The 1,153,433-nt window shown below is 39.5% G+C and overlaps 6 protein-coding genes, 1 long non-coding RNA gene, 1 other non-coding gene and 1 pseudogene across 25 annotated transcripts; 2 read left to right on the forward strand and 7 right to left on the reverse strand.

Annotated features, from left to right (window-relative positions):
• Positions 1-14,972: 14,972 nt before the first annotated feature.
• On the forward strand, positions 14,973-15,745 carry LOC101122945 (small ribosomal subunit protein uS5-like; annotated as a pseudogene).
• Positions 15,746-121,389: 105,644 nt separating this feature from the next.
• On the reverse strand, positions 121,390-124,465 carry FEZF1 (FEZ family zinc finger 1). The gene is made up of 4 exons (XM_027969116.3): positions 123,587-124,465; positions 123,262-123,396; positions 122,872-123,004; positions 121,390-122,465 (listed from the first exon to the last, which is right to left on the reverse strand). Exons 1-4 carry the CDS (start codon positions 124,385-124,387, stop codon positions 122,104-122,106), a joined length of 1,431 nt encoding a protein of 476 aa, XP_027824917.1. The 5' UTR covers positions 124,388-124,465; the 3' UTR covers positions 121,390-122,103.
• A 16,358-nt stretch (positions 124,466-140,823) lies between these two features.
• Positions 140,824-715,557, reverse strand: CADPS2 (calcium dependent secretion activator 2). 12 transcript variants are annotated; one of them, XM_060414816.1, is made up of 30 exons: positions 715,098-715,557; positions 567,817-567,930; positions 509,646-509,978; positions 481,020-481,100; positions 474,902-475,138; positions 468,318-468,439; positions 422,238-422,349; positions 391,188-391,327; positions 343,726-343,792; positions 323,417-323,525; positions 321,947-322,147; positions 312,436-312,572; positions 310,008-310,195; positions 286,500-286,601; positions 277,828-277,891; positions 274,383-274,506; positions 272,328-272,348; positions 246,223-246,326; positions 232,448-232,604; positions 214,099-214,240; positions 213,853-213,972; positions 210,295-210,450; positions 208,593-208,740; positions 207,851-207,865; positions 201,030-201,104; positions 182,047-182,130; positions 181,912-181,944; positions 168,468-168,575; positions 147,352-147,456; positions 140,824-141,769 (listed from the first exon to the last, which is right to left on the reverse strand). In XM_060414816.1, exons 1-30 carry the CDS (start codon positions 715,431-715,433, stop codon positions 141,596-141,598), a joined length of 3,909 nt encoding a protein of 1,302 aa, XP_060270799.1. In that variant the 5' UTR covers positions 715,434-715,557; the 3' UTR covers positions 140,824-141,595. The 12 variants fall into 12 exon arrangements, with proteins under 12 accessions (XP_060270799.1, XP_060270802.1, XP_060270801.1 ...); XM_060414819.1 differs by lacking the exon at positions 213,853-213,972; XM_060414818.1 differs by lacking the exon at positions 207,851-207,865 and having other exon boundaries at positions 201,030-201,101.
• On the reverse strand, positions 371,747-371,818 carry TRNAC-ACA (transfer RNA cysteine (anticodon ACA)). Its single transcript has one exon. It is a non-coding gene; the product is annotated as a tRNA-Cys (tRNA).
• LOC105611038 (large ribosomal subunit protein uL11-like) lies at positions 414,691-418,745 on the reverse strand. Its single transcript, XM_060414824.1, has one exon. It carries the CDS (start codon positions 418,728-418,730, stop codon positions 418,044-418,046), a length of 687 nt encoding a protein of 228 aa, XP_060270807.1. The 5' UTR covers positions 418,731-418,745; the 3' UTR covers positions 414,691-418,043.
• On the reverse strand, positions 529,791-533,636 carry RNF133 (ring finger protein 133). Its single transcript, XM_042248754.2, has one exon. The coding sequence runs from the start codon at positions 532,070-532,072 to the stop codon at positions 530,939-530,941; it is 1,134 nt and encodes a 377-aa protein (XP_042104688.1). The 5' UTR covers positions 532,073-533,636; the 3' UTR covers positions 529,791-530,938.
• Positions 715,558-812,509: 96,952 nt separating the features above from the next.
• On the reverse strand, positions 812,510-813,812 carry TAS2R16 (taste 2 receptor member 16). Its single transcript, XM_004008021.6, has one exon. It carries the CDS (start codon positions 813,789-813,791, stop codon positions 812,856-812,858), a length of 936 nt encoding a protein of 311 aa, XP_004008070.5. The 5' UTR covers positions 813,792-813,812; the 3' UTR covers positions 812,510-812,855.
• A 51,963-nt stretch (positions 813,813-865,775) lies between these two features.
• SLC13A1 (solute carrier family 13 member 1) lies at positions 865,776-966,602 on the reverse strand. 7 transcript variants are annotated; one of them, XM_004008022.5, is made up of 16 exons: positions 966,474-966,602; positions 946,069-946,197; positions 943,885-944,021; positions 941,401-941,588; positions 940,762-940,819; positions 940,635-940,683; positions 923,334-923,491; positions 910,794-910,913; positions 905,863-905,961; positions 905,382-905,483; positions 902,165-902,271; positions 899,873-899,982; positions 895,927-896,088; positions 893,786-893,923; positions 891,982-892,138; positions 865,776-866,147 (listed from the first exon to the last, which is right to left on the reverse strand). In XM_004008022.5, the coding sequence occupies exons 1-15, from the start codon at positions 966,570-966,572 to the stop codon at positions 892,001-892,003; spliced, it is 1,794 nt and encodes a 597-aa protein (XP_004008071.1). In that variant the 5' UTR covers positions 966,573-966,602; the 3' UTR covers positions 865,776-866,147; positions 891,982-892,000. The 7 variants fall into 7 exon arrangements, with proteins under 7 accessions (XP_004008071.1, XP_042104691.1, XP_042104690.1 ...); XM_060415083.1 differs by lacking the exon at positions 865,776-866,147 and adding an exon at positions 874,335-876,227; XM_042248757.1 differs by lacking the exon at positions 910,794-910,913.
• Positions 966,603-1,035,198: 68,596 nt separating this feature from the next.
• LOC132659756 (uncharacterized) lies at positions 1,035,199-1,084,188 on the forward strand. The gene is made up of 3 exons (XR_009600521.1): positions 1,035,199-1,035,315; positions 1,035,441-1,035,569; positions 1,081,794-1,084,188. It is a non-coding gene; the product is annotated as an uncharacterized LOC132659756 (long non-coding RNA).
• Positions 1,084,189-1,153,433: the final 69,245 nt, after the last annotated feature.

Here is a 1,153,433-nt window from a genome sequence, read left to right on the forward strand (position 1 = left end):
TAAAAGGACAGAGTCAACACCACGGGTAAGGATGACAGGTTAGAGGAAGAACTGAAGCAAATTTGGTATTTCAAGCTTGGCTAAGTGGTGATTAGGAAGCAGGTGATACTGAGAACAGTGCAGAGAAACATAGCAAGAAGGAAAGTCTTTAGAGGAATGATTAGGAATACGATCTTGGCGATGTAAAGCTAAAGATACAGAGGGAAAATTCAAATTCCAGAGAGGGCTCTAATTTTCTTTGTAATTGGAGACATGAGTGGAGTTTATAAAAATGTTCTAGGTTCAATATTGTTGACAGGAGAGTTGAAACCCAGCTGTGGCAGGTATGAGAAAAGTACATGTTGGAGAAAATTTTCAAAACAGAAGGAAATATTACTCTCTGGCCACTGACACCCTAGGAAGACCACAGATGGACTTCGTTTTTCAGCTTCTAGAGCTGCGGCTAGTCTTCACAAAACGAATATTCTCCTGTCTTCCAGGGCCAATTATCCAGGACTTTCTTTTCTTTTTTTGTCTGTGCTGAGTCTTTGATGCCGCACAGGCTTCTCGGGGCCTACTCTGTCGTTGAGGTACATGGGCTTCTCAGTGCAGTAGTTTCTCTTGTTGCAAGCATGGGCCCTAGGGCTCTCAGATTTCAGTAGCTGAGGCACGAGGGCTCAGTAGTTGTGGATCCTGGACTCTGGAGCACAGGCTCAATAGCTGTGGCACACAGGCTTAATTACTCTGCGGCATGTGGGATCTTCCCAGACTAGGGATCAAACCCATGTCTCCTACACTGGCAGACAGATTCTTTACCATTGAGCCACCAGGGAAGTCCTAGTCAGGGCTTTTAACGAACACTAGACTTTGTCACATATGCATGAATTCTTAATACTCATTGGGTGTGGATATGCTGTACTTAATCTTTCAGTCTCAGTGTGCTGAACTCTATAACTGTTCTAAAAATTGTCATCTGGCTTCACAGGCTGGTTATGAGGCTGTGAAAATACTTCGGAAAGTGCGTATCACTAAACAAATGTGATAGTCATGAGTTCAAAACTTTTTTCCAGGAGATACACACATCTGTTTAGTGTGCCATGCCCAGACTCTTTTGCCCACGGTCCTTCATACAATGTTTGAGTTCCTTCAAGATATGGCCAAAATCAGCCATCTCAGCTTTATTTCGACAGCCTGAAAAGAATAGTGAACCACAATCTGTCCTTTGTTATCTCCTAAGATTAAGAGCCTGGATCAGAATCCTTGCTTTTCCTCCTCGAAGTATAAATCATGGACAGGGTACTTAGTTTTCAAATAAACCTAGGTTTCCTTATCTATTAATAGGAAAATAATAGGGACTACTTCAGGGGTTATTGCGGGCATATAAAATGAGAAGATGTCCAAAGTGCTCTGTCAAGCATCTAGCTAAGAAACAGACAATTATTATTTATTTTCCCAAAGTCTCTTGTTTATTTATCTGCAGTTCTCTGTCATTTCATTTGGGTAAATTAGGAGACATGAAAGGAGTGTATGCAGGGATAAAGGAAGGCAACAAATAAAAGATTGTGATGCCCACTTGCTCCCCAGGACTAGAAACAGTGAGATATCTGTAGGCCTTAATAGGTCTAGAGGAAGAGACAGTTACCAGAACACAGAAAGAGCTCTACCCGGGTTGTCATAGAAGCTATAGGGAAAGCCACCAGACAGTGGTGACTTTTGACAGGAATGGAGATGCCTAGGGAATCAATAACCCTGCCCAGAGAGGAACTTATCTAAAGCAGGGGTCAATAAACTTTTTTTTTCTGTAAAGGACCAGAAAATTAATATTTTAGGCTTTCAGTTCAGTTCAGTTCAGTCGCTCAGTCATGTCCGAATCTTTGCGACCCCATGAATTGCAGCACACCAGGCATCCCTGTCTATCACCAACTCCCAGAGTTCATGCAAACTCACGTCCATCGAGTCAGTGATGCCATCCAGCCATCTCATCCTCTGTCATCCCCTTCTCCTGCCCCCAATCCCTCCCTGCATCAGAGTTTTTTCCAATGAGTCAACTCTTCGCATGAGGTGGCCAAAGTACTGGAGTTTCAGCTTTAGCATCAGTCCTTCCAAAGAACACCCAGGGCTGATCTCCTTTAGAATGGACTGGTTGGATCTCCTTGCAGTCCAAGGGACTCTCAAGAGTCTTCTCCAACACCACAGTTCAAAAGCATTGATTCTTCAGCACTCAGCTTTCTTCACAGTCCAACTTTCGCATCCATACATGACCACTGGAAAAAAAATACCTTTGACTAGATGGACCTTTGTTGACAAAGTAATGTCTCTGCTTTTGAATATGCTATCTAGGTTGGTCATAACTTTTCTTCCAAGGAGTAAGCGTCTTTTAAATTTTTGCAGGCCATTAAATCTCTGTCACAATTCACCAGTTCTGACATCTGGAGACTAAAAGCAGCCACAGACAATACTTAAATGGATGAACATGGCTGTGTGCCAATAAAACATTATTTGTAAAAATTAACTGCAGGCTAGATTTGGACCCAGGGTCATAGTTTGCAGAACCCCAGCCCATAAAATGAATAACCCTACTTCCTTCTCCTGCCCTCCCACCTCCTGCTAGTGCTTTCTACAAATTTGGCACAAGGAAAACCAGAGGGCTATTATATAGTCCATAAAGGTCAACCCTTCAGGGACAGAGCAGGTACAGAGGAGACAGGAGTTCTAGAAGGTTCAAAGGAGCATATTCAACACAAAAGGTATTCAAGACATGCTTGTTGAAATGAATGATTGGTTACCGTGAATTACCCTGCAAATGGTGGAACACTTACCAGAAAACTATCAAAACTGCATCCCTAAATGGGCACAGCCAGGAAAGGCTCCTGGATTGTGGTGACTCTGGAGCCCACGATGCTCCATTAGCTCTCTCTTTGCTTTATTTTGAAATCCTATGCACTTCTGACCTGGTAATGAAATATTAACCTGGCCAAAAAAAAAAAAAAATCCTTCCTTTGTATTCCAAACCATCACTCAGATGTTTATGGTGCTCAAGGATTTTGCAAAATATGTACATGATAAATACTCTTCCTTAAAATGGGAGAATTCAAAGGTTTTTCATCATAGTGACTGTTGTAATAAGTGTGACAGGTATCAGAAATTTCTTCACAATTGAGAGACAATAGATGCATGAAAAACAAGGCTGGGATACACCTAAAATGCTTTCATAGGACTTCTGCAGTCAATCCTTCAGACTCCTTCAATAGGGGAGAACCCTTCCGCCCATGTGGGGTGCTAGGTCAATACTCTTGAAATTGGGAAGTTGGGTCTAGGCCACTCAAGTTGCCTCTCTTTCTCCACATTCTTTGACTTTCTTCCTTTGTTCCTTACTTTGGTTCTGTTCTTCCTGAGAGGCCGTAAGGGTAGTAGTTAGGCATGTGAGCATTACAGTGAGCCAGATCTAGACTCATCCCTCATTCACCAACTCTCTAGCAAGTCATTTTCCTATCAGGACATTGGAAAACATCACAACATTCTCAAGAAGATTAAGTGACGGACATACTCGATATGCATGAACTATTATTGGGGTTTACTGTTTTACTCTGTTTCATGCACTCCTTCCTTGTATTCAGAACTCATTCTCAATCTTATGTGAACTTTGCCATAGAAAGAAAAGAGGTGGACATTTGACCTATTGATCTCTCAATACTCTGTATTTCTCACATGAACAATAAATTTCACAGTATCACCTATATCACTCACCCTAATAAGATATTCAACTTATTATAAATAAATTTCTTACTGACAGGAAGTACCAAGTCTTATATTGTTTAAAATAAGAAGTAGTTTAGGAAAGAAAAATGTCTAAGTGACAACTACTATTGTTGCCTAAGTCCCGAATTATTTTGAGAAGGAAATATACCTCCTTTACAACCAAGAAATTAAAAAATCTGATTAGGTAAGATAAGAGCAGGAACCATCCACATAAAAATCACAATTTCTGCAAAGAGGTTCTGGGTGGAGATAGTGATGGCCTGGGGGATTATATTTGCCCCCACCTTAGATGAATAAAGCAGAGAAAACTACTTTTTATTTCATCTCCTCTGCCATTACCATTATCATTATTTAAGGAGCCTCCCTGAAAAAAAATTTGTAAGAAAATTGCAAGGCCTAGGATCAACATTTGTTGGTTTCACAAAATCCCCAAGAGTTCACAACATCCCTCAAAAGTTATGCAGCAAGGCTTAACTCACTGGACAGGTTTGCTGCTCATCTGTTGACTACCTGCTTAGTAATTGTTATTATAAGCCTACAAGGACCTCTAAATTTCCAGTTCCATATCTCTGCATTTTGTAAATTGGGTAACAATTATATGTTATGGCAATACAAGCAAATCGGGGAAATGCAAATTTTGGAATATATTTTGGAATATATCTCCCTGGCAAATAATGAATCTAATATATTCAAATGTAACTAAAACATATTCAAATCAAGGAAGAAAAACAGTGTTCCTCCTCTCAGCCTTGTTTGAATGAAAATCTCAAAAGAGAAGGTGTCTTAAAGGACTGAGAAAAGCTTGAAGCAAGGAGGAAGTATTTAAAGCAAAAATAAAATACAAGTGCAGTTTTTCTGGAATCATCATCAGTGTAATTGAGCTGGAGATAAACAGAAGACCAAGATGAGAAGGTAGGAAGGTCAAGGTTTTCTCATTCTACTCCTGGTTTGGGTTAGAGAAAGGATGAAACCAATGCTTTACTGTAGTCATCTCACTCTAGAGACAGGAAGAAGAAAAGAATATACATATTGTTTTCTGCAGTATAAGAAGCAGCAGCTAGGAAAAATAAACTCAGCATAGACAAGGTCACATCAGGAAGCAGGAAGTCAGGTGAAGAATGTGTCCCTGACATTGAACTGACTCTCATGATCTTTGCCATCTGTATAGCTCCCCAGAAACAAACATAATAAAATTTGAAAGGAAGAAAGGACATCAAAAGAAGGTGCTCTCATTGAAGGGTGTAATGTAGACATTGCCCATGACAGGCACAGGCTTGTCCATCATTCTCATTTATCATTGAACGACCTAAAACACAACCAAGGCAAAAGCGTGAAAGACAAGAATTTTCGATAAAGAGATTATTTCCTGGGCCCATATATGCGGGCTAACTCCAAATATTTCTTAGCTACTTTGTAAACATAGTTTAAATAAACACAATCCCTACCCTAAGAGGCTAAATGCCCAGTGTCAAAGTTGTGTCAAGACAAATACCACAGCAATGAATAAACTCTTAGGAGTCTAAGACCTGTGCTCTGTCTTTGGAAACTTCCAGTGTCCACTGCCCACACTACACCCTCTTGGGTCTGAGGGATCTGTGCAGTTTTGTGAAAGAAATAGATTTAGACCAAGGATGAAACAAGAACAAAATGAGGAAGAGTGGAGAAAACAAAGATAAAGAATGAAGTGGGTAGAAAGTGAGAGCCCAGGAGCAGAAGGCTTAAGGCAAAGTTTACTCATTGGGCACAAGTCCAATGTGAGGGAGACCGGAGAATGAGCTGCCACAGAGAAGAGGAAAGAAAGGGGTTTCAGGAACAACAAAGATAGCAAAGGCTGGGGGTTGATACCCACATCTTAGAATACCTCTGTTGAATTTTAAGAAGGAATTAAGTTCAAGAAAACTTTCACTGCCAGAAACCACTTCTGCTTCTTTCCTGCCTCTTTCTAGGGCACAGGCTACCTGGCCTGCTTACATACTTAGCTTCTTGGCTGCCATGAAAGCTCCGTGGCTGGTAGATGCCTGGCTGTGCCACCTGCTGAGCCCGCAACAGGGAAATACCATCTCTCTTGTCAGGGAGGGAACTGCATTCCCAGCACCTAATTGAATTGAAAGGATTTGTAGTGGATTGAAAGGATCTGAAAGGATTGAATGGCACTCTCCTGCCCCAAAATTTATGTTCACCCAGAACCTTGAAATGTGACCTTATCTGGAAATAGAGTCTTTACAGATAAAAAGAAGGAAAGAATCAAAACAAGATCATACCTGATTCAGATGGCTTAAATCCATCACAATATGTCTTTAAAAGAAAAGGGCACAGGGGACTTTTCTGGTGGTCCAGTGGCTAAGACTCTGGCCGCTATGCAAGGGGGCCCAGGTTTGATCCCTAGTCAGGAAACTAGATCCCACATCCCACATGCCACAACTTAAAAAAAAAAAAAAAAAACTCATGGGCCACAACTAAGACCTGGAACAGCCAAACAAATTAAAAAGAAAAAAAGGACACACTAAGGGAAGAAGCCATGACAGAAACAGAGGTGAAGTTCTAGTACTGCAAGCCAAGGAACCCCAGAAACTACTAGGAACTTGAAGAAGCAAGGATTCTCCCATAGTGCCTATGGAGGGACCACAGCCTGGTCAACACCTTGATAGCAGACTTCTGGTCTCTAGAGCTGTGAAGCAATAAATTTATGTTGCTCTAAGTCCCCTTGTCCCATCACTTCATGGCAAATAGTTGGGAAAAAGTGGAAAGAGTGGCAGATCTTATTTTCCTGGGCTCCAAAATCACTGTGGATAGGGACTGCAGCCATGAAATTAAAAGACGCTTGTTCCTTGGAAGGAAAGCTATAAGAAATCTAGACAACGTATTAAAAAGCAGAGACATTACTTTGCCAACAAAGATCTGTATAGGCAAAGCTATGATTTTTCCAGTAGTCATGTACAGATGTGAGAGTTGGACCATAAAGAAAGCTGCACACTGAAGAACTGATGCTTTTGAACTGTGGTGTTGGAGAAGATTCTTGACAGTCCCTTGGTCAGCAAGGAGATCAAACCAGTCAATCCTAAAGGAAATCAACTTTGAATATTCATTGGAAGGACTGATGCTGAAGCTGAAACTCCAATATTTTGGCCGCCTGATGCGAAGAACTGATTCATTGGAAAAGACCCTGATGCTGGCAAAGATTGAGGGCAAGAGGAGAAGGGGGCGACAGAGGATTAGACGGTTGGATGGCATCACTGACTCAACGGACGTGAGCAAACTCAGGGAGATAGTGAAGGACAGGGAAGCCTGGCACGCTGTAGTTCATGGGTCACAGAGTCGACTTAGTGACTGAACAGCAGCAACCCTAGTCATTGCCACTTTGTTAGAGAGGCCCTTGGGAACCTGGTACAGACTTAATTCATCAAACAGCCAGATTGTCCCCCAATATTATGGTGATTGCTCATGTATCAGTGAGGATACACACAAAAAGTAAAATCATGCAATGAATGAAGAAGGTAGAAACATACACTAACTGTATTGGCAGGAATTTAAATCAAGATCACTTCTTTAGATTGATCTTTCAAAGGTTGTTTGCTCTAAATGTCTAAAGAAAATGAAATTGAGCTATAGCTTCATCGTGAGCTCTAAAGTCAACCTGAAATACAGGTACACTGAGACTAGTTGATTCTACTTTTAAAAGACCTATGCCTACAGATTTTGAAGAAACGCCCTTATACCTGCATTTTCTGCAGACTCATTTAGCAAAACTATTTTGCTTACAAAAATGCCTATATGAAAAGAGAATGGTGGAAACAAACATTTTTAATCACTCATCTCTGACAAGTCTTCTGCAACCAATGCTGCTTCATGAGGTAATTGACAAAAAGCATATCAAAGTTTTCACTGGTGAGAAAATAGTACTGTTGCTATTATCACATATGGTATACTGGGCACACTAGCCTGACAACATGAGTAAAAAGAGAAGTATCACCCTCAAATGAAACAGATGACTAGCACCAAAACAGAGGTCTTCAATGCAGGACGTGGGTTTCTCGTTGTGGTGGCTGCTCTTGTGGAGCACACGCTCTAGGCTCTCTGGCTCAGTAGCTGTGGCGCCTGGGCCTAGTGGCTCCTGTGGAATATTCCTGGACCAGGATCGAACCCATGTCCCCTACATTGACAGGTAGCTTCTTAACCACAAGACCACCAGGTAAGATGTAGGAATTGTTTTTCGATGAATCACTAAAGGGATTTTCCAGGTCCCTTTCAGGAGATCCTGTTTTTCTCTCAAGATCTCTATGGGATACAATCATGTAAACAAGCTGTAACTTAATTGCTTGTTTTCTGCCTGAAGCAATGAAACGATAACCCCAGAACTGTGAGATGCATGGAATCAAAAAGCTGAACAGAATCTTGCCCATGAAAGACAATTATCTGGTCAGGCCAGCAGTGCCCAGATCCCCATGTTAGAGACACAGGGACAGATCCAGATTTGGGGGCAGCCTGAGATACCATCTGTTGGAACTTCTTCAATAAAAAAGACAAAATTATAAATTTAAAATTAAGTACAATAATAAATTCTTATTTATACTAAGAAAAGAATTCATGGTGAATTATTAAGGGCTTGAAAATTCAGGTCCCATTCTTCTGAGATTTCTTCAGACAATTTACCAAAAATGTTTACATAGAAATATTTCCTGGTTTCAACTCTGGCTTCCCTTCTCTACTGGGAATAATCTACAGTTCCCAGTTAAGCCCAGCACTCACAGGGCTCAAGTAAGGGAGGGGCCGAAGCTGAAACCTATTTTCTTTATGCTACATTCAATTCTGTAGAGAGGGTTGTGTCCAGCTATAATCAGACTTCCCTGCACAGGACAGAATACAGTGTCAGGCAATGACATGTGCATCTTATAAAAAAAATAATAAATAGACATTTTTGGCTTTTGAGTTCAATCTGCACAAGTCAGTCCCTAAGATCCCAGAGTGCTGATAACAATGATGACAGCTTGAATGTGGAGATTCTTACAAATAATATCATCCTGAGAATCTGTGGTTGAACAACTAATCACACACTATGTCTCTGACATCTCCAACAAGCACCATCAGCTCCATATATACAACTTAGCAAGAAATACTGGACTCTTCTCCTTCCTGGATATACACAAACACACATACACTGCCCCCACAAGATATAGCTGACTCCATTCTCTATGGACCAATTATGACCTCAGTTTAGGAAGAATTTATATCTAATACAGTAGTTTCTCGACCTTGGCTGCTTATCAGATGCATAAGTAAGGAAAATCCTCTAATAAGATTGTATACAAAACAGACTTTAGAAAAAAAAAGAATGACTGACTCCAATGGGCCAAGGGGTCAACTCTGAAACAAGGTCGTAGCCATGCTGCTGTTCATGAAATGGAGAGTGGAAGAGAGTTGTGCTTTTTAGAAAATAAGGAGTAAGGTTGCATGCATATCTAGTATGAGGTACCTACAGGATATACCCAGAAAAAGATGTTTAGTAACCAAGTACTAGTTACATTCATACATGTCTTCAGCTCCTGGTAAGTTGTGAATCCCATGAAATAAAATAATATATCTTACACACATTTATTTATAGCTTTGGTGTCCAGCTCAGGACCTGCAGTATAAAAGGAATTCAATACCTATTTGATGAATGGATGAAAACACAAGCTAGCGTATGAAGTAAATGAACAGTGTTTGGTAATTTGTTCAAAAACTGTCATCAAAGCCAAAGCTTTTCTATGCACTTGCCAAGTCCCAAACAGAGATGAGAATTCTGGTGCCTGAAGCCCTGACGCCTGAAAAATCCTGATTCATTTACTTTGTTTACTTGGCTAGCTAGCAGGTTCTTCCAGAGACTAACTTCACTTGGATTCTCACCTCCTTTACCCCACATGCCTATCAGTTAACACCACTACTTATTGCTATGATCTATAATGCTGATTGGTATTCATCTAGAATACCAGCTGTTGTCTGTGCCCATATTCTCTGCATTCTCTGCTCTGCTTTCCTAGCCTCATTTTCTCCACCACTTGTAGGTGCATCCCACTGCCAACGGCTATCCTTATCAAGTCCCTCTCATTTTTTTTTCTTCCTTCCATAGTATATTGTTGTACTAGCAGGAAAGAAATGGCAAACACAAAGGCTGCAACTGAAAGAGTTCCGTGAAAGAAGTATGGGCAAGGCTTAGTGAAACACTCAGGGATCATCAGCAAGAGTGGCAGATCATTGCTACTTCACAACCAAAGGGACGAGAATGGGAATAGTGTCTCCATAACCTAGAAAATGTTTGGGACCGTAGAGGAGGAACTGAAGGCTGTAGCTACAGAACACAGCCACAGCCACAACTCTGGCCAGGCAAAAGTAAAGGTGCAAAGGGAATAAGCAACCCAACATGCTTTTCTTTTCACCTCCCAATACCCTGTTATTGTCTCTCTTTGGCCAAACCCAGCTAGAGGCCAAAGGACAAGGGAAGCCTGATAATGGAATCCATAGAGGTCAGTGTCTGACACACAGAGGCTAAAGGGCCTGGTATGGATCAAAGTGTAAGGTGGGGGTATGCAAACAGAGAATAACGCATACAGTCCTTCATTTTGGTATTCAGATTTTACCCTTGACCTTTGCCTTTATGAAGTACTTGTGAACCCTGCACAGGAGAAACACAAAATCTCACCAGCCGTAGTGTCATGGTTGAGTGATGTCAGTTCTGTCATGCTTCCCACCCCTGGAATCTAGACTGTGATGTTAGCCGCTACTGACACTCTTCATAAAACGTAAGAAGGCAAAAGAAGAAAACAATTCATTTAAAACTGCTAGGAAAGCTTTTTGTAGTCGGCGACAAAACCAATAACAACAGCTTATGTGTTTTACCACGCATTTCTCTACTTTCTACCAGCATCTTGGCTGAACAGAATTCTTTATCTGGTGGAGTTACCCAAACATTTTTGCCGGCAAAATCTGAGTCCTTGGTGTTTCAGGTTTATTGAGCTATTGGAATTTTCCATTGGCTAGTGTTTTGAACTGGGAATTCTAGACTTTATCTTTTAATGTACACTCTCCAGAGTACCCAGAAGTGTCCAGTCCATTCCACAATCCACCCCATGGGTGCCATGTCAACTAAGTGGAAGACTGTTTGGTCCCTCACTACTTTGTTCGCTCCCTGTACACTATCACACTCGTGTGTGCTGAGTTACTTCAGTCATGTTCTACTCTTTGTGACCCCATTAACTGTAGCCGGCCAGACTCTCCTATCCATGGGATCCTCCAGGCAAGAATACTGGAGTGGGTTGCCATGCCCTCTTCCAGGGTATCTTCCCAACCCAGGGTTCAAACCAGAGTCTTCTGAGTCTCCTGCATTGCAGACTGATTCTTTACTGCTGAGTCACTGGTGAAGGCCCACATTCCATCCCATGCCACCTTTAATGATAATTTGAGTAATGTGATGTTATTATATGCCATTGCCTCCCAAAGAGGATGGTATTTATGCATTCAAGTATGTGAATATCACAACCTGAGGATTCCATTTTGAGGATCACTCTTGAGACCAACATAAGTCAGGGTCTCAGCCAGGGACTCTAACTCAAGAGTCCCTTGGCATATTTTTCCTGTACTCCAAACTTTGGCGAGAGTAGCTCATCAACCCAACACAACAGGAGATCTTAGGGCAAACCCTGGGGATGAAATCCATAGAGGTCAGCCTTCCGGGCCCAGATCAAGTTAGAAGCCTGGAGAATGGATGTGATGTAGCACTCAGACAATAATCAGCATCTTGGTCACATACACATTAAAAAAAAAAAAAAGACTTTTTTTTAAAAATTATAACTCTTGAATTATAAAATTTAAGGTTGAGAAGAGTTTTTAAAGCTTCTTTACAGAGCAAACATCAATATTTGTCCCTCTAAATCAATTAACATGAAAGACTAAATGAACGTGTATATGTAAGACTCTCTGTTATAGAGGCTTGTACCCCACTATCTAAACCCACTTCTAAATGGAAAGACTACTGAGAAAATCCCAACATGCCTTATAATTATTTTACTTTGATTATATTTTCCTTTTGAGGTTTAATGACTTTGAATAACATGCTGATACAATTTTGTTAGAATCTATCAATTTTAGAAATAATTTATTAAAATTATATTTGATGTAATTATAACTGGAAATATTCTTCAATAATACTCTACATGTTTGCTAATGTCATTTGGAGCAAACAAAATTACCAGAGCATATCTGGACATTTTTTTAATTTCCTGGCACTAATGAATAGTTAACTCTTATCCTTATGATAGTAATAGTCCTTGGAACTGCCATTCTCTTTGTTGAATTTTTGTGACCTGTTATGATGGCTTATAAAGTCGGGAATGATAGGTGTGAGTTATCCACGTAAATAAGATTAAAATACAGTGTAATGTAAACACTAAGGAATATTTACAGTTGCTAATGAGTTTCAGTTAGAGAATTTATAGAGCTCTGCTACTGATGGATGGAAATTCAGTTTAACAGTCCTGATTATACTTAGCCTTGAAACGGAGTGGAGAAGTGGGGAAGTAGAGATTGGAAAAAGTAATATTGGGAAAGGAGAAAGATATGTAATTGGAGGAGCTAAAGAATCACCAAAATAAAATCTTATTAAGACTCAGCATCAGGCTTCCCTGGTGGCTCAGTGGTAAAGGATCTGCCTGCCAATGCAGGATACACAGGTTCAATCCCTGGTTCAGGAAGATCCCACATTCTACAGAGCAAGGAAGCCCATGCTTGACTACTGAACCTGTGCTCTAGAGCCTGAGAGCCGTAATTACTGAGCCCACATGTTGCAGCTACTGAAGCCCACACACCATAAATCCTGTGCTCCACAACAAGGGAAGCCACAACAATAAAAAGCCCCCACACTACAAGACAGTAGCCCCCACTTGCAGCAACTAGAGGAAAAACTCTCACAGCAAAAAAGACCCAGCACAGCCAATAATAAATAAATAATGAAATCAGGAATTTAAAAAAAATGTCTCAGCATCCTGGCTGAAAAACCATCATTTCTATTTAAATGATTTTATCTGTATAATCTAACATGGACTTGGTTTAACCTTAATATCTCCAGACTCAGATATAATCGAAAGCATGTAGATTTGTAGAAATACCCCAATATAAACTTCCAAGGATCTGAGCTCTTTTGCTTTAATTCTTGTCATAGTATTCCTAAAAATATTTTGATGGTTGGCTTATGTTACTTTCATTCTGTGGAGAAGACTGATTCCTGTGCTGATGTATTTAAAGTGGGAATATAGGAAAACTATTTACATAAACACAGATAGCTAATTCTTACATGAGATCAATGAGTTCCTCAATATTTTCTATAGGATATCAGGTGAAAAAAATGCAGCAAATGATCCTAAAGTACATGAAAACCATAACCTGAAATGTTTCCATTAAAAAAAAACAAGTATGAACAACAGAGTAGTGAAAGCACAGGTCAGAATCTAAGAATATAATATACACTTTGTGTGACGTCGCTCAGTCATGTCCAGCTCTTTGCGACCCCATGGACTGTAGCCTACCAGGCTTCTCCGTCCATGAGATTCTCCAGGCAAGAGTACTGGAGTGGGTTACAATTGCCTTCTCCAGGGGATCTTCCCAACCCAGGGACTGAACCCAGGTCTCCTGCATTGGAGGCAGACGCTTTAGAAAGTCTTGAAAGAGAAATACAATTCATATTTTATGACAAGAAAAATTTGAACATAAAAATTTTTCTTGGTCCATTGGTCTCCTCTCCCTGCATCTACTGTGCACTGTGTATCTCCATTATGCATCAGCAAAACCTCCCCACAGGCAGAAATACCTGCTCAAGCATAAACAGCAACATTCTCCTAGCACCAATAAGATAATCCCTTAAAAGATAACATTACTTCTTCATCTTATAAGGGGTCACAATGACCCACCACTGTGTACTTACAGATCTAGGATTGTGTCAGCTGTCAAAAATATACCATTTAAAGTACAGCTCTCTTCTCAAAAAACTTATATCTCTGTGCTTTGACCTCTAATGGACAGGACAGTTCTCAGAGTGCTCTGAGATGCTGTTCCTGGGTGTGTGCTCTGTCCTGTCCGACTCCTTGCGACACTATGAACTCTAGCCCACCAGCCTCCTCTGTCCGTGGGGTTTCCCAAGGAAGAATGCTGGACTGGGTTGCCATTTCCTTCTCCAGGGATCTTCTGGACCCAGGGATCAAATCCACTTCTCTTGCACTGCAGGCAGATTCTTTACCTCTTGAATCACTGGGGCTTCCCACTGTACCTGGGTTATAATCTTCAATTTGGCTCTAATAAAATTTTCCTCTTCTTTCTTAGATCAACCAATTACATTTTTATTGACACAAGAAATACATTTAAAATACAAATGTATGCAGGGGTAAAATGCAAACAATGTGATAATTATATGGTAATCAGAAAAGTACCATCTTTGAACACCTACATGCCAGATATTGTGAAGTGTTAAATCTATGATAGCCCATGCAAGCCATACACTATCCTATGAGGTAGATATTAATAGTCACAATCAATTTGAAAAAACTGAGACTCAGAAAAGTTAAATGAAGACACACAGATCCTTGCTGAGGAACTAAGCTTAGGTCCATTTCCTGGCGGACTCCAAAGCTCAAGCTTTTAACCACGATGCTGTTATTCTCAGAAAGAATAATTTGTGAATTTGAACCTGGATTAGTGATTAATTTTAGTAAGATGACTGCCTTTCTATACAATTTTCTATCCCAGAACTTGCCTGCTATAAGGTCCTGAAGCATGAAAGCTTTTATCTTCTCTAGGTGGCAGCCTCTCTCACCTTCAAAATCAATGGAAAATATAATCTGACTATACAAGATGATCTATTTATTTCCAAGGCTGTAGACGTCATGGTGTCTGAAAGGAAAGAAATGGATAGATACAGGTTAGGGGTGAAGAAGAAGCTGTGTTTGCAATAGCCTCAAGGAATTACTTATAGATGGGCCAACAGAGAAATTCAGTGCTGTCAATAAGGATCTTTGGAGAAAAATGTAGGGAAAAAAGCAGAGGTGTTTGGCTTCTTCTGTGCAAAAACAGCGAATGGCAGACGATGCCTCTGCTGTCACAGCAGTACCTGGAAACCCCTGGAATACATTTCTGTGTTTTACACAGTGTGGTGTACACAATGTGTGTTTACACCCTCCTGTAGTGGTTTCTGGGAGGCTTGGGCACCTGTGTCCATGCCCGGGTCACAGCTGAGGCCAACGCTGCAAAGCTGGCAGAGGCAAGACCAAGGACATGGACCGTCCTCGGCGCCCCCCACACCCACCTACCTCCCTCCTGCCACTGTCACCAAGCTGGGCCACCTGGTCACGACATGAAGATCAAGTCCCTGGAGGAGATCTATCTCTTCGCTCTGCTGATCAAAGGATCTGAGATCACTGACTTTTTTCCCCAGGACCTCCCTCAAGAAGAAGGTTTTGAAGAATATGCCTGTGCAAAAGCAGCCTTTTGCTAGCCAGCAGACCAAGTTCAAGGCATTTGTTGCCATTGGGAATTACAAGGGACATGTCAGTTTTGGGGTCAAGTTCCCAAGGAGGCAACCACTGACATCTGTGGGGCCAGCACTCTGGGCAAGTTCTCCACTGTCAGTGTGCAACGAGATTACTGGGGGAACAAGATCTGTAAGCCCCATATTGTCCCTTGCAAGGTGACTGGTCACTGGGGCTGTGTGCTGGAGCACCCACTCCCTGCCTGCCTCCAGGGGCGCTGGCCTGGTCTCAGCCCCTGCGCCCAAGAAGCTTCTACTGATGGCCGGAACTGACAGAGTGCTACACCTCTGTCAGGGGCTGCTCCACCACTCTGGGCAACTTGGCCAAGGCCACTTTTGATGCCATTTCAAATCTATAGTTATCTCACTCCTGATCTCTGGAAGGAGACAGTGTTCACCCAGTCTTGGTATTAGGAATTCACTGACCATCTTGCAGAGACCTGCACCAGAGTTTCCATGTAGGCGACCCAGGCTCCAACTATAGCCACCACATACTTTTCTATGAGAAAAATAAAGTGAATGAAGCTGGTAAAAAAGAGAGAGATAAAGAAAGAGATTTGAAGATTGCCAGTAGTGCACAAATGAAAGTAAAATTAGAGTTTTAAGAGGCATAAGGGGTGGGGAGGTGGATGGGTAAAGCTCAGATCAAGTAACACTTTGGGTCATACTTTGGACATATCAAATATGAAATGGTGAAGAGATGAAATTCTTGAGAAGAAGGAGATTGGGGACCAGTAAAGTGGTTGGAAAAGTTGGGTAAAAGCAAACCAATACTTTCATTTTGCCTAAACAAACATAATCAAGATGAGATGTGTATAAAATAGAATAAAGATACTCACTGCTCATGGACTTCTCCCTACCCCTTTACCCCCATCAAATCTGACATCCCCATCAGAAGGAGTATCTGCAGCCCTTATCAAAATAGAAGAAGGGGGAAAGGGGGGAGGAGGAGAAGAAAAAGGAGAAGAAACATCACTAGATTCAAATTCAGAGGTTTGATTGAGATAGCTCAGAAATAAAGGATGGGACAAGCCATCCCAAGGTATGTTGTAGCTCTTGGCTGCCAGCTTCTCACACAGTTAACCTGAAAGCATTAAAAATCATTTTGAGGGATTTGCAGAGGAGTCCCTTCACTCAGCAAGGATGGCTTTCTTCCCAGCCGTTCATATCCATCTCACAGAGCCAGAGAAGAATTTGAAGGATAGTGGGCAAATGCCTCATCTCTTGCATCTCTACTGTTGCCCATTGCTGTTGTTCAGTCACTCAGTCTTGTCTGACTCTTTGCGACCCCATGGACTGCAGCATGCCAGGCTTCCCTGTCCTGCACATTCCCCAAGTTCGCTCAAACTTACATCCATTGAGTCTGTGTCGCCATCCAACCATCTCATCCTCTGTTGTCCCCTGCTCCTCCTGCCTTCAATCTTTCCCAGCATCAGGGTCTTTTCCAATGAGTCAGCTCTTCATATCAGGTGGCCAAAGTATTGGAGCTTCAGCTTCAGCATCAGTCCTTCCAAAGAATATTCAGAGTTGACTTCATTAAGATGGACTGGTTGGATCTCCTTGCCGTCCAAGGGACTCTCAAGAGTCGTCTCCAGCACCGCAGCTCCAAAGCATCAATTCTCCAGTTCCCCATAATTGTCCATTCTGAGTCAAGGAGAGGAAACAGGAAAGAGGTGGCCTGTGTTCCGGCTTCTGCTGCTGCTACAAAGATAGATAGATTCGTTTCAACATATGTATATTTAAAATGACATTAGTATGGCCTAACTATTACATGTATTATTAGCTCAAAAAATGAAGGAAAGAAGAGGTGAAAGGGAAGAAATGGAATTTCCTTTTTGCTCTACTTTATCATGATGATCCAATTTGTCCAGGGTCTGCTGTTTCACTTGAGGCCTGATCATTAGTATTTATACTGGTTTGTGTGTGCTGTGCTCTGCTTAGTCACTCAGTTATGTCCAACTCTGAGGTCCCATGGACTGTAGCCCACCAGGCACCTCTGTCCATGAGGATTTTCCAGGCAAGAATACTGGAGTGGGTTGCCATTTCCTCCTTCAGGGGATCTTCCCAACTCAGGGATCGAATCAGTGTTTCCTTCATTGCAGGCAGATTCTATACCAGCTGAGCTACCAAGGAAGCACTTATCCTAGTTTACAGCTTGCACAATGAATGCATTCCACCGCCTTGCTGGATGGTGTGCTAGTTTGCTAGGGCTTCCATAACAAAATACCACAAACTGGGTGTTTTAACCAGAAATTAATTTTCTCACAGTTCTAGAGGCTGAAAATCCAAGATCCAAATGTCAGCCCATTTGATTTCTCCTGAGGCTTCTTTCCTTGGTTTCCAGATGGCCAGCTTCTCACCACGTCCTCACAGAGACTTTTCTCTGCACACTCACTTCACTGCTATCTTTCTGAATCTCTAATCATATCTTTTTATACGGACACCAGTTAAACCAGATTAGGGTCCACTTCACAAGCTGGTTTTAACTTAATTATCATATTGAATAATCTTTAAAGTTAGTCACATCTGAAGTTTAAGGGTTAAGGGTTTCAGCATGAATTTTGAGGGGGGACCAAAGTAACCTCTCAGTTCAGTTCAGTCACTCAGTCCTTTCCAGCTCTTTGTGACCCCATGAATCACAGCACGCCAGGCCTCCCTGTCCATCACCAACTCCCGGAGTTTACTCAAATTCATGTCTGTCGAGACGGTGATGCTATCCAGCCATCTCATCCTCTGTCGTCCCCTTCTCCTCCTGCCCCTAGTCTCTCCCAGCATCAGAGTCTTTTCCAATGAGTCAACTCTTTGCGTGAGGTGGCCAAAGTATTGGAGTTTCAGCTTTAGCATCAGTCCTTCCAATGAACACCTAGGATTGATCGCCTTTAGAAAGGACTGATTGGATATCGTTGCAGCCCAAGGGACTCTTAATAGTCTTCTCCAACACCACAGTTCAAAAGCATCAACTCTTTGGTGCTCAACTTTCATCACAGTCCAACTCTCACATCCATACAGGACCACTAGCCTTGACTAGACGGACCTTTGCTGGCAAAGTAATGTCTCTGCTTTTCAATATGCTATCTTGGTTAGTCATAACTTTCCTGCCAAGAAGTAAGCATCTTTTAATTTCATGGCTGCAGTTACCATCTGTAGTGATTTTGGAGCCCCAAAAAATAAAGTCAGCCACTGTTTCCACTGTTTCCCCATCTATTTCCCATGAAATGATGGAACCAGATGCCATGATCTTCATTTTCTGAATGTTGAGCTTTAGGCCAACTTTTTCGCTCTCCTCTTTCACTTTCATCAAGAGGCTTTTAGCTCCTCTTCACTTTCTGCCATAAGGGTGGTGTCATCTGCATATTGGAGGTTATTGATATTTCTCCCGACAATCTTGATTCCAGCTTGTGTTTCTTCCAGTCCAGCGTTTCTCATGATGTGCTCTGTATATAAGTTAAATAAGTAGGGTGACAATATACAGCCTTGATGTACTCCTTTTCCTATTTGGAACCAGTCTGTTGCTCCATGTCCAGTTCTAACTATTGCTTCCTAACCTGAATATAGGTTTCTGAAGAGGCAGGTCAGGTGGTCTGGTATTCCCATCTCTTTCAGAATTTTCCACAGTTTACTGTGATCCACACAGGCAAAGGCTTTGGCATAGTCAATAAAGCAGAAATAGATGTTTTTCTGGAACTTTCTTGCTTTTTCAATGATCCAGCAGATGTTGGCAATTTGACCTCTGGTTCTTCTGCCTTTTCTAAATCCAGCTTGAACATCTGGAAGTTCGTGGCTCACATATAGCTGAAGCCTGGCTTGCAGAATTTTGAACATTACTTTGCTAGCATGTGAGATGAGTGCAATTGTGTGGTAGTTTGAGCATTCTTTGGCATTGCCTTTCTTTGGGATTGGAATGAGAACTGATCTTTTCCAGTCCTGTGGCCACTGCTGAGTTTTCCAAATTTGCTGGCGTATTGAGTGCAGCACTTTTGCAGCATCATCTTTCAGGATTTGAAATAGCTCCACTGGAATTCCATCACTTCCACTAGCTTTGTTCATAGTGATGCTTTCTAAGGCCCACTTGACTTCACATTCCAGGATGTCTGGCTCTAGGTGAGTGATCACACCATTGTGATTATCTGGGTCATGAAGATCTTTTTTGTACAGTTTTTCTGTGTATTCTTGCCACCTCTTCTTAATATCTTCTGCTTCTGTTAGGTCCATACCATTTCTGTCCTTTATTGAGCCCATCTTTGCATGAAATGTTCCCTTGGTATCTCTAGTTTTCTTGAAGAGCTCTCTAGTCTTTCCCATTCTGTTGTTTTCCTCTATTTCTTTGCATTGATCGCTGAAGAAGGCTTTCTTATCTCTCCTTGCTATTCTTTGGAACTCTGCATTCAGATGCTTATATCTTTCCTTTTCTCCTTTGTTTTTCGCCTCTCTTCTTTTCATAGCTATTTCTAAGGCCTCCCCAGACAGCCATTTTGTTTTTTTGCATTTCTCTTCCATGGGGATGGTCTTGATCCTTATCTCCTGTACAATGCAGTCCATAGTTCATCAGGCACTCTGTCTATCAGATCTAGGTCCTTAAATCTATTTCTCACTTTTACTGTATAATCATAAAGGATTTGATTTAGGTCATACCTGAATGGTCAACTGGTTTTCCCTCCTTTCTTCAATTTAAGTCTGAATTTGGCAATAAGGAGTTCATGGTCTGAGCCACAGTCAGCTCCCGGTTTTGTTTTTGCTGACTACATAGAGCTTTTCCATCTTTGGCTGCAAAGAATATAATCAATCCGATTTTGGTGTTGACCATCTGGTGATGTCCATGTGTTGAGTCTTCTCTTATGTTGTTGGAAAAGAGTGTTTGCTATGACCAGTGTATTCTCTTGGCAAAACTCCATTAACCTCTGCCCTGCTTCATTCTGTACTTCAAGGCCAAATTTTCCTGTTACTCCAGGTGTTTCTTGACTTCCTACTTTTGCATTCCAGTCCCCTATAATGAAAAGGACATCTCTATTGAGTGTTAGTTCTAAAAGGTCTTGTAGGTCTTCATAGAACCGTTCAACTTCAGCTTCTTCAGCATTACTGGTTGGGGCATAGGCTTGGATTACTGTGATATTGAATGGTTTGCCTTGGAAATGAACTGAGATCATTTTGTCGTTTTTGAGACTGCATCCAAGTACTGCATTTTGGACTCTTTTGTTGACCATGATGGCTACTCCATTTCTTCTAAGGGATTTCTGCCCACAGTAGTAGATATAATGGTCATCTGAGTTAAATTCACCCATTCCAGTCCATTTTAGTTCACTGATTCCTAGAATGTCGACCTTCAGTCTTGCTATCTCCTATTTGACCACTTCCAATTTGCCTTGATTCATGGACCTGACATTCCAGGTTCCTATGCAATATTGCTCTTTACAGCATTGGACCTTGCTTCTGTCACCAGGAATCTCTACCAGATGGTATATTTTTAATGTAACATCAGTTGTTATAGAATGCAATTTGGAGAGCCCAACACCATGAGGCCAAACAAAGCTAAATGTCCAAATTTGGAGCAGAGAAAGATTTACCTCAGGGCCAAGCAATGACAATGAGTAGCTTGTGCTCAAAACAAAACCCAAACTCTACACTGGTTTTCAAAGGAGTGTTTTTATAGACAAAATTTGGGGTGAGAGTTGTTTCCACACTATTATTCTTGACCGTTTGGTCTTCGTTTTTCCATTTCCTCCCTTCCCTAATTAGTAACTTTTGGAATCTGCCCTTTAGAACTCAAGGAAGATCTGGCAGGCTGAAGCTTTTTTCCTAGGAACTAACAATGGTGGACACGGAAGGCTTTTGTACCTGGGAGGGTCTCGCAGGGCCTGACTTAGTTTCAGTCCCTCTTTTTCTTTTATAATCCTCAGTCTTGAGAGAAACAGGTATTAGACAAGAAAGGAAATAATGTTTTGGAGAGAGAGTTTAATTATAAATTTGGCAGAGGAACTCAGTTTCAATGCCAGGCAATAGTTACATCTCCTTTCCTTCTCCTCTTTGGCAAATGTTCAGAGTTAACTGACAGAATTTTTTTTGTTGTTGTTGTTAAAGTTTGTGATGAAGTAACCTAGTGACAATATATACTTTTTTGAACTCTCTTGGGATATGTTGATACCTATCAGAAATCACCTAGTCAAAAAGTTATTAGCATGGAGCTATGACTGTGTAGATGGTAGAGAACACTCGGGGAGGCACATGGACTAGTAGAGAAGAAAAAAGGGGGAGCATGTGATCTGAAACCAATAGGAGCCAGTACAAGAGGAGACTTTCAGTAGGACAAAGAAGAGTGAGCCTGAAGAAGTTTCCAAATCAAAAGACAGACAGCTGAAAAGGTATTCTTTCAGTTCTCATGACCACCAGCATGGATGTACCTGGGGCATTTCAGAAACAGAAGAAAAGTACATAGACATGAAAAGGAAGGCTTATATTGACGAGAAAAATAGTCCAGAGTAGAATCAATAGAACATTGAAAATGCCTGGAAAACAGAGGAGCCAGAAATGGCCGAACTGGAAACAGTAGAATAGAAGGATAGTAACTAACACAGGAGTAGATGGAGTTGAATTGTCGGGTTAGATAAACTGAATGCAATATTCCAGCAAGGTATCTAAATGACAATGTATAGTAGGAACTTAGAAATTAAAAACTAGAGTTAGAGACTAGAGTGGTTGAAGACTAGGTTAAGGCTCTAGACAGGATTTCGTATTAGTAAGTATAGACAGTGGGGGAATTCAGACTTAAATTGAAGAAAGAAGGGAAAACCACTAAACCATTCAGGTATGACCTAAATCAAACCCCTTATGATTATACAGTGAAAGTGAGAAATAGATTTAAGGGACTAGATCTGATAGACAAAGTGCCTGATGAACTATGGACAGAGGTTTGTGACATTGTACAAGAGACAGGGATCAGGACCATCCTCAAGAAAAAGAAATGCAAAAAAGCAAAATGGCTGTCTGAGGAGGCCTTACAAATAGCTGTGAAAAGAAGAGAAGCGAAAAGCAAAGGAGAAAAGGAAAGATATATCCATTTGAATGCAGAGTTCCAAAGAATAGCAAGGAGAGATAAGAAAGCCTTCCTCGGCAATCAATGCAAAGAAATAGAAGAAAACAATAGAAATGACTAGATGGAAAAGACTAGAGATCTCTTCAAGAAAATTAGAGATACCAAGGGAACATCTCATGCAAAGATGGGCTCGATAAAGGACAGAAATGGTATGGACCTAACAGAAGCAGAAGATATTAAGAAGAGGTGGCAAGAATACACAGAAAAACTGTACAAAAAAGATCTTCATGACCCAGATAATCACAATGGTGTGATCACTCACCTAGAGCCAGACATCCTGGAATGTGAAGTCCAGTGGGCATTAGGGAGCATCACTATGAACAAAGCTAGTGGAAGTGATGGAATTCCAGTGGAGCGATTTCAAATCCTAAAAGATGATGCTGTGAAAGTACTGCACTCAATGTGCCAGCACATTTGGAAAACTTAGCAGTGGCCACAGGACTGGAAAAGGTCAGTTTTCATTCCAATCCCAAAGAAAGGCAATGCCAAAGAATGCTCAAACTACCACACAATTGCACTCATCTCACACACTAGTAAAGTAATGCTCAAGTATTCTCCAAGCCAGGCTTCAGCAATATGTGAACCATGAACTTCCAGATGTTCAAGCTAGTTTTAGAAAAGGCAGAGGAACCTGAAGTCAAATTGCCAACATCCACTGGATCATCGAAAAAGCAAGAGAGTTCCAGAAAAACATCTACTTCTCCTTTATTGACTATGCCAGAGCCTTTGACTGTGTGGATCACAGTAAACTGTGGAAAATTCTGAATGAGATGGGAATACCAGACCACCTGACCTGCCTCTTGAGAAACTTGCATGCAGGTCAGGAAGCAACAGTTAGAACTGGACATGGAACAACAGACTGGTTCCAAATAGGAAAAGGAGTACGTCAAGGCTGTATATTGTCACCCTGCTTATTTAACTTATATGCAGAGTACATTATGAGAAACACTGGGCTGGAAGAAGCACAAGCTGGAATCAAGATTGTCGGGAGAAATATCAATAACCTCAGATATGCAAATGACACCACCCTTATGGCAGAAGGTGAAGAACTAAAGAGCCTCTTGATAAAAGTGAAAGAGGAGAGTGAAAACGTTGGCTTAAAGCTCAACATTCAGAAAACTAAGATCATGGCATCCGGTCCCATCACTTCATGGGAAATAGATGAGGAAACAGTGGCTGACTTTATTTTTTGGGGCTCCAAAATCACTGCAGATGGTGATTGCAGCCATGAAATTAAAAGACACTTACTCCTTGGCAGGAAAGTTATGACCAACCTAGATAGCATATTAAAAAGCAGAGACATTACTTTGTCAACAAAGGTCCATCCAGTCAAAGCTATGGTTTTTCCAGCAGTCATGTATGGATGTGAGAGTTGGACTCTAAAGAAAGCTGAGTGCTGAAGAATTGATGCTTTTGAACTGTGGTGTTGGAGAAGACTCTTGAGAGTCCCTTGGACTGCAAGGAGATCCAACCAGTCCATCCTAAAGGAGATCAGTCCTGGGTGTTCATTGGAAGGACTGATGTTGAAGCTGAAACTCCAACACTTTGGTCACCTGATGTGAAGAGCTGACTCATTGGAAAAGCCCCTGATGCTGGGAAAGATTGAAGGCAGGAGGAGAAGGGGATGACAGAGGATGAGATGGTTGGATGGTATCACAGACTCAATGGACATGAGTTTGAGTAAACTGCTGGAATTGGTGATGGACAGGGAGGCCTGGTATGCTGCGGTTCATGGGCTCGCAAAGAGTCAGACATAACTGAGTGACTGAACTGAACTGAAGTATAGACAGCAAAATTTAGAGGATACGTCTTGTATAGATTCAGGCAACCACTACCACAATTAAGATAGAGAACAGTTATATCATCCTCAAAACTCCCTCCATATTCATAACATCCTTTGTAGTAACATTGTGCCCCTATGTCTAACCCCAGGCAATCACTGATTTGCTCTCTGTTCCTATTTTTTTATCTTTGCATGAATGACTTCCCCGATGGTCCAATAGTTAAGACTCTGCCCTTCTAATGCAGGGGGTGTGGGCTCCATCCCTGGTTGAGGAACTAAGACCCCACATGCTGTGCAATGTAGCAAAAAACAAAAAACAACATACAAATGGAATCATATTGAATGCAATTTTGGGATAACCTTTTTCTAGTCAGCATTATATATTCAGAAAACATCTAAGTTGTCGAGTGTATCAATAGTTCATTCCTTCTTATTGTTGCATAATATTCCATGGTATGTATATACTACAGTTTATCCATTCATTCACTAAAGAACACTTCAGTTTGTTTTGACTCCTGGCAATTTTGAATAGAGTTGTATATATCTGTAGAGGTTTTTATGTTTTCATTTTACTACCTAGGAGTAGGATTGCTAGGGTTTAGGGAAATTTAACTTTTTAAGAAACTACCAGGTCTTCCTTGGTGGTTTCGTGATTAAGAATCTGCCAGTTAATGCAGGGGCTATATGCTTGATTCCTGGTCCAGGAAGATTCCTCATTCCGTGGGGCAACTAAGTGCATGCACCGCACCTACGGAGCTCTAGTGCTACAGCTACTGAAGCCGGCATGCCCTAGAGCCCGTGCTCGAAACAAGAGAAGCCATCGCAAAGAGAAGATATCAACTGCAAATACAGAGTAGCCACTGTTTACTGCAACTAGAGAAAGCCTGCATGTAGCAACAAAGACCCAGCACAAAGAAAAATAAACAAAATTTTTTTAATTTAATAAGGAAAAAAAAAGAAACTGCTAATCTGTCTTCCAGAGTGGCTCTACTGTGTTTTATTATCACCAGGAGTCCAGAAGAGTTCCAGTTACTCTGTATCAGCATTAGGACTTGGTATATTTACTCATCTTAATTTTAGATATTCTGAATGAGATACTGTAGTGGTATTAAAATTATGGTATTAATTTGTGTTTTTCTAGTGGTAAATGGTGTTGGATATCTTTTTATGTGCTATTTATTTGCCTTCTACACAAGCTCTTTAGTGAAGTGTCTTTTCAAGCATTTCCACATTTTTAATTGGGTTGTTTTCTTTCTCTTCACTTTTAGATACTTTATGTATTCTGGCTATAAGCCCTCTATAGAATATCTGGAATGCAAATAATTTCTTTCAATCTATAACTTCTCTTTTTTTCCCTAAAAAATGTCTACCATAGAGAAAAAGGTTTTAATTTTTATGAAGTCTAATGTGTTAATATTTTTCTTTTGTGGATTGTGCTTTTGATACCTTGTCCAGAACTCTTTGTTTAACCCCAGTCCTGAATACTTTTCCTAGGTTTACTACTAAACACTTGTATGGATATAAGTTTTGCATTTTATGATTCTTTTAAGATTAATTTTTGCATTGGCATGAAGTTTTGCCAAGGATCTTTTTTTGTTTATTTATTTGTTTGCTTGTGGTTGTCTACTTACTCCAGCATGATTTGTTGAAAGGCTCCCCTTTTCAGCATTAAATTGCCTTTGTATCTTTACCAAAAATAAATCAGCCGTGTTTAAGTAGCTCTATTTCTGGATTATCTATTCTGTTCATTGATTTATGTGTCTATCACTTTGTCAGCATCACACAATTCTGATTGTTGTAGGTTCATTATAAGACTTAAAATCAAGTATTGTGATTCCTTTAATTTTACTCTTGCTTTTCAAAATTGTTTTGGCTATCCTAGTTCTTTGGCCTTCACATAGAAGTGTTTATATCTCAAAAAAATACTGTCGTGATTTTGATTGGAATTGCAGGGTGTAGAGGTGGGTGAAATCAGTGAATAGAGTCAAAAGATAGAAACATCCAATTAAAAAGTAAGTGTTGGAGATGTAGTATAGTACTGTGTCACATATTTGAAAGTTGCTAAGAGAGTAGATCTAAAAAGTTCTCATAACACACACAAAAAATTTTGTAACTGTGTAGGGTGACAGACTCTTGAGAATCTCTTCAACAGCAAGATCAAATGAGTCAATCTTAAAGGAAATCAACCCTGAATATTCATTGGAAGGACAGATACTGTAGCTCCAATACTTTGGGCACCTGATGCGAAGAACCAACTCATTGGAAAAGACCCTCATGCTGGGAAAGATTGAGTGCAGGAGGAGAAGAGGGTGACAGATGATGAGATGGTTGGATGGCATCACTGACTCAATGGACATGAGTTTGAGCAAACTCCGGGAGAAGAAGGACAGGGAAGCCTGGAGTGCTACAGTCCATGGGGTCGCAAAGAGCGGGACATGATTGAGTAACTGAACAACAATGGTGACAGATGTTAAGCATTGGACCTATTGGGGTGATCATTTCTCAATATATACAAATATCAAATCATTATGTTGTACACCTAAAACTAATATAAAGTTATGTCAATTATAAAAACTTATGTCAATAAATAAAAATACTTTAAAGCAGTAAGGTGGAATCAAAAAATTTTTAAATAATTTTTATATTTTAAAAATAATACAAATAAAAGTAAAATATTATTTAAATGGATAAAATACTTAGAATATACTTAACAAATGAGGCAAAAGACTTGTATACTGAAAACTACAAAGCACTGCTGAAAAGAAATTTTTAAGTCACAAATAAACAGAAAGACATTCTGTGTTCCTGGACCAATTTCACTGTTAAGCAGAATGTAGTTCACCTATATATCTTTGTCCCTCTTTTCTCCTAACTTAGAATATTATTCCACAATATCCACTTTTTACCCACCTGCTACATCCATGAATTCTCCTTGTTCCCCTGTGTGAAAATCATTAACAACTGGAATTGCTGCTTAAAGACTGAGGGTTTGCAAACTGCTGCTGGAGGTGTTCAGAGGGAATGATAATAGCAATGTAATACTCTTTTTTCCATATACCATGATGTACAGGTTAAAACGGCAACTCACCCCAGTATTCTTGCCTGGAGAATCCCATGGATGGGGGAGCCTGACAGGCTGCAGTGCATGGGGTTGCCAAAGAATCGGACATGACTGAAGTGACAAAATAACAGTAACAACGGGTTAAAATGGTCTCCACTTGGGGTATTGTAAAACATAACTGTGCTTTCATCAGACAAAAGTCAAGATTTTGCTGAGAAGGAAGGTAAAGGGTTGTCTGGAGTATTTCTGAGCTTGTTGACAACAGAATATCAGTTGAAAGGAAGAGAGGAGCTGTTGTCAGGGGGAGGTTCAAGGAGATACAGGCCTGAGAAGGAGGCACAAGAACAATTAAACTGAACTGGATAAGGATGACAAAGTGGTGAAAACTAAACTAGAGGGTTTTCAGCAGCATTTTAGCTCCTGTAACTTGCCCCTCCTTCCTTCTGGGGCTGCCTGGTGAGAGATGATATTATGAAAAATCAAATAGCTAAGCAAGAATTTATTTCCAGTGTTAGTAACACAAGGGCAAGTATTTTGTATCTCAATGGTAAAAGATGGATGAGAAGTCCAGTTTAGCTTTAAGTTGATTTGAGATCTACATGGGAAGACCTTAAGGGAAGAAAAGGCAGGTAGAAGGTGGGTGGTTGTGCAGAGCATACATCTGATCACTAACCCAACCAGCAGCATTGATGAGAAGAAGCGGCATCTTCTGCTTGTTGTGAAGACACTGTCCAATGTATCTAATTATTGTTTGAATCCAACAGCATATCAAGCTTAACTGGTAGCTCAGACAGTGAAGAATTAGCCTGCAATTTAGGACACCTAGGTTCCATCCCTGAGTCAAAAAGATCCCCTGGAGAAGTGAGTGGCTACCCACTCCAGTATTCTTGCCTGAAGAATTCCATTGATAGAGGAGCCTGGTGGGCTACAGTCCATGGGGTCACAAAGAGTTGGAGATGACTGACTTAACACTTTTACTTTCTTTCAACAGAGTGTCAGAAAGCTGAGTCTGTGCCACCAAAGGGCATTAATTTAGCACAGTGCCTCAGGCTCCACTAAATCAGCCTTCCAGCCCCACCCCCACCTGCCCCCACCCTAGCACCACTACCACCACTATGGAGAGGAATGTGTATGGGGTGGAAAAAAGGAAGGCCAGAAGGACTCACTTCAAACTTCCTGGGAAGTCTAAGTATGGAATAAAGATAAGACCTACGATTCAGTGAGTTTGGTACTGAGAGCCAAGGACCAAGAGTCATTGATGAGATAGCCTCTGGTTAGACAGAAGGCGAGAATAAGATGCTGTCTGAATTACTTAGGAGATAGTCCCTAAAGAGAGCCACCAGGCTTCCATTTATGATACATCTCATTTGTTGCTTTGATCCATTTAAAGAACCTAGAAAATGAGCAAAACTGGGGCTTAGACATCCACTTGAAGTCCTAAAGACAGTGGCTGAGCTCTAGTCATATCAACCATGCCAAGCCAAACACCCTAACTTTTCACCTGTTTTGTTTCTATGCCTCCCCACTCCCTAAGGTGAAACCCAATATTAGCATTAACTGGTAGTAAGGCCCTAGTTAACTCCCCCAGACTTTGCTTAATGGACTCCCTCAGTTGCCTCCCCATATTCTCACAGATCTCTTTAAAACCATCTACTGAGAAAGGTAAGGAAAAAGACTTGCTCTAGCTTCAGAGGAGGCGGTCACAAGTTCACATCCATTTATGCCTCCCATAATTCTATTTGTTTCCTTTGCATTAAGTGTTCCAAGATAATGAATGCCTCCATAGTAACAGAAATACGAAAATAAACCTTGATTTTCACATTTTCAAAGAAAAATCCCTCAATGGCAACCAAACCAGAAGTCTCAGCAATAAACATGCAATAATGGTTACAAGGTGAACAGTGTTTTTTATTCCATTTTCTAAACAATGCCACTGAGTGATTCTCTTGGAAAGGGATTTAGATTGGATTAGGTGATTTTTTTTTTTCCAGTTGTATAGCTTGTTCTTAGCAGTTAACTATGCAGTTACTTTTGAAAAATGTAGGTGATAAGTGACTTCAAAGGAGATTTATTATATTGTGATACAAATGCTTTATAAATGCAGTTTTACTCTAAAACTTCCATCCTTTCTGTTTCTCTGGTTACAACTGTCAAAGTATTCTGAAAGCAGAAAGAATGCGCATATCTGGAAAAAAAGTACAAAACATTTCAGACATAATAAATGTCTTACAGGCTTAATTCAAAGGACTACTGTTGCTGCACTTTTTTTTTTTTTTTAAACCAATCCCCTTTTCTCTATGCACAACATATTTCAGGGACAATCTCCCTTGTACTGTGTGAAACCAGAAAACACTTTACAATAAGCTGTTAAAATTTGGAAAGACTATACCTATCAACTATGAGAAAATTGAATAGGGCAGACAGCAAAGAGGAACCAAAGAGCCTCTTGATGAAGGTGAGAGAGGGAAGTGAAAAGGTTGGCTTAGAATTCAACATTCAGAAAATGAAGATCATGGCATCTGGTCCCATCATTTCATGGCAAATAGATGGGGGGAAATGGGAAGAGTGACAGATTTTATTTTCTTGGACTCCAAAATCACTTCTGACAGTGACAGCAGTGATGAAATCAACACATTTCTCCTTCTTTGGAAGAAAAACTATAACAAATATAGACAGTGTATTAAAAAGCAGAGACATCACTTTGCTGACAAAGGTGTATACAGTCAAAGCTACGGTTTTTCCAGTAGTCATGTACTGATGTGAGAGTTGGATCATAAAGAAGCTGGATCATCAAAGAATTGATGCTTTTGAAGTTTGGTGTTAAAGGAGACTCTTAAGAGTCCCCTGAACTGCAAGTAGATCAAACCAGTCAATCCTAAAGGAAATCAGCCTGAATATTTATTGGAAGGACTGATGCTGAAGCTGAAGCTCCAATATTTTGGCCACCTGATGCAAAGAGCTGACTCATTGGAAAAGACTCTAATGTTGGGAAAGATTGAAGGCTGGAGAAGGGGACGACAGAGGATGAGATGGTTGCATGGCATCATTGACTCAATGGACATGAATTTGAGCTAACTCCAGGAGATGGTGAAGGACAGGGAAGCCGGGCATGCTGCAGTCCATGGAGTCACAAAGAGTCAGACACAACTTAGCAACTGAACAACAATTGCAGTTTAAGTTCTGGCAGTTTTGAGGGTCTGAGATTCCCAGGGTTCAGCAGCGATATCTTTGTAAGAGTCCAGCTGAACACCTCATATTGAAAGGTTGTTGCTGAGCCTTGAACAACGCTGGGATTCTTGGCCTCTGGAGGAGAGGAATTCAATCCAGGGCCAGTGACGAGGCTTGATTGCGCAGAGCTTTTGTGTGATAAAGTTTTATTAAAGTGTATAAGAGATAGAGGAAGCTTCTGACATAGACATCAGAAGGGGGCAGAAAGGGTTCCCCCCCCCCCCCACCCCCGCTAGTCTTTAGCAGGAAGCTATATACCTACCAGCAGTCTTCTAATTAGAGAAAGGAAATGTCTCAAAACTCAAGAGTGGCACCAGGCCCCTCACCCACAAGACGCATTTTGAGATAACATTGGTACAAGGTGAGTCATCCCAGGCCATAAAACAATTGACATATCTTGAAGAAAGTCAGGTTTCTAAGCAAATACATTAACATAGCTTAAGAGACCATTTGCATGAGCAAAACATACTGGTTTGTTGAGTAAAACATACTGGTTTGTCAAGTCAGTTCTGAATCTTAGGTGAACCCACTTGAAGAAAGACAGAGTCTAAGGTAAATACACAGTTCATTAACATAGCTTAAGAAAAACATTTCCATAGAAAAACGCACTGGTTAGCTCAAGGTTTGAGAAAAGTTAAGTTCAGGTGGAACTAGAATTTTAAAAGAAACCTCCTTTTAACTTTGTATAGAGAAGGGGAAAAAAATCTGACACTGTAGTTTGTTCCCTCCTGCCACTTAAGAGAGAGATAAAAAAAAGTCTGACACTTGCAGTCTATTTCTTCCATTTGGAGACCCAAGGCCTTCCTGCCTGTTACCCTCTCAATATAAAACATGGGCATGAGCAAATCAAGTCCTATAAACCGAGAGCTTCAGTGAGCTCAGCATAAGTTCTGAAAGGACAGCTCCCTAAATGTCTACACTGGCTGGATTGGATATAATCTTAAAAATGAAATACTTACATTTATTTTAACGCTCTAGGCCTTGTGATTGTAGCTTAAGAGAGCCAAAAAATATCACTCCACTCTTCCCTATCCCAGGAGATGCAGTGATCTAACAGAGACCAAACCATGATCTTTATTATTAATAAAAGATAGAAGGAGGATGGGGCTTAAATGTTCGACCTCAATACATTTCCTCACACTTTGTCACTATGTTAAATTTAGACCCTCTGTGGTGATGGATGGAAACTTTCAATGGAAAAATTAATCAGTCAATCTAAGAAAGAAATGAGAAATGTTCAGTTCAGTTCAGTCGCTCAGTCCTTTCCAGCTCTTTGTGACCCCATGAATCACAGCACGCCAGGCCTCCCTGTCCATCACCGTCTCCCGGAGTTCACTCAGATTCATGTCCATCGAGTCAACGATGCCATCCAGCCATCTCATCCTCTGTCAGCCCCTTCTCCTACTGCCCCCAATCCCTCCAGCATCAGTCTTTTCCAATGAGTCAACTCTTTGCATGAGGTGGCCAAAGTACTGGAGTTTCAGCTTTAGCATCATCCCTTCCAAGGAAATCCCTGGACTGGTTGGATCTCCGTGCAGTCCAAGGGATTCTCAAGAGTCTTAAATGTTATTCAAGCCAAACTGAGGGTTATAACCTGAAAACAGCCTCCCAGAAAGTGCTGAGGACTGTCCCACCCATTAGCAGTCAAGGCACAGTTACATAAGTTTTTTAAGACAGAGAGCTATACTTTAAATGATGTGTTTTTGACAGTTTACATAATCCCAGATCTGTAAATATGAAGTGGTGGGTCACCGTGACTCCTTACAAGATCAAGAAGGAATGTTATCTTCTAAGGAGTTACCTTGTTGATGCTCAGAGAGTGTTGTTCTTTATGGTTGATCAGGTATTTCTGCTGATGGGGAGGTTTGGTTGATGTATAATGCAGATACACAGTGCATGGTAGAGGGGAGAGAAGAGGCCAAAGAGCAGGAAAAAAATGTTTTGCTTAAATTTTTCTTGTCTTGCCATAAAATGTGAATTTCATTACCCAAAACTAAATTTTTGGTGGTGAGACTGTTGTAGCCACATGTTCTGGGAAACAAACTCACTCAGAAGGACAATGCAAATAGTGGAGTGCAAACCACTATCTAGTTCCTGAAATTAGTCTGAAAGTCCCTGAAACTAGTCTGAACAAAGGAAAAGAAAGATACAGTCAAAGTTAACCCATGATTCATATGCCTTAAGCCTAGGTAGTTAACAGTGGACAATTATCAATAGGCCTGTGGTCATATTCCAATAAGCATAATAGAATTTATGATTCTATTTGGTTACACAGATAATTAGGGTATTCTTTTAGGCAACAGAGAGTCTAGGCATGAGCCCTGGGGCTCTTCCATCCAGAGGGCCTGGTTTTCCAGTTGGTATGTTGTTTCCATAGATACTGGGCATATAACTCAAAGTCCACAGTCCAGCCCAAGATGGAGACCTGCTTTTAAGATGGAGCCCTGCTTTCAAGATGGAGCCTTTTCTGTCTGTTTCCTCCTTCATTCCCTCCTCTTGATGCTCTTAACTCATTCAGTTCAGTTCAGTTCATTTCAGTTGCTCAGTTGTGTCCGAGTCTTTGCAACCCCATGAATTGCAGCACGCCAGGCCACCCTGTCCATCACCAACCCCTGGAGATCACTCAAACTCATGTCCATCGAGTCAGTGATGCCATCCAGCCATCTCATCCTCTGTCATCCTCTTCTCCTCCTGCCCCCAATCCCTCCCAGCATCAGAATCTTTTCCAATGAGTCAACTCTTTGCATGAGGTGGTCAAAGTACTGGAGTTTCAGCTTTAGCATCAGTCCTTCCAAAGAACACCCAGGACTTATCTCCTGAACCACAGTTCAAAAGCATCAATTCTTAGGTGCTCAGCTTTCTTCACAGTCCAACTCTCACATCCATACATGACTACTGGAAACACCATAGTTAACTCATAGTTAACTCATAGTATGAGCATCATTCATAGGGATATATTGCACCCTGACTCTCCAACCTCCAATTTGGGAGAACAACATCAACCTTTGGGTTACAAAGTTCATGCTGCTGCTGCTGCAAGGTCGCTTCAGTCGTGTCTGACTCTGTGCGATCCTGTAGATGGCAGCCCACCAGGCTCCTCCATCCCTGGGATTCTCCAGGCAAGAACACTGGAGTGGGTTGCCATTTCCTTCTCCAATGCATGAAAGTGAGAAGTGAAAGTGAAGTCACTCAGTCGTGTCCAACTCTTAGCGACCTCATGGACTGCAGCCCACCAGGCTCCTCCATCCATGGGATTTTCCAGGCAAGAGTACTGGAGTGGGGTGCCATTGCCTTCTCCAATACATTGTAAAATAAAGGGTCCACGAAGCAGAACTATCAAGGCAACTATAACAATGGTAAATATAGTTTTCCACCAATCACCCTTCACCCAAGATAGGACCAAAGTCCAAAGAGGAAGATTATCATCAGACATAACTTTTACCTGACCTTTCATGTCATCTAGGGCTCCAAAATCACTGCAGATGGTGATTGCAGCCATGAAATTAAAAGACACTTACTCCTTGGAAGAAAAGTTATGACCAACCTAGATAGCATATTCAAAAGCAGAGACATTACTTTGCCGACTAAGGTCCGTCTAGTCAAGGCTATGGTTTTTCCTGTGGTCATGTATGGATGTGAGAGTTGGACTGTGAAGAAGGCTGAGTGCCGAAGAATTGATGGTTTTGAACTGTCATGTTGGAGAAGATTCTTGAGAGTCCCTTGGATTGCAAGGAGATCCAACCAGTACATTCTGAAGGAGATCAACCCTGGGATTTCTTTGGAGGGAATGATGCTGAAGCTGAAACTCCAGTACTTTGGCCACCTCATGCGAAGAGTTGACTCACTGGAAAAGACTCTGATGCTGGGAGGGATTGGGGCAGTAGGAGAAAGGGACGACCGAGGATGAGATGGCTGGATGGCATCACTGACTCGATGGACATGAATCTGAGTGAACTCCGGGAGACGGTGATGGACAGGGAGGCCTGGCATGCTGTGTTTCATGGGGTTGCAAAGAGTCGGACACGACTGAGCTACTGAACTGAACTGAAGTGAGGGTGGCTGATATATAGCCAGACAAAATTGGAATATATACACAACATTCAACTTTAATTATAGCACAGGTCCTCTTTGTACTGAAACTATGGTTAGTCTCAAGATGATACCAGCAAGTCCTTGAAGCAGCAGTTGCTTGTAGAGCTTCATCTCTGTTTCTTCTCTAATATGATCTTGGTTTCACGGGGATCAGTGGGGTCCTTTTGTATAGTCCACTCGGCGTCCTATGGGTCTGTGTATGCCCTCTTCACCTTCATGTGGAGGATCTGGGGATGACACCTACAACTTTAACTGAAGTAGGGCTGTTTAGAACAACAGTATATGGACCCTTCCCATGTGGGGCCAAGGAGTCATGTTTCCAGTCCTTGACCACACCTGTTCCCCAGGCACAAATTCATGAATCTGTTACCCAAGGGGGAATGGCACCCTTTCTTGTACAAACTTAGTTACCTGATTTATTACCGTATCCCATTGTTCTATCTGCTGTGAAATCTCATCTCCCCTTACCTGAGGCAAATTTGTTGACACCTGTTTTATTATGGGAGGAGGCTTCCCATACACAATTTTGTATGGAGAAGAGCCCTGGGACTGTGGGGTCATCCTGAGTCTGAGCAGAGCCATTAGAAACAAGTCCACCCAGGAACAGTCAGTGTCTAAGATCTACTTGGAGAGTGTCTCTTTAAGTGTCCGGTTGGTTCCTTCCACCATCCCAGAACTCTGGGGCCTATATGCTGTATGTAATTTCCACTTGATGTTTAAAGTTTTGCTTACTCGTTGTACTAAATCAGCTACAAAAGCCGGGCCATTGTCCGATCCAATGCTGGTAGGAAATCCAAATCTGGGAAGTATCTCCCTAAGCAGGCACCAGGCTACTTCTGATGCTCTTTCAGTCTGGGTAGGAAAAGCTTCTACCCATCCCGAGAACATACATACCATGACCAGCAGGTAATGGTAGTGTTGGTGAGGTTTCATTTCAGTGAGGTCCACTTCTAGGTGTTCAAAGGTCAGTGTGCCTTTTACCTGAATCCCTGGAGGTTTCTGTCTGTGCCAAGAGGCAGCATTGACCTGTGAGCAGGCAATGCAGTTCTGAGATTTTGTCCTTTTGACAGCTGGAGGGCCTGGATTAAAGCATATAGTTTGGCCTGTTGAGTGCACCAGTGTGATGGCAGAGAGCTAGCCTCAACGGTGGTTTCTTCCATGACTACTGCATATCCCGACAGTCATTGTCCTTGTTTCACCAGGCTGGTGCCATTGGTATACAGGACCAAATCTGGGTCCAGGATTGGCTGGTCTCAAGTCAGTTCTGCTGGCATATTTCCTTGCAATCATGTGAGGGCCCACCTTCTCCCACAACAAAGAGAGTGGCTACATTCAGGGCCTGACAAGGCTCAGTAGTAACATGGGGGTTCTCACATAACAGTCCCTGGTATTGAGTAATCTGGGACATTGACAGCCATTTATGGGGGTCCCCTTGCAGGAGAGTGTTGACCTCATGCAGGACTTTCACGATCAAATCTTGGCCCAAAGTCAGCTTGGTTGCCTACTGGACCAGTAAGGCAACTGCAGCAACTGCCCGTAAGCATCCCAGCCACCCAGTGGCAACACTGTCCAGCTGATTAGCGATAAGACACTGGTCTGTTGCATGTCCCCAGAGTCTGGGACAACACTCCCGTAGCCACCTTGTCCTTTTCAGTCACGTAAAGAATAAACAGCTAAGCAAAGTCTGTCAGGCCCAAGGCGAGTGCTGACATAACTGTACCAGGTTTGAGTTCTAGTATCAGTGGGACTTGTTTTGCAAGCCTGGGGGTGGTTGTCTTCTGCCCAGACCTCAGGGAATTGTTGAGTTAACTCTCTCTCTTGACTGTTTAGCCCATCCGGTTTCCTTTCCGGGAGATTGTGCAACCTCCATTCATCTTGAGGGGTTACTGAGAGGGAGAGCAAATAGGTGGTTGAGCTCACCCGAACAGTGGGTCTTTCGTTGGGGGAAAGATCACTTGTGCCCCCAGTTTAGACAGCAAGTCTCTTTCTAACAAAGGTACTGTGCATTCAGTTCAGTTCAGTTCATTTCAGTTGCTCAGTCGTGTCCGACTCTTTGCAACCCCATGAAACACAGCACGCCAGGCCTCCCTGTCCATCACCAACTCCCAGAGTTCACTCAGATTCACATCCATCGAGTCAGTGATGCCATCCAGCCATCTCATCCTTGGTCATCCCCTTCTCCTTCTGCCCGCAATCCCTCCCAGCATCAGAGTCTTTTCCAGTGAGTCAACTCTTCGCATGAGGTGGCCAAAGTACTGGAGTTTCAGCTTTAGCATCATTCCTTCCAAAGTAATCCCAGGGCTGATCGATCTCCTTCAGAATGGACTGGTTAGATCTCCTTGCAATCCAAGGGACTCTCAAGAGTCTTCTCCAACACCACAGTTCAAAACCATCAATTCTTTGGCACTCAGCCTTCTTCACAGTCCAACTCTCACATCCATACATGACCACAGGAAAAACCATAGCCTTGACTAGATGGACCTTAGTTGACAAAGTAATGTCTCTGCTTTTGAATATGCTATCTAGGTTGGTCATAACTTTTCTTCCAAGGAGTAAGCGTCTTTTAATTTCATGGCTGCAGTCACCATCTGCAGTGATTTTGGAGCCCCCAAAAATAAAGTCTGACACTGTTTCTACTGTTTCCCCACCTATTTCCCATGAAGTGATGGGACCAGATGCCATGATCTTCGTTTTCTGAATGTTGAGCTTTAAGCCAACTTTTCACTCTCTTCTTTCACTTTCATCAAGAGGCTTTTTAGCTCCTCTTCACTTTCTGCCATAAGGGTGGTGTCATCTGCATATCTGAGGTGATTGATATTTTTCCTGGCAATCTTGATTCCAGCTTGTGTTTCTTCCAGTCCAGTGTTTCTCATGATGTACTCTGCATATAAGTTAAATAAGGAGGGTGACAATATACAGCCTTGATGTACTCCTTTTCCTATTTGGAACCAGTCTGTAGTTCCATGTCCAGTTCTAACTGCTGCATCCTGACCTGCATACAGATTTCTCAAGAGGCAGGTCAGGTGGTCTGTATTCCCATCTCTTTCAGAATTTTCCACAGTTTATTGTGATCCACACAGTCAAAGGCTTTGGCATAGTCAAGAAAGCAGAAATAGATGTTTTTCTGGAACTCTCTTGCTTTTTTGATGATCCAGCAGATGTTGGCAACTTGATCTCTGGTTCCTCTGCCTTTTCTAAAACCAGCTTGAACATCTGGAAGTTCACGGTTCATGTATTGCTGAAGCCTGGCTTGGAGAATTTTGAGCATTACTTTACTAGCATGTGAGATGAGTGCAATTGTGCGGTAGTTTGAGCATTCTTTGGCATTGCCTTTCTTTGGAATTGGAATGAAAACTAACCTTTTTCAGTCCTGTGGCCACTGCTGAGTTTTCCAAATTTGCTGGCATAATAAGTGCAACACTTTTGCAGCATCATCTTTCAGGATTTGAAACAGCTCAACTGGAATTCCATCACCTCCACTAGGTTTGTTCATAGCGATGCTTTCTAAGGCCCACTTGACTTCACATTCCAGGATGTCTGGCTCTAAATTATTGATCACACCATCATGATTATCTGGGTTGTGAAGATCTTTTTCGTACAGTTCTTCTTTCTATTCTTGCCACCTCTTCTCAGGGATGTATAAAAATTCATGTCACTTCGTGTCCCCCCATCTGACATTTCAGGGTAGGCTAGAGACACAAAGGCTGCATTTATCACCATCTGAGACCCAGCAGACTCTGGCTGGGTCTATTTGTGTATAAAGTCTATAGGCCTCACACAGTCTTTCACAGAACTCAAAGGGTGATTCGCTTTCCCTTTGAATCACTTTGGAGGGTCTTGTGATACTCATAGCTTTTCTGGCCCCCCTCTTGAGACCTTGTAAAATACTCACCCAATATATCTCCAGGTGGCCCCTCCCTTCTTCTGTGTTACAGTCCCCACTGGGTCTCTCACTGGGGATGGCTAGTTCTGCCCACCACTGCGGGTTTGCGGTACCCTCAGGTGCCATTTCTCTTAACCATTTTCTGGCCTCAGTTAGGATCCTGTGTCTTTCCTCAGTGCTGAAAAGGGATCAGGAAGATCCTCTGGAGAAGGGATAGACTAACCACACCAGTGTTTGGGGGCTTCCCTGGTGGCTCATGCAGTAAAGAATTTGCCTGCAATCCGGGAGACCTGGGTTTGATCCCTAGGTTGGGAAGATCCCCTGGAGTAGGAAATAGCAACCCACTCCAGCATTCTTGCCTGAGAAACCCCATGGACAGAGGAGCCTGGCGGGCTACAATCCCTGGGGTCACAAAGAGTCAGACACAACTGAGAGATTAGGCACAGCACGAAGATTTGGGAATGGGGGGATCATTTCTGACTTTGAGTGGAACAACTCTGAGTACAGTGATGGGAATGAAAATCTGTTATTGTTCAGTCACTCAGTCATGTCTGACTCTTTGTGACCCCATGGACTGTAGCACATCAGGCTTCCCTGTCCATCACTAACTCTTGGAGATTGCTCAGCCTCAGGTCTATTAAGTCTGTGATGCCATCCAACCATCTCATCCTCTGTCATCCCCTTCTCCTACCTTCAATCTTTCCTAGCATCAGAGTCTTTTCTAGTGAGTCGGCTCTCTGTATCAGGTGGCCAAAGTATTGGAGCTTCAGTTTCAGCATCAGTCCTTCCAATGAATATTCAGGATTGATTTCCTTTAAGATTGACTGGTTTGATCTCCTTACTGTCCAAGGGAATCTCAAGAGTTTTCTCCTTGAGCAGATACATGAGAGAATGGGAGGGGAAGTAAGTGTAAAGGCTATTAAGCACAGGTTCATATGCCTGATACACAGTGAAGCCAAACAAACCAAACATCAGAGTTTGGAGCAGAGAAAAGTTTATTGAAGGGCCAGGCAAAGAGAATGGGCAGCTCATGCTCAAGAAACACGAATTCTTAAATGTTTTTAGGGGAACTGTTTTTATAGGCAAATTTGAGGTGAAGCCTGCAAGATGTGTAATTTTTTTCTGATTGGTTGGTGGTGAGGTAACAGGGTGGCACTCCAGAAATCTTGTGCTCTGCCTGAAGTTACCATCCTCCACTTAGGTGAGGGCCTTAGTTTCTGCAAAGGAACTCAATGATATATTGTTAAGGTATATCTCTTGAGGAGGAACCAGGACCCTGCTTCGTCTCTGCCCTGTTGCTCTTTACTGTTCCTTCTTTGTTTCTGTTCAGGGAGGAACCCTTCCCTAATTAGTAACTGTTTGAATCTGTGCTTTGGAACTCAGGGAAGGTCTAGGAGGCTAAAATTTTTCCTGCAGACAAGAAATGGGGGATGCAGGAAGATTTTGGAACCCAGGAACCCACAGCATCCTGCTCAGTTTCACTACCTTTCCAAGAAATGTTGTTATCAACAGGAGCAGAGACATGGCAGAAGCCAGTGGAAGATGTGAGATCCAGAGAAATTTGTTTAGATGAGAAATATTACCATATGTTATGTATTGATGTGAATAATAATTATGAAAAAAGAAGGGGAGTCCAAGGGACTCTCAAGAGTCTTCTCCAACACCACAGTTCAAAAGCATCAATTCTTCAGCGCTCAGCTTTCTTTATAGGTCAACTCTCACATCCATACATGACTGCTTGAAAAACAATAGCTTTGACTAGACAGACCTGTGTTGGCAAAGTAATGTCTCTGCTTTTTAATATCTTGTCTAGGTGGATCATAGCTTTTCTTCCAAGGAGCAAGTGTCTTTTAGTTTCATGGCTGTAGTCACCATCTGCAGTGATTGGAAGCCCCCCAAAATAAAGTCTCTCACTGTTTCCATTGTTTCCCCATTTATTTGCCATGAAGTGATGGGACCAGATGCCATAATCTTAGTTTTCTGAATGTTGAGTTTTAAGCCAGGTTTTTTTTCACTCTCCTCTTTCACTTTCATCAAGAGACACTTTAGTTCTTCTTTGCTTTCTCCCATAAGGGTGGTGTCATCTGCATATTTGAGGTTATTGATATTTCTCCTGGCAATCTTGATTCCAGCTTGTGCTTCATCCAGCCCAGTGTTTCTCATGATGTACTCTGCATATAAGTTAGAAAAGCAGGGTGACAGTATATAGCCCTAATGCACTCCTTTCCCGATTTGGAGCCAGTCTGTCTTTCTATGTCCAGTTCCAACTGTTGCCTCTTTACCTACATACAGATTTCTTGGGAGGTAGGTCTCTTTAAGAATTTTCCAGTTTGTTGTGATCTACACAGTCAAAGGCTTTGGCATAGTCAATAAAGCAGAAGTAGATGTTTTTCTGGAACTCTCTTGCTTTTTCGATGATCCAACAGATGTTGGCAATTTGATCTCTGGTTCCTCTGCCTTTCTAAATCCAGCTTGAACATCTGGAAGTTCACGGTTCATGTATTGCTGAAGCTTGGCTCAGAGAATTTTGAGCATTACTTTACTAGTGTGTGAGATAAATGCAATTGTGCAGTAGTTTGAACATTACTTGGCATTGCCTTTATTTGAATTGGAATGAAAACTGACCGTTTCAGGCCAGTGGCCACTGCTGAGTTTTCCAAGTTTTCTGGCATATTGTGTACAGCACTTTCACAGCATCAACTTTTAGGATTTGAAATAGCTCAACTGAAATTCCATCACCTCCACTAGCTTTGTTCATAGTGATGCTTCCTAAGGCCCTCTTTACTTCGTATTCCAGGATGTCTGGCTCTAGGTGAGTGATCACACCATTGTGATTGTCTGGGTCATGAAGATATTTTTTGTATAGTTCTTCTGTGTATTGTTGCCACCTCTTCTTAATTAATATCTTCTGCTTCTGTTAGGTCCATACCATTTTTGTCCTTTATCGAGCCCATCTTTGAATGAAATGTTCCCTTGGTATCTCTAATTTTCTCGAAGAGATCTCTAGTCTTTCCCACTCTATTATTTTCCTCTATTTCTTTGTACTGATCACTGAGGAAGGCTTTCTTATCTCTCCTTGTTATTCTTTGGAACTCTGTATTCAAATGGGTATATCTTTCCTTTTCTCCTTTGCCTTTAGCATCTCTTCTTTTCTCAGCTATTTGTAAGGCCTCCTCAGACAACCATTTTCCTTTTTTGCATTTCTTTTTCTTGGGGATGGTCTTGATTGCTGTTTACTGTACAATGTCATGAGCCTCCATCAATAGTTCTTCAGGCACTCTGTCTATCAGATCTAATCCCTTGAATCTATTTGTCACTTGCACTGTAAAGTAAGTGATTTGATTTAGGTCACACCTGAATAATTTTGTAGTTGTCCCTACTTGCTTCAGTTGCAGCAGACCTGGGTATGCCATGAGCCCTCTTGGTGGAGGTCACCATTAACCCCACCATAGAGCCACCAGAACTTACATAGGACTGGGGAAACAGACTCTTGGAGGGCACAAACAAAAACCTTGTGCACACCAGGACCCAGGAGAAAGGAGAAGTGACCCCACAAGAGACTGACACAGACTTGCCCTTGAGTGTCCAGGAGTGTCCAGCAGAGGCGTGGGTCAGTGGTGGCCTGCTGCAGGGTCGGGGGCACTGAGTGCAGCAGTGCGTGCCCAGGACCTTTTGAAGGAGGTCGCCATTATCTTCATTACCTCCACCATAGTTTGGTCTCAGATCAACCAACAGGAAGGGAACAAAGCCTCGCCCATCAACAGAAAATTGGATTAAATATTTACTGAGCATGGCCCTGCCCATCAGAAGAAGACCCAGTTTCCCCCTCAGTCAGTCTCTCCTATCAGAAAGCTTCCATAAGCCTTTTATCCTTATCCATCAGAGAGCAGACAGAATGAAAACCACCATCACAGAAAACTAACCAAACTGATCACATGGACCACAGCCTTGTCTAACTCAGTCAAACTAAGAGGCATGCAGTGTAGGGCCACCCAAGACAGACACATCATGGTGGAAAGTTCTGACAAAATGTGGTCTGCTGGAGAAGGCAATGGCAAACCACTTCAATATTCTTGCCTTGAGAACCCAATGAAAAGTATGAAAAGGCAAAAATATATGACACTGAAAAATGAACTCCCCAGGTCAGTAGGTGCCCAATATGTTACTGGAGATCAGTGGAGAAATAATTCCAGAAAGAATGAAGAGACAGAGCCAAAGCAAAAGCAATGGCCAGTTGTGGATATAATGGGTGATGGAAGTAAAGTCCAATGCAGTAAAGAGCAATATTGTATAAGAAAATGGAATGTTAGGTCCATGAATCAAGGCAAATTGGAAGTGATCAAACAGGAGATGGCAAGAGTGAACATAGACACTTTAGGAATCAGTGAACTAAAATGAACTGGAATGGGTGAGTTTAACCCAGAGGACCATGATATCTACTACTGTGGGCAAGAATCCCTTAGGAAAAATGGAGTAGCCATCATGATCAACAATAGAGACCAAAATGCAGTACTTGGATGAAATCGTAAAAATGACAAAATGATCTCTCTTTATTTCCAAGGCAAGCCATTCAATATCACAGTAATCCAAGTCTATGCCCTGACCTGTAATGCTGAAGAAGCTAAAATTGAACTGTTCTATGAAGACCTACCAGACCTTCTAGAAAAAACACCCAAAAAAGATGTCCTTTTCATTATAGGGGACTGGCATGCAAAAGTAGGAAGTCAAGAGATACCTGGAATAACAGGCAAAGCTGACCTTGGAATTAAGCAGGTCAAAGGCTAACAGACTTACAGACTTTTGCCAAGAGAACACACTGGTCATAGCAAACACCCTCTTCCAACAACACAGGAGAAGACTCTATACATGGACATCACCAGAGGTCAATACTGAAATCAGATTGATTATATTCTTTGCAGCCAAAGATGGAAAAGCTTTATACAGTCAGCCAAAATAAGACCGGGAGCTGACTGTGGCTCAGATCATGAACTCCTTATTGCCAAATTCAGATTTAAATTGAAGAAAGTGGGGTAGTAACAGCAGTAGGGAAAACCATTAGACCACTCAAGTATGCCCTAAATCAAATCCCTTATGATTATACACTGGGAACCACTGGAGCTTAGCAGATCTAAGTGAAGGTCAGTGTTGATCTTAGTGTGCCGCCCTGTGGATAGAAGACCAAGACACAGCTTCTTTTTGCACAAGGAGATCTAAAAAAGAGAGAATGTGACAGGGCAGACATAAGCAGATTCAATCCCAAAATGGATTAAGAATTTGTTACTGTTTTGTTCAGTCGCTCAGTCATGTCCGACTATTTGCAACCCCATGGACTACAGCACACCAGGCTTCCCTGTCCTCCACTATCTCTTGCAGTTTGCCCAAATTCATGTCCATTGAGTCTGTGATGCCAACCAACCATCTCATCCTCCCTCGTCCCCTTCTCCTCCTGCTTTCAATCTTTCCCAGCATCAGGGTCTTTTCCAATGAGTCAGCTCTTCGCATCAGGTGGTCAAAGTATTGGAGCTTCAGCAACAGTCCTTCAAATGAATATTCAGGGTTGATTTCTTTTAAGATTGATGGTTTGATCTCCTTGCTGTCCAAGGGATTTTCAAGAGTGTTCTCCACCACCGCAGTTTGAAGGCATCAATTCTTTGGTGCTCTGCCTTCTTTGTGGTCCAACTCTCACATCCATACGTGACTCTTGGAAAAACCATTGCTTTGCCTATACGCAGCTCTGTCAGCAAAAGCTCTGTCTGTGCTTTTTTAATACACTGTCTGGGCTTGTTACAGCCTTTCTTCCAAGGAGCAAGCGTCTTTTCATTTCATGGCTGCAGTCACTGTCCACAGTGATTTTGGAGCCCAAGAAAATAAAATCTGTTTCTGCTGCCTCCAAATGTGAGTGGTGAAAAAAAATCCCTTTGGGAGGACATAGAACTTCCAGTCAGCCCAGAATATACTAGGTGTTGGCCACAGCAGAAAAAGTTGTGATTTCTTTCCAACAATAAAATGCTCTCTGCCTGAGACCTTCAAATGACAAAAGCAAAAGTTTGGGCATTTCAATGTAATCAAGTTATTGAAAGACAGCCAACAATGAAAAATGTTAGGGTATATGTAAAACCAAAGGTGTAAAATGGTAGTTCATTTTATTGTGTATGTCCCATTTATAGAAGAGTATATTGGCATTATTTTTGCACCAGATGTTTCATCAGGAACAGAACTTTCAGTAGATAAGAGAGTCAGAAGCAGAGTAAGACCCATTTATCTCGTTTGCTTCATTTGGCTTCAAAGGTCAAGTGTAGAGAAAGCTAGGGATGAGAAGAGGATAAGGGCAGCCATCAAAAATTATGAGATAGAAGCTGCATGTTTAAGGCCAGAGATAGATGGAGTCAGGATCCTGGATGATTGTAGAATGACTGCTCTAAATTGCCTACTCAGACTTTAACATGAGGGAGATCTGTATCTCTGTCTTGTTTAAGCCACTTATTACTGAATGTTTTTCAACAGCTGAATCTATAATACAAGTCCTAACCAGGTCATTGTGCTATAAATGAATGCCTCATTGAAAAAAAAAGGATTTTTAATACATATGGCTATAACTCAACCGGTCCTGGTACTTCAACAGAATGCATGTGTCAGCAGGCAGAGAGTCTCCTACACGGTGAGGACTTTCACTCTTATGTTTGGCACCTGGGGAGAGGGGTTTCATATTTTTCCTATGGATGACTGAAAATTTCAGATTTCTGCAAGGCTTGTGTAACTTGAACTAAACATTTTAGAAAGATTTTCAAATTCACAAATATAAAGATTTTATGTAACATGGTGCAATATAGAAACCTTACTTGTCTAATACAGTTGATGCCAAAGTATAATATGCAAGTTAGTTCTTTAAAAAAATGGGAGCTTTCCAGCTCTTAACCATAGTGTAGGAACATATTCCCATTTTATAATTGAAGCAACTCCAGAACATGTTTACCTTCTCTTAATTCAATATTTTTTCTATATTATATTATGCCATATTGCAGTTAAATGTAGTTCCAAACTTATGCCATGATTTTCTTTTATAGTTGCTGGTGTCTCTGTGGGTTACAGGATATACTAAGGAACCAATATAGCTTCAACGTGAAATTCTCTTCACAATTGCTCTTATGTGGCAATTCACAATTTTGCCACTGGATGGCACCAAATTTTATCTTTTAAAGTTGCTTTATTTCCCCCCCGTTGAAACTGATGCACAAGCAGTAAGTATTTAAGTTGCAGAACTTAAATATTCATCAAAAACTAAATACTTCAATCAAGTAAAACCACCCTAATCCTCTAGTCAACACTACAAACTAACATTTCTGCATCACATGTTTGTAACTGAAGAAACAAAATACATGTACAAATGAACATTGTAATTTAAAAGTGATGACTCAAAGCAAATTGTATGTAACAGCACCAGTGAGGGTTTAAATTTGATATTACATTAATCCAAAGAAAACTGTTCAAACAACCTAGGTCACAAAAAAACTTGAAGAAACTTGCAATACAAAGACACAGAAAGTAATGCAAATATGCTCCAGAAACAAGAATTCAGGTTGGGAAATATCCAAAGCTTATGATAACCACCTATTTTTCCCAACAGTCTGCTCTAGGAGCTCACTCCAGTGTTTTGTTCCTTTGGTGGATTTTCTCAATCTTGCTGTGGTCTATGAAGTCATCCTTTGATGCCCCCATCAAAGTGACCTTCTCTTAAAGGCAGTGAACCTTCAAGTCGCTCTTGGTTCATGTTTCCAATTTCCTCTGATGGTAATTTACACATCTAATCCACAATTGTACTTTAATCATTTTTCTATATATGCGCATGTGTGTGCGCGCATGCTCAGTGGTGTCTGCTCGTTGCAACTCCATGGACTGTAGCTGCCAGGCTCCTCTGTTCCTGAGATTTCCCAGACAAGAATACTGGAGTGGGTTGCCATTTCCTCTTCCAGGGGATCTTCCAGACCCAGGGATCAAACCCACATCTCTTGTGTCTTCTGCATTGGCAGGCAGATGCTTTCTCACTGAGCTACCTGGGAAGCCCCTTTGCAATATGTGTTAATATCAAACCACGCCTTAAAATTCCACAGTATTATATGTCAATTATATCTCAAGAAAGCCAGGGAGGAAAAGGTATTTTATCTAGTGACTGGTTTGGCATATCATAAGCAGATGCCCACATACCGCCAAGAAAATAATATGCACAGAAGAAAGAGGAAAACCAGAAAAGGATGGTGCTTGAGAGATAAGAAAAATGTCTTATGGGACAATCCCTTCCTTCCAGTTGCTCAAACCAGAAATACTTGGAATTATCCTTGACTTCTCTCTTTTTCTCATTGAATCTGCATTCAATTCAGTAGCAAACTCTATTTTCTCTACCTTCAAAACACATACAAGTCTGCTGTGGTCTGAATGTTTGTATCTCCCTAAAATCTGTATGTTGCAATGTCCATTGTGATGATATTAGGAGGTGGGGTCTTAGAGAAGTGCTGAAGTTATGAGGGCAGAGCCCTTATGAATGGGACCAGTGCTTTTATAAATCAAACAGACAAGGACTTCCCCGGTGGTCCAGTGGCTAAGATTCTCAGTGCAGGGGGCCTGCTCTCTATGCTTGGTCAGGAAACTAGATCCTACATACTGTTCAACTGAGACTCAGTGCAGTCAAATGAATAAATAAATATTTTAAAAATAAATACATAAAATAAAACAAACAAAACCCACAAAGCTCCCTAACTCATTCTGCCATGTGAAGATACAGTGAGAAGTGTACAACCCAGAGAGGACCTAGAAATGGAATTACTGAGTCATAGGGTATAAGAGGGGCTGCCCTGGTGGTTCAAATGGTAAAGACTGCAATGCAAGAGACCTGGGTTTGACCCCTGGGCTGGGAAGATCCCCTGGAGTAGGGAATGGCTACCCACTCCAGTGTTCTTCCTTGGAGCATTCCATGGACAGAAGAACCTGGTGGGCTACAGTCCATGGGGTCACAAAGAGTCAGACATGACTGAGCAACTAACACTTTCACACTTTCAGGGTATGAGAGACATAAATTGGTGTCAGAGCCTTGTTTTTCATAGTTGCTGCTTCCCTACTATACCTTTTCCTAGGAGGAAAAGCTCCTAGGGGCTTCTCCTAGGAGAACCCCAGTTCTCTTGGGGTTTACATGGAGGTCACAGTGCCTTGATATGACCCTCACTTCCCCTGGCCACAGCACAGATGATCATCTCCACCTTGCAAATGCGAGAAATGAGTCTCAAAGAGCTCTGATAAGATTCCACATGTTTAGTAAGTGCATAAAATGAAAGTCAAACCTAAGTCTGCATGACTCCAAAGCTGTGTTCATTTTCCTATACTGCACCCTGATACAGATACAAAGAATTCTGAATATGGAAGCTAAGTGGATTTTCTGGGACTCAGGATCTTGACCCTGGTTGGATCTGTGTTGTCTTCTGAGCATCAAGAGGTGGAAATCCCCACTTATCAAACATTGTGTGGCATCAAAATGTTCTGACACCACAGGACCACACATCCATGCTTCCAGCTCTCTGGACATGGGTTTTGGTAATACTACAACATGGACTGGATGTTTTATATTTTGTCTGGGTATTTAGGGCCTATAGAGACCAACAGAATCCAATTAAGCACATCCAGTGTTCACAGTGAGATGCTCTGATAATTTTAGCATTTCTGACTCAAGAAATGAGGAAAACTGCTATCAATAAAAGCACTCATTTATTAGGACCTGATAAAGCACTCAGATATTATTGATATTTATAATGCAGTATATGCTTGTAGTGATAAGGGGAAAAGAATGGGGCGGGTAATTTCCTTGAATTGTATGGAACATGTTTTAGAAGCAGATGTCTGCTTCCCTTTGGTGCAATTCTCTCGTCTTACTCTTCTCTAGACTTACTGAGGTCCAGAGCATACATAGCTTTTACATTCCTCGCCAGATCCCCATCAGGTTCTCCAGCGGACAGTGCAGCTCTAACAGAACATACCTGCCTGAAGCAAACCTGGGAATTAAGTCATGCTACCTTCCTGTTGTAATAAAACCAGTCAACAGCAATGGTGATGAAGATGACATGATAACAACAAACATACACTGAGCATCTATGCATACGCTCCGGCTCCATGGTCTATGGCCCATTTTTATCAAATGTTCTTAACGTCATTGGAGGTAGGTATTTTTATTACCCTCTCTTAAGGAAAAGGACACTGAGCTCCTAGGAACTGCCAAGGGAAGCAATAGGGCCACAACTCAAACGTTGATCAGACAGGTTCTTCACGCCCTTGTTCTCACGGGCCTCCTGTGTAGTCGCAGGAAGCCAGAGGCCACATAACTGATCCTCCTCTGGATTCCACATTCCATTACCCCTTCTACTTTACTCGGATTAGAACTTGCCAGTTCTGTGCCTTAGATCTTGTCTGGAAAATTTTATTAACTGATCTCAAGGGCAAAAATGCCCTTGGTTTATGTATTCTAGTATCTATTTTAAAAACTATTATAAGGACTTTCCTGGTGGTCCAGTGGATAAGACTCCACACTTCTACTGCAGGGGGCAGTTTTGATTCCTTGTCAGGGAGCTAAGCTTCTACATGCTGTGTGGTGCAGCAAAATAAAATAAAATAAAATGTCATGACCATAATATACAAAATGACATGACCAAAAATACAAAATAAACACAATAATATGTCTTAATGTAACTGTCTTGATTCAAAGATGTTATTTCTTAAAGCAAAAGTTGCTGAGCTCTCTGGAAGGAAATGTTGGGCAGGCAGAGATTTCTAGACTTGCCCAAAAGATATTCCCAGTGAAAGGGAGGGAGCATCAGGGGGCACCAGAAGGAAGCCCCCACTGTAGATCCATCCTACTCCAGAACACTTCCTGTCACACCTGTGCCTGCACGCTCAATTGTGTCCCAGTTTTTGCAACCCCATGGACAATAGCCTCCAGACTCTTCTGTCCATGGAATTTTCCAGGCAAGAACACTGGAGTGGGCTGCCATTTCCTACTCCAGGGCCTGACATGCCTAAACATTATCCAACTATGCCTCAATCCTTCCAATAAACAAATTCTCTCTCTCTCTATTTTTGTTAAGTCCTTTTCAGTACTTCTCCCAAAGGAAATATGCTGAAACTTCAGGATCCCCCATACAAGATTGTCATAAGAAGGAAAATTTCTTCACATTGAATCTTGGGCTCCATTATCAACAATGAAACTTAAATTTCTAAGGATACTTTAAAAACTTATCCCAATGCCTACCATTTCCTCCCCAAACTCCTCCCTAGTTTACATGAATCAAACCTGGAACAGTTAGGCCTAGAAAGAAGAATGGACTTTTAGATTTCCCAAGAAATTGATTAATAGTTTATTTTACTTGGTAAGCTTCCTTGCATGTTTTCCATGTCTGTATGATATTCCTATATGGTCACAAATCTTAGTTGAAATGAATAGAAAAAAATCTCAAACTAGCATAAGCCAAAAAGGTAACTAGGAAGTTCAAGTGACGAACACACCAACAAAGCTAAATTCAGAGGCTCCAATGATGGCATCAACCTTAGTCTCTTCCCTCCATCTCTCAGTTTCGCTATCTTCTACCCTGGCTTTCTTCTCAGGCACTTTTTGTTTGCTTTCTATGAGATGACCCATTGGCAGCTTCAGGTTTAAATTTTGCTAGTATAAAATTCATTCAAAGGTTTTCTTTTGCAATAGCTCTAGCAAAAGTCTCAGAATTCAGCCTTCCTTGGTGGCTCAGTGGTAAAGAATCCTCTTGCTAATGCAGGAGACACAGGTTTGATCCCTGGTCCAGGAAGATCTGCCCATGAGCCACAACTATTGAGCCCAGGAACATCAACTCCTGAAGCCTATGGGCACCAAGAGCCTGCAACAAGAGAAGACACTGCAATGAAAAGTCCACAGACTGCAACTAAAGAGTAGCCCTGTCTCGTCATAACTAGAGAAAAGCCTGTGCAGCAATGAAGACCCTGCACAGCCAAAAAGAAAAATTGAAATAACTTAATTAATAAATAAAATTACTTTTCAAAAGTCTCAAAATTCACCTAACTAATTTGGGTTCCAAGCCCAGGTTTGAAGCCATCATAGTAGTTGGGAAGTGAAACTCTCCAAAAGACCAAGCCTGGGACATATATTCCTACTTTTAGGTAAACCCCAAGCCAGCACATGAATCGAGAATCAGGTGGTCAAGTCCTCAAAGAGTAAGAAAAGACGTTGGATGGGAAAAAAAAGTTTCCTATACCTTCTGTGTCTGTGTCTTAATCAGACCATAAGCTTATCGAGCAATGACTGCATCCTATGATTATTTGCATTCCCCAGATAGAACTCAAAACAATGCTATACATGAGAGCTCATAAATAGAATTTTATTTACCAAGTTTCTAGCTGCCTGAATACAATGGATTAAAAGATGCCTTTATCAAAACATGGTGAGATTCTTCTGCTCCCAAAACAAACAAACAAACAAACCCATGAAATTAAAACAATGAAAAAGATGGCCAAGAGGCAGTTGAAAAAATGCTCAACAACACTAGTTATTCGTTTCAGTTCAGTTCAGCCACTTAGTCCTGTCCGACTCTTTGAGATCCCATGAATCACAGCATGCCAGGCTTCCCTGTAGTAATTATTAGAGAAATGCAAATCAAAACCACAATGAGGTATCAACTCTTACCGGTAAGAATAGCCATCATGAAAAAATCTACAAACAGTAAATGCTGGAGAGGGTGTGGAGAAAAGGGAACCCTGTTGCACCTTTGGTGGGCATGTAAATTGATACAGCCACTAAGGAGAACACTATGGAGGTTCCTTAAAAAACCACAAATAGAACCACCATATGACCCAGCAATCCCACTCATGGGCATATACCTGGAGAAAACCATAATTGAAAAAAAATACATGCAGCCCAACATTTATTCCAACATGTTTTTATGATAAATCAGAGACAGAGATACATATATAAATTTATACATAAACAGTTGACCCTTGAATATCACCGGTTTGAACTGCATATGTTCACTCATAAGCAAATTTTTAAAAAATAAATATAACTATAGCACTATATAATCTGGGTTTAACTGAATGCTCAGAAGCAGAAGCACAGATATGGAGGGCTGACTATAAAGTTATGTGTTGGTTGTTCAGTCATGTCCGACTCCTTGTGACCCCATGGACTGTAACCAGTCAGGCTGCTCTGTCCATGAGATTTTCCAGGCCAGAATACCAGAGTAGGTTGCCATTTCCTCCTCCAAGGGACCTCCCCAACCCAGAGAGCGAACCCAGATCTCCCACATTGCAGACGGATTCTTAACCATCTGAACCACCAGGGAAGGCCGTGTACAAAGTTATACATGGATATTTTTACAGTCCAGGGGCATTGGTGCCCCTAACCCCACATTGTTTGAGATCTATATATATATATCCTGGAGATATATATATATGCACATACATACAGGGCTTCCCAGATGGCTCAGTGCTAAAGAATCAGCCTGCCAGTGCAGGAGCCGCAGGAGCCATGGGTTCAATCCCTGGGTTAGGAAGATCCTTTGGAGGAGGAAATGGCAACCCACTCCAGTATTTTTGCTTGAAAAACTCCATGGACAGAAGAGCCTGGCAGGCTACAGTCCATGGAGTCACAAAGAGTCAGACACGACTGAGCACGCGCATGTGTACACACACACACACACACACACACGCACACACACACACACCTCAATTGCTTCTGTTTCTCTGGAGGACCCTAACACACTATCATTATTTCAAAATAATACATTAAAAATAAAAATAAATATATGCTTGCATACTAAGCAAGTTTGGGTAGGGTTTTCTTTTCTTTTCTTTTTTTTTTTGCTAAAGTGTTATTGTTCAGTCACCCAGTGGTATCTGACTCTTCATGACCCCATGGACTGCAGCACGCCAGGCATCCCTGTCTCATTCTTGGAGTTTGCCCAAGTTCATGTGCTTTGCATCAGTGATGCCATCCAACCGTCTCATCCTCTGTCACCCTCTTCTCCTTAAGTTTTCCATGGAACAGCAATGTCAGCACTGTCCAGGATCTGAAACTGACGAAACTGCCCTGAAGCCCCAGTTCCTGCTCTGCCAGCAAATTTCTTAACCCACAACCCTCAGTTTCTCATCTGTAAAATGGACTTTATAATAGCTACTGCTCTAGGGATACCGTGAAAATTAAATGAGCCAACTCCTGTAAGCACATACCCTGTGCCTGTAAAACTGTAAGTATAACATATTTAGTCACAGTTAAAATTATATTCATTCATAGTTAAGTATATTATATATCCATGCCCACATACTTTTTTTTATTTTTGTCATAGTTTTAAACCTGGTACAAGTATAAAAAAATGTTGTGGGGAGCTATTTTCAACCTCATTTTTGTGCTAGAAGATAATTTATGAAATCTTTCATGGGAAACCTTCAGAGCTTTAATTTTCCTCATTCTCTATTTCTCAGCATGCTGGAAAGTGTATTATGCCATTGGCTATTTAGTCTTGGAATTTCCTTCACACTGTTCTCAGGAAGTGTTGCCAAGGAGCAAAGATGAAAATCAGAATTGAGAGTCTTTCTTGTCCACGTCTCGCTGCTAGCTCCATCTCTGATGGCTGATCATATAAGAGACTAAAGTAAGTCTAAATGTGACTTTGGATTGCATGATCTTTTCATTAAAAAAAAAAGCATCATTTACTCAGATGGCAGCTGGGAGCCCAGAGCCCATGGCTACTTACAACATCTTCTAATACAGGCAATTTTCTGCCGTAGAGATAAGACATCAATGGACCGGCTACTGGGATGATCAACGGTGGTGAGGGGTCGGGGAGGTATGACAGAAAACTAGGTAAAGGATAAAGACACAATTAAATATCACTGACCAGTGTCACTATCATCAGAACATCAGATTTCCTGGAGGCGTTATTTACATAATCAAATACTGAAAGCTGATTGGATGAAGATCATCACCACTGGGTAAAATGACAGAGGAAAGAAAATTCAGGAGGTTTAAAATTCTTCATGTAAGTCAATCAGCTTCTCAGTCCAAACCATTTATGACTAAATTTTAAAAAACTAGAGTTAGAATTTATATTTTTGTTTAAAACTTCAGATAAGAAATGCAAAATATTGATGAGATTTAAAATTAAGTAACTGTCAAACAGTACATTCTAGGTAATTGACGAAGAATTTTAAAGCTTCTGTCTGGAACACCGGAGACTCTAACCAAAGTGATGAATTCTCTGATCAAAGAGGACAATTTGCCTTGAGACCAGTGGCCTGCAGCAAGAGCAGGGGTGCAGTGTCTTAGCTCTAGTATCCATTATTCTGTCATCCAGGTGTTTGAGATTTGCCACCTCTGATTTGTAAAAGTTGTTAGAGGTCCCCTAAAATCTGATTTACCCCAGCTGATCTGAGTGTTATGGTCTTCTTAAGGACCTAGATCTGGTCCTCCTGGTTAAGTTGCTCTGGGTGCTGCCCCCAGAGCCCACTGAACAATATCTCTGGACATGGATGACTCTTTTTCCTAATATTAGTCAGGACTCTTCTGATTATGCGTGACAGGGCTCTTGGGAAATACATGGGATCATCCAACCATTAGAAACTAATGTTTACTTACTACTTGACCCACTTTCTCCTTCTTTCCCCCTCTAATATATAAAATGTCGAAGTTGCTTCATTATTATTCACCAGAATTTTCTACAAATATATGGATTATTTACTTATCATTATGGCATACATTCAATAAACTTAATAGTGATAAAAACTATAGTAAAAGCCCTATAGTAAGCAACTGATTAAAGGGGATTGAAAAAAGATCTCAAGTAATTGACTCAATTCAGTCCCTTGCCCATCCTAGGCTAATCACGGTAACTGGAGTTGGTACCTGTCATTCTGATTGGCTGTGTTCAAATCACATGCTCCAATCATGTACTTCCCAGATGGAGAGGGAGCTGCTAAAACAGACCGAAAAATGTTCAGCTTTAAACATAGCCATCTTAAATGTGCTAGGCGTTATAATTAAGATGAAAATAACTACTATAATTATACTTACATATATTTATATAAATATAATAAATACATATAAATATATATCAATTATTAAACAATTATTATTTATAATTATTCTATCATACCTATCATATTTTATATTATAATATATAACAAATTATATATATACTTATATGAATACTATAATTATAATTAATAAGCATAGTGGCTATAAGATTGCTTCTATCCTTTACCTCACCTCTCAAGAAGTAGGTGTTATTCTTACTTTATAGAAAATAACACTGAGGATTCAAGAGTGTAAGTGGTTTCCCAGTCTCACTGCTGGTGAGTGGAGGTGTATGGGTTTGAACCCACACAGTGCAAGTCTCTGCTGGCAGCAAAGTCACAGCCTTTTTTTCCTGATACTTCTTTATCTGGTAAACCTCTGCAACCCTCTGATCTTCAAATATTTGATTTTCCCCTTTTCTTAATGAAAGACTGAATTCATTTTAGTAGTCAGATCTATCTTTATTCAGGATATCATGGCAAGGAGAGAGGGCCTTCAATTACAGGAATGAGGAAACCAAAACACTAAGATGTCGAGTAAAGACTGGATTCTTTTGTCCTCTCAGCAAGGAACAACACAGAGCTCAGAGCTCACAGAGGCATGAAGAGGGTGTGATACAAAGGGCCTCCCAACAGCAAGTCCAGGTTAGGGGTTTAACAGTCAATGGTAACATGGTGGAGTAGGTCTTGCTTTCTAATATAATTATTTGCCCAGCACATCCATTCTTGAATTAGGCTGTCCATACTTGTACCCTAGTTCACGCTGACATCAATAATATAGCTCAGATTCTGTAAGGCGAAACAGCTCTAGTCTTTTTGTTACCTAAGCTTCCCAAACTCATGACTACTGAAAATGGAGCCAACATACTGATAATTTGCGTCTTGTGAATCAAAGTATTGATGCCCAGGGCATCATAAATAGCACAAGGAGTAGATAATTTCAACCAGAGCTTCCTTGTTCTCAGTCTTTGATCATAACACTGATGCTCATAAGACATGTGAAGGGGTTATTCTCTTATCAAAATTTTCCTTCAATTGTTGCTTCTATTAGCCGATTCTGAATTGGCCTTCCAGAGATAGAAGTATATTTTACTAAATGCTTGTATAGAACTATAAATATTATTCAAGGTATATGCATAGTAAGGTGATAAATGACTTCCTCAGAAGTGCATCCAAATTAAATTAACATTGAGAGTGAAGTCTTCATTTTCAAGAGAATCCCACACAATCTACTGCTTTCCCCCTGCTGAGAGTGTTAATTTATTTTTTCTTAACTAGAAAACCATAAGAAGATTTCTCTTAGGACTGGGTTTTCTATTTATTAATTTCTTTCATTGATTCTAAGATACTTTAACAACAACTGGGCATCAATGGTTACAGTATTTTCAAGCTATTTAATGTAATGTCAGACAATATGTTTCATAGTAGAATCCCTTTTGGAGTGTTAGGCAGTCTGCCTCCCTGTATAAAGCATCAAAGGACAGAGGCAAGTATTTATCACAGCCTCAGAAATCCAGTGATTGGTTAGAATTCTTTGTTCCACAACAAATAGAGATAAATGTTAATTTTCCAAGCATTTTATTTAGAAATCAATTCAGGTGACCGTGTCCAAAGAAAGTACTTAGTATTTTTTGTGGTTGTTTATGACTTTTCCCTCTGTTCAGTTAGGAACTTAAAAACTCAAGAAAAACGATACTGGCACTGCTCTGCTTGTCAAAGGTAATTTCTATTACAACTATTAAGTAAAAACACCTAGGTTAAGTAACTTAGCTTTGTCTTCCATACCTAAGACTCCAATTTGAAAATTGTTTCGGCTCTAAAATTAACTTGCAGATTTAAACATTGTCAGGGTAGGAGAGTATAGCTATACTACTAGTTGTATGATCTTGGGCAAAAAACTTTGTTTCTCTGAATTTAGTTATTATGCATAAAGGACCTTTCTAGCTTATAGGATTATTATAAAGATTTAATAAGATAGCAAATGCAAAATATTTAGTATACTTCCTAGCAAACAGTTGATGTTATATGGAACATAGCCCATAAAGGGCAATTTGAACCATTTAAAAAATTGAAAAAAATTATATACATTACTATCAAATTCTGGAATAAAGAATATGCAGATGGTTTTTACAAGTAAATTTCTCACTGAAGATGAATGAACACATAGGTAAAGTCCACAAATAATAAGTATGTTGCTCAATAAATTTAAAAATATAAATACACCAAGTAACCAAATGAAGAAATAGAACATTACCAGTATTTCAGAAGCCTATGCCTGTGTTATTTCTCCCAGTCACTACTCCACTTTCAAGGTTAATCAGTATTTTGACTTCTGACATTCTAGATTGGTTTTGTCCATTTTTCAACTTTATACAAATGGAATACATGGTATGTGCTCTTGTGTCTGGCTTATTGCCTTTCAACATTATTGAGATTAATTCAGGTTGTTGTGTGTATCACAGTACTTCATTTTCATTGCTCTGTTATATGCATATACCACAATTTACTTTTCCATTCTAATGTTGATGGATTCTTGGAACTATTATATTATAAAATAATGCTATTATGAAGATTCCTAACATTAAGTTCAGTTCAGTTCGTCGCTCAGTCATGTCCAACTCTTTGTGACCCCATGAATCACAGCACGCCAGGCCTCCCTGTCCATCACCAACTCCCAGAGTTCACTCAGATTCACATCCATCGAGACAGTGATGCCATCCAGCCATCTCATCCTTGGTCATCCCCTTCTCCTTCTGCCCGCAATCCCTCCCAGCATCAGAGTCTTTTCCAATGAGTCAACTCTTCTCATGAGGTGGCCAAAGGACTGGAGCTTCAGCTTTAGCATCATTCCTTCCAAAGAAATCCCAGGGATGATCTTCAGAATGCACTGGTTGGCTCTCCTTGCAGTCCAAGGGACTCTCAGGAGTCTTCTCCAACACCACAGTTCAAAAGCATCAATTCTTCGGTGCTCAGCTTTCTTCACAGGCCAACTCTCACATCCATACATGACCAGAGGAAAAACCATAGCCTTGACTAGACAGACCTTTGTTGGCATAGTAATGTCCCTGCTTTTGAATATGCTATCTAGGTTGGTCATAACTTTTCTTCCAAGGAATAAGTGTCTTTTAATTTCATGGCTGCAGTCACCATCTGCAGTGATTTGGGGGCCCCAAAAAATAAAGTCAGCCACTGTTTCCCCATCTATTTCCCATGAAGTGACGGGACCAGATCTTCGTTTTCTGAATGTTGAGCTTTAAGCCAACTTTTTCACTCTCCTCTTTCACTTTCATCAAGAGGCTTTTAGTTCCTCTTCACTTTCTGCCATAAGGGTGGTGTCATCTGCATATCTGAGGTTATTGATATTTCTCCCAGCAATCTTGATTCCAGCTTGTGTTTCTTCCAGTCCAGCATTTTTCATGATGTACTCTGCGTAGAAGTTAAATAAGCAGGGCGACAATATACAGCCTTGACGTACTCCTTTTCCTATTTGGAACCAGTCATGTTGTTCCATGTCCAGTTCTAACTGCGGCTTCCTGACCTGCATATAGGTTTCTCAAAGGCAGGTCAGGTGGTCTGATATTCCCATCTCTTTCAGAATTTTCCACAGTTGATTGTGATCCACACAGTCAAAGGATTTGGCATATTAATAAAGCAGCAGTAGATATTTTTCTGGAATTCTCTTGCTTTTCCATGATCCAGCGGATGTTGGCAATTTGATCTCTGGTTCCTCTGCCTTTTCAAAACCATCTTGAACATCTGGAAGTTCACGGTTCACATTCACGTATTGCTGAAGCCTGGGTTGGAGAATTTTGAGCATTACTTTACTAGCGTGTGAGACGAGTGCAACTGTGTGGTAGTTTGAGCATTCTTTGGCATTGCCTTTCATAGTGATAGTTTAATGATAGTAAAGTTGCTTAGTCATGTCAGACTCTTTGTGACCCCATGGACTGTAGCCTACCAGCCTCCTTTGTCCCTGGGACTTTTCAGGCAAGAATACTGGAGTGGGTTGCTATTTCCTTCTCCAGGGGATCGTCTCGACCCAGGGGTCGAACCCAGTTCGCCCACATTGTAGGCAGATGCTTTACCATCTGAGCCACCAGGGAAGTCACTAGTGATAGTATAGAATAGTGTTAAAATGAAAAAATAGAAATTTTCAATTAGAAAAAGCTATTAAAGCTTCTGAGATTATTTGAAAATTTTTATTAGAAATTTGAAGCACAGAATTTATTTAATCATAACAAGATTGCCCTTTTTACTTTATTTTATCTCAAAAACACAATGAACATTTGGAATTTCACCACCTAATGCAAGAACTGGAATATTAATAGTAACTTACATTTACTACTACTAGTGATTAACAGCATGTAAAACATGATTGAAAACAAATTGAAGGACCAAAAAAAGAGAGCTTAAAAATTACCATAATGCCAAGGATCTACTGTACAGCTCAATACCCTGTAATAATCTATAAGGGAAAAGAATCTGAAGAAATATATATATATGTGAATCTCTTTTGCTGTACACCTGAAACTAATACAAACCATAGGCAAGACTCAAGAAACTTAAAGAATTGGCATTGTTCAGGCCACATATGAAACTACCAATAGTGACTGAAAATAAGAGTGTAACTAACAACATTTGGAAGATGAAAGATAAGGAAAGAGTTAAGGGAAAGTATAAAATGCAAATTTTCCTATTTCTTTCCAAAAGGAATAGTATACCTTAAATTTGCCAAATTAAAATTTTGGAATATTAGACGTAAAACATAAAGTTATAAGCGTAAGAAGTGTTAAACCAAAAATTGTCCAAATTATAAAAAAAAAAAACTTGCACACATCAAGAAATTCATGTAACAAAAGAAAAATTATGAAGTATTAACACTTAGCATGACAAAAGTAAATAAAGTTCAATATATTTGTTATCAGTTCAATTCAGTTGCTCAGTCGTGTCCGACTCTCCGCGACCCCATGAATCGCAGCACGCCAGGCCTCCCTGTCCATCACCAACTCCCGGAGTTCACCCAAACTCATGTCCATCAAGTTGGTGATGCCATCCAGCCATCTCATCCTCTGTCGTCCCCTTCTCCTCCTGCCCCTAATCTCTCCCAGCATCAGAGTCTTTTCCAGTGAGTCAACTCTTCACATGAGGTGGCCAAAGTACTGGAGTTTCAGCTTTAGCATCATTCCTTCCAAAGAAATCCCAGGACTAATCTCCTTTAGAATGGACTGGTTGGATCTCCTTGCAGTCCAAGGGACTCTCAAGAGTATTCTCCAACACCACAGTTCAAAAGCATCAATTCTTTGGTGCTCAGCTTTCTTCACAGTCCACAGTAAACTGTAGCAGATGAATTTACAGTTTATATTTATTATAACAAATACAGACTGTAAGTTCATCTGCTAAAAGAAAAAATTTATATTTGGTAAATTTTTAAAATTATATATTGTATGTAAGAGACACATCTAAAACAGTATGATTCAAAGGCAAGTGTTGAAGTATAACTTTTTTCAGTGAACTATCAGAAAGAGAAATTAAGAAAACAATACAATTTACAGTAGCATCAAAAAGAATAAAATAGTTGGGAATAAACCAAGGAGATGAAAGATTTGTATACTGAAAACTCTAAGGTATTGACAAAAGAAATTGAAGAAGGCACAAATAGGTGGAAAGATATTCCTTGCTTGTGATCCATATTCTACCGAAAGTTAGCTACAGAATTAATTCAGTCCCTATCAAAATTCTAATGGCATTTTTCACGGAAATAGTAAAAAAAAAAAAACAACCAACCTTAAATTTAAATAGAACCAGAAAGTAATTTTGAGAAAGAACAAAACTGGAGGCATCACACCTCTTGATTTCAAACTATATTACAAAGTTATGGGCTTCCCTGGTGGCTCAGATGGTAAAGAATCTGCCTGCAATGCGAGAGATATGGGCTTGCTTCCTGGGTGGGGAAGATCCCTGGAGAAGTGAGTGCAACCCACTCCAGTATTCTTGCCTGGAGAATTCCATGGGCAGAGGAACCTGATGGACTAGAGTCCATAGAGTCACAAAGAGTCAGATGTGACTGAGCAACTAACACTGCCCCTTTCCTCAGAGTAATTAAAACACTATGGTATTGGTGTGAAGATAGATATATAGATAAATGAAACAGAATAGAGAGCCCAGAGATAAACCCATGCATATATGGTCAGTTAATTTTCAACAAAGGAAAATTGTATATCCTTTGTATACAATGAGGAAGTTGGGAAACCTGGACAGCCACAAGCAGAAGAATGAAATTGGACCCCTTTCTTACACCATACACAAAAAATAACTCAAAATGGATTAAAGACTGTAAGACTTGAAACTACAAAATTCTTGGAAGAAAACATAAGGAGTAAACTTCTTGGCATTGGTCTTGGTGATAATTTTTTGGATTTGACACCAAAAGCAAAGCAACCAAAACAAAAATAAACAAGTGAGACTGTATCTACTAAAAAGCATCTGCTCAGCAAAGGAAAACATCAAGAAAGTGAAAAGGTAAATTTTGGATGGGAGAAAATATTTGCAAACCACATATCTGATAATGGTTAATATCCATTATCAGACAAAAAACACTCCTGCAGCTGAAAATAAAATAATGCAATTAAAAAATGAGCAAAGACCTGACTAGACATTTTTTCCAAAGAGGACATACAAATGGACAACAGATACATGAAAAGGTTTCAACATCACTAGTCATCAGGGAAATACAGATCAAAAGCATAATGATGATCACTTCTCATCTGTTAGGATGACTACTACACAATACACAGGAGATAACAAAAACGCTCTCGAGCACTGTGAAGAAAAGGACACCCTTGTACACTGGTGATAGGAAGACTAACTGCTATAGAGGTTCCCCAAGAAATTAAAAACAGAACCACCATTAAGTGTGAAATGAAAGTCGCTCAGTCATGTCTGACTCTTTGCGACCCCATGGACTATACAGTCCATGGAATTCTCCAGGCCAGAATACTGGAGTGGTTAGCCTTTCCCTTCTCCAGGGCATCTTCAACCCACCATATGAACCAGCAATCTTACTTCTGAGCACGTATTCACAGGGAGCACAACCACTTTCCCAAAGAGATCTCTGTGTGGCCATGTTCATTCGTAGCGTTATTCACAATAGTCAAGGAATGGAAACAATCTAAGTGTCTATTAATGAATGAATGATCAAGAAAATGCGGTGTGTATTTACAATGGAGTATATTCAGTCATAAAAAAGAACTTTTATTTGCGACGACAAGATATAACATGATTTATAAGAAATATATATTCGATCTTGGGACTTCCCTGGTGGTCCAGTGGCTAGGACTCCATGCTCCCAATCAGGGGGCCTAGGTTTGATACCTGGTCGGGAAACTAGATCTTACAGGCCTCAACAAAGAGTTTGCATGACCCAACTAAAAAAGATCCTTCATGCTACAACTAGGACCTGGTGCCGTCAAATAAATAAATAAAATAAACATATTTTAAAAGAAATAAATATTTGGTCTTTATCCCCATTCTGAGCATAGAGCTCCTAAAACCCTCAGAACTTGCAGTGATGTTGTTGCTCTTCAGTGGCTAAGTCGTGTCCAATTCTATTCAACCCCACGGACTACAGTACACCAGGCTCCTCTGTCCTCTACAGTCTCCCAGATTTAGCTCAAATTCATGTCCTTTGAATCAGTGATGCTGTATAAACATCTCATCCTCTGCTAATGGCTTCTCTAGTGGTGAGAGCAATTGAAGGGTCTTTTGTTATGTTAAAGAGACCACTTTTGGAAAGCTTGTTATCAGGGCACACAACCACGTGATTGGAGACTGAGAACTTTCAGCCCCACTCCCTTGACCTCTGGGAGGGGAGAGAACAGAGGTTGGTTAACCACTGAAGCCTCTGTAATGAGGTCTCCATAAAAACCCCAAAGAACAGGGTTTGGAGAGCCTTCCAGTTGGCGAATTTGTGTTATTTGGGAAGAGTGATATACTCAGAGAGGGCAAGGAAGCTACAAATCCTTTCCCCCTTCTTTGCCCTAAGCATCTCTTTCATACAACTGATCCTATGTTTTATCCTTTTTGTAATAGATAATCTAGTAAGTAAAATGTTTCTGAGTTGTGTTAGCCACTCCAGCAAATTAATGAAACCTAGTCAAGGCTATGGTTTTTCCAGTGGTCATGTATGGATGTGAGAGTTGGACTGTGAAGAAGGCTGAGCACCAAAGAATTGATGCTTTTGAACTGTGGTGTTGGAGAAGACTCTTGAGAGTCCCTTGGACTGCAAGGAGATCCAACCAGTCCATTCTGAAGGAGATCAGCCCTGAGATTTCTTTGGAAGGAATGATGCTAAAGCTGAAACTCCAGTCCTTTGGCCACCTCATATGAAGAGTTGACTCATTGGAAAAGACTCTGATGCTGGGAGGGATTAGGGGCAGGAGGAGAAGGGGACAACAGAGGATGAGATGGCTGGATGGCATCACTGACTCGATGGATGTGAATCTGTGTGAACTCATCTCACTTTTAATGATATCTACCTGGAGGTAGCATCAGATTCCATAGCTTTAGGTCTCACTTCTAGAAGGCGGCCCCCCAACCCCTGCCCCACAGCCTCCAACCCATTTGATGCTTGATTGGCAAGTCCAAGTTTGGCACCTGTGTTTCTGATTGATTGACTATAGATTAGAAGCTCCTCTAACCCACTGCTTCAGTTCAGTTCAGTTCAGTTCAGTCGCTCAGTTGTGTCCGACTCTTTGCGACCCCATGAATTGCAGCACACCAGGCCTCCCTGTCCATCACCAACTCCCAGAGTTCACACAGATTAACGTCCATCGAGTCAGTGATGCCATCCAGCCATCTCATCCTCTGTCGTCCCCTTCTCCTCCTGCCCCTAATCCCTCCCAGCATCAGAGTCTTTTCCAATGAGTCAGCTCTTCGCATGAGGTGGCCAAAGTACTGGAGTTTCAGCTTTAGCTGAAACTATTACAAAAAGGATAAAACAGGATCAGTTGTATGAAAGAGATATGTTAATTAACTCAGTGGGGAGAAACCTTTCACACTGTATACATATATCAGGTTATCATGTTGTATACTTTAAATGTATTACAATTTTGTCAATTCAGCCTCAATAAAGCTGAAAAATAAATATCTGTTTTACATAAATAAAATTATTGTTCACATTTACTGAATGTTATATCAGAAAAGTATGTAACATAGACAGTACATTTAATTCTAAAAACAACCTCTGAGGCTTATTGGGCCCATTTTTATGCAAAAGGAGTTCCCTGGTGGCTTAGATGGTAAAGAATCTGCAGGCAAGGAGGGTTTCCCAGGAGGCAATAGTGGTAAACACCCCGTCTGCCACTGCAGGAGACTTAAGAGACACGGGTCCGATCCCTGGGTCCGGAAGATCCCCTGGAGTAGGAAAAGACCACCCACTCCAGAACTCTTGCCTGGAGAATCCCATGGACCGGGAACCCTGGAGGGCTACAGTTCATGACATAACAGAGTCAGACGGGACTGAAGCACCTTTGCACACACAGATGAAGGAACTGAAGCATGAAGAGATTAAATAACTCAAAGTGACAGAACTGGTGATCAGAGGAGACAGGATTCCAATCCCAGTTTCTGGCCCTAGAGCTTCATTGCCTAGCAGCCCATACTGTCTTACTGCTGCTGCTACTGCCACTAAGTCGCTTCAGTCACGTCCAACTCTGTGCGACCCCATAGACGGCAGCCCACCAGGCTCCCCCATCCCTGGGATTCTCCAGGCAAGAACACTTAACTGGAGTGCAAAAAAAGAGCTTTAAAAATATGTATTTTTATATGCTTCAGTCATTTTCTAGGAAAAATGAACTAGAAATTATGAAAATAATAGTTCCGTTTAAGGCAAGTGTCTCATTATGGAAGAGATTTTTTCTTTGTTTCAATCTCCTTATTTTTGTTGTTGTTTATTTATTTGCTGCTGCTGCTAAGTCACTTCAGTCATGTCCGACTCTGTGCGACCCCATAGACGGCAGCCCACCAGGCTCCCTCGTCCCTGGGATTCTCCAGGCAAGAACACTGGAGTGGGTTGCCGTTTCCTTCTCCAATGCATGAAAATGAAAAGTCAAAGTGAAGTCGCTCAGTCGTGTTCGACTCTTCGCGACCCCATGGACTGCAGCCTCCCAGGCTCCTCCATCCATGGGATTTTCCAGGCAAGAGTACTGGAGTGGGGTGCCACTGGGAGGGCTAAAGACCATCATGCGTCCAAAAGAATATATGAAACCTCTATTATGAAGCATAACAGTAAAATGAACCCCTGTGAACCATGATATTAAAAGCAGTGTATTTAATCTCTCAGTTGTGTCTGACTCTTTGAGACCCCATGGACTGTAGCCCACCAGGTTCCTCTGTCCATGAGGATTCTCCAGGCAAGAACAGCAGCATGAGTTGCTGTGCCCCCCTCCAGGGGATCTTCCCAACCCAGTAATTGAATCCAGGTCTTCTGGATTGTAGGCAGACTCTTTACCAGCTGAGCCACCAGGGAAGTCCAAGAATACTGGATTGGGTAGCCAATCCTTCTCCGGGGGATCTTCCCGACCCATTGGTCTCCTGCATTGGAGGTGGATTCTTTAGCAGAATTATTTTATTTATTTATTTCTGGCTGCGCTACAAGGGAAGCCCTAACAAACATTATCAATACTGTTACATTTAGACCTCTATTATAACTTCCTCCTCATGTGAATGTAGTACTTTAACTTTTTAAGTAAAAAGTTCAACTAGAAGTATTTGGATGGTGCAACAGTATCATTTTTCTCACTGGCAAAGCCCGCTAACATTTCCCAAGAAATAAATAGAATCTGGATACTAAAATTAAGCCTAACCTCTTTTTTCTCTTTTCCTTTCTGGTTAGTCTAGTTTCACTTGCTCATCGGGTGCCTGCTTCATGCACAGGCCACGCAGCCCACACTTCTGAGCAGAGTTCCTAGCATGGCTTCACTGACACTTGAACTGGGCAGGCCATGCGATGAAGCATTGCACACAACACTGCAATTCAAGATGGTGGGAGGCAGGCCTTGTGCAGAGAGGCTGTGCCCAGGATCAACCTAGCATTGCAATCTTGAGCCAGGTGCATCACACATGTGCCTGTACAAAATCAGCAAGAACCTACTCTTTCCCCCTCCCTAAAAGCAGCCCCATTCACAGCCTGCCTGGGACTTCAGTAAGATCACACCTATCCATTCTTTTTTTTTTTTTTTAATTGAAGCATAATTGCTTTACAGACTTTTGCTGTTTTCTGTCAAAGCTTAGCATGAATGAGCCATAGATATACATATATCCCTGCCCTTTTGAGCCTCTCTCCCATCTCCCTCCCCATCTCACCTCTCTAGGTTGATACAGAATCAGTTTGATTTTCCTGAGCCGTACAGCAAATTCCTGTTGGCTATTTATTTTACATATGGTAATATAAGTTTCCATATTACTCTTTTCATACATCTCACCCTCTCTTCCCCTCTCCCGATGGCCATAAGTCTATTCTCTATGTCTGTTTCTCCACTGCTGTCCTGTAAATAAATTATTCGGTATCATTTTTCTAGATTCCATATATATGCATTAGAATATATTTATCTTTATCTTTCTAACTTACTTCACTCTGTTTAATAGGCCTTCATTTTCATCTGCCTCATTGGAACTGACTCAAATGCATTCCCTTTTATGGCTAAGTAATATTCCACTGTGTGTATGCACCACAACATCTTTATCCATTCATCTGTCAATGGGCTTCTAGTTTGCTTCCACGTTCTATTTATTGTAAATAGTGCTACAGTGAACAATGGGATACCTCTGTCTTTTTCAATTTTGCTGTCCTCAGAATATATGCCTAAGAGTTGGATTGCTAGGTCACATCAGCCGGATCATCAAAAAAGCAAGAGAGTTCCAGAAAACATCTATTTCTGCTTTATTGACTATGCCAGAGCCTTTGACTGTGTGGATCACAATAAACTGTGGAAAATTCTGAAAGAGATGGGTATAACAGACCACCTGATCTGTCTCCTGAGAAATCTGGATGCAGGTCGAGAAGCAACAGTTAGAACCTGACATGCAACAATATCCTGGTTCCAAATTGGAAAAGGAGTACATCAAGGCTGTATATTGTGACCCTGCTTTTTTAACTTACATGCAGAGTACATCATGAGAAACTCTGGGCTGGATGAAGCACAAGCAGGAATCAAGATTGCTGGGAGAAATATCAATAACTTCAAATGGCATGCAAATGACATCACCCTTATGGCAGAAAGTGAAGAAGAGCTAAAGAGCCTCTTGATGAAAGTGAAAAAGGTGAGTGAAAAAGTTGGCTTAAAGCTCAACATTTAGAAAACTAAGATCATGGCATCAGTCCCATCACTTCGCGGCAAATAGATGGAGAAACATTGGAAACAGTGAGAGACTTTATTTGGGGGGGCTCCAAAATCACTGGAGAAGGAAGTGGCAACCCACTCCAGTCTTCTTGCCTAGAGAATCCCAGGGACGGAGGAGCCTGTTGGGTGCTGTCTATGGGGTCGCACAGAGTCAGACACGACTAATGCGACTTAGCAGCAGCAGCAGCAGCAGCAGCAGCAGCAGCAGCAGCAGCAGCAAAATCACTGCAGATGGTGATTGCAGCCATGAAATAAAAAGACACTTACTCCTTGGAAGGAAAGTTATAACCAACCTAGACAGTATATTAAAAAGCAGAGACATTACTTTGCCAACAAAGGTCTGTCTAGTCAAAGCTATGGTTTTTCCAGTAGTCATGTATGGATGTGAGAGTTGACCTATAAAGAAAGCTGAGTGCCAAAGAATGGATGCTTTTGAACTGTGGTGTTGGAGAAGAAGACTCTTGATAGTCCCTTGGACTGCAAGGAGATGCAACCAGTCCATCCTAAAGGAGATCAGTCCTGGGTGGTAGTTGGAAGGACTGATACTGAAGCTGAAACTCCAATACTTTGGCCACCTGATGCAAAGAGCTAACTCATTTGAAAAGACCCTGATGCTGGGAAAGATTGCAGGCAGGAGGAGAAGGGGATGACAGAGGATGAGATGGTTGGATGGCATCACTGACTCGATGGACATGAGTTTTAGTAAACTCTGGGAGTTGGTGATGGACAGGGAGGCCTGGCGTGCTGCAGTCCATGAGGTGACAAACAGTCGGACAGGACTGAGTGACTGAAGTGAACCGAACTGATGGTGGTTTTATTCCTAGTTTTTTAAGGAATCTCCATACTGTCTTCCATAGCGGCTGTATCATTTTACATTCCCACCAGCAGCATTCCCTTTCTCCACACTCTCTCTAGCATTTATTTTTTATAGAATTTTTGAGGTGATATCTCATTGTAGTTTTGATTTACATTTCTCTAATAATGAGTGATGTTGAGCATCTTTTCATGTGCTTGTTAGCCATCTGTATGTCTTCTTTGGAGAAATTTCTGTTTAGGTCTTTTTACACTTTTTGATTGGGTTGTTTGTTTTTCTGGTATTGAGTTGTATGAACTGCTTGCATATTTTGGAAATTATTCCTTTGTTAGTTGCTTCATTTGCTATTATTTTCTCCCATTCTGAGGGTTGTCTTTTCACCTTGCTTATAGTTTCCTTTGCTGTGCAAAAGCTTTTACGTTTAATAAGGTTCCACTTTTTTACTTTTGTTTTTATTTCCATTACTCTAGGAGGTGGGTCATAGAGGATCTTGCTTTCATTTCAGTGTTCTGCCTATGTTTTCCTCTAAGAGCTTTATAGTTTATGGTTTTACATATAGGTCTTTAATCCATTTTGAGTTTATCTTTGCATATGGTGTTAGGAAGTGTTCTAATTTCATTCTTTTACATGTAGCTGTCCAGTTTTCCCAGCACCATTTATTGAAGAGGCTGTCTTTGCCCCATTGTATATTTTTGCCTCCTTTGTAAAAAATGAGGTATCCATATGTGCATAGGTTTATTTCTGGGCTTTCTATCTTGTTCCATTCATCTATATTTCTGTTTTTGTGCCAGAGCCATACTGCCTTGATGACTGCAGCTTTGTAGCATAATCTGAAGTCAGAAAGTTTCATTCCTGCAGATCCATACTTCTTCCTCAAGACTGCTTTGGCTATTCAGGGTCTTTTGCATTTCCATATGAATTATGAAATTTTTAGTTCTAGTTCTGTGAAAAATGCCATTGGTAATTTGATAGAGATCACATTGAATCTGGAGATTGCATTTGGTAGTACAGTCATTTTCACAACTCTGATTCTTCCTACCCAAGAACATGGACTCTCTCTCCATCTGTTTATATGCTCTTTGATTTCTTTCATCAGTTCAGTTCAGTCGCTCAGTCATGTCTGACTCTTTGTGACACCATGGACTGCAGCACGATAGGCCTCCCTGTCTATCTCCAACTCCTAGAGTTTACTCAAACTCATGTCCACTGAGTCAGTGATGCCATCCAACCATGTCATCCTCTGTTGTCCCCTTCTCTTCTCACCTTCAATCTTTCCCAGCATCAAGGTATTTTCAGTGAGTCAGTTCTTTGCATCAGTTGTCCAAAGGATTGGAATTTTAGCTTCAGCATCAGTTCTCCCAATGAACATCCAGGGTTGATTTCCTTTAGGATGGACTGGTTGGATATCCTTGCAGTCCAAGGGACTCTCAAGAGTCTTCTGAACATCACAGTTCAAAAGCATCAATTCTTCAGCACTCAGCTTTCTTTATAGGCCAACTCTCACATCCATACCTGACTACTGGAAAAACCATAGCTTTGACTAGATGGATCTTTGTTGGCAAAGTAATGTCTCTGCTTTTTAATATGTTACCTAGGGGTCATAGCTTTTCTTCCAAGGAGCAAGCAACTTTTAATTACCAGTCACCATCTGCAGTGATTTTGGAGTCCCGTCAAATAAAGTCTGCCACTGTTTCCATTTTTTCCACATCTATTTGCCATGAAGTAATGGGACCGGTGGAGAAGGCAGTGGCACCCCACTCCAGTACTCTTGCCTGGAAAATCCCATGGACAGAGGAGCCTGGTGGGCTGCAGTCCATGGGGTCGCTAAGAGTCGGACAGGACTGAGCGACTTCACTTTCACTTTTCACTTTCATGCATTGGAGAAGGAAATGGCAACCCACTCCAGTGTTCTTGCCTGGAGAATCCCAGGGACGGGGGAGCTTGGTGGACTGCCATCTATGGGGTCACACAGAGTCAGACACGACTGAAGCGACTTAGCAGCAGCAGCAGCAATGGGACCAGATGCCACGATCTTAGTTTTCTGAATGTTGAGTTTTAAGCTAGCTTTTTCATTCTCCTCTTTCACTTTCATCAGGAGGCTCTTTAGTTCTTCTTCACTTTCTGCCATAAGGGTGGTGTCATTTGCATGTCTGATATTTCTCCTGCCAATCTTGATTCCATCTTGTGCTTCATCCAGTCCAGGATTTCTTATGATGCACTCTGTATGTAAATTAAATAAGCAGGGTGACAATATACAGCCTTGACACACTCCTTTTCCTATTTGAAACCAGTCTGTTGTTCCTTGTCCAGTTCTAACTGTTGCTTCCTGACCTGCATATAGATTTCTCAGGCTGGAGGTCACATGGTCTGGTATTCCCATATCTTTAAGAATTTTCAGTGTCTTATAATTTTCTCTGTACAGTTCTTTTGTCTCCTTAGGTAAGTTTATTCTTATATATTTTATTCATTTCATTGCAATGGTGAATGGGATTGATTCCTTAATTTCTCTTTTTTATTTTTCCTTGTTAGTACATAGAAATCCAAGTGATTTCTGTATATTGGTTTTATATCCTGAAACCTGCTAGATTCACTGATTCAATTCAGTTTAGTCGCTCAGTCATGTCCGACTCTTTGAGACCCCATGAATCGCAGGACGCCAGGCCTCCCTGTCCATCACCAACTCCCGGAGTTCACTCAGACTCACGTCTATCGAGTCAGTGATGCCATCCAGCCATCTCATCCTCTGTCATCCTCTTCTCCTCCTGCCCCCAATCCCTCCCAGCATCAGAGTCTTTTCCACTGGGTTAACTCTTCGCATGAGGTGGCCAAAGGACTGGAGTTTCAGCTTTAGCATCATTCCTTCCAAAGAAATCCCAGGGCTGATCTCCTTCAGAATGGACTGGTTGGATCTCCTTGCAGTCCAAGGGACTCTCAAGAGTCTTCTCCAACAGCACAGTTCAAACGCTTCAATTCTTCGGTGCTCAGCTTTCTTCACAGGCCAATCTCACATCCATACATGACCACAGGAAAAACCATAGCCTTGACTAGACGGATCTTTGTTGGCAAAGTAATGTCTCTGCTTTTGAATATACTATCTAGGTTTGTCATAACTTTTCTTCCAAGGAATAAGCGTCTTTTAATTTCATGATTAGCTCTAGTAGTTTTCTGATACTGTCTTTAGGGTTTTCTATGCATAGTATCATGTCATCTGCAAACGGTGAGAGCTTTGTTTCTTTTCTGATCTGGATTCCTTTTATTTCTTTATCTTCTTTGATTGCTATAGCTATGACTTCTAGAACTATGTTAAATAATAGTGGTGAAAGTGGACACTCTTGTCTTGTTCCTGATCTTAGGGGAATGCTTTCAGTTTTTCACCATTGAGAATAATGTTTGCTGTAGGCTTATCATATATGGCCTTTACTATGGTGAGGTACATTCCTTCTATGTCCATTTTTGAAGAGTTTTAATCATAAATGGGTGTTGAATTTTGTCAAAGACTTTTTCTGCATCTATTGAGATTGTCATATGGCTTTTCTTTCAATTTGTTAACATGGTGTCACATTGATTGATTTGCATATATTGAAGAATCCTTGCATCCCTGGAAAAAAATCAAACGATCACGGTTATAAGTTTTTTGAGGTGTTGCTGAATTCTGTTTGTTAAAATTTTGTTGAGAATTTTTGCGTCTAAGTTCATTAGTGATATTGGCTTGCAGTTTTCTTTTTTTGTGTTGTTTTAGGCTGGCTTTGGCATCAGGGTGATGGTGGCCTCGTAGAATGAATTTGGAAGTGCTCCTTCCTCTGCAATTTGTTGAAAGAGTTTTAGAAGGATAGGCATTAGCTCTTCTCTAAATTTTTGATAGAATTCTCCTGTGAAGCCATCTGGCTGTGGACTTTTGTTTTTTGGAAACTTTTTGATCACAGCTTCAGTTTCAGTGCTTGTGATTGGGTAGTTCATAATTTCTGTTTCTTCCTGATTCAGTCTTGGAAGATTGAACTTTTTAAAGACTCTGTCCCTTTCTTCCAGGTTATGCATTTTATTGCTATATCGTTGTTCATAATAGTCTCTTGTAATCCTTTGTATTTCTGCATTGTTTGTTGTAACCGCTCCTTTTTCATTTCTAATTTTGTTGATCTGATTCTTCTCTCTTTTTTTCCTGATGAGTCTGGCTAAAGGTTTGTCAATTTTGTTTATCTTCTCAAAGAATCAGCTTTTAGTTTTATTAATCTTTACTGTTGTTTTTCTTTTTCATTTGTTTCTGCCTGGATCTTTATGATTTCTTTCCTTCTACTAATTTTTTTGGGTTTTTGCTGTTGTTGTTCTTCTTCTTTTTCCATTTGTTTTCAGTGTGAAGTTAAGTTGTCTATTCATGTTTTTCTTCTTGATGTAGGATTGTATTGCTATAAACTTCCCTCTTATAACTGCTTTGTTGTATCCCATAAGTTTTGAGTTGTCATGTTTTCATTGTTGTTTCAAGAAATTTTTTCATTTCCCTTTTGATTTTTTCAGTGACCTGTTGGTTATCTAGAAAAGTATTGTTTAGTCTCCATGTGTTTGTATTTTTTGCACTTTTTTTTTTCCTGTAATTAACATCTAGTCTCATAACATTGTGGTCAAGAAGATACTTGATGCAGTTTCAATTTTCTTAAATTTACTGAGGTTTGATTTGTGACCCAAGATGTGGTCTATCCTGGAGAATGTTCCATGTACACTTGAGAAGAAGGTGTATTCTTCTGCATTTGGATGGAATGTCCTGAAGATATCAATGAGATCCATCTCATCTAATGTATCTCTTAAGACTTGTGTATCCTTATTAAGTTTCTGTTTTGATGATCTGTCCATTGGTGTGAGTGGGGTGTTAAAGTCTCCTACTATTATTGTGTTTCAATTTCTCCTTTTATGTCTGTTAGCATCTGTCTTATGAATTGAGGTGCTCCTATGTTGGGTGCATAGATATTTATAATTATTATGTCTTCTTCTTGGATTGATCCCTTGATCATTATATATTGTCCTTCCTTATCTCTTGTAATCTTCTTTATTTTAAGGTCTATTTTGTCTGATATGAGGATTGCTATTCCAGCTTTCTTTTGCTTCCCATTTGCACGGAACATATTTTTCCATCCTCCCATTTTCAGTCTATATGTGTCTTTAGCTCTGAAGTGGGTTTCTTGTAGACAGCATATATATGGGTCTTGTTTTTGTACCCATTCAGCCAGTCTGTGTCTTTTGGTTGGAGCATTTAATCCTTTTACATTTAAAGTAATTATTGATATATGTGTTCTTATTGCCATTTTCTTAACTGTTTGTGGTTGATTTTGTACATCTTTTTCTTCTCTTGTACTTCTTGACTGTATAAGTCCCTTTAACATTTGTTGTAAAGCTGGTTCGGTGGTAATGAATTCTCTTACATTTTGCTTGTCTGAAATGTTTTTTATTTTTCCATCAATTTTTGAATGAGATCCTTGTGGGTACAGTAATCTTTGTTGTAGATTTTTTCCCTTTCAGTACTTTAAATATATCCTGCCATTCCCTTCTGGCCTACAGAGTTTCTGCCAAAAGATCAGCTGATAAACGTATGGGGTTTCCCTTGTATGTTACTTGTTGCTTTTCCCTTGCTGCTTTTAATATTCTTTCTTTGTGTTTAGTCTTTGGTAGCTTGATTAGTATGTGTTTGGTGTGTTTCTCCTTGGGCTTATCCTGTATGGGACTCTGCACCTCTTGGACTTGATTGACTATTTCCTTTTTCATGTTGGGGAAATTTTCAACTATAATCTCTTCAAAAATTTTCTCATCCCCATCTTCTTCTCATAAACTTCTTCATCTGGGACCCCTATAATTCAAATATTGGTGCATTTATTATTGTCCCAGAGGTCTCTGAGATTATCCTCAGTTCTTTTCATTCTTTTACTTTATTCTGCTCTTCAGAAGTTATTTCCACCATTTTATCTTCCAACTCTGATTCATTCTTCTGCTTCAGATATTCTGCTATTGATTTCTTCTAGAGTATTTTTAATTTCAGTAACTGTGTTGCTTGTCTCTGTGTGTTTATTCTTTAATTTTTCTAGGTCTTTGTTAATTGATTCTTGCATTTTTTCCATTCTGTTTTCAAGGTTGTTTTTTTTTTTAAAATCATCTTTACTATCATTGCTCTGAATTGTTTTTCAGGTAGTTTGCCTATTTCCTCTTCACTTATTTGGACTTCTGTGTTTCTAGTTTGTTCCTTCATTTGTGCAGTATTTCTCTGCCTTTTCATTATTATTATTTTTTTTAACTTATTGTAATTGAGGTGTCCTTTTCCCAGGCTTCCAGGTTGAATTCTTTCTTCCTTTTGGTTTCTGCCCTCCTAAGGTTGGTCCAGTGGTATGTGTAAGTTTTGTATAGACTGAGATTTGTGATGAGTATTTTTGTTTGTTTTTCCTCTGATGGGCAAGGCTGAGTGAGGTGGTTATCCTGTCTGCTGATAATTAGGTTTGTATTTTTGTTTCATTTGCTGTTTAGATGAGGTGTCCTGCACTGGGCGCTTCTGGTGGTGGGGTGATGCAAGGTCTTGTATTCAAGTGGTTTCTTTCGTGTGAGTTCTCACTATTTGATACTCCCTAGGATTAGTTCTCCAGTGGTCTAGGGTCTTGGAGTCAGTGCGCCCATTCCAAAGGCTCAGGGCTTGATCTCTGGTCAGGAATGAAGATTCCACCAGTGGTTTGTTACGGCATTAAGTGAGATTAAAACAAGTACCCAAAAATGAGAAACCCCAGACAAATGGCAGTTACAAAATCAGGCAAATAATAATTAAGATAATGGAATATATACATATACACCCATAAGCAAAATCAAAACAGTCCAACAAAAGTAAAGTGGGACAGATTGACCCAGGGAACAAAGGAAATAAAAAATCATATCTACCAGTTAAGAACAAAACTAACTAAAGCACAAACTGAAAAACAAAACTAAAGCAAGGAGCCAAGTGAGGAATAAAGCAATGAAAACAAAACTAACAAATATGTTGAAAGGAAAGGAAAGGAAAAAAAAAAGAAAGAATAGATATGCAAAGTTAAGGTAAAGAAGATTTATATATGTCAAAGTTTAACTGCAAAGGGAAAAGAACAGTAGGAAAAGCAAACAAAGGAATAAATGTAGAAAAAATAATAATAGGTTTAAAAAATTGAAAATTGAAATTAAAAAAAGAGAAAAGAAAAGAAGAAAAATAGGAAGAAGAAAGGGAAAAGAAAAGGAAAACTCTATAGAACTGCAAAAGCACAATGTAGAGGCAGAGGTTTATAACAACAATAAAAAAATGACGGAGAGAAAAAAAGCTCAAAACCTTAAATAGATTTCATTCAGTTCAGTTCAGTTCAGTTGCTCAGTTGTGTCCTACTCTTTGTGACTCCATGAATCGCAGCACGCCAGGCCTCCCTGTCCATCACCAACTCCTAGAGTTCACTCAGGCTCACGTCCATCGAGTCAGTGATGCCATCCAGCCATCTCATCCTCGGTCGTCCCCTTCTCCTCCTGCCCCCAATCTCTCCCAGCATCAGAGTCTTTTCCAATGAGTCAACTCTTCTCATGAGGTGGCCAAAGTACTGGAGCTTCAGCTTTAGCATCATCCCTTCCAAAGAAATCCCAGAATGGACTGGTTGGATCTCCTTGCAGTCCAAGGGACTCTCAAGAGTCTTCTCCAACACCACAGTTCAATCACATCAATTCTTCGGCACTCAGTCTTCTTCACAGTCCAACTCTCACATCCATCCATACATGACCATAGGAAAAACCATAGCCTTGACTATACGGACCTTACTCGGCAAAGTAATGTCTCTGCTTTTGAATATACTATCTAGGTTGGTCATAATTTTTCTTCCAAGGAGTAAGCATCTTTTAATTTCATGGCTGCAGTCACCATCTGCAGTGATTTTGGAGGCCAAAAGAATAAAGTCTGACACTGTTTCTACTGTTTCCCCATCTATTTCCCATGAAGCGATGGGACCAGATGCCATGATCTTCATTTTCTGAATGTTGAGCTTTAAGCCAACTTTTCGCTCTCCTCTTTCACTTTCATCAAGAGGCTTTTAGCTCCTCTTCACTTTCTGCCATAAGGGTGGTGTCATCTGCATATCTGAGGTTATTGATATTTCTCCCAACAATCTTGATTCCAGCTTGTGTTTCTTCCAATAGTGCCAATAAAATAAACAATTGTAATTTGGGGGTGGGGTGGCAAAGAAGAAAAAAATTAAAAAAAATACAAATGAATCTACAGAAGTCAAAACATAAGAATAATAAATGTTTTTCTTGAGTCACTGCTGTTAGAGTTCTTTCCCTCACTGGGAGTTACAGTCCATCTCACCTCCCTAGGAGGCCCTCCAACACTGCTGGTCTCTGGACCTGCTGTGGGGGCAGCTCAGCTTCTAATCTGGCCTACTCCTGTGTGTTCTTCTCTCCAATGTCCACAGCTATCAGAACTAGTGTGTTTTCTTTTGTGGGAGCCCCCAATGTGCTTTCATATATTCCATAGACACAGCGTCTGCCCAGTTGATCGTGTGGATTTAATCTGCAGCTTGTACAGCTGGTGGAAGTTTTTGGGTCTTCTTCCTTAGACACACTGCCCCTGGGTTTCAATTGTAGTTTTATTTCCAGCTCTGTGTGTGGGTCATCCACTGGGGTTTGTTCCTGAGGCTGCCCTGGGGGACTTGTGTCTGCCCCAGTGAGGGACAGGTGTGGAGATGGTGCAGCTGCTTGGGTTGTTGGGATTCTGGCAGCACCAGGTACTCAGGCGAGTTGGTGGCTAGGGCAACAGGAAATATAGTGCTCTAGAAGGGTATGGCAACCAGTATTGGCCAATATGCTCCAGTATTCTTGCCTGGAGAATTCCCCTGACAGAGAAGCCTGGCAGGCCACATTATGGCCTTATCAGAATCTTTTTAGAGCTTCTTGTAGCTGGTGATCAAAAGCCCTCTTTGACCAGTCTTTCTCTGTAGCTCCACCTGTTCAGGCACGTAGAGGTCTCCCTTGCCTGGGGTCCTTCTCTATTGTTCGGTGCCAAGCACATAGAGAGGGCCCCCTGACTGGGGTCCTACTCTGTAGATTGCCATGTCAGACACTTAAAGGGGCACCCTGGGTGGGATTCCACTCTCTAGTTCAGTGTGTCAGGCTTTTGATGGGCCAGCCTCTCTATTGTTCAGCTGCCAATGCTGGCACATGGGGAGAGAGAGCCTATGGTGATGGCTCCACCCACTACATGTGACTCAGCAATACTGCCTTGCTTCCATGGCTGCCTGGCTTTCCTCCACAGGAATTTCCCACCACAATCCCCTCCCTCCCATTCCCTCTATTCATCTCTCCACATTCAACAGCAGCCCTCGCCCTGGGATTGCTCCACAATCCCTAAACTTTGTGTCCCTCTCCAGAGTATGTATGGCTGTGGCAAAGACTGCCCGATTCTCATTCCATTTAGGCTGCCACAGATCAGCTCTTTCACTCTCAGCCTTAATGCTTCTCCTCTGACTCAGACAATTGCCCCAGTGGGGGGATCAGACCCCTGCTTCAGTTCCCCCACCTGCCAAGGGCAGGTGCAGTCCTACTAACACTCCTGTTTTCCCCCTTAGTTCCTTCATCCTACCAAATTTTGCGTGGTTCTATATATTCTTTTCTGCTGGTCAGGTACTCCTGTCCACTTTCAGCTGGTTTTCTGCATGCACTTCTGTGTCTGGAAGGTGTATTCCTGAGGTATCCTTGGAGAGAGATGTACTCCACATCCACCTACTCCTCCACCATCTTGTTCTCTCCTCTCTTTTTTTTAAAGTGATTTTATTTATGTATTTATTTTTGGCTGCACTGGGTCTCCTTTGCTGCCTGGGCTTTGCTCTAGTTGCAGCAGAGGAGGGCTACTCTCTAGCTGTGGAGCACAGCCTTCTCATTGTGGTGGCTGCTCTTGTGGAGCACAGGCTCTAGGGTGTGCAGGGTCATGAGCTGCGTCACAGAGGCCCCATTGTTCCGTGACATGTGGGATCCTCCCGGATCAAGGGTCAAACCTCCCAGATCAGGGATCAAACCTGTGTCTCCTTCATTGGCAGGCAGATTCTATACCATTGAGCCACCAGGGAAACCCCTCTCTCCAACCTTTCACCAAAGAATTAAGCTTTTCTTTGCTTCTGAACCAACTTGGGTCTCCTTCTAATGGAGAGAGCAGCACCAGGCAGAAGAACCCTTGGTGGGTACTGACTTGGGTGGGTCAGTAACACTTTTGTCTTATTTATACATTCTAAATATTTTAAGGAACCAGAGAGTAAAGTGGGGAGGTGAATCAGAATGTCACATTTTCAAAAATGTAGTGGCTTTGAGTTCCAGTCCCATCCAGAGATGCGACAGCACCTGAAGCCTCTCAATGCCCTTGATTAAACCCATGTATACCTCACTCGAGGCAATGTGAAACACTGTTGAAATATCCATTGTAAGTTTATGTAACAGGTTATTTTACAACCTCTGAAAGGGAAGTGAATTCCAAAGGGGGGGGGAAGCTATTTTATGCAAGTACTTTGCTTAAAAATAATAAGTGTATGAAAAAAGCTACCCATGGCTAGAGACTCTTATCACTATTAAGGATAGCATGAGAACTCATCTCCGCTGTTACAAGCAGCTTTTGTCACGGCACTCTTTGTCTCTGCCAGCATCACTTTTGGCTTAGAAAAAGAAAAGAAAAGAAAAAAGCACCTGAAAACCTTGAAACCCAACAATCATTCCCACATGATTCTGGGACAAACAAACAAGTATTGTTCAACTGCTCCATCAAAAGGTGAAGGACCTTTAATAACAATGTCAGCACACTGACGACTTTGTCAAAATCTTTATTCTAATTCTGAACACACAGCAGAGTCAGTTGTGTCATTGGTGCTTTTAGGTGTTCTTTCAGAAATGTTTAAAACCCGGCAGCATATGAAACCCTTAGCACTTAATGGACAAATTTCAATTCTTGAGAATGCTAGTTGCATGAAATAATGATTTTTTTTTCATTAGTAAATTGAGCACCAACAAAAATTTTGAAATAAATTCAAGTTTCTTAGATATACATTTTATATAATATATCCTTTTCAAGTGATAGTTTACTTCTTTCATTTGAACTGTTGAAGGGATAGCTCAGGAAACTGGATGTGAAGGTGCTATCTGAAACAGTACACACACACACACACACACACATACACACACGCACACACACACACACACACACCCTATTCTTTAACATAGTCTTAGCACTGCTGGCACAGGTATGACTTGAGCAGAAGGATCTGAAAAATACGAGCCAATGTAAGCAATGTTTCTAGAATAATCTATATGTTAGATAGCTAATCTAACACATCCCCTGTTGCCCTCCTCCTAGCATATATCCACTGCCTTCACCTCTCACCCCACATCTGCTTCTTGCTGCTTGGTAGCAGGGTAATATCGTGGCTAAGAGCTTGGACTTTGAAAGCAGACTTTTGGCTTCTAATCCTGACTCTGTAATATACCACCCTTAGCTCTATGGTGATGGATGAATTATATAACCTCTCTGTGCCTGTTTTGTCATATGGAAAACAGAGATGATCATATTATTACAGATATTAAAGGTTCTGTTCAGTTCAGTCACTTAGTCATGTCTGACTCTTTGTGACCCCATGGACTGCAGCATGCCTGGCATCACTGTCCCTCACCAACTCTTGGAGCTTACTCAAACGCATGTCCATCGAGTCGGTGATTAAAGGTTACTATATATAAAACACTTAGAACAGCACCTGCCAGATATTAATAATTGGAGCCAGGAGCAGCATGTCTGTGCCTGCACAAACCCAGCAAGAAACCAGCTCTTCCCCCTAGCTAAAAGCAGCTCCACCCATAGCTTGCCTGGAACTTCAGTAAGATCACATCTCTCCATTCTTTTTTTTTTTTTTTTTTTGCCTTTGACAATTATTACCTCACACACACTCTTCTCTATCCTAGGTATCGAATCTTTTCCATAACTCCTACCTGCTTTTTTACTTATCGATTCAGTTCAGTCCCTCAGTCATGTCTAACTCTTTTGTGACCTCATGAACTGAAGCACGATAGGCCTCCTTGTCTTTCTCCAACGACTGGAGCTTACTCAAACTCACATCCATTGAGTCAGTGATGCCATCCAACCATCTCATCCTCTGTCATCCCCTTTTCCTCCTGCTTTCAATCTTTCCCAGCATCAGGGTCTTTTCAAATGAGTCAGTTCTTCACATCAGGCAGCCAAAGGATTGGAGCTTCAGCTTCAACATCAATCCTGCCAATGAATATTCAGGGCTGGTTTTCTTTAGGATTGACTGGTTGATCTCCTTGAAGTCCAAGGGACTCTCAAGAGTCTTCTCCAACACCACAGTTTAAAAGCATCAGTTCTTCGGTTCTCAGCTTTCTTTATGGTCCAGCTCTCACATCCATACATGACTACTGAAAAATCCATAGCTTTGACTACATGGACCTTTGTTAGCAAAGTAATGTCTCTGCTTTTGAATATGCTGTCTAGGTTGGGGATAACTTTCTTTCCAAGGAGTAAACGTCTTTTAATTTCATGGCTGCAATCACCATCCACAGTGATTTTGGAGCCCCCAAAATTAAAATCTGCCACTGTTTCCAATGTTTCTCCATCTATTTGCCATGAAGTGATGGGACCTGATGCCATGATCTTAGTTTTTTGAATGTCGAGCTTTAAGCCAACTTTTTCACTCGCCTCTTTCACTTTCATCAAGAGGCTCTTTAGTTCTTCTTCGCTTTCTGCCGTAAGGGTGGTGTCGTCTGCGTATCTGAGCTTATTGATATTTCTCCCAGCAATCTTGGTCCCAGTTTGTGCTTCATCCAGCCGGGCATTTCACATGATGTACTCTGCATAAAAGTTAAATAAACAGGGTAACAATATACAGTCTTGATGTACTCCTTTCCCAAATTGGAACCAGTCTGTTGTTCCATGTCCAGTTCTAACTGTGGCTTCTTGACCTGCAGACAGGTCACTCCTGTCTCTCCCATAATAACATATCCACTTGTGACCTTAACCAAAAGTGCTGCTTCGAGTATGGAAAGATGACCCACAATATAATTATGATTGATGCCTATTATTCTTCCATCTGGACAGTTTACCCTGGTGCATCTTAAAAGCAATAAAGTTAAAAACAGTTTCCAATAACGAATGAGAACTGATTGTATAGCACAGGAAACTGTACTCAGTGCTCTGTGATGACCTAAATGGGAAGGAAATCCAAGGAAGAGGGGATAAATGTATACGTGTGGCTGATTCACTTTGCTGTGCAGCAGAAACTAACACAACACTGTAAAGCAACTGTACTTCAATTAAAAAAAATCTCCAAAGGCCTATTTCTTGAACTAAACCATACCATGACACGGGCAAAATAGATTCTGTAAATAGAATTAGTGATGAAAAATACAAGCTGCTGTCCAGCACAAGGAGTTCAGCTCGGTACTTTCTGATGACCTATAGAGATGGAATAGGAAGGTGGAAGGGAGTCTCAAGAGGGAGGGGATATATGCATACATATAGCTGATTCGCTTCATTGTACAGCAGAAACTCACACAACACTATAAAACAATTGTCATCCAATAATAAAATTTTTAAAAATAAATAAGAATCAACAGAAATGGAAAAAAAAAAATCATGCAGGGCTATCTGCCAAAGTCAACTTTTACTCATGCTCCCGGTGATGGCAATTTTCCCATGGCTTATAAGACCCAGAACCTATAACAACAACACAAATATGATCCACACGTCCCCAAAGTAATCAATTTTATGGGATAATTACTCTGCTAGCCTTTATAAGTCCTTTCCTATCTCCACCTTTACCCTGTGTGTGTGCTAAGTCACTTAAGTCGTGTCTGACTCTGTGATGCTGTGGACTGCAGCCCACCGGGCTCCTATTCCATGAGATTCTCCAGGCAAGAACACTGGAGTGGGTTGCTGTGCCCTTCTCCCACCTTTACCCTGCCACCCCAGAAAAATCTAAGATATGCAATAGGAAAATCTTGTCCAATTTTCCTGCTTATCGTCATGATCACAAGTTTATTAGGAAGAAAACAAATTTCTTTGGACTTCCCTGGTAGTTCAGTAGTTAAGAATCCACCTACCAATGCAGGGGACACAGATTCAAACCCTGGTCTGGGAAGATTCCACATGCTGTGAGCCACCACTCCTGAAGCCCGTGCACCCTAGAACCCTTGCTCCCCAACGAGAGGACCCACCACAATGAGAAGCCCATGCACCACAGCTAGAGAGTAGACTCTGCTCACAGCAACTAGAGAAAGCCCACACGCAGCCATGAAGACCCAGCACAGCCAAGAACAAATTTTTTTTTCTTTTAGAGAAAACACAAATAACAGCACTCAGTTATTGCATTCAGAAACAAAATCTACCCCTACTCCAGAATATCCCTCTCAGGGGTGTTCCTTTAGATCCATCCTGGCCCTGCCTCAGTTTCTCAGTCCTTCTCTGGGTCCACCTGCGTTTCCTCAGACAACTACAGCTCTCCTTCTCTTAAGCCTCAGCTAGGTGTTGGGTGCTTTGGATTACTTTAAACTCACCACTTATTCTCCACAGCCTTTAAAGTTTCCTTCATCACTGTAGTGCCATCCTGTCCTATGCCCCCAGTACCACCTATTCTAGGTGTCTGGATGAGGGAGAGAAGGGCCAGAGAGGGTTGCTAGGTAATCGCCAACCGTCTTTGGCAATAATTTTGTTTTCTTCCAATCGATCACAGATTGCACACCACCATATTCGACCATATTCAACAGGTTTGTTGTTGTTGTTGTTTTTTTCCGGTGCATACCATATTCTCTAACGGTGACCTGCCACAGATGAACTTGTTGGTTACAACTTGTTAATTACAACACAGCTTAGTTCTATTTCTAACCTGCCCTGGCTTAGTGACCAGGACATCTCCCCCAACTCCTTCAGTAGAGAGATTCAAGGGGAGACACTGAAAGAAATTTTTTTAAAAAATATTTATTTATTTATATTTAGTTATTTGACTGAGCCAGGTCTCAGTGGTAGCACATAGGATCTTCCATCCAGGGATCAGAGCCAGGCCTCCCTCATTGGAAGCAGGGAATCTTAGCCACTGGACCACCAGGGAAGTCCATGAAAGAAATTTCTATTCCAGTTCATCAGGTTCGTTAATCAACCTTAGGAGTGATGGCATTGAACTTTCCGCTTGCCTGTAAGTTCTAGGCCTGTACAGAATTAATGTAAACCAGGTCTTTGGATGGTACCTGATTCCATGAAGCATAGACAGTCCCTTTTTACAGGGAATTCTGATATGAATTCAATTAGAAGCTGCTTTTTCTGGGATCTGTTGTAGATCATCTTGAAACAATTTTAATGAAGTTTCCAATAAAAATCCAACAATACTGTTCCTAACTTTAATTGACACTTCTAAGTGTTTAGAAGACTTTCAAATATTGAGGAGTTAATTAATTCAAACTCCTAAAGGCAGACCCTTAATAACACTTCAATAACAAGAAAACCTAGTAGACCACAAATCTCCCAATTAAGAATGTGTACTATGGGAAAATAATAGAATAATAATATATCTATTATATATATCTATATATGTTTAGTAGCAGAGTTTATTTTATGTTAACACATTATTGACTGGGGGATTTTTGCAGAAACTAATGCCTGTGGTCAGTGATTTGTTATGTAAGTGAATACTGAAATGTCTCCAGTCAATAATGTTTGGGAAAATGAACACAAAGTCAGCGATGGAATGAAGCATGCTGCTGCTGCTGCTAAGTCGCTTCAGTCATGTCCGACTCTGTGCGACCCCATAGATGGCAGCCCATCAGGCTCCGCCATCCCTGGGATTCTCCAGACAAGAACACTGGAGTGAGTTGCCATTTCCCTCTTAGACTTTCTGAATTTTTCTACTTTTTATCAAAACTACTTTTTAACACCCTTTCTAGTTGCTTGTTTACTTTCCACACGATTGTCACAGCATAAGGAGGCAATATAATGCCAGTTTCCAGCCACTATTTTTTCATGCGGTGTAAAAACTGGCATTTAAAACAACTATTTTTTATCCTGAATATGACAGCTTCACTTCTGTAGTCCAATTAGATAAGTCATGGTGTCTGATATAAGTTTTCCTGCTAATCTAATTGGTAACAATTAAACTTCATCAGTAGGTCTATTCCATATTACTATAGAAGGTACCATCTAACTTAACCACAGGTAATAGTGCTGTTCTGGAAAGGATTCTCAAAGATAAGGCTACTCTGCAATTATAGGGCAGCTTGAAGCTTCCATCTGTCTGCCCTTCTGTATTCAATAACCACAGTCCTTGGGTTTCAGCCAGCTAACAAAAGACAATAGAGTGCCATCCTTCTTATTAGATTACGCTGTTGACAGTATGATAATCCATGTGCATGAGCGAGGCTGAAAGGACCATGAAGGAGCAGAATTTTCTTTATTCACAGCAAGCCTGTGAAGAAAGTCATTTGAATTTTGGCAAAAGACTCTGCCCTAAGAGCATCCTTAGTTGTCCTTCGGCGTCTGCACTGTTCAGATTGTATCCTCAGAACATCTGTTTTATTTGTTTGCGCCTTGGCCCCACCCCCAGCCCATGCTGTCAGCTTCTTGGAAGCAGAAAATCCAGTGTGCATTCCTCTGAGATCCCTAGGGAAGTGGTGATCTTCTCTGAACAGTAGGTAATCAATAAGGACTTGTTAGGCTAATTTGTTTGCCACTCCTGTTTGCCAACAGCTCACAGCTACTTCACATTGCTTGAAACAGTGCTTCAGTGAATCCCTTATGAGTCCTTGTAACAGTGTCACATAATGGAATAAAGCAGGGAACAGAGAATTCTCATACCTGGATTTTGGTCCCAATTTGCTGCTAACTTAGGTGTTGTGGGAGATGCTCGGAAAAAATGCCCGTTCATGGGCTTTCAGATTTTTGGTATCCTTCCACAAGCACCTTTAATGTAATCATTTAAAAAGAGGCCTTTCCTAACTGCCTTATTTAAAATTAACACCAGGGCCATCTCTGGTGGTCCCATGGTTAAGAGTCTGCCTTGCAATGCAGCGGACATGGGCTCAGTCCCTGGGTGGGGAACTAAGATCGCACATACTACTAGGGAGTCTGGCACCACAGTGAAGACCCAGCATGTGGGGACTAGGACCCAGTGCAATCAAATAAATTAATTAATTAAAAAAAATTAAAACCACTACCAACTCCAATCCAGAAGCATTCCCCTTGGTACTTCCTTTATTTTTCTCGGTAACATTTAACTGCATTTCACATATTAATTTATTTTTTATTACCTCCCCTCATTAGAATGGAATCTCCATGAAATCAGGGGTTTCATCTTCTTTAACCAACATATTTCCAATATTTGGGACAATGCATGAGTGATTGTAGGCATTCAATGAATACCTGTCAGTAAGCAATAAATAACTACATTTTGCTCAAGAGGAGGAGACGAAATTAACAGATTGGGACTGGAACTAGGATCCACTGCTCTTTGTGGGCTCTTTTCCCAGAAGATGGGCTTCCCTAGCGGCTCAGATGGTAAAGAATCTGCCTGCAATGCAGGAGACCTGGGTTCAATTCCTGGGTCAGGAAGATCTCCTGAAGAAGGAAATGGCTGCCCTCTTCAGTATTCTTGCCTGGAGAATTCCGTGGACAGAAGAGCCTAGTCCACAGGGTCGCAAAGAGTCTGACACGACTAAGTGACTAACACTTTCACTTCCCGGAAGATAGGCTGTATATTGCAGCAAAGGAAAAGAACATATAATATTTGCAAATTTTCCGTCACAAGTCCCTGCTTGTTTAGAAATTATGCAAACCTAGTCTTGATGTTTCTTCTGGACAATGGGGAGAAACTTTCCCTTTAGCATTTAGTTTAATAGAAAGTATCAAAAATAATGAGTGATGATTAGATTCCGGGTTACATAAGACATTTGCTGGACATTTGACATCACAGAGAAAGTTAACAAAAACAGATCATAATCACTCCTTTGGGAGACAATACTTCAACACATCAGAGACTCAATTGGAAGTTTCAAGAACCTCTGCTTGTAGTTCATCTACAATTCTGAGGAGATAATGTCATCTCATGGCTCAGAATCCTTCGATAATTGCAGAATCCCACCTTTAAGCAAAAGACTGGAAGCAGCAGTTAAACATCTCAGCATTGCTTAGTATCCTATTTGACAGGAAAGAAATGGATTGAAAAACTCTTTAGAATGTTGCGTCTCTTGGTGCCCTGCAACTTTCCATTTTATCGTCATTTGAAAGAGTGAGAAAATAATGTAGTCCAGAGACAGACAGAGAGAAGTGCTGTGAGAAAAAGCCTTGCAAAATTCTGGCAAGTATACATGATAATAATTCCTCCAATCCTTCCCCAAAGGATCCTACAGCCAGTTATTTGGGTAATTGTTTACTGAGAAGGGAGAATGCAAAGTTTGTTTGTTATTTTGTTTTTTTTTCTAGGACTCTCGGACAAATGGTCTGGGTTGAAGCTGATCTTCGGAGACCTGAAGTGCCATTAGACCCCAGCTGCTAGAGTGGCGGGGTGGTAAAGAAGCTGCCTGCCAATGCAGGACGCTCAAGAGACATGGGTTTGATCCCTTGGCCAGGAAGATCTCCTGGAGGAGGGAAAGGCTACCCACTCCAGTGTTCTTGCCTGGACAAAGTCCATGGATAGAGGAGCCTGGTGGGCTACAGTCCACGGGGGCACAAAGAGTCAGACACAACTGAAGCGACTTAGCACAGCACACACAGAACTAATACAGTAATTCTCTGACATGTAGGATAAAAATGATTGCAGAGAAGAACACCATGTAGAAGCTTCTGAATCTTCCCTTTTTCTTGCTGACATGGTGGACAAAAAGCAAGAGACTTCTACTTGCAGTGAGAATACAGGAAGTAACAAGAGACCACTGTTCCAACACTATTGTCAACCAGCTGAAAAAGCTAACCTTCTGCAAAAAAACAGCAATGATAAAAAGCCATGACACTAAATCAGGTTTTATTTATCATGACACTAAATCATGGCTTAATTTAACAACCAGAGAGCTGATGACACAAAGAAACCAAAGTAAACTAAAAAACATAGTAATGAGTTTCTTCCATCTCTTGCAGAGCAGAGGGAAGAGGTGGAAGGCACCCTTGGCAGTGGTAAAGAGTGACCAACTGAACCCTCAACAAGCTTCTGGTAGCAGCACGTGTGGATTGGAACCCTGAGGATCTCAAGCCAAGAGTGAGTCTGTGCCTACCCCAATTTTCCTACAGGTTTCCACCCAGTACAGAGGGATGATGCACAAAAAGATTGGTTACATGCAGGGGAGCCAAGAGAAATACCCCCTGAACAACCCGTCAACAACCCGAAAGGCAGGCAACTAGGCTTTAGAGCACAAAGATCTCCAGATATTTGGTAAAAGGGGCTACCTTGGTGACTCAGACGTAAAGAATCTGCCTGCAAAGCAGGAGACCCACATTTGATCCCTGGGTTGGGACGATCCCCTGGAGAAGGGAATGGTTACCGACTCCAGTAATTCTTACCTGGAGAATCCCCATGGACAGAGGAGCCTGGTGGGCTACAGCCCGTGGAGCCACAAAGAGTTGGACACGACTGAGTGATTAACACTTTCACTTTTCTTTCAGGAACGAAGCACTGCTGAAGAAAAGTTCTGATGTTGCCCCCCAAAATATTTAAACCAGAGGTGAATTGAACGTAAAGTTGCAACAAAGTTGAGATTCAGTTCAGTTACAGATGAGATTACCTTAGTGTTTTATACCAGTAGCCTGCCAGAAAAGATGGGATCATTCTATCATTTACTTTAATGTCTACTATTCTCTTAACATGTATGTAATATCTGACCATACAATCAAACTATGTAAGACACAAGAAGAAACAAAAAAATACCATCCATGGCCAAGAGAGGAAAACAGTGAATAGAAGCAGATTAAGAGATATCTCAGGTCATAAAATATCCCGTAATTATAACATAATGATTTTAAAGTAACTATGATAAATGTTCAAAAGACGTAGTATAAAAGACATTATGTATGCATATATAGATAATTTTAGAAGAGAGATGGAACTGTAAACAAAGTGAAATAAAATCACTAAAAATGAAAAAATATGAATCAAAATTAAGAATTCAAGCAATATTGGTCAACTAAGCTTCAATAAAAGTAAATTAATTTAATTTAATTTTTTAAAAAAGAATTCAAGAAATAGTCTTAACAGCACACTGGGTACTACAGAAGAAAAATTAGTAAACTTGAATATGGTGGTGGTGGTGGTTTAGTGGCTAAATCAAGTCTAACTCTTGTGACTCCGTGGACTGTAGCCTGCCATGCTCCTCTGTCCATGGGGTTTTCCAGGCAAGAATACCGGGGTAAGTTGCCATTTTCTTCTCCAGGGGATCTTCTCGACCCTACACTGCAGGTAGATTCTTCACCACTGAGCCACTAGGGAAGCCCCAAACTTGGAGATAAATCAATAAAAATTATTCATATTAAAATGCAAAGAGAAAAAAGGTAAAAAATAAAACAGAACATCTTAAACGTCTGGGACAATAAATATCTAAATGGAGTCAAATATACACATAAATGGAGCACCGAAAATAAAAGAGTAAGAAGAGGAACAGAAGAAATATTCAAAGAAATAATGGTAATTTTTCGCTCAAATTATAAAATACATCAAATCATGGGTCCAAGCAGTTTAGTGACCACAAGTCAAGTACAAAACACACACACACACACACATACACGTATAAGTTAAACTGCTGAAAAAAATAGAGATGAAGAGAAGATCTGAAAAATCAGCCAAAAGGAAACAAACAAACAACTGGTGTGGGTTATGACTTACTTATCAGAAACAATAAAAAAGCTAGTGAAAAAGACCAAAAGAGAATGAAAAAAAATTTTTTTTAATGCTGCAAGAAAAAATTTCCTAGCCTAAAATTCCATTTCCAGCAGAATTATCCTTCAAAAATGAAGACGAAATAAAGTCATTCTCATTAGTGACCACCTGAGGAATTTTGTCTCCAGGAGACCTTTACAAGAAACACTGAGAGAAGTTTCTCAGGCCAAAGCAAAATACTGTCAAATGGAACCCTGAATATGAGGATGGGAAAGACAAAATAATGTATATATGTATATATATAATTTACTTAAAAGGCTTAATTATGGAAAACAATAACTGATAACACTGATACAAAAATAAAGCATAAAAGAATAACAGAACACGTGTCAGGAGAAAGGATAAAAGCACTTGTATTATTATACTTTTTCACAAGGTAATACAATGCCATTTGAAGGCATATTATGAGATGATAAAACATATTGTCATATTAACAGATGGTGAGAAAGTATTTGATATCTTAACAGATGGAAAAAAATGTGTTAATGATAAAAACTCTTAACCATGCTAGAAAGAGAAGGAAATTTCCTAGAGACACAGAAGTAGAGAACAAATGTATGGACACCAAGGAGGGAAAGGAGGAGTAGGGTGAAATGGGAGATCCCGGGATTGACATATATACGCTACTATGCACAAAACAGATAAGTAATGAGAACCTACTGTTTAGCACAGGGAACTCTGCTCAGTGCTCTGTAGTAACCTAAATAGGAAAAAAGAGGGCATATATGTATATGTATAACTGATTCACTTTGCTGTACAGCAAAAACTAACACAACGTCGTAAAGAAACTATGACTGCAGTAATAATTAAAATTTTTTTAAAATAAGGGAATTTCCTTTTGATAAACTGCTAACTGCTAAGTTGCTTCAGTCATGTCCGACTCTGTGCGACTCCATAGATGGCAGCCCACCAGGCTCCCCCGTCCCTGGGATTCTCCAGGCAAGAACACTGGAGTGGGTTGCCATTTCTTTCTCCAATGCATGAAAGTGAAAAGGGAAAGTGAAGTCGCTCAGTCGTGTCTGACTCCTAGCAACCCCATGGACTGCAGCCTACCAGGCTCCTCCGTCCATGGGATTTTCCAGGCAAGAGTACTGGAGTGGGTTGCCATTGCCTTCTCCCCCTTTTGATAAAGGACGTCCATAAAATACGATCGCTAATGCTAATGATATACGTAATATGAAACACTAACCTCTTTTTCACTAATACTGGGAATGTTGCAGGATGTCTGGTCTCACTTCTTCCAGTCAATATTGTAATGCAAGTTCTAGCCAATGTTTCAAAGCAAAAAAAGAGAAACATGAAGGGCATAAATACTAGAAAGGAGGACGCATAATCATCACTACTCTCAGTAAGTGAAAGTTGCTCAGTCCTGTTCGACTCTGTGACCCCATAGACTGTCCATGGAGTTCTCTAGGCCAGAATACTGGAGTGGGTAGCCTTTCCCTTCTCCAGGGGATCTTTCCAACCCAGGGAACAAATCCAGGCCACTCGCATTGCAGGCGAATTCTTCACCAACTGAGCTATCAGAGAAGCCTACCACTCTCAAATGATGTGCAAATACACATAGAAAACCCAGCTGTATCTTCCCAAAGTACTGATAAAACCACGAATAAAATAAATTTGGTTGAATAAAAGGTCAGGATGCAAAAATAGATTGTAATCCAAAACATTTTAAAATTACTTCTTAAAAATATAATTTGCAAGTCCATCAAACACACCACATAACTAGGAATAAATTCAGCAAACAATACAAAATATACCAACATTGGAAACTATTGACAGAAAGCATTGCTGAAAGAAATTAAAGAAGACATATACAAATGAAAAGACATAACCCATTTATGGATTGAAGGATTCAATATCATAATATTTCCTCTCTCTCCAAATGCCATGCAATCCCAATCAAAATTCCAGGAAGGAATTTTACAGAAATATACATACTGATTCTAAAATATATATGAAAATGCAAAGGATCTGCAATATCCAAAGCCATATTTTAAAAGGAGGACAAAGTAAAGAACTTATTCTGCCTGACTCACTGGCTTTATAGCTACAAAAATAAGACATTTATTAAACATTTAATTGGCCTAAGCATCAGTGAATACACCAATGAAACAGAATAGAGTCCAGAAACAGATAAACACATGTATGGTCAATTCAATGGGAAAAGGAAGTCTTTTTAACAAATGATTCTGGAAGGGGATAAACATATGTAAAAAAATGGACCTCTACCCCTGAGCAACCACACACAAAAATTAACTCTAGATAGATCATAGACCTAAATGTAAAAGCTAGATCCATAAAGCTTTTAGCAGAAAATATAGGCATATATCTTCATGAATTTGTAGGAAAAGTTTTCTCAAACCACAAAAAACATTAATCATAAAAGAAAAAATAATAGTTTAGATTTTGTTAAAAGAAAAAAGTTCTGCTCATCAAAGTCACCTTTAAAAATGAATAGTCAGGCCATGGTATTCTGGGGATATGCTTTTAAAAATAAATCATGGCCTTGCTATATTTTTAGCAAGTACTACAAACCAACAAAAAAAAGAAAAAAATCTCCCCCTTTTTTAAAAAGGGCAAAAGACTTGGACAGACACTTGATAATAGAAAATATAGGTATAGCCTATATTACAAGAAAAGGTGTTTAAAATCATTAATTATTAGGGGAATTCCCTGGTGGTCCAGTGGTCAGAACTCAGGGCTTTCACTGAGCGCCCAGGTTCAATCCCTGGTGGGGAAATGAGATCCCCACAAGCTGTGTGGCATGGCCAGAAAAAAAAAAAATCACTAATCATTGAAAGTGAAGTCATTCAGTCGTGTCCGACTCTTTGCGACCCCATGGACTGTAGCCCACCAGGCTCCTTCCATCCATGGAATTTTCTAGGCAAGAGTGCTGGAGTGGGTTGCCATTTCCTTCTCCAGGGGAATCTTCCCGACCCAGGGATCAAACCCGGGGATCCCGCATTGCAGGTAGATGCTTTACCATCTGAGCCACCAGGGAATCCCACTAATCATTAGAAAAGTCCAAATTAAAACCACAAGGAGGTACCATATCCCACCTGTTAGAATGGCTAGTCAAAAAGTATGCCCTTATCAAATTCTAATGAGAATGTGGACCAATTAATCCTCCCACATAGCACCAAGTGGGAGTGAAAAATTAGTAAAACCTATTTGGGGAATTGTTTGCAAAGTTTTCTAAAAGAGGTCTGGACATCCCTTGTGACATGCCATTGGCCACTCCACCAATGTTATCATGATAATTGAAACAGAGGAGCAAAAGTAGCTAGTATGTTGAAAGTTTGGGTAAAGCACCTGTATTCCAGAAGATTTAAAATAGACGTTATGGGACTTCCCTGGTGGCTCAGTGGTAACAAATCTGCCTGTCAATGCAGGAAGTTCAGTTCAGTTCAGTTACTCAGTCATGTCCAACTCTTTGCGACCCCAAGAACCTCAGCATGCCAAGCCTCCCTGTCCATCATCAACTCCCGGAATTTACCCAAGCTCATGTCCATTGAGTCAGTGATGCCATCCAACAATCTCATCCTCTGTCGTCCCCTTCTCCTCTTGCCTTCAATCTTTCCCAACATCAGGGTCTTTTCAATTGAGTCAACTCTTTGCATCAGGTGGCCAAAATATTGGAGTTTCAGCTTCAAAATCAGTCCTTCCAATGAACACCCAGGACTGATCTCCTTTAGGGTGGACTGGCTGGATCTCCTTGCAGTCCAAGGGACTCTCAAGAGTCTTCTCCAACACCACAGTTCAAAAGCATCAATTCTTCTGTGCTCAGCTTTCCTTATAGTCCAACTTTCACATCCATACATGACTACTGGAAAAACCATAGCTTTGACTAGACAGATCTTTATTGACAAAGTAATGTCTCTGCTTCTGAATATGCTGTCTAGGTTGGTCATAACTTTCCCTCCAAGGAATAAGCATCTTTTAATTTCACGGCTGCAGTCACCATCTGCAGTGATTTGGGAACCCCAAAAAAACAAAGTCAGCCACTGTTTCCACTGTTTCCCCATCTACTTCCCATGAAGTGATGGGACTGATGTCATGATTTTAGTTTCCTGAATGTTGAGCTTTAAGCCAACTTTTTCGCTCTCTTCTTTCACTTTCATCAAGAGGCTCTTTAGTTCTTCTTCACTTTCTGCCATAAGAGTGATGTCATCTGCATATCTGAGGTTATTGATATTTCTTTTGGCAATCTTGATTCCAGTTTGTGCTTCTTCCAGGCCAGCGTTTCTCATGATGTACTCTGCATGTAAGTTAAATAAGCAGGGTGACAATATACAGACTTGACATACTCCTTTTCCTATTTGGAATCAATCTGTTGTAACACAAGTTCAATCCCTGATCTGGGAGGACCCCACATGCCTTGGGGCAACTAAGCCCAAGTGACACAGCAATGGAGCCTGAGCTCTACAGCCCAGGAGCCACAGGTACTGAGGCCTGTTCACCCTGGAGCCTGTGTGCTCGCCAGCAAGAGAAGCCACCGCAATGCGCAGCCCGTGCACCGCAACTAGAGAGTAGCTCCCTCTCGCTTCAGCTAGAGAATTTCTCTCACAGCAACGAAGATCCAGCATAGCCAAAATTCAATAAATTTCAATAAATAAATAAACCTTAAGAAGCCTCAGAAGTCAACCACATCAGTAAAAGTTGTTTAAGATTTTAGTGGTCTGAGGTACGCCAGGATTATCACATGTTAGGTTCTGGAGACAGCACATTTCACAGTTGTAAATGCTGCTCCAAACCATGTACTGAGTGACATGGAAGGTTGGCAGCTTTTAATGAGATCCAGAGAAGTAAGGGGCCCTGGGGCAGGATTAGGCTGTGGGACAAGCAACCCTGTCACTGGGCTGTATAACCCAGCAGACCCTATGGTCCTAGAGGAATCTGTGATGGAAAAGATGTGTGGATTTATGGCAAGCTGCTGTGGAAGAATCGAAATGTGAGACATGTACAGTTCTGGAGTAAGGCCAGAGGCACAGTTAGCAGTACCAGCCAACGGCCCAGACTCCTGTGACATCCGTTACTAGTGCAATGATGCTTCCTGCTCAGCTCACAGGTGTAGCCGAGTGCTAGCTTAGGCCCTGAGGACAGAGGTGACAAAAGGGCAAGCTGCAGTCATAGATGAGTTGGCTCAGTATATACACGCAGGACAGAAAGTGGCCGCAGTGTCACTCTCTCCTCACTTGGAGGGAGAGGAGGTGCCCAAAAGAAAGTGGCAACAGGAAAATCCTCCCGAAAAGCAGTTTCGGATGTCGGCTGCTCCTGGGGAAGGGGCGTTGGAAGGCTCAGCCCCCTCACCTCCATTCAGGACATCTCTGAAGACTGATCCCAGCTTCACAGCACACAGTGGGGTCGGGTGAGGCTTCTCTTAGACTGCAGTCCAAGCTTTCCCTCTGCCCGGTCCCACGTCCCTCACATGTTTACAGAGGTTATGCCCAAGAATACATCTCAATTATCTCCAAGTCAGCCTGTTTCCCAGGAAACCCAACTTGCAAACAGTAGATTTAGAAAAATCAGTGAAATAAGTCAGGATTAAAAGTTCTACATTTAGAAAGTTTGTGGGAGGCAAGGAAGGTTGTTTGTTCTGTTTGGAAACTTAAGTTATCAATTTTGAAACTTTTTTTAAAAAGTATTTATCTATTTATGACTGTGCCAGGTCTTTGTTGCTATGCAGGCTTTCTCTAGTTGAGGCAAGTGGGGACTACTCTCTAGCTGTGGTTCGCAGGCTTCTCATTGTGGTGGCTTCTTTTGTGGAGTACTGGCTCTGGGACACTCAGCATCAGTGGTTGCAGCTCATGGGCTCTACAGCACTATCTCAGTGGTTGTGGCGCACAGGCTTAGTTGCCCCACGACATGTGGAATCTTCCTAGATCAGGAGCCAACCCTGTATCCCCTGCACTGGCACATGGACTCTTTACCACTGAACCACCAGGGAAGACTTTCAACTTGTTTTTTTAATTTTCTTATTTCTGATGGTGGAGACATACACCTCAACTAGAGCTCTCCTGGAATATAGGCTTGGTGAGGGTCCTAGCAGGACTGTCACTCCACTACCTGAAAGGAGAGGGCGCTTTTGCCTGGAACATGTGAGAACAAATTTTTTTCTCACTACTTTTCTGCTGCAAGAGGAGGGTAGTTTCCCAAAGGTTGCTGATGGAATTGAGAGTTCTCTCAGTTCAGTTCAGTCACTCAGTCGTGTCCGACTCTTTGAGACCCCATGAATCGCAGCACGCCAGGCCTCCCTGTCCATCACCAACCCCCGGAGTTCACTCAGACTCATGTCCATCGAGTTGGTGATGCCATCCAGCCATCTCATCCTCTGTCATCCCCTTCTCCTCCTGCCCCCAATCCCTCCCAGCATCAGAGTCTTTTCCAATGAGTCAACTCTTCGCATGAGGTGTCCAAAGTACTGGAGCTTCAGCTTTAGCATCATTCCTTCCAAAGAAATCCTAGGGCTGATCTCCTTCAGAATGGACTGGTTGGATCTCCTTGCAGTCCAAGGGACTCTCAAGAGTCTTCTCCAACACCACAGTTCAAAAGCATCAGTTCTTTGGCGCTCAGCCTTCTTCACAGTCCAACTCTCACATCCATACATGACCACAGGAAAAACCATAGCCTTGACTAGGCGGACCTTTGTTGGCAAAGTAATGTCTCTGCTTTTGAATATGCTGTCTAGGTTGGTCATAACTTTTCTTCCAAGGAGTAAGTGTCTTTTAATTTCATGGCTGTGATCACCATCTGCAGTGATTTTGGAGCCCCCCAAAATAAAGTCTGACACTGTTTCCACTGTTTCCCATCTATTTCCCATGAAGTAATGGTTCTCTAGTTATCTAACTATCTAAAGGCAAGGTGAATAGTTAATGTCCAATACTGGGGGGAAAGACACACAGTGCAGTATGGGAGCAGCCATGCTTGGAGTATATCACTCAAAGGGCAAATATATTTTTCTTTCCTCTTTTCCTTTGTCAGAATTATTTTTTGGACATCAAGTGCAGATAACTGCACTAACCATAATCCTAAATTCATAACAGGCTTCTATCAGTGATATGTAAAAAGCTCTTATTTGTTTATTGTTCATTTGTCAGTTTATTGGTTTCAATAATATAATAAACAATTGTGAAATCACCATCTAAGAGAAAATTTAAATGATGACAACTCACAGCCACATGGGATCCTCACCCATCCTGTGTCCTTGCCTTTCACCTTCAAACGAGTTCATTGTTGTCTTTTTTTTAATATAATTATATTAAACTCAACTGTATTTATTAATAGCATATAGTTTTGTTTGGTTGTCTTAAAACTTATAAAAGGATCTCTTTATTCATTTTTTAGTGTATTATATGTTACAATGAAAAGGATTATTTAAAGGTGTCATGAAAGATGTAATCTCTGGGTACTTTTCACTCAAAATTATACTCCAAATATTCACCTATGGGTGAATTGTCATATGTGGCTATTGTCATATGTGGCTATGTTCATTTATTTTGTTTACTGATTTTTTCTTCTATCTTAAAGATAATGTGAGAACTTCCCCGACAGTCCAGTAGTTAAGACTTTGCCTTCCAATGGAGGGGGGTGCATGTTCCATCCCTGATCAGGGTGCTAAGATCTCACATGCCTTGAGGCCAAAAAAAAGCAAAGCATAACATAGAAACAATATTCCATACAGACTTTAAAAATGGTCCATATAAAAATAAATCTTAAAATAGATAATGTGTTAATTCTGAACAACACAAAAATCTCATCCATTTCTAGAAATGCATCTACAGACATCATCTTTGTCTCCCCCAGCATCCTCATTCCCTTTACCGTGTATCTCATATGTGCCCTGCTTCTTCCTTTTCCAACATAAGTTTCAAGGAACCCTGGCATGGCTTGTTGAGTTTCAGGAGGAGGAGTGCCTGTTTTCCTAGAAAACCAGAACAAGAAATTCAAAAATGCCATTAATATAAAGCCATATTTGAATGCCCCCTGGGCCTTACACATCAACCTTGTTCATGTAGGTCCCTTAAGCCCACCTGAGACCTTACACCAGTTGAGCTGTTTGTAAAGATTCATTTGATTGGGTATAAAGAAATCTCCTGTGGTATTGAAAACACATCCCTCAGAGAATAAAGGACCAAGCTGTTGGGCATAATGAAAATCAAGTATTAAACATAAGCCCTACAGGCACTTCACACACCTGGAACAACAGCCTCATGGTTGGGAGAGACAATGACAGAAAACGAATCTCATGTGTATTCCAGATGGTTCCTAAGGCTCACAGACAAAAAACATTCGTTCCACCCCCTTTTCAGAGCAGCTCCAATGAAAATTTCCTCCCACTCTCAGCGAAATAAAAAACATTTAAGTGGTTAAATAAACCCCTGAGTTGTGACAGGTTATCTTTATCCTCCCAACTTGAATATGAACACGAAGTCATCTTGCAGGAAGAAATGACAAACACCCAAACTACCGTGATCACACTGACGTTCCCCAGTGGACACGATGACCAAGAGAACACACAGATCACTACGCTGAGATGAATACAGATAGGAGTTTAACGTATGCTGAGCCCCACGGTGCTGGACAGGCAAGGGGTAGGGAGAGAAATCCCTGGCTCTGAGGAGTAATAGCAGTGAATGGTGCAGCCACATTTCAGCAGACAGAAAGAACACAGTCCCACCATTCACAACAGCTTTTAAAAGAGCAAATATTTTCCATTCATTCTGAAGAAAATTATGTTTGTGAGACCAGCAAATTGTGTGGATGCAGATTCTCCAACCTGGTAATTAGCTCTGCTCCGTTTCAATAAGCAAAGGTTTGGGGAGGATTATTCACATCCAAATCATTTTCACTGCTTTATATTTGCAGAATAGATTGGAACTGTATGAATAAGAGACCTTCAACTCCTATTAACATTTTTGCATGCAGTTGAGGCTCTCCAGAAATTAAAAAGACAAACATTGGTAAATCAATAAAAGAAAACATTATTTTATTTCACCTTGGGCTCAGCCACCCACTGCCTAGCTTCTCTCCATCCTTGAAAGTTTTTCTTTTGCATTGACCCAGCTAGAATGTAGACAGGTGGTGAGGAGGCGAGGGTGAGGGAAGTGGGGGGAGCATGGAGGCTGAACGGAGCTGTTTGAACAAAGGTGAAACTTCATGGGGGCGGGGGCAGGAAGTGACTTCTTTGGCGGGATTGAAGGGTTCATGTGCGGAAGCAGTTATAGTGGAGGCATTTTGTGGAGGAATTTGAATGTCACAATAACTCCAAGCCACAGAGGCCATGGAGGTGAGTGAGTGAGTGTGTTAGGGAGGGGAAATGGGTACTCTCCAAGGACTTGGGCTGATAAGGGATAACCATAAGTGGCAATAGACTATTAGAGCACTGTAGCAAAATCTGAAGGCTTTGTGTCAGATATACTGCAACTAAAATATTGGCTTAGCCTCTTCCTAACTCTGCCACCTTGGGCAAATTATTTATCTAAAGCAAAATTACCCCCTCTCCAAAATGGGGATGATAATAACAATTCCTAATTCATGGGGGTGGTTGAGAGGATTCAATAAAATCATCTCCACAAAGTACTGGATGCATTGTAAAGTTAAGTATAAATATTAGACACGATTGTTTTTATCATCTTCAGTATTATCAATTGCTATTTCAGGAAAATTAATTCTCTATGTGAGATGGGATGAGATGAGAAATATCATCAAGGTGATATTTATCAAAAATACCAAGATGAGAAATATCCATCTACTACTGCACACAGCTCTGATAGGGAGAACCCCATTTTCGACAATGCTGTAAAGCAAGTAAGATACAGGCTGTTTTCATTTTGAACAGCCTTTAAACATATATTTCTCAGAATAAGAAATTCCTTATTAAAAATGTCCTTAAGGCAAAGTGAACTTCACCTCTTTAAATTGCAAACATTAAACACAGGTGAACTTCAACTTAAGTTTCTCTGTAAATTTTTTGTGGGGAAAAAGTTGGCCCAAGTCTAGAAAAAAAGAACTAACTTACATGTTAAAGGCAAGTCTGTGCAAAGAACACACAGTAATGGCTGCGTCAACCAGGGCATCACCTCCTTCCCTCGGGGAGGAACAGGGGAGCTACAGATTGTAGCAGAAGGGGATTATGTTTTCTTTGTTTGGTTTCATAGATCTGAAGCCCGAGAACACAACTGAGTTACTCAATTGCAGAATTAGGCAGTTCCATACCTACCTAATGCCTCCAGTTTTCTTTTTATTAAAGGAATGAGGAAATTCAAAGGAACAGCCATGCTTATTTTCTAAATAGGCCACTTAAAAGTCAAGATTTATGTTACCTATTTAAGCGGGTGGCTGTGTGAGGCATAGGAAAACTTACTGACATAGAGATGGGATAAGTGAGATCAGATTCCATCTCTTTATTTAGGGAGTGAGAGAGAGACAATGTACAACTTCATTTGTAAGAAAAGGAAAGGGTTTGAATTAGATGATCCAAAAGTTTCTCCCAGGTCTCAATTTCTGATTCTACATTAGCCATATTTTACACAGCAGGGTCTCTGAACTCCTTCAAACCAGATGCGATCTTTCCCTCCATTGAAAACCTGGAGAATTTCCTCTTCTTTTAGAATACTTGATATGCTCCAGTTTGCATTATATTTAAGAGTATATCTGCTTATTTATCCCTAATTGACTATAAGATCCCTTACTGGAAGAGATATTTTAATCCACATTTGCATAAACCCAATAATGTATAGAAAGAATCACACACCACAGCCAAGCGGGACTTAGTCCAAGTATCTAAGGCTGATCCAACATTAAAAAATCAATTAATGTAATCCACCATGCATGCGTGTGTGTTCAGTTGGGTCTGACTCTTTGCGACCCCATGGAATGTAGTCCACAAGGCTCTGCTGTCCATGGGATTACCCAGGCAAGAATACTGGAGTGGGTTGCCATTTCCTCTTCCAGTGGATCTTCCTGACCCAGGGATCAAACCCATGTCTCTTGCACCTCCTGTATTGGTAGGTGGATTCTTTACCACTGAGCCACCTGAGAAGCCCCTGCAATCCACCATGTCAATAGCCTAAAAGAGAAAAATTATGTGATCGTATTGGTTAATGCAGAAGGAGCATTTGGCAGTATCCAACACCAGTTAGTAATAACTCTCAGCACACTAGGAACAGAGAAGAACTTACTCAACCTGATAAGTACTATCTTTAATAAATCTACAGCTAACATCAAATCTACTGATGAGCAACTGAATGCTTTACCCCTAAAACTGGGAACAAGGCAAGGATGTTCTGTTTTACCATTCTTCTTCAATAATGTTCTAGAAGTCCTAGAACATTAGTTCCAGCTAATGCCTGGAACATCTTGCAGTGCCACTGTAAGAAAGTACTCAAACACACACATACACACACTGATAATAATGGGATTATGTGTCAAAAGGACCCAGAAGCCAAATGAAAGAACTTCCAATGGCCAAAGCTGAGACAATCTGAGCAAAAAATAAAGTGGTGTTTTATTACAACCCAAAGTATAAAATAAACATCCATCGGCCTATACTGATACATATACATATGTATGTGTATATATATATATATATGATTAAATAAATAAACAAATGAGGAAAAATGAATCTCTCATGCAGAAAATTTCCAAATAATTTATGTAGCTACTTCGCCTTCTGCGAGGTATAACTCCCCAGCTGAAATTGAAACCAGGTGTGTATCGTGGCATTAATCCACTCAGTTTTGTGGTTTTCTTCAGCAACACTTTAGCAAACTGTGTAGTAAGAGAGAAAACAGGAATATGAATTGATTCAAGGTTGAGGCTTGAAGTGGGGATACAATGAAATAGGAGACTAAGATGCTCTTAAAAGATGCTTACTCCTTGGAAGGAAAGTTATGACCAACCTAGACATATTCAAAAGCAGAGACATTACTTTGCCAACAAAGGTCCATCTAGTCGAGGCTATGGTTTTTGCAGCGGTCATGTATGGATGTGAGGAAGTGCCGAAGAATTGATGCTTTTGAACTGTGGTGTTGGAGAAGACTCTTGAGAGTCCCTGGGACTGCAAGGAGATCCAACCAGTCCATTCTGAAGGAGATCAGCCCTGGGATTTCCTTGGAAGGAATGATGCTAAAGCTGAAACTCCAGTGCTCTGGCCACTTCATGAGAAGAGTTGACTCATTGGAAATACTCTGATGCGTGGACGGATGGGGGCAGGAGGAGAAGGGGATGACAGAGGATAAGATGGCTGGATGGCATCACCGACTTGATGGACGTGAGTTTGAGTGAACTCCGGGAGTTGGTGATGGACAAGGAGGCCTGGCATGCTGCAATTCATGCGGTCACAAAGAGTCAGACACGACTGAGCAACTGAACTGAACTGAAGATGCTGAAAATGCTGACAAGCACATGGCTGAAGCCATGCTAGCTGTGAAAATGCTGAGGATCTGGCTGAAGATCACTGGAACTGATGACTGGCTTGAAGGATGAGGATGACTTTGTGTAAGAGCAAGTTGACCAGGTAGACTTCTATTTTGACTATGGCAGGGGATGAGGGGTGAGAGAACAGCAGGATTGAATGGTCTTAAGGCTAAGATTTTAAGCAGGCTGGATGCAAGCTTGAGGGGTGTCAGCCACTGAGCTCTCCCTATCCTGGATCCCCCACGAAGGAAGTTATCAATATGTCTGTAGTTTAGTGTCACCAATAGAAGGATAGTGAGAAACTCCTTGGCTGCTTTTGAAAAATTGCAATTGGGAACTTCCTGTTTTCATCCACTTCTGAGAAACTGGATAATTCTTGAAAGCATTGGCCATGTTCATCATTGACTATGAATCTGAGGCGTTTTTCCTTCCACTTTATAGAGGTATGATTAACAAATAAGATCATACACATTTAGGTTATACAACATCATGTTTTGATAGACATATACATTGTGACATGAGCCCTGCAATCAAGCTAACTCACATGTCCATCACCTGATAGAGTAATTCTTTCTGTGTGTGGTGAGAACAAGTGAGATCAATTCACTTAGTAAGTTTCAAGGATGTAATACACTAACTAAAATCATCAGGTTGTATGTTATGTCTCCAGAGCTTATTGTGTCTTATAACTGAAAGTTTGTATCCTTTGACCAGCATTTCCATTTTGCACTCACCTTATAGCCTTGGTTATCACCATTCTCCTCTCTATGAGTTTTTAGCTTCCACAGATAAATGATATCATACAACATTCATCTTTCCTTGACTGGATTATTTCATTTATATTGTCCTCTGGCTTCATTCATGCCATTGCAAACGACCGAGTTTCCTTCTTTTAGGGTTGAGTACTTTGACCACCTCATGAGAAGAGTTGACTCATTGGAAAAGACTCTGATGCTGGGAGGGATTGGGGGCAGAAGGAGAAGGGGATAACCGAGGATGAGATGGCTGGATGGCATCACGGACTCGATGGATGTGAGTCTGAGTGAACTCCAGGAGTTGGTGATGGACAGGGAGGCCTGGCATGCTGCGATTCATGGGGTCGCAAAGAGTCAGACACGACTGAGTGACTGAACTGAATATTCATATATATACATATATATATAGTATCTTCTTTATTCATTCATCTATTGATGGACACTTAGGTTGTTTCTATATCTTGGCTGTTGTGAATAATGTTGCAATGGACATAGGAGTGCAAATTTTTTTGTGATAGTAGTTTCCATTCGCTTTAGACATATATCCAGAAGTGGGATTGCTGGATCATACGGTAGTTCTGTTTTTAATTTTCTGAGGACCCTCTCATACTGGAGAGTTATCATGTTTGTCTTTGTATTGAAGAGGCTAAGAGAACACCAGTGTGGGGGATATGGAGCAAATGAGAGAGGATGTGGCAGATGATTTAGGCATAATTATTTCACCTTTGACATACTGGAGAAATATCTTAAGAAAGACCAAAAAAAAAAGCTGTTTAGAACTTTCAGAATGTGGGAATAAAGAGATCAGAAGTCCTGTTCTCCAGTTTTACCTAACTGGTAAAAACCATATATTTTATATATGCTTATGTAACATATTATTAAATTATTGTACTGTATATATTAAATTGGGTTTCCCATGTGACTCGGTAAAGAATCCGCCTGCCAAAGCAGGAGATGTGGGTTTGATCCCTGAGTCGGGAAGATCCTCTGGAGAAGGAAATGGCAACCCACTTCAGTGTTTTTGTCTGGAGAATCCATGGACAGAAGGAGCCTGATGGGCCACAGCCCATAGGGTTACAGAGTATGACACAACTAAGCAACAACAAACACATTACATTATACATGTATCACATATACATATATAGATATAGATACAAAACAATCACTTAAAATCTCTGGAAATCATTCTTAAGGGTGCATGACAAGTGCAGAAACATTCATTTAAGAAAATGAACCAAATCCTGTAATAATAGTGATAGTCAGGGGCAGTTGAACCATGGCCCAGTTCTTTATCACCCCACCCTTAGCTCCACGATACAGAAGCTCAGTCCTGGGTCTCTGGGTGCTCTATTGCAGGCAGATACAGTGAAGAAGGTAAGTGTTACCCTCTCTCCCACTCCCACCCCAGCTCCCAGTCTAAAGTACTGGTTTCCCCCTGGAAGGTGCAAGTTGCCTGTGCTTCTCATCCCCTTCTCCCAGTCCCAGGCTGCAGAAACTGGAGATTCCAGGCCCCAGAGTATGCACCCTCCCCCACGCAGCCCCCATCCATAGGGTAGAAGAGGTTCCTCAGGTGCAGCAGGGCAGAGAATGCCAGCGATTGGGAGGTGGGGGAGAAAGTGACTGGCCACCTGTAGGGGTGAGGTTTATTTTTGTGGGGACAAAATTGTTCTCAGCAGTTTTACTAACGATTACATAACCCTATGGATTCACTTTTTAAAATTAGAGTGTATGCTTTAGATGAGTATTTGATATAATATATAAATTATACTTCAATACAGCTGTTTAAGAAGTCAAACTGCTAGGCCCCTCAGCTGTGCTTTGACATTTTGCCAATGGCCCAGGCTGAGCAAAACTAGACAAAACAATTTTTAAGAGTTGGGCGTTTACTCAGACATTTTTGAGGATGAAATTCGCTGCATCCTCTCAGTGTCTTCTCTCTAGGAAGACCTACCTGTGGAAATTCCTACCGTGTCTCACTACCAGCGTAGTATATTTCTTCCTGACAAATCTTCCTATAGATACAGTCAATCACCACACTGATGAGTTCTCTCTTTTCACGTTTGCTTTTTGAATGAATTAAACAAAATTAGTGTCTCTGTGCCAGGAAACCAGTAAGATCTGGCTATAAATTTCAGGTACTAAACCTAATCCAGGCTTGATTTTATGTTTCCTGCCTTCATTTTCTCATCTGTTAGCTTTAAACTTTATTTTCTTATCATATGTGTGTATTTTAATAACCTATTTTTAATTGCTCCTGGAACAAAACAAAACAAAAAAATAGTTCCCAATACTCCTAAGGAAACTTTCTTGAAGTGTGTTTCCAGCTAAATCAAATGAAAATTATGAGGGTAATTCAGGCGGCATGTAGGAGGAAAATATGTTTCATCACCAGGGTTCTCTTTTAAATGCTACTCTTCAACCTACTCTACCAGTCGGCATAGACTGTTCTGTGGGGAAAGAAAGAAAGATCTTTTGTAACTCGTTTTGAAGGCTTTTTGATGAGCCTTGAATCTCTAATCTGGGGAAGCTTAGGCGGATGAGTGGAATAAACACCCAAACACCATTCTCTGAGAGGCCAAGATGGGATTTCTGACTGGGATTCATTGTTCTGAGATATTAGCACAAGGACACATGACTGTGATGGAGTTAAGTGTCGAGCACAACGGTGCCACTGGCAGCATCCTAGACGGAACCCGGCTATGCCTTGCCTCCCTTTGTTTCTGCCTGAGTTCCGTTCAAAACTCTGTAACCCGAACTGTGAGCAATAGGATCTGTAAGCCAAATGATTCCTACCCAATAAATTCCTTTTCTTTTCAGATCTACAGATCCAGGTTTGTGGGCTCTTCTCAGAAATCTTGATTAGTACACAGGGCCACTCTCATTTTCTTTCTTTTTAAATTAATTTTTATTGGAGTACTTGACTTAAACATCCGTTGGATCATCAAAAAAAGCAAGAGAGTTCCAGAAAAACATCTACTTCTGCTTAATTGACTATGCCAAAGCCTTTGACTGTGTGGATCACAGTAAACTGTGGAGAATTCTGAAAGAGATGGGAATATCAGACCACCTGACTTGCCTCTTGAGAAACCTATATGCAGGTCAGGAAGCAACAGTTAGAACTGGACATGGAACAGCAGGCTGGTTGCAAATCAGGACAAGAGTATGTCAAGGCTGTATATTGTTACCCTGCTTATTTAACTTATATGCAGAGTACATCATGAGAAATGCTGGGCTGGATGAAGCACAAGCTGGAATCAAGATTGCTGGGAGAAATATCAATCACCTCAGATATGCAGATGACACCACCCTTATGGCAGAAAGTGAAGAAGAATTAAAGAGCCTCTTGATGAAAGTGAAAGAGGAGAGTGAGAAAGTTGGCTTAAAGCTCAACATTCAGAAAACGAAGATCATGGCATCCGGTCCCATCACTTCATGGCAAACAGATGGGGAAACAATGGAAGCAGTGAGAGACTTCATTTTGGGGGGCTCCAAAATCACTGCAGATGGTGACTGCAGCCATGAAATTAAAAGACGTTTGCTCCTTGGAAGAAAAGTTATGACCAACCTAGACAGAATACTAAAAAGCAGAGACATTTTGGATCCCCCCCAAAAATGAAGTCTGTCACTGTTTCCTGTTTCCCCATCTGTTTGCCATGAAGTGACGGAACCAGATGGCATTATCTTAGTTTTCTCAATGTTGAGTTTTAAGCCAACTCTTTCACTCTCCTCTGGAGTGTGAAATTCTTCAAGAGATGGGAATACCAGACCATCTGACCTGCCTCCTGAGAAATCTGAATGCAGGTTAGGAAGAAACAGTTAGAACTAGAAATGGAAGTTCCAAATAGGAAAAGGAGTACGTCAAGGCTGTATACTGTCACCCTGCTTATTTAACTTATATACAGAGTACATCATGAGAAATGCTGGACTGGATGAAGCACAAGCTTGAATCAAGATTGCTGGGAGAAATATCAATAACCTCAGATATGCAAATGACACCACCCTTATGGCAGAAAATGAAGAGAAACTAAAGAGCCTCTTGATGAAAGTAAAACAGGAGAGTGAAAAAGTTGGCTTAAGGCTCAACATTCAGGAAACTAAGATCATGGCATCCGGTCCCATCATTTCATGGCAAATAGATGGGGAAACAGTGGCTGACTTTATTTTTTTGAGCTCCAAAATCATTGCAGATGGTGACTGTAGCCATGACATTAAAAGATGCTTACTCCTTGGAAGGAAAGTTATGACCAACCTAGACAGCATATTAAAAAGCAGAGACATTACTTTGCCAGCAAAGGTCTGTCTAGTCTAGGTTATGGTTTCTCCAGGAGTCATGTACGGATGTGAGAAATGGACTATAAAGAAAGCTGAGCACTGAAGAATTGATGCTTTTGAACTGTAGTGTTGGAGAAGACTCTTGAGAGTCCCTTGGACTGCAAGGAGATCCAACCAGTCCATCCTAAAGGAGATCAGTCCTGAATGTTCATTGGAAGGACTAATGTTGAAGCTGAAATTCCAATTCTTTGGCCACCTGATGTGAAGAAATGACTCTTTGGAAAAGCCCCTGATGCTGGGAAAGATTGAAGGCAGGAGGAGAAGGGGACGACAGAAGATGAGATGGTTGGATGGCATCACCAACTCAATGGATATGAGTTTGAGTAAACTCCGGGAGTTGGTGATGGACAGGGAGACCTGGTGTGCTGCAATTCATGGGATCACAAAGAGTTGGACACAACTGATCAACTGAACTGAGCTGATATATAGGTATATATGTACCCCTCCCTCTTGAGCCTTTCTCCCTCCTCCTGTCCCACCCCTCAAGGTCATAACAGAGCACCAGGTTGGACTCCCTGTTTTATATGGCAGCTTCCCACTAGCTAGCTATTTCTCACATGATAGTGTATATCTGGCAATGCTACTGTCTCAATTTGCTCTGCCCTCTTCTTCTGCCACTGTGTCCACAACTCTGTTCTCTAGGTCTGCAGCATCTCCACTCCATCCCTGCAAACAGGTTCATCAGTGCTATTTTTCTAGATTCCATATATATACCTCAATATATGATATATGTAAAACCTTGTTTTTTTTAAACTTAACTTTGTAAAATTTCAACCACATTCTAAAGTCCTTTCTCATTTTTTGATGATTTCAATGTTTTTATTGTATGAATAAAATACAATAAATTTAACCTAGTTCTAGGCGTAGATATACAAGTTGTTTTCAGTCTTTCCTCTGATAAATTATGCTGAAATAAATTATATAAAAAGAATTTTCCAAATATGAGATAAAGTCATAGAAGTAGCATTGCGGTGTCAAAGGGGATGTGCAACCCATAATTGGAATGGTATTGTCAAATTGCCCTCCACCCATATTGTATCAGTAGTAACTACCACCAGTATTGCCTGAGTGCCTGTTTCCACAAACCTCACCAACAAAGTGAGCTAAATCTTTGCTAATCAGATAGGTGAAAATTGCTTAATTGAAGTTTTAATCTAAAATTCTCTTAATACAGAGAGGTTGAACATCTTCTGATGTTTACTAAACATTTGTATGTTCTTTTTAAAGAACTATTTCTATAAACGCCTGTTAGATACATCCTTTTCATAAAAAATGTGTCAGGAACTGTCCTTCATACAGCAAGGATATTTGCTCTATGTTTGGTTTTTAAGTTGCAAACATTCTCCTAGTTTATGATTTTCTTTTGACTTTATTTCATTTTTTAGATGTGCATTTTCTTTTCATATTTATGAGGTTAGTTTATACACATCTCTTTAATGCATTTTGAATTTGTTGCCATACTTAGAAAGTTACTCTCACTATGTGAGTATTAAAAAATATATCATAATTTCTTCTATTTCTCTTATGGTTACATATTTTTCATATAAATATTTGTCCTTTTGCAATTTCCATTGGTTAAGGCAGGAGGTATGAACCATATGTATTTTTTCCCATGACTACTCAGCTGCCTGTGTAAGTCACAAGAAAACTGTGGAAAATTCTTCAGTTCAGTTCAGTTGCTTGGTCATGTCTGACTCTGCAACCCCACGGACTGTAGCACTTCAGGCCTCCCTGTCCATCACCAATTCCCAGAGTTTACTCAAACTCATGTCCATTGAGTTAGTGATGCCATCCAGCCATTTCATGCTCTGTTGTCCCCTTCTCCTCCTGCCCTCAATCTTTCCCAGCATCAGGGTCTTTTCCAATGAGTCATTTCTTTGCATCAGGTGGCCAAAGGATTGCAGTTTCAGCTTCACCATCAATCTCTCCAAGGGATATTTAGAACTGATTTCCTTTAGAATGGACTGGTTGGATCTCCTTGCAGTCCAAGGGACTCTCAAGAGTCTTCTCCAACACCACAGTTCAAAAGCATCAGTTCTTCAGCACTCAGCTTTCTTTATACTCCAACTCGCACATTCACATGTGACTACTTTAACTAGATGGACAAAGTAATGTCTCTACTTTTTAATATGCTGTCTAGGTTAAGTTAAGTTCAGTCGCTCAGTCCTGTCCAACTCTTTGTGACCCCATGAATCCGAGCACGCCAGGCCTCCCTGTCCATCACCATCTCCCGGAGTTCACTCAGACTCACGTCCATTGAGTCAGTGATACCATCCCGCCATCTCATCCTCTGTTGTCCCCTTCTCCTCCTGCCCTTAATCCCTCCCAGCATCAGAGTCTTTTCCAATGAGTCAACTCTTCGTATGAGGTGGCCAAAGTATTGGAGCTTCAGCTTTAGCATCATTCCTTCCAAAGAAATCCCAGGGCTGATTTCCTTCAGAATGGACTGGTTGGATCTCCTTGCAGTCCAAGGGACTCTCAAGAGTCTTCTCCAACACCACAGTTCAAAAGCATCAATTCTTCAGTGCTCAGCCTTCTTCTCAGTCCAACTCTCACATCCACACATGACCACAGGAAAAACCATAGCCTTGACTAGACGGACTTTAGTCGGCAAAGTAATGTCTCTGCTTTTGAATATGCTATCTAGGTTGGTCATAACTTTTCTTCCAAGGAGTAAGTGTCTTTTGATTTCATGGTTGCAGTCACCATCTGCAGTGATTTTGGAGCCCCAAAAAGTAAAGTCTGACGCTGTTTCCACTGTTTCTCCATCTCTTTCCCATGAAGTGATGGGACCGGATGCCATGATCTTTGTTTTCTGAATGTTGAGCTTTAAGCCAACATTTCCACTCTCCTCTTTCGCTTTCATCAAGAGGCTTTTTAGTTCCTCTTCACTTTCTGCCATAAGGATGGTGTCATTTGCATATCTGAGGTTATTGATATTTCTCCCAGCAATCTTGATTCCAGCTTGTGTTTCTTCCAGTCCAGCGTTTCTCATGATGTACTCTGCATATATGTTAAGTAAGCAGGGTGACAACATACAGCCTTGACGTACTCCTTTTCCTATTTGGAACCAGTCTGTTGTTCCATGTCCACTTCTAACTGTTGCTTCCTGACCTGCATACAAATTTCTCAAGAGGCAGGTCAGGTGGTCTGGTATTCCTATCTCTCCCAGAATTTTACACAGTTTATTGTGATCCACACAGTCAAAGGCTTTGGCATAGTCAATAAAGCAGAAATAGATGTTTTTTTGGAACTTTCTTGCTTTTTCCATGATCCAGTGGATGTTGGCAATTTGATCTCTGGTTCCTCTGCCTTTTCTGAAACCAGCTTGAACATCAGGAAATTCACGGTTCACATATTGCTGAACCCTGGCTTGGAGAATTTTGAGCATTACTTTACTAGTGTGTGAGATGAGTGCAATTGTGTAGTAGTTTGAGTATTCTTTGGCATTGCCTTTCTTTGGGATTGGAATGAAAACTGACTTTTTCTAGTCCTGTGGCCACTGCTGAGTTTTTCAAATTTGCTGGCATATTGAGTGTAGCACTTTCACAGCGTCATCTTTCAGGATTTGAAACAGCTCAACTGAAATTCCATCACCTCCACTAGCTTTGCTCGTAGTGATGCTTTCTAAGGCCCAATTGACTTCACATTCCAGGATGTCTGGCTCTAGATGAGTGATCACACCATCGTCATTATCCAGGTCATGAAGATCTTTTTTGTACAGTTCTTCTGTGAATTCTTGCCACCTCTTCTTAATATCTTCTGCTTCTGTTAGGTCCATACCATTTCTGTCCTTTATCGAGCCCATCTTTGCATGAAATGTTCCCTTGGTATCTCTAATTTTCTGGAAGAGATCTCTAGTCTTTCCCATTTTGTTGTTTTCCTCTATTTCTTTGCATTGATTGCTGAGGAAGGCTTTCTTATCTCTTCTTGCTATTCTTTGGAACTCTGCGTTCAGATGCTTATATCTTTCCTTTTCTCCTTTGCTTTTCGCCTCTCTTCTTTTCACAGCTATTTGTAAGGCCTCCCCAGACAGCCATTTTGCTTTTTCACGTTTCTTTTCCATGGGGACTGTCTTGATCCCTGTCTCCTGTACAATGTCACGAACCTCATTCCATAGTTCATCAGGCACTCTCTCTATCAGAGCTAGGCCCTTAAATCTATTTCTCACTTCCACTGTATAATCATAAGGGATTTGATTTAGGTCATACCTGAATGGTCTAGCGGTTTTCCCTACTTTCTTCAATTTAAGTCTGAATTTGGTAATCAGGAGTTCATGATCTGAGCCACAGTCAGCTCCTGGTCTCGTTTTTGTTGACTGTATAGAGCTTCTCCATCTTTGGCTGCAAAGAATATAATCAATCTGATTTCAGTGTTGACCATCTGGTGATGTCCATGTGTAGAGTCTTCTCTTGTGTTGTTGGAAGAGGGTGTTTGCTATGACCAGTGCATTTTCTTGGCAAAACCCTTTAGTCTTTGCCCTGCTTCATTCCACATTCCAAGGCCAAATTTTCCTGTTACTCCAGGTGTTTCTTGACTTCCTACTTTTGCATTCCAGTCCCCTATAATGAAAAGGACATCTTTTTTGGGTGTTAGTTCTAAAAGGTCTTGTAGGTCTTCATAGAACCATTCAACCTCAGCTTCTTCAGCATTACTGGTTGGGGCATAGACTTGGATTACTGTGATATTGAATGGTTTTCCTTGGAAACGAACAGAGATCATTCTGTCTTTTTTGAGATTGCATCCAAGTACTGCATTTCAGACTCTCTTTTTAACCATGATGGCTATTGCATTTCTTCTGAGGGGTTCCTGCCCGCAGTAGTAGATATAATGGTCTGCCAAGTCACTTCTGTCGTGTCCGACTCTGCGTGACCCCACAGATGGCAGCCCACCAGACTCCCCCGTTCCTGGGATTATCCAATCAAGAATACTGGGGTGGGTTGCCATTTCCTTCTCCAATGCATGAAAGTGAAAAGTGAAAGTGAAGTCGCTCAGTCGTGAAGAAGGGCAGAACACCATACAAAGAGTGTCATTTACATAGATCAGAGGAATAATATCGGAGTATAACATACTGGTTTATCAAGTAGATTCTGAGCCCAAAAGGCGGAACCAACTTGAAGACAGAGTTTGGGGTAAATGCATAGTACATTAGCATAGCTTAAGATAAATATTTCCTTAAGAAAAAGGCAATGGTTAACTTCAGGTGAAACCAGATGTCCTGGCAACACAGAATTTTAAAAGAAACCTCCTTTCAAATTTGTATAGAGAAGGAAAAAAATATCGCTAGTTTGTTTCCTCCTGCCGCTTAAGAGAGATAAAATGTCTGACCCTTGCAGGCTATTTCCTCCATTTGGAGACCCCTGGCCTTCCTGCCTGTTACCCTCTCATTAACCAGTTGTAATCATCTGAGTTCAATTCACCCGTTCCAGTCCATTTCAGTTTGCTGATTCCTAGAATGTCAAGGTTCACTCTTGCCATCTCTTGTTTGAACACTTCCAATTTGCCTTGATTCATGGACCTGACTTTCCAGGTTCCTATGCAATATTGCTCTTTACAGCATCAGACCTTGCTTCTATCACCAGTCACATCCACAGCTGGGTATTGTTTTTGCTTTGGCTCCATCCCTTCCTTCTTTCTGGAGTTATTTCTCCACTGATCTCCAGTAGCATATTGGGCACCTACTGACCTGGGGAGTTCCTCTCTTGGTATCCTATCATTTTGCCTTTTCATACTGTTCATGGGGTTCTCAAGGCAAGAATACTGAAGTGGTTTGCCATTCCCTTCTCCAGTGGACCACCTTCTGTCAGACCTCTCCACCATGACCCGCCCACCCTGGGTTGCCCTGCAGTCATGGCTTAGTTTCATTGAGTTAGACAAGGCTGTGGTCCTAGTGTGATTAGATTGACTAGTTTTCTGTGAGTAGGGTTTCAGTGTGTCTGCCCTCTGATGCCCTCTTGCAACACCTACCATCTTACTTGGGTTTCTCTTACCTTGGGCGTGGGTTCTCTCTTCACGGCTGCTCCAGCAAAGTGCATCCGCTGCTCCTTACCTTGGATGAGGGGTATCTCCACACCGCCGCCCTTCTTGACCTTCAATGTGGGATAGCTCCTCTAGGCCCTCTTGCACCCTCGCAGCCAACACTCCTTGGACGTGGGGTGTCTCCTCCCGGCCGCCACCCCTGGCCTCAGACTCGGGGTGTCTCCTCTCGGTCAGTCCTGCGCCGTCGCAGCCTAGCACTCTTGTCCGCTGCCCCTGACCTCGGGCGTGGGGTAATTCCTCTTGGCTGCCACCCTTCGGGCATGGGGTCCTCCTGGCTTCTGCCCCTGACCTCGGACGTGGGGTAGCTCCTCTTGGCCACACTTAGGCCTGAGCTTAGTGCGCTGGTCGCAGTCGCCTGCGCTTCCACTGAGTGTGTGCTATCTAGGGTGGTCATAGCTTTTCTTCTGAGGAGCAAGCGTTTTTTAATTTCATGGCTGCTATCACATCTGCAGTGATTTTGGAGCCCCCCAAATGAAGTCAGCCATTGTTTCCCCATCTATTTGCCACAGAGTGATAGGACCAGATGCCATGATCTTAGTTTTCTGAATGTTGAGTTTTAGGCCAAAATTTTCACTCTCCTCTGTAACTTTCATGAAGAGGCTCTTGAGTTCTTTACTTTCTGCCATAAGGGGGGTGTCATCTGCATATCTGAGGTTATTGATATTTCTCCTGGAAATCTTGATTCCAGCTTGTGCTTCATCCAGTCCAGCATTTCTTATGATGTACTCTGCATATAAGTTAAATAAGCAGGGTGGCAATATACAGCCTTGACGTACTCCTTTCCTGATTTGGAGCCAGTTGTTGTTCCATGTCCAGTTCTAACTGTTGCTTCTTGACCTAACTATAGGTTTCTCAGGAGGCTGGTATTTTCATCTCTTTAAGAATATTCCCTGGAGAAGGAAATGGCAACACACTCCAGTATTCTTGCCTACAGAATCCCGTGGTCAGAAAAGCCTGGTGGGCTGCTGTCCGTAGGGTCACACAGAGTTGGACAGGGCTTAAGCGACTTAGCGTGCACACATGCCTTGGAGAAGGAAATGGCAACCCACTCCAGTATTCTTGCCTGGACAATCCTGTGGACAGAGGAGCCTGTTGGGCTGCGCTCTGTGGGGTAGCACAGAGTCAGACACGACTGAAGCGACTTAGCAGCAGCAGCAGCAAGAATATTCCAGTCAGTCAAAGGCTTTGGTGTAATTAATAAAGCAGAAGTAGGTGTTTTTCTGGTATTCTCTTACTTTTTCAATGATCCAAGGGATGTTGGCAATTTGATCTCTGGTTGCTCTGCCTTTTCTAAATCCAGCTTAAACGTCTGGAAGTTCACAGTTCATGTACTGTTGAAGCCTGGCTTGGAGAATTTTGAGCATTACTTTACTAGTGTGTGAGATGAGTGCCATTGTGTGGTAGTTTGAGCATTCTCTGGAATTGCCTTTCTTGGGGACTGGAGTGAAAACTGACTTTTTCTAGTCCTGTGGCCACTGCTGAGTTTTTCAAATGTACTGGCATATTGAGTGCAGCACTGTCACAGCATCATCTTTCAGGATTTGAAATAGCTCCATTGGAATTCCATCACCTCCACTAGCTTTGTTCGTAGTGATGCTCCCTAAGGCCCACTTGACTTCACATTCCAGGATGTCTGGCTCTAGGTGAGTGATCTTACCATTGTGGTTATCTGGGTCATGAAGATCTTTTCTGTATAGTTTTTCACTGTATTGTTGCCACCTCTTCTTAATATCTTCTACTTCTGTTAGGTCCATGCCATTTCTGTCCTTTATTGTGCCCATCTTTGCATGAAATGTTCCCTTGGTATCTCTAATTTTCTTGAAGAGATCTCTAGTCTTTCCCATTCTGTTGTTTTCCTCTATTTCTTTGCATGGATCACTTAGGAAGATTTCTTTATCTCTCCTTGCTATTCTTTGGAACTCTGCATTCAAATGCATATATCTTTCCTGTTCTCCTTTGCCTTCAGCATCTTTTCTTTTCTCAGCTATTTGTAAGATATATATGATGGATAACACCAATTATATGCTTTGGATTTCTTAGGCATTTTCAGTTCAGTTCAGTTCAGTTCAGTCGCTCAGTCGTGTCCGACTCTTTGTGACCCCATGAATCACAGCACACCAGGCCTCCCTGTCCATCAGCATCTCCCGGAGTTCACTCAGACTCACGTCCATCGAGTCCGTGATGCCATCCAGACATCTCATCCTGGGTCGTCCCTTCTCCTCCTGCCCCCAATCTCTCCCAGCATCAGAGTCTTTTCCAATGAGTCAACTCTTCTCATGAGATGTCCAAAGTACTGGAGCTTCGGCTTTAGCATCATTCCTTCCAAAGAAATCCCAGGGTTGATCTCCTTCAGAATGGACTGGTTGGATCTCCTTGCAGTCCAAGGGACTCTCAAGAGTCTTCTCCAGCACCACAGTTCAAACACATCGGCATTGCAAATTTCTCTGTATTCACTGGGTAGTAGCCCCATTTTCTTGCTGTAAAATTTCTTAGCCTGAAAATTTCATGCGATACAAAAGTAAAGGAGGAATTTAGCGAATCCATAAATAAAAGTGCTGGCAAAGGCACTATGCACAAAAAAGACAAAGACTCTTGAGGGTCCCTTGGACTGCAAGGAGATCCAACCAGTACATTCTGAAGGAGATCAGTCCTGCGATTTCCTTGGAAGGAATGATGCTAAAGCTGAAACTCCAATACTTTGGCCACCTCATGAGAAGAGTTGACTCATTGGAAAAGACTCTGATGCTGGGAGGGGCTGGGGGCAGGAGGAGAAGGGGGCCACCCAGGATGAGATGGCTGGATGGCATCACTGACTTGATGGACGTGAGTCTGAGTGAACTCCGGGAGTTGCTGATGGACAGAGAGGCCTGGCGTGCTGCGATTCATGGGGTCAAAATGAGTCAGACACGACTGAGCGACTGAACTGAACTGACTGATGTACAGAATATGTATCTCTTCCAGCAAAAAACAACATGCTGTCCTTCAAGAGGAAGGAGTCCAGTGTAATCAATGTACCAGCAGCTAGTCATCTGGTCCCATGGTACCATACCAGAGGCTCTACATTAGGTCCTATATTAGCAAGGAGGTCTTTCATCCATGAAGATCACATCAGTCTTAGTGAAAGGGAAGTCTGTTGAGCCTATACATAATTTTCTGTTTTCCAAGCTAAAATGTGAATTCCAGGAAGATAAAATAATATGAGTGTTAATTCTTATTGGATACCCAGACCCAAGCACTTTGAATGAATCAATGAAATAATGAATGAACACTGAACTTTAGTTCTGGTTTTCTTGGAACTGAGTGACTACACAATGCTGAGGTTTCCCTTTTCTGTACTGCTTTTCACTTAACACTAGCATATATATATTTCTTCTGACTGTCTCAAATATCTTAACCAATAAAATCTTTCAATTGTCATCTACTCCCACACTTTGCTTCTCAAGAGAGTAGGAAATTCAGTGGTTCTCTTCTTCTACATTCTCTTCCATAAACTGACAGTTATTTAATTGCTTTATTGTAGTATTATTTAATTCTACAAAATGTTTAAGGTTTTATATTGTAATGGAATTAATGTTAGAATCAGACTAAAAAGAACAGCATACACAATTAATGCTTTATTCAGTATACACAATTAATGCTTTCAGGTGATAGGAAAATGAGTGTTTAGGGAGAAAATGTTTTATGATACAACTAACTGTAAAATATTTTTAAGTGAAAATTTAAATTGAATCAAAGTATTTAAGTTGTATAATATAGTATTGTTTACCATTACCTAGCTTCAACAAGGATTAATTCATGGCCAATGTTATTCATCTGTACTCATACCCCTTCCCTTCCTCTGCATTATTTTAAAGCAAATTCCAGATATCACTTCACTCTTAAATCACTGAATACAGTTCTAAAAGAACTGTTGTTGTTTTTTTTTAACAAAACCACTATTCTTTTTTCATATCTCAAAAAGTAAACATGATTTGTTAATTTATTAAACAGTGTTTAAATTTCTAATTGTCTCAGATGTTACAAATAACTTTCATTTTTACAGTTTATTTCATTAATTTTGGGTTGAAATAAGATTTATATGTAGCAATTGATTATTAATAGCACTATTTTAGCAACTGTTGAATTGCTATGTTAAAAACATGGCAACCATCTTTAAAATCTCTTTGAGACTTACCTGGTGGTCCAGTGGTTAAGCCTTCCCCTTCTTGCAACCCACAGGTTCAATCCCTGGTCGGGGAGCTAAGATCCTTCATGCCTTTGGGCCAAAAAGCTAAAACGTAAAACAGAAGTAATATTGTAACAAATTCAATAAAGACTTTTAAAAAAATGGTCCACATTAAAAAAAAAGTTTTTTAAATCTCTTTTAAGTGATAGTTGTTTTCCTCCTTGCCCTCATCATTTTCCTCCTTGCCCTCAGCCTTTCTACAGGTCTCCATACCACTTGCTTCTCTTTTTCCAGCTCTCCCTCCTACACTCTCACTACTGTTTGTTGAAGAAACTAGGCTGTTTGTTCTGTAGAGGTTTCTTCCAAACTTTAGTTCTGGCCGAAATTTTAAAAAATGCAAATCTTATTCAGAAATTTGTGCAAACAATTTACATGTGTGGAATGTTTCACCAGTTCCAGGTTTTGTTCACATTGAAGTGACACATTTCTATGTATGCGTGAGTGCTCAGTCACGTCCAAGTCTTCTGTCCGTGGGATTTCCCAGGCGAGAGTACTGGAGCTGTTCCTCCTCCAGTTACATTTCTATGTGGGCTATCAAGAGACATCTCAATATTGCTACTATGCTTCAAGGGTTCCGTATTGGTCTGAACTTTTATATTTCTCACACAAAAAAGTGTATATTATTGCTATCAAGGAGAAGAACATTCAATCAGACTGGAAATCTGTTCTTCACTGGGGAATAGATTTGTAGCTTGAGTGAGGAACTGGTACATGATGCTGTTTCTCCCTACTCCCAGAGCTTTGTACCCATGAGCAACATTTGTTTGTTTGTCAGTAAAATATTAGCCCTGCAGACTTGTATTGACAGAATTTTATTTCATCTTTATTTAGTAACTTGATCTCCATAAGACCAATAACAATATGATTTCATTTGACACCAAAATCACCTTGAACTTGAACAGAAAATGTACATGGTTATTTGTGATATTTGAATGGTGAAATGCACGATGGATTTTGACTTTTCTTCAAAGTTCATTATGGGCAACATGTCACAATACAAGCAGAAAACATATAATAGCGGAGGTAGATTTTCCTATCAAGGTCATTTAAAAAACAAGCTTCCTCTTTATTGCCTGGAGTAAGTAACCTATACTGCCTTGAACTGGCAATTGCTTCAACACCAATAGAATATTAAAGATCAGTGTGTTGATGAATGTATCTGTTTTTAGTCTGCCTAGAGCTGGAATGGACATATGAACAGATTTCTAGAAACAATGAAATCTATAATAAGGTATCTTATAATTGCAAATACGATTTATTTTTGGTCTTTAATTAACCTAATGGAAACAAATTTCTAGAGTGAAAGTAACATGTTTTTGGCAAAAATATAGAAAAAGGCAATGTTTCCAGACAACAACTGCATATTGTTACCCACTGAGATTTAGGTTTGTGTTTAATTTTCATGCTTTTGAAAATATACTGTTTGTAACAGAGCAAGTCATGATCCCTTAAAATCAAAATTTTTATGCATCATAAAGGTTTTATCTATTAAAATGGTTTATAAAGTGACAAACCAAAATGTTAAACCCTAATTTTGAATTTGAGATCATTTGTATTTTATACTATATATTTGGGGATAAATATTTTGCAGAGACAAAATGTTCCATTGCAGTTATAATTTAGTCAATGCTTTGAGTTGTCACCACATCTAACAAAATCATGATTTCTGACTTACCTGCCAAACTAAGGGGCAATTATTAAACAGTGTTCACATTTCTGGAAATTAGATTCCATTGCACCTTGTGGATTCCTTCCTTTCACATTTAGAAAGGAGCAAAGTTCTACAAGAAACTCACTAAGCTGCAAACTTCATGAACAAATAACTGCTCTGATGAGCCCCTAAAATATCCTTTCATTTACTATTGAAAAATTGACACTTCAGTCCTAATCTTGCACAATAACAACTTGTTCTCAAACTAAATTTTTAAAAGTTGGAACATTTTATACCCTTTGAGAAGAGATTATTAGAAATCAGAATTTGGGATCTGGATTAAAATAAAATGTGTAGGCAGTAACTACTTATGTTATTAATTCCATTCTACATTGTGATTTCGCAAAGTGAACAAAACATAAAGGCCCCAGATCAGCAACATTCTAAAACTGGTTCCTGCAGTCTGATGGGCCACCTTCCCCTGTACCCAAAGTTATGAATAACTCCAGCTGAGAGTTGAAGATAAACCGTTTCCCTCTGCAGATAATGGGAACACTGGCCATTCTTCCTTCCTAAAGAAGAGAATTTGCTGGCTAAAGACAGTGGATTGAGATATGAGTCAATTTGTGATGCATACCATTGGGGTGCCTATCTCATGAATGAACACAAACATTTACAGAAGCACACACAAACACAAATATTCAGGTTAGAGAGTGAAAGGGCACCTTTTAATATCTGTTGGAAGTGGGAGAACTGTAAGGTCTTCTATTGACTATTAGCTAAGTAGCCCTTTTCATCAATTTTCAACACCCCCTTCCCCAGCAGCCACCACTCCAACTAATCTCTAAGCTCATCCTGTCTTTAAAGAGATTCTCCTTGATGTTCAGTGAGTTCTAACAGCTTTGTCATAAATCAAAGTTCATCGATGATTCACCTCCTGACAAGTAGTTCTCCTGAGTGCTTAGTTTTGAGAATTTCCTTTTGGCTTCTCCTACTTAATCATCACTACTTCAGGCTATTGAAACCTGTGATCAGACAGACAACGATTCCATTGCCTGTCTTCTCTGGAATGGCTGCCCCATCCCAAATCAGACCTGCAAAAGGTCATTCCAGATTACAATAGCAGATCCTGTATACCTCGGCCCCCCTCAACAGACCAATTCTATCCTTCCCTAGAAAACTTTTTCAACACAAGTCAAGGTACACTGGCAGGGGCTAAAAGATGGGAGGACCACTTATAAGTACTTCCTAACTATAAGTGTTTTATGGCTTAGTATTTTTCCTCAAATACGCTCATTTTCTTTTCTACTGGTAAAACTGTGTAACTTGAAAGTCTGGGAGAATTACCTCCTGGTTTTGAGAATAAGTTCAAATACTTATTGAGAATAAATTCAAGAGGCAAAGGCCATTTTCTGCCCTTTGTAATGAACTCTGACTTCATTCTGTGTACCTAAAGAGAACAAACGCTTTCAAGATCCGACTAAGCCACCTCGGAAAAAGTGGATGTCTGTAAGCTAGGAGACATTTCCCCCAAGCTCCCTGGGGTTCAGGCAGCTCTGAGGGAATGTGGCCAGCACCTCGGACAAGATTTTTCACTTGGCTGCGATATTCAACAGGATTGGCAGTTCTGCCAGCCTTGTAGATTCAGAATTTATCCACCTATGGAATTTCAAAACTCTCCATCTCTTTCTGAAGTTAAATCTAACAGGGATCTAGTCTCAGCAAAGGATAAGGGGAGGGGTCTATTGTTCATATCCCTTGACCTCCTCCAGAAGAAAAGAGAAAGGTCAAGAAAAGAGAGGTCAAGAAAAGAGAAAGTTTGGGGTTCGATTTCCAGATTGCCAGATTGGGACTTCAGAGTCCCAGTGCCCCGGGGGCAATGGGTTGACTGATGAAGGGCGTGCGTCCCAGCTCAAGGGCTGAGAAGTCTAGACGCGACCTCTGCACGCGGAACCAGGAATTCCCTACTCTCCGAAGCTCTGCTGTCCACTCCGTGCCCGGGGCCTTGGGCTCCCCAACCCGAGAGGGGTTCCAGTGGAACTTGGCGAGGGTGTCCTGTGGGACCCGCTCACCCACTCGTTGGTGGTCGCCTCACCCAGGGTGTCTACCACCTCTCTGACTCTTGGACCCCCGAGGAACCCCTTGTGTCGTCAGCTCTCGGATCCTGGTAGCCGTCAATCCTTCCACTACCTGGAAATGTGGGGCTCTGGTTCACAAGGAAATCGCCGCCTCGCCGGGAGGTGCCCCCTGCCTATCTTCCTTTCCTCCAGCCTGTCGTCTCTCGCCGCATTTCCTTCAGCGCCCCTCAAGACTCTCTTTGAGGCCAGATCAAAAATTTAAACTCCTTCCCCCGCACCTCTCTTGCGACCATCGAGGCACTAGGAGGGCGGGGAAGACCGCCCTGCCCCGGTGCGGGAGGGGATCCTAAGCTCTTGGTGAGGATCCGCGGTGGGTCCTGCATCATAGCCTGGCCTAGCCGGAGCGCCAGGCCGAGGGAGGGGCCGAGAAGCACCCCGAGGCTCCCGGGGCTACGGGAACCCCTGCTGCCCACTCCCCCCACCCCCAGCCTCTTTCCCTGGATGCGCCCCGCTGCAGCGGGATGGCTGGGCTGGGCTGGGAGCTTGTCTGGCAGCTTCTACTGAGCAGCTAATAGTATAACAACCCGGCTTTGATAAATCTGAACTAATTACCCCTCTTAATTAAAGTCTTTAGCAGTTGTTTCACTGTTTTGGCAAGAAAACAGGAGAGACTTGCAGTTAGAAAACACCAGAGCCCGAGCTCACAGCAGAGCTGCTGATTAACACTTGAAGCATTTCAAGGACCTGGCACCCGCCACAGTTTGGTTTTCATCCATGTTTCCTCCTTGAATGGAGGTATATTCGTCTACAAACATACATAGACACATAAAAACATGCAGGCTCCCTTTGCCAGCTGTGTACAAGTCAGTATGTGCCTCCAGGATATGAACAATAGATCCCTCATTTACAGGGCATCCTTGTAATCCTGTGTGAAGAAGCGTATTACATGTACCTTCCAGATAGGTTGTTCCCACTTAACTTTGCACCACAAACACATCCGATGGTCCAGGACAAAGATATGCTCCTGTTAGAAAGCGCCACATCTTCTGTCTTTGAACTGAAATCAAATTTTGTTACTTAACCAAAGTTGTAACAATTTGCTGTTATTTGGACAGACTATTATTTGCTCTTGGTGAATGTTTTCACCAAGATTGTCGGTACCAATCCATGGTTGAATATTTTAAAATAGAAGAGGGCTGAGGGGGTCAGAATCAGTGATCTCTAGCTGAAAAACAGGAACAGAGCCCTGAAGGTTGTTGATTAAATAAGCATGTTCCAAGGATTTATTTCCAACAGTCAATGAATCAGTTTTCACGTGCAAGAATCAAAACCAAAATTTCAACTTCAAATTCATCCATAATGAACCACCCTTATCTAACGTGTACGTGTGCATATGTGCATGTGCGCTCATGAATGTGGCGTGTGTCTTAACAGACACACACATCTATGCGTGTATATATAACATACACACAGAGTTTGTTTTTGACCTCAGGGAAAGAGAAAATGGTAATAAACAATCGGCAGGCATCTCAAGATTGCAGAATCAACACCATGGGAATATATACAATAATAAAATTAAAACGGTTGCAGCATCCCCACGTAGGATAATACAGATCTCAATAAATACAGCAGAAAGTTTGTTTTAAAAAACAAAAGAAACACCATCTCTCCACCCGAGATGAAAGTCTTTCCAAATTAAAAAAAAAAATCAGAACACAAACAAACCCCCAAGTTTTCTCATAATTGTTAGTGCCTATATAGCATATAATACACGAGACCATGTAGTAGGTGCATGCAAGAGGCGAAAACACCGGGGGATTCAGAGGCTTCTGGTTGGCGCTAACGCGTAGGGCCCAACATGCCCTGGGTTCTACAGACGAGTTTGGGTAGAGAGGTCCAGCTCTATTCCACCAGCTGCTTCGGGAGTGGGGACCCCGGCTGGGGCGGGGAAGAGACTTTGGCCTTGATCACTGGTGGCCCGGATGGAGCCCAGGCTGCAAGGGCCCCGGGGGCGGCAGCGGCGGCGGCAGAGGCGGCAGCGTCGCGGGCGGCGGCGGCGGCTGGAGAGGGGGCGACGGGTCCGCACCTGGCTCCCCAGCCGACGGGCGCGGCAGACCCAGGCCGCTGTCGTGTAGCTTCCGGACGTGCTTCTTGAGGTCAAAGTTCCGGCAGAAGCCCTTGCCGCACGTGGGGCAGGTGAAGGGCTTCTTGTCATTGTGGGTGTGCATGTGGAACGTGAGGTTGTAAACCTGGTGGAAAGCCTTGTTGCAAATATTGCACTTGAACTGCTTCTCCCCGCTGTGGGTCAGCTTGTGGTTTTTGTAATTCCCTGCAACAGACAAACGACAGGGACGTGGACCTGAAAAGAGAGCTTGACCAAGAGGCGGGAGAAGAGGGGCCACAGATCCGACAGCCCCGGGCGGGACTTAGATGCCCACCTGCACTCGGCTCCCAGAAGTTATTTTTAAATATCGACAATGAGGTCGTTCCCGCCACATTTCAATACAATAGTTATTAATCCAACTCTATAAAACGAGAACAAGAGGTTAAAAAGAAATATCCCCTCTGTGTAAGAGCCATGCCTTTGTCTAATCCCACTTACGGGTAGGAGGTTGGAAAGGCAACGCACGCGCTGGTAGCTAGATGCACTTAAAACGCATCTTCTAAAACAGCCTCCAGAACTGAGGGCTTTCGGTAAGACTCCCGCGAAAGACAACGCCTTCTGGGTTCCATACCTTTTTGATGAAATCCTTTGCCACAGAATTCACACACAAACGGTTTGTAGCCTGCGTGTATTCGGGTATGCGTGTTTAAAGTAGAACTTCTATTAAACGCTTTGCCACACTGGTTACATTTATGGGGTTTTTCCTAAGCGGAAAGAAGAAACAAGCAGAGAAATGAAGGTACGTTGTTACTGAGTGGAGTCTGAAAAACTGAAAACACTGTCATGCTCTCCCTCATGCTTTTAAGCAGAACAAAGGCAAACAATACCGGCATTTCCCCTTCGTCCAGCCCGCACATTTCACACAAACCTTAACTGTAGGGAGTAAGAGTTTATCCGCCATTAAGACAAAAACAAAACCGTTCGGAAACAAACCAGGTGAAACTGATACAGTCGAACACACCTGGGTGTGGATGATCTTGTGTCTGCACAGGGTGCTGGCTTGCCGGAAGCCCTTTCCACACACTTTGCAAACGAAGGGCCTGGCTCCTGTGTGCACCGGCATGTGACGGGTTAAGTTATAGTGCGCGTTAAAGACCTTAAAATTAAACACAAGTACAACAGGTTAGCCCAAACAGCCCTTGGAGATCACCCCCGGGTAGAGGAAAAGGAAGGAGGTGATAACACTCTGATAAATGTATACAAATAATTACAAAATAAATTTAGAAGGAAGGAAGGAAAGAAGACTCACCGCCCCCGCCTCCCCACCCCCTACCCCCAGTACTTGCCTTTCCACACACTTCGCAAGTGAAAACTTTGGGCTTGGTGTTAGGAGAGCCTCGGCTGAAGTCAGAGGTTTTGAATGCTATTTTTTCCGACAGAAGCTGGGCGCTTTCTTTCATGTAGTGCTGCAGCTGAGCCTGAGACAAGTCTTTGAAAGCTACTCCCGAGGGGTACTTCTCCACCGCCGGGACCACCAGTTTATTCCTTTCGGCTAAATACGTTTTTGGCTGCGGGTGCAAAGGGGAACTGAGGAAGTAGGAGGCCACCGGGTGGATGTTGACGCCGGCCGCCGGGTGGCACGGGCCGTCACCTCGGTTCAGGTAGCACAGGGCGCCCATGGCGTGGAAGGAGGAATGGTTGACCACCCGCGGCCTTACCAGCTTGTACTGCTGCAGCGGCAGCGCGTCGCGGGCCAGGTCACTCTTGAGACTCAGCGCGCAGTTGAGCAGGTCGCTGCAGCTGAACGCGGGCGCCGCGGGTGCTGAGGCCGGGGCCCCCGGAGCCTCGAGACTCGCCTTCCGGGGCTCCGAGCCCGTCATCCCCGCCTTCGGGTTCGTGTCGTACGCCACAGGCACGAAGGGGATCATGCAGGGGATCGACGAGTTAAGATGCAGCGAGTGCTTGGGGTCCCCTTTGGGCACGGATCCCTGCAGGAAGTGGGGGACGGGCAGGGCTTTGGGCTCGGGGGTGCGTGCCATGATTCTTTCGATGGAGAAAGCCAAGGGTTTGGAGGTGTTCATCACGTTGCCCCGGGCCGGAGCAGTCGCTAACATTTTGGCAGTCGCGTTGTGGCAGCTACTGTCCATGTCGGAGTCGCCAGCGTCCGTCGTCAGCCGGGGCCGGGTTGCGCCGTCGTTGCCTTGTTCCCTGCTTGTCACAGACCTGCGGAGAGGGGGACGGGCACCATCACCACCAGCAGCCTCTTCCTCCTCCTCCCCAGCATCACCAGCCGAACCTGCCTGCCCAGCCCAATGGACTCCTGCCAGCCCATCGCAGAGTTCTTGGCGCACCAATGACTCGGGGACAATCACTACTTATTTCTATCAATAGAAAGTGTTGTGTCAATAACGCAGCCAAGATCTCGCCAATCGTTAACTTCCAAGAGGAGAAGGTAAACTAGATAATTGCTCAATTCGCTTCCAACAGTCAACAGGAAAACTTTTTCCCCCCCTCGGCAGTCAGTGACTACTTTTCATTGGCAAGTGAGGTTCCCCCGCCCAGAAGAGGCGGGGGCGCTCTCCTCCGCGCTGCGGGCCCTCCCCTCCGCGCACACACTCTTCGGGCGCACACTTCGGTCTCCTCCGCCCCACCCCCCTTTGCTTTTTCCTCTGTCTTTTTAATTCTCAATCTGCTTAACCAGGCTTTAGAGGCCAAGCAAATCTGAGATCAATTTTCTCGTTTAGCTCTAAATGACATCATCTAAAATCATTGTGCAAGGGCTAAATAAGGAAACAGACTCTAATTCAGGGGCAAACGCCAGGCTATATTTATCAAACGCCAGGCTCTAGAAAGCCACGGCCAGGAAGCCTCCGGCAGCGAAATCCTAGCCCTCCCCGCTTGGTTTCTCCGGGCCGGTGCTGGACCCGGGTGGGAGCCGCGCCTCCTCACCGCAGTCTCTCTCTTCCTTCGGGTCCCGGGACCGAGGGCTCCCGGAATCCCGAAGTCTCCGCGGCCCGAACCGACTCTGGACCATTTGGAAGACGCCAGCAGGTAACTAGCCTCCCTAAATGCCTCTGAGATTAAAGGCCTATCAGAGGCTTGTTTTGTGTTTGTGGTTTTGTAAGTGCGATGCCACGACAAAAGCTTGGGAAAGACACACTCCGTCCACAAAGTTAAGGAGGAGTTGCAGGGAATAAGCGGGAGTCACACCAAAAGAAACCTCGACTAGGACCGAGCCCACCCCCGCCCCCCTAACACACAAATATACGCGCGCGCTTTCCCGGAACGAGTCTTTAAGTACCTACGCTCAACTAGAGCTCTCTCGGAGCATTTTAAATAACTGTAGGGCAGAGAAGGGAAGCAATGTTATTGATTCCCTCCTCCAGTCTTCTGATTGCTGGTGTCCACATGCCTCCCCAGAGAAGCGCGGGCGATAGCCAGGGTGAGTGTGCAGGGGGGCAAATGGGGGCGATGAGCACAGCGACCTGCCCGCGCTCCGGGAGTGGCCTTAGCCGCGCTTCCGCCTCGGAGAGAGCGCTTGGAGACTGTGTCCTGCAACGCCCCTCTTCCAAGCGCCCTCTGGGTGTGGCGTCTGGGCCAAAACTCCCCGGGAGTTGTTGCGGAGCGTAAGGAGTGTTCCCGGAAGACTCCGGGGCCAGTGACTCCGGCAGCGCGGGTTCCCACCGCTCAGTAGGGCGCGGCCAGGAGCGTTCCGGGCGCAGCAGTGCGCACGGTCCTGGTCGCTCCCCTTGGCCAGCCTGCGATCGTGCAGAGCTTAGCCTTGCGGCCAGATGTGCTGGTGCCGGGCATGCACTAGCCGCTGCACCGGGAGGGCGTGGGAGCCGGGAGCCCGCGCCGGAAGCCGGGAGCCTGCGCCGAGAGGCAGAGGAACAACGCAGAGATGCCAGCTCCCGGGTCTCGCGGCCTGCAAGCTCTTGTGAGTGGCCACCCGCAGCAGCCCAGGGTGCCATCTACCTGGTGAGTTACCCTGAATGGGTGCGTGTAGAGCGGGTGGTGGCGGGTGCCAGACATCGGGCCAAGCGGGTGTGGACGTCCTCTTCCAGCAGGAGCGATGGAAAGGGTCGGCGGTGGGAAGCTGGATGCTAGCAGGCTAGAAACCCTGGAACTGTTGAGCCGCTGATCACTTACACACCGAATGCAAAGTTGGACCCCAAGCGGAGGAAATTGACCTCCATATACTCCAAAGTAGTCCCTTTTTCCTACCCCATTGCCCAGAAGAAGCTAGGGGCCACTCCCTCTGTCTTTCTGGGGGGAACTATCCCGCCTCTGCTCGGCGGGCCAAGGAGAATGGAAACCGAGAGAGTCTGGGCTGGGAGAGCCGGAGAGATGCCCAGCCGCGAAACAGAGCAGCTGGATGGATGGGGGTGGGGGGTGGGGGGTGGGGTGGGGGAAACCCGATTGCTAAGGAAATGGGGGAGGAGGCGTGAGTCCTATTGGAAGTTGAAGGTAGCCAAAGGGCCAGGTGGGGGGAAGGTCCAGATGCGACTGGCCTTAGCCACTAGGCCTGCAAGTGCCAGGTCTCAGGTCTCGAGGTGGCGCCTGGCAGAGAGGACAGATGCAGCTGTAGAGAAGTGCAGAATGGGGCTAGTGCAGAACGCGGGCTGGGGTTCTGGAAGAGGCACCACGCCCCCGGGGGCACTTTGGAGCGGTCCTCGGCCCAAGCGCACCCTGGGTGTGTGCCCAGGCTGGAAACTGTCTTTCCGTTTGCTGTTGGGGCGGCCGAACCTGTGTCTTCTCCCCTGCTCAGACAAAGAGCACCGGACGGCTTTGCTAAGGGAAAGTGGGGGTGGGGGTCCCACGACAGATGGATCGCGGTTAAGACTTTAATTGCTGCCTTTTGGGGCCGGATCAGGTTTCCTTTCCTACCTGCCGCTTCTCAACATCGAAAAATCCCCCTCCTGCTGCACTCCTCCGATGCAGTGCCAGTTTAAAGGAAAAAGCAAAGAAGCACGAAACTGCCCGACTCTGGAAAGCTTTGGAGCGCTTAGCTGACATGTACAACTCACCCGCTTCCGGAACGTTACCTGTCTCCTTGCCTGAATGCCACCAGTTTGTTTTACGTTTGTCGCGCGTCCCTCCCTCTTTCTCCCCTCCCCCACTCCCTCCTCCTCAACGGCAAAGAGCCTTGATTTGACCCCGGTAAATTTCTCCTTCATCGGACACTGAACTATAAAGGAAAATTATTGGCTAAAGTATATGTGTTTGGTGGGGTTAATATTTCAATGGTTTGCTTTTTACTGGTCTCTTGCGGATTTGCCTTTTTGACAAGTGTTGTCTGAAAGTATAGTGTCATTTGAGTAACACAAATATCGCAAAGTAGCAATTATACCTGTCCTTTACTAGACTGGATCTTCCTTACCCTAAAGACTGAGGAGGTGCTTTATAAATCCAGGTCTTGTGATTCTAACATTCCTTGAATATTTTCCATTAAAAAAACTAACATATATTAATTAAAAAAAACTCTATTAAGTTAAGGCTCTCTCAAACAAAATGCACAATATTCAGCAAATTCTTCCATTTTATTAACAAATCTATCCAGTACTTTGGGTTTTTTTTCCAAGCACATTTGGAAAATAACAGCAACAAAAACACCACCAATGAAAGCAGAGCTTATTTGACAAATTTAGAGGCTTCTAAAACAGTTCAACACTTTAAAATTGTTTGTTAAAAGAATGCAAAGGAGACCTGTTTGTTTTGTTAATAGCAAAATAGAAACTTGGTTTCTTTGAATTTTCTTGGAGAATCCTATAATCCCCCTTTGCTCACAAGAACTAACGATTAAGTATCCCTCCCCTTCCCAGCCACAGAAAAGCAGTATTCATTTGCCCTACTACTTTAAATCCTCATGGAAGGTGAATTTCAAATGAGTGGTTTATCTTGCATGAGATGTGTAAGGGAAGCAGAAAAACCTTTGGTAGGAAGAAACCAAATAACTCTAATTTAAGACTTTCTGAGAAAAGAAGAAAGAAGTTCTGTTTTGCAAAAGTAATTTAAAAGTTCTCTTCTTTTTTCTAGGGAATCTGATTTTCATCTCAATGCTTCCTAACCTTTGTTCTTGATATTTTTCAAGAACTTGCATAATTTTCACAGACTTTTCATTTACATACCTGTCACAAGGAAATGCCATTACGGGTCATGATTAGTACAATCTGCAATAGAAGACAATATAATAGAACCATCAGTTACCAAATAACCCGCAGTCTTTAACCTCTCCTTCTTTGATGTCAAAATACTGCTGAATATTTAAAAACTAAGAAATAGACTGGGAAATATTATAATGTATCCATCCTCCTACCAAGTGCCCTATTTCATCCCCAGTCACATTTTTAAGGTTTTCAAGGCTTTCCATCACCTACCACCCCCACCTCTTCATCAAAAGCAACTATCCGGCTTTCTTTTTGCTTCTTATTAGTTACTTGAAAGCTAAAAAAGAGAGAAGAGATTAAGATGATGACCCCTTACACTTTCCCAGGCATTTAGATTCATCCCCACTTTTTTCCTATTTAATAAATAGTACCAAGGGTAATGTACTTCCTTCTACAGGAGGAAAAACATTCATAAATTCTCCTACAGTTTTGCTCAGTCTTTATCTCTGACTGGTCTTTTGTTATTTCTTGTGTGTGATGAAGGCGGGTGATGGAATAGGACACAAATAGGAAGGGTCTGCAGAGTTCAAGGAACGAGTCTGTTGTGTTCTTCTGATTAGTTCAGGAGTATACCGTGAGAATGAAATTTCCAGGACATTACCAAATACACGGGCCCAGAGTTCAGATTTAAGGCTTCTACTTTTGCTTTTGGTTAGTTTGGTAGCAAATAAGGAATTCTTGCTAATTTCATATGGCACTTGAAAGGAAGTAAGTATCACAAGTTAGGAGTAAAGGAGGTTAGTTAACTGGAAGACCCCCTCCTTTCTTTTGAGGGAGGAGGGGTGGGGATATGGCTTGTTTATCCCTAGGTCTTTGTTGTTACTCTTTTTTTCATATTAGGGTTTCCCTTAAACCAAATGAAATTACTCCTTTCAAAACAGCATTTGCATATTAGGTCAGTTTGTCAGAGTAAATTAAGAGCCCCAAAGGTGAGAGCTGGTAATGAGCTGGCAGGACACCTGCCCTGGGTTTGTTTCTGCCCTTCCACTAACGCTAGGCTTTTTCTCACCCGTTCCCACAGGCCGGTGAGGTGTTTTCCCTCCAGACTACCAGGCTGCAATTCAGGGTTGGACTTGATGGAAAATGAAGTTTATAAACAAGCAACCCAATTTCTCCAACATATTCGAGGAGCTGCCTAGAAGTTAAGCAACAAAAAAAACAGCAAAGTTTTGCTGGTAATTTACAGCGATGTTACTGAAACCCAGCAAGTGAACGATGAGAAGGATACCTCAAGTAGGCTCTCTTGTCCTACACTGATAGCGCGGTTATGCAATTGGCCGCTTGGCGTTTTGCCGCAGTCGGGATATATATTTGAAGGTGCTTTTTTGGTCAAAATAAAAACTGTATTTAACACACAACACGACCTTTCTTTGATATTACGCACGAGGTTTAAAGCAGTTTTATTTTCCAAGTTTCTTCCTTATCTCACGAAATAAAAGTCGACAGTTACCATTCAAATAACACAGTGAACGAGCTTAGAAAACCGGAGAAGCAATCGAGGTAAAGCAAAATCTTTGGGCGAGAAAGAAATCTCTGAGAGTCGTTTATAAATTGTTACCTCCCTGGACCCCGGCCGTCCGAGCGCCCCGCGCCGATCTTCAGCGCTCGGGTGCCTGGGCCTCCAACACCGCCTTGGCGGTGCCTTGGGGGTGCCTTGGCGGTGCCTTGGGGGTGCGTTGGCGCCCCCGGCCCCGGCCTCCGAAGGGGACTGCCTCCCGGTGGCGTGGGAGCTCGGGCGCCGGCCTCACTCCCGACATACAGGCCGGAACTGAGCCAGGTGATATAAGCCTGAAGTGAAACACAAAAGCTGACCCACTCTCCCCGGCCGGACTCTCTACTCATTGGCTCTTGCTCAGGAGTCCCAAACAGTTCAAATGACGTTAGCGAGACCGAAGGCGACCGGTGGCTCCGGCCTCCAGGCGGGGGCCGGGAGCCGGGGCGCCGCTCCGACAGCTCGACCCTCCCTCCACGCCCGCCGCGCGGGGCCGATGCCAGTCCAGCCGACTCCGCGGCCCCGGCTCGGCCTCCCGGGTGCGGGGTCAACCAGCGCCGCGCGCTCGCCGACCTGATCCCTCCGACCGCGGGCCCTGGGGACCACCACCAGCCCCGGGGCCCCGCGGCCCCTCCCGGGCGTGACCACTCTCCTCCCTCTCCCCGCGCACCCCAGCGGATCGGGCAGCGGCTGCCTTCCCTCCAGGCCCCAAGGCTTCGAGAAGAGGCGGGGGGTCTCCAAAACCTCCAAAGAGTTTCCTGAGCGGGAGGGGGTGCTGGATCGGGTTTAAAGACCACGTTAACAGATGGCAGATAAATCGTGTTTGTAAAGTTTTTGAACAGAACATTTGCTAATAGACTTGCTTTGACGACTTAGAGTGTAACGGAAGGGTCATTGAATCTAGTTGTCAGGTGAAAGAAAACAGGCCTGGCGCGGTAACACGCCCAAGAAGGAACTAGAACATCTTTTTATTAGTTTTGCCCATCATTTTGAGTTTCCCGGAGAACACCTCCTTAAGCCAATTTTATATGCAGACGGTGGGGCGGGAGTACCTCTGAGTTCTCTCCCCAAAACCTTTCAGTCCATTGTCCTGCACTGTGTTTTTGTAGCCCCCACTGCCTGCCCCCACGAAGAGTCCCTTCGGGCCCTTTTGCTTGAGCTTAGAATGAGTTCTTGTCTTCTGACGGTCCTGGGGAATGCGAGGGAATTTTCCAACTAGATTCTCCTGTTTTAAGACAATTTCCTTCTACTTTCCCCTCTTGCCCTCACCCTCCAATTTGTCCTTTTATTCCGGGTCCTGAACTCTCCCCGTCAAGTGCCTTCTTTTTTCTCCTCCCTTCCAAGGAGATGGGACGGCTGGCCACTGAGCACAATGCCCCCAGGGCCGCCTGCGGGTGGCTTCCCCAGTCCTGAAGCTGAGGAATCGTTCAGCTACTGGCCGGCCCCCTTTTCTCAGTAGGGGCGGACGCTCTTCTGCGATCCCCGCCACCTCCCTCCCTAAGGCCTCTCTCAGACCAGATCCCACAGCTGTTGACCCCTTTCCAAGAGTTGAGCTGTAGCACCCACGCCGGGAAGATCCCAAGATGAGGCTTGATCCATCCGTCATTAAGGAATCTGACAAGTTTTACCATGTTAGGTTAAATCATTGCCTTCTAAGTGAAGTCATTTGGAAGTCATTTTTCCTTTTCTCTTCTCACCGTCTCTTCTTTAAGTTCTGTTGAGCCTTTGAATTTCACAAATAGTGGGGCTGCTGACCTCAGAGTTTCCCCTCCGTCTTACAGAGGGAGAGGGTGCCGGAAACCCCGCGAAACTAAGCCTTCCGCGTACATGCAGAACTTGGGCGCAGAGAAACGGCATTCCTCCAACCGCGGTGACCTCGACGGCCGGCTGACGTCGGGAACGCGGCCCGCCGCGGCTCCTGGGCCGGGTGGGCGGCTCTGATTCTCTGCAGATCCGCGAGATCGAGGGCGGGGAGGCAAGCTGGGTCCGGGTAAAAAGCGGGAGGAAGAAACAAGGCTGTGAGCCGTTCAAAGGCTGAATGGGATCGGGTTCCTGCTGCAAGTGGAGGCGAGGGTGGAGGGGGGACCCTCTACTGTCTAACCCTGTGATTCACAGCTTCTCAGAAATTTACATAATACAAGGGCGTCGATGTAAACCTAAAGGACAAAAGTAATAATTCGACAGCACATATTCCGTTTTTCGCACCATGGGCCTGGATATGTTCCCGGTGTTGGCACAGTCGCTGATTCCCTGAGCTTTTTGCTCACGCGGGAGAGTAACTGAAGTTTCACAACAGTGTTGAAAGGAAAGGCAGAGAGGGAGGAAAAAAAAAAAAGGAGAGAAATAGTGATTGGCTTTAGTGATGCTGATTTAGATTTCTCATTGATAGCAAAAGAGTTCTAAAAATTGAGAGCATATGCTGTGTTCAAAAGGCAGTGGACATGATGGTAATTGGGGTCCCTCATTTTCCAAAGGACCTGTTGCCCTCTTATTTGGCTAACGTGGACCTTTTATTTGTAAAGCAAATTCATTACCCTTTAATATTAATAGGAAATTCCAAATTATTATTATCCTAGATAAGTGAAGTCCCCGCTGTCAACCTGGCTCCAACTGACCAACATAAATAAGGGCCAAAGGCAAAATGCAGTAGCTACAGAACATGTGTAATTGCTGTCTTACCTTTTGGATTAGGTTATTTTCTTTCTGCATTTGAGCTCAGATGTGTGTGTTTAGTGGCTCAGTGGTATCCAGCTCTTTGGGAGCCCATGGGCTGCAGCCCGCCAAGGCCCCTGTGTCCATGGGATTCTCCAGGCAAGAATACTGGAGTGGGTAGTCATTCCTTTTTCCGGGGGATCTTCCTGACCCAGGGATCAAACCCCTGCCTCCAGCATCTCCTTCATTGGAAGGTGGATTCTTTACCCCTGGGGATTGCTGCAGCTGTTCAGTCTCTAAGTTGTATCTGACTCTTGGCGACCCCAAGGACTGCAGCATGCCAGGCCTCCCTGTCCCTCACCGTTTCCGGAGTTCACCCAAATTCAAATTCTGGAGCCTTGCTGGAGGCATTTTCTTAATGATTCCCTGTACAACACGAGGCAAAGGAAAACCTAAGGATAGTTTTGTGGGATCCCTTATTTTAGCAGGTGCTCTTTGGACTGGTCTATGCCTCCGCCCAGTGCTTCCCGCCTGGTAAGTCTAGTCCGTCTGCGGGAGAGCAGTGGCATGCTCCCCTCTTGCCCAGTTGCCGAGGTGGTTGTCATTGGAAATTGGAAAGAGGAAAGGCCTTTTTTCCCTCCCATCTCTGCCTTTCTACATCTGTTATTCCAGCCTCCCCTTTCTCTGCAAAACCTGTGTGCAAAGTTTGCCACATTCTCTAACATTCAGTCCAACCCATTAGCAGTTTACAGTCATTTTAATTTCTAGAGCTTTTAGTTAAACCTGTATAGGCAGGAACTTAAGAGGAGAAAACATCTACTTTTTCAAGTATGCAGTGAATTCTGCCTCCACTAAGTGCCCCCACCCCATTGCTGCCCCATAAAGGGTAAATAATAATCCTCTTTCCTTCTCTTTGTTTCTTTCTATCCTTTTATAACTAGTTTCTTCAATTAGCCATTGCAATTGAGAAACTTTCCTCCCCTCTAAGAAACTTCTTCTTTGTAAGTACTCCTACCGATGTGTCCCAGACATTTTAAGGGCTGAAATAAATGATGCCAGTTTGGCGTCCTGCTTTGGCCTCCTAGCCGGGGAGTGCCAGCTTGGGGAGGGCCACACAGCTAGTGGACTCCTTGTTAACCAGAATGGACGGTGGCAGTTCCTCTTTGCCTTGAATTGTTTTTCTGTAAAATGGGACTAAATCAAAGCCCACTTTATTGTTGGGAGGCTTTGAGATTGAAAAGAGATTTCAAAATAAAACTACTTTGCATATGAAAAGCTATCCATCACCTTGTTAAAAAGTTAAGCTATAAACTTTTCCCAAATGTTTTTCAGACAACTATATTTTAAAACAACTGTCCTGTTCAATGATTTGCTTTCTGGTTATAGACATGGAAATGCTAAAATGCACTTGAAGAATCCTATTTGCTAAATTATTTTTTCACAACCTTGAGGACTTTCCTTATCCTTGGGGGCCTGCTCTCCCACATCCAGCCTTGAGTTCCCCAGAGGACAATTTCTTCTGTAGATGTGAGAATTAACCTTTCACAAAAGCTTTTCAAAAATCCCAATTTGATTAAGGCAGATTTCATCTCTTTAGAAGCTGCTATGCATTTCTAAAATTAATCAAATTTCTGATAGATTGTCCTAATTATATGAAAGAACACATCTAGCAATCACCCAATGTAACAAAACTGCGCAGTTTGAATAAATGACTATAAGTAAGCTTCTTCAATATAGCAACTTGGATGTATGTTTAAAAAATTATTACCCAGTTCTGGGTTTGTATGTGGGGGCTGGGGAGGGATGCTTAACAAAAGCCCTCCCCTGATACAATTTGCTGCTACCCTGGCATTTCTCTGTTTCACTTTTTGACTTTTTGAAATCGAGTTCTGTTGAGTTCTGACCTTTTACTAATATAACCCCTTTGAATGAATTTTTTTTCTACCTCCCTACCAAAATCTCCTTCCGAAGTTACAATTAGCTTTGCTTCCTTGGCATTTTAAGAAAATACCCTTAACAACAAACTCCAGCATTTAAAGTTTTCTTTTTGGCAATCACACCCAAGAGAGGTGTTACCAGTTGGATGTCAGAAAGGAGGTGGTGTTAAAAGGCAAACCAGGGACTTCCCTAGTGGTCCAATGGTTAGGAAATCTGCCTTGCAACAATGCAGGGGTTCCATTCCCTGGTGGGAGAAATAAGATCCTACAGGCCAGGGAGCAACTAAGCCCACATGCCTCAACTACTGAGCCCAGGTGCTATAACTGGAGAATCTGTGGGTGACAACTATGACCCGGTGCAGCTGAATAGATAAATAAATAATTATTTTAACAAAAGAGTAAAATAGGCAAACTGGAATTGACAAAGTAGAAAAAGAACTTGACACACCACTTTCAGTTTTTGTAAAGGTGCATACAGTGTGGAGGCTCCATAAAAGAGCCTGTGCCGGTGCCCAGGAAGGAGTGTCTACTCTGCGAAATCAACTCCACTTCCTCCCGGACCAGAGAACCGCTGATCCAAGGGATGGACAACACAAAAGGAGATTTCAGACAAATCTAGAATATGATTATTGGCTGATTTAGTTTTTAATCGCACTGCAAATAAGTACACAAATAAAGCTAACTTTAATATAAAATGCAAAGTAGGGGAGATAAAAGTCACCGTAGCATTCCGGAGTGGGAAGCTGTGGGTGGGGCCATAAAATCGTGTCCCCTGTGTCTGTAACTCAGAAAGCTGCAAGCAGGATGTCTTAAAGGACTGAGGGGGCCCAGAACATCCCTCCAGTATATATATATACATACATATATATATGTGTGTGTGTCTATATATATATATATATATATATAAGCAGCTCTAGTCCCGGCACAAAACTGGGCTTGGAATCTTTCTCTTTGGGGAGTGATCGGTTTCTACCTCCTCAAGGCCACCGCGTGCCTGGCCCCGGCATTACCGCGGGCTCGCGGCTCCCCCACCACAGACAGACATCCTGGTCTGTGATCCTGGGCGCGCTCTCGCCCCACACAGGGTCTCCACGCTATTGGCGTTTTTCCAACAGCCTACAAGAGCTGTCAGTTCAACGCTCGGGGCAAGACTCCGTGCTGGCGGTTATCCTCAACGCTGCCTTTTATACTTGGCTGCCAAGGCTGAGGTCACGAAGACCGAGGTTGGGGCGGCCTTTGACCTCCTCTGCCTTTCGGTGCCGCTTCGCATTTTCCAAGCGCTTTCCGTGCAAGCATTTCTGGGCTGACTCAGGACGTCATTCTAGCTTCCTTAAACTTTGGAAAACACTAATGAACAGCAATTTGTCCTTGAAAGTCTCTTGAACTCAACCTACTGGGCACAGGCCGAGGCCTGGGATTCTTCGCTTGTGGTTTGACACCCCCAGATCAGAACCGTACAGTTTCGGAGGCCTTGGCTAACAATATACCCATGTGGACCCCAAGACACGTCTCCAGCGGCCTCCCCTCCCAACAGCAAGGCCGAGGAATGCTGGCGCTCTTTGGAGACAATCGAGTTGACCCACCCTGTCTCCTCCCCTTCCACCAGGCTGGCCGTATAAATAACCCTGGAACTGGACAGTTCTAGCCAGTCCATGGACATGCCAGGGACAGGGCTAAAGGTCCGCCGAGATGACTGTGATCTAGAAGGACCCTGAGCCAACCCGGAGGAACTGGATTGTGGGAGAGTGGTCGTGTATATTGGCAGAGGCTGACCTCCTACAATTTCTTCTGAATCCACCCCTACATTCAGAAATAGTTAACAGGGGACTTTCCTGGCAGTCCGTCTGTTGAGACTCTGCACTTTCACTGCAGTGGGCCCGGGGTTCAATCCGCCGTCAGGGAAATAAGATTCCATATGCCCCGTGGTATGGCCCAAAAAGAAATAAATAAAAAAAAAATAACAATGGCCACAACTGCTTACATGTCTCTAACTCTCACAATCACCTTCTTTACAGAAAGTTTAAGTAACTTGCCTAAGGACAAGATCTTGGACGAGGAGACAACATGTAGCTGTTGGGATTCAAACCCAGGTTTTTCTAGCTTTACGACTAAGGTCTGTCTAGTCAAGGCTATGGTTTTTCCTGTGGTCATGTATGGATGTGAGAGGTCGACTGTGAAGAAGGCTGAGTGCCGAAGAATTGATGCTTTTGAACTGTGGTGTTGGAGAAGACTCTTGAGAGTCCCTTGGACTGCAAGGAGATCCAACCAGTCCATTCTGAAGGAGATCAACCCTGGGATTTCTTTGGAAGGAATGATGCTAAAGCTGAAACTCCAGTACTTTGGCTACCTCATGAGAAGAGTTGACTCATTGGAAAAGACTCTGATGCCGGGAGGGATTGGGGGCAGGAGGAGAAGGGGAGGACAGAGGATGAGATGGCTGGATGGCATCACTGACTCAATGGACGCGAGTCTGAGTGAACTCCGTGAGATGGTGATGAACAGGGAGGCCTGGCTGCTGTGATTCGTGGGGTTGCAAAGAGTCGGACACGACTGAGCGACTGAACTGAACTGAAAGCTGTGTCATGTGCATTCGCTTCTGGGTAGTTCTTTACACCGGGATCTTTTTCACCTGGGGAAACACGTGGCATTGTTGCCTAGCTTCCTTTCTCTAGGTACATACTCACACTCTGCACTCCGACAGAGGCTGTGGTTGACCGTCCTTGTGACTTCTGGACAACCCAGTTCTCAGAGCTTTGCGCCTCTGTTCCCTGAAAGTGTCTTACTTCAGCCTTACAGAGATGAAGGCAGGTGCGCCCCGCAGCATCTTCCAGCCCAAACCCGGGCGCGGGTGGGGGTGGGGGTGGGGTCCCAGTTTGGGATTGGGGCACTTCGGAGCTGTCCCTGCTGCTGGGGTCTACCCCGCTCCTCTTTGCGTCTGCCAGGCCCCTAGGCTTGACTCCATCTGCAGCGAAATACCGGGGCCAAGTGAGCCGTCGGCCTTTCCGAAAGCTTCTTGCCGGTCCAGAGAGTCGTACTTGAAGGGAAAAGGCGACCCCCGCCCACGGCGTCTCCCTGCACAGCACCGGGGAAGGGGCGACGTGAGGACTCAGCCCCACCCTTCCGAACCCCCACACACTAGACCTCGGAGCTCCGGGCTGAGCCCGCGGCGGTGGGATGGGTGGAGGGTTGTCGGCCGGGCGGGGGATGCGGGGAAGGGCGAGCGCAGAGGCTCCGGGGCCGACTGACTACGCGATCTCCGGGAGAGCCGCCGCTCTGCTAGCGGCACGTGAACAGCTCTCGGGAACATCGATCTATCACCTCCCTTTAGGGATCCGGACCGGGAAATTTCCATCTTCTGTGTCGGGAGGAAGAAATAAAAGCGATCGAGCTCTTGCTCTAATTTCTTCCATCGGGCCTTTTACCAAAGGCGTGGCGGAAGGGTCTCCGGGAGGCCGGGTGTGCCCGGAGTCCCGGGCCTGGGGTCTCCGCGGGCCTTCGCGGGGTGGCTGCGGGCGTGCCCGTTTCGCGGCAGAGGGAAGGGGTTTCAGGGTCCAGGAGTGGCGATGGCTGAGTGGCCGCTTTCCCACTAAGGGCACCTTCCTGGAGCTCAGGGACCCCCTCACCCTCAGTCGCCGCGGGGCCAGACCGGCTGTGCCCCTGGGGGCGCGGCGGGAGCCCCGAGTCGCTTTGCCCCCGCGCTTATTGCAAAAGTAGCAGGAAATCCTTTCTCCAGAGCGAGGGACAATGAACAAGAACTAAAGGGAATTCAAGTGGAAAAATCCGTGAATACAAGGACGACCCACAGCTGGAGCTGCGAGGTTTCCATTAAGCTCTGTGTGGTTCTTTCCCTTTCCGGGAAAAAGGCATTATTATTATTTTTCTCCAACAAGTGCTTGGAGAAACTTTCCCTGTAGATGTGTTATTTAACAAACCCATTCCGGCTTGATATTAGACTGTATTATTTATTTTCTCCGGTAACAGTCACCAAACTGTCCAAAGAAGGTCACCCCCCCTCCGCCCCCCGCCCTTTCTCAAGACGTTTAGGAAGGTAGAGAGATTCCTTTAAAGTTAAAAATTATTTTCATTTCAAAAATTGTGCTACATTTGTTAGATTTTCAATTAAGTTCTTAATTTAAAAAAAACAACACTTGGCTTCCTTTTAATAGACAGATGCTTTGGCATTCACCTTCACAGTTACACACACCAATGAACAATAATATATTATTTCAAGCAATTTGCAGTTATATTGAAGAGCATTTCTGGGCAAAAACCCAAAAATAACTTTTCATTCTTTTTCAGGGAAACTTTATAAATTTCTTTCCAAACACCTTCCTGTGGCTCAAATGTGAGTCCACACAGTCCTCATAAAACCATAAAACCGTGAGCATCTCCACTACCTGCCTTTGACTGTTGTCTTCTCTGTGCAAGCCAGTGGAGACTGGAGTTGGGGAGGAAACTTTCAGAAATCTCCTGGGTGTACAAGGGAAGAATATCTAAATTGGAGAGAAGCTACAAGAGGCTGACCAGCAAAGAAGGCTAGTGACCAGCAAAGAAGGTGACATAGGTCAGGTCAGCAGTGAGACCCTCCTGGTCCCAACTAATTTCTTTCCCCTACAACACATGCTTTCCCCTTTATTTCTGAATTCTATCAGCTAGATAGTCCCTTGAATATATATATGGCTAAGAGAGTGGGGTCATCAATTATTCATTTTAGGACAAAATGTACCAATTACTCTTAGATATGCTATGTCAAGGATTTGCCTGGTAGCTCAGTGGTAAAGAAACTGTCTGCCAATTCCAGAGACTTGGGTTTTATCCCTGGGTGGGGAAGATCCCCTGGGGAAGGAAATGGCAACCCACTCCAGTATTCTTGCCTGGGAAATACCCTGGACAGAGGAACCTGGTGGGCTGCAGTCCACGGGGTCACAAGGAGTTGGACAAGGCTTAGCAACTGTGTGTGCTCAGTCACGTTCAACTCCTTGCAACCCTTAGGACTGTAACCCATCAGGGGATGTTCCCCACCCAGGGATCGAATCCCTGTCTCTTGCTTCGCAGGTAGATTGTTTACCAGACTTGGCGACTAAACATCAAACAAGCTGTGTCAAAGAAACAGGCATTTGACATGAAGGAAAAGAAGTGTGAGTAATTTCCAAGTAGAGAGCAATCTGAGCTGTGCAGAGCTACCCCGGGGAGGGTACCACTGGGAATTTGAGGATAGCATGACTGGACAGTCGAGGACTTGAAAAAAGGATAGTACTGGTGTGATGGCAGACAAGAAAGGAAAGGACAGTATTCCAAGACAGACTGCCTGTCAACACAGAGTGGGTCTCTAATCCAGGAAAGGGGAAGAAATTTCCTGTCCTGTTATTCTTGTAGTATAGGGTCTCCTACCCCTAGGACCCAGCACTGAACAACTACAATATTTTACAGTATTTTAACTGTGGCCTAGTCTAGGTCAGGCACGAGAATAAATGTGGAGAGCCAAGAAGTTGTTTCACTTCCAATGCTTCAGAAATTATATTTACACAAATTCAGGGGTACCTTCACTTATTCTGCATTAACTTACTTCATTTAAAAATTATTTATGGGGACTTCCCTGGTGGTACAGTGGTTAAGACATTGTGCTTTCCCCTGCAAGGGATGTAGGTTTGATCCCTGGTTGGGGAACTAAGATCCCACGTGGATACCATGCAGCCCAAATAAATAAATAACAATTAAGAAAAATTTAGAAATTACTTATGAATGAATGCTGACATATTTTTGAAAAAAAAAAAAAATTCAAAGATAAATAGTAATTCAAAATTATAGCCAGAAAATCTTTTGGAGGAAGAAAAAAATGTTAATTAAATGTGAATTGCTAGTTAACATTATTTGCATTTCTAGTATTACTCATTATTAACACTAATTGATAATGTTAACTAGTAGTACATAATATATGAGTATGCAGTCAACATTATCTTTGCTATGGAAATGTGCTGTCATAGTAGCTAGTTCTTTGGCGCCCCACTCCAGTACTCTTGCCTGGAAAATCCCATGGATGGAGGAGCCTTGTAGGCTGCAGTCCGTGGGGTTGCTAAGAGTCTGATACAACTGAGCGACTTCACTTTCACTTTTCACTTTCATGCATTGGAGAAGGAGATGGCAACCCACTCCAGTGTTCTTGCCTGGAGAATCCCAGGGACGGGGGAGCCTGGTGGGCTGCCGTCTGTGGGGTCGCACAGAGTCAGACACGACTGAAGTGACTTAGCAGCAGTGCCTACTAGGTGGAAAGGAGTGTTAATATCTCATACTCATTTGATTATAAATAAACAAAATAAAAACACAGAGCCAAATTCTTGAGATGTTTGTAATACTGCTAACATTTTTTTACTGCATTTAATCTATATAATCCTAATAAATACAGAGGTGGTTAGGACCAAGCAGACGTCTATTGCCTGCAAGCTGTTATGCTGAGAAGTAGAACATAGTATGTTGAAGGCAGCACATTTATTACGCACACTCTGAGATTTTTTTTATACTTGAAAGAAGACATATTCAGAATGGAACAAGACACAAGCCCATTGGATAATCTAGTCTATATTTAGGTTTGGCGATCCTTTAAGCCCAGACCAATTTGGAGTGCTAAGAACCAAGGTTACACATCACAATGGTAAATTAACTAGGACACAAACCTTGCACATAAATGATAAACTGTCAAGTACACACCGTTTTAACAAGGGTACGTACGATGGGACTGGCACAGTGATTAGAAGTGGCTTATTCTCACAATGTTGTATCATGAGAAATACGTATCTCACTTCACAACACAGGACATGACTTTGATGTTATTACAGAAAACAAAAGTCAAATCATCTTAAAAAAAAAAATTCGTGTTCCAATCACAGAGCCAGCCAAAGGTCATCATTTTAGATCAAGCTACACACAAAAAAAGGCTGTTTTTTTAAAAAAATACTTGCATTTTCTCCTTTTAACTCTCATTCTACATTAACTTTTTAAATGTGGCGTGAAATACAAGCATTTATATTTGGTCCAAACAATCAATGTAATTACAAGAACAGGTACAAAATAAAGTCAAGGTCCTCCTTCCTTCTGCAGAGCTGCGTGTCATCAGCCTTCTTCTTCTTCATCACTGTCTTTCATTGTGATGCCCTGAAGTCCTCCTCCTTCTGAAACAGAAGCTGTAGCCTCCTCTACCGTTAAACGTCTGTGTAGAGTGTCATAGGTCTTACTGTTCAGGGTGCCTTCCAGCACACCCTGCAGTCGGAAATCCCTGTAGGTTTTCTGGATGAAGAAGAGAGAAACTGCTTAGATCCCTTACAGATTATATGTATAGATGTATATGCGTGCACGTGTGCTAAGTTGCTTGAGTTGTGTCTGACTCTTTGTGACCCAATGGACTGTAGCCTGTCAGGCTCCCCTATCCATGGGATTCTCCAGGCAAGAATACTGGAGTGGGTTGCCATGTCCTCCTCCAGGGCTTTTCCCGACTCAGGGATTGAACCTGCATCTCTTATGTCTCTTGCATCAGCAGATGGGTTCTTTACCACTAGTGCCACCTGGGAAGCTCCTATGGATGTATATGTGTATGTCTAAATGTATACATACTCAGTTGGCATTTCAAAAATGACCTGGTGCAATGCACTAATGGATTCGGATTGTAGCTGCCCGTGCCAGTCATCCCGTAGGTGTCGTTCCAGGGAGGAAATGAAACGAGAGACTTCTGATAGTGCTGTTCAAACTAGAATCACTGAGTAGATCAAAATGTTGTGACTGTCAGATGACAAACGAGATTTTTTTTAACCAAAATATTACTAACTGCACAGCATTTACTATTTGAATAACCTGTAACAAAAGTAAAATGATAAATACTTATGTACATTTTCAATGTGAAGGAATTCTTAGTTTTTCAACTGAGGATTCAAAAATATATTTTATAAACTGCATTAGGTTTTGGGGTGTGTGTGGAGGGAGGAGGATTAATCCTAAATACTAAAATAAGTCTGCATTTTTAGCATTTGTGAATTATAAAGTTTATTTGTATGTATACTGGGTAAAAATCTGTGAGCACCTAAATGTCCCTAAGAATTTTGCCCTTCTGAAATTGCCTTGGAATGTGAAGTGCTAAATTCCAGCATTAAGCTTCCATTGGTGAGCTAATGAAAGACATATTTACAGTTTTGTGAAACAGTATACAGTGCTTCTTAACAACAGAAATAACTACACAACTCTGATTTCTGTGGCTCTTAAGATATGTAAACTATAGAATTTTCCTCATTTTACTTTTCCCCTTAAGTGAGACTTTCTTCACACGTGACTTTTTTATGACTAAACAAGCTGGCATTTTATTATTGATTTTTAAAGTTGTAGTTAGTTGAATGGGGGATCAAAATATAAAGAGAGCTTATTCTATAGAAACATTTCCAAGGCCATTAAAATGCTAAATATCTTTAAAGTTTGTTTGTTTTTTTTTTCTGTCCTATGTTAGATTGAGAATAATAAACAGCCAGGTTTCAATGGATTGTCCCAGAGTATCCGTACATATCCATGTGCCAGTTTTTTGTTCTAAATGGTTGCTGAAAGTCACTTGTTTGGAGGTTGCACTTAGTAGAAGAAAAAAGTCAAAGAAGAAGGAATGTTGTACCTTCTGGCCCCATGTAACAACTCCCAACAGCTGAAACATTATGGGATGCCTGATTTCACTCAACACAATTAAAAGGAAAATATAATATTCAGACAGTTGAGCTGAAGGTGCTTATTCACTTGAGGGCGGAAGTGCTGATGGATGGCATCTTAAGCCCCTGGATACACATCTGGTCTATGAACAGACTTCTGGGAAGGAGAAGAACCATTACAAGGTAGTGGGGTCATTGGTATTTTCACATTTCATCTTCTTGTCATCTAGGATTTGATTTATGCCCTATGGTATCATTCACATTTCAGAAGTGATATTCTCTTGTCATAAATAAAATGCATATTTGAAAAGTCTATCACGTGTCCAAAAAATAAACTGAACTGTGAGGGACACGGACTGTATCTGAGGTCAGCATCTCAACAGCAAGAAGAGTTTGGTGCCTTTGTTTTCCTTAGATGACCAAAATGATTCTAATTTGATTTTAATATTTTATATTAAGACACATAAAACCTACCCTCCTCACTGTCTTTTTCTAAACCATTCTATGCCACTAGGGAAGCCCTCTAAACCATTAAACCTTATTATTACTATGGTGATATTTCACACCAAAACTTATGTAATTTACTCCAGAACCCACAAAGTAACTGTTAGACCAATTTTGTCTAGAAAATCTGGTAACTAGTTTGCATGGTATTGCTACATAAGAGATTTGTGTTCAAGCCTTTAACAGTCTAACAGGTTAAAAATAAGCATACAAAATATTCATCTACAGATAAAACATCTGAAATAAAGTATTATTGTTCCACTGGCAATTATATACTGAGTTTGTAAGTCCTACTTTCTTATTTTATTGGAATAGCTTTCTTTACATTTACTCTAATTATCAGTAAGTTGGCTGGGAGAGAGCTGTAGTGTGGATTTGCCATATTAAAGGCTTTGTAGTTTGTAAAAAATTGGACTCTGCTTCCTTATTTTATTAGGAAGTGATAAGCCATTAGGGGAACTGCAGGGCAGGAACCCTTGCAATCTCTTTCTCTTTTTTTAGAATTCATAAAATGTTATTGACGCGTAGAGATCCTCTGTGGCTGCCAAGAAGGTCTGCTTGGCTCTTACTTAAGACAAGTGCCTGCCGCGGGGTGCTGCTCACTTGTCTTTTCTCCTGGTAAAAGAGGCAGCTCATTTATGTTAACTGCTTCAGAATGTCAAATGGCCTCTAGGGAGAACAGCAATCCATCAGCCATTTTGTTTGAGGATTCTATTTTACCCTTCCCCAAATAAATCATTCTGATGTTACAACTTTGTTAATTTCTTAGTCCTACATCTTCTGTGAAAATTTTATTGCAATTTGTATCTTCTTAGTGAGCAACACGAATGAACCAATGGACTGTCTAGGTGTCTTTGTGGGGCAGAGTTGGTTATCACATACATTTTGATGGCATCCGGGTCTCCATGGGCACAGAAGAATGACAATGCTTGCAAGGACCAGGATTCTAGAGTCCAGGAGCTGGGCTCCTGAGTAGAATGCACTACTCTGCTGTAACAGGCAGGTCCAGTCTATGTGATGTGGATGGAAGGACAGCCTACTCAGAGCCTGCACAACTCTATACATGTGCTGTTTAACAGCTGTGTAAATTCACTGGAAAATGAACATTATAAATATATAGGCTCCAAAGAGTGATGAATCTATGTATGAAATTGGCTAGTGTCTGCTTATATTCAAAGTAGAAAAAAATAATTAGAACACTAAATTAATTCATCCTAATTTTCATTGTAAAAATAACCACTTTTAATTATTAAATAAAATACTAGGACTTGATTAAATGCATCAGCCCAAGAAAGTATTGACTGAGTTTAGGGGCCTGCTTGTGAAAAATAAAACCTGAAAAGTCAAACATATATACATGAAATTTAATTTCATATTTATCAGTCTTGATTGCTGGTAGCCATAATGAACACTACATTAAAATAAGATTAAAAACAAGATGGATTGACTTAGAATAAAATGGAAATGTCACCCTGTAATTAACAAAATTATTAATCATTTTTCCTGCTAACTATGTGAATGACTAGTGAACATTAGAAAAGGAACGACTTTGAAAGAAAAAATGATGGGTTAATAAAACATGCAGATTCTTATTCTAAAAACAAGAGCTTACCAACCTATCAACTAATATCAGTCACCTGAGTTCGTAATTTCTGACATCCTGAATACAGCAGATATTCGCTTGAAAATATGGCTGATCTTAAGGGATATTAGCTGATCCTAAGCTAATCCTAATATTAGTCACATTACTGACTGCAGTCTTAACATGTACATATATTTAGAACATAAACAAAGATTATTCTGATTATCTTTTATGAAAAACAAACTTCATTTGAAAGCTCTCCAAGTCACGTTAATAGAAGCAAGGAAGAAATCATAGAGGAGCTAAAGCAAATATGAACATATCGTGGTGTGTTTTCAGTTTTTTTGTAAAATAAATAACACCTGGTAAAAAGTGTTCTAAATCAAAGGTAGTTTGTTGATTGAAACGGAATGTGTTTAGTGTATAAAAGTTACTGGATGGCTATAATTTTACTTGCTGTTTATGACTAATCATGATTGCTATCACTGTGACATCATAGGTCTGGTTCTGTTCGAGCAGATTTGCCAATTTCTGACTTTAGAACTTTCCTCTTGGTGGGTACTTTAATCTATGATAACTTCTGTGTCTATGGTACAAAAGAGTCTGCAATCTAATGAGACTGCAGGAACCAAGAGAATGGTGGAAAATATTTTAATATGAATAAAACTTTTAACGATGTGATACAATGGTTCTTCTCAAACTTTATCATCTATCAGAATCCTCTGGAGGGCTTGTTCATGTGCAGATGGCCAGGCGCCGCTCACAGACACTCTGATTGAGTTGGTCTGGGGTGGAGCCAAAGAATTTGCATGTCTAAGTTCTCAGGTGATGCTGGTAATGTTATATCAGGAATGACATTGTCAGAACCACTGCATAGACGACGTGTGTGTGTACACATACACGTACGAATATATATACATAGGTATATATGTGCATAAAGATACATGCAAATATATAGGCACACACACATACAGATAAATACATGAAAGTGAAGCGAAAGTGTTAGCCATTCAGCTGTGCCTGACTCTGCGACCCTAAGGACTGTAGCCCAGAACCGCTGATTTGCAATAGCTTAGAGTTCTGTTTCGGAGAAGGCAATGGCAACCCACTCCAGTATTCTTGCCTGGAAAATCCCAGGGACAGGGGAGCCTGGTAGGCTGCAGTCCATGGGGTCGCTAGGAGTCAGACATGACTGAGCGACTTCACTTTCACTTTTCACTTTCATGCATTGGAGAAGGAAATGGCACCCCACTCCAGTGTTCTTGCCTGGAGAATCCCAGGGACAGGGGAGCCTGGTGGGCTGCTGTCTATGGGGTTGCACAGAGTTGGACACAACTGAAGTGACTTAGCAGTAGCAGCAACAGAGTTCTGTTTTTGGCCAAAATGTAGAATCTGTCTCAATTTTAAGAAAAAGGTATACCTGTGGTACATTCTGCATTTCTACTAGAATTTATAAGGTGTGAAAAATCATGTGAGTTTTAAAGGTGTGAATAAGATATTATCTTAAAGTCTCTCCTAAGTATACTCTTGAAAGGCACAAGTCAAGACAGCCTTGGTGAACTGAGATTACATCTGTTGGTGGTTATGGATGGTCCCCAATACTCACACTGATTGTCTTTCACATACTGGGGTATGCTTCCAAAAGAATTCAGGCAGTTACAACGTTTTACTTTCATATCAGGATATAATGGTGATTCTCCTTGTCTTAGGGGCAAATATAATTCAAAATCCTTCTAATGATATATTAATAAATATGAAGGAAATGTATGAGGAAAAAACATTGCTGTAACTAAGATAATTAATACAAAATTATTATGGACCTACTACATTTAGGTAAATATGGTAGGGGCTTTATGTATATTATCTTAAAATGTGATTCCTTGGTAACAAAATACTTTTTATTAGTGGAAACACGATAAATCTGTGTTTATTTCATAGTCTCACTGAAAATGGAATAAACAGCAGTGCATCACTGCCAACAGTGATGTTTTTACAGTACTTACGTCCACTTGGTTCTATTAACTATGATTTTCTTATATGTCAATATCTTGCCATTATTCTTTATAGCTTGGTGGGCAATTCACTTCTTAACACATTTTGTTTACCTTCACAATCTTGATGAGTGTCTTCAGTTGGTAAATATGAAGCTGAAGGTCTAATCTATCAGCCAGCCACACACAGATGACTTTCATGGAGCTGCTGTACCATTGCTGCAAAGAAGGATGGGGGCAGAAGGCAGGAGAACAAAACAAGGAAACAACCTCTGCAGTATCCATTTAACAGATTTGGTAATGAGGGGGTAATGAAACACTCCAAAATGACCACGATCAGCACTTGAAGTCAATAATGCTATAATTTCCTGTTAACAGAATTGTATGTTTTGCTAGAAAACCTGCTAAGTTGACCCGGGCTGTTCTTTATATGAATTAACATTACAGTCTTTCAGCTGCAACATATTCATGGGAAACAGTATTTTTGCATTTGCAGCCTAGCAGCCTGCTTTGTAATTTATAGGTAACAATGGGTACTAAATACATAATATGGGAGTGAATGGACTGCCAAGCAGCCCGAAAAAAAATGGGTAAATTATTTTCAAAGGGAAATTTCCCATTAATCTGTAGGTTATGTAAAAATCAGTAGATGCCATAATGCATGTAGGCAACACCTAGAAGCAGCATTTTAAAGGAGGGATGGCAAAAAACATCCACAGTTTACTAACCTCTAATCCCCCAAAACACCTTTATCTATTACTGGTTGTTAAGTATTTGCCAAGATGGCATAAAGCCACCTAAAATAAAGATTTTAGATCTTAGAAAGGAATGTTATCAGGATGGAATTCTTGTGTCTTAAAATAATTACGAAAACACATGTCAGTTGACCAAATTATAAAAGAAAACAATCATCTGTTTCATTTTGCAAGTGTTTTCGGAGGGTTCATGTTTTCTGTTTATGAAAACTCTCTTGAGGGGAAAACTGAAATTCTCCTCTAATGTACTTTCTTGCTCCTATATAATGTCTGTGAGTATTGTAAAAAGAAATTTTGTTCCCATTTTCAAGAAAAGGCAATCTGCCATTAGTGACGACATTTTAAGGGAATTGGTACTCATATGCCAGAGCCAGGTTTAGGTAATACTGTAAGAAAATAATGCTATTCATTCAGATAATGTGAGAAATATCAACGTCCATGCAGCATTTAGGAAGTGACAAAAGAGTTTCTGAGAGAGAAGGGATATTATGCCTTGCTGGAATATACAAAAACAGTGACACCACAGATCACAAATGCATGTGCTTATGTTGTTAGGTATTCAAACAGAAAAGAGTCTTTATATTTCTTCCACAATAAAGCGGTAAATTCAAATTTCTAAGAGAAATCTCAAGTGATGTAAGTCTGAAATTCACCTGGACTTGCATTTTATAACACGTTCTAACAAAATTTAGTGTAAGGAATGGTAGTTTAAGCCTAATGTAAAAATGAATTGGTTTAAGATTTCATCAGACTTATTTCTATTAATTGGTAGGTATACTGGACACACATGCATAAAATGAGATAGGCTATTTGAAAATGAATAATTGATCTATTGAATACTGTGATATTAAATGGATGAATAACCATTCCAGTTTTTAAACTGTGAGATGGGCTAAGGTTTTTTTAAAAAATGTTTTTCATGTACCCAATTTTGCTTTTTCCTAATGATTACTTTCCTAACTTTCAGAATGTGTAAAGGTATCAGATACAAGTTTTATAAAACAAGATAATCCTAAATTCTTTAAAAATAAACTAATAAATTCAGTACTTCAGCTGACATATTAAATCTTAATAGATTAGTATCTGATATTTAAATCTTCTGTTTTCTTATTTTAAATGATAGCCTCAACTTCTTAAGTTCTATTTTAATGCAAGCAAACACTCACAGGTATTGATGATATTGAATATGAGTATACTGAAGTAACATAAAACCCTTACCTCGACTCCTCTCTCCAAGTACCTTGAAAGCTAAAATGTAGCCGAAATGGTTATGACTCTTAAATTATAGCGCTTCTTCAAGAGGTAATTTAGTTGGGGGACAAAATATGACATGTTGTACTAAGTTTATAACATACGCAATAATCTGGCTGTCAGACTATAAAGTTACTATATATGTGGTAGGTTGTATGAATTTGAGATAAATGAAAATACTTTCTTAAAATTACTCCTTATGCATCTTATGTTCTTAAAAAATCCACAGATAATTTAAAATTAATGTAACTTCATTTTTCTATTACATGTAAATGATACTTATGATTAAGTGATAATTGAAAGGACATCTAATATAACACAGAAACTTATTATTAATATAACTTCTGTAACACAATGCCAAAATTGTAATTTTAAAGAATAATTTGGAAATCAAATATCTAAAGTTAACTATAAAATCAGAGAAAAAGAATTAATGTTAATAAAATGCTTAAGCCACTTTATCATCATCTTGTTTTAAAGGCAAACAAATTATTCTACAAGGAACATTCTATAAGGGAAATTATTTCATCCACTAATCATGTATAATTTTAATTCCCAAGTCAAAGCATTTTGAAGAACTTCAGCGAAAGCAAGCAAGTGAAGAAAAATAAGCAGCTTAACTTAAGAGTTTATGGTGTTATGAAGAATAAGCTAACAAACCAAAAAAAAACCTCACTAGGACTGCTTCTTTCTTGTATCTGCTGAAACATACACACACACACCAAAAAAATAAAACCACCCAACAAAACAGGTGTCAGTAGCATTTCCCTATTTCTGGAGCTGGAATAGAAATGTTCTTCTTTTGGATGGAGGATGGTAGGTCCCATTTTTTTTTTATTTTGAGAAAAAATTCATAAAATTCAAAATAAGTTAGCTTCATTCCCCTCAGCCACCCACCCGCTCTACCGAAGCAAACCAATCCCCCAAAACAAAGAAAAAAAAATTGAAAGGGGTGAATGTGCAGTGAAGTGTGACTGTTAGAAAATGTGCTTTCAGTTTGGAAAAGTTAATTTTATAAAGCAAGTTGGTTGACTATTCACTTTTCCCTTCAGGGGATGACAACGAAGGGGCGCTGGAGCTTGCACTCAAGTCATGGGTATGGCATTACTGCTTATTCTCTGCTTGGTCTACTTAGGAATAAAGCAGTAAGTGTATACTCTGCACTCTTTTTTTTTTTTCCTCCATCAATCCATGCCAGCAGCCTACCACTTTAACAAAAAATATGTGGTTTTTTTTTTTTTCTTTTTGTGGTTCATTCAACTCCTGTAAGGGCATGCATTACTCACTTCATTTTCTTGAGATATCTCTTTTAAAGCAAAAATAAAAGAAAAGGAAAGGCTAGGGTTGACTCTGTGAGACCCCTGTATTTATTCACACTTATTGTGCATGACTGTAGACTGGTAAATCATATTAGCGGCCCGTCTCCCCATCAAGCTGCTACTTGCTTTCCAGCCCTGGGAAGGTTCAACAAATCAACAGGAGCACGGAAAACAGAACATCAGTCTAATCTAGTGTTTAAGGTGAAGTTTTCAAACCCAATCTAAGAAGATCTTTAGAGCAAGCAACAAGCTGAAGGGCTCAGAAGGTGGTATTGACAATGAAAGAGTGTTGAAATATTGAGAAGCGCAGCACTTGTGCATTTTTAATAACAAGAGGGTCAACAAGGACACAGCTCCCTTAGTGCCAGGAGTTGCCACTGACTATGGAAATTGCCACACCAGGGCTATAAACGCTTGCAGTTCATCAGCTTTCTTAAACAGTTCATCAGCTTTCTTAAACACCCTGAACCCCCTCAGTGGACCTTTAGTCTTGAATTAACAAACCAAAGCAATGAAAGAGGGTGCATTCTGAATGGCTGGCATTGATCCCCAACTGTGTCAGCACTGCTACAGGCCCTGAAAAACTCTCTCCATTGTCAATAGAAATTGACAAACCTCGTCTCCTAAATAGTGCAGCTGAGCCGGGCGGGATCCACGCAGCTGTAAAGGGCGCTGCTCTTGGGGCCGGGGAGCACTAACAATGGAACAAGCATGAGCTCTTTGTCAGTCCCAGACTCGGCAATTTTCTAACAAGGATTAAAGTTGTTTCTCGGCAGTGCTGGTTGAAAAGAGATTTAGCAACACACCGTGCTTTCTTCATGCAAGTTAAAGAGAAGTAGTTAAGGAATTTCATTATTCCCTTGACTAGTGGAAATACAAAACAAATATATTAAATATGCACGGCTCCCTTTTCTGCCTAATTTATAACATTTGGAGGCAAGGGGATTCAATGCAATATAACACTTCTTGCCTAGAAACAAGCACTCTATCTTTATTTTGGAAGTTTTATATATTTTTCTTTTTAAGAAAGTCCAGCCGCTTGCCACCTGGAATGAGGTCTCAATACATACTAATGCACAATGTCTTCAGACCCTCTGGGGCTGATATTCCTAAATCTGAATCACAGGACCCCATAGGGTCTATGTATTACCGCGGCTTCGAGCAAATCATTTGTCATAATGCAGCTTCTGATGATGATGGCTGGGTAAAAATAACTGCTTTCTGGGGAACAAATCTGTGATCTATTTTCTGCTTAAGTGTTTAGCTTTTTTATTGATTATGAATTGGTACAACTAGTTGATATATTTTCATTCTTCTCCAGCTAGTCTCATCTCAATAGGTGAACAACAGAAAAAAAAAAAACAAACAAACCCACAACCAATACTTTTAGTGCCCCCAGATATGGAATGGCTAAATTTCCACAGTATGTATGTATTTCTTCATTTATTTCAAGAGAAGCTGTCTGTTTTTATTACAGTCAAGTCACTGTGTTGAAATGAAATACCATCTAGAAAATCTCATCTGAGGAAGTACGTACCTCTTAAATGTTAAGATGAATTGAATAAAAGAACAAATAACAGTTTTGAAAAGGTGAAGGTTTTGAAAAATCTGATAAATATAAAGCATCCTTTAAGATCATGTTGTGGCTTCAGAGGACTACAAAATATTTAGAAAAGTGAATACTTTACAGTTTCACCAGTACATTAAAAAGTAAATATAAATGCTTCTTTATACATGGAGTGTTCCTTTGGTCCACAGTACATCTGTTTGACATAATTAAATTTGTGGCCACTCACTTCTCATTTCTTAACACTAAAATGTACTTTTGATGTAATAATTCCATCCTTCCCCCCTCTACTCAAGGCATCCCCCAGAAACAATTATATTTGGTTCTACAAAACAGATCCTCAAAACACAGCATTTTGAAAGTTCTAAAGTGTGGATTTTTTGTTGGTTTGGAATAGGATTAGGGCTATATTTAAGGAAAACTGAAACCAGTCTATTACGTTTAGAATACAGGAAGTGTTCAACCCAATCTACATCTGTCAACCAGCTGGACCCAGAGGCATGCAGGAGGACTTAGCAGCTGAGGGCTGGTCGTGAATACACCAGAGAAGGACATCATCAACCCAGAAGCTCCGGGGGCTGAGTACCCAGGAGCCCTGTGAGGCTACCATTCACTGGACTGAGCCTCTTGCTTTCTGTATGCCTCACTTTTCTCATCTGGCATGTGAAGGGCAGCTGAGATGAATCTAGCTTTACAATAAGATTTGTATACTCTCCAGAAATACTTTGAGATTAGATTTGACTATCAAAGGAAAGGGCGTGATTAGAAACAATATAGCTTGTGATTCTTCTAAAAATGAACTGAAGAGAAAAGCCAAATTGTCTTTTTTAAAAAGTGCTGCTTAAATATAGCTTTGTTCATCCAAATATGCAAGTCTAGAATTATAGATGTTTCTATTAGATGTTATTTTAAATTTATTCATTTTGGCCTTTTAATGAAGAATAGATATTCTATAAAAATGAAACAATAAAGTATAAAGAAGAATAAATGGAATTTATTAAGAACTGTGAGGCATTATTACTATGATTTTATATTAATAATGCTACCTATATTATATATTATATAATAATAATCTGACTATAAAAGTATCTGGTTTTTTTTTTTTAAATACCTCCATGGGAAGTTCAAGTGCATCAGTTCAATTTTCATTTGATTCTTATACCAACCGTGATGAGATGGTTCTTATTTTCATTTTGCATGGAAACTGAGCTCACAGAGGTAGAAAACTGAGTTTAGATTAAATAATTTACTTATTTAAGTTTATATAAGTGGCAGGGTTAAGATTCATCTTATATCTATGCTCCAAAGTCTGTGCTCGTGACTACTAGGTTATTCCATTTTCTTCTACGAAACAGTCTGTTTCATCGAGGAAGTCTCTGATTTTTTCAGAACAGTTTGGTATTTGTAGCAGACAACTAAGAAAATAGCTCTATCATTCCTGGTGCTCCCTCATGGTTATAATGCAGGATTACGAAATAATATAGGAGAAGCTTATTGTTCCAAAGAAGTCCATCACATTTTCTTACAAGTTAATGTAATCTACATTTGCAAAGGTATTTGTACACCTGACAATGTAATTACACAATATAATAAATTTTTTGAAGAACCAGACTGTCTTAGGATAACTAACCAACTGGTTCTTGTGCTATGCATTTCCCACATGTTTTCTCCTTAAGTGCCATATACTCTAATGCTTATAAAGCGCCATATACTCTAAAACTTAGGGATACTGAGAAAATCTTTTTTCACTGCAACTAAACAAAGCAATGTGGAAAGAAGATCCTAGTTCATTCATGAAGGGATTCGATCTATATGTACAGTTTTCTTATTTTTTTATTTTTAAAATACAGAACATAGAAGAACTTGATTCATGCTTTTTCCCCTTCCGTGTTCAATAAACTCACTTTTAGGGCGATTTTCATTTTTTTAGTTCTATGAGGAAGACTGCAAAGCAGAGTTCATGAGCACTATGGAGTCTGTTAAGCAGGAGAAAGTGTAAGAAGTGCTAATGTGGGAGGTTTGGCATATAGTCGGTACCTAATAAATGCTTGTTGAATGATGAAACATTTTTCCTACTCTTGAAGTTCAGTACTTTTTCCCATTCTTTTTTAAAATGCATGAATGTAATAACTAAGATGCTTCCAGATGCATTCAATCCTCTTCAATCATAAAACAGGGTAAGTTATATAATAGGGTAAGTTCCAGAAACTAGGGGTTGCACAAGCTTTTTTCCACTCATCTCTATTTTATTAACTCCAAATTTCCTTTCTCCCAAAATATCCTGAAAGTAATATTACTAAACTAGCCTATCTATCCTCACACTTCACAAAGAGCATTAAAATCAATACTATTCTTCATTATTCGTTGTCATCAAGCAGGCAAGTGCCTTTGTAAATTTATTCTGCGGGTCTCTTCCTGGTGCTAAAATGACCAGGGATTACAAAGTGAAAATTTCAGATCTTCAGTTGTTTCCCCCTCCCCTACTTAATGACAAATTATGGAATGTATACTGGTTGGGCTAATCTTTTGACTAATCAGTGGTTTGGCTGAACACAGTGGTCAACCCAGTTACAACAGTATGTGTACTAGTTTGGGATGCAGACATAGACTGTGAATGATTTATTTGGGCATAAGACCTGTTCACTTGGTTCAGTGACTCATTTTGAGTACTATATATAAAAGTTTGGTCAATATTGCATTTAAATCAATAATGTAGGATCTGGATAAAAATAAATTAGACTCCTGCAATTTCTATTGAATGGTACAAGTTTGAGATAAAACCTCAGTCTGAGAATGAATGGTTAGCCAGTCTTTTTGCTTCAGTTTCCTTATAAAAAATAGGGAAAAATTATTCCAAAGGTCCTTTTCCAGAGTGTTGTAGGGACAGAAGTAAACAGTTATCCCTCTGTTTCTGACTCATGGTGCACTCTCACAGGAAATGAGTGATCTGGGTTTCTCTATATCTACAAGTTTTGGGTAAGTCAATCCCTCTCTTGGGACTTTTATCCCCACGTACATTTCACTGGCCAGATTCATGACATTGAAGACTCTGGTCAACCATCATTTCTCCTATGAAGCCAACACTATCTCTTACCCAGGTAGAAGTAGAAGCTCCCGTATTTTCTGCCTCTAAATCTCTGTACATGTGTCTGTAGAAATACTGCACACTGTGCTCGATATTTGCCTCAATAGGATGTGAGTATCCATAAGGCAGAAACCGAGTCTTTTGCTTAATATCTCTAGCCCTTAGCAGAATGTCCAGCATATAACATGTGTTACACATTTTTTGAGGGACTGAATGCTTTTAAAATATTTGGAGATATAAACTGTTGCACATACAATAGTGGCAGGGCAGCTTTTCAATAGACAAAGGATAATATCAGAGCCAGAGGAACTGCTGACTTGAATGAAACATTTCATTAATAGCAGAATAATTTAATGAATGCTAAAGTTGCAGGCATCACCAAAAAGTAAACAACTGCAATTGGCTAATGAAATTTAACACACGACTAAAACAGAACTGAAAATGTGACAGTCTAATCTCATTGTAGGTGATGAACTAAGTAAAGGAGAAAGTACTGTAAACTAATGAACCCCCCATACCTAGGTACATATAAGAGTATCCACATATAGGAAATCAACACTTCACTGGAAGGACTGATGCTGAAGCTCCAATAATTTGGCCACCTGATATGAACAGCCAACTCATTGGAAAAGACCCTGATGCTGGGAAAGATTGAAGGCAGGAGGAGAGGGAGACAAAAGAGGATGAGACGGTTGCATGGCATCACTGACTCAATGGACATGAGTTTGAGAAAACTCCAGGAGGTAGCGAAGGACAGGGAAGTCTGGAGTGCTGCAATTCATTGGATCGCAAAGAGTCAGACACAACTTAGCAACTGAAAGACAACAACACAACACATACATTCTTACACACAAAGATATGATGACATTGTATGTGCTCAGAGGTTGATGTGCTCAGCTCCAGACTGGTTTTTTCAGAGTCTGTCATGCATGCAGCGAACAACCTTTCTGGCATATGCTCAGGGGTATTAGTAGCTGTTCATGGAGGGTATCAAAGGCTGTGGGGCTACCTAGTGTGGCGCGTCAATGCTGCCTTGTGAGTTTTCACCAATGAAGGACATGTCCCGGGTGCCTTCAGTGCTTGCTGGTCTTGTGAGAGGTGTATAAAAAAGGCAGAGAACCACCATGCTGTGGCACTGTGACTCAGACTTGAGTCTGAGTGAACATGAAGAGCCCTCCTGGGAGGTGGCAGAAGCCTGGTTTTTCAGCAGAGAACCTCTGCATGGTAGAGAGGGAGAGCGTGCCCTTGTTGCACCGTCATGGCATTTGATATTGCAAGCTCTAGAGCTAAGTATAACTGTTGAGTCAGCTCTACATCCTGGCAGGTTTCCAATCATCCACTTGCAACAGAAAGAAATAAAAACAAGTCAAAGATACTCACTATTTATTTGAAAGCTTTCTCAATTTTAATTCTCCACAGTATACTATTTGAAAAAAAAAAAAAAACCAACAATGTCTATTCAGTAGCTGAAAATGTGAAACATTTTAATGTAGAAGTTAACTTTTTCAAAAGACCCATTTGACCATAAGAATGTAAGTTCCCTTATTAGAGCAGAAACTTGGTCTATCTTACCTAACACTGTATTCTCAGCCTCTAGCAGTGTGTGGCTTCGAGAAAGTAAATACTAGTTGTATGACGAAATAATAAAAGGGATTTTGATTTCCTACTTTAATTAGAATCCTACCGAGTCATTGTGACAGAGATACTCAACGATGTGGGACAAAACCAATGCCTAACCTTTTAAATGTTTTTGCCTGTGGAGCATGTGGGATGTTATTAATAGCTCCCTAACCAAGGATTGAACCTGTGCCATTTGCATTGCAAGTGTGGAGTCTTAACCACTGGACCACCAGGGAAATCTCTATGCTTAACCTTTCAGTCTCAATATTTACCACCATTTCCTACACATCCCAATTGAAAGGTCAATTGGATTTGTTTTCTAGATCTTATATACTCAAAACATCAAATGGATGAACATTTGACATTAATAAACATACATTTTATGTGTATAATATAGGCAGTAACTAAGAAGAAAGGAAAGGAAAATGAAGTCGCTCAGTTGTGTTCGACTCTTTGCGACCCCATGGACTGTAACCTACCAGGCTTCTCAGTTCATGGGATTTTCCAGGCAAGAGTACTGGAGTGGGTTGCCATTTCCTTCTCCAGGGGATCTTCCTGATCCAAGGATTGAACCCAGGTCTCCCACGTTGCAGGCAGACACTTTACCATCTGAGCCACCAGGAAAGCCAGAACTAAGGGGAAAGTCAACAAGAAATGTGGCGACTATATGGAGCTAATTTATGAGGATCAGTAGAGCAAGTATGGGAAAAATTTCCATGAGAATGTATAAATAGGAATGTGTACAGCCACATTCAAATACTATATCCTATTTCTGGCAAATAGAAGGGGAAACAATGGAAAGTAACAGACTTTATTTTGTTGGGCTCCAAAATCACTGCAGATCGTGACTATAGACGTGAAATTAAAAGACACTTGCTCCTTGGGAGAAAAGCTATGACAAACATAGACAATATATTAAAAAGCAGAGCTATCACTTGACTGACAAAGGCCTGTCTAGTCAAAGCTATGGTTTTTCCAGCAGTCATGTATGGATGCGAGTTGGACCATAAAGAAGGCTGAGTGCCAAAGAACTGATGCTTTTGAACTGTGTGTTGAAGAAGACTCTGGAGAGCCCCCTGGACTGCAAGGAGATCAAACCAGTCACTTCTAAAGGAAATCAGTTCTGAATATTCATTGGAAGGACTGATGCTGAAGCTGAAGCTCCAATACTTAGGCCACCTGATGCAAAGAACTGACTCACTGGAAAAGACCCTGCTGCTGGGAAAGGTTGAAGGCAGGAGGAGAAGGGGGTGGCAGAAGACGCAATGGTTGGAGGGCATCACCGACTTGATGGACATGAGTTTGAGTAAGCTTCTGGGAGATGGTGAAGGACAGGGAAGCCTGGTGTGCTGCAGTCCATGGGGTCGCAAAGAGTCAGACACGACTTAGTGACTGAACAACAACAATGAATTCCTAACTCTCAAAGCCTAAGCATGACACAGAGCATTTTGAGAAGCTTCAAAGGACAGCCCCCAAAAGATTAAAGGGCTAGAAAAGGGGCCTATGATGAGAAGTAGAGCAAACAGGGTTTATTTATCCTGGAGTAGACAAAGATGACAGGTGTCTTACTAACATTCTTCATATATAGGAAGGATTATTCCCTAGAGATGCTGGCTACCTGCTTTTTGTTCTCCACTGAAAAGAAAAGGGGAAATGGGCTTAAAAACAGCATGAAAAATTTAGGTGAGGTAAGGATTAGAACTTGCTTTATTTCAAATAAAACATTTTGCTCATTTGAAGAGAGTGAAATTTAGATGGTGTCTTATGTAGGGCTGGGCTGAGATCAAGAAATTGAGGGCTCTTGAGTTTAGGTAAGTACCTGTGAAAATTGTTTATATAGTTTCCTTTCAAGAAGTTTAACTAACACCCCGTTTTGCCACAATGATGTTGGTTTACTACAACAGCTGCTTCCTGACACAGAATGTGTTTCTAGTTGGACTTAGTCAATGGTGGCATTCTGGCCGCCACTCCTGTGCTCACTTGTGAATGGCACCAACCGTGTAGGTAAGGCTGCAGGGGAGGCTTGCAGAGGGCATGTTTGATGGAGGAGATCAAAAAGCAACCACAGAAAATGGCTTTAAAGCCACGTGTCATTTGCTTATGAAGTTGGGTTTGAAGATAAGGAGAATGGTAGCCATCGTTTTTATGAAAACATCACACTGGCCAACTGATGGCGATGGCTAGTCTCAGGGGAGCCCTGGGTAGTTTCATTAATAAGTCACTGGTAGCCAGCTGCAGTGCAAGCATGCAAAGCCACCGAGGGAAAGCCAGGCTCTGTGTGGAGAAGCAAGAGTTTCTAGACCATCATCCATGTGAAAGCAGCAAGCAATCAATACTAAATAACTTTTGAACTGCTCAACATGTTGCTTGTAATTATTTCAACTATCTTTGATAAAATCAGGAGTGGGAATATTCTGATTTCTTCCATGACTATTAAGTTACTGTCACTGGCTTGGGTGAATGAAAGCAAATACACATTTATGCATTTGATGTTTAGAAAAATTTCTTGAGTAAAATGCAAGTTTTGACATCTTCCATTCATCAGAGAGAGTTTTACCATAGTGAAGTGATTTTAAGTGATCAACCCCAATTTTTTTTTCTCCTGTTCAAGCAAAAACCTCAGATCAGTTCACAAGTGAGATTTTTTTTTTTTTTTTAATTCTGAGCACAATTAAAGGTGAGTTAAGGCTCTGGTGGAAATCTAAAGAGCATCAGCAAATCTGAGCACTGCTCAGCTTTTGAATTGCTTTCCTACTTCTTAGTTCTTTTAAATGGTTTTCTATGGCAGGAACATTTTTCTTAATTAGTCACAGCTAATTAGTGTTCTGGCATAGACAAGTAATCAGAAATGTCAGAGCTGCAAGGCTACATCTCCCTAATCCTTTGATAATAATTTAGCCTCCTGGGAGGGCCCCAAGCTGCGGTAAGTAGTGACTGACAATAAGGCAAAATTAGGTGGGCAGCAGACCATTAGGATAGAAAAATAAAAAGCACTACCCGATCCCGCTGAGCACCATCAGGCAACTAACTGCACTGCCAGATGAGGTGCCTGTTTAAGCCTGTGTTGTTAATTAGCCTGATTCTACCAGACCTGCCACATATGTCCAGGTGCCTCATGCAAAGATGTGTATTTCTGGGCATGTGCCAAATGACAATTGTGTCCCGTGATCACATTTCAAGAATCTAAGGGAGAAGTCCACATATTTCTTGAAGATTCTTTTGAATTATCAAAGAAATAAGATCAACCGGCTATAATACATTTTTTTTTTCTCATGGAGTTTCTTTTAGGCAATTAGGCACGCTGAGCTCAGGTTTCTTAGGTCTTCATTCACCAACAGCTTAGATTCAAATAAGGGCCTTTGGCCGTGAGGAGCCGCGTCTGGACTTGCCAAAGTCATTCTGGCATACACTGTACATCTAAAGTAGATTCTTTCATAAATTCTTACACTTACAAATGATAACTCAACATTAAAATAAAGATAATTAACTAAAATGAATGAGCTGCAATTCGAGAGCAGAGGTTTTGAAGAGAAATAAACTTTGGGTGGGGGGAGGAGAAGCAGGTAAGGAGCAAGGTTTGTAAGTCATTTGCTGAAACAGACGTGACCATATACAGAACAAGTGTTGACTACAACTGTCTTAAAAGAGGTCAAACAACTTCTATGTGAGTACAAATACTGTGGATAAAATAAAGTGGGAACAAATACATATAATTACATTAAAAAACACCCCCTGGAAAACAGTATATTAAAGCTGCTAAATAAGAAATTGTTAAAATGTAGGAGAGGCGACATGAACATGGATAAGAAACAGTCAAGCTTCTGATCTACCTTTAGTGCATAAGGTGACCCCAGGGTACATGACATAACAGTGGGTAGAAATAAATGATCTTGGTCTCAAGTACATCACTGAGCTTACATCATTCATCTTTTCTAGTGATGGAAAAGCAAAATAATGGTTAGGACATGAGAGTGATAGTAACGTTTGATTTTGATTGTTGATAGGAAAATCATGGATGGGTCCAAGTTAATGTTTTATATTTGACTTCTTTTTACATAGAGACAACACTGAAGAGAAAATACTCTGTAATCAGAATCTATACTGATTTAGTGGTTCCCCGCCTTTTTGGCACCAGGGACTGGTTTCGTGGAAGACAATTTTTCTATGGACTGGGTTGGGGGGTACGGTTTTGGAATGATTCAAGAAGATTACATTTATTGTAACCTGTATTTCCATTATTATCACATCAGCTCCACCTCAGATCAGCAGGCATTAGATCCCTGAGGTTGGGGACCCTTGGATATAACAACTTGTTTGTCACTTGAAAGTGAAATAACGTTGAAAACAGGAAAACTGTTATTTTAAAATCGACAGTCATATATAAGCGAATGTATCTATAATATTATGGAATTATAAGAAATGCAAGAAGGCAAAGAAGCTCTCTGAATGGGTCTTACTGGGTTCCAGCCTTTGTTTGTAATGTGGCTGATTACACACATAAAGAAAGTCATCCAAGGAATATGACTGAAAGAGTAGACATCAGTTCTAAATATATTCTACTATCTATTAAAATAGCAGCCATTCTTATTCATGTTCTGCGGATTTCAAGTATTTCTGGAAAACCAATGAAATTAATTTAATTTTTAAATAAATTAAGAATAATAGCATCAATCTTACTGAGGATGAATAAATTCTTGAATCAGAAAGTTTGGGCATGGGTGTGAAACACTGAACTCGAAAACTCTGAGCATATCCTCCCTTTTTTATTTGGGAGTCCAGAGATAAACAAGAGGTAAAAGTGCAAAATTAGTTTTATTTTGAAAAGCATATTCACTTGCAAGAGTTTCATTTTTTTCCCCCTTACCATATCTTAAAATGGCCATGAACTTACTGACATTGTTGAAGTCAGTTTTACTTAAAATGCTTAGAGTTTCTTTACCAAAAAGAATCCTTTTCAAGGAAAGTCCTGAAAATTAATCCTTTACAAAGCACTATGTGGATATCACTGATTAACTATCATTTAAAGGATTACTTTTAACTTTAGAAGACATCACAATACAATTAAAAAAAAATCTCGTTGAGATGAAACTCCTCAACAATTAAATATGTAATCAGTTTATAACACAAGAGAATGTTTAATCTACATGATTTACCAATTAAAGACTGCACCCTGATGTGTCTTCAGCAACATGAGAGCTAAAACAAAATTGTCTCAGAGGGTCTCAAGATGGGCAATGCCTTGTAAAGGCACAAACGTTTAGAGAGGTAGGTAGGTTTAGTGTCTCTCCCAGACAATGGGATGCACTTCTGTTGACCCCTACTAGCCTCAGCATTTGGGATATTCTTGGACATTATAAGTGACCATTATAAGAGGGTGCTCTCGTGCTCAATTACTGTGAGCGTCAGTTTTGATTTCTGAAACATCACGACTTTTCAACCCAGAGACTCAAAGCTCTCTGGGAAAGTGTCCAGCCTCTCTGCTGACCCATGGGTACCTGGGGCAAGCTCTGTGTTTCCTGAATCCTGACAGTGTGAGAAGAAACCTCATAGTAGGCATTAAAAATGGGACTTGTGCTGCGTGCTCAGTGGCATCTGACTCTGCAACCCTATGGACTATAGCCTGCCAGGCTCCTCCGTCCATGGGATTTTAAAGGCAAGAATTCTGGAGTGCATTGCCATTCCCTTCTCCAAAGAAAGAATTAGAAAAGCATTGCCATGGTTTTACATTAGGATCAGACAAGTTGTAAATGGTTTTGATTTGCCAGCATTTTTTAAACAGCTACTGACAATGATGTTTTATAAGTTGGGATAAGAGAGATTACCTATAAAGCAGAACTTCTGGTAAATCCATATTCTCTTTTGCTAGAGAACTTCCTTTAAATTTCTCTGACCCAGATAAGACACAGTTTTTTAATGTGTCTTAAGGTAAGAGTTGGACATGACTGAGTGACTTCACTTTCACTTTTCATTTTTATGCATTGGAGAAGGAAATGGTAACTCACTCCAGTGTTCTTGCCTTGAGAATCCCAGGGACAGGGGAGCCTGGTGGGCTGCCATCTAGGGGGTCGCAAAGAGTTGGACACGACTGAAGCAACTTAGCAGCAGCAGCAGCAAGGTAAATTTAACGTGAGATTTTTTTTCCCATTGGCTAAATTCAAAATACAATGATAATCACTAAGTTTAATTCTTTTCTTTTTTAAAAGTATAGTCAAAGCTATGGTTTCTTTCCAGTAGTCATGTATGGATGTCATTGGGAAAGATCCTGATTCAGGGAAAGATTGAAGGCAAAAGGAGAAAGGGGTGGCAGAGGACGAGATGGTTAGACAGTATCTTGACTCACTGGACATGAATATGAGCAAACTCTAGGAATTAGCAAAGGACAGGGAAGCCTGGCATGCTGCAGTACATGGGGTCACAAAGAGTTGGACATGACTTAGTGACTGAACAACAACAAAATAGTTGCTATATATTATATTAAGGCTTCCCAGGTGGCGCTAGTGGCAAAGAGCACTCCTGCCAATGGAGGAGACATAAGAGATGAGGGTTCAGTGCTTGGGTTGGGAAGACCCCTTGGAGGAAAACATGGCAATCCACTCTAGTATCATTGCCTAGAGAGTCCCACTGATAGAGTAGCCTGGCAGGTCACACACCACAGGGTCGCAAAGAGTCAGATGTGACTGAAGCAACTTAACACACACACACAATATTGTATGTTACAGGTGTACATGTAGTAACTTACAAATTTTAAAGGTTATACTACATTCAGACATAACGACTGAACAACAGTTGCTATAAAATATTGGCTTTATTTCCCATGTTGTACAATATAAGCTACAAGAATATATCGTGCAATTCCGGGAATATTATATTCACATATAGATTTCAGTATGTGTACCACTTGACAAGCAAAGACAGCCTCCGTTTAAGATATTCTGGTCATTCTGAAAGACTTAACATGAATATAGAATATACAGGTTCCAACTATTTTTCTACCTGTAGGATTCAGAACCATGGTGGTAGCTGTATAGAATATCAAATGACATTCCTTATGTAAAATCTCTTTTCTACTTATCTACTGTAACTGCTACTGCTTCTTGCTTTCACCTGGCCATCACAAAAACACTTTAGAACTGTCTGATACTCTGAGGTGCAAGACTTGGCATGCAAACAACCTAGTCCCTTTTGTCGGCTAAAATTAGAACTATTTAAAATCTGGAAGGGATTTCAGAAACCATCTGGAGTTCTAGGCCAACTTCTTTGGTTTACATGTGCTATCTGTACTGAGTTTCAGACAGGTGACAGAACTTCTTGAAGTGCACTTATCCAGTCAATGGCAGAACTGTGGCTAGAACTCAGGTTTGTGGATTCCTGGTCCAGTCCTCTTCCTCCAAACACTGTTTTATCATTTCAAATTCTGTAAATCTGAAGCTATTGTTCAGTCACTCAGTCATGTCTGACTCTTCACGCCCCATGGACTGCAGCACTCCAGGCTTCCCTGTCCTTCACCATCTCCCAGCGCTTGCTCAAACTCATGTCCATTGAGTTGGAAGTATGGTAGGCATAAGATGGACTTTGAAACTAGAGTGACACAATTTCAAAGTCTGATTTAGTATGTAACAAGTCTTCTATCATCTCTGGATGGGACATTTCTTAACCTGAAAATAAGGCTAAAATGGGGGTGACAGCATCTACCCACAGGGCTTCCCAGGTGGCGCTGGTGGTAAAGAGCTCACTTGCAATGCAGGAGACGAAAGAGACCCAGGTTCAGTCCCTGGGTCGGGAAGATCCCCTGGAGAAGGAAATGGCAGCCCACTCCAGTGTTCTTGCCTGGAGAATCCCATGGACAGAGGAGCCTGGTGGGCTACAGTGCATGGGGTCGCAAAGAGTCGGACATGACTGAAGTGACTTGGCACGCATGCAAGCATCTACCCAGGTTAGAGATGACACAGGTCAAGAACCTAGCACATTTCCTGGTACATGGAGGTGCCCTAGGGAGAGCAGTGATGACAGGTAAGGCCACAATTATAATTTGACACTTTGAAAAAATTAGGAATGTATTGGGTAGGCCAAAAAGTTTGTTCGGTTTTAAGTAACAATAAAAGTCATATTTTTTTCATTTTCATGATGAATTTTACTGAACAACGTATTCACTAACTGAACAACTTTTTGGCCAACCCAATACCTTAGTCAAACCCAGTACCTTCTATTAAATACGGTATCTGCCATCATTTACTGAACATTTCTCGGAAGTTATTTCTGTTTAAAATAGAAAGTGTTTTATAAGTTTAACTTATGGAGTGAAGCAGAATGTCTTGATATCTGTTCTGATATTAACCATGATCTTCAAATGATACTTTAGTTTTAATGCTTCAAGATTTGACCTAAAAGTCTAAGATTATGCTATTTATGGCCTTTTAGATGATGTATATTTTAGTCACCTCCCTCTTTCACACATTTAAGAAACCAAAAAACTTCCATAGAAGCTTAAACAATAATGACAGCAATGCAGGATGCTCAGAAAGAAGGGTGATGGTGTATGGCTGTGTGGGCTGCTCATGGACAATGACAGAAGGTACCATTCTCCTTCATGGTACAGCCCCAAAACAATGGACACAAATCTAGGGCAGTGCCCATCTTTTTGGACCTTAGTCACTGGTACAATTATTTAAACAGAACCCTAAGGTATTTAGTCAGAAATATTAGGAACTATTATCAGGCTTCCTAGGTGGCGCTAGTGGTAAAGAACCTGTGGACCAATGCAGGAAACACAAGAGGTTTGAGCCCCTGAGTCAGAAGATTCCCCTGGAGAAGTGAATGGCCACCCACTCCAGTATTTTTGCCTGGGAAATCCCATGGACCGAGGAGCCTGGCGGGCTACAGTCCATAGGGCTGCAAAGAGTCAGACACGACTGGGCACATATCTCCCTTCAAATTAGAAACTATTAAGATGCTTCATTAATCAAAAGGATTTTAAGACCAGGAACACCATGAGAAATTTATTATTACTCTTAGGACAAGTTTCACAGAATTTTCAGCAGTCTTTTCCATGCATGGGGCATTACGCAGAAAAAGATTCTTTAGTAAAACACCTGATTTCTTTTTTAAAGTGTTGGTATTGGAGGCAGGATCAGTGTTTTGTAGAATAATTGATTTATGGAGAAATATTAGTATATATTCTAAAATCAAGCAAATTTCCTCTGGATAAAAAGCATACCCTTTATAAGGAATTAAGCTCTCATACTGTAGCCCCTGTACTCTTATCTAGGTTGGTTAAAACCACTACGTAATGACTCACTGCTGGGTGCTTGTGTGTGTACACATTTCCCTTTGCATCTGAAGGTGGGAGGCTCCATTCCCTTACTTACTCAGGAAACACTTTAATTGGAAGAGCAAAAGTTTGTCACTGATGCCTGAATAAAATTGTTCCTTTCAATCTTTTATCTGTAATAGACTCAGGTTGCTAACAGTATTTATAGGGTCATTATTTTCAACTGCTTCTTGACACCTAACAATATTATTTTAAGCTACAGCCAAGTGGATTTCCAATAATTATATAATGTCTCTTGGTAATGATTTGTTGCTTAAGATACACATTCTACTTTACCTTTCAACACATACTTGATAACCTCTCATTTACTAACTGTAATTGAGGCAAATTCAGTCTTGGCTAATTAGGGGCTCTTAGTACCCCCTCATCTATGTTATTCTTGATGACATATCAATAGAATTAGAGTCTACTTTTTTGTTTTTAATTACAGTAATACAAGTGTGCAACTTAAAAATATTAGAATGTTTAAGGACACTGTAACTATTTTACAAATAACAAGTCCAATGTCCTCCTGGGGATATTCAAAATGACAAAACCTTCACAACCAAAACAGAATGGTTTTTTGTTATGGGTTCCTTTTAGAAGCAAACCTACAGCCATGCCTGATGCTTAGGCATTGGAAGGAAAGTGCAATATACCCCTATAGCCATGACGATAGAATGAGAACATCATAACGAGAACATCATTTTAACGTTGGCCTCCTGGCATCTACTTTAGTTAGCTCCCTTTGTCAATTGCTGCCATACAAAAGTCTCAAAAGAAGTTTGGTGAATGGAGGGGAGTGGAAGCGGGAAATATTTTTACGAAGAAAGAAATTCTACCTCTGTTACAAATTGAGGATGAGTTCTGTAGTAAAAAGGTCACCAAGACAAAAAATTGAAGATGATAAGAAGTGTGTAACACGCAGAAACACACACACAGACATGCGTAGTGGTCTATTTGTAGAATGACTCTACCATTTTTTCAACATAGAAAATGTGCTTCCACTATACCAAGAAGAAACATAACGGGAATAACATAAACTCTTCCTTTCTGTTCACCATGTTTGAAAATTACCACATAAGCAAAAAAAAGTAAAAGAGAACTTGGAAGTGAAACATATGCTCGTAAATTCAGAGCAACACCAAATGGAAGCAGAAGTTGCTAATACGGTTTCAGTATTTTGTAAAAGAGCCAGCTGGATGGATGATAATTTTTCTACCCCTGCAGGGCATCAAAGCTTTTCAGAAATCATTCTCTTCACACATATTAACACTTAGCTTATTAAAACAGATGATACTTTTATTGTAAAGCAGCCTGGGTAGAGGCTAGAAACATAAACTACGAAAGAGAAGGCTCATTTTGACCACCCAACCCAACAAACAGCAAACACTGACACAACAGACCATGGTGGAGAGGATGACGTAGCAAGACCTTCTGTAACTGCCACAGCTGAAGTGTCACCATGAAGCCCGTGAATTGCTGTTGTGAAAACATTTGCAGTAACTTGCATAATTAAATGAAACTGCCAGAAAAGCATTTCTAAAATGCAGAGAAGATATACATAAATAAATACAGTTCAGAGCAAATATCACACATCAGAATCAGCAATGGAATGGATTATGCAAAGTTATGTCATCAGCAAAGTACCATTTCCTTTAAACTGACTGCTGCCTAATTACAAATAAGTGACAACATTGTTATTGAAATGGACTGCTCTCTTAGTCTCTTTTACAGATACTCAGTGGATGAAACTTGTGGATCAAGGCATCTAAAACTACAACCTCCCCTTTCTAGGAGCTACCATGCCTCTGTGAAGACCTCCACGAGACCGGAGCAGCATTCTATCTGTTAGCAAACCTTAGTACTGGAAAACAAGATGAAAAGACACACTAACGGTACAGTGGCAGATATCTGGCTTTACTGCGACTTTTTTCTTTGTTTGCATGAAGAATATCATATTGACTTAAGAAAAACTTTTATACTATGGGCCAAATACATTACAGTATGATTCTCTTTACAGATTGCTGCAAAGGCAAGTGATGTAAGCTGTATGCAATGGTGAACTGGATATCCTCTTGCTTGCTAAAATGAACCTTTGAATGATTTTGAGATTCTCATTCTAATAGTGACAGTTTTCAAGTACAGGAAAAAAAAATCTATGAAGACTTCTGTCAGCAGTCAAAGAAACAAAACAATAAACTATTAGCTGTGTAGAAGAAATAAAAGGAAAAAAGAGTGATTTGCAGACACACCCTCAAAATGCAACTTTTCCCTTCACAGTACATCTACAATGCCAGCTGGCTCTGGAAGAGTAGCTACTTACATCGAACAACTTTTCTATGTACATTTCCTCATTGACCTTTTCTCGAAGAATGTCTTGATTTTGCCGAACAAACATAATATAGGTATCTGCCAGATCCATTCCTGGTTTCTGTTGTAAGGAAAAAGCACGGGGAATAGAACAATATTAGGTTTTGATTGTGAAAATTTACTTAATCACCACCCTAGAATTTCATTCATTACATCATTTCAAAAGTTATACTAGAAAAATACGCTTAAGATCAACAACTGTCATTGTTCAGTTGCCTAGTCGTATCCGACTCTTTGTGACCCTATGGACTGCAGCACTCTAGGCTTCTCTGTCCCACACCGTCTCCTGAAGCTGGCCCAAGTTCATGCCCATTGCATCAGTAATTAAAAAAAAAAAAGATCAACAATGGACACCTTCAAATTCCATAATTAAAGTAAATAAAAGTTTATTATTGAGGTCTATAACCTGAGGTCATAGTTATTGTTCATCATTTAGATGATTAGAAATATGTGCTTGTAAGATAGTAGATACTTTTTTAAAAAAATGGCTACCTTGCTAAGCCAATACGCTCAGTATAAATAAATTTTTCCAAAAATTCCCATAATCAATAATCATTTCTTAATTGCAACTACAACTTCTTTTTCAGCATTTCTGGCTAGTTTATCCATATATATTTAAAAAATGTTAGCTTTCCTTGGGTTGCCTTCCTCAACTACTATGTGTGTTCAAGGAACACAAAATAAGTTTTCTTATTAGGGAGATATTGAACAAAAAACATTTAATGCATTACAAAATAAAAAGGAAATGAAAATTTGGTGGGTTATCCATTGCTTCGGCTCATCCATATTTATCAATACTACCTCAAGGACTTATATTATTTTAGAAATGTGATAAGACTATGAATGAACTAGTCTCCTATGAAGAGCCAAAGGTGTGGACTAGCTAACTTTCCAAAGTTATCCAACATTTCACATCTTCTAATGTTAGATGAGACAGGGCAGTTAATAAAAGTCCTCCTTGCTATGGAATCTACAAAATCTGCACAAGGAGGGGACGAAACTCTGAATGGTTCCTCAGGAGTATTCCTTCTAAACTTATCTTTAGTTCTTTATAGAGTTTCACATAGCTTGACTAGATGATTTGTATACTCTATACCTGGAGTTGATTCATAGTCTGTACTGAGTTATTCATTTAATTAGAATAGGGCAATGATATGATGAAATGGTAAAACTGATGCCCAAATAAGTCAGTGAGTTGTGCATCATTTCATATCTGTAGGATGCACTTATATAAGCCATCAATGGACTCTTCACAAAAGTAAATAACATAAGGAAATCAGGTGAAAGAGGATGTGAATCATTTAACTATTCAGGAAGATCCCCTGGAGAAGGAAATGGCAAACTATTCCAGTATCCTTGCCTGGAAAATCCCATGGATAGAGGAACCTGGTGGGCTGCAGTTCATGGGGTTGCAAAGAGCTGGGCATGACTGAGTGACTAAAACACTGCAGGAAAGACAAGATATACCTCTGAGTGATGTTAGGACAGTGGTCATGCCTTTTCCTTAAATGAAAGACAGAAAGTTCTTATCACTTCTTTTTTTGGGGGGAGGGATAATAGTTTATATATGGTGATAAAACTGCCCATCTCTTAACCAGTGCACAGTGCAGACATTGGCATATCTCATTAATAAAAATTAATTTGACTTTTTGCTAACAAAGTTATTTCTGGGCAATGAAAATCCCAGGAAGTACTTACTGTTCTTATACATAGTTTAAAGGGAAATATATATCACATACACTGAAGGATACTTTCAAACATAACCTTGATATAACAAAATTCATGACTAGTTATAACCAGAAACAACTATTTATATAAACGTCTTTATTAATCTTTCCTTCAAGAGCATTCCTACACAATGCAGAAAATATATTCCAAACTTACCAAACTCATTTTGCTGTTTTTCTACATAATTCTCATCAGCAATGTTTGAAAGTTTAAATAATTGCAAGGATACTCAAGAGAAACCTAGGTGATTTTCTTCTTTGGGGGCAAGTGGTGTTATACTGAGATTTCCAGTGAAAAGGCGGGGTAATTTGTACAGGATTATTAGCTACTATTAACAGTTGAAGCCTGTAAGATAAGGATCTCTCTCCGTGTCTCTCAAACTTTGTCAAAACACTAAAAATTAGTACATTCAGAAAACATACTGCTGCAGAATGAAAATGACAGAATAATTTTCCACATATGATAACAAGTCAGTTCCACCTGTGAGTTTGTCAAGTGCTTGGAAAGGAAACGCTATGATATGTATAATACCAAGGCAACAGGGTTTTGCCCAGCTGGACTGAGAGTTAAAGAATAAACACATGTGAGGCTTGCCTCCTCCACTGTTTTGCCTCACCCCATTTTTATTTCTGCCTTTCAAAAGAGGAGTATGCTTATAAGTTTACAATAGTTAAACACTGGACCCATCAGACTCACTGGAAACTGAGTTACAGCCAGGTGAAATGGAGAATGATGCCTTTATACACCTGCCACAGACTCGGAAGGTAATTTTCTGTTTCTTTGATCACTTTTAAGATAACATTAGACATCATGAAACATTGTCCAGGAAAAACGTGTCTTTTGCCACCTGAAACTAACAAACACTTTACAATTTAAGCCTTAAAGAAAACTCTGTGCTGTTCCCTTTGGCAGACCGAAGGGCTGTAATACTGAAATGTGTAAGCTGAGACAGTTCTACAACTAAGAAAATTAGAATCCCTGGTTGGGGGTGTTCAGTAAGGCTCATTTAAGTTTATTTCAACAAATTAAGTGTCGTCTTTTCCTTCTTGAAATTACATTTTCTCCCCTTTGGCAAATTAAGCTCTGCTTGCCTAGTAAACAAAACCTACAATTTTTACATTCCTCATTAGCATTATTTCTTCCTTTATCTTTGAGCTGTTTACCTATTCTTGAAACTGTGACATACGGGAATTTCACACCTAGTGAATATATTTTCATGTAGCTTGTGGCATGAAACTATAATCATTAAAAGAATATACACAAGTAAGAATAACTGCAACAGCTGGTGACATTTACCAATTAGAATTATAGTTCTTTAAAACACTTCATCATTCCTTTGGTGTATGAAGGGTAATTATCTCTGATAAATTGCTGAAAAAGATATAATTTTCCTTTTAAACAGTTTCTACTTACAGTACAAATGTGTTTGGATAGAAGACATTATCGCTGGTTCAGTGCTCCTTCGTGCTAAGACTCTTGCTTTATGGCAGGAAAATTTACATACTTTGGAAGTCACTGTGTCTCATTCCATTAATACACATTATCTTATTAGGAAATAAAGTTTAGTCAGAAAACAAAAACTGAACACACTTGGTTCAGTTTTCATTTTCTGGTGCGTAAATGAAAGGCATGCATGTGACTGCATCAGCCAGACAGAATATTGCTACGCATTTTGGTGCAGGTGGGTGTCCTCAGTCTTATCAAAGGAATAGCCAGTTCAACTCAACAACTGCAGATTTGGATGAGTTTTTATCAAGGATATTACGTTCTAGAGAGGTACACTTAGAAATGTTTTCTATATTGGTAATTATCAGTTCAGTCACTCAGTCATGTCTGACTCTTTGTGACCCCATCGACTGCAGCACACCAGGCTTCCCTGTCCATCACCAACTCCCGGACCTTGCTCAAACTCTTGTCCATCGAGTCAGTGATGCCATCCAACCATCTCATCCTCTGTCATCCCCTTCTCCTCCTGCTTTCAATCTTTACAAGCAACAGGGTCTTTTCCAATGGGTCAGTTCCTTGCATCAGGTGGCCAATGTATTGGAGTTTCAGCTTCAGCATCAGTCCTTCCAATGAATATTCAGGACTGATTTCTGATTTCCTTTAGGATGCACTCGTTTGATCTTGCAGTCCAAGGGACTCTCAAGAGTCTTCTCCAACACCACATTTCAAAAGGATCAACTCTTTGGCGCTCAGCTTTCTTTATAGTTCAACTCTCACATCCATACAGGACTATTCGAAAAATCATAGCTTAGACTAGATGGACCTTTGTTGGCAAAGTAATTTGTAATTATAGTTTTCTTAACAAAGGAGAAAATAACGATTAAAGACCATATAGTAAGCACATGCGTGTTAAGTTGCTTCAGTTGGTTCCAACTCTTCGTGACCCTATGGACTAGAGCCCACCAGGCTCTTCTGCCCATGGAGTTCTTCAGGCAAGAATACAGGGTGGGTTGCCATGCCCTCCTCCAGGGGATCTTCCTGACTCAGGGATCTAACCCGTGTCTCTTATGTCTCTCGCATTTGCAGGATGGTGCTTTGCCACCAGTGCCATCTGGGAAGCCCTACAGCAAGCACATTTTGTATAAAATGCTGGGTCTCCTGCATTGCAGGCAGATTCTTTACCATCTGAGGCACCAGGAAAGCCCTGCTGCTGCTAAGTCACTTCAGTCGTGTCTGACTCTGTGCAACCCCATAGACAGCAGCCCACTAGGCTCCCCGTCCCTGGGATTCTCCAGGCAAGAACACTGGAGTGGGTTGCCATTTCCTTCTCCAATGCATGAAAGTAAAAAGTGAAAGTGAAGTCGCTCAGTCGTGTCCGACTCTTAGCGACCCTATGGACTGCAGCCTACCAGGCTCCTCCGTCCATGGGATTTTCCAGGCAAGAGTACTGGAGTGGGGTGCCATTGCCTTTATCCCTAAAAGAGAGTCAATGTTGTTTTTCATTCTCCATTTAAACCTTTGAGATCTTCAGTTCACTAAGCACTAACTTCTCCATCTTGCTTTTTAGGGTAGTAATCTCTAAATCAAAATAAGACTTCCTGGATTACTTTTAAGTTGATTCAGAAAAGAACAGAATGTGGCTAATGAAATGACAGTACAAGGTAAAACATCTAAAAAATTCCCCCAGGGGCATAAAGAAATCGATACATATGGAAGGGAATAGAGTATGGAAAGGTGAGTTCCCCTGACTTGGGCCACATAAGAAACAGAATACACCGGCGAGTGAATGTGTTTAAGTAAGGGTGCAGACTCCAGCACATTTTCTCCCAGCGTTAATCACTAGTTAACTTAGTGAGATGAACATGCCATTCAAAAAAAGAAAGAAAAAATTCCTCGTTAATTATATGCTACAAATGCTCTTACTTCCTGCTGCTGCACCTAATTCCACAGGTGCAAGTCTTCACTTTCCTCATTCATGGGTAGGTGGGTGCAGTGCTGCAGACATTTTTCACAGCTACAGATTTAGATACAGAAGAAGCTGCTTAACCTTCCACGGAAGGTTAACAATACACTATGCAAACACTGTCATGGTGTCTATTTAACAAGAAGACAAATTTTTAAATATACTATTCCCGTCTCAAAGATTAATAGAAGCTACAGTCTAATTGACTTAATTTGAAAGTGCACGTCTCATAACCTAGAAAAGCCTGCCTTGAAGAAACAATCAGGAGTGGAACTCTGATATCTTGATTTATGATAATCTGCGTGCTTCATAAATGAAATACCTGCACCTGGTCATTATTTTAATTTGCAAGAAAAATGGATCTTCTGAGATTTAAAACAATAGCATGTCTCTTCAATCTGCAGTTGTGGTAGGAAAAATTTACATCTCCATTCTGGCATTTCAGATTCAGGAAAAGTCTATGACTGATGATCAGAGAACACAAGACCTAATTGTACAAACACACAACTTATCTGAGGTACCTTTAACAACAACATATTTTTTTAAATTGTTTAATATGTTCCTTATTAGTTTGGAATTTATGCAGCAATTTCTATGTTTCATATTTGAGTGAAAATGCTCTTAACATTAAGCTTCTCAAAAGAATTTGGAGTAGTTTAACAAGTTATATACACTCAAATACTTAAAAAAAATTTGAGTATAGCTGTGATTATATGTAAAACATACATACACTTTTTTAAGCCAAATTTTCTAAAAACTAGAATAATTATATTGTATTCATATAGAAAATCAAAAGGAAAGAAACCGAACTAAGGTCTTCGAATTAGATTTATTCCAACTTAAATATAAGCCCAGGATGAGGACTAGTTCATAAAAAGGGGCAGAAGAAATGTAAATAATGGAAAAGTCATATGGATATACAGTTTTCAAGATTTCCTAATAACAGTTTATCCAGTTTTTTAAAACAAATTATTTCCAGCAGCAGCCACAGACACCTTTCCCTTTGTTAAATGTAGAGCTATTCAAAATTCTATTAATTCACAGTATAATGCATTTTGAACCCAAATTAGGAAGTAGGAAATTCTGAATTAGATAATGGCATGCACATCCATTTGAAAACATCTCTTGGACTTGGAGCAAGTAACATGTATGTTTTAAGTATGTAATTTCATTCAGTCCCACATTCTAAGGGAGAGGGTTTCATTAGTCCAGGATCTTGCTCTGGATAAGGGTCTTCTGCTTGCTCCCTGTAAGCACAGTCAGTAAAAAAGTAGATTCCTATCACAATGCTGTGAGAATATCTTACATCAGAATCTGCTATAATTAACACTCCTATAGTTTATGCAGTCATATTGTTCAAATTCTTAAAATTCACCTGAAAGCTTCACACTATTACTTCTAAATAGTGACATATTTTATGTATTCATTGATTTAAGCGCTAGCACGATCAAACATTTTTGTTGTATTGTGGCAGAAAACCTTCCAAAGAGGAGGTTATTTTAAATATTAAAAGGAATATTGAATAGTAATTTAAAATAATAGCCTAAAGTACTCAAGGAAAAGAGGCAGGTTGGTTTTCAACTGAGACTCATGGGCTTAATTTTCATCTTACTATGACTTTCCCACTTGAGGTCACGAGCGTATAGTATCTCTCTTGCTATTTTTGATTGATAAGATCACTAATGTCTCAAGAGTTTTGACAATTAGCCGCTGATACAGAGAGGAAAGTGCTAACATGTATGTCACATATTAGCTTTATACTATTATTTTCATTATTATATACACTCAATATTATATTTCATTATTATGAGTAATAATTAGGGTGATTATGAAGATATTAAATCTCCCATTTATAATACAGTTGTAACCTTTCCCCTATCTATAGTTGCTATGATGGCAACTATAGAAACTAGACTGAGGACTTGAAGAAGTAAAACTTAAATGCTGTGGGTATTATTTAATTTCACCTTTAAAATTCAGATTGCCTGGGGTTGTCTTATTTGGCACTAATTTGGAACCTTTCAGATTTTGGCCTAAAGGACACATGAGGATGCTAGAATGTTAGGGTCCGGAGGCTGTTCATGGATTTACCTCCTGTAAGAAGAATGAGACAGACAAGAAAACCAAAGAAATAAAGATGAAAGAAGTAAAGCACTCTTCTAGGAAGCACAGAAGGCTACCTCCCCTGCTCCTCTAATGGCGAGACTCTCAGCCTGGTCCTGGTGCGACCTGCCTCTGCAGGTGAACACGTCCCAGTGGGCACGCGCACCATTCCCCATGTTCTGCCTGGCTCTCACTCTGACGTAAAGCACTGAGTGTTCCAGCGGCCTCATCTAAGTAACAAGCAGTGTCTGAACAAAGGAAGGAGGAAAGACGCCTCTTGTCACTGAACTGACTGGCTGTACGTTTAAAAGTCATCACTGGCACATGCAAGGCGCTTGAGAGTCTAAAATAAAAGGAAAGTAAATGAAAAGCAATCTAATGTTTTTCACCCTGTGGAAAACAAATGGTTTTTCTTTTGGAAAATGGTCATGTTCTGAAGCAGAGGGTGCAGGGCAATGTATGGTGCAGGGAGCATCATTCCAGGGAGAAGCGAAGACAATCCTGTTTATATCAATAGTGTGTGACAGTTATAAAGCACATAATATATACTTTTATTATTTTTATAATATATATTGATATTTACTTCATTATTTTTATAAACAAATATGTACTTTTATTATTATTTAATATTATGCACATTAATATGTGCATCAAATCCTCAAGAGAACCTACGGAAGGAGACAGCACAGGGATGGCAGCAGTATTGTCACTGCCCAGGTGGGAAGCCCAGGGGTCAGACTGCCAGGAAGGGGCAAAGGCGGGACTTGAACTGAGATCCTGGACTCCACACCAAGCCTGTTCAATATAGTATGCTGTGTGCTTAGTCGCTCACATTGCCACTCTTTGCAACCCCTTGGACTGTAGCCCACCAGGCTCCTCTGTCCATGGGACTTCCCAGGCAAGAGTGGTTGACTCCAGTGTGAATTGGAGTGGGTTGCCATTTCCTTCTCCAGGGAATCGTCCCAACCCGGGATTGAACCCATGTCTCTTCTGCTTCCTGCATTGACAGGCAGGTTCTTTACCACCAGAACCACCGGAGGAGCCCACAGAATATAGAGCTGAATTCAAGTCACACTGTGGAGAACTGGAAGGTTAGAAATCTTTGGCAAGTGTTAGAGAACGTTTGAGAGAACTGTTAATGAAGACAGGAAAAGGATAAGCCACCTCCACCTTCTCAGGCAGGACCACCAGGATCAGGCAGCAGCGCTAAGCAGCCCATCCAGGGGGAATTTCCTTGTCCTCGGTCACCGTCAACCTCATCTGGTCCTCCAGGTCTCTTTAGCTGTCACCTCCCTGACCAGCACAGAGATCATATGTGATGTGTGTAATAATGTCAGCAGGATAACCTGCAATAGGCACTGTTCACATACACACCCACACCAAAATGCCCGATAACTTAACGACCTGTAAAGCAAAATTTCAGAATTGGAGTTGGAAAGGGCTTTTACAAAAAATTTATTTGGTTCCATCCGGTCTATGCTGTGGCAGGTGGGGTCTTCATTGCGGTGCGCAGACTCTCTAGTTGTGATGCGTGGGCTCACTTGCTGTGAGGCATGTAGGATCTTAGTTTCCTAACCTGGAATCGAACCTGTGTCCTTTGCATTGCCAGGCAGATTCTCAGCCTCTGGACCATGAAAGAAGCCCCAGAAAGGGCTTTTAAATGTCCCTTTAAATGTTAAATGTCATCTGGTTGTTTTCCCCACATAGTTCAGCAATCTGCAGTGCCACACCTGGCAAAGAGTGGAGTAATTACTACTATACTATATCACCTTTGTAAAAAATTTTAGTTTCTTTTTTTTTGTTCTTAGTATACTGATGTAACCCAGCTCCCACTGGGTTTTTGTTACTGATCCTTGTTCTGTCCTCTTGACTGATAAATATTGAGGCTTCCTCTTCTGCAAAATGGGAACTCCATACATTAAACAGGACTCTCTTGTCTCTTAGGTTTTTCCTCCCTCAAGAGTAATATCCTGATTTCCCTTTTTCTTTTTCTCTATAAGCCATTATTTTTAGATTCCTTTAACTGTGCTGGCTGCTCTCTACAATAGGAGGTAAACTGAAAAGTATTCATTGGTTTTTAAGGGCTCCTGATAGATTTGCCACATTAATAGATGTGAATAAGATAGTATAGAACAGAATGATTAATTTTTTAGAATCTGGACACTAGATTTACTATAATCAATAATAATGTTGTATAATGACAGCTAACATTTATCAATCACTAACTTCATTCTAGGAGTCTTGAAAAGTGCTTAACATATTTGCAACAAGCCTAGAAGTGGTATAATTCTATTTCCATTTGATAAAGTAATTGGTGTTGACACAGGTATATGTGTGCTACGTGTTTAGTTGCTCGGTCAGGTTTGATTCTTTTGCAACCCCATGGACTGTAATTCGCCAGCCTCCCCAGTCTATGGAATTTTTCAGGCAAGAATACTGGAGCGGGTTGCCATTTCCTCCTCCAGAGGATCTTCCTGACACAGGGATCGAACTGGGTCTCTTGTGTATCCTGCCTTGGCAAGTGTTCTTAACCACTGCACCATCTGGGAAGCCCATACACAGGTATATGCCTATTTCCAAGCTCATCTAATTATAAACACTAAATATGTGCAGTTTTTAATATATCAGTTATGCCTCAATAAAGCTGTAAAGATACATAAGACTATGTTCATAACATGCTATATTTAAATGACTATATTCGAATCATTTTCTGTTATTTACATTTATACATCTTTAGCCTGTGCTATAAGGTATACCTGATAATCAAGTATGTTCCAGGAACATGAATTCCTCCTTCTCTTCTGCATTAGGAATACCACTTAATTGTATGGATATACCACTTCTTGTTTATCCATATGCTAGACTGAAAGACATTTTGGTTGCTTTCAATTTTCAATGATTATGAATAAAGTTGCAATGAACACTTTTGCAGGTTTCATTGTGGACATATGTTTTCAGATCAGTTGAATAAATACCTAGGAGTGTAATCAGTGGGTTGCTAAAGCCTATATTTAGCTTTGTAAGAAACTGCCAAATAGTCTCCCAAAGTGGCTGTACAATTTTGTATTTCCACCAGCAATGAATGAGAATCCCTCTTGCACTGGATCTTTGTCAACATTTTGCTATTAACAGTGTTAAATTTTAGCCATACCAATAGGTATGTAATAGTATCTCATTGTTTTAATTTTCATTTCTCCAATGACAAATGATATTGAGCATCTTTTCATTTGCCTATTTGATACCTATATGTCTTCACTGTAGTATCTGTTCTGATCTTTTGCCCATTTTTTAATTGTGCTGTTTGCTTGAGTGTTAAGAGTTGTTTGTACATTTTACATAAAGTCTTTGACAAATATATGTCTGTAGCTTGTTGTTTTACTTCCTTTAAAGTGCGGTGTATTGTGTGTGCTTAGTGGCTTAGTTGCATCTGATTCTTTGTGACCCCCATGGATTGTACCCTGCCAGGCTCCTCTGTCGATGGGGATTCTCCAGGCAAGAATACTGGAGTGTGCCGGCATGCCCTCCTCCAGGGGATCTTCCCAACCCACGTCTCTTGCATTGCAGGCAGATTCTTTACCATCTGAGCCACCTATTAAGTCCAGCTTACAATGTTTTTCTTTCATGGATGTTTTGGGGTTTGTATCTAAACTTAAGGTAGTATTTTCTCTTATGTTTTCTTCTAGAAGTTTTATTGTTTGCATTTCACAAGTAGGTTTTTAAATCAGCTGTGAGTTAATTTTTGTGAAAGGTAAGCCACTGTTCTTTTTTTCTCATAAGGTTCTCTGTTAAAGACTGCTTCAGAAAGGTATCTTGCGAGTTTTAGCATAAAAAATAGTAAGAGCTAACAGATCTCATAATTTTTGAAATTAAAGTTTATTTCCAGATCTAAGGGAGAAACTCTAGCAATCTACCATCGCCACACCACATCTGTGGTTTAGTATGCTTTGCTGTGTGTGGCAACGTGATATAATAGTGACATTAGTAAGCTGGAATTCATTAGAGAGTGACTGGTATGATAAAGAGTCTGAGTACAATTGCTATGGCTGTTTCCATGATATGTCTATTTCCCCGATGTGAGAACTGACTCATTGGAAAAGACCCTGATGCTGATTGAAGGCAGGAGGAGACAGGGATGACAGAAGATGATATGGTTGGATGGCATCACTGACTCAATGGACATGAGTTTGAGTAAGCTCTGGGAGTTGGTAATGGACAGGGAAGCCTGGTATGGTGCAGATCGTGGGGTCACAAAGAGTCAGACACGACTGAGCAACTGAACTAAACTATTTCTCTATCTCTTTTATTCCTAGACATGGAACAGCTTGCAGGCAGGACATATATATTTTCATTATAGCCCAGAGTCTAGCATTTAGTGAGTGTTAAATAAGATTTAGCCAACAAATTTAGTGAAGAAGTTGAGGAGGTTTAATGTAGAAAATAAGAATTCCTTAGACAACAAATCCTTTTGAATAGCCATCATATCTCTTGGGAAGAGAATGCATGATAATTATCACCAAATATCTGAAGGGCTATCATGCAGAAAAGGGATTAGAAACAAAATAGAATTCACAGAGGTACAGAATTTCAACTCATTACACATAAGAGGAAGCTTCCTTATGGTGAGCCTACAATCACTGAAAAAATTAAAAGAGCTTGACTGAATCTTTTTGAGGGCTATTAGGAGAAGGGGATTCTGCATTGAGAAGGAGCATGAATGAACCACTTCCTGTATCTTTCAATGATGAAGCTCTATGGGCTCTAACAGATCTAGTACAGAGTCAAATTAAGAATCACAAAAACCCTAAGAACAGAAATAATTATGATGTTCCATTCCATTTGTATTTAATAATTCAAAATTATAAAAAAACCTATATTATAAAGTACTCATTAAGAACAATAAAGTTCATATGTTCCCATGATGACTGGTCCTTTTCTTCTTCAGATGGCAATAAACTATTCCCCCTCACTGCTTTCTTTCTCTCTTTTGAGCTGCTCCTTTGCAGGACCACACACATGTGATTATTTTGCTTATTGCCCAGTACTGATTTTCTGATTCTAATACAAGACAAAGAGTATGCCAAAATTTCTTTGGGAATTATTTGTAAAACTAAAAACAAACAAAACCTACTCCCAAGAAACCCTAGGCAAAGATAGGAAAGTCCATGGCCTTTTCATTTCAAATGTTCATTTTTAATAACTATAGCATCAATAAATCTGGGGACTGTCTATCCATAGTATAAAATGAAGTCATGCAATTTAAAAATAAGAGCCACCTACAACAGATATACAAAGCTTGCCAGCACTAAAAGTGCTAACATTTATAATAATGACCTAGAGATGGTAATGCTATTCAAGCACAGCCTAAATTAAAGATGAGATGACTTATATTCCACTTAGTTTTAAATTTTATGTTTTTTTTTCCATTATGTTCTACCTCTTTGATATACATGCCAAGACACATGATTCAACAGAATGTCAGAGGCCTTGATCATATATATGTGATAACAGAATTTAAGGCAAAAACTTTGTTAATGATTGTCAACTTACAAATGCTGTACTAACTTGTTGATTATAATTATCATGTAAATTTTTTTCATTGTAGCTAAGCAAGTTTCATAGTTTACTCTCTTAATTTTTTTTTTTTTTTTTTACTCTCTTAATTTTTGAACAAGTTTACAGGTTATGCGTTATTTCCCAAGAATTCTGTAAAAAACCAAATGATAAGTAAGTCAACATTGATTTATTTATAACACTTCTGTATTCAGAAAACTACTCCTCTGATTTAACTGATTCCTCTTGTTTGTTACTTAACCTCCTACAAGACACCTGTTAGAGCCTTCATGAAAAGGGAAGGAGAGTGAACTTTTTTTCTTTAAATAATGTGAGGCATTCTCTCCCTGATCCTGGAGCTACCAATGAGCTGGTATGTTCTCAAGATGAACTGACCTCCATAAGCGTACCCAAGTTACAACACAAAAAGTACACTGAAATAACCTTGCCAGGCTTTGCTATGAGGGCTAGTCCTCGCTTAAGGAAAATAAACTGCTCCCTGAGGGAATTACGTGGTTTAAAGATTTGAAATAAACCCATGGTGAACCATAAATACTTTTTTAGAGGAATTATATATAGTTTTTAAAAGCAAATAAAAAATACTTACTGGAACATCAACATATTTTGCAGCTGCTTTCACCTTAAGTGGAAAAGAGATAATTATGAGAATTATTTTCTTAACTTATCAGCACTATGATAGCAGTCAAAAGACAGCAGAGGAGAACTCATTCAAAATACTCACAGTGAATGACAGGATGGATGAAAAGAAAGTGCCTTCATCATATCTTGAGAGCTTAGACAACACCCCTTCCAGCACTGAAACAAACTAGAATCCAGTTTATGGTTGAGTATTTAGGATAGGACTGTACATACAAACACATAACAGGGCAAACAATTCTTGAACCAACTTCTCCCATGGCACAAAAACCCACAACGTACAAACTGACACCTAAGAGGTTGACTTGTGATGTTTATTATCTTATTTTGAAGATGAACTCTAAGGTCCTTTCACTTTTTAGGAAATAATACATACATTTTTAAAGATAAAAGAACAATGTATAATAGGAGTCTGGTTACTTATGTGTGAGATAATTTAAACCACTTAGTAAATAACTTTAAATCCCTGAGACTATTCCTTAGAATAACTTTCAACTCCAGTATAGATGAGTTCTCATCACAAGGAAAAATATTATAACTATGAATGGGGATGGATGATGTTAAGTAGGCTTATTGTGGTGACCATTTTGAAACTCAGACAGGTATCAAATCATTATGTTGTACACCTGCAACTGATATAATGTCAATAACATGTCAATAACACCTCAAGAAAAAAATAAGGTGTTTAGAAACAACAATGGTCAAGCGTTCAAAGCCCATTCTATCATATATCACTTGACCATTCGCCAACTTTTTCTAACCACAGAAGAGGTTAAATGAAAAAGAGAACAGATAATGAAAAGGAGGTGTAACATCTGAGACTCTTGTAACACTAAAATAAAGTCTGATACATTAGCTTGCGAGTATTCACCAAGCAGCTCCAACTGGGACACGTAAGGATCACCCCGGCTTTCAGAAGCTTACAAAGGAGTCAGGAGCTCAAACAGAGACAAACATGTCAGGGTACAATGGAAAGAGCACCAGACTGAGAAAATAAATCCTGATTCTGTTGCTGATTGCAACGTGGAGTCCAGACAACCAGTGCACCGGTTCTCCCATCAGTCAAACAGTGTGTTTGTGTTGGGGCAGCGATATGGAATTTAAATGGTCTTAAGAATTTTACCTTCCTAAAACTTTCAGTTTCTACGAAATGAAAATTAAGATATATATATATATATACACATATATACTGTAATGTAATTAAAAATGTGAAGCATTTTATTTCATTGAGTGGGAACATTAAGATATGGCATGAAGATAAAGAAGAGATGTTAACAAGGATCTCCTACAAGCCAGGCTTCAGCAATATGTGAACCGTGAACTTCCAAATGTTCAAGCTGGTTTTACAAAAGGCAGAGGAACCAGAGATCAAATTGCCAACATCCGCTGGATCATGGAAAAAGCAAGAGAGTTCCAGAAAAACATCTATTTCTGCTTTCTTGACTATGCCAAAGCCTTTGACCGTGTGGATCACAATAAACTGTGGAAAATTCTGAAAGAGATGGGAATATCAAACCACCTGACCTGCCTCTTGAGAAACCTATATGCAGGTCAGAAAGCAACAGTTAGAACTGGACATGGAACAACAGACTGGTTCCAACTAGGAAAAGGAGTACATCAAGTCTGTATATTGTCACCCTGCTTATTTAACTTATATGCAGAGTACATCATGAGAAACGCTGGACTGGAAGAAACACAAGCTGGAATCAAGATTGCTGGGAGAAATAGCAATAACCTCAGATATGCAGATGACACCACCTTTATGGCAGAAAGTGAAGAGGAACTAAAAATCCTCTTGATGAAAGTGAAAGAGGAGAGTGAAAAAGTTGGCTTAAAGCTCAACAGTCAGAAAACGAAGATCATGGCATCTGGTCCCATCACTTTATGGGTAATGGGGAAACAGTGGAAACAGTGTCAGATTTTATTTTTGGGGGCTCCAAAATCACTGTAGATGGTGACTGCAGCCATGAAATTAAAAGACACTTACTCCTTGGAAGAAAAGTTATGACCAACCTAGATAGCATATTCAAAAGCAGAAACAATACTTTGCCAACAAAGGTCTGTCTAGTCAAGGCTATGGTTTTTCCAGCGGTCATGTATGGATGTGAAAGTTGGACTATGAAGAAAGCTGAGTGCCTAAGAATTGATGCTTTTGAACTGTGGTGTTAGAGAAGATTCTTGAGAGTCCCTTGGACTGCAAGGAGATCCAAGCAGTCCATTCTAAAGGAGATCAGTCCTGGGTGTTTATTGAAAGGACTGATGCTAAAGCTGAAACTCCAATACTCTGGCCACCTCATGAGTTGACTCAATGGAAAAGACTCTGATGCTGGGAGGGATTGGGGGCAGGAGGAGAAGGGGACGACAGAGGATGAGATGGCTGGATCGGGATCACTGACTCGATGGACATGAGTTTGGGTGAACTCCAGGAGTTGGTGATGGACAGGGAGGCCTGGCATGCTGTGATTCATGGGGTCGCAAAGAGTCGGACACTACTGAGCCACTGAACTGACTGACCCTACATCTTTCCTTTTCAGAACCAAAATGATATGCACTATTGAAAAATTATATTTCCCAAAGGGAAAATACTGACAAGGTTTTTTAAATATGAAAAGGGAAATTAATGAAGGCTGGTTTTTGTTCACATAGCAGCTTCTTCAACAAAGTGATAATAGTTCCAGGGACACAGCTTATTGGTCTCTGGTGACCAGGGAACTCGCTGAGAGTGCACAGGAGATAATCTTTTCTCTATGGCTGGTCAATTACTGCAAAATAGTTTATGCAAAAGAAACAAAGACTTCCCTATAGGTTTCTCCATCACATCATTTGCGACATGATGTAAGAACACAGAAACTAATTCATGCAAACTGCTGACTAAAATTTTGTTTTTAAAGAACGAGAATTATGTATGGTTGGTTAGTTATCCTAGGGGACACAAACAGCAAATAACACAAAATTACAAATTGCTCACAACTAAAAGTCAATTGAGCACTTTCCTCCTGCTTGTTCAGATTTTTTGCCAATCATAGCTGGCTAACTCAACTTGCTGTGGTTGGCAAAGACCCAGAAGGCCAATACTCCAGGGCTATGGCAGATGAGGGGAAGGGAATTCCAAAGTTAATGGCCCTCTGTGGAAAATGTCTCATCTCTAGTAACTCAAATCCTGAGCGCTAGTGTGAACTGGATGATCTCATTTGCCACGAGGAGAGCGACCATTGCTATGGTTACCAGACAACCTGAACCACTGAAGGCTTTAGCACAGCACCTGGTTCCTGGTGCCTGCAAGCAAGTATCTGCTTACACAGGTGAGTGATGCTGAGGGGCTAGGCAAGGTAGCAGTGGACCTTGGATGGATTTAGAAGGTCTGAGGTTGAATTGTAGCTCTGCCTACTCTCTGGCTGTGAGTTAAGAGGCTGGACATTCAGCTTCTCTAGCCTCAGTGTACTCATCAATAAAACGAGGAGGCTGACACTGCTCTGCCCACAACAAGGATGGAGTGAAGATCAACAGAGATGATTCAGATGAAGCGGCTGTGAAAATGGCAACACACTAAGAGATGTAAAGAATGAATATTATTGGTATGATTAGCTAAATCACTAGGGAGTATATGTCTAAAAACCTACACATATTAAGTTACAAGTTAGTGGGGGTAACCTTGGGGTTGTTCAGTGGTAAGGAGAAATAATAAATTTGGTTATGAGAGAATTGGTCTTATTCGATGAAATGATATCTGTGGAGGCAGGACAGAGTTGACACCATAAATCAGAAGACCCAGGTCGGAATACTATCTGTTTCAAGGTCTTGGGGCTGACGGTAGAGGAGGGAGGCTTTGGATACAGAGGTGGTCTGGCTCCAAAGCTCTGTTTTTTTTTTATCATCACATTACAAACTTGTAATAATTAAATGATATGACAGTAATGTGCTTGGTATATAATAAGTGTTCAATAAACACTATTTGGTTATTATTATTGAGCACCTAATATGGGAAATACAAAAAGGATGAATCTTAGAACCTTCCCTCTAGGAACATACAAACTAGCAGGAGAGAAAGAGATGTATACAGTTGGTCACGAGGCAAGGCAGGAAGTGATGAAGGACAAACAGTGTAACTGAAACTGACTTCCATCGCAGGATAGTGGGTAAGCTTCATTCACATGGTAGCCTGGGACCTGAGCAGGATAGCTGAAATGGAGTGGCTAAGACAACACTGGGGGAAGTCCATTAGCAGATGACCCGCAGGCAGAAGTTTCCCCACTGTGGCAGATGGCAGCCTGTCTAGCTTGTCCTTTCTTTAGAGTATGAAGCAGCACCAGGTTATACCCCACTAAGTCCATCGTGTGGATGGGTGGTCCTGCTGCACGCATGTCACAGAATTCTTGGCCTCCATTTTAACAACAGGACAGAGTCTCTCCCTGGGATCCTTCCTACTCCAAATGGTCCCGGGGGAGGCCCCATACAGCAGGGACTCTAAGTGCTTACATGGCAGTGAGCCGTGACTGGCCCCCTGGGACCAACCAGGTGAGCCATATGGTTCCAACAGGAAGGTGTTCTTTGTCAAGGCACATGTGGTGGAAGAGCTACTGTAAAACCCCACATCTATTAACATCAACGCTGACTAACAGTGATATAGTTTCCACCTGGCTTTTAACTGTGTAGAGCTGCAAGAATCCAAAAAAACCCAGTTAAATGCTGGATTTAGTTGCTGTGTTTTTAACTGCTTCCTGTGAACTTTCTCTGTACAGCTCAGGGAGTACATAAATACTCACAGATTGCCTTGAGCTCGGTTCTCCTGAGAACGTCGGGTGGGAATGAAACCCTGTTATCTCTTTGTTTCCCTGCTCTTTATTGTGGATGTCATTTACTGGGTTTGTTGGAATAATACTGAGCACCTAAACTCTGTCTGGGTGATTACCAACTCTGCCTCATCACGTACACCCTCAGGGAAATTAAAGATGAAGGCACACTGAAGTGACTGGTACAACGAAACTTGCAGTGTGCCACACGGCATATGGGTTTAAATTTCCTGCTGGGTTTTAACAGGGTCTAAATGCTATGGACCTAACAGAAGCAGAAGATATTAAGAAGAGGTGGCAAAAATACATAGAAAGTGAAGTCGCTCAGTCATGTCCGACTCTTTGCGACTCCATGGACTGAAGCCTACCAGGCTCCTCCGTCCATGGGATTCTCCAGGCAAGAATATTGGAGTGGATTGCCTTTTCCTTCTCCAGTACACAGAAGATCTGTATAAAAAAGATCTTCATGACTCAGATAATCATGATGGTGCGACCATTAATCAAGAGCCAGACATCCTGGAATGTGAAGTCAAGTGGGCTTAGAAAGTATCACTACGAACAAAGCTAGTGGAGGTGATGGAATTCCAATTGAGCTGTTTCAAATCCTGAAAGATGATGCTGTGAAAGTGCTGCACTCAATATGCCAGCAAATTTGGAAAACTCAGCAGTGGCCACAGGACTGGAAAATGTCCGTTTTCATTCCAATCCCAAAGAAAGGCAATGCCAAAGAATGCTTTAATTACCTCACAATTGTACTCATCTCACATGCTAGTAAAGTAATGTTCAAAATTCTCCAAGCCAGGCTTCAGCAGTACATGAACCGTGAACTTCCAGATGTTCAAGCTGGTTTTAGAAAAGGCAGAGGAACCAGAGATCAAATTGCCAACATCCGCTGGATCATGGAAAAAGCAAGAGAGTTCCAGAAAAACATCTATTTCTGCTTTATTGACTATGCCAAAGCCTTTGACTGTGTGGATCACAATAAACTGTGGAGAATTCTGAAAGAGATGGGAATACAGACCACCTGACCTGCCTCTTGAGAAATCTGTATGCAGGTCAGGAAGCAACAGTTAGAACTGGACATGGAACTACAGACTGGTTCCAAATAGGAAAAGGAGTACATCAAGGCTGTATATTGTCACCCTGCTTACTTAACATATATGCAGAGTACATCATGAGAAACGCTGGACTGGAAGAAACACAAGCTGGAATCAAGATTGATGGGAGAAATATCAATAACCTCAGATATGCAGATGATACCACCCTTACGGCAGAAAGTGAAGAGGAGCTAAAAAACCTCTTGATGAAAGTGAAAGAGGAGAGTGAAAAAGTTGGCTTAAAGCTCAACAGTCAGAAAACGAAGATCATGGCATCTGGTCCCATCACTTCATGGGAAATAGATGGGAAACAGTGTCACACTTTATTTTTTTGTGCTCTAAAATCACTGTAGATGGTGACTGCAGCCATGATATTAAAAGACGCTTACTCCTTGGAAGAAAAGTTATGACCAACCTAGACAGCATATTCAAAAGCAGAGATATCACTTTGCCGACTAAGGTCCATCTAGTCAAGGATATGGTTTTTCCTGTGGTCATGTATGGATGTGAGAGTTGGACTGTGACGAAGTCAGAGCACCAAAGAATTGATGGTTTTGAACTGTGGTGTTGGAGAAGACTCTTGAGAGTCCCTTGGACTGCAAGGAGATCCAACCAGTCCATTCTGAAGGAGATCAGCCCTGGGATTTCTTTTGGAAGGAATGATGCTAAAGCTGAAACTCCAGTACTTTGGCCACCTCATGAGAAGAGTTGACTCATTGGAAAAGACTCTGATTCTGGGAGGGATTGGGGGCAGGAGGAGAAGGGGACAACAGAGGATGAGATGTCTGGATGGCATCACTGACTCGATGGACAATGAGTCTGAGTGAACTCCGGGAGTTGGTGATGGACAGGGAGGGCTGGCATGCTGCGATTCATGGGGTCGCAAAGAGTCAGACATGACTGAGCGACTTAACTGAACAGTCATTAGGAGAAGGCAATTGCAACCCACTCCAGTACTCTTGCCAGGCAAATCCCATGGATGGAGGAGCCTGGTAGGCTGCAGTTCATGGGGTCGCTAGGAGTTGGACACTACTGAGCGACTTCACTTTGACTTTTCACTTTCATGCACTGGAGAAGGAAATGGCAACCCACTCCAGTGTTCTTGCCTGGAGAATCCCAGGGATGGGGGAGCCTGGTGAGCTGCCGTCTATGGGGTCGCATAGAGTCGGACATGACTGAAGTGACTTAGCAGCAGCTGCAGCAGCAAGAGTCATTTTCCTATGTGTATGTAAAGCTATGAAGACACACCACAGCCAAAAATACATATGTAAACAAATAAAAATAATAGTTGACTTAATCAGGTTGAGTTAGGGTTGGGGGAGAAGATATTTTAATTATATCATCCAGACAGTTCAGATCTGTCTTCTGTCCCTCTTAAAGGAAATACAGGCGGAAATACTCTAGGTTATCAAGAAGAATAGGTCTTCATGCGTATGTGTATGTATATGTATTTGTGGGCTTCCCAGGTGGCACCAGTGGTAAAGAATCCGCCTGCCAATGCGAGAGACCAGGGTTTGATTCCTGGGTCGAGAAGATCCCCTGGAGAAGGAAATGGCACCCCACTCCAGCGTTCTTGCCTGGGAAATCCCACAGACAGAGGAGCCTGGCAGGTTGCAGTCCATGGGGTCACAAAGAGTTGGACACAACTTAGTGACTGAGCAACCACCATCTAAGACATATTTGAAGACATTAAATATTGATATATCTCACACACATCATAAAGTATATATAAATATGTCACAGACATTATAAAAATGCTTGAAAAGCCCCTGCTAAGTGATCTCAGGGCTGTCTTCTAAGTCTAGCACATTGTGTGCTATGGAACTTGAGAGCCTGGGCAGAAAAGATGCAGGCCCCTGAGGCCTCCAAACACAAACATATATAAGGATCTTTGCTTTAGACTGAGAAAGGCTGTAGATATTTTTCTCATCCAATGATCTTGCTTTTTTGATGAGGAAACAGTCATGCAAGGAGACCCAGTTGGTAGCATGAAGCAGGAATGAAGTCTCTCGCTCCTGAACTCCCAGTTTGTTTCAGTTAATTCTAATATAAGCTATGACAAATCTAGATAGTGTATTAAAAAGCAGAGACATCACTTTGCCAACAAAGGTCTGTCTACTCAAAGCTACAGTTTTTCCAGTAGTCACGTATGGATGTAAGAGTTGGACTATAAAGAAGGCTGAGTGCTGAAGAATTGATGCTTTCGAACTGTGGTGTTGGAGAAGGCTCTTGAGAGTCCCTTGGACTTAACCAATCTTAAAGGAAATCAACACTGATCATTCACGTTCAGCAACAGTTGCTGAAGCTGAAGCTTCATTACTTTGGCCACCTGATGTGAAGAACTGACTCACTGAAAAGGACCCTGATGCTGAGAAAGACTGAGGGCAGGAGGAGAAGGGGACGACAAAGGATGAGATGGACTCAACGGACACGAGTTTGAGCAAACTCCAGGAGATGGTGAAGGACAGGGAAGCCTGGCGTGCTGCAGTCCACAGGGCGCTAACGAGTTGGACACATGACTTAGTGACTGAACAACAACAATATGAGGTAGCAGTAAATGCGGCATTTCTTGTATGCTTCCCTTGGCAAGATTTAATGTTCCTGCCTGCATTTTTTCTCTTGGTAAAAATTATCTAAGTCCTTTTCTGGCTAGAAACTTTTTCTTTGGTCACATCACATAGCATTTGGGATCTTAGTTTCTCAACCAGGAACTGAACCCAAGTCCCCTGCATTGGAAGCACGCAGTCTTAAACACTGGACTGACAGGGAAGTCCCTAGAAGCTTTTGCTTTTGTTTTAAGGTGGTTTTCATCTCTCTACATCTTCCACAGGGGTCCCTGCAGATCACAGTTATAACACATATGCCTGAGAATAGCAGTTACTGATAGAATCATTTCCAATAGCTGACATCTTATGATTACATCAATATTTCAATCCCATATCCTTCCTCTGAATTTCAGCCCCAGACACCTAAATACCTGAATGTTCCCTTGTATCTCCCCCTTCCAGTATTTCAGAGGCAGCTCAGCTCCCAAATGGCTGATACTGATATCACTGTCTCTTCCTCTAAATCTGTTCCTCTCCCAGGGCATCCTGCATCACTGAAAGACATCAACATTCATCTCCTGTTTCAGGCTATAAACCTGGATGAATCCTCAATGTTTTTCTTTCTCTCCCCAATACTAACCCCTTGTCATAGTCTGCTCAGACTGCTGTAACGGAATGCCGTAGACAGGATGGCTTACAAACAACAATAATTTCTCATTGTCTGGAGGCTATAAGACCTTCTAGAACTAACACCAAAAAGAAAAAACACAACTGTCCTTTTCATCATAGGGGACTGGAATGTGAAAGTAGGCAGACAAGAGCTATCTGGAGCAACAGGTAAGTTTGGCCTTGGAGTACAAAATGAAGCATGGAGAAGCCTATTAGAGTTTTGTCAAGAGAGCACACTGGTCATAGCAAATACTCTGTTCCAAAAAAAACAAACAAACAAAAACAAGAGATGACTCTACATATGCACATCACCAGATGGTCAATACCAAAATCAGATTGATTATGTTCTTTGCAGATGAATATAGAGAAACTCTAGACGCCAGCAAAAACAAGACTGAGAGCTGACTGTGGCTCAGATCATAATTCCTTATTGTCAAATTCAGACTTAAATTGAAGAAAGTAGGGAAAACAACTAGACCATTAGGTATAACCTAAATTAAATCCCTTACAGTCATACACTGGAAGTGACAAACAGCATCAAGGGATTAGATCTGCTAGACAGAGTGCCTGACATTGTACAGTGGGCAGTGATCAAGGCCATCCCCAAGAAAAAGAAATGCAAAACAGAAAAATGGTTGTCTGAGGAGGCCTTACAAATAGCTGAGAAAGGAAGAGAAGCTAAAGATAAAGGAGAAAAGGAAAGATATATCCATCTGAATGCAGGGTTCCAAAGAATAGCAAGGAGAGATAAGAAAGCCTTCCTCAGTGGTCAATGCAAAGAAATAGAGGAAAACAATAGAATGGGAAAGACTAGAGATCTCTTCAAAAAATTAGAGATACCAAGTGAACATTTCATGCAAACATAGGCACAATAAGACAGAAATGGTATGGAACTAACAGAAGCAGAAGATATTAAGAGGTGGCAAGAATACACAGAATTAAACAAAAAAGATCTTCATGACCCAGATAACCACAACGAGTGATCATTCACCTAGAGCCAGAGATCCTGGAGTGTGAAGTCAAGTGGGCCTTAGGAAGCATCACTACCAACAAAGCTAGTGGAAATGATGGAATACCAGTTGAGTTATTTCAAATCCTAAAACATGATGCTGTGAAAGTGTTGCACTCAATATGCCAGCAAATTTGGAAAACTCAGCAGTGGCCACAGGACTGGAAAAGATCACTCTTCATTCCAATCCCCAAGAAAGGCAATGCCAAAGATTGTTTGAACTACCACACAATTTCACTCATCTCACACACTAGCAGAGTAATGCTCAAAACTCTCCAAGTGAGGCTTCAATAGTACATGAACTGAGATTGTTCAGATGCTCCAGCTGGATTTAGAAAAGGCACAGGAACCAGAGATCAAATTTCTAACATCTGCTGGATCATAGAAAAAGTACCTACTTCTGCTTCATTGACTATGCTAAAGTCTTTCACTGTGTAGATGACAAGAAACTATGGAAAATTCTTAAGAGAGATGGGAATACCAGACCACCTTACCTGCCTCCAGAGAAGTCTGTATGCAGGTCAAGAAGCAACAGTTAGAACTGGACATGGAATGATGGACTGGTTCAAAATTGGGAAAGAAGTATGTCAAGGCTGTATACTGTCACCCTGCTTATTTAACTTACATGCAGAGTACATCATACGAAATGATGGGCTGTATAAAGCACAAGCTGGAATCAAGATTGCTGGGAGAAATATCAATAACCTTAGATATGCAGATGACATCACTCTTATGGCAGAAAGTGAAGAAGAACTAAGGAGCGTCTTGACAAAAGTGAGAGGAGGGTAAAAAAGTTGGCTTAAAACTCAACATTCAGAAAACTAAGATCATGGCATTCGGTCCCATCAATCCATAGCAAATAGATGGGGAAACAATGGAAACAGTGGCAGACTTTATCTTGTTGGGCTCTAAAATCACTGCAGATAGTGACTGCAGCCATGAAATTAAAAGATGCTTGTTCCTTGGAAGAAAAGCTATGACCAACCTGCTGCTGCTGCTGCTAAGTCATTTCAGTCGTGTCCGACTCTGTGTGATCCCATGGACGGCAGCCCACCAGGCTCCTCTGTCCCTGGGATTCTCCAGGCAAGAATACTGGAGTGGGTTGCCATTTCCTTCTCCAAAGCATGCAAGTAAAAGGGAAAGTGAAGTCGCTCAGTCATGTCCGACTCTTTGTGACCCCATGGACTGTAGCCTACCAGGCTCCTCCGTCCATGGGATTTTCTAGGCAAGAGTACTGGAGTGGGATGACCAACCTAGATAGCATATTGAAAAGCAGAGACATTATTTTGCTGACAAAGATCTGTATAGTCAAGTTCTTCAGTTCAGTTCGGTCACTCAGTCGTGCCCGACTCTTTGCAACCCAATGGACCACAGCACACTAGGCCTCCCTGTCCATCAGCAACTCCCAGAGTTTACTCAAACTCATGTCCATTGATTTGGTGATGCCATCCTACCATCCCGTCTTCTGTTGTCCCCTTCTCCTCCCACTTTCAATCTTTCCCAGCATCAGGGTCTTTTCAAATGAGTGAATTCTTTGCATCACATGGCTAAAATATTGGAGTTTCAGCTTCAACATCAGTCCTTCCAATGAATATTCAGGGCTGATTTCCTTCAGGATGGACTGGTTGGATTTCCTTGCAGTCCAAGGGACTCTCAAGAGTCTTCTCCAACACCACAGTTCAAAAGCATCAGTTCTTCAGTGCTCAGCTTTCTTTATAGGCCAACTCTCACATCCATACATGACTCCTGGAAAAAACCATAGCTTTGACTAGGTGGACTTTTGTTGGCAAAGTAATGTTTCTGCTTTTTAATATGCTGTCTAGATTGATCATAGATTTTTTCCAAGGAGCAAGAATCTTTTAATGTCATGGCTGCAGTCACCATCTGCAGTGATTTTGGAGTCCCCTAAAATAAAGTTTGTCACTGTTTCCCCATCTATTTGCCATATAGTGATGGGACCAGATGTCATGTTCTTAGTTTTCTGAATGTTGAGTTTCAAGCCAACCTTTTCACTCTCCTCTTTCACTTTCATCAAGAGGCTCTTTAATTCTTTTTCACTTTCTTCCATAAGTGTAGTGCCATCTGCATATCTGATGTTATTGATATTTCTCCCAGCAATCTTGATTTCAGCTTGTGCTTCTTCCAGCTCAGTGTTTCTCATGATGTACCCTGCATATAAGTTAAATAAGCAGGGTGACAATATACAGCCTTGATGTACTCCTTTCCTGATTTGGAACCAGTCTGTTCCATGTCTAGTTCTAACTGTTGCTTCCTGACCTGCATACAGATTTCTCAGGAGGCAGGTCAGGTGGTCTGGTATTCCCATCTCTTTTAAGAATTTTCCTCAGTTTGTTGTGATCCACACAGTCAAAGTCCTTGGCATAGTCAGTGAAGCAGAAGTAGATGTTTTTCTGCAACTCTCTTTGCTTTCTCAATGATCCAATAGAGGTTGGCAATTTGATCTCTGGTTGTTCTGCCTTTTTTAAAACCAGCTTGAACATCTGGATGTTCATGGTTCATGTACTGTTGAAGCCTGGCTTGGAGAATTTTGAGCATCACTTTGCTAGAATATGAGATGAGTGCAATCATGTGGTAGTTTGACCATTCTTTGGCATTGACTTTCTTTGGGATTGGAATGAAGACTGAACTTTTCCAGTCCTGTGGCCACTGCTGAGTTTTCCAAATTTGCTGGCATATGGAGTGCAGCATTTTCACAGCATCATCTTTTAGTATTTAAATAGCTCAACTGGAATTCCATCACCTCCACTAGCTTTGTTTGCAGTGATGTTTCCTAAGGCCCACTTGACTTCACAATTCAGGATGTCTCGGACTAGGTGGGTGATCACACCATTGTGATTATCTGGGTTGTGAAGATTTGCTTTGTGAAGTTCTCTGTTTATTCTTTCCACCTCTTCTTACTATCTCTGCTTCTGTTAGGTACTGCTCTGTGGTTTTGTGGTGCCTCGTAATGACTGAAGGCAGCCCCTAAAAGGGGAGCCTTGTCAGGGCTTTATACCGACCTGCCAATGCCAAGAGATCCTCAAGGTCCCTGCTAGAGGAGTGACCAGAGGTGGGCAAAGTGTGTGGACTGATCTTTCCTTTCTTGGTCACCTCTTCCTGGGCTCTGATCATTCTGTAATTGCATGGGGGATAAGAACTACTAACACAATCTGTTGAATCATAGACTTTCAATGGACTTGTGATTCATGCCATTACTATGTACTTTTACTTAGACCCCAAGCTTGGCAGTCATGGAAGTGCCTAGCCTTGCTAGGAGTTACAAGTTACAACAGCATGTTTGGGTGTGAGGTGGAGCTCTAGCTCCAGGAAAGTCTCTTAGTCAAAGCTATGGTTTTTCCAGTAGTCACATATGGATGTAAGTTGGACTGTAAAGAAAGCTAAACACTGAAGAATTGATGCTTTTGAACTGTGGTGTTGCAAAAGACTCTTGAGAGTCCTTTCGACTTCAAGGAGATCCGACCAGTAAGCCTAAAGGAAATCGGTCCTGAATATTCATTGGAAAGACTGATGCTGATCCTTAAACTCCATTCCTTTGGCCACCTGATGCAAAGAACTGACTCACTGGAAAAGACCCTGATGCTGGGAAAGACTGAAGGCAGAAAAAGGGGATCACAGAGGATGAGATGGCTGGATAGCATTACCAACTCAATGGACATGAATTTGAGCAAGCTCCAGGAGATGGTGAAGGACAGGAAAGCCTGACTGCTGCAGTCCATGGGGTTGCAAAGAGTCGGACATGACTGAGCAACTGAACTGGAGGCTGAGAAGGCAGCAATCAAGGTGCTGGCAGATTTAATGTCTGATGAGGACCCACTTCATGGTTCAAAGATGATATCTTCTGGCTGTGTTTTCACCTGGCAGAAAGGACTAGGGAGCTTTGTGGGGTGTTTTATATAAGGAAACTAATCCCATTTATGAGGGCTTTAACCTCATGACCTTATTACCTCCCAAGTATACCACGTTAAAATACCACCACACTGAGGACTAGGTTTTAATATATGAATTGTGGGAGGACACATTCAGTCTTTACCACCCTACCCACTGTATATCTTAAATGTCTTTGGATTAGTCCAACAGAGACCAATGTTACAATCTCCTTCCTACTCCCTCTCAATCAGTTTGCTGTGCACAATCAAATGAATCATCTTATAATGCAAATAAATGTGATTAATTCCCTACTGCTGCTCTTTACCACTCCAACCCTTCAACGACTTCTCATTGCTCTTAGGATGAACACATTAAACTCCTCAGGCCTGTAGCTGGGCTTTGCAGCAAGATTCCATACTACCTCTCAGGGAGAGGAGTTTCCCTATATGCTGAGGGAGCCATCAGCACATAGTTAAACCGGAAGTGGGAAAGTCACAGAAATGTACGGAATGAGTTCAAAAGAACAGCATAGACGGAAAGTCAAGAATACCACCATTAAGCAGCTAGGTGGAGAGAACCCAAGGATGGAAAGCTGAGATCTTTTCCAGGCATGAAAAATGGGTGTGTAGGTGGGACATATGCTGCTGCGTGTTACATGTGATTAACAGTCATGGACCATCTCGAACTATTTGTGAAGACATGTGGATAAGAAGAGGATGCAGAAGTAGAACTGAAGAGAGGAGATAAAAAGAAGGATGTGTTACTCCTTATTCATCCATATGTAATAAACATATTTATCCATATGCACAGACAACTTAAAGTATGGAAAGAAGCATTTGGGATACAAGGAATTCACTATTTTATTAATCTACTTTATATTGAATTAATATAATATTGAAATAATATGGTATAAAAAGTCTAGGACAGATCTCTTAGAATTTGCTGTTCATAAAGATCATCAGTGTAGAAGTTACATATTTTAATTTTCACAGTCTTTTGTTTTTTACTGATTTCCTGGAGATCTGGAATCAGCAAGTACATTGGATTGGGAATCTGAAACTCAGCTTTGAATCTTGACACTTGCACTTATTAGGTGTGTGACTCTGGTTAGTTTACTCTGCTGGTTTGAAGAATAGATTCTTATCTGTGAAATAGGGTAAGCCCACCTATTTCCTAGGTGCTATGTGTGCAGGTTGAATTAAATAATACATATATAGTCACTCTTTCTCAGTAGGTACATCAGAAATATCTCTCTTAAAAAATCATTTCTTCTTTGGTGAAAACAAATGGGAATACACTATCTTAGAAGCTGTCTTATTTTTAAATATACTTTAGTCTTAAGGTAGTTTATATAGCCATCTAGGTGCAGGGTCATCAGAGCAGTGTTTCTGACTCAGAAACCCCTACATCAAAATCACCATGATGAGTGGTTAAGCATGCACAATCCTGTCCTTCTTCCAAAACTTCTGGAAAGCAGGACTTGGGCATCTGCATTTTAAAAAGCTCTCAGGCAATTTTTTGGCATGCTAGCATTTAGGAATTGTATAACAGAATTATAGTAATTTATCTTTGCTTAATGAAACAAAATTTACTACTTATTGTCACCTTTGAGCAAATAGCATTTTTAAATAAGATGGTTGCCCAAACTACCAAATGAATTTATTTTTTTACTTTTAAACTAAAGATTATTTAAAAGTGCTATTTGACTATAGGAGAAAGGATCCATAGAGAATAACTACAATCTAGACCTGATTTCTAAATATAATATTAATAGCTAGTTTCAATAGGCTATTTAAAATGAATTAAAATGAAAATTTCAATTCCTCAGTTGCACTAGCCATGTCTCAAGTGCTCCACACCCACATGTTACCATACTGGATGGTGCAGGATAAACATCTGTATCATCACAGACAGTTCTAGAGGATAGTGCTGATCTCTGGAACACCATTTCCTGAGTCAAATACACTAGTTTTGTGATTATCCAAACGCATTTGATATAGAAAAATTTAGGTTTCTTCCTTTGCCAGAAACAAATGCAGAGATGATGTGCAGCTCTGCCTGACTTTTCTGCACCCCCTCCTCCCCAAACCAAAACTGATTACAGTCTTTTTGCCCTGTTACCTATTTAAACCTTTGTGAATTGCATGTGTGTGAGTGCGTGCTCAGTCAGGCCTGACTGTGACGCCGTGGGCTGCAGCCTGCCAAGCTCCTCTGTCCATGAGACTCTCCAGGCAAGAATACTGGAGTGGGTTGCCATTTCCTCCTCCAGGGGATCTTCCTGACCCAGGGATTGAACCCATGTCTCCTGCACTGGCAGGTAGATTCTTTACCACTGCGCCACCTGGTAAGCCCTATGAACTGCATGAAACAAAAGTAAGGTGAAAACGTTAGTCACTCAGTCATGTCTGATTCTTTGCAACCCTGTGGACTATAGCCTGCCGGGCTCCTTTGTCTATGGAATTCTCCAGTCAAGAATACTGGAGTGGGTAGACATTTCCTTCCCCGGGGGATCTGGCAGATTCTTTATTTTCTGAGCCACCAGGGAAGCCCTTGCACTTTCAGTAGCTCCCTTTATGTATCGTTCTCACGAAAGACAACTTCCACAGAAGAACTGTGCTGACAGTGAGGCTCCATCTGGATAGAATTTCCCCGGATGGCTCACAGACAATGAAGGTGCTCTGCTAACTATGTCCCTGTGGCGGGCTGGTAGCACACTGCTGCTAAAAGCGGCTGGCTAGACTCCTGGGAGGGCAGGAACCTCCTGGTTCTTCCTCTAGGAGCTTCATTCTCCTGCGGTTCACCACCTCCCCGACCTGCCAGAAGGTTTTCCTGTTAACTCTTCTCCTTTGCCCTTGCTGGTGAGCGAGTGTTGCCAGTGCAGGTATTTCTGGGGTGGAAGCCACCAGAGCAAGAACAAATGGAAGGTGATGTTACTCCAAAATAATTTTTCTTTGTGACTTTTTTTTACACCTGAAGACCTGCTACCAGAGAATTTGGAAAACACACAAAATAAATTCTAAGAAATCCTCCATACCCTCCAATTAACTATAATCCCACCACCCAGATAAAAGCTCTGTTGACATTTTCAGGTTTATCTGTCTTTTCTGTACGTGATAACAATTCAGATCATAGTTTCCACTTCTAAATATTCAGCTTTTTTCCCATTTAACACTATATTATGAAACTTTTATAGTCTTTGAAAGCAAACTTTCTTAATATAGACGTCCTAAAATTTACCACTGATCTCATGTTAGAGATTAAAGTTGATGCCAGTTTATAATTAGAAATAATGTGACAACTATTAATGTATATAAATTTTGTGCCTCTCTCTGGGTAGTAAGAAAAAAATACAAAAAAGGATTTTAGGTGAATGGGCATCAGTGTACTTGATAGAGTTCTAAACTATCTTCTAGAAAGTTTGTAGCCATTTATACCTCCATATACAGAAAATTTGAGTGTCCCATTTGACCTTTCTAAAATCGAGTGATAGCTTAAAAACATCTGTGCTAATTTCTAGAAGAATATATTATGTAAATTGTAGTTTTTTGGTATTGCTTAAATTAATGAGGCTTAACATTTTTCATGCTTACTGGGCATCTCTATCTTTTCTTTTCTAAGCAACATGTACTTGAGGACTTCCCTGGTGGTCCAGTGGTAAAGAGTTTGCCTTCCAATGCAGGAAGTGTGAATTTGATCCCTGGTTGGGGAACTAAGAACCCACATACTTTGTGGCTAAAAAACAAAAACAGAACAGAAGCAACCTTGTAGCAAATTCAATAGAGACCTTGAAAAAATAAACAACATGTCCTATGTCTGTTTACTGAATTGAAGGTGGCTTTTCCTTTGTATTTTTTTATTCTTTCACATTCTGTATATACTTCTAATTGTTTTATGAAGTCTGATCTGGGGTTCTTCAATCAAGTATCTGTTCTTATGAAAGTGCCCCTCAGGGACCCATCCATCCTCTTTGCTCACTCTTTCAGCTTCCCAGGCTCTCAGGCTGTCCATCTCTTTTGCTATCAGACCCTGACCTCAAATGTCACCTATGGCAGTCTGTTCCACCTTGGTGCTAGTGCTAGTCGCTCAGTCGTGTCCGACTCTTTGCGACCCTATAGATTGTAGCCCACCAGGTTCCTCTGTCCATGAGGATTCTCCAGGTAAGAAAGCTGGAGTGGGTTGCCATTCACTTCTCCCCGGGATCTTCCTGACCCAGGGTTTGAACCCAGGTCTCCTGCACTGCAGGCAGATTTTTACCATCTGACCACCAGGGAAGCCCTTACTGCTACTGCTGAGTCACTTCAGTCGTGTCCGACTCTGTGCGACCCCAGAGATGGCAGCCCACCAGGCTCCCCCGTCCCTGGGATTCTCCAGGCAAGAACACTGGAGTGGGCTGCCATTTCCTTCTCCAATGCAGGAAAGTGAAAAGTGAAAGGGAAGTCGCTCAGTCGTGTCTGACCCTCAGCGACTACATGGACTGCAGCCTACCAGGCTACTCTGTCCATGGGATTTTCCAGGCAAGAGTACTGGAGTGGGGTGCCATTGCCTTCTCCGAGGGAAGCCCTTAGTGGAATTTTAAATGGAACACTCACTGATGCTTCATCACTACTTATACAACTCAAGGGCATAGCTTTTGTCAAAGATATCTGAAGGAAGTTGTGGGAGGCCTCTGAGAGTGGAGAACCTCAGACATCACCCTGTCAGCCTTTGTCCACCTGTGAGACTGGTTCTAGAGTCCCAGTGCTGCCACCACAACCAACAAGCTAATTCCAAGAACTGATGGCCACTCAACTCATCCCTAGAGACAAACAGTAAGAGAACGTGAGTGTGAAAGAGTAAGGGGTTACTGGACAAGAGAGTTATTTTTAGAAACTTTAGAAAGCCAAATTAATCATAAACAAAAACCCAAAAGTTATTGACAAAGAGTGTTCATAATTTGATCCTAATTTTTCTTAAAATACGAACTTTTTCACATCTACCTTAAAGTTATTATTTCTCAGTCAGGTATTTCGAAACCTAAGACACACATTTCTAAAAATTCACAGTTGAAAATTATATAAAGAATACCTTACCTTTGAAACTAGGAGTGAAATGATTTCTTTTACAGTGTTGTCAATCAAATCATCTATTTTGGAATGGTACTGCTGCTAGATATTAAAAGACAAAGATGCATTAGTTGAAGTGGACACAAAACTTACTTGTCATTAGGCATAAATGCTTTAAAGTTACTAGTTATGACATATCAGATTTACACAAAATGACCATTTTGCACCTTAGAAGAACAAAACCTTGAAAATGATCCACCAATCAACACTTTTTACATTGTGGGGTTTGAAAATTTTCCCATGTGCTCTGCTGAGTTAAGCAGCTAATGGGGTTATTATACAGATGAATTGAGTTCTTATTCTTATTCAGACAGAGGAATGTGAAGGATACTTTTTGTCTTCTCCTCTATAATTAAGGTGGCCGAGTATTTTTCTAAAGGGTTGGTTTAGCTGGAGAAGCAAAAAGACTGGAAAAAGATTTAATTAATACAGCATTTCATGTCTGACAACTCTCATTCATAAGTTATTTTAAATGTGTTCTAGAAATAAAATGAGCTCCCAATTGTTCTCGCTGAAAGGACCTTTTTATCAGCATGGGGAGCTACAGTTTATACAATTCTTACAATATGCTCAAGCAAGGGCAAAATTAAAATTTCATCAACAAAGGTGATAGATGGTAACAAATTAATAGGCCATAAAAGGTACAATGAAACAGCACTCACTCCCCATAGTTTTTTTTACTGCTTCCTCATGAAAATGATGCCTTTAAGTAAATGCAAAAAAAAGATGTATTTAAAATAAACCTGAAAGACTCTTTATTTTTTGCCTTCTTTAGAGACTACTAGAGAGTTCTCTTCTTAAATTAGCAGGAGCTTTGGCTTCGGCGGTGTGTGAAGGCACATTCATTGAAACAGTAATTCTTCCTTTAGAAGCATTTATCTGACGGCTGATTGTCCGCAATAGCCACTTCACAGAAAATGTGACTTGTAAAGACTAACCCTATCTTGATGGTTCAAGGCTTCTTGGAACAGCTAACATAATGCATGGAGTAAAAGTACTCAGGTCAGTATAAACATTAGACCAACTTAACAGCTGCTGGTTGAATGGTTTCCAAAGATGGGAGTTTTTGAAAGCTATTTTTCCTTCTGAAAACATGTCTCAAAGTTTCCACACACAACAAAACATCAACTTAGGTCTGTTCTGGAACACGCAGGAATGAGGTCCCCCCACAGGCTTTCAAAGCAACAAGCCATCATCTACCTGCATAAATAATGAAGAAAGGAGGCAGAATTTTGGAGCACAGGGATTATTTTCTTTTCCTGCTTGAGTGTGTGTGTATGCCTGCGTGTATCTGTGTGTGTTGAGAAGAGATCTTAAATTAAGCACACATATATGAACAGGGAACTTTCTAGGCAAGTATTTTTCACTCAGGGAAAGAACATACTAAGTGTCTGTCTCACCTAAAGCCTTACTGATCCCCAAATTTATACTCCCCGAAGGACAAACAGAATGGAAGCCTAGAGGGTGGATTCCTACTGCTGTATTTTTTTGTTTTTTTGTTTTTTTTTTCGCTTTCAGAACAGCTTGAAGAGAAGGAAAGGAAAAACAAAACAACAAAACAAAGAAAAGCAAGGTAGAAGAGGAAGAGCTTGAAACACCTGGCCTAAAACCCTGGGTGGTAGTTGAGATGACCAAGAAGACCCCAGAGGCGCAGGTACAAAAACATCACTTCCCTGTCCCCATGAACCCCCTCCTTCTAACTGAAACTGTTCCGCTGACCAGGCAGTGGAGGAGCTTATGCAAATGAGCTCTGCTGGCTCCCCCTTCCAGGCACTCTCTTTTCATATCCTTCTCTCTCCAGATTTGCGCCTGTGTAGCAGGAGGAAATAAAAATAGCAGACTGAGGCTTCTCTTTGGGAAAAGGAAAGGGATACAGGAGACGGGTTTCAAGCTACTCTCCTTACTCTACATGGAAAGTGCTACAAAACATTCAGAGTCCCCTGAAGCTGCAAAGTTTCACCTTCTTGCGCATGCCTTATCCTCAGTGTTTATCTCTCTTTGCCATAACTTTCATTTTTAACTAATGAAATGGCATCAGAAAGCTATTGGATATAGAACAGCAGAGCTTCTACACATTTGACTTTTGGGTTGCACTGACTTTTGGCAATTTCTTAAAATCAAGAGATGAGCCACTACAGAGGTCATTTATTTCCTTTTTATTGAAAGGCAGGGAAAAGCAGGCTCTAGGAGCCATCCAATTCTCCTATAATGCACACCTTTAGACTGCTGTTTTCTTTCATGTTTAATCTAGCCAAAAGCAGAGGGAGGGAAAGAGAGCAAGTTAAAAAGGAAGAAGTGGGGTAGGAGGGAGGCTCAAGAGGAAGGGTACATGTGTATACTTATAGCGGATATGCACTGCTGTACAGCAAAAACTAACATAATATTGTAAGTTTTTGTAATCAATTATAATCAATTATACTCTGATTTTAAAAGTATATAATTTTAAAAGAGGGAAAAAAAGTATACATTTTAAATGTGTTACCCGGGGGGCAAACCTAAATAGTATAATCGTTGCTAGGTTGTTTTTTTTTTTTAATATGAGATTTTGGTGGTGCTAATGGTAAAGAACCTTCCTGTTGATGCAAGAGACACAAGAGAAGTGGGTTCAATCCCTGGGTTGGGAAAATCCCCTGGAGTAGGAAATGGGAACTCACTCCAATATTCTTGTCTGGAAAATTCCATGGACAGAAGAGCCTGGCGGGCTACAGTCAATGGGGCTGCAGAGAGCTGGCCACGACCAAGTGACTGAGCAGTAGTTTGCTGCTGTCAGTTTATCTGACCAGCTCTGACTTCACTAATACTAAATCTGAAAGCAGCTGGGAACTTCCAGAGTCTGCTCCAGCTGTACAGGTAGCAGATGTGGTCTAGGAGTACTCTGAGTGGAAATGTGGAGGTGGCTTCAGGATTCATATTTTACATACATACTCTGCAAACAGAATAACCCAGAAATGCCACATATAGGCAACAGAAAGTTAGCTAGAAAAAAGTCATTCATTAGGGGATCCAGATAGTTTCCAAAGACAATATAAACACACAAAGAGATCAAAACAGGTATGAACAGAATTTATCTGGAAACATGGACATTTCCTAAGCTAAAGTTGATAAGTTTTCATTTAGATTAGCAGACCAAATTTTTGTTCAAAACCTGCCAAATTTTTGTCTGCAACAATCAAAGCTTATAAAATTTCTATCAGAATATTTCAAGTTGGATCAATGATTCTACAAACTGGTACTTTCCAGATCATTCTTAGATGAATTCTTTCCAAACTGACCTCAAAAGTAAACTGTCGGTGCCCTCCTTCTCCATTAGGTGACTCTGCACTTGGATTAAGATGAACTTTGATGGTGACTGCAGCCATGAAATTAAAAGAAGCTTGCTCCTTGGAAGAAAAACTATGACCAACATAAACAGCATATTAAGAAGCAGAGACAATACTTTGCCGACAAAGGTCCATCTAGTCACAGCTATGGTTTTTCTAGTAGTCATGGATGGATGTGAGAGTTGGACTATAAAGAAAGCTGAGTGTCGAAGAACTGATGTTTTTGAACTGTGGTGTTGGAGAAGACTCTTGAGAGTCCTTTGGACTGCAAGAGCAAACCAGTCAATCCTAAATTAAATCAGTTCTGAATATTCATTGGAAGGACTGATGCTGAAGCTCCAATACTTTGGCCATCTGATGTGAAGAACTGACTCATTGGAAAAGACCCTGATGTTGGGAAAGATTGAAGGTGGGCAGAGAAGGGGATGGCAGAGGATGAGATGGTTGGATGGCATCACCAACTAAATGGGCATGAGTTTGAGTAAGCTCTGGGAGTTGGTGATAGACAGGGAAGCCTAGTGTGTTGCAGTCCATGGGATTCCAAAGAGTCGGACATGACTGAGCAACTGGACTAACTGACTGAGGAATTTTTACTTCATGGAGCCCAGGGAATTCAGGTCAGGCACAGGTAAATATCAGGCACATGGGTAAATATCCTCATCTCACCTGACTGTTCTCATGCAGACATGTAAGAAATGAAGACTAGCCAAATGCCAGTGCAATCCAGCATTCTTAAAAATTTTGGTCCTTCTACTGGGACGATTTTAAAGGTATTAGATTGTTAGATCTGGAAATGGAAGTATTTTACTGCAATTGAAAACAAATCCCACGTATGTAGGGGGTCCCTGAGTTGTTCTATTAATGTGTTTTCACTTTCAATGGATGAACCATGAGATACAGTGGGTCTGAGAGCATATGACTGCTGAAGGTCCATGCAGTCATCTGCTCTTTTGCAGGGATGGATAATGAGGATTTCTAAGCACTGGTGGTTTTCGGATCTCCACATCTGTCCCTGAGGGCCTGGCATGAGATTGCTGACTCATTACACACAGCTGTCACAAGAGCAGATCATTCGATCACTAATTACTCTATTAAATGCTGTTCCGGGCTGTGGCTGAGAGTGTCTGCATCATCGTAAGCCACGTAAGAAAGCAGAATGATAATTCAGGAGTCCAGAAGGGGCTTCACTGTGGGTAAGGAGTTGGTAAGCTTTTGTCCCAGCAATAATGATATGATAAATTCACTAGAGATTGTGCAGAGGCAATTCCCTTAAATCTAGAAAAAAATAAAATCTGCTAGGTTTACCTACATAGTATACTATATATCTTTATGAGTTTCCAAATTGTGTAATAATCCAGTTTTTTCAACAACTTTAATTTGTTGCTTGCTATACAATGGGGTCCTATGCATGGGCTCACCTATGCATGTAATGTATTCATCACTTTGCAATCATCCCCAAACTTGTCTTAAACACACTGAGAGAGGAAAAGCCTGTGCAATTACATGTATATATTTCCTGGAGATTAAAAGCAAAGTATAAAATACTTCTTGTGCACGGAAACTCTTGTTTACCACTTTTCAGGGTTGCTAATGGGTTTTACACCTGCACATTTTGAAGTATATTAATTGTGCGAAAGTTGTGGGGAACTAATTGTCTCTGGTGAGAAGGTACAGGTGCAGACATAATGAACAACAGCAGATTACTCTTCAAAATCATCCACCTATTAATGTAAAGAATCATTTGACAATGCAACAATGTTTTGTCATTTGTGTGGGCGCCTGCTTTTCTTTCATAGTCCTGGAGTGAGTTGTTTCTTACAGGGGAGGATTTTTCTTAAATGGGGATAACTGAACTGAAGATTTTTAATGCAGTGACAAAAATCAGTCTTCTCATTCAACAAACATTTAGTATGTATCTATTGTGTGTCAGGCACGGCAGCGTATGTGAAAATAAGAACAAATGGATAGATTCAGTATTAATGGAAGAGGCAAGATGATTCCATAAACCTGATGAGAAATGGATGTGTGTATAAAGAGACAATGTTCTCAAGCAGACAATAAAAGGTTTACATCTGGCCATAGAAAACCAAGAAGGTGGTTATGAGCCATTGATAGCCAAACCAGCTGCCTACTCACTCGGATAATTAGAGATAATAAATCACGTTTCAAGAGATCAGAGAATGATAAAACTGAACACGCGATAACACGTATCAGCTCCTTACTGTGTCTGAAAGGTTGTATGCTGTGGTATTAGAAATACACTTTTTCCCCCTGAATTGCCCAGAGAATGAAATACGTGGATACGTGAACAAATTATGGCCAAATAGCTTATGTCTGTCTCTTGGTTAAATAAGCACGACATTCAAAACAGTGGACCTTCTTATCCTCTTTGTGTAGTATTGTGTGCGTGTGCTCAGCTGTGTCCGAGTCACGGACTGTACCCAGTCTCCTCTGTCCATGGAATTTCTCAGGAAAGAATACTGGAGCAGGTTGCCATTTCCTCCTTCAGGGGATCATCTGGACCCAGAGACTGAACACATGCCTCTTGCATCTCCTGCACTGGCAGGCGGATTTTTTTCCCACTCGTCACCTGGGAAACCTCATCCTCTTAGTGGTTACCTATGTCCTTCTGCTTGGATTAGAGTTGTTAGCCCAGTGAAGAGTTGGTTCTGAGTTTGACTCCCATGCGTCAACTCTAAGACTTGTAAGATTTAACACATCCATAGAGCACAAGCATTTGACTTATTAAGAAAACATTTATTTAATCTAGTCAATTCTGTAAGGTACAAAGGGTTGTCAAACGATGTTCCTCCAAGGTTCTGGGTGGTGCCTTAAGAAAACCTGTGTATGGAAGGGGAAAGGCTCCTGACACAGGCCTGCCCTTCCCTGAATCTGATGATAGTGCTATCCCAGACCATCAGCAGGAGGAAAGGCTGTTATCACAGTGGGCATATCCCTCAATGAAATTTACAACTGGGTTCTTCTGTATGGAGTGACCTTAAGAGTGGCCTCCTGGTCCTCAAATTTACAGGCTACCCTGTATATATGCTATATATCATCTATAGCTCCTAATTCTAAATTCTTTTAATACTGTTAGTGAAAGTGTACACTATATATATATGCATCTTAAAAATATTAATAATCACTCTGCTTCTGAATTTATTTAGAATTTTAAAAGGGTGAATTCACTTGGTTTTAAATAATTTTATCTTAAAAAATTGTAAAGCAGTCTGTTGATTCTGCAGCTCAACAGGGAAGAAACATTCCCTATGACATTACTTAAAGTGAAAGTATTTATATCTGTTTTAATGCATCTTTGGTATTGCTATGTAGTATTATACACATACACAACAACCAAAAACCTGAAAATGGAATTATTTTATTTTGAAAGATGAACATAAAAAAGGTACACTTACAAGAATAATAATTCAAATGAAAATGTGTGTGTGTGTTTTAAATGAAACTTACCCACTGACTATCAAACTGGATCATGCCATGAGGGAAAATAAAACACGATGAAGGAGAACATAAGGGAAAAATAAAGAAATGATGAAAAAGTAATTACAATGGGCAAAGATGCAACAAAATATTAACTTAAAGAGATAATCTAAGAAAAAGAGATCCATTTCACCCAATCACCACTCTCAACAAAGATAAAATCATGGGGTAAAATAAACTCTATTTCTGAATACAGAACCAAACAAAATAGAAATCAAATTGAAACAATGGGATATTCATTGAAAAAAGAAAAGACCAATTTTCCAGTATATTTCTACTTGATCTTTTTCTTTTTTTAAAAGGAAACTTTTGTGTAAATAAAATATTTCATGGGCTATTTTCTGGGCCTGTTTTTTGGATGCAAACTCTGGATACTCTATATTTGTATAAACAAAGCAAGTAGCTTTCTAGATTTCTGATTTGTTTGTGAAAAGCAAGGTTTATGTAAATACACAACACCTAAGCCATTAAAAGGTATATCTGAAATTCAATGGCCACTTGTAAAATTTGGGGCAGTCTTTGTATTAAAAAGAAGAAACAGATAAGAGCAAAGAATAAAGGGGCATTCCATTATTATAATACAGAAAAGTTTAAACACTTGTATGGGGAACTAGGTCTTTTTCATCTAGTCAAGTAAGAAACTTCTGGAAACAGCATGTCCTTCTCTGCGAAGGCACCCTACATTACCACATGTGACATTCAATCCACTTACCTCCTGTCCTCCATCCAGGGCACAGAGCTTGGTGCTTTGCTTTTTGGCATCAACTAGCACATTAAACATCGTACACATAGAAGCTGGAATGCGCAGGTCAGTGGTTTTGCTTGCCTTTTGCAGCTTGAGTTCGAATGCGGTTCTTGTTCTATTCATTAAAACATGAATTCACAGTAAGAAATCTGACATGTTCCCCCTGATTTGTAAAAGTGAAATCAACACTACAAGATGCTAATTTAAAACATGCAAATACCGAGTGTGGCCTTGCCTGGGAGCTGGGAGGTAGGATGCTCTTCTTTTTAGGTGTCTTGCATGAAAGATCAGACTGTGATGCTACTTGGATACTCACTCAGACAGTTAAGTGAAACCGTGAAGTTTTTCCATTCAAAGTACACACTAGATGTCTGCATGAGTATCCAAGTAGTATACTAAAGCAGAACAAATCCTGTGTGTGAGGGTTTACCAAATTAAAAAAAGGACAAGTTTGGGAGAAACTAAAACACATAATTAATGTGCAACACAGAATATATAATTCTTTTATGTCACTTAGTTTCTCTTCAAACACTTGAAGTTGCATTTAGGTTTTTTTTTTTTTTAAAAAAAGAAACTGCATAATAGATGATTTGGAAATGGTTTTGCTAAAATGTCCAAAGAATATCCATAGATTTGATACATTAGCATCACAGATGCCAAACCTGATATTTTTTAAACATTAAATAATCTAATTCATGGCTTTGCTTTACAAAGCCATTAAACATTATTTTAAAGAGAGAATTTTTCTTGCTTTGAAGATTTCAGTATTATCCAGTTGCTCCAACCAGAATTTGTTATTCCAATACGCTGCCTGCATTGCTCTTGTATATCTCATGAACAAAGGCAATGGGGAAAATAATGCTAATTAGGATGAAATGCTGATTTTGTAAAAAGTATTAAATACAATAAAAGTGCATGTGGAAGAATTGAAAGCCTCATAACTTATTTCTGGTTAAGTTCTGAAGAATGTAAATGGACACTTGGAACTCATCTGATATGGATAGAGAATACCAGAAAACAGAACAATTGATGGCAATGATCATCACTGAAGTTTGCCACGTCGTTTCACAGCACATGAACACAGTACATAATGCATAAAGTACTTAACAGATCTCTTCCATGTCTCAGGAAGCACTGCCTTGGGGATTTAAAGCACAGCATCCCCAGAGATAACAATAAGCACAACAGAAAGGGTTGATATGGGTATGGGTACTATGGCTGAGAGCAATGGTTTATTGTTTGGTCGCTAAGTTGTGTCCAGCTCCTTGTGACTTCATGGACTGGAGCCCACCAGGTTCCTCTGTTCATGGGATTCTCCAGGCAAGAATACTGGAGTGAGTTGCATGCCCTCCTCCAGGGGATCTTCCCAACCCAGGGACTGAACCCGCTTCTCTGATGTCTCCTGCATCAGCAGGCGGGTTCTTTACCACCAGTGCCACCTGGGAAGCCCGAATGGCAATGGTCAGGAGACCTGAAAAAAAGGAGTGGGCCAATTGTATCAAGTACATTCATCCTCAGAGTTTAGGTCGAAGTACGTAATGGCCTTTAAATTTTGGAAAGCTATACATATTGAAACCTTTCTTGTGACAGTTATGTAAAAGGTACTTGGTGAAATGTGGTATTTCGGGTGCTTGGCAGAGTAAGAAGCAACTTGAAAATACACGTCTACCTTTTGACACAGGCTTCTATCATGTCACTGGCCATTAGTTTAAGTCTTTGCTCTAAGTGATGGGCAAATTCTTGTTCTGGCCAGTGAAGATCAAAGACAAACATTTGCAGTGCATCAAGTTTCCAAAAAAGGTCTTCTGATGTTGCTGAGCCATTGCTAGAAGAAAAAGGAAGAACGAACATTGTGAACTTCCACTATTAGCTACATGGATCACCCATACATTGTTTTCTTTTTTTTTTTTTTCTGTTATCAATTGTTGTCAGTGAAAAAATGCCACATAAAACCTCTAAGGATCAATACTTTCTTTGCTAAACCTCCTAATTTTCCCTTTTCACTTCTTCTTAATGAATGAGGCAAGGCAAGGAGAACAAAATAGAAATATAGCAGTAAAGTGTCATAAAAAGGGGTCAAATAATGGGTAATGATCTTTACTAAAGAAAAAAATAAAATTATATACATAGGAACAGACAAATGTTCTTTACCAACCTCTAGGATAAACATAAAATACATGTTTCCTCCTAGAAATTCAAAGAAGTATGTTTTATGCAAGAAAATCCATATGATGGCAACTATAAGCTTCACCCAACTCATGCGTATATGCTCCCGTCACCATGATGCCTTCTGTTTGTCTTCACGTATGTTGCCTTTGGGGCTTTCAATTTCTCAGTTACAGGTAAAGGTGAAACAGGTACCAGGAATGAAGTAATAGATTGGGTAGGGAAGCAAATCTTGCCTCTATTTTGAAATGCTTTGGGCCTTTTCTCGCTCATGATTAAACCTTACTTAGTACAGGTATGGTCTAACAGAGAAAGGTGTTCTCAAGCTGGAGCAACATCATCTATTTCAGGTCCTTCCATCTATATAACCAAGAAGCCAAGGTCTGCTATGCCTTCACTACTATGGTAAGGTTACTCTAGGGACCAGGGTTTCACACCATGCAAGGAGGTAATCTGTGTCAGAGTATATAATATTTGGGCCAATGATAGTATTATATACTTTCCATTAACCTAGTGTACAGCCTAAGAGGAAAAGAGATGATGTGAAAATAACAGTCCTATGTATACTGCAACTTAATTCTAAAAGAGAGCAAAAGAAAAAGAAACAAAAACTGCTGTATGATTCATTTCTGCTTAGCTTTCCAACATGTAACATACACTAATCTGAAATTTCTGTTTCAGGTTTGTAAAAGAAAAATTCTAAGATAAACTAATTTATCACAAGGGCATGGTGGAAAATTTTTATAAAGAAAAATTCTTTTAAATAACCACATTGTTTAGCTAAACATATCTTAATTAGTCAGCTTAAAAACAATCACCTCCTGCTCTGGCTAATTAAAGGCTTCTTTCTATGCTCTTGCTCCCCCACCGCCTCAGCATCTCAGCTCCATCACCAATCTACTCTGCTCTCCTCCTCCCATTCTGCCCGTAATTCCTCATGATCTCCTCAACTAGCCAAGATGTCCTCAGAGTTGAATTCTTAAGGGAGCAATCACAGCAAAGCAGTGAACATTACCCACAGCACTTTCTTCACTTACTGTCTCCAAACCATAATATTCAGTGCCCCCAAAGTATCATTAAACAAAAGAACCAGAGAACCTTACTGACACTGCTGCAAAAAAAAGTTTGAGAAAACACTATATTTAGTTCTTCATTTTGCTGCTTATATAATAAAAATAAGTGAAAAAAATCATGAAGCAAAATCCTCTGATACACTTACAGTGTGCAGTTTGGTAGATTAGAAGAACTATGTTTTAAGAGTAATTGAATGTAATTGGCAAAGAAGCAAATTTATTTCTTCTAATTTTTCAACAAAACAACAGCAACAAAACCCACCATTAAGACAAAACCCCAAATAGTAAAGGTAGAATTCTAATAAAAATGGACTTTCTCATAATATGTGACAAATAAACCTTTATAGGGAATATGGATATATGTTTTCTGTTCTGTGATCCTGTTACGGAATGATTCTAAATGATACATATGCTTAATTGGGAATGTAATTAAGGTAACAAGTGTTTGATGCAATTAAATAGATGAAAAATGTAAATAGGTGTTCTCTCAAGCTGGCATGTATAACCTGCAATTTATTCATAACTTTTTCATTTTGAAATTACTTCTGATTAGTGACCTATCCCTAAAAGTATTAATCACAGGTTAAAGAATCCAAATGTGAAAAATGGAGTGAGATAATTTCCTGAAAATGCCAGCAGTAAACTTACCTTACTGGCATTCACTCCTAGAGCTGAAAGAGCCAGAATTTTACAGACAGGGAGAGAATTGGAGGAGCATCTATTAAGACGATTTATACAAATGTGGGTTCAAAGCTTGTCATTTGCTGGCTCTGTGACACTGACAAGGTCTGCCTTTTAACTCTTTAATGACTTAGTTTCCTTAACTGGAAACAGGGGAAAGTGATATTTACCTCACAGGGTTGTCACAAGGCTTAACCAAGATAAAGGATTTGGCCCTCTATCTCAATTAATGGTAGCTAAGTTTCTTCTTTGAATTATTATTTTTTCTAGCTGACTTCATGTGAGATCTTGTGCAAAGCGTGGGCTATTACTGAGCTCATTTCATTTCTGTGAGGCTCAAACTTTTGGAAATGATTCATTATGGGTAATAATGATGATTGGTGATAATGTAATAATAATTATGGTAATAACAATCATAATCTGGATTGTAGTTATATAGTAGTTATCATTTATGGAGACCCTAGGCTGTGCCAGGCTCTTTTCACAGTTTTTTAAAAATCCTCCCCAAAACATCTTTAAATTAGATGTCATAACCATTTTAGAGCTGAGGAAACTGAGGTTAAGGAAGACTTAATGATGAATAAGCTAAGCTAATGATGAATAAGGATCTAAAAGTAGGGCTGATTGATTTCAAAGCCCACATCTTTTTCACTTTAATGACTCTCATTTACCAAATCTGCAATAGGGAGGCTTGTGACAATCTGGAGTTAATAAATATGGTTTGTAATAATATAAAGATTATTTAAAAATAACAAGATGCAACAAATGGTACATGAAAGGACAAAAGAAGACTTGCTGTTACTGAGAAACAAAGGACAAACCCTTCTCTGCAACCAGCATTATTGTTTCTTTAAAGGTGAGACTAAGATAAAAGCAGGAAAAGATTGTGTTCTTAAAACTATTCTTACAAAGGTTTTTCTACATAGACAAGATAAATCACACAACTGGAGTCAACAAAGGATCCTGGACATACACAGCACTAACCACACTGCTTGCCTGAGTACAGAAAACTCCGGTTATATCACTTAGACTAGAGTCACAACCTAGGGCACAAAATGACCCTGCCCCACAGATCACATATGAACATCAAAGCTGGGAGTACTTAAAAAAAAAAAATCTATATTATGTATCATTGATATGCTAAGCTTAGCTTAATAGCTTCAAAAACTCAAACAAATAAAACCAAAACATAGTATTCCTCCACCAATGATGGTAAATGCCATGCAATCTAAACACGTTTGCACAGAACACAGCCCAGGCCATGCACCAGCTAACACACCACCAGGAAAGAAGTGAGGGATACACACGTGGACTCATATAAAGAAGCCATCCACGAAGGAGTAGAAAAGCTAGGAATCTGTGGAAGATTAAGAGGCAGACTTGGAACTTTTGGAAGAGCTACATTGGGAAGACTGTTGGCGATATTCCTGTAAAGAAACAAACAACGTGGGAAGGGACCACCATAAGCAATAACTACAGATGGCCATGTGTAAAGTCATAAGGGCAGGATAGAAGAGACAGGGGCTCTGTGGATACTGTTGCAAGATACCTACTTGACAGGCTGCCATGTCTCTTGCTCAAAACCTCTGTGAATTGACTGAGCGATGGAGGACTCCATGAGATCCACGTAGCGGACAACCAAGGGCACAAAGATTTCTTGCAAGTGTTTATGAAATTTTCCGTTACATAAAAGTGCTGAAATAGTCAAGCAGAAACAGAGTTTGTCAGAGGGCTTATAGCAGGCATCTGGAAAATATGGATGAAAAACTTTTATGGAAAGAGTATCACATAGAATCAATAAAATACAGAGAACAACGGGCTTTGTTCCTCATACTGGATATCACACAATGAAAACTAACCAAGAAATATAGTCACCTTCTCCATATGGCTGTCAAAACCATAAATGTATCTCTATAAAATCTTCCTGGCACGTGGTATGGTTTTATTTTCTAAAAGGTTTAGCTCACGAGGCATTTGGCCACTTGTTGGAGATTCAAACGAACTGTGGAGTGCCCTAAAGATCTTGACACATGTAAATATGGCAATTAACCAGTTATAATCCTCGTGGGCTTCCCAGGTGGCGCTAGTGGTAAAGAATCCGCCTGCCAGTCCACGAGACATAAGCGATGTGGATTAGATCCCTGAGTCAGGAAGATCCAGGAGGGCATGGCAATCCACTTCAGTATTCTTGCCTGGGAATACTGGGTAAGTCCCAATTCTTGGGACTTCCCTGTAGCTTAGATGGTAAAGAATCTGCCTGAAATGCAGAAGGCTTAGGTTTGATCCCTCAGTCAGGAAGATCTCCTGGAGAAGGAAATGGCAACACACTCCAGTACTCTTGCCTGGGGAATTCCATGGACTGAGGAGCCTGGTGGGCTCCAGTCCATGAGGTGGCAAAGTCAGACGTGACTGTGCAGTTAGCACACATTCTTGCCTGGAGAGTCCCACGGACAGAAGAGTCTGGCGAATGAGAGTCTATGACGTGGCAGGAGTCAGACACAATTGAAAAGATTTGGCATGCATACATAATCCCTGTGGTATGCTGTGTAGCACAGAACTAAACCTATTCAATTCTAAAAGATAAGTCTGCTTGCTTCTAAGAGATATACTAGTTTAACTCACCAGGAGGGTGACTGTGGCCTTGGGAATGTCTATTCCACTTTATGAACTTTTTAATTATTTGTGAAATTTTTCTTAATCACTCACTTCTCCATGAGTGTATGTAAAAAAAGTCAGCGTATCACATGCATTTTTTAGTTGCCCATTAATCTTCAGTGAATTGTGATGTAGTAATAGAACAAACATCCTACCTAACGTCATTGCAGGAGTCTAAGAGTTGATACTACTAGGACAGGACTGCTGGACAAGATGCACTTTACCTCCACTAAGAGAAGAGATGGCTGCTTTCTATGCACAGGTCATAACTGTATTAGAATAGCCAGTGCTGTGGATGGAATGTCCATGTCCAAAATTCATATGTTGAAATCCTAACTCCCATTCCCCAGTGGCTCAGCATGTAAAAAATCCGCCCACAAAGCAGGAGACACAGGAGACGTGGGTTCAATCCCTGGGTCTGGAAAATCCCCTGGAGAAGGAGATGGCAACCCACTCCAGTAGTCTTGCCTGGAAAATCCCATGGACAGAGGAGCGCTGCTGCTAAGTTATTTCAGTTGTGTCCCACTCAAATGACGTAGCAGCAGCGCTCCTCTGTCCATGGGATTTTGTGGGCTACAATCCTTGGGGTTGCAAAGAGTTGGACAGAACTGAGTGACTGAGGACAGTAAGCACATTAATATGATGGTCTTAGGAGATGGAGTCTTTGGGAAGTGATTAGGTCTAGGGCAGAACCCTCAACAACAGGATCAGGACCCTTCTTAGAGACCCTAAAGACAATCCCTGGACCCTTGCACCATGTAAAGTTACAGTGAGAAGATGGTTGGCGGTGAACCAGGAAATCTAGCCCTCCCTAGACACTGAATCTGCTGGTGCTTTGATGTCAGACTTCCCAGCCTCCAGAACGGTAAGGAAGAAATTTCTGTGACTTATTAGCCACCCAGTGTGAGGTATTCTGTTGTGGTAGCTGGAACGAACACAGTGTGTGCCCAAGTTGCACCATGAAAGAAGAGAAATTCTGTAGGAAAATACTAAGTAATGCTAAGCAATTGTCAACAAAGAATTTGTCATTTTTCAGATGCTAGCACATATTTCTCAAGGGGACATCCTAAACTCAGTTATGATTTCTTTAAATAACCTTCAAAGTGAAAATGTATTCATTTAAAAAAGTACTCTGTGGTTACCAAAGGTATTTCTTAAGAGATGGCATTTGAGCTGAGCCTAAATGATAGGGGAGCCTTGCATGGAAGATTTAGAGGGAAAGTTTCTGGGAAGGAATGAGTTGGGGGTGCTTCTAGTAAAACAAAAAAGCTGATATGGCAGCAGCAGAGTGAGGGAGGGGGAAGAATACTCCCAGGTAATGTCTCAATGGTAGGACTCTGTGAAAAGGACGAATTTTACTGGGGAGCGGGATGCATTCTTATTTTTATTAAGAGAGGAGTGACATGATATCGTCTCTCTGGCTGCTGTGTGGAGCGGGAGTAGGTGCCAAAGGGTGGAAGCAGAGAAGAAAGTGAATACTCAGTCCTTTTCTACTACAGACCAGATGAAAAGCTGATGCTGTTGGTGGTGGCAGAGGTAGGAGGAGATGCGGAGAAGGCTTATCAGTCATCCCATTCCTTTTCTTTCCCAGCAGGATGAATGTGGTTTACAATACTGTGCTATATACTTAAAGTTGCCGAGAGAGTAGATCTCAAATGTTCTTACCAAGCCCCCTGCTCGAAAAACTGTAGCCATGTGAGGTGAAGGATGTGACGACTAACCTTGATGCATTAATCACATCAATACAAAAGTATATCAAATTACTGCATTGCACACCGTAAACTTACACAGTGTTAAATGCCGACTATCTCAATACTTTTGTTTATACGAATTTGAACAGCTGTATATGCTTATAGTTACTAATCCAATTACTAGAACATATTACTATTGGCTTGGCCAAAAAGGTTGTTTGTTTTTTTTCTGTAACATCTTATGGAAAAACCAGAATAAACATTTTAACCAATCCAACAGTATTATCTTGACAAAATATTCAGCTAAATACACCAAATTCCTCATAATCTCTCTCAGGGCAAAAATACTTCTTCAAAAACCTAAAGTGAAGTCGCTCAGTTGTGCCCAACTCTTTGCAACCCCATGGACTGTAGCCTACCATGCTCCTCCATCCATAGGATTTTCCAGGCAAGAGTACTGGAGTGGGGTGCCATTTCCTTCTTCAGGGGATCTTCCAGACCCAGGGATCGAACCTGGGTCTCCCGCATTGTAAGCAGATGCTTTACCATCTGTGCCACCATGGAGATCTATATAACAAGTATAGATCAAAACCTAAACAGTGTTTTAAAACTTGGGCAAAGTATGTGATGTTTACCATGGCAGCACTAATAAGAAAACGCTCACAATCTCTTTAATTTAGTGATTCTAAAATTGGTCAGAGGCTGAAAACTACAGACACACGAACAAGGACCAGGAAGTTATTCCCAAGTACAGAAGGAAACACAACACTGTGGTTTTTCTGAATCTCTAATTGACATAGTTTAGCATTTTTTTTTCAGGTGTAATAATCTTTACTGGCTTATCTATATGATAAAAGATTTCCCACTAAAGTGAGAATGATAATCATAAATATCTTATGGAGGAGACTCATGTTATCTTAATGATGTTTTTATTAACACACTGAAAGGAGCTTTATTTATTCCTAGAAAGGTAGAAGGTACTATAGATCATATAATTCAATTCCTTTTACCAAATGGCTTCCCTGGTGGTTCAGACAGTAAAGAATCGGCCTGCAATGTGGGAGATCTGGGTTCGATCCCTGGATTGGGAAGATCCACTGGAGGGGGGCATAGCAACCCAATCCAGTATTCTTACCTGGAGAATCCACATGGACAGAGGAGCCCGGTGGGCTACAGTGCATGGGGTCACAAAGAGTCAGACATGACCGAACGACTAGGAACACATAAGTAAGGATGCTTACTCAATAAATCACTGCAGTAAGAAAATTTAAAAGTATATACGCTAACCTGAATTTATTGGATCTCTACTTCAGAAATCTCCTTATGCTCCTCCTCCACCTTCTTCTCTTCGTTATCATTAGCATTTCTGAACTGTCAGTACTATGTTAAGTTCCTTTCTAGGTATTCTCTCATTTAATCATCACAAATGCTCTGTGAGGGAAGTGTTATTATTATTATTTTTTTCAATCAATATAGGAGACTGAGGCACAAATCATTTAGGACACTTGGCCAAGTCACTTAGTCATTAGACAGTACAACAAGGATTTGATATCAGAACCCCTTCTTAACTTTCAGATTATAATACTTGCTGTTTAGTCACCAAGTTGTGTCCAATTCTTTCGTGACCCCATGGACAGTAGCCTGCTAGGCTCCTCTGTCCATAGGATTTTTACCAGGCAAGAATACTGAAGTGGGTTGCCATTTCCTTCCCCAAAGAGTCTTCCCAACCCAGGGATCAAACCTGCATCTCCTGCATTGGCAGGTGGATTCTTTACCACTGAACCACCTGGGAAGCTAATACTATTTTTTCTCAATTTTAGTTACCATAAACTATTATCATGCTCTCTATTCATTTACATATCTGTTCAACTTACTATCATCATATTAGCATATTTTAAGATCTAGAAATGTCGTAAACTCTTCTGGGTTAAAAAAAGAAAAAAAAAAACCCTGCAAATGACAAACACACTACACCATATCTTAGATGACTTACATGTATTCGGAGTTAGAATTTTTGAAAACTGTTACAACATGAAAAAGTGAAAAGGTTAGCAAAACCATTATATTCAATGAATTGAAAAGTGAACTAAATTGGGAAACATGATTTATCCACCTCTGTTCTTCTTTCTCAAGATTGTTTTGGCTCTTTGTGGCCTTTCAGCAATTCTACTCCTGTGTATATGTCTGAAAAAAACAAGAACACTAATTTGCAAGGATATATGCACCCCAATGTTCATAGCAGCATTACTTACAATTGTTAAGATATGGAAGCAACCTAGGTGTCTATCGACAAATGAATGGAGAAAGAAGTGTCTATCAACAAGTGCCCATATATAGACAATGGAATACTACTCAGCCATTCAAAAAGAAATTTCGCCAACAGCAGCAACACTGATGGACTTGGAAGGCACTATGCTAAGTGAAATAAGTCAGAGAAAGACAAACAGTATATGATATCATTAAAAGTGTACTTATCTAGTAAATAAAAAAGACACAGACTCACAGATATAGAGGACAAAATAGTAGTTACCAGTAGGAAGGGGGAAGAGGACTAAGGGGTGTGTGCATGCTAAGTCGCTTCAGTCGTGTCTGACTCTTTGCGACCCTATGGACTGCAGTCCACCAGGCTCCTCTGTCCGTGGGATTCTCCAGGCAAGAATACTAGAGTGGGGTGCCATGTCCTTTTCCAGGGAAGAGGTATAAACTACCAGGTATAAAATAAGCTCCAGGGGAACAAAGACACTGATGCAGAGAACAGACTTGTGCACAGTGTGGGAAGAGGAGAGCGTGGCATTGAAACATACAATGTATAAAACAGATAGCTAGTAGGAGTTGTTGTTTAGCAAGGGGAGCTCAGCCTGATGCTCTGTGGTGACCTAGAGGGGTAGGATGGGGGGCTGGGAGGGAGGCTTAGGAGGGAAAGGACATGTGTACACTTATGGCTGTTTCCTGCTATTGCACGGTAGAAAACAATACAACATTGTAAAGCAATTACCCTCCAATAAAAAATAAAAGGGTACGCTCCAGAGATACCTTGCAAAACACAGGAAATATAGCCCACGTTTCACAGCAAAGATAAATGGAGTGTAACATTTAAAAATTCCCAATCACTACACGGTACACCTATGTATATGTGTACGTATTCAGTCACTCAGTTACGTCTGACTCTTTGTGACCCCATGGACCAGCCTGCCAGACTCCTCTGTCCATGGAATTTTTCCAAGCAAGAATACTGGAGTGGGTTGCCATTTTCTACTCCAGGGGATCTTCCTGACCCAGGGATCAAACCTGTGTGTCTTGCATCTCCTGCACTGGCAGGCGCATTCTTTACCGCTAGCACCACCTGGGAAGCCCTGTACATCTGTAATATATAATATTTTATACCAACTATATTTCAATAAATAAAAGTGAACTAACACTGTGAAAATATTCAATGAGCTTATAATACACATTGAAAGGACAATTTCATGGACAATTTTACATGGCTGTACAGCTAGACTGTGTGCCTAAGCCTTCAGAGCCATTTATATGGCCTCTGAATAAAAAGTATAAAGAACCTTAGGCTTTGCATCTTGATGAAAGTGAAAGTCGCTCAGTCGTGTCCGACTCTTTGCCACTCCATGGACTATACAGTCTATGGAATTCTCTAGGTCAGAATACTGGAGTGGGTAGCCATTCCCTTCTCCAGGGGATCTTCTCAAGCCAGGGATCTAACCTAGGTCTCCCACATTGCAGGTGGTTTCTTTACCAGCTGAGACACAAGGAAGGCCCAAGAATATTGGAGTGGGTAGCCGATTACTTCTTCAGCAGTTGCATCTTGATAGGTACTATTTAATATCATCATTATTTTGAACTATAGCAAAGCCAAAATACTGCCTAATGTTAACAAATCATTTCACCTGCAAATGAGCAGTCTACCTCGTCAGTTCAAATGCTACTTTACTACACATTTAGAGATTAGGTAAGTTGGCTATTCAGTCATACTTTGTTAAGATGAAAATGCACATAAGGAAAATCATAGCTCAGTTACTATTAAATGTTACAACGATTCCAAGATTAAGTAGCAGTTGACTCAAATGTATTTCTGGCAAGAGCTCTCTTTTATGAAACAAATTTTACATCTACAAATGAGCACTTTACCTCATTAATTCAAATGCTACTTTATTGCACATTTAGAGATTAGATATGTTGGCTATTAAGTCATGCTTAGTTTGTTAAAATGAAGCACATAAGGAGAATCACACACGATTATTATATTATTACATGTTATAATGATTCTAAGATTAAGTAGCAGTTGACTCAGATTATTTCTAGTAAGAGCTCTCTCTTTTTTTTTTGATATACTTGATAAGCACTGGATTCATTATCTTGTTAAACAAGCCTACTTCTCTTCTCTTATTCCAATCCCAGGAATAAAAACAGAGATCATCCCACCTGATCAATATACCAGCAACCTGGAAGTTGTACCAGAGGTCTTTCCTTCAGTTCCTACCTCCAATTAGGAGTGAGAACCTGCATAATTAATATCCTTACTATCTTTCTAGCCCATCTCATCCTTCTGTTCATCAACACTGCTGTTGTCCTAGGTCCAGTCCTCTCATCTCCCGTCTTGGCTAAAGCAATAATTTCCTAACTGGTCTTAGGCACCTAATTTTCCTTCTGCCCATTCATCTTCTTAAAATCTCAAGCAGAGGGGTGTGCTAAAATATGAAACAAAGAATGTATCTCTTAAAGATTATAATTTTTAAATGGATCCTCAACACAAACTTCAAAAGCCTTAGTATGAAATGAAAGCCATCTATGAGGTATCTTAATATGACCTCTTTGGCTAATTTTGGTTACCTGATTCCCTTACTTCCTGTGGTCCAGCCATAGTGATTCTGATGATTTAGTTCAAGTAGACACTTTCCCATCTAAGCCTCTCTTGAGATGCCTCATTCTGTTGTCCTTTTGCCAAATTACTGGTTTCCTCTGTTTCTTCTTCACCCTGCACAGGCTTCTACTGTGGTCCATGCTATACTTCTGTACTTGATGACTCATCTTTCTTCCTATAAGGGTGCAAGGTCCATGAAGAAGGGACCTTGTCTGTATTCTTAGTACTCAACAAAATCCCTGTCTCAGAGCAAGCGTTCAAATCTTTGTTGAATGAATGACTTGAATACTCTATGAAGATTACTATATAGTTACTACATTATTATTCTGTATAAGAATGTATCAAGGCCTGTGTATCTTTTCATATTTTGTGTAAAATATGCAGCACTAAATACTTTTATGAGAAATCCTATTTTTGGACCAGCATGCTCAATATTAGACCGCTAAGAATTCTACTGGATAGTCGTTGTTTAGTCACTAAGTTGTGTCCAGCTCTTTGTGACCCCATAGACTGGAGCCTGGGCTTCCCCTGGTGGCTCAGTAGCAGAGAATTCACGGGCAATACAGTAGCTAGAGGAGACACAGGTTCGACCCCTGGGTCGGGAAGATCCCCTGGAGGAGGCCATGGCAAGCCACTCCAGTATTCTTGCCTGGAGAATCTCATGAACAGAGGAGCTTGGCGGGTGACAGTCCATACAGTCACAAAGAGTAGGGCACGACTGAAGTGACTTCATGGACTGTAGCTCATCAGGCTCCTCTGTCTATAGGATTCTCCAGGCAAGAATACTGGAGTGGGTTGCCATTTCCGTCGCCAGGGGATATTCTCGACTCAGGGATCGAACATGTTATCTCCTGCTTGGCAGGTAGATTCTTTACCACTAAACCTCCTGGGCAAGCTCCTCTACTGGATATAAGTGCCAATTTTGTGTCTCTCCTTTCATTATTATTACTCCTTTGGGCACGCTTGTGGGATCTTAATTGCCTGACCAGTGACCAAACCCAGGGTCCCAGCAATGGAAGCCTGGAATCCTAACCACTGGATCTCCAGGGAATTCTATGTCTCTTATTTTAGTGAATGTACCAAAGGGAGTATTCCTTCTGTTCAGTTATGATTTGACAGCAGACTATTACATCCTGCAGAATTAGGAGAAAATGGAGATTTCCCTTATTTCCTAAGTACAGTCACAAGTGTTGAATTCTGGCCCAAAGTTTGCTCATGTTTTAGCAGAGCTTTCTTATTTTATTAAAAATATCAAATTATAAACCTAAGTTCCAAAGTTTTAGAAAATTGGCAACTGGTAATACTACTTCTTTAGTAAAAGGCAAGGAAGGATGAAGGGAGGGATGAGATGGAGGAGAGAAAGGAAGAGGAAAAATGAGAAGAAATGAAGAGAAAATACACGTAGAAAGGTAAAGATAGAGAGAGGACTCGGTTTCAAAAAGCAGGACTCCTTGGATACAGACGACACTATACTTGTGTATGTAAATGTATGCTCCTTTTCTCAGTTGCCCATATGCCAGTTTGCATCCCACTCCTATCAGACACTGTCAAAAGCCCTCTTAATACATAGCCCCAGGCATTAGAATGAGTGCTTCTATCTTCCCCATATGGTGTAATAAGGATGGGTTAGGATTTGGGACTGCCACCTGTCCAAATCAAGCGTTTACAAGGCATCCACTGCCACAGCTCATTGGAAGAGGCAGGTTCTCAACATGGCATCATTCAAGAATGTTGTGACCTTATACCAGAGGTGTGGAAGTAGAAAGAACTGCTCAGAAGGATTCTCACATAGTGGTTATGAGAACGTAAGTGGAGGACCAGCATCTACTTTGTTGATAAAAGTATTTTTTTTCCAAAAGATTCCATGTTTTCCAAATACCACCTTGTCAAAAATAGGGAAGCATCAATGACATCAAGCCCAATGGTACAATTAGAAATGGCAAAAAAAGTAAAAGGCTTAAATAAAAGGTAAACTGGGGTGCAGATGTGCCCAATTATTTTGATCATTAATGAATTAATCCCAATAATAAATTATTGTTGATTATTTACATACCCCAAAGAGTCTTACATTTATAAAAGTACTTGTCAGAGGCTTTTAACAGTCAGATTTCAACAGAGAATTTAAACTTGATCCATTTAGTAACAATTACTAAGACAATAATCACTGGAAAAATTAAGAATAAGCAGATAAAAGAGTTTGTGTATTGTGTTTAGGGTTCATGTATCTTCTTTAGGGAGAGGAGAAAGGCTACCGACTCCAGTATGCTGGCCTGGAGAATTCCATGGAGTCCATGGAATTCCAAGGGGTCGCAAAGAGTCGGACTCGACTAAGCAACTTTCACTTTCACTTTCTCCCTGTTGACAGATGCATATAATGGGATCCCCATCACAGAAGTATGAATATGAAGTTCAGGAGGACTGTAGCCTAAAACAGCATTATGTAAAAAGAAAACACACACACAAAAGCAAATCAAACATACTCCCCACTCAGATATAGGAACAGTACCCACCAAGAGTCTGGGACATTAAGTAGCCACTCAGTAAATATGTGTTTACTGAATAAGTATCAAAAAAAATCCAACCCCTAAAGGAAACTCTGAGAGCATCCCACTGAAGTTTAAGTAAAATAGAAAACTCTTCAGGTTTTATTCTCCATTAACTAAAAACATGATCAGCAATTTTATATGGTTTGGTAATATTTAATTTATACTATATTGGAATGAGAACCTCCTAAAACCACACCCAACCCTCCCTTTCCTCTCAGTGCACTTTAAAAAAATATTATTTGTCTATTTGGCTGCACCAGGTCTTAGTCGCGGCAGGCAGTATCTTTTAGTTACAGCACATGGGCTCTAGTTCCCTGACCAGGGATGAAACCTGGGTCCTCTGTATTAGGAGTGCAGAGTCTTAGCCACTAGCCCACCAGAGTAGGCCAGAGCACTTGTTAAAAAGTTTCTATTCCCTCAAGATAGGAGGTTAGAAGGAGTGAGAGCATTTATGTTATAAAGTTTATAATTTGGGGAGCAACAAATCCAAGTTTAAAACTATAATTAAAAATGTCACAGCACGTAGTACATATAATTGAATTGCAGCTTTATAATCTGTTGCATTATAGTTAGCAGTGCCCATAGTAGTGCCCATGGATGGGCATAGTAGTATATGCCCATCTCCACTAGATTATATCCTTTTCAAGGGTAGGGATTGTTTTTATGTATCAGTAATGGCATCCAGTCCCATTACTTCATGGGAAATAGATGGGGAAACAGTGGAAACAGTGTCAGACTTTATCTTTTTGGGCTCCAAAATCACTGCAGATGGTGATTGCAGCCATGAAATTAAAAGACGCTTACTCCTTGGAAGAAAAGTTATGACCAATCTAGATAGTATATTCAAAAGCAGAGACATTACTTTGCCGACTAAGGTCCGTCTAGTCAAGGCTATGGTTTTTCCTGTGGTCAAGTATGGATGTGAGAGTTGGACTGTGAAGAAGGCTGAGCACCGAAGAATTGATGCTTTTGAACTGTGGTGTTGGAGAAGACTCTTGAGAGTCCCTTGGACTGCAAGGAGATCCAACCAGTCCATTCTGAAGGAGATCAGCCCTGGGATTTCTTTGGAAGGAATGATGCTAAAGCTGAAGCTCCAGTCCTTTGGCCACCTCATGTGAAGAGCTGACTCATTGGAAAAGACTCTGATGCTGGGAGGGATTGGGGGCAGGAGGAGAAGGGGACGACAGATGGCTGGATGGCATCATGGACTCGATGGACGTGAGTCTGAGTGAACTCTGGGAGATGGTGATGGACAGGGAGGCCTGGCGTGCTGCAATTCATGGGGTCGCGAAGAGTCGGACACGACTGAGCGACTGAACTAAACTGAACTGAACTGAAGGTGACTAAGAGTTGGTAAATCATGGGCATCCAGACCCTGTTTCTTGAAGAATTAACTTAGGGAAAAACAAACTAATATAATCATTCAGCAACTTCTATTTTAGTCCTTAGTCATGTCCAGCTCTTTTGGGACCCCATGGACTGTAGCCTGCCAGGCTCCTCCATCCGAGGGATTTTCCAGAAAAGAATACTGGAGTGGGTTGCCATCTCCTTCTTCAGGGGATCTTCCTGACGCAGGGATTGAACTGGTGCCTCTTGATTGGCAGGCAGATTCTTTACCACAGAGCCACCTGGGAGCATTCAGCAAGGCTTAAGGCAAAAATAAACAGAAAGTCTTGTGGTCTAGCAATTCTCATGCTGCCTTTCATGAGATCAGTATTAAAGCCAGATGGGAAAGTCTGGAATTTTACTCCAGTTACACGCAACCTTCTGATCTTTTGGGTTATGTCCCTCAATAGAATCCTGATAATGGAAACAGTTGAGTATGGCAGTTACTTCTAAGAAAATATACAAATAGAGTAAAATTTAATGTCTACATGGAGTAAAGATTCTAGAGAAGAATTCAATACAAACAAAGCTAGTGAGTCACTGAATTTATCTTCCTTTTACTACACTGGTGGGTAAAACAAGTTGTGACACACAATTTTGAATTTAATCAACTTTGGGATCGGAGTCATTTATGCATTTTAGTGGTCATTTCATAGTCTGTAAGAGCGTTATAAATCTAAGTGGGCACTCAGCCCTGCTATAATCTAGAAGTTACATTCAACTGTTCCTAGTAGATGCATGTACAGATCTATCTGTAAACACTAACTTGTGAATTTCAGACATACAGCTCATTTAAGCACTGAAGGAAGAATGACATGCAGGTGCCAGCCCTCCATATTTCAAAGCTTGAAGATTAACCTAATATACAATATGGTGACCTAACAGTTCTTCATTTGAAAGAAATCTGAAAAATAATCTCTGATACAGCCGAAGTGTGAGAATAACCCAGCGGGATTTCCACCTCTTCATTTCTTAATGAGTTTTTTGATAATGAGAGGTGACTTTGCCAGTCACTCTGGGCTCTATTATGGCTAATTTGACTCCACTTCACTCTCCTTGTTAATTATTAACACTAGCCTTTTTATCCTCATGAGACCACATTCCAATTTTTCTTTTTTCGATTTTTATGAGCCCATCTTTATGAAGGTGAAAGTCTTGGAGAATAGGTTTTCACTTAGTGTAGAACCTGAACATTTATTATTCGTTTAGGCAGAGATGCTGTGACACTGATTACACAAGCACGGGTGTTCTTTGGGATGGCTTTAATGTGCTAGCAATGCGAAAAAGGCTGTTAATTAAAGAAGAAGCGCCATGGTATTTTTCACCCGGGAACCAGTTCCCAGTAGAATGGTCATTTGCCACTTGCTAGCATATCCACAGATTAAAAGGTGACTAGCTCCAAGGGTTTGCCTTTCGGTAGTCCTGAGAGGAATGATCTGTGCTATTTGCAGATGGCTTTCATTTGTCAGAGGCAGTCACTAGCCCTACCTATTATCCACAGGACAATTGTGGAAAATAGCACACAAGGGTAGAGTCTATTTGTACCAGCTTCACAGTCATTCAAGATCATTCAACTATCATGCTAATTGCTTCATTATGAAAACATTTATTTTCACTAATTTTAATACATCTCTTTTTCAAAACTGTTTCCTTAGATACCATTTAAAGTGATTATCCATCTAATTAAGGCTTTAGTTGGGGAGAGTGCATCAGGATGGATGGAGGCAGGGTGGAGAGGCAAGCAGGAGTTCAGTCGTTTTTGGACAGAAATGAAGGAGCCCAAGTTTGTTTTCTTCATCAGTTCTGCTCTGGGAGCCAGTGGATGAGCCTGTGAGGGGCAGGAGATTGGGGACAGTAGCTAAAATTGTGGTGCAGCTGGTACTCTTCCCTTGAGGAAAATCACGTTGCATCTCTAAGGATTCTCGAGTCTAAGACTTCCCCTAATCATGCACAACTGGAAGGAAACACACCTAGCCCAGACACAATTCTTTGCTTCCCCTCCTTAAAACAGCAACTGAATTTGCTATCTTGAATCTCTTTCCCCTCTAATTTGTTCAGTCCCTGGAATTCTTGTCATGGATGTTTTACAGTGTACATGCTAAGTCAACACTTTATCTGGTCCTTTCTGCATGCTTTAACCAACCTACTTCTACTTCTATAACTTAAGGTGCTGATAAACATTTTATTAGGCAGGACTATAAGTTTAAATGGGCTTCCCTGGTGGCACAGATGGTAAAGAATGTGCCTGTGATGCAGGACACCCTGGTTCAATCCCTGGGTCAGGAAGATACCCTGGAGAAGGAAATGGCAACCTACTCTGGTATTCTTGCCTGGAGAATTCCATGGACAGAGGAACCTGGTGGGCTATAGTCCATGGGGTCATGAAGAGTCAGCCATGACTGAGCGACTAACACTTTCACTTTCAAAAGCTTCAAGAATCTACTATCTTTAAAAGTATTATCTTATTTTCTAATGTCCCCAGAATTGCATTTGTTATTGTAGATGAAGTGGTCAGGCTCCAACTCACTGCTGTACTGGTTTCCTGTCAGCAAGCCCTAGCTGAGGTACCTTACCTCCCAGGTACCTCATCTCCTAGATAGAAAATGAAGATGTTTGCCTAAGATCCTCTCCACTCCCCTAAAGATAAACACTTATTTTTAAATATCAAAGCATAAATGTTTTCACAAAATAAAGATGGTAAATATCCAGTGTGAATAGCTAAATTATTCATTAAAAAACAAAGACAACTCAGCTAGAAAGCTTCCAAGCACAAATAAAGCACAAATTCTAACTAATATCTCTGTTAGAGGCATGTTGGTAATTTTTATTTTGGAAAAGCAGACATAAGTATGTGAGATCATTAATAATAAATCACAACCATTTAAAATTTCTGTATAATTAGTGGTATGCTACGTGTGGGGTAACAGCTGCTGCTGCTGCTGCTGCTAATTTGCTTCAGTCATGTCCAACTCTGTGCAACCCCATAGACGGCAGCCTACCAGGCTCCCCCATCCCTAGGATTCTCCAGGCAAGAACGCTGGAGTGGGTTGCCATTTCTTTCTCCAATGCATGAAAGTGAAAAGGGAAAGTGAAGTCACTCAGTCGTGTCTGACTCTTAGCGACCCCATGCACCACAGCCTACCAGCCTCCTCCGTCCATGGGATTTTCCAGGCAAGAGTACTGGAGTGGGGTGCCATTGCCTTCTCTGGGGTAACAGCAAGCACTGCTCTTCAACAGATTATCTCACCTAACAAGACTGGACAGTTCAGAGCAATCTGTTCCTATTTTACCCCTGACTAGTTAAGGTTGAAATTAATTAGAATTTGGACTATAACTCTAATTGGGTCAATATGGTAAAAACTGTCATACCATGGCAGTGATATAAGAATTTTTCTTTGGGGATGCGGTGGTAAAAGGGTAGAAATTTTATGTTTTCCCATAAGCTTTCCAAAAGGACAATTTGGGGGCAGCTTTAGGTTGACATTTAACATTTGAACTGAATTCACTGAACGACCATCTGAACATTTCAGGAATTTAATAAAACAAACACATAATTATTGATAATAATCTTCATTATTATAATATTCTTCATTACTATATTACAAGCAAAAAATTTGTCTTAGCAGTTGCTGCTGCTGCTAAGTCGCTTCAGTCATGTGAGATATTAATACTAAGCAGTCTTGGCTTTGGATGATAACTTGTGAGTTTGAGTTGAAAGTTCCTGTGTTCTATTTCAATTCTCCAGACCACATCGTTTTCCCAATACCAAAAGGAAATTACGGCACAGGGGAACTTTTCTATCTACCTGACTACACAAAGGAGCTGTTTTTCTCTGAAATAATTGATGCTTTCTAAAATATGTTAATCACTGCAAAATCAAACCTAGATCTAGACTTGCCCCCCAAACGGACAGCACTCAAAAGAAATCATTAATAAGTGCTTCTGTGTGATTAAGTAACATGTACAAAAATGACAAAACACACTATGTTATGCATTTGATAGTAGCCAATATTACATAAATGGTTTAAACAGGAGAGGGATATGACATTCTTTTGAATTAAACATTTGGTTAAAAATTACATTTCTCTTTTAAAAATCAATTTTTCTCTTGTTTAGTGTTTTGTTTTTGGACATGTTAAGAGATCTCAAAAATAAATTTTAAAAGATGTTAATTTACTGGTATTATAGTAGAGGTTCCCCAAGAAAATTTCTAAGAAATCTACAACATATTTTGTTTTCTCTATAAATAAATTGCAATATATTGAATAAGTTAAATCATCTTTACTGTGAGCATTAATAAGTACTTTCATCTTAAAACAACCCTCTAATAAATTTTAATATGGTTGATTCTTGAATTTTCACACAAGCGGAAAAAAGCAATGTTAGAACTAATCCTATACTTATTTATTTTCATTTAGGGACTTAATGTATAATACATTCATTTTTGGCAGCAGGTTTTTTGCTATATATTTATCATAAGACAATATTAAGCCTGACTTGTCATTTCTTAGCAGAAAAAAATGATGATAAGAGGCTGGGAAAGAAGAAGGTCACTTGAAGTCTGCTAGCTGGCAGGAGGGAACTAAATTAGAACTTAAAAACTGGCTGAAGACAATTTGCAGAATAAATGATTCACATTTGGATAACTGTGGGGGTAGCAACTTCTAAGGGCAGACATTGCTGCTGAAACTGAAGTAGGAATTGTAGCTTAGTTCTTTGACTTATTAATAAGACGTTTTTGGAAATTAAATTGGATAAGAGAATGAATAAGATGGCTAAAGGAATCATGATTGAAATTTTAACTGATTAATATCTAAAATATTTATTTAGCATTCATTATACATGAGCTATTGCCTTCTTTAATCCTCACCACCAATGACACTGTACATAATATTATTTCTTTATTTTATAGATAAAGAACTTACAGTTTACCAAGATTAAGCAATTGTCAAAGGTCAGGTAGCAACTAGCAGAGACAGATGTGAATCTGTTGGGCACTAAAGCCCATGTTATTAATTACTACCACATGATGCCCCAGTTACTAAAACAAAGGTTCTTACCCTGATATCCAAAATACAGATGTCCATGGGGAGTCCAATATTACACACAATTTCATATCTATGTAGATGTTTTTTCCCAATAAAAGAGCTGTAGTTTTAGCATAGACTCAAAGGGATGAATAATCAAAGGAAGGTAAGAAATGATGGACTAGAGTGATGAACAAAATCAATAGAGTAATTAAAAAAAAAGATAAAAGTCCAAAAAAAGATTTAAGTTTAAACCTAGAAATAGAGAGTAGTGATATCCTGGAAAGAGAGAAGGAAAAAGATCTGGAGTTTTCAAAGACAGCAACTGTATCACCAGTGTGACTAAGTTCCTGGGAAAGAGAGGGCAGTCATGAGCTGCAGAAAGACAAGGCAGAAGACGGGCAGCTCTTCTTGAGGCCTGGGCTACTCAAGTCATGTTGTGGGCACTGCGTTCTACTAGGCACCACACTCCAGAGCAATACTGAAAAATGGAGTGAGGTCTTTTGAGAGGAAGCTGATAAGAATGGTAATGGGCATGAAAACGCTAAGAGTTAAATGACTGGGAATAATGGCTAGAGAAAGAACATATGTAACAAAAGAAGGACATTCCACTGACCTAACAGAATAAGCCAGAACCAGAGGTTAGGAGGACACAGAGTTCAACCTGCCTTATAGTGAGAGGAATGTTCTAGAATAGGGAATTAGTGACCCCAAGACCACTACAAATGTTGAAGCAAAGGCTGTCAGTAGAAACCAAACTTAAGTTGAAGGGAAATAAAAAAAAAATTAAAATTTCTAATTGGAGTATAATTGCTTTGTAACATCCTATTAGTTTCTGCTGTACAGAAAAGTGAATCAGATAATATGTATACATATACAACCTGTCTGTTGAGCCTCCCTCCTACCCCTGTAGGTCATCACAGAGCACCAAGCTGAGCTCCTTGTGCTACAGAGCAGCTTCCCACTAGCTATCTATTTTACACTTAGTGTGTAGGTATATCAATGCTACTCTCTCAATTCTTCCCACCCTCTCCTTGCCCTCCTGTGTCCACAAGTCTGTTCTCTGTGTCTGCATCTAAGAAAATCATCATAGGAAAGGCCCACAGGAAACTATATGCTAAGAAACACCTCCAAAAATTCGGATGAAAACCTGTGTCTATACAATCTGCTGGAAGACCACGGACAAGAATCATGATACAAGTTATTACTGCATGTCTCAGTGGAGAACCTTCATATTCTCTTTAATTTCTAAATGAGAGAGAGCAAGCCATACCACAGGGTAACATTACTATCATCTGTAGAACCAAATCTGTTCTGTAAACATTAGCACACTGTGGATAAGCAGAAGCCTTGATATGGCAGGACATCTAGAATAATAAGTTTCTAGGATGTATTTCAGGGATGTTAGCATTCTCAGGTACTTTAGAAATATTGATCTTTGAAGATTTCTGATTCACAAGGTACAATGAGAAGGTCCCTGTGTTATCAGTACTCCTGAAGGCAGGAGGGTAGGCATAAGAGCAACTCTGGGGGCCAGTGGAACAATATAAGAGTGTTGCTGGTCTCCCGTGGACCCCAGCCAGATATTCCTGGGGAATGAGCAAATATGTTACCTGGGTCGATCGCTGTTGAGCGAGTGCTAGAACTCTGTATATACGCACTCACACACACAACATTCTCTCCTCTTCCTCATTTAACACACTAAAAGAAACGCAAATGCTTACCGTCATTTCTGAGGAAATTATTAAGCAGTTGGAAAAGAGGAAAACTGTCCCAGGAGTCTTGTGGTTGTGCTTCAAGCGCTGTATCCATATCTACTGTGAATAAAGCCCAAAATTTCTCTGCATGCTCTGCCAATAAATCAGGCCACCAGGCAAATGCCTGTAAACAAATAAAGAAATAATGTAAACTTGATTACTTGTTAGAAACATATACTGTAAAAATGTGATTAAAGTGAAATTGTAGAATATTATTGTAGAATATGATACCAAATATTTTAATATTTCTAGTCATAGAGAAAAAGAATTGAAATAAATACACCAAAATATTCATAGTAGTTATGAATAAAGTAAGACATACAAGGAATTTTTGTTTTACATATTTTTCAAATGTTTTAAATTAATGTATTTTTAGAAATAAAATGTCATTTTATATTTTAACTATATTAGATTTCATATTTATCAATACAAAATTTGCTTACTATTTAAATATATAACCATAAAATTATTTCACATTAAAAAAATTACATTTTACTTGTAGTACTTTTTTATGAATCAAGAGTCTAAAACCAAAACACACATTCAGAGAGAGCGATTTCCTGTTCCTCCAGTGTAAATTAGGTCCCACTAGATAGGACCTAAAAACTCTCTGCTGTTTAGATGGGTGAAAAGAATATTTACTTTTTAGGAAGTTCTCAAAAATAATGTGACCTGTCCATGGAAACTGGAAGCAGGACCACCAACCAGCCCACCTATGGATCTGACCAACCAGACTACCTAAAATATCTGGCTGGGCGGACTGGTGAGGGACTTCCCTTGCTAAAGTCAGTCTGGAGAGAAAGAAGGAAGTGACAGTTTCTTCAAATGCACAACAATAATGCAAGACTACAAGAAATATGAGGAATCTAGAAACAGGACACCAAACAAAAGAACAAAATAAAGCTCCCATAGCCAATTTCAAAGAAATGGAGACCTATAAAATTCCTAAAAAAGTTCAAAAACTGTTTTAAAGCACTTCAGTGAGCTACAAGAGAGAGAGGAAAAAACCAAACAGATAACTAAATGAAATCAGGAAAATAATTTAAGAAAAAATGAGAAGTTCAACAAAGAGAACAATAAAAAGGAACCAATTATTAATCTGGAGCTGAAGAATACAATAACCAAAAAGTTTAAAGGGTAGCTTCAACAGCAGACTTAATCAAGCAGAAGAGTGAAGCAATGAACTTGAAAACAAATAATTTGAAATTATCTAGTCAGAGGAATGAAAAAAGAAAAGAACAAAAAAGACTGAAGAAAGCCTATGATATTTGTGGTACATCTTCAAGTGAACCAATCTGATATGTATTATTAGAGTCCCAGAGACAAAAACAGACAGAAAACTTGTTTAAGGAAATAATGACTGAAAACTTTCCAAATTTGGGGAAGTGGACATACAAACTGATGAAGCCCAAAAGATCCAAGCTGGGCTGACTTATAGGGAGACATATTATAATTACAAAATGTTAAAAATTAAAGATAGAGGATTTTGAAAGCAGCAAGAGAAAAATGACTCATCATATAAAAAAATAAGGCTAATATTATCAGATTTCTCAGCAGAAACCCTGGAGGTTTGGAGGGAGTAGTAAGATATATCCAAAATGCTAAAGAAAAACTGCTAACCAAGAATACCATACACAGCAAAACAGTCCTTTAACAATGAAGGCGAGATAAAGACTTTCCCAGACTTAGCGAGTTCATCACCACTAAACCTGCCTTGTAGGAAAGTGTGAAAGAAAATTCTCCAAGTTGAAACAAAGGATGCTAAATCTAACATAAATATGTATGAAAGTATAAATATCACTTGTAAGGGTAAATATATAGACAAATAATACTGTAATGCTGGTGCATAAATAACTTTAAACTGTACTATAAAATCCAAAAGAGGCAAGTATTAAGGAAATGGCAATCCACTCCAGTACTATTGCCTGGCAAATCCCATGGACAGAGGAGCCTGGTAGGCTACAGTCCATGGGGTCGCAAAGAGCGGCTTCTCTTTCACTTTCATAACCACAAAAATTTATTAAGGGATATATATTAGTACAGAAGAGGTAAAATTTGACACCAATAACATAAAACGTATTCAGGAAGTAAAACTGCAGGGTTTTGTATGTGACTGTGAGTTAAAAGTTTAAAACAGATGGTGAAAAGATCTGAAGTTCAGCTGAAAGGTAAGTCTTATCTATCAATAATTTTAAATGTAAATGTTTGGGAACTCATGTACACCCATGGTGGATTCATGTCAATGTACGGCAAAACCAATACAGTATTGTAAAGTAAAATAAAGTAAAAATAAAAATTAAAAAAAATGTAAATGTGTTAAACTCTTCAATCAAAAGACACAGAGTGGCTGAATGGATAAAACCACAAGATACAACAATAAGATTGCTGCCTGTGAGAAACTCACTTGAAATTTAAAGACACACACAGGCTGAAATTGAAGGGGTAGAAAAAAATTATTCCATGCAAATGATAGTCAAAAGTGACCAGGAGTGGCTATACTTACATATGTTAACAATTACCACAAGGAACAAAAAAGGTCATTACCTAATGGGAAAGGGTCAATTCGCCAGAAAACTAGGATAATTATGAATATATAAGCATGCAAATGGTTGGAAAGACACCCTGGAGGACGGCATGGCAACCCACTCTAATATTCTTGCCTGAAATATCCCATGGACTGAGAAGCCTGGTGCGCTATAGTCCATAGGGTTGCAAAGACTCAAACATGACTGAGCAAATGAGCATGCATGCACACATGTGGGATATAAAAATCAACATACAAAAATCATGTGCATTCCTGTACACACTAATAACAATCTGAAAAACAAATTAGAAATTAAGAAACAACAGAGTAAGAATTCCTAGAAATAAACCTAACCAAACAGGTAAAAGATTTGTAAACTACAAATCATAAAACACTAATGAAAGAAACTAAAGCAGTTGCAAATAAATGAAAACTATCCAGTGTCATGGATTGGAAGAGTTTATATTGTTAAAATGCCCATATTTCCCCAAACAATCTACTGTTTCAACACAAAACCTATCAAAATTCCATTGAACTTTTTTTCACAGGAATAGGAAAATAAAACTCATATGGAATCACAAATGACCTCAGATAGCTAAAATAATCTTAAGAACAAAGCTGAAGACACCACAATTTCTGATATCAAAATAGGTATATTACTAAGCTGTGGTAATTAAATCAATCTTGCACCGACATCAATACAGACACCCAGACCAATGACACATAATACTGATCCCAGAAACGAACCCACACATATATGATCAACTAACCTTCTAAAAGGTTATATTCTTGAGGAATATAAAATGAGGAAAGTCCCTTCAATAAACAGTGCCAGGAAAACTGGATATTCACAAGCAAAATAATCAAGCTGGACTATTGTTTTGGACCATATACAAAAATCAACTCAAAAAGCATTAAATACTTAAACGTAAGACATGAAACTATGAAACTCCTGGGAGAAAACACAGAGAAAAAGCTTCTTAGCCTTGCCTTGGCAATGGTTTCTCAGATATGACCCCAAAAGCACAGGCAACATAAGCAAAAACAAGCAAATCATCAAACTAAAAACTTAATGAACAGCAAAGAAAACAATCAACAAGGGAATGAGAGGAAATATTTGTAGGCCATATACAGGATAAAGGGCTAAAATATATAATACACTCCTATAACTCAAAGCAAAAACAAAACAAAACAAAAAATAAATAACATGACTAAAACATGGACATAGGACCAAATGGACATTTTTCCAAAGAAGACCAACACATGGTCAACAGGTATATGAAAAGGTTCTCAACATCACTAATCATCATTTGATTTTCAAATGCAAATCAAAACCAGAATGAGATATTACTTCACACCTGTTAGAGTGGCTATTATTCACAAAAGCAAAAGATAAGTTTTTTTGAGGTTGTAGAGGAAAGAGAACCCTTGTACACTGTTGATAGAAGTATAAATTGGTGCAGCCACTATGGAAAACAGTATGAAAGTTCCTTCAAAAATTAAAACTAGAACTCTCATAGGACCCATCAATCCCATCTCTGGGTATATTTCTAAAGGAATTGAAATAAGAATCTCAAAGAGGTATTTATACTGCCACAGTCAATGAAATATTATTCACAGTAGCTAAGACACAGAGGGCATGGCAACTCACTCTGGTATTCTTGCCTGGAGAATCCCCATGGACAGAGCAGCCTGGTGGGCTACAGTCCTTAGGGTTGAAAAGAGTTGGACACAACTGAAGTGACTGAACACGCATGCAAGACACAGAAGCGAGCCATCACTTTGCTGACAAAGGTCTGTATAGTCAAAGCTATGTTTTTTCCAGTAGTTGTGCATGGATGTGAGAGTTGGACCATAAAGAAAGCTGAGCACTGAATAAATTTTACATTCAAATTGTGGTGCTGGAGAAGACTCTTTGAGAGTCCACTGGACTGCAGGGAGATGAAACCAGTCAATCCTAAAAGAAATCAATCCTGAGTATCCATTGGAAGGACTGACACTGAAGTTGAAGCTCCAATACTTTGGCCACCTGATATGAAGAGCGGACTCATCAGAAAAGCCCCTGATGCTGGGAAAGATGGAAGTCAGGAGCAGAAGAGGGTGACAGAGGATGAGATGGTTGGATGGCATCACTGACTCAATGGACATGAGTTTGAACAAACTCCAGGAGATGGTGAAGGACAGGGAAGCCTGGGGTGCTGAGGTCCATGGGGTCACAGAGAGTTGGACACGACTTAGTGACTGAACAACAATAACAAAAGCCCACAACTGAGTGACTGGAAAACAAAATATCATATGCACACACAATAAAATAATTTTCACCTTTAAAAGGCAATCGTGCCATTTGTAGCAACATGATTGAACCTGGAGAACAAGTAAAATAAGCCAGACAAAGAAGGACAAATACTTTACATAATCATACTTTATGATTTATATGAGGAATCTAAAATAGTCAATTTCATAGAAGCAGAGAGTGGAATGGTCATTTCAGAGAGCGGACTAACAGGAAAAGGTGTAAAAGGAAAGTGTGGTGGTGGTGGTGCAGAGATTCCATTTTATAAGGTGAACACATCCTAGAGGTCCACTCCCAGCACAGTACCTACAACACTGTATTGTAGACTTGACATTTTGCTTAGAAGGTATATCTTATTTTTAGTATTCTCATTATGTGCATGTGTTAGTCACTCGATTGTGTCTGACTCTTTGTGACCCCTGGCCTGTAGCCCACCAGGCTCCTCTGTCCATGGAATTCTCCAGGGAAGAATACTGGAGCGGGCTGCCATTCCCCTCTCCAGGGGATCTTCCTGATCCAGGGATCAACCCAGGTCTCCTGCATTGCAGGTAGATTCTTTACTGTTTGAGCCACCAGAGAATAATCACACAAAAAATAACGCGAGCTTTTCTGACTTTTTCTCAGTTTTGTTTTAATCTGAATTTTTCTAATTTTAGATGAATTTAACATTTCTCATATGTTTTAGGGCTCTCTTTATACTGTTTTTAGTGAAATGTCTCTCAGGTCTTCTCCCCTCCCCTTTTTAAATGTAGCTTTTGATAGCACTATAAGTTTTTAACCAAGTAACTATAAAACTATCACATGCATTTGTGTGATACAGATATTTTTGTTATTCAATTAAAAATAACCTTAGAAAAAGTTTCATCGTACTATACTCAGAGAAGTCCATATTTATTTTGAAGAACTTTCTAAGAACATGTGAGATTTGTGGTTGCAAAACTCCATTAATTTCTTCCAATATAAATTCAAATTATAATAAATTTGAATTTATTATATTAAATGCAAATATTTATTATATAATAAATATAAAATATATTATATATTTATTATATTAAATAAATTATAAAAAGAGCCAAACCATAAACCAAAAAAAGTGGATTATAAGATGTTGACATATTGAGTATTTTCTTATAAACTTTTGCCACAATAATAATGTCCAATATATTTATAAAAATATTATTGTGTAACATATTAGTAGGTGGAAACTGAAGAAAACAGTAGGTAAAGAAAAAGGGTGGTGCAGTACAAATAACGGACTCTAGTGTTAGGGACATTTTAATGGTTGACTCCATGCATATAAATTTGACTTTGCTGTTACAAATATATGAATGTAAAAATCTGTTGGAAGCCATATATTCTATGTACATCAAGCTATTGCTCTTTGAAAATATTATATTTGAATTTTTAAAATTTAAATTTCTCTTAGAATGAGTTTATGACAATAATATACATGCAAAAAAAAGTAGCAGACACAATTTCATTGTTTATATATTTTGCTTCTATCTTTTAGAGCTGTGTTAGTGACACAGATAAGAAGAATTGGATTCTTTCCTCTGACTACATCATGATAGAAATGCTAGGAAAAACGCAGTACTGCAAAGAGAAACATTTTCAAAGTCTCACTTCCAGTTCACAACCAATAGCTTTGCGAAAGGTTCAAATTAAGAAAATAACAGTCATGTTTGGTCACGATTGTCTCAAGACTCAGAAAAATTTCCAAAGCTCTTTAAAAAGTTAACTTGGAAGACAGAGCCATGATAGAGAATGGAACACAATGGAATATCATTTTCTTAAAAACAAAACACACACACACACAAAACAGCTTCAGGTTGGCAAGACTTTGCTATCAACTTGAAATTTTCTTTATGTTTTACAGATGAATATATCTTATGTTTCAAACTGTATTTCTGATAATGTTATTCCTGTTGAACATAAGACCATCTGTGATGGATACTGATTGTTCTAATGATTAGCTGAGAAAGCTTTAAGTAGCTACTGTCTTTGAAAATGAAAAACAAGGGTTGCAGGGAGGCTGTTACCTTGAGAACACAGGGTCAGTTCTACCACCTGTCTGTCCCCTTCTGCTTTTTGCCACCCCTCTGGGTGGCAGTCCTCCCACTCTGGGTTGGTAGTAAGAAGAGAGGCTGTATAATTTCCTACCTACACATTTCTTGGGGGTGGCCGAGGCTCCTCAGCATGAGGGGCACCACCAGGGAGGGGAAAACCCTTCTCAGAAACGCATTCATCTGTAGGGCACCAATCAGAAGTCTTGGCCCTAAAGCTAAGCCACTAATTAGTGTAAATGAGATAGCAGGGGCAGAAAGTAACGTTTAACTTAATTAAGAGGGAAGTGCTTTTGAACTGTGGTGTTGGAGAAGACTCTTGAGAGTCCCTTGGACTGCAAAGAGATCCAACTAGTCCATTCTGAAGGAGATCAGCCCTGGGATTTCTTTGGAGGGAATGATGCTAAAGCTGAAACTCCAGTACTTTGGCCACCTCATGCGAAGAGTTGATTCATTGGAGAAGACTCTGATGCTGGGAGGGATTGAGGGCAGGAGGAAAAGGGGATGACAGAGAATGAGATGTCTGGATGGCATCACTGACTCGACGGACGTGAGTCTGAGTGAACTCCGGGAGTTGTGATGGACAGGGAGGCCTGGTGTGCTGCGATTCATGGGGTTGCAAAGAGTCAGACACGACTAAGTGACTGAACTGAACTGAACTGAACTGAAAATAAAACTTGATTGCAGTTCTTCAGCCATACTATGTCTATCAAAATCTAACAATAAATAAATCTTGTATGGTGAGAACGATATTTGTGGCTGACAATACTCTGAAAGCCATGTTTGTTTACTTAGCGAAGTTGGAAACAGCGGCAAGCAAGACTATCTCTAAAACTGGAAGAGTACTGAGCTTTTGAACTTGGTGAGACTTGAGTGCTCATGGGCAAATCAGTTCCTGGATGGATTTCCATTTCCTCATCTGCATATTGGCAGTAATGATACTTGCCCTAGCCTCCTCCAGGGTTGTGTGGAAAAGTCAAGGGATATGAAAATCTCTTGCTGTACAAAAGTAAAAAATGAATCATTATCAGCAACACAAAAATGAGTCAAAATTCACACAAATCCTACAATGTTAGTTTTAGATGTTTTAAGAATAGTAATGTCCAACATGAGTGGAATAGTTTCTATGTGCTGTTCTAAAGACTTTTTGCACATTATTTTACTTAATCCTTTCAGGTAGATGGTACAATTATCCTTATTTTACAGGTTGCATGCTAGGTCACTTCAGTTGTGTCTGACTCTTTACACCCTATGGACTGTAGCCCACCAGGCTCCTCTGTCCATGGGTTTCTCCAGGCAAGAATACTGGACTGGGTTGCCATGCCCTTCTCCAGGGGATCTTCCCAACCCAGGGGTTTTACAGGTTAGCAAAGTCAGAGAGATTAAGGAACTTGCCCAACGTCATACAATTGGTAACAGAGGAATGATTTGAATTCAGGTCAGCTGGAGGGTAGAGACCAGGCTCTTACATATATGGCCTCTTCTTAATAAACTCTCTATATAGCACACTGCCTTTCTGTCTGTCTTTCTAGTTTCTTAATCAACTACACATTTAGAAACTGTCTATCTAGTTTCTTAATCAACTATATATATATATAGTTGATTAAGAAACTAGATAGATATATCTATCTAGATAAACTAGATAGATATATATATATCTCACACTGCCTTTCTGCTCTTCTGTTTGTCTATCTAGTTCTGCAGATCAGACCAATGTTTTTGTCCTCTGAGGATGTTCTTGCCAGAACATCTATTATAGTCTTATTTAAAAAAATTCTTTTCATATTTCTTTGGGGTCTTAGTCTTGTTATTACTTTTACCCTCAAAATGCACTAAACATTTCATATTTTACAACAATAAAAAAATGATGACTGCATAAATGAGCAAAAACAGCGCATCTGATTTTGGAACATATTATATGCTTCCTCCACACCCCAAAAAGATCGGCTTGCAATCTTGTATTTTGTGGATGATCCTAAAAGCTCTGGACACAGTTCAGTGTCTAGGGTATCATTACACGCCCCCAACATACACATACAGTAACATGATGCTGAGAGGCCATATTCTAGAAATACTGAAGCTCTCTTGAGGAGCCAGTAGAATGGATTTGAACCTTCAGGGTGACACCTAAACTTATGTCAAAGGAATCATAGTTTTCTGCAACTCAATTCATGAAAATATCTCTCTAATTGGGTTCCTAGATGAATATAAATATTGAAATAATCAAGTGAAATGAGAAGCTGAAAATACTTCAAAAGGTATGTCAAGGTAAATTGCTACTATTATTCTGTTTGTAAGTTAGTGACTAAGAAACATTTTCGGTAGGGTATTTGTGACCGTGCAGTTTCGTCTGAGAGTCCTGCTGCAGGTGGAATTCTTCCCCTAAAGCTCAGCCATATGAAAGTCACTTGCTGGTCATCTTCTTCCAAAGAGAGGAACATCTGTTGTACCACGGGCTAATCTAACGCTAAACCTAAACCCATCCTAAAAATGAAAGGTCGATTTATCTCACTGGCTATCCAGATATAAATGCTGTGTAATTAAGATGAACTCAAGTGTTGAGATGACTGCAATTACTTAGTAGTGGGTAGTAAACAGATCTTGTTTATGAATAAGTCACTGAAAAGACCAATTCTAAAGCTGAAGCTTGAATACTTTGGCTACCTGATGTGAATAGCCAACTCATTGGAAAAGACCCTGATGCTGGGAAAGACTGAGGGTGAGAGGAGAAGGGGGCCACAGAGGATGAGATGGTTGGATGGCATCACCAACTCAATGGACATGAGTTTAAGCAAACTCTAGGAGATAGTGAATGACAGGGAATCCTCGTGTACTGCAGTTCATGGAGTCACAGAGTTGGACAGGATTTAGTGACTGAACAACAATAAAGATAAGGAATAAACAAAAATAATGGGAAACATTTAAAAAAATCAAACAACCTTTCTCTTTTTGTTAGAATCTATCCAGATGCATGGGCTTCCCTAGTGGCTCAGACAATAAAGAACCCGCCTGCAATGCAGGAGACCGAGGTTCGAGCCCTAGGTTGGGACGATCCCCTTGAGAAGGGAATGGCTACCCACTCCAGCATTCTTGCTTGGAGAATGCCATGGACAGAAGAGCCTGGCAGGCTATAGTTCATGGTGTTGCAAAGAGTCAGACATGCCTGAGCGATTTTCACTCACTCACTCACATCCAGACACATAATCTGGTTCAGACACTGATGTTTACGTGAATGACCATAATCACAAGTAAGCGTGTCCGCACTGAACTCCTCTCCCTGCATTCCTCTGCTGCTGGGACAGCCTGGGATCCAGTCAGCTGGAGAGCAGGACACATCCACCATTCACAGTGAGCCAAGTGGCAAACACCAAATTACTGCCTGACATTCGCCTGGCCTACAGTGTCACCAATATGGTGGATGATATCATATTTAAAATATTTTCGGGACTTTCAATTAAGATTCTGGCGCAACAATAAGTCACAGAGTAATAACCTGAGCTGTGCTCATATCCATCACGCTGTCTCTCTCTCTGCCTCTTCCCTGGGGGATATTCCTGACCCTCTATCCCCACAGCCAAGTCCCAGGATCCACCAGGAGAGGAAGAGTCTGACAGGATTAAAGGGACAGCTCAGGCTTGCAGCATCATCTTTCTCTCTGCACTTACATCCCTGCTGTGATGCTGAGAGTCAAACCTGTCAGCAGAACTAAGACAAGATGCCCATGCCAGCCACTCTACTGAAATTAAGAAATAACAACGTGGCTCCCTGGAAAGTGTAGAGTCTGGAGTTGGCCTGACTGTGTACCTCTGGCAAGTTTTCTCACCAGGAACGTGGTGCACGTGTGTGGAGGCGTGTGCCGGGGTGAGAGCCCAAGGCTTTCCAGAAGGCATCTGAAACTTGCCGCCTTTGTCAGAGTGAGAGGCCTTAGATGGACACAGTTTGTCCAAATTTCTGGTCAGACACAGTCTCGTCCCAGGAATGTGAAAGATGGCTTTTAAAGATTTTCTGGAAAGGAGCTCAAACTATCTTTCTCAAGAGAAAACACAGAAATTCGGAAGAAAAGCCTGAGGGGAGAGGTTGAGAGGCCCTCAGAGAGAAGGGAGGACTGTCTTAGAAGCAAGCTATTGTGAAAGATCTGAAGGACGTGAAACCTGCTCAACTGGGAAACTGCTGAAGGACAGAAACAACCTCTTGGCCCTGTGAAGTGAACCAGCCCTGAGGACGGAAGGAGGAGGGAAAAAGAGAGGCGCTGACACACGGCCACTTGAAGGTGTCTCAGACAGATGTGTTAACCTCCACCTAGGGAGCTGGGCTGGGTTCTCTTTCGTGCAGTGAAGACAGTCTAGCCTGGACATCCAGCAAAATCAACATTACTGTACAGTGCCATCCATCCATCCACTCTGGAAACGAATTTGGAATCAGACTAATTCACCCCTCCCCCCAACAGAGAAAAGCCTGGATCTCTTGGTTGAAAATGGTGGGGGCAGGGTGGGGGGAAAACAGTAAATGATACAATCAAACCCCAAATGACAAAATCCTTTAGGTAAAGCTGGCCTTTTCTTTGATGACCAGCAGTAATTATGCAGGCAGTTGGTAATAAGACACATTCATGGAAACAGTACAACCAAGATTGGTCCATTTAAATACATACAGTCTTTAATTTCAGCTTCCCTGGTCGCTCAGCTGGTAAAGAATCTGCCTGCAAGGCACAAGACCCAGGTTCAATTCCTGGGTCAGAAAGATCTGCTGGAAAAGGGACAGGGTACCCACTCCAGTATTCTTGGGCTTCCCTAGTGGCTCAGCTGGTAAAGAACCTACCTGCAATTTAGGAGATCTGGGTTCAATTGATCCCCTGGAGAAGGGAATGGCTAATTCTAAGGAGAGGGATTTAGGTGGTTTTAAAACTATAACCAGAGTGGGTTCTATCTTATCTTCACATAAAAGAGTTATTCCATGCTAGAAAAATGATGAAAATTATTCTACTCACCTCTCTTCCCTGAGGAATCCCAAGAATTTGGAAGCATTGTGGAATGAAGACATGCCATAGTGTCACAAAGCATTTTAAAAAGAGGTCATTATAATACTTCTGTATTTTGACATCTAGCTCAGTGATATTTACAAGTTTTGATTATATCTGTTCAATAAAATCAACTATCTTTATAGCTTAGAAAATAAGTAATACTTACATTTTAATTGTGTTTGGATATATTGTACTTTAACAAGCATGTAGTGGTTGCAGGAAGTATTTAACATTATTTACACTTAAAAGACAGAAGAGTTATTATTTTCCTTATTAGTGTAAGAAGATTGAATGTAATTTTTGTGAAATGTAAATTACATGTACCTGTTTAGGTGAAATTGGATAGCCAATCAGAATTTTTTTTTTAATTCAAAAAGGTCTAATACTCGGATGATAATGCCTTTTAACAAAAGACAAAGATAACACATATATACATTTTTATCATATAATCATTTTCATTGTAACACAGCGGTAGTACTAGTCTAGAAAAGCTCCTCCTGGGAATTCATTTCAAATTATTGAAGCAGCTGTTTCTTCAGTTTAAAATAAAATATCCATAACAAGTTCACACATGACAGATGCAAGGTAAAAACTAGATTCCATGGTGTGAGCTAAAAGCAGATGTTTTGAATGATCATATTTATAAGCAGATACAATACATCTTAGTTATCTACAGCATGGCTTCATGAATATTCTTTTCTGAGAATTTGCCTAAAATGTACTTCCTATAGTTTCTTATATTTTGAGGACTGGGTTTCATTAAATATAAATATTCTATAAATTCTTCTGCATCTGTTCTTTTCCCTTCTTGCTCATTTCACATACTTTCTCAAGAATAAAAGGATTGCTGCTGCTGCTGCTAAGTTGCTTCAGTCGTGTCCGACTCTGTGCGACCCCACAGACGGCAGCCCACCAGGCTCCCCCGTCCGTGGGATTCTCCAGGCAAGAACACTGGAGTATTCCTTCTCCAATGCATGAAAGTAAAAAGTGAAAGCGAAGGCGCTCAGTCGTGTCCGACTCTTAGTGGCCCCATGGACTACAGCCTACCAGACTCCTCCGTCCATGGGATTTTCCAGGCAAGAGTACTGGAGTGGGGTGCCATTGCCTTCTCCAAAAGGATTGCTAGGGCACTGAAATTTATTATATTTACTTAATTTTATACATTTTCTCTACCTAATTCAAAGTCGGAAAACTCCCATTTTTACAAAAAAATAAACTCATGGCTATTAGAAAGAATGACACTTTTAAATCTCATAATAAGCAGCTTGCCTGATGAAATACTATTTTATATCTCTACTGAATGTCAATACACAATTAGAACCAGCACTTTCAAAATCTATTAAAAATGCAGGGTTAGTGAAAATTGAAAGAAAAGCTTGATGGTAAAAGTGAAACACTAGAGTTACCAATGAGGCAGTTATGAATGTCTTCTGTGTGATTTTGTTATTGTTTACGACTGCTTCTCCTTGTGCGCATCGACTCACTCACATTTCTAAACTAAAGTCATCAGGATACAGGGAGGAAAGCTGGTGAGTGATCTCGCATCATTAGATGGGGGTCATGTCCCAGCTTTGCTTCTTGCTAGTTGTACACCTTTGGCAGATCTCATAAGCTCTTCTGTGTTCCGCACAGAAAGACAGTTGTCAGGTACAGATACTAAATTATAGACATACACAATTCCTTTGTAACATATAGGAGTTATATTTCCAGGAAAAGCGCACATACTCAGATAAATGGCCAGGTGTGTATCAGAGGCTGTGGACGGGCCACATCTTCAGTGCCCTTCCCACTATCGCAAAGCATTATGCGTGGCTTTATGTGAGAGTTAAAACAAGTCATCACCTCTGCATGATGCTCTTCATTCTGCTGTAAGACTTCAATGCAGAGCTCTGCTAGATGAAGAACCTCTTCCAGCTTCCTCGCGGGAGTCGCCTGGTTCATGGTCTCTATATTAAAAACAAATCATAATCATGTTACCTTGAAAACAAAAAGCCAAGCAGATTCTAAAAGAGGTAATGATGAGACCAGGGTGTTGAAACAGAATGAGAAAGCATGTATTTGAGAAATAAGAGAGACAAGAAATACAAATGAATAATTCTTTAAAACAAAACAAACAAACAAAAAATCAGTTCACCAGATTGCAGAAAATACTTCACCCACAAAGCAATCACAGGAAATGGCAAGTGCTTTGCCATTTAACATATTAGAACTAACAGCTGCACCGGCATATTAGATGCTCAACTTCTGCAACAAACAAGTTATAATTCTCTTCAAGGCCAGAGATACAAAGAAAAGCAGATACCACAGTCTTTTCCTTCTCTCGGTATTGTATTATCAATACAATACCATTCTCACCAGATGAGTCATTCCCGGCATTAGCGAAACCCAGGCTTTTTTGCTGCTATTTAAATTTCCAGCCTGAAATGTCTAAGGTTCATGTTGATCTTAAACTGAAGAAGTACAAAGTCACCTAAAACAACTCTGACAGGCTGCAATTAACTGATTTCCTCCCTTCCAGTGGGGAAGGGTGGGGAGCCGCTCTTTAAAGCTGAAGGTTCTTTTCCTATTACAGCAAACTAGTATGAAAAGGCTAGGCCACAAAGAGATTAAGTGCAGCTACCTGGAATTCAGCAACACAGAAGGCAAAGCAGTTGATTTCAGAGAGAAAATGAACTGGCAAAAATTAGAGGCGCCCTGTGTAATGAGATTGTTTCAAAATAGAGCTTTCAATAAGGATATTAAAGATAAACATTGTCTTAGATTTCTGGACTCTCTTTGCCCATATATAGAGATTGTAGGGAAGAAAAGGAAAATATTCAGATAAAGAGCTTTTTCTGAGGAACCTAAGGAGTCTTTTTTTGGGGGGGGGGAATAATCTAGTCCCTCAGCATCTCCCTATAACCTCAGCCTTAAATGTGGAGATTTTCATTTGCTCTTAATGTGTCCCCAAGTGACATACAATGATGCAGTGAAACACAGCTTGTGGTTGGTGCTTGTTCATTAAACATTTATTATACACTCACTATAGGTTACAGTGTGATGCATGTGGGGGTTCCCATCCTCCAACCCTGGTACACATCCTCCTAAATTCCCCTGCAGGATGAAAGCCACTGGCCCTCTTGACAGGGATCAAAGAGTAGGTTGATTCTTCAGGAAAATAGTGAGCCAAACACCGCAGAGCAGAGTGTGCCTACAAGGATCTCAGCTGTGGGAAGTGGGAGGAAATATGACATGTCCTTGCTTTTAAACAGCTCAGACTCCAAAAATCACTCCTGCTAGGATCCTCAGGCATCCATTATCCAATCTTCCCTCTGTTTCATGATCACTTCAATGTCCTCACATAAAGGTGAAGTCAAGGAGGCTCATGACTTTGCACAGCAGTCTACTCTACTTGGGAACAGTTCTAGCTGTGATGATGAGGAAACGTAAGAATTTTGGAAACAGTGTCAAGCCAACAGAGGTGATGAAGGGGATGTGAGAGACAGCTGAGCGCAGGTGCATGTGGGGCAATCAGTGGGAAGATAATCAGAAACTGAGGCAAGTCCTAAAGGAGAAACCAATGACCTTGGTAAGCAAAAGAAGCGTTTCTAGAAATGACAGAGATGTGGTGCATTTCAGAGGAAGGCCAGGATGCAGCTGGCTACAAATGTTACCATTTATTGAGAACCAAGGATGTGTCAGGGGCAGCACCAGGCACTTCTCATGTGTCATCACACTAGTTTTCCTAACAACTTTAAGCCATTTGGCTATTTATTCATATAAGTCATAGATGAAGAAACAAGCGTGGAGAGATGAGAGGAAACAGCGAATACATGGTAAAGGTGAGACATAACTTAGCATGAGCTCTTACCATCTCTGCCCTGCACATGCCTGGATAGAGCAGAAGTGAGCTGGGTTATGATGGCTGAGAAGCCTGGGATTGGATCATCCAGGCTTTAAGTAAGAAAATAAACAGACTTAGTAACTATATCCTATGGGGCTTCCCAGGTGGTGCAGTGATAAAGAATCTACCTGCAATGCAGGAGACATGGGTTCAATCCCTGGGTCAGGAAGATCCCCTGGAGGAGCAATGGCAATGCACTCTAATATTCATGCCTGGGAAATCGCACAGACAGAGGAGCCTGGTGGGCTACAGTCCATGGGGTCACAAAAGAGTCAGACATGACTGACCACACACGCACACACACACATACACACACACACATCACACAACTCTATGCTATAGGTAACTTGGAACGAATGTTTCTTCTCTGGGCTTTAGAATAAGTTAATTTGGGGAAAATGAATTTGTGACTGTGCAGAACAAGGAAGGACTGGTAGGGGCCTGTCTAGTGTATGGAGAATGATTGGAAGATGGCAATGGGAACAGAAAAGAAAGAGGAAGGCGCAGGGACACTTTGAGGAGAGGATTTGCAAGCATTTGTGACTGGAAATTTCAAGCCAGAGAGGACAATGACCCTGAGGTCTGCAAACCGCGTGGTTGATAAACTGCCAAACAGGGCTTTGTAAGTCACCCCACATATATTGGGAGTAGTTACCATGTACATACAAAGTAAGCAAATTATTCTAAACTGAAAGGAAAGTTGTGCATTGCATTAAAATTTGCATCCACAAGGAGTTAGGTCATTTGGATGCTTCGAGCAGAAAGCTACTCATCATTCAAGTCATAACTTGAATGTTACCTTAAGTGTGGGACATCCTCAAAGTTTTAAGGCCGAGTAACTTACTCCTCTCTCTGAGCTCTCCTGTTAGAGGCTCATGAGCCTGTTATTAGACTGCGCTCAGATCAGTGAGAAAATGGGTCTCAAGATCTTGGGCTCTCATTCTCTTGAATTGACTTTAGACCATGATGGGTACTTAATGCATGTTCACGAGAATGCATTAGTATAATTTTGGGGAATGTGCATGTTAAAAACAGAATCAATACCCAAATTATTTCATTTCACTTTGTGTGCGATTGCAAATAGCTTTTAGTCACTCACACACTAAAGGCTGATAAGACAGGAAGTCCACCGATAAAATGCAGCTGTGGTCTGAGGACACTGCTCAAGAATCAACGAAAGCTGTGTTCTTAAATTAGAGATTTTGGGGGGAAGAGTTTTCAAAATAATTTTTAATTTTCAAGAGTATATCACTTATATTCCTTAATTTTTCCATCTTTAGACTGAGGGTGTCACATGAAATTGAGGATTCCTAACCCTTTGACTGTGGGGATCACAATAAACTGTGGACAATTCTGAGAGAGATGGGAATACAGACCACCTGACCTGCCTCTTGAGAAATCTGTATGCAGGTCAGGAAGCAACAGTTAGAACTGGACATGGAACAACAGACTGGTTCCGAATAGGAAAAGGAGTATGTCAAGGCTGTATATTGTCACCCTGCTTATTTAACTTGTATGCAGAGTACATCATGAGAAACGCTGGACTGGAAGAAACACAAGCTGGAATCAAGATTGCCGAGAGAAATATCCATAACCTCAGATATGTAGATGACACCACCCTTATGGCAGAAAGTGAAGAGGAACTAAAAGCCTCTTGATGAAAGTGAAAGAGGAGAGTGAAAAAGTTGGCTTAAAGCTCAACATTCAGAAAACGAAGATCATGGCATCTGGTCCCATCACTTCATGGGAAATAGATGGGGAAACAGTGTCAGATTTTATTTTTGGGGGGCTCCAAAATCACTGAAGATGGTGGCTGCAGCCATGAAATTAAAAGACGCTTACTCCTTGGAAGAAAAGTTATGACCAACCTAGATAGTATATTCAAAAGCAGAGACATCACTTTGCCGACTAAGGTCCGTCTAGTCAAGGCTATGGTTTTTCCAATGGTCATGTATGGATGCAACAGTTGGACTGTGAAGAAGGCTGAGTGCCGAAGAATTGATGCTTTTGAACTGTGGTGTTGGAGAAGACTCTTGAGAGTCCCTTGGACTGCAAGGAGATCCAACCAGTCCATCCTAAAGGAGATCAGCCCTGGGATTTCTTTGGAAGGAATGATGCTAAAGCTGAAACTCCAGTACTTTGGCTACCTCATGCGAAGGGTTGACTCATCGGAAAAGACTTCGATGCTGGGAGGGATTGGGGGCAGGAGGAGAAGGGGACGACGGAGGATGCGATGGCTGGATGGCATCACGGACTTGATGGACGTGAGTCTGAGTGAACTCTGGGACTTGGTGATGGACAGGGAGGCCTGGCGTGCTGTGATTCATGGGGTCGCAAAGAGTTGGACATGACTGAGCAACTGAACTGAACTGAACCTTAGGTTTGAGGGAATCCTTGAACCCCTTAAAGTTATATGCTAATTTTTGTGTAGAGAGGCATTTTTTTGGTAGTGAAGAGTCATGACTCTCAGATTCTCAAAGTAGTCCATGAGCCACACAAATGACAAGAAGCACTGAACTTTCTAAGATTGCTTCCATCTAAGAGAGTCTACACTTCCTATCGATTTGGGGCTTTACCTATATTGGGTTATATTATTTCAACTTCATGAGGAAAGGGAAAGGCAACAAAATGTAATTTTTTTGATCACAGAAGGGGAATTTATTTCTCCTACATACTTTAGAACATTATTTACTGAACCCCTAAAACCACTCTGCCAGTCAGGGAATCAGGACCCCCATTTCCAGATTAGGGAAAAGAGTCTTAGAGAGGTTAAAACAGTAGTAATACAATAACTTGAATTCTTTTCCACTCAGTTCTCTGAATAGGATTAACATATACATATACATACTGAAAATATATATATATATAAATAAATGCAATTTATTCAATATAAATAAACTATATTTATTCAATATAAACTTCTAAATAAACTCAGAAGTTTATTTACTATAAACTTATCCACCTTTAATATAAACTTCTGAAATAGCTGAAAGTTTGAGCTTATAAAGTCACCATATCCTTAGCCACAAGTAGGCAATAATGGAAAAGAACCAAGGAAGCTACCTGAAAACTTATTACATGTGAATATGTCAAAACTAGCTTTTACATTTGACATTCTCTTCAGGAAAAACTCAGAGTACCTTGTGTTCTACTGAAACTTAAAAACAGTCTGAAACATTTTCTTCTAGATTAAATTTACTGAGAGTCTCAAAACTTCATACTTGAACATAATGGGCACTCTAACACTTTATAAATAAATAGCATTTTTATCAAGCACACTATGTATACCATCTCTGGCTGCCACTCATTTGACTACTGCCAAGAAGTTTAATGCATTTTGTAGTCAGAAGTCTATTAGATAACAAGGTTATCAATAGCACCATTAAAATTCTGAATGCTGTGAATATTTGAGAAATCACCCTTAAAATGTCCACTTCCCTCTTTTTGCAACATTTCTATAGCATTATAGATGCCTCAATATTCTTCAAGCTTCAACATCAAGTTGCTGATAGTTGTAATACATTTCAAACAGTGATATTAAAAAAATAGGCTAAAGTAGCAAGATTTCTTGATGAATTTCAAAGCATTGCTCTTGGCTAAGATGGTTTTTCATTCTGGAACACGTTTACTTTTCTATGATAACACTTCTTGGCTCCTCAAAGCAATTCCTTTTAATTATATGTTGTTGTTTAGTCACTGAGTCGTGTCTAATTCTATTGCGACCCCATGGACTATAGTCCACCAGGCTCTTCTGTCCACAGGATTTCCCAGGCAAGAAAACTGGAATAGATTGCCATTACCTTCTCCAGGGGATCTTCCTGAGCCAGGGATTGAACCCATGTCTCCTGCATCAGCAGTCAGATTCTTTACTCCTGAGTCACCAAGGAAGCCCTTTAATTATGTAATCCCATGGAAGGAGGAGCCTGGTAGGCTACAGTCCATGGGGTCTCAAAGAGTCGGATACGACTGAGCAACTTCACTTCTGTACATTTAAGAGGGGCTTCTCAGGTAGCCCACTGGAAAAGCAGCTGCTGCCAATGCAGGAGACACAGGTTCTATCCCTGGCTCAAGAAGATCCCCTAGAGGAGGAAACAGCAACCCACGCCAATATTTTTGCCTGGAAAATCCAATGCACAAGGAGCGTGGTGGACTACAGTCCAAAGGGTTGCAAGAGTCAGACACAATTGAGCATGCCCTTTAAAAAGACAGCTTGACCACTGTGCATTAATTAGTATGCTTTAACTCTGCTCCCCTGCTTCAAATAGGGTGCACATTCTCAGCATCCTTTCCTTGTCTGCCTCCCTCCCTGCCACTGCCTGTAAAAGTTCCTTGTGTATACACACTGATGCTCACGGTGAAGTTTGTAAGGGGACATGGGGAGAAGACTAGTCTAAAGATCATTTGGTCCATTTTTCTCCATATAAGATATGCAGAGATTTGAAATGTATTTGACCTTAACTTTTAACAGACTGACTTGCAGCTAAAGAAGAAATAGAACTCAAGATGGTGTTGGATTGAGGGCTACGGTGATAATCTCATCACAGTACTGCCTTGTCTTTCTCCTTTCCCTCTAGATCATGACAACTAGCTGGAGTGCACCAACAATAGTTCCTATATATGTGCTAAGATTTCTTGCTGGTTCTTCACCATCCCCAGATTTTGTGGCCCTGAATTTGATTCAACAAGCAAACACTGTATGTAAGATATTGTATTAATAACTGAGGGGATAGAATGACGAACAGAACTTCTGCCTTTAATGAATTTATGTATCTCTTTCCCTAATCAGCTTATAAGGTAGAGGACAGAGCTGCATCCCATTCCTTTTTGGTCAATAAGAGGAAGTTCTACAAAAAAAACTCTGACAGAGAGTGAATTAAATGTACTCACTACGTAGAAAGAAATAGGAAATAGGATCAAAGATGTAACAAAAAGGTGGCTTTTACCTGCTTGTGTATAATACATGGAGTTCTACAGAATCAAATTATCCTCTTGGTGGGTGTGTGTTTGAGTTCAGAAACTTCAGATCAGAGAAAGTTAGCTGCAGGCTGAAACTGAAGTCGCCCATCTTTTCCCTCCTCCCATCTAAAGAAAAAGAAGTTGTTTCTCCCTCCCTCTAAAGGACAGAAATCAGATGAATGAGGAGAAAGCGCTGACATTCAGGAGGTAACTGAGGAGAGGAATCTGTACACCTGAAGAAGAGATGCTGGGGAGAACTGCAGGTCCTGGGGAGAAAAGGAAAAATAAAGAAAGAAAGAGAGAGCAAAGAAGGGGAGGAAATGGAGAAATGATGGTCATCTAGAGAAAGGCGTTAAAGGAAGGGGTACAGCTTGTTCCAAGTAAGGAGATGGGCAACATGGAAGCCTACATGGGACATTGTGGAGTCCCAGACAGGGAGCCTGTGCTTTGTGAGGTTCAGCTAAACAAGGAGGCTCGTCCAAGGGTACAACAACTGAGCTCTTCTACCTGAAACCCCACAGGTCATTCAGTAGCAAGAACTGTTGGCACCTTCCCTGAGGACTGCTGATCAGAAAAACTTATCTACCCACAGACCCCACTGAGAAAAGGCAGAATGGATCCCTCTATTTCCCTGTGCCCCTCCTCCACCAAAGTATCGGGTTGGCCAAAAAGTTCATGATGGTGACTCTTCCTGTCATCCTCCTCATCTTCTTATAAAAATACAGGGCAGTATCATATTACGGACATATGCTGCACACTGCTATGTACACATACATGCTTTATATCAATTAGAGAGATCAGAAATTGCTCCATCCGAGCTACCACCTCTATGTTAAATGCCTTTTTCCATTCAGACACCCTTTAGGCCAACCCACCTGGCTCAGGGAATTTCTCCTGGCTCCCCTGCCTGTCTTAATTTGAATCTTACTTCTTGTCTGGGGTCAATGTTCTGCCTGTTCGTGTGATTCAGATGGAGAACACAATTGGAAAATGTAAATTTTATTGAGATTTTCTGACCTACCCTCTAGCTCCAGGCATGGCAACCTGGTAAGAAATACAGTGCCAGAGTGTAGTACAACTAGGTCCTTGGTGGGGTCCTACCCCTGGTCAGACCTCAGTACTCATGGGCCTTTATATCTCAAGAGGGAAGGCGGGCAGGAGAGCAAGTACTCTCCCATTAAACAAAATAACCACTCCTCCTCCCACCTGTCTGCCACTTTAGAGCTTATGACTAGATGAGATGATTTTGGGGGAAATGCTCTCAACTTAGTCCCTTAGATGGAAGAGAATACAACCTGCTGGCTAAAAAGACCATCCTAGAATCTAGGGGAGAGGTGTTGCCCAGATCTGAACCCCACACCCCCAACCTGATCTATATCTGCTTAGGATATGGCTCCCCAAAACTTGGCACTGTTAACTGCCGCAAAAGGATGGCTTATTACCGACTCTCTCTTGAACTCTCTCACTGCAACCTATTATGGTTCTATGAGTTCCGGACAGGCTTCCCTGGTGGCTCAGGAGTAAAGGACCTGCCTGCCAATATAGGAGATATGAGTTCAGTCCCTGGAAGATCCCCTGGAGGAGCAAATGACTACACTCCAGTATTCTTGCCTGGAGAATTCCATGGACAGAGGGGCCTGGTGGGCTACCATCCATGGGGGTCACAACAAGTCAGACAAGACCTAGCTACTGAGCACGTATGCACACACCCTGAGTGCTAGACATAAAACATAGCTCTAATCAATGAATTGTATGTCTTCAGTATAGGTCTATGATTCACAACTTCATCATGCACCAGAATCACCTGGAGGGCTTGTTGAAACACAGATTGATGACACCACCCCCAGAGTTTTAGATTCAGTAGCCCTCATGTGGGGGTCAAACAATTCGCAGGTCCCAGTAGGTGCTGGTCTGGGGAATGCACTTTGACAACTATTAGCGTTTATGAAAAACAAAGATGACCTGTTGAAACTTCCAATTATTTCTTCCTTTACCTGCAGTTAAGCTACATGGTTACATAAATTTCATTTTAGAAAAAAAGTGACTTTATTCTGTAGAATCAGAACACACTATCCCTTTCTGTAATGTTATTCCAGATAGGATGAGGTATATTTTGGGGCAATCCTTAGGTGAACAAAAATAGTCTGGAAGCCTCCCTATAGCCATTTACAATCCCTGAGAATACCAATGCCACAGATGTTTGGAAACAATAGGTCTGTGGCTTCCTAATTCCAAGACTCCCTTTGGGACCAACTTGTTTAATGACCCTGTCATTTAAAGCAACAGTTGCAGTTAATACCTCCTTGGAATTAACCATGCTAATGATATAGTGCTTTCAAACAATTGTCCTGTGGCCACAGATATATTAAATACTTTACCTGGATTGTCTTTCGCATCAGTTAAATCCATTTTTAAGGAAATGGTTGGCTATAGAGCACAGGAAAATTGACACTGGACCATAGACAATGGCAGCCAAATTGGATCCCATTGAGCAATCTCCATAAGCCACAGCCAGTGATTTATGAGTGACAGGTCAGAAAAAGTCAGCTATATTTGGACGTAAATGTCAGTGACATTCGGTGAAACTTTCTTGAGGAGGAATATGGAGGTACTGTCTCCTCTGAAGATCTTTTTTAAAAAAGTTTTTATCTTATTTATTATTTATTTACTTGGCTGCTCTGGGTCTTACTAGGTCTGTCTGTGGTCTGGTCTGTGGCATACTAGGTCTTTGATCTTGGTTGCAGCATGCAGGATCTTTAGCTGGGACATGTGAACTCTGAGTTGCTGCCTGTGGGATGTAGTTCCCAGACCAGGGATGGAACCCTGGTTCCCTGCACTGGAAGAGTGGAGTCTTAGCCACTGCCAGGGAAGTCCCTTCTCTTAAGATCGTAAAGTGAGGAATGATTGTGATGGAATTACAGATACAGGACTATTAAGATCCATACACAACCAGTTGAGTATTATTTAACATTTATCCCAGGCTTCTAATATGTGACTTTTAAGAGTGGAGAAACAGGGGAGTTGCCTGGTGGCCTACTGGTTTTGGGGTTTCAGTTTGGCTGCCATTGTCTATGGTCCGGTGTCAATTCTCCTGTGCTCTATAGCCAACCATTTCCTTAAAAATGGATTTGCTGTGGCCCCGATTCCATCCCTGGGCCAGGAACTGAGATCCCACAAGCTGCAAAGTGGCCAAAAAAAGGGGGGGGCATGGAGAAACAGATAACCTGATTTGAGTTTTATTCAAGTTTAATTTAGTCCTTTTAGTTATTGAGACTCTTGCTTTCTTCAAATCTGTGAAACCAGAAGATCTCAACCGAAATGAAAATCTGCAGTGTGCTGACTGCAGAGCCTATGATGGCTGGAAAGAGAAGAAAATTTTCTTGGGTGCATATTTACTTTTGCCTGGTTAGCTCTCACTAGAACTATGTGGCAGGATTCTAATGACAGGAGAATTTTTTTCCATTGGCAGTTCTGACAGCTAACAACTGTACAACAGGTGCTTTTCTAAAGACAAGTCTTCAGGCATGAAATCTATCTGTATCTTATACGCACACACGTATCAATACATTCAGCAGCTGAAACTGAGAAATGGTCCCTTCCCTGGTTTTATTGCTCTTCACGCACGCACGCACGCACACACACACACACACGTATGTATACACATATGTATATGTACACACACACACATACCCACACACCATGGACTTCCCTTCCCTGATGGCTCACCAGGTAAAGAATCCACCTGCAATGCAGGAGACAAGGAGATGTGGATTTGATCCCTGGGTTGGGAAGATCCCCTGGAGGAGGAAAATAGCCCACTCCAGTATTCTTGCCTGGAAAAATCCCATGGACAGAGAAGCCATGTGGGCTACAGTCTAAAGGGTCACAAAGAGTTGTATATGACTGAGCAAGTAAGCACACACACATATATACCATATTCATTTCTCCTCAATATAACTCAGATTCAGAAACTGAAAACCATCTGAATAATCTCAGTTATAGTAACTGTCACACCAATACTAAATTATCATATAATTAAGGCCTATAGCATCTTAAATTTCATGCCTAGTCCTTTCAGTCTTCTGATTGAAAGTGAAAGTGAAAGTGTTAAGTCACTCAGTTATGTCAAACTCTGAGACCCCATGGACTGTATCCCACCAGGCTCCTCTGTCCATGGAATCCTCCAGGCCAGAATATTGGAGTGGGTAGCCTTTCCTTCTCCAGGGGCTCTTCCCGACCCAGGGATTGAACCTGGGTCTCCTGCATTGAAGGCAGATTCTTTACCATCTGCGCTACCAGGGAAGTTCCAAGAATAAAGGCAATCAGAGGATATTTACCTAAAACAAATAGCCTTCCCATGGTCATTCATTACATTTCTACATAAAGGGAGTAACTTCACACCTCCATACTCATCCTTCTCCTGGCCCTATACTCTTCTCTCCATTTTTTAGGAGAAAGTCTGCCTGTGAACAATGTAGGTGAGGTAAGCAGGATCCAGTGAGGCAATGGGGGTGAAGATGGTTTGCTCAGCAATGAGCAATGGTCGAGGAGAAAGGCATCGCAGAGGCTTGCCAGCTGGAAGATAAGCTGAAGGAGAAGAAATGAGAAGTTTTCTAGACACAGCAACCACAAATGAAGATTTATAGCCTTGGATGCTAAGAAAGTAGTCAAAAGATCTTTAAGATATTTTTTGTTTTGATGTTCACCATTTAAAAAAAAGTCTTTATTGAATGTGTTACAATATTGCTGTGCTTTATGTTTTGGGTTTCCGGCCACAAGCCATGTGAAATCTTAGCTCCTTATTTAGGGACTGAACCTGCACACCCAACCCTACTTTGGAAGGTGGTCTTAACCATTGGACCACCAAGGAAGTCCCTAGTCAAAAGATTTTGATGTCTGTCTGTATGTATACATGTCTTTGTTTCCTTTGACACATAATCAAGATCTGTTAGGGCAGCTAGTCCATGCATTAGTGGTGATAATGTATTTGTCTAGTTGGGCAAGTATACAGACCAACTGAAGACAGTAGGGCTGGGCTTGGTGACCTCCTGAGTACGTCTACAGTTGCTTATAACCTCCTGGGTCTGCCTGCCACCATGAACGTGTGTGTATACACTGATGTCTTAGGGATATTTTACAGGTTTCCCTTTTGAAAAAAAAAAAAAATCCAGCAATACAAATTCTTTGACTAGGTCTTTTACATTGAGTGCTTGAAGCCATATGGCCACTTTGCTATGGGCGACACGATATCTCCCTTATTTCCCAAACTAGTTATCTGGTCTAAGGCTTTGAGCACTTACACACTCTGTTGAGAAATAAAGAGGTGAAATCTGTCAGTTTGCATTACTCTGGTTTTGTCCAAGTGAAAAGACTTTTTAATACATCTAAACTACTCGGATTAACAAGGTGCTACAGGAGCCACACTGCTGCCTGTCACTTGGTTTGCCTGTTGACATGTGTTAGTAAATAAATAAGAGGGTCGTCAATCAGTTGGTTTCAAAACCTGGATTTAGAGAATGATAAAATCCACAGAATTGCTCGGGAAAGCTAGTTATTTCAAGACTACATTTATCTGTGAGCCATATTCTACACAAAAATAAAAAAACACAAAAATATACATGGCACACTGTCAAGGGAGCTGAATAAATGACATCCTTTCTGAGACCTTTTAGGTAACAGGTGTTGAACACTTGTAATGAGATTTCCATGCATCTTCAGAGGAAGGAGAGGAGATTCTAGCAAGAGCTGTTCAGAGTGTTACGGAGCACGGCCAAGGGAATGGTTCTCAGGGAGGAACGCTCTGAAGGAGACATTACATACACGGTCTGTTTCCTCAGCAGGCGCTTACGTTCTCACGAAGAATGTTTACAGAAGGCAAATATTCACCCAAGAGAAGCTTTTGGAAGGCTGTAACTTTTCCAGATTCTGAGGTATCTGGGGTATATTTAACTAAGTACTCTCGATGCCTTATCTTGGGCATTTACCTCATATTATTTTACAAATCTTCCTTTGGAATGTTGAGAGTCAATATGGTTCATGGAGCGCTCAAAGTAGCTTTCCAGAGTGTGTGAAGAGTTTTTTCAATTATGTTGGTTAACAATTGTGCCGAGAAAAATGAAGTTACTAAATCGGAAATTTGGAAAATTGAGGAAGTGAAAAGATAAAAATGTTGTTTGATGATAGCTAGCAATAAAAAGAAGCATTTACAGTAGTAGATGTTTTCTGTAATACTCTGAGGTCTTAAATCTGTCTGGAGACCATGTGTTTTCTGAGAGGCAGATTCAGTTTCTCTTAATCCATTTAGCTGCTGCTGTTGTCTTTTTAACATCCCTGGAACAGCCTATCCTTCCAAAGTGATTTGTGATCCCACTGTATTCTGGAAGAAGCACATCAATCTCCCATTTGTCCACGCCTCTGTCTCTACATTCCTGTTCTGAGTATCTGGTTGATCCTGGGTTTTGGGGATTGTTTTATAAATTGTCTCAGTATGTGGCAAGGCAAGTGTCTACACTGTTTTGCTTTTACGTTGTTAATACAGTTTTCCTGTACCCTTTATTCTTTTATTTAAAATTTTGAAGTAATTTTTATCAGTTTTCCCTAAAATCCTGGAATTCTGATGGACATTACCGTGAAATTATAGATTAACTTGGGGGGAGAGTTTATATATTATTAGGTGATCTCAATGGCACTCCACTCCAGTACTCTTGCCTGGCAAATCCCATGGATGGAGGAGCCTGGAAGGCTGCAGTCCATAGGGTCGCTAGGAGTTGGACACGACTGAGCGACTTCACTTTCACTTTTCACTTTCATGCACTGGAGAAGGAAATGGCAACCCACCCCAGTGTTCTTGCCTGGAGAATCCCAGGGATGGGGGGGAGCCTGGTAGGCTACCGTCTATGGGGTTGCACAGAGTCGGACACGACTGAAGCGACTTAGCAGTAGCAGCATCTCTCTTAAGGACACGAACTGTCTCTATATCTATTTAGATTACTCGCTGTGACCTTTATTTAAATTTCAAAGTTTTCTTTATAGAAGTCTAAAAGTTCTGTATAGTCGGGCTGGATACCTTAGAGTTTGGTGGTTACTGTGAAAGGTACCTTATCTATCCATCTATCTACGTAGTAGAATGACGGTGCAAAGTAGTATTTCTGAGTGTGGTCCATGAACCACTGTGGATCCCCAACACCTTTTGGGGAGCCTGCATAGTCAAAATTACTTTCATAATAAGATGTTTTGCCTTTAAATTCTGTTGACATTTACACTAATGGTGCAAAAACTGTTGTCACCTCACCATGAATCAAGGCTTAAGGTGCTAAATTATACTTCTCATGTATCCTTTATCACCATGTACTCAAAAAAAAAAAATGCTGGTTTTACATAGGAATGTCTGATGGAAGAGTAAAAATAATTAATTTTATTGAATTTCTATCCTTGAGTATACATTTAAAAAAATATCATCTGTGACAAAATGAATTTGTGTCAAGTGCTTTTGTATACTGGAGTACAGTGACTATCTCAGGGAAAAGTGTTTGGACTGTTTCAGTCCAAGGCTGAGCTAACTGCATTTTAGTCTTTCACAGAGAACCATTTTTAGTTGAGAACTACTGACAAAGTATGGTTATTCAGACTTGGAAATCTGGCAGATGTTTTCTTAAAAATGAAGTAAACCTGTCACTTTCAGGAAATAACAGATAGTATTTGTTGCCAGTGATAAAAGGGAAGCTTTCAAGTAAGGGCAGAATTTCAGAAAACATATCTGTCATGAGCTTGATAGCTTCCCAACACTTTGAGGCTTTTTTGATGAGTCGGGGGTGATAGTGACAAGGGTGATTTTTTTCAGTATTACATAATATTTGTTAATAATAAAAAGATCACAAGTCACTGCATATTTTTCAAATGACCAATACTTGGTGTTAAAAGATGTATTCAAAATATATGATAAATCAATGGAACTTAATGAAACATCATGAAGAGTTTACTGATTTGCCTTCAGATTCCACATTTCAATTAACCTATAATAAACTTCCACTTGCTGAGAAGAAAACTCATATGAAAAGTTTACTAACACTTTTTGACTACAGTAAGTTTGAACACAGATTTTTTTTCCTGTCTTAACCAAAAATAACACTTTGCAATAGACTGAATGCAGAAGTATGTATGAGAATCTAGATGTTTTCAATCAGGGAAGCAATTAAAAGAGCTGTACAAAGAGGTAAAACACTGTTACACTTCTCACGACATAGTTTTTTGTTCATTTTGGACATTTTTTCTTTTCGTAAGAATATTTTATGTTAACAAGTAATGGGATTATGTTTATTTTTAAACAACACTTTATACATTTGTTTGTCTTATATGTTTGCTTTACATTAATTTTAAGAGTACAATAGGTCCCAAATTATAAAGTTTGAGGATCACTGGTATAGAGAAAGGCAATTGATTTTAACAGGCTGACTTTACAACCTGATGAACTCTAGTATATAATAGGTTCTATTTAGATGCTGTAGAATATTCTAGGGAAGATGATCATTGCAAACAATGGTAGTTTTATCTCCTCTCCTTCTATTCTTCTGATTCACCTTTTTTTCATCCCTCTTAGGTAGAGAGTCTGAGACTCAGTATTATGAAAAATGATAATGTATGTATTCATCTTATTCATAATCCTAGAGAATGACTTTAAATTTTCCTCATTAAATATCCACTGTAGGTATTTTTCTATATGAATTTTACAAAGCTATGGAACTCTTTCTAAGCTAATGGTCTAATCTTTTTAATGCCTAAGTGTTGAACTGTTTCACTGTTTTAAAAATATCTATTGAGGTTATATGATCTTTAAGTTTTTTAGTTTTTGATATTGAATCACTTTTACATATTTGAAACAAATCTCACTGATCATGATATGTTATTTTCCAAATATACTGTTGGATTTGTGAGCTAATATATCTAGGCATTTTATATATATGCTTATAACAAAAAGGACCTATAATAATTCTCTCTTGTTCTACTGTCATTATCAGGCTTGGGAATCAAGATTATGCTTGTTATATGAAGTGAACTTCCCTCATTTCCCATTTTATTGAACTTATTTTGGATAGGAATTATTTGTTCCTTAGAAGTTTGGTAGAATTTACCTCCCCAAACAACTGTTCTTAGGGATTTGGGGATGGGAGATATGACAACTGCTTCATTTTCTTTAAAACTTATGGCCATTTAAACTTTGTTTCTTGGGCTGATTTTACCAATATACAGCTTTTTGAGAAATGTATCAATTTCTGATTTTCAATTTTTATATTTGTTCACAATACTTTGAGTGTTTTCTCTGTCATGTGTCTCTAGCTCATTTTTGTTTTCATACTGTATTTAGCTGCATTTTTTCCTAAGTAGTCAGATAGAAGACTATCTTACTCTATTTCTATTCTTTATAACACATATTTTTCTTTTGTATTGTCTACTTATTTCTCCTTCCTTGCTGCCCTCCTTCTAATCGCCTGGGTCACTGCAAGTTTTTCAGCTGTATTCATCCTATATCCTGTTTTTCTTACAACCATATTATTTCATACCCAGTATTTCCACTCAGTTTTTAACTACTGCTAGTCACTGCATCATATTGCTAAGCATCTTCCTGTATTGCTTTGAGAATATTATGCTGTTTAAATTCTTCCTCACCAGTTCCAGATAATACATATTACTTATTGTCTTTACTAAGAGCTGCGCTCCTTAGGGGTCTAGTAATTTTGGGTTGAGAGCTCAAGATCATTTGGAAGTACAGAGAATGGGGTGATAGGTGGGCCTGTGCCCTTTGCAGGGACTTTGAAAGGGGAGAATCTTAGTCTTTGAAGTAGAGAGTCTCAGGCAACACAGAACCAATATTGATAGATTCCCTTTTCATACTAATCCATCAGGCAACTCCTATGGATAGGGATTCACCATTGATTTGTTAGAGTTAAAGCAACAGCACTTGGTTAAAAGTCTCCTTAGCTTTAGTTCACCAGGCTAGAGGGTTGGGATGCAGAAGAGTGAAGGGATGAGTGGGGGTGGCTCAGCTCTTTCCTGTTTTCATCAAGCTCTCACTGAAGTACAGCTAAGCCCCTGTCCTGATAATACTGCAGATCTTGGCCACCTGAACTACTGCTACCAATCCCAATGACGAGAGGGAAGGCACTGGACATCTCAAGGCAATTTGGGGGGAGGCAGGAGCAGAATTTAAAAGTTTCCCTCCCTCCCTCTCCCCTTCTGACCAGCCATACACCAGACTAGGGTAACTAACTCCCCACCAGACAGAGTGGTGAGACTGCAAAGCAATCTTCTTTGGGCCAAGTAGAGTGAAACTTCTTTGGGCAAAGTGGAACGAAAGTGAGTGAAACGAAAGTGAGATTATACGCTGCTCTTTGGATGGCAGCTGAAAGGAGGCAGAACTCAAGATAAGGTGTTTTTTAGGGAGATACCAATGTTATAAAAGGAAGGTAATGTAAAAGAAAACAGAGGTACAAGCCACAGGAGAAAGAAGGGATATATGATGGAACAAAATACCTCCAGAAAGGGGTAGGTAGAATTGGGGTCAACATCACAGGTGGATGAGTTGGCCTTGAAGAGAAGATAACTCACCCCCTGAAGATGCAGAAAAGAAGAGACAGGTGGATGTGAGTAACAGAAAGTTTGCAGCTACAGAGCTAGAAAGCTGAGGCTTACTGCGCTCTTTATAAGACTAAAAGGTACTGACTGCCCTTAAAAAATCTTAAATTTAGGTGTCATTGAAACTTAGGGTCATGTTCCTATGATAGCCTAATCTGGAAGGAGAACATTGTTCATGATTGAATCAGGTTTTCATTCTTTTATATATGGAATACACTATGACTGTCTCTGAAACTGTCCTTATCTATTGCAATTCACACTCAAAACAGAATAAAATGATAACTGAAAAAAAGATGGATGACTCATTGACCAAGAGACTGATGATCAAGGAACAGTTCTGCTCACTTAGGTCACAAAAGACTTGACGGCATGACAAGTCATTCAGCACTGGCAATATTAACCCCAATATAAAGGGCAGAAGCCAAAAGCAGAGGGTAGAATGACACGGCAGCCAACAGTTGCTTTAGAAGGAGCAGCACACAGATGCTTTCCCAGAATTAAGTGAAGGTCAATCAGAAAGGACATTAGAGGAATGCAGACCCAGAACTACTTTTAGAGGAGACAGGGCTAAGTGTCCTGAAATGTCTCCATGATGGACCTAGAGACTGTCATGCTGAGTGAAGGAAGTCAGAGAAAGAGAAATATCATATGACATCCCTTATATTTAGAATCTAAAAAGAAATGATACAATGAACTTATTTACAAAACAAAAACAGACTCACAGACTTAGGGAACAAACTTATGGTTGCCAGGGGGGAAGAATGGGGAAAAGAGATAGTTGGGGAGTTTGGGATGGAAATGTACACACTGCTATATTCAAAACGGATAAGCAACAAGGACCTACTGTATAGCACAGAGAACTCTGCTCAATGTTACGTGGCAGCCTTAATGGGAGGGGAGTTTGGAGGAGAATGGACATATGTATATGTATGGCTGAGACCCTTTGCTGTCCTCCTGAAACTAATACAACATTGCTAACTACCTGTTCAGTTCAGTCGCTCAGTTGTGTCCGACTCTTTGCAACCCCATGGACTGCAGCACACCAGTCTCCTCCGTCCATCACCAAATCCCGGAGTTTACTCAAACTCACGTCCATTGAGTCGGTGATGCCATCCAACCATCTCATCCTCTGTTGTCCCCTTCTCCTCCTGCCTTCAATCATTCCCAGCATCAGGGTCTTTTCAAATGAGTCAGTTCTTTGCTTCAGGTGGCCAAAATATTGGAGGTTCAGCTTCAGTACTCCAATATAAAATAAAAAGTTGAAAAGAAATGTCTCCATGCTTTGTCAGAACCCTTGTCCTTTGGTAACTAAAGCTGTGGATAAACAGTGGGTGCAGAGGTCCTAGGAGGGTTGAAAGCACTGCCACCATGCTGCCACCGGCATACAGGGGTGCACCTCATGTCTTCATTTGACTTTTCACTTAGTTGGTTAGTGACCTGAGTGCACAGAGAGCTAGTGAGCAACTGTACCACACACTTGTACTCTGTCCTAAGCTGACGGAAGACACACACAGAACATGAAAGCTCTGTCAGACTTAAGCAAATCATGCCTTCACTTGCGTCTTCTAGTCAAGAATCCCTGCAACTGCTGCCTGTTATGTTCCCAAACTGGCTTTGGATATATGGAACGAATCTGCCAACATTGTCATCAGTTGGCTAACTGACATGAACACAAATTTTATAGTGCAGGTGCTTATCTTGAGTGCCTAGTGAGTTGGTGTGAGAGAAAAGCTGGGGCAAATAAACATACTAGAAATCCTCATTTATTCCAAATCAGATGTGGAAATAGTCAAACTGAATTTATATTATTTGCATAATACTTTAAAAAAAGAATATGGTCTTAATACCTTCTGTACATACATCATATAGAATAAGGCTAATGGTGTGGCAAGGAGCTGTGAAAGATATCAATATATTGACAAGAACATGCTGGTAAAAATAGTTTAAAATTAACATTTCAATTGTATCATCCTAGCTGATAGAATCAAAGTAATTTGTAGCTATCAGGAAACAATTATCTTCTTCAGTTAGTTCAGTTCAGTTGCTCAGTCATGTCCGACTCTTTGTGACCCCATGAATCACAGCACGCCAGGCCTCCCTGTCCATCACCATCTCCTGGAGTTCACTCAAACTCACGTCCATCGAGTCAGTGATGCCATCCAGCCATCTCATCCTCTGTCGTCCCCTTCTCCTCCTGCCCTCAATCCCTCCCAGCATCAGAGTCTTTTCCAATGAGTCAACTCTTCTCATGAGGTGGCCAAAGTACTGGAGTTTCAGCTTTAGCATCATTCCTTCCAAAGAACACACAGGACTGATCTCCTTTGCAGTCCAAGGGACTCTCAAGAGTCTTCTCCAACACCACAGTTCAAAAGCATCAATTCTTCAGCACTCACTTTCTCCACAGTCCAACTCTTGCATCCGTACATGACCACTGGAAAAACCATGGCCTTGTCTAGACAGACCTTTGTTGGCAAAGTAATGTCTCTGCTTTTCAATATGCTATCTAGGTTGGTCATAACTTTTTTTTCAAGGAGTAAGTCTTTTAATTTCATGGCTGCAGTCACCATCTGCAGTGATTTTGGAGCCCCCCAAAATAAAGTCTGACACTGTTTCCACTGTTTCCCCATCTATTTCCCATGACATGATGGGACCAGATGCCATGATCTTCGTTTTTTGAACGTTGAGCTTTAAGTCAACTTTTTCACTCTCCTGTTTCACTTTTATCAAGAGGCTTTTTAGTTCCTCTTCACTTTCTGCCATAAAGGGTGGTATCATCTGCATATGTGAGGTTATTGATATTTCTCCCAGCAATCTTGATTCCAGCTTATGCTTCTTCCAGCCCAGCGTTTCTCATGATGTACTCTGCATATAAGTTAAATAAGTAGGGTGACAATATATAGCCTTGACGTAGTCCTTTTCCTATTTGGAACCAGTCTGTTGTTCCATGTCTGGTTCTAACTGTTGCTTCCTGACCTGCATATAGGTTTCTCAAGAGGCAGGTCAGGTGGTCTGGTATTCCCATCTCTTGAAGAATTTTCCATTATCTTCTTAGGTAATTTAAATATTTTATTGACCACCTGAAAAATTCTCACAGCTTTTCCTTATATATAGTACAAAAATGAATTTTAATTTGATCCCTATCTAGATAATCAATGATACTAAATCAGGGTAGCTCAAAAAAATTTACAGATTTATATGATTTTCTCAAATATTTTAAAGAAAGCGACAACAGGTCATTCTGTTTTAGAGTCAGACATTGTATCTATCAATTTGTCCTTAAACCATCAGGTGAAATCATCAGAAGCAGAAATGGTCACTGAGGTTTTTACTTTCAGGCCAAGATGCCAGAGTCCAAGTCTCACTGTCCTTAAAGGCTGGACAGATATTCTTCAATTCTTTAATTTTATTATTTTCAGGGCAAGGACTTTGGGCTTCCCTGGTGGCTTAGATGGTAAAGAAATCTGCCTGCATGCAGGAAACTAAGATTCAGTTCCTGTGTCAGGAAGATCCCCTGGAGAAGGGAATAGCAACACACTCCAGTATTCTTGCCTGTAGAATTTCATGGGCAGAGAAGACTGGTAGGCTACAGTCCATGGGATTGCAAAGAGTCAGACATGGCTGAGCAACTAACAATTGCATTTCCACTTGTTTCTTTTGGTACACAAATTACCTCTTGAAAAGTGTTGTCAGGGTTTATGGGAATGCAAGATTTCAGGTCTATTACTTAGGCATTCTAGCCTGAATTCACGGTGACACACAATCCTTCAAAAATTAAAAAATTAAATTTGTAAGGAAACTCAAAAAACTCTGATGACAGTAAACTGTTATGTTATCCTGGAAATGGTAGAAAGAAATTATTCATTAACAAAAAATTTCTGATGAACTCTGCAGTTTATAAACTTACTTCTGTACACAAACGTCCTTAAGTAGAATGTGCGTGTGTCCTAAGTTGCTTCAATTGTGTCTGACTCTTTGTGACACCATGGACTCCTCTGTCCAGGAGATTCTCTGTCCATGGGATTCTCCAGGCAAGAATACTGGAGTGGGATGCCATGCCCTCCTCTAGGGAATCTTCCACAACCAGTGATCAAACCTGCATCTCCTGAGGCTCCTGCACTGGAGGCAGATTCTTTACTGATTTCATATATTTATTATTTACCACTCCACTTTGACAATGAAGTGCTAAATTAAAATGCCACCCAGATGGCAAACACATCCTAATGACGTAAGGAGGGCTGCAGCGCAACTTCTCCACTCAAAGAAAGCAAGCAGTGCGGCCCTCTGGGAAAGCATGTCTCTCCTGTTCAACTGAGACCTTGAAAATGAGAGCACTAGGGGGTTAGAGCCGGGAACCTGGCAACAAGGGCCCAGACAGATCCTCACTGCACAAAGCCTCTGCGTGTTCATTCCATGCTACCTTCTGTTCAGGGCACCTCCACATATTGAGATTTACAAGGAGCTTAGGTACCAAACTGATGTAAAACATCTCAGGTCAAGGCAAGCTCTAAGGAGAGGTCTCTGTCCTCTTTCATCGTAAGTCACAAAATTTTATGTAGTTTTTAGGAGAAAGCAGAGATGGTTATTAGACATTTTATATTAGACATTTTGTTTCTGTCCATTAAAAAATTCCTTGAATTAAAGAACAAATGGATTCAAAAATAATTTGCATCAATAAGGCATGTGATTAAAAACACACACACACAATTAGAAACCTAGTTTCAGTATCATTTTGAACCTTAGATTATCAATAAAAATGATCCTCCTATTATACAAAAAGTTAGGGGTAAAATTAAACCAAAGAGGAAACTGGCTGATTTTGCAACAGTGTAAATCTCCAACAACAACAAAAAATTGCTTTCTAGAAATTGCAGGTTCTTCAAATGAATTCTTCAAATGAACTACAAATGTGTTCTCATAAAACTCATATAAATAATTTCCAAGAAGGAAAGACGGCATTTAGAGAAGGCTCATCTGTTTTATTTCATCTAATACAAAGTTGTAAAATCCCTTTATCTCCTCAAATCTGTGCTGCCAATGGAAAATTTGAAGAATTCCCAAGGATAAGAACTATGAGTCAAATGCTGAACATGATTCTAAATGACAGAAACAACTACTGAAACAGGTTAGATTACTAGCTGTAATTAATACAATTGCTGTCTATAACTTCTGGCTTGTATGATCCAAAGCCTCTTTACCACGCCTCCCCCAACCCCCACCCCAATAAAGGGCATGAAATTCTGGTTTAATTTTTCCAATCTTGTTATTTTAAATCAGTGGTTCATTTTTGCTCTATGCTGTTAACTATTCAGGGGTTGGTTTGAAGGACCTTTTGTAAGCCAGCTTGCTAGTTTACAGATATTCTCTCTACAGTAGAGTCTGATCACTGTGCCATAAACTGAATCCTTTATTCAATAAAGTTTATATCGAGTAACAACGCACCAGGCACTTTTTTCAGCACTAGAGATATAGCAGTTTTGAAATACACAAGCCTTGCCCTTGGAGGGGAGGGGCTAACATTCTAGGACAATAGCTGGATGAAATAACTCTCTTGCGTGTTAGATCATACGGGTTATAAAGAAAAATAAGGTAGAATCACTCGGGGCTGTAGAGAGGTGGCACATTTTAATTACATTCAACATTTGACACTTAAGAAGTGTCAGGGAAAATAAAGATTTAGTTTCTGGAGTCCTCTTAGCCTTCCACCAGAGACCTGTGCTGTCTAGTTTAGCAGCCACTGGTCACTGTGATATGGATGAGTAGCTACTTGTCATGGAGGTGTGCTGGCAGAGGAAAATACCCACTAGATTTCAAAAACATCGCAGGAAAAAAAGAATGTAAAATATTGTAATAACTGTGTATACTGAATACATTTTTATATGGTAATATTTGGATACATTGGGTTAATAACCTATAATCTTAAAATTAATTTCACTGCTTTTTAAAATACCTCTTAAATACAACTACCAAAGAATTTTAAGTTAAAATTTGGCTTTCATTGTATCTCTATGAGCCGCACTGTTTCATTTCAAATGTCCTTTTTAACTGAGTGCAGAATGGAGAAGAAGGAAGACGCAGGGAAAATATGAAGACAGCTTAATAGGTAGACAATGGGTTCTAATCTTCCACTTACTAGCTATGTGACCAGAGATGAGCTCGTAGATAATTACCCCTCTACTTCTGTTTTCTAAAAGGTAATAAGAGTAATATTTAAAATAAAAGTAATATTTACTGTAAAGAGAGGCTGTAAAGGATAAATGTAAAGTGCTTAGAATAGGGCCTAGCATGTAACTGCTTCCTCTTACTAAATATTATTTTTGGAAAAAGTGATTGTACAAATCACCCTTGGCTTTTGCGATGCATGTGAGTGGTTTATCAGAAAATGTCATGACTTTGGATCAGACAGCCCTGGAGGCAGGGAAGCCAGAGGAAGAGCATGGAGAGGGCTATGGTGACTGAGGAAAATGGGTGCAAATCTCAGGTCTGCTGAATTTTAATCGCAGCGTGACCTCATGCAAGTTGCTGACTTTTTCTAAAGTCTCAGTTGCCTCATCTGTAAAATATTTATTTTGAAGAGCAGTTTAAGAAACTACTGAAGCAGTATAAATGAAAAACCCCTGGGGCAACAGGCAGGTCAATAGACAACAAAATAATGACAAACCCTGGATGAATTTTATTCTTTGCGTCGTACAAACTAACTGAGGATAATGATTATAATGCTCAAGAGAGTACTATTTCAAAGTTTTATTAAACCTTTAAACTCCTCCACACGCAACTGATACTCTCATTTTTACTCACTGTTAAAAGTACCTCCAAGAACATTTATTAAGCAACCCTGTTAACTTGCAACCCAGTGCAACTAGAAGAATATAACATTTCTTGAAAACCTCTCTTCTGTTACTTCAGAACAGTCTTCCACGGAGGGTATCTTTCTCCTCCATTCACTTAAACTACTGAGACTATACTGATTTTTTTTTCTCTTTTCTATGCAAGCATTTAATTTTTAAAAAGTCTTTTCCCCAGAGTCTGCAGCCTAGACAGCTGAGAAATGGCAGGGATGTTAAACGCAAGTGAAGGGAAGGCTGACTTTCATCTGGTGGAAGTGAGTACACAGGGGACAGCAAGTTTCACAAGCAGGGCAACTGCCTCTGCTCCATCCTTACCAAGGCGAACTGTGACCCCGTCTCATTTCACGGGGGCAGAAGCGTAGCCACTGTAGGTTGGGGATCAGGACACCTGACTCTAGTCCCAGCTGGCTGACTTGTTTACTCTATGGCAAATGGGAAAACCACTGACAACCCTGGACTTCTTGTCTGCAAATTACGTAAAAACTATTTTCAACAGAAATGTTTGGGATAAAATGCTCTAAAAGGTTTTGAAAAAGTTTGTTAAAGAGCATGGGACTGTGGCTCTCACAATGGGCTGTCATGAGAAGGGAGAGTCCCATATTCTTTTCTGAATTCCATTTTTTCTAAAGTGCACTTCAGCGATCATTGTAGGTGTGTTCTTTCCCCTTTGCTTCGCTCTGAGTGTTTTGTTCCTGACACTTTCTGAGGTCAAATGCTGGAAGAGAATTGACGGTAGGAAGAAACAAAAATGAAATAGTGTCCTTAATGGAAAACTTCAGTTAAAAACAACCCAAGCAAACTTGTCTATAAGACTCCATGCAAAATTTGACTAATATGAGAAAACTAGCATTAGAAAGGTCCATCACTTGTCTCGAGCACCTTTGTTTTCAGGTGGAACTAACTAATGGCCCTTTCGTCTCTCTCCACAGTGAGTATCTACTTTGTGTTATGGGCACAGTGCTGGGTGTAGGCGACAAAACAGTGAACAATTTCAGTAGAGACCTTGCCTGCAAGAATCTGAAGCAGAGATGGATGGGATGAACACACAATGGCCCCTGTAATTAAATTAATTACAATGGGAAAAAGTGGTATGCACACACACAAAAGTAACAAAACCTTTAAAAAACCTTAGAGACCTGGAGAAGAACTCTTTCCCAGCAATTTCTTGAGAATGGAGTTTTATAACCTCTGCTATGATGAACAACTTGCACAGGTAAGAGCAGCTTACTTTTTATTTAACAGCATTATATGTTTTTACTCTCAGGTTATCTTTCGGGAACGATGAAAGGAAGATGGTCCTCTTTTCTAGTTGTAAGAGTCCTTCAAATATTGACGACAGCTCCAAATAAGATTAGTGTACACGCTTAAAACCTGATGCATAACATTAATACAGCCTAACATGTATTGCTTTGAATTCATATCAAAAAATAGTACTGAACTTTTGCAGAGATAAATGGCCTGTATTTTCCCTACAAAGCATTAGCAATAGCTCCAACAAAAGTAAACATCTTTTCAGTATCTTAGTCAAAGTGATCAAACAAGACCCCTGAAAGGGAAAGAGCTATTCATCCATATCAAAACACAACACCACCACGTTAGAAATAACGGCACATGCAGGCACAAACATTTATTACCTGTGTCCTTTTCTGCTGGGCCTAAAACATAAGAGAAGAAAATTAAGGAGAAAAGCAAAGTCTATCCATGTCGCTCACTTGCATAACGTAAAAGCAAAGAAATCAGCCCACATCCTATTTCTAACTTAAAGTTGAGTTTGTTCTTGGTCTGACCCTAAGTATGAAACAAAACTCTTTATTTTTGAATATACAAAAATAGAGGGGAAAGGGAGAAAATGAAAAGCATAAAAGTTTTCCTTATCTAATAAGCATGCTTTTTTTTTTTTTTTTTTTTTGGAAAAGAGACTGCTCAGCAGTCTCTGACAAGATTTCTAAGATCCCTTTTCTAGAATGTTCTGAGAGGGATGACTCCAGAAAGGAACAGGTGGGAGGATTCCCTGTTCCCACCCCACTGGATCCTATTTTAGGCTTTTCTCTAAAACAGACTTGTTTTTGTGTGTGATTCAGAAGAATAACCATTTCTTTCTGATCACATTGTTAATGTGTTTATTTAGCTGATTAATGAAAGAAGCCTATGGTTTTGTATAAATAAAAGAAAGTTTTTCATTTGTCCGTATTAAAATGGACTCTACAACTAGAAAATAGATACAGAAATAAAATTAAAAATATATGGCATATTTTTTCAATATTGTTGGATAAGGTAATGGTCAAAAATATTAACTAAAATAGTAAAGACCAAAAGGATTCTCACAGTTTTTTTGTACAGGGTTCATAATATTTGGATAAAACAATCTTGTGTTTGCTTAGGTTATCCACAAGTTTTTTCTCTTTGCCAAAGTTGAAAGTTTTAGTATCTCTATTTTTATATAAATTCTTTCAATCCATGTTCACAAAACCCAGTATTCCCAAAACATGAAAATTGTTTGGATGAGTATTTAAAATGTGAAAACCAATCTGTTTCTACTTTCCCCAAATGATCTAATATTCATTGCTTTTGCTTTAACACAACATGATATCATAATTAATGATGTTAAACTGGTAACTAAGGAGGTCTCATGTTGTTACTCTTGTGATATAATATTGGTTGCTATAGTGATGGGATGGCTTTTTTGTTAATCACTCAGGAGGTTGGTTATCATGTGCTCGTTAGAAAGCCTGATCAGGTTTGGAGAGAAAAAAGGATATAACACAGCCAATTATAATCACCTATTTTACCGTCCCAGTTTTGATGAATCTATCATAATATCAACTAATTAATAAATGTATAATTCATTACGTATACTTTTATATTAGAAATTATTAAATTTTTTTCTAATGGACAATTATTTTTTATTTTTAGAGATAACTATTTAACATCATAAACTTTTTCTTCCCTAAGTTAAAGCTACATGTATTACACAAGCTAGTTTTATGATAATTAGAGAATCTGAGGTCATTTCTATTGCTTTTAATTATACCAGTCAAAAGACAGTTAGATAAGAGCTGATTGTGTGACTTTGCCACAAATTTCAATCTATGTATTTCTAAGCATCTTAAACCTTAATGAAGAAAATGAATAATTATCCTTAATGAATAAAACCTGAAGAAAGAGAAAAAATGCACAATCCTCTCAAGAGATCTAATCTTTGAAATGCATCAATATATTGTAAGCAATTAAAAGTTGCAAGGACATTCTATCAGTTTGTTTCAGCCCTCACCATAATCAACAAGTTTCCTCTTTTCTCTGAGAGACACTGCAGAAGTGAAAATGAAATTATGTAACACTACACCAAGAATGAATACACTGCCCATCCTTTAAATGTTAGACATACTCACTGTAATGCCAAAAAATACAACCCATGAAAACACGTTTTGGTTTCTTCAAAACTCAAAATAAGAACAAAGGACAACTTAAGCACGAATCCCAGGTCTTTCATTCAAGCAGAGTCCCAGGAGGCATATTAAAGCAATGAATAGGAAAAAGCTCTTCAGTTCACCAGCTGAGATTTTAATGAGACATTTCCCTTTGCCACGGCACAGGTTTGTTCAGGGAAGGAAAGGACTTCTCACAGAAAATGCAGTTAATAGGCATTGTTGGCTCTCACGGCCACTTCAGCAATTGCTCACTGCACTGACCTTCTATTTTGGCATATTCTGTGAGTCTTGTGTAATTGATCAAGGCAGCTTTCTCAAGACATTTTCTGACCACTTTTTTCACCTCTTCTGCTGGTATGGGAGTGGCAATATCTTTCATTAAAACCTAGAGAGAGAAAGAGAAAGACAGAGACTGTATAGAATATGAAAAGCAAGTACACAAATTGTCCTAAACGTTATTAGTAGGAAGGGGTCCTACGTAACCTCAGGGGAGGCAATGAGTAGGCACTTCACAACTGGGAAGGAATCTCTGAGTCTTGGCTCCTCCTGTCTAAGCCTCACGTAAGGACATCGAAAACTCCCATAGGCCAAGCTACCATTCAGGGTGACTGTCACCTTTCCTCCAGGGAAACAGAAAGCCACTAGAGCAGCTGTTTCAGATGAGGGTTACGGTCCTTGGGATGAAACTTTTGTCCTTGTACAAAGTTTACCTTGTACATCCTTGATTTAAAAGCCTTAAATATTTGGAGCAATATACATGAAAATACAAATTCCATTAAAATAAGCATTATTTACAGACTACAATAATTAAGATCTCTACTCTTAACTCGGAGAAGGCAATGGCACCCCACTCCAGTATTCTTGCCTGGAAAATTCCGTGGATGGAGGAGCCTGGTAGGCTGCAGTCCACGGGGTTGCTAAGAGTCGGATACGACTGAGCGACTTCACTTTCACTTTTCACTTTCATGCATTGGAGAAGGAAATGGCAACCCACTCCAGTGTTCTTGTCTGGAGAATCCCAGGGACGGGGAGCCTGGTGGGCTGCCGTCTATGGGGTCACACAGAGTCGGACATGACTGAAGTGACTTAGCAGCAGTAGCAGCTACTCTTACTAATTGTACTTTATTTTGATCTGCTGGGGGCCGAGCGGGGGGAGGTGGGCTTCTTTGTTTTAGTGAAATGAAAGGACTATTAAATGTCAAAACAAAAGGAAGCTTTCTGAAATTAAAAACAAAAGCAAAACAAAAACTGACTACTTTCCTAAATTATTATTATGGGTTCCTAAATTATACTTTTGGATTTTCCATTTACAAGTATTACTGTTGGCAAATGGAAAATGCAATTATATCCAGAATTCAAAATATAACTCAGTTAAGTACTTTTATAATGACTCCTTGACAGTTTTCCTTAAAACTTTCCAAGTGATAAAAAAAAAAACTGCTTACAATAAGTTTTAATTATACAATTAGTCAAACTCTATCTTCCCTATAAGTAATGTGATTTTTCTTGCTTTGCTTCCATTCAAACTACAAAAAACAGGTAGAGCAAAATCTTAACATAAAGAAGACAATACTTCTATAAGTGTTCTTACTACTCTGTCTTTCACTTTGAAAAAAATATTAAAAGAACATGAAGACGTCCATTTAATGCTTCATTATTTCATTCTATTTTGACCAGCCTCGGCACTAAGGATTTTATAATCTCAAATTCATTCAATTATTCTAGCACTGGTCATCCTTGACAACATGTTTTCATCTTGTCCGGCAAGGTTTCCTTCTGAAAACAGCAAACTTTATCACTTAAAACTTTCCTTTCCTATCAAATTAAAATTTCTTCATATTCTCATATTAAAAATCTTTAACACACTGACATATATTCGGCACTTTAACTAGAACTGCACATTAGACTCTTTGTTGCCACACACACAAAAATCCTTCTGCCTACAGTTAAAGCATTAACAGGCACTATTCTTTTCAATGTGACTACTACTAAAATTTAAGATTAATTTGACTATTAGACTTTCCCCATGGTGCCAAGCTTTCAAATAACAGTAACAGCTTTAAAATTAGAACACCTGTATCTAGGGTTAAAATCAGGCAGTATTTCATAGTATCTAGAAGTTGGACACTGTCTGAAGTGTGTGTTCAGTTCAGTTCAGTGGGGAAACTGAATCCCCTTTCCTGGAGAAGTACAGATAAAGGACTGGCAAGTGCAGAAGGGAGGCACAACATATGTTTCATGCTTCCTCCCCATGTTTATTCAGGGCATCGTAAGTATCAACAATTCACATGCAGATTTTATTTTTCTAAGATGTCAGTAAGTATAGACATGAAAATGAAGAAATAGCCCTTATCATTTCCTCAGTTCAGTAAGAGACATGATCAGTTACTATAATTGAAATAAAGGTCACTGTTCATTCTGCCACCTGTCAGTGTAGGGCATGAGGGCATCTCTGCTATTACTAACTCTTCCCTGCTGGGGGAAGGAAAGTAGCTCTGCCATGGAAACCAGCACATAGCCAGGCTGCGCTGGGTACCCAGGATGGGATGCTGTTCTAAAAACCAAAGCTGCCTTTGAAGACTTTTGTCTCATCAACAATACCTTAATGCATAGGATGAAATGAAAACTATGAAAAGTCTGAGTTACATGCAGCTTTTAATATTATAAAAATTCTAGTAAAATAATTATGACAATAATATTCACAGTGATCAAGGATAAGACAGAGATAGATAGATAACACTAATCTGTATTCCAAAGATCTCACTACAGTCATCAGTTCTACATCTCCTCTCCTAAACTCTTAAATCACTGAACACTGTCTCCCCTTTTTGCTTTTCAGAGAGGTGCGAATAAATAATGCATTCCCTGGAATTCCTTGAGCAGAAAAACCAGTAAGAACAAGTGCTCTGAAGTCAACAAATTAAGACCAGAATAATCAAATCATGAGACAGAGATGATCGGTAGATACAGTTTTTAATATGCATAAGGAATAAAACTTGTCCACATTACTCAACTGCTTGTTTCCAACTAGCATGTGAATAGTTTTATAGATAGATGAAATGATACTTCCCTTTTTCACCTAATCTACCACAAAAAAAAAAAGCAGTGGAGAATATACTTTCATTAAAAAATGATTTTTAACATGGACATAAAGCCTTATTTGCTGTTTACTTTTCATATACTTATATAATTTCATGACTTCTATCATCACCAATTTCTGTCATTTGTGAATTCAAAGTAACACATAAATTGAACTGAAATAAATTTTGAGACAAATTAAGAAATGACATGTGTGTGAATATTAAACGCCGAGAATGCTTACAGATATGAGGAATATGACAGGTAGAAGTACATTAAGGGGGGATAATACAAGACAACTGTACAGTCTGAGAAACAGATGATTATATTAAACTGAAATAAAAAATGACTATTTCCTGAAGAGGGAAAAAAGAGGTGGGAAAAACGGATATTACCAAAAGGATGCTATAAACTCAGGATGGCAGTGGTGTAGGCTTCAGAAAGGTTTTGGAGAGGAAAAGAAGGCTACAGAAGAATTTGAATGTAGTAAGAAAAAGTGAGAAACTGATGAAATGCAACAAGCCTGTAAGATATCACACTCCTAAGGAATGGGGCCGGTGGCCTTGTTCAATAACTACACAGGCATTGAGAATGCAAACAGTACTTACAAAGTAACGTTCAAACATACCCTTTCAAGTAATGAAAGTGTAGCTTTCAGCGCACCCTCAGGTCGTCCAAAGGGAAAACAGTATCTTTTAAAAAAGGAGGAACAAAAGAGTGAAACATGTAATATCCAAGAATGCTAAATAATTCCCTTTTCCATTACCTGACATTATTGGACAACAGTAAAACGTGGTTAAAAGGGCACTGAGCCATGTAGGAGATTTTTAACTGCTGAAATTTATATAGTCCCATGATTTAAATGTCTTAAAACAGTTAGGGTATAAGCTGTGATGAAAAAGATTCTCAGGTTTCGGTGATACAGGAACATCGAAAAATATGGTAATCAAAGCAGAATCCCTCAGGTCCTATAGAGGAAACTTAAAATGCATTTCCTTCTAATTTCTTGTTTAAGTTTTGCCATTCAAACTCTGTGATAAAATAAAATGATTTCCCCCACTTCCTCGTGTATTTATGTGTGATTTTAAGATGGAAACCCACACCACATATCTGACTTCTGTGGGAAGCAAGGTCCCAGCTCCCCGCCTTTCCTCATATTTGCCAGTCTCCGCTGGGGTCACTGCATCGCCCCTCCACCCCAGCCCTCCTGCCTTCTGCAGCTCTTCTGCCAGAAGTCATTTATCCAAAGTACTTCTAGTCCCATGAAATCCTCACACACACCGATAACTGGAGGGCAGGCCACGTGGATATTCTGAAATGAGGGTCGGAGCTGGGATGGTGCGTGGGCTCCTCATAAGTCAGCTGCCACATGGTAGGGGCAGGTTTACTGCTTTTTACAAGGGGTCCCTCTTGGGGTCACTTTCCACTTAGAGAGCACAGAATGTCAGCCATTTCATCCCGCAGGAGCGCCTCCCTTGTTCAGTTAGGTTCAGCAAAGCCTCCTTCCCTGATCTCTTCCACTCATCCCACCCCCACCTCAAGGTCAAGTGCTTGAGGCAGCTGGGCTATCCTGGGGCCATTTTGCTCTGACTTAGACACCTTCACACTAATAACTTGGAAAGTTTACCCATTTCCATGTCTTTTGTCATTACCCAAGGACTTAGCAGACGTATTTTCTAAGGTATAATTATCATGGGAATGATTATTTTTCACACTGTAATTTGAAGAGAGTTCCCTCCAAAGCACACATAGTTTAAGCTCAAGTTCTTTTACTGGACCCAAATTTTACACGGAAAGACTGATTCCTCACAAAGCAGTAGTTGAATTTATATTCAGATTAGGTTTTAGTTTTGTGAAACTTTCATTGGTGTCAGGTAAGTGCAAATAAGTGTCACTTAAATCTAGCCACTCACATTTCTCTTTAGAACACTGTGCATCATTTCATTTACTGTTAAAATTTTCCTTCATTTAATCTTGCCTCTCTGCACCCTCTTAACCCTCTGCCCCACCCATACATAAAAAAGAAATCACCAATTTATTTTGATAGAGTTCCCTGCCCCCTACTCCCACCCCACTGGTACTTTTCTTTAGAGTATTAGCAAATTAGGAAAGTAGCTTTAGTCATTTTGTATACCATAAACCTTAATCCATGTTTAAATAAAACACAAATTGGGTTCTTGTAGTCCCCTCCTCCTGCTTAAATCTTTTCAGCATATTTGCATAATCCACCCATTGTCTTTCCTATTGTTTATTTCCATTAACCTGTGGGTGACACATTTTATGAATGGAATGTTACTGATCCGCAGATTACATTTAGCATTTCAGGGCTCTGAGGTCCCACTGGGTATGTTCTGAATTAGCATTAGCTGCCCGTGATGTGTAAATAATTTAACACATTTACAGAGTACAAGTAATCCTGAATCAATAAAATACAGAAAATAACTATACAGAAGCTTAATTAATCCTCACAAAACAAGTTTGAAAAGAAGGGAATCATTTTGTTCTGCTTTTCAGGATAAATATTTTGGGTTTTTACCACTTTGATAGCTCTCTAATAGCTAAGCAAAGTGAAAAACACTGAATTATCAAATAAAATTCAACCGAGTTTAATACTTAGTCTGAATAAATTAAAGTCACCCTGATTTTCACTTTAGTCAATTAATTACACAGAAATATGAGCCTGCATAGATCTGCCCAATGATTAAACTATTTCTTTTCTTTGAATTTTAAATTAAAAATTTAAATACAGTATCAATTTTTATCAAAGTTACATATGCACATAGCCTAAAAGGAAACTTCTAAGGGGATTTTTATGAAAAACCTAAGTCCATTTTTGTCAGTTCCATCCCACTTTTCAAGTAATTTCTCTAGGAAAACATGTTCTAAACTTTTAGCTGATTCTTTTGGTATTTAAATGTCATATCCCTGACCTACATGATAACATTTTAAATTTTTAATTTTCCAGTTTTAGATATTATCCTACTAAGTTCCCACAATGAAAGAGAAGTACTTAACTTAAAAAAATAGACTTAGAGGTATAAGTGGCATAGAATGAACTACACGTATTTAAAAGGATTCACTTTGATAAATTTTGGCAATACGTATGCATGGCATACATGCGTGAACCCATCACGGCAACAAATGCAATATTCATATTCACGACCCCCAACGTTTCCTTCCAACACCTGGGGCCCAGGCAACTGCTCATTTACTGTCATTTAGTTTATATTTTCTGTGATTCCAAGTTAAGAGAAATCATACAGTATGAACTTTTTTAGGTCTGACTTCTCTCAGCTGTTTTGATATCCTTTCATGCTATTGCAATGCATTAACATTTCATTCCTTTTCATTTCTCAGAAGTAATCTAGTACTTTTTTTTTATCCATTCTTTGTTGATGGTCACCTGACTTGTTTCCATATTTTGGCTATAATGAAAATGCTGGTATAAATATTCATATCAAAGTCTTTCTGTGGGTATATGCCATCATTTCTCTTGGGGAAATACCTGAAAGTGGAATAGCTAGGTCATACCTTAGGTGTCTCATTTTTTAAAAATCACAAACTATTTTACAAAGTGAGTTGTATCATTTTACATCTCTGTCAGTCAGTGTGGCTTTAGGTTATAGTTCCCTAAAGAGTAATGATGTTGAACACATTTTCACCATCATGTTACATCTTCAATGAAGTATCTGTCAAAACAACTTTCTATTGGGTTGTTTTATTTCTTATTGTTTTAAGAGTTATTTATAGGGAGTTCCCTGGTGACCGAGGAGTCTAGGCCTTTACTACTGTGGCCCAGGTTCAATCCCTGGTCAGAGAACTGAAATTCTGCAAGTCATGTGGTACAGCTAAAAAAAAAGTGTTATATTGTTGATAGAAGTCTTTTGAGGAATATGTATTGTATAAATATTTTCTCCCATTCTGAGATTCCCTTACAGAGTCTTTGGAAGATCAAAAGTTCTTAATGTTGAAAAATTCAAGATAACATCTTTCCATTTATGAATCATAATTTTGGTGTTTCATTTCAGCATCTGTGCTTAGTCCAATGACACAGATTTTGTTTCCTATGTCTATCCATCTTGAATTAAATTTTGGACCAAGTATGAGGTATAGATCTAGGTTATTATTTTACATTTAATAAAAGTGTTGAATAAAGTATACTTTGCAAATTATTTATACATTTGTTGAAAATCAACTGACCATATGTATGTGAGTCTATTACTGGACTCTACACAATACTAATTATTGATTTTTGAGTACATAGTCTTGCCTTGCTTTTGATCAAAGGTGGAAAACATTCACTCTTTCTTCCTTTTCTACCATTAAATATGATGTTAGTTGTAGGTTTCCCACGATGCATTTAACAGCTTAAACATATGGCATGCGGTAACAATAATTATTTTAATACTGTTGTTCACTAATTCTATCTTCAGTGTCATTTTCACTTTTGCTTGTATTTATTCTCTTTATTGGTTGTATTTTACTATTTCTTTGTATGCTGAGAATGTTAGACTGGATGTTAGACACTGTTGCTTTACAATACTGGTGGCTGAAAACTTTTGTCTTCCTTTAAATATTCTTGAATTTTGTTCTGGAAGGCAGTTAAATTACCTGAAAATAGTTTTTTATATGAATCTTGGTTTTAAACGTCCTTAGGAAAGACCATGACTGTTTACTCTAGGGCTAATTTTTTCTCCACTACTGAGGCAAAATTGTCTGTATTCTCCCTGATGCTCATGATTTAGGCTTCTATTTTAGATACTGAAAACTGATACCAGTCCTAGCTCTGTGTAAAGAAATCCCTTATAATCATTTCACGTAATTCTTTGCCCAACTTCGAACAGTCTCTTCACAGTGATGCACAGATTACTCTCCTTAGCTGAAGACTCCAGGGGGACCCTCAGCAAACAGCTGCAGGTCTGTCTACTCTCTCCTTCAGAACTTTGAGTTGAAAACTCTGGCTGCCTTACATTTCCTGGACTCTCATCTCTGTCTTCTCAAGTCAGGGTGTCACAGGGATCTGCCCAGACTCCTCCTTCCTGGATCATAATCTAGAAACACTGACTTGGTAGTGAAAGTCTCTCAGTCGTGTTCTACTCAGTCCATGGAATTCTCCAGGCCAGAATACTAGAGTAGGTTCAGTTCAGTTGCTCAGTGGTGTCCGACTCTTTGCAACCCCATGAACCACAGCATGCCAGGCCTCCCTGTCCATCACCAACTCCTAGAGTCCACCCAAACCCATGTCCATGGAGTCAGTGATGCCATCCAGCCATCTCAAATTCTGTCATCCCCTTTTCCTCCTGCCCTCAATCTTTCCCTGCATCAGGGTCTTTTCCAATGAGTCAGCTCTTTGCATCAGGTGGCCAAAATATTGGAGTTTCAGCTTCAACATCAGTCCTTCCAATGAACACCCAGGACTGATCTCCTTTGGGATGGACTGGTTGGATCTCCTTGCAGTCCAAGGGACTCTCAAGAGTCTTCTCCAACACCACAGTTCAAAAGCATCAATTCTTCTGCGCTCAGCTTTCTTTATAGTCCAACTCTTAGGACAGGAAGGGCCAACTGTATTCCTATTTTCCTATCCTTCTCATTCTCCTACTTTTTGGAAGGTTTCATTAACTTAATTTTTCAGTAGTGTGTACGTATTGTTTGTGTCATCTGCATCAATTTATAAGAGCTCTTATTTTTCCATAAGATTCTTTTTTTAAATCTTGTTTTTGTTTTATAAATACTCTATATTCTCAAATCTCTCTGAATATATTAATAATAGATTCCCACCACCTCCTCCGCCATTTTTTCCCCCATATAGTCTGTTTTTTTTTTTCCCCAAGTTGCTGTTTTGTATTACTTGTTTGGGCTTTGAGTCCTACAGAAAATACTTTCCTCAAATATCTGAAGCTTTACCTTGGCTGTCTGATCATTTTCAAAACTTTATTATTAAATAACTGAACAGAAGCTATACACACCTAGGTGGGTATGTGTATACTGTGGTCTTTGCTGACAGGGACTAGAGCTGAGCTGTTTTGTGGGAGTCTTTATTTTTCACAGCTTTAGGTCTTTTCTCTTGGGCTAGTCAGAGTCCCAGGGGAAGACACTTATAATATGTATGGAAGGCGTAAGCCTGTTTGCCTGCCAGCGTTTTGGGTGCCAAGTGCGTGAGGTGGAAGGAGAAGGTTGTGATTCTCAGATTTCAGAATAAACATTTATTTAATCCCCACGTTTCTATATAATCCCAAACTCCAGCTGCGCCTGTTTCCTCCCCTCCTCCACCTCAGCCCAGGTACCCTCTAATTTTACCCTCTCTAGAGAAAAAACCTGCAGTGCTCTGCTAGGGAAGGGGAGGGGCAGCAGCCTAGCTGATGAGTTAGAAAAGAGATCTGGGGATCTAAGTGTGTCTTAAGCAGATTTACAGCAAATCGTCCTAGTCTTAATTTCCAGGAGGGTTTACAACTGGCAGTTCCAAATGTTTTGGCGATTGTATGACATAAATCAGATTGCTTCTTTCTTTTTCCCTGCTTCCAGTTTATGACCCAGTTTTTCCTGGGCGGCTAAATGAGATACCATTCATCTGACTTCCACATTTTAAACTTTTTTTACATTTTTCCCTCTTTCATTCTTGTCTTTGTAGGTTTCTATCTTCTGAAAAATACTGTTCTGTTGTTTTGGTTAGGTTCTGTCAGGAAGCTGAGCCAGACATGCATTTAACCTGCTGTCTTTAACCAGAAGTCCCTCATGTATGTTTAATTTAATTTGCCTTACTTTATCTGTGTCTTTGAAATTCCATTTCTGAAACACAATTGGGCCTGAATAAATTTTTTATGCAAGAGCTATTAATAGTATTCTGGTTACTTCTTTAGTGTGAGTTGATAAGTAATTTATGTTCTCTCTAAATTTTAATGTATTGATAAATGGCTAAGGAAGATCATTTGATAGAATCCTTAGGAAAATCTTCATGGATAATTTAAATATGCTTCCAAACTTGTCTATATGGAAACCTAAAATTTCCTCTGTTTTATTTTAACCTCATTCCCTCTCATCCAGTTTTCTATGGACTCAGGAAAAACAAAACTCATAAAATTTATACAAATTGTACATATATCAAAAGGGAATATAAAAGTCAGCCCAAAATATCTAGAGTAGTTTGGTTTAGCTCTTATCTTTAGTACATCAAAGAAATAAAAATGAAAAAGAATTCCAGTACATCTTTACAGACTTTACAGAAAAGTAGAGAAATAAACCATAAGAGAGAGGAAATGAATACAATAAATGATGTGGGCATTAGTCATTCTGCTGGCTCAGATGGTAAAGAATCTGCCTGCAATGCAGGAGACTTGGGTTCGATCCCTGGGTCAGGAAGATCCCCTGGAGGAGGAAATGGCAACCCACTCCGGTATGCTTGTCTTGAAAAAATCCCATGGACAGAGGAGCCTGGCAGGCTATAGTCCATGGGGTCATAAAGAGTCGGACACAACTGAGCAACTAACACTTTCACACTTCACAACTTCTACTGTGGTGGAAGGCCCCTGGTGGGCTGGTTCTGGCCAGGCTGACTCAATCATGGTGGTCCCATGGCTTGTCAGTGAGTAAGCACCTAGTGCATGGGCTTCCTCTGGCCTGAGTTGGGTTAAGGACCAGGCCTATGACCTATCTGGGGCAAATGAGATATGAGAGGTAGTTTACCAGGATCTTCTAAGGCAACTTTCCATCTTAGGAGAGAATCACAGAAAAAGAGAGCCTCTACTAGCTTCCCCTTAAACCTCCATGTATGAATGTGAGGCCAAGGAATTCCTGGTCTTGCTATCCATCTAGGGCTAAAGCTACCCCCTGAAAAAAGAGAGCCATGTGAGAAACACAAAGAAATGGAGCTCTGGCTACTAAATTCAGCCTGTGTCGAAGTTCACCTTATCTGAGAGCTGCGTGTAAGTGAACACATGCATCTATTTGTTTAGACCAATATGAGGTGATCTGTTACTTGGACATGAGAGCACTACTACAAATAACCATGGAGACTTATGTAGTTCCTGATACAGATATTTAACTGAATGATGAGCTGCATCTCAAAAATGTCAACAACAGAAAAACTATATATTTTCATTAAATGACATACACAATGAATATAATGGTGTCTATACAGCCTGAAAGATACTAATTTTGGCAGCAAATGCATAAATACCCTCTGCAAATGTGTTTGCTAATGTGAATTTATTGCCCTTTTGGACAGAATAATTCTCATAATTCTCCAAGAATTCTGTCTCATGCACAGCATTTCTAAGGACAGCACTGAATGACTGGCCCAGGCCCAATTACCATGACAAAGTAAATCCTCCCTTATTCACTTACCTTAAGTTGGAGGCACCAGCTCCAGCTGAAATCACTAATGCAGGGAAACAGATGAATAGCATATCCTATGATAATTTTTTCCTTCAGGATCATTTTAAAAAAATCACAGAGTCTAAGCGTTTCATATTACAAATAAGGAAACGGAGACTCAGAGCAGCCATACACTGTTCACATGGTTAAATCACAGTGTTTTCAAACTGTTGAGGGCAATATTAACTAAATTTATTTTTTAATAAGTTCATACAAAATGATTCCAAATTACATACCCACAACACGACAGATGTGCTATAAGATACAATACATTGACATGGCAGCATTTTATAGGATCTAATGATGAGAGTAATAGAAAAAGGCATCATTCTGCTTTTGACCGTTAAGTTCTATTAAGCCCTCTATAATCATGGAAGAAAAGGAATATTATCAAGATATTTATCTTTCATCCTGCCAATGTTTCTTAGTGTCAGTACTTCATTTTTTTGGACTGAGGAACTGTGCCAAGTGCACTGTGGTCCTTATTCTCACAGAATGTAAATAAAAGGATAACTAAGGACTTAAGAAATGTATGTCCTTACTAGGTGATGGGTGACTAGGGCATAGTACAGATGATGAACAATAAAAGACTTCAGGTTTTCCACTCTCTGTTGGAATAAATGAGAAAATCTCCTTGCGTGGTAAACATGCCCAGAGCTGACGGAACAGCTTATGCAAAGCTGAGAAGACAGTGTGAGTGGAATGGATATTGCAGGAGGTGGGTGCTACCTAATAAGTTGTGGAAATTGAAAAGGCAGGCTGAGAAGGAGACCACAGATGGAGAATGTGTATATCATACCTTGCAAACAATGGAGGGGAAGCTAACTGATAGTTCTTGAGCGGTAGTAGAACAACATAATCCACATTTGTAGGAGATTAGAAGATTGAGTGAATTAAGCAAGCAAACACTTGTACTAATGGAGTATATACCTGAAATGGCTTATCTGATTCTCTAAAAGGGAAGAGAGTCTTTCCTTTATCTCCTCAAATCTCTCTTTTTCTTCCACTGAAACGGTTCCAATTCCATCAGGCCTGAAACAAAAGTAGAATCAGTAATTTTAGTGATAGAAAATGAATATATTTTATATTTTTCTATTTCCCTGGAAAGTCAAAATCATAAAGGAAAATGCACACTGGTTCACAGTATACATAAAGCTTATGTCTACAGTGAAATTTTATTGGAGGTGTTTGCAGTCGTGTGCTGCATATTTTGACCTGGAATGAATGGAAGGCATTTATTTTCTTTTAGAGAGCCTTCAAGGCAAAGGATAACAATAAATAGTTTGCAGATCCAGAAAACAATAACTAGTCCTTGAGAATGGCAATGAAAAGTGTTTTATAGTGATACCAAACAGTTGACCAATTAAATATAATGGATGGAATTATTATAAAGAATACACTGAACATAAGATAAAATGTCTTAACTGCTTCTCTTTCAAATAAAATTTGAGCTAATGTGAAATTAGAGATTTAATTTTAATTGCTATAAGGAAAAGACATTTTGGATGTGTGTAGTGATTTATTGCTCCTTTTCTTGTTTAAATATAAATTAAATATAAACATTTGAATGAAAACACACAAAGGAAGTCTACCTATGTTTCAAGATTTTTGTGCTTAACCAAATATGCTTATGAAATAAAGGTAATGACCGAACAGAAGTATTCTTTTACTAAGAGATTAGAATTGAAAATATAAAATACACCTAATAGCATGGATTCAGACTTTATTCTGTAACAACTTAAATATCTGGTAGTATAGCACTCATCTAAAATTTTCAATATGTGAATTTAACTGTCTTTGTTAAAAAGAGAAAAAGATACAGGAGTTTTTCCATTAACTTTACATATTTATACAGTTCAACAAAATGAATCTTTCGCATTTCTTAGCACCAATCATTCTTTGTCTGATTAACATATTTTTTTAAGATTATATTTTAATTCCTGAAGACTTACCATTTGAACTTACTAATTTTTAATGTTTATGCATAGAATAGGTAGAAGTGAGGATATGAAAAAAATAGATTTTAAAAATAACTTTCCCAACAAGATTTGGATTTGCTGTTCCAACTGTTTTCTACAAAAGGATCTCTGTATATGTGTGTGTGCATTTTTGATATTTATAAACTAGTCAAGTAGGATAAAAGCAATTAATTCTAAGATTATGCCTGAATCAGACTGGCTTAAAGACCTTCTATTCATATCAGAAAAAACAGCTATCAGTAAAGTCTAAGAATTTTTTTCTAAAACAGAGTAAATAATTTATTATTTCAGAAAGTTGTATCCTGCTTGAATTTATGCTTTGAAAATATTGCATACAATTATATTTCATTCTGATCCACTGAAATGCAGTTTGAAAGTTAACTGGAAAAAAAAAAACAACTAATGGCAAAATATTGGTCTTTCAAAATTTTTAAGAAGAAAAAAGAAAGTCTGATTTTAAATTCTGGAGCAGTGAACTATGAGCTAACCCCAGTGGTTTATAATAATTTAACAATGGATTTTTTCACATGTTTACTTTGGAGTTATTACCTATCGAGCAAATAATAGCACAAAACCCAGACTATAACCCAAGAATGACTATTACCAACGATCACAGAAGTTGAACTGGAGAGTTTTATCTACGTAATTCATTAATTTGGGAATCTGGGTAGACGAAAACTGTTAACTACACGTTATTATTAATGCATAGCATAAAAACTCTTACCACCAAGTTGTAGGTGATCATTTCACTAAATACACCTATGCAAACTTGAAAAAGAGCAGAGGCCTTATCTTTTTGGTTCTAACTGACACAGCCCTTGATCTGGCTCTCTGACGGATGCCACATGATTCTATTTGAGTGAATTTTACTGTTTGTTTCAACTATCCAAGGAGACTAATCCACAGTGATAGACTGTCGCCAGGTGATATGAAGGTTCACGGGGGCACATCGCCTGCCTGACTGAATGGAGCCAGGGGTTCAGTCAGTAAGGAGTGAGAAAGTCAGGGGGGTGTCACTTGTGTCACCTCCACTGAGATACAGACGGTTATTCATACGGAAGGGCTGTCGTTCTACTGAGCTTATTACTAAATTAGGTACACATCTGACAGGTTAAATACATTTTATATTTTGGACCTGCTCTTATTCACATGTCCTTATTTTAGTGTGCATGTCAGTGAGTGAAAGTCAGTCAGTGGTGTCCAACTCTTTGCAATCCCATGAATTGTAGCCTGCCAGAATCCTCTGTCCTTGGAATTCTCCAGGCAAGAATACTGGAGTGGGTAGCCATTCTCTTCTCCAGGGGAATCTTCCCAACCCAGGGATCAAACCCAGGTCTCCCACATTGCAAGTGGATTCTTTACCATCTGAGCTACAAGTGAAGACCCAATATATCAGACTATGTATACACCAATATACCAGACTATGTACTAAATATCAGGTGTATGAAGTGGCCTTCTAAAATATTGAGGCTAAATGGCAACTTTGCTGTACTCAAGTCTCAAAGTAACAACTCCTTCTAAAATTATTCTTCCCAGGAAATGCAAATACTTCTGTGTCATTAATATCTTCTTGTCATGATCGTTATTAAAACAAACACAGTAATGATCAACGCACTGGGTACTGTGCTGTTTTATATGTATAGTAATGTTGGCTGAACACAGTAATCTTCTCTCTAGTCCCCAAGAGAGGAGGCTACTGAGGCTCAGGGAGGTTAGGTGACTTCCTTAAGGTCACAGCTTGTAAGGACAAGATCCTGGACCTGAATCTAGGTCTCTTACATTCCAAATCCAGGGCTTTTAGTGCTCATGCATTACTGTCTTTCTTCTTCTTCTTTTTTTTTTTTTTTTTGCTGCATCATGAGGCATGTGGGATCTTAGTTCCCCACCCAGGGATCAAACTTGTGCCTCCCGCAGTGGAAGCATGGAGGCTTAACCACTGGACTTCCAGGGAAGTCCTTCCTCTATGTTTAAAAAGAAAATACAGAGCAATAAAAGAAACCGCTAATAAAATATGGAAGCTATATTTGAGAAGCAACAATGGTGGAACTTCTTTTCAGTTTCAGTTCAGTTGCTCAGTCATGTCCGACTCTTTGCAACCCCGTGAACTGCAGCACGCCAGGCCTCCCTGTCCATTACTAACTCCTGGAGTTCACCCAAACCCATGTCAATTGAGTCAGTGATGCCATTTAGCCATCTCATCCTCTGTCGTCCCCTTCTCCTCCTGCCCTCAATCTTTCCCTGCATCAGGGTCTTTTCCAGTGAGTCAGCTCTTTGCATCAGGTGGCCAAAGTATTGGAGTTTCAGTCTCAGCATCAGTCCTTCCAATGAATATTCAGGACTGATTTCCTTTAGGATGGACTGGTTGGATCTCCTTGCAGTCCAAGGGACTCTCAAGAGTCTTCTCCAACACTACAGTTCAAAAGCATCGATTCTTGGGCACTCAGCTTTCTTTATAGTCCAACTCTCAAATCCATACACGACCACTGGAAAAACCATAGCCTTGTCTAGACGGACCTTTGTTGAGAAAGTAATGTCTCTGTTTTTTAATATGCTATCTAGGTTGGTCATAAATCTCCTTCCAAGGAGTAAGTGTCTTTTAATTTCATGGTTGCAGTCACCATCTGCAGTGATTTTGGAGCCCAGAAAAATAAAGTCAGCCACTGTTTCCACTGTTTCCCCATCTATTTCCCATGAAGTGATGGGACTGGATGCCATGATCTTCATTTTCTGAATGTTGAGCTTTAAGCCAACTTTTTCACTCTCCTCTTTCACCTTCTTCAAGAGGCTTTTTAGTTCTTCACTTTCTGCCATAAGGGTGGAGTCATCTGCATATGTGAGGTTATTGATATTTCTCCCAGCAATCTTGATTCCAGCCTGTGCTTCCTCCAGCCCAGAGTTTCTCATGATGTACAATGCATATAAGTTAAATAAGCAGGGTGACAATATACAGCCTTGACGTACTCCTTTTCCTATTTGGAACCAGTCTGTTGTTCCATGTCCAGTTCTAACTGTTGCTTCCTGACCTGCATATAGGTTTCTCAAGAGGCAGGTCAGGTGGTCTGTATTCCCATCTCTTTCAGAATTTTCCACAGTTTATTGTGATCCCCACAGTCAAAGGCTTTGGCACAGTCAATAAAGGAGAAATAGATGTTTTCCTGCAATTCTCTTGCTTTTTCAATGATCCATCAGACGTCACGTTTATTCACATTACACATTTTCTGTTACTTGTATAAGGCAGAGAGCTGAAATATCACTACAATTTAAAACACTTACTATCACATCAGTAATTCAGTTAAAACAGATGTTAACAAAGGAAATCCTAAAATTTGCTCTTTCATATAGCATAGGTACTCCCAGAAGCCTTGAGAGAGATTCAAACCAGTCATATTTATGAACATTTACCTAGTAGACTCAGGGTAAGGGGAGATTTAAAATACAATAGTTTTACAAGCTCAGTTTATAAATTGTCAGCTACATGTTCAAAACCTATTCAGAACTGACTACTCCGACCACTTCTGCTCCCCTTGTTGCTGTCATTCATCACAGTCTCCCCCGGGTATGACTACAGCAAACATGGTCTTTCTCTCTCAGTCTTTTCTTTATCAGAGTATTGGCTGCACACTACTGTGAGCCATTTTCAAGCAGGAGTCATACCCCTGCAGAGGTAACGCTCACTGTAAAAGCCAAAAGCCCACTCTGTTCTCTGCCTGCTCAAAGCAAGTCCCTTCACTGCAGCCATGCTGGCCTCCCTACCCCAGGTGTCAAACACAGGAAGTGCGCTGTGCCTCATGGCCTTTCATGCGAAGCTTCCACCGCCTAGGAGCCTTTCCCTAGGCACACATGTGGCTTTCTCACTTCCTTCATTCTCATCTCTAGTGACACGACTCAGGATTAACGAGGTCATCTCTAACTACCCGATGTAAGAGTGTCACCTCCCATTTCCACAGGCCTCTTTATTGTCTGCCATTATATATTAGATGACTGACGTCGTCTAACATGATATACATTTGTCTCCTCTGTGCTGTACTAACGCCCTGAACACTAGCTGGCATATGGTTAACATTCAATATATAAAGGTTAAAAATATGAATGAGTGCAATGTAGAATAGAAAATGTCAGCTATATAGGACTATAAGAATTCATGAATTAATAATATCATATATGTTATTACTTATTAGTATTAATATGGCATGCACTATTTGGAATTGTCTTCATTATATAATATAACAGTAGGTAAAGTAGGAAATTTTTGAAAAGCAAACAGTAGCAGGAATTATAGTCAAGAATTCTGGGTAAAAAGATCTCTAACAAAAGTTACTGTGCATTTATACTAAGCAGAAAATCTTTAGTGTTTACCTAAACACTATTATTAGTAAAATGAAGTGCTTTAAATCTCAAGAAGAGATTATTTTTCCTGAGATAATAAAAGTAAAAATAACATTGCCTCTTTGACATTGACAATAATGATGCTAAAATGTGGTTATTTAAAATTCTAACAAAGACCAGTTTTCTAATTCGAATGTTAACTGGGGTTTAACTTTCTGCCTAATATATTAAAGTGGTTCCAATGAGAAGGAAGGGCGTGCTCATGTACCAAGAGTGAATATATATTTTCATTTTTTCCTGAGGTCTGTAGTTATCGAAGTTACATGATTTTAATAAAAAGAGAGTGTTAGGAGAAATAAGTTTAAGATATGAATAAATTATAAAGCATAGTTCAATAGTAGCTATACTTTTTAAAATAAAAGATACTGTCAAATGACATAGAACTTCCTTCTGGTATTACATAAAAAGTGACTGAATGCCACAAGCAGTTGTGTCTATGTTAATTATTACCTGAAAGACTCTTAAAAAACAATCATATAACAGCACTTTCTGCCATTCATTCATGCTTAGTAGACTGATCTTACATCTGTCTATGGGTTACATTCTGTTTTCACAGAAGCCACTACGTGTGCACATGTGCATGCCTGTGTGTACACACGTACACACAGAATACCTTTTTTGAAGGGCAGATTCATCCAAAAAAATAGATCCTATACACATATTAAGGCCTGTAAAATTAATTTCACTCAATTCCTTCATGAACTAAGCAATGTTATATTTGTACTATCTATCAATCTGGCACATTAAGCACTTTAAAGCAAACAGAACCCTTTCTATATATGTGACATCATGTCATGATTACCAATTCCTTCCATAATGAGCACAACATAAACTCTAGGTGAGGTGGTGGTTTAGTCACTAAGTCCTGTCTGACTCTTGCGACCCCATGGACTATAGCCTGCCAGGCTCCTCTGTCCATGGGATTTCCCAGGCAAGAATACTGGAGTGAACTGCCATTTTGTTCACCAGGGGATCTTCCCAATCCAGGGATTGAACCCAGGTCTCCTGAATTTGTAAGGCCTCCTCAGACAGCCATTTTGCTTACTCCTTGGAAGAAAAGTTATGACCAACCTAGATAGCATATTGAAAAGCAGAGACATTACTTTGCCAATAAAGGTCTGTCTAGTCAAGGCTATGGTTTTTCCAGTGGTCATGTATGGATATGAGAGTTGGTCTGTGAAGAAAGCTGAGTGCCGAAGAATGGATGCTTTTGAACTGTGGTGTTGGAGAAGACTCTTGAGAGTCCCTTGGACTGCAAGGAGATCCAACCAGTCCATTCTGAAGGAGATCAGCCCTGGGATTTCTTTGGAAGGAATGATGCTAAAGCTGAAACTCCAGGACTTTGGCCACCTCATGTGAAGAGTTGACTCATTGGAAAAGACTCTGATGCTGGGAGGGGTTGGGGGCAGGAGGAGAAGGGGATGACTGAGGATGAGATGGCTGGATGGCATCACTGACTCGATGGACATGAGCCTGAGTGAACTCCGGGAGTTGGTGACGGACAGGGAGGCCTGGCGTGCTGCGATTCATGGGGTCGCAAAGAGTCGGACACGACTGAGCGACTGACCTGAACTGAACTCCTGAATTACTGCAGTCTCCTGCATCACAGGCCGATTCTTAACTGACTGAGCCAAGGTCTAAAGTGAGGCAGATGCTCTGAAAAGACGCCTGCAGAACAAGAGGGATGCACAGTATTACCCATCCATTTTCTATAATCTCTGATGGCCTTTGGGGTAGTTCAGGTAATAAGTTAGTTTCCATGAAGGGAAAGGATGATTCCACTGTATTTCAAGAAAGAGCTGAGAGGAAAAGAGTGTAGAACTGGGTTGCAGAGTTAGGTATTTGAGCAGAAGACAAAATATCACAGGGGGGACCTGCCTAAATGTTCAGACATGGACTAATCAGGTAGCTTCCCTTCCCTTGACAGGACAGCAGAGAGTTTATGTGTTTTGTAGCCCATTTCTCAGCATCATACAACATTTCAGAGGCCTGTAAGACCAATGCAAATTCTGGCATTTTAATATCCATTTTATCTGCACAAATTTAAGTAAAGATGATTTACCAGCTACCACTGTATTTTAAGGAGCAACGATTCGGTGACAAACCCCAACAAAAAGGGTGAAACAGCCCATGTATTTTATTTTTGAATACTACAAATCATGAGAACTTCCTGGAGGTTCTGAGTGCAACCGTGAGGTCTGAGAAGATTGACAGTAAAGGAATGGGTTTAATTTGCTTTAATGGTGCATCCCGGAATTATTCAATCATGGGATCTTCCCACAATTACCACTGAAAAAACACCATTTGGGGATGAGGAGCATTTGTGCTATCACTCAATGAAAACCATAACATTTCTATGATCATTTTCTTTATATAATTTTTTTAGAATTTATTTTTGGCTGTGCTGGCTCTTTGTTGCTGCACTCGGGCTTTCTCTAGTTGCAATGAGGGGGGCCACTCTCTAGTTGTGGTGCTCGGGCCTTGCATTGCAGCGGCTTCTCTTGTTGCAGAGTAAGGGCTCTAAGGCACATGAGCTTCAGTAGCTGTGGCATGTGGCCTCAATAGTTGCAGCTCCCCGGCTCTACAGCACAGACTCGGCTGCTGAGGCACATGGGCTTAGCTGCTCCAAGGCATGTGGGATCTTCCCAGACCAGGGACTGAACGCGCGTCTCCTGCATTGGCAGATGGATTCTTTATTACTGAGCTACAAGGTCAGGCCTATGGTTATTTCCTTAACCACTTCCATCATCAGGACAGCGTCTAGATACTTAAAGGAATAAATGTGCCCTTTGCTTTATAATCTCTAGCAGTGGGCATACCACCTGCAACAGAGTGCCTGGGAAATCTGTGGGTTGAATAAATACCCCAGGAATTAATACTGCATAAAAATGTCTGGTAAATTGATGCGATTTCCTTTCCCCTCCTCACACACCTTTTCCTTCCTCAACTCCTCAGGGAAGTTTGCTTATCTTGGGCAGTTTGGTGGTTTGTGGTAAAAGATATTTTACAAGAAAAGAGTAGGCAAATGATAAAAGTTCATGGTGCCTCTGAGTTTCTTACTGGCTGCTTTTCACCTGGCCTCTCTGATGAGGGATATATGACATCTTGGCTTCCACCAGAGAGAGTGAGAAGGGGAGAGACACCTGGAGGGTGGTCTTTCTGAATTGTCAATTCTGCCTGCAGCACAGCAGGCAAAAGTCACTTTGTACTTCGTGTATTTCCCACCAATATCCATTTGTGAACAGAATGAAAAAAAAGAGAGAGACACAGTGCGAGAATGAGAAACGGTAGAAGCTGAGGGAGAAAACAGTAACCTCTCATTTTCCTTCTCTAACCTATTGTTTCAAACAAAAGGATATATCCCTTAGATGGTCATACAATACATAATCAGTGTTCTTTCACTTCCCCTGAAATTTTAAATATCTAGAAGCAGATATTAATTCTACACCTATACATTCACTGAAATAGAAGAAACCAATTCTCTAGGTGCAAATATCTTGGAGATGAAATTTAAAAATCATATTCTCTTTTTCCAAACCCTCTTCCATCCTAATTCTTTCCATATTTGAATTTCCAACTGTATGCTATTTTCTTTGGAGGTTTTAGATACTTCTACAAAAAGAGCAGGAATTTGACACGATGAAGATATGCAATTTTGTGACTTAGTTTTTATGGTAAAGTAGGAGAAGGCAATGGCACCCCACTCAGGTGCTCTTGCCTGGAAAATCCCATGGATGGAGGAGCCTGGTAGGCTGCAGTCCATGGGGTCGCTGGGAGTCGGGCACGACTGAGCGCCTTCACTTTCACTTTTCACTTTCATGCATTAGAGAAGGAAATGGCAACCCACTCCAGTGTTCTTGTCTGGAGAATCCCAGGGACGGGGGAGCCTGGTGGGCTGCCGTCTATGGCGTCACAGAGTCGGACACGACTGAAGCAACTTAAAGGTTAGCTATCAAGTATTTCATAACTGGCCTTTCCTAGAACCAAACTAAAATCATTATCGCACACAATTCTTGAGTTAAAAATAAAATATTGAGAGGATTTTAAAATGAAAATAAACAGAATTAAGGTTAACAGTGTTCTCTGATATAAGTATTACATCTAATCAATACCTAATATTATTTTCAAAAGTAACTTTTTCAAATGAAAGAACTATATATACACTACAATTTGGGAGAATTCAAAAAATCACCAAGACGAAAATTTTTGTAAATGCCCCAATCAGAAACAACTGGTAATGCCATTCTGTAAATATAACCCAGCCTTCTTTCTATAAATCTATACATATACTGCACATTCTGATGTGTAATTTGATTCTTTTAATGAAGTATAAACATTTTCTCACGTCATTTAAATATCCTAAGATATGCTTTTTAATGGAAGTATGGTATTTCATCATATGGATATACCACAATCTATTTATCCAGTATTCCATTAGTAGAAATTTAGACTTTTTCCATTTTTTATGACCATAAATACTGCTGCAATAACCAATCTTATACTACATATTTTTAACCTCTGATTGTTTCCTTGGGATAAATTCCTGAAAGTATATTGTTGGGTTAAATGGTACTATGGATCAAAATGCATTTCCCTAAAAATTTGTAAGCTGTAGTCCCAACCCTCAATATTACTGTATTTGGAGACAGGTCTTTTAAGTAGTACTTAAGGTGGAATGAGGTCTTAGGGATGGAACACAAATCTGATTGGACTGGTTGCTTTGTTAAAGAGGAAGAGTGAGTTTCTCTCTCTCTTCTGTAAGAACACAGAGAGAAGGCAATAACCTGCAAATTAGGAAGAGGGTCCTCCTCAGAACCCAAGCACACTGGCATCCTGAACTCAGATTTCTAGTCTCTGGAACTGTTAGAAAATACATTTCTGTTCTTTAAGCCATGTAGTCTATGATATTTTGCCATGGTAGCCTGAGTTAGGACAAATAAGATGACATTTGCAGGCATTTGATACATATCGCAAAACTGCTTCTTAAGAAAGCACTTATCAGCTTACATTCTGACCCAGAGCACATGGAATTATTAATTTCCCTCTAACCTTATCAACTGGGGTCTTTGATCATTTGTTATAATCACTTTTAATTATATATATAAAAGGGGATTTCATTGTTTTAAGTCACTGATTTCTATATAGTAAAATGACACAATCTTGATGGTTATATGGGGTCTTTACAAGGGCCATAAAATTCACTGTAATTGATTCATTTAGAACTCTTAATTGTGAGCTGTATTTATGAAGTGTTCCAACATGTCACCTATAAAATCTGTAAATAGATGGTCCAATGTCATTCATTTAACTTACTCAATGAATATTTACTAAGTACTGGCCAGGTACTGGGGACAAAATATAAACCTAACAGAAATGTCTCCTGCCTTAGCAGAGTTTATAATAGGGAAAGGCATAAAACAAAAATCAGACAGTAAGTGTACCTTACATTAAGAAGGACATAAACACAAAGCTCTGTTGTAATTTGAATTTTAGGTAAGGATGTAGTTTGGGAACAATATTTCAGCAGAGATGCAGTGGATGAGCGGCAGTTAATCAGGTGCTGCTTGAAACAGAAGGATTAGGGAGAGGGTCTCAGGAGGTTCTCCTTAGAGATATCCAAGTATTTTTCTCAAAATGCAAGTTTTATCACATAATTTTTGCTCCTAGTAGGTTGACACAATACTCCAAAAATCGCTCTTCATTGCAAAGCACCTAAACACCAAATAAAAAAATAGGTACACTGTTAAGTGTTATGTTATACTTTAAAAAAAAGTAAAAAATTCTCCTAAGGGCAAGAAAATAAAAAATGAACTAGGAGCTGAAACTGAAGGGGAATGTGAACACCAGAGCTGCCTTAGAGGCAAATGTCAATTTCAAGGAAGTCTATGGCTATGTTCAGGGCTTCCCTGATAGCTCAGATGGTAAAGAATCTGCCTGAAATGCAGGAGATTCCCGTTTGATTCCTGGGTTGGGAATATCTGCTGGAGAAGGGATAAGCTACCCACTCCAGTATTCCTGGGCTTCCCTTGTGGCTCAGCTGGTAAAAAATCTGCCTGCAATGTGGGAGACCTGGGTTTGATCCCTGGGTTGGGAAGATCCCCTGGAGAAGGGAAAGGCTACTAACTCCAGTATCCTGGCTTGGAATTCCATGGACTATATAGTCCAAGGGGTTGCAAAGAGTCGGATTCAACTGAGTGACTTTCACTTTCATGGCTATATTCAAGGGGATGGATGCACCATGAGTCAGAGACCATCTCTAGGGGCTGCTGAACCTGAGATGCTTGCAAAAAGTGGGTGCTTGAATGGGCTATACCATCAGCGAAAGGATGGGCTAGAAAATAAATATCCTTGCAAAGGAGAGCAAGCAAGGAAATCAGTCTGTTTCTATCACATCTATAGACTGAATAAAAAGAGTCATTCCTGAGAATATGCACCACATGCCTGACTTCATAAACTGGGTACCACCCACGCAATTGAGGAATTTCTAAGATGGAAAATAAGAGAGCTCCTGTAGCACCTCCTATCACTAAGTGAAAACAAGAGCAAGTCCTTTTCGGAAGAAAGCATTCTCAGCCTGGGCCTTGAATTAGAATTTCCTCAGATTAATCCAAGAATATGTGCTTGCTACAAAAAGTGTTAGCAGAATAAGCAAACAGTGACCCTGGCAAAAACATCAGCAGAAACAATAGATAAATACACCTAGAAAATGGAAGTTAACAATTAATGAGTAGATCAAAAGGCAGATGTCATAGCTGATTGAGAAACGTGGAAGTAGCGCCCCCCACCTATCTTTGTGAATAAAATTTGTACAGAACACAAGCCTCACTCACTCATTTACATACTGTCCATTGACTCCTTTTGCTCTACAGGAAGAGTACAGTAACTGTGATAGACACCATATTGCCCATAAAGTCCAAAATATTTCCTATGCTTACTATCTGGCCCTTTATAGAAAAAATTTGCTGAGTTCTGAACTAGAAGATAGAACTAAAAATATTACACAGAATGAAGCTAGAGAAATAAGCAGACAGAATATATATTAGACATATTTAGAGATATAGAAGATAAAATGCCTAATATATGGTTAATTGGCATTTAAGAGAGAGCACGTTTAGAGAGGAGACAAAATTTAAAGAGATTACAATATTCCAGAACTGATGACAAGCATGGATCCTCATATCCCAATCAAGGTAAAATTCCACAAGAAATTTATACCTACCCAATATCAGGACATGTGGATCAGAAATCCACAAAAATCCCAAACAGAATTCTTTAAAAAGAAATCCACATGTAGTCATGTAACAGTTAATCCACAAAACATAAAAAATCAAAATAATCTTAAAAGTCTTAAGTTAAATCCCCCTTCAAAGAATGGTAATGTGTATGCCCAGCAGTGGGATTGCTGGGTCATAAGGCAGTTCTATTTGCAATCGCAGCACTGTTTATAATAGCCAGGACATGGAGACAACCTAGATGTCCATCAGCAGATGAATGGATAAGAAAGCTGTGGCATATATACACAATGGAGTATTACTCAGCTATTAAAAAGAATACATTTGAATCAGTTCTAATGAGATGGATGAAACTGGAGCCGATTATACAGAGTGAAGTAAACCAGAAAGAAAAACACCAATGCAGTATACTAACACATATATATGGAATTTAGAAAGATGGTAACGATAACCCTGTATGGGAGACAGCAAAAGAGACACAGATGTGTAGAGTGGACTTTTGGACTCTGAGGGAGAGCGAGAGGGAGAGGGAGAGGGTGGGATGATTTGGGAGAATGGCACTGAAACATGTATACTATCATGTAAGAAATGAATCTCCAGTCTATGTTCGATGCAGGATGCAGGATGCTTGGGGCTGGTGCACGGGGATGATCCGGAGGAATGTGTGGGGTGGGAGGGGGGAGGGGGGTTCATGTTTGGGAGCTCATGTACACCCGTGGTGGATTCATGTCAATGTATGCCAAAACCAATACAGTATTGTAAAGTAAAATAAAGTAAAAATAAAAATTTAAATAAATAAAAATAAATAAAAATAGAAAAAAAAAAGAATGGTAATGAAGCCTTCTTAACAAAGGAAGCCAGAAGACAATGGAGTGCTACCTTCAAAGTTTGGAGAAAAAACAACAAAGTAGAATGTATAACAAGCAAAATTTTCTTTCAAAAATGTCAATGAAACAAAGATAACTTCAAATAAAAATTGGTGATCTATAGGTATTCTATTTTAATAATATACTTTGGGAAAAATGTAATTTCTAAATTGAAGCAAGTATTGAGTATAAAATAATAAAAACAATAAAAATAATGTCTAATGCTTAAGATTAGAAAACAAGTAAGGATTAAATTAAACTACTAGACAGCAAAAGTGTGTTAAGTCACACACAAATATTCTAAGGCCTCTGCACTCTCCACTCTCCAGAATGAGAGGAAATTTGCTGATTAGTGTAAGATTTAAAATTTTAGCAATATACAAGGTAAAATCTCAAATGGTGAAAACTGTAAATGAGGAGGAAACAAAAAAAAAGAAAATAACCTGTATGAAACAAAAAGGAGGCAATAAAGAAACAGAAAACTTAGAAACATGAGCCAAAAAGAGTCTCAAATAAAATGGTAGAAATGCATTTACTTATATCAATACATCTGATAATTGTAAATGAACTAAAATGATTAAAAATAGAAATTATTATACTGGATAATTAAATCAGAATCTAGTTTGCTATTTATAAGAGTACAGCAGTGTCAATATGACACTAAAAAATTAAACATATATCAGACAAATGCCAAAAGAAGGCTACACTAATAACCATCTAAAGAAACTTTAACGTAAAATGCATTATTAATTAGGTAAAGGGTCACTAAATCATGAGAATAACTGCCATTTGCCAAGAAGATTTAATAATTTTTAAACCTGAAAGTACCTAATAAACAGCCTCAAATTACAAAGCAAAAATTGGTAGAAGCAGAGGAAGAAACCACGACGGTAGTGGCAGCTTTCCATCCACCTTGGTTACAACCTTACAGGTCAAGTCCGCAAAAGATCAGTCAGAGTTTGGAAGATCTGAACCACACAACTCCTGCTTGCCCCACCAAACTACACAATATACATATTCTTCAAGCAAGATGAAACATTTATCATATTTAACATATCAGTTCAGTTCAGTCGCTCAGTTGTGTCCGACTCTTTGCGACCCCATGAATCGCAGCATGCCAGGCCCCCCTGTCCATCACCAACTCCCGGAGTTCACTCAGACTCATGTCCATCGAGTCCGTGATGCCATCCAGCCATCTCATCCTCTGTCGTCCCCTTCTCCTCCTGCCCCCAATCCCTCCCAGCATCAGAGTCTTTTCCAATGAGTCAACTCTTTGCATGAGGTGGCCAAAGTACTGGAGTTTCAGCTTTAGCATCATTCCTTCCAAAGAAATCCCAGGGCTGATCTTCAGAATGGATTGGTTGGATCTCCTTGCAGTCCAAGGGACTCTCAAGAGTCTTCTCCAACACCACAGTTCAAAAGCATCTATTCTTTGGCGCTCGGCCTTCTTCACAGTCCAAGTCTCACATCCATACATGACCACTGGAAAAACCATAGCCTTGACTAGATGGACTTAAGTCGGCAATTGGCCATAAAGGAGTCTCTAGTTATGAAGAATCAATATCACATGGATTACATTCTCTGAACACAGAGAAATTAAGTTAGAAATCAATTTTCAAGAATCTAACCCAAAGAGATTCACTTTTATAGGAATTCTAAAATATAAATAATTCTGTGTCTAAGAAGAAATTATAATGGAAAGTTAGAACTGCTTACAAACAATTTTAATCAGATACACTATCAAAATGCATATATGTAATAAAAGCAGTACTTAGTGGAAACTGAAGCTTAAATACTTATTTTAGAAAAAGAAGAAAAGAGGACTATTAATGAGTTAAATTCAGGAATTTAATGATTTAATTTAGGAAGGTAGAAAAAATAATCCAAGAAAGTAGAAGGAAGGAATAATAAAGAAAAAATTTAATGAAATGGTTGACAATAGCAGGGAGCACACAGGGGAACTTTTAGGACGACAGAACTGGCACGAGGGTAGTGAATAGATGACTCAATGTATCTGTCAAAACTGACACAACTGTAAGAGCCATAAAGCAAAAGAGTGAACTTTACTGTATATAAGCGTAAAGGAAAAAAACATTCTATATCAACTAGGATGCTGAGGGACCCTAGGATGGAATGCATATTGTGCACGTGACTCTAACTGTGTTGTATGACAGAACCTCACTAGAGAGAGGGAGGGAGGAAAGGAAGTGTCATATTGAACCTTGGAAGACAGTTTTGATTGGAAACTCTAAGTTCAATGAGTGAAGGACCTGTACACAAAGTACTCTAGTTGGTGAATTTTGAAACTGCTTTTCACATATACTGTTGCTGCTAAGTCACTTCAGTCACGTCCAACTCTGTGCGACCCCATAGACAGCAGCCCACCGGGCTCCCCCGTCCCTGGGATTCTCCAGGCAAGAACACTGGAGCGGGACTGAACAAATAAGTAAATGGATGGGATAGTGGAAGCCACGTTTCTCACTGCTGAAGAGATAAGTTACAAATAGGCAAAAAAGGATAGTGAATATGAACTCTGGGGTACTGGATTGGAGGCAGAGACATCAGTATGAACTCATGGGTTAGTATACATACAGGGTTAAAGCACCAAACTGACGTGCAATAGTGATAGCAAATGGTTTGGATGTATACATATATATATATATATATATTTTGTTTCATTGGATTGTTTTTAATGCAATAGCATCACACACTATATTCTTTACAAACCTTAGTATGTTAGAAAACCACACCGAGATCCAACTTGAGACCTCAAACTCTCTTCCACATTTTAGATGCTAAAAGGCTTGAAAAGTCCTAAACTTTTGGCTACACCAGAAAAGCAGCTCTTGCTTCTCTTCATTGTTAACTTGATCTATATTCTAACACGGGGGTCCCCAACCCATGATACTGGTCCATAGCCTGCTAGGAATTGGGCTGCACAGCAGGAGGTGATCAGTGGGTGAGTGAGAGAAGTTTCATCTGTATTCATAGCCACTCCCCATGGCTTATATCCCCTCAGTCTGTGGAAAAAAAAAATCTTTCACGAAACCAGTCCCTGGTGCCAAAAAATTTGGGGACTGCTATTCTAAGGCATACTGAAAAATCCCTTTGCCTTATTTCTTCTGCAATTATTTACGTTCAGTAGGCTATTTAATGCATTGCTTTAGGGGAAAAAAAAAAGGAGCTGTTTGCTGTGCATGAATGGTGTGGAGTGAAAGAAAGTTGATTAGGTGACCTTGGTAATTACTGCCGCAAGGTGAAGTATGGTAACTTACTTACCCTGGGTAATGGGGTACCTGGTTCCTGCTTTGCCTGTGTCTATGAGGCTGCCCTGTTAGACCCCACTGCTTTCCAGCAACAAGAGGGGCTGGGACGGAATGTAGGGGAGGAGATCCCAGAACCTTCCTGTGGCTCCTTCTAATGATCATGGACAGTAGATGAAGTGAGGCACCTATTTAAGGCTTTCCCAGTCTCATCTTCCTGCTGGAGACTTGTGTAGAGTGAGCTACTTGATAGCACTATCAAGTCCAGCTCTGCACTGTCAGTCTTTTACAGAGAAATTCCCCAAAGTTTATTAACTACTCTGTGTGTGTGCGCGCGCACTCAATCACTCAGTTTTGTGCAACTCTTTGTGATGGACTGTAGCCCTCCAGGTCTTCTGTCTATGGAATTTTCCAGGCAAGAGTACTAGAGTGGGTTGCCATTTCCTCCTCCAGGGGATCTTCCCGACTCAAGGATCAAACTTGCATCTCCTGCATCGGCAGACAGATTCTTTACTGCTGCACCACCTGGGAAGCCCTTTAACTCCCATACCCTATGCAAAATATCACTGCTTGATATTTAAGTGATATATTATCACTTACAAAGTGTTTACATAATCATATTTGACTGATTTAGCAACTGTATGGAGTAGGCAAAATTGATGATATTAGTCACAAGGAACAGATGGGGAAACTGAGGCTCAGACAGGACCAACTGCTCCAAGAAAAATAGCTCTAAAGTGGGGGAACCTGGGCAAGAAGACAGATGTGCTGACTGGTAGCTCAGCGCTCTTTCCAACATAGTAAATCTCTCCCCAACTTACTCAGTTTCTGACTCTGTCTTATTTTAAAAAGCATAATTATTAGTAGTACTGAACTTCAGGTTGGGTGGGTATAGGTATTTCTGTTGGAAAGTCTGATTGAGGCAGATTTAGGTTGTAATATAGTTTCTGACAGAATCAATAATAGTTCCTCAGTGTGTATTTAAAAGGCCCTCATTGCTAACTGTCCTTTCTGCTTCTACACATGTAGCACCTGGGATAAAATCTGTCAGGTCAGCCACATGGTATAAGTTTCACCTTGCTATGGTATTTTATCTGCTTGCTCCCCTGTCCCAGAAGTGAGTCTCTAGATTCATAATGCGTGTGATACTTACACTTAATTTCTCTAAGTCATGTATCAAAAGAGCAGAATTAAGACGTGGTAATGAAAATTCTTAATGACACTATTTGAGGCAATTGTCTATGATTTGACTCAAAATGTGCACCCCTGTCTCTAAAATGAGAGGCAGGAAGTTGAGGCATGATTTCCAAAGTAAGAGGAAATGTCGTCTCTGAAGACGGAGGTATCATGATACGATGATTTGACTGATACCTGTGAAGGTTGCGTACTACTCTGTGGTATGATCTGGAATCCACAGAAAGCAGGGATTGCTTTACACATAAACTGCAGTCACACTGTCCTCCCTGGACTTGAAAAACTTGCACAGCTGAGCTGGCCTTTGTCGGGCACAGCAGCTCAAAGATGGCCCTACTAGATCACACAAGACTCAGCGTCTCCGCTGCGTCTCTCACATCAAACAGGGGCATGAAAGCCCTTCTGTGTTCTTGCTTTAGTCTCTCCACCCTCAGCCTGACTCACAAAACCAGGATGTCTAAGCCCATACATCAGCCTAGAACTCGCCCAACAGGCATTGTCTCTGAAAGTCTCTTTTTTCCTCGCTGACAGCCCTGAGTGGAGCCGAGGTTGCGTGTGGGGCCGTGTGAGGCAAGCACGCTGCATCCTGCAGGGGTGGCTCAGTTTTCTGTCCTTGACTCACTTTTCTGTCTTCCTTTCCTTTTCTTTCTCTTCCTTGGGTCTTTGTACCAGCCAGATCTCTTCTGTTGAACTCTATTCTCTTACTCCTGAAACACTCAGAGTGCTATTCAGAGATGCTGGATCTGATGGGAATGCACCCGCCTATGGCGCTGAGTGCCTTGTGGCAGGATGGGCTCCTGGAAATGGTTCAGAGCCAGACAGCACCACTGTCATTTGCGCCCATCCTTAACAAAAGAGAGTCTTCCTTTTTTTTGCATTTTTGACAGAGGCAGTTCAGGTGAGCAAAGTGACTCTTTGAGGCTGTGTCTTGACAGAAGGAAAAACGATCACAAGAGAATATGGCCAACGCTGTAGAAAAGTCAGACTTGACATTGATGGTATTTTTAATGGAAGTCTGGATAAATATCAGACACCACAGACGGGGATGAGAGAAGTTTATTTTCACAAGAGGAGGTTGCTAAAATCCAGAACCTTCTATCAGTGAAGAAATTAAGAGTGTAATTACATACACATTGAAATATTTTGACTGAGCCTGCAGTGAAAGTGAAATTCACTTAGTTGTGTCCAACTTTTTGCAACCCCATCTCCCGGCCAGAATATGGAGTGGGTAGACTTTCCCTTCTCCAGGGGAATCTTTCCAACCCAGGGATTGCACCAGGGTCTCCTGTATTGCAGGCGGATTCTTTACCAGCTGAGCCACAAGGGAAGCCCAAGGATACTGGAGTGGGTAGCCTATCCCTTCTCCAGGGGATCTTCCTGACCCAGGAATTGAACCAGGGTCTCCTGCATTGCAGGCAGATTCTTTACCAGCTGAGCCACCAGGGAAGCCCTGCATAACTACTTATTTTTCACATTTTTCATCCTCTCACAATTCACATGCTTCTGGCTGGCTGACAAAGGGAAACATATTAGAATAATGTCCAATCCATATTGATATCGTGCTTTATAATTACCCAGGATGGTCCCCTTAGTGCTTCGCTTTTTCCATATGGTAACGCCCATTTTCAGAAAGGTTAGATAATTTGTGCAACATAGCTCAGCTTGCAAGCTGCAGAACCAAGGTTCAAGTAGAGGTCTTCTGCCTCTTTTAATTCTTTTACTGTGACAGCATGACATTTCTGAGTGACATTTGTTAGACTCTAAACATTATAGAAAGTATTATGTCTTTAAGGTTATCTTGGAACATTTTACCCTAAACTGAGGTTCAAATTCCCCCCAAATCTATACTCTTTCCTTTCTTTTTTCTTAAGATATGTCTAACCTAAATGCTGAATCAGAAACTATTGACTATTGAAACTGACTATTCTAAAACCCCACCCAGGGATACCTGCATATGTACACATTTTAATCTGGAAAATGGATTTAACGTGTAATGAAAAGTGAAACTGTTAGTTATTCAGTCATGTCTCTCTGCGACCCCATGGACTACAGCCTGCCAGACTCTTCTGTCCATGGAATTCTCCAGGCAAGAATACTGGAGTGGGTACCCATGCCCTTCTCCAGGGGATCTTCCTGACCCGAGGCTTGAACCTGGGTCTTTGGCATTGCAGGCAGATTCTTTACAGTCTGGGCCACCAGGGAAGCCCTTACTGTGTAATAGTAAGTATAATATACGCGTGAACAGATAAACATACCTTACATTGCACTTTACAGTGTACCATCATAAGAAAAACAATAGTTTACAGAATAGAAGTAACTATGGCAACCTACAGATTCAAATCACGCTGCCTCCCATGTGGTGGCAAGAGCTCCCAGTTACCTCAGTAACCTTCCATTAACATGTGTCTCAAACACATGCATTTTGGGGGGCACATTAACTAAATTTTCCACTTAATGTCCTCACTTTAATTTCACCTTTCTGTGTTAATGACTAAAACATGCTGATCCTATTGTGCTCTCTGGGTTTGTCTATTTCACGGCAACCTTCTTGTCCTCCTACATTTCAGAGTGCTGCCTAAACTTGGAGGCCGCGCTTTTGATACCCACTGGTCAGGGGGAATTAAGATAGAGCCTGGAGAGAGAAGAGACTGTTTTTACTACAACAGCCCCTTACTTTGCCTATCAAACAGTCATCCGGTTATCCTGACTGTCTCATGCTTGCCCTGGCATCTCACGCAATCCCTCAAAGTTTGCTGAGTGCAGAGGGTTTAATTTGGGGTAACAGGAAAAGTGATTAAAGTCTGAGTCGCTCAGTAGTGTCTGACTCCTTGCAACCCCATGAACTGTAGCCTGCCAGGCTCCTCTATCCATGGAATATCCCAGGAAAGAATACTGGAGTGGGGTAGCCATTCTCTTCTTGAGGGGATCTTCCCCACGCAGGGATCAAACTGAGGTCTCTCGCATTGCAGGCAGAGCCAACAGGGAAGTAAAAGGAAAAGACAGATGGAAGATGGATAGGCCGTTACTGGAAAAGACATTAACACAAATAATAAAGTCATTCGTTCATTCATCAAATGTATACTGAACACTTAGATTTTGTGTTCGGGTGTTACTTTTTGTCAGGCACTCTGCTAGGAGCTCAGAGAGCTTTAGGAGGTGGCTTCATGAGATGATGGATTTAACTTTAAACATGGAGACTTTAAAGCATCAGCAGAATAGTCAAGCTGCCAGTTGTAGATAGAGACCTATAGCTTAGGAGAATAATTTAGCTGGAATTATCTGTATAAAGAGAGGTCAACATTAAAGCTGTGGAAAGTGGCAAGATCACCAAGGTAGAATTTTCACTGAAGTAGAAAAAAATTCTCAGGACGAGAGAGCGAGTTCAAGAACAGATATAAAAACAAAGCACCATACAACACTTGGGGTCTAGAGAAACAGAAATTATTAAAAAAGAAGTGGCAGAAAAAAAAAATAAAAAAAAAGAGCTGAAATAGCTACATTGGGGAAAATGAGCAGCCTTTACCAGAAGCACAGGGACTTATGAATTCCATAGCACTGACTTTCCCATGAGAGTAAAGAGGGTGAAGCTGGAGGAGGAGATCTATTTCAAGTAAGCTCACCAGCAAAGTGAGGAGGTGGGAGCCAAATGGGGGAAAAGGTGAGAGGAGTTTTGTGGGGAAGATGAAGAGAACAATGGAAAGGTAGCTTGACAGGATAATCATACTTAGACAATGTAAACTATCCCTTAACATGCTTTTCTTTGTGTGTGTGTGTGTGTGGGGGGGGTGCTTCAAAATCACTGCAGATGGTGCCTGCAGCCATGAAATTAAAAGATGCTTGCTCCTTGGAAGAAAAGTTATGACCAACCTACACAGCATATTAAAAAGCAGAGAGATTACTTTGCCAACAAAGGTCTGTCTAGTCAAGGCTATGGTTTTTCCAGTTATATATGGATGTGAGAGTTGGACTATACAGAAAGCTGAGCTCCGCAGAATTGATGCTTTTGAACTGTGGTGTTGGAGAAGACTCTTGAGAGTCCCTTGGACTGCAAGGGGATCCAACTAATCTATCCTAAAGGAAATCAGTACTGAATATTCATTGGAAGGACTGATGCTGAAGCTGAAACTCCAATACTTTGGCCACTTGATGCAAAGAACTGACTCACTGGAAAAGACCCTGATGCTGGGAAGGATTGGGGGCGGGAGAAGAAGGGGACTACAGAGGATGAGATGGTTGGATGGCATCACTGACTCAATGGACATGAGTTTGAGTAAACTCTGGGAGTTGGTGATGGACAGGGAGGCCTGGCATGCTGTAGTCCATGAGGTCACAAAGAACTGGACACAACTGAGTGATTGAACTGAACTGAACATTCTTTTCACCACTCCCAAACCAGGCACTGTTCTAAGTGCTTGATGAATCTCTATCACAACTGATGATTTCAGAGAGAGATACTATTCTCTTTCTCAGAGACAGGTAAGTGGAGACACAACGAGATGAAGCAGCTTGCCCTCCCTCACATAGTTAGTGTTATTGTTCTGTTATGTTGTGAGGCTTAGGCTTGTGGGAAGAATGGAAATAAAACAGAGGGAGATAGGAACTTTCCTCATGGTCTAGTTGGTTAAGAATCTGCCTTCCAATGCAGGGGATGTGGATTTGATCTCTGGTTGAAGAACTAAGATCCCACATGTCTGGGGGCAACCAAGCCCAAGTGTGTCAAAACTACTGAGCTTGCAACTAAGACCCGACACAGCCAAAATACACACACACACACATATATATACGTATATAAAGAAAATAAAGAGGTGATGATGAAAGAATGGCTGAGGCAAGGTACAATGATAAGAGCTACCTCCTTTATGAGAGGAGCCCCCACTAGCAAAGTTTCCCTGGAAAGAGACTGGGAGAAGAGAGTAAACAATATAAAAGAAAGACTAAGTCCAGAGATACATACTTGTGGGGGCCTGCATTACATGTATTTTGCTATTTTGGTAAAACAAGAGGTGAGGTCACTGCCTCAGAGTGCTAAAAGGGGATACCTGTTCTTCAAGTGTGGATCAGGGAAGGGGCTGGGAGGAGACCTACATCAACCCATCATTTATCTCACTTTATCAATGAGCACATTCCACCATGGAAAAGCAAGAATCATTAGGTATTCACAAACCTGCTCACAAACCCTACCCAGACATATATATGCATTACAAGAGAAATCCAGAAGACACTCAAGCTAGGCAGATCCCAGTACTAGGTGGTGCATAACAACTAAAACGCAACTTCTAATCTCACAGATACTCCGTGTTTCAAGTGGTTTTAATGGCAAAAAGAAACATAAAGTGCAGCCCACCTAAATCAACTGCATATTGATGTACATTTTTCCTTTGTGGGTTGTTTCTTTTCCCTCTTGCAAGAAGTGATTGCTATTTAAAATCTGTTACTAGGTGATGATGGCAAAGCACGTTTTTCTCTCTTCCCAAATTCAACCCTCCACATTTCACTGTGTGTTTGCAAGTAAAAATACCTGTTGCCATGCACATGAGAGGCACAGAATGCAAAGCTGTAATGGAGCAGGGTTGGATCAATGACAGCACCGTTTTCCGAATGTTCCATCAGTTCTGTAAGGTAGCAGAGATGTCTGTGACAGCCCCTCACGCCGTAACGGGCACAGTACTCATCTAACACAAAGACCTGGCCAGGGCTAAACCACCCCTGCAAAAGGAAGAACAACAACAGAAAAAAATTATTATTTTTTCTGTACCAGAATTCACTTTTCTGCAGACACTATTAGGTATTGTAAGCAGAAAATGCATTACAGTGTCTTTTGACAATTTTTTTTCTATTAGCAGTATATTTCCTATTGTTTTTAAAACAGCAAATGCCATCAATTTTGGAACTGGTCTGGGACACTGACAGCTTAACACCATCCTCTCTTTACTGCCACAGCAAGGAAGGGGCAACCTGCTCTTCTCTGCTGTCACTCACAACTAGTCAAATTTATTCACGGCATCTAAAATGTGGGTTGCAAAGAATAACCTTCCAACAGACTTCAATCTCTATATGAATCAATTAAAAATAAAATGGCAAAGCAAACCAGATAACTGAAATCACCTAGTTTCCAAAAGCACTGTATAAAGTGAACTGAGAGAATTTCAGTAAGTTTTAGCTGTGGTATTTAAATTATTATTTGGGTATTTAAATATTTTGGATATTGTTCTCACTCTACTGTCTTTCCATGACAAATATAACAAAGTTAATGTCTTACAGTTTCTGGTTCTCTTGAAAAGAGATGTTAGGGTGGGTATATGAGCTTGGCTAATAAGAGAGGGCCAGGTTAGGGAGAGCCAGTTTACAAAATATTTCAGTGGATTATATGGATTAATTCAAGATAAAAAAAAAAGAGAAAGAAGAGGAGGATAAAGGAAAAGAAGAGTGTGAAATGCAGAAAGATGAGATAAAAATAAAATGCACTAAAATTCAATAAAAAATTTTAAAAGAAGGAAGAGGAGGAAAAAATACTAGAATACTATTGTGGTGATGGTGAAGGCGCTGTACTAGACATACTGTATATATCTTTAATATTTAGAACTATCATGCATACTAGTTATTATGATTCCATGTTATAGATACAGCAGCTAAAGTTGAGAGGTGTTCAGTGAATTGCTTAAGACGACAGTGCAAATCAGCTGCTGAGCCATGTTAACATCCAGGGTCATCTCGAGCTCAAATGCTCTTTCTAATCACACCTGCCCTTGAGGTCCAGCTGAATACACTGTAGTGTTCTCCTCACACTCCATACGGCCTCCGAGGTCATCCACGTGGTCAAAACGACTTTCTGACATTTCAAGAACTAACCCCATGGAGTGGAATCCAAGAGGAAAGCGTTCCTGTTGATGATCAATCTATGTGTGCTTGTCCCCGGAAAGACAGATGAGGGCTTTGTGATGACTTGTTTTACTCTCTAATTATAAAGTTTGGGCTCGATTGGGTTTAAGCTACATAAATGCATGTTGAATAACAGGTACTTAATAGTGAGTCTATAAATGAATTAATGAACATCAGCATGATCATGGCAGTAAGTTGTTCCATTTCTTCCTGTCTGTTGAAACATCTCTGGTGAGCTTAGAGTATGTCCTGTCTAAAATCTTAAAGACAGTGTAACTCTATTGCTTGCAGCCATCATGTTCAGTAGCCAAGAGACGAAGTGGTGATAGAAACATGAAGATTCTGGCCAGCGGAATTTCAGACGAATTGCCACTAACAAAATAAATCCTTGGATTTAAAGGCACAAGAGATTTTTAGGCTATAGTTCAATGCACACATTCTAAGGAGTCAAGGATTCCTTCCCTTCTACTTGTAAATTATAGCTTGCATTCCAAATTTTGGCTGGTTTAAACACAAAGTAGCAGTTTAGCTACTCTTAATGCATTTTTAAAATAAAGTAATTCCAATTATTTTTGGAGCGTTAGATGAAACTAAAGCTTTCCTCTGTTACACACAGCCATCATAATATTGTTTATTACACGGTTTCTCTCCCCTGTCACTTAGGTAGTCTTTGTAGGAATGAGAGAGAGACATGAATGGTATCACCATTTAGTGAGCAGAATTTAAACTTTAAAATGTCTGTATAGGTGTTAGTAAATCCTATCACAGAGGTTATTTTTTTAGTCTTTAGCAAAGCCTTCTATTTTCATTCCACCTCTCCAGAGAGACCAAGAAACCACAGTTCAGCGTCTGTTCGAGTCCTTTCTCCTGGCTATTGAGTGGCACAGCAGTGATCTTCAAGTGTATAATTTTCAAATTGGGAAGCAATCGATTGGAATCTTTTATCCCTAACTCCAACTATAGTTATTAAATGAGTCAGGGATAAAAGGCTGCTTCATAACAAGTATTTCTCACTTAAAAAAATCTCTCACTTTAACCTATAGGGGATGAGATAAGTTTGTACTAACCAAGCAAGAATAGGAATCATTCAGTCTATGATCCAAAGTCTGCCTCTGGAGTATTCTGAACAGGAAGGCGTGGTCCAGCTTGCAGGGGTTTGCAGAAATAAACTCATCCATACCATGTTTCTGAAAACGGTCTGCATCTGTGAATTCAGAAAAGCATGTACCTTTATTTTTCTGGTTTAATAATAATAGCAAATGAGGTTTTTGAACAACACAAAATGAATGTCTCATGATAACAGATAAATACTTTGCACTATATAAAGTATGAGGCCATGAATTCAGCAAAAACCATAAAATACAATATTTTTATAGCCTAAATAAAAATGACAGGGAAAAACCTGCCAATCAGTTGGAAGGAGGAAATTCTATTTTCATTCAAAGCTACTTCAAATATCTACCACAGAAATAATCTCACCCCACCCTAATATTAAGAAAAGTTGATACATTTTAAGTATATATTTACTGAGCTGGAAAACAGCCCAGGTCTATTCATAAAAAAAAATGACAATGATGGCTAGAAGCCTGCTTTCCAAATGGCAAACTAGGGCAGAAATGAACACACTTGCTTCAGCTGGATCACTTCCAGCCTTTTTTTGTAGGGAGCTTTTAATGGGACCAACTTTAATGTAGAAATGGCAATGAATGCTTCCAGGCTTCAAGTTTAAGAGACATGAAAAAGGGAACATCATGCTTGTGCAAATATGCAGACAAAGCACAACGTCCCAAATGGCACTTCAATCAAAGGCCCAAATTTATTGTTCTTCACAGATTGCATCTTTCAACGTCTGTAGACCCTGCGGGTTTATCAAAAGGCAAGCTTTTATGATTGCCTTCATTAATGGTATGTTTTGTCAAAGTCTTCAATGTGAGTTCTTTACTAACGATAGAGACAGCGAGCCACACACCACCCTAAAGGAGTGCCAGGGTGTTACTACATTAGCTCCGTAAGAGATGTTGCGCATATTGGGCAAGCAACCAGCTATCAAGATAAAAGTGGGCTCTTCTCACAATGGTTGAGCTAAGGCCCCATTGTTCCTTAAAATTCACAGAGAGATCTCATTTCTGGTCATCACAAGCAGCACAGTCCTAAATGCAAGCTAAATGTAGTTTTTAAAAACCTAGATGGTCCAACCCTAAAACTGCAATAGGAAAGGAAACAAAAGTTTATTGATTACACCCAATTATAGAGTCCGGCTCATAATAAAACTCAATATTGATCTGTGGACATGATGCTAACATAATCAGTCACATTTAGATATTTAGCTCAGATCATATTGATCCATGTCAAGTTCAACTTTCAGCCATATTTGTGGATGGAAGAAGTATATAATTCAAGCTGAAGGGTCTTCAGAATCACATGTTTAAAAAAAAGATACACAAACTAATTTATATCTCACATCAATGAAGGATATTAAAAGGTGAATGCAGCAAGGAAGCAATGAATGGCACTCATCAATGATGTGAGGTATGAGGTTCTGTCCATGGAGGAAGTGGCATATATACTCTTGCATTTAATAATTGCTTATCTGAATGATTAAATACATTACATGTGGTAAATTAGTATTTGTTGCATTTAACACTGAACTAAACTGCTTTTCCTGAACTGAGAAATGAGACAATCCAACTTCTCCTGTATTTATTCTTATGTCTGATTGCCTTTTAATATAGTTAAATATATGATAATGTGAAATTATATCGAATGTGGAGGCAGAATATTGAAAACTGCAAGGCACCCATTATGAAATCAGATTTTATATTTTAAAGAATTTATCTTAGAATCTTCATCTCTCCATTTATCTGAGTAAAAAAAAGTTTTTAGCATCACCTTTAGGAAATTATAGTTTTAAAAAACATCTGCTGAATTTTATTCATTATTTCCTTCACCAGAGAAGGTCATAACAAGATGTTAAAAATAACACCCATTAATGATTTATCTGTTGAGAACATGATATACAGAGATTTCAGAGAAAAAAAAATCCATAATTCCCCTTTTACTATAAAGTTTGTAGAAGGAAATTCTTATTTTAAAATAATAGGTGTACAGTCTTTAAAATAAAATATACAAGTTCATGACAAAATTGAGTCAATAGTTCTTTTCTGTAATTAAGTCATATATTCAAAAATGAATTTATAAAGTATCTTTCTCATGAAATATAACTCATTATTTAATGTGATAAGTTTTTTCAAATTACACACATAAATGGATACTTTTCTAGCAAATACTGTTACTGATAAAAATAATATTTACAATAATAATCAAAGCCACAAACAGACTATACACTGACAGTGAAAAAACATACAGGCAAACCACTAAAATTTTTATTAAAAAAAAAAACAAAAAAAACCCTACACTCCCTCCAGGGCTATAAATTCAATGAAAAGGAAATGTTCTCTTAGGGATTATCCCATTTTCAAACACAGGTTGTAAAGACCCTGAGTATTTACTTCTTTTCTATGTCTGATCAGCACAATTTAAAATATTTTATGCAAACATACTTCACCATGTACTACTTTACTATATTTCATGAATTTATGAATAAAAATAAATTATAAAGGAGACAATTTTGATCTCTCTGTAGGAAAACATTTCATTTTAAAATTCTTTCATGAACCAAAGTAAAAAAGGAAAATAGCTAGTATTAAATATCTAGTTTCTTATTTTTATAAAACTATATTTTCCATATAGTTTTCTCTTGGTATAACATATCTTCAATCAGCTGTGGGGGTAACACAGAGTTATCAATTGGATTAAATGGAAATCATGCTTTCAATCAATTATGTAACCAAATCCAAGGCTTGGGAGGCTTGCTTTAAAACTGAGTTTATACTTGATTATCTTCAATTAATGTTCATCATAACACAAAATTATGGTAACTAGTCTTAAACAGAAAGTTATTCATGGCACTAATCAAATCTTCAAAGGTAGTTTAGTTTGTCTTTTGAAATAATATAAGGAAATTATCAAAAGAAACCAACGAGATATGAGATGAAACAATGTATTGTAAAACTGTCATAAATTGTGATGATTAACCTATGGACTAAGTACAGATGTTAGACATGGTAAATGAGCATACTGATGGAGAGTTTCTATGGTAACAGTTGGATACATGCTCTAGCATCTTTAGGTAGTACTGTCACCAGGCGTGGTAAAAGTGGATGGAATAAAACTCAAATTGAGAAAGATTACTATTTGCAATAGATTTAAGAAATGTTAGAGGCTTTATTCAAATGGGATCTGAAAATGTAAGTTTTTCATTAGTAGCTGTCGGAAGTCAAGAGAAAAGATTAATAAGCAGGCTCACAGTATCAACCTGAACAGTTAACACTGACTTGAAAATAGCTAGCATAGAAAACCCTGTGAGGTCTATTAGCAAGCTGGCAGATCCCACTATGCTGGGAGGGCTATCTGGTGGGAGCTGACCACAGTGAACCTAAACCCTAGGAAGGGCACCTAAGTCAGAGTTCAGCATGTGAGAAAGGAAAAAACAAATTGAAATGTTTCTCTTTCCTTTGCAACTAATTTTAAGGATGCCGAATGTTTTTCCTTTCTTTGTTTCTTTTCTTTTTTTTTTTTTGGCTGTTTCTGGTGTGAGAGAGATTAGAGATTAACAGAGCAAAGGGAAGGTAAAAGAGAGTTGGGGGAAAGGGCAAGAAGAAGAAAAGGAGGCCATTCATTCGCCTTCTAAGACCATTCACGTGCCCAGGGGTCCAGGCCTGGGACTCAGGTACCAAAAGGACTAATAAGAGGGTGCTGCTAGCTGAGAGCTTGTCTCTTCTGCAAAATCTTGAGCTAAACCAAGTAGCAAATGAACCTTTGGAAATACAACAACTTGTTTTAGAATTACCCTGTGTTTAGGGGTTTGCCTATAGCTCCATTTACCATCTCCCACTCCGATTAAACTTTCCTTTTAGCTTCCAATCTTCATTAGCTTGAAGATTCACAGCAAGTTAAAAGTGACACAAAGAACTACCACCTCCCTTTTGATGGCACACATATAGCCTTTAATAGGAGGAACTAATGTTTTAAAATTTTATGTAGATTATCTGGCTGGTATGTTCCTGTACATTTTATGCTGAAGACCTAAAAGAAAAAGTTGGTAGATACTGTTTCTTGAGGAGTCTGTTCATACCTCTATTATTAACTCAAATAATTTTTTGGCCTATTTTGGTAAATATATTAAAAATGAATGTACGGATTTATACGTCTTACTTTCTGCAGCAAATAACAAATCATACTTTTACACGATGACAATTTTAATCAACACATACAGACCTGTAATCATAGTAATATTTATTTTAAATAATCTATTTATCATATTTTACCAATGAAGGGTGAAATTTAACTTACTAGGGTCAGTGAGGAGAATTAGCTTAAAACATTAAATATAAGTTTACAATCTGACAGAAGAATTTTTAAAAAATTTGGCTTAACATTGAAAAGAAGTACTCAGGTTCATTTTTGACACTGATTTATTATTGAAAGTTAGCTATTACTGTATTGTATTAGGCAACAAACACAATATATTATGTTTGTGCCTAAGTGAAAGGAAAATTTTTTTAAAAGGTGCTTGCATAATCTTTTGTTTGGGGATTAAAATAAAGGATAGTTTAACCAAACACTGTCTGGCAGTTTGGCAAAAGACAGTGCACAGTTTGAAGCAGAAAAACTGGATAGCATTCTTCAGCCTTGCTTTAATTCACTCTTTTTCCTTAGAATTTCCATGTATCTTAAAAGTCAGTGCAACAGGGAAGTAGAATACATCCTCTTATCAGATAAATCTATGAATATACACCATTATTTATATTTTAAAAAAGATAATGTTGTTCCTAATAAGTTAGATTTGATAATTATTATTTTGTTCTGACTATTCCTAACCATTCAGTATGGCTGGATTCAAAACTGAGCTTTTCTTTTTAAAGTTATAACCCAGATACTTCAAAGAAAATTCAGGAAACAGAGACAATGAATTAGCAATCAATCCCTCTAATTAACTTATCCACTGTAAATATTTTATGTATAATTCTACCTATATTAAAAAAATTTTAACAGTGGCAATAATATCACATATATAATTTAGGATTTTCTCACTTAACGTTACAGAGCATTTTTGTAAGCTATAGTAACAATTTCATAGCAATTTCCTTTACGCTCACATGAATGAGAGATACTAGGTTGTTTTTACTTCCCTGTTGTGGCAAAAATAAGCTTTTCTGCTTCCTAAATGACAAGGTTAATGTAAATATTCCAGTTCTGCCTAGAAAGCAGTATCATGATATTCTAAATAAGATCATGATATTACTTGAAAAAATTTTATCATTATAAAAATTTTAGTATGGTAAAGCAAAAAAAAGTCATAAAAATACTTACCCTTACCAGCTATAGGCCAGCAAAGAAATGAAAAACATATTTAAATGGGTTAGAAACATTTATTTCTAGTCATTTTAATTTTATGTCATTTTCTCAGTTCACTAATGACTCTAGAAGTTGTCTTTCCAAGAGATGATCAAGAAAGAGAGAAAGGAATAATACGGAAGTCAAGGAAGAGAGGAAAATTAAGGCAAAACTACTCTCTGGATCAGTTCAGTGGCATCTCTGATAAAGGTCATGGTCAGTATCTCATTTAGATGAGACAGAAATACATTTTTCTTTATTCTTTCCTTTCCTTTTTAAAGATAAAACATCACGGTCTGCGAGTAAACACAAAAAAGCCCTCTTAACACGACTGCAACAGTTTGGATTTTTAGAACACATTTAGCTTTTTTAAAGCAAGTTAATCAAGGGGCTAAAAAATTCAGTTCCACTTAGCCTGATCAACACTGCCTTGACAACACATTGCTGTCTAATAGAAAGATTTTGCTGGGAAGACATTATATGGCTCTCTTACTAAACTGATTATCAGATCTTTTATTAAATCTGTATCAGGAAGTGATGATTTTAATGACCCAGTGCTTCCCAACCACCTCTCTTCCCACTTTGTGTAGGATGGATGATATCCTTTATAATACGGGCTTCCCTGGTAGCTCAGTGGTAAAGAATTCACCTGCCAATGCAGGAGACAGATTTGATCCTGGGTTGGGAAGATCCCCTGGAGAAGGAAAGGGCAAACCACTCCAGTATTCTTGCCTGGGAAATCCCATGAAGAGGGGAGCCTGGTGGGCGACAGTCCATGGGGTTGCAAAATAGTTAGACACGACTTCACCACTGAACAACAACATCCTTTATAACACCAGTACATGTCTTGGGTATTCCTTATACTCAAGATGTGAAAAAAAATATACTGGAATACAAGCAAATGAGGGAAACATTTTCATAAAAATAATTTCCAAGTCATTGCAACTTGGCAGTTCTTAAATGGCAGTAACCTTCCCCACCTTTGTCTCTGTGCCCTGGAACATTTGACAACATCTAGAGAAAATTTTGGTTGTTAGACCTCGGACAGTGGAGTCGGTTATTACAGGGATCCCAGTATTCTTGCCTGGAAATTCCCATGGATGGAGGAGCCTGGTAGGCTGCAGTCCATAGGGTCGCTAGGAGTCGGACACGACTGAGTGACTTCACTTTCACTTTTCATGTTAATGCATTGGAGAAGGAAATGGCAACCCACTCCAGTGTTCTTGCTTGGAGAATCCCAGGGACGGGGGAGCCTGGTGGGCTGCCGTCTCTGGGGTCGCACAGAGTCGGACATGACTGAACTGACTTAGCAGCAGCAGCAGCGGGTAGGAGACAGGGAGGATACTGCTGCTGCTGTTAAGTCACTTCAGTCGTGTCCGACTCTGTGCGACCCCATAGACGGCAGCCCACCAGGCTCCCCCGTCCCTGGGATTCTCCAAGCAAGAATACTGGAGTGGGCTGCCATTTCCTCCTCCAATGTATGAAAGTGAAAAGTGAAAGTGAAGTCGCTCAGTCGTGTCCGACTCTTGGTGACCCCATGGACTACAGCCTACCAGGCTCCTCCGTCCATGGGATTTTCCAGGCAAGAGTACTGGAGGTGCCATTGCCTTCTCCAAGGGAGGATACTAAACCATCCCATAATACATAGGACAGCCTTCCCCGCCCCCCGCCACCGACCCCTGAAACAAAGAATCATCTAGCCCAAAATGACAGTCTTGCTGAGAAATACTGCTCTAACAAAGAAAACAATCACTGTGCTTCTGGTCAAAACAGTATAATTTAAAGCAGATTAACCCTCCTACCTGAAACAACTAAAAAAAAAATCATTAAAAAATACTTTTAAGAAAGTTCTCAAAATTTTGGACATCTGGCAACATAGCAGAGTGATTCCTGAGAGGCAGGGAAACCAGTGAGATGAGTCTTTTAGCTGCCTCAGGTTAATACCCGGAGAAACTTTCAAAGCAGTGGCTCTGGGAAGAACTCAGGGAGAGCTAAGGGTCTCTCTGGGCTGAGAAGATGGGAGCTGACAGCTCAGGAAGGTCAAGACTGCTGAAATCCGCAGGAAAGATTATTGTTTCCTCCCCCTACCTCACTCCATATTCAAGTGAATACTGACCACATCACTCAATGGAGGCAACAATATGAGGATGGGGAAGAATCCTCAAAGGATTAGAGGGGACAGTGCCCACATGCACACAGAGACTAGAACAGTGCTTGCTTCCAACAGCCAGGAGGTAAAACTTCAATTTTCACTGCTTATTAGTTGGCATCCAGGTGGTCTTGGTTTAGTCAGTAAGTTGTGTCCAACACTTGCGACCCCATGGACTGCAGCCCGCCAGGCTCCTCTGTCCATAGGATTTCCCAGGCAAGAATACTGGAGTGGGGTGCCATTTCCTTCTCCAGGGGATCTTCCCAACCCAGGGATCAGACTTGGGTCCCCTGCATTGCAGGCAGATTTCTTTACCCATTGAGCCACCAGGGGAGCCCAGACTAGATGTTATTTGGCTCCACCTAAAAGCTAAACCTGAAGGGATTAAATTTCTCTTGAGTAATTTAACTATGTCTTTGAATAAAACTCAAGAATATTTTTGTGAAGAAAACTACACCAAAGCACATCATAATTGAATTGCTCAAAACCAGTGTTTAAGCGAAAGGTTTTAAAGCAGCTTGAGATGGGGGAGAAACAAACCACAACACACACTATGTACAGAGGAAGAAACAAAAATAATACCAAAATTTTTCATCAGGGAAGAAATAAAACAAGTTAGCAGAAAGCAGAGCAAAATCTTTAAACAACTGAAAGAAAAGCATCTTTCAAAATGAAGGTAAAATGAAGACATTCTCTTACATAAAAAAACTAAAAGCTGCGCATAAGAAAAGTCAAAGGACATCATTTGGGAGGTGAAATATCTCAGTAAGTGAATAAAGAGTGGTAGGAATGGTAACTACATGTTTGAGTATATAATATTTTCTCTTTTTATTTACATTTCTTTAACAGGTAATTGACTATTCCAGGCATAATAATAATATCAATGTTTTGTGGGATTTATAACGTTTGTAGAAGTAAGATGCATGACCAGAATTGTACAGGAGCCAGGAAGGGAGACACAGAAGCCTACAATTGTGAGGAGCATGTACTAGGTATGAAGTACCAGAATCACTTGAAGACGGATCAGGTAAGTTTAAAGGTGTATACTAGGAAGTCTAAAGCATGCAGGGGACGGGTTGAGCTTATATCCCATCTTTATTTGGCCTAAAGTGCTTTTATTTAAGACGTCTAAATGTAATAGTAATGGGTACCTAAACAGAACAGGAAATAGTTATTTGATGTATGAAAAGTAAGAGAAGTCAGAATGTTGCTCCCCTGAAGATGAAGCTTGAGAGTGAAGGGTGTTGAATGAAAAGTCACGATTTAAGCTTATAGTTAAAGACAAACTGATTTATTACATTACAGGAGAAAACAGAGAAGTTTTGGAAAGGAGTACAACAAGTTAAAACATTTGGTTTAATGATTACTAAAGCTATGTTTAAAAATGTTTCTATCATTATTACATAATTTGCAATTAATTACTTACAAATTAAAACAAATAATTTAGTTCTTAATGATTTGAATTAGCATACAGAAAGTGACATGAATATAAAAGTATTTAGAAAAAGAAAGTTGCCTTGATGACTTCTGTTTTCCTGACTTACATCAGAAAATAGGCCTAGTATTCTCTTGGTTTGTTAAGAACAACTCTAAAAAGCGACAGTTCATCGTTTTGGTGTTCTGGAATCTTATCAATGCCAATTTGATTTTGCAATATGTTTCCCATTTCAAAAGAACATATATAAGTTAAAAATTACATTAAGTTTAAATAAACTTTCTCTTATGCTTTTGAGATTCCCAGAGACACCCCAAGGCCTGGCAAATTCATGACTGAAAACCACAAGCACCATTTACTCCAGGTTTGTGCGAAAAGCTAGATAACTTATTCTATGACTACTAAAATGAACTATTTTTATTCAATTAGGAATCAGGTAATGATGCAAACCATAATACTGAGCAGATTTGACTCAGACAATTTTATATCTTACTAAGGTTACTAATTGATAATCAAATTATTTTTCAACAAAACTTACAAAGTTGAGCATCTGCATGGAGACTTCCTCCTTTAGGATTCGGCTTCTGGGCTTGAATTGCAGGAATAGGTTTATATGACTGTCCAGTGGCCCTGTACATGGCTTGTACCCACAGTATTCTATCCTGTTCATCATCACTGGCAAATATTACAGTGTCTCCTTCTTTAACAGCATTGAAGAACATATGCCCACCCTGAAGGCCTGTGGAGGAAAAAAAAACTGTTAAAAATTCACACAGTTGGCAGATTTTAGCCTCATTCATTAAATGGTCTCATGGAAAAGAACTGATCTGCTATTTGCAGCTCAATGCCTTTGAATCATATCCACAATTGAAGAATTGAAGGGAAATGATATGAGAAAGATTTATACTTCCATATCACTTTGGAAATTAAAAATAGGCTAGGAAACAGTTCATAATATAGCAGAGTTCTGCAACACACACAATAATTCATAGCAAAGTCTGGTATTTCATGCCAGAGAAGACACTCCTTATCTGTTAGCACATTTCTCATTCTATATGTAGGAAACAGATATAACCAGTTTAGTCGAAAACAATACAGGTAAGACTAAAATGATATTTACATTGTACAGTATTTTACTTTTGCAAAACTCTTTCACAGGGAAGATATTTTGGATTTTAAGTGATTTACTAGTGGATATAATCACTGACTCTTTTTTCATCTCTCTATATTAATTTCTTATTCTATTTATTAGCAGATACATATATTTCTTTTTTATTTTTTAGTCGTGAAGTCATGTCTGACTCTTGCGACCCCACGACTGTAGCCTGCTCCTCTGTTCATGGGGTTTTCCAGGCAAAAATACTGGAGTGGGTTTCCTTTTCCTTCTCCAGGTGATCTTCCTGACCCAGAGATCAAAATTTGCATTTTCTTCATTGGCAGGTGGATTCTTTAGCACTAAGACACCAGGGAAATACATATATTTCTTTACCTTGCTTATTAATTTTATTAATCTCCACATAATCATTCATTTACTCACTCACTCACTAATCTCAGACACTGAGTATCCAGTACTATACTCAGCATTAATACATTAGGAAGGAGGAGAGAAATATAAGTATCCATTGTTGGGGAGAAAATTAATAGAATATAATATACGGTAGTAATTCATTAGCCTTTTCTTTCCCTATTTCTGTCTCTTGTACCTTTCTGCTTTTCAGTAAAGAAGTTTCTGCAAGCATTGCTGATACCTATCCTACAATTTCCGCATTATAGTATCTTTCAGATATTTCATCCTTTCACTAAGTTAACAGAGATGGTGAGTTATGGTTAAAACTAAGTAGCCTCATAAAGATATAATTTAAATCCCATCAAGCCTTATCTAGCTAGGTATATGAATGAAATATGTTCCATTTACTGAATGGAGTTTGAATGGAAAATAGACACAGGATATTTAGGAGAATTTCATGAATACAGAAGAGGCATGGCAAGTGATTCAACTAGGAATTACCTGGGTGGGGATCTGTGTAATCCACAGTGTATCCTTCAAGCTGCATTAATTCTTGAGGCTCAGACTTTTTTTCTCTATAACTGCACATAGCAAAGGTGTATTGGCTAACCTGCATGACAAAAAAGTTTACATATTGGTTGCATTAAATTTATCTTTTAGTTTTTTTTATCAGAAGACTGCCCAAGTTTAAAACCATAACATAAAATTTGCATATATTATTAAATGTTAGCATTTTTTAAAACCTTGCTCAGAGATTAAAGCACTTTTTGTTTATCCGTTTATAGTTAGGTCTTTTATGTCTATGATCCAGCATTTCCCAACTTGATGACCTTCTGGCCAAAATTTTATGAACTATTAACAGAAGAGCCATTAAAAAATAGTCATATTAAATATAAATTTGGGGCCATAAAACTTTTAGAGGAAAATACAGGCAGAACACCCTTTGATATAAACCATAGCAATGTATTTTTCGGATCTATCTCCTAAAGCAAAAGAAATGAAAGCAAAAATAAGCAAATGGGACCTAATTAAACTTACAAGGTTTCAGACAGCAAAGGAAACCATCTATCAACATGAAATGAAGACAACCTAGTGAACAGAAGAAGATATTTGCAAATGACCAATAAGGGATTTATATCCAACATATATAAATAGCTCATACAACTGAATACCAAAAATCCAAGTCACCCTACTAAAAACATGGGCAGAAGACTTGAATAGACGTTTTTCCAGAGAAGACATACAGATGGCCAATGGGCACATGAAAAGATGCTCAATACCTCTAGTCAATAGGGAACTGCAAAGCAAAACCACAATGAGGTATCGCTTCACACCTGTCAAAATGGCTAGTATCAAAAAGATCACAAACAACAAATGTTAGAGAAGAGGAACTCTTCTACACTGTTGCTGGGAATATAAATTGGTGTAGTCACCATGGAAAACAGCACGGAGGGTTCACAAAAAACTAAAGATAGAACTACCATGTGACCCGAAATTCCACACTTGGGTAATATCTGAAAAATAAAAAACCTCACTAATTCAAAAGGATACATGTACCCTATGTCCCTAGCAGCATAATTCTTTATTATTTCTAAGATGTATTACAACATAAAGAGAAGATTTAAGAAAATGTAGAGTGTACCTTTTTGGGTAAACACTATTCATACCTACGAACAGTAGTTATTATTGCAGAATACAATTATAGGTCATTTAAAGTTTTTTTTTTTTTTCCCAGTATTTATGAGTGAAGTCACTTAGTCGTGTCCAACTCTTTGTGACCTCAAGGACTGTAGCCAACTAGGCTCCTCCTTCCATGGGATTCTCCAGGCAAGAATACTGGAGTGGGTTGCCATTTCCTTCTCCATCACTGTTAATAGTTTTTCTCAAAGAGTATGAATTCCTTTATAAGAAGACTTCTTCTAATTTGGAAAAACACCCAAAGCTAGGTCTGGGAACAGTGAATCTAATAACTTGAGACACTTATGGTTCTTGCTACTCTTGGACTGTGGACAATTCTGAAAGAGATGGGAATACCAGACCACCTGACCTGCCTCCTGAGAAATCTGTATGCAAGTCAGGAAGCAACAGTTAGAACTGGACATGGAACAAGAGACTGGTTCCAAATAGGAAAAGGAGTACGTCAAGGCTGTATATTGTCACCCTGCTTATTTAACTTACATGCAGAGTACATCATGAGAAACGCTGTGCTGGAAGAAGCACAAGCTGGAATCAAGATTGCTGGGAGAAATATCCATAACCTCAGATATGCAGATGACACCACCCTTATGGCAGAAAGTGAAGAGGAACTAAAAGCCTCTTGATGAAAGTGAAAGAGGAGAGTGAAAAAGTTGGCTTAAAGCTCAACATTCAGAAAACGAAGATCATGGCATCCAGTCCCATCACTTCATGGGAAATAGATAGGGAAACAGTGGAAAGAGAGTCAGACTTTATTTTCTGGGGCTCCAAAATCACTGCAGATGGTGATTGTACCCATGAAATTAAAAGATGCTTAATCCTTGGAAAGAAAGTTATGACCAACCTAGACAGCATATTAAAAAGCAGAGACATTACTCTGTCAACAAAGATTTATCTAGTCAAGGCTATGGTTTTTCCAGTGGTCATGTATGGATGTGAGAGTTGGACTATAAAGAAAGCTGAGTGCCGAAGAATTGATGCTTTTGAACTGTGGTGTTGGAGAAGATTCTTGAAAGTCCCTTGGACTGCAAGGAGATCCAACCAGTCTACCCTAAGGGAGATCAGTCCTGGGTGTTCATTGGAAGGACTGATGTTGGAGCTGAAACTCCAATACTTTGGCCACCTGATGCGAAGAGCTGGCTCATTGGAAAAGACCCTGGTGCTGGGAAAGATTGAGGGCAGGAGGAGAAGGGGACGACAGAAGATGAGATGGTTGGATGGCATCACTGACCCAATGGACATGGGTTTGGGTGGACTCTGAGAGTTGGTGATGGACAGGGAGGTCTGATGTGCTGCGGTTCATGGGGTCGCAAAAAGTTGAACACAACTGAGAGACTGAACTGAACTGAACTTATAGATCACTGAATTTACTTTCTCACCATAAGGTCATCAAAATGCTAAGAAAATTCAGGAAAAATAAAATGAAACAACAAATAATAAAGCAAAAAATAATTTTGGAAACAACTATTTAGGGAGTGATTATTCACATTTTAAAAGAAATTCTTAACCTTCTCAAAAATATCTGGTTCATATAAGTAATGTTATCTTTCTATCTTTCATGCGTTTCTACTTAGAGAAAAGAGACCAATATAATAAAATGTACTGCAAACTGAAAGCTGATTGGACAAAAAATAGTAAGCAGCTTTGAAACTGGACATAATAAAATGTATAATTTCATTCCAAATTCCACATGTATATCAGATACATATTACATAATAATACATAGGATTGTTGTATTTTTCAACATTACAGGTTTACTTTTTGAGAGTACTGTCATAACATTCTGCAAGGTATTTATTTAATTAGTAAAAATTGACCAATGGAACAAAATATTGTCACATTTACTAGAATTACAGATTTCAATTATGTGGTGAGGATTTTAAAATAATACATTAGAAACTAGAGACTATGATTTCTCACTAAATCAAGTATCTACTCCCAGAGCTAAGCTTCACTGAAAAGAAAACATAAGATTATTCTCTGAAACATACTGCTATTGAGGGATGAGGGTTATGTATGAACCCTTGAGATTGCAATTTTAACTACAAAGTTCACAGATGCGGAAACTGATTTTCCTAAGGTCACCCAGAAAGAGAATGCTATCTGGAATGGAGAACACAAGTCTCCAGAATCTAGCAAGTAGTCCTTCCAATGTATCACACTAAAACTCACATTCTGGAACTTGCAAACAACTGTATTCCCAAATAACAAGCTGTGCTCTGTGTGCTTAGGTGCTCAGTCGTGTCTGACTCATTGCGATCCCACAGACTATAGCCCGCCGGGCTCCTCTGTCCATGGGATTCTCCAGGCAAGAATACTGGAGTGGGTTGCCATGCCCTCCTCCAGGGGATTTTCCCACCCAGGGACTGAACCCAGGTCTCCTGCATCACAGGCAGATTCTTTACCATGTGAGCCACCATGGAAGCCCAAATAACAAGCTAATTGCCTCAAATTCTGGCAAAGCTACTATTTAAGATAGGTGTAAGACAGTCACTTAGATATGTCTAAGGATCTACAATCAAAGACTACTAATGGTATGGGAGAGAGAGGAAAGCGAGTTGAGCAGCAAACCAGTTGAGGCATTAGCTGTTTATTTATCTTCTCTCAGGTATATATTTGATAAATCACCCTCATTTGTTTTATAGTAATGTTTATATCTGTAATTGATATAAAAGTATAATCCTCTCATATATTTAATCATTCTCTTGAATTTAACTTGGTCTGAATTTAACACTGTCATCCTACTTTCTCTCTGTGTTTTAGCCTTTTGTCTGTGGTACGTCTCACATGTGGATTTTGGTTTTTATTCCATTCCAAGAATCTGTCACTAGGTCCATTTAACTAATTTAAACTAAAAATGCGTATATACATATGAATTTTATATATTTCTGTCTTCTGCTATATGGTTACTAAAAGTTCCTTGGCATCCTATTTTTAATCTCTACCAGTTACTTTACAAGTTTTCAAAGGCATCATTGACCCTATATTTTCTTTACCTACTGTAAGACAAATCATTTTTTACTGTATATAACTTACATACAGTATATAACTTCCTTATATAACTTTCACAAAATCTGGTGTTTACATTTTACATACTGTTATAATTACTTAATTACTTCATAAGCCTGTAACCTACTATAGGAATAATTTTTCAAGTTTTTCTTTGAGTCAAAATATTTTGTAACAGTAATTCAGATGTAGCTACCTTTGTTTCTTAACATTACGCTCTTTAATTCTTCTATATTTTAAGTTTGCTATTTCTGAGATACTACAACTTATTTACTTGATTCCTGGTCAGGAAGATTCCCTGGTAGCTTAGATGGTAAAGAATATGGGATACCTGGGTTCGATCCCTGGGTTGGGAAGATCCCCTGGAGGAGGGCATGGCAACCCTTCCAGTATTTTTGCCTGGAGAATCCCAAGAGAATAGAAGCATGGACGGGCTACAGTCCATGGGGTTGCAAAGAGTCGGACACAACTGAGCAACTAAGCACAGCACTGCACACTCATTTACATTTCAAATATCAGAAATTCCCTTTAAATATTTTTAGGAAAGTGAAATGTATATTTTCTGAATCTCCGCCCATATCATAATACTGGGTTTGGCCAAAAGGTTGGTTTAACTTTTTCTGGTAAGATGTTGTTATAGAAAAACCTGAATGGTTTGGCCAACCCAGTATTTTTTTCCAGTGCTTTTATTCATGAACAACTTCTTGGAGGTATATTGAATTCTCAAGTCGTAAAATTTCCCATCAATTCTCTGTAGCTGTAACTCTCCTGACTTCTACAGTTCAGTGTTAAGGAGATATCTGAAGCAACATACACAACCTTAATTGAAAAAATATTTTGAAAGAAATGTTTAGATGAAAATCTGTTTTCACTAAAGTTCCTGAAATGTGGGAAGTCTGTGTATCTGCAGACTAATATCTTTCAAATTTCACAAAATGTTTCTTTGTATTTTTTACTTTTATTCTTATTTCTGCTCTGTTCCTCTGTTTTGTCCTCTTCTCTTTACACTTAGAAAAGCATACGTTTATTTTATCAGATGTTTATTTTATTGGATACTTGCTTTCTTTCCTTAGTATCTGCCATTGTGAGCAGCTTTCAGTTCACACTTGACTCAAAGAAAAACATGAAAAATGATTCCTAAAATGTTACAGGCATATGAAATAATTAAGTAATTATAACAATATGTAAACTTCAGATTTTGTGAAAGTTATATAAGGGCGTTATATACTGTATGCAAGTTATATTCAATTAAAAAAAATGATTTGTCTTTCGGTAACTTTTCTTCTCCTATAGAACTGACTTTGAAGCAGTGGTCATTCTGCACGTGTGTGTATGCTCAGTTGCTGAGCTGTATCTGACTCATGCCGGGCTCCTCTGGCCATGGGATTTCCAGGCTGGAATACTGGAGTAGGTTGCCACTTCCTTCTCCAGGGCATCTTCCTGAACCAGGGATCAAATCCAAGTCTCTTACGTCTCCTGCATTGGCAGGTGGGTTGTTTATCACTGAGCTACCTGGGAAGCTCCTTCTTCGGTACATCACTACCTAAAATGTGGCATCAATTAGCTGCTGTTTTTATTTTAATCCTTCTGATTTCTCCCAGAACTCTTTTATTAATCTCAGACAACGCCTCAGTTTTGCAAGCTTTTCAATAGAGACCATGTTTTTCATAAATTTAAAAAATAAAATCAATATATTTGATTTCAATATTATAGAATCTCTTCATAGGTCTCCCTTTGTCCCTCCGACACCGTTTTTTAAATCTATCCTTGAACAAACAGATTTTCAAAGTCTGCTATTTGCCAAATGATAGGAGAGCCTCATTGATTCCTTGTAGTTTCCCACTGAAGTAGTGATAGAATTCACCTCTTCAGCCTCAAGCTTGAGAGCAAGTAGAAACTAACAGCTCTCTCTAACCCAATTTTCATTCTTTAGCAGGCATTTATGCAGTGATTTTTTAAATTGGGGTACAGTTGCTCTACAATGTTGCATTGGTTTCTTCCATACAATGAAGTGTATCAGCTATAAGTATACGTATATTGCCTCTCTTTAGGACTTTCTTCCCCAGTCCTACCCATCCAGTGACCTAGCTGAGCTCCGTGTGCTATACAGCGGATTTCCACCAGCTAGCTGTTTTACACATGATAGTGAGGTTTTGACACACATTCTTCCTGTTGCAACTGTATGGTTCTTTACAATCAGAGGCAAAACAACATATTTTGAAAGTAACATGGTTTCCATAATTTTTTGTTTTCAGTATAACCATAGAAGGCTCTAATTCTAAAGCCTTCTTGAATTAACCTTCTAGTTATAAAATGACCAAATATTTAAAATAATAAGATATATAACTTTATGGGTCATCTAACTCAGGAATTAGAAAAAATTTTTCAGACAGTGAGAGATATCACTGTGACAAAGGTTCTGTTCCCATGTGCTTATTTAGATAAGCCAGGCTTCCCCATGTTCGCATTTTGGAAAGTTATAAGAAAATATCTTGGAAATGCTCATATCTGGGAAAACAAAAAAGGAATTACTGTGAAACCCTTTCTCATTATAGAATAAATAAGTCATTCACAGGTAAACTGGGAAGGGAAGCTATAGCCAGCTCATTAACATAGGCATTTCCAGTCAAATTTAACCTTAATAATTATTCTTCAATTACTTATATGTTTTCATAAACTGTGTGCTACTTATAATTGCAGTTATACTTCAATACAAAATAGATTTTTAATACTTAAAGCCTTCTGGTCATAGGAATTTTTATTTACTCTTCTTGTTTTAAAAACAATTGTGTTTGGCCGTGCTGAGTCTCTGTTGCTGCTCAAGATTTTTTCGAGTTGCAGCAAGCAGAGGCTACTCTCTAGCTGGGGTGTGCAGGCTTCTCGTTGTGGTCGATTCTCTTGTGGACTATGGGCCCTAGGACGTGTGAGCTTCAGTAACTGCAGCACGCAGGCTTCCGAAGCTGTGGCTCCTGGGCTCTAGAACACAGACTCGGTAGTTGTGGCACAGGGGCCTAGCCACCCCACAGCATGTGGGATTTTCCAGGACCAGGGATTGAACCTGTGTCTCCTGCATTGGCAGGCGGATTCTTCACCACTGCGCCACCAGCGAAGCCCTTGACTTTTATTTTTCTTCAGGTGAGGCAGTTTGACTGACTTGGTTTTTTCAAACAGAGGGACAAGGGGAAATAAATCTGGGAGTTTAGGAGAAAAAGATTTAATAACAAAGATTTTTTAGGGAAAGGGGATTTGGGGCCTTCCTGTGTTATTCGTTATATTGGCTCTCTCTGCTCTCTGGATCTTTATTTTATTTGGCTTAAACAACAGAAATTTATTGTCTTGAAGTGCTAGAGGCTAGAAGCTGAAATATTAAGGGGTCAGCAGGTTGGTCCCTGCTAAGGGCTGTGACGCTAATTTGCTCCTTGTCTTTCTCACGTGTAGTGGGTTGCTGGCAAGTTTTGGCACTCCTTGGCTTGTGGAGACATCATATCCATCTCTGCCTTCATCTTCACTTGCATTCTCCTGTGTGCGTATCTGCTTCCAAGCGTCCTCTTTTTTAAATATGAGCACTAGTCACACTTGATTATGGGCACACCCTTCTCTGGTATAACCTCATCTTGATTACACGCACAAGGCTATTTTCAAATAAGGTCATATTCTAAGGAACTGGGGTTTAAGACTCCAACATAGAGTTTTTTATTCCAATTTTGTAGACATTTTTAATTGCAGAAAAGCGTGATAGAGGGATCAAAGAGATTCTGACGCATAATGTGTGCTTAGTTGCTCATTCGTGTCCCTTTGTGACTGTCCCATGGACTGTAGACTGCCAGGCTCCGCTGTCCATGGAGCTTCTCAGGCAAGAATACTGCAGTGCATTGCCATTTTCTCCTCCAGGTGATCTTCCTAACCCAGGGATTGAACCTGTGTCTCCTGTATTACACAGATAAGCTAAGCCATCAGGGAAATCCATTGATGCATAATAATTATTCCCTAAAAATAAAATTCTGTTGGGGATTAGTCATGGAAATAAGAATTCAAGGAGAAAAAACTAATAGTATACAATTTGCAATGGTTAGAGATGTACATAAAAATCACAACAATATTCAAATTCAATTATTTGTGATTGATTTAATGGTTTTATTTTAGAAACTACTTCCATTGTAACTATTTAAACTTATGATGAAAAGTTTACAGTGACCTATAATTGTAAAATCTAGCAAATTAGCAAAACAGTTTGAAGACTGATGGGAGTGCTCCTATTTCTCTCTGGTCTTTTTTAGGAAGATGCATCTGGTTCTTCCTTGATACCTTTTAGAGATGTGATAACTAGCATTTCATTTCTTACTAGTCAGAATGGCAAATAACTAACTGTAGTTTTATGTCCATTTTCAATTTTTATTATCTTCTTCCATGGGTAGTTTTCCCTGTTATTCATTCATTCAACAAATATTTATTGAATATCTACAGTGTATTTTTTCTAAGCCTTGAGTATACAATAACATCCTTGGCATCAGAATAAGAAAAAAATACAAAAATAATATCAATTCTCACACAGTGATATGGAGAAGACTGGATCACAGATAAACAATATCTACAACAATTTTGGGTTGTTTTGAATGAGTTGTTTTGAAGAAAAATAAAACAGAGTAAAGAGTATGGCAGGGAAGGGAGTCTATTTTTGATAAAGCATCCAGAAAAGGGCTCTCTGAAGACAATCATATTTCAATATTGGAAGTATTTTGATTGAAAGTGAAGGGGGATAAACCATGTTTAACAAATGAGTCTGCCATTTCAAATCTAGGTCCCACTTTCATTTCTCCCTCAATTACTTCTCCTTATTCTTTTCAGCTTCTGTTTGACAAGACCTGGGACATCTCACTCTACCCTTGTATTGCTCAGCTTGATTTTCTATAAAACAGAGACAACAATAACACGTGTTCTACAGGTCTTTGAGAGCACTGTGTGCTAAGTTGGTTCCGTCGTGTCCAACTCTTTGCTTCCCAGTGGACTGTAGCCCACCAGGCTCCTCTGTCCATGGGATTCTCCAGGCAAGAATACTGGAGTGGGCTGCTACTCCTTCCTCCGGGAGATCTTCCTGTCCCAGAGATCAAACCCACGTCTCTCATGTCTCCTGCATTGGCAGATGGGTTCCTTACCACTAGCACCACCTGGGAAGCCCTTGTGAGCACTGGAGATCCTACTGCAGAAAAGCTAGCACCATGCCTGCCTGATAGGCAGTCGTCTCCCAATAAGTCAAACCCAGCTGTCAGGGATCCATCATCCCTCTCTCTCTTCTTATGTGTCTTTCTAGAGTCATTTCATCATGGGTTAGAGATACATTTTGTTCTGTAATAGGTGGGAAAGTGTGATGTCAGGATTGACCCCATTTTGAGGCTGTATGTTTCCAGGCTGGGAATGTCTAAGGACTGTTGGCCTTCATGCCTCAGGCTTCTGCTTTCCAGCCTCACTGGGTTCTCCCCAACTTATATGTCTACTTCACCCCAGGCTGATGGGTTGCTTCTTTCCATTAAAAAGACAGTGGTCATGGTATTGAAAATACCTGTTGAATATTTGAATACATAAAGGGACAAGAAATTGAGGATGAGAAGAAAAATCAGAGATGCCTCTAAATGTAGTTTAGATATTATTCCCTCTATTTCTAATGGATATTATCATGAATATATATTTCAATGTATATATTTTAAAAATGATTCTCTTAAAACAACAAAAAAGATTCATCTCTAAAGGTCTTTATACAAGTCATGTTCACGCTGTCATGCATTAAAGAATCCAGGCTTGATATGCATAGTGTACCTAAAGTGCTAAAAATTTGCTTGCTATTTAAGATCTAGCTTTAAAACTACCTGTCAAAAGGCTACTTGTTTTTCCTATGTGGTGTAAAATGCTTACATCTATGTTGCTTTTTTCTTTATATAACTTGAAGTACAGGTTTGGTTGCTGTTTTATGCTTTAAGTACTGTATTTCTAGCTACCTTTAAATAACACGATTATTTCTTAACATGATGGACATGTTTAAGCACCAATTTAAAAATCTTTGGAGATACCAAGAGAAAAAACATCCAAGCAAAAAAGCCACCAGCTTCAGAAAAATCACCTACTTTTGACAACCATGGTGATTTAAATGACAAGTATTGAACATGTGTTTTATTTTTTACTTCTTTCAGTATTGTTTAATATTTCAAAAGTCACCTAACAGTCCTGCAGTTTACCACAGATGATTGGGCCCTGAGGTTTAACGAAGAGCACAGATGGAAGAGAAACAAAATACCAACGACCAACAAAGCTGTCACTGACAATTAGGGAATTTGACCCAAGAGGCAACTGAAAAAAGTGCAGTTTGGCTTTTCAATACTTTGGTTCAAGAAGCAAAAAGTATGAACACCGTCCTTTGACTCACTAGTTCCTGGTTCTGTTTCCATAAAATGACATTGCATTTTATTCTTTCGATCCCTCTAATAACCCCAAGAGCCTTCCACTTTTGCCCATTTCTTTTGTAAGGTCATACTAAATCACCTTACTGAGGCAAACCCTATAATGAACCTGTAGTATAAGATCAAGTGAACCCTTCTGAACAGTGTCAACACCTTGTAGCTGCTGGTTTGGCAGTCAGCATCCAGGGTGAGGGTACACTGGAGAAATCCCACTTGGAGATAATTCATTATCAGTTGGCACTAATCTTTAATATATGCTGTGCATGGGTGTTAAGTCGCTTCAGTTGTGTCTGACTCTTTGTGACTCTATAGACTGCAGCCTGCCAGGCTCCTCTGTCCATGGGATTTTCCAGGCAAAAATTCTGGAGTGGGTTACCATTTCCTTCTCCAGGGGATCTTTCTGACCCAAGGATCAAAGCTGCGTCTCTTATGTCTCCTGCATTTGCAGGCGGGTTCTTTACCACTAGTGAGTGGCACCTGGGAAGCCCTAATATATGTTGCTGAAAGCTAAATGGTAGGGGTCAGGGGGTCCCCATGCTCCCTGTGCTTCCGGCTGAAGGCAGTCTGGCCCATCTCCACATGCCAGGGAATTAGATAGAAACAGGTGGTCGGACCTATTCTGATCTGGTATTTGTTTTCAGGGATAAGCTGACTTATAAGCTTATATAATATACTATATTGCAGCTGAAAATTCATTCAGCAGAAAGATAGAGCCATGATAAACATTCAATATCCTTAACCCAATCTATTCTTAATAACTCCAAAAGGAATGGATTTGTTGAGAACTGGGGGATATAAACGTACTTTAATCTGAGGACAGAGTTAAATCAGGCTGTTTTGGCATCACAGGGCACCTTAATTTGCTGGGGTCCCATGAGGTACCAGCATCTGATCTAGGAAACCTCCCATTTTATTTTCAATTGCCAACCTGTTCAACACCTGTCCGTATCCACACGTGTAAGTGCTAACGATGAGTTCTTAGAGACCACCACATTCTGGTTTGTACGTTGGGTTCCTACTGCAGGGATCATGTTAACAGCTGGCAGCTTAGCAACTGCCACCGTCTAATTTCAGTAAAGATTAAGGCTTAAAAATCCTTAGCTGGAAATGTTCTTGGCAGAGGCCAAAGGTGCTGCTAGAGTTATTAAAAAAAAAAAAAATCCCAGAGCTTAATTTAATCAAGGAAAATGAATATATTCTTCAAGATCATGATGGATTTGAAGGGAATATATATTTACTCTCTTGACCAAATGGCATAAAAAAGATTTAGCAATCAGTGTATAAAACAGAAAGAGGAAAGGCAGTCTTTTTAAAACCAGTGCTCAGACTGACTCACATATATTCATCTATCGAACAAATATTTAGTCAGTTTCTACTCACAGTAGATTATAAGACAGACAAGGTCTTTATTTTCATGGAGCATATATTCTAGAAGGGATAAAGAGATAATTAACAAATAAATATATAAGGATGGATAACTCTGATCAGAGAAAAATGTTCTGAGATATATAAAAGCGGGTAATGTGACAGGGAGTCACTTCAGATTGGGTGGGCAAAAAAGACCCATTTCAGGTAACATTTGACCTGATACCTAAGTGGGGAGGTAGAACAAGCTACATGGGGGAAAAGGTAGAATAAATGTAAAAGGTAGAATAAATGTTTTGAATTTCTTTAGATGCTTAAGAAGCTAAGCAACAACCAAGTGGAAGAAAGGTGTGTGGTGGATGTTTAGTCACTAAGTCATGTCTGACCTCATGAACTGCAGCACAACCAGGCTTCCCAGTCCTAGGAAGAAAGGTAGGGAGATTTAATTCAAAGGCATATTTGCGTAGAAATCACACTTTAAAAATAAACTCATATTATTATATACGTGAGAGAGAGGGCTGGTGACCTGGAGGTGCTAAACCCCAGTTCTCGGCACTGCAATTAACCTGGACGCAGAACATTACAAGTCAAGCTGCTGCTCAGTGATTGGTGAGGACTCATCTGAGAGGAAGCTAGAGGCCACAACAGGGACAATATATAGGACTTTCCCTTGGTTATGGTCAGAGGTTTTCTAACTGTAATAGGCAGTCATGGAAGAATTTAGACAGAAAATTGGCACAATCTGAGTTATGCTTCAAACAGATTATTCTGGCAATGTGAAGAATGGATTGTCAGGAGAATGGTGGAAAGTAGACCCAGAGAGAACAGCTGGGGTTCTATTGTGAAAATTCATGTGAAGATAATAATGGTTTCTACTAGAATGATAGCAGAGAAGATGGAAAGAACTGAATGTAAGCAGGATACTATTCTGGCTGTAGATAAAACAAGATTTTCTGATTGACATGGGGGTAATGAAAGAAATAAGGGAACAAAAATGACACCATGGTTTTGGTTCAAGGATGCTCAAATATGGGCTTCCCCAATGGCTCAATGGTAAAGAATCTGCCTTCAGTGCAGGAGATGCAGGTTTGACCCCTGGGTCAGGAAGATCCCCTGGACGAGGACAGTCCACAGGGATGTAAAGTCGGATACACCTGAGCACACATGCACAGATGCTCAAATATGAATCAATTTTATGTTTTATACAGGTTTGAGAAGGAACCCAAATTAAAGGTGAGATAATACTTATCTCACATTTACCAAGTCTTTATTATGCAGCAGGAACACTACACATGTACGTGTAAAGATATATATGCATATGAATGCGTGCATACATATAAATGCATATGAATGCATGCATACATATAAACATATACACATACAGCATTTTAAAGTTGAATCTTATAAAACAGTCAAGTCCATTAACATTTAATTCAGATTATTAATACGGTTACAATATTGCACATTCCTCACTCATAGGTCTTTACTCTTTCATGCAGATGTGAGCTAGAAAAGAAGAGAAACAGATATTTTTCTACTTGAAAATACCAACACAAATTTTAAAGGAACACAAGGTACATGTAAAAGAGTAATTTTGGCATTGGGATCATTTCCTGATCCTTATGAGATATTCCTTATCAAATTCAGCTCTACTATCATTCCACTTTCTTTTATAATTTTAACTCTTGAGACATAGGTAAATGATCATTTCAATATATTTTACAACTATTTTGAAGAGTAAATGCATTATTTCATTTACAGAAAACTTGATTATTACAAAGGCTATCATAAAAAAGGAAACTTAAAAAATCCTTTTCCTCTGAGATTTTTTTTCCCACAGCCAAAAGAATTTTCAATTTTCTTTCCTATGTGCATTTTGAAAGATAAAATAATACGTGCAACTTGACTCATAATGACCATTAACTATTAAAAAAAAGACAAATTAAAAAAAAAGTTTCAGTGAATATTTAAATATTCATGAGTCATCAAGTTTATAAATCTTACTTCATATTATAGGTATCTATGTCTTGCCCAAGCAATTTCATTTCTATAGGAATACTCTAACACATGCATGAGCCCAAAGATCAAGCATATATATTCCAGCATTATTTGGTGATTAAAGAAAGGAAATTAAATTTTAAAAAACAGGCAACTGTTATGTAAATTATTTTAAACTAAATTATGGAATCCAATCATCCATTAAAAGGAATAAAGTGAATTTTTAGATACTGACATGGTAATGTTTTATTTTTTATTTATCTTAAGTATTTATTTTAATTAATTAATTTATTTAGCTGTGTCAGTCTTGGTGGCATGTGGGATTTTCAATCTTCATTGCAGCATGCAGGACCTAGTACCAGGGATTAAACCCAGGCCCCTTGCACTGGAAACAGAGGCTTAGTCAACTGGACCACCAGGGAAATCCCATAACGCATTTTAAAAGCAGGTCAAAACAATTCAGAAAACAAACATATATGCAGATGATTCCATTAGGATTGGATTATACTGAAACAAGTTTAAAAGTTCAAACTACTAGTGGTGGCTACTTGGCCACTGGGGGAAAAGACTGAAATCAGGGGGCCATGCTGGTAGGGGTTCTGATGAGCGCCACAAAGACTTGTGTATGGTTTGAGTTTATCCTATACCAAATGCGTCTTGGGTTTGTACATCTTAAATCAGTTTAAAATGTAAAGCCAGAGAGATGCTACTCCATGAGTTTCTTGATTTGACAGCAGTGTATCTATTCACTTTGCATTACTATTAGCAAACATCAGCGTATGTCCTAAGACTAAACCCAGATCATCTAATTTCCCGCAGTGGTGGCATTCTCAGATAACGTGACAGCAGTCTGCTGCAGGGTGTGCAGGATATTTCAGCTATCAATAGGCTGGTGAGCCACTTCTTTAAGCTGAGAGCAGATTTTGATGGCATCTCATTAAGAGAGTGGCTCTCGTATGTTTCCAGCAGGTACAGATCACTTAGTGGCATGGCTGACTGTTTACATCCTGCGCCAGCTCAGCTGATATGTAATTAACATTATGCCTCGATAGCCTGCTGTTGTTTGTAGCAACTTCAAGTCATGATTCTGACACATCGGCAATAAGCAGTGAACACTTTGATATGAGGCCAAAACAACATAGATGTTTATCTACTTCAGTTTCCAGTAATGTCCCGCGGCAAGTGGGCTTCATGAGTGCGGGTCTCTTTATGCCATCACTCACTGGCCATTTCTTTAACGTAGTAACACTGTTGTGTACCTCATGAAACGATTTGTCTTCAGATCAACTGTAGTTGTGTGCCTTTATTTGATCATGGCACAGTGACAAAGGATATGGGAACTTAGCCTCCAGAGATGGACAGAACTGGATCTGATCACCAGATGCTACCTATCGCATACCAACTGTATAATTCTGGCCAAATTATTAGTATATAACTTCTTTGTACATCAGGTTAGCCTGTACAATGGGGATAATAATACCTATCCTCAAATCTTATTCTGAAGACTAAAAGAGATAGTGTGGTGGTAAAAAAGTGCTTTGCATAAATGCCTGCCATATTTGCATAATAAATATTAAAGATAGCAATAGTTGTATTAATAGGTGAGTGCTTCAGGAATTTTTATATCACCACAAAATATGCAGCATCTGAGGGCATACAGTTATTTGCAGAGGTATTAGCTAAACACAGATTTATGAAATAATTCAGTTTGCTTAAATTGTACATACAAACATGGAATTTTAAAGCCATTAAATGGTTTATTACAATGAACTAAAACATACTTAGTGTCATAAGTACTTTACATCAATGATATCCTCCAAATGTAACACTAAACACTGAATATGCTTAAGAAAAATTAATAAGAAAAACATATAAGTTTAATAAAAACACATGTAAGTTTTGGGAAGATTTCAACATATTCCTCAAAATCACTGTTATTTCAGTTTGGCTTGGACCCAAATTTACCTTCATCAGAAACAAATGCAGCCTCTTAAAAAAAGCATGAAAAATCTTTTTAACACTGTAACCATACTGGCTTTAGAATGTAAATGGGGTCCAAAACTAATCTTACTTAGCTCAGTTAACACCCCACAATGATAAGTAATTCACTTTCCCATTTTCAACTCTGATTTAAATGTTGATACAAGAGTCTCTGAAAAGTCTCTTCACCTCAGCAGCTCCGCAAGTGTTCACTTTGAACAACGACTTTGCAGCTGAGCAAACGAGACTCTCAATCAATTTTTATGAGCACAAATTCTTGGGCTGATGGCTAGACCTCCAGCTCCATCACTCAGATAATACACACTCACAAGTGGTGATGAGATTCACATTATCACCAGAGCACCATTCTGCCGATGGCAGCAGCAGACACAGCAGGGGTACACTGTCCTCCTGGAAACAACTCCCTCACCTTTCAATAGTGCAGCCTGCAGGTATGGATCCACAAGCCATGTGCCAATAGAATGAGAGCTATCTTTAAAGATACTAATAAAATGACCCACTTCTTCCCAACGAGTCCTTCTTGCTGAATCTCCATACATACCCATCTTGATTTTGAAGTGTGTACATCCGTCTTCCCATTACATTTGGAATTGAAAGGATGATTCAATTATATTTAACACTTTAAAAAGTTGTCAGAGTACTGGCATCTAAATCTCAATACACTTGGGCATGGGATTCTCTGTGTGAATACGTGTATATACATATATTTGTATAAAGATACAATGCTTCCCTGGTGGCTTAGACAGTAAAGAATCTGCCTGCAATGTAGGAGACTGGGTTCAATTCCTGGGTCGGGAAGATGCCCTGGAGAAGGGAATGGCAACCCACTGAAGTATTCTTCCCTGGAGAATCCCAAGGACAGAAAAGTCTGATGAGGAACATCTATGGGGTTGCAAAGAGTCGGACCCAACTGAGTGACTAACACTTTCACAATACTTAAATATGACTTCAAATGTTAAGATAAGATGTCAGGTAGAATACATCTGAATTCATGAAAGTTTGGTGGTGTTTATCCTAAATTTTAATGATAGAGTATAGAGGTTTACCTCCTTTGGTTTAAACTGAATGTTGCCGTTAAAATGTTAAACATATTTTTGTTATATGGAGAATTTTCCAGCTGTCCAAAGACATGGTTCAGTCAGTTCAGTCGCTCAGTCGTGTCTGACTCTTTGCAACCCCATGAATTGCAGCACGCCAGGCCTCCCTGTCCATCACCAACTCCCAGAGTTCACTCAGACTCATGTCCATCGAGTCCGTGTTGCCATCCAGCCATCTCATCCTCTGTCGTCCCCTTCTCCTCCTGCCCTCAATCCCTCCCAGCATCAGAGTCTTTTCCAATGAGTCAACTCTTCGCATGAGGTGGCCAAAGTACTGGAGTTTCAGCATTAGCATCATTCCCTCCAAAGAAATCCCAGGGCTGATTTCCTTCAGAATGGACTAGTTGGATCTCCTTGCAGTCCAAGGGACTCTCAAGACTCTTCTCCAACACAAAGTATATTAAAACAATGTATATTAGAAACTCTTTTAGCCTACTGTCACTTTACTGGATCTCTACAGGATTCCTTAAACATAATGAATTCTTTAAACATAATGAATATGATCCAGCAATTATGCTCCTTGGCATTTACCCAAAGAAGCTGGAAAGTTATGTCTACACAAAAACCCACACACAGATGTGTATAACAGCTCGATTCATAATTGCCAAAATTTGGAAGCAACCAAGATCTCATTCAGAAGGTGAATAGATAAACTCTGCTTCATTTGGACAATGGAATATTATTCAGTGCTAAAAAGAAATGAGCTTTTAAGCCATGGAAAAAACATGGAAAAACCTTAAACGCAAATTCTTAAGTGAAAGCAGTTAATGAGTAAAGGCTACATGCTACAAGATTCCAACTATGACCTTCTGGAAAAGGCAAACCGGTGGTTAAGAGATCAGGGGTTGCCAAAGGTGGCAGGGTGAAGATGAATAGGCAGAACAGAGAGGATTTTCAAGGAAGTGAAATGCTTTGTATGATATTATAGTGATAAATAGCATGTTTGTTCAAATACACAGATGTACAACACCAAAAGTGAAATCTAAGAAAAAGCATGGACTTTTGATGAAGATGATGTATCAAGTGTAGTTCACCCTTGGTATCAAATGTACCATTCTGATGAGCGATGTGGATAGTGGAGGAAGTTATGTGGGGACAGAGGATAGATAGGACATCTCTGTACCTTCCCTTAAATTTTGTTGTGAACCTAAAATTGCTCTTAAAAAACCATATTGACTAATAGGTATGACATGTTGAAATCTGTGGTTACTGGGTGACATTCTCATGTGTTCTTATACTTATTTCCACCAGTTCAACTCTATGTTTACTAAGAATCAGTAGCATTTGATTAGGCCAATAACATCAGCTACTGAACTTATGGGATGAGAACTTATGATATTCTGTGTAAATGTATGATATATGACCATGAAAAAGAAGCTGCAGTTTTCATGAAAAATCATTTGAATGCTTTGGAAAGATTTGACAAAAACAAGTCACTAACACAAACTTGCTAAATTAGATGTAGATGAAAAAAATCTATAAGTGGAAATAAGATTAAAATGTACAGAAAGGTATGTGCTCAAACTGCCTAGTAAATCCATTTAAATTTTTGTGACAATGTAAAGAAATTGAGCCTAGAAACCAAAGAAGATGCCTTATAGGTGTGACTTTTGGATGACAGACCATTGAGAACTCCCAACAGGGAGCCCTTACTAAAAGCAAATGTGTGGTTTTATATAAAAAATATTGTCTGTGTGTGTGCAAATGTATATGCATATTTCATTAATCTGGTTGACCAAATATTGGTTCTATTTTTGACTGCATTGCATGGCATGTGGTATCCTGGTTCTCTAATCAGGGATTGAACCAAGGGCCCTTGCAATGGAAGCCTGGAGTCTTAACCTCTGGACCACCACAGGATTCTCAATTCTATTTTCATAAGAAAAAGTTACACTTTACTCAGGTGGGGAAAATACCCACTTTTGATTAAAAATTTATACTTTCATGAAGTTACCATGCTATTATGGCACATCAATAAAATAATTTTATCCAGCAGTAGATAGATTACTTTATTTCTGGAAGACAGCAAATGATTTTCCTTCCTTGGGATATCACCATGTTAACCTGATCTAGTCAATACTTGCTTAATGCATGAGCAGGGCTTCCCTGGGGCTCAAGTGGTAAAGAAGTCACCTGCCAATGCTGGAGATGCAAGTTTGGGAAGATCCCTTGGAGGAGAAATGGCAACCCACTCCAGCATTATTGTCTGGGGAAATCCCATGGACAGACGGAGCCTGGGGTGATGCTACTGTACATGGGCTTGCAAAATAGTTCAGATACGACTTAGCAGCTGAATAACAACAATAATGTGTGGATAGGAATCAATAAGATTTTACAGACTGTTTTGTATTAATGATACCAAGAGAGCTTCTCTTTTCATATATATTCATTGAAAATAAGACAGCTTGAATTTATCATGAACTGGATGACTATTACTCAAAATTACTCTTTAAAGTAACTTTAACTAAATGAGTATATTCTATGAGCAAAGGTCATTCATAATTCAAACACCAAAACAAAACAAGAGTCTACAGAACTGTACACTATAGCACTCTGCCTATATTCAGAATCCTATCACAAACAAATCCACCAGTCAAGGCAATTAAAAAACCTGTACCTCTGAATAAGTGATATATATGATACATTTTTTTAAAAAAGGCATGTTTTAATGAATTAAGTTTTATTTATAAAATATCAGAATAATGCAGTGGTTCTCAAGGTATGGTCTTGGGATCCCGAGGATCTTCAAAATCCTTTCAGGGGACTTTTGAGGTCAAAACCATTTTTAAAACTATGTTTAAACATCTTCGCCCGTTTCACACTTACTCTCTCAAGAGCATATAGTGGAGTTTTCCAGAGGCTAAATTTCACCTGAGACTGCAACAGATTGCAGGCAGAAGCTGATTTGAAAATACAGCTGCATTCTATTTTTATTAAGCCAGACATTGAAGAGGTGCACAAAAGCATAAAATAATGCCATTTAGCTCACTAAAATGTTTGGCTTGAAAAAATACTTATTTTAAATAAAAAGGTTAGTTGCATTGGAACGGCCTTACTACTTTCATTTTTAAATGAATTAAATATTTTCTTAATTTTTCAGTTTTAATTTCCAATACAGTAGATACTGACAGATACAACCCAAATAAAAGTTTGATTGGCTTACAGTGATTATATGACAGGAAAAAAGTGTACTTACCTGAACAAGAACAAAGTAACGTTTTTTCCATCTTTTCCAAACCTTCTGCCCAAGGGCATACAGATATCTGGTAAGAAAAACAAAAATATCTTATGAATAATGGTGTGGTGCCACATAATCATATTTATTCCATAGGCATTTATTCTCAAGAGCAGCCTGCAAAGCTTAGTTCAGTTGGAACCTGTGACAGCACACAACTTCTGTGTTACACAATGACTGAGTCTGTTCTAAGGCTCTTGAAAGGGAATTGATATATGTGGCTTATCAATTTGTCAGTTCTCTCCACAAACTGAGTGAAGTTGGAGTTAGAAAGGATAATCAACGAAGCAGTAGGAATTGTATTCTTACACATATTTCTCAGGAGAGACGTATGCTATGAATTGAGGCTAGGGTACCAGATGTTTCAGCTCGCAGGTGACAGAGGCTGAGGAGTGTGTCCTGGCAGGGAGCCGGCTGCAGAGTCCAGAACCCAGGATGAAGAGTCTCTTTCCAGCTGAGTGTCCCCAAGATGTGCCTGTACCGATCTCAGTTTCCAGTTCCTCAACTATCAAATCAAAGAACTATATGTGATGATTGCTAAGATCCAAGCCCTGTTACTAGGATATTTATCTGACATGCGAGCTTCTTCGTGCAAATTTTCCTAACTATGAAACTCAGATACTAATGAAAGTGACATTGTATAATTCAACAATGGTTTCAACCAAGACTTGTTTAACTGTGCATTGCTGTTAGTAACCTGAATTGAAATGATTCAAGTAGTTAATCACTGGAGAACAGAACTTTTGTTCTTACTGAATACACAGATGTAGGTTTAAGGATTGAGGAGGAAAGGGAAGAAATTAAATATTAATCAAGTATGAGCACGTCATGGAGAGATATTTAAAATTATATCACATGCGTCCCACAAAAGTGGAAAACATTTTAGAAGTTAAAAAATGTGACAGAGACCTAATTTTTAAATTGAATCGCCAGTCTATGTCTGATGCAGGATGCAGCATGCTTGGGGCTGGTGCATGGGGATGACCCAGAGAGATGTTATGGGGAGGGAGGTGGGAGGGGGGTTCATGTTTGGGAACGCATGTAAGAATTAAAGATATTAAAATTTAAAAAATAAAAAAATATAAATAAATAAAAAAATAAAATAAATAAAATAAAATAAAAATAAATTAAAGTATGATTTTTCAATATTTTATCACAATTCCTTTTTCTGTAGTCAAGATTTAACATTATAGAGGGTATTTAAACTAATCTAAAGTATATACAATTCTGAATGATTAAAAAAAGCCCTTTAGCCAACAGTTTGTTGACGGTCTTAAAGTCTTTAGACTTTCTCTTGACTTTTAAAATTGAAATCTTAGCTTGAAATTTTAGCTTCTGTTTTATGAAAATAATTATCCTTTGCAAAAATAGCAAACATACTTTTTGCCCCCTTTTAAAAAAGATATGAGATATTGGCTAAGGGGTGCTGAAATGATGGGCTTTCCTATTCACTGCTCATGGAGTGTAAAATAAGACCACCTTATTGTAGAAAAACATGACATGCAAAGAAGGGCTCAATAAAGGATAAAAATGGTCTGGACCTAACAGAAGCAGAAGATATCAAGAAGAAGTGGCAAGAATACACAGAAGAACTGTACAAAAGACATCACCATATCATAACCCAGATAATCACGATGGTGTGATCACTTCACCTAGAGCCAGACATCCTGGAATGTGAAGTCAAGTGGGCCTTAGGAAGCATCACTACCAACAAAGCTAGTGGAGATGATGGAACTCCAGTTAAGCTATCTCAAATCCTAAAAGGTGATGCTCTGTAAGTGCTGCACTCAATATGCAGCAAATATGAAAACTCAGCAGTGCCCATGGGACTGGAAAAGGTCAGTTTTCATTCCAATCCCAAAGAAAGGCAGTGCCAAAGAATGCTCAAACTACCGCACAATTGCACTCATCTCACACGCTAGTAAAGCAATGCTCAAAATTCTCCAAGCCAGGCTTGAACAATATGTGAACAGTGAACTTCCAGATGTTCAAGCTGGATTTAGAAAAGGCAGAGGAACCAGAGATCAAACTGCTAACACCCAATGGATCATTGAAAAAGTAAGAGAGTTCCAGAAAAACATCTATTTCTGCTTTATTGACTATGCCAAAGCCTTTGACTGTGTGGCTCACAAAAAACTGTGGGAAATCTTAAAAGAGATGGGAATACCAGACCACCTGACCTGCCTCTTGAGAAATCTGCGTGCAGGTCAGGAAACAACAATTAGAATGGACATGGAACAACAGACTGGTTCCAAATAGGAAAAAGAGTATGTCAAGACTGTTATATTCTCACCCTGCTTATTTAACTTATATGCAGAGTACATCATGAGAAATGCTGGGCTGGATGAAGCACAAGCTAGAATCAAGATTGCTGGGAGAAATATCAATAATCTCAGATATGCAGATGACACCACCCTTATAGCAGAAATGGAAGAAGAACTAAAGAGCCTCTTGATGAAAGTTAAAGAGGAGAGTAAAAAGGCTTAAAACTCAACATTCAGAAAACGAAGATCATGGCATCTGGTCCCATCATTTCATGGGAAAATAGATGGGGAAACAGAGGAAACAGTGACAGACCTTATTTTTTGGGGCTCCAAAATCACTGCAGATGGTGATTGCAGCCATGAAATTAAAAGATGCTTGCTCCTTGGAAGAAAAGTTATGACCAACCTAGACAGCATATTAAAAAGCAGAGACATTACTTTGCCAACAAAGGTCCATCTAGGCAAAGCTATGGTTTTTCCAGTAGTCATGTATGGATGTGAGAGCTGGACCATAAAGAAAGCTGAGCATTCAAAAATTGATGCTTTTGAACTGTGGTGTTGGAGAAGACTCTTGAGAGTCCCTTGGACTGCAAGGAGATTTATCCAGTCCATCCTAAAGGAAATCAGTCCTGAATATTCATTGGAAGGACTGGTGATGAAGCTGAAGCTCTAATACTTTGGCCACCTGATGCGAAAAGCTGACTCATTGGAAAAGACCTTGATGCTGGGAAAGATTGAAGGTGGGAGGAGAAGGGGATGACAGAGGATGAGATGGTTGGCTGGCATCACCAACTTAATGGGCATGAGTTTGAGTAAACTCCAGGGCCTGGTGAGGGACAGGGAGGCCTGGCGTGCTGCAGTCCATGGGGTCGCAAACAGTCAGACACAACTGAGTGACTGAACTTAACTGATACAAAAATAGCCCCCCACATGGTGGAATTAGGGAAACAGACACACACATGTATACATATGTTACATGGATATATAGAACAGTATTATTCATATTATGAAAAAAGGTAACAGTGTCCAACAGTAGGTGAATTGTTTAATAAATGCTGGAAAACACATAGAAATACTATGCTGCCTCTGAAAAAATATTTTTGATAAAATTAATAACATAAAGAATATCTCATGATATAATGTTTTCTGAAAAAAAAAACCAGTTTCAAAACCATATAAATACTTAAGAGACTTGAAATTTGTAAAAGAAATATATGAAATAGATATTTCAAAATTTTTAGTAATAGTGCCTTTGAATCGTGGGATTATGGAAAATTTAATTTTCTGTTTTATTCCCTGTATTTCTAAATTTTCAGAAAAACACACACACACACACACACACACACAAACAGAAATGGAATGACTAAAAGTTGACATAAATCCTAGGCTCCTGCCTAGAAAACATCGCCAGTCCTGCCCAAATCAATGACGCAGTTTCTTTCTCTCAGACACATTAGTTAATGGGAGTATTTTGCAAACTTGTATTCAGTTTTGTAATACTCTGGATACCCTGTCATCTGTGCGTCTGCATGTAGTACTGATGCAGTTAGAGACTCTCAGAGACATCCGTCAGTACTGTTCTCACCTGCTCACTCTCCGCCTCCTGAGGGCCCCTGAAAACCCTCTGCCCCACCTTTGCTCCAGCCTCTAATTTCTCTTCTATGGTTCCAGCGATAGGTGTTTAGTTGCTCTCTTCCTGTCTTTCCTATGCAATTTTCCTCTTCTGAAAGGCACACACCCCAGTGCTTATTACAGGGTTAACAGCAATGACCCCAAGAGCTATATATACTGTGGACATGACAGATGCTCTCTGTACAAATTTACCAGCAAGATGCGCAGCAAACAGCTGCCAAGGAGTCAAGAGGGCATCTGGAGTAACTTCTGCCTGTGACCGCAGGCTGCTTCTTCAACCTGTCTCACTTAGCATGCTGGTCAGACAGAAGCGAAAGTGAAGAGTGATACACAAACCATCAACACCACAAACAAGTGTAAGTCTGGCTGATGGCGAAGGTTCTGCATAAGGGGTAATACTGTCAGCAGCAACTTCATTCAAAATGATGCCTCGACACATTTGAAATGAAAAGGTATGATCTCTGTGAAAAGAGAAAGCAAAGGGGTGGGTGGATGCACGTGGGTATATTGGAGGATGTGGTGAAGAATAGAATAAAAGACAATTCAAGATTGGAACCAAGGTAAGCATGTGAATGTTGGGCCTTGAGGCATTATGGGCTACTGTACTGTAAGAATTCAATAGAACATGCACGGAAGAAGTCATCTCTGATCAAACATTTCTAGAAAGGAATTCCTCATTAGAGTTTTTGTCTCAATATAAAAAAAATTATATTCAACAGAAGTAAACATTTCTGTATAATGTAAATGTTACCAATGCTATGAGGGAAAATATGACAGTTTCTTCCTTTAGCTTTCCTATTAGACAAAAATTTTACATAAGAAATGAACAGAAATAAAAGATATTGGAAGCAATAACTAATACTAAATAAGAAATCATTAAACTTAATTTCAAATCTAACCTTTTTCACTATAATCATGCCTTCTTAGAATTAGGTATCAATAATCATCATCTAGCTGCTTTTTTACTGGTATAAAATTAGATTCTTAGTATAAGAGACACATGTAAAATTCAGGGGAGAATGAAGAAAAAAGATGTTCACCAATGTCAGTCAAGAGTAAATTGTCACAACCCAACTAAGAACCGAGGAGTCTTAGTTGATTAGGTTGTCATTAAGAGTGATGCCAAAAAGAATGACATGGAAATTATAATGACGCTAAGGTTTTAAAAAGCTGTCATGTGGACTCATAAGGTATGTACGGCAAAAAAAATCCAGAAAGATATATCAAAATGTTACACCTGAAAATTAATACCTGGGTGATGAGATTAAGGATGAATTTCATTTTCTTAATGTCTTTCTGCATTTTCACAATTTCTACATTAATCATGTCATTTTTTTGGTTACCATTTAAGTAAGGTTTATTGTTAGTGTACTTAAAGTAAAATTCACCCATTTTAGATATATAATTTGATGAAAGTTGACATAGAAGGAATGTAACCACCACAATGAATTCATAGAACATCTCCACTCCTCATCCAAAGGTTTCTTTATGCCTTTTTACAATTAGTCTTTTCCCCACACCCCCAGCTCTGCAACCACAGATCTGACCTTAGAGTTCAGTTTTCCAGAAGGTCATGTAAGTGGAATTGTACACTATGTAGCCTTTTGTGTCTAGCATCTTTCACTTAGTATAAAGTTTTTGAGATTCAGCTTTTGTCTCTATCAGGTGTTTATTCCTTCTTATTTCAATGTATGACTTCAATGTATTTATCTTTCACCAGTTGGTAGACATTTGTTTCCACAGGTATGGCTATCATAAATAAAGGCTGCTATAATCAGTCACATTTGGACTTTCCCAGTGGCTCGGCAGTAAAGAATCCACCTGTAATGCGGGAGCCGAAAGGAGATGAAGGTTTGATCCCTGGGTTGGGAAGACCTCCTGGAGGAGAGCATGGCAACCCATTCCAGTATACTTGCCTGGAGAATTCTATGGACAGAGGAGCCTGGCAGGCTATAGTCCATGGAGTCACAAAGAGCTGGACATGATTGAAGTGATTTCATATGCTCGCATAACCATTCACATTTAAGTCCTTGTGTGGGCACATATTTTCATTTCTCCAGAGTAAATATCTAGGATTGGGATTACTGAGTTATAGTGAAAGTGTGTTTAACTATAGAAACTGCCAAATTGTTTTCCAAAGTGCTGTACAATTTGCATTACCATTAACAATGTATGAGAACTCATCCTACTAACCTGCCCCCGGCATGCAGCATGTGGGATCTTAGTTCCTAGACCAGGGATCAAACCTGTGCTCCTTGCATTGGAAGCATGGAGTCTTAACCACTGCACCACCGGGCAAGTCTCCTCATCTTAATTTTATAATTAGAAAAAAAGATGACATTTATTAAGGATTTGAAGGATGTGGATATTACAGCTCCATAAATAATATTTCTGGCATGATTAAGCTGAATTCCTGTAGAGCAAAGATGAGGATGTCTTGTCACTTTATCGTGAGTACTATGGCGGATTTCTATAAGCTTAATGGTTAAATGGGTTTTCTAGTTTTCAAAGCTATTCTCAAGTCTGGTATTTAGAGCAGTCTAAATTCTTTGAAGGGGGGTGGTCTTATCTGGGGATGACTGAGGTGTAGAGAGAGTAAGGAAAAAGGAGCACAAATCATTTGAATGATTGGTTATAATCAGGTAGTCCATTTATTAGAAAGCATCTATAAAAGTGAAAATGCATTCTCTTTGGACTCATCTTTATGCTGAGTACTACTGCTGAATTCAGAGTATGGCGTTTTGTTTTTAATGTTGAGTGTTAGGCTATAAATTATCTCTTTTATGGATAAAAATGCAGTAATTTTTTTAATTTCAGAAAAATATACTAAAGTTACATTTAATGTATATTAGGCAAAAAATTCATTTCATTACACATATAGAAATGCTTAATTACTGAAAAATGAGTTATTCTAGGGAGACTATATATAAATCTATAATGAATTTTTAAAGAATTTATATACAGTAGGTTGACTTGACTTCAAATAGTCATAAAATATAATTTGATCATTCCTTAATGATTTAAAATAGGACCCTATAAGTATCTCAGGGTCATTACCATGAACATTAATTATAACTGCATAGTTCTGTAAAAGGAGATGGTATGCCTGATAGGACTAAATCTATTCGACATACAGTGGCAATAGTGTTAATTAAATCCTTGAGAGTTATTTACTTGTCACTTACTTCTAAGTAAGTGTCACTTACTTCTTGTGGGCTTTATCCCAGGGATGCAAGGATTCTTCAATATCCGCAAATCAATCAATGTAATTCACCACATTAACAAATTGAAAAATAAAAACCATATGATTATCTCAATAGATGCAGAGAAGGCCTTTGACAAAATTCAACATCCATTTATGATAAAAACTCTCCAGAAAGCAGGAATAGAAGGAACATACCTCAACATAATAAAAGCTATCTATGACAAACCCACAGCAAACATTATCCTCAATGGTGAAAAATTGAAAGCATTTCCCCTAAAGTCAGGAACAAGACAAGGGTGTCCACTTTCACCGCTACTATTCAACATAGTTCTGGAAGTTTTGGCCACAGCAATCAGAGCAGAAAAAGAAATAAAAGGAATCCAAATTGGAAAAGAAGAAGTAAAACTCTCACTGTTTGCAGATGACATGATCCTCTACATGGAAAACCCTAAAGACTCCGCCAGAAAATTACTAGAGCTAATCAATGAATATAGTAAAGTTGCAGGATATAAAATCAACACACAGAAATCCCTTGCATTCCTATACACGAATAATGAGAAAGTAGAAAAAGAAATTAAGGAAACAATTCCATTCACCATTGCAACGAAAAGAATAAAATACTTAGGAACATATCTACCTAAAGAAACTAAAGACCTATATATAGAAAACTATAAAACACTGATGAAAGAAATCAAAGAGGACACTAATAGATGGAGAAATATACCATGTTCATGGATTGGAAGAATCAATATAGTGAAAATGAGTATACTACCCAAAGCAATTTACAAATTCAATGCAATCCCTATCAAGCTACCAGCCACATTTTTCACAGAACTAGAACAAATAATTTCAAGATTTGTATGGAAATACAAAAAACCTCGAATAGCCAAAGCAATCTTGAGAAAGAAGAATGGAACTGGAGGAATCAACTTGCCTGACTTCAGGCTCTACTACAAAGCCACAGTCATCAAGACAGTATGGTACTGGCACAAAGACAGACATATAGATCAATGGAACAAAATAGAAAGCCCAGAGATAAATCCACACACATATGGACACCTTATCTTTGACAAAGGAGGCAAGAATATACAATGGAGTAAAGACAATCTCTTTAACAAGTGGTGCTGGGAAAACTGGTCAACCACTTGTAAAAGAATGAAACTAGATCACTTTCTAACACCGCACACAAAAATAAACTCAAAATCGATTAAAGATCTAAATGTAAGATCAGAAACTATAAAACTCCTAGAGGAGAACATAGGCAAAACACTCTCAGACATAAATCACAGCAGGATCCTCTATGATCCACCTCCCAGAATTCTGGAAATAAAAGCAAAAATAAACAAATGGGATCTAATTAAAATTAAAAGCTTCTGCACAACAAAGGAAAATATAAGCAAGGTGAAAAGACAGCCTTCTGAATGGGAGAAAATCATAGCAAATGAAGCAACTGACAAACAACTAATCTCAAAAATATACAAGCAACTTATGCAGCTCAATTCCAGAAAAATAAACGACCCAATCAAAAAATGGGCCAAAGAACTAAATAGACATTTCTCCAAAGAAGACATACGGATGGCTAACAAACCCATGAAAAGATGCTCAACATCACTCATTATTAGAGAAATGCAAATCAAAACCACAATAAGGTACCACTTCACACCAGTCAGAATGGCTGCGATCCAAAAATCTGCAAGCAATAAATGCTGGAGAGGGTGTGGAGAAAAGGGAACCCTCCTACACTGTTGGTGGGAATGCAAACTAGTACAGCCACTATGGAGAACAGTGTGGAGATTCCTTAAAAAATTGCAAATAGAACTACCTTATGACCCAGCAATCCCACTTCTGGGCATACACACCGAGGAAACCAGAATTGAAAGAGACACATGTACCCCAATGTTCATCGCAGCACTGTTTATAATAGCCAGGACATGGAAACAACCTAGATGTCCATCAGCAGATGAATGGATAAGAAAGCTGTGGTACATATACACAATGGAGTATTACTCAGCAGTTAAAAAGAATTCATTTGAATCAGTTCTGATGAGATGGATGAAACTGGAGCCGATTATACAGAGTGAAGTAAGCCAGAAAGAAAAACACCAATACAGTATACTAACACATATATATGGAATTTAGGAAGATAGCAATGACGACCCTGTATGCAAGACAGGGAAAGAGACACAGATGTGTATAACGGACTTTTTGGACTCAGAGGGAGAGGGAGAGGGTGGGATGATTTGGGAGAATGACATTCTAACATGTATACTATCATGTGAATTGAATCGCCAGTCTATGTCTGACGCAGGATGCAGCATGCTTGGGGCTGGTGCATGGGGATGACCCAGAAAGATGTTATGGGGAGGGAGGTGGGAGGGGGGTTCATGTTTGGGAATGCATGTAAGAATTAAAGATTTTAAAATTTAAAAAATAAAAAAAATAAAAAAAATAAAAAAATAAAGAACAAATACCATAGAACTTTCAAAAGTCTATTATTAATATTCTATTGCTATGTGAATCTGAACTCTGGAAAAATTTTTTTAATGCTTTATGAAATCTGATTCTACCCTATAAAGGTATAGAGAATATTATCCAAGAGATGTATTTGTCATCCAGGAGAGAGACAGTACCTTGGCTGGTATACTATAGAGGGGCTGGGGTGCGGGGAGTGGATCTGCTCTGCAGTTGTATTCTCCCCAAATATTCTGTAGCCTGTTGAGTCAATATTAGCTCCTCTAAATACATGATTATCTCAAAAAAAAAAAAAAGTTAAGAGTATGTATATCAGACCTGCCAAACAACAGGCAAAATGGGAACAGACATTTAACTGGGTTCCATGTGACAATTTATATAATGTTACCCAATAAAGTAAGTATCACACAGCAGGAGAGCAACATTCTTTAATGAATGATTTTTTTTTTCCATCTTATTTAGAGAGGCTTTAAGAGCAAAGCAAAAGCAAGTCTTTTGTTTTAGTTTTGGTGGGGCTTTAAACATTATTCATTTTCGTCTACCTACAGAATTTAGTTTTAAACAAAATCATGCTTTCTCATCCTTATGGAGGGACTTCCTTGGTGGTCCAGTAGTTAGGGCTCTGAGAATCTACTGCAGGGGATTCAGGTTGGACCTCTGGTTGGGGAACTAAGAGCCCGCAAATTTCATGGTGTGCCCCCCAAGAAACCAAAATGGATAGAAAAGGCATACATATCAGCAGTTTTCACAATCAGATTCATAATGCGTTCTCTTCAGTTCAGTTGCTCAGTCGTGTCCAACTCTTTGAGACCCCATGAATTGCAGCACACCAGGCCTCCCTGTCCATCACCATCTCCCGGAGTTCACTCAGACTCACATCCATCGAGTCCGTGATGCCATCCAGCCATCTCATCCTCTGTCGTTCCCTTCTCCTCCTGCCCCCAATCCCTCCCAGCATCAGAGTCTTTTCCAATGAGTCAACTCTTCGCTTGAGGTGGCCAAAGTACTGGAGTTTCAGCTTTAGCATCAGTCCTTCCAAAGAACACCCAGGACTGACCTCCTTTAGAATGGACCAGTTGGATCTCCTTGCAGTCCAAGGGACTCTCAAGAGTCTTCTCCAACACCACAGTTCAAAAGCATCAATTTTTGGCACTCAGCTTTCTTCAGAGTCCAACTCTCACATCCATACATGACTACTGGAAAAACCATAGTCTTGACTAGATGGATCTTTGTTGGCAAAGTAATGTCTCTGCTTTTGAATATGCTATCTAGGTTGATCATAACTTTTCTTCCAAGGAGCAAGCGTCTTTTAATTTCATGGCTGCAGTCACCATCTGCAGTGATTTTGGAGCCCCCCAAAATAAAATCTGACACTGTTTCCTCATCTATTTGCCATGAAGTGATGGGACCAGATGCCATGATCTTCGTTTTCTGAATGTTGAGCTTTAAGCCAACTTTTTCACTCTCCTCTTTCACTTTCATCAAGAGGCTTTTCAGTTCCTCTTCACTTTCTGCCATAAGGGTGGCGTCATCTGCATATCTGAGGTTATTGATATTTCTCCCGGCAATCTTGATTCCACCTTGTGCTTCTTCCAGCCCAGCGTTTCTCATGATGTACTCTGCATATAAGTTAAATAAGCAGGGTGACAATATACAGCCTTGACATACTCCTTTTCCTATTTGGAACCAGTATGTTGTTCCATGTCCAGTTCTAATTGTTGCTTCTTGACCTGCATACAGGTTTCTTAAGAGGCAAGTCAGGTGGTCTGGTATTCCCATCTCTTTCAGAATTTCCCACAGTTTATTGTGATCCACACAGTCAAAAACTTTGGCATAGTCAATAAAGCAGAAATAGATGTTTTTCTGGAACTCTCTTGCTTTTTCCATGATCCAGTGGATGTTGGCTATTTGATCTCTGGTTCCTCTGCTTTTTCTAAATCCAGCTTGAACATCTGGAAGTTCATGGTTCATGTATTGCTGAAGCCTGGCTTGGAGAATTTTGAGCATTACTTTATTAGCATGTGAGATGAGTGCAATTGTGCGGTAGTTTGAGCATTCTTTGGCACTGCCTTTCTTTGGGATTGGAATGAAAACCAACCTTTTCCAGTCCTGTGGCCACTGCTGAGTTTTCAAATTTGCTGGCATATTGAGTGCAGCACTTCCACAGCATCATCTTTCAGGATTTGAAATAGCTCAACTGGAATTCCCATCACCTCCACTAGCTTTGTTCATAGTGATGCTTTCTAAGGCCCACTTGACTTCACATTCCAGGATGTCTGGCTCTAGGTGAGTGATCACACCATCATGATCATCTGGGTCGTGAAGATCTTTTTTGTATAGTTTTTCTGTATATTCTTGCCACCTCTTCTTAATATCTTCTGCTTCTCTTAGGTCCATACCATTTCTGTCCTTTATCAAGACCATCTTTGCATGAAATGTTCCCTTGGTATCTCTAATTTCTTGAAGAGATCTCTAGTCTTTCCCATTCTGTTGTTTCCCTCTATTTCTTTGCATTGATCGCTGAGGAAGGCTTTCTTATCTCTCCTTACTATTCTTTGGAACTCTGCATTCAGATGCTTATATCTTTCCTATTCTCCTTTGCTTTTCACTTCTCTTCTTTTCACAGCTATTTGTAAGGGCTTCCCAGACAGCCATTTTGTTTTTTTGCATTTCTTTTCCATGGGGATGGTCTTGATCCCTGTCTCCTATACAATGTCACGAACCTCTGTCCATAGTTCATCAGGCACTCTGTCTATCAGATCTAGTTGCTCCTCTTGGCCCACTGCATTCTCTAGTATTTTGCATTAGAGTATGATGCTAGGGAAAAAATTCCCTAATCAACGTTAAATTTGATTCCAGATTATTATTTAAATGAGGATAAGAGAGATATTCTATTGTGTGTAATATATTTGAAAAACATGTATTTCCAATGTTACTTTACACTGAAAATAGCACTTTTTTCATTGAAATATGTCCAATGTGTCACAATACTTATGTAAACTATTTTTGGATACTGCTTAGATACTATTATAAAGTGTTTGCTTTCATCAATAACCCAACTTAAGAAAGGTATTAAGAAACTGCTCCCTTTGAACAAAAAAATTGCCTGCTTAACTTTAAAATCTCTGCTTACAAACAAATTAGCAGCACTGACACAAAGCTTGGATTTAACATATAAGAATAAAGCCCTGAAGCATTTGGTTTTATAAATCAGTATACATAGAGCAATAATCTTAAAGTATTAATCCCTCTTCTAGGACTATTTCTAATGAAGAGTACTATTTGCTTCCAAGAAACATAGGAATCAGCTAGGAAACAAGGCACAAAATGAACTAAATGTGTATCAGTGCTTCGTTCACCTATGATTTTTTTGTGTGTGTATTTCTAACTATTCTTAGGTCATGCTCTATCCTCAAATATCAAAGCTAAGAGACAATGAACTTCATGTCTGTTACTTGTATATTTAAAATATGTACCATGATAACCATGTTGTTAGGGGAAAATGTCAAAAAAAAGAAAATAAAAAGAGTTTTGGTATAGTCAAACCTTTAAGTCAATATAGTTATTATCAACAAGGCAAACTGGTCATCATTTTTCTTCCATTACAGCACAGTTATATATGAGAATCTCAATATTTAACATTAAAAATCATACAACCTCTATGGTCTCAATGTGATCCTTAAAAGCGTTATCTGTTAACTAAGAAGCCAGCTGGGACACATACCACAGTTGCTCCTTAAAGTATTTATTTGTGAATAAAGAAAAGCAGAGTCTTAATGAGATCCATCATAATACTCTCTGACAACAGAAATAAAAACTTTTCTGTAGAGATATGTTGATCTTAATAGCATGTATTACCAATAAAATGATCTCAGCATATTTGTTGAGTAAAATGAAGTTTGGTAAAAATCATCTTCAAGCAAAACAAAAATCCATATAATTAAGAAGTTTATTTCTGCTGAATTTTCAAATAGATATTCATATTTCATCACATGTTCACATTGCAATGCCTATAAAAATAAAATTATTTTAAATGCTTATTTTTTTTACATAGTACCCCTGTGAGTATTTAATAAAACAGATTCCCATATAACATTCTATGACTTGTCTTCCTTTAAGCCAAAAAACCTCTGAAATTAGTTTTACTAATAAATTAAGCCACTTTCTACAAATGCTATATATCATTGCTAATATATATATAATCAGAAAAGTTAATGAAATGTCAAAAGCTCAATTTCTGATTAGTTTTAAAAATTTAGATTTAACTTGTCTTCATAACACAATATGTCTAAACTATAATATACCCTGTATTATTCTAGTAAAGAAATAGCCAATATTCTCTAACCATGCCATATTTGAAAAAGAAAATGGTAACATGAAATCAAGAATTCATTTACCCAAACATTTTAAAATCACTTTATAAAATCTTTCTAACTAGAAAGTTGTTCAAAGAATACTTTAACACAAATTCTCCAGATGTATTACTAAATACTGTAGTTTAGTCTCAATTAGAGCAGTGGCAGACAGTTCTAATAGAAAGGTGAATATGATGATTTATTTGCATTGAGTCCATGCTGTAGGAGTTCATGATTTTATGATGAAAAATCATCACTACTGAATATTTGAAAAACATAATTGTGTACGGAATCTTGGAATTATTTGGCACTTAAAAAAAAAGACTGTTACTTTGGGCAGATCACTTATGAGTCTAGCTTTTTATTCAAAGAAATGGAACATACAATCTACATGTGGAATGATAAAGCCTATTCTTCTATGAGCCTTCATTTTTCAAGGAAAAATACAGAAAGAAAAAAAAATCAATATATAGAGTAGTTTAGTCCTGGAAAGGCCTTTCTTAAAAAGAAACCTCAGTCAAGGTTGAAAGAGCAATTAATGCAGGCTCAAAAATCTGGGCCATTCTGCTAGAGTTCGGTTAACATGTGGCAGAAGTAATCATCCACTTGTGAAAATGATTTTCGGTTCATTCTCAAACACCTTTCAGACACTCATGATCCCATTTAACTGACAACAATACAGGCTATCCATGGGCACCACTGCATTTGATGTGAAAACCAATAGGGACCAAATGCCCTCAGGCACTTTCAGTCATTCCCCACACGGGCGTTGCTTGCCGCTCCCACTCTGCTCCAGAATAAAAGGAATCTTCCTTCTTTCACTACATTCTTTCCTTTATTTAACCCCACAAGATTAAGTCCATTTTTTTTTTTTTTTTCGGTTTTGTTTTCAGCTAAGCGTGAGAAAAAGAAACTGATTCAAAACAACAGCGTGACCTGGGCATTAAGACACCTAGAAGTAAATACTTGCCAGTTGGCTTTTATAAAACTTCTTGAATTCTTCTGGGAAGGAGAAAAAGAGGTGAGGAGGCCAGGGAAGGATCATCATCAAACAAAATCATAGAACATTTTGAAAGAAATGATAAATGATAAATAAAAAAAAAAAACCCTCCTATTGTTAAGTAAGAAGTTAAAATGTGTGCGCTATGTCAACAGGAAACTTGTAATAGCAGAGGAGTAAAATGTACTCCATTTTCTGTATCACGTTTTATAGAATCAGTAACATAAAAACTGCCTCTCTTTCTCCCTGAGGAGTCTCATCTCCTGTTAAATCTGAGCTCATATCAGCATTATCAGATTAAGTCTAACAGTCTAATGATATAAAAGCTATCCTTTAAAAACTGGCTTATGGTTAGTCACTCATTTGTGTCTGACTCTTTGCGACTCCATGGACTGTAGGACAACCAGGCTCCTCTGTCCAGGGAATTCTCCAGGCAAGAATACTGGAGTGGGCAGCCATTCCCTTCTCCAGGGATCTTCCCAACTCAGGGATCGAAGCTGGGTATCCTAGATGGAACCTGGGTATCCTGCATAGCAGGAGGATTCTTTACCATCTACACCACCATTGTACAAACTGGAAAATGAATACAGGCAAATTTCCAAGATGAGAAGACCTTATAATCACATCCCACCCTTAGACAAGACATCAAGATCTACAAGTGACCACTCTGAAAGGAGGTGCTCTAAAATAAATGATAACGCAGTGTCACCTAGAAACAAAAATGATCTGGGGACATTTACCCAAGCAGTTCTACAAAAAGTAGTTTTAAATAGCTAAGCACAAGCCAAACCATTCTAGCTGTGCAGAGAAATCTTTTCTTATAAAGACAGTGTTTCCTGTTTTTTTGATAACTGACCATCAATACTCTTTTATATCTCAATTAGCAGAAAAAGTGCCCCAATACATATGCTTTAATGGCTCATTATCTCACCAATTCTGATATTTAAAAAGTTATACAAATATATTAGGCTCTTATTCTAATATACTCTATCATAGAGGGCATATTTTATAGGCATAGTTTCATGCTTTTCCTCCACTTAAATGTATTTCAAATTACAACGCTTTTCTGCTTGCGTGGAAACTTGACTGCCTTGTTAAAAGCTGAAGAAAATTAGTAAACTTACCAAGCTGATTATAAAATGTCTCAGAAGAGAGTAAGAGGAAAACGAATGTTACAAGAATGTACTGAGTAATCTATTCCTATCAGGCAAACTTGCTTAGAGTCAAGCCTATGCCTCCATCCCCTTGGAGGAGGGATACAGGCTTTGAGGATGTGACTCTCTAGGGGTCATGCTATGACACATTCCAAAGGGAACGATACTCTGCACCACAGAGCAAAAAACTTCTGGTGCACTTAATGATGAAAATGAAATAAATTACTTAGGCACTCTTAGATATTTTTGTGACACAATCCATTCAACTTTCCTCTCCCCGAAAATGGAAATGGTTTGGTAATAATGAAACAAAAAGTTTTAGCAAAGGCTTTTATGCATATATCATACTACATCTTATTTACTAGGGGAAATGCTTTTCTGTTGGGGGCAAAATACTCCTAAAGCAATGCAAAATGCTTTAACACTTTTAAACATTATATGCAATATGGGTAATCTTGAGTTAACATGGATAGTGTAGCTCTCAGTATCCTCTCTTGTAAGTGGATATGTCTGTTCTACCTACTTCGTATTCAGCATAAATTCAGTGAGATACAAACATAAAAATGATAATTTTTATAAACCATACACACTCTGGAAAGAAAATCATTGAGCAGATAATATGGGATTCAGTATTTTCCACTGTGTCTTGGGCCATCTGGATAGAAAGAAGTAGTACACGGAGACAAGAATGGAGTTGGCGAGCAAATAAATGTGAGAAATACTGAGTTAAGCAAAGCTAACTGCTCTGTGTGTGAGGACTAGTAAAAGGCTGTTACACACCTGGGAGATGGGACGCTGAAGAGTGGGGACAGGCTAGGGAGAACAGTGTAACTAGGGTCTCCAAAATGACTCTCTTACAGAAGACCATGGAGGAGTCATGTTCTCCAGTGCACATTTTGGGAAATTAGATTAGATGACTAGTGTCTTCAAACACTACAATCTTATAACTCAGTTTTTACACTCTGTTTGGAATTAATTAATATCCTAATCAGGGCTCAGTGGTGTCCAACTCTTTGCGACCCCATGGACCATAGCCTACAAGGCTCCTCTGTCCATGGAATTTCCCAGGCAAGAGTACTGGAGTGGGTTACCATTTCCTTCTCCAGGGGATCTTCCTGACCCAGGGATCGAACCTGGGTCTCCCGCATTGCAGGCAGACGCTTTACCATCTGAGCCACCAGGGAAGTCCAATATCCTAATCATGATTAAAAATATCCTCTTCACTTCTAATATTATCTTACTTAGAATCTATAAACATTTGTATTTGGAAACAAAAAGTTTTCTGTAAAATTTGGGTCATAATCACCATGTTCTGTTTGATTCCTGAAAGGTCTCTGCTTCTATAACATTATTCCCTGGTCTTAGTTAATGAGGACATTTTTGGAGGGCTCTAAAAATTTAGAAGACATACTGTGTATATCCATTTTTAAAGTAACTTTTCTTCACGTCAGTTACTTGCAAAGGTATTTGAATGCCTCCTGACACATACCCCAACAGCCTTGTTCTACCTAAACTGTATCACTTTGAGCTTCACTTCTGTGTTTTGTGACCAGTCTCACCCACCATCAGGGTGAGTTCTGGGTCAAGACTTGGACTGAGCAGTGAGATCCCTTCGCTGTCCTGACAGCTCAACCTTGTACTTTGGCCTCAGCATCGCTGTCCCTGCCCTGTTCCCTGGAGCTTACATGGGCATGCTGATGTCACCCAGTACTCTCGGCTGAGGATCCAGCTTTGCTCTTGGTCTAGCTCATCTTTCTCTGATACTCTGCTCTTGAATTCTGGACTGATTAGCTGAGTGCAGATTTTTCCATGATCGCTCACATCTGGAACATTCCTGTGCTGAGATCCTTTCATACTTTTCTTGGCTCTTCTGGGGACACCATCCACTCCTTTGTCCCAATACTCTGACTTCTCACTGCTCCTCTACTTGTCTGTGTGTTGGCTGTCTTACTCCATCAGTCCCACACATCTTACAATCTCATCCATTTCTAGCAATTTAAATTCATTTCATCCTTGCTTCTCAGGTTTCCAATGTCTTCTCATTCCTCAGAGCTCAACTATCACTTTCTCAGAGAAGCTGTCCCTGACGTCCCTAATGAGGTCAGATGCCTTCTTACATGGATTAGGTGAGATGGAGACATTCCTTCCACGGCTCTGCCATAGCATACGGCACCGTGGATGAAAGTCTGTTTCCTGCACAACAGAGTGAGCTCCGTGAGGGTAAGGACCACATCCATTACCCCTCCACCCTGTCAGAGCACCATGACTTTATACCGCAGACATTTCATTAACGGTTTTGAAATGACTAAACAGCTACTTTTAGTCTTGCCATTAGGAGTGATGATAACAACCTAATAAAGAAAGTAAATCGCCAGCGAAAATTTATATAATATATAGAGGTAAAAGAAAAAGTCTTAGGTAGACTTTGGATCTTCCAGAAAGTGGGTGGTTCTATATTTCTTTAATCAAGAGTATTCAGTGTTTGAGCAGCAGGATTTCATCCTGATATGTAACTTAACATAGGAGCTCAGAACATAAAGGAAGGTGGAATGGCTGCTGCAGAAGCAGGCACAAAGGTGCAAGAGTCCCAGCTCGTCCAAAAAGCCCATCATTCCTGAAAGGGATTCCTAGGACTTCCAGCTGAAAACGGCTTCTAGGTCACAGTATCACAGGAAATCTTTTAGTTAAAACCCAATACATTCTGTCCAAAGATCTCAAAATATCACCTGATTTCTAACTACCACTAATATACACAGATTTTAACTTTGTGATATATAAACATGGGTGGGGTCTTTGAGAAGGCTCAGTAATTCAGTAGCTCTTTCCTCTGCCTGAGTTTTGAACAAACTGGCTAAAGACAAACGAGCTGTTAAGAAAAGGCTAAAAGACCACCTTCTCACTGATAAATACTGAAGAATCTGGCTTATTTCTGTAAAAGTGGGCTCCCGTATGAGGTTCGGTATTATATCAGACATACTTTCCCCACTCTGTGGCAGGCAGTGGTGGCCAGGCCAAATCTGTCCACGTGGAGATCCTGTCCCCGACAGATCCAAATGGAAAGAGCTGAACTATGCATGCCCAGGCTCTGCTCTCAAACTAATTAATTAGATACATCAAAAAAAAAAAAGGTGGGTAGAGAGAAGCCAGGAGTTTTACTGTCATGGATATTCCTTGCATGGAAGGAAATAGGGGTACAGAATAAGAGCTTTTATAATATAGAGATGAAACAGTTAAAATAATGAGAGACGGAAGGACACCAGAGAAAGACAGCGTGAGAGGGAAAATGAATGAGTCTCTTAAGTCTCCTTAACTTTTAACTGTTATGTGTCTGGTGTGCCCTTCACTATTTTTTCACCTGTAAAACAGAAATTCAGTATTTCCCCTGATTAAAACAGGTGGTGTCATTACAAATACCTAGTTAAATGATGTATGCAAAGGGGCTTTTGAAATTACAAAGCATAGTGAAAATCAAGGCATCATCATTATTATAGGAATAGTAGTATAGACTGGAAAATACTTCAGTTTAACCTTTTAAAGGACTCTTTGGAAAGCTTTGGGAAAGTGGCTATGAATTTTTCAGTTTTTCCCACTTTAAGGAAAAAACTTAAAGGGTGGCACAAAAATTTAAGTATACATTTTCTTACAATGAAGGATAACCATGATAGCAGACAAGTTACGACAAAACACCTAGCTCTTATTTGCGAGATAAAAGCGATATTTCTATAGAGTACATGTATTATGTTTGCCAGCTACTTAATTCCTTAGGTTATTAAGAAATTGCCACTTATCCACCTACTAAAATACCCTGGACTACTATGAAAAAAGAACACTTTGATGATCAGTTTCTCACTTGCATCTATTTGGAGGAGCATGAATAACAAAAGGCAACAGTAATAAGAGGGCCATGTACAATCAGGTTGGGATTCACTGGGCTACTCCTGTAAAATGTTTTTCCCTCTCCTTTAACTTAAAGCCTAATAATTCCATTTATTTCTTTACTTGCTTATTCATAGGCAATGTTTTTGCCTGTGAATGCAGGATACAAAGATAAACGAAATCGAGATAGTCAGTAGGAGGAAAAAAAACACCTCTGACATTTACAAAACATATTCAGAATTGAAAGTCTCAGATATTTTTGGTTCAAACTGACCTTAGTGACATCTTTGATATTCATATAGTGTTAAACATTAAAGTTTTTCTATGTTAATTTGATAAAATGTCTTGACGAGTTTGGTATGTCCAAAATGAACTACCACTTCACTTTCTAAAATTTTCCTACAATTAAAAAAAGTCTTGAAGATTACTTAATATTACTTAAATAACGCTACCTTTATTATCAAGTTTTCTATTCAACAGATAAAAATAGTTCTTTTCTGTGGTGGGGGGATGCTTGCGCCATCTACTGGAGAAATATATTACTATTTTTGTCAAATGACAACTTGAACACCATTTCCAAAGGTACTTTGTGAAGTACTTCCCTCTAAAATGGAACATTGGAACAAAATCTGGTCCTTTTCTTTCTTGCACGTGTCAGTACAAGAAATCAGTACTTTCCCCCGCAAAATAACACAAATACACATTAGTTCAATTAATTCAATATTCCCATCTTATTCTGACAGCTATTCATCCACAAGCAAAAGTAGATGTGGGGGAGAGAAACACAGATGGAGGAAAGATATTATATAACCCTTTTACTATTTATTTAAAAAGTATACAAATATCTAATTTTAAATGAATATAAGCAGAGGTTCTCCCACATTTAGCCATATAGCTACGGAATACAGACTAGAATTGACAAATGAATTTGTAGAATGTCAAGATTATTTTAAAGAATTGAAACCATTCTAAAGGTATCTCTGGGTTTTTCTTAACACATAATCACAATCATCATAAAATGGAGTGTAAAAGAAATCACTACACAGAAGACCATGATCTCTAAATAGCTTTTCCCCCCATTCTCTGTATGATGGCACCACCTAAAGCAGAAGAATTTAAGAGCTGTTCATTTTCAATTAAGAAGACAGGCTATTTTTTTTTTTTTCCTAGTAAAAGAAATGAGAATCTTGTTTGAAGGTCTGTATCATAATTACATCTCTGGATGTGGGATATGATTCACTTGCAGGCACATATATATCTGCTTTTTAGTGGGATGCTAACATAAATTACTCTGTACTGTAATTGATTAGAATCCAAATAATTTTTGATTTATAAGAAGTCCTTCTCTCTCCTTCTCTCTCTGTAATTAGAGGAAATAGACAAAAAATAGCCCCTCACTGCAGAAACTGAAGACATATGCTGGAGCTGGTACTCCTTGCTGCTGCTGCTAAGTCACTTCAGTTGTGTCCGATTCTGTGCGACCCCATAGACGGCAGCCTGCCAGGCTGTCCCGTCCCTGGGATTCTCCAGGCAAGAACACTGGAGTGGGTTGCCATTTGCTTCTCCAATGCATGAAAGTGAAAAGTGAAAGTGAAGTCGCTCAGTCGTGTCCGACTCTTAGTGACCCCATGGACTGCAGCCCACCAGGCTCCTCCATCCATGGGATTTTCCAGGCAAGGGGAATAACTAATTTAATATTTTTGTGCATTTTAGGACAGAAGATACATTCACCATAAACATTAACAAAAGGTAGAAAATACGATGAAAAGTGAACATGAACTACCATGGGAGTTCCTATAACTCAGAAAGTCTCAGATAGATGACCACGGTAAATACACGATCCTTGATCGTCAAATAAAATTTAAATGTATTTATGAAACTCTAAAGAGAAATACAGAATTCTAGTAAACATTAAGGTGATTTCATAAAGTCTGAAATTTTTAAAGGCTTAAGTAAGTTAATTTGCTAGCATTCAGGTTAACCTTTTCAATCAACCTGAAATTTAAAAAAAAAAAAAAATCAAAACCCAAAACCAGAAAAAAGTAAATAAAATAACAGATTGTAATAGTACATCAGAACATATCCTGTCATAGCCCATATCCTCCACTGAGATCCTCTGAATCAAGTAACTACTCCCATTGCATTTCATGATTGTTTTGTTTATAATAGGTTATATTTTATTTTAGGGGATTTACTGAATTCCAGTTACCATGCTTTGCATTTTACATATATTACTTTAATACTCATTAATGATCCTATTAGGTAGGTAGAGTTATTGCTACGAACTACAGAAAACACACAGTTTATAACCAACTTCTGATTCTTTCAGTACTATAGAAACTATATATTAAGCACCACCTCTAAGTTTCAATTAGCAACACGAACTGAATATACTTTCTGACTTTGTTACAAGATTCACTGCACAGTTGTAGTGAATTGTGAGAAAACAGGCCCCAGCTTCTATACACATGAAACGCTTCTCTTCACTTACGGTCTAATCTCTCATGGAGAAGGTGGTCTTGAGCCCCAAAGAGTAATCTCAAGGCCAGTCCTTGTACACGGGGTGAAGTCCATTCTGTCCAAGTTGCTGAACTGGGTATGAACAGCAGGCTTTGTATTTTACATATATTACTTTGATCTGGAGAAACGACTAAGGGCAGATGAGCTGGAGACCACAATGAGACACCAAGTAACTCAAGCCAGCTTTCTGGAGAGACCCCGTGGTATCCCAGGACAGCAGATAAACTGGTCAGAATCCACAGAATTATAGCAAGCTTTACAGGTACTTTCTTGTATTTTCTGTGATTACTTTCTTATTTGTTCTCCCTTAGCATCAAGTAGGGCAGAAGCTCTGCCCTACGCTAGCTGAACAAAGAGAAATTAGGAAGAAAAGCCTATTACAGAAGAGAAAGAGAATGAGATGCAGGCAGGGCATGTCTGAGGTCTAGTGCAGCATGGAAGGAGGATATAAGGGAATCCCTCCAGGAGGGGTAAACTTGGTCCTGACCTCACAGTCCAGTCACCGTATCTCCAGAAGGTTCTCGTTCCTTCCTAAACCACTGGAAGTTTGGAGTTGTTCTTTTAAGGGCAGAGGCGTTCTCTCCAGGCAGTTTCCACTAACTCTCCGAGACAGAGGAACAAAATTAGCTTTTTACAAACAGAATTAGCATAGTGTCCCTACACTAATATAACACTTGGATAAGAATTCTGAAACTGGTCTCGGGCCTCAGTTCTCCCTAACTATAAATAGAGCTAATGACTGGCTTCTTGATTGCCTGAAATGGTTGAGGATCAAATGACCTAACCAAACCCAAGAGATATAATAGCTCTTATAAAAAAGACAAAGATGCTATAAAGATGTAAAGAAATACTATTAGCAGTTTTATGTTAAAATCTAGGTCATGTTAAGTGAGCTAGGAGTTAAATTTGAGAAATTCCATTAATTGCCCTATTTCTCTACATAATATAAAATGATTGATTAAAATTGGTTTCTTTTGTCAGGATGGATGAAAGTGGCTAATCTACTAACTGTTCTGATTCATATGGATCCAGCTGTATAATCACAAATGAAAAATAAATTTGATTCTTTAGAATTATTTATTGTTATAGGAGAGAAGACTTTCCTAAGAAACACATTTTCACAACATTTCAAACATATCTGATAAGTTAATTTTCAACATAACAATTTTTAACAGAAAATTTTAAAGTATACAAAAAAATCACTTACTGTAATTCAGTGCTTCTTGAATGTTATTAGCAAGCAACAAAATCAGCATAGAGAGCTTGTAAAAACACACAGGGCTGGGTCCCACGCTCCAAGTTTCTGATTTACTGCAGTTGGCCTGAAAATCTGTTTCTACAAGTTCTCAGGTGAGGCTGACGGTTCTCATACAGACAACATACATTAACCGCCGGTTAATCCACACCTATTCTGAAACTTGAAGAAAAGCTGCAGCCACCTCCAGTTGTAGATTTAAAACCGTACTTTACCTAAAAGTATATAATGAGTTACAGTTTCCTTATAGTAGCACCAGGAGCACATTTTCTAACTGAAATAAACCTAACAAAATAACGTTTTTCCCTTTTCCTCTTAAATTGGATCACAGTGCCCCCAAGTGGATAAAAATGTTACTAATAGGAAAGGAAAACGACAGTTCTTCACTGGGAGGGAGTTGTGCTGTGTGCTTAGTTGCTCAGTCGTGTCCGACTCTTTGAGACCCCATGGACTGTAGCCCACCAGGCTCCTCGGTCCACAGGGATTCTCCAGGCAAGAATACTGGAATAGGTTGCCATGCCCTCCTCCAGGGCATCTTCCCAACCCACGGATCAAACCCAGGTCTCCTGCACTGCAGGCAGACTCTTTACTGTCCAAGTCACCAGGGAGGGCATTACCTAAATTTATCTGTTTTCCAGAAGGCCCAACCTAATGCTTTTCCTAGGACACACTCAGTACAGGTTAATGGAATGAATACCCACATGCACTTTAAAAAGTCTTACCACTCAGGCTTTCAGTGTTTCGTTTATAAAATGCTAATATTGGTCAAGTAATCCCCAAATCTCTTAGTTCTTAAATTCTATGCTGGCAGGAAGTAACCACAAAAACCTATTTAGAATCAAGTAGAAAGTAGAGAAATAACAGAAATACCAGCATTATTCTCTGCTCTCCATTCTCATTATCATATAGCTCCTCAAACTTGTGACAGAAGGCAATAAGCATTCACTTAAGGTTTAAAAAGAAAATACATGTATTTAAATGATTGAATATAACGCTAGGTGGTTAAAGGGGCTCTGGCTAACCACCTGCCTCCCCAACACGGCTATGCATAGCACATCCTGGAGAAATTCTTTGGAAGAAAATGCAGCTTTCTTCCTGCGTGTAATTGATAGTATCTTTACAGACACTCCATAGAAATTTGTAGCACTATAATTCATTTAAAAATCAACAGGATTGTATTTTTTTACTTCAGTGGGCACATAGGAAACCAATAAATAAAGAGGCCTTAGTCAGTGCCATGAAAAGGATACTGCTGATGGGTTAAAGTTATTTGTGGCTTAAAGCATCTAATGGCTGATAATCTGAGGTGGAGCTGATACAGTAATAATAAAATGCACAATAAAAGGAATGCGCTTGTATCATCCTGAAACCACTCTCCTGACCTTGGTCTGAGGAAAAACTGTCTTCCATGAACACTGGTCCCCGGTGCCAAAAAGGCTGGGGTGTGCTGGCTTAAAAGAGTGATACTAAATCTTAATAATTTTCTTACATGCATGTATCTTTCTGCCTATCTTCCTCTCAGTTATTAGCATTTATTTAGATACATGTGTAACTCTCTCCTCACTTTTCATCATTCTCTTGATTTCAGAAAAGCGCCATTTCAAATGTATATCCACAGTCTCATATTTTTATAAACTGCTCATGTAAATTCATTCTGCCTAATAGAAGGACGGAAACCCAAAGAAGGATGAATGCAGGTTTGGTGGCATGATGGTGACATTGGTACCTGCTCCAAGGGGGTTAACGCACACATTTACCTCTTCACATTTCCCTGGCTTCCTTAAGTACATGTATTTCTCATGTGAAACACCCCTAAAGTCTCATGTTATTTCATGCCAATTAACAAATTGCTAACATGTCACGTTAATAAAAAAAGCAATTGACCTAAGTAGAAGGGCTAATTAAATGGAGTAAGATAATTAAATGATTCTCAATATGTAATCAAAAATTATGGCTGGAAGTGTTTCACAACGTTGTCTTTTTGTTTTCAAGTATCTGACTATCTGCAAAATTCTAATCAGTGTATCCATATGCATAAAAGACAGATCCAGTGCAGATGTTAATTTGTTGCATGATAGAAATCAGGTGTTCAATTACAAATAATGGGGTGTATGAGAGAACACCCAAGACTTCCATTTAGCTGAACACATGCATCTCAACCAGCAAATGATTGCCGACCATTCATACTGGAATTAGCTACTAACATGCACCCAGGGCACATCACATTCAACTCCTTTATTATCTTCATTATATAATATTCACATCTCCAGCCCTGTGTGTTATCTAATTTGCCACTGATTTAGGAGTGTGAATATTTGGTGATCTAAATTCTATTTATCGTACTTGAATTCTTTAAAAAGGATGCTTTTGATTTTTATCTAAACTCTAGAGCACTTTAACATGAGCAATTTTGTTTCCTCATATCACATTTTAAACAGTCAAAACAATTTGCTTTTATACTAAGGTAAATTCCTTGAACTAAGAATATTCAAAGCCTTTAATATGTAAAGCCTATTTCAACAAAGCCCTCTCAACATGCTATCTAAACTTATTTTAGCAAAGTAACCACACAGAGGGTCCAAATAGATTCACTTGGCTAAATGATTTGCTTTTTTAATATAATTTATAACAAAGACACAGGCTTAAAATTTACTTATTAAGATATTCACCATGCCAAGCTCATAGACTGACACAATCCTGAAAGGATGTATAAATACCAGGCTGATGCTGAATTATGTCCTAAATCAAGACCCCTGATATTGAGAATTTGCAAATTCGTTATTCAAGAACTAGCAAGGCCATATACCTCTAAAACTTTAATGTCAGATAATCAGAGGAGACAAAGAAAAAGATATCTGATTAGATGGCAGAATAATAGCAGTGTACTTCATTGGAGACTTCATTATTTTAAAAGACTATATGGAGGAGGCTTAAAAAAAGAAAAGTGCATTAATTTTTAATTCCCTTCATTCTCTTAAAATCAGTTTCAAAATATGTGACTGCGTAAGGTCCCTAACTCATTAAGAAAATAAACAAATGCGATTTCTGAGTACCCGATTTTGCGGCACCCAGCAAAGCCTCAACAGTTAAGAATGGTGAGGGATCATTTCTGTAACCAAGAGATGCAACAATTGTGGCCTGATGAGCCAAATCAGGTTTGTAGATACGCTCTGAGAGCTCAGCATCACAAAAAAAAAAAAAAAAAAAAAACGATTCTGAATTTCTTTCTGTAGGGCATGCTGCCTTGATTCCACTAATCCTGACTTTCACTCTTCATGACCTTATGCTTAATCATTTCACACTTCTGTTTGGCTTAAATCATTTCCTGTTTTGTTTCATGTTTCACACTTTGGGCCATGGGGTGCCTAGATATTTGGTCAAACATTATTTTAAGTGTTTCTGTGAGGATATTTTTGCATAAGAGTAACATTTAAATCAGCAGACTGACTAGACTGCCCTCCCTAATGTGGGTGGGCTTCATCCAATTAGTTGAAGACCTGGTTAGAACAAAATGCTAACCCTCCTCTGAGTAAGAGGGAATTCTCCTCTCTGACAGTCTTCAGACTGGAACACTTTTAGACTGGGACACTGGCTCTTTCTGGCTGTACAGCAACTTCTAGCCGTTGGGACATGGATTCTGCAGACTTTGGAATTTCTAGTTTCCATAATCACACGAGCCAACTTCTTATGACAAATCTCCTGTTGGTTCTTTTTCTCTGGAGAATGCTAATACAGACTTAGTTTTTCTAAAACTGAGAAAACGCAAGCCTGTCATTAAATAACAGCATTCAAGGCCTAGGCCCACAGTATAAGACAAGAAAAGGAGAAAGCAAAGATAGCAAATTAAGAGGAAAAACTGCCATTATTTGCAGATGACACAATCACCTACAGAAAAAAAAAAATGACACAATAAACTATTAGAAAAAGAACTGATCAAGTCAGCTAGTTATAATCAGTAGTCTGCTTCTATACCACAAAAGCGAAGGTAAAATGATAGACTGCTTTCCACACAATACTGTGAAAAAACTTACTTGTTGAAAAAACAAAGTTGGAGGCTTTCCTTATTACAACCTGTCTAAATAGGAGCTCTATGTGGGTTAAAGACCTAAAGTGAAAGTGAAAGTGAAGTTGCTCAGTCGTGTCCCACTCTTAGGGACCCCATGGACTGTAGCCTATCAGGCTCCCCCGTCCATGGGATTTTCCAGGCAAGAGTGCTGGAGTGGATTGCCATTTCTTTCTCCAGGGCATCTTCCCAACCCAGGAATCGAACCCGGGTCTCCTGCATTGTAGGCAGATGCTTTACCGTCTGAGCCAGCAGGGAAGCCCTAAAGGTATAAGATAAATCTGTAAGTCTAAAAGAAGAAAATAAAGCAGATTATTTCTGTGACTTAGGGATAAAGGATACCTTTTAAATGACTCTAAAGCACAGATATAGACTTCCCTGGTGGCTCAGATGGTAAAGAAACTACCTGCCATGCCAGAGACCCAGGTTTGATCCCTGAGTTGGGAAGATCCCCTGGAGAAGGGAATGGCAACCCACTCCAGTATTCTTGCTTGGAGAATTCCATGGACAGATGAGCCTGGTGGGCTACAGTCCATGGTGTTGCAAAGAGTCGGACATGACTGAGTGACTAACACACATGTACACACACAAAGCACAAATATAGGAAGAAAATGGATGGATTTAAATATCAGGCATTTCTGTTCAACAAGGTTATTCAGCAGGTAAAAGAGATGGAGATGATATCTGGAATAGCAAAAACCACCAGAAGATTATCTACCAGTTATCTCCAGAAGATAAATGTGGCTGGTTAAGTTGATAAAAATTATATGGCATAAAAATGTTTGTTCTTCAGTTCCACTGGCTGCATTTTTTAAGTGCTCAAAAGTTACCTGTGGTCCCCAAATTGTGAAAAATGCTGAAACAAAAAGAAAGAAAACACATGAATATTCCAGAAATCTTGAAAGCAAGTTAGAAATTCAACTTGGCAAAGGAGATGAACATATGAATCACAAAAGCAGGAGCCTAACTAGCAAAAATGTGTGGGAAAAGGTACTCAGACTTATTAATCAAATGAAACACCCCCACCACTAATCAGAAAAAGCAAAAATCTGAAAGGTAAGTTTAGTGGATAAGCATAAGGACAAGTAGAATTGTAAACAGAGACAAATAATCTAGAAAGCAATCCTAGACTACTTAACGAAATTAAGTATGTGTATGCCTGATTCTTCATTATATATGGTGGAGAAATTCTGACACAGGCCTACCAGTGGACATGAACAAGGACAATCAGTGGGGCACTGCGTATGGAGATGGACTGGAGAGAGTTTTGGGTGGTCGTCATAAGAGAACTGCATAAGTAAAACATAGTAAATACTATGGAGTGTACATAATATCAAGAAGCAGTGAGCTAGGAGAATATAAACATAATCATGTGTCTAGGTCTTAAAATACTTAATGTTTAATGAAAACATAAGAAGCTGAATATCTTTAGCCCAAAATATATAAATTTTAAACACATACATACACAAATGTATTTTATAAAATTACCTAACATCAAAGGTACACTATCCAATATAGAATGGATACCTATGCAGATAGGCACAGAAGAAGACACCAGGGAAAAAAGGGCTAAAGAGTAAAACAGCTGCTGATGGTGTGCAATGAAATGAGGAATATGAGTATGGAAATTCCTGCACCTTAAATTCTAGAGAGATAAATAATTGTCTCAACACTTCTCAAGTACATGTCCTTTTAGGTGATTTTATTTTAACCAGAAAATTTTTAGAGGTAATCTATAATTTTAAGAGTCCACTGAACATGACATTTATAAGTTGATACTCTGGCCACCTGATGCGAAGAACTGACTCATTGGAAAAGACCCTGATGCTGGGAAAGGTTGAAGGCAGGAGAAGGGGATGACAGAGGATGAGATGGTTGGATGGCATCACCGATTCAATGGAAATGATTTTGAGTACACTCCTGGAGCTGGTGATGGAACAGGGAGGCCTGGTGTGTTGTAGTCCATGGGGTCGCAAAGAGTCAGATATGACTGAGCAACTGAACTGAACTGATTGGAGTGTTAACAGATCATATAATTCATATAATACTGACATCACTATTTACTGAAGATTTTCCCCAAAAGGCGATAAATGCCCCCCCCCCCAAAAAAAATCAAGAAATCTGAAAGTAATTTAGGAGCTCAACTTAGCATTATACCAATTTATAAAAAATGCTAAGCTTTAAAATATTATAAACTGTGTTAAAGTTCAATAATCAATCCAATAAAAAACGAACTTGTGCCAAGTTAAAGAAACATTTCAAATTTTATGATTGTTAACCTTTCCTAATCACAGATCACTCTAACAAAGTCTGCTGTGGGTATGCTCTTGAATTTGGAACTAAATTTATATCTCAGCTCTTATAAATACTCAAAGTAATTATTTCAGAATGAATGTAGAATGACACTTTAATTAGTAATCCATCTCCTGGCAATTAAGATTCTCTTGCTTCTCTTGGCAATTAAAATGGCAGGGTATATTATTAAGGTCCCATGATTCTTCATACCTCTTCCTAACAATTATCATAAGAAAGATTAAAGGCAAGATCTCAGCTATAATCCATTCACTGAATATTTGGTAGCAGGGTAAACACTTTCTCCTCCTTGCCTAATAATTTTTCATTTCACTCATTACCCATCAATCATTAATGCAATTTGTGCTCTGTCTTGCAAAGTTCAATTTTTTATTTTACATAACTTATTACAACCAATTGATTTTGTTGGAATCCAAGTATAGGGATTCTTTTAATTAAGAAATAATTTTTAACCCATTTATTTATGATATGACTCTAACAATAAGAACATTAAATACATAGAGTGATTGATGCTGGCAGAAAATATTAGTGGTGGAATATGAGACATCTGAAATGACTGTAAATTGTATATATTAATATAACAAAGATACATGCACAAAATTATTGATATGGCTGGTGGAGTCAGAGAATAAACACTTTTATTTTTAACTTTTAATACCTAAGATTTTTTTCTCTACCCAGTTCCTTTACTGTTTTAAAAAAAAGTTATTGAAGTATAGTTTGATTTATAATGTTGTGTTGATACCTAAGATTTTTTCAAAAGTGGTTTTATGCGGTAACTTTTATGTCCTTGATTCTCTAATTCCAGTTTTCATATTAAATATGTACTATTACAGTAATTCAAATTATGAATTTGAATTACCACAGGCTTCCCTGGTGGCTCAGAGGTTAAAGTGTCTGCCTGCAATGTGGGAGACCTGGGTTCAATCCCTGGATCAGGAAGATCCCCTGGAGAAGGAAATGGCAACCCACTCCAGTATTCTTGCCCGGAGAATCCCATGGACGGAGGAGCCTGGTGGGCTACAGTCCACGGAGTCGCAAAGAGTTGGACACGACTGAGTGGCTTAACTTCACTTATTACGGTAATAGGAAAATAGTTACATAAATTAAATTTTTATATTATGTAATACTAGTTCACAAAATTAAAACATGGTATTCACATGTGTGTGAAACTTTTGAAAACGGTAAAGCACTATAAAATTTAAAGAACCTTTCATTCAGTAAGAAAAAACCATGGCATTTATTTGCAAATTAGTGTGAATTAACTATTTATGATAACAGCTAAGATGTACTGAATGTCAATTGTGTGCCTGGCACTTTACTGATATTAACTCATTTAACCCTTGCAGCAACCCTGTGAAATAGGTGATTGCTATTCCACTTTACAAGTGAAGAACTGAGGCACAAGGAGGTTAAGAAATTTACACCAAGAGTACACTGTGATGGGGCTAGAGCCAGGCTGCACACTCCAGCCACTCCAACAAAGCAGTACTGCTACGGCATTACATTGTCCTTTAGAAGTTTTCATTCTGCCTTAAAACGTTTCATCAATTATTCATACATTTCACTATAAACACATCTAACACTGTCACTCTCTCAGATATGCTTAGTAAATCTAACGGTTACACCTCTGAGTGAACAACATACGGTTATCTATAACTAAGTACAAGTGTTGTTACGTGTAAGCAGGTCCTGTCAAATGTCCATAACTGTGTCTTGCTTAAGGTCAAGGCAAAAGACTAAACACAAGCAAGCATGTTTTCCTTTGAATAAAAAAGGTATATTTGTGTCCAATGCAAAAAGAGGCAAGGTAGGGCCTGATAAACTATCCATGTTCTCTGCCCTAGTATTTGCAATTGTAACATGACTTTCCAATTTTTCAAAATAGCAGTTTTACTCATTTCCAATCCTTATTCATTTCAGTGATTTCTTTTGCCTTGGTCATCACAGGCTACATCAGTCTAGAAATCTGATCACTCAAGTTTGATCAACTCTCCTGCTATAGATTTTCACATTTCATAAGAGGGGTTGAGCCAATCTCATTCTTCTTAAATACGCCGTGTTAGTTTAGTTTACTAAATACTCATAAACACACAGTCCTCACAATTACTACCTACATGGACAATATTGTTCAGTCAACACACTGTCCTCAAGTAATCATTATATCCCCATTCTTTCACTGACAGGACTGACTACTGAAAACCACACTTGCCCAATTTGGGCAATACCTTTGAAAAAGAGTAATATAAGAACTTATTTTTAAAACTGTTTTGAAGTATGATATAAGGGTTTTGGAAACAGTTGCAAACCACCAGTTAAAGAGATTCTGCAAGCCACTTATTTATGATATACTTTTAATTAGGTTGTAAAGTCATGGAAGAAGCAATTGATACCTGGTAGTCCATTATATTCTGTATATATGACTGTATTTTTCAGTAGTTTTCCATTTTACAGTTTTATTTTCTAGCCTATGCAATTAGGTTAATAGTTACTCTGTTTCAGTGGGAGAAGTAATTACTTCTACTATATCTAATGTATCTTTTGGTGCTGGTTAATACCTCTTTTTAAGCATCAATAATTTTATAGCAAATTTAACCTTTTTCTTCATTCTTTCATTCAGAGAGTTTGGCACATGAAAATCAATAAATCTGTACTGAATGACTGATTTGATGAAACCAAGCATGTATTCACTGGTTGGTCAAACAATAGTAAATAATAAACTCCATTCTACAAGGAGTTAATTTCAGCTGGAGGGACAAACAAAACTGTGGATGACTATAATTCTGTAACAGGGAATGTTCAATGTACCTGGAACACAAATTTGGGAGACTGAAGTGAAAAGATCAGGAATATGAAGGAATTTTGCATTCGATCTTCATTTGAAAGTACATAAAACAAACCAGTTATCAGCATTTAAATCCTGTGGGCAGAGTAATGAACTAATTGTTCTAAGGATCCCTGCCTCAGGAACAACAAAAAAGCTACAAATTTAAGACAAAAACGTAAGTATAAGTAATAAAATCCAGAAAAAAGGAAAGGACCTCACATATAGCTGGAGAAGATATATGCTAGTACAACTATTGGTAAAACTTGTAGTATTGTCTTGTAAAGATAACCTGTATATTCTCATCAATTCAGCAATTTCACTCTGAGGTACACACTCGAGAGAAATTACATATGTGCAACAGGAGATATAATAAGCACTGTCTGAAATAGGAGAAATCTGGCAATCACTCAAAGGTCTAGTTTGATAAAATGAATAAACTATGTTTATAGATCAGCATATTCAGGAAATAGCATACATATAATTAAATATAAGGGCTTCTCAGTTGGCACAGGGGTAAAGAATCCACCTGCTAATGCAGGAGACACAGGAGATAGGGCTTTGATCCCTGAGTCAGGAAGATCTCCTGAAGGATGAAATGGCAACCCACTCTAGTACCCTTGCCTGGGAAATCCCATGGACAGAAGAGTCTGGCGGGCTACAGTCCATGGGGCTGCAAAGAGTGAGACACAACTGGGCTTGCATGCTACAGATAATAATTAATGTGGTATATGGGACAGGCCAAGAATTAAGACTAACCCAAATTTGTGTATCTAATATATAACAGCTGGAATCAAGATTGCCGGGAGAAATATCAATAACCTCAGATATGCAGATGACACCACCCTTATGGCAGAAAGTGAAGAACTAAAAAGCCTCTTGGTGAAAGTGAAAGTGGAGAGTGAAAAAGTTGGCTTAAAGCTCAACATTCAGAAAACAAAGATTATGGCATCCTGTCCTATCACTTCATGGGAAAGAGATGGGGAAACAGTGGAAAGAGTGTCAGAATTTATTTTGGGGGGCTCCAAAATCACTGCAGATGGTGATTGCAGCCATGAAATTAAAAGACGCTTACTCCTTGGAAGAAAAGTTATGACCAACCTAGATAGCATATTCAAAAGCAGAGACATTACGTTGCCGACTGAGATCCGTCTAGTCAAGGCTATGGTTTTTTCAGTAGTCATGTGTGGATGCAAGAGTGGGACTGTGAAGAAGGCTAAGCACTGAAGAATTGATGCTTTTGAACTGTGGTGTTGGAGAAGACTCTTGAGAGTCCCTTGGACTGCAAGGAGATCCAACCAGTCCATTCTAAAGGAGATCAACCCTGGGATTTCTTTGGAAGGAATGATGCTAAAGCTGAAGCTCCAGTACTTCGGACATCTCATGCGAAGAGTTGACTCATTGGAAAAGACTCTGATGCTGGGAGGGATTGGGGGCAGGAAGAGAAGGGGACGACAGAGGATGAGATGGCTGGATGGCATCACTGACTCAATGGACGTGAGTCTGAGTGAACTCTGGCAGTTGGTGATGGACAGGGAGGCCTGGTGTTCTGCGATGCATGGGGTCGCAAAGAGTTGGGCACGACTGAGCGACTGAACTGAACTGAATATATAACAGAAGAGAGGAAAAAAAGTGGATAGGATTTTAGAGCAAGACAACAGTGCATAGTATCAGTTAGCCTTTGCTGTGCAATATACCACACTCAAACTTACCAACTTAAAACAAAAATCATTTATTTTTTTTCATGAACATATAGTTAACTGAGCAATTCTACTGATCTGATCTGGGCTCAGCATGACCTACCCATGTGTTTTTACAAGCTGGCTAGTTGGTCTTGGTTCACTCATATGTCTGAGACCTTAGAACAATTGGGTTGATTCAGTTTTGTTCCTCTAGTGGTCTAGCCCACATGCGTCCTCATGATGAAGACAGAGAGGAAGAGAGAAAGTGAAAATGCACAAATGCTTTTTTAAGCCTCTGCTTATGCCAAGTTTGCTACTGTCTCAAGGGCCAAAGTGAATCACATGACCAAGCCCAAAGCTGGAGGGGACAACGTAGATACAGGACAAAGGGTGAGAATTTAGGGAGCCCATTTGTTGGGTCCACTTATGTAGTCAACCCACCACATAGACAAGGAATGAATTTTCTAAATAAATATCTCCTCCTTCAATGTAGCAAAGCTCAGGCATGGCCAACTTAGAGAGTTTTACATAAGGTCATAAGGTCAGTTCTAGGCAGACAGAAGAGGGCTGCTCACTCTCCTGGGGCCTGGAGACTATGTTGAAAGGAAAATGGAGAGGAGGGCAGGCTAGAGGAACACCTTGTACTTAAGGAACATACTAGGGCAGACAAGGGCTTCTGCCCCACTTCCCACTTCAGATTTTGTGATATAACCTGGTGGGAGGGCTTCCCTGGCGGCTCAGCTGGTAAAGAATCCGCCTGCAATGCGGGAGTCCTGGGTTTGATCCCTGGGTTGGGAAGATCCCCTGGAGAAGGGAATGGTTACCCACCTCAGTATTCTGGCCTGGAGAATTTCACGGACTGTATAGTCTATGGGGTCACAAAGAGTCGGACATGGCTGAGGAACTTTCACTTTCAACTTGGTGGGAGGGGTCCCAATGAAGCTGACAGAGGGCTGGAGCTGAGCTGGGCTTATAATCTCGTGGTGTAAAGGATTCAGAAATTCCCTCAAAACCAGAGTCATGGAGATGAAGTGATGTGGACTACCCAACTTTCTGCTCAAGGGCAAGTTAGATTAAAAAGCTATCTTTCTTGGGATGCCTGTACTAGCGTGGGAAAATGTGTAATGCAGAATCAGACTAGTAGGTTCTGTTAAGTGAAAAAGTGGACAAAATAGGATTGCCTTAGTAAAAGCGTGTTCAGGGTACATGAATTGATTGATTTGGTTGAAGTTGAGGGGTGGTGTTGGGTACAGAGAGGAAAAGAAGTTGGAAAGGTGAGATGGGGCAGGTTTTTGGGAATTTGAATGCTAGGCTAAACGTGTGAATCTAATTCCACAGGCAATGGGGAGGCACTAGAAGTTTTTTAGTAGAGACCTTAAATTGTATTCCTAACTACTGCATGTGTTGGAAAACAGGTAAAACAAGAAAATCACTACAAAAGTCACTGAACAGGTTTCTATGTTGTTGCTGCTGTTAGGGCAGAGATTGCATTGGGTTAGCAGAAGGAATGGATTCATCAGTGGGAAACACTACAGGGAAGAAGGAGCAGTTAAAGATGAATATAAAGATCAATCTAACTGGCAGAAAGGATAAGGCTCTCAACTCTGCAAAGCTGGAAACAGCTGATATTAAAATTTTCTGACTGCTATGCCCTTCTACTCAGGAGTCTGGCCTGGAGAATTCCATGGACTGTATAGTCCATGGGGTCGCAAAGAGTTGGACATGACTGAGTGAATTTCACTTTTGTGCTCTTCTAATCTACTGTGGAAGAAAGTTAAAAACATTTTTTTCAAAAGTTCTGATACTTGAAATAAAGACACTAAAAGATATTCATACTCTTATAAAGGTAATAAACATGGGGGAGGAAATGATCGACTGAGTTATAATTTTCCACGGGTCCAACTCTGGGATTTCTTTGGAAGGAATGATGCTAAAGCTGAAGCTCCAGTACTTCGGACACCTCATGCGAAGAGTTGACTCATTGGAAAAGACTCTGATGCTGGGAGGGATTGGGGGCAGGAGGAGAAGGGGACGACCCAGGATGAGATGGCTGGATGGCATCACGGACTCGATGGACGTGAGTCTGAGTGAACTCCAGGAGATGGTGATGGACAGGGAGGCCTGGTGTGCTGCGATTCATGGGGTCGCAAAGAGTCGGACACGACTGAGCGACTGAACTGAACTGAACTGAAGGAACCATTCACATTTTCTCGCCCACTCTCCTTCAGTAATTGACGAAACCGAGGCCAAAAATGCTGACTTACCCAAAGTCAGTGACAGAACTGAGACCAAAATACAGGTGTCTTGACTCTTAAACTTAAAGTTTCATTCCACTCTTAAAGTTTCATTCTACTTAACTACTATCGTACATCCTCCATCTATGCCACAGTTCAGCTACATTTATCAGAGAAATGAACCAAAAATAAGTATCTTTAAATGTTCAAATTTTTCTTGACCTTCCACAATGCTCAGACCTTTAACAAGCCCAAGATTTTTGTTTTATTAATTCAGTGTTAATATTTCCAAACTTCTGGATATATTCAAATAATAAAACATAGCATAGTCTCAAGTATATAGTACAAAAATTTTATAGCAAGGCTTCAGTTAAGAGGAAACCATTCCATTATAATTATATACACTGTTTATAAAATTTTATAGTATTCCTAAATAATTTTTCACTACCTTTTTGAAAAGTGTTCCAAATTAATTAAGGTAACCAATGTATATGATCTATGATTTCTGAAAAAATGAAAAAAAGAGTTAATCTTCTACCCTTAGTTATTTGACCTAAAATACCATTGTTTAAGATGCCCAGATGTGAAACAAGCATGTCTAAAAGAAAAAAAAATGTTATTTGGTACGTGAACAGTAGAAAAATTAATGTATGTTAAGATGTTACCCTCCTACAGAAAAATATTGTGTTGAATAGAAAAACACAGTTTAAACTTAAAGTTACAGACTAATTTGTCACAGGAGAAATCAGACAAGTATGCAAAGGAGTGTAACAATTATACATGTAGTTTAATAATTATTAAAGCTATGTTTCAAAAAGTTTCTAACAATATAATTTATTAATCACTAGTTAATTAAAATGAAAGCCACAGCTCAATGATTTTTATTAGTATATATAAAGTGACATGAATTTTAAGGCAGTTGGCAAAACAAAGTTGGTAAGTTGGTAATGATACTTACCCTTATCATTCTACAATGACTAAATCAATGTACCACAGACAGACTTCTCTTACAAAAATCATATTTAGAAAAAGAATCCATCATTTATTAAGAATCTAGCAAATGCTTTGTCAGAAGTTTCGGCAAGGCTATAAGGAGTAAGACTTCGATAAAAATAGGTAAGCCAGAATGTGGTAGTAAATTGGGAACTGGGAATGCAAATAGACATATATATATATGTGTGTGTGTGTGTGCATATATATATATTCAGATGAATGAAGGTCAGATGTCAAAATTTTAGACAAGGGCATATAGAAGCATATAGAAAAGTCATGCTAAAAGGTCAATTTAAAATGAGGAATCAATTTTCCCTGGGGAAAAAAAAACAGACTTTCTTTTTTATAAGGTACCCTCCAAGTAAATGCCACTTTGACAAAGATAAGATTTTCCTCCTTTTGGTCTTTGACTGTCCCCTAAATTAATCGAAGATCATAAACCTTAAATAAAAAAATGAAACTTTATTAGAGCACAGTCATTCCACTTTAGGAGCAAATGCCACACTTGAACATTATGACTGAAAGGTTCCCTAAGCACCACACCACAGCCCCTGAATGCCTGGCTGGTCCTCTACACAGGGAAGTGCAGGAAAACAGCAACACAGCCAGCTTCGGGCTTATCCTGTTCTTCCTGTTGGAAGCTTACCCGCTGTCTTGCCTCTGAGGCAAGCGATGGGCACAGGGCCTTTTATACCTTTATGATGCAAATTCAGGAGTTTTACACTCAAAGTATTTCAAAATGTCTATTCATTTAATAAATGTTCAAACTGTCAAGCATGACCACACACAAAGGATGATGAGATCTATATGGCAGTGATTTGGCTGACAGTTTATCTTATCACTTTTGACTGTGAAATAATTATTCTACAGTTATATACTTATAAAGTTTTATTTTTTATTTTTATAGTAAAAAAAAAATCAGCATCAAGCGGACACTTGGTAGATTCTAGTCATAATGCTTCTACCTATTTGTGACCATTTAAGTTTCTTCGTGTTCCTTTTCAGTTGTAGATTTGTCATAATAATCATTGCTTTATTAGTTCCACTTTATTTTGCCTTTCTTGTGGCTGAAAAAATAACATTTTAATTAGGAAAACATGATTTAATAAAAATGAGGATAGCCGTTCTCAGATTTAAGTTAATACTGTCACTCAGCCACTAGGCTACGCTAAAGGACAATCCATTTGTTCAAGAGCACTTCTGTTTCCCGGCCACCCAAAAAAAGCAGGAAAGTAAATTCTAAAGCTGAATGTAAATTACTTACCACTCGAAACCTAGACTGAAATTCATTTAACAGATTTATATAAGGGTTTATGTAATTAGTTTATATGACATACCTCCAAAGAATAAATGTACCCAAATGTTATCACCTGTCATATAGTAATGCTTCATACGTTACCCAAATTAAATATCCATTTTCACTTGCATACAGTCAGTCCTGTATGGATGTGAGAGTTGGACTGTGAAGAAAGCTGAGCACCAAAGAATTGATGCTTTTGAACTGTGGTGTTGGAGAAGACTCTTGAGAGTCCCTTGGACTGCAAGGAGATCCAACCAGTCCACCCTAAAGGAGATCAGTCCTGGATGTTCGTTTGGAAGGACTGATGCTGAAGCTGAAATTCCAATACTTTGGCCACCTCATGTGAAGAGTTAACTCACTGGAAAAGACCCTGATTCTGGGAGGGATTGGGTGCAGGAGGAGAAGGGGAAGGGGAAGACAGAGGATGAGATGGCTGGATGGCATCACTGACGCGATGGACATGAGTTTGGGTAAACTCCGGGAGTTGGTGATGGACAGGGAGGCCTGGCGTGCTGCAATTCATGGGGTTGCAAAGAGTCAGACACGACTGAGTGACTGAACTGAACTGACTCCTGTTAAAAAAACTATAATGTATACACATGGGCTGATTAATTACCAGAAACATGAGCTTCAGATTGGTTTTATTTTTGTTTTTGCTTCAAAAAAGATCATTTTAAAACACAACAGTTGAGGTCCAGACACTATTTACTTCATTTATTTTAGATATTCTTTTACATTAAATTATACACTATCCTCTAAATCACTTCTAAACCTTTAAAGTTCTTTAACTTAGGAATGTATTCATTACTTTTTTCTTAAAACACTAAGGAGCACACTATTATCACTTGCATATCACTTTCGTCATCACTATTCCTATTAATATCTTTGCTGGTTTACACATGGTGCAAAGTACTAGGGGTTCAAATGGGTCTAAGAAACTTACATAGTCAGGAACACATAAAATATAGATAACATTAATAGAAATATTTACATAGTGATAACAAAGGGCCATATACATATATTAATAAAGGAGAATTCATGTTAAAACAGTTCATATAAGAGAGATAAATTGATAATTGTTGCCTATACCATTAAAACAGAGAAAAGGTTTTTATGATGAATGTCCCAAAGATGCCTAGCTCTGAAAAGCTCTCCAAGCACAAAAAGCCATAACCCTCCAATCTATTGTTTGACAACTGTAAAGATAAATTTTTAACTGTTTCTCTTTTAATTATTTTAAATGCATCTGTTAATCATTCATTATAGGATTAATTATTGATAGAATGTAATCCCGCCCAAAAGTAAAATGCTGTTAATCTACTACTCCCCTGTATGCCCACATTACCACTTTGGCATATGAAAGAGCACTGGAAAGAAAAAGGCTGGGTGACTTTTGCTTCTTCAATGTAATTAAGTTTAGTAAAACCCATCTATGAAGTACCAAAGAGAATATTGAATATGGTTGTGATAGCTATGATTATGTGTCAATTCATATTTTTCCACATATATTTCAACACAGGGTGATATTCAAACTGTTTAAAGCTGTTATCTCAGAGGCACGGAGAAACCTAGACAGGTGCTTGTGGTCTGCCTAGAGTGATAAATTACTATTACAGCAATGATAAAATTCTGGTTGATAGTTATTATTATGTTCAATAATGGTCTTATATAGCTTTTTTGAAAAACTATTAGGAAATACAATATTCTTAATTATGCTCCGTAACATACCAACTAGCAGAACAACATCACTGATATTTTCATTTCTAGAATGTCTGGAAATGCTTGCTGGTATCTTTTAGTGAAAGTGAAGTGAAAGTGTTAGCTGCTCAGTTGTGTCTGACTTTTTCCAATCTCATGGACTGTAGCCTGCCAGGCTCCTCTGTTCATGGAATTTTTAAGGCAAGAATACTGGAGTGGGTTGCCATTTCCTTCTTCAAGGGATCTTCCTGACCCAGTGATCAAACCTGGGTCTTCCACAGTGGGGTCAGATTCTTTACCATCTGAGTCACCAGGAAAGCCCTTAGTAAAGGTAAGTCACGACAGTTCTTAAACTTTGCAGATCACATTCAGAGACTATGATACATTCTCTTTAGTCGTCTCCTTCATCTATAGCCTTGGGCAGTAGTCAACTCCAGAACCATTCTGGGGGTCCTAATTTATCCAGAGGGCTCTAAGATGTGATATGAACCAATTCTCCTTCATTGCAAAGGAATGATAAAAAGGGAATATACATATAAAGTCTTCAAAGGCAAGTAGATTGTCTCACCTGACAGGAATATTCTGGAACAAGAAAATGCCAAGGATGAGAGAGCAGAACTTACTCTCCACAGGAGCTAAAGGCTCTAAGGGTATTCACCACTGTGCTGCCCATGTGTAAATCAGGGGCTATCTTGATGTAGCAGTGTACAGGTTCCCATTTCTTTAAAAAAAATATATATACACATACATACACATATATACATACATACATATATATACATATATGTGTATACATACATATATATATATATATACGTGTGTGTATATATATACACACACATACATATATATAAATTTATTTTGGCTGCACTGGGTCTTAGTGACAGCATGTGGGATCTAGGAGGGATTGAACCTGGGCCCCCTGCATTGAGAGCTCAGAGTCTTAGCCATTGGACCACCAGGGAAGTCTCCAGGTTCCCATTTCTTGTGCCATTATTCATCAAGAGACTGAATTCAGAAGAGTAGGGAATTAACTATAAGGCTTGGAACATGATCTGTTCCTTTATATCTCTGTCTAGTGCTTATTACTCTGTAAGTATTTTAGAGCAGTAGTACTCTCTCTAGTCTAAGCACACTCCAGTTAAACCAAAATTGTCATGGTTAGCTAACAGCACTTCCAGATCTCCTGCCCATGTACACCCTATGCCAGATGGCTGGTGGCTGGACTGCCTTTCTTCCCCACTGCCCACCTGCTGAATTCATGCCTCAAGCTTCATCTCAAAAGTCAGTTGTCTTCTGAGACTTCCTCTGACCAGCTCCAGCAAGAATCAGGTATTATTTCCACCAGTTCCCACTCCTCTCTTATGGTGCTTATCACTCAGTATCATCATTATTTGTCTACAAGCCTGAATCCCTGGCTAGTCAGTCCCTTCAGGCCTGGGATAGTATCTCATTGAGGTTTGTTCTGGTTGACTCAGAGGAAGGGCTCAATCCATGACTGCTTTGTAAATCAACAGTGAGCACATAGATGAATGGAGGAAGAAAGAGCCCTAGGTTTTAAATCCCAGGAACTCTATCTGCATAATGAGTCATAGTTACACTGGGCATCACTGCATTAAAGTTACAATACTATGGGATATGTAAAGTCTTGTTCTTTCTCAGAGCCTACCCACTGAGGTCTTTTTTGCCCAAATATGACTGGTTCTGACAAAGCATACGCTATTGATTGCTCAAACCAAGGAAGCCATATGGTCCTTAGAGGCTCATCTCAGCTGCAGAAGATACCTCTAGGTTGCCTCCTGCTCAGTCTAACTTTTCTCCCTAATGGTCATTAGAAGAATCCTTATCTTGTTGATTTACCAGTTAACTCTGCCACAGTGTTAGTGATTTAGCTCCAAAACCAGCAGAGATGCCTCTTTGTACAAGAAGAAACAGAGAGGCGGTCCTAAGAAGGTGGAGGAATAGGATGGGGAGATCACTTTCTCCCCAACAAATTCATCAAAAGAACATTTAAACGCTGAGTAAACTCCACAAAACAACTTCTGAATGCTGGCAGAGGACATCAGGCACCCAGAAAAGCAGCCCATTGTCTTCAAAAGGAGATATGAAAAAATATAAAAGAGAGACAAAAGAGGTAGGGACGGAGATCCGTCACGGGAAGGGAGTCTTAAAAAGAGAGGTTTCCAAACACCAGAAAACACTCTCGCTGCGGAGTCTGTGGCGAGCCTTGGAACCACAGAGGGCAACATAACTGGGAGGAAAAATAAATAAATAATTAAAACCCACAGATTACGTGCCCAAAGGTAACGCCCCCAGCGGAGAAGCAGCGCAGATGTCCTCATCCCCCATTAGCAAGCGGGGGCTGGGCAGGGAGGCACGGGCTGCATTGCTTAGAGTAAGGATGGGGCTTCAATGCCCCGAGGGCAATCTGAGGGAACTAACTTGGGCTAGCAAACCAGACTGTGGGAAAGCTACCACGTGAAAAGCCCTAAGCTAAGACACAATCAGGCCCGCTCACGGAACAAAAGACTGAACTGAGCTAGCCGGCCGCAGACCATCCCCCTCTGGTGACAGGTAGCCAGAGCCGGAAGGGGGCAATCGCAGCCCCAGAGAGGCATTATCTACCAAACTGCAAGCAGGCTTCTTTGCTAACTAAGACATCTTGGGGTTCTGGGTGGTCAACATCCGCCTGACAAGGTGTGCCGGTTGTATACCCAGAAAACCAAGTGGCAGGGAAGGGGGAGGCAATAAGTCGCAGCGACAGTGTTCGCCAAACACCTCACCACCTGAGCTGCTCGGACCTGGGAAGGGCGCGACCGAGTCTGCACCCCTGTGGACTACTCGAGTGCCTGAACCTGAGTGGCTTAGACCTGGGAGGCGCATGCAGCCCAGGGCTGGCCTCAGATGGTTCCCAGTGGAGCAACCTAGAGCCTGAGCAGTGTGGGCAGGGAGGGCACACACGCTGTGAGCGGGGCAGGCCCAGTGTGGCCGAGACACTGCGAGCACATGCCAGTGTTGTTTGCAGCATCCCTCTCTCCCCACAGCGCGACTGAACAAGTGAGCCTAAAAAAGTGTCCACCACTGCCCCCTTGTGTCAGGGCGGAAATCAGACACTGAAGAGACCAGCAAACAGAAGAAGCTAAAACAGGAAATCACCTTTGAAGTGACAGGTGCAATAGATTAAAATCCTGTAGTTAGTACCAACCACATAGGAAGGGGTCTATAGATCTTGAGAAATAAAAGCCAGACCAAGGAACTCTCTGAAAATGAACTGACCCCACACTCTCCACACCAGAGAAAGTCCTAGATATATTTTTACTATCATTCTTTTTTTTTAAGTCCTCTATTACGCCTTTAATTTTCATTTTTATAACCTGCTATTACTTTGCAAAAAAGAAAAAAGACTACTTTTAAAAGCAAACTTCATATATATATATTTATAATTTTTGTGACTTTGGTTTTTTAATTTTATTTAATATTGTATTTTTGAAAATCCAACCTCTACTCTAGATTTTTAATCTTTGCTTTTTGATATTTGTTATCAATTTTGTACCTTTAAGAACCCAGTCTTCAGTACCCATTTTTACTTGGGAGCGAGATTACTGGCTTGACTACTCTCTCCCCCTTTGGACTCCTTTTTCTCCATGAGGTTGCCTCTATCTCCTCCCTCCCCCTTCTCTTCTCTACCCAATTCTGTGAATCTCTTTGTGTGTTCCAGACAGTGGAGAACACTTAGGGAACTGAGTCCTGGCTGGATCTGTCTCTATCCTTTTGATTCCCCCCTTTATCCTTCTGGCCACCTCTGTCTCCTTCCTCCCTCTTCTCTTCTCTGTATAACTCCGTGAACATCTCTGAGTGGTCCAGACTGTGGAGCGCCCATAAGGAAGTGATTACTGGCTAGCTTGCTCTCTCCTCTTTTGATTCCACCTCATCTAATTCAGGTCACCTCTGACTCTCCCTCCTCCCTCTTCTGTTCTCCATGTAATTCTGTGAACCTCTCTGGGTGTCCCTCACTGTGGAGAAACTTTTCATCTTTAACCTAGATGTTTTATCAGCGGTGCTGTATAGATGGAGAAGTCTTGAGGCTACTATAAAAATAAGACTGAAAACCAGAAGCAGGAGGCTTAAGTCCAAATCCTGAGAATACCAAAGAACTCCTGACTCCAGGGAACATTAATTGATAGGAGCTCATCAAACGCCTCCATACCTACACTGAAACCAAGCACCACCCAAGGGCCAACAAGTTCCAGAGCAAGACATACCATGCAAATTCTCCAGCAACACAGGAAAACAGCCCTGAGATTCGATATACAGGCTGCCCAAAGTCACTCCAAACCCACTGACATCTCATAACTCATTACTGGACACTTCACTGCCCTCCAGAGAGAAGAAATCCAGCTCTAGCCACCAAAACACCGACACAAGCTTCCCTAACCAGGACACCTTGACAAGCGACCCATACAAAACCATCCACAGCGAGCAAACTCCGCAATAAAGAGAACTCCACAAACTGCCAGAATACAGAAAGGCCACCCCAAACACAGCAATATAAACAGGATGAAGAGACAGAGAAATACTCAGTAGGTAAAGGAACGGGATAAATGCCCACCAAACCAAAGAGGAAGAGATAGGGAATCTACCTGATTAAGAATTCCGATTAATGATAGCGAAAATGATCCAAAATCAAGAAGAAACAGAGACTGTTAGATTTGTGGCTAAACTTTCAGTTCAGTTCAGTTCAGTGGCTCAATCGTGTCTGACTCTTTGTGACCCCATGGACTGCAGCACGCCAGGCTTCCCTGTCCATCAGCAATACCCGAAGTTTGCTTAAACTCATGTCCATCAAGTCAGTGATGCCATTCAACCGTCTCATCCTCTATTGTCCCTTTCTCCTCCTGCCTTCAATCTTTCCCAGCATCAGGGTCTTTTCAAATGAATCAGTTTTTTGCATCAGCTGGCCAAAGTATTGGAGTTTCAGCTTCAGCATCAGTCCTTCCAATGAACATCCAAGACTGATTCCCTTTAGGATGGACTGGTTGGATCAGTTCAAGGGACTCTCAAGAATCTTTGCCAACACCACAGTTCAAAATCAATTCTTCAGCCCTCTGCTTTCTTTATAGTCCAACTCTTACATCCATACATGACTACTGGAAAAACCATAGCCTTGACTAGATGGACCTTTGTTGGCAAAGTAATGTCTCTGCTTTTTAATATGCTGTCTAGGTTGGTCATAACTTTCCTTCCAAGGACCAAGTGTCTTTTAATTTCATGGCTGCAGTCACCATCTGCAGTGGTTTTGGAGCCCAAGAAAATAAAGTCTCTCACTGTTTTCCCTGTTTCCCCATCTATTTGCCATGAAGTGATGGGACTAGATGCCATGATCTTAGTTTTTTGAATGTTGAGTTTTAAGTCAACTTTTCCACTTTCCGCTATCACTTTCATCAAGAGGCTCTTTAGTTCTTCTTTGCTTTCTGCCGTAAGTGTGGTGTCATCTGCATGAGGTTATTGATATTTCTCACAGCAATGTTGATTTCAATTTGTGCTTCAACCAGTCCAGGACTTCTCATGATGTGCTCTGCAGCTAAACTTTAGTAATGAAAATCATTCCATTCTTTTTTTTTTTAAATTTATTTATTATGGCTAGCACCCTAGGCTAGAATTTGGCTGTAGCGAGTCATAAAGCATTAATCTGGGAAAAATCTGGGTTAAAAAAAAAGCTCACTGAGTTGTATTCATGAGTTTAGGCCTATTTCCTCATCAGCTACAAGGTAAAAAGGAACCTCAGAGATAAAAGCTGACACTGACCCATGGCAATCCCCAGAGGCCAGTCCCTGCACTTCTGGTTATCCACAGCATCAGCTTCCTCCCATATTGATCTGGTTTCTCACTCACATATTGGATGAATACTCATACCCTTCTCATCAAATCTTATATAGAGTCTTGGATTATATCTGAACCAGCATTTAACTTTAAAGTAGTCTATGTAAGTTTATTTCTGGTGATTTGAAAGCTAGGCTTGTTTCAACTATTTCTGTATTTTGAAAAATATGTCTTCAATGTTACCTCCATACATCATTGTTGTTTATCCATGTAAATGATGTGTAATACCAGTGTAATCAAGTACCAGTAATGTGTTAGCATGCAAACAGTCACACTAATTAAATACTCATATATTTAGCTATAAAAATGTCTACACATTTTAAAAATTTGGTTAACCTAGAATGAAATTTGAGGCTTCCTTGATGGCTCAGATGGTAAAAAATTAGGTTCCAACGCAGGACACCAGGGTTTGATCCCTGGATCAGGAAGATCCCCTGGAGAAGGGAATGGCTACCCATTCTAGTATTCTTGTCTGGAGAATTCCATGGACAGAGGAGCCTGGTGGGTTATAATCCATGGGGGTGCAAAGAGTTGGACACTAGTGAGCAACTAATACTTTTACTTTCACCCTTTTCATGAATGTAATTTTGGTGGAGGGGGGAACTCCATGTGAATGCCCAATACTTTCTCTGAGGAAAATGACAAAAATGATACCATGAAATTCAGTAATTCGGAAGAAAAACATCTTCAAGTACACACTCACCCACTATGTTTCATATGTGGTGGTTTATCCATTCGCACTGCCAATTTGATTTTTAAGTCAGAGTCCTGGCTATTTTTTGGAACTATCATTCGGTGCAACTCAGCTGACTTGGAGCTATTGGAAGTTGGGTATAATATCACCTGTAAGGGACAAAAAAGAACACATTTAGGTGCATAATATAGAATTTCTAAGAAGCAGAATTCAATCTTTTCTCTACATTTTTCTGTCTAAAAAGTCAGTGTCACACCTAAATGTGTTTGATAAACCATTTCACTCCCACCACAGCAAATGGGTTTTCAGTACAGACGCGTTTATTTTTTTTTTTTTGACAAATATGTGTTTTCATATTATCACATAATGAGTTTTCTTCCTGTGTCACTTCATAATGAATTAATAGCACAGCAGCTACAGTTGACTTGACAGTTGAAAAATACTTAATAGACACCTATAATTTCAAGACCACTCTAAACTCCTCAGGGCAAAGGAGTTCAGAAAGAAATGTTCTTTGAAATTACAGATAGCATGCTCAAAAAGCAAAACCAATTATTGGAAGCAGCAAACATATACCTCATGTTTTAATATTTTCATTGCAAAGCAGTATTAAAGGAAATCAACTCAATTAGAGATGGGAAAGATGGATAACCGCACATCCATCAGTACACAGGAAGCTTTTTCCTGACTACTGTTTTCAAAACTATAAAGATGATATTATGAGGACTCTAACAAGATAATTATTTTTCATAAAACTGCCAAACTATCAAGTCACTATTTCACAATCCCACAGTTCCACAGAGTCAATATGGACAAGAAATACTCTTCAGATGCTAGGTATCAATTAGATAAAAGAAAAAGTATTGTCTCCTTTTTAGTCAGTCATGACACCATTTAGACACAGCCTATATCCAAGTCTTAATGATTATTTTTAAATGGAATAAACATACAGAACTCGGGACATTATATTTTCAGCTATTCTTATTTTAAACTAACATGAAAAAGTAAATAAACTTGAAGTTTCTAAGTAAATGGGAGAACTATAAACATGCTTAGGTATGATAAAATATTTTTAAAACACAACATGGCAACTGAATTTGGTATACTCTGCAGAAAATAAAAAAAACCTTCATTTCCACATGTAAGTGGGCTTTTTCTCTAAGAGAGACAACACAGTCATATCGTAAAAGCTTCTCAAACTTGTCTCAACTTCCAAATGCATTTACTTTGAGACTTTTCTCTAGCCCATCCTAGAAGCCATAACTAGGTTCAGTCCAGAATTTCTACACTAAAGCATATGAAGGCTCAGCAAGGGGAAGATTACAGGGCATTTGTGATGTTTTCAAAAATTATGATCAGATTCTAGAATGAATTATTTTTGACTGCTGGAATATCCAATGGGATATTTTACAGATACTTTAAACAAATGGTAAAGGAAAACGAGTTGAAAGTTTCCAGCTCAAACCAGCAAACAAAGAAATGTCATTTTTAACTCAGGAGATGATTCCAAAAGAGAGGCCAAGACTAAGACAGAGCTATACATCCTCTGTAGTTTTAACTGCTATTTCCCTAGCAAGTCTGGAAAGCTTTTTCTATTTCTTCCTATCTTGTCTTTAAAAAATAAAAATTTGGCATGAACCACCTACAGACTTTATTCCTTTTAAATTCTTCTATGTTGATATGAAAATTGGTATTGTTCCAAACTCCAAACGTCTTATACAGGAAGAGAATATTTAAAACTTCTGACAATTTCTTATTCTTTAAATGCCAATAACAGGTTACTAAAAAGGTCCAAAAATAGCTATTTGCAGCTGATTCCCAAATTAAGGCTCATCTCAGTACTGAGCACCATCATCTCTGCCACATTTTAATTTTCTCATGAATATCTCTAACTGAAGTCAGTGGAAAGATTTATTGCTTATCTCTGTTCAATTAAACATTTAAGGGCTTACTATGTGAGGACACAAAGATGAAAGAATAAGCAAGGAGCTGATGGCTTCCTCCTACTGGAGCTAAAAACTCGGATGATATATGGTAATATCACTTCTTTCTACCGCCTTTCTATCCCTTGGGGTGCAGCAGTTTACTGATTTTGTTAGCCTCTAAGTTTATTCAACATCATTTGCTTGGTGTCTCTGCTCTATTACACATGTAGTTAATTCCCAGTGTTAAATCTCCTCCATTGAAATAACCTGGGATTTTCTGTTTTTCTGGGCACACTGTACTAACGGTACAAACACTACTAAAGGTGCAAATCCTTGCATGTGTAACAAATGAAGGCACATAGATATGAAATCTACTGCTTCTAAAAAAGGTACTGGTGAAGAAACTCTGTGAAATGGTTACCAGGTTTCCAAGTAGAAAGCGATCATACTCCTTTACATGATTCAGCCATGGATGACAAAAAGACAAGTTTCTAAATGTTCAGAGATCAAAGGGCCATGGAGGAAAAAGGGGAAAAAATTCTTTTAAAATACAAAATAATGCAATAATTTCAAATGCATAATAATCAAGAACTCCTGAAGACTGCGAGGCATGGAGCCTTCACAGGGTTTGCCAAGGCAGCATCTCACTGTTCTCATTGGACAAGTATTGCTCTGGATTTCCCACTTCACATTTTTTTGAATGAGAAACTTAATTGTAGCTTTCCTGCCCCCTGATAAGCTGCTATATATTGGATTTGTGCTTGGGCAGAGTGGGGAGGGGAGGGGGAATAGTAGGCAGTTAACATAAACCCTAGTTTATTGGTCACCAGGCTCCAAAGAGCCACAGCTAGATCTGATTAAGATGCTGGACTTTGGACTGGAAGTAAGGACAGGATGAAATTCTGGGTTGCTTCCATTGAGTTGAACTGAAAGCTTTCTATGGGTGGGAGAAAGGGTAACGATTGTTGTCTTGGCTAGAGGGGTGAGCTATGACAGATCATCTAACTGTCCACCAGGATTCATGCTTTCACTAGTACAGAATTGGTGCCAGGAAGCAGATAGCCAGCCATGTCTTCTAGCTCCCCTTGCATCTAAGTAGAAACACATGAAAGTTCCAGCTAAAGGAATATGAAGACAAGTGGTAAGTCTTTTGGGGTAATGATGCTTAAGATATAAGTATGCCTTCTTCACTTATTTGCTAGCCAGAAGTAGAGGATTACAATGTTCTAGGAAATGAGACAGCTGTAAGAGGGTGGAAACCAGAGTCCTGAATCCCCACATGGAGGAAATCTACCTATCAGGAACACCCACAATAAATGGCTGAATAGTCACTGGAAGGACTGATGCTGAAGTTCCAATACTTTGGCCACCTGATGCGACTAGCCAACTCGCTGGAAAAGACCCTGATGCTGGGAAAGATTGAGGGCAGGAGGAGAAGGGGACGACAGAGGATGAGCTGGTTGGATGACATCACTGACTCAATGGACATGAATTTGAGCAAACTCTGGGAGACAGTGGAAGACAGAGGGGCCTGGTATGCAGCAGTCCATGAAGTCGCAAAGGGTCAGACACAACTTAGTGACTGAACAACAACAATGGTTTTAAAATTTTGAAATGTTGTCATTTGTTTGTTATAGCATATAGTAGTATACTAACATTACATTAACAGAGCTTTGCTGCAGGAGACTTGCACATCTAGCTGAGTGCTTCGAGATTTTTATCTCATAAGTGGATAAGCAGTTCTTCTTCAATAGGACTTAGTTCATGTTCAGAGAGGGATGTCTGATGTTGATGTACATAATTAAATAATTTTGTACAATAATTAAAATATTTAGTATACATAACATTTTACTAATGATTCTTCTCATATTTTAGTTAAATCCTGTGCACACTTGCTCAGTCATGTCCAACTCTTTGTGACTCCAGGGACTGTAGCCCATCAGGCTCCTCTGTCCATGGGATTTTCCAGGCAAGAAAACTGCAGTGGGTTGCCCCTTCCTTCTGCAGTGGATCGTCCCAACTCAGGGATCGAACCTGTGTCTCATGTCTCCTGCGCTGGCAGGCGGATTCTTTACCACTGAGCCACAAGGAAAGCCCAACAATTCTTCTCATATTTTAGTTAAATCATAGCTCTGCACAAAATAGTTGGCTTCTCATATTATTTAGCAAAATAGCTTGTTCTTTGCTATTCATTTCTCTTAGCTTTTCTACACACATTTCTGTTTCTAGTCTTCTAGTTTATTTTTATCACCAACACATGAAATGACTTATTTAGTATAACACAACACATTTTAACATTTATCTTAAATATAAAGCCAATGTATCTTCTCCATAATAAAATGGAAACATTACTTTCCATCTTTGCTAAAGTGTAATGCAAAACAAAAAATAAAGTTTTACTCAGGCTTTGTTTAAAATTGTCAAATTTAATACTAAGGAAGAAAAAGAAGTATAAAAGCATATATACATAATATTTAGAGTAATATGAGTTCAAAAGGATTTTCTTGTTAAAATATACTTGTACAGGCTGACACCTCTACATTTTTTCCTTCTATTAAGGTACATTAATTAAAGCCAAGCCACATGCATCTGTACATACACATTAGTTGAACTTTGTGATCTATGAATGCACAACTTAATATGTCCCTAAACTGTTTCAAACCACCCCCCCCCCAAAAAAAAAAAAACAAAAACAAAAACGAAAAACTTGGGAAGTGGGGAATCTTGAATAACTGAGAGGGAGCTAGGCAGGATCTGAGATGAAGAACTCACCACCTTTGCCCATAAATCTCTTGGTCCAGAGGAAGAAAAAAAGACCCCATGACCATAACAACTGCATTGCAGTCTTTGAGTAAAATAATAGTTACATATTTGATATGAATCTAGCTCAAAGGCAGGTGCAATCAACAAATTCTTGAAGGAAGAATCACCGCCTCATTTTGGAGTCTAAAAGAACAGATATGATTTGAAAGAGAAAAGCACAGAGGCGGGCCTGCTAAAGACAGGAGGGTGTTGGAACTGAACCACCCTTAGAGTGGCACCCTAAAACAGGTACATAGTCCCATCTTGATACTGACATTCATACCACCACCTTTGGTTATTAAGCCCTGCCCCAAGCTTGACTGGTCAGCTCTTTGTTCTCTGGGACCTATGCTTAATCAGTTTATACTGTTTGCCACCAACAAAATGTCAACCGATATAGATGTTCATTGTATTTTTTCTGCCATGTCAATACTCTACCTTATCAAAAGGGAAGGAGAGGACCCCATGGAACATTAACTTTTAAGGGTGAAGGAAACAGAGAATGCCATAAGTAAGACCAGAGGTCAAGGAGGCAGAAGAAAAACCAGAAGCGTGGGATTTACTACATTTAAGGCAACGAGTGTTTTGGGAAATAGGAAGTGGCCATCGATGCCAGCACAGTGAGGATGGAAAGGCCATTACTGTTTGGTTTAAAAATGGAGAAGTCACTAGAGATATCAACAAGAGAAATTTTAGGTGAGGCAGAGTATAACGGTTTGAGGGATGAAATCATTAGGGATGGGGGAAGATATCACTTAACTATTTCATGAACAGATGAGGCAAGATGAGCAAGATCACTTTGGATGGAAGGGATGTTGTGTGCAAAGGAAAGGGGGTGAGGATATGGCCATGTAGACTGAAGAGGGTAAGGAGATAGGAAGGTTGCACTGATAGGTGAGATTGGAAAGGAAGACTGGGGATAGACTGTAAAAGCGTAAGTTTTGCAAAGGAGTTTGTATATTATCCATAACACGTAGTCAAAAGACGCTTCTAAACCAGAGAATGACAATCAAAATGTCATACTCTTGTGTAAAGAAAATTTCCACCTATCCAGCTGTACACATTCTGGAGAGGAGTCATGTGCAGTCAAGTGTCTAACATCCAGTTAAGAAATGAAATGGCCTTTAAAAATACATCTTTAAAACAGTAAGAAGGGACTGCAAATGCTTTTAGCTAGAATGTTTCAATTTGTGATTAGATTTTTTTTTTTTTTCCTGACAATCATATGTCCTTGAGACACAGGGTGTTTTAAGGAAGTGTCCAAGGGGACGTCACTCCAGACAAGTAGAGCTATCTATGGGAAACCTTGACTTTGGGGGTTCAGTTGACATTTTTCTTTCTCCAACTGACAATACATTTTACTGTTTAGCAAAGACTCATAACGACTATTCCTGGTGAACCTTTCAAGTACCTTGTTGAGAGCTTAGAAACTTGAGAAATTATGTACTGTGAAAGGACTGACTGAATTTACTTCATTTCAATAAATTTTTATTTAGCACATGCTAGTAACTAGCATATTTTCTCCAATATTCAAGTCCTATATTTTCAGTGTGTGAAGAAGTTGAACTGAATGATATTTCCTAAGAGAAATCTACATCCTTCTTAAGTAACATTTTCCAGTGTTTTAATACACTTGAGGTTGCTTAGTCTAAATTATTTCTCTTTCGATTTAATATCATTGCTTCCTGTCCTACTTAGTTGAAACAAAGAGTAACCTGGTCACTTTCACAAGGGTTTTTTGTTTTGTTTTGTTTTTTGTATATTGAAATATTTGCATTAATCTGCAGTCAATTTATGGTCTATAGGCTAAAACCAGTTCCTTGTATTTTCAAAGCTGGAAAGAATCCTGGAATTTACAATATAGAATTGGTCAAGCCCGCAAGCTCTTAAAGAAATGTGCTATTGGCCTGACAGAAAATTACACAATTCCTTCCTTCTATATAGTACTTTTTTATAATAGGAAAAGCCATTTTGAAAAATGAGTTAAACAAGAAAAAAAGAAAGTACTATCTGAACTAGGGGCTTCCCTGGTGGCTCACACAGTAAAGAACCCACCTGCAATGCAGGAGACCAGGGTTTGATCCCTGGGTCGGGAAGATCCCCTGGAGGAAGGCATGGCTACCCACTCCAGTACTGTTGTCTGGAGAATCCTATGGGGTCTCAAAGAGGCAGACACAATTGAACAAATAAGCATGGATTATCTGAACTATGTATTTTTTTCTTGGCATTAGCTTTTTTTTTTAAAGAGAGGTATATAAGCTTTGATATTTGAATAATGGGGGTGGGGTAGACAGCATGGAAAACAAACATCAAGGTGTGTAAATTATTTTAAAATCTTTTCTGGCATCACTACTTAATGAACGATTATATGAAGGGGCTCAAGTAACGCATTTAGCAGAGTGTGCTCCTTGAGGGTAAGATCTCATAATGATAGAGTAGTTTCTAGGGTAATTTAAGCCACTATATTCAAGTAAGGCATTTTGTTTTTGACAAGTGTGGTTGATTTACAATATAGTGTTAACTTCAGATGTACAGCATAGTGATTTGGTATTTTTGCAGATTGTTTTCTATTGTAGGTTATTATAAGATAATGGCTATAAATTCCTTGTGTCCTACAGTATATCCTTGTTGCTTATTTATGTTATATATAATACCTGTATCTTAATCCCAATATCCCTAATTTGTCTCTCCCCCTCTCCCCTCTTCCCCTTGCTAACCACTGGTTTGTTTTCTACATCTGTGAGTCTGTTTCTGTTTTGTATATACACTAATTTGTACTTTTTTTTTTTTAGATTCCACATACAAGTGATATCATATAGCATTTGTCTTTTCTTGTCTGACTTATTTCACTAAGCATTATATTGTCTGAGTCTATCCTTACTGCTTCACATCCTAGATACTTACCAAGTATTTGTTGGAAAGATGGGTAGATGCTTAGAGAAATTAGAAATAAAGATGCAAAATGCAAACTGATACCTCTTTGTGGTGAAAAGAGAAAAAGGCTTGCCGACTAAATCACTGCCAAAACTTTATAACAGAAAATGACGGTAGCAAATGCCAGAACTTGTATGCTACTTACTTGGCAGTCTCTAAAATATTTTGAAACTCTCATCTTTCCACTTTTTGACTGCAACAGGTAGAATAATTTCTTGTTGTTGTTCAGTCGCTCAGTTGTGTCTGACTCTTTGCAGCTTTATGGACTGCGGCACGACAGCCTTCCCTGTCCTTCACTATTTCCCAGAGTTTGCTCAGACTCCTGTCCATTGAGTCAACGATGCCATTTAACCATCTCATCCTCCGTCACCTCTTCTCCTCCTGCCCTCAATGTTTCCCAGCATTGGGGTCTTTTCTAAGAAGTCTGCTCTTTGTATTAGGTGACCAAAGTACTAGAGCTTCAGCATCAGTCCTTCCAATGAATATTCAGGCTTGATTTCCTTTAGGGTTGACTGTTTTGATTTCCTTGCTGTCCAAGAAACTCTCAAGAGTCTTCTCCAACACCACAGTTCAAAAGCATGTTCTCTGGCACTCAGCCTTCTTTATGGTCCAACTCTACATCCATACATGACTACTGGAAAAACAGCTTTGACTATATAGACCTTTGTCAGCAAAGTGCTGTCTCTGCTTTTTAATATGCTGTCTAGGTTGGTCATAGCTTTTCTTCCAAGGAGCAAGTATCTTTTAATTTAGAATAATAGTCTCCCCAAAATGCCTAGTCCTAATCCCCAGAACCTGTGACTATGTTACTTCCCTGGCAAAGGGGAGTTGTGGTAATAGATGGAATTAAGGTCACTAATAATGGAAATAAGGCCTTAAGAAAAGGAGATTATACAAGTGGGCCCAATGCAATTACAAGGGTTCTCAGAGGTGGAAGAAGACGACATAGGAGTGATGTAGCAATGTGATGTGAGCAACAATCAGCCATTGCTGGTTTTGGAAATGGAAGAGGGCCATGTATGAGCCAAATACAGGCAGCCTCTAAAAGCTGGAAGAAGTAAAAAAACAAAACAAAAAAACCCTGCATTCTACCTTAGGTCTTCTGGATAGGAACACAACCCTGCCAACAGCTTAATTTGAGCCCACCAAGATTCGCTTTGGACCAACACAACTGTAAGATAATAATTCTGTGTTGTTTTAAGGCACGAAGCTTTCTGTAATTTGTTGAAGTGTCAACAGGAAACCAATACACAGGTAATAAAAGCTACAATTTGATCATAACAACATTAAATTTACCTACTAGACTTCTTTAGCTAATTGTGTGACTCAAAGATTTTTACATATAGTTTTCTACCATTATCTGTGATTACTTTAACAAGATGGTTTTATGTATGTGATTATGTCTCTTACTTTCCTGAAGTATTCTGCTTGTATGAAATCTTTTGAAAAAAATGTTTCTCCCTTTGTGTTAAAGCTTTCACTTATCATAAATCAAAAGAAAAAACTTAAAAAGAATTCACAATGAGACAGGTTTTGGTGGTTACCAGAATGAAGACCATCATGCATGTATTTCTAGCAAATGTCAAGTTCCACACACCCAAATGCTAAAGGATTACATCTTCCATTTCAAAGTCTTTCTTGAAGACTTTGAAAGACATAGTCAAATTTGTCATGGTATTTTCCATGGCTCAATTAAAGACACTGGCTTTAAATAATCTTCATATGTCACTGTTATTGCTTGTAGGGTCTCAAATTCAAACTTCTCCTTGAATGAAGCAATATATCCCATCACAGCTACGTCTGTCTTTAAGACTTAACTAGACAGCAAAGCATTATTATTCAGTTGAGTTGCTCAGTCGTGCCCGACTCTTTGCGACCCCATGAATCACAGCACGCCAGGCCTCTCTGTCCATCACCATCCCCCGCAGTTCACTCAAACTCATGTCCATCGAGTTGGTGATGCCATCCAGCCACCTCATCCTCTGTCGTCCCCTTTTCCTCCTGCCCCCCAACCAGTCCATTCTAAAGGAGATCAGCCCTGGGCGTTCTTCGGAAGGAATGATGCTAAAGCTGAAACTTGGTCATTATGGGAGGCCAAATGAAAGAAGGCAAAATAGTGTCCTTCTGGCTCTACACCGGCATTAGAAAACCAGTGACACCAAGCCCAAAAAGGACAAGGGCGTAAGGCTGTCCCAGGCACGTGTTCTGTTATATCGGCCTCTTAGAAACCACCATTCACAAGTTCACTTACTGTGGCAAGCTCTGTGGGTTGGCTTCCCCAGTTCAGTTCAGCTCAGTCGCTCAGTCGTGTCTGACTCTTTGCGAACCCCATGGATTGCAGCATTATTATTAGTCTTGATCTATTCCCCTCAGCCATAAATTATGAATAGCAGTAACCTTTACATTTCCTTACCAATACAGTTTCTATTAGAGGACCCTGCATGAGTAGCTTTATCTTGAGTGTTTCTTTTTACTAGTCTGGTTATAATAATGCCTGGCATTTATAAAGAACCTTTCAACTCAGTGCCTCAAAACGCTTTGTGGAATTTAAATTAATTCTCACATCACCCTTAAAAGATAGGCATTGCTCTTGTTATGTAAATAACTGGACACTGAAGCTAAATGGATAGCCAAGGAAAATTACTTCAAGATAAAGATAGGCACTTTCAATTTTACTTCCCCTCCCCAACACATTCCCTTCACAATTTCACAAACAGTATAATAACTAATTTAGCTTTGTTCTCACTCTTTGGTTATTAAGTACTATAAGAATTCTTAGAGTCAAACCAATTTTATTTCTGTCAATCCATACATACGATGGTGCGATAGGAAGGAGTAAGTTATGATAATGTCTATGCTTGAATTACTTCAGCTGCATCCTTAAACTGAAAACAATTATAGCTAAGGGTTTGGGAACTAATTTACAGATAAGTGTTGGTATTTATATTAAAAACCAACTGCCATCCTGAAGAATGAAGGTGAATTATTATTCTTCATCTGAATAAGAAGTCAAAGCAAGGGCTGATAATTACAAACTCACAATCTGCCAAGATGATAAGATTCATGAAAACCTTCCTAATTTGTCATTCTATATGTATGTAGACTAGAAAGAAGTCCTTTAAAGAATGGAAAAAAAGAAGATAGGACAATAGGAGATTAAGAACTCTTGGTGTTACATTTTCACTTGTTCCAAAGAACTTCATGAATTCAGAGAAATATAAGATGGAAGTGGCGAGGAATAAAGGTCAAGGGAGAGAGCTTCAGCAATTTGTTCATGCCCTACTGTGTATTAAGGCAGAGCTAAAACCACAATTTACATCTTCTGGGAGCAGGTTTCAAACTTTTATTTTGTGATATTCAACAACCAATCTGAATGCTGAATCTTTGACCTAAAGACTTTATTTTTGACTCAAAATACATGTAATAAAAACTAGCAGGAGATAAAAGTACTCAGTTTTTTGGTTTAGTGCTAAAGACAATAAAATAGGATGCTCCAAAGAAGCTTTGGGGGGTTCACTGGTGGCTCAGCGGGAAAGAATCCACCTGCCAATACAGGAGACATGGGTTCAGTCCCTGCGTTGGAACTGGAGAAGGCAACTAACTCCAGGATTCTTGCCTGGGAAATCTGAAGGACAGAGGAGCCTGGCAGGCTACAGTCCAATGGGTCGCAAAAGAGTCAGACGCGACTGAGCAACTGAACAACAGGCTTTGGATAGTTCTCAGATACAGTAACTAAAGGAATAGGTTAGGAACGAATGTAAGGATGTTTCAACCTGCTTCTTCAGTGTATTATAACTAGGAGATGGGCTGAACATCCTAGAACCTTGCTTTTACAATAGAATCCAAATCATGTATCATTCAGTTATTGCTGTTTAGGCTTATCACTTGGTTAGGGAACCCAGAGTGTTCAAGCAAAACTGATTCACCTTACTGTCTAACTATGCAAAGGAGAAATGAAACTGAAATTTCAGGAGATGGTTCATTTGTTCATTCATCCTTTCAGCAGCAACTGGACATGTACTGTGCATTAGAAACTGTTAGATGCCGCTGCCACTGCTAAGTTGCTTCAGTCATGTCCGACTCTGTGCGACCCCATAGACGGCGGCCCAACAGGCTCCTCTGTCCTTGGGATTCTCCAGGCAAGAATACTGGAGTAGGTTGCCAGTTCCTTCTCCAATGCATGAAAGTGAAAAGTGAAAGTGAAGTTGCTCAGTCGTGTCCGACTCTTAGCGACCCCATGGACTGTAGCCTACCAGGCTCCTCTGTCCATGGGATTCTCCAGGCAAGAGTACTGGAGTGGGTTTCCATTGCCTTCTCTGACACAGATGCTATTGCTGAAATAATATGTCCTAGGCCTTACCTTCAATGGGAAATGGAGATATAATATTGCACAGCTCATAAACTACACATGAAATGTTTGTTATATTATCATTTGAAGTTAGACTAAATTTAAAGCAACACTTAATAGTAATCAATAAGAAGCAAACAAAGAAGAAAAATGGAACAAAAAATATTAAATTAGTCTAAAAGAGAAAAAAAGGAGATATAAAGAACATGGAAGACAGAAAAAAAACCTAAGTGACATTTAAACTTAATCATATCCATAATCATATTAAAATACATTTTAAATACTGATTGAAAGGCAGAGATGGTCAGATTGTATAAAAAATAAAGATCCAATCATATGTGGCCTTTAAATACAAAGAAACAAACATATTAAAGGATGTAAAAATATATAATATACTAACATTAGTTAAGAAGAAAGCTTGGATAGCTAAAATAAAGAAGATTTTAACATGAAGTATATTACCAGGTATTACAAGGTATAAATGAAATACAATACAAAGTTATTTCAGAGTGACACAGTGATAATTAATGAAGAGGAAATAAAAATCCTAAGTATTTATGTACATAATATTTATCCTAAATATTTATGTATATAATGTCTTCAAAATATAAGCATCAAAAATAATAATAATAATAAGTCCATAATTATACTCAGGTTAATATCAATCTCTCAATAATTGCTTTTTAGAAAGTAGATCCCAAAATTAGTAAAGATATAGATATTTAAACAACAACTTGAACTATTGACATTTATAAAATTCTACTGAACAAAAGAATATGCAATTTTTTTTAAAATTCTGAATGTGGAATATTCACAGGACAGACCATATTATAAGCTATAAACTAAGACTCAATAAATTTAAAAAGGATCCAAGTCATATAAAGTATATTCTCTAAGGCCAGTAGACTTCAATTAGGTATCAATTAGAAATCCATAACATAGAGAACTCTAAAAAGCTCTCACATATGTGGAAACTAACACATTTCAAATAACCCATGGGTCAAAGGAATCAAAATAAAACAGAATATTTTGAAGAGAATGAACATGAGAAAAAATATATTAAAAAATGGTCTGGGCTGCTACTAAACTAGTATTTAGAGAATAGGGGCTTAGAGCACTAAATGTCTAGATTATTCGGTTGGCCAGGAAGTTCATTTGCATCTTAAGATATTACAGAAAAATCAAAAAGGACTTTCTGGTCAATCCAACAGAAAAAAGAATTTTCTTAAATCACTGGATTCAGATTTAATAAAATGTATCACGAATAAAACTCAAAGTATACAGAAGAAACAATAAAGATTAGAGCCAAAATAGATTAAATAAAAAATAGCAGGAGGAATTTTATCAACTTGAGGAAAGGGATCTACCAAAAACCTACAACGAATGTTATATTTAATGTTCAAAGATTCATTTTTTCCCCTAAGATCAAGAATTAGATTAGGATGTCCACTGTCACCATTTCTATTGTATTAGAGGTTGAAATAAGTACAATAAGACAACCAAAATACATAAATAAAAGCATCTAGATTGCAAAGAAGTAAAATTATCTCTATTAGCAGACAAGAAAATTGTTTATGGAAACACTGTATACCAAGATACCAGCAGAACTAGTTAGTGAGTTCATCAAGGTTACAGGATGCAAGATCAATATAGAAAAGTCAATTACATTTCAACATAATAACAATATCTAAATTGAAAAATTAAAACTAACAAAATAATGTCATTTAAGGTAGCAACAAAAATATGAAATACTCAGTGACAGATCTGGCAAAAGAAATGCAAGAAGATCTGTACACTGAAAACTATTTAAGACATTGTTATGGAGAACAAAATAAGACCTAAATAAATAGAGGGGTATACTGTGTTCCTGGGTCAGAAAACTCAGCTTTGTTAATCAATTACAAATTGATATATAGATTAAATATGATCACAGTAAAAATCACAGTGGATTTTTTTTTAGAAATCCCCCAAATGATTCTAAAATTCACAGGGCAAAACAAAGGACCTATAATAGCCAAAACTATGCAGGAGTTGGAAAGAAAAGAAAGAAACAGAGTTGGAGAACTATCACTACTTAATATAATAGACTTACGATTAAGTCAAGGTAATCATGGCAGTGTGCTACTGGCACTGAGATAGAAAACTAGATAAACGGAACTGAATACAGAATCCAGAAGTGGACCCAACAAACATGTGGACAACTGATTTTCGACAAGTACTAAGAGAAGAAAGTCTTTACAATAAATGGTACTAGAACAACTTGATACTCCTACACAAAAATGTGAACTCTGATTTATTAGTACTCTAGAAATAAAAACTAAAAAGATCAAAGAGTTAAATCTAAAACTATAAAACTTCTAGAAGAAAGTATAGGAAAATTTTGACCCGGGGTTAAGCAAGGATTTCTTACATATGGCAACCAAAGTACAAGCCATAAAAGGAAAAAAAAAAAAAAAGGACTTCATCAAAATTAAGACTATGGCTCTTTGAAACACACTGTTAACAAAATGAAAAGATGAGCTGAATTCTGGGAGAAAATATTTACAAACCATAATTCTGATAAAAGATGCACAAATAACAGATTATTATGGTCTTTCCAAACTTAAGAATAAGAAAACAGGCAATCCAACTAAAAATTGGAAAAATGTCTGAACAGATTCAAAGAATGACAAAGTACATCATTATTACTTAAGTCACTACAAATGACAAGTAAGCATGCAGAAAAGATAACATGATTAGTACTAGTTTTTACGGAAGTATAAATTAGAACCACAATATGATACTACATCTATTAGAAATAAGGGTTTGGTGTAGTGTATAGGTTGAATACTTATTCCTTCTGGGATCAAGGTTGCTGTTGTTAGCTGTTCAGTCATGTCCAACTCTGCAAGTCCATGGGCTATGGCTCACCAGACTCCTCTGTCCATGGAATTCTCCAGGCAAGAATATTAGAGTGGGTAGCCATTCCCTTCTCCAGAGGATCTTTCTGATTTAGGCAACAACACCAGATCTCCTGCATTGCAGGCAGATTCTTTACTGGTTGAGCCACTAGGGAAGTCTAACTCATTAGCTAAATGAGAAACTAGATAGGTTACTGGTCAGGGATGCAGAAGCCCTAACGCAGGTGATTGCTGAAGATATAGGAGTAGAAATTTTGATGCAGAAGAGGGTCTGGACCCTAATTAAATAAAGATATCAAAAGATAGGAGAATGAAAAAAAAATGAGATCCAGAGAGATGATATGGGGTGGGAGGTGGGAGGGGGGTTCATGTTTGGGAACTCATGTACACCCGTGGTGGATTCATGTCAATGTATGGCAAAACCAATACAGTATTGTAAAAGTAAAATAAAGTAAAAATAAAAATTAAAAAAATATAAAATAAATAGAACCCACATAGTAGAGAAGTGTGCTATTTCAAGGGGACAGAGAGTAGTCCAAAGGCACAGCAGAAAAAATATTAAAGATTGGATTGGACAATAAAATCCATAATCAATTTAAAGGGGTGATTTTAGTTTAATAGTAAGGATGGATGAGTTAGCAAAGGATTAAGGGAAGACTAAGTAGTTAAAAAAAAGAAGTTAGTGCATTTCACCCATAAAACGTTCACTGAGGAAAACTTATGGAAAGTGATATGAAAGCTAAGGGGAAACCTGAGTAGGTTTGAGGGAGCCTCTATTTTTCTGGGGAAACTGAAATGTCAACTACAATCACCCACATGGACCTACTGTGGAGCATGTCTATTTATAACTTGCTCTTTCAGCACTGAGAAGGAAAGAAAATGCTTTCCCCTCGCTTTACTGTGAAGATGATGGCCAGCTCCTCAGAGAGGGTCTGAGGGAGACTCCCTAAGGAACAAGTGATGCACATTACCAGTCTCCTTTCCAAGTCTGACTCAGGAGGATTAAATCTTCTTTAACACTTTACAGATTGTGATTAATGAGCCAGATGTAAGCTGCAAAGAAAAATATCTAGAAAGACTTTGCACCATATATGCCTGATCTCTGGCCCATCACCTGTCTGTGGTCCCTTTCCTGTCACCAGAATGGCTTCTGCGACATGACATCAAAGTCTTGAGACACATGGCTACAGAAAAGGTACATGACTTGTTGTTTGTGGGATTTCCCAGCAAGAATATTGGAGTGGGTTGCCATTTTATTCTTCAGGGGATCTTCCCAACCCAGGGATCAAACTCACATCTCCTGCACTGCAGGCAGATTCTTCACTGCTGAGCCAACAAGCAAGCCCTGTACCTCTTGTTAGAACTACAAAAATAACAGTTTACTTTGTAAGATGATGTTAGTTAGATATCTCGGAAATGCAAACAAATTTCCATTCCCCTTTGCAGCAGATGATACTAATTTGCTGGCTAAAATAGCTGTCATCTAGTATCAGCTATTTCAATAAAACTGGATATCAAATTTCGCTTTCAAATAGTAAAATATCTATGATTATGATTTCATGAGCAGTTTCTCTAAAGCTGTTTTGATGCATATGTAGATGAATCAAATTGGTATAATGCTGGAAAGTTTAATCCTCAAATATAAACTTTGAGTGAAGGGAAGACCTAAAATGATTTTTAAGATTTTATAATTATTTGTGAAAACTAGGATTGTTAATTAGTCAATAAAACATCTGTAGTCTATTCCTGATCTACTGCTTTGCATGTTGCAATAAGAAGTTCTATGCTGACTGCCTATAAACCCAGGCATGCAGAGGCATGATTTAAACTCTATAGGTCTTAACCAGTTCTATATATGGGGTATAGTTAAATATTCTGAATTTAGCTAAAAATATGTTGAGCTCTTGAACATTTTAACATAAATGAAGAACTCAGAGGGAACTCAGCTTGGAGAGAACTATATAAATGAGAAAAATTAAACAGGATATAATCCAGGAAAACAAGAGGGGCAAAAAAGAAAATTAGCCTGACCAACGAGTTAGAACTCCTGAAACAGTAATTATCCCCCAAGGAAACAGATGTTTGAACATACTGTATTGCTTCTCTCTTAAACAGAAATCACACATATTCTGATAATTCTTCAGATGGATCTCCTTCAATACATCAGAAAGCCACGTAAGAAACAAGCTGATGAAAAAAGCATATATATAAGCTAATTTGTACCTGCTACATTAAGATGTAACAAGATGTTTTAAAGATAATAGCTCATTTTAGTGGAATAATCAATTGAGCAAAGCTAATTTATCTTAATATTTTAAATGTACCTGAACTTTCCATATAGTATTTACATTTGTAAAACACGCATAATGACTGTCACTATGAATTGTGAGGTTATGACCATCTCTATATCAAGGAATGTTGAATAAAAGCACAAATACTGAAATATCATTTAATCAAATAAGAAAAATGGACATTATTCTAGCTCCACTGTATCAAAAAGAAAACAGATTCTGATTTATATGCTTCTCTATCCTTAGGGAGGCAGAAGAACCAGTGCTCTCCTGTGTATACCGATGATGGGGTACCGACACCATGAACTCACAGTGTTTGCACACATAATAGGTTCTTTTCCTAACAATTGTCGGAAAGAACGTGTTCATAGCAACACTTCTAAAACTAAAAAGTTGTCTGGGTAGAAACTTCAAAAATCCATTTTGGACTCAAGAACACCATTTGATAAGTTAAACAGTGCCAAAGAAAACAATAATTCATCCTGAAAGACGCTATGGAAATTGCACTGCTCACAAATAGATGCCTTGTGGGATTATTTAGATTTTTACATGGTTATGTTATCTAAGCCTTGTTTTTAAAGTTTGAGGGGACAATAGATTGTGATAAACCGTATATTTTGGGGTGCTTAACTGGTCCACTATTTGCCTGCTTGCACGTACCCATAATAAGAAAAATACCCTGTGCTGCCTCCAGGTAGCACCCGGTGGGAGGCTGGCCACCAATTCGGATGAAAAATCTCCTTACGCCACCTAGTTTCCATAAATAGGTATTCACATCTGTCATCTGCTAACAAAATCTACACGCCAAGCATTTGCCAAAGAACAGAACCTTCAACTGCCTAATCCCTATCTAAATTTCAGGTATCATTTCGCAAAACTATGTGGTACAATAATTTGTGGGGTTTTTTGTTTGTTTGTTTTTTTAATGAGTTACTAGTTCTTAACACTGGCTGCACATTAGTATCAGTGATACACTCTGTGCCAATGTTTGTCAACCACATATGCAGGTAACTAGCTCCTGAGAAGTGCTTAAATGCTCCTTTCTGGATTCATCCTAAACCAACTAAAACTGAGAGTCCAGAACTTGAATCTTTTCAAACACTCCCTGAACCATTCCCTGTGTGAACGTAAAGCTGAGATGCACCATCAAAAATGAAAGTAATAAAGGCCACCAGAGAGTATCCTAATATGTTTCAAATCACTGTATAAAATGATAGAAAATGACTAGGCATGAAACGGCTTTAGCTTAAATAATATTCAGTCCTGCTTTACGTCAGGAAATTAAATTGGCCCATACTGACACCATGATTTGTAAAATAGTCACATTTCCTCATCCTATCACAAATAGTATTTAACGATTATTTTAGGAAACAGACGTTGGAGTCAGAAAGCTCAAGTTCAAATCCAGATTCTTGCAATTGCTGAGTGGTCTTAACCTCTGATTATCATTCTTTAACTAAACATGGACCGTTACTCTCTTCTTCAAAGAGGATTAAATGGGATATACGATAGTAAGTAGTCACAGCAACCAGTAAAGCAATATAATGATAGAGAGGGAAAACTAGAAATGACAACAGTATTTGTATTTCACTGAGCTCAACTTACAGACAAGGGGTCAGAGATCCAGAGAGTAAATGCCTCCCAGATCATGCCTAATAAAAAGTCAACCTTACTTAGTATGGCAAAACTGATCTAATAGTGAGTTGTTTGGGTGAGAACTATTATCTGATAGATCTGTGGAAGGAAATCTCCATAATGACTGAATTTATAGATATTTTCAGTGATTTTTACCATTTAGAATGTAAATAAGACATTTAACCTTTCTATTGCACTGGCTACTTTTAAATCAGGGCCTCCCAGGTGGCGCTAGTAGGAAAGAGCCTACCTTCCAAGGCATAAGACTTAAGAGACAGAGGTTTGATCCCTGGTCACGAAGATCCCCTGGAAGAGGGCACAGCAACCCACCCCAGTATTCTTGCCTGGAGAATCCCACGGGTAGCGGAGCCTGGTGGGCTACTGTCCATAGGATCACAAAGAGTCAGACGTGATTGAAGTGACTTAGCACAATTTTAAATAAAGTAATCAGACATACATCTTTATTGAGATACATTCTAAGGACAAAAAGACCTGCCAAGAAATACTGACCACTACTTTGTATGTTTTTTGTTGGTTGTGGTACTGGTACAGTATTTCTGGAACAAATTTGTAATGTATTATAAAAGAGAAAATATTAAATTTATATTGATGCTGCAGAGAACCTATAAAGTCATGATTTAAAAAAAATATTTATCTCGTAACCTGTTCATTTGTTTCTTCCATTGTGGTTTGATGATTTTTCTTAATAGCATGGTTGTGTTTCTTTCTTCTTACTTTTTGTGTATCTACTGTGGGTTTTAAATTTGTGAACAACATGAGGTTCACATATTTGCTTGTTTTAAACTAGGAGTCATTTAAGTTTAAACACACTATAAAAGAGCCACATTTTTACGTCCCTCCTCCACATGGTGCTTTGATGTCATATTTTAATTTTCACACTTATCCCTTTACAATTTATTATAGCTATAGTTGCTTTATAATTTTTGCCTTTTAATCTCCATACTGGCTTAATGTAAGTGGTTGAACCTCAGTCCTTAGTATTTATTTGCCTTTCCTAGTGGGATTTTCCTTCTCCTATTGATAGCAGAAAGTGAAGAGGAACTAAAGAGCCTCTTGATGAAAGCAAATGAGGAGAGTGAAAAAGCTGGCTTAAAACTCAACATTCAAAAGACTAAGATCATAACATCCAGGCCCATCACTTCATGGCAAAGGATGGGAAGACAATGGAAACAGTGACAGACTTTACTTTCTTGAGTTTCAAAATCACTGCAGATGGTGACTGTAGCCATGAAATTAAAAGATGCTTGCTCCTTGGAAGAAAAGCTATGACCAACCTAGACAGCATATTACAAAGCAGAGATGCTACTCTGCCAACAAAGGTCTGTCTAGTCAAAGCTATGGCTTTTCCAGGAGTTGTGTATGGATGTGAGAGTTGGACCATAAAGAAAGCTGAGAGCCGAAGAATTGATGGTTTTGAACTGTGGTGTTGGAGAAGACTCTTGAGAATCCCTTGGACTGCAAGGAGATCCAACCAGTCCATTCTAAAGGAAATCAGTCCTGAATATCCGTTGGAAGAACTGATGCTGAAGCTGAAACTCCAACCTTTGGCCATGTGATGTGAAGAACCGACTTATTTGAAAAGACCTTGATGCTGGGAAAGACTGAAGGTGGGAGGAGAAGGGGATGACAGAGGATGAGATGCTTAGATGGCATCACTGACTTTTGGACATGAGTTTGAGCAAGCTCTGGGAGTTGGGTTGATGAATAGGGAAGCCTGGCGTGCTGCAGACCATGGGGTCACAGAGAGTCAGACACAACTGAGTGACTGACTGATAGATTCCTATCTTAAAGACCCTTTCTTTATTTACTTAATTTAAATTTATTTTAATTGGAGGTTAGTTACTTCACAATATTGTATTGGTTTTGCTATACATCAACATGAATCCGCCACGGCTGTACACGTGTTCCCAATCCTGAACCCCCTTCCCACCTCCCTCCCCATACCATCCCTCTGGGTCATCCCAGTGCACCAGCCCCAAGCATCCTGTATCCTGCATTGAACCTAGACTTGCAATTTGTTTCTTATATGATATTATACATGTTTCAATGCCATTCTCCCAAATCATCCCACCCTCTCCCTCACCCTCTCGCTCTCCCACAGAGTCCAAAAGACTGTTCTATACATCTGTGCCTCTTTTGCTATCTCGCATACAGGGTCATCATTACCATCTTTCTAAATTCCATATATATGTATTAGTATACTGTATTGGTGTTTTTCTTTCTGGCTTACTTCACTCTGTATAATCGGCTCCAGTTTCATCCATCTCATTAGAACTGATTCAAATGTATGCTTTTTAATGGCTGAGTAATACTCCATTGTGTATATGTACCATGGCTTTCTTATCCATTCATCTGCTGATGGACATCTAGGTTGCCTCCACGTCCTGGCTATTATAAACAGTGCTGCGATGAACATTGGGGTACACGTGTCTCTTTCAATTCTGGTTTCCTCGGGTGTATGCCCAGCACTGGGATTGCTGGGTCATAAGGCAGTTCTATTTCCAGTTTTTTTAAGGAATCTCTACACTGGTCTCTTCATAGTGGCCATACTAGCTTGCATTCCCACCAACAGTGTAAGAGGGTTCCCTTTTCTCCACACCCTCTCCAGCATTTATTGCTTGCAGACTTTTGGATCACAGCCATTCTGACTGGTGAGAAATGGTACCTCATTGTGGTTTTGATTTGCATTTCTCTGATAATGAGTGATGTTGAGTATCTTTTAAAGACCCTTTAATATTTATTAGAATAGGTTTAGTACTAATGAACTCTCAGTTTTTGCTTGCCTGAGAAGTTCTTTATCGTTTCTATTCTAAATGATAATCTTGCTGGGAAGATATCCTAGGTTACAGGTTTTTCCCTTTCAGCACTTTGAATATATCACGTCACTCCCTTTCGGCTTGCAAAGCTTCTGTAGAGAAGATAGCCTTGTGGTGCTGCTGCTGCTCCTAAGTCGCTTCAGTCGTGTCCGACCCTGATTCCTGTGTATTTGACTGTTTTGTCTTTCTGCATTTATAATTCTTTATCTTTGTCATTTTAACTATGGCTTAGTGTGGGTCTGTTTGAGGTCATCAAGTTTAAAATCTGCTCTGCTTTCAATATCTGGATATTTATTTCCTTCCTCAAGTTTGGAAAGTTTACAACTACAGTTTCCTCAAATAAATCTTCGAACTCCTTTCCTCCTTTCCTTTCTGGGACCTCTATACTGCAAGTATTGGCAGGCTTAATGTTATCCCAGAGATCTCAAACTGTTTTCATTAAAAAAGAAAAAAAAATTTTTTTTTTTTTTGCTGTTCTGACTGGGTGATATCCATTACTCTATCTTCCAGATGACTTATGTGTTTTTCTGTATCACTTAGTGCACTCTTCATACTTTCATGTGTGATATTTTAACTTCAGCTCTTGTATTCATTTCTGATTGTATCTTTTTTCCTATTTTCTAGTTCCCTGTTAACAGTTTCACTGAATGCATCTACCCTTTTCCCTAATTTAGTTAACACTTTTATTACCAGTGCTTTGAATTTTTATCTGCCAAGCTGTTTATTTCATTATTTGTTCAGAGGTTTTCTTTTGCTGTTTCAATGACAGCAATCCTTCCACCTCCTTTTGGTTAATTTTCTCTGCCACTATGAATTTAGGTGAAAGTTACTTATTGTCCTGAAGGAGTATTATTACGTGGGAGAGTCCCTATGCAGATGTGCCCAATGCCTTTGGTAGGAGAGCTGGATTTGATGTGAACACCAGTCATGTCTTTGCTCAGGGTGTGCCAGTAGCTATGGCCTTGGTAGGGGGTGGGACTGGAGATGGCAGGGTAGAGCCAGGTGTGCGGCCAGTCCTCCCCTCTGCTCAGTGACCCTCGACAGCCTATGGGAAGAGAGGTCTGATCTCAAGTTGCTACGGCAGAATCCCTGGGGGTGAGCCTGAGCTGGCTCTATTCCCTTTAAGGATGGCTTTTCCCCTTTCTCTGTACTGGAAACCCATGCCCTGCAGTGGGCAGTGCTGAAGCAAATGGGACACACAGGGGGGCTCTATGCTCCTGTCTGCTTCAGGCAGAGGCCCAAGCTTTCTCTGCTGTGCTGAGTGTGCATCCACAATTGTTTCCCTCACTCTGCTCAGACACCGCCTCGGGTGCAAATCCCTTTGTCGCTCACAGCTAATCACTCCTCCCAGCCTCCGCCACGCTTGCCCTGTAGTGGAACAACACTGCGCGGTGGGGGAACCCACGTGGACTTTCAGAACGTACAGGGTGGTGAGTGGTGGTGGACTGGCTGCCACAGAGATCTAGGCTGCTTAAGTAAATGCTCAACAATGGCCCAGGCCAGAACTTGGTAGCCTCTGCAGTCGTGGCTGCCTCAGGTCCAGTGTCCTGGGAAACCTGGCAGCCTCCAGGACAGACCTCCCTCCACTCTGACGTGGGGGAGAAGTCAGTGCACTCCTGCTGCTCACAAGCTGAGTGTAGGGTTCCTACACTTTTGTCCCAGCAGCTCTCCAGCAGCCAAGGGGCATCGTCTGCCCTGTTTAGGCCCCCAGGACTAAGGTGTGCAATCTGCGGCTCTCACTGCACATTCCCTAGGGCAGGGGTCCAACTGTATTCTCGCTTCTTCTCTAAGTTCCTGTGCAGGGTCACAAGGCTCAAGAGGATTGCTTTTCTTCTCTTCATGCTGGATATTTGTATCTTTTCTACAGCCTTGGCTGTGCAGGAGTCTTTCTGCCAGTTTCCAGTTAGTTTTCAGTGAGAACTGTTAGACATGGAGGTGTATTTTTGACGTGTTCAAACATCCACATTCTCTTACTCCTCCATCTTGACTCATCTCCTGTAATGAGCAGTTCTATGTGTTCAGGCAAATGCATACATCCATATACCCAATGTCCAGTGCCACACATAAATACTCCTTCACCTTGAAAGATCCCTGAACACCATTTACAGGCAACCACTTCCCCCTTGGGTCAATCCCTGGTCAGTTCATCTATTGCCCGTTTCTACAGTATTGCCTCTTTTAGAACATGTCATACAATACGTTGTAAGTTTAAGTTTGTTGATCTGCGTCCTTGTCAGCATTTCTTATTGTCAGTTTCTTATATTACAGCCACTTAATGGTATCACCTTGTGGTATCAATCTATTTTAAGGGCTGATTACTCATCTTTCAAATACCACACTAAATTTTAATTTGAAAACTTCACTCAGCCAAGATCCCCAGATACAGAATTATATCATTTTAGACTACAGACTTCAGATGATGTAAGGCCTTTTTCTTCAGATTAAAGTTTTTAAGCTGTTTCTAAGTGTGGTGGTAGTGATTCAGTTGTTAAGCTGTGTCCAACTCTTGGGACCCCACATGTAAAAGTAGATAAATATATAGAAAACATTACCAACAGCTCTACCATCCAGAGATGACCACCGTTTTCTTCTGATTGTGTGTGAGTGCACATGTTTTAAAAAATTAATTAATTAATAAATATACTTTTGGCTGTACTGGGTCTTCATTGCTGTATGCAGACTTATTGCAGCTGCTTCTCTTGCTGCAGAACACGGGCTCTAGAGCATTCAGGCTTCAACAGTTGTGGCGCATGGGCTTAGCTGGCCATGGCATGTGGATTCCTCCTGGATCAGGGATAAAACCCATGTCCCCTGGATTGGCAGGCAGACTCTTAAACCACTGGACCACCGGGGAAGGCCCAATTAATGCTACATTTAATACTCAAAGACTGAATGTTTCTTCCCTAAGATCAAGAATAAGACTAGAATGTCCACTTTCACTATATCTATTCACTGTAGTAGAGAATCTTATAGATGCAATTGTTGTTGTGAGTCACTCAGTCATGTCTGACTCTTTACGACCCCAGGTTCTGCAGCCTGCCAGACTCCTCTGTACATGGGATTCTCCAGGCAAGAACACTACAGTGGATTGCCATTCCCTTCTCCAGAGGATCTTCCCGACCCAGGGATCAAACCCAGGTCTCCTGCATCACAGGCAGATTCTTTACCATCTGAGTCATCAGGGAAGCCCAATAGATGAAACAGTCAAAATAAATACAAGCATCTAGATTGGCAGGTGGATTCTTAACCACTGAACCACCAGGCAAGTCCTGACCCAAAATTTAAGATCTGATCATGTTTGAGGAAAGAAAGCCAAGCGTGAAGGAAGAATCATAGCAAACAAGGTGGGCGTGATAGGAGATAAATTTAGAGAGACCTGTTGGAGTGGAGTTCTTCAATGTTGGTTGTCCAATGATGAGGCCTTGTTAAAAGAGACTGTGGCATCCTACCCACCAAATTTCTGATTCAGCAGAGAGAGATTTGGGCCTGAGAATCTGAATTTGCAACCATCTTCCAGGTGTTGCTGATGCTGCTGGTACAGGGTCCCACTTTGAGAACCCTTCCTGGGCATACCCATACTACGATGAAGAGTCTGAGTTTTTCCTTCCAAATAGATGAGAAGACAATGTAAGGTTTTAAAGACAGAATGATGTGCTTCTGTGTTGAATTTTACATAGATAATACTGGCTGATGTGTGAAATGAATCAGAGGGGACAGGATGACAAATGAGGAAGCAGTAAGCGCTACTACTAGTGAGAAACTGTCTTGAATCAGGGTAGAGAAAATGTTGAAGTGTGAACCAACTCAGTATAAATTTAGGAAAAAGCTGACAGAACTTGTAAATAGACTAGATATTAGAAAAAGAAGAAGAAAAGAAGGGCAAACTGAGGTCACTGCCTTGACAACAACCTCTATGGAAGACTGGATGGGGTTGCTCATCAAAAGTTCTTATTTCAAAAATATTTAGTGTGTGATATCCATTAATACACTAGAAATACCAAAGTATGCAAGCTAGATATACAAATCTAAAGCTCCAAGGAAGACAATTTAAAAATGGGATGTCATTAACCCATGAACACATTCATAATCATGGAACCTATTGAGGTCATTAGAATAGATCAATGGCTTGCAAGCAGGTCTGCTCCCAGGGGATACTTGGCAATGTCTGGAGACATTTCTTATCGACTTTACTTAAGAGGGGATGAGACTACTGGCATATATTGACTGGAGGTCAGGAATGCTACTGAAATATCATAAAATGCACAGGAGTGCTCCCAACAGCAAATAATTATCTTCCTCAGAACATCAATAGTGCTGAGGCTGAGAAACTCTTTTCTATCTGTATGATAGAAAAACTGTCTTTCGTGTATGATGCAAACACAGGAATACAAGGCCTTTCTCAGATATACAAACAACTGGAAAATATACCATTCGTGCACATTATTTAGAAGTTGCATCAATTCAGTTCAGTCGCTCGTTCAATCATGTCAGACTCTTTGTGACCCCATGGACTGCAGCACGCCAGGCCTCCCAGTCCATTACCATCTCCCAGAGCCTACTCAAACTCATATCCATTGAGTCAGTGATGCCGTCCAACCATCTCATCCTCTGTCATCCCCTTCTCCTCCTGACCTCAATCTTTCGCAGCAACAATGTCTTTTCAAATGAGTCAGTTCTTCACATCAGGTGGTCACATGATTGGAGTTTCAGCTTCAGCGTCTGTTCTTCCAAAGAAAATTCAGGACTGATTTCTTTAGGACTGACTGGTTGGATCTCCTGGCAGTCAAAGGGATTCTCGAGAGACTTCCTGAATACCACAGTTCAAAAGCATCAATTCTTCAGCGCTCAGCTTTCTTTGCAGTCCAACTCTCACATCCATAAATGACTACAGGAAAAACCATAGCTTTGGCTAGACAGACTTTTGTTGACAAAGTAATGTCTCTGCTTTTTAATATGCTGTCTAGGTTGGTCACAGGTTTTCTTCCAAGGAGCAAGTGTCTTTTAATTTCATGGCTGCAGTCACTATCTGCAGTGATTTTGGAGCCCCCCCAAAATAAAGTCTCTCACTGTTTCCATTGTTTCCCCATCTATTTGCCATGAAGTAATGGGCCCAGAAGCAATGATCTTAGTTTTCTTTTCTTTTTTTTTTTGGTTTTCAAATGATCCTTTATTTTTCTTTTTCCTTTGCAGTTCTTAACTAGCGGGGCACTCCACTGCGCCACTGTTGATATCATCTATGATGTCATGAGGGTGGCGGCCATCAACATTGCAGCCCACAGACTGGGCGGTCCCCAGGATCTCTTTAATGGTTCCAGAAGGCTCTCTAGCTAGAGACCGATGCCGCATCTGCCGGGCAATGCTGACGATCTCATCAAAAGTGATGTTTCCACTGTGCTTAATGTTTTTCTGCTTCTTTCTGTCCCTTGGTGGTTCCTTGAGGGCTTTGATGATCAGGGCAGAAGCAGAAGGTACCACCTCAATCTGGGCTTGTCTGTTCTGAATGGTCAGTTTCACTGTAATCCTCAGACCCTTCCAATCACCAGTTGCCTTGGCAATGTCATCACCGACCTTTTTTGGAGACAGACCCAGAGGGCCGATCTTGGGGGCCAGGGCAGACGTGGCACCGACTTCCCCACTGGTACACCTCAAGTACACGACTTTGATCTCGTTGGGGTCGAACTTAGGTGGCATGGTGGAGGCGGCTGGTGTCGGATGAACCCGGATTCGGGACGACCGAAGAAAGTTGCACCTTTGCCTCCTCCGAGCCGAAAGCCGAAAGCTGATCTTAGTTTTCTGAATGTTGAGTTTTAAGCCAGCATTTTCACCCTCCTCTTTCACTTTCATCAAGAGGCCCTTTAGTTCCCGTTCACTTTCTGCCATAAGGGTGGTGTCCCGTGCATATCTGAGGTTATTGATATTTCTCCAGGCAATCTTGATTCCAGCTTGTCCTTCATCCAGCTCAGCATTTCATATAATGTTCTCTGCATATAAGTTAAATAAGAAGGGTGACAATATACAGCCTTGGGGTACTCCTTTCCTGATTGGGAACCAGGCTGTTATTACACGTCTAGTTCTAACTGTTGCTTCTTGACCTGCATAGATTTCTCAGGAGGCAGGTCAGATGGTCTAGTATTCCCATCTCTTTAAAAATTTTCCAGTTTGTTGTGACCACACAGTCAAAGCCTTTGGCTTAGTCAATAAATCAGAAGCAGATGTTTTTCTCGAACTCTCTTGCTTTTTTGATGATCCAACAGATGTTGGCAATTTAATCTCCGGTTCCTTTGCCTTTTTAAAATCCAGGTTAACATCTGGAAGTTCACAGTTCACATACTATTGAAGGCTGGCTTGGAGAATTTTTTTTTACATACTTTTCAAAATTTAATTAATTAATTTATTTTACTTTACATTATTGTATTGGTTTTGCCATACATTGACTTGAATCCGCCACGAGTATACATGTGTTCCCCATCCTGAACCCCCCACTCACCTCCCTCCCCATCCCATCCCTCTGGGTTATCCCAGTGCACCAGCCCCGAGCATCCTGTATCATGCATCAAACTTGGACTGGCAATTCATTTCACATATGATATTTTATGTGTTTCAATGCCCTTCTCCCATATCATCCCACCCTCACCCTCTCCCACAGATTCTAAAAGACTGTTCTATACATCTGTGTCTCTTTTGCTGTCTCACATACAGGGTTATCATTACCTTCTTTCTAAATTCCATATATATGCGTTAGTATGCTCTATTGGTGTTTTTCTTTCTGGCTTACTTCACTCTGTATAATCAGCTCCAGTTTCATCCATCTCATTAGAACTGATTCAAATGTATGCTTTTTAATGGCTGAGTAATACTCCATTGTGTATATGTACCATGGCTTTCTTATCCATTCATCTGCTGATGGACATCTAGGTTGCTTCCATGTCCTGGCTATTATAAACAGTGCTGCGATGAACATTGGGGTACACGTGTCTCTTTCAATTCTGGTTTCCTCGGTGTATATGCCCAGCAGTGGGATTGCCGGGTCATAAGGCAGTTCTATTTCCAGTTTTTTAAGGCATTCAAAAGCAGAGACATTACTTTGCCGACTAAGGTCCATCTAGTCAAGGCTATGGTTTTTCCTGTGGTCATGTATGGATGTGAGAGTTGGACTGTGAAGAAGGCTGAGCACCGAAGAATTGATGAGTTTGAACTGTGGTGTTGGAGAAGACTCTTGAGGGTCCCTTGGACTGCAAGGAGATCCAACCAGTCCATTCTGAAGGAGATCAACCCTGGGATTTCTTTGGAAGGAATGATGCTAAAGCTGAAGCTCCAGTACTTTGGCCACCTCATGCCAAGAGTTGACTCATTGGAAAAGACTCTGATGCTGGGAGAGATTGGGGGCAGGAGGAGAAGGGGACAACCCAGGATGAGATGGTTGGATGGCATCACAGACTTGATGGATGTGAGTCTGAGTGAACTCCGGGAGATGGTGATGGACAGGGAGGCCTGGCGTGCTGCGATTCATGGGGTCTCAAAGGGTTGGACACGACTGAGCAACTGAACTGAACTGAAGGAATCTCCACACTGTTCTCCATAGTGGCTGTACTAGTTTGCATTCCCACCAAGAGTGTAAGAGGGTTCCCTTTTCTCCACACCCTCTCCAGCATTTATTGCTTGTAGACTTTTGGATCACAGCCATTCTGACTGGTGTGAAATGGTACCTCATTGTGGTTTTGATTTGCATTTCTCTGATTATGAGTGATGTTAAGCATCTTTTCATGCGTTTGTTTGGCTTGGAGAATTTTGAGCATTACTTTGCTAGTGTGTGAGATGAGTGCAATTGTGCGGTAGTTTGAACATTCTTTGGCATTGCCTTTCTTTGGGATACGTATATGCAATATATATATATATATATGGAGAGCTTAAGAATAAATTAACTATACCTCAAGTTACATTATAGCATTAGACTTAAATGGCTGCTGCTATTAGACAATGAAAAACACAGTAAGGGAATAAGGTAAAATGAATGCAACCATAATTTAAATGAAAAATTTGGACTCACAAATCCATCATACTGTATGGAAACTCCAGGGCTCTTCTCTCAGATTATGCCACCTGTACACCTTTGTTGCATGAATAAATGCACAAATATACAAGCACACGAATAAATGAACATTATGGTTTAGCTCTCTTAGGTAATTAAGAAATAGTAGCAACAGGTAAACAGAAGAGGAAATATAGAATGTAAGTGCAGACTCACAATTTCTGGACTGTGGGTAGAGATTCACAAAATCTCTAGAAATGAAAAGAAACTTCAAAGGTGCAGACAGACAAGCAGGAAGATTTGAAATCAATAGCAATCCTAACTTTCAGGGGAAAAAATCCACTAATCCTAGTGTCCTCTAACATGGAGCATCACAGCAGCAATCCACCATCATGAGAAATCCCTAAAAGAGATTTCTCGAGCTATTATCCTCTGGATAATATTTTCTCGAGGTATTATCATCTGGAAAATACCTATGAAAGCAGCTCTCAAGTCTGAGTGAAATAGAGCCACACTACAGAACATAACTTTATAGACAACTCATTGGAACACATCTACTTCAGAAACAAAAGTGCAGAAAATCTTTCCCACAGAGAGGCGCTGAGAGCACAACATGTTAACGTGAGTGCTTTTACAGTCAGAAGATGCTGAGTATAGGTGAAAGAGCCAGGAATCAGAGGCTGTGAAGATCCCCTGGAGCGGGAAATGACAATCTACTCCAGTACCTTTGCCTGGAAAATTGCATGGACAGAGAAGTCTGGCAGGCTACAATCCATAAGGTCGCAAAGAGTCAGACACGACTAAGGTGACTCAGCACTCATATTCTAGGTATGAGGAGGTGGCCATGGTGGTGGTGGGGGAATAATTCTGTGTTAAAAGGTGCATGACAAAAATCTTCGCACAGAGAAAAATAGGTATAAGAGAGAAATGCACTTGAGATAGAGACATTCTGTAATCAGTCTAATCACAATATAAGGAACAGATGACTTCAAAGATAAAGAGGATGCTTTTAGTCCATGGACAGAAACGTTTAAATCAGGGTCACCTTTCACCAAGAAGGATGAGTCGATCCACACCACTCCGTTGCTGGCCAGTGAAGTACGTGTGACGGGAATGGCTCAGTCAGTGACTATGACATTATGTGTTCCCCTTACACACCCAAGACCTATCACAACACAGTCTAATCACAGCAATTATGTTTAGTAAATCTGAGATATAAGCTGGGCTCATAGGAAATTACAAGTAAATTACTAATGTAGTTCACACACTGCATGCTAAATCTATACTATACTTCAAGTCTAAATCAAGAGAAGTTAGAATTGTGCTGCCTGGGGCACAGGGCGCTGACTGTAACTCACCCTTCCCAGTTCTTTATCTTCAAGAGCCAGGACACCAGTGCTTTCTGTGAAGAGTTTTACTTTGACCACAGGCCGCGGATGAGTAGTGGTAAAGTCTCCTTGTGTTCCCCACCTGCAATGAAGTAGCAAAGAGTCTCTTTAAAATGCAGCATTAAGTTTTGTCTGCCATATAGATGTGTCTCCTTAGAAGGCACATCAAGCAGTACAGAATCTTTCGTGGCTCAGTGAGATTTTTATCCTCCCTTTTGATTCTGACAGATGGCAGTCAAGAAAGAAAGTAACAATAAGCTTTACAGCTTGTAATAATTATTCAGCTGGTCAAAAAAATAGCACATTAGACTATAAAACATAAGAATCTAGGTGAAAGTAAGCATTAAAAATATATATGTAACTGAGTCACTGTTGTACACCTGAAACAGAACATTATAAATCCACTATACTTCCATAAAAAAGCAAAGCATTGTAGATATAGCTATTGGTACCTATTTTATTAACTTAAATATAAATTACAATACCATTTTTATGGATGGCTGGGGAACATTTCTAGGGGTCTGAGTGAGTATAAGAGGCAGTGTCTCAGAAACCATTTTTTCATGCTGAAAATTTCACCCCAGCTCCTTTTGTAAAGTCTTTACTAGGCATTTTATTTATATTTTTTAAAGTGGAGGCAATTATCTTGTCATTTACTTTATATGTTTTTTTTAAGCTCATGTCAAAAGGAAAGATATAAGCATTATAAAATATAGGAGTGTTTTGCCATTGATTTCCTAGCACACTCTCCAAAGAATAGAGTAAATTTGTCTATGACTTTTCAAATCATCATAACAAAATTAACATGTTTTCTTGGTTTATCTTTTAATTAACAGCATCTCATCATTACCACATACCAACTCATTCTAGTCTATTTACAAACTTAACTGGCATACATTTGATATTAAAAAAATCTTATAAATGTTTCTCGTAGTTCTGAGAGATGAGAGATGAGATTTAGCACAGCATGAAGAAAATGCCATTGGGTAAAGTAAGAGGAAGAAAGACATCAGAGACGAAAGAAAGAGAAATTCAATGAAATGAAGATTCCTATTAAAAATAAATCACTAAATAAAAACACCAATCTCTTATTTTTAAAAAAGCAAGTAGTGGCACTGTCTAAAGTACTTTATAAAGCTTCTTCAGAAAGCTGAAATAGAGAAACGAAAAAAAAAACTGAGAAACGTATACCAAAATTGAATACTCATGACGTCTTCTCCTATCATGCAATTTTAATTTTTAATACAGTGATATATGTTCAGTAAAAGCAGAGGCTGTTTCAATGACTAAAGAAACTAGCATCAAAATGGGAGGGAAAGAGGAGATCCATTTAGGAAGGAAAACAACTTAATTTCTATCTTAGATTTGTAGAAAGGGATTAGCAAAGAATCTTTTTGCCATTTCATAGAACTGAGAAGGTCTGAGATAAAGTAGAGTTAAAACAGGAGTAAAAATGAAAATAGATTCAGAATCAAAATAAGGAAGGACAGAATGATTTTCAGTTTAGAGTGAGGGGTCTTAGGCCTTAATACAGTCAGGCAATCTGAATAGTAACTCCAGAGTCAATTCCCATGACATACCCCTTTCTTTAACGAGTATCATGTGGTCAAACTTGGAAAAGTAAATTTCCAAACGAAGTTCACCTTTTTAAGTTCTATGTTTATGTATCATATTAGAGAATAAAATTTGTATGACAGTAATCTTTTAAAATAATTAAAACCAGCTTTATATTATAAAATATTTATCTGTGTGTCTAACTTTTCCATAAGTACTTGAAAATTATTCTGCATTGTGGGTAGTGTGTGATATATATAGATACAAGGTCAAGGTTGCTACTGTGCTATTTAAATTTATTTTATTCTTGATGAGCTTTGGTATCCCTTATACAGCAGCATATAGGTATTCAGATCTCCTACCAAGACTGAAATTTTGACACTTTTTATATTTTTGTCAACTTCTGATGTCCTATTTGGTGATGTAAAGTGTTCAGTGAGGCATCACCAACTCAATGGACATAAGTTTGAGCGAGCTTTGGGAGTTGGTGATGGACAGGGAAGCTTGGCATGCTGTAGTCCATGGGGTGGCAGAGTCGGACATGACTGAGCGACTGACCTGAACTGAAAGTGTTCAATAGTAACCATATTCTTTAAGTATGAATAGTTTATTATTTTTCACAATCCCATGGTCATGTTAATTCTCAACTACTAGACTTGTGTAAAAATAGAGAACTAACACTATGCTAGGAATGGTGATAAGGTAAAAAACCACCTTAGAGAAGTCAAATAAGGAATCTAATCAATATACTGCAAGTAGAGACAGTAATTAGAAAACAAAGAGCTAAAATTGAATGGGAAATCACTGATAATATACAACTTGGAAGGGAATCCAGGATATCCAGTCTCAAAATCAGTAACGCCAATAAACACAAGAAATAGATGAATACCATAGGCCTGGAGGCAATCCATAAGGGTTCATCTCCCTACAAACAAGGTATAGGAACTCTAGAGTACAGGGTATGGAATGCTAATGGTCAACTCCTGTGAAGTGAGGAAAGCTTAAATAATACACTTTCAGGAAGGGAGAATCCAAGGCACAGAGGTATCAACAGATCCTAACTGTACCAGCCAGATGTCTAAATTTTTAGAGGCATTCAGCAACAACAAAAATGCAATTTTAAAAGAGTGCATAAATAAAAACACTGCAATGATAGTTCTCATAAATTGCAACATTCCAGGATATAAGAAAACTGGTAATCTGATAATTTGTTATCAAACTTAATAAACTTGATAATTTCTCCACTGAAAAATAAAAGTTAAAAAGTTACATACAGTTTAAAAATGCTTATGAATTCTATAATGAGTTAATTAAAAAATACAAAGTCTCCCTCCCTTTCCACCCAAAAAAAGGCAGCACGGAAGAAAGAAAAAAGATAATAGGCCTACTTTCAATATTCACCATGATACTTCTTGCTTTCTACTTAATTGGCATGTTTAAACACTTTCAGGAATTAATACCAGTTATTATCGTCTTGCTATTTTCTCTGTATTATGCGATGAAAGAATACACTACCCTTGCTGTCAATTTGCTTTGACTCAAAATGCATTGCCTTTTCCTTCTTCTATGAATGTATTATTTATGAGGACTCAGACTTCCAATGTAAATCTTCAAATGAATAAAATATCTACAAAGTACCTTTATGAGGACTGCAGGGTTTTGCGGCCATGAAAACTGGGTAAGTCATATACAAACTGAAATAACTGACATTATTATGTACTTGCTAATAAATAAATATGCTGGAAATTTGTATCGGGAGCCAAAAAAATATGTTCAGTCTATTCACCCAGTAAGGCTATTACTAGGAATTTATCCTAACAATATAACCATGTATAATTAAAAAAAAAAAGTATAAGCAGGAATGTATTCTCCCGTGGCATTATACATAAATAACAAAAGCAAGCAACCTAAATAGCTAATATTAGGGGAAAGATTATATAAATTATGTGACATCAATGAAAATTTTTGTTGCTACCTATGGCAGTTATCAACGTGATATAAAACCATGCATGATGTATTAAAAAAGAGGGGACACAAAACTGAATCAGGTGTTGATGTATGGCAAAAACTATCACAATACTGCAAAGTAATTATCCTCTAGTTAAAATAAATCAATTTTAGAAACAGAATCAGGGCCTTTCCTTCATTCAAAAAACTTACTGAGTACTTCTTGTGTGCCAGACATATTCTAGTGTCAGTAATCAAAGTCTAACCTCTTAAAAAATACATTCCAATACAAGATGATAGACATAAATACTTTTATTATTATATTCTGTAGTATATGTCTCTTTCCACTCTTGCTCTGCATTCTCAACAGCTAGATACCTCCCATGGTCTCTTAAAGTAGCTAGAGAAGTAGATTTATGTTGTGATCTGAAAGAATTCTCAAAAGTTAATAGTGTATTTGTTTTATTTTTTATTTTATTTTATTTTTAGTTTTTTATTTTTTAAAATTTAAAATCTTTAATTCTTACATGCATTCCCAAACATGAACCCCCCTCCCACCTCCCTCCCCATAACATCTTTCTGGGTCATCCCCATGCACCAGCCCCAAGCATGCTGCATCCTGCGTCAGACATAGACTGGCGATTCAATTCACATGATAGTATACATGTTAGAATGTCATTCTCCCAAATCATCCCACCCTCTCCCTCTCCCTCTGAGTCCAAAAAGTCCGTTATACACATCTGTGTCTCTTTCCCTGTCTTGCATACAGGGTCGTCATTGCCATCTTCCTAAATTCCATATATATGTGTTAGTATACTGTATTGGTGTTTTTCTTTCTGGCTTACTTCACTCTGTATAATCGGCTCCAGTTTCATCCATCTCATCAGAACTGATGAAAACCATGAGCAGTAAAACAGTTATGTCAAAAAGTACTCAAATCCCTTAACTCAAAATCTGTATTCATTGTGAATACATAATGCACTGTGATACAGAAGCTAAGAACTTGAAAGCAGTCTCAATCTATATTCTTCATCTATAACCAGCAGTAATGAATTAAAAATATATGTAATCTCAAATTATTTCATCCATCAACTACCTTTTCATCTTTTCATCTATCTGACTATGTGACTGGAATTGGGAAAGGTAGCGGGCATTCAAAAAAAAAAAATCAAGATGACAGATCTCATATTAAATGAACTCAGACTAGTAGGGGAGACCAACATATAAACTCAAATGTAAACAATAAATCAAGTCATACAGAACTGAACAGGGCTCTATAAAGTACACTTTAAATAACTTCTGGGGTCAAGCACTGTCTTTTTACTGGTCACTTGCATTTCTGGCTTGCCTTTTTATTACCATCATCTGTTTTTCTCTTAGGCTTTCTATCAACTGGCAATTTTTAAAAACTGTTTGTATGATAGACATACATATGGCAAATATTTTCATACTTGGTTATTTTCTACTTAACTCATGTATGGCTTTTTAAAATGCACAGTTTAAAAATATTAGGTAGCCAATTCTGTTGATCTGATTTATAGTTTTTGACATTAAATCCTACTTAAAAATTTTCTTCTTAGAGATTATATAAAATTTAACCTATGTTTCTTTCACATATTTCCACTGTTTAAATCTTCAAGTTGTCTGAAATTCACTAGTAATATTAAAATGGCAGTTTCACTTTTCTTTTTATCCTGGTATTATTTGGTTTAGAAATCAAATATATTTATTATTATACAAGGTTGAGTTTGGTTTTAAAGTTTTGGTCCTAAAAATCTATCTCTTGAACTGTGCTAATAATACAATAGTTTCATTAGAGCTTCACAAGATATCTGTTAGAACAAAAAGAATATAGACATTTTCAAATTATATTTGATTCAAGAAAAAGAAAAGTCTCCATTAATTAAAATCTATTCCAATATTTCTTGGTAAAGACTTAAATTTTTTTCAACTTCCACATAGGTCTTACACATTGCTTATTGAACTCATCTCACAGTACAGTTGATCCTTGAACAGCATGAGGGTTAATCCCCATATAATTATGGTTGGCCTTTGTATCTAGTTCTGCTCCATCTGTGGAGCCAACCAACCACCGACTGCGAAACACCATAGGATTTACTATTGAAAAATATCCACATGTAAGTGGACCCATACAGTTCAAATTCATGCTATTCAAGAGTCAACTGTATTTCTTATTTTGTGATTCTGAGGAATCTTTTTCCTTTATGTTGTCTGACTATTGGTGTCATATAGGAAAGTTATAAACTCCTTTTTCAAATAGTTTTGCTTTATTTTCAAACTAGTGACTGTTTTTCCAAATGATGTCTTCACCAAATTAACATTAATTCTATTACAGAAATTGAGTTATTAATATAATTAAAAATGACATAATTCTATGCTATACATTGCTAACTTTATTTTTTATTATTTTTTTAATAAAGAACTGGTTTTATTTTAATTTTTTAAATTTTTTTAATTTTAAAATCTTTAATTCTTACATGCGTTCCCAAACATGAACCCCCCTCCCACCTCCCTCCCCATAACATCATTGCTAACTTTAAAATAGAAACATTAAATAAGGGTTCCATTACAGAGGTAAAGGTGAGTCTTAAAGAATTATATGTAATTCTTAAGCTGTTTTATGCTGAACTTACTTTACGAAACAGTCAAACTATAGATAAATTAACATTCTCATTATTTTGGCATTTTAAGATTAAAATAATGTAATATTTACCCAACAAACTTTGCCTACAGAAAAGTTTCTGTTCATAACTTAAGCATCAAAGCATCAGATATTTTGTAGCACTGACTTAAACACCATCGTGGAAAGTCGAAAATGTTTCCAAGTTTTCTGCAATTGACTTCAAAAAGGTCTGAGGTCTCTTTCTGCTGTTCTACAGGGAATTTGCCCAAGAAACTGGATTTGGATTATTTTACTCATATTTGGTGATAAGGTAGGTATCACTCCTCACAAGCTCCAAGGATCAAAAAGGAATAAAGATGCTTGAGAATGGGATGCAAAGAAAGAGACAGGGAGAAAGAAATTATGGGTTAAGAAGTGAACAACAATGGAGAAAAAGGGTAGAGAAGAGGATTAAAAAAGACCAATCTGGAAAGGACAGCATTAGAGTACTCTGAATCTTAACCCATTTTTGCACATGATCTTTAATCTTTCTTTTAAAGACCATTTACAGTCTAAAATGCTGTGCCGTGCTGTGCTTAGTTGCTTGGCTGTGTCCAACTCTTTGGGACCCCATGGACTGTTGCCCGCCAGGCTCCTCTGTCCCTGGGGATTCTCTAGGCAAGAATACTGGAGTGGGTAACCTATCCCTTCTCCAGGGGATCTTCTTGACTCAGGAACTGAACCAGGGTCTCCTGCATTGCAGGCAGATTCTTTACCAGTAGAGCTACCAGGGAAGCTGACACACTGCAAATCTTAATAACAGAAATGAAAAACATCCTTTAAAGTAAAAAGTTTTATCACTCTTAAGTTTTGAGAGGACCTTTCAAAAACATCACACTAAAACCTTTTATAATGATAAAAAGACAATACAAAATTGTCTGTTTTTTCAATCTAACAAAGAAGAAATCTTGGGGTGTATGTTGCAATTTAAGGTAGAACAATATTCGGCAATGGCTTTGGGTGGGTAATGATCACTTTCATAAAGAAAAATGCTACAGCCTTCACCTTCATTCTCACTCTTACCATCTGTAGGATTTTTCCCTTCAAAGGACAACTCCATTTTAGTGCTCTCAAGATTGCTAGAGCCTCAAGGAAAACAGGATCTCAAAGTCTGCATTTCATTTACGAAGTATTCAATGCCATTAAACTTCCATATCCAGGGTACAGAGAATCATTATATTTGTACCATTTTCTTCTGAACAAGTCAAACAAGCATGTTAGCACAAAATCAGGTTTCAGAAAGAAAGAAGATATAATCTCTCATAAGCATTTTTCGTTTTCTCCCTCATAGCAGGGTGGTCCAGAGACATTACCTTGAAGCATCTAATTTTAAAGAGAACCATTTGTCACGTCATGCATTACAATTTTACTTGGTGAAGACAGGACAAAAAATAAGTATTTATAAAACAGAAATCAAGATTTTTAAGAGCCTACATAGAGAAAGACAAACTAAATAACTGATACAGAAGATAAATTAAAGCATAAAATCTGCTATACGCATGCAAATTCTTAGAAAGATGTTTAAATAATAAAATACAATGTTGTATAAATGAGAACAGATTGCCTAAACCACTAGTCACCTACAGATGTTTATCAATATATGTTCATACTGCTCTCATACCTGCATCTTTGAAACTTGTGAGACCATCCATCTGATTTTGTCCTGTTTTTTGACATGAAAATAAAAGGTGAATGTGTTATATGAACTGGAATCAGAAAAAAACTCTTCAAAATGTCATCAAAAGACTCCATATTTCAGTCGTGTCTGACTCTCTGCGACCCCATGGACTGTAACCTACCAGGCTCCTCTGTCCATGGGATTTTCCAGGCAATAGTACTAGAGTGGATTGCCATTTCCTTCTCCAGGGGATCTTCCCGATCCAGGGATTGAACCCAGGTCTCCCGCATTGTAGACAGATGCTTTACCATAGAATTAATGTATTGTCCTTTAAAGATAAAAGGAAATTTAAACTATTTATACTGCTTCCAACTAGTAGGTTATAAGTATCACCAATAAGTATAGCATATTGTTAATAGTAAGTTGGAATGTCCATCAGTTACTGGCATAATTGATCCTTGAGCCACACAAGGATGGGGTGCTGACCCTCTGTGAAGTCACAAATCCAAGTATAATTTATAGTCAGCCCTTCCTATACAGGCATCTGTTTCTGTTGTTCAGTTGCTAAGTCATGCTTGATTCTTTGCGACCCCATGAACTGCAGTGTACCAGGCTTCTCTGTTCTTCACTATCTCTGAGAGTTGGTTCAAACTCATGACCATTGAGTTGGTGATGACATCCAACCATCTCATCCTTTGTCACCCTCTTCTCCTGCACTTAATCTTTCCCAGCATCAGAGCCTTTTCTAATGAGCCAGCTCTTCAAAGCAGGTGGCCAAAGTATTGGAGCTTCAGCATCAGTCTTTCCAACGAATATTCAGGGTTGATTTCCTTTAAGATTGACTGGTTTGATCTCCTTGCTGTCCAGGGGACTCTCAAGTCTTCTCTAGCACCACAATTCTACAGCATCAGCTCTTCGGTGCTCAGCCTTTTTTATGGTCCAACTCTCATATCTGTGGATTTAACCAACTCAAATCAACAAATTCACATATAAGCGGACCTGCACTGTTCAGACCCACGTTGTTCAAGGGTCAGCTGGAACTCACTTTACCAGATCTTCCCATGATTAATCTCTAATTTGCTAGAACTTCAAGCAGGGGTTAATATTCTTTGAGGCTAAACATATCGGCATGAAAATGTTTTGAAAATTTATGCATATTTTTAATGTGAAAGCCCTGGAACTGCTAGGGTAAGACAATGTCAGTGTATCCCATTCTTAGTGACTTAACATTTGAAAGCAAACACTTCTCAGCTGTTTCTAGCTGCTCCAAAGGTAAAAGACTCTTGGCTGTGTCTCTGAGCAGCGGGTTGAAAGGGAAACATCAGACTGAATCATCTACAAAGGCCTGTTTTAGTTCTAGAAAAACTCCTCGGGGTCTGTTTGCAGATATAATTACTTTTTTTTTTTTCATTACTAAATGACTCTTTTAGGTGAAATGAAAATATTTTCCAGGTGCAGAGTAGTTGGGGAGCCAGGGCAGAAGTCTCTGAATTACACCAACATCTCAGATTCCAGAGAGGACTGGAGTCAGCTGGGACCATTTCTGATGGGGTTTGAGAAGACAGCCAAAAGCACCAAGCGCTCAACAAGGGTACGATGTATGGTGTGGAAACAAAGTGGATTTAAATAAAGTAAGCAAAATATGGCAGGATCCAAACCAGCCCCAGGAGCATCAGATGAGGACTTGTGCTCCAGTCCGAAGCCCAGAGGTGACATCACAGGCAATTCAGGAGGAAGCTGGTAAGCAGCTGGGTCTGGTAATTTTCACAGACCATAGTTGCCGCTGGCTCTTGGTGCTTCTAGATCCTATGAGACCTACCCTGTGTCACTCAGCAAGAGAAACCCCCATTTGTTGACTTCCAATGGCCAGTGATTACTCAATTTTGTGATATTCTCCAACTTAAATGAAAACCAGACATGCTTTTAAAAATTAAGGGCATTTAAATTGATTTTTTAAAGAAATGTTGGATACTTATGAGATAGTGGAAACTCCATTAAGGTTTCAAAAGAGTGAAAGTGATTTATGTTTTTCCCTGTAACTTGCCAAGTTGGCACTTGATGAGACATTTTAATAATGACACTAATTCTTGTTTCACTTGTGCAACCTCGAGAATGATATTTAATAAGAACCCAGTATATGCCCATTATAGGGATGAATGTTAAAAATACAAAGATGAAAGAAAACAGACTATGGCCTTAGGGACTTACCTTGTGGGGAAAAGAGAAGCATAAGACAGATAGTATTCTTCTGATTAAAGGTACCCACTGGCTTTCACATTAAGACCATAGTCTCCCACCTATGCCATCACCCTTCTATGTTTACGATTTGTCTGAGCAACCACAGCTAGACCCCTTACCGCTACCACCACTGGGTTCTGGACATAACAAGCACACATTACACATTCAAGAGAGAAGATGATGATGTGTTAAAAAAATACAGACTTTGTAATCTAAGAGGACTGGGTGTCAATAAGTGAGTTAATCAGGTATGTCAAACTTTTGAGGATCCATTCTCTTCTTTAGAAAGTAGGAGTGAGTCTTCCCTGACAAGGGCTCAGAAGAGTGAATGAAGTTAAGAAAACTTCTATCATAATGTCTGGAAAATTAGAAGGGCATATGAAATAAATGATTGTTCCCAATTCACCTGAGCACCCTATTTTCCTGATAGGAGGACAGAGGTCCAAACGACTAATTCCTGACTGATTTCTCATACTGGTGGGCAAGCAGATGGACAGTGATCTTACACTCTCTTTTTTAGCAGAAAGCAGCAGCAGATATATCAAGTACAAAACAAGACAGGTCCTGAAAACCCTCTAGGTTTTATCCATATTAGGTGGTAACAACATGGGTTTTGCTACTAGCTCTTTGACTTCTGGGAAGTTCATCTGTGTTGACCAGAAAACATGGCTGATGCATGTTTGGCTTTCCATGCTCCTTCATCAGTGAGAGTTCAGTTCGGTTCAGTTCAGTCGCTCAGTCATGTTTGACTATTTGTGACCCCATGAACTGCAGCACGCCAGGCCTCCCTGTCCATCACCAACTTCCAGAGTCCACCCAAACCCATGTCCACTGAGTCAGTGATGCCATCCAACCATCTCATCCTTTGCTGTCCCCTTAACCTCCTGCCCTCAATCTTTCCCAGCATCAGGGGCTTTTCAAATGAGTCAGCTCTTCGCATTAGGTGGCCAAAGTATTGGAGTTTCATTTTTAGCATCAGTCCTTGCAATGAATATCCAGGACTGATCTCCTTTAGGAGGGACTGGTTGGATCTCCTTGCAGTCCAAGGGACTCTCAAGAGTCTTCTCCAGCACCACAGTTCAAAAGCATCAATTCTTCGGCACTCAGCTTTCTTCACAGTCCAACTCTCACATCCATACATGACTACTGGAAAAACCATAGCCTTGACTAGACGGACCTTTGTTGACAAAGTAATGTCTCTGCTTTTTAATATGCTGTCTAGGTTGGTCATAAGTTTCCTTCCAAGGAGTAAGCAACTTTTAATTTCATGGCTGCAATCACCATTTGCAGTGATTCTGGAGCCCAGAAAAATAAAGTCAGCCACTGTTCCACTGTTTCCCCATCTATTTAGTTATTTTCACATGGTACCCAGTCTTGAGGTAGGAAGCACTTTGCAGAACGTCTCATCCAAGTCTGAGATGTAAGACAATTTGAATTCTTAAAATGTTTACTGACTCTTTACAGGTTTTCTTTGAAAGAAATTCTGAAACAAAATAAAATTAAAACTCCAGTTCTTACAGTACTTTGCAGCAGTAAAAAGCTGATGGCTATGTCAGTCAACCTAAGAACCTTATAGTCTAGGTATAGCTTTTGTCATCAATATACCAGTTGGAAATCTGATCTAGAGAAGAATTTCTTAAGATTCAAAACTACCTGGCAGGCTTCTCCTCACTTTTGGTTGGGACGTGCAGAAGGAGGATTGGGATTTTTTGTTTGTTTTCATTTTTTTTTTTCCCTTCATCCACTCTGTCCTTGAGCTACTATGGTTATCAACAATCTTATTTTTATATGGTGGAGATAATTATTGTTTTTCACTTGCTATGTCATGTCTGACTCTTTGCAACCCCATGGAGTGCAGCATGCCAGGCTTTCCTATCCTTCTCTATCTCCCAGAGTTTGCTCAAATTCATGTTCATTGATTTGGCAATGCTATCTATCTCATTCCCTGTCACCTTCTTCTTTTGCTTTCAATCCTTCCAAACATCAGAGTTTTTTTCCAATGAGTTAGCTCTTCGCATCAGGTGACCAAAGTATTGGAGCTTCGGCTTCAAATATTCAGGGTTGATTTCCTTTAGGATTGACTGGTTTGATCTCTTTACTTGTCTTTCTGCTGAGAACTCAAGAATTACTTTCTCAAAAAGACTTCCCTAACCATCTCCATTTGCAGCACAGGACAATCCCCCAAAGAAGTAAGATTACTGTGCCATTTATTTTGCCTAGGATCATATTCCTTTTCCATAAAGCAGTTACTTACTTTGTAATTATATGTTCCTGGATGTTTCCTTGTTAAGGTATATCTCTGCTTTAGATTTCAAGTGCCATTGCTATAGCCATTAATTAAAATTAATTTTTTAAATGTATAGTTGATTTACTAGCTATTTCTGATTTTAATCATTTCAAATCCAGTACCTGTGTGACACTTAGTACAGAACTCAGCTCAGCAACTCTCTGTTGCATGAATGACACCATATGCTTTATTCTAACCAGTCTTCAAAGAACCAGGAAGTGAGTCAGAGGCTGAATAACCAAGTTTGGTTTACAGTATATTTTGCTGGGCTATACTGTTGTCTCTTGGTGTCTGTGAGAGACGAGTTCCAGTGTGTCCCTCAGATACCAGAATCCGTGGATGCTCAAGCCCCTCATATAAAACTAGGCAGGTAGAGTCGACACCCTTGGTATGTGGTGGGTTCACACATCTGCTGATTTTACCAACTGAGGACCTAGTGTGATTGGCTGAAACTGTGGACATGGAACCCATGGGTGTGAGGGGGTGACTTAAATAGATGGAGAGTTAAGATTGGGAGCTGTGCTTCTTTAATTATTCCCACATCAGACAACTGGACAACTTGCATATACCAGAGCCTAGACCAGACTTCCACTGATATAAATAAAAGCATGGAAAATATTTCACGTTTATAGACAGACAGTTCTATGGATAAGGGAGCCAATGCCAAGTGGAAGAGGGTGTTGTTAATCACCTGAGTCTGAAAGCCATTTTTGTATTTAAAGCATAACATTACATTTAACTGAAATAATGTCATCAGTAATTTTAATATATTTTTAGTGCTTCAGAGAAATTCTCAAACAAGTGGATGTCTATATATCAGAACTGTTGAGACTGATAAACAACACATGTACATTTTAAAAGTATTTACCTAAGATTATTGTTCATTTCTTAATCTCTGTCTCATTAAACTGTGAAGATATGGAACTTTCTTTAGCCAAAATTTTTTAATGAGTGACAGGTGTGTTTTAGCAATTTATTCAATAAACATTTCATTTATTTGTTGAGAGCTGAAATTTATTTAAGCTCTTTTTGGAGCTTGGACAAAACAATTTTGTAGTATTTTACCACGTGTCTTTTTGGGCACACATTTCTTATCCTGTCATCCTTGCACCTGTGCCCAAGTTAAGGAGAGAATTATTATAGAATACATCGTAAGAATTAAAAGCTACCTGACTGCCTAAGCAGTAATCACAATTTTCTCTATGAGGTGAATCTGACACAGTATTTACTGAAATAAAAATGAAATACTGAGGCAAAGTCTATTTGTGTGTGTGCTCAGTGGTGTCCAGACTCTTTGTGACCTGATAGACTGTAGCCTGCCAGGCTCCTCTGTCTATGGGACTTTCCCAGCAAGAATACTGGAGTGGGTTGCCATTTCCTACTCCAGGGGATCTTCCTGACCCAGGATCAAAACCCCATCTCCTGTGTCTCCTGCAATGACAGCTGGATTCTTCACCACTGTGCCACCTGGGTCTATTTTGTACATATTATAAAACCAAATACTAATTTAAAATCAGAAAACACTGTTTCCAGTTTCCCTTTGAAGACTTCACAAACATTAACCAATCAAATCATATGTCTGATATGTTTATAACTTCAGAAGAAAATTTAATTGTGGATTATATTTCAAATTCAACCAGCTAAAGACACATTTGTCATGTTTTTTCAATGGAAGCATACAGACCTCAGGGCTTCCCCAGTGGCTCAACTGATAAAGAAACTGCCTGTCAGTTCAGGAGACATAAGAGATGTGGGTTCAATCCTTGGGTCAGGAAGATCCTCTGGAGGAGGGCATGGCAACCCACTCCATTATTCTTGCCTAGAAAATCCCATGGATAGAGGAGCCTGGCAGGCTATGGTCCATAGGGTTGCCCAGAGTCAGATATGACTGAAGCAACTTAGTATGCACACATAATGAACTTGTGTAAAGATATATTTCACATATTTTCAAGGGAATAATATGGTTTTAGAAAATGAAATATGATCTGGGTCCTCTGACCACCAAAATCATGTATTTACAAAACAGGTGGAATTCAGTTGCCTGATTGGATATTTCATTATTTTGGAACTGCAACTTTATTCTTCTTAATTAACCATATGTATGTAAATTTAGTGGTTGCCTCATTAATCCTTATTTGCATATGCAAAATTACAAGTAAACAATGTGGGTGGAAAACTTTTAAGTGAAAACAATCACAGTTGTGTTCTGGTTAAATAAAAATATTCTACTTTGTTACAAAAATGTCTTCTTGAAAACTGCTCATGTGCTTTTAAAAAATTAATATATTATAATAGCTTTAAAGAACTTACAATTCCAGCTTAAATTTAAGGAGCATTTTCTTCAAGAAACTTCATTTAATTTTTAGAGGAGATTTTAATTATATATAACGCTTTTGTTGCTGCACAAATATTCTGGATATGCAAGATGGGATGTCAGTGTTACGCTATTTGCAATTTGTGAAGATCTGGGCCACAGAAGGTCATTGGTACAATGTCACTTAGCAGATTGTATTTCACTGTACAGTGGGTGGAAATTAGGGTGACAACTGGCTCCTAGCTGCTTTTAAGTCTGTTCAGACTCTGGTTCAACATTCTCAAGCACGAATACTAGATGGTTGTCAGTTTTATATGCATATCTAATTTTTGTTAATCAGTATTCTCCTTATAGATTACTCTCATGATTCAACAGAATTTTGTTGCTAGTCATTTGAGGTCAAAGGCCTCATCAGCTACAGGTCAAGCACTGAGCCAGACACTGGAAAAGCAAAGCTGAATAAGACCTGATCTGCCTTTAGGGAACTCGTAGATAGGTGGTAGCGGACAGAGGCAACGGCAACACAGAATTAGAGTTCCAGACTATGTTGTTGTTGTTCAGTTGCTAAGTCATGTCCGACTCTTTGCAACCCCATGGACTGCACCACACCAGGTTCCTCTGCCCTCCTCTATCTCCCAGAGTTTGCTCAAATTCATGTCCATTGAGTTGGTGATGCTATCTAACCATCTTATCCTCTGCCACCCCTTTCTTCTTTGGCCTTCAATCTTTCCCAGTATCAGGGACATTTCCAATGAGTTGGCTCCTTGTATCAGGTGGCCAAAGTAATGGAGCTTCAACATCAGTCCTTCCAATGAGTATGTGGGGTTGATTTCCTTTAAGATTGACTGGTTTGATCTCCTTGCTATCCAAGGGGCTCTCAAGAGTCTTCTCCAGCACCACAATTTGAAAGCATCAATTCTTTGGCACTCAGCTTTCCTTATGGCCCAACTTTCACATCTGTACATGACTACTGGAAAAACTATAGCTTTGACTATATGGACCTTTGTCAGCAAAGTGATTTCCCTGTTTTTTAAAATGCTGCCTAGGTGTGTCTAGCTTTTCTTCCAAGAAGCAAGCATCTTTTAATTTCAGTCCACAGTGATTTTTGGAACCTAAGAAAATTAAATGTCACTGTTTCCACTTTTTCCCCATCTATTTGCCATGAAGTGATGGAGTAGCCCTCACAGTCAACAAAAGTCTGAAATGCAGTACTTGGGTGCAATCTCAAAAATGACAGAATGATCTTGGTTTGTTTCTAGCAAGATCATTCTATATCATAGTTTTCAAAGTCTATGCCCCAACCACTAATGCTGAAGAAGATGAAGTCAAACTGTTCTGAAGTCGCTCAGTTGTGTCTGACTCTTTGCGACCTCGTGGACTGTAGCCCACCAGGCTTCTCCATCCAGGGGATTCTCCAGGCAAAAATACTAGAGTGGGTTCCCATTTCCTTCTCCAGGGGATCTTCCTGACACAGGGATCGAACCCAGGTCTTCCACATTGGAGGCAGACACTTTAACCTCTGAGCCACCAGGGAAGCCCACAAGGCCTAGAAGTAACACACACACACACACACACACACACACACACACACACACACACACAAATGTTCTTTTCATCATAGGGGACTGGAATGCAAAAGTAGGAAGTCAAGAGATACCTGGAGTAACAAGCAAGTTTGGCCTTGGGGTACAAAATGAAGCAGGGCAAAAAGCTAACACAGTTCCATCAAGGGAACACACTGGTTATAGCAAACATCCTCTTCCAACAACACAAGAAACCATACATGGACATCACCAGCTGGTCAATATCAAAATCAGATTGATTATATTATTTGCAGCAGAAGATGGAAATGTTCTATACAGTCAGCAAAAACAAGACCTGGAGTTGAGTGTGGCTCACATTATCAGATCACCAGCTCCTTATTGCAAAATTGAGGCTTACATTGACGAAAGTAGGGAAAACCACTAGGTCCATTCAGGACCTAAGTCAAATCCCTTATGATTATACAGTGGAGGTGATGGATAGATTCCAGGGATCAGATCTGGTAGACAGAGTGCATGAAGGCAAAGTGGTTGTCTGAGGAGGCCTTAAAAATAGCTGAGAAAAAAAAGAGAAGTGAAAGGCAAATGAAAAAAGGAAAGATATACCCATCTGAATGCAGAGTTCCAGAGCAATTGCAAGGAGAGATAAGAAAGCCTTCTTTTGTGAACAATGAATCTGTTTCCTATCTAATAAAAGAGTGATATTTTCTACTGTGAAATTCTTGCTCATTCATCCCATATGGATAAATATTTCTAGATCAGATTAATTATCTTCCTTGTAATATGTCTTAATTTACATAAGTGATGCTATAAAACTGTGAATAATTTTGATCAATTTAGAAGAATGTGCTGTGAAGTATTACGTCTTTGGATTGCTTTAAAGAAAAGGATGAGTATAAAATGGATATAAACTTTTTGCCCAGGCCATCAGAAGCTACATGATAGAAAGAAAACAAAACCACACATGCAGTAGCTAAGTAAAGGAATTAATCTCTTTCTGAACAGAAAGAGCAGCCCTGTGGAGTCAAACTAACAAAGCAAAGCTCAGCTTGGTGTAAACAAGCTTTCTCTTTCTAAAGATGCCACCAACTGAGGAAAAATAGCAAAGGTCACTGGCTAGGTTGGGGACCTTCTCTGAAAAACCAAACCATGAAACATTCACAGATATGCCCAGGGATATTAACAATGAAAATTTAATGTAATCACTCATCTCTCTGATGATGAGAGAAACAGGTCCATCTGTCAGTACGTTTCATCACAAAAGTGATTCATCAACATTAAGCCCACAAGTCTGCTCTGAGCCTTCCAGAAATAGTTACTTTTGCAATTTTAATGAGTTTTCATTAGAAATCAAGACCCTTACTTTAAGCCGTTAACCATTCTAGTCCTACTACAAGTAGTTCAGTTCAGTTGCTCAGTCGTGTCCGACTTTGCGACCCCATGAATCGCAGCACGCCAGGCCTCCCTGTCCATCACCAACCCCCGGAGTTCACTCAGACTCACATCCATCGAGTCAGTGATGCCATCCAGCCATCTCATCCTCTGTCGTCCCCTTCTCCTCCTGCCCCCAATCCCTCCCAGCATCAGAGTCTTTTCCAATGAGTCAACGCTTCGCATGAGGTGGCCAAAGTACTGGAGTTTCAGCTTTAGCATCATTCCTTCCAAAGAAATCCCAGGGCTGATCTCCTTCAGAATGGAGTGGTTGGATCTCCTTGCAGTCCAAGGGACTCTCAAGAGTCTTCTCCAACAGAGTGTGTGCTTAAGCAAGGAGCTCAAATAAATACTGAAGTCCACCAAGTTCCTGCTATGACATGAGTTCACTTGAAGTCAGACTTAGAAAAAAGTACATGTCTGTCCTCATCCCAACCTGCCAAGGGTTTTATATACTGAAGAACTCATGAGTCTTTCCCCTAGAAGTTTACCTTGGAGCTTTCTCCCAGAATTGAGTATTTGCAATGAAATAACATGAGAAGGAGGGAAACCTGAAATGCTGGTCCTTTGTAAAGAAAGCAATTGGACGAAAATGTTTTGAATTTTTAGATGGAACCCACAGGAAAAGTTGTTTGACACTGACAGAAATGTTAACCCTTAGCTACTGATATTATGTTAATAAAAACTTCAGTTGTTACTTTAGAACATGGTTTTCAAATGTGGAAGACAAAAGGTTAAGTTTTTACAACTCTAAGATTATATATTCATGGGCTTCCCTGGTGGCTCAGACAGTAAAGAATCTCCTTGCAAAGCAGGAGACCCAGGTTCGATCCCTGGTGGGGAAGATCCCCTGGAGAAGGGAATGGCAACCCACTTCAGTATTTTTGCCCAGAGAATCCCATGGACAGAGGAGCCTGGTGGGCTACAGTCTTGGTGTAGCCTGGTGGCTTTGCAAAGAGTCAGACAGGACTGAGCAACAAACACTTTCATTTTTCACTTTCAAGATTATATTCATAGTAAATAGTTTAACTTTTTTTCCTAGACATCTATCCTATTTAAACATGAAGTAATACAGTGTATGAACAGAAGAAAAATCCTTAAGAATTTGTCTCTGCCACTCTTGCAGTTACATAAAATTTGTGATTTCCCCTCTCCACATTCAAATATTAAAATTTTTGAAGATTTCTATGAGAATTTGCCAATTGCAATATGATCCAAATGTTGCCATCTGCCAGCAAAGCTATATTATGGCAAGGAGAGGAAAATTAAACATTAGAACACAGTGAGAGTTTCACAAAGTTGCTTCAGGTAAAAATTTGCTATTTTATAAGCCAGAGTATCAAATCTTTGCAACGAAATTCATGGTGAATTTTGTGTAACAAGGAAATTTGTGCCAGGATAATAATAGCATTAAAATTAAAAAATTACTAACGAACTAACTAAAATAAAAATTGGCTAATTCTTCACTTCTCTTTTGCCAAACTTACTGGTTTCTTTGGTCATCTTAGGTCAATGAGAGCTGCTCTGAGAACAAGAGAAATTTTATAATAGACTTCTTTCTTCATCTTTCAAAACCCTCTTTAAATGATATTACGTCAGTATCTTTGATGCGGTATTTCCAGAGCTGATACTTTTGAGAAGATGGAAAGTACAAAACAAACAACACCCTCCAAAAGTTTACATAAGACTTATTCTTTCTAGGAAGTAAAACACTGTGAAGGGAAAACACTGTCACATCTTCCAGATAACAGAGCTTCCATACATAAAGAGTTCTCTTTAAATTTCAGAAAGAAGCCAAAATACTATGAACAATGGGTCTCATTCAGTAAAAGTTACCTGATAATTATCAATACTTTAGAAGATTTAAGTGTCTACTTTCTTCTATACAGAAAGCCTTAGAATTGTAATTTAAAAAATACATGAAATTAAAAATAATCAACTTATAATTAATCTTACTAAATAATTAGTGACAAAGTATCTTTTAAGTAACATTTAATGAAGAAAGCCAGTCATGAATAAAACTTACCTTAGTAGGGGAAAAAGAATGTCACTTAGGTGGTATGAGCAGGAATTTCTTAAATTGACAAACCTTTAGACTATGTACTATAAAGAGAGACTCAAAATTAGAAATGAAAAAAGGACATTACAGCTGATGTCACAGGGATTAAAAAGAGTCATATGAGACCACTAGGAACAATTACATACCAACAAACTGGATAGCCTAGAAGAGATGGACAAAGTTCCTAGAAACATACAACCTACTAAGACCAACTCATGAAGAAAGAGAAAATCTGATAGACTTGTAACTGGCAAGGAGACTGAATCAGTAATCAAAAACTTCCCCCGAAAAAGCCCAGAATCAGATGGATTCACTGGTGAATTATACCACAATTTTAAGGAGAATTAATGATAATTATTTTTCAAACTCTTCCAAAATTTTGAAGAGAACACCTTGAAGCTCATTTTAAAAGGCCAGCATTATCCAGGTGCCAAAGCCACACAAAGACAGCACAAGAAAACACTGTGTATGCTCAGTGAGTTCTGACTCTTTGCAACCCCATGGACTGCAGAATGCCAGGATCCCCTGTCTATGGGATTTCCCAGACAAAAACACTGAAGTGGGTTACCATTTTCTTCTCCAGGGAATCTTACCAACCTTCCTAACCCACAGAACGAACCTACGTCTCTTACATCTCCTAGCAGGCAGGTTCTTCACCACTAGTGCCACCTGGGAAGCCCACAATAAAGGGAACTACAGGTAAATATCCCCTATGTATACTGATACAAAAGTCCTCACAACTTACCAATAACACAAATTCAACAGGATGTGAAAAGGTCCTAATACGCACCAGGACAAAGAGAGGTTTATTCCTGCGCCTGACATATACAAATCAATGTGACATACCATATTAACTGAATGAAGGCTAAAATCACCTGATCATCAAACCAGAGGCAGAAAAAAAGCTTGACAAAATTCAGCATCCTCTTATGATAAAAGACTGACAAACTAAGAATAAAAATAATTTATTCAATATGATAAAGACCATTTATGACAAGCTCACAGCTAATATCATACTCAATGGTGAAAAACAGAAAACGCTTCCTCTAAGATCAGGAGCAAGGCAAGGCTGTCCATTTTCACCACTTTTATTCAACATAATAACGAAAATTCTACCCAGAGCAATTAGGGAAAAAAAGGAATTTTATAAGCATAGAAGTTGGAAAGGGAGAAGTAAAATTATCCAGATGACATTACCTTATATGTAGAAACCACGAAAGAGTACACAAAAACTGCTGTAACTAATAAATTCAATAAATCTGCAGAATACATAATCAACATACAAAAAACCAATTGCATTTCTGTACAATAAAAAATGAACTAACCAAAGAAGAAAACAATCCCACTAACAATAGTGCCCAAAGGAACAAAATATTAAGGAATAAACTTAACTAAGGATATGAAAGACTTACAGAAGGAAAATGATATGAAACTGATGAAAGAATTTAAAGATGACAAAAAATAAATTGGAAGAGACTCCATGTTCATGGATTGGAAGAATCAACATTATTAAAATGTTCATACTAACCAAAGCAATCTACAAATTCTATCAAAATTCCAGCGGTAATGTTTTGAACAGAAATAGAAAAAAAATTCTAAAGTTCAAGCAGAACCACAAAAGGCCTTAAATAGTCAAAGCAACCTTGAGTAAAAAAAAAGAAAAAAGCTGGAGGAATAACACCTCTTGATTTCAAAACACATAACAAAGTTACAGTAATCAAAACAGTATGGTACTGACATAAAAATAGAAATATACACCAATGGAACAGAACAGAGAACCCCCAAATCACTTCAGTTCAGTTCAGTCACTTAGTCGTGTCTGACTCTTTGTGACCACAGGGACTGCAGCATGCCAGGCATCTCTGTACATCACTAACTCCTGGAACTTGATCAAACACATGTCCATCGAGTCGGTGATGTCATCCAAGCATCTCATCCTCTGTCGTCCCCTTCACCTTCTGTCTTCAATCCTTCCCAGTATCAGGGTCTTTACCAAGGAGTCAGTTCTTCACATCAGGTGGACAAAGTATTGGAGTTTCAGCTTCAGCAACTGTCCTTGCAATGAATATTCAGGACTTATTTCCTTCAGGATGGACTGGTTGGATCTCCTTGCAGTTCAAGGGACTCTCAAGAGTCTTCTCCAACACCACAGTTCAAAAAGCATCAATTCTTTGGCTCTCAGCTTTCTTTATAGTCCAACTCTCACATCCATACATCACTACTTGAAAAACCATAGCTAGATGGACATTTGTAGGCAAAGTAATGTCTCTGCTTTTTAGTACGCTGTCTAGGTTGATCATAGCTTTTCTTCCAAGGAGCAAGTGTCTTTTAATTTCATGGCTGCAGGCACCATCTGCAGTGATTTGGAACCACCCCAAATAGAAAGTCTCTCATTTATGGGTTTCCATAAATGAGAAAAACAATGTTTCCATTGTTTCCCCATCTTTCTGCCATTAAGCCATGATCTTAGTTTTCTAACCATTGAGTTTTAAGCCAGGTTTTTCACTCTCCTCTTTCACTTTCATCAAGAGGCTCTTTAGTTCTTCTTTGCTTTCTGCCATAAGGGTGATGTCTTCTGCATATCTGAGGTTATTGATATTTCTCCTGGCAGTCTTCATTCCAGCTTGTGCTTCATTCAGCCCGGCATTTTGCATGATATACTCTGCATATAAGTTAAATAAACAGGGTGACAATATACAGCTTTGATGTACTCATTTCCTGATTTGGAATCAGTCTGTTGCTCCATGTCTGGTTTTAACTGTTGCTTCTTGAGCTGCATACAGATTTCTCAGGAGGCAGGTCAGGTGGTCTGGTATTCCCATCTCTTTCAGAATTTTCCACAGTTTGTTGTGATCCATGCAGTCAAAGGCTTTGCATAGTTAATAAAGCACAAGTAGATATTTTTCTGGAACTCTCTTGCTTTTTTGATGATCCAAAGATGTTGGCAATTTGATCTCTGGTTTCTCTACCTTTTCTAAATCCAGCTTGTGGAATGAAAACCACACCACAGGAAACTAATCAAACCGATCACATGGACCATGGCCTTGTCTAACTCAGTGGAACTATGAACCGTGCTGTGCAGGGCCACAGAAGATGGATGGGTCATGGTGGAGAGTTCTGACAAGACTTGGTCCACTGGAGAAAGAAATGGCAAACCACTTCAGTATTCTTGCCTTGAGAACCCCATGAACAGTATGAAAAAGCCCCCAAATAAACTCCTAACATATATAATCTACTGACATTTCAAAAAGGTATCAAGTATATATAATGTAGAAAAGATAGTCTCTTCAACAAGTATTGCTGGGGAAACTGGATATTCACATGTAACAGAATAAAACTGGAACCTTTTCTTACACCATATACACAAAAATCAAATGAAAATGGATTAAGGGCTTAACTATAAAGTCTGAATTTAAACAACTTCTGGAAGAAAACATAAGAAGTTTCATGACATTGACCTAGGTAGTGATTTATTAGATATGAGACTAAAAGTATTAATATAAGTGACAAAGCCAAAATAGCCAACTAGGACTACATCAAACTGGAAAAAAAAAAAACTGCTACAAAACAGAAATCAATCATCAGATTGAAAAGGCAACCTATGGAATTGGAGAAAATATTTATAAACAGTGTGTCTGGTAATGTGATAATGTGTTAATATCTAAAACACAGAAGAAACTCATACAACTCAGAAGGAAGAAAAACAAGTAACTTGACTAGAAAGTGGGCAAAGGACATAAATAGCCATTTCTTCTAGGAAATTACACAAATGGCCAAAAGGTATATTAAAGTCTGCTCAACATCAGTAATCATGAGGGGAAACAAATCAAAACCCAATGAGACATCACCCCACACCTGTTAGGATGTCTAGTATCTTAAGAAAATATATATATATAAATATATAAAACAAGTGCTGGTGAGGACGTGGAGAAGTTAGAACCCATGGAACACTGACGGTAGGAATAAAAAATGATGCAGTTGCTATAGAAAGCAGTATGGAGGTTTCCCAAAAAAATTTAAAACAAAGTTACTATATGACCCAACACCATCACACTTCTGGGTATATACGTGTGTGTGTGTGTGTGTGTGTGTGTGTGTGTGTGTGCGCGTAAATCAGAATTTGAAAGCAACATTATACTCCCATGTTCACTGCAGCATTATTCATAACAGTTAAAGTATGGAACAACCTAAATGAATATCAGCGGATGGATGCAAAAAGATGTTACAGAGGAAAGCACAGGCAGTACACTCGTTGACAAGAATTGCAGCATGATTCTCTCTAACCCATCTCTTAGATTAATGGGAACAAAAACAAAAATAAATGGGACCTAATAAAATTTGACATGGCATCTGGTCCCATCACTTCATGGGAAATAGATGGGGAAACAGTGGAAACAGTGTCAGACTTTATTTTTGGGGGCTCCAAAATCACTGCAGATGGTGACTGCAGCCATGAAATTAAAAGACGCTTACTCCTTGTAAGGAAAGTTATGACCAACCTAGATAGCATACTGAAAAGCAGAGACATTACTTTGCCAACAAAGGTCCGCCTAGTCAAGGCTATGGTTTTTCCTGTGGTCATGTATGGATGTGAAAGTTGGATTGTGAAGAAGGCTGAGTGCTGAAGAATTGATGCTTTTGAACTGTGGTGTTGGAGAAGACTCTTGAGAGTCCCTTGGACTGCAAGGAGACCCAACCAGTCCATTCTGAAGGAGGTCAGCCCTGGGATTTCTTTGGAAGGAATGATGCTAAAGCTGAAACTCCAGTACTTTGCCCACCTCATGTGAAGAGTTGACTCACTGGAAAAGACTCTGATGCTGGGAGGGATTGGGGGCAGGAGGAGAAGGGGATGACAGAGGATGAGATGGCTGGATGGCATCATTGACTCGATGGATATGAGTCTGAGTGAACTCCGGGAGTTGGTGATGGACAGGGAGGCCTGGTGTACTGTGATTCATGGGGTTGCAAAGAGTTGGACACGACTGAGCGACTGAACTGAATAAAATTTAACAGCTTTTGCACAACAAAGGAAACTATAAACAAAATGTAAAGACAGTCCTCAGAATGAGAGAAAATAACTGCAAATGAAACAGCTGACAAAGCATTAATCTCCAAAATAACAAGCAGCTCATATAGCTCAACATCAGAAAAACAAACAACCCAATCAAAAAATGGGCAGAAGACCTAAACAGACATTTCTCCAAAGAAGACATGCAGATACCCAACAAACACATAAAAAGATACTCAGAATCACTCATTGTTAGAGAAATGCAAATCAAAACTACAATGAGGTATCACCTCACACCAGTAAGAATGTCCATCAAAAAATCTACAAACAATAAATGCTGGAGATGATGTGGAGAAAAAGGAATCCTCCTGTACTACTGGTGGGAGTGTAAACTAATATAGCCATTATGGAAAACAGTATGGAGATGCCTTAAAAAACTTGAACTATATCTATCATACGACCCAGAAATCCCACTACTGGGCATATAACCTGCTGCTGCTGCTGCTAAGTCACTTCAGTCGTGTCCAACTCTGTGCGACCCCATAGACGGCAGCCCACCAGGCTCCCCCGTCCCTGGGATTCTCTAGGCAAGAACACTGGAGTGGGTTGCCATTTCCTTCTCCAATGCATGAAAATGAAAAGTGAAACTGAAGTTGCTCAGTCGTATCCGACTCTTAGCGACCCCATGGACTGCAGCCTACCAGCCTCCTCCGCCCATGGGATTTTCCAGGCAAGAGTCCTGGAGCGGGGTGCCATTGCCTTCTCCGGCATATAACCTGAGAAAACCACAATTCTAAAAGACACATGTACCCCAGTGTTCACTGTAGCAATATTTACAACAGTCAGGACATGGAAATAACCTAGATGTCCATCAATAGATGGATAAAGAAGTTGTTGTACATATATACAATGCAATATTACTCAGCCATAAAAAGGAATGAATTTGAGTCAGCTCTAGTGAGGTAGACGAACCTAGAGCCTCTTATTCGGAGTGAAGTAAATCAGAAAGGGAATGAGAAGTACTATAAATTAATGCATATATATGAACTCTAGGAAAAGGGTTCTGATGAACCTAGTGGAGAATGGACTTGTTCACCAAGAGACGGGGAAGGAGAGGGTGGGACGAAGGGAGGAAGTAGTGCTGACATACATACACTATCATGCATAAACAGATACAGTCAGTGGGTTGCTATATAACACAGGAGTCCAGCCTGGCACTCTGTGATAATCCAGATGGGTGGGACAGAGGGAGAGGAGAGGAGGAGGGAGGCAGAAGATATGTGTATAATTATGGCTGATTCACATTGCTGTATGGCAGAAACCAACACAACACTGTCAAGCAATTTTCTGCCAATTAAAAAAGTAAAAAATAAAATCGCCCCCCCCAAAAAAAAAAATGAAATCTGGCCATATGTGACAACAAGGATGAATCCTGAAGGCATTATGTTAAGCGAAATTAGTTAGCCACAGAAGGACAAATAGTGCATGATCCCACTTACATGAGTTAAATAACAGTCAAATTCATAGAAACAGGGAGCAGAATGGTAACTGTCAGGTCTGGACTGAAATGAAGATGGAGTTGCTATTCAACAGCTACAGATTTTCAGTTCAGTATAAATTCTACAGATCAGCTGAATGATATTTTGCCTATAGTCAATAGTACTATACTGGGCACTCAAAATTCATTAAGAGAGTAGATCTCATATTTTTTGTGTATTTTTAGAATAAAAACTAATTTTTACTTCCAAAGAATCTCAGTCTTGATCTCATTACAACTATTGCAATGATATCTTATACGTTACCCAACTTAAAAAAATCTCCACATAATAATGTGTGTGTATAGGTATATATGTATCAATACATAAACATACACATTATGGATATTACTCCCAAATCCCAAAATAAGTTTTTGTATGAAGGAGTATATATATATACATTTTATTTTTTTTATTTTAAAAAAATTTTTTTTGAAGGAGTATATAACCAGTCATTCAGTTCAGTTCAATCGCTCAGTCGTGTCTGACTCTTTGCGACCCCATGAATTGCAGCATGCCAGGCCTCCCTGTCCATCACCAATTCCCAGAGTTCACCCAGATTCATGCCCATCAAGTTGGTGATGCCATCCAGCCATCTCATCCTCTGTCATCCCCTTCTCCTCCTGCCCCCAATCCCTCCCAGCATCAGAGTCTTTTCCAATGAGTCAACTCTTCGCATGAGGTGGCCAAAGTATTGGAGTTTCAGCTTTAGCATCAGTCCTTCCAATGGAAACCTAGGACTGGTCTCCTTTAGCATGGACTGGTTGGATCTCCTTGCAGTCCAAGGGACTCTCAAATCTTCTCCAACACCACAGTTCAAAAGCATCAATTCTTCGGCGCTCAGCTTTCTTCAAATCCAACTCTCACATCCATACATGACCTCTGGAAAAACCATAGCCTTAACTAGACAGACCTTTGCTGGCAAAGTAATGTCTCTGCTTTTCAATATGGTATCTAGGTTGGTCATAACTTTCCTTCCAAGGAGTAAGCGTCTTTTAATTTCATGGCTGCAATCACCATCTGCAGTGATTTTGGAGCCCCCAAAAATAAAGTCTGACATTAGGATGAATATAAAAAATTAAATATAATATGTTGAATTGTGTTTATGTATTTATACTATATTTATGTATTATACTATGCTTAAGTAAAAAATGCTAATGAAGAAGAGAGCGTGCTGAGATCAGCCTGGGGGCAAAACCTACACCGAGTTCAAGTGATCTTTGAACATTATCCACATTTCTTTTGGCAGAGAAAGGCAGGGGAAAGCACCCTGTTCTCACACAGAGGCAGGCTAGTACTGCATTTCTGACCCTGACTCACTGAGGGTGCCCCCGTCACCAAGGCCATTTGAATGCTCTAATTTGCAGAAACAGTCATCTGTATTCCCTTCTTACCAGGACATTTTTACCACCTGTTTTAGATTTCCATGTATCTGAAACAATCCAGGTAATATAAGTTGCACTGATTTTAGGATTACCCTTTCTTTTATGGCTCCACATGTCAACTGTAGTGGGAGTCCCCAGCTGAACTTCTATTCCACAGCTTTAGTATACATCACAGCTGAGTGCCCGGCACATAATGTATTAACATGGTGCCAACATGGAAGACACTGTTGTAAAATTACCATCAACAGTAGTGGGACGCTCAGCTGCACAGAGCTGGTGATCCTTTGACAGCTGTGCTCCACCAGAGCAGATATAGATCTTCAATGGCTTCAACTAAGAAACAAATCCAGTGCTGATAGCAAATATGTGACAACTGAAGAACGCTGTCCATCCGTGACTGACGCTGGGGCATTACTCATGTTGAAAACTACCTCCTTTTGAAGGAAACTAACTCTTCTATCTTACCAAAAAAAGCAGTCATAGGATTCGTATCAAATAAATTCTACATGACAAAGAAAACAGCCAAGCCAAAAATCAGATGGAACTCAGCAGACCAAAGCATATTTGGCTTCAAAATATGTTTGTTCATGTTGTCAAGAGCATTGAATCTTTTTTCAACGATGAGCCCCCTCCTTGAGATTCTTGATTTTAAAACAGGGTGCTATGAGAAAAGGTTTAAAGAAAGTAGAAAATGAACACAAGGTTAAAGAACCTGAAAACAGAACAAAAGCTAAAACAGAGAATAGTGAGTATATGGGGTGAGATAAAAGCAGAAGATCATGGTTAAGTGTTCCTATGCACAGTAGGTCAATTAGTCACAATATAATCCCTCATACAGGCACCACCGTTCCCATTTTGAGGCTTTCCTGGTGGTTCAGTGGTAAAGAATCCCCTCAGCTAATGCAGGAGACATGGGTTCAGTCCCTGGGTTGGGAAGATTCCCTGGAGAAGGGAATCGCTACCCACTTCAGTATTCTTGCCTGGAGAGTTCTGTGGACAGAGGGGCCTGGCAGTCCATGGAATCGCAAAGAGTAGGATGTGACTGAGCAAGCATAGATGTCCCCATGCTACCAATGAAGAAACACCTCAGAGACGAAAATAGCGAGCCATGATGAGATGGTTAATCTGTGGCAATGCTGAGATCTACACTCTGATCTGTCTCATTCTTTGGTTTGCAGCCATGTTGTCCTCATATAGAGCTCCTTGAAATTAACGTTTTAAAATCCTAAAATTTGAATTTTTAAATATCCTACTTTCTTGCCAATTTATCTAATTTCTATATATTTCTATTTTTAAATATTATAAATTCTGCTCATTTAAAAAAAAATCACCTTATTTTACCACTTCACACCAAATGCCATGCAGTTAAATGTAAAATGTCTTTCCTACTTATGGATATTATCATGCTTCTAATTTTTTAATTGTTCTGAGGATCCTGGCAAATCCTTTACATGTACTTTACTCCAACTTGTTGTTCACAGCAATGTCTAGGCAGTGATTACTGTGCACATCTCTTTTCCCTGGTGGCTCAGACAGTAAAGAATCTGCCTGCAATGCGGGAGACCTGGGTTCGATCCCTGGGTTGGGAAGATCCCCTGGAGGAGCTAATGGCAACCTGCTCCAGTATTCTTGCCTGGAGTATTCCCATGGACAGAGGAATCTGGCAGGCTTCAGTCCATGGAGTTGCAAAGATTTCGACACCACTGAACGACTAAGCACACAGTCTTAAGACGTGTAGTCTTAAGATGCTCATCTGGTCTCCATGAAGATGTGTATCAGTGGAACTGAGCCCCAGGGATATCTCCTTGGCTGCTGGTCAGTACTACAGATTTAAGTATAGGAATAGTTAAGAATATAGGCATCTCTCTGACTGTCTGGGCTCAGCAGCCTGTCTGCAGCACGGCAACAGTAAAGTCTTCTAACCTCAGGACTCAGTCTGGCTCCAAAACACTCCACGTTCTAGAAAAGCAGCCTTCAAAGTTTGTCTCATGTACTTCCTAAAATAATTTTGAAAAATTATGTACCCTCTTCACACATTTTTAAATTGACATATAGAAATTTTAAATATAAATTTAAAGAGTTGCAAAGGGTATGATTTCTGGTGTGTTGGAAACACTGACATTTAACATGAAGCAGTGATATTATTTTTAAGTGGATTCAAGGGAATTTATCACAAAAAGTGATTTCATCACCATCCATTAAAAAACACCTCTATAGTTCTTCTTTAATAAAAAATTTGATATTGTTTTTTGCTTTGAATTTTTACTTTGATTCTATTTATTCCTCATAAATTTAGAATTTTACCCTACTATATTTTAATGCTTGACAACAAAATACCACACAAGTACACTCATCTCATATGCTAGCAAAGTAATGCTTAAAATTCTCCAAGCCAGGCTTCAACAGTATGTGAACCATGAACTTACAGATGTTCAAGCTGGATTTAGAAAAGGCAGAGGAACCAGAGATGAAATTGCCAACAACTGTTGGATCATCGAAAAAGCAAGAGAGTTTCAGGAAAACATCTACTTCTGTTTTAGTGACTACGCCAAAGCCTTTGACTATGTGGATCACAACAAACTGTGGAAAATTCTGAAACAGATGGGAGTGCTGTACCAACTGACCTGCGTCTTGAGAAATCTGTATGCAGATCAAGAAGCAACAGTTAGAAATGGACACGGAACAGACTGGTTCCAAATCAGGAAAGGAGTACGTCAAGGATGTATATTGTCACCCTACTTATTTAACTTATATATGCAGAGTACATCATGCAAAATGCCGGGCTGGATGAAGCACAAGCTGGAATCAAGACTGCCAGGAGAAATATCAATATCCTCAGATATGCAGATGATACCACCCTTATGGCAGAAAGTGAAGAACTAAAGAGCCTTTTGATGAAAGTGAAAGAGGAGAGTGGAAAAGTTGGCTTAAAACTCAATATTCTGAAAATTAAGATCATGGCATCCAGTCCCATCACTTCATGGCAAATAGATGGGGAAACAATGGAAACAGTGAGATACTATTTTTTTTTTTTTTGCTCCAAAAATCACTGCAGATGGTGACTGTAGCCATGAAATTAAAAGACGCTTGCTCCTTAGAAGAAAAGCTATGACCAACCCAGACAGCATACTAAAAAGCAGAGAGATTACTTTGCTGACAAAGGTCCATTTAGTCAAAGCTATGTTGTCATGTATGGATGTGAGAGTTGGACCATGAAAAAAGCTAAGCACCAAAGAATTGATGCTTTTGAACGATGGTATTGGAAAAGACTCCTGAGATTCTCTTGGACTGCAAGGAGATCCAACCTGTCTATCCTCAAGGAAATCAGTCCTGAATATTCATTGGAAGGACTGATGCTGAAGCTGAAATTTCAATCCTTTGGCTACCTGAGGCTAAGAACTGACTCATTGGAAAAGACCCTGATGCTGGGAAAGATTGAAGGCAGGAAGAGAAGGGGATGACAGAGGATGAGATGGTTGGATGGCATCACCGACTCAATGGACATGAGTTTGAGTAAGCTCCAAGATTGGTGATGGACAGGGAGGCCTGGCGTGCTGTAGTCCATGCGGTCACAAAGAGTCAGACACGACTGAACTGAACACTTTATTGATGCTCTTATAATTATCTGATGCAAACAGCTGACTCACTGGAAAAGTCTCTGATGCTGGAAAAGATGGAAGGCAGGAGAGGAGGACAACAGAGGATAAGATGGTTGGATGGCCTCATTGATTCAATGGACATGAACTTGGGCAAACTCTGGGAAATGCTGAGTGACAGAGAAGTCTGGTGTGTTGCAGTCCACGGGGTCACAAAGAGTCAAACATGACTTGGTGATTGAACAACAACATAATTAGCTGTTGTCCAGTCACCCAGTCACATTCAACTTTTAAAATTATATGTACCTACATATATATAAATATGTACATAAACTTTAATTTTCTCTGATCATAAAGCCCTACATGTTGTGGGGAGAGAGAGAGGAAGGAGGGAACGAATGAATGTATTTCCTTCTGGAATATAACTCAACATTATAAAAGCCCACAGATTCATAGTTAGCAGCAAAAAACTGAAAGTTTTCCTCTAAGATTGCGAAGAAGATAAGGGCATCTACCACTTTTAATCAACATAATACTAGAAGTCCTATCCCTAATAAAAATGAAAAAGGCAAGAAAAGTGAAAAGCATGAAAACCAAAAAGGAAAAAGTAAAACTGTTGGCATATGACATAATCTCTTCAATAAATGTGCTGAGAAACCTAGATATCCATGCGCAGATGGTACATCTTACACCACACACAAAACTCAACTAAAAATGGATGAAAGACTTATAAACAAGACATAAAATCATAAAACTCATAAAAGAAAACATAAGGGAAAGTCTCCTTGACATTAGTCTACTCAATGACTTCTTAGATAAGACATTAAAAGCACAAGCTGCGAAAAAGCAAAAATAGCCAAGGAGGACTGCATCAAACTACAAGTTTCTGCACAGCAAAGGAAACAATGAACAGACTGAAAAGGCAATCTATGCAATGGGAGGAAATATTTGCAAACTGTATCTCTGATAATGAGGCCATATCCAAAATATAAAGAACTTGTATAACTCAACGGCAAAAGGAAAAAACCTGATCAGAAAATAGGCAAAGAAGAGAAATAGATATTTCTCCAAAGAAGATATACAAATGGCTAACAGATACATGAAAAGATGCTCAACATCAGTAATCAGGAAAATGCAAATCAAAACCACAATGAGATGTCACATTACATGTGTAAGGATGGCTATTATCTAAATAACAAAAGAAAACAAGTGACTGTAAGGATGTGAAAAAGCTGGAACCCTTCTAACGCTGTTCATATGTAAAAAAAATGATGTAGTTGCTATGGAGAACATTACTGAGGTTTGTCAAAAATTAACAGTAGATCTACCAAATGATCCAGCAATCCCAGTTCTGAGTATATACTCAGGGATATAAAGCCTCCATCTTGAAGAGATATTTGTACTCCTATGTTCACTACATTGGAAGGACTGAGGCTGAAGCTCCAGTACTTTTGGACACCTGATGCAAAGAGCTGACTCACTGAAAAAGACCCTGATGCTGGAAAAGATTGAGGACAGGAGGAGAAGGACATGACTCACAGGACGTGAGCCTGAGCAAACTCCGGGAGATAGTGAAGGACAGGGAAGCCTGGCGTGCTACAGTCCATGGGGTCGCAGAGTCAGACACGACTTAGTGACTGAACTAACACATGTTTATTGCAGTACTATTCCCAGTAGCCAACATAGGGAAACAAGCATCCATCTATAGAAAGAATATGTGTTATTCATACAACAGAATACTACACAGCCTTACAAACGAAGGAAGTCTTGTCATTTGCAATAGCATGGAAATATTGAGTGCTCGGAAGACATTATGTTAAGTGAAATAAGCCAGACACAAAAAGACAAATATTGTATGATCTCACTTATACGTGGAATCTTAAAACAAAAAATCTAACTTATAATGACAGAGTAGAATGTTGGTTACCAACAGCCTGGGAGGTGGACAAAAAGGAAAGATACTGATCAAAGGGTATGAATTTTGAGTTATGAAAGGTTCAAGTACAGCATGGTGACTAATAATAACGTGTATACTTGAAATTTCTTAAGGCTAGATCAAGGGTTCTCACCACACTAACACACGAAGGTGACCATGGGGGTGATGAATATGTGAAATGATTACCATAGTCAGGTCAATTTAAAATGTCTGCACATACCAGTCATCACATTGGACACCTTAAATACATAAAAAATTTGTCAAAAATAAAAATCAAAGTAAAATTCCTTCTAAATTTAGTTTATTACAATTACTATCCAGGTGATCCAAAAGAAGTATGACAAATGAATATTAATAAATATGAAAAGTAAACATATTCATTAGAAATGCATGTCTTAATGAAATGGATAGAGCTATTTTTCCTATTATTTCATGTATATACAAATGATTGTAGCTTAATTCTACACTGAGACAGTTCAACATCAATTTTAACCCGTTTTCCTTCTCTCCTACAAATTCTAAGAAAATAAGTAGATGGGGCATTATTACAGCACTATCAATTTGTTCCCTTCATATCTGAATGTACAAAAATACAGTGATTGATAAGCAAAAACTATTTTTCAATCATCCAGCAGTTTAAAACTTGAATAAATCCATCAACTTTGTTGAAAGCAGAGAAATAGAAGACATCTAATTTTCAGGAGGATTTATTATATCATTGGTCAACTGTTTTCTCATAACTACCAGGAACATTATTTTTTTTTTTTCTTTTTGAATGGTGACGTGGAGGTTTTCCACTCTAGGAAAAACATCATGGTAAGATTCAAGTTGGATGAGAGGTGAACCTTTCTTTTGTAAAGTTAAAGAAAGAAGTCTGAAAAGTGGGTTGAGAGAGAACTTGCACTTAGCAGGCTCTTCCCTGAAAGGAAGGGCTCCAGGGAACAGTATTTATGAACTAGAAGAATCATATATCAATTCTATTAAAGCTGAACTTGTGCCTCTGTATCCCTTGGCAAGTCCTCTTGTTTACCCAAGTGGTCCTTCATCTCAGGGTAGCCAGGGTAACAAAGATCTGAAAGTGCTTTTGAATTCCAGCCTCAATACGGCACACAGAAGCAGAAGAACTGGTCCTTTAAAGGGAATATGTTTCCCAAGGAACTTCTAGATAAATGGGAGCTTGGGGTGTGAGAATGAGGACTGGATATCCTGTTAATCTGGGTAGGTGCTGGCTCAAAGGTCTTCCTCTGATACCTACTGAGAGACTGTATTTTTAAAAATAATCTAAATAGTAGAGAAAACATTTTAATTAGATTACAGACCACAAACGGGCCATATTATCTGTGGCTGGTGCTAAACAAGAACCAGGAGGTATCATATACAGCCTTTGTATTCAAGGAACTTCCATTTTATTAAAGGCAAAGCGAAAGTCACTCAGTCATCTCCAACTCTTTACGACCCCATGGACTGCAGCCCCGCCCCAGGCTCCTCTGTCCATGGGATTCTCCATACAAGAATACTGGAGTGGGTAGCCATTCCCTTCTCCAGGGGATCTTCCTGACCCAGGGATCAAACCCAGGTCTCCAATTTACTGTGTTGGCCTAAACGTTCGATAGGGGTTTTTCATTAATATCTTATGGAGAAACCTGAATGAAATTTTGTTGTTGACCAGTCACTAAGTTGTATCTGATTCTTGATCCCATGGACTGTAGCATGCCAGGCTGCTCTATCCTCTACTAACTCCCGAGTTTGCTCAGATTCATGTCCATTGAGTTGGTGATGCTATCTAACCATCTCATCCACTGCCGCTCTCTTCTCCCTTCAGGCCAACCCAATATGTGAGCCATCTGCTGAGAAAACTAGATTCAAGCAGGAAGAGGACTTGTGGGTAACATTATTAAAGCAGCGGCTCAGGGGAAGAGGAAAGAAGGTGGCTATAGGATGCATTATTCTAGAAAGGAAGAGTGTGAGGTCAGAAGCTCTGGGCAGCAGGGGGTGTATCTCCAAGGAACTACACCAGAGAAAAGTTAAATGTGGACATTTTCCATGATAGAAGGCATCTGGTAACCAAGAGAGGACCACAGAGAGCACTTATATATTAGTACAATGGCATTTTGCCCCTTCACAACTATTCCCTCCTCCAGCCTACCCAAAATTGGTAGAAAAGAACATACGAGCAGGCAAAAACAAAACGCAAGTGAGGAACAGACAATAGTACCCTTTCCCCAGGACAGGTTTCTGGGCATGCTGGGAGGAAACAAAGGAAAAGAATGTGAAAGTGAAAACGTTAGTCATTCAGTCACGTCTGACTCTTTGCGACCCCATGTGTTGTAGCCCACCAGGTTCCTCTGTGAATGGAATTCTCCAGGCAAGAATACTGGAGTGGGTAGCCATTTACTTCTCCAGGTGATCTTTCTGACCCAGGGATTGAACCCAGGTCCCTGCATTGCAGGCAGATGCTTTACCATCTCAGCCACCAGGGATGCCACCAAGGGAAATCTTACCCTTTGGAAATGGGTACGTTTTGATTTAAAGTGATAGGAAATTTGAATACCTAAACATGTTATTTGACACCTGAAAAGTGGTTCAGAGTGTAAAGCATCTGCTAGCAAAGCAGGAGACCCAGGTTTCATCTCTGGGTTGGCAAGATCCCCTGGAGAAGGAAATGGCAACCCACCCCAGTATTCTTGCCTGGAGAATTCCATGGACAGAAAAGCCTGGTGGGCTACAGCCCATGGGATCACAGAAAGCTGGACACAATCAAGGAACTAACACTTTCACTTTCAAACATGTGACTGGATACCTGAAAATGGGCAGCAAAGCTCTGGTTTCTGCTAAGATCTCTCCCACTAGAACAGGAGGGTATTTCTGGAGCACATCGGAGAGCAGTACCATGAGAAAAGTTGTTTGCTACTTACACTCTGTGAAATGTTTTCCACTCAATAAATTGGCTACATAGATCAAATAATGATGAAAACAGCTCCAAAACTTTGCTCTAGAAGAAAGTCAAGGATTATAAGGGGACGTCAGGGGCTTTCCTGATAGCTCAGTTGGTAAAGAATCTGCCTGCAATGCAGGAGACCCCAGTTCGATTCCTGGGTCAGGAAGATCCTCTGGAGAAGGGATAGGCTACCCACTCCAGTATTCTTGGGCTTTCCTTGTGGTTCAGCTGGTAAAAAAAAATCCACCTGCAATGCAGGAGACTTGTGTAGTCCATGGGTCACAGAGAGTTGGACACAACAGAGCAACTTTCACTTTCTTTTCATTTTACTTACAAACTGTAAATCCCTCCTCGAGATGTTGAGATTCACAGATACACACTTTCTCCCGAGCTCTCTCAATGCTGTTTTCCATTAGCGCTTTTCAGCAAGCATCTGGAATCTTAATCCATCACGCTTTCCTTCTAATTCAGATGCCACTAATGATCAGGATCCACACATTAGCTTCTTTTACTTCCAAATAATCTCTCAATGAATGTAATTTCTGTATTTGGCCAATGTCTGTCTCTTTAGGCTTCATTTTCTTCTGCACCAGTAGCATGAGTTTTACAAAAATGTTATTTCTGGCAAATTTATTTAAGAGGAGAGAATATTGTATTTTGAAAGATGAAAATGAGAAAAATGAAATGTGTGTGGTTTGTGTTTTCCTTTTGATGCATTAAGAATAGGCATACTTTTGACAGATGATTTTAAAATGTAGTATATTCTATTTTCGTCAGCAAGAGTAGCTGGATAATGAATAATACTTCAAAACTAATTTTGGCCTTAGTAGATACTAAAATGAAAAGAACTATGTTTTTTTGAAAAAATATGGTTACCTTTCTCTTGGTTTATTTTTATTTAATCTCTCTTAAACATGTCCCAGTAGCTTGTTATTCTGTTAAGCTTCCCATAAGTGGCAATAATCTTTCAATAGTTTGACAGGTTATTATAATTCTGGTTCAGAATTTAAAGTTTCCAGAAGCAAGTACTGAAGTCTGCGTTTCCCATCATTTCCATGAGGTAGAAGAATGTTCTGTTCCAATAAGCATAAATATATTTGTCTAATGACACATCTCAATAGCTTTTCTTACTGTTCCTTGCCTTTCTATTGTATTATTTGCTTTGATGGGGGTCAGGGACAGAGACCTATTAACCTTCAAATGTCTTTAATAAGACAGCACCACTGGATGAGAGAGAAAGAGAGAGGGTATCGCAAAAAACAGTGCTGCTTCCCAGGAACTTTTCTGTGTGTGGCAAGAACATTTAACATGAGATCTACCCTCTTAAAGAACTTTTAGGAGAACAATACAGTATTGTTAACTATGGGCGCAACTACAGACAGCTAACCCTAGAATTTTAGTCACCTTGAGTATCTGAAACATTATACTGCTTGCCTTGGAGAAGGAAATGGCAACCCATTCCAGTACTCTTGCTTGGAGAATCCCATAGACAGAGGAGCCTGGTGGGCTACAGTCCATGGGGTCACAAAGAGGTAGACACGACTGAAGTGACTTAGCATGCACTCCTTGAAAAGTAAGTTCCCATTCCCAGCTCCCAGCAGTTCCTGATTTGTTTTTTAAAATGAATTCCCTTGCATTTATTTCCCCAGAATCAAGATCTACCTTGGCCTTCCATAGGGTATCATTAGCTCTTCTGTTTTAGGCACTCGAAGAATGCTTACTGTCTGTAGGGAAAGTGTGTAAGTGTGGTAAGATCACCACATATCAAGAGATTGGTGACCACTACACGACAACAAGCCACTCCCTGTCCCTTCCAGCGTCAGCCTGTTGTCTGACTATCCCTCTACTTCCGTTCAGATGGTGTCATTAAGGGTATGGGCTAAAAATGAAATGTCTCAAAATGGTAAAAAGCTATAAAAGTGGAGCAACAATGCTGTACGTTATTACAGAGAACTAAACTTTCCCAGGTTCACTAAGAGACTATGAAAAGACGAATTTTCTTGACTGACGATACCATTTGTCTACATTCCCTCACCTCTATTAAAAAAGAAAACAAAGGTAAAAATAAAGCTTCAATAGATGACTACCACTCTTCACGAATCAAACTTGTTTATAAACATCGTTTTTATTAGATCCCAGGTTCCATATTCTAAGTTATGTACCAACCTCACACACTGTTTTCTACCTAATTGCTGGCAGGAAATCTGAATTACAGGAATGAAATAGGCAACGGCTAGAAATCTTGATTACATTTATTGGAAATATGGACTAAATAAGGCACTTTACTATTAGACAGAAGGATGAATCGATCTCCAGCAAAGCACAAACTGTTGTAACAGTAACATTTAGAAAACATGTCGGAGGCACAATTCACTATGATGATGGAGGAGAGAATCCCTTTCCTGTTGAGTAAGATGAATTTAAGATAAAAGTAACCACGTTGCTGAAAAGCTGCAGTTGGTCTGCATTTAGGAGATACATTTTTAAAGAAATCTGTGCTGGGAACAATAATAAACACATCCTTTAGTTCTTACAAATTAACTCAGAATTCATGAGGAAATGCACGTAAGATATTTCAGCCAAACTTCCCTGTGGTAAGAGTAATAAAAGGGACTGTCTGTGCATTAAGTCGCTTTAGTGGTGTCTAACTCTGCAACCCTGTGGACTGTAGCCCACCAGGCTCGTCTGTCCATGGGATTCTCCAGGTAGAAATACTGTAGTGGGCTGCTATTTCCTCCTCCAGGAGATCTTCCTGACCCAGGGACCAAACCTGGTCTCTTAAATCTCCTGCACTGGCAGGTTGTATGTTTACCACTAGTGCCACCTGGGAAGCCCCCAAGAAAATAGTATTGGAGGCTTAATGTAATATTTCCTAACTCCCAAATATTTTAATTCATTTAAAGTGTCCATGTATAATTTTCCTAGTATAGCATCTCTTTATAAATACATTTTGAATTTATTAGAAATTAAATGGGAAGCATTTTTTGAAAATTTTACTATTTGTGGCTCATTATTGTTAAAATAACTATATAAAAATTAACTCATTTCATTGAACAAATATTTAAGTATCAATTAAATACACTTTGTAGAGATTACGCCAAGTGAAAAAAAAGCCAGATACAAAAGACTACATTTTGCATATCATTTATATGAAATGTTCAGAAAAAAATTATAGCACTAGAAAGCATTTGAGTGGTTTCCTGGAACTGAGTAAGACTGCAAATGGTAATGAAGCAATTTTGTGAAATAATGTGTTCTGAAACTGAATTGTGATGATAGCACAAGTGTATACATTTATTAAAAATCATCTAAATTTCAATAAGAGAATTTTATGCTATACAAATTATACATCAGTAAAACTTGAAAAAAAACAATTCTTTAAACATCGTGGTATTGAGCATCTAAGTGCCTTTGCACTCCCTGAAGAACTCATGGAGTGCTAGAGTAGGGTAGCGTTCATGAAGCCTCCAAATTAATATGTTAACATCCTAATCCCCAATGTGATTGTACTTGGAGGCAGGGCCTCTGGGAGGTAATGGGGCTCAGATGAGGTAATGTGGGGAGAGACCCATGAGAATACGGCTGTCCTTATAAAAGGATGAAGAGAAATGAGCTGGCTCTCTTCACTATGTGAAGACACAGCAAGAAGGCAGCCATCTGTAAAGCAGGTTTTCACCAAGAACCTAACCTAGCATGGTTCATCATGTAATCAGAATTAGTAATCACAAAAGACCTACAAACAAAAATCCAACCCTGATGGTCCCACTGGTAACTCTACCAAACACATAATGATGATTAATACTGATTCTTCACACCCATCCAGGAAGTTTTTATGAGGCCAATATAAAACCAGACAGAAGTCACCAAAGAAGGGGTACTACAGACCAATCTCTCATGAACAGAGATTTTAAAAATCCTCAACAAGATACTAGAACACTTAATCTAGTAACAAAAAGAATTACATATCATGACCAAGTGGCAATTACGTCAGAAACGCAAGGTTGGTTTAACACCCCCAGTACCATATAATGCAATGTACCATACTGATAGAATAGAAGGCAAATACCACATGATCATCTCAATAGAAGCAAAGAAGACAACTGACAAAGTCCAGCACTCTTTCATGGAAAAAAAAAATTCCACTCAAACTAGGAACAGAAAAGTTTCCTCAAACAGATAAAGGGTATCTATGAAAAAGGCACAGCTAACATCATGTTTAATGATGAAAGACTATGCTTTTCCCCTATAATCAAGAATACAAGACTGTCCATTCTTGCCACTTCTATCTAACTTTGTACTGAAGGAACTAGGGCAATTAGTCAAAAAAGTAAATAAAAAGCATTCAGATTGGACAGTAAGAAGTAAAAGAATCATTATTTGCAAATGTCATGTTAAATAGAGAAAAGTCTAAGAAATCCAGAAAAATTATTAGAATAAACAAGTTCAGTCAGGGTGCATCATATGGAACTAATATATAAAAATCAACTGTATTTCTATACACTTGCAATAAATAATCCAAAAATGAATTTAAATGAAAAATTCCATTAATAATAATATCAAAAAGAATAAAATACCAGAAATAAACTTAACCAAAGAAATAAAAAAACATACCTTGAAAACTACAAAACACTGTTGAAAGAAATTATAGATTCAGATATGTGAAGACATCCCATGTTCCTCAGTAGGAAGACTTAATATTGTTAAGATGGCAATACTCTCCAAATTGACCCCTGGTTCATTACAACTCCTATCTGAATCTTAGCCGGTGATATTTACAAAGTTTTTGCAGAAGTTGACAGTGATCCTAAAACTAATATGGAAAATCAGGATACCCAAAATAATCCTGAAAAAGAATGTATTTGGAAGACACACACACCTGATTTAAAAACTTAATACAAAGCAATGGTAAACAAGATAATGCGGTACTAGCATAAGATTAAACATATAGACGTATCATTGGAATAATTTTGAAATTGAGAGTACAGAAATAAACCCATATACCTATGGTCAAATGATTTCCAAAAGGGTACCAAGAATACTGAATGGACAAGTAGTTTCTTCAATAAATGGTGTTGGGAAAACCAGACTGTCATACACAAAAGGAAGTTATACACTACATACTATGTACCAAAATTAGCTTAAAATGGATCAATGACCTAAATGTAAAAGCTGAAATCATGACAGTGTGGGCAAAAAACCACAGGAATAAAAGTATGTGACCTTGGATTCGGCACTGGATTCTAAGATACGACACCAAAAGCACAAGCAACAAAAACTAGATAAAACTTAGGCTTCAAAAGATTTTACCAACAAAGTAAAAAGACGATGCATGAATGGAAGAAAACATTTGCAAATCATATATATATATATATATATATATATATATATATAGAGAGAGAGAGAGAGAGAGAGAGACAGAGAGAGAGACAGAGACAGAGACAGAGAGAGAGAGAGACAGAGAGACAGAGAGAGATAGAGACAGAGAGTCTAGTATCTCAGTGATCAGTGCAAAGAAATAGAGGAAAACAACAGAATGGGAAAGACTAGAGATCTCTTCAAGAAAATTAGAGATACCAAGGAAAGATTTCAGGTGAAGATGGGCTCAATAAAGGACAGAAATTGTATGGACCTAACAGAAGAAGAAGAGGTGGCATGAATACACAAACGAACTGTACAAAAATGATCTTCACAACCTAGATAATCACAACGGTGTGATCACTCACCTAGAGCCAGACATCCTGGAATGTGAAGTCAAGTGGACCTTAGGAAGTATCACTATGAACAAAACTAGTGGAGGTGATGGAATTCCAGTTGAACTATTTCAAATACTAAAAGATGATGCTGTGAATGTGCTGCACTCAATATCCCAGCACGTTTGGAAAACTCAGCAGTGGCCACAGGACTGGAAAAGGTCAGTTATCATTCCAAATCCTAAGAAAGGCAATGCCTGAGAATGCTCAAACTACTGCACAATTGCACTCATCTCACACGATAACGAAGTAATGTTCAATATTCTCCAAGCCAGGAGAAGACTCATGAGAGTCCCTTGGACTGCAAAGAGATCCAACTAGTCCATCCTAAAGGAGATCATTCCTGAGTGTTCATTGGAAGGACTGATGTTGAAGCTGAAACTCCAATACACTGGCCACCTGATGAGAAGAGCTGACTCATTTGAAAAGACCCTGATGCTGGGAAAGATTGAGGGTAGGAGGAGAAGGGGCTGACAGAGGATGAGATGGCTGGATGGTATCATCGATTCGATGGACATGGGTTTGGGTGGACTCTGGAACTTGGTGATGGACATGGAGGCCTGGTGTGCTGCGGTTCATGGGGTCGCAAAGAGTTGGACACAACTGAGCGACTGAACTGAACTCAGGCATCAACAGTACATGAACCATGAACTTCCAGATGTTCAAGCTGGTTTTAGAAAAGGCAGAGGAACCAGAGATCAAATTGCCAACATCTGCTGGATCATCGAGAAAGCAAGAGTTCCAGAAAAACATCTATTTCTGCTTTATTAACTATGCCAAAGCCTTTGACTGTGTGTATCACAATAAACTGAAAATTCTGAAAGAGATGGGAATACCAGACAACCTCATCTGCTTCCTGAGAAATCTGTATGCAGCTCAAGAAGCAACAGTTAGAACTGGACATGGAACAACAGACTGGTTCCAAATTGCTAAAGGAATACGCCAAGGCTGTATATTGCCAGCCTGCTTATTTAACTCATATCGAAAGTACATCATGAAAAATGCCAGGCTGGCTGAAGCACAAGCTGGAATCAAGATTGCCGGGAGAAATATCAATAACCTCAGATACACAGGTGATACCACCCTTGTGGCAGAAAGTGAAGAAGAACTAAAGAGCGTCTTGATGAAAGTGAAAGAGGAGAGTGAAAAAGCTGGCTTAAAACTCAACATTCAGAAGACTAAGATCATTGTATCCGGTCCCATTACTTCATGGGAAATAGATGGAGAAACAGTGGAAACAGTGAGACTTTATTTTTCTGGGCTCCAAAAACACTGCAGATGGTGATTGCAGCCATGCAATTAAAAGACACTTGCTCCTTGGAAGAAAAACTATGACCAACCTAGACAGCATATTAAAAAGCAGAGACTTTGCCAACAACAATCTGTCCAATCAAAGCTATGGTTTTATCAGTCATCATGTGTGGATGTGAGTTCAGTTCAGTCGCTCAGTCATGTCCGAATCTTTGTGACCATGGAGTGCAGCACGGCAGGCCTCCCTGTCCATCAGCAACTTCCAGAGTTTACTCAAACTCATGTCCATTGAGTCGGTGATGCCATCTAACCATCTCATCCTCTGTCGTCCGTTCTTCTTTTTAGTCCAACTCTCACATCCTTACATGACTACTGGAAAAAAACATAGCCTTGACTAGATGGACCTTTCTTGGCAAAGTAATGTCTCTGCTTTTTAATATGCTGTCTACGCTGGTCATAACTTTCCTGCCAAGGAGTAAGCATCTTTTAATTTTTGGCTGCAATCACCATCTGCAATGATTTTGGAGATCAAAAAAATGGATGTGAGAACTGGATCATAAAGCAAGCTGAGCATGGAAGAATTGGTGCTTTTGGACTGTGGTGTTGGAGAAGACTCTTGAGAGTCCCTTGGACTTCAAGGAGTCCATCCTAAAGGAAATCAGTTCTGAATATTCATTGGAAGGACTGATCCTGAAGCTGAAACTCCAATACATTGGCCACCTGATGCGAAGAACTGACTCAGTGGAAAAAACATTCATGCTGGGAAAGATTGAAGGCAGGAGGGGAAGGGATGAAAGAGAATGAGATGGTTGGATGGCATCACTGACTCAATGGACATGAGCTTGAGTAAGCTCCAGGGGTGCTGATGGACAGGGAAGCCTGGTGTGCTGCAGTCTATGGGGCTGCAAAGAGTTGGACAGAACTGAGTGACTGAACTGAAGGAGAACTAAGATCCAATAGGCCACATGGTATGGTCAAGTAATAAAAAATAAAGCTTTTTAAAAAGAGATTTTCTTTTCGAGGTGATGAGTATGCTTTAAAATTGACAGTGGTTGCATAACACTATGAATATAGTAAAACAGCTAATATTTTAAAACAAATACCAAACCTCTCTCTTGACTCTGTATGCCCTCCTAGAAATGATTCCAATCTCCCTTTCCATGCCACATAGCCTCTTCCTGAGAGGTTTTAACCTCTTAAAAAGCTGTTTATCCTCTTTATTTTCACTTCATTGTCATATTGTAAGTCAATTCTATTTGGCTGCAGGAATAAATACAAAACCCTTTAATATTTACTATGATAAGGCATAAAAGTAAGCTCAGGCATGCAAATTAGTAAATTCTGAGTGTCTACTAGGTACTAGGATATAAGATTGATAGAACAAGAGTTCTGTTCAAAAGGAGAGAAGAGGGACTTTCCTGGTGGTCCAGTGGCTAAGACTCCACATTCCCAATGCAGGGGCTCGGATTCTATCCCTGCATGGGGAACTACATTCCACATGCAACAACTAATAGTTTGTATGCTGCAATTAAATATATATATATATATATATATATATATATATATATATATATATATATATATATACCCTGCACACTACAATGAAGACTGAAGATCCTTACGTGCCTCAACTAAGGCCTGGTGCAGCAAAATACGTTGTTTCTTTTTTTTTTTTTTTCCCAAAAGAGACAGAGGAAGGGAAACAATACAAAATACACAGATGAGAAACCATTAATTTAAAAATTATAAAGTGATGAGTCAGAAAATATCCACTTAGCAATGGGTTATCTAAAGGAATGAACTGTGCTCAGCAAGTGATTATTTCTCAGTACTAAGGATCCAGCTTTAAAAAGATAAGAGGCAACATCACTGCAGGCAGAGGAAAAAGCAGGTGCCATGACGAGAGAAGGTTGAGAGGTATGAGGAACTTCATGGGGTCCAGGGAGGTGGAAGAGTGACTCAACAGAGGAACAGAGGGGTAAGCTGAGGTCCCGGAGGAAAGGAGAGACTGGCCAGGGGTAGACCTGTAGGGTTTTGAAAGGCAAGATGAGAAGTTTCAGCTTGCTTCTTCTCAACCCTGTAACACTCTGTGCACATCTGCCCTGTTACACATAATCCTCTGCGTACCTCCTTTGACTCCGTCTGTTTTAAGAAAAATCAAAGTTTCCTATTCATCTCTGTCTATCCAGTGCCTAGTCAGTGATTAGCCAGAAGCTCAGAGGTTGAGGTTTCCTGAATGAAGACTCCACATATGGACACCATAATAAGGCAAAAATGCCAAGTCCTGTAAAGAAATTCTGAATGAAATTTAAATAGAATAAAAAATGTTATTGAAAGGCAGCGTGCAGATTAAGGCCAGGAGAATCTTCATGTGAATTCTTCTGGCCAACGTAAGGTTATTTCTACCAGAGGTGGTGATGTTTTGCAAGTTTGAAATCAGTTAAACAGAACATCTTCCAAACTTAATTACACTCATTCCCAGCATCTGAAACATAAAACTGCCAGCAATGAACAGCGTTAGCAATCCAGTGACTGCTCGATAGTCATGAACTGGTTCTCTAACTCAAGCCTACTCACTGGAGCATCCCAAGACATCACCCACAACATCTACCTCAGCACCGCCACTGAAATGGAAAAGCTATAGATTATATTACTAGTAGCTGAAACAGAATTGAGCACTACCTTTTAAATAACACATGATAACACATGCTTTCCTTACGAATGACTGACAAACATTTAATTGCCTAATAATAAGTTTCATATAGCATGCTGGATTTTCTGTTTGCACTACACAGGGGATTCTGCTATAGCTCTAATTATAGCCTCATTATTCAGAAAGGCACACACTGATTGTAACACAGTTGAGACAAAAGTAGCCAAGTAACAGTTTCAGAGTGCAAAGCCACACAATTCTGCAAATCGATAAGGCACGTTTCTTTGGGAGGGAAGGAAAACACATGTTTTTCCCAGCGGGCTTACTGTGGCCTTGAGGCTTCCGCCTGGTCTGTCTGCAGTTTCTCGCCTCCTTCCACTTCCATTGTACAGTAAACAACTCGATTGGGAGCGACTGACCTCAGACCTTGCACTTCCATTATGACAATCTAAAGACAAGAAAAATGTTTCACAGATTTGTCAAATTGACAACAGTTAGCAATAGAGACAGCAGCATGAACTACAATGAGAGAGACCAATTGATATAATTATCTGACAATCTCAATGGTATTTTATCTTCTTTATAATCCATCTTTATTCATGGATGGTATAATACATAACGTTTTGAAAAAGTCTGGTATCTGAAGATGCATCTCCTACCAGCAATTAAGTTAAAGTCTCTAGATATGAGCCACAATGAAGTGAGATAAACACTCAGATCCTACAAAACAGTTTTGGCAGGTCTGCATGAGGTAAAGCAGAATGATGAAAATTCAGTGAATGTGTTACAAGAATACAGGTTGAATTCTATATAAGGTGACTGGTAGACATTGTCACCATTATACCAATTCACAGATAATCATACCAATTCACAGATAGTCAATACCTAGCATCAGAAAATGTCTATACTCATTTATATGACCATCAGCATTTACAAAAGAATTTCCTTTATGGCCAATGTATATCCTACGAAAATATAAAAAATATAACTTGACAAGAATATCTTACTATTAACCAGACAAGGAAAAATCTTTTCCCAATCCATTAATTTGATAAAGTCTACTGGAAAAGAGTAGAAAGAGTGATATTAGCTTATATATTTGTAACTCCTGGGAGAAGGAAAACATACTTTTCAAGTGTGCTTTTTATCTTTGTATAAAAGGCTGCCAATCTTAAAATATTGTAACCTAACATTCTCACTGGATATATACATAAAATATGAATACTACTGAATATTATTTACTACAGCCTTTAAAAAAATTTGCATCATGAATTTTTCTAAATTCTCAACATCCATAAAATATATCCAATGGTATTCATATATATATAAAATACATATGTATATTTTATTTATCTCCTGTTGTATATGTACAAACAAGATTAACAGCATTCATGCCATGTAGCTACCAAAATATCCACTAAAAATGAATGTATCATCTATTGATTTTTAAATACATTACTAAATCATTATACCTTTTGTAGAGTTACGATATGAACCTTGAGGCAAAAAAGCAACAAATCATCTTAATAGAACTTTTATTCCTTTTAGTTCTGGTACAAGATTTTTTTGTAAATACAAATGCCTACTCTTTTGTTTTTCCATAAAAAAAACATATGGTAAACTGATCACCAAAAATACAAGTCAAATTCAGAAGCATTTTCTTCCCTCAGCCAGGGCTTTTATCATTTTGTCACACCAAAATGCATACCAACTTATGAATAAAAACACATTGAAAACAGACTATGAGAATTAATAGATAATAGTAACAGCGTTCACAGTTGCTCTAACACTCAAGGAAGCTGAGGTGAAGTACTAAACATGAAACAGAATTGAGTACAGTAGATAAACCTAGAAATCTTGATGGCACGAGTTCACATTATATCTGTCCTGCATCTCTTTCCGTTGTGTGTTTAATAGCCAGAGTGCAAGAGAGAACAAAGGAAGCATCTGCTTACCAATATTGCTGCTACCGCTACAAGCTATACTATAAACAGGACAACCTAAAACAGATGACTGTGAAACAGTCTTCTGCCCCTCAAAACAACACTCACATCTGTGTTGGGAACATTCTATCCTGCAGGACTGTCACTTTCAAAAGATGTAACTTCTACCGTGAATCCATGCATGCGTGCCTGCTTAGTTTCTCAGTTGCGTCCGACTCTTTGTGACCTCTTGTAGCCCACCAGGCTCCTCTGTCCATGGGATTCTCCAGGCAAGAATGGAGAATGGGTTCCCATGCCCTCCTCCAGGGGATCTTCCCTACCCAGGGATAGAACCTGCATCTCCCGTGTCTCCTGCAGGCAGATTCTTTACCCGCTGAGACACTGGGGAAGCCCACACATATAAGTAAATAAAACAACAATATTCTGCAGATCTGACTTCCAAAAGGAATTCGAAAAGCACAGCTAGTTTCAATTATGAAGGATAAAAGCGGCTAAGAATTCCATGGACCATCATCTCCTCTAACTTTAGGTAACTGTTTCAACCAATTCCCAGCGAAACTTGATAATGAAACTGCAGAAAATAAAACTGATCTCTGTTCTGTCTTCTCTTCCTATTTCTCTAGATGAATGATGTAATATGGATAAAACAAAGTTATTCTAGAAGCATAAAGAAGGGAAGAATGTACAAAATATGAAATAGCATGTTTCTGAACGAGACATTGTCCATCCACAGAGTTACGTGGCAACTCAGGGATGCTCAGGTTGTAGTAAGAGGAAGCTGAGCAGTCTGGTGAACAGGGGACCATAAAAGTACCTCCAGATACGGAGGAGGTCATGAGGTCTGCTGCCCTATTACCAACAAGAACAGTGTGAAAATCAACTATATTCATGGCACTGACACCATTTCCCTTACAACATACAGACTCGTCACTTCCTGGAAGAGTATTTTCCTAAATTTCCTTGGCTATTTAATTTTGACATATAATTATATAGGTTAGTGTTTTGTGAGTTAGCTTGTCTTTTGCTTTATAATTCTCTCTGAAAGCTTCATGAATGAAGAGACCTAAAAGTAATCTTGTGAGGCCAATGGCTGATTTTTGATACCATTAAAGTCCCTAACTCAAAAAACAGTTATCGCGTCAACTGAGTGGGCCAGGTACTCTTTCAGGCTCTTACCTCAGTAAACAAAAACGGAAGAAAAAAAGACTTCCTAAATGTTAACTTCCTAAAGTTTACATTCTAGTAAAGAAAACCAGAAAATGAATAATATAATAAGTAACTGAATTTTATGTTAGGTGCTGTGGTGGGAGACGGGATGAGTGGGTAGAAATTTTACAGAGATGATAAAATTTAAGCAGTGTTTCAAATCTGCACTTATTCTTTAGACTGAGACTTCTGTTTCTAGGAGAAAAAAATTCCTTCTCCGCTGAATAGACTCAACCTGATGGATGAAATGCGAAATCCTTAATATGGATTAACTGCTTGCCTTTCCAAGTTTTCTCAGGCTGAAATCTGGTATCTGATGAGGGAAGCATGGATAATGGGTGAAAGGTAATTATTCAGTTTAGCTAGGCAAAGGTCAGAGGCCCTGGGCTGGAGGAGGTACCTAGTCCATTCCCTCCGGAGTTCCACAGACAAGCATGGTGTAATCTGCCCTTGAAAGTGATCTCGATTTGTTCTGAGACACAACTCCTATTTAAAATACTGTAGGCACTAGGGACCATATCTGTACTATGCTATGACAGGAAAATATCTGTCTTGCATAGACATAGTAACAGAGCATGTCAAAATAATTATAAAAATATGGAAGCTTCTTAGACCATGGCTAAATGAAGTTTTAACTCATTATCCTCCTAACACCATTTTATTGTTAACTGAACAGTCTTGTTGAACATACTGGCAATAAAGCACAGACTCTAACAATTCATAGAAAAATGAACTCATGAGCATAATTTTGTTTTCAAAAGGGAGAGAGAATTCATAAAAGCTAATTATTTACAATGGTGTAAAGATTTTTAAACAATAGAGAAAAGAAAACGTGTTTTGAACTGTTCTCAGTTGTGTGTGCTTACAGAAATAATGGTATGCTTAAACGTTACAAAGTAATTTGCTTTTCAAATTATTTTTATCATTAATGAATTTAAATGCCAAACTCTTGGCAGGGAAAGTTAGACTGTCATTAAATAGCTGATTTTGTTTTGTACAAAACCTTAAGAAAAAAAGGAGTTGGCATTTTTCATTTAAGTCCTTAGGAAACCTGACTCAGGAATGAATGGGAAATTTTATACCTGAGATACTACTTAGGTTCAAATTAAACATTCTTAAGTTATGAGGTCAAAGAGATTGAGAAGAAATCCAGGAGTAAAGCTACTTGGCAAAGTTATTAGCTAATCCCGGAACTGAGTTTGGAGTCAGAAGAAAATCTATTTCTACTCTGACGTTGAATTTAACCTATTAACTTACAAAGGAAAGGTTAGGCTAGAAGTGAAAAAAGAGAGGCAGTTGTCTTCCCTTTAAACTTGAATTTCAAGTTGAATAAGAGGAGGAAGGAATAGAAACAGACATTTGCTTTCTCTGCCACAAAGGTAACAAGCCAAGTATAAGAACTACAAACAAATCTGAAACTGTACCTCCTAAGACTACATACTTCGCTTTGTTAATTAGCAGACTCAAAGAGCAATAGTGGGCCCCAACAGAGAGAGAATAGAACAATGCAAGAAGAGAGCTACAAGCTCTCTTCATTTTTGAGAGGCTATAAATTTAAGCTAGATATTTCGAGCCTATGTGTGGATGTTGTGTAAAAACCTATATACAGAGATGAGCAGTGAGGAAATGCATCATGAAGAATATCCACAGGGAGAGGCACCAGTAGTCAGTGATCAGTTATCTTTGGTTCCCAGTGCTTTGTATACAAGGGATGAATTGTGCTGTCTTGGGGAACACAATTTTAAATGAACAACATGTATACTTGCCTTTTTAAGAAAGAATTTTACTGTACCTATAAGGAAACTGCAAGTCCCAGAAAGGAGGAAGTCTTTACTTCTCATCACCTATAGTACTCAGTATTATACATTCAGTTCAGTTCAGTTGCTCAGTCATGTCTAACTCTTTGTGACCCTATGGGCTGCAGCATGCCAGGCCTCCATGTCTATCACCAACTCCTGGAGTTTATTCAAACTCATGTCCATTAAGTCAGTGATGCCATCCAACCATCTCATCCTCTGTCGTCCCCTTCTCTTCCCACCTTCAATCTTTCCCAGCATCAGGGTCTTTTCAAATGAGTCAGCTCTTTGCATTAGGTGGCCAAAGTACTAGAGTTTCAGCTTCAACATCAGTCCTTCGAATGAATGTTCAGGACTGATTTCCTTTAGGATGGACTGGTTGGATCTCCTTGCTGTCCAAGGGACTCTCAAGAGTCTTCTCCAACACCACAGTTCAAAAGCATCAATTCTTCGGCACTGAGCTTTCTTTACAGTTCAACTCTCACATCCAGACATGACTACTGGAAAAACCATAGCCTTGACTAGATGGACCACTGTTGGCAATATGCTTTGTAATATGCTGTCTAGGTTGGTCATAACTTTTTTTCCAAGAAGTAAGCATCCGTTGTAATATTATATACTACAGCTTGTTTATGCGATTTGATTCTCATAGTCAAAGTAGATAACAACAAGAATAATCAAAAGCTCGAAAGGAGTTTTCAAATTATAGAGAATTCAATTATATGTTTTAAATCCTATTTCTACTCAAGTGTGTTTCAGTACTTCTTTTACCAATAAACTTACACTGGCCTCGCTGGCACCAAGCAACTTGCCTCAAAGCTTATATTATTTTATTATTTAACTGGTTCCGAATAGAAAAAGGAGTACATCAAGGCTGTATATTGTCACCCTGCTTATTTAACTTATATGCAGAGTACATCATGAGAAACGCTGGGCTGGAGGAAGCACAAGCTGGAATCAAGATTGCCGGCAGAAATATCAATAAGCTCCGATATGCAGATGACACCACCCTTATGGCAGAAAGTGAAGAGGAACTAAAAAGCCTCTTGATGAAAGTGAAAGAGGAGAGTGAAAAAGTTGGCTTAAAGCTCAACATTCAGAAAACTAAGATCATGGCATCTGGTCTCATCACTTCATGGCAAATAGATGGGGAAAGAGTGGCTGACTTTATTTTTCTGGGCTCCAAAATCACTGCAGATAGTGATTGCAGCCATGAAATTAAAAGACGCTTACTCCTTGGAAGGAAAGTTATGACCAACCTAGATAGCATATTGAAAAGCAGAGACATTACTTTGCCAACAAAGGTCCATCTAGTCAAGGCTATGGTAGTTCCAGTGGTCATGTATGGATGTCAGAGTTGGACTGTGAAGAAAGCTGAGGGCCGAAGAATTGATGCTTTTGAACTGTGGTGTTGGAGAAGACTCTTGAGAGTCCCTTGGACTGCAAGGATATCCAACCAGTCCACTCTAAAGGAGATCAGTCCTGGGTGTTCACTGGAAGGACTGATGCTGAAGCTGGAACTCCAATAGTTTGGCCACCTGATGCAAAGAGCTGACTCATTTGAAAAGACCCTGATGCTGGGAAAGATTGAGGGCAGGAGAAGGGGACGACAGAGGATGAGATGGTTGGATGGCATCACCGACTCAACGGACATGGGTCTGGGTGAACTCCTGGAGTTGGAGTTGGACAGAGAAGCCTAGTGTGCTGCAGTTCATGGGGTCGCAAAGAGTCGGACACGACTGAGCGACTGAACTGAACTGAACCCTTACACAACTGTTATGTTTAAAGGACAATTTGCATTAATTTGCATTCACAATCTGATTGTCTAGCCAATGAAGAATAATTTAACCTCTTTAAAATATATCCTGGTGCTTTAAATTTGAAATGTTATCACAAAGGTCAGCAGAAATTATCCTGCAGCCTCATTTACGCCGTCAGAAGTGAACATGGGATAAAGGCACTTACCTCCAAGGTGAATGACAGCACCACGTCGGACTTTGACAGCTGAATCTCATTCTCATCCCCTATGTCCAAAAAGGCAGAGTTCTGGGAACGTTTTAATTTTTGCAGTTTAAATTCTGGCCCGCCTTTTGAAACTGGAAGACTCTCCAAATTGGCCATTAGCAAATTCACTGAAGACCGCAACTCTTCTATGTACACACTCTCCATTTCTTTTGCTATAAACTTGGGGAATCGTCTTTCCTTGAAAATAATTATTAAAATAACAATGTCACACCAATCGGATCTCAATTTCATCATAAAACACTACATTATATACATATACTTGACTGTCTCAGAAACTGTGACACTAAATATAATGCCTTTACCTGATCCTTTAGTCTCTAGGCTTTAAAAGCCTTGTGCTGTGTGCATAGTCACTCAGTCATGTCTGACTCTTTGTGACCCCCATGGACTGTAGCCCCCCAGGCTCCTCTGTCCATGGGGATTCTCCAGGCAAGAATATTGGAGTGGGTTGTCATGCCCTCCCCTTCAGAGGATCTTCCCATTCCAGGGAACAAACCCACAACTCTCGCATTGCAGGTAGATTCTTTACCGTCTGAGCTACCAGGGATGGGATGGGATGACAGCTGTACAAAATGGGCTGGGGAATGATGGCCTAAAGCAGCTGTCATTCAGATGACTGCCTAATGCTCCAGAAAATCAATGCCTTTACTACCGCTTTCTTTGGCATCATTTAAACCTCAGCCTAAGCCATCCTCATCTCCAGGGTGAATGGAACACGTCCAGAGCATGTTCATCAACCTGCACCTCATCTGACTCTCTCACCCCAGTTTGCTCGTGAGGTGGCAAGGAGCATCTGGCACCACCCCATGAGTCAGTCCCAGAGCCTCAAACCACCTGTTTTCCTTTCCTCCCAACCAAACCTTGACATAGTTCTTTTAAAATAATTTACATATAATCAATATTAAAACTGCAAATGTATTATCATAGTTATTAAATATCTATATCCATTATTAATTTTCCCAAGGAAGCTTCTTAAGTGGCCTTTTAATATTCCTCTATAGTTTGAAGCAACTAGTAAGTTGCTTACTTACTCCCACATAATAAGTTTGCATCCTCAGAGAAAAACACACAGCTACTCAGTTATGAAATAATTTGGTTTCTTTTGGGGATGGGGGTAGGGAATAGCATTTGGATAGTTTTTCAATACATGCAAAAGAGGAAAGAAAATAAAGCATAAAAGCATTTTTACATTTGCGAACTAATTTTAAAAGCTATCATAAAAAGCAGCCAAAACCCAGATATCAGGCAAAAAGGTGAGAGAATAGGTCCTTTCAATACCATATGTGAGCAAAGACCATCCAAGGCTCATGCAGGGTAAATGTCGCTAGTTTAATTTACTGTTTGTAGCCTGCCAGGCTCCTCTGTCCATGGAATTCTCCAGGCCAGAATACTGGAGTGGGTAACTGTTCCCTTCTCCAGGGGATCTTCCCAACCCAGGGATGGAACCCAGGTCCCCGCATTGCAGGTGGATTCTTTGTCACCTGAGCCACCAAGGAAGCCCCCAGTGTACTGTTTACTACTGATATAAGATCCCAGAAGGCTGAAGCTACGTGTTACTTTGTACAGTTCTGCCTGGTGATGATATAAGTAATGTGTGTTTGGTGAGTAAGACAATCCAATGATTATAGTTTTAAATCCTTGTTGGAAATTAATCACTTTTATTGGGTTTTACATGGATCTTAACTTTGCCTAAACACACCTACTTTTCAAATGCTCTTCAGACTAGGTTCTAATATCTAACTAGCTTGCTCATTAATTATACACTGAGTACAATCATTGTTTGTTCATTTTATATTTGTATGACCATCAGAGTTTTGTCTTTTAGAAATATTTTAGGAAAGTAAAAGGCAGATACATCATGTGTTTGACAGTTTCGATGTACTGGTTATTTTCCCTAAATTTTCAAGGTGTTATTTCACGGAAAATGTAATATTAGCATATGAAAAAAACCTATTCTTATTTAGCTTTCATTAAAAATACTTCAAGGAAGAGACTAGCAGAAATCACGTCGACTGTATCAGCATTTTCAAACTTTACAGGAAATAGACTATACTAGATTTTCTTTTTCTCTCTGGGGGAATAAAAACAACAACTCTGTTTTAAAGCTTTGAGGTTTGTTGATAGTATTTCTTAAACTTTATTTAGCCTGCTTATGTTGCCTCTTTCTTGGAAACAAAACCAAATGTACATATTAAATTTGATCTTTTAAATTAGAACAGCATCAGAAATAGCACTATTCTGTAGCTTAACTGTGAGTTGTTCCTATAAACCATTTCAGTGTTCTAATTTGGTCTTCTGTACAGCTTAGCTCATTATCAGCCCTAACACATTATGTACATAAAAAAGAATCTGCTCCATAAAATTCCCATTATTCAAATCTAGTCACTCTTGAAGGGCTCTTCACTTTCCAGTAGATGAAGCATGGATCAGAGTGGTAGGATGAAGATGGTGACAACTGTCAGACTGGAAATACTCTGACGAGAGGCACAAATGGATTTCCTGACAAACGTGGCATGAGCAAAAAAAAAAAAAGGGTCAAAGATGATTCCAAGTTTTTACGCCTGATGTCCTAGAAAGAAAGAACTGCCAAGAACTGGCCCACCATAATCACTTGCCTGGAAATTGTCAACACCCTCCTTCACTCCCACATTCCCGACTCCATCTTCTCTGCTTTATTTTCTAAATAGCAATGATCACCTTCCATAATTTTTTTACATAGCATGTTTGCTGCTTATTGCAAGTCTCTCCCAAATAAAATGTAAGCTCTCTGAGGACATGGCAGGGATACTTTTGTCTGATGTTATCCCAAGACAACTACATCTGTCTGGACGTATCCCAAATGCCTAAAATAGCACCTGATTATTTTAATAAGGTGTTCAATATTTAGCCACTGAATTTATGAACAGAGAAATTCAGGCTCCAAAAGGTTAGATAAGTTGCTCATGTTATATATCCAGGAAACAGCAAACATGGATTTGGTCCAGAGGTCTTTCTGGCCCAGTCCATCACATTTTTTCTATCACTACTTCCTAATTATGTCTTGGCTAAATGGTGTAATTTCAGCCAAAGTCAATGTATATATATGGCTGATTCATGTTGCTGTACAGCAAAAATACAATGATGTAAAGCAATTATATTCCAATAAAAATGATAAGAAAAAAAGAACCAAGAAAAAATATTTATATCCCTTGAAACAGATTTCTGCCCTGTGGATTCAATGTCATTGTACTGTGTTGTGAAGTGTAACAGTTGTTGCTGTTCTATTGCTAACTCTTTGTGACCCCATGGACTGCAGCACACCAGGCTTCCCTGTCCTTCACTATCTCCTGGAGTTTGCTCAAACTCATGCCCATTGAGTCAGTGATGCCATCCAACCAACTCATGTTCTGTCACCCCCTTTTCCTCCCGCCCTCAACTTTTCTGACATCAGGGTCTTTTCCAATGAGTTGGCTCTTTGTATAAGGTGGCCAAAGTATTGGAACTTCAGCTTCAGCATCAGTCCTTCCAATGACTATTCAGGGTTGACTTTTTATGATTGACTGGCTTGATATCCTTGCCACAGTATTCCCAGGACTGTGCAGGAAGAACAGATTCAAACCTCCACTCAGATCTTTAAAACACTAGTTCTCATTGTTCCATGTGGATTTCCTATAATAATAGGTACCAAGTGTGATAGGTGTTCCTAATAGTTGATTGCCAACTCTAAACTATGTATAAACCAAGTTTCTGGAATTATGAGGCCGAAGAGGCATCAGGGCCTAGAAAAACAAACCCAAGCTCTGGAGTCCGAAGAACAATGTCTGAGGTCTTTTATTAAGTAATCTTGCCTAAATCTCAATCTTCTTGTCTATAAAATAAATTCATTATATCATCTGCCCTTGTGGGTTCAAAGGATTATGGTAGAGATTTAAGACAACAAGGTCAGTCAGTAAATTACAACTAGCTTTATATTTTAGGAAGATGGCTTCAATTTAGTGAAACAAAGTAGAAAGCAATTAAACATCTATTTACCAAAAGACATTATATTTTGAGGGTTTTCTTTTTTTAATTCCAATCCCACTGGTTTCAATTCCTTCCTTCTTCATGCTTTTTCTACTTTATCAACATTTCTGATGGAATCAGTAGGGTCCCCTCAAAGAGAAGCTGCTGGTGTGCGTCACTGACCTCGCTCCTCTGACTCAGCTCCGAGGTTGTACAAACACATTTTTCTCCACAGACATGAACTTGAGAACACACCCCAGGCTCTCCCTCCTACTCTGGAACCCTCTGGAAATTCATCTAAATTATCACATATCCAGCCAGACCCTTGGAGAAGAACTTGGGACAGTGTGAACAGCTCAGGTACAATCTAAATACAAGGAGACAACTCAGAAATGCAGATCACAGGTCCAGAGTCCTGCCCACAGTGCACGTCTCTCTGGATTCTCTCTTAGCCTCAGTTCTCCAAGAAAAGCAATGTCCTTCTAGACAGCTTCCAACACAGGCTAGGATTTGAGGGAAAGCATTTTTCCCCGAGGTTTTCCCAATGGCTCAGTGATTAAGAATGTGCCTGAAATGCAGGAGATTCAAGTTCAGTCTCTGGGTCTGCAAGAGCCCCTGGAGAAGGAAATGGCAATCCACTCCAGTATTCTTGCCTGGAGAATCCCACAGACAGAGGGACCTGGTGGGCTACAGTCCCTGGAGTCGCAGAAAGAGCTGAACATTACTGTGACTAAGCAACAATTTTTCTTCCTAAAGCTACTTGATTTCTAGCCAATAAATTCCACATTTGAATCTCTGGAATCATGTTGTGACTCTCCAGGTACGCAGAGGATAGTAACAAGGTGTGTTGTCCTTTCAACCTCTGCCCTCTGAATTTAACTCTTTAGCCCCTAATTCATATCATCATCCCATGTCTTCATCTGGAGAATCCTTCTCATGCATCTCTTGGCTTGACTCTCAAAATATATTACTATCTCTGTTACCCAACTTCTCTTTTCTCTGTTTTTCTATTTCTCTCCAATTTCTCAATGACTTCTCTACTTTTTAGTTGAATAGACATTTAGATAAATACAACATTAGCTGTCTTAAAACTTACATATTAATAAATATATTTTTCTTTGAAAAACACAAAACTTCAATTGTCAAATGCAGTGTGGGACAGATCTGGTAAAGTTCACTGTCTTGATTTGGGAGGTGGTTATATAGGGTGTACACACATTTATCAAGATGTAAACTAAAGGTCTATGTACTTTGCTATATACACGTTGTGCCTTAATTTTTAAAATGAAAAAATCCCCAATAGAGATGACTCTTCAGAGAGACAGAATCAGGGGGGAAAGGGGAGAAAGGAGAGTAAGTCTCCTTTATTATGTTTGAATAAAACATATTCAAAGTTTCCATTTAGCAGAAGAGAAAAGGAAAAAAAAAATCTTATTCTCAGACCCAAAGCATTATAATCTCAAGTCTCTTTTAAGGGACTAGAATTTTACTTTTACCACTGAAGTAAATTAATGCATCAATTTATTAGAAAATGATTTAGACAAAGAGTCCTCAGTATTAAAAACAAACACAGCTTTTGTTTGAAATCTGTTTCTGTTCACAGAAACACAGTGTATAAATAAAAGTAAATTAAATATTGTATTTGATGTATCCTGAGATTCTGCACTACAAACCTCAAATTATATTTTTCACCCATTCAAATATTAGTTGACACCACTGTGGGCCAAACACTGTGCTGGATACTTTGGGATATATCACATGATTTTTCAGGAAGACGGTCTTCTGATTATATTATGCTTAGCGCAATATTAAACTTCTAAGCCTGGCAGTTTGAGAAATCTGGGAATTGCTTTAAGAATAATCTACAAAAGTTACCATTGAATTTAAATATCTCATATAAAGATGGATATATAAAATAAATAATATTCTCCATTTAGATAATACGCATTCAGGAATCTGAGCTTAAGAGGTATGCATGGATAAAATTACACTGGCTTTATCTATACAAAACTTTCAGCTTACAGAAATCTAAGTACAGAAAGAAATGTGGTACAGTATATCAAAATCAACAGTTTACCTTTGCCATTTTCTCAGCCAACTGCAAACGGCCATCAAGTTCCCTTCTGATCTGGGCTGCTTGTTCATCTGCATTATCCAACTTAAAAATAAAACAGAAAACCACATGTACATGATTACTTAATGGCAGTGACCTACAGATTAAAGCAACACTAAAATGACTCTAAAAAAACTTTATAAGTCTTCTCAGCTACCTATTGAGAACACAGAAAAAATTGTTTAATTAGATTGACAGTATAACTAAATTTCTTAGACACTTTTGACTATGATTTGCTCACACCAAAAAAAGGTAATAAATCTCTAAGGTTAATAGTTCAGCTTACCAAAAACTCTAATTATAATAATCCTTTGCCAAATGTATCCCCAACATATCTAAGGCAAGAAATCCTGGTTTCCTTGAGGATGCATGAAGTTGTCATTAAGTTTATTCAGTTCAGTTCATTCTTCCGCCTCCATTAAGAAAAGATTCAGTTCATTCTTCCGCCTCCATTAACATCAGTCCTAAATAGTTCCAAGCAGATAAATCTCTTGTTCTTTCAAATTCCCAGAATGCATTTCCAGAGAGTGAGATACTAAGGTTTCATTATTTTCCTTGTTCTTTCAAAAAATATTTCCTTCGTTTGTATAATAAGTTTCTCTTAGTGCTAAACTATCAAAGTACTATTTGACTGACTGCTATCACTTTCTACCGTTTAAATCTTCATATGCTCCTCATTCTAGTACCAACAGGCTCATACTGCCAAGAAATCCTTTTACAGGCTGGCACCACATTAGAATCCCATTCTCTCATTCTAAATTTGATTGAAAGCTTAGCATGTTAGCCTCATTTTTAAAGATATTTCCATCTACATGGAAAATAACTTCTCCACTGAAATAATCCTGAACTTTTTTCTATTACTTCCTTTAACTTTTCCTCATGATTCCTTCTAATTCTTTATTGGTTCCTTATAAAATCTCTTCCTGTGAGCCATGGCACAGTGTGGGAGGCACTGTGTGCGTGACAGACATAGATCAGACTGATGCTTCTCCCCATTTTAATTCCTTCCCCTCTCTCACTTCCATCATCAAGAAGCCTAGACCTCACAATACAACCATAGTTTAGTAAAAGTCCATCTAAAAATTGGATTAGTACTGAGGACAACATTAGACATCCGGGATAATACAGACTAACTTGTCCATTTGCTGAAGAACTGCATATAAACCACGCTACACTGAAAAAAGAAAGGCCTTAAAAAGAAAAATTCTGAAAAAAAAAAAATGAGTAGGTCAGTAAGATGGTCCTGTCAGAAGGCACTATATGAAAAGTCAAGGAGAAGGAAAGATGCTCTAGGAAGAGGGCACCAAACATCTGGATCAGGTCAGACACTGGTGTGGGGATCGCAGAAGGGGAGAAAAGGGAAGGGTAATGAGAGGTGGGGCTGGAGAGAGAGGCGGGGCTTCTTTAAACACCTGAGCCAAATGAAGGAGTTTGGAATTGGTTCTTAACGCACTGGAAATTCAGCAAGAGATTTTAAGCAGAACTTCATAATGGTCAATGTGTCTGTCTCCATCAAAAACAACAGACGAGATGGACATAAAGATTTCTGTCTGTCCATTCATCTAATTTGTTTATTTAACAGACAGATCTGGGGTTACCTTTTTGAAACATGTTTCTAAGCTGATTTTTTTTTAATAATTTTTATTTTTACTTTATTTTACTTTACAATACTGTATTGGTTTTGCCATACACCGACATGAATCCACCACGGGTGTACGTGCATTCCCAAACATGAACCCCCCTCCCACCACCCTCCCCATAACATCTCTCTGGGTCATCCCCGTGCACCGGCCCCAAGCATGCTGTATCCTGTGTCAGACATAGACTGGCGATTCGATTCTTACATGATAGGATACATGTTTCAATGCCATTCTCCCAAATCATCCCACCCTCTCCCTCTCCCTCTGAGTCCAAAACTCCGTTATACACCTCTGTGTCTTTTTTGCTGTCTTGCATACAGGGTCGTCATTGCCATCTTTCTAAATTCCATATATATGTGTTAGTATACTGTATTGGTGTTTTTCTTTCTGGCTTACTTCACTCTGTATAATCGGCTCCAGTTTCATCCATCTCATCAGAACTGATTCAAATGAATTCTTCTTAACGGCTGAGTAATACTCCATTGTGTATATGTACCACGGCTTTCTTATCCATTCATCTGCTGATGGACATCTAGGTTGTTTCCATGTCCTGGCTATTATAAACAGTGCTGCAATGAACATTGGGGTACATGTGTCTCTTTCAATTCTGGTTTCCTCGGTGTGTATGCCCAGCAGTGGGATTGCTGGGTCATAAGGTAGTTCTATTTGTAATTTTTTAAGGAATCTCCACACTGTTCTCCACAGTGGCTGTACTAGTTTGCATTCCCACCAACAGTGTAGGAGGGTTCCCTTTTCTCCACACCCTCTCCAGCATTTACTGCTTGCAGATTTTTGGATCGCAGACATTCTGACTGGTGTGAAGTGGTACCTCATTGTGGTTTTGATCCCTATCAAGCTACCAGCCATATTTTTCACAGAACTAGAACAAATAATTTCAAGATTTGTATGGAAATACAAAAACCTCGAATAGCCAAAGCAATCTTGAGAAAGAAGAATGGAACTGGAGGAATCAACTTGCCTGACTTCAGGCTCTACTACAAAGCCACAGTCATCAAGACAGTATGGTACTGGCACAAAGACAGACATATAGATCAATGGAACAAAATAGAAAGCCCAGAGATAAATCCACACACATATGGACACCTTATCTTTGACGAAGGAGGCAAGAATATACAATGGAGTAAAGACAATCTCTTTAACAAGTGGTGCTGGGAAAACTGGTCAACCACTTGTAAAAGAATGAAACTAGATCACTTTCTAACACCATACACAAAAATAAACTCAAAATGGATTAAAGATCTAAATGTAAGACAGAAACATAAAACTCCTAGAGGAGAACATAGGCAAAACACTCTCAGACATAAATCACAGCAGGATCCTGTATGATCCACCTCCCAGAATTCTGGAAATAAAAGCAAAAATAAACAAATGGGATCTAATTAAAATTAAAAGCTTCTGCACAACAAAGGAAAATATAAGCAAGGTGAAAAGACAGCCTTCTGAATGGGAGAAAATAATAGCAAATGAAGCAACTGACAAACAACTAATCTCAAAAATATACAAGCAACTTATGCAGCTCAATTCCAGAAAAATAAACGACCCAATCAAAAAATGGGCCAAAGAACTAAATAGGCATTTCTCCAAAGAAGACATACAGATGGCTAACAAACACATGAAAAGATGCTCAACATCACTCATTATTAGAGAAATGCAAATCTAAGTTGATTTTTAAAAACTAAAGTTCATTTAAAAATGAGATTAACAATAGAATTTCCCTAAACTAAATCCTTGCTATAAAGGAGTTTCTATGTCATCTCAAACATGAATATACTTTTTATTTAAACTAATATTCATAATTAAACAAGTTTCTCTTCACTGTCTAAAGTCAAAATGATTTAGCTTAAAAACTAATATAATTATTATGGAAAAGAAAATGTGATAAATGACTATTCCAGGTAACCAAAATCATGGTCCTAAAAACAAAAATTTTGTTTAAGAACAAAATTAAAATTAAAAACAAAATTTTATTTAACTACAGTAGCTCAAATACAGTAAACATAATATGAAATATCTTCTCTTCTTTACTTAAATGCTGATAAATATTTTTCCACAAAGAAACAAAATGGTTACTCGCATGTAAAGAGTAAGAGTCCTACCAAGAAACAGCATTTAACATCTTAAAATCTTAGAAATTCTTCAAATTTCACCACAAAATATTATTTAACATCTTTATCTCTATCTTTATATTAACAGCTCTTACCTAATTTTAAATGGAGTTGTTTGAGTCACTTCTGGGGTTTATCAGTGCTTTCTGCGAGTTTTCCATTACTTTTAAAAAATATTAATGCCTTGGGACTTCCCTGGTGGTCCAGTGGTTAAGAGTACACCCTGCAATGCAGGGGACCCTGGTTCAATCCCTGGTTGGGAAACTAAGATCCCGCATGCCACAGCTACTGAGAGAGTCCCTGCATCCCAATGAAAGACCCTATGTAACACAATGAAGATCACGTGTGCCGCAACTAAGACCCGATGCAGCCAAATAGATACAATCAAAAAAATACTAATGCCTTAACTGCATTTGTCTGAAAAAACACAAAGAAAAGCAGAGCACTGCTATATTGTCTTTTAATAGCAGTCTCTCAGAGAAAGAAAGGATATTAACTTTGATGACTATAGTGTTATTTTGTGAAACTAGAAAAACATATTTCCAAACATGTTTAAAAAAAACAACAGGAAATAATACAATAAAGACAACACATGTTAGAAAGAATTCTAGGAGGTATTAATAAGTCAGCTGGTTGACTTTTCAAAATAAGAATTTTAGTTTACCATTCCATGACCCATATGGTTTGTCTTCTTTTGAGTATTACCTTTGTTTTTCATAACATGAAAGTCTATATAATTTTTATGAATCTTTTTTAAAGACTGATTTCTCAGTTGGGATAACTGTAGTTTCACGTGTAGTTGTAAGAAATAATTGAGAGATATCCACTGTATTGCCCAGTTTCCCCCATGGTAGCATCTTATAAAACCAGATCATCATATACAACCAGAATACTGACTGACACGGTCATCCAGCGTATTCCAGTTTCCTTAGTTTCATGCACACGTATCTGTGTGTATTGACTTCTATGCAATTTATCATGTGTCTAGGTTTGTACAGTCATCATCACTGTCAAGGCACTGATCAGCTTTAATACCATATTCTGCCCTTTTATAAACACATCCACCTCCCCCCACCCAATCCTGGACTGTTTAGCTTCAACAATGTACCTCATTTTCAGAATTTTCAAAACTTAATTTAATAAGGCAACAAATTTCCTTTTAATTTCCATTATTATATTGGAGATGTTCTCCCATGAGAAATTAACATTTATTAACACTGCATTGGGGCCACAGACCCCTTTAATCTACATGTTCACTTCTCTGGTCCTTTCCTCAAAGCCCATAGCCATAAATAGCTATCTATTCACTGATAACCCTCAAGTATGTATCTATAACTCCAACCTCTCACCAGTGTCCCAGTCTTTTATTTTCAACTGCCTTCCAGACTTTATTATCTTGGACTCCAAAATCACTGAAGATGGTGACTGCAGCCATAAAATTAAAAGATGCTTGCTCCTTGGAAAAAAAGCTAGACAGTGTATTAAAAAAAGCTAGACAGTGTATTAAAAAGCAGAGACATCACTTTGCTGACAAAGGTTCGTATAATAAAAGCTATGGTTTTTCCAGTAGTCATGTACAGATGTGAGAGTTGGACCATAAAGAAGGCTGAGTGCCGCAGAACTGATGCTTTTGAACTGTGGTGCTGGAGAAGACTCTTGAGAGTCCCTTGGACTGCAAGATCAAACAAGCCAACTCACTGGAAAAGACACTGATGCTGGGAAAGATCGAGGGCAGGAGGAGAAGGGGGCAACAGAGATGAGATGGTTGGATGGCATCATTGACTCAGTATCCATGAATTTGAGGAAACTCCGGGAGATAGTGAAGGACAGGGAGGCCTGGTGTGCTGCAGTCCATGGGGTCATAAAGAGTTAGATGTGACTGAGCAACTCAACCACCACCTACCATTTCAATTTGCATGAAGACAAGACACACTGCATTTAACATACCTCAAACAGAATCTTGCTTTCCAGCTTCCCACCCCAATCACTCCTTTCATGAGTAATGCCATGTCGTATAATTGGCATGCCTAATTACCATGTGTTCAAGCCCAAAGTTGACGTGTTGTTTGTGATGTCTCTTTCCTTCACAACCCACAACCATTCAACTACAGTCATGTAGTGAAACCTAGAATCACTTCAAGTCCATTTCAGTTGGCCAATACAGTTGTATTCATCATTATGAAGAGAAAAATTATTTTTCTTTTCTGAAAACTTGGTTTTACACACTATTTCCTGTCCTCCTCTTCAAACAAAAAAGCAGAAAAAAAGCCCAAACAGATACTTCAGTAGATGTGGAACATCACACTTTTAAATGCTGGTGAGGCATCCATCTCTAGCGTCTGATTTGGGCTCTCAGATCAAGACAGTGGGGATAATTTGTGGAGTGTGGAGTTGGTGGCTGGGGCCAAAGACAAGTCTTCACTACACAAAGACATCTTTTAATTTCATTTTCTTTTTCTTTAGATTCCTGATTTCAATGCTTTATATGACAACTGACTACTTATACCTCACGGATGTCTTTTCCTGGTATGGAATATTCTTCAGGTCTTTACAGAGGGTCATTTAACCCTGACCATAAAAGATTCCCATACATATATTGACTCTGTGCAACACCTTCAGGGTCTATCATACAGAACATTTTACAGCTTCAATATTCAAAATATTTCACTGTCTTGACAAATATTTAGTACTTTTATTTTCTTTCTGTTCATTACATGGGAATTACTGTTTCTACATTCAGAATTCTCTTGGCTAAGATGTTCCTAACCTGGACCACCAGGAGTCTGAACCATCCAAGTTGGGAACAAAATTTGGAGAGGTATGCATTTGTTTCCTTCAGGAATTGTCCGAATTTTAGAGTTTAACCAAAGGGGTAGTTAACTTAAAAGACATAAAGAACCACGGCTCTAGGATAATCTCCTTCATAGAAGTCTCTATTCATTTGTTCTAGAAGAGGCTGCATGACTTTTCAAACATAAGCAATAGAAAATGGTCACCTCATACGTACACATTATCAATCTTACCCTTTCAGAGATGTGTTAAATTCTTCGTGAAAGGACATTGGCTCTGGAAATGACATAAGCTCTGAAAAATGCTGACTGAATGATCCACGGATTACTTTACCAACTGTTGTTTCTTCTACATCTACTATATAGCAAGTACTACTAAAGACTCTTCAGTAGCTGCAGAAGTAGAGGTTTTCTACGAGTTCACACTTCATACAGAAAACAGTTTAAAAAAAAGGGAGTATTTAAAACAGAATAGAATGGCCACAAGAAACTACTGATCAAGGAATTCAGTGATGGAAGATATGTCTTTCCTGGTTGATAATATCCAAAAGGATTGCCGCCATGGAAATGCAGGTCAGGAAGCAACAGTTAGAACAGATACGGAACTGAACATGGAACATAGAACTGGACATGGAACAACAGACTGCTTCCAAATAGGAAAATGAGTATGTCAAGGCTGTATATTGTCACCCTGCTTATTTAACTTATATGCAGAATACATCATGAGAAATGCTGGGCTGAAAGAAGCACAAGCTGGAATCAAGATTGCCAGGAGAAATATCAATAACCTCAGATATGAAGATGACACCACTCTTATGGCAGAAAGTGAAAAGGAATTAAAAAGCCTCTTGATGAAAGTGAAAGAGGAGAGCGAAAAGTTGGCTTAAAGCTCAACATTCAGAAAATGAAGATCATGGCATCTGGTCCCATCACTTCATGGGAAATAGATGGGGAAACAGTGTCAGACTTTATTTTTTGGGGCTCCCAAATCACTGCAGATGGTGACTGCAGCCATGAAATTAAAAGATGCTTACTCCTTGGAAGGAAAGTTATGACCAATCTAGACAGCATATAAAAAGCAGAGACATTATTTTGCCAACAAAGGTCCATCTAGTCAAGGCTATGGTTTTTCCAGTGGTCATGAATGGATGTGAGAATTGGACTGTGAAGAAAGCTGAGCACCAAAGAATTGATGCTTTTGAACTGTGGTGTTGGAAAAGACTCTTGAGAGTCCCTTGGACTGCAAGGAGATCCAACCAGTCCATCCTAAAGGAGATCAGTCCTGGGTGTCCTTTGGAAGGACTGATGCTAAAGCTGAAACTCCAATACTTTGGCCAGCTCATGTGAAGAGTTGACTCATTGGAAAAGACTCTGATGCTGGGAGGGATTGGGGGCAGGAGGAGAAGGGGACGACAGAGGATGAGATGGCTGAATGGCATCACCAACTTCATGGACATGAGTCTGAGTGAACTCCAGGAGTTGGTGATGGACAGGGAGGCCTGGCATGCTGCAATTCATGGGGTCGCAAGAGTCAGACACGACTGAGCGACTGAACTGAACTGAACAATGGAAACATTAAAAAATGAACTTTGAGGAATAGAAAACATGGATTAGTCTTGACTTGCATCTCTCAAATTCTGGGCTCTCTGGGGCCCAGTCCTCTCAAGTTCCACTGAAGCAGTTTGAGAAGAGGTCCTACAAATCAACAAATCTCCCTTTGCAGAAGTCCACAGGAAGATGCAAAGACTTCACTGGAAGACAACTATTTTATAGGTAAGAAAAGTTTAAACAGCATGAGAATAATCTTACCAAGTTTCACCCAACAGCTTCATTTTATAGTATTAATATGTGATATCATTCTAATGCTTTAAAAGCTGCAAACATCAAACACTTGAATTCATTAAATTTGCTCATATCTTCAAGGGGAAAAAAAGTCTTTTATAAAAAGTACTTTTCATAGCACTGTTTAGCATCATTGGCCTCTATGATTAATCTATTTCCGAGAGCCAGGATAATTGTCTTCACATTAATATTGTCAATCACTAAAAAAGAAGGATTAATAGCTGTGTTTTTCCATAATGATGTCTTATACGTGCTAACCCTAGTCAGTCGTGCCCTTCTTTCTCCCACTGGAAAAAAATTTGTTTTTTCTGAGTCCCCAGTCAAATTATGGCATATCTCTTTTCAAACAAATTATGTTATTTTCTTGTAATATTCATCTTGATCTTTTAGTATGAAAAATACAGGTAGACTAGGATTTGCACTGCTATATACACTTAATGCTTTCTCTGAGATTAATTCTTTCTATTTATATTATCTATATATCTGGAGATATATTGGTATCCCATCCCTGGAGAGAAGTAATTGGCACAATCATAACACTGATTCCAAAAGAACACTCTACCCAGCAATTTATTATATGATTTTCCTTTTTATTTCTGTTTTTTCATATAATTTTCTAATAGCCCAATGATTTATTTGACAGTGCCAAATATGCATGGATTTTGTAACATAGCTGAAAAACCCTGATCAAAAGTTGAAGTATTAGCAAATTCATTAACTTTATCAACAGATCTGTTAATTTTCTGCCATTACTTAATCAAATTACTTATCGTGAAGGTGATATGCTACTCCACCTCACTGATTGCTCCTGCTCTGTTTTCTTTCATTCTCTTCACCCCTTCGTTCTCTCAGCCCTTAAGCACACACAGTTGGTTCTTAGCTATTGTCTGTAGTTGTTTCTCAATTTCTCCAGTTGTGTTTCAGCTGTTGCATGTTAGCACATAGCTCTGCCCTCTCTCCCAAGTCCCAGCTCTCATCTTCCATTGACAGCAAGGTCTTTACTTTCAGGCCTCCAGCAATGGCCTGAACTAAGCCTGAATTGCCCTTCTTTACAGTCTACGCTTTATCACGGCTCCCCTGCTTCCGCACATGATTCTCACTACCGTTGATCAGGCTAACAGCTTAGAAGAGAAGGAGGAATAAAGGGCAGGTGATGGAAGGATGGGAGTAAGTGAACAGGGACAAACGGATATGAACGAAACAATGATACCCAGATAGCTTGGCTTAGTTTTCAGGTCCACCATATCTTGTACCAATCTCACTTTTTAACCTCCCAGATAGTTACATTACCTATACAAATTAGTTTGCCCATTATACACAAAACATACATTTCCCAATCATGTATTTTGCTTGTGTTTCTCCTGCCTGGGATGCTCTTCTTACCTTCGCTGCCCAGATCAATCTCCAGATCTTCTGCGAAGATGACCTTCCTACCTACTGAGTAACAAAGCAGGAATTGCCTGATGACATCTCTCTCATAGTTGTCTTCTAATTGTTCAGCTTCTCAGGTATTTATGAACTCTACCTCACGCTGCAACATATTACCCTTGTTAGCTCATCCTATCACCCTGACAAGAGGCCAAAACCAATCCATCTCCAATGGTGGGATTCACTTAACTACTCCCAGTTTTGACGTACAATAAATACAGAGAATAATACCACCTGTATTTGTAAGGCTTTTGGACCCTAACATCCCTCCAGATTGACTCATCTTTCATGAAGCACCCTCCTTCAAAAACAACAACAACAACAACAAAAAATCATCCTCCCTGCTCTTCTGATCATTGACAATTAGCCAGCAACTACAAGGTAACTAAAATTCTTTGTGCAATTTCATACAACAAAAAAAAACATAAGGAAATGAACTTATTCCCATACTCTGGAGAGCAATCTATTGCCTGTATGATGTTATGTATGAATCAGGTACCACTCTCTTGCTAGAGGCAACGCTTTTAGAGAACACTCTTATATCTACTTTCTAAATTATGTATAAGGAACCTGACTCAGAAATAGCAGTTCTGCCACGGATTCTTGTAGCACAGTTCTAAGAGTCTTAAAAATGAATTTCCCAAACTACACTTCCCTGTCATTACTACTTAAAAGTAGAAGAAAGAGGAATGAGTTAATTAGATATAAATTGCCCTATGTGATCTGAACTAAACTATATTAAATAATGGATCAAAAAGTTCAAAAGTAAGAACATAAGAAATTTAACCTCAAACATAAAAACCAGAGGACTCTGATAGCCTGGAGAACAGTCATATATATTCTCTAAAATGGTAGCTAGAACTTTGTAAATTTTTACACATCGTGAAATTTTCTTTAGTATTCCATTTGGCATTAACATTTTCTCTTCTAGACAGAAGTCATGAGCTCACATTTTCAAGCAATTATTTACGAACTACACTTCCCTCAATAACATAAGTAAATATACATTCACATTAATGAAATAACAATGAAATAGATTTTAGCACTAAGTAAAATAACACAGACACTATCAGCGATTTTAGAGAACTCTGCAGTGCAGTTTATAACTTTAGTCTCACCAGGACTAATAAGAGTAAATTTATACAGCACTCTATGTCAGAAACCATTCTAAGCATTTGTAAACATTATTGCATTGAAACCTCAGAGCAACCATATGGAATAGTTCTTATCATTATCCCAGTCTAATGATGAAAAATCTGAAGCACAGATAGGTTTAAGCAGTTTTCTAGGGTAAAGATCACACAATTAATACTTGGAAAGGCCAGGGTCTGAATCTTACAGTTTGACCTGAGGGTTAAACATAACCACCATTTACTCCTTTACAACACCTCACCCCCAGCTTTCACTCTGTTGGTCACTTGCTCTGAGTCCCCCAACAGGAAATACATGAAATATTACAGTATAATTAGTGGTACAAAGAGTCAAATATTTTAATATGTCCAAGTTGTTACAATGCAATAAAAGAGGTGTGTATGGCTATGTTAGCTTCCGTAGTGGCTCAGAGATAAGAAAACCTTAAGTGAACAGTGCAAAGAAATGGAGAAAAACAACAGAATGGTAATATTTTTTCAAGAAAATTAGATACCAAGGGAACATTTCATGTACAGATGGCCACAATAAAGGACAGAAACAGCAAGGATCTAACAGAAGCAGAAGAGATTAAGAAGAAATGGCAAGTACAAAAAAGGTCTTAATAACCCAGATAACTACTGTGGTGTGATCACTCACCTAGAGCCAGTCATCCTGGAGTGTGACGTCAAGTGAACCTTAGGAAGCATTACTACAAACAAAGCTAGTGGAGGTGATGGAATTCTAGCTGAGCTATTTCAAATTCTAAAAAATGATGCTGTTAAAGTACTTCACTCCATATGCCAGCAAATCTGGAAAATTCAACAGCGGCCACAGGACTGGGAAAAGTCAGTTTTCATTCCAATCCCAAAGAAGGGCAATGCCAAAAAATATTGAAAGTACCACACGATTGCACTCATTTCACACATAGCAAGGTCATGCTTAAAATCCTGTAAACCAGGCTTCAACAATATGTAAACCAAGAAATTCCATATGTACAAGCTGGATTTAGAAAAGGCAGAGGAACCAGAGATCAAATTGCCAACATCCGTTAGATCGTTGAAAAGGCACGAGAGTTCCAGAAAAAACATCTACTTCTGCTTCATTGACTATGCTAAATCCTTTGACTGTGTATATCAGAACAAACTGTGGAAAATTGTTAAAGAAATGGGAATACCAGACCACTTTACTTGACACTGAAAAACTTGTAAATGCAGGTAAAGAAGCAACAGTTAGAACTGGACTTGGAACAATGGACCGGTTCAAAATTGGGAAAGGAGTACATCAAGACTGTATATTGTCACCCTACCGTTTAACTTATATGCAGAGTTTATCATGAAAAATGCTGGGCTGGATGAATCACAAGCTGGAATCAAGACTGCCAGGAGAAATATCAACAACCTCAGATAGGCAGATGACACCACTTTAATGGCAGAAAGCAAAGAGGAACTAAAGAGCCTCTTGATGAGGCTGAAAGTTGAGAGTGAAAAAGCTAGCTTAAAACTCAGCGTTTGAAAACTAAGATCATGGCAACCAGTCCTATCACTTCATGGCAAGTAGATGGGGAAAATGTGGAAACAGTGACAGGCTTTATTTTCTTGGGCTCCAAAATCACTGTAGACGGTGACTGCAGCCATAAAAGACATTTGCTCCTTGGAAGAAAAGCTATGATAAACCTAGACACTGTATTTAAAAAGCAGAGACATTACTTTGCCAACAAAGTCTGTCTAGTCAAAGGCATGGTTTTCCCAGTAGTCATGTATGGATGTGAGATTTGGATCATATAGAAGGCTAAGCACTGAAGAATTGATGCTTTTGAACTGTGGTGTTGGAGAAGATTCTTGAGCATCCCTTGGACTGTAAGCAAATCAAACTGTTCAATCCTAAAGGAAATCAACTCTGAATTCTCATTGGAAGGAATGATCCTGAATCTGAAACTCCAATACTTTGGTCCCTTGGTGAGAAGAGCTGACTCACTGGAAACAACCCTGATGCTAGGAAAGATTGAGGGCAGGAGGATGAGATGGTTGGATGGCATCACGACTCAATGGACATGAACTTGAACAAATTCTGGGAGATAATGAAGGACAGGGAAGCCTGGTATGCTGCAGTCCACGGGGTTGCAAAGAGTCAGACGCAACAATGACTGAACAACAATTGGTGGCTCAGACAGTAAAGAATCTGCCAATAATGCAGCAGACCTGGGTCTGATCCCTGGGTCAGGAAGATCCCCTGGAAAAGGGAATGGCTACCTACTCCAGCAGTCTTGCCGGGAAAATTCCATGGCCTGAACAGACTGGCAGGATACAATCCATGGGGTCGCAAAGAGTCGGACAGGACTAAGCAACTAAAACTAATAGACATGAATATGATAGGGAACTGTATATTCCTCATGGAATTTCCGCACCTCTTGTGATATTTAAGAAAAGTGAGTGAGGGCAAGATTTGTGGAAGTGGAATTTGTCTTGCATTTTCAAGAATGGAGAAGGATTCCAAGTGAAAAGAGTAAAGTGAGACAAATTGAAAAGTCAAGACAATACAGGGTGTTAATGAGGAACAGGGAGTGACTTGGCTTACCTTGCACAGGAGATATGTAAAGAATAGTTACAGGGGGAGAACCTGGGAAAGAATCTAAGCAAGCCAGGTGGGGGCCAGACTGAACACCACAGATATGGAACGCTTAGCCAAGGGGTGAATCTCATTCTGCTCATAGTCACTGTATTTTTTTCCCTATTCAAAGCTGGGTCACGAAGAGAACAGGATGGTGAAAAGTGAAAGTTGCTCAGTCATGTCCGACTCTGCTACACCACGGACTGTCGTTCACCAGCCTCCTCTGTCCGTGGGATTCTCCAGGCAAGAATACTGGAGGGGGTTGCCATTTCTTTCTCCAGGGGTTTTTCATGATCCAGGGATTGACCTTGGGTCTCCTGCATTGCAGGCAGATTCTTTACTGTCTGAGCCATGGGTTATGATGAAAACAGGATGACACTCAATAATATTAATCTGGCAAAAAGATACATAGGATTGGAAGAGGGAAGCAGGTGAAAGGTTACTATCATGCTACATATGAGAGGTACTGAAGCTTCCAGATATGGGGATGGATGTAGACAGGAACAGATAATACAACAGAGAGAGAGAGTAATAGTGCCAGTCTATTGTCTGGACTGAAGGCAGTAAAAAAGGAACAGCTCCTGGTTATGAGTTGGAAAGATGAATATACATAAGTAGAACCAGGTTTGAGATCAGAAAAAAATAGCATTTTGAACCTACCGATTTTGAGAAGTTTCAGATAGAGAAGTCTGCCACAAAAAGAGTAGAAAGAAGAGCCGATCCATGTGAACAGGGTGAAAGAAAGTGATATTCAAAATAAGCATAGTGAAATTTAAAAAAAAATCAATGCAATGCTTTTCAGTGGAACAGTCCTAACAGCATCTGATTTATCAAACAAACAAGGTAGCAAGTCTATTTATATTTTTCAAACACTGTTCCTCTTGGTACCATACCATGCACATAGTAAGTCCACAAACGTCTGATGAGGCTTCATAAAACAAGATATAAAGGCCATTCATCTGGAGACATTCACATCAGAATCATGGAAACACTTTGCAAATAGGATACGACATCATTTTTATACATTTAAAAAGAGACCTTTCTATCAGTCTGTAACAAATATTAACAGCTAGAAACATCACTGTTTCCCATTACACAAGGAAAATCTTACTAAGATAATGATCAACTGCCCCTGCTCTATCTAAAGTGATAAGGGTAAATGGAGGTATTTCATCTCTTTCTGTTCTTAAGCAGAGGATTCAGGATATCATGACCCCAATAATCAGCTAAAAGTGTTAAATTCACAGAATACTCTTTGTAAGCATACATCAATCCCTTTTCTTTAGCTTTTTCAAGTTTTTTTTTTTAAAGTGCTTTGAAGAACAAGTTTTCCTGACCACCTATTGGAAGAAATCAAGGTTCTATGGTCCTTATATTTCAAAAAATCTGAAAGCAATAGACAACTAAGAGTCAAGTCTGATGCTATGAGCCAGACACATAGCAAGCACTTGGTAAATTGTTTTTTTTTTTAATAAAATGATTCAATATACCAGATAGCAGGAATTTCTCGACTAATATTCTTCACTGCTAGCTGATTCCCTGAAGTTTTCCTGTTAACACTTCTTTCTTACCTTCCTGGTTCTTCGCTTAATCCTTTCCAATCAGGTTTGCTCCCTAACACTCTAGAAAAGCTTCCCGTGTCAACAATGTCTTCCATTTGATAAACTCAGGGGTCACTTTGCTGTCATGTGGCATGGGTAACCAATGTCCTTGAAATGTCTTTCCATGACTTTCCTGACACCACCCTTTCTGGTTTCCTCCTCCATCGCTGGCTCTTTCCCCTTTGTGCAGCCTCTAAATCCTGGTGTCCGCAGGCTTCTGTCCCGGGCCCCCCTTTTTTTGGAGATCCAAACTCTACCAATATGATTTCATCATGTCTCATGACTCAAAATTCTACCTTTATCAAAATGATTTCCAAATCTTTATCTCCAGCTCTGATCTCTTGTTGAAATTTCAGGCTTCAAACTACCACCTACCATCATGGACAAGTAACATTCTGATTTCATCAGGTACACGACGGAATGCTTGGTTTTCCCCCCACATATGCCTTCACCTGGAGAAGGAAATGGCAACCCACTCCAGTATTCTTGCCTGGAGAATCCCATGGACAGAGGAGCCTGGTGGGCTACAGTCCACGGGGTCGCAAAGAGTCCACATGGTCGCAAAGAGTCGGACACGACTGAGCGACTTCACTTTCATGCCTTCACCCCACAACATTGCTCCATAGGAAGAGGGACTGCCATATACAGATAGCCTGGATCAGTATGTGAACAGAATGGGTACTATGTTGAAAGAAACCCGAATCAGCGATGCCCCTATCAGACCAGGGTTAATATAAATGTTGTGTCAGATAAATATAGACAATGTAAATGGAAGAGAGCCATTAAAGCATACTATTTTTTCTACAATATGTAAGGGAGAGGAATAGGTAGATGGTACCCATAGTTCTAGAGAATAGTATGTCTTAAACTGCAGACTCAAGTTGGTCCCATTTTCTGCTTGAATTCCTGGGCTTTCATCGTATCTCTGTTAAGACAAGGGCTTCCCAGGTGGTGCAGTGGTAAAGAATCTGCCTGCCAATGCAGGAAATGTGTGTTTGATTCCTTGGTTGGGAAGATCTCTTGGAGGAAGAAATGGCAACCCTCTCTAGTATTCTTGTCTGGAAAATTCCATGACAGAGGAGCTTGGAGGGCTACAAAGAGAGCATGGGGTTGCAAAGAGATGGACACAACTGAGCATGCACAGGTGCCTTAAGGCAAGCAGGTGGTCGAGTGCTCTGACTCAGATTAAAGCTCCAAGTGCCGGAACAGAGGAGGATTCTGGAGCCTAATACAGGGTATGGATCCAGGAGAATATGAAGAGAGATGCCCAACTGAAATCCAGTTGTCTAGGAACTTCATAAGCCAACAGAGGAAAACAGAAGCACAGTAGGGCAAGAAGCAGAGCCTCAGACCTACTGGAACGATTAACACGCAGGTCATGTTCCATTTTTGTCTCTAGCGATGCTGGCCATGCCCACAGGTCAGGTGAGACAGGGGATGGGCCACATGCAATCTATTCTTTACAACACAGAGAGCGATCTTTCCAGAATCCCAACTCGCTCCTGTCATTTCCTTCGCTCACAGACCAACAGTGTTCCCTATTATGTGATAATCCCAAGCTCTTCCAACTAGCATACAAGGTCCTTAATATTCGCGTCCTTTCCTAACTCTGTAGCCTCATCTGTTAGTTCAGCAAAACACAAACCCCACAGATGCCAAGCCATTTCATTCTCCTCGTGCCCATGTCGTTTTCCTCCAGCTCGCTAAATTTCTGTGCAGCTTCCAAAATTCAGAAACTTTCCTCCTCAGAGCTTCACTGGAGCTCCAAAAGAGGACTGAGTTTCCATTCTTCCAAATCATTTCTTCTTCTGGGCACACAGCTAGACTGCTTCCCAGCATCCTCTAGAGTTAGATGTGACCACGGCATGAAGTCCTCAAATGAACTGTCAGGCCAGGGGTCCTTGAGTCTCAGCCATCACACGGGAAAGCTGTTACAAGACAGACACCAGGCCCCACATCCACACGCTGTTTCACTTAGTCTGAAGTGAGGCCCAGGAATCCAGGGGTTTTTAAAGCTCCTCAGGTCATTCTAACGTGGAGGGGAGGAGCACTAAAGAAACCCATGCAGATCCTCCAGGACCAAATTAAGATACTGCCATCCACGTGCTCACATTCTGCCTCATAAATAACCGCAGAGACACACTGGTTAATTATGCCATTCATCATGTTTTGTTTACATACCTGTCTCCTGACCACACCAAACACTGTGAGGAAAAGAACAAAATCTTGTCATTTTACCTCGAGTGAAAGGATAAAATCTTGTCATTTTTGTATCTTCATTGTTAACTGGTATTTTTAGAAGGAATTCAACAAGCGTTTTTGAGTGTATAAAAGAAATATGTTTATCACATATATTTCATTTTAATTTTGATAGGATATTTTATTAACATATTTTCATGAAAAATTGAGAACACCATTCATATTATACTTGGAACAGTAGATTCATATAATTTTGTTATTCATGAATAGATGAAAACAGGTCACAAAGTACATTGGCAAATATACTTTTCCCTTTTATTACTATTATAAAAATGCCTTATCTCTATAGATTTCTGTTGTCTTATCATTTAAAATAATGTGGAAATATTGGAATAAAATCCTAATTTCAATAGGCTAGATCAAGGTAAAGAAGAAAAGCCTAAAAATAATGCACAGAATGTCTGATGGTAAGCTATATTTTTATCTGATGAGATTTGGGAGAAAGCAAAAACAAATTAAAATATTTTAGGAGAAATCTTACTTAGAAATATTTTTATGTAGCTCCTCTACACATGAGTGAAAGTGATAGTCACTCAATCATGTCCCGACTCTTTGTGATCCCTTGGACTATAGCCCACCAGGCTCCTCTGTCCATGGGGATTCTGCAGGCAAGAATACTGGAGTGGGTTGCCATTCCCTTCTCCAGGGGATCTTCCCAACCCAGGGATTGAACCTGGGTCTCCCTCATTGGAGGCAGATTCTTTACCATCTGATTGTATCTTTACCATACACAGAGGCCAAAGATCAGAAAAAAAATAATAATAATACAAAGTCAAATGAAGCAACACTGATAAAAGCTATACATTGATTTAAGAATATAACAGTGGTATTCACAATTTTAAAACCTTAATTTTTAGAGAAGAAATTGATTCAACATTATTAACCAAACTCCAATTCATTTAACTGAAATCAGATTCATCAACTTATATCATGATACCTTCACTTTTAAAAGTGAATATGTATATAAACTTTATAGCTATTCCAATGGTTAAATTCAGGATTTCAAAAAACAGTCAATCCAATCAGTCTCAAGGTCTTCCTTCAGTTGCTTCTTGCTGCTTCCTAAAACATGACAATTGCCATTTAATGACATTCACTTGAATATTTCCCTCAAGCATCTTGAGATTTAAAATTACACTCACAAGGAAAGATATACCTTGCTAATAGTCATTTCCTCAACTTTATTTTCCTATCTAGCAATGACTGCTATCAAATGTAATTGTCTCTATAGAATGTGCTTTTCTATTTTTGCCAAAGTAGACAAATTATGATAAAATGTATTATCAGCCACATGCTACTAGTTGAGAAAAAAGATGACAGTGGTGAAAGGCAGATATCAATTTCCTCTGAGAATGCGCATCTCTATTTTCCCTTTACAACCTTGATAGGGGGTCTTCAGAACAGAATGCCTCATTGTTTCTGCACTTTCAAACAAAGACTCTCACAAGGAGAGATGCAAGAGGCATTGCAACTGCCTCTTTTGATGAGTTTATTTTTTAATTTCTAGACCTGAAGCACTTAATCTCTAAAGCTGAGAATTTTTAGTGAAAAGAAATCATAAGACTGAACACAATACTTTTTAACTATTCATAAATATTCCTGCTTATTCCTTACAAACATCCAAACAATTCAGGAGTATTACTTAATACAGTTATTAAGAGCCTGCAGGATATAAGGAATTTGGAGGAGGAGTAGGGGGCTGTATTTAAAAAAGAAGATTTCAGTTAACTTTGCTTTGACTCTTGGGTAAACACGGGTGAGACTTTCTCCAGTGAATGGAATGAGATTATGAAAGATTAACTAAGATTGCCTTTGGCAGAAAAGATCAGGATTTAGATGGCTGTAAAATTCAGTTAATTAATCCTCTTAAAATACAGGAGTAGAAGAGGGAGAATGACAGCCTGTATATGGGACTGTGTATTCCACTGCTCAGACTCTGCTTCTTTTCATTTAGGAGTGTGTCTCTGCAATCTACAACAGCCTTACCCACAAGTGCTGCTGCTGCTGCTGCTGCTAAGTCGCTTCAGTCGTGTCCGACCCTGTGCAACCCCAGAGATGACATCCCACCAGACTCTGCCATCCCTGGGATTCTCCAGGCAAGAACACCCACAAGTGCTAATACCACCTTAAACCACAGCCCCAACCCCACCTTATCCTAGTAGCTCCCCGCAGCTCAAGGGTCTGCTTATATCTCCATATCTGCACATGCTCCTCCCTTCCCCAGAATACACAGCATCTTCTTGTCCTCCTAACCCTTTTCCATGGCACACCTGAAGATTACACAGTCCTCCCCAACGTGGCATCTTCAGCCTCAAGAAGGTGTATCAGGGACTGACCACATCACTGAGGCATGTACAGCAGGGCTTTGCTTTTTTTAAAGATTAAAGCTAACAAATAACTAGATGTCATGTCTATGTTCCCATCTGTGTTCCCTACAGGATTACACAGAATGGGTTAACTAATTGATTTGAACAAACTGCACCATCCTTTGTCATATTTTTAAATAATCTTTAAAAAGCATTTCATTTCCATTCAAAGAAAGGCAGCTGATTCATTACTAGTACCACTTAGGCAACAGTATTTTAATTCAAAAATAGGTGATTAAAAGAATAAAAATTATACCCAAGAATATAAAACACATGGCTTTAATATCTACTAGCTTCATTTTCCCAAAAGTATAACTGTATTTACTTGAAGTGCACTGCATTTCCTTAGAGTTACCCTGAAATTAAACCTTCTACTGACAGACTAGGCTTCTTTCACCCTTGTTACTTTAATACCCTGATTCAAGTAAATGACGGCTAATGGTGTCAGATTGTGGTATTGTTATGTTGCTCATTGCGGAATGTACCCTTTGCACTCTTTTCCATCTTTTTTCCTTAGCATTTTGTGCTCCAATGCAAATACGATATTCTCAAACCAAAGAATCCAAAATCTGACAGTTTTAACAGTACAATCACTCATCTATGTCATACGTGGGTTGTTCTTAAACGCTTTATTTCTGATACCATGTAAATAATTTTTCTTTTGATTATCCCTGGTTTCATAACTTAATTGTGATATGTGCTATCTTCTAAATTAGTGCTTTAAGAATTTCTTTTATGCCTTCATTCGTTAAGTTCTTGGCTTTGACTGGAAGTCACAGAAACACCTATGCTTTTTCAGAAGATGGCTTCTGATTTTTCCATTCTAGATGCAATTCCCAGGGCTCTGGGACAAGGGTTACAAAACCATGTGGGGTTCTTGCTGGCTGTGTCTCCTCATTCATATCCCTTCCTTCCCAAGTCCCCAGGGGCTGTCTGGCTGTAGACTTCCTGCATGTCCTAGCAGAAGAGCTTCCTATCCTGAGCTTCTGACCCTGAAGCAACAACACCTCTTTGAGATCTCCTAGGAGGACACTCCTAGGAGCATTACTGACTCAATGGACATGAACTTGAGCAAACTCTGGGATATGGTGAAGGTCAGGGAAGCCTGGCGTGCTGCAGTCCATGGGGTCACAATGAACTGGACATGACTGAGAGACTGAACAACAATAACAAGGAGGATGCTGTTGGCAAAAACAAGGGCTCAGACAAGGGTAAATAAATACAGAAGCAAGAGTGCTACACTTAGCAAAAGCCTCAGAGCCTTTCTTGAGACCCAGGAAAAGTATAGAAAATTCCACCAATGTATACCTGGAGCCATGTGCGAGCCACTCAGCTAGCTTTAGACCCTCTCTGCTCCTCCAAGCTCTGCTCTCTGTATTTCTCTCCTCACATCATTCCTTTCCTATACTGGGGCAGGCTATTTTCTGTGGTTTCTATAATCTTTTCTTTTTTAAATTCTGTTGAAAGACAACAAAGGAACAGATAAGATAGATTGGTTCTTGAGGGGAAAAAAAAAGAATCTCAGCTGTTTTTCTCAACAATCCATTTTCCTCATTTCTGAAAAATGATTATTATTCCAAAGGAAAGCTCTTCACTTATGTATGAGTATTTTTGTAATTTAAGTTCATCAAAAAATCTTTAAGCTTTTCTTTCACATCTTAGAAGTGAAAGGAACTCCAATTTCAGCTCAGACATGTAAAGAGCTTGGAAGATGTCATCCTTCTTGTCCTTACAATAAGAGTTGGAGAAGCTGAAAATCAATGACGTTTCTTCACTTATGGGGTTTTGGGGCAAATCACTAACCTAATATCTGGAAACACAGGCAAAACAGAGAGATACTACATTTGGAGCAGAAGTCAATGGATGCCAGAAATATAAAAACATTTATCTGACAAGTAATTTTTGGCAAATAACTAGAAGCTGAGGGCTTAGAGTGAGAAACTCCTGGGGTTGTAATCATAAGGGAGCTTCCATGCTTTCCTGGGCCTTATTCCAGTAACCTCATCAAATTCTCACGGTAAGGATCCAAGAAGGTTTCACATGTGGACCTGGCAAGGAGAGGGAAAGAGAAGCCATTGTTCTACCTCCCTGATTCTTCTCCCTAACAAACGGGGAAAGACTTGGCTAGAAGGAAACATGGAAAAACAAATCCCAGCTAGAGGAGGAAGCTGCCCTCTCTAATCCTCTGCAGTCTTTCTGTCCTGTCTATAGGAAATAATAATAACAAAAAACCCAGTGTGAACAGGGTCAAGATTTCAAGGAAACACACAGGGATGGTTCAGCTAGGGAAGGAGATAAAGGGATGTAGATAAAGAGGAAAAACAATATTCATGGACAAAGGATAGAAACATCTGTGAAGGTTACTGCGCTGAGATACTGTTGTTGTTGTTCCATCCCTAAGTTGGGTCTAACTCTTTGTGACCCCATGGACTGCAACGCACCTGGCTTCTCTATTCTCCTCTATTGCCTGGAGTTTCCTCAAATTCATGTCCATTGAGTCAGTGATGCGATCCAACTATCTCATCCCCTGTTGCCCCCTTCCTCTTTTTGCCTTCAATCATTCCCAGAATTGGTGTCTTTTCTTGTGACATAGATCCTCTGAAAGACTGAGACTTTATCAAATGGTAGAACACACTCCTTCTCCCCAAAACCTTACCATACTACCAGTGGCTCCAGAATAAGAGCTGACCATGGCTAAAAGAGCTGCAAGATACACTCTGAAGAGGAATACTTAGGGAAGACCACGTCAAGACAAGAGACAAAGACAAGGACACTGGAAGAATTTAAAGCTTCTTGTACCTGTGGCTACAACAAACATTAAACCAACCTCCCAGTCAGACTAACATAAGCGTTCACACTAAAGGCAAATATATCACAGCATTTACTACCTGATACTACATGACTGGCTTTCAGCAAAATGTTACAAAGCATGTCAAAAGGCAAAAAAGAAAAAAGAACAGTCTGTGGAGATAAATCATGCCTCCAAACCAGATTAAGATGGGACACATATGTAGTTAACAAACAAGGAATTTAAGTAACTATAGTCCAAAAAAGCAACATGGCTGTCTGAGGAGGCCTGACCAATAACTGGGAAGAGAAAGGAAGCTAAAATCAAGGAGAAAAGGAAAGATATACCCATTTGAAAGCAGAATTCCAAAGAATAGCAAGGAGAGATAAGAAAGCCGTCCTCAGTGATCAATGTAAAGAGACAGAGGGAAAAAAATAGAATGGGAAAGATAGAGATCTCTTCAAGAAAATTAGAGACATCAAGGGAACATTTCATGCAAAGATGGGCTCAATAAAGGACAGAAATGGTATGGACTTAATAAAAGCAGAAGATATTAAGAAGAGGTGGCAAAAATACACAGAAGAATTGTACAAAAAAAGATCTTCACACTCAGATAATCATGATGGTGTGATCACTCACCTAGAGCCAGACATCCTGGAATGTGAAGTTGAGTGGGCCTTAGGAAGCATCATTATGAACAAAGCTGGTGGAGGTGATGGAATTTCAGTTGAGCTATTTCAAATCCTGAAAGATGATGCTGTGAAAGTGCTGCACTCAATATGCCAGCACATTTGGAAAACTCAGCAGTGGCCACAGGACTGGAAAAGGTCAGTTTTCATTCCAATCCCAAAGAAAGGCAATGCCAAAGAATGCTCAAACTACCACACAATGGCACTCATCTCACATGCTAGTAAAGTAATGCTCAAAATTCTCCAAGCCGGGCTTCAACAGTACGTGAACCGTGAACTTCCAGATGTCCAAGCTGGTTTTCAAAAAGGCAGAGGAACCAGAGATCAAATTGCCAACATCTGCTGGATCATCAAGAAAGCAAAAGAGTTCCAGAAAAACATCTACTTCTGCTTTATTGGCTATGCCAAAGCCTTTGACTGTGTGGATCACAATCAACTGTGGAAAATTCTGAAAGACATGGGAATACCAGACCACCTGACCTGCCTCTTGAGAAACCTGTATGCAGGTCAGGAAGCAACAGTTAGAACTGGACATGGAACAACAGACTGGTTCCAAATAGGAAAAAGAGTACGTCAAGGCTGTGTATTGTCACCCTGCTTATTTAACTTATATGCAGAGTACATCATGAGAAACGCTGGGCTGGAAGATGACACCACCCTTATAGCAGAAAGTGAAGAACTGAAGAGCCTCCTGATGAAAGGGAAAGAGGAGAGTGAAAAAGTTGGCTTAAAGCTCAACATTCAGAAAACGAAGATCATGGCATCTGGTCCCATCATTCCATGGCAAATAGATGGGGAAACAGTGGCTGACTTTATTTTCCTGGGCTCCAAAATCACTGCAGATGGTGATTGCAGCCATGAAATTAAAAGACGCTTACTCCTTGGGAAAAAAGTTATGACCAACCTAGATAGCATATTAAAAAGCAGAGATATTACTCGGCCAACAAAGGTCCGTCTAGTCAAGGCTATGGTTTTCCAGTGATCATGTATGGATGTGAGAGTTGGACTATAAAGAAAGCTGAGTGTCGAAGAATTGATGCTTTTGAACTGTGGTGTTGGAGGAGACTCTTGAGAGTCCCTTGGACTGCAAGGAGATCCAACCAGTCCATCATAAAGGAGATCAGTCCTGGGTGTTCACTGGAAGGACTGATGCTGAAACTGAAATTCCAATACTTTGGCCATCTGACGTGAAGAGCTGACTCATTTGAAAAGACCCTTCTGCTAGGAAAGATTGAGCGCAGGAGGAGAAGGGGATGAGATGGTTGGATGGCATCACTGACTCAATGGACATGGGTTTGGGTAGCCTCCGTGAGTTGGTGATGGACAGGGAGGCTTGGTGTGCTGCGGTTTAAGGGGTCACAGAGAGTCGGACACAAGTGAGAAACTGAACTAAAGTAATAACATATTGAAGACTCTAATGGAAAAAGTTGAAATCATGAAATCAGAAGTAGGAAGATGGAAACTTTAAGAAAAGAGTCAAAAGGAAATGCTAGAAATCAAAATCAGTGACAGAACAACGCCTTCCATGGGCTCATCAGTAAACCTATGGATTCTTTCTTTAGAATCAGAATTCTTCTGAAGAAACAATCAACAGACCTGAAGGTCAGCTGAATGTTTCCTCTCTGAAATACAAAGAGAAAAAGAAATAAAACGCAAACAAAAAATAAAACACACACAAAACAGAACATTCCAGAACTATGAATAATAACATAACTAGACATTAAAAAGATAAGTAAAATACTAGCAGGAGCAGGTAAAGATAGGATATAAGGAATACCTGAAGTTAATAATGGATGAGAAGTTTCCAAATTTAATGACAGACACCAACCCTCAAATTCAGAGAGCTGAAAAAAATTCCAAGCAAGAAAAATATAAAAAACTCATATCTAGGCAGGCATATCGTATTCAAGCTACAAAAAACTAAGATAGGGAGAAAATATTAAAGGAAGCTAGAGGACAAAAACAAAGAGAAATACAAAAATAAAACATCTTATATAGAGAGAATCAAGTATAAGAGCTTGATGAAATTTCTCAGAAACTACACAAGCAAGACAATGGAGTAAAATCTTGAGTGTTAAAAGAAAAAAAAAAAAAGCTGGTAAGACTTTATCTGGGGAAATTATCCGTTAAACATAAAGGAGGAAGAGACTTTATCAGAAAAACAAAAAGTGGGTGAATTCATTATCAGTAGTCATGCCTTTCCAGAGAAGGCAATGGCGCCCCACTCCAGTACTCTTGCCTGGAAAATCCCATGGATGGAGGAGCCTGGAAGGCTGCAGTCCATGAGGTCGCGAAGAGTCAGACACGACTGAGCGACTTCATTTTCACTTTTCACTTTCATGCATTGGAGAAGGAAATGGCAACCCACTCCAGTGTTCTTGCCTGGAGAATCCCAGGGACAGGGGAGCCTGGTAGGAGGCCGTCTATGGGGTCGCACAGAGTTGGACACGACTGAAGTGACTTAGCAGCAGCAGCAGCAGCAGTCATGCCTTTCAAGAAATGTTAAGTTTTTCCGATAAGGAAAATGATGCAGGTCAGAAACTTTTACATGAAAAAGGAAAAGTGTCAGAGAAGGAATAAATGAAGGTGAAATTATATGTGTGTATCTTTTATTTTTATTATTATTTGATATAAAAGTTATCTATTAAAAGCAATACTAGTAACCATATGATGGGTGAATAGAACACATTATAAGTGAAATAAATGACAGAAATTTCACAAGGAATGGGAGTGAAGAATTGAGAATTCTTTACTATGGGAGACCTCTACTACACTTGAAGCCCTACAGTGTTATTTGAAGATGAGCTTAGATTATGTTAAAGTGTATATTGTAAGTCCAAGGGCAATCACTAAAGACACTTTTAAAAGATAGGCAGTATATCAAAATAGGCTATAAAATGGAACAACACAAAAATCCAGTTAAAACTGGAGAAGGTAACAAAAAGGAGGGGAAACAAAGAACAAACACAAAAAACTGCCATGGCTTAGAAAGACTGGAATTTGATCCAATTCCATCACTTTAAATACAATGGTCAAAACACACCCATTAATAGACAGATTGTCAGACTGATTAAAACCAAAACCAAAAAGTAATAAGGTGTTTATAAGAAATCCACTTGAAACAAAGGATCAGATAGGCTAAAAGTAAACAGACGGAGAAAGATACACCATGCTAACCTTAACCAAAAGAAAGTTAAAGTATACTCATCCATGAAAAGGAATGAAATAGTGCCATGTGCAGAGGCGTGGATGGACCCAGAGACTGTCAAACAGAGTGAAGTGAGGTTAGAAAAAAAAAAAATTGTATAATATCGCTTGTATGTGGAATCTAGAAAAATGGTACACATGAAGTTTCTTGCAAAACAGAAGGAAGATTCACAGATACAGAAAACAAATTTATGGATACCAAAGAGGGAAGTCGGGGGGCTGGGATGAACTGGGAGATTGGGACTGACACACGTGCACGACTATGCATAAAATGTGCAACCAGTGAGAACCCACCGTATAGCACAGGGAACTCTAGTCAATGCTCTGTGACTTAAAGGGGAAGGAAATTTAAAGAGAGGGGATATGTGCGCATATGACTGCTTCACTCTGCTATACAGCAGAAACTAACACAACACTGTAAAGCAACTACACTCCAATAAAAAATTTTTAAAAAGAAAGCTGAAGAAGCCATATGAGTTGGAGACAAAGCAGATTTTGGAAAAAAGATTATCAAGGACAAAACTGGAGTTTATATGAAGAGGTTAATTTCACAAAAAGACATAAAATGCTAAATGTGTATGAACTTAAAAAGCATCAAGATACAGGAGGTTAAATACCAACAGAACTGAAGGTAAAAAAATACATGTGTTATTACAGATGGAGATTTAAACTAGAAGTATGTTCCAGACCTTAGAGGACAGAAACCAGGGGGTCAAAAGTCAAAACCCTTGCTGTAGAAGTCATCTGCAGAAGTAAGCAAAAGATTCAATTTAACACATCTTGAATTAATTTAAACTCACAGGTCCACAGGAATTTATGTGATGACCCTGTAAAAGTCAGGATAAATTCTAAAGCATTTGTAATCATGGATTTTAGAGGCCTATCTGCTCTATTAAGACTTCAGTACATAGAGAACAAGTAGTTTATTTGGTTTAGCTTGGCTTCCCCAACACCTAGCAAAGTTTTTGACTTGACTAGTTGGTAAACATCTACTGAATGTCTAAAGCTGACTCTTACTAATAAATTATGTTCATCAATATTTAACTATACAAGTGAGTTACTGTTTCATTAAAAATACAAAGTCCCAGTAGTGCTTCTTTTACAATGGAAGATTTTAGCTTCATAGGCATCCTCCAGTATTATCAAAACCACCACCTGGTTTAATAACACAGTGAAAACAATTATAGTGAATGCATGAATTGTTCACAGAGTTAAGGTTCCACATTGCTTGTCTATTAATTAATTCTGCTAATTTATTCGCTAGAAATGAGTCACAAATTAGTAATGCAAAGTAAATGACACATATAGAATACAGAAATTGAGAAGCAGATTTGCAAAAAGATTGAAAATAAATGTAAACATATGTACATTATAGAAGTATCACTCTTAATGAACATACAAATTTTAAAATGCCAGAATTTTGTCAACTTACATTGTTTATTAGGGCACAGTTCAATCACTTATACCACTAAAATAAGCAAACAAAATACAACTATGGAAGGCATACATTTAGACAAATTATAGGCTCCAAAGGTGAAATACATGGAACAAACCGGACATTTTACTCAATTTTTGATATGCATGATTAAAATAACAACTGAGGAGGAAATATATTATTTACTCTGTCACTGCTAAATTATGAAATTTAGCAACCTTCTTCAATTCATTCTATCTGACTGGGTTAAGGAAGAAAAATTTTGAAATTTCAGTCACTGTCATAAAACTCTGAAGAGTATCATATCTGTATGAAAAACTATTTTGCAGTGAGGAATACCTATTTATTATAAATTGCCAAGCTTCTTCAGATAACAAATGATTTTCACTTTACTATTCAGGGCATGCCCCATATATACCCAATAGGTACAAATCTGATGGTCTAAGATAGGGCACATGTGAACAATTACTTGTTGAATAAAATGCACAGATATTCTTCTTCTATCAAATAATTCTTTAAAGCTTCTTCCAAATGTCATTATCTGACTTATTAAAATTCAGTTTCACTCAAATTTTCAAACAAAGTGATGAGAGAACGTAAAGTTCCTCTTTATAGGCTTGCAAACACTGGGTATTCATTTTCTGAGTCAGACAGCAGAAGAGGAAATAGCATAATCACTTACCTGACATGCATTATAAAGAAGCTGGTGTTCTAGTTTTTTAATCCCCAGAATCTGCTGAAACATTTCATAGAGCTGTTCCTTGCTCAGAATAAGTTCAGACACAGCGCTCAGGGCCATTCTGTTAGGCGGTTTACACAAGTCCTCTTCACCCCTGTAAATGGCATCATACTTGGCTATCCAGGAACTCAGCACTGTCTCTTTGCTCAAGCCGTCAATTTCCGGCAAACTCCGCACCCGTTTTTCTATATTTTTCTTAAACACCTCTCTGAAGTCATTGGCAGAACATCCTCCACTCTGAACCATTCTGGCCACTCGATCACTCTTCAGAAAAACCTGAAAACAAAACAAAAAATAAATTAAAAAACCCACTTACAATTAGGTAGGGCCACTAATGCCAACTGCTTTTAGCAATCCAAGAGTTATGAGACCAGACATTCTTCAGTGGTTCAGATGTTTTGTAAAACACGTTAACTAGTGACAAAATGGAAGCTCCAAATCATCTCTCTTAAAATGCTGAAATATTTAGGAGAAAAAACAATGAGTTTTGAGAACCTCCTAAGATGATCCGTCCTTGACCTATAGACTCGCCACATGAAGGTCATGTGGAGACCTGAAGGTCATGTGGGGGGATCTCTGCAACTGATACCCTCAAGAGCTGATTGAGAAGGTAATTGAGAGATGACCCAGCTTCTCTATCTGTACTTGGGAGTTCTGAGTAGTTCTTCAGTAAGGAGAAGGTTTGAGAAACTGAAAGCTAACAGTGTGGTAAGTCTAGGTTCTAAGTCAATATCCTCCGGGTACAATCATTAATCACAACTCCTGTACAGATGGGGGTGGGGTACACCTGCTCCTATCCATGACTTCACCAGCTCCCCAGCTTCGCACACACTTCTCACAGCTGTGAAGAATCCATGATGGAAAAGCAAAATCTAAGAAACTTCTAGCTGTCCACGAATGCCAGCTAAGAAATAAAATACAACGACAACTAGGGAGAGAGACACTTGTGAAATGTGTAGGAAGAGATGGGTGACAAGTAGTAAGGTCATCCTGTGTGGGAGACATCAGACTTGGCCTCAGATCTCTCCTTTCTTCTAAGTCAAAGACCCAGTTATCAACAAACATCAGTCAGGATTCGCGAAACATTGATTCTGTTATTAATATTTCTATGAACCCTCTATAGGTCACATGAGACTGACTTTATTCCTGTTTTCTTCCTATAATAACAAAATATTCTTCCAAAGAGCCTGCAGGACTATTTAACATAGCCCCCATGAGTTCCATCTGTTGTTAAGACTTCTGGAACACAAGTTAATATCAATCATTTTCCTAAGCACTGACTCAGGAAACTGCTGCTGCTAAGTCGCTTCAGTCGTGTCCAACTCTGTGCGACCCCAAGACGGCAGCCCACCAGGCCCTGCCGTCCCTGGGATTCTCCAGGCTAGAACACTGGAGTGGGTTGCCACTGCCTTCTCCAATGCATGAAAGTGAAAAGTGAAAGTGAAGTCGCTCAGTCACGTCTGACTCTTTGCAACCCCATGGACTGCAGCCTACCAGGCTCCTCTGACCATGGGAGTTTCCAGGCAAGAGCACTGGAGTGGGGTGCCATTGAGGTGCTCCTAAATCAAGACCCCACTCCCTGTTCTCTGCTGCTACCATGTCTGTCTGCGTGCAGGCCAGCAGCACACACGGTCCATGCAAAGCAGCCCCAATGACTGCCATGAGTTACCATATCCTAAACCTTGTCCCCACTTGATTTCTCCCTTTTTCAGACCATTCGTACAAAATGCTGTTTTCCTATCTTTGCTCATTGGCCAGGGAGGATTCCTGACTTGAATATTTTGGTTGACTAACTTACTAACTTACGGCAGAAAGTGAAGAGGAACTAAAGAGCCTCTTGGTAAGGGTGAAAGAGAAGAGTGAAAAAGCTGGCTTAAAACTCAATATTCAAAACACTAAGATTATGGTATCCGGTCCCATTGCTTCATGGCAAATAGATGGGGAAAAAGTGGAAACAATGACAGGCTTTATTTTCCTGGGCTCCAAAATCACTGCAGACAGTGACCGCAGCCATGAAATTAAAAGAAGCCTGCTCCTTGGAAGTAAAGCTATGACAAAACTATACAGCCCATTTAAAAGCAGAGACATTACTTTGCCAGCAAAGATCTGTCTAGTCAAAGCTATGGTTTTTCCAGTAGTCATGTACGGATGTGAGAGTTAGACCATAAAGAAGGCTGAGTGCCAAAGAACTGATGCTTTTGAACTGTGGTGTTGGAGAAGACTCTTGCGAGTCCCTTGGACTTCAAGGAGATCAAACCAGTGAGTCCGAAAGGAAAACAATCCTAAATATTCCTTGGAAGGTCTGATGCTGAAGCTGAAACTCTAATACTTTGGCCACCTGATGTGAAGAGCTGATTCTTTAGAAAAGACTCTGATGCTGGGGAAGATTGAAGGCAGGAGGAGAAGCGGACAACAGAGGACAAGATGGTTGGATGGAATCACTGACTCAATGGACATGAGTTTGAGCAAACTCTGGGAGATGATGAAGGACAGAGAAGCCTGGCATGCTGCAGTCCATGGAGTCGCAAGAGTCGGACATGACTGAGCAACTGAACAACAGCTTATAAGGGTTGTGAATTTTATAGCAGGCAAACATATGACACATATACACAATGTTTCCTCTTTTTTTCTTTTTTTTAACCAGCTGTGGCTCAATTACGGTTAAATCTTAAGGTACACGTATAAGAAGAGTGCATTTATTTAGATCAAGGAAAATAAAATTAAGATACTTAATATAGTATATTTTACCTAAAAATGCCTTTAACTATTATCCATCTAAATACACCAGGGTGTCTCCACCTCTTTTCTCCTGCTTTCCAGTCTGGCCTTCGATGGCCCTGCCTCTGGCAGCTGGCACAATTTTAGAGGGTGCTGGAGGGACACTGGAGGATGAGGGCTCTAGTTCTAGGTTCTTTTTGTCTACCTACAGGCACATGGTACCATCCCTGGGGCAGCTTCTCTGCAGACCCCAAGGCTGGCTTAGAGAGGCACCCCTCCCCCTGGCAGGTTCCTGGGCAGTTGTGCGGTGCAGCACTGCAGAAGGCAGACTCCCGCGGGTCCCACTGGCACAATACGGCGGTGACTGTCTGTGAAGGACACTCCACGTCTCCTCCAGGGAGATGTGGCCCCAGCCTTTGGGATGAAGGGAATGGGACCCTCCTCCAGATCTGTTGCTTCCTTGGGGGCTCTGCTCCCTGTGTCTGCTACTCCGATATTCTTGCATTTTCTTTACCCACTGTAGCAAATCTCTCATTGTTTATAATACCTTTTCCTGTTCAGTTATTGTGTGGTTTCTATCTCCAGATTGCACCATGATACAGAAATACTGAAATGTTACAAGGAAGACTACTTCTAAGGGGAAGATATTTGAAATTGAAACAATTTTTGAAAATGCAGTAATCATATAAAGCTGGGATGGCAAGATATTTTTTAAGTACAACATAAATGCCTTATGACTGGCTTCAGAAAAACATTTAATTACTTTGATATCTAATGCTTTTAGCTGGCAGGGGTTTCAGTTTTTTTTTTTTTTCAATCTCTTCTGCTTAACAGTTAGTACTAAATTCTACCAAGTCACCAAACAGTGTTTCTGAAGCAAGGACACTGATGAACTTAGGTTTATAAAGTCTTAATTTCCCCTATAAAATGATACCTACATTCATACTGACTCAGTACAAATTCATGTTACTGAATCAACATTTCCTAAGGGGTAGCAATGTGTCAGGCATTTTGCTAAGAGTTGGGGACACAAAGTGAACCAAAGACCTTGCTCTCAAACAGCTCATACCCCCTGAGAGAGAGAGGACACACAGAAACCTAGAGGACTAAAGCTATGCAAAGGGAGGGAAGGAGAAGGAGGTTATCAACTCGGTTATCTGGGGGGCAAGGCTGGGGAGGAGGGAAAAACAGGACAGAGACAAAGGGTCTATGATCGGAATGACCTGCGGGTTGCGTAAGGAGAAAAGGGAGAAGAAAATACATTTCAGAAAAGTCAAAGATAACAAGCAAAGACGTATAAAATCGCATGACCTTTTGAGGGAAATATACGAATTCCTATACTTCAGGAACATTAAATATAAGGGTGAAGGGAGCAATAGTTGTGCCAATCAGACCAACAGAGACCAGATGGCTGAATGCAGTTTGTGCCAAGCCAGGAATCTGAGCTCTGCCGGAGGGTCAGGATGATGGTGGGTAACCTCGTTGCTCAAACACTGAGAAGCACAGTTCAGACAAACAACTGGTGGTGACAATCAGCCAGAACAGGGAGCGGGATCAGCTACCAGAGAGCACGGGAGACCAAGCAAAAAGCACTAAGGCCTTGATCTAGGGCAAGCATCATGGGCTAGAGAGAGAGGCAGAAGGGAGATAATTAACACATCGTGATGAGTTCTAGGACGTGTAAAGGCATGGAAAACACAATTCAGTTTTTACTGGGGTGTCTGGATTCCACTAGCCACAGATAATTAAAGAATACAGACAGAACCACATGCGGAGGGCAGGGGTTGCAGATGGTGGTGGGTAGATGGGGAGGGCATGGTCATTGATTATTAGTTTAGTTTTGATAATGGCCAGCTTTGAAAACCAAATAAAACAGTACCAGAGTATGGAGCAAAACTCTCTGAAATACCTACCTTTACTAAGTGGGCAGAAGAATGGGATCCAGGGGAAGGTGGGTAGTGTCACAGAAAAAGATGGCAAAAAAACATGACACGTTAGCAGTCAGGAGAGAGAGAATCAAGTACCACAGACACTGGCAGGGATTTGTCTCTACCACAGTCAAGGGCCCTGTGGCAGAGAAGATAGGTAAAGGGTAGGCAGTCATCTGCAGCAGGAGACGACACCTTGTCACCAAGTTAAGACAGCAAATATAAACTGTCCTTCTAGAAAACGTGGGTGAAAAGGAAAATGAGGGGGAGGGAAAAAGCTGAAACTGGGAGATGACATGTAGGCAGTGAGGGAGACCAATCAGGAAACAAGGGCGGTGTGAGGTCTGAACGACAGAGAACCATGAAGTACGTCGCTTTTGAGACTAGTATATGGAAGCCTGCCATGCGCTCTCCCATCCTTGCCCAGGGTGGTTGGGGGTGGACGCAAGATGCTCTGAGGCAAGGAACTGAGGTTCTCTGTCTAATAGTCCTCTGCAGGCAGCCCAGAACCAAGGGAGTGGTCTGGAAAACAAATTCTTTAGCCCAGTTGAGCCACAGGATAAGTGTGGTCTCAGTGGACAACTCGATGGCAACTTCACGAGAGACTCATGAGCTCTCCTTACACATCCCACTGCCACCCTTAATTTAACAAACTTTGAATGGGATTCCTGACTCTTCCCATTATTTGCTCACCCTTCTGCCCATCTGCTTCAGTGAGTAGCAATACTTCCCCCTCCCTTCAGGAGAGACCTGGAAACTCTTAACTCCACCATCTCCTCAATGTTTATTTCCCAACATACACCTTCTCACTGAACCCTGTTGACCCTACCCACCCCCAAATCCCTCCTCACCTCTTCATGCCCCTCACTGAGACTAAGAGTAGCTGCCTCTTAATTGGCCTTCCTTCCTGCCTTGGAAATTTTCCTGACAGCCTCTCTACTCTGATCTTCCCCAAGTTGCGCTCTACACTGATATTAAAACAAAAAAAAAAAGTTATTTTTAGTCTGATCCTTTAAATTCTTCTCTAGCTTAAAAATTCTTCTCTGACTTTCCACCAAAAGTCATCAGCAAGGCCTTTGAGGTCCTACACTTCTGGTCCCAAACTACCTGCCACCCTGGCTTCACTGCAAATGGCCCTGCCACTCAGTCTCCATCCCCTGCCTCCACCATCTTTCCTCCAAACTCTTCACATTGCTCATCTCACAACCCCCAAGTTACCTCTAACAGCTCTCCAGATCCCCACTAACGCCTTGAATCATCCACAACCTATGTTGTTTGCATGCAATCCTAGCACCCTTTTTTCTTCATTCAAAGTCACTTTGTAACTGTAATATTTAATTGTCAATTCTATTACATTTTACTCACATAAGGCTAAGTTCCATGCAACCAAATACAGTTTCACTCACCACTGTATTTGTGGCATTTAGTACTGGGTTGGCCAAAAAGTTAATTCAGGGTTTTCCCATAAAATCTTACTTTTTGGCCAACCTACGACCAAGGTAAGCACTTAGAGAGTATCCACTGAATGAGAGAATGAGAGGGGAATACACAGTTTGGATGGTTAAACTAATAATTCAATATTTCCCCTCCAGGCAACTGTATAATTTAAATAATTAACCAGTATGGTTTACTGAGTTTCAGTTATGTTTACAGAAGAAAGAAGTATAGGAAATGGACCCTGTTCCTATGATGGGAGAAGGAAAGACATCTCAGGGAAAGAGGCACAATAAGTGATGTCACAGAGAAACCAGTTCAGTGAGAAAAAATAAGATGTATGCTGTCTAAAAACCATACTATTGTCTAATTCTCAACCTGTGCTGTTTTTGCAGAAATTATAGTTTAAAAATTTTCAGATGTTGTAAGTTAAGAAACTGTAACAATGATAGATTTAGTCTCATTAGGTTGCAACTATCTTGATTCCTGTGTCCTTTCATAACACTTATCAAGTTAAAGGCAGGTAAAGTGTAACCCCATGTGAAGGCTAGTCCCAGATGCTCGTCTCTGTGTCTAGGGTGCCTTCCTCTCTAATGAAATTCTGTCTGAAGAACATGTACCTGGGGGCTATCCTGGCACAGAAATGGCTTCAGGAATTTAGTTTACCAACACACCCATTGATAAACAGGTTTTGTCTTCCCAGAGCTCTTCGTATATTATCTCCTTTCATCCTCATCATCCCTGTGCCTTATTTCATCATCAGTCTCTTTGACAGATCAAGTGGGTAGGGAGAGAAGTGACTGGCCGAAAATCACAAAGTTACTGGGAGAATAGAGACTGAATCCCCACCTTTGGAATTTAAAAGTAACATCCCTTTGCTTTTTCTTCTTTCCCACTCTTCCATCCCACTGTACCCCTCCTCCTCCTACCAAGGGTTCACCCCGAGAGCCATACAGTATGCTGGGTGCTGGCCAACACTTATGGAATTACCAACCACTGATCTCCTTCTGAAAAAGCCACTGAACACACCAATTCAGCATGGCGGGGTGGGGGTGGAGGTGTGATGGTCCTCATATCGGAAAGCTAACATAGTATGCATGCCACCTTTCTCCACATCTTAGGGATTTTTAACTTGTACACGGGTCCTCTGAGTACCACCAACTGCCACTCTTTCCATTCACCTGCTAAGTTTATAGACCACAGAAGTTACTATCTTCAAGCCATGGTGAACCAACAACAAAATTGAAATGTGGTGACTGCAACAAGCAGCTATATCTGCAAAGGCTAAGTCTGCTCAGCTGTCCAAATAAAACTTCAAATATACTTTTTTTTACAAAAGTACTTATTGTTTACATATTGCTTTTGATGTGAAATATGCATTGCTTCTTGATTCAAAAGGATTGTATAATGATGAGAAAAACATTATCTGCTTGCCAAATCATTGTGGCTATCTATGAGATGATTCCTGGGAAGGCTGCCAACATGTTTTCAGCCAGGAAAACACTGAGAAAGAACAAGAGCCCCACTTATAACAGATGCCTTTTTCTCCTTAATAATGACAAAGAAAACACTGTCTAATAATTTCAATAACCTATGTGGCCTGTGGATAAACCCTTTCTTAAACTATTTTTCAGGTGTTATCAAATCCATGATCAATTTTTTTGATAACAGGGATGAATTAAATTTTACTAGATATCAAATAATTCCCAGTTTTCCAGCATTAATATCATTATTTCTTATCAGGTCACTTCTCATGTCTAAAGCTAGTTGACAGATTATTCCCTGTTGGCACTATATAATTTCAGGCATACCATCCATCCAAGTCTCCCTCAACCTATCTTTCCAGCATTCTCTTCCACTGCTCCCAAGAACATACTTTCTGTTCCAATAAAGAAAAATACTTAACCTCCAACAGTCTCCACCCCAACAGCACAACCATTTGTTTCATAAATATTTAACAAAACATACTCCACGCTGGGCAATGTGCTCAGTGCTGGGGATTTACTGGTGAGCAAAATGGTATAGGTTTGCTGCCTTCACAGAACTTATAGTGGAAGAAGCAAGCTACAGAAACTAAAATGACTGTGGGATGATGAATGTTACTGAGAACTGAGCACTTCTGGCACGATGAGAGTTTGTAGCAAGGCTGTGAATCTATCGGAGGAAGTCACAGAGCTTCCTTGAGGAGGTGAATGACGGATGAAGACCAAGAAGAATCAGCTGAGATACGAGGGGAGACCAAGGGACAGTGGGGTGAGTGGGACCCAGCTGGCCTCAGTGGGCTTTGGTGAAGGGAATGAACCTACAGTGATAAGAGAGAAGGGACTGGCTTTATAAGTCCTCGAAAGGTGTCTAGTCTTTATTCCTAGAGCACGGAACGCCATCCAAATGCTCAAGTCAGGGAGTTACATGAGAAAGACTGCATTTGAAAACAGCTGAAATTTATGCTAGGGTATTTATTTATATTAACCTTGAAACATAAAGTAGGTGGTGGTATCTGTTTTAAAGGTAAGAAACTAAAGCACAGAGAGGTAAAGACACTTGTCTGAGGTCACACAGCCGAACTGTAGAGGAGGGAAAATTTAAGCCTAGACCATGCAATCAAATATGATGCTTTATCAACTTATGGCTCATTAAACTGAAGGGGAGAAAGTAAGGAGCAGACAGAATGAAGAGAATCAGGCAGAATATACTCCTGTCATTCTTTCCTCCTCTGTGATGCTGTCCAGTTTACGCCACTTGTTCATTCTGGGCCTTCTTGCTGCTGCTGCCGCTAAGTCGCTTCAGTTGTGTCCGATTCTGTATGACCCCAGAGACGGCAGCCCACCAAGCTCCCCCATCCCTGGGATTCTCCAGGCAAGAACACTGGAGTGCGTTGTCATTTCCTTCTGCAATGCATGAAAGTGAAAAGTGAAAGTGAAGTCGCTCAGTCCTGTCTGATTCTTCACGACCTCATGGACTACAGCCTACCAGGCTCCTCCATCCATGGGATTTTCCAGGCAAGAGTACTGGAGTGGCTGGGCCTTCTTAGCACTGTCCATTCTCTCTGAAGGTAAGAAACATACCTGTCCTCCAGTGAGCAAATTCCGTACAGCATCATTATCTCTCTCTCCTGCTTAGACTATGAACTTCTTAAGAACTGCACCTTTAAAAATCCTCTGTACAGTATGGTATCATTTGATAGGCAAATTTTGAAGAAAATAATGAGGTCCCCATAGTCCTAATGGATTGTGGAAAGTTATTAAATCCAAATGGGGGTGTTTTGACCAGTGTGGGATGAAGTTTTCACTGATTCAATGTAAAGAAATGAACACTGAAAGTAATTTTAATAAAGCTAAATTTATTCCATATATTATTTGTAGAAATCATAGATTCAAGTCACTTCTCTGTAATACAATGTTGTTAACAGTAGATGGTGGGTTAGTTTTGTTTGTTTTGTAGTGGTTCTTGACCTTTCTTGGCAAAAAATATTCGACTTTGCTGGTTTTCCCTTTCTTCCTTTCTGATCCATGAATTTTCAAGGTTTAGAAATCACTCCTTTAACCAATCCCATTCCCTTCAAAGATGTTAAGAAACTGTAAATTAAAACTGACAGAAAACTTAAAAAAAATAAAATATATATATATATATATAGGTAAGTGATATGCCTAGACCTTTATAAACTGGGAAGCAGATGCTCTCAAAAGATCCTGCCTTATAACTTATCTAAATTCCTTATATCAACTCTCTAAAGCCCTTAAAGCAGACCTAAACCCCTTAAACTACCAAAGGCTTCTCACTTTGTCTGCAGTAGGAATTGAGATGACTTTACATTCAGATGTACTTAAATGTGATTTGAAAAGTATAAAAAAACTTTTTTGGGGGAAAAATATGCATGCTATTCCCATCATTAATATTACAAATTTTTATAAATCTTTTTTCTTCTAATATCAGCTAATAGCAGATCCTTTAGTATTCCTTTATAGGTATTTTCTAGCTCAATGATTAGTTTAAATCTCCCTAAGCTGATGAAGAAAATCTCCTTAACCCTGTAAGTACAGAGCAGGAAACGAAGTCTACCAAGTCACTCAATCCAAGCACAAATAAAAACAGAGAAGCATGATGACTGACTACTAGCTGGGTTTCTGATCTGTACAGACTGAAAGTCTTAAGGGCAAAAAACGTCAATTTCTATATGTATATATACAGTGAAAGGAAGGCATCACCCTCCCACTTTCCAACCCATTCCCTCACTCTTCCCCTGTTTCATTCAACGTTTCATAGTATTATAGAAAATTAAAGAAAACTTTGAAAGCTCCTTAAAGAAGGTTGAGCACTGAAGACTGACACTTTTGAATTGTAATGCTAGAGAAAACTCTTGAGAGTCCCTTGGACAACAAGGAGATCCAGTCACTCAATCCTAAAAGAAATCAGTCCTGAATATTCATTGGAAGGACTAATTCTGAAGCTGAAGCTCCAATACTTTGTCCACCTAATGCAAAGAACTGACTCATTGGAAAAGACCCTGATGTTGGCAAAGATTGCAGGCAGGAGGAGAAGCGGATGACAGAAGAAGAGATGGTTAGATGGTATCACCGACTCGACGGACGTGAGTCTGAGCAAACTCCAGGAGATAGTGAAAGACAGGGAAGCCTGGAGTGCTGCAGTCCCTGGGGTCACAAAGGGTTGGACATGACTGAGTGACTCAACAACAGCAGCAAGTTCACAGGTTGAGCTGCTTTATTCTGCCTATATTATGGAGAGGTTTCCTTGTTTGGGGATTTTTCCCCCCTTATTATAATGATATAGAGAATAAATTTTTTAAAATTTTTAATTTTTTAAATAAATTTTTAAAATAATACAGTAAGACTGTATTACTTTATAGTCTTAGTATCTAATATTCAGTAAATCCCTAAAATCATTTATTTTCATTGTATGGAAGGAAATGTGGTTTCCAGGTTTACAATACTCCAATTTTGTGTAGTGCTTCTTATCTCATCCTCATGTCTGCTGCACTGCCCTTGGCCGTGAAAGAATGCACCAAAACCCAGAAGGAAATCAGACCTGAGTGTCCAAGGTACGGCACAAGCTGAGAGACTGAGCCGTATTGGGTCAGTTTCCTTGCTGGTGGAATAGGAATAAATATCACTTTTTCTCACACAGTTTTTTGAGTTTTACATGAAATAACACAGTAAAATATTCTCTTAATCAGTTATGCAAACTGTGAATCTGTGGACCTATGCCAGCACCCGAATCGTTACCTGTCCCTCAAGAAGTAGAGAGTATGTGTTTAGAAACTTGCAGTGATGAGACATTGCCCTGACATTCCTGTACGCTATTTTACACCAACATCATGTTATGAAAATGTGCAAACATACGGAGAAACTGAAGAAAGTCTGATTTAACCTATCCTATTATCAAATGTGAAGAAACCATAAGTTAAAATCAACAGCAAACAATCTCTTTTGTTCTGAAATCTACTTCCTGCCCTGTTTTCACAAATAACATTTTTTAATTAATTAATTTTTTTATTGAAGGATAATTGCTTTACAGAATTTGCTGTTTTCTGTCAAACCTCAACAAGAATCAGTTTCTCTTTCACATAACTATCTGTCTTCTCCATTGACTTAAATTATTTTCATTACATATTTCAGGGTTAGTGAAATACATGATCTTGTGTTTTAACAAAATAATCCACAATGGATTGAAAACAATATGAGTCCTTTGCTGCAGATACATCATCAAGAAAGTTTTCTGAGAAGATGTTGATGCAGAAATTGGGAGAAGATATTTCTAAGAATCAAATTATATTTTCCACAAGACTATCAGTGCACTGGAGAATAAGCTACTGCCCTTTCAAACGGCAGCTAAGAAAACATGAATCCTGAGGACTGCAAGTCATTTACTCTTGATGAGCCAAGAGCCTACAAGCAAACGAAGCTCCAAACTAAGAAAGAATTTCTGGAAAGTAAATCAATCTTGAAAGCAAACATTCTTTAAGTCAAAGAAAAATGAACCCCACACCGTTTGAACAACATCTCCCTGGCAAGTAACGACTCTTAATAAAAACGTGTTGGATGAGTTCCGCAGTCTGTACTGTGTAATTATTTGTTTTTCCACCAGATGGCAACTATGGGTGGAATAATGATATTTTTTAATCTCAGAATGTGATTTTCAGGATTGCGCAAGAGTTCAAAGGTATAAATCCAATCACCCTTTCAGAGCTTGAATTCTCTTACCACCATGACCACCACCATCAAAAAGACAACCAAACCACCAAACTCCTTTAGGGAAGAGAAACTCTCAGTTCATGGGGGGTGGGGGGGATAAACTGTGTGTGCATGCTTGCTAAGCCAATTCAGTTGCGTCACTCTGTGAGACCCCATGGTCTTTAGCCCGCCAGGCTCCTCTGTCCATGGAATTCTCCAGGCAAGAATACTGGAGTGGGTTGCCATTTCCTCCTCCAGGGGATCTTCCCGACCCAGGGATCAAACCCATGTCTCATGTCTCCTGCGTTGGCAGGCAGGTTCTTTACTAGTGCCACCTGGGAAGCTCAGCCTGTCTATGGACAGGACCAGCTACCAGAAAGTCCTTTGTTTCCACAGGTAGCTGTCACTTTCTCACCTACTTCTTACCTCTGTGATAGTAGAGACTATCTAAATTCTCCCCAAGGCCATTCTTCAGGTTTTAAATGGCACCCCACTCCAGTACTCTTGCCTGGAGAATCCCATGGATGGAGGAGCCTGGCGGGCTGCAGTCCATGGGGTTGCTGAGAGTCGGATACGACTGAGCGACTTCACTTTCACGCACTGGAGAAGGAAATGGCAACCCACTCCAGCGTTCTTGCCTGGAGAATCCCAGGGATGGAGGAGCCTGGTGGGCTGCCATCTATGGGGGTCGCACAGAGTCAGACACAAGTGAAGTGACTTAGCAGCAGCAACACTGTCTTCAGCCTTCCAGGTTAAACACTCCTCAGGTGACAGGGGCCTCCTGGCACACATTTCACGTTTTTCTCTGTTTTAGCACGAGACCCTTGTTCCTTTCAGCCCCCTGCCCAAGTATTCATCTTCTTGACAAAACCTCCTCTATTTAAAACTGCCAACTCTGCCTCTGACAAGTCCATCCTGTTTTGTTTTCCTATACAGCACTTACAATTGTTCAATAAATTATATTTATTATAATTTCTTTCCAGTAGAAAGAAAGCTCTGAGGGCGCTGGGTTTACTCGCCCCTGTGCTTCCAGGGCAAATCAATATTTAATGAATGTATGCATGAAATGCTTCACCAATGAATATGCCATATGAGTAAAACCTATTAATGCAAAAGTACAGCAATTCTAGTTACAGAAGCAATGCTTCTATTAACGCAGTGTGTTGTGTGTTAGTCATTCAGTCCTGTCCGACTGTTTGCAATAGCATGGACTGTAGCCCCATCAGGCTTCTCTGTCCAAGGAATTCTCCAGGTAAAATACTGGAGTGGGTAGCCATTCCCTTCCTGACCTGGGGATTGCACCCTGGTCTCCTGCATTGCAGGGACGTTCTTTACTGTCTGAGTCACCAGGGAAGTCCATTAATGCACTAGGAAAGGCCAAGCACCTCGAGAGGAACTGCTTAGATGCTCAGTGACTCATCTTGCACTTACTTTCAGCTACAATTTTGAAGACACTGACTCTCCCTCCAGTGTCCGTGAAGCTGGTTTTACGGTCCCAAACCTAAGTATTTATGTTTCTTTTCTGAATTCCATGTACAACCCACTGTTTTCGTGTGTTATTTTCAGACCATTAGTGAATGAAAGAAAGTGAAAAATGAGCTCCTCCATCTGTCCACGGGATTTTCCAGGCAAGGGTACTGGAGTGGGTTGCCATTTCCTTCTCCAGGGGGATCTTCCCAACCCAGGGATTGATTGCTGGTCTTCTGCATTGTAGGCAGATGTTTTTACCGTCTGAGCCACCAGTGAAGTCCAGGATTTAGTGAATAGGTGGTATGCAATACTATCCTTTCCAGCGTGGGCTGCCTCGTCCAGTGCATGGACTGCCCAATCTGTTTCAGTTTCTCAGTGTTTTCCTAACCTTCTACTGTGAAATTCATAAGCTGCGATCTACTATCTATTCATTTCCTTACAACTCTCTTGGCAATGTGATAGTGGTGGTAAAGAAACCAGAACTGGAAGAGGAAAGGAGCAAGCATTAATGCACAAGCTACGCATAAAATCTGAGAGCAGTGGCACCTGAAATGCACCTAAACGTGTGTCTTGGAAAATTTAACAACTCTTATTTGTGCAAGGTTTTAAAATTTACAATTATTTTCATTTACATTATTTCTATCTGATTACAACTGTGTGATGCATCCGTTTCCGAGAATGAACTGACCCTCTGAGACAGGAGAGGTTCTTAAACTTGAATGTCCATCAGAATCAAATAGAAGACTTGCTAAAATAGATTCTGGGTCCCCCAGAGTTTAGGCCTGCAGTGGGGCCTGAGACTGTATAGTTCCAACAACTATATGAGTTCAGATGAAGCTCATCCTGCTGGTCTGAGGACCACTGTTCTGAGATGTTCTGCCCTGGGGCAAGGATCTGAGTGTGCAGGTCATCGGAAGGAAAAGCATGATGTTCTTTTCAATAGGGCAAGTGCGCTTCCAAGGACCAAACTTCTAAAACGAACTGATGTTATTAGGAGAATTATAAAAAAATTTCTTTTTTGACGTTTCCAACTTCAGAGGAAAGGAAGGTATGGAAAACCCCTCTGACTAAAGTTTTTACATGACGGAATGACTAGTTTTCAGCATCATTACCTCTAATTGGGAGTGGCCATTCCTAAAGCTTAATTTTGCTTTTTCACTCAATCGGATGTACCCTTCCCACACCCTCGTCTACCCACACGCCTCTTTCCTAATTACCCTGAGATCTCATGACTTACTACTTTAACCTCCTCCTGTTAGCACTTTCAGAGCCTATAGTTAAGATTTTTCTTCTAAGGCCCAATCCTGTAAGTCCTCAACATTAGACTCACCTAAACATGTTCTCCATTACTTAAAAACTAGCTTTTCAAGCTACCTGTAGTGTAGTGGTAAAGATCAGGAGCTGTGGAACCAGACTGAGTTCAAATACAGGCTCCGCCACATACTGACTGTTTAACTTTGGGCAAGTTACTTAGCCTGGCTGGGCCTCAGTTTCCTCATCTAAAGAATGGGGGTACTGATCACACCTACCTCAGAGTTACTGTTAGGACTAGTGGGTTTCTGCCTGTGAAGCTTATATAACGGTGAGTGTACTGTAGCTCTGGTTATGACTAACAACCTCATCATCATTTTGACAGTCATCAACTTTACTCAGGCTTTCACACATTTTTGAGGGAAAAAGTCCTATATGACTACAACTTTGCAAATGGAGATATGGGTTCAAAGTAGTAACATTAAATTTCATTTAATAGTAAACTACAACTAATGCAAAAGTAAACAACAGCTGAACCCTCATTAATAAATTCCTAATCATGTCTTTTGCTGTATTTTACCTTAATTAGCACAGACCTATACTTTGAGCCATGTTGTAAAGCACCTGTAAGTTCTTTGGGCTCCTCAACTTGAGCATACTAAAAATTGGAACTCCCTTTCTACCCTAAACTGGCTTCATCTAACTATATTTTCTACCTCAGTGAATGATATCATCACCTCCAATCGGCCCAGGTCAGAAACCAAGGAGTCATCCTTAACTCTTCACACTCCTCCTCAACTCCTTCTAGCCCACCCCCTTCTCTTCTGCATTCACTCTGGGTTGCTAAACTGCAGATGAAAATTACGGGTGGAGGTAAGTTTTGAAATCACTGCTACTTTAGTAAGAAATGAAGTAGAAAATTCTCATCAGCAAATAAAATAAAAAAAATTTTATCTGGGATATGACCCACCTTTGATTCCTCTCACCCAATTCACCTGCTGTTTTTGTTCGTATTTTCACCTTGTCAACTCCTGGGTTATTGCAACTGCCTCCAAAATTCCCATTCTTCATTTTCCTTAACCAAAATTCTACATGACAGTCAAGCTTCTTTAAAAGGCACTGTTGTTCACTGTTTCTTCCATGAGAATGCCCTTTTCCCCACCGAGCAGTTCCATTTTAAATGTTATTTCCTTATTTAAGAGTTGCTTGCTTCTCTAGTTGAAATGCACTCCTCCATACTCCCAGAAATCTTTATCAATTTCTCTCCATGAAATGTAATCCTTTATAACTTGATATTTAGATGTTTATCTACATATTTTCAGGAAAATGACAATAAGTAAATCTGAAGGAATCAGAGGATGAAATTGGGAACCCAACTAATATAAAGGCCTTTTGGAAAAGCCTTATTTTTGGCAGTGGTTCTCAAACTTGTCTGCACACTGGAAACACCTGGGTACCCAGGACCAGGGCCCTATCCCAGAGGTCTTGGGTACAGTCAGGGTACTGAGCATTTTAAAAACTCTCCAGGAGGTTCTGATGTGTAGCCATGGCTAAGTACTGGTCTATGAAGGAATAAAAATAGCTGAGATTAATATAAAAATTTTTAAACAGAAGTAAAGATCTGGTGGATATCAACAGAGACAACTCAGGGTAGGCAAATGATACTATAGAAAAAAACTGTGGAAAACAAGAAATTCGGTATCACTTGGCACACAGAATGAGACTGAAATGTCTTACAACTGGTTCTAGGCTGAAGCTGGAGAAGATAAGATGGGATCGGAAAGGATGGTTACAGGCAACTCTGCTTGGGATGAGAACAAAGAGCAAATGGTAGGAAGGTCAAGAGGCTTCAGAGAAAGAATGCTGAAGAAGTCGCCGTGAAGTTGGGAAGTTTTTAGAACTGACAGAAATTATGTGGCAGCAATGAAAGTAGAAGTGTTAGTCGCTCAGTCTTATCCGACTCTTGGTAACCTCATGGACTGTAGCTGGCCAGGCTCCTCTATTTATGGAATTCTCCAGGCAAGAATACTGGAGTGGGTAGCCATTGCCTTCTCCAGCGGATCTTCCCAATCCAGGGACAGAACCCGGGTCTCCTGCATTGCAGGCAGATTCTCTACCGTCTGAGCCACCAAAGCAGCAGCAATAGTGCTGCTGAATTAGGAGATAAATGTTACTGATGTAGGAACGTTCCCAAATCAGTTACCCCGGTCGTTAACAATGAGGAGAAAAATTCCTACCAGCAGCTGAAATCAAAGAAAACGTCTTAGAGGCCTGACAAAAATGACAGCATCATTGTAAAGACAGATGTTTTAAGCTGTGGTGTCGCTATTAAAAAAAAAAAAAGGGACATTTTGGTTGTGAGGTTATGATGATATTTGAGCTTAATATATACATTAAGGAGATCAAACCAGCCAATCCTAAAAACAATCAGTCCTGAATATTCATTGGAAGACTGATGCTGAAGTTCCAATGCTTGGGCTACCTGATATGAAGAGCTGACTATTAGAAAAGACCCTGATGCTGGGAAAGATTGAAGGTGGGAGGAGAAGGGGATGACAGACGAAGAGATGGTTGGATGGCATCATGAACTCAATGGACACTGGGTATGAGCAAGCTCTGGGAGATGGTGAAGAACAGGGAAGTCTGGTGTGTCTCAGTCCATTGGGTTACAAAGAGCTGGACACAACTGAGCAACTAAACAACAACAAATATATGCTGAAGTACTATAAAATGTACAAGTGTTGTAGAGTGTAAAGTGTACATACAACTCTAACAACCGCGCCCTGAGACCAGATCATGTCTCTAACTTAAAGTACACTACTCTACCCCTCTTCTCCCCCCAAAATTCTTACAGGTTAGAAAACTAGGTATGCATATTTCTGTATTAATAATTATAACAACCCATAATCCTTATTTTTCATTCAGTTCAGTTCAGTCGCTCAGTCGTGTCTGACTCTTTGCGACCCCATGAATCGCAGCACGCCAGGCCTCCCTGTCCATCGCCAACTCCCAGAGTTCACTCAGACTCACGTCCATCGAGTCAGGATTACTAAACACTAAACATTAAAAAAAAAAAAAAAGAAGTACAAAAACCAAATAAATAAATTCTAAACTACAAAAACTAGTGCTCATGGTAAATGATGGAGCAAGAACATGAAGTTGCCATTAAATGGACTTCACAGTATCAATGTGTGAAGGCTTCCTCTTTAATGCTTCTTCAAACTCTGATCCTTTCTCCCACTTGTTCATGCAAGCTGCTTCAAAAACCAGTGAATTGTGTGATAGGAGAAAACACTTTAATGTATATACTATGCTTAAATACCACCAGAAATGCCAGATCCTGGCTCACTAAATCCTTTGAAATATGTTACTGTAAATATTATGGCTGACCAACATCTCTCTATAGGATGACTAGAGTAAATCTAGAGCCAAGAAACAGGGATACATACTATAAACATACTGTGCCTTTTAATATGAGGTAACACCTATTTACTGTATAGGTAAATTCACCTGTAGCTTCACTCAGTCAGTAGTCAAGTGCTTCAGACTCATTTTCATGTCAGTAAACATTAAGTCCAATTTATCTCCATAATAAACAAACAAGTGTCATTTTTATAAGGAGTGTCAAACCCCTACCTAGTGAGGTGAGCATGTGGAATCAATTACCAGAGAAATGCAAAAATATATACAAAGGAGGAATGCAAGGGAAATTCATATGACATTGGTATTAGGGGCAAAATAATTCATATTATGGTCCCACGCCATTATGGTAAAATACATTTGCATCACTAGGTATAAGAGAAAACGTGTAGCCCAAAGAATAGGTATAAAAAACTATTACAATGAATAATACCTGACATTTGACACAGCAGTGCTATTTCCAGGTTCTTGTTATTGAACCCAGAGTAAAAGTGGTTTATTGATCTGTTTACAGCATTCTAAAGACAAGGATTAAAACTGCTGTTTTGTTCTGACATATGAAACAGCTAGGCAAAGAACTCAGGCCGCTGCCTGCCACATGGTAGGCACTGAAGCAATCATAGCTCCTGAGTTCCCTGATGGGACCTTTTCCTTCTTTGTTTCAAACAGACTCTAACTATCCTCTAATGAACATCTGTTGAAAATTCTCAAATCAAGATCATAAGCACACTGTGTTCAATGTTTGATGTCCACATTAACAAAGAAATGCTTGATTGTAAAAGCATATTCATGCCAATTTCTCACACATGAAGGTAAGTCAGATTTAAGATGGACAATAATGAATAAAGTGGAGGCATGGGAGAGAAAGGAGAAAATGTGTGTAGTGGAAAGATGGACAAGACAATGGTCAGTATCAGTGTGAAGAGCAAACAACAAATTCCTCAAGTGTTAGGTCTAACATGGAATACACACTCCACATGAATTTGCCAAGAGTACACAGAATGATCATAACCTGAGACCCTGGGTCTGGGGACTGCCAGCACCTGGCCATCTGCTTAGTTTTTTCCCGTGTCTCAGTTCTCTCTGGTCTTAGAGGAGCGTACCTCTTCCTTTAAACAGTCTTCCTTGGCATTTCAGTTAGAATCAACTACTGCCTTCCTGCCTGGCTATGCATTCCAGTATTGATAGCACACAGCAGCTCACAAAATTCCTCTTAATAGAGCTCTCTCTAGGCTTGTACAAGAATTCAAATCCCTGTTGTCAGCCTTGGAGAGTTCAAGGCTCTTAAGTAAAATTATCCATGCTAAACTGTGATACTGAATACTGCCTGGGCTAAAAATTAAATTTTTGTTTTATCAAAGTGATTTGGGATGAAAATTTTCAGGATTAAGTTCCCACTATTTTGTGTGATTTGGATAAACAGTCCAGTTTTTCAGATTAACACATAATAATTACATTATTTAAAAAATAATTATTATTCATTTACTCAAATATTTGAGTCAGGTGTTGTGCTGGATCCTGGGAATACAGAGTGAACAAAACTAACAATCCCAGCAATTCATAATAACTTCTACATTCTGGTACTTATCTACAAAATAATCACATAGTTACAGTGTTTTATTTAATTACAAAAAATTAACTAGGGAGTGGGGTAGGGCATAATTGAAACAAGTACACTATGACTAACCACAAGAATTCTTTATTTAAGTCTTTCTATACATTATGACAGAGAAGACAATGGCACCCCACTCCAGTACTCTTGCCTGGAAAATCCCATGGACGGAGGAGCCTGGAAGGCTGCAGTCCATGGGGTCGCTAAGAGTCAGAGATGACGGAGCAACCTCACTTTCACTTTTCAATTTCATGCATTGGAGAAGGAAATGGCAACCCACTCCAGTGTTCTTGCTTGGAGAATCCCAGGGACAGGGAAGCCTGACGGGCTGCCGTCTATGGGGTCACACAGAGTCGGACACAACTGAAGCAACTTAGCAGCAGCAGCATACATTATGAACATGTAACAATTGTGATTAGCAATACTCGGTGCTAAAATATCTGCTATTTCCTTAAAGAGTGCTGGTATTTTAACTCTAAAATTCCTATCATCATATATACACAGATGACATAAAATGTACAAATGGTTTGAAGAGAATTATGTGTCAAAACAGTACAATTCCATACAGCAAAAATTTCACACCAAGAATGAAGAGAACACAGCACAATGACCTTCAAATTAGCATATTGTACTAAAAATATCAAAAGATAAATTTTATTCTCCCAAGCTTATAAAAGCTCACTTATGTTTTTCAAATTTCATTGATAGTTTCTGTATTATAAGAAACATATAAATATATTAGCAATTTTCCTACCAAAATAAAGCCCAACATATATGCAAAAAAATTCAGGAATAAATTTTGTCCTTGATTGGGAATTCCCTGGCAGTCCAGAGGTTAGGACTTAGTACTTTCACTGTGGTGGCCCGAGTTCAATCTCTGGTCAGGGAACTAAGATCCTGCAAGCCACATGGGGTGACCAAAAAGTAAAATATAAATTCATGTGCACATAGAAATAAACATAAATACTCACAGGAGCAACATACACTGACAAAAAAATTACATTTAGTAAAGGTGAGAAACAGGAAAAAGAAAAACAAAAAAACCCTGCTCGGGCTTTTTCTCTTTTCTGAGACTTGACAAATGCAGAAAATTACCAAAGTAACAACAACAACAACAAAAAAGACACGAAAATCACAGTTTGGACAAACTGCTTGTCAGTATTTAGGACCTGATTTCACAAACAGGTTTAATTCACTTCCTCGAAGGCCATGATGTCAAGGCGAAGGATGGATGTCTGCTGCTACTGAATTAGACCGCCCGACGTCCTGAGAAGGAAGGGGCTCCTCTGCCTCCACGTGTGTCACTTTATCTGACCTTCCTGAAGGAGGAAGTTCATTATTCGTGCCCTCTTCACTAGATGACAGGATATCAGCCAACTCGTTGGACATTAGAACTTGCAAGGACTCTGTTCCATCTTCAACATCCACCTGAATCCCCAAAGCTTTTAGAATATCACATTTGCACATGGGGCACGTCCCATGGGCTAAGATCCAGGGGTCAATGCAATTCTTGTGGAAAAAATGTTTACAAGTCAGAATACGAATTGTATCGTTAGGCTTATAGAGTTCAAAGCAAACTACGCAGCTATCTCCATTGCCGCTTACTTCCTCATCCCCCTCTTTCAGTACCCGAACCTGAAGCTGGCCAAATGCTTTCTTGAGATCATTTGTTAACCGTTGCCACCTCCGGTTCTGAATCCTTGCTACCCAAACTCTTCGAATATGATAAAAGATGAAATACACTAATGTAGCGGTCATGACGATCACAAAAGAGATGAAATAGTGATTCATCCAGATGATGTGTTTTCTTCCCACCTCAATCATGACGGTCACATGAATGCCCTTCTGAATTAAATGCAAAATCTCCATGCCTTTTAAGTTACCAATCATTACCACAACGATGTCTTCAAATATCTGATGAGACATGGGAAAGACCTGATTGCCAGTTCCTGGGAAATTATAGATGATCACTCCACTGGCTCCATTCTCCACCGCCACCTTGATCTTCTGGGTGAAGGCACAGCCTCCCCGTTCGACAAGGGCAAGCCATGTCTGCGAGCTCTTCAATTTCCTGAAACTGGTATTGGGGCTGCAGGCATTTTGTGTTTTTCCCTCCGGAGGCACGACGACTCCTGCCACTGTCTTCAAAGCGGAGCTTCTTCCAAACACGCCAGTCTCCCCCAACTCTGACAACATGCGATTCCCAACATGAAACGATATGTTCATGTAAGCAGTCCAAACAGCGCTGGTTCTGCAACAGTGCTGGCTAAGCAGCCAAAGGAAGCTGAATTTCATGAGCCAGGAAGAGGCAGCATTGTTTCTCTGAGTGCCAACCTTGAGTAGACGCATCTCTCTCTCTGCTTAAGTGACTGAAGAACCAACCCAACAAAAGGATGTGGCTTCCACATCTGTTGATGATCAATGTAAACTATTAAAATGAAAAATACCTTCTGGGTGAAAACAAGTTCCACTGTCTTCCAGCATGTTTTTGTAAGAAGTTCTTAAAGAAGTCTTATGAGTGTTGGATTTTTTTTTTTTTTTTGAGAGAGAGAAAGAGGAAAACTTTAGATTGAAAAAAAAAATTCCCACTCTCACTACTGTCACTCTAGATACTGTTTACTGTTGGGTGATATGATTATGACATAAAAGACAACACAGCCAATTAGGTAAGAGCTTAGAGCATGCTGTATATTTATTGGTTGAATGCTTCGAATGTTGCTATGGGTAATTTCAATGTTACTGGACAGATTCAGCCCTTGAGTTACATGTTATGATACCAGGTATCACATTAAACTAAAAAATATAAAAATTATGTAATGTATGAATTTTAAAACCTGAATACATATGCAAGAAAAGCCATACAATTAACACTTTCCTTCACAATCAGTGAAGTAAATATATGTTACAAAATGCCAAGTTTTAACCATGAATGTTATTTAAAAATTAGCACTACGACCAGATATGGGGTAGAAGTGGTGAATAACAGTTTTTAACTCACATTTTCACCATACAATATATTTTTTAATCTAGCATGTAAAAATTTGAACTTTATTTAATAAAGCTTGCTCATAAGTTTGTTGGATCCATTTGGTTTTAATTTTTAAAAGCAGGGTATCCCATTCAATTTCTTCAGCCTCACTACCCTCACTTTTGGCAGCACTAAAGACAGAAAAGACCAATGTCATTTCTCTGCAGACCTGACATCTGTTAGTAGCTTAACAATATTTTGAGGAAAGAGGAGGACAAATGTAGGGGAAAAGATTCAATATAGCAATGATGGTTTACCATAGTTTACTCTGAACAAAAATGTAGCTACAGATTTTAGAAAGACAAACTTTGAGGTCCTCACTTAAATTTAACCACTGACATCAGTGACTGTTAAAGGTCATCGAATCTTTTAACAAAATGTTTGCCTAAGTCAGCAAACATCCTTGGTGGAAGACCCCACATACACTGTTAGTTCTGCCTGTATTTTTGCTACACTTAGGCCAAGAGCACAATGTAACTTCAAAGCCCAAAGAATGACATGTGAACTAACAGGCATGGGCACTCACTGGTACTGCCATACACTTTCTTGGGAGAATTACTCAGGGGTTCTTATTCACCAGCTAGGACGCCAAAGCCAAGAATTTTGACCTTGTACATAAATGTCTCTGACTTCTACGCATATGGTACTAAGAGATACTTCAGGTTTCATCTTGCCAGAACTACAGAAGCTAGTGTATTCTTATGAAACAGCAATTAGCAACATGACAACGTGAAGTAGGAAAAACAAAGGAGAAAAGATTTCTTATGGGCCCATCAAAAAGTAGCATTAAAAGAAAAACACTGATGTGACACCTTCCGCTCACAATGGTCTATGTTCTTTCCCAAAGGCTGTTAATCTGATTTCCAGACACTCACTCTTCAAAACAGACAGTGAGGTACACGGTGTGTTGACTCACAAAGTGCCACTTGAGTCGGACATCAATGCTTTTGCATATTATCCAGAGATTTTCATCAAAGCAACAAAACCCACATCTTTAGGCCTCTTATTGTTATACAGGTATCTACCAGAAAAAAAAAAAGGTAAGAGATACAATTTTGAAAAGCAACTGAACAAAAGTTTACTTCTGCTGTAGGTCTATATTTTCAAAACGTCCCAAATAAAGACATACTACCATTTAGTATTTCCTAGTCAATTCTAGAAGGAAAACCTACAACCATAGTTGATACATTATGCTAGGGTTTCAAGGGGTCTGGCAAACAAAGATACATTTAAAAATATATATATATAATGCTACTCTAAATGAGGCCTATAATTCAAAATATTTTTAGATATATAACCAAAAGTGCTAGCATCTAAAATAATTATTCAGAACACATTTCCTTCCCAGTCAGTAGATTTGGCAACCAGATTTCCTGGGTATTAATAAAATTAACCATGGGAAATTAAATCAAGATCTCATCCTATAATTAAGTTTACTGAACAGAAGTATTATTAGATACCAAAAATTAAACATATGGAAGCAAAGTATAAAAATTAGTATAAAGAAACTTTAAAATATTATGACTAATTCTCCATGGCATCAATATCACAATCACTTTAATTTGAAAATCAAAGCTTAATGTATACTAAAGCCCTTACTTAGATAAGGACAAAAATGTATAACACAACACTAGAAAAACAACAAGTTCAAATAGCTGGACATGATACGGAGTTTTATTTTTAAAACAACCAAGTTTCACCCTCTTTAGTACTTGTGTAGAAAAGTTGCAGTTGAATTTTCTCTCTACATAAAGTGCTAAAAGAGAATTCATCTTAACTTTAATCACTGGAAAGACTCAGTTACATCTTCAGGAGATCCTCGGGGTTTCTTAAGTTTGCAGAATGTCACACTTGCACATGGGGCATGTCCTATGGGCTAAAAGCCAAGGGTCAATGCAAGCCTTGTGGAAAACATGCTTGCAAGTTAAAATACGTACTACATCTTGAGGCTTGTAAATGTCAAAGCAAACAACACAATTGTCTTCATCTGGCTCCAGCTCCTTGTCCCCTTCTTGGAGCACTCGCAGTTGAAGCTTCCCAATGGCTTTCCTCACATCTGCCTTCAGCTGCCTTCGCCTCCTGGTGGAAGAACTGGGCCCTTGAGGTCTCCAGGCACAGTACAGGAACAGGTAGGCCATGGTGGCGGTCAGGAAGGTGAACAGAGACAGGACGTAATGGCTCACCCAGGGCATGTGCATTCTCCCCACTTCAATGATGATCTTCACATAGACTCCTTTCTGAATCAAGTGCAACAGTTCCATGCCTTTCAGGTTGCCTATCATCACAGCAACTATATTTTCCGTTCCCTGGTGAGACATGGGGAATATCTTGTTGCCTGTACCTGGGTAGTTATAGATGATCACCCCGTTTGCTCCCTTCTCTGCGGCTACATTGATTTTGCGTGTGAACGTACAGCCACCCCGTTCAATGAGGGCCAGCCAAGAGTCTGCTTGCCCAGGCCTGCTGAAGTTGGTCATTGGGTTACAAGCGTTCTGATTCCATCCTTCGGGAAGTACCACCACGCCAGACACCCTTTCCAGAGGAGAATGATTCCCGAACACTCCACTCTCTCCCAATTCTGATATGAGGCGGTTTCCTACCTGAAATGTTATATTCAGGTGTGCTGTCCAAATGGCTTTTCCTTTTGAGTCAGGAAGGCTTAGTAGTAGAAAGATGCCGAGCCTCCACAGTTGAGATGAAGCAGAACTGTGAGCTGAAGAAGTAATTCTAAGTAGGCTCATTCCTTCATTTGCCTATTAACAGACAAATGTGAAAAATACAACCACATCCGTTGTAGAAGAAAGTTAGGAAGTTAGCTTCCAGGGTTGGTAGGAGATAATTAAAGCACAGGAATGGAAAAGGTCTGCATCGATCAAAGGTATCTTGCTCCTTCCAGCATTTTTATTTTTGGTAGATTATCTTTCTCATAATGAAACAGAATAACAGGATTTGTTATTAGCACAATGTGATTTCAAGAAAACTGTGACTTCCTAATGGGGGAAATTGTGACATCAGAGCCAGTTAAGCCAATCTGAGAGTTTATATGAATGTACTGCATACTGAAATCCTATTGGCCAAAAAGCTAGGCAGCCATGGCTCATGACATATGCTAATGTGAATAAACTCTAAAGCAAAACACAGATAATTTTTTAAATACCTGAGATTCTTTCCTAGTTCTGGAGAGACTGAAAATCTGCCTAAACACTTTTTGCTCATTGTTTTCCCATCTGTGAGGCAAAATAGAAATCATTCATATATGACTGTATGTTTCTGGCCAGTCGTCAGTTCTCAGGTATGGTGTTATGCTACCCAATATGCCAGTCAGTCCATGGGAAGCAGAAATGAATCATTCCCTCTGTCTTGCAACATTAAATGCTCATCCCAGGCCTAAAGATTCAACATGAGGGGAATGTAAACTGACATTTATTAACACTGACAAAATAAAGCCTTATCAAGAAGACAGTTATCATCATATCAGAGGCTGTTAAACATGCAATTACTTAACAGCTGAAGACAGGATTTTAAAAACAATGCAATTTAGCTTGCTAAAGATCAGTTGCTGATCTTGAAAGCTGAAGGAATTTAAGCGGTAGCTATATTTTAGCTCAAGACATCTCAAATCTAAAGGCTCATCATATGGTTGAAAAGACCAATTTGAAAAACGTAGTATTAATAATTCATTGTCTCTTTCTCATTGTACGATGAACTGCTTAGGCAATGGCAGCCAGAACTCCCCCCTCCCCTTAGGACAAATGCACCTGTAAGAAACAATTTTTTACCCCCAATATAGCAGTTCTCAAGTAAGGGATAATTTTGTCTCCCAAGAAATATTTGGCTGTTTCCAGAGACACTCTCGATTGTCCCAGTGTGAGAGTACTGCTGGCATGCAGCGCGTAGAGGACGGGAATACTGCGGGATATTCTACAATCCACAAAACAGCCCTGAGCAGGAAGCAATTACCTGACCCAAAATGTCAATAACAGCCTTGGGAGGGAGGACTCATCCCTAAATTCATCTGTCCCTGAGAAATCAGATCTGTGCTCTTTTCATGAAGTTTATAATTGGCAATACACCCAATAAGGAGGAGTCCTCAGCCTGTCTCCGTTTCCTGATCTCTTTGAGATTGAAACAGCAGACACTTGCACAAATGCCTGTGACCCCATGAAGCCTGATTCAAAACTGCATCCATTTTATCAGGACCAGGTCCAGGGGTCTTCTATCCTGGGGCCAGGATGTCTGAAGACGAAAGAAGGGAAGTTGGGCAGTGGGGGTGGGGGGAGGAGAGGAAAACAGATGACTAATGTTCAGTTCAGTCGCTCAGTCGTGTCTGACTCTTTGCGACCCCATGAATCGCAGTACGCCAGGCCTCCCTATCCATCACCATCTCCCAGAGTTCACTCAGACTCATGTCCGTTGAGTCCGTGATGCCATCCAGCCATCTCATCCTCTGTCATCCCCTTCTTCTCCCCTTCCCTCCCAGCATCAGAGTCTTTTCCAATGAGTCAACTCTTCACATGAGGTGGCCAAGGTACTGGAGCTTCAGCTTCAGCATCATTCCTTCCAAAGAAATCCAAGGGCTGATCTCCTTTAGAATGGACTGGTTGGATCTCCTTGCAGTTCAAGGGACTCTCGAGTCTTCTCCAACACCGCAGTTCAAAAGAATCAATTCTTCGGCGCTCAGCTTTCTTCACAGACCAACTCTCACATCCATACGTGACCACAGGAAAAACCATAGCCTTGACTAGAGGGACCTCTTTTGGCAAAGTAATGTCTCTGCGTTTGAATATGCTATCTAGGTTGGTCATAACTTTCTTCCAAGGAGTAAGAGTCTTTTAATTTCATGGCTGCAGTCACCATCTGCAGTGATTTTGGAGCCCCCCCAAAATAAAGTCTGACACTATTTCCACTGTTTCCCCATCTATTTCCCATGAAGTGATGGGACCAGATGCCATGATCTTCGTTTCCTGAATGTTGAGCTTTAAGCCAACTTTTTCACTATCCACTTTCACTAAGAGGCTTTTTAGTTCCTCTTCACTTTCTGCCATAAGGGTGGTGTTATATGCATATCTGAGGTTATTGATATTTCTCCCGGCAATCTTGATTCCAGCTTGTGCTTCTTCCAGCCCAGCATTTCTCATGATGTACTCTGCATAGAAGTTAAATAAGCAGGGTGACAATGTACAGCCTTGACGTACTCCTTTTCCTATTTGGAACTAGTCTGTTGTTCCATGTCCAGTTCTAACTATTGCTTCCTGACTTGACTAATGTTACTTTCTGACTATTAGACCATTTATTCAATATCTAACCTTTCTATCTTTTTAACATCCAAGAATTAAAGAGGCTTTCATTAGCCTTCCTGCAAAGTTCAACCAAAGGAGACTGAAATATACAAAGGTTGGCTCATCCCATGCTCCAAATATCCCTGCCTGCCCTTCCACGTTGCCACCCTACCTCTAAGTATAGTAAGTTGATTCTTCTCATCTACAGGCTCGTTTCATTATCCCCGAAGCCAGCTATTGCTGTTCCGGTTTCAATGGGAAGAATGACTGATCACATTTAGAGGCACAAAGAGACTGTTCTCACATCTTTCCATAGAAGAGCAAGACAATTTTATTTTCCAGAAACCTAACTAGACTTCCTTCAACATCTTCTTGGGTAGCAGTGCTTTAGAAAACCCACACTGAATGGACCCACTGGTAATCAGGGTAGAATTATCATGTTTGGCTCAGGTTAACCATGATTTACCCTGCTATGGAAAATCCCTTCACTGATTGAGCACATGGCAGGAGAGAACATGAAGTTAGTCAGTGTCCTGCCACCAAAGGGAATGGGTACAAACTGGAAGGTGATTAGGTAAACAAAGTTCCTGAGATTTACCCAATGGAATTATACCTATATAACCACTAACCATGATAAACGTAATATTCACTATACACAAAGCACTGATATGAGCCAGAGCCTGTGTCACCAGGGACACAGCACCGTGCTGTTCTCAGAGGGTCATCATCTAGGTGGAAGAAGAGGGTTATACACCAATTAGGTACAAGCATGTATATGTCCTAATTTCTAGGTTCCAAATAAGTTCAAGAAGGTTATAATTTTCATTAAGCTGGTGGAGAAGAATCACCTGATATCTATCCCTCCGCTACTCATCAACCTCTCAAGAATGCTCAAACATCCAGAAATCTCGACTTTGATAAGAAAAATAGCTAAATACTATCTGGGCAATACTGTGTGAATGTATCTCTAAATGCAGAGGATACTGAAGAAGCTTCAATAAACTGCCTCACAAGTTGATTTATCCAAGTATTATCAGAGATCTCTAGGGATCCACAAAACACATTGGATTTGCTTTTAATCTTGAGAATTACAACTGGATAGGGTTTCTGTGAGTAATTAAATGCATCATAATGGGATTTAGCAGGAACAGAATACTGGCTCTAAGTAGACTGAGAACAAGAAAAAGCAAGAAAAGCTAGTGATAAATACTTTCTGAAAGAGGTATCTTTATTTCTAAAGAATTCTAAAGGTAAAAATTATTTTAAGATGTTATTACATTTGATTGCAAATTGGTAAATCCTTACATTTTTTCAAAATTTCTCCCATAAATTAATCACTACTGCCACATATTCTCTCTCTCAGACACATGCAATACAATTTTTTTCACATACAAATACATTTTCCACTTATTTCTGAACCCAGCAAAGAGCTCTGAATATGCTAAAATGGAATACGGTAAATTTAAGAACTAACATATGAGCTTTTGAATTACCTTGACAGTCACACACTATACTAGGGGGCAGATACAGATGCGTGAAAGTTACAAAATTCACTCCTACTCCTGCTCCTCATTCATTGGAAACTTCAGCAAACTCCGGGAGACGGTGAGGGACAGAGAGGCCTGGCGTGCTGCAGTCCATGGAGTCACAAAGAATCAGACACAACTTGGTGACTGAACAACAGAAACACCTCATTCATTATTCTTTATATTAAATAATATAATTACTTTCAATATCACTAAAAGCTCTGGTAACTAAATATATAAGAAAGAACAGCCAGAACAGACATTTTAAATTACCATCTCACTAGCCATCACTTCCTCACTATGTAAGCCAGGATCACTATTCTTCTCTATTACCTGTACTCCTAACAGTGAGATGCATGAGCAAAGGGTAACTTGTCTAGGAGCCTATAGCTCCAAGAAGCCTTTATGACATTAAAGGAAGGGGATTCTCACTCGCGTTTCTCAAACACCTAACGCAGCACCTGCCATCAAAGGAGTTTGTTCAAAAGAATGATCACATGGTCAGCTTTACCACCTGTGAGTGAGTACTTTTCACTGGCTTCATCATCGTCATTCCACAGTCTAGAATTAGGCAACAGCATCTAATCTCGAGCAATATTTTGCTCACCTTGAATTCATTCTGTTGCCAGAGCAACCTACAAAAAAAAAAAAAATGAAGTTCACGATGGCATTCCTGTTTGTCTAAAACCTTACACGTCCCCCTTTATCCAAAGGATAACATCCGAGCTTCTAGAAACTCCAACAGAACTTCTCCAGCCTGGTCCTCTCTCCTTCAATTCAACCTCATTTTCCACTATTATCAGCCTGAAACGTATGCTTCTTCAACTCATAGGGCTTACAGCTTCCTGGGCTCCTACTGCAGCACTCATTCTATGGAGACCTCAGACAGACTTTTTGTTCCTTTTATGAAACTGTCCCTACAGTAGGAACACTAATTACAAAATGGGCCTAAGTACCTCCCTCCTGATGATGCCTTTGCAATGTGACTTGCCAGGTCCTTCATCAGGAGGTGGAATTTAGTTCTACACCTTTTGAAGCCGGATAGATTGGTGACTCAAGTTGGCGACCAGACTGGCACGGATGTGATGATGTGCCGGTTCCAAGCCTAAGCCTCAGAAGGCTTTGCATGCCCTCCCTTCCCTCTTGAAATCCTGCTGTCCTCTAGCACAGAAGGCTAGCCTGATAGAGGAGGGCACAAGTGCACCAGCTGAGGCGACCTAGGTCAACCCACAGATGGACAAATGTGTGTGAACACCCAAGATGAGCAGAGATGTATCCCTAATGCTGAGGTGACGGCACACATGTGACTGAATCCAGCTGAGACCAATTGCTGAGCCCATCTAGACTCCTGAGCAGTGACAGATACCTTTTAAAAAGTAGTTTATAAAAAAATACTGCCCTTGAATAGAGATGCAGACAGAGAGAACAGATTTGTGGACACACCAGGAGAAGGAGAGGATGGGATGAATTGAGAGAGCGGCACTGACAGGCAGAAAAACTACCGTGTGTGAAACAGACAGCTAGTGAGCTGCTGTATAACACAGGGGGCTCAACCTGGCGCTCTGTGATGAGCAGAGGCTGGGCTGGGAGGGGAGGGAGGCTCAAGAAGGAGGGGACACATGTATACAGAATCACAATGTTGTATGGCAGAAGCCAAAATTGTAAAGCAGTAATTCTCCAATTAAAAATGAAAAAATCACTGCCCTTACATTGAGCTCTTAGACAGAAACTGATATAGTTCCCTCCACAAAATCCTCTGCTCTATTAATCTCTTGGTATGGGACTAAATCTTATTCTCATTTTTTCAATACTCAGCTTCTGGCACATCATAGGTTCTCAATGAAGGATAATTAAATTGCCAATGTCTTATCCTCCAGATTCTAACCTGTAATATTACTCACACAATAAGGCTGATCCAGTTAATTTTATCTTTGTAAGGGTGATCATTTAGGTAAAGCAACAGAATAGTTAAATACGCACAATGTGGTTAACCTTTAATTCTTCTACAGATTGAACACTCATAAAACAGAATTTCTTATAGCCATATCTGAATGCTAAGATAAATGAGCATTTGGAATATAACCAAATTCCTTTATACTTTAACAGGCAGAAATCAACCTACATAAATTATACTTTCTTCAGTATTCTGAATTAAAACATTTGAACACCACATTGAGAACAACTTTTCCTTCTCAGTCAATCTACTAAGTTAGAGGACAGAATGATAATCAACGGAGAGAAACACATTACTAGTAATTTGGAAAGTAACTGGGGGAAAAAACCTCACACCACAGCCTGTGCATTAAAAGGGCAGCAAAAGGAGCTGAACATCCTTAAGAACAAGATTAAGGACAGTAATTGGTGGTATTGTTATCTTTCTCTGAGCCTAGGGAAAAAAATACATTTTAATATTAACTCAATCATTTAGACTGGATTTTTATTCAAAGGGGTGGAAAAGAAGCAACATACTCAAAGTAGGGTGGAGGGCAGGTACAGAATCTTTTGAATAACCACAACAATTTGCCCTGTTCTATTAACAGACGATTTTGCTCCTGTAGTTAAGAATCACTGAGGATGAGGAGCCTGCTTTTGGAGCTCTGTTGTTTCACAGTTGCCCTAAAACCATGAAGAAGACTGAAGACCTTCTTAGGCCGCAATCGGTCATCAAAGGTCTGTGTAAGGTTTGTCTTTCTAAGACCAGTTCCCCGGAGTGCGGTTAACTCAGAGCGAGCTCTCAGCAGTCAGAAAGAGCAAGGCAGTGGTGTTTAAGAGGATTTTCCCCCTTAGATCCCTTAAGTTTTTCCAATTCACAGGTCACAAACCCTTATTTATTAGGGAATTTAATCCCTCCTGGGAGGCAGCAGAGGATAAAAACAGCAATAGAGTCATCACACTAGCAGAAACAGTACTAAAGCACAAGGCTACGTGTAACAGATCTGCCCCGAAACCCTGTCTTTGCCATGTGCTAGCTGTGTAAGCTAAGTCACCCTGAGACTTGGCTGTCTCATGTGTAAGATGGGGGAGTAATGCCTGCCTCTCCTGGCCATGCTGAGTATCAGACGATCCATTTCACATCTCTTTGTAATTCACCAAGCACACTGCTAGCATGATGGGAGTTCAATAAAAGGGTTCTATCCCCATTCCCCATTTGATGAAAGCTCTTTCCTGTTTTCTACCTAGGAACATTTTCTCATCCTTCAAAGCTGACCCCAGGGACTTCTCTGCTGGTCCAGAGGTTAAGAATCCTCCTTGCAATGCAGGGAACATAGGTTCGATCCCTGGTCAGGGAATTAAGATCCCACGAGCTTCGGAGCAACTAAGCCCATGAGCTACAACTACTAAGCCAGTGCTCTAAAGTCTGCATGTCAGAACTAGGGCGTCCTTGCGCTGTAACAAGAGATCCCACATGCCGCAACCAAGACCCAACACAGCCAGAATGAATGAATCAATCAATGTTAAAACAAAACCAGATGATTTTTGCAGTCACTCCATCTTTTCCCATCTTTTTTGCAGTCACTCCAGTTGAAATATCCTGCTCCTATTCTTTCTGTGGGTTTCCCAGGTAGCTCAGCTGGTAAAGAATCGGCCTGCAACGCAGGAGACCCCGGCTCAATTCCTGGGTCTGGAAGTTCCCCTAGAGAAGGGCTACTCACTCCACTGTTCTTGGGCTTCCCTGGTGGCTCAGACAGTAAAGCATCCACCTGCAATGTAGGAGACCTGGGTTTGACGCCTGGGTTGGGAAAATCTCCTGGAGGAGGGCATGGCCACCCACTCCAGTATTCTTGCCTGGAGAGTCCCCACAGACAGAGGAACCTGGTGGGCTACAGTCCGTGGGGTCACAAAGAGTTGGACATGACTGAGAGACTAAGCATATTCTTTCCGCACCTACCTGACACTCATTTGCTTTTGCTATATGTTATATAGTGTAGTTGGATGCTCTATGTTGGCTATACTTTGGATGTAGAATGTCTCGAGAGGGGCAGTGTCCGCTTAATTCTGTAAACTCTGTTTCCCCCCTTTGTCCCAACACCAACACAGTGCAATTGGCTCAAGGTACCCAACAAATGTTTGACTTTTCAAGCACTTAGTCTTCAAAATATTAAGACTTATCAGAAGCTTTTGGCAACCTCTGTATTATACAGTCATCCATTAAAAAAAAAAAAAAGAACAGGCAATGATTTGACATGTCTTCCCTCCGCTAGGAATTACTTTGACAACAGTTGTCCAGAAAAAGGCTAATTTAATATCACAGGATCAGAGGCCATCTGTCTCACATTTTCTCTCCAAAAGTCAAGATAAATTCCATCCACATCTCTGAATCTGAAAAAATGACACAAAAAGGGAGTAATATACAGCCATAAAGTAACAACTATTTTTAATATATAAGCAACTGGACCCTACAAATTTTTAAATGCTCCTTTAGTTATCTTTTGTATATCAAGATACACACACACACATACACACACACACACACACACACACACATATACTTATATAAATATGTATCGGGTCATAAGTCAAATAGATACTATTCAAAGAAAAGTACCAGATTTTGTTCATTTTGTTACTTCAAAGAAGGAAGGCCCTATCATCATATCAGCAGTGCCAGTTAAAGCAAAAAGTTTCTAAGTGCAACTATCTCAACAACCCATAGACCTTCTATTCCCAGCTCAAGACACACTCAGATCCTGCAAACCCAGAAACCACCTAACCCAATACAAATTATATTCTTTCTACTCTGAACTTTCTAGCATTAAAAAGTTTTGTATTTATGGTTACCAGGATATACAACATATGTACCTTTTAAAGTAAAAATATGTGCTAGCTACATTTTAAAGAAATAAATAGTATTTTCTTCATTTTTTTTACATCCTTTCTTAGGAAATTATATACTGTATGGGTATATTTTTATGCAGGTGTTGAAAACATTAACTCTTACCTCTAATAAAGGCTTTTTGATTCTCAAGTCTAAGTTCTTCGAGGGTAGGATTTTATTATTTGTTTGTCTTCCTTCAGAGCCTAGCACAGTGATTTGTATAAAATCAATTACAGACCTGATTTTTCATAGTAAAAGCGATTCTCTGACATAAGAACTTGGCATTGCCTCTTCTTCACATACACTCCAGGAGGACAATCCAAGAACCATCTACTCAATATCTACATTATTCTTTCATTCATTCATGCAAATATTTATCAAGAACTGACTTATGTGCACAGTTCTGGGTACTAGAGCAGTGATTAAAAAAACAACAACAACAACAACACAATTTGGGGGAATTCCCTGGTAGTCCAGTGGTTAGGGCTCAGCACTTCCACTGCAGGATGTTAGGGAACCCAGATCCCACATGCTGCACTGTATGGAGGGAAAAAAAAACAACTTTTTTTTTTTTTAATATATTCATGAATCAATGGTTTCTGTGTATCCAGGAATTGAAAGATGAAGTCAAGGTTGTACCTCACTCAAGAACTCTAAAGTGACAAATAAGTAATGTAAACTAAGTGGCAGAGAGGCATGATAGGAAAAGCCCTGCCCACAGATGGAGCCGTGTGTGCACACCCGGCCCAGGCACCCTACGCTAAGGCACCACATTCCCTAGTGTGTTTCGTGCGGCTGATGGCGAAGCAGCCCCAATGGCACATCTGGTCACAAAGCTTCTTTGACTCAGGTTCATGAAGCTCATGGAGCTGCGACATTTTTATAGTTAAAAACAAGTCTTTGTTTCATATCACATTTTATAGTATTGAATAGGTCTCATTAGTTTTAACATGAATAGGAATTGTTCCATTTCACATGTGGTGGTTTAGTCGCTAACTTATGCCTGGCTCTTGTGACCTCATGGACTGTAGCCTGCCAGGCTCCTCAGTCCATGGGATTCTCCGGGCAAGAATACTGGAGTGAGTTGCCATTTCCTTCTCTAGGGGATCTTCCCGACCCAGGAATCAAACCCAGGTCTCCTGCATTGCAGGCAGATTCTTTACTGACTGAGCTATGCGGGAAGCTTCAGGTCTAGTTAATTACACAGGATTAGTTAATTCTGAAGCCAAGCTTCCCAAGTTTGAATCCTATGCTTATACTAGTTCTGTAACCTTGAACAGATTACTTGAAATTTTATACCCTGGCTTCTTTACTTGTCAAATAGGGAAAGCAGCAGCGCACACCTTTTCAAACTCTTATGAGGATTAAATGAAAAAAATGTGCAGTATCTAAAGCATTTAGAACATTGTTCAGTTCAATATACAGTCTGATATGTGTTACCACCACTATCACCATCTTTACATTATAGTCTTAATTCACTTATTTTATGACATAAGAATGATGATAGGGTCTTTAAGGGATTTTCACAATCCTTTAATTCTAATGAAGTCTCTATTGACATAAAACATTCAGTATCATTTTTTCCATATATAACATATATAACTACTGATCTATTTTTGTGCCTGTTAATATCTCCAGCTAAACAACTAATAAGTGATTGCCCATTACAGAAAGTATTTCATGACTCATAAAGGAAACATGCAAATATAGATGGATTGTGATTATCATCATCTTAATGTATATGCCAACTTCAGAAAAATAGCTTTTGTTCCTTCACACCCACAAACCTCCCATAAAAACAAGATCAAAACAAGAATTTGATTGGTTCTCCTGGCCTGATTTTTTTCATTTGATACAAATTATACTAACAGGTTATACAGGCAGGAAAACTATATGACTGATTTCATATAACTCAAGAGGAAAAGTCATACACTCTATCCAAAAATACATGTGACAACCTCTTAACCTGTAAGTATATAAAGAGGAGATGGAATTCACCATTCCTTTCTTCTCTACAACTTTTGAGTTGTTGCTAGATGATGTAAGTTTTTAACTTGATTTTTCTCCATCTCTCTTATCCATGGACTGAAGAACAGATATTGTGTTAGCAAGCGTGAAAACATTTTGTAGTACATCCTTAAAGCTCCTGGGTGATCAGGTGCACTATCAGTGAGCAGTTAGCATCTTGGAAGGAATTTTCTGAGCAGTAGGTCTCAACATTAGGCTTAAAATATTCAGTAAACCATGTTGTAAACACATGGGCTGTCACTGAGGCTTTGTCATTCCATTTACGGAGCACAAGTAAAGTAGATTTAGCATAATTCTTAAGGACCAGGGATTTTCAGAATGGTAAATGAACATGAGCTTCAACTGAAAGTTACCTGCTACATTAGTCCTAACAAGAGATCCAGCCAGTTCTCTGAATCCAGGCATTGACTTCTCCTATCTAGCTATGAAAGTCCTAGATAGCATCACCTTCTGATGTAAGGCTGTTGTCCTATGTTGAAAATTGGTTGTTTAGTGTAGCCACCTTCGTCTTAGAGAGACTTTTGGTCTCTAGCTAGGAAAATGAATGGATCTGCCATAGCTTCTACATCAGCACTTGCTGCTTTCACCTGGCACTGTTGGGGAGATGGCTTCTTTCCTTTATCCTCATGAACCAATCTCTGCTAGCTTCAACCTTTTCTTCTGTAACCTCCTCACCTCTCCTAGCCCTCACTGAATTAAAGAGAGTTAGGGCCTATTTCTGGATTGCTGCTGCTGCTGCTGCTGCTGCTGCTGCTGCTGCTGCTAACTTGCTTCAGTCGTGTCCGATTCTGTGCGACCCCATAGATGGCAGCCCGCCAGGCTCCCCCATCCCTGGGATTCTCCAGGCAAGAACACTGGAGTGGGTTGCCATTTCCTTCTCCAATGCATGAAAGTGAAAAGTGAAAGCAAATTTGCTCAATCATGTCCGACTCTTCGTGACCCCATGGGCTGCAGCCTACCAGGCTCCTCCGTCCATGGCACTTTCCAGGCAAGGGTACTGGAGTGGGGTGCCATCACCTTCTCCGATTTCTGGATTAGGTTTTGGCTTAAGGGGATGTTGTGAGTAGTCTCATCTTCTGTCCAGACCACTTATACTTTCTCCTGTCAGCAAAGCTGTTTTGCTTTCTCATCCTTCACAAGAAAGAGTGATATACTGGAGTAGTACTTTTGATATCTTTCAAGAACTTTTTATTTGAATTCACAACTTAGCCAACTGTTTGGTTCAAGAGTCCAGCTTTTGGCCTATCCTGGTTTTCAATATGCCTTCTTCATTAAGCTTAATCACACCTCGTTTTGATTTAAAGTAGGCAACGGGTAACTCTTTCACTTGAATACTTAGAGACTACTGGGATGTGAAGTGAAAGTCACCAGTCACGTCCGACTCTGCGACACCATGGACTGTACAGTCAGTCCATGGAATTATCTAGGTCAGGATACTGGTGTGAGTAGCCTTTCCCTTCTCCAGGGGATCTTCCCAAACCAGGGACTGAACCCAGGTGTCCCGTACTGCAGTAGGATTCTCTACCAGCTGAGCTATCAGGGAACCGCAGGGGTTATTAATTGACCTAATTTCAACATTGGTGTTTCCTAAGGAATAGGGAGGCCATTTCTGTTACATTAATAAAATGATAGGATTATTCTCTTTTACCTCTTAATATAATTGGTGATATTAAGTTTTTCTAATACTGAATCATTCACACACTCATAGGATAAAACATACTTCATCCTGATGTGTACCACTAAAATTTAATATTTTATTAAGGATTCATGCAGCCACAGGCTTTTCTGTGACTCAGACAGTAAAGTATCTGCCTACTATGCAGGAGACTTCGGTTTGATCCATGGGTCGGGAAGATCCCCTGGAGAAGGGAATGGCAACCCACTCCAGTATTCTTACCTGGAGAATTCCATAGACAGAGGAGCCTGGCAGGCTACAGTCCTTGGGATCGCAATGAGTCAGACAAGACTAAGCAACTAACACACACATGTACCCACATAAAATGAGACTGGTCTTTAGTTTTTTATTATTACATTTTCCAAATTTGGTTATTTGCAAAGATATACTAGCTTCAAACGAGCTTTCTCTTCCTAGCTTCTGAGACAACTCTTAGAAATTATCTTTCCGTGAAGGTTTGGTGAAACTATTTAGTCTCTCTTGGTAGAACAGGCTGGATTGTCACTTCACGCTCTTAATGGATAACGGTTCAAGTCTCCTGTTTCTTCTTGGGTCAATCAGTTAAGTTTCCTAATCTATGGCACAGCATTATTGAAAGTAATTTTACAATTTTTAAATTGCTCTATCTGTAGTTAATTTTCATTTTATATTCCTAATTGTGTTTATTTGTACATTTTTTTTTTTCCATTGATCTTGGTAGTATTTGTCTCCGTAAGTCTCAAAGAGATGGGAATACCAGACCACCTAACCTGCCTCTTGAGAAACCTGTATGCAGGTCAGGAAGCAACAGTTAGAACTGGACATGGAACAACAGACTGGTTCCAAATAGGAAAAGGAGTACTTCAAGGCTGTATATTGTCACCCTGCTTATTTAACTTCTATGCAGAGTACATCATGAGAAATGCTGGAATGGAAGAAACACAAGCTGGAGTCAAGATTGCCGGGAGAAATATCAAAACCTCAGATATGCAGATGACACCACCCTTTTGGCAGAAAGTGAAGAGGAGCTAAAAAGCCTCTTGATGAAAGTGAAAGAGGAGAGTGAAAAAGTTGGCTTAAAGCTCAACATTCACAAAACGAAGATCATGGCATCTGTTCCCATCACTTCATGGGAAATAGATGGGAAACAGTGGAAACAGTGTCAGACTTTATTTTGGGGGGCTCCAAATTCACTGCAGATGGTGACTGCAGCCATGAAATTAAAAGACGCTTACTCCTTGGAAGAAAAGTTATGACCAACCTAGATAGTATATTCAAAAGCAGAGACATTACTTTGCCTACTAAGGTCCATCTAGTCAAGGTTATGGTTTTTCCTGTGGTCATGTATGGATGTGAGAGTTGGACTGTGAAGAAGGCTGAGCACCGAAGAATTGATGCGTTTGAACTGTGGTGTTGGAGAAGACTCTTGAGAGTCCCTTGGACTGCAAGGAGATCCAATCAGTCCATTCTGAAGGAGATCAGCCCTTGGATTTCTTTGGAGGGAATGATGCTAAAGCTGAAGCTCCAGTACTTTGGCCACCTCATGCGAAGAGTTGACTCAATGGAAAAGACTCTGATGCTGGAAGGGATTGGGGGCAGGAGGAGAAGGGGACGACCGAGGATGAGATGGCTGGATGGACTCACGGACTCGATGGACGTGAGTCTGAGTGAACTCTGGGAAATGGTGATGGACAGAGAGGCCTGGAGTGCTGCGATTCATGGGGTCGCAAAGAGTCGAACACAACTGAGCAACTGAACTGAACTGAAGTCTTCTCATATAACTGATTCTTGAAGTAATTCTGTTTCTTTACTTTCTAAAAATTTCTATTTTATCTTTGTGTCTTTTCACTTCTCATAAGTTGGTGAACACCCAGGCTAAGACAGCAATAATTATCTCAGACAATGGTCTATTCAGCAAACAGACTGAAGAGTGTAAGTTTAAACAGGTAAACCAACAGCCTTGCTTTTGGCTTTGCCAAGATGCTAGTCGGTTCACAGGACTGTTCTGAATTTATGATCTATGAACCTAAACACTCCCATCAAGAGGCTAATTTTGGCACCAGGAATTTACCAAGTCCGGGTGGTGGACGAACCGACCTATACACATCCTCTCCTCTGAAATGGCATGAGCCTGCACTTCCTTCCTTACAAGGGCGACTGCCCCTGTTACTATGTTCTATCTGAGGTTCTTGTTCTCTTCCATTATATACCAAACCTCTTAACTTTTCATCTCTCCAGTGCTGAATAGCCTAGGAGTTCTCTCTAGTGACTGGACACCACTCTTGAGTGAGGAAATGTTACTGGACTGCCCCCGACTGCTACTTAGGACTGGTCAGTCCTCATAACTCTTTCTGCTGGAGGTTTCTCTCTCCTGAGCCAAACTGGTGGGGAGTGATTTGAACTTCTGGACAAGCCCCATGAATCAAGTCTGGCTCCTCAATAAGTCACAGAGGATTTCTGTTCCCTGAAATTTCAAAGCAGCAAATACTGTTCTGCTGATGCCCAGAAGATATGAAAGGATTCTCTTCTACACACCTTGTTGTTCAGTCAGTAAGTCGTGTCCAACTCTTTGAGAATCCATGGACTGTAGCATGGCAGGCCTCCCTGTCCTTCACTATCTCCTGGAGTTTGTTTAAACTCATGCTTGAACAAACCTTGAGTTATTCAAACTCATCACCTTGAGCTGGTGATGCCATCTAACTACCTCATCCTCTGTCATTCCTTTCTCCTCCTCTCAATCTTATCCAGCTTCAGGGTCTTTTCCACACACCTATTCCAAGGAAAATGCCAGTCTCCTTCCATGCCTGTGGACCAAGGCTAACTGCATGGCCCACTTACAGTTCATGCTCCTTTCAAGATCTGGAGTCTAGTGTTGCTCCTATATCTAAAAAAAGAGTTGCTTTCCCAAGGACAAAACTAGCTATAATCATCTGTTGTGGTCAAAATTCTTCAGCATCTACAGCTTAAAAATGAACACAATCTGTGAGAGAAAGCAAGCAAGCTGTATGACTGTAAAAACCAACCACAATACAAAGTTCTAAAATAAAAGTCTCACATGTTCTGCTCTTAGTAAGTTACTGTTGAAGCTTAAAGTCTGCCCTGGTCCTAATACAAACCTCAACAAAAACATATGATTGGGCTCCCCTAGATTTTACAAAGGGCCATAGTCTTTTACACACAATTCAACATGAGAAACTCTAAGAATTGTTTTTTTCCCAAAAGTTTGCAGCAAACTCATTTGAGGTCAAAAACCTGACCTGTAATAGTGTGAGTCTATTTATAATCATTTAGTACCCAAAGGAAGTAAAATAGAGTTTAGTCTTGGAATATGCACATGCCTTCACCATACCAGAACAGAAAATAATGGTTCAAATATTGACAATCTCTGTAACATCTGTATTGGACCTGACCTTCAATATAGCAACAAAATTTGCCACTTAAGGAAACTTTGTAGCTAACTGGCAAAACAAAGACCCATTACATAGTACAAATAATCTTTCCCAATATTATCTACTCTATACAGTCGCACTTTGAATTCAGAATATGACTGATCCCAACCTTAATCTTATATCTGGCATTACATCGTGCATGAGTGCTCATCGTGTCCGACTCTGTGACCCCATGGACTTCAGCCCACCAGACTCCTCTGTCTGTGGAATTTTCCAGGCAAGAATACTGGAGTGCATTGCCATTTCCTACCCCAGGAGATCTTCCTGACCCAGGGACTGCACTCACATCTTCTGCATTGGCAGGTGGGTTCTGTACCACTGTGCCACCTGGGAAGCTCATATTTGGCATAACCTATCACTGTTTACCATTTTGCATCAATTTTCCAAACAGGCTTGTCAGAATCCAATTAAACACTTTTCTCCTTTACTCAGTTTTGTCCCTCCAAGCAAGCGAGAATGACAGATATCTAGTAGCAATGCCTGAATAGTCTGGCAACTTCAAAAATGTGTAAATTGAAGGTATGAAGGCATAAAAACAGCCCATAAATAGTTCTCACCAACAAGGTTACTTAAATTCTGAATAAACAAAATATTAAATGGATAAGACCACATAAAATTTTACAAAAATAAGTCATATTAACATTTAAAAAGCAGAACCTTTTTCTCCCAATAAATATTAGTTACAAACATGAAATGGCAGTCCACTCCAGTGTTCTTGCCTGGAGAATCCCATGGATGGAGGGGCCTGGTGGGCTACAGTCTATGGGGTTGCAAACAGTTGGACATGACTAAGCAACTAACAGACACACACACGAACACTTTACAGATAATACTGCTCAGATTTTCCACCAGAAATTTATCTTGGAAATGAAAAGGAAATAAGTTTCATACCCAAAAGTTAATAGTAATAATGAAGTGTTTTAAGAATGGGGAGAGGAAATGACTGCCTGCTGTAGAAAATCTTATACAACATTTGGCAACTACAATCTTTCCAAGCCTTCTATCTCTTAGTTGAAGGGGCTTTAAATTTAAGAATGCCCTGGAGATGGCATAATCATTTTCCCCATGAAGTAAAATTACTGGGCAGAAAATACTAAAATACTACTTATCTCACCACAGCAGTATATCCCACATTTTTTACTTAAAAAAAAAAAGACAATATTTAGTGTTTGCTAAATAGAAACTTTGTATGTGCAGTTGATATGACTGTCATTAAGCAACTCAACCATTACTCTTTTTTTGGTAGGCATTCAGTGGAACAGAATTTTAATTCTACTATGTTTTACTGATAGCATTCCTAACAAGTTTGGCTGTACATTGATACTTAGACTCTACTAACTTGAGAGCTTTTTCCTTCTCTCCCCTCCTGCACATAAAACAATTTTATTCAGATGGCTAAATGCTGATTTAAAAGCAGATCCCAATTACATATCAACTATACTTCAATAAAAATAATAATAATAAATCTTAGCAGTTACTCTGATCTATTACACCACAGAGAAGTCCTACCATTACCTTGTAATCTGACTACTCAAAGCACTCCCTATCAACACTCTCCATTGCATTTCTACATAGCTAGACATTTTTGAACATGGAAAAATCATGGGTGAGGGGGGAGTAAGGAAAGAAGGAAAAGAGGGGAGGAAGGTGAAAAGAAGGAAGCGAAAAGGGAGGAGGAAGGAAGGGGTGTGGAAGGGGAGAGAAGGATGAAGGAAGAATGAGGGAGAGGTGGAGAGAGGAGGGAGGGGGACTAGGGCCAGTTGCCTGGAGGATGTAGCCAGTGAGCTCAGTCTTACAAGACAGACAGAGTAGATGGCAGGAATATTTACTCTTAACTTCTGTTGTAGTTTCTTTAAAATGTTGTGTTAGTTTCTGCCGTACAGCAAAGCAAGTCAATCATACATATACGTAGTTGGTTAGTGTTAGTTGCTCAGTTGTGCCCGACTCTTTGAGACCCCACAGACTGCAGCCCATCAGGCTCCTGTCTATGGAGTTCTCCAGGGAAGAATACCGGAGTGGGTTGCCATTTCCTTCTCCAGCGGACCTTCCCGATCCAGGGATAGAACCTGGGTCACTTGCAATGCAGGCGGATTCTTTACACACTGAGCACCAGGGAAGCCGTACATATACATATATCCCCTCTTTTTGTTTTCCTTCCCATTTAGGACACCACAGAGCACTGAGCAGAGTTCCCTGTGTTATACAGTAGGTTCTCATTAGTTATCTATTTTATACATAGCAGTAGTGTATACATGTCAATCCTGATCTTCCAATTAATTCCATCCCCCTTCCCCCTGTGTGTCCATACATTTGTTCTCTATGTCTGTGCCTCTATTTCTACTTTGCGTAATATTTTTAGATTCTCTCTCTATAAAAACATTAATATACAATATTTATTTTTCTCTGTGGCACATATATACAAGGGAATATTATTCAGCCATAAAAAGGAACTAAATTGTGCCTTTCGTAGAGACGTGGATGGACCTAGAAATTGTCACACACAGTGAAGGCAGGCAGGAGCCTTTGAAAAAAGAGTCACAGAATAATGAAAAGCAAGATGTGTATAGTATATTCAGGTAATCACATTTCCCCCACCATCACTTACCAGTCAAGTATATATGAGGAAGTTGAATGAAACAAGGTGCTGTAATATATTTGGGTACTTCCAGGATTCAAAGGTTAACATCCTAAACAGCCACAATGTGAGAGTATTAGAAGGTAGGGTATTTGGAGGTGTTTAGGTCTTGAGAGTAGAGCCCTCACAAACAGTATCAGAGCTCTTATCAAAAAGCCTCAATGCAGCTCCCTAGCCCTGCAGCCATGCCGGGACACAGAGGGCAGGTGCCGTCTATGAGCCAGGAAACAGGTCCTCACCAGACAGCACACTGCATCCACCAGAACCATAATCTTGCACTTCCCAGGATCCAGAACTGAGAAATCTGTGTTTTTATAAGTCACCCAATTTGATGATTTGTTAAGGCAGCCTGAACGGACTAAGACACAAAGGTCTAAATGTTCACAAGGAACTTACTGTACGTGTATAATCCGAGCATCACGACACAACACTTAGGGAGAAAACGCTGCAGAGCAGAGAGGCTGATGCAGTGACTATGGACGACTTCTCAGAAACAAAGCAGGGACCAAGAACTCTGCCAGCTGGTCTGTGTAACAGGGAAGAGAGACAATGAAACGAACCTGTTCCTCAATCAGAGGAAAACAATCTTCGGTCATGGTAGACTCTCTTCTGCTTTCTCCAAGCCTGCAACATTTGTGTTATGATCACTTGCCAACTAGTATTTCAGTAATAAACCTTTCAGGAATGGTTACCTTATGCCATTACAAATGTACACAACTTTGAAGAGCCATGAAAAGGACAAATCAAAATATCAATCTCTCCATGTTATGCAGACTCTCAGCTCTCTTTGTACTCCTGCTAGTCATGAGCAAGTTGGGATTCAAGTGCAGGAGGAAGCAACCTCCACAACCCGCCACTCCATGGTGCCCCAAGGGGCCAGTTTATGTGCTGAGAGTTCTGCAAAGCAGGGGAGGAAGAGGAAGAGAAAGGAAGAAAGGGAGGCAGAAGGAAGAGAAGGGACAAGGGAGTCGGGGAGAGAAGGCGCCAGCCTGATGGGTGTGTGGAACTCTGCATGGAGGGGAGCAAGTATCAAGCCCCCTAACACAGCCCTTCTTCTCTGCTCTCTCACTTGCTAGAACCATCATCCTTCTCTGGCTATCCAAAGAAGGAAGGCCAGGTTCACACCTAGCCTATCATGTGTGAGTGCACCAAAGTATGAAAAGGAGCCAATTTAAAAAAAAAAAAAAAGAAAGAAAGGCTACCAGGCACAGGGAGAAACAGTAAGGCTGGTCTCCCTTCTCCCTTCCCAGTATGCCTGGAACACAGGTTAAGTATATTTAATCTCTCTCCCTTTGAATGTCCCTACATATTCATTTATGATCGCCACTAGCTTAATACCTTCTGTCCATGCTACACTATCAGACCTGCACGTAATTTTATGAGAAACAAAGGTAAGCTAAGAAGGAAATTAAATTCCTCTACATGATAGAAACTTTTAGAACTGAGAACTAAGTTGTCAAGCTAAAATCTTAATCTCAGCAATTTATAGAAGATTAAATATACTCCAGTGTGACAAATACATCACAAAAGCAGAAAAATCATTACCTACTGCTTCATCAACCATGTAGAGATTAAAGGCCATTGGAGAAGCCACATAATAATAATAATAGCAGTTCACATAAAGCATCGTGCTTAGCAACCTAAATTCATTAACTGGTTTAATCAACAATCCTAAGAAGCAGGTACATTATTAATCTGTACTAAAGATGAAGAAAATGAAGAGCAACAATATCAAGCTCCCTGGTCACTTAGTGGTGAAGAATCTCCCTGCAACGCAGGAGATGCAGGTTCGATCCCTGGGTTGGGAAGATCCCCCAGAGAAGGAAATGGCAACCCACTCCAGTATTCTTGCCTGGAGAATCCCATGGACAGAGGAGCCTGGCAGGTGACAATCCATGCGGTCACAAAGAGTAGGACACAACTTAGCGACTAACAACAACAAGACCCAGTTCCAGAGTCTCACAGATGAGAAGTGTTAGAGTTGGAATTCCAACACAGATAGAAACGATTTTGTTCCGCTTGTCTCCCCCTTGTGTTTAAACTCATCTCCTCTATGATGAAGCCTTCACAGGTCCTTTAAGTCAGAGATAGCTAACCATTTCTGTAGCATGAACTTCTTAGCATTTTGCTAAAGTCTGTGACTACCTTCTCAGAATAACGCTTTTAACAGCATAAAAGTAATTCATAGGATTATGAAGGAAAGCAGTTTTACTGCAGTTATAAAAATATTTTTAAAAACGAATTTGTGCTGTAGCAATTTATGTGCATCTTTCAGAAATCATCAGCAAGATGTAATAAGGGATTTAAGAGTACCAGTTTCAGGGGAGTTCATGTACATAAACAGTATTTCAAGACAGCTGCAGTAAAATTTGTGATACCAAAATATACCAATTTTGATTGGTGATAAAGCCAACAGATACTGCTAGAACCACTCTGGTTTACTGCCTATATTCCTAATTCTGAGATAATACTAAATTTCAGTCAGAGGCTAGTGAAAATTAAAGCTGTCATGTTCGTCCATCGGAGTTCACAGATTTTCTGAATTCCACCTAGATTAGGAACATCAGCTGTATACTGCAACTCATCACTTTCTCTCTGAAACCAGCCCTGTTCCTCTTGTAGCACTCATCTTGGTCCCTTCTCACACCACAGTGAGAATGTCGGGAATGTGCCTTAACCCTTAAGGGACTATCACCTTCCTTAGGAGCAAGGGATGACCCTTGTACCTGGAGGTACCACCAGCACCTCATGCAGAAGGGATGGTTGAAAGTTTATGGTACACATGCATACAAATATGACATTATACTTTCAGCTAAAAATAGTAGGCAGCTACTGAACAGCTTACACTTTTAAGAAATAGCTGTCCTCCTTCAGGACACCAATTCTTACCTCATTAGCTCAATCACTTTTAACTAAAACTCCCATCTCAAACCAGGATTTGGATGCAAAAGAGGGGCACCTCTTTATGAAAACAAGATTCTCCATCCTAGGAGTTCCTCCAGTGACGAAAAACAAAAAAGTTGTTTCAATTGTAAAATGGTAAATATTCAGGACTATGTCTTAGCGTGTTTCATGGGGGTACCAAATGAAAACAGGCTTTCAACAAGTATTCTGAAGGTATTATATAAGCTAAACCAAAACTGTACTAAGGAACAGATGATCAATGACTATCTGAGATAATCACAGTCTTGCATATTTTACCTGTTTATTTTCAAGACTCTACACTATGGCTATGTGAGAAAAAAGCTTTAAATATACACCTTTAAATATAAAAGATGAGTCCAGCACCCACTGGGACTGTGCTAACAAGGATACATATGGTTCCTCTCAAGATTTTACCCCTGAAACCAAAGATAAGACAAAAATCTTTAAAGACAGAAGTTCAACAGAAAAAAAAAAAAAAAAGCAGAAGAAATATCTTCGACTAAGTGAAGTGTTAGTCACTCAGCCGTGTTCGACTCTTTGCAACCCCATGGACTGCAGCCCACCAGGCGCTTCTGTCCAAGGAGTTCTCCAGGCAAGAATACTGGAGAGGGTAGCCATTTTCTTCTACAGATGACCTTCCTGACCCAGGGATCGAACCTGTATCTCTGCTGCATTGCAGGGAGATTCTTTACTGTCTGAGCCACCAGATACTTCACAGTGACATTTAAATAAGCAAAAAAGTTCATAATTTTTTCAGGGTCATAAAGTCAAGGAAATAGGAATATTTACCCTGAAAACTTTTATAAACTGAACAATGCTCAAAGTAACTAATGAAAAATTTAATTATAAAATTAGAAACAATGTTTGATACCAAAATAAAAAAATTCCATATAAAATATCATTTGCTGAATACAGTTCTTCAAAGAAATTTTACTTAACCTTATGGTTAAAGGAAAATGTAAAATAAATGAAACTAAGCAACTTCTTGAAGACATTTAAAGTTAAAGAGCATTTTCCCCTTTTAATGAAAGAAATCTTCTAAGAAGTAATCTGTGACCAAACAGCTTACTCATCAGGAAGCTGAAGTGTGACTGCTCAGAAAAGATCCTGCAATCACCAACCTCGCACTTTCCCTGAAGGAGGATACCGCTGTGCTCTGAATTTATTCAAAGAGCCAAGGGTTTATGAAGGGCCAGGTATGTCGAAACTTCCTGAATCATGGTGTCAGAAACGCGTGTAGCACAGTATTGAAATATGCACCACAGATATGGTATACCCTACCTTGGCTACATGGAGACCCACACTTGAGCATCTGCCCACTGGATTTGAGGATTACAGAATGAGACAAGGAAGTGCTTCTGCCCTTTGTGGTGACCTGGCTTGGATTTAACTTCCATACCGTCAACCAAACTTGAAATCTGTACTAGGTCGACTAACACATGATCCACTATAGAGATACAATGCCCTTATATAAAAACACAGATGCAGAAGAAAAGATTTAGTTAACAAAGGACTAAAACATGTCCTGAGCCACAAAAATTCACTCCATGGGCTTGGGAAAAAAAATCTCAATTTCTCCTGAAAATACATGAAGAAAGGAGAAAAAAAAAAATGCTCCAACAAGATTTCCTTAGCTATCTCAAACAACAAATTCTACCATCTATAGATCAGGTCTTCACAAAATGGACAGTGTCAAGAACGCAGGCAAGTCTACAAAACACAGACAGGCAGCAAAAAAAACAAGCTATCCTAAACAGAAACAGGAATCTCAGACATTTTCAAATACTTAATTTGAAATGCCATCCTTAGAATTTAAGAAAATGTGATGTGAAACAAGACCGCCAATATCAAAAATAACAAACACAATGTGACCTGCAGAGCTGCACGAAAATTTAAACCCTCACTTCTCATTACTGGTTACTGGATTTCATGTGTGAACGCAATGACCTTTCTTCATACCCTCCTGACACAGGATGCCAATCCTGGTTTACTTAGCTATCATCAATTCACTCTGAAAAAATAGCCTTTTTCATGGTATTTTTTTTTCCAGAGTTCAAAAGAAATTTCAACAGGTCCAATAGCCCTTGGAATATGAACAGTAAATCCTTCCATCCCAAAGTAAACTGCTAACAAAAAGCTGCCACCAAAATATTTAAATGCCAACCCTACCAGCCCCTCTTCCTCTATCCTGGCATACACAAAAAACTAAGACCCTTGGGTGGTACTTTTTAATTTAAAAAAGGTAGTTACAAAAAAACAAAGCAAAAGAGACTTAAAAGACTCTCAGTTTTCACAAATCAACTGTTAAGCAACTGTCTTTATTTTTTAAACAGATATTAAAGGACAGGGCATAATGTCAGGGAAAGACAGTAGGTAGAAGGAAAGGAATGATATGAAATTGACTGCTGTAATGTGAAGCTGGCAGGGCTTCCCCGGTGGCTCAGTGGTGAAGAGTCTGCCTACAGTGCAGGAAGCCTGGTTCAGTCCCTGGGATGAGAAGATCCCCTCAAGGAGGGCCTGGCAACCCCCTCCAGTATTCTTGCCTAGAGAATCTCATGGACAGAATCTCATGGGCTGCAAGCTGCAGTCCATAGGGTCACATAGAGTCGGACACGACTGAAGAGACTAAGCAGCAGCAGGAAGTCCGAAGCTGAGGCAGCCATTCCCAATTTCTTTGAAAGAAACTAACAGTGAGAGTCAAGCTCCCTGATGCTCTAGACTAGGAAGTAGTATATACAGATTTTTTTCCGACAGAAATGCATATAAAAATTCAAACACCATGGCCTGGAGCTTAGACCTGGAGCTATAGTATAAAGCCCTGCTCTTTTTTGTTGCTGTTGTTGTCCTTTACATTTTGGAGATGTGAAAGCTTCAGGGCAAGAAACAGAAGAAATAAAGAAACAAATTAACACTTGGAGGCTTGCAGAGAGAAAAGGAGCTTTAGAAATTATCTTCTCTCTTCAAAGGTGGGGAACCAGATCAATAGTAAAGACCTAGTTTCACCAACATACTCTACTCTGCAAACAGATGTGGAAACAATGAAAACAGTGACAGACTTTATTTTCTTGGGCTCCAAAATCACTGTAGATGGTGACTGCAGCCATGAAATTAAAAGATGCTTCTTCCTTGGAAGAAAAGCTATGACCAACCTAGACAGCATACTAAAAAGCAGAGACATTACTATTACTTTACTGAAGAAAGGTCTATCTAGACAAAGCTATGGTTTTTCCGGGAGTCATGTATGGATGTGAGAGCTGGACCATAAAGAAAGCTGAGCCCTGAAGAATAGATGTTTTTAAACTGTGGTGTTGGAGAAGACACTTGAGAGTCCCTTGGACTGCAAGGAGATCCAAGTCCATCCTAAAGGAGATCAGTCCTGGGTGTTCATTGGAAGGACTGATGCTGAAGATGAAGCTCCAATAACTCTGGCTACCTGATGTGAAGAACTGACTCATTAGAAACGATTCTGATGCTGAGAAAGATTGAAGGCAAGAAGAAGGGGACGACAGAGGATGAGATAGTTGAATGGCACCATCAACTCGATGGACATGAGTTTGAGCAAGCTCTGGCAGTTGGTGATGGACAGGGAAGCCTGGCGTGGTGAAGTCCATGGGGTCGCAAAGAGTCAGACATGACTGAGTGACTGAACTGACTGACTGATTCTACTCTGAGAGTTACTAATCCAAGAAGGGTTGTAGATGGAATGAGGAGAGGATGAAAAGCATGATGCAAACCACTGTCATGAATAATTTATGAAGAAAATAGAATTGAAAGGAAATGTGGTACAGTCTCTACTTGGAATATGAATATGTCTTTCATTCTACCAGAACAGGAAACAAATGAGGATCAGAGGTAAAGTATCTTAACAAAACTGCAAAATGGGGGGTGGGGGGGGGGTAGGCTCTGAAAATAACTGCAGTATAAAAAGGGATTAACATTCATCTTAATGTATGAAGAACACTTGTAACTCAGTATTTAAAAGATGAACATCCAAATGGACAAAAAGGACATGAACAGATAATTCAGAAAGATATAAATACGAATGACTGGTATGGAAATGCTGAACTTTGCTAACAGTAAAATAAAAATCAGTTGGCATTTATTTTATGATAATACTGAGTATGAAAGGGGAAAAAAACAGCACTCTCATATGCGGTTATGGTAGCAAAAACTGCTAATACTTTTGAGAACAATTTGGTAATCTGTATAAGAGTTTAGCCAATACTTATCTTCCATCATCCAGGAATACCACTTGCAGAAATTTATCAAAGATGAATTTATGTAAGAATACAAATGACCATCTCAGCACTTATTTTAACACTTTAAGAAAACTTAAGTGTCTAAAAATAAAGTTGAGACACAGGCAGACAATGGTCTATTACACAGCTACTTAAAATCATACTCACAGAGAATATTTAAAGAATGCTCATGACATACATAAAAAAAAAAAGAAGTAATTCCAGTTTCATATATACAAAAGAGAAACAGCAAACTGTTTGAGTTGTCTATAGGCTTTGGAATAACAGGGCATTATTCAATGTCCTCTTTAATATTTTAGGGCTTCTCTGGTTGTTCAGACAGTAAAGAATCTGCCTGCAATGCAGGAGAAGTGAAGTGAAGGCGCTCAGTCACGTCAGACTCTTTGCGACCCGGTGGACTTTAGCCCACCAGGCTCCTCCGTCTATGGGATTCTCCAGGCAAGAATATTGGAGTGGGTTGCCATTTCTTTCTCCAGGGGATCTTCCCAACCCAGGGATCGAACCCAGGTCTCCCATACTGCAGGCAGACGCTTTAACCTCTGAGCGACCAGGGAAGCCCAATTCTCTGGTTGGGAAGATCCCCTGGAGAAAGGAGTGGCTACCCACTCCAGCATATTTCCCTGGAGAATTCCTTGGATAGAGGAGCCTGTTGGGCTACATTCTGTACAGTTGCAGAGAGTTGGACAGAACGGAGCAACTAACACTTCCCTTCTTAATAGTGATTATTTTTAGAGCAGTTTTAGCATTGCAGAAACTTTTCCTCTTTAATGTTTTAAAAATTCTCTTAACAATCATATTATACAATATTTCTATTAAAGAGTTAAAAGTGTTATTGATGTAGAAAACATCTGAATCCCAGTATAAAGAGTTTCAAAATGAAAATATACAATAAAAGTGCCAAGTTCAGTTCAGTTCAGTCACTCAGTCTTGTCCAACTCTTTGCGACTCCATGAATCTCAGCACGCCAGGCCTCCCTGTCTATCACCAACTCCTGGAGTTTACCCAAACTCTTGTCCATCGAGTCAGTGATGCCATCCAGCCATCTCATCCTCTGTCATCCCCTTCTCCTCATACCCCCAATCCCTCCCAGCATCAGGGTCTTTTCCAATGAGTCAACTCTTCGCATGAGATGGCCAAAGTACTGGAGTTTCAGCTTCAGCATCAGTCCTTCCAATAAACACCCAGGAATGATCTCCTTTAGGATGGACTGGTTGGATCTCCTTGCAGTCCAAGGGACTCTCAAGAGTTTTCTCCAACACCACAGTTCAAAAGCATCAATTCTTCAGCACTCAGCTTTCTTTATAGTCCAAATCTCATCCATACATGACCACTAGAAAAACCATAGCATTGACTAGATCGATCTTTGTTGGCAAAGTAATGTTTCTGCTCTTGAATATGCTATCTAGGTTGGTCATAACTTTTCTTCCAAGGAGTAAGTGTCTTTTAATTTCATGGCTGTAATCACCATCTGCAGTGATTTTGGAGCCCCAAAAAGTAATGTCTGACACTGTTTCCACTGTTTCCCCATCTATTTCCCATGAAGTGAAGGGAACAGATGCCATGATCCTAGTTTTCTGAATGTTGAGCTTTAAGCCAACTTTTTCACTCTCCTCTTTCACTTTCATCAAGAGGCTTTTTAGCTCCTCTTCACATTCTGCCATAAGCGTAGTGTCATCTGCATATCTCAGGTTACTGATATTTCTCCTGGCAATCTTAATTCCAGCTTGTGTTTCTTCCAGCCCAGCATTTCGCATGATGTACTCTGCATAGAAGTTAAATAAGCAGGGTGACAATATACAGCCTTGACGTACTCCTTTTCCTATTTGGAACCAGTCTCTTGTTCCATGTCCAGTCTAACTGTTGCTTCCTGACCTGCATACAGATTTCTCAAGAGGCAGGTCAGGTGGTCTGGTATTCCCATCTCTTTCAGAATTTTCCACAGTTGATTGTGATCCACACAGCCAAAGGCTTTGGCATAGTCAATAAAGCAGAAATAGATGTTTTTCTGGAACTGTACAAAAAAGATCTTCATGATCCAGATAATCATGATGGTGTGATCACTAACCTAGAGCCAGACATCTTCGAATGTGAAGTCAAGTGGGCCTTAGGAAGCATCAATAGGAACAAAGCTAGTGGAGGTGATGGAATTTCAGTTGAGCTGTTTAAAATTCTAAAAGATGATGCTGTGAAAGTGCTGCACTCAATATGCCAGCAAATTTGGAAAACTCAGCAGTGGTCACAGGACTGGAAAAGGTCAGTTTTTATTCCTATCCCAAAGAAAGGCAATGCCAAAGAATGCTCAAACTACCATACAATTGCACTTATCTCACACGTTAGTATAGTAATGCTCAAAATTCTCCAAGCTAGGCTTCAGCAATACGTGAACCGTGAACTTCCAGATGTTCAAGCTGGTTTTAGAAAAGGCAGAGGAACCAGAGATCAAATTGCCAACATCTGCTGGATCATTGAAAAGGCAAGAGTTCTAGAAAAACATCTATTTCTCCTTTATTGACTATGCCAAAGCCTTTGACTGTGTGGATCACAATAAACTGTGGAAAAAACTGCCAAAAATAGAGCTTAATATTTTGGCATGAAAATGAGTAATTTTCCCTTTAATATGAGATTTGTGATTTCACACTTCAGAGTGTTTTTTCCCCTTACAGAAGGAATTCCCATTTGTATCATTATAGAAGGAGAAAATCTGAAAAGCAAGTGGTTGTTGTGGTAATGATGGGGACAAGACTTACTTTATACTACTTTGGTAATTTTTAAAAATTAAACACTTCTAACTCTCATCCATTCTCAGGAACCGGAAGAGAACATAAATTAATGGAAGTAATCAGCAAAATGCACATCCCGTCCAAATGTTGTTGAAGGGCTTCCCTGATAGCTCAGTTGGTAAGTATTCACCTGCAATGCAGGAGACCCCTGTTAGATTCCTGGGTCGGGAAGATCTGCTGGAGAAAGGATAGACTACCCACTCCAGTATTCTTGGGCTTCCCTTGTGCCTCAGCTGGTAAAGAATCCACCTACAACGTGGGAGACCTGGGTTCAATCCCTGGGTTGGGAAGATCCCCTGCAGAAGGGAAAGGCTACCCACTCCAGTATTCCGGCCTGGAAAATTCCATGGACTATATAGTCCATGGCGCTGCAAAGAGTCAGACATGACTGAGCGACTTTCACTCACTGACTTCTGAAAAGTTGTAAACAAAGCTAACCCACCAAAAAGGTGGGGGAGAAGATTACAACATTCATTTTTGGCACAGTAATAGAACTTGAACGTTTGTTACACTGAAAGCAGCTAGTACGCAATTATATACTGTCTTTCGGAAATCCAAAAAGGAAAGGCCATTTTCTTTTCCATCTATCTGTTATAAATCATACTGTCACTGGTTACATTTGGATGAAGTCCACCTGAATTTTGTAAACAGAAGCCAATATCTGATGAGAAAAACAACTTGGAAAGTAACATACTACAATAAACCTATGTTTATCCATCCACAGAATCAGCTGAAGTCTCCTAAATGGAAAAACAGAACAGGGGGAAAAGATATGGCTAGGAGAAAAAAAAAAAAAAAACACTTGTAGGACTACTGTCCACTTTATGTCTTCCTCCATACAGTGAGTTACTTTGGGGGTCAGGGGAGCTTGAAGAAAAAAAAAGAAAACTTCTATAAAGAAAAGAAGATGAAGGTACTACAGAATCTAATAGTAATTAGCAGTTATAAAATTACCAAGATTGTTACTGCTAACTTTTATTAGGCAACTGAGTATGTACCTGCCATTTCTTTCTTCTTTTCCTTTTGTGGTTCCTCTCTATCAAGTATGCCCAGTTAGGTGGTTTAGACACTTGGGTCAACATTTTTCCCCTAATAATGCTACTAACTTTGAAGGAAAAGACTGAATTAATTTCAAAATCAAAATTCTTTATTATTCTTATTATATTATAGGGCGATATTCAAACCAGAACATTTCATGCAAAGATGGGCACAATAAAGGACAGAAATGGGATGGACCTAGCAGAATTAGAAGACATTAAGAAGAGGTGGCAAGAAAACACAGAAGAAATATACAAAAAGATCTTCATGACCCAGATAATCATGATGGTGTGATCACTAACCTAGAGCCAGACATCCTGGAATGTGAAGTCAAGTGGGCCTTAGGAAGCATCACTATGAACAAAGCTAGTGGAGGTGCTAAAATCCCAGTTGAGCTATTTCAAATTCAAAAAGATGATGCTGTCAAAGTGCTGCATTCAATAAGCCAGCAAATTTGGAAAACTCAGCAGTGGCCACAGGACTGGAAAAGGTCAGTTTTCATTCCAATCCCTAAGAAAGGCAATGCCAAAGAATGCTCAAACTACCACACAATTGCACTCATCTCACACGCTAGCAAAGTGATGCTCAAAAATCTCCAAGCCAGGCTTCAACAGTATGTGAACTGTGAACTTCCAGATGCTCAAGCTGGTTTTAGAAAAGGCAGAGGAACCAGAGATCAAACTGCCAAAATCTGCTGGATCATCAAAAAAGCAAGAGAGTTCGAGAAAAACATCTATTTCTGTTTTACTGACTATGGCAAAGCCTTTGACTATGTGGATCACAGCAAACTATGGAAAATTTTTAAAGAGATGGGAATACCAGACACCTGACCTGCCTCCTGAGAAATCTGTATGCAGGTCAAGAAGCAACAGTTAGAAATGGACATGGAACAATAGACTGGTTCCAAATAGGAAAAGGAGTGCGTCAAGGCTGTATATTGTCATCCTGCTTATTTAACTTATATGCAGAGTACATCATGAGAAACGCTGGGCTGGATGATACACAAACTGAAATCAAGACTGTGGGGAGAAATATCAATAACCTCAGATATGCAGATGATAACACCCTTAAGGCAAAAAAGGAAGAGGAACTAAAGAGCCTCTTGTTGACAGTGAAAAAGGAGAGTGAAAAAGTTGGCTTAAAGATTAACATTCAGAAAACTAAGATCATGTCATCTGGTCCCATCATTTCATCACAAGTGGATGGGGAAACAGTGGAAACAGTGACAGACTATTTTGGGGGGCTCCAAAATCACTGCAGATGGTGACTGCATCCATGAATTTAAAAGACACTTACTCCTTGGAAGAAAAGTTATGACCAACCTAGATAGCATATTAAAAAGCAGAGACATTGACAACAAAGGCCCATCTAGTCACAGCTATGTTTCTTCCAATAGTAATGTATGGATGTGAGAGTTGGCCTATAAAGAAAGCTGAGCACTGAAGAATTGATGCTTTTAAACTGTGGTGTTGGAGTCCATCCTAAAGGAGATCAGTCCTGGGTGTTCATTGGAAGGACTGATGCTGAAGCTGAAACTCCAATACTTGGGCCACCTGATGCGAAGAGCTGACTCATTGGAAAAGACCCTGATGCTGGGAAAAACGGAGGGCAGGAGGAGAAGGGGACGAAGAGGATGAGATGGTTGGATGACATCATCGACTCGATGGACATGAGTTTGGGTGGATTCCGGGAGTTGGTGATGGACAGAGAGGCCTGGTGTGCTGCAGTTCATGGGGTCGCAAAGAGTCGGACACGACTGAGCGACTGAACTGAACTAAACATAAACCTCCCTAGAGTTGCATTAAGCAACTTCTGATGCACACATACCATCAATTAATTACTAACCACAAAAATCTGTACATCCAGTTACTCTGCTATTCTTGCAAAGATATTTCCCTACCTCAGAAAAGTTTAGACACATTGCACCTCTACATTTTTCATCTGTCTAGCCTAATACGCCTTCACATGTTGTTCTTCAGTTGAGAGGTGTAGATATGTGCACAGCGGAAGGAGTCCATGCCCAAAATGACTCTGAAGCCCTTAGGGAAAAAAAGGAAACTCTCTTAGTAAAACTACTGGCCATTCACTGAAGCAATTAATGATCCTGTGTGAAAACCGATGCCCATAGGAAATCCACAGAGAATTCCTGATGAGTCACAAACTAAAATCAGAAGAAAGAGAAAGTTGGGATCGTAGTATTATTTCTCCATCAAGAAAAGAGTTCCATTCATCCTCATAAAATTAGTTACTGGCTTTAATTATTACAAAAAGTTTAGTGAACAGAATGGCTCATGTACTATTAGCAAGTAATATTTAAGGGCTTATTAACTGCTATTTAAAATAGGAATTTACTATTGAGATTCTGATTAAAAAGGATAAATTAGACATGCAGACCCACAGATAACTAAGCTCAGCTCTATCAATCAGTGCCAGAAGATTTTTCTAAACAGCTTAGTTCTCCACAAAAGATCTGAATAATTTCCAATTCTGTTTATCTCTCAAAACCAGGCTGTGGAATTAGTTTTTAAATTGCAAAAGAGAATCAACAATGCTTTCAAGGAAGGCTGCAAACTCACAGCCTTCCTATTATACGTGTGAGCTTCTTAAAACGGGAAGCCATTAAAAACATCTTTTAAAAGACATCAGAATGCCAGAAACAAAGCTCTTCAAACTCACCTCATAGTAACTCCGAACCGCATTGCAAAATGCTTCGTCGGCTACAATCTGGGTTTCCCCATTGAGGAAGGCCTGGAACCGTTCTTTCAGTAACTGCAACTGTTGCTTGTTAAGCTGTAAGAAAAAAAGAAGGGGGGGTAGGAATCAGATCAAAAAAACTAGCTAACTGATGACACATAACGGTTTTTAAGATTTATATTTGCCACATGTGTCGAAGAATTGATGCCCAGAATTCACTTATGGGTCAGTTTTTAAAAGCTTGTAAATTACTGCCCCATGAACTCTGAAATACCCGATACTGAAAACGGAATCCAAATTTCTGCCCCAAACAGAAATTGTGATTACTACACTCTAATCTCTTTGCAGAGAAAGGGGAAAAAATCTAAAATTCAAATAAGAAGTTAATTGCCAGCTGTCCTGAACAGAGGACAGAAGGGATAAGAATTACTGGAGGTGAGTGGACAACCAACAGCTCTGAACACAACATGACAGGAAAGACAGAGAGACTCAGAGAAAGAATTCTCTGGAAAGGACATCTGTTGGATGCCAAAAGCTTGGATTATCATGAAAAAAACACACCTCAGTGCCTGAGCTGAGATAAAGGGATGAGGAGGAGGGGAACAGAGAGGCAGTGGGGGCAGTGTGTGCATCTCCAGGCAGCTAGGGGAACGCAGTGACTCAGGCAGAGGAGTGTAAGTTTACAACCATGTTTGCTCACCTGGGGCTACCTACCATGGTTACAGAGGGTAGGTTAGACAGGGACCATGACTTACTAACCACATCTTCTAGTCATCAACTACTAGCAGAAGCAGCTATTTCATTTCTACAGTTCACTGCAAAACGAGAGTGAGGAGCCCCTTATTGAAAACACTAATTTCAAGACAGCAGCAAAAACATTCAACCTGGCATGGGACCCTTCTAAGCAGGAGCCCGTGTGGCCGCTCTAAACACAGCTCACACACACACACACACACACACACACACACACACACACACACACACAAACATATATATATAATTTATATTTTTAAAGCTTAACTGGAGACAGAATATAGTCTTGCAGAGAAAACAACAAATCCTGACATATATAGGGACCAGGAAGGGAGTGATCTCTCCATTTCAGTCATCCTTATCAGACTGTTAAAAGAATTCAGCCCAGTTCTGGATTCTATGGAGAGTTGTGAAGCATTTGGAAACATGCCAAAGACAAAATGATTAAAGGATTAGAAAGACTAAACAAACTGGGATGATTTGGCTTCGAAAAGAAGGCTGATATGAAGTAAGTTTAAAGCTGTTCAAAAGGCTTGTTAAAATGCCATTCAAATCGGAGAGACATGCTCTTTGAAAACATGGGTTTTATTTAGGAGTCTAACAGCCTGTGAAAAAAACCGCTGCTGGTAGTAACAAATTGATAAAGAAGGGTCCTACTGTGCTCCAGTGTAAAAAACCTCTTGCCCTGAGCAATGGAGAGAGAAGAGCATTCCATTTTTCAGTTTATCTTCTTCATTTTAGGGAAAGCTAAACCAGGCTGGAAAGCAGGACTATCATCATATTACATTCTCCATTTCTATATAATGTACAGAGAATGAAAGGAGGGTGTGTGTGTGTGTGTGTGTGTGTGCGCGTGTGTGTGTGTGTGCGTGTGCGTGTGCGTGTGTGTGTACACTAGCAAGGCAAATTAAGCCCATGCCTTTTCTCTAAACAACAGTTCACCAAAGGGACCAGATGGAAGGAGGATAGCAATTGCTGAGAGCGAGACCACTGATAGCGCTCTAGTTGCCAAGCACTGGGAACCACCAAGGAGGGCTTCAATTTGCAAACCAAGTGTCCAGGTATTCAGAATACATTGGAAAGGGACTCGGGAGGGATGACAATGACCTGGAGAGGATGTCAATGATCATTTGTCCCATGTCCCTCGTTTGAGAAATAAATATTATTCAAAACATAGAAACTGGGGTATCTTTATTCAGTTTTCTTCTATCAGAGGCATTTGTTCTTTAGGAACTCCTTTAAATCTCTGCAATTTCTAGTTTGCCAGTGTTTAGGTTTAGCCATTGTTGCAATGAGTTATGTTCTGGTGATTACGACATGGAATATTCCTGAATAGGAATGGAGAAAAGGAGATTTGCAGAAACCATCTTCTTAGAAACTCTTAACAATGCTCATGTCCTTCACAAAACATGCCAGAGCATTAGGCTTCAACTTTTTTATAGATAAAAATTACTGCAGTTACAGTTAAGGCATAAAATGATGGCTATATTATAATGATATACGAACAATCAGAGGATACTTTATTAGCACAGAGAAAAGGTCTACAATTCCATATAAAAGAGATACGGAGGGAAAAAGGCAATTTAAAATCTAGCAGTGGGAAGGCAGAAAGCAGAGTTTCCAAAAAGCTATTCGCATTATCAACATAAACTGTATTATAAATCAATAGATAGAGACCAATGTAATAGACCCAAGAAATAGATTCAAATACAACTAGAAGTATATTATAAAATACCTTTATGGCATCTCAAATCAGTAGTAAAAGATGGTTTCTTCAATCAATGGTGTTAGACTAACTAGGTAGCCATGCAGAAAAAATTAGATTGAACCATAACACAAGGTTACAGCCCAAATGAATTACCTGTAATTTCTTATACCATAAATGTATAAAGAAATGGGAGAATTCCTTTAAACACTGGTATGAGAAAGTTTTTTTTAAACCATGAATCAAAATCTACAGGTCCTAAATTTAACTGCATAAACATTAAAAATATATTTAGTATTGTGAACATCATTTTTCCACATAGATATGTGTCAAATAATTACATTATATACTTAAACTTACAAATAGTATAGGTCCATTATATCTTTTTTAAATAAATAAATTTAGTGTTAACAAAATCACTGAGGGAAAAAAAGGCCAGGAAAAAAAATACTTGCAACTCATCCTAAAGAACTAATTTTCAAACACACATATCTTGGAAACTGACAAGAATCTAAGCCAATAGAAAGATAGACTAAATGGATACACTGAGAGAAATGAATCAAGTTATGAAAGCATGCCTAACAATTTACATTTTTCTTTTTCCAACTGAAGTCTACATGAGAGCAGGATTCAGGAAGATGATGGAATAGGAAGCACCAGAAATCTGTCTCCCACCTAAACAACAACTGCATTGGCAGTATGTGTCTGATGTAAATATTTTGGAACTCTGGAATCCCTTTAAGGCTTTCAAACACGACAAGGAAGGCTTGAGTTAAAACTGTAGTTAATTTTAACCAATTTCAGCTCTGCACAGTAGCACTTCCCACCCCCTCAAGACCCATAGTATCTTAAAATTTCAAAAAAGCCAACAACCCAACTTTTCACAAATTACTGTTTTTCAGTCACTAAGTCATGTTTGCCTCTTTGTAACCCCATAGACTGCAGCTTGTCAGGCGACTCTGTCCTCCACTATCTCCTGGAGTTTGCTCAAATTTGTGTCCATTGAGTAGGTGATGCTATTTAACCATCTCATCCTCTGTTGCCCCTTTCTCCATTTGCCTCCATCTCTCTGACCATCAAGGTCTTTTCCAATGAGTCAGCTCTTCACATCAGGTAACCAAATTATTGGAGCTTCAGCATCAGTCCTTGCAATGAATAATCAGGATTGATTTCCTTCAGGATTGACTGGTTTGATCTCCTTGCAGTCCAGGGGACTCTCAAGACTCTTTGCAAGCATCACAGTTCAAAAGCATCAATTCTTCAGTGCTCAGCCTTCTTTATGGTCCAACTCTCAAATGTGTACATGACTACTGGAAAAACCATAGCTCTGACTGTACAGACCTCTGTCTGCAAACTGATGTCTCTGTTTTTTAATGCTCTGTCTCAGTCTGTCATAGCATTCCTTCTAAGGAGCAAGCATCTTAATTTCATGGCTGCAGTCACCATCCACAATGATTTTGGAGTCCAAACAAGTAAAATCTGTCCCTGTTTCCACTTTTTTCCCCTTTATTTACCATGAAGGGATGGGACTGGATGCCATGATCTTAGTTTTTTGAATGTGAGTTTCGAGCCAGCTTTTTCACTTTCCTCTTTCATGCTCATCAAGAAGCTCTTTAGTTCCTCTTCACTTTCTGCCATGTAAATAACACTGCCTCCAAACAGTGGTAATACTATTAGCTTTATGAAAAAAATATGGCCAAGTTCTCCTATGTACTGATATGAAAAGATCTTCAAAATATCTTGGGAAAGGAAACAATATAGAAGAGTACGTAAAATAAGCCACCACTCCCATTTTTATTCTGAAAAATCAGAACATATATTTGTTTCCATACACGGAAACTATGAAAGAAGGATTTCCTTGGACACTGGACATATGGAGAATAAGGATGAAAAAAATTTTCAACTTGTATCATTTTATTCATTTTAAGTTTTAAATCACAGGATACTTTTTATATACTCAAATTTTAATTAATTTTCCTTTTAAATTAACTTTTAATAGCCACTTTACACAGTTTTAAACTCAGAACAATTATAACCCCCTGAACATTGTTTAAATCAGATCATCCTGCAGAAAGGCTGAACAAACCAATTGACTTTTTTCATTTCTCCTTTCAGGTGTAAGATTTGAACTTGACTGTATATCCCCCACACCTTTCTTTTTTTTTTTTTAATTTCAAGGTTGAGAACTTCAAAGAAACAGAAAAAACTGTAACAATCATGGTACTCAACAGTCTACTTAATGCATTACCATATCAAGTAGTCGCTCAGTTTCCATTTGAGCCTATTAAAACTAAAATAGACACACACATACACACGCTACCTTTATACCTCACTGTGAAGCTCATTTTAATTTTAGACAGCTATAAAGGAAAAACTGTGGTGTTGGAGAAGACTCGAGAGTTCCTTGGAATGCAAGGAGATCCAATCCATCTATCCTAAAGGAAATCAGTCCTGATTATTCACTGGAAGTATTGATGTTGAAGCTGAAACTCCAATACTTTGGCCACCTCATGCGAAGAGCTGACTCATTTGAAAAGACCCTGATCCTGGGAAAGACTGAAGGCGGGATGAGAAGGGAACGACAGAGGACGAGATGGTTGGATGTCATCACCGACTCAATGGACATGAGTTTGAGCAAGCTCCAGGAATTGGTGACGGACAGGGAAGCCTGGCTCGCTGCAGTCCACAGGGTTGCAAAGAGATGGATATGACTGAGCGACTGAACTGAACTGATGAAGGAAAAAAACCTGCTCCCCTATACCTTCCATAAATCCTACTTCTATACTATCTAAGACCAAACAAACTAAAGGTTACTTCTCTTCTTCAATGCAGGCATTCAGGAACTTGGAGACAAGTACTAGAATAAACATTAGAATTAACTTCTATCCTAGAATTAAACTCTAGAATAAACTTTCCCAGTTCCCCCAACATCCTAAGAGTACTCTTCAGTTTGTCTGTAAATTAAGCATTATCTAGTTAAGCAAACCTTACTTACATAATACTAAATATAAGAAAGAACTCTGAGCACTACAACATCACGATACTCATTAGAACAGCAATGTCCCTCCTCAAATATACTCAGTAGACTGATCACGATTATCCTAGGGTCACGTGACCAACACAGACGAGTGGGAGAAACACTTCCCACATTCTAAGCACTCTGTGTCTATTAGTTCAAACGAAAACAAATGAACTCTTCCTGGCAGTCACATCAACTGACTCATATCATGCTTTTAATCAACAAAAATTCTAAAATATTCTTACGTGTGCTTCATCAAGCCATGTTTCATCCTAACTCCATTTACTTGATCCATTGTTCCAGCTGATTTTTTTTCTTTAGAATTGATTCCTTCACTCCATGACCAAAGAACCCTCCCAGTTGTTAGAACACTAACATAATAAGATGCTATCTGCAGCCTTCAGATAATTATAAAAACCAGTTCAGAATTAAGCAAAGGGGGAAACCTGTCATATGCATACCTCCTATTTGACATAATCGATTAACATTTTGGAGGGCAGCCGGTCTTATTTATCAGCCTATATTTTAGTTTCATCCATGGACTGTCTTCACACTAGTCTATTTACTAAAAAATGAATATTTTTCAAAAGTAAAAAAAATGACCACCTGAAATTATTTAATGGGAATTTAGAAGAGCTTTTTATATGAAACTAAACTAGGATATAAATATCCTTGCTAGAAATCAGCCTTATATAAAGAACACTTAAAATACTAACAGTAACAGCTAAGTTTTATAAATCTGGGCTGGCAGTGATAATTTATTTGTAATAATGGTGGCCTCAGAAAAAATACTTGTAGAGTTCAGAGATGGTGTATGTTGCTTAGAGTGTTGGGTCTTTTTTGGGGGTTTTAGGTTTTATTTTTCTCCCTGTTCAAATTATATCCTAGCTTTTTCATTCTAAGTCATGACCAACTGAAGCATTAGCCCAAATCCTGACTATAGCTGGAGCCCAACCATTATGCCTCTCAGGAACTGGACAGCCACCACTGTGTGAGCCTGCCTTGACCTGCAGCCCTCATCATGAGTGTCAGCACTCACGGCAGGCACTGCCTGACCTCCTGGCGAGTGAAGGAGACCACGAGCAGACTCTACAGCAGAGTGACAGGTGACCAGTGGCGGGGGTGGGAGGTAGGGGGTGGCAGTGGTTGGTGTGCACAAAAATCTTAAATGAAGGAGAAAAACAGACACTCTTCAAGGAGGTATAAGGGTTTATTCCAGGCAAAGATGGTCTCGGAAATGCACAAAAGGCATAGCTTTAATTCCTGTTAATGAGATGAAGGAAAAGATTATGGGATTATTAGCTGGAGATTATGTGACAGGTTTTGCTTTTTCCTTTGCTATGGACACTCTGCCAAAAAGATTTGCTTAAAACCACTGGAAAAATATCCTGCTAGGTTTCTGAAACAGACTTCCCCAAACTGCCTGTCAGAACAGAGTAACAAAGGAGTTCTAGCCCATCTCATACATTATACAATCCTGTGGGAGTCACTGCTGTTAACAATTTCCTATCCAAAATCACTGCAGATGGTGACTGCAGCCATGAAATTAAAAGATGCTTACTCCTTGGAAGGAAAGTTATGACCAACCTAGACAGCATATTAAAAAGCAGAGACATTACTTTGTCAACAAAGTTCCGTCTAGTCAAGGCTATGGTTTTTCCAGTGGTCATGTATGGACGTGAGAGTTGGACTATAAAGAAAGCTGAGTGCTGAAGAACTGATGCTTTTGAACTGTGGCGTTGGAGAAGACTCCTGAGAGTCCCTTGGACTGCAAGGAAATCCAACCAGTCCAACCTAAAGGAAATCATCCCTGAATATTCATTGGAAGGACTGATGTTGAAGCTGAAACTCCAATATTTTGGCCACCTGATCTGAAGAACTGACTCACTGAAAAAAACCCTGATGCTGGGAAAGATTGAAGGCAGGAGGAAAAGGGGAAGACCAAGGATGAGATGGTTGGATGGCATCACCAACTCAATGGACATGAGTTTGGGTAAACTCTGGGAACTGGTGATAGACAGGGAGGCCCGGCATGCTGCAGTCCATGGGGTCGCAAAGAGTCGGACACGACTGAGCGACTGAACTGAACCAAATGACTTCTCACTCTGTTCTATCGCTGCAGGTATTTCAGACATGTGAATATGTGAATATGCCCAACTAAGACTACAAATACTATCCTCACCTGACAATGGACGTATTCAAGCGACTAAATGAAAGCCCATGGGATGTAGGCAAAACTGTGTGTGACTTCCTGAAACCATAAAGAATAGCTGAAGCAAGCCCTTCCTTGCCTCTTTGCTCTGTTTCCACCGGCTGAAATTTGACCTGCTAACTAGAACTGTCACTTAGCCAAAGATGATGGTGAAGCAACAAGATAAAGAGAGCCTAAGCCCCTCCGCAATACTGAGCAGTCATTACAACCCAGGACTGCCACCTCCCAACTTCCTTTTATATGAAAAAGAAATGAACATCTCTATGAATAGATTGGGGTTCCCAGGTGGCACCAGTGGTGAAGAACCTATCTGCCAATGCAGGAGATGTAAGAGATGCGAGTTCAATCCCTGGGCCAGGAAGATCTCTTGGAAGAGTGCATGCAACCCAATCCAGTATTCTTGCCTGGAGAACCCCTTGAACAGTGGAGCCTAGCAGGCCACAGTCCACAGGACTGCAGAGTCGGACACGACTGAAGTAACTTAGCACACACACACACACACACACACACAAACAGATCACTCTTTTGGGGGAGTGGGGGCAGGCTAACTGGTCATATGGCTGAACCAAATCCTAACTGCTAGAAATCTCAAAGTGATACCCTATCAAGAAGGCAATGCCCTAGCACTACTATCCCTGGCTAGTAAAGCTTATCTTGATTCACTGTAAACCAAAATATTCTTTCCATATGCTATATTATATGAAAAACTCCTCATTCAGTGAACTTGCCCCAGTGAACAGTGAATACCAGACTCCAAGTGCCTGAGGCAGCCTAAACATAAAGTTATTTGGACGGACTGAGTTTTACTGGTCCCACAGTTATTGAAACAGGGGACTTTTAAAAGCCCCAGGTTTGCAATTACTGCTTTAACATATTTTACATGTATACTAAGTGATGAGTACAGAGCAGAAAAATCCATTGCATGGTGGACAATGGGCCCCAGGTGAGGCTTACCAAGCTGCTAAATATGACTTCTACCCACACTCTCACTGACCTCCTAGTCAAATTCAAGCCCCAGCAAGATTACAAGTCATTATAGGGGATGGTCTTGGGGGAGGGGAGCTTCTAGTGAACACAGAACCTAGGAAAGTTAAATCCATGATTTTATGAATTTCCTTGCTGCATTATACTGAGCACATTTCACATGTCTCAGTAAATGCCCCTAAATCTTCTAGGAAGTTCATCCTCATTTCACAAATGAGGAAGCTAAGCATCTTGCCTAATTGCACATCTAGGAAGAGATGGAGTAAAATCTCAACCATTATCTTGATCTAAAGGGTACATTCTTTCCAACCTCCAAATTATCCTGTTTCCCTCATAGCCACACATTTTTTTTCCCAATAAGAAGTATGTCATTCCTGTATGTATTCACTTATTCAAAGTCCCCTCTACACTAAAAGCAATTTGAGGATGAAAACAGCACTAATTACTTACTGAAATAGTGCCTCAAACCACCACAGTGGATGAGAAAATAGCCTATCATAGTTATCATCACTCACTTCATCAATTAACAAGGTTATAAATGACTTGGAACTATGACAAATCTAGACACCAGATTAAAAAGAAGAGACATGACTTTGCTGACAAAGGTCCGTATAGTCAAAGCTATGGTTTTTCCTGTAGTCATGTACAGATGTGAGAGTTGGACCATAAAGAAGGCTGAGTGCCGAAGAATTGATGCTTTCAAACTGTGGTACTGGGGAAGACTCTTGAGAGTCCCTTGGACAGCTGTGTGATCAAAGGAGTCAATCCTAAAGGAAGTAAACCCTGAATATTCATTGGAAGGACTGATGTTGAAGCTCTAATATACTAGCCACCTGATGTGAAGAGTCAACTCATTGGAAAAGACCCTGATGCTGGGAAAGACTGAGGGCAGGAGGAGAAAGGGGGTGACAGAGGATGAGATGGATGAGTGGCATCATCAATTCAATGGACATGAGTTTGAGCAAATTCCAAGAGATGGTGAAGGACATGGAGTAGTAGTCCATGGGGTCACACAAAGAGCTGGACACCACTTAGCAACTGAACAACAATATATAATGGGCCACTAGAGTGAGTAATTAGGAGCACAAGCTCTAGCTTAAGACTGCTGTCTGTATTCAGGATACTCCACAATCTGTAGGGTCTTCCACAGGTCACTTCTAATGGTCCCCATTTATAACATAAGCTCATCAAAAGCAAAACCAAAGGTTATGATTACTTTTATGTGTCAGCTTGACTGGACCAGGGGCTGCCCAGATGGCTGCTAGTTATTTCTGAGTGTATATTACTCAGTGTTTCTAGAAGAGATTAGTATTTGATTCAGTTGACCAGATAAAGAGATCCACCCTCACTAATGTGGGCAGAAATCATGTAATTCACTGAAAGCTGAATACAATGAAATAGGCTGAGGAAAGACAAACTTTTTCCTTGAGCTGATAGGTCCATCTTTTCTGGCCCATAGACATTGGAGCTCCTGGTTCTTGGGGTCTTTGGACTCAAGATTAAAGATACAACATGCCTTCCTCACTTTTCCAGCTTGCAGAGGCCAGACTATGGGACATTCTGGCCTTCATACTGCTTGAACCAATTCCTGTATTTTATCTACTCATATAATCTGCTATTGGGCCTGGTTCTCTAGAAAACTCTAATACACCAATCACCATAAATAATAACAGCTTTAGTAATCTAGTGCAGTCAAGCAATTTAGAGATAACTGGGGTCATGTATGGATGTGAAAGTTGGACTATGAAGAAAGCTAAGTGCCAAACAATTGATGCTTTTGAACTGTGATGTTGGAGAAGACTCTTAAGAGTCCCTTGGACTACAAGGAGATCCAACCAGTCCATATTAAGGAGATCAGTCCTGGGTGTTCTTTGGAAGGACTGATGCTAAAGCTGAAACTCCAATACTTTGGCCACCTCATGCGAAGAGCTGACTCATTGGAAAAGACCCTGATGCTGGGAGCGATTGGGGGCAGGAGGAAAAGGGGACGACAGAGGATGAGATGGCTGGATGGCATCACCGACTCAATGGACATGAGTTTGGGTGAACTCCGGAAGTTGGTGATGGACAGGGAGGCCTGGCATGCTGCAATTCATGGGGTAAAAGAGTCGGACACGACTGAGAGACTGAACTGAATTGGGGGCTGGAGATAGGAGGCAGGGTAGAAAGTTCAAAGAGAAACCTTAGGAGCCACTCTGAGATGTTCTTACTCTAATTAAAAGTCTTTTCCTCCCCCATTAAGGTCTGACAAAAATCAACAAGGCTTCCTCAAACATGCAATTTTGGAAGTTTACTATGAAAAAATAGTAGGAATAGGAAATAGTTCAGGATAAGTTTTGCTACCTTATAGTCCGACAAAGTTTGAACAGTCTGCCATGAGCCATCTTTCAAACTCTAGCCAATGGTTTCCTACAAATAACACTAGTGAATTATGTCAAGATACATCATGAAGGAACCGCCTTTTTGAGACAATTTAATTTCCCCCTGACCAAAACTATTGTGTAATTTACTACCCAGTACCTTATACTAGCTGACTACTTATACATAGCAAGCACATTACAAGGATTCTAACCTCATTACAAGGATTACTTTAAACTTTCTATCAAGGTGGGTTCCTTGTTTAAAATTGGAGGGAACAGACTCAGAGAAGTGAATAAAGTGGTCCAATTCATATAATTTGGGGGCAGAGACAGGTACATCCACTGGCATGCTCTTAGCCACTGGCAAACCTTGGGGTTTCTTCCAGAACTCCCCAAATCCCATTCGTCATACTCATGTCAAGACAGGGCTATCAGAGGCTAGGAAAGCCAAACGTGATTTGATCGACTGAAGAGGCAAGGAAAAGCTCTTCGTGTTCCCCTTTACCTCCAAACATCTCATCATTCTCCTCCACATTACTGAGCCTTTGAAAACACTTCCCTCTGCCTGGAATATCCTTTTATCCTTTATGAACATAACTCAGATGAAACCTCCCAGAAATCAGCTTCCTTCTGCTCCCCCCATATTAAGTCATCCCATCCTCTCTGTCCCTTTTGCACCTCATACACACATGTATCAATTGCTTCACATGGCTTTCTCCTTGCTAAGGTGCAGACTCCTTAAACATCAATGGCAGTTACCCGTATATGTCCCCTTTCCCCACTAAGGAAAATGTTTATTGATTATGGATTTATCTAGAGGAAGAAAATCCAGAGTGGAAGAAAATATCACCATTCACTACTGCTTTTCTGGGAATGTATCCCATCACAACCACGACAGAAGACACTGGCGGAGATAAAACTGAATGACGAAGAGGGAACAAACAGTCTTAGAAAAGAATCCCAAGAAAGTTTCTGTGTCCAATAAGTTCGTGGCCAGACTCGGTGAGGCATGAAGGAAGGCAAAGGGTTTCTCTGTCGAGCTGCAGTGTGAATGGTTCTGTTTTGCAGAGGATATTGTTCTCAGGCAGGACGAACTTTGTGCCTGAGAACCATCTGGTATTTCATCACAAAGTTTCATATGCTGGAGACATATTTGCAAGAAACAGTGATTTTACACTCATTTTAAAGAATTCAGACAGGCTCAGCAGTAGACACAGGCTGGCCTAACAGCTCAGACACACTGACCAGCTCCAAGTCACAGAATGGCCTTTTCCAGTAGAGAGTAAGTAGTCTGAGATAGTTTCTTTTGAAAGAAAAAAACATGATATAAATTTGCTTTCCCCAGAACTGTTTGCAGTTTTACCTTCTTTCTAAAGGAGGGGTGTCATGGATGAGAAACGGCTCTCTAAAGAAGAAAAGACAGACTAGCAAGGAAGGTAAGGGATTTTCAGCTTGTCATCTTTGTGAACCCATCCTTCTGACATATGTATGCATGGTAGAATCTATTAAGAAAAATATGAAGTCTACTTCATTAATTTGGTGAGGGTGTGTTTGACTGAGAGCTGAAGAAGTCCCAACTCAAAAGAGCCTGTTAAACAATAAGAAGGATTATTCACGTATCTCAACAAGTCCAAAGGTGAGAGGGTTCCAGAGTCAGTTAACTTGGTGACTCAATAAAGTCATGGAGGACCCAAACCTTATCAGTAAGTCTGTATCCTCCTTGTGTTTGCTTGTTCACAGATTTACTGTCTTCAAAGAAATCTACGTCAAATCTATGCAAGGCATCCTCATGCAACAATAAGGAAGGATGGAAGAAAATATTTCCATTCTGAAAATGAGACAGAGGGAGGAGAAAAAATTTTCCCCCATAGGTCACAGGCCAGAAATGATTCATGCATCCATTCCTAAAGAACTCACTAAAGGAAAGTAAAGGAAATATTATGGCTGACCAATGAAAAGTCACCCAGAGACAAGAAGAAATCAGTCAATCCTGTTTAAAAAACAGGAACCGTGTATCTGAATAAAATCCAAAGTCTGTTAAGCAAGAAGAATAGAGGACAGCTACCATGTGGTCAACTAGCTCTGCTGTTCTGTCCTGACCTTTCCAATAAGGAGACCTGAATCAAAAATCACATAAAAAATAATCAACTAACATCTCGTAATGCCTAACACAATTTCCCTCAGTTCAGTTCAGTCACTCAGTCGTGTCCGACTCTTTGTGATCCCATGAACCGCAGCACACCAGGCCTCACTGTATCACCAACTCCCGGAGTTCACCCAAACTCATGTCCATTGAGTCGGTGATGCCATCCAGCCTAAGAAATAACAAAATTCTGTCTCTACCTAGGACAGAAATCTTAGCTGCAACAACTTTAAAAATGTCAAATAAACTAACTCATACTGATTATTGCATTTATACTATGTACTTGGGGACAAAAATGCAAGGGTTACATTATTCCCTTAACAATGAAGATTATTTCACATTTCCTTAACTTTACAAAATTTAGCCAGCAAAAAAATGCCATACTACCTCTAAGCCATCATACATATTGGCAAACTCAAGGATCTGTGAAGATTAAACAGATAAAAATCCTCTTCAAGATTAACATTAAAATAACTGAACCACCTAGACTAACATAATATAAATATTTGCTTTAGATTTTCAGATTCTAAAAGCAACTCTGAATTCAAATACAAAAGACTGCTCCTAGGTAAAGGCAAATGCTTAGCACATCTGTTCACCAAGTGAAGTCAGAAAAAGAGAACATAGTGATTTTCTGCTTAAGAAAGTGAAGTTGCTCAGTCATGTCCGACTCTCTGCAACCTCATGGCCTGTAGCCTACCAGGTTCCTCCATCCATGGGATTTTCCAGGCAAAATACTGGAGTGGGTTGCCACTTCCTTCTCCAGGAGATCTTTCCGACCCAGGTACTGAACCTGAGTCTCCCGCATTGTAGGCAGATGCTTTACTGTCTGAGCCACCAGGGAAGTCCATTTCTGCTTAAGAGGGAACAACAAAATGAGTGTCCATTCCATCACAAAGTTAGCTTTCAAGTAATTAACACACACACACACAGAGGGAGTTTCAACAACGGCAGAGAGCGGAAAGACCCTGAGCTCACCTCCTCTCATAGGCACACCAAAATTATAACTATTTATAGAACAATTGGGGACAGGCCCCACCCACCAGTGGCCCCACCCACCCTGGGACATCCATGCCCTGCAGTCAGAGGTCAGCACATGGCTCTGCTCACTAGTGAGTGGGCACCAACCCCAGAATCTCCTGTACCCCTCCAGTGAGCCAGCACTAGTCCCAGGAACCCCCAGGGTTCCCCAACCAGCCATCTCATGAACTAGTCCACCCATAGCTGGCAGCCTTAGAACAAGGCAGATCTAACAGCCAACCAAACCAGGAGCTAGCCACGTCCTACCAGACAACTTACAGTGGCCAGCCTGTCATAACAGAAGGACCCACACAGCCCACTTAGAAGGCAACCCTGGAGCATATGGCTCTAGGAATTAGAGGGGAATGCGCTGCTGGGACTCACAGGATGTCTCCTACGAAACAGTGCTTCTCCAAGACCAGGAAATGTAACCAACTTCCCAGATACACAGAAATTAAAAAAGAAGTTTGGCAAAATGAGGCAACAGATGTCCAGGTCCCAAATGAAGAAACAAGAACTAAGTGAGGTAGACACAGGCAATCTACCCAAGAAAGAGTTCAAGGTAATGGTTGCAAAGACGATTGAAGAACACAGGAGAAGAAGAAAGGATGAGCAGGGCATGAAAATTAGGGAAAAAAAATTTTTAACAAAGAGAAAATAGAAAGGACAACCAAACAGATGAAAAACACAATAAATGAAGCAGAAAATACACTAGAAGGAATCAGCAGTAAACAAAAATGACAAAGGAATAGATCAGTGAGCTGGAAGACAGTGAAGGAAATCACTGAAGCTGAACAGAATAAAATAAAAAAGGAAACTAAAAATAAATGAGGGCTATTTGAGACTGCAAGGACAAAAAATTGTACCAATATTCATGTTATAGGGGTTCTAAATTGAAAAAAAGGGGTACAGAACATATTTAAAGACATAATAGTTGGAAATCTCCTTAACTTGGAAAAGGAAATAGACATCCAAGTCCAGAAAGCCCTGAGTCCTAAAGAGATTAGCCAAAGAGGGCTATATACCAAGACACACTGTGATTAACACAACACACACTAACGTTTCTTGTAAAGCTGACTGGGTGGTGCTGAATTCTTTCAGCGTTTGCTTGGCTATATGCTTTGGCTCTCTCAATCAAAACTCAGTGAGGGCCTTGCTGGGTAGAGTAATCTTAATGTAGGTTTTCCTTCTCATCACTTTAAATATACAGTGTCACTCCCTTCTGGCCTGCAGAATTTCTGCTGAAAAGTCAGCTAATATCCTTATGGGAGTTACCTTGTTTGCAACTTGTTATTTTTCCTTGCTACTTTTAATATTTTCTTTTTCTTTAAAAATGAAAAGATCTGAAAAGACATTTTTCCAAAGATGACACACAAATGGCCAACAGGCATATACAAATTTGCTCAGTATCACTAATCAAAGAAATGTAATGTAAAACCACACTGAGACATCACCTCACACCTGTCAGAATGGTTATCATCAAAAAGATCATCATTAATACATGTTAGTGAGGATACAGAGAAGCGTAAATCTTTGTGCACTATTGGTGAGAATGTAAACTGGCGCAAGCACTATGAAAAACAGTATAAAGGTTCCTCAGAAAACTGAAAGCAGAACCACCATACGAAGCAGCAAGTCCACTCCTAGGTATACATCTAGGAAAAAAACAGAAATCATGAATTCAAAAGGATACATGCACCCCAATACTCACAGCAGTATTATTAACAATTACCAAGATATGGATGCAACCTGCCCATTAACAGATGGATGGAGAAAGGAGATATGATATATATACAATGGAATACTACTCAGCCATAAAAATGAAATTCTGCCATTTGCAACAACATGGACAGACCTAGAGAGTACCATACTTAGTGAAATAAGTCTGAGAAAGACAAATATTGTATATTATCACCTATATGTAGAATCTAAAAAACTAATGAACATAACAAAAAAGAAGAGGATAAAAAAAACTAGTGATTACTAGTGAGACAGGGAAGTGGAGAAGGGCAGGACAGATAACAAAATTAAGAAGTACAAACTACTATTTGTAAAATAAGCTAAAATAAGCTATATTGTCCAGCATAGGAACTTATAGCCAATATCTGCAGTATAAAGTCTAAAAATTAAGAACCACTACATTACACACTTGAATATACTATAAATATATCTCAATAAAAATTTAATGTCTTCATCTTAGATCAAAAACAGGTATTTTAAAATAAAGCCTGCTCTTGGGGCTAGTTAAGCTGAACAGCTAGCTGTTTTGTGTTCCACTTCATCTGAGCAGGGTGCCTTGTCCTCCTTCCAAACTGTGGGCTTCCAAGGTGTGTGCTCACTCCCTTCACCTGTGTCAGACTGTTTGCAACACTAAGGACTGTACCCTGCTAGGCTCTTCTCTCCATAAGATATCTCAGGCAAGAACACTAGAGAGAATAGCCATTTCCTTCACCAGGGGGTCCTCTCACCCCCAGGCCTGAACCTTTGTCTCCTGTGTCCTATGCATCACAGGGGGATTCTTTTATTCACTGAGTCCCCTGGGTAGCCCTAGGCTTCCAAGATAGGGCTGCCAAGCTAAACATAGGATGTCCCATTAAATTTTAATTTCAGAGAAATAGGTAATGATTAAACATTTACATTAAAAATTCCAGATAGATTTTACTGTAAGTATATCATGAAATATTTAGAACATACTTGCAACTAAAAATTATCCATTATTTACCTAAAATTAAAAAGTAACTAATCATCCTATATTTCATGTGTAGTATAGCTTTTGATCTTAACTCTAAGTCTTTGATAACATCTTTCTTTCAGTCATCAGGTTGTCTGTTTCTGTCTAGTTATCTTTGCCTCTTCGGACTTGATAATGTCTCATAGTCCCAGTCACATCCAACTTCTTAATCTTTTCAGTGCTGCCTGAAAAGGAAACTCAGAGGAAATTTCCACAGCAGAGCTCAACCTGCTGTGCAAGACTAAATCCAGGCAAACAGATGAGATGCCACAAAAAGGCAAGTCTGGTCATTTTTCTATAATAAAAAACCATCAAGTTTCCCAGATCTGGCTAATCACAACTTTGAGAAGCTTTTTCAAAAATGTACATACTGAATACCTAACCTACACCGACTATTTCCGAATTCTGAATAGAGGGACCTCCTGGAAAGCTATTCAGTTTTTAAGCTCTGAAGGGGCTGATGTTCAGCTAGGTTAGAGATTTGCTGAATCTGGTATTCATTAATTAAACAAATCTACTCAACTAAATCAAATGGTAGGACGGTATCAATGAATTGATTTAGATGTCCATGGCATAACACTTGGCTACAAACTTCAGAATTTTAATTTTTGACCCACCTAAGATGGAATGATAGATACACTTATACACAGGACAGGACTGAAATCAATTTTTAAATTAGGCTTTTACCCATGACAAAAAAACAAGAGCAGATTCATCCTCTGGTTAGTGTGATGATAAATCATATTTTAAGATATAAGCGCTCCTTAGGTGTTACATCCTGCCTGCTAGAAAAACTTAGAAATGATGACATCTGAAGCAAACTTCTCACTTAGGACAACCTAATCTTTCTGGATCTTACAGAAACTGGTGAGTTTACACCAAACCTATAAGCTTTAGAAAAAAAAGAAAAAGAAAGAAAACTGGCTATAATGTTGAGAAATTAAAGCAATTTGAACAAACACGGAAAGTCTCTGGCTACACAAACAGAACAAACCTCCAAATACAACAAAAACCGCAGGGGTGGAGCCGGATTACCACCCAGTGCCGCTCATCGGTGACCAGATGTCCCATGTATCACCACACAATACACTGGTTTAAAGAGATAATCTAAAACTATACTAAACACGCATAAACAAAGACTTGTAAACAGTGAAATGCTGTGTCATCCTGATCATGGCATATACGTTTTGGTCCTGAAACCCTGTCACCTGGTACAGTGGCCTTTGGTTCCACTCCATCTGCTGCCCACCTACTGGGAGACACAGAGCCAAACCAGCTTGAAAGGAGAGTCCTTATTCACTTCATTAATATTTAGAAATACTATCTGTTCCATTTTATAGAAGAAAACTTAAAATCACAAAACAGATGTCCAAGAAAACTGAAAAGGAATTCAAGATGCCAAAAACTAAAAGATATTCTAGGATGTGAATATATAGAACAGAAAACTTAAATATTTTGTGCTACAGTGGATCTGAATTTTTTTTTTCATACTGAAGACATTATCCTAGGGTTAGTTTATTTTCAGTTAATTTCTCTCATGAAAATCCTGTTAACAAATACCACTGATCCTATATCTATTTACATTGCTAAGTTACAGAACCACCCAAATTTGTTTTTGTAGCAAAGAACAGCACATTCCACACTTTCCAGAACAACTTTCTGAAGTCCTGAGTATGACAAAATCCTGAAATGTATCTGAATATCACAGTGAAATTTAGCTACAAAGGAAGGTGAATAAATATAACATCAATACGAGAGATCAATATATTAACAATCACAAATATAATTTAGCATCAGAATCATTAGTATATCTCAAGGAATTACACGAGGTTATCAAAGTGAAAAATCGGTGGTAAATTTTAAACAATTTAAAAGCTTCCATGAGACCATTTTGTGGTTCATCACATCTTCCAAATATTAGTCACACGCCCTATTCTTTGTCATTATAGAATGCAGACAGTTTGGTAGGCAAATACTTTGGAGTACAGTACTGTTTGCAGGACCCCTCTCTTGTAAATATTCCTGCAATATGTTAGTATGTAAACCCATCAGTCCCTTAAAACACAAAAGCAGCTTAAATGCTGGAGAGGGTGTGGAACAAAGGGAACCCTCTGACCCTGTTGGTGGGAATGCAAACTGGTACAGCCACTATGAAGAACAGTGTAGCGACTCCTTAAAAACTGGGAACAGAAAAGTGCCATATGATCCAGCAATCCCATTCCTAGGCATATACCCTGAGGAAACCAGAATGGAGAGAGACACATGTATCTCAGTGTTCACTGCAACACTATTTACAATAGCTGGGACATGGAGGCAACATAGATGTCCACTGGCAGATGCAGGCGTGGTACATATACACAATGGAACATGACTCAGCTATAAAAAGGAAAGGAATGCATCTGAGTCAGTTCTAATGAGGTAGATGAATCTGGAGCCTATTGTACAGAGTGAAGTCAGAAAGAGAAAGACAAATACTGTACATTAATGCACAAATATGGAATTTAGAAAGACAGTACCAATGATTCTACATGCAGGGCAGCAAAAGAGACACAGATGTAAAGAAAAGACTTTTGGACTCAGTGGGGCCTAAAGCCTTAAATGATGCTTGCTTCTCTATCACTGCATCACCCTACAACTTTCTAAATGCATGCAAACAGGAAACTAAACTTCAGGGCATTAATTGTCTCAACTTTTTAACATTTCTTCATATACTCAGCGAATGAGCGATTCAACAAATTGAGAACCTTCTATATTCCAAGTACTGTGACAATGATAGGGAAGACAAGAAAGAAATGCCTACTCTCAAACAATAGAGACATTTTTTGTGTGTGTGTGTGTGGGGGAATCCTCATTTTCCAATACTTTGTAAAATAACCTAACACTTTGAATGAAATGTTCGAATACAGTTACGGTTGAAGAAAGCAAAATTTTTTCTTCCTACGGTCTTGGATTATAATCTAGCACGTTAGCCAATAGCAATGGCCATCAAAAATGATGAATAATTTAAAATACACTCAGTTGAGTACATACAAACACAAATGCTTGCATGAGTTTGTGGACATATATACACCCCTATCCATCTACTGGGGGTCATATTTTACACGGTGGAGCATTCCAACTGATGTACTGCAGGTGGCCCTTTTTGTTATTCTTAACCACTATTCAAACCACTATTTAAACCACTGGATCATATTTAAATATTATTTCAATAGCTCAACTTTCTTAATGAAGTAACTGTCATTTTGGCAGATAAAACTTGATGCAGAGCAGTCCCTATCAATTGCTGGACAGTCAGTTCAGTTCAGTCGCTCAGTTGTGTCCGACTCTTTGCAACCCCATGAATCGCAGCAAGCCAGGCCTCCCTGTCCATTACCAACTCCTAGAGTTTACTCAAACTCATGTCCATTGAGTCCGTGATGCCATCCAGCCATCTCATCTTCTGTCATCCCCTTCTTCTCCTGCCCCCAATCCCTCCCAGCATCAGAGTCTTTTCCAATGAGTCAACTCTTCACATGAGGTGGCCAAAGTACTGGAGTTTCAGCTTTAGCATCATTCCTTCCAAAGAAATCCCAGGGCTGATCGCCTTTAGAATGGACCAGCTGGAACTCCTTGCAGTCCAAGGGACTCTCAGGAGTCTTCTCCAACACCACAGGTCAAAAGCATTAATTCACTCATACACAAATCTGTCTCTCTGCGTGTGTCCAATGCTATAACCCCATGGACTCCCTGAGCTCTGGCTAAATCTGTCAGTAAAACAAATTTAGTCACAATCCCTTCATAATCAAAAAGTGTTTAGTATACACATAAAAAGTGCTTAGTTCTCCTTTCATTTAATTTGCTTCTCTTTCACAATCTTTCCTTCTAACAAATAAAGATGTTACCATCACTACATCATTATTATTGTTTAATATTGTCTTTTCCTTATTTTAGTACTTCTAAGTTGAGTTTGTATTATCTATAACTGGTAATAATAAAATGAAAACAAAGTGACTCAAGGGAATTGGACAATGTGAAAAAACGTTCGCTTTTAAAATAATAAATGCAGTTTACTTAAAAGGACTAAGCAAAGAATCTTGAGTGTTTTGAAATACTTATTTTAAAATTTCAATCTTATGCTTATGATATCTGTATCATGTGAATTTCTAAATTTTAACTACTGAATTAGATAAAATTCATACCTATTTCCTAATGCTATTTTCAATTTTTTGAATAGGCTGTTTTTACACTGTCTTCAGGAAACAGGTTTCAGTTTTGTAAATCAATTTTCTAAATTCCTCACAGCTCAGTCTCCTTCAAAAGTTTGTACTTAAATAGATTTTTATGGATCTGTTTCCACTAAAAAGCACTTTTTAAATAAAGACTGTCCTCTGATGATAGTCATAAACAGTTTTGCCACTAATTAGGCAATATGATGAGGATAATACAAAATCTAGATTTGTGTACTCTAATAATTTTATGCAAAAAAAGCATCATGTAAACATTATCAAGTTAAGCAAAAATACCAAGCTAATCATGCTGATACCTTCCCATAATACATCCATCTTAAATACCAAAAATCTATGAATTTTAATAGCTTAGCAACAGTTTCATGAGCTAGGTTACAGGACTATCATACTGAACTCATGGACTCATGGTCATGCAAATAAGAGCTAAAACCAAATCTCTCACCAAAGCCTATTTCATCAGCTTACACATATGACCAATACCATGTCATGAATATGATATTGTATGGACACTGTATTATATAAGGGATGAATGAAGCAAAGGATAATGGAAAGGTGTCAGTTGTCAAAATTCTAAATAGAAACAAAGATGTCAGATGACAGAGACAACACAAATTCAAATTATTTTATCAAAAGAACTCCCATTATATATTAGCGAATACCCAGTTATGAAAAATATTTTATAAAAAATTATCACTGAGAAGTAATGCTTGGAATAACACTATTGCTTTGTAGAGAAATATACAAAATACAGGGTATAAAATATTCTGTGCGGTAGAAGAAAACCATGAAATCAATAAGACATTACACAAACAAGGCCTATGTTTATGTTCTACACTGACAGGAATATGCAAAGGCTTTGACACCAAGAGTTTATTCTGAAAACATTTCAATTAACACATCGTTTTCTTCCAAAGAAGGCTTCCTATAGACGTTTGCCTGGATTCTACACGAAATTATGTTAGCAAAAGAGTGAATATAATTCAAGCTGCACTGTCCCATCTGTTTTCAGCTTTTATGTGAAGAAACAGGATAAGCACATCATTTATTGTTTCCTACCATAGTGTACTAATGGTACAAAAAAGTTTAGTAATGAGTTTTAAGCTAAAAGTATTTTTCTCTTTAAGAAAATTGTTAATGCTTTATTTTCATTTTGCAGATTTGTTGCTGGATGTGAATGGATTTAAAAGATGGCTAACTTAATGGATACTACAGAACCAGAATGAACTAACTGAAAATTATAAGGAGTCCATAAAAATACCTCAATGCATATTGACAAGGTTGATGGTTTCAAAATAAAAAAGCAAAGTCAGAAACTGAGTTTAAAACAAGTCCCTATTACTTTGCCCACAAAGGTCCATCTAGTCAAGGCTATGATTTTTTCCAGTAGTCATGTATGGATGTGAGAGTTGGACTATAAAGAAAGCTAAGCACCAAAGAACTGATGCTTCTGAACTGTGGTGTTGGAGAAGACTCTTGAGAGTCCCTTGAACTGCAAGGAGATCCAACCAGTCCATCCTAAAGGAGATCAGTCCTGAATATTCATTGGAAGGACGGATGCTGAAGCTGAAATTCCAATACTTTGGCCACCTGGTGTGACGAGCTGTCTCATTTGAAAAGACCCTGATGCTGCGAAAGATTGAGGGCAGGAGGAGAAGCGGACGACAGAGGATGAGACAGTTGGATGGCATCACCAACTCAATGGACCTGAGTTTGGGTAAACTCCAAGAGTTGGTGATGGACAGGGAGGCCTGGCGTCCTGCAGTTCATGGGGTTGCAAAGTGTCGGACACGACTGAGCTACTGAAGTGAACTGAACTGAAGCCCTGTTCAGCTGCTATCATTTGTATCTGAGCACTGCAAAACAGCATCTAAGTATATTTAGAAAACTGAAGTCGCTCAGTTGTGTCCGACACCATGGACTATAGCATGCCAGGCTCCTCCATCCATGGAATTTTCCAGGCAAGGATACTGGAGTGGGTTGCCATTTCCTTCTCTAAGTATGCTTAAGGAAAAATTTTGAAATTGTTGATATAAGGAAGTTTATTTATATTACAAAAGAAACTTGTACATTTGTTAATAAAAGATTCAGTTTTTAAATATTTATACCTTTCATATAAAACTGAGTTTCCAAACACTTGCATATAGTCTTATATCAGAATGACAGATGATCAAGTCATGGGTTCTCTCCTCAAACGCCATTCAGGTATCCCAATCCCCTCCAGCTGGTGTCTCATCGTGCGGCATCCACAGTCCTGTCAGCCTGCATACCTCCAGGGAATACCCTTTGTGCTGAATAAATGTGAGCAGTACTTCCTGGAATCCTGCTGCAAAGCAGCACGTCCCCCTGCCCCCTTTCTTCCTCTTTCCATCCATTTGCATGTGTGCTCCGTTTCTTAGTCGTGTTCAACCCTTTCCAACCCCATGAGCTGTAGCCCACCAGGGTACACTGTCTGTGTGGTTTTCCAGGCAAGTACACTGGAGTGGGTTGCTATTTCCTTCTCCAATATTTTTATGTATGTATGGATTATAAATGCACTGTTTTAGTGTGTTTCAGCACACTGGTGGGAAAGCTCTGAAACATGGCCAAGGGGCAATGTTTTGAAACTCTGCTGTTCAGCTTCTGTTAGCATAAGTTAAACAATTATTTTTGAAAGTGCTCTCTGTGGCAATACAGGAAGGGGATAGCAATGCCCTGGTTGAGGCTCATTTGGCCAAATTCAGAATTCCAGTTCCTGGTTTAGATGGTTTGTAGTAATTTATAATTCTAGATAATCCTGACATACATGCCCCGAGGAATCAGCTAAAATTTCAAAGGATTCAACAGTTCTCTTATATAACACTTTTTTTGGACATTCAATCTCTAGTTGCATGTTGGTTAAAACATCTGCCTGCAATGCAGGAGACCTGGGTTCGATCCCTGGGTTGGGAAGATCCCCTGGAGAAGGAAATGCCAACCCACTCCAGTATTCTTGCCTGGAGAATCCCATGGAGATAGGAGCCTGGTGGGCGACAGTCCACAGGGTCGCAAAGAGTCGGACATGACTGAGCGACTTCACTTTCACTTTCACCAACTACTAAGTACTTGGATGTGTATGTGCTGAGTGGCTTCAGCTGTGTCTGATTCTCTGTGACCCTAAGGACCGTAGCCTGCCAGGCTCCACTGTCCATGGGATTCTGCAGGCAAAATACTGGAGTGGGTGCTATGCCCTCCTCCAGGGGATCTTCCTGCCCCAGGAATCAAAGCCAAGTCTCTTATGTCTCCTGCATTGGCAGGTGGGTGCTTTACCACTAGTGCCACCTGGAAGACCCCAAGAAGTGCTAACAGGTTAGGAGATATAAATTATAATTGAAGTAAAAAAGAAAACCCCACAGGTAGCTATTGCTCACATCATACTGTTGACACAGAATAGAAATCCATTTTAAAAGTTTTTATAAAAGGTTATCTAGGCCAGATTCTATTTGCCTGCCCATCTTCCTGAGTATATTGACACAGTTCAGAGAGAAAAAGATTGACAGAAGTATGAGGTACGAGTACAGTCGTGATTTCCCAAAATGATTGCTTTTCCTACTTACAATGCTAAAATGTTTAAAAGTCATCACACGACGACATGACACTTAAAATCGAATATTTTCCCAATAGAGAAGCGTAAACTCTGTTCTTAAAAGCAAATGGAACCCAAAGAAGATACACCTGCTTCCCTTTATACTTTGTTAATAACTTCCTTGTAGTGTTTATACACTTGGATTATAACCTCAGTTGTTTACGTACATGTAAAAGCACCATAAGTCCATGAAATTAGGAGTTGCTTTTGGTCAAAACACAGCCAGGGCTTATTGATTTTTTTTTTTTTTTTAGTTTTTTAGTTTTTTATTTTTAAATTTTAAAATCTTTAATTCTTACATGCGTTCCCAAACATGAACCCCCTCCCACCTCCCTCCCCATAACATCTCTCTGGGTCATCCCCATGCACCAGCCCCAAGCATGCTGCATCCTGCGTCAGACATAGACTGGCGATTCAATTCACATGATAGTATACATGTTAGAATGTCATTCTCCCAAATCATCCCACCCTCTCCCTCTCCTCTGAGTCCAAAAGTCCGTTATACACATCTGTGTCTCTTTCCCTGTCTTGCATACAGGGTCGTCATTGCCATCTTCCTAAATTCCATATATATGTGTTAGTATACGGTATTGGCGTTTTTCTTTCTGGCTTACTTCACTCAGTATAATCGGCTCCAGTTTCATCCATCTCATCAGAACTGATTCAAATGAATTCTTTTTTACGGCTGAGTAATACTCCATTGTGTATATGTACCACTGCTTTCTTATCCATTCATCTGCTGATGGACATCTCGATTGCTTCCATGTCCTGGCTATTATAAACAGTGCTGCGATGAACATTGGGGTACATGTGTCTCTTTCAATTCTGGTTTCCTCGGTGTGTATGCCCAGCAGGGGGATTGCTGGGTCATAAGGCAGTTCTATTTGCAATTTTTAAGGAATCTCCACACTGTTCTCCATAGCGGCTGTACTAGTTTGCATTCCCACCAACACTGTAGGAGGGTTCCCTTTTCTCCACACCCTCTCCAACATTTATTGCTTGCAGATTTTTGGATCGCAGCCATTCTGACTGGTGTGAAGTGGTACCTCATTGTGGTTTTGATTTGCATTTCTCTAATAATGAGTGATGTTGAGCATCTTTTCATGTGTTTGTTAGCCATCCGTATGTCTTCTTTGGAGAAATGTCTAGTTCTTTGGCGCATTTTTTGATTGGGTCGTTTATTTTTCTGGAATTGAGCTGCATAAGTTGCTTGTATATTTTTGAGATTAGTTGTTTGTCAGTTGCTTCATTTGCTATTATTTTCTCCCATTCAGAAGGCTGTCTTTTCACCTTGCTTATAGTTTTCCTTTGTTGTGCAGAAGCTTTTAATTTTAATTAGATCCCATTTGTTTATTTTTGCTTTTATTTCCAGAATTCTGGGAGGTGGATCATAGAGGATCCTGCTGTGATTTATGTCGGAGAGTGTTTTGCCTATGTTCTCCTCTAGGAGTTTTATAGTTTCTGATCTTACATTTAGATCTTTAATCCATATTGATTTTTATAGTGTGTGGTGGTTTGATTGCTAAGTCATGTCCGATTCTTTTCGACCCCATGGACTGTGACCTGCATGATTCCTCTGTCCATTGGATTCTCCAGGCAAGAATACTGGAGTGGGTTGCTGTTTCTTTCTCAATTTATAGGGTATGTCGCCTCTCAAATAAATGAATTTTGGAGTAAGCAACCTTAGAAAATGGTCAGGCTGCAAATAAAGCAAACTTTTTAGACAATGAAGTAAAATATAATTTAAAAATGCTTTGTGAGCATTCACATTAAGACCTGTAAATGTTTTCAAACGTATTTCAATGACCACAGAGGTGAGACAGTAAATGCAATTTCACATTTGATTTTGAAAGCCTCTTCTACTAGAGTAAAAGACAAGGACTGTAAAATAATGTTTCTGTGAAGTATCCCAAGTGGTGAAATCAACAGCCTGATTTGAGTACCAACGACATGAATTTTAGTACCTATGTCTCTTAAAAGGATTTCCTACTCAAAATACGCCAAGCTGTCTCCTCCTCCAGGGGATCTTACTGACCCAGGGATTGAATCCACGTCTCTTATGTCGCATGCACTGGCATGAGAATTTTTCACCACTAGCACCACCTGGGAAGCCCTTTTAAAAAGGGACATCATATCAAATCGTCTCTTTTGTTGTTGTTCAGTTGTTAAGTCATGCCCTACCCTTTGCAACCCATGCACTGCTGCCCACCAGGCTCCTCTGTCCTTCACCATTTCCTGGAGTTTGTCCAAACTCGTGTCTACTCAGTTAATGATGCTATCCTATCATCTCATCCTCTGTCACTCCTTCTCCTCCTGCTCTCAATCTTCCCAGCATCAAGGTCTTTTCAAATGAGTCAGCTCTTTGCATCACGTGGCCAACATATTGGAGCTTCTGCATCAGCCCTTCCAATGAATATTCAGGATTGATTTCCTTTAGGATTGACTGGTTTGATCTCTTTGCAGTCCAAGTGACTCTCAAGAGTTTCCAACAACAAGTTCAAAACTGTCAGTTCTTCAGTGCTCAGTTTTCTTTATGGTCCAGCTCTCACATCCATACATGACTACTGGAAAAAACCATAGCTGTGACTATATGGAACCTTTGTCATCCAAGTGAGGTCTCTGTTCTTTAATATGCTGTCTAGGTTGGTCAGAGCTTTCCTTCCAAGGAGCATCTTAATTTCATGGCTACAGTCATTGTCTGCAATAATTTTGAAGCTCAAGAAAATAAAATCTGTCATCATTTCCACTTTTTTCCCTTCTATTTGCCACAAAGTGATGGGACTGGATGCCATGATCTTAGTTTTTTGAATGTTGAGTTTTAAGCCAGCTCTTAAAATAGTATATGAAATCAGACATTCGGGGACATGGGGCAAAAGCTTCTTAAATTCAACAGAAGGTGGGATTTGCATGTTTACTGACCTTTTGCTAAGCAATCTTCAGAGTTGATGCTAAGCCACCCTTCAGAGTGAGAAAGGAGTTCAATTATTTCATTTTTATACCATGAAAGCCTTTGGGATTAAAAAAAGTGATAGCTACAAACCATCAGTGTTTCTTAAACCAATCTTTATCAACAGAGTTGGGACAGTGGGATGGCCAGAAAAATAAAAAGGCACTAAATTTAACATATTTAAAGAGTGCTTTTGTTGGAAAGAAAATTTTTACTTTTAACAAATTAACAATAGTTTCTAAGAACTTCCCTATTTCTTAGGGTGGGGGGCGGGAGGAATCCAGGAGATTTTAAAAGAAAAATAACAGGCTAAGGAATTCACATAGTTTTAGAGGAGGAAACCATATTTCCACAAAGACAAAAAATTCACTAGTTTTTCACCCTATGGATTATCACAGTCTATATAGTCTTCCAAGGCACTGCCAAAACCAACGTAGAGCTTGTCTCATTTAGGTTTGATTACTATCTGAAAATGAAGACCTAGTGACATAGTAAGTAGGGTTCTTACTGAGCGAAAGGCTTCCCAAGTGGCTCAGTGGTAAAGAATCCATCTGCCAGAGTGAGAGATGCAGAAGATGTGGGTTCAAGCACTGGCTTAGGCAGATTCCCCTGGAAAGGGAAATGGCAACCCACTCCGGTTTTCATGCCTGGGAAATCCCATGGACAGAGCCTGCTACTGCTGCTGCTAAGTCACGTCAGTCGTGTCCGACTCTGTGCGACCCCACTAGGCTCCCGTCTCTGGGAGTCTCCAGGCAAGAATACTGGAGTGGACAGAGCCTAGTGGGCTACAATTCATGGAGTCATGAAGAGTCAGACATACACGCCTGAGCACACATGCAGAGTAATGAACAGTTATTTTATTGAAAAGGCATATATTCTTACAAGTTATAAAGCGTATGTCAGAGGACAAAAAGCAGGATTAAAACACAAGACACACTATGGATTGAAATGCAAAGGTTAGAAAACAAAATGAAATACCATTTTAATAAAGTTACATTTCTAATTTTTCAAAAGTACAAATAGAAAAGAATTACTAACTTGGTACATTTCATTAAGCAAATCACATTGCAAATTAAAGGAAAATGATAGGGATATTGCTCCTCAAGTCTTAGAAAGTTGGGGTTTCACTGCAAAAAGGCTTTTGAAACTCCTAGATTCTGTAGAAGAGCTTAATTTCATTAGAGTACACAGTCATTACACTGATTTATAGAGGACTGTAATGATTTTAATGGGTAACTGATTATTCAGAAATGAGACTGTAGAAATGCAGAATTCCTTCCTGCCTAGACCTTTGCTATTAATCTGATTGTCACCATTTCTGAAGAAAGCCACTTATCTTTGTAATTTGATATTAGTATTATTTTGCCTAATTATATTCAAATTATATGGCAAACATTTAAGGCTAGTAGCAAATGAAAAAATCAAAATCTAAACTGGATTAATGCCTAAAGTGAACTTGTAAAAGAGAAGATAACACATGAATCTTTCTCCAACTAATTCAGAATTTCTGTCACAAGATTGATTTGTGTGTATATCTGTATACATTGGCAAATATATGAATATAGGTAGATATGTACAGTGAGTAACTTCATAGAGAGAACATAATAGAATCAGTATGTATATGCATATTGTATATTTAAGTATCTACAAGTATATTTGGGAAGATCCCCTAGAGAAAGGAATGGAAACCCACACCAATATTCTTACCTAGAAAATTCCATGGACAGGGAGCCTGGTGGGCGACAGTCCCTGGAATGGCAAAGAGTAGGACACCACTGAGCAACTAATACCTTTCACTTTCACAGGTGTATATATATGCTATGTAATTATGAATTTGAATCAGCAGTATATATAAATGTATTATTAAGCAAACAAGTCATCATTCTCAGTTGTACCTATAAATACATAGATATTTGGATAAGATATAATTACATATACTCAACCAAGGATTCCCAGAGAGGTAAGGGTCTCTAACATAAAATAAAATAAAAACAAACAGAAAAAGGCAATTTGGAAGAAACAGACTATGGAGAAAGACAACAAATCTATCCCTAATACTACCTGAAAAATAAAAGATATAACATGAAAGAACCTAAAGCTATTTTTAAAATTCAGCAAAAAATGCTTTTGAAAAATATGATAACAGAGATGAAGTACTCCACAGGTAGGCTGGGGGGGAAAAAAATTCAAAAACTCCCTGAGAAAGCAGAGAAAAAGAGACACAGAACACAGAAGTGACAGCTGGAGGACTAGCTAAGCAACCAGGCTAATTGGAAATCCAGACAAAGAACAGGGAAAGCTGAAAAGCAAATCAACAGATAATTTTTAATTCAAGAAAATCTCCCAGGAAGGAAATTTGTGAATTTCCAGATTAAGGCTAAGTTCCCAGCACAAAGGTGAAACAAACAGGAAACAAACACATCACTGTAATAAACAGAGGAAAAATTAGAATGGCTCCAGACTCTTCACTAGCAACTTCAACAACTGAGCCAGGGCTTCAAAAATTTCCAGGAAATTGATTATTTAAAATTCTTTACCCAGTCATCATATCAACTGAGTGGGTGAGTAAAAAGGACACTTTTCAGTGTTCAAGAATTTCAAAAATATTCCTCCAATGTACCACCATCTCTCAGGAAGCTTTTGGAAGATGTGCTTCATCAAAAGGAGATTCTGTCCCAAGAAAGGGAAGGACAAGGTCATAAAAAACAGAAGCTACAACTAGGAAGGTGGAGAAAACATAGGAAATGAGAGATGCATGAGCCACAGAAAGCACCTCCACCCAGACTGGAGCACCGTGACTCAAAGGGCAGACTTGTTAAGGCTTGTCATCACAATGCACTTTGCTCTCAGACCTTCTTTTTAATCTGATGATGCTGTGAGAGAGTATGTCCTGACCTAACGCGAAGAGTTGGCTCATTGGAAAAGACCCTGATGCTGGGAGGGATTGGGGGCAGGAGGAGAAGGGGACGACCGAGGATGAGATGGCTGGATGGCATCACCGACTCGATGGACGTGAGTCTGAGTGAACTCTGGAAGTTGGTGATGGACAGGGAGGCGTGGCGTGCTGTGGTTCATGGGGTCGCAAAGAGTCGGACACGACTGAGCAACTGAACTGAACTGAACAAAGGAAAGACAACCACACAGGAATCTAGGTTGCAGGAAAAATGACTCAGAAGAGGCAAACTGAATAAGTAGAACAGCAGCAAAGGAAGGTTCTAGGAAGGGAGACCAGACTCCTAGGTCTTAGGCAGAGCAACCAGGCCAGTTAGTAAGATGGACGTCTCTAGAGATTAAACCACGAACAGTAAATAGGATGTTCCTACACATGGACCAACCTTGTAGAGGGCAGTGTTGAGGGGATTTTGGATCGTGGGGGAAAATGTGCAATTGGTAAAGTGAAAACTAAGAAATAAACAAGTCACCACTGGCTTCAGGAGAAAGAAAAGGAAATATAATTGTACTACATAACTCCCAGTGGTGAACAGTATTGGCATATACATAATATATAGTGATTTGAGAATAAAGTTTCACACAACTCTATGGGAAGAGTGAGAAGTGGGAAGGGAAACTTAGGAGATGGATGGGTACCAGCACTAAGCCCTACACCTTGATGATAGGAAATTAGCAGATAAGGGCCCAAACTCATCAATACACCAGTATTGACAAGAGCAACATTATTTAGAAATACAGGCATGATTAACTGTCAGAAGAGGGAGGAACAAAAATGGTTCTGAATGTTATGCAGATAGATAGAGATAACACTCTGTGTAACACCACATCTATATTCAAATAGCACCTTATCACCAAGATCCAAACTGTAAACTCCATCCATGAGAGAAAAGGGGTTTTTTCCATTTTTATTCACTGTGCCTGGTATATGATAGCCCTAGCTAAGGGAACTATGATGAGCTCTGGAGAACTCTGTTTGAAAACACCAAAGGGGTTCTATTCAATACTGACATGGAAAATACGCACCAAAAGAATAAATATAAATAACTATTAAAGCAGGAAAAGCAAGGCTTTCAAAATATTACTTTATATGAAATGAGATTTAGCGTAGCCAAATATTATGAATATGCATTTATTTCATCAGTATGTCTGAAGATGTATATATTCAATTTGGCCAGAACACTTTAAGATCCACTCACTCAGGTACGTAACTTCTAAAATGCTCTAAGCTCTGTTGCTTCTTCAGATGCTTCCATCCAGAGTTCCCTCTGCCTGGTGCACCCCGTCATGATCCTTCCCACACTCTGCTTCATTCAAGCTGCTTCTAAGATAGCTCAGCTAAGATAACACATTTCCCAGGATACCTTCTCTGATTCCCAAGGCTGGAAATCTTATCCTAGGTGTTCCTACAGAAGCCTATTCATATTCCTCAGTTTGGTTCAGTCACTCAGTCGTGTCTCTTTGCAACACCATGGACTGCAGCACACCAGGCCTCCCTGTCCAACACCAACCCCTGGAGTTTACCCAAACTCATGTCTGTTGAGTTGGTGATGCCATCCAACCATCTCATCCTCTGTTGTCCCCTTCTCCTCCTGCCTAAAATCTTTCCCAGCATCAGGGTCTTTTCTAAGGAGTCAGTTCTTCACATCAGGTGGCTAACGGAATGGAATTTCAGCTTCAGCATCAGTCCTTCCAATAAATATTCAGAACCCATTTCCTTAAGGATGGACTGACTGGATCTCCCTGCAGTCCAAGGGACTCTCAAGAGTCTTTTCCAAAACTACAGTACAAAAGTATCAATTCTTTGGTGCTCAGCTTTCTTTATAGTCCAGCTCTCCCATCCATACATGATTACTGGAAAAACCATAGCTTTGACTAGACGGACCTTTGTTGGCAAAGTCATGTCTCTGCTTTTTATTCTGTCTAGGTTGGTAATAACTTTTCTTCCAAGAAGCAAGCGTCTTTTAATTTCATGGCTGCAGTCACCATCTGCAGTGATTTTGGAGCCCCCAAAATAAAGTCCGTCACTGTTTCCATTGTTTCCCCATCTATTTGCCATGAAGTATTCGTATTTCTATTAGAACATAAAATACACCAATTTCCTAGTTTTTACTCTCTTCCACTAGACAATAACATCTTGATTACAGTAACTCTATCCTATTTATAATTGTATCCTTGACAACCAACATGGTAATCACAAGCACATACATTCTGATTAATACATTTGTTCATTAAGTAATACTTATTTAGCACCTACTATGTGCCAGGCACTTTCTAGGCATTGGAAATAAAATTGTAAAAAGAAAAAATAGTCTACCATCGTGAAGCTTACATTTTACATAGAGAAACAGAAAGATGTGGGAAAAAAGGGCTCCTCAGTATCTGTGGAGGATTGGTTCCAGGAACCCCCCAGGGATCAGAATCTGCAGAAGGTCAAGTTCCTTAAATGGTGCAGTACACTCAAGGCTTCCTAGGTGGCGCAGTGGTAGAGAATCCCTCTGCCAATGCAGGAGACACTAGAGACAAGGGGTTAATCCCTGGGTTGTGAAGATCCACTGGAGTAGGGAATGGCAACCTACTCCAGTATTCTTGCCTGGAAAATTCTATGGACAGAGAAGCCTAGAGGGCTACAATCCATGGGGCCACAAAGAGCTGGACATGACTGAGCACATTCAATAAGAATACAGTTAGACCTCCACATTCCTGGATTCAGAGGGCTGGCTGTATATATGTATTTGTATAAAACACAGTGGAAGGATGCTGCTTGGTATTATTAAGCAGAGTCAAGAGATAAAAAGAGATAGGACAGAGTACTATTTAGAATGAGGACCAAAGGAAGGATTAAGAGTAGAGATCTAAATGGAAAAGTCACTTAAATCAACAGGAAGACTATTCCAGGAAGGAGAAATAACCAAACAGCATAGCCCAGAAAAGACAAGGTACTGGATACATTCAAGGCAGGCATAGGCGTGCCACTCACTGGTTCAACAGAGCGCACAAAATAATTTCACCCCACTGAAGCCTTATTTCCCCACTGACACAATCTGGAGTCTATTAAACTAAGAGCAACACTTGCCACCTAGACTTCACCCTATTACCTGGTTTCATGGCTTCTGCACCTCCTACCACAACTCAGCCTGGGGCAGATGGCTGGCCAAGTGTGCCGGCTTTCTGAGCCATACAGAGTCCCTCACTGACTCTGCCTCTCATGAATCTAATCCAAACAGAGGGGCTCATCTGACACTGATGGATTATACCAATTGAAGGCTGCATGTTCTGGCATGTAACAGAGTTCACGTGCCCCAGGCAGTACACTGGCCAGATCAGGACTTAGAAGGCTCACAGTTAGATTTTACTCCAGCAAAAAGTCAGGGCTCAAACTAAAATTATATCAAGTAGGACCTCAATTTCTCTAAATCAAGGATTTTTAGTTCAAGCCTAATAGTATATATAATTCTCCCTCCTTATGGACAAGAACTGATTTTAGTAGCCAAAGAATTCTAGCCACCTTACATGGCTTACTTCTGACCTGTGTTAAAAATAATAATAAACCCAGGAAGCTAAGGATGGAGAGCCAGTACCCAGAAGAGCACTCAGAAGATGTAAGAATCTAAATATTCAATTAGCACCTAGATAAGTGACTGCCAGCTATTCCCTGGTTGGGGGAGAGGGGGCGGGGTCAGAAGCAGTGAGGAACCCACGGATCAGTAGCACCCAAACTCTCTTCCTACAGCATCTACTCCAATGTCTATTTAAAACAAAGCTGTCTTGGATATTTCTAAAACTAAATACAAATACTCTCTGTTAGAGATATAAAGTGCCCTCTTTGTAAAGAAAGGTATCAAATAACAATAAAAATGATCGTAGTTGAAACAACAGCTATCAACTGAGAGCCCAGAATGTGCTCTGCTACCTGAAACGTAAACCCACTTTCTCACACAAATGAACCTACAGGGTAACCCTTATTGTCTCCAACTTACAGCTGAGAAGGCATACTCCAGCTAGATGATGTTTCCAAGGATAGCCACAGAGCTGGATGGGTGCGGAGCTAATCCCAGGTGTTTGACTTCTGGGCTCATTTTCTCTATCTCTTACGAAGGCAAACCAGCAATATGAAGGTTTTTTGAAATGATCTGAACCACTGTCATGTATGCAAGAGAGTCTTTGTTATCCAGTTGTAATTTAGAAATATTTTATAAAGATTTCAGAGTATTCTTGTATCTCATCACTTTAACTAGCTCACTCTTCTGGCTCACTCTTCTCAAACAAACCCAGTAATTTCTGCTACGTGTCCCATAGGCCATGCTCACTGGACCACGGGGTAGGGAAACAAGACAGACTGTTCATTCCTTTCCCTTTCAATATACAGACAGATTCAGTGAAGAAGAAACATGCCCTTTAACACCAAGGTAATTTTGAAAAGCCATCCTGCTAACACCTTTTCTTAGGTGTTAGCAAGGGTGTGTGCCAGTGCAAGACAATAAATCTCAAGCAAGCAAGGGTTATTTCAAAAACTTTTAAAAGGGCTTTTCAGAACATTGAGATATGGTAGAAGGTTCTTCAGCAGATGATCTATCCCAGCTAACACGATAGGGAGTGACAGGTAAACTCAGGTCCTACTGATGGAGCTGAAGTTAAAACCCCACTCCTCCGTTTGCTGGCTATTGGAAAAGGAACTCCTCTCTTCTCTCTACTGTTCCCATTCTTATCTGGAAAGTGGAAATAATAGTAGTCTCTACTTCCCAGGACTGACGTAAGAATGAAGTGAACTAATATATATAAAGTACAAAAGACAAACGTCTGGCATTTATTAACTACCTAATTAAACAAAAATAGTAATTAGCCCATAGGCAATGTAACAAAAGATTCAGGAAAAGGCTACCTGCCACAGGTTTTCAATGCTTGTCAAACATAGACTGTTTTCAAGAAGAACTTTTAGAAGTTTGAGTTAATGAGTTTTTAAATGTCCCTTTGATGTCATTTTAACTTTTTTCTTAGATAGTTAAGAGATCTTCCTGTATTGAATGTTTCCCAGGTTTCCAACTAAACAGTGCTCTCATCTTTAAGACTCCTGTGACAAAGATATTATCCCCATTTCATAGATAGGAAACTGTGGACTCAGAATTTAAGACACTGCCCGTGCCAACAAATGATACAGCTGGGATTCCAAACTTGAAAGTTTGTTGATTCTAGAGTTTATGCTTTTAGACATTATGTTACCCTAACCCTCTCTTTCCTTGGAGACCATGCCTGTGCCAACCACAGTGCTTTTCAGGAAAGTTTAACTTCTCAGTTGGAGAGGGATTACCGTGCGGTTATTTCTAAAAGGAAAAGTGGATAGTTGAGAGAGACATTCAAAAGTGTGCAGTTAGACCAACAAAGGCTTCAATTCTACACAGCTGGCACATCCATTGTGCCTTTTTCTTATTACCTCTGCCTTCCCTCTAGACAGTGTGGTATGTAAATAAGTTTAGTAACTGTAAATTAGTCATGGATATTCCAAATCATCTAACTTCAACTACCTTTAGGAAAATATGATGATGGAAGCTATTATTGATTGGAAGAACTTCTAGATTTTCAGCTATTCATGTGATGATAGTTAAATTGGGGGAAGGAAGCATTTCCTAATAGAACTTCAATAATCTATACTGCAAAGCTTCTGGTATTCTGATACCCTTACTGGAACTAATCTGTTGCCTCTTGTTTTCTTATTTCATTGGGGAGACATAAGCTTACAATGGTTTTTGCTCACAAATCTAGAAAATAAAGACTGGGGGGTAGAGAAAGCTTTTATATATAACTTTTACTATATACAGCTTTTATTAAAGTCTGTAGCCAGCTGTCGATCACAAATTAACGAAGGAAATGTGATAATTAAAGTCAAACTTGTCTCTTAATAAAGGATGGTTTAAAGCAGGCACCTTCAAGAGTCTATATTGCTGACCTGGCTGAGTGAGACAAACACCCGACAGATTAGTCACAGAAAACAGCTGATACCGGCAAGCCCAAATCTAGAGGCATGACCTTCATTTGCTAGTTAATGTTCTAGCATGCTTGAGTAGTGAGGGTGAAGGTGTAACACGAGGATTGAGTTCCCCATATCAGAAATACGTAACAAGTCGTTATAAGTCTGAGGAAAACAGAAATTTTTAAAATTCCTACTTTGTTCCCATGGGCTTCCCAGGTGGCTCAGTGGTAAAGAACCCACCTGACAATGCAGGAGTCACAGGCTCAATCCCTGGGTCACTGGGAAGATCCCCTAGAGGAGGAAATGGCAACCCACTCCAGTATTCTTGCCTGGAAAATTCCAAGGACAGAGGAGCCCAGTGGGCTACAGTCCATGGGGTCGCAAACAGTCAGACACAACTTAGGGACAGAGCACGCATGCACTTTGTTCCTATAACTATTTAAAATATTTTAAAACCAAATATAGGATCCAAATAGATGGGTACTTAGCCCTAAGGTCAAATAAAAGAGGAACCTGAAAGGTTTCTGAAGTAGCTAACCCACTGGTCCTTCACTATTGATCTTGAAAACAGTATCAGTCACAGAGAATTGTGATTGTCCTTAAACTGAAAGCAAAATGCCGGAAAAAAAAGGACAAGATAATGTTTTCGGTTCTGCAAAAAGAAATAAACTGCATGCTATTTTTAAGGTTTCTGCTTAGATGTGAAGAAAATCATATTGTGGATAATTATATAAGTAATAACAGTTCCTTTGGAAGCCATATGTTTAGACTTATAAGCAAATATTTTGCCTTTTATGTGTTGTATTTCAGTACTGAATAGCCCAAAGATCTCATGCATATAAAGTCACAAGAGCACAGAAGATGTACTTTATTCTAAAAAGAAAACCCAAATGAGGAATGACAACCAGGGTGCAAAGCACAGAGCTTACGATGGAAAAATGTAGATAACCTGAAAGACAGCATATGCTGCTAAGTACCACTATCAAAAAAAAGTCACAGCTGCCATAAGTATGTATTTCCAGATTACAGCAAGGCTGCCATTCAAACTGTCCTGTCAAATTGAATCTACTTTTAATATGAGATACATACCGCATACTTCTGGAGACCTCAGTAGGTAACTGAGACATCTAATGTGACTTTCTGCTTTCTGATTAGCACTGCCCTTCAGATAGTTCAGCTTAGTTTGATGATTCCTGGATAGATGACACTTAGCTCTGTTCTTCTGCCAACAAATGGTTTTAAAATTCATAGGTCAAAAACTAGAGTCCAAATTGCACTGTCTCCCTTTGGATGAGGCTTTGGCAGCATCTCTGTTCCCATCTGTGACGAGGCAGAGCTCTCTGTACCTTGGGGAAGTAGCCCTTGGATCCACAGCTCCCAATGGCACAATTCTGAGGACTGCTTGACATCTCCAGGCCAGTGTCTGTGCTATTCCTCACCTTGTTCATTCAAAACCCATCATACCTTACAGTGACAATTCTCTTTCCTACAAAAGCCCCTTCCTCCTCTAAATCTTTTATACATGATGCCTAATTTTCTTGAAATACTATCAGTCCCTCTGTCAGAGGTCAATATCCTCAATGGTCTCTAAGATAAAATAAAAACTAAAAACCTCCTAATCACAGACTTCAAAATACTAATGGTTTCAAATACCCTCTTGTTCAGGGACTCTATGGTATAAAACAAATGGTACGAGCTTCACAGTAAGACACATGTGGGTCTAAACTTGACAGCTGTTAACTGGGTAACCTGGAACAAGTGACTTAACATCATAGAATGTTAAATCATTTTTCTCCTCCTCTAAAACGGGGATAGTAATAGAAAGCTCAACGGGCTCTTTTAAGGGTAAAATTATAATTGTCATACACTGTGTTAAGTCGCTTCATTTGTGTCCAACTGTTTGCAATCCTATGGACTGAAGCTCACCAGGCTCCTCTGTCCATGGAATTCTCCAGGAAAGGATACTGGAGTGGGTTTCCATTTCCTCCTCCAAGGATCCTCCCCACTGAGAGATTGAACCTGGGTCTCTTATGTCTACTGAACTGGCAGCTGGGTTCTTTACCACTAGCACCAGCCACGAAGATCTGTTAAGCACATTTATATGTCAGATATTTTTCTAAGCAGTTGCATAATTAACTCACTAATCTGCAAGGCTACCCAGAAAATGGGAACTAGTATCCATTTTACAAGCCAGGAAATTGAAGCACAGAACTGATGAGACAAGAAGTGGAACTCAGGGTTTTCTGCAGAACTCTGAACCCTCAGAGAGGCCCCTTGCCTCACTGAGTGAGAATGCCATGTGTAACAAGTCTGCATACAGTGCCAGCCACACAAGGAGATGCTCATTTCTTTTCCTTCTCTCCTATCCATCTTTAAATCACCCTACATCATGGAGATGGTGAAATGAATTTAATAATTTAAGTGTGAAAAGAAAACACTGTTATAGAAGGTTTACTTAAAATACGAGAGACTACGAGAGTCCTCTAGGGAAAAAGAAAAACTCACTCACCCTAAAGGAAGAGAAGGCTTTCTTAGTGGCTCAGCGGTAAAGAATTTACCTGCCAATGCAGTATTCAATCTCTGGGTCAGGAAGATCCCCTGGAGAAAGAAATGGCAACCCACCCCAGTATTCTTGCCTGGGAAATCTCATGGACAGAGGAGCCAGGTGAGTTACAGTTCTTGGAGTCACAGAAGAGTTGGATATAACTTAGCAACTAAACAATAACAAAAGAGAATTAGGCGGAACATTATGGCAAATGACAAAACAACCTACTCCAAGGCAAATACTCACACACACAGTATCCAATCCAATCACTCGTCCCACACTATGGACTGAATGTGGCAGCAGCTGGAAATTCTGAAATTGTGGGCAAGGCAAATTTTTGCTGTATGCACATTCGAATTAGGGAGTTTTTGAAAGTGTTCATACTGAGGCCCAACCCCAGGGATTAATGTATCTGGCCTGGGGCAGAGCCCAATCCTAAAAGATGATGCTGTTCCAGTGTGTGCTCAATAAGTCAGCAAACTTAGAAAACTCAGCAGTGGCCACAGAACTGGAAATGGTCAGCTTTCATTCTAATCCCAAAGAAAAGCAATGTCAAAGAATGCTGTGCTCCTTTCACACATTAGCAAGGTAATTCATCACACTAGGCTTCAGTAGTATGTCAACCAAAAAATTCCAGATGTACAAGCTGGATTTAGAAATGGCAGAGAAACCAGAGATGAAATTGTCAACAACTACTAGATCCTAGAAAAAGCAAGGGGATTCCAAAATAAAACATCTATTTCTGCTTCATTGACTATCCTAAAGCCTTTTTAATTTAAGGAGATGGGAATACCAGACCACCTTTCCTATCTCCTGAGAAACCTGCTTCTTGTCTTGCATGCAACAGTTGGAACAGGACATGGAACAATGGACTGGTTCCAAATTGGGAAAGGAGTATTTCAAGACTGCATATTGTCTCCCTGCTTATTTAACTTCTATGCAGAGTACATCATGTGAAATGCCAGCCTGGATGAAGCACAAGCTGGAATCAAGATTGCTGGGAGCAATATCAATAACCTCAGATATGTAGATGACACCACCCGAAGGCAGAAAGCAAAGAGTAACTAAACAGTCTCTTGATGAAAGTTAAAGAGAAGAGTGACTTAAAACTCAACCTTCAAAAAAAGAACATCATGGCATCCAGTCTCATCATTGCATGGCAAATTTTATTTTCTTGGGCTCCAAAATCACTGCAGATGGTGACTGCAGCTGTGAAATTAGAAGATACTTGCTCCTTGGAAGAAAAGCTATGACAAACCCAGACAGTGAATTTTAAAAGCAGAGACATTATTTGGCTGACAAAGGTCCATCTAGTCAAAACTGTTGTTTTTCCAGGAGTCAGGACATGAGAGTTGGACCATAAAAAAGGCTGAGCATAAAGAATGCAGAAGAACTGATACTTTTGAACTGTAGTGTAGGAGACGACTCTTCAGAATCCCTTGGAACTGCAAGGAGATCAAATCCAGTCAATCCTAAAGGAAATCACTCCTGAATATTCATAGGAAGGACTGATGCTGAAGCTCCAATATTTTGGCCATCTAGTGTGAAGAGCTGACTCATTGGAAAAGACCCTTTTGCTGGGAAAGATTGAAGGCAGGAGGAGAGGGGGATGACAGAGGATGAGATGGTTGGATGGCATCGTTGACTCAATGGACATGAGTTTGAGCAAACTCTGAGAGAGGGTGAAAGACAGGGAAGCCTGCTGTGCTACAGTCCATGGGGTCACAAAGAGTCGGACAGGACTTAGAGCCTGAACAACAACACATTTTAGAAAATCAGTGAACCAACTTCAGTAGTATAGTGAAATAGTTTTCCATGAAGTTTAGGTCATATTTCTTCAAGAATAGTTTAAGATACAAATTTGATTGTTATGCCACTTCAACAAGTCAAACTTTTGGAAACCATATAATGATCTTGGATGTGTGTGTGTTCAGTCACTCAGTGGTATCTAACTCTTCGCAACCCATGGATGTAGCCCACTAGGCTCCTCTGAAAGAAAGTGAAGTGAAAGGTAGCAGTCACACCCAACTCTTTATGACCCCATGGACTATAGCCTGCCAGGCTCCTCTGTCCATGGAACTCTCCAGGCAAGAATACTGGAATGGGTAGCCGTTCCCTTCTCCAGGGGATTTTCCTGACCCAGGGACTGAACCCAGGTCTCCCGCATTGCAGGCAGACTCTTTACCGTCTGACCCACCAGGGAATTCTCTACCATCTGAGCTGCCAGCCACTATGTGCATGGGATTTTCCAGGCAAGAATACTGAAGTGGGTTGCCATTTCCTACTTCAGGGGATCTTCTGAAACCAGGGATCAAACCTGGGTCTCTTGCATTGCAGGCGGATTCTTCACCACTGGGCCATCTGAGAAGCCCCTATAATGATCTTAATGAATGCTTAACATATGCTAAAAAAGGTTTTTGTCAAATTCAATATGGACTACTGATTTTTTTAATTAAATAAATCTTAAGAGTCACATTACAACCTTTCACTCAAAACAGTAAGTATTCCTTTGGTGAAAATTTGAGAATATCCCATTAAAAGTCATACAATAAAAGAACCACTCATAAGAATATCACTTTACTTTGATATTACTTTCCATCTGGGAAAGCTGAGATAACTGAATAACTAAATTAAATGATAAATAAGGGAGTTCAGGAAATCCAATGGATAGAATCAAAACGTCCCCTCAAAAAAAAAAAAAAAGCAACCTTTTCTAAATAACAAAGATAATTTTCAGTGTTCCTCTGGTAAATATAGTCACAAACTAAAACAGGGGAAAAAAATGTAAGGATCAAAGACCTACATAGGGACCACAAGCTTTTACTAACAGATTTTTAGGAAGGTCTAAATAATTGGAGAAACATACCATTTGTTGCTAAATGGGAAGGTGAATGCCAGTTCTTCACAAATCCACATACAAAATTAATAAAAATTCAGTACAGACAAGATACTTAAACCATATAAAGGTACAAGAAAACAAAGGTAAAAATCAAGGCTCTTGACAGAGAACTTTCCAGGCAAAGGAAATAAGAATCAATGATTTTAAATGTACAAGCTTTATGTGAAAACAGATCCCAAGGAAAATTAAAAAGCAAACTGGAAGGAAACTGCATCACATGAAATGGGCAAAAGTTAACTTCTAGAATGAGAACTGACATAGAGAAGATATGAACCATTCATATAAATTAATACCTTAAGTGCTCAACTACTCTATTAATAAAACAGAACACTAAATAGTAAGTTTTTTTTTATTACATTAACAATTTCAAAATTGTGATGTTTGATGTTGGAAAGGGCGTTGTGGTATGGAAGCTTTTAAACATTTGTGATGAGTGTGAAAACAGGCAGAGCATTTCTGAAAAGCTAGTTGGCCTAAGCCTCACTCATTATTTATTCTATTTATGCAGCTCCTCTTCTAAAATAAATCAGTCCCAATAATTCAAAAATCATCGCTCATTTACTGAGTGCCAAAAGTGCTGCATTCAATATGCCAGCAAATTTGGAAAACTCAGCAGTGGCCACAGGACTGGAAAAGGTCAGTTTTCATCAGAATCCCAAAGAAAGGCAATGCCAAAGAATGCTCAAACTAATGCAGAATTGCATTCATCTCACATGCTAGTAAAGTAATGCTCAAAATTTTCCAAGCCAGGCTTCAGCAATATGTGAACCATGAACTTCCAGATGTTCAAGCTGGTTTTAGAAAAGGCAGAGGAACCAGAGATCAGATTGCCAACATCCGCTGGATCATAGAAGAAGCAAGAGAGTTCCAGAAAACATCTATTTCTGCTTTATTGACTATGCCAAAGCCTTTGACTGTGTGGATCACAATCAACTATGGAAAATTCTGAAAGAGATGGGAATACTAGATCACCTGACCTGCCCCTTGAGAAACCTGTATGCAGGTCAGGAAGCAACAGTTAGAACTGGACATGGAACAACAGACTGATTCCAAATAGGAAAAGGAGTACGTCAAGGCTATATATTGTCACCCTGCTTATTTAACTTATATGCAGAGTACATCATGAGAAACGCTGGGCTGGAAGAGCACAAGGTGGAATCAAGATTGCCGGGAGAAATATCAATAACCTCAGATATGCAGATGACACCACCTTTATGGCAGAAAGTGAAGAGGAACTAAAAAGCCTCTTGAACATTCAGAAAACAAAGATCATGGCGTCTGGTCCCATCACTTCATGGGAAATAAATGTGGAAACAGTGGAAACAGTGTCAGACTTTATCTTTTTGGGCTCCAAAATCACTGCAGATGGTGACTGCAGCCATGAAATTAAAAGACGCTTACTCCTTGGAAGGAAAGTTATCACCAACCTAGATAGCATATTCAAAAGCAGAGACATTACTTTGCCAACTAAGGTCCGTTTAGTCAAACCTATGGTTTTTCCAGTGGCCACATATGGATGTGAGAGTTGGACTGTGAAGAAAGCTGAGTGCCGAAGAACTGATGCTTTTGAACTGTGGTGTTGGAGAAGACTCTTGACAGTCCCTTGGACTGCAAGGAGATCCAACCAGTCCATCCTAAAGGAGATCAGTCCTGGGTGTTCTTTGGAAGGAATGATGCTAAAGCTGAAACTCCAGTACTTTGGCCACCTCATGCAAAGAGTTGACCCATTGGAAAAGACTCTGATGCTGGGAGGGATCGGGGGCAGAAGAAGAAGGGGACGACAGGATGAGATGGTTGGATGGCATCACTGACTCGATGGACGTGAGTCTGAGTGAACTCTGGGAGTTGGTAATGGACAGGGAGGTCTGGCGTGCTGCAATTCATGGGGTCGCAAAGAGTCAGACACGACTGAGCAACTGAACTGATTAGTGACAGCACTAAATTGTTGATATTAAAAAATAAAAATGAAGACTGTTTGAACTTTAAGGCTATCTATTTTAATAGGAAAATAAAGATAAACCCATAACTTTATTACTGTACATTAAACCATGGAAGAAGACAGAAGAAGGTACCTTGGACACAAGATGAACAAACAGAGTCCAGACCAAAAGTCTGGGAAAGGATTCTGCTGGCAAATGTTTCTCTCTGTTTACACACATGCTAAATGTACACAATGAACAAGTATTACTTTTACTAGCATTGCTTTAATATCTGCAAAAGGTTAGCATACAAAAGTTTAATTTTCTTTTCTACTTGTAGCAAACCAAACATTCTATTACTGTACTTCCAACTCTCATCCCACTTTTCTTAGGAACTTTCCTTAAATTACTTGATACATTTTAGAGGAATGAAGACAGATCTCACTAGTTTTGCTCTGATGTCTAGGGTTCACATTTTGTGAAAACCTGTTTGCTGTGCATGCTATATAGATTAATCTTTTTGCTGCTTAGTTTTGTTTGGTGCAAACTCTGAATATTACAGGTTAGGTTTCTTTTTAGTAAAAGGTGTAGAAAAGAGACAGCCGGAAAAAAAAAAAATTCAATGTAGTTCACAGATACTGAATTAAAGTTATGTAAGCATTTTAACATTTTAAAAGAGAAAACTTTTCAGTTTTACTTAATTTCAACCACTGCCTATTGAAATAAGTATTCATCTCTCTAAGAGTAGGTCTGAGTTACTGAAAGTTGTTTTCTGAAGATAAAAAATTAACTTTCTAAATTTTTTTTGTCTTTCTATAAAATTCAAAAAACACACAGTGGAAACATACTAACTGACAAAAAATTCATCAAGCCAATTTATTTCCTTCAAAGTGAAAGAGCTATATTTTCTTTTCTAAAAATGGAACAATGTGTGAGCACAGGCTTATATTTAGCAATAAGAACCAGAACCATTTCCAAGGAAAATGGTTTAGTTTAGACTCCCTAGTTTCCAAGCCTAAATTCATTTATTTTCAGATCATTTTGTTTGATAAAAGCACAGGCTAAAAATTTTCTATCAACTATGGTCTATCCAGTTACCATAACCTTTGCCTCAGAGCATGTCTCACATCATCCCCACAGTCTAATTTCCTGTTTGATATTCTCTTTGATCCCCAAGTTAGAAGAATGTTAATTTGTTAGAATTTCTTTTGTCCCAAACTGCTAATTTAAGTGGATTTAAGCAAGCAAATAAAGACTGAACTGTTTCTACTCTAATATGTATTGAAATGTCCTTTGAAGTCTACTATATTTAATGCTTTGAACTGTTTCATGGGCACTTAATTTACGTTACTTTTTAAATATGGTACATGTACCTCTATACGTATTCAATATATATACTTACTCCAGAGGTATAGATTTAGAGGGTGATAGCCAAATATAAATTTTGAGAGATTTGACCAGTTGTTAAATTTTGAAAGAACTGGTTAAAGTCTCTCAACTATGACTTAAAATACTAAGTAACCTACAGTATTCCAGGACTTTCCATCTTATATATTCAGTTGCTGTGTTGTTTTGCATTATAAAAGTTTGATGACAATTATACTCAGTTCATTATATTATACCTTTTACCAAGGTATGTTATAAAAAGTTAAACAGTACAGCACAATGTCTGTGACGAGTCTGAGATTTCACTCTATCTGCAAGCTAACAAATTAGCCTGCCACTGCTTCACAGATACTGGCGCAAGACATGAGATCCTGGATCAAAGATAAAGGATGTTATTGTTCACAACACAGAAGGCGGCATTAGCTTCATGTTCTCATGGGTCCTGCTTGCCCTCAAACCCCAAAGGGGTAACGCAAGGTGGCTCAACGGGATGCTGCTCACACAGTGGGTTTGTATTATAGCTGAAGAACCCTGCAGTTTAGGGAACATCATTTTCTCTTGTTTTTAAAGGTGCTACCAGAACATCTACCCAAACTTTGTTCCAGAGGGAGGCAATTTATTACTCTGGTTAGAAAATAAATCTGCCCCCTGTGTCAGAAGGAGACACAGTATTTAAAGAAAAAGATGCAGTGTGTCTTTCTTACTAGCGGTTTTCCTTTTTTAGCATATCTGAACCCACGTTTGCTTATCACCATCAAGAATTAATACTATATATGATCTTTTCCCCTACTAAAGCACAATGGTAAACAAGGTTTTCACTTCCGTTCCAGATCAACATAAGCTTCACTGACAGTAGACTCCTGATGTTCTTCCCAACTGGACAGCTTGTGCATTTTGAAAATCCTTTCCTAGCTGCATTAAGATTCACAACCTTCTTATAAATAGATATTAAACTTGATTGTAAATTTTTACTAGCTTCAGTGTTCATTACTATTTCTTCCATTACACTTATTTCCTCATTAGGATTTTTTTTAACTTGAGTACTTTTTCCAAGTTCAATATTTTTTTTTCCTATAGTTTTTAACTGTAGAGGAACATATAGTTGCAAGGCCTGTAAAACAATTTTCCTCCTACTGAAATGGTCTCATTCAGCTACTGCTGTGTGACAACCACAGACTCTCCATGCACAGAAGAAGCATTAAATTTCATGCTCGCTGGTCTTCAACTGGAACAGCTCTGCTCAGGTTGGGGTGGACCAGGGTGGTGACTGTTCTACTGGTCTCATGCTGGGGCCAGGCTCAATGGGCAGGCACTACTAAGACACAGTCTTCTCATGCTGGAGTTCATAGCTGTCAGCGGGCCAACCCCAGCTTGTCAAACCTCTGCTTATGTTACAGCCACTAACATGCCATTGGCTAAAACAAGTCAAAAGGCCAAGCTGAAGTGAACAGGCAGGACTACACTCTGCCCAGAGTGAGCAGAGAGGAGAGTGAGCATTTGCTAGACAACAACCTAAATTATAATACTCATCTACAATATGCAATTGAGTAAAGGCTCCTTGATTCCCTTCCCCATCTCCTGGCCCCAGTAACAATTCCTTCCAGGTCTTCAAGATCCAAGGCTCAAGGAAAGCAAAGCCCACTGTGGCAAATCTCCCATTTATTCTATCAGCAGTCTTCAATGAGGAGTCATACGTGCAGAATTTGAGACATGTCCAAAGCCTTCATTTTACCACCCACCACATACCTTCCTATGATGCTCCAATATCCTGCTGCTCAAACTGAAGACTTCAGTCTTTGGGGTGAAACGCATCCACTGACTGGTTACTCACTTGATAGTCCCACCCAGTGCACGTGTTGACTAAATGGCCAGTCAGCATCTCCCTTTATCTGATCCTATCTGCTGTGGAACTGCTACAAATTCCTCAATGTCTCAGGCTACTTGGTGGCATCCTTCCATGTTTTCTAGCAGTACTGCCAAGTGTTTTAATTTTTAGATATTTGTTGGTCCTTTCAACATTTTTAGGAGAAAAAAGTGTGTAGGCTCAACTTATCTTGACATTGGAAGTCCAAAAGAGACTATGATAATTTTAATTCATTTCTCTATACATTACATAATTTTACATAAATACATGAATATCACAACCATTTTTTTTTCTGTTTGATTTCACACTACTGCCTCATCAGCCTTCTCTTTACATATTGACTTTTATAACCAACCTCTGAACACCACCTCCATGCCACCCTGCCCCTAAGTGAGAACTGATAACATTTTCATTATTTTTCCCTACACTCATAATGCCTTAGATGCAAATATGCACACAACTACATGAACTGCACATGAAGGTATTTTAAATCATGGTTGTTTTTGGTTTTACAAAAATGCACAGTTGTATAGTTTTTGGTAGGCTGTATTTCTCACTTAACTGTACCTCCAGGGAAACCTCCCCTCCTCCAAGAAATCTGGTTGAAGCTCTAAGCCATTCTTTTAGGGGCTGAACAACAGTCCACGATATAGGGCTTCACTGTAATTTACATGGCCATCCCCTTTCTGATAGGATTTACACTGTTTTCAGCTTTATGACATTACAAATAATAGACCAAAAACCATTCTTACACATGTATCCTTACTTAACACTGTTTTGACTCTACCAAGCAGACTCCCATGTGTGTCAATGCTGAGTTAAAAGGTCCATTTAATTTTAATAGATTTTGACAGATCACTCTAGAAAGTTTTATATCCAAGACTAACCCTCCTAGCCACACCAGTGAAACAAAGACAAAGTATTAGTAGAAAGCAGTATTTTTACCACTTTTTCATCTTTTCACAAATGTGTTCATTTCAACTTGGTCTTCTCTGAACTGCATTTCTTTCTTTATCCATTATCCTGTTGTCTTTCTTGTCTTTTAGTAAAACGATTTTCCCCAGGATTTCTACAGATACTTTACCATCTGTACCATATTTGCAGAGGGGGATGACTTTTGACATTGTTTATGGTATCTGCTGCTACTCAGAAGAGATTTCATGAAGTCAAATGTTCTTTTCTGTATTTCTAGTCTTGGTTAAGGAGGTCTCCTCTACTTCCAGGCTTCTATTTTTTATATTATGTCTTATCCCCTTTGTGCCTTATTTTATTCTAATACACAAGAGAATTCACATCTCCTTTGACTATGCCAGTACCATTTAATAATCTATTCTTTCCTACTCTCATTATGAATTATCACTATCCTATGTGAAATTCTATAAAATGTATTTCTAGATTTCACTTTGTTCCACTGACTTAACTATTCTTAATACTATATTGATAATTTATAGTACTGGATTTAGAGATATTCCAACTTGAGTAGCCAGTTTCCTAAGTTTTCTATTCTCAAGCACTTATTTTTCTATATAAAGTGTATAATTATTTCTTCCAATCAAAAAAAAAACAGCAGGATAGGATCTGAAGTGAAAGGCTTTTATGTCTGTATATTTTGAATGACTTGATATTTACATACTGAAGCCATTGAACCTTTCATCTAAGGATGAGAAATGTCAATCTATTTGTTCAGATTTGATTTTATGTTAGAATTATAATTTTTGTCTCATGTCTTAGGTTTATCTTGTTGACTTTATTACTAACTCGATTTTTGTCATTCTTCCAAATCATTTGCATTTCTAGATGTTTAGTGCAAAGAAAAGCTGTTAATTTTGGTACATTTAACTTAATTCTAGCAACCTTATCAAATTCTTTAACTACTCTCTTGAGTTTCCTAGGCAAAAAATAACATCTATTAGTATAAAGATAATCTTCTCTTTCAATATCTTTGCAGATATTTTGCTACTAAAATTTATTAAAATCTTCCAGAACATGTTAAATATACTATGACTAAATAACTTGGTTGATACTAAAACAACACTCAGTTCAGTTGCTCAGTCATATCCGACTCTTTGCGACCCCAAGGACTGCAGCACGCCAGGCTTCCCTGTCAATCACCAACTCCCAGAGCTTGCTCAAAGTCATGTCTATTGAGTTGGTGATATTTATTCTAAACTTTAAGGACTGGCGTCGTTTGTTTCTATTACTAATTTTCATTGAAAATGACAGAAGTCATCATTGCATATCAATAGATGCTTTTCTTATACCTTTTATATTGGGCCATGCACACCAAATGTGCTGATATAATCAATTATGTGCAAGGATTTTCTGTTCATTTCTTCATTTGCTGTTTTATATTTTAAACTGATATTTCTTGATGCATCTATGTTTTTTAATTTACCCTCAAAATAAACTTGCATTTTCACTCTTTGTCCTAGCCTCTCTCTCTAATATTAATACTGCTCTCTTAATATATTTTGCATTTCCTAGTATCATTTTAATCCATCTCTGTATTTCAAACATTCTTGTAGACATATCAACAACAAAGCAATAAATAGCACCTAGTTGGGTTTGCTTTTCTAAGCCAGTTTCATGGCTTTTGACTTAATAACTGAATTTGTTCATTCTTAATATAATGACTGGTATTTTAGTTATTGTATTCCTTCAATTTTTTTGTATTTCAGTCATTTTATATTGCTATTTTTGTTTCATTTCCTTATTTTTGAGGGGCTGGTCAAGTTATTTTCTCCCTCATTGGTTTAGAAATTCTGCTACACTCTTCCATCTGATGAGTATCATCTTCCTTTTTCCTGTTCTCATAATCAGATGACTATTCTTTGGAAACAAGATTACAAATACTATGCTTAAGAAACTGAGTTTGCCAACTATAACCCTCTATTTACCCTCTTTTATCCCCTAGGAAGCTCACTCTTATTTTTCTCCTCAATCTCCTAAAATCTTTTCAGAAAGCTTCTCCTCTGCCCACCACTTCCACCACTTAGGTTGTCTGATGAAGTTTATTTTTACATTTTTAGAGAGGCTTACTGTGTCCTTGGGGCTTCCCTGGTAGCTCAGTTGGTAAAGAATCTTCCTGCTAATGCAGGAAACCCTGGTTGGATTCCTGGGATGGGAAGATCCCTTGGAGAAGGGATAGGCTACCCACTCTAGTATGCTTGGGCTTCCCTGGTGGCTCAGTGGGTAAAGAATCCACCTGCAAACCGGGAGACCTGAGTTCAATCTCTGGGTCAGGAAGACTCCCTAGAGAAGAAAACTGCAAACTACTCCAGTATCCTTGCCTGGAAAATCCCATGGATAGAGGAGCCTGGTTGGCTGTAGTACATAGGATTACAAAGAATTGGGCATGACTGAACAATCCGTGTCCTTATTTTGCACTAGATTACAAATCCCCAGAGAGCTATCTCCATCCATTGAGGTTTAATTTCTTGGTATCTGAGTACTTATAATGTTTACTGTGAATACTTCCTTACCTTTTCCCATCTTGAAATCTATTCTAGTTCATTTACTATTTGGTTAGCATCTGTTCTTAGATGGGGCGGGTGGGTGATACTCTGAATTCCTGCATAGACTCAAGTATCTTTCTTTTAACCTAGGCAGGTAAATGATGCAGGCTGGAAGTAAAATTCTTGGATTGTGGTATGTTTCTCTCAATCATGTATAGATACCCCTATCTCATCTCTTTCTAACTCCCTGGCAGATGAAAAAACCATGGCCAGCTGGAGGCCACCTTGCACCATTATCTTAAAGTTGATTTTTTTTCTTGCATCTGTATGGCTGGGATTTCCCAGGTAGCACTAGTGGTAAAGAACCCATCTGCCAATGCAGGAGACATAATGAGACATGGGTCTGATCCCTGGGTTGGGAAGATCCACTGGAAGAGGCCATGGCAACCCACTCTAGAGGTCTTACCTGGAGAATTCCATGGACAGAGGAGCCTGGACGGCTACCGCCCACAGGGTCGCAGAGAGTCAGACACAACTGAAGTGACTTAGTACACACACAGTGGCTTAAATGGTAAAGAATCCACCTGCAGTGCGGGAGAACTGGATTCGAATCCTGGATTGGGTAGATCCCCTGGAGGAGGGCATGGCAACCCGCTCCAGTATTCTTGCCTGGAGAATCCCATGGACAGAGGAACATGGTGGGCTACAGTTCATGGGGTCACAGAGAGTCAGACATGACTGACAGACTAAACACAGCAGAGTACATACGGACAGAGAAAATGGGAATTTGGTCGGAATATATGTAAACCATGAATATATGTAAACCTTTCTCATCAGGTGAGCCTAGACCTTACTGAACCCTTTCAATTTGCAGGCCCACTTCTCTCTTTAGCTCAGGTCAGGAAGATTGTCTATTATGTAATTTTCACCTTTCCTATTTATGTCCCTTATTCACATCGCTAACTCCAATTAGTTCCATTTACAGTCTCAAATCTACTCTCCAACTCTCATTTTTCTCTTCATGATTTCTATCTTAGCTTTTCATATCTTTGCTTTATATTTTGAGATTTTTTTTGCACTGAATCTTCCCAGATACTGAATCAGGTCTCAACAGTGACCAACCAACCTCCCTCTCCTTTATTTGGAAACCATTTAATCGGGAATTCACGATTAAGATTTTTAAATGCCACAGTTAAATCTACCTCACTTCATTTGTTTTGATTTTCCTCTCTCCAGCTACAGGTCTTCTGCAGACCACTCTTTCAGCTCCAGTCTGATGTAGGATCTCTAATCTGCACATTAGATTCACCTAGGTGGTGGGACGTTTAAGACTCCTAGTGACCTATGCCTAATTTAAATGAGAAGTGATGGAAGTACTTAGGCATCAGTACTTATGTAAATTCCCCAGGTAAAAATCCAGCTAAGAGACTAAAACCCTAATGCTATTCTGAATCTCACTCATCCCAGCTCTTGCAGAGACAGCAAAGGGAAGCCTCTTTGTTCTCAGGTCTGCTTGTCCTCTCTTGGGCTCAGGAGCTTGGGTGACTCAATCCAGACATTCAGCTTCTTCTTGGATATTTGAGGAGTCAAATATCCAGCACCCTATTTTTCAATTGAAGTTAAGCTGATTTACAACATCATGTTAGTTTCAGGTGCACAGCAAAGTGACTCAGTTATACATTTTATATATGTGTTATATATGTATCTACTTTTTCAGATTCTTTTCCCATATACGTGAGCACAAAATCTTGAGTATAGTTCTCTTTGCTATATAGTAGCTCCTTGTTGTTTATCTATTACACATAGTAGTGTGTATATGCTACTCCCAAATTCCTAATTTCTCCCTCTCACCTTTATGCTTCCCCTTCTAAGCATTGGTTTACTATTTGTGTTGTACATACATTTTTTTTTAGATTCCACATATACATGGTATCATATGATATTTGTCTTTGTCTGACTTACTTCACTTAGTGTAATCATTTCTGGCTCATCCATGTTGCTACAAATGGATTTAATTCTTTTTTATGCCTGAGTAGTATTCCATTTTACAGACATACACCCCGCCCACACACATCTTTCTTATCCATTCATCTGTTGATAGACATTAAGGTTGCTTCCATATCTCGGCTGTTGCAAGCGGTGCTGCAATGAACACTGGAGTGTATGTATTCTTTCAAATTATGGTATTCTTTGGATACATGTCCAGAAGTAGGACTACAGGATCATATGTTAACTCAATTTTTAATTTAAGGAAACCTCCATACTGTCCTCCATAGTGACTGTACCAATTTACATTCCCACCAACAGTATAGGAGAGTTCCCTTTCCTCCATATCCTCCACAGGATACAACATCCAGAAATAAATACATGCAGCTATGGTCAATTAATCTATGTCAAAGGAGGCAAAAATACACAATACAGTGGACAGACAGTCTCTTCAATAAGTGGTGCTGAGAAAACTGGACAGCTACATGTAAAACAATGAAATTAGAACATTCTCTAATACCATACACAAAAATAAACTCAAAATGGATTAAAGACCAGATACTATAAAATAACGCCAGATACTATAAAACTCCTAGAGGAAAATCTAGGCAAGACACTGACATAAATCATAGCAAGATCTTTTTTGACCCACCACATAATGAGAATAAAAACAAAAACACACAAATTGAACCTAATTAAATTTAAAAGGTTTACACAGCAAAGTAAGCCATAAACAAAACAAAAAGACAACCTACAGAATGGGAGGAAATAATTGCAAAGGATTCAAGAGACAAGATGTAAATCCCTATAATAAACAGCTCATACAGCACAATATTAAAAAAAAAAAAAAAAAAAAGAAGAAGAAGAAACAATCCAAAAGAGGGCAGAAGATCTACATAGACCTTTCTTTGTAGATGACATACAGGTGGCCAAAGACACAGGTAAAGATGTTTAAAATCACTAAGTTACTAGCAAGATGTAAATTAAAACTACAGTAAAGTATCACTTCACACCAGTCAGAATGGTCATCAAAAAGTCTACAGATAATAAATCCAACACAGTTTCATACCCCTGCTGCTGCTGCTAAGTCGCTTCAGTTGTGTCTGACTCTGTGCAACCCCAGAGACAGCAGCCCACCAGGCTCCCTTGTTGCTGGGATTCTCCAGGCAAAAACACTGGAGTGGGTTGCCCTTTCCTTCTCCAATGCATGAAAGTGAAAAGTGAAAGTGAAGTCACTCAGTCATGTCCGACTCGTAGTGACTTCATGGACTGCAGCCCACCAGGCTCCTCCATCCATAGGATTTGCCAGGCAAGAGTACTGGAGTGGGATGCCATTGCCTTCTCCTTCTTCCAGGATTTCTGAAGACAAGGTTTTATTCCCAAGATCTGCCTCTTTGGCATCTTTATTCTGGGGTTCCAACTCTGTTCTCCCAGCAAGCCCGCCATCCCCAAACACATGAACCATTTCCCTTCCTGGAAGCCCCATCTGGCATAAGGTCAACTTTAACCCAGTTGTTTCTAAGTCCTCCTGGGTCAGAAGAGTCAAGTAACAAGGCTCCAGAAGAAATAAACCTTATCTTTTAGAAAGGGATCATATGACTTTGATCTTTTATGTCTGCATCTCTATAGTCAACGTCTAACTAGAGTTTTTATTCCTGTATGTGGTAAGTTAGCATCACTGGGGTGACAGGTGAGAGGAAGAACTGCAAGTCTGCTAATAATGAGCATAAGAATGCCAACAGTAAGTTTCAAAGGGGAGGGCAGAGGATTAAGCAGTCAAGAGACTGCAAGAAAAGACTGATAATGCCTAAAGTCAACATTATTTACAGACACATACAAATAGTTAAGCAGTATATTTATAGATTAGGTTTATACAAGATGTTCATCTGGAGGTGATTAAACAAGGACTGACATTCTGTTCAGTTGCTCCGTCGTGTCCGACTCTTTGTTACCCCATGAACCACAGCACACCAGGCCTCCCTGTCTAACACCAATTGCCAGAGTCTATCCAAACCCATGTCCACTGAGTCGGTGATGCCATTCAACCATCTCATTCTTTGTCATCCCTTTCTCCTCCTGTCCTCAATCTTTCCCAGCATCACAGTCTTTTCCAGTGAGTCAGCTCTTCACATCAGGTGGCCAAAGTATTGGAGTTTCAGCTTCAGCATCAGTCCTTCTAATGAACACCCAGGACTGATCTCCTTTAGGATGGACTGGTTGGATCTCCTCGCAGTCCAACGGACTCTCAAGAGTCTTCTCCAACATCACAGTTCAAAAGCATCAATTCTTCAGCGCTCAGCTTTCTTTATAGTCAAACTCTCACATCTATACATGACTACTGGAAAAACCATAGCCTTGACCAGATGGACCTTTGTTGGCAAAGTAATATCTCTGCTTTTTAATATACTCTCTAGGTTGGTCATAAATTTTCTTTCAAGGAGTAAACGTCTTTTAATTTCATGGCTGCAATCACCATCTGCAGTGATTCTATCTCTATTATTTGTCAATTTGGGAAATTTTGACTGTAAGGATTTATCAAGAACTTTTGATAGATTTATCAGTGAGTATATGGTACCGTCTAGGTAAGAAACATATAGCACAACTTTTGTGAATAATTTTCCCTTCCAATTTGAGATGTAAGTGTTTCTACTAAGGGTTATAGTCAACAATATAATATTATATTCAAGACAGGATTCCAACCGCTACTTTCAGAGCTCTGGCCATTACATGAAAAAAGCAAAGGGCAATGAAACATCACCAAACTCAATTTTTTTCCCTTCTATAAAGGTGGTTTTCCAACATGTTTTGGTCACTTTTTTCCCCAAAAGGGTTTAAATAGAAGTTCACACTGGAAAACAGAAGCCTGTTTATTACCCAGTGCTCCCAGCCCCAACCATTCTCCCCAATTGAAACTGAGTTCCTTAGGAATGAAGCCTTTTTCTCAAAGCTATATCACCATTGCTAGAAAAAGCAGGTCTAGTTTAGTATTTAAGAATTAAACCCCCTAAGAATATGACGGACTATTTAGAAACCACCATTCTTGACTCTTTTGTGTAAATAGTCTCTGGGTAAATCATTCCAGAAAGGATAAAACTTTAAACACAAAAATAGGCCATGCTCTACCAGTCGAGTGATTTGAGACAAAATATCTCACCTTCCTGCACTTCATGAGGGTTTTACAGCATGCCTCCCCTCAAAAAAAAAAAAAAAAATCTGAAAGTCTGGTCACCTGTGTTTCAGCTCATCTGACAGCAAAGCATTGGGAACTTGCACATACACTTCCTTGCACACCATGTCACTTCAGTCATGTCTGACTCTTTGCAAACCCATGGACTTATAGCACCAGGCTCCTCTGTCCATGGAATTCTCCAGGAAAGAATACTGGAGTGGGTTGCCATGTCCTCCTCCAGGGGATTTTCCTGATCCAAGGATAGAACTCATGTCTCTTAAGTCTCCTGCATTGGCAAGCAGGTTCTTTACCACTAGTGCCACCAGGGAAGCCACACTTCCTTGGGGCCCTGCAGAAAGGACCATAAAAACCACAGGCCCATCAGCTATTTACTCCTTATTGCAAAACTTTCTGAATGATGTACATCCTCTGAAAACTGACAGTTGAATTCTCATCTTTGAGCCCAATGTGAGGCCCAAATTCCAGATGACTGAAGATTTATTACAGTTCGAACAGACATTTAGAAACAGGCAATTAATCATCCCCAGCTGTGTGTCCCTAAGACAGGTGGTTCAGTTCTTCAATGCTAACTATAGCACACTGTAACAATTTGCTTCCACATCCATCTCCCCCAGTGGAGACTGGCTCTGCAAAGAAAATAATGTTGTGTTCATATTAGTAATTAATTGAAGCACCTAGTACATTGCACAGCTCATTACAGGCTTCCACTTACTTGTCTGAGACAGGGAAAAGGAAGGAAATACAAGCCAAGAGAAGTAACTGCATTCCAGGAAATCTTCTGGCCCCAGCAGGTAGGACAACTTTCTGGAATATCTTAAGTCATTTGGCTGAATTTATTTTCCTGGGCTCCAAAATCACTGCAGATGGTGACTGCAGCCACGAAATTAAAGGACATTCGCTCCTTGGAAGGAAAGCTATGGCAAACCTAGACAGCATATTAAAGAGCAGAAACATCGCTTGCCAACAAAGGTCCATCTAGTCCAAGCTATGGTTTTTGCAGTAGTCACGTGCGGATGTGAGAGCCGGACCATAAAGAAGGCTGAGGGCCAAAGAATTGATGCTTTCGAATTGCAGGGCTGGAGAAGACTCTTGGGATTCCCTTGACTCAAGATCAAACCAATCAATCCTAAAGGAAATCAACCCTGAATATTCATTGGAAGGACTGATGCTGAAGTGGAAGTTCCAATAATATGGCCACCTGATGTGAACAGCCAACTCACTGGAAGAGACCCTGATGCTGGGAAAGATAGAAGGCAAAGGAAGGAAAGGGTGGCAGAGGATGAGATGGTTAGAGACCACCACCAACTCAATAAACATGAATTTGAGCAAACTCTGGGAGCTACTGGAGGACAGGAAACCCTGATGTGCTGCAGTCCATGGGGTCACAAAGTGCTGGATATGACTTAGTGACTGAATTTGCTGAACACACACACTCAAAGACCGGACGGCATAGATGCCCTACACATGGCACAGCAAGCTACAGGAGACTGAGAAGCAAACATTCACTCAAAGAAAGGAAAAATCTGCCCAGTCATTCATCAGGTTGGAGTAACAGACAGGAGGCTATATTTCTGTCAAGGACATTCTGCTAGTCTGAGGTGCCATAATAACTCCTCTCTCAGAATGTTTACTGTTTTCTTCCTCATGGAGAAACCTCATTCTCTAAAATCAAACTATCAGAAACTTTGCTGCTTGAAATTCTAGTTATAATGAAGCCTTTCCTTCTTGCCTGGAAGATGTAAGTTGTCCTTCAAACAGAAGTCACCTTGATTTACAGCCCTGGTGCAGAACTTCTGAAAGAGGCTTCTGGATACAACATTTCACACTGCTCTCCACTTTGTAGTTTCCTAGGAAACAGGACCATGATCCACTTTGCAGGGATGTTGACCCATTTCAGACACAGTCCTGTTCTGCTTTGAACCTATCAAAATGTTGCTTCATTTAAATTTCACCTGAATTCCCTCCTCCTCCAAAATTCTGTAACAACTCTTTTCCTTTCATTGGGAGGAAGTCCATGAATGGTTCCTCTGGTGTGTGGTCACCCTCACTGCAGTGAGTCAATGATCTTGTTGGACTATAGCTAGGTCCCAGATGATCTTAGGCTAAGAGGGCTAAGACACGATTTTTATGAAGTCTTGTGGTAACCACCCTTTCCATGATTCAAGATGACTTTAGACTCAAGCAAACCCTCGTGCAATGAAACTAGTTTACTGAGATGTCCCCTGTGTTCAGCCAGGCTTAAGTGGACTTGTCCTCCCTAGAGGACCTAAGTCCTCAACCAGTCGCCAGGGTTGTGCAAATGCCTGCTCCAGCAGCAGAAGCAGTTCACTACTTCCCTTTTACTAACCCTTACTGTTTCCAAAACTCAGAACACCTTAGCTCCTATCGGACACTGACCGTGAAGGATTCAACAATACCTTTCCTCTCCAACTCTTGGTCCCAGCAACTCGATATCCATGAGTTCTCAGAGAGGGAAAGTCTCAGATGGCAGAGGCAATGATAATGGTTCTCGTGGACCTCCGCTTGGCCGCACTGGCTCCCATGTGAAGAAGGCCGGTAAGGACGTGAAGTAGGAGTAGATTTCACTATTAGGGTATCATTCATACTGGAAGCAATGCCAAAGACTGCAGCCAGAGAATATTCAGGGCTTAAGTGTTTTTATAACCTCTTCCTCATCTGTCAGAAAGGAAGGCGTACTGCTCTACTACCCAACTTCCCCAAGGCCCGAACATTTCAAGGAAGGTTTAGCCTCTAATTGGTTCGTTGACTCCAAAGGCCCAGTAATTAGAAGTGAGAGCTCCTATTTAATTGCCTCAACCACTTTATCTTGACTTTGGAAAACACTCAAGAGGAAAAAGGTCTTGCAGGGGATAACTGCTAAGGAATGCAAAAAAGTTCAGCCACTTACTAGAAGTATGACATCCTAACCTCAAAACGTCTCTAGTCTTCCAGCCCAGAGGACATCAATACTAACCCATCCCCCTCCCACAGCAACCAAACAGTCGTAACAGTATGCTCTAAGAAGTTAACTTACAGCTGAAGATATCTAAAGATAAATGTGTACATTCAACAAATGCCTTCAAAGGTTATTTGCATATGAAACCTAGGGGCCAAAAGGAAAACACTGATAATTTGACTATATAAAACTTTAAAAAGTTGATTCCTCCAGTTCCATTCTTCTTTCTCAAGATTGCTTTGGCTATTCGAGGTTTTTTGTATTTCCATACAAATCTTGAAATTATTTGTTCTAAAGCCACAGTCATCAAGACAGTATGGTACTGGCACTAAGACAGACATATAGATCAATGGAACAAAATAGAAAGCCCAGAGATAAATCCACACACATATGGACACCTTATCTTTGACAAAGGGGGCAAGAATATACAATGGAGTAAAGACAATCTCTTTAACAAGTGGTGCTGGGAAAACTGGTCAACCACTTGTAAAAGAATGAAACTAGATCACTTTCTAACACCGCACACAAAAATAAACTCAAAATGGATTAAAGATCTAAATGTAAGATCAGAAACTATAAAACTCCTAGAGGAGAACATAGGCAAAACACTCTCAGACATAAATCACAGCAGGATCCTCTATGATCCACCTCCCAGAATTCTGGAAATAAAAGCAAAAATAAACAAATGGGATCTAATTAAAATTAAAAGCTTCTGCACAACAAAGGAAAATATAAGCAAGGTGAAAAGACAGCCTTCTGAATGGGAGAAAATCATAGCAAATGAAGCAACTGACAAAGAACTAATCTCAAAAATATATAAGCAACTTATGCAGCTCAATTCCAGAAAAATAAACGACCCAATCAAAAAATGGGCCAAAGAACTAAATAGACATTTCTCCAAAGAAGACATACGGATGGCTAACAAACACATGAAAAGATGCTCAACATCACTCATTATTAGAGAAATGCAAATCAAAACCACAATGAGGTACCACTTCACACCAGTCAGAATGGCTGCGATCCAAAAATCTGCAAGCAATAAATGCTGGAGAGGGTGTGGAGAAAAGGGAACCCTCCTACACTGTTGGTGGGAATGCAAACTAGTACAGCCACTATGGAGAACAGTGTGGAGATTCCTTAAAAAATTGCAAATAGAACTACCTTATGACCCAGCAATCCCACTTCTGGGCATACACACCAAGGAAACCAGAATTGAAAGAGACACATGTACCCCAATGTTCATCGCAGCACTGTTTATCATAGCCAGGACATGGAAACAACCTAGATGTCCATCAGCAGATGAATGGATAAGAAAGCAGTGGTACATATACACAATGGAGTATTACTCAGCCGTTAAAAAGAATTCATTTGAATCAGTTCTGATGAGATGGATGAAACTGGAGCCGATTATACAGAGTGAAGTAAGCCAGAAAGAAAAACACCAATACAGTATACTAACACATATATATGGAATTTAGGAAGATGGCAATGACGACCCTGTATGCAAGACAGGGAAAGAGACACAGATGTGTATAACGGACTTTTGGACTCAGAGGGAGAGGGAGAGGGTGGGATGATTTGGGAGAATGACATTCTAACATGTATACTATCATGTGAATTGAATCGCCAGTCTATGTCTGACGCAGGATGCAGCATGCTTGGGGCTGGTGCATGGGGATGACCCAGAAAGATGTTATGGGGAGGGAGGTGGGAGGGGGGTTCATGTTTGGGAATGCATGTAAGAATTAAAGATTTTAAAATTTAAAAAATAAAAAACTAAAATTAAAAAAAAAACTTTAAAAATGTGTGAGAACAAAAAATAAAAACACCATTTAGAAAGGCAAAAATGTACAGAGAAGTATCTGCAGCTAGCAGGTAAAGAAGGATCTTCCTTAACAAAGAACAATCAGTTCACAAGAAAGGAAACAGAAATGGCACTTACCTATTTTCCTACAAATATAAACTACAGTTGAAGGTAGAATACTAAAGGAAGACAAATTCTACATGTTCACATAGTGGGAAGGTTTGAGGAGAGAAACACAGGTCCCATTACCTAAGTTTGCAAATGATAAAGCTGGGGATTAAAAAGAGAAAAACCTGTCACTGTGGATGAGTTTTTCCTCAAATGGGATTTTATTAAAGTTCTTATAACCCAAGACAATACTAATAGCTCCTTGTACAATTTAACTTTTGAAAATGAAGACTTTATATAGAAATGAATTCAAAACAGGAACTGTAAGACTATAAAATATCAAGGCATATAAAGATCAAACTAGCACTTATGAATAAAACATCCATCTTAATCCACAGGAAATTGTTTTTTAAAATAAGTATCTAAATCTAGTACTCACATCCCTCAGTCACTCTTCAAAATTATAGCTCATGAACACCATTCGGGTCTGAAATTTGTTACAAGATGGCTCTTAAAGATTTCCCAATGCATGACTAGTTCTGCCTAATTGAGTCAATACTTGAAAGTTCACAGGCATATAATCCAATCTTTAGTGGACTCAAGCTCTCACAGTCCATCTTTAAAACATTTCTTAGCCATCAAGTCTTAACATTAAAAGCCAGGAATAATAATTATGAGAAAGTACATAAGGAAATGGAAGCACCTAAAATAAAAAAGCAAGCATTTTAATTCAGAGTTCAACGTGTGTTATGCCCAGTGTCAATACGGGTGCAATTCTCCCAGATGTCTGAATTACATTTTCTTCTGCACTGCAGACCACAATGGACCAAGCAAAATAAGTTGTAGGAGACAATGCTGATGGGGAAAGACAGAATACAAATGACCAATCTGTAATGTATGTATAAGGTTCAGATGCTGAAGTTCTTACCTGTACTTGTTTATACAAGAAATTCTCTTAGGCAGTAAATGGTGTCTAACTTCTAGACTTTATATGACAGAAAGAAACACGGAGGAAACCAGACATGAAACAAGATGGGGTTCTTTTTAGACATCCACATAAACATACAACAATCAATTCTTAAACCTTAACTATTCTTGGTTCTTCTTGCAAACACTCTAATCTTCCTTGGGTCATTTTATTTGACTCTCAGTGTGAACTAAACCTTGAGTGTGTTATGAACCGGGAAAGGACAAACAGCACACAGGGATATGCAGCGGCAGAGCAACTGGTAGCAGCTGCCAGGGAAACAGCAGCTTTTCAAACTCTCTGAAGACAGGCTACACAGGATGCCATTAACAAGTAAATGTGACTTACCCACTTAAACATTATTCCATTGCTATTGAATTATTCTAAGCATAGCAAGACAGAATGAAAACCTTTTTTTTTTTTTTTAAACAAGAACAGTCTGTCTTGGAAGTTTTTCAATTTCAGAGTAAATTTTAAATTTTTTTGAAATGTACTCAATCTAATTATAATCCATAATCTAAAATGTTTGTGCAAAGTTAAAGACATGAGTATTAAGATTACCGAATAGGTTGATTAAATCAAAAATGCAAAATTTCCATTAAAATAAATAATTCATATGCATCTAATTGTGTCTCAAAATCATCACTGGTAAAGAAAATACATTTTATATTAATGTTGATGCCTTAAAGGTAAGTAAATCAAACAGGTAAGTCAGTCTGTAAACAGACCAGTTCCCACGTATCACATTTGCTTTCTGTGTTGAATACTAAAAAGGAACAAACCTGAAACAAAAGGCAGACTCAGTGTCTGCGAATCAAATGAACACACTACCAAGCAAGATATACTTTTCAAGCACATCTTTCAGTGAACAGATATGATTATTCTGATAACACCAGTTCAGTTGCTCAGTCGTGTCTGACTTTTTGTGACGCCATGGACTGCAGCACGCCAGACATTCCTGTCCATCACCAACTCCCAGAGTTACTCAAATTCATGTCCATCAAGTCAGTGATGCCATCCAACCATCTCATCCTCTGTTGTCCCCTTCTCCTCCCACCTTTAATGTTTCTCAGCATCAGGGTCTTTTCCAATGAGTCAGTTCTTCCCATGAGGTGGCCAAAGTATTGGAGTTTCAGCTTCAACATCAGTCCTTCTAATGAACACCCAGGGCTGATCTCCTTCAGAATGGACTGGTTGGATCTCCTTGCAGTCCAAGGGACTCTCAAGAGTCTTCTCCAACACCACAGTTCAAAAGCATCAATTCTTCAGTGCTCAGCCTTCTTCACAGTCCAACTCTCACATCCACACATGACTACTGGGAAAACCATAGCTTTGACTACATGGACCCTTGTTGGAACATAAAAGCTAGTGTAGAAAAACATACCGTTTTAAACTAACTTTAACTGTTAAAAATGCAACAGGCTTTAAAAGAAGCACTCTTACGATTCTCAAAAGTATTTAATGGCACGGCATTTTGAATTTTAAGTAAATTAGATACGGTGATCTTTCAAACAGTCTATTTTCTTTAGAAAGCAGAGAAAGTGAACCAATTACATGATGTTCTGTCTTAATAGGAACAAAGTGAACAAATAAAGGTAGATGGCTTACCCCATGCCAGGAAACAACTAACAGCAAGCATCTGGTTTCTCAAGATCAACTGTTTACCTAATAGCACCCTGCCTCTGTTAGCTTCTTGTCCAATGCACCATGGATAGGATCTGGGCAGTTCTAATGTGATTCATGTACAAACCAGAATATTCCTATTGGATTGTTTTTCAGTGAGTACTGAGTGCAGAGGAAGAAATGTAAACAACTGTACCTTTCAGTCACACCATTACATGTGCTAAAATTCTCCCTTAAAAAAAAAAGAGCTCTCAAGCTCCTTATGATTCTACAAGTTTCCCCCTATTTGTACTTCCACTGATTAAAACTCCTCAGTCCATCCCACCTATCTGTGACCCTTGAACATTATGCTTTGAACTTCAAACACAGAATTCTCATTTTTACAATCCTTTCAAGTACGTCTACAAAAGCACTCTAACACTATAGGGAAGGTCTCACCAAACAGTTCTCTTTCCTTCCCTAATTATTTAATTACCAAGGGAAAAAGAAAAACAGAAAAAGATACTATGAAACTCCTCAAGCACATCATCTTGCTTCTTGACACCACCATCCCTGCCTGCCCAGGGCTGTAGCTCACCTAGCCCCGGGTCAAAGTAAAAATACCCTCCTTGATGAAAAGTCAAAATAAGCATATATACTTTCCTGTAGACTAACCAGATTATTTAAGGTGTGACATACTAGTTGAAACAATGCAATTCTTTAATTTAACCTGGAAACACACCTAGCAAAGAGGATATTTACCACTTGTCTACATCAACCTGTACATATGTTCTCTATTATCTCAAATACTGCAAAGCCAACCAAAGACTAGTCTTCACAAAGCCTATTCTTATTATAGTTCCAATATGTAACAGAAGACTCTTTCTAACTTAACAACTTAATGGAGATCTTATTGAAATCACTACAGGAAACGCTGGGCTTCCCTAGTGGCTCAAAGATAGTAAAGAACCTGCCTGCAGTGCAGGAGACCCAACTTCGATCCCTGGGTTGAGAAGATTCCCCTGGAGAAGAGAATGGCTATCCACTCCTGTATTCTTGCCTGGAGAATTCCATGGACAGAGGAGCTTGGTGAGCCATAGTCCATAGGTTTGCAAAGAGTCGGACACGACTGAGTGACTAACACTTTCACAGAAAACGACCATTGCTTTCATCACAGGTTTTTCTCGACTTGATTATAGAGACCTGTGTTTTATTATTAACTGTATTTCATGAAGTGCTTGTCCCCAGGAGGAAAATAAAAGAATGATACTATGAGTAGAATGTTTCAGGCTTCCCCAGTTGGTAGATTATTTATGCAAATTTGCCTAATTTGCTCAGTTGTTCCAAGACCCAGCGTGGGGAAGGGGAGAAAACTCCCTATGCAGAAGGCACTTGTTACCAGTTACTATGGATGGCTAGGTGTGACCCAATGAAGACCCCTCTACCCGTGGCAAGGAAGACATCACCTGCCCAGGTGTACCTCACATTTAGAAAATGGTCTTCCATTGTGAAAATACTATTTCATGTTCACTCAATCACAGAGTACATAAATCACAAATGGCTTTACAAACATCTTAAATAGATTCAAGTTTGTTAACTTCCTACCATCCAAAATACTGAACTTTCCCTTTAAATGCCAGCTTTGAGATATTGCCAATTTATCTAAGACTATTACCTACAAAATGTGGTGACTAAATAGTGCAAGAAATCGAACAGAAGACACATTCTTTTCTTTTTTTCCTTTGATAAACAGAGACTTGCATTTTAAATGAATACAGCTCATTAAGATACAATATATAATTAAACCTAAAGAATTAAAAAGAGAACAAAATGCAAGCCTAAAATCTATGTAAGGGCCTAAAAGGAGTCCAGACAAGGAGATTAAAATATTAACAGTGCACTTTCCAACTAGTGAATACATACTACCAACTGAATCTTAAATAGGGTGTTGTTTGCTTTGTCTTAGGGAGGATTTGGTTCATAGCTCTTTCAGTCAACACATTTACTGATGATAGGAGAAAAAAGTTACTGAACCACAAAATCAAGAGGTGAAATGACATCTTGGTTGTGTCACTCAGAAGCTCCAGGAAGACTTTAGAATGAATCAACATCAGAAGTATAATCCCTCTCAGTCAGTTATCCCCGGAGGTACACAATACCATACGCAAATGGTGCTCCATAAATGGCATATACACAAAACATTATTATCTACTGTCGAGGCCAATACCTGGAAAATATTATGCATTCAACAAATAAGTGAATACATCAAGTCATAATACTAGTTTTATTCCTACCAGAAATTTGATTCACAACGTAAATATTATTTATGAGAAATATTTTGATAAATGTAGTAATGTTGGAAATTTAACACATCTCAAGATTTTCAAAGTAAAGAGCATAGAGTGTTCAACCTAACAACCTGTCAAACCAAATTAGAGAAAAATTTTTACCTCATAGATAATATGCTTTTTTCCCCAAAACACCCATGTAAACCTTTACAAACACTGATCGAGTTCCAAAGCAGTGATTCTTGAACTTTATCATTCATAGAGTCATCCTGGAGTCTTTTTAAAATTCAGAATCTGAATCAGGAGATACAGATGGGGCCTGAGAGTCTGAGTTTTTAATAAGCTCCAGGATGATAACAATACTGCCTAAATCCACTAAGGTTTATGCCAGGAACGCATAGATGGTCTAACATGGAAAAGATGTCTGAATAATCTGTTACATCAGATTAAAGGGCAAAAGTCATGTCATCATATCAATGACTGAAAAGATTCAATCTACCCTCTGCTAATAAAAATACTAACAAGCAAGGAACAGTGTTCAAGATAGGTGCTTCATTTAGTACAGAGTATCAAAGCATGTCTAGCACAAAATCCCACATATAATAGTTAATAGTAAAATACAGATATGTTCCCATCTGATCAGGAAAAAGATAAGGACAGCTATTATCACTGCTGCTTATAAGATACATACTGGATGCATTAAATGCAATAAAACGAAAATGTGAATCAAAAAATATACATAGGAAAGGAAGAAAAGTTTTAGTTAACTAAAAAATTGTATAGCTGTTTACATGTAAACACTAAAAGAATCAATTTAGTAACTACTATAATAAGACTCCAGTAAGAATCAAAATGTAAAACATACAATTAACTAAATTCTCCAGAAAAAAAAGTTTAAAAAAGTCTAAAAATTGTCACAGTATGAAAAAAAAAATCCACCTTTTAAAGAAATCCTTGAAGGACCAAAAAAAAAAAAAAACTGAATAAATGGAGTAAAAATTTGTGTCTATTATGGAAGAATCTATACTGTGAATAAGTAAAATACCTCCCAAATTACCCTATATTATAAATGATAAAAACAAAACAAAAACAAACAAAAAAACTGGCTTTTTAAAACTGACACTCTATCTACAGTTCACGTTCAACAAGAAAAAACAAAATGTGATAAAAGATCTTTAACTTTCTCTAATATGCTGAGTACGTTCCTGCCTCAGGATCTTTGCACATCCCACTCTTTTGTCTCAAATGTTGTACTCTTAAGTCCTTTCACTCCCTGAATCTCAGCTCAAAAATGCCTTATTTTGTCTAAAGCAAGTATGCACATGTGCCCAGATGCACCCCAGGTGTAGGTCCGTCCCATTGTGAATCTCAAACCATAACCACCGCAGTCTGTCCACCTGCCCACTGCCTGGCACCCTGACCAGAACATTAAGTTCACCAGCGCAGGAATCCTGTCTCTTTAAGTCTCCAGGGATTGGCATGGTACTTGACAGACAGGCTTGTTTTTCTTTTTCTTTTTTAAAAAAGACTCTGAACAAGTTCCTTGAATCACAGTTTCATTTTTCACTACTCTCAGCCATTTGAAAGTCTCAGTTCAGTCGCTCAGTTGTGTCCAACTCTTTGCAACCCCATGGACTGTAGCATGCCAGGCTTCCCTGTCCATCACCAACTCCCAGAGTTTACTTAAACTCATGTCCATCAACTTGGTGATGCCATCCAACCATCTCAACCTCTGTCGTCCCCTTCTCCTCCTGCTGTCAATCTTTCCCAGCATCAGGGTCTTTTCCAATGAGTCATTTCTTCGCATCAGGTGGCCAAAGTACTGGAGTTTAGGCTTCAACATCAGCCCTTCCAGTGAACACCCAGGACTGATTTCTTTTAGGATGGACTGGTTGGATCTCCTTGCAGTCCAAGGGACTCTCAAGGGTCTTCTCCGACACCACAGTTCAAAAGCGTCAATTATTTGGCACTCAGCCTTCTTTACAGTTCAACTCTCACCATCCATACATGACTACTGGAAAAACCATAGCCTTGACTAGACAGACCGCTGTTGGCAAATTAATGTCTCTGCTTTTTAATACACTGTCTAGTTTTGCCATAACTTTTCTCCCAAGGAGTAAGTGTCTTTTAATTTCATGGTTGCAGTTACTGTCTGCAGTGATTTTGGAGCCCAAGGAAATAAAGTCTGTCACTGTTTCCACTTTTCCCCATCTATTTGCCATGAAGTGACAGAATCGAATGCCATGATCTTAGTTTTTTGAATGCGGAGTTTTAAGCCAGCTTTTTCACCGTCCTCTTTCACCTTCACCAAGAGGCTCTTTAGTTCCTCTTTGTTTTCTGCCATAAGTTAGTCAACCAAAATATTCAAGTCAGGAATCCCCCCGGCCAATGAATAAAGATAGGAAACAGGACATCAGCATAACTGACGTTCTTCTAAGAAGAGAAAACTCATGACCTTGTTTTTAAATGACGTCTTATAAGCCAAACAAGGCCTATCTATAAATTGTGATTTGGATATAAGTATGGAAGACTTCACAACCATGGAAGACCATCATGTTGCATTTTTACAACCACAGGTATAAACTATGTACTAGTTATACTTTTATTCTTTTAGGAAAATAGTTTTGATAAACATCCAGCATCTCTGAAATACTATGCAGATGAATGACAATTTTAGAATCATGATGAATTGTGTTTAAAGACCAAAGATCACCCAGTTTACCATTTTCATAGAATATTTTCTTTGATGGCATTCTAAGGAAATACCAAGGATTTTGGAATAACCAGAAGATGTGTTACCAAGACAATGAAACAGAGAATATTTAAGCCTTTCTTAAACTCCTTATTATCATGAATGGCAATTATTACTCTCAATCATAGAGAGAAAGGCTCTCAGGACACAATATACATAAAGGGTCTGTTTCTCTAGATTTCCTGGATTATTCTCCAGATTTTCTAGATTGACACATTTTTTACGTTCTCTAGCTCCTGCCTTGAAGTCAACCACCAGGTTTCATTCTAATCACTATGCTGTCTGTAGAATCTCTTACCCTTACCTATTTGCTATCATTAACATCATACACTTAAAACAAAAAGCTAGGCCACTGAGTTTGTTAGAACCCCATGAGAAACCATGAATAAACTCTGGGGATTAGAAAGGAGCATTCTTATCAAACACAAGCTCTGTACTTCAGTGGCAGGACCTCGTTAGGACCAGTTGTTAGGAACAGGTTGTTGTCATTCAGCCACTAAGTTGCGTCTGACTCTGTGATTCCATGGACAGCAGCACGCCAGGCTTCCCTGTCCTCCTCTATCTCCTGAAATTTACTCAAGTTCATGTCCATTGAGTCAGTGACACTATGGACTAGCAATAAGTTATCCAACTAATATTAGTGCTGTGGGTCTTATCTTCCATTATTAACTACAAGATCCTCAACGCCAAAAACCACAGGGTATCTCCTTGTATTCCCAAAGCTACCACTCAGCAGAGTGCTTTGACTAACAATGAAAGAATTCTCATACACTAATTGCTTACTTCTTTTATGCTTTACATAGTTTAGGTCCAGATGGGTTAAGACTCATTTGATCTTTGTAGAAACAAAGATGGAAACTCTCCACCACTTATGAGCTTGCAAGCTAAATTGTAGTGCTTCTAAATCTTTTACCTGCCATGTCACTTAAACCTTTCCCAATTATGAGTCAAGCCATCAGACTTGTACGCGGGACAAGTATGAGGAGAAGTCACAATTGAGGTTCTCAGAACTCTGAAGGACTAGTGAAAGTCCAACAGCGATGACCTTGCAACACAGCACAGCAGTCACCAGGAAAATGTGTGCCCTGTAACTCAGAGAATCCCAACCCCCAACAACAGAGGAAAGGGAAAATATGCAAAGATACTACTGATTTCCAACCAGTGCTTAAACTTCAATAGGGTGATAAAAGGAGACACACTGACCTATGACACTAGTGCTTTATGGATGCTTTATGCAGTTTTTAAAGTGTCTTCTCCAACAAAACAGTAGTTTCTCATTTAAGTAGGAGTCATGCCTTTTCAACTATATTAATATTTGTATTAGCACTCTGAATATGCAAACCTTGGCTGCATGATCACTTCTGAAAGTGGTAAGAAGAGCTACTAACTGTAGCATCTTCAGGTTTTTGGATATCCCTGCTGTGTTTAACTCACCAGACATGAGACTTGGGTTGTCAGAAGCTATTCATAATGAAGATAACTTACAAAATTATATTGAAGCTATAAAAATTGATTCTACGTCAATGTTTTCTTATTTCTGCGGCTGTAGAAGATTAGTGTTCTCTTTTGAATGAATAAATAACTTTTGGTGATGATCTTAGTTTTATGCTGAAACAAAGTTGCTTAGAACTAGCAATAAAAAAGTTTGACCTGTTATTTTTTTTCCCTGCTCCTGCACCCAAACAAAAAAAGGACACATCTAACAATGTTCTGATTGGGAAATAAAGGCCAGGATCTAGGATTTATTGCCCAATTAATTTCTCCTCTAGTAACTTCATTCTACTGGCAAGGACAGTTAATAGATTTGTAAATGCTACTTTAACACTGACTCAAATAACTTAATGTGCCTAGGTATACAACTTGATCATCCAGAGTCCTGTCATCTATTAACCACTCTAATCATTTTCTCTTTCTCTCACAGCTTACCATAAAGTAGCCTGAAATAGTCTAATACGGCAATCTCAGTACACATAATAAAGATGAAACGCCTGAGTTACTAAAGATTAGCACAAAGAATTTTTGCCAAACCTACTCCCTTACATAATCCTTCCCTCTGTGGTATTCATAACTGTATTCAAGTCTAGAAATAAATATGTTAGTTTAGCCTATGATCTGAATATGGGGAGTATTAGAACCAAACAAGTCAGCTGAAAGTATTTTTTTTTTCAATGATTTCCTCCAAAAATTTACAGATGGTATTAGTTTCTAGGCGAGGGAGAATTTAACCATCTGTCAATCTATCACCCTTTGGCTCCAAATCCACCCTTCTTTGCCTGTCCTTAAAGACAGCTGAACACTGGGAAGCATTCCTCCTTTGCCCTAAAGGTGATGTTAAGCTCCGTCTGTGGTGAAGGCCAGAGGAACACTACAGAAGGAAGGAGCTTTCTCTCCCTGATTCAAATATGCCTGCCTTGGCTGAAAAGACTCTGAGGCTGGGAAAGATTGAGAGCAAGAGGAGAAGGGGATGACAGAGGATGAGACAGTTGGATGGCATCACTGACTCGACAGACATGAGTCTGAGCAAACTCCAGGAGATAGACAAGGCCAGGGAAGCATGGCATGCTGCAGTCCATGGGGTTGCAAAGAGTTGGACACGACTTAGCGATTGAACAACAAAAGCTCCTTCCGGGTAATATCACGGAGCAAGAACAGCAAGCATACAGGAGGCACGCAGCATGCCAGCCTACACCAGAAGCCACAGAACCTCAGTGAGACCACAGACCCACCCTGGCCCAGTAAGCACAGCACCATGGCCCCGACACTGCACACCCCAGTGCTTTGCCCTGCTCAGCCCACGATCAGGTTCCCATTGCCTGAATCCCTCTGTGCATCCACCCAGAAGTCTGGGTCCACCCGAACTCCTGGAGGTGTCGCCTGTCTGCCATTCTCAAGCTGCCTTTCACCTGGAGAGGGTTCCTGCTTGCCTGGCAATGGTGAACCAGCTCTGGCCTGGACAACTCTGTCAATTTTTGACACCCAATGGGCGGATCCATAGCTCCTACAAGGAGATCTGAATCCCAGCCTTAGAAAGGGGGCTCCCTTTCTAAGTTCACTCCTGCCCTGGTTTATTAGCTTGCAAGGACTGCCATAACATAGATTATGTGGCTTCAACAGCAAACTCATTTCCTCAGTTCTAGTAGCTAGCAGTTCAGTTTCTTCTCAGACCTCCCTCCTTGCCTTACAGAAGGCCACCCTCATACCGCATCCTCACACAGTCTTTCCCGTGTGTACACATTACTGGCTGTAGGCACTCAGCTCCCACTATAAGGACACTGACCAAACTGGATTTAAGCACATCGTAACAGCCTCATTTTAACTTAATCACCTCTTTAAAAGGTATCCAGATAGTCACATTCTTAGGTACTGCAGGTTGGAAGTTCAACACATGAATTTGGAGAAGTTCAGAGACAATGCAGCCCATAATACTGAAACTGTCAGCTCCATAGTTGTGTCCCACTCTTTGTGACCCCATGGATTGCAGCCCACCAGGCTGCTCTGCCCGTGGGATTTTTCAGGCAAGAATACTGGAGTGGGTTGCCATGCCTTCCTTCCAGGGGATTTTCCCAACCCAAGGATTGAACCTGGGTCTCCTGCATTGCAGGCAGGTTCTTTACCATCTGAGTCACAACAGAAGCATAAAGCAAATCAAATTCAGATAGCTCTGAAAAGAGGCAAACTATCCACCTGACATCTTTTGATGCTCCTGCATTTGCCACAATAATGTTCTACAGGTCAACAAATTATAAGATACTGGATGAGTCTATGGAAAGCAGTATTTCAAGACCTCAGTCTTAGCACTAGGAATACTCACTACACTCATTTGGTGATTGTTTCTATGCTTGTTCAGTAGAACGAGGAAAGAGTAGAAACTAGGGGCTTATCTACCTTTAGTTTCATGTAGATCAATATTATATATATATATGTATGTATGTATGTGTACATATGCAGGCCAATTCATTCTGATAATTCTAATTTAAGTTTAGGACTATGGTTGCTAATCTTAATAGGAGAGGACACTGGCAGGTTTCTGGGTCCTTGGCAAGGCCTTATCACCTTGTCACCAAGACAAGGGCACTTGCCTTTAATAAATAATTAATCTCCATATTTATTTCATGTGGTTTTCTGAATGTATATGAAATATATGCTATATCAGATCATGAAAAATGTTTAACTAAAATTGCAACATTAAAAAGATGGCAATGTCTTAAGATAAAAATATGCTCCCTCACATCCTAGTATAAAACAGCTTTTTAATATGGTATTTTAAAGTATCCACAATAAGAACTATTAAGCCATGAAAAGATATGGAAAAATCTTATTGCTAAGTGGTTTTTTTAAATAGCAAGATAATTTTTTCCTAAGAACATTTTATTACATTGCACTGTGCTAATAAGCAGGACTGACTACTGATTGGGGAGAAAATTTGCTAAACTCATCTTTTATTTATCTACTCAGTCATTTAAATCATTTGCTGGTACTTTTTCCTTTTCTGAGATTCCAGTATTCTTGGTCCCCAGTTAATTGGAGATTTCACTGATTGCTTTCCCTCCTGAGTATTTCAGGGAACTTAGTAAACTGAAGTCCCAAGAAACGACATACTCTATTTGTAACAGTAGCTTACTCAGTGGCTTCTTAAGCAAATCAGTTCCTCATGTATAAGACGGAAATGATGTATACATGGAGGTTACATGTTGAAAAGCATTATTCTAAAGGATTTTCATGGCACTGATATAAAATAGAATTTCAAAAAATGGAAAGAGCATTTACTTCTAGTTAGCTACAGATGCAAAACAGAATAGATGCTAAAAGCTCAAAGTCTATGAGATGATACATGTTCTAGTAAACAAAAAAGAAAACTAGTGTAAAAAGAACTTTCTAACATGGGAGTTACAAGTTAAAACACTTTAACATAAAACACTTTATTTAACATAAAGTGTTAAAACACTTTAACAAGTTTAATACAAGTGTTTTAACATAAATTAAAACACATATGGATAAGGCATTGGCCCGATCTTCATAATCTCTCTACAACACCTAGTGCACAGCATTTATACATTCCATATTTTAGTACTTACTTTCTTCCAGGTATTATAGTAAATTCAAAACTAAAAATAAAACCTAATTGTATCAACATGACTATGGTTGTTTTTAAAGTACAGTGCCCTGCAATGAAGTTACAGAGCCAATGTATTGTTTGATGCACACTGGAAACTTATTTTTAGTTGGCTCTCAAAGTACTGTTTGTCATAAAGTTAGAATTCACATACTTTGGGGGGTTATATCCATGTGGAATGCAACAGGAAAAGCTATGATAAAAGGACCAATGGGCAAGGGTCTATCATTGCCCATTCTTCTTTGCCCACAGATTTCAAAGCAACATATGCCAGAAAAACTTTAAAAGTCATTGTTATTCATTATCTTAGAGAAACAAGCAAGCTGATTATGTCTTTATACCACCAAGTGCCTTTTGACCCTTCCTGCAAGATGTAAATCAATAACCTGCATTTACATTTATTTTCTATTCTTCCCACTTCCAACTTAAAGACATACTTAGAGCAAAATCAAGAAACACGTTCATTTTCTATACAAGTATTTTAGACTTAATTATATTAAAAGTCTGTAATTATAATGCTTAATTATGCTCATTTGTAATGATTACATTTAAGTCTTTTTGCTAGTGTTACTGTGAAATTAAAACTCATTTCAAATTATTAACCAAAATGGAGTTCTTATAGTTCTCTAGTCAAAAAACACTCAGAACCACCTTCACTTGTAAATTGCCTTGCTTGCTTATGCCTTATCAAAGTGCAGAAACTGTCTCAGAAACTGAATTTTATCATAAAATGTTGAACTTAAGTAAATGCCTGAGAATGTGTGGTGTCAGAAGGGGCATTCTGACAATGTCACCACGTTGTTGTTGCTGAATCTCTAACTCTGGTCCAACTCGTTGCAACCCCCATGGACTGTAAGTAAGCATGCCAGGCTTCCCTGTCCTTCCCTGTCCCTGTCCCATGTCCCCAAGTTTGCTCAGATTCATGTCTGCTGAATCAATGATACCTAATCATCTCATCCTCTGTTCCTTCTCCTTCTGTCTTCAGTCTTTCCCAGCATCAGGGTCTTTTTGCAAGAGTCAGCTCTTCCCATCAGGTGGCCAAAGTATTGGAGTTTCAGCATCAGTCCTTCCAATGAATATACTCAGGGTTGATTTCTTTTAGGACTGACTGCTTTGATCTCCATACTATGCAAGGGACTCTCAAGAGACTTCTCCAGCATGACAGTTTGAAAGAATCAATTCTTTGGTGCTCAGTCTTCTTTATGGTCCAACTCTCACATCCATACATGACTACTGGAAAAACCATAGCTTTGACTATATGGACCTTTGCCAGCAAAGTGATGTCTTTACTTTTTAGTACCATAAAGTTCTGAAGAACAGCCTCATCTTGACTACTTTTTAGTGCTTTAACTGGTAACACCATTTTTAGTATAGCGCAAAAAGCACAATGGGTATTGGGAAATACTGGGCTGGCCAACATGTTCGTTTGGCTTTGGGAAAACGAACATGTTGGCCAACCCAATACTTACAGAATAGTCTTTCTTTTCAAGTTACATCTGTACTAGCTTTTCTTTAAAAAAAAAACAAAAACAAAAGCACTTCCTTAAATTAATGATAGCTAAAGAGAAGTGAGATCTACTCAGTTTTAAAAGTAGCATTTCCTATCCATGCAAACTTTCAATTAATATTTTTTAGATTCACAACAGGACTGAGTGAAAGGAACAGATCTCCCATACAGCCTGGTCCCAACATACACAGCATCAGTTTCAACATCCTTCAGAATGGTAACGTTTGTTTCAATTGTAAGCCTATACTGCCACATCAAAATCAGCTAAACTTCAGTTTACCTTAGGGTTCACTCTTCATGTTGTCTCTGGGTCTGGACAAACACATAATGACATGTATCTATAATGATGGTATTAACATCACACAGAGATTTTCACTACCCTAAAAGTCTTCTCTTCTCTGTCCATTCATTACTCTCCCCGCTCCTAACCCCTGACAACGACTGATCATTTTACTTTCTCTATAGTTTTGCCTTTAACAGAATGTCATAGTTGGAATCATACAGAAGCCTTTTCAGATGAACAGTAATATACATTTACTTCAGTTCAGTTGCTCAATTGTGTCTGACTCTCTGTGACCCCATGAATCGCAGCACACCAGGCCTCCCTGTCTATCACCAACTCCCAGAGTTCACTCAAACTCATGTCCATCGAGTCAGTGATGCCATCCAGCCATCTCATCCTCTGTCATTCCCTTCTCCTCCCGGCCCCAACCCTCCCAGCATCAGAGTCTTTTCCAATGAGTCAACTCTTCGCATGAGGTGGCCAAAGTATTAGAGTTTCTGCTTTAGCATCAATGCTTCTAATGAACACCCAAGGACTGATCTCCTTTAGGATGGACTGGTTGGATCTCCTTGCAGTCCAAGGGACTCTCAAGAGTCTTCTCCAATGCCACAGTTCAAAAGCATCAATTCTTTGGTGCTCAGCTTTCTTTATAGTCCAACTCTCACATCCATACATGACCACTGGAAAAACCATAGCCTTGGCTAGATGGACCTTTGTTGGCTAAGTAATGTCTCTGCTTTTGAATATGCTGTCTAGGTTGGTCATAACTTTCCTTCCAAGGAGTAAGCGTCTTTTAATTTCATGGCTAGAGTCACCATCTGCATTGATTCTGGAGCCCCCTAAAATAAAGTTGGACACTATTTCCACTCTTTCCCCATCTATTTCCCATGAAGTGATGGGACCAGATGCCATGATCTTCATTTTCTGAATGTCGAGCTTTAAGCCAACTTAATCACTCTCCTCTTTCACTTTCATCAAGAGGCTTTTGAGTTCCTCTTCACTTTCTGCCATAAGGGTGGTGTCATCTGCATATCTGAGGTTAATGATATTTCTCCGGGGAATCTTGATTCCAGCTTGTGCTTCTTCCAGCCCAGCGTTTCTCATGATGTACTCTGTGTATACGTTTACTTAGTCATGCATTTAAAGAACTCTTTTAGTTAATAATATGCATTTCAAGTTCCATCTTAGTCATGGCTTGATAGTTCACTTTTTTTTAAAGCACAGAATAATATTCCATTGTCTGGATGTACCACAGATTATTTATCTATTCACTTATTAAGGCCATCTTGATTGCTTCTAAATTTTGGAAATTATGATAAAGCTGTTACAAATACCCACAAGCAGGTTCCTGTGTGAATGAAAGTTTTTGGGTCAAGACCAAGGAAAAAAATTGCTGGACTGTATGATAAGAGTATGCTTAGTTTTGTAAGAAATCCCCAAACTATCATCCAAAGTGGGCTATACCATTCATTCTCACTTCCACTAGGAAGGAGACCTATATTAGGCAGAGTGTATAAGCAAAATGATGACATGAAACCTTCTCAGAGAAGCCCAAAACGAATGCAGACTTTTGAAGCAAATACTCTAATAACCATCTTAACTGCATAAATATAACAGTAAAAATTATAAAATTTACAATATGGGGGTTGGCAAATATTTTCCATGACCTGTGTGTTAAGACAGATATTCTAATATATAAAGGTTTAAAAATCAGAAGTATATTGCTCATGACATGTCAGAATTATATAGAATTAAAATTAGTGTAGACAGTTTTATTGGGATACTGCCAAACCCATTCATTCATGTACTATGAATGCTACGTAGTATGTACTGTGACACAAGAGTAGTTGATATCAAGATGCCATGGGCTGATGAAGCCGAAAGTATTTTCTATACATATATGTACTAAAACATACATGTAAAATGAGCCACAGTCTTGTCTAACTCAGTGAAACTGTTGCCATGCCATGTAGGGCCACCCAAGACAGACGGGTTATGGTGGAGAGTTCTGACAAAGAGTGGTCCACTGGAGAAGGCAATGGATAGCCACTTCAGTATTCTTGCCTTGAGAACCCCATGAACAGTACAAAAGGAAAAAAGATATGACACTGAAAGAACTCCCCAGGTCCATACGTCCCCAACATGCTACTGGAGAAGAGTGGAGAAATAACACCATAAAGAATGAAAAGACGGAGCTAAAGTGAAAACAACACCCAGTTGTGGTTGTGATTGATGATGGAAGTAAAGTCTGATGCTGTAAAGAACAATACTGCATAGGAACCTGGAATGTCAGGTCTATAGATCAAAGTAAATTGGAAGTGGTCAAACAGGAAATGGCAAGCGTAAACACTGACATTTTAGGAATCAGTGAACTAAAATGGATTGGAATGGGTGAACTGAACTCAGATGCGCATTATATCTACTACTGTGGGCAAGAATCCCTTAGAAGAAATGAAGTAGCCATCATAGTCAACAAGAGAGTCTGAAATGGGGACTTGGATGTTGTCTCAAAAATGACAGAATGATCTCTATTCATTTCCAAGGCAAACCATTCAATATCATGGTAATCCAAGTCTATGCCCTGACCAGTACTGTTGAAGAAGCTGAAGCTGAATGGTTCTATGAAGACCTACTAGACCTTCTAGAACTAACACCCAAATATCCTTTTCATTATAGGGGACTGGTATGCAAAAGTAGGAAGTCAAGAGATACCTGGAGTAACAGGCAAATTTAGCCTTGGAGTACAAAATGAAGCAGGGCAAAGGCTAAGAGAGTTTTTCCAGAAGAACGCAGTGGTCATAGGAAACACACTCTTCCAACAACACAAGAGAAGACTCTACACATGGACATCAACAGTTGGTCAATAATGAAATCGGACTGAGTGTATTCTTCGCAGCCAAAGATGGAGAAGCTCGATACAATCAGCAAGAACAAAACTGGGAGCTGACTGTGGCTCAGATTATGAACTCCTTATTGACAAATTCAGACTTAAATTGAAGAAAGTAGGGAAAACCACTAGACCATTCAGACATGATCTAAATCAAATCCCTTATGATTATACAGTGGAAGTGACAAATAGATTCAAGGGATTAGATCTGATAGAGAGCTGAAGAACTACGGACAGAGGTTTATGACGCTGTACAGGAAAAAGTGATCAAGACCACCCCCAAGAAAAAAGAAATGCAAAAGGGCAAAAGGGTTGTCTGAGGAGGCCTTACAAATAGTTGAGAAAAAGAGAGGAATGAAAGGCAAAGGAGAAAAGGAAAGATATACCCATATGAATGCAGAGTTCCAAAGAATAGCAAGGAGAGATAAGAAAGCCTTCCTCAGCACATCAGTGCAGAGACAGAGGAAAACAATAAAATGCGAAAGATTAGAGATCTCTTGAAGAAAATTAGTGATACCAAGGGAATATTTCATGCAAAGATGGGCACAATACAGGACAGAAATTGTAGGGACCTAACAGAAGCAGGGAGAAGGCAATGGCACCCCACTCCAGTACTCTTGCCTGGAAAATCCCATGGGTGGAGGAGGCTGGTAGGCTGCAGTCCATAGGGTCGCTAACAGTCGGATACGACTGAGCGTCTTGACTTTCACTTTTCATTTTCATGCACTGGAGAAGGAAAGGGCAACCCACTCCAGTGTTCTTGCCTGGAAAATCCCAGGGACGGGGGAGCCTGGTGGGCTGCAGTCTATGAGATTGCACAGAGTCGGACACAACTGAAGTGACTTAGCAACAGATGCAGAAGATATTAAGAAGAGGTGACAAGAATACACAGAAGAACTGTACAAAAAAGATCTTCATGAGCCAGAAAACCAGAGTGGTGTGATCACTCACCTAGAGCCAGACATCCTGGAATGTGAAGTCAAGTGGGCCTTAGAAAGCATCACTACGAACAAAGCTAGTGGAGGTGATGAAATTCCAGTTGAGCTATTTCAAATCCTAAAAGATGATGCTGTGAAAGAGCTGCATGCAATATGCCAGCAAATTTGGAAAACTGAGCAGCGGCCACAGGACTGGAAAAGGTCAGTTTTCATTCAAATCCCAAAGAAAGGCAATGCCAAAGAATGTTCAAACAACTACACAATTGAACATACCTCACTTGCTAGCAAAGTAATGCTCAAAATTCTCCAAACCAGGCTTCAACAGTAGCTGAACTGTGAACTTCCAGGTGTTCAAGCTGAATTCAGAAAAGTCACAGGAAGCAGAGACCAAATTGCCAACATCTGCTGGATCATCAAAAAAGCAAAAAAGTTCCAGAAAAACATCTACTTCTGCTTTGTTGACTACACGAAAGCTTTTGACTGTGTAGATCATGACAAACTGTAGAAAATTCTTCAAGAGCTGGGAATACCAGACCACCTGACCTGCCTCTTGAGAAATCTGTATGCAGGTCAGGAAGCAACAGTTAGAACTGGACATAAAACAGCAGACTGGTTCCAAATCAGGACAGGAGTACATCAAGGTTGTATACTGTCAGCCTGCTTATTTAACTTATATGCAGAGTACATCATGAGAAACGCTGGGCTGGAAGAAGCACAAGCTGGAATCAAGATTGCTAGGAGAAATATCAATAACCTCAGATATGCAGATGATACCACCATTACAGCAGAAAGTGAAGAAGAACTAAAGAGCCTCTAGATGGAAGTGAAAGAGGAGAAAGTGAAAAAGTTGGCTTAAAGCTCAACATTCAGAAAACTAAGATCATGGCATCTGGTCCCATCACTTCATGGCAAATAGATGGGGAAACAATGGAAACAGTGGCAGACTTTATTTTGGGGGGCTCCAAAATCACTGCAGATGGTGATGGCAGCCATGAAATGAAAATATGCTTTCTCCTTGGAAGGAAAGTTATGACCAACCTAGATAGCATATTCAAAAGCAGAGACATTACTTTGCCAACAAAGGTCCATCTAGCTATGTTTTTTCCAGTAGTCATGTATGGATGTGAGAGTTGGACTATAAAGAAAGCTGAGTGCAAAAGAATTGATGCTTTTGAGCTGTGGTGTTGGAGAAGACTCTTGAGAGTCCCTTGGACTGAAGGGAGATCCAACCAGTCCATTCTAAAGGAAATCAATCCTGAATATTCATTGGTAGGACTGATGCTGAAGCTCCAGTACTTTGGCTACCTGATGCGAATAACTGACTCATTTGAAAAGACCCTGATCCTGGGAAAGACTGAAGGCAGGAGGAGAAGGGGATGACAGCAGATGAGATGGTTGGATGGCACTGCCAACTCAACAGACATGAGTTTAAGCAAGTTTTGAGAGCTGGTGATGGACAGGGAAGCCTGGTGTGCTCCAGTCCATGGGGTCGCAAACAGTCAGATGGGACTGAACTGAACTGAATGTACTAAAACAAACTGAATTTATTATTGTGTGATTTTGAAATTAGTATTATTTTCATAATAAAAGAAATTGAATCAAGAAACAATATCAATTACCAAGTAGAACTGCTGTTTTGCTAAGTTTGTTACATTCTATTTTTCTAGAAACCTCCTTCGGACACTTATTTTTTTTTAATTTAAATGTATTTATTTTAATTGGAGGCTAATTACTTTACATTATTGTATTGGTTTTGCCATACATCAACATGAATCTGCCACGGGTGTATATGTGTTCCCCATCCTGAAACCCCCTCCCACCTCCCTCTCCATACCATCCCTCTGGGTCATCCCAGTGCACAAGCCCCAAGCATCCTGTATCCTGCATCGAACCTAGACTGGCAATTCGTTTCTTATATGATATTATACATGTTTCAGTGTCATTCTCCCAAATCATCCCACCCTCTCCCTCTCCCACAGAATTCAAAAGACTGTTCTATACATCTGTGTCTCTTGTTCTCTCACATACAGGGTTATTGTTACCATCATTCTAAATTCCATATATATGCGTTAGTATACTGTATTGGTTTTCTTTCTGGCTTACTTCACTCTGTATAATCGGCTCCATCAGACACTTTTAATTAAAGGGCTACATACTGTAAGGGCTTCCCTGGTGGCTCAGTGGTAAAGAATACACCTGCCAATGTAAAAGACTCAGGTTTGATCCCTGGGTTGGGAAGATCCCCTGGAGAAGCAAATGGCAACCCATTCCAGTTTTCTTGCCTGGAAAATTCCATGAACAGAAGAGCCTGGTGAGCTACAGCCTATGGAGGTGCAAAGACTGGGACATGACTAAAAAGCCACTGAGCAGATAGGGTGGGAATACTTCCTAGGTCAGTCCCACAGAGCTCTTACAGAAAGCTCAAAATTCAAATTAGGAAGCATGAAGGGGAAAAAAAAATGAAGCAGGCAGTTCTCTAGGCAAAAGCCAAGACATAGTTAAGATATAAATGAAGCTAAATAAAGAGACTGTTCTGCACAGACTTTGCAACACAACTACAAGAAAGAAAGTGATTTGGGTACGTTGCTCTCGCAACTCATTAAATTATTCTACATGGAGCATATGGTTTGCTTTCCTAATCAAAACTATAATTGAGTCGATCTGCAAAGACCTATATATAGAAAACTATAAAACACTGATGAAAGAAATCAAAGAGGACACTAATAGATGGAGAAATATACCATGTTCATGGATTGGAAGAATCAATATAGTGAAAATGAGTATACTACCCAAAGCAATTTACAAATTCAATGCAATCCCTATCAAGCTACCAGCCACATTTTCACAGAACTAGAACAAATAATTTCAAGATTTGTATGGAAATACAAAAAACCTCGAATAGCCAAAGCAATCTTGAGAAAGAAGAATGGAACTGGAGGAATCAACTTGCCTGACTTCAGGCTCTACTACAAAGCCACAGTCATCAAGACAGTATGGTACTGGCACAAAGACAGACATATAGATCAATGGAACAAAATAGAAAGCCCAGAGATAAATCCACACACATATGGACACCTTATCTTTGACAAAGGAGGCAAGAATATACAATGGAGTAAAGACAATCTCTTTAACAAGTGGTGCTGGGAAAACTGGTCAACCACTTGTAAAAGAATGAAACTAGATCACTTTCTAACACCGCACACAAAAATAAACTCAAAATGGATTAAAGATCTAAATGTAAGATCAGAAACTATAAAACTCCTAGAGGAGAACATAGGCAAAACACTCTCAGACATAAATCACAGCAGGATCCTCTATGATCCACCTCCCAGAATGCTGGAAATAAAAGCAAAAATAAACAAATGGGATCTAATTAAAATTAAAAGCTTCTGCACAACAAAGGAAAATATAAGCAAGGTGAAAAGACAGCCTTCGGAATGGGAGAAAATAATAGCAAATGAAGCAACTGACAAAGAACTAATCTCAAAAATATACAAGCAACTTATGCAGCTCAACTCCAGAAAAATAAACGACCCAATCAAAAATGGGCCAAAGAACTAAATAGACATTTCTCCAAAGAAGACATACGGATGGCTAACAAACACATGAAAAGATGCTCAACATCACTCATTATTAGAGAAATGCAAATCAAAACCACAATGAGGTACCACTTCACACCAGTCAGAATGGCTGCCATCCAAAAATCTGCAAGCAATAAATGCTGGAGAGGGTGTGGAGAAAAGGGAACCCTCCTACACTGTTGGTGGGAATGCAAACTAGTACAGCCACTATGGAGAACAGTGTGGAGATTCCTTAAAAAATTGCAAATAGAACTACCTTATGACCCAGCAATCCCACTTCTGGGCATACACACCGAGGAAACCAGAATTGAAAGAGACACATGTACCCCAATGTTCATCGCAGCACTGTTTATAATAGCCAGGACATGGAAACAACCTAGATGTCCATCAGCAGATGAATGGATAAGAAAGCTGTGGTACATATACACAATGGAGTATTACTCAGCCGTTAAAAGAATTCATTTGAATCAGTTCTGATGAGATGGATGAAACTGGAGCCGATTATACAGAGTGAAGTAAGCCAGAAAGAAAAACACCAATACAGTATACTAACACATATATATGGAATTTAGGAAGATGGCAATGACGACCCTGTATGCAAGACAGGGAAAGAGACACAGATGTGTATAACGGACTTTTGGACTCAGAGGGAGAGGGAGAGGGTGGGATGATTTGGGAGAATGACATTCTAACATGTATACTATCATGTGAATTGAATCGCCAGTCTATGTCTGACGCAGGATGCAGCATGCTTGGGGCTGGTGCATGGGGATGACCCAGGAAGATGTTATGGGGAGGGAGGTGGGAGGGGGGTTCATGTTTGGGAATGCATGTAAGAATTAAAGATTTTAAAATTTTAAAAAATAAAAAACTAAAATATTTTATCTTAAAAAAAAATTAAAAAAAAAAAAAAAAAAAAGCTCACCTACTGGTGATGCAACTCCTAACGAACCCAAAATGCCAGCTAATTCCCTTCTAGCAAGAGATGTGCTCAAGATCCCATGTAATGCCCAAACTCATGAAGGTGCTCAAATGATTATGCTTTGACCTCACATCTGGAAAAACTGACAAAGTAACTTTGAAAAGCTGTACCCCAGAAAAGTTCAACTGCAATTTGTAACAAAAGATCAAAACATTAACCCTCATTTAGAAGTCAACGAAAATGTGATTCTTAAAGTTATTCTCCATGTTGGGCTCGAGCAAGAAATGGTACAAGAGGGTGGAAGTGTGGAGAAATACAACAAAAATAAACAGCCATAGCTAATCATGAAATAGTCTCCCAAAGCATGGACTGCTTCAGAGAACCATTAGACCTTGATGAGATTAATACAGAATGAGTCTGTATGAGTTCCCACATGATCACAACAGTCAATCATTACCTCTAAACTAGCAACCATTAATAGAAAAATGTTTTAATTCCAAAGTAGCTCCAGTTGAAATTATTTAGCTTAGAAATTAACTGAGTTATTGTTAGCAGAAAGAAAAGATAAAATTCTACTTTCCCAAAGGTTAAAATTTAAATTTAATAAATTTTACGTCAAGGGATGTGCTCCTCCAAAATCCAATCCTTATCAAGTAGAGAAAACATCTGATGCTCATCTCAAATTCACACAGATTTGATCACTGGGTTGGGAAGATCCTCTGGAGAAGGAAATGAATGGCAACCCACTCCATAATTCTTGTAGGGAAAATTCCATGGACAGACGAGCCTGGTAGGCTACAGTCTGTGGAGTCACAAAACAGTTAGACAAGACTTAAGAACAAACAACATCACCATCCCATTCTGGCGAGAAAAACTCCCCTTGCCTCAGTTTCCTCCTGTACAAAATGGGTAGACTAGAACCTAACTCAGGTATTAAATGACAATGTGTATACACTATTTAATATCTTAGCATATTAGATGATTAGTGGGTCATTTCCAGAGAAGGAAATGGCAATCCACTTCAGTATTCTTGCCTACAGAATCCCGTGGACAGAAGAGCCTAGTGAGCTGCTGTCCATAGGGTCACACAGAGTCAAACACAACTGAAGCGACTTAGCATGCATCCAAGCATTGGAGAAGGAAATGGCAACCCACTCCAGTATTCTTGCCTAGAGAATCCCAGGGACAGAGGAGCCTGGTGGGATGCCGTCTATGGGGTCGCAGAGAGTCAGACATGACTGAAGAGACTTAGGAGCAGCAGCAGGTCATTTCCAGTACACTCATGAAGTCTCAATACTGAGAATGAAAAGGTACCCAAATCAGGTAATAAAAATTTCAATTAGGTATAGTTTCTCTGATGGAGAAGGCAATGGCAACCCATTCCAGTACTCTTGCCTGGAAAATCCCATGGACGGAGGAGCCTGGTAGGCTGCAGTCCATGGGGTCATGAAGAGTCGGACAGTTACTGAGTGACTTCACTTTCACTTTTCACTTTCATGTATTGGAGAAGGAAATGGCAACCCACTCCAGTGTTCTTGCCTGGAGAATCCCAGGGACGGTGGAGCCCCTGGGTAGGCTGCCATCTGTGGGGTCGCATGGAGTTGGACACGACTGAAGCGACTTAGCAGCAGCAGTTCCTCTGATAGCTTTTATTGCTGTACTCAGTATGTCAGCAATTTGGAAAACTCAGCAGTGGCCACAAGACTGGAAAAGGTCAGTTTTCATTCCAATCCCAAAGAAAGGCAACGCCAAAGAATGCTCAAACTACCACACAATTGCACTCATCTCACACGCTAGCAAAGTAATGCTCAAAATTCTACAAACCAGGGTTCAGCAATACATAAACCATGAACTTCCAGATGTTCAAGCTGGTTTTAGAAAAGGCAGAGGAACCAGAGATCAAATTGCCAACATCCGCTGGATCATGGAAAAAACAAGAGAGTTCCAGAAAAACATCGATTTCTGTTTTACTGACTATGCAAAAGCCTTTGACTGTGTGGATCACAATAAACTGTGGAAAATTCTTCAAGAGATGGGAATACCAGACCACCTGACTTGCCTCTTGAGAAACCTGTATGCAGGTCAGGAAGCAACAGTTAGAACTGGACATGGAATAACAGACTGGTTCCAAATAGCAAAAGGAGTATGTCAAGGCTGTATATTGTCACCCTGCTTATTTAACTTCTATGCAGAGGACATCATGAGAAACACTGGGCTGGATGAAGCACAAGCTGGAATCAAGATTGCCGGGAGAAATATCAATAACCTCAGATATGCAGATGACATCACCCTTATGGCAGAAAGTGAAGAAGAAATAAAGAGCTTCTTGATGAAAGTGAAAAAGGAGAGTGAAAAAGTTGGCTTAAAGCTCAACATTCAGAAAACAAAGACCATGGCATCCAGTCCAATCACTTCATGGCAAATAGATGGGGAAACAGTGGAAACAGTGGCTGCCTTTATATTTGGGGGCTCCAAAATCACTGCAGATGGTGACTGCAGCCATGAAATTAAAAGACTCTTACTCCTTGGAAGGAAAGTTATGACCAACCTAGATAGCATATTGAAAAACAGAGACATTACTTTGCCAACAAAGGTCCGTGTAGTCATGGCCGATACTGGGAAAAATTGAAAGCAAGAGGAGAAGGGGACAACAGAGGATAAGATGGTTGGATGGCATCACCGACTCAATCAACATGTTTGAGTAAGCTCTGCGAGTTGCTAATGGTCAGGAAGGCCTGGCGTGCTGCGGTCCATGGGGTCACAAAGAGTCGGACCCAACTGAACTGAACCCAATAGAGTGCTTCTGACTGATATGCCTATAAATCTTCTGAGGATCTTGCTAACACACCAGTGCTAATTCAGTAGGCTTGTGGTGGAGCTAGAAATTTCGAATTCCTAACAAGCTTTGATCCTCCTGCCTGTCCATGGTCTTTAAGTAGCAGGGCTCTGTAACTGAGTATGGATGGAGACTGGCTGCAATCAGAAGGGCTCTTCTGGCTGCAAGGAGAGACTCCACTGAGTCCGTTCCCGAAACTTAAAGCATAACCTGGAATAGACCTACCTGGAGCTGGGCTCTGAGACAGTCTCTTTCCCATCTGCACCTAGTTCCATTCTCCTCTTTCTCCCCTTCTCCCCAGGTTCCTACTCACCACCTACTCCAGTAGGTATCATACTGGGGGTACAGGTGGTAGATCTATGTTTTTAAAAAGCTCTCTGGCGGTTCTGCTGGAGCTGCCTCAGCAGGGCAGGTCAACAAGCTCAGACAAAAGGCACCAGCGTGCAAGCACCCAATCTCAACCTCCAAGTGGGCTTCCCTGGTAGCTTAGCTGGTAAGGAATCTGCCTGTAATCCAGGAGACCTGGGTTCAATTCCTGGGTTGGGAAGACCTCCTGGCGAAGGAAATGGCTACCCACTCCAGTATTCTGGCCTGGAGAATTCCATCGACAGAGGAGCCTGGCAGGCTACAGTCCGTGGGGTCTCAAACCTCCTGCTCCTTATTCTTCAGCTAAACGAATTTCTCTGAACTTTCCTGGTCCCTTAAGGATTAGCACCCATTGTTTAACATAAACATTAGGAAACAGTGACAAGAATAAAGGCAGCGACGAAAACTGAGTGTATCTATGCATCATTCAATTCTCACAGCAACCAACCCAAGGTAAATATTTTTACCATCCTCACTCATTGCCAAGAAGACTGAGACTTAAGAGAGGTTAAGAAATTTGAGCAAGGTCACAGAGCTAACAGCAGCAGAGGCCCGCCTGGTTATGATACCCATGCTCTTTACAACACCCTGAAACAGCTCTTGCCCAGAAACGGTGAGTCTGAACTCACAGGCAATGTCTGAGTACCATTCTCCTCAAAGCTTTGCCAGACGAGAAATATAAAACTTGGAATTTTGCCACTGATAGTGATGAAATGACTTTTTTTTTACATTTATTTATTTGGCTTCTCTCAGTGTTAATTGCAGAGAGGGCAATGGCACCCCACTCCAGGACTCTTGCCTGGAAAATCCCATGGATGGAGGAGCCTGGTAGGCTGCAGTCCATGGGGTCGCGAAGAGTCGGACACGACTGAAGTGACTTAGCAGCAGCAGCAGCGGTGGCATGAGGAATCTAGTTCCCTGACCAGGGATCAAACTCAGGTCCCCTGCATTGGGAACATGGAGTCTTAGCCACTGGATTACCAGGGAAATCCCAGAAATGACCTTTTAAATTACAGATTATGTATACCTGCGTAAGTTTAAGGACCATTTGCACTTATTTTCTCTTTTGCCTTTGGTCTAATGAGCTTCATTCACGTTTCAGTTAGTAGCTCTTACCAATCAAGATTGGCCCTTATTCTGACACATTTCTAAACCAAATTTCTTAACCTGTCTGGGTATTCTGACTTTGTTCCTGATGTCTTTGGTCATGTACCAGCTTCCGGGGTTCGAATCTGGCACTGGAATGTTTTTCTCTACTCCTAAGTGTTTATACTACTTCATTTTCAGTATTTACAATTTATTCTGAATTTGAGATTTATTCTTGTATATTATGTGAGGAACAAATCTAATTTTATATTTCCATATGGCTAGCCAATTGTTCCAACACTATTTATTAAAGTCTATCTTTCCACACTGATTTGCTATGCCATCTTTTTCAGATACTAAATTTTGATTAATAAAACCATATAATGTAGGTGCAATCCAATAGCCGAAACAGTCAAGATGCCCTTTCAAGATTGATTTTAAAAGTTCAAGATGGAAAAATAAATAGCAAGAATAGCCAGGAAAAGCACAGTAATTTCACAAACAGGAAGGCAGTCCAGCCATAGCAGATATTAAATGTTTTATAACATCTTTAGAAGTAATTCTGGAAATAATACAAATACACTCACACTTGATCCAGAAATCCTGTCTTTAGTATATTCTAAAACACACTGGCAAGAATACAAAACAACCCAAGCACAAAGATATTGTGTCATTACTTGTAAGAGCAAACAAATATGGTTCATCCATGCAGCCCACTGATGAAGGTCTGAGCTCCCTACAGAGACCAGTCTGTATAGAGTGATCAACAAAGGCTGCTAAGTGAAAAGCATAGTGCAGAATAACATTTTCATGATTCTTCATGAGTGGGCATGGGGGATGCAAAATTAATGGAAAATGTTTCTCTAAAGGAAAAATACAAGGATAAAACAAAAACTATTAACATAGTTACCTACAGCAAGAAGGAAGGCCCAGAATTGGAAACAAGATTTCTATGAATATTACCTCACTATTCTTGCCTGGAGAATCCCAGGGATGGGGGAGCCTGGTGGGCTGCCGTCTATGGGGTCACATAGAGTCAGACACGACTAAAGCGACTTAGCAGCAGCAGCAGCATACACTTTCAGCTTTGGAAACAAAATTTCTATTTTTAATCATTAACTTATTTTTAATTAAAATTTTTACTGAGTTAAACACAAAATCACAGTTACAAGAAATAATACAAAGAGATCTAATGTCCACTTTGCCAGTTTGCTCCAACGGTAATATTTTGCAAAACCATCCTATGGTATCACAACCAGTGCTTTAACAGATAATCCATCCATGTTATCTAGTTTTGCCAGGTTTTGGGTTGTACATGATTTTATCACCTGTGAAGGTTCCTACATCCATCCTACAGACACAAAACACATAAGGATTTGTCATGTCACCAGTTTACACATCACCCATATCCTTTCTGGGCTTCCCTGATAGCTCAGTTGGTAAAGAATCCACCTGAAATGCAGGAGACCCCAGTTCGATTCCAGGGTTGGGAAGATCCACTGGAGTAAGGGATAGGCCACCCATTCCAGTATTCTTGGACTTCCCTTGTGACTCAGCTGGTAAAGAATCCACCTGCAATTCGGGAGATCTGGGTTCAGTCCCTGGGTTGGGAAGTCCCTGGGTTCTCTTCCCTGGAGAAGGGAAATGCTACCTACTCGTATTTCGGCCTAGAGAATTCTGTAGACTGAATAGTCCATGGGGTCACAAAGAGTCGGACACAACTGAGCAACTTTCACTTTCATATCCTTTCTGCCACCCCTCACCTTGTCCCTAACCCCCTTACAAACTAATCTGTCTGTGATTTCTAAGACCGTGTCATTTCAAAATGCTATACAGTCCTTTTCCTTCTGGGAAGATTGAGTAGACATACTTTTCCCACCATTAAATACAACTGAAAATATCTGCTATCATATATAAAACAAGCATAAGATTGGTAAAGAGAAAATAGCAGACAGGATAGAAGCTATGCAAACCAAGGAAGGACATGGGGGTTGTATCTGCCACCTCATATATCCCTGACTTGGAGATGAAGATGCAGGAGACCTAGAAATACCAACAGGCCCAAGTGAAAAAATTAGTAAAAACGGCTTCTCTATGCAGCCTAAGGACCAGGAAATGTGCACCATAACAAAAATGAAAACACTTGGGTAATAGCCTCTCTATTCCGCCAATCACCACAGAAAACCTTTACCCCTACCCCCTCATGCCAGCAAAGGACAAGTGCAAACCTAGAATTCCACCTTCTTGAGATGAACAATGTTCCTTGTGCCCCTGCCTGGGTGATGCCAAAGAAGGCCAAGTAGACAGTCAAGAATTTTATGCCCACTAGGCAGTAACAGGCACTCTTCCTTCTGTCTCAATGGAAGCAATATGGGAGCTCGCACTTCAGCCCCCACACAATAGGGTGGGCCCCTCCTCCTCCAAGGTAGGGGCAGAGAAGGCCGAGTGGAGACCAAGGACTTTTACCATCAACCAGTGGGAACCACTATGCAGTCCATAGTGAGGGAGAAACTGAGGCAGAAATCCCAGCAGTAAGTAAGAATCCCCTCCTCCTTGTCAACTGACTTATATCTCCACCGGCAGTTAATGAGGCAGTATCCCTCTCTCCCACCACAGCCCCATCAGAAACAGTTAAACAACATCCAGACTCTCTTAACATGATACAAAAATATCTAAGTTTCACAGAAAAAAAAATAGCGTAGCCGAAAACCAGGAAGATCTCACAGATACCAAATACTGAAATGACATGTTAGACTTACCAAACAAAGATTTTTAAAGCAGCCAACATAAAAGTACTCCAAGGAACATTTGTGACTACGTGTAAAATACATGGGAAAAATAGAAAGCCTAAACGACATGGGAAGTCTAGGAAGGAAAGAAAACCCACGGGAAAAAAAATAGAAAACCTCAAAGACATGGGAAGTCTAGAAAGGAAAGACAAAAAACAGGAATTTTAGCAATGAAATATATAATAAACAGAATTTAAAACTCAATAGATGGACTCAAAGGCAGAATGGAGGGGACAGAGGAAAGAATCGGTAAACTGGAAGACAATGAAAAATACCAAAGAAAATACTGGAAGAAAAACATAGTGACCTGTGGGACTGTAACAATCTAACTTTCACTGGAATCACAGAAGCAGAGGAGAAATAACAGTGGGTCTGAAAAAGTACTAAAAGAATAATGGCTAAAACCTCTGAATTTTCCATGAGACAAAGTTACAAATTCAAGAAGTTGAGAAGATCCTAAGCCGAAGAACCCCAGAGAAATCCATGCCAAGGCACAACATAATTAAAATTCTGAAATCTAACAGTAAACAAACAAAAAAAGCAGTTGAGAAAAATGATGCCTTACCTATAGGGAAAAAAATGATTTGTCATCAGAAAATAAGGAGGTCAGAAGTGGCACAATGTTATACAAGCGCTGAAACAAAAGCTGTCAACCTATAATCTTACAACACAATATCCTCAGATGATAAAGAAAAATCAGGGATTCCCTGGTGGCTCAGTGGGAAAGAATCCGCCTGCCAATGAAAAAGATGCAGGTTCGATCCCTGGGTCGGGAAGATCCCCTGGAGAAGGAAACGGCAACCCATTCCAGTATTCTTGCTTGGAAAATTCCATGGACAGAGTAGCCTGGTGGGCTACAGTCCATGAAGTTGCAAAGAGTTGGACACGACTAAGTGACTGAGCACACACACATATCCCTTTTATCATTAGTTAACATCCCACTAACAACTTTTTTTCATTTTGGAATCTAACTCTCTGGGTACTGATATGTCATTTCTATTATTTTCTTTTTATTAATGACAGCATGGTATAATTTTTCCATCCTTTTACTTTCAACTTACCCACTGGCACAGAATTTGAAGTGAATTTCTTGTAAGCAGAGTATAATGTTTTTTTTTAATCCACTATGCCAAACTCTGCAAATGGTTGGTGTAAGAATTTAAAGTAATTGATAGGTCAGTGCGTAAGTCTGTCCTGTTATTTGCTTCATACTTGTTTTCTTCATTCCTCTGATCTCAAGCAGTTTCTCTTTTGCCTTCCTTCAGATTACTTGAATTTTTTTTTTTTTTTTTTTTAGAATTCCTTGATTTCTTCAGTGTGCTCTGGGTTTTATATATATGAATTGTAACAATTTACTGATTCCAACATTTTGTCACCTCCAGGGTGGAGATCTCCCCTTTCACTTAGGTCCTTTGGCCTCCGCCACTTTTAAGTATCATTGTTTTGCATAAAGATGTGATCATTTGTTTCAATCATCAAGTGTTAAAGTCATGAGGAAATGTTTAGTCTCCTGCATGCACTCATGACGTTTCGTCTTCCTTCCTGAAGCACCAAGATTCCAGCTTACATTACTTCCTTTCTGTTTGAAGAACTGCAGCCAGTCTTTAAGCAAAAGTCAGTTAAACAACTAGTTCTTCGTTTTTCTTCATCCTAGAAGGTTCTTATTTCCCTTTATCTTTCCAGAACGATAAAACTGGTAGTAGATAGTTCTGTTTTTACTAGCACTTGAAGATAGTCCAGGCTGTAGGTCAAGATATGCTATTCCAGCCTGCAGGTAAGATATGCTAAGAGCGGCTGGTCTTCGGTTGGGTGCAGGGGTCGAAAGACACTTGCCCCTGTGCTGTTGCAATTTTTATCACCTAACCAAGATTTTAGAGTTTCCCCTGGGTTGTCTCCTGTATCATCTTTTCTAGAACTAAAGTGTACAAAAAATTTAAATCGTTCTTAAGTGTCCATCTCCAAACCACCATTTTAACAGCAAAAAAAATATGATAATGGTATATTGTGTCCTTCCTCAAGAACAGGGCCATTACAACCTTGAGGGTCCAGCTGAAGGTCAAGTGCAGTAACACCTAGGTACGCCCTTGGTCAGAGAGCACTGTCCTCCACTCTCTCTAACCTGATTGATTTCATCCACATTTTAAGGTTATATATGCAATTTATATTACTTGTATTCATCAACTTTAACATGTTTTATTTTTCTTCAACACAGAGAAATTCAAAAGCAAAACTTAAAGTTTTCTTCCCTTCACATGCTGAAGAGATACTAGATCAAATTTGTTAACAATGTTTTTCAAAGCAAAAGAAATCTTCTGAACAATATTATAAAACCAGCCTCCCAGATTCCTGCCCTTGCATGCAAAAGCCACACTGAAAACTCTTTTAAGCTATTCTGTGAATGAAGAATGATGGTTAAACTGGTAGATAAAGCTATCTTCATCACAGCTGAAGGAGAGCCACCCCTTTTCAACTATGTAAAAACTGTGACATACAGCAAGAACACTTATGAATCTGTAAAACAAGGCATTCTATACAACAATCCTTTATACTTCATAGCAGTGAACATAATAGTGTAAAACACTACCGATAGGAACTATTATCCCTATTTCAAAGTAAGAATACTTTCAACACAGAAATGTTAACTAGCTTGCTCAAGGTCACACCATAGTAAGAAGCAGAATCACTATTTAAATCCAGGCAGGCAGTTTTCAGAGTCCCTGGCTCCCAACCTAACACTACACTGCAGAAACACTCCAGTCCTGGGAAATAAAAGCATTCACAAGATTGTCTACTGCGAGACTAAAAAGGTAAAGTAAATATAAAATCTGTAAGATTCAAAGTGAAATAAGGACAAATAAATAACATTCATTCACTGACACTGCTATAGAAACAGCATGAAATCAAAACTTTCTTATTCTGGTGCTGCTAAAATCAGTGGATGTAAACAATCACACTGATTTCAAAAGGTCTGCAAAGATGACAAACAATTCAGGATAATATGCAGCCATTTAAAAGTAAGCAAGCACTAAACACTGAAATAAAGTAAAAAGAAATTTAATTGCTCCCATATACAGTACATTATCAGAGGACAACCAACCAACCAACCAAACAGGCTTAATAGATTTTTTTCAATAATTTCCATTTTTTTCATTTGTAATAACTACAAAAAATCTGCATCTGGACACTGGGGAATCTTCAATTTTTATCTAATAGGTTATTCAGAAGAAAAGAAAAGCTAAAGATCACAAGGCAAACAATCTGTAGATGGCAAAAGTAAAAGAAAGTTAAAGGTACTTCCAAGTTCAATAAATATCCACTTTAGTTATAAAATAATTTCTTTTATTTACAAAGTCATTTGATATTTTCTAAGTTTCAGCTATAACACCATGAAGCTCAAAAGAACATAGTTCTAAAATGTCATCAGTAAAAGAAAGCAATCTGGACTTTCACTGGACAAAACATAATAATAATAAAGAGCCAGAAGATTTAACTGAAAATAGAAAAATCCAACATCAGAGAGGTTTTGTTTGTTTATGTGTTTTTTTTTTTAATGGAGAAATTAACATTTGAGGGTCATTCTATTAAGCTACTCCAAAAGAATTTCAGAAGCTAGAAGAAATACCAGGCAAAACTCAATGTTCTAATAAGAAGTAGAAAGCAGGCCTCATCCCTCGCCTCCAGTAGGATCAACTGGAGCTGTTATTTGGCTCCTCCGACTGTAAAAGGGAAACCAAATTCAATATTACATAATTAAGAAAGGTTTGGAGCCTGGGAGGCTACAGTCCACATGGCCACAAAAAGAGTCAGACATGCCTTAGTGACTAATCAATAACAAGCAACTCAGACACGTATTACATTATCACCTCAAGCAACAAAATATGATGCCTGGAGAAGCCCAGAGACGGGGGAGCCTGGTGGGCTGCAGTCTATAGGGTCACACAGAGTCGGACATGACTGAAGCGACTTAGCAGCAGCAGCAGCCGCAGCAGCAGCAGCAACTGCTGTTACTTGGGGTTCCCCCCAGCAATAAAATAGACATGTAACTCTGCCATTCATACCTGAAAAACAAACATCCCTGTCTCCAAAATCCTAAATATCTTCAACCACAGATTTTCATCAGAACTTAATATCAAATTTATATTTCAAAGGAAGATATACAGATAAAGCTCATTTTTTAAAGTAAAAAAGACTTGAGATCTGGGAGTTACATGCCCAAGTGGGGAAGTACTTCTACAGTTCCTGCTGGAATGAGGATGGGTGTGGCCGTTGGTTTACATTAAGTCCCTGGGATTGCTGCCAATAAAATATCAGTCACAAACTTCACTAATTTTCCACCTCAGCACCGGGCAAAGTCTGAACTTCTAAGAAAACCCACTCTCACACTAAGCAATTTCACCGAAGATCAAAGATCCCTTTTACCTGACAAAGCGCTGGACAAAGAGGTTGGTAAGAGGGCACCATTCAGAAGAAAAGCATACACTGGGATTACCACTGTAGCTCTCAAATATTAAGAGACTGAAGTTTGTAATAAATGGTAACCTTTCCCTTTAAAAACTAATGAAAATCTGTCTAGGAAAAGGGAAATGCTAACAGAATACCAAGAAAGCTATATTTAATCATTCCAAAGATAACAGGATGGTTCCATTCTGGCTGGAGATCATGAATGTCACAAACTATGCTATAAAATACTCACTGTAGTGTATAGGGTTGTTTATGTACGTGTGTATATTTCCTTCACTCTGAATTCATTCAAAACTAACTGCTGTGCTTATTTGCTTCAGTGGACTCCGACTCTTTGTGACCCCATGAACTGTAGCTTGCCAGGCTCGCCTGTCCATGGGGACTCTCCACACAAGAATACTGTGGTGGGTTGCCATGCCCTCCTTCTCCAGGGGATCTTCCCAACCCCGGGATCAAACCCAGGTCTCCTGGACTGCAGGCAAATTCTTTACCGTCTGAGCCACTGGTGAAACTACTTACTATGTGAGTAGTCAAACATAGTGAAAATATATACATGAAATATTGGTTCTGTCTTTCATGGAATTCTAGTCAGGGCCAGTGGAGGACGACAGGTAAATAATATCATTCCCTTGAAAACATCTGCAAGTCACTTTCTGAAAAATACTTTGGCAAAGCTAGTATTTGCAAGATCATGGTCTTAAATAAAACAGAGTTAGATAGACTAATATAAAAAGTAAAAAATCACCTATGTTTGCATACATGCAATTACTAAATAAAAGTGTAAACTTACAAAAGAATCCTGAATCACCAGCGTTTAGAAATCTGGTCTTGAATGTGGGCCAGTTGCCTGCACCACTCGCCAAAGCAAATGTGACACACAGGTTGTGAAAGCCTATTTACCCTTAAGTTAATCTTCTCCCACCACAAATGTCCAGAAGTCATTTGGAGACGTAAGGACATGCTTCCGAGTCTAGTCTTCCATCTGCATTAAGGGGAGATGGAACATAAATAGACCTCTTCCTGGGTTACTAGAAATCTACCAGCATAGCCATGGGGGATAGACAGCAGTATTATTGTCTGGTCTCGGCTGAGGTGAGGGGAAGGTTCAGAGATTTCCTGAATACCCTCTGCTCATGCACATGCCTCACCATTAGGGTGGTACGTTTGTTAATTATGAGCCTACATTGACACATAGTCATTCTAAAGACCAGTGAAGTAATCACCACATATGTAAAAGAACAGATGTTAAAATGCTGCTGTATATCCAAAACCACAGCTGGCTAAACTGTAGAAGAAATCACAGTACAATATGGAAACCACCATATTGTAGCTGAGACCATAAACATAGCTGAGACATAAACCACCACCCAAAGTCCCCTTTCCCATGAAACTGTGCAATTTTGATAATGAAAATGACAGTTAAATTTTAAAGACAATTTGGGCTTCCCTGATAACTCCGTTTGTACAGAGTTCGCCTGCAATGCAGGAGACTCCAGTTCGATTCCTGGGTCGGGAAGATCCGCTGGAGAAGGGATAGGCTACCCACTTCAGTATTCTTGGACTTCCCTTGTGGCTCAGCTGGAAAAGAATCCACCTGCAATGCAGGAGACCCCGGTTCGATCCCTGGGTTGGGAAGATCCCCTGGAGAAAGGAAAAGTTATCCACTCCAGTAGTCTGGACTAGAGAATTCCACGGACTGTATAGTCCATGGGGTCGCAAAGAGTCGGACATAAGTGAGAGACTTTCACTCTCACTTCACTTTGGGCAATAAAAATACTATGATATCATAATAGTGGATATACGTCATTACATATTTGTCCAAATCCAGAGAATGCAAAACACGGAGAAGGAACCATATGAAACTACGGACTTTAGAATGACTATGTGTCAATATAGGCTCACAGTTAACAAACGTACCACCCTAATGGTGAGGCATGTGCATGAGCAGAGGGTATTCAGGAAATCTCTGAACTGTCCCCTCACCTCAGTTTTGCTGTGAACCTAACACTACTCAAAAACTAAAAAAGTCTTAATTAAAAAAAAACAGTTTAGTTAACAGAAATAATGCATTTTCCTTCTCAGCTTATGATGGCAGTATGGAATTACAGAATGGCTGCTGCTGCTAAGTCGCTTCAGTCATGTCCAGCTCTGTGCAACACCATAGACGGCAGCCCACCAGGCTCCCCTGTCCCTGGGATTCTCCAAGCAAGGACACAGAATGGCATTAGGGTACTATTTCTCTGGTAAACAATCCAGAGAGTTGTCTATGCACAATTCCTAGTAGCATTTTCATTTATTTCCTTCCAACTTTTGTCCTGTCCATAACACTTTTATTTACCTAACTGTACTCATGAGATCCTACTTTATTAGCAACATGACAGGCCACTACAGGATCCAAAATCTTTGCTAATAGATGGAAATGTATCTATTTTTTTTTCAATGTGTTAATTCCTACTGAAATTGACCATTTTCCACTATGCCAAAATTAAATTGGGAATTCAAGGAACAATTATTGATATGTATCATGCTTTAAGTACTAAAACGAACAATTTTAAGGAACAAAACATTAAAAGTATTTTCCACTTCTTAGTATTTAACTGGTACCCAAAGACATTTCCCTTAAAAATTTTGCTTCAAGAGCTAAAAGGAATTTTTTTTAAAAGAATAGTTCGAGTTAACAATAAGTCCTTGATCCATTCATGACCTTAAAATTACATGATTTAAGAAGTGCTGTAAAAATTCAAGAAATATCAGATTAGAGTGCTCTGGGAAGATTTCGGATGGCAAACAGCTTTTAGCTGGTTCTTAAAGAACAAGTAAGGTTTGAACCTGTGTGTGTGTATGTGTGGCGGGGAGGGTGGCGTGGAGGGGAAGACAACCAGGAAGCAGAGAATAACTTGACAAACAGGTTTGACTAAAAACAATACTTATAAACTATTCAGGGAAGTGTGCCCTTGAAGATAGCAGCCAAGATAGGCCCAGAAGAACAGAGATGATAGCAATATGATAGAAATAGGTGACACATTTGAGGCAGAAAAACTAAACAGACAGTAACTGAAAAGTGAAGGTCTAACCCTTGAGAAATTACCCTAAAGAGTTGAAGAATCCAAAGTGCTGCTAAAAAATAAAAAAGAAAGAAAAGAAAAACAGAAGAGCCATCAAAGCTTCACAAATGAAACTCATTCATGGAATTAGAGTAGGGTGGCTCCTGCTGCTGCTGCTAAGTCACTTCAGTCATGTCCGACTCTGTGTGACCCCATAGATGGCAGCCCACCAGGCTCTGCCATCCCTGGGATTCTCCAGGCAAGAACACTGGAGTGGGTTGCCATTTCCTTCTCCAATGCATAAAAGTGAAAAGTGAAAGTGAAGTCACTCAGTCATGTCTGACTCTTAGTGACCCCATGGACTGCAGCCCACCAGGCTCCTCTGTTCATGGGTGGAAAAGGGTAGAATTAAGAAGCAGGTTCGATCCCTGCATCAAGAAGAGCCCCTGGAGAAGGAAATGGCAACCCACTCTAGTATTCTGGCCTGGGAAATCCCACGGACAGAGGAGTCTGGCAGGCTACAGTCCATGGGATAGCTGAATTGGACACAAATTAGCAACTAAACAAGCAGCAAGTGAGGAACCAGTTTTAAGTTTCTCCTGCTACAAAGGGCAGGAGAACATCAACTGAGAAGACACCAATGGGTTTAGTGGTAAAGACATTCAAGAACTATAGGAAGGGCAAGCTGAGATACCTTGCAGATTTTGCACTTCACCTTTTTCCGAAAAAGATGAGAACACACCCAAGTTCCCTGTTAGCTAACGTGAAAATACAGAGGGAAGTGAAGGAAAAAAAAAAATCAACAAATCCATTTTCGAAAGAGTGGTCAGGTCGGTCTCAGACAAAAGGTTACATCTGAGCCAGACCTTGAGGCGGTACAGGAATGAGACATGCACGTATCTGGGGAGGAGCCTCTCAGGGCACTGGCACCTGAGGCAGCACAAAGAGGCCAGCGGTGAGTGGAAAAGGGAGGCAGAGATCCCTAAGGCACAAAATCAAAGGGCCAACATCTCGGCGGTCACTCTAAGCACTTCAGTTTTTCTGCTGTGAGTATTAGGGAGCCACTGGAAAGTTTGGAGAAGAATGAAAAACCATCTGAGTAGAGACCTCAGCCAAGAAAGAACAATTCAGCGACTGGACCTATTCCTATAGTGCTTTCTGTGTTTAACAGTCCTGAACTTGCAGTCACTATGCTGGCTAAATTTGTAATGAGGTCTACACTGAGACTCCACAGCGTATGCGCCATGAACCAGAATAAGGCTAGGCCCAGGGTAGCAAGAATCACCTGGTCCTATCAGCACAAATGAGGGTAGCTTTTCCAGTCACCTGGAAGTACACAAAACCAGAAGTACACAAATATCGTATCTCCAAGTATAACATAACATGGAAAAAATTATGAAGCACTTTTCTAAAGATAGGCAAGAATTAATTATCAGTGTAAGTAAGCAATTTCAATTTTAAAGGAAAAAAATCAAGAAACAGAACTATATTTTTATAAATTTTACATTATGGGAAAACAAACACCTTAAGTGTTAGAATGTAAGTTACCTTTGATTTTACATTTTGGCAAGATACAAAATAAAGACAACAAACGGAAGACTTAGACTCTTCAGTCAACGTCTACTTGAGGTGATAAGAAATAAAAATTACCTAACCTCTCCATTTCTTGTTCAATAGCAATACTGCATGTGAAAATGAATTTATATATAGTATTAGATTTTATATAAAACAGATTATCTTACATCTTATACTATTATTCACTTTCTGCATAGACCATTTTTCAAGGATAAACAATTCAGTTGTAGGAAAGATAATTAACAGCATCCAGTTTATAAAAGTAGCAATAAAAATTTAATTAATCAATTTGATTTTATTTACAATAAAGATTATAACACTATTTTGTCAGCCAAGAGATTAAATATTTATCACATGTTTACATAGGTATATATGTGCCAGGCTTATCTGTGTAATACATTTACTCTGATAACTGTAGATCTACTTTCCAGCTGTAATATTGACCATCTCCACCACCACCCCATATCATGTCCAACCATCACTAAATAAAATATTTTAAAACAACACCAGTACAAGCATTAAGAGGAAATTTATTCTTAATTCTGGATAAAGGACATACAATTGCATATATAATCTAGCATGGCATTCTACAAAAGTGGCACTGAAAAGAAAAATCCACGGTCACCATCTTCCAGATTCCTTTGGTTTTCTTCGCTTCATTCTGTTCCATTCTTCTGTATATCAGAGTAGAGAGTAGGCTCAAGGCAGCCAAAGTGATACCAAAACTCCTTAAGGGAGAGACGTAAACAGCAGAGATTCCCTGGACTAGCCTATCTGAGAATGTAACACTAGCAGGCATGCCGAATCGCTTCAGTTGTCTGACCTTTGTGACGCTATGGACCGTAGCCCACCAGGCTCCTCTATCTGTGGGATTCTCCAGGCAAGAACAGTGGAGTGGGTTGTCATGCCCTCCTCCAGGGGATCTTCCCAACGCAGGGAATAAACCTGTGTCTTATGTCTCCTGCATTGGCAGGTAGGTTCTTTGCCACTAGCGCCACCTGGGAAGCCAACAAGAGTATATGTAAGACTAATAAAGGTTACCCCCAAAAAGCCACATACCACAGACAGAGGCAGCCTCCAGCTTAAGCGGGGTTGTTACTGTACAAATAACTAGGGAAGAATTATAAAACAATTTTCCCGTTATTTTTAAAATTAAGATTTTTAAAAATAGAAGTTGATAAACATGGTTAAATGTATTATACCAAAGTTAAAACATCATCAGGGAAAACTGCAGAACTTCTCTTCAAATATACCAGCTTCAAAAAGAAGTCTACTACCATCATTAATACTCCTTTGAAAATTCTCATTACTATGACATAAAAGACGTACCAGAGTAAGAAATAACATAAATGACTATTATTCACAGACATAATATCTACAGAATAATGGCAAAATTAACAGTATTTAGTGATGCCATGTACACAGTAAAAACTGCATTCTTGTATACTAGCAAGTAGGTAGACATCACTGGTGGCTCAATGGCAAAGAACATGCCTGCTAAGCAGGAAATGCAGGTTTAATCGCTGGGTTGGAAAGATGCCCTGGAGAAGGAAATTGCAACACTGTTCTTGCCTGAGAAATCCCAATAACAGAGGAGCCTGGCAGACTGCAGTCCGTGGGGTCACAAAGAGATGGACACAACTAAGCAACTAAACAAGGCAGACATCACACAAAACACACAAGACCAAGGAAAATAATGAAATACTATGTGAGAATTTGCAATAAACAAAATTATGCAACAGTATGAGTGTAAAAAATAATGCAAACGAATGTCCCTTTATGAAAAAACCTGAATATTAAAAATGTCAATTATTTCAGTTCTGTATTTTCTGGACTATTAATCAACTATCAATAAACAATTATTAATGAAATGAATCAAAAATTCACAGAATAAATGTTGTCTAATACTCTGTAAGAAAAATGAAAGCGATAAGCCAGTATAGCCCTACTTGATACATTTATTACAAATTTTGCAGCATTGCAGGCAGATCCTTTATCAACTGAGCTCCAAGTGAAGCCTTATTACAAATTAACAGTCATTAAAATCCAAGCTCACTACCATAAAATTGGAAAAGCAAACCTAATTATATAAAATTTAATATGACATATTTGATATTAAACTAAAGGACTGGGAAGAATTACATGATTATGTAGATATCACCATAGAAAACTTTCCATTTAAATCTACACCTCATAGAAAAACACATTTTCTTTTAAACCATTTTATCAAAGTAGAGATAGAAATGAAAACTGAGTATTTATTAGGTTTTTGAAGGAATATTAATTTCCTTCAAGCTTTGCTGCAAGCAGCTGGTGAAAATAAAAGAGAAGATCCAAAGATCTGAATGTACAAAAAAAAAAAAAAAAACACAACTATCCTCTCTGCACACCATAAAATAGCCCAAAAAATTGTCCTGGATTCCCGTCTATCCCTTCTAAAACCATCATAATAAGGAAGAACTGAATAACCTCAGCCAGAGTCAACTAAACCCAAATTTAAAGAGCATAATTCCTATTAAGTGGTACCCAGTCATGCACTGGAGAAAGAAATGGCAACCCACTCCAGTATTCTTGCCTGAAGAATCCCAGGGACAGCGGAGCCTGGTGGGCTGCTATCTATGGGTTTGCACAGAGTCGGACATGACTAAAGCGACTTAGCAGCTTAGCAGAAGGCTTCCCAAGTGGTGCTAGTGGTAAAGAACCCACCTGGTAACACAGGAGACTTAAAGAGACTGCTCTCCTAGTTCAAAAGAACTGGGTTTGATCCCTGGGTTGGGAAGATCCCCTGGAGGAAGGGACGGCAACCCACTCCAGTGTTCTTGCCTAGAAAATCCCATGGACAAAGGAGCTTGGCAGGCTGCAGTCCATAGGGTTGTACAGAGTCAGACACAACTGAAGCGACCTAATATGCACACATGATACCCAGAATGTTCTTCTAAGGAAAATATCCAGTATAACCAATACATCAGTCAGGGCCACACACACAAGAGATGCAACGCTCAGAATGAGATAATATGAGGAGGATTTATTTACAAAAGGGTGATTGACAAGGAGGAAGTGTAAGGGAACCAACGGATGGTACCCTGACCTGTGCCAGCAGCCCTGGAGCTCTTACCTCCCCCCGGCTGAACAGGTAGCTGGGAAGGAGCAGTTGCTGCAACGGGATCATCACACACTTGGTTATTTTGTGCAGAGCAGTAAATTCCAGCTAAGGCATACTATTTCCTCCAGATGACCTTCATGGGGAGACAGAATAAATGCTTAGATGTCCTTCCTCCCTCTACCTTCTGCCAGGTTCCCATGGGCCAGACTCCAACCCGAAGCTGGAGGGCACACGTCCACACAGGTCAGCCTCTGGGGCAGAGAGTAGACTGGAGAAGAGTAGAAGGTGGGTCCAGGAGAGCAAAGGAAAGACATCTGGTGCAGCAGGATAAGCCCACCCTCACGACCTCTCTTCTGCTTAAGGCTCTGCTTTGCAGCTTTGTTCTTGCCAGTATAAGGCCTTGCCTTGAAACCCAGTGAAAGGCCCCTGATAACATGAAGCCTTTCTCTTGTCCTCTTTAGCCATCTTAGAAACTTTGATGCTTAACATCAAAATAATCAAAACAACCAGAAATATGACAATATGGGAAAGTCAATTAAGCTCCTTACTAAGTCCAGTGTAGACAATGCTAATAATGTGGCATATGAAAAATAAAGCACATCCTTTATATGTTAGGGTTATGTGAATATATACATTAAAATGAAAAGAAAGCTGATATGTTGATAGTGTTATGTCAACATACTCTCTAGAGGTTCAAAGGCCATTATACAAATAGGTAGAGGCATAAAGGGGGAGAAAGAAAACGAGGAAAGGAAACACTTCTCTACATTATCCAATAAGGGCCTGGGGAATGCTTAGTTTGAAAACAATCATAATTTTGCTCTACAGACAATTAAGAGGAAATAAGCTAGAGAGACTGCTAAGCTTTTTAGTAACCACAACACCAGGGAAGTGTTTTTAAAAGGGAACCACAATCAGGGGCAGAAATCAAAAACACAGCTACCACATTTGGTGTGGAAAAAGGCACAAAGGCAAACAATGCCTTCATTTCATATGACTAAGGTACTTAAGAGATTATGTTGATTTTCAGAAATGGCTAACGATCCTGTAGTTGGGGAAAACAAAAGGCTTCATTAAAGGAATGATGCTTTCTGTGAATACCAGATGACTCATTCCTGAATGAATTTTTCTAGGCAAAAGACTGTAGTCATTCAGTAAACAAGATATTTTTCTTCCATACCAAAACACACAGAAGAAACTTACCCTCAATATATAAGGATGGAGAGAGGATGAAAGCCACCCACTTATATATATGTATCTGACATAACAGAAAGAGCTATAAAAAAAATGTTAAGTTTAGAAGGAAGATAAATAGTCTGATAGTATGGCTATCAGGTTTTGACCTATGAAATGTCACTTTCTACTGTCAAAAAGTGACAACACAAAGAGATGATAAACTTGAGATGTCCTACTGATTAACAACAGTATCTGGTAGCTCCAGGTGAAGGCCTCCAAAGACCTTTGGTTGCCAGGTAAATTGACTCAGATCTAGTGAACTACCTCCTCTAACCAGATATGACCCTGTTTCAAAAGGAACAGGATATCATCTCCCTTTGGAATCTTTATCTATCTTGAGAAAGGAAAACAGAGCTAGAAGAATCTGGCTCCCTGACCACAGTTCAGTTGCTCAGTCGTGTCCAACTCCTTGTGACCCCATGGACTGCAGCACACCAGGCTTCCCTGTCCATCACCAACTCCTGGAGCTTACTCAAACTCATGTCCATAGAGTCAGTGATGCCATCCAACCATCTCATACCTGACTTCAGACTATACTACAAAGCTACAGTGATCAAAACACTACTGTTTTGGCACAAAGACTTAGAGATCAATGGAACAGGATTAAAAAAGCCCAGAAATAAACTCACCTACCCATGGTCAATAAGGGAGATAAGAACATATGATGGAGAAAAGACAATCTCTTCAATAAATGGTGCTGGGAAAACTGGACAGTTGCTTGTAAAACAGTGAAATTAGAACATTCTCTAACACCACATTCAAATGGATTGAAGACCTAAATGTAAGACCAGAATATAGAACTTCTGGAAGAAAACACAGGCAGGATGCTCTGACATAAATCACCGAAGTTCTTTTTGGATCCGTCTACTGGAGTAAAGAAAGAAAAAAGAAATGGAACTTAATTAAATTTAAAACCTTCTGCACAATGAAGAAAACCATAAACAAAATGAAAAAACAACCCACCAAATGGTAGAAAATACTTCCAAATGACGTGACCAACAAGGAATTAATCTCCAAAATATACAAACACCTCATGTAGCTCAATATAAAAAAACAACTTAATCAAAAAAATGGGCAGAAGATTTAAATAGGCATTTCTCCAAAGACAAGACAACATACAGATGGCCAAGACACAAATGAAAATATGCTCAATATCACTAATTATTAGAGACATGCTAGTCAGAAGTACAGTAAGATACCACCTCACACTTGTCAAAATGGCTATCACCAAAAAGTCTACCAAAAAAAAAAAAAATAACTGCTGCAGAGGGTATGGAGAAAAGAGAAACCTCCTACACTGTTGGTAGGAATGTAATTTGGTATAGCCACTAATGGAGAAAAGCTTGGAGGTTCCTTAAAAAACTAAAAAATAGAGCCATATGATCCAGCAATCCCATTTCTGGTCATGCATCTGAAGAAAATGATAATTTGACCAGATACATGCACCTCAATGTTTACTGCAGCACTATATAACAGCAAAGACATGAAGCAACCTAAATGTCCATGGACAGAGGAATGGATAAAGAAGGCGTGGTACATATATACAATGGAATACTACTCAGCCGCTAAAAAGAACAAAATAATGCCACTGGCAGCAACTTGAAGAGGCCTAAAGATCATCACACTGAGTGAAGTGAGTCAGAGAAAGCAAGTATCATGATAGCACTTACTACTGAATCTAAAAAATAATGATACAAATGAACTTATTTACAGAACAGTAGTAGACTCGGAGAAAGCAGTGGCACCCCACTCCAGTACTCTTGCCTGGAAAATCCCATGGACAGAGGAGCCTGGTGGGCTGCAGTCCATGGGGTCGTGAAGAGTCAGACACAACTGAGTGACTTCACTTTCACTTTTCACTTTCATGCATTGGAGAAGGAAATGGCAACCCACTCCAGTGTTCTTGCCTGGAGAATCCCAGGGATGGGAGAGCCTGGTGGGCTGCCGTCTATGGGGTCACACAGAGTCGGACACGACTGAAGTGACTTAGCAGCAGCAGCAGACTCAGAGACTTAAGAAGAAACCCATGGTTAATAAAGAGGAAAGTGGGGAGGGGATAAATTAGGTAGTTGGGGTTAATATATACACATTACTATATATAAAACAGATTATCAAAGACCTACTATATAGCACAGGGGACTCTACTCAATATTCTATCAGAGCCTAAATGGGAAAAGAATCTGAAAAGGAATAGATGTGTATTTGTATAACTGAATTACATTGCTATACGCCTGAAACTCCAAAATCACTGGAGATGGTGATTGCAGCCATGAAATTAAAAGATGCTTACTCCTTGGAAGGAAAGTTATGACCAACCTAGATAGCATATTCAAAAGCAGAGATATTACTTCACCAACAAAGGTCCGTCTTGTCAAGGCTATGGTTTTTCCAGTAGTCATGTATGGATGTGAGAGTTGGACTGTGAAGAAAGCTGAGCACTGAAGAATTGATGCTTTTGAACTGTGGTGTTAGAGAAGACTCTTGAGAGTCCCTTGGACTTCAAGGAGATCCAATCAGTCCATCCTAAAGGAGATCAGTCCTGGGTATTCTTTGGAAGGACTGATACTGAAGCTGAAACTCCAATACCTTGGGCACCTCATGTGAAGAGTTGACTCATTGGAAAAGACTGATGCTGGAAGGGATTGAAGGGCAGGAGGAGAAGGGGATGACAGAGGATGAGATGGCTGGATGGCATCACCGACTCAATGGACATGAGATTGGGTGAACTCCAGGAGTTGGAGATGGACAGGGAAGTCTGGCGTGCTGCAATTCATGGGGTCGCAAAGAGTCGGACACGACTGACTGAACTGAACACCTGAAACTAACACAACATTGTTGTACCTATACACCAATATAAATTAAAAATTTAAAAAGCCACACCTCTGCTTATAACACTATTAGCTTCCGACCCTTCAAAGGGGCTCAGTCTGAATAAGCCTAGGCCTTAAGAGCCAGTGAGTCCCATCAAAGCACCCAAATTACACTAGTGTCAGATTCAATTCTGCTTTGTCTGGATTCCCAAACTTGAGGAAATCCATCACCATTCACCATCAGTCAATCCAAAACATGGCAGTCACCATAAATCCCCATCTTTTTCTTATACTCATCCAATCCATGATCAAATCCTATGCATCCTGTCAACACAGCAAATCTTTAATCCACCTACTCAGCAAATACTTTAATTCAGGTGGTCATATTTTTGCCAGGACTTCCCCAGATGCTCAGCTTGCCTTCCTCTATCTTCCTTTTTTTGCCCAGAGGAATCTTTCTAAAAGCACTCACCTGATCTTGCTATACTTCTCTCTTTAAAACTCTTCACTAGATCTCATTTTACAGAATAAAGCCCAAAGTCCTTCAAAAGGCTCTGCATATCTAGTTCCCATCTGTCAAGTTTCATCTCTTATATTTGCTTAACAAGTGAATAAAACCTTTTATCCATAAAGCCAGCACATTTTAGATACATAGATTACCCAGAAATCTTACCAGAACATAAAAGCCTTAGACAGAACAATGCGCCAGCCTAGAAGTGGAACAAGAAAGGATAGAGAAGTCATCTCTCATTGTGACTGATGTTAGAGTCGCCTACAGAGCTTAGAGAAAGGCCAAGCTCCAGAGTTCTGATTCACTTGGTCTGGATGAGGCTTTTCTTAAAGGCTTATCAGATGACACTAATATGAAACCATGGTTGTGAACTATGGGTCAGCAAAAAAGTTTGTCTCCTTCTCCAGGCCTGCCTTGAGTGAGAAATGAAGGAAGCCACATCAATTTTTCACACTGACTACATCCTAGTACTTGAGCCCCATCTTCCTACTTCCACTGAAGAGCTGAGAGCTACTAAACAGAACAGTATTTTGTATCCCTTCTTGCCAGATTGGCTCAGACAGTAAGGAATCTGCCTGTAATGCAGGAGACTTGGGTTTGATCTCTGGGTCAGGAATATTCCCCTGGAGAAGGAAACTGCCACCCACTCTAGTATTCTTGCCTGGAGAATTCCACGGACAGATACCCTGGTGGGGTACATACAGTTCATGGGGTCACAAAGAGTTGGACACAACTGAGCCATGTTCATTCTTGCCAGAAGCACTACAGTGCCATTCTTCCGGGCTCAGCTACCAGATGGACATTATCTTGCCACCCTCAGTCACTGGTGTTCTACGGGACCAACAAGACAGTTTCAAACAGTGTAGGTATCCAAGGATAGTCCTATTGTTTATCCTCAGGTATGAACAAAGGTTAAGAGAAGACACTGAAAAAACTTTTTTTTCACCCACAAGCCCTATAGATTCCACTGCGGATTCTGACTTCATAAATAAGGGCAAGAGAAGCAAAAACCAGTTTATTCAGAAAAAAAGAAAACACACATGGTCTGTCTGCCCTATTCATAGCAGGTCCTTTCGAAAATTTCTTTGCCCTGGCCAGAGGCAACCCCATGTGTATCCCACGTGAACCTTTCACACTTTTATCACACTTCTCAGCACACCTGCCCTAAGCTAGGTCAGAGTTTCCCTCTCCAAGGGATGCAGAACCACCTCTTCTAGGCAGTCTGTTGGTAGGTAGTTAAATAACATGTCAAGTCCAAGGCTGTATCATAGTCTTAGGCATGAAGAAACTGAGCATACCAAACCACAGTACCAAGGATGAGACGGGAGACAAATGGGAGAGGTCACACAGCCCCAGACAGAAAAACAAATCTGGCTGTCTCTGTTCCTAAGAGTTCCCAGTTCCCAAATCAAGGCTTTCAAGAGGCCTGGCTGATTACCCTGCCCTTGAGCACTATGAGACATTGCCTTATAATAATATCACTACCCCTTCTGTTTCTTAGCCCCTTCAAGTAGATTTTATTACTTGCAACTAAAAACATCTTGACCAGGACACCTTTAGTGCAGCTTGATCTGCTAAATGCAGTACTTGGCAGAATCAAAGATTATGAATGACCACAAGGCCCAGCATAAATTAGGGAGGACCCTACTCTAAAATACAAATTGTATCAGTGAATTGGGGGTTGCAAGTTAACAGGAGACAGAAGCAGAAAAGGCCTGGGTTGTTAAATGCAGTTAACATTTTGGAAGTGAAGAGAACAAGGCCAAAGCTTGAAACAGAAAACAAGTGATGGGTGAAAAGAGCTGAAGACACTGATTTTGAAGAGGTTAGAGAAAGTTCTTAGGGTCACAACTTACAGTTAGCCAGGTTATACTCGACTGTTCTGACTTCAAATTTAATATTTGTTCCGTTATATGACATCTTTCTCGTGGTAAAGCCCCACTGGGAAGTTACACACATGATTATGGCGATCTGGAGATTGAGTTGCAACAAAGTCTACTGTGCAGCCGTCAGGCTTGGCCAGATGGTTCTAACAAGGGCCTATTGTTTTCGGGAACTGAGAGAAGCAACAGACTATAAAGACGTCACTAGAAGCATCACAGAGAGGCAAGAGAAGGGAAGAGCTGTAAGATTTTACACCTCAAGGCAGTGGAATTAGGGAGATGGCCATAGTTTTGGCAACCAAGAGGAGTGAGTATAGAGAGAAGAAAAGTAAGCTTTTATTGCACACAAATATGTATCGATTAGCTTTGACTGTGTAACAAGTCATCTCAAAACAGTAGCTAAGGAACAATCCTGTAAAATTCTGTGGACTAACAATTTGGGCAGCTGAATGGTTCAGCTGTTCCTATCTGGACTGATTCTTATCCTAGTCAGCTTGAGCTATGTTACACACTGCTCTAAAACTTAAAGGATTTAAACGAGAAATATTATTCCTCATAACCCTATGAACCAAATGTACAGTTTTTCTGGTCTGGATCAACCCAGCTGTGACTGGATTATTTGGTAAAATCCTATTGGGCAAAGCCAGTCACATGCACAAGGCCATCATGTGGTAGCAGAAGGAACTTCCTCCCAGCGCCCACGCACTGGGAGTGTGACTGTGTGTTTTAAGGGAAAAAAACCTCAATCTACACTGGACACCTAAGTATAAATCAATCCATGCCTAAGAGGTAAGGGACTTCTCTGGCAGTCCAGTGGTTAAGGCTCTGTACTTCCACTGCAGGGGCTAGGGTTCAATCCCTGGTTAGGGAACTAAGATCCCACATGCCACACAGTGTGGCCAAAATGTATAAATTTTAAAAACCTAAAAAAGGAAAAAGTGTAAATATACACATCCACCCACCCTATCCTGGAACCACTAGCTCTGCTCCTTTCTAGAAGCCACTGCCTCACCACACGAAACTATAACCCTAGACGTGCTTCTAATGCAACATATAACCAACCTATCTTTCCCAGATTTTAGCTCTAATGTCAAAGTTTAAATTTCTATAGAACTCTCTACTGGAGAGGAATGTAAATACTATTATCAACAATATGATACATACTTGAGACATTGGCGTGTATGAATGACAGGTCCTTGAACTCATCTGGTGTCAGAGAAGTTCTCGCACTGAGGGTCACGGGGGTCCTCACCCACCTCCTCCTGCCCCAAGGCAGCTCCCCCACAGATAAGCACCAGCTAAAAGACGGGATCAGAGGGTCTCTAAGGTGGCCATATCCCACCTTCATTGAGAGAGAGTTTGGAAATCTGTGGGGTTACTTGTGGTTGTCCCAATGACGAGGGGTACAGCTGACATTAGGTAAGTGGAACTTAGACTCACTAGATGATCCGCCACATGAAGGTCACTCTGGGGCTTCAAGCATCTTCCAGGACATTCTTGTTAACAGAAAATTCACCTACTGTTTGAGCCTAACACTAAGCCTAGTTTATATAAATGAAGTATTTTTGCATGGTTTTAATATACAGGTTTTCAGAAATACAACCACTATGCAAATCCATGAAAGGCAGTACTCTGTTCTATGAGAAAATTTATCAGTGGTTATCTGCTGGCTTGGAAAATCATGTTACTGGCCACAATACTGGAATCAACAATAGCACATAGTTATAGAGGTCTGCACTGATGATTGCCAAACACAGTCCTTCAATTTAAATATGAGCGCATCCCTTTTAAATGTTGTCTTCAGGGTAGTTATGCCCAAGTTAACTGAATACTGATTTACTTTCTAAAGTCATTTGTACTTCTTTATGCTATAGATAGGGTAGTACATTGATTTATATTACATTGATTTATAGTACATAATTATATTTGTTTGAATATGCTTAAATAAATATTATAGATCATCTATGAATTCTATTTCAGGATAGAAATGGTGTTATTGTAAGTTATTTTTAAAAAGGGGAGTACTTTTTAAAGGACTACTAGTCCTACTAGTAGACTAGTAAGTGATTCAATGTTCTCACTTTTAAGTGCCTGCTTTAAAAAAAAAAAAGTCTGCATACTAGTTCATCAATATTATTTTTTAGTTACTTTCTTTAGAAATTTAGGTTTTAATCATTCACATATTTCGAAGGTATTTCCTTCTGCCCTCATGGCTCAAGAAGAATTCTCATCATTTCCCTATATTCCAGGGTCCCTAAGCCAGACAGCGACTACAATAGCCCCATGGCAAATCAAGTCACTACTCAGCCACAGAAAGCAGAAAGCTGTCATGAGAATCAGGCTTAGCTTATGCAGTACAGAGGTACTTCCCAGGGGAGGGAAGACAAGGAACAGCAATGAAGATCATCAGCTTACCCACTACCCCACATTAATGAGTTTTGCATTAGCATCAAAAAACCAAAAATCATTTCCCAAAACCCTGTTTTTTTTAAAGATTCTTCTTAAAAAGAGGTACATGAATCAAAGACTAGCAGGGGCTAGGACATGTAGCCTTAAGTTTCATCTCTGATTCTTGAATGTGTCCTTAGTTAAACTCTTGTGTGTGTGCTCAGTTGCATCTGACTCTTTGCAACCCCATGGACTGTGGCCTGCCAGGCTTCTCTGTCTGTGGAATTTTCCAGGCAAGAAATACTGGAGTGGGTTGCCAATTCCTACTCCAAGGGATCTAGAAGAGCTTTAAGTTATATAGCTGCAGACCTGGCATATACATACATACATATATATATATATATACACACACACACACACACACACACACACACACGTATACCTTGGTCTGAAATCATGAGACAAGTTGTGTCTGGATAATAAAGTGATACCCTTTGGAGAGGGAAACAATGAAGGAGACAAAGCTAGTACTTGATACAAAGGGTGTGGGTGTGGGGGTGTGTGGGGGTGTGGGTGTGTTAGTCACTCAGTTGTGTCCAACTTTTTGGGACCCCATGTACTTTAGCCTGCCAGGCTCCTCTCTCCATGGAATTGTCCAGGCAAGAATACTGGAGTGGGTTGCCATTTCCTTCTCCAAAGGACCTTCCCAACCCAGGGATCAAACCCAGGTCTCCTGCATTGCAGACTGATTCTTTACTATCTGGGCAGTTGGTAAAGGATCCGCCTGCAATGCAGGAAACCCTGGTTCAATTCCTGGGTTGGGAACATCTGCTGGAGAAGGGATAGGCTACCCACTCCAGTATTCTTGGGCGTCCCTTGTGGCTCAGCTGGTATATAATCCGCCTGCAATGCAGAAGACCTGGATTCGATTCCCTGGGTTGAAGATCCCCTGCAGAAAGGAAAGGCTACCCACTCCACAGTATTCTGGCCTAGAGAATTCCATGGACTGTACAGTACATGGGGTTGCAAAGAGTCAGACATGACTGAGTGACTTTCACTTTCTTTACTATCTGAGTCACCAGGGGCTACAGTCTGATACAATGGATAATATTTGAAAATACACAGCATACAAGTTATGTGTGATATGCATAACAAAGAGTTAACTACCTTGAGGAATTATGCTATCATGCCAGGTTATGACACCTAACAAAGGAAAAGTAATTTCAGCCATAAAATTAAGCCATCTGACATGACAGAAAATGGGAGGCTTGACTTCGAATTTCACATAGGTCAGAATACAAAAGCAAGAAGAGAGACCTAGGTCTAACAGCAGACCTCACTGAGGAAGATGAGTCTACAGCATCAAAGGGCAAGCGTGCAGAAGGTGGAGCATTCAAAAGCCAAAAGTTGAAAGTGAAAACAGGATCCAGGTGGAAGGCAAGCTGGAAGGTATTATGAGCCAAGAGGTCTGACAAAAAGAAGAACAAGGAATTTAAGATGAGTATCTTGCATCTGAAAGGAAACTGGGATACCCAGCAGATACGTGATCCTAGATTAGGAAGGCAGGAATCCAGTTTCTAAGCAATTGGGGCACCAAGATGAGAACAGGACTGAACACAAACCCTATCCAAAGCTGACTCTTTCTGCTTCCAGCTCCCCCAATAGGAAGAGACCAGCCCTGCCTGAAGAGAACCAACACCTTCAAGTTGGGGTCAAGTATCACAAATACAAGAAAACTAGTTGAGTAAAAACACAATTCAGACATAACCTGGGTTTCACATTCATATTAAATTCATCTTCTAAAATCAGTGTAAGCTTTCACAATTTTAAAGTTAAAATAAATGCCCTTCTTGCCCTTTACTCTAAAAGGGATCCTTAATGATAAAGAATACCAATTTCAACCTAACAAATCACTGATTTCTAACAGATAAAGAAACATCTTTGGAAGATGTATTTCTAAGAGTTCCCATTTCAAAAAAGCATGCCATAACAATGTAGATACGACTAAAGTGAGAGAGGAAGGGGGAAAGGCACAACCTTTAAAAGAATGACATAGCCTGAGGACGCAATATAAACTGATTAGAACCAACAGGTCCAAGATGGCAGTTCAGTTCAGTTGCTCAGTCGTGTCCGACTCTTGGCAACCCCATGAATCACAGCACGCCAGGCCTCCCTGTCTATCACCAACTCCCAGAGTTCACTCAGACTCACGTCCACTGAGTCAGTGATGCCATCCAGCCATCTCATCCTCTTCTCCTCCTGCCCCCAATCCCTCCCAGTATCAGGGTCTTTTCCAATGAGTCAACTCTTCACATGAGGTGGCCAAAGTATTGGAGTTTCAGCTTCAGTAACAGTCCTTCCAATGAACACCCAAGACTGATCTCCTTTAGGATGGACTGGTTGGATCTCCTTGCAGTCCAGAGACTCTCAAGAGTCTTCCCCAACACCACAGCTCAAAATCATCGATTCTCCAGTGCTCAGCTTTCTTCACAGTCCAACTCTCACATCCATACATGACCAATGGAAAAACCATAGCCTTGACTAGACGGACCTTTGTTGGCAAAGTAATGTCTGCTTTTGAATATGCTATCTAGGTTGGTCATAACTTTCCTTCCAAGGAGTAAACGTCTTTTAATTTCATGGCTGCAATCACCATCTGCAGTGATTTTGGAGCCCCCCAAAATAAAGTCTGACACTGTTTCCACTGTTTCCCCATCTATTTGCCATGAAGTGATGGGACCAGATGCCATGATCTTCGTTTTCTGAATGTTGAGCTTTAAGTCAACTTTTCACTCTCTTCTTTCACTTTCATCAAGAGGCTCTTTAGCTCTTCTTCACTTTATGCCATAAGAGTGGTGTCATCTGCATATCTGAGGTTATTGGTATTTCTCCCAGCAATCTTGATTCTAGCTTGTGCTTCTTCCAGCCCAGCGTTTCTCATGATGTACTCTGCATAGAAGTTAAATAAGCAGGGTGACAATATACAGTCTTGACGTACTCGTTTTCCTATTTGGAACCAGTCTGTTGTTTCATGTCCAGTTCTAACTGTTGCTTCCTGACCTGCATATAGGTTTCTCACTGATTTCCACTAGACTTTGAGCTTCAGTATGCACTCACTGTAACACATCAGTAAGCTAAATGACACACTCACAGGCACCATGATAGTTCCAAGGCCAACCATAAAGGTCAAAAAGTGATCAGTGGCCCAATTCCTAGAAACCCCCACCCCTTCCCCAAAATAGCTAGACGACTACTCCTACTCATTAGCCTATGAATTTACCCACTCCTATAAAAACTGACCACCCCATACTCTGGGGCCTCTTGCTTTCCAAGATGGCCCACACTCTACTGAGTGTGTATCTCCCCAAATAAATTTTCACTTTACTATGGCTCCCTCTTGAATTCTTTCCTGCATAACACCAAGAACCCACACACTTGGTGGCTGTCCCAGGGATTCGCCTGAGATGTGACCATCCTCTCCTGCACCACATCTCTTTCTTGCAACAAAAGCATGCACAATATGAAGAAGAAGAATTCTAAAATATCCTTGGATATCCTGTATTAATGCATAGGAAGCATTTTAGAAGACTGGCACTCAGACACTAGGATGGAAAGTAATAGATTAAGTAGAAAATACCTGTTTTGTATAAATTATAGCTATGACAAACCTAGATAGTATATTAAAAAGCAGAGACATCATTTTGTCAACAAAGATCCAAGTAGCCAAAGCTATGGTTTTTCCAGTAGTCATGTATGGATGTGAGAGTTGGACCAGAAAGAAGGCTGAGCACCAAAGAACTGATGCCTTCAAACTATGGTGCTGAAGAATACTCTTGAGAGTCCCTTGAACTGCAAGAGGATCAAACCAGTCCGTTCTAAAGGAAATCAATCCTGAATATTCATTGGAAGGACTGATGCTGAAGCGCCAACATTTTGGCCACCTGATACGAAGAGTCAACTCGTTCGAAAAGACGCTGAGGCTGAGAAAGAGAGCAGGAGGAGGAGGGGACAACGGAGGGTAAGATCGTTAGACAGTATCACGGACTCAATGGACATGAGTCCATGGGGTCACGAAGAGCTGTATGTGAGTAGGCAATTAAGCACACACACACACAGGGACATCTACAATTTGACTTTTCCAACTATATTTCATCACTCACCCCTTCCAATGCCCTTCATGCTGCCAACCTCACCATATTACGAAATCCTCCCAACCTATCTGCCACAACTTCTCCTTTGAACCCATCCCATTTGTTGAAGCTTTATCTATGAATTAGTTCAAATGCCACTATCTCCATAAAGCCTTTTCTCATCACCCCAATTAAAATTAGCCCTCTTACAAAGGTGTTCCGTGCTTTATTTCCCCACCTACCACCCTTTCTTGTTATAAAACAATAGAAGAGGCAGCCACATGTTTATAAGTTAGTCTCCCCTTTGAGAGTCAGCTATCAGGCCAGCTGCTCGGGAGAGAAGCTGCCAACTGCACCAGCCATCACACTCCAGGCTTCAGTATGAAGTGGCCCTCAAGGAGAGGAGAGAATCCTCAACTTTAAATGAAGCTTGGGGTTTTGTCTATGACTTACGGGCTTCCCTGGTGGCTCAGACGGTAAAGCGTCTGCCTGCAGTGCGAGAGACCCAGGTTCAATCCCTGGGTTGGGAAGATACCCTGGAGAAGGAAATGGCAACCCACTCCAGTACTCTTGCCTGGAAAATTCCATGGACTGAGAAGCCTGGTAGGCTACAGTCCATGGGGTCATAAAGAGTCAGACACGACTGAGTGACTTCACTTTTACTTTCAGGACTAAGCATTAATGGCTGAAATGAACTTTATGGAACTAGAGCCAACAGGAGGATCTGATATATAAAAGTTATTATCCAGGAAAAGTCATGGTACCCAGATGTTTAAAGAGACAGAAGGAAACAAAATATTGGACATCATGGTAGTTAAAATATCAAAGGAGACAACTGGAGTATATATGTATTTGAAAAACTCAGGAGTAAGGAAATATGGTGAGTTCCCATATTGGGCTTCCCTAGTGGCTTAGATGGTTAAGAATCTTCCTGCAATGCAGGTGACCTGGGTTCAATCCTTGGGTTGGGAAGATCCCCGGAGAAGGGAAGGTCTACCCATTCCAGTATTCTTGCCTGGAGAAGTCCCATGGATAGAGGAACTTGGTGGGCTACAGTTCGTGGGGTCACAAAGAGTCAGACACGACTGAGCGACTTTATGTATTTGCAGGAATTTCAGGATTGAGTTTTGAAACATTTACTGAAATGCAAGGTAATAAATGGCCAGCACTGCATCTTACATATTCCATTTAGTCATATTAAAGTGCTGAGGATGTTCAAATATTAAGTGCTAAAGGTACCATAAAATCTAGTAAGCAAAGTTTATTCACCCCTACTCTAAGGAATAAAAGTTATAAAGGAATAAAATGATATAAAATTGATTTAACAACCTCGTGGAAGAAAAATTGCTTCATGCACTAAAAAGATAATATACTGAGTTTAGCCTAAAGTAAAAGGTATAAATCTCTCAAATACCAATGAAAATAGTTAATATTTTATAAATGTTGAGAATCCTTTTTAATATAAATTTATTTATTTTAATTGGAGGCTAATTACTTTAGAATACTGTATTGGTTTTGCCATACATCAACATGAATCCACCACGGGTGTACACGTGTTCCCCATCCTGAAGCCCCCTTCCCCCTCCCTCCCTGTACCATCTCTTTGGGTCATCCCAGTGCACCAGCCTCAAGCATCCTGTATCCTGCATCGAACCTAGATGGCAATTCATTTCATATATGATGTTATACATTCTCCCAAATCATCCCACCCTCTCCCTCTCCCAGAGAGTCCAAAAGACTGTTCCATACATCTGTGTCTCTTTTGCTGTCTCGTATACATTACTGGGGTTGTCATTACTGTCTTTCTAAATTCCTTGTATATGCACTAGTATACTGTATTGGTGTTTTTCTTTCTGGCTTACTTCACTCTGTATAATCGGCTCCAGTTTCATCTTGATAGGTATGCTTTGTAAATCTCAAAGGTAAACTGAGTTTGTTGTTCAGTCACTCAGTCTTGTCCGACTCTTTGGCAACTCCATGGACTGCAGCCTGCCAGGCTCCTCTGTCCTTGGGATTTTTCAAGCAAGAAAACTGGAGTGGGTTGACCTTTCCTTCTCCAAGGGATCTGCCTGACTCCGTGATCAAACTCACATCTCCTGCATTGCAGGCAGATTCATTACTACTGAGCCAACTGGGAAGCCCAAGTTAGAGGTAAAAGGAAACAGGAAACCTATCAGGAGGGGTTTGAAATGCCACATCAAGTTTTTCAATGAGCTATGTATATTCAGAAATTCAGCCTGAGAATCATTATAGAAGGGGACTGTGATATAACTTGTGAAATAGACTCTGCTGGTAGCCCTTCAAATATATAGCCAAAACTGTAAAGAAAGAGGCAGACCAGTGACTTACATCTTGGTAAGGAACAGCAAGATCAAATAGGCTGAATGCAGTAAAAAATGAGGTCCCAAGACACAGAACACAAAAAACACGAAAGGTGATGTGATGATTAATTTTACATGTAGACTTGACTGGGCTCAGAAAAGGCTAATAAGATGTATCTGCGTGTGTCTATGAGGGTGCGTCCCAAAGACATTAGCATTTGAACCAGGAATCTGGGTAAAGACTGTCCTCACCACTGCTGCTGGGCATTGGATCCCAGTCCACTGATGATTCAAGGAGAATAAAGAAGGTGAAAAACAAATTTTCTCTCTGTACCTGTGCTGGGATATCCATCGTTTTCCTTTGGACATCAGAGCTCTTGGTCTTCAGTCTCTGACACACACTATCAGCCCCTCAATTCTCAGGCTTTCAGACTTAAACAGAAGCACATCTCCAGCTCTGCCTAATGCTCAAGTGACTAGCATGCTGCAGTTTGAGGACCACTATACTAAAGACCAGAACGATAACCCTGTATGCGAGACAGCGAGAGAGACACAGATGTATAGAACAGTCTTTTGGACTCTATGGGAGAGGGAGAGGGAGAGGGTGGGATGATTTGGGAGAATGGCATTGAAACATGTATAATATCACATAAGAAATGAATCGCCAGTCTAGGTTCAATGCAGGATACAGGATTCTTGGGGCTGGTGCACTGGGATGACCCAGAGAGATGATACAGGGAGGGAGGGGGGAGGGGGCTTCAGGATGGGGAACACGTGTACACCCGTGGTGGATTCATGTTGATGTATGGCAAAACCAATACAATATTCTAAAGTAATTAGCCTCCAATTAAAATAAATAAATTTTTTAAAAAAAGACCAGAACTTAAGTCTCTCTTCTCCATTATTCCACATATTCACCTCTTCTAATCTAGTTCACGCACCTCCTACCAGAAGGTGTCATTGATAAACTCCTTTCAAACTCTGATGGATCTTTTACTTTCTTCTATAATTATGTGCACAACTCTATCTTTTCTCATTTTATTGCACTTACCATTTTTACATCATTCCACTTGCTTGAAAAATGGCCAACACATACTCAGATATACTTAAAGATTTTTTTCTCTTCATTGAATCATTAACACCACCCCTATAGGAAAGAAACTCTCATTTTGCCAATTTAACACACAGGAAAACACTTTCAAAAATAATGTTGCTTCAACTCACACTGCCAGAAATGAGTAAAGTTATATTCAAACCCAGACAGCAATATCAGTTATTGCTCTTAGTATTATTTACTTAATCTCCTTGAAGCAAGTTTTGCTTCCCAACATAGAAAGGAAGCAAACAACATGTTCATGGCATGGAACAGGAGTAGCTGCAGTGAGTGGTAAAGGCATTAAGTGCTGGTTAAGGGGACTTCCCTGGAGGCTCAACTAAAAGGTGCCTAGAGAACAGAAGTATAGCTAGGAATAGAAGGTAACTACTGTGGTCCAGCACTCCAGGGTCATTTGCCATGCGATAATCTCAGAGTACCAACTATAAACTGGCACTTGCCGTCTACCTCTACAAAAATTGACTAATGTGCTTCTGCAGCTGCTGACCGTCAATAACTCCTGAAAGGAGTGCAGGGTAGAGGGCAGAAATGAGGCACTCTAGCACCGAAGAATTGATGCTTTTGAACTGTGGTGTTGGAGAAGACTCTTGAGAGTCCCTTGGGCTGCAAGGAGATCCAACCAGTCCATCCTGAAGGAGATCAGTCCTGGGTGTTCATTAGAAGGACTGATGCCAAGACTGAAACTCCAATACTTTGGCCACCTCATGCGAAGAGTTGACTCACTGGAAAAGATTCTGATGCTGGGAGGGATTTAGGGGCAGGAGCAGAAGAGGGCAACAGAGGATGAGATGGCTGGATGGCATCACCGACTCGATGCACATGAGTTTGGGTGAACTCCAGGAGTTGGTGATGGACAGGGAGGCCTGGCATGCTGCAATTCATGAGGTCACAAAAGTCGGACACGACTGAGCTACTGAACTAAACTGATGCTTGGGGTTGGCAGGGGGAACTGTCAAGAAACTGAGGTATTTTCAGGATTCAATTTCACAAGCCCAATTCTTGCATCTCCTCCTATCTAGGATACAAAAATCCTTCATGGTGATGACTGTGCCTCATGACTAGGCAGAAACCTTCTGGAAAAATATATGCTTGATGGCATGTACTCTCCCTTCACCAGAACCACATATATGCTGACTTTCCCCCTTACTTCCCTCCTGCTCTTTGGAGCAGTTTCTCAAAGCTGTCTAAGGTGCTGTCTCCCAGGCTGCAGTTCTCATTTTGCCTCAAAAAAAACTTCACTCATAACTTGTGCATTTTTTAAATCGATATCAGCATACCTCAGTATTCGCCTAAAGCTAAGCTCTGGTTTTACAGACATCCGAGCAGAGCAGTGCCTTTATTCTCCAGCCCAGTAGCTAGCATGACTAAGACAGAAGTCCGCGCTGAGGCTGTGTGCCAGGACAAGCCCTTCCTCAGACACAGCCCACAGACGCCGAGTCACTGCTGGGTCAAAGAGGACAAGGGAGCCTGAATGTCTCCTCAGTTTACACAGAAAGAGAGCAAAGGACAGAGAGTTTCCTCTCAAGCTGGCAAACGCCTGTGCAACCTCAGAGAACGGAGACTCTGTGTCTATAGGCTATCATACCCCAGTCTATGCTCTGCTTTCCTCCGAGGGGAGCCAGGGCTCCCCAAGGCTCACGTGAAAAAGTGCAAGTGTTGGTCGCTCAGTTGTGTCCATCTCTTTGGGACCCCGTGGACTGTAGCCCGCAAGGCTCCTCTGTCCATGAACTTCTCCAGGCAAGAATACTGGAGTGGGTAACCATTCCCTCCTTCAGGGGATCTTCCCGACTCAGGGATTGAACCTGAGTCTCCTGCACTGCAGGTGGATTCTTTACCATCTGAGCCACCAGGGAAGCCCCCAGGGAACCAAGGCGTGAAGGTCTCCAAAATCAGATGCGGAAACCCAGCTCTGCCACGTCTCACGGAAGCCAAGTCCCACATGCCCTTTGTTCTCTCTGCCCTCCACAGCACTTTGTTTTACTCTGAGATCGCTGCAAGTTAAAATATTTCCAAGGTAACAGGCCATATACTCTGCATCAGTGTCTAAAATGTGATGCTCTTACTTTTCCTTCAAGAGTTTGACACACCAAGGCAACCAGCAGCTTCAAGCAAGCCACACTAGACAAACTCAGAAGCAGTGGATGGTGGAAAAGAGAAACTACATCTAGGAAATCTGGATATTTATACCCAGAAGCTACTGAGGGGGAGAATATATCACCCCAAAAATATGCTTCTTTGGCATAAGGATTATCTCGAGCTGATTTTTTAAGAAATAGCAGAAGCTCTGAAAACCAAGTAGAAGTTACCCTTCTGAAAGACATTTATAAGGGAAATTTCCAATTGCAAAAGGGTGTCTCCCTCTCTATTCCAGTAAATAAGGAGGGGATCAGGTTTCTGAAACTCTTACCAATGAGTTTATCATTGAGTTATCAATGGATAAGGCAATGAACTTAAATCTAAGTAATAACCATCCCCTTGTTTACTGTGCTTTGCCTGAAAATCTCCCATAACTGGCTTCCCTCCCCCAAGTGTGTTTTGTCTTCAGATGGAAATGATATTCCAAGACAGCAGCTTGGGTAATTTCAGGGAATGACTCGGGGAGTTTTCTGGAGTCTTTTCCATGTATATAGGAAGCATGAAAAAATGAAAGTGTTAATTGCTCAGTCGTGTCTGACTCTTTGCAACCCCATGGACTGTAGCCCGCCAGCCTCCCCTGTCCATGTCCATAGGAAGTATACGTGATATTAAAACTTCTGTTTGCTTTCCTCCTGTCAATCTGTCTTTTATTACACAGACTGTCTCAGCCAAGAACCTAGAAGGATAGAAGGAAAATTATTTTTCCTCCCCTACACTGTGTTTCTGAAGAATTCACAGGGGAAAAAAAAAATGCTTCTTCCAAAGTCTCTTACAACAGCTTTTCATGTTCCAGTAAGAGTTTCAATGCAAGAGCATGGAATCTGCTTTCCAAAGTCCCAGTCAGGTTAATGGATAATTATTGAATCTTTCACAACCTTCTGCATCTACAGTTTTCATTTGAAGGCTAAGAAAGAAATTCAGTCTAAACTCCATCTCCTTACTAAGCTATCTAGAGACAATGCAGAAATTCCTATTTCTATCAGTGATTAAGAAGTGTGTTAGTTGCCCATTTTTTTCATAAGCACAAATCCAGCTAGTGTTTATCAAATTTTGGAAAAGCTCTGTTTACAAAGTATGTTAGTGCATTCTGAGGTTCTCAATCTGTAAAATATCTGGGGGAAACTTATTCTCATTACGTTTAAACTGCTTAGTCGAAGAATATCTAAACAAGTTTAGCCTGCATTTTACTAAGCCTCTTTAAGAGTACACTTACAGCACAGATGAATCCTAACCGTTTGACTATTTGTACTCAGGACAGCACAAATGCCATTGCTATAGATTTCCAAGGAAGTTTCCTGGTAAAAAGTTCAGATTTCATGAACCTCAGAGCTCTTCAAACTCTGCCTGCCCTCCCCTCTACCTGCCCCTTTCACAGGTAGTCTTCCAGGACAGACTGGCAGCTGGTGGGAACTGAGCAGGAGAATGAATACCCTAAGGAGGGAAAGTTCAGGGTATTTCTACCCCCATCTCCTCTCCTGCAGGTAGCACCTCCAGCAGTCACGTTTCCTTTGTTTTTTGAATATATATATTTTATTGATGTATAGTGGACTTACAAGGTTTCAGATGCACAGTAAGGTGATTCAGCTTTATATATACACATATATTATTGAAATTATTTTCCATTATAGGTTATTGCAAGGTATTGACTACAGTTCCCTATGCTATACAGTAAACCTTATCTCTTTTAATTAGGAATCTAGCATTCTATTCATGCCAAGTCAAATAAGTGGAATCAAAATGTCATCAATTTTTTAGTTAGGTAAAAATTCACAAGCTTTCTAAAATAAGCCTTTATCAAATGTAGCAGAAAAGCTTTTATATACATACAGATAAATAATATGTATAATATATACATTTTAGAAAACCACATCTCCTTTATTGTTCCACCTGCTGCGGGCAACCCGAGATCCTGAGCTCTGCTCTTACCAGGCAGCTCCTCTGCTCCAGTCCAGCCCCCAGCAGGCAGCTCCCCTCCCTGGCTCCATTAACACCAATTCCTTCCTGTGTCCCTTTAGCCCAAGGGACAGGAGCAGCTTCCCTGAAGTTGGTGACTGCTGCACTGCATGACACCTCCACATGTGCTCTTCTGGCTTTCCCATACCTTCAGGGTTCCCTCTATTCAATTCCCACCATTAAACCGCTTGGGGGTCACTGTTTTCCTGATTGGATCCAGACCAGTGAACTCCTACATCAAAAGATACACAAATGTTCCTATTGTGTTAAAATCTTGACAGTATCATGTATCATCCTACATGATCCACACCATTCATACCAAATCCATCCCCAGGAAATCAGGCTGGAGGGATGGCAGGGAGGAAGGAAGAAATGGGAAAGACAGGAGACAAGGGGACTTATGGTGGGGGCACAGTGGGGGAAGGTGGGGGGAAGAAGAGGTGGAGGGCAGGCACTGGGCATCAGGTTTCATGCTTTGTAAGCGGTTTCCTGTAACTTAAGGTAGAAACCCTAGAGGCGCCTCCTGGCACACAGCTCTGGTAGAACACTCCACTACAGTCCTTCCGGAGAGCCTGCTACTATCAGTCAACACAACTGAGCTCCAGGCACTCTGAAGCAATGCTCTAGGAGCTGCCAGAAATGAGGGGCTTGCTTTCTTTCACCAGGTCCATGCTTCGCATGTAACATATAATAACTGGAAAGTCAGGAGAGGATGCATATGTATAGAAAAGGAAGAGAAACTCGAGCCATTAGGGTGTCAAGACAAAGCCACCACCCACGTTTGCTACAGAACATCAAACAAGCACCCCACACCACCACACTGCTCAGTCATGCTGGCACAGGCACGCTCCACACAATCAAGGGCCCAGAACTCCCATGAGCAACCTTGGGGCTTATTATCACTGCAGATAAAAGAATATGCATCAACAATGGCAAAAAATTTAGCTGAATGTGCAGAGAGCGACAAGTTCCATAGCAAAACACTTAAGATTATATTGTGTTGCATAAGTGTTTGGTACGAAGGGAATGCTGATTTGACCCTGGGGAAGACAGGTACCCTCTGAAGAGAGTACTGAACAGAGAACTCTGGCTTTAGCACTCCAGCTATTAGTCACCACTTTGTTTAATTCAAAAAGGAATGATGTTCTTGAAAATCATAGTACAAAAGAGACATCATTATATTTATACAAGGTCTAAAAAAATTAGATAATGTTTACTGACTTGTTATATATGAAAATATAACTCATATAAATATAACCTATAAAAGCTCCTGAATGACTTAAAAGCCTTTCTCCCTACTTTGACCCCCATCTGCTTGAAGTCAGGGCAGGACAGGAAGACTGATGGGAAAACAAGCATGATGCTAGAGAAAGAGGTTGTGAATTTCATGCAGGGGATCACTTTCTTATTGGTATAAGTAGTATTCCTTAGCAGTGTGCTGCCTGGATGCTAGCCCTCGTCTCAAAATCGTGGAGAGGAAGATAGGAAGGGAGCCATCATTGGAAGTGAGTCGCCAGACACATTTTATTTAGTCCTAACAATCTATTTCATCAGATATGAAAAGGTATATAGAGGATGATTGAAAAATGTGGTTATTGTCATATCTGATAAATCACAGACTGGAATTCCACTTCCAAATGTGGACAAGGGAACCTACCACTGACAAGATAAGCACACTAAAGAGAATTCTGAGGGCAATTAAGAACAGTAAACTGAACCAGAATGATGGGATGTCATGAAAGTTTGGCCTTATAGTTGGAAGGTACGGGGCGGGGTCCTTGAAAAGAAAAACCTTGAAACAGGAATTTGAAGTCATTTAGTTACAAGATTGAATATGAAGCAAATGCAGACTGCATTTACCTTTGTCCTAAATCCTGAGAACTTCTGAAATCTACATGCTATTTTCCATTCCATAAAAGCCTCTGTTACAAACATGACTAAAATGTATATTTGTATTCTGCTCTCTTGTTGGCAGACTGTCAGTGGCTTAATTCCCATTCCAAAGCCCTCTCTCTCCGCTTTTCTCCAGCACAGAGATCAGTAAGAAAAAAATTACTATCCCAGCCTTATTTATAGCTACAGTTTGCCAATAAGGTATAGAAAGAAGTCAAGATGGAGAGGGATACTCCCTTCCTGAATCAAGTCTCTCCACAGCTCCTCCTTCTATCCTGGAATAAATACCAGACCTGCAGGTAGCTGCAACCAGGAAGGCAAAAGCCTCATGCCAGGGATGGAGTCCTTCAGACAGCAAGGAGAGCAAACCAGTCAATCCTAAAGCAGATTAACCCTGAATATTCACTGGAAGGACTGATGCTGAAGCGGAAGCTCCAATACTTTGGCCACCTGGTGCAAAGAGCCGACTTACTGGAAAAGACCCTGATGCTGGGTAAGATTGAAGGCAGGAGTGGAAGGAGGCGACAGAGGATGAGATGGTTGGATGGCATTACTAACTCAAAAGACATGAGTTAGAGCAAACTCAGAGATAGTGAAGGATAGGAAAGCCTGGCATGCTGCAGTCCATGGGGTTGCAGAAAGCCAGACAGGACTGAGTGACTGAATAACAAAGGATGGAAGAGCAGCAAGCAAAAGGAGGCTGCATGATGATGGCATCTGAGCCACCAACCCAGCCAATGCGTCTTGCAAAGTGAGCTAAGTAAGTGCAGTGGTTTAAGCTATTGGGCGTTCTGTTCAGAGCCAAGATAATCCTCACTGGACTACACTCAAACCTTTCTCCTGCTTCTCCTCTTGGTAATGGGTCTTCATTCCACAAGTGGCACTAGCAAGACCCTAAAAATCTTTAAATCCTCCTCATCCAATCAGTCCCTGTTTGCTTCTCATTCTACTTCTTACACATCTTTTACAACCCTCCTGTTGTTAAAGGAGGATTTTACATCTTTACCTTCACCACTTTCATGCTCTCCTAGACTAATGAAACACTACCAAACTCCTCTCCCTATCACCAACCTGCCAATCTTCTTACAAATACAAACCTTAGACTTTTCAGACCCACCAACATGAGTTCCTGGCTCTTAGCTTGCCTCAAGAGCCTTTACAACATGGACTCAATGATGCCCGAAAAACACATGAAAAGGGAGCAACTTAACTAACATTAAAAAAAATAATTAAAAAAAAACAAGTCACCATGTGTGTCAAATATACAAAGCTCTGTAACTATGGAGCAATAGTAAGGACCAGACGTCTGCTAAAAAAATAACTTAAAGACAATGTTCAACGTTAGCAAAGACACAGTGAGATAAGTGTATTTGTTACAAACTATTCAAAAAAATATGTGTGTACATTTGTTCAAGAATTATTCAACACATTACAAATCTCAATACGTGCATTCTTTATTCTCAGTCTAGAAACATTGTGAGATCTTTCCCTCATCCCATAAGATACACGCAGATGCTCATCACAGCATAAATGTTAAGTTATGATATGTATTTAAGGAAAGAGTACACAACTGTTAAAAAGTATTAAGAGAAGTGTTTTGAATAGGAAAGTATTCAGGATACAGTGCTTCTTTTTCAGGAAAAAGGCAAGGCATCAAACTGTGTTTATAGCCTTATCAACGGGGGGAAACAGAAGTGGAAAGGAGAAGGATGAATTGCTCAGGACTCATTGCTATTACCCTCTGGGTAAAGCATAAGTACTTCAGCCCAGTTTATGTTTCTGGACTTTATTATAAGCACATATTTCTATAATCAGAATATAAAAAATTTTGGAAACTGATAAGTAATAGAGAAAAAGACAGTAAAAGTTGAAACAGTAAAACAGAAACCTGGGTTGAGCTCTTTTAAATGACAACTTTCCCTAGCCAGATTCAGAATGAGAAGAGCTGGCCACAGGTGCCCCCAGAGCAGGCACTTGGAATCGAGATCAATAACCCCCTTTGCAGTTTGACAGACTCTATTACAGTTTATGTGAATTTAGAATTCCAATTATGAGGTCCTGACATTTTCAGATTTCCTATTCGGTTTCCCACACAATCCCCACAAACTTCCCTTTAAAGCCACTGCTGAAGATCACAAAAATGCTCCAAGTTACCTTATGTCAGATTTTCACTCTAGACAGTAAAGTTCCAGGGGCACGTGATTTGACCCACCTACTTCTGACTTCAGTATAACCTAATAACAGAGTTTTAAATAAGAGCTCTTATACCAGAAACAGCAGTTCTAATCTTACAAGGAAAAAAAAAAAAAAAGACACCTTAGGAAGTGCCTGAGTAAAGATCCAAGGGTTTAGAGACAGAGATCTGAGTTAGAACTCAAACACCATCATTTACAAACTGAATGACCTTAAGCAGATTGCTTACATTCTCTGAGCAAACATAGAAAAAGAAGTAAAATGAGCTCAAACTTCAGACACATAAAAATGCCTTTTAATCCTTCTCATTTCTTTCAAAACCATCACTGAGTGTTATCCCTCTTTAACCTTCATGCTCTGAAGAACAATATCTCAGCACCTGGTAAACATTAATATTTCAGGCACATTATGTAGAGTTGACATTTTAGACTATATATTTTTGTGAAGATTGAGATTATTCTGCGGTGAGGACTCTGAACAGCAATATATAATTTGGGAATTAATGAAAACATTGGCCTGGTAAAGTCCCTGGTGAGGGAAAAAACTCAAGTCAAAAGTGTAGTACTTAAGCAAATATGCTGAAGAAGAGCCATCTTTAATGAGAATACAAGAAGCTGGTTTGTAAAAAGTGTAAATGTTCTCACTGTCAGTCACTTGGCCCTTGGTTGGGGAAAAAACACGGATGGTACTCCTTACTGAAACCGTTATATATTGGTATGGTTAGGGAGCAGGGCCTGGGGGCCTTGCACTATAAAAAGAACCAACTTCTGCCAAAAAGTTACTAATGAAATTCAGGCCTCTCTCTGACCTTAACACTTACCTCATAAGTTAATTCCCCTCATTACTCCTTTATTGGTTTTGTCCTAAAACTGCTTAAAATATTCAACTTAGCCTGGTTTTAACTGAAAAGTTATACTATTTTACATTAAAGAAAATATCCCAAACTCTTGGACTGCAAGGAGATCAAACCAGTCAATCTACTTAAAATTAAAAGCTTCTGCACAACAAAGGAAACTATAAGCAAGGTGAAAAGACAGCCTTCTGAATGGGAGAAAATAATAGTAAATGAAGCAACTGACAACCAACCAATCTCAAAAATATGCAAGCAACTCCTGCAGCTCAATTCCAGAAAAATATGCGACCCAATCAAAAAATGGACCAAAGAACTAAATAGACATTTCTCCAAAGAAGACATACAGATGGCTAACAAACACATGAAAAGATGCTCAACATCACTCATTATCAGAGAAATGCAAATCAAGACCACATTGAGGTACCATTTCACACCAGTCAGAATGGCTACGATCCAAAAGTCTATAAGCAATAAATGCTGGAGAGGGTGTGGAGAAAAGGGAACCCTCTTACACTGCTGGTGGGAATGCAAACTAGTTCAGCCACTATGGAGAACAGTGTGGAGATTCCTTAAAAAACTGCAAATAGAACTGCCTTATGACCCAGCAATCCCACTGCTGGGCATACACACCGAGGAAACCAGAATTGAAAGAGACACGTGTACCCCAATGTTCATCGCAGCACTGTTTATAATAGCCAGGACATGGAAACAACCTAGATGTCCATCAGCAGATGAATGGATAAGAAAGCTGTGGTACATATAAACAATGGAGTATTACTCAGCCATTAAAAAGAATACATTTGAATCAGTTCTAATGAGATGGATGAAACTGGAGCCGATTATACAGAGTGAAGTAAGCCAGAAAGAAAAACAACAATACAGTATACTAACACATATATATGGAATTTAGAAAGATGGTAATAATAACCCTGTATGTGAGAGAGCAAAAGAGACACAGATGTATAGAAAGGACTTTTAGACTCAGAGGGAGAGGGAGAGGGTGGGATGATTTGGGAGAATAGCACTGAAACATGTATACTATCATGTAAGAAACGAATCGCCAGTCTATGTTCGATACAGGATACACAATGCTTGGGGCTGGTGCACGGGGATGATCCAGAGAGATGATATGGGGTGGGAGGTGGGAGGGGCATTCAGGATTGGGAACTCATGTACAGCCGTGGCGGATTCATGTCAATGTATGGCAAAACCAATACAGTATTGTAAAGTAAAATAAAGTAAAAATTAAAAAAATAAATACACTGAGTTAAAAAAAATCAAGTCAGTATTAAAATGTACAATTTGCATAACTTAGAAATGTACTGACATTAAATAAACCAAATGGAATATTTTAAATAAATAAATAAATAAAAATAAAGGAAACCAGTCCTAAACATTCATTGAAAGGACTGATGCTGAAGCTGAAACTCCAATACTTTGGCCACCTGATGCGAAGAGCTGACTCATTTGAAAAAACCCTGATGCTGGGAAAGATTGAAGGCAGGAGGAGAAGCAGATGACAGAAGATGAGATGGTTGGACGACATCACCAACTGGATGCACATGAGTTCGAGCAAGCTCCGGGAGTTGGTGATGGACAGGGAAGCCTGGCGTGCTGCAGTCCATGGGATCACAAAGAGTCAGACACAACTGAGCGACTGAACTGAGTGATTGAAGTCATACACATACACAAACACTCAGGTCAAAATGAGCTGGATAACTAATAAGGTGAGAACTTTTCATTTTATTCTTATCTTTCAGTTCAGTCGCTCAGTCGTGTCCGACTCTTTGTGACCCCATGAATTGCGAACGCCAGGCCTCCCTGTCCATCACCAAGTCCCAGAGTTCACTCAGACTTACGTCCGTCGAGTTGGTGATGCCATCCAGCCATCTCATCCTCTGTCATCCCCTTCTCCTCCTGCCCCCAATCCCTTCCAACATCAGAGTCTTTTCCAATGAGTCAACTCTTCGCATGAGATGGCCAAAGTATTGGAGTTTCAGCTTTAGCAGCAGTCCTTCCAAAGAAGACCCAGGACTGATTTCCTTTAGAATGGACTGGTTGGATCTCCTTACAGTCCAAGGGACTCTCAAGAGTCTTCTCCAACACCATAGTTCAAAAGCATCGATTCTTCAGCACTCAGCTTTCTTCACAGTCCAACTCTCACATCCATACATGACCACTGGAAAAACCATAGCCTTGACTAGACAGACCTTTGTTGGCAAAGTAATGTCTCTGCTTTTCAATATGCTATCTAGGTTGGTCATAACTTTCCTTCCAAGGAGTAAGCATCTTTTACCATTACATTAATGCCTATAGCCAAAAATGCTGAATAACATTTCTTTTGAAAATTCCTTTCTACAGCCAGATGTTTATATTTCATCATATCAAGGTCATTTTAGGATCTCTGGGCCTCACTCCCGTTAACAGCTTCATTAATGCACAGCAGAGTCAAACATAAAACGAAGTCATAGAAAATTATGTAATAAGGAGTATGCACATAATATAAATACTGTCATGTTCTTTGATTCTCCTGAATTTTGTATTACTATGTGTTCCTGAAGTAAAGCCAAGAGGCAGATGAAAAGAAAGTCACTTGTTTGTTAATCACAATCTCAAGATTATGATTAGAAAATTCATCCAAATAGAATGCTTTAAATGTTCTAATAAAGACAGCAGGAAGATTAAGAAGCTGTCTCAGCCTAAAGGTCAACAAACACCACCCTTTACTGTCTAGCCTCCCTATCTTTCAAGTTCACAAAATATAAGAACGCCCAAGAGTTGAAAGATACACTCCTTCAGCCGTATTCAGAGTAAGTAAGTACCCAGCACAATAAATTCTTTAAAAGCTAAAAAGACTGTGTAACATTTTAGAATCCCCTCAAAATAAAGAACAGTAGAAGCATATGAGACAGGGAAAAAATGGGTCATGTAAAAATGAAGCCAGACTTCAAACTTTTCATTAGCAACACCTGTGAAGCAATGCCTTCAAAGGTCTGAGGGAAAATGATTTCATCCCAGACTTCTATGGCCAGCCCATTTGTCCATCAAAATAAAGATAACTACAGACTTGTATGGATTTGAAAAATTTATCACACTCTTTCTTACAAAGGTGCAAGTAGAAACGGTTCAAACAAAAAGTGTCACCAAATCAAAAGAACAATGAAAGGAGAATGACAATGCAGCCTGCTGTCCAAACACCAGTTCAGATTAGAGAACCCCAGAGGAAGACCACACGAGGGACAGACTTGGGGTGAACTGGAGAGAGATGAATGTTCTGCGGAATCGTGACTCAAAGCTAATGCTGGCTGTTGCCTTTCACCCTCCAGGCCTATTTACCCTTACTGTCTACTCTGCCCATTGCCCTGGGGGACCAGTGACTCACACAAGCATGCACTTGTGCTTCCCACCTTCTTTCTGGGTTTCCTCTCCGGTGAAGGACCAGCATCAGAGGAATCGGAAGGATGGACGACAAAGACGAGGGAGAGTCACACTTCTAGCTCCCTCCCTGCCAGGCACAGTCTCAGTGACTAGACGCTATCCACAGCCTCCCTTAGGCAGCCTTCCTCCTGCCCTGGGAGGCCCAGGGGTAGTAAGGGCTTCATCGTTCCTCTCACTGGCTCCCTTAAACCTGTCAGACTCTCTCATTTGTTAACTGCCCCTTGGAGTGCAATCGCTCTCTCCTGATGGGCACTAACTGATAGACTCCTATAATTGCAAATGACAACAGAACAATAATCCTTTTGCTCTGCAGCAATGAAATTTATACCTAGGTTATATTATCTGCAGAGATGTTTTCAAAAGTATAAACATCCTAACTGGAACAGAAACAATAAAATATCAATAACTGAAATAACACAGCTATTCGTATGTAAATGTTTAGGCAGAGCTGGTCCACAAGACAGTGAATGTATGGATCTAGCCTTATATAACGAAGAAGTCAGAATTTAAGGGAAGTCAGGCAATATTTAACTGAAAGATGTCAAAAAAAAAAAAAAAAAAAAGAACCGTGTTGACATTTTGAAATGAGGGCTAAGTAGTTTTTATATACAGACCCATAAAATCAAAGAGAATGTGACAGCTGAAAATGAAGGCTGACACAAGCATTGTGTATTGCTAACACAGTATCAGAAGCATCGCTGCTGTTGGTGACATTTTTCAAAAGGGTGAGCAAGTCTCAGGAAAGTTCCTACTGGAGTCCAATCTGCCTTTAATTTACTCAGACCTTGTAGTTCTGGAAATATAACTTATTAAACCCATGCAAAAAAATACTTTGCATTTTGAAATGAAGAGTTACACTCTAGGCTCAAATAAGTATAAACCAGCTTTACCTTACAGAAATGTCCAACTGGGCATTCAAATGTCATGTATGATAGACAACACAGCATGCATTCCAGGATTTCTAGGATCCCTGGAGCCCACCCACTAAACAGCAGTGACAATCCCCTAATCACTGAGAAAACCAAAAAACACTCCACTTTCTTTAAATGTCTGCCATGCATTATTACCATCCCTGCTGATAAGCTCCGGTTTATAATTTGGAACAACTTAAGGAAGCACTGAAGGGAGACAAGATGGGTAGAGAAGAAAAGACTCCCCAAAAAATAATTTTATAAGAAATGCAATCAAGTGTATTATGGGGTTTCGCAGAGAAAAACAGTCTTGATGATGTCAACTCCATTAAGCAGCGTTGAATTTCTAGAAGCAACTACTCAAAGAGCAGAGAACTTAATGATTCTTACAAAATGTGAAATAAGATTAGCAACCTGGGGAGGGTATTTTCCTTACAGATAAAGTCTGGATGCTGGTGCTGCTGGCAATGGTTTCAGAATCAAGTGTGTCTGACCCCACATCTCAAATTCCCTTAGTGTTTTCCTCAGCCACAAGAGCACTGTCTCCTGTCTCTTAGCCCAGAACCTTGCGACATGGCCACAAAGGCTGCGAGGGAAGCTAGGTTGGAAATGTAGCGAAGAGGAGGAAATGAACAGCAAGTAATTAACACTAACAGCAGGAACAGTACAGCTATAATGGCTATAGATGGAAAACTGAGAAATAGAGGGATGAGTATATTACATAAATTAAAAAGGCTAATTGTAGACATGATGTGGATATGATGGAGATTATTTGTTGCTGCTGTTCAAGTCATGTCTGATTCTTTGTGACCCTAGGGACTGTGGCCTGCCAGGCTTCTCTGTCCTCCACTATCTCCCAGAGTTTGCTCTAAGTCACGTCCATTGAATCCATGATGCTATCTAACCATCTCATCCTCTGCTGCAGAGACTATAACCAAAATCAAGTCACCTAAAATTAACACAAACATGACAGAAGTTTGTTTCTCTGAGATCTGAGCATGTGGCAGCTCTTCCTTGCAAAGTTATGAGGTCCCCAATTTCCCCAGACATGATGCTTTGCGATTCTCAACAAGTAGCAACCATGTCCTCATCCACATGGCTGATCAAGTGGCTGACTTGGGGATTCCAGCCTGTGGGAAAAAGGGAGGATGTGTCCCTCTTCTGGGAAAGGCCCAGAAGGTTTGCAGAGATCACCTCTATTCTTACCCCACTTGCCTGAACTTAGTCTTCTGGCTCTATCCAGCCACCAGAAGCTGGAACAGAGAAAAGACCCTGACTTTTTTTTTTTTTTTTAACCATTTGGCTGCACCTCTCAGCCTGTGGGATCTTAGTTTCCCAACCAGGAATGGAACCCTGGCACAGCAATCAAAGTGGCACATCGCATCCTAACAACTGGACCACGGGGGATTTTCCCTGCTTGTTCTCCTAATGGCCATTGACATTCCTAACTATTCCAGGCAACAATCTGTCTGCTACATACTTGCTTCCAGTCTGCCAAGACTCACTGTCTGCTCTTCTCAGCAAATCTCAGCCACTCATGGCCTAACTTCCTGAATTCTGTAAGGACAAAGACACTGCCTGTGTAATTTCTCCTGAAGACCATAGGTCTTCACGGGACCCAGTCCAGTTCTCATGTGTGAGAAATAAAGCCAACATTCCCCTGGGCTGTGTTCTTGTCCAACACTCTCTGCAGATAATCAGGCTCAATCCCACGGTTAACCAAAAAAAAGAACATGAGAAAAGGTAGCCATGCACCTAGCTAAGAAGTCTATGGACTTATTGGGATCAACTATCAGAAACCAATAATGGTAAATAACCACATTCCAACTAGAAGCAAGTGAGCCAGGTGCTTGCAGGTGAGCTCGACCTCTCCAACTTCCTCCCCTCCCTTCTACAGAAAGTAATAGCTGACATTTTAGGAGGCTGGAGGAGGAAAAGTGGTTTGTGCATCTTAATCCAATGTATAAAGGGTGCACCAGAAGAATTAAAAACATCAGAGTGAAGAGTCAAAGGGTGCCCATGGAGACTGTAACTGGGGTTGGGAAAAAGTGGGAAAGTAGACTGCTTTTTATCATAAGTTTTGAAAGCCTTGATTTTTAACCACATGAACAAATTTAAACAGATACAACACCTTATAATTTTCAAAATAACACTACCTCCATATTGTCCATTTTAATATAATCATGAGCTTAAACAATGGTGAGCAAATACTACCGATATCTTCTACTCCCCTTTAGGCTACCACCTTCTTCAAACCGGAACCACTGCCAGACCTCCACTCTGTTCTCAAGGCTGGACAACCTCGAGGCATGGTCTTAAATTCTGCATAAATGATGGTCCCTGGAACTGTGCAATGCAGTGGCACTGGCTATTCTCAGATACAGACTGTTTTAGAATGTAAATCAGATCACTTGTTGAACCTGCTCAGTACTCAACAGCTTCACATCTCACTTAAATTCTGACCCTACCATGGCCTAAGCAGGGCTCCCCAAGCTCCAAGCCATGGAAGAGTACCTCTCGTCAGATCAGCGACAGCATTCTAAAGTGCACAATAAATGCAAGGCGCCTGAATCATCCCGAAACCATTCCCCCGACCCTCTACGAAAATCTGTCTTCCACGAAATCGGTTCCTGGTGCCAAAGAGGTTGGGGACCACTGGCCTAAAAGAACTTACACAAGCTGACCCATGCCAACTTCTCCAGACTCATCACTTCCTACTCGCCCTCTCTCAGTTCTACCTTAGCCACCCTAGACCTCAAGCTGCTCTTCATAAGACAAGTTTATTCCCCTTCAAGGCTGTTGCACATGCTGTGAATGCCATCTGGATGTCCTTCTCCCCTCTACATCCCCATCATAAAGTGGCTCAAACCTTCACTTCATTCAAGTGCTGCTCAACCACTGTTGGCTCCTTAGAGGCACTCCCTGCCCACCCTACCCGAAATAGCTGCTAATGCCTCCATCCCTCCCCACAGTCAATATCCCTTAATATGAACATACACATGCTAATGATCTGTCTCCTCTACTATAACACAAGTCTCATGGGGGCTGTCCTGTCTACACCTGTACTCTCAATGCCTAAATTTGGGCCTAGCACACAGTATCGGTTCAAACATAGTCTCAGTATTTGACAGCTAAATGAAATACATTTTACAGAATGAAAATTCCTTACTGAATGAAAATTACGAGAAAGGAAACTCTGCAGATCTACTCCACGCCAGGTAATGTGCTAAGGACTTTTCAGAAATTTTATGTAATCCTCACAGCATCTTACTGAGCAAGTATGAGTCATTTTACAGAGAGTGTTAGTCACTCAGTCGTGTCCAACTCTTTGTGACACCATGGACTGTAGCCCACCAGGCTCCTCTGTCCATGGAATTCTCCAGGCAAGAATACTGCAGTGGGTTGGCACTTCCTTCTCCAGGGGATCTTCCCCACCCAGGGACTGAAAGCAGGTCTCCAGCATTGCAGGCAGACTCTTTACCGACTGAGCCACCAGGGAAGCCTCATTTTACAGATCAGGAGACAGCAATTTAGAGGGTGAGGAAAGGCTGAACCCCACTCTTCTCAGACAAGATTCCCATAAGCATGATAGACACCGGAAGTGGGAAAGTAAAACAAAGAGGAAGGGAACAACAGGGGAGGGATAAATTACCACTAGGCTAAAAAATATTACCAGCCTGATTTCATCCTACTTTTTAAATATGTATTTGGCTGTGCCAGGTCTTAGTTGTGCCATGTGGGATCCAGTCCACTAAACAGGGATCGAACCTGCATTTGGAGTTCAAAATCCTAACCCCTGGACCACCATGAAAGTCCTGTATCCCACTTTCTACACATTCCAGCCTTTGCACAAATGCTGAGATCATTTCATTCAAAACAGATGAACAGCTAAAGTACCCAACTAATATCAAAGATTTGCTGGTTGCAACATATTTCATGATCTGTCTCAACTGTTCCATATTTGAAATCTAGGTTTATCATTAATAACTTTCATTTCACGTCTATAAAACAAAAGCACAAGTACATATGCATGTACGTGTATACATTTATATTTGTACAGTGTCCCGCACAAAACAGTCTATGAAAACACTGAACCTTTTGTGTGGCAAAGTCACTGTGTGACAACTCAAGCTGTTCATCAAATGTGAATTCAGCATACAAAATATAGTTTAGAAATCAACATTTGAGAAACGGGGCTGTGAAATTCAGCTTCTGAGTTGCAATACTGCGGTCATCTCCATACTGCTAAATTCAATTAACATTTTCAATCCCTATCTTATTACCCTTGACCTCTGAACATCCAACATCGTTTCCTACCTCTTTCTATTGAAACAGCTCTTCTTAGTTTCTCTGACAAAGGTCATCCTATCTTTCTTACAGACCTGGCTGTTCCTTCATTGCCTTTGCCAATTCAATCTTCCCTCCTATCTTTTAAATCCTGAAGTTCTTTAAGACTAAGTCATTAAAACCTCTTTACTGGATTCTATTTTGGCCACAGCTGTGCTCATGACTTTGATTACTATCCACAGGACAGTTTTCAAGTTTACCTTCTGAAACCAAATCTTTCCACTAAGCTCCAAACAACTGTCCTTTGATCTCTACTTATTTGAAGGACCACAGATTCCACACCTCACCGATTAGATTTGTGTTGGATTTAACCATACATTCTTCTTCACTTGTCTCAAATATGTGTAAGGAAATTAAAGGGAAAAATAAAATCGAAAGCCTAGGATTCTAGGACACAGTGATCAAACTCTCGAAATTCTTATGGAATTTTACACTCAGATTACAAATTTTTCATAATTATGAATTTCATAATTCATAAGACAGTTCATCTTCCCCTTCTGTCACTTTAGGTGTGTAGTTCTAATATGTAAAAGCAGTGTGACCCTGGTTGAAGCAGAGATGGAATAACAAGAATGTGTTTTATCTCAGTCTCCTTACTTAACCACTGCCCAACAATATACACAATCCTTCTGGTTAAGGAAACCAGAGCTCATAAATGTAGGTTAGATTCACCCTGTTATATTTCAGAACTGCTCTTGATGATACTAAGTATTTTGTAAGCCTTTGACTACAGTAGCATTTTAGTCTTAGGCATTTTTCTAGAGAACCAAAATAACATTCTCATCTCCTTAAATAAGATTTGGAATATATTTCCCTAAATTTGTTAAAATAGTAAGAATACAGGTTTCATGGCAGAATTTAATTTTTCCCATCTTCCAATAAAATATACAGATCCATAAAATTTGTAAAAACACCGCAGACTAAATATAAAATGAAAGCCTGCTCTTCAGAGGAATGTCCACTAGCTTCAAAATCCATGAAGAAAACTGGAGACACAGCCTCTTAAAACAAGTGTGCTCTGCCCAGTGAATCAATACATTAAGCACAACCATAAGGAAGGCAAAGTTGCTCAGTCATGTCCAACTCTTGGCAACCCCATGGACTGTACCCTGCCAGGCTCCTCTGTCCACGGGGATTCTTCAGGCAAAAATACTAGAGTGAGTCGCCATGCCCTCCTCGAGCGGATCTTCCCAACCCAGGAATCAAACCCAGGTCTCTCGCATTGCAGTCAGGTTCTTTGCTGACTTAGCCACCAGGGAAGTCCACGTACATACATATGCAAATAATGCGTACGCAAATGCTTGTAAGTATACATAGGTGAACGTATGAGTGTGGATGTGTATGTATTAAGGATATCTACAATATATCTGATAAACTCTTCAACAGAAAGTTGTTTCAATGCTAAAATTGGATAAAACATTGAATAGAAATTTTACTCAACACACTATGAATCAAAGGGAGTTACTTTTCACTGGTAATAGTATAAAGATTCCTAAGTATATAAAGAATCCGGCATTAAAATTCATGAATACTTCTAGATATGCAAGATAAATTGAAAATACAGTCAACCCTGGAACAATGCTGGGCTTAGGGGCACTGACCCTTGGCACAGTTGAAATCAGCACATTGTTATAGCCAGCACGCCAACTCTCCAATCCTCCATATCCGAGGTTCTGCAAAGGCCAATGGTAAATCAGGTAGTACAGCAGTATTTACTACTGAAAAAACTGTGCACAGATGGGCCCTGTGCAGTTCAAACCTATGTTGTTCAAAGGTCAGCTGTCCACATAATTATAGGATAATTTAGTTACTGCAAAGATGACCAGACAGGAAGGGTTACTACAATAATGCTGATTTAGATGTAAAACTTTACATCTTAAAGTCAGACTATATATATATACACTAATTTGTAATGTAAAAATACTAGTTAGATACAGTGAAATAGCTCTGTGAGCCACACTGACAGTATAATAAAATTAGAAATATCCTTAGAAGAAAAGCTATGATCAATCTAGACAGCATATTAAAAACCAGAGACATTACTTTGCCAACAAAGATCCATCTAGTCAAAGCTATGTTTTTTTCAGTAATCATGAATGGATGTGAGAGTTGGACTATAAAGAAAGCTGAGTACTGAAGAATTGATGCTTTTGAACTGTGGTGTTTGAGAAGACTATTCAGAGTCCCTTGGAATGCAAGGAGATCCAAGCAGTCCATCCTAAAGGAGATTAGTCCTGGGTGTTCATTGGAAGGACTGATGCTGAAGATGAGACTCCAATACTTTGGCCACCTGATGCAAAGAACTGATTCATTTGAAAAGACCCTGATGCTAGAAAGATTGAAGGCAGGAAGAGGGGGATAACAGAGGATGAGATGGTTGGATGGCATCACCAACTGGATGGACATGAGTTTGAGCAGGCTCTGGGAGTTGTTGATAGACAGGGAAGCCTGGCATGCTGCAGTCCATGGTGTCACAAAGAGTTGGACACAAATGAGCGACTGAACTGAACACCTTAGTAATGAAAATAAAGCTTAATCAAAAGCTAGGCTTCAAGAATAGCTGAGCTATTTGGGGAAAAAAGCAAAGTCAACTCCTTGATTCAAACTTTAATTCTAAATGGGAAATTGATTATCTAAGAACATAAATGAGAAATAAGTTTTTAAGAAACTTAAAGATCAATTGAACTATATCTAAAAACAAAATGAAAGGCAGACTACATAAACAGTCTCCCCAGAGGAACACTATCTTCAACATACTGATGAAGGGGACACATTAATAAGTAAAACCATGATCTCAATAGAAAAGTGGGAAGAGGATATCAGATCATATACATTCATCCCCCCAAGCAATCAGAAATGAGCAAATTGAGTATCATCTCAGCTATCAGATTGAGAAAGATAGCCTTTTAATTATTCATACCCTTTGCCCCAGTAACATTTTCATCATAAAAATTCATTACTAACTTGGAGGTTATAAAATGAAAGTATTCAAACCATCAAGTTTACAAAGTGATGTGATAAAATCTCAAGAAGCAAAGCATAGCATCAATGACGTTCTACAAAGTCGAAGGCTCCCAAATGCGAGCCAAAGACATAAGTTACACAGTTTGAAGAAAATGGAGGCTTTCCTTACCTGTCCACCTAATGTTAGAATTTTGGAAAGAGTACAAAAATAAAGACACTCTCAGGTAAGTCCTTAGTTTGTAATTGCTTCACTTAAAACAATTACTTGAGAATGTCTTCTAAAGCTTACTTTTTGCAAAACCCATATACATTCTTAGTATACACATTGAAGAAAAATGCCACCCACTAATGTTCTCCTAGGAGCAAATCGTTGTGAAATTCGCTCAGGCATTCATGCTCAGTTGCTCAGTAGTGTCCAACTCTTTGCAACCCCATGAATTGTAGCCCTCCTCTATCCATATAATTTTCTAGGCAAGAATACTGGAGTGGGTTGCCATTTCCCACTCCAGGGAATCTTCCTGACCCAGGGATCTTACCTGCGTCTCTTGTGTCTCCTGCATTGGAAGGCGGGTTCTATCCCAGTGAGCCAACTGGGAAGTAGGCAGTTGTTGCTCAGTGTCAACTCCAACTTGAGATTTCACTATATTCTGTTTTCCAGTTCATTTTTTTAATGAAAAACACTCAGGTTTACCCTGTTGTATTTTCTGTTCCAAACCTGGCAATCTATCCATAGTTTTGTAATAAATAAATTATTCAACTGTTAATGCAGTTTAATGGTCTACAGCATTTCATCAAATTAAAGACCTTTTAAAAGTCCAAATATGCACTGCCCTCCCACTATTGATTCAGTGAAGTCTAAAATACTTACGTGTTTTTTGTTCCTTGCTTAGAGCATCCCTATTACCTTTTCCTTCATGTGTAATATGGGTTTAATTACTGAGCAGTCTAACTCACTACTGCAAATACTTTCACCGTGCCCACGTGACACAGACACAAGCTGGAAGTCATTTCCCTGCAGTTTCCCTTTAAAACAGGGCATCTCGTGTCTGATGGCACATTGGAATCACCTGGAAAGTTTCAGGACTATAGCCCCAGAGACTGACTCAATTAGTCTGCAGTACAATCTGAACAACAGGATGTTTTAAAAAGCTCTCCAGATGATTCTAGCGTGCAGCTAAGAAGAGTCCCAAGTTTTGCTTTTTTGGTTTTTGTAAAAAAAAAAAAGGAATTATATCTTTCTGCCTTTCCATTAAGAAGGCTGAACGCCAAAGAATTGATGCTTTTAAACTGTGGTGTTGAAGAAGTCTCTTGAGAGTCCCTTGGACCACAAGGAGATCAAACCAGTCAATCCTAAAGGAAAGCAATCCCGAATATTCATTAGAAGGACTGATGCTGAAGCTCCGATACTTTGACCACCTGACGCAAAGGGCCAATTCATTGGAAAAGACCCTGATGCTGGGAAAGATTGAAGCCAGAAGAAGGGGATGACAGAGGACAAGATAGCTGGATGTTACCACTGACTCAATGGACATGGGCTTGAGCAAGCTCCAGGTAATGGTGGAGGACATGGAAGGCTGGCATGTGATATCATTAGGTTTTATTTTTTCCCCTAGGCTAAAAACTGAAATGGCAGTAACACATGACAATAAGACCCACCCTCTTTTCCAAAAAAGGCCTAATCTGAAATGCATAAAAAGCAGCACAATAACTCAAGAGGCTTGCCTCATAGAAAATTATAACTGATGGGATTTTCCATTCATAATTCCCATACTTAATAACCTGGCAACTGGCTTTAATCCTGTTTTGAAGGTCTTTAATGACTTTACAAGCTATGCTATTTATCTTGTGAGTGTAGAAATGGAGGAAACTGCTTCCATTTAAAACTGAAGAGGGGACACACACAATATTTTATTTCACTTTATAAGCAGTCAATGTATATCAGAAATTACTGCTGATTTCATTTTTGAAAGAAGCAAACTCCAACATCACTTAATCCATTTGAGTTCTCATTAGCACAACTCATTCCACCAAATTAAGTGCTGCAGTCCCAAGATACCTTCTGGAGGAACAGATGAATCAGTTGAAACCAGTAGCACTTTTTTTTCTCTGAGATACTGTGTAAGTCCCATCCGAGGTTTCACTTTAATGTGCGGTTTCCTACTTACTCCCCACAGGACAATGTACTCCCTATTATTAAAAGCAGCAAAAACAACATATCCCATCCCTTTTGTATTTGCCCCATAAAGAACCAAAGCCTGAGTAGTAAAGCATGAATTATCCCAACTCCCTGAGAGACTGGGCTTTTTAGACTATCACCGTATCTCCTGGCGGAGAAGGCAATGGCACCCCACTCCAGCACTCTTGCCTGGAAAATCCCATGGATAGAGGAGCCTGGTGGGCTGCAGTCCATGGGGTCGCTAAGAGTCGGACACGACTGAGCAACTTCACTTTCACTTTTCACTTTCATGCACTGGAGAAAGAAATGGCAACCCACTCCAGTGTTCTTGCCTGGAGAATCCCAGGGACAGGGGAGCCTGTGGTGGGCTGCTGTCTATGGGGTCGCACAGAGTCGGACACGACTGAAGCAACTTAGCAGCAGCAGCAGTATCTCCTGGAACCCTGCAAGCAAGAAAGGCACATCATGGGGCTTCCACACTGCCTGTCCCCTTGGATTTGGTAGTGGCACTGGGAAAACCCCTGTGAAGTCATTAGTTATACAGCAGCAGGTATTATCATTTTCATGGCTTTCTTCAGAGAGGGTGGGGTAACCCTCCTGGTGGTCCAGTGGCTAAAGACTCCATGCTCCCAATGCAGGGGGCCTGGGTTCGATCCCTGGTCAGGGAACTATGGAGGGTGGGGTGAACCCAAGAGGTCTCAAAACATGTTTAGGAAGATTAATTTCGAAAAAGAGAAGTCGACTCTTTCCCTCTCCCTATACCTCACTGAGGGGCTTCCCAGGGGCCTGGGTGATAAAGAATCTGTCTGCCAAAGCAAGAGATGCAAGAGACGAGTTGATCCCTGGATCAGGAAGATCCCCTAGAGGAAGAAAATGGACACCCACTCCAGTATTCTTGCTTGGAAATTTCCAAGGACAGAGGAGCCAGGCAGGCTATAGTCCATGGGGTTGGAAAGAGTCGGCAATGACTAAGCCCACACACCTCACTAAGTCTTTGAAACATGGACTAAACCTGACACTTCATGTATCCAACAAGCATTTACTAGGTTCTTATACACCAGGCCTCAGTCGTATCTTAGGTCCTGAAGATGGCACAACACAGCACTAAGGCACAATGACATTTAGCATAAGGTATGTGATTTCTGGAGTTTATAAATCTAGCTGGGTTTTTTTCCCATAAAATTGGATTTTTCCCTGAGCTTGGACATCACCTAAGCAGTGAGAAACGGTTTTTGTGTGTGTGTGTGTGTGTTTTTTTTTAAAGCCACAGAAAATACTCCCATTTCCAAAGAGGGCTAAAAGCAGCCACTTATTGTAGTCTGACACTCACATGTGAGACATGTAGGCAAGAACCCACCATGTGTCACTCCACCCAATACTATTTCCCCATGATGCTCTCTCCTTGATCAGTTTTACCAAAGGAGATTACTTCCCCACCATCTGTGATTTCACACTATTTGTATACATTTCTCAAACTTCATTAGTGTGGAAAATTATGCAAAGTGGTGGGAGTGATTACATAAGGAGGTTTAAGGAGTTTAGTAAGATTACAGGGACACATAAAAATGCAAAGAACATGGGTATATGAATCCCATGGAGAGTTATCAGGTACCATTTTAATCTTTTAAATTCCCTCTTCATTATTTCTAGTTTAAGATAGTTGGCTTTAATATCTGTCACTAAATTTAATAATGAAAAAGCAACTTACTGACTAGAAACCTATGGAGTGGACAACCAAAACTTCGCATACACACCTGAAATTTCTTATAAATTAAGACCTGCGATCTGTAAGCCCCCAACTATGGAATATACTTAACCTCTTCTATGGCAGTCTTTATGTTCATCAGATTCTCCCCTACCTTCTAACCACTATGGACTGTATTTTTCCTTTAGGGTCTCAATGTTTTCCAAAGACAACCTGCCTTTATGAAGTAAAAGCTGATGTCCAAAGACAAATTGCCTTTATTAAGTAATAACGGATTATCTGTTATTGTTTCCTAGTTTCAACAGATTCCACCTTTAACCAATGATCTGGAATCATCCAAGGTTCATCATTATCTGTTAACTGACAGAGCAAAAATTATGTGAATAAACAGAGACTAAAGCATTAGCCACAACTGAAGTCATTCTGCCACTGGCTGCTTCTTACTTCACATTCGTATCATGTGCGAACCATTTAGGCGGTGTGACCACCTCGTGAAAGCTTTGTCAATGTCTCCTCTACACTCACTTCCAGAATTTTCTGTAAAGTCCTAAGTTAGACTGGCACAAGCCAACCACCATTATTATTCTAAGCTGAAACTTCCCAGCCAAAAGCAAAGACAGTCATGTCTTAGTCAACTGAGTTTAAGGCCACTACGATTTTTCAATTCAAGGATACAACCTCTTGATAGCTTTGTGGGCCATTTTAGCCAAGTAGGAAAACAAAAATCACTGCAGCTCAGTTGGTTCCCAGAAACTCAACCTAATAGCAAGAGAGCTTTGACCGCCAGAATAAGGCTTCTACCATCCTGTGATTAGTTTTCTTCTTTTAAAGATGAGGACCCTTTCAGATCTCAACTTCTCTGTTTCTAAATACTCAAGTTAAGAGGAGTGAGTAAGCAGCAATATGCACTTCAATGACAACAATTTAAGCTACTAAATCCTTTTACTAGATGTCTGACTACCTCAAGATACAGAATAAAAATATACAATCGATTGGTGATTTTGAAATTATCCTGGTACTTCTTTTATATAACCCAACTGTATAATTCAAGACAAAGTTTTGGGGATTAATTCTTGGTTTGAGCATCAAATTCACAGGAATATAGTTAAATTCCCATTTCATTTTGTCCTAGGAGGAAACCCAACTGCCAAGAATTACTCCAGCTCCCTCCAGCAAGCAACATGCTTGAAGAAAAAGTGTGGGGCTTTTTGAATAAGGGAAAACCCTTAAGTTGTTTTGGGGCCTCCCCCCTTAAAAATAAGAATACTTTGCAAAACTTCATCTGACAGCATTCAATGCTCAATATCTGGGAAAAAAATTTCAAGTGTTCTTGCACAGAACACAAACAGAGTTCTGCTTCTTTTTCTGCTGTTTGTAATTATTTTTGATGACGTCTGAATAATGTTATAAAAAATTATTTCCTCAGCGGTATTGTGACTGCACCTGTGTGCCAATTCAAATAATTTCTGGAAAAACATTCTATTTAAACAAGAGGAGTCAGAGAAATCTGTATTATTTGAACAAGCAAGGGAGTGTTTGTTTTACTAACAAAATGCAACAAGTATACACAGTAAGAATCAGCTACCAGCGAGTGACTTTTTGCAAAAGCATCTTCAGTGATAATATTCCAGAAGGAATAGTCTTAGTTTCATTACACGTTATTTTTATACTTTAATACCAAAAATAAGGTTAAATGCAATATGAATGGAAGTACTGGAGACTGGATGATAGTCATAAACTTAATATGACTAAACAACATACATCAAAATTTAGTTATAATTGTAGTTACTGAAGTTGAAAGTCACTTGACCTACAGAGCTGAGAGGCAGTGAGTGACTGCAGTGCAACCCAATGCAAGCAAGAGAACAGTGTGGTACTCACCTGAGAGCAGAATGGAAGGCTCCAAGACCTCCACGGGGCACTCCCTCCAAACTGACCTCAGGAATGGTGGCTCTGATCATGCCAGTTGTTTAGGGAATAGGAAATGTTACTCAAATACATCTTCAAAATGAGAGGCCTGTCTGGATCCCAAGGTTTCTTTCCCAGCTCTAGCATTCTGTGACTGAGTTACCTAGAGGGGTAGGCAGCTGAAGTCATGAAGTCACTCAGTCATGTCCAACTCTTTGTGACCCCATGGACTGTAGCCCACCAGGCTCCTCCATCCATGGAATTTTCTAGGCAAGAGTACTGGAGTGGGTTGCCATTTCCTCCTCCAAGGGATCTTCCCAACCCAGGGATCGAACCCAGGTCTCCCACATTGTGGGCAGACGCTTTACCATCTGAGCCACCAGGGAATTGCTAGGCACCTGAAGGGTCTGGGTAATTAGTCTACAGGTGTACAGAATCATCCCATAAGCATGCCCAGAGAGTTATTCAAGACAGCTGCTTGGTTTAGGTTTGTTTTAGAGAAGCTGGGTAAATGGGGGTGAAGGGCAATGTATAGACTGCATTTACTCTGAAATACAGCTTTTCACAAGTCAATTCAGAAGTGCTCCAAATTTCTAAGAAATGCCTCACATTCTGAGGTTAATGCTTCAGAAAACAAATCTCTGTGCAACCAGGCATGCTCTGGGCAAATTACAGTCTCTCTGGGTCTGCATATCCTGTCCCAAGCTAAGGCGACTGGTGCAGATTTCCAGGGAACCTTCTAGCTTCACATTCTATTAAGAGGGTTTCTTAGTTTCTATTGAAAACATTCCCAATTAGGGCAATTTGAGTCATTACTTTTGTCTGCTACAAAATTGGACTCCTGGGGGTCTTGTTTCAAAACTAAAGTTGGCATGCATTTCACCTGAAACAAATGCCTTACCTCTTTGGAAATGGCGGGGGTGTGTAGCGCGTTGTTTTGAAGTGGTCATGAACCAATCCTACTTTTCATCAATAGCGTATTTCATTAAGGCCTGCCGGGACTAGTAATTACTAACCCACAGGCACTCTCTTTAAGCTGCACACTATTCCGCCTTAGGATTTGATGTCCTAGTTGTACAGCAGTACAGGAAAACTTGTCAGGTTAGGTTTGTTTCAGGGGAACATTTCTACACCTTCTCCCTAGAGAAGATCCCACACTCATTCATATCCAGGGTAAAGCCCGGCTCTAGCAGAAGTGGACAGGAATGCACCACCGCTGTTTTGAAATTAAAGTTGATAGGAGTTGCGTGCGGATCCGGCCGGGGCCGAGCCCGCCGGGTGCAGCAGCCGCACCGCCGGGCCGGTATCGGCCCCATAGTTGCCGAGCCGACCGCTTCTGCCAACCGTGGGGGAGAAGGCGCGTCCGCGGCAACCCGATACCCGGCGGGCTGAAAAACTATACCCCCGACACACACACCCAAAGATTCCCTTGCCCTCCAAGAGTAACAAAAACGCAGTGTCCTGCAGAAGGACAGCAGGCAGGGGCCCCACAGTTTTACCAGGAGAAAAGCTCAGGGAGGAAGAAGTGGAGGTTGGAAACGCCGGGTCCTGCAAGTAACTCACCTTCTGCTGTCTCCGGGCCATATCGGTGGGCTGCTTGGCATTGAAGGGGTACGCGATGCACCTCACGACGAAAACGTACAGCTGCAGACGGATCCTCCGCTCCTGCTCCTCGTCCAGCTGCCGTTCAGGTTCGTCTCGCCCCTCGCTCAGCATCGAGGGGCTCGGGCTCACGGGTCTGGCCGCGCCGCCACCCGCGCGCCCCGCCGCGTCCCGCCGCCCTTCCCGAGCCGGGGCCGGCGGCGCTCGCTGCGAGCCGCCGGCCGCCACCAGCACATCGCGGCTCTCCTCTTCCAGCCCCTCGTCCGACTCCTCTTCGCTGGAAGACGGGTCCAGCATGGTGCTGGGGGCGCCCCGCCGCGCGATCCGCGGTCCCCCAGGCGCCTCACTCTCGGCGGCTGTGCCCGCGGGTCTGCAGGAGCTGAGCGGCTGGCAGCTGCTGCCGCAGAACGAAAGGGAAACTGACCGAGGCTTTCCGGACACGTCGAGTTGGACCCAGGAGTGTTTCCTACCACCAGGGCGAAAGGGGCGGGCGGGGGCCGCCGGGATTAAATAGGCGGAGTTAGCGTCAGGAGTGAGCCCGAGCGCCTCGCGAACTGCTCAGAGAGCCGGGGCCCTGCCGCCCTCTTGGTTCTCCAACCTCCGCCGGCAGAGGCGCGGCCGCCCGAGCGCCCCGGCGCAGGTGGGGAACCTGTGGCGCCTACAACAAGCAACACGTGGAATGGAATGTTGAGGAGCGGGCGCGGGGCCGCGGAGTGCGCGTGCGCGCGCCGCCGCCGCGACCCGGGCTGAGTGCTTGGGTGCCAGGCGCGCGGTTCGCAAACATTCGGAGGCGCTCAGCTTAGTGGTTCTGCCTCCGCCGACCTGGGATCTTTAAATGGCTGTGACCTCACCATCACCACCTTTTTTTTCTTCCGCAAGATTTCTGAGGCACAGGCGGACAGGGGGCCAAGAGAGTTGCCCCCTTCTACCTCCCCAGGTGAGGGGAACGGCCAAAAGGGGCGTCTCCGACCTGAAATTGATACCTAGGATTGAATCCCAGCGCGGAAAAGTGCGGCCGGAGCCGTGTACCTCCAAATAACGTTGGGAAGAGACTTTATAAAGTCTCTTGCTCTGCTGCTGTCCGACGCTATCGTGAAGTCCATATTGTAAAAGTCAGAGGAATGTTCTTGAAAAGAAAATCAAAAACAAAACGCTAGAGGCTTTCTTTTTAAACCATCTTTATTCCTGTAGATGCATGAGCAAGATCGGTTTTGTATTTGCGAAATGGCAGTTTGATTCAGCTCTATAATAATCACATAGCTTGATTATTTTCTGGGTTGGGATGCATTTGACTCAAGACAGGTTGTGCAGTGTAGTGTAGACATTTATTTGGTAAATATTTGAGCGCACACCGGGTGTCCAGTGCTGTTAGCGTTTGGAAGAGCCCTCAGCGCATTGAAGCACACACTTGGTCACTGTTGGTTCCGGCCTCAAGTGGGCGTCTCGTTGCAGCACCCGAAGCCTGTCTTATCTGCGCAGATTTCTCAGTCCCGGTGTTAGAACCACCTAGGAATTTCTTTCTGTGATTTTTCCGGTGTTCTTAATCCGGACAAAGAAGGAAATAGGGTAAACAGTGCCTTCAACTCAAGGTGCAAGTGTGCAGTGGGCAAATTGGCAGGGAAGCAACTGAAGCTCACTGCAGTTATCACCGGGCAGGTAAAACTTCCGGCTCTGAGCTTGTCTACCCCGAGGCCAAATAGGAGCTTTTGGTTTTTGCAGCCACTTCCACAGTTAGGTAACCATGAGAGAGACTTTCCTTCAGCATTTACCCATAGTCTCCTTAGACGTAGAAAAACAAAGAGGCATTTACTCTTGGGGAAACTTGCCTATTTATTAATCCTTGATGACGCCCACAGTGATAAAAGGTGTTCCCTGAGGCTGTGACACCTCAGGTGCTCAGCTGGCTGAGCTCCAACTGCCAAGAAACACAAATCTCAAAAACTGATTATTTAAAGACTGTGTTTCATTTTTGGCAGGGTAAATCATAAATAACAAACTTATTCATTTAAGTTACAGTGTCTAATGCTGTATACATTACATTTGGCAAAGTTTTGTACATGTGCTTGGTGAATAATGTCACCAAAGTAGCCTTTTGAGATAGGTGATGAGGATTATTATTTACAGTGCTTTGTACCAGGTACTGCTTTAAGCCCTTTACAAACCTGATCCCATTTATTTTTAGTTCCATTGTACAGATAAGGATCCTGAGACTTAGACAACCCTTTCATGCAGAACCAACAACTAATAAAACAAGGACACAACATACTGAATCTTTTCTAGTTCCAAATAGTAGCTTTTATTATAATTTGTCTAATTACAAATCAGTATATTAAATGTATGATGTTTATTAAATGGATAACAAATAATAATTTAATTCCTAGGCACACCAAAGTGTAATTTATATAGAGCAGCTTTATTGCCCTTCCTTTTCTTGCCAAGGAAAGGTATTTTTTGTTTCCTTTATTAGTTAAAATTGCTTAATGTGATAGCTTATTATTCTCTTCCTATTAAAAAGTGGTTATTGAATTAAAGATTCTCCAAGCCTTGGAAATCCCACTGGAAAATACCTAATAATTTGTAGAATAACATACACTGTCTATAAAGATGAAAATGGCTTAAAGGGCATAAATTAAAGAAATATACAGAACAACAAAGAGAATGTTTAAGAATTTAATTAATGAAACTTACATTGGTTAAGAAACTAACATTGTAAAAACTATGCAGGGTATATTTAGAAGAACCAGAGATAGTCTTTAGAAAATTTCAGGTTAGAGAATGACAGAGGAGAAAACGTTCATTGAAAAAAACAGAAAATAAATATTAGAACCGTAATCCAGTGATAGGTCTGATAACCTGGGAGATAATGGTAATACAGAGAAAAAATACCTTATTCAAGTTTGAGTAGTGGAAGACTTCCCTTATGCTTGATAGATGTTTTGAAGAATAATTTATAGCTATTGGAGTGAGGGCACTATAGACCGTGCAACCACATTTGCAAAGGTATGAAATTGTTTTCCACCTCTGGAGAATTGCAAACAAACTAGTATGCCCCAAATAAAGGCTACATATGAAGATGGGGAAGATGAGGCTAGAGAGCAGACAGGCAAATTCAGCCTTGAGCAGGACAGTGGGCAGGTGTCCATGCCCTTGTATACCATGCTTTGGAATTTAAACTATGTCCTGAAGAAAATGAGAATACACCCAAAGTAAACAGTAAGGTACAACATGAGGTGATCTGTAACTCTTAAGAGTCAATCTGGAGCAATACAAGGACAGTACAACTAGACGCAGGATACTATTGAGATTAGTTACTAAAGAAATCTGGGACAGATACAATGAGGGCTTGAATTTAAGATGGAAATGAGCGAGGGAGGAAAACTTAAGAGATGGACAAAGGAATTGATGGAACATGTATGAAATGCTGAGGAAGAGGGTCAAGGGTAGACAATGACTCCCAGGATATGACAAACTGAGAATAGATAAAATATGAACTTCTAAGGGACATGTAGGTATGGAGAAATATCAGGTTTTGGGGCACTTATCAGAATGCTCCTAAACCCGTTTGGAAATGCAAACCTGTTACTCACACCTGGGCAAATAAATCATCTGCATGTTGGTGGTAGTTGAAGCTGCAGGTATGGATGATGAGGTCCAGAAAACATGGTCATGGTGAGAAGATGGCCAGCGATGCATCTATGAGGAACCCTCCCTACCTCTCCTCCAAAATAGAGATGGTTTGAAGAAAAGGAATCTGAAAAGAAAACCTGATCATTAAGAATAAACAGAGCCCTAATAATTTTTAATTAACATTTTCAAGTTTGTGCTTATACTAATGTTCTTACCAAATTTCTACCTTAAATATTACCTTTTCAGGTAATTATAACATCAGTTGATGCTCTGGGATAATTGAATAAATGATGCCTAACATAAAACTATGATTGCTTTATGCCATTTCATAAATACACATAATACGCTGTAGTCAATGATTCATTTTTATTTTTGTCAAGGTGAGCATAAAAACAAATGGAAGTTATACTGCTTTTTAATGAAACACTTCTAATGCTAGGATAAGACGGATGTACAGTAATAAAATAGAATATCGAATGTGTTTTGGAAAAGATATTTAAGGAAACAGATGTGTGACCTGAATAGCTATAGGTGGTCTGTTTTCTAGTTGAGAATTGATTTGTGCATTTGACCTGAAAGAAAGGTATTAACTCTTTCAAGTCACAGATGAAATCATAATTTCACTGAACAGACATTTTGGGGGCACCCACTCTAGGCTATGCACTATTCTGAGTAGATAGAAAGAGTAAAATTTAGTCCCTGAGGGGGTGCATGTGAAACAGACATGAACAAAATAAGAAGCTATGGTAATATATGCTCCTGTGGTAATAGAGAAAAAATTCACAAAATACTCCTTAAGTCTATGATTTTTTGTAGTTATAGCTAAAATTATATTACAACAGACAGAGGAATCTTTTTCAGGTCAAATGGAAGGACCAGTTTCATAAATATGTATGAGAAAAATGTCAACTCACAAACCTAGCTAATAAAAAGGTATGCATTTGTAAAAGTAAGATAAAATAACACATTTTTTGAAACTTTTAAGATGAGTATATCTTATGAGGCAATAATCCTCCTGGCGACTTCATTGAAATTCCTCTACTTACTTTGCTTTTCCTTTTTCTTTTTTTCAGCTTTCTTTTTCTTTTTCACCTTTCAAGTTAGAATTTGAATCCTAGCAAAGATTGTTCTGTGACACCCACCCCCACTTTTTACAAATAAAGGGTAGAAATATATGCAGATGATCAGCACAAATTGATCAGAAAAATTAGTAGTCCACACTGTTACACATGCAAGATACAGTTAAACTTTTGTTGTGAAGATTAAATAAGATAATATATCCAAAGTACTAAAAGATTATCCAGTATAGAGTAAATGGGCTTCCCTGTGACTCAGATGGTAAAGAATTCACCTGCAATGCTCAAGACCTGGGTTCAATCCCTGGGTTGGGAAGATCCCCTGGGGGAGGAAATGGCAACCCAGTCCGGTATTCCTGCCTGGAGAATCCCCATGGACAGAGGAGCCTGGTAGGCTACAGCTCAGGGGTCACAAAGAGTCAGATAGGACTGAGTGCCTAAGCAGCAGCATAGAGTAAATGCCAAGTACTTTATTGTTATTGTAATTACTTTATTATGTAGCTCACTTTAAACTGTAGAACCATAGAAATAAATTGCAGATAAATTAGTAAATGGTTCAATGCATTTATTTATTGATTTTTTTACATAGCTTAGAGTTTGTATGTCTAAATTATTTGCCTTGAAACAACCGAACTAAAAGAACTTCCAAATATGGTAAGGATTTTATTAAAATCTTAAAGATTTCATAATTTTTATAAGAAGGTTTGAGCCCACAATGAGAAGTTACTTTCTTTCTGTTCCTATTCAATCTGTCAGCATTCAACAATGATTGATTACAGTTCCATTTTTTAATTTCCATTTTATAAGAAATTTGGAGGAGGTAACAGAAATGAGCTTGTTGTAAAGTACAGGGAATAAAGAAAGGTAAAAGCATATTGTGACCTATGGGTCCAAAATGTCATGAGAAAAGTCTTGTATTAATTCAAGATGCATAATATATGTGATGATAATTAAGATCTCCTAGAGAAGCAGGTACTTATCCTACAAGAATGTGTTTGTGTTTTAAATGTTAATAGAGATACAAACTATTTTGTGGGAATGGATAAAATCTAGTAATTATGCTCATAAATGGATAAAGCAATAAATGGAAATTTTTTCCCTCTAGCTTTCACAGTTTTTTTTTTCACTTTTATTGATTTTGTTGTTAAACACAGTTTCTGCTAGTCAATGCAATTTATTGAGTGCCTAGACTATATTAAGCACCGTACTAGGGCACTGTAAAGAAAGCATTGTGTTGATTGGCCAGGAATTCAACCAGTGTCTCAAGAGATGAAGATTCTAGTCCTACCAAAAAAAAGAAAAAAAAAAAAAAACTTTAGACCATTTCAACAAGAATGCTCAAGAAAATTAAATTGAAATCGAGTTTTTAACCAGAGAAAATTATAAGGGATAGTCTAATGATATTGAGCAGGGAGAGTAAGAATATGTTTTTATTAACTATTTATTATTACTATGGTCTCTAACAGTGACCAGTTGTTCCAGCTGGTTTTAGAAAAGGCAGAGGAACCAGAGATCAAATTGGCAACATCTGCTGGATCATTGCAAAAGCAAGAGAATCTCAGAAAAACATCTATTTCTACTTCATTGACTATGCAAAAGCCTTTGACTGTGTGGATTACAATAAACTGTGGAAAATTCTGAAAGAGATGGGAATACCAGACCAGCTGGCCTGCTTCTTGAGAAATCTGTAAGCAGGTCAAGAAACTGCAGTAGAACTGGACATGGAACAACAGACTAGTTCCAAATAGAAAAGGAGTACGTCAGGGCTGTATATTGTCACCCTGCTTATTTAACTTATATGCAGTGTACATCATGAGAAACGCTGGGCTGGATGAAGCACAAGCTGGAATCAAGATTGCCAGGAGAAATTTTGATAACTTCAGATATGCAGATGACACCACCCTTATGGCAGAAAGTGAAGAAGAACTACAGAGCTTCTTGAAGAAAGTGAAAGAGGAGAGTGAAAAAGTTGGCGTAAAGCTCAACATTCAGAAAACTAAGATCATGGCATCTGGTCCCATCACTTCATGGCAAATAGATGGAGAAAATGTGGAAACAGTGACTGACTTTATTTTTGGGGGCTCCAAAATCATTGCAGATGGTGATTGCAGCCATGAAATTAAAAGACGCTTACTCCTTGGGAGAAAAGTTATGACCAATCTAGATAGCATATTAAAAAGCAGAGACATTACTTTGCCAACAAAGGTCCCTCTAGTCAAGGCTATGGTTTTTCCAGTAGTCATATATGGATGTAAGAGTTGGACTATAAAGAAAGCTGAGTGCTGGAGAATTGCTTCTTTTGAACTGTGATGTTGGAGAAGACTCTGGAGAGTCCCTTGGACTGCAAGGAGATCCACCAGTCCATCCTAAAGGAGATCAGTCCTGGGTGTTCTTTGAAAGGACTGATGTTGAAGCTGAAACTCCAATACTTTGGCTACACGATGCAAAGAGCTGACTCATTCGAAAAAAACCCAGATGCTGGGAAATATTGAAGACAGGAGGAGAAAGAGACACTGGAGGATGAGATGGTTGGATGGCGTCACCAGCTCAATGGACATGAGTTTGGGTGAACTCCGGGAGATGGTGATAGACAGGGAGGCCTGGCATGCAAAGAGTCAGACAAGCCTGAGCAACTGAACTGAACTGAACTAACAGTGATTAACACATTTGTTTTTAGGTATGAGAACCATTTACCCTCTTAAAAGTTATTAAGGTTCCCGAAGATCTCTTGGTTATGTAGGTTGAATTTATTAGTATTTCTAATATTAGAAAGATAAAACTAAAGAAATTTAGAAATGACTATTAATTCATTTAATACTAATAACCTGTTATATAACATGCTACATATTTATGAAAAGGTATATTTATAAAATAAAAAGGTGGGAAGAATTGTGTTAGTTTACACTCCAGAAATCTCTCTAATCTCTGGTTTACATGTGCTTCTACATTCTCATATCTACGTCTATATTCTCATAACTACTTCTATACTCAATCTGTTGCAATATATTGCTTTGTTTCGAATAGATGAAAAACAACCATAGATATGTGGTTGAAAAAGATGGAGTTGAGTATTTCAATAGCCTTTTCACACAATGGTGGATATTCTTCTTTGATATTAAACCAAAACTAAATGAGTGGTAGTTTCTTTGACAGTAGTTGCAATGTGGAATCTACAACGACATCAATAAATTTTTCTTACTCTGTGGTTCTAAAAAATCCATTAGTCTATCTAGAATTTTGAGTGGATCTTTTACGGATACATAATTTCATACTGTCATTGGTCATTTGGAAAACACTGGTTCATTGGGCAATGTAGACTGTCAAAAATATGACACATTTAATTTTATTATATACTATTCAACAAATTACATTTGTCAATAATCTCATCAAAAGGTAATTAACTACTGGAAAAATGTCTGTTTACTTTGGCATATAGTTCAGTTCAGTTCAGTCACTCAGTCGTGTCCGACATTTTGCGACCCCTTGAATCACAGCACACCAGGCCTCCCTGTCTATCACCAACTCCTGGAGTTCACTCAGGCTCGCGTCCATCGAGTCAGTGATGCCATCCAGCCATCTCATCCTCTGTCATCCCCTTCTCCTCCTGCCCCCAATCCCTCCCAGCATCAGAGTCTTTCCCAATGAGTCAACTCTTTGCATCAGGTGGCCAAAGTACTGGAGTTTCAGCTTCAGCATCATTCCCTCCAAAGAAATCCCAGGGCTGGTCTCCTTTAGAATGGACTAGTTGGATCTTTTTGCAGTCCAGGGGACTCTCGAGTCTTCTCCAACACCACAGTTCAAAAGCATCAAATCTTCAGTGCTCAGCTTGCTTTATAGACCAACTCTCACATCCATACATGACCACTGGAAAAACCATAGTCTTGACTAGACGGCAAAGTAATGTCTCTGCTTTTGAATATACTGTCTAGGTTGGTCATAACTTTTCTTCCAAGGAGTAAGCGTCTTTTAATTTCATGGCTGCGTTCACCATCTGCAGTGATTTTGGAGCCCAGAAAAATAAAGTCTGCCACTGTTTCCACTGTTTCCCTATCTATTTCCCATGAAGTGATGGGATTAGATGCCATGATCTTCGTTTTCTGAATGTTGAGCTTTAAGCCAAAATTTTCACTCTCCTCTTTCACTTTCATCAAGAGGCTTTTAGTTCCTCTTCACATTCTGCCATAAGGGTGGTGTTATCTGCATATCTGAGGTTATTGATATTTCTCCCAGCAATCTTGATTCCAGCTTGTGCTTATTCCAGTCCAGCGTTTCTCATGATGTACTCTGTATATAAGTTATATAAGCAGGGTGACAATATACAGCCTTGATGTACTCCTTTGCCTATTTGGAACCAGTCTGTTGTTCCATGTCCAGTTCTTACTGTTGCTTCCTGACCTGCATATAGGTTTCTCAAGAGGCAGGTCAGGTGATCTGGTATTCCCATCTGTTTCAGAATTCTCCGTAGTTTATTGTGATCCACACAGTCAAAGGCTTTGGCATAGTCAATAAAACAGAAATAGATGTTTTTCTGGAACACTCTTGCTTTTTCCATGATCCAGCGGATGTTGGCAATTTGATCTCTGGTTCCTCTGCCTTTTCTAAAACCAGCTTGGACATCTGGAAGTTCACAGTGCACATATTGCTGAAGCCTGGCTTGAGGAATTTTGAGCATGACTTTACTAGCGTGTGAGATGAGTGCAATTGTGTGGTAGTTTGAGCATTCTTTTGCATTGCCTTTCTTTGGAATTGGAATGAAAACTGACCTTTTCCAGTCCAGTGGCCACTGCTGAGTTTTCCAAATTTGTTGGCATATTGAGAGCAGCACTTTCACAGCATCATCTTTCAGGATTTGAAATAGCTCAACTGGAATTCCATCACCTCCACTAGCTTTGTTCATAGTGATGCTTTCTAAGGCCCACTTGACTTCACATTCCAGGATGTCTGGCTCTAGGTGAGTCATCACACCGTCGTGATTATCTTGGTCATGAAACTCTTTTTTGTGTAGTTCTTCTGAGTATTCCTGCCACCTCTTTTTAATATCTTCTGCTTCTGTTAGGTCCATACCATTTCTGTCCTTAATCGAGCCCATCTTTGCATGAAATGTTCCCTTGGTGTCTCTAATTTTCTTGAAGAGATCTCTAGTCTTTCCCATTCTGTTCTTTTCCTCTATTTCTTTGCATTGATCACTGAGGAAGGCTTTCTTATCTCTTCTTGCTATTCTTTGGAACTCTGCATTCAGATGCTTGTATCTTTCCTTTTCTCCTTTGCTTTTCACTTCTCTTCTTTTCACAGCTATTTGTAAGGCCTCCTCAGACTGCCATTTTGCTTTTTTGCATTTCTTTTCCATGGGGATGGTCTTGATCCCTGTCTCCTGTACAATGTCACGAACCTCCGTCCATAGTTCATCAGGCACTCTGTCTATCAGATCTAGTCCCTTAAATCTATTTCTCACCTCCACTGTATAATCATAAGGGATTTGATTTAGGTCATACCTGAATGGTCTAGTGGTTTTCCCTACTTTCTTCAATTTAAGTCTGAATTTGGCAATAGGGAGTTCATGATCTGAGCCGCAAATCAACTCCTGGTCTTGTTTTTGTTAACTGTATAGAGCTTCTCCATCTTTGGCTGCAAAGAATATGATCAATCTGATTTCAGTGTTGACCATAACCTTTTACAAAATTCTAGTTTCCACTTGAAAGCTTGAATTTATCACTTGTACAACAAAAGGTGCTAGCTATTTTCCTCAAAATGAAAAGCTAATCACACTCATTGAGAAAAGTCTGCCAAATATCTGAATATTTAATATTTGTTTGTTGAGTTGTTCTCACAAGTAAAAACAGTGTTTTGTGAAAAAGTGGATAGTTCGGCTTGCAACTCAAACAGTTCTCTAGACACCATCGTACTTCATTATATGAAAGTGAATGTCCCTCAGTTGTGTCTGACTGTTTGTGACCCCATGGACTATACAGTCCATGGAATTCTCCAGGCCAGAATACTGGAGTGAGTAGCCTTTCCCTTCTCCAGGGGATCTTCCCAACCCAGGTACCGAACCCAGGTTTCCCACATTGCAGGCAGATTCTTTACCAGCTGAGCGACCAGGGAAGCCATTCATTATATAGCAAAAGTGTTTTATGTATACTTCTCATTCCATCTCACCTTACTTTTTAAATGTGTACCCAAGGATTGAGATTTTTCTTTTATTTCTTAATCAGAAATATTCATAAATGAATCTGGCTTTTTTTTTTTTCTGTGAGTGTATGACAGTGAACACAATGATTACTAGTTGATTTTGGTGTTAAAGCTCTAGCAGGAATCCACTATTTCTACTGCACCAGAGATCTTCTTTTTTTTTCTTTTTTTTAACTGTTTTGACATTACATGGAGAATCCTTAATTTTCAAGGTTTGGTCTCCAATTTTACTATTGCAGCTCACTCATTTTTTTACTCAGCAATTACTTAACTCTCAAATATTCTTCTTTCCTCCCAATTTAAGGACAAAGTAAGTATTACACTATGTAAAGCAGATTAATCCATCCCATGGATCTTATTACAGCTAAAGGTATAGGTTGTGAAAATATTTTCATTTCTATTTTAAATTATCAGATATCTAAATTTTTCATGAATTTTTGTGAAATATGCCCTTAAAAATTAAAGCATTGTATTAAGTCAGGAAGATGGTTTTAGGATACCAATAAAATAACTTTTATATTATGATAATTCTGCAGTTCATAACATGAAAAATTAATTTAACATCTGATGTAGAGTCTTGGATCTGAATTTAAATATACTGCTACTATTATGAATCTATTAATTCCCCCTGGTTTTCTTATTAAGCTATAAACTACTTACCCACATCTCAGAAGTGAACATAACAATATATATATGGTATAGTGAGAATTTTTTAACTTTATGTTGTGTTTTTCTATCAGTTCCACATTTACATTTGAGGCACAATTTAGAAATTTAGAGTCTAGTCTAAATGACAGAAAACTATTCATAACAGGACATTATTGGACCCTGTAGTACTCCATGAGGACAAAACCAAAAATTCTTTATTGTTTGTTGTAGTGTCATATTTTACATCTCACTCTAAACTAAATATCATGAAAATAAAATGTGTATAAAAATAAACTAACAAGAACTTCTTTATTAACACTGGCCTTTTAGTAAAATTTAGTTGTGGGAGAAAATGAGTTAAAGCCCAATAGGAGTGTGTGTGTGTGTGTGCGTGTGTAAAAGTTATGTGTCATTTCTACCACAAGAAAATTTTGCATTTTTGTGATAAAGCTCCTCGGTTTTACTTGTCAGTATTACATCTTAAGGAAACAAATGTTAAAATAAGGAGAATAATATTTAAAATCATAGAGCATGGATGAGCTCCAGGGAGTACAAAAGTCCCTAAAATTGTGTGCAAGATGTGTTTTATCTATGAACTTTTTGAAAAAGAGAGATTTCAAAGCTTTTATCATGGAGGTCAAGACACCGAAAAGTCAAGAACCACGGAATCTGTGTTTTAGTCAGCATAGAGTAATTCTACACGATATGAACTGGGTAAATCATGTAGAGCCTTAAGTCTTTGTGATAGCTAAAGTGAGCTAAGTATTAAGGATATGAGCCATATACTTATAACTCCACCTTAATAATTAATAGGGGAGCTTTGTTCATCAATTTTTCTATAATCTCCTTAAAATAAAAAAATTTCTATAATCTCCTTAAAATGACTGTGTGTTTTATATTAAAATAATAATGCTTATTAGGAAGTGTTTATTCAGAAATATCTGTACCTAAAATTGGAACAAAATGGACATAAATTACTTATGAAAACATTCAAATGCTGCTGCTGCTTCTGCTAAGTCACCTCAGTCGTGTCCGACTCTGTGCGACCCCATAGACGGCAGCCTACCAGGCTCCCCCGTCCCTGGGATTCTTCAGGCAAGAACACTGGAGTGGGTTGCCATTTCCTTCTCCAATGCCGGAAAGTGAAAAGTGGAAGTGAAGTCACTCAGTCATGTCCGACTCCTAGAGACTCCATGGACTGCAGCCCACCAGGCTCCTCCGTCCATGGGATTTTCCAGGCAAGAGTACTGGAGTGGGGTGACATCGCCTTCTCCAATTTAAATGCTAGAGAAATATAAGGAGACTTTATTACCAGTTCTGTAGTATCAGGAGGTAGTTAAATAGGTTTATTATCATACCTAAGTTTCTTAATTACTCTCTAAAGGTGTGGTTCATGTCTTTATAAGAATATATCTTTGCAAGGTGATAATCAGTGATGCCCCAGTGTCATTTAGAGACTGACAGTATTCTGAGCAACATGTCTTATTTCACAAAGCTATGAATTTGTAGTGTGATAACGGTTTATTTCTCTTCTTCAAATTCTGAATTCTGACAGGAAAAAAGAATTTCAAATCTCTTTATTTACCATGCCATCACAAACACGCACATTCATACCTGCATGCCCACGTAGATGTTTAAGTTATTCAATATTGCATCCTTTTTCCTTGTTACAGTAAAATATTCTCCTCCTACAATTATTTTACTCATAAAGCTTTTCTGTTCTCAAACTCAAAAGATTTTTATATTTCCAAAATTTAAAAATATAGATATATCCATAAGATGGTGCTGTATCTTTAATTTGGTGAGATACTTGAATGCTAAAATATGTCTATTACATATGTAGTTAAAAGACTAGGTTATAGAGTTTGATCTTTAAAGAGTCTTATGCTGTAAAAATGTCAGTTTAAGTATAATTAGAATCTTTACATAATTATTTTTCATATATCACAGAATGTTAAAGCCTCTTTGCCCAGATTTAGTTGCCAACCATAGGTGAAAAAAAAAAATAACTGAAATTCTCATTTCGACTAACATTTTCTGAACAGCCACTTTGCACATACTACATATGACAAATGAAACAGTTGAATTATATAAGTATCAATTTCTACCAAGGTCAATAAGAGCCTTTAAAAGTCCTTTGAAACATCCAATTTGATGGAAATTAAAAATGACATTGCATGCAAGAACTTCCTTTCAAATGTTGAGAGACTGTAGGAGAATTAACTCAATCATTTTCTCTACCTAGTAAGATTATATACCTAGTGAGAGAAAAGTAATTTAAGATATGCTAATTATAGAATGTATTTCTGATTCAGGCTGATGCAGTCAGGAGAGGTAATATTTCATATCCCATTTAATTATCACTTATAAACAGATTTAATAAACAGAGTGTTTAAAATTGGTTGTAGGATATTTTATTTTTAAGATGAACAATCTTATGCCAAAGGAATAGAAAAAATTGCAGTGGAGGTGACAAGGTAACAAGGGAAAGTGTGGAAAGGGAATATTTGGAGTCATGAAGGTTGATATGGGTGAAGCCAAGACAAGAACCAAGTCTTCATCACATAATCACATGAAAATCTCTAATAAAATATTTACTGCTATGATTTGGGGGCATATTTAATTTTATAGATTTGCTTTTCTAGCAACTGCTTAGAATTTTCTCTTCCTTTGAACAGTGTCATCTTCTGTATTACACCATTATTACATCTCTTAATTCAAGCTGATGTAGTAGTTTTGCAGAAAACTTTAATTAGTCATTATGAAGTACTGATAAACAGAGAATCCCCTATAGCATTATATTACAAGATAGCAAAATCTATTGATCAATTATTATTAAAAATTATACATCTAGGCTAAAATTTTCTGTCAACAAAATATCAAAATATGCTATTGTCTTAAAGAGCTATAAAATAATTCTAAGAAATTATGAATTTCTTAGAAATATGTAATACCAGACTTGTAGGGGCATTTTTGCCTTCTCAAAAACTTTCCAGAGTTTCACTTTCTTAATTTTTCTTGATATATAGATTTTCTTATATTAAAATATAGAATCCAAATAATATTGGCATTTGTGTAAATAAAGTAATACAATGAAACTTACATTTGTATGATCTAAAATTTTAAAAATTAAGAAACTAAGATCAAGTAATGTTGTTGACAGTCATTTTCATTAAGATTATCTATCATCCCCTTTCAATGAAATATTTTTCCTCTCAGTTGACACAGTATTGGTTATACAATGATACATAATAAACATTTATGTTGATGGCATCTTCCCAGAATGCTTTCTTTGACAATATTATTCAGTGGGGAGAAATAGTATTATGATGTAAAAGCTAGTGAGCATTAAAAAGATAGAGAAAATAAATGTTACTTATAAATTTTGTTTGCACATTCATTTTGAAAATAGGACCAACTGCATCTGTTGGTAAAGCAATACCTGGTCAAGTGCTTCAAAAGAAATCAAAGAGAGGATAAAAGTCTCTATAGGGAGAAACTAAAGGTACCACATGGCAGGGGCTATATGCAGGAAATCTTCTGATGTTAAAAGACTATAAAAGGGACCTTCCTTGGTTGTCCAGTGGCTAAGACTGTGGGCTCCTAATGCAGGGGGCCCAGGTTCGATCCCTGGTCAGGGAACTAGATCCCACAGGCCCCAGCTAAAGACTCCACATCAATGATGAAGATTGAAGATCTTGTGGGCTGCAGTTGAGAATCGGCACCTTCCAATAAATAAATATTTTTTAAAAAATAAAAGACCATGAGGAATGCTAAGAAGGTAACAATAGACAGAGTTCTATTATGAAAATCCCCACAGCTTAATTAATAGATATTTGTTAAGAATTCACTCTGAGAAAGGCAAATGACCAAAAAACACACAATTTCTCTCTCATGGAACCTAAAGTATAGGGTGAAGATAGACATTAAAAACCCATACACATAAATATATAATTATATACTGAAATAATAGCATTAAAGTAGACACACTGGGTACAATGAGACCATATGACCAGAAGGTATGACTTAGAAGGCAGAGGGATGGGGGAAGCAGCTGGTGCTTGAGCAGAGATCTTCAGGGTAAGTGTGAGTTAGAAAGTCTTTATTACATGTCTGGGATTTGCTTCAAAATTATCTGGGGTGGAGGTAGGGTGAAAGTGAAAGTCATTTAGCCGTGCCAGACTCTTTGCAACCCCATGGACTATACCGTCCACGGAATTCTCCAGGCCAGGATACTAGAGTGGGGGTAACCTTTCCCCTTCTCCAGGGTATCTTCCCAACCCAGGGATTGAACCCAGGTCTCCCACATTGCAGGCAGATTCTTTACCAGCTGAGCCACCAGGGAAGCCCAAGAATACTGGAGTGGGTAGCCTATTCCTTCTCCAGAGGATTTTCCTGACCCAGGAGGTAGGGGGAGTGATGCCATAGATGAAATAAAATGAGACATGTATTATTAATATGAATGTTAGACCATTTCAATAAGAAGCACTTTATGTGTTTATATGTAATAAGTGTATATATATATTTATATATATATATAGTTATTATATAGTATTTCAGACAGAAGATGGAATATATTTGAAGACCTTGAGGCAAGGAGTTTGGTTTGCTCTAAATGCCAGGAAGAAGGCAAGGGTGGCTGCAATGCATAGCATAGAAGTGAAGCCAGACAGAATAGAGTGCTGTAGACCATCCTAAAGGTGTTGACCTTTACCCGAAGAGCAATGAAGCGTGTTAGGCACCAGAGTTATAGTCACATATTTTATTTTCTACAATAAAAATCACCCAGGTTGTACTACAGAGGGTAGAGGATGGCAAGAGTAGGCAAGGGTGATGGAAATGAAGGAAAGGAAGTGACTGGAAAGAAATAGAGGAAGTACAACTGAAATAGCTTGAACATCTTGAAGATATTAGGCAAAGATGAGAGAAAAGTGTTGAGAAACTCTCCCCAAATTTGTAGTTTGTGCAGCACTCAGCTTGAGAAATTCTTTTAATTGAATTTTTTTTTGTTTTTATCAGATTTCAAAACTAACATTTTTGACTTGCTATTGTTTTCATACCACAGCATCTTGAGCCATTTGATCCCTTTTGTCTTTTTTAAAAGATTGAAGTCATTGCAAGGGGTTTGCCTGGCTGCTTAGTTGGTAAAGAATCTGCCTGCAATGCAGGAGACCCTGGTTCAATCCTTGGGTTAGGAAGACCCCTGGAAGAGGGCCTGGCAACCCACTCCAGTATTCTTTTCTGGAGAATCTGCATGAACAGAGGAGCTTGACGGGCTACAGTCCATGGGGTCGCAAAGAGTCAGACACAACTTAATGACTAAGCACAACCAATATTGATATGAGCTCCCCTCTTAGCTTGGTTGAAAAGAATCTGCCTGCAATGGGCTTCCCTCGTGCCTCAGTTGGTAAAGAATCTGCCTGCAGTGCATGAGACCAAGGTTCAGTTCCTGGGTCGGGAAGATCCCCTGGAGAAGGAAATGGCAATCCACTCCAGTATCTTTCCTGGAGAATCCCATGGACAGAGGAACCTGGCAGGCTACAGTCCATGGGGCCACAACAGTCAGACATGACTTGGAGTCTAAGCCACTACTACAATCCGTACAAGAGTGCTAAATTCTTTCTATTTTGTTTCTATTTCATCTAGAGTGCGGAGACTCCAAAATTAGGTCAACTTTTGTGAGTAGAATAAAACCAGCTTTTTTGCTGGGGGAGAGAGGAGTATAATTGCATTACAATGCTTTGTTAGTTTCTGCTGCTGCTGCTACTGCTAAGTTGCTTCAGTCATGTCCGACTCTGTGCGACCCCATAGACGGCAGCCCACCAGGCTCCCCCGTCCCTGGGATTCTCCAGGCAAGAACACTGGAGTTTCTACTATACAACAAAGTGAATCAGTCATATGTATACATATTTCCTGTCCCTCTTAAACTGCCCCGCACGCTCCATCCCACACCTCTAGGTCCCCACAAAGCACTGAGCTAAGCTCCCTGAGCTATGCAGCAACTTCCCGTTAGCTATCTATTTTACACATGGTAGTGTATACATGTCAGTCCTTATCTCCCATTTCATTCCACCATCCCCTTCCTGCCCTGTGATCACATGCCCATTCTCTGTGTCTATGTCTCTATTCCAGGGAAGGAATAAAACCAACTTTAACACTTTGGATCCTGTCAAGGAATGCAGGATATCAGTTACATTTGTATTTCTGATGTTTATTTCCCTCCTGTCATCTTCCAGCATTTCAAAGAATTGTAAATATATGGCCTTTGCACAGATACAGTAAATTTTTGATACATAAAACAAAGAAATCATTATGATGAAAATTTAAAGCCAAAATGAGAAGATTGATCTTTTCCTTCCTTTCTTTCAATACTCATAATAATGACACCAATAGCTTTAATTACATTCCTAATTCATATGGCCAGGAGGCTAGAAATGGTTCAGGATTGGCTATTAAAAGATTTTAGCTTAGACAGAAAATTTCATCCAAAATCCTCACTGGAGAATATCTGTCACAGCATGGAACACTCACTACAGTGAAGGATACTTAAGTGAAATTTATTGCTTCCAGACTGTTAGTCAATTTCATGTTGGTGAGGCAATACTGTTCAAATGTTCCTGTTTAATATTTTAACAGGAAGGTTTGGAGCTGATGTAACTCTTTATCTGCATCACCAAAAACTTTTTCAGGAAATCATGAGAGAAGTTTTGGGACAAAAAGGCAGCCTATGTTACAATAGAAAGTAGAAAATCCTAAATGGCAACTCTAAACCTTGAATTTCTCTGTGATTTGATATGAGGAACAAACTTCCTCCTAACCTGAACCCAAACTAACCATTATCTTGGCCTGAATCCTAAGTGAATAAAATGTGAAATGTATTAAAAAGGAGACATCTCATTTGGCTATATCTTGCTTTAAGGTAAACAGAGAAGGAAAAGGATAAATGAACATTTTCTTCCTATCATAGTGACCTAGCTTTGGAATTCACTAGCTCCTTTGGTTGTTTTCTGAATTATCTGTATTTTAAAATAAAACTCAACTTTTATACTGCAGAAAATATATTAAATTCAAATAATTTCCCTTTATTAAAACACTCTTTGGGGCAAAAGGCATCCTGTTAGAAGACTGCAGCAACATTCTCATTAGTGTTAGGATTAATACAATGTCAGTCTGGGTACCATTAGTTGGGTAGTAGAGGTCAGAAACGACATCTTCTGTATGTTCCATGTGGGTCAACTGCTATAAGGGGAAGGGACTTCCTTGACATTTTTTTCCTGCTCTTGTCAAGAATAGAAATTAATTACTCCCCTTACAATAAATATGCTTTATGTTTTTATTATTTATGAACTGAGAATGCTGTTTGCCAAGAATTTACTTCAATTTATTTTAACAAATGTATTTACACTTATGACACCAGGCACTGAGATTCTGCAGGAAACAAAACAGACTTAAAGGAAATACTACAATTTCCATAACACTTTTAACATGTTCAAAGAACTTTGACAATGATTACTTTATTTTTCACAACAGTCTTTCAAGGAAAGTACAGAGAGATTAAACGATTTGCCAAGATCTAGTTATTTAATTGATGAAATATTCTCTTAATTCCTGATCTATTTTACTTTCTCCTGAGTTATGGCCCTTTGCTTTGTGCTCCAACTAATTATCTTTACCTGAACATTTGAAAAGAATTCATTATTTCTTGTACAGGTAGAAGTATGAGTGAGATTCTATACCTGTATTGTTAGTGTTCAAATTCTTTCTGCCACTCACTTAGGTGGCTGAATAACAAACCACCAAAAACCCACTGGAGAAAACGACAGTCAGCCCGTCTCTCTCACCTCTCTTGTGTTGTTGGAAGAGGGTGTTTGCTATGACCAGTTTGTTCTCTTGGCAAACACCCTCTTCCAACAACACATGAGAAGATATTACACATGGACATCACCAGATGGTCAATACCAGAATCAGACTGATTATATTCTTTGCAGCCAAAGATGGAGAAGCTCTATACAGTCAGCAGAAACAATACCAGGAGCTGACTGTGGCTCAGATCATGGACTCTTTATTGCCAAATTCAGACTTAAATTGAAGAAAGAAGGGAAAACCACTAGACCATTCAGGTATGACCTAAATCAAATCCCTTATGATTATAGAAGTGACAAATAGATTGGAGGGATCAGATCTGATAGACAGAGTGCCTGATGAACTATGGATAGAGGTTTGTGACATTGTACAGGAGACAGGAATGAAGACCATCTCCAAGAAAAGGAAATGAAAAACAGAAAAATGGTTGTCTGAGGAGGCCTTAAAATAGCTGTGAAAAGAAGAGAAGCAAAAAGCAAAGGAGAAAAGGAAAGCTATACCCAATTGAATTCAGAGTTCCAAAGAATAACAAGGAGAGATAAGAAAGCCTTCCTCGCTGATCAGTCCAAAGAAATAGAGGAAAACAACAGAATGGGAAAGACTAGAGATATCTTCAAGAAAACTAGAGATACCAAGGGAACATTTCATGCAAAGATGGGCTCGACTAAGGACAGAAATGGTATGGACCTAAAAGAAGCAGAAGATATTAAGAAGAGGTGTTAAGAATACACAGAAGAACTATATAAAAGAGATCTTCATGACCCAGGTAATCATGATAGTGTGACCACTCACCTAGAACCAGACATCCTAGAATGTGAAGTAAAGTGGGCCTTAGGAAGCATCACTGCAAACAAAGCTAGTGGAGGTGATGGAATTTCAGTTGAGCTATTTCAAACCCTAAAAAGATGATGCTGTGAAAGTGCTGCACTCAGTATGCCAGCAAATTTGGAAAACTCAGCAGTGACCACAGGACTGGAAAAGGTCAGTTTTCTTTCCAATGCCAAAGAATGCTTAAACTACCAGACAATTGCACTCGTCTCACAGGCTGCCATCTATGGGGTTGCACAGAGTTGGACACGACTGAAGTGACTTAGCAGCTTAGCAGCTTAGCAGCAAAGGCTAGCAAAGTAATGCTCAAAATTCTGCAAGACAGGCTTCAACAGTATGTAAACCATGAACTTCCAGATGTTCAAGCTGGTTTTAGAAAAGGCAAAGGAATCAGAGATCAAATTGCCAACATCTCCTGGATCATCAACAAAGCAAGAGAGCCCCAGAAAAACATCTATTTCTGCTTTATTGATTATGCCAAAGCCTTTGATTGTGTGGATCATGACAAACTGTGGAAAACTCCTAAAAATATGGAAATACCAGACCACCTGACCTGCCTTTTGAGAAACCTGTATGCAGGTCAAGAAGCAACAGTTAGAACTGGACGTGGAACAACAGACTGGTTCCAAATCAGGAAAGAAGTATGTCTAGGCTGTACATTGCCACCCTGCTTATTTAACTTACATGCAGAGCACATCATGAGAAACGCTGGGCTGGAAGAGCACAAGCTGGAATCAAGATTGCTGGGAGAAATATCAATAACCTCAGATTTGCAGATGACACCACCCTTATGGCAGAAGGTGAAGAAGAACTAAAGAGCCTCTTGATGAAAGTGAAAGAGGAGAGTGAAAAAGTTGACTTAAAGCTCAACATTCAGAAAACGAAGATCATGGCATCTGGTCCCATCACTTCATGGCAAATAGTGACAGACTTTATTTTGGGGGGTCCAAAATCACTGCAGATGGTGATTGCAACCATGAAATTAAAAGACACTTGCTCCTTGGAAGAAAAGTTATGACTAACCTAGACAGTATATGAAAAAGCAGAGACATTACTTCACCAACAAAGGTCTGCCTTGTCAAGGCTATGGTTTTTCCAGAAGTCATGTATGGATGTGAAAATTGGACTGTAAAGAAAGCTGAGCACCAAAGAATTGATGCTTCGAACTGTGGTGTTGGAGAAGACTCTTGAGAGTCCCTTGGACTGTAAGGAGATGCAACCAGTCCATCCTAAAGAAATCAGTCTGAATATTCATTGGAAGGACTGATGCTGAAGCTGAAACTCTAATACTTTGGCCACTTGATGCAAAGAACTGACTCATTTGAAAAGACCCTGATGCTGGGAAAGATTGAAGGCAGGAGGAGAAGGGGACGACAAAGCATGAGATGGTTGAATGGCATCACTGACTCAATGGACATGAGTTTGGGTAAACTCCGGGAGTTGGTGATAGACTGGGAGGCCTGTTGTGCTGCATTCCATGGGATCACTTTGAGTCGAACACAACTGAACGACTGAACTGAACTTAAATTCTCACCTCTCTGTGGGTTACCTGATCCAGGCTGGGCTGTGCTCCAAATTACAGGTCAGTTCCAGGTCCGTTCCACTTGTCTTTCCTCCTCTTTGAACCAGGAGGCTATCCTAGGGCATGTTCGCCTCATATTGAAAGCAGGGAATTAAGAGGAAAAGTCCTTCATGCATGCATGCTTCAAACCCGTTCTTGTGTTCTGTCTGCTAGTATCCCATTGGCCAAAGTAAATCACACAGCCAAGCCCAAAGTCTAACCAAGGGACCAGGAAGTACACTCTGCAGCCAATCACATGACCAACTCTAAGATCAGTAGATGGAACAGTGATAGTAAGGGAGGGTGAATATTTTTGAACCATAATTTAATCTACCATGGTGGCCTTAACATTTCTTGCCGTAATTTCTCTCTTTGTAAAGCTTCCCTAAGGATGCTGTGAGAATTCAATGAAGCAGTGAGGATGCTTAGCTCAGGGTGAGTATTAGGAAAACAGTAGACACTGCCTGTTTTAATACGTCTCTTCTTATTTAATGGAATCCTACCTCCAGGCCTTTCATAGCCATCCCATTTCCTCTTATATTCATTCTTTTTCTTTTGTTCAGTCCAAGACAGTTTGCACTTGGGTGTGGCTAGCTCTAGCAACCAAATAATAAATGACTTCCCTATAGGGAAGATCACTTCATGGGAAATAGATGGGGAAACAGTGGAAACAGTGTCAGACTTTATTTTTTTGGGCTCCAGAATCACTGCAGATGGTGACTGCAGTCATGAAATTAAAAGACGCTTACTCCTTGGAAGAAAAGTTATGACCAACCTAGAGAGCATATTCAAAAGCAGAGACGTTACTTTGCCGACTAAGGTCCGTCTAGTCAAGGCTATGGTTTTTCCAGTAGTCATGTATGGATGTGAGAGTTGGACTGTGAAGAAGGCAGAGGGCCAAAGAATTGATGCTTTTGAACTGTGGTGTTGGAGAAGACTCTTGAGAGTCCCTTGGTCTGCAAGGAGATCCAACAAGTGCATTCTGAAGGAGATCAACCCTGGGATTTCTTTGGAAGGACTGCTGCTAAAGCTGAAACTCCAGTACTTTGGCCACCTCATGTGAAGAGTTGACTCATTGGAAAAAACTCTGATGCTGGGAGGGATTAGGGGCAGGAGGAGAAGGGGACGACAGAGGATGAGATGGCTGGATGGCATCATGGACTCGATGGACCTGAGTCTGAGTGAACTCTGGGAGATGGTGATGGACAGGGAGGCCTGGCGTGCTGCGATTCATGGGGTCGCAAAGAGTTGGACACCACTGAGCGACTGAACTGAACTGAACTGATAGGGAAGATCTCTCACGTAAGCTGTACAGGTTTCCCTTCTTTATTTAAGGCACACCTCACCATTGAGCTTTCTGATCCAGATGAGCCTGCTAACATCCAAAATCCAGATTAATGAGGTAAATATACTTTTTTATACTCTAAATTTTCTGTGATGAATGTTTCTTTTTCAAAAGAAGGCAAAAAGTACTATAATAAAGATAAACTAATTAAAGCAATACCATCTCTATGAAGTTTTCTCTAACTTCTCTTTTCTCTGTGATTGTCAATATTTTTTTTCTTAACCTTTATTATAGCAGTGACTAGATTGTATGTGATGTTTTTACTCTTAGTTCTTAAAATGAAATCTTCTAGGAAATGGTTTCTTATTCTTGTCTCTTTCCTAACACAGTACATGATACAAAGAAATGATCCATAATTTTCATTGAATAGAATTAGGGAGAAGCCAGCAACAGAACAAAACAAAAGATCATTGATTTCACTTCTGACTCAACTTCAAAAGTGATGTTCACTAAAAGTCTGTTGTATGTAAACTACGCCTCAATAAAACTTAGTTTTGAAAAAAGATTCCCAAAAGACATAGAATAAATGCCATATGGAGTATTAACCATTTCCTGGCAGATGATGATATTTATTATAAAATAGGTATAAAATAATATTGCTGAATATTTTAAAATTGAGCTTTGGTTAGTCCTAGAAAATCAGCATTGTGAAAAATATGAAAGGTAGCACAAAAATAATCTTTTCAATAATTGGTGCTAGATTAACTGAATACCCATACAAAAAATAAGTATCAACCATCATCTCCTATCATACACAAATATTAACTCAACTTGATGGTACACCTAAGAGAGAAGCTAAATCTATAACAATTTCTTGACAGGCAAAATCTTCCTGACATTAAGTTATGTAAAGATTTCTCAGATTAGAGGCAAAAAAAGTAAATCATAAAAGAAAATATGGTAAATATGTTTCTACCAAAATTAAAAATATTTTTCTATACAGAGACACTATTCATATTGGAAAAACATTTAGCAACAACACACATATCTTGGCAAAGGACTTGGACCCAACATATATAATGGACTTGTACAACTCATTAATAAGTCAATAATACAACATAAAAATAGGCAAGATATTCCACAGGAGAGGATATATGAATGGCAAGTGAACACATGAAAAGATACTCAACATCATTAACCATTAAGAAAATTCAGATTAAAACCACAATAAGACAGTATTATATACCCACATCCTGGAATGTGAAGTCAAGTGGGCCTTAGAAAGCATCACTACTAACAAAGGTAGTAGAGGTGATAGAATCCAGTTGAGCTATTTCAAATCCTAAAATATGATGCTGTAAAAGTTCTACACTCAATATGCCAGCAAATTTGGAAAACTCAGCAGTGGCCACAGGACTGGAAAATGTCAGTTTTCATTAGAATCCCAAAGAAAGGCAATGCCAAAGATGTTCAAACTACCGCACAATTGCATTCATCTCACATGCTAGTAAAGCAATGCTCAAAATTCTCCAAGCCAGGCTTCAGCAATACGTGAACTGTGAACTTCCAGATGTTCAAGCTGGTTTTAGAAAAGGCAGAAGAACCAGAGATCGAAATGCCATCATCTGCTGGATCATCAAAAAAGCAAGAGAGTTCCAGAAAAACATCTAATTCTGTTTTATTTGCTACACCAAAGCCTTTGACTGTGTGGATCACAATAAACTGTGGAAAATTCTGAAAGAGATGGGAATACCAGACCACTTGACCTGCCTCTTGAGAAATCTGTATGCAGGTCAAGAAGCTGCAGTTAGGACTGGACATGGAACAACAGACTGGTTCCAAATAGGAAAAGGAGTATGTCAAGGATGTATATTTTCACCCTGCTTATTTAACTGATATGCAGAGTACATCATGAGAAGTGGTGGGCTGGAAGAGGCATAAGCTGGAATCAAGATTGCTGGGAGAAATATCAATAACCTCAGATATGCAGATGACACCACCCTTATGGCAGAAAGTGAAGAGGAGCTAAAAAGCCTCTTGATGAAAGTGAAAGTGGAGAGTGAAAAAGTTGGCTTAAAGCTCAACATTCAGAAAAGGAAGATCATGGCATCTGGTCCCATCACTTCATGGCAAATAGATGGAGAAACAGTGGAAACAGTGTTACACTTTATTTCTTTGGGCTCCAAAATCACTATAGATGGTGACTGCAGCCATGAAATTATAAGACGTTTACTTCTTGGAAGGAAAGTTATGACCAACCTAGATAGCATATTGAAAAGCAGAGACATTACTTTGCCAACAAATGTCCATCTAGTCAAGGCTATGGTTTTCCAGTGGTCATGTATGGATATGAGAGTTGGTCTATAAAGAAAGCTGAGCACTGAAGAATTGATGCGTTTGAACTGTGGTATTGGAAAAGACTCTTGGAAGTCTCTCGGACTGCAAGGAAATGCAACTAGTCGATCCTAAAGAAGATCAGTCTTGGGTGTTCATTGGAAGGACTGATGTTGAACCTGAAACTCCAGTACTTTGGCCACCTGATGCGAAGAGCTGACTCATTTGAAAAGACCCTTATACTGGGTGAAATTGAGGACAGGAGGATAAGGGGATGACAGAGGATGAAATGGTTGGATGGCATCACCGACTCAACGGACATGAGTTTGGGTAAACTCTGGGAGTTGGTCATGGACAGGGAGGCCTGGTGTGCTGCAATTCATGGGGTTGCAAAGAGTTGGACTTGACTGAGCCACTGAACTGAACTAAACTGATATACCCATTTGAATTAAAGTTGCAAAGACTAACAACAGCAGTGCTTAGTGAGAATGTGGAATTCATGAAACATATTTCACTGATGGGAATGTGAAATGGTGCAACCACTTTGAAAAATTTTTTGACAGTTTCTAATACAGTTAGACATTTAAGGTTACCATGCTTGCATTCTAAGTCCCTTCGGTCATATCTGACTCTTTGCAACCCCATGGACTGTAGCCAGCCAACCATCTCTCTCCATGGGATTCTTTAGGCAAGAATACTGGAGTGGGTTGCCATTCCCTTCTTCAAGGGATCTTCCTGATGTAGGGATTGAACCCAAGTGTCTTAAACATCTCTTGCATTGGTAGGACGGTTTTTTACCACTATTGCCATCTGAGAAACCCATAAGGTTACCGTATGAACATTCCTAAGTTACCCTAGAGGAATGAGAACTGTGTCTACACAAAGACTAGTATATGAAAGGTCAGATCAGCATTATTCGTGATCGTTAAAACCTGGAAGCTATCCAGTTGTTTATCAGCTGGTGAATGGATTTTTTTAAAGTGGTGAATTGATATAATTGAATATTCCTCAGTAATAAAAAGGAATAAACTCCTGATACATACAACATGGGTCAATCTCAAAACTATTATTATGAATGAAAGAAGCCAGACACAAAAAGTACATATGTATCTATTTCATTAAAATTTTAGAAATTGCAAACTAATCTATCAGTACAGAAGGCAGATCAATGGTTTCCTGGAGCCAGGAGCAGAGAGAGAAATAAATTGCACAGGGCCATGGGGAATATTTGGGGGGGTTATTAAAGCATTCCATATTTTGATTTGTAGCAATAGTTTATCAGATACATATATATGTCAAAGCTCAACAATTTTATCATTAATATGCAGTTCACTATTTATAAATTATAGCTCTATAAAGTTGATTTTAAAGGTAAAAGGCTTCCAAAAGGCAAGGGATGGAATGACCTATAGAGAATTAACATTTTATTGCAGATAATTTATTACAAAATAGAAAAAAAAGTAATACTGCTGAATATCTGAAAAAAATTCTTTAGTGCTTAAAACAATCAACATTCCACAGATCTTGGAGGGTCACATAATCAAATATACATTATTTTTATCCTGCTTTCTGAGCCTATGAATTCTTCCTCCTGCCTCATCTCTACTCCCCCTACTTCCTTAGCTGAACAGATGGATATTGTTTCCCTTCTTCTCTCCTCTCTCCTTATTTCTCTCTTCTTCCTATGTTGAAAAAAGATCTTTTATTTTAGGCAACGCTGATTACACAAAAGGATTAATTTGAGGGAGGAGGGAGAAGATTTCAGTGTAAAAATAAAATATAATACTAACTGTAGTGCATGTAATCCCATTAAGGCAATTGGAAGTACTGGCCAAAAAAAAAAAGGATTACATATTTCACATGCAGTAGCGAGAATTCAGGGAAAGTAGTCCCAAGTCATGGCATACTATAAGTGCTTACAAAAGCTCATGAAATTCAGACCTAATTGAGTTCATCTCTGAGGAAATTGTTGCTGCTTTTTAGTTGCTATCCTCTCACAATTGGCACACTTGAACCTGCAAACTGATCTTGCACTTTGTTTTTTCTTTCCTAAATATGACATTTACAAAGAACAGAGTAGGGTTTACGAATCTGTTTCCAAAATAAACTCAATTTTTCTGTAGTCCAACAAAAAATCACAGCTAAACTTTGTTACAGGACAATCTCTATAAGTTTCAACTAATTTAATTTTTTCATTTTGATTTCAGGGGGCTAATACTAAAGAGCTATAACATAGTCAAGTGAGATTCTTTGGAATTCTAAAGGAATCTGTATATTTGGGGATTTTTTTTTTCACTTAGAAGCATTGGCATTTATATAATTAAATTTTCCTATGGCAAATATATACCTACATATATTTCCACCACATTCACACATTTTCAAGAGCTGAAACTAGGAAGAAAAAATTAAAGGGTTAGTGGGACAATACCAAATAACCAACATTTTTAGTTAATGGTCAGTTTTCCAAATCTTTCATAATCCTGACCTATCCACAGTGATATCATGCATGAAAATATGGGAAAATTTGTAGCATTTTTATGTACCGTAAAACATTATTAACATTTTTCCTGTCACTGCCAACTCTTTATTTGAATTTTAGAGTTTGTATAATAATATAGCCACTTGCTAATACCCTTAAGGTAGTCATCAGTAAATTCAAATGATGAGTTGAAGACTGACTAGAAATATAAAACTTGCTTTTCTGCACAAACGGCCTATGAACAATAGAGTACTACTTTGGCATGAGTGTGTCTTGTTGATACTGTTAATTTTCAGCTGTAAAATGATCTGGAATTTTTTCAAAGTCCATAGCTCTCCGTTCAGTAGCAAAATTCCATTATTATTTGAAATGTGATATCTAATCATACTGGAAGTAAAAAATTTAAGGGGCTAATAGCAACAATAGTAATAACAACTAAAGTTACACCTAGAAGCACTGCCATCTACATAAAGGTGAATATGTGCATTATAGGCCAGCATTTTACTAAGACCTTAATATAAATTTTCTTACTGAGTTTTGTACAAACTCCCATGAAGTAGTTTCTATTATTATGTCAACTTTGCAGCTGAAAAAATTGAGACTTGGAGATGTTAGGTAACTTCTTCAAGGTAGTGTTAATTGTAAAGAATCTGCCTACCATTGCAGGAGACAAAAGAGAAGCAGCTTTAATCCTTAAGTCAAGAAGATCCTCTGGAAGAGGAAAATGGAGGAGGAATAAGTATTCTTGTCTGAAAAACTCCATGGACAAGAAAAGCCTAGTGGGCTACAATTCATGGCCTCTCGCAGGCTACAGTCCACGGCATCTCAAAGAGTCTGACACTACTGAGCAACGGAACACACACACACACACACACACACACATCTAAAAAAGACCCAGGGTTAGGGAACAAATGCCTTCATTCTCATTCTCTCTCAAGGTTGTTCAGTTAGTACACAGCCGAGCTGAAGTTTGAATATAGATAGTCTACCTGCAGAATACAGTCTCTTAATACCGCACAATTGCACTCATCTCACATGCTAGTAAAGTAATGCTTAAAATTCTCCAAGCCAGGTTCAGCAATACATGAACCGTGAACTTCCAGATGTTCAAGCTGGTTTTAGAAAAGGCAGAGGAACCAGAGATCAAATTGCCAACATCCACTGGATCATGGAAAAAGCAAGAGTGTTTCAGAAAAACATCTACTTCTGCTTTATGGACTATGCCAAAGCCTTTGACTGTGTGGGTCACAATCAACTGTGGAAAATTCTGAAACAGATGGGAATACAGACCACCTGACCTGCCTCTTGAGAAACCTATATGCAGGTCAGGAAGCAACAGTTAAAAGTGGACATGGAACAACAGACTGGTTCCGAATAGGAAAAAAGAGTATGTCAAGGCTGTATATTGTCACCCTGCTTATTTAACTTATATGCAGAGTACATCATGAGAAGTGGTGGGCTGGAAGTGGCACAAGCTGGAATCAAGATTGCTGGGAGAAATATCAATAACCTCAGATGTGCAAATGACAGCACCCTTATGGCAGAAAGTGAAGAGGAACTAAAGAGCCTCTTGATGAAAGTGAAAGAGGAGAGTGAAAAAGTTGGCTTAAAGCTCAACATTCAGAAAACGAAGATCATGGCATCTGGTCCCATCACTTCATGGCAAATAGATGGAGAAACAGTGGAAACAGTGTCAGACTTTATTTCTTTGGCCTCCAAAATCACTGCAGATGGTGACTGCAGCCATGAAATTATAAGACGCTTACTCCTTGGAAGGAAAGTTATGACCAACCTAGATAGCATATTGAAAAGCAGAGACATTACTTTGCCAACAAAGGTCCATCTAGTCAAGGCTATGGTTTTTCCAGTGGTCATGTATGGATGTGAGATTTGGACTATAAAGAAAGCTGAGCACCAAAGAATTGATGCCTTTGAACTGTGGTGTTGGAGAAGACTCTTGAGAGTCCCTTGGACTGCAAGGAGATCCAACCAGTCCATTCTGAAGGAGATCAGTCTTGGGTGTTCATTGGAAGGACTGATGTTGACCCTGAAACTCCAGTAGTTTGGCTACCTGATGCAAAGAGCTGACTCATTTGAAAAGACCCTGATGCTGGGAAAAATTGAGGGCAGGAGGATAAGGGGACGGCAGAGGATGAGATGATTTGATGGCATCACTGAGTCAATGGACATGAACTCCAGGAGTTGGTGATGGACAAGGAGGCCTGGCGTGCTGTGGTTCATGGGGTCGCAAAGAGTCGGACATGACTGAACGACTGTACTGAACTGAACTGAATACCATGACTTGCAAATATTTGAAGTATATAGAGGAGTGAGAGGTAACTATTCCTAATCTTTAAGTAGAATGGCAGAAACTAGGCACCTTCCTTAGAAGATGTTAATATCCAGGGGTACAAGAAACATTGATTTCATGTGTGTCAGGTTTTATAGCAGGCTCTAAAGTCCAAAATTCTATAATATTGGGAGTCTATTATTCAAGACTGCACAGACTAGCAAAGGAGGCAGCTATATAAAAAGTTAAAATGAAAATTTTGTAAATACAATGTTAAAAGAGAGTTATGAAGAGAGCAAAAGAGTTAAGGCGAGTACTTACCTTCCCTCTTGGCATTATATTAACATGTTTTTTTATAACATCATGGTGTTTGCTACATTATTATTTTTAATAACATTTAATAAACAACTACTGCCTTCTCTGTAATAGTCTCAAGTATTTTAATGCACCATTATTTTGCTCATTGCAATTTTGTTTTCATTTTCTTTCTTAGGTTAATTTTTAAATATAGAGATTGTTAAATTTTTTTTCAATTTATTTTCTAATTGTATTTCATTTCAAATTATGATGTCCAAAATTCTTAGCCATTTTTTGACTGAAACCAACTAAAACTATTGACTGCAACAGAGAGGAACCAATAATATGTTTACTAGACTTCTATTTATATTTTTACCATAAAAGCTGATCATTTTTTGTTATTTTATTTCAGAATAGGGTATCCTCAGTAAAGTTACTAGCTTTCTAGTGGAAATAACACATTTGAATTTCCGCATGTTTTCACAAGGGATACAGGTTTGGTTGAAGCTGCATATTAATCAGATAGAGATTCTGGTTTATTGCCCCACAGCTTGAATGGTGCTTTTCCTCCTATTAGGAAAAAAAACTATCTTTTCCTCAAGACAAGTACAGACAGCTATAGTGGTAAACACACAAGTCCAGGGCAATAGTGAAGGTAAATGACCCTCCCTGGAGCTGTGCATGACCAACCAGAGACCCTGGCCCTGAGAGAAACCCCATCACTGCTTCTCTTCATGTGAGTGAACTTTTTCTGACTGCACCTGGCCGGTCTGGAAGAGAACTGAAGTAATCAGACATGGTTATTTGAATTTTTTGCAACTGAGAACCAGGATTACTAAAGCAAGATAAGAAAATAATTTGATATTTTAGTGTTCAGGGCATGTCAATTTCTACTGAGTGCCAGTGAATCTTCCTATTTGTCAGAGTCTTGCTGTTTAAACAATTTAAACCCAAATTTCTCCTCCTGTCTCGTTTGAATGTAGCATTTCAACACCCTCTAAGACAACATGAAATGAAATTGCATTTTAACTGCTAAATATAATTTAGCTACTTAAATCACAAAATTTTATTATAAGTTTTTTTATCAAATCACATTTTTTATGATTGATCATGTAAATAATTTAATGGAAAGAATCATGTTCTCTGTATATAATTGCTGATTAGCACTGGAAAGAATAAGACAAAATAAATGATAAGACCTTAATTATAAGTTCTTCCACTTGAAGAATAACTAAAAATCAGATGGATTTGTTTGGAGGTAGAGATGGGGATTTTATTTTAAGTGCTTTATTTTTAAGTGAGATTTATGAACTTTTATAGTAAAGCAAGGAGCTTCCCTGGTAGCTCAGACAGTAAAGAATCTGCCTGAAATGTGGGAGACCCAGGTTCAATCCCTGGGTCAGGAAGAACTCCCTGGAGAAGGGAATGGCAACCCACTCTAATATCTTGCCTAAAGAATTTCATGGACAGAGGAGCCTGGTGGGCTATAGCCCATGGGGTCACAAAGAGTTGGACATGACTGAGCGACTAACACACAGTGAAGCAAGTGGCTTCCCAGGGGGCACCAGTGGTAAAGAACTGCCTGTCAATGCAGGAGACATACGAGACACGGGTTTTGATTCCTGGGTCGGAAGGGTCCCCTGGAGGAGAGCATGGCAACCCCTCCAGTATTCTTGCCCGGAGAATCCCATGGACAGAAGAACCTGGTGGGCTAAGGTCCATAGGCTAGTGAAGAGTTAGATATGACTGATGTGACTTAGCAACACATGCATGCATAGTGAAGCAAAAAGCCATCTTTGTAACAAACTATGTATAATATAGGATGGAACAGAACATTCTTAAGCAAGTGAAAAACAATAAGAATCTTTTAAAAACTTTAGGTAGCAAAATTCAGACATTGATTTCAATCCTAAGAAGGATACAAAATATTATGGGGGATTTCAGGAAATAAAAGATAAATCGTGTTGTGTGTATCTGTATGTATATGTCTATATATGGGTGCAAGTGATACATGTAGTCAGGTTCAGAAGTACAGTTTAAGTTGTATGTTTAAATATATAATCTTTTTTTAATATTGATGCTTTTTCACTCTGCTTCAGTTCAGATCAGTTCAGTCGCTCAGTCGTATCCAACTCTTTGTGACTCCATGTGTTGCAGCACACAAGGCCTCCCTGTCCATCACCAACTCCCGGAGTTCACCCAAAGTCTTGTCCATTGAGTTGGTGATGCCATCGAGCCATCTCATCCTCTGTCATCCCCTTCTCCTGCCCCCAATCCCTCCCAGCGTCAGACTCTTTTCCAATGAGTCAACTCTTCGCATGAGGTGGGCAAAGTATTGGAGTTTCAGCTTTAGCATCAGTCCTTCCAAAGAACACCCAGGACTGATCTTTAGAATGGATTGGTTGGATCTCTTTGCAGTCCAAGGAACTCTCAAGAGTCTTCTCCAACACCACAGTTCAAAAGCATCAATTCTTCAGCGCTCAGCTTTCTTCACAGTCCAACTCTCACATCTACACATGACCACTGGAAAACCATAGCCCTGACTAGATGGACCTTTGTTGGCAAAGTAATGTCTCTGCTTTTCAATATACCATCTAGGTTGGTCATAACTTTCCTTCCAAGGAGTAAGCATCTTTTAATTTCATGGCTGCAGTCACCATCTGCAGTTATTTTGGAGCCCCCCAAAAATAAAGTGTGACACTGTTTCCACTGTTTCCCCATCTATTTGCCATGAAGTGATGAGACCAGATGCCATGATCTTCGTTTTCTGAATGTTGAGCTTTAAGCCAACTTTTTCACTCTCCTCTTTCACTTTCATCAAGAGGCTTTCGAGTTCCTCTTCACTTTCTGCCATAAGGGTGGTGTCATCTGCATATCCGGAGAAGGCAATGGCACCCCACTCCAGTACTCTTGCCTGAAAAATCCCATGGACGGAGGAGCCTGGTAGGTTGCAGTCCGTGGGGTCGCTAAGAGTCGGACACGACTGAGCAACTTCACTTTCACTTTTCACTTTCATGCATCAGAGAAGGAAATGGCAACCCACTCCAATATTCTTGCCTGGGGAATCCCAGGGACGGGGGAGCCTGGTGGGCTGCCGTCTATGGGGTCTCACAGAGTTGGACACGACTGAAGCGACTTAGCAGCAGCAGCAGCATCTGCATATCTGAGGTTATTGATATTTCTCCCGGCGATCTTAATTCCAGCTTGTGCTTCCTCCAGCTCAGCGTTTCTCATGATGTACTCTGCATATAAGTTAAATAAGCAGGGTGACTATATACAGCCTTGATGTACTCCTTTGCCTATTTGGAACCAGTCTCTTGTTCCATGTCCAGTTCTAACTGTTGCTTCCTGACCTGCATATAGGTTTCTCAAGAGGCAGGTCAGGTGGTCTGTATTCCCATCTCTTTCAGAATTTTCCACAGTTTATTGTGATCCACACAGTCAAAGGCTTTTGCATGGTCAATAAAACAGAAATAGATGTTTTTCTGGAACACTCTTGCTTTTTCTATGATCCAGTGAGTGTTGGCAATTTGATCTCACTGTGCTTAATTTCCATTAAACATTTATAGAAGATTTTGAAGAAAGTGTATGAACTAATAATGCTTGCCATTTTCAAATGCCCATTTTTTGTACATTTGTTGTTTTTCACCTTTGATGAGTATGACTAACAATGATTATCTGTTTTATACACTTCAAGACTGAAGTTGGGATAAGGCTTTGAGATTAATAGACTATTCATCTAGTACTCTTTTTCTTACAAAACATGGGAACTAGGGATGAGATTAAAATGTAACTAGCTACTATTTTCATAAATATTTTAGTTTTTGGATGAGATTGAAGTGAATAATTGAATATTCATTTTTTGAATAGTAAAATTTAGTTGTGGGCATACCTCCCTAATGTGTCATATTCAAAATTTAAGGTAGTCTAAAAATCAGGGGCTCAAAAACTAAAAAGTTTCCTAGTAAAGAGTGATTAAAAAACAATAGATTAAATTTATCTAGAATCAAAATTAAGTACCTCAAATCTCAAGTAAACATAAATCTCAGTGATTTTTATATCTTAAGGAATTTATAGTGTCCAGCCTGGTGAAATACATCCATAGTGTTAGGTTGTACATAGTCCAGAGAAAGGATGATATACTGAAGATGAGCTGCTCTGAGAAAATGTGCCAGCATATTTAGAGGCTATATGACAGAATGAGCATGGGAAGAGTAAGTAGAAATGAGAGCTTGTTATTAGAACTTCAAGCAAAGGGATCCAAGTGCGTTATCTAGTTAAAAGATTATCTAGCTCAAGATAATCAATGATATCTTGAAATTTCCAAGAAAATTGTTTCTTTCAAGTTCAATGCTACCTAAGAACTGTTGTTGTTGTTCAGCCACTAAGCTGTGTCTGACTCTGCCACTCCATGGACTGCAACACGTCAGACTTCCCTGTCCTTCACCATCTCCTAGAGTTTGCTCAAACTCGTGTTCATTGAGTCAGTGAAGCATGTGAACATTTAACAATAATTTTCAAGAACTAAAATTGTCAGAGATACATACAATAAAACCTCTATAAATCACACAGCATCAGGCTCCCCAAATGGTGAAGTTGTTGACTTGAAGAACAAAAGGGAAAGCTCTACACTATTGTAGATTGGGAGCAGTGAACCCTAATGCTAAGGTCAAAATAAAGAGGATTTTTTGGTGTTTTCCTTTTGCTATCTACCAAGCTCTGTGTCTGAGAGATGTTAAAACAGGGACACTGGAACATAATGTTGTAGTTGTTTTCTTAATTCCTTAATAGAATGCCTGTTCCTTTCTACGTTGAAGAATTCACAGAAACAGAGTTGAAGCCTTCCTAATAAGTACCTCTTTTTAGCCTAAAGCCTAGAGCAAGACCCGAACAGATGGCATTTATTTTAACATTTAGCAACTCTTGCTAGGGAGTCAACTTTTTCTAATCTAATATATTCTTATTTCTGAAGAAATTTTGCATGTCTAAAGGAATTCACTAGGGAAGGCTGTTGGCTGTTTGTTGTGTCCTCAAAGAATAGCATTAATCTTAGCAATTCATCAGGAATTGGAGGTTGGGTCTCAGATTTACAAACCTAAAATCTTGATAGCATATTAACAATGGGCTCTCGTTTGAGAGAGTGATGACAATAATCAAACTCATAGAGACTGATGTGTATAATCAAATGTTTGTTATTTTATAATGAGAAGAATCATCTTGCAAATCAAAACTCCTGCACCTATTTAATGCATTAAACTCAGACTTTTTAGGGACAACCATTTATAATAAAGAATTTGTAACAAGCATAAAATCAAAGCAAAGGGAGTTGTATCAGAAAAACATAATCAGAAACAAGATCCTCCTGACTCAGAGGACTTCACCACAAAGGTAGAACAGAAAGAAAACCATTTTATTATTGAATAAGCATTCATCAACAATGTGATGGACATCACAGGCAATGTGCTAATGAGATTGCAAAAATGAAAAAAATTTCCTCCCTTTAGTGTAGACAAGTGGGTACGATACATTACATACTTGTTCTCAAGGTGTACAGTAAGTTCTTCAGTAAAAAATTTAGCACCACATGTCATACAGAGTTCATCCTCAGTTCCCTTGGTAATTGCAGTGACCAGCAGTGGCAGCTAACTGGCCTTATCCAAAGAAAAATAAACTTCTCATGTTTATGACAGGAGGTAGTTTTGCAACTTGAAGCTCCCACTAAAGTTAGGCCACGATTCTCCCACAGAAGCTAGAAGATAGGGGTGCTATCTTCCTTGATTAGTACAATTCCAAAACATGATGCCTAGGTCCTTGAGAAAAATATTCTTGGGTCTTTAAGCGGGCAAGAAGCTAATTTAACTTTTGAAAAGACTTATGAGGGAGTGGTGGGAGGACAAGTTATGATAGCAAAGCCAGAAGACACTGACCTCACCTCTTCCCACGGGTACACCAAAGTTGCAACTATCCAAAATAGCTGGGCAACTATCCACAATAGCACTCTGAAGACTAGCAGAAAAGATCTTCTACAGCTGAAAATATAAAGACAGAACCACAGTTAGATGGGGTAAGAGAAGTGAAGACAAAATATAGTCAAGAACCATACCACCAGGTAGGTGATCAATAAGCAAGAGAATGACTATAATTGTAGAGCTTCTCCCAAGGAGTGAGAGAGCCAAGCTCCACATTGGGTCCTGTAGCAGGAAGGTGAGCCCCAAGAAGCCAGTGAAACATATTTTCAGGAGAGAAACAGAGCTGTGGGAATTGGAGATCTGACTCATAAAGGGTACACAAAAATCTCACACACTCTGAGACTCTCAGCAGAAGCGGTACTTTGAAAAGAACATGGATCAGACCCACTTGCTGATCTTGGAGAACCTCCTGGAGAGGTAGGAAGCAACTGAAACTCAACCTGGGGATGTAGAGTCTGGAAGTAGCTAGCCGGGAAAGCGCATCCCATCACAAGGACACTGGAGCTGATGAGCACCATTTTGAAATCCTCTCTCTAATTTATATTAGTGCCAGAATTGGCCCTGCCTACAAGCCTATGGGCACCAGTCCGGGGATGCCCTAAGCCAGGCAAGGCAGGTAGCTAGGCAGGGACACAGCCTCACCCACTAGTAGGCCAGCTGCCCTAGGGCCCTCTGAGCCCATAGCTGTCTGTGGACTTAGTCCCACCACCAGAGGAACCCAGGATGCAGAACATCCAACAGTGGGCTGGCACTAACCCCAGGGCCCCTGGGGCTGCCTGCAGCTAGCCATTGGACCCAGTCCTACCCAACAGAGGGCCAGCACTAGCCCTGGGGTCACCTGGATCTTGGATCTGCCCACCTGCCAGTTGACATCAAAACTGAGACCCCCAGTGCCCCTTAGCCAAGGACCCTAGGCTCATCAGGGCCCATCAGTGTGCTGACAATAGTCTTGGGTCTCCCTGGGCTTCAGAACTACTGACAGATGGGCTGGAGCCAGCTCCAGGACCCTTCCTCTTACAGCCTGAAACCCCAGGATCTGGCCTGCCCATCAGTGGACTGGCACTAGCCCCAGGACCTGGCCCCATACACTGATAGGTGAGAACCACTCCAGGACTCCTGGCCACTGCTGGGCCCTGATTCCACCTAACAGCAATCAAAAGGTACAATCTTCCAGTTAAAAGATAAAATAAGTATTAGGGATGTAATGTATAATATGAAAAAGGTAATTAACAGTGCTGGACACTGTACATGAAAATTATTAAGTGTAAATTCTAAGAGTTCTCATTAGAAGAAAAACAAAACTTTTGATTTGCTTTAATGTATCTATATGAGCTTGTCTTGGGAGTGTGTAATTTCCTCAGTTCTGTCTCATCGCAACAAAAATTTGAACCGATGTATGGACCAGTGTTACAGCCCTGTGTAATTTCCTCGGATGGACCAGTGTTACAGCTGTGTTACAGCTCAGTTTTATTGGCAAGCAAAGGAAAATACATCCTCGATGTGTGAGGGTGGGTTGACCCAAAAGATGCAAAGAGAAGAGAAGACAAGCCCTGGCCCAATTTTGGCTCCTCTTTTTGTAAGTTTTTCTCTCCTTACCCTGGGCCTGCCCTATGTAAATTGGACTAGCCAGGAGTGCTGTTTCTTTTACCTGAGCTCCTCACTCTGGTCCTCGGACCTTCCTTTGTTTTATTTTCATGGGCTTTTCCCTTCTGTCTTTTAGCCACCACCATTCTGGACTCCTTTTTCCTATTCTGCCTAACAAGATGATGGATGTTTACTATACCTATTGTGGTAACTATTCCATAATGTATGTAAGTCAAACCATTAGGCTGTATACTTTAAACTTACACAGTGCTGTATGTAATTCTATCTCAATAAAACATATTGGGAAAAGAAGACATATACTGTATTTTGTATCTATGAAAAGTAATGGATAGTACCTACACTTATTGTGGTGATAATTTTTCAATATAGTCATCCTTGGGTATTCTGGGGATTGGTTCCAACAAATTGCAAACTCTAGGGATATTCAAGTTCCTTATATAAAATGATACAGTATTTGCATATAACCTACACATCTTCTTGTATACCTTAAATCACCTACAGATTACTTATAATACCTAATATGATGTAAATGCTACGTAAGTAGCCATAAATACATAAGTCATTTGCAGAGCATGGCAAATTCAAGTTTTGCTTTTTGCAACTTTCTGGAATGTTTTTTCAAATATTTTTGAGCCTCAGAAATGTGGAACCCATGGATATGGAGGGTAGATTATACATACAAATAGCAAACCATTATGCTATATACCTGAAGCTAATATGATGCTGATGACTAAAAAATACATGCAACCCGAAAGCTGAGAGTTAAGTTTAATTCGATGGGAATGTTAGGACTCCAGCCTGGGAGACAGTATCCCAGGTGACCCAAGAGAGCTGACTCTGAGGAAGCAGAGGAGGAGCCAGGCTACATACAAGTTTGCAGCAAAGAGCAGGTAATCTGAATATTAAAAAATTACTGTCAATTAAGAGAAAACTAAACCTCACATGTATGGGAAGAGGCAAGCATCTGGGTTTGCTGAAATCATACCTTTCATGTGCATCTAGTTATCCAGAGCTAATCCTACTCTCTTTGTTGTTCACATACTAATTCCTTATTTACCATGAGAGAAGGGACATGTGGTGGATGGCCACCTCTCACATCCCCCAGTTCCTCAGCACTTACTGGGGAGAAAGTAGCTGATGGCTTCCAAATAGCTGGCTTTGTTTCACCTGGGCTCAGAAATTTATGTTTGTAAAAGACTAGTTTACTGGTAGAGCACAGAATGGAAAATATTTCATTTCACAAGGTCAACTATATCTATAGGTCAAATAGGTCAAATATATCTAATTTTAGAAAAATTACAAAAATGAAAAGACATACATTTTGAAAAGGAGAGAAAGAACTTACAAACATTAGTGTAATTACCCTAGGAAAAGGGAAGAAAGAGAAAAGTTCTCTTATTTACAATAGGAAGAATTAAGCCTCCTATTTTTAATTTGTGTTGGTCCTCAAAGGTAGAATATTCCAGTGTTAAATGTGCCTCAGACTTGCTTTGACCAGATTCCTTTTCCTCTAGACGTTTGGATTTTCGCTTCCTTCCTTTGTTTCCCCCACCTCCCTTTGTTTCCCCCACCTCCCTCACAGCAAACTCATTTCTCCATTCATTAATGCGTTCTTCCTTTAAATAACTTGCTTTTCATTCAATCAGGTTACAATTAGCCAGGGGAACCATTCAGTCTCTTGGAGCCAAATTTGCTCATTGCTGCTTAATATGTTGATTTCAAAGTTTAGCTCTTAAAGCACACTCATTGCCCCTCCCTCCAAGTTTTTGAGAGAAAATCTAACAACCAGAGTTTAGGAGGAATATCCCTGGAACTGTCGCTCAGCAACTATTGCTGATTGATTGAGAAGCCTAATTAACTGAAAAGCTAGCATGGCTTTCATTCCAGTTCAACTGGATTCTGTTTTAAGCCGGGAACTGGCAATTACAGGAATGGTTTCCATTTCCTTTTGTTGTTAAGGAAACTGGCAGAATTAAGCAATCAATGTCATTACCAAAACAATGACTGTATCTAAAATGGAGACATTCCAACTGGCTTGTGAATCATTTATTCAGCCTCTTGAGATTTACCTGCACTTGTATAATCACTTTGTAGTGAAAATCGAGAATAGAAAAAAATCCCCAGGTTTAACTAGGACTAGCAACCTATTCGACTTCTCTTTTCCAATATGTACATCCAGCTAATTTATTACCATGTTCCTTGCTGTGGGTTCCGTTATTGCCTTTGGCACTGTGAGGCATACTCAAATTAACATGAAACCTTTGCCTCAGTTCCCTGAGGGCTTCATTTGACCAAAATTACCTTCGGAGGCAGCTCTGCTGATCTGTGTCCACTGATTTAATAAGAAACAATCACCATTCTTTAAGAGTAAGAAAATTTCGGCTGCTAAGTTAGTTGTGCTTCTTGCTTCTGAGGCATCTTCCTCCAAATAAAATTGTAAACTGCTAGCTTTAAACAGCTCCTAAATTAGTAACCAAATATTCTATTTCTGCTAGATATTCTAGTAAGACAATTTTTACAAGACCACTACCAAATACACTTATGGATTTAGAAATGAGAGCCAGTTTGCTCTTCATGTCAAGATATCATACTCTCCACCACATACTAAATAACACAAGCTGCAGCTCCTCAATATTCTTTCTGCACTTTTTATAGACTTTCCCTCATGTGGTTTACTTGATTTTTATGAAGTAAAATCTGAGATTTAAATGTGACAGAGATGTTTCACAGGGAACATAGCACTCCCTTTTTGGAGATCACTAAAGGTCATGGTCTCAAAGTGGAAATAACAGGGGAATCATAAGCTCAAAGAGAACTGAGAATGGATCCATGTCTGCCAATAACTAGATCTGTGAGTTGTGTTATTTATCTATTTGAGCCCTAATCGCATCATTTCCTCATACATAAATTTTAGCGGATGGTCACTACATACAATACTGCCATGTGGTTTATAACAGAGTGTTACAGAGAACACACAAAATAGCTGTCACCTAGTATATGTTTAATAAAGGGCTATTATTATTATCTTTCTATCCAGGGCTCTAAAGCATCCTTTTTAGAGTTCACTGAGAAAATGACAATGATCATTTGCTTGATTCTATTCTCCTGGACTCTAATGCATGATTACTGTACTTTGTATTAATGCAACATGTTTTCATAATGAGCTCTAATCTATTCCTAACACATCATCCTTTTCTTGTAAAAGCATCCAAGTCACGTGTTAGTCAGGTCAGAGAAATAATCCCATCAAAATATGAATCTAGACTGCCATAAAAAATTTTCCTTATATATTTGTCATCAAATAGTACAGTTCTGATTTTGCTCAAACCCTAATATCAGACAATAAAATTATTCCCATGGCATATATATGACTAATAATTGGGAAGCCTGCCATATTAAAAAATATCCATTTCTTAAAAAGAAAAAGGAAAAATGAGTTTTTGTAATTAAAAATCTTGAAAGATCAAGAGGCATAGAATTTTGATAGTGATAGAATTTTTGATACTGTAGATCTTAGCTTATTCAATTCTTTCCCTCCTTAACCTTCCCCTCCATTTTTAGAACGAGAAAACTTGTTACATAAGTACTAAATAATTCTGTTGTGATATTGCTAAGACCAAAGCAAAGATTTCTTACACTTTATTATAACACGGTGGTCATTTTCTTTTTTGTATTTGCATACAGAGTTTCAAGTAGAAGAGATAATAATTGGCAGATTTTCAAAACTTAAATCTTCATTTCCACTTTTCTGTGCTTATACAGATTTTGAAAATAGTGGGATAACTATTTTCTGCTTTTGCCTCAAAAGATATCACCTTTCTTTTGGTAAGAGGACAATCATTCCTGAGGTCATCATTCCAACCCTCTATTTGTTTCACGTGATGAGATGGACTGAATCCCTTTAACAAAAATTAAATGAGTGAAATAATGAAATAAGCTGTATTTTATTAATCAGCAGAGCATCTACACATTTTAAAAACAGCAGTACATAGAAGGAGAAGGCATATTGTTTATGCTGTTCTAAAGATAATTTTGAGTGTGTATGTGTATTTTTGGCCTCAAGTTTTCCAAAGATTCTCAGCTGTAGTGCCAAACAAATGGTATTTTCAAGATACTGAAAAGCAGCAGAAGGCATTTTGCAGAGCATTTTGTACAAAGTAAACAATAAGGACTGGAAGGAGCACAGATGGAAACTTGGGAACCCGTAGTGTCCTCCTGTACTATTGTGTTCACTAGAATTAATGGAACATTGTAGCATTTTCACCCAAGCAGGATCATCAGTTGTTCACTTCTGTAATGAATGAAGTTGGTTCTCTTTGTCAGTCAGAAAGTCTTAATGAGCTGAGGTGGTGGCTGAGGACAAAGGCAATACTGATTGAATAGTGTGGAGGGAAGTCACGTACACCAACGAAGCTCTAGTGATTATTCGCAGAAATGAAAATGGTACTTAAGAGTATTAATCAAATTTTATTTCTCCCATTTCGTCTAGTATTTTATATAGGGTTTGTGGCTGGTGATTATTTTTAGAATTTAGTTGATAAATTATAAAATATCAAAATAGCTCTGTAACTGCATGGCGATGGATACCCGCTAGACTTACTGTGTTGTTCATTATGAAATATATACAAATACCAAATTATTATGTTGTATGCCTGAAACTAACATAATGTTACATGTTAATCATATCTTAATAAAAAAAAAAAAAAAATCATCATTGTGAGTAATCCCAAGGAGGAGAGCACGTGACCTAGGAATCAGAAATTGGAGTTGGAGGCAATAACTAATGAAATTTATGTATTGTGGCTTTTTAGGAAGTGTGGGAGAAAGAATTTTCCTCCATCCTTACAAAGATCTTTCAGCTGGTCTAATAATCAATTGGCATGTGACAGATTAACTGGAAAAAAAATAATTATGTCAAGACAGAAGCGTAAAATGAGGTAGGTATGCCATCCTGAACCAAGGAATGGGAATAGGGCCTGGGGTTTCAAACAGGAGGAAGACAGTTCACAGGACAATAAAAAGATCAAATGCATAATAGTTTGATTTTTGCCCTGAAACACAGATAGGTCACTCAGATAAAATTTGTCTCTGGTAATAACTCTCATTCTGTGAAAGACTCTCCAATTTGAATTCTGCTGGGAGAAACCCAAGTTAAACTTGAGCCCACAGGGTCTTGAATGCCTGTAGCTCATGGCACTCATGATTGCACATGCCAAAGGGGCACTTTAGGGGGAGGCAATGGGCATATTTTATTTTGCTTTGCTTTTGTTGAAGCAGCATTCTTCTGCTGGGGTGAGAGAACGAATATTTGGATGTCTAGCACACTGAGGTTGGGCAATCAAGGGATGAGATTTAGAGGATATTCATCAGATGGAGCTGTCCAACATCTGTGAACATTCTTCTTACTTTTTGGTCATTTTCTACATTGTAAATTAAGCCTTTCCAAGAAGCAAGTACATTCACATTCCCAGATTTACTTTCTTCTAGGGTACAGGCATGTGGTATACATGTCTAGATTGATGATATTTTTCCATAGTTTTCTGGCTTTCAGGATGATTGTCATTCCTTTTTAAGATGATTTTTCCATCTCTGGCTGCTTAAATTTTGAGTGTATGTATATAGGTGTCTGTTGATGTTTTGTGTTTCATTACACTTGAAGTGTGTGTTGGTTTTTATTTATCCTCGTTTGGATTTCTTGTGGTTTTTCAAACTGACCATTCTAATTTTTCATCAGCTTTAGTAAATGATGAACTGCTACCTTTTCCAATACGAGTTCTCCCTCTCTATTGTATCCTTCTGGAATACTATTGTATATACATTGTGTGCGTGTGTGTTAGTCACTCAGTCATGTCTGATGCTTTGCGACATCGTGGATTGTAGGCCGCCAAGGCTCTTCTGTCCATGGGATTCTCCAGGCAAGAATACTGGAGTGAGTAGCCATTCCCTTCTCCAGGGAGTCTTCCTGATCCAGGGATTGGACCTGGGTCTCCATCATTGCAGGTAGATTCTTTACCATCTGAGCTACCAGGGAAGCCCCCACTTTCTATTCATTAGCACATGTCATTTTACTTTCTGCATCTTTTTTAATTGCTTCTTTTTTTTTCTGATTTTATCAAGTTCTTTGGATCTGCCTTCCAGTTATCTCATTATTCCTCATTTCTCTTTAATTAACTGCTTAGTACTTCCATTCAGGTTTGCTAATGCAAATATGATTGGATTATAACAGACATTTAAAAAATACACAAATCAACACATCTTAAGCTATTTAGAGTAGCTTAATGTGTTTTCACAAAGTGAACACACCCACACACTCTGCACTTTACCAGGATCTCAGGAGGCCTCTTTATGCCCCATCAAGCCTCTCTTCCCATTATAAGGGCAATCAATATGCTGACTAAAAAGAGCTGGTTAGTTTTGTCTGGTTTTTTCTTTTTCTTTTTGACTTTTCATGAATGGTATCTTAGCATATATTCTTTTTTAACAATATAGCAATATATTTAGACTGTTGCATGAAATTGTAATTTGATCATTGTCATTATTCTGTAGTATTCCTTTAAAAAATAATACCATAACTTATTTATCAATTTTATTGCAAATAGACATTTATATTTGTCCAATTTAGGGCTATTAAAACAGCACTGCTATGAATAATTCTTGTGTATGTTCTTCATATTGACATTCATAACATGGTGGCTACATATCAAAGAATAGAAGCTTGATAACATGTGTGTAAATTTCACATTAGTGGGTATTGCCAAAGAGTTTTTCCAAGTGGTAACATCACTACTGCAGTGTATGACAGTTTCAATTGTTCCACATCTTTGTCATCTTTGTCTGTTCTTTTCATGTTGACATTTAAAATTGAACGTATTTTTATACATTTATTAGTCATTTCAATTTCCTCTTTTTGTAATGCCTGTTTTAGTTTACAGCTTGATTTTCTCTTGGGTTATCTGTCTTTATACAGATTACTCTGACCTAACCTAACCCTAACTTTTTTTCTGAGTTCCTAAATATTTGAGCTCCTAAATATCTTAGATACAAGCGTTGACAGTTAGACAAACTGAAAATATCATTCACCAGTAATGCTTTCATATCATATAATGGTATCTTTTGATGATGATTACAAGTCCTTAATTTTAATGCAGTCCAACAAATCCATTTTTTAGTTGCTACTGCTCTTTGTGTGCTATATTAAGAAGTATTCGTCTATCCCAAAATACAGGGACAGGGAGGCCTGGTGTGCTGCGATTCATGGGGTCACAAAAAGTTGGACATGACTGAGTGACTGAACTGAACTGAAAATACTAAAGATACTGTCCACTATTTTTTTCTATTTTCTTTATTTATTTACCTTTCACATTTGCCTTTGATACATCTCTTTTAATTTTTATATAGTTCATGAAGCAGGAAGTTAAGGGCTTTAAAAAAATTTGTATAGACATCCTATTATTCAGAACAATTTATTGAAAAGCTATTCATCTCCCACTGAATTGCTGCGGTGCCATGGCTATTTGATTCCCTTGTTCCATTTATTTTCCTGTGTACAATGCCACACTTTAAATTATTGTGGCATGATAATAAATCTTGAAATATTATAGTCAAAGTTCTCCAAGTTCATTTGCTTCAAGTTTGTCTTGCCTATTCATTTCTTTGAGTTTTTATGTGACTCTTAGAAACATCTTGCCAGTTTACACCCTGACAAACACTCACACACCTTTCTGCACTTTTGGATGGTATTGCATTAAAATCATGGTTGATTTGGGGAGGACTGACATCCTAAAAATATTGTCTCCCAAGCTATAAATATGGTGAATGCTATGCTTAATTAATTTTTTCTTAATAAAGTTCTTAAATTTTCATCATAGAGGTCTTTCACACTTTCTGTTAGATTTAATTTTAGGTATTTGATGTTGTTGTAAATGATGTTGATTTAATATTTTACTTTCTACTGATTCTTTGCCAGCACAGAAGATAAAATTGATATTTGTTTATTAACCTTGTTAATCCTGCAAACTTGCCAAACTCATTTTTTAGTTCTAATAGTTTTTGTATATATTTTATCTGGATAATAAATATACATTCATATGTCATGTGCAAATAAACAGTCTTGCTTCCTCTTTTTTGATCTTTGTATCTTTTATTTCTTTTACTTGTCTTATTATACATGCCAGGACCTCTAGTACAGTGCTGAATAAGAGTGGTGAGAGTAGGCATTTGAATCTTATCCCTGACTTCAGAGTGGAGCGTTTACTTTTTCTAATATTTTTTGCAATATTTCCAATATTTCCAATAAATTTGCAATATTAGTTATGGGGTTTTCATAGACCGCATAAATCATTATAAGTTTAAGAACATTCCTTTCTAGTCCCAATATGCTAAGACTTTTTTAAAATCACGAGTAGGTGTTGAACTTTATCAAATACCTTTTCACATCTCTTAAAATTATCATTTTTTTTCTCCTTCATTCTGTTAAGGTAGAAAATACATTAATTAATTTTTAATGCATTCCTGGGATAAACGCCAGTTAGTTATGATGCATTATTCTTCTCATATAAGCCTATATTTGATTTAACAACTTGTAAAAGGATTTTTTCATCTACATTTGAAAGAGAGTGATCTATACTTTCACTTTTTTGTAATATCTATGTTGGTATAAAGTATATGGAAAATATCTACTCTTCTGCTCTTTTAAAGAGTTTATCTAAAATTGATGATATTATTTCTTGCCTAAATACTTGGGAATTTTTACTAGTGAAGTTTTTGAAGAATGTGGTTTTCTTTGTTTTATTAAAGTAATTGATTCAATTTCTTCAATAGATTTAGGAGCATTTAGTTTTTAATTTTCTTAATGAATAATTGTATATATTTAAGGAATGCAATGGATGTTTTGATATATGCATACATTGTGAAATGATTACCATAATCAAAGCAATTAACATAATATCCATCATTAATACATCCATCATCTCACATAGTTACCATTTAATTTTTGACTGTCTTGTCTTACACTCATTTTGGTACTACTGGAATTCAATGTGAACAAAAAAGTTATCAACTTATTTTTTCATTTTTATTCAACTGAAACATACTAAATTGCTTCTAAATGCACAAACTTGATTATATTTAGGGCTAAACAAAGCTAATTAAAAGACTTTTAGTAGGACACAGGCTGCCAAAATAGCAAATTTTCCCTGAATTTTTTCATTTATCTATTGAGCAGTTCTATGATTTCTCTACAGAGTTATTCATTCATTTTGAAAGCATTTTTAGACTGTGTATTTGGCATCAACACAAAATCAAGAAGCAAAATAAAATGTACTTTTACCATAAGTGAAAGTGAAATTGATCAGTTGTGTCCGACTCTTTGTGACCCCATGGACTGTAGCCTACCAGGTTCCTCCCTACATGGGATTTTCCAAGCAAGAGTACTGGAGTGGGGTGCCATTGCCTTCTCCTGGGGATCTTCCCGACCCAGGGATCAAACCCAGGTCTCCCACATTCCAGGCAGATGCTTTAACCTCTGAGCCACCACTTTTACCATAGTTACTTGTTATTAAGTCATCTTGTTTCTGTTTTAAACCAACTCTTTTATACTCTTCCTTGTCTTACTAGGGCCGGGGCTCTGCAAATCACTTCTCTGTTTTGACGATTGTCTCCTTGTCTTTGGAGACTGGAGCAGAAAAAGGGGGCATGTTCTTTCCTGTCTTGCTTCTTGTGACTGTCAACATCACTGAGCAATGATTTTTCACCTTGGCAGTAGGTACAGCAGCCATTGGTTCTAGTTTCTACATCTCCCCAGATTTAAGCAATCTGCTTCATTTTGCCTTTTCCCGGAGACCAGCACCAGCTGGCTGGCATCCTATCCTTGCATATCCGAATCTCAGCTCCTTGACATCTATCCTCTAGGACTGTTGAGTTACAAGCCCAAGCCAGGCTGTCTGTCCTCAAACTACTAGTTTTTCTAGGATTCCCACCCTCTTCTTCCTGTCATCTCAGCTCTAGGGGTGGCAGCTTCCTCTACCATACTACAGTGTTCCTTTATTCATCTTTCAGCTCTCCACTATCCCTTAAGTCAATTCCTTCTGTTACATTCTCTTGTTAAAACAGTTGGTGTGATTCCTATTTTCTTAATTGATAGATCATTTCTTAACTTATGGTTTTTCTTCGCAAGTAACAAAAATTCACTTAAACTAGGTGAAGAACAAAATAGACTATAGTGGAATATAGCTTTTTTCATGGAATCCTGGAACAGGAAGTACAGTCAGGCCTGATCAACTTTAGAAAACAGGCTGAAACTAAAATTAGTCATTTTTTTCTTTCTGGTATATCTCCCATCTTCTCCACTCTTTCTTCACCTTCTTTCTCTCTCAGTAAATTTATTTTCTCTACCTTATATAACACACCTGCTTTGGGGTCAATATGAATTCCCATTTCCAGAAGAGGAGGAAACCTTGAGTGGCTTTGTTTGCACAAATATCCACATTTGGTAACACCAGCATTAGCCATTATAAATACAGTTGTTGGGCTCTACCACCTGGGTGAAGAATAGTTGTCAGAGATGAGGACAATACACTGAGTGTATCGCTTAAAGAGTTTCTAATATATTTTCTAATTTTCTTTCATTAAAAAGGATCACAACTTTAGATCTTTTTGAGGGGGATGATTTATTTAAGGTATATTCCATTTGTATATAATAATTATTAGATTACTTAAAAAAACTTTAAGTACATGTTCACTGAACAAAATTATAAATATAGATGAACCAAAGTAAAAAAAAAAAAGATGTTACACAAATTCCCACCACACAGATATGTATTCCCCAAATTACATCTATTTATATTTACATGCATAGATATTTATAATCTTTTAAAAATGATTTTTTCACATTAACAATAATTTAAAATAATTTTACATGCCAACAAATACATTTTATCAGCAAATATGTAAACACCATTTTAAAAGGCTGAAAGTGAAAGTGTTAGTCACAGTTGTCTGATCCTTTGCAACCCCATGGACTGTAGCCCACCAGGCTCCTCTGTCCATGGAATTCTCCAGGCAGGAATACTGAAGTGAGTTGCCATTTCTGTCTCCAGGGTATCTTCCCAACCCAGGGATCAGACTGGGTCTCATGCATTTGCAGGCAGATTCTTTACCATCTGAGCCTTTAAAAGGCTATCCAATAATTTATGACATAGTTAGTTCACCCAGATTATTTACAGAGTTTAACATGGCTACATTTTTGCAGATACATTAATTATTTCCTCAGAATAGCTTTTTTGGGAGAGGTATTTCTGAGTTAATAAATATGTATTTCAAGTTATTTGGTATTATTTTTGAGTTGCCAGTAAGTTTGTGTACATATCTATCATCCAGTTGCCAAGAAGGCTACATCAATTAACATTCCCTCCATCGATGTAAGGCACTACCTGTTTTTTTCTCAGTGCAATTGTTGTTTCAACTTTTAAAATATGACAAATTGAGGTAGAAACTTCACATTGCTGTTTTAAAGTACATTTTATTTTTAAAAACGGTGGAAAATTTTTAACATTTGTTGGTCCTGTGTGAATGCATCGCTTCCTTTCTATAGAGTTGTTCTTTACTTGAGTAATTTGTAACAGTTGAAAAGAGTTTATTAAATTTCCATTTTAGGTTTTAGTGTTTGATTCTTGGACCTATCAATTTAAGTTAATATTACATTTATTTTGTAAGTACCATTGAAGTTTCAGTTAGTTTTTCTGCCTCCTCCTCTCAACCTTCTATTTTATTTTTTAAAAAAGTCTATAACTGAAACATAGACTTCACAGGGCTTCCCTGGTGGCTCAGATGGTAAAGCATCTGCCTGCAATGCAGGAGACCCAGGTTCAATCCCCGGGTTGGGAAGATCCCCTGGAGAAGGAACTCTTGCCTGGAAAATTCCATGGACAGAGGAGCCTGGTAGGCTACAGTCCAAGGGGTCACAAAGAGTTGGACACAACTGAGCAACTTCACTTTATAACTGAAATAAGTGTTCATTAGCCTATCAGGAATTGCATATAAATCTGCTTTAATTTGGTCAAAAGCTAAAACACAGTTTTCTAAATAAATATCACTAAAAATAATAAATCCATGGAAAGATGAATTGAATAAGTTATAAACTTACCTACTTAAGATTCAATGAACTATGCATATTTACTAAGTTGATTACAAGGTGAGGTAGTGACTGAATGATAACAACTTGAAACATCATTTATTCCAAGCATCATATTTGAACTTTAATAGGAGAGTAATGGATATGAAATGTTTTAATTTTAAGAGTAGAAAGTTCATGCAATGAAGGAATAAATGGGGCACTTGTATATTCTCTATAGTTCAAATATCATCAGCAGCTATTCACCAATCTTACCTGCAGATGACAATTCAGTAAGGAATTGCCTAAGCCATAAACAGAGAAGATGAAAACAAACATAAATAAAAGCAAAGTAAAATTCTGTAGAACATAAAATAACTGATTAAACTTCCAGTTAAAAGAAGTCAACATGCAAGGGAAACACTTAAGCTCTTGCTATTACTGGAAGATTATTGTACAGTTGTAATTCACATGGTTTGTAGTCATTAGATTCTAATATGTAGATTCATATCACATGATCTCCAGTAATTTGCAGCTCTTTTACCATTTCCCAAGTACATATGGGAGAGATGAGATAAATGATAATTTTTTTTTTAACTTTATAGACTTCTTAGGGGAAAATTACCCTGAAGCATTCTAGTTCTCTTTTGTTACATATCTTTCAATGTTTTGTTATGGGAAACAGTAGAAGAATTGTGTATATTAATGTTTCATATGTAAAACATATCCTGATGCTACTTGAAAGGAAGAACTCTGGGTCTATAGTGCCAAAGGCTGTGATTTATTTCTTACAGGGATTTGAGCAATTTGTAAAACTACCTCAGAACTCAATGAGAATGAAGTCAGGGAAGGCCTGAGGCCAGTATTGATTCCATGGAGACTGGTGACTTGATGATATAACATAGGGAACAAAACATATTGCTCCATTAGGGAGGAACCTGCGTGAGTTAAGTGTATGTTTGAGGATGATGTCAGCAGCGTGGCTGGCTAAGACTCTCGTTACATCCCTCACCCTCAACAACCACAACTTGGTATCAATCCACAGATCAAAGTGCCTTTCTTTGTCTGTGCACTCCAGCAGTGGCCTGTGAACTGGCTCCAGCCCCTCTTTACTGCAGTTTGGGAGTTCCTGGAGAACAGTGTCTTGGACCAGTCACCGGTGGATGAGAGAGTTTTTGTTTTCTCGGTTTCCAGTGGAGAAGTTCAGCACACCACTGGAGAAAAACAATGTAAGTCTGGAAGCATTATAGAGGATAGGAAGAAATTTGCTTGGGTCACTCTCTAAACCCCATGCCAAACCCTGCCAAAAATGGCACAGATTAGGGCCAAGTGGAAACTTCCTGATCCGTGATTTCTCCAATGGGGGATTGCAGATGCATGAGTGAGACACAAACTTCATAGAGCCCTGAGTCAGAAGCTGCAGGATGGGAGGGAGAAGAAGAGAGAGAACTCTCAGAGGGCAGTAAGGAGACTTGGTTCCTACTGACTCCACCAAGAACCCCACACACAAGGCCCCAGAATACCTCACCCACAGATCCCCCAACTGACCCATGAGTACCCTCAGGGCTCATTAAAGACAATGTGGTTTCCATTGTATTCACTATATGTCTGCACTGTTTGAAAAAAAAAAAAAAAACTGTGTATGTGGAATGTATACCACTGTGTGATGTTCACCAGTTGCCATTATTTTCAATAAACAGCTCAGAAATCATAATTTAGTTAGTTCCTAAATTTCTGACTTGACCACTATGGACTCATTGAGCACTAATGTTTAGCGAAAACTTAAAATGGGTAAAAGATTTGCTGGGTTTGTGAGAATCTAAATATATCTAAGGAGACCAGTCCTGGGTGTTCTTTGGAAGGACTGATGCTAAAGCTGAAACTCCAGTACTTCGGCCACCTCATGCGAAGAGTTGACTCATTGGAAAAGACTGATGCTGGGAGGGATTGGAGGCAGGAGGAGAAGGGGACGACAGAGGATGAGATGGCTGGATGGCATCACCGACTCGATGGATGTGTTGGTAGTGGAGAGGGAGGCCTGGCGTGCTACAATTCATGGGGTCACAAAGAGTCGGACATGACTGAGTGACTGAACTGAACTGAACTGAACTGAAATAGGTGTAAGTATTGTTCTCTGCCTTTAAGTTGTTATTTAAAATAGGAAACTAAAACCAAGATTAGACTAAAGTAAAATCATGGATTATAAAACCCATGGTTCGAAACTAATATTCTGATAGCCTAATACAGAAGCAGATTGTAGATTACTCTGATTTAGTGGATTAGGCCTTTTCTCAATCTTTCATTTTACTTCAATATATAGTAAGAAATATAGATGTAAGAACACTTTTCTTATACATCTCTTGTACATCAGTGAGTCTCTATGCTTTACTGGCCTAAAGATGGATTAAAAGAGTTTCCCTAAACCACTTTGATTTGGAGTAACCTCATTGATTGTTTCCTTCCTGACATTACTTTGTGAAATTAGATTGGGACACGTTTTCCCCTGAAGAGCTCTACATCCACAAATGTTTCCAATTGCATGAAACTATTCAGAGTGTGAAGGGTCATCCTGCAGAGAAAAGTGTCTGGCTAATCCCTATTGCCATAAATGACAGAATAAGAGAATATGAGTTTAAATTGAAAGAGAAGAAGGGATTTGGCTTGCCTATGGGGAAGGTTTTATTATTTAAACCCCCTGTCTTAGAGTAGCAGGAGTCTCCTGTTAATAATAAGAGCCAAGAGCTGCTTGAAACTTACTATGTGTCAGGCTCTGGCTTAAACTCTTCACCAATGTTGGCTCATTGACTATTTGCAGCGGTCCTGTGAAACAGATACTGTTATTATACCTGCGTTAGAGATAGGGAAGAGTCAGGATTATAAACCTGGGAGGGTGCGGGGAAGAGAGAAAAAAATATCTATGCTCTCATCCACCTTGTTATTGGGCTCCTGTGCTGTCTTTGTTCTTAATCAACTCTAGTTTCTTTCATGCTTAGCCTTTCTGGTCTTTTCCAGTGCCCGTCTTCCCATTCTTGCTGACAAACATTGCTTCTCCAAATCTTATATGCTGAATCACCTAGTTTTAGTTAAACCTCCCATAATATTTTAGGAGTACTACCCATTTAATCTTCTAGGTTGAGTTACATGTAGAGGAGAGATCACCTCTACTGCTTCCTAAAAAATGATTCATAAGTTTTATATGACTACCTAGCAGCAAAATTTCCCGCTGATGTTTCATAAACACTTACCTATTAAACAGAAGTAATCGATTAAAAAGTATTGCAAGGAAAGCTTGGTAGTGAAAATATGTAACCATCCACATAAGAAGACAAATCATTATGTTTAAGTTCTTTATAAAAGAAATGGTCTATTCTTGTTAGGCGAAGTTTTTTTTTTTTTTCCTAACACTTGACACAACCTAATACTGAAGGCTTAGACAAGTTTAGTTAAATGAACTTAATTTCTCATTACTTAAAGATCATGGTGTGTTATCTCCCAGTATGAACCCTCATTTCCAGCTATCATTTAGTTGTGTTTTGCATTATTTTCCATGCTACCATCTGTCACTGGGCTAGGATCGCATCAAGTTTCCAAGTCCAGCTGGATGGAGTCTTCTAATGGCCCCCATTCTAACAGCGTCTAACAGTTTAGAAGTGCTGATGATGGTGAATGATGGCCATTTTGCACAGAATCATTTCTGATATATAATTTTTTTTCTAATCTTGATGTGATAGGTAACATCTAACACCTTCTCCCCTTTATTTCTCTCTTCTCTTTCTATGGGTATCTAAAGTGTTTCTGACTCCTATTCTAAAGTGTTTAAAGAATCTTAGGGCAAGATTATATGACCAAATTAAATTCTGAATAACTTCAGTTGAATTCTGGACAAAGCAAAGCACACCAAGAAAACATCAATTCCTGAGTCTTCTCTATTAGGAATTCCTCAAAGTATGGCCCTCTACTATCTTCATCAGCTTCATCAAAGCACTGGAGGTGCTTTTTAGAAAATGGACATCCTTGTTTCCCTCTAGATCTATTCAATAAAAACATCCAGGCACTGTGGATTGACATCCATATTTTAAATAAACATTACAGGTTAATCTTACATATTCATTCATGTTTGAGAACTGATGTTTTGTTATTTAGACAGCACCTACCTCCAGAAGCAATAAAACCAGAGAGGAATGGTGGGTAAGTATAGCTTTCAGATCCTTTCTAAGGAAATGAGCTTCTGTTTAAGAGACCATGGTTTATGCCAGGTGCATAAAATTAAATAGATACAGCACCCAGGGATTCAGCCACAGATAGATGCCCTGCATAAAGTAAATTTATATGGTATGGACATACGGTATGCCATCTGCTACTGAGATAGCTTAGTACGAAATTCAGCCCAATTGGGGTGTTCCATATTGGATAACCTCATTAATGTGAGGCTGCCTCAATAAGAGGTGGGTTTCTAGGCCTCAGTCTGAAATATCTTGAGTGAAAAAGGGCCTTTGTTCTGGTTCTTCATGGACCTCCATGTCACAAATGCACTTCTGAATAAATATAGCTGCTGTGATGGGTTTCCATGCTTTTTTTTAATTTTCTAGGGTATCTTTATAATAACGTAATATCTAATTTGTCTTTTCCTTGCAACCTCAGAGAGCTTAGCAAAGAATTAATATAAAAAAATCATTTAATAGTTGCCATTTAGTACCAACAAAAGGAGAGAGATCATCAACAATAGAAACAAGGCAATATTCATTTTATTAGAAATATTCTACTTTCTAATAACTTGTTATATTTGTGTCTGATCTCTTCTAATAGTAAAAGAGGAAAACTATGAAACCGGAAACCTAATTTGTGTGAAAACAAAATCTTGATAATAAACACCTGGACATCTTTTACTGAGCATGCTTACTGGGCATTTATTTGAAATTTTGATTTTTTTCCCAGGAGATGTGTGTATAGGTTTGGGGCTCAGATGCCAGTTAATCGAAAGTTACTCAATGAAAGCAGCATTAGTGTAAAAGTTTGAAGAGTACTCCTCTTTGCCTCCTCTCTCTTAGAATTCTAAAGATGAAGAAAATAAGTGAAAATAATAAACAAACTTAAGCTATATCAAGGCTATATTGAGTTTTTAGATTGAAAGTAGGAATAACAAAGTGGAAGAAAAATGTTCAAGAAAGAAAAGCTTCCCTTCAGTTGGAAGTCTCTATAACTTTACCTAACCTCATAATGTCAACTAGCAAAAGAAAGGAGCACTTCTTAAATCTTTCCATTTCTTCCAAACCCGAGATTGCATGGTATCAATGATAGTTAAATTTGGGATTTATATGTGTAGGCTTTTAAGACCTTGTTTATGTGAATGTAGCTTGCAATTGAACTGGAAAATTGCTATAGTCTGGAAAATTATGTTTCATAATTGAGATTACTGAGTACACAGCATAATTTAGTACCAAAATCATGATATTTATTGTTAAATATTCAGTAATCCAAAATGCATGACTGTGATCTAGTGCAATAGTGCATACTCAAGAATACAGTTAACACCAAAGTTTATAAGAATGACAAGGACAATCAAGGTGACAGAATACATACTTTTCTTCCACGTTCAGCTTTCTTTCTATTCCTGAGGTGGCCTTCTGGGCAAAGATCATTGGCTGTGGCTTCTGATCTTTTTTCACTCTCCCTCATCTCCCAATACCATAATGATAAGCCAGCTGTTCTCCAGGGACATACCTATTATTCACGCACCCGCCTGTCCTCAGCTTTGTCTCTATGCTTGTGCTTCCTGCTTTCTCTTTTGTTGTTGTATCTGTCCTCCATCACTTCCTGTCCTGCTATATGCAAACACGTGGAGGTATGGCTTCTGTCTCTTATGCACCCAAATTGTATGCTTTTGTTGGGTTGGCCAAATAGTTCAGTTGGGTTTTTCCATAATGTCGTACAGAAAAGCCTGAATGAACTTTCTGGCCAATCCAATACTTTCTTTGTCCGTTTCATCTTCATCAAACAAAATATTCCTGCAGTCACTTCCTACTTTTTTCAAATTTTGTGGTTCTTTATTGGGATTTCCACTGTTTCCATTTTACAGAAAACATTTCAATTAAAAAGTGACCAGAGATACCTAAATCAGTGTATATTCTTTTCCTCCTTTCTCCATATTTGAGAATATGTACACTGCCTGGTTTGACACAATAACTTTTTTCTTGTTTCTCCATTTATCTCTTTAAGCTTCTTCTTTGTTGGCTCCTTTTGCATAATCCCCTTTAATTTGATTATGGTCCTTTCTGGAGGACTATTTCCTTGGGATCCTAAGTGCCTCTAAGAGCTCCTTAAGTTTCAAATATATATCTATCTTATATTCATAGGCACCTCTCAAACTGCATTACATCTCTCTGACTTCTCCATTTCTGAAATTTCTCTTACCATCCTCTAGGAAAATTTTAGTTTTCAACCTTAAATTCAATTGAAGAAGCAGCACTCTTGCCCTTCTTGTCCATGGTTCCCCTGCTGCCTGTTTGTTCCTGAAATCTAAAAATTTTGGACTTTTATTCAGCTTTGTGCCCCCGTCACAACACTTTCCTGCTAATTTAATTTAATCTACCAATTCCTTTGTGTTCTATTCCCAAATCCCCCGTCTAGGCCCTAGTTATTTCATGCTTGGACTCATTCCATAAAACCTTATTGACATTTTCTGGGAATGGTTCTGGGCATTACAGAGCCAAAGGAATGAACATGTCACAGTCTCTGCTCTCAGACTTCTCAACATAATGGGAAATGGTAGTAGAACTTTAAAATTTTCTTTGTGAGAAAGATTCCATTTCAAATTGCCAGCAACATATTGACTTAATTGGAGGTAGTAAGCTGACTTGGAGCAGCATTTACTTGCTCTAAAAGAATAATTTCAACAGTCTGCCTTGTTTGCATTGATTTAACACAAAGCACTACACATTGCTCTGGGAATATGTGATAAAGCAGCTTAAAGTAGTCACTCTTTTCTATTACTGTGATTTCAGATAAGAGAGCATTAAAGAGGAGGCTGGAAAATTTGGTTAGGAGCCCATGTGTCCCCTGGGAGCAAGGAGATCAAGATATCAACCCTGCATTTGGGGTGTTCAACATTCTTAGAACTTCTCTGATTGATTGGTATAATTCCAATTAAGGCTTTCTGGCCGGAAAGGACATAGATTAGCCATTTCAGTTTGGGGTGCTCTTCAAAGCAAGGGTAGGTCTGGACTGTTTATCCAAGTTCACTGCTAGGGCCAACAAATGCAAGTCTCTTCAGGGATCCAGGCAGGTAAATATGTACAGCTGCCACTTACAAAATTCAAGAAAAGGTGTAATTTGTAGAGAGGGTGAAGGTGTTAATTGCTCAGTCATGTCTGACTCTGCGACCCCATGGACAGTAACCCTCCATATAGCCCTCCTCTGTCCATGGAATTCTCTGGGCAGGAGTACTGGAGTGGGTTGCCATGCTCTTCTCCAGGGGATCTTCCTGACTCAGGGATCAAACTCAAGTTTCCTGCATTGCAGGCAGATTCTTTACTATCTGAGTCACTAGTGAAGCCCGACTGGAGGTTGCTTGTAGAGAGCACATACCCGCTATGTTAGCTTGCTAGAACTGCCTTAACCAAGTGCCACAGACTGGGTGGCATAAATAGCACACCTTTACAGTCTCAACATTCTGGAGGCTAGAAGTTCAGAATCAAGGTGTCAGTGGGTTGATTCCTTCTGAGCGCTGTGAGGGGAGGGTCTGTTCTAGGCCTCTCTCCCTGGGATGGCTGGATGGCATTACCAGCTTGATCGACATGAGTTTGAGCAAGCTCCAGAAGTTGGTGATGGACAGGGAAGCCTGGTGTGCCGCAGCCCATGGGGTCGCAGAGTCAGACATGGCTGAGCAACTGAACTGATCTGAACCTTGACTTGTAAGTGGCCATTTCTCCCTATGTTTATTCACTTTGTTATTGGATGCAAGTGAGGCCAAATGATATTAAAATGTTGGAGTCTGGAGTAAAGAAAGGTTTCATGATGTTCCTGTAAACCTCCACCCAAACCAATGTTACTGTTATTCTCTGGTCTAATGAGAAAGGGCAAGATCCCAAGTCTTGAATTTTACCCTCCAAGGCCCAGGTCCTGGCTGAGAGGAGGGGATTTACTCATGTCCAGGAGTGTTTGTCCAGCACCCAGTCTGAGTCTTTCTGCCAGTGCCAAGGCCCAGCTAAAGAGGCAGATTTCAGGGCCTTCAGGGCCAGGCCTCCAGACCCTGCCCAGCCATCACCACTGAGAGAACCAGGCCTCCAGGACCCAGCCAAGTCTCTCAGGCTGCCCAAAGTGGGCTGGGTCCCTCTGATCACAACCCATGGAGACCAAAGCCACCATTAAGGCACAGAGGTGGGGATGGGAGAGAGGTTTACCACTGCTTCAAGGCCTGAGCATGGCCAGCCATGGCAGGGGCTCTGGAGTTCTGTGGGACACAGCCCTCAGCCTGCCCCCAGACGCTCCAGCTTACCTGCCAGCTGAAGACTAGAGGGCTTGAAAGGCCCCTGGGAGAAGGCAACAATCCATCTCTCACCGCGCTCTCCGCCCCGAGGACCATTGCTGGCCTCCTGTTGGCTAAGGGTCTCAAGGCCTTGCAGTCTCCTGGTCTTGCAGTCTCCCAGTCTTGTGCTGTCTTGAGATGATGATCTCAGCATAACAGCCAAGGGCTAAAGGCTGTAGGCCTGACCTGCCCCTTTGCAATAAGGGAAACCAGTCGTATTGCCTGGGGGCCCAACCTAATTACCTTAATTTAGGTCTTGATTACTTCTTGATTAACTTGATTACTTCTCTAAAGACTGTATCTCCAAGACAAATATTATATGTTAAGGAATATATATGGAATCTAGAAAGATAGTACTGATGAACCTATTTATTTGCAGGGCAGTGATGGAGATGCAGACGTATGAACATGGGGGAGGAGGAGAAGGAGAGGGTGTGATGAATGGAGAGAGAAGCATGGAAACATATACAATGCCTAAAGGGAATCAGTCCTGAATATTCATTGGAAGAACTGGTGCTGAAGCTGAAACTCCAATACTTTGGCCACCTGGTGCGAAGAACTGACTCATTGGAAAAGACCCTGATGCTGGGAATGACTAAAGGTGGGAGAAGGGGATGACAGAGGATGAGATAGTTGGATGGCATCACCCACTCAATGGACATGGTTTGAGCAAGCTCTGGGAGTTGGTGATAGACAGGGAAGCCTTGCGTACTGCAGTCCATGGGGTTGCAAAGAGCTGGACATGACTGAGCGACTGAACTGAACTGAACCCCATGTAAAATAGATAGCCAGCGGAAATTTGTTGTATGACTCCAGAGCTCAAACCAGTACTGTGTGACAACCTAGAGGTGTGGGGTGGGATGGAGTGAGAGGTGGGAGGGAGATTCAAGAGGGACGGGACATATGTATACCCATGGCTAATTCATGTTGCTGTATGACAGAAACCAACACAGTATTGCAAAGTAATTATCCTTCAATTAAAAATAAAAAGATCATATCTCCAAATGAGGTCACATTCTGAGGTACCAATGATTAGGACTTCAACCTATGGATTTGTGGGTACAGAATTCAATACCTGCCATTCATAATAAACAACATTTAAGTGTGATGGCAAATCAAAACCTTGTGTGACTAACAAGGGTCATCAGTGTCTTTTCTTGCCACTGGCCTAGACCAGTTGAGGACTGAGATTCCAGCATGGTCGTGGCTGCAGTTAGAAGGACTTCTGGACTAAGCCACCTTGGAGTAGTAGCATTCTTCAAAACACAATGCCTGAGTCAGTAAGTACAATCTTCAGTTTAATTCTCTAGTTGTTAGCTTGTGAGCTCGAGCTTTCCTTAAGAATAATAATGCTGTTCTGAGAACTGGATGAGATATGCTTCACCACACTGGTGGGTAAGAACGTGTTAACAGTGCAAGATGAGTTATTTTCAATAACAATAGTGTAAACATGTTAACAGAAGCAATGACAGGAGAAAACTACTATGTACAAAGGAAATAAGGAAACAGTTAACTCCTCTAGCACTTTCTCTGGCATTTGGACTCAAGAATGGTCTCTCTCTATATATATAGATATATATATATTCCCCCCCTATATCTGTGTAACAAATCACCACAAACGTAGAGATTTAAGCCATAGTCATTTATTAGCCACAGTTCTATAAGTCAGAAGTCTGACTGCAGCATAGTTGGATTCCCTGCTCAGGGTCTCAGAGACTGGAATCCAGGTGTTGACCAGGCTGGGCTCTCATCTGGACGCTCTGGGGAAGAATCTGCTTCTGACCTCATTAGAGCTGTTGGCAGAATTCAGTGCCTTTCAGCTATAGGACTGATTTCCTGTTTCCTTGCCAGTAATTGACCAGAGGGCCTCGTTCAACTTTTTAATTCACTCTCTTTCTCACATGGCCCCTCTATCTTCATACCAGTAATGGCATTTCTTATGCTTTCCACTTTGCTTTCTTCTTCTGCTTTTAAAGGACTGATGTTTGACTCAGCTGGATAATCCAGAACACTGTATCTTAAGGTCAATCAACTAATTAATAACCTAAGGTCAACTAATTAGTAACCTTAATTTCATTGCAAAGCCCTTTTGACATAAGCATAATATTTTATCATATTCGCAGTTCCTGGTGTTAGGAAAAGAAATCTTGGGGGAATATTTTTAGAATTCTTTTTACTAGAGCCCCTTTGGGATAAGCAAGCCTCTGGGGTTCTTGGATAATTCAGGGAATGCAGGTCCAAAGAGAGATATGAGAGACTTGACCCTCTGGGAATGTGGTTGCTCAAATGATTGTCTTCAATATTAAAAAGAGATCACTGACTCAATTCATTAATTCAAGAGTATTTATAGATTACCTGTTAGGGGCCAGGCCTCCTCTAGGTGCCAGAGACTGACTTAGGGGGATAATGTCAGACAAACAGATATCTATTAGAATAAGACCTAGTTGGGTGTTATCAGGACATTGGGTTTTACTCTAGCTATTAAGGCACTATTAAAATAGTTTACAATCAGACTTAAATTTACTGAGTGTTACAATCAGACTTAAAATTTAAAAGACACAAGCTGGATTTCCCTTTCCAGGAAGATGAAGCTTATGTGCTTTTTTCCCTCTATTCCTCCTACTAAGTACAAATAAAAAATCTTAAACTTTATATAAAATAAATATAAGAAACCCCTCAAAGTTGGAAATAAGGCTGTCTAGGGACCTTGTTACTCAAGGAATAACATAGTGGATAATTCTCTGGGTTTTATATTTGTTTTATGGATATCAAACTTAAAGAATCAGTGACCTGGAAATGCTAAGAGGCACAGATAATGATAACTCCAACAAAATCTGTTTCAGTTAGTCAAAGTACCAGGAAAGAGGTTGCCAGCGAGACAGAAAACTTGTTCTACTCCAACTAAACATCATGGGAAAAAAGCTATGGTTTCATCCTCCTTCCTCTTACAACAGCAAAAGCCTAGAACTCTGCTATTGTCATGCTGTAAGGAGGCGTTCCAGTTCCCTGGCTGGAGTAGTGTCAGAGGAGGCTAAGCAGGGAGTGAGGACTTTCATTTCCAGGAGTAATGAGAATAAGACATCCCATCCCACCCCAAGATGTGAATGGAGACTTCCACAACACCCAGCAATAAAGAGGCACCCATTCCTTTCCCTGCTGGGATACTCAGAGGAGGCCTAGTAGGCAGTAATGACTTTCACCCCTGTTTGTTGGTAGTGAGGTTGCCCCTTCCATAGCATCAGCGGAAGCCATGTGGGAGGCTCCTACTGCTCCCAGGCAGAGATGTGGACCATATGAACATCCTATACAATAGCACATTGATCTGTTACATTGACGACATCATGCCCATTGGACAATATGAGCAAGAGGCTAGCTTGCTGGAAGCATTAATAAGGCACATACTCTCTAGAGTATAGGAGATGAATCCAGTGAAGATTAAGAAACTTGATAGATCATAAAGTTTTTAGGGGTCCAGTTGCTCCCTGTTGGCACAGGAGTTGAATAATATGGATGGACAGGTCTAGAAACCAAGGGATAGAAGCGAGATTGGCTGCACTGACTCCGATGACTTGCTGGAAGATTTTCTGCCTCTCATCTCAACTCTAGTCTCTAGAAAGTAATAAGTCCTGGTCCCCAAAGGATGGTTACTGTTTCTGCAAGGCACAACAAACGTCTCACTGAGCTATAACCATGGCTACCATTTGAGCACTTTGGATTCCTTGTGTTTTTGGACAAGCAGAGAAGGGTAGCTAACATCTTAGCAGGGATAATTGACTATGATCAGAAGGAGGAAGGGGAACTACAGTTACATAGTACAGGCAGGTAGGAATAATTACGGGACCTTGTTGGTCCACTTGGATACCTCCTGACTTTTCGATTATAAATGGACAAAGGACGCAATCTATGCCTAAAAGTATATGTGAACAGGGGACCAGAACTCTTAGGAAGAAGGTATATGTCACACTACTAGATAAGAACTGTCAAGATGATGAGTAAGGGAGAAAAAAATTTAGACTAAAGAGTGGGGGAAGAAGATGTGGAGTATCAGCTTCAGACCAAAGACCGACTTCAGTGATGAGGGCTAGAGTTCATTCCACTAATAAGTTTTCTCTCAAGGGGAGAGGCTCACCAGACCCACAGATCTCCTCTTGAATGTATATGAAGAAATGTGTCTGCACAGTGTGGTGGCTGGACTGTTTCAGTCATGGAGATGAAACACTCTGGTCTGCTTCCAGGGACAACCTGCCAGAAGGAGTGCACTGAGCTGACAGCCTCCAGGTGTAGTACCTTCAGGATCTGCTACAGCATTCAGGCTCAGGCCATGGTGTTCCAGGGAGCTCCCAGCCCATAACTGAGCATCCTGGGGTACGAGGACCTGACTATTTGGCCAAATAAGGTACTCCTCTATAGGAAGCCTTTGGCTAAACTTCCCTATGGGGCTAACCAGGACTTTCTCAAGCTGACTCACAGTAGGAGGCCTGATCTACCAGTCTCCCCTCACAGATGTCAGATCTGAATTATGGTCTGAAGATTTCCTTGCCTATTCCTGTTTCCTTTCTCCTTACGTTTTCTCAAGGAATATCCTGGTTAATTCTTTTGCATTTCCAACTGTGTATTCAGTTCAGTTCAGTTCAGTCGCGTAGTCGTGTCCGACTCTTTGTGACCCCATGAATCAGAGCACGCCAGGCCTCCCTGTTCATCACCATCTCCCGGAGTTCACTCAGACTCACGTCCATCGAGTCTGTGATGCCATCCAGTGATCTCATCCTGGGTCGTCCCCTTCTTCTCCTGCCCCCAATCCCTCCCAGCATCAGAGTCTTTTCCAATGAGTCAACTCTTCACATGAGGTGGCCAAAGTACTGGAGCTTCAGCTTTAGCATCATTCCTTCCAAAGAAATCCCAGGGCTGATCTCCTTCAGAATGGACTGGTTGGATCTCCTTGCAGTCCAAGGGACTCTCAAGAGTCTTCTCCAACACCACAGTTCAAATGCATCGATTCTTTGGTGCTCAGCCTTCTTCACAGTCCAACTCTCACATCCATGCATGACCACTGGAAAAACCATAGCCTTGACTAGACGGACCTTAGTCGGCAAAGTAATGTCTCTGCTTTTGAATATGCTCTCTAGGTTGGTCATAACTTTTCTTCCAAGGAGTAAGCGTCTTTTAATTTCATGGCTGCAGTCACCATCTGCAGTGATTTTGGAGCCCAAAGAAATAAAGTCTGACACTGTTTCTACTGTTTCCCCATCTATTTCCCATGAAGTGATGGGACCAGATGCCATGATCTTTGTTTTCTGAATGTTGAGCTTTAAGCCAACTTTTTCACTCTCCTCTTTCATCAAGAGGCTTTTTAGTTCTTCTTCACTTTCTGCCATAAGGGTGGTGTCATCTGCATATCTGAGGTTATTGATATTTCTTCCGGCAATCTTGACTCCAGCTTGTGTTTCTTCCAGTCCAGCGTTTCTCATGATGTACTCTGCATAGAAGTTAAATAAGCAGGGTGACAATATACAGCCTTGACGTACTCCTTTTCCTATTTGGAACCAGTCTGTTGTTCCATGTCCAGTTCTAACTGTTGCTTCCTGACCTACCTACAGATTTCTCAAGAGGCAGGTCAGGTGGTCTGGTATTCCCATCTCTCTCAGAATTTTTCACATGTTATTGTGATCCACACAGTCAAAGGCTTTGGCATAGTCAAAAAAGGAGAAATAGATGGTTTTTTTTTGGAACTCTCTTGCTTTTCCCATGATCCAGTGGATGTTGGCAATTTGATCTCTGATTCTTCTGCCTTTTCTAAAACCAGCTTGAACGTCAGGGAGTTCACGGTTCACATATTGCTGAAGCCTGGCTTGGAGAATTTTGAGCATGACTTTACTAGCGTGTGAGATGAGTGCAATTGTGCAATAGTTTGAGCATTCTTTGGCATTGCCTTTCTTTAGGATTGGAATGAAAACTGATCTTTTCCAGTCCTGTGGCCACTGCTGAGTTTTCCACATTTGCTGGCATATTGAGTGCAGCACTTTCACAGCATCATCTTTCAGGATTTGAAACAGCTCAACTGGAATTCCACCACCTCCACTAGCTTTGTTCATAGTGATGCTTTCTAAGGCCCACTTGACTTCACTTTCCAAGATGTCTGGCTCTAGATTAGTGATCACATCATCATGATTATCTGGGTCGTGAAGATCTTTTTTGTACATTTCTTCTGTGTATTCCTGCCACCTCTTCTTAATATCTTCTGCTTCTGCTAGGTCCATACCATTTTTGTCCTTTATCGAGCCCATCTTTGCATGAAATGTTCCCTTGGTATCTCTAATTTTCTTGAAGAGATCTCTAGTCTTTCCCATTCTGTTGTTTTCCTCTATTTCTTTGCATTGATCGCTGAAGAAGGCTTTCTTATCTCTTCTTGCTATTCTTTGGAACTCTGCATTCAGATGCTTATATCTTTCCTTTTCTCCTTTGCTTTTCACCTCTCTTCTTTTCATAGCTATTTGTAAGGCCTCCCCAGACAGCCATTTTGCTTTTTTGCATTTCTTTTCCATGGGGATGGTCTTGATCCCTGTCTCCTGTACAATGTCATGAACCTCATTCCATAGTTCATCAGGCGCTCTATCTATCAGATCTAGGCCCTTAAATCTATTTCTCACTTCCCCTGTATAATCATAAGGGATTTGATTTAGGTCATAGCTGAATGGTCTAGCGGTTTTCCCTACTTTCTTCAATTTAAGTCTGAATTTGGTAATAAGGAGTTCATGATCTGAGCCAGTCATCTCCTGGTCTTGTTTTTGTTGACTGTATAGAGCTTCTCCATCTTTCGCTGCATAGAATATAATCAATCTGATTTCGGTGTTGACCATCTGGTGATGTCCATGTGTAGAGTCTTCTCTTGTGTTGTTGGAAGAGGGTGTTTGCTATGACCAGTGCATTTTCTTGGCAAAACTCTATTAGTCTTTGCCCTGCTTCATTCTGCATTCCAAGGCCAAATTTGCCTGTTACTCCAGGTGTTTCTTGACTTCCTACTTTTGCATTCCAGTCCCCTATAATGAAAAGGACATCTTTTTTGGGTGTTAGTTCTAAAAGGTCTTGCAGGTCTTCGTAGAACCGTTCAACTTCAGCTTCTTCAGCGTTACTGGTTGAGGCATAGACTTGGATAACCGTGATATTGAATGGTTTGCTTTGGAGACGAACAGAGATCATTCTGTCGTTTTTGAGACTGCATCCAAGTACTGCATTTCGGACCTTTTTGTTGACCATGATGGCTACTCCATTTCTTCTGAGGGATTCCTGCCTACAGTAGTAGATATAATGGTCATCTGAGTTAAATTCACCCATTCCAGCCCATTTTAGTTCACTGATTCCTAGAATGTCGATGGTCACCCTTGCCATCTCTTGTTTGACCACATCCAATTTGCCTTGATTTACAGACCTGACATTCCAGGTTCCTATGCAATATTGCTGTTTACAGCATCGGATCTTGCTTCTATCACCAGTCGCATCCACAGCTGGGTATTGTTTTTGCTTTGGCTCCATCCCTTCATTCTTTCTGGAGTTTTTTCTCCACTGATCTCCAGTAGCATATTGGGCACCTAATGACCTGGGGAGTTCCTCTCGGTATCCTATCATTTTGCCTTTTCATACTGTTCATTGGGTTCTCAAGGCAAGAATACTGAAGTGGCTTGCCATTCCTTTCTCCAGTGGACCATACTCTGTCAGACCTCTCCACCATGACCTGCCCATCTTGGGTTGCCCCACAGGCATGGCTTGGTTTCATTGAGTTAGACAAGGCTGTGGTCCTAGTGTGATTAGATTGACCAGTTTTCTGTGAGTATGGTTTCAGTGTGTCTCCTCTCTCATGCCCTCTTGCAACACCTACCATCTTACTCGGGTTTCTCTTACCGGCGCGCGGCTGCGAGAGTTGGCGCACTAAGCGCAGGCAGCTGCGAGAGTAGCTACCCCAGGTCTGAGGTCAGGGGCAGCGGCCTAGAGTGCCAGGCTGCGACGGTGCAGGAACAGCGGAGAGGAGCTACCCTGTGTTCCAGGTCAGGGGCGGCAGCTGAGAGGAGCTACCCTGCATCCGAGGTCAGTGGTGGCTGGGAGGAGCTACCCCGCGTCCGAGGTCAGGGGCGGCCAGGAGAAGCCACCTCCCACCCGAGGCCAAGGGCGGTGACCCTGAGGAGCCATCCCGAGCCGGAGGCCAGGCTCGGCTGCTGGGAGGAGCCACCCACGCCCCGAGGCCAGGGCTGGCCACTGGGAGGAGCATCCCAAGGGGCTGTGGCTGCGCAGGCGCAGGAGGGCCTAGAGAAGCTATCCCACGTTGAAGGTCAGGAACATCGGCGGTAAGGAGATACCCCTCCTCCAAGGTAAGGAGCAGCAGCTGTGCTTTGCTGGAGCAGCCGTGAAGAGATACCCCACGCCCAAGGTAAGAGAAACTGTGTATTAGTGTATGCTTTCTGAATGATTGAAACTGATCCATACACTTAAGATCTCCTGAATCCTTACCTAGTCTATTGTACAAAAATCAAACAACCCCCTCCCCCCAATTGTCCTTGACAAATAGGATTAATAACCCCAAATGGAGCTGTAACATGTGTTGCCTGTTGGTTCAGCTATATATGTACTTCAGCATGGCCAGGTGGCACTCTCAGCTTCCAATTTAATGGAACAATTGTTGCGTGCCCTTGTGGAAGCACTCATATCTTGAGAACTAAGATTATTAAACTGTCAGACTACAAAGTTGTGGTGAAGAAAAGCAAAACTTTTTCTGGAGGGTCATTAGGGGTAATCGTGAGAGGAAGGATTCTCATTTTTACCTAATGATTTCAGGACCTAGGAATCCTTGCTGTAAGGAAATCGCCACCATATACTGATCACTGTTTAGAGCGTTACCTCCTTCTAGAAGACATTAGCTATGCCCACGAGGCTTTGTCACCTGGCTGGCACTGTAACTGAGTCTTCCAAAGTCCATTACACTATAGTATGAGGCCAACTCTGTGGATTCCATTAGCATAAGCCACTGATGATATTTGTTTGCTTTCAAATGAGTTCCTTGGTCAGGAGCAATGCTGTTTGGAGCACCACAGTGATGAACAGGATTTTTTAAATCTTTGGATGGTGTTTCTGTCAAAATAGTGCATGCAGGGAAGGAAAATACATTTTCAGAATAGGTGTCTGTCCAAACGAGAACAAAATGCTTCCTTTTCCACAGGTGCCATATTTCCTAGAGAATTATGTTATTTCAGGGAATCAGTCTTGGTTGCTGCTACTGGCAGGCTGGGAACCCAAAAGTAGCAGAGACATATTGGCTTTGGGGATTAAAAGTTCATAAAGCTGAGTGAAAACATAACCTCCTTTCCTGTTGTTATGACCATTTTACTGACAAGCTTGAAGTGGTTTTCAAGAGTCTGACTGACATCTACAGTGTGCTTTATCTGCTCCATTTGATCATTAAATTTCTCTTCTGCTGAAGTTATTCATTCATGTGATTTTACATATGATGTAAATATCATTCAGCCTTACCTGGTGGCTCAGTGGTAAAGAACCCGCCTGCCAATACAGGAGACATGGGTTTGATCCCAGGGCCAGGAAGATCCCCTGAAGGAGGAAATGGCAACTCTACTCCAGTATTCTTGCCTGGAGAATCCCATAGACAGAGGAGACCAGAGGGTCACAGTGCATGGGGTCACAATGAGGCAGACACGACATAGCGACTAAACATCAACATAAATATCCTTACACTCCATACTCATTCAGAGAGGTCACTATCTCATCCCCAGGCCTTCTTGCCATCAGTTTTCTGTGTTTCTTCCAAATTTTTGACAGCTAGCCAAACCATTACCATTGCCTATAAATCAATGTAGATACATGGATTAGACTCTCTTTCCAGGCAAAATGAAAAATGAGAAGTACTATTCTAAATCCTGCCAGCTGGGAGAATTTCCTTTCACTCTTGTACTTCAGGGCTACCCATGGAATGGAGCTGCTGTGCTGCAGCTCTTCCGTTTGGGTGGTTCCAGTGTAGTGTGCAAAACCGTCTGAATATTTTCTTCATCATTTGGTTGTTGTGAACTTCCAATGAGGCTGAGATAAAGGAGATGTGGCTCTAGAAGGAGTTACAGGAATCTGAGTCATTTGCTCTTATTTGTATTTTGGGACCTATCTAATTCTCATCTCCTTTATACTACTTTTTCCTGTTGAGGATTGTTTCTGTGAACATTCAACTTTCTGACTCCCCATTCAGCATGGGCAGCTTAGAAAATATGGCAACCTGAGGGCAAATGATCAAGCATTCAGTTCTATTTACCCTCACTGGCAAGCCATAAGATTTTTTTTTTTTTAAGGAAAATAGTTATCTGCAGATGATAACATTTGCTGTTGTTCAGTCACTAAGTTGTGTCTGACTGTGACCCCATGAACTGTAGCACACCAGGCTCCCTTGTTTTTCGCTCTCTCCCAGAGTTTGCTCAAGCTCATGTTCTTTGAGTCGGTGATGTTATCTAACCATCTCATCCTCTGTGCCCCCCTTTCCCTGTTGCTTTCAGTCTTTCCCAGTGTCAGGGTCCTTTCCAATGAGTCAGCTCTCTGCATCAGGTGGCCAAAGTATTGGAGTTTCAGCTTCAGCAACAGTCCTCCCAGTGAACATTCAGGGTTGATTTCCTTTAGGATTGACTGGTTGCCCTAAAATCTGAAATGTCTGTGATGTATTTAACTTACAGGGTCTGGCCAAAGACTCCATGTAGCATTCCTATCTGCTACAAACATTTGAAACACAGATGCATCTGCTGGGTTGTATGATCAAATGGCAGAACAATTTGCACAGCAGCCTGGAACTATTGCTGAGCTGTCTTTTGCTCTGGACCCACTTAAACTTGCAGCTGGGGGCTTCCCTGGTGGCTCAGTGGTTAAGAATCCATCTGCCAATGCAGGAGACATTGAATGCAGGAGAATTCAGCCCCTGATCTGGGAAGATCCCACATGCTGCAGAGCAACCAAGCCCAGGCACCACAACTACTGAGCCTGTTGCTCTAGAGCTCAGGAGCCACAACTACTGAAGCTTGCACGTCCTAGAGCCCACACTCCACAACCAAAGAAATCACTGCGATGAGAAGCCTGTGCACCACAACTAGAGAGTAGCCTCCACTTGTTGCAGCTAGAGAAAAGTTCACACAGTATCGAAGACCCAGCATAGCCATAAATAAATAAATAAAATTAAACAAAGCAAAAACAAACAAAAAATGTGAAGCCCTTCTGGTTTCTCAGTAGATGATTTGGAACATTATAGTCCAATAAAATATACATGACCACCAAGAGATACAGAGAATCTAATTAGCCTCTTTCTTAGTAGCTAAAGAGGACTTCTCACCGTGGAAGGCTGTACCAACGTGTCCCAGGCTACTGGACTCCCAGAAGTTTCACTGAATTGTCACACCCCTGAATTTTCCTGGCGGATATTTCTACTCTCTGATCCTCATGTGATGTACCAAGGTTTCTACTTCCTGCTTACCAGGAGGGTCCAATCAATGTGATAGCATTGCTTTAAATCATTATTATATACTATAGGATAGATAGGTTTTCAATGTCCCTGAAAACTAAATATAATGGGGATGATGAAAGCAAGTTACTCTTGATGGTTTCTAAGAAGTGTAGAGAAAAGACATCACCAATTCAACATCTGTATACCACCTTGAATGCAGAGAATCTATTTTAATAGCAGCATTTCCCACTCTGTTAATCCTGGACTCCAGAGGACTTCGAGGATACTTGTGCTCCCTGCCCTTACCGTGCTTCTCAAAGCCTTTATGAAAGAGATACCCTCCAGACCTTCCCTAGAGACATAATTAGAAGATGAGCGATTAAAAAGTCACCAAAGCATTCCAATTACCTTAAATATTTAATACCTTTCACTAAAAAATAGTAGCTTAGTTCTGATTTTTCAGCCCCAGTTAGCACAAACCATATTTGATTCTAAATCTTAGGCAAGCAATCAAACTGGCCAATCCAGGCTACTTTGTTTAATGCCTTAAATTCAAATTTTCTGGTAATTTTTCTTATATCAATAAATTTGGCTTCATCCAATATTGCCTTCCTTCTATATGATTCTAGCCCCTTAGAATGCATTATGGTGAGTATTCCCCAGGCTTCAGCTAATGAATATTGGCAAAGTCTTACAATATTGTATACTACTTCCTCTTCCTTTGTGCCTAACATCTTGGATCTTAATAAAACTGTACGTCAGGAGTAACAAGAAGAGGGAGATTAAAATTTTCCTGTTAGAAAACTCTCTTGGAAAGATCATTATTGGCTCTTTCGGTGAAGAGTCTTTAGAAAGCAAGAATGGGCTGCTGCCACTGGCAAAGGTGGAAAGCAGAATTTGGAAGTTCAAGCTCCGCAGCTTCTCTAGAATTAATCCAGTTGCTCTCGTTCCCATCTTCATGGTTCTCATTCTTTTCCAATCAATGCTTCAACTTTAATGTAAGAGGATATATGGCTGTGAATTCCACACACTTTATCATTTAGCTGCCTGTAGGATTGGACTTTAGGTTTGTTTTTAGAAATGTTCAGTTCGGTTCAGTCCAGTCGCTCAATCGTGTTCGACTCTTTGCGACCCCATTAATTGCAGCACACCAGGCCTCCCCGTCCACCACCAGCTCCCAGAGTTTACCCAAACTCATGTCCATCGAGTCAGTGATGCCATCCAGCCACCTCATCCTCTGTCGTTCCCTTCTCCTCCTGCCCCCAATCCCTCCCAGCATCAGAGTCTTTTCCAATGAGTCAACTGTTCGCATGAGGTGGCCAAAGTATTGGAGTTTCAGCTTTAGCATCAGTCCTTCCAAAAAACACCCAGGACTGATCTCCTTTAGAATGGACTGGCTGGATCTCCTTGCAGTCCAAGGGGGCTCTCATGAGTCTTCAACATCACAGTTCAAAAGCATCAATTCTTCGGCGCTCAGCTTTCTTCACAGTCCAACTTTCACATCCATACATGACCAATGGAAAAACCATAGCCTTGACTAGATGGACCTTAGTCAGCAAAGTAACGTCTCTGCTTTGAATATGCTATCTAGGTTGGTCATAACTTTCCTTCCAAGGAGTAAGTGTCTTTTAATTTCATGGCTGCAATCACCATCTGCAGCGATTTTGGGGCCCCCCAAAATAAAGTCTGACACTAAATATCAACCATTTTGCTATACGACCTAAGGAAACATTCTGGTTCATTCTTTTGATCTTGAGCTGGAAATTAAAGCTCTAAGCAGAACAGCTAGGCTCTAAGAAAGGACAGAGGCTCTACTTATTCTGCAGTTATGTGTGAAGCTATACCTAATACCCAGTTAAGCTAATTTTCTCAGCATTACCTTTTAAAAAAGTTTATTGGAGCACAGTTGATTTATACTATTGTGTTAGCTTCAGGTGTACCTCAAAGTGGTTCAGTTATACATTTACATATATTCATTCATTTTCAGATTATTTTCCCATATAGGTTATTACAGAATATTGAGTATAGTTTCCTGTGTCATATAGCAAGTCCTTGTTGGTTATCTATTTTATATACTAGTGTGTGTATGTTAATCCCAAACTCCTAATTTATCTCCCTCCCGCAGCCCAGTTTTGCCCTTTGGTAACCATAAATTTGTTTATAAAATCTGTGAGTATGTTTCCATTTTATAAATAAGTTTATTTGTATCATATTTTAAATTCTGCATGTAAGTTGACCACAGGTATAATCATCAAGCTGTACATTGCAACCCTATTCTTTTTTAAAAAAGTATAATTTACTTACAATATTATTTTAGTTTCAGGTACACAACACAGTGATTTGAAATTGTTATACTTTTAAAAATGATCCTTTGACCCAGAAAGTTGTTATGGGGAGGGAGGTGGGAGGGCGGTTCATGTTTGGGAATGCATGTAAGAATTAAAGATTTTAAAATTTAAAAAATAAAAAACTAAAATTAAAAAAAAAATTTAATAAAAAAAATAAATAAAATAAAAAAAAATAAAAATGATCCTTATGTTAAGTCTGGTTACTGTCTCTCATTACGCAATGTTATTACAATATTATTGACTGTATTTCCTGTTTTGTATATTACAAATGTCACTGGGAGGTGATATTCACCTTATAACTTAAAGTTTGTACCTCTTAGTCTCCCTCACCTATTTCATGTGTTCTTCCATCCTTCACCCCTATGGCAATCAATAGTTTGTTCTTTGTATTTATGAGTCTATTTTTGTTTTGTTATGTTTGTTAATTTGTGTTTTTTTCTTGTAGATTCTACACATAAATGCAGTATTATTTGTCTTCTTCTGTTTGACTCATTTCACTTAGCATAATACCCTCTAGATTGATTCACGTTGTCACAAATGGCAAGATATCATTCTTTATACGGCTGGCCAATTTTCCATTGAAATATATATATTGCATCTTCGTTATCCATGGGTTTATTGATGTGCAGTTGGGTTGCTTCCATATCTTGGTTGTTGCAAATAATACTCAGTGAACATAGGGTTGCATATATCGGTTTGAATTAGTATTCTTGTCTTCTTTGGAAAAATACTCAAGTGAAATTGCTGGGACATATGGTGTGTGCTAAGTTGCTTCAGTCATGTCCGACTCTTTGCAACCCTACGGACTTTAGCCTGCCAGACTCCTCTGTCCATGGGATTCTCCAGGCAAGAATGCTAGAGTGGGTTGCCATGCCCTTCTCCTGGGGATATTCCCAATAAAGGGATCGAACTTGTGTCTCTTACATCTCCTGCATTGGCAGGCAGATTTTTTTTTTTACCACTATTGCCACCTGGGAAGCCCTTGGGTCATATGGTGGTTCTATTTTTAATTTTTTGAGAAACTTCCTTACTGTTTTTCATAGTGACTATACCAATTTTAAGTGTGTTCTTATATTCAGATACCATTTGAACAATGAGTAATAATGTAACTGTTCTATTAATCATTATTTCCACACTATTTTCATTTTTATGCTGGACTAAAAGCTATGTTACTCTTTGGAGAATATGGCTAAACTTTCTATTTATCATGTGTCACAATTATTTCCAGGATACTGAAAGTTTGGGAGTTATTTTCCCAATGGTGGTATCATGATGATGAATATTACTTAATTATTATCTCTAGAACAGATTTCAGGGACTTCCTATAAATTTAGTTATGTGATTTTGGGGCCTCCTACAAAATGTCCCAGTGTTGGCAAATGCTAACCAAGCCTCCTGCCGCTCCCCAAACCCTGAGCATTTTCTATGAAGACTCCGAATCGAGCTTTCTGGATTCTTATGTAGACTTAAATTGGATGAGCTGGGTAAGAGAAGCATCTGGCTTTAATTTCTATTTTTCTGAAATTCTACCAGAGGGATTTTTATAATGATTCTGTTTAACCTCATTTTCATTTGTCAGTGTCAGCCTCTTCTGTGGGAGTCTTAAGTTTACCTTCTGTGACCTGCTGGTCGTTTAGCAGAGCTAAAAATATAAAAATACCTTTCTAAGCTTTAGTGTCAGTTAACATCTTTACTAAGTAAACACTATATGCATGCTCTTTAATGCTCAAATTCCCATCTTGCTTAACTATCAGGTTCACCCAGATAAAGTCAGTCTCATTGTATAGTTTTTGAAAAAGAAGCTGCTCTAACTTCTTGCTTTTTCAAAGTTTTTTCAGCTTAGTGCCACATTTGTGGACAACTGTGGACAACTGTGAAGGTTCTTTAGCTTTAGGCCAAGGGGTTTGTACGTAACTTGGTATGGAACAGAACAATAAGATACTATAAAGTGCTGCATTGATAAAATAATACTAAACATAATTTCATCTTTTCTGTTCTGAGAGATCAGTCAGATCTTGACTGCTATTTGTTCATCAACATCCTCTTCTTCTATATTAATGGAGTTTTCAGTGGACCGTATGGCCAACCAATCAGCCTCCTCTATATGTATATGTGGCCATTCTGAGTTAGTCTTTACAAAGATGTAGCACTGTAGCACTTAAAGAGAAGGAGCTTTCGTTCTTTTGGTCTCTTCCTTCATCCTGCTATATGGGATGTGGACAGGGTAGTGAGGCATCTTTGAACCTGTAGCTGCTCCAGGGATGGAAGAGGAACAAGAAACATGAGCCTCTCCTGAATCACTTGTAATATGACTTTTAGAGGAGAAAAAAGTAAACCTTACGCGTGGATTCTTTACCAATTGAGCTACCAGGGAATCACTTGTCTAATAGCCAATTTCATCTGCTTTTATGTGTAAATAACTATTCCTTAGCATGGAATGTCCCCTGTGAAGAACAATACAAACTGTAAATATAATAGTTTGCAGTTTAGTACAAAGAAAATGACCTCTTATATTATTGCCTCTTTTTGCACGTTACTCACAGCAATGACAACTATAGATACAGTTGAATGTGTGTTGCAGAATTTCCCCATACCCTGTTTCCCAAAGTTTTTCATTCTTGTATCATCCTCGGAATACTTGCCATATGCATGTCCACTTTTAATATTACTTATTTAACATGTAACATTTTGTTTAAATTGACTTCTTATAATGGATATAAATAGAAAATTAATATGACTCGGAGTAAGAAGAGGGCAATTATAAAAATAACTGGACTAAAATACTAAAAAAAATTATAGACTCTGATTGTGTTTCTTATCAATAAGTAAAAGATAGCAATGATCAGAAAAAAATGTTGAATGGTGGGGTACCAGATGTATTCTAGATTGTAGTATAGTTCTGTTTCTGTGTCAATTTCTTGCTTTGAAAACAGATTAGAAGATAGTCAACCGCTTAAAGACTTGAAGTCTTTGCTACCTGTCATATCTCCTTATATTTTTGCTTTTGAACTGGGCATTAAATACTTAAAAAAAAAAAAAAAACTTCAGTAACTCCTCCAACTCCCAAGAGTTGACATCATGACCTCCTTGGGGTACAAGTCTGAAACGAACATCAGGAGCAAACCGGTTAGGCCTGAATGGACATTTAACCTTGGACATGAAAATAATAAGCCTCATTAAAGAACACGAAGGAAAGAGAGGGGGTTATTTTATAAGCAAATACAGATTTGCTTAATTTGAATGGTTTCTGATTACAGAGCAGTCTTTCCAAACATTTGAGGTTCTTGTTTGGGAACTGCAGGCACACAATGATGCATTTCTGATGAAATGGTGTGTCAATGTCCTGCCTAACAAAGTGGCAGCTTAAAAGTGCTGCCTATGAGAGCAAGCACAGTGTGGACAGATGTCATGGGAGCTTCCCAACAGGAATTCTCGTATGCCCCAGGTCATCAAGAAAGGGTTGATAATTTTACTGGCATTCATTTGCCATTAACAGGAACTTTAGCAAAGCATTTTCAACATCCATAGTACATCTTATGAACATTTCTAGTTGTAACTGAAACTGCATTTACACACAAAAGAACAAGTAGGAGTTTCATTTGTTCAGTTCTCCTTTTAGCACTCAATATTTGGTATCCCTTAGGCAGGAATCTTGAAAAAAATTCTTCTCTCTTTTCATTCTAAAAGACAACTGGATGAATTCATCTGGATTTGAACAACACCATGGTGCTTCCCTGCTTCAAAGATTAGGCAGTGTGTCAGACAGCAGAATCTTCACCACAATCGATTTCCTTTTTCTTTCGGTGTCACAGATAGACCTTCGTTCCCATTCTTAAGTGTAGCAGATACAACCGAGTTCCAGCCAAATGGAAGGCAGAAGGGTTATATGTCATTTTCAGACTGGTGCAGAAGGGGCAACTGTGTGATTTTCCCTGTTTTCTCTCTCCTTCTGTCAGCCAAATGGCTTTGGAGAATTCAGTGGAAGCCTATGAGTTTCTAACAGATGGTGGGACTACAGAATGTATAAAGCCTTTGTCCCTGAACGACTTCATGGAGCAAATCGGCTCCCATCCCCAGCCCTTGCCGTTTGGACTTCCTGTGAGTAAGAAATACACTTTTATTGTGTTAACCCACTGAGGTTATCCACAAATGAAGGCAGGTTGATCTGACCTACTACCGATAATTTGCAGAAACCAGTAATCAAGAAACCAAGCGCTATACTCGGAGAGTTGGAGAACTCAGGTTTATTATGCTGGTGGGCCTAGAGGAATTAACACTCTAAGCTCTGAGCCCCTGAACAAAGGGGTTACAGAGTCTTTATAGACAGACTATAGTGGGCAACACTAGCTGTTATTTGGCTGGTTTAAACTAAGGGGTTTTGCACGCACGGGAACAGCAGTCAAGATGGGGAGGGGAATGCCTGACCTTTACATGGACAGGCATGATTAAGCAGGTTTTCAGGGGCTGGGCAATTGCAAAGATCAGGACAAGGGTGAGTGAGATAAGCTCCAGTTCCTAGTATTATAAGTCCTCACTTTCTGAGACTACGTGACCTACATGATCCAGACTTTGCAAGGAGCAAGTTGAGTTTCAGAGGCAGAATGAACAGGAGGTTATGTAAAATTTTAACTTTTCCTCTTCAATAACAGATGATAATTCTAAAGCTGCAGTGGAGAGAGTGACCATTTAAAGCCAGGCACCTACTTGACGGATGCTCTTGTGGTCCTGCCAACATACAGCCCCACTGCTGCTGGGCAGGAAGGAGAGCGCTGCCCTCTCCTAACTCTGCTCTAGGACTTCAGTATCAGCATCTCCAGGCATCATCTCAAGATTTCCAGACTGAAGTCTTGGTTAACATAACCCAACATTCTTCTTTAATAGGTGAAAAAAGTTGAGACTAGAATATTTAAATGATTTGCTCAAAATTACTTAATTATTAGGGCTTCCCATCAGTTGGTAAAGAATCTGCCTGCAATGCAGGAGACCCTGGCTCGATTCCTGGGTCCAGAAGATCCACTGGAGAAGGGATAGGCTATCTACTCCAGTATTCTTGGGCTTCCCTTGTGGCTCAGTGGGTAAAGAATCTGCCTGCAATGAGGGAGACCTTGGTTCGATCCCTTGGTTGGGAAGATCCCTTTGAGAGTGGGAAAAGCTACCAATTCCAGTATTCTGGCCTGGAGAATTCCAGTATTCTGGCCTGGAGAATTCCAGGGTTGCAAAGAGTCAGACATGATTGTGTGACTTTCACTTCACCTCACTTAATTATTAAGTGAGGACTGTAAACTAGGTCCCCTAACTTGTCATCAAGGTAATTCATATTTATAGGTCATTAAAAGCAATTCTATTCTGAAATGTATGAAGATAATTACAAGCTATAAAGTTCAAGGTACTAGTTTGTGATTTTAGGCATGTCAGTATCTGTAGATTAAAAGTAGACGAAGAATGGTCTTGAATTTTTAGCTACTCATCTATCGGGAAGTGGAGTCTAAATCCCCTCCCTTTGAATTGGGCTGGCCTTTTCAAGTTGTTTGACCAAGAGGATATAGAAGAAGGAATTTCTAAGATTAAGATATAAAAATCCTTAAAGTTTCACTAGGTTCTCTTAGAATACTCTCAGGTGCTATTTTTTCTTGAATACTTTTTAAAAAATATTCAAGTAATAGAGAGAAGTACGAGGGGAAAATATTCCTGTGAATAAAGGTGAACAACTTGGAAATCACTATTTCACAACTTGGAAATCACTATTTTAACTTTAGGTGAATATCACTCCAAACAATACAAAGATAACTAGGGGTAAAAAAGGTGATTTAAAGGGTTAAAATATTTATGGAAGGGTAGATTCATAGATAGTTATATGGAAAACATTTCATATACCTGAAGGCAAGCAATTAAGCTAAGGATAAAATTTGAAGTTATGTGTTTTTTTTAATATCAGAAGTTTGTAGAACTTCACTGACTTCGTTACTGAACAATTTTCTTCCCCTTATGGTGACATGTGTGTGTGTGTTTGGAGTAACTGAAGAACTCTCTTTTAAAGACTTTATTTTTTTTAGAGCAGTTTTAGGTTTGTATCAAAATTAAAAATAAGGTAGAGAGATCTCCCATATACTTCCTGCCCCCATGCATGCATCAGTTCAGTTCAGTTCAGTTCAGTCGCTCAGTCATGTCTGACTCTTTGCAACCCCATGAATCACAGCACGCCAGGCCTCCCTGTCCACCACCAACTCCCGGAGTTCACTCAAACTCACATCCATCGAGTTGGTGATGCCATCCAGCCGTCACCCTCTGTCGTCCCCTTCTCCTCCTGCCCCTAATCCCTCCTAGCATCAGAGTCTTTTCCAATGAGTCAACTCTTCGCATGAGGTGGCCAAAGTATCAGAGTTTCAGCTTTAGCATCAGTCCTTCCAAAGAAGACCCAGAACTGATCTCCTTTAGAATGGACTGGTTGGATCTCCTTGCAGTCCAAGGGACTCTCAAGAGTCTTCTCCAACACCACAGTTCAAAAGCATCAATTCTTCAGCACTCAGCTTTCTTCACAGTCCAGCTCTCACATTCATACACGACTACTGGAAAACCATAGCCTTGACTAGACAGACCTTTGTTGGCAAAATAACGTCTCTGCTTTTGAATATGCTATCTAGGTTGGTCATAACTTTCCTTCCAAGAAGAAAGGAACTCTATTTTTGAAGTACGCAATTTAACTAGAACATATTTATATAGATAATCCTACATTTATTTTTTTTCTTGGATTACAATGTACCCATTTGATCTATGTACTTGGATTTTCACTTCAGGGAAATTATTCTTTAGACCTCTACTTTTAGCAATGCAATATATGTATTATGTTTTAGCTAATCATTTTAATTCCTTTTTCATCTTTTGCATTTATTGGGATTATCTCAAGCCTTTCTTCTGTATAATTAATAGATTTTCAGCCGTCAATTTTGGTCCTTGCTGATTTCAAGTTAGTGATTAGCTCTGAAGTAACGTTATTTCTTAAGCCATTTATATAACTGCTTTATCATCTTTTTAGCTTATTTTTTATTGAATTACTGTTCATATGTTATTTTTCTATGGTTCAAAACACTTTGGGGAGCTTTTCTTTACCTTGGATAATGTTTTCTTCCATATAAGGTTCTTCATCTGTCTTTACATGCTTTGTCCTCATCCCTCTTTTCCTCTCATTCTCTCTCTAATATCTTTGCTTGTTTTTTCTTTGTGGTTGTTTTTTGCTCTTTTCCCTCAGCTTACTGATATTTAATATGGGCAGTTGTATCCAGATTCTCAATGTTTTGATATAAGGTGGTTGGGTTTTTTTTTGGCAGCCTTAGCACTTTGCTTAAGACGGATTTATCTTCTGCTTGAAGACTGGGGATGTATTTTATCTCCTTTGTGAAACTTGAAATATGTGTGTGAGCCGGAGCCTTCTTCACAGGACTTGAGAGCTGAGTTCTCATTTAATATTTTGTTCACAACCCACTCCTGTCTTTGTAGAGTCTACGCTATCTAGTTCAAGGTTTGTTTTATTTTTAAAAGACAATGGTTTCAAACTTTAGATTGTTCCCTTGTTCTGAAATTAACCCCTAGACAGTATGATCCATAATAATTCTTTCTGCCTCTTCTGAGCTTCTAAAAGCCTAATGTCAATCATAGTTTCTTCTACTTTCAAAGCTTTCCTCTGCTCCACCAACTTTATAGTACATTTCTCTCTATATTGATCATATTACTGAGAATTCTTACAATTTCATCAAATTTACTTTTTCCAAAACAAATTCAGTAATATTTATTGGGGTTCAGAGGTACATAAAAAAACCCCTAGAATTTTCTGTTTTTTTCTTTAATTGTAATGGGTTTGTCATTTTTGATTGCTGTTTAATTTGCATTTGGGAGCAGGAGACCTTGTAATCCAGTTTTGCTTTGTTACCGTTAAAAAGACTTTTGACAACACTTTTGAAACAGTATTATCAATCTGGAACTGATTTAGAAGAAAACAATGGAGATAATAAAGTGATTCAAAACTTTGACAGCTAAGAAACACTTTAAAAATGTCATTTAAAAAGGAACAGAAGGTCTTTACTTACAGAAGACTCAGACACAATCAGTCATTATTAAAAGCTTTCTTTTAGTGCAATGAATAGTTTTAGTGTGTGTGACCCCAGAGACAGAGAAGTATCAGTGGGTTGAAATCACAAGGGAACTGATTTCAAATTGATACAGTGCAGAAACTTCAAAAATAAAAGCGTGACTACCTCTGGGTCTTAGCTCTTGTTTTTCACTTCTTGAAACTTCCTAATCCTGTTCTATCTGTTGGAGGCACTGCATTATTCTCATCAATCCATAGGGATTTTCCAGATCCTCCTATTATTATTTTAAGCTCTCCTGCATCTATTCTCCCACTGTATTGTTGAACTATCAAAGTGCACATAAAAGCAAATGTAGTTTTGCAATTATTTGTATTTTTGTTTCTTACATAAAATATTTTGTCCACCTTAGTGCCTGATTCAGGCTTCCCAGGTGGCTCACCGATAAGAATCTGTCTGCAATACAGGAGGTGCAGGAGATGTGGGTTTGATCCCTGAGTCAGGAAAATCCCCTGGAGTGGGAAATGGCAACTCATTCCAGTATTTTTGCCTGGAAAATTGCATGGATAGAGAAGCCTGGTGGGCTACAGCCAATGGGGTTACAAAGAATCAAACACTTCTGAGCAGGCACACACAGTGCCTAACATAGGGTCTTAAATAAAGAGTAGATGATCAGCAATTTTGACTGAATTATATAATATATATTTAAAACACATTTAGGTCCCTTTATAGATTATTGAATTAGTTCTAACACAGTTGTCCTGTTAATTAAATTTAAATTTACTGCTAGCCTCTCTAGGTATCCTAAAGTATGATTTACTCAATGAAAAAAATTTACCTGGTTATATTCCCACTTATCTGAAAATTTATTCTTTAGAAATTTCATAAGATAATTGGATATATAACAATCATATAATCTGTTGGGTATAATCTTCAAATTAAAAAAAAAAGATAACATCCTCTAGTATGGCATTATATTGAATACAAGTAGATATTTGGCAGTATTTCAGTCCTTAGTTTTTGATGTTTTAACAAACTGCAAATCTCATCTTTGCTTAAACTTAGAGGATTTTAAAATTCTCTGTAAGGGCATATCATAGAAAGAAACCAATTTGAATGCCTTTATATCCCACTACTAACGTTCATAATTAATGAAGTTTTTCATTATTTAAATAAGTATGCTGAAGCCATTTGTCTGGACTAGCAGCTACATATTAAACTGAATTATTCATAGTTTTGAGTGGGCAATATTTAAGAATTTATATATGCTGTACATTTAAGTTTTGCTAATATATTTTTATAAAAAGGTACTTAGCTGCAATTTCAGTTCTTAATTGGTATGTCATTTGATACTATTAGAATGAAAGCCTTTATAATGAATCATCATATTTTGCTTTAATAACTGAAAGCATTGAATATAAATTTTAACAATCCAATTTACACATTTTCCTACTTGTATTCATGACGAATCATAATCTCTGCCCTCTTCACGGACACCCTTGCTTATTCTTCTCGCTTGATCCCCCACATTTTGACTGCATCACTTCTTGGTGCTTCAAGCTTAGGTCTAATTGTCCCCAAACGTCACTGGCTATTTTTTTGTGGAAGTTCTCTCCTCCTCCTCCCTCCCCTTTCTAGTCTTTCCTCCCCACTCCTTGTTTTCCTCTTCCTCCTCATCTTCCTTCACCCCCTTCCCACTTTCTTCTTTGTTCTGTATTTGCAGAGGAGAAGAGGAGCAGAATTGAGCAGATCCCCTAAATGTGCCGCTATGTGTCAGTGCTCCTATCGTGTTTGTCAATCCTTCCACGTTGCATATTTCTGATGATTAAGGGAAGAGAAGTAAGGATTAGAGGAAGAAAGATAAGACAAGGAGGGAAGAAGTGTAGAGAATCAAGAAGAGTGGAGGGGCAGATGTGGAAAGTTGGAGGCAAGGGAAACGAAATTTGGAAAGGGGCTATAGGAAAAGATAAAGTTTGTGTTCAAAGGGAGATCCAATGTTCTGATAAAATATAGGCAGAAGTGGAATGGAAGCTGGTAATCAACTCCTCCTTCCCATTTCAAATCTTTGTAGATTTTTAGTATTTTCATTTCTATCACATTCAGTTTTCTATCTCTCTGACTTCTTTTTCTTTATTTTATAAAATGAAGCAAGAAAACCCTAAGAAAACACACACATCACAAACATAAAAACAGTTTGTCATCCTTCAGAAGCTCTCTGAATCCAAGTATGCAGTGACTGGTGCCCATTTACTCCTACTACACCGTGTACAGCAGGCTGTATCCACAGATTCAAGGAGATTGCTGTTCAGTTGCTAAGTCATGTCTGACTTTACAACCCCATGGACTGCAGCATGCCAGGCTTCCCTGTCCTTCACTGTCTCCTGGAGTTTGCTCAAACTCATGTTCATTGGGTTCATGCCATTCAATCATCTCATCCTCTGTTGCCCCCTCTTCCTCCTGCCTTCAATCTTTCCCAGCATCAAGGAGATATAATATAAACTTATTAATAATTTTCTTTTTAGGCTTTTTATTATCTGTAGTACCTTTAAACAAGACTCAATTACAGATTGTTAGTTATCACAATTTCATAAGACAGAATTTAACATTCTCATTTTTGTTTGACAAGACATCTTATGCTTGCTTTGACAAGATCTCTTATGCTTGCTTTTTCCTCCTCTGTTAATGGTAAGCAAAAACTGTTTTTCTTAATGTTGGTTATGACTTCAACTTGGTTAATCCAGTTTAAACAAGTAGGGTTTCATTTTTATTGTTTTTCTTAATGTTGGTTATGACTTCAACTTGGTTAATCCAGTTTAAACAAGTAGGGTTTCATTTTTATTGTATCCTTCCTTCCTTCCCCTTGTATGATTTTTCCTGACATGGTAGAGAGCTTCCTAGTCCCTTGGCACAGAGCAAATAGGTATTATTTCCTGAGGGACAGGCTGCAGCAACTTCAAGTGTTTACATACCAATGCATCACATTGTATATAAATACAAGCTGTAATCCACATAATCACAAGGACCTTTACATGCTCATAGAGCTGTTTATTCGAAATGACCGAAATGTATACTTTTAGATGGCTAAATATTTTACTCATAGTCCTGCCTTTAGTTTATAATCATGTTCTCCTGTCCCGTCCCTCCTCTGTGTAGGTGAGGAAAGACTAGGGAGCCATTTTCCACTAAGAATGTAAATATCGACAATAAATTATAAAGCACCTAGCTGAGGCTTTAATAATGACTGCTATGGGCAGTCTGAAGCACAGTCTAAACAGGTGAGCAGCAACAGTTGAATGCAGTACAGGAGGGACAATGTTAGGAAATGTTGTATTATATAATCTTCCTGCTACACTTTGAGAAAAGCAAATTCTAGCTGGAGAATAAAATGCAAGCACTAGAGCAAAAATTAATCTCAGTTTTCACATGCAAAATAATCATGTTTTAGTGAAAGGTAAGTTCTTATCTGTACTTTCCTCCTGGCCTTCTCTGTCTCCAAGATGTTTTATCTTTGAAATTAGCGTCTGTTTTAAGAATGAGAGAACAATCACTTTGCAAAAACCCTTCTTACATGGTTTATCTCCTGAAATGATCAGCTCCACGGGACCTTTCATTTCTTGGAGATTTTATGTGTCTCATGCAAATCAACCTGTAACCCGGGCAACAGTGCAGCCATCCTGGGCTGTGCTATTATAAGGTGAGCAACAGAAGACTTTCAGCTTCACAGCTCCCCTTGGAAAGAGCTCACAGGGCATGGAACCAGAGGCCACGAAACTGCTATTACTCCTCTGACCAACACCAGACAAGACTATGAGGGGAACAGGCTAGGAAAATGGATTGTAATCCAAATTTGTTGTATTACTGTTTAACTTGAGAATCAAATCATTGACTTGAGGATCAAAGTTTTTAGCTCCTGATGGGGGCAAGGAGGATAGCATACACAGACAGAACATCGTAGGGTGTTAAGACAGTCATCTTAGGGTGAAGGATAGGGTAGAGACAAAAAGGTATGGAGAAGATATACCAAATATATAGCCTACCAGGCTCCTCCCTCCATGGGATTCTCCAGGCAAGAGTACTGGAGTGGGTTGCCATTGCCTTCTCCAGGGGATCTTCCTGGCTCAGGGATCAAACCCTGGTCTCCCGCATTCCAGGCAGATGCCTTAACCTCTGAGCCCAGAGGAAGCCCAGAAGATATACAGATGACTACTAATAGGTACATGAAAAGCTGTTCAACTCATTAATTTTGAGAGAAATGCAAATCAAAATTACAATGAGATATCACTTTTCATAGATCATTTCTCACTTCTCAGAATAGCCATTGTTTAAAAAAAATCCACAAATAACAAATACTGCAGAGGCTATGGAGAAAAGGGAACCCTCTTACACTGTTGGTGGAAGTGTAAATTGGTGCAGCCACTATGGAAAACAGCAAAGAATTTCCTTAAAAGACTAAAAGTAGAGCTACCATATGACCTAGCAATCCCACTCTTAAGCATATATCTGGAGAAAACTATAATTTTAAAAGATACATACACCCCAATGTTCATAGCAGCACTGTTTACAATAGACAAGATATGGAAGAAACCTATATATCCATCAACTGGTGAATGGATAAAGAATATGTGGAATGGAATACTACTCAGCCACAAAATATAATGAATAATGCCATTTGCAGCACAATGAATGAACCTAGAGATTATTATACTAAGTAAAATAAGCCAGAAAGAGAAAAACAAATACCATATGATATCACTTATATGTGCAGATGGTGACTGCAGCCATGAAATTAAAAGACGCTTACTCCTTGGAAGGAAAGTTATGACCAACCTAGATAGCATATTCAAAAACAGAGACATTACTTTGCCAACAAAGGTCCATCTTGTCAAGGCTATGGTTTTTCCAGTGGTCATGTATGGATGTGAGAGTTGGACTGTGAAGAAAGCTGAGCACCGAAGAATTGATGCTTTTGAACTGTGGTGTTGGAGAAGACTCGAGAGTCCCTTGGACTGCAAGGAGATCCAACCAGTCCATTCTGAAGGAGGTCAGCCCTGGGATTTCTTTGGAAGGAATGATGCTAAAGCTGAAGCTCCAGTACTTTGGCCACCTCATGCAAAGAGCTGACTCATTGGAAAAGACTCTGATGCTGGGAGGGATTGGGGGCATGAGGAGAAGGGGACGACAGAGGATGAGATGGCTGGATGGCATCATGGACTCGATGGATGTGAGTCTGAGTGAACTCCGGGAGTTGGTGATGGACAGGGAGGCCTGGTGTGCTGCGATTCATGGGGTCGCAAAGAGTTGGACACGACTGAGCGACTGAACTGAACGGAACTGAACTGAAAATAAGCTAAAAAGAAAAAAGCACTTCATTATAACTAGCATATCTAAGTGAGTTTTCTTATTAAAAATGCAGTTAGGTTATTTTTTTTTTTAATTGACAACACAAAATCATTCTAGATAAAAGTATAATTTGGTTTATCCCTCTAGCTAAAGGCATTCTAAAACTATACTGTCTCCACAAAAGATTAAAGAATTGAACTGCTCTATGATCCAGCAATCCCACTTCTGGATGTTTTCCCAAAAGAATTGAAATTACGATCTTGAATAGATATCAGCACTCCTATGTTCATTACTCACAATGGCCACAATATAGAAACAATGTATGTTCCATCTACAGATGAATGGATAAAGGAAATGTAGTGTATACGAACAATACAATAGTATTCAGTCTTAAAACAGAAGGAAAACCTGTCATTTGTGATAACATGGACTGGCCTGAAGGACATTATATTAAGTGAAATAAATCAGACATAGAAAGACCAATAGTGTATGGTTTCATCTATATATGAAATAGAGAGCTTCTTTGTGTAATATCCAGGGCTACATACTTCAGTGGAAATATATTTGCTTTACAGGAAAGTGAGAGTTTCTAATGAGGAAAACTTTGTCCTTTGTGGGAAAGACAAAAAGCAAGAAATAAGAAAGGTGGCTACCAGGATCTGAGGGGAGAGGAAAATGGGGGAGGTGATGGTCAAACGGTACAAAGTCTCAGTTATACAAGATAAGTAAGTTCTGGTCATATAGCATAGGGCCTAAAACTATCAACGTTGTTTTATACACAAAATTTTCTGTGGGGACAGAGCTCATGTTATGTTCTTATCACATACGCAGAAACAATGATAATAATAATGATAAGGGGATCATGGGGAAACTTTAGGAGGTTGAATGAATATGGCTATATTTATGGCCTTATTGTTAATGATGATATCAGGGGTATGCTGCTGCTGCTGCTGCTAAGTCACTTCAGTCATGTCCAACTCTGTGCAACCCCATAGACGGCAGCCCACCGGGCTCCCCCTTCCCCGGGATTCTCCAGGCAAGAACACTGGAGTGGGTTGCCATTTCCTTCTCCAATGCCAGAAAGTAAAAAGTGAAAGTGAAGTTGCTCAGTCATGTCCAACTCTTAGCGACCCCACGGACTGCAGCCTACCAGGCTCCTCTGTCCATGGGATTTTTCAGGCAAGAGTACTGGAGTGGGTTGCCATTGCCTTCTCCGATCAGGGGTGTACACTTATCTTAAAACTCATCAAGCTCTATATAATATATATAAATATTTAAATACATACCACTTTTTACATGTCAATCACACCTCAGAAAAGTGGTTTAGAAATAAAATAAAATACTTAGAAATGCTTTTTTTCTGGAAAAGATTTGCTGATCTCTGCTTAAGGGCACTCATTTTCCAACCTCAATGTTCTTCTAAATCATTTGGAATACTTTTTAAAAAATGTAGCTTCATGAGTTCCATCCTTGAAATATTAATTCAGTGAATCTGTAGAGGCCTAGGAATTAGCATTTTAGACACTTCTATCAAATAGTGCTGATTCAGATAGTCTTGAGCCAAACATTAAGAAACACTGCCTGAGGGTCAACGATGAAAACTCAAGAGGTAGTTTGCAGGAAGATTCAAAGAGCTCTCTACCGTCTTATCAGCCCTTTTCCCCAAATTAAAATCAAGCCTTGGTGCTTTTTGTCTTTTCCACAAAGGACGAAGTTTTCCTCATTAGAAACACTCACTTTCCTGTAAAGCAAATATATTTCCACTGAAGTATGTAGCCCTGGATATTTCACAAAGAAGCTCTCGAAGCAGATTCAGTCTGAGACATACTCTCCAGAGGTTTCAGCAATGATTCTACCCTCTGTCAGTCATGTGCTCATGAATAAATTTTTATTTGTTCCTGCTCATATAATTTTACCTGCCTTGAAATAATTCCTTTAAAAAGATTATCTCTTATCCTTGAATAATTTTCTAAAGGAAATTATCCAGGCAAAAAATAAAGAAAATATATGTTTGCTACCAGCTTTTCACTAAAATTTACTATAAGGTGAATTCAATATTAAGTTTCTTCTATTTATACTTTGAGAAAGGAAATTATAATTTAACCAGCACCCAGGCAGCTCCTGGTATTTAATATTTTATTGTTAAGCATCACATTGATCATGCCTTGATCATCAGCAATGATTAGCTAGCAATACAAAAATGCTGATTAGGATGAGAAATTGTAAGAAAATGTATTCTAATACTGTTTCCCTAATAATTCTGATCCAAGAAATCCCATGAAATTTGGTTAAAAGTGCACATTCTAGGAGCTTCTCCAGGAAACTCTGATTTGTTAGTCTGGAATGGTTCCCAGAAATCTTTCTTTTTAAGAAGAAGCTAGGTCATCGACCTTCTTCTAATCAAGAAGCTAGCTACTTGACCTTCTTTAGGTCAAGGTGAGAGGACATTGCTGCACGGTTAGATCTTCCTGATTGGTGGTCATCATTATAGGCTTTTTTTTTCTTTAGCATTTAGGAATTATAGAAAAGGAAGAGAGACTGTGTTCTTCAGGCCTTACATTGTGGATGCTTCTGATTTCTTCTTCACATAGATTCCTGCCTCTGGTAAAAAAATAAAGATGGTTGATTTGAATCTGTTCCATCACCTTGGTTCTTTGACTGGTGTTTAACCACTTTCGGCTTAAGTACACTGAATCCTTAGATGGGTCAGTTCTGTTTTATACAGCCGATATTTTAACTCCTTGCAAAAAGTATATCCCTGACCTCCCCCACTCTGCCCATTTTATTTGTTCCCATCCTTGTGATTACTAAGTTGATGTGTTAGTAGAAAGAATTTGATGCATAATACACTTCTCTCTATAGACACATGTGCTGTGCTCCGTCACTTTGGTCGTATCCTATTCTTTGTGACCCCATGGACTGTAGCCTGTCAGGCTCCTCTGTCCTTGGGGATTCTGCACGTAAGAATACTGGAGTGGGTTGCCATGCCCTCCTCCAGGGGATCTTCCTAACCCAGGTCTCCCACATTGCAGGCAGATTCTTTACCGTCTGACCCATCAGGGAAACCTATAGGTACATATACAGAATAAAACAATTTTTTTGATGAGTGTTTGGTACAGGAGATTAGTTTCAAACTTAGGTGAGGGAGATTCCATATGGTAATTTTTGAAATTTTATTTTATTTATTTTTGGCTACCCTGGGTCTTTGTTGCTGCACACAGGCTTTCTCTAGTTGTGGTGAGCAGGGCCTGCTCTCTAGTTGTGGTGTGCAGGCTTCTCATTGCCGTGGCTTCTCCTGTTGCAGAGTGCAGACTCTAGGACAGGCAGCCTTCAGTAGTTGCAGCATGCAGGCCCAGTAGCTGCGACTCCAGGGCTTAGAGCTCAGGCTCAGGAGTTGTGGTGTGCGGGCTTAGCTGTCCCTGGGCATGTGGAATCTTCCCAGAGTAGGGTTTGAATAGTGTTCCCTGCATTGGCAGGCAGATTCCTAACTACTGGACCACCAGGGAAATGCTCCAGATGGTGTACCAGAATCAGGAAAGGGGTACACAGTTTGAAAACATTCTCAATGCTAGAATATAAATTTTTATTTGTAAAAAATAAAGTTTTAAAATTTATTTTATAAATAAAAAATTATTTCTGTGCTTTTCATATCAGCTGAAAGTGCAACAGATAATTTTTGACTGGTGGAGATATGCAGAAGATAAAGTGCTTTTTAGCTAGAAATCTCCTTCTAGAGGAAATATGAGGAGTGAAAATGTAATTTTAACAAAAGAAGATATGATTGAAAAGATTTTAAATCTAGGATAGATGGCTTCTAATAATTCCTTTCAATGTTAAGGTTATGTGATTTTTCAAACATTCAGAATCTCTCATTTTTTTTAAAAATAGTATTCTAATCTCTTTCCTGCATTTCATTCTTCCTACATGCACTGTAGTATACATAGAGTTACAAAGGGAAAACCCTGATGTTCTGCTTGAGCCTAGAATGTAGGAAGCAGGAAAAAAAAAAAAAAAAAAAAAAAGCCATGCTCCCATCTATCAATGAGAAAAGCTGGATAAATGACAAAGTTATAACCTTCTCTGAACTTATCAGAGAACTACAGATACAAGGAAACTGACTAATCGAAACTGATGGAGGGACAACTTCCTCCAAAGAGAGAAGGAATGGAAGGAATGTGTAGTAGAATGGATCACTTGTGCAGAGCAAGGCAGGAAGAGATGCCAGCCACCGTTCTTATACCCTGACAGTACAAATGGCACAGCTGTCTCTAGACACAAATGTTATTTCCCTCAGCCTCTACAAGTCGACACAAGATGTCTGGCCTTCAATAAAAAATTACAAAACACACAAGAAAAACAAAATCATTTTCAAGAGACAAAGAAATGACCCAAATGTTGGAAGTATTAGACAGGGAGCTTTAATTACTGTTTAACAATAAACTTTGACTTAAAAACACTTTTAGATGTACAAAAGAGTTGCAAAGATAGAACAAAGAATGTTAATGCCTGTTTTCCCCGATTGTTTATTAGGATACATAGGGAACATGTATACACCTGTTGGAACTAAGGGTCTAACACTAATGATACACTACTATTAACTAACTTCTGAAGCTTATTCAGATTTCACTAGTTTTTCCTTAATTTTTTTTTCCTGTTCCAGGATCTTACGCACAATAGCACATTGAATTTACTTATTATGCTGTCTTACTCTCCTCTGGTCTGCAACAATTTTTCCAACATTCTGATAAACTGGACAGTTTTGAGGAGTACTGGTTGAATATTTTGTAGACTGTCCCTGGACTTGGGCTTGTCTATGACGTTTTTCTTATGGGTGGACTAGAGTTTGAGGAGAAACATCACACAGTTTAAGTGTGGTTCTCACTTTTTTATAACAAGGGCCCATACTATCAACATGCCGTATAGATAAGCCTTGCTCACTTGGCCTACATAATATTTGCCAGGGCTCAGTTGTTTAGCTTTTTACTTGCTGTTGGAACAGAGTAGCAACTTTCAATCTCCTCACATGTGGAAGAGAAAACTGGAAGTTCCCATTGTATTTTTCTAGAAAATAATTTATTTCATCTTTATTTTAAAACTGTTTGCTTAGAGTTTTGCAAATGGCCTGATAATTTTTATTAAAAAGTTCTTATGTTTTAGTGATTATTTCTTTCTTGCCATTTAACATTTTGTATAATTTTGCATAATTTGCATTTTCCTTTTATTTCTAGATTAAGTTAGCTGGTGATCCATCTACTGTGTTAAAATTGTCAACTAACACTTTTCAACTTTATAAGCATTACTGTGTATAAAATAGATAACCAACAAAAAACGTACTGTGCAGCACAGGGAACTATATGCAATATTTTGTAATAATATACAAGGGAAAAGAATCTGAAAAGGAATATATATGTGTGTGTGTGTGCATATATATAGTCTCTGACCATCCCTCTAAGTGGACATAAAAGGGAAATTCCTTTTATTGAAGAACATATATATTCTTCTATAAAAAAGAAAGGGACTCATACTACTGAAACTGACACAGACAAATGAGGTTGCGGTGAGCATAAGTATGCATGTTAATTAAATGATCAAGATGTCAGGGAAATTTCACCCTAAACTCAAACTATATGATCTTAAGTCTGGGTAGAGACAACTGGGACTGAGAAAGAAGATGGCAGAAATGAACCTCACAGAAACCAACATGTTAATATTTATCAAGTGTCAAAAACATGATGATAACCTCAGCTGCACAGTGGCCTTGCAGAGTCTCTTTCTGCATCTCAGAGGATGCTCTCAGAATGCACCAAAGGTGGCAGAGCAGTTGGTGTGGGCATCAGACACTTGCCCTAAAATCCAGGACCTTTCCTGAAAGTGTCGGCATGCTGTACTCTAGTATGTCATGGATCTTCTCCTTACTTGTACCCATATTTTAGGATCTATAAATTTTCCTTTTATGTTCACTTGGAGGCATAGTCAGAGACTATCATAACATAAAATGCCAAATCATAATAATGAATGAGCAAGAGAATATAGAGCAAAAACTGGAGGGCTTTATATAATTTTGTGACAAATCTCAGATGATAGCTTAAAGGACTTTTCAATAGGACTAGAAAGCTTCAAGTTGGTTGACCAAACATGCCCTGTCCCACTGTGAGCAGACCTGGAATAATATCAAGTTCAAATCTTTTACCTATTTTTTCTCTACTTATCTATTTTTGTTTGTTGTTTGTTAGTTTAAGACATGTTTTATTTCTCATTCTGAGTAATATGTTACAATCTGGATTTTGTCTAGACATTAATCTTGAGGTTTGATGGGAGAACATTCCACCCACCCTTTCTCTGGTTAATTCTTAGGTTCCTACATTTAGAGCAGAGGTAGAGAGAAAAGTTGATTTCTTGATTTATCTTTCGGAAGCCAGTCTTATTTCTAAGTTCTTGGAGTGAATCTCATTCAAACCATCAAGTACTGACAACACCAATCTGCCAATATTCTCAAGAAATATCTACCTACACACTCTATCTTTAGACTTTAAGAATGAAGGCTTGTGAAACTTATCTTCCCTCTAATTTTAAACTTAAATTTTAAGATCTATTTTTTTTCCTGCAAATGCAAGTGATTATTCCCAGTCATTTTGACTATATCTTGGCTGTGTTTCAGTTATTAAATTAGTATATTTTAATAAATGTTACTCTTAAAAAATCTAACATTTAAATCTTAGTTTAAGATTTAAAGGAAAACTTCAGTCATGATATAGGATTTATCTTTTATCTAATCAATGTGACCTGTCATTTTTTATATATTCTATCTAAAAAAACTATTTGAACAAACTTAGCACTGCAAAAAATATAGTTTATACAATTATATCTTTGCCACCAAACTAGCAAAAAGTCAATTCACACTTAGTATCAATTTTGTAAGTTTTGTTAAAAATAGAACATCATCCTAAACAAATGTTGTTTGGAAATTTTGAGATATAGCTGAAAGATGGTGAATGAATCTCAATCTATTAAAAGCTCTGTCTAGAAAAATCAAAGATGATGCTTTCCTCCCTCCTATTAGAAAGCATTTTGACATTGTGAATAGTCACAGGAATAAGTTATCTTGTACTGATTGTAAAATATATTGTAGATACCCCTGGGGGTTTTAGGGGAAAGTTTCCCAACTCTCTCCCTTAATATGTGTTTCTAGAATTGAAGTAAATCTGGATAATTTTTTTTAAAGGTTTACAATTCCAGGTATGTTTTGATTGGTTTTTGACTACAGTACTTCTCGTGCTATTATTTGATAGTCTTTCTTTCTCTTCTGCACCTTTACCTTTATCAAGAACAATTTTGGAAAGAACTGGGCATAATTTTTGATAGAAATACAAGAACAATGGAGGCTTCACAGGTGGCTTAGTGGTAAAGAATCTACCTGCCAATGCAGGAGACCAGGAGATGAGGATCCAATCCTTGGGTCAGGAAGATCTTCTGGAGTATGAAATGGTAACCCACTCCAGTATTCTTGCCTAGAAAATTCCATGGACAGAGTCTGGAGGGCTATAGTCCATGGGGTCACAGAGTCAGATATAGCTGAGCTTGCACACGCACGAGAACAATGAGGACCATTAACACAAGGACAGTATAATACAGTATAACCTTTAACAAAGTATAAACACAAACACCAAAATGGGGAAAAAAAGCAGAACTCAGAGTTCTACTCATGAGTTACTAAACACTGAAACTTATTGCACTCAAGTCCAAAATTTAAGACCACTCTGTCTGGATTCAAGTAAAGGGAATCTTGAAAGCTGTGGTGGCAGTAAAACAAAGGATTATCAGAGACAAACCTCTACCTTGGCCTTTGGTTTAGTTCCTGCTGAGAAAGGCATTCATCTCAGGGTCGATTTATAAGGAGAATGTAACACACAGCACCTGATAAACAATCTCAGAAAACGCAGGGGCATTTAACATCTTATTGACTTTTATGTCTCCTGTAACAATTTTATTGAATAGACAGCTCAGAAGAAACAAGTTTTTCTCCAACCTTGCCTTCAAACATGTACCAGAGAGCATCATTTCTCACCTCGTCTGGGTTTATAGATTCCACAGGTTCCTAAGAATAGCTCCATTATGATTTATAGTATGAAACTATAAGTTAACAAGTAGAAAGCTGGAAACTTTAGAAGCATGCAGGAACTAAATAACATATTCCTGAACAACAAATGGATCAAAGAAGGAATCAAAAAGGAAATTAAGAAATATCTTGAAACAAATGAAAATGAAAACACAATGACCAAAATCTATGGGGTGCTGCAACAGCAGTTCTTAAAGAGAAATTCACAGTGATAAATGTGTATGTTTATGCAAAACAGTGATGCTAAATAAATAACCTAACTTTACATCACACAGAGCTAGGAACAAAGAACAAACTAAGCTCAAAGTGAGTAGAAAGAAAGTCATAACAAAGATCAGCATGGAAATACATGAAATAGAGATTAGAAATATGATAGAAAAGATCAGTAAAACTATTAGCTGCTTTTTAAAAGATAAAATTGACAAGCCCAAGGGAAAAAAAGACATGAATGAAATCAGAAATGAAAGAGGAGACAATACAAATGATGCCACAGAGTCACACAGGGTCATAAGAGATTACTGTGAACAATTATATGCCAAAAATTAGGTAACCTGGAAAAAATGAATAAATTTCTAGAAACAAAAGTATCTAAGACTGAATCATGAAGAAAGAGAAGATATGAAAAGATCAATAATGATTAAGAAGATTAAATAAGTAATTAAAAACCTCTCAACAAGAAAAAACCAAAGACCAGATGATTTTACCGGTGAAGCTTATCAAACATTTAAAGAATTAACACTAATCTTTCTTGAATTCTTCTAAAAAATTAAAGAAGAGGAAACACTTTCCAAGTAATTTTATGAAGCTAGCTTATCCTGATACCAAAGCTAGACAAGAACACTGATGCACACAAATGCTGAAACCCTCAACAAAATATAAGCAAATCAAGTTCATCAGTACATTGAATGGATCAAACACCACAATGAAAAGAAATTTATCCTCAGATACAAGGATGCTTCAGCATGCACAAATCAATAAATGTGATATTAATAGAATGAAAGATAAAAATCAAATGATCATCTCAGCAGGTGCTATGAATAATGAGTGTTATATGGGATAGGCTGATTACAAGTTAGATAATACAGGTACATGGCCCACTGGTGACTGCATCTCATATCTAGCTAACTCATGCTCTCAACGGTATCCTTGTTCTTGCTCCAAACACCTCTGTTATTCTTTGTAAAGTATCTCCCTTTTAAATCCTAACCATCTTTTTCCAAATTAAAACTCTTCATGCCTTTAAAACTTACGTCTTGGTTTCCATCCCTTTTCCTTTAATTTTTAGGTCTGGTATTAGCCAGCAGTATGAACTTAGGTAATTCACATGACTTTTGTAGCTCTGTTTCCCGGGATTGGATTTCATGACCTACCTTGTCCAGTTGAAAATGATTAAATACATGTGGAAGCTCTTTGTAAACTATTAGGTGCCACAACACAAAGGGGAGGTTGTTATTTCTGTGTCTGCATTTTGTTTTATTAATTTCTGGATCCCTTCCACTGGCTTTTATATCTCTACCTCATGCATATCCTGGATACCTTTTCCATTGCACCTTCCTCTGAAGAAGTGAAAGTATTACAGATATTTAAAAGCTTCTAGAAGAATATCTCTGTATTTGATAGTTGGGAGCAGAGGGAGAAGGCTTTTATTTTGTCCATTTTCTCTATTTACACATATGTGAGGAATACAGTTTCTGTTTGTTTCAACTTTCTGAGACTTTAGAACATGCAATATGTGGATACAAATGACCAACAGCAATCACTCAAATTTTAGTTGCTTTGTTGTCCCACTTGTTCTGGTGGGCTCCCAAACTCTAGCAACACACCAGCCCGTAAGTCTCCTAAGCATTCTTGGGGGTCTCTGATCAGATAACACAAAGTTGATTTCTACCTTCTACTTTTCTTTTTTCTACCCAGTGCCATTTCATCTAGTTATGACTCTGTTCAATTGACATTACTGCATTCACTGGGTTCTGTCCCACTTTCTGCTACAGTTGAACCACTGGGCTTTGGGAAATGCCAAATGCAACAGCAGAAATGTTACTGAGATATATCAGATGGAACAGAGTCTTTGGAAAAAGTTGTTTCAATTTGTACTTATATTTCACACTCTTGGTTTCAAATATGAATTCAAGAGATGATGAGACAAATCAGAGTGACAGACCCAAGACCGGGTCAGAATTTCCATTTCCTTCCAGGACTAAGCCTTCTTTTGTAGTCAAACTTGAGATACCTACTTTCTTAAGTCTTTTCATGGCAGAACCAGAAGTTCAGTTCACCAGACATCCCTAATATATATGAGGCGAACAAAGTGTATTCTTAACTCTGACATCAGAAATCTTTAAGAAGTGAAGCTGTCCTTCGGAACAATATCTGGATAAGTGCTGGAGCTTATGGAAGCTGAGACACAAAGGTCTGTGAGCTGTCAGTTACCAGTTTTGTTGCTGGTGGGTGAGGGTGGAGAGGAAAGAAAGAAGGGGAGAGATGCCATGAGGGTAAGGTAAGACTTGGTCCTACAAAGATAAGAGTATGAGAGAAACCTGTGGGATTGGGGAAACTGAAAAGGACTTAAGTCCTAAAGGAGATTTTAACTAGATTCCTGTGTAGTTCCCATATTCTTGTCCATTTGGAAAGAACTTTAGACTGTCAGAGAGCAAAAAAGATTATAGAAGGCCAATGTCACTCAGATTTTATGAAGAGGAGTTCCTGCTGACATCTGGGTTATGCATGGAAGAAAACCAGCTAAACCTCAATCTGGGAATATTTCTAGAAATTTCATTCCATTTTGTAGTACACTGAAGAGGCAAGAATCCAGCCGATGGAAACTGTTTGTGTGTGTGTGTGTGTGTGTGTGTGTGTGTGTGTGTGTGCTTAGTTGCTCAGTCGTGTCTGTCTCCTTGTGACCCCATGGACTGTAGCCTGCCAGACTCCTCTATCCACAGAATTTTCTAGGCAAGTATACTTAAATTGGTTGCTGGTTCCTATGCCAGGGAATAAACCAGTCAAATTAAATTGCCAATATTTGAACAAATTCCAAGATGAACCTAGACTGGGTAAGTCATCTCCTTTTCTGGGGAAAGTGTAATGTCTTAGCAAATGAAAATGAAAGAGTTAAAATTTAATTTGAGTATTAAAAACATAAAGTCACTGTATTTGGAAGAGACACAAATAAGGAAAATCATATTATAGGATAAAAGTTCAGAAGCAGCAGAGAGAGATATTCAAGATCTTTTCCTGACTAAAGTAGGGAAGGTAAATTAAGGGCTTAGTATGGAAAACATTCAGGGTATGGGCAATAAGCTTTTATAGGGAAAAGACTCATATTCGTAAGTGAAGAATTGGCAGTCGTAGACTAGGTCAGATAAAAACAAAATGGGGACACCATGATTTCGGGTCTCTTGTGTTGAATGCACCAGGGAGAAAGATCCCAGAGGTTGAGAGGTAGAGGAAGTCAGGAGAGAGTTTGCACCAACCTGGGGATTGTGGACAGGAGAAGGAAGCAGTGGCTTAGAACAGAAGAGCTTGGTTGTTTGGAGATAGATGGCTGTGGGCAAAGAGAATGAGGCTGACGTTTATGGTTTCTCAGTGTCACACGGGATTGTCAAAATCCTGCCAGTTTGGTTATTGGTATTAGTTGTATCAGTGCAAAAGCTCATTTGCCCAGAGGTCTTGTTCCCTACGCCTCAGGCAGCTTCTAGGCTCCAGCACCTTGCCTTTAAAACTCTTTTCAGTTTGGCACTGCTCAGCATTAGTAAAGTAGAATGAATAGAGACTAATGCATAGATGATAGCTTCCCAGGCCCAGAACCAAGACTCTTTATTAAATAGGACATCCAAGATGGAGACGAGCACGGTCAGAAAATAAAAGGTGAACAAGATGAGGAAGATGCCAAGAGACCTCAGGGCGGCAGAGTGAGCTTCCGGGCTGGAGATGGGGTGGCCTGTGTGAAGGTCTTTCATCTGCTTCAGATGTCGGGATAATAAGGCCATGAGCAAGACTGTGGAGGCCAGGAACAGGAGGAAAGGAATAACCAATACAACTACTTGCCGCAGTGTGGAAAAATCCCACAGGAACGCCTCCAGTCTCTCAAGCATGGTGCTGTTCCTAGGGAAATCCTTCATGGAGATGAATTGAATGATGATGTAATAACTAGTCGCTGAAAAGATGGTAGACACACAAGAAACCAGCAGAGAGCCCAGCAGCAGCCGAGGAACCCATCTCACAATTCTCCACTTCATCCAGAGGAAGATGGGGTGGCTGAAGAAGGAGACTTTGACACAGTAGAAGACAGCAAGCAAGCTGGTCAACCAGAAGGAAAGGATGTTAGTAAATTGCCAGATGATCCCGAAACACCAAAAATTGTAATTCAGGTGGAAGTGGGAGCCGAAGTTGTGCAGCATCGATGACCACAGTTGACAGAAGCGGCAGATGCCCAGGCTGGTGAGAATCATGTCCACAGGCGGCAGCCTTTGAGTCTGCACCCACTCTCTGCCCAGCACTATGACAATCAGGCTGCTCTGCCCAGTTATTGTCAAGAACTCGAGCATATAGATGAGCATGAAGAAGACAGAGAGTTGGCTGGTTATCATCCTTCTATTCCAAGGAAACTTCCTGGGCATGTACTCAGAATCTCTGCCACAGTTTCCAGTTTGGGACCAGGTTCCTGGCCCCATTAGTGTTTCATGCAAGAAAATACCTCCCTCCTGATGCAAATTTTCCTCGGCTTAGTTTTGACTTTGCCATTTTCCTAGCTACAGGATTTGCTTATGCTTTGCTTGCTGGTTTGTTATCAGTCCTGGATGCAGGGAAATGTGGTTGGAGTGTGGACACTTGCTTCTGAGGTGATTTGATTATTCCCATATAAGACATCCCTATTTCATAACCATGCTGTTTATATCTTCTGAGGTGTCTTTAGCTTATTTCATCATCATTTCAATAGGATAGTCTCACTCTTTATACCTAAAACTTAAACTACAAGAAAGATAAATCCTTCTCTGTCCATTCATGTCCCAGGTTAACATTTCTAATCTGCTCACTGAGTGCTGTAACAATGTCAACTTCAAAAACCCTGACTCCCCAGCTTCTGCAGCTGCTGGGCACAGATGTCACAATCAAAGTTTCAGCCTCTCTAATGTGTGCACTCAGTCACTCAGTCATGTCTGAGTCTTTGTGCCGCATGGACTGTAGCCTGCCAGACCTCTCTTTCTGCGGAGATTTCCCAGGCAAGAATACTGGAGTGGGTTGCCATTTCCTTCTCTAGAGGATCTTCCTGATCCCGGGATGGAACCTAGGTCTCCTGCTTGGCAGGAGGATTCTTTATCACTGAACCACCTGTGAAGTCTTTGAATCTATGTAAGAAACAATAAAGAAAATCTTTGCTGTGAGAGTCCACCCAAGAAATTGCGGGAAGCTGAGATCTTCATCTCCTTGTCTAAGATGGGCAATTTTCTTTGCTGCCCATTGGACTTCTTAACTCAGAGAAATCACCTCACAGTGCCCACTCACTCCTTAAAATTGAGAGGTGTCTTCCTTGGCTATTGTTTTGCTGATTCCAGTACCTTGAGCTCAGGTTTTATATATCTTTAGGATATATAAAAGCTATATATATATATCCATTTGTTCCATTATCGTCATTGTTTTTTTTTTTTTTTCCCCTTATGTGGTGAGGCTATTTTGTCACTGTTTCCACTGCTCAAGATGAATTGAAAGAGGGCCCTCTTACCACTAGTAAAACAATTTTTAAACTTGATGTCTGTGGAAGGGAGCAGCCTAAAGGACTTCGTCTCTTTGTTTGTTTCTATAGTTCTTGTCATTGAGCTTCCCCTTCCCTGACCAGCCTGTGGAGACAAAGGGAATTGCTGATGAGCGTGACTTCAAATGTCCCTGGCTCTGGTGTAATCTGGTTCTGTGGAATCATAACTCGCTGTAAAGTCCCCACTAGATATTTCTGGAAGTGACTCCTGTGGGCTCGTGGTCGATTCTGGCCCCAGGGGATGCAGGATGGGCTGCGCTGCGAGGCACCTGCTGAGGATAGTCTCCTGGCAGGTGCTTCCCTGTCCAGCTGTGGGGCCCAGTTTGGGCTGCACCTACTTGTGCTCTTCTGCTCAGAACTCCACCCCTAAAGGCCCTGAGGCTGAGGGAACAAGCCGGCAGTCTGTGGGGGAGCAGCCCAGTAGTCACTCGGAGCTGTCTGAGGAAACTTGGGAGCTTAACTGTTTGCCCTTCTATCTTTGTAGTCTTATTGGAAGCAAATTTGATTTGCAGCTGTCCAGACAACTACAATGGTGGCTCAGACAGTACAGAATCTGCCTGCTAGGCATGAGACCTGGGTTAGATTCCTGGGATGGGAATATTCCCTGGAGAAGGGAATGGCAACCCACTCCAATATTCTTGCCTAGAACATCCCTTGGACAGAGGATCTTGGCGAGCTAAAGTCCCCTGGGTTGCAAAGAGTTGGACACGACTGAGCGACTAACTCTTTCACTTTCAAACAACCACGGTAGCAGAGGCAAGCTGTTTTTCTATCAAGACTCTAGGCCCACATTCCAAGTATCCAATGTTGCTACTGTGGAAGTGAATGCCTGGTGGGGGGTGGCACCTTAGAATATGAAGACAGTAATTGAAAACCTCAGAGACTCATGTTGATTATGGCAGAAAACAACACAATCTTATAAAGTAATTATCTTCCAATTAAAAATAAACTAAAAAAATAAAGAAGAAAATCCAATTTTTCTAGGCCATTAGTTAATAAATCTATCCTTTTCCTGTTGAATTTCTTTAGCACCTTTATTGAAAACTATAAATGTTGGTTTATATGGAGTCTCTAGTCTTCTCAACTTATCTATGTGTAAAAATGTTCACCAGGCTTCCTCAGTGGATCAGTGGTAAAGAAGCTGTCTGCACTGCAGGAGATGTGGGTTCAATCCCAGGGTTGGAAAGTTCTCCTGGAGAAGGAAATGGAAATTTACTCCAGTATCCTTCTGAGGAAAATCCCATGGGCAGAAGAGCCTGCTGGGCTACAGTCCATGGGGTGAATGGCTGAGGACACATAAATGTTCACCAATACAATTTTAAAAAAAGAAAACCTCAGAGACAAAAAGAGCCTTATAAGCGGGGAACTTGTGAATTTGTAGCCTTTCGATGCTAGTTTGGACAACCGATAAACTACACATTGGGCTTCCCTGGTGGCTCAGTGATAAAGAATCCGCCTGCTAATGCAAGAGACGTGGGTTCGATCCCTGAGTCAGGAAGATCTCCAGGAGAAGGAAATGACAACCCACTCCAGTATTCTTGCCTGGAAAATCTCATGGATAGAGGAGCCCGGTGGGCTACAGTCCATTGGGTCACGAAAGAGTCGGACACGACTTAGTGACTAAACAACACAGAGACATCAAAACTACACATTACTTCTAAATATCTAAATATTTAGGAATCCATAGCTATGTAGGCAGACCAAAAAATGAATTCAGAAAATAAGTTCTGGAAAACTACACCAGGTAGACACCAAGTATTTAATTAATGCCTTCAAAATTGACAGGATAATTCTGATAATTACAGCTGACGAAGGAGACAAAGCGAAAGTCATCGACCCTATGTGTGATATGCACCAAGTCTGTATGCACTTTTGGTCATTCAAGGAAGGAAAAAGCAGAAGTAATCCAATATGAACCTTAGCATCCTTGAACATAAAACAAGAAACCACTGATGCAAAGGTAAACTACACTTAAAAATTACACTAGGAAACAGAATATTAGAAAGCATCTGATCTACATACTCAACAAAATGAAAGAAGCAGGACATTTTAAAAGGGAGATGACAAAACAATAGTTGGCAATTAAAAGGTGAATTTTGGTTGACATGGATCCAGATGTAAGAGGGGAGAAAGATGAGAGAAGAAATGATGGTAAGTGAAATGCGCAACAAAAGCATTAGTACCTGTTTTCTTCCCTAGATACCCAGGCACATTGCCTTCTGTATACACTGCCTTATTCTGAGAGCCCGCAGGAGACAGGACTACTGTACTCCACAGGGGCACTCTCTATAATGATAGTGACCACTCGAGTAACCCAGATTCTCTTTGTGCAAGTTTGAATGTGAGACATATAAAGTGAGTCCCTAACTGGTGGTTGAGGTTCCCTGGAGTTAGCAGTTCAAAGGCTGGCTCTTTTCTGACGTATACGTGTGAATCCTGCGGAGCAAACCCTGGGATCAGCAACTAGAACACGACAGCCCCTAGCAGGTACTTAGAAAACAGCTGTTGAATGCGGGATGAATGCGAGCAGAGCAGAGCATGTGTCCTACTGCATCACAGAGCAAGTGCCTTGAAAATCATGAAACCAGCCTCGAGAAATGCACACCTAATCGAGAAATGCACACATGCGATTGCAGTCTTATGTCATTCAAATTATTGAAATTGACAAAGATGCTAAATTGGCAGCTAGTTTTTAGGGAAGCGCTTGTGACTTGGGTATTTCATTTGAACTAATGCATCAAAATTGAATGGGACAAAAGTTGATTATAAATTCCCTGTAGGTGACTTTGTGGAGAGTGGTTCTCATGATTGGCAGTTCTGTGAATGCACATTTATTGATCAGTGTTTGTACCAGTAGGAATGGCAAAGGGACCCCAAGTTAATACAATATGAACTCAATAATGTGACTGCCACAATGTGAATACAATGTGGTAGTTTATTTACATTTTAACGTCTTCCTCCCAGAATATTCACATCCTAATGCCCCAAACCTGTGAATATGTTACTGTCTGTGGCAAAAGGGACTGCAGATCCGATTAAGTTAAGGATGCTAAAATAGGGAGGTTATCTCAGGAAACCTGGGTGGGCCCAATGTAATTATGAAGGTCTTTATAAGAGGAGGCAGGAGGGTGAGAATCAGAGGAGATGATGCAATTGGAGAAATCAGAGTCCCGAGTCAAAGAATCCAACGGAAGCTTCTTTTCAGTCTGTGCTTAGTCTCATTTTTCCCAGGATGTATTTATTCTGGGGAGGAAGATTGCATCCATCCTTAAAGGCTGTGGGAAAAATGATTTTGTTCTCATCTTAAAATGAAGAGCACACTTTTGTTTACCTGTCTCCCCTTTTCCCCTTCCTAAAAAATAGAACTCCTTTCCTCACAGGCTTGTCATGAAGTTTCACCTTTGACCCTTGTTAAAGCAATACCAAATCAGATCCCCCAAGGGTGGAATCAGATGTTTCCCAATTAGCCAAATACATTTCTTCCTTGTATTTACTGGCATTCGGGAAAAGTCCGAATGGGATTTTTTTTGGTGTGGCGATGGTTCCCCAAGGGTCAGCATTTGAAAAGAATATCTAATAATAACTAATGTGGTCCAAGCATAGGATCCAAACTCATTCTCTCTTCTATTTTGAATTCTGGCACCAACCTGTGCAGCCTGAAGCAAGTTCATTTTTTTTCTCTGCTTTTTATCACATTCTTTAAATAAGAATCATAGCATTAATTTGTTTAGTCTCCAATTTATTGAATGTACACATTACTGAAACCCTGGGAGCATTTACCCGGTCAGCTGGCAAATTGCAAATTATAGAAGCTACAAGAACTTTAATTTAATACTAAAATGATCTCATCCAAAGGCCTTAGGCAAAACTCTGACAAAAAGGAGTTAAAGACCATCCTCACCATCAACAGCAAAACGACTGTGATTCAGGTGATGTAACCTCGCTCACCACTGCCTCCGCTTTCATTTCTCTTCCTGTGCACTGGCCCTGATGCTTTAGAACACTTCAAGACTCAAGGTGCAGAGCCTCTGGTGGTCTGAGATAATGTGCAGCAGAATAACTCTCTCCTGCTTCTGTTGCATTCAATTAGAGGGGAACAAAAGCCAAGCACACCTTCAGAGCCTCAGAGATGCTTTGTCTCTCTCCCTAGGACATACCACAACTCCATGAGACTGGGTGGGGTTAAGGCAGAAAGATTAAGTACCACCCTCAGAGACACTCCTCTATTACAGGGTCTAAAGCCAAGATTCCTTGGATTAACAGTATTAGAATCTCTTGGAGAATAGTTAGAAATGCAAATTTGTAAACTCTACCCACACATACTAAATCAGAGAGTCTGGGAGGAGGGCCCAACAATCTGAATTTTAACCAGCCTGCTAAGTGATTTTGATGCTTCATACAGTTTGAGAATCATTAATTAAAAATACTTCATGTCTGGGACTTCCCTGGGGGCCCAGTGGTTAAGACTCTGCACTTGCACTGCAGGATTCAATCCTGCTCAGGGAAGTTCCACGTGCTGTGCTGTGTGATATGGCCAAAAAAAAAAAAAAGAAAAAAAAAAAAGAATAGAGAAAATATAAACAGGTCATGCCTGGTTTCTTCTAACATGGGGAGTACTCAGGGTAATAGGGTTATAGGAATGGGCTACCCCATGGCTACTCCTCCAGAAACTCCAGTTAAATAGATTTATTTGACTTCAATGGAAGGTACCATGCTGCCCCAAGCTGAGACTTTCTCAACATATAAAAGGAGTGAAGTCTTTGATTTGGTTTTTAATAAATGCTATCCCACTGTGAAAATTTTCTTGTTCTAGTTTTGGGGCAGCATAAGATTTTCAAAGGTTGAAAAGAGAGGTTCTGGAATAAATCTTTACTAAAAATATGTGGTAATGGGAAGTGAGAGGTAGGTTGGCTACAGGAGAGCTGCAAGAACCCTTCACTTGGTTACCTTCTGGATCTTTCTCAACTATAGCTACAAGGTCAGTAACTCATCAGCCACAATGAGGTGCACATAGTGGTACCAACCTCAAGGATCACTTGGATGGTCTGGACCACCAAAGGATCTGATTAGGGAAAAAAAAAAAAAAAAAAACAGACCAGGGAATGTGAAATTGGCAAAATGGAAAGACAGGAAGATAAAGAAAAAAGGGGTGAGAATTGAAGAGAAAGAGGACATGCATTCTCATACCTACTCCCTTTGTTCCATTTTAGAATTAGGAGCTGTTCACAGGCTGTCTAGACCCTATTTGTAGAGGTAAGAAAGGACTATATTCCTGGAGTTTGAAAACAAGCATTTCTCAAGGATAAAGAGGTCAACCACATGTGACTATCCTGCTGGGACCAGCCAGTTTCACCTATACCTTCTTGCTCATAAATTCATACATTTTTAAAAGATCGATAATAGCAAGCCTTTGTATGGTGTGAATGACCTAGTAGAGGAGGGAAGTTGATTTCAGGAGAGAGAGAAAGAGAAAGAATTTAAAATTCTGGAGCTTTGTCTTTAGTAAGCAAGAGGTGGTAGGATTTGGTCAAGTAGAAGAGTTGGCCTATGCTCTATGAAAGGATATCTTCCCCCTAGAAGCAAGAGGAAAAGAAGTATACACGTGGTGATAATATGTAGAATTTCCTTTCTTATTATGCCTTTTTTTCCCCAGTGATGTATGAAGCAAGGTTCCCTGATTTTAGAATGAAGAAGGGACCAAAATGTTGGAACTTATTTACTTATTTATTTATTTATTTATTTATTTTGGCCACACCACGTGGCATGTGGGGTCTTGGTTCCCCAACCAGGGATTGCACTTGCCTTGCTCCCTGCATGGGAAGCCCAGGCCTTAACCACTTAGCCATCAGGGAAGTCCTAAATGTTGGAATTTAAAGACAGAGACTAATTTGTGCAGTAGATACTAGGAGTCAGAGACACCTTTCAGAACTCTAGAGGGCAGTATTTGCATAGACTAGTCAGTGAGGAGCTGTGGCATCCATGGTTGTAAAAATGTGCTGCTCAGGTTTCCTTCTGCTGAGAGCAAAATGGACTGGTGGCCCCACTTCCGGATCCTCAATCACGTTTCGGAGAACAGCCATGCTTCCCGTGGGCTGCACTCACCTAGCGATGGAGCGTGACAACAGTAAAAGGAGGAATCGTGTAGATTCATCCCCATGAGATGGGGGACTCCTCAAGTGTGACTTTGGCTCAAGGACACTCTTTAGAACTGCCCTGAAGTCTAAGAAGCTTACTACATATCCCTCTTTCTTCCCTCTACCCCTTCACAGAGGTCAAGACCCTTCTCAGTCTGGATTCTTTCTTTGTCTTCTCCAGCTTCATCTACTTTTTGTTTTACAAGCATTTCTCCAATAAATCTCTTGGGTATCTAATACTGTTTTGGAGTCTGCTCTTTGGAAGTCTGAACTAATTTATAAGTGGTACAAGGAGTGGTATGAGAAACAGGTCATCAGTTGGGGTTTGGGCTGACTCACTCATATCCAAGCCGGCAAACAGAACCTCAGTATGAGGGTTATTTAGGGCACAGATCCCAGGGTTGGGGAGATCCCCTGGAGAAGGAAATGACAACCCACTCCAGTGTTCTTGCCTGGAAAGTTTCATGGACAGAGGAGCCCAGTAGGCTCCATGGGGTTGCAAAGAGTTGGACATGACTAAACTCACACAAACACTAGGGCACAGATAGTCCCTGGCAGAATATGGTAGCCGGGATGCTAAAGATTTCACTAGTGGTGAAATAGGTCAGACAGAGAAAGACAAATATTGTATAACATATGTGAAATCTAACAAAGCCAAATTCATGGAAATAAGAATAGAATGGTGGTTGCTAGGGGTTGAGGGGTGAGGAAAATGGGGCTATGTTGGTCAAAGCAGACAAATGTCCAACTCTAAGATGGATAAGTTTTGGAGATCTAACATACAGCATGCTGACTATAATTAACAACACTGTATTATATACGTGACAGTTGGTAGTATCACCAGAAAAAGAATGGTAATTGTGTGAGGGGATAAAGGGTTAATTAACCTTAATGTGGTGATCATTTTATGATATACACCTGTATCAATGGCAACCCACTCCAGTATTCTTGCCTGGAAAATCCCATTGGCGGAGGAGCCTGGTTGGCTACTGTCCATGGGGTCGCAAAGAGTCGGACACGACTGAGCGACTTCACTATCTACTATCACTATCTACACCTTAACTTAGGTATATGTTTATAATATTTCAATAAGGCTGGAAAAAATGATAGATTCACTCCTCAGACGAAAAGATCAGTGAACTTGAAGAAATAACAATAGAATATACCTGAAACCAAACTCAGACAGAATAAAAGCTAAGCCAAAGAGAGAGAGAGAACAATGCTATGGAACAATTTCCCGTAACCTGATATACATGCACTTGGAGTCCTTGAAGGAGATGAGGTGGGGGAGAGGGGAATGAAAAGAGAAACATTTGAAGATGTATTAAAAAAAGAGAAAAGACCAATAGTAGTCTCTGCAGAAAAATGGAAAAATAAAATCTAATACATCCAAACAATGAAATATTATTCACTGCTAAAAATAAATGCATTATTAAGTCATGAAAAGAAATTGAGGAACCCTGGATGGATATTAAAAGCTCAACATTCAGAAAACTAAGATCATGGCATCTGATCTCATCACTTCACGGCAAATGGATGGGGAAACAGTGGAAACAGTGGCTGACTTTATTTTTGGGGGCTCCAAAACCACTGCAGATGGTGACTGCAGCCATGAAATTAAAAGACGCCTACTCCTTGGAAGGAAAGTTATGACCAATCTTGACAGTGTATTAAAAAGCAGAGACATTACTTTGCCAACAAAGGTCTGTCTACTCAAGGCTATGGTTTTCCAGTGGCCATGTATGGATGTGAGAGTTGGACTGTGAAGAAAGCTGAGCACCGAAGAATTGATGCTTTTGAACTGTGGTGTTGGAGAAGACTGCTGAGAGTCCTTTGGACTGCAAGGAGATCCAGCCAGTCCATCCTAAAGGAGATCAGTCTTGGGTGTTCATTGGAAGGACTGATGTTGAAGCTGAAACTCCAATGCTTTGGTCACCTGATGCGAAGAGCTGACTCATTTGAAAAGACCCTGATGCTGGGCCAGATTGAGGGCAGGAGGAGAAGGGGACAATAGAGGATGAGATAGTTGGATGGCATCACCGAGTCAATGGACATGAGTTTGAGTAAACTGCAGGAGTTGGTGATGGACAGGGAGGCCTGGCGTGTTGTGAGTCATGGGGTCGCAAAGAGTAAGACACGACTGAGCTGAAATGGATATTACTAAGTGAAAGAAATTAATCTGAAAAAGCTACATAGTCTGTAATTCCAATTGTATGACATTCTGAAAAAGACAAATCGTGGAAGATCAGCAATTATCAGGTATTGGGTGAGTATGGAGAATTTTTAGGGCAATGAAACTGTTCTGTATGATACTCTAATGGTAGATACATGTCATTATACATTTGGCAAAACCCACAGAATATATATCACCCCAAGTCAACCTTGATGCAAGTTAAGAACTTTGGATGGTGTAGATTCACTGATTGTAACAAATGTTATTACTCTGGAGAGGGCCGTTGACAGCGGTGGAGGCTGTACATGTTGGGGGGCTGGGATGGTGGGGTGACAAGAGGTGTACAGGAACTTTGTGCTTTCTGTTCAGTTTTGCTGTGAAACCTAAAACTCCTCTAAAAAGTAAAATGCATTAAAAGGATAATGGTCAGAAAATTTTCCAAATTTATGAAGATTGTAAACTTATAGATCTAAGAATTTTGATGTACTATAAACAAAAGAAACATGAAGATAATTATGCCAAAGCTTATAATAATGAAATTACTTAAAACCAGCACTAAGGAGAAAACATAGTAGCTAGGGGGAAATGATGAATTAAATAGAAAAAAAAACTAAGCATGATAGAAGACTTCCTGTAGGAAACAATGAAATCCAGAAAGAAGTGGGGCAAAATTTTAATGGCCTGAAAGAAAATGAAAAACTTTCAACCTTAAAGTCTGTAACCATAAAAAAATATCTTTAAAAAATTCAGATAAAATAAATACTTTTTCAGACATGTGAAAGCTGAAAGAATTCGTCATTAGCTGACTGACCAGATCCAGTGCTGGCATTAACATGGAGAAATTGGAGCGCTTCTGTATTATTAGCGGGAATGTGAAATGATGTTTTCCAAACACTTGGAAAACAGTTTGGCAGTTTCTTTACAAAGTCAAGCATACACCTACCGTGTTGTTTGCTCTTTAGTCACTCAGTCATGTCCAACTCTTTGCAACCCGATGGACTGCAGCTTTCCAGGCTTCCCTGTCCCTCACTGTCTCCAGGAGTTTGCTCAACTTCATGTCCATTGAGTTGGTGAAGCTATCTAACCATCTCATTCTCTGATGCTCCCCAAAAGAAGAGACATCACTTTGCTAACAAAGGTCCATAAGTCAAAGCTATGGTTTTTCCAGCAGTTATGTACAATGTGAAAATTGGGCCATAAAGAAGGCTGAGCACCAAAGCATCAATGCTTTTGAAATGTGGTCCTGGAGAAGACTTGTGAGAGTTCCTTGGACAGCAAGAAAATCAATCCAGGTAACCCTAAGGGAAATCAACCCTGAATATTCACTGGAAGGACCGATGTTGACGCTGAAACTCCAACACTTTGGCCACCTGATGGGAAGAGCCCACTCATTGGAAAAGACCCTGATGCTGGGAAAGATTGAGGTCAGGAGGAGAAGGGGATGACAGGATGAGATGGTTAGATCATTGACTCAATGGACGTTGGTTTGAGCTAACTCCGGGAGATAATGAAGGACAAGGAAGCCCAGCATGCTGCAGTGCATGGGGTTGCAAAGAGGCAGACACGAGTTAGTGACCGAACAACAACACACAGCAAGGGGAGCAGTTAGCCTTACGGCCATGGCTCCCCAGCCCCCACCTGAGGGAGGAGACTCTGGCTGAGCGAAGAGCCTCTCTTAAGGCCACAAGTGACAGTAGCATCGTAAGAGCCATAAGGTCATACGGGTTGGTGCCTCTCACTCCTTCCTTGTTCTTTGGAACAAAATGAATTGTTTTTTTCTGTAAGAGTCTGGTTTGATGAATATTCAGTGTGGCTGGATTGGGATAAATGATCCTCAACCCCTTCCCCATTCCTCTAGTTAATCAAGCCATCTGGAAGAATTACATGGGAATTCTTACATTTCAATTTATTGTCTTTGAACCTCCCATCAGTAGAGAAGCTGCAAGCTTGCTCCTTGGGCACTTACCTCCATGGCCCCTTACTGGTTTAAGTGTAACTACTCAGAAATATTTTCTCATCACAGAGGACACTATGAAATGGCAATGCCAGCTTTTCCCTTGTTCATGGCAAAAATATTGGAGTCACTGCTTATTCGTTTATTTGATATCTCACATCCCATCCATTAGCAAATACATGTATTCAAAGCCTATCACTTCTTATTACCTCTGCTACTAATATCCTGGAGCAAGCTGCCATCCTTCCTTACCTCAAGAATGCTGCAATAGCCTTTCTACCATCTCTGACTCTACTGTTGCCATCCACTATTTCTTCTCAACACAGTGTCCAGAATGATCTGTTAAAAACATAAGTCCTACTGTGTTACTCTTCTGCACAAAATCCTCCAATAGCTTCTCAGATTATAACGATCTACAAGACCCTACGAGGTGTTTTGCCTGAGTGATGATTATATAACTATTCACTGTAATTTACAATATATATATAATTGCATATAATATATATTACATATTTCTCTATTCATGTTTTATATTTCACAATAAAAGAGCTTTTAAAAGAAAATTTTAAAAATCTAATAGGAATGTTGATAATTAACATCAAATCTAGGGAAATTTGTCTGGAAAGAGATAATCTAGAGTGGACCACAGCTCTGAAAAGTGGAGAGAAAGGATTAAATAAGGTATTAAAATGTAAACTGAAAAAAAAAAAAAGGAGACTCTACAAGATATTTTCTTTCTCCAACCCCATCACTTCTCTGACCACGCAGGCTCCATCTTCAGACTCTCTTGGGGTCTTTTCGTCATTATTCCCAGTCCCATTTAATTACTTCTCCTTCTTCTCTTCTTCCTCCTCCTCCACTCTCCCCACCTTCTTCTGGTTTCCAGTTTTTTTTGTCTCAACTTCTTCTTCTCTTTACTCAGATATCCCCCTCAACAAGGAGACTTTATTTATCCTTTATTTAAGATTGCAATTTCTTTTTCCCTAGCCTCATTGGAAAAGACCCTGATGCTGGGAAGGATTGAAGACAGGAGGAAAAGGGGATGACAGAGGAGGAGGTGGTTGGATGGCATCACCGACTTGATGGACATGAGTTTAAGCAAGCTCTGGGAGTTGGTGATGGACAGGGAAGCCTGGCATGCTGCAGTCCATGGAGTCACAAAGAGTCAGACACGACTGAACAACTGAACTGAATTGAACTGAAGCCCTATTTCACCAGCGCTATCCTACCTTCGGGCTTCCCTGGTGGCTCAGCTGGTAAAGAATCCGCCTGCAGTGTGAGAGATTTGGGTTCAGTCTCTGGGTTGGGAAGACCCCCTGGAGATGGGAACAGCTACCCATTCCAGTATTCTGGCCTGGCGAATTCCATGGACTGTGTAGTTCATGGGGTTGCAGAGTCAGACATGACTGAGCAACTTTCATTCATCCCCTCTTCCTCCCTTTTTTCTCATGGTACTTCTTCCCAACTGATATTCCGTATACTAAATTACTTGCTTCACGTCTACTTTCTGCACCAGAATGGAAGTGTCATGATGACAGAAACTTTGTTTTATGTACTGCTGTCCCAGAGCCCACGGCAGTGGTGGGATCAGAATAAGCCCAGCGAATATTTTCTTGAATGAACTATTGAATTTTTCTAATACTGGTTTAAGTGTAACTACTCAGAAATATTTTCTCATCACAGAGGACACTATGAAGGAATGTGTATCGGAAATATACCTCATGTTGGGGACATAATTCAACACAAATGCTATAACAGTATTGTAAACATAAGGATCTTTTCATGAAGATAACCAGCATCGGCATTTATGCAGCTGAAATTTGCCACTGGGGGCAGTTTGGCCTTGTGTCTGGAGAATGTAGTCTTTGATGAGTTATTTCACAGAGCAATAGTTCAAGATCTCATTCCACCAAAGAGATAAATTTGTAAATAGTATCAGAAGTCAAAAGGAGAGGTGGTGAGGAAAATAAAGGGAGTACTTGACAAAAATGTCAGGTGGGTACAATAACTCTGTGATTATGAAATACGATAATAAACCATATGCTGCCGCTTTGAATATCCTCGAAGAATAGATCTGTACAAGATGTTCTTTTCCTCTTTTGTTGTCATGTGCTAATATAGCAGATTTTTTCAAATTACCGTGGAATGCAATGACCTGACGAGAGAATGTTTATCAGAGGAGAAGTCCATTCATCTCTCACCTCCCGTGCTTACTCTGTCTTTTCTTTCAGATGCCCTTACCCAGTTGGGGTTGGCTTCCAGTACCTTTATCTCCACCCAATGCACTGCTCCGTCTCCCCTGGTGACTTCTTCATGAGCCTTTCAGGATGCCTTTCGCCACCATCCTGACTTGCCCATCTGTGCTCTTTGAAGACTTTTCCGTGCCTAAGCTCCCATGTCCAGGTTTGAGGTTACTTCATGGCTCAATACTGACAGTTTCCATCCTTTATCCTTTTTATTCAGTTTTCCTTCCTACTCTTTTTTTTGGGGGGGTGGGGGGGGGGTGAGGGGCTGTGCTAGGTCTTCATTGCTGTGCAGGCTCTTCTCTAGTTGTGGCGAATGGGGGTTGCTCTCTAGTGTGTGGTGCATGGACTTCTGATTGCAGCGGCTTCTCTAGGGACCTGGGCTCAGTAGTCACATCTCCCAGGCTCTTGAGCACAGGCTCAATACTTTTGTGGCACACCACTTTAGTTGCTCTAAGGCATACATTGAGCCACCAGGGAAGCCCCTCTCCTACTCTTGATTCTTCAATTAACAATAGAGCCTAACAAAGTCTTTGTAAAGGACATTATTTATTGATCCTATGTCTTGGTCCTTTTATGCAGCTCAGGAAAATGGATTTTTCTCTCCTCGCTGAGACTCTGCTCCTCATGTTACCCCTTCATCTCATCCTGTCCTACTTCCTTCAGAGTTATTTTCATATATTTTCCTCTCCCTCACCAATATTATCATTCTGTCTCATCAGTCTTTTTATACCCTCAAACATTCTCAACATTCCCAGGTGACAAAATCAAAACAAACAAAAACTAAGTGATCAGAATCAAAATTGCACAAAATCCTGCTAGTTCTTGTAGCCTTTTTTCAACCCATAATGTTTTAATGCAAAACTTCAGAGTGTAGACTTAACCGATTTCTGTTTTCTATTTCTGTTCGTATGTTATGATCTATTTCTTCCTGAACAATTTGCCTTCAAACCAGTCACAAGTATCTCATTCATTACTTTCTATTATTCTGCCCCTAATTATTTAGCATCACCTTCTTTCTGCAAGGGTCTATGTTAGGCAGTGTGGAGGCTGGATTAGACAATAAGCACACTAATTTACTCAAGATTGCATCTCAGTAGAAAGCTTAGGTTATTTACTGAGTGCTGGTTAGAAAATGAGCTGAAAAAGGTAATTGGACATAAAAAGCAGAAGGTAAGGGAAATAAAAATTGTACATAGAAGTAGCACAAGAGACAAGTGCTAACATTTAGTGAAGAAGGCTATGGTATAGTGAGAAGAGAATTCCCTGGTCAGATGAACTGGGTTGAAGTTATGGCTTCTCCACTTAATAGTTCTGTGACTTTGGCCAAATTGCACACCTCCTTAAATTTGTTTTCTATAAAATGGAAGGAAAATTACTTACAGTCTAATCAAAATGTTGGCTTGAGGGTTTTTTTAAAAAGTCCATGTAAAAAATTTAGTTCATTGCCTAGAACTTAATAAATGCTCAATAAATGTCAATTGTCTTTGCTATCAAATGGCCTACCAAAGATACAGGTGACACTGTCAGAGATGAGAAGGGGGAAAAGATTAAAATTTAATTTTTCAAGTATTTTTTTGTTTTAAAGAATTTGAAATATTGTGTGTGTGTGTGGTGCTACAAAGCTTACTTTAATATGATTTATGTCTGTAGTGCATACTGTCCACTGTATTCTTTATGCTTTTAAAGCTATATATTTTAAAATTTGTGGACAAGACTGCCATTAGAAAACAGGGAAATATCAATTTCCCTCTTCCTCTCTAGTAACAGAATTAGCTGGTTACATTGTAGTCTAGTTAAAAGACTACATTTCCCAGACTCCTTTGCAACTACATGTAACCAGATAACCAAGTTCTAGCCAAAGAGATGTTAAGTACACACGACATACAAAGTATCAAGGAGTCCTCCCCTTTTTCCATCTTGTTGCCTGGACTGTGGATATGAGAGCTGGAGCTCCAGCAACCACACTGAATCATAAATCAGACCACTAAGAATTCAGAGGCATCGGGTACAAGAACCCTGGATCCCTGATGGCTATGGAGTTGCTATTGTTTCCATTGACAGCCAACTTTTAGGATCTTTTGTGAGAGAAATAAATTTCTATTTTCCTTAAGATGAGATTATTTTCTTATTATTTTTGTTATGGTTGTTACATGATGACACAGACTACTTTTCGGTTACCTTCCCTTGATAATCTACTTTAAGTTTCTCTATTTTACTTGCATTTCTTATCTAAGATTTTCTAAAACATACTCACAAAGTATAGTAGGCACTCCAAATGAATTGAGTTACATTTTTATTTTCAGAAAAATTTCTTTTAATTAGTGTTATAACATTCTACTATTTTGGTAACACAATCTCATTATCTTCTATTTTACATTAATCCATTCATTACCCTGGTAAGAAACAAACATGCAAAGTTTTGCTAAGTTGAAAGGTAGACCAGTGGTTGGTTAATCATCCATTGGAGAGAATAGGGAAAGAGTAGCATTGTTAAGAGAGATTTAGAAAATCGTTGCTTTCTTCAAAGAGTAACTTGAAAATGGGCTAGTTATTTTAGTGTGGACTTTGCCATGAGAGGTGAGAAATATTGGAAAAGGAGTGTTTGTGTTCAGGTGCTTCAATCACGATGTGGGAAGACTGTCTCCTTTAGAAGTGATTGTAGTGTATAAATAAGAGGCTGATACAGAGAGAACACAGTAATCAAGATTTAATAAGCACAGGTCACAAAGGCAGGGTAAGTCATTGAGGCTGAATTTGGAAGATGAACAACACAGACCTGTAACCATGGAAACACAATGGGCCAAGGATAATTCTAAACCTCTGATCAGTTTTTGTTGAGTATTAAACGCCACTTGGAAAAGAAGGAAAATGAAGTGCTGAGGATACCCAGACATACACTTTGCAAACCTTTTTAAAGCCAAATAAGCAGAGAGTTACTGAATGTTTGCCATGACTAAAGGCAGGTTCATATGCCAATACCTGCCTAATCAGACACAAGAGAAGTGCCAGGGCTAGCACAGTTTTCATTCTTTTGTTAGTAAGAAGGTAGAGAATCAAAGTTACCAAAGGCACATGGCCAGATATGTGAAGTGATTGATAGAGATAAAACAATGTGAGCATTTATAGACTGTTTAGTCTGTAACACTATTACACTGAAGAAAAGGGCCATAAATGTTACTACATTTCAAGATAATTGATTTTATTCAATTAATAACCATCTATTGGCATCTTGTATGTACACAGGACTGCAGTTAGCAACCACAGCCTGCTTGAGAGTTGTGATGGGGATAAAGTGCAGAGTCAGGAGGCATGTGAAGATGACCTTTGGAAGATAAAATGCTTCTCACTGATGTCTTGGTACTCAAGCTCAATATTGCATAAAGAAAATCTCCCAGACTCTCATCACAATATATTTATCCTTATTTTATACAGTTGAGTTAAATCTGAATCTGTAGTTACCAGGCACCTAGCAGATTAGAAGTAAAATCTAAGAAGGAACAAAACCCCTGCAATGGTCACTTTGTCACTGGTAAGGATGACAAGAATGACTCTTGAGTCCATGAGTGTTGAATAACAACAAACTAAGAGATTGAAAAACATTTTTTAAAGGGATGATGAAAATCTTGAGGGTATAGATTGCAGTGTCTGAATTTAGGTTTTGATGACTCTATTTAACTCATCAGCCATCAAAGTATAATATAATAATATTATATGATATATAATAGAGAATAATGTGTTGGGTATAGTATAAGCCCTCTTGGAGGATGTTGCCAATAACCCCACCATAGAGCTACCAGAACTTGCACAGGTCTGGGGAAACAGACTCTTGGAGGGCACAAACAGAACCTTGTGTGCACAAGGACCCAGGAGAAAGGAGCAGTGACCCCACAAGAGACTGACCCAGACTTGCCCATGAGTGTGCAGGAGTCTCTGGTGGAGGCATGGGTGGGCAGTGGCCTGATGAAGGGTTGGGGGCACTGAGTATAGCAGTGCTTGCATGGGACCATTTCAAGGAGGTTACCACTATCTTCACTGCCTCCATCATAGTTTTGCCCTCAGATAAATAACAGGGGGGGAATAGAGCCCCGCCCATCAACAGAAAATTGGATTAAAGATTTGCTGAGTATGGCTCTGCCCATCAGAACAAGACCCAATTTTCCCCTAAGTCAATCTCCCCCATCAGGAAGCTTCCAGAAGCCTTTTATTCTTATCCATCAGAGGGCAGACAGAATGAAAACCACAATCACAGAAAACTAACCAATCTGATCACATGGACCACAGACTTGTCTAACTCAAGGAAACTATGAGCCATACCATGTAGGGCCACCCAAGACAGACAGGTCATGGTGGAGAGTTCTGATAAAATGTGGTCCACTGGAAAAGGGAATGGCAAACCACTTCAGTATTCTTGCCCTGAGAACCTGATGAACAGTATGAAAAAGAAAAAAGATAGGACACAGAAAGATAAACTCCCCAGGTCTGTAGGTGCCCAATATGTTACTGGAGATCAGTGGAGAAATAACTCCCGAAAGAATGAAGAGATGGAGTCAAAGCAAAAACAACATCCAGTTGTGGATGTGACTGGTGATGGAAATAAAGTCCAATGCTGTAAAGCGCAATATTTCATAGGAACCTGGAATGTTAGGTCCATGAATCAAGGCAAATTGGATGTGGTCAAACAGATGGCAGGAGTGAATGTCGACATTTTAGGAATCGTGAACTAAAATGGACTGGAATGGGTGAATTTAACTCACATGACCATTATATATACTACTGTGGGCAAGAATCCCTTAGAGGAAATGGAGTAGCCCTCATAGTCAACAAAAGAGTCTGAAATGCAGTACTTGGATGCAGTCTCAAAGTCAGCAGAATGATCTCTGTTTGTTTCCAAGGCAAACCACTCAATATCATGGTAATCCAAGCCTATGCCCCAACCAGTAATGCTGAAGAGGCTGAAGTTGAATGGTTCTATGAAGACCTACATGACCTTTTAGAACTAACACCCAAAAAGGATGTCCTTTTCATGACAGGGAACTGGAATGCAAAAGAAGGAAGTCAAGAAACACCTGCAGTAACAGGGAAATTTGGCCCCCGGGTAAAGGCTAATAGAGCTTTGCCAAGAGAACACACTGGTCATAGCAAACACCCTCCTCAAACAACACAAGAGAAGACTACACATGGATATCACCAGATGGTCAACACCAAAATCAGATTGATTATATTCTCTGAAGCCAAAGATGGAGAAGCTCTATATAGTCAGCAAAAACAAGACAGGGAGCTGACTGTGGCTCAGATCATGAACTCCTTATTGCCAAATTCAGACTTAAATTGAAGAAAATAGGGGAAAACCACTAGACCATTCAGGTATGACCTAAATCAAATCCCTAATGATTATACAGTAGAAGTGACAAGTAGATTCAAGGAATTAGATATGATAGACAGAAGAATTATGGACAAAGAATTACAGAGAATTATGAAGAATTATGGACAAAGGTTTGTGACATTGTAACAGGAGGCAGGGATCAAGACCATCCCCAAGAAAAAGAAATGCAAAAAGGCAAAATGGTTGTCAGAGGAGGCCTTAAAAATAGCTGTGAAAAGAAGAGAAGCCGGCAAAGGAAAAGAGGAAAGATATACCCATTTGAATTCAGAGTTCCAAAGAATAACAAGGAGAGAGAAGAATGCTTTCTTCAGTAATCAGTGCAAAGGAATAGAGGAAAAGAATAGAATGGGAAAGACTAGAGATCTCTTCAAGAAAATTAGTGAACCAAGGGAACATTTCATGCAAAGATGGGCACAATGAAGGACAGAAATGGTATGGACCTAACAGAAGCAGAGGATATTAAGAGGTGGCAAGAATACACAGAAGAACTATACAAAAAAGAACTTCGTGACCCAGATAATCACAATGGTGTGATCACTCACCTAGAGCCAGACATCCTGGAATGTGAAGTCAAGTGGGCTTTAGGAAGCATCAGTATGAACAAAGCTAGGGGAAGTGATGGACTTCAGTTGAGCTATTTCAAATTCTAAAAGATGATGCTGTGAAAGTGCTGCACTCAATATGCCAGCAAATTTGGAAAACTCAGCAGTGGCCACAGGACTGGAAAAAGTCAGTTTTCATTCCAATTCCAAAGAAAGGCAATGCCAAAGAATGCTCAAACTACCACACAATTGCACTCATCTCACACACTAGCAAAGTAATGCTCAAAATTTTCCAAGCCAGGCTTCAATAGTATGTGAGCCATGAAATTCCAAATGTTTAAGCTGGATTTAGAAAAAGCAGAGAAACCAGAGATCAAATTTCAAACATATGTTGGATCATGAAAAATGTAAGAGAATACCAGAAAAACATCTACTGCTTTATTGACCACGCGGAAGCCTTTGACTGTGTGGATCACAATATACTGTGGAAAATTTTGAATGAGATGGGCATACCAGACCACCTGATCTGCCTCTTGAGATGCTTGCTCCTTGGGAGAAAAGTTATGACCAACCTAGACAGCATATTCAAAAGCAGAGACATTACTTTGCCAACAAAGGTCAGTATAATCAAAGCCATTATTTTTCTAGTAGTCATGTATGGATGTGAGAGTTGAACTGTAAAGAAAGCTGAGTGCCAAAGAACTGATGCTTTTGAACTGTGGTGTTGGAGAAGACTCTTGAGAGTCCCTTAGTAGTCATGTATGGATGTGAGAGTTGAACTGTAAAGAAAGCTGAGTGCCAAAGAACTGATGCTTTTGAACTGTGGTGTTGGAGAAGACTCTTGAGAGTCCCTTGGACTGCAAGGAGATCCAGCCAGTCCATCCTAAAGGAAATCAGTCCTGAATATTCATTGGAAGGACTGATGCTGAAGCTGAAACTCCAATCCTTTGGCCACCTGATCCAAAGAGCTGACTCATTTGAAAAGACCCTGACGCTGGGAAATATTGAAGGCAGGAGGAGAAGGGGATGACAGAAGATGAGATGGTTGGATGGCATCACCGACTTGATAGAAAGAGTTTGAATAAGCTCTGGGAGTTGATGGACAGGGAGGCTTGGCACGGTGCAGTCCATGAGGTCGCAGAGTCGGACACGACTGAGTGACTGAACTGAATGAATAATTGTTGATAACTGACATTTATTGAATCTTTATTATATGTTAGGCACTGGTTAGACATTTTTAATACGTTTGTTATCTTATTAATCCTTGATAAAACTATTTGTTATAGATATTATTCTTACCCCTATTGTACAGATGAGAAAGGTTTCAGATATTTTGATTAATCTGCAATAGTTTGGTAAGCTTCGAGGGGCTGAACTGTGATTCAAACTCTGGTCTCTGGGATTGCAGTCTATGCTTTTAAAATATCTTTTTGTCACCCTTCACTATCCTATCAGTTCACTTCAGTCGCTCAGTCGCGTCTGACTCTGCGACCCCATGAACCACAGTACGCCAGACGTCCCTGTCCATCACCAACTTCCAGAGTCTACCCAAACCCAAGTCCATCGAGTCGATAATGCCATCCAACCATCTCATCCTCTGTCGTCCCCTTCTCCTCTTGCCCTCAATCTTTCTCAGCATCACAGTCTTTTCCAATGAGTCAGCTCTTCACAGCAGGTGGCCAAAGTATTGGAGTTTCAGCTTCATCAGTCCTACCAATGAACACCCAGGACTGATATCCTTTAGGATGGACTGGTTGGATCTCCTTGCAGTTCAAGGGACACTCAAGAGTCTTCTCCAACACCACAGTTCAAAAGCATCAATTCTTGGGCACTCAGCTTTCTTTATAGTCCAACTCTCGCATCCATACACGACCACTGGAAAAACCATAGCCTTGACTAGATAGACCTTCGTTGCCAAAGTAACGTTTCTGCCTTTTAATATGCTGTCTGGGCTGGTCATAACTTTCCTTCCAAGGAGTAAGCATCTTCTAATTTCATGGCTACAATCACCATCTGCAGCAATCTTGGAGCCCAGAAAAATAAAGTCAGCTACTGTTTCCCCGTCTATTTGCCATGCATGAAGTGATCGGATCAGATGCCATGATCTTAATTTTCTGAATGTTGAGTTTTAAGCCAACTTTTTCACTCTCCTCTTTCACTTTCATCAAGAGGCTCTTTAGTTCCTCTTCCCTTTCTGACATAAGGGTGGTGTCATCTGCAAATCTGATTATTGATATTTTCCCCAGCAGTCTTGATTCCAGCTTGTGCTTCTTTCAGTCCAGCGTTTCTCATGATGTACTCTGCATATAAGTTAAATAAGCAGGGTGACAATATACAGCCTTGACATACTCCTTTTCCTATTTGGAACCAGTCTGTTGTTCCATGTCCAGTTCTAACTGTTGCTTCCTGACTTGCATACAGATTTCTCAAGAGGCAAGTCAGGTGATCTGGTATTCCCATCTCTTTCAGAATTTTCCACAATTTATTGTGATCCACACAGTAAAAGGCTTTGGCATAGTCAATAAAGCAGAAATAGTGTTTTTCTGGAAATCTCTTGCTTTTTCAATGATCTAGTGGATGTTGGCAGTTTGATCACTGGTTCCTCTGCCTTTTCTAAAACCAGCTTGAACATCTGGAAATTCACGGTTCACGTATTGCTGAAGCCTGGCTTGGAGAATTTTGAGCATGACTTTATTAGTGTGTGAGATGAGTGCAATTGTGCAGTAGTTTGAGCATTCTTTGGCATTGTTTTTCTTTGGGATTGGAATGAAAACTGACCTTTTCCAGTCCTGTGGCCACTGCTGAGTTTTCCAAATTTGCTGGCATATTGAGTGCAGCACTTTCACACTGTCCTCTTTCAGGATTTGAAATAACTCTACTGGAATGCCATCACCTCCACTAGCTTTGTCCGTAGTGATGCTTTCTAAGGCCCACTTGACTTCACATTCCAGGATGTCTGGCTCTAGGTGAGTGATCACACCATCATGATTATCTGGGTCGTGAAGCTCTATTTTGTACAGTTCTTCTGTGTATTTGTGCCACCTCTTCTTAATATCTTCTGCTTCTGTTAGGTCCCTACCATTTCTGTCCTTTATTGAGCCCATCTTTGCATGAAATGTTCCCTTTGTATCTCTAATTTTCTTGAAGAGATCTCTAGTCTTTCCCATTCTATTGTTTTCCTTTATTTCTTTGCATTTATCGTATGCTGCATCTCAAAAGAGAAAAGGGTATTTTGAAACTATTTTCTTTTTATCTGGAAGAAAATTGAGGTAATCAAGGTTTGTTTTTGCAATAGCTATATTTATTGAAAATTTAGCTTATGCTAGACACTGAATTACAGTTATTATTTCATTCACTAGCACAGCTCTAGCAGGGCGACACTGTTAGTATTCCTGTTCAACTTCTGAAGAAACTAGTCTCAGAGAAATGCTCACTCATTCAGATTTCCAACTTTTCATGAGCAGAGTGAGGTTAGTGGGATCCAGATTAGTGGGATCTAGAACCAGATATTCCTATTTCCAGAGCAGAGGGTCTCTGGCTGGATGGAGAAATATGGGTTCTCTCCTTCACCTGAATTCAGAATTCAATGTTAGTTTCTCTCAGTTTTTTCCAATTCTCTCTTTTCTTTTTTCACATAGGAATTTCCTTTATTGCATTCCTTGCATATTTAATCCTGCTGTGATATTGACTTCTCAGAGAATCTAGACAAGCAGAAAGTGGAGTGTTATTTTGAATTGCTTAGTAGGTACTGGTGGGTTAGTGGCTCAGTGGTAAAGAATCTGCTGCAATGCAGGAGACAGAGGTTCAAGCCCTGGGTCGGAAAGATCCCCTGGAGAAGGAAATGGCAACCCAGTCCAGTATTCTTGTTTGGGAAATCCTGTGGACAGAGAAGCCTGGTGGGCTACAGTCCATGGGTTGCAAAGAGTTGCACATGACTTAGCGACTGAACAATGATAACAATAGGTACTGAATAGTGTAAGTTGACCGATTCCTTTAACAGAATTCCATTCCCTGGTATTCAAAAGCTTCCATCTCATTGTTTATATTTAAAAATCAATTCGATCAGACCTACCTGAAGTAAGGTGCCATCCCATTTTGGCCAAGTCCTAAACAAAGATGGTACAGGGCATTGCAAGGTGCACACTGCAAGGTATTGAGTGATTCCAAAGCAGTACTCTGCAACTGGAGTTGATCCAGGTGTACCTGCCTGGGTGCTATACTCAGTGTCTGTGAAGTAGAGGCTGGAGACTCTAGGATGTATGGTCTCCATGTCCTTTCTGTTTCACGAGGAAACCTGAAAAGTACTGGTTGTTTCCTTTCCCAATCAATTATTTTGTGTGACTCTATCCTAAGTTCTGGAGAAGGCAATGGCAACCCACTCCCGTACTCTTGCCTGGAAAATCCCATGGACAGAGGAGCCTGGTCGGCTGCAGTCCATGGGGTCGCTAAGAGTCAGGTACGACTGAGTGACTTTACTTTCACTTTCATGCATTGGAGAAGGAAATGTCAACCCACTGCAGTGTTCTCGCCTGGAGAATCCCAGGGACAGGGGAGCCTGGTGGGCTGCCGTCTATGGGGTTGCACAGAGTCGGACACGACTGAAGCGACTTAGCAGCAGCATCCTAGGTTCTGGCCAGTTTTCCCACCTGTCTGAGTGTTGGGAGATGCTTTGACAATATTTCTGTTTTCATGTCTATTATAGCAGGCAAGTATGATTCTGTTAAGCTAAGAGCTTAGCTAATAGCTGAGACCTAGCTACAGATTCTGCTTAGCTAATAGCTAAGAGCTATTTTAACATCAATATGATTTGAATTACAGTAGTCCTTATATAAAAAAAAAAGAAGGATTTAGTTTTCATGGGGCTATAGAGACCTTAAATTCACTTGGAGAGCTAATGATCTTTGAGTTTATGTGTCTCCAAATATGTGAGTGAAATCTATCTCTTCTATTGATGGAAGACCTATGATTTTATTCACTTGGGTAGTAACCACAGATGGCCTCAGACTTTCGTCAAGCATTTTGTATGCTCATGAATGTAGAATGGGCTAGGGTAAGAGAGCCTGAAGAACATAGCCAGATGCCAGGCAGGTTGTCCTACTTGGAGAGGGTAAATGGCATATATAATTTGAAGCTGAGAGGAAGAAAATACTGACTCCACAAAAGATAAGACAACTCAAACTGACAGTGTACCAGGCTGCCATAAACAAGATGGAATGTTTCCTGGCATTGGTATTTGAGAAGAATCCAGAGAATGTGATACGTTGTGGAAAAGATTTATGGATAGAGTCACAGACTGGGCTATAAGAATTTTCTAACTTTTAGAGGCTATTTTTCAAAGATCAGAACAGTAGTATTTTAAGAATGAGGAGTAGTAGACTTAGTTATATATTATTTTATTTTAGTTAGAAAAAATAGTTTGGAGAGTAAAAATCAATGACTGCTTTAGTCAAAGTTTTGATTCTTCTTAATGAAGAAGATTTGCCTTGATAAAGATACTTGAAGTCTCTTACATTTCCTCATTGGTCATATCTTCTAGCTATGTACTTCTTGAATTCTTTTTGAGGTCAAGTTAGATAATATACATATATGAAACCTACATGTGAACCCCCTTTGTACTGCTGAAACTGCTAGACTATCATTTACTTTCTGTTATTGTTATTTTTGTTATAACCTTTTTTATTCATCATGTAATAGGAACTTTCTCTACTCTTGCAACCACCCTAAAAGATTTCAGGTCAGGTCAGTTGTTCATTCATGTTTGACTCTTTGTGATCCAATGGACTGCAGCATACCAGGCCTCCCTGTCCATCACCAGCTCCTGGAGCTTACTCAAACTCATGTCCATCAAGTCAGTGATGCCATCCAACCATGTCATCCTTTGTTGTCCCCTTCTCCTCCTGCCTTCCATCTTTCCCAGCATCAGGGTCTTTTCCAGTGAGTCAGGTCTTTGAATCGGGTGGCCAAAGGATTGGAGTTTCAGCTTCAGCATTAGTCCTTCCAATGAATATTCAGGACTGATTACCTTTAGGATGCACTGGTTGGATCTCCTTGCAGTCCAAGGTACTCTCAAGAGTCTTCTCCAACACCACAGTTCAAAAGCATCAATTCTTCGGCACTCAGCTTTCCTTATAGTCCAACTCTCACATCCATAAATGACTACTAGAAAAATCATAGCTTTGATTAGACCAATCTTTCTAGATAAAATAACATCTCTGCTTTTTAATATGCTGTCTAAGTTGGTCATAGCTTTTCTTCCAAGAAACAAGCATCTTTTAATTTCATGACTGCAGCCACCATCTGCAGTGATTTTGGAGCCCAAAAGAATAAAGTCTCTCACTGTTTCCATTGTTTCCCCATCTATTTTCCATGAAGAGATGCGACTGGATGTCATCATCTTAGTTTTCTGAATGTTGAGTTTTAAGCCAACTTTTTCACTCTCCTCTTTCACTTTCATCAAGAGACTCTTTAGTTCTTCTTTGCTTTCTGCCATGAGGGTGGTGTCATCTGCATATCTGAGGTTATTGATATTTCTCCCAGCAATCTTGATTCCAGCTTGCACTTCATCCAGCCCGGCATTTCATATGATGTACTCTGCATATAATTTAAATAAGCAGGGTGACAATACACACCCTTGACATACTCCTTTCCTGATTTGGAACCAGTCTGTTGTTCCATGTCTAATTTTAGCTGTTGCCTCTTGACCTGCATACAGATTTCTCAGAAAGCAGGTCAGGTGGTCTGATATTCCCATCTCTTTCAGAATTTTCCACAGTTTGTTGTGATCCACACAGCCAAAGGTTTTGGTGGAGTCAATAAAGCAGAAGTAGATGTTTTTCTGGTATTCTCTTGCTTTTTTGATGATCCAATGAATGTTGGCAATTTGATTTCTGGTTCCTCTGGCTTTTCTAAATCCAGCTTGAACATCTGGAAATTCATGGTTCATGTACTGTTGAAGGCCGGCTTGGTGAATTTTGAGCATTACTTTGCTAGTGTGTGACAATAGTCCTAAGAGGATTATTCATTCCTATTTCATAATTTAAAAATGAGACTAGATGCAGGTTAAATTACTAGTAATATCTAAACCCAGAATAGGATATAGACCTCCTTCCCAGCATAAAAATTAAGATGCTCTTCTCAGGCAAAGGAAACATGTCTTCATTCAACTTATTGTGTGTGAAATTGATGTTCAAGATTACTGATGGCTGCTGTGTAATTTGATCAGCAAATGGGTGAAAGCTGAAAAATGACAGAGAAGAATGGCACTGAAACTAAGGGGTCAACTCACAGGGAAAAAGTAGAGAGTATTTGTAAATTGTACAAAATAAGCTGGCTCCTGAGTAATATTGAGTGAGTTCAACTACTTGATGAGCAATTATGGAATGGTGTATCACTTAATTTGACGCAGATTTTATCAGAGTTTAAGCTGTCTCTCAAAAGGTTAGATTTTCAATTTCTCCAGTGGGTAAAGGAAAAATTGCCTTTCATTAACTGCAGATATTTTTCTCTCCACTTTTTGTGAAGGACTGAAAATTCGAGAATGAAAGTAAATGGCACATTCTCTATTTCCTGGCTGTCAGAAGTAGAAGAAGAAAATAGAGGGCAGAAGGAACAGATAACCACCCCCCCCAAAAAAAAAATCATGCAAGTTCTGCCAAAAGCACATACCAAAAAAAAAAAAAACCTTTGAAAACAAAACAAGAAACTTACCACTTAAAAAAAATGCAGTCATCATTATTAATAAGCTACAGAATGTGAAGCACCCAAGTGACCATTAAGATGTGGTTAACTCAGAGAGGTCTGGACATGTCGTCTCTGAGCTGAGAGAATACACGCAGATATAAAGAATGGCTCCATTTTCCTAAACTACTGTAATTCTTGGATGATAAATTTCCCTTTCACAAGAAATGAAAACTCTCACAATGGAGGTAAATGGAAAACAAAAAATTAAAGCTTCTGTGTGGGATTATTTTCATGAGATTGTCATAGCACTTACATTTTTTTCCCTAGAGTATTAATTTACCTTTTAAGGTAAACAGGACAGTAATTGAAAAAGAAATGTATGAGTCACCAAAGGAGAAATGTTGAAAGGAGTAGGGTAATTGACGGATATATTTTTTAAAACAGAAATGTCAAGAGTTTGTCTGTTTATATTATAATCATGACCATAATAAGTGATTTTTATTTAATGGGCAATTGCTTAGACAAAGAATATCAAAAGGTTTTTTTTGGAAAGGCATGCAATATTCAGCAAATTTTGTTATTCTACTAATAACATTTGGCCTTGAGGACCCTGGATTACAAACTAAGAAAATTGATTTATAAGGCATGTTTACCAGCAAACAAGGGCTTCCCTGGTGGCTCAGGTGGCAAAGAATCTACTGGCAATGCAGGAGATATGGGTCTGACCCCTGAAGAAGGGAATGGCTATACACCCCAGTATTCTTGCCTGGGGAATTCTGTGGACAGAGGAGCCTGGAGGGGTACAGTCACAGAGGTGGACACAGCTGAGCAACTAACACATTTCACCAGCAAACAAACATTCCAAGTGGACAAAAGCAAAGACAGTACCGCTGGGAAAAAGACTGCCCCTAAATGAAGCTACCTTTTTTTTTCTTTCTGGAGTTAAAAGAATCCCAAGCAACTCTTTTTTATTCTATTTCTCTTAACTTTTTCTGATCTTCTATAAATGTTGGCAAGCATCTGAAAAGTCCCAGAGAAAGTATCTGAGCTCTAATCTGACCAAGAGGGTGGAGATAGTTCTAATTTTATTTCTCATTTTGCGATCTTTTTATGTAGTCCTGTGTTCAAGTCCTAATTTCTCTGAATATTGTTCCCAGCTACACCAAGATGTTTAAATTCATTGTCAGCTGGGAAGGACCTCTAATCTCAGAGATAGCAAAATACTTAGAAAATAAATGCATTATAGGCTGATTCAGATGCAAATGAAGACACATAGGTGGGTAAAATTTATTTGTGTGTGTGTGTGTGTGAAACAGAGAAAAGTTTATTACAGGGCCACGCAAGGAGACAGGTGCTTCAAACTCCCTGAAAGCTAAAACTTAACTTTTCATACCAAGTTGTCTTGCCATACACACTGAGTCAGCTTCTTATGCAGATTCTTTCTTCAGCCTCTTGTTCTCCTCTTCCTTTAGAGCATCCCCCTGACTTTTCTAGGCTTCTGTCACCCTTACAGGGTCCACCTTTATCCTAGAGGCAAGTTTCAACATCTTTGGGGTAAGGGTGACTGGTAGTTCCTATGGCTAGATCATGATGGGTTCTCATCATCTTTCAAAGCAAGAGCTTCTTCTTTCCAGTCTACTCAGAATGGACCATCTACAATATACACATTCAATCGTGTCTCATGGTAACATTGTATTAAATAAACAAAGTCTCTGCATTACTGAAGCCCTTGATCACAGTAAGAAGCATATGAGAATAAAGGCAAGAAATGGAACAACAGGTCTAATCATTCATTCTCCTGACATCTCCTTATCTCAATGCATACTTATTATTTTTTAAGATTTTTCTTTTAAATGTGGACCATTTTTGAAGTCTTTTATTGAATTTGTTACGATATTGTTTCTGTTTTCTGTTTTGGTTTTTTGGCCATGAAGGACGTGGGATCTTAGCTTCCTGACCAGGGATTGAACACATACCCCTTGCATTGGAAGGTGAAGTCTTAACCAATGGACCACCAGGAAAGCCTCCCCCTCCCCCACAACCCCAATGCATATTTAAAGGGGCTTTGTGATGCCATCCTAATGTTGACCTGAAATTGTTTAGGCAAACGTTAGACTACTTTTTTCCAAGTTGATATCAACTGGAAAATAAACTACTGTAATTTCCCGTACCTTCTGAAGGATGGAGAGAAACAGTGGGCCTACATAATATTAAAGATATCCTGTCAATTCAGTTACAAACTGATCAGTTTTGCCCCATATTACCATGGCAGAAATTCTAATCTTATAAAATTTGGCATCTTGTTTTATTTTCACTGCTTACTAGCTCTGGTTTTTCTGTTGCTTCTTTAAAATAACTGACAAAACATTACTTCCCACCTACTTCATGGTTGTGAGGATCATGTGAGATAATGTCTAAGAAAGTCCTTTGAAAAGTACAAACAAAACAAAACAAAACAAAACACCTTTATGTCATTGTGGAGTAGCATGGTTTCAAAATAAGAGTTCAAATATTTTCCTCTTTTTAATCTAGTAGGTTGAGTGCCAGGAACTACTATAGTAATGCACCAGTATTTAATCTTATTTTCTTTCTAACTGATCTAAGATTTAGTTGGGATAGTAACGTGCACAATTAAAAAATCACATTCCCAGGATTTTTTTTGCAGAAGAGGGCAGCCACGTGTAGACAATTTTTTTTAACATGTCACAGTTTTGATTACCCAGGTATGGATAGAAGTTAATGGCTAGGGTCTGGGGGAAATCCTAAAAGAGTGACTAAACTCAGCTGGTTTGTGCCCTTGGTCATCTCCTCTTGTTCTTTTGTGGATTGTGAATGTTTTAATTAGAAAATGTTTAGTTAGAAAAAATGTGGCCTTTTTATGAGCTTGCCTTATGACTTTAAGGCTGGACATCATCAGAAAACAGTTCAGTGGAAAAGCTTGGGGTGCCTGGGTCATTGTTTATATACTGGAGCTGAGTCATCCAGCCCAGGAATACCCAGCTCCAGGTCAGTTGTGCTACCTGGGAAAGAAAAATCTCTATTTCGTTGAATCCAGTTTTTCATGTATTTGTTATTCATAATCAGGGTAGATTTTAACAGGAGCTGGATAATTGTATTTATAGTTTCTATTATTTGATTTTAAATACCCATATATCTAATAGCAATATTTGATATTTATATTGACATTGCACAGGTATCTTACATGTCCCACTGCTATTTGACACATGAGGTCTTTAATGAGCAACTCATCCTTCTCACAAAAAGCTCTTTCTTATCCTTTATCTTTCAGTGCAGTGAAAGGCATCATTATCCTCTTCATCAATGAAGCCAAAATGTGGGTGTATCCTTTTACTTCCTTGGACATATTAATAATACTTTCTTGTTAGCAATTCTCAACTTTGCATTTGGATTTTAAAACTACTTTATCTTTTATGCAGCTGCTACTGAGCCTTGTAAACTGCATTTAATTTGCTAGTTTAAAAGTCTAGATAAACAACAAAGTTCTACTGTATAGCACAGAGAACTATATTCAATATATCCTATGATAAACCATAATGGAAAAAATATTTTAAAGGAATTATGTATATGGATAACTGAATCACTCTCCTGTACAGCAGAAATTAACACAGCATTGTAAATCAATTATACCTCAATAAAAAACATTGGAAAGAAGTCTTAAATAGCTCCTTACTATCTAGACAGAAATATGTCTCTATTTTTCTCTTTTCATGGCACACATGGAAAATTACCTTGGGGCAAATGGATGAGATGATTTGTCCACGGTTATTCTGTTGCACCCTCAGACACCTCAGAGCTGAGTTGTTCCTGGCATGGGTGCCTGGAATAGAGTCAGCCTATGAATTGAATATTGTTTGGGAAACTTTGATTTAGAAGATACAAAGTCAAAATACCTACACATGACATACAAAGCTCACCCAATTTTGCCTTCCCTTCCAACCTTATCCAAGCTTCATTCCTTTTCTTCTCTTTCCCTTACCCTCCGTAATCTATGATTATACACACATACACGTAATGTATGTATGTATACATACATACATATATTACGTGTATGTATTACACATACACGTAATTTACATATCACAAATGTAAATATATGATGTATTAATATTATGTGTGTAAATATACATACATATGTGTATATACACATACTAATATATGTATGTGTTTCTATCTCTATCTATGTCTCTATAGCTTTTTTCCTCTGGTTATTCTGAATTTTTTCATGGAATATACCAGATGTTTTCATCCTCTGGCCTCTACCTTCTCATGTCATCTCCTCTCCAAAACTGTGTGTTGAATATCAACTCATCCTTTCAGACTCAATTCAAGTGATGTCCCCTTTGTGAAGTCTTTCCTCTCTCTCCAAAGTAATTGATCTTTTCTTGTGTGTATCCATTGATCCTTGTTAACACTTCTGTAACACTTCACTGCCTTTTTGTTAACATATTGTTCTCCCTGTACAAGGCTATAGAAAAATAGAAGTCAAAGGCCATGAAATATTCATTGCTGTACCCAGTAACTATTTACAACAGTGCCCTGGCTCATGATAGATACATGTCAATAAATATTTATCAAGTAGTTTGTTGACTTAAATAAATACTTTGAGAAAATGTTCAGAAAAATTATTAGACCATATTTATATATTCTACCAACAGAAAAATTTCCCATTTACCCTGCTTAAGATTTTAGTACTAGTAAAAATAAAAGCCCCAAAATTTTTTCCTTGACAATTATACTCTATGGACTGTGGCTAATTTTGAAGACAGCTGCTACATTTAAAATAAGTCTTGAATAATTTTGGCTTTACCACTCTGGTTATAGATATAGTCTGTAAACTTAAGACTTCAAACCACCTGGCTCTTGCATAAGAAAACAGATGTTTTTCTTGCTTAAAGATCTTTGTGTCCCTGGTATTTCTTGACCATTATGAACTTTTCCAATGACACTTTGCAAAAATAATTTGGCAGTGCTCTAATGTTTAAAGCCTACCTCAAGAATGATGATGACTCTACAATCAGAGTAAAAAGCAAGGAGAATTTGATAATCCACAGAAACATCTGTATGTTGAGTTAATTAATTTTCATACAATCGGTGGGAACCAGTAATTTTCTTTTTCCCATCCCCCTCCATAGTTTTTAAAAAATACATTTTCAACAAATTTACTACACTTCAAGTACTCCCGCTCATTAAGACAAGAATGTTTACATCCCTAAGGAACAAGTGGGTTCGTTATGCTAAGGTAGAGATACCGTCCATGGATTTGCTGTTCTCCTAAGTGGATTTGCCATTAAAGAAGTTTATTGTTGGAAGGAAATTGACTGCACCTATCAAAATTTAAAATGTACCCAGCAGTTCCACTTTGTGTGTGAAATGTATATACAAGGATCTTCATGAAAGCATTGCAAGTGCTTGCAAGAATTAGAAAATAACTAAATGTCCTTCACTGGGAGCTGATTAAGAACATTATGGCATATCTACTTTTACATGGACTAATATAAAAATAGCATGCATATCACAATAACTCGAGGTTATGATATTTAGTAAATAAATGAGGGACAAGAGTGTATATTATGCTGCTATTTATATAAAAAATCACAGTATTTATGTTTAGTTTTCAAAGTAGAACACTTCTATAGAGATATATGCAAGAAACAGGTTAAAGTATTAGCTTGGAGTCAGGGGCGGGGGCATGGAGGTTGTAACTATGGATGAGAAAAGAGATTAAGATATATCCTTCACTGTTTATATTTTACCTTTTGAATATCCTGCCAAGTGAATACATTATGTACCCAAAAAAACCATCAGGAATATATTTCAAAGCAAATATGTTTTTGGTTCGAAAGCAATGCTATATTATTCTTGTATATAATATATCAATAACAAGGTCTCAACATAGAGATTTTATGTCAAAAGATGAGGACCACAGAAGTTATTTCTGAACAGTTACTAACCAAGAGTTTGTGCTCTTGTATAAGCACAGTGCCTATTTTTAAAGAAAGTTCTATATCTCCATAGCTTTATCAATTCTGCAAATTTGGAATATAGCATATGGTCTTATATATATATATATATATATATATATATATATATATATATATTCTTCCCAAACTAGATATTATCTTCAAGTCAGTGACTTTATTTTAATTTTTTTAATGCATCAAAATACCCGACAAGAGTTTCTTATATAGGACAGGAGGCCAAAAATGTATTTATTGATTGTGCAGAAAAGAGATTAGTAATAGGGCTTAGTATCCTTAGTAATCCTTACCTCAGGCTGTGTGAAATCAAAATGTCATAATTTATTTCAGTGCCTGCAAATACAAACTTAGCATGCGCCACCTTTTTAGCAACTGAGTAATCTTAGAGAGTTATTAGCTATTAACTGGGTTTATGGAGTGTACACCTCAAATAGGCCTCTAGATATATTCATAAAACTATGAAATAAAGATGAAATTGTTGCTCTTAAGGTTTATAACAAAGTCATCTAGAGGCACTTCATAAAAGCAGGTATTGGGTGTAATCACACTTGGACACCTACGGCTACCAAACTAGCTTAGCAAGAGAAATGTTCCTCTTACTTTAATGAGCTTATCTTTCCTATCATCCTGTCATTACTCTTCATCCTATAGAGGTTTTTCTTTTGCTAATGTACTGAAAAATTTGAAAACTCTCAGTAAAGGCTTGCTGAAGAAATGAGTAGGTACCAGCTACTCTACCTGTGACTTAAAAGTTCAGCAAGCCTTTTGGGTAGAGTCTAAAGGGACTGATCTGGGTGGGTTGTTTGTGTGCAGCCTTCTGTTTATGACATTCAAGGAAAAAGTGCTGAAAGGACTCAAGTAGAAGGAAAAGAAAAGGAGAAGAGGAGGAGACAGTGTCCTACATGTCTCCAGCCAAAAGTTCTGTGGGAGAAAGGATATGAACAGTGAAGGATATCCATTTTCAGGAAGAACATATGAACTGGCTGAGCCACAGCATGGTGAGAATATTAGTGTCCAGCGGTCCTATTGATCCTTCTTAGGGAAGGTTGTAAGGGGAAGACATGTGGTGGGGAAGGAGTGATGTCTTACAGAATTAGACTGGAGAACATAGGAGATTCATGGGAATCTCCAAAGTAATTATTGGAAGTCTGCATGGCTGAAGTTTGAGTTGATGGGACAACAAGAGCGAAATGAGATATTACCATTACTCTGTCTCTGTCTAAATCATAGGTCTAGCTTTTATAAATTAATGCAGATAAGTCATACTCAAACTTACATGGCTGAATTTGATAAGGAAATATCATTATGGGCAAATATTCATAACATGGGGGCTTTTTTTTTCTGGACTAAAAATATTAGCCTGTTATTTTGACATGAGATCAGGATAAGCTTTCTATTGTTTGCAAGTTTTAAAGCTCATGATGAATTAATATCATCTTTGTAACTAAACTTCATAGTGTTTCCCTACAAAGAATGTTTTTGTGTTCATAGGAACAGATGCCGTGATAAGAGATCTTGAGTTTTTCTAGGTTCTTCTATTAAGAAATACTAATCCTACCCAAGTTCTTAGCACCCTAGGAAAAGATGAAAGCCAAAAGTTTGGGTTTCAGTTAAGACAATGGAATTCTTTACTTAAACTTCAACAATGACCGTATTAGCATCACACATTTTTGTAATTTTATAATAGTTGACAGTTAATCAGTTCCTCAATACAGACAAAAGCTTTAAAAAAATACTGTGCATGCACACATTATTTAAAGTGTGTGTATATATTCCTTCACTTACAACCTGGGAATATGTAACATTTACGATCTATCCTGAGATCTTGGGTAAAATCCTCTTGACAATGTGAAAGAAGTTGCTTTCAAAGCATTGTTGTATTTTTCTTATTTAACCACCAGGCATTCAATGTTTGCTTGAATCATCGAAAAATTTATTTCGGACAGCAACTGACATTTTCTCATGTTAAAAAAATAAATCCTTGAGTTGACAGACATCCAACAGTAGGAGGGAAAGCTTGAGCTGACAGTTGCTTCCTCGCACAGGCTTTTAATTACAGAGTCAGCATGCAAGCTTCAGAAGCCCCCAGGAGTTGGTAGCTAACATTGACTGGTGTTCAATTCATTGCTAGAACAGTAACAGGAAGAAGTGTGGCAATTACTGTGTTTCAGTGGGAACATGGACAGTATATATCTGCTCTGTGTCCAGGAGTCTTAATTTCATATAGAAAGAGAAAAAAGAGACTATCATCGATTTAACTTTATCAGAAAATGAGCTGTTTTCCCATAATTAAAATTGCTTTAAATAATTCAAGCTTAGAATTTATTCACCATAATATTTAACCATTTAAATATTTAAATCACATCTTTTAATGCACATTAATATTTTCCTGTCTTCTTAAGCACAGTATTTTAGACAAAATATAAGCTTCTCTTATGCAACTCAGTGATAAATTTTAACTGTTTCAGTTTTACTGTGAATACAGTGAGACCCTATTTTTCTAGCTCTGGGTCTTGTATCAGCTGTTCTTTCTCAACATCAGCTTCTAGCACAACAGTCTGGCCATTCTTTCCAAAATATTGTTTTTTCTGTGATCTAGGGACACAGATGACCAAGTTTGTTAAAAAAAAAAAAATTTCTTCATCATTGTAAATCAATGGACTTTTATCTATGACTCAAAAGATGACTCTTCCTGTGGAGTCAAAGATTTTATTATTGCCATTTTTTCTAATCAATTCCCCCAATATTTACAGAGCATCTATTATGTGCCAGGTGTTGGGTAGGTTGCCAGAAATGTGACCTTTGGGTGACCAAAATGCAACTGAACTCAAATACTTTGGAAAGTAGGGTGTATGGGTTTTGATATTTCTGCCCAGGCCTTCCACACCTCCAGGCCTGATTCTTTTCTCTTGATTCTTAAGATTGTCTGTCTTCTTCTGCACCAGCAGAAGATCAGACTTCCCATTTTAGAATCAGAAGCATAGTGTATTCTGTGGCTTGTCACCCTTTACAAGGCTCTGGATGCTACAGGCTAAAGTCCTAAGCTGACCATATAAAGAGCTCTGGTCCAGATCGCCATCTAAGGAAGCTTATCTGTGAGTTTCACATCTAAAGTAAGATGGTTCATTCTATGTTTTTTTGTTAAGTTTCCTGTCCCCATATGCTTGGTCAAAAATAAAGGCCCTGAATGAATTTGGGTGGGCCAAATTTAAGAAAATGTATAGGAATAGCAAACATATGGAAAGAAAGAAGGGATTTTTGTACCATCCGTTACCCTTAAATCCTCTATGGACTCAAAAGATACAAACTAATCCCATGGACAGAGGAGCATGGTGGGCTATAGTCCATGGGGTCGAAGAGTCAGACACAACTGAACACACACATAGAGGAGTCTATGTGTGGTCACCAAAAAACAGTAAAGATAAAGCAATTTACAAACCGACTCCTAGTCTTACAGTTTCTCCTGACTCTTCAGTGTTCCCTTTGAGGAAAAAAAATCAGTGGTCAGTCGGTCAAATCTTGGTTCATTATAAAGCTCTGCACGCAGGCATGCTAAGTCACTCCAGTTGTATCAGACTCTTTGCGAACCTTTTGGACTGTAGCCCGCCAGGCTCTTCTGTCCATAAGATTCTCCAAACAAGAACACTGGAATGGGTTGCCATGCCCTCCTCCAGGGAATCTTCCCAACCCAAGGATTGAAACCAGGTTTGTTACGTCTCCTGCATTGGGTTCTTTACCACTAGCACCACCTGGGAAGCCCTTTAGCCCTGCATCAGTGCATGCTCACTCGCTTTTGTCGTGTCCTACTCTTTGCAACCCCAAGGACTGCAACCTGCCAGGCTCCTCTGTCCATGGGGATTTTCCAGGCAAGAATACTGGATTGGGTTGTCGTGCCCTCCTCCCAGAGATCTTCCCAACCCAGGGATCGAACTCAGGTCTCCTGCATTGCAAGAGGATTCTTTACTGTTTGAGCCACCAGGGAAGCCCAACTCTTTTGTCCAATTAAATTAAAATCTTTTGTTTCCTCTACTATTATCAAAAGGAAAACAAAAACCCTTCCCAGGTGACCTAATTAATGTATGGCATTGAGTTTGATTGATCTAAAAGGCACAATGAATAGACATTGCTTTTGCAAAGTCCCATTCCACACAGGCATCTGGTATTCTAGTTAGTCTGATTTCTGAGACAATGTCACTTAAGCAGAAAGTTGGAGCAAACGTGATTTAAAATAATCTTTGGAAAATTTGTAATTCAAAGGCAACCTGTTAGGGACACACTTTTCCTCCAAATGGGCTAATCACAGCCATAAGATGTGAAAAGAATATGTCATGTTTTGACATTTCAACAATGGCTATTAATCATAGTCATATTTTTCTACTAAAATTTCCATTTAAATACTGTTTGTTAATGATAATTTTTGGAAGTCTATCCATGTGTAACCTAACAGTGAAAATAGTTCATAGACTATCTTGATTATACACCAAATTGAAAAAGCTCTTACTAAAAATAATCTGGAACAGAGAAGATATTGTGCAAGACACTAAAAATGTATGCTTTGGAAAGGAAACTAGGTGAGCTAGTTTCTACCTATTTTGACTTTTTTTTTTCCTTTACAAAGTTTTCATGCAATAAAAGGATAATTTACTTAAAAAAAAAAACTCAGGAAATAAGAAAGCTACATTAGTTCCTTTTGACAAATATGGAAACTCTAAATGAAAGCATTGTAACTTTCTCCTCCAGGATGTCTTGAATTCCTTAGAGAATAAAATTTTAAAACCATTTGAACTGAGAAAATATCACTTTCAAAATGACTGAAATTGAGGACAGTTTCTTGGTTCTTGAGAGAAATCTGTAATGTAACCTTAAATTTTTTTTTAAAGATGACATTATGTAGCATCAGAATTCTTTTTACGATAATTTATTTCCTTTCTGATCAATTTTTGGGCACTGTTCTGGATAAAATTAAAGTGGTTTCATACATTGAAGAAAAATTTAGTCTGAGTGCATTCCAGAGTTTTTCATGTGAACAATAGTGTCTCAGAATCTTTAAAATTGCAAGGAAGAGATGTGCTCGGGTTAACCTAGCAATGAGGCTTTATCTACAGACAAACGGGGGACAGTGGCAACACAGGCAGGTGAACAGCTATCCTGAGGCCACTGCATCTTGTCGACCATCACTTCTGGTACAGAAATGAATCACAGAGCCCTGGCTAAATAACCTCCAGGGAGCCTGGACCCGCCGAAGGTGCCTTCATAACCATGGAACCTCAATGCCTCTGCCAAGTCTCAGGGAACCAGAATCAGAGAACAGGAGAGCCTCCAGGGAGCCTAAGAAAGCTTAGGTCTAGAAGTGAACTGTGAAGTCCACTTGGGCACCAGGACACCAACTGTGAAACTTTAGAATTTAGTTTTGTATCTTTACATTTGTGTATTTCCCTTATCTAATTTCCCAAAAGCATTACTTTTGCAGTAAATAAAAAAGAAGAGAAAGTAGTTACTTTACAAATATGCTGTTATAAGCCACAGTTGAGTGAGGAGAAAATATTCAAAATCAGGACCATCTGGGGTGGCCTCAAGGCAGAAGGAACAATTGGGTTTCTCCATATTTCCTGAAAGGTCAGTAAGAAGAGTCTTTACACTTGACTCAAAATGGCCAAAATCTATACTCTGCTTCACAATTTCAAGCTGGGGAATTCCAAGGAGGCTGCTTTTTCTCTCCTTCCTTTTTGCCTTTCCTCCCTTCCTCCTTTCTTTCCTTTTTTCTTTCTTTCCATGAAATCCATCCCAAACAGAAGGTAGTTTCTTCTACCAGGGCAAAAACTTGTTGCAGGAGGATGGCTTACAGGTTGGCTATGCTGGCAATGGCACCCCACTCCAGTACTCTTGCCTGGAAAATCCCATGGACAGAGGAGCCTGGTAGGCTGCAGTCCATGGGGTCTCGAAGAGTCAGACACGACTGAGTGACTTCTCTTTCACTTTTTACTTTCATGCACTGGAGAAGGAAATGGCAACCCACTCCAGTGTTCTTGCCTGGAGAATCCCAGGAACGGGGGAGCCTGGTGGGCTGCTGTCTATGGGGTCGCACAGAGTCGGACATGACTGAAGTGACTTAGCAGCAGCAGCAGCAGCAGCAGCAGCAGCAGCAGCAGCAGCAGCAGCAGGGCTCTAAGGAGGAGTCCTAAAAAGCAAATGGAAGAAGCAAATCAGGCCTTAAAAAGGATTGTGTGGAAAGAGAAATGGATTAATTTTTGACTACCTATATCTAAAAGTAGCTGGAGAAGGGATAGGCTACCTGCTCCAGTATTCTTGGGCTTCCCTGGTGGCTCAGATGGTAAAAAATCCACCTGCAATGCAAGAGACTTTGGTTTGATCCCTGGGTTGGTAAGATCCCCTGGAGGAGGGCATTTCAACCTGCTCCAGTATTCTTGCCTGGAGTATCCCCATGAACAGAGGAGCCTGGTGGGCTACAGTCCATGGGGTCACAAAGAGTCAGACACCACAGAGCAAATAAGCACACAGCACATTCAAAAGTAGAAATCTAAGGAGAAATATTTAGATAGATCTCTGTGGAGTGTCAGGCTTCCCTGGTGGCTCAGACAGTAAAGAATCAGCCTGCAGTGCAGGAGACCTGGGTTTGATCCCTGGGTTGGGAAGATGCCCTGCAGAAGGAAATAGTAACCCACTCCACTATTCTTGCCTGGAGAATTCCATGGACAGAAGAGCCTGGCAGGCTACGGTCCATGGGGTTTCAGAGATGAGTGAGTGACTAACTCTTTCTGTGGTGTGTATATGTGTGTTTTGCTGATGTATCAACACCATGTCTTGTGGCCATATTAAAATCTAAGATCTGTTATTTGCTTTGCCTCTCTACAACTCTGATCAAATTGGTAGCCTCTAACATCACATTTTGCAGGCTACTTGATTTTTGGTTTTAAAAGAATAGAAGGCAACCACCTTGGAACAAGAGGGAGATTGTGGAAGCATATCTAGAACAGGAATTACAACCGTTGTGATAATGCAAGGTCTGGAATTTAATGTATTAGAGAGCTGAAGAGGAGACCAAACCACCTGTAATCAACAGGACTTTGTCACACTTTCTAAATGTAAAAAAAGCAATGAAAATATTCTGAATGGTTTACTCACTTGAATAATTATCAAAACCTTTTCATAGACCTCATCTTGGTCTTTAATTTTTCTGGCTCTCTTTCTTCTCACATGTGTATCTGAGTCTCTTTGGAAATATAATGGCCTTATGAAATTTGTTCTCTTTTCATTAAAGTCTCAGCTGCCACTGTGGATCCTAAAGCAATTCCTGAGGATGTACGTGGGGGAAACTTGGGTTGAACTGTATACTGATATGTTAAGAAATGAGACTTGTCAGTCCCTGGTCTCTGATTGGCGATCTTCTCATTTTTTCCCTAAATACACATAACAGTTCTGTTTCAAATTTTCTGGCCTGATTTTCCCACACACAACTGAATTAGATTTAGGCAGTTTTATGTGAGATACCCAGAGTGAAAGATGTAAGAAGTTTTACCTCAGACTTGTAGGCTGGAAACACGTTTTTATCTTTCCTCCCGCACACACACAATTTATTTAGGAATTAGAGTCCCTCCCAGAAATTGAATCGAGGTCTCTGACACTCATTATTACACTGGAACCTTGTCAGTAGCTGAGACCATCCCATGGAGACTCAGCTGCCAAGGTTTGGTTAACACTGCTCTAAGTTGTATACTACCAGGAATTTCACAGGTATCATCACTGTGTCAGGTCTGAGGCAAGAGGGCATTGTTCCATGCTTAGAAAATGCTGAGTTGTAACAGTGTCTGGAGACTTTGGGGGCTAAACAGAGACTTAGGTTAATGGGATGGTCCGCAGGATCCAGCATTAGGAAATAATTATGCCCACTTTTATTCCTGTAGCAGGATGCCCTTCAGTCACAGAGGAGAAAGCAAGGAGTATAGTTACCGAGTTCATATGTTGAAATCATACCTGCGTGTTTACAGAAAGGTCAGAATGTGTTCTACCTAGGCTTAAGGGGAACTGACAGGTATCCAGTCAACCAGGTGTTGTAAAGTGCAGATTAGTAAAACTGAAATATCTGCATTAAGCCAGTGTGGGTCTCAAAGATGACCCAGAGTTCCTACCAAACTTAGATATTCCTCAGACCCTCTGAAGTCCTGCTACAAGTAAAGTTATCAATGGAGTATAAACATAAAAGCAAGGCCTCAGACTAAACTGGCCATTATGACCAGAGCTTTGGTGTGAACTTGAGGGCAGAGAGGTGAGGCAGACACAAGGAGGGACACTGAACCAGACCCTTCAGCCAGACACTGAAGCAAGTGCTGGGTGAGCAGAGAGGTAGGCTCTTCCCCTGGGTGACCACCCCCTCACGATCCAGCATCTGAGTCCTATCATGTACCCCCAAATTTGCCTTCTTAATAAAGGGACATTTTCCAAATGAGATCATTGATAGCACTTCAGCAAGAGCTCTTTGGCACTTGCAGACCTCAGAGTGATTGAGACATTCAGAATTAAATCCAGAAACACTGAGACTCCAGGGAGGAAATACCTCTTCATCCCATGTCCAATTTGTCCAAACAGCAGTAAGAAAGGAAAACTGATGGCAGAGTGCAGTCATGTGGATAAAAAAAGGTAAATACCCTGTTATCCTTCTCGGAAGAAGTTGGACTCATGGGACAGCAGGAAGAGAGAATTCAATTCTGAGGTTGCTGTGTTGGGTTTTTGGATAGTTACCAGAATTCCATCTTAATGTCATGCTGGTTCTAAACACACACATGTATATACACTCAAATATAGACCATGTATACCTATATTCATACCTATGTATGTTGTACATCTGTACAGTAATACAGATTGTATATGCTGCTGTATATAATAGCATATTTTAAAATATTTATCGAAACTGGATAGTTTTCAAGGTAACAGAAGGGAATTTATTTCTTCATGTTTTTCAACAAATATTCACTGAACACTCACAGTGATTCAGATACTGTTTTGGGTCATAGGAATATAAGTCTTATAAAGTCCTTCTTCACCTAGAATCTATTTTTCAAGCTTGGAGAGACACAAAGTAAGCAAGTAATAGTACAATTAATCCTGAGTAATAATAATTGATATGAAGAAATTAAAACAGCAATATACCCGAGACTGTCTGGAGTAAACTGGGCAGGTTAGATAAGACCTTGAACAACAAACTTCTATTGAATTCAGAGTCCAATCATACAAATGTCTGGAGGAGACAAGAAGATGCGCAAAAAGTCTGAGGCAGCATTGAGCTTGGCATATTTCAGGAACTGGAGGAAGGCTTTGGAGAGCAGGAAATTAGTGAGAAAGTTGAGGTAAAAGAGGTTGGAAAAGTCAAGCCACTCACATTTCATAGACAATTATAAAGAGGAAGGATTCTATTCTCACAGCCGTTAGATGCTACTGGTGAGTTTTAGGAAGGGGAGTGATATGTTCTTATTTATGCTTTAACAAGTAAGTCCTTCTAGGTGTTGCCCAAATAGGGTAGAAAGAGTGGAATCGGGGAGATAGCCTTTGGGGTTTCAGAACCACCAAATGAGAGGGGTTTGGAAAACATTTTGGGCATTCTATTATACATGCGAAACAAATGTAAGAGCAAGCCTTTTCAAGTTCAAGGTGATCATCTTATAATGGAACTGTCTATTCACAGGAAGAATCCAGAGTCTCTACAGCATTCATCCTCAAAGGCACTGCAGTACACAATACGAAATTACTGAGCATGCAAAGAAGCAGAAAGACATGACTCAAAGTCAAGGCGGAAAAAGTCATTAATGCTCCACCCCTCCAAGACAGGCTACACATTGGATTTAGCAGGCACATATTTTAAAGTAAGATTACAAAAAAAAAAAAAGGAAACTGTATTCAAATGACTAAAGAAAAGTGTTTTCTTCATAAGGGAACAAAGAAGAGGACAAGTGGAGAAAGTAACATTGACAGATATACACTGCTGCTACTGCTGCTGCTAAGTTGCTTCAGTCGTGTCCGACTCTGTGCGACCCCATAGAAGGCAGCTCACCAGGCTCCCCTGTCCCTGGGATTCTCCAGGCAAGAACACTGGAGTGGGTTACCATTTCCTTCTCCAATGCATGAAAGTGAAAAGTGAAAGTGAAGTCGCTCAGTCACGTCCGACTCTTCGCGACCCCATGGATTGCAGCCTACCAGGCTCCTCTGTCCATGGGATTTTCCAGGCAAGAGTACTGGAGTGGGGTGCCATCAAATGTAAAATAGATAGTTGGTAAGAATTTGTTACATAACACAGGGAGCCCAGCCTGGTGCTCTGTGATGCCCTAGAGGTGGGGGTGGGGGCACGGGAGGGAGGCTCAAGAGGGAGGGGTATATGTATCATCATGACTGGTTTGTGTTGTTGTATCATAGAAACCAACACAACTTCGTAAACCAATTTTTCTCCAATTAAAAAAAATTTTAAAAGGAAATCTCAGCAGGGACGTGGAATCTATAAAAAATTACAAATCCTAACACTGCAAAGTATAGTTCCTCAATTGGAAAATTCACTGACTAGAATTAGCAGAAGATTTAGGGGAGTGGAAGATGAATTAGTGACCTTGAAGGTATAGCAACAAACATTTTCCAGTCAGAAAAATGCCAAGAAAAAGATGGGAGCAAAATGAATCGTCCTTCAGGGATTTGTGAGACACAGCCAATAATTTGACATATGTGTTCCTGAAGTATCAGGATAAGAAAATGAGAATAGGGACTTCCCTAGTGGTCCAGTGGCTGAGACACTGAGCTTCCAATGCAAGGGACCTGAGTTCGATGCCTGGTGGGGGAACTAGATCCCATGAAACACAACTGAGAGTTTGGAACCTGCATGCTGCAATGAAGACTGAGTGCAGCCAAAGAAAGAAATAAATAAAAATAAAACATTAAAAGAAAAGAAAATGAAATTAGGTAGGAGAAAATACTTGAAGACAATGACCCCAAATCCTCAACCTTGATGAAAACCTGAAAATGGAAGAAGTCCAGTGATGCTGAGCAAGATATTCGTCCAGCTACTGATTCAACAATATGTATTGAATGCTTATTCATTTACTATTTATCAAGTACTTTCTGCATTGGGAAAGAGGGAATATGCACCTAAATATGGCACAGTCTCCACCGTATTTAACAGTGTATATCTGTAGTACCCGGTTCCCAAACCACTAGTCACCTGTGGCGATAAAGCACGTACTTGAAATGTGATAGGAGGATGGATTGCATAACATGATGAAGTGGCAATATTTTGGATTAAATACATTATAGAAATTCATTTCACTTGTTTCTATTTCCTTAAACTATATGAGTAGAAAATTTAAAATTATACATATAGCTTGCACCATATATGTATTAGAACTGTTCTAGGTGGTCATAATCTAGTTGCTAAAATAGGGTCCATAGGGGCTTCCCAAGTGACTCAGTGGTAAAGAATCTGCCTGCTAATGTAGGGGATGTGGGTTCAGTCCCTGGGTGAGGAAGATCCCCTGGAGAAAGAAAATGGTAATCCACTTCAGTATTCTTGCCTGGGAAATCCCATGGACAGAGGTGCCTAGCGGGCTACAGTCCATGAGGTCACAAAGAGTCGGACACGACTTAGTGACTAAAGAACAAATGATGTATAGATCAGTCTTTTGGACTCTGTGGGAGAGGGAGAGGGTGGGATGATTTGGGAGAATGGCATTGAAACTTGTATAATATCATATAAGAAATGAATCGCCAGTCTAGGTTCGACGCAGGATACAGGATGCTTAGGGCCGGTGCACTGGGATGACCCAGAGAGATGGTACGGGGAGGGAGGAGGGAAGGGGGTTCAGGATTGGGAACACGTGTACACCTGTGGCAGATTCATGTTGATGTATGGCAAAACCAATACAGTATTGAAAAGTAAAATAAAAAAAAAAAAAACTAAAAAAAAAAAAGAAAAATAGAGTCCATATGTGTATATATACACTAAGTAGCTTAAGCTTCAACTTAGATGCATTGGGACTAGACAATTTTTGTTAGCATTTTTTAGTTTACAGTTGCTGTTCAGTATCATTTTTAATTATTACAGTTTTGCTTTCTTTTGAAGTTTAATTCGTGATTCTCGAGAGGAAGCAGAAACATAGTAGGTGTAGAAAATATCTCTCATCAATCATTAACAACAGATCATTCTGAACTCAGTTGAAGAAGCCACTTGGGGTTTTAAGGTTATCAGTCTGGACAACTTCAGCTCTTTATCTCATGAGCTGCATTAATAAAAGGAGGTATGATTTGGTCTGCTTAGTATGTATTTCAGATGGTTCCTTCAAATATAAAATGAGGAACATTAAAAAATTAAAACAACTCAAATGTTATGTACAATGGAACCTACTTAATGTACAGTTTGAAATAGAGTAGACTTTATGTTTTACTCATTGAACGTCCTTTTTAACTTTTATTTGGTAGACATTAACCTAAGGGGAAAGCATTTTGCCTCTAGCTTTTAAAAACTGTCCAATAAAACATTTTTAATTGAGTTAGGTTTCATAGGTATTTGTTATTACACGATTAAATTAAAGAGGAACTGTTACAGAGGAAATAGTGAAGTGACTGACTTTCTCATCTGAGCATGTGCTATATCCTGAATGGTACATTAGGCAGCACAGTTGACACAATCTGTGTGATTCTTGCCCTGAAGGAACGAATAGTCCTGGGTATGGTTATTTTCTCTGTAGCGTTAGATTTTCTCCTCCCCAGATGCTCTGCTAAAGTTTGGTCTTGGATCTTGTAGATTCCAATTTTTAAAAACTGCAGAGCATTAAGTTCTTTGTTTGGAAGCTTCCTCTTCTGCCTCTTCAGATATGACTCAGATGGAGTCATATGACTCAGATATGTCCATCCTCGGATGAAGCTGTGGGTTAGCAAGTTAGTCCCAAAGGGCAGTGGGGCTGCGGAAGCTAGGAGGTGGTGAGATTGCTCAAAGAAAGAGGATTCTTGAAATCTCTTGGAAGTGGTGAGGGCTAAAGAGGCTCATGCTGATGGTTTGCATACTGACTAAGATTTCCTGGTGTTCATAGCTTGCCAAACTCTGAGATATTCGGGAAACCATCACTGCAGATCTTGCTGCCCCTGGCAAGATAACAAGGTCAAACTTTCACTAAGATACCTTTGTTGAGAATATCTGTTCAAAGAGACCCTCGGTTTCTATCTATGCAGCACGCTTTGGTCCAGATAGTGTCTATTTCCAGGAAGATGTGTATTTATAAAGGGCACTGCAAATCTGCTGCTGTAGTACCCAAAACTGTGAAGAGTGTTCCAAAAGGCGAACAGGGTGGGGGAAATCTATAAGGAAACTATCTAAATAGGATTAGAAATTGAGCTGCCCTAGAAACAGAGAGTTACATAAAAGACATCCATGTAAAGCTGGGTGGGAAAATTAGCAAAAGCATCTTTCTCTTACACTCCTAAATTTTCAACAAAAAAGACCAAGGTCATGTAAAATAGTATAAATCATATAGGCTATAAACTAAGAAGTGTCGTCCATGTGACAGAAACATCGAAAGAATTCTACTGGATATAAATGCTTGCTCTACTTGGTTATTCTGAGAAACAATGACGTCAGTGGAAGGAAATAAAGGGGACACTTAAAGAAAACACCCACACTTCCTGAGGAGCAGACACTGTATGGACTCTAATTAACCAGTTTTAAACACTCATATTTGAAAACAGAAGCACCAAAGGCCCAAGTTTAATTACACCAAGGAGGCAGTTTGAATGTAGGTGGCATCAAGCAGCAGAGAAGGAGATGGCACTCCACTCCAGTACTCTTGCCTGGAAAATCCCATGGATGGAGGAGCCTGGTGGGCTGCAGTCCATTGGGTCGCGAAGAGTCGGACATGACTGAGCGACTTCCCTTTCACTTTTCACTTTCATGCATTGGAGAAGGAAATGGCAACCCACTCCAGTGTTCTTGCCTGGAGAATCCCAGGGACGGGGGAGCCTGGTGGGCTGCCATCTATGGGGTCACACAGAGTCGGACACGACTGAAGTGACTTAGCAGCAGCCTCAGCAGCATCAGGCAGAAAGTGTGGGCTAAGGAACAGCTAAATGACTGAAGGAAAAGCCTGTTGTACATCTGCACAGTGGAATATTATTCAGCAACAAAAAGGGATGGACTACTGATACACAGCACGTGGATGAAAGCCAAAAACATTGTCTGAAGTGAAAGACATCGGAGGCCAGATACTATCCGTGGTATACTTCCATTTATATGAAATGTCTAGAAAATTCAAATCTCCAGAGGTGTAAAGCAGATGAATGGCTGCCTGCAGTGGCAGTTAGGATGAAAATTGACTGAAAACCTGCAAAAGTCATCTTTTGGAAATGATGGGAATGTTCACAAGCTGGATTGTGATTATGGTTGTACAGTACTGTGAATTAACTAAAAATTATTTTATCATACACTTAAAATAGTTGGAGTTTATGATCTATAACAGCCAGCCCCAAACATCTGCCCAACAGTTGAAGCATTTCCTTCAGAAGAGATGGTCATTATCTTAACCATCCCAGAAATGTTAAGACTTGAGTTAAGAATAAATGTGGGAAATCAGAGTTTTCAAAATGTTGATGACTTAGAGGGGTGGAATGGAGGCTCAAGGGGGAGAATATATATGTGTGTGTGTGTGTGTGTGTGTGTGTGTGTGTGTGTGTGTGTGTATACTTATGACTGATTCACATTGTTGTGTGGCAGAAACCAATACAGCATTGTAAAGCAATTATCCTCCAATTAAAATTTTTTTTTTAAGTTGCAGTCTGGTTCACCTAACTCAACTGAGTAGCCAAACATGTGCCAAAGGAGCATAATCTCCTCTCAAAATGCATGGAGTGTGAGGGAAATGGGGTGACACCAGTCTATTAATGAATTAAAAATTTCAGTTGTAAGATAAATAAGTTCTTGTGATACAAGGTGCAGCCTGATGACTGTATTGTGTACTCAAAAGAGGAAATTTTAAATGTTCTCACCACACACACAACAGATACACACACACACACACACACACACAAAGGTAACTATGTGAGATGATGGAGAAATTAACTAGTACTATGTGGTAATCATTTCACAATATATACATATATCAAATCATCACCTTGGATACCTTAAATTTACACAATGTTATATGTCAAGTGTATCTCAATAAAGCTCAGAAAAGAAAAGGAGAACACACATAGGAATTCTAAGAAACCACACTTCTTAGAAGAAAGCAGTTCAGTGAATGCTTGGGTCTGAACCATTCCTAGAGAAGTAGCAATTACAGCAATATTCTAATCTTGAGATTGGGTCATTTTTGATGACTGCTGATAGTAGCAAAAATACGACGAGGCACAATTTGTGTATGTATGAATGGCTAATCCAAACGGCCTTGAGGGTGAGTTTTAGGAAATAAAGATCCGACTATGGGGAAGTGAGCTTCTTTCTAACATGCTTGCTTGTGTGACAATAAGTATGATTAGAAATACACAGGGAGATTTATCTACATAAAACTGTTCTTTAAAAGATAGTTCTTTTGTTTGTTGGAACTGATGTTCCCAGTTACAGTGATGAGAGTTGATTTCCACTTGGAAGGAATTCATTTCAGTTTCCATTAAGTAGCCTAGAGCCTGGTTCAAAATGCAGTTAATTTTCTTATATGATGCTTTCTGGCTTCCAGGTGCCTAAAGAAACTCAAATTGTGTTTAAAGAGCAAGATAGTAAAAAAACTCTTCAACTTAAAAAATGTCAAGGATGTGAGTTGAGAATGAAAATCAAAGTCCTTAATTTTTTATAAGAAACTTTATTCTGTGGTGTATAAAAGTGGAGAGAACCTAGCAACTTCATCACTGCATATTATTAAAAAGAAGCACAGGGTCCAAGGATTCTTCTACATGTCTGAGTATAAGGCAAGTGCCCAGGAACTAATTACTGTTTCTTCAGCTCATTTAAACCACATATGTGACTTGATTTTATGAGAGTGAGTATTATGTTTTAATCACAATAGTTGGGAAGACTGGAAAATTATGCTGACATCATGGAGTTTTCAACATGCGCTTGGTGGAGATCCAACTTAGAGGAGAAACTTCTCCCAGTGAGGTCATTCTTTGACCAAACCTTCTTGTGTGACGTTAAAAAGAGTCCATTATCCACTACATTTTGTTTTGCCAAAAATTATATGGTGGAGACATTCTAGTTCAGTAGTACCTAAAATGGCCTGGGCGCTCAGTCGCTTCAGTCCTGTCTGACTCTTTGTGATCCTATGGATGAAAGCCCGCCAGACTCCTCTGTCCATGGGATTCTCCAGGCAAGAATATTAGAGTGGGTTGCAGGCCCCCCTCCAGGGGATCTTCCCAACCCAGGGATCAAACCCATGGTCTCTTACAGCTCTGGCACTGGCAGGTGGCTCTTTGCCACTAGAGCTGCCTGGGACGTCCCATTTAACGTCTATGGGTGTGTTCTCACTCAGTCATGTCTTATTCTTTGAAGCCCCATGGACTGTAGCCTGCCAGACTCCTCTGTCCATGGAATTCTCCAGGCAAGAGTACTGGAGTGGCTTGCCATTTCCTTCTCTACAGAATCTCCCCAACCCAGGGATCGAATCCAGGGCTCCCACATTGCAGGCAGATCCTTTACCATCTGAACCACTAGGTATGGGTGCCTATTAGCAAACACAGATGGCATAATCACAGAGAAAAATATTTATTTGCAAACTGAGGAATAACTCAATAGCTCCAGACATTGCATTAACCAAACTTTCCTGTGATGTCCTCCAATATTCTTCCATAATCTCACCTCATCGCTTAAAAACTCTCCTGCCTTTTGTTTCAGTAGCAGTGAATTCAGACTCAGGTCTGGTCTTGTGCAACTGTTTTAATAGCATTGAATGAAATCTTCCTTATATGTTTCACTTACACTGGCAGAATTTTTGCTTTGACGCCCAAATGTGAATGTCCGTGTGGGCATGAGATCCTGTTGTTCCTATAAGCTGCTTCATAGAACTAGTGTGGTTAACAGGTGTTTTCCTGGAGGATAGGGACAGGGTGAGTGAAGGGAAACTTGGGATGGAAATTTTCAAGACAACGTATCTTCTCTGAGAGGTGAAAGTGAAAATTGCTCAGTCAAGTCTGACTCTTTGCAACCCCATGGGCCATACAGTCCATGGAATTCTCCAGGCCAGAATACTGAAGTGGGTAGCCTTTCCCTTCCCCAGGGGGTCTTCCCAACCCAGGGATCAAACCCAGGTCTCCTGCATTGCAGACGAGTTCTTTACCAACTGAGTTATCAGGGAAGCCCCTCTGAGAGGTGAGTATAATACAAGGTTGAGGTTTACAGGCATCTTTCCTCTGGCTTCTCTCAAACTACTTCTGATTTATTACTTTTAAAAAGACCAACCTTCATCTTCCTAGTGCAGACACTCCATCTCCATCTCGAAGTTCAAATATGATGTTAACATGCATATCAAGGGATAGGCAGGGGTGGGGCATGGGAGCCCCTGTTGCTTAGGCTGCTACAGAAGGGAATTCTGCAACTTTTGAGTAATTTACTAAATGCTTACATGCTCCATAAGAATTCTTCTATGTTGATAACCTATTGATGTTTAGAATCATATCTAACAAACATTAAAAGTATTGATTTCAAAACTATTTATTTATAATGCCTTATATCTCTATAATACATAATCATTTAGAAAATATTTTATATAAACATCATTTCAATCTTATTTCATAACTACTACCCACCCATATGTTTTTGTATTTATTCCATCAACATATAATTTTATGTAATTATTAAGTGCCAGATGAAACCATATAACTACATACTTATAAATGTATTTTTAGGTTGAGGAAATTGAAAGTAAGGGAGACTAAATGACTAGTTCAACATCACAAAATAAGAATTTTTAGATCTAGGGCTTGCACCCAGGGAGTAAAATGAATCCAGCACCCTTCTCACTCCTTTTAGGTTTGGAGAGGTGTTTATTCCAGCAGTGCAAGTGACCAAGACCTTTTTTAGTTTGAGCTATAAAGTGTGAGGTTTTTTTCCCCCCTGAAAAATAAATCTCTGACTTGTAGGTGGGAAGGCTAGCTTAGGAACTAGAGAAATATTGTGATATCTGTGTTTTATCATTGCTAGAAGGAAAGGAAGTAGAAGAAAGAGCTAAGTCAGGTATATAATGTCAACTTGTATCACCTTATGATACATATATGTGTCTAAAGTGATGTAACCACCACTTCTTTGTACCTTGGAAGATCAGCTTCAGCTAAACCTTATGCTGTCATTTATTAAGTGCTTTCTTCTGAGAAGCTTACACTATCCAAAAACTAGTTAGTGTTCTAATTTTTATACCATTATGTTGTGAAAATAGTGGCACAGGGAATTAAAATTATTTGGACAATGTCACGAAAAGTGTGAGACAGAAGAGATGTGTCTGTACACAGAAACTGATTTAAATACTTTTGAATTCAGTCAAAACAGCAAATTACAGTGGTAATACTAATATTAAAACTTTACCATGTTAATTATTTATTATATTAATTATGTATTCAACTTGTTCTTTTAGAGAATCCTCTCATGTTTCATTAGGATATAGTTGCAATTGACTTTCCTTGCAGTATTTATATAGTGTGAGCAAAGAAGCACGGCATATGTATTAGTCAGGATAAGGTAGGTTATACTGAGGTAAAACATTAGCCATGAATTCTGGTGGTTTAATACAATAAAAGTTTATTTCTGTATCATGTCACATCTTCAAAACTGGACAGAGGCAGGCTCTGCTCCACAAAGTCACAACAAATCTCTCCTACAAGGGGCACTGACATTTCAACACGAGGTTTCAGAGTCTGTTGCAGGAGAAGAGGGAGACTGGAGAATTGCCCAGAGAGGTTTTCACTGCTTCATCCTGGACACGACACAGTCCTTTCCATGCACATTTCTTTGGTCAAAACTAGTCACTCTGATGCCCCTAACTGCAAGAACTCCTAGGAAGTTTAGTTTCCCAGGTGTCCAGGAAGGAAGGAGAGCTGAGTATGTAGTATTTATCTCAGCATGTCTGTGAAACTCACAACATGTATGATGGGATCTGAAAGTAAAGAAGATGGAAAAAATATGTAAAATAATACTTTGAATAAAAGAAACCACAACTGGCTACTCAACACTGTGTCTAATTCTGCTTAGATCAAAGTATTTATTTATCCATCTATCTTTCTACATATTGCTTATACATCATAAATCACTTCTTTACAAGTTGTATTATTCAGGATTCTCCAGAGAAACAAAATAACTAAGATGTGTATATAACTTAGAAATTTTATTTTAAGGAATTGGCTCATGAGTTTATTGAAGTTGGCAAATCTAAAATCCGCAGGTGGGCTGGCAGGCTAGAGACCGAGAGAAGAGCTGACGCAGCAGTTCAGACGCACAGGTCATCTGCCATAGAATTCCCTCTTGCTCAAAAGAGGTCAGTCTTTTGTTCTATTTAGAACATCACTTGATTGGATGAGGCTCACCCACACATTGGAAAGTAATCTTCTTTATTCAAAGTTCCAATTTAAATATTCAGTTCAATTCAGTTCAGTCGCTCAGTCGTGTCCGACTCTTTGTGACCCCATGAATCGCAGCACACCAGGCCTCCCTGCCCATCACCAACTCCTGGAGTTCACTCAGTCACGTCCATCGAGTCAGTGATGCTACTCTCATCCAAAAACACTTATAGACATATCCAGAAAAAAATATTTATCCACAGATTGGGACTCTGTGGTCTAGCCAAGCTGACATATAAAATGACCCATTCTGTGGGTCATAACTATGACCCATTCTCAAGTATACCTCCACCCACCAGCTATGAGAACAAAGATGATGGACACTTGCCTTTACAACCAATAACCTCAGCATGAAATATTTTTTTATAGCCACATTCAGATACATAGTTCCTTTAGAATCATCAAACACTTTCATAATAATCCCTTCAGAATTCCTGCAAAATGTTTTACTTTCAAACATCAAGTTTTGAAATGAAGTCTAGTGAAATCTAAAACCTAGTGGCATTGTTTTATCTTGATTAGTAAATTCCTTTACAATATCTGCTTTCCTGGAGGATTCTAATTACTAAACCATTACAGTTTTTAATAAAAATTTTTCCTTAGAGTTTCATTAAATCATGAAAATATTTCTACCCATCAAAATAAAAATTTTAAATGTGTGTTAAAACTAGATTCCTTTCTGTGCTAAGAATTAGGGTCTTAGAATTCAATAGCATGCTGAAAAGTAGGAAGAAAAATTTTGCCTGAAAAATAGTCATCTAACTTTTATAAGCAGAAGAAAGAAAGAGAAGATCAGCTACCACATAGAAAACTGCATGAGATACAGTTTTTCAGTAGTTTTTCTTTTGTAATGAACACTGGCAAAGCTCACTGAATTAATAAAAGAAGCATAATCAAGTTATCACCTATTCCTAGAGCACTGGATCAGGATTAACAAGATAATGTTGGTAAATTGCTTTCAGAATCTCAGGTAAAGCACATTGAGTAAGAAAGTAGTTGGCTAAGTACGGATTAAAATACATTCACACACATACACACACAAACATATACCAACACTGATATGTATGTGTGTGTCCTAATGGGTGCTCCATGTCCTTATGTTATCTGAAATAAAGATTTGCAACCTTGGCAGTACTGACATTTTAGGTCAAATAGAGTGCTGTGGAGGCTGCTCTGTGCATTGTGGAAAGTTTACCAGCATCCCAGATCTCTATCCAATAGATGCCAGGGACATTCTTTACTCTAGTTGTGACAACCAAAAATGTCTCCAGACATTGCCAAATGTCCCCTGGATGGCAAAAATCACCTCTAATCTAGAGCCACTGACTTAGAGGTCAAGACAGAACTAAAGTGAAGGAGTTTCAATATGACACAATTCATAAATCTGACTAAAAGGAGACTTTCACGTTTAAAGGAGAATAAAATCATTAATTCTTAAGGTGATAGTTTAAAGAAGACTTCTTTTTTTTTTTTTTAACTTTATAAGCTGCCTCCAAAAAAAAAGAGACAAGAATGAGATAATTTCAAACAAAATTGGTGGAGGAATTGCTCTTTTGATTAGCTTTCATTTCACTTAAGCCAGTGTGCTATTAAAAGAGGAGCAGACAAATAGACCAATGAAACAGGATAGAAAGCCTAGAAACACACATGGACACAGAACATTCCTAACATTCATGGGGCCTGAGGTTGCAAATGGAAGCCCATACTAGTTATCCACCTACCAGATTGGTTTATTGGCTTATAGGCTTATAGGAAAATTGTATTAACTGTTGCAAAGAATGAGAGGGAAATTATCAGTAATAACTTGGAGTTGAAATTGATGTAACTACTTTCAAGGATCCTTGGTAACATGTAGTAAAGATGAAGATGGTCATATAGCACTAAACATCTACAGAAAAGAAATTATCACACAAGTGCACAAACATTGCAAATGTTCTTGATGTTAATCAGGGGAGGACATACAAATACTTCATGGTATGGTCAAACAAAGAATCTACATTCATAAAGATGAACAAAATGCATGTAATATCAGGTTATGCTTTGAATAAATATATATATAATATTAAGGAAATATGTAAATTGAAGAAAAGTATATATTCATGAACAAATCATGAGCCAATTTCAAATCATGTTTTTCTAGGCACTAAAATTGATTTCTAAAACTTTGACGTGGCAGATTTTTATTAGTTTGAATAACACGAGAAAATGAGAAAAGAAGACTTACTAAATAATTTTTGAAAACTAAACAACAGCTTTTCCTTTGCTCAGTAAAATTAGTGAAATTTTACTGTTTATGAACACTGCAAGGCACATAGCAGTTTGGCAAAAACTGAGAAATTGACAAAATTTAGAATTAAACTTTTATTCAATACAATGCTTATATTCTTTAAACTTATGAAGATTATATCTTTAGAAAAACTACCTTTGAAAACATCACTTTACTTGAAAAAAAGGACTGTTTTGCTTCATTTTCATTGCTGGAATCTCTGTCCTCTGCACAGAGGCAGGGCAGGGAAATCACTCCACGATTGCTTCAGGAGAGAATGAGCAGTGTAGGGCTTCCTTGATGGCTCACTGGCAAAGAATCTGCTTGCCAGTGTAGGAGACATCGGTTCTATTCCTGGTCCAGGCAGATCCCACAGGCTGCAGAGCAGCTAAGCCCATATGCCACAATTATTGAGCCTGTGCTCTAGAGTTTGGGAGCCATAACTGCTGAGCCCGCAGGCCCCAGAGCCCATGCTCTACAACAAGAGAAGTCACTGTAAGGATAATCCCATGCCCTGCAACTAGAGAGCAGCCCTTGTTCTCTACAACCAGAGCAAAGCCCCTGCAGCAACGAAGACCCAGCACAACCAGCAAACAAATAAATAAAATCACTAAAAAAAAAAAGAATGAGCAGTGTATTTCAGATACTATTATACAAATGCCTAACAGCTAGCTGTTATACCCAGGTGGCTATAATGCAATGTTCTTGGTCACAAATTATTTTATCTGTTCATCAATATGATCAGTTAAAAGTACTCTATTTGCTTTTAAATATAAAAATTTAAACCATATTTTGTTATAACAGCCACTCTGATTTCTGTAATTATTTATCTTTTATGCTACAGTCCATGGGGTTGCAAAAGAGTTGGACACGGATTAGCAACTAAACAACAACACAATTAGGTTAATATTGTTTACAATCACAATTACACGTATACATAATTAAATATTGCAGTGGTTCTTAGCTGGGGGTAATTTTGCCTGTGTAGGGGCATTTCACAAAGTTCAGAGATATTTTTGGTTGCCACAAGGGAGGGCATTGGCTACTGGTATCTAGAGGGTAGATCTAGAGGGTATGCCAGACATACCCACAACACACAGGACAGCTCCTCACTCACATGCACAAAACACTTAGCTGAACTAAAATGTCAACCATGTAGTTTTTGAGAACCCTGATTTGAAGGTCTATATAGTCAGCAAAAACAAGACCCGGAGCTGACCGTGGCTCAAATCATGAACTCCTGCTTGCCAAACTCAGACTTAAATTGAAGAAAGTAGGAAAAACCATTAGATCATTCGGGTATGACCTAAATCAAATCCCTTATGATTGTACAGTGGAAGTGACAAATAGATTCAAGGAATTAGATCTGACAGACAGAGTGCCTGAAGAACTATGAATGGAGGTTCATGACATTGTAGAGGAGGCAGGGATCAACACCATCTCCAAGAAAAATGAATGCAAAAAGACAAAATGATTGAGGAGGCCTTACAATTAACTATGAACAGAAGAGAAGCAAAAGACAAAGGAGAAAAGGAAAGATATACCTGTTTGAATGCAGAGTTCCAAAGAAGAGTAAGGAGAGATAAGAAAGTCTTTCTCAGTGATCAGTGCAAACAAATAGAGGAAAACAATAGAATGGGAAAGACTAGAGATCTCTTCAAGAAAATTAGTGATACCAAGGGAACATTTCATGCAAAGATGGGCAGAAATGGTATGGACCTAGAAAAATAAGAAGATATTAAGAAGAGGTGGCAAGAACACACAGAAGAACTATACAAAAAAGATCTTCACAACCAAGATAATCATGATGGTGTGATCACTCACCTAGAGCCAGACATCCTGGAATGCTAAGTCAAGTGGACCTTAGGAAGCATCACTATGAACAAAGCTAGTGGAGGTGATTCCAGTTGAGGTACCTCAAATTCAAGAAGATGATGCTGTGAAAGTGCTGCACTCAATATGCCAGCAAATTTGGAAAACTCAGCAGTGGCCACAGGACTGGAAAAGGTCAGTTTTCATTCCAATCCCAAAGAAAGGCAATGCCAAAGAATGCTCAAACTACCGCACAATTGCACTCATCTCACACACTAGCAAAGTAATGCTCAAAATTCTCCAAGCCAGGCTTCAACAGTACCTGAACCATGAACTTCCAGATGTTCAAGCTGGATTTAGAAAAGGCAGAGGAACCTGCCAACAAACTGCCAACATCCATTGGATCATCGAAATGCAACGGAGTTCCAGAAAAACATCTATTTCTGCTTTATTGACTATGCCAAAGCCTTTGACTGTGTGGATCACATTATACTGTGGAAAATTTTGAAAGTGATTGGAACACCAGACTACCTGACCTGCCTCTTGAGAAACCTATATGCAGGTCAGGAAGTAACAGTTAGAACCGGACATGGAATGACAGGCTGGTTCCAAATAGGAAAAGGAGTACGTCAAGGCTGTATATTCTCACCCTGCTTATTTAACTTATATGTAGAGTACATCATGAGAAATGCTGGGCTGAACGAAGCACAAGCTGGAATCAAGATTGCCAGGAGAAATATCAATAACCTCAGATATGCAGATGACACCACCCTTATGGAAGAAATTGAAGAGGAACTAAAGAGCCTCTTGATGAAAGTGAAAGAAGAGAGTGAATAAGTTGGCTTAAAACTCAACATGCAGAAAACCAAGATCATGGCATCTGGCCTCATCACTTCATGGCAAATAGATGGGAAACAGTGGAAACAGTGACAGACTTTATTTTGGGGGGCTCCAAAATCATTGCAGATGGTGCCTGCAACCATGAAATTAAAAGACACTTGTTCCTTGGAGAAGACTCTTGAGAGTCCCTTGGACTGCAAGGGGATGCAACCAGTACATCCTAAAGGAGATCAGTCCTGGGTGTTCATTGGAAGGACTGATGTTGAAGCTGAAACTCCAATACTTTGGTCACCTGATGCAAAGAGCTGATTCATTTGAAAAGACCCTGATGCTGGGAAAGATTGAAGGGTGAGAGGAGAATGGGACAACAGAGGATGAGACGGTTGGATGGGATCACCGACTCAATGGACATGAGTTTGAGTGAACTCCGGGAGTCGGTGATGGACAGGGAGGTCTGGCGTGCTGCAGTCCATGGGGTCGCAAAGAGTTGGACACAACTGAGCAACTGAACTGAACTGAACTGATTTATACTGAATGGAGAGGAAGGCCATTCAAAGATTATTTAATAAACTAATTCTTAAAAATGAGCAGATGTGTAACAAAGAACAGGGTCTCCTCAAAGAAGAAATTCTAAAGCATATCACTGGCAGCATGTTTTATTTTACTTCTCTTCATTGATGGTTGGTGGAGGGGCCCTTGCCTCTTCACTTAGCTGTACAAGACCGGATGTGGGACAGATCCTGCCTAAAGCAAAGATTTATCTTTCCAGTGATTTGAAAAAAGGAGTTCTTGCCCATGATAGAGAAGACAAAGAGTAAGCTGGAAGAATTTGACTCACCCTTCACTGTTCACATGAAACTGTCACAACATTGTTGAAAAGCTATACCCCAAAACAAAATTAAAAGTTCAAAAGAACAAAAAAAGAAGAGAATTTGATTCAAAAGAGAGTTAAGGGGCTTCCCTGGTGATCAGTGGTTAAGGCTTCGCCATCTCATGTAGGGCTTGTGGGTTCCATCTCTGGTTGGGAGCTAAGATCTCGCATGCCTCATGGCCAAAATAGCAAAACATGAAACAGTAAAACAAAAGCAATATTGTAATAAATTTAATAAAGACTTTAAAAATGGACCACATGAAAAAATAAAAGGCTAAAACCTTGGACTTGGTGGTTCTGCAACTAATAGATACATCATGTAGCTTAAAAAGGAAAGGCAAGTACATGGTTACCAACATTAGGAAACAGTCCCCTAATGGAGATCTCAGTTTTCAGGAAAGCACAATAAAGCCAGATCCTGTCTCCACAGAATGTATGAGGACTATATACATAATTTGCTCTTATCTATTTGAACGTGAACAAAAGCCATTAAGTAAGCACACAAAGGCAGTGAGTATAGCATTAATAAACAGCATCAAATGAATACAGAAGAAAATAATAAAAAATATCATGAGGACTATTTATTATCTTCTATAGTCAATGGGACAAGACTTTAAGTATATTAAAGGCCAAATAATCAAAATTATGCTTTATTGACTTTGAATTTTTTCATAGGCTATGCAAATAATAACTAAAATTATGTTATTCTAATACTATGTGACGATCTTAATCTTAACCAAAAGGGCAGGAGGAAAATGATGAAAACTTTTTTATAACTAGCCCTGTGGACATTGAGTCTGAACTAAATTAAATTTTCCACTTTTAACAAATTGGGAAAACAAACATCAGATGTATCTCACTGTAGGGAGAAAGTGAAGAGTTGTTATGATTTATTGTGAAATAAAATATCCACATCTCATATATATGAGTTAGCATGAGTACGTGTATATCCCCTAGAACCATGCCCGCTGCACAATAAACACTCAGTAAGTATGAGACACTGTTTTTATTAATGCTAAGTCCCAATCCGACTTTAAATCTAATAAGTATTTTGTGACTAACCAAATAAAAGAAGCGTAAGTGCAGTCTTCCCAGTCCGGAAGTATCCATGTTGTTGATTCTACGCATTAGGGGATAATATCTGAGGGAAAACCTATTTACCTATAAGAGGACTATATTTTTCTGAGATACTAGTAAGAGCAATTAACAACAGTTATTCTTCATGTCCAGCAAACGCTCTACAACCAACCTCTTTTCAGTCAGGAAAAGCATAGGCGATCTGAATATGAACAGAAATCTGAGTAAGAAAATTCAATGATACATGCACGCCATCTCCCAGAAAGAACAGATGGGATGACAGGTTTTAGCCATGTTGAGATGAGCAGAGGGAGGTTTGTGCTGATTATGGTGAATTGGTGGAATGTTGTATGGAATTCCACAGAAAGAGTAGCTCAGCTGAAAAGTGTTTGTTCTGCTGATAATGACATCAATAACATAAAACCAGCATGGAACCTATAAGAATAAAACTGTAGAGGCTGATTAAAGTGCATGAAATGAGATCTGAACACATGTAGTACAAAAGAAAATGCGTATTGAATATAATCCCAGATCAGATGGGAGCAATAAATGCGGAGAGCATAAACCTGTTTCTGGCAAGTGACATATAGAACATGTATAACACACACAGCCACATAATATGCAATTCAAGTTGCATTAAAATTTATCAGAAGTGTTTTTAAAATTTCCAAATATGGAGTTATTTTGAATTACCTCTTTGTTATCAGCTACTTATTTTATGGCCTTGTGGTTAGAATACATTGTCTAAAATTAATTTTTTGTAATTTGTTCGAATTTGTTTTGTGAACTAGTTATGATCAATCAATTCATAAAAACAAAAAAGAGAGATAAGGCGTAGGTACAAATACTGTAGACAAAGTAACAAGGATAATGTTAAAAACTTTATTCCAATAATTTTGAAAACTAAAGCAAAAGTCACTCATAACAAACTTTTAAAAATTTGATTTGATTTATAACATTAAAGTGGAATCAACATTTAAAATCAATTTATTAACTGGAAATCTTATTGGATAGAAGGGTGAACAGACAGATGTGGCAAAACAAGTAGACTAAATCATTAATGGTAGAACGTATGTGGTAGATTTAGGGATGTTCACTAAAACTTCTTCAGCTTTGCTGTTTATTTGGCAATTTTCGTAATAAAATTTTGGAAGAAAATGCTAAATATGTAGCAAATTTTTTCTCATTCTTAGAAGAATGACAATCCATGTTTAATATAAATGATTTCAGAGAATAGAAAAAGTAGAAAAGATACTCAACTCATGTAATAAGAGTACTATATCCTAATAAAATTGGACAAAGATAAAAAAATTATACACTAATTTTATGTTGCTTATGTGAGCATTGCTGCAAAACATAACAGGATAGCTCTATGGCATTGCGGATAGGGACGTTTTTCTTAAGGAAGTTGCATAGAGTATATTCATAAGGATCAAAAAAGGCGAAAAAGCACCACTGCTAAAGGAAAAAGCACATTTTACTATATTAAAATTGACAATTTCATTCAGAGATAATACACCATGAGAAGCTTTTTAAGTTTCCAACCAGAAGGATTATTATTTAAATAATTATTAGAAATGCTAAAAAGAAATATTAGGAAATTGGGGAAAATACAGTTACAGATAATTCAAAGAACATGAAATCCCAAGGGCTAAAAAGTATATGAAAATATGCTCAGCCTCACAACACATTAGGGAAATGTTAACATAACATCAAGATAAAATTTCTCTGTCAATGGAAAGCATTGAAATGTCTAACAATAAATGTTGCAAAGATGTGAGAGAATAGAAAATTTCATACATGGCTATTGGGAGAATAAATGACTATAGCCACTTCTGAAAGCAACTAGGCAATATCTAGTAAAACTGGACATGTTTACACTCTCAGTTCAGTTCAGTCACTCAGTCATGTCCGACTCTTTGTGACCCCACGAACTGCAGCACGCCAGGCCTCCCTGTCCATCACCAACTCCCAGAGTCCACCCAAACCCATGTGCATTGAGTTGGTGATCCCATCCAGCCATCTCGTCCTCTGTCGTCCCCTTCTCCTCCTGCCCTCAATCCTTCCCAGCATCACAGTCTTTTCCAATGAGTCACCTCTACGCGTCAGGTGACCAAAGTATTGGAGTTTCAGGTTTAACATCAGTCCTTCCAATGAACACCCAGGGCTGATCTCCTTTAGAATGGACTGGTTGGATCTCTTTACAGTCCAGAGGACTCCCAAGAGTCTTCTCCAACACCACAGTTCAAAAGCAGCAATTCTTACACTCTAGTACTGAGCAATTTCAATTATAGTGATCGTCTCTAGAAAAACCCATCCACAAGTACAACAAGCCACATGCAAGGTTATTACTAGGAAAAAAAAAACTGTCCATCATCAGAAGAATTGACAAAATTTTCCTTTAAAATAAAACTTAATGCTATAGGAAATTAAAATGAATAAACTAGAAAATAAGCTATTAATACAGTTACTAAAAATACATTATAAAAGTATACCCAGAAAATAATAATTTTATAAAACTTTAAAAATTCTAAAAACAATATTATAAATTGCTTATACATACATGTTGTTATTTAGTTACTAAGTCATGTCTGACCTTATGAAACCCTATCAACTATAGCCCGCCAGGGACTTTCTGTTCATGTGATTTCCCAGACAAGAATACTGGAGTGGATTGCCGTTTCCTTCTCCAGGGAATCTTCCTGATTCAGGGATCAAACCCACATCTCCTGCATTGGCAGATATAGAAAAAGTCTGAAATCAAACATAGATGGGGTGATACATACCAAATTGAGGTTAGTTATTACCTCTGGTGACAGTAATGAGTTAGGGGGCCTTATTTTCTAAGGCAGGTACCTTTCTTTAATTGAAGGATAATAGCTTTGCAATATTGTGTTGGTTTTGCCTACATCAACATGAATCAGCCATAGTTATTCATATGCCTCCCCTCTTGAACCTGCCACCTACCATCCCACCCCGCTAGACTGTTACAGAGCTTAGTTTGAGTTCCCTGGGTCGTAACAGCAAATTTCAATTTGGCTATGTATTTTGCATATGGTAGTACATGTTTCCATATGACTCTCTCCGTTCGCCCCACTCTCTCCTTCCTCCCCCACCTCCGTGTCCGTAAGTCTGTTCTCTATGTCTGAGTGCTCTGAAAATAGGTTCATCAGTACTGTCTTTCTAGATTCCATATATATGCATTAATATATATTTGTTTTCCTCTTTCTGACTTACTTTACTCTGTACAATAAGCTCCAGGTTCATCCACTTCATTAGAACTGACTCAGATGAGTTCCTTTTTATGGCTGAGTGATAGTCCATTGTATATACGCACCACAGCTTCTTTATCCATTCATCTGTGGATGGACATTTAGGTTGCTTCCATGTCCTAGTTATTGTAAGTAATGCTGCAATGAACATTGGGTCACATGTGTCTTTTCCACTTTTGGTTCCCTCAGGGTATATACTGAGTAGTGGGACTGCTGGGTCATATGGTAGTTTTATTCCCAGGTTTTTAAGGAATCTTCATACTGGCTTCCATAATGGCGGTATCAATTTACATTCCCACCAACAGAGAAGAGGATTCCCTTTTCTCCATACCCTCTCCAACATTTATTGTTTGTAGATTTTTTGATGATAGCTATTCTGGAAAGTGTGAGGTGATATCTCATTGTAGATTTGATTTGCATTTCTCTATTAATGAGCGATGTAGTTAGGGGGCTTTAGTTGCTCATTTCTTTGGGGAAAATATATGGAACAAATATTTAAAACAATTTAATTATTAATTAATTTATTAAGCTCTTAAGCTTTAAAATTTGCACAATGGGTCCATGGGATGGTGGATACACTATTGTTGTTAATAGTACTTTCCCATATGTTTGGAGTATTTCATAATGAAAAATTTTAAATAGATAAAATTGATATATATGGGATGTATAACACTACAATGAACATAACGGTGCATATATCTTTTAGAATTTTGTTCTTTACTTTCCTAACCTTAAATTAGATAATCATACTGGAAAGCCTGGCATGCTGCAGTCCATGGGGTTGCAACGAGTCAGACACAATTGAGTGACAGAACAACAGCTTTGACAATTAAAGGAAGTGTAAAGAATTTTGATAACATTTAGATAAAACTGTGCAAAAATCTTACTGCACTTTTTACATAAGTCTCTCTTAACCTTACTTCCCCACCCAGGCTTCCACAACTCTACTCATATGATCCTACCTGGTAATGTCTTCAGTAAAGTTAACTGATCAATGAATGAACTTTTCATATTAAAGATCTCTATGAGCTCATATTTTCCCCCAAAGTGAAAATGTGGACTAAATGGTCTTTTCCAGAATATCATTGTTGATTTTTAACATTTTTCCCTAAGAAAGACAATAATATATATTACAGCGATGCATTTTCATGAACAAATCCTAGAACCCATCACAAGGTCTTGCTTTGGGTTTATGTTTTGTTCAATGGGATAAATCATCCCACAGCTAATTCTAACCTCTGAGAAACAGGAAACAACTGAGTAAAGGTCCACAGAGTCAAGGCTATGGTTTTTCCAGTAGACATGTCCGGATGTGAGAGCTGGACCATAAAGAAGCCTGTGCATTGAAGAATTGATGCTTTTGAACTGTGGTGTTGGAGGAGACTCTTGAGAGTCCCTTGGACAGCAGCGAGATCAAACCAGTCAATTCTATAAGAAATCAACCCTGAATATTCATTGTAAAGACTGATGCTGAAGTTGAAGCTCCAATAGTTTGGCCACTTGATGCGAAGAGCTGGCTCATTGGAAAAGACCCTGATGCTGAGAAAGATTGAGAGTAGGAGGAGAAGGAGACGACAGAGTTCAAGATGGTTGGATGACATCACCAACTCAGTGGACATAAGTTTTAGCAAACTCTAGAAGACAGTGAAGGACAGGGAAGCCTGGCATGGTACAGTCCATGAGATCGCAGACAGTCAGACATGAAGGAGTGACTAAACAACAACAAAAAGGAAATAGCTGGTTTTCCAACTCTTCTGAGAATTTTTATACTTACCTTTACAGGAATTCAGAACAATACTTGGAGAGACAGAGGGTGTGATTCAGTTCAGTTCAGTGCAGTCGCTCAGTCATGTCCGACTCTTTGCCACCCCATGAATCGCAGCACGCTAGGCCTCCTTCCTTGTCCATCACCAACTCCCGGAGTTCACTCAGACTCACGTCCATCGACTCAGTGATGCCATCCAGCCATCTCATCCTCTGTCGTCCCCTTCTCCTCCTGCCCCCAATCCCTCCCAACATCAAAGTCTTTTCGAATGAGTCAACTCTTTGCATGAGGTGGCCAAAGTACTGGAGTTTCAGCTTCAGAATCATTCCTTCCAAAGAAATCCCAGGGCTGATCTTCAGAATGGACTGGTTGGATCTCCTTGCAGTCCAAGGGACTCTCAAGAGTCTTCTCCAACACCAGAGTTCAAAAGCATCAATTCTTCGGCGCTCAGCCTTCTTCACAGTCCAACTCTCACATCCACACACAACTACTGGAAAAATCATAGCCTTGACTAGATAGACCTTAGTTGGCAAAGTAATGTCTCTGCTTTTGAATATGCTGTCTAGGTTGGTCATAACTTTTGTTTCAAGGAGTAAGCGTCTTTTAATTTCATGGCTGCAGTCACCATCTGCAGTGATTTTGGAGCCCCCCAAAATAAAGTCTGACACTGTTTCCACTGTTTCCCCATCTATTGTCATTTGTTATATATATTTTTTAAGAGAGCTGAAAAAAGGGATTATAAATTGTCAACAAGAAACTATTGACTCTCCTGACTCACAAGCTGACATTTCTTCATGGTGAAGAGTTAGAAGATATACTGGTGATGATTGCTTTGATAATTCTGATACTGTGGCTTTGTCTCTTAGGGAACACTTAATCAGACTCTAATAAAAGTTAACAACATGAAAATCCCTTGAGAACATGCAATTATAGTGTGATGCATCTTTCAATTCACACACTGACATTCTGAGTGCTCTAAAAAGGTACTCCATCAGCCATTCAGATAGTAGAAATGAAAATCAGATGGATTGTAAAGAGTAAAAACAGGAAGAGAAAAATGAGGCTCAGTATCACTCTGCGTTTGCAGAGCACTGCTTGCATCTCTTCAGTTCACCAAAGCTCAGGTGTAGATGGAAAGCGATGCCTGTGCTTCTAGAATCAACCTGTCAACAGCATCTGCCATCCCAATCTCCATCTCCACATTTTTTGTGTTTTTTCTTTTAACCATAATTTACTCTTATTAGAGAGAGGCTTTAGAACACTGTAAGAAATATTTACAACTACTCCACAAAACTCTTAACTCTTAGTTAATGCAAAACATCACCAATGCTGAAAAGTCCCTCAAATTACACCTGACCAACTTGTGTCACTAGAGACACTAAGAATCCTACTGGAACTAAGATCGTTCTTCAAAAACTTGAGATATAATGCATTTGAAACTGAGATTTTAAAAGAACCCAGCTCAGGGAAATAAAAGATGGAAGGCTGTACTTTGTAATTAGCAATTAATAAACAAGGCTGATCGTCCAGGAAAACTTCTGCAAACCTTGAAAATTTCTACAGTCTTCATTATGTTTTCGCCATTGATGTAGGCAAAGGACAGGTGTACACTAAATATTTGCAGCCTGCGTTGAGGAGGAGATTTTAGACACTAGGCACCCTACTGTCTATGGAAGTAACATTATAAATACTCTCTGAGAGTCCCCTGGACTGCAAGGATGGCATCATGGACTCGATGGACGTGAGTCTGAGTGAACTCCGGGAGTTGGTGATGGACAGGGAGGCCTGGCGTGCTGCGATTCATGGGGTCGCAAAGAGTCGGACACGACTGAGCGACTGAACTGAACTGAACTGAATAGGTATGAGTTTTTCCTTTCCGTCTAGACACTCAAAAATATATATTTTTATTAGGTTTAAAAAGCATTCTCACCACACACATACACAACAGGCACACACACATGCAGAAGCAGAGGTAACTGCATGAGGTAATAAACGTGCTAATTATCTTGATCTTCGTAATCATTCCACAGAGTATATGAAAATCAACTCATCACACTAAACTTTAAAAAGGCATCTTTTTAAGTTAAGCTTTTTTACCTTGACATAATTACTTTGTCTATATAATGTGTCAAATTGGATAAACTATGCTGGCTCTGTCTTGTCACTAAACAATATCTAAATTTGAAGACTACTTTAAACTTCTTTGAACACTCTTACTGCATCCACAGAACCACCTAACTACAGATTCAGTATCCATGTTCGGCAAATAAGTTCAGAGGAGGCTGCACAAGATGGAATAGCATCTTATAGCAACCAGTACTTGATTGTTTGGTTATCATGCCTGCTTTCCATATATGTTATTTTCAGAATAAACATGAAGGATTGCTAGTTTAAAATACTCTTTCTTGAAAGCTTGCTTTACATTTTGTAGAGTACTTTACTATCAGATTTTAAAAGGTAAGCTACTAGAAATGTTCAAATGTGTTTTAGGGAATAGAGTTTTTTTTTTTTTCTTTGTTTATATTATTTAGTCAAGTGAATATATGAAGATAAAACAAGAGAGAGGAGACAGAATGTAAATCATGGCCAATGAGACTTCTCTTCCTGTGGGAAGACCGAGGTTCTTTACAACCTTACAGTTCTGGCTTAAAAAAAAAAAAATGGGGAAGTAAATATAAGCAACACTGGCCTTCAGGAATATATTAACTGTAAAGCTGGCTTTAACATGAAGTATAAATTATCTAGCAAGTTAAATCTCAAATACAGCCTCAACCAACTTTGCGGTAATAGAGACTGTCAAATTCCAGTTCTGAGGATGAATTCTGACCCTTTTCAAATTGTAAGGAGGACCCATGAGTAGGTTCTGTATGAAGGAAGTGCAGGGCATCCCAAAGAAATTCCCAGATACCTGAGGACAGAACTATTCATACCCAGTAGACCCCCAACTCTGGAAAACAGCCAGTATATCCCAACTCTGACCGAAGCAATTACTTTCCCAGCTGAGATGGAGAGTAAAAGTTTATGGAGAGGAATGTCAAGGACTGTAGTAAAAATGACTTCCCAAAACCCTGAGGAATAACCTGCCATTATTTATTATTCATTTAACATTTGTTAGATGAACCACAAAAAGCCTTGTTACTGAGATGATAAAGTATTCCTATCAGCCCATATCTTGTGTCAGAGACTTGCCTCCTCAGGTTGAACCAACTTTGAGGTTGGCTTATTTTTCTAAACAACTTTTCCAAGATTTAAATCTCTACATCCCCTAATTCTTTTTACATAAAACAAGAAACTATATTTGTCCTCAGGTACTTTCAAATATGGCCATGAAATCTTGTGTTCTAATTAAAATAGTAATTTAAAATTATATCATTAGTTCATCTGTCAATGGACGTGTAGGTTGCTTGCATGTACTACTGTAAATAGCACTGTGATGAACATCGGGGTGTGTGTATCTTTTCAAATTATGGTTTTCTCCAAATGGATAAAGAAGATGTGGTATATTTATACAATGAAATATTACTCAGGCATAAAAAAGAATGCAAAGATACCATTTGCAGCAGCATGCATGGACCTACAGAATATCATACCAAGTGAGGTAGGACAGATAAATATCATATATTGCTTGTATGTGGAACTTTTAAAAAATGATACAAATAAACTTACAAAACAAAAATAGATTCAAAGACATAGAAAACAATCTTATGGTTACCAGAGGAGAACAATGGGGGAGAGATAAATTAGGATTTGGGGATTACCATATACACTCTACTGGGGCTTCCCAGGTGGCTCAGTGGTAAAGAATCTGCCTGCCAATGCAGGAGATGTGAGTTCGATCCCTGGGTTGGGAAGATTCCCTGGAGGAGGAAATGGCAAGCCATTCCAGTATTCCTGCCTGGAAAATTCCATGGACAAAGGAATCTGATGAGCTACAGCCTGTGGGATTGCAGAGCATGCATGCATACACACTATTCTATATAAAATAGATAAACAAGGACCTACTATGTTTAAGCACTCCCTTAGCCTTAGAGCTTTATTATACTTTAAACTCTGAGCCTTTACACAAGGCAAAATAATCACAGCTTAGTTATTAAACAAAATCAAGGAACTTTAGTTAGTCCTGAAGGACTATAGGCAGTATTCTGAGCCATACTCTGTGGCTGTTTTGCAGATACTGAAGCCCCTACCAGGTGGAGAAAGATGACCACATTGTAGCTATGACAGAAGCTTTTCTGTTTCATATAATCTGAGAACTGGCCTCAAAAAATGGGAATTAATCCTAGAACTGAAGATTAACTGTACTTGAAACAATCAAGGTGACACTGATCAGACCACCACATTACTGATTTTGAGATGATTCTCAGAGCTGACGGTGCTTCTCTGCCCGCTCCCTCTGCCAATACACCCTTGAAGTTCCCCTTTCAAAGCTCTTGCCCTTGAGGTGGCACTAGTGGTAAAGAATCCACCTGCCAAGGCAGGAGATGCAACAGACACAGGTTCGATCCCCGGGTTGGGAAGATACCCTGGGAAGAGGAAATGGCAACCCACTCCAGTATTCTTGCCAGGAGAAACTCAGGGACAGAGGAGCCTGGGAGGCCACAGTCCAGGGTGTCACAAAGAGTGGGACATGACTAAACATCTGAGCACACACATGCTGCCTGAGTGGCAATTGGGAGTTGGTTTTTGGACATGAGTCCACCTTATTCCTTGGTTGCTGGCCTCCAAAATAAAGTTTTTCTAACACTTATCTCTCAGGTATTGGCTTTTGAGCAGTGAGCAGCTGGACCTAGGTTTAGTAGTAGTATTGCGCAGGGAACTATACTCAATATTTTGTAATAACCTGTAAGGGAAAAGAATCTGAAAAAAACACACATGCCTATGTAACTGAATCACTTTGCCGTATACCTGAAACTAACATCTTGTAAATCAAATATACTTCAGTTAAAATAAATAGCAAACAATTTAGGATATAAATATTAGGTAGCTATCATAGTATTGAAGTTGAAGAAAAAACAGTTTCTTACATGTTGTTTTTGTATGTTCTAGACTCACTTCATCTTATAGAAACATCGTATTTTAAGCTAAAAATAAAGGTCTGACCACAGTCCTCAGCTTCACATTTGGACTATTCAAATGACTTTAGTCAGTTTTTCTTGACTCTCTCATAAATTCTGAATAAATCTCAAACTCAACAAATTCAAAATTGCACTCACAGAAGAACCTTTTCTACCTCCGAATACCAATATAGAGACTCCTTATCTACCATTTACTCTCTTATTTAAGATTTCACTGTAAACCAGTGATTAAAATTGGAGATTTCAGAACCAGCCGATTAACTCAGCTTGTCCTGATTCCGAGTTTACTAGGGGGTAAAAGGGATTATAATTTAAATTTGGCTCCTCTAGAGACCTCCACTCTTATCAAGATGCAACATGAGGAAAAGGATTTACTCTTCTGCCTGAAACAACTAAGAAGAAAAATTTTATGAAATAACAGTTTTCAGACACTGGATATCAGGCAAAACAGGACAGTGATCTCTGAAATGAAGGAAATAGTTGAGCCCTATGATTGATTCAACTTATAGCACAGGGAAGGGGGAGTCCAGGCAGAACCTGTTGATGATAACCTGAGTTGAGTAGATGGAGTTGGGAGTCTGGGGAGGACAGGTGGCTATAGTTTGCAGAGCAGAGTATCAGAGAAGAGAGACATGTATAGACAGAAAGATCTCCAGAAATCCTGTCCTCTATACTGTTGAATACTGATCAAAGCATATTTGTTAGGAAACTATCTGAAGGTAAAGAAATAATCATGTAAAATTATTAGATGTAGTGATCAACAAGGGCTCACACAGTGCTGGGAATAATTCATGCTCCAACCAGAGTGTGTGTGTGCGTGTTAGTTGCTCAATTGTGTCTGACAATTTGTGACCACATGGATTGTAGCCCACCAGGCTCCTCTGTCCATGGAATTCTGCAGGCAAGAATACTGGAATGGGTTGCCATTCCCTCTCCAGGGGATCGTCCCAACTCAGGGACTGAACCCGGTTCTCCCGCATTGCAGGCAGATTCTTCACTATCTGAGCTGCCAGGGAAGCCCTCCAATCAGAGTGGAAAACCTCAAAAGTAACAGAGCATCATGTAAAACACTAAGAAAGATGCCTCAGCAGGGAGGGAAAGGCAGTCCCAGTACAGGTTGTTTTGATCTTACCCAAGAAATCTTAGGAGCAAATTGTTTCCAAATAACTGTGCCCAGAATAACACAAAAATATTTATAGAAATAAAAATATACCTTAAACATACCTACTATTTAACAAAGTAAAATCAACAAGGTCTGGCTCTCAGTTAAAAAAAAAAAAAAAAACAGTGCCAGGAAGAAAAAGAATAAAACTATAGCTCTTAAATGAGGAAAATCAAGCAATAAGAAGTAGCAGAAATGATAAAATTAGTAGGCAAGAACAGCAAAAGCTATGAAACCTATATTACATATGCTCAAACTTGCTTCATCCAGGGTGAGTTTCATATGTAAGGTTCAGAGAAGTTAGATAAAAACTGCAAGAAGAAAGGAATAAGATATGGTATCTAATAAACAAAAACCTAAGTTGACTAAGTTAAATGCTGAAACACAGGGAAAAAAACACTGAAATGACTAAATTGACTTGGATTTAGTTCAATTAAGTGTTCTGCTCTAAAGAAAAAATGGAAAGTTGAGAGCCACGTTAGAATACTTTGTCTTTGAACTTGCAATTTTATGCTTTTTCAGTATTTTAATTCTAGCCTTTTTCTTAACCCATACATTTACCGATTTGGTTACTCACCATTTCTTACTGTGTGACACACCTTCAGTGTTGAATTATTTCTCTTTTCCCTTTGATACATGGTTTAGAAGTATCTTCATGAGCCTTGCATGTGGTAAGCTCCCTTAGTTTTTGTTGGTTTGAAAACTTCTTCGTTTTCTTTCATTCTTGAAACATAGATTTTTCTAGATATATCATTCTGGGTTGATAGCTCTTTGTTTTAGCACTTGGAGATTCTTAACTGTTTCCAATTGTTTTTGAGGATGTAGCCTTGGTTTAATTGTCTAACTATAGTTCCTTGGGTGTAGTCTGTCTTCTTTCTCTCTTTATCATCTTTTCTTTCTTTGGGCTGTGCCATGTGGCATATGGGACCTTAGCTGCCCTGGGGATCCTAGTTCCCAGATGAGGGATTGAATCTGCTTCCCCTGCAGTGGAAGCATGAGTCTTAACCACTAGACCACCAAGGAAGTCCTTTTCTTTCTTTTGTTGCCATTATTGTTCAGTGTCTAAGTCATGTCTGACTCTTTGCAACGCCATTTATTGCAGCACGCCAAGCTTCCCTGTCCTTCACTGTCTCCTGGAGTTTGCTTAAACACTCTCTCTTTTGAGTGTTCTACTATTTCACTATCATGTAGGTGAGGGCATATTTCCTTTCTAAAAATCCTGCTCTGGATGCCTTATGCTTTCAAAAAAACTTGATTTGTTTCTTTCATTAATATTGGAAAATTGTCACCCACTGTATCTTCAGGGACAGCATTTCTCCTTTTCTTTTTATTATCTACTCTTGGTGAAAGTTTAGTCGCTCAGTCGTGTCTAACGCTTTGTGACCCCATGGACTGTAGCCTACCAGGATCCTCCAACCATGGGATTTTCCAGGCAAGAGTTCTGAAGTGGGTTGCTATTTCCTTCTCCAGGGAATCTTCCTGACCCAGGGATCGAACCTGGGTCTCCCACATTGCAGGCAGATGCATTATCATCTGAGACCTACTCTTGGACTTATGATTAAATGTATTTTACATTTCTCATTCTAGCTTACATTTTTAAACTCCCTTCAGAGTTCTGTATATCTCTGTGTTGCATTCTGAATAATTTTTTTTAAAATATGTCTTCAAATTCACGTATTTCCTTTTCTGGTTTGTATAGTGCTATTTAACCTATTCATTAAGTTTTTAATTCAAATCATTAGAATTTTTCTATCTAAAATTTCTATTTGACAGCTTTTCATATCTATCTGGTTACTTTTTGCAGTCTCTTGTTCCATATTGTATTTGTCTTTTGTTGTTACCAAAACAAACTACCACCATGTAGCAACTTAAAACAATACTCACTATTATCTCAGTACTCTATAGATTAGCAGATTTTTCCAATACAAGTCTCACTGGACTAAATCAAGGTGTTTGCAGGGCTGTGACCCTTACTAGAGGCTCTTAAAAGCAGTTTATTTCCAAGCTTATCATGTTGGCTGAATTCAGTTCCATACAACTGTAGGACAGAGGGTTCTGTTTCCTTGCTGGGTTTTAACCAAGGGCCATTCTCAGTTTCTGAAGATTGCCTGCATTCTCTGGCTTGTGACCCTTTTCATTATCAAAGCCAGCAACAGTGCGGCGGGAGGGGCGGGGGGTGTCATCCAATTTTCATGTTTCAAATCTCTCTGACTTCCCATTCTGTCTCATCTTACCACCTGACTCTTCTGCCTTCCTCTTCTGTTTTTAGGAGGCTCATATAATCACACTGAGCCCTCCTGAATACGATTAGATGGAATGAGATGGTTGGATGGCTGGGTGGCATCACTGATTCAATGGGCATGAATTTGGGCAAACTCTGGGAGATGGTAAGGGACAGAAAAGCCTTAGGTGCTGCAGTCTTTGGGGTTGCAAAGAATGGGACACAACTTGGTGACTGAAGAACAGCAATCTAAGACAATCTCCCTATTTTAAGGTCATCTGATTAATAAGCTTAACTATGTCTGCAAATGGCTCAGTGGTAAAGAATCTGCCTGCAGGAGATGCGGGTTCCATCCCTGGGTTGGGAAGATCCCCTGGAGAAGGAAATGGCTACCCACTCCAATATTCTTGTCTGGGAAATCCCATGGACAGAGGAACCTGGAGGGCTACAGTCTATGGGATCAGAAGGAGTCGGACACAATTTAGTGACTAAACCACCACCATTCACATCTGCAAAATCCCTTTATATTAGTACAAAAATTAATATTCGACTGAATAATTAGGAGACATTAAGAGGACATTTTTAGAATTCTGCTTACACTTATAATATATATCCAAGACCCTCTTTTATATTTTCAAACATTATGCATCTTCACTTTATATGCTTTATTTTGTAATTAGTATATATGCTCTCTTTGCACTTTGGATTCTATTTCTTTTGTTTATGTTGTTTCTTGCACAAAAAACTTAATGTTTTGGCAGAATTTATGAGTTTTTATGATAAACCAAAAAGTTCTTTGAGCCTCAAGTTGAAAAACAGTGTTCATTTTATTTTTTTTGCCAGGTACCTGGGAATACTATCAACCTAGGACACGACTGAAGCGACTTAGCAGCAGCAGCAGCAGGATTGCTTTAAAATGCAATTTCAGGTTGAAGTCTCTTATACAACACTGATACTGAGACTTTAGGCCCCCAACCTGTGTGGTTATACATTTTCAAAGGAGATTTTACTCCTCCCCAAGTGCATAGGCCAAAACATTAAAATTCCTCATGCTTCCCTCTATAAAGTGGAGGTTTTTTCTTCTCTCATTTTCACTGAGATGATATCCTGTCTCCATGTAATTTTCCATTTAACCCCTAACTTGCTTGGGTCTTAGTTTGGTCTCCCATCCCTTGTTCCCTGTATACTTATTCAAAGAAAATTTCAAGATCTCTAGGGATTAGCAGTTTCTGTCTTCAGTCCTTGCTTAAGTCTCTGGATTTTTGCTGGTTCTTTAAATCAAACTTCTCTCCTAAGGACTTCTATTATTATTATTATTCTTGCTGACACAGTAACGCATTTTATAAAATATTTATTATGATTTGCTCTTAAGATCTTCCCCACCTCTGTCCTCCAATATCTATACCACTATACTGTCACTAAGAAAAGTCGTTTTCTTTCTTTCTTTCTATAAAACCCCACGTCTTTTTCTTTCTAGACAAATGAAGGTCCTCATATTTGGAAAAAACTTTCAATTTCTACTTTATTTTTGTGCTGTTTTTAGTGTTTATTCCTGGACTAGTCTGATCTTGCTCTGTACCTTTATTTTGATATTTGCATGACTTAAAATTTACCTCGTATATTATTACTTTGCCTAAAGTACTTCATTTGGGAATAAGACAGCTGATGCTGCCCTAGGGTAACAATTTAAACTATTTTTATTTGTGTATTATGTTACAGTAATAAAACTGACCATTTGTTTGAGTTTACTTTTTCATTGCTAGTACAATCCTCTCCCTTCTAAAACTAAAAACACTTAACTAGGAAAAATCCACACATAAGATAATAGTCATGCATTAGCTAGATCAAAAAAACTTTGGAACAAAAGTGTCATCACTAAGAATCATATACACAATGGAATATTACTCAGCTATAAAAAAGAATGAGTCAGTCCTAATGAACTAGACAAAACTGGAACATATTATACAGAGTGAAGTAAGTCAGCAAGAAAAACACCAATACAGTATATTAATACATATATATGGAATTTAGAAAGGTGGTAATGATGACCCTATATGCAAGACAGCAAGAGATGCAGATGTAAAGAACAGACTTCTGAACTCTGCGGGAGAAGGCAAGGGTGGGATGATTGGAGAGAATAGCATTGAAACATGTATATTACCATGTGTGAAATAGATGATCAGTCCAAGTTCAATGCATGAAACAGGGCACTCAAAGCTGGTGCACTGGGACAACCCTGAGAGATGGGATGGGGAGGAAGGTGGGAGGGGGGTTCAGGATGGGGGACACAGGTATACCCATGGCTGATTCATGTCAATGTTTGGAAAAAACCACCACAATATTGTAAAGTAATTGGCCTCCAATTAAAATAAATAAATTAATTTTAAAAATCTTATTAAATATTTAGCTATGGCAAAGATATAATAAAATATCTAATAATAACCTTTGATATATAATAATATGTAGTATGCATGTCCAGACACAATTAGTGTGCCATGATATTGTTTTATCAAGTTTTGCTAATAAATTCAGTTCATAAGTTACCTTCTCATCTCCTAGGCCGAAAAAGGAGAGAACCAAGACTTGGAGACCTGGTAGGGTGAAAACAGTGCCACATTTGAAAGGAAGGAAATCTGAATTCTAGGTGCTGACATGTTACAGTGGCAGTTGAAGTAAGCAAAGGAACCACGTGTGCCTGGGAGCCCGTCAAGCACTTGCAGAAACAGACAGTAAATAGGCATTTAGTGAAATTGCCGCTATTATCTAGACAAGATCCAAACCCTGAGCAGGATACAGAGATTTAAAGTGACAAAGATTTCTAGGTAACCTCTAAGTAAAGCTCAAGAAAATAACAAAAATGATACCTATTTTAGAGTGGGAGGACAAAGATTTGTTTGATCATCTGTTTGGGCTGTCAGTTGGAAACTTTCAAAGACAGTGCATACCTCTCAAACTAAAAGAGCTTGAGAACTCTGATATAAATGGGACAAATGTGAAACGGATGAGTTAAGTCATTTCTGATATATCAACTAGACATAAAGATGTAACAAGAGAACCATATGGCTCACTTAAACAAATTTTGACTAAGTATCATTTTTCTTGTACTCAGCTGGCAGCTGTTGGAAGTAATTCATTAAAATGATTCAAGCTGAAATGTTTATATTATTTTCTTGAAAGCAAAATGTACTCATTATAATTTGAAAGTTGTTTCATTTCTTCATAATGAAAATATATTCATCATATAATTCAACAGTGATAAATTGAATGACTAGCAAAAGGCAGAAAAGTAATAAATACTGTGGATCATAAATAAATGTGCAACATATGATAGGTAAGGGAACAGATAAACAGGGTGAACAGAGGTGATACACACAAAGCAATAATAATATACTGTAATGATTAAATGGACACATTTTTTACTGAAAAAATGATAAATTTTGCATTGACTGGGAGTTGGTGATGGACAGGGAGGCCTGGCGTGCTGCAATTCATGGGGTTGCAAAGAGTCGGACATGACCGAGCGACTGAACTGAACTGAACTGAACTGAATAAACAAATAAGGAACATGAATATTTAATTTTATATATGTATAAAATTATATATACTTTTTTAAATTTATAACTTAAAAGATCCTGTTTATCATATTTAATTTTCAAGAATAACTTTATAAATAATGTTATTTACACATACACACACAAAACCATCCCTGAGGACTTCTATGAAAATTAAAGAAGCTATTAAAGGTCTGTTTTAACCTTGTCTTCTATTTTATTTTTAACATGAGAATTGCTCTGTTTTAATTTTTCCGTATTTTCCTAACTGTACACCTTTCTTTTGGCTTTGTGAATTTTTTCCATTTAGTTTAATTTTAGAATGCCAGTAGACCTTGATCTTTCATATCCCGAATGCTAGGACACTATTTTCTTCTTACTTTTGTTTAAATGTTCAGTTCTTTTTCCCTTTGATTTCCCCATAGATAACTTATTTTTCTCTTTTGTGAATATATCAACAGTTTCAACTTTTATTCTTTAATTTTCGTCTGGTATTTCTTTCGATATTGATGTAATGGATTGGAATTATATGACTTTTTTCTATACTTGTATAAACAGTGATAACTCATGTAAATTTCTTAATCTTTTGTTTTTACATATGACATTATATAGCTATGAAATAGGGCAGACAGACTGAAACCCACAATCACAGAAAACTATAAAATAAAATAAATGCTTAAGCAAAACTGCTACACAAATAGACAAATGTGTTAATAGTTCTATACTGTTTAGCTTTCTTTTCTAACTATACTGTGCTAATGGTGGAAATCATAACAAGCCTTAGCCATAGAGCAACAAAATACATTTCTCAGTGCACTGAGATCATACAAGTATGAACCATAAGATCAAGTGGAAATTCTTATCTGTTTTCTGTTGTTTAGTGGGTTCAGTTATATATATATATATATTTACTTTCAATTGTTATAGTATGTAGCTATATCAAGAGTAATCTGATTGGAATCTCTTTTAGATGATGGGATGTACACCTTATTTAGATTAAACTTTTCTTTTGCACCACTAGATGACCACAGCTTTGACTTTTTCCAGAAAATTCCCTTGGACAACACTCTAGAACACTACAGAAATGATTTATACAAGTACCTAATTAACTTGTATATTTTATTTCCTATTTCTAGCTTCATGGAAAGTTTTTGTAATAATAAATGGACATCTGAAATGTTACACTGAACCCAAAGTGGAAGATGAAGCAAATGACCTCATTTCTTTGAAGATCAAGTTATGAATTATTCTTGTGATGAAGTAGGATGCATATGGTCCTTAAGCGAAATCTCAACTGAAGGCTTCTTGATGAAGGCACATAGATGCTCTTGGTTGCATCTTAAAACAGATCTTGGGGTGTTCACTGGAACTACAGCAACTACACCAGGACTGATTTAAGAATCATCAATTTTCTAGAGCCAAAGTTTGCAGTGAAGGCTTTGTAGTGGTTTCTGAAACTCACCACAGAATAGTCAAGCTTGTCATGGCGTTGTCTCATTACTAATTGGAGGAGCCCAGGAAGGATAAGTGTGGAGGTCAAACATAGGTACAATCCAGGTAAACATGCCAAGCATCACCACAGCGACACCCACAATATTAACGCCGAGTCCAGCTTTAACCTTGAATATGAAAGAGCTTGAATGTTAGTCTCAAAAAAACGAAAATAAAACAAAACAAATTGGGAGAATTGGAATACTGTTGCAGAAGGCATATGCAGATTTACATGCATCTTAAGTGATTAGTATCAATTGTATGTTTCATAAGACAAGTCCTTCCATTTATGCCAAAAAAGAATCTGTTCCCAACTAAATGTCATTTAGTTGGAGAGCATCAGAGAAGTTTCTCTTAGGAATGTACTGAAGTCATTACACTTAGAGAAAAATCCCTTAAAAAATCTGCCAATTCAGGTCAAATCAAGATTTGAGTTTTCTGGTTTGGTATTTCAGTGAATATGCTTCAGGTCACTATATGAAAACTGAATCCTTCATATTCATTTCAATATTCTCTTACCAGAGATCTAATATCCCTTCCACTCATCTTTCTCAAAGTTCTCATTCTTCTAGCTCTGATATCATTATTCTGGTATCCACTGAACCATCTCAAATTGCAGAGATTGGCAAACTCCTGCCCATAAACTGCTTTGTAAACCAAGTTTCCTGGGACCACAGTTTTGCCCATTTGTGTACATACTTTTGTTGGCTGCTTTTATGATGCGGTAGTTGTTACAGAGACCCCTATGACCCAGAGTCTCAAATATTTACTCTCTGGATCTTTACAGAGAAAGCTTGCCTATCTCAGCATTCTCTGTGTTAAAATATGAAGCCCTAAGGCAAAATGGGATGCCTAACAATGAATATTACAGAGTTTCTGTCCATGCAAGCCACTCATTTATTTTAGAAGATTTTTTTAAATTCACAAGCTTAGCACATTGTTTATATTGTATATTATGCACATTTGTAAGCCCAAAGTAAATTATGTGACTTCTGCATAGAGGCATTTACAGAATTTTTATGTTACAGGGGCTTAGGAACAGCAATCTGTGTAGAAGGAAGGAACTGGGGCTTAACTTGGAACTGCATTTGCACAGCAGGCTCACTGAATAGCCTTTAGTTATATTCTTGCTTGGTTTGGTTCAGAAGTGGGTGATCAAGTTTAAGAGAAGACCAGGATATTCTCAAACTAGTTCTTCACTACCATGACTTTTGTATTTGGCAAAATGTATACATTTTGTCACTTATAATTTCTATTATTCCTTGCTGTGCTAATTTCACTTCATTTTATTTCAGGTGTCACTATTAGAATCAGAAAAACAAAGATGACTTTCGATCAGTCAGGCACTGAGCCCAACATTTTATTCAGAGCAAATGTCAGTTGTGTAAATATTTGTGATAGAAAACCACAGTGCTTGATTGCTAAATTTCATTCACCCTACTTCTTCTATTTGGCTAGGTCAAGTTGGATCCTGATCTTGACAAGCCCTAAGCTTAAACCATTGTGTTGAGTATATTCTATGCTCTCTTCCTCTTCCAGCATATTACTGAGGCATTCAATATCTCTGTATTTGTGACTGTAAATATTAATGGCACGTTTGCTCCAGGTTATCATTCTTAAAAACAATTCTAGGGCCAGTCACATGCACTCACATTCAAAGCAGGACTCAAACTATACATTTCCTACCAGTTGATTAGTTTATAAAAGAATAGAAAACCCAAGACATCACAAAATAATGTCTACTGGACCTGATAGCATTCTTTCAGTTCACTCACCATGTCCATAACTTTTAGATGGCCATATGAAAAAACAATAGCATTGGGTGGGTTTGCTACTGGTAGGAGGAAAGCAAATGAGGTACACAGAGTAGAAGGTAACAAAATATAAAGAGGGTTGACGTGAATGGCTTCAGCCTGTTGGAAAAGATAAAAAGGAGTCTAAGTAAAATTTTGAGATAGCCATAAAAATGAGCAAAATTATTATAATAAATTTCCCAGAAGCAGGTTGAAATATAAAGACAAAATAATACACATAAACACACTTTTAAAAATTTTTTAGAAAACGTATCTTCTTCTTTCGGTTGTTTATATGGTGATTGATATCCATCTAAGCATTATAACTCAGTTCATTCAGAAAGTAAAGTATCATTTATCTCAGAAACAAAATGAAAACAGCAACTGTTTATCTAGTGCTAAGTGCCATGCTAAGTGTTTATATACATGTTACCACATAATATGTAAGTATTTATATATGAAAGTGAAAGTTGTTCAGTCATAACTGACCCTCCATGAAATTCTCCAGGCCAGAATACCAGAATACTGGAGTGGGTAGCCTATCCCTTCTCCAGGGGATCTTCCCAACCCAGGAATTGAACTGGGGTCTCCTGCATTGTAAGCAGATTCTTTACCAACTGAGCTACCAGGGAATCTCAAATATATATGTATATATATATATATAATATATTTATATATATTATATATAATATATTAAAGTTATATATTTATATATACATATAAAGTTTAATGGTATATAATGTATAGCATAATATAATAACTTCATATATTTGTATATACAACTTAATTTTCACTACGGCCTTAAGAGATGGTAATTATAGCCCCAAATAGCAGATGAAGAACCTGAGGTCCACAGAGGCTAAAGTAACTGATCCAAAAACATAGCTGGCAAGCAGTTAGAGCTTAGTAGGCTCTCAGGTTCCTTTGGCTCCAAAGATTGTCATCATTCCATTAACTTACTGCCTCTGTGAGTTATATAATTTAAATTTTACTTAGGGATCATCACAAAAGAGTTACTACTGTTCTTAATTATTTAACTGCTCCCTGTTGAGAAATAAACCCCAGAAAAATTCCAAATTGTATTTCACTAATATCCACCCGCCTACATTTCTTTTCTAATTTAAGCCACTCAAGAGTGCCAGTGTCTGCACCTTGAGCTGGTAGCAGAACAATTCCAGAAGGGCAATCTTTCTGCATCTAAAGTGTTTTCCTTTCACCAAAATCATCTGCCGAGGAAAGAAAAACATTTTAGTTGAAGCTATTTCTCGTAATTGCCATCTAGTTGTGGAGAAGAGAGACAGTTTTTCCCTCTCTCTCTTTGCAAATCTGCTTCTTACTTATCTTTTAATATTTTTCTTAGGCTGTACAGAGCTGTGTTGGAGACATTCAAGCTTGAAGCCTGAGATGTAAACCTGGCTTTTTATTCCCTTGCAAATCCCTTATATGAAGTGCTTCTCAAAACATCAAGACATCTTCTGGAGGGAGAAGTATCAATGTTAGAGATCTAAATATAAAAGTTGTCAGGGAGCACTGAATCTCAAAATTTTCTAGAGCTGGGAAAGGTCTGGGTTGGCCCTCCTATTTATCTGTAAAGGAAGACTATGGTCAGAAAGAAGGTAGAGGGTTCTCTTAAGATCCTGCTGCTTGAACATGGAATAAAAGAGTTCTCCTGAGTTGAGGTCTCTTAAGAAAATATGAATGTGAATAAGGCCAACTAACCTTGTAAGTCAGAGAAGGCAATGGCAACCCACTCCAGTACTCTTGCCTGGCAAATCCCATGGATGGAGGAGCCTGGTAGGCTGCAGTCCATGGGGTCGCTAGGAGTCGGACATGACTAAGCAAACTTCACTTTCATGCATTGGAGAAGGAAATGGCAACCCACTCCAGTGTTCTTGCCTGGAGAATCCCAGGACGGCGGAGCCTGGTGGGCTGCCGTCTATGGGGTCACACAGAGTCGGACACGACTGAAGCGACTTACAGCAGCAGCAGCAGCAGCAACCTTGTAAGTTACCTATGGGGAACCATTCAGGCCCCAAATGATTCTACACCACAATATGAGAACATGCAAAGTAGAACACGATTCTTTTAATGAAGAGAATAAATAAGATAAATGAAATACTCACCAATGGAGATAGTATTGGAAGAAGGAGGGTAATGGTAGCTGGATTGCTGGCTACCTCTGTTAAAGATGTGACGAGCAGAGAAGATATCAGAATTATTAGCCAGACTGGTAATGAACCTAAAGGAGATAATTTATTTCCTATCCACTTAGATAGTCCTGACTCCTAAAAAACAAATTTGCAATATGTGTTATTCATTAATAATTCATTTAATCAGACAATTTAAATATATAAAAAAGCATTATTTGACGTAAGGACTCAGTTTCTAAATTATCATTTTAATCTTTCATATTTTCCTGTGGTTTTTTAGATCTAGGTGACTATGACATTGTGAAGTTCTTAGTTATTCTTATTTTAACATCACTAACAAGCTTTAGGAAGTTTGGATTGTCTTCCCCCATTTTTTCAGTTACATTTGAATTACATCCAATTATTATATATGGGCATAAAAAGCCATGTAGTACTACAGGGCTTTAAGAAAAGGAGCATCCTTTCTGGTCTTCCTCTTCCCACATTTAAGCTGTGTTCCTCAGAGGCAACAACTTTCATTCACATTAGCTACTTATTCCCACGTTTATGTTTATGATAGCTATCTTACAAAATTCTACTTTTTAATATTTCTAAATTTTCAGTTTTGGACATTATTTGGAGCAAGCATGCTTGCTCAGTTGTGTCTGACTCTTTGCAACTGCTTGGACTATAGCCTGACAGGCTCCTCTGCCTGTGGAATTTTCCAGACAAGAATACTACAGCAGGCTGCCATTTCCTGCTCCAAGGGATCTTCTTGACCCAGGGATGAAACACTGATGTTCTAATATGTACACGAAAATTCAGTTTTATAAAACCTTTCATCATACATGTATTTCTTGTCCCTGCTCCCCATTCCCTTAAATTCATATATCAACATTTTAGGTTAAATCGGTAGTTAAATTTTGCCATTATGATCATATGAATATGGTTCACAACTGAGCCACTTAGTGTCCTGTGATTGCTTTAGCTGTTCTGTTTTAGTTTTTGTTTGTTTTTCCAAGAAATGATTTCCCTATTCTTTCGCTTGCTTAGTGTTTTAAGCACCCATCACTAATCCTCCAGTACACTCTCCAGTAAAAGTAGAAAACTCCTCACAAGTAGACAGACATTTCAGGTAATTGTTCTTTTTCATTTTCCCTGATGGAGATGTTGATTTTGGAGTATTTCCTCCTCTTGCTACACTGGGACTAGTTGCTCTTTAGATCTACTTTACTTTTATAAAGAGACTTCTATTCACTAGATCACTTACGGGTCCCCTTCACCTCTTTCTGCTGTGGGAATCCTATCTTGTTAACTCCTTTGTGTTGATGGCCCACAGGACCACATCTTCTGTAACTTCCCGATAATTGGTGCCTGGAAAGTAAATTTCTTTAGTTTCTGCATGTCTGAAAACCTCTTTCTTTTCTTTTCACATTACTTTGATATATCAACCTTTTTAGAATTCTGGATGTACAAATAATTATTGCTCCATTTCCTGTGGCTTCCAGTGGGTTCTTTAGAAGCCTGATGTCCAGACCTTGGATACGCTGTGCATAATACAGGAAAATCAGTCATACTCAGATGAACAGATATGTTATTCTGTTTTTCTCCTACAAATGGAAGGGACAATCCTCCATTTGTGAGATTTCACTGAGCTCCTGCGTGTGTGAATTTGTACACGGATAACAAAGTAGTATGGACATCAGCAAGGCTCTAGTGACAAGATCAGAAGCTGGCAAAAACATCCCCAGATCTGATAACCAGATGTTGTATATATTATTCTAGTTTTGACTTATATTTTTGTTTGGGGTTTTGATTTTTCAATGAAAAAGACTATTTACCATTTAAATCACATTAGCACAAATTCTTCTTTAAATATATCAATATTTAAAGAATGGATTTTACCTATGTATTAGGTAAAATTAGAATGGATTTTACCTATGTATTAGATAAAATTAGATTACCTAATCTTATTAGGTAAGATTAGATGCAGTTGGAAATGATTACATCACATACAGTCCTTCACCTCGGGAAGCCACTGAGATCATATCATCATGCTCATGGCTTCAAGCTGACCACTCAGAGGTAGGGTGATTTTGGGTATTCCACAGAAATCTGAGGCTTTGTGCTAGGATTTTCACAGCTAAGTAGAGATCTTCCAAGTTTTCCCTACTTCTTCCAGAGAGAGAGTCTAGTGAATCAGATTAAGTTCACACCTTATCATTTCCTTCCATTCTGCAATTCTAGAGTCTGGCCAATGCTTTTAAAACCACTTTGAGTGACAGATATTCTGGGAAGAAGAGATGAACATATTGACATCAACACTAGAGTTGCTGATTCTGAGTTCCTCACAATTCAAATTAACCGATACAGGAATGGAAGTTATTTATTCTGAGAAACCAGATCTCCTTACTACTGAGCTAGTAGAAAAGTGTCTTTGTCTTCTATTGTTATCGTTTATACTTGAACAGTCTATGAAGCAAGTCAAATCTAGACTTGAAACAATATCATAAGTGGCACTCAGAGTTGACACAATTTTTAAGACTTTCACATATTACCAAATTGCTGAAAGCTCAGTATCCAAATCTCATATGGAAAAACTGACAATAAAGTCAGAAGCAAAACACAGTTTTTCCTTAGACTGTCAAGAATAGGACAGAACAGGTAGCTATTTGTCTTGAAAAACAGAAAAAATTAACTTTAGGGAAATTGAAGGGCTGGACATGATATTTCTCTCACCATTGCTTTTACTTTGATGACTGAATAAGGAAATGAAATGTTCATGAGTTTTGAGTGTTTCATGCAAGGCTACTAGGCCAAGAATAATTAAAGAGTAGAGAATTTTCATGGAATTTCAGGGGAAGATATTCTTCTTCTAGCAACCCTATAACCAGGGCAATTTCAAGGGACAAAGGTTTCCCCAGACTTTTACTTTATATCAGCTGCATAGATGATGGACCAAAGAAATAGCCAACTTTATTTCTCACGATGATTTCATTTCTTCCTAAAATGATACTATACAGTCCATGGAATTCTCCAGGCCAGGATACTGGAGTGGCTAACCATTCCCTTCTCCAGGGGATCTTCCCAATCCAGGGATCGAAACCAGGTCTCCTACACTGCAGGCGGATTCTTCACCAGCTGAGCCACCAAGGAAGCCCAAGAATACTGGAGTGGGTAGCCTATCCGTTCTCCCTCGGATCTTCCCAATCCAGGAATTGAACTGGGGTCTCCTGCATGGTAGGTGGATTCTTTACCAGCTGAGCCACCAGGGAAGCCCTCCTAAAATTAGACATAATAAATATTTAACATGGCTATGTGAAATTCTTTCTGGACTTCATTGAATAAGCATATATGTAGTAATTTTAATGTATTGAATATGTAACAATAATGTAATGCAGGTGTATTGTTTCTCATTCTTCTTTGGCAATATTAGGACCATGATATACTTCAGTATTCTTGCCTAGAGAATCCCATGGACAGAGGAGTCTGGCAGGCTACAGTCCATAGTGTCTCAAAGAGTCATGACTGAAGCAACTTAGCATAGCACATAATTGCAGAGAAATCTGAGAGCTACTTAAATTCATCATGAGATAAGGTAAGGGTACAAACAACAAAAAGATGTTTTACAAGGAGTCTGTATAAGTGACTTTTATATGTTATTTTTATTATTAAGCTTCTCTTCTAATCCTATTTCATGGATTAAGAATTATATTTATCTTTCTTTTGATATGCTGGGACATCATAAAAATGGTGATTTATGCTCACAGAAATTCCTGAACTCAGGACTCACCTCATCTGTGTGGTATAGTTACTGCTTGGCTACTGAAATCTGCATCATTACAGTGATAGAATGAGCATTCCAAAAGCTTGACTGTCCTTGTGTCCTTCTTTTGAATAGCTTAGTTAACTGCTAGGTATCTTAGACACAGAGTATTACCTCACAGCCATCTGCCAAGGCAAACCCTCCACCAACAAGAATGGCTATATCCCAGGGCATGAATGACTGGAATTCTTTCCAAGTAATCAGTGGAGAGTAATCAAAAGCAACTGAAAAACAAAAGTCCTACAGTTAAACATTGCTTAAATATTATATGACATTTCATATTATCTTAAATAGCCATCTCATTAAAAGTTTTTAATATTTCTGTATTATTCTTATATAGGAAACTTGATCTAGACTTTGAGTAATTTCTACCTGGCTTAGGTAGAACATTATATTATAAAACAAGAAAAATGCCTTAATTTGGAAAACTTCTTTGCATTTTACTATAGAAAAAAATTAGATAAATGATAACATCATATATAATACTAGCCATTCATTCATTCATTACACTAACATTTTTGCCTACCCTGAGTAACAAGTGCATTGGGCTATCTGCAATCCACCATTGATACAACAGCATCTGTTGAACATTATCATTCACTCGTATTTATTTGAATATTTTTTTTTCAAATCATGAGGAGGGTCATGATAGATTCACCTGAATTTCAGTTTAATATAATTCAAAGTTCGGATTAAATAATTTTCTTATTATTCAGGAAACCCTTAAAATGCTCGTAAAGCAATAATCGCAAGGATTTCTCTTGGTATTTGGATTCTGATAACTCCATTGATTTGCTTAGAAATAATGTCATCCATGAACATGGATTTTGTGCCCATTTAACTTTTGTGTGTACCAGGCAACCTTCTACATGGTAAGCTTTTAAGATTACTAAGAAGTCCTCTTCCTGTTTCCTTCCCACAAACTTAAACCAAACCAACGCTCATTGTTGGTGGAAAGTTTGGTATTTTCTGCTTGAATTAAGACCATATATCCTGTTAAACACTAACATCTCTGACTGTTCTTATGTAAAACTGAATGTTTTATGTCTTCTTGTTGTTTAGTTGCTAAGTCATTTCTGACTCTTTTGTGACCCCATGGACTGTAGCCCACAAGGCTCCTCTGTCCATAGGATTTAAATCAAACTTCCTATTCCAGGTGATCTTCCCGACCCAGCGATCAAACCCATGTCTCCTGCATTGGCAGGTGGATTCTTTAGGCCGAGCCATCTGGGAAGTCCATTTTATGTCTTATCTTGCATTTTAAAACCTAATGTGACTCAGTTTATCAGGGAGAAGAGGAGTTAAAGAATGATAAGAGAGAGGATGGTGGAGAAGGCAAAGCTCTTTCTGAGAGGAGGACTCAGAAGTAGGGGTCAGAGAAGTTAAGCCATGGAGAACACACTACTGCAAGCCCTTAGGGCTTTGATTGCAATGGTCAGAGACCTTGGGGTCTCATAGGAATCTCTGCTCTATATTACACAACCTTCTTATAACACATTTGAGATACGCTGGTCTCAAATGAAGAACAAAAGGCATTTATTTCTATGCTATACTGTTTACGTATATCACGTCCTGGAAATCTGACTCATCAGTCACTCATCTATTCCGACTCAAGTAGTCAAGTGGACCAGTCTAACTGCATGGCAACCAGTTCCACCCCAGCAAATAAATCAATGACTAATGAATGAATAAACAAAACCCCACAACTCTACCAGCCTATTTCCAAACAATTTTAAACCATCTTCCCATATTGACAACATAGGAATTTGACTACCCAAAACTTGTTGTGTTAATAGTATAAAGCATAGGCATGGATGAGAAGAAGTGTTTAGTATTTATACTCAAACAAGCAGACACACTTTCTTGTCCATGTGTAATGAAGACAATGAAATCTCCCATTGAATATGGTTTCTTTCTTCTGTGACACCAGGTTATGGCTAAGTGTGAGGTAGATTTGCATTTTCTCCAAGGCTACTATGAGGCTGTAAATACTCTTCCCTTGAAACTCCTCACATTTTTAGATCCTCAGAATTTATTACTGAAGGCTCATCCTGAAGTATAACTGCCAAGTTCTTGCTCCTGTATTTGTCAATAGAAAGATTATTTCTGATTATGACCAGGACAATGAGCTTATGATAGACCAAATGGTATCACCCATAGTAGAATTCTAACTAACCATGGTGTGTAAAGAAATCTACTTCTAGCTTCTACAAAGTAAGATGGTCCTTCGTATGAGGAGAGGAAGGGTGCAGTCTGAACAGGTGTTGCAGTGTGTAAACAGAAGATGTAAACCAGCAGCTGTGTTCATGTCCATTCCTTCTGTTCTACAGTGTTAGCTGAAACCAAGGAAATTTTGTACTTTTGCTCTTCTGTCAAATTCATTCAGAATCATAAATAATACTCAACCGGTTTCTCCTGTAGGTGTAGTTTTGGTCAATCTCTTAGCTGGGATAAGAAAGAACAGGAGTCCTATAAGTAAAGCAACAGTTGAATCTGTAGCAAAACCGGGATACCTAAAAAAGATAAGTGTGTGCATTAAAAAATGCCATCAAGGATTTGTACGAACTAAGCACCAACTGATTATGCTAACAGCATAGAAGTAGGAGTGGTGGTCTTGGTTATTTATTCTGGATAATCCGCTCTATAATCTATGGATTCACAACTAAAACTGAAACTGAGTGAAAATGAAAATCTCAGACCACATCCCCATTGTTTTCATAGGTCTCCTTATTTTTAAGAATCATGTTTACACATGTTGATATGCTAGGCCAAAAGTTCCCTTTCAGGTAAAGCTGACAGATCTGGTAAATACTTTATTCTCTGGATTATTTATTTTAATCATATTGACAAAACATTGAGGTTGAAACAATAGGCCAAGTCCTACATAATTGTCTATAAAAGGCTACTATTGAATTGTGGCAAGGCATGGATGTTTCCAGAGTCTTTTAAAACTCTTCTGTAAATTGTGAAAAGGAATTGATCTGTTTCTCCAAGATAGAACATCTGCTTCTGTGTTTATAGGCCCTGGCCATACCATAGCAATGAAATCGACTCATTTGAAGCTTTGTACCCTATGAAACTCAATCAAGAATATTAATTATCAGAATGGCTTTGAGATGCTCACAGATGATCGCTGTACAAATTAAGAGTTATTCAGAAACAGATGGGGTCTTAGAAATACCAGGCCATTCCTGCAAGTAAGACAGGTTTCCAGATACCCCAACAGTTAAGAAGCACCTGGAGACCAGACATGAATGAAACAGGAAGAAATAATTAAAAATCAGTTTTAAAAGTCAGCATATTAATTAGTGAATCTTTGAGTCTGAAAAGCAGAGTGTGTACCCTAAGATTATTTTACTACCTTGTAACTCAGCAATGCACACATAGTAAAGAGCCTCTTTATTCCTGTACAATTACTTGAACAATCTAGATAATCAAGGAAATCCATTATTTTATTCAATCTGACAATTTTATAAAGCAGCTTTTTTCCCCCTAAATATAGACTTTCTTTCATTGTGGAGTGAAATGCTGCCTTGATATAATTTATTCAAAAAATGTAACCAATATTTATTATTTGATAGTTCCTTATTTCTTTTATTTCAGTTATAATTTTTGTTGGATTTTTGCCAAATTAGCTCAGGCATCATGTAATCTGATTTTGTTTTATATGAAAAGACATATTGAAATCTTTCCAGGTTCAAACAGATGGAATGAAAACATGAGGTGGTAGCAATAAATCTTGATTTATCATTCTAGCTTCAGAAACTCTAAATGTCTAAAATCTCTACATTACAAATATATTCTAGAGTATTTATACCTCATACAAAATTAAGCCATAAATACAGAAATAATTGCTCTTTAAGAGACTTTTAAAGCTATTATCATTTTATATTTAGTTTATTAGGAACTAAGGTTGTCTCAATATTACAAAATATTAAGCTGAGGTAAATTTTATTTGCTCTGGAAATTTAAAAACATAATTGCCAATTAGATATATATATGCAAATTCCCTCCTCTTTCAAAGCTTTTTTTTCTTTTCTTATTGTTTTCTCTCAGAATTTGAGACAACATGGGTGCCTCCTTAAAGCAAATACACTTTGTTTTCCTGCTACAGACAAAACATCTGAGTTACATTTTCCTCCCATAAGGAGGAGAAATAGAAACTGATTATATTGAATTTCCTATTGGGGTTTCTGCCTGGTTTTTGTTCGCCATTGTTTGATTTCATTTGGTTTTTACACATCGGGGTTTAGGACTTTCCCCACCTGGAATGATAGGAGTGGCATTTTTAAAAGGAGGAAGAATTATATTTTCTGTTGGTCTAGGTCTTATTACAAAACCATAAAGTTTAAATCAAACTATTAAACAACAGTTTGCTATGAACAGCTTGCTATAAGTGATTGGATATTTCCTTTTGTTTAGACTTCTTGAAATGAAAAGGTTTCACCCTAATGGAAAGAAAAAGTCTATAAAGCTGCAGCTGACCCTTGAAAATATGCCCCACACTGCACTGTTGCTCTTGTGTGCTCACTAGGAATTGGCGAGCACACTTGGCGGCTTTAAAAAAATGTTGGCAATACCTATATAACCAGAAGGCTCTGATGCAAGAATTTCTTCAATCCATGTGGGCAGAATAGATTTCACTCAAACATTTTTAGTTTCTACCCCCACAACATGGATTTTTGTGGGGGGATGTGAGACAGGAAGTTCAAATCAGAGATCTGCTGAATTTAGGATACAGAGGACTTCAGTGGAAGACAGATTTGGAAACGTGAACCTCAAACCAAGGTATTTATATGGACATGTAGGATGGTCCTTAATTTAGCAAATTATTCTACAATCATCCCCCTCACTCCACATGACTCAGCAGTGTCTGCTGGGATATAAATCACTGACAGATAAAGTTAACTCTGACCCAGCTTCTAACAGTAGCTTGTAAAGTCAGTCTTCTTGCTTATCCAGTAATTCCTTATTTATAAAATAGAGGCAGGGATAGATTTATAGGGAAATAGTACAAAAATGGACATCAACAGAGGAAAAGACAAAATATGAACTAAATACCCTTCATAGAAATAAACACAGGTTGGCAAAAATCACAGAATATGAGTTCATATCAGGTTATTAGGAAGCACTGAGTGGTATTCAGTGCACATAATAAACACATGTATTGAACTTCTTGTGGGAAGAATACAGCACTATTCTAAGTGCTATTATTAGCCCCAGCTTACAGATGGAGAAACTGAGAGGTAAGTGACTTGCCCAAAGTAAGAGGAAGAGCCAAGAACAGAACCAAAGCAGTGCGGCTCCAAGGTCTCTACTCCTGACCATATTAAAACATGGCTTTCCTGAAAATCATCCTTCTAATTTTGTAAGGAAGAAAAGAATCTTGTCTGAAGAAGCCTTATCTTTAGTTACAGGGCAGTTTGGCTTCCGAGCTTGCTGCCTTACCCTAAATTTCATTCTTTATCACTGTTTTTTTTCCTGAAAAGATTAGAATTTTTAAACTCTTTTCAATGGAAAGGAAGAAAAGCAAATCTCATACAGTTTTTCAGAGTCATAGGAACCACTTAGGAGAAAAGCAGAGTATAAAACAAGCAACAAATATAATGCATAATATGCTTACTCTGAAAAAAGCGCAGACCAACCAGAAACAAAGCCAGGATCTCGGCTGAACCATAGCAGGGCCATTACAATGAAGAGGACTAAGGTCACAATTTCTTGATATCTGTGGGAAAATTCCAATCCTTTCATTTATTTTCTCAGTCAGAACATTTGCAGAACCTCCCTGAACTGTTGTCAGGGAGAACGCAAACACTGTAAAAATCGGATGTATCAATTATTTAAGAGAATCTGTAGTTAGAAAGGGGCTTTACTCCTCAGTAGGCCTTTCAGCTTCTTATCCTTCTACCTGGTAAGTTTGAGTTAGACATGGTCTGTATTTTATCATGTGGAGTTATATTTACAAAGGTTAGAACACTTGGGGCCCTTATCAAGTATAATAAATACATTACAGACAATTATGCACATATTTGTCTTTAAACAAATACTTGCAGTATAAGCTGCATCCCTCTGTGTATTTGTGTCTATGTGCCTGTGTATCTTACCTTATTGGTCCAAGTTTTTGGTATTCTTGTTTAATAAACGCAGCACAGGCTTTTTGTTTGGCTGTTAGGGGTTTGCCACATTGGAACATCTCCTTAAAGCTAAAAAGAAGAGTGTGGGATTACTTGAGAGAATAGCACTGAAACATATATATTACCATATGTAAAACAGATGAGCAGTGCTGGTTTGCCACATGAAATGGGGCACCCAAAGCCGATGCTCTGGGACAATCTAGAGGGATATGGTGGCGAGGGAGGTGGGAACAGGATTCAGGATTCAGGATTCAGTGCACATACGTACACCTATGGCTGATTCATGTTGATGCATGGCAAAAACCATCACAATATTGTAAGGTAATTATCCTCCAATTAAAATTAAGTAATTAATTTAAAAAGAATAATTAAGCTTGTTAAACAAAGAATTTTCCCTTTGTAGAAGATATGTGTGTGAAAGTGTCAGAAAATATAAAGGTCCCCGCTAATAACAAAAACCTGTGCTTTTTGCCTATACCTCCGCCTCTTTCTCTGAATGTTGTCTCCCCTCTTTTCTGTTTTTTTCCTGGTTTGCTTAATTTTCGATGCCTAACTGTCATTCCATACCTTCCATGACATCATCTGCTAAGCTTTTCCTTTTCCAAGTCCTTTGGCATCACTGGAATTTTGCTATGTGCCACTCATCTCTAATTTAATACTTTATTACATACCTGACTGTTAAATATTTTAATATGTTTCTTAAGTGTGATTGTTAATTTTCATAGAAAAGTTTTATCTCACTAGTGAGAATTATTAGAGAATGGGGGCTGTATCATGTTTTTTTTTATATTTTTTTTTTTGGCAAGGGGAGCCCAGTAATTCTAAACACTGGCATACACAGTAAATACTTGTCTCATTAACTCTATAGCAGCTTTGTCAGGCTTACAAGATAGTTGGTTGTTAGATCCATCAATTTTCACACAATATGCTAAACTCCAGTTATACTTTAGGCACACAAGTCACATATGCTGATCATGAACAGAGTCCAAACTCCGTCTATTTTCAGAAATAAAACCAATTCTATTACAGTTTTATTTGCATTTCTTTACTCCTTATGTTCTAATGGCATCAACCAGATAATCTTCCAATTTACTTCTAACAGTAACTGTCAGTCTCTATTTATTTTAGCTGCTTACTTTTAGTGACCCCTTTCTCCTGTGACTAATTCTTGTATCCTGAAGTCCAGGGTCTTCAAAACCTTGAATAACATTTTGTGAAGTGTTGCTCTAAATCTTGATTTAAAAATATCCCTCCAGAGGAAGAAACAAATGGAAAACTGGCCAGATTCTCATGGATTATCTTTTGGAATGTATGAGTAGCTCAGTTAGATTACATTATACGTTGGTATGGAAAGCATTTGTGGGTATATATCCAAAGGGAACTGATATCTACATTTTTAAGAAATATCTGCATTCAGATGTTCATTGCGGCATTATTCACAACAGTCGAGATATGGAAACAACTCAAATGTCCTTGGATGGACAAATGGATAAGATAAAGAATAAAAACTATTCCACACATATGTAGTGGAATATTATTTGGCTATGAAAAGGAATGAAGCACTGATACATGCCACAATGTGGATGAACCTGGAGAACATTATGCTAAATGAAATGTCAGACAGAAAAGCAAACACTGGATGATTTTCCTTATATGTGTAATCTAAAATAGTTAAACACACAGAAGTAGAGAGTAACATGGTATATTCCAAGGGTTAGGATAAGAGGAAAATGAGGAGATGTTGGCTAAAGGGTACGGAGTTTCAGTTATGCAGAATAAGAAAGCTCTGGCTGCCTCTGTGCTAAGTTGCTTCAGTCGTGTCCAACTCTTTGCAACACTATGGACCATAGCCCTCCAAGTTCTTCTGTGTATGGGATTCTCCAGGCAAGAATACTGGAGTGGGTTTCCATGCCCTCCTCCAAGCTCTGGATATCTCTGTACAAATAGAGACTATGATGAACAACAACAATAATATACTTAAAATTTTGCTAAGAGGGTTGATCTTACGTGAAGAGTTTTTATTACAACAGGAGGTGGAAAAAAAGCAAAAGGGGTAGGGATAAACTTTTGGAAGTGATGGATAAGTTTATGGCATTGATACTGACGATGGTTTCATGGGTATAGGCTTATCCCCAAACACAGTAAGTTTTGTATACATTTAGTAACTACAGCTTTTTGTATGTCAAGCACACCTCAATAAAGCAGTTTTTTAAAAAGAAAGGAAGCAAGGACATATTCTTCTATAAAATTGCTGAGGGTAAACATGGCTATTTATGAAAGAGTAGATGGGACAAAGACTGTGGGAGGAGGGCAGTTATCACAGGAAGACACGTTATATTTATTTTTCTGCAGTTTCGTTACTCAGATATGTTTGGACTGTTACTACCTTTGTAGGGGCAGAAATTCCTCAATTCTTAAGTCATCCATCCTACATATTCATCATCACCCACATGTACCCCCCACCCAATGAACATGATTAGATGATCAGTGTTGCATTTAAGATCAAAAGAGTAATATTTAATTTTTATAGCCTCCATTAAATGATTGACTAGCGCCAGTCTTGAAATTTTTCCTCTTGTCAGAATATAAATTCTACCATTAAAAGAAACTAATCTGTGGACCGCCTTGAGAACCATCAATAGAATTAAAAAAAAAAAAAAAAAAGGAGAGTTAAAGAAAGGATGAGTCTCCTTAGAAACTGTTTTCTACCCAGTAGACTGCCTATGTACTTTGTCACTTTGCTTGGGGACGATCAATAGTTAAGTCAAAATCCAAAGCGTCTTTGCTACAAATGAAGGTTAATGCCTTTGCAATGGAACTGATGAAGCATATGACAATGAATCAACCTCTCCATTGAAATAAATCCTGTGGCACTGACAGATGAGCTTCACTTCCCCAATAGGTTGGGGTCATTTATAATGGGTGAGTTAACTGTGTTAACACCCAATGTGCTCATTAGAATGTCTGGTGGCCTGCCAGGGGAGGGGCTGATCATTTCTGTTTGTTGATCTAAAACCTCTGGAGGTGAACACCCTGGCAGATCGAAAAGGACACTGAAAAATTAGCTGGAGCATAAATCTGTGCCATGTGTAACCAACACTGGACAGCAAGGGGACTGCTTCAACATGCCACTGATCATGATTTATGGACTTGGCTAATATATGCACTTCACAGGATGTTTTTCCTCGCGGAGAAACACATTTCAGTGCCTCTGCCCATTATCTTCTAAATTTCTCCTTTTTAAGTGGTAGGCCACTTCAAAATGATGATAAGGGTCGCTTACATATTTTATAAAGTAATTATATGTAGCCAAAAAAAGAACGAAACAGCTGGGGTCTGAGACTGGATGCTTTCTCCTTTGGTTTGGGATTCCAGTCCCCTGCATCCTATGTTGTTACCTGCACAACTGAATAGACCCCCAAAGGCTTGGATTCCCAGGAAGGGGCATTTAGTATGCAGCTAGCCTCTTCCCTCTGATGCCCACCTGCCGTAGGCAGTGACATTCCACACATTGGCTCCACTGGGAGCACGGCCTCATGCTGCTCCCGCAATCTGGACAAATAGATTGTTCAAAAAAACCATCAGTACTATCTCCTCACTACTAACAAAACTGGCAATTCTGGAGAAAAACCAGGAAGAGGAATGGAGAGGGAAGAATATCAGTCCTTACATGATGAAGCTTGGGAAATGTGGGCACGGGTATGGAATATGACTCCACAGGAGTGTTTGGCTATTCAGAGGAAGTACAGAAAGCTAACTTCAGTCTCCCCTGCAGTGGATAACATGCTGTTTCATTCATAGGTCCTTGAAGTTATTTAAATAAAACCTTATAAAGATAAAGTTGAGTGACTTCCCTGGAGGTCCAGTGGTTAAGATTCCGCACATCCACTGAAGGGGGTGCGGGTTCCATCCCTGGCTGGGGAAATGCCTCTCAGGGTGGCCAAAAAAAAAAAAAAAAAAGTTGAATTGGCTTGTTTTTTCATGAAAAAAATCCTGAAGGTTTGATAAACAGCCCTTTCCCCTTTCTTTGTGGGTATTGTTATATGTGTTGAATCTCTTGAGGCAGCATTTTCAATTTTGCTGTAGAACCCTGCATAATTTTAAATGCTGGCAGGCATTTGAGCTGTGTAACTCATTGGTACTTATGAACCACTAACTTCAGTCGCAGCCAAGGTAACATCTGCAAATTCTCTGGCTCTTGATTGATCAGTGTTTCATACTTCGATTTCTCTATATTCAACTAGGGCCCATCCATATTATAATTATAGCGTTGCAAGTGAGCTTGCCGATTTTCCAGTTAAATTCTCCTGACTTAGTTGAAGATATTGAGACTGAGAATGGATCAGGATTTGCAAAGATCACTCATCTGTTGTGTGAGAAGCCACAACTTTGTCCCTGGTTTCCTGATTCTCAATCCAATGTTCTTTCCACAGAGCATGCTCTCAGATTTTTGTTTTAGTTTTTCAAGGGCATGTCAATGTTAGTACAATGTCAGGATGAAACAGGAAGCTCTGCATGCTACAGCTTAAAGTTACCTGATAGCTTGAGGAAATCCACACATTAAACCAAAGAGAAGAGCAAAATTTCTTAAAATTCTGCTTTAACAGGTGGGCTGGGTCCTCACCATAATGAGCTTCATATGTCCTTCTGGTTTATTAATATCTTAATGCCTTAGGATCAGAGGAGCCCACGATAGAGTTTCTGTCTACAAACACTCTTCCATAGATAATATTCTAGCGTATCCATAATGCATGTGTTCATACATATCAGTTTTGTGGGGAAGAGAAATGCAGAAATGCAGCATGCATGAAATAGGTGTAAAAGCCCTGGATGAGGGGCTGAGAACACGGAACCCAGACACCAATAAATAAAGACCTGATTAACATGGACTATGTACTCACTTGAATCCTAGGAAAAACCACTGAAGCCAGATCCAAGACAAGAGGAGAATAATAATGGCAGCCGGGAAGGACATTATGAACCATGATCCAAAGTTGATGCAACGGCAGTCAGGATAGCGCCTGTGTGAGGATACAGAAAAGTGTTCACGGGAAGAGTGCAAGTGGAGTCGCTCCTGACGGTCCGTGAGAAGCAGCACTTCCCGTCTTTCCTGCGATAGTAGCCAAGAAAGAAGACGTGGGGCGGGGGGATATTCCCTGCTAAATACAGGAGTTAGCTCTGCTCCTCATCTCTTGCTTCTGTCGCTGCATGGTTGTTCATGCTTCTCACAACAACGAGGGCAGATATGTTATGACTTTTCCTCCCTTTATTCCATCTTTAAGAAATCGTTTACCAAAGAACCTAGCACAGTACCTGATACCAGTGGAATTGCGCAAGAAATGGGTACCCATGGGTGTGTGTGTTTTGTTATTTGTATTCAAATCATCAGTGCATGAGTGAAGAAAGACAAACAAGCAGACCTGGGAACAGGTGAAAATTAGCTTAAGAGGACTGCATGTGTCCATTACCATTTCATCTTGGGAGCTGACATCCCAGAATCTGAAGGGACTCTGATCTGACCCGCACTGTCCCTCAAAGCTGTTTTCCCCTCTTGTTTCTTCTGCCCAAAGCAGCTACAACCATCTTATCAGACATATTCTAGACTTTTTCTTCCTAGAATTAGACAGTGCTTTGGGGCTCAAATGGAATAAATCAGGACCAGATAAAAATAATTAAAAGTCCTGTGAAAAATATCAACTTTTCCATTAACTCTCTAGTTATTTTCAGCTTACTAGCTCACATAATAAAAAAGTAGCAAAAAAAACCACGTCAGGTACAAGCACTGTTTATTTGGTAACCTCACATTCATTGTTTTGAAATGTAGTCTAAATTCTCATATAGTTATCTATTTTATGATTATGGGGAAATGGAAATTCAAGAAACAGTTATCTTTAATTTTTCTTCTTGAAGCAGTAACACAGAGTCAGAAATGAGAAAAGTACAGAAAATAATATGGAGTTAATAAAAAAACACTGTTCACATATTTTTATTATGTTTGAAATCACAAAATAGAGAGAATGTAATAGAAATGCTAGACTTCAGTATTTTTTTCTACTTAGATCACACTTTGTATTTTGCTACTTAAAAAAGATCATGTAAATAAATAAGATCTTTCATGCTACACACATCAACATAAGCCAAATTTATTTATTTTAGACACTGCTATTTTAGTGTGGTTCCTAAGAAATGCAAAGGCTGTTTAAAAAAAAAAAACAAAACAAAATTAAGCTTTCGAAACTGCAGATTGCTCTTTTGTCTGCGATTTCTATGAGCTGATCTCCCTGGGTCCTAGAATTAGCACTGGCAACTTGAGGATGATTTTATCTACCTTGAAGAGATCCTATGATTAGCTTATATAGTTATGCCATTGTTACTGCTCTTGTTTAGTCACTAAGTCATTTTCACCTCTTAGTGACTGCATGGGCTGGAGCCTGCCAGGTTCCTCTGTCCTTGGGATTTCTCAGGCAAGAATACTAGAACAAGTGGCTATTTCCTATTCTAGGGGATCTTCTTCATCCAGAGATCAAGCCCACGTCTCCTGAGTCTCCTGTATTGGCAGGTGGATTCTTTACCACTGAGTCACCTGGGAAGCTCAGTTGTGCCATTTGAAAGTGGCAAATGATAAGTAAAAAATGATAAAGAATACATAAAATTGATGAATGTAAAAAAAATGCTTTACCAACTCTGAGGCTCTGTAGAGAATTGTCTGCTTTTTAAAAAAAAACAGTGTTTTCAGTTGGAAAATAAGTGAGAAAAGGCTTAAGTTTATCTTTCATCAATTTACTAGAGTTGGATTACAGGTCAGTGGCCTGTGTTATTTTGTTCAGCCTAAAGACAATGAGAAATGCTGCATGGATTAGGCTCAAAACAATACCCCAAAGCTAGTTTCATTTTTCACCATCTGTAGCTCATACCTTGAAATTAGGCTGCTTTGTTCTCCCCACCCATTGCAGAGAATTCTGTGAGATTTGAGGGAAGTGGAGCTTTTCAGAATTTTTGCCTGGAGGGATAAGCCATTTAGAAAAATGAAAGTTTAAAAAAGATAAACTTTGGGATTTTTTTTTCTTTTTTCTTCCTTTTTTTTTTTTTTTTTTGTTCAGTAGTAAGAAAGTAAACACTATGAGGTATAAATATTTTGAATGAAAATGGAATGAGTAGCACCCTAGAAGGGATTAGTTTCACAGTGGTGATTCTTTTCCCACTTCCTTCATATTCCATAACAGGCTTCCCTGGGGGCTCAGAGGTAAAGAATCTGCCTGCTAATGCAGGAGATGCAGGAGATATGGGTTCAATCCCTGGGCAAGGAAGATCCCCTGGAGGATGAAATGGCAGTCCACTCTAGTGTTTTTGCTGGGAAATCCCATGGACAGAGGAGCCTGGAGGGCTCTAGTCTGTGGGTAATAAGAGTTGAACATGACTGTGTGACTGAGCGTGTATGCATGTATAATCCATAAAGGAAGGGACTGCAAGTGTCTGCCTAAAGCAAATAGAGATTTCTTCTATCATTAACCATGCTAACTACATTTAATTCTGATGGAATCCTTTTCTTTCACCTGGCAGTATGTTTTGTGTCTACCATGCACTGGGTACTCTTGCAGCTACTGGGGATATAGCAGTGAATTAGATGGACACAGTTCAGACTCTCACAGTTTGTATTAAAAGAAGAACACAGGCAGAAAAACAGGCAAGCATATAATGAATTGGAAAATAAAACAGAATAGTGTGACAAAAAGAGATTAGGTGGAGGGAAAAATTTTACATAACGTGACCAAAGAAAACGAAATTTGGGATGAGATCTAAATGGCAAGAAGGAGCTAGTCATGTAAATAACTGGGAAATAGTATTCCAAACAGAGGAAACATCAAGTGCAAAGGCCCTGGGGTAGGAATGATTTTGGGATGTTTGAGGATTAGACAGAAGACCATTGCGGCTGTGTGTGGTGAGCTAAGTTCACAGTCACATGAAATAAAGTCCAAGAAGTAGCCACTAGGGGTCAGTTCATATACAGCCATGTAGGCCATCAGAAGGAATTTGGATTTTAATACTAAGGCAATTGGTCTTCCCTGGTGGCTCAGATGGTAAAGAATCTGCCTGCAGTGCAGGAAGTCCAAATTCAATCTCTGGGTCGGGAAGATATTGTGTTGAAGAGAATGACAAGCCACTCCAATATTCGTGCCTGGAGAAATCCATGGACAGAGGAGTCCATAGGGGTGCAATGAGTCAGACACAACTGAGCCACTAACACTTTCACTTTCACTAATGCAATTAGGAGTAATAGAAACATAGTAAGTAAGCTAGTGACATGATCTAATGCAAAGTGTATGTAAATTTATGAATTTCATAAAACATGTTAGCTAGATGGATTGTGAAGATGGATGGTAACAAGAGTGGAAGCCAAGTGTAGTAGGTGGAGCTCCAAGATGACCCCCAAGAATCCTGCCCCTGGCATACATACTTAGTATATTCTTTTCCCCTTCTGTGTGGACAGACGTGTAAAGATGGTGAAATTTTATTCCTGAGGCTAAGTTCTTTAATGGGTAGAGTGAAGAGATTTTGCAGAGGTTCCCATCAGTGGACTGACTCTGAGTTAATCAAAAGGGAGATTATCTTGGGAGGGCCTGACTTACTCAAGGGAACCCTTAAAAGAGAGTTGTTCCTGCTGGCTTCCAGATGCCAAAGGAAGGGGGGCATCTAGCAAGGATCTTGGGGTATCCTCTAGTTGCTGAAAGTGACCTTATGCCAACAGACTGCAATAAAATGGGCACCTCAGTGATTCAAACACAATGAATTGAATTCTGTCAACAACCTGGATGACCCTGTCCTAGGACTCTGAGCTTCTGTGGAGATCGCAGACCCCGTTGGCACCCTGACTTCAGCTGAGCAAAGGACCTGGCTAACCCGTGCCTAGATATCTGACCTACAGAAATGATGAGGTCATAAATTCCTGCTGTTTGTATTTGCTAAAGTTTATGGTAATCTGTAACGCAGAATCTGTTAGAAGACCAAGGCAGGTTTGCAGAGGAGCAGGGAGGTGAGTAGATTTTTGCTTCATTTAGATTGGTAGCAACATAGATGAAGAGAAGGCAGTGGGTTTTACAAATATTTGGCATACAGTGTAGGAAAAGGTACTATTCATTGACATGAATCTGAGGGAAGAGCAGGTTGGCAGCTTGGATGCTGCTGTGAGGGTGTTCATGTGAGGTGCCCTTTAGCTTTCCTGGTGGCTCTGGTGGATAGTCAGTTAGATAGATGAGTCTGGAATTGAGAGAGCAGTTAGAGATGTGAAATTGATGGTTACCCACACACAGGTAGCTTTAGAAACCATGGAAATGGGTGTGTCAATTTCAGGAATCAGTGGAGATGAGTGGAAAAGGAAATACACCAGGGGCACCTTAAGTCTTAGAGGTCAGGCAGAGGCGCAGGCATGAGTTAAGCACATTTAATTCTAACAAAATTCCTGTAGGCATGTATTATATTTTTATTTTACACAGAAAACACAATCTCAGAAGATTAAGTGGATTGCTCAAGGTCACAGAGTGTACAGTCAAGCTGGATATTTAAACCCAGGAGGACTGTTGAAAACACAACCTCTCTTCTTTAAAGCCCAGTGTTCTCAATGTCCTTCCAAGTGAAAAGAGAAAATTCCACATATATTTCAAAATATCCATAAACTAGAGTACAGACTTGATGTTTTAAGGACATTTTAGAACCCCACAGGAATGATGGCATAGGAGAGACATGCTTTGACCTGAAGCATATGAGTATGCCAGTGTTGAAATTTAGGAAGACAGTGCTATAGATGCAGTTCTTAAGTCCAAGTACAAAATCATAAATAATGCTAATTAAATACACAGCACTGATCTCAAAAGAATGTGTGTGAGTGTGGATATTTATTGCCTTGAAACAGATATTGGCCACTAAGGGCAAGATCAGCTGATATCCACGCTGATTATAGTCCTTTTGATTAATGACTATTTTGATTATTTCTGAGTCAAAGCCACTTTTCAGATTTGCATTTATGTACTTCCAGAGGTTACTTTTCAAATATTAATTACTTTTTATGCATGAACCAGACTTAGATTTCCAACAGCAAGAGTGAAAGTTGAAGCAGCAGCAACGACAATGGCTGGGGTTATTGACAGTTTCCTACCAGCCAGGCCCTCTGCTAAGAGCCACGGATGCAGTATGCCATTTATTCTTCATAATGAGGCTGTATGTTCTAGTTTCGCCTCCATTTTACAGATGCAAGAGACTTACATTTGTAGAAGTTAAGCTAATATATGGCAAAGTTGAATCTGAACCAACGTCTAAGTCTAAACTTTGCAATACCCAACTTTCTTCTGTACTATTTGCCAGAGAAATTATTACTTGGAAGCACATATTACGCTTTTCTGCAGGAGAAAATCATGGTGAGCTTTGAACGTGGCTGTTGCTAGGTAGCTGGTTTACCTTCTTCCTCTGTAATTAGCTAAGCAGATAGGTTAGGGAGGTGGGCATTGAATTCAGAGCGCCTATAAACATATCTCTTGGTTTGTGAAGCAATAATAGTTATTATTTAACATATAATTAGCAACAGTGACTGTGCTAATCATTGATAATTCAACTTCCTTCCAAGCTGCTTTGTATACCCACACATTTCACAGCGGACGCCCACAAGCTGAATAATATACTTTGATAATCAGCAAGCTGTGAAATTTTACTTGTGATAATCTTGTATTCTTAATATGATAGATTGGCTTTTTGTGTTTAACTAATGGCTGGTGTATTTCTTAAGTGATATCGATGCAGCAAAACTCCTCTGTTATGAAAGCAATAATTGTTCCTAGGAATATTTCCCTTAATAACTTTATTTTAATATCAAAATATTATTCAGTTACTTAGATAATTCCCAGGAACAATCAGCACTTCATTCATGTCTTAGTTCAGTTCATCTTAACCAATGTTTATTGATCATCTACTTGTGTTCCTTGGGGGCTAAAAGAAGATGATAATAATTATTATAATTCAATAATTCATGAAAACTTTTACAAGCTTGCAATCAGGTGTGCTGGTTATGGGTGTGCATGGATAAGACAAATTTATAGAAATGTGAATATAGCTTTGATAAGAAGAGATGGGACTGGAATGTAAGTTTTGGAGTAACCGAACAGTTTCAAATGATACAGCATCCACACAAGCAGAGAAAAGCTGGCAGAGTTGGAGGTCCTTAAAGAACCAGGGTAGGAAGAAGTGAGTTAATTACAGGGTGACATTTATTAACAATAATGTTGGGAAAGGAGGAGATTGGATGACAACTGGAAGAGTGTATCAGTGGAGCAGAAGGGTCAGGTAGAGAACGCCGAGCAAGCAGGATTTCTTTAATGAGGAGCCAATAAAAATCCATAGAATCTATAAGATTGTAACTGTAGGTACAGAAAACAAAGAGTATTTCCATAATGCCTTATCCCAAGGGTAAGTCAAAAACTAATGGTGAGTTAATCATAAGGGAGTCAGAATCTACGTGCCACACGTACTAGATTCAAAGATTAAGGATGCAAGAAATTTCATACCTTGTGGTTGACTTAGATAATTGGCTCAGTCTTATTAGCATCGTCTGAAAATCACCTGCTAAGCTATATATCAGCTTAGGATGACAAGGGCTTCCCTGGTTCCTCAGTCGGTAAAGAATTTGCCTGCAGTGCGGGGGACCTGGGTTCGATCCCTGGATTGGGAAGATGCCCTGAAGGAGGGCATGGCAACACACTCCAGTATTCTTGCCTGGAGAATCCCCTGGACAGAAGAGCCTGGTGGGCTACAGTCCATGGGCTCACAAAGAGTCAGACACAACTGAGCAACTTAGCACAAGAACAACAAAGGGACGGTTCAGTCAAAATAGCCATGTTTTCAGCATTGCAACTCTTTCAAATAATTCTTATGTGTGCATGTTTATCTTTTATAAAAAGAAAGAGCAATGCTGCTGCTGCTGCTGCTGCTGCTAAGTCGCTTCAGTCGTGTCCAACTCTGCGACCCCATGGACTGCAGCCTACCAGGCTCCTCCGCCCATGGGATTTTCCAGGCAAGAGTACTGGAGTGGGTTGCCATTGCCTTCTCTGAGAAAGTGCAATACTTGAATGCAAATACCAATGCAGTCTTTACTTGTCACTGGCAGCAAACTTGATTTTTAAAAATTTTGCCAACATGGCCCCCTCCCAGATGGTGGGAGAGGCAATGAGGCTGCAGAGCAAAAAGGGTACCAGGATTCAGGCCATCTGCCTTCACCTCCCAGTGCTTCCACTGACTGGTGATCATTGTTTAAACTCTTGGAGCCTTGGTTTCCTCATCTGTGAAACAAGGGTGTGTATATACATGATTTGAAATATTTCTATCTTCACTTGTCCCTTCTCATTGCCACTCAGGATCACACATCTTTCTTTTCCAAGACTGACATTTTTGCCCTTGTATCTATCCCATTCCACCTCCATTAATTGACTGTTAGCCAATTAATGATTTCTCTCTCTCTCTCTTTCTTTTCCCCGCAAACCTCACATAGCTGTTTTTACTGTCTCTTTTGCCTGAGTGTAAAACTAAATTGATACCTCCTTATTCTAAAGGAACACTCTGCCTCTGGTTATACCATGCTTCTTTTGTTCTTTCTTTCTTTTTTTTTTTTTTTTTTTTGTTAAACTTGAAACAGTCATTTAAACTAGCTGCCTTGTTCTCTCACTATGTCCTCACCCCTTCACTCTCTTTAGTCTGAATTCTGCCCTAGTCCCCGTTGTTCCCCTGCATCTGCCCTCCTGGAGGTCACTGATGAAAACTGAAAGCCTCTTTTCAGCCATCATCTTACCTGACCCTCCCACCACATTGCATGCTCCTAACTCATTCTCTGCTTGGAAAATGGTCTTCCCCTCCATCTGTCAAAATCCCACATTCTCCTGGTTCTCCAGCTACCTTGATTAACTTTTCCCATCTTCTGTTTTGTCAATATTTCTTAAGAATCTTTCCATGTTTCAATTCTGTTATCTTTTTCTCCCTATATTTCCCTTGCTACACTCAAGATTTTAATTTCTATGTATATATATATATAGGTATATATATCTTCCCTAATGGCTCAGGAGGTAAAGAATCTGCCTGCAATGCTGGAGACACAGGAGATGCAGGCTCGATCCCTGGGTCTGGAAGCTTCCCTGGAGAAGGAAATGGCAACCCACTCCAGTATTCTTGCCTGAAAAATCCCATGGACAGAGTAGCCTGGAAGGCTACAGTCCAAAGTGTCACAAAGAGTCAGACACAACTGAGCAACTAAGCACACACACACACATATATAGTCCCAAATTTATAACTAATTGGAACAATGAATTTGTAAATGCCTGCTGAAAATCTCCTTGTGGATAGATTCTGAGCAGGTCACTTCACCATATCCAAAATAAAATTTATTTATTTCTCTAATGAATGTGCCTAGTCTTCTCTAGAACTTCATGAAATCACCATCTATTGACATATAGCCCTAGCGTCAAAATTTCCTAGAGTTGCCTTAACCCTTCCTTACCCTTATAAATCCTCATGTCTAGTCACTCACCACCTTCTGAGTGTACGGCACCCTGAGTCTAAATCCACCCATCACTTCATGACTCACCTGGCTGTGCCTCTCATCATCTGTCAACAAGTTGGTCATAGACTCCTAGTTGGTCTCCTGTCCCCAGATTCTTAGAATGCCAATCAGTCTGCACATTGCTCTTCTCAACTGTGCAAAGACATGCACATACTATTCTACTACTTCCTGGAAAAACTGACTACACAATTTATGTACTTTGATTTCATGGATTATTTGCATTCATTTCCTCCATAAGCATGGTATTTACTGTTTACTTTGTTAAGACTGAGCTGGGTTACACAGACAAATTTTCTCTAGTGATTAGAAGTATTGCACACAACTAGAGTCTTCTTTAAAGACACATGTTCAAACATTTCTAGGGAAATAATATTTTAGGAAGATAGACTTTGGGGTCTGACTGATCTTGATTTGGTCTGCAAACTGCCAAGCTAAACATCAAAAATTTCAACTCTACTAATAATACCCAACACTTATACAGCACGTGCTTTATGTTAGGCACCGTTCTAAGTGGTATTTATTTTATGTAAAATTTGAAACTATGAGAGAAAGAGAGAGATATTGTTATCCTCATTTTTTTTTCTGGCAAAATAACAGGCTTAAAGACGTTGAGTTATTTGTCCAAGAGCTGGTATTTGAATATAGACATTTGAATCTCAGAGTCAATGCCTTTAATCACCACTGTATACCATTTCCAGAGCAAAAATATAAGGGTTCGTGTGCACTATAATATATGCAATTCATCTGGCAAGGGCTCTCAATACTTGTCATTTGTCACTTTACCTTCTTCTCTGTATGTCAAAAAACAAAAGTTATTCTGTTTTAAAATTGTTAATGGTTTCTGTATATGTATGTTTTGCCTAGGCAATAAGCTAGAATCTTCTTTCTGGTAGGTTTTATTTTTTGTTTTCTTCAAAAGAGTTCAAAACCATGCCTTGCACATTGTCAATTCTCAACAAATGTTTGTTAATTGACTGAGTGGATGAAGATCTGTTTTTATTTGCACAGGATAAAATTTACGTTTCTCAGAACTTGTTCTTATTTTCCATATGTAAAAAAGAAAACAAACGAGTACATGCATAAAACATAAACATATTTTATATTTAAGTAAGTAGATAAACAGTTAGATAGATAAGGCTTTGAAATGTATTATCCAGTTGCTTCCTTTTTTAAGTGTCAAAGGCAGGAAATAATTGACTCTCAGGCTAATGTACCCTTCAGAGTTTGGTAAGACCCAAAATGAACTTATACAAAATGACCATTGGTATTGCTCAAAAAGATGGCAGGAAGTGTCAGGAGAAAAGGTGAGATTATTGTAGTGGCTTTGGAAATAAAGGATGATTTCTCTCTGGCTCCAAACATCTGAACATAGAACATAAACCTTTTTTTATTTCATGCAGTTTTAAGTTTCTGGAACTTTTCCCAATTAAATTGAGTGCATTTCATTCCAATGTTGCTTTGGGTTGCTGTTGTATTTTTAGGGTCAAGAAAACATTCATTAAATACTTAGTCTGTTTATTTACTATTTACTTTTTATTATACAAATTACTATATACTTTTTAAAGCTATTTACTTTTTATTGTTCAAATTCACGATGTAAGGGACTGAAAAGCAGAATTTTTAACTCAAGTGCCCTGACTGTATCCACACTTCCCCATTTTCTGCACTGAAGGAACATCATAGCACTAACTTATATTCAGATTCATACATCTGCCCTCAATTATACATAAGGTTTTTTTGCTCCTTCTCTTTCAATATTTTCTATCAAGAAGGGATATTTTGAGTTTTCCAGTTTTCATATAACTTAATTCTAAAGAAAACTTGAAGGAAAAAAAATCACTAAATTTCTAATTATATTTTAAGCACTTTCTAAAAAGAATGTTTTGGCCAAATTCCCATGATTAGGAGAATTACAAGATCAGACAATTAGGGAAAATAGTTACTGAAACATTTTGCTCCAAGTGCTACAATGCTCTCAATCTGTCATTGAAAAATGGATGAATACATTCAAAGAGTCCAGGGAACAGTTAAATAAAAGAAAGAAAATTTTGTTGCTGCATTGGGTAAGAACACAAAGACCAAGGGCAAACTTAGTATGGTTATTTTGACGATATCAAGTAATTTCACAGGAATGGTGGAAACCAGCAGTTCTCTAACGCCAACAAAGTAAAAAAAATAAAAATAAAAACTTGGTCTAAATTTTAGAAAAGATTTATAGAGAGGACTGAGATGTAGACTCTCTTTCTTTGGGGGATTCATGAGAAAAGATAGAAGTCTAGCTTTCAGAAAGGGATTAAGTACATTTCCTGCCTTGAATTAGGAGATGCATTGAATAAATCCTTTCTGGCACTGGGAATTTCAGAAGTCTCTCACTTATAAACCAAATGTCTTTCTAAGGTTCTTTTCAAAGTCAGTCATTGGAGTACACATGATGGATGTATACTCATAGAATCCGTAAATGCACACGGTAGTCTGTGTAATATCGTCCCTAAACTGCTCTGTTAGGGTTGTTTTTTGTACATAAGTTCTCATTCTTTCCAGAATGGAGGGTGACATTTTTTGAATCTTGAATTTCTTGGAACATCTTGTAAATAACTCAGAAAGTTTACAGAGTTTGTGACTCTGCTTCCTACAGTGTGGTTTTCCCTGAATTTTTCTATGAAAAGGACTTAAATCATGTTCCAGGGCATCATCAACACTGCCCACCTTCCAGAAACTGACTATTATCTGTCCTTCATCCTTAGAATTATACCTTGGGTGTAGAACCAGATTGAACTCTCACAAAACACTGTGGACTTTCAAAGTATTGTTTCAATAATTCTTACATGCTGCTAAGTCGCTTCAGTCATGTCCGACTCTGTGCGACCCCATGGACTGCAGCCTACCAGGCTCCTCCGTCCATGGGATTTTCCAGGCAAGAGTACTGGAGTGGGTTGCCATTGCCTTCTCCTAATTCTTACATAGTACCAAGTATTTTTACATAGTTTACTTCATTTAATTCTTACAGTATTCATATGAACTATGACTATTTTAGATATGAGAAAATTAAGTCTTGGAAGAACTTATTATTGTGACTGAAAAGTGGAATTTTTAACTCCAGCGTCCTGTGTCCAAGAGTCTCAATTTTCTGCACTGAAGTAGCATCACACCACTCATTCAGATTCATATATCTGTCCTTAGAATACTTTATTACTGCTATTTTTTGTAATTGTCCAATACTTCAAATATTTTTCAATCCCAATACCAAATCTTCTGTAATGAGCAATTCTGTTTACTACTCATCATTTAAGTTTAAATGTCAGTTGACAAACCCTACACAAATTGTCCCATGTAAACAATCCCTTTCACTTTAGGTAACTAGCATTTGCAATATTATTTATAATAAAAAGTGTCTTCTGTGTTTCAAGACACAGGAGAGGTGGGCTCGATCCCTGGGTTAGGAAGATCCCCTGGAGGAGGAAACGGCAACCCACTCCTTATTCTTGCCTGAAAAATCCAATGGAGAGAGGAGCCTGCTGGGCTACAGTCCATGGGATTGTGAGGTGGACATGACTGAGCAACTGGGAACCCACGCACGTGTTTGGTGAGAGTGATTACCCAGGAGTTATTTTATCCAAGCTGACCTTGGAATCTACAAACACCTGTTAATTCACTATGTCCTACATATCTAACTCTATTGAAAGGAGCAGAAGGGAGGTTTCTAGACCTATAGCAGTACTGATGGGGAACAAAGGAGGATTAACTCAACATAGCTCTCTCTCTCTCTAGATTCTCTGAAACAGGTAAGAATAATTCTTATAATTTGTGTGCTGTCCATTTATCAAATCATCAACCCAACCATTTTACTTACATATTGAAATGCTCAGCGAAGATCAAGTTGGTAGAGGTACCAGTGATTGTTGTCAGTCCACCAATGGTAGAAGAATAAGCAATGCATAAACACATAAGTTTGCACATCATGTGGTCCTTCTTTGTTCGATATTTGTTTCCAGAATTTGTGCCTGAATTCTGTTCAACAATAAAATGTACCATGAGAAGAGCTCTATCTGTGGTCATAAGAAGCAGTCATAGCATTTGTTATGGACTGAATATGTATGACCATCCCACCCCCAATTCATATGTTGAAGCCCTCACGCCCAATATGATGGTATTTGGAGACTGGGACTTTGGAAAGTAATGGGGTTAGAGGAGATCATCACGGTGGGGACCTGGCATGATGGGATCAAAGTTCTTACAAGAGGAGACACCCAAGAGCTTGATTTCTCTCTTTCTTTCTGCCATGTGAGACCACAGAGAGAAGGCAGCTGTCTGCAACCTAAGGAGACAGCTCTCATCAGACACTAATCCTGCTGGTTTCTTGATCTTGGATTTTCAGGTTCTAAACCTGGGAGAAACAAATTCCTGTTGTTTAAGTCACCCAGTCTATGGCATTTTGTCAGAGCAGCCCAGTAATGCAGCATTTATCTTTCCACCAACAGAAATGTTAACAAGAAAAATTCTTCCTAAATCTCTTTTGGGAGTGTCTCTCTACTTTGGCACCTTAACTGGTCCTCTCCAGAGGATACCACTACTTCTGAAATTGAATGTTTTCAACCCCTTATACTTCAGCATTGAGAGATGGAGTCAGTGTCCTCTTTGTTCCCCACCCTCTTCCAGAACATTAATTTCCTACTGACATGAGAATAAATCAATTTTTCTTTAAGCTCATGTCATTTGGCTATCTCTTTCCCTGCCCATTCTTTTGAATAGGATGTTCTGATCTTCTGATCACCCACTGCTATCAATTAAGATGACATTCCCATCTGGCCCACAAGACTCCTCCATCCTGAAAATCCTGTCAAGCATCTGGATAACTGGATGATCTTTATGAATACCCCTCAGAGATCCCAGCCTTACAGATGTTTTTTAAAAATCTCATTTCCAGAGACCTTCGATCTGCTCTTCCTCAGTCACCCTGTGCTCTAATTCCTGGACAATACATCTTCCAATGACTCCATCTGAAAAAAATCACTATTTCTAATTTTTTTTTTTAAGGATAGAACTTAAGGTGCAAGACAAAAGCAACTTATTCCTTCTCTCACCTGTGGCCCATTTAACACACTCTCTTGGTCTGATTGTTGCTATCCAGATTGTTGAAATCTGGAATAGAATCTATAACTTTTTGGGTCACTTCATTTAGTCAAGAGTTTTCAGTCATGTTTAGCAAAAAAAAGCAACCTCATTTCATTAGTTGGAATGAAGAATCCTCTATTTAATTACAAAAAGTCCATTTTCACTGTCAAACTACACAAAAGAATTGCCTATATTCACCCGCTCCATTTCTTTAACCTTTCTAATCTGGCTTCTTTCTCTTCAGTCAATGTGCACTTGCTATGATTTTTCATAACCTCCATATTACAAACTCAGTAGCTATTGTTCATCCCCAGGTTTGCAGACTTCTGCTGTGCATGCACACTAAGTCACTTCAGTCATGTCTGACTCTTTGCAACACCGTGGACTGTAGCTCACGAAGCTCCTCTGTCCAGGGGATTCTCCAGGCAAGAATACTGGAATGGATAGCCATTTTCTTCTCCAGGGGATCTTGCAGACCCAGGGGTCGAACCTGTGTCTCTTACGTCTCCTGCATTGGCAGGCGGGTTCTTTACTACTAGCGCCACCTGGCAAGTCCCTGGAGACTTCTCAGCAGCACCTAAAAGAGTTGATGACTCCTTCTCTCTGGAGAACTCTTCTTTGGGCTCTGTGACATTTCAGTCTTCTGGTTTTTCTTCATCTCTGCCTGTTCCTCTGTCTCCCTTGCCTGTTCATTCTCCTTGATGCATCCTTAAAACTGGAGCTTCCTGGGCTTCCCTGGTGGTTCAGTGGTAAGGAATCTGCCCACCAATGGAGGAGACTAGAGTTTGATCCCTGATCCAGGAGGATCGCACATGCCTCGGGGCAACTCAGCCCACTGGCCACAACTATTGAGCCTGTTGCTGTAGAGCCCGGGAACTGCAACTATGGACCCATGTGCTGCAACTACTGAAGCTCGGTGCCTCGAGCCTGTGCTCTGCAATAGAAGAAGCCTCTGCAAAAAGAATCCTGTGTAACGCAATGAAGAGGAGCCCCCACTCACTGCAACTAGAGAAAGACCCTCGCAGCAACAAAGACCAGCACAACCAAAAACAAACAAAAAAACCCTGGAGTTTCCTGAAACCCTGTCACAGGTGCTTGCTTGTCTCTTCTCACAGTAAGATTTCTCCTTAGGGATTTTCATACATTTCACTGGTTTAATGAAAGAGAAAATCACACCACCTAACTTGTTTTCAGCCAGGCTTCTCCTTTTACCTATGAATCCGACAGACTGTCCAATATAATTTGAATGTCTCAGATAAAACTCCAATCCCCAAATATTCAAAACCGAACTCATTCTTTCCTTCCTCAAATCCTCTTCTTCAGGATCATCTACAGAAGATAATTGCATTACCACCCCCATGATTACAAACACTTAGAGTGTGCTGAGTATACAAAAACACTGCTTTAAGTTAAAATCAAATGAATGCTTTAATTCACATTTTTCTGACAACATAATGAGAGCGGTACTACCATTATCTGACTTTACGTATGGAGATGTGAAGCACAGAGAGGCTGAGCGGCTTGCTTATGGTCACAGAGCCTGGAAATGGCAGACTTAAGTTTGGAGACCATGCAGGGCTCATACCACAGCACTCTCAGCCACTATACTACATCGCTTGTCCTTAAAATTCTCCTCATTCTCATCCCACTAAATTCTATCAATCGTATCTACTGAAAAATGTCTGGACTCTGCTGGTTTTTCCCATCTCCACTATCACTTCCTCTAAGTCATCATTATCTCTGATTTGGGTTATTGTAAGAGGAACCAGAGATCAAATTGCCAACATCCCTTGAATCACTGAAAAAGCAAGAGAATAGCAGAAAAACGTCTACTTCTGCTTCATTGATTATGCCAAAGCCTTTGACTGTGTGGATCACAATAAACTGGAAAATTCTGAAAGAGATGGGAATACCAGACCACCTGACCTGTCTCCTGAGAAATCTGTATGCAGAAATCTGTACAAAGCAACAGTTAGAACTGGACATGATTTGGAACAGACTGGTTCCAAATAGGGAAAGGAGTATGTCAAGGCTGTATATTGTCACCCCGCTTATTTAACTTACGTGAAAAGTACATCATGAGAAATGTTGGGCTGGATGAAGCACAAGCTGGAATCAAGATTGCCAGGAGAAATATCAATAACCTCAGATATGCAGATGACACCACCCTTATGGCAGAAAACGAAGAAGAACTAAAGAGCCTCTTGATGAAAGTGAAAGACGAGAGTGAAAAAGCTGGCTTAAAACTTAACATTCAGAAAACTAAGATCATGGCATCTGGTCCCATCACTTAATGGCAAATAGATGGGGAAACAATGGAAACAGTGACAGACTTTATGTTTTGGGACTCCAAAATCACTGTGGATGGTGACTGCTGTCATGAAATTAAAAGACACTTGCTCCTTGGAAAAAAGCTATGACCAACCTAGACAGCATATTAAAGAGCAGAGACATTATTTTGCCCACAAAGGTCCATCTAGTCAAAGCTATGGTTTTTCCAGTGGTCATTTATGGATGTGAGAGTTGGACTGTGAATAAAGCTGAACACCGAAAAATTGATGCTTTTGAACTGTGGTGTTGGAGAAGACTCTTGAGAGTCCCTTGGACTGCAAGGAGATCCAACCAGTCCATCCTAAAGGAAATCAGTCCTGACTATTCATTGGAAGGACTGATGCTGAAGCTGAAACTCCAATACTTTGGCCACCTGACGTGAAGAACTGACTCACTGGAAAAGACCCTGACGCCTGAAAGATTGAAGGTGGGAGGAGAATCTTGAAAAGATGATACTGTAGTAAGGTGCAAAGATTGAGGACCAGAGAGACAGTAGTAGAGAGCAATGTGCAGGAAAATAGAGCTCTTAAGAAAGTCTGAGATGAGCCACTAATTAAGACAATGATTGGTACAGAAACTCTAAAAAGGAGTAGGAGAGTCCTTAGCAAGTTGCTCGGCTCGAGACAGTAGTTTCAAGAGTGTTTGACCCTAATTTTAGAGTGTTTGACCCTAATCTTAAAGTGATGTTGGAATAAGTCACTCTGGGTAGACAGTAAGATTCAGACCCTGAGAGTACATGTTTGCAGATTTATCTGAACTAATCACATTTATCTATGAGTGGAGCAGGAATTTGTGTGTGTGTGTGAGGTATCTTTTCTTTGAAATTGGGAGAGGGAAAAAAAAAATCCAAAGCAAAGAAGGGAGAATCAAAGCATCTAGGGGCTGAAGCTGGAGACATTCAGGGATGAGGTGGGCAGAGGAAACCTCTTGCGCTGCTGACAAAGGACAGAGACAAGGATATATTGTGAGCAGGAAAGAGCTTACTTTATGTTTCTTGATGAGAGACATACATGAAATTAAATGTATACAATGATGTAGTTTTTTAAAAATAAAACATTTATCCACAAATACACAAAAGAAATTATACTGAAATGAAATATATCAAGATATGAGAGTGCCTGCTACTTTCTTGATACTGTTTCTATCTTCCACAATATAAAATAATTTTTTTAATATATAAAAGAATCATAGAGTACAGATATTTAGAGATAATCTGGTACAAAGACCTACATTTTCAGAAGAACAAAATAAGTCTCAATGTGACATAACGGTCCCAGCAGAAATGAAGATTTCTGTGTATCTGAGTTTCCTTTCAGTGATTTCCCTTGTGTTATTTTGCCTTCCAGAACACACTTTTTATTTATGTGAGTTTTTTAATCTATACCCAAAACTTTACCTCTAATTACTTTTCATATTGCTTTCACAACAGCAACTGCAAACTAGTGTATTTTTATTCAATCCCAATTCTGTCATCATACATTTGTAGTTCCGACAATATATGACATCTTAGACCGACCTTGTGAGTATGTCTTCTACAGCTTCTTTCAAGTAACTGAAAACATTTTGTCCAGGACATGACCAAATTCAGAATCCTAAGACACCGTGAAATGGGTAGTACTCCAGGGACATTTCAGAACAGAAATCCCTCAGGTGCCGATATAACTCACTATTGCCACCTGGTGGCAGTGATTGTGGATTCTGGGGGCATGTTATACACCGACCCCAGATGCTATCAAAATAAAGGAATCACTATGGACTATACCAGTCTCCACTGCTCTGTACAAAATAATTCAACTGGGTGAGTGTGGTATAAAAACATTACGAGTTATATTTATATTTAAATGTTTATGCAAGGCTAATTGCACAAAATATTAGTTCCTGCTAATCATTTTCTGTTTGTGAAAGTTTAAAATCTTCCAGCTCTTTTTGAACATTTTTTGCATTTTAGGGGCTTCCCTGGTGGCTCAGACGGTAAAGCGTCTGCCTACAATGCGGAAGACCCAGGTTCGATTCGTGGGTCAGGAAGGTCCCCTGGAGAAGGAAATGGCAATCCATTCCAGCACTCTTGCCTGGAAAATCCCATGGACGGAGAAGCCTGATAGGCTACAGTCCATGGCGTCGCAAAGAGTCGGACACGACTGAGCGGCTTTACTTTACTTTTGCATTTTAATACTATTCCTGTGGTACCATTTCTCAGTTGAAGGTATTAGAGTCAAAATTCCACTATGTTACATGATGAGAATTAAGCTTTCTTTCACAGCCTCCTCCACTGAACACACTTAAGACTTCTCAAGTCTCCATCACCCTCCCATTAGGGCTACCATAATTTTGCTTAGAGCAGAGTTCAGCATTCAGAATGTTGTCTAGAGATCTACTAACAACTGAGAAATCAGATATATATATTACTTTTCTTGTTCTGTGTCCCCTGCTTACTTGATTCGTTTTCTAAGTGGATACCAGTAAATCAGCCCAAAATATTCCCTGGTTATTTAAATGTTTTCTCTGAAAAAGAAAATGATGCGACACCTAATCTACAACAAAGTGATGTGAAAGTCCTTCAGTCATGTCTGACTCTTTGTGACCCCATGGACCACACAGTCCCTGGAATGCTCTAGGCCAGAATATTGAAGTGGGTAGCCCTTCCCTTCTCCAGGGCATCTTCCCAACCCAGGGACTGAACCCAGGGATTGAACCCAGGTCTCCGGCATTGCAGGCGGATATTTAATCTACAACAATATTCTACCAATTCCATTGTCTTAGAGACATCTCTTCAGGGCTTTCCTGTCTGTCCTACATCTAGTCATTTTTTTGCTCTAGACCTGCAAGGAGCTATCTAGACTTAAGTCTACCCTATTCCTTCATTGATAGTTCCACTGGGTATTGATTTCTAGGTTGGAAACAATGTTACTTAGATTTTTGAAGGCATTCTCCCCTGATTGCCTGTGAGTTTCCAGGGTTGCCTTAAAGAAGTCTTCTGTTATTCATGTTTTTTATCCAAAGGAATTGGTTTTTCTCTCTTTCTGGAAACTTTTAGGGTCTTCTCATTCACTGTATTCTGAACTCTCAATGTCCTTCCCTATGTGTATCTGTCCCATCCATCTTGCTGGTACCCAGTGTGAGCTTGTCATAAAAATTATATTTTTCCATTATGGAAGTTTTCTTGAATTTTGATAGAATCTTCTCCATTTTCTCTACTCTCTTTCTGAAACTCCTATCTTTTCTCTTATTGCTTATTCCTTTTATACTAAAGTTTCTACTTATATTTCATATCTTTACATCGTATTTAGTATTTTATAAATTTATTTCCTATTTTATTTATATATGTTCTGCTTCTTGTTCCTTTATTATAGAATGTCCTTCATATTTCATGAATGCAGATTCTTTGCTTCCCTCTGTGAATATATTAATGATAGCTTCTTTTCTTGTGTTTTCATCTTTTTGCACAGTCTGTTTCCTGCAAGTTTCTGTTTTCCTTTTCTTTGTTTAAGTCTCTCCCTTCCATGCCTGAGGCTGTCTTCAGATATCCAGGAACTTTGGTGCTTTGCTCATATTTAAAGCAGTGAAAAGCTGGCTGGAATCCTTGTACATGTGCTTTGGGATTTGTTGGTAAATGTGGGCTCATATCTAGTATCATCTGATTGGGGCTTTTGTGGGAGAAAACCCAATGCTATATATTTTCATCTTTTCTCTTATACTGGCTGCATTACCCCAAGAAAAACCTCCCTGGCCTCTTGCCTACTGACATGAGGAGGGAATAGGTCTGGTTATTGGGGCTAGCAGGGTGGAAGGCAGGGTTCTCACCATTCAACATATAAATGGTCAGTCGGTATCTCTGTTTTCATCATGAAATTATCCCTGATTCGGAACTGCATCAAGTTCTCCTTACCCTCTGTGTCACCTGTCTAAAGATTACACTTCTGTTTGGTGGAGGAGGAACAGCTGCATCCATGGAGACTTGGGGGAGAAACTTGTATATTTAACTGTTTCTTAAACAATTTTTTAAGTACCTTCACTTTTCAACATTTTAAAAACTTTGAGGGCTACTGATAGGTAAATTAGATTGCTTATTTTCTTTCCTCACTGTTGACTAGAATTTCACTTTCATTGACTAATTGAGGCATTTCCCACCTATTCTTTAACTTTCCATGTTTCAAAGTGATTTTGCTGTCATTTTCTCACTTGACATTTTTATAATTGTGACTTCACCTTGAAAAGTCTATTCTTTTTTTAAATGAAGATTCAGGATAGAGTGAAGGTAAATGGACCTATTTAATCTGCCATCTTATTGGAAGATGCAATATTTCTCTTTTAACTTTAAAATACAAGTAAATAAATGATTCTTGACTAATAACTCTTGCATAGATTGACCTTCGTGGCTCGACAGCATCCACACTGGGGGATGATGGAGAAAACAGGGAAAGGAGAGGAAAGCTCCAGAGTGCATAGAGAGAGTGACATTAGGGCCATGTGACCCTGTTCACTCTTGACGTGTTGAGTTTATATGGTCTTGGTTAAGAGGATAACAAATTATCCTTTCTAGCTTTAATTCGACCAGTCCTTCCACAATGTGCTTCTGGCTTTAAGTGATTTCTACAGGAAGTTACTTAAAAAAACCCTAGAATGAAGACAACATAAGAAAATGTAAGAGGACATCCTTCTCCTACTCTTGATGTAAACTCTTCATGAAGATCTGGTGAGGATATAATCAGCAATAACCTGAAGGACTCAGAAGAGCTGGTAACAAATTTGAAGTTATCAGTAAGATTCCTTGAATGAGGATTTCTATCCACTATAGTTAATAAAGAATTATGATGCATAGTATGAATCAGGATATTAGTTTATACGTTAATAGTAATAGTGTAATAAATAGGTATTTAAAATTTAGCACACAAAACTGGACTTTTCATAAAAATTCTGTTTTCATCAATGCTGAAAATCAATTAAACCCATTATTTATTTTACAAAATGTTATATCCTGTTTAGTATTTAGAAGCTTCCTTTGTAATTTCTTAGTGAAGAACAAAAAACCAAAACATACATGCTATTGCAAAAAAAGATTCTGTTCTTTAATAGTGGTAAAAAATGACTGAAATAATATATAAATAACATAGCAGCACAAGACATCAGTACGTGTGTGTGTGTGTGTGTGTGTGTGTGTGTGTGTGTGTGTTTGTGCGTGCCTGTGTCTGTGTAGGATTATATAAAAAGAACAAAGAACAAAAAGATAACAACTGCAAAATAATGCAGGAAAGAGAGATGGAAAGAATAAGTACTTGAAAAACAGAAATCTGGCACTAAAAATTACTCTAAACTTATAAAGTCACAGAAAGTTCAAGTGGATCAATCTTGTCAGGCAAAAATTTCTAACCTGAATAACAATGCAAAAGCCAACAATATGCTTTTTATAAAAGAAACATCTAAAGTATAAGGACATAGAACTATTGAAACTGAAAGGACAGAAGTAATGCCAAGTAAACACTAGCTTAAAGAAAGCTAGTATTGCTATTATACTTTCGTCAGACAAACGCTGATTCCAAAATATTACCATTGATTAAAAGGGACAGGCAAAATGGTAAAAGCATTACTTAGCCAGGAATATATAAATATTCTAAACTGATAGGGATGTAATAACATAATCTTAAATTATACAAAAACCAACACTGACAGATTAGGAGACACAGACATATTCACATCATAGAGGGAGATGTCAACAAAACAGCTGTATTCATTGCTGGCTAAAAAGACAAAAATTGTTAGGTCATAGACAACTTGAAAATCACAACTGGCAAACTTGATCTACAAGGCTTAGAAAATACTGCACCCAATACGTTGAAAATATGCAGTTCTTTTTAAGTAAAATGAAATATTTATCACAATTGGCCATGGCTAGTCCACAAATCTGCCTCAGCAAGTTTAGAAGAACTGATGTCATACAGACAAGCTTTTGACCACAGGGAATTTATGTTAGACACAAACAACAAAACAAGAAGTAGCTACAAACGTTTCATTTATTTCAAAATTTAAAACAGACATCTAAGCAGCCCCTGAATCAAAGACTAATATAATGGAAATCAGAAGACATAAAAAACTGAAAAATATAGAATGCAAGGAAAGCGGAAGAAATGGAAGAAAATTTGTCTCCCCAAATTTTTACTTTGGAAGAGAAGAGAAAGTTCAAACAAATAATGCAAATTTATATTTTAAAATTAGCGAAACTAAATGGAAAGATACAGTAGACAGAACAAAGTAATAAAAAGAAGAAACTAATAATGTAGAACATGAAATACGATCAAAAGAGCCAAAAGTTGGTTCTTTGGCAGACTTATAAAATGTACACTTTTGGAAAAAATATTCCAATAGTAGGAATGAAAAGATACAAAGCTAAAAATACTATAGAAATTAAACAGGTAATAAGAGAATATTAAAAACAGCATGCAACTAAATTTGACAGGGAATGCATAAGTTCCTAGAAAAATACAACTAAAACTCAAGGAGAAATTAGAAATGTGAATAATTCTAAACCCAGGAAAGTAATGGAAGAATTGCTAAGTATATGTCTGGTATGCCGTTTGCGTTCTCCTTTCTGTTTCCCAGTAGCTGGAACAGAGAATGGATAGAGGGCAATGCGGCATCCTGAACCCTGAGGGGGTCATCAAGTGCTGATGATGGCAGAGCAAGAATAGAGAGTCAAGGTCATCATGATCATGGAACCATTATACCAGCCTATTTCTATCTTATTAAAACTATCGTTACTTGGGGTGTTTGTTGAGATGAAGAAGTAATTAATAGAAGTGGTAATACTGAAAAGAAAACAAGAAAATGGTTAACTTGAAATTCTGGAGACTGTGGCTACCTCCATAAGGGGCTGGATACGATTGTGTGAGGCAAGGAGATGGAATCAAAGAAGAGCTCATGGGGACTTTTAGAAATTGTTATGTCCTTTTTCTTAAGCTGGGGCATTGGTATAAACCATTTTATCATCTTCTTTAAATTTTTTGTTACATTCTTTAAATATGTATATATTAAAATATTTCACAATCAAGATACTTGAAAAACAATTTGGGGACAAAATAAATGTATCCTTTTGTTAGGAAATATCATTGGACTATGAGAAGAAAAATATTGTTGAGGATTTTAGGAAACAAAACAAACACAGTATTAGAATAAATTCGATGGGAGGTTTATTTTATGGAGGTTTATTGTACAGTTAGGGGAAAGTACAGTTGCTTCCAACATGGTTAAGCTCATGTTACTTGCTACATAATATTTCCACAATATAAAAGGTGAAGAACCATGCTTTTGTGGTTCAAAATTAAAAGGTATATAGAAGAAAATGCATTGTCAATAGCAAATTATTTCTTTAATAACAAAATGTTTTGTGGAAACCCAGCTAAGTAAACCAATGGAGCCCAGCCAGGGTTTTGACTACAATAAACGTTAAAATCTTGAGTGAGGTTGTGCTCATAGGCTGCTGCTATGATTCTTCTTTTTTTTATGACTGTCTAAATAAATTAATTATTCAGAAGTGAATTCACCTCACCACCTGTTGCTTGTTGTTGCTAGTCTCTCAGTTGTATCCAACTCTTCTATGACCCCATGGACTGTAGGCCATCAGGCTCCTCTGTCCATGGGATTTCCCAGGCAAGAATACTGGAGTGGGTTGCCATTTCCTCCTCCAGAGGATCTTCCAGACTCAGGAATTGAGTCTACATCTTTGAGTGTCCTGCATTGCAGGCAGATTCTTTACCACTGAGCCACCAGGAAAGTACCACCTGCCTGCTGAATCCCAGTACCTGAATCAGCACCATCTGAATCCCAGTATATGTCAGAAATATCATCCCTTGTTCTGATTTAATACCATTGATAATGAGGCTTCCAAATTCTCAGTTGAATGGCATGAGTTCTCATAAATTGGATTAGTGAGTAGGATAGTTATAATGTCTTTTAAAACTTCAACTTCATCTTGTGTTCCTAGAGGTGCAGAAAACTGCCAAGTTAAAAAAACCAAGTAAAATGTATAAACTTTCAGCTATGAGTAAGGACTGAGAAGCCATTGACTAGGTACGGTGACTAGAGTTGACATCACTACACTCAACAATTGAAAGTTGCCAGAAGTAGAACTAAAATGCTCTCCAAAAAAGAGAAAAAGATAAATATGTGAGGCAATCAATATGCCAGTCAAGCAGGTAGGGGAAACCATTTCACCATGAATAGTTCTTAAAATCACCAAGGCATACTTTAAATATCTTATGATCTTTTTCAACATTATTGAGGTATAACTGATAAATAAAATCATAAGATATTTAAAGTGTACATCATGGTGATCTGATCTACATATGCATTATGAAAAGATTATTCCCACCCAGCCCTTAAATACTTCATTTACAGCGTGTGTCCCTCCCGCCTTCCTCTCTCTCTCTTTCATTGGTGACACATTCAAGTATCAGTCCCTTAACCAATCTCAACCATACAGTAATATTATCACCTCTAGTCCCCATGTTTTATATTAGGTCCTCTGACCTTATTTATGTTATAGCCAAATGCTTGTACCCTATTGCTAATATCTCCCTGTTTACCCACTCCCACCCCCTGGCTCCTGAGAACCAGTTTTCTATTCTTTATTTCTATCAGTTTTACTTTTATTTGCAAGATTCAATATATAAATGAAACCATGCAGTATTTGTCCTTCTATGCCTGGCTTATTTTACTTAGCATACTGCACTCAAGGTTTATCCATGTAATTGGAATGGCAGAATTGCCTTTTTTTTTTTTCTCATGGCTTAATAATATACCATGGTATATGCATACCACATCTTCTTAATCCATTCATTTATTTTTTCCATATTTTGGCTATTGTGGCTAATGCTACAGTGTGAGTGCAGATATCTCTTCAAGATCCTATTTTCATTTCCTTTGAATATGTACCCTGTAGTGGGATTGCTAGATCCCGTGTTAGTATTTTGATCCACTGTTTTCTGTAGTGGTTGCGCCAATTTACATTCCCACCAACAATCCATAGGGGCTCCCTTTTCTTCCACAGCCCTTGTTATCTCTTGCCTTTTGGTGATGCTGTGATTCCTAAAGGGTATGTGATAGCCTTTCTCTCTCTCTCTTTCTGCTCACATCTTTATAACCTGCAGAATTTGGCTGGATGGGTAAAGGAAAGTAGGTTGTGTCAAATGAAGTCTCAGCAGTGCTAAAAACTGGCTTTGTGGGCCAACTATCTTCGCCTGGTCTAGGAAAAGGGAAAAGCAATTTAGAACTTTTGTTTGTAGCACCTACCTGATCTAATTTAAAATGTCATTTCTGCATTTGATCTAGGGACCAGATATTCTAGAATTGATATCTCCCTACTTGGCAGAAATAACAGCCCTAGTCCATGATATTTTATGAACCATGCTTATCACCTTTATAGGGTCCTTAGAATTCTTGGAGAATATTAGAGAGTGCTGTTTTATAGAATTCGATTTTGAATAATAAGGATTTCACCACCAAACTAAACAACATCTAATTAAAAGCAACATTCAATTTGTTCAAGGAAATTTTCCTTTGGACTTTTCCTTTTGGGGAAACTACATATTATATAAGATGAATGGAAAACAATTATTTTAGGCCTCTCATTAAAAACATACTGAATTTCCAATTCCTTTCATTCAAAGATGCCTGGAGGTTTAGAAATTGAGCTACTATAAAAATCTGAGATATTTCTTTGATTAATACCAGTGCTTGAAAGAAGGAAAAAACATAGCAACTTGATTCTTCTTTTAGTATGTAAAAATTGATTTCTGGATACCTAAATTCATTTCTTATGGAAATAATATGAGTGATGATCCCAACTGCTCCACTGGAACCTGACAAATTATTCCCTCATATATGTCAGTGTCTTTTGGGCTCTTCCTTTCTTCTTGTTCCTTTTCTTCTCTAAAAATATTTCAGCAACTTTTGGAGTAAAAAGAATTTATGGGCTAAATACCTACCTATCAATCATTTTTATTCTGGGCATGAGTAGGGAGCTCTGCTAATGTTTGGGCCATTGTCTATGGTGAAAAGGGAACACGGTGAGTCTTTTTCATGTATGCAGCTTAGGAATGAGACTCAGATAGGAGTGCTCCTGAATCATTTCTGGAATCTGAGGAACTGGTGAATATCCATCAGTTTCAAAACCAACATATAATCATCACCATTGGCTGCTTGCTGTAGCAGCAGCAATAGGAAAATTACCATCAAATTATCATTAGCACCTATACCAATACTTTGCAATTCTAATAACAAGAATTTTAAGACTGATAACGTTTACAAAGAACTCACACAACTCACTAGCAAAAACAACCAATCAAACAAGCAAACAGAATAACCTCCCAGACAATCCAACTGAAAAACAGGCAGAGGAACTGAAAAGACAAGTTCTTAAAGAAGACATCCAAGTGGTCAACAGGTACATGAAAAGGCGCTTAACATCACTAATCATTAGAGGAGTACAAATCAAAAGCACGTGAGTTATCATCTCACACCTGTTGAAATGGCAATCATGATAGTAGCTTTGGGCTAAGTGAAATAAGTCGGGCAGGGAAAGACAAATACTGCATGGAATCACTTTTACAGGGGCTTCCCTGGTGGCTCAGTGATAAAGAATCTGCCTGCCAATGCAGGAGATGTGGGTTCAATTGCTGGGTTGGGAAAATCCCCTGGAGAAGGAAATGGCAACCCACTCCGATATTGTTGCCTGGGAAATCCCATGGACAGAGGATCCTGGTGAGACAAAGTCCATGGGGTAGCAAAAGAGTCAGACAGGACTTAGTGACTAAAACAACAACAGTCATTGATATGGGAAATTCATAAAAGCTGAACGCATAGAATGGAGAGGAGAGTGTTGCTTACCAGGGGTTAGAGGGGAGAGCAGGGGGTGGGATGGGGAGATAAAGGTTAAAGGGTACCTGCTTCCAGTTTTAAGATGAATAAGTTCCAGGTATCTAATGCAGGATTGTTATAATTAATAACATTATATACATTAGTTGAAAGTTGCTGAGAGTAAACTTTGAACATTCACACTGCAACAAATGGTAATTATATAATATGATGGAGGTGTTAAATAAAGCTATGGTGGTAATCACTTTTCAATATGTAGGTGTATCAAATCAACACGTTGGTGCTTCAAATGTGTAAAAACATGGCAAAATGGTGTAAATTACTAAAAAACTCTATGCCCTTTTGCTTCTTCCTTTTCTTCTTTGAAATTTATTTTAAACCATCCTCTCTCAAAAAGAGTAATATTTGGATCTTTTTTGACTTGCAGTTCACATTCAAAGCCAAACCACACAGGATTTAATTTAATTCAATAAAATGTCTTATCTACTTGATGAAAAAAGTAGAAGATTGAAACATTATGAATATAAATATTCCTTCCATTTTATAGGTAGATTATGTGGATACAGATTCTCCCACATAACCCTTTAATCTTAAATTATCCAGTTTAAATCTGGCAAAGAACAGGTGCAATTTATTATAATTATAACAATATGTTATAATAATCTACTACATTCATATCTGAGATTTGTAATTGTCAAAAATAAAAATCTATCTTAAATGTACAGTATGTGAAAAATACTTTTATGTGACCCCCTATAAACAGCACTTTATTCAAAAAGTTATCTCTTAATTTTTCTTTTACACCAAGCTGAAATTTTATGTATGAAGTTATAGAACAACCATAGAATCATTGTTCAAAGGCCTAGCTCTTCTCTACCAAACTCAGAACCTTTTATCTTTACTGCCTAAAATAGACCCCAGTTATCTCACATTTCCCTGTTGAAAACTTATTCCTCCCTCAGTGGCATCAGAAACCTTCTTCTATCTAGCTTTCTGTAGCAGAGGCATCTTCCATGCTTTTATCACTCTCATCCACAAAGTCATACTAATCAGAAAGTCCCATTAGGCCCATACCCTCTGTCCTTCACTTTGTTATCACAGTAAGCTTCTCAAAGGGCGGAATTTACCATACTCCCTCCTAGCTTCAAAGCTCTCCATTTCCCTTAAGATAAACTAGGATCCTTTGCATGGAACGAACTACTATTTTTCACCTGGCCCAACCTCTCCAAACATTTCACTTTCCACAGCTCATCGCTGGCACCTGCACTGGACATGCTTTCTGAAAAGTCCCCTCTCTCTACATTTTGGGGTCTTTGAATTTTATGTATTCTCTGATTACCTTACCTCTTCCTTTTTCATTCCTTCATTAATTAGCCAAGATAATTATCTATTGAATACTTACTCTCTGTCAGGCAGTGGAATGTGGTAGGGTGTGAAATGGGGAGCCAAGTAGGCCTGGTCCTTGCACACCTGGAGGGTGCATATCTCTGACTGTGAGTGCCATCTTCCCTCCAGACTCAGATTTCTTGACCTCACATTCTCTCTTGGCAATATTCCCAGACTGAGCTAGTTGTTTCAGCTTCTGGGAGATCTGGTCTCTGTGTGTACCTTTGGTGTGGTATTTATGTCACAGTTTTTTTTTTTTTTTTTAAGTTTATCTTCCCCATTAGACCCTGAGTTGCTCATGGTAAAGAGGAGGTTTTTCATCCATAGACTTTCCTACCATGCCTGGGACAGTGCTGGATAACCAGTCCATTGGAAGGGTCTTGATCTCAAATTTTAAGCATCACACCAGAAAACTGGGTTTCTAAAGATGACCACAAGAGAGTTACCAAGTGAGTGCAAGTATACCCAACAGTTTTTAAAGGTCATTTCTGATGCATTTTTCTGTAATACACCTGGCAGACTGCTGATTTTCTATGTCCTAAAAGAATTATTTCCCTCCCTAAAGATGATAATATTTTCAGAAATATGTATTCAATTCTCATCTTAAAAACCCTTAAGTACACTGTAGCTAGTGGTTTAAAACTTATCACTACATTAGTTTTCTCTTTACATAAAAATCACTCTTTCCTTAAAGATTTCTGTAAATAACAAGATGGTTTTCTTTTTCCCATTCAGTTGCATGCTGATGCATTATAGCCTGAGGAAGGAACATATGCCCCACTCTCATATTTCTAATGCTGTGGTTACCGTAGTACTATTTCTGTGCAGGTTTACTTTTCAGTGGTCTTGAGATATATTTCTCCCAATAAAACCTAGTATAGTATTTTTATATTGATTTATTCTGGGAAAATGAATTCTATGGGATAGTTTACAAAAGTCTTCTTCCTTCTTTTAATAGCCAGAATGGCTACAACAGTCCCTCTATCTTCATTTGACGGTAGCAGCTTCTGAATTCTACTAGAATTTATCGGCAAGGAGGATACTAAAGATAACTGGATTGTAATTATATGAATAGGAGTTGCTGTAAGTTCATAACCTGGAAGTAATAGAATGTGCTTAATAAAAAGGCGGCAAGATTTTGATAAGAAAATAAAACAATATTCTGAGGCTAGCACTCTATTTCTTTAAATTACATATGCAAACTGCTATCACTATGGTATCTGTTAAAAGGAGAAAATGATGCTGATTTCAGAGCCTAAAACTTTTTCTATGAGGATTTTAAATTCAGTCCATCCATGAAGCCTTATCAAACCATCACACCATGCTTTGACATAGGCAAGTAAAGTAATTCATAGACAAGGAAGCAAGTAACAGATTTTAAAATGCATACATATCTAACTGCAGATCTAATATAATTTCATGTATAATTATTTAGAGAGAATCAAATTTAATGTACCTTTTCCAGCTCCATCTTGCTTGAAATTTTCCCTGCATCATTACTGTATCTGAAAAATAAATTGACCCAGTTTATAATTTCATTAAAATATAATTCTGAAAATCCTAATCAAAATAATATTCTTTACCCTGGAACTGGTTTTGTTTTCTCTTTTCTCTCATTTGCTTCTTGTCCGTTAATGCTTTCTGCAAAACATTAAATAGAAAAAAATTAAAATGAAGGATTATCAGTGTGTGTGTGTGAAGGTGGAAGCATTATGAGAGGCTGAAAATAAACAAATTCGCTTTGTACTGACATAACCTTCATCATAATAAAGTGTTTTACAAACATCAATATCCTCCCAACATTTTTCTCACTGCATCAAAGCAGTTTATCAGAACCAGATATAACCAAGGTAGAATGTGATGCTGTCTCCAAATAGAATACAGGAATCAAAGGTTCACAAACTATGCAGAAAAGTCATTTCAGGGTAAAAGAGTAACCTGAGTGTACTGATAAAGACAAAAGGGAGTTTTATCAGACTGGTTGAAGCATAGAAAAGGCATTCTTTTTCTTCCCCTTTTGTCAGAGAATGTAAATTCAACCATTAATTGAAGGTAAAATACTTGGGTAATATAATTTCCTGGTATAAATACTGGGAAATAGAGGCAGAGTAAGGATGAATTCATATCATGCCTGTATGGATAATTAATTCAAAATATAATCCTTGAGTTTATCCCATTGCCCAAGTAGCTAGATCCCACTGTGGCCAAAGCAAATGTGATACCATCTATTTCCAGTGCCTGGTTGGTAGATCCACTGAAATAAGTCATCTGAGTAGCCTCCACCTCTGCCTCTGCGCTGATGACCTGCTGGGCCACAGCCTCCACGATGGGCATCACCATGGCAGCTGTAGAGGTGTTGCTAAGCCACATTGACAGGAAGGCGGTACTGCTCATGAACCCCAAGGACAGCCTGAAACAAGAGGGCCTTCAGTATGAATTGTGCTCTCTAGCTTCACCAGCTCTGTAGTGCTTACCTGTAAAGGATGTTATTTGTGAGTTAAGAATTCATTTTTACAAAACATAAAGACAGTTAAGGTTTCACTCAGGTAAAGAACTCTGAGAATAGGATAGACAGGTAGAAATCCAAATGGCACATGTAAGACAGGACTTATTACAAGATTTGTCTCCCTGGAAACTGTAAGAGTCTTCTCTTCAAAACCAGAAAAAATGATAAAATTTATAATCAAACTGCAAGTTGGTAGATGGTATAATAGCCTATAATATTACACCAAAATTCAAATGCCCTTCAAAGATGGCCCATCTTCAAATACTAGTAAAATAAGGTACAATTGGCATTTGCATTTAGGATCCCTTATTCTTTCTTTTATATTTGGGTCTTATCTCTGTTTATTTGTATATGTGCCAAGGAAGAACAAGGGCAAGGAGGGAGGTTAATATTTATAAACCTGCTCTTTACTTGTTTATTACTCTGGTTCAGTATATGGTGGGTGGAGGAAATGGTTAAAATCACTAGCTAAAATGAGGCTTCAGAATTTTCTATAGATTCAATTATTCATGCTCTCCTGAATCTGACATTCCTGCCTGTTGTCAAGAGCTGGATGTATTACATTGTCTCCTCGTACAAATAGAGTAATCCTTCTCCCTTAAAAAATAACATACCTAAAATTAAAGGATTTTAAACCATGTCTATAAGCTTTCAGAATCACAACTAGGGGGGAAAACATGATCTCTTTTGAGTAGGAGGTCCAAGAATATCATTCAGATGCATGTCTTTCCATATAGAACCATTTATGAAATTCTCTTTCTTTTGAAATAGATCTATAAGAAAAATTCCACATCCTACATTCCAACTACAGATAAGGTGGATACTTTCTATGTGAAAAATGAAACAAAACTTTTAAGCAAACTGTTTAAACAATAAACTATTCTTAATTAAAAAATAGAAACAATTTCAATTTAAGGCATTGGCAAAACAATCTCTCAGTACAAAAAGACTGGGAACTGGTAAAACTTTTGTGTGGTGAAAATACCTTAACTTGAAAAATCACTTCGTGGTATAAAGGACAGGACCCTGTCCCACTGTGCACTGCATGACTCCACCCCCTGGGGCCAGTGAGCAGATGGTCAAAGGAAAGAGACACATTTCTATAGCACTTCAAGAGGCATGGAACACCATTTCATTTTAAGAGTGAAACGTCCTTGATACATACATGTTCTAAAATTTTTAAGTTACAGATGTTTGTACAAAATAGGCTTCATCTGAGATATTGAATGCTTTTTCTGTCTACAAAAGAGTGCTCCATAAATGATAAACACAGACATTGTTATACTCTGACACGAATTATGCAGCACAATTCAATAAATTTTCTTATGTTTAGAGAAAGATAAGATGGGGAGAATCACCTAAGGTTTTAAAGCATAATGCCGTTATGTAAATGATTATGACACTGGAGGTTTTTTGTTTGTTTTTTTTTTTTTTGAGTTACCATCTATGTGAGAAGGAAATGGCAACCCACTCCAGTGTTCTTGCCTGGAGAATCCCAGGGACAGGGGGGCCTGGTGGGCTGCCGTCTATGGGGTCACACAGAGTCGGACACAACTGAAGTGACTTAGCAGCAGCAGCAGCATGTTCTTAACAAGAGCTAGAATTAAAACCAAAATGGCCAATTAATTTAATGGATTTTGATGGGCAAAATTTATTTTAGTGGGCACATTCTATAGATGAAACTTCTTAATTGATTGTTTTACTCTGGAACAATTCATTTAAAAAGAGAAATGTTCACCTTGGAATTTTTCTGCACATATTTGTATTTTGTCAGTAAATGTCTTTGTCTTTGGTTCTTAACATCCTTCCTGATGATCAAGCGTACTCTTGAACAAGTCTTGAATATGTAATCAGCCCAATAAACAAGATAGTACTGAAATCTACCCTAAAGTCTATCAATCTTGTTTGTTGAGGTACAGGCTTCTCTCAGCTTTGACTCCTACAGAGCATAAAAGGTGAAAGAGTTGTGTGCACTTATTCCAATCTCCCTGTAATTAGACTTGCAGTGAAATTAAAGTTTTTTTCACCTCCAATTCAAGTACCCTTTATATCACTTTCATTTTTGCAGAGAAAAAAAAAATCATGAATTACACTGCCATACAAATGATTGCCTGGATGTGCATTACTTATCTGGTTATTTGCTCTGTACAAAAATGGTCTGTATGGAATGTAAACTTGGAGCAGTAAACACAGTACTTACCATGCTGGGTTCACACCCACCATCATCACCATTCTCAGAGCAATCCTTTTGTGCAGATTCCATTTTTCTATGGATGTTGCTAAACAGATGACTCCAATCAGCAGTAGGTGAAAATCTTTGAAATAAGCAGATGCCACCTGAAATTGCAATTAAACCCATGAGTATTTATGCTGACGAGGGAAAAACAACATTGCACCAGAAAGGCATTATTTTGCTGCTCCTAACTTTGACCTTCAACTACATAATCTTTCTATTTTGTTGAAAGGAATGCAGATGTATTTGAATACAAATGTAAATCAGTTCCACATCCTTATCCAGAAAAAGTAGTATTAAGAAAAAATATACACAGAGAGAGGGTACCCATATACTGAGTTTTTAAAGACCTGAGTAATGTCAGGCAAGTGCCTTCTATTGCTTAATTTCTCCGTCTGTAAACTGGGGCTAATTAGTTTGCAACCCTACAGCAGACAGGCCATGGCTATGATGAGGAAAAGTCTCAAGTCAAGCTCTGGCTCACCAATATCCTCATTATCACCATTATGCCCAGACTGCAGTCATTCTTTTGTATTTTGAATGGCGATTAGTAGAGCATAAAGGCACTTGGGCAACCATTTGCAGCAGGATTTACAAAATAATTCTCTGAGAGGTACATTAATATTTTTCTTTTCTAAACAGTTTCTGTGGTCAAATAAGTTTAGAAAACAAAATTTCTTAAGATTCTAAAATTTTATTTCTTGTAGGCCTTCTCCAAACCTTTAAACCCGTGTAAACTCTCACTCTCAAAGAGGGGCATACCCTATGCTACATAGTTTTCAAACTTATCTAATCACAGAAACCTTATTTTAAAGTACCGCATGGTGATATTCAAGAGTCCTGACTTTACAAAATACTTGGCTTAAATTGAATCACAAGGCTGTGTTGAAATCCTCTCCCATGCCATGGGGCGGGGGAGGGGTGGTGGCGGGTGGCGAGGGCAGGGGGGTGGGTAGAAACTGTATTGTGGGTTATATTTCAACTACAAAAGAAAAAAAGACCTGTGTCATGGGTTAGTTTTTTAAAGAAGTCTCCACCCACAATATTGGACAGATGAACTTCATGACAGCAGTACTGTACCCAAGCAAAAGACAGAAATCCAGGTGATAAATTACATGCCTGGCATTTTGAATGTGCCGTCTTTCCTGAGAATGTTTCACCTGAGGTCTAGGCAGTTGTGTGCTGAGTGGTTGAGAGTTGCATGGAGACAGATATTCTGGCTTCAATGCATTTCATGCTTTTAATGGGAAACTGAATTCATTTTCTTCAGATGGGTACCCTTAGATTGTATAAAGGTAAGAAACACCTCTCAGCATGAATAAACTCCTCTCAGTAAGAACAAAAAGGGAATACACATGAAAGTTAATTTGGGTTTATCTTCTGAAATGGCAGGTTTCTAGGAAAGAAAACAGGGAAGCTTTTTCTTTATTAAAAAAAAAAAAGATTACTTTTCCAACACTGTATGAGACTGAATTTTGTTGACTAGAAAAAGCTGATGCAGGATGTGAAAGAACTGGCCCTTTTGCTAGGAGGGAGGCCCCGGGCATAGATGACAGCCTAGGAAGATCAGACATGCGTTTCTTCTACTGACACCCACAGCTCAAGTAACCACAGCCTGTGTTTTGCTTTTGTCCACCTGAAGGTGGACACACATGCAGAATTCTAGAGGCAAGGCATGGCTGGAAGTCTGGAGGACTTATGTGGAAGCCTTACCAACAGGCTTTTGTTTTTGTTGTTCAGTCACTAAGTTGTGTCATTAATTCATACCTGACTCTTTGCAACCCCGTGGACTGCAGCATGCCAGGCTTCCCTGTCCATCACTATCTCCCTGAGCTTGCTCAGACTCATGTCCATTGAGTCGATGACGCCATCCAACCATCTCATTCTCTGTCGCCCTCTTCTCTTCCTGCCCTCATTCTTTCCCAACATCAAGGTCTTTTCCAATGAGTCAGTTCTTCTCATCAGGTGGCCAAAGTATTGGAGCTTCTACTTCAGCTTCAGTCCTTCTAATGAATATTCAGGTTGATTTCCTTTAGGATTGAGTGGTTTGATCTCCAGGATTACTGCTCCTTTTAAATACAACTTTCTCACTGGAAGTATCAGCACAAAATAGGGAATCTAATTAAGTCAAACATTCGCAGGAAAACTTACTTCTTTGGAAGGCATGATCCCAAACATCGGGAACATTAAGCCAGGCAGCAACGCTGTTATCGACAAAGGCAAAGCTTCTGTCAGCCAGAATATGGCGACGACAAAGAGGGTGTAGGCACATTCCGCTTCCTGGACAGAGCAAAGGCAAGATGTCAGGTGAAATAACAAGGCTGAGAAATCATTGTTCAAATCGCAGTCACACTTGCTGAATAGAGAAATTAAGAAGAAACTCTGCAGGTCTCTGCTCTTTAGAATAGGGCCGCAAATGGTTATTTCTGAGGGTCTCTAAGAGTCAAAATTTAATACACATAAAAAACCAATGACATGAAAACATCCTCATTTCTTATATTTTCTTCACATTTCCTTCAAACTAGGTAAGAGCATGTAGTCAATTTTCTATGCTCATGTCAGCATTTATGGGTGTTTGCCTTTACTTTCCTGTGGCTTGTAAAATTCACACCCTTCCTTTTAACTACGTTTCCTGGTTTCTAGTTGGGTGGGACCCATGCACACCAGCTTTCCTCTCTCTCTACTAAAAGGGGAAGTCAACCCAGAAGAAAAAGTTAGGTGTACTTTTTTGCAGAGAAAGGACACTGCCTAGCTATGTGCATGGTTAAGACTGAATTTGCTCCTAAGTGATGCAGACCTGGAGGTGAAAAGCCTTCTGTTTGGCTTTTTCAGAAAGACAGTCGAGCTTCTATGGAGACACAGGGAACTAAACAGGATAGAGGCTCTTAATGTAGTTTTTTGCTTTGCCAGGTAAAAATCTGTGGGTTTCTGGCTTAGGGCATTGTTAAGGAATGGTTGAAATTTATCCTTATATTGGGCCTCCTTGGTTGCTCAGATGGTAAAGACGCTGCCTGCAATGCAAGAGACCTGGGTTCAATCCCTGGGTCAGGAAGATCCCTTGAGAAGGGCATGGCTACCCACTCCAGTAATCTTGACTGGAGAATTGCATGGATAGAGGAGACTGGCATGCTACAGTCCATGGATCACAAAGAGTTGGACATGACTGAGTGACTAATACTTTTACTTTGGCTTACATAAATAATTTTTATATGATATCACTATGTACTAAATGATCAATAAAGGGCAGCATATCTTACATGGCTTGGTTTTGCTCTCACACTGCTTAATCTCTATAAATTTTGAGCTGCATTTGAAAAATTAACAAATTTATAAAACTCAAAATTTACGAATTTAAAAAACTCAAACTGCTGTCTGAGTTTAATGAGGTCTTTTATTTAAGGTTTTCCCAAAGCAGTAGCATTTCTAGTTTTGTTGCCCTCTGATTCACCTACCTCACGGTGAGTCCTCTGGGCCTGGTCTTTAACTCACCCAACATTCCTGCACCTTCAGGGAGTTTCTAAGAAATTCTTAATAAGACATGATTGTGTCATATCTTTATTGTGCTGTCTTTTTCAAGGAGAAAGAATAAAGGTGTTTTGATGTTGACAATTTTATACAAAGTCTGCCTCTATAATCTTGACAAACAATAAAACAGTGGAGCAAAGTTGAGCCTTGACTAAATCTTTCTGACTTGCTCTGGAGAGAATCTGTGAATATGTGCTTAACTTAAAATGCCCATGCTGGAGAAAGACCAGGTCTGCTTTTTCTCTTAGTTAGAACACATGTGTGTGCGCTCCGTCTCTCAGCCGTATCTCTGACTCTGTGACCTCATGGACTATAACCTGCCAGGCTCCTCCTCTATGGAAATTTCCAGGCAAGAATACTGGAATGGCTTACCATTTCCTACTCCAGGGGACCTTCCCAGTCCATGGATTGTACCCACATCTCTTGCATCTCCTGCATTGGCAGACAGATTCTTTACCACTGTGCCACCTGGGAAGCCTGTTGAAACACACGTATAACCCCCAAACTCTTCACTGTGACTCTATGTTTTCTATCATACTTACAAGGACCTAGATTTCAAAGATAAAATGGACCTTTCTACTATCTTGCCTTTTAATCACAGCCAACCAGTCTCTTGGGCTTCCCTGGTGGCTCAGATGGTAAAGAATCTGCCTGCAATGCAGCAGAGCCAGGTTTGATCCCTAAGTCACGAAGATCCCCTGGAGAAGGAAATGGCTACCCATTCCAGTATTCTTGCCTGGAGAATTCCATGGACAAAGGAGCCTGGTGGGCTACAGTCCATGGAGTCGCAAAAGAGTTGGACACAACTGAACTAACATTTTCACTTTCAGTCTCTTAATCTTATCTATCCCACTGTCATTTTACCTCTCGACTCTGCCCTTCAGCCTCCACTCCAGTTCCTCCACTGTAGGCAAAGCTGTTCCAAAACCTGTTGATTTTCCAAAAATTTAATTCATTTTTGTCATTCCTCTGCGTAAGGCTGGATTGGGACTAGCTATCCTGACAACTGTCTGGAGAACCCTTCTACAAGGAACTGCTAAAACATCAGAAAAATAAAAAGAATATGATGCTAGCAAATTCTTTTTACCACACAAAATCCCTGCCATAGTGTTGAAATTTCATTTCCACATGGGTCTACTTCAGCTAGACATTGATAGTCTGCTCAGATGGGGCAAATTTGGGGGCAAAATTTCAAGTGTTAAATCATTAGCTTGTCAAGACAACTTTCATATTTTAACTGGCCCATACATAATTTAAAATGGTCACATCAGTAATTTTTGATTTGCTTATTGAAAAGAATCCAAAACTTGCATTGAATGCCACCTTCACTCTAACTATAATATGACTCATTCCAGTCCTTCCTAAAATATTTCTGAAGAGTCTTATCTACATTCCTTCTTCATATATGAATTCTGATCCCTGCTCCTCATACACTGCTTTTCTAAACTCTAATCCTTAACAGGTAGTCATCCCAGTGTGCCTCCAACACTCTTAAGTGATAGCTTCTACCTGCCTGTGACCATATTCTGGAATGGACACTTTAAACCTAGTTTGATTATGTAGACTAAACAGTTGAAAACTGATGGCCACATCTAAGAAGAAAATACAACTTACAACGGTGTGGGGGTTGGGGGTGTGTGTGTATGTTTGAGTCGAGATTTGCAAACCAGCAGATTTCATATTAGAAATAAAACCCAAATTTCTGGCTTCTCTTGAAAAACTGAGGAATTTGGCAACATTGGGATCATATTCTTCCAGGTCAACAATTCTCCAGACTTGAGAATTCCAATAATTCCCCTTTAAGACTGACTTGCGCTTCTCAGTTTTTCCTGGTGCCTCTGCACCATCTCATAAATTCTCTTACCTGTTTGGCCTTAGATGTCATTTGAGTAAAATCTCTGGTAATAAAAATGCTGCCTACCTGCTCTTCCTTGCAAATCTTACTTTACCCTTTCAGAATCAACCCTTGGATTGCTCATTTGGGTTTCTATCCATGCTTTCATGATTTTATTACATGTAGACATTATTACATTGATAAACAACATATGGTTTTGAGATTAAATAAGATTTTTGGTGTGTATGACGTGAGATGCCAGTTCAGTCCCTGGGTTGGGATGATCCCCTGGAAAAGGACATGGCAACCCACTCCAGTATTCTTGCCTGGAAAATACCATGTGTTGGGCTGCAGAGTCAGACATGACTGAAGTGATCTAGCATACATACATATTTAAAAGCATTTTATTGGAATATTGTGTGAGTTTCTACTGTATAGCAAAGTGAATCAGCTACACATATACATAGATCCCCTCTTTTTTGAATTTCCTTTCCATTAGGTCACCACAGAGAATTGAATAAACTTCCCTGTGGTACACAGTAGGTTATAATTAGTTACCTGTTTTACACATGTCATCAGTAGTGTTACATGTCAATCCCAATCTCTCAATTCATCCAACCTCCCTGCTTGGTAGCCATACATTTGTTCTCTACAACTGCATCTATTTTTCCTTTGTAGATCAGATTATCTATACGTTTTTCATATTGTGCATATATGTGTTAATATTTGATATTTATTTTTCTCCTTCTGGCTTATTTCACTCTGTGTGATTTTTCAACTTGTTTTTACACTCAATGTCTTATTGCTTTCAAATGTGTTCATGTTGATACATATAGACTTATTGTTAATTTTTTAATGGATATAGCATTTATTTTTATAAATATGTTACAGTTCATTTGTCCATTTTTTCTATTGACGGCTGTCTACGGCTCTTTCCCTCAATTTTTCATTATTATAATGCTACGAACATCTTTATACCTGGATCCATGTGAATATAAGAAAGAGATTTTCTAAGCTATTGTATGAAAGTAATTATCAAAATTTCTGAGTGGAAAGGATGCACTGGAACCTTACTGTTATTGCCCAACTGCTATGCAAGAAGGTTGCATCAGTCTACACAGTATTAGCACCAACAACGTGAGAAAGTTCCAATTCACCAGCCACTGGTATATTGGAGTGATTTATTTATTTGAAATCTGATAGTATGGAAAGTTCTTCTTAATTTAATTTGCATTTGCTTGAATACCATTGAAGTATTTTTTCATGGTTGTTGAACATAATTGTTCCTCTCCTGAAAATTACCTTGTTTATAGTGTTTTCTCGTGTTTCTGTTGTTTATTTTTATTGTGAATTTGTGAGGTTATTTTTAGATTCTTAATATTTCTTTATACATGTATATTTATAAATATTATTCTTAGCCTCTGACTTATCTATGAAATTTGATTTATTGTGTTTCTGAGTGATAAGATTTTAATTTTGATTCAATTATTTTAAAGTCCTTTCTGTTATGTTTTGTGTTTTTACTATCCTGTATGAGAAATTCTTTCTATACATATTGTATTCCCATATTTTTTTTCTAAAATTAAAAAAAAAATTTTTCAAATGCGGACCTAAATTGATTTGTATAGGAGTCTGATGCCTTTTTTCTAAATGGATAATCAAAATTCCTGATTTCTTTTTAATTAGATGGTCCATCTTTGCCCACTAACTCATGCTACTATATATTTCCTGTGGCAGATTTCTACAAATGCAGACACATGCATTTATGAACTCTATATCTCAATCACTTACACCCCCACCACCTTTCAAAAGGTGGTGAACTGCAGAACTATTAAACTCTTTTAACTACTACAGCTTTTCAATCAGTTTTACAATCGGTAACTCAAGTCCCATATTTTATATTTTTTCAAAGTTGTCTTGATAGTTTTAGGCTTCTACTTTTGAATTTTAGATTTTTATTCAAATTACATGAAATTTATAAAATAAGAAATGGCCTTAAAATATTCTCATCCATGAACTCTTCTTTCATTTAGGTATTCATTAAACTCTTTTCATAATATTTTGTAGTTTTCTCCGTAAGGGTCTTGTATTCTCCAAGCCAGGCTTCAACAATATGTGAACTGTGAACTTCTAGATATTCAAGCTGGTTTTTAAAAAGGCAGAGGAACCAGAGATCAAATTGCCAACATCTGTTGGATCATCAAAAAAGCAGGAGAGTTCCAGAAAAACATCTATTTCTGCTTTATTGACTATGCCAAAGCCTTTAACTCTATGGATCACAACAAACTGGAAAATTCTGAAAGAGATGGGAACACCAGACCATCTGACCTGCCTCTTAGAAATCTGTATGTTCAGTTAGAACTGGACATGGAACAACAGACTGGTTCCAAATAGGAAAAGGAATATGTCAAAGCTGTATATTGTCACCCTGCTTATTTAACTTATATGCAGAGTACATCATGAGAAACGCTGGGCTGAAAGAAGCACAAGCTGGAATCAAGATTGCCGGGAGAAATATCAATAACCTTAGATATGCAGAGGACACCACCCTTATGGCAGAAAGTGAAGAAGAACTAAAGAGCCTCTTGATGAAAGTGAAAGAGGAGAGTGAAAAAGTTGGCTTAAAGCTCAACATTCAGAAAACAAAGATCATGGCATCTGGTCCCATCACTTCGTGGCAAATAGATGGGGAAACAGTGGAAATGGTGGCAGGCTTTATTTTGGGGGCTTCAAAATCACTGCAGATGGTCATTGTAGCTATGACATTAAAAGATGCTTACTCCTTGGAAGAAAAGTTATGACCAACCTAGACAGCATATTAATAAGCAGAGACATTACTTTGCGAACAAAGGTCTGTCTAGTCAAAGCTATGGTTTTTCCAGTAGTCGTGTATGGGTGTGAGAGTTGGACTATAAAGAAAGCTGAGCACCGAAGAATTGATGCTTTTGAATTGTGATATTGAAAGGACTGATGTTGAAGCTGAAACTCCAATACTTTGGCCACCTGATATGAAGAATTGACTCATTGGAGAAGACCCTGATGCTGGCAAAGATTGAAGACAGGAAGAGAAGGGGACCACAGAGGATGAGACGGTTGAATGGTATCACCGACTCAATGGACACGAGTTTGGGATAAATTCCAGGAATTAGTGATGGACAGAAGGCCTGGCGTGCTGTAGTCCATGGGGTCGCAAAGAGTCAGACACGACGAGCGACTGAACTGAACTGACTTAAACTGAATCTTTACTAGATATCTTCATTACTGTTGAAAAAAATAAGAAATTAACTATCATCCTTTTGTATACATTTTTTCTCTTTATAGTTTGGAAGCTTTAAATTTTTCTCCTTCAATGGTTTTCTCCTTCAAAGTCTCATTTATGATGTATCTAAACATGAACTAATATTTAATTAAATTATTTTTTACTTGGAAATGCTCTGTTTGAGGATTCATATCTTTTTTAATTCTGAAAAAATTAGCCATTATTACTCTGAATATAATCTCTCTTCTAATCTCTTTTACAAGAATACCTTTCACATGTGTGTTGGGAATTCTGAATCTACCTTCAAATCATTCTTTCATGTAAAACATGTTTACTTATTATGTCTGATTTTTAGGTGAATTCTTAGTATTCTTTTTTGGTTCACTGAGTATGTCTTCAAGTGTACTCAGGTTAAAGTTTATAGTTTCATCTTAAGTTTTTAAATTTTTAATTCTTTTAAATTTCAGAGAAGACTTTTTCATTTCCAAGATTTCTAACTAGTCATTTTTTTTGTATTCACCTGTTCTTGCTTTATATTTCTTTTAAAAATGAGGATTAATTAATGCACAAAATACTGTACATGTATATTGTATACAATTAGTTGAGTTTTGGACATATGTAGATACTTGTGAAGCTATCACCACAATCAAGGTAATGAACATATCCATCATGCCCAAAAGTTTCCTCAGGCCCCATTTTGGGTTTTGTTTGTTTCTGTGTGTGTGTTAAAGACACATAACATGAGATCTACATTCTTAAAAATTCTAAGTGTACAGTACAATATTAACTATGGATACTGTGTTGTTCAGCAGATTTCTAGAACTTACTCATCTTGCATAACTGAAACTTTCCCCTTTGAACAACTCCCCATCCATTCAACTTTTGGCAACCACCATTCTACTCTATATTTCTATGAGCTTGTCTATTTCATATGCCTCGTAAAGGTGGAATCATGCAGTATTTTTTCTATTACTGGTTTATTTCTCATCATAATATCTTCCCAGTTTATCCATGTAGCTGCAGATGACAGGATTGCCTCTTTTTCTTTAAGACTGAATAATAAATATTCTGTTGTCTATACATACCACATTTCCTTTATCCATTCATCAGCCCATGGACATTTAGGTTATTCCCATGTTTTGGATATTGTGAAGAATGCTGCAATAAATATGGAAGTACAAATACTCCTTGAATATCCTGATTTCATTTCTTTTGGCTATATATCTATAGGTGAGATTGTTGGATTGTACATATGGTAACTATTTTTAGTTTTTTAAGAAGCCTCCATACTGTTTTCCATAGTGACAGCATCATTTTACATTTTTATTAGCAGTGTACAAAGGTACAAATTTCTCCACATCATCACCAACACTTATCTTTTTTTTTGAAAAAAGTAACAGCCATCCTAATAGATGTGAGGCGATAACTTCTGTGGCTTTGATTTGCATTTCCCTGATGATCAGTGAAATATTGAGTACCTTTTCATTTGTCTGTTGCTCGTTTGTATATTATCTTTGGAGAATGTGCATTCAAGTCTTCTGTCTATTTTATATTCTTGGTACTGTTATCAAAGATCAGTTGACCATATATGAATGGGTTATTTCTAAGCTCTCTATTCTGTTTCATTGGCCTAAGTATCTGTCTTTATGCCAGTATCATACTGTTTATTTGCTGTAGTGTTGTCATGTATTTTGAAATCAGGAAGTATGGATGCCTCAAGCTTTATTCTCTTTGCTCAGATATCTTTGGTTATTCAAAGTTTTGTGGTTACATATGAATTTTAAGGGTGTTTTATCTATTTCTGTAAAAAAAAAAGTCTTTGCAATTTTGATGTGGTTAGCACTGAATTTGTAGATTGCTTTGGGTAGATGGACATATTTTAGCATATTAAATCTTCTAATCCACGAAATGAGATGTCTTTCTATTTATGTGTGTCTCCATTCATTTCTTTCATCAGTGTTTTATAGTTTTCGGTGTAGAAGGTTAAACTCCTTGGTTAAGTTTACTACTAAGTATTTTATTATTTTTGATGCTATTTTAAATGGGATTATTTTCTTAACTTTCTTTTCTGATAGTTGTTAACATGTAGAAAACAACTGATTTTAACATTGGTTTTGTATCCTGCAGCTTTACTACATCAGTTTATTAGTTCTAAGGTTTTTGTAGAGTATTTACGGTTTTCTACACAGAAGATCGTTTACGTCTTTCCAATTTGATGGCTTTTACTTTCTTTCTTGCCTAATTGCTCTAGTTAGGACTTCTAGTACTGTATTAAATAGAAGTGGTAAGAGTGGGCATCCTTGTCTTCTAGTCTTATAGAAAAGCTTTCAGTTTTTCACCATTGAGGATGGTGTTACATGTGGGCTTGTTATATACATCCCTCATTATGCCAAGGTTCATTCCTTGCACACTTAATTTGTTGAGAGTTTTTTTTTTTTTAATCATGAAAGGATGTTGAATTTTATTAATGATTTGTCTGCATCTCTTGGGATGATAATGTGATCATTATTTTTACTTTGAAAACCCCATGTATTTGGAAAGTAAATGTCTACTTTAAATGATGGGTGTATCTAAGAAGTCATAACCAGGAAAATTAGAAAATATTTGTAACATAATAAAAATGAAAAGAGAATTTACCAGAATTTGTTGCATGCAGCTGGATATGATCATGTAATTTTTAAAAGAAATCCTTCATTCTGTTAATGTGATACATCACATTAACTGATTTGTATGTATTGAATCATCCTGGTATCCCAGGGATAAATCCCGCTTGGTCATGTTGTATGATCCTTTTAATGTGCTAATGAGTTTGATCAGCTAGTATTTGTTGAGGATTTTTATGTGCATGTTTATAGGGATATGAACCTGTGATTTTCTTTCATTGTATTAACTCTTTGCCTGACTCTGGTATCAGGATATTGACCTCATAAAATCAGTTTGAAAGTATTCACTTCTCTTTAATTTTTTGGAAGAGTTTGGAAAGGATTGGCATTAATTCTTTCAAAAAATATTTGGTAGAATTTACCAGTGAAGCTCTGAGCCTGGGCTTTTCTTTGTTAGGAAGTTTCTGATTATGATTCAAGCACCTCACACTCTTTATTAATCTGTTGAGGATTTTCTGTTTATGACTCCGTCTTCATGGGTTGTATGTTTCTGGAAACTTATCCATTTCTAGATTATTCAATTTGTTGGTGTAATTGATACATTTCTATTTCAAAAATAATGTTACTTATTATGGATCCCTTCCCCCATTTCTCATCTACTGATTTCCCTTACTTTTATCCTATTTGGAGTGTTTCCATCTCTGTTGGTTTCATTATCAGACCTTCTTAATTGTCTTACCGCAGTTTGAAATTTTGTTTTCAGATTGACCCTCCATGGTATTTGTTTCTGTGTTGTTCCCTTCTGTCCTCCTAAAGCTTTTACAGTTGCCTGCAGCCAGTCCCCAGCTTGCAGTCCAGTATGTGCTCTATCTTGTCAGCCTGAGGTTCAGTCCTGCCAGAACAATGCAAATCCAGCCATCTTGCTGGATCAGGAAGTTTGGGTCAGTCCTGGCTGGGGGCTGGGCAGAAACTGCTTCCTCTGAATGCTTCCACAGACAGCGGTCAGCCTAGCTGTTTTGTTTGGTCATTCAGACCTGCCAAGAAAATCACTCTCTAGCACTTAGTTTGTGGCACTGAAATTAATTCTGACCCCAGAATGACGTGGGAGCACTTTAGACCACAGCTTTCTCTCTCATGTTTGCTCTCCTTGCTTGCTTTTCTGATCCATTTTGATTTATTGAAATGTTTATCAGCGTTGTGTTTATGGCGGAGAATAGGGTGGAGGGGACTTCACTGTACAAATTTCATTCAGACTGCTGACCATAGGCTTTATAGATAGGAAACCTTATTTCAAAGGTGAAGATATTTGCCGAGTAAAGAGACAAATCTGTCCTTCTGACTTGATTGAGTAAGAGGAGGGGACAATAACATTTATGAATGCCTGTGACATACCAGGTATAATACTTGTTTTATGTAGTCCTTCCCCAAATTCTATAAAGTAGGTATTTTAATTCCATGTTGAATGAAGGATCAACAATCACATTGCTAATAATATGTAGTAGAGTTCTACCCAAGTACATTCATGAGAGCACGTCTTATATTTCATTTACTACCCTGTTCCAAGCACTTAAAACAATGGTTGGCATATAGTAAGTGCCCGGCACTTATTAAATGATTGAAGCTTTTTTCCTCAGTGTCTTTCCTACTACTGTTTTTATTCAGATATCTGATCCCTGGGCTTTTTCAGTGCCTCAGTGGTACAGAACCCAACTGTCAATGCAGGAGATGAGGGTTCGATCCCTAGGCTGGGAAGATCCTCTGGAGAAGGAAATGGTAACCCACTCCAGTATATTTGCCTGGGAAATTCCACGGACAGAGGAGCCTGACAGGCTACAGTCCAAGGGGTCACAAAGAGTCGGACACTATTGAGTAACTAAACAATAAACCTTGATCCCTAGATAGGAGATCCCTATATTCTACTAGGCATAAATTATTTAGTCTAGGAATCTCTTTTCTTTGCCTTTTCTCTTTTCTATTTTCTTTTCTACTTGCCTGGCACTGGATATTTTGATGCCCATCGTAATGGGTCTTGATAGTTCTCCTGAGGTTTTCATCTCTTTTGCTAATGAGCATGAATTGGAACTAAAGCTTTTACTTGCCTGGGTCACTTCCTCATTTCACAATATCATCGTTGTATCTAGTTTTAACCACCCCAAGAGAGTGCAGCCAGGAACTTGCTACAGAGGCAGAAAAGGCAAATGCTGCTAGGACAAGGCAATGTGGATAATGACTCCCCTCTGACTAAAGTTCTGAGTGTCAAATTATCTTGGGAAATGTGGTTGATTATATTTTAAAATCACCTCAGCTCTCTTTTAAATTATAGTTCTGGATAGAATTGAAATATAAATTAGCCTTTAAAATGCAGTTTTTCACCTCTTCTCCTTTTTAATGACACACTGACTGATATTAGGGAGTAATTTGGCATATGTGGAATTAGTACATATGTGGGTATGGTTTCTCAGCACAGCTTGAGAAAAGTAGGACCAATCACAAGCCTCAGTCACAGCATTTGATTTTCAAAGAGAATGCACAGCAATTAAGATGGGAGAAAGAAAAATCACGCATTATGAATCTGTGTGCTACAAGAAAAACACTGTTATTATATGACAGAGCCTGTAAAGGGCTTTGCATGGTTCCTGACACACCTACCACTACTGTGGCAGGAATTTCTCAAGACTCAGTCCATATTAACTGAAAACCTTAAAGTGACTCCTACTGGCCTCAGATTGGAAGATGGAGAGTAAGAAGCTCAACTACAAAGTTAAGGAAAAATAATTAGCATTTCTTATTCATTTTCAGCCCAAAATAGGTAGCGAGGGAAGGCAATTAGTGGCTCCACTATGTCAATTACAAGGGAATTTTTATTTCCTTTTCATTTAACTTCCGAAACCAATTAGCAATGGAGATGTTCTGTGTTCACATCCCACACACACAGCGGAACTGGAAACAGCCAGAGATCACCTTGTTTTCCAACCTGATGACATGCTAGAGTGTGATTAAAAATGCCGGCCGTGGGTTAACTGCTTTAGAGTCACGATGTGTCTTAACCGTGCAGCATCCTGGACTTCAAGCCCACAAGTACCTCAGGTGACCCTGGGGCAGCCAGTTCACAGACAACGCTCAAAACTCTTGTAAGAGTCTTATTCAATTTACAGATGAGGGCATGGACCAGGGGGCAGTATGACAGAACCAGTTAGGGAGTTTTTCAGAATATGCTAGATAAGTTGGGACAGCCTAGGTTAAATCTCAGCAGCTTGAAACAACCAATGTTTATTTCTTGCTCACATGATCTGTTTATCCTGTGTCATAGTTGCTCTGCCATCCAGTGGGAGACCTCATCTAAATATGTGTTCTAGTAATTACAAATGCAAGAACAGCAGTGCGCAAGCTTTTAAAAATCTGATGTAAATCCCAGCAAGGAAGCAGTAGTGTCAATGAGTTTGGGAGTCAGACAGCTTGTCTGTAAATCCTCACTCCCCTTAGAGACTGTGTGACTTTGGGCAAATTGCTTAATCTCTTTGAGTACCTGCTTGCTCATCTGTAAAATGGGGATAATATTGACTACTCTAATGGTTGTTGGAGGCTCATAGTAGACATTCACTTACTTTATCACTACCAAACAGAGTATAAAAATGTATCTTGAAGAGAAGAGCTTCGGGGAAGAGACACATCCCCATTCCCCTGATACACCTACCTACATTCTTGTTCTGACCCTTAGTGGCTCTTACACTCTATTTGAAGTTCTTTCCTTTCATCATCTCCTTTCTCCTGTATCCTCTGCTTCCTATACGATCTAGCTCAGGTATCTGCATCCTTCTGCCATGAGAGATCTTTAATCCTTTCGTTCAGTACAGTTATCAACCATCTGCATTGTGCTTGGGCCAGAGGAAACAAGTAAACAGCATGTTCTGTGCTCTTGACGTATCTGCATTGTAGAGGGGGACGTGAAGATAAAGGCAAAATGGAATACACGGTACAGTGGAGGCTGATGTCTTCACAATCATGCAATGAGCGCATGGAGAATGAGTCTGCTTGTATCACAGCCTGGGTTGCCTTTCCCAGCAAGCGCAAGGTGAGAGGAGTGGGCACTCCCTGAAGGGGACACAGCACATCAAAGACAGAAAGACAAGGATAGTCATGGGTACTCTAGGGGCACAGATAGTGAAGTGTGAATGAAGGAGTCAGATATCGGGGGCTTTGGGGAGGGCTATTAGGACAAAGAAATGGCAAAATCCCAAGACCCAGCATATCTACAAGTTCTGTTAGATGTTTCCCCCTGTCAGCAAAAGGGAGTCACAGAAGAGGTGGTACCAGTGAGTATTCAGTCCTTTCAGTTGCGCCTGACTCTTTGTGACCCTATGGACTGTGTCCCACCAGGCTCCTCCTCCACGGGATTCTCCAGGCAAGAATCCTGGAGTGGGTTTCCATGTGCCCCTCCGGGGGATCTTCCCAACCCAGGGATCAAACCCACATCTGCCTGTGTTTCTACCCACTGAGCCACCTGGGAAGCCCATGGAAGAATTAGGACCAGTGGTAAATACAACAGGATGAGGCTGACATTTTAAAAATAGTCCTCTGGCAGGAGACTTCAGAGGGAAACAGTGTGAAATGGCCTATGAAAGAGAGAGTTGAAGGCAGCCTAGAGGAGAACAGTGCCGGCAGGAACGGAAATGAAGATTCAGATGGGAGGCAGGTGGATTCGGGAGGTAAAGGAGCATAGACTGAGTGGTGTGGGCTTAGGAGGAGCCGAGGGATCTGACGTGACACACAGATTGCAGACCTGGATGAGGGGCAGCCGATTCTCTGAGACAAAGAACAGAGAAGGAGCAGCACGTTGTAGGCAAGCGGGACTGTGCATGGTAGGGGAATGGAGGGGGTGGTGAATGTTGCTTCCCTGGATAGAGTCACCCTTTAACTACGCACCGATGAAATAAATGATTTGTTTCCATCACTGGCATGGATTTATATACAACCCTATTTTGTGATGAATGCTGACCATGGTATATATTAACTTTTCAGCAACCTTGCAAGCTACTTGAAAGCAGAAACATTAATTTAAACTGCGTAAGATGCCACTGTACACTGAGCACCATACTTTGGGCTTTGAAAGTTCTCATCAAATATTCATGAAATAAATATATATCACATTTGGATTTCCTGGTTTTGTTCATCTCCTACCACATTACCATCAGCATGATTCTATGTTTACTTTTCTTCTTGCCCTCCATCATTCGGATGCTCTTTTGTATCTAAAATGTTCATTTTCTTGGCATTTATAGCATTTACCCCTTTATCTTGGGCTTCCCAGGTGGCACTAGCGGTAAAGAACCTGCTTGCCAATGCAGGAGACATAAGAGATGTGAGTTCCATCCCTGGGTCCAGAAGATCCCATGGAGGAGGGCATGGCAACCCACTCAGAGGAGCCTGGTGGGCTACAGTCGATGGGGTTGCAAAGAGTCAGAGGCGACTGAAATGACTTAGCATGTACACACCCCTTTATTTTAAATCCCTACAATATTTTAGACCAACATTGAAAACAATATCCAATTTCATTTGCCCCTTTAGAAGTTCCTTATGTTTTCTCCGAGTTCCTCTCCTCCCTCTTCTCTCACTTGTGGTCTTTTAAAATTCTCTCCCACTCATTTTCCTTTCCTTTGTCAGGCTTCTCAACCTACCACTTCCCCTCTTCCATCAGAGCCTTTATCCCTTTAAGGTTTACATTTCTTTACAAGTGCTATATTTCTCCCATCAGTTTAGTTTTTCTAGATGGAGCACCTAAATCTCTCCTTATGTATTATTTCTTTTACTTATCATAATTTCTATTATAACTTTGAGATTCACGATGCATCAGAGGCATAGACTGTGGAGGAAACAGAAGCAGCCCACGACAGCCACAGACGCAGAGGTGGCCCTCTCAGCCGTGTTTCTTCCATCGCTGACTGGGGCTGGTAGAGCGAATTAAGGCTCTGTTCAGCTGACTCTCCCTCTCCTCTCTTCAACTTTCTCTTGGCATAAAGTATTTTCCCAGGAAATCCTAAAGTATCTGACAGAAACCTGAAATCTGGTCTTGGATTTACAACCAGTCAACTAAGGACTGCTGCTCAATATCTGTGGGACTGTCTTCCTGAAAAAAAAAAAAAAAAAAAACAGGGGTCCATAATGAACACATAAACCAGAGGGACCGACATATCAGTAAGGGATGCACTCTACAAACAGAAAATATTATTGTCCAATTTTCTTCCCTTACAACTCGTCAGACAAACCTGGCCTTCTTTTTATCATGTTGTTCCATCACAAGAAATACAAAGAGCCAAGAACTAGAAAAATAAGCAAAGAAATAGCACAGAGTTCTGAGAAGAATAAAATTAACAAGCTGCTAAAAATAGTCGTAAAGGAATAATGTTGCACAGGGAATATCAGTGGAACTAAGGCATGTAGCCTAGGCCAATTTTAACAAGCTTTTATCTGGAAATATTTAAGGTAGTTCCTCTCCAAAGAGAGAACATTTCAGTTTCAAGGATTAATTTTACTCATTTACATAAACATCAATTACATCACAGGCTTCTTTTACTGACCGCTAACTACTCATTGGGAGCTTCCCAGGTGGCTCAGTGGCAAAGAAACTACCTACCAATGCAGGAAATGCAAGAGACATGGGTTCGATCCCTGAGTCAGGAAGATTCCCTGGAGGAAGAAATGGCAACCTGTTCCAATGGTTTTGCCTACAAAATCCCATGGATAGAGGAGCCTGGAGGGCTACAGTCCAGGGGCTTGCAAAGAGTCAGACACAGCTGAGCAGCTGAGCACAAAGCACACAACTACTGACTAGGGAAGGACTGGAACTACCTTTATAATTTTGTGATGACTAAAAAGACAGTATTTCTGATGTTTCATGTAAAGCAATAAGAAGATAAAATTCCTTCAGTAAAGTGACTTTTATACCAATGTATCAGTATACTTATTCCCCTTGGAAGACATAAGGACACAGATATTTAGTTGTGGTTGAGATCATGGCTCTGGAGTCAGACAGAGGTTGGTTGGACATCTGTATAGCCATGTATTGGTAAGCTATTGACTTGTTTCTATTGCAAAGTCTAGTCTTCAAAATTTGACCAATTACAATACCTGATTCAGAAGGACTCAATTTGAACTTCTGTCTGACTTAGACCCACAGGTTTCTGGGGTGATGAATATTTTCTTTTGCTATAAAATATTATTTCCATGAAAACATGGAAATACACAGTTGCAAAATCTCTTTCATCTAAAAATTGTAAGATGCCAACTTAATGCCATGACTCATGGTAAACATCCAGTGTAAAGAGAAGAGGGATCACATCCTGAGAAGCTGATTGCACTAGCTTGTAGAGTTGGGACTCTGGGACATTCAGCAGATGACATACATGAGACCCTTATTCCAGTTCTCCTAGGTCCATCCCCAGGGTTTAAAATTACTGCACTTGTCTACCTTCAAGAAGTTGAGTTGCCTGAGGTCAATTAAGGAAGTGGCTAATAATTTACACCTCTTCTCTAAAGCATTATGGTGAGGAGTTATGCCTGAGTTGTTGCTAAATGAGTATCAAGCCACACATTTTGTGACTATTTAAAATAGAAGGCAAGTCTTCAAAAATACAAAATATAGAAAAGGGTAAAACAAAACCACTATTAAAGCATGAATCTGAGTTCTGACAGAACCTGAGTTCAAATCCCATTTCAACACCATCCCTGTGGCCTTTGCTGGGTCACATGTCTTTGAATGTCAATTTCTGCAAATGTAAAACGAGAATGCTAGGACATTTATGATTGTCTTCTTGGTTTGTAATGAACCTTAAATAAGATAACTTGGATAAAGCAGCAGGTAGAATGTCTGGAACAGAAGCAAGCTCTGCAAAGCAAAGCTCTTCCCCTCATTTTTGAACATTACATGGTAAAGCCACTTATGGGCTCTCATCTTTGAAGCTACATTTTTAAATTAAGGTTGAATTAAGCTAAGGGTTAAGGCCTGTCTACAGAAACAACTCAAAATTCAGCAGGGAAATGAAAAAAAATCAGTCAATAATTTATTGTTTATTAGTTCCACCATCGTATAGATTTATTGTGTTTTTATGAAGCAAAATTGACTTTTTGTTTGCTTGAACTCTTTAGTTGTTCTGTTACTCTGTGTTTAGAAGTATAGGCTTCACAGTTTTGTAGCCTGAAAGTTACAATACAATGATTTCAATCCACACCAAAGTAGCCGCTACTTCAATTTTATACCTTCTAAAGTCCTAAGTTCTCTGAAAGAAAGTTCTGCTTTCATTGTAAGCAACAGTTAAAATAATATACTCCGGGTTTAATTACCAGTTGATTGAATGGTTAAATATGCATTCAAAGTAGCAAAAAAAAATGAAATTATGTTATTGTACTTGGAAAAATCCTCCCAATAATGTTAATTGAGTTTTAACAAATGAGTTGATTAGAGGGAAAGGAAAGAGGACACAGTTCATCAAATGCAACTTGATGCCAGGTTTCCCCACAGACCTAATGTACTCTTGACATAGCACTTTGGAAAAAAAAAAAAAGTCAATGACTACATTGCTTAGCAAGAGTACACTTTTTCTGGTTAATGAATCATGCACAGAGAACGTTGTTTTTTATTTATTTACTTGCCTTTCCCTTGCAAAGAGCTTATATTCATTTTCTCTGAAAATTATGTTAAGATAAGCAAAGTGTCAAGCATGTATATGTCAAAGGAGCAGCACAGATGTTATGCAGTCATGGACAAAGTTTGTCTCGACTGGTTTAACTTACTTTCTCAGCCCTAAGTAAGGACTTTATGCTGAGAGTAACCAGAAATATTAAAATATAGCAGGGGTCCAGGTATGAATCAGGAGGTACTCACGGTAAGAGTCAGCCAGGTCTGGGGGACATGCAGGACCAGAGGAGTTGGAAAAAGATGGCCATATGAACACGGAATGGAGTAAGGAGTCTTTGAAGCGGGTGGAGGGGTGGGGGTGGCATTCAGATGAAAGACTTGTGTCTATGCCTCACGTTTGTCATCTAGTGCCTGCCAGAGACTCAGAGGAGTCCTCAGAGCTAGCTGGGGTAGGAGGGGCAGGGGGAAGAGGGGAGGATGAATCACATGGAATTTGAAAACAAAACCCACCAAACCAAGGACAATGGGGGCTGCCTGCTGTTTTCACAAGAAATTCTCTAAGAATCTGGGGGTTCAGAACAATGTCTGATAAAAAGTAGGGGAGGGGAGTTCTTCCCTCTCACCTCAGGGTGCTGTGAGACCTCAGTGCTGAGAGAGACCCAGCCTGAGAGGCTGTAGCCCCTCGCGGTCATTCTTTCTCCCCCCCCCCCCCCCCCCCCACCAGGTGACAGCTTGAAGCCGTGGGAAGCCAAGGCCAGGCCCCTCACCAGCTTTGTTGGTAAAGGAGAACTTGGCAGAGCCAAAAAGGACTTTTCATTATCTCATCTCACTTTCCTTCACACTGTGAATGAAAAAGGCTTAGAAGAAAAGCTGACAAACCTAGACAGCTTATTAAAAAGCAGAGACATCACTTTGCCAACAAAGGTCCGTATAGTCAAAGCTATGGGCTTTCCAGTAGTCATGTACACATGTGAGAGTTGGACCATAAAGAAGGCTGAGCACTGAAGAATTGATGCCTTTGAACTGCGGTGCTGGAGAAGACTCTTGAGAGTCCCTTGGACAGCAAGGAGATCCAACCACTCAATCCTAAAGGAAATCAACCCTGAATATTCATTGGGAAGGATTGATGCTGAAGCTGAAGCTCCAATCCTTTGGCCACCTGATGCAAAGAGCCCACTCACTGGAAAAGACCCTGATGCTGGGAAAGATTGAGGGCAGGAGGAGAAGGAGGGGACAGAGATGAGATGGTTGGATGGCATCACTGACACAATGGACATGAATCTGAGTAAACTCTGGAAGATAGTGAAGGACAGAGAAGCCTGGCATACTGCAGTCCATACAGTTGCAGAGACAGATACAACTTAGTGACTGAAAGACAATTTTCCTTCAGACCAGTGGCAGACTGCTGAGGGAGGCTGGAGTATTTCAATCACTGTGATTCTACTTTTACTCACACTCATATAACCTTGGTTAATGCTTGTTAGAGAAGAACCTCAGGAAGGTTTTCTTCTACTCAGAGAAAAGGCATCATGGGGTGGTGGGAACCGCACCACTGTAGGGTTAACAGATTTGGGGAGATTCTCACTAACCCACTTACTGTGTGCCAGCCACAGCTCCAAGTAAGTTCTTGGTGGGTGCTCATTCACTTAATCCTTACAACAAGCCCATTACAATCCCAATTTTACATAGGAGAATATAGAAGCACAGAAAGGTCAATCAATTTTTCCAGGTCACATAGCTTCCAAGTGGAAACCTGGGACCTAAAGCAGAGAGCCTGGCTCTGGGGACTGTTCTCTTGCCACCAAGAGACCCTTGTCACACCTGGCACAAATAAGGCATTCACTAAATGTTTTCAGATACAAATCATTTTACCAAGGTAATAAAAATGCATTGGGTTTATATTTCTACACTTAATAGATTGACCAGACTTAAAGGAAACCAAAAAATCCCTACAAGAACACCAAAAAAAAAAAATCTCAAAAAATCAGAACATGTGCAATAATGTGTTAGATTCTCTGATTAAACAAGGAAAATTACTTCTTGCTTTCAGTGTCTTCTTCTAATGTTCTTGTGTTGTTCATTTGCTAAGTTGTGTCCAACTCTTTGTGACCCCAAGGGCTGCAGCACTTCCAGGGGATTCCATGGCCTACACCAAAACATGGAACTGCCAACTAAATTAATTTGCAGTAGATCACCTTTCCTGGAGAATCCCATGGACGGAGGAGCCTGGTGGGCTACAGTCCATAGGGTCACAGAGTTGGACATGACTGAAGAGGCTAAGCACATAGCACAGATCATCCCTAGGAATTCCGATTGTCCTTTGAGCTCTTTCCACCAGTGTCACATTGCTGCCTAGTCTCAGGGCAAGGGACTGTGTTAACCTGGGATGCTCCCTGGAGATTGATAACTAGACCAACAGGATCTCAAGGGTCATGATTCTTTTGTTCTTCTCATCTGGTCGCCAAACAGAGAACAATTCTGATTGAATATACTATTTAATTATTCTAGTTAATCACACTGAGTATCAACAGCATTAATCATTAAAAGGGAGAAAAATGGACAAAATACAATGTATAACCATCCTGATTTCAAGCCCAAGGTGTCACCACTCTTCCAGCTCCAAGACAGATAATTGCATAGCAACAATAAAGGACAATTCGATACCTCAGAAAACCCACCAGCCTGTTCTCCAGGTTCACTTACCTTTGAGCGGAGGATGAGTGGCAATGGCAATAAAATCAACAGAGTGAAAACTACGAGGAGCAACCGGCGATAAACTAAAACGTAACTGAAGAATTTCATTGTCTTGCACAGGTGGCTTCAATAGTGTTCTCCTCAAATAAAGGGCAGGCCTTAAATAACCGACCTGGATTAATATTTCTCTAGCTCATTATCTTCATTTACTGCCCCAGACTCACCAACATGAGTTAAAATTAAATCTCAATTTTTATTGTTTTACTGTCACAATTCACATGGAGAGATAAGCCCAAGAGTGTGAGAAATCAAAGACCATTTTCTGCTAGGGTTTTTGAAAGGCAAAAACTGTCCTTATTTAGTTTGTGTATTGTAACTGGAATAGAAACTGTCTAAGTCTAGGAGGCGAAACCGTGAGCTGGGTTGAGTCTGCCCACAAGGAGTTCCCTCCCCACCTTTTGATGTCCCCTGATTATGAGGCTCCACCCTTGGGTGGCACCTTGAGCAAGTCTTTACTGGGTGCCTCCAGTATCCTTTCCAATGAAGTACATTTTCAGTTTGTGAATCAAAATAGCAACCCCAGGAGTAGGAATTCCAAAGTGAAAGGCAAGTTTTGGGTACAGATGGGTTTTCCTGGGCTTGCTCAGATAAGATATTGAAAGTCCACTGCCTTTGTGGAGTTTGGCTCCGAGGAGAGCTCCTGACTTCTCTCATTCAGAACTTCTCTGTTCTCATTCAAAAGATAAATACCAATGCTTCTGATAGCTAATAGATCCCCAGTATCACACCTGTGCATGCATACTATGTAGAAGCTTCAGTAGTACCTGACTCTTTGCGACCCTATGGACTGTATCCCACCAGGCTCCTCTGTCCATGGGATTCTCCAAGCAACAGTACTGGAGTGGGTGGTCATGTCCTTCTCCCGGGGATCTTCCCAATCCAGGGATCGAAGCTGTGTCTCCTGTGTTTCCTGCATTGGCAGGCAAGTTCTTTACCACAAGCATCACCTGGGAAGCCCCAATACCACACCCAGGTACACAATAATTTTTTCACTGTTTAAATGCACAGTTCTGTATATTTCTTGGATGCTATGACTGCTTTGGATAGGAAACCAAGTTATCATAAAGTCTTACAGCCCTCACCTGTAAGACTTTTTCAGGATTAGGTTGATACTATTGTGCTGATACTGGCTGGATTGACTAGATAATTATCAGGGAATTTGTACAGAGTCATTCAGTTCAGTTCAGTCGCTCAGTCGTGTCTGACTTTTTGCGACCCCATGAATCGCAGCACGCCAAGCCTCCCTGTCCATCACCAACTTCCGGAGTTCACTCAGACTCATGTCCCTCGAGTCAGTGATGCCATCCAGCCATCTCATCTTCGGTCGTTCCCTTCTCCTCCTGCCCCCAATCCCTCCCAGCATCAAAGTCTTTTCCAAGGAGTCAACTCTTCGCATGAGGTGGCCAAAGTACTGGAGTTTCAGCTTTAGCATCATTCCTTCCAAAGAAATCCCAGGGCTGATCTCCTTCAGAATGGACTGGTTGGATCTCCTTGCAGTCCAAGGGACTCTCAAGAGTCTTCTCCAACACCACAGTTCAAAAGCATCAATTAAGAGTGAGTGAGTGTGTGTGTGTGTGTGTGTGTGTGTGTGTGTGTAGATGGGAACTGTTCTGACAGCAATAGCAAGGATATGTTTTGAAACACCTTAGGGCTAGGGAGTCATTGATTAATTTTTCATTGTCTGGTAAATTAATCCTCCAAGTAACCTCAACTAAACAACTAGCCCTGGGTATAAACCAAACACATTTCCTTCTGTGTGTGTTGTGTGCTCAGTTGCTCAGTTGTGTCTGACTCTTTGTGACCCCATGGACTGTAGTTCACCAGGCTCCTCTATGCATGGGATTCTCTAGGCAAGAATACTAGAAAGTGAAAGTGAAGTCCTCAGTTGTGTCCGACTCTTTGCAATCCCGTGGACTGTAGCCTACCAGGCTTCTCCATCCATGGGATTCTCCAGGCAAGAATACTGGAATGGGTTATCATTTCCTTCTCCAGGGGATCTTCCCAACCCAGGGATCGAACCTGGGTCTCCCGTATTGGAGGCAGACACTTTAACCTCTGAGCCACCGGGGAAGTGCCCCACACCCCCCCCCCACCCTTGCCATTTCTTACTTCAGAGTATCTTCCCCACCCAGGAATCAAACCCACATCTCCTGTGTCTCTTGCATTGGCAGGCGGATTCTTTACCACTGCACCATCCTATACTCAATTTCTCTTGTGACAAATAACGTCACTTTTATGCAATCTATGATTAACATGTAGATCTTATTTCTAATTCCCCACTAATGTAACTCTGCTCTTTTTTTCCCATCAAGAAAGAGAATTCTTTCAACAAAACTCACCTCACTGTACTGCTAATGTAGATGGGAAAACACCTTTTCCCTCTACAAGTTTAAATTTCTAAAGATATATCATCTATAGTGATTCAGGAAAATCAGAATAGTAAACAGAAAAAAAAAAGTCTGCAAACCAGAAAGGCACATTACATCTTGAGTTTCTCAGATGAAAAAAAAGGAGGGTAATTATAAATAATGGTAGTAAATAGTGAGCACTGGAAAAGGAGCAGTGATCATAGTGTTAAAAAACACGTGAAAGGAATGAGTTACTTCAAACACCTTTGATACTTTTTTTCCTATATCACACTCTGCACAGTTCATTGCATGCTTTTTTAACATATATTTTTTGGAGAAATCATTTCTGTTCTCAGATTTCCTTTGGCCACCTGGTGAGACCATGTGAGCCTCACTTTCTCATCATAGAAGAATTTGCTCTGTGAGATGTCACCAAAAAGGAAAAGGCATTTGTGTGATATTTAATAGAAATGAAGGCCTATGCATGCAGGGAACGGTGATACTCCCGCAAGAAGGAGGCTACAGGAAAAACACTTGACATTTCATCAGGGCCTCCATTCTTTGCGTCATTTTCTGTATTCTGGTTCCCATTTCTCACCAGACCAGTTTTTGCAGGACCTCCCCTATGATGGCCTGAGGATCTAGCCAGCTTCATCTTCTGTGGCTGCTCCTTATTACAGAATGGTTCTATCTTTTCTTTACATCCAGCCAATCTCCTGTTTCAGGAGTTTACTCTCCACTGTCAGTAAGTTAAAAGATTTGACCAAACAATTCACACTAACCACAAATGACTGATAGGACTGGATACCTCTGTGAGCATCAGCAGGGAGTGAAGCTCGAATGGAGACTTTGAGCCCTTTAGAAACGTATCTTAAGGTGTATTTCACAACACATCACATTGCTAAACAGTTACACAGTTGTCAAATTTCACCTCTTATTTGCACAGAAAAGCATAAATCTCTTTTGAAAATGAAAGTGAAGTGAAAGCGTTAGTCTCTCAGTCGTGTTCAATTCTTTGTGACCTGGTGGACTATTGCCTGTCAGGCTCCTCTGTCCATGGGTTTCTCTAGGTAAGAATACTGGAGTGGGTTGCCATTTCCTTCTCCAGGGGATCTTCCCGACCCAGAGATGGAACCTGGGTCTTCTGCATTGCAGGCAGATTCTTTACCGTCTGAGCCTCCAGGAAAGCCCTATATCACAATTGTGATGTTTTCTCTATCTGATCTAAAACAAATCATATCATTGAATAGAAAGTGAAAATGAAAGTGAAGTCGTTCAGTCATGTCTGACTCTTTGCGACCCCATGGACTGCAGCCTACTCAGCTAGGAAAATCCGTCCATGGGATTTTCCAGGCAAGAATACTGGAGTGGGTTACCATTTCCTTCTCTAGGTTATCTTCCCGACCCAGGGATTGAACCCACGTCTCCAGCATTGTAGGCAGACGCTTTACTGTCTGAGCTACCAGGGAAGTATATCATTGTATAACCATGGATTAATCCATTTAAAACATCTTTATAAATAGAAAATATTACAAATATTGTTCATTCATTCACTGCCAGCTACTTTGTCAGACTGACCATCTCATTCAGTCTTCAAAATCCAATACAAGTTATAGGAATTGTATGTGCTTTTATAATTATTTCTCTTAGACAGATTTGAAAATTAAAATTCCAAAGAGGCCAACTTTAATGTCTTCGCTAGTAAGTGGTATGATAATGATTTAAATTCAGTTGTTTCTAGCACCTAAGATGTGGGTTTTGTTTTTTTTGGTGGGGTACTATGCCATTTTTCTGCCATAATGACTATTAATTTGACACCAAGCACTAACCCATCAAATCTAGCATTTGTCTATAGGTACACAATTTGGTTGGCTTAGCAATTGTAGCTCTAGGGCTTCCTTTCTTAATGTCCATTAAGCCTTATAATTGGACATAACACATGAAAATCAGGCTTCTCTGGTGGCTCAGATGGTAAAGAATCCGCTTGCAATGCAGGAGACCTGGCTTTGATCCCTGGGTCAGAAAGATCCTCTGGAGAAGGGAATGGTTACCCACTCCAATATTCTGGCCTGGAGAATTCCATGGACAGAGGAGCCTGGCAGGCTATACAGTCCAAGGGGTTGCAAAGAGCTGGACATGACAAGCAATTAAGCACATATGTGAAAATCAGGGTCAGGCATAAAGAGAAAGAAAAATTCCTGCTGTATATATTCTGGTTATGTTCATGAAGACGTTAGACGCCTGAGTTGTGTTTGCGTAGATAATTGATGCCAGGGGAGTGGAAACCAGCTTTTAGTGCCAACATTCATACTTCTCTCAGGCTTGTTTTCTGGTTGGCCCTTTATTATGCCACATTTACTCTCAAATTGGTGCTCTTCTTCAGGCCTTTCCTTCTTCTAAGAAAATACTTTCCTCTTTGTCTTTAAATTCCACCATCCTTGAAATTTGACCTAGTACACTCATCTCAAATCTTCTGCTTTCTATAAATCCATCCTGACAACTTCTGAGTCTTCATGGACTCACCTGGGAAGCTCCTCCAGCCACCTGTGTTCAAATAACAGAGTGCTTGACAAGAGTGCAGAGTCCCTGCCCTATTGGGTCATTTTTTGTTGGCTCCCTGCATACTAAAACTTGAGAATCATTAACATAGTATCTGTAAGATGCATTTTAGCTTGTGAGTAGAAAATCTGACATTAATTACTATTTTAATAATGCATATCAATCTCAAATCCTCAATAAACTTGCTAACTCTGTGAATAAACGGGGATATTAGTTTACTTCCCTTATGTCCCTAGCAAAGTGACAAGCAAAGGGACTTTCGCTTGACTCAGTGAAAAATTTCTCTATATTGGCCTATAAGTACAGATAAATAGGAACCAATTAACCTCATTGCTTACACAGTATGGATTACAGGAGCAGTTCTTCAGTTAAGTATTTAGATTTTCAAAGAAAAAATACATATGGTGTGTTCAACAGGGGAATATTTCTCCATTGCAAATGTACCCATAAATACTTAGATAAAAAGTGTGTATGCTTAGTGTATGCTTTGACTAAGGAAAAAGAATCAGCATGCTGTTATTGTTGGTGAATTAAGTCATGCATACTTGTATATAAAAATATTGCATTTCCTTCAATTATGAGTGCCCGTTTTCATTCTTAAAATTTGTTGAGTTCAAAGTGCATGCCAATTTTACTTTATTGCTCTTTCTTAGACTATCGAGGCAGGTATGCAAGTATTTTCTCTTCACAGTCATTTGTGTCTATGCCTTGACTAGTTCCTCTTTCTGAAACTCACTTATCATGCATCCCATTTATATATTCTAGTTATTATCATAAATTCTATCATTTCCAGACACTGCACTGTGAAGTGTTTACTCCCTGAGTTCCGTATGTGAGCTCTGCGCTAAAACCTTTTTGCTGCTGCTGCTGCTGCTGCTGCTGCTGCTGCTAAGTCGCTTCAGGCGTGTCCAACTCTGTGTGACCCCATAGACGGCAGCCCACCAGGCTCCCCCATCCCTGGGATTCTCTAGGCAAGAATACTGGAGTGGGTTGCCGTTTCCTTCTCCAATGCATGAAAGTGAAAAGTCAAAGTGAAGTCGCTCAGTCAGACACGACTGAGCGACCCCATGGACTGCAGCCTACCAGGCTCCTCTGTCCATGGGATTTTCCAGGCAAGAGTACTCGAGTGGGGTGCCATTGCCTTCTCCTGTGAAAACTAAGATAATTTTCCCCCTCCTAACTGGCATCCAGTAGTCATTTACTTTGACACTTTTTAGCATTTTTTATTTCTTCATGCTTACTTTTCTATTCTTTAAGGTGATGAATTGTCTTGATGAAAGTGAAATTTCAAGGCCCACATCAATTAACTGTATCAGTTTTGATTTTCATTTTCTAAACTAAAGGATAAAGGCATTATGCAGGGTAAGGTAATCTGCCCTGGAGACTCCAGGTTCATGAACCACTCCCTGGACTCCTAAAATGGTATCATTCATTATTAACCACAACCTCAATAATCATTCCTCTAATACCATGAAGTAAATGACTGACTGAACAGATGAAGATTGAACTGTGTCCCATGAGGTGGTGACCTGAACTCCCATGAACTGAGAAGCAAAGCAAATTCCACAAGAGGAGGATCTATTTTTGGCAAGAACAGCAGCTGCCTGAACACTTCAGTATTCTGCTTAGACACGACCAGTCACACCCGCCACTGGGGTGGATGGGATGTTTTTTCCTCTTGACCAAGCTTGACTATGTCTTTATCTTGAGTTCTCTGGGGGATGAGAGGGGAAAATTCAGGGATGGAGGGAGGAGGCTGGGGATGCTGAAAAGAGGGGAAGAGAAAAAACATACCAGAATACTTAGCCCATTGTTAGAAAAGGAAACCTAATCAAGCTACTCAAAAATGTCTAGAACTCTGAGTCATCCTGCTCCCTGCTTGTCCCTTACCACCCTGCCTCGTTACATTATGTAATGGTCCTATTCCAGCAGCCTTCGCATAGGAGACAGTGTGGGACTCCTCGAGAGAACTTCCAGGGAATTCAGAGGTGAACCAGGACTCCCAGATGTAGCCTTTCTTGTCAGTCCCTGAGTGGAAGGCAGATCAGAGTTTGAGGGGCTCTGAAAGGACTGCTATAACTCTAGGACTCCAAAAAAATGGAAGCTGAAGATCCAATGACATAAATCACATAGAACCACGCTATGACCCTGGCTGATCCAAATGTTCGCTCCTTTTGTGAAGTTATAACGATTTCATAGGGTTCAAGTAGGCAATCAGAAACTGCTTTTGGGTAAAGCCAGAGAAACCATGGGGTCGCTAAGAGTCGGATATGACTGAGCGACTTCACTTTCACTTTTCACTTTTACACATTGGAGAAGGAAATGGCAACCCACTCCAGTGTTCTTGCCTGGAGAATCCCAGGAATGGGGGAGCCTGGTGGGCTGCCATCTATGGGGTCGCACAGAGTCGGACACGACTGAAGCGACTCAGCAGCAGCAACAGCAGCAGAAAGACCAATTTAAAGCAACAAGAAAGGTCAAATTTTTCCCCTAGGAATCTCAGTGCTGCTATGAATTCAGTTTTGTTGCTTATAGACGAATGGGTCCAGTTTTCTTTCTTGGGAAAAACGGTATTTCTCCCTTCATTTTTGCCTCCAAATATATTGTCCATTTGAGCTTGATACATCTCCTGGCCTTGATGACAATGAAAAGATAAAGTTTCTAACAGCGATTTCATTTTAAGTGTAGTGAGTGGCATTGACACAATCCAGCTTACTGTCAAGCTGACCCATCTTCTTCAGAAATTAATTTTTACCTAAGTGTGGAGTATTTCATTTTTTACCTGATTTTTACCTAAGTGTGTTGTTGACATGAATACAGAAAGTCAGCCAGGGTGCCCTCCTACAGTAAATTTCTGTTGGCATAGCTACAGCAGTCATTGCTCTTTACTACTTGACTTCTCCATTACTATTTGAGTTTGCTGGCTTTTGGTCCAAATAGCTGCTTATAGAGGAAACTTATTGCTTAGGGGAAGGAAGTATGTGCTTTGTGACTACTTACAGCCTTATGAAGAAACATACCAATGTTTATTCTGATAGGTTATTTCAGTTCAGTTCAGTCACTCAGTCATGCCCGACTCTTTGTGACCCCAAGGACTGCAGCACATCAGGCCTCCCTGTCCATCACCAACTCCTGGAGTTTACTCAAACTCATGTCCATTGAGTCGGTGATGCCATCCAACCATCTCATCCTCTGTCATCCCCTTCTCCTCCTGTCCTCAATCTTTCAGGCATCAGGATCTTTTCCAGTGAGTCAGTTCTTTGCATCAGGTGGCCAAAAGTATTGGAGTTTCAGCTTTCAACATTAGTCCTTCCAATACCACAGTTCAAAAGCATCAATTCTTTGGTGCTCAGCTTTCTTTATAGTCCAGCTCTCACATCCATACATGACTACTGGAAAAACCATAGCCTTGACTAGACAGACCTTTGTTGGCAAAGTAACGTCTCTGCTTTTTAATATGCTGTCTAGGTTGGTCATAACTTTTCTTCCAAGGAGTAAGCATCTTTTAATTTCATGGCTGCAGTCACCATCTGCAATGATTTTGCAGTGATATACTCATTTGAATGCACAGTTCCAAAGAATAAGATAGCATTCCTAGTGATCAGTGCAAAGAAATAGAAGATAAGTTATTTAAGCTTTCTCCATTTTTCAAAGACACAGAGGTACATTTTCAGAACAACATTCTCTTCTTCATTTGTAGGACTGTAGAGTTAAACCGGAGAAGGAAATGGCAACCCACTCCAGTGTTCTTGCCTGGAGAATCCCAGGGACGGGGGAGCCTGGTGGGCTGCCATCTATGGGGTTGCACAGAATCAGACACAACTGCAGCGACTTAGCAGCAGCAGCAGCAGCAAAAGCAGAGTTAAACCACATTAGAGGACAAACCATGAGGGTTTGGCTTAATTAACACTTTTGACCTGGATAAACATAATATAAAATAATAGGGATGAGGAATGGCTTGAATTCTAGGAGGTTTTAAAGAAATGGGGCTGATAAAATGGACTCTTGTAGTGAGTACATTGATGTGAATGAGAGACTGTGTTTTCTTCACAAGGGACCTGCTATCCAATGGGGAAGGCAGTGTGTACATAGCCAAGAACTCCTGGTGGCTTTGTAGGGCATAAGACAAGTGCTATTGGAGAGCAATTAATGCTGAGTACTCTGTTGTCTTTCAAAATAATCTCCATTTTCATAGTCCCTAAAATAAATTATAACATTTCACAGTGAAAGTCTTGATCAAATGTGTTTTTCTCTACTTTTAGAGAATTATAGCATCTCTGGTTGGGAAAATTCTTCTAGTCCCACAAGTATTCTTCTAGTCCCACAAGTAATATTAGTGCCAAAACAAACAAACAAACAAACAAAAAAACCCATTCCTTCCCAGCCCATTCTTGAATGTCTCTAATGATGGATGATTCACCCCTCATTCCATATTTAAATAGCCCCCCTCTTCTTAGATTTCTCCCCTTAGACATTGAGCCAAAATTTGCCTTCCTGTAGCTTCCATTTACTGTTTGAATTCTGCTTTGGGGGGCCACTAAGGGGAAAATCAAGCTACTCCTCTATATGACAGCCTTTAAATATTTGAACTCTTCCCTTACCCATTTGCTTCAACACTGTCTCATGTCTCAGATTTTACGTTTCTTTGCTATCCTGGGAGTTCATCTTAAACTAAGGACATGGAGGTTTTTTGCTATTCTATAGCCCTGGCTAGGGCATGAGTTTCATGCTCTATTGCATATGCTGCTGGGCACACAGAAGCAGAGCTGGAATATCACCTCCCTGGTTCTAGATGCGGTTCCTAGAGCAATGCCAGCTACATTTGCTCCATAACATTGCTGTAATATTTTGAACTTGCTATGCCATAAATTTGCATATGTGCTATAGCTAAGTAATCTCTAACTTGTCATCTTAAAAAATATGGTAAATTTGCCCTACTAATTTCCATCTTGTTAGATTTTTACACGTAGTTTAAATTGCCATGACTTGGGCTACTTATCATATGCATGCTATAAACATATTTAATGATAGTGTCCTCCACGTTTTTATTCAAAATAATTGATAATGTATTCAGCAAGTTCCCTTCTCCAAGTACCTTCCTTCAAGTTGACACTCTTGCACTAGAAAGTAGCTTTTGGATACTGTCATGAACTCAGGCCTACTCAACTGTCTCCCTTTCTAGAATGTCTCCATTCTAGAATCTGGTTCAATATTGACATCTCACTTACTGATATACAGTTAATAGCAATGACTTTTGCCTTGTTGACAATCAGGATGGCATTTTCCTGTGTCTTTGAGCATAAAATCACATTTCCTATAAAATTGTTGAAATTGTCCTTCACGGAAATTTAGATTGCACATATGAATATGTCTACTTTTCTATTCTTGGCTGCACAAATGGTAAAAAGGACATAAATGGTGTTTTCTAAGGTGTAAGTTACTTTCAACTTTACCAATCAGTTCTATACCTCAAAATATGCATTTGTCTGGATAAGAAGCATTAGTTATTATTGCATCACTGATTTCGCCAAAGAAAAATGGATTATTCATCAATCATTATTTAAGAATTAGAAATGCTCATGTTTTCTAGAAAGGAAATGTTATCTATATTAAACATGTGTGAATGCCTAGGTGTGACTCTATAAATAGACATCCAGAAAATCACATGTGAAGTCAGTGTGAACCTAATACTACTGGAAACTCCTAACATATTTCCTCCAGGCTTTTCATTCTTTTCTGTACTCCTGTAGGGATGTTACCTCTTGGACAGATTCAACATCAGCCACACAGTGATTTCAGTAGAGTCTGCTGGGAAAATAGAGACGCTTGGCCAGAAAGCACCAAGGCTGACAGTGTGAACTGAACCTCAGCCTCTCTCCTCAGGGGGAGATATCACCTGAAATTATAAAGACCAAGGAAAAAGAAATCAAATTACTGATGGCTGGTATTTTGTATTTTGTCATGCCTTTGATTTCTAATAATAGTCTCATTGTTACAGATGAAACTCCAGGAGGTTAAGTAAATTGCTTGAGGTTACTCATATGAAGTTCAGATCCAGATCTGTGTGATTCCAGAGCTGGTGCTTCTCCCGCCCCCAAGTCACCACTAATCTGACTTCCCACAGACAGCATAACTGGGTACCATAATTGGGCAGAAGTAAAAAATCCATCTGCCAATGCAGGAGATGCGGGTTCGGTCCTTGGTTGGGAAGATCCCTTGAAGGAGGATTGGCAGCCCATTCCAGTATCTTGCCTAGACAATCCCACGGACAGAGGAGCAGGGCAGGCTTTAATCCATGGGGTCACAGGGAGTTGGACATGACTGAGCAACTGAGCATCCATATACACAGTGAGGAAGGCACAGAGCACAGGGCTGCAAGACTGAGGCCACCTGAAGACACAGGGGCCAGAGTCACTTCTGAGTGTCCTGCCGTGTTTTCTATTGGGAATGTGGTAAACAGGGTGCAGGAGCCAGTTCGTCCATGAGTGAGGCAGCTGTCCTGCCCAGATGAGTAAGCCGTTCCTGGATCAGGAACTCTGAGTGTGATACAAATACATTAATTTAGAAAACTTGGCAGAGATTGAGCGTAGAGTGGCAGTTTAGTGGCCATGAAGATGTCTGTGGTGACCTGAGGGGCCAGCATATCAGGCTCATAACTAAGGTGACAAATTGTACCAGTTTTCCCAGGACTGAGAGTCTTCTGTGACATGAGACTTTCAGTACTAAAACTAGGAGAGTCCCAAACAAACTAGAACATAGGGTCAGTTTGTCATGGCATCGAGAAGGCTCCAAGTCCCCACTAACCAGGGATCCGGACATTATGTCAGTTCTATTCTTCATCCCCACTCCCCACTTCGTCCATCATGGAGCCTCTTCTCTTTATCCCTGCAGTGCTCTCAAATCTCATGTCTTCCTCATCTCCATGACCACTGTTCTTTGTTCAGACTCGCCTTCCCTTACTATTACTGGCCTCATAACTGGTCTATGTCTCCATTCCTAACACCTTCTCCAATGATACAACCTCCACAATGACACCAAAGAGATCTTCCCAAAAGAATCTGACCACATTTTTCTCCTGTTTGGACATATCAGTGCCTCTTCACTATAGAAAAAAATGTCCAATATCCATACATAATTTGAAAGGCCTTACAGAATAGAATGCTAGTGTGTTTTCAGCCTCATCTTTCTGCACTGCCCTGTTTCATCTTTGATGATTTTCTGTAAAGTAGTTTCCCAACAAATTATCTGCAGTCTCTTCTCCCCCCATAAAATCCATATTCCCTTTCTTTTTTTAATTAACTATCTATTTTAATTGGAAGATAATTACTTTACAATATTGTGATGGTTTTTGCCATACATCAACATGAATCAGCCATGGGTGCACAGTGTTCCCCCATCCTGAACCCCCCTCCCACCTCCCTCCTCACCCCATCCCTCTGGGTTGTCCCAGAGCACCGGCTTTGGGTGCCCTGCTTCATGCATTAAACTTGCACTGGTCATGTTTTACTTATGGTAATGTACATGTTTCAATGCTATTCTCTCAAATCATCCCACCCTCACCTTCTCCAACTGAGTCCAAAAGTCCATTCTTTACATCTGTATCTCCTTTCTGCCCTACATGTAGAATCATTTTTATTGTCTTTCTAAATTCCATAAATATGTGTTAATATACAGTGTTTGTCTTTCTCTTTCTGACCTGCATCTCTCTATCTAATAAGTTCCAGTTTCATCCACCTCATTACACCTGGGTCAAATGCATTCCATTTTATAGCTGAGTAATTTTCTATTGTGTATATGTACCACAACTTCCTGATCCATTCATCAGCTGATGGACACCTAGGTTGCTTCCATGTCTTAGCTATTGTAAATAGTGCTGCAATGAATTTTGGGGTATGTGTGTCTCTTTCAGTTCTGGTTTCTTTGGGGTATATGCCCAGCAGTGGGATTGCTGGGTCAATGAAAAGATGTTCAACATCACTCATCATTCAAGAAATGCAAATCAAAACCACAATAAGGTGTCATCTCTTACCTGTCAGAATGGCCATCATTAAAAAGTCTACAAACAATAAATTCTGGAGGTGTGGAGAAAAGGGAATCCTCTTAGTAAAATAATGCTCAAAATTCTCCAAACCAGGCTTCAGCATTATATGAACCGTGAACTTCCTATTGTTCAGGCTGGTTTTAGAAAAGGCAGAAGAACCAGAGATCAAATTGCCAACATCTGCTGGACCATGGAAAAAGCAAGAGAGTTCCAGAAAAACATCTATTTCTGCTTTATTGACTATGCCAAAGCCTTTGACTGTATGGATCACAATAAACTGTGGAAAATTCTTCAAGAGATGGGAATACCAGACCACCTGACCTGCCTCTTGAGAAATCTGTATGCAGGTCAGGAAGCAACAGTTAGAACTGGACATGGAACAACAGACTGGTTCCAAATAGGAAAAGGAGTACGTCAAGGCTGTATACTGTCACCCTGCTTATTTAACTTGTATGCAGAGTACATCATGAGAAATGCTGGGCTGGAAGAAACACAAGCTGGAATCAAGATTGCCAGGAGAAATATCAATAACCTCAGATATGCAGATGACACCACCCTTATGGCAGAAAGTGAAGAGGAAATAAAAAACCTCTTGGTGAAAGTGAAAGAGGAGAGTGAAAAAGTTGGCTTAAAGCTCAACATTCAGAAAATGAAGATCATGGCATCCGGCCCCATCACTTCATGGGAAACAGATGGGGAAACAGTGGAAAGAGTGTTAGACTTTATTTTTTGGGGCTCCAAAATCACTGCAGATGGTGACTGCAGCCATGAAATTAAAAGACACTTACTCCTTGGAAGAAAAGTTATGACAAACCTAGACAGCATATTAAAAAGCAGAGACATTACTTTGCCAACTAAGGTCTGTCTAGTCAAGGCTATGGTTTTTCCTGTGGTCATGTATGGATGTGAGAGTTGGACTGTGAAGAAGGCTGAGCGCCGAAGAATTGATTCTTTTGAACTGTGGTGTTGGAGAAGACTCTTGAGAGTCCCTTGGACTGCAAGGAGATACGACCAGTCCATTCTGAAGGAGATCAGTCCTGGGATTTCTTTGGAAGGAAGGGTGCTAAAACTGAAGCTCCAGTACTTTGGCTACCTCATGTGAAGACTTGACTCATTGGAGAAGACTTTGATGCTGAGAGGGATTGGGGGCAGGAGAAGAATGGGATGACAGAGGATGAGATGGCTGGATGGCATCACTGACTCGATGGACATGAGTCTGAGTGAACTCTAGGAGTTGGTGATGGACAGGGAGGCCTGGTGTGCTGTGATTCATGGGGTTACAAAGAGTCGGACACAACTGAGCGAATGAACTGAACTGAACTTACACTCTTGGTGGCAATGCAAACTGGTACAGCCACTAGGAAGAACACTGTGGCGATTCCTTAAAAACTGGGAATAGAACCCATGGTTTCTTACACCCTCAAGTCTCTGCATCTGATTTCATGCTACTTGGAACATCATTCTAAACTTTGGATGTATATACATTTTGTCTTTTAATGGTCAGTTTAATCTCTTTCAATGCCAAGCCTCGCTCCATATCTAAAGGATCCAAGGCAGCCATCTGCCAGTCCCCTATCCATACTTTTATAAAAGACTGGTGCTTGATTTTCATCTCTTATAGTAACACTCTGTTGCTCTGACAGCTTCATTATGACTCTTTACATTTTACCTTTGCTCTTTAAATTTTCCCTGTTGCCTTAGTTAATATGTCATTGAGACAGCTGATGGGTCAACTTTTTCATATTGAGAGAAGCACTCCAGTTGCTTACTAAATATGTATTGTACCTCCATAGTTACTACAAGTTTGAAAGTTCCATTTGTCAACTCTTTCGTGACTGGCTGTGTGTGAATGCTCAGTCGTGTCTCACTCTCAGTGATCCTAAGGATTGCACCCCTCAAGGCTGCTCTGTCCATGGGATTCCCCAGGCAAGAATACTGGAATTGGTTGCCATTTCCTCCTCCAGGAGATATTCCTGACCCACGGATTGAACCCGAGTCTCCTGTGACTCCTACATTGGCAGGTGGATTCTTTACCTCTTGAGCCACGTGGGGAGCCCCAGATGACTGTGGCTAGAGCCTCTCATCCTTCCCCATTGCCGAACGAATTCTCTGTGGGCAGCCTCCAAATAAGTAAACTTAGCCTTGCAGGCTTCATTATTCACCCTTTAAAAATCAAAGGTTTATATTACATGATCTCATATCTCTTCTAGCTATTATATTCTATATCTCAATTCTATATCTCCAGTCCTAATTTAGAGTTTCTTTTCAGAACACATGTTCACTTTTTCCTTTGAAAAAATGTTGACACCTCAGAAATCTCTAGAAAAATATAGAGATTTCTAACCTTTGAGGCTATGTTTCTCCTAAAAAATACAAAACAAAAAATACCATTAAAAAATGAAAGAAACTATCCAAAATCAACCTAAATAAGTAGTCAAGTGATTTGCTACCTTAAATAGGTACCTAATAGTACCTAATCGCTACCCAAAATAGCACAATCTAGTGTTATCCAGAAATCCAGTCTAAATAATGTAAAGGAAACTTTAAGATAATGTTACACAGACGCATTCATCTTCTTATATATTCAAGCACTTGCTGTGAACACTCATCTGGAAGATGTTTTCATAGACATTGAGAGAACTGTTTCTCAGGATTGACTTCTGTGTCATATGTTTTCACTAATTATATAGCAGCCCATGCTTAGTCTGGGAATGTGTACTTTGAACTTGGGTAAAAGGAACAATTAGTCAAGACTAACTTAGAAGCAAGAAAAAAATCAGGCAAAAGCAAACCTACTCTCTAAAAATAGAACTACCATATGACCCAGCAATTTGACTCCTGTGTGTATATCTGAAAAAACAAAAACACTAATTCAAAAAGACACAGGTACCCCAATGCTCACAGCAGCATTATTCATAATGCCAAGTTATGAAAACAACCTAAGTGTCCATCAACAGAGGAACAGATAAAGCAGATATGGCACATAAAAACGATAGAATATTCAGCTCAGTTCAGTTCAGTCACTCAACTGTGTCTGACTCTTTGCAACTCCATGGACTGCAACACACCAAGTCTTCCTGTCCATAACCAACTCCCTGAATTTACTAAAACTCATGTCCATTGAGTCAGTGATGCCATCCAACCATCTCATCCTCTGTTGTCCCCTTCTCCTCCAGCCTTCAATCTTTCCCAGCATCAGGGTCTTTTCAAATGAGTCAGTTCTTTGCTTCAGGTGGCCAAAGTGTTGGGAGGTTCAGCTTTAGCATCAGTCCTTCCAATAAATATTCAGGACTGATTTACTTTTTAAGATAGACTGGTTGGATCTCCTTGCTGTCCAAGAGACTCTCAAGAGTCTTCTTTAACACCACAGTTCGAAAACATCTATTCTTCAGTGCTCAGCTTTCTTTATAGTCCAACTCTCACATCCATACATGACTACCGGAAAAACCATAGCTTTGGCTAGATGGACCTTTGTTGGCAAAGTAATGTCGCTGCTTTTTAATATGCTGTCTAGGTTGGTCATAACTTTTCTTCCAAGGAGTAAGTGTCTTTTAATTTCAAGGCTACAGTCAACATCTGAAGTGATTTTGGAGCCCAAAAAAATAAAGTCTGACACTGTTTCCACTCTTTCCCCATCTATTTGCCATGAAGTGATGGGACCAGATGCCATGATCTTCGTTTTCTGAATGTTGAGCTTTAAGCCAACTTTTTCACTCTCCTCTTTCACTTTCATCAAGAGGCTCTTTAGTTCTTCTTTGCTTTCTGCGATAAGGGTAGTGTCATCTGCATATCTGAGTTTATTGATATTTCTCCCAGCAATCTTGATTACAGCTTGTGCTTCTTCCAGCCCAGCATTTCTTATGATGTACTCTGCATATAAGTTAAATAAGCAGGGTGACAATATTTAGCCTTGACGTACTCCTTTTCCTATTTGGAACCAGTCTGTTGTTCCATGTCCAGTTCTAACTGATGCTTCTTGACCTGCGTACAGATTTCTTAGGAGGCAGGTCAGGTGATCTGGTATGCCCATCTCTTTCAGAATTTTCCACAGTTTATTGTGATCCACACAGTCAAAGGCTTTGGCATAGTCAATAAGGCAGAAGTAGATGTTTTTCTGGAACTGTCTTGCTTTTTCAATGATCCAACCAATGGTGGTAATTTGATCTCTGGTTCCTCTGCCTTTTCTAAATTCAGCTTGAACATCTGCAAGTTTTCAATTCACGTACTACTAAAGCCTAGCTTGGAGAATTTTGAGCATTACTTTGCTAGTGTGTGAGATGAGTGCAATTGTGCAGTAGTTTGAACATTCTTTGACATTGCTTTTCTTTGGAGATGAAATGAAAGCTGGCCTTTTCCAGTCTTGTGGCCATTGCTGAGTTTTACAAATTTGCTGGTATATTGAGGCAGCACTTTCACAGCATCATCTTTTATGATTTGAAATAACTCAGCTGGAATTTCATCACCTGCACTAGCTTTGTTCATAGTTATGCTTCCTAAGGCCCACTTGACTTTGCATTCCAGGATTTCTGGCTCTAGGTGAGTGATCACACTATCGTGGTTATCTGGGTCACTAAGATCTTTTTTGTGTAGCTTTTTTTGTGTATTCTAATTTTTGCCCATTATATTTGATGCTGATAAAAAGAAATCTTTCTACTCAAAGAATCTGCTATGTAATAAGAAAATTGTAATTGCTAAACTCTAGAACATGGGCCCTTCTGTGTGATGATCATACAAACACAGGTATCACTATGGACTGAGGTTGCCAGGGGTAGGACTCAAACATGGACACTTTTGAGAACAATAGAAATGCTATTAATAATTCCTCTGGGATTGTCACAGACAAATTGAATCATGTTGTCCCCTTAGCTAGGGCATAAGCTGAGAATTAAACTGAGTCTAAAAAGAAAGACTCTGAATACTGAGAGGGCCCAAGGAGACTGTCCTGCTTGGAGGGATGACATGGCAAAAGGAGTGGAGGCCGACATGGGTGGATTAGTCACAATATAGAGGACTTTAGAAATCCTGAGAGCCCACAGAATCTTAAGATAAAGAATTTTACTAATTATTTTAATCATTTGAAGTACTCTATTTTCTGAGTGTCAAAAATTAGTTGAGTTATAAGACTGTCTTTGATATAGACAGATCTTCTCTATGAACCTAATAGACTTGCTGATTCACAAGCTACAGGGCTTAATCCCATTAAGAGTATAAAATGCATTTCTGGTGGAAATGACTGGGAAATCTGTGCCTCTTCTATCAGAGAGGACCACTGGATGGAAGCAATTTAATTAAGGCCAATGTCTTTCCATGGATAATAAATAAAACAGCCTGTAAGCAGGGATTGCAAACCCAAATGCTTTCCAACACCAGACAGTTAGATATGAAAGGGAAAGGCAGGCTGGGGACCTTGGTAAAAGCAAAAGTAGCTGGTCCTCTGAAGGAGGCAGCCATCCTCAGACCCAGCTGCCATGAGACATGATGAATCTCAAGCTTTCTGATATTTTTTTTTAGCTCTTTCAAAAAAAAAGTCAGATACATATTCTTTTATGTGAAATCTCCTGATATTTAAATATTTGCAACAGACTCAATATACTAATAGAATTAAAGGCATGCCTGTGATCCTGTTTGTGATTCTTCCAATCAAAATTCTATCCTGTAACCCATAGCACAGGATCAGTCTAAACCTAGCCAGCTACATATCACAGGAAGCACGGATGCCTCAAGCCTCCCTGGGGCTTAGTGGTAAAGAACCCGTCTGCCAGTGAAGGAGATGCAGGAGACACAGGAGACGCAAGTTCAATCCCTGGGTTGGGAAGACACCCTGAGGAAGGAAATGGCAACCCGCTCCAGTATTCTTGCCTGGGCAATTCCAAGGACAGAGGGCTACAGTCCAAGAGATCACAAAGAGTTGGATATGACTTAGTGACTAAACAACAACAAAAAACAAGGATACCTTACAGCACAAATCTGCCCCATTAATTAAAAAAAAAAGTCAAAGGCATATCTAATTGAGGGTCAAAGCATCCTCGTATCCCAGGAGGAGCACTGTTTATTGTACACTGCAGCTAAGTAATCTCTGGAATATGAAATGAATCTCCCAAGAGCTCTGCCTGAAGGATATACTTAAAGATGCATTTATTAGTGCAGAATTAAGGTGTTTTAACTACATGTTTTAGAAACCAAATTGAAGCTGGACACTTGCATCTTCTAATTCAAATCCTGGTGTCAGAGATGAGCCACTGAACTTCCATGGATGAAAGCTAACTTAAGCTATAGACACCCTAAGACAATGCTTTTCTTACCTCTGCATTCCACTGTAACATAGCATCCCATTGTTACGTAAAACACAAACAGAATAATCTACTTTTTGTAGCAAAAAAAAAAAAAAACCACTTCTACAACACTGACTTTGTCCAGAGATTGCCATTCTGATCATTTCTCCCAGATGATCTAGGACCTGAACACAGTGTTCCTTTCTCAAGGGTCAGTATTTATCTCAGCAACAGTAGGATGCAGCTACTTCAGGGAGGTAGACAGACTCAGATGGCCAGTGAATGTGGTCATCAACTAGGGCCAGTGCTTTGAAACTAGCCCCTACAGGAGAATCTGAGTGAGGCGATCTATGAAATCCCTGAGCCACCAGCAGTTTAGAGAGGAAACTGCTCTGCCCATGTCACTCAACTTAAAAGGAACAGGGAATGAAAAGGAGAAAACAGACTGAAATCCCAATGATAGAATCATTCAACGCAAATAATTTCAAACTGAAATCTTTGCAGATGCTCAAATGAACTCTTTGGGAGCTCTCTTTAGAATTCTGTAAAAATACCACTGTAGAAATTGAAAACACAACAAGCCCTGCATGGGTGGTTTGCTGCAAGACCCTCAGACCTGTATCCCTATGTGCAGCCAGGCTTGGGGCACCTGGGCAGCGAGTCCTGGCAGGATACTTACAGGATACTGGATGATGCATGGGACCCCTGAAGAGGTGAAGAAATAGGCTCAAGAGTACTTTGAAGAATGACACTCTGCATCACACACAAAACTGGCTCCCCAGGAGATAACCACATGAGTTGCTGCTGCTCCTGGAAACTGAAGATTTTGGGCCATAACATCTACTAGAGAAATGGAATTCACACAGAGTCTCTTCCCCCGTCACCCTCTTTGGAATCCAAGCATTGCATGGGTGAACCTAATTCACAGAGCCCTGAGCTCACGCCTGTGCCCTTGCTACCAAGCACCAGAAAGGTTGATTTTGGACATCTACCTTAGGAAGGTGGATTCCATAATGTTGGAAATTCACCAAGCATAGTAAGCCTGGCCCCAGGTGCTGGGTTGTCATTGGTAGATGGCACCTAATCTGGCAATAGAGTTAATGTTGAGTTGGAAGCAGACAGCCCTGTAAAGAGTTTAAGACATTTTGCAATAATTCAGGGGATATATAAACTCTGACACCAACAATGGGAAGGGAAAATAGGAATCAAAACTAGACACGTGAACTTTGAGGAGGTGGAATCTATCAAACCAGAAGACAGATTGGATAAAGGATCTGAGAAACAAAGAGCTGTGGGGAGTCTGCCTTGAGAGACAGGGTAAAAAGAAGAAGAAATATACAAAGGATGGTAAATGTGAAAATAAAGGAACATATATGTTGACATTTCAAGTTTTTGCTTTTAGTGATCAGAAATTCACTTTTTTGGATATTTCATTTCCTAACGATACTGACCTAATGAGATAATCATGAATTTACAAAAGCCTTGAATGTATTCAAGCAATTGAAAGGCTCACCCAAATTCAAAACAATCTGGCTTCTATTCTCTGAAATATGTATATATTATATTATTGTAAATTCAGGATACAGACCGAGAGATATACGAAATAATTGACATTTCTAGCGAGTCATCAGATGTTACATTTCCTGGCATTTAGTTCTAACTAGTTAGTGGTTTACTTATTTAAATATATAGTTTGTGTCCCAGGTTCCTATCAATAGGGAACATTTCTCTCTGAATCATTTTGTGGTGATAGCTGCTTTAGTTTATCCGGTCTGGAGGAAAAATGCCAAAAAGGATAACTTGCTATATGTTTCTTCTTTACTGTGAATCTTTTCCACCCAGGCAGGTACTCTGTAGTTTCCTTGGGGGTGTCACTGGAGGGAGGTGGTCCCACCAGCAAAATGGCAGCCAGTTAGCATGCTCTGCGTGTGGAGGCAACTTTAGCAGACACAACTTTCTTCCTGGCTGGATACACGAAGCGTGAGAGCTTTGAGCAGGGCAAAGAACTCCCAGATATGTCGGCTGCTTTCTCTGAGCTCCCGCAGGTTCCTTGGATTCTGTTTGATAAACCAGAGCTCTTTTTTTTACATCAGTAGAATGCGGGTAGTGAGAAGCCTCTCTTTTCTTCACATTTCATCCTAGAGAGTGTAGGTTTCATTTCTTCTTGGACACATTTACTGAGTAAATAACATCCCTCCGGCTCTAAACAAAGATCTATCTTCATAGTTTCCTGTCATCTAGACAGTTCTCCCTAGCCACCGCTGTGTGGCCTGAAAAGACTGCCCTTCCATCTTTTGATTTTATTATTCTTACAAAAACAAACAACAAATGACCAAGTGCTCCTGACATCTTTGTACTGTCATAAAACTTAGACAAGAGACTCTAGACATATGAGCACAATCTCAGTTGCATAAAACACATCTCATAAAACATTTTCTGTGATGTGATGGAAGCGGGCTCAGGTTTGGAGTCACCAGACTTGGGTTCTAAACTTAGCTCTTTAGATTGATTTTAAATGATGCAAATTTGGACAAGTCAGTTAGCATCTCTGGACATTAACGAAGAGACAGAACTTCTTCAGAACCTTGAGATTCTTGGTGTAGACGTTTTGATAATCTCCAAGAGATATAAACCAGTGTGTTGCTGATGGTGTACAGGAGCAGAAAGGATGTGATGTGCTCAGGAGCATGGTCCACAAAGTCCTGGGTGGTCTGACCACATGGAGGAAATGTTCTCTTTCTTCACAGTCCCCAGTCACTCTCCCCTAACTCATTGTGTTTGGCCACTCAGTGACCCTGCATTTATATCAGGGATTTTCACAGCTATTCTGCCAGCAGATTTTTTTGCATTGAATTCTTACTTATGCTGACTACATCTTGCTCATCCTTCAAATTTCAGCCTCAATAACAATTCTTCAGTTAAACTTTCCTGGTTTCTCCAGAGTGAGTGGGGTCTCCCCTCATAGTTCTTGCTTTACAGTATTTCTCAGAATTGTAATTTAACAATCATTTCTACACTTAATAGTATGATGTTAATATTTCTATCACTGTTTACTGTTGTTTAGTCACTAAATAGTGTCCAACTCTTTGGGATCCCATGGACTGCAGCACACGAGGCTTCCCTGTCCTTCACCATCTCTTGGAATTCGCTCAGACTCTTGTCCACTGAGTCGATTCCATCATACTATATTTTTACAAGAGCTGGGATGATTTGTCTGGTTACTATGACCTAGCTCTTGGGGCCTTTGGATAGTGTCTGCTCTAAGAAAGGTGTTCAATAAGTATTTGGTGAGTGAAGGAATAAATAAACCCATCCTGTACCCTCCCACTTTCATGTCTTTGCAGGTTACTGATGTATCTGTTTGGGATAGCCTTCTCCCTATTTCAATTAGATATTATTTTTTCACTAAGTGAATCAATTCAGACATACAATTGAGGTCCTATATAATCCCTAAATGTTTCCACAGTACTCTATATTTTCCTCATCACAGATGTTTTTACATTTACCCGGGTGTTACTAAAAAATGCTGTTGTCCAGGCACTATCTCAGAACAGTTAAACCAGTATCTCTTGGTTAGAGACCAGAATCATTTCTGGAGAAGTCTCTCTGGGGATCCTATTATGAAGTCAGGGTTGAGGACCACTGATTATTATACCATATCTTTAATCTATTGACATGTCTATCTCTGCCAAATGACTCAGGCCTTTGAAATAAGAAGTTTAACTAAGACTTTGTCTTATTCATCTTACCAATTCTCTAGATCTAGCATAGAACTGAGTATTTTATTGAGTACTCAAAAATTATCTTTCAATGGGTTAGATGAATATATACCATAAGAATAGAAGTAAGCTCACACTATTATCAGACCACTTTTACAGAAGATATGAGTGTTCAGGGAATGTTTTAATAAAGACAATGACTTCTAAGTATTGCACCAAAGCATTCTCTGCTAAGTGAGAAAAATCTATAGTAACCTGTTGTTGACAAACTTCAAGATGCATTTTTCCCCTCTTGGATAATATAACAGTATTTCAGTCACATTGAGAGCTTTCCACATGTATTTGGTTGCAAAAGAGAAACTGGATGAACTACTGTGAATTGATGTTGTCACGTGTACAAATTTCAGACAAAAAAGACAAACATATGCCTGTTTGTGCTCTTTTTAGCAGTAAGTGTAGAGCAGCTGAATAGGATAGTACTTGGAAAAAATAAAAAATAATCAAGTTCAGTTTTTGTAAAACTTGATTATTAAGAACTATACTGACTTACTTAGTGAAGGCTTCTGGCCAAAGTACAAACAAATAGGTTAATGGGTAGGGTGTTCTTACTTGTTTGCAAAGCTTGGTGCTTTCCATAATTGATTTTTAAATTTTAAGTGAGTAGTGAAAGTCACTCAGTCGTGTCTGACTCTTTGTGATCCCATGGACTACACAGCCCATGGAATTCTCCAGGCCAGAATACTGGAGTGGGTAGCCTTTCTCTTCTCCAGGGGATCTTCCCAACCCAGGGATTGAGCCCAGGTCTTTCCACAAGGGAAGCCCAAGAATACTGGAGTGGGTAGCTTATCCCTTCTCCAGTGGATCTTCCCAATCCAGGAATTGAACTAGGGTCTCCACCATTGCAGGCAGATTCTTTACCAAATGAGCTATGAGAGAAAGTGAAAAGTGAAAGTGAAGTTGCTCAGTCGTGTCCAACTCTTTGTGACCCCGTGGACTGCAGCCTACTAGGCTACTGTGTCCATGGGATTTTCCAGGCAAGAATACTGGAGTGGGTTGCCATTTCCTTCTCCAGAGGATCTTCTCAACCCAGGGATTGAACCTGGGTCTCCTGCATTGTAGGCAGACGCTTTACCGTCTGAGCCACCAGGGAAGTTATGAGGGAAGCTTTTATTTATTTGACTGCACCAGGTCTTAGTTGTGGCACACAAGACTTCTCATTTTTTAGTTGCAGCATGTGGGATCTAGCTCCCTGACCAAGGTTCGAACCCGGGGCTCCCTGCATTGGGAACACATAGTCTTAGCCACTGGATCACCAGAGAAGTCCCTTTCCATAATCGAGGGTAAGGATCTGTGAATTTCTTGAATTCATGTCTATGGACATGTATGAGTTCCCTAGGAAGACAGAACATAACTTTCATCATATTCTTGAAAGTTCATCACCCCAAAAATGTCACTATCAGAGGGAGTTCAGGGTCCATACTGACTACTATGGCAAAACCCTGAGTGTGCCAAGAAACCTGATCAACTCTTCTGATCCAACATGGGCAGACCTGAGAATCTATGGCCTTGTCCACAGTCCTGTTCAGTCACACAGGGACCCTGCAAATTACCCTGCCTTCCCATGTCTCTATTCAGTTTAAATCTACTTTATTTCATTAAAAGGTCTCAGGACTGTCATCATTCCAACACGACCCTCTCTTCATCATCTCTTCATTAGTATTTATTTCCTGACCATTTCAGTCTCTTTCTTCAAGCTTGCTTCACTTGAATTATGCTCATAATATATGCAAAATGTTCCAGATTGCAGCTACAGCAGGACTCCTGGGGACACTGGCTTTTGTTGAGAAGATGGGACAAGAACATGTGGAAGAGACAGAGGTGGATCCATCAGAGAGGCTGGAGAGTAAGCCTAGAGAGAGAATGGGGTCAAGGGCAGAGCGAGATACAAGAGGATTAGTCCTTGAATGTGTCCTTGAATGGAGGTCATGACCGACCTCACATGAGAGCGCTTTCCTGGCGATGTGGGCATGGAAATCAAATTGCAGTAGGTTGAAGGGTGGGTGGAAGACGAGCCAGTGAGATGGTTATCTCTGAAAAGGAGGAAAGAAGGAGAACACACAGCTTTAGATGACTTCTTTATTTGCATAGAAGGCCTTTATATGCTGAAAGAGGAGAATATTTGGAGGTAAGATGGGATATTTGATGGAACAATATCTCAACATGAGGAAAAAAGTCCATTTTGGTGTTTGTTTGTATTTCATTGTATAGTCTCTTTAAAGATGATCTGTGTATTGTTCTTAGCAGAGTGATATATAGCAAAGCACGGTGTCCATAAAGCATTGTTTCAGGAAATCAATAGTAGAAATATATCTAGAAGATAAAGATTCCTGATTCTTCACTTCAAAAATATTTATCTTCATCTACACTCCTCCCTTTTGATGTTAGTGGGGAACACATCTGTTCTTTCTAGAGAAAATGCTTTCACCACTGGTCTTGGTCACAGGGATCAGTCCCCTTTCTTCCAGCCTCTTCCTTATCTAGTTATAAACATGTTTAATTCACTCCTGCCTCTCTCAAACCTTAAGCTAATTTTTAAAATCAACATTCTATTGCACTCAACCCTTTTATCTCTGAAGTCCTGAAGAGAGTAATATTTGCTCTCTTTCTGCATTTCTGTTCATTCATTCCCCTTTACACTCGCCCTTGCATGGCTCCTCACTTCCAGGAAGAGAAGGAAGCTTTTCTCCCACACTGCCTACAGTTTCCAGACTCTGGAGCCAAGTCTCAGTGCTTCTGCCCAATGGAATTCCTCCTCTGTTTTTCAATATCATTGTTTCCAAGTTTGGCTGTTGTACACAGCTGGTATTCATAGCTGTATAACCCATGGGGCAGAGGTGAATGGTGTCATGGAAGCACAGAGACACTATGGTATGCTCTAGCAGTTAACAAAAAGTCCTGGGATGCTGTGATTTCTAATAAGAAATATATATTTGGTCTCCCTTCTGGTTTCTGGCACAGAGTTCCTAAAATCCTTGAGATTTCCTAATTGAGAACAGTGCCAAATATCCTTTGTTATGTAAATGAGATGATTTTTGAAAGCTCCTGAGAAGGGAGCTACTTCCCAGGAGAACCTCAATTTTAACTCGTTTCCTCAGGGAGGCATGCCCTGACCTTACACTGTGAGGTCATCTTATTAAAGTCTATCCTTTATCCATATCTAAGTTTAACAATTAGGGTTAGGAGATCCAACCAGTCCATCCTAAAGGAGATCAGACCTGAGTGTTCATTGGAAGGACTGATGTTGAAGCTGAAACTCCAATACTTTAGCCACCTGATGCAAAGAGTTGACTCATTTGAAAAGACCCTGATGCTGGGAAAGATTGAAGGAAGGAGGAGAAGGGGATGACAGAGGACGAGATGGTTGGATGGCATCATCAGCTCAATGGACATGAGTTTGGGTAAACTCCGGGAGTTGGTGATGGACAGGGAGGCCTGGTGTGCTACAGTCAATGGGGTTGCAAAGAGTCAGACCCCACTAAGTGACTGAACTGAACTGAAGTTTAACGAGAACTCTATATTTTCCCCAACATGTAGTATGAGGTGTGTGCTCATAAAATAGATATTAAATCAGTTCAGTTCAGTTCAGTCCAGTCCAGTCGCTCAGTCGTGTCCGACTCTTTGCGACTCCATGAATCGCAGCATGCCAGGCCTCCCTGTCTATCACCAACTTCCAGAGTTCACTCAAACTCATGTCCATCGAGTCAGTGATACCATCCAGCCATCTCATCCTCTGTTGTCCTCTTCTCCTCCTGCCCCCAATCCCTCCCAGCATCAGGGTCTTTTCCAATGAGTCAACTCTTTGCATGAGGTGGCCAAAGTATTGGAGTTTCAGCTTTAGCATCAGTCCTTCCAATGCACACCCAGGACTGATCCTCTTTAGGATGGACTGATTGGATCTCCTTGCAGTCCAAGGGACTCTTAGAGTCTTCTCCAACACCACAGTTCAAAAGCATCAATTCTTCGGCATTCAGCTTTCTTCACAGTCCAACACTCACATCCATACATGACCACAGGAAAAACCATAGCCTTGACTAGACAGACCTTAGTCAGCAACGTAATGTCTCTGCTTTTCAATATGCTATCCAGGTTGGTCATAATTTTCCTTCCAAGAAGTAAGCGTCTTTTAATTTCATGGCTGCAGTCACCATCTGCAGTGATTTTGGAGCCCAAAAAAATAAAGTCTGTCACTGTTTCCACTGTTTCTCCATCTATTTCCCGTGAAGTGATGGGACCGGATGCCATGATCTTAGTTTTCTGAATGTTGAACTTTACGCCAACTTTTTCACTCTCCTCTAAGAGGCTTTTGAGTTCCTCTTCACTTTCTGCCATAAGGGTGGTGTCATCTGCATATCTGAGGTTATTGATATTTCTCCCGGCAAACTTGACTCTAGCTTGTGCTTCTTCCAGCCCAGCGTTTCTCATGATGTACTCTGGATATAAGTTAAATAAGCAGGGTGACAATATACAGCCTTGACGTACTCCTTTTCCTGTTTGGAACCAGTCTGTTGTTCCATGTCCAGTTCTAACTGTTGCTTCCTTACCTGCATACAGATTTCTCAAGAGGCAGGTCAGGTGGTCTGGTATTCCCTTGTCTTTCAGAATTTTCCAGTTTATTGTGATCCACACAGTCAAAGGCTTTGGCATAGTCAGTAGAGCAGAAATAGATGTTTTTCTGGAACTCTCTGGCTTTTTCAATGATCCAGTGGATGTTGGCAATTTGATATCAGTTAATGAATAAATTATGAATAAATAAATGAATAAATTATGTCTCTGACTGAGTCGTCAGTCCACTCAGCATGCGTTAGTCTTCCTTCAAAGTTCTTTTCCCACCTGGAGCTTCCCTGGTGGTTCAGTGGTTAAGAATCTGCCTTCCAGTGCAGGAGACACAGGTTGAATCCCTGGTCAGGAAAGTGTTAAGATCCCAAATGAAATCAGGCAGCTAAGCCCAAGCACTGCAATGGAGAGCCCTTGAGCCAGAACGGAAGATCCCACACTGCCCACCCAGGGTCCTTTGTGTCACAACCAAGACTCAATGCAGCCAAATGAATAAACATTTCTATTAAAAAAAAAGAACTTCTCCCATTCCATTTTCTCCTGACTCTTATACACTTTAACAACTCCAGCTCAAGACACCCCTGTTTAGACTGCAAACTGCTTCAGGGAAGAAAGCCTGCCTTTATCATCTCCTTAATTTCCACAGTGCCTTGTGTAATGTTTTGAATGTTGTGGGTACAACCCTGTGGGTGAATGAAGGGAGAGTGTGAATGAACGCATGACCTACTCTACCTATTCTTGTTCTGTTACTCTGATTCTTGTGGACCTGAGCCTCTTGGTCATGTAATTTGATGTAAAGTTTTTGCTATCTAATATGATTCTAATTTCTTCATAGTACCACCTGTCTTCTGTCTGACTCAACTTCAATCTCCACACCTTGGTTTGTGCAGATTCCCAGCATAGCAGCTTTCACAGTCCTTTATGCCACCAACTTTCTGCTCCGGACATGCTGTTTTCCACTGTTCCTTATAGACCTCATGCTCCTTCTTGTGTTTAGCTAGGTGTGTATGTTATTCCTCCCATTGAAATGCCCTCCCTCATTCTCTGCTACCTTTTGGAATCAACATATATTTTTTTAAGACTGACTTCATGGACTGTCTCCTTCTACAAAGAATAGCAATACATATTGTGCTAATATGTATACTGGTTTGGGGTCAGACAAATTTGCAGTCTAGTCTGAATTCTGGCACTGTTTGTTAACTCTGTGACCATGGTTAAATTTATGAAACCATTTTAAGATTCAGTATCCACATGTATAAAATGTGAATAATAAGAGTATGTTGTTTTCTCCTTTAAGTGGGAATAATTAGAAGGGCTGTTGTGAGGATTAAATCAGAGACGGCACACAGAGTACTTTGCACAGTACCTGGCATATGGTGAGAAATTAATGCTCAATAAAAGCTGCCCATTGTTGCTATAATGATAGTCATTAGTAATAATAATTTGAAAACCTTTGGCTATTTAGCCCACACTGATCTCTCCTTGCTCTGAGTTTCTATTGTGCTGAGTGTCAGCTCCACCCAGTTTGGCCTTTGTTGCTCCCTTATTATTTCATATGTGTAGGTTTTGTGTTTTCAATTCAATCGTGGGCGCTTGGAGAGCACCTAACACAAAGCCAACTGCATAGTAGGGATGCTGTATCAACTTGCTGATTGGTTGATGGGTTTTGCCTCCAAGCTGCTGACATAAAATCCAATAATGTCACCAAGGGAAACGATTCAGATCAGGCGTGGGCCCTTTCTGAACCCTCGGAAATCTAATTAAGGGAAGAAGGGTTGTGCTGTTGCACCAGACACAAGGCAAGAGAACAATTATGCTCTTGTTGAAATCAAAATGGAAAACATTTCTCATATCATATGTCCTAAATCTGGCCTGCAGAAATGACATGCACTGTTCCCCCTATAAATTTGAGAGTAATACCCTTGAAATATCTATTCGGTTTTTGTAAACATTCATTTGTCTTCAGACTGGAACTTCCTTTTCTGAAGCCACAGATTTGTCTGCCGTCAACACCTGTGATATGAAACTGTTTCATCATTCTGATGACGACAATTAAGAACATTCACCATGTCTCATGGCAAACAGAGTGGAGAATGATCACAAAACATCCACAAAACAATGAGGAATATAAATGCACAATGGAATACAAATGTACAAAAATGTCTTCATGTATTTATTCTTTGAACTTATTATAAACACTCCCACCATTTACCTTTTAGTACATATGATTCAACAAATTTAGCTTTAAAAGGATGAATGTATTACCTAAAGCAGTTATGGAAAACTGAATTGCAGCAAGAGCAGAAAAGAAGGAAGCAAACCTCCCAAGGATTTTGTGAGTGCTTTGGAGAACTTTATTCTCCTTTTCAAGCAACATTTGAATTCTCCTTTCCCAGTCACTATGACCACCACCATTTACTATTTCCTGCTTGTTCTGCTAGACTCACTTTTGTCTTCTAGATGTCTCCAACTACTCATTTATGTTTTTCTTCTTTATCTTCAAACTTAGTTTTGCATCTCCAAATTCCATGATGATTTAACACCCTAATATCAACATGTCACATTTCTCAGTAGCATTTGTTGAACAACCACTCAATAAGCATTTACAGTGTACTAATACCCTTAGAGGGTCTTCCCTGTAGCTCAAACGGTAAATAATGTGCCTGCAACCCAGGAGACCCAGGTTTGATCCCTGGGTCAGGAAGATCCTCTGGAGAAGGGAATGGAACTCCACTCCAGTATTCTTGCCTAGAGAATCCCATGGACAGAGGAGCCTGGCAGGCTGTAGTCAGTGGGATTGCAAAGAGTCAGACATGACTGAGTGACTAACACTACTAATAATACCCTTAGTACAGGCAGATTCTTTATCATCTGAGCCACCAGGGAAGCCCATCTCTGAAGTAATCATTCTTGCTTCTTCTACACAGATACAGTTGTTTATCTCCATGCCACATTAGCCACTTGACACCCCGAGCTAAACACTGGATCTAAACAGCTTGAGCTGTTGTAACAAAATACCATAGACTGGGTGGCTTAAAATAATATTCGTTTATATCTCTGAGTTCTGAAGCCTGGGAAGTCTGAGATCAGGGTGTCAGCAAGGTGGGGTTCCTAGCTGTCAGATGGCTGCTTTCTTGTAGCATTCTCACATGGTAGAGAGAAGGATCATCTCCGTCATGTCTCTTATAATAAGGGCACTAATTCTCTTTATGAGGGCTCCACCCCCACAGCCTCTCACATGCTCCATCTTCAAATACCATCACATTATAGGTTGAGGTTTCAACATATTAATTTGTATAGGGGGGCACAAACATTCAGTTTATAGTACCCTGCATCTTAAATTTGATGCTTCTCCAACTTGAGTTGCCTTTAACTTAAGCTATTTTTCCTTAAGTTGGTACTCTCTAGGTTTACCTTTCAAACCTCTTATTCTTCTATCTTTTCCCCTTTATTGGTTCTGTTGGTTCAGTTTGGAAGACACATTATTCCATGGGTGAATCCTCCAGTGCTGCTATCACCAGCCTCTCACTAGTCTGCTCTTAATGTTCTGCATTCCAAGCCTGGTGCTACTGGAAAACCATATATCATCTGGACAAGATTAGACCCCCAAATAGAATAATATATAAATTTGTTCAGCTCTCACCTACCTCACTTGGGCCTTTGAGGCTGTTCAGCAAATCCATTTTTCCAGCTTTTATTGATTTTCTAGTATCCTCCTTGCTTCTGGCCACACAGAAACTTGAAATTAGTGTTTTTTTTTTAAGAAATATCTCTTTGGATTGAGAAAAGAAACTACTTTGAATCCTGTACTGCTTTTAAGATACAACTTTTGAATCACAAAAATATAGCAGAAATGCATATGAACATATTATCTAGTTTATAGACAATATATTATATTTTATATAACTTTTTAAAACTTCTTGCAGTAACTCTGAGTTCCACAGATGGAAAAACCACTGGAAAATAGACAATACTATTTACTTTGTCTCATTAATTATCCTGTTATCTATTTCATATGCTTGTGTAATACTTCCTAACATAACTATTGCATTAGGAAGCTTCTTAATAACAGGAATGGTTAGGAAAATAGGCTCTTGAATCAAAATGTTTCTGTTGAACATTCTGGTTCATCACATACTATCTATGTGACCTTAGGTAAGTTATTTATCACTCTGTGCTTCTATTTCTTTTTTAAAAAAAATCTATATAGAAGCAGTAATAGTGTTTTTACGGTTGTTGTAAAAATTAAATGAGTTAATTATGTAAAGTGTCTAGTGTATTACCCAGAACATAGTAATTACAAAATAAATATTACCTGCTAAAATGACTGCTGTTCTTATTATTATCATTACTATCATCATCATCATTTATGAATCTACAATGGTGCTCAATAAATACAGCCCAGGTGGAACGCAAAATTATTCATCTCGCCTCAGATTCATCTTCTACAGTAGTCATGATGACCCATTATTAGATACAATTTTTTATTCAAAGTGGTATACTGTTGAGAGTTAAAGGGGAATGCATTAATATTTATGGCAGGACAGCAGTCATAAACTGATTCTGTTCTCTGAAAACCAGAATGTCTGGTAATGGTTAATAATATCCTTCAGAAATGGTTTTTGGTAAACTACTTAACAGTTCTGTGCCCTCCTTTTCCATATTAATTTTAAAGATAGAACAACTTACCAGCAGGCCTGAACTTAACATTGCCTATAATTTTATTATCCACTATCAATTATGATGCCAAATTATTAACTCTAAAATCAGTAATTTTTCAGTTATATATTCCTTGGTGTCCTCATCATGGGCAGTTGTTTATGCATGCTTACTTATAACTGAAAGCCTTGCCAAAGTATCTGAAGAATCAAAAGGTGAACTCCTTAGCCGGTACTGGGAGGTCCAGATTTTTGTCATAATCCATATGTGATAATGGTTTCTATGGACTGTCTGGAAACATCCAGGTATATACATCTTATTTTTACATTCTTCTGGTACTTTTTTTTTTTTTTTGGTCTTTCTGGCCTTTCCTTTTAGAGTAAGTTCTACCTGATTGTAAAAGCCAGATCTTGGGGGAAGAAAAAAAAAACATTGACAGGTGCTCTCTAGTAAGAGTAAAGGACTGATGGGTTGATGCCATATTGAGTCTTATTAGGTCTACGTCTTTATTCCAATATCCTTTCTTTCCATTCCTGTCCAGTTACTTTAAGCACAAGACACAATGAGGACTTAATAAATATTTGTTAACAGACACCATCATCCTGTCATTGGAAAAAGTTTAGGTTACAAGCAACAAGAAATACCACCCAACTCCTCCTGCCTTGTTTTCTGGAGAATCATTTTCATTCCTGTCACATTGAATGAACAGAGCAATGGATTCTGTGAGTCTCCCTCCACGTACAACTTTCCTAAAGGGATATTCATTTGCAATGCCAAAAGTGGAAGCAAAAAAAAATGATTTTTTTTCTCTTACAATGGCCCACTTCAGAGAGTGCCAAAAGACCATTTCAGCTTAACTAGCAATCTGTAAATTTTGAAAAATGCCCTTCATCTCCGCACATCTCCATTTTGTCCTGATTCCAATCTTAGCACCATCAAAATAACAAAAAAGGGGAGCCAATGAGGAGTAGCCTTTTTCTGACAATTCTTGGATTCTCGTCCTTACTTTTACTGCTAACACAGGGGGAAAATGTAATTTTCCTCTGCATAACCAGTACTGCCCTAGGTCCTACTTAAAGCTTTCTTTGGGGCAAGAGAGAGAGAGAGTTGCAGATTCATTATAATGAAATCAGAGATGGATGACTTGTGCTTTTTCACTTGCTTCTTGCAGAAATGTGCCCAGCATCTGTTACCAGTGTTTAGGATTGTCATCAAAAATAAAATGCACATTTCAGATATTTTTAATCAACAGCAAAATATTTTTCCCTGTTTTTATTGATCAAACTACTAACCCACCACTAACTACTAACGGATGGAAAGTCTTGTTCCTAGAGTCAATTTTACTTGGAGTTGAAATTATGGTCCTCCACCAACAGCCTCTCTTCAGGGCTCTGTTGTGGCCAAATGCAGAGCATCCAAGGATAATGGCTAGTTTTAAGGCCACTCTGCACAAAGGCATCTCAGTATTAGAGGTACAGCTCATAACTCTCTGTACTCATGGTAGATCTTCAGAACTCAAATGCTGCAACACTGTAATAATTTGTAAAGAACAGAACATCTGAGCAGGTGATACTGAAATCGAATTGACAAATCCAGGAGAAATAAACACAAACAATCCAGATAGGCACCTATATCCTCTAATTTTCTGTTTTGAGAACTATAAAGTCCTTATTCTGTGCACAATTTCTTGTTGAGAGTGGAAATCCCTTTTCTGCATCTTTATACAATCAACCCTTCATGTAGACTACGGTATATATGAAGGTGGAGGTAGGTGGGTTTCCCAGGTGACACACTGTTAAAGAATCTGCCTGCCATTGCAAGACATGCAAGAGGCACTGGTTTGATCCCTGGGTCAGAATGATCCCTTGGAGAAGGAAATGGCAGCCCACTCCAGTATTCTTGCCTGGAAAATTCCATGGACAGAAGAGCCTAGAGAGCTATAGTCCGTGGGGTCACAAAGACGGGGACATGACTGAGCACATACCCACACAGAGAAAAGTGTAGAGTGACCTGAAATAAGACCTCCCCCCGCCCCAGTCTAGGACCTCCCCTAAACAAGATTCCATCCACATTCCCATGCTATTTCTGACCAGCTCATGTTCATCCTCCCTGCTTGCGCTAAAATGTTGCCTCTTTGGGGAAGTCTTCCCTAAGCCAGACCAAGATATCAGTCACTCCATTATGCGCTTCAATATACTGCCTACTCCTCTTCTTTATAATTCCTTGTGGAACTATCAGGGCTATTATAGCTCAGGCATCTAAGAAGTATTCAGATCAGCTCAGTTCAGATCAGTTCAGTTCAGTTCAGTAGCTCAGTCGTGTCTGACTCTTTGCGACCCCATGAATCACAGCACGCCAGCCCTCCCTGTCCATCACCAACTCCCGGAGTTCACTCAGACTCACGTCCATCGAGTCGGTGATGCCATCCAGCCATCTCATCCTCTGTTGTCCCCTCTTCCTCCTGTTCCCAATCCCTCCCAGTATCAGAGTCTTTTCCAATGAGTCAACTCTTCGCATGAGGTGGCCAAAGTACTGGAGTTTTAGCTTTAGCATCAGTCCTTCCAAAGAACACCCAGGGCTGATCTCCTTTAGAATGGACTGGTTGGATCTCCTTGCAGTCCAAGGGACTCTCAGCAGTCTTCTCCAACATCACAGTTCAAAAGCATCAATTCTTTGGTGCTCAGCTTTCTTCACAGTCCAACTCTTGCATCCATACACGACCACTGGAAAAACCATATTCCGATCAGGGACCCCCAAAATATAAGTATGGCCCTTCTTCACTCACTATCCACTTGATTTTCAGGTTCTCTCCTTTAGACTCCTAGGTGCCCTGGTGTATAATTTGTATTTAGGTGATCAGATTATCTAGTAAGAAGACTAAGGAACTACTAAAGCCATGAGCAAAGGAAGGTCACATGGCAGAGATAGTTCAACTTTAATTCAATTATCTAGAATTTAGCAGTCAAATGTCTGAGCTTCTGATTCAGCACATGTATAAGTTTGAGTCATTAAAATATTTTGATTAGAATTACATTAAAGGAATACATCAAAATCTTGTTATTTTGAGGGGTCTCTCAACATCTTCATCTGGTCTTCAAGGGGATGCACACACAGGAGAGCTGGACGGAGGCCTGGCTCCCACTGGCCAGGCTATGGTGAGGTGCTGGTGTAACAGCGTCAGCCAGGGAACTGGCTGGCATAGGTCCTAGGGTGGATGATAGGCCACTGTCTCCTGGGTGCTGGTGGAAAAGGACTCAGCCTCTATAAGGCTCCAGGACTCTTGAGTATACTCTTTGTGGAGCTTATTCCCTAAATTCACTCACTCTCTTCTTCTAAAACATTCTTGGGCAATTCCTCAGGAATTTCTCAGGCTTCTATTGAGCATCCTTCCCCTTGTTTGCCCTTTCACCCTCTCCCTTTTGCTCTTTCATTCCTGGCCCATGTCTTTTTTATCCTTCCAACCCCCCACTATTCCTTTGTTCATTTACAACAGATCACACACCACAATGACTGTTACATTTTAGGCCCTAAGGAATGTTTTGGATGAGGTCATTTGGTAGACATTTTTCTTAGTAAGTAGAAATAAAAACTAGAAGAAGCTTATTGTTCTTCCTCTGAATATTTTTTTCTTTCTGATGCATCAGAGAAAGAACACCTCACACTCTAGTCTAGCAAGTATACTTCACTGATGAGCTAAGTGAACAGCTACCATGTTATATGCAAAATTCATTATTTCAATACTTATTTGAGAAAATTACTTGAACCCTTTCTTGCTCTCATGGAATGTACAGTCTTGTAAGACAAACTATAAACAAGTGAAGAAAAAAACTATTACATATTAGTTGCAGATAATGATTAAAAACTAGTATACCAGGTCTGAATTATAATCAGGTGAGCCTGCAATGTCAGATTAATTTATTTTCTTCAAACAAAATTAAACATACCTTTGAATTCCTAACCTATCAGACTGGCAAAAAATTCAATCAGTCATATTGAGGGGCCACCCCTTTTTCTTCCTTAGGGTTGCAAAGAAATCCCCAGGGAAGCTTTTCAGTGGTCTGGAATATGGGGAGGAATCTTCATTTTGGGTCAGCATGGCTAGGATTGGTTTGCTGAGGTCACTGAGCCAACATGGTCCTGGATGGGCAGGCTGCCCCCATACCACATCTGAACCCTGAACTCAGCTGAGGCAACAAGTCCAGTTCCAAGGTATCAACATTTCCAGAGATACAGTAGAATTCTGAACCTTTTCTGAAAAACTGCCAGCAAACCGGAGCCGACCCCTGCCGATGGACTCATACTCTGTTTCTTTCCCAAGCTTGGAAATGTTTTCTTCCATCCTCCAATCCCCAGCTTCCCAGGCATAAGCCTCTATTCTCTCCCCTCTGGAGTACCTAGCATAATATGCTCTTTGAAATTAGGCAAAAAATCTGGAGAGAAAAATTAAAAAACAAACGAAGAAAATCACACTAAATCTCCTCATTTTGCTTCTTCTATACCAGCAAAAAGAAAATGTAAAGTAATACAACAGTTCATTCTGATACAAAATTCAAGAAACAAATGTGGTTTCCCTGGAAGACGATAAGGTGGAGTCTATCTATAGTATAAGAAATCAGACATGGTCTAGCCGGAGGCTGAGAGAGGTGAAGACACAACCATGGAAAGAGGGGCGTCGGGGGCACTCCACGTAGGGAGGCAACTATGCAAAAGACCTGAGTGTGCGCCAGAGCACTTAGGGCTCCCAGACTGAAAGGCCAGTTGGAAAGAAGCTTCTTAGATGAAACAGAGTGTTAGAAAATCAAGTTGGAGAGATAATAAGAAGAAATCTTTTTTAAAAATAAATTTATTTATTTTAATTGGAGGCTAATTACTTTACAATATTGTATTGGTTTTGCCATACATCAACATGAATCTGCCACGGGTATACACATGTTCCCCATCCTGAACCCCCCTCCCACCTCTCTCCCCGTACCATCCCCCACTTCTTGTACCTTTGGGCTTCCCTGGTGGTTCAGACATAAAGAATCTGCCTGCAATAGAGGAGCCTGGGTTCGATCCCTGCATCAGGAAGATCCCTGGAGATGGGAATGGCAACCCACTCCAGTATTCTTGTCTGGAAAATTCTGTAGAGAGAGGAGACTGACGGGCTATAGTCCATTGGGTCATAAAGAGTCGGACACAACTGAGCAACTAATAATTTCACTTTCTTGTACCTTTAAAGGTACCATCTCATATAATCCTCACAACTGGTCTTTATGAGGGAACTTCTAGGCAGCTAGCACAAAGACATAAATCTTACCCTTAAGGTGTTCATATCCAGAGGAAGCAACACACGCAAATAAACTATAGAAGGTGAGTTGCAGGTGAATGGCACAGGCATAAGAGGCGATAGAACATAGGAGAATGACACTTAATCCAGGCTGGAGGAGACAAAGGAGGCTTCTTGCTGCCTACTGGGATGTATCTTAAGGATAATGCCAGGCAAAGAGAGCAAGACATCTCATGCAGTGGGATTTACATGTATGAGGGGTCAAAAGATGAGTGTTCCTTGTCCACTTGGGGACGCTGAAACTTTCTCATAAGTACTGTTCCTTAGGGCTTGGTCAGTTCACCATCTGGTATAGCATGGACTCTGAAGCCAGTCTACCTTGGGTGAAGCCCTGGTGCTTCCATTTCTTAGATGGGTGATAATGACAGTCTCCTCAAACTCCTGTGCCTCAGTTTCTTCAACTGTAAAATGGGGCGAATAAAATGTTGATGACTATAAGGATGAAATGAATCAAAGCAAAAAGTGCCATATGAGTATTTCATACTACATATTTCTGATACTTAAAAACGCTCACAAGTAGATCCTAAAATATTCTTTGTCATTCTTCTTTATTTTTTTCAAACTGTCATACTCCATTCTTATATTGCATCATATCACCACAATTGTTAAGTTATTTTAGGGGAAAATAAAATGGAATATTCTAGGTCTCCCCTCTTTTAAGAAGTCAAGTAAGAGATGCTCTCCCTACGGACTCTCCAGTACTGTTTCATAAGTTTTCAATTCCTTGAACCATCATACTATATTTTAATGCCTAAGATAGTAGGGTGATTGCAGCAATGAAATTAAAAGACGCTTACTCCTTGGAAGAAAAGTTATGACTAACCTAGATAGCATATTCAAAAGCAGAGACATTATTTTGCTGACTAAGGTCGGCATCTAGTCAAGGCTATGGTTTTTCCAGTAGTCATGCATGGATGTGAGAGTTGGACTGTGAAGAAGGCTGAGCGCCAAAGAATTGATGCTTTTGAACTGTGATGTTGGAGAAGACGCTTAAGAGTCCCTTGGACTGCAAGGAGATTCAACCAGTCCATTCTGAAGGAGATCAACCCTGGGTGTTCTTTGGAAGGAATGATGCTAAAGCTGAAACTCCAGTACTTTGGCCACCTCATGCGAAGAGTTGACTCATTGGAAAAGACTTTGATGCTGGGAGGGGTTGGGGGCAGGAGGAGAAGGGGACGACAGAGGATGAGGTGGTTGGATGGCATCACTGACTTGATGGATGCAAGTCTGAGTGAACTCCAGAAGTTGGTGATGGACAGGGAGGCCTGGTGTGCTGTGATTCATGGGGTCGTAAAGAGTCGGACACTACTGAGCGACTGAACTGAACTGAACTGAACTGAAGATAGTAGGAGCTGAATAATATTGTTAGATCAGTAAGTGAATAGATTCGGTAAGTACAACCTTGCATTCTGAGGAGAAAAACAGGAACAAACTGTTTTTCTTAACCAGTACCCTCATCAATCATAATTTGCAGCATTTTGGAATAAGCAATTCATGGCTAGTATAGGGGCTATAGGTAGGGGCTTCCCTGGTGGCTCAGTGGTAGAGAATCCGCCTGCTAATGCAGCAGACATGGGTTCAATCCCTTGGTTGGGAAGATCCCCTGGAGAAGGGAATAGCAACCCATTCCAGTATTTTTGCCTGGAAAATGGAGAGAGGAGCCTGGTGGGCCACACAGCGACTAAAAAATAACAACATAGCTAGGTAACAGAAGTGAGGTTTCATTTATCTTAACAGACCCATCACAAGCACGGAAATTGAAACTGTAATCAGAAATCTTCCAGCAAACAAAAGCCCAGGTCCAGACGGCTTCACAGCTGAATTCTACCAAAAATTTCGAGAAGAGCTAACACCTATCCTACTCAAACTCTTCCAGAAATTGCAGAGGAAGGTAAACTTCCAAACTCATTCTATGAGGCCACCATCACCCTAATACCAAAACCTGACAAAGATGTCACAAAAAAAGAAAACTACAGGCCAATATCACTGATGAACATAGACGCAAAAATCCTCAACAAAATTCTAGCAATCAGAATCCAACAACACATTAAAAAGATCATACACCATGACCAAGTGGGCTTTATCCCAGGGATGCAAGGATTCTTCAATATCCGCAAATCAATCAATGTAATTCATCACATTAACAAATTGAAAAATAAAAACCATATGATTATCTCAATAGATGCAGAGAAGGCCTTTGACAAAATTCAACATCCATTTATGATAAAAACTCTCCAGAAAGCAGGAATATAAGGAACATACCTCAACATAATAAAAGCTATATATGACAAACCCACAGCAAACATTATCCTCAATGGTGAAAAATTGAAAGCATTTCCCCTAAAGTCAGGAACAAGAAAAGGGTGCCCACTTTCACTGCTACTATTCAACATAGTTCTGGAAGTTTTGGCCACAGCAATCAGAGCAGAAAAAGAAATAAAAGGAATCCAAATTGGAAAAGAAGAAGTAAAACTCTCACTGTTTGCAGATGACATGATCCTCTACATGGAAAACCCTAAAGACTCCACCAGAAAATTACTAGAGCTCATCAATGAATATAGTAAAGTTGCAGGATATAAAATCAACACACAGAAATCCCTTGCATTCCTATACACGAATAATGAGAAAGTAGAAAAAGAAATTAAGGAAACAATTCCATTCACCATTGCAACGAAAAGAATAAAATACTTAGGAATATATCTACCTAAAGAAACTAAAGACCTATATATAGAAAACTATAAAACACTGATGAAAGAAATCAAAGAGGACACTAATAGATGGAGAAATATACCATGTTCATGGATTGGAAGAATCAATATAGTAAAAATGAGTATACTGCCCAAAGCAATTTACAAATTCAATGCAATCCCTATCAAGCTACCAGCCACATTTTTCACAGAACTAGAACAAATAATTTCAAGATTTGTATGGAAATACAAAAACCTCGAATAGCCAAAGCAATCTTGAGAAAGAAGAATGGAACTGGAGGGATCAACTTGCCTGACTTCAGGCTCTACTACAAAGCCACAGTCATCAAGACAGTATGGTACTGGCACAAAGACAGACATATAGATCAATGGAACAAAATAGAAAGCCCAGAGATAAATCCACACACATATGGACACCTTATCTTTGACAAAGGAGGCAAGAATATACAATGGAGTAAAGACAATCTCTTTAACAAGTGGTGCTGGGAAAACTGGTCAACCACTTGTAAAAGAATGAAACTAGATCACTTTCTAACACCGCACACAAAAATAAACTCAAAATGGATTAAAGATCTAAATGTAAGATCAGAAACTATAAAACTCCTAGAGGAGAACATAGGCAAAACACTCTCAGACATAAATCACAGCAGGATCCCCTATGATCCACCTCCCAGAATTCTGGAAATAAAAGCAAAAATAAATAAGTGGGATCTAATTAAAATTAAAAGCTTCTGCACAACAAAGGAAAATATAAGCAAGGTGAAAAGACAGCCTTCTGAATGGGAGAAAATAATAGCAAATGAAGCAACTGACAAACAACTAATCTCAAAAATATACAAGCAACTTCTGCAGCTCAATTCCAGAAAAATAAACGACCCAATCAAAAAATGGGCCAAAGAACTAAATAGACATTTCTCCAAAGAAGACATACGGATGGCTAACAAACACATGAAAAGATGCTCAACATCACTCATTATTAGAGAAATGCAAATCAAAACCACAATGAGGTACCACTTCACACCAGTCAGAATGGCTGCGATCCAAAAATCTGCAAGCAATACATGCTGGAGAGGGTGTGGAGAAAAGGGAACCCTCCTACACTGTTGGTGGGAATGCAAACTAGTACAGCCACTATGGAGAACAGTGTGGAGATTCCTTAAAAAATTGCAAATAGAACTACCTTATGACCCAGTAATCCCACTGCTGGGCATACACACCGAGGAAACCAGAATTGAAAGAGACACATGTACCCCAATGTTCATCGCAGCACTGTTTATAATAGCCAGGACATGGAAACAACCTAGATGTCCATCAGCAGATGAATGGATAAGCAAGCTGTGGTACATATACACAATGGAGTATTACTCAGCCGTTAAAAAGAATTCATTTGAATCAGTTCTGATGAGATGGATGAAACTGGAGCCAATTATACAGAGTGAAGTAAGCCAGAAAGAAAAACACCAATACAGTATACTAACACATATATATGGAATTTAGGAAGATGGCAATGACGACCCTGTATGCAAGACAGGAAAAAAGACACAGATGTGTATAACGGACTTTTGGACTCAGAGGGAGAGGGAGAGGGTGGGATGATTTGGGAGAATGACATTCTAACATGTATACTATCATGTAAGAATCGAATTGCCAGTCTATGTCCGATGCAGGATACAGGATGCTTGGGGCTGGTGCATGGGGATGACCCAGAGAGATGTTATGGGGAGGGAGGTGGGAGGGGGGTTCATGCTTGGGAACGCATGTAAGAATTAAAGATTTTAAAATTAAAAATATATATATAATCCTTGAGGATCCATCTGTACTTCATCCCACAGTCAGATTTGGAAGTCAAGCTTCACCCTGCTGTGCTTCTCGAGCATGAAACCAACCCTTTCAGAACCTTGCCACACATCATCTTTTCAAGATCTTGCTTTGCTTTCTTCCTCATGTGGTAAGAGTTACCATTCCCACCCCCAAGGAAATTCACCAGTGAGAGCATCAGTGTTGTGGGGCTCCGGTCTGAACTTTACTCTCGAGCCTTAGGATCCTGTGTGAAGGTAACAGGGATTCACCCAAGGTCCTATCTGATGCGGTGCCCTTGTTCCCCTTGCATTGGTTATTGTGAGGCTTCTTATTTTTGTTTCTCATGTTAACCTCTTTCTCTAACCTAAGGAAATGAAAGATACAATTCAAACTGAAAAAGCATGATACAATGGTATATATTCCGGCTTAAAGAGTCTCAAGGAATAAAGTCTATTGAGAACCTAGTGTAAGCTGTGTGTGTGTGTGTGTGTGTGTGTGTGTGTGTGTGTGTGTGTGTGTGTGGTTATGGAACAGGCAATGTTTGTCTGACACTTCTTACTTATCTCTGCAGCCTTGCCCCCTGTCCTGCGCCCCCTAAACCCTAACTCTATCTCTAGTTACCCAGGGTTGCCCTCAGTGCCGTCCAGCATAGGTCTGGAGTTCACCACTCACCAGCCTGCTCTTCATGTTCCTGTCCTATTCCTCATAGGTTCACTCATTCATTCTCCAAATATTTGCTGAGCACCTAGGTACTGCCCTAGATGCTGTGGATACTGCAGTCTGTAAGAGCGTGGCCTTGCCTCGTGGACTTGCACTAGGGGAAGGAAACAGCAAAAGCAAGTGTTCAAGATAACTGTAAACTGCTTTGACGCTATGAAAGAAACAAACAGGATAAAGAGAGAAAAAGGCTATCTTAAGATGGTCTGTTCGATCTTTCTGAATCCCAGGGATGGGAAGTGGCCAGCCATAAAAGGACAGAAAAGGGAAAAAAAGACACATTTGAAGGCTTGATAGAGGTAAATTTGAGCGAGTTTGAGGGTTCCAAAGAATATCAAGGTGGCCAGAGCCACACTGAGAAAACAAAGTGCGAAGTGTAAATCATACAGGCCTCTGGGTCTTGGCCAAGAGGTCAGATTTAGGGTCTCATTCTCATCTATTAGTTTTACTGAATTACTTAATTCTGAAAGCATTTAAGAGCACTCACTTTGAAGTCATAAAAGGTTGGGCTCAATTATTGGCTCTGGACTTCCCTCGTGGTCCAGTGGTTAAAATTCCACTCTTCCAATGCAGGGGACATGGGTTTGATCTCTGGCCAGGGAACTAAGATCCTATACACCCTGTGGCATGAACAAAAAAAACTAAAAATTCACATTTTTAAAAATATTGTCTCTGACATTAACTATATCTTGTTCCAAAATTTGGATGATGTCTAACCCAGAGGCTTAAGGTAAGAATTAAATGGGACAATATATGTATAGCCCCTTAAACCAGTAAATGTCCAATTAACAGTTGTTATCATTTGTGTTGTTGTTGCCAGAAGTACCCAACTCATTTCAACTCCATGGACCGTAGCCCACTAGGCTCCTCTATCCATGGGATTTTCCTGGAAAGAATACTGGAGCGGGTTGTCATTTCTTTCTCCAGGGGATGTTTTCAACCAGGGACTAAAGCTGTGTGGCCAAGTCTCCAGTATTGCAGATGGATCCTTTACCACTGAGCAGCCCATGTTGTTATTGTATTTGTTAGCCCTTTTTACATAGCAAACCACCTAAAAACATAAAAACTTACAACAAACTTACAAACATACAAACAACTTACAGCCTAGGGTGGCTGGCCTAGGCTAGACTTCATTGCTCCTGGGCTCCGGTCTCCACACATGTCATTCTGGGGCCCAGGGTGAAGGGACAGCAGGCTCCTGGGGGGTAGTTTGACAATGACAGTAAGAGATCAAGGCCGATGAGGCAATCACAGTTCAAGTCTGCTGATAACCCTCTGGACAAAGCAAGACATCATCTGAGCCCAAAATTAAAACGCAGGGTATTATATCCTGCCCACCCTGAGTCCTAAGCCTGGTATGTAAATATTGTAAAGAATCTAACCTATCACAATTATTGTGGCTGATAATAACCTAATATATTACCTTGCTTGAGAATGCCACTGTTTCCACAAGACTATTATTAACACACAGAAACAAATGAATGGAGTCTGTAACAAATACTTGCTACAGAGTAAGGAACAGCTCCTCATTTGATAGCTGACTGACCACACCCCCAATCTATTTGTTTTGTACATTTGGAAATTAGTACTCTATTCCATTTCTACCAGAAAGGTATTTTCTTAAAAAAAATTATTATTATAGAACCACTGAGGTTGAAAATCATTTTGTTGATTGATCCAAATGTAGGACTTGGCATTTTCCAGAAGTGACTTATTATGCCTAGGCCAACAGAAGCAAAGTACTACAGTAACAGAACCAATTTTTTTTTAATATTCAGGGGATTTTATTGAATTATAACTGTTGGAAATTGCTTTACATTGTAACTTCTGTTTTTGCAGAGTAATTGCTTTACAATGTGGTCGTCTCTGCCGTACATCAACTTGAATCAGTCATCATCAATTTAATCGTCTCTAGAAACCAAGCAGAGAGCTGAACGACTGGGAAGCTGGTTGTGTAAACTTACCTCTCTGTAACTTCAAGTCAGCCACTCAGACTCATTTCCCAGAGGAGGAAATGAAAAAATAGAGTTGCACACACAAGTAATAATCATTAAGGAGTTGGGACCTGTGCCCACTCTCCATGGTGGGGGCACTACTAAGGATACTAAAATACAGCTCTATTCCTGATGAAGTCAATCCAGCCAAATTGCCTTATATTGGTGCCATGATGGCTCAGGGAGAAAGGCATCCCATGTGCCAAGATCCAGCATGGGAGCAGCTTTCTGTGGCTCCCCTCACAGACATGCCAGAGTCTCAGAGCCGCAGAGCAAGTGGAAAGGTTGTCTGGAGACTAAACAATTACCCCTCCCACACTGCTTGCTTTTATAAAAAAGCAAATAGGACCTAAAATGAACACAACTGCGAAAGATCGTATTTGAGTTTTCATTCACAGGGTTTGGAGGACTGTTTATCCCAGGGATGGAAATTACCTTGATTTTATAAGGGACTAAGCCGAAATCACTTTATATTTGATCTCAGTAAAGATGCTGCTGTTAATTTTCATTTATTCCTCAGTGAGAAGAATGAGAAAAATCGGCATCATGCTGTTTAAATTCTAATTATGTTCAAGGAAATAACTTGCCTACTTAGAAATCTCTCTGACTCCATCACTCCATCACACATCCCTTCCCCAGCAACCCTATCCCAGAAGTGTTTTTAAAGTGCAAAACAAAAGTTCTCTGGTACTGAGAAGACAAAGGTAAAGCCAAAAGAGGACATTCATGTGATATTTGAGGTTTTAATGACAATATTATGAGAGGACTAATTGTTTTTTTTGTTTGTTTTGTTTTGCCATATTTTGCTCTCTTTATCCTTCCAGCTCAGAAAATATACACTTGATTTGTTTTGTTAACCTGGAAACTACATCTAAAGTGGTTAAGGTAATTTTATGAATGGAGGTGATGATATATCTGAGGGTATGTGTGTGTTTGGTCATCCAGGTATGAGGTGGGGGTGGAGGTAAGGAGTAGAGGTGAGGAGTCCAGCCGGCAATGGAGCTAGAAACCCGCAGAAATTACCCATCACCAAATGACAAAGAAGCTGGTGAGCTTTCTGCAGAAGTTAAAATTTTCTCCTCGGGACACTATGAAGCCACATTATAAGAAGGCTGGGAAATTTCTCATGGCTCAAAGGAATGAGTATGTAATAGGAAGGCACTACGAATTCAATTAAGATGTTTCTTCTGACCTTAAATAGATGTTGCACTGGATCAAAGGGCCTTAAGAGAACTCTTAGGGAAAGAGACTTCTGTATAAGAAGAGGAAGCTGGGAGTAATAACACCAAGTTCAAAGCCATGCGGCAGCCCTGCAGAGGCTGTCTCCCAGCTTTCAAGAGTTAAATGAGACAACCTACTAATACACAGATGAAGTTTGTAACCTGTGACAAGTTGATCCAGCCATGAATCCTGTCGGCTCAGCCTTCACACCCATGGCTGATTCACGTCAGCAAATGGATGGCAAAAACCACTACAATATTGTAAAGTAATTAGCCTCCAATTAAAATAAATACATTAATTTAAAAACACACACACCCATCCAGAATCTGATCCTGTTTCACCACTTTCTGAGGCTTTCACCATCAACTCTGGCTGGATTGTAGCCATTACTTCCTAATAAGGCTCCCTGCTTCCCATCCCCCCACCCCCCAATTCCCCTGCCCACTCCCTTCAGTCTGCTCTCCACAGAGTAGCTGGAGGGACCGTCAATCCATCAATCAGATCACACCGCTCCTCCACTCAATAACCCTCCGCAGGTTTCCCGCTTTCACTCCAAATAAAAGCCAAAGTCTTTAAGTTGGTTTTATAAGCCTATGTATTTTGCCCACTACCCAAGCCCCGCCCCCCCAATCTTGTCTGACCTCATCTCCCTCATGGTTCTTCTTGCTGCTCATAAAACGATTCTAACATGTTCATGTTGGTGGGACTTTGAATTTGCTCTTCCCTCTTCCTGGAATTGTCTTCCCACAGGTGTTTCCCTCCATTCTCTCCTCCGTGGACACTTTATAGAGAGGCCTCATCACATAGACCACCCTAGGTAAAATCCAGGACTTCTTTTACATAATTATTCAATGCAACCGATTCCTAAGTGTCTATTCTAATGCTAACTTAAAGTTGTCTTTCTTTCCTTCTGTCTCTGCTGATCTTCATATCTGGAAAAGCAACTTGGTGTTAGGAAGTGCTGGAGGGCACAATTCAGTTCATTCCTCTAAATTCCTTTCTAGCACCGCTCTTTCTTTAGCTACTACCCTTTAGCATGTCTTCCCTGAGCGTCCCAGGTGGTTCAGTGGGTAAAGAATCTGTCTTCAATGTAGGAGATCTGGGTTTGATCCCTGGGTTGGGAATATCCCCCGGAGAAGGGAATGACAACCCACTCCAGTATTCTTGCCTGGAGAACTCCTTGGACAGAGGAGCCTGGTGGGCTACAGTCTATGAGCTCAGCAGAGCTGGACACCACTGGGTGACTAACACCTCACTTAGTGTCTCTTATGTATTTCATTAGTACACTGCTATATTCTCAGAAATTCCACATGCAAAAGGCTGTTTTTTGCTGTGTGTCCCACCTGACAGTCCAAGATTATTCTATACCCATCCCAGCTGATTTTATTGAGATGTCCTGTTATCTGCTACTGATCTGCTCTTCTGATGGAACTAATTAACATGAGTTAGGCAGGAGTCTTCCAATTAATTAATTAAGAAATGAAAGCAGGACAAGAGGAAATCCAACATACCTCATCTTGCTTTGTTTTTCTCTATTCCACTCATCGCAGTCTGATCCACTGTATATTTACTGGTTTGTTTACCACCTGCTACCCTCCCCTAGGATTTAAGGAACTTTGTGTTTTGCTCACTGTTCTATCTCCAGTGCCTGGAACAGTAGACATAGTAGACACTCAGTAACATATGTCAAAATATTTTAAATAAATGAATACATATGATTTATGAATGGAAATTTGGGGGAAGCCAACATGTTAGCAATTAGATTTTTATAAATCCTTATATGCAGACATCCCACACTTTAAAAGGACCTGCCCCCACTTCTGTTTTATGCTTTTTTTGGAATTGTACTAGAGATCACCCTTGAAGGAAAAATTAAGGCATACATACATATCCCCATATAGAAACACTCCCAGAAATATAGGACAGAATCTTCACTTTGATCTTTCAATCATAGCATGCTGAAAATACAGTAGGTACAGTGCTAAACAATTTACATGGATGTTTCAATAGCATCTCTAGTAAAGAGTGAATAACTTCCCCCAGAGTTACACCTAGAACAGATTTGAACAAGGCAGTCTGACCCCACAGTTCATGCTTTTAACTTCCGTTCATGTGTCCATCATGTCTGACTCTTTGTGACCCTATGGACTGTGGCCCACCATACTCCTCTGTCCATGGGATTCTCCAGGCAAGAGTACTGGAGTAGGTTGTCACGCCCTCCTTCAGGGGATCTTCCTGACCTAGGGATCAAATCTGGATATCCTGCACTCCAGGCAGATTCTTTACCATCTGAGCCACTAGGGAAGCCCCTTTAACTGCCATATGCCTACTTTAGTCTTCATCATGCTTGAGAGCTCTTCTCAGATGCATAGCAAGAGTCCACTGCATTTGTTTCATGCGGTGGAGCTGAAGAATCATTAGCAATTAGAGGGTCTGCATATATGTGGCTTGTTCTTGATTTGTGTAAGTGAGCGGTTTTAATTGTGTATTCCACATTTAACCAGGGAAGCAAAATTAATGATGTGAAAATTTATCGAATTCTTGCTCAAAACGTGGTTTTAACTAGTTAATTCTCATACTAGGATTGCATTTGTCAGCCATTCTGTAATGAGAGGAAAGATAAAAGCTTCTTATGGACTGAAGGGATGACAGGGAAAGCAAACTTAGAAAAGTAAGGAGCTCTTAAACCAGAAACTTGAGAGATTATACGGGCAGGAGAATGGGAAGGTGAGACCCAAGCAAGTGTAGTGCTTTGCTAAGAGAGGAATAGAGAAAAAGGAAATGGTTAGAGAGGTTTCCAAGAGTTGTAACTGGAGAAATCTGTGTTAATGACTTGAGGAGAGGAGTAGGGAGGGACTTTGAGGTCTCTCAGAGGCCAAGAGGATTCTGCTCTTGGTGGGTGTCTGGATGGTGCCATTAGTTGAGCTGAAGCAGATGCTGTTTACTGAGTTCAAATTCACTGATGTCAAGTAGTTAATCATCTAATTAAAAGTTCATCACCCTCATTTAATTCACATGAATATTATGAAAGCATCTCTCAAAAGTTAGCCGAAATCTAAATACCGTCTGTCCACTCATCCCTGTTGGGTACCAGTCAATAAATGGAAATAAAAATTACTTTATAACAATAAAATATTATTTAGTCTCATGTAATATAATTCAATATAATATCTTTTTATTAACAGTAATAGATAATCAGTGTTTAGCACTTCCTGTGTGCCAGACCTGTTGTCAACTTCAAGGCAGACAACAAACATGTGAGTTAAGTGGTGCTGAAATAAGGCTTTGAACAGTTTGATAACTTGTCCAGTTCACATATAAATAACTGAGCCAAGGTTTAAACTCATCTTATTTGATTCCAGAGCCAAAACCCCTAACAACAAAAGCATCTTGCTTTTCTCTTTATATTTGGTTTCTCCAAATCACTTGTTACAGTACTTGAGACTCTTCAACTCCAGCAACTATTTTCATGTACTTCCTACTGACTATGCTTGCTTATAAAGTATCTATGGACAAAGCACCATTTAAAATTACATGAAAAGCAAATTTATTTGTTTATTTTGGCCAACAAATTATCATTATATAGGTAGGTTAGCCAAATGGTATAGTAAGAATATTTCTTATCCTTCCTCTCTAAATTTTTTCTTATTTCTTGTGATTGAAATTCTCACACTTAAGTATTTGTCTTGATACACAGAATTAAATTCAGAACAGTTCAAGCTTAAATGGCTAAATTTTGGCAGCATTAAATTTAACGCATGAATTACAGTGATGGACTAAGATGGAATATAATTTTTGAATATCACAACTGAAACGCCATCTCTGTTGCCTGAGCCCACCATGCTAATTTGATAGATTTAAAAAGATAAAGGTCTTTGATTTGGAAAGGCACAGCAGATAATTGATGAGCACGAATCTGGCATTTTGTCAGTCAAGTGAATATGATAATGATGGTATCATTAGGCAAAATAATAATGTGACAGTTTCATATGATGAAGGAACACTTCTGCCACAGAGAATTTAAATGTCGAGCACCTGGATTCCCAGATGTTTACCAGTTTCAACTGCACAGATCCTCTGCTAACTTGTGCTCTTTGAATAATAACTTTGAAAGGTTTTGGGTAGTTACAGAGCAGAGGCCAAAACACATAATCATTGCTGGTGGTAGGGAGAATACTATTTCTCTATCCATTTATTAAAATGAATCTCTGTTTACTCAGTTAACACATCATAATTTGTCTTACTCCAGAAAGACTGAGAAAATCAAATTCAGTTGTGACCTCAAAGAGCTTTTAATTATTCCTTTGTAAAGAATATTTTTACCTCCTGTGCACGCATGTCCGTTTCCTCAGATGGAAACAGTCTTGAGTGTGTGTTGGAGTGGGAGGGTCTTTCTGTTGGGAGTGGATTTTTGTCCTCAGTTAGAGACAATTCCTGCTTCCTCCTTTTGTCCCATGATTATTGGTTTACAAAAGCCCTGGGTTTTGTATGGAAGCCAAGTTCTGAAGAGGCCAGTGTCTGTTCACCCACTTACTGTGATTCATAGGTGTCTTGGCACCTGGCGGAACAGGTGAGTAGTTAGTAAGCTTCCTCTTTCATTGTCCTCCCAAGGTTGTTCCTTCTTTTTAGTTAAGAAACACCACTTAATAATTGGGTGGGTTTGACCTATCTAGAAGGCAGCTTTGTTTAGGTGATGCTGAGCTGTTTTCACCCAGGTCTTCAAAGCAATCATTTGGTTCACACCTGCTTACTGACAGGAAGCAGCAAATAGTGCCAACTTTTCTGTGCATATTAACCGAATAACTTCACATCCTGAGAGTTTCAAATTCATGTGAGTTTGGAGAAAACACCCAAGTAACTCTGATGCATCAGTGGTTTCACCATGGCTACATCTGGGGATCGCTGCTGCTGCTGCTGCTAAGTCGCTTCAGTCGTGTCTGACTCTGTGCAGCCCCGTAGACGGCAGCCCACCAGGCTCCCCCATCCCTGGGATTCTCCAGACAAGAACACTGGAGTGGGTTGCCATTTCCTTCTCCAATGCACAAAAGTGAAAAGTGAAAGTGACATCGCTCAGTCATGTCCGACTATTAGCGACCCCATGAACTGCCGCCTACCAGGCTCCTCTGTCTATGGGATTTTCCAAACAAGAGTACTGGAGTAGGGTGCCATTGACAGCCTCAAAAACCAGAGGTTCTTCTAAACTGGTCTGGTGTATAGCCCAAGATTCAGCATTTTTCAAAGCTTCCCAGATGAATCTCATGTCCAACCAAGGCTGAACTCCTCCAGTCAAGAGACTTAGAGGTCATTCAGTCAATAGGAGCTCACTGCTTGAATCATCTTCTGGCCATTGGCTCTGATTTTCCACATGTATATGGGCTACTTTACTGACCTAATTACTTAAAATTCTCAGAACGCAGGAATAGCACTCTCTGTGAATGACAATTTGTTGAAGAGTACTGGGATAAGGGAAAAGATTTGATTTTTGCTTATGTTAGAAAAAAATCAATCTAAGCTTATTTGAAAGAGATTTAGAAAGCATATTCAAGTTTTCTTTCTTGTTACTATTCTGTGATTATCATTTTTAGAGGTGAAAAAAAAGCAGCAATTCTTTACTTTTTTGCCTATAGGGAAAGAATATTTTATGGAAGAAAAATGATTAAATTTACCAATTGGTAGTTAGTGTTCTTCTTACTTCTAATATAGTGACCAGTGAGTGATTTATCAGCCTTGGTTATCATCCTTAAAAGGGGGCCTCAAACCCTAATGTTCAAGGGAATATGAAGATAAACAGGGAGTCAGGAGCTTGTATAGAACTCAAGGAATTTCTGTCTAGATGTAAAAAGTTTATGGCTTTTTGAAAAATCAGGCTTCTTCTGAGTTATTTCTGTAAAGAATAAAATGAAACATATATTTGAAAAATAAAAATTAGTATTAGCCAGAAAATGTCAATTGGGTGGGGGAAACTTGGCATCTGGTGCTCATAGCCTAGGTCAAAGAATCCTGTATCAACATTTCAATATCCGGATCCTTTCTTTCTTCAAACAGAAATTCAAATGAATTGAAATTCAAACATATGAGGTATATTTTGCTTAACCAAATGGTCCAGATTTTCTTAGGCTTGAGATGGCATCATTTAGATCTCTGTGCCCAGGATAAATTCAATCAAAAACTGTATATTTTTTCTTACAAGTCAAGATTCACATGCTAACACTCTTACTGGGTTTCCAAGTTTTTCTAGAAGGGTTCACAGGTTATAGGTATTCACACCAGAGCCTAGAGCAGGCAGGAATCTGTCTGCTCTGATTGAGTGGTCACATGAGTCACCTATTGTGACTCTGAACAATAGGAGGAGGGACATTCTGAAGGATGAGGCAGAAGGAGGTGGATTTCCCCCAGTTTTATTAGGGGTCCAATTCTAAGCTTGTAGCACTGAGGAAAGGCAATAAGTCTTGATTTAAACGTTGCCAAGAGGGCTTCCCTGGTGGCTCAGTGCTAAAGAATCCACTGTCAGTGCAGGAGACAGGTTTGATCGCTAGTCTGGAAAGATCCTGCATGTCACAGAGCAACTAGGCCCATGGGCCACAACTATTGAGCCTGCGCTCAAAAGTGCGGGAACTGTAACTAATGGGCCCATGTGCCACAACTATTGAAGTCCCCATGCCCTAGAACCTGTACTTGCAACAAGAGAAGCCACTGCAGTGAGAAGGCCACACAGAAAAACCCATGCAGCAGTGAAGACTCAGTACAGCCAAAAACAAAAGTAAATAAATAAATGAAACCATAAACGTTGCCAAGATCACCATACTGTCTACCCCAGCTATGACTGTTAGGGCCTCTTGTCTTGGGTTAATGTAATTAATGTCAGATTTACTGTTGTTGTTCATTCGCTCAGTCATATCCAACTCTTTTCGACCCCTTGGGCTACAACATGCCAGGCTTCCCTGTTCTTCACTGTCTTCTGGAGTTTGCTCAAACTCATGTCCATTGAGTCAGGGATGCCATTCCACCATCTCATCCTCTGTCGCCCCCTTCTCCTCTTGCCCTCAGTCTTTCCCAGCATCAGGGTCTTTTCCTATGAGTTAGCTCTTCTCAACAGTTGGCCAAAGTATTAGAGCTTCAGCTTCAGCATCAGTCCTTCTAACGAATATTAAAGATTAACTTCCTTTAGGATTGAGTGATTTGATTTCCTTGCAGTCCAAGGGACTCTCAAGAGTCTTCTCCAGCACCACATTTTGAAAGCATCAATGTCAGATTATAGGCTCCCAATTATATTGAATAACCTGAATATTTTCCCCAGCATAATATCAAAACCCTTCCTTTAAGGTCTGAATAATACACTCTGAATCTGAAGTATATCCTGGCTCCAATCTTTTCTACCCAGTTTCACTGCTACCACCTTAGTCAAAGTCACCACTAAGCTTGAACTGCTAACATGGTTTCCCTATTGATGGTCTTCTTAATCCACTTCTTCAGCCTCCCTCCCCCACCTCAACCTATTCTGCACACAGTAGTCAAGTTATCTTGGCCCTAATCATGCTGTTTCTTAATTCTCTCCCCTTAAAAATTAACCCCAACCTCTTTATCACAGCCCTGCTTTCCTTTGCAAGCCTGACCTCTTCTCTCCCCTTTCTCCTCCCAACTAGGCAGGTTTTTCAGTGTCTCAAACTTGCAACCATTAAAGAACCTCTAGTTCTCACCTTCAGAAATCTATAAAATTTATTATATTGGCCAGTATTTCAGACTTGCTAAAATGCTGGCACCCATAGGGGGTTCCATGGTGAAAGGTTCTACAGCTGTATAATTGTTATTTTTAGCACCTATTCAGATTGTGCCCCTACTATTCCCACTGCCTTGGGAGGAGGAAGTGGATGCTAACAACAAGATGGGATCACCCAGAGATTTCTCAGATGAAGGCCTCCCAAATGAGTGAGTCCACATTTGACAACCTCCTAGTACCCTGCTGGCCCAGCAAAAGGGTGTCCAACATAATATGCAAAGACTATATATTAGAAACCAAGGGCTTCCCTGGTGGTTCACTGGTAAAGAATCTGCCTGCCAATGCAGGAAAGGTAGGTTTGATCCCTGGGTCAGGAAGATTCCTTGGAAAAGAAAATGGCAATCTGCTCCAGTATTCTTGCCTGGGAAATCCCATGGATCAGAGGAGCCTGGTGGGCTACAGTCCATTGGGTTGAAAGAGAGTCAGACAAGACTTAGTGACTAAACAACAACCACAACACATTAGAAGCCACATGTCAAAAGTAAGACTATAATTCATCCCAAGATCCCAGGTTCCCAATCAGTATGCGGCAGTGTGTGCTCTACAAAAGTACCAAAATATCAATCTCTTTAATTTTGGTGTGTACTCCATACATGATCAGTTTCCATGTGTACTACAATACAGGAGAAATAAGCTAGAATATTGCAAGGTCAGCTATTGTGTTCATGATCCTCCTTGGCCCCATGTCAGCAAATTCAGAGATTGTCCAGGGCCTTCTGGAGCACTCCAGCAGTTTCTAACGGAAACTTTGCTTCTCACCTGTTCATACCGTCTTCTTTTCAATACTATTATATGTACTGCATTCTCCTATGCCAATAATTCTACCAGGAAACATAAAAGAAGTCTGTACCAAGGACGTCACTTTGATATGATTCACTGGGTTTCCATCAAGCCCAAAGACTTGCAATCACTAGCTTCAGATCCTGAATCAGTTAGTGATGCTGGTATTTTAGTCATGTGAGCAAACCAGAGATCAACTATCTTTGGATAAATCCTGTTACAGTCTACTCCAGTACAGTACAGTCTACAATGTACTCAAGTACACTCTCTTCTTTAAGTCCTTTTCCCCTCAATTTTGGTCTTTCACTGACATAAAGAACAGAAATGACAAGTTACTTATTCAACAGTAAATGAGGCCATTTTTATCACTGTTTTTGAGGACATGCTACTTTGGAAAGCTTGCCTTTAAGGTCCAGATTCCATAATCACCATAAAAAAACAACTTCAAATGAGATCCAAGTGTATATTGAGGGTATATAATTTCTATATATGTTTCTGCCTCCAAACTCATGCTGAGTAGTTTGCTATTACTATTAAAGAATGCAGTATCAGCCCTTACTTAGTGACTTGTCTTAAGATGTAAAATAGCTAATACTTTCACTCTAAAAGCTTCCTGCATAAAAGCAGCAAATTACCAACCAATCATAATGATCACTTGGGGGCAGATGTATGCATGCATTTATGTTCATACATATGTATTATACACCTAGTGAACACTGGAAAATAAGAAAACACATTTAACAGAAATGACTTGCTTAGCCCCGCCTCCTTTACTAGGGTGGTTAAATGAATGCATTGTAGCTATGAGTTCCACGTGTGCTTTCATATCCTCAGATACATTTCTGGGATACATGCAAAAAGCAAGTTTTCATTCAGACTCATGCCCTGTTTACCTTAGCAGCAGGCAACCTACCAAACTTCAAACTGAGTTTCTCCCCTAGATTCTAACTTCTGCATTTCTGTTCCCCCTGCAACTATTCTGGAGAATTAGGTATGAGATCCTTTTTTTTTTTTTTTTTTTTTCCTGCAGCCTCCTGTGAAATATTGTGCTATGGAAGGAGTAACCCAAATCCTTCATCACTGCTCAAATACCAGGAATGAAATTCTATACCTAAGGGAAATTACTGAGAAGGGGAGCAAGTCTATTTCTGTGTTCTATAGCCAATCAGAAGAAGATCTGAAGTTTTGGGAGGGATGACAGAGGAAGGAAAAAAAAAATTCAGCTTTCCTATCTTAGAGATAGCAAGAGAAAGGAGGTTGCTCTGGGCATGAGTGAGGAGCCAAAATGACCCACCATGAGGCCATTAATTTGTTGTGAGTATCAAAGGAAGAACATTTGGGAATCCTATGTAATAGTCTCATATGATTATGTGGCACAGAGAGGTTAATTTGTTCTTTCTAGGATAGGAAAAATATCTAATTATTATAGAAAGAACAAAAAAAAAAGCTTCAAATTTTTGGTATAAATGACAGGTCTTGAAAGAGTAAAAGAGATAAATATTTAAGGAAATGACAGGGGTTCACTTTGAAAATACGGTTGCTGTTGCTGTTATTCAGTCACTCAGTTGTGTTCAACTCTTTGCACTCCCATGGACTGCAGCACATCACACTCACCTAGCCTTCACTATCTCCCAGAGTTTGCTCAAACATGCCCATTAAGTCAGTGATACTATCTAAGCATCATGGTTAGGTAAACCCTATCATTCAGAATTTCACTCTAAGCCCTGGTACCCAAGAGACCAAAATGAGCTTTCCCTTAGAGAAGGGATAAAAGTCAATTTCTTTTGAGCTTCACCCTTTTCCTACAGAGTATTGAATCATGCATTTTAAATAGCTTGTTAATTACTTTTAAGAATCTAATTTTTCTGTATGCCTTTTTTCTCTGACCAGCAAAGTGCTTCAGAGCTGAGGGCATCAGTAAACATAATTTGAAATGTAATCTCCACTACTTCTTTGCACAGCAGTGAAAAGAATCAGACCAAAATGAAAGATGCTGTCAAACACCAGACAGGATGTGTTTTCCAAGCCATTTCTTTAAAAGAATTTTTTTAAAAAATCTACATTTTACAAAAGGCCAAGCCCAGTCGATTTCAACAGATGGGCACTGAGAGTCTGGGGTGTGGTGGCACAGGTTGGAGCCTGTGGTCCTATCCTGCAATCTGGTCTCCCTTATTTGCAATGAGATTCTGGGCTTAGGCATGCTATTTGTGAAAATGAAGGGACTCAATTAAAGATTCACTAGATTATTTTTGGCTCAAAAATGAAAAGATTCTATGACAGTTAAAATTTGATTGCCTCCAACCCACACATGCACAAGCATAAGCAGGCAAGAAATCTGGTTTTTACACGGTGTCATTGATTGGGATTGTTTGTGATTTCAAACCTATGAAAATCCCCAGGAACACTGAATTAGTGATTGGATTAGGAAATTTGTCAGCAGTTAAAATAGCCATTTGGGAGAGTTTCCGGAAAAGAGTTTACTCATCAGACCGTAAGCACTGGGTAGGATGGAAAAATAAATTTCCGCATTCATGAGTAGATGAAGGATCGCCACACAGGTGATTTAGACCTAATGATAAGAGAAAAGGGGTAAGTGGAAGAGTTTTGGGGACAAAAGGAGAGATTGGAATGGACAGGAAATAAGACAAATTAGGATTGTACATGGCTGCATCAAAAGACATCAGTAGAAAAAGTTGAGTGTGTCTTTGCATTCCTCACTTGGAAGACAGTGTTTCTCAAACTGAAAAAAGTAACTGTATTTCATATACTTTCACTAGTTGGGGAAGGAAAGATAACATTTCTAAAGACCCTTTAATTATTAAAAAATGAAGATCACTGTCCACCAGAAACTATGACAACATTGTCAATCAACCGTACTCCAATATAAAATAAAAAGTTTTTAAAAAGAAGAAGAAAAGGAAGATCAGAAAGGAAGTAATATCTAAGCAGAGTCTTAAAATGATAAATTGAAATTTGAAGGAAGCCTGGGTGGGAAGTTTATCATCAAAAGTGGTCAATTTGCAACTCAATTAGTACACTTTAATATATCCTGAGCTTTCTATTAATACCTTCCGTTTAAAGTGCTTACATTTGCAATATATGTGACAAAAAATCCTGAAATATGCTTAGGGAAAAACAGTTTCATTAGACAAATATCTTTAAGAGTGAAAAGCAGAAAACAATGAGAAATCATCCTTAATTCTCTTGATGGATTTATCTTGCCATAAAAGGTCTTTCAAGTGTATATCCTCTTGAGAAATCAGAAGCTTGCTTTTAAATTAATACTGCTAATACAAAAATAAAAAGTCACTTGTTTTAGAGGGGTGATCGGCTTTCAGACAAGGCAATTTTGTTTTTCTATTTTCTCTTCACATAATATCTTAAAATCTCACCCTTTTCTCCCATGGTTGAAATCAGCTTCCCCTCCCAGACTGCCTGGAAAAATTCAATTCACCCTTCACATCTCTGTTCAGACAATACTTCCTGTCAGACAGTACTTCCCTGACAACTCCCAAAGCCCCCCAAAGAGAGGCTTATCCTACATGTTTATTTGTTATTATTTGTTTATCATCTTACCCCTTCAGTTGCGAGCAACTTGAAGCCAAGGGGGATATTTTATTCTCCTCTGTATTTCTATTACTTGCCATGGCACGTGGTCAGAGTTGGTGTCAGATAAGTGTGGTGTTGGAGAAGACTCTTGAGAATCCCTTGGACTGCAAGGAGTGCAAGGAGATCCAACCAGTCCATTCTGAAGGAGATCAGCCCTGGGATTTCTTTGGAAGGAATGATGCTAAAGCTGAAACTCCAGTACTTTGGCCACCTCATGCGAAGATTTGACGACTCATTGGAAAAGACTCTGATGCTGGGAGGGATTGGGGGCAGGAGGAGAAGGGGACGACCGAGGATGAGATGGCTGGATGGCATCCCTGACTCGATGGACGCGAGTCCGAATGAACTCCGAGAGTTGGTGATGGACAGGGAGGCCTGGTGTGCTGCGATTCATGGGGTCGCAAAGAGTCAGACACAACTGAGCGACTGAATTGAACTGAACAGAAGTGTGTTTTTTGAATGAACAAATGAATGTAAAATAACACATGGGCATATTTGCCATATGTTTTTGGTAATCTCTGAGAATTTGATACAGCAAAATACACAAAGGATAAAATAATTATCCAGGGCATCGATAGAGGCAAGACAAACATCAAACATGATAAATTTTCCATTGAAAGCATAAAAAATTATTGGTCAATTTCATCATTCCATCATTCTCTCAAAATCCTTTTGTCCCTATTTCCTCACCTATAAAATGAAGCTAATGCCTATATAAAGGGCTACTATGAGAATTAAGTGAGATATATATATATATATATGTGTATATATGTGTATATATATATATATATATATATATATATATAGTATGTGGAGCCTGATAGGATACAGTCCATGGAGTTGCAAAGAGTCAGACACGACTAAGAGACTTTATTTTCACTTTCATATATTATATATTGGGTTGACCCAAAAGTTCATTCAGATTTTCTAAGTGCTTACAGAAAACCCTGAACGAACTTTTTGGCTAACCCAATATACATTGTGCATTATATTGCCCAGCACATAGAAAGTGCTTTAAAAATGGTGGTTATCAATTATTGCAAATTACAGTAGAAGAATTTATCCTGAACCAAAATCTACTTCATCTCCCTTTCTCCTTGTGCCTACTCAGGAAAAACCGTTCTCAGTTCTTTTCTCTGTGCCTCCTTAAGTATTCAAGGCTTCTTTGTACCTGGTGGAAATGTGATATATTACCACAATAATCATCATTGTTAGATGGTGATCCTCTAGGTACAAAGCCAAATAAAATGCCATTGGCCAGATAAAACAAACAGAACAGTTAATATTACCAGCTATGCAATTGGAAGTAAGTTACTTGAACTGTTTCTTATAACTTGGGAGCAATAATAGTACCTATTTCATAAAATGTTAATGATAAAATGAATGAAAACACAAACACATCTCCTAGAATACTGCCTGCTAGTTGTGAGCCCTACATAAATATTCATTGTTATTATTATTACTATCATTAAATCAATAGTGAAAGTACTAAGCACAAGGACATACACCATAGTCCACTGATCGGTCACTCTCATTTCTCAATACTCTAAGCGTGGGAGCCAAAGAGCCAAGGGCAGTGAGATGAGACGCTGATGAGTATACTCTCAGAACCATAGCTGGTCTCTAAGAATATTACCTTGCACCAGAGGCTATATGTTTGCTTAAGTGAGTCAGAAGTGATAAGCCTGCTATATTTTGTTATCCCCAAAATGCTTCACTCTGCAAAAGCCAATTATTTAACAGAGAGAAAAAAGAATAACTGGTATATAAAATTTAAGAGCCATGGTTACAAATGACTTTTAAAGAGGAATTTCACATTAAGAACAAAGGTGAAAGAGGATATTTAGAAGAAACTAATTTTCTTACTTTGCAAGTAACTTTATAAACTCCCATTACCATATCTCTGAGCTATTTTTGATTTTTCCATCAGGTTTGATGCTTGTTACATCAGAGCCTGTTGCTATGGAGATGACAGACAGCACAGATTCACCAGCATGGACCATTTTCCAAACAACTAAGTATCTTTCCTTACCATAAAAGAAATATGCCTGTCTCAAACATTTCTCATGTTTTCATTTTGAGAAATAGAAAATAGGTCTCACATTTTCCATTTAATAGTGAAGATAGGCTATTGGGGTCATAAATTTCTTAATAAAATATTAGTTACATTTGGAGAAGACAGACCTATTGAAAAATACTTTATTTTCCACATAAATCCTACTAATCATAATATTTAATAGTATTTTTGCAAAGCACAAAATTATTATCACATATACTATATTATTTGATTTATGCAGCCTCTAGTGGCCTAAGAAGATATGGTTTTATTTTCATATCTTATAAATAGCACAAAGAGCCCAAAGAGACTAATTTGCCCAAGAAAAAGTGGCAAATGTAGGTGCCTGCACACAGATCTCTTGATAGTTCCCCTTCAACTACTGTATCACGCCATATCTCAGGGTACAATGTTATTTTCAAATCTGGTAGTAATTAAAGTTTTCTGACTTCATCTTCCTCTTGTAACAGAGAAGAACAAAACTAACTCCATATTGGACCTATTCTTTTTTATTTTTTAATTAATTTTTTATTGAAGGATAATTGCTGTACAGAATCTTGCTGTTTTCTGTCAAATCTCATTGTCTGTGCTTAATCATGCTGCCTCTGTACTTTTGTAAAGAAGGTTGCCCATAGCCTGAAATATACATAATAACCCATTCTCAAATCTCTGCCAACCAGGCTAGACCATTAAAGGTGTAACACTTCACAGTTCATATAATATTAGAAAATTGCACAACAGAACATTGTCTTGCTGGAGGTTTAAAAGAACACTGCAACCAGACCTACAAGGACAGTTTCAAGAACAAAGACATTGGCAACAGTCAATCACATCCCCTCCCTTTTTAGTGTAAAATAAGCCAGAATTCTCACACAGGGAAAATGGTTCTTTGGAACCTTAATCCACCATTTCCTTAGTCTGTGGGCATTCTCAGTAAAGTCACTATTTTTTGCCCCAACGCTTCTTGATTTATTGGTCTGTGGTGTGGTAAGCTGTATAAGCTTGGACTCAATAATATTTTTCCTCCTCCTCATTCAGTTCAGTTCAGTTCAGTCACTCAATCATGTCTGACTGTTCGCAACCCCATGAACCAAAGCATGCCAGGCCTCCCTGTCCATCAGCAAATCCCAGAATTTACCCAACTCATGTCCATTGAGTTGGTGATGCCATCCAACCATCTCATCCTCTGTTGTTCCCTTCTCCGCCTGCCCTCAATCTTTCCCAGCATCACGGTCTTTTCGAATGAGTCAGCTCTTCACATCAGGTGGCCAAAGTACTGGAGTCTCAGCTTCAACATCAGTTCTTCCGATGAACACCCAGGACTGATTTCTTTTAGGATGGACTAGTTATATCTCCTTGCAGTCCAAGGGACTCTCAAGAGTCTTCTCCAACACCACAGTTCAAAAGCATCAATTCTTTGGCATTCACCTTTCTTCACCGTCCAACTCTCACATCCATACATGGCTACTAGGAAAACCATAGCCTTGACTAGATGGATCTTTGTTGACAAAGTAATGTATCTGCTTTTGAATATGCTATCTAGGTTGGTCATAACTTTTCTTCCAAGGAGTAAGTGTCTTTTAATTTCATGACTGCAGTCACCACCTGCAGTGATTTAGGAGCCCCCAAAATAGTCAGCCACTGTTTCCACTGTTTCCCCATCTATTTCCCATGAAGTGATGAGACCAGATGCCATGATCTTCGTTTTCTGAATGTTGGGCTTTAAGCCAACTTTTTCACTCTCCTCTTTCACTTTCATCTAGAGGCTCTTTAGCTCTTCTTCACTTTCTGCCATAAGGGTGGTGTCTTCTGCATATCTGAGGTTATTGATATTTCTCCCAGCAATCTTGATTCCAGCTTGTGCTTCTTCCAGCCTAGCGTTTCTCATGATATAATCTGCATATAAGTTAAATAAGCAGGGTGACAATATACAGCCTTGACGTACTCCTTTTCCTATTTGGAACCAGTCTGTTGTTCCATGTCCAGTTCCAACTGTTGCTTCCTGATCTGTAGACAGGTTTCTCAAGAGGCAGGTCAGGGGGTCTGGTATTCCCATCTCTTTCAGAATTTTCCAGTTTATTGTGATCCACACAGTCAAAGGCTTTGGCATAGTCAATAAAGCAGAAATAGATGTTTTTCTGGAACTCTCTTGCTTTTTCCATGATCCAGTGGATGTTGGTAATTTGATCTCTGGTTCATCTGCCTTTTCTAAAGCCAGCTTGAACATCAGGAAGTTCACGGTTCACGTATTGCTGAAGCCTGGCTTGGAGAATTTTGAGCATGACTTTACTAGCATGTGAGATGAGTGCAATTGTGCGGTAGTTTGACCATTCTTCAGCATTGCCTTTCTTTGGGATTGGAATGAAAACTGACCTTTTCCAGTCCTGTGACCTCTGCTGAGTTTTCCAAATTTGCTGGCATATTAAGTGCAGCACTTTCATAGCATCATCTTTTAGGATTTGAAATAGCTCAACTGGAATTCCATCACCTCCACTAGCTTTGTTCATAGTGATGCTTTCTAAGGCCCACTTGACTTCACATTCCAGGATGTCTAGCTCTAGGTGAGTGATCACACCATTGTCATTATCTAGGTCATGAAGATCTTTTTTGTACAGTTCTTCTGTGTATTCTTGCCACTTCTTCTTAATATCTTCTGCTTCTGTTAGGTCCCTATCATTTCTGTCCTTTATTGAGCCCATCTTTGCATGAAATGTTCTGTAACTTTCTTGAAGAGATCATCAGTCTTTCCCATTCTATTGTTTTCCTCTATCTCTTTGCATTGATCACTGAGGAAGGCTTTCTTATCTCTCCTTGCTATTCTTTTGGAACTCTGCATTCAAATAGGTATATCTTTCCTTTTCTCCTTTGTTTTTTGCTTTTCTTCTTTTCACAGCTACTTGCAAGGCCTTCTCAGATAGCCATTTTGCTTTTTTGCATTTCTTTTTCTTGGCAATGGTCTTGATCCCTGTCTCCTGTACAATACCATGAATCTCCATCCATAGTTCATCAGGCACTCTATCTATCAGATCTAGTGCCTTGAATCTATTTCTCACTTCCACTGTATAATCATAAGGGATTTTATTTAGGTCATACCTGAATGGTCTAGTGGTTTTCCCCACTTTCTTCAATTTAAGTCTGAATTTGGCAATAAGGAGTTCATGATCTGAGCCACAGTCAGCTCCCAGTCTTGTTTTTGCTGACTGTACAGAGCTTCCATCTTTGACTGCTCATTACTAACTTCTATTGATTGGTTCCATATTCAATTACTATTTCAAAGTTCTGTTTCTGTATCACATAGAGGTAACTGAAGAAATAATTACTGCTATGAAAGCAATGCACTAAATAAAGTACATTTGTAGTATATTTTGTTTGCCACTTAGTACTTTAAGGGTACCAGAAACACATAGTTAAAAATCAAAAAGATCTGTAAATAAAAGTATAAAGAAACTACACTCTAGGCTGTTGTTGTTTTATTTATTCCTTTATCACCAACATCTAATATAGTACCTGGCTTATCATAAATACTTAATAAATATTTGTTGAGCACTAGGCGTGTCACAATCTAAAAAGTGATCTATACAGTTTCCCCACTATGTGCTATGTATGCGTTTCTACAGCTCTTGGTCCTAGAGAAATAAATGATTCTACATATTTGAAAGCAAAACTCCAAGCAGTGCATGTGGATGTCTGAGATGGCTTCTTTGGCAGGTTTCAGCTAGTCTGCTTGCTTGGAAAATCAATAGAGAAACATCACTCAGGAAAAAAATATTTGGTTGTTGCAGGCTTCCATTTCTCTTTCTCTATCTACTCTTTCCTTCCTGTACTTCTCATCTCTGCTCCAGTAACTTTTCCTTCATGAACATTGGAATATTGAAAAGATTCTGGGGAAAGCTACTTATGGCTGATAATAGAGTAAAAAACAAGACCAGATAGTAACTTAGTTTTAAAGAGAGAATTTAAAAGAGATCAAGAATATCCTTGGCCAATTTAGGGGATAGGAGAGGAGGGAGGAGATTCAAGCTTGCAACAAAAGTGTCAAAGAAGGAACACTTCAGACTGAAGAGCAGAAGAAATGTGAGTGATCAAGAGGAAAAAATATAGTTCTTATACTTGCAGCTGACTATAGGCTATTTAAGGAGAGGAGGAAGAGCTTGGAAGGAGCAGAGCTGATGCAGGACCCTGTGTTGGATAACCTCTTCTCCTTAAAAACTTTCTGAGCTTACCAATCCATGCTCAGTGCTTGGTGAATGTCACCACATTCTATTTGTACCCTGGCTTGCAGCTTTTTACATTTTTCATCGTCAGTTTTCATTAGATCTTTTTGGAAATCTGTGAGGCCAATACAGCAAGAACCATTATCTTACTTTTTATGAGTAAACCCAGCACCTCAAAAGTGACATAGTGTGCTCAAATTGCCATTAAGCATCTGAACCAGGTACAACCAAAGCATCATTTCCTACATTCTGCTGGGGAAATGGAGGTGAGCAGAATAGTAGCCAGACTTATTCAGAACAAGATGAGAGAAAAGGCTTAGAAAATCAACAGGCTATATGGAATATGACAGGATAAAACATAAAGTAATCAGTGAGTTGCCAGAAGTTATGCTAATTATTCTTTCATTTGCTCAATCAACACCTTTATTTCACTTGAAGCTATAGGCCACTATACCATAGACACAGGGGAATACAGTGATGTTAGCATATTCTGGCTCCTACCAAGAAAGGAATGTATACGTTTCAGAAATAGATTGAAATTCTACAGGAGGGCCAATCTGTGTTTTGAGACTCTAGAGAATTGTCTGAGAGGCTCAAGGTTACTTACTGTGAGGAAAATTCATGATGATTGCATAAAAGAAGTCATGTCACACAAATTCCAAATTCAAATAAATCTTTGATTTGGTTGGTTCTTGAGTTCTTTTTTCCCTTGAAATTGAAAAAAAAAAAAAAAAGAGTAAATGAACACTTTTCTTTGATGGATTGGTGTATACTGCTAATCCATATTATGCTTATCTCTGGAGGCAGATGCCATGGATAGATCAACACAGCCACTTTGGACCTTGAGTACGAAGGTCCAAAGTGGACCGAGCACCACTAGGTAGTGATTTTAAAGGTATATGGGTCCCCAACTAGTTGGTGCAACTTCTTCCAAATCAATCTGGACAGTCTATCTCCCAACTTTATTTACCTGAGAGAAAATAAGCCTGTTTTCTTTTGTATTTTTATTTTATATACAGCCAAACCTAATCCTAACAGACTCACTGACATGGCACACTAACACCGTGGTACTTATCTCTCCTTTCTTCATCTTCCCAATTTACTTACAGCTCAATTTTTTACTAACTCAGTATCAGCACTTACATTACCATTAGTACTGAAATACTGAAAGAAAATATACTTCGTTATCCATGGTACACCACAGATTAGAAAATTTGTTCACTTCCTTTATGACCACACTAATGCTTTGACCTTTGACTAGCTCTAGTTATGGTGTTCTGTAAAAAAAAAAAAAAAACAACCTAATTTTGGTGCCTAAAAACTATCGGGTCAGATTGTAGGCTCACCAGTGGAAATCAGTGGTCCTTGAAGAAAAAAAAAAAAAAAAGAAAAGAAATTTAAGAATTTAAACTTCAACACAGCCCATGTGCCAACCATGGTCTACACTTAAGACTGCCTATGCATTGAAAATGAATTTACCGTAAGGTATCCCTGAAGGTAATACAATGGTTTTTATAAGGATATGAATGAGAACAGCAGCCTTTGTACTCAAAGCTAGAAGGCTGTCAAAACAAATCATGATATATCAAAATATCACAATAAGAAAATATTGAAAATGATATTGTAGAGTATTCAAGGACTCAAAAGAAAGCTTCATATATGAATTTGAGTGGAAAAAGAATTATAAAACAAAAAATTTTAATTAAGAAATGAAAGAATATACTCCTCAGCATTATTGATATCTTATATCATACCTGAATTTTAGGTTATATTTAATTTATACTTCCTTATTATGCTTTTGTTTTTACATTTTCTAAATTCTTTACAGTGTAATTATTTTCCATTTGAGATCAGAAGAATGTGTTAGCACAGAAATTATGAAGAGAGACCTCAAGGCTGATATAGTCACTTTGGGCTCCCTGGCAAAACAGAGAAAAGACCGAAACATCGTTCCTGTCTATCTTCTTCTGTGATGTTATATAGTAATTAGAAAATAGCCAAGAGAAAATACTTAAATATCTTGAAACAAAAGCAATTAAAATCTTAAATGCCAGGATGGAAATGCTCAATTAACTCGCAAAGAAACTTCCCCATTGAATTTCATGTTGTGATTAGAACAAATGTAATCCTTATTGTGTGTCTGGGATTTAGAAGACATACTGCAGCATCCTAAATTATAAAAACAGTGTTAATTCAAATTAATTTGCATAAGTACATGTGGAAAACACCAGCTGAAAGACACTGAGAAGAAAAAAACCACAAATGATGTGTTAGACTGAATGGCAATATTTCAAGTTCTAAGGAGGCATTTTCACAGTCTACCGCAAAATCCATAATAATGTAATTCCCACATATTTACTAAATTCCTACTGTGTGGAAAGTATTTTGCTAGTCCTTATGGAAAATACAAAGCTGCATCTCTTCTGCCCCAAAGACACTTAAAATCTAGTGGAAAAATGAACACAACTAATCATATGCAGAGCTGTCTGGGAAGTGATGAGAGGTGTAAGGAGAAGAGAGGAACAGATTTTTTGTTTACTAATAATCTGAAATAGGAAATGAACTTCTCAAAAACCATGTTGACTAATGATTTCAAATTGGAAGCTGCTCGACAAACTTAGCGTGGAAAGAAAGATGATGAAAAAAAGAAAAAAGGAAGATGATGTAAATTTCCCCAAAGACTTGGGAAATAAGAACAGAAATGAACAAACTGAGATTCATCTTTAAAAAGTTGGGGGTAGGGGGAGCAGAGAAAGCATATAGACATTGAAAACCAATCACTGGAAAGCATCAGGTATCCAGTGGGCAGAAACCTGGCCCTAGCACATGGGCTAATGGATCCCACAGTCGTTGCCACTCAGTGTCACAGCTCAAAGGCCTAGTCAGAGTGTTCAGCAGGAGACAAAGTGAGCCTCCATGAACAAAAATGCAAAGATTTATTCTAGTGAAATCACAGGAAGAAAAGAACATTCCATTAACTCAGAGAAAAAGATAATAACCACCTGTCAGTTCAGTTTAGTTCAGTTGCTCAGTCGTGTCCGACTCTTTGCGACCCCATGAATCGCAGCATGCCAGACCTCCCTGTCCATCACCAACTCCCAGAGTTCACTCAGACTCACGTCCATCCAGTCAGTGATGCCATCCAGCCATCTCATCCTCAGTTGTCCCCTTCTCCTCCTGCCCCCAATCCCTCCCAGCATCAGATTCTTTTCCAGTGAGTCAACTCTTCACATGAGGTGCTGAAGTACTGGAGTTTCAGCTTTAGCATCATTCCTTCCAAAGAACACCCACGGCTGATCTCCTTTAGAATGGACTGGTTGGATCTCCTTGCAGTCTAGGGGACGCTCAAGAGTCTTCTCCAACATAGCAGTTCAAAAGAATCAATTCTTTGGTGCTCAGCTTTCTTCACCGTCCAACTCTCACATCCATACATGACTACTGGAAAAACCATAGACTTGACTAGACGGACCTCTGTTGACAAAGTAATGTCTCTGCTGTTGAATATGCTGTCTAGGTTGGTTATAACTTTCCTTCCAAGGAGTAAGTATCTTTTAATTTCATGGCTGCAGTCACCATCTGCAGTAATTTTGGAGCCCCCCAAAATAAATTCTGACACTGTTTCCACTGTATCCCCATCTATTTCCCATGAAGTGATGGGACCAGATGCCATGATCTTCGTTTTCTGAATGTTGAGCTTTAAGCCAACTTTTTCACTCTCCACTTTCACTTTCATCAAGAGACTCTTTAATTCTTCTTCACTTTCTGCCATAAGGGTGGTGTCATCTGCATATCTGAGATTATCGATATTTCTCCTGGCAGTCTTGATTCCAGCTTGTGTTTCTTCCAGCCCAGCGTTTCTCATGATATACTCTGCATAGAAGTTAATTAAGCAGGGTGACTATATACAGCCTTGACGTACTATAACCACCTGTAAGATACCTGAAAAAAGCATTCAAGGTCTTTATGAAATCAAGAAGAGGGGGGAAAAGAAAACCCATCTCCTCACTTAAATACCAATATCACTCAAGTAAAAATAGCCAGTATAGTGGAAAGGAAAAGTTAAAAGGGCAGAATCATATGAGGAAGAAAGAAAACTAGCCATGGTATTATGCCTACCAGCTACAATAATGACAAAACCACATACCACAACATGGTTAATTCAAGAACCATAGCTTTATTAATCATTGACTAAATTGGACTGCCATTGAGTTGATCAAATTAAAGCCAGAACAAATCAAATCTACTTCAGTCTTACTGATTAAACCGTTTTAAGTAGGGTTTTGATGCAAAGTCAGAAAGATACCTGAAACAAAAGCTGGATTAAGCTGTCCTTTAACCATGATATCTAAGGGTGTTTGGAATAGTTCTTGGCTGGTAAGTAGCTATTTTCTTTAGAGCACCTCAATGCTCTGTGTGTGTGTGTGTGTGTGTGTGTGTGTGTGCACGTGCACTAAGTCACTTTAGTCATGTCTAACTCTTTGCGACCCTGTGGATTGTAGCCCGTCAGGTTCCTCTGTCCATGGGATTCTCCAGGCAAGAATACTGCAGTGGATTGCTATGCCTTCCTCCAGGGCATCTTCCTGACCCAGGGATCAAACCGGTGTCTCTTACGTCTCCTGCATTGGCAGGTGGGTTCTTAACACTAGGGCCACTCTGTGGGTCACTTTAATCCACTGTCATATGGCCACAGGTTTTCAGTCCTGGCAAATATGCTTACAAGGTATTGGTTGATCTTTTTGACCGAGTAAGTGTAGGGAGCTCAAGCAATCTATCTTCTTTATTGAGCAGCTGGCAAAAAGTGTAGTATGCTTGTTCCAATAATTACAAATTAGGGCTGGAAGATGCTAAGCAAACATTTTAAATGTGTTTTTTAAAAAATTGTATTGTTATTATTTAAATATTTATTTGGCTGTGCTGGTTCTTAATTGTGGCACATGGGATCTTCAATCTTAGTTGCAGTGTGGGGGATCTAGTTCCCCAACCAGGGATCAAACCTGGGCCCCTTATATTAGGAATGAAGAGTCTTAGCCACTAGCCCACCAGGGGAGCCCCTGCTAAGCAAACATTTTTTTCTTCTCTCTTTGCTCTGTCATTTACTCCTCTTCTCTATACTATACTGCTTTATTGAAAATTACTATTAGTTTAATTACCATATATTATTTAGGGGAAAAAGTTAAACTGATACTTGAGGTTTAAACATCTTCTGAAAGTAAGTTAATCATAAATGACATTCAATGAAATGTTCTTCATACTCAGGCTGATACCTGAGCTCATTCATTTACCAGCAAAGGAGAGAGATTTATAAGCCAAACTTTAGCTGGTGTCCAAGTTTAGGAAAGATAAATAAAACTGAAGCTCCTCTGCATACCAGTTTTATTCTCTGATCACCAGAACTGGGACTCTGAACCACCGGACAAATCCCAAAGCATCAGCTACCTAGAGCAGAACTGAGCAGCTCTTTGAGAGTGGGATGCCCCAAATTTCATCCAAAATAAGCTCAGTTTGGTACATTCTTTCCATATTTTAGAAGAACCTGAAGGACCATCCTGCTTTCTGCCTCTGCTTTTACTGCATTCTTTTGTCTAGTTGCTCACCTCTGAACCTCTGATCCTGTCTCCTTATCTGGGGCACCTCTACATCACACCCCCAGATCATGCCCAGCTATGTTCACAAAGCACTAAATTCATAATTAGGAGATGGCTTACAAGGTTTAATAACAGTATTACCAGTTCACAGTGAATCCTTAGCATATATCTATTTTGCAAACACAATTGAGAATACAGTCACACTTCACATTTTCACAACCTTAAAAGGGTAAAAACTGACTGTCTTGTGTGTGTTACTTGCTCAGTTGTGTCCAACTCTGACCAAGCCCATGGACTATATAGCCCACCAGGCTCCTCTGTCCATGGAATTTTTCAGGCAAGAATACTGGAAGGAGTGGCTATTTCTTTCTCCAGGATATCTTCCCAACCCAGGGACTGAACCCAGGCAGGTTCTTTATCATCTAAGCCACCAGGGAAACTTGAAAACTAGCTTACCACTTTAATTCTATTAAGTCAAAAGTAAGATTTAATTAAAAAAAAATATGTTACAGGTTTCTTAACATTCAACTTGAAAAAAAATGAGGAGTCTTTACTACATTACAGAATATATGTAGTCACAACAGAAGCTAATTTATTCCCAGATGCTGGATCCTAGGATACCACTTTGTAGAAAAGAAGATCTTAATTCTGGGGGCCAAGAGTTGCTTGAAATTACAACATAAAAAGACTAGATAAGCCAAGAGAAATGCAGAAATACTCAGGTGGTGAAATAATGCCAGAGAGTATTGGTTTACTGCCCACCCAGTGGTCTCACAAGGCCAGTGTCCTGCCTGCACAGGGACAGATCTGGACACTGTAGTCCCTATTGTTGTCACAGCTCAACCTTTTCTTAACCTCCTGTCTAAGTTTTCCTTTTCTGTTCCTCTCAAACATGAGTGTTTTCTCCTCCTCACATTTTGAATTTTGCTCACTGCATTCTGATGCTTCCAGTTTTAAATATCACAAATCTTTATAAATTTCCATCATTGTTGCTTTGAGTTTACATTTTAAAAAACTATCCAGGAGTTTGAACGTGTTCCAGCAAATCATTTGTTAGTAAAGATCTTATTTTCCATGAAATAAAAGCCCTCAAAGGCATTAGTATCTCTGATCATAGAAATAAACCTATGAGCTAAGCACACAACTGGTCATTTTAATAAATGACTAAATTACTGTAGCCTGCCAGGCTCCTATGTCCATGGAATTCTCAAGGCAAGAATACTGGAATGGGTAGCCATTCACTTCTCCAGGGGATCTTCCTGACCCAAGGAATGAACCTGAACCTCCTGCATTGCAGGCAGATTCTTCACCATCTGAGCCACCTGGGAAGCCCAAGGTTAAGGAAAGCCATGGACTTATTTCAGGCCTTTATCTCAGACTGTGATTAACTCTTGGGTAACAACTGGAGAAGGCAATGGCAACCCACGCCAGTACTCTTGCCTGGAAAATCCCATGGATGGAGGAGCCTGGTAGGCTGCAGTCCATGGGGTTGCTAAGAGTCGGATACAAATGAGCATCTTCACTTTCACTTTTCACTTTCATGCATTGGAGAAGGAAATGGCAACCCACTCCAGTGTTCTTACCTGGAGAATCCCAGGGACAGGGGAGCCTGGTGGGCTGCCATCTATGGGGTGGCACAGAGTCAGACACGACGGAAGTGACTTAGCAGCAGCAGCAACAGCAACAATTGGCCAGACGGTTACTGTCATGACTGAGAGGTTATCATGGTAGAGTTACACTACGGCCAAGATCACACTGTTTCTATACCTGACTTTCTAGGACTTTAAGTTCATTAGCATTTAAACAATATAGTTTTGCTCTTCAACATATCAGACCAAAGAAACAATATGCTGATTTGCAACACAATACCAAAAAACTATGCACAAAGTTAAGTCGGATAAAACTACAGGTTCTGAGGAAGAACTATAGGTTCTGTCCAAGGTGTGTCTCTTGGGTCATCTAGTCTACAGCTCGCTGTGAAATATGAGATCGTGTGGATCATATACATCAGGCTCCAAAGTGAATTTATTAATGTCCTCCAGCTATTCAGACATCAGGAGAGAGGAAAGAAAGTCCATGCATATGAATACAAAGTGGTTTTGATGGTTTTTTACACCAAAGCCTGGAATCTACAAACAGACACGGTCATGGAGGGACAGAAAGACTCCCAGGAGGTTTTGCTCTGCTTGTGTTCATTTTATAAATAAACACTACAGAAACTCTTTTTCACTTCAATCAATTCCTTTCCTTTGGAGGAGGTACAGATCTTTACTAATACAATCTTTGTTTACCAGCTGCTCTATCCATTTTGCAAATTTAACCCTGTTGAAATATAATGCCAGGGAGAAAAATATTGAGGAAATTTCTGTACTCAGTTAATAGTCAGTATTTTCTTGAAACCAGTATAGAAGTCATCATCTGTAAAAGCTAGGGAAAGATACAAAAATAAAATTATCAGACCATCAGTCAAAGCTACCAGAAAGCTCGGTAATTGTCCTATTAGAAGTGACAAGACAAGGTAATAATACCAGAGCAGAAAACAGGCTCTGCTCTGGAAAACAGAAGGGGAGTTTCTATCTTCTCAATCCTGAAATCTTGCTCTGTCTTCCTCTCTTTGGTTTACAGGCAAGAGTCACTGTGCCTGTAAGACTGTGTCAGTGAGAATTATGCTATAATCGTCTATCTATAGATTCAAGGGATAATTAAAATATGAGTAGGAGTTTATCTTTGTTATGAGTAAGGCCTTATTTTTCTAGCTCTCACATTGATGAAAAGCAGTGCCTGGCAGAGAAAAATCCTACTTACTCTAGTAATAAGATGAAACATTAGGGAATCATCAATATTCCACCATTTCTCACCTACAAAATTGGAAATTTTCAACCCAATAGGTGAAAGAAATTTTTCTACAAATCTTTGTTTTAAAAAAACAGACTTTTCTAAATGCTGATATGAAAATGTTCCCTCACTCTGAGAACTCTCAAATGCTTTTCCAAAACCTGACTTCCCTATAGTCCGTCCATCTGGTGGTGGACACTCTAAGTGGTCATCAGGATATCGTTTGTGAATGGTGTGGATTTTGGGCACACCTTTCTTTTCTAGCATGTTACAAGAATGTTGTCATAAATAGTTCAGAACTTCCAAAACAAAACCAAAAGGTCATGTGCCTTGTGTGCTTTGAATTGAATGGAGCAGCTTGTCAGGGATTCTCACATCAAAACTTATTTGCCAACTCTACAAATCTGGAAGAGGAAAAGGAAAACTGAAAGGGAAGAAAGTTTGAAATATGTACAGTACTTATAATATTATGTATCTATTAAAATAGACACAATATTATAACAGAGGTATAGTATAAACCTCTCAGATGGACTTGAATGACTGGAGAAGATGCAGTATTGGTATAAAGCAGAATCAGAAGCACTGATTGTAATCTCTGTATGTATAGTGCTCATTTGGTGGTAGTAACATAACTGAAGTTAATCATGTTAAGAAGGGTCTATGTGTTTTAATATATAGATTTATTATGATTACTATCAGGTATGGCAAGGCAAACAGATGTGGAGATCACTGCTCTTGAAAAGTTAGCTTGTTACACTTACAAGTCACAAGAAATGAAGACATCGCCATGTAATGGTAGGGGGTGGGTACCACCCAGGGAAGCACCAGGATCAGACAGGAGGTAGAGGGAAGGGGAAAGTAGGGGGACACACCTTTACTGTGATTTCCACAGGGAGGAACAGGAAGACGGCATCAGCAGGTTTAAGATTGGCCAGTTTGAGTAATTTCAGTGGGTTCCAGGCCATAGGGACTGTCCCCAGTCACCTAGTACCTGGTCCTAAGGTGATTAGAGCAGATGGATAATGACTGGGTGTGTGAAAGTCCATTGAAGAGGTTGTTAGGGAGGTGGGCTCTGGATTGATCGGTTTGCCATCCAAAAGTTTTCTGATGAGCAAGTTGTTTACCACCTCTAGGAGCTGGCTAATTCTGAAGAGGGTAGCCCCGCCAGACCGGAAAGGCCCCAGATGTCAAAGCATAAGAACACAAAATATAAGAGACATGGTTAATCCTTTACATCATCTAATAGACTCCCTAGGTGTCAAGTCATAGGTTTCTATTACAGCTCAGTCAGTTATTACCTGTGTGATGTTACAAGGTCACTTTTCTAGTCTTTAGTTCCTCCATTGGTAATTTAAAGATGGTTTGACTACATAAATCTTAAATATAGTAGGTGCATATTTAGCATTCTTTGAGTTATGATCACATGACAAAGGGGCTTCCCAGGTAGCACAGTGGTCAAGCATCAGCCTGCCAATTCAGGAGATGCAAGAAACATGGCTTTGATCCCTGGGTCGGGAAGATCTCCCAGAGTATGAAATGGCAACCCACTCCAGTAGTCTTGCTTGGGAAATCCCACAGATAGAGGGGCCTGGCACGCTGCAGTCCCTGGGGTCGCAAAGAGACAGGACTAAGTGACTGAGCACCCAGCACCCCACATGACAAAAGGAGATGCGTTCTCACATTTAACAGGATGACTCTTATTCAGGGCAAGAATTTGGTAAATTCAGTTTGATATAGGAAAATTAGGCTTGAATGCACCTATTATTTTAGGCAATCTCCAAAATAGACAAGTCGTTACCGCAACATGCAGTCTAAAAAGCTGCAACTTAAAAGCTAGAATGCTTGCTTATGCCTCAAGGCTCCTTCTAACTACATTGAACTTGGCTTCTGGAATCTGTAAGCACTGCCAAGTCCAGGACTCCAGGAGAACTATATATTTCATTTTTACTGACTGATGACATAAGTAGCAACTGTATTTTATCTTCCTCATATTCACCTTTCATATAGCAACAAGGATATGGAGAGCACACTATATAGCTGGTAGACAATAAAATTATGCATAACTTGGTAACCAGCCCACTAATAAAGTGCCTTAAAGTAAAATACCAATATAGACTTGACATTGTAAGATGAAAACTGTAATGTTGTTCTCAACCATATGGGAAAATACCGCCCTATTTCTGTAGCATACCTGAAGTGACATATTTCTTCAAACTGCGTTGGTGCCTCTATCATGCTAAGCTGGGGATATGATCCTTATGAAACATTTACACACCTGATATTTCTAATTTATAAATAGTCATCCTTTACCTTTCCTACTCCTAAATAGAAAGCCCTCTGATTAGACATTATTCAACATATTTATGCTTTGGTTGCTGTTCAGTTGCATAGTCGTGTCTGACTCTATATAAGCGCATTTTTGAAACAGAAAGATTCCAGTGGTATGTGCGCTTGTGTGTGAACATGCTTGTGTGTGTGTTTCTGGGATGAGGGGATCAGGTCTATACAGTATGATCATATCTTTGTAAAACTAAACAGATATATTTAAAGGTATGGAAAATATATATATAGTCAATTGTAAGCAGATTTCATCCTCCAGTGATGAAATTGTAGTGATTTTAATTTTCTTCTTTGTACATTTTGGATTTTATGAATTATTTGCAATGAACATGCATATATTCCTTTACAATGGGGGAAAATTAAGTTACTTCTATTTTGAAAAAATAAATATTCCCACATCTTTACATAATTTTTGTGAATATATAATGATCACTCATTTAGATTTATAGATTCACCATACAGGTTTTTCCCCAATTTTTAGGACCCTCAGTTTCTAATTACTAAAATCTTGGCGTATTATATAGATATGGAGCCTGGCAATCTACAGTCCATAGAGCCTCAGAGTCAGACATGACTAAGCCATTGAGCACACAGCATCAGTTCAGTTCAGTGGCTCAGTCACGTCCGACTCTTTGCGACCCCATGAATCGCAGCACGCCAGGCCTCCCTGTCCATCACCAACTCCCGGAGTTCACTCAGACTCACGTCCATCCAGTCAGTGATGCCATCCAGCCATCTCATCCTCGGTCATCCCATTCTCCTCCTGCCCCCAATCCCTCCCAGCATCAGAGTCTTTTCCAATGAGTCAACTCTTTGCATGAGGTGGCCAAAGTACTGGAGTTTCAGCTTTAGCATGATTCCTTCCAAAGAACACCCAGGGCTGATCTCCTTTAGAATGGACTGGTTGGATCTCCTTGCAGTCCAAGGGATTATCAAGAGTCTTCTCCAACCCCATAGTTCAAAAGCATCAATTCTTCGGCACTCAGCCTTCTTCACAGTCCAACTCTCACATCCGTACATGACCACAGGAAAAACCATAGCCTTGACTAGATGGATCTTTAGTCAGCAAAGTGATGTCTCTGCTTTTGAATATGCTATCTACGTTGGTCATAACTTTTCTTCCAAGGAGTAAGTGTCTTTTAATTTCATGGCTGCAATCACCATCTGCAGTGATTTTGGAGCCCTCCAAAATAAAGTCTGACACTGTTTCCACTCTTTCCCCTTCTATTTCCCATGAAGTGATGGGACCAGGTGCCATGATCTTCATTTTCTCAATGTTGAGCTTTAAGCCAACTTTTTCATTCTCCTCTTTCACTTTCATCAAGAGGCTTTTAGTTCCTCTTCACTTTCTGCTGTAAGGGCGGTATTATCTGCATATCTGAGGTTATTGATATTTCTCCCAGCAATCTTGATTCCAGCTTGTGTCTCTTCCAGCCCAGCATTTCTCATGATGTACTCTGCATATAAGTTAAATAAGCAGGGTGACAATATACAGCCTTGACGTACTCCTTTTCCTATTTGGAAACAAGCTGTTGTTCCATGTCCAGTTCTAACTGTTGCTTCATGACCTTCATACAGATTTCTCAAGAGGCAGGTCAGATGGTCTGGTATTCCCATCTCTTTCAGAATTTTCCACAGTTTCTTGTGATCCACACAGTCAAAGGCTTTGGCATAGTCAATAAAGCAGAAATAGATGTTTTTCTGGAACTCTCTTGCTTTTTCCATGATCCAGAGGATGTTGGCAGTTTGATCTCTGGTTCATCTGCCTTTTCTAAAGCCAGCTTGAACATCAGGAAGTTCACAGTTCACGTATTCCTGAAGCCTGGGTTGGAGAATATTGAGCATTACTTTACTAGCATGTGAGATGAGTGCAATTGTGCTGTAGTTTGAGCATTCTTTGGCATTGCCTCCAGGGGCAGTGGCCGAGAGGATCCACCCCGCATTGAGGTCAGGGGCGGTGACCGGGAGGAGCAACCCCACATCCAAGAAGCGGTGGGTACACAGGCACAGGAGGGCCTAGAGGAGCTATTCCAGGTTGAAGGTCAGGAAGGGCGGCGGTGAGGACATACCCCTTGTCCAAGGTAAGGAGCAGCAGCTGAGCTTTGCTGGAGCAGCCGTGAAGAGATACTCCACGCCCAAGGTAAGAGAAACCCAAGTAAGATGGTAGGTGTTGCAAGAGGGCATCAGAGGGCAGACACACTGACACCATACTCACAGAAAACTAGTCAATCTAATCATACTAGGACCACAGCCTTGTCTAACTCAATGAAACTAAGCTATGCCTGTGGGGCCACCCAAGATGGGCAGGTCATGGTGGAGAGGTCTGACAGAATGTGGTCCACTGGAGAAGGGAATGGCAAACCACTTCAGTATTCTTGCCTTGAGAACCCCATGAACAGTATGAAAAGGCAAAATGATAGGATACTGAAAGAGGAACTCCCCAGGTCAGTAGGTGCCCAATATGCTACTGGAGATCAGTGTAGAAATAACTCCAGAAAGAATGAAGGGATGGAGCCAAAGCAAAAAACAATACCCAGCTGTGGATGTGACTGGTGATAGAAGCAAGGTCTGATGCTGTAAAGAGCAATATTGCATAGGAACCTGGAATGTCAGGTCCATGAATCATGGCAAATTGGAAGTGGTCAAACAAGAGATGGCAAGAGTGAATGTCGACATTCTAAAATCAGTGAACTAAAATGGACTGGAATGGGTGAATTTAACTCAGATGACCATTATATCTACTACTGTGGGCAGGAATCCCTCAGAAGAAATGGAGTAGCCATCATGGTCAACAAAGGAGTCCGAAATGCAGTACTTGGATGCAATCTCAAAAACGACAGAATGGTCTCTGTTCGTTTCCAAGGTAAACCATTCAATATCACAGTTATCCAAGTCTATGTCCCAACCAGTAATGCTGAAGAAGCTGAATGGTTCTATGAAGACCTACAAGACCTTTTAGAACTAACACCCAGAAAAGAGCACACAGCATATACAAGGCAATAAACCCAGCCACCTATGGTGGAGACTGTAAGTAAAGATTGCTTCCGATCATAACTCAGTAAAGCCACCCTCTGTTCTAAAGGCCACAAGAGTTAAACTAAACGGAGAGCATTTTAGTATTCAAAAGAATTAAAATAGTTCATCAGCGACTGCCAAGATCTCAGTCCAAAAAATTTCTCGGCCTTCAGAGAAATTGAGGTTCTCAGGGTTCACTGTGTAGGCAACTGAGTATGACAGTTCTGTTTTAAAGGTTTCCTTGCTTGATTAGAGTTTCATAGTCATGAAACCATGGTCCCAAGAACATTCCTCTTACCAAGTAGTTTTACATAAGGAGCAATTGTTTTGCAGCCACAGACTGTGCCAGGGTAACAGCCAGGTTTTCTGCAGAAGCTAGGTTCACAAACAGAGGAAACTGGCAATAAGCGCGTGGCAGTGTGTGTGTTCCGTGGCTCAGTCCTCACCGACTCCTTGCGACCCCATGGACTGCAGCCTGCCAGGCTCCTCTGTCCATGGAATTTTCCAGGCAAGAATATTGGAGTGGCTTGCCACTTCCTTCTCCACGGGATCTTCCTGACCCAGGGATCCAGCCCACGTTTCTTGCATCTCCTGCATTGGCAGGCAGATTCTTTACCACTGGCTCCACCTGCGAAGCCCAGCACGTAGCTAAAGCAGCACAAATTTATGACTATGTTTTCAAAAGCAGCTTAAGGTTGCTTCTGTGATAACAAGTCAATAACAGCTTTAAATCAAAATACTAGAAATTCTAAGGTGAGACTAGAGTACAGACTAATCATTTTAGGTGTCTTTTAAATAAACCTCCTGCTCAAAGCAATGGAGAAGCTCCCGTGATTCTGATATCAAAGGGGTAAAATAACTCTGAGCTTGATGCTTTGATTTCCATTCCTTGAGTGAAAAGTGAAAGTGTTAGTTGCTCAGTCATTTGATGACAGACTCTTTGCAACCCCATGAACTGTAGCCAGCCAGGCTCCTTTGTCCATGAAATTCTCCAGACAAGAATACTGGAGTGGGCTGCCATTTCCTTCTCCAGTGAATCTCCCTGACCCAGGGATTGAATCTGGGTCTCCTGCATTGAAGGAGGATTCTTTACTGTCTGAGCCACCAGAGAAGCCCAGTCTTCTAAGCCCTAGAATATTAAGATGGTATGTAAAATCTGAAAAGTCAGAAGGAAGACCAGACCGATCTCCTCAATAGGTAATGAAAGCAGCAGTCACTCTTGATGTCGTCTTGCTCATTCCTGTTTGTTATCTATGTCAGACTTTGTGGTTCTCACTTATTTCCATGAGTAACTACAAGAGAGACTAATTTAAACTGGGTGAAACTTTTGCAAGGAGCCATATTAAAAATTATCATGGTCTTTATAGAAGCACTAATTGAGTTATTGTCATTGCCTACAACACAGGAAACTCCCAAAGTCTGTACTTTAACTGTTAATCATGTCAGTAACAGATATCACAGATATTTTATCGAATATGCTAAGGCTGAAATTATTTTCATTAATTAATTACACTTTGAAACCATCAGGTAAAACTTCATGCTGAGAGCTAAAACACTGTCAAATACACTAATCCCCACCATTTTCCGTTAAGTGAATATTATTGAAGTGAAGTGAAGTTGCTCAGTCGTGTCCGACTCTTTGCGACCCCATGTACTATAGCCCACCAGGCTCCTCCATCCATGGGATTCTCCAGGCAAGAGTACTGGAGTGGGTTGCCATTTCCTTCTCCAGGGGATCTTCCCGACCCAGGGATCGAACCCATGTCTCCCGAACCCAGGCAGACGCTTTACCGTCTGAGCCACCAGGGAAGTCAGCATATTATTAGCCCTGTTCAAAAGTCAGTTGATCTGAAAAGCCATAAAGGACTGTCATTTGATAGACAGAGTCAAGGCTACAATGCAGACGTAATGATTTATAGACCACGGTGCTAAGTTTTATCCAGTCAGTATTTTTATATGTTCTAAGATTAAAGGTCATATATCTTCCCTTTGATATGTCAACGATAGCATGATTTTGCCAGATGGAATGAGAAGTAATTGACTGGTGTTGATAATTAAACTCTAAGTATCCACCAATAAATTTATGATCAATTTATGATGTGGAATGTAAGTGTGGTACAAGATCATTACCTGCCAAGTAATACAGTAAATGTTTTCTTTGGAATTGTTTGGATAATACAATGGCTGACCAGATAAAATAAAATACCTGAAAAGATTGATAACAAATGCAAAGGAAAGATCTACTTTTAACTTTAACTTCTTATGAAAAATTTTAAACCAAAGAGCATGATGAATCCTCATGCTCTCAGGTCTCTGATTTAAAAGTCATCAACTCGTGGTCAGCTCTGTTTCATCTCTCCCCTTCCCTGTACTGGAAGATAGTACATACATATTCCTAAAAACTAAGGACTATTTTATATACAGTGCCATAATGCCATTGTAATATCTAAAAATGAAGTAACAATACTTCAATATCATTAAATATCTTGAAAGTTTCACATTTCCAATTGCTTAATAATTTTTAAAAAGTTTTCCAGTTGTTATTTTTTTTTGAACTGGAATCCAATAAGACTCACCTCACAATTAATTGCTTTATCTAAGTTGCTGTTAATTTATCAGATACCGTTCTACTTTTCTTCATTCTCTTTGAAACTTAATTGTTGAAGAAACTATGGCATCTGTCCTGTTGTCTGAATATTATTATTGTATCCACTGGTGGCATTTAACATGTTCCTTTATAAACTCCATAGTTCTAAAATTGGCAGTTAGATCTAAAAGCTTGAGCAGAATCAGGGTCAACTTTTTCTAGACTACTTCACAGATGTGATAACATTCTTCCAGGAGGAACACAAAATGTCCAATATTATCCCTTTTTATGATGTTAAGTCATTGATGATTATTAATTAAGTTGAATAATTTATTAGAATTTGTATAATGATGATTTTTCACTTCTACCATTTTTTTTTCATTTTTTAAGCTGGAATTCCTTTATAAAAAGGATATCTCCTCTATTAATACTTGGCTAAAGAATGATACACAGTTGGTAAGAAAGATGGGATAAATAATTTATTTCTTCCTTTATTGACTAGTTTATTTACCAGCTTACCTTAATTGTCACAAGTTAAGTCTTTGTTTTTTAAGTATGAAAACTTACTGTAAAGGGTCTTATACTGGTGAGCACATTTATGGCAAAAAGTTGAGGATTTTTGTAAAAAGCCAATGTATGAAGTTGTCACCTTGTATACTGTATACTTTATCCTCCTCACTAAATGTGTTCAAATTAATAAAATATTACCAAAGAGAAAATAGAGAGATGTATCAGGTGTGATAGGTAGACCTTTTCTTTACTAAAAGATTGCTAGAGTCTAACAGAACCTGCAATGAAACTAAAGGCATATTTTACTGGAGGCTTAAATGTTGACAAGGCAGAAAATGACTTACCCACCCATGACAGGAATACCAATTTCTTATGTGGTTATCTTTTCTTCCAGTATCACTGAGATATAACAGACATACAGCACTGTATGAGTTTAAGGCAGAAAGCATGATGATTTAACTTACATACATCATCAAGGGTTTCCCTGGTGGCTCAGACCATAAAGAATCCGCCTACAATGCAGGAGACCGGAGTTTGATCCCTGGGTCAGGAAGATCCCCTGGAGTTGGTAATGGCAACCCACTTCAGTATTCTTGCCTAGGAAATCCTATGGACAGAGGAGCCTGGCAGGTTACAGTCCAACGGGTTGCAGAGTTGGACACAAGTTAGCGACTAAACCATCACCACATAGCCGAATGATTATCACAGTAAGTTTAGTGAACATCCATTGTCTCATATAGACACAAAATTTTAAAACAGAAAAAAAAAATATTTTTCCTTGAGATGAGAATGCTTAGGACTTACTCTTTTAACAGCTCATAAGTAACAGACAGCATTGTTAGTTATATTTAGCATGTTGTACATTACATCCCTAGTACTTATTTATCTTATAACTGGGAGTTTGTAACTTTTGACTGCCTTCATCCAATTCCTCCTCCCCTCTGCCTCTAGTAATCCCAAATCTGATCTTTTCTATGAGTTTGTTTGCTTACTTGTTTTTGGAGTATTATAACTGACCTACAACACTATGTTAGTTTCTGTTACATAACATATTGATTCATTATTTCTGTATTCATCATTTCAAAATAATCACGACGGTAATCTAGTTATTATCTGTGACTGTACTTTGTTCCCCACACAGTACATTTCGTACTCATAACTCATCATTTTGCAACTGGGAGTTTGTACCTCTTAATCTCCCTGTAATATTTCTTTCCTTCACCTCCTTCACATTATATATGTGTATATATATATATATATATGTATACACACACACCATCTCTTTATTCATTCATGGACACTTGGATTCCTTCCATATCTTGGTATTGTAAATAAAGTTATAATGGAAATAGGGGTGCATGTGTTTTCTAATCAGTGGTTTTGTTTTCTTTGGATAAATGATCAGGAATGGAACTGCAGGATCATACAGCAGTTATGTTTTTAATTTTTTGAAGACTATCCATACTTTCTCCTTAGTTGCTGCATCAGTTTACATCCCCACCAATAGGGCCCAAGAGTTTCCTTTTTCCACATCCTCAACAACTCTTGCTATTTGTTGTCTTTTTGATAATAGTCATTCTAACAGGTCTGCAGTGACAGTTCAGTGTGAGTTTGATTTCCATTTCCCTGATGATTAATGGATCTAACAGAAGCAGAGGATATTAACAAGAGGTGGCAAGAATACACAAAAGAACTGTAAAAAAAAAAAAAAAAAAAAAAAGATCTTCATGACCCAGATGATCACAATGGTGTGATAACTCACCTAGAGCCAGACATCCTGGAATGTGAAGTCAAGTGGGCCTTAGGAAGCATCACTATGAACAAACCTAGCGGAGGTGATTCCATTTGAGGTATTTCAAATCCTAAAAGATGATGCTATGAAAGTGCTGCACTCAATATGCCAGCAAATTTGGAAAACTCAGCAGTGGCCACAGGACTCAAAAAGGTCAGTTTTCATTCCAATCCCAAAGAAAGGCAATGTCAAAGAATGCTCAAACTACTGCACAATTGTACTCATCTCACACGATAGCAAAGTCATGCTCAAAATTCTCCAAGCTAGGCTTCAGCAGTATGTGAACTATGAACTTCCAGATGTTCAAGCTCGTTTTAGAAAAGGCAGAGGAACCAGTGATCAAACTGCCAACATCCACTGGATCATGGAAAAAAGCAAGAGAGTTCCAGAAAAACATCTATTTCTGCTTTATTGACTATGCCAAAGCCTTTGACTGCGTGGATCACAAGAAACTGTGGAAAATTCTTGAAAAGATGGGAATACCAGACCCCCTGACCTGCCTCTTGAGAAACCTGTATGCAGGTCAGGAAGCAACAGTTAGAACTGGACATGGAACAACAGACTGGTTCCAAATCGGGAAAGGAGTACATCAAGGCTATATATTGTCACCCTACTTATGTAACTTATATGCAGAGTACATCAGGAAAAACACTGGGCTGGAAGAAGCACAACTGAATCAAGATTTCTGGGAGAAATATCAATAACCTCAGATATGCAGATGACACCACCCTTATGGCAGAAAGTGAAGAACTAAAGAGCCTCTTGATGAAAGTGAAAGAAGAGAGTGAAAAAGTTGGCTTAAAGCTCAACATTTAGAAAATGAAGATCTTGGCATCTGGTCCCATCACTTCATGGCAAATAGATGGGGAAACAGTGAAAACAGTGGCTGACTTTATTTTTCTGGGCTCCAAAATCACTGCAGATGGTGACTGCAGCCATGAAATTAAAAGACGCTTACTCCTTGTAAGGAAAGTTATGACCAACCTAGACAGCATATTAAAAAGCAGAGATATTACTTTGCCCACAAAAATCCATCTAGTCAAGTTTATGGTTTTTCCAGTAGTCATGTATGGATGTGAGAGTTGGACCATATAGAAAGCTGAGCGCAGAAGAATTGATGCTTTTGAACTGTAGTGTTGGAAAATACTTTTGAGAGTCCCTTGGACTGCAAGGAGATCCAACCAGTCCATCCTAAAGGAGATCAGTCCTGAATATTCACTGAAAGGACTGATGTTGAAGCTGAAACTCCAGTACTTTGGCCATCTGATGCGAAGAGCTGACTCATTTGAAAAGACCCTGATGCTGGGAAAGACTGAGGTGGTAAGAGAAGGGGCCAACAGAGGATGAGATGCCTGTATGGCATCACCGACTCAATGGACATGAGTTTGAGTAAACTCCAGGAGTTGGTGATGGTCAGAGAGGCCTGGCATGCTGTAGTCCATGGAGTCTCAAAGAGTTGGACATGACTGAGTGACTGAACTGAACTGAACTGAACTGATGATTAATGCTGTTGAACATCTCTTCATGTGCTTATTGGCTATCTGTATGTCTTCTTTGAAAAAATATCTGTACAGATGCTCTGCCCATTTTTCAATTGAGTGATTTTTTTTTAAATGTTGAGTTGTATGAGTCCTTTGAATATTTTGGTATTGACCCTTTATTCATATATCACTTGCAACTATTTTCTCCTATTCAGTAGATCGGTTTTGTTGTTGCTTTGCTGTGCAGAAGCTTGTTAGTTTGATAGAGTCTCATTCATTTATTTTTGCTTCAATTTCCCTTGCTTGAGGAGATACAACCAAACAAATGGAGATACAGTCAAAAAAATATTACTAAGACCCATGTCAAAGAGCTCACTGCCTATGTTTTCTTCCCTAAGTTTTATAGTTTCAGGTCTTTCATTTAAGTCTTTAATCTGTTCTGAACTAATTTGAATTTATTTTTACTCATGCTGTGACAAAGTAGTACAGCTTGATTCTTTGCTCTCCAAATCAGGAGGTGGGTCTGAACAGTCTCCTCTCAAATGACTGCTTCTGCCCTGGGTCCCAAAGTGTGTGAACCTCTGTGCGTACCCTTTAATAGGAGAATCTCTGTTCCCCACAGCCCTCTGACTCTCCAGAAAGTAAGCCCTGATGGCTTTCAAAGCCAAATATCCTGGGGGCTTGTCTTTCCAGTGCAGAATGCCTGGGCTGGGGAGCCTGACATGGGGCTCAATCCTCGCTTCTTGGGGAGGACTTCAGCAAATGTTATTTTCCTCCCCTTATGGGTTGACCATCCAGAGGGTGTGGGTCTTAACTGTACCATCTCTCCATCCTTCCACCTATCTCACTGTGGTTCCTTCTTTATATTTTTAGTTGTAGATTTTTTTTTTTTTTTTTTGCTAGGTTTCTGGTCTTTCTCATTGATAGTTGCTCTGTAAATAGTTGTAATTTTGGTGTGCTCATAGGAGGAGGTGAGCTCAGGGTCTTCTAACTCTGACATCTTGGCCACCCACTCTCTTATCTGTTTATCTTGAAGATTAAAAAGAAAGAGAGAGATGTCATGGCTAAAGTGAGGAAGTCTCTGGCTGGCCAGTGTTGATTTCAGGGGCCCCTTCTTACTTCCTCACAGGCTGGTGGTGTCTTAAAAAGAGCATCTACTCAGAACCCTACTGATTAGCATACAGCCAGGTTCATCACTGCATATGGTTCTAGTGGGTCAGGGAGGAGAATATTTTTCCATTTATATCTGAAAGGGAATAAAGCTAAAATAGAGCCTGAGCATACTGTGGCTTGCTGAAATTCTTCAGTGCCTTGACACTGCTCATGGGATAAACCCTACTTGTGTAACCAGCTAATCAAGGCCACTATTATCTGGCCTACCCCTGACTATTCTAAATAGCATCCTCTATATTTCTTTCATAGTCTCCCCATTAGTGTTCCCATGAACTAGAGGAAAAGGAATCAAATTTACTACTCTTCTCCATTACTTGAAACCCTTCTTTTCTGGGTCTGTTCACGCTGTTTTAGTTTTCTTTTTATGAAACCTTCCCACCCCCCTTCTGTGGTTAGGTCGAAGGACAGCCCCCAAACTTGTCTATATCTTAATCCCTGGAACCAGTGACTATGCTGCTTTACATGGGAAGGGGGAATTAAGGTCACAGATTGAATTAAGTTTGCTAATCAGCTATTTTAAAACAGAAATTATCTTGGATTATTTGCATGGGTTTAATGTAATCACAAGAGTCTTTAAAATGGAAACAGGAAGCAGAAGAGTATGTCAGGGTGATGTGATGTGAGAAGAACCCAGCTCATCATTATTGAAGAGGGAGAAAAGACCAAAGAATGCAGGTAGCCTCTTGAAGATGGAAAATTCTGCAAGGAAACAGATTTTCCCCTAGACCCTCCAGAAAGGGACACAGATCTGTTGACACCTTGGCTTTAGCCCATGAGGACTGTTGGAATTCTAACCTAGATAACTTAAGGTAAACTACTGAATTTTTAGTGATATGTTACAGCAATCTTAGAAAACTGATGCGCCATTCATTTTACCCACATGGCACTTTGTGCCACTATTTTAGCTGCGTAACTGGAGGCAGTAAATGTAATACATCAGAGTAAGATTCTACCTGGATGCAAATTTCTGCTTTGCTACCTGTAAGCTGTAAGATTTTGGACAATTAAGAAACTTCTCTGAACCTCATTTCACATCAGATCATCTGTTTGTAGCCTTCCATTGCTCCGAGCTCCTGTCCTTTGAGGTATTTCTCACAATTATAATTTGAATAATCACTTGAGTGCTTAATTAAATGTCTGTTTCTCCCTGGAGATAGTGGTTTCCCCAAGGGAAGAAGTTCTAACTATCTTGCTAATATCTTGTATCCCTAGCACAAGCTCCAGTGCTAAGCGAAAGCAGGCATTTAAAAATACTTGCTGTTTAAATGGATTTGATTAAACATATCAGCCTTGGGTGTGATGTAGACAGTGCGTGCTGCTCAGCCTCTCAGTCATGTCTGACTCTACAGCCCCATGGATTGTAGTTCCCCAGGTTCCACTGTCCATGTTACTTTCCAGGCAAGAATACTGGGGTGGATTGCTATTTCCTCCTTCAGGGGATCTTCCCAATCCAGGGATTGAACCCACATCTCCTGCATCTCCTACACGGGCAGACAGATCACTGCGCCACCTGGGAAGCCCTGATGTAGACAATACTGTCCAGTAAAATATCAATACATTCAGAATGTAAAAATAAATATTCACTGTACCAATGTAACTCAGGGATTTAGGGAGCCATGACTCAAAAGAGATTTCATAATCTTATCTTTTGAATTCCCATTTTTAAAGTTATTTCATTTTGTTCCCCATGCCCCACACTTTGCTTTCCTAACAAGGAAGTGTTTCCACTATTCGGTATACTTAGAACAGATGGAAAGTTTCACAGCTATAAGTAGGGCCTCCCCAGGAATCATCTCTCTGGTAGACTTCCCATGAGGCCAGGGTCTGATACTCATACTTACAGGTAAAAAAATGCAAATTTATTGTGATAAACACTAGAAGACTGATTCAGCTCAATCAGCTAAAAGATCATTCATCAATTTACAATGAGAAGTCCTCCAGGAGCAAAAAAATATTTATGTGCACTGAATCATACCTTCTTTATCCAGCAGGAACATTTATTAGGGAAAATATTTTTAAGTTTTAAAAAAGAGGAAAACAGACAAGCACCATGCATCTAACAACGTCTAAATACAAAACACATATAGTGAGTGCTCTTATAAGCAAGTTCAGTTCAGTTCATTTCAGTCGCTCAGTCGTGCCCGACTCTTTGCAACCCCATGAATCGCAGCACACCAGGCCTCCCTGTCCATCACCAACTCCTGGAGTGCACTCAGACTCACGTCCATTGAGTCCGTGATGCCATCCAGTCATCTCATCCTCTGTCGACCCCTTCTCCTCCTGCCCCCAATCCCTCCCAGCATCAGAGTCTTTTCCAATGAGTCAACTCTTCGCATGAGGTGGCCAGAGTACTGGAGTTTCAGCTTCAGCATCAGTCCTTCCAAAGAAATCCCAGGGCTGATCTCCTTCAGAATGGACTGGTTGGATCTCCTTGCAGTCCAAGGGACTCTCAAGAGTCTTCTCCAACACCACAGTTCAAAAGCATCAATTCTTCGGCGCTCAGCCTTCTTCACAGTCCAACTCTCACATCCATACATGACCACAGGAAAAACCATAGCCTTGACTAGACGGACCTTAGTCAGCAAAGTAACGTCTCTGCTTTTGAATATACTATGTAGGTTGGTCATAACTTTTCTTCCAAGGAGTAAGCATCTTTTAATTTCATGGCAGCAATCACCATCTGCAGTGATTTTGGAGCCCCAAAACATAAAGTCTGACACTGTTTCCACTGTTTCCCCATCTATTTGCCATGAAGTGATGGGACCAGATGCCATGATCTTCGTTTTCTGAATGTTGAGCTTTAAGCCAACTTAATCACTCTCCACTTTCACTTTCATCAAGAGGCTTTTTAGTTCTTCTTCACTTTCTGCCATAAGGGTGGTGTCATCTGCATATCTTAGGTATAAGCAAGTAGTACTCATAAAAGAATGATTTGGACTTTAATGCATTCAGAATTGGCATTTGCTGTTCAGTGATCACTATAAATGGTCAGTAGATCATACAATAATTGTCTTGCATCCAAACCATAGGAAAGAAAAGAATCTTTCAAAATTTATAACAATGGCAATTTAATATTTTACATCCTGTTTCTAAATCTTAAAGACATTTTTGTACTCAACAAATACATATCAGGCATTCTCTAGGAATGGATCCCTGCAAAGCTCTTGATATAAGCCCTGTAGACACCACCAATATGTGAAAGGGAGACTATGAAACCTGCTAGTAATTCATCACTCTAGATTTTTGAAATTCAAGACTTGAACAGAGCCCAAACCCTTAAGAAGCCACACATGTGTCCCAGAGAGTTTTGAATCCCTTTAAAATCAGTTTGCTTTCACTGTGTTGGCCCTTCAGACACTATGAAGTTTGTTTATAAGGAATAGTTAATGTGAAGAATGTGTCAGCATCCCTTCTAAAAGAAATTGGGAGATGCTGTGTCTTATACTGTTCACTATACCTGTACAATCACAAAGCCCTGAATTATCAATCAATGAAATAAGAGTCTTTCTCAGCCTTAAGCTAAATGATTAGCAAAGAATTAAAACAATAATGCAAGCAGCACCAATATCCTTGAGGCCCCAAATATCAGACGCAGCTCTCAGAGTACACATTTCTGTTACCTGAGCTCATTTGCTTTCAGAATTATGCTGTCTAATTGGGTACAAGTTAAGCACAGAGAAACCAATGAACAGAGAATCAGAGTAGGAAATGGCAATCCACTCCAGTATACTTGCCTGGGAAATCCTATGGACAGAGGAGCCTGGTGGGCTACAGTCCATGGGGTTGCAAAGAATTATGCCTCATTCATCACACATACAGATCTGTTCTGGCTACATAATTAAATTCTATACTTCATTGCGCTTCCCTGAGAGCTCAGCTGGTAAAGAATCCACCTGCAATGCAGGAGTCCCTGGTTCAATTTCTGGGTGGTGAAGATCTGCTGGAGAAGGAATAGGCTATCCACTCCAGTATTCTTGGGCTTCCCTTGTGACTCAGCTGGTAAAGCATCTGCCTGCAATGTGTGAGACCTGGGTTCGAGTCCTGTGTTGGGAAGATCCCGTGGAGAAGGGAAAGGCTACCCACTCCAGTATTCTGGTCTGGAGAATTCCATGGACTATATAGTCCATGGGGTTGCCAAGAGTCAGACATGACTCAACTTTCACCTTCATTTCAACACAGATACAGCACATAATTCCATAAATTTCAGATTTATTTATAAGACTTAAACTAGGTAAACCAAGTTCAATTCAGTTCAGTCACTCAGTCGTGTCTGACTCTTTGTGACCCCATGAACCGCAGCATACCAGACCTCCCTGTCCATCACCAGCTCCCAGAGTTTATCCAAATTCATGTCCATTGAGTCGGTGATGGCATCTAACCATTTCATCCTCTGTCCTTTCCTTCTCCTCCTGCCTTCAATCTTTCCCAAAATCAGGGTCTTTTCACATGAGTCAGCTCTTTGCATGAGGTGGCCAAAGTATTGGAGTTTCAGCTTCAACATCAGTCCTTCCAATGAACACCCAGGACTGATTTCCTTTACAATGGACTGGTTGGATCTCCTTGCAGTCCAAGGGACTCTCAAGAGTCTTCTCCAACACCACAATTCAAAAGAATCAATTCTTCTGTGCTCAGCTTTCTTTATAGTCCAACTCTCACATCCATACATGACTACTGGAAAAACCATAGCCTTGACTAGACAGACCTTTGTTGACAAAGTAATGTCTCTGCCTTTTAATATGCTGTCTAGGGTGGTCATAAATTTCCTTCCAAGGAGCAAGCGTCTTTCAATTTCATAGCTGCAATCACCATCTGCAGTAATTTTGGAGCCCCCCAAAATAAAGTCTGACACTTTTTCCACTGTTTCCCCATCTATTTCCCAGTGAGGTGATGGGACTAGATGCCATGATCTTCATTTTCTGAATGTTGAGCTTTAAGCCAACTTTTTGACTCTCCTCTTTCACTTTCATCAAGAGGCTCTTTTGTTCCTCACTTTCTGCCATAAGGGTGGTGTCATCTGCATATCTGAGGTTATTGATATTTCTCCCAGCAATCTTGATTCCAGCTTGTGCTTCCTCCAGCCCAGCATTTCTCATTATTTGCTCTGCATATAAGTTAAATAAGCAGGGTGACAATATACAGCCTTGACGTACTCCTTTTCCTATTTGGAACCAGTCTGTTGTTTCATGTGCAATTCTAACTGTTTCTTCCTGACCTTCATACAGATTTCTCAAGAGGCAGGTCAGGTGGTCTGGTATTCCCATCTCTTCAAGAATTTTCCAGTTTATTGTGATCCACACAGTCAAAGGCTTTGGCATAGTCAATAAAGCAGAAATAGATGTTTTTCTGGAACTCTTTTGCTTTTTCCATGATTCAGCGGATGTTGGCAATTTGATCTCTGGTTCTTCTGCCTTTTCTACAACCAACTTGAACATCTGGAAGTTCACAGTTCACGTACTGCTGAAGCCGGGCTTGGAGAATTTTGAGCATGACTTTACTAGCATGTGAGATGAGTGCAATTGTGCGGTAGTTTGAGCATTCTTTGGCATTGCCTTTCTTTGGGTTTGGAATGGAAACTGACCTTTTCCAGTCCTGTGGCCACTGCTGAGTTTTCCAAATTTGCTGGCATATTGAGTGCAGCACTTTCACAGCATCATCTTTCAGGAGTTGAAATAGTTCAACTGGAATTCCATCACCTCCTCTAGCTTTGTTCGTAGGGATGCTTTCTAAGGCCCACTTGACTTCACATTCCAGGATGTCTGGCTCTAGGTGAGTGATCACACCATTGTCATTATCTGGGTCGTGAAAATCTTTTTTTGTACAGTTCTTCTCTGTATTCTTGCCACCTCTTCTGAATTTCTTCTGCTTCTGTTAGGTCCCTACCATTTCTGTCCTTTATCGAGCCCATCTTTGCATGAAATGTTCCCTTAATATCTCTAATTTTCTTGAAGAGATCTCTAGTCTTTCCTATTCTATTGTTTTCATCTATTTCTTTGCACTGATTGCTGAGGAAGGCTTTCTTATCTCTCCTTGCTATTCTTGGGAACTCTTCTAAAAGCATTCCTGTTCCGTAAGTTAATGTTTGCACAAGTTCAGGTCAATCTTACCTCAGGCATCCCTGAGGAAGGGAAACTAGTTACAGACCCAGTGGTAAATCTTTCCTGGGCCCATATTAGGATCCTTTGGGTAAACAAGCTACTGAAAGAAGTCAGCAATAGACAAATCATTCTGTCTCTTCTCTCTTAAAAAGATGTTGAATAAATAAATAAATAGAATTATTAATTCAAAGAACATGTAATGCTGACTTTTATGACAATAGGAATTACATAACACAACTCTCCTTTTTTTGGCTTTAGCGTCTACAATATCATGCCTTAAATAAATACATAATCTTAACACTATTTATACCCAAGGTTTTATATATAATTACCTTCAATCTCACATACCATATGATTTTTTTTTCCTTTAGAAATGGGTCTTCTACCCCCTACACTTTTGGTAGAAATGTAAATTGGTGTCGCCACTATGGAGCACAGTATGCAGTTTCCTTAAAACACTAAAAATAGAGCTACCATATGCCCCAGACATCTCATTCCTGGGTATATATCTAGAAAATGAAAACTCTAATTCAAAAAGATACCTGCGCCCCAATAGTCACAGCAGGACCATTTACAATAACCAAGACAAAGAAATGATCCAAGTGCCCATCAATAGATGCTCAGCTTAAAAAGATATGAGAGATACATATATATTATTCATTCATTAAATAAAATGAAATATTGCCATTTTCAGCAACATGGATAGACCTAGAGAATATTATACCCACTCCGCAGGTAGCACTAGTGGTAAAGAATCTGCCTGCCAATGCAAGAGATGAGCGTTCGATCCCTGGGTCAGGAAGATCCCCTGGAGAAGGAGATGGCAATCCAGTATTCTTGCCTGGAAAATTCCATGGACGGAGGAGCCTGGTGGGCTGTAGTCCGTGGGACTGCAAAGAGTCAGACATGGCTGAGCAGCTGAGCACATACAGAGAATATTATAATTAGTTAAGTAAGCCCGGCAGAGAAGGACAAACACTGTAATCACCTTTATGTGGAATCTAAAACATAACACAAGTGAATCTACATACAAAACAGAAAGACTCACAGACATAGAAAACAAATTTATGGTTACCAAAAGAGAAAGAGATGGGAGATTAAATTAGGAGTTTGGGATTAACAGATATAAACTTCTAGCATGAAATAGATAAGCAACAAAGATTTACTGTATAGCATAGGAAACTAAATTCAATATCTTATAATAACCTATAATGGAAAATAATATGTATATAACTAAATCATTTTGCTATACATCCAAAATTAACACAATATTGTAAATCAGCTATACTTTAGTGGAAAAAGAACTGCACCTTCTGTTTTAAGCAACTTCAAACAATTTTTGTAATAAATTCGAAATAGCTAAAAGTTGTATGTTTATGTAAAATAAAATTACAATTGACTTCTTATTTCTGATAGCAATATTGCTTCTCTTCTACATCTGTCTCTTCATCGTCTTACACTTTATTTTCACAAATTACCACCAATACACATCATAGTCAAAGATTATGGAACTTATTTCCTGTTATTGGATATTTTCCTTCCCTACCACCTTTCCCAAGGCAAAAGCTCTGAGTTAACTGCATCACCCTCACCCCATAAACACAGTGACCTTGATCAACTGTTTTTTGTTCACTGTTAAATTCCAAAGTTCTTGGTTGCTGGAGGAAACAGAAATTCTGATCCATGAGATTTGAATAACTGCTCATGGGCTAATGGCAGGATCATCATACTGAGAGGAGTGATAAGAGATGAAGGCCATCGGGGGAAGACACAGTGGAACAGGGCTGGCATTTTATGATTGGGTAAAGAGTTTAAAAGAAAGTACTCAGATTACTGAGAAGGGAATAAAAAGACCAATATTCAACCAAGCATATAACTGTTTTTTCCCTGTATTTCAGTAGTTCAGGTATGCTAGAATTCTGAAACATTCATATTAAAGGAACTTTAGAAATCATATTATCCAGACTCTTTATTCAAAACTATTTAAGATCAAATTGGGAAGGCAAAAGACTAACTACAGTGGCAAAGCAAATCTTTTCCTTCCCTCTCTAAATCTCTTATTCTTCTTTTAAACTTCTTTTATTTGCCTTATAAATTTTTGAGGTTGAGCTTTTTTCTCTTTTCTTTAATAGTTCCAAGTGCTTTAGTCATAAGTTAGCTTTCTCCATTTCTAGTTGATACAGGAATTCATTGTTTTTCTGGTACATACATAGGTTTTATAGAATTTTTAATTTTTAAATATTCAGATATCTGTTCAATCAGTGGATTTTATTCCTATGTATAGTTGGAGGTTAGAATTTAATTTTATCTTTTTTCAAGATTTTTTCCATTGAAAAATTTATCTTTCACCATTGATTTAACATACATACATTATCCTACATACTTGGATCTAGTTTTTTAGTTTTCTGTGTGTTTCCTTAGAATGTCAGTCAGTCTATATTAACGCATCACTCTGAGCGTGCGTGCTCAGTTGCTAAGCTGTGTCTGACGCTTTGTGACCCCATGAACTGTAGCCCGCCAGGCTCCTCTGTCCATGGTATTCTTCAAGCAAGAATACTGGAGTGGGTTGCCATTTCCTTTTCCAGGGGATCTTCCCAACCCAGGAATCGAACCCACATCTCCTGCAGCGGCAGGCAGTCTTTACCACTGACCCACCAGAGGCGTCCATGCACCAGTCCACATTGTTCTAATTAGAGGTTTATGTAGTATGTTTAGTATCTATTCCTGCTAATCTTCTTACTTCCTATTGCCCTTTTTCTCCTATTTTTTTCTCTCCATAGTAATTTGAGCTTCATTATATTTTTTAATATAACCTTTAGATTCAGTTCATCTAATTCTGTCATTTTTTTAAAAGGTATTTTTATTAGAGTTTATGTTATCTTGGATAGAATTAACATCTTGATGATGCTTATTCTTTCAAATAATATGGAATACCTTTCCATTTGTTCAAATATAATGTACATTTCAAAAGTATTTTAAGGTTTTCTCTATAACTTTTTCAAATTTGTTAACTTTATTTTTTCCTGTCCATTTTTCAGCTGTTTCTATTTACTCAAACCATTGAGTTGTTTCTATTTACTCAAAGCATTGAGTTGTTTCTATTTACTCAAACCATTTAACATTTACATTCTAATATTCCACCTTTATTCTCATCTTTATTTTACTCTTGGATGTATAATTAAATACATAAAACAATGTTGACTAGAAGGGTTTTGCTAAAATTACCTCTTTTAAAAAATTCATTTATTTATTTGGTTTTGCTGAGTCTTTGTTGTGGCATGTGGGATCTAGTTTCCTGACCAGGGATTGAACCTGGGCCCCATGCTTTAGGACCACAGAGTCTTAGCCACTGGACCATCAGGAAAGTCCCTTAAGTTATCTCTTGATTGATTGTTCTCTGGCAGATTCCTCAGGAAAAAATTGTAAGCGCAACATTCCAAGTTCTTACATGGTTAAAATTGGTTTTCTATAGCTATAAAAACTGAAGCATTGCATATAAAACCCTTGGCTCACACGTTCTTCCTTGAATGTCTTGAAAATATCACCCTATTTTTATCTAACATTATATGCTATTGTTGACAGTTTTCAGCTTCCGCTTTGTGGTTGTCTTTTACATCCTCGGTTACTTGTTTAATTATATTGAGTTCATTTTTCAGTATTGTGTTACAGTTTCCTTTTGTATTATGGATTTTTCTCGGGGCAAGGCAATTATCATTATCTTACACAACTCTTCTATTTTTCTTTCCTTTACTGTTTTATACAATAAAATTGTGTTCTTCATCTCAGTTAGAGCAGGATGAGAGATGATTCAGTATCAAAGTAAAAAGTTGCACAATTTTCCATTATTACTACTTGGTAGGACTTCACCTCCCTTACAACTTGATTTTCTCTCCCTGGGACTCGGATGTCTCTTTGCTATCAAATAAACCCTCTGGCTGATTGCCCATTACCTATTTTCAATTATTCTTGCCAATGCTGTCTTCAGTATCAGAAATGATGAGAAATTGAGCATTTTTCCCTTGGAGAATATTACTTGAACACTATCTTGCTAGCTGAGTTCTACATATCCAAAATCAATATCCTCAGTTTCTTCCCACATTCCCTAAGTTTTAAAGAAAAATTAGAATGCTGTAAATAAATGTGATACCAGATGCACTCCAGCAAATGATAGCTCTTGGAATAGCATCTGAAATGACAATATGTACTCACTTGGAATTCAGAAATGAAAATGTCCCAGTGCCTTCCTTGCTTCATTACTGAAGGGAATCAGCCTTCTACCACGGCAATCGCCTGTTCCCACCAGCTGACAATGAAATGAATACTCTGTAGGAGCTGAGATGATTGTGGCATTAAACTAGCATTCTCTCCATGATCCTGCAAGACTGCTGCTGAATCTAAACTAAATCAGTTTTGAGAAGAGTCTGTACAGAGCTTGCTCATCATTTAAAATCTGGAGGGGAAAAAACTGAGTACAATCAAATGAGGTAGGAGAGAGATTATCAGCTAAGAGACAACTCAGGGATCTGTTTTAGATCAGGCGGAGAGGACAGGACAGAATCAGCCAAACAGCCTGGGGAGAGTGGACATCATCCGCCAAAGCCCGAGACATTGTTTTATTATTGTCATCAGTTGCAACGGTGATGATAATAATAGTGATCTGGTGTTCAGCGCACACAAAACACTACAATAGCAACAGCACTGGTTACAGAAAGAAAAGCATGATACAGCCTCCCTGGCTGCTAAGCTTGGCATCTAAATTACCCAGACTATGACCCACAGCAGGGACACTGAGGGAATAGAGTAGATGCCCGAGATAGGGAAGCACCTGACGTAGCATGACATCAGCTGGAGGTGACGGATCTTAGTCCTTTCATCCCCCGTGTGGAAGGGTTATCAGTGACTTTAGTCCTAGCGAGTAACAGGAGGTTAAGGAGCATGGTGTGAGGTAGTGGGAATGTTAATATCTCTGGGTAAAGTTTTCGGAGTGTATCTCATTTAGGATTCACAACAATGCAATCGATTATGGCTTTATTATGGCTTCCATTCTGCTTAGTGGGTAACCAAGGTTTGAAGAAGTTAAAAGTGTCCAGGCTTCAGGTAGGAAGGAGAGAGAGCAAAGCACAGGCATGAAGCCCAGTGAGGCAGAGCTGCAACCTTCTGTATTGAGAGGCTTGGATAAAACTGGGCAAGGAGAGGAAACAGAAGATGCTCCAAGATGTGATCTCTGCCCTACAGAAGGTCTTCATCTACATGGGCCTGCTGGGAGTCTCTTGTTTTATATTAAAGAAACTGGACAGTAGCTAACCATTGGGCACTCTATGTGGAAGCATGACAGGAAAACCTGACTACAATTTCTATCCACCAAAGAGACTCTTTAACTTCCACAGCTAAAACAGAACACTATTTATAAAGTGTGATAAAAAAAAGTCTTCTGGTCGCAGTGAACCTTACGTTTGTTGTATTCAGCCTCTGTGAATGTTGATATAACTGTAAATCAGGCCAGACTCCATTTTCCAACAACTATTAATTGTAAAAGAATTATGTCAAACTGGCACTGTCTTGTAAGTCATTTCTGTTCACATTTTTACCTCTGTCCAGAGGATTTCTGTGGAGGGTCTTTTACAGTTAGTTATGGTTTATGAATGTGGATAACCACAATGACATCTAAGCATAAGACCATTGGTCTACATTTTTTTAAATGAAAGAACTTTTTGTATGCTCTATTCATCAATTATTCAGAACTATGATTAAATATACCATTATATTTTGGATTTCTCTATTTCTTTTGTAAATCCTTAATGTTTTCTTAATGTATTATGAAATTTTTTTATTAGATACATACAATTTTAAAATATGAATTAATACTTTAAAAAATTATGATATCGTTTATCTTTAAAAATACATTTTGCTTTTAAGATTCCTTCGTATGATGTTAATCTAAGTATATCAATTTTCATTTATTTGGGAATATCCTTTTATATTCTTTTTAAATTTTCTTTATATGATATGATACTAATATAAGTATACCAAATTTTGTTTAGTTAGGAATATCTATTTTTACTCTTTGGTTTTCAGAATTTCTGGATCATTATGTTTTAGATGTACCTCTTATTAACAAGATATAATTGAGTTGTATTGCATGTGTTTTTAAATCCATTCTGAGAAAAACATCAACAGACCCAAAATGCCAATTTTTCAACTGGTGTATTTATTCCGTTTATGTCCATAATGGGTATTGATACATTTGAATTTATTTTTGTGGTTTTGGTTTCACTTTCAATGTTGCTTTTTCTCCTTTCTTGCTTTTTAAAATATTTATTATCTTTTATTATTCCATCTCTTTTCAGTATAAGTTTGGAGATAAATACCACATTCCTATTCTTAGAGTAGTTACCTTAAGCTTTCTATCATGAGCACTTGGCTTCTCAAAGTTTGAAATCAATTAAAATACTTATTATCCTTCCTACAATGCAAAGGTCTTAGCACTCTAAACACATCTGATCTATTTGATGCTGTTGTGGAGTATCTTAGTTCTTTGTGGTGGTTTTCCTTTTATTCCATAATACCATGCTGTTGTTTCCTAGTCAGTGTTGGTTAAGCAAATTCTTTGTTCCTTATTCCTTTGCTCATGTCAGATTGTTCTGAGATTACTCTTTGTCTGAAGCACAACCTTTAAAATTCCTTTAGTAAGGATTGTTTGAGGACATTCTTTTAGTCAATTACAATTTTCTTACACAATTTTTTCTTGTATTAATATAATTATCAAAATCAGAAAAGTAACACAGATCTAAGACCACTATCTAGTCTGTAGATCTTACTCAAACTTTGCTGTGAACCCGAGTAATGTCCATTATGTGCTCTTGATCTCCTTTAAGTTGAAACCACCCTTGATTCTTACTGTTTTTCATGAGTTTGCCATACTGGAACAGAATAGGTCAGTCAGCTTATAGAATGACCCTCAATTTAGGTTTGCCCAATGGTTTCTCTGGTTCCAAATAGGAAAAGGAGTATGTCAAGGCTGTATATTGTCACCCTGCTTATTTAACTTATATGCAGAGTACATCATTACAAATGCTGGGCTGGAAGAAACAAAAGCTGGAATCAAGATTGCTGGGAGAAATATCAATAACCTCAGATATGCAGATGACACCACCCTTATGGCAGAAAGTGAAGAAGAACTAAAAAGCCTCTTGGTGAAAGTAAAAGAGGAGAGTGAAAAAGTTGGCTTAAAGCTCAACATTCAGAAAACAAAGATCATGGCACCTGGTCCCATCACTTCATGGGAAATAGATGGGGAAACAGTGTCAGACTTTATTTTTGGGGGCTCCAAAATCACTGTAAATGTTGACTGCAGCCATGAAATTAAAAGACGCTTATTCCTTGGAAGAAAAGTTATGACCGACCTAGAAAGTATATTCAAAAGCAGAGACATTATTTTGCCAACAAAGGTCCGTCTAGTCAAGGCTATGGTTTTTCCTGTGGTCATGTATGGATGTGAGAGTTGGACTGTGAAGAAGGCTGAGCACCGAAGAATTGATGCTTTTGAACTGTGGTGTTGGAGAAGACTCTTGAGAGTCCCCTGGACTGCAAGGAGATCCAACCAGTCCATTCTGAAGGAGATCAGCCCTGGGATTTCTTTGGAGGGAATGATGCTGAAACTGAAACTCCAGTACTTTGGCCACCTCATGCGAAGAGTTGACTCACTGGAAAAGACTCTGATGCTGAGAGGGATTGGGGGCAGGAGGAGAAGGGGACGACAGAGGATGAGATGGCTGGATGGCATCACTGACTGGATGGACGTGAGTCTGAGTGAACTCTGGGAGTTGGTGATGGACAGGGAGGCCTGGGGTGCTGCGATTCATGGGGTCGCAAAGAGTAGGACACGACTGAGCGACTGAACTGAACTGACTGAAACCATTTTTATTTCTTAGCACTTCAAAGGGAATTTGTCAGGTTTCAATTAATTTTTTTTTGTTTTCTCAAATGGCAAAATGAAAGCTTGACCTATTTGGAAAACAATTGCAAAGCAGAAAAAGAAATATAGTTAAGAATTGGTAATGAAATTTGAAAAATTCATGTCTAGTTTCCTAAAAATATCAAAGTTACTAATAAGATTTTATCAAGGAATTTTGAAAGAATGGGAGTAAAATTTCTCACCAAAGATGTCAACCTGTATAAAAACAGTCAGAATCTTATCAAGTTAGGAACATAGCTAAAGGCATATTTCTTCCCTGTAAAATTTTATTCAACATGAAATTTTATTTTGCTTTTATTACAACAAATTTTGTCCTAAATTTTCCTTTTGGATAATTATTAGGATAATGAGTGGAATACTTAATTTATCTTCTGTACATTTGATCACATCAAAAATATTTTAAAACTACTAAATTCATCTTGATTAATGGTGTGGCCTCATTCCACAGAGTTTAAGTTTATACAAGGGTTAATATTTTGTCATTTCAGAAACATTTTATTGCTGTTTCATTGATCTATTCCTTAATCATTATTGATTTATTGGCCCAATTGTTATTTTATTGAATAGTTTTTAAAATTTATGCATGTCACTTTTTTTTAAATTTACTTTTTTTCTAGTTTTATTGAACAGTTGTCTGAAAATACATTCTTCAGATGTCTGCATTTGAATTTATGTAAACTTTCTTTGCTTTCTGTTATACAGGCAATTTCAATATGTAAACGGTGTGCTTAAAATGAATAATTTTTATTTATGGTGTATACTTTTTGGTAAATATAAATTCTTTCCTATTATTAATGATTTATTTTCTCTATATTCTTGTTTTATTTTAAAGTTGCCACAAATAGTACCAAAAAAAACAACAACAACAACAAACAAACATCCGCACAGTGTGTGGAGAAGGCTGTGGGCACAAATCTCAGGCCCAGTATTTCTGTGTGATTTTGCTCAAATTGGGCTTCCCTCGTGCCTCAGTTGGTAAAGAATCCGCCTGTAATGTGGGAGACCTGGGTTCGATCCCTGGTTTGGAAAGATCCCCTGGAGAAGGGAAAGGCTACCCACTCCAATATTTTGGCCTGGAGAATCCCATGGACTGTATAGTTCATGGGATCGCAAAGAGTCAGACATGACTGAGCAACTTTCACTCTCCCTTCACTTTGCTCAAATTATCTGTCCTTTCTGTCACTCGATCTCATTACCTGAAAAATGATGATAACTGTATATGCCACATAGACTTTATATGAAGATTAAATATTTAAGAGATACACTTTAACTTGTACATAAAATCAGTACTATACAATGTTAGCTATTACTATTATAGTTGCTTTAAATTCCACTTGAAACTTACATTCATTTTTTTCTTGTTTCTTTAACCTTTTATTTTTAATGTTTTTTGTTTCAGTGTTATAGTAATACAAATTATGGTATTTTATTCCTTTTCTATACACACTACCCTATTTTTGGCGAGGAATTTAGACATCCTTGTCACAGATGTAGTCCCTATGCTAGTCCAATCACAGATCATTCTTTTTTTTTTTTTTTGCATATGTCATTCTTTATTGACTTTATGTAAATGCATACTTTTTTTAGGGGTAAGTCTATATTATCTATGATTCCACTTGTTATATAGACTTGCTTTTAGTTTTGTAACATTAAAATTTTATTATGCTGTTTTGAAAACATGCTGAAATAAACAAATGAAGTCACTTACCAAAACCATTTCCAAGTTAATCATTGATTTTGCCTCACAAACAAACTCAACAACTTTGATCCCTTCTGTAACAGAGGAAGTTTTTAATAATTTTTGGCTTTTCTTCTATCTGACCCCTGCTTTCTCAGTCTAATCCAATTCAGTGGGGAGGAAGAGGGAACTGAATAGAGCCCAGCTTTTGGTTGAACAATTAACTAAAATAATCAACCACCATCTGCTCTTTTCTTCGTCCTAGAATTTCTTCTTGTTCTCTCAGCTCATTATTTTTCTTTTTGTTTATTTAAATTTCTGCAGAAAATAAAAAAGTGAAGTGAAGTGAAGTTGCTCAGTCATGTCCGACTCCTTGCGACCCTGTGGACTGTAGCCCACCAGGCTCCTCTGTCCATGGGATTCTCCAGGCAAGAATACTGGAGTGAGTTGCCATTTCCTTCTCCAGGGGATCTTCCCAACCCAGGGATCAAACCCGGGTCTCCTGCATTGCAGGCAGACGCTTTAACCTCTGAGCCACCAGGGAAAATAAAAGGTACTTTCTCCAAAGAAGACATACAGATAGCTAACAAACGCATGAAAAGATGCTCAACATCACTCATTATTAGAGAAATGCAAATCAAAACCACAATGAGGTACCACTTCACACCAGTCAGAATGGCTGCGATCCAAAAATCTGCAAGCAATAAATGCTGGAGAGGGTGTGGAGAAAAGGGAACCCTCCTACACTGTTGGTGGGAATGCAAACTAGTACAGCCACTATGGAGAACAGTGTGGAGATTCCTTAAAAATTGCAAATAGAACTGCCATATGACCCAGCAATCCCACTGCTGGGCATACACACCGAGGAAACCAGAATTGAAAGAGACACGTGTACCCCAATGTTCATCGCAGCACTGTTTATAATAGCCAGGACATGGAAACAACCTAGATGTCCATCAGCAGATGAATGGATAAGAAAGCTTTGGTACATATACACAATGGAGTATTACTCAGCCGTTAAAAAGAATACATTTGAATCAGTTCTGATGAGATGGATGAAACTGGAGCCGATCATACAGAGTGAAGTAAGCCAGAAAGAAAAACACCAATACAGTATACTAACACATATATATGGAATTTAGAAAGATGGCAATGACGATCCTGTATGAGAGACAGCAAAAAAGACACAGATGTGTATAGCGGACTTTTGGACTCTGAGGGAGAAGGAAAGGGTGGGATGATTTGGGAGAATGGCATTCTAACATGTATACTATCATGTAAGAATCGAATCACCAGTCTATGTCCGATACAGGATACAGGATGCTTGGGGCTGGTGCACGGGAATGACCCAGAGGGATGTTGTGGGGAGGGAGGTGGGAGGGGGGGTTCATGTTTGGGATCACATGTACACCCGTGGTGGATTCATGTCAATGTATGGCAAAACCAATACAGTATTATAAAGTAAAATAAAGTAAAAATAAAAAGTTAAAAAAAAGGCAGCTATTTTTGCATTACAGGGTGAACTAGAGGCTGCTGTTTTGTTTAGGAAAACACTTATACCAAAGCAAGGCCTCTTCTGGAAAGAAAGAGGTAATCTAGATTAACTGAACTGCTCCACTAAATAATAGGAATATGATTTTATTTGTGGACTGGGTGGCATCTTCAAAAGATAAAATTTTGAGCTGGGGGAAGTAGACCGATTGAGGATTCTGGGGTTGGGGGAGGGCATGAGAGAACGGCGACATGAAAGAGCAAGTGCTCCTGAAAGAGGAACGTGCATGGGTCTCGAAGCTTGGGGATGAGTCTGACAAATCTTTGTGAAAGAAAAGATCAGAGGGATGGTAGCTCTTGGGAGCAGTGAGTCCTGATATGCAATTCAAAGTTATCTTTGTTGTTGTTCAGTTGCTAAGTCATGTTGACTCTTTTGCAACCCTACAGACTGTAGCCCTCCAGGCTCCTCTGTCTATGGGGTTTCCCAGCCAAGAATACTGGATTTGGTTGCCATTTCCTTCACCAGGGAATCCTCCTGACCCAGGCATCAAACACATGTCTTCTCCATTGAAGGTGGATTCTTTTAAGCACTGAGCTACCAGGGAAGCCCCAAAGTTATCTTTACGTTGTTAAGATTACTTGGAAGATTCAGTCCTGGCCATTCCCTACCATAGCCAACAATTTGCTCAGACCTGGGGGATGGCAGGCTTATCTTGGTGTGAAGCTGACTGGCCTCTGTCCATTGTGGTACAGAGGTGACCAGGTATGTCAGAAAAGCCCTCAGCAGCATCTGGAACAAGAAGGGAGGAGAGATGTGCTCCATACGTGTACCCCAATGCCCTCACAAACAGTGTGGGACATGGGAGTGCATTTCCTACAGTCTCCCGGTATGGGAGCTGGAAGCTAAATAAAACTGTGACGATGGAGTATAGAAAACATTGGAAAGCTATGGATACATTTAAGATGATAATTTTTCTCTTAGATTATACTAAAGTCCTTAACAGATTCCCAATTTGAAAACTGTCTTTTAAAATAAACATGGCTCTAAAAATTGTGGAAAACATTCTCTACTACGATAAAGGTTTTTAAAATTTTAGAGTCAGAGATCTCTAATAAAAATGATAAAACATTGGATCTTTTCATCAGAAGAAATGCATCTATACATATACATATAATATTTTGTCTAAAATTTAAAATTTTTATTAAACAAATCCAGAAACCCTTATTTTCTCTCCTTAAAATTTAATAGTTTTATATGGCAATTTGTTTCTGTTGGTTACTTTTTTGATATTACAATGAGTACCTTTACCCACTCCTAGTTATACCTTTGATGATTGATTGTTTCATTTACTCTATTTTCAGAAACTTCTATTACTTCCATTAATGTTTTCTTGCATATCATCTTCCCTCACACTCTCTTAATATATTTTGATTGTGTTCCTCACACCTGCCTTTTGTGAGCTATGCTAGAAACTGCGTAAGAGGGTGAGGAGTAGAATCATTTTGTTCATTACTTCATCCCCAGCATCTTGCACAACAGCTGGACTTGTCTGATACTCAAATCAATATGAAAATAATCATTTCATTCATTTCTTGTTAGCATTTACTAGTAAAACACAGATTCCTAAGGATTCTGCCTAGGAACCATCATATTTTTTAAAGCACAGATAAATCTGATGCAAGTGGTCCACAGAAACATCACTCCTCTTCAAAGAGGAAAATCTATGAGAGCAGGTCAAAAGTAAGGAACAATTCAGTTTGAGGGAGGGGCACCCACGACCAGTGTATTTCTAAGGCCCTTACTGAAGCATTCTACAAGATGAGCAAATGAGGAGCCAAAAGGTTCTCTCTTTCAATTCTTGGTTCTTATGGTGGCCCCAGGAGGCCCCAGCAATGGGCAGCAGGAGGAAGGATGCTGTGCCCATTACGCTGGCAGTGAGTCTTAGCAATTTGAACTCCCCTAAACTTTGGGTTTTTCCAGCAGTCCTCCCCATGCAAATTCTTTCTATTGGGATTTCCCCTGCCCACTGCTCCCTTTTCAGTGTGACAGACCTAAGAGAACACAAGGGAACTTATTAACAGTAAGTACCAAAGAATCCACCTGTAATGCTAGGAGATGCAGAAGACGTGGGTTTCATCCCTGGGTTGGGAAGATCCCCTAGAGGAGAACATGGCAACCCACTCCAGTATTCTTGCCTGGAGAATCCCACGGACAAAGGAGCCTGGTGGGCCACAGTCCCTGGGGTCGCAAAGAGTCGGACACAGCTGAAGCAACTGAGCACACAGCATGTACTAAAGGATTACCCTGATGTGTGAGTACTAAAATTCGCATTACATTTCTTCAGAATCTTACAAAAATCAACATTCTTTTGGTCATATTTCACCCTGAAGAATGTGGGAGGGGGAGAAAACTATTACCAATATCATTTGGCGACCTACAGATAGGAAAATGTTAACGGAGTCTGCCAAATAATAATCTCCACATGGGCAGGAAGATTTCCCCCCTAATTTTTTTTTACTGTGCTAAAATACATATAACATAAATATTTTCTCTTAAAACCATTTTAGTATACAGTTCAAAGGTATTAAATGCATTCATACTGTTGCGCAACCACCGTCCATCTCCAGGGCTCTTTTCACACTGCCAAACTGAAACTCTGTATCCATTAAACAATAATTCTCCATTCTTCCTTGCCCCTAGCCCCTGACAATCGCCACCCTACTGTCTGTCTCTGAATCTGCCTACTCTAGGTGCCTCTTATAAGTGGAATCAGATAGTATCTGTCTTTTTGTGACTAGTTTATCTCACATAGCAAAAGGTTCTCAAGGTTTATCCATGTTGTAACATGTGTCAATTTCCTTCTTTTTTAAGGCTGAATGATATTCCACTGTATGTATATACCATTAGCTTATCCATTCATCCATCAGTTGGTTCATGAATAGGAATTTTTATCTGTTTTGTTCACTGCCATAGCACTAGTACTTAGAAGAGTTTCCGGCTTCTATTAGGTCTTCAGCGATTATTTGTTAAATAAATGAGTAATGAACAGTTAAAAATGTGGTCTTGAGTATTCTTAAAGCAGCGTTATGTCCACTGAATTAGTTGCAAATATTGAAACGAGTCTACTTCTTGCTCAGTGGTGTCTTCTAATCTCTTCTGTTCCTCCACTTTATCCTTCTAATTCTTTCTTTTTATTATCTCTTCGATATCTATTTTATTAATTCCTCCTATCTTTTATTCTCCATTTCTCAGACAAAATCAATAAAGTACTGCTACATTACACAGCAATGTGAATAAAGGCAGGGTTGATGATCCAATAAATAGTATTGGGTTGGCCAAAAAGTTTGTTCAGGTTTTTTTCTGTAAAATGTTACAGAAAAAACTGAAATTTTTGGCCAACCTAATATTTGAGTACCAGGTCCCCTTACTAGCATTGCCTCCTAAGATCTTAATTTAGGACTGTATTTTCAGATCTTTAAAATGCTGACCATTACTCAAATGAAGTTCAGTTATAAGTGTCAGTCGCTCAGTTGTGTCCAACTCGTTGTGACCCCCATGGACTGCAGCCTGTCAGTCTCCTCTGTCCATGGAATTCTCCAGGCAAGAGTACTGGAAAGTGAAAATGAAAAGGAAGTCGCTCAGTCGTGTCCGACTCTTTGCGACTCCATGGACCATAACCTACCAGGCTCCTCTGTCCATGGGATTTTCCAGGCAAGAGTACTGGACTGGGGTGCCATTTCCTTCTCCAGGGGATCTTCCCAACCCAGGGATCAAATCCAGGACTTCTGCATTGCAGGTAGATTCTTTACCGTCTGAACCACCAGGGAAGCCTGTGTAAAGTATTTACTAAAACTGCTTAATTCAAGCGATAGGAAATCTATTTTAAAGACAATATTTCCTAAAAGTAATGATAAAGTTTAATGTCTACATTTATCCAAGTTAAAGTACCTTTGAAGAGCATTTTATCACACTTATATATACCAAACACATATCTGAAAGAAATTGACTTCAATGTCAAGTCGAATGAGCTTGGGCACATTCAGAGTAGTTTGGAGGCAGAACAATTTGCAAGGCCTAGAGTTAAAAATAATTGAAGGCATATTATTCAATTTTTTTTGAAATTGCTTGCCGGCTAGAGTCTAGTGTATATTGTTTCAGGTCTAACTGGATTTTATAAACACCAAAAGATGGGAATTGGCAGTGTCAATAGTGACAGAACAATAGCTCTATTGAGCTCAACAGAATTCAATCTTGCAACAGAATTTCCTGTTTTCCTCCTTGTTTTTTATACCTTCAACATTACAACTTACAAAAAAAGAAAAGGAAAAGATAAAGCATTCCTTTCCTAGACTCAGAAATGTTGTGTCATGTCTCTTTTCTCTAAAAAACAAACCAAGAGCCTTTTGCCCTTCATCTTTTCAGATTCCTAGATTCCTTAAGCGAGGCCTGTCTCCACTGGAGCATAGCGAACACAGATCTTCATGCCTTACATCAGCAATCATGCCCTGATGGACTTGATACTGGTTGTGGCAGTTTGATAGGTTTAGAGTCGCTCCACTGTAATATCCCATCAGTGTTTCAAAACAACAGAACTGCATGAAATACAGAAGAGGTTCTCAAAGCATGGAACAGTAATAGCATGCAGATCAGACAGAAAATCATATGGTCAGTAGTTAATTGTGCTTGTAAACAGTTTAATATGCATGGGATCAGGCTGGATATCTGACGTAAAGCCACCGGAGGGTCCCCAAGGCAATCTTCATGTCCCTGAAATAGTGCCCGCACATACTACCAATGTTCTCTCCAACATAGCCTGAAATATCAACCAGCTTTTTTGGGTTATACAACTAGCTAGTTATTTTCTTAGAAACAATCCTGAAGTTTATCAAATGGTTCAAGGAGATGTTGAAAAGTCCTCCATATATTAGCATGAATTATTATGTGAAATTATTAATAGCTCTTATCACTTTGAACATATCACAGGTCCTAGGAAGGTGGAGAGACCTAAGATACTAATCTGAAATTCTGAGGACTTTTACTAAATTTTTTATTAGTCATTTTTTTCTTGTTTCCTCTAGCTTGATAAATTTGTAAGTGAATGTTGGAAGGTATGAAAACTTCTGGGGACATCTTGCTTCTTTTAGTAAGCAGTTATGGTAAGGAAAATTCACCTTAATCCAGTCTGAAGTTGAAACTGAGCTTAGTTTGAAGCTGAGTTTAGCCTGCAGTGTGGGTCAGTTTATTTCTGGTTCATCATTACTATTAAAAGAATAACTTGTTAGAAGTCAAAAGTGAAGTTCAAATTGTTGATTAGGTCTCTGCTCCATAATGATCGCTGAATTCCATTTTTGTCTCTCAAGCTCTGGTCTGATTTCTGACCAGTCATCCTTCAGTTACAAATTTGCAAATACCTGAGAGTAAAGGCATCACAGAATGTTGTGTTGGTTTAGTTTCCTTCTCTTCTCTTTAGCCATCTGACTTTCAAGTACTTGCTGCCTTAGAATTTCTCCAGTATCTTCAAACAGATAATGGGTGATGTGTGTGTGTGTGTGTGTGTGTGTGTGTGTGTGTGTGTGTGTGTGCGCGTGTGCATGCATGTGTATTTTAATCTAGCTTTTCACTTTTCTAATTTTCTTGGAAAGTTGATTGGTCTGCAATAAGCTAGTCTGTCAGAGCCAAAGCAGAAGTCTTCAGGAATATTTGTAATTAACATAGCATACCAAGGGAGAAGCCATGGAAAAGGAAAGAGAGAATAAGCTTTCATATTTTTATGGACTCTTTTTCACTTCCAGGAGTTTCTTTCTACTCACTGACTTGCCATTTGCTCAGACTCCTCTTCATAGTCTCACACACTGTCCTGCCTCTAAGCACCATTCCTTCAGAAACAGTACCTTAATGGCTATAGTGAATTACATTTTGAAATCCTTTTGAAAATTGATTTTGAAAATTTTTCATTCATCCCTGTTGTGTGCCTTGGGCATTCTCACTGGAGAAAACTTCAAAGAAATAAGTATCATCCCCAAAATTTTTCATAGCAAAGGATAAGTGGTAGTTCTTCCATCACTTAGAAAAAAATCACAGGCCCATGGAATCAGTAAGGAACTTTGAAAATTCAGTCTAGTTTCTCATGAAGATGCCAACTTGCCTGAGGTATCACACTATTTGAAGAGAGGAACAGTAAGTGTCTTCTTTTTGTCCACGGCTCTTTCAGAAAGAGCCTATTGCTTGCAGTAAAGCAGTTACTTCATGGGAAGATTTAAGATGATAATAACTCTTAGACTCTACATCTATAATGTCTTCTCTGGAGAGAAAAAAATCTTTTGTGATTGTTGCCTAACAATCTCGTCCCATACCCTAAACTTTCTGGTCTAGACTGTCCAAGGATGACTGTAATTTTAAAACTTACATGTTGCTGTGTAAGTTCAGTTCTCCATGAAACAGACATTTGCATGCAGAAAGCTTATTAAGAAAGCTTGCAAGGGAGTGTAAAAAGGCTGGGCAAAGGGGGTGAAACTACAACAAAGGCTCACTCAATCATGTGAGTACTCTGGAGCAGGATGCTGCCCTCACAGTGGTCCTGACCTAGGCAGGGAGGAAATCTACATGTTTCAATCAGTCAGATGATGCAGGCTGACCTCAGGGAAAGGGTGTGGCCTTGAGCAGAGTGGCTGTCTTTGGTGAAGGATATTTCCCAGAGAAGGACTCACTTGAGAGCCATTAAATGATAAATCTTTCAAGGCTCATTCCTGGAAGGGCAACTTGGGAAATACCATACAGCATCTACTATGGGTTCTTAATTAAACCAAAATCTAGAACAAGTAAAAGCTGAAAGGAAGTCATTAAAGATAAAATCCAAACAAACTAAAATGCATCTCTATTTGTCTCTCTGTTGTCTTTGAAATAAATAGCAGAGAACAATAGTCTGAAAGTGAAATAACCTAATAGTTTTATTCATAAATGTTTTATACTTGTTATCGAAGAGAAGCCATTAAGAAAGCTTGTAAACTTCACATTCATCTGTCTGATGAAGGATATCAGAGTTCGGGTAATTGCTTTCTAAAGGGTACTTTCACTGCTTTTGTGTGCCTTGTGCAGGTTTTACTGAGAGGCTTAATAAAATAATTGTACTGAAGTCAAAGCAACTAAAAAGCAGACATCATTCTCCAGTCATGCGCATCACCATCTGAAGAGCGGAATAAATATTCATTTACTAAGAACAGTCACTGTATAGTCAAAAAGGAATTTTGTATTTGACCTTAGCAATGATGGCAAGTATCCATTAATATATTTAACGAAAGGAGTTAATGCTCTTCAGTACAAGAGCTATCATGTTAATAGTTTTATTGAATTAGTTTAAGAACGTGAATAAAGTATATGATCTCTAAAATTGTCAAACTCCAAATTTTTTGAGAAATAATTTAAATGATCAACAAAGAAAACTTTTGTAATGAGTTATTTAGAAACAATTTCAACTTCTTCTGTTTCAGTCAAATTAAATGTAAGCTTTTATTGCTATCTTGAAATTCTAAATGGTATATCCTCTTTATCCTGAAATGACTACGTTCAGTTAGGTCTTTGCATGTGTGCAAGTATTCTTAGAAATCAAGTTGTACAGGACATGAATTTGAGACCATTATGTTATTAGAGAGAATGGAGAAATATTCTTTTATATGAGCACATCAAATAAGAAATTAAGGAACAATTTGAAGGATGAAAAAATCTCTTATTAATATTCATCTGTGTTTCCTTTAAGAAGTCTGAGGATCCTGATTTTTTACCCCCAGTCTAATTTAAAAACAAAAGCTAATGACTGGAGGACTATAAAACCATCTGATTTTCTTGTGTTCTCAAAGTCTAAGTCATGAAAGAAACCCACATAAAATTTGCAGAAATATGTGTATGATGTGACTCACGAAATTTCTCAAAACCATTTTTCATTCCAATCCCAAAGAAGGGCAATGCCAAAGAATGTTTACCACACGATTGAACTCATTTCACATGCTAGCAAAGTAATGCTCAAAATCTTCCAAGCTAGGATTTAACAGTACGTGAACCAAGAACTTCCAGGTGTTCAAGCTGGATTTAGAAAAGGCAGAGGAACCAGAGATCAAATTACCAAAGTCCGTTGGATCATGTAAAAAGCAACAGAGTTCCAGAAAAACATCTACTCTGTTTCATTGACTACGCTAAAGCCTTTGACTGTGTGGATCACAACGAACTGTGGAAAATTCTTAGAGATAGGAATACCAAACCAGCTAACCTGCCTCCTGTATAACCTGTATGCAGGTCAAGAAGCAACAATTAGAACTGGACATGGAACAGCAGACTGGTTCACAACTGAGAAAGGAGTACATCAAGGCTGTATTGTCACCCTGCTTATTTAATTTATACGCAAAGTATATCATGTGGAATGCTGGGCTGGATGAAGCAAAAGCTGGAGTCAAGATTGCCAGGAGAACTATCAATATCAATAATCCCAGGTGTGCAGATGACATCACCCTTATGGCAGAAAGCGAAGAGGAACTAAGGAGCTTGATGAAGGCGAAAGAGGAGAATGAAAAACCTGGCTTAAAGCTCAACATTAAAAGATGAAGATCATGGTCCCATCACTTCATGACAAATAGATGGGGAAACAATGAAAACAATGACAGATTTTATTTTCTTCGGCTCCAAAACCACTGCACATGGTGAATGCAGCCATGAAATTAAAAGACTCTTGGTCCTTGGAAGAAAAGTTATGACCAACCTAGACAGCATATTAAAAAGCAGACACGTTACTTTACCAACAAAGGTCCATATAGTCAAAGCTATGGTTTTTTTCAGTAGTCATGTTGGATGTGAGATTTGCACCATAAAGAAGGCTGAGCACCAAAGAATTGATACTCGTGAACCATGGTATTGGAGAAGACTCTTGAGAGTCCCTTGGACTGCAAGGAGATCAAACCAGTCAATCCTAAAGGAAATCAATCCTGCATATTCATTGGAAGGCCTGAATCTGAAACTGAAGCTCCAATACTTTGGCCACCTGAGGTGAAGAGCCTGCTCATTGGAAAAGACTCTAATGATGGGAAAAGTGAAGGCAGGAGGAGAAGGGGATGGTACAGGACGAGGTGGATGGAGGGCATCACCGACTCAGTGGACATGGGTTTGAGCAAGCTCTGGGAGATGGTGAAGGACAGGGAAGCCTGAAGTGCTGCAGTCCATGGGGCCACAAAGAGTTAGACATGACTGAGCAATTCAACAACAACAACAAATACCTGATTTTAGATATCTTTCCCCAAACAAGCTCCCAAAGTTTTGCCTTTTAATCTGTCCAGATGTTCCCTCTATTGGAGGAAGTAATTGGAATGCTGTCATCTTTAAACATGATACTTGGAAGGGAGCCCAGTCACTGGGGTAATTTTTCTGCACTTAGTATTCTGCTTATTATTTGATGCTTAGATATATTTTTGTTGTTGTTAACACTGAGCAATTTGGCAAATTATCTATTGGAGAGAACTGAGCAAATAATAGAACACAGTGGTTACTTTTCAGTTAGAAAGGAAGGACTAAGAAGAGATTGGCAGGGAAGGTGGTGGGCGTTTAATGGAGGAGACCTGAGCATACATTGCCAGGAGATGTGAAGAACATACAAATCTATCCTGTGGATTTCTCAGTTTTCCCTGATGCCAATGCTGTTAGCAGGCCTCCTATTTTCTACTGTTCTCTCAAGTGATAACTTTCTCTGACTTACATTGTGGGGCCCTTGCACCTTCTTTAAATATGCTTTACCCTATTAACCACGAGAAATGTTCATATGCCTCCAGTTCCTTTCTCTTCTTAGTGCTGGAGATTTTTATTTATTCTTAATGCAGGAGCCTGATAGGCTGCAGTCCGTGGGGTCGCTAAGGGTCGGACACGACTGAGCGTCTTCACTTTCACTTTTCACTTTCATGCACTGGAGAAGGAAATGGCAACCCACTCCAGCGTTCTTGCCTGGAGAATCCCAGGGACAGAGGAGCCTGGTGGGCTGCCATCTATGGGGTCGCACAGAGTCTGACACGACTGAAGCGACTTAGCAGCAGCCTCAGCGGCAGCAAGCACTACCAAAGACCACAGGAAGAAGTAAAACTTAAAATGTTGCCACTTATTAAGCAAAGTGTTGTTACTTATGCTTCAGGATCAATGAAGTAAGAAATAATATCAAGATCCAAGAAGCAGCTTACTGTCTTCCATTTCCAAGCTAAGTATGTATTCTTTCCTCATTCATTCTTAACATGGATCATTAGGGACAAACTGATAGGATCATACCTTGTAACTATTACCATTTTTGAAGTACAGTATTCTGTTGGAAAGTTCTCTGGTGATTCCAATAATTGTTCTTCTTATATTAAGATCCTCTGGTTCTAAATATTTAAAAACCCAGTATCAAAGCACTTATAACTTTTGGTGAAGAAATAAAAAAACATTTTCTGACTAATCAGCCTCAGTGCTTAAATACAGATTTTTAAAGTAATAATGGCCATCATAATTGTATTTTTGAAATGAAATCCATAATAAGTATCTCAGTCGAGATACAGATGAATTTCTGCTGCGTCATGGTCTCCTTTTACGTGAGGGCTATTATTCTGTGAGCTGGTTATACAGAAACTGTCTGAGCATTGATCTGACTTGATAAATTTTATTTAAAATATTTTGTGTGTATCGTGTATGGTGATGGAATTAAAACTCTGGGGGAAAAGGCTCTCTCTGTGCGTGTGTGTGTGTGTGTGTGTGTGCATCCACATTTGTGTATAAACTGGTAAACTGGTATACGTATGGGGAGGTACCTATCCATGTAAATACTGTAAGACAAGAATTTTTAATGAGCAAAATTTAGGAATTTGAATACTTATCTTTAGACAGTATGTAAACATGAATTTCTAACAATTTTCCAAAGCCCATTACTGTCTGTTTAAATCCTAGAAATAGAAATGATCTGCTCATATAATACTGCTTCTTTTTAGGTTCTGGGGGTTTTGAGTATCTGAGGTTCTAAGAGCAACTCCACAGGCATACTAGAACTTTGAATGTTTTGAGATTTAATGTGAGCAATTTCCTTGCTCTTTTGCCTACCTGGTAAATCATTTACTCCAGTAGGCAAAATTTTTCTTTTAAAAATTCTTCCATTGAAAAAAAAAAAAAAGCCTCAAAATAGAGTTGAAATAGAAGCACTGTGTCCTTTCTCTGGACAAAATCCTACCAAAGTAGAAAAGAATGGTCGACTTTTTAACTAAAAACCCAGCGGGAAAACAGGAGGAAGGAATTTTTAATAAGAAAGATGTATCTAAAAATCTTTTCTGCTAAGCAGAAGGAAAACAACAAATTATTGGGTAGAGGTTAAATACTGGTATTAATGGAAGTATAGAAGCATACATTCTGTTCCCAAAAGACCCTGAGGGCAAAATAACACTTGGTTCTGGAGCTGAATATCTAGACCTATTCATTCCCTGCCCCCCAGCTTTAGCAATAGAACAGTCCTACTGGGATCTGACAGTCCCGAGTCGGAGTTACAGGCATTCCAACAGCACCTGAGTTTATTTCTTATACAGAATGGAAAGGAAAATAATTTTCAGAACCAAAATCATCACCAGAGAGAAGTATTAAAGAGGGAGCCAAATCTATACCATAGCTAGATATTTCTTTTTGTGTCTCAGAGAAAACCTTAATCTATTTTCTTTGCCATCCTGTTGATTCATAGATTTGACATCACTCTGAATTTCATGTTATGTATATTTACTTTCTGGCTTCCCTGGTGGCTCAGATGGTAAAAAATCTGCCTGCAATGCAAGAGAACTGGGATCGATCCCTCTGGAGAAGGGAATGGCTATCCACTCTAGTATTCTTGCCTAGGAAATTCCATGGACAGAGGAGCCTGGTGAGCTACAGTTCATGGGGTCCCAAAGAGTCGGACATGACTGAGCGAGTAACAATTTCACTTTCTTTCATGTTCTATACACACACACATATAGGGCTTCACTGGTAGCTCAGATGGTAAAGAATCCACCTGCAATGAGGGAAACCTGGATTTGGTCCCTGGGTTGGGAAGATCCCATGAAGAAGGGAACAGCTATCCACTCCAGTATTCTGGCCTGGAGAATACCATGGACAAAGGAGCCTGGTAGGGTACAGTTCATGGGATCACAGAGAGTTGGACATGACTGAGCAACTTTCACATATATCTATATATATGCATATATATTTGTACAGCATGCTATTTCCTTGGTCTGTAGCGGCATCACTCTAATCCCTGCCTCATCTTTCTCTGTCCCACAGGGTTGCCAGGTGATGGGAGAGGCTGGCTTGGGAGTAGAGTTTGTCTTGAGCAGATGTCCCAGCTGGGAGAGTATCATCAGATCTCACGACTTTACCAGCAGTGATCACCAAGAGGACCACTTCATAAGCGTTACCTCCCCCTAAGTTCCATGGTAGAGCTGGTCACTGTGTCTTGCTTTAGACCATCAGCCAGTATCATGTTTGGTGTTCATTGTGCAAACCCTCCAAACTCTTCAAATAAGAGCTGCCTAATCCACAGACTCAACCAGGATACTTCTGAGCACCGACCTGTAAGTGCCATCCAAAGAGATTTTTAAAAGCAGTCATTGTTAGGACTGAAGTCTTAAACTTTGGAATGTGATGGAGACTTTATTGCCGGTATAACACAATTCTCAAGATTTCAACATTTATATCTGTCTAATACCCCCATTTTATGCAGTATTTTCATTCCTAATACGTTAAGAAATAATCTATTAATATACAATGTAACTTGTGCAACTACCCATGCTATTAATAACAAGAAAGAAAAAAAATAGATAGACTGAAGTGTTCTCAAAGCTGAAGAGGAAACAAAAAGAAAAACAATAGGAAAATTCATTATCTTAGTTATTACAGCAAAATTATACTGGTTCGTGACTTATCAATCACAGATGAAAGATGTAAACAACACCAGAAATCATCCTTTCAGCAGAGACATCAGTCATAAATGAGGATTCATCATTGATATGCTTGTCCAAAGTGGTAATTTAGAACTACTGCCACCAGCTCCGGCTGTATCCAGAATGATAATTATGAATTAAGTGGTGAGCAGATGCTTGGAAATAAAAGTTTGCACTGGGGTGCCAGGAGCCTAAGGACAAACCTAACAGTCCCTATAAACTGCTAGTTTAAAGACGGAATTGTCAATACACAAGTTAACAACTTGCTAAGCATCAATGACCGTGACATACAAATATGAATAATTTTAAGAAAAGAAACTGTCTCTGATACATAATCCTTTTTGCTTTTCTTTCTATGGCTCTGTGCCTACTCTGAATATCTTAGAGCAGCAACTCAAAATTTATTCACAAGAAAAAAAGAGAAACAGGCTAGTAAAAATTGTATTTATTAGCTCACAGCAAGAAATATGTGCTTAAAATGGGATTTATTCTTTCTGATTGCTATCGGAATGGACACTTAATTTTCTCCCTACAATGAAACAAAACTTTTAGAAGATTTATGACTGCTGGGAGAGCAGTTTCTCACATGCCAAGCTATGTTAGCAAAGTTGGGAATAAATCGTTGAAGAAATCTGGCTAGTAGTACACAGTTCATGCAAAATAGTACTTTGCTTCCTACCCACATGAAGCAACTGTAGGACAACTGTCATTACTGAGTTCCCTGCAAGCTAGAAAATGACATCCTTGAATCACAGACAATTAGTATTCTTCCTTTTTTCTTGGTGTTGAGGTGAGTCCTTTGTACCTTCTCTTCTTCTGGTCCTCTCTCCATTGCGACTTCTCATTCTGATATCAGAAGGTTTGCTCAGCTACCCTCATGCCCTCAGCTTTCTCCCCTCCTCGTTTTTCCCTCTTTCACTGGTATTATGTGAAGCTTCATTTAAGGAAGCTGCTTTCTTAGAAGTCCCTGTAGATGGCAATGAACATAACCACACACTTGTCCTCCATTTTTCCAGACTGTTGTCATCCCATGTGCCAAATGGCATTGTTCATTCCTAATGAGAACAGAGACTGATATGCTTTTTACAAATAGGCTTAGATTTCTACTCTTTTTTGCCTCAATGTATATTGAAATTTTTATCCAAACAAATTGAAAAACACCTGGCTAACAATTACATCATTTCAAAGTTCTGGGTTGAACGGTTACCTTTTCTATTTTCTGGCTTCTAACAAATATTTCACCACTGGGTGAGAAGAGAAATTCCTGGCCAATAAATACATGATGAGTCTCTTTTATATTTAAAAAAACAAAAACAAAACAAAACCCTCAGCCAACTGGGTAAGATCTCATTATGACATAAGAAAACAGGTAACATTAACCATTATTTTTCAATAGCTTATATTATGTGCCTGAAACTGCATTTGCTATTTAACACACACTGCTCTTCACTGTGCTATCCCTGTTCCAGCAACGAACACATTCAGTCTCTGAGAAGTCACAATCCCTAGCCAGGTTCTACCAGCCAACTCAGCCTCTCATAGCCTCAAATACCCATTCCATTTTTATTTGCTCCTCATGACTTAATATCAGACTAATTTGAGACATGATTTTATTCCTAGAGAATGTAATCTACTATACAGAGACATGTTTTATAACACACTGTGACTATATTTTGATTTCTTTCCTATAATTCTTACTAATAAATGGCTCTGGATGTGAGATTCTTAAACCAGGAGACTGGAATCTGCACTTTTCCTTTGTGGTGCCTGAACCTCTCTCTCTCTCTTTGTAAAGCTTACACCTTTCAAGGAGGACCACCCTGTCAGCTTAGAACCAGGTTCTTGCCAAAAACTTTTTGCTAACTCATGTTCTGTTTAATCCAAGGGGCAGGGAGACAGAGATTTCTCCTTAGTCATCACAGTAGCAATTCTGAAGGGGAGGAGAATGCTGTGGAGGGAAAAGCTTGCCCTTTGGAAGGAAGATGGTACATGTTTCGCTCCTTGAATTCAACTTGTCACGGGGTAGTCAGGTAATGATGAAATCAAGTTAATTATCTCTTTCTATAAAAAAGTGCTCTGACTGTACTAGTTAAACATTAAGACGCGCAGGAATCAATTTTTAAAAAAGCCTTCCCTAAAAGTTATGGGCTTCTCTGGTGCTCAGCTGGTAAAGAATCTGCCTGAGATGAGAGAGACCTTCCCTAAAAGTTATTGCAGAGGGGGAAAAGATATAGAAATAATTCAGGAGTAAAGTTGTATTAACAGACACATGGCCCTTGCACCCACATGATGTGTGGATCGATTGAAGGAAAGGTTTTGTTGTCGATCTGATTCTTCATCCTCATTGTCTACAAGGCACAGAGTTGGTGCTGAGTTAGAGTCAATCAAGAGAGGCATGAGAGTGTTGTTTTCCCAAGTAGAACCCCAAACACCTGGACAGCACATAACTTGTTGTATTATTATCATCTTAGCATTTCCAGGGTCCAGCACAGAACCTAAGTAGTTGTTCAATTTGTGTTTGTTGAACTGAAACAGAGTGAAAATCAAATGAGATAATTATAGTAAATGCTTCTCTAATAAGAAATTTTATATATGGTAATAATATAAGACTGAACTGAACTGAATATATGATTGATATAATACTAAATACATAATTATTTTTTATAACAAATGCATTTAATTTTAATAAATGAAATATGCCCTATTTTTATCCCCCATTTTATAGATGGGAAAACTGAGGCAAGGAGAGTTTAATGAATTTTCCCAAAGTCACATATCCAATAATGGGCTCACCTGGGATTTGAACCCAAGTTCTCTTGCCCCAGAGTCCATGTTCCTAACCATTTAGCAATACCTACCCCCTTATAAAGTCTCATAAAAGAATTCAGGTCCTATGTATTTGTTCATGCATGCAATTGTTATTTTCCTTATTGTGCTGTGAGCTCTTGAACTCTTCTGAACTCTTCTAGGAAGGGCCCTGGGGATACTCACCGGGATCAGCAGACCCTTGAACATATTAGTCTGTTTTGAGTTGAATAAATACATCAAACCTAAATCCTCATCTCAGAGGAAAAGACAACCAAATGGGACTTCAGAGTGATGATGCATGGGTCCTGAATTCTCATTCATTCAGATATCTCATGACTAACCTCCCCTAAGAAAGGAAAAGTGGGGAAGTGACCAACCAGAACCTAGACCAAACCAAGGAACCCTGGGCTCTTTAGGAAAAAACATGAAGCACACCGAAGGAAAGTACAGTTTTCTCAGAGTCAGGTTAACCTGGCAACACTCCAAGCAATTTGGTTGAGATAAGAACAGCAGCAGCTTAGCAATGTCTGCCAGTGGCAACACAGAGAGAAAATCTTTTCCTATTGGATCTTTCAGCATCTTCTGTGAGCAGATTGATTAACAGTCTATCAGATTAGTCAGCAGGCACCTGTGGAATAACATATGGAATGGGAAGGTGTTAGTGTGTGAAGCAGGGAATTTAAATGGCACAAGAATAATGGCCTTTAGATACCAGGGGGCCTGCAGGGCTCAGAAGACCTCTGGTGGCAGGGAGCCTGAAGAAACACCTTGTCCAGTATTTGTACGTGTATGTGTGGGTTATAAAGATGTATTTTGGTAATACACATAATGCATAAAATATTATACTAAGTGTAGGAAGACCTGACTTTTCTTCAAATGGTGTAACATTGAACAAGTGGCTATATTCTTTGGGTCTCGGTTTCCTCATCTATAAAATAGGAGGGACTGGACTAGATGATTCCTGTGGCTCCTTCCAGCTCTAACATGTGGAGAATCTACTGCGAGTCATTAGGGCCAAAATCAGCTTTAATCACTCAGTGTTCAGGAAAAGAAAACAACAACAAAATAAGAAAAAAGGAAGGAAGAAACAGAGGAAAGAAAGGAAGGAAGAAGGAAAGAAGGACGGACTTCACTGGTGGTTCACTGGTTAAGAATCCGCCTTCCAATGCAGGGAAGGCTGGTTTGATCCCTGGTTGAGAAACTAAGATCCAACGTGCCACAATGAGAGAACTCACGCACTGCAGCTAGAGAAGCCCAAGTGCCGTGACGAAGACCCAGTGTGGCCAAAATTTTTATTTTTTTATTTTTTCTATTTAAAATTTTTATTTTTACTTTATTTTGCTTTACAATACTGTATTGGTTTTGCCATACATTGACATGAATCCGCCACAGGGGCACATGAGTTCCCAATCCCAAACCCCCCTCCCACCTCCCACCCCACATCATCTCTCTGGGTCCTCCCCGTGCACCAGCCCCAAGCATCCTGTATCCTGTATCGAACATAGACTGGCGATTCATTTCTTACCTGATAGTATACATGTTTCAGTGCCATTCTCCCAAATCATCCCACCCTCTCCCTCTCCCACAGAGTCCAAAATTCTGCTCTATACATCTGTGTCTCTTTGCTGTCTTGCATACAGTGTTATCATTACCATCTTTCTAAATTCCATATATGTGTTAGTATACTGTGTTGGTGTTTTTCTTTCTGGCTTACTTCACTCTGTATAATAGGCTCCAGTTTCATCCACCTCATTAGAACTGATTCAAATATATTCTTTTTAGTGGCTGAGTAATACTCCATTGTGTATATGTACCACAGCTTTCTTATCCATTCATCTGCTGATGGACATCTAGGTTGTTTCCATGTCCTGGCTATTATAAACAGTGCTGCGATGAACATTGGGGTACACGTGTCTCTTCCAATTCTGGTTTCCTCGGTGTGTATGCCCAGCAGTGGAATTGAAAGAAAGAATTGGTCAAGAACTTGTGCCACCTGAGAAGGTAGAAGGCCCAACCCAGCCCTCCCACTGTACTGTCCACTACTCACTTTGCCGTTGATGAAGCTTCCTGTTTTACCATCTTTAAAAGCTACCCAGAACTAAGGTACCTTAAGTAAATAAAAATGTAAAATTAAATTATAAGTAATGAAAATCTTCTGAAAGGAAGAATTGAAAAAAGGATGTAAATGGTTACACTCATTTCAGAAGTCTCTTCAACTATTAAAAATAAACACTACAAAACCAGAAATAATTAGAATTGTATAATATTCCATCACACCAAGGTTGATCACTGTATCAAATATGCAAACACAGTGAAAAATTTTCTTCTGATCTCCCTAAGGGTCCAGAGACTTGAATTTCTAAATTCAGGTCCATCATTTCCTCCAAGAAACTGATAAATCTGACATGAAAATAAGTTACCTACAGAGAAGATGTCTACAATCATAGCCTATTTATTTACAAATGTATACTGTTCTTACACCATATGGTTTGAACAAAGACATCAAAAAGTGAAAACAACAGCAGGTCTAGGGCAGAGCAGCCACAGAGACAGCTCAGTTTCCAGGTCTGGGATGTTCTCAGAGACACATCCACTCCCAATCTGTTCAATCACAGACACCTCTGTTTTAAAAACATATCCACATATCTGTACTTTCCTCTCCCCTATGGATGAATTAAATTCACGTTTCACCCACCAGATCCAAAAGAGAAAACGATCCCCCCAGTTCTAGTGGGTCCTTCCTTTCAAGAATACTGTTTTATTTGGCTATTCCCTCCCTCCCTCCAACACTTTGGTCACCTGAGGTGAAGAACCAGCTCATTAGAAAAGACCCTGAGGCTGGGAAAGATTGAAGGCAGGAGGAGAAGGGGACAAGAGAGGATGAGATGGTTGGATGGCATCACCGACTTGATGGACATGAGTCTGAGCAAACTCCGGGAGTTGGTGATGGACAGGGAGGCCTGGTGTGCTGCAGTCCATGGGGTCACAAAGAGTCGGACACGACTGAGCGACTGAACTGAACTGAACTGATACTATTTGAGAAGAACAGGTGGCAAGGGCCCACCAGACTTAATGATGGGAATAAGAGGCGTGTGTGTCTTCAGGCACATCCTGTCACACATTTCTGATGCCTCTGCTCTTCCTTGTCTGAGTGACCTGATTGCTGCCTCTCTGTTCCTTCCCTCTGCCCCTCCCCATGTGGTTCAAACCACACTGGTTAGCTCTCCTCTGGCTCTGCACCCCTCTCTGCTGCAGGGAGGATGTGGCTTGGAAGAGCTTCTTGGCAGTTCAGTCCAGCAGACTTCTAGGTATTAACACTGGAGCACAGAGGTTTCATCAGAGAACCTCCAAATGTCAATATCTTGCACCATATCCTCCTGTTTATCCACTGATCCCCCCTCCCCATTTTATCTTTTCTCCTTCCTCTCTGTCCCACTCTGGGTCCCAAGGGCTATGTACCCAGTCTCCCTAAACAACTGCAGCGTGGTGGGAGGCACCAGGGGGATGTTGGTGAGCAGAAGGCAAAGGTCAGTGTCTCCCCTCTCCCACAACTCTCTCTACTCAGCAAAAGGCTCTAGCAGCATCTAGAACTCTCCACACTTCACCTTCTGCTGAGAGGGCTTTGCCCAACTATTAGATTTCTCACTGGCTTCTGTTTTCCTCCCTGTACCTTCAGCCTTGGGGATATGATGGCTTCCTACCAATGCTGGTTGCTAGGCGACTCATCCCTCCCTCATCTGTTCGCTTACAAACTGTAAGCAGTTCCTCCATTAATGTCTCTTCGTCTGAATCATCGAGAATCTGCTTTCCTGCCAGGACAGTATCCACGAGTGTTTTCTTTGGAACACTTGTCTTTCTCCAGTGAAGAATTCTGTAATATTTATCCAGGGGATAGAGGAAGTATATACCTGACTCTGAATGCTCACACAGTAAGGAACATTAGGGTAGGCATTCAACTTTCCATATCATCTTTATTGCCTCTTTATCATTTATCGTTTTATTACAGTAGCTCTCCTTTATCTGCTGTTATCCTTGGTGTTTTTGAAATTTACTCTTTTCAATGGAAATTTCCGGTTTCTTGGTGGGGTTGGGCTATGGGGGATGGAAGAAAGAATCATTAGGTCTGACCATCTCTCAGAGATTTTCTTACGAGTTCTTGTTTTTTCTAACCCCTAGTTTCATTCTAGCCTTATGTAGAAATAGGTACCTTTAAGTTCTGAATTTTTCCCAAGTTCTGTGGTATGAATTGATCTTCTTACTGATATATACATGCCATGCTATAAATTTCCTTCTAAAAACTTTTTATGCATCCCCAAATTTTGATAAGCTATATGTTTATTTTCCTTTAGTTGAAAACATTTTATAATTTCTCTTGAGATCTCTTCTTTGATGCATGTGTTGCATAGAAGTGTGTTGTTTGGGCTCTTCCCTGGTGGTCCAGTGGTGAAAACTCTACACTTCCCATGAGGATTGTGTGGGTTTGATGCCTGGTCAGGGAACTAATTGCCCAAGTGCTGCATAGCAGAAGTGTGTTGCTTAATCACCAAGTTGGTTGGGAATTTCTGACTATTTTCTGTTCCTGATGTCTTGTTTAACTCCATTGCAATCTGTATGATTGCTTTTAGATGTGTTAAGGTGTGTTTTATGGCCCAGAATGCAGTATGTCCTGGTGAATGTTCCATGCGAGCTGGAGAAGAATGTGTACTCTGCTGTTGTTGGACAAAGTGCTCTATAGAGGTCCATTAATCCAGTGGTGAATGGTACTTTCCAAGTTCAGCTGTGTCCTAACTGATGTTCCGCTTGATGGATTGCTGAAGACTCCAAGTATAACAATGGGTTAATCTATTTCTCCTTACACTTCGATCAGTTTTTACCTCCTGTATTTTGAGGTTGTTTTGTTCCATCCAGTTACAATATAGATTGTCATGTCTTCTGGGGGTAGAGGGGAAAAAACAAAAAGGTCAAATAGAGACTTTTTATGAAATTTATGAACTGTTTTGTGTTATAAAACCTCTCCTTCATGTCCTCCAAAAATCTTCCAAACAACAACACAAAACTTGTTATACTCACTTATGATTTCTGCCTTGGGGAGGCTCTAAGGGAAAAGGGCTGAATTCCATTATGAGGTTAGGGCGCACATGGAGACAAACAGTATTTGGGTTCTGTTGCTCTTTATTTTCCTTCCTTTATTTCTTTTTGTTCCCTTTCTTCCATTCAGCAGATATGCACTATATACTCAGGTATTATACCAGCTGCTATGGATTATAAATATGTGCTTTCAATATATTAACAATAGAGTTGGAGATACTGAGATAGCACTGATATTATGGAAAATTTTGAAGAAAGTGTGTGACATGTACAGCAGAGAAACAGAGAGAGTGCTTGGTGTAGAAATGAACAAACCAGTCTGTGGGCTTCCCTGATGGCTCAGCAGTAAAGAGACCATCTGCAATGCAGGAGAAACAGTTTTGATCCCTGGGTCAGAAAGATCCCCTGGAGAAGGAGATGGCAACCCATTTCAGTATTCTTGTCTGGGAAAGCACGTAGACAGAGGAGCAGAGTTCCAAAGAATAGCAAGGAGAGATAAGAAAGCCTTCCTCAGCGATCAGTGCAAAGAAATAGAGAAAAACAATAGAATGGGAAAGACTAGAGATCCTTCAAGAAAATTAGAGATACTAAGGGAATATTTCAGGCAAAGATGGACACAGTAAAGTACAGAAATTGTATGGATCTAACAGAAGCAAAAGATATTAAGGAGAGGTGGTAAGAATACAGAGAAGAACTATATGAAAAAGATCTTAATGACCTAGATAACCATGATGGTGTGTACACTCACCTAGAGCCAGACATCCTGGAATGCCAAGGTCAAGTGGGCTTTAGGAAGTATCACTATGAACAAAGCTAGTGGAGGTGATGGAATTTCAGCTGAACTAATTCAAATCCTAAATGATGATGCTGTGAAAGTGCTGCACTCAATATGCAGCAAATTTGGAAAACTCAGCAGTGGACACAGGTTGGGAAAAGGTCAGTTTTCATTCCAATCCCAAAGAAAGGCAATGCCAAAGAATGTTCAAACTACCACACAATTGTACTCATCTCACATGCTAGCAAATTAATGTTCAAAATTCTCCAAGCTAGACTTCAATAGTAGAACTGAGATTTCAGCACAAGTAGAACAGAGAACTTCTAGATGTTCAAGCTGGATTGGAAAAGGCAGAGGAACCAAAGATCAAATTGCCAATATTCGTTGGATTATAGAAAAAGCAACGGATTTCCAGAAAAACATCTGCTTCATTGAGTATGCTAAAGTCTTAGATGGTGTGAATCACAACAAACTGTGGAAAATTCTTAAAGAGATGGGAATCCCAGACCATGTTACCTGCCTCCTGAGAAACCTGCATTCAGGTCAAGAAGCAATGGTTAGAACTGGACATCTAACAGACTGGTTCCAAACTGGAAAAGGAGTATGTCAAGGCTGTATATTGTCACCTTGCTTATTTAACTTATATGCAGAGTACATCATGTGAAATGTTAGACTGGATGAAGCACAAGCTGGAATAAAGATTTCTGGGAGAAATATCAATAACCTCAGATATGCAGATGACACCACCCTTATGGTAAAAAGCAAAGAGGAATTAAAGAGCCTCTTGATGGTGAAAGAGGAGAGTGAAAAAGCTGGCTTAAAACTCAACATTCAAAAAATGAAGATTATGGCATCCAGTCCCATCACTTCCTGGCAAATAGATGGGAAAACAACTGAAACAGTGATTTGGGGAGCTCCAAAATCACTGCGTATGGTGACTGCAACCATGAAATTAAAAGATGCTTGCTCCTTGAAGGAAAAGCTATGACCAACCAAGGCAGCATATTACAAAGCAGAGACATTGCTTTACTGACAAAGGTCCATCTAGTCAAAGCAATGGTCTTTCCAGTAGTCATGTATGGATGTGAGAGTTGGACTATAAAGAAGGCTGAGCACCAAGAAATTGATCCTTTTGTACTGCGGTGTTGGAGAAAACTCTTGAGAGCCCTTTGGACTGCAAGGAGATCAAGCAAGTCCATCCTAAAGGAAATCAGTCCTGAATATTCATTGGAAGGACTGATGTTGAAGCTGAAACTCCAATCCTTTGGCCACCTTATGTGAAGAACTTACTCATGGGAAAGAGTGAAGGCATGAGGAGAAGGGGACGGCAGAGGATGAGATGGTTGGATGGCATCACTGAATCAATAGACATGATTTTGAACATGGCCCAGGAGATAGTGAAGGACATGGAAGCCTGGAATGCTGCAGTCCATGGGGTTGCAGAGTCAGACATGACTGAGCAACTGAACAACAGACAGTCTCCATCCACAAAGGGCCCACATTCTAGACAAGGGAGGGTGGAACCTAAGCAATACCAGGAGAACTAAGTAGAAGATAATGTTCTGGACCACGCAGAAGTTAAGTGCAGGGCCAGTAAACCTGAAGCTGGGTGACACATTTCCAGGTACCCATTTGGTATTGGTGCAGGGAAGCATACAAGTGGGAAATTGTGCAAGGTGAGCCTAAGGGCAGACTGGGGAAACTAGTGTGTTTTGAACATCATTCTGAGCACTGTGGAGAGATCCTCAAGAATGTTAGGATGAGAGGTGGGATAGAAACAGATTTAGATTACTAAAAGACCACTTGGCAGCACCGTAGTGTATAATGAAGTGGGGCGAGGTAGAGGCACAGAGACCAGAAGAGAAGCAACTGCGGTCCAGTCCTCATAACAACTGCTGTCCACGATGGTGACGTGCGAACATTGGCAGCGGGTCCAGAGATGAAGGAGACAGTAGGGCAGGGAGGATGTTGTGGTGGGTGGTTAAAATCTAGCCTGCACTCTCCGCAACTAGATAAAAGCCCACGCAGAAACGAAGACCCAGCAAAGCCAAAAGGAAATAAATAAATAGATAAAATTAATTTGTAAAACTTCTATGATAAGCCATCAGTTCAGTTCAGTTGCTCAGTCATGTCCGACTCTTTGCAACCCCATGAATCACAGCACGCCAGGCCTCCCTGTCCATCACCAGCTCCCGGAGTTCACTCAGATTCACGTCCATCGAGTCCGTGATGCCATCCAGCCATCTCATCCTCGGTTGTCCCCTTCTCCTCCTGCCCCCAATCCCTCCCAGCATCAGAGTCTTTTCCAGTGAGTCAACTCTTCGCATGAGGTGGCCATAGTGGAAAAGAATATGAAAAAAAAAAATGCGTATATATGTATGTATAACTGAATCACTTTGCTGTACAGCAGAAATTAGTACTACATTGTAAATCAACTATACTTCAATTAAAAAATAGATAAACAAACATAAAAAATCTACAGAATCTGGTCATGGGTTATCAGTATGGAGGAGGAAGCAGAACTGAGGCTGGACACATCTGAAAGGGTGTGGGGAAATTTCACTGAATATCCTGGGAAACTCCCTAAAGGATTGCTCAGAGTCCCTCATGGGAGTCACAGGAGAGGCCATCAAGTGTGTGCTCTTATAATTGCATATAAAATGCAGCTGAATAGGCAAATCTGTTGAGACTGAAAGTAGAATCCTGGTTGCCAGGGACTGGGAGGCAGGGCAATAGGGAAATGAGGAGTGATTGTTAATGAATAATAGGGTTTCTCTGGTGAGTGATGACAGCATTCTGGAATTCAATAGTGCTGATGGTTCCTCAGCCTTGAGAATATATTGTGCTCAGTTGCTCAGTTGTGTCCGACTCTTTGTGACCCTTTGAACTGTGGTCCACTAGGCTCCTTTGTCTATGGGATTTTTCAGGCAAGACTACTGGAATGGGTTGCCATTAAATGCCACTAAATTGTAAACTTTGAAAAAGCAAATTGTATGGTTTGTGAGTTATATCTTTATATATATATACTCACACACACACGTATATATTTACGCACACATATAACTAAGTGTCAGGGCCCAGGTGCCACTAACTTGACCATGTGGGACATCTCCTTGTCTTAGGACCTTTGGATCAGTGCTCTGCCCTCTGAACTGGGCTCAGCTCATCTCACTGGAAACCTTTTTTCTTCACCAGTAGAAGCTTTAAGATAGTGGCCTTAGAGCAATGGAGACTCAGATGTAGAGAAAAGATTAGTGGACACAGAGAGGGAAGGAGAGGATGGGATGAATGGAGAGAGTAACGTGAAAACATATATACTACCATATGTAAAATAGCCAGTGAGAATTTGCTGTATGACTCAGGCAGCTCAGTGACTCACAAAGCAGGGCTTTGCAACCACCCTGAGGGGTGGGATGGGGTGGGAGGTAGGAGGGAGGTTCAAGAGGGAGGAGACATATATATACTTGTGGCTGATTCATGTTAATATATGGCAGAAACCAACACAATATTGTAAAGCAATTATCCTTCAATTAAAAATAAATCAATTTTTTAAAAAAGATAGTGGCCTTAATCATATATCCAAAGAAAACTCTAATTCAAAAAGAGACTTGTATTCCAATGTTCATAGCTGCATTAAAGACGCGGAAGTGACCTAAATCTCCATCAAGATATGAGTGGATAAACAAGATGTAGTATACATGTGCGTGTATATATATACATGTATATGCTTAGGCATAGAAAAGAATGAAATAATGCCATTTTCAGCAACATGAATGGACCTAGAGATGATCATACTAAGTGAAGTAAGTCAGACAGAGAAAGACACACATCAAATGATATCACTTATTATGGAATCTAAAGTATGGTACAAATGAACTAATTACTAAACTGAGACAGACTTGCAGACACAGAAAACAAATGTATGGTTACAAAGGGGGAAAGGAGATGGGAGAGGGACAAATTAGAAGTTTCAGATTAGCAGATACAAACTACTATATATAAAATAGATAAACAACAAGGTCCTACTGTATTGCACAGGGAACTATATTCAGTATCTTATAATAAACCATAACAGAAAAGGATCTGAACAAGAATAAGAGATAGAGATAGAAATATATATATATATAAAATTGAGTCACTTTGGTATATACCAAAAAATAATGCAACATTATAAATCAACTGTACTTTAATAATCTCAATACATAATAATCAATCTTTTTAATTTTTTAAAAAGAAAGTGGACTTAATAACACTCTTGGTCATCTTCTTCTCTTATCAGCTTCTCTTATCCTTAGAGGGGGAGCCCATTATCTATGGACAAAAATAGGAGGAACAGGGAGAGAAGACAGTTATTGCAGCCAGCCCAGATGAAAAGTATCTGCAATTCCCAGCTGACAAGTGTCCATTATCTGTAGGCCACTGAGACTTAGTTTGTCAAAGAAATAAACGCACACACACACACAGTTAACATGTATCTACCAAGGAACTGAAACCTTCATCTCCTTTACCTTCATTATGTTTAAAACCTAATGAACTTCTCAGGAGGGAGGGAAAGATGGCGGAGGAATAGGACGGGAAGATCACGTTCTCCCTCACAAATTCCTCAAAAGAACATTTCAATGCCGAGCAAACTCCACAAAACAACTTCTGTAGGCTGGCAGAGGACATCAGGCAACCAGAAAAGCAGACCATTGTCTTCAAAAACAGGTAGGAAAAAATATAAAAGACGAAAAAGGAGACAAAGGAGGTGGGGAGGGAGCTCCGTCCCGGGAAGGGAAGCCCGTCCCGGGAAGGGAATTTTAAGAAGAGAGGTTTCCAAACACCAGGAAACACTCTCCCTGCCGAGTCTGTGGCGAGCCTTGGAAACACAGAGGGCAACATAACAGGAAGGAAAAATAGATAAATAATTAAAACCAAGAGATTACAAGCCCACCAGTAACTCCCCCAGCGGAAAAGCAGCACAGACGCCTGCATCCGCCATTGGGAAGTGGGGGCAGGGCAGGGACGCGCGGGAGGCGCGGGCTGCAGAGCTCTGTAAGAATCGGGCAGGAACGCCCCACGCGCAACCAGAACGATCTAACTTGGGCTAGCAAACCAGACTGTGGGATAGCTACCGCACGAAAAGCTCGAACATAAGACACCGCCAGGACCGAGCACAGAACAAAGGACGGAACGGAAAAAGCCGGCTGCAGACCATCCCCCGCCGGGGACAGGCAGCCAGAGCCGTAAGGACTGGAAAGGGGCAATTGCAGACCCGGAGAGACTTTACTTACCTAACTGCAAGCAAGCTCCTTTGCTAAGACTTCTGGGGGTGCTGGACAGTCACAGTCTGCCTCACAGGGTGCACCAGCGGTCCACCAAGAGAGCTGAGCGGCAGCGGTGGAAAAGGTGACAAGCCGCGGCGATCGCGCTCGCCAAACTCCTGAGCTACTCGGACCTGGGAAGGGCACAAAGCGCAGTCCCAGCCGCATTTGTGCCTCTGAGGGCTGCCTGAGCGCTGAACCTGAGCGGCTTGGACCGGGGAAGTGCACGCAGCCTAGGGCCGGCCCCAGACGGTTCCCGGCTGAGCATCGTAGAGCCGGAGCGGTTTGTGCGCCGCGAGAAAGGACAGGTCAAGCGGGGCAGAAATACTGTGTGCACACAACAGTGCTATTTGTTTGCAGCATCCCCCCTCCCCACAGCGCGACTGAACTAGTGAGCCTAAAAACCAGCAAACAGAAGAAGTTAAACAGAGGGAACCACCTTGGAAGTGAGCCCACAAGGCCCATCACATCAGAGAAGAGCCAGATATATTTTTAATTTTTAATTTTTTTAAAATCATTCTTTTTTTTTTGTTTTTTTTTCTTTCATTTTTTTCCGAGCTTTTTTTTAATTGTTAAGTCTTCTATTTCTCCTCTAATTTTTATTTCTATAACCTAGTATTACTATTTTTAAAAAAAAAAAAGACTTTTTTTTTTTTTTAAGGCAAACACCATATATACTCTTTGGATGGTTGTTGGTGTTTTGTTTTGTTTTTTTTTCTTTGTTTGTTTTTTAATAATTCTTTTTTTTTTCTCTTTCTTCCTTTTTCCTTCTGCTTTTCTTTAATATTGTATCTTTGAAAATCCAACCTCTACTCCAGATTTTTAATCTTTGCTCTTAGGTTTTTGTTGTCAATTTTGTACATTTAAAAACCCAAACTTCACTACCCAAGTTTACCTGAGAGCGAGATTACTGGCTTGACCACTCTCTCCTCCTCTGGCCTCTCCTTTTTCTCCACCAGGTGGACTCTGTCTCTTTTCTCCCCCATCTCTTCTCTATCCAACTCTGTGAATCTCTGTGTGTTCCAGACGGTAGAGAACACCTAAGGAACTGGTTACTGGCAGGATTTGTCTCTCTCCTACTCATTCCTCTCTCTTATCCTCCTGGTCACCTCTGTCTACTTCCTCCCTCTCCTCTTCCCCGTATAACTCTGTAAATACCTCTGAGCGGTCCAGACTATAGAGCACACATAAGGAAGTGACTACTGGCTAGCTTGCTCTCTCCTCTCTTGATCTCACCGCATCTCATTCCAGTTACCTCTAACTACCCCCTCCATCTTCTCTTCTCCTTGTAACTCAGTGAACCTCTCTGAGTGTCCCTCAATGTGGAGAAACTTATCATCTTTAACCTAGATGTTTTATCATCAGTGCTGTATAGATGGAGAAGTCTAGAGGCTACTGTAAAAATAAAACTGAAAACCAGAAGCAGGAAGCTTAAACCCAAAGCCTGAAAACATTAGAGAACTCTTGAATTCAGGGAACATTAAACAATAGGAGCTCATCAAATGCCTTCATACCTACACCGAAACCAAGCTCCACCCAAGGGCCAACAAGTTCCAAAACAAGACATACCACCCAAATTCTCCAGCAACACAGGAACACTCCCCTGAGCCTCAATATACAGGCAGCTCAAAATTATCCCAAAACCTTTGATGTCTCATAACCCATTACGGGTCACTCCACTGCACTCCAGAGAGAAGAAACCCAGCTCCACCCACCAAAACTCCAACACAAGCCTCCCTAACCAGGAAACCTTGACAAGCCACTGATAGAACCCCACCCAAAGTGAGGAAGCTCCATAATAAAGAGAACTCCACAAATTATCAGAATATAAAAGGCCACCCCAAACGCAGCAATATAACCAAGATGAAGAGACAGAGGAATACTCAGCAGGTAAAGGAACAGGAGAGTTGCTCACCAAACCAAACAAAAGAGGAAGAAGTAGGGAATCTACCGGAGAAGGAATTCCGAATATTGATAGTGAAAATGATCCAAAATCTTGAAATCAAAATGGAAACACAGATAAATAGCCTAGAGACAAGGATTGAGAAGATGCAAGAAAGGTTTAACAAGGACCTAGAAGAAATAAAAAGAGTCAAAATATAATGAATAACACAATAAATGAGATCAGAAACACTCTGGAGGCAACAAATAGTAGAATAACGGAGGCAGAAGATAGGATTAGTGAAATAGAAGATAGAATGGTAGAAATAAATGAATCAGAGAGGAAACAAGAAAAACGAATTAAAAGAAACGAGGACAATCTCAGAGACCTCCAGGACAATATGAAACGCTCCAACATTCGAATTATAGGAGTCCCAGAAGAAGAAGACAGAAAGAAAGATCATGAGAAAATCCTTGAGGAGATAATAGTTGAAAACTTCCCAAAATGGGGAAGGAAATAATCACCCAAGTCCAAGAAACACAGAGAGTCCCAAATAGGATAAACCCAAGGCGAAACACCCCAAGACACATATTAATCAAATTAACAAAGATCAAACACAAAGAACAAATATTAAAAGCAGCAAGGGAAAAACAACAAATAACACACAAGGGGATTCCCATAAGGATAACAGCTGATCTGTCAATAGAAACTCTTCAGGCCAGGAGGGAATGGCAAGACATACTTAAAGTGATGAAAGACAATAACCTACAGCCCAGATTACTGTACCCAGCAAGGATCTCATTCAAATACGAAGGAGAAATCAAAAGCTTTACAGACAAGCAAAAGCTGAGAGAATTCAGCACCACCAAACCAGCTCTCCAACAAATGCTAAAGGATATCCTCTAGACAGGAAACACGAAAGGGTGTATAAACCCGAACCCAAAACAATAAAGTAAATGGCAACGGGATCATACTTATCAATAATTACCTTAAACGTAAATGGGTTGAACGCCCCAACCAAAAAGACAAAGACTGGCCGAATGGATACAAAAACAAGACCCGTCTATATGCTGCTTACAAGAGACCCACCTCAAAACAAGGGACACATACAGACTGAAAGTGAAGGGCTGGAAAAAGATATACCACGCGAATAGAGACCAAAAGAAAGCAGGAGTGGCAATACTCATATCCGATAAAATAGACTTTAAAACAAAGGCTGTGAAAAGAGACAAAGAAGGCCACTACATAATGATCAAAGGAACAATCCAAGAAGAAGATATAACAATTATAAATATATATGCACCCAACATAGGAGCACCACAATATGTAAGACAAATGCTAACAAGTATGAAAGGGGAAATCAACAATAACACAATAATAGTGGGAGACTTTAATACCCCACTCACACCTATGGACAGATCAACTAAACAGAAAATTAACAAAGAAACGCAAACTTTAAATGATACATTAGATCAGTTAGACCTAATTGATATCTATAGGACATTTCACCCCAAAACAACGAATTTCACCTTTTTTCAAGTGCTCATGGAACCTTCTCCAGGATAGATCACATCCTGGGCCATAAATCTAAACTTGATAAATTCAAAAAAATCGAAATCATTCCAAGCATCTTTTCTGACCATAATGCATTAAGATTAGATCTCAATTACAGGAGAAAAACTATTAAAAATTCCAACATATGGAGGTTGAACAACACACTTCTGAATAACCAACAAATCACAGAAGAAATCAAAAAGAAATCAAAATATGCATAGAAACTAATGAAAATGAAAACACAACAACCCAAAACCTGTGGGACACTATAAAAGCAGTGCTAAGAGGAAAGTTCATAGCAATACAGGCATACCTCAAGAAACAAGAAAAAGTCAAATAAATAACCTAACTCTACAACTAAAGCAACTAGAAAAGGAAGAGTTGGAGAACCCCAGAGTTAGTAGAAGGAAAGAAATCTTAAAAATTAGGGCAGAAATAAATGCAAAAGAAACAAAAGAGACCATAGCAAAAATCAACAAAGCCAAAAGCTGGTTCTTTGAAAGGATAAATAAAATTGACAAACCATTAGCCAGACTCATCAAGAAGCAAAGAGAGAAAAATCAAATCAATAAAATTAGAAATGAAAATGGAGAGATCACAACAGACAACACAGAAATACAAAGGATCATAAGAGACTACTATCAGCAGTTGTATGCCAATAAAATGGACAACGTGGAAGAAATGGACAAATTCTTAGAAAAGTACAATTTTCCAAAACTGAACCAGGAAGAAATAGAAAATCTTAACAGACCCATCACAAGCACGGAAATTGATACTGTAATCAGAAATCTTCCAGCAAACAAAAGCCCAGGTCCAGATGGCTTCACAGCTGAATTCTACCAAAAATTTCAAGAAGAGCTAACACCTATCCTACTCAAACTCTTCCAGAAAATTGCAGAGGAAGGTAAACTTCCAAACTCATTCTATGAGGCCACCATCACCCTAATACCAAAACCTGACAAAGATGTCACAAAAAAGAAAACTACAGGCCAATATCTCTGATGAACATAGATGCAAAAATCCTCAACAAAATTCTAGCAATCAGAATCCAACAACACATTAAAAAGATCATACACCATGACCAAGTGGGCTTTATCCCAGGGATGCAAGGATTCTTCAATATCCGCAAATCAATCAATGTAATTCACCACATTAACAAATTGAAAAATAAAAACCATATGATTATCTCAATAGATGCAGAGAAGGCCTTTGACAAAATTCAACATCCATTTATGATAAAAACTCTCCAGAAAGCAGGAATAGAAGGAACATACCTCAACATAATAAAAGCTATCTATGACAAACCCACAGCAAACATTATCCTCAATGGTGAAAAATTGAAAGCACTTCCCCTAAAGTCAGGAACAAGACAAGGGTGCCCACTTTCACTGCTACTATTCAACATAGTTCTGGAAGTTTTGGCCATAGCAATCAGAGCAGAAAAAGAAATAAAAGGAATCCAAATTGGAAAAGAAGAAGTAAAACTCTCACTGTTTGCAGATGACATGATCCTCTACATGGAAAACCCTAAAGACTCCACCAGAAAATTACTAGAGCTCATCAATGAATATAGTAAAGTTGCAGGATATAAAATCAACACACAGAAATCCCTTGCATTCCTATACACGAATAATGAGAAAGTAGAAAAGAAATTAAGGAAACAATTCCATTCACCATTGCAATGAAAAGAATAAAATACTTAGGAATATATCTTCCTAAAGAAACTAAAGACCTATATATGGAAAACTATAAAACACTGATGAAAGAAATCAAAGAGGACACTAATAGATGGAGAAATATACCATGTTCATGGATTGGAAGAATCAATATAGTGAAAATGAGTATACTACCCAAAGCAATTTACAAATTCAATGCAATCCCTATCAAGCTACCAGCCACATTTTTCACAGAACTAGAACAAATAATTTCAAGATTTGTATGGAAATACAAAAAACCTCGAATAGCCAAAGCAATCTTGAGAAAGAAGAATGGAACTGGAGGGATCAACTTGCCTGACTTCAGGCTCTACTACAAAGCCACAGTCATCAAGACAGTATGGTACTGGCACAAAGACAGACATATAGATCAATGGAACAAAATAGAAAGCCCAGAGATAAATCCACACACATATGGACACCTTATCTTTGACAAAGGAGGCAAGAATATACAATGGAGTAAAGACAATCTCTTTAACAAGTGGTGCTGGGAAAACTGGTCAACCACTTGTAAAAGAATGAAACTAGATCACTTCCTAACACCGCACCCAAAAATAAACTCAAAATGGATTAAAGTTCTAAATGTAAGATCAGAAACTATAAAACTCCTAGAGGAGAACATAGGCAAAACACTCTCAGACATAAATCACAGCAGGATCCTCTATGATCCACCTCCCAGAATTCTGGAAATAAAAGCAAAAATAAACAAATGGGATCTAATTAAAATTAAAAGCTTCTGCACAACAAAGGAAAATATAAGCAAGGTGAAAAGACAGCCTTCTGAATGGGAGAAAATAATAGCAAATGAAGCAACTGACAAACAACTAATCTCAAAAATATACAAGCAACTTATGCAGCTCAACTCCAGAAAAATAAACGACCCAATCAAAAAATGGGCCAAAGAACTAAATAGACATTTCTCCAAAGAAGACATATGGATGGCTAACAAACACATGAAAAGATGCTCAACATCACTCATTATTAGAGAAGTGCAAATCAAAACCACAATGAGGTACCACTCCACACCAGTCAGAATGGCTGTGATCCAAAAATCTGCAAGCAGTAAATGCTGGAGAGGGTGTGGAGAAAAGGGAACCCTCCTACACTGTTGGTGGGAATGCAAACTAGTACAGCCACTATGGAGAACAGTGTGGAGATTCCTTAAAAAATTGCAAATAGAACTACCTTATGACCCAGCAATCCCACTTCTGGGCATACACACCGAGGAAACCAGAATTGAAAGAGACACATGTACCCCAAAGTTCATCGCAGCACTGTTTATAATAGCCAGGACATGGAAACAACCTAGATGTCCATCAGCAGATGAATGGATAAGAAAGCAGTGGTACATATACACAATGGAGTATTACTCAGCTGTTAAAAAGAATTCATTTGAATCAGTTCTGTTGAGATGGATGAAACTGGAGCCGATTATACAGAGTGAAGTAAGCCAGAAAGAAAAACACCAATACAGTATACTAACACATATATATGGAATTTAGGAAGATGGCAATGACGACCCTGTATGCAAGACAGGGAAAGAGACACAGATGTGTATAACGGACTTTTGGACTCAGAGGGAGAGGGAGAGGGTGGGATGATTTGGGAGAATGACATTCTAACATGTATACTATCATGTGAATTGAATCGCCAGTCTATGTCTGACGCAGGATGCAGCATGCTTGGTGCTGGTGCATGGGGATGACCCAGAAAGATGTTATGGGGAGGGAAGTGGGAGGGGGGTTCATGTTTGGGAATGCATGTAAGAATTAAAGATTTTAAAATTTAAAAATAAAAAAATATATATATATTAAAAAAAAAAACCTAATGAACTTCTTGATTATGTTAGAGAATAATAGCAGTCTTTTAAATTTTCACTTCGGTAAGATTGGACTGGGTTTTCTTTACTAAAAACTAGATAGCACATGACTTAGGCTAGTGTGATACAGTGACAAGGTCATGGGCTTCAAAGTCAGTAAGAGACGAGACTCACCTGTGGTAGTTTGCGGTCTTGCACAAGTTCTTTGGAACACCATAAGCTTTCGATTCATAAACTCTAAATTGAGGATAGTACCTACCTCAGAATATTAAATGCCATAAAACATGCAAAGTGTCTAGCAGCATTTGGCATGATGTTGTCAATGAACATTACTCCTTCCCTGCTATGACAAAGAGAATACAGTTCTCTGGTCTTCTCCCTCTTTCTGCCTCTCTCTCCACCCCATCTTCCCTCCCTCTCTTTCCCTCTCTTCTACCTTCCTCTAAAAATATGGATTATCTGACTTGCACTAAAAAAAAAATACCAAAATTTAAGAAGGAAAAGGGGATGACAGAGGATGAGATGGCTGGATGACATCACTGACTCGATGGACGTGAGTCTGAGTGAACTCCGGGAGTTGGTGATGGACAGAGAGGCCTGGCGTGCTGCAATTCATGGGGTCGCAAAGAGTTGGACATGACTGAGCAACTGAACTGAACTGAAGACTCTTTGAATGTCTTCTTTAAAAAAAAAAAGGAAAAATGCTATATTAATTTTTACTTGTTTCTCTGAGTCATAGAAACATAAAAAGTGGAAGATTCTGGTAGCTCAGTGATTTTCCATTTCTCACGCATAATAATGTAGCTGATAAGTCTCTCTGGCCCTTTCATCACTACTTTCATCCAAGCTATGTTCAGTTAGGATATCATTTGCATGTTGGCAAGATGATTACTTTAATATGCAGTCGTGAAAAAAAAGACAGAACCCAAACAGGAAAATAGAATACCTTTTAAATAACTGTGGTATTAAAAGAGGGACAGTTTTCTTTCATGAGAGTATATTACTTGACCTTCTGCAAAGACAAGTTCATTGGATCTAATTTTAAGGAACCAATTACATTTTTTTCTATCCAGAGAGATGGTTTGACTTGATTGAAATCTGGTTAGGATGCAAAGAGGCTATTAAAATGATTTTTAGCATTTTTTTCCCAGAAAGTGATCTATTAATTGCCTGTGAATATTCATCGCTCAAACCTCCTACTCTATTAGGCTCAAACCAGCGCTGTAAGATTATGATGTTTTATTGATACAATTAATAACAAATGTTACCCATTAACTTGATTATCATCAAATTGAACAATTGGCAAATGTACTCAGGACCTTACTCCAGTGAATTTAAAATAAATAAGAGGCAACATATTGACCTGAAAAGATGAAATCAGGAATGTTACTGTAGAAATAAAAAGTGAAGAAAGCACTTTACCAAGCTTTGGAAAAATCTAAAAATAATGATTTTTAAAATGAATTCTCTTTAGATTTCTCTGAACACAATGCTCAAATAATTTAAGACATCTGTTCAATATATGACATCAATCGAAATGATAAAAGATAGTTTAGAACACCAGATGCGAGAATACCACAAAAAGCAATAATATGCAACATGCAGAGATTAGATTATGAAAAAAAAATAATAACCTACCATACCGCTTTACTTCACTCCTCACTCTACAACCAAGAATCAAGTTCTGTGTAATCAGAAAATCTCAGAAGTAACAGCAATGAAATCTTTCTGCCCTATTGTAATGCTGCAAATTGTAACCTTGAAGAGCATACTCAGATGGGCACCAGTGGATCTTAATTGCAAAACAGCATAAGGAATGAGATTTGTAAATACAGTCTAAGGACCTAAAATAAGATTTTAAATCAGGCTACATTATTTGGAATTCATCCATGTGTTGATGTTTGCCTTTATGTTATTTGAAAGAAAAATCAAAATGTATCCAGGATTTTTCTTTTATTAAAAAAAAAAATAGCACCCTTTGATAGCTCAGTTGGTAGGGCAGAGGGCTGCAGAGGTGATTTTAAAAAAACACACAAAACAGATGCCTTTTCAAGCTTTAAACAATAAACTTCACTGAACTAACCTCTGCCCTACATGCACAGTCAGGGTAGGGATGGAAAGAAGGTGAGAAACAGCCAAAGAGTGGGACACACATGGCGACTTGAAAATTAATAGTAGATAGAGAAGAAATCCAGTTCCTTGAGGCCCGGGTAATTACTGTCTGATCCCATTTTACAGATCAGAAACTGAAGCTGACCAGTTACTTCTGCAAAATCCCACAGCTGAGAATCAGTTCTGAGGGATTTTCTTTTACCCCTAACGCCCCAATTTTTCCTGTTAGACTCTCTTCAGAAAGATAATGCAAGGTTCTCAAAGAGTAGCTGATTAACAAAACCCTTCTATGATTGATTATCCTTCCTGCAACTAGAAAATGGAATGCTGACCAGGTTGGCTCGAGCGTCCCCACCTCCTACTCTTTTCAATGCTCTGTAGCTGAGACTGGGGCTTTGGGCTCAGACAGTAAAGAATCTGCCTGCAATGCTGGAGACATGAGTTCTATCCCTGGGTCAGGAATATCCCCTGGAGAAGGAAATGGCAATCCACTCAAGTATTCTTGCCTGGAGAATTCCATGGACAGAGGAGCCTACCATCCATGGGGTTGCGAAGAGTCAGACACGACTGAGCAACTAACACTGCTGAGACTGGACTGTTTCCTTGGTGCCCCTGGGATATATCAATATGAATAGAGGTCTCAACAGCTAGAAACCAAGATGCCCCCTCCCTCACAGGTCAAAGTCAGCTGTAAGCATCACTGTTAGGCATTGTGTAGGGGCTCAGAGAAATAGAATACTATTGTTGTTGATAAGATGCTTCCAGGCTGATTAGAAAACAAGGCAGGATCATCCCACTAAAATAAATATAATGAGAATCCCAAGCAACTATGGAGGAAAGTTGAAAGAGCTATTTTTGCTTCAGGACTTTGAGAGAGCCTACGTATTAAACTGGGCTTCCCAAATGTCTCAGCACTGAAGAACCTGCCTTCAATGCTGGAGATGTGGCTTTGATCCCTGGGTTGGGAAGATCCCCTGAAGAAGGGCACGGCAACTCACTCCAGTAATCGCATGGACAGAGGAGCCTGGTGGGCTACAGGCTATGGGATCACAAAGGGTCAGACGCTACTGAAGTGACCAAGCATGCACACACATATTAAACCACATGAGTGACAGTCCAAGTCCCAAATGCATAAGGACATGTGGATCCATCTAGGTGTGAAATAGATGGGTGTTTTTACTCCATTCCTTTTCTTTACCCTGTTTTCAGTGCTTTTACACCCCTCATCTTATTGCTCACCCAGTGACTCCAGATGCCTAAGCCCTGCCTTGACTGTGCAGGATAGTTTTATGCTCAACATCTTTTCCTTTCATTCCTTTCCTTTCCAAACTTACTAGTTCTATTTCTCCATTCTCAGTACTCGGCTCTCTTCTCGGAAAATTCAAACTTAACTGTCGGATATCCCAAATAAATATTATGCCTTTACAGTTACTGGGAATTACTTTTGTTGGCAATCAATTTAGGCTGTGTAGAAGAAGATCTGTGTAAAGATCTGTAGAAGAAGAAGATCTATGTAAAGAAGATCACAAAAGTAAGTTCCAAACAAGTGCTTATAATGTATCCTTGCTCAGATTCAGATGATATCAGGACAATAATTCCCAAACCAAACAATCTCAGGAAGTTTCTTGATTAATTTAATTTTGCTTAAAAATAGAAAGCAATTAGTATTCTTAATGCAGCATTTAATTTGACCTCTGTTCAGTTCTTTTTTTTTAGTTCAACAAAAAATAAAAGACCCAAGTTACCTTGCTTAAATTAGTCAAAAATAATTCATTTTAGACACTTCAAATGTTTTAATATTTTGTGTATGACTAAGTAAAAAGAAACTTATTTTGGCTGTATCTTCAAATTTTCATTGTATTTTACAATTATTATCCTTAGTAAGTTTTGAAAACTGAGACTTCAATGTATTTGAAGTCCCAGGACACCTGCATACATATAAAACAAACAAATAGAGGCTTGTAGAAAAATCCTATCTTGGAGAAACTGAAAAAGTGGAAGACTAAAGTTGCCATTTAAATTGCATGCATCAGAATATAACCAATTTCAATCACTTTTATAAACCTATATAGCAGTTTCAGATCCAGTGTGTATGTGCTCAGTCTCTTAATCAAGTATGACTCTTGGCTGCCCCATGGACTCTAGCCTGCCAGGCTCCTCAATCCATGGAATTTTCCATGCAAGATTTCTGGAATGGATTGCAATTTCCTCCTCCAGGGGATCAGGTACAAATACAAACACTCAGTTCAATTCAGTTTAGTCACTCAATCATGTCCAACTCTTTGGGAACCAATGGACTGCAGCTTGCCAGGCCTCCCTGTCCATCACCAACTCCCACAGTTTACTCAAACTCATGTCCATCGAGTGGGTGATGTCATCCAACCATCTCATCCTCTGTTGTCCCCTTCTCCTCCTGCCCTCAATCTTTCCCAGAATCAGGGTCTTTTCAGATGAGTCAACTTTTCACATCAGGTGGCCAAAGTATTGGACGTTCAGCTTCAACATCACTCCTTCCAATGAACACTCAGGACTGATCTCCTTTCAGTTCAGTTCAGTTCAGTCGCTCAGTCGTGTCCGACTCTTTGCAACCCCATGAATCGCAGCATGCCAGGCCTCCCTGTCCGTCACCAACTCCTGGAGTTCACTCAGACTCACGTCCATCGACTCAGTGATGCCATCCAGCCATCTCATCCTCTGTTGTCCCCTTCTCCTCCTGCCCTCAATCCCTCCCAGCATCAAAGTCTTTTCCAATGAGTCAATTCTTTGCATGAGGTGGCCAAAGTACTGGAGTTTCAGCTTCAGCATCATTCCTTCCAAAGAAATCCCAGGGCTGATCTCCTTCAGAATGGACTGGTTGGATCTCCTTGCAGTCCAAGGGACTCTCAAGAGTCTTCTCCAACACCACAGTTCAAAAGCATCAATTCTTCGGTGCTCAGCTTTCTTCACAGTCCAACTCTCATATCCATACATGACCACTGGAAAAACCATAGCCTTGACCAAGAGTCTTCTCCAACACCACAGTTCAAAAGCATCAATTCTTCGGCACTCAGCTTTCTTCACAGTCCAACTCTCATATCCATACATGACCACTGGAAAAACCATAGCCTTGACCAGACGGACCTTAGTCAGCAAAGTAATGTCCCTGCTTTTGAATATGCTATCTAGGTTGGTCATAACTTTCCTTCCAAGGAGTAAGCGTCTTTTAATTTCATGGCTGCAGCCACCATCTGCAGTGATTTTGGAGCTCCAAAAAATAAAGTCTGATACTATTTCTACTGTTTCCCCATCTATTTCCCATGAAGTGATGGGACCAGATGCCATGATCTTCATTTTCTGAATGTTGAGCTTTAAGCCAACTTTTTCACTCTCCTCTTTCACTTTCACCAAGAGGCTTTTGAGTTCCTCTTCACTTTCTGCCATAAGGGTGGTGTCATCTGCATATCTGAGGTTATTGAGATTTGTCCCGGCAATCTTGATTCAGTTTGTGTTTCTTCCAGCCCAGCGTTTCTCATGATGTACTCTGCATAGAAGTTAAATAAGTAGGGTGACAATATACAACCTTGACGTACTCCTTTTCCTATTTGGAACCAGTCTGTTGTTCCATGTCCAGTTCTAACTTGCTTCCTGACCTGCATACAGATTTCTCAAGAGGCAGGTCAGGTGGTCTGGTATTCCTATCTCTTGAAGAATTTTCCACAGTTTATTGTGATCTACACAGTCAAAGGCTTTGGCATAGTCATTAAAGCAGAAATAGATGTTTTTCTGGAACTCTCTTGCTTTTTCCATGATCCAGCTGATGTTGGCAATTTGATCTCTGGTTCCTCTCCCTTTTCTAAAACCAGCTTGAACATCTGGAAGTATTCTCCAAGTTAAAGATGTGTAAATAGGCTACTCAGAGAACTATATTTCCCAAATCTTAACCAGCATTTTCTGATACCTCATAAAAGTAAAGCATTTTGAAATATAATTAAGTTAAGAGAACTATGAATTTGGAAAATATTACAACTTTTAAAAGAAAGTACCTTACTATAAGGGCTAAAAATGTCAGTGACCTAGTCATTCTAAACATAAAAATTAAATAGCAAAAATTTATCAGTGTTTCCATCACTCTCTAAGGGACTGGATAATTTTCCTCTAAAAATAAAGTTCTATAATGAAGAAGTGATGGTTCTTCCCTATTTTTTTTTGCATAATTTATGTTTTGGGGTTTTTTTAGCCACTCACTTCACATGGGATCTTAATTCCCTGACCAAGGATCAAATTCATGCCACTTACATTGCAAGCATGGAGCCTTGATCATGGACTTCCAGACAGTCCCTAGGACTTCTCAATTTTAATGATTCTTTTCATTGTCCCAAGAGACTGTGTGACTCCCAAATCCAGAATAGTATAGTTACCATGAGGCCTTCTAGTATTGATCTTTCTTTGTAAATAAACTTTCCTATAGGAAACACAACTTACTGTCTAGTTCTGTGGGATTCTAGTCAACTTCTCATTGTTTTCGTCATAAATTAATAAACTGAAATTTTCATATATAAATAAAATCTTTTAGCATCTTTCAGACCTTACTTAGCCCTAAATAAATGTGAAAATTGAGTTCCAGTACCTGAAAATTGCTGGATATGTGGTCAACTCATCAATAAGTAGACACTCTTTGAGTCTCAAGCTCTGGACATCTTCTTTCTCTTTCACTTGGCATTTGCCTCATGAATATGGTCCAGTTCAGTTCAGTTCAGTTGCTCAGTCATATATGACTCTTTATGACCCCATGGACTGCAGCATGCCAGGCCTCCCTGTGCATCACCAACTTCTGGAGTTTACTAAAACTCATCTCCATTGAGTTGGTGATGCCATCCAATCATCTCATCCTCTGTTGTCCCCTCTAGCCTTCAATCTTTCCCAGCATCGGGGTCTTCTTGAATGAGTGAGTTCTTCATTCATCAGGTGGCAAAAAGATTGGAGTTTCAGCTTCAACATCAGTCCTTCCAATGAATATTCAATACTAATTTCCTTTAGGATGGACTGGTTGGATCTCCTTGCAATCCAAGGAACTCTCAAGAGTCTTCTCCAACACCTCAGTTCAAAAGCATCAATTCTTTGGCGCTCAGCCTTCTTTATAGTCCAACTCTCACATCCATACGTGACTACTGTAAAAGCCATGGCCTTAACTAAGTTGACCTTTGTTGACAAAGTAATGTCTCTGCTTTTTAATATGCTGCCTAGGTTGGTCATAACTTTCCTTCCAAGGAGTAAGCATCTTTTTATTTCATGGCTGCAGTCACCATCTGCAGTGATTATGGAACCCAAAAATATAAAGTCTGCCACTGTTTCCACTGTTTCCCCATCTATTTGCCATGAACATGGTAAAAGTTAATTTTTAAGATTAAGTATCATTACTTTCATCTGTTTTGCGTACATGTTTAGGACTAATTTCAGTTGTTTTCTTCTCACTTTTGGAAAAATAAATGACTCACAATATTTACACTGATGTCTTAAGAAAAAAAAAAAACTGTAATCCAGTAGATTTTAATGGTGTGTGTCAGACATCATTTAAGAAGGGAATTGGGCTCTGAAATCAATCAGTAAATGAAAGAAAATAACTCCCAAAACATTATGGGCTCCCTTTCTGGACCTATAAGTTCTGTCTATAGGATAAAGCTGTCGATACAAATACTTAGGACATTTGGAGTGAAAAAGCCCAGCCTGAAGCTCTTGGGCAAACAGAACATGCTTAATTTATAACCCACTTACTAACGGCTACCAAAACCTATGACTTGTTGCCTTTTGAAAAACTGTAGAGGGATTTGCCTGGCTGTCCAGTGGTTAGGACTCCACGCTTCCAATGCAAAGGTCTTGGGTTCTATTCCAAGTTGGGATCTAAGATCTGGCAAGCTGCATGGCAAGGTCTCACCCACCTCAAAACAAAACAAACAAACAAACAAACAAAAATAAACAAAATAAACAAACAGAAAACGGTAAAAATTTGGAGACAGGTGATAATTTAGTGATGATTAAGCTGGATCTTCCCTGGTGGCTCAGATGGTAAAACGTCCACCTACAATGCGGGAGACCTGGGTTCAATCCCTGGGTCAGGAAGATCTCCTGGAGAAGGAAATGGCAACCCATTCCAGTATTCTTGCCTGGAAAATCCCATGGATGGAGGAACCTGGTTAGGCTACAGTCCATGGGGTCTCAAAGCGTTGGACACGACTGAGCTTCACTCACTTTAAGCCGCAGGAGACCTGGGATCCACCCTTGGGTTGGGAAGATCCCCTGGAGAAGGGAATGGCAACCCACTCCAGTATTCTATTCCTGTTTAGAGAATTCCATGGACAGAGGAGCCTGGTGGGCTACAGTGGAATTGCACAGTTGGACACAGCTGAGTGACTAACACTAAGCCCTATGCTTAATCTTTCTAAAAAAGGGGTTGTGAGAAGTTCCAGGGCTTGCCTGCAATCACACTATCTCCCAGGAGTAAACTGGACCCTTCACTGTAGAATTAGAGCTTCCTACGGCCCCAGCCTTCTTTCCATTTTAACTTGCACTGATGCACACAACTCATGTGCTTTAATCCTGTGATTTCATCACTTAGAAGCATTATATTGAGCAGAGGTAATAATTATTTTATGTGGATCTAATTAAGTTGCATTTGCCCCAGACCTTCTTTGTTCCTTGGAGTCCTGATATGAGCAATTGAATCTCTTCAGTTCGACATGTATTTGGGAGGCATAGGCATCTACTTGGGGTAGGAGAGAAGGGACCACCACTTGGCTGAGCAGAAAGTTTCAGTTGCTAGAAAAAAGTGGACCAGAACTAAGACATTCCAGCTTACAAGATAAAGGAATCTCCCATAGAAAAGCTAGTTCGAAACCAGGTTTACATTAACTGTCTTTACTTTTAGGTTAAAAAGAAAAAAAACAAAACTCTCTGAAGAATTGCTATCCTGTGGTAAGTAGAATATGTATTGCTTCATTTTAAATAGTCCTAAATTGTAGCTAAAGAATCTTTTTTCACAAGAGCTCAACATTAAATGAAGAATGACTCTTATCTAGAATGTAGCCTACCATATATGAAAATAACTTATGAAGGATAGTAGTTTTCCAGTTTTTTGATGTTTGTTTTTCATTTTTTGGCCACAGCATGGGGGAATCTTAGTTCCCTGGCCAGGGGTAGAAGCTGGCACTTCTCGCACTGGAAGTATAGTCGTAATCATTGTATCTCCAGGGAAGTCCTCCAAACATTTCTTTTAATATCTTTTAAATAATTAACTATAGGTTAGACTTTAAGTGGAGTCACAGATATTTATCTTTATTTGGTAAATAGGTTTGCCTACTATTTCTTCTTCCACAAATTCAATGTAACTCACCCGTTCTGTTCCTCAAAAATACAGCAGGGCTATGAGAGAGAGAAGATGGCTCTGGGCAATTTGCCTGTGGGGACAGTTCAGTCTGAGAAGTGTGTCATTAGGATCTTATAGTGTGAAGGACAACTCCTTCTCCTCCAGCTAAACTAATGTCTGATGCTAGGCAGGAATCTTGAAGTCACTGCTAAACTTTCAGGACTCTCTTTGGAATTAATGCATAACTCTTCTTAATATCCATTTACTCATAGAAACATTAATCAGTCAACTATAAGCCAAATATTGTGCTAGGTGTTAAGAATACCAAATCAAATACAACAGGACTCTTGCCCTAAAGAGGTCATAGTCTGGTTTCAAGTTCTTATTTAGTCCAACACACCAGTGTCATTTGAAGCTGGTTTCCATTCTGATTGATTGACACCTATGTCCTACTGATGCTTACATATTTTAAATATCCTCTAGCACCTTGCTGTCTATAATCGCAAATTGTAGGAGCATGCTGCTAAGTCGCTTCAGTCGTGTCCGACTCTGTGCAACCCCAGAGACGAGAGCCCACCAGACTCCCCCATCCCTGGGATTCTCCAGGCAAGAACACTGGAGTGGGTTGCCATTTCCTTTTCCATGGAAGAACTTAAAAACATGCCACTGAGTGAGATTCAATAGACATGCATACAAGGTCCAGTGGAAGAATTGAATAAGGAGCGGTGAAATTCACATGATGACAATCAAGGAGGCTTCACAGAGAAGATGATATTAGAACCTTAAAAAATGAAGTTTGGGAGTGAGGGTGGGAATGGAGGGAGGAACTTGGAGGAGTAGGAGAAGTCTGGGCATTACCAGAATTACCAGGACAGACTTCTTCTTGTCTTTCCCTGGTGGCTCAGTGCTGAAGAATCTGTCTGCAATGCAGGAGACATGACCCAGACACTTCCTGGGTTGGAAATATCCCCTAGAGAAGGAAATGGCAACTAAATCCAGTATTCTTGCCTGGAAAATTCCATGGAGAGAGAAGCCTAGTGGGCTACAGTCCAAGGGATCACAGAGAGTCAGATATGACTGAGTGACTGAAAAACAACTCCTTCTTACTGAATAATATTTGGAAGCACTCAAGTACTATTAGCACAAGGTATATAATATAGTTTTAATAATTAAATACAGCAATTTCATTTAGTTGAAAAGATAAGACTACTTTTCATGATTTGCCAAAACATTCAAGGATATTTGAGAGCATTGGTTTAAAATAAATTAATAGGGTAAGAAAGCAGTAAATAACTTGAGAAAAGGAAAGACTGTCATTCAAAAATTTTTAAAGAGCTTCTTAGAAGGACCTTCCTCTAACTTCCCCATTCCTGGTTGCTGGTCTTCACTAGTCATTTAATTCTGACTAAGGATGCTCAGGAGGAATTGTAGGGAACATGTCTTGGCTGCCTGCCAGCCTCTGAACTGAAGATAATAAAAACACTAAAGTACAATAATAATGGTAAATTATTCTGTCTTGTTCCAAATGATTTTAATTTTTTTTGGAGAGCTTTCAAATGCTTTTGGATTAAGAGAGTGATTGCAATCCTAAATTTTAGGAACGTGACAAAACTTAAAATGATCCTATTAATTTAAAGTTGAGGTATCTTCATTCTTAACACATGTTATTTTACAAGTGCTTGCATATTTTATGGCCTAAATAGATTTTTTTCAAATGTTCTTAGGGCCCTAACTTCTTTATTATAACAGAAATAATAGAGACTCTTTCTTAAATGTAGAAATTGAATATATATTCAAATACCCAATAGCAGAAAATGTTGTATATTAGCTTGTTAGTTAAATCACATTTTGTGAGTAAACAAATTTAGAGCTTATGAATGATACCAGATGGGGAACTCAAAGTATCAGTGTTTGCTGTATTTTGTCTGCAAAGTAGTTACTGAGGAAGCTTACCTAACACCATGCCTCAACCCTGACCTCCAGAGGCCTTTCTAAGAATGACAGAGGGTTTCTAACATTTAACCATTGACTGAATATAGTTAGCTAGGGGGAAGATGCTGTATGGCTTGGTGCTCTGTGCTGACTTGGCTGAGTGGGCGGGGGAGGGTGGAATGGAGGCTTAAGAAGGAGGGGATATATATATACTTACAACATATCTGATTCATACAGTTGTATAGAAAAAAATAACACAATATTGAAAAGAAATTATACTTGAATAATAAAACTTTGAAGATTATTTAAAAGCTATCAAATTAGAACTGATTCAAATGTATTCTTTTTAATGGCTGAGTATACTGTCATGTAAGAAATGAATCACCAGTCTAGATTCGATACAGGCTACAGGATGCTTGGGGCTGGTGCACTGGGATGACCCAGAGAGATGATATGGGGAGGGTGGTGGGAGAGGGGTTCAGGATTGGGAACTCACGTACACCCATGGTGGATTCATGTCAATGTATGGCAAAACCAATACAGTATTGTAAAGTAAAATAAATAAATAAAAGCTATCAAATTTGTCCAGGCTTCCCAGGTAGCTCAGTGGTAAAGAATCCACCTGCCAGTGCAGGAGACGCAAGAGACGCCGGTTCAGTTCCTGGGTCCGGAAGATCACCTGGAGAAGGAAATGGCAATCCACTCCAGTATTCTTGCCTGTAAAATTCCATGGACAAAAGAGCCTGGTGGGCCACAGCCCATGGGGTCACAAAAGACTCAGACATAACTTAGCTCTAAACAACAACAACAAACATTCCCAAGATATATAGAATATGAGTCCCACAAATATGCATATGATCAGATTTGAGGACTTGTTATTATGGCCAAATACCTTGCTGAGTATGACACTGCGATTTACAAGAAATATATGTAGAAACGATACTAAAGCAGAGACACTTATGTTGGGGGAAAAAAAAGGAGCTGGCGATACAGGTGCATTAAAGAAAAGCAAAACTTAACCTTACCTGACATAAACTGCAGGAAATTGACAGCCCTTCTCAGAAATCAGCAGAGGCCAGCCAGCCAATCTACAAATGCCAAGTCTGCTCACACCACCTCTGAACTTCCTTGTTCCCCTTCTTTGTTCCCCTCAGTAGCCTGGCCTGATTCAAAAAGAAAGAAGACCATCAGGCGACCAGTCAGGTGAAAAAGACAAATAATTCCCCCATTTAACCCATAAAAACCCTTCAGTCTGTAAACAGCCGGGAACTCACTGCTCCCATAGCTTTGAGTTTCCCTGCTTGTAGGTCGAAACCCTTGCCATAAACTCATCTTTCAGCTTTGCTTCACTTAGTATGCAGTTTGGTTTTTCACATTCAGATGACCAAAATATATTTATCATATATATTTTAACTTCACCCGTGGTTTCTAGTTCACAGCTCCCCAAACCTTTGGAATTTCCTGAATGAGTGGCAAGAGCAAAGGAAGCATCTTTTGTTATAACATTTGGTCTCTTGTTCCCAGTTTCTGGAAACACTTTAGAGCCACAAAGGTAAAGTAGGTGTCTTGTCATTTGTAATAAGCCCTCTATCATTACTGTGTTTATGTTAAGGATGTGACTTTGGGATAGCACATAAGGATGGGGCTGGTTGCCAGAAGAATAATTGAAAACCAACTAATTTTTCCAAAGTTAGTTCCACTTTCTTACATCTTCCCTACCAATTCCTCTAGCAGTGAAATAAAACGAAACAAATTTACTTAAATATAGTCAAACTTGGCCTTTCAGCTAAGATCAAGCGGTGGCTCAGGCGGAAAGCGTCTGTCTACAATGTGGGAGACCTGGGTTCGATTCCTGGGATGGGAAGTTCCCTGGAGAAGGAAATGGCAACCCACTCCAGTACTCTTGCCTAGAAAATCCCGTGGACGGAAGAGCCTGGGGTCGCAAAGAGTTGGACGCGACTTCACTTTTTTTTTCACTTTCACTAAAGATGGCAAAGAATATTTTCTAAGCAGGGCAAAAAAACGGGAAGGAATGATTGGCCAGATAATAAAAAATTTATATTTTTCAAAGATGTTGCTAAAATCAAGCAGTCCCTGCAGTGTATGAAATTGTTCAGTTGCTAGGTCACGTCCGACTCTGCAACACAATGGACTGTAGCATGACCGTCTCTTTTGTCCTCCACTATCACCTGGAATTTGCTCAATTCATGTCCATTGAGTCAGCGTTGCTAACCATCTCATCCTCTGCCACCCCCTTCTCCTTTGGCCTTCACTCTTTCCCAGCATCAGGATCTTCTCCAATAAGTCAACTCTTTCTATCAGGTGGCCAAAGTATTTGAGCTTCAGTATTGGTGTTGTGGGCACCTCTAAAGTGATGGGACTGCTCAGAATTCATTAAGAAGTCCATTCTGAAGGGGAATGAATAAGAACAGAACGAGAAAATCTTGCTCAAGAAGTCAAGTGTGCACTCAAACTCTCTCCTGTGTCCTGGTCAGTGCGTTTTCTTGGAATTCATTGTGTTCACACCAGAATGACAGGGTGGCACCGAGAACCCCACAAATCAGCTTCCACCGCCCCCAGCAATGAGCGCAGAGAAGAAGTCGGAGAAGAGTTGCTCTTGGAATATCAAGCCCTCTCTTTCTTTGGCCATAATAGGAAAGATTGACAAATCTATTTTAAAGGATGTTTATTGAGGTAAACTTTTAGCATAATTAAAGGAGTAAAATTTTAATCTCCTCATAAATACTTTCTCACAAGTAACTGGAGAGACAAGAGGATGTGCTACCCTCTTCTGCTCCAGTAGAGGAGAGTCCCTTCCCACGAGAGACATGAAGGTAATGATTCGCCATGAGATTAATTTCCCATCTCTTTCATTACAATTTGTTTCTCTCAGTTGGGAGGATCGTTTCGATTTTTGGTGAACGTTTTTAAAAAATCAGCTAATGTTTTGCCAAGTCTGTAGGGATTAGTCAATTAACACACAATATGATCATTAGCTGGAAGCAGCTTTTGGAATAATCTTGAATTAGATAAATTAGTTATTTTATTTTAATGGAGAAAGAAAAACATTTTCCTATGGAATAAATTTTTTTAATTGATTTCTTCTCAAAGTTGTAAGATGTTAGCATTCACATCTCACCTCTGCTTTACAGCTAGACATCACTTTTTTCATTAGGAAAAGGAAATTATGACTAGCACTCAACAGTAGGAATATTGCCTGATTGTTTACCTCATTAAGGCTTTCAGAATGACTTCTGAGATGATGATATGTTATTTTACATTCCAGGAAAAGAAGAGACAACTGTAACTATAGTTACCAAGTGTATAAAGGACCTCTGATTTCCAGAATAGCCTCCAGACTAAGTATTTCTTCAAGGGAGTTATCATGTAAACACACCAAGGGGCACGAGGTTAGAGAAGACTTTAAATGCACCTGTCACAAACATTTTTATATGCAACTGTTCTTCATTTTTTTCATAAAACGCTATGTGCTTTGAAAACCGCCCTTAAGAGATATGCTCCCTCAAGCTGTCTAGACAAAAACTGTTAGATGGTCTTAGTCCCAGTACAACAGGTATTTATTTTCTAGACTTTGCATGTCCAGGATGGAATGCTCATAGATGGTCTTAACTTAATTTTTAAGTGGAAAGAGGGAGTTTCCTATTGTTTCAGAAGACAGAAAGGAGAATGTCCGACTCTCCTTACCTCTAGAAAACACTCCCACTACTTACTTTATGGATATAAAATTCCAGTGTGCTAGGTAACTTCTGGAATTAGTGTGTCTTTCCCTGGGGCTGTAGGCTGTGTTTTATTTACTCTACATATTGATGAACTCAACCTGTTTGGCTTATTCAGAGTGTATAAGAACACAGGATTTAAAATCAGGTAAGGTCCGTCTAGTCAAGGCTATGGTTTTTCCTGTGGTCATGTATGGATGTGAGAGTTGGACTGTGAAGAAGGCTGAGCGCCGAAGAATTGATGCTTTTGAACTGTGGTGTTGGAGAAGACTCTTGAGTGTCCCTTGGACTGCAAGGAGATCCAACCAGTCCATTCTGAAGGAGATCAGCCCTGGGATTTCTTTGGAAGGAATGATGCTAAAGCTGAAACTCCAGTACTTTGGCCACCTCATGAGAAGAGTTGACTCATTGGAAAAGACTCTGATGCTGGGAGGGATTGGGGGCAGGAGAAGAAGGGGACAACAGAGGATGAGATGGCTGGATGGCATCACTGACTCGATGGACGTGAGTCTGAGTGAACTCCGGGAGCTGGTGATGGAAAGGGAGGCCTGGTGCGCTGCAATTCATGGGGTTGCAAAGAGTCGGACACGACTGAGCGACTGAACTGAACCTGGACTTGAACACTGGATACTTCATTCACTAGATATGTGAATATGTCCAAGTTACTTGTCAAACTCTATTTTCCCATCTGTAAAAAGAAGAAAATAGTAGTATCTTCCTCAAAGGTCAGTTTTGAGGATTAAATGAGGTAACTCTCCAAGGTTTAGTATCTTCCAAGATTTCTCTACCGGCATTTAGAAAGGAGAAGATAATCTTTCTCGTTTTCCAAGACAATGAGTAAGAAATAATTCTTTAAACACACTCACATACACCTCCAAAGGAGAGAGGTGAAATCTAGAGTCAATATAATATTGAAGGAACTATTTTCCTTAAAAAAGCAAAGTACAAAGTTCATAACCCATAGAGGTACAGCCTGATATTATTAGGCACAGCAGCATGCATTTCCTTTTGTTCATATATTTGATATCTGTATTACAGCCCTAACCTTGGGCTCTTCATCCTGGTAGGGTTTTAACTGTTTGAAAATGAAGGTAAAAGTCTTTGGAGAACTTCAGTTATTGCTACTGCCTTAGCCAAAGTTGAGGGGAACCCAGGACTACACCCAGGGCCACTGTTGCTCCTTTGTCAGGAGCCAATAGAAGTCTTAGAAGTTTTAGTGCACAGATTGAGCCTTGTTTTTCAGGCCAAATTATTGAATTAATATTCTAGATGTAATGAGCTTCAGTTCCTTCCTTTTAAATGTTCTAGGCATAAATGTAACACTAAATTATGATAATGCCAATGCTTCTCATCTAATATGTATTCATGACCACATTCTTAGAGGGAGCAATTTTATATATACATTTTCATTATTGATGTTGTTAAAAAAATACAAGTTCAAATATTGGCCAAAAATATTTGTTTTGTTTTTTTTGTTTGTTTTGTTTTGTTTTTCACTTCACTTCTTTTTTTTTTAATTTTTATTTTTACTTTATTTTACTTTACAATACTGTATTGGTTTTGCCATATATTGACATGAATCTGCCACAGGTGTTCATGAGTTCCCAAATGACCATTAGTTTAAATAGAAAGAAATTTCAAATCACACAAAAAAGAATAATAAAATAATTTTATTCACTTAAGTAAAAGTCAAAAAATATAAAAAGAAGAATATAAAGAAGACAGCAGAGTAAAAATTAAATAGGGCTTTTGCTCCTGGACTTGACAGAACAAAGTGGTTCAAGTATCATTGCCTCTGATGCTATAAACAACTATTAAACTGTAGAAAATACGTAAAATAACCATTATCAGGAATTAAACAACAGACAGCACAGCACTGGGATTCTCCAAAAAGAAAAACATACAAGCTGGGCATCATGATAGCCGTAGAGCTCTGCTTAGAGGTTATTTTTCTATTTCGGACTCAAGGAGGAGTAAAAGGCATTAAGGAAGCAGAGACTGAAGTTCTAAGTTGCTGAAGCGATTGGCTTTTAAATGGAAGTCACCAGCGGGTGGTCAGCAGAGAGATTGAAGGTGGGCTATTGGCTTGAATATGCACAAGATGAGACTTTGGGAACCTTAGCGGAGATTGTCTGCTATAGGGCTCCCTTTTGGTTCAACGAATTCTGTAAAGGCATTTTCCAAGTAATTAACATTCATTTGAAGCTGAGCACAGGGAAGATATTATTAAAAATTATCTTCACCCAACCTAATCAGAAAATTTAAATAAACATAGAAGCTTAGTAAATGGAGAAACTAAACGAGAAAGCCATTCATTTTGCAAAATAACTCAGAATGCACAACAATCAGGCCCATTTGTAATATTACACATAAAGACACTTGAAGAAGTGTCTTTAAGCTTGTTTCAAGAACCATTTCCTAGTAAGTCATATTCAAATTATAGATCTCATGTTTAGAGATCTTTAGCTAATTAATATCATGGCACGTGACTCATTTCTCATTTGTGCGCATCAGTTCTGTTCTTACTTTTGCTGGACTATCAAAGCAAGAACAACCAGGGACTAGTACTTACGACTCCTGGTTTCTTTATGTAAACTAGAGGCAAATAACTGTGGTATTCAGATCCTAAAGCTACTGAATAAACATGTTTTGGTTATTTGAGCTTATACTGCCAAAAAGGGCTATAAACTGCATACAAATCATCGTTTTATTATATTTTGCTGATTACCTCATTCAACAAATTATTTTTTAATGTTAACATATGGCAATATTGTTTTGGGAACAGGAATTAAGCAGTGAACAAAACTAACAAAAATCTTAGCCCTTATGGTGTTTGAAGATAATCATAGTAAGAAAAGTTAACAGTACTTAGAGGGTTGAGTTTGCTTTTTTTTTTTTTCTGGCTAATATTTTTAGGAATAAGTTACCCTTGTGATTTTTTTTCATTCTTTGGCTTTATTCCTTATCTTAACAATTTAGGCTGCTTGTTAAAGAAAAACTGCATTTGATTCATTCATGATAGTCATGTATCCAGACTTCCCTGATAACTAAGTTGGCAAATAATCCACCTGCAGTGCAGGAGACAGCTGGGTTCAATCCTTGTGGATTAGCTGGTAAAGAATCTGCCTGCAATGCAGGAGACCTGGCTTCAATCCCTGGGTTGGGAAGATCCCCTGGAGAAGGGAAAGGCTACCCACCTCAGTATTCTGGCCTGGAGAATTCTGCCTGGGTTGCAAAGAGTCAGACACCGACTGGGCAACTTTCACTTTTAATCAAGTATCAATAAATAGTTTTAGACATGTATAATATACTTGAGACTTTATACATACTGAGAATTTATTCTGAAGAGATAATTCAAAATGGATAAAAGTATTTCACCAAAAGGACATTCATCACAGGTTTATTAGAGCAGATTTTATTTTCTTTATTTTGTTTATACATATATTTAAATTTTTCTACAATGGTGACTTTTGTTAGAAAAAGAATATTATTTTTAATTCTTTAAATGTAATTCCTTGTACCATCTATGGAAAATTAGGTCATGAATAAATAAACATCAAACTTTTAAAGCTTTTAAAGTAACATTTTTTGAACCTAGAAGTCTATAGGTATGCCTATACCCTAAGCAAATTATGAAATTTGTGGAGGCATCTTTGGCTGAAAAATCAGGACATTTCTTAAAGCAATGGACTGAAGAAAAAACTTGTTGTGAAATATTCCTTGGGTAATCAAGTTTTAACTTAGTACTTTTTGATGAGCACTGCTATATGTTTTTACATGAATGAGAGTTAATTCTTAGGCAGGTTGATAAGAAGTCCGGGGTCCCCATGGAGGAGAGAGGGGTCTGAGGCACTTGAGAAGGAGAAATGAACAAACTTTTTTCTACATTCCTTCATCTTAGTCACATACAACTCTTTTCTTCTTTAAGCCCAGAGCTAATGATTACACAACAGAACAACTCATCTTGCTCAAGGATATGTTTTTCCTTAAACTCTGTACCAGTGATTATATAACAACAATATATTCTGCTCAGTTCAGTTCAGTTCACTCAGTTGTGTCCAGCTCTTTGCAACCCCATGGACCGCAGCACACCAGGCCTCCCTGTCCATCTCACCAACTCCCGGAGTTCACTCAAACTCATGCCCATTGAGTCGGTGATGCCATCCAGCCATCTCATCCTCTGTCATCCTCTTCTCCTTCTCAATACCCTGCACAAAGGCACGTTTCTCCTTTTTAAGAACCTTCTGACTAATTCTGTCATCTTAAAATGTTTATTGTGGGAGTGGGTCTGGTAAGATCTTTCTATTGTTAGTTCTGATCCCATTATCTTAAAATGCATATTGTGGGAGCGGATCTGGTAAGACTTTTACAGCCTTGAGACATTCTTTTGATTTATTGTAATAACCAATTGAAAAAGTATATAGTTCCCTTGCTAGACTAGCCAGGGAGGCACTCTCTGTCCCCCTTCTGATGTCTATGTCAGAAGCTTTCTCTGTCCCTCTTTATACTTTGATAAAACTCCGCTACACAAAAGCTCTTGAGTGATCAAGCCTGGTCCCCGGTCCCAAAGTTAAAGCTTCTTCTTTGGAGATCATGAATCCAACATTGTTCACCGTAAGCTGTCAGTGAAGGAACACTAATTTATAGGAAATAAGCTTTCTATTGCTTAAATAGAAATGCAATTACATCAGTGACAATTGTCCTGAGTTTAAGAATTACTCTGGATGAATAGCGAAGTCCTTCACTGTTAACACTCTGCTAAAAGTGATGGCTAAGGATTTTTTTTATTGAAGTCAGGTGAGTACAAAGATATAGATTCACATATTCTGACTATCTGTGTCAGGAAAGTTTAAAGTAAACTGGAACTACTATTGAAAGTTGAGTTAATATTTGTAGGTATAGGTCTCTCTTTACAAAAAAATAAATAGAAAGGCTTAGCTATTGAAAGCTGTCACTGAACTGGGCTAAAGTCAGTCCATGCTGAGCCCCTTTATATGAGTGCAGCGCTCTGTGAGTTGGCATGCATTAGGTTTGAAATGATTGGTACATGAAGGAGTAATGGAATGTACCATGTTTCTTCGTGCCCAGAAATATGATCACTGGCAACAAGAAATATTTGCTTTTACCATATTAGTTAGATTAGATCGAAGAAAAATTTCCCTAATTTTCATTTCAGATTAGAGTTTACTTCACTGGTTGCTAACATCTGGATTTTTTTCGTAGAAATTTAAGAAACCCCATTTCTTTTGCAGAGGTAATTTAAGCTCTAATTATGGATACATTTACTTATTTCATCAGCACACTTGCTAACATAGCAGAAAAAACTACTATCTGGAAATGTCCTTTAGGATCATAAATCTGTAAATCTAGTGCTTTTATGTTCTTCCTTCATGTTAGAGTGTGTTCTCCATTCATATATCCTGATTCACTTTCTCTATGGCTACAAACTAGACCACCAAAAATACCAATTTTTAAACTATATCACTGCAAATATCAATAAGTCAAGCCATCATATGATGCATGAGATTTTAATACACTATCTGCAGCTGAATCCTTTCAAGTCAATATTCCAGAGAAATAAAATCTCCTGACCAGTCTTTTAAGATTTCCAAAAATGGAATACACAAATGGCATTTCATTGACTGTCCACTCAAGCCTAGACTTTGCCTAGTGCAACACTTCCAATGTGTCATAGTGGTGCCAGTGTAGGGTGAATTGTGCAATTGTGCCCCCCTCAAAATAGTATGTTGATGTCCCAATCCCAATATCTGTGAATGAGACTTTATTTGAAAATGGTATCTATGCAGATACGATCACGTTAAAAGGAGGAAATAAGGAATTAGAATGAGTTTTAATTGAATTTCCTTCTTATACAAGGAAAATTTGGACAAAAATACAGACTGGGAAGAAAGTTGTACGAAAATGGAGGCAGAGATGGGAACTATGTGTCTACAATGCATGAAACACCAAGGATAGTGGCTCAGATGGTAAAGAATCTTCCTGCAAGCAGGAGATCCGGGTTAATCCTTGGGTTGGGAAGATCCCCTGGAGAAGTGCATGGCAACCCACTCCAGTATTCTTGCCTGGAGAATCCCATGGACAGAGGAGCCTGGCAAGCTACAGTCCATTGGGTCACACAGGGTCAGACATGACTGAAGCAACTTAGTACACACTCACACACCAGAAGCAAAGAGAGGACTTTGAAAAAGACACTTTCTCAGAGCCCCTAGGAAAAACCAGCCAGATGGACACTTTCACCGTGGAGTTCTAGATTCCTCAACTGTGAAAGAGTAAATTTTTGTTGTTTGAAGCCACTCTGCTTGTAGTACTTTATTATGCAGGACCAGGAAACCAAAGCAGGTGCCAATGGCTTTATGCAAGGGGACAACCACACAGAAAATGTTCTTAAATGTAATATGCAGATTATCATTTTTAAAAGACAGAACGAAAAAAGCTAACTAAAAGGGGAGATTGATTTATATTGGGAAGACAAAAAATAGCTAGTAGACCCTTCAATTCTTAAAATTCTCTGGCTCTTAAATAAGAAAAACTGTGTAATCAAGCAGTTATCCACACTTTATTAGTCCTCATGAGATTAACTGACTAATGAAGGAATCCTCTGACATGGAGCATGCTAGTCTGGCAGTCTGAGTCGAGACCCCTTCATTTGTGCTCCTTGGTGAAATGTTATGTCAATGTTTCTTTATACCAAAGGAGAACTTTGGCCTAAATTATCCATCTTACCTATCAAAATCAGGCTTCCCATGTGACTCAGTGGTAAAGAATCCGCCTGCCAATGCAGGAAACTCAGGAGATGCCGATTTGATCCCTGAGACAGGAAGATCCCCTGGAGGATGAAATGGCAACCCACTCCAGTATTCTTGCCTGGAAAATCTCATGGACGGAGGAGACTGGTGAGTTACAGTCAGTGGAGTCACAAAGAGTCAGACACAACTGAACAATGGAACAGACACCACATGCACGTATTAAAATCACGTGTGTTACATAAACATGATTTTAGTGTTCATATAATTGTTTTTCAGAATCTAAATACTTAACATTCTTTAAACCAGGGAAGCCACTTCTGGGATACATATATTTCTAGTATAAATTTTTTAAACAAATAAAAATAGCATAAATCTTTTCAAGAACTATAATTTAAGCTTGAACCAAATAAAAACATTTTCTTGGAGAGACATGCTCCCACAAAGCAAAAAAAGAAAAATAGAAATAGTTTTAAACAAAAGTGCTTGATTTAAGACAAACATAAACAAAGCAAAACAGAAAAGGTCTTGCTCCCAACCAAACACTGCATAAAATGTCAGTATAACAGAAAATGTCAAAAGAGGAAAAATTTAACCTTTTTTCAAATCCCATTCATTTCCTATACACTGTGAGAATCTTTCCTTTTTAAATAAAAATTTGCTTCCTTTTTCATTTTGCAGGAAAGAATATAAATCAATCTGGCACTGCCCTATAAAACTTAGGCTTGCACTAAACAGAATCAACAAAAGTGTGAAATGATCTTCCCTTCCCCACTGCTGCCTTTCCTTCAATGGACTTAGAGCATCAATAACAGAGACCGTTTACAGTTCAAGGTCGTGCAGCAGAGAACAAAGTGAACCTTAAGTTTACCCTTTCCTTTGCCCAGGGCAATAGAGCAGAGTGGAAGGGCTGCCATTCACACAGCACCAGGAGGGCCCTTCCCATCACACGGTCTACGTTTCCAGCATCTCAGCAGAACAGTTCAGAGTTGACCTCTCCAGTGAGTGGGTGAGAGCCAGTGTGGCTTCATCACTTATTAGCCATGTCACCATGGCAAGTTACTTAAACCTAAGCCTCAAATTGCTCATCTACTAACAAGATAATAACATTCTGTGATCACAGGATGGTTAAGGAGCAGAAAATAATGCAAGTACCAGGCATTACTTGAAGGAACTCAACAAATCACTGAAGTATTGTTAATATATATAAGCTTAGGGGAATGGAAAGTTAGAAAAGGTTAAATCTCCCTTCTGGGTCTCTCCTCTACAAGTGCCTTCATATATATGTTCCCCACCCTACTTCCTGACATTCTCATTTACTTTGTTCTCACAACACTTTTATTAAACAGCTAAAGCTCCAGTTATGAGGTGATAGATGCCTTGATAGAAAAGAGCCGTTACCTCAGCTAGGTATGGTAATAGAGATTCAGCTTCCAGTTCCCTACAAACCGTGAAAGGCACGTAAGCCTCTGCTCTGATGCTCTGTCAGTGGCCTAGAGAAGTGACCAGAATGAGTGAGGAGAGGCTGAGTTAAAGACACACGTAAGCTGGAGCCTTTGTGGATGCTCACCCATAGATAATCGGGGAGTTAGTAATGAGATGAGTGTCCTCTCTGCCAGAACACTGGTAATTTTTGACCCAAGAGCCAAAAGTCTCAGGTGGGCTGCTGATCCCTCAACCAGTAAGCCTGAAGATGTACACTGAATTTCAGCTACATCAAAATGAAGGATTTTACCCAAGAACTAAGACAGAAAAAGCAAGCTGACTCTGGGTACCTCCCTTAAATGCCAATTGGTATGTCAGCAATCTTGAAATGAAACTGTTGGACCAAGTAGACATTTTCCTCAGTGCAAACAGTCCTTCGAATATGTGACACATTAGATCTATGTGAAGGTATCAGCTATAAAAGAGATTCTTATATTAAGTCACAATAAAAATTTCAACTTTCAGAATTAATCTTTTTGCCTTCATTCACTCAGAAGCCTGGTGTTATTTTGGCAAGCCTTAAAATTAAGTCCTAGATTTGATAGAAGTAGAACAAGTAAAAATTTTAGTGAGTTTTTGTTTGGAATTGGGGGCTTTAGAGTGGGTCATATTTATAGCTTGTTATGTATTCTAAGAAAATGCTAGAAGATGGGTTTGAATAAAAATTGCAAAGAAAAATTATTTCAAAATGAAATTCAAATCTTTTTATTCTCCATTAATCAAAGTGTGTACTGAGATTTCATTTGACAGTCAACTATAATTTTGAAAATTTAACCAAAAATTATTATTTTTAAAACTCACTGGAATATAAGCATACTAAAGAGAATTAACATGTTAAATATCTTATGAAATTTCTTGCCTTTGCTGCATGAGCTGTTAATATTTTTTTAAAAAGACAAAACCATTATCCATATATGTCATTTATATACTATATTTGTTTTTCTCTTTCTGATTTACTTCACTCTGTATAACAAGTTCTAAGTTCATCTCAACATATATACACCACCGTGTGTAAAATAGATAGCTGGTGAGAAGTTGCTATATAAAACAGGGATCCCAGCTGGTGCTCTGTGATGATGTAAAAGAGGGGGTTGGGGATGGGAAGGGAGGCTCAAGAGGGAGGTAATAGCTGTGTAATTATGCCTGATTTTCATTGTTGTATGGCAGAGACCAACACAACATTGTAAAGTAATCTTCCTTCAATTAAAAAAAAGTCTAGGAGAATATGTAATAAAATGATAACTTCAGAAGAAAACAAAAACAAAAAACTGTCATCCAGTTTAGAAGGATAGCTCTGATTATTACAGAGAATGGTCTTCCCAACCTATAAAAGTGCAAAAACAAAACAAACAAAACTAACTTACTGTGTGTTAACAAAGTAAGAATACATTGTTGGAAGTCTGTGTGAAAGTTGGTTATAGAGACAAGTTCCACTCATGTTTTGCTGTGTGTCCTTTGTGAAATGAAGGCTAATGTTTCCTTAATGAACTGCAATAAACTAGCAATTATGCTTATTTAGTCATTCTCAAAGATGAAGATTTACTGTGAAGATAATAAAACACATGTAGTTAATGTGGTGACTACGGTTCTCAGAAAAGAATTTATCTATAGAGACATAATAGTCAAACCACCTTTTTGAAAATGTGTACCCTAGTCAAGGCTATGGTTTTTCCAGTGGTCATGTATGGATGTGAGAGTTGGACTGTGTAGAAAGCTGAGCACCAAAGAATTGATGCTTTTGAACTGTGGTGTTGGAGAAGACTCTTGAGAGTCCCTTGGACTGCAAGGAGATCCAACCAGTCCATTCTGAAGGAGATCAGCCCTGGGATTTCTTTGGAAGGAATGATGCTAAAGCTGAAACTCCAGTACTTTGGCCACCTCATGCGAAGAGTTGACTCATTGGAAAAGACTCTGATGCTGGGAGGGATTGGGAGCAGGAGGAGAAGGGGACGGCAGAGGATGAGATGGCTGGATGGCATCACTGACTCGATGGATGATGAGTCCTAGTGAACTCCGGGAGTTGGTGATGGACAGGGAGGCCTGGCGTGCTGCGATTCATGGGGTCGCAAAGAGTCGGACATGACTGAACGACTTCACTTTCACTTTTCACTTTCATGCATTGGAGAGGGAAATGGCACCCACTCCAGTGTTCTTACCTAGAGAATCCCAGGGACGGGGGAGCCTGGTGGGCTGCCGTCTTTGGGGTCGCACAGAGTTGGACACGACTGAAGTGACTTAGCAGCAGCAGCAGCAGCAGCAGTTTAAAAAAATGACTGTATTGAAGTGTTCATTATATAGCAATATATTTCAATTTATGTCTAATGTGTCCTTTTTCTACAATACACTATGAACTTTTAGAGAGAAATTTGAGACAAAACATTTCCTTTAATATTTTTGTAGAAATGTACTCATGAACAGAATGATTTTTAAATGTCATTAAATGAACTGAAATTCACACTGCATTGGCCATCACTCTTTAAATGATAGAAACCAGATTCAAAACTTACTTAACTCCATGAACATTCTATTTAAGAAGGGGAAAGAATTAAAGGTTTATTCTGAATGTTATGTTTCCCTATAGTAGGAATAACATGAAGAATTACATTTAATGTTTACAAAGAGCCAGATATAATGCCTAGTGTTTCATGCAGCATTCTATATCTTCATTTTGAAGTTGCAAAAAAAATTCCATGCAATAAACTGAATAACTTTCCCTGGCACCCAGGTAGATAAGTAGGAAAACTGGGATTTGAAAGCAGAGTTCTGACTAAGAACCAGTGACCTTAGCCACTGCACTTCAGACTCTAAAACTGAGCACTTTGATACGCAGGTTCTACACGTAGATGTGAAAACAGTAGAGGTCAAGAATAAATTTTCTATTTTTTGTAGCATGGTATGAAAAATTCATATTTTTCCAGTTTCCGATGAAAATGCAAAAGCTGTCATTAGGAAGACAGAAATACTTGATATTTGTGCCCTTATTCAAAAAGAAATCAAACAGAGATGATTTCCTCTTTATTCCCAATTCTGTCCTGCCTCAAGCCTCCACTATATTTCTCAGGAATCTGTCCTTAGCTCTCTTTCTTACTTGCAGTCCCTGTTTCCTTATTTCCATGTATTTCTGATGATTCCTAAATTATAACTCAGGCTGCATCCACCAGTCTCCTGAGTTCCACTCCCCAATCCCCACTGCTTCCTGTATATCCCCTTTGCGTATTTCATAGGTACCATATCTTACGCAAGTCCCAACAAAGTTTACCATCTCTCTTCAAGCCTGCTTCCCTATTCCATCATCAATCCTTCTTGATCGGTGCCATCTTTACCCTTCAGCTCTCTCAAATTTAAAACATCAGGGTCATCTTCTTCCACCCAACTATATTCAATTCCCTGCTGGCTAAAATGGTAAAGAATCTGCCTGTAGTGCAGGAGACCCAGTTTGAATTCCCGCATTGGGAAGATCCCCTGGAGAAGGAAACAGTAACCCACTGCAGTATTTTTGCCTGGGAAAATCCCATGGACATAAGAATCTGGTGGGCTACAGTCCATGGAGTCACACAGGGTCAGACATGACTGAGCAACTAACACTTTCACTTTCATTTTCAATTCAATAATTGACCACTTAAATCTAACATTCTGCTTCTAAGGTGTTTCTTGTATTCACTATGTCTTCATATCTATTCTGCTTCAAGCCCTTAACATTTCTTTTCAGGACTCTTGCAACAGAATCTTTAATGGTTTCTAATCTCTTCCTCTCCAATTAATTCCCTAAATATAATAGTAGGCTGTGATATTGTGACTTACAGTGTAGAACTAAGCTAAAGTGGAGTCACTTATGTTGAGGACAAAATGGAGTTGGCCAATGTAAGTGCATTAAAGAAGATGAAACAACATTACCTAACATCAGGCAATGGCACCCCACTCCAGCACTCTTACCTGGAAAATCCCATGGACGGAGGAGCCTGGTAGGATGCAGTCCATGGGGTCACTAAGAGTTGGACACGACTGAGCGACTTCACTTTCACTTTTCACTTTCATGCATTGGAGAAGGAAATGGCAACCCACTCCAGTGTTCTTGCCTGGAGAATCCCAGGGATGGAGGAGCCTGGTGGGCTGCCATCTGTGGGGTTGCACAGAGTTGGACACGACTGAAGTGACTTAGCAGCAGCAACATCAGTTGAGGGAATTTAAAGCTCACTTTAGAAACCAGAAGAGGACATCACAAATCCTCAAACATCAAGTCTGTTCCCAGCATGTTTGGACTTCCTTGTTTCTCTAACTCAGTTACCCTGATCCAAATAAGGAAGAAGACCACAGGCAATCAACCAGTTGAAAAAAGATAACTTCCAATTTACCACATAAAAAATGCTTGGTCTGTGAGCAACTCAAAACTCAGCCTTGAGTTTCTAGATTGAAACCCTTGTAATAAACTCATCTTTCAGCTTTGTTTTCTTTGGTGTGCAGAGTTTTGTTTCTGACAGTATGAAAAAAATGTATATCTGATCTTCATCCCTGTTTCTGGCATGGAGCTCCTAGGATACATGGAATTTCTAAGTGATGAGAACATAGAAGTGTGTTTTCTCATGTTAAGGAGGTGACTCTTGGAAAGTGTTTAGGATGGGGGTTGGTTGCCAGCAGAACCAAGCATCTGATTAAAGGGTTAAAACCTTCAATAGCCCCCTACCTGTGCCATCTCCCACTGCACCTCCAGACAGAGGAGAGGAGATTGTCAGCAGCATAGCCAACAAAAGGCAGAATGAGTGTTGATGAAAACTGGACTAGAATTATAAAAAGGTAGTGAAGACTGTCAGGTGCCTGTGGGAGGCTTCCCAGGTGGCTTAGTGAGAAAGAATCTGCCTGCCAGTGCTGGAGACACAGGAGACCTGGGTTTGATCCTTGGGTGGGGAAGATCCCCTGGAGTAGGAAATGGCAATCCACTTCAGTATTCTTGCCTGACATAAACCATGGACAGTGGAGCCTGACAGGCTGCAGTCCATGGGGTCACAAAGAGTCAGACACGACTGAACAATTGAGCATGCACATACGCAGTGACAACTAGTTTAGACTAACACCAGAAAGTGGCTCAAAGTCTTGAAGGTTTACAGATACATTCGGAATGGCAACCACAAAGTGGTCTGAAGGGAGACATTTTGAATATAGAAATTGCAATTCTTCTCAACAATCTCCCTATAGAACCATTAAGGTTTCACAGCTCCTTGGTATTCTTTCCACCACGCCTCAATGCCTGAAAGTCAAAGGTGAGTGAATACTTGGCTTCAGAGTTCCTGGGCTCTGAGATACGCCGCAGTTATGACCTTTGACTTAGTTAACACTTCCTCAGGGTTAAAATCATTCTTGACTGTCTGCTTTCCTCTCTAACTCAGATTTAGCAGATTCATTTTTAGTGACTAGTAAACCTTAAGCTAGAGATCTGTCTGAGAAATCCCAAGTCGTTTAAAATGCTAATGTATTTATCCTCTCACATCAGTTTGTGAAAAGGGGAAGATAAAGACTAAAATGCCTAACAGAATTATAGAAAAGAGATAGACCCATTAAACTTCTTGATAGTACTTTCTCAATCCCCAAATGGATGCAGTACACTTTTAGCAAGAGAAAGGATTCATGTTTTCATTTATCAATAAATTCATCTATTCAGGTCAGTTCAGTAGCTCAGTCATGTCTGACTCTATGCGACCCCATGAACTGCTACACGCCAGGCTTCCCTGTCCATCACCAACTCCCAGAGCTTGCTCAAACTCATGTCCATTGAGTCAGTGATGCCATCCAACCATCTCATCCTCTATCGTCCCCTTCTCCTCCTGCCTTCAATCTTTCCCAGCACCACAGTCTTTTCCAAGGAGTCAATTTTTTGTATCCGGTGGCCAAAGTATTGGAGTTTCAGCTCAGCATCAGTTCTTCCAATGAATACTCAGGACTGATTTCCTTTAGGATGGACTGGTTGGATCTCCTTGCAGTGCAAGGGACTCTCAAGAGTCTTCTCCAACATCACAGTTCAAAAGCATCAAGTCTTCCACACTTAGCTTGCTTTATGATCCAATTCTCACATCCATACATGACTACTGGAAAAACCATAGCCTTGACTAGATGGACCTTTGTTGGAAAAGTAATGCCTCTGCTTCTTAATATGCTGTCTAGGTTGGTCACAGCTCTTCTTCCAAGGAGCAAGGGTCTTTTAATTTCATGGCTGCAGTCACCATCTGCAGTGATTTTAGAGCCCCCCAAAATAAAGTCTGTCACTGTTTCCATTGTTTCCCCATCTGTTTGCCATGAAGCAATGGGATCAGATGCCATGATCTTAGTTTTCTGAATGCTGAGCTTTAGGCCAACTTTTTTACTCTCCTCTTTCAATTTCATCAAGAGGTGCTTTAGTTCTTTTTCACTTTCTGCCATAAGCGTGGTGTCATCTGCATATCTGAGGTTATTGATATTTCTCTCAGCAATCTTGATTTCAGCTTGTGCTTCATCCAGTCCAGCATTTTGCATTATGTACTCTGCATATCAGTTAAATAAGCAGGATGACAATATACAGCCTTGACATACTCCTTTCCTGATTTGGAGCCAGTCTGTTGTTCCATGTCCAGTTGCTTCTTGACCTGCATACAGATTTCTCAGGAGGCAGGTAAAGTGTTTTGGTATTCCCATCTCTAAGAATTTTCCTAGATATTATATTCAAAAGCAGAGACATTACTTTGCCGACTAAGGTCCGTCTAGTCAAGGCTATGGTTTTTCCTGTGGTCATGTATGGATGTGAGAGTTGGACTGTGAAAAAAGCTGAGCACCAAAGAATTGATGCATTTAAACTGTGGTGCTGGAGAAGACTCTTGAGGGTCCCTTGGACTGCAAGGAGATCCAACCAGTCCATTCTGAAGGAGATCAACCCTGGGATTTCTTTGGAAGGAATGATGCTAAAGCTGAAGCTCCAGTACTTTGACCACCTCATGCGAAGAGTTGACTCATTGGAAAAGACTCTGATGCTGGGGGGCAGGAGGAGAAAGGGACGACCCAGGATGAGATGGCTGGATGGCATCACAGACTCGATGGACGTGAGTCTGAATGAACTCCGGGAGATGGTGATGGACAGGGAGGCCTGGCGTGCTGCGATTCATGGGGTTGCAAAGAGTCAGACACGACTGAGCGACTGAACTGAACTGAAGAATTTTCCACAATTTGTTGTGATCCACACATTCAAAGGCTTCATGTTTTCATTTATTAATAAATTCATCTATTCCAAGGACATTAATTAAACATACTCTAGACACCAAGCATTTTATTTTGACACATAAGACATTAAATTTTTTAAAAATAAATAAGCTGCAGTCCCAGTCATTAAAAAGGTTGAGGAGACAATCAGTTAAGGAGCAATGACAATATAATGCAATATAATGTAAGGAAAGCACTGATAGAAGTAACATGGATGCTATGAGAATCCTCCTATGAAGTCAAGGTATCAAAGGGAGTGAGCTAGGAGGAGAGCAGGTGGTGGCCTCAGAAGCAAAGCTTGAATGTGAGATTAGAGATGGTTGCCCTGTAGCTCTTTTGTCAGCTCCCTTACTATAAGAAAGTTTTTTCTCTCCTCAGGAGAAGAGGAAACTCAATTAGAGTAACAATTGTCTCTCTTTGTGCCTTAACTCACTGTACCCTTATGCAGATTCAATGGTTGATATGAATGTAAATTAGGAGGAACAACCCATGCTTGTCTTGACTCCACCCTTTTTCCTTTTGGAAGCCCTGGCACCATTCTTCTCATGTGCTCATGCAGGGCTCCCTCTGTCATGGGAAGAAGCGGAGGGAGAAAGGCAAGCTCCTGCCCAGTATTGCTAGGAACTACGTACTTCTTGATTCTTGGGTTCAAAATTATAAGTTTACATGGCATATGAACCTAATAATCCCATAGAAGATGGAACTGCTCCTGAGGATTTGAAACCCAAAGTTGATTCTATTCCAGAATATATGCCTCTTTGAGGTGGCTGAATCATCAGCTTTAATTTTTTTTTTTTTAATTAAACAGAACAAGTTTAAGAGTCAAGTGTGAGTGAACTTAGGACCCATATAAGAAAAAATCTTCTTCTCATAGTGATTATTCTAAGGGACAAGCAGGATGGTTTGGAAGCCAAGAGTGGAAGAGGGTGTGTATCAAGACAGTCACCAACTCTTCATTTCGGATGTAGCATGCTTGCAGGGAATACCGGAAACAACATAGTTTTGGAGTAAAATAAAGATTCCAGTTCTACAGTTGCCATTTGCTTGTAAGCTTCTTTAAGCCTCATTTTCTCGTCTACAATATAAGACCTGCTCATGCACACATGCTTGGTTGCTTCAGTCGTGTCCGACCCTTTTCAACTCCATGGACTGTATAGCCTGCCAGGCTCCTTTGTCAATGAGATTTTCCAGCAAGAATACTGAAGTGGGTCGCCATTTCCTCCACCAGGGGATCTTCCCAACCCAGGGATCGGGCCCACTCTTACATTGATAGGCAGATTCTTTATCACTGAGCCACCTGGGAATCCCACAAAAAAAGTACACTAATACCAAACTTGCCAGGATATTATGAAGATTAGAAGTGTGTTTGTAAATGTATAGCAGCATCATGTGTTTATGATGTAATCATATACTAGACGGAAGCTGAAGGAAGATGTCTCCTTGTAAAATGAGAAAAATGATAGGGATTGAAAATAATTGTGCCATGATTTAAACCTATGCCAAGAAAAGGAAGTACAAGAAACTTGCCTCGATTTGATACAGTTTGCCTTCTCCAGTTATTCACAACATACAGAGGTTTAGTTCTGTCACAGAGACACGAGCCAGCCTCGTATGTGCAGCATGGAGAAGGAGAACCTCCTGCAAGAGGTGGAAGCCAGTGTCTGTGGACCTTGACAGATGTGCCAGGGAGTTAACCTGAGTCCTCAGGTTACAGCAAATCTGAGAACACACCTAGCATCAGTTTAAAAATCTAAATATGACAAAATGCCAACTCTCTCTAAACATCTCATTTTTGTTTTCCAAATTCTTATTAACAGATACTCTTAACTTAGACGTCACTGAAAAAGTATTTATGAGCCTATAAACATCTTTTCAAATGTACTCAGCTAAATTAAAGTATGTTTAAGCAAATCTCTTCCAATCTTTAGTAATCCCATATGCTAAAATTTCTCTATTTTAAATAATTTAAAGTAGAAATTTCAATAACACAGTGAGATAAACTGTTAATACAGTAAACTTGTATAAAAATAAATATTGTCATAAAAGTAAAAATATATATTCATTCAACAAATATTGATTGCATGCTAAATACACATACTGATCTTGGTACAACAAATAAACAGCATGAAGGTCTTTCTTTTAGTTTCTCCTTGAGGCTAAAAAGATTCAATTCCAAGTCAGTTTGTTCAACAGTAATTCAAAACTGGTAAACTGATCAAAGACTGATTGCAGAACTTAGCAAATTTTGTAGTTCCATCAAGGAGACATTCAGGGGCAACAAAGGACGGACTCTCCTCTAGAGCCTTGGTGTTCAGTCACTCAGTCATGCCCGATTCTCTTGCTTCCTGACCCAGGAGTCAAACCCATGTCTTGTGCATTGCAGGTGGATTCTTTACCACTAAGTCACCAGGGAAACCTTGGGACCTAATTAACAGTTGCACTTTTCAGATTTTTTTGATAAGTTACCTACTGACTCTGTACCTCAGTCTTGGGCTGAATGAAAGATGGCTAGATTAAGCATCGGAGGACATTTGTACAAAGAATAATTTTAACTGGATTGCAAAAGCAACCAATTAATGAAAAAATGAACTAGTGAAAGTGTTCATGTCTTAAAGAAGACTTACTCTACGAAGAGAACTGATTTAATTCATATCATCCCTGTCTGCCTCTTAACAGTTCAAAAGGCTTCTTCCCATGTTTGATGTTTTCTTGCCAAAGCATTGTTTTGTTTGTTTGTTTGTTTTCAACCCTACTGCTATTAGCTGGATTTTTTTTTTTTTTTTTTACCAAACTGGAGAGGAAAATTCACAAGATTCATTTTCCTCTCAGTATCTCTAAAGTTTACTTAAGTAAACTTCATCTCCACATTTACTCTAATTAATCCCTATTCAAGGATTTTCTCTGAGAACACAACCATATCTTTTCCCAAGGACACCATCATTGATTGTCTATCAGTTAAAAAGTAAACTCGAAAGAGTTTGCTCAGGTTGTACGTTTATATAACCATTTCATTCCAAGAATTGCTGAGACCTCTGCTGGCAAAGATACCACTAAGCAAACGCAGCATATGGAGATTCAGTTTCACCTAAAAGATAAATTGAGAATACTTTTCTTTACAAAAAGAATTGCTGCAGGCTTTGTTCTGCCAACTGTGATGCATACCATCAAACACATTTTAAAAACATTATTAAAACTGGGACTTCCCTAGTGGTCCAGTGGTTAAGATTCTGTGCTTCCTGCATGGAGCATGGGTTTGATCCCCAGGTGGGGAACTAAGATCTCACATACCACATGGTTTAGCCAAAAAACTTTTTATTTTAAATTATTAAATACTGTCTAGAAGTTCATTCTGTGAAATACAGTGGAGAATGACTGCCCTCAAGGAATTTACAATTCAGGTGGAATAGAGCTACATAAACAACTAACTATAGCTCAAAAACTTTAAATCAACCGGAAGTAGGGGTTCAAACAACATGTTGTAAACATAGAAAGCAGAGAATAATACACTCTGATTAAAATGTTAGTGAAGATTTGCCAATTACCATATCATAAGCATTAACATATCAGAAACATTTTGATAAATGCTGCAACAGACTGTCTTGGTGTCCTGCTCAGAACTCCTGCCATCCCTGATGTATCCAAGCCCTAGTTGCTGTAGGGTGCTTCAGCTAACAATTCACACCTCCAGCCTTCTTTGGAGGCATACCTGGGATGACTGAAGCTATCTTGACACCATTTGTCCCACTGCAATGGCCAGTGATTGACTGGACAGGAATCTAACAGCTCCACTCCCAGTCTCAAGATGGGACAGTGTTTGTGGTACAGTTTACATTTCAGAATTCCCAACCATATCATGATGACACTAGACTCTTCCTGAAACTACCAGGGATCGGATTCTTCCATAGCTCCTTCTTGTTCTCTATATTGTTTCCATCCCTCAGATTTTACTCTGAAGGAGTTATAGGCCCCAGATTCTACTAGCTGGAACCAGGAAAATATGTCTGGGAGGGTTGCAAAGGGTGCTGGACCAAGGGGTGGCAAACCATAAGGCTGGATAAAGCAGAGTTTATCAATATGAGGGCACACTTCCTGTAAGACAGACTCTAATATCCTGTCAAGAGCCTCAGTCCTGAAGCACAGCTGGGGAGGTTTTTAGATGCTTGGGAAAGTGTTAGCTCCCATTAGATGGGTAGCAATACCAGAACAGTCTGGCAGTGTGTGAAAAGAGAACAAAGGCTCGGAAGACGGGCTTGCTAGAGTAGACCAAAACTCCCAGTGGACTGTGTTTTTGGAATTCCCAAAGGACTCTCCTTTACTTGGTAGATTAGCTCCTTGGTGGTCTTGACCTCAAAGAGCAGACCCTAAGGTAACAAGCCTTGTCCCTCAAGGCAGATCTTTCCAGTTGTTGTTGTTCAATTGCTCGATCGTCTCTGAATCTGCTACCCCATGGACTGCAGCATGCCAGGCTTCCTTTCCTGCACTATCTCCTGGAGTTTGCTCAAACTCATATCCATCAAGTCAGTGATGTCATTCAACCATCTCATCCTCTGTGGTCCCTTCTCCTCCTGCCTTCTGTCTTTCCTAGCATCAGAGTCTTTTCTAATGAGTTAGTTCTTTGCATGAAGTGGCTAAAGTGTTGAAGCTTCAGCTTCAGCATCAGTCCTTCCAGTGAATATTCAAGACTGATTTCCTTTAGGATTGACTGGTTTGAACTCCTTGGACACAAGGGAGTCTCAAGTCTTCTCCAGCACCAGAGTTCCAGAGCATCAATTCTTCGGAGCTGAGCCTTCTTTTTGGTCCAACTCTCATATCTGTGCATGACTACTGGAAAAACCATAACGTTGACTATACAGATCTTTGTTGGCAAAGTGATATCTCTGCTTTTTAATACAGTGTCTAGGTTTGTCATTCCTCCAAGGAGCAAGCGTCTTTTAATTTCATGGCTGCAGTCACCATCTACAGTGATTTTGGAGCCCAAGAAAATAAAGTCTGTCACTGTTTCCATTGCTTCCCCATCTATTTGATCTCTCCAGCGTGTATGATAAAGGAAGCCCTGGTCAGTATGGCCAAATGGAAGGAGTCTGAATTGCAGTATATATAGATCAGCTGTCCTTTAAAAAATAAAAATGCATGGGGCATAAGCGAAAAAAAAAAAAAAAAGGAAGGAAGGAATTAAAATCTTTCCATGAAAATCAGTGAGACTAGAAAAACGATTTTGAATTAATCAGAAATGCCCCCCACCCCTCGCTTAGAGAAGAGCAGCAACAATGGATGTGAATTCAATTCAGAGGGTTTATGTCAGGGCCAGATCAGACCCACATCACCCAGTCCCTTCTCTGTTCAACCCTGTATCTCAGAGTCGATCAGGGACCTGATACGTAAACATGAGGCAGCACAGAGCAGAATCTCTCTATTCCTGCAAAAGCTCTTTCCCACCAGTAGGGAAAACCCTGTTGATGGGACTGAGTGCATAACAAGAGCAATTACAGCATGAGCGATCACAGCCTCAAAGATTGGCGCTTCTGTTATTCCATCACAGAAGGTGCATTTGGAGGCACTGACACATGGTTTGTTGGGAGGAACATAATGTTGGCCCCAAGAAAGGTGCTCCGTAGCCATGAAAAGTATAGCCCTCCTCCCAGCAGCATCTGTCACCTTTGCCGTACCCAAAGTGTTGTCACTGTGGCTTTTTTCAGAATGCATGTTAGGCTTTCCTTTTAGTCAAGCTGTCACACTCACATCGCCATCGACCCTATTACAGCATTTGCAGAGACATATGGAAAGAAGAGCGAGGAACAGGATAGCTTTGGGAAAAGTGAGAAAAGGGCAGAGCCAAAACTGGTTCTCATCGTTAACCCAGAGTTTACCCAGCATGGAATTCTAGAAGCAAGAATGTTTGCAAAACAGAAGAAATGTTCATTGCTTTGATATCATAAATGTCTTGAAATAATCTCTGTTTAACAGCTGTCATACCTGTGCTTGAAGATCATATAAATCAGTACAATATATACAAAATAAGGTGCTCCGAGTTTGCACACACTGGCAGCTCCACTCTAAACACCACACATGATCTGTATGCCTTTGGTTATTACCAAATCTTTCCTGTTACATAGGGAGCTCAGGCCAGTGCTCTGTGACTGCCTAGAGGGGTGGGATGCGGGGGGGGGGGGGAGGATGGGGAGGGGATGGGGGGGAGGGAGGCTCACAAGGGAGAGGATATCCATATATTTATGGCTGATTCACATTGTTGTAAGGCAGAAGCCAACACTTTAATTGGAGCAATCATCCTCCAATTAAAAATAAATTTTAAAACATTAAAAATCTTTCATGTTAATAATTTTTTATTTGAAATCAGTAGAGCCTATTGCCTCTTTAAAAATGCATTGAAAACAGCAAATCTGGTTTGATTTAACTTGACTTGTTCCTAGATTTGCTTATCACAGCAAAGCAGCCACAAGATAGTACCACAATCCTTTGTGACTTTATGCCAACCATCTAGTCCCTCTGAGCTGTAAATGTGTCATCTGTCTCCTCTTGGAATTTATAACTATAGAACTGTTGACTTTTGGACCTGATATTCATGTGTAAGTTATTTGCACGGTCATGAAAAACCCATGCCAATAAAACTGAATTAAAGTGGTCTATGGCAGGTTTGGTTCTTCAGAAGCAGAGATGAGGTAAGAGATTGAGGGGGTTGTTTATTAGGGATGAACACCTGGGAAGAGAATAAAGAGGGAGTAGGATGGGGTGGAGGAGGAAAAGAAATAGCGATGTAGGACAAAGCCTCTGCCAACCCAGTGGGGTGATCTGGAGTGAGTATTCCAAATGGGGTAGGTATAGCCAGGCCATTACACCTGCTTCATGATCTCTTGAAGATCATATAAATCAGTATGAAAAGTGAAGTTGCTCAGTCGTGTCTGACTCTTTGCGACCCCAGGCTCCTCAGTCCATGGAATTTTCCAGGCAAGAGTACTGGAGTGGGTTGCCATTTCCTTCTCCAGGGGATCTTCCCAGCCCAAGGATCAAACCCGGGTCTCCTGCATTGCAGGCAGACGCTTTACCATACGAGCCACCAGGGAAGTATAAATCAGTATAATATATACAAAATAAGGTGCTCAGCATTTGCACATACTAGAAGCTCCGCTCTAAGCCCCACAAGTGATCTGTATGCCTTTGATTATTGTTAAATCTTTCATGTTACACAAGGAGCTCAGCCCGGTGCTCTGTGATGACCTAGGGGTGGGATGGGGGTTGGCGGTGGAAGCGAGGCTCAGGAGGGAGGAGATACATGGATACCAGTGGCTTCCTACAGCTGAGTGGCTTCCTACAGCTGAAAGAAGCTGAATGCAGTGGCTTCCTACAACTGAGCAGAACCCAAGTGGATAAAAACTGGAGGTTGTCTATTCAGCACACTCTCTGCAATGCAGCAGCAAGTTTTCTCTTGAAACTGGATCTAGATGCTAAATCTGTGTCAACCACACAGTTTCAGAGTAATGCTACCCTCTGGGTCCCAGCAGAAAATATTTTCTGGGGGTAGTTCTTCCTGATTCATGCCTCTTAGATTAAGTTCAGCCAAGTATGAGTTCAAAACAATAAAAACAGCAAATGCATAAGCAAATAAACCAGTGTGAGAGACAACTGAAAAAAATAATAAAATATATTGACACCACACAAGACTTGAATACTAACTAGAAAATGTTAGCTTAATTTGAATTTTAAAAGTAAAGATATATTGAAAGTATAATTGAGAAATAAAAAGCTGTCATATTGACTGGGTAACTTCATATAATTTTCTGGAAATAGATTTGAAATTCTAGTATAAATTATTAGTCTAATAGGACAATTAATTTAGCAGAATTGGCCCAATTGAGATAAAAAGTCCAAAGAGACCTTTAACCATAAAAAGATTAAGAAAATTGTAAAAATAACTTTCATGTTAAAATGTATGAAGCTCAACTAGTTTCACAAGGGAATTTTATTGGATTTTTTAAGATCAAGTAATCCTAAAGCTATTTTAAATTATTCTAAACCCTAGGAAAAAAACTGAAAAATTATTTTTATGAGGCAGATTCACATTTAATGTCAAAATATGTTAAAAATTGCACTAAAAGTATAGAAAGATATCTTTTGAAAGACATCTCCTTTCAGAAAATTAGTACAGAAATTTTAAGTGATTAGCAAGGACACTTGAAAAATGAATTAAAAAGCAATGTATCATAACCAACTAGCATTTACATCAGGACTCTAAGGTGATTCAGTGTTGGGAATCCAATAATATATTTACCACACTTAAAAAGTAAGGAGAAAAATCATGAATTTTTAATGAAAATTTGACAAAATTCAAACTCCATTTAAAAACCCCAGTTAAAAACGGTAACCTACTGAATGAAAAAAATATTTGCAAGTCATACATCTGATATTCAAATACATATTCAAAATACATAAACAACTCATACAGCTCAACAGCAAAAAGAAACCCCAAACAATTTGACTAAAAAACAGAGAATCTGAAAAGACATTTTTCCAAAGAAGACATACATATGGCCAACAGTTACATGAACAGATGCTTGACATCACTCATCAGGGAAATGCAAATTAAAACCACGAGATATCACCTCACGCATGCTAGAATAGTTATTATCAAAACGACAAGAAATAACTAGTGTTAGGAGAAGGCAATGGCACCCTACACCAGTACTCTTGCCTGGAAAATCCCATGGACAGAGGAGCCTGGTAGGCTGCAGTCCATGGGGTCGCTAAGAGTCAGACACGAATGAGCGACTTCACTTTCACTTTTCACTTTCATGCATCGGAGAAGAAAATGGCACCCCACTCCAGTGTTCTTGCCTGGAGAATCCCAGGGATGGGGGAGCCTGGTGGGCTGCTGTCTATGGGGTCACACAGAGTCGGACACGACTGAAGTGACTTAGCAGCAGCAGCAGTGAGAACATGGAGAAAAAGGAATATTTGTGCACTGTCAGTGAGACTGTAAATTGTTACAATCACTATAGGAAACATTACAGAGGTTCCTCAAAAAATTAAAAATAGAACTATCATATGACCCAGCAATTCCACTTCTGGATATTTATCTGAAAGGAACAAAGACACTATTTCAAAAAGATATACACACCCCCATGTTCACTGAAACATAATTTTATAATAGCCAAAACATGAAAACAACTTCAGTGACCCTTGATGGATGATTGGACAAAGACTGAAATCAGATTGATTATATTCTTTGCAGCCAAAGATGGAGAAGCTCTATACAGTCAGCAAAAACAAGACCGAGAGTTGACTATGGCTCAGATCATGAGCTCCTTATTGCCAAATTCAGACTGAAATTGAAGAAAGTAGGGAAAACCACTAGACCATTCAGGCAGGCCCTAAATCAAATCCCTTATGATTATACAGTGGAAGTGAGAAATAGATTTAAGGGATTAGATCTGATAGACAGAGTGACTGATGAACTATGGACGGAGTTTCATGACATTGTACAGGAGACAGGGATCAAGACCATCCTCATGGAAAAGAAATGCAAAAAAGCAAAATGGTTGTCTGAGGAGGCCTTATAAATAGCTGAGAAAAGCAAAGGAGAAAAGGAAAGATAAAAGCATCTGAATGCAGAGTTCCAAAGAATGACAAGGAGAGATAAGAAAGCCTTCCTCACTGATCAGTCTAAAGAAATAGAGGAAAACAACAGAATGGGAAAGACTAGAGATCTCTTCAAGAAAATTAGAGATACCAAGGGAACATTTCATGCAAAGATGGGCTCGATAAAGGACAGAAATGGTATATATCTATACAACGGATCATTGCTCATTTGAGAAAAAGAAGAAGATCTTGTCATTTGTGACAACATGATAGACCTTAGGGCACTATGCTAAGTGAAGAGAAAAATCAGAGAAAACAAGTCAGAGAAAAATCAAATGCCATATGATTTCACTTATATGTGGAATCTTAAAAAACAAACAAACCCTAAGCTCATAGAGAGAACAGAGTGCTGGTTATGAGAGGCACAAGGTAAACGATGGGAGAGATGGTTGATGGTGGTCAAAAGGTACAAACTTCCAGTTATAAGAAAAAAATGAATCTCGGAATGTAATGTTCAACATATCACAATAGTTAACACTGCTGGATAACACACAGAAAAGTTGTAGTTAGTAAATCTGAGTCCTCATCACAAGGAGAATATTTTCCCTTTATTTTTTTCTCCTTTCTCTTCTACGTATTGTGTCTGTAAGAGAAGATGGATGTTAGTTGAACCTATTGTGGTAATCATTTCACAATATATGTAAATCAAGCCATCATGCTGAACTCCTTGAACGTACTTACACATTTTCCAACCTGGTACAAATCTGCTCTTGTCTTCCTGCTTAGAACTGTAATTTGATAACATTAAAATTGCTTACCCATGACTTTAGGGGGTATAGATGATTCAGACTCTAGGAGGAAATCTCTCAGCGTTTCAGCAGACTTTTCTACTCTTTTGAAGTAAATCTTCCTCATTGCATCTTTCTGATGTAAAATCTATTGCCTTTGCTTTGAGCGTTGGCAGGTGAGAAATCCCCCTGAAACTGTGTGCAGTGGACTCCTGACAGGAAGTGAAGGGAGCCTGAATAAAGCACGGAAAATCATGACTAAACAATTCAATGGCAGATTGCTCTATGACTAGAAAGAGAATTGTAACTTGGAAAATAGCAAGGCATTTAAGGCACTTACAGCCAGTCCTCCTTTCTGTACCCTTAGAACTCCATACATTCCACTCCATGAACAAAACCAGGTTCTTAGGTGTGAACCTTTAAGCTCCTCTTGGACTCCTCCCTTTGCTCTCTCCACACCAGGTAGGTCAGCTGGTCTCAGTGAGTCTTTTCTCATGTGGTCTCCCAAATCCATCCCTCCGTTTCTGTTTAGAACTGCACTAATTCCATTTTGAGTCACTACTTTTCTTTGCTTCTCCCAAATATCCCATAAATTGTAGCTGGTTGGAGATCAGAAGAATGATGATCACTGTTTCCATCAAATCAAATGTTGACTCATCTGTAAAGTTCACAATACCTACTCTCCAGAGAATGACATAAAGGAAACTGGTCAAGCCAACTTTTTCTTTCAGTCTGAAAATTAGTTGCCTTTGGCAATCCTGGCTCCTCAGCTTTTTTATGTTTTTGAAAGTGTCCCTGTTTGGGGCACTAAATTCAACCTTTTCATATTTACATCAAATTCAAATTACTCACTGGCTATGTCCTCCCAAAGGACATATATCATCTATTCGGATTATTTATTTTAAAAACATAAGAGAGAGAGAAGATGAAATAAATGAAAAGGAAAAAAACCCTAGTGAGTAGAACCCAGAGTCAGTGGGTACATTTAAAATCCACTCAATTCAGCCACACATCAAATACTCTTTTCACTATACTCAAGTCCAAACTCTCTTTCATTATACTCAGGCTTTTGCCACTTCTCTCTCTCTCTTAATCCTGTATCCCATTATATATACAATCACTTGGCCTGGAAGTAGGGTTGCTTCACTAAGTCCTGCTTTACTATTTACACAACTACAAGGCAATTAGCTTTTGCACACTACCAAGTAACTGAGTATTTCCCAAACAATTCAAATACTCCTTGAGTCCTATACTGACCTATTCACTCCCAGACAGGGTTTTATCTGCAGAACTGCACTCATTAAAGGGACAGTGGGTTACTTCAGAGTCCATGAACATGGAGTTGGCTGAGGTGTCACTCACCTATTGAAATGGAACATTTATATGAATAAGCTAGGGAAAGCCTGCACAACATTTTGCATCCTTCCATTGACAACAGACAACACTAAAGCAGGAAAAGTCAGAGTCCCCATTTCTCTGCCTTGGGCCTGACTTTCTGTATTGGCCACGAAGACACACTTCAGAGAATTCATCCATATGTTACTAGTTTTGCAGGTCCTTTTGTACTTTAATTTAGCTGTAATTCAAAAAGCATATTTTTGGACATGTGATGCTTAGAACCATGCTGGGCTTTGTGGGAAACATTATTTCCTTTATAAGTTAAAAAAAAAAACCTGAAGAAAGCAGGAATGTTATTTAGCTTGAAAATGCATCATTTTTAACAATACCAGTTAGAAGTATGTACTTAGAAACTAGAGTAAGGAGAAGAATGTGATTTCCAGGCTGTTTTGGTCACTATCTGAGAATGTAAGAATGTGTTCTACTCCTTATCAGTCAGTTTCCAGTGAGGAAAACAGAAATTGTTCTAGGTATTTCCAACAAAGAAGGATTTTGTTCAGGGAATTGGTAACAAATGTGTTAGCAGGTCTGGCTGAGCAACACAGAGACAGGGTGTCACTCAAAGACCAGGAAGCTGCTGCCACTGAGGCTCCAGAGCCAGGAGGTTAGACTCACCACTGACCCTACTGGAGACTCAGCCACTGCAACGGGGAAGGACTGGTCCCAGCTGCTTGTCCTGGGTCTCCAGTGCCAACTCTAGAGAGCAGCTGTCGCCAAGGCTGCTGATCCACCGCCACCACTGAAGAATCCTGCCACCTCCAGGGCCAGGAACAGAGGAGCACTACCTTCCTCCTGCCTTTTTGTTTCACTTCCATTATTCCGACTGGAACAGCTATCTGAAACCCAGCCCTCAAAGGATTCTAAGAAAATGGTTCCAGTCTTCCTGCAAACAGAAGACTGCAGGGAAGAGAGGGGTTGTGGCTGAGTATTAGCAAACAGGGGACTTCCCGGGGGCTCCTAGTGGTAAAGAACCCACCTGCCAAGGCAGGAGGCATAAGAGATGCAGGTTCCATTCCTGGGTCGGGAAGATCCCCTGGAAGAGGGCATGGCAACCCACTCCAGTATCCTTGCCTGGAGAACCCCACGGACAGAGGAGCTTGGCGGGCCACAGTCCATGGACTCACACTGAGTAGGACAGAACTGAATGACTTAGCACGCACACACTAGCAGACAGTCCCTGGCACACTTAGAGATTTTATAAAGAATATAAAGAAGGAATTATACCATTAAACTGGCTTGTATCTTAACAGTTCCAGGTTAATACATGTCTTTAAAAATACTCGTTAAAAGAACTGCACATAGTTTCAAGAAAAACTTCTTTCTTAGAGAATCAGTTCAGTTCAGTTGAGTCACTCAGTCATGTCTGACTCTTTGCAACCCCATGGACTGCAGCATGCCAGGCCTCCTTGTCCATCACCAACACCCGGAGTTCACTCAAACTCATGTCTGTTGAGTCAGTGATACCATCCAACCATCTCATCCTCTATCATCCCCTTCTCCTCCTGCCTTCAATCTTCCCCAGCATCAGGGTCTTTTCAAATGAGTCAGCTCTTGGCATCAGGTGGCCAAAGTGTTGGAGTTTCAGCTTCAGCATCAGTCCTTCCAGTGAATATTCAGGACTGATTTCCTTTAGGATGCACTGGTTGGATCTCCTTGCAGTCTCCTTCTCCAATATCGCAGTTCAAAAGCATCAATTCTTTGGTGCTCAGCTTTCTTTATAGTCCAACGCTCACATCCATACATGACTACTGGAAAAACCATAGCCTTGACTAGATGGACCTTTGTTGGCAAAACAATGTCTCTGCTTTTTAATATGCTGTCTAGGTTGATCATAACTTGGAGAATACTACATATTAAAACAAGCTATTGACTCTTGTTGGCTTTTAAACTCTACTTACTAGAAAAAATAAGTAAAAGCCAAGTTTATGTGGTGTATTATTAAGCCAATCTTCAGTTAAAGAGATTTCTAATGTGAAACTTTACTTCGCAGTGAAACAAGAAGCTAAAACACAACATCATTCATTAATCCACTCAACAGTTGGAAAGGGATGGCTCTATTATTCTGTGGATAGATCATGAGAATACCCACGGCTTCATCTATACCCGCACAATTGAGATAATCTCCCAATGAATAATCACAGCATACTGTAATGTGGTATAACAGACGTTTGCACAAAATACAATAGAGGCAGAGACGGAGCGAGAGAGAGCATTAGAAGGCAGGAGTAATAGTACACACAAAGCTACAGATGCATGAAAAAAAAAAATGTGGTGGGTTTGGGAAGTGCTACTGAGTCTCCCAGTATCAATTTCATCTTGTTACTTTTCTGTATCTCTGACCTTCCATCAGCCTCCCTTAACAGTAAAAGTCGTTACAAGGCCCTGTGCACTTTGCCCCCTGCCTGCCACTTGGAATTCATCTCCTGCCCCACTGGCTTTCTTGCTGTTCAAGCCTCAAGGTCTTGGCTCTTTCTGTTCCTCTGCACAGATCTCTCCACCTCAAGGTATTTTCCTGGTTTACTCCTTTGCTTCAATTAGGTTGCTGTTGAAATACATCCCATCAAAGAGCCTTTCCTGACCACTGTTACTAGTAGAACTTCTCTCTTCTAACCTTAACTTTTCTTAATGGCATTTATCTCCAGCTGACACTATATATTTATACTTTTATCTTTCAATATAGTCAGCCCTCCGTATCCATGAGTTCCACATCCAGAGGCATGGAGGGCCAACCATACTAGCTATTTTATATTCAATATAAGAGATTTAAGCATTCCCTGGTGGCTCAGACAGTAAAGAATCCATATGCAATGCTGGAGACCTGGGTTTGATCTCTAGGTTGAGAAGATCCCCTGGAGGAAGGTATGGCAACCCACTCCAGTATTCTTCCCTGGAGAAAGCCATAGACAGAGGAGCCTGGCAGGCTATGGTCTATGGGGTTGCAAAGAGTTGGACATGACTGAGCAACTAAGCACATCACAGCACAAGCATTTGCAGATATTGGTATCTGCAGGGGTTTGGAATCATTCCCAGATGTTATACTAAAGGACAACTGTACTTATACATACTTATGTATTTGTACATTACATACATATCCACTCACACTACGTGTTACTTATCCATTATTTGTCTCCTCCCCTAGACACACATATGGGTTCAAGGACACTGCTTCATTCACATACTGTTGTGCTGTACCTCAGCACCTAGAACAGCCAAGTACTCGGCAGATACTCAACAATCACTTGCAAAATGAATTAATACATAACCAAATAAGCAAAAGAACTGACAAGTAGCAGAAAGAGTGAAGACCTGTATATCTGGTAGGAAAACAGAATGTAATATGAAGGAATCAGAACCTTATATTTGAGATCAAAGAAGTGCCATCAGAATGAGTGACTACATGGGAGGGTAAGAGGGAGCCCCCATCCATTTTTCCAGGTTCCGAATTTTGCTTAGCACTGGCCCTTTGGCAAATCATTGTGGCTTTTCGATTCAAAAAGAAATGCTTTTGCTATACTTAGGAGACTTGCAAGGGAGAAACTCTACCTAGTGTTACTTCAAACTTCAGCCTAAAAAAAAGGAGATATTTGCCTCTAAACATTGTAGCCAGAATAAATTATGCAAAGGATAAAAATATCACAGAACTCTGGTTGTAAATCCCCTGCCCATCCTCCCTCACCAATCATTGTCTCCCACAATAATTGCAGGGAAATCTCTTGGAGATACATGTAGTGGAAGCAATCAGTTCTAAAGACAAAAAAAAAAAAAAAAAAAGAGGAGCTGTGGAATTAAAATTAGAATGATGACATGGCAAGTAAAATTAACACCAGAAAGGGAAAAGGGCTTGAAATCCAAGTCAGCCTGACAAGCAACAAGCAACAGTACCACTCACACATCTATTCCCCAGATGTACTGGTAAGATTGGAGAAAGTTCTGCCTTTCTCTTTCCCAAAGAACGTCTCCCCATTAACCACCCTGGGTATTCCCACTCCCAAAATCCTCACCAGACACTCTCATTCCTTGCCTCTGTCTCCCTGACTTTGAATCCAGGCTTGTTTTCCTTGGTGCCTTGCCAAGAAAAAGATGTAAATTCCACATAAATGTGAAACAGGACCATGAAGCCCCTCCTTGGTCTAATAAATTGTCTTTCCTGGCTGAATATTCATTGGAAGGACTGATATTGAAGCTGAGGCTCCGATACTTTGGCCACCTGATGTGAAGACCTAACTCATGAAAAAAGACCCTGATGTTGGGAAAGATTGAAGGCATGAGAAGGGGACCACAGAGGATGAGAAGGTTGGATGGCATCACTGACTCAATGGACATGAATGAGTTTGAGCAAATTCTGGAATGTAGTCAAGGACAGGGAAGTCTGGCATGCTGCAATCCATGGGGTTGCAAAGAGTCAGACATGACTGAGTGACTGAACAACAACCTGGCTGCTTACTTAACTGGAGCACTAGCATATAGATTTTTCTCAATTTATTCAAAATGTAAGACACTTAACAGTAGACATCAGGGAATCTAGATGGGGAAGGAGGATACCTTCTGAGCCCCAGTAGGGCTTTGTAAGATGGTTGAAACACAATACAAGCAGCTTACCCTGTTATAATCATTATAATGATGTAAATTACTTATATAGATAAGCACAGATGAAAGTGAAATTAAAATGCCATTAATGAATATCACCATGCTCTGTTTTGTTCTGTTCTGATGCACTTTAAAGCTTTTGAGAATGAAAAGGCATGTTGATGAAGATGAAGAAAGTGTACTAGAAGAGATGCCTAATTAATCACTTTTCTGGTTTAATGAAAGTTCTCTTCAATTCTCTGCCTTTTTTCAAATGAATTGGGATACATAAATGCAGAGAATTACCACTACAGTAGACTTGATAGATTTAACAAAAATACAGCAAATAAACATTCAGATTTAACTGGCTATTTTGTGTGTTATCTGGCAACTCCGCCCCATGAGGCGCTTGTCTTATTCAGTGTCACGATCAAAAGCATGGCTTAGAGACATACAGCTCTGTTACCTTAGTAGATAGTTTAACCTCATCAAATTTTTGCTCCTTCATATTCAGAATAATTACTTAAAATATACCTCATAGAATTATTTTGAGAATTAAATAATTCAGAATGGTGTTTTACTCATAGAAAATGCTCAATTTTTTATCATCAGCACCATCATTATTATCAAGGGATGATAAATTTTTAAGCAGTTAATGAAATTAATTTACAGAGGATTATATATAAGTAAAAATTCAAGCAAGTTTCCATATTTTTATTTTGCTTTGTTGTGTTTTTAACTTTAGGAATTGTTCTTGAAACTAAGAACAAAGAGTATATAAAATTATTACATAAATATTAAAAATATCAACTTTTAATTTCTATATTGGCTACCTGGGAGGAATGGGGAAGGGAACGGAACAGGGGATGATGAAATAAACAAAGACAAAAGCAAGCAGATGTGCTTGGTTTGGACTGCATGGTATCTTAAAAGTTATTTTACAACCCAAGACTTTCAGGTTGTTTTCCAACACTTAAAGACTGGGAGAGTTCACATAAATATACACAGTTCTGGCTCCTCTGGACAAGTCAGACCCCCAGTCCTTGAGTTGCCCTTATTTTTTTTTTAATCTTTTTTGTTTGTTTGTTTGTTTTACTTTACAATATTGTACTGGTTTTGCCATACATTGACATGAATCTGCCACAGGTATACACGTGTTCCCCAACCTGAACCCCCTCCCTCCTCCCTCCCCGTACCATCCCTCTGGGTTTGCCCTTATTAAATGAAGCATGTGCATTCCAGTTCAGCCCCTACTATCCACCAGACTCAGGCTTAGTTTCTTAGTTGCCATCACTCATTGTACTTGGTACTGTTTTCATTCTTAGACCTCATCTGTTTTCATTCTTAGACCTCGTCAGCTTCACTCATTTATGTTACCTGCTTGGCAAAACAGGGGGGTCCAGGTGTGGTTTCTGATTGCATTAAACCTACAAAATAATCTCTAACACAACTCCAAGCCACCCAAATAAATGAAACATGCAAGCAAAGAACTGGTGGGCTTGATGAGATAAATTGACTTAAGACAAATCACCAAGACCAACAGACTCTGAATATCTTTGCTTAATTACCTCCTAGAGGAATTTTGAAACCTTTGTACCTCTTGTACATTTTTATGTTGAGATTAAAAAAAATGCTGTCATATGGTTTAACAGTTGAAATGATATAATTTCTAGCATAATGTAAGTACTGTTTTAAATAGAACTCATATCATTCCTTTAAAGGCATCTGATGGACTCTAAATAGGATTGCATATTTTCAGCATTTTATACTGAAATTTTAGATTTTAAAATTCAAAGATAGTATAGAACGCTCTCTGAGCCCTTCCCCCAAATTTTTCTAATGTTCATATCTTACATAATTTTGGTATAATTATCAAAACTAAAAATTAACATTGCTTTAAAAAAGTATTAACCAACACTAATGAAGAAAGGCTAGATTAGACTGCCCTAGCTTTCCCACCAATATCCCTTTTTTAGTCTAGGGTTCAATCCGGGGTGTGTATTTATGTTCAGTGGCTCAGTCATATCTGACTCTGCAACGTCAAGGACTATAGCCAACCAGGCTCCTCTGTCCATGGAATTTTCCAGGCAAGAATATTGGAGCAGGTTTCCATTTCCTATTCCAAGGTATGTTCCCAACCCAGGGATCAAACCAGTGTCTCTTGTATCTCCTGCATTGGCAGACGGATTCTTTACCACTTAAGCCACCTGGGAAGCCCATTCAGGCTACCACATTGAGTTTAATTGTCATGTACCCTTAGCTCCTCCAATCTGTGACAGGTCTTTGGTCTTTCCTTACTAGCTTTCAGTATCTTGACACTTTTGGGGAATACTCATCAGGTATTTTATAAAATGTCCCTCAATTTGGGTTGGTCTCATATTTTCTCATGTTAATACAAGGTCATGGATTTGTGGGAGAATCCCACAGAGATGATGTTCCCTTCTCATTGCAGCACATCAGAAATTACATGATATATCAATATGCCTTATTCAGTTCAGTTCAGTTCAGTCGCTCAGTTGTGTCCAACTCTTTGCGACCCCATGAATCAAAGCATGCCAAGCCTCCTTGTCCATCAACTCCCGGGGTTCACTCAGACTCACGTCCATTGAGTCTCAGTGATGCCATCCAGCCATCTCATCCTCTGTCGTCCCCTTCTCCTCCTGCCCCCAATCCCTCCCAGCATCAAAGTCTTTTCCAATGGAGTCAACACTTTGCATGAGGTGGCCAAAGTACTGGAGTTTCAGCTTTAGCATCATTCCTTCCAAAGAAATCCCAGGGCTGATCTCCTTCAGAATGGACTGGTTGGATCTTCTTGCAGTCCAAGGGACTCTCAAGAGTCTTCTCCAACACCACAGTTCAGAAGCATCAATTCTTCGATGCTCAGCCTTCTTCACAGTCCGACTCTCACATTCATACATGACCACTGGAAAAACCATAGCCTTGACTGGATGGACCTTTGTTGGTAAAGTAATGTCTCTGCTTTTCAATATGCTCTCTAGGTTGGTCATAACTTTTTTTCCAAGGAGTAAGCGTCGTTTAATTTCATGGCTGCAGTCACCATCTACAGTGATTTTGGAACCCCCAAAAATAAAGTCTGACACTGTTTC

This window comes from Ovis aries, chromosome 4 (assembly GCF_016772045.2).
Source record: "Ovis aries strain OAR_USU_Benz2616 breed Rambouillet chromosome 4, ARS-UI_Ramb_v3.0, whole genome shotgun sequence".
Classification (NCBI taxonomy): Eukaryota; Metazoa; Chordata; class Mammalia; order Artiodactyla; family Bovidae; genus Ovis; species Ovis aries.

Bases quoted from the DNA above. Each gene is read 5' to 3' on its own strand.
- FEZF1 (XM_027969116.3), bottom strand. From the start codon at position 124,387: ATGGACAGTAGCTGCCACAACGCGACTGCCAAAATGTTAGCGACTGCT. The intron at 123,397-123,586 runs GCAAGTACTGGG...TTTAATTTTAAG, and splicing joins CTTGCGAAGTGTGTGGAAAG to GTCTTTAACGCGCACTATAA. The intron at 123,005-123,261 runs GTGTGTTCGACT...CTTTCCGCTTAG, and splicing joins ACAAGATCATCCACACCCAG to GAAAAACCCCATAAATGTAA.
- LOC105611038 (XM_060414824.1), bottom strand. From the start codon at position 418,730: ATGGCAGAAAGTGAACGGGAACTAAAGGGCCTCTTGATGAAAGTGAAA.
- RNF133 (XM_042248754.2), bottom strand. From the start codon at position 532,072: ATGCGTCTACTCAAGGTTGGCACTCAGAGAAACAATGCTGCCTCTTCC.
- CADPS2 (XM_060414816.1), bottom strand. From the start codon at position 715,433: ATGCTGGACCCGTCTTCCAGCGAAGAGGAGTCGGACGAGGGGCTGGAA. The intron at 509,979-567,816 runs GTGAGTTTGAAG...TTTTGTTTTCAG, and splicing joins CGGTTCGGAGTTACTATGAG to GTTTTTCTGAAGAGTGATCG. The intron at 181,945-182,046 runs GTGAGTATTTTG...TTTCCACTTAAG, and splicing joins CATCCATCCTGTCATTCACT to GTGAAAGCAGCTGCAAAATA.
- TAS2R16 (XM_004008021.6), bottom strand. From the start codon at position 813,791: ATGCCCAGGAAGTTTCCTTGGAATAGAAGGATGATAACCAGCCAACTC.
- SLC13A1 (XM_004008022.5), bottom strand. From the start codon at position 966,572: ATGAAATTCTTCAGTTACGTTTTAGTTTATCGCCGGTTGCTCCTCGTA. The intron at 941,589-943,884 runs GTAAGTACTGTG...CTCTTGTTTCAG, and splicing joins GTGGGTGTGAACCCAGCATG to GCTGTCCTTGGGGTTCATGA. The intron at 940,820-941,400 runs GTATCACATTTG...AATGTTTTGCAG, and splicing joins CCAGGCACTGGAAATAGATG to AAAGCATTAACGGACAAGAA.